General features: G+C 40.5%; 40 protein-coding genes and 4 long non-coding RNA genes across 90 annotated transcripts; 21 read left to right on the forward strand and 23 right to left on the reverse strand.

The window, feature by feature from the left end:
- Positions 1-98,366: 98,366 nt before the first annotated feature.
- Positions 98,367-100,627, reverse strand: LOC105279986 (serine/arginine-rich splicing factor 4). The gene is made up of 2 exons (XM_011340130.3): positions 100,236-100,627; positions 98,367-99,963 (listed from the first exon to the last, which is right to left on the reverse strand). Exons 1-2 carry the CDS (start codon positions 100,374-100,376, stop codon positions 99,424-99,426), a joined length of 681 nt encoding a protein of 226 aa, XP_011338432.1. The 5' UTR covers positions 100,377-100,627; the 3' UTR covers positions 98,367-99,423.
- An 11,652-nt stretch (positions 100,628-112,279) lies between these two features.
- On the reverse strand, positions 112,280-117,594 carry LOC113562384. Its single transcript, XR_003406888.1, has 2 exons — positions 115,687-117,594; positions 112,280-115,489 (listed from the first exon to the last, which is right to left on the reverse strand). It is a non-coding gene; the product is annotated as an uncharacterized LOC113562384 (long non-coding RNA).
- A 52,410-nt stretch (positions 117,595-170,004) lies between these two features.
- LOC105279954 (WD repeat-containing protein 47) lies at positions 170,005-229,443 on the reverse strand. 4 transcript variants are annotated; one of them, XM_026975362.1, is made up of 11 exons: positions 227,533-229,443; positions 210,762-211,461; positions 209,877-210,480; positions 209,370-209,718; positions 204,636-204,746; positions 204,195-204,270; positions 179,853-180,055; positions 175,666-175,835; positions 175,089-175,396; positions 174,303-174,543; positions 170,005-174,061 (listed from the first exon to the last, which is right to left on the reverse strand). In XM_026975362.1, the coding sequence occupies exons 2-11, from the start codon at positions 211,440-211,442 to the stop codon at positions 173,916-173,918; spliced, it is 2,889 nt and encodes a 962-aa protein (XP_026831163.1). In that variant the 5' UTR covers positions 211,443-211,461; positions 227,533-229,443; the 3' UTR covers positions 170,005-173,915. The 4 variants fall into 4 exon arrangements, with proteins under 4 accessions (XP_026831163.1, XP_026831157.1, XP_026831162.1 ...); XM_026975356.1 differs by lacking the exon at positions 227,533-229,443 and adding an exon at positions 219,115-219,293; XM_026975361.1 differs by lacking the exon at positions 227,533-229,443 and adding an exon at positions 219,115-219,292 and having other exon boundaries at positions 174,303-174,525.
- LOC105279953 lies at positions 187,750-204,131 on the reverse strand. Its single transcript, XM_011340078.3, has 2 exons — positions 197,643-204,131; positions 187,750-187,845 (listed from the first exon to the last, which is right to left on the reverse strand). Exons 1-2 carry the CDS (start codon positions 198,630-198,632, stop codon positions 187,765-187,767), a joined length of 1,071 nt encoding a protein of 356 aa, XP_011338380.1. The 5' UTR covers positions 198,633-204,131; the 3' UTR covers positions 187,750-187,764.
- LOC105279952 lies at positions 211,480-213,596 on the forward strand. The gene is made up of 2 exons (XM_026975374.1): positions 211,480-213,161; positions 213,413-213,596. Exons 1-2 carry the CDS (start codon positions 212,913-212,915, stop codon positions 213,476-213,478), a joined length of 315 nt encoding a protein of 104 aa, XP_026831175.1. The 5' UTR covers positions 211,480-212,912; the 3' UTR covers positions 213,479-213,596.
- Positions 229,444-229,513: 70 nt separating the features above from the next.
- Positions 229,514-391,137, reverse strand: LOC105286692 (E3 ubiquitin-protein ligase MYCBP2). Its single transcript, XM_011351820.3, has 40 exons — positions 390,668-391,137; positions 390,183-390,246; positions 389,858-390,097; positions 389,570-389,723; positions 389,292-389,494; positions 388,861-389,178; positions 388,619-388,786; positions 388,317-388,535; positions 388,033-388,234; positions 384,454-387,968; positions 384,103-384,370; positions 383,615-383,898; positions 383,199-383,524; positions 383,005-383,111; positions 382,708-382,917; positions 382,362-382,506; positions 240,614-240,836; positions 240,160-240,522; positions 239,743-239,949; positions 239,326-239,531; positions 239,098-239,248; positions 238,669-239,023; positions 238,426-238,600; positions 238,077-238,267; positions 237,623-237,688; positions 237,163-237,252; positions 236,561-236,790; positions 234,844-236,385; positions 234,596-234,767; positions 234,074-234,459; positions 233,839-233,968; positions 233,342-233,748; positions 233,144-233,258; positions 232,815-233,005; positions 232,285-232,710; positions 231,848-232,219; positions 231,486-231,710; positions 230,612-231,384; positions 230,156-230,523; positions 229,514-230,076 (listed from the first exon to the last, which is right to left on the reverse strand). Exons 1-40 carry the CDS (start codon positions 390,760-390,762, stop codon positions 229,961-229,963), a joined length of 13,998 nt encoding a protein of 4,665 aa, XP_011350122.1. The 5' UTR covers positions 390,763-391,137; the 3' UTR covers positions 229,514-229,960.
- LOC105286691 lies at positions 246,673-264,538 on the forward strand. Its single transcript, XM_011351819.3, has 4 exons — positions 246,673-248,303; positions 260,913-261,332; positions 261,519-261,811; positions 262,076-264,538. Exons 1-4 carry the CDS (start codon positions 248,094-248,096, stop codon positions 263,856-263,858), a joined length of 2,706 nt encoding a protein of 901 aa, XP_011350121.1. The 5' UTR covers positions 246,673-248,093; the 3' UTR covers positions 263,859-264,538.
- Positions 364,199-381,790, forward strand: LOC105286690. Of its 2 annotated transcripts, XM_011351818.2 has the most exons (4): positions 364,199-364,297; positions 370,251-371,017; positions 377,908-378,996; positions 379,056-379,212. In XM_011351818.2, the coding sequence occupies exons 2-4, from the start codon at positions 370,805-370,807 to the stop codon at positions 379,068-379,070; spliced, it is 1,317 nt and encodes a 438-aa protein (XP_011350120.1). In that variant the 5' UTR covers positions 364,199-364,297; positions 370,251-370,804; the 3' UTR covers positions 379,071-379,212. The 2 variants fall into 2 exon arrangements, with proteins under 2 accessions (XP_011350120.1, XP_011350119.1); XM_011351817.3 differs by having other exon boundaries at positions 377,908-381,790.
- A 1,398-nt stretch (positions 391,138-392,535) lies between the features above and the next one.
- Positions 392,536-397,042, forward strand: LOC105286693 (RING finger and SPRY domain-containing protein 1). Of its 2 annotated transcripts, none has more exons than XM_026973116.1 (12): positions 392,536-392,688; positions 393,075-393,285; positions 393,356-393,680; positions 393,761-393,926; positions 394,011-394,193; positions 394,270-394,336; positions 394,411-394,551; positions 394,641-394,756; positions 394,830-394,973; positions 395,095-395,312; positions 395,398-395,658; positions 395,741-397,042. In XM_026973116.1, the coding sequence occupies exons 3-12, from the start codon at positions 393,466-393,468 to the stop codon at positions 395,826-395,828; spliced, it is 1,599 nt and encodes a 532-aa protein (XP_026828917.1). In that variant the 5' UTR covers positions 392,536-392,688; positions 393,075-393,285; positions 393,356-393,465; the 3' UTR covers positions 395,829-397,042. The 2 variants fall into 2 exon arrangements, with proteins under 2 accessions (XP_026828917.1, XP_011350126.1); XM_011351824.3 differs by having other exon boundaries at positions 392,546-392,799.
- A 1,541-nt stretch (positions 397,043-398,583) lies between these two features.
- On the forward strand, positions 398,584-509,114 carry LOC105286696 (serine/threonine-protein phosphatase 4 regulatory subunit 1). Of its 4 annotated transcripts, XM_026973107.1 has the most exons (12): positions 398,584-398,621; positions 398,706-398,750; positions 420,260-420,425; positions 496,426-496,538; positions 502,091-502,233; positions 502,335-502,481; positions 505,137-505,307; positions 505,404-505,687; positions 505,772-505,976; positions 506,199-507,323; positions 507,614-507,890; positions 508,091-509,114. In XM_026973107.1, the coding sequence occupies exons 1-12, from the start codon at positions 398,615-398,617 to the stop codon at positions 508,267-508,269; spliced, it is 2,862 nt and encodes a 953-aa protein (XP_026828908.1). In that variant the 5' UTR covers positions 398,584-398,614; the 3' UTR covers positions 508,270-509,114. The 4 variants fall into 4 exon arrangements, with proteins under 4 accessions (XP_026828908.1, XP_026828899.1, XP_026828912.1 ...); XM_026973098.1 differs by lacking the exons at positions 398,584-398,621; positions 398,706-398,750 and adding an exon at positions 404,385-404,783; XM_026973111.1 differs by lacking the exons at positions 398,584-398,621; positions 398,706-398,750 and adding an exon at positions 413,039-413,411 and having other exon boundaries at positions 508,091-509,109.
- On the reverse strand, positions 410,309-411,844 carry LOC105286697. Its single transcript, XR_895296.3, has 2 exons — positions 411,633-411,844; positions 410,309-411,498 (listed from the first exon to the last, which is right to left on the reverse strand). It is a non-coding gene; the product is annotated as an uncharacterized LOC105286697 (long non-coding RNA).
- Positions 509,115-516,049: 6,935 nt separating the features above from the next.
- Positions 516,050-546,037, forward strand: LOC105286698 (GTP-binding protein RAD). The gene is made up of 7 exons (XM_011351830.3): positions 516,050-516,201; positions 519,919-520,535; positions 522,285-522,551; positions 534,849-535,061; positions 542,443-542,525; positions 542,767-542,956; positions 543,438-546,037. Exons 2-7 carry the CDS (start codon positions 520,277-520,279, stop codon positions 543,728-543,730), a joined length of 1,305 nt encoding a protein of 434 aa, XP_011350132.2. The 5' UTR covers positions 516,050-516,201; positions 519,919-520,276; the 3' UTR covers positions 543,731-546,037.
- Positions 546,038-546,481: 444 nt separating this feature from the next.
- Positions 546,482-548,824, forward strand: LOC105286699 (dynein light chain 1, axonemal). 2 transcript variants are annotated; one of them, XM_011351831.3, is made up of 4 exons: positions 546,482-547,214; positions 547,502-547,764; positions 547,877-548,154; positions 548,424-548,824. In XM_011351831.3, the coding sequence occupies exons 2-4, from the start codon at positions 547,566-547,568 to the stop codon at positions 548,577-548,579; spliced, it is 633 nt and encodes a 210-aa protein (XP_011350133.1). In that variant the 5' UTR covers positions 546,482-547,214; positions 547,502-547,565; the 3' UTR covers positions 548,580-548,824. The 2 variants fall into 2 exon arrangements, with proteins under 2 accessions (XP_011350133.1, XP_011350134.1); XM_011351832.3 differs by having other exon boundaries at positions 547,573-547,764.
- Positions 548,825-553,679: 4,855 nt separating this feature from the next.
- LOC105286702 (protein couch potato) lies at positions 553,680-620,743 on the reverse strand. 4 transcript variants are annotated; one of them, XM_011351835.3, is made up of 9 exons: positions 617,847-620,743; positions 594,480-594,557; positions 586,570-586,623; positions 580,407-580,469; positions 577,954-578,095; positions 576,962-577,095; positions 572,677-572,882; positions 568,011-568,188; positions 553,680-563,221 (listed from the first exon to the last, which is right to left on the reverse strand). In XM_011351835.3, exons 1-9 carry the CDS (start codon positions 617,907-617,909, stop codon positions 563,189-563,191), a joined length of 951 nt encoding a protein of 316 aa, XP_011350137.1. In that variant the 5' UTR covers positions 617,910-620,743; the 3' UTR covers positions 553,680-563,188. The 4 variants fall into 4 exon arrangements, with proteins under 4 accessions (XP_011350137.1, XP_011350135.1, XP_011350139.1 ...); XM_011351833.3 differs by having other exon boundaries at positions 567,984-568,188; XM_011351834.3 differs by having other exon boundaries at positions 563,084-563,221; positions 567,984-568,188; positions 577,954-578,092.
- Positions 620,744-621,574: 831 nt separating this feature from the next.
- Positions 621,575-627,388, forward strand: LOC105286703 (sulfhydryl oxidase 1). 2 transcript variants are annotated; one of them, XM_011351838.3, is made up of 4 exons: positions 621,575-621,863; positions 622,988-623,285; positions 623,431-623,683; positions 623,854-625,306. In XM_011351838.3, exons 2-4 carry the CDS (start codon positions 622,997-622,999, stop codon positions 625,304-625,306), a joined length of 1,995 nt encoding a protein of 664 aa, XP_011350140.1. In that variant the 5' UTR covers positions 621,575-621,863; positions 622,988-622,996. The 2 variants fall into 2 exon arrangements, with proteins under 2 accessions (XP_011350140.1, XP_026831248.1); XM_026975447.1 differs by lacking the exon at positions 621,575-621,863 and having other exon boundaries at positions 622,997-623,285; positions 623,854-627,388.
- Positions 627,389-627,706: 318 nt separating this feature from the next.
- Positions 627,707-629,605, reverse strand: LOC105286704 (probable palmitoyltransferase ZDHHC24). The gene has a single exon (XM_011351839.3). The coding sequence runs from the start codon at positions 628,996-628,998 to the stop codon at positions 628,159-628,161; it is 840 nt and encodes a 279-aa protein (XP_011350141.1). The 5' UTR covers positions 628,999-629,605; the 3' UTR covers positions 627,707-628,158.
- Positions 629,606-630,231: 626 nt separating this feature from the next.
- Positions 630,232-634,260, reverse strand: LOC105286705 (THAP domain-containing protein 1). 2 transcript variants are annotated; one of them, XM_011351840.3, is made up of 5 exons: positions 633,966-634,149; positions 633,354-633,540; positions 633,191-633,274; positions 632,769-632,961; positions 630,232-630,318 (listed from the first exon to the last, which is right to left on the reverse strand). In XM_011351840.3, the coding sequence occupies exons 1-5, from the start codon at positions 634,034-634,036 to the stop codon at positions 630,293-630,295; spliced, it is 561 nt and encodes a 186-aa protein (XP_011350142.3). In that variant the 5' UTR covers positions 634,037-634,149; the 3' UTR covers positions 630,232-630,292. The 2 variants fall into 2 exon arrangements, with proteins under 2 accessions (XP_011350142.3, XP_019889647.2); XM_020034088.2 differs by lacking the exon at positions 630,232-630,318 and adding an exon at positions 630,349-632,050 and having other exon boundaries at positions 633,966-634,260.
- An 8,389-nt stretch (positions 634,261-642,649) lies between these two features.
- Positions 642,650-645,065, forward strand: LOC105286710 (coenzyme Q-binding protein COQ10 homolog B, mitochondrial). Of its 7 annotated transcripts, none has more exons than XM_020034083.2 (4): positions 642,650-642,667; positions 643,813-643,988; positions 644,147-644,281; positions 644,554-645,065. In XM_020034083.2, exons 2-4 carry the CDS (start codon positions 643,981-643,983, stop codon positions 644,996-644,998), a joined length of 588 nt encoding a protein of 195 aa, XP_019889642.1. In that variant the 5' UTR covers positions 642,650-642,667; positions 643,813-643,980; the 3' UTR covers positions 644,999-645,065. The 7 variants fall into 7 exon arrangements, with proteins under 7 accessions (XP_019889642.1, XP_011350148.1, XP_011350149.1 ...); XM_011351846.3 differs by lacking the exon at positions 642,650-642,667 and adding an exon at positions 643,361-643,499; XM_011351847.2 differs by lacking the exon at positions 642,650-642,667 and adding an exon at positions 643,383-643,400.
- Positions 644,299-645,894, reverse strand: LOC105286709. Of its 3 annotated transcripts, XR_895302.3 has the most exons (4): positions 645,754-645,894; positions 645,359-645,409; positions 645,111-645,164; positions 644,299-644,809 (listed from the first exon to the last, which is right to left on the reverse strand). It is a non-coding gene; the product is annotated as an uncharacterized LOC105286709 (long non-coding RNA). The 3 variants fall into 3 exon arrangements; XR_895301.2 differs by lacking the exon at positions 645,754-645,894 and having other exon boundaries at positions 645,359-645,747; XR_003407560.1 differs by lacking the exons at positions 645,359-645,409; positions 645,754-645,894 and having other exon boundaries at positions 645,111-645,231.
- A 783-nt stretch (positions 645,895-646,677) lies between these two features.
- Positions 646,678-654,813, forward strand: LOC105286707 (carboxy-terminal domain RNA polymerase II polypeptide A small phosphatase 1). Its single transcript, XM_020034082.2, has 4 exons — positions 646,678-646,888; positions 647,775-648,208; positions 648,777-648,962; positions 649,211-654,813. Exons 1-4 carry the CDS (start codon positions 646,819-646,821, stop codon positions 649,406-649,408), a joined length of 888 nt encoding a protein of 295 aa, XP_019889641.1. The 5' UTR covers positions 646,678-646,818; the 3' UTR covers positions 649,409-654,813.
- Positions 654,814-657,565: 2,752 nt separating this feature from the next.
- On the reverse strand, positions 657,566-661,999 carry LOC105286711 (LIM and senescent cell antigen-like-containing domain protein 1). 4 transcript variants are annotated; one of them, XM_026969082.1, is made up of 8 exons: positions 661,823-661,999; positions 661,281-661,389; positions 660,862-660,975; positions 660,609-660,721; positions 660,111-660,303; positions 659,721-659,862; positions 659,084-659,342; positions 657,566-658,808 (listed from the first exon to the last, which is right to left on the reverse strand). In XM_026969082.1, the coding sequence occupies exons 2-8, from the start codon at positions 661,286-661,288 to the stop codon at positions 658,606-658,608; spliced, it is 1,032 nt and encodes a 343-aa protein (XP_026824883.1). In that variant the 5' UTR covers positions 661,289-661,389; positions 661,823-661,999; the 3' UTR covers positions 657,566-658,605. The 4 variants fall into 4 exon arrangements, with proteins under 4 accessions (XP_026824883.1, XP_026824885.1, XP_026824888.1 ...); XM_026969084.1 differs by having other exon boundaries at positions 661,493-661,999; XM_026969087.1 differs by lacking the exon at positions 661,281-661,389.
- Positions 662,000-663,130: 1,131 nt separating this feature from the next.
- On the reverse strand, positions 663,131-671,692 carry LOC105286713 (splicing factor 3B subunit 1). 2 transcript variants are annotated; one of them, XM_026975312.1, is made up of 19 exons: positions 671,557-671,692; positions 670,268-670,378; positions 669,368-669,546; positions 669,027-669,204; positions 668,660-668,739; positions 668,327-668,494; positions 667,909-668,125; positions 667,349-667,753; positions 666,785-667,248; positions 666,349-666,706; positions 665,966-666,258; positions 665,736-665,861; positions 665,431-665,652; positions 665,137-665,319; positions 664,845-665,033; positions 664,558-664,733; positions 664,211-664,483; positions 663,806-664,022; positions 663,546-663,704 (listed from the first exon to the last, which is right to left on the reverse strand). In XM_026975312.1, the coding sequence occupies exons 2-19, from the start codon at positions 670,293-670,295 to the stop codon at positions 663,546-663,548; spliced, it is 3,915 nt and encodes a 1,304-aa protein (XP_026831113.1). In that variant the 5' UTR covers positions 670,296-670,378; positions 671,557-671,692. The 2 variants fall into 2 exon arrangements, with proteins under 2 accessions (XP_019889639.2, XP_026831113.1); XM_020034080.2 differs by lacking the exon at positions 671,557-671,692 and having other exon boundaries at positions 663,131-663,704; positions 670,268-670,295.
- A 232-nt stretch (positions 671,693-671,924) lies between these two features.
- On the forward strand, positions 671,925-676,840 carry LOC105286712 (protein smoothened). 2 transcript variants are annotated; one of them, XM_011351851.3, is made up of 8 exons: positions 671,925-672,173; positions 672,478-672,801; positions 672,870-673,310; positions 673,388-673,557; positions 673,644-673,984; positions 674,271-674,472; positions 674,593-674,769; positions 674,863-676,840. In XM_011351851.3, exons 2-8 carry the CDS (start codon positions 672,478-672,480, stop codon positions 676,136-676,138), a joined length of 2,931 nt encoding a protein of 976 aa, XP_011350153.2. In that variant the 5' UTR covers positions 671,925-672,173; the 3' UTR covers positions 676,139-676,840. The 2 variants fall into 2 exon arrangements, with proteins under 2 accessions (XP_011350153.2, XP_011350154.2); XM_011351852.3 differs by having other exon boundaries at positions 671,926-672,173; positions 674,887-676,840.
- Positions 676,561-680,372, reverse strand: LOC105286715 (U3 small nucleolar RNA-associated protein 6 homolog). Its single transcript, XM_026975332.1, has 9 exons — positions 680,057-680,372; positions 679,852-679,978; positions 679,567-679,707; positions 679,293-679,483; positions 678,980-679,219; positions 678,543-678,885; positions 678,206-678,379; positions 677,949-678,120; positions 676,561-677,760 (listed from the first exon to the last, which is right to left on the reverse strand). Exons 1-9 carry the CDS (start codon positions 680,146-680,148, stop codon positions 677,423-677,425), a joined length of 1,818 nt encoding a protein of 605 aa, XP_026831133.1. The 5' UTR covers positions 680,149-680,372; the 3' UTR covers positions 676,561-677,422.
- A 402-nt stretch (positions 680,373-680,774) lies between these two features.
- On the forward strand, positions 680,775-682,749 carry LOC105286717 (zinc finger CCHC domain-containing protein 9-like). Its single transcript, XM_011351860.3, is given in 4 exon segments — positions 680,775-680,865; positions 681,170-681,622; positions 681,624-681,952; positions 682,155-682,749. Coding segments are annotated over 3 exon segments (1,278 nt in total). The 5' UTR covers positions 680,775-680,865; positions 681,170-681,173; the 3' UTR covers positions 682,655-682,749.
- On the reverse strand, positions 682,361-690,813 carry LOC105286716 (protein lin-54 homolog). Of its 11 annotated transcripts, XR_003406378.1 has the most exons (13): positions 688,995-690,813; positions 688,600-688,920; positions 688,172-688,414; positions 687,874-688,086; positions 687,448-687,564; positions 687,244-687,381; positions 686,737-686,985; positions 686,202-686,395; positions 685,481-685,724; positions 685,032-685,228; positions 684,689-684,875; positions 683,439-683,545; positions 682,953-683,106 (listed from the first exon to the last, which is right to left on the reverse strand). XR_003406378.1 is itself a non-coding variant. In XM_026968587.1 (12 exons), exons 1-11 carry the CDS (start codon positions 689,397-689,399, stop codon positions 684,692-684,694), a joined length of 2,505 nt encoding a protein of 834 aa, XP_026824388.1. In that variant the 5' UTR covers positions 689,400-690,813; the 3' UTR covers positions 682,361-682,493; positions 684,689-684,691. The 11 variants fall into 11 exon arrangements, 10 of the variants coding, with proteins under 10 accessions (XP_026824388.1, XP_026824394.1, XP_026824376.1 ...); XM_026968587.1 differs by lacking the exons at positions 682,953-683,106; positions 683,439-683,545 and adding an exon at positions 682,361-682,493; XM_026968593.1 differs by lacking the exons at positions 682,953-683,106; positions 683,439-683,545 and having other exon boundaries at positions 684,240-684,875; positions 688,995-689,386; positions 690,538-690,813.
- Positions 690,814-691,752: 939 nt separating this feature from the next.
- Positions 691,753-698,402, reverse strand: LOC105286718 (actin-binding protein IPP). The gene is made up of 7 exons (XM_011351861.3): positions 698,151-698,402; positions 696,965-697,487; positions 696,635-696,800; positions 695,617-695,963; positions 695,139-695,485; positions 694,812-695,032; positions 691,753-694,739 (listed from the first exon to the last, which is right to left on the reverse strand). The coding sequence occupies exons 1-7, from the start codon at positions 698,218-698,220 to the stop codon at positions 694,503-694,505; spliced, it is 1,911 nt and encodes a 636-aa protein (XP_011350163.1). The 5' UTR covers positions 698,221-698,402; the 3' UTR covers positions 691,753-694,502.
- Positions 698,403-698,975: 573 nt separating this feature from the next.
- On the reverse strand, positions 698,976-703,354 carry LOC105286719 (SAP30-binding protein). Of its 2 annotated transcripts, XR_895303.3 has the most exons (3): positions 703,167-703,353; positions 701,961-702,090; positions 701,748-701,887 (listed from the first exon to the last, which is right to left on the reverse strand). XR_895303.3 is itself a non-coding variant. In XM_011351862.3 (2 exons), exon 2 carries the CDS (start codon positions 701,899-701,901, stop codon positions 700,759-700,761), a length of 1,143 nt encoding a protein of 380 aa, XP_011350164.1. In that variant the 5' UTR covers positions 701,902-702,090; positions 703,167-703,354; the 3' UTR covers positions 698,976-700,758. The 2 variants fall into 2 exon arrangements, 1 of the variants encoding a protein (XP_011350164.1); XM_011351862.3 differs by having other exon boundaries at positions 698,976-702,090; positions 703,167-703,354.
- Positions 703,355-703,515: 161 nt separating this feature from the next.
- On the forward strand, positions 703,516-705,885 carry LOC105286720 (nucleolar protein 56). Its single transcript, XM_011351864.1, has 3 exons — positions 703,516-703,601; positions 704,187-704,764; positions 704,858-705,885. The coding sequence occupies exons 1-3, from the start codon at positions 703,599-703,601 to the stop codon at positions 705,735-705,737; spliced, it is 1,461 nt and encodes a 486-aa protein (XP_011350166.1). The 5' UTR covers positions 703,516-703,598; the 3' UTR covers positions 705,738-705,885.
- Positions 705,886-706,948: 1,063 nt separating this feature from the next.
- LOC105286721 (telomere length regulation protein TEL2 homolog) lies at positions 706,949-715,480 on the forward strand. The gene is made up of 8 exons (XM_011351865.3): positions 706,949-707,421; positions 709,543-709,622; positions 709,722-709,843; positions 710,123-710,502; positions 710,827-711,037; positions 711,130-711,670; positions 711,780-711,920; positions 712,606-715,480. Exons 1-8 carry the CDS (start codon positions 707,384-707,386, stop codon positions 715,416-715,418), a joined length of 4,326 nt encoding a protein of 1,441 aa, XP_011350167.1. The 5' UTR covers positions 706,949-707,383; the 3' UTR covers positions 715,419-715,480.
- A 5,629-nt stretch (positions 715,481-721,109) lies between these two features.
- On the reverse strand, positions 721,110-724,097 carry LOC105286722 (nucleolar protein 56). Of its 2 annotated transcripts, XM_011351867.3 has the most exons (4): positions 723,960-724,083; positions 723,273-723,311; positions 722,445-723,022; positions 721,110-722,351 (listed from the first exon to the last, which is right to left on the reverse strand). In XM_011351867.3, the coding sequence occupies exons 1-4, from the start codon at positions 723,960-723,962 to the stop codon at positions 721,457-721,459; spliced, it is 1,515 nt and encodes a 504-aa protein (XP_011350169.2). In that variant the 5' UTR covers positions 723,963-724,083; the 3' UTR covers positions 721,110-721,456. The 2 variants fall into 2 exon arrangements, with proteins under 2 accessions (XP_011350169.2, XP_011350170.2); XM_011351868.3 differs by lacking the exon at positions 723,273-723,311 and having other exon boundaries at positions 723,960-724,097.
- Positions 724,098-732,178: 8,081 nt separating this feature from the next.
- Positions 732,179-746,197, forward strand: LOC105286723 (zinc finger RNA-binding protein). Of its 4 annotated transcripts, none has more exons than XM_011351869.2 (11): positions 732,179-732,522; positions 735,475-735,638; positions 737,574-737,915; positions 738,371-738,940; positions 739,037-739,750; positions 739,837-740,128; positions 740,575-740,762; positions 741,855-742,003; positions 743,428-743,523; positions 743,633-743,753; positions 744,069-746,197. In XM_011351869.2, exons 1-11 carry the CDS (start codon positions 732,194-732,196, stop codon positions 744,350-744,352), a joined length of 3,249 nt encoding a protein of 1,082 aa, XP_011350171.2. In that variant the 5' UTR covers positions 732,179-732,193; the 3' UTR covers positions 744,353-746,197. The 4 variants fall into 4 exon arrangements, with proteins under 4 accessions (XP_011350171.2, XP_011350172.2, XP_011350174.2 ...); XM_011351870.2 differs by having other exon boundaries at positions 738,482-738,940; XM_011351871.3 differs by lacking the exon at positions 732,179-732,522 and adding an exon at positions 734,999-735,158.
- LOC109611472 lies at positions 736,217-737,567 on the reverse strand. Its single transcript, XR_002193877.1, has 2 exons — positions 736,473-737,567; positions 736,217-736,386 (listed from the first exon to the last, which is right to left on the reverse strand). It is a non-coding gene; the product is annotated as an uncharacterized LOC109611472 (long non-coding RNA).
- A 362-nt stretch (positions 746,198-746,559) lies between the features above and the next one.
- Positions 746,560-749,177, forward strand: LOC105286724 (polyubiquitin). 2 transcript variants are annotated; one of them, XM_011351873.3, is made up of 2 exons: positions 746,560-746,717; positions 747,628-749,177. In XM_011351873.3, the coding sequence occupies exon 2, from the start codon at positions 747,634-747,636 to the stop codon at positions 749,008-749,010; it is 1,377 nt and encodes a 458-aa protein (XP_011350175.1). In that variant the 5' UTR covers positions 746,560-746,717; positions 747,628-747,633; the 3' UTR covers positions 749,011-749,177. The 2 variants fall into 2 exon arrangements, with proteins under 2 accessions (XP_011350175.1, XP_011350177.1); XM_011351875.3 differs by lacking the exon at positions 746,560-746,717 and adding an exon at positions 747,290-747,514.
- Positions 749,178-750,879: 1,702 nt separating this feature from the next.
- LOC105286727 (fibrillin-1) lies at positions 750,880-790,274 on the forward strand. 2 transcript variants are annotated; one of them, XM_020034084.2, is made up of 23 exons: positions 750,880-751,500; positions 751,981-752,220; positions 762,315-762,569; positions 765,874-766,066; positions 766,330-766,481; positions 766,888-767,007; positions 767,991-768,113; positions 768,984-769,241; positions 769,547-769,792; positions 770,525-775,639; positions 776,191-776,313; positions 776,387-776,500; positions 777,222-777,327; positions 777,449-777,632; positions 778,068-778,254; positions 779,612-779,726; positions 780,289-780,425; positions 781,475-781,614; positions 782,444-782,546; positions 782,747-782,769; positions 783,127-783,201; positions 783,282-783,456; positions 789,684-790,274. In XM_020034084.2, the coding sequence occupies exons 2-23, from the start codon at positions 752,175-752,177 to the stop codon at positions 789,863-789,865; spliced, it is 8,172 nt and encodes a 2,723-aa protein (XP_019889643.2). In that variant the 5' UTR covers positions 750,880-751,500; positions 751,981-752,174; the 3' UTR covers positions 789,866-790,274. The 2 variants fall into 2 exon arrangements, with proteins under 2 accessions (XP_019889643.2, XP_011350180.2); XM_011351878.3 differs by lacking the exons at positions 776,191-776,313; positions 777,222-777,327; positions 777,449-777,632; ... (7 more) ...; positions 783,282-783,456; positions 789,684-790,274 and having other exon boundaries at positions 776,387-776,728.
- LOC105286726 lies at positions 780,289-815,623 on the reverse strand. Of its 3 annotated transcripts, none has more exons than XR_895305.3 (13): positions 815,454-815,623; positions 809,934-810,045; positions 808,709-808,905; positions 806,887-808,021; positions 806,113-806,366; positions 805,479-805,745; positions 804,916-805,095; positions 801,335-801,460; positions 798,744-798,971; positions 798,062-798,313; positions 795,676-795,806; positions 794,291-794,503; positions 780,289-780,399 (listed from the first exon to the last, which is right to left on the reverse strand). XR_895305.3 is itself a non-coding variant. In XM_011351876.3 (12 exons), the coding sequence occupies exons 1-12, from the start codon at positions 815,530-815,532 to the stop codon at positions 794,393-794,395; spliced, it is 3,072 nt and encodes a 1,023-aa protein (XP_011350178.1). In that variant the 5' UTR covers positions 815,533-815,623; the 3' UTR covers positions 791,844-794,392. The 3 variants fall into 3 exon arrangements, 1 of the variants encoding a protein (XP_011350178.1); XR_895304.3 differs by lacking the exon at positions 780,289-780,399 and adding an exon at positions 791,844-794,189; XM_011351876.3 differs by lacking the exon at positions 780,289-780,399 and having other exon boundaries at positions 791,844-794,503.
- Positions 815,624-816,476: 853 nt separating this feature from the next.
- Positions 816,477-819,092, forward strand: LOC105286728 (transmembrane protein 53). Its single transcript, XM_011351880.3, has 5 exons — positions 816,477-816,808; positions 817,271-817,478; positions 817,569-817,721; positions 817,966-818,088; positions 818,428-819,092. The coding sequence occupies exons 1-5, from the start codon at positions 816,594-816,596 to the stop codon at positions 818,704-818,706; spliced, it is 978 nt and encodes a 325-aa protein (XP_011350182.2). The 5' UTR covers positions 816,477-816,593; the 3' UTR covers positions 818,707-819,092.
- A 534-nt stretch (positions 819,093-819,626) lies between these two features.
- LOC105286731 lies at positions 819,627-823,549 on the forward strand. The gene is made up of 5 exons (XM_011351882.3): positions 819,627-821,120; positions 821,264-821,405; positions 821,567-821,759; positions 821,839-822,039; positions 822,180-823,549. The coding sequence occupies exons 1-5, from the start codon at positions 820,939-820,941 to the stop codon at positions 823,289-823,291; spliced, it is 1,830 nt and encodes a 609-aa protein (XP_011350184.1). The 5' UTR covers positions 819,627-820,938; the 3' UTR covers positions 823,292-823,549.
- Positions 823,550-824,009: 460 nt separating this feature from the next.
- LOC105286729 (sodium-dependent phosphate transport protein 1, chloroplastic) lies at positions 824,010-826,080 on the reverse strand. Its single transcript, XM_011351881.3, has 8 exons — positions 825,880-826,080; positions 825,639-825,798; positions 825,445-825,557; positions 825,227-825,358; positions 824,939-825,146; positions 824,489-824,633; positions 824,286-824,400; positions 824,010-824,165 (listed from the first exon to the last, which is right to left on the reverse strand). The coding sequence occupies exons 1-8, from the start codon at positions 826,069-826,071 to the stop codon at positions 824,010-824,012; spliced, it is 1,221 nt and encodes a 406-aa protein (XP_011350183.1). The 5' UTR covers positions 826,072-826,080.
- A 5,922-nt stretch (positions 826,081-832,002) lies between these two features.
- On the reverse strand, positions 832,003-834,693 carry LOC105286735 (flexible cuticle protein 12-like). Its single transcript, XM_011351891.3, has 2 exons — positions 833,394-834,693; positions 832,003-833,107 (listed from the first exon to the last, which is right to left on the reverse strand). The coding sequence occupies exons 1-2, from the start codon at positions 833,400-833,402 to the stop codon at positions 832,790-832,792; spliced, it is 327 nt and encodes a 108-aa protein (XP_011350193.1). The 5' UTR covers positions 833,403-834,693; the 3' UTR covers positions 832,003-832,789.
- A 1,067-nt stretch (positions 834,694-835,760) lies between these two features.
- Positions 835,761-838,715, reverse strand: LOC105286734 (flexible cuticle protein 12-like). The gene is made up of 2 exons (XM_011351890.3): positions 836,953-838,715; positions 835,761-836,256 (listed from the first exon to the last, which is right to left on the reverse strand). Exons 1-2 carry the CDS (start codon positions 837,103-837,105, stop codon positions 835,939-835,941), a joined length of 471 nt encoding a protein of 156 aa, XP_011350192.1. The 5' UTR covers positions 837,106-838,715; the 3' UTR covers positions 835,761-835,938.
- Positions 838,716-848,791: 10,076 nt separating this feature from the next.
- Positions 848,792-851,510, forward strand: LOC105286733 (endocuticle structural protein SgAbd-6). The gene is made up of 3 exons (XM_011351889.3): positions 848,792-848,910; positions 849,862-850,109; positions 850,646-851,510. The coding sequence occupies exons 1-3, from the start codon at positions 848,902-848,904 to the stop codon at positions 850,704-850,706; spliced, it is 318 nt and encodes a 105-aa protein (XP_011350191.1). The 5' UTR covers positions 848,792-848,901; the 3' UTR covers positions 850,707-851,510.
- Positions 851,511-852,035: 525 nt separating this feature from the next.
- LOC105286732 (anillin) lies at positions 852,036-868,888 on the reverse strand. The gene is made up of 25 exons (XM_026972313.1): positions 868,494-868,888; positions 868,277-868,407; positions 867,813-868,199; positions 867,366-867,691; positions 867,065-867,278; positions 866,841-866,968; positions 866,654-866,759; positions 863,279-863,284; positions 860,024-860,135; positions 859,411-859,598; positions 858,005-858,187; positions 857,255-857,801; positions 856,819-857,126; positions 856,640-856,727; positions 856,325-856,551; positions 856,110-856,232; positions 855,826-856,007; positions 855,536-855,656; positions 855,223-855,466; positions 854,923-855,087; positions 854,612-854,838; positions 854,369-854,527; positions 853,686-853,908; positions 853,415-853,559; positions 852,036-853,052 (listed from the first exon to the last, which is right to left on the reverse strand). The coding sequence occupies exons 1-25, from the start codon at positions 868,537-868,539 to the stop codon at positions 852,944-852,946; spliced, it is 4,695 nt and encodes a 1,564-aa protein (XP_026828114.1). The 5' UTR covers positions 868,540-868,888; the 3' UTR covers positions 852,036-852,943.
- A 43-nt stretch (positions 868,889-868,931) lies between these two features.
- On the forward strand, positions 868,932-871,621 carry LOC105286737 (ER degradation-enhancing alpha-mannosidase-like protein 2). The gene has a single exon (XM_011351895.3). The coding sequence runs from the start codon at positions 869,107-869,109 to the stop codon at positions 871,213-871,215; it is 2,109 nt and encodes a 702-aa protein (XP_011350197.1). The 5' UTR covers positions 868,932-869,106; the 3' UTR covers positions 871,216-871,621.
- Positions 871,622-880,469: the final 8,848 nt, after the last annotated feature.

Here is an 880,469-nt window from a genome sequence, read left to right on the forward strand (position 1 = left end):
CGTATCGTAACAGTAGCGGCATTACAAGAAAGTCGACGAGAAGTATGAGAAGTAAATTATAGTTTCGAAATCCGCAGGTGTATTCCTCGGACAATCCGCGACTCGACCTTTTCTCCGCGAGAATTTTGCTCGACTTTTCGTAATTGTTTCATCCGATTTTTTCCTATATGGCAGTGTCGATCACAATAATTGGCACATCTATGCAAGCGATCGAAGAATCACGAAAGAAATCAAAATAGCATAGAATTTCATATTTTACTTTTGTTTAATTTATCTTCTACGAGGTCATACGACACATTAAGAAGAAAAATGCGTCTCCATAGGTCCCATCTCGATTTGCACGGAGCGTGGGCGTAGGGATGCGTTTATCGATCGTTACTGTCGTACGACCGAGCATAGACCGGCTCGGCCGATCCTTTAAGGCTCGATTACGTCTTTAAGGTCATCTCGATTGCCGTCTATTGCGTTTCGCGGGACCACACAGGGTGGCCAGCCGAATCAGGTGGTCTTAATTAACCGGCGTTAATTCTTCCGACTTGTCGTCGAAAAGAGTTTCGCTGATTGCCGTTCGATCGAAGGGTCTCATCGAAGACGTCTCGGTCACGAAAGAAAAGATACGAAACGCGGTGAGAAGTGAAGGAAGAGAGAGACAGAGGAGAGGAGCACACAAGACGTGAAAAAGAGAAGAGAACCCGCAGGGTGAGAGACCGTCGGAGGGGGCGAAGAGGAGGGCAAGAGAGGACAGTAAATTTCCGTTATGGGACTCCTCGTAAAGCCGGCTCCGGTCGGCGCGATAAAAAGGCCAGTCCGCAGGTTGCTGCTCCCGAGGATGACTCCTCTCCTCTCTCTCTCTCCTCTCCGGTTTGCCACCCGCTCCTTTCCCCTTTACGCGTTCCTTTTGGGCGAGAATGACCGGGAAAACTGTGCGAGGAGAGGCGGCGGCTGTCGTCTCCCACAAAGGTGTCCCTTAAAATTCGTGGGACACACCACGATCGGCAACGTTGAAGAGAGAAGGAGGGTATCCGGCTCGGATGGGGCCCCGTACGCTCGTTAAGGCGGCGGCGACTTCGCTCATCGACTGCTCTTCGCATCGTAATTGCCGACGCTCGCCCACGCGAAATCTCGCCAGGCGTAAATACGGCTTAATGTCCTCCTTCTCTTTCGCCCGCTTTCTTTTTTTCTTTTCATGCACCCCGTTCGTGTTCTTTCGTCGCGTTGCTTGGATTCCGAAGACGATCGGATACCTTCGTACTTTTCATTCACGGCGCGACGTGCATTAAATCGAATCGAGGTTTTGACAAATTAGATAACAGTTTGTAATGAATGAATTATTACAATCGAGATATATATTTGAATTAATCGTGGTTGAATCGCGGTTGCAATATTCATTTTGATCGATAAGTAATTGTCAGTCTAATTTACGAGATTCAACGGATGAAAATGTATGCAACTCGTAACTATTCTTTATAAAAAATTACATTTCTTTTCTAGAAGAATACAATATTTATTCAAGCAGCAAATATGAAAATTGTAAATACTTGAAATGAAAGAGATAGGAAATTAATGTAAGAGCAATTTAAAAAAGTATGTTTTAAATTATTAATTTCCGCGAATCGTAAAGTCGCTTATAAATCTAGAGATACATGCTCAGTCCACACACCTATCATCAAAAGATCATAAATCGGGTCACCACTGTCACCAGTCGAGATGAAATATTTTACTTTATCCGGAAATATCTTCGTGTGAATTACATACAGTGTTATCGCGTAATTTAGGCTCCATGTCTATGCGCGCATAGTGTTGGCGTTGAATAATATTTCCGGCATATGGAATTTAGTTAAGATGTGATTGACGTCCGCGAAGGATGTATGCTGAACCTGAGCACGAGCTCGAGCAATTTCGGTTTGATAAATAATAGAATCATTGGGAGAAATGTCAGATGCGATATGCATTTACCCCCGTGTCGTTCCACTGTCAGGATTTATTTGGAAATTCGAGCTCATCACCCGGATGCGATGTGACAATTAAGGAATCTGGGTCAGCGTTAGAAGCTGCGCAAATCTTCCGCGATATTTTAAAAACAAGCCACTAAATAAAATCATATCGGGAAACCCGCTACATACATACGTGTATTGCGTGCACGAATAACGTATTAAGACTATAATTTGTCAACTGTCAGTTCGAACACTTTTATTAATTTAATCCTTAGACTGTTCTGTAAAATACAAATACATACAAATACCTGTGTGTAAATACATTTGTGACTCGTCAATCCGCGTACAGTTCTGTATCTTTTTAATGATGGGTTATTGATTTCCCTTATATTTATAGCAAGACGTAATTTTCCGACCAGCAGTGGAAAAATTCGTAAAAGTAATATACGCGATCGGATCCGGTTTCTCTCATTCCTGATCATCTGCACTATAACTTGCAAGCGTTATTGACATATATTTATATCATAAACGGCTCATTGACGTCAGTCAGTATATACGGAATAAAAAGATGCGTTCGTAAATAGTACACCGCGACCAATAAACTGCAATAATATCCTCCGCGGAAGAGTCTTGACATTATAGCACGACAAGCAATAAAACAATCGTTTCGCCTTTCGTTTTCCCGATTCGTAGTGGTGACTCGAGTCGGCTCGTCGGCAACGTATAAATAATGTAGAGCCATCGGTCGTTAGTTCTAAAAGTACTGTCTACTTCCCCGCGTTTCTTCCATCCGTCGTTGCTCTTCATCCGAAGACAGATTGTCGAGAATAGCGATAGCGAGGTGGTCAAGTGACGGTGGTTCTCCCTCGCTTCGAACAATCATAGTCATTTTCCATCGATTCGGAGAAAGTAGAATTTCTTTCAGGTAACTAAAATTTCGGTTAATTAAAACTTAGCAATATGAAATCAGATAAAACTTAATTTCGCAAAGATGGATATACATAAGAGATATTATTTCCAGAATTTATTTAGTACAAGAAATTTATACAAGCTTCCTTTGTAGATTTGTTCTCAATCTTTGCTAAATATCTTTCTGTTTATAAGAACTTTATAAGTAATTTTCTCTCAAGCATACTTTTACATTTTCCTGTCAGTTTTATCACACACTCCTCCGGGAATTTAACCTATGTCATCACTCGACGTAAGTTGTACGTAGGCTATAAATGTATAGCTTTGTACCGCTTGCTATTGCTCGCTCGGCTATCCCATTAAGAGTGTGTCAAACCCCACGACGTTTATTGAGCACCAGCAAAATGTCCTCGGTCAGAGTGTAGCTCCGCACGCACGGTGGTTACTGACGATGGTTGCTGATTTTGTCTAGATGTGGATTGTACGCTCGAAGAGCGAGAAGAAAACCTAAAATGGCCAATGGACTTGGCCAATCTGTAAAATATTGGCTGCTCTATCAATGGCCCTAAACGCTTTCACGTTCGATCGTGCCTGCTTCTTGCTTTCTCCTAAACTGTCATCAGGCGAAAAGGAAGGAAAAACCGCGACGGATTTACTACCATGTAGCGTGCGTGTATATGATAGTCTTTCAGGGGAAGTCTGATTCTCCTACTCGATTACAAGGCTCTGCATTTATAAATCTGTTTCTGTCAAGAAAACATGTAAAGATTCCAGGATGATTAAAACAAGAGATGATATTGTAGTATTTGCGCTGGTTAAAATGTTTTCTTCGATTATTTTAATAATATCAAGCATAATACCTTACTATATAAAGAAATCCAATAATGATTCTCTTGATAAATAATATCTTGAGAAGTTTTAATTCGTAGAATCGTAGATTTCTCCGGTATATTCAGACTGCTCTAGAAATTATCTGCATAAACGGCGAAGTCAACAGACTGTAGGAATATAAAATACGTTGCGATCAGAAGTAGAACATTTCTTTAACGAGTGTCATTTCCGGCGCAAGTAAAACCGTCGCGGTGACAATTGCAACAAAACGTCAATGTTCGAGGACGATGTTTTAGCATCGCGCGAATCTTCCCACGAACGAAGACAGCCCGCGCGTCTCGGTTGACCATTAACTTCGAAATCTTCGATTTACGGTCGGTTTCTTGCGCGTTTCAACTTTATGCGTGCGAACAATGGCCGCCCACGCCGGGGCATTATATTTATTCGCCGGTCCACCATGGTGTACCATGCGCGTACGCGCGTATAAGTACCCCTCCCGCGTTGCACGCGCGCATATATACGTATGCAAGTCGCGCGCGCGAGCGTCTCCACGCGTACACGGCGTGGCGTGCATATATCTCCTTCACTTCCTTTCCGCGGCCATAAACTTTCAGAGCACCTTCTTCTCCCTTGCGCGACGTACCGCGAAAGAACGAAGAGGAAGAACTGTGGCGCGTTTATGTCGTCAGCCGCGCCGCGACTTCGCACCTTGTGAACCCTTCCCGAAAGATGCGGATCCGTTAATCCGAAAAGTACCTTTAAGCTCATTTTAACGTATCCACTGTCAAGCGTAATTTGGCTAACTTTCCGTTCATGCCAACTGGATTATTAAGATCCATCGTAATCATTTTCATAATTTAAAAAATCGAAATATTAAACGGTTTACGAACGCATTTTATTCGTGTTATACTTTTCTGTCATTATTAAGAAGTCATTATCTTATAAATAAAAGTAATTGCATGTTGTCATATTATTCTTAATATATTTATTATCAGTTACTATCAGTTACTATCATGACAATAAATATGTTAGAGGTGTTCTTCATTATCTTCGTTTCTCGATTAAAGCGATATATTCTACATATTTACTTGAGCCGACACTTTATGATTATTTTGGTTCGTTAAGCAATGTAAAGATTACATCAATGAATTTTCTTATACGATAGCCCTTATACACAAGATTACAAATACTTAATTAATTTATAAAATGTGTTTGTTAGAGAACACATGAGAACTACCTAGAATCTTAGAAAAAAAAGAAAATTATTAATGCAAACAGGGCACTGTTTTGGGCTTCATCAATATGAGGTTTGTCCGATCCAATTAATAACAAGACCAAACGTTTTTCCGAAATACAGCTATAATATAAAATGGACGGAGCTTCTTGATAAGAAAAAACAGCGGAACAGTGAAAAATCGATTAGACGCCTATTTAGTGGGTTTCGAGATAACAATATACCTCAACGCGAGCGCCGAGCGATTAAAGGCAATTTCGTCGGATCAAAGAGATCGAGCTGCCGATAACGGATTTTTTGTCGGACCGAGTAAAACTCGTTCTCCACCTGCGTCGTCTCCTCTGCTCCTCGAGGAAGGCGGGCGACTTAGCATCACCTTCCTTTCCTCGCTCCGCCCGCAGAGCGGAATCCACGACCACGGGCTCGTTTCGGATTTTTTCTGTGGGTGCACCGAGCATGCGGGCACACCTACGTCAAATCGTAAATACATTTATTCATGTTAGGCAGCGGCCAAGTATTGTATTCCATCCGGGCGACCCGGTAGACAATGAAACGGGGGCGTTTTCGTCGGTCTCTTCGGACGCATCGAGAAAGAAGGTAGAGAAGTCGTGGATACCGGCGGCGAGATGGCGATGAGACCGTTCTGAAATTTATCTTGCCCGCAAAGATGTCAATTATACGTCGGTGAAATCCTACCCTCTCTGACAGTGTAAACATGCTCGGTATACAAAGTAATAAACGTCGTCCGAAATCTGTATCATTAATTATTCATGATAAAATCAAAAAGTTTCTGCAATAAATGTAGGTTACAATAGATGAAAACATATTTAAATATTTTGTAATTCTGATATGATTAATATCCATGCATATCTACTTATGTCACATATTTATTTCATACGTATGCATTAAAAATACAGCTTTTATTAATTTGATATTTAAAATATCACACGCATAAATATGAATTATACTCCAAAAATAAAAAATCTAAGCAATATGAGAAAACGCGGAATATCGCGTTTCGCGTTCGCGTTACGAAGGAAATATCCACTGACGGGGGGCATCAAAGACCTACAAAAAAGGACTGAAATCGGCGCGTCTCAGGATGGAAGGATATCCACTATTCTCTCGCAATTGGCAACGAGGACGATCGATGCGCAGGACGTTTAATTGGCAATTATTTGTTGAGGCAGCGAGACCGACACCATAAAGCATTGTAAATCGACGAAGGATAAATCCTCCCTTCGTCGAGAGGGCGATCACCGACGATTCCCCTCTCGCTCCTCCTGTTCACGACGAGAAATACGTCCGGCTCTGTGAACGCGACCGCGAGACACTTTTCTCTCGCCGCTATTCTCTCGTTGCCCTCAGTGATTCCCTCTTTTACGTGTCCGCACGCACATACGGACGAAGACGTACGCATAGAGATGCACAAAGGGTACCATTGTGTATCCGTTCGCGCGCCCTGGGAGCCTTACGATCGAGCGACAACGCGAAACATGTCGCGAGAAAGCTGAAAGCGTCGCAAAGTATAACTGATCGATCCTGAATGCCTGGAGGAACTTTGATACACAAATTACCAATATAGTCAAACAAAAGTTCACTTAAGTGTCTAACACTTGTTTCTTCAAAAATCCAAAAATAAAAATTAAAAATAAAAGCCTCTCATTGTGATCATTTCGATAAGTATTAGTACCAATATGCATGTCCTTTTTTCACTTCCGCCATTTATTCTATAATTACCACCATATTAATATACCGCCAACAAAGTTACGAAAACATCTTTACAAAAATTACACTTTCCATACACGCGCGAACGATTTGATTTGCGTTCCATCAGTTTGATACTGGTGAACACGCGATTGCGATGCACATGACGAAAAATCGTCGAGGAAATACTGCGCGTTCGTCGTTCGATCTGGAAAATGAGCGAAAAGATAAATGCAGGCACATCGATCGGTTCGTTAGTCTGCACCTTAGCGTGCACCTGCATAGAGGTGCGCGCATGTAGATTGCACGCAGTCGTGGCGTACGTGTGGGCTGATCCTGGCATCGACCTCGGGGGCTGTTCGTGGCACTGTGTGTGGAACCCCGGGACTGCAGGGAGCCGCTTATTACCGATGCGGAATCAATTTCAATTTCGCGCGGGTTCACCACCTGCGATGCCGGCCGGTCGCGAAGGCCGCGCACCTCGCCCTGAGATTACCTGGCGAACCGAACGAGCCTCGCAGCGTTCATCTCACACACGTGCTCCCTCAACGCGTTTCATTCAAGGCGAGCAACGCATACGCACGCACGCATAGGATTTAGTGTACACCAGCTGGAAGGCCGAGGAAGAAACAGAAGCGAACTTCAAGCGATGTGGATTACAATAATTATTTGCAGATCAGTAAGACTCCATCGCGTAATTTGTAATTTCGAGTAAGCTTGATTTGATTGAGATGGCTTTCTGTATCGCGCACTCATAATTTGTTTAGCATTTTCTTTTAAATAATGAATTGTATAGGGTGTTTAGAAAAATATCTTAGAATTAGTGTTATTAAAATTATTCATGTTGGAGAATTTGGAATTTAAGAAAAATTAAACTTATTCAATTTTCAGCAGATATATGAATATGCTTCTTGAATTTGAAAGAAAAATATGGAAACTATATTGATTGATAGATTGAGAAATTTGAAATTACAAAAGGCTCGAATTCCAAGATCTCCAACTTCGTTATTATATTGAAATATGTTGTTATGTTGAAACGACATTCAATTGATAATTGAACAATCTAATCTTGATAGCCATAAATCGAGCTAAGTAAGACGAGTTTTAAACGCAACTCGTATATGCCAGAGAAATATGATATTTGTTTGCAGTGCAAGGAGTCACTCGGAATTTATTACCGGTTACTTCTTTCGATTCCTCGCCAACTACACATTAGCTCTTATCGTATCTCCAATATACATTGTATATCCTTCTCGATGCTATTGCATTTAATTAATTACTCGCCTCGGTACGTTACGCCATTTATTATAATCTTTACACCGCTCGATATCGACGCGATACTCGCACGATGCGGCTCGCAACTTACTCTCACCGAGATTACTCGTGTAAATAAAGTCTTGCGGCTACCATGCAGCTGCAAGATGCTAAAATCGCGTGAGGAGCGCGCGAACCGGAAACGTCATTGCTACCGTACGACATTGTTATAAATAGGCATTGATCTATTTTATTATTATCGTACTAGGATGCGATTTCATTTATTCGTTCACAATCGGTGAATACATGCAGCGCGATAAAAGAGATACAGCTACGTTTGCACGCAACGGAAACTGTCGCAGCCGTGCACTCATTTCGCGTGGAGATTCCCGTCCTTTAGATCTCACGCGAGATTATGTTATTTAGCTTCCAACGTTTACAACAAGTGACATCATGTACATTAAAGTCGCAGTATACCACTTTAGTGCACCTTTTGTCCGGCGCGTTTCGTACAATGCCTCTCGTTACTCACCGATACTCTATCGACTCGCAACTTACCGATCCCCACGGTTTCCTCTCATCCCTTTATTCGTGTCACTAAAGTACGGTCGCGTTTGCACGTGTTTACCGATACGATTTTATATTAAGCTGTAAATATGCTCGACTGTGCGCGAAGGCGTAAGAGCGCACACGGGCGCACAAGTCGCGCAGGTGTAAAAGTCGCCGAGTTCGCGGTACGCAGTCGCTCGATTTAAAATATCGCCGATAAAATTCGCTAGTTTGCAGGGAAGCATCGCAATCGAAATCGCGAGGTTAGAGCTATATCGGTAGATATGATCTCACTAAAACGATCAACTCAGCCGTTTCGACGTCGTTTCGAGCGACGAGTTAAGGACTGCCGAAAGAGAGGTGGCCCTTAACTTCGGAAAGCGTCGATATCCATAGGGTTTAGTGGCTTTTATCGCGAGTATTGCGATGCAAATATCTCTTTAAGCGTATTCACACACCTGAGGATAAGAACACAATGCGATCCTTTAAATCTGTGCAAGCAGCTTATCGTTCTTCAAATATCGAATTCTAGATAGCCTGGAAATTTTTTTCCCCGGACTTCAAGATTAACCACTTAACGTTTTTCTAGATCTTATTTCTTTCACATTTTTTTACGAATAATTATAAAAGTATTCATTATAAATTTCTTTGCTACCTTTGCTACTTCAATTACATGGTATGAATTTGCTCTGAGATTGTTCTGAGATAAGTCGACCCTAACGGCAGCGTCAGTCGAGTAGATTATAGAATACGGCAATGTAGATCGTTACCGTTACGCATTTCAGCAATTATTGTAGAATCTTCACTTAGTCCACTGTTTTAATCCATTATATTAAAGATGACTTTCCAGGCAGAACAAAAAGAATTTACACACGAAACTATATTTATTTAAACTTATATTTAATCTAGAAGTAACTTAATATCAAAGGCTGCAGCTAAACTTCCACTTCAGGAGAATCACTGAAAACAGAAAACGATGAAATAAATTCGAGTTTCGCTTTTGCGGCGAGGAGAAAAGGAGCCGAAATGTGCTCGGTAGCGTTGAGGAACCATGGAGTACTTGCACGCACGGTTGCCGCTGACGGATTTGGCTCGCTTTCGTTCCGTTCGCCGAGGATGAGCGACGATGGCGGCCAGGGCGATTGTAGAACCGTAGCAATCGCCGTGGAGGAAGCGAGGGACCCCAAGCGAGAGAAGGCGCTCCACGGCAGATGAGGGCGAGGAGATGGCCGGCACTCCCGCTCTCGAGAGGTTGATTGAGGTTGGTGGGTGGCCCCGTGCTCTCTCTTGCTACCCGGTAATGCCCTCTAATCACGGCCAGCCATTGACCATTACGGTTAAATACGATTTTGAGCGATCCCAACTGCGGCAAAGTCGGCGGAGCCAGGCGCGCTGGTGCCGGTGCTCGCGCTACTTGCTCAATGTAGCGTGCGACACGGTGCGTCTAACGTTATTACGTCATATTTCACCGTTAATTAACGCGTAATGTTTCATAAAGACCCGGCCCGGTGATATAAATGATTCGCGCGCGCGGATTTCATTCCTGCGAGCAACGTTGCCCCGCGTAATGCTATTTCATTGTGAAACCGCACGCTACGTTTTCTTTTTTTTTGTATAAAACATGAGAGTGAGTTGATGTAAATCTCTGACAATATGGGTAAATCTTTCATAGCATGCTAGAGCAAAGAAATTGCTGAAATATTGCAGATAAGAAACAAAACACGGTGGACATAGAGTATTTATTTTCAATTGCAACGACCGTTAGAATTATACGTCTGTATTTTATAACGAGACATGTTTATCACTGTGAGCGAGCCAAAAGTCGGCTTCGTACGCTGTTTTTAATTAAAAGAATTAATTAATTAGTTTCCCTCGCATTTTATCATCAGTCCATCTAGCTTATTTCGCAAAACGCAGCTCACACACAGAAATTTCCAATTTAATTGCAATGGCGATCGCATTGTGCGCATTACTGACACCCCATACTTTTGATTACTTATCATCTTATCTTTTCCTCGAAATATTTCAATCGTTTTCGGTATGCACGGTCAACGTCGTAACTTCACAGGAACCTCGCTCGATTTCCACCTTTTCTTCCTTTCAGCTGCATCTACAATACCCACGACGAAGTACCGTTCCAGTGGGTGTTGGCGATGGAATGTAAATACCCGCGACCAATAGGTTTTACGATTATTGCCACCGCCGCTCAATAGGCGAGGGCACAATCTTCTCCGCTGCCCGTGTGCGTCTCCGTTTCTTCTACGTGCTGCTGTGCAGCAAACCGCACGTGAAACTTTTGCGACTTTCACCGCGCGCAGGAACAGCGGCTGTCTCGTACCGGACAGTGCCATCGATAGATAGGCGCCAGTGTTTCCCAACCGAGTCGATCAGGTGTACTTCCGGTGCAGAGATCACTGTTTGTTTAACGGATATATTTTTTTTATCACGCACGACATAACGGATGTATGGCGTACATGAGATATGTATGAGTTCTAACGTAACGTTGCAATTCCTTTTGCAGAAATAAGTATTTACATATCGAATTGTTGATGGATGTTGTATATAATCCTTTCTAGAATTATATTATACAAGGTATAATGATAGACATCTTCATTCACTCTCGCATATATTACCTTATTCTCTAGTTATAGCTAATTTATTGACACTAAAATTCTTGGATTTTATCGACCGATGTATAAATAAAGCATAAAAGCATAAGCGGACAGACAGTGACGTTTACTCGGTATTTTGCAAAATCATGTCCTGGATACCGCAGCGGATTAGTCAAAACTGACAAAATTCCGTCGCGAATCCGAGAGCCGGATCAGCCCATAAATCGTACACGTTAATTAAGCAACGGTAGACACTAATTCACACCATTCGCAGTGCGCTCGCGCGCTGATATACCGTTACGTTTTATCGTGTCCCACGATGATACCGATACAGACGCAGATGATACGAGCTTTATCGTCGAAAAAGCGACTGTCCGCGATATTTACGAGGTGTACCGCCGCGGAACAGCGCTCAGAGAATAACGCGCGACATAGCCTGGAGATTCCGAGCGCCGTCTCTCTAACTGGACTATAAATGTCGCTGGTGAATTTATCAGGTCCAGGCAGCGGGTACCACGCGAACGCACGACGCAACGCTCGGTCTGTTCCGCGATGCGGATTATCGCGGAAATTGCGAAACTGCCGCCACACGACGATCAGTGTCGCCGGTGAGGCGTACCGCACCACCAGCGTGGCGTCTCGGCGCAAAATCGCTCCGCCTCAGGCGAATTCTGTGGTCGCGGCGGCGGAAACGAGCCACGAAGATTACGGCAAAAACCGTTCTCGCAGGCTCCTTTACACGTGCTGCCGCGAGCGCGAGCGCGTATCAGCGACTCCGCTTCTCCTACAAGCGAGAAAAGAACGAGTCATCGTTCGGCTTTTCCGGAAAAGTGCCCGCGCGCGCTTCCTCTTCCTCCTGCTTCTCACTGGACACTCGTGCTCCTCTTGCGATTTTGTATTTATATATTTATTTATTTATTGCATATTTCTGCACTTTTGCATTTCTTTTTCGGTCAAATAATTGTTTATTTAATTTCGTTATGTAACTTTTCGATTATCCATGATGGCGATCAAATCAAATCTCTCGTACAGCAGGTGTAACTAAACAGGGTGACAGATATTTATAGATATTGATCAAAGAGATAGCCAATAGCTTGAAACAAAAGTTGGCTATCACAATAAACTGCTATTAAATTCAGATATGAAAAACCTCTTTGTTTCCAATTATCATATCAATTTTTATCTATGTTATTCACATATTATATCTTTACTGTCTTCTTCCTATATCTATTACTTTTCAGCAATATTCAATATTATAATCAGTCACGTTTATGTCTTATCCGACATAATATGACGGTATGATGATGGACAGATGCTTGCCTTTCTTACGACGAGAAGCATTTGCAAAATGATTAAACATTCAGTCCCTTCGGTAATTCGATTCCTCTGCGTTGGGGCGCGGAATCAATTTTGATTACATAAATCGCTCTTCCTCTTCCGCGTGCGCTCATTTCTAGACTGCGCTGTAATTTTTGCCCCGGTATGATTCTTCCGCCCTCCTTGTCGTTCTCCTTTACTTTATCCTTTTCCTTCTCACACTCTCATCGAAATAAAATTTTAAGTACGGGTCTTGTGTACTGCTGCGCGGTCGAAGTTACCGCTCTTACCTACCGCACGAAATTCGTCTGCTCGCTCGACGATTTTACGGTGTGCTCCAAAGTTTGGGGCGCATCTCGACCCAGAGAGCACGGTTTAAGTACCAATTAAAGTACATTTAAAGAGAAAAGACTTCATTACTCGAGCGGTGATTGCGCGCCGTGCCCTACTTATTCTCGACATTTCGTTTGATTTATTAATCAGGTGCCACTTATTTCGCTAAAACTTTCTTTAGCATCATCGTCATAACTTGCCACGATAAAGCGTGGATAACGAAGCGCATTATTACCGCTAAATATACGCTAAAAATATGCAGCTGTTAACCGCTATTCGAAGCTTGAGGCGTTTCGTTTCATTTACTTACTGTTTAACGCGGGATCGCTATATTTTAATCAGTTATGAGATATATTTTTGCATCAATATCATGTAAAGAGTGACAGAAAGAACAGGTCTCCATACCTCAGAAATCATCTCTAAGTTTTTATATGTTATTTGTTTTCTTTCATATGTAAAGCGGGAAAAATATGTTTTAATCATAAATCACGATTTGAGTGCCTACGTGACCTCGCGCCGTGCCACAAATAGGAACCGCGCTACACGTCAGTCAGCGCAGTCCTAGTTTATCCTTGATTGCACACAGACTGACGTATGTGGTATCTCATGTTCATTAGCGTATTATCAACCAATTATTATAATGTATCACGAGTACTTCAGGGTGTCAGTTATTCATCGAAGTACATATCTCGTGCGATTTATTCACTCAGAAATAGAAATCGAAACGATTAAAAACGTCAATTATGAATTACGATCTCTTTCCTGCTTTTGAAACATACTTTGAGACAGTGTACCGCACGTGTATCGCGAAGTTTGTCTAACTTGCAAATACCAAATAATCATAAATCAATAAATCATTAAAAGTGTATGTACATATTAAGACAATATATTTCTAATGGTACAAACTTTGTTCACACAATAATGAACAATCCTGAAAAACGGATAATATATGCAGCGCGCACATGCACGTATCTCGGCAGCATTATAAATTCAAGATCCACTAACGACGACAGAAATAATTACATTCGCCGCCCCGGCAGTGGCTACTATCGCCACCCGTTATTCGGGTGGCGCTCGAAGGGCAGCCTGGCCGACCCTACCGACGCCCTAAGCACGTGCCGCTACAGGTAGCTCCCGGTACTCGCTGCGCGGTACATGTAAAGCCGGGCTCGGCGTATATGCGCGTGCCAGCGCGGCATGCACGCATGTGCATACTTGCACATTCACGAGCGCGGCGCGATACTCTTGCAGCCGCCATGTCGCGCGGCACGTCCTTGTAAGGCCACTTGCCCAGCGGTGCACGCTCGCGCGCGTATCGCAGTACCGCGCCTCGCCTCGCCGCGAGGACATGGCGTACGCGTCGCGCGTATGCACGTGCCGGCGTGGTGGTGGCCGCCGCTACCGCCGTTGCCTGCACTGACGCAACGCGCGTTGTACGCACACTTGCTCGTAAATCGATTCCGTTCGAAGGAACAGACGGACGACGGGGAAGAGGTCGCTGCGGCGGCAGCAAGAAACCGCGCGCGAGAGAGTTCGCCTTAAGCAAAGGACCTCCTCTCGCGCCGAGCTCGATCGACTCGTAACGACCGGTATTGTCGTAATGGGTGGTGTTATCGTTGCTCGATCGTTACTACCCGCGGACGAGAAGTTTGTTAAAGATTAGCGCAAGCGGCAAGCGCACTCCAGTAAAAAGTCACGCAAGTTGCGCGGGGTGACGTCTGGGCGTCTCGCGACGCGTATTGCGAAGTCTTGCCGCGCGCATTATCGACCACGCGCGATACGTGTCATTAGAAATCGACGAAGCGAGATCAGACATTTATCATTACAAGTTATTAATATGCGGTATCTGAGCTATTATGGGAAGTTAATGATTACTTTTAAGAGGTGCTCTAGGTGCGCTCTGGGCTCATCCGACAGCTAGACGCAAAAGGAACAGGACGATCGAGGAAATTAATTCGTAACGCCGCGATACCGGAAGTTCCAAAGTGGCGCTTGTTTGTCAGGCGCGTCGCTCGCAATCCTCGAGAGTTGCTGCGAGCTTAATTGCATAATTTCGTATCGCGGCACCTCGTATATTGATTACCATGCCCGGCGCGTGGATGACCGGCGAAGACAAATCGTGCTTTAAGATTCTCATCGTGCCGCGCAATTTCCTATGCTAATTTTCTCGCGACTATTTCGGAGAGCGTCTGTCTGACAGTCCGCGACACCTCCAAGCGCCGTATTGCATCTGAGCAAGACAGAGAAAGAAAGAGAGACAGAGAAAGTTCAAAGATCGATCGAAGATAATGAGCTCGCCGATTATAATGAGATAATTTAACGAGCAGTTAGAATCAGCCTCTCAGAGTATATTCGTCACGCACCGAGCGGAAGCAACGAATTCGATTCGGCCCGAAATGAGTATTGTAGCATTGCGCGATTGTTCTTTGTGGTCGATCTTCAAAATGCAATCGACGCTATTACACATCAGAATCCATTTAAATGCGTAAATAATTTTTAAGCTCTCATGTATCAGATTTCGAATATCGATGAAAGAAAAGAAATCTAAACTAAAATTACGATCAACCGTATTTTACAATCAGTATCTTGATACCGAATCTAAACGTACGTATCTTAGAAATTTGAGTTTTCGCAAGAGCGCAATGATTTGCAAAAATGCGCGATTGCGAAGACGTGACAAAGATATGCGCGTGGGATGAGAGTCATGTCCGAGAGCCCTTCGCTCGTGTATCGAGAGTCGATCTCTCCCGTGTCCCGCAATATCTTCGGCCGCGGGCAAAGCCGAAGAGACTGTCGAAAGTGAAAGGAAGCGAAGAAATCAAGATGGATCGTGCGTTCGTTATAATGCGGGTTTTCTCGCTGCGTGCAGCACGCACCTTCCACCTTCTTCCATGTATCCAAGGACTCGTGGTGAGCGCGCGGCAATCGATAGTGCCGATCGATGACGTTCGTTTCGTTTGCTTCATAGATGACGAAAAAGCTAAACAAGTAAACAACCATTCTTACGAAATACATCGTCTCAAAGCGTGATAACAAAACCACGTGCAACGCATACTTTTATGTATCTGCGATAACTTAGTATCCAATTATAATATAACAGTAAAACTGGCTTCCCGTTAACATTATATTTCCGTTAAATTATCTTTCCGTAAATTAACATAAATGAATAACATATATTTTAACGTTTCTTTAGTTTGCTATTTCCTGTTTATTTTTATGTAATATGAGAAATTATATAATTGCACAAAATTAAAATTGTACGAAAGATATGTTCTCCGCAGAACGCAACAATGGGTTTTGTTAGCGTATTGTTCTCATAAACCGCGGCGGTAATTCGAGTCTCTGGAGACGTAAGAACCGATACTTACGCTCGTGCCTCGGTACTCAGTTGCCTTGGGATAAATTCCGTTATGTTTTCGTCCATAAAGCCTAACCGCTGTCCGTTACGTTCCAGCGAGGAGGTCTTAACGACGCTTGTTATAACAATTTCGGCGCATCACCGCACACCTTTTTGGACAATGAAGAAGACCCCTGAGGTGGAATAAAGCGCAAATTTTTTCACGTTACAAACGTATAAGTATTCGAAATAATTATTTAAATAATGAAATATGTATAAATAGCGAAATAATAGTTAACATATTACTCTCTTCGTATTTTATTATATAATAATATATCGAAATACGAATTAATTATTTTGAGATACTTAAGACTACTCACGATTCTGTTATCAATATTAAAATAATATTTGAATGTTCCTAATACTAATCCTAATATTAACAATCAGACAATATTTAAATATGCAAATGCAAAAATGCTGAAATGCGCGAATAATTGGCCGTCGATACCGAAAACAAGCACTCGAACGCCGCAAACGTTAAATTGCCAAAGCAATCAAATATTCATACACAAAAATATCTAGCGTTTACAAATCCGCAAAATCCGTCATCCGTCCAAACATAACCCGAATTTTTCAACATACTCGAATGTACCACTCGAATATCGCAGTAATGACTCGGTCGAGTGCAAAACGAGAAAACATTATCGCAACAGCAATTTCGTCGCGCATTCAGTTAAGATTCGTGCCTCACCATCGAGTTTCGGCAAGTTTCGTTCGACCCAGCGGGATTCTGCACAGATAGACTCTCTCTCCGGAGAGAGTGAGAGAGAGAGAGAGACAGAGGCGCTCCAGATTGCCGGCTGAAAGAGACATGCACACGCGAGTGCACATCACGTAATCATCGAGTCCTCCGGGGCGAGAAGAAGGAGAGAGTCTCTCTCTCTCTCTCTCTCTCTCTCTCTCTCTCTTTCTGTCGTGCTCTGGGTAATTTCGTGTGCGCACACGAGGGATAACAACACGAGGGATCGGTCGAAACCAAGAGAGAAGCTGGGGAAAGAGGAGGAGGAGGAGGAGGAGGAGGAGGAGGAGGAGGAGGAGGAGGAGGCGGCGGCCAAGCGGTACCACGAATTTAACGATTCCGTCGACTTTACGACGGCGATCGCGCCGCCCTTATTATAACGCGGCTCAGGCCGGTTTCGGATCGCCCTTAGGAGACACTCGCGCTCGCGAGTCTTCCATGAGAAGCACCCGCGCCATTACGTCATTAAGGCGTCCAATAAACTTCTTTTACTACTTCCTCGAGAGCATGCCGGCATTCCCCCGCGTCGCTGTTTCTCGTTCACGTTGCGTCTTCGCGATTCCCCCCGTGACATCGCCATCGGTCCTTCACCTCCCACGAGTCGTCGCCCTTTTCCGAAGGAAACACTGTACACGCTAGAAAGTTTTTGTCATCTTTTCCCAAAATTATGTCGCAAAAGAAAGTTAAGTAATTCAACTTATGAGAGTATACAAAGTTTAGCAATATTTTGAGCAAGACTTAATGGTTGAATTCCTACATTAAAATTTAAAAAGAATTAAATTATTTTCATAACTTGGAAATTATATTGGTCAGTACATTTTACATACGTATTTCGGATTTTAGTGCAACAAATATAACTTAATAGAGTATTTGAGGTACTGTATCTAAATACTCTTTACTCGATGATCAATCTGTAAGGAAATCTTTGATGGTATCTTTGCGTAGTCATTTTAATTGCGGTTTAAGTGCATTATGTATATAAATCTTCCATACATGTTACAGAGGTCGCGTGTACGAAGAATTTTGTAGAAATTGATGAATATTGACATATAAAGAATGCTAAACGTGTCGCGACACTTGTTGATTGTTATCCACAGTCACGATTACTTGGAAATTAGTACCATATCGTATCTCGAGATAAGAAATATCCTGTTTCCGATCACCTCGGGCTAATGAAGCCGCGCCTCGAGCGGCGGCATACGATGATATGCGACTTTGTAAAGACTTAGTTATCTTAGGAACTGCAGTTTAATTTAAATTCCGTTGCGAGGCGAGCGTCTGGAATTTAAAAATGGATGTAGAATTCGATATTTACGACGGTCTTCGGCGACGGCGGCCCCGCGCGGCCGTCTCCCGTGTGAGCGCGAGATTTAATTTTCTACAATGTCCAACCGACGTTACGTAATTCATGAATATCGTTACGCGCACCGGAGATCTCACTGTTTCCCACAGTTCCGTTGGGGCGGATTATCGCGGCGTGTCATCTCGCCGGACTTGCCGGCCCTTGTCTTTCCTTCTTGTTTGAAAATCACGGAAGAACGACGCGACACGAGACGCGCGCTTGCCGAAGCTGTCGCGCCGCTGTTCATTATGCGATAGTAAAAAATGAGGGAGCCATTTCCCGATTGGATTCTCCTCTTCTTTTCTTCTTTTTAATTATTTTTCTACGCGTTCTCGACAGCGCTGTGACGTCTCGAGCTCCGTCCAGGGAAAGTATTGTCGTCCGACATTTCTCAGGCGCGGCGAGCTTTCGGCGCAGCATCCCGGTCCAGACTTTCGCGGTGTGTGCTCTCTCGCGGCGTGTGCTATTGACCCTTTTTCACTACAGGTGAGCCTGGGAGGGGCCTCGGACAGGTAGATACACCTAACCCACGTACCGTAAGAAAGGCTGACGTCTAACGGGTGTTCGCGCATGAATAGCACTTTTTTGATCTCACGCCACGTGACGCTTTGATTCGCATTCCATTTCGATCGATTCGCAAATCGTGCGGTTCAATATTGCGAAAGGGTAAAGACAACGAAATGCACCGTGATGCTGAGCACACTTCTAGCAATACGATTATTCAATTCCACGCCACCCGAACAGAAAATAGAGAACCCAGATAGAGGAAAAACAACTTTCCATCCGGGAAATGATACTCCGGGGTTGTGAAAGCGTAAGCGGCGTAGATGACCGCTTACGTCAGCCACGAATAATTAGAGAGGCGATGGCTATCGGGCGGTGTTGTGTTCAAAAATATTCACCCAGTATGTGGCGCGGCGCGATGCTGCGTAGATATGCGGCGAGAGTGAGCATAAGGTGCACAAACCACCATACATGCCCTTGCATGGCATTCGTGTGTTACGACACGCGCACGCACACGAGCTGGACGTGTGACGTGTGCCTGCAGGCCTGGTTACATCGCTATCGTCGTGGCCATTAAGTACATTGTGTTCGAAGGTGTTCTCTATAATGGATTCCTGTTGTTTATTAAAGCGGAAGGCCCTTTACAAAGTGCTGCCGTTCTTCGCTTAACGACGCGCATCTACCTCGAATTATGCCGGTCTGGACTCCCTGTAATATCGCTTACCGATCGAATGCGTGCAATTAGAGGAGTGCAAAAGGCGTGTGTTGATTTATGCATGTCCCGTGGTACGTAAGACAAGGCATCGAGCAATTTATCATTTAAATTCGAGCAAGCCGTCATCGACAATGTATTACAGTCATATGTGATGCGGAACTCTAATCGATCCTTCTCTTCTTATCATGATACTTATCATGATCACATTGAACCTTTTTATTTTTAAAATGCACGTACGTACTGCTTGTCAGTCATATATAATTTATTTTTTAAACTTTATACGAAATATATATTTCTTTTATTATTATTTCCTTTGTCTTCAATACAATTTTTTATCTTTTATATATTCATATAAATTCGTATTATATATGAATTATATAATTATTTATAATAAAAATTATTTATAATAAAGTGTATTATATTTACTTATATTTTGTACTGAAAGGAATTGGAACATCTAGGTTTCTTATTTAATCTTTTATCAACGTAGTAAGTGACAAGAATGGTTCGGAGAAAAAATGAATTGGATCAATGTCGATTGCTACCTTGTTATGAAACGATACAAACAGGAAGCTCATTCAAGCGTACCAAGATATCCTCACCGCGCGACAAAACGTGTAGGGTCTCGCGTAGACGTGATGCAATCGTTCGATAAAAATGAAAGTATTAATACTGTCAAACCGCGATTCGCGAGGATAGAAAATTGCCGAGTTCAGTTTAGCCGCAAGATAATCATCGAAACTTCTTTTTCTGTTGCGCGCGCGCGCGATTTGTATCCCGCGCTGTCGATACTACGTCGTCGTCGTCATCATCGTCAAGTTACGGCATCGACGCACGTGCGTGCCACGACGCCGCGGGAAAGGCGCGTGCCTATTGCGAAATATCGAATTTAACGAAGCCGAGGAGAGATAGAAAGAACAGGTGTACGCACGCGTAATGTTGGAAACCCGGTGCACACGTTTTTAACGTTTTTTTCACGGCCTCTCCCCTGTGCCTTCTGGCAACATGATAATCAAAAGCAGCCACAAGAATGGAGAATAGCATGAATTATAGTTAATCTAGAGATCCTGTTGTCCTTACTTTTTTCAGAAAATTGCAAGTTGCACTTAGAATATAACAGAATGTCTTGAAATTAGTAAAAGTTGATATAGCTAGTAGTAACAATTTATTTAAAATATTATATTAAAGTCATAATGGTAATAAATATTATTGTATAACACTCTTTCTTGTTATTAAAGTAACAATATTTAATCTGTGATGCAGTCGCGGAAAATGAATACTAGAAATGAAGAAATACTAGAAATATAGAAATATTTTTAAAAAATATTATAGGTATTACTTATACATTTAAGTAATAATACACTATTAATTTATTAAAAGAAATCATTTTTTCTTAATTTATAATACATTTTTGAATATTCGATGATGTTAGTAGCGAATATTTTTAGACTACAGATGAGACAAGAAATTTTAAATATTATGACATTTACTATAAATAGGCCAGAATTGTTGCAAACTGCACCGTTGATTCTAAGACAATTTCATACTTCTGGCTGAGCTACTTACTAACTGGAACTTTAAAGACCCGTTAGGAAACGAGGGATTAGAGCGCCCGAGGAAATCGAGGCGCTTTGGCGATAATAATCGTAGCGCACAAATATTGTGATTATTGTGCGCTGCAAGTCCAGTTGCTTCGTTCAAACACGGCCGTTTCTCGTTGTATAATCTTGCGATATACAATCGGTCGTTTCTCGTTGTGTAATCTCGCGCTTTATATTTAGCATGTGTTCCACGAATTGTGATCCATAGGTGTGTAAAAATCAGATCAGTAATTTACAAGTAATCTGCATCCCTTATCAACCACAGCATACACTTGGCATTTTATCGAATCAAATATTCACAAGAAAGATGTTTAATACTGAAAAAGGGCTGAAAAGGAAAATCAATGCAGATAATAGAGAGGGAGGGATGGAAATAAAAAATAAAATAATATCAAAATTGTATTTAATTAATTAATTATATTTGTTTGTCTTAAAATTGCCTATTAAAAATGAAGAAAAAAATCTCTCGTTTCCCATTTCCTCTGCAGAAATCACTACATTGTAGTACAATGGCGAAGCCATTCGAAAGTGACAGCGTGATCGAGAAAGTGGTCGCTGCGAGGCAGGGCTCTCCGAGCCTGATTGATAATCGCGTTCTCTGTAAATATCGCGATTATCCGGTGTAATCTGAACGCGAGTCCGGTGCCTGATGGTATATGCGATCGTTGCTCTAGTCGGGAGCAAATAGAGCCTCGCAACCGCTCGCGATCCTCGCGGGCATGCGATAGCCAAGCGTTGCGCGGGATTCCGCTTGCTCGCCCGCGAAGCTGGTTCGCGCGCGCGAACGTAACGTGTATCGCGGCCGCTGAATCACACCGTAAGTCGCGATTGGACTTGGACTTCCGGCACGGTACGAATACGCCTAATCGAAGATTCAATAGCCACGCTAATTCGATCGGTCAATCCGGTATCACGCATGGGTGCGGATCGTCCCTTTTCCGCGAGCGTTCCTCCATCGCGCTGCACCTCGCTAATGGACATCGCGAGCCTCTGAATTCTGAGTGCACATCTTCGGCTTCAGCGATTTTTTGCGCCTGCTTGTTCTCGGGTACGTCGATCCAATCGGCTTAACCGAGAGTTAGCCTCACGTCCCACGTTATATCGAGTTCTCGATGGCGATGTTGCTCCTTTTCCTCTTCCTTTTTGCTCGTTCGCCTCATCATCGCTACCATTCATAGGCCTCGAGATCAATATTTGTTTAGTTCGCCTGCCTCCGTTTGACAATCGTTTGTATCAACAATTCTCAGCGCGATAAGATGACTAAATCAGAATGCGTGTTTGCGTATCAAGAATCGAAGGGATGAAAGAAAGAGGAAATCCCGAGAGAAGGAGAAAGAGAGAGAACGATCAATTTGCCGAGTCCAATTTGAAGCGAGGGAGACTGGGAAGTGAAAGCATAACCCCGGGATCTGCTATTTCAAGATTTTCACGACATACGTACAAATTTGAATATGCAAACGTTACATCGTTCGATTTCGCATCTGCGCATTGAGCATTTGCAATTTACATTAAATATCACGCAGTATATCCATTGTGTGTGTACCTGTATACCTGTATAACTGAGAATTTCCAAAGCATACATATATATATGCATCTCGATTACGTTCTGAAAAGTTAAATTGCCACTTTTATTATATTTTTACAATATAAATTATATAAATTCGAAAATAGATTCTGCAATTAATGTTATACAAATCATTCTTGTGGCAACGCGCTATCGCGCTTGCGAGTTACATAAACAATTAAAGGAACAAACAAAAAGATCGTTCCGCTCAAGAGTTACCGCGTCGTCGTTGCCTGTAATCACGCGGGTTCGTTTGTCGATGCTGACTGCCCCGTAAAGTCGAGCAGGATTTGCCGGGCTCGTTTCCGTCGTTCGCGAGGATCTTTCCGAGATTAATGGCCGTCGTAAATATGCGGCATTTCCCCGTATTGGTCGGTCGGGTCCTGAGCCGCAAACGGCACGGCGTGTTGCACCGAATGCACATGCAAACCGGCGTAAGCTGCACGCCGCGACGCGGTCACGTTTGCGATGCACCTGTGTAAACGTTAACCGGCCGCCAGAGTTATTACGGCAACGTTAACTCGTTCATTCGCGAGACGTTACCTGCGTTACGCGAAATTAATCCCGCGACGCGCAGCAGGTAGTTTGCGACGTACGCGGCGTACATCCCATAAAATGATAATATGTTGTAACGAGGCGTCACCCTCGTTATTACGCAAAATGGATATTCAGATCGCCAAGTTTAGTCGACAACTCCTCGTGAGTTACGACACCGGCTTGATTCGTGGCTTTCGCGAGTACGATATTGAATATTTACCTCTGAATTGGATAAAAAAATAAAATTACAGTCATGCAATAAACATGAAATATGTATGATATGTATAAAAAGTTTGGATAATTATATAATTATTTAAATTTCCAAAATGACTATGCCATATAATTATACATTGTTAGCCTCATTTTACAGAAATATTCTTGAAAGAAAAAAATCCTTACTCTTGCATTAGCTCATATAAAATTAGTTTGATTTACATTTAAAAATATCTATAATTTATTTCGTATCGCGTGCTGCTTTCTCTCAAATAAAAGAGAATCGAGAATATTCCACATTGCATATGCCAAGAAGAATAGAATTTTTGCAACAGCCTAATAAACTCGCGACTCCTCATCTTCTCGGCGTTAAAAAAAGTCCGATGTTTCGAAACGGGAAATTAAGAGTCGATGCAATTTATACGGCGCAAGAAAGAGTGAAAGGGACGGCGGGCGACGCATAAAAAGCGTGCGATAATTAGCGCGAGCTAGCGAATAATAGGCGTCAGCATAAGAAAGACGCGGGCGACCGGCGCGCGGTACTCGCGCATTAATTAATGCGGACAAAAAATAATTGCACTCGCGTGTGTATGCGTGTCATAATCCTCCACGTGCGACTACGCGCGCGTGACCGTTCATCTCGCGAGGAAACCACCGGTCTTCGTGCGATTGCAATTGATTTCATGCACTACGTTCATGTGCGCTCGCCGCTTCGCGTGAAAAATAATATAATAATGTGCGCGAGAGGAAGAATAATACGCCTCGAGATTTAGATCTTGCCGCTCGTGTCCCACGATATTTAATATCGCGGACGGTCGGTTGCTCTTGGAGGACCGCTACTCGAAATCGGTTCTAGCTTGTATTTCGACGATGGTAAGATGGTAGGGATCGATGGGACAGGTATCAAGAGCGAGCGCGAGCACACGTCCTGGTCGAAAGTATCGTGGACGCGCAGCGGCAAGAAGATAGCACCGCCGTTTGCAATTAAAAAGCGATTTAAATGCTAATGGTCGCGCGTAATTAATGCGCGTCACACGCGAGCTCTACACACTGTGCGCCCCGCACCGCCCCCTCTCTGCTCAGTGCCCGTTTCTCCTCCGCCTCCTCGGGGTGTCAATTATTATTTCACCGAACGACCCCGGGGTGGAAACCCACAGGGCGTACCCGAGGGAGGCAGATGTATCGATTTTACGAGACACACGTCCGGGCTGTCGATGGATTTATAATGGATTACTCGGCGGAGAAGTATTCCATCCATTTTGTGCACCGCGAGGATCGTTAATACTACTCGGCGCTGCCGACAGCTCGGAATATCATTTTCACTTTACCGGAGAGCCTCGTGAAAAAGGCATGCCGCAGTAGGAGGTACGCTAACATTGTATTAACGTTGCGTCAACGCTTTGAACTGGACTTTTGCAATCACGGCGTGTCAATCTTTTTCAACGGCAACATAGGAATATGAAACAACAATTCCTTTACATCGCCTCGTGTCGTGAATATTTATCAGCGATTATTATTCCATAAAGAAATAATGGCAATTTGTGCCGAACGAGACAAATAACGGATCGGTAATCAACGTGCGAAAAAAAACAAGTGGTAAAATTAGTGCTACATTTCTGCGACAATCTTGTCCATGTACCCGTTCTTGTTAACAGGGCGGGGAACTGCGGTCGGCATGACGGCATATGTTCCCCCCGTATTGGCCGCGACAAATTCTCGCTCGGTTATCATGCGGGATAATTTATCTATGGCCTGCCAAGTAATTGGATTCTCCAGAAATGTCGACTGTAATTGGGATATGCCATTACGCTCGAAGCCGATCCAGTACGATCGTAAATAGATTTTTAATCTGAACGATATATCTTCACGAAACGTCGCGGTGCACTCTCTCGGCTCGGCGCGCGATCCGATCCCGAGGGAAAGTATCGGAAAATCGACTATACGGGGAAGCCCATTAGCCCCCTTTGCCGGCTCGAACACGTCGGAGATTTCTCGGTTAAGTGGCCCGCGCGATCCATTTGAAGGAATACACGAGTTATCGCGCGATATCGTGCCCGCGACACGCCCTACGTGGCACCCGTACGCGTAAAAATCGTAATAACGGTTATCGCTGTCTGTCAATTGCCGGCGAAGTAGGAACTCATTAATTAAATAATACGACTCACTACGGAGCAATAAGCGTGTCCCGAAAAACGCCCGTTTTCGAATAACACGTACGACTTCAAGCCATTGAACGCGACTTCTGCTCCTTTCGTGCTTGATAAGGCGCATGGCACAAAGGAACCGAAATAAATGAAGCAGCTTTCAATATCCGAGAAGAGCAGGAGAGAATGATATTTTTCAGCAAGACAATTTACATTTTGTTATTTATCATTTTTAACAATTGGAGAGTTTATTTCCGTTGCGAGAGTTTATCACCGTCTTAAATTCTACATAAACGCTATTATCAGTTCTTAATTCAAGCAATTGACACGTGATTGACATCATGATGATTTATTTTATTTGATTGCAATCGTAATGTGAGACACACAATTATTCGTGAGGATAATCTCACGGAGATATTCCCAGACAAGCGAGGCCTCGCTTATCCGCGCGCGATTGGAACGGTTTAATTCACTTCACGTGCACATAGCCGGGAACATAGTCGTGAACGATCCGCGATTGGCAATCGATTAATCGGCATTACCCGACAATACTGACAATTCGCTGCGCCAATCTCCCAGTTCCCGTTTGCCACTCGCCGTGCAAAATTTCGCGTCAGTTTCTTCCGGCGAGGTCGAGTCGTTACATTGCGCTAGCAGCAATCATATCACGTATTCGCGCTTTTTGTCAACTGTCATAGTTAATTTACTCTCGCAACGATTGCTTGTGACAAATTACTGTTTCGCAGGCTCTGAAGTTTTCTGTACATTTTATCGTGATTATCAGAATCAATATTCTGTTGACTTTTCTCCGGAATAATTAATACCGTGTTTTCTTAAATGAAGAAGCACTTTGAAATCAGCACAGTAAACACATACATAAATTTGTGAAATGTACGTCTTCATCATTAACATACTAATTAATTATTTAAATCCAGTCATTCATCCAATAAAGTCTGTTTATCCTTCCACATATTCACGTATATACTAAATCATCATGCGGTCTTAATACGCCTCTGGCGCTGTAATTAATTTCAGGATATAATTAAAATTTATTTTTATTAACGTACGATGGAAATTGCAGAAAACATTTGTTGGGTGCGCCATCGGAAATGCCCGTATTGTTCTATTTGAGTCAGTCGAAAAACATCGAGTCAGTAATTGCCTGTACAGTACGCGGAAAATCACTGCATTTAACGCTATAACGAATATGGACAAGCAACGGGCAGCTGACAAACGGCCAAAGAAAATCAAGAAGAATCGCGCACGGGAAATTGATTTATCCCCGTCTCGGTTCTCTCTCGCTCTTTCTTTCTTTTTCTCGGGAGAGTAATTAATCGACACGACCGCGGTATCTCCGCGGTTGCCAATATCTTCCTCTTCCAAGTTAATAACCGACCTCGTCAATTAGAGAGCTCCTCTAATCGAGGCTACGGGTAGGTTTTACATTATTGCGCGTCAGCTGATCGCGCGTACAAGACGGGCTCGTGCCCTTTGGCCCTCCTTTGGCTCTTTCTCGAACGTTTTCTCCGGGCTCGCGCGCTTTTACGTTTCTCTTTCCCCCCTGCTGCCCCGCCCGCGTACCACATCTCGCATAAGGGATTCGGTTACGTTGATGGTCGACCCCCAACCGCGGCTGTCAAAGAAACGGAGTGCTCGTCGTCGATTAAGACGTGACCGATGAAGAGAGAGGCCTATCGAAACTCCTTCAAAGTAATTCCGTTTCCTCGCGGGGGTTGCGAGACGAACCGCGCGCGTAGGTCGATCCTTCCCTCTCCGAAGGGAATGATCTACGAGATGGAATCGTGCGTACTCCAGCAAGTCCCGTCCTCAAAAAGGGATTCATTAGAATCCGGCCGCGATGACGTATACCTTCCGGTAGCAATGACCGGTCCAAAGAACTTCCTCGCGGCGAGGCAATGCGATAGGATGGATTATATTATATAACGACGTTCGGCGGATGGTCAGGAAATTATTCGATTTACATGAAAGCGAGCGGCATTTAGTATCCTGTCGTCGCGGTTGTTTATGCGCTTATTCGAAGCACTCGCGGTGATGTTTTTCAGCCTCCTCCTCCTCCTCCTCCTCCTCCTCCTGCTCGACAAATCTGCCGAGTCATGCCCTATCTTTAGCCCGGCTGCGAAGGCCGAGCTGCCAAGAGGAGATCCTTGCTTTACGATATCGCGCACCTTCCGCGCGCGAGCGCGCGCGAAACGAATACATCGCCCGGGCGAATGCAGCGTGAGAATGACGCCTACGTGAGCCGGTATCCCGACCGGGCACTCGGAATATTTGAACGGCAGGGGCGAGCCCGCGGGATCTGAAACGACGATCTATAACGTGGATCGTGGATCCCGCGCCGGTCGTTGAACCCGCTCACGGCCGTTCGCGGCACGAGAGCCATAACGAGAGTTTTAACACCCTCGCTCGGCACGGTCGGTCCCTTTGCGCCACGCCGAAGGGTATCGCTTCCATAACGGCGTATTCCGACACGTAAGTCTCTCTTCTCTCTCTCTCTCTCTCTCTCTCTCTCTCTCCCTCAGGTCGTCATTACGCCGCGGCCTTAATTCCTCAGATAAGGGACATCGAGTAACTTGCGCCTGCCACGGGTTGCAGCTCCAATTCTTAAAAGTCAACCAGCAGAGATCATCACGGATAAGGCGATGTCGTTGCTCGAGGTACGAGGTAAGGTCGGGGATACCCGGTTGTAATGTGATTCATGGTCGTGGAATCGTATCGTGGATGCGCTATCTTGCGATGTTTAGACCGGTATGAGTTAACGTACAATTTTCCTTACAATTATTACGTAATGAGCTCGATCAGAGATTCGAATTGCAGCAATCGAGAGTTATCTATAATAACTTGTCAAACCTGTTAATTATTTGTACTTGTACGTATCAAAAAATTTTGTTCTGATAACTATAAATTCTAAAAGGAGCTTCAACAAGCTCTTCCCGCGAGTTCTTGTATAACGTGTTATACGTGTAAACAGCCTCGCTTGTAACCAGCCGCGTTTTTACCTGGAGACGAGCTTGGCTAACGAGACGCCTACATACGTTTTAAGGAACTGGCTCTCTTTCTCGTCCCTCATCCATAAACCCCCCCGGAATCATATCTCCTTCCTTTGATCTGACCCGAAGCAACGCCATGGAGAATTAAACGATTACGACATGCGCGGACGTAACGATCCCGCGTGGTAGTTTCTCCCTTCTTTACTTCTCAGTATCGCTCTACGTTAGCCGAGGTGTTAGGATGCCCCGGTTTCGTCGAAACTCTCCCTCGCCTTTTTATCCGGCACTCCACGCGCGTCGAGATAGTGTAGTTCTTACTATCACACTTGGAAATCTAGAATTATGGTGAAAAAACTCTGCAATCACGGAGCGAGTCGGCGCGCCGTTCTAACAGTAACAATTACTGGCGCGTATCAGCGAAATGACGTGTAACTCTAAAACGCAAGCATTTCGTTGTTATAGTTTTGGCTATTCCTATAATTACGTACGTACCAGTGATATCCAGATATACAGTGCAAATGTCAATTTATGAAATACATGTATCTATGCTTATATTTTTCGAATACTTCTATTCGTACAAAAAACGAAAAAAAATAGTACGAAAATTAGAACTGTCTTACATAATTATCTAATTAATCTTTCATTTACTGATTATTACATACATATAATCAATTTTTATAGATTTTCATATTTCTATAAGTTTTTATAATAAATTAATTATATGACATTCTGCGAAATTATTTTAGACTGACAAAATTATTAATTTAGACTGATTTAGTAGTATCAAATCATTTTTTTTACATGTTCATCGAGAGCATAGCAAGGTACGACGCAGTGTAGCATGTAGCAATATAGCTGCTTATATTTTCTAGCATACTTCAACGATAAGGATCGGTCGAGCCATATGCGGATCGCGCGATTCCTGTGTTTACTCGTTTGTTCAAGTTGCACGCCCGCTACTTTACGCACGCGATGCGTGACGCGCCGAAAACAAAGGGAAATAAAGCTACGCGCGTCCCTTCACGTGCAGATAGACGTTTCTATCATTTTTACGCGTATTTACGACTTGATTACAAGGCTCCCGGCCGCACCGCGAACACCGGATGCAGCTAACAGGCATTAATTACTGCACATGCAGCGAACCGAACTGACAACCTGTTGCGTTCTTCCTTGCCAGTGTCGCCGTCGCTGCCGTATAAAGGGTACGTTTGCACCACGGACTCCCTATTGGCGAGCGGAATCCAACAAATGCTGCGCCACAAATACGCCATAATTATCAAATAAATCCCTTAATTGAACAACTACAAATATAAATACAGATGTGATAGATACATTGATATTTCTTTCTCATTAAAGTTACGACCAGCTTTTTCAATTTGTACTTTGACATTATTAAAAGAAACTCCTTCTTCAGGTACCAGGTGATTTCAATGTATCCCGCCATATAATATTTTCAAGATAAAGATAAATAAATACTCCCCAATTCCTCACGACAGACTTAATATTGACAAGTTTGGCAAGGATAATTTGAGGGCTACGCTCATATGCTGCGAAATGTGTCGCAGGATATCGACGATATCATGAACGGTAAAATGGCCGGACGCGCTGTCAGCTGGCGAGGATATACGAGCGATCGCGCACTGATGAATCGCCCGAAAGCTCGGAGCGGCCTGGGATGGTGCGGTATCGGCGCTGCGAACGGTGCAAATGGAACCGTACATCGTTGGGACGATAAATGACAATTGCGGCTGACACGATCGGCTGCCGTACGCAACGGGCCGGTGCGGACGCGCGAGCACTCAAAAGGGCGGCAAAGGGAGGTGAGGTAGCTCGCACGCGTGGGCGGATGCAAGATAACGCGTTGCATTACGTGCGTGGGACGTTAATACATTATTATTGTGCCCCGTACGGACGCAGACTCCCCCATCGCGGGATGATATCTCCATTGTCCTTCGGCGAATTAATAATCTGTGAACAGTGCGTAACTCAACGTTCAACTCGCGAACAACCGTTTAACAGTTGCCCAAGTATCGTAGCGGTACCTCGGTAGCATTAACACGACGGTCACTTTTTCTCTCGAGTATTTACGATACCTGAAACTTGGATGCACTATTATGTGCAATAAAAGAATTGAATGTGATTAGATATCTGATTGTAAGATAACTGTTTGGAAGAATGAAAATAATCTCCATCAATTAATTGAATTAATGTAGTTGATTGAATTGAAATGCAAAACTGATTTGGAAAAAGAACGATTTGGAAGAAGAAAAATTCGCAGCAAGTTATAAATTGTATATTCTATATAAATCGCGTATAAATTATATATTTTTAAATAATTAAATAATTTAATAATATATTTTCAAATATTCTGATTTCATTAGACGATAATTTCTAAGGTCGATATATTTTAGAGCATGGGCAAGCTGAGTGTTCACCAAAATTGTCGCACGCGACAACGAGTCAAGCGTGAAAGTCTGGGAGACTTTTATCGAATATGACAGGTCTCGGTTGTACCTAATTTATCTCGTTTAATTTCTTATCTGGCGAGGGACACGCATTCGTATTATGGACAAAGATCTCTCGCGCGTTCTTTCCTGGCGATCCATCATCGTAACAATTAGCATTGGCCACGTTTCTTTATCGACTCGCACGTGGGAGGTGTAGGTGGAGGACGAGCCTTCGTGCCCGAGGATGATTCACCGTCCGATTGCATTAATGGTACCGTGGAATGTCTGTCTCGATTTGGTAGCGGAAGCTGTGCATCTGACTCATTGCACACCACTCTTTCACTTTCATTTATCCCTCATTTGCTCCGTTTAATAGCGTATCGAACAAATTTCCCGATCATCTTGTTTCATTTTCGTGCGACTATAACATTGCGGAAGAACATTAAGTTGTAGTAAAAATTGAGCATCTGTCTGATGGAGCTAATGAAGCAGAATATGAAAATGTATTCGAGGAGCTAACGGTTGTTGAGTATTGCGAGATGATTTAGGTACGGTCTGTCTTCAACGTATAATTGTACGGGATACAGTTATTAGCAGTGCTGGTGATAACATTAATAACTTTTTACTCGCATTACACCATCGTATATAATGTAAAGAGTGCCTCCGTATCGACATATCCGTTAGTTATGCACCAGCCAAAGAACGTACAGCCGGGCTACTTACCATTGGATCAATCATCTAAATATATTGGCGTCATTACAAATATGTGTAATGCCGATAAATCTATTCCCGTCGCTTTTACGTTCACCGTTCTTCTTTATACGCCTCCTCGTCGCCAAGAAGTATCTTTCGCGTGAGCACTGCGACGACTGACGTTGACATTTGCTTGGCAGTGTGACAATTTTATTAATGAGCATATTCTCTGCGTTGCTTGAGATAAGTTCGATAAGTAACGACTCGTTTAATGTTCTTCGGTTTATAAAATATTAAAGTCTCTCCATTGCATTAATGGTACTGTGAAATATCTTTGATTAGCGATAATAAAGAATGAAGTTTACATGACAAATGTCTGTGTATGCATCACTATTATTATGATAAATTTATTATACTTTATTAGAATAAAAATATCAAGAAGAAACAAGAAGAAAAATTTCTTTTAGATGTAAAAGAATTGATATTTTTTATTTGGAATGTGATAGCTACTAAAGCTGCTGTGAATGTTGCGGTAATGTAAATTTGAATATTCTATTCCAACGATCTTATTTAATAAAATAATGGTTTAATTTTTAAATTTAATAAAAATATGTTAGGAGACTGATTTCATCGATTTATATTTATTAATATTACATGCAATAATCTTATGCTTTCCTAAACATCATCGGAATTCAAATTATTTCATTCTTCCCGCTTATGTAAACGCCACCATGTTATAAAAATATGATGAGCTAGAAAATTTCATCATGCAGGAAAGAATTCTGTCATATTCGAAAGAATAACTGATCATTAAGCTAATGAGCCGTAACTACATCACAGAGAACTTGCTACACTCGCGATTAGAGGCATCTCGCCATCGATAAACTGAAATTATTAGCATTTCCTTGAATTAGCAATCGATTCCTGAAACCTGTCGAGACCGATAAGTTTGTTAATGGGCCGGCGTTACACCTGGATGGCTTAAATTTCCCAATGACGTGTAGTCCACGAAAGCAGGCGGCTGAAAAAGCCGGTCTTGACAACGTAGATTTATTGCCGTTAATATCGACGCAATATTAAAATGTGCGCGTTAATTAGGAGTTTGCGTCCCACGGTGCCTTGAGCGCACTTTTGCCGCACTCTCAGATACACGCGTAATATATCATACTTTATCCTGTACTGAAATAGCTCTCAAAATTGTCGCTTAACCAGGCCGCGTCTTGCAAATTCATGCCCTTTGCTTGTCAAATTTCGTTCCGCAGCTGTCGCGAGAAGCAGCGACGTTACCAGCGTAATTAATTCTCCAATAAACTGTGACGAAAATATCGCTCGATATAGGCGGTTCAAAGATCTTTATCCGTTAGAATTGTTCAGCTTTATTTTTCGAGCTATGTAGTCACAAATTCGTTGTTTGTTATTAGTGTCGAACCAATAATAATATTAATGTCGTTGTTTTTGGTACTATCATTGTAACAATTATTCAAGAAAAGTAGTCTAGTCGCAGTAACACGATAAATGTTTTGCTCGTGTCAAAAGCAAATCCTACAATTTTGAATTGTATTATAATTAACTATTATAATTTGTAGGGGCCATTCTAATTAATTGTGGCGACAGATTTTTGAGCCAAGAATGATCGCATTACGTAAAACTAATTGTTCTTAAAAGAAAAAAAAAACAAGTCGGAATTAGTTTCTTTGCAGCAGGAATTGTGACCAATATGCTTTTTATGACCTCAGATTTCAATGTATTCGAGGTACCGAGAATAAAAGCTAAGTAAATGACATTTTAAATGAAAGACGCTTCATGGCTCACCTCATCTCAACTCACCTGCGGTCAGCGAGGCTGGTAGCACCTGCCGAACGAATCGGTTAGCTCGTCACGCTCGGTGGTAGGTGTAACACCATCGAAATAGCATATATGCCACGTAAAAACATCAGTATATTGGATATTACATATCGCGAAGACGTATTACACGTACATGTGATAACAGTTGCATACAGGATGTCACATCTATCAAAAACTGATAGCTTATATGACAAACTTGATCCTAAACAAAAAGAATTTATTTTTCCGTTTATAAAACTGCTTTCACGAATGTCTTTCATTTAAACGATCTTTTCTCAAAACGGATTCCTGTCAAGATAAATGCATGTTTTTCATACGTTATTTTTATGGGAAATCTTACTTCCTGCTTCTCTCTCTCTCTCTCTTTCTCTTTATATAATCTGATAATCTTGATTCATATATAATTTAATTCTCATTACGCACAAGAAGCTTATTATTTTCATTGACGCTAGATAATCTGAAAAATTATTTTTCAACATGGTCCCAAGTGATCCCGTCTCATGATACTTGCCATATATTACATGGCATCTCACATACGAGTGTGGCGCGAGTCGCACACACTCACGATTATAAATAGAAGCCGGCGTGGCGGGTTATGCGGCACCCGCTAGATAGCCGCACGGTGGCTTCGCTATTATAAGGACAACCGCAAACCTGTCAGCGATCGGTGTCGCGGTGTCGTACAGACGGAAAAAGATCGGATGAGATTACCAGAGTTTGCAGTCGAAAATTTCTTCCTCGCTGGACACAAAAAATGCCACCTGTCTCTCGTTGATTTCGCTTCCACCATCTCTGCGCAATTGAGAGAATTAACCGGTTATTCCACCCCACACGAAGTAAAATATGATAACTGCTTAACACCGACGTGCCCCTCATCCATTTTAATCAAAACCGAGAGGAAGTGAGCCGATTTTCGGAGCACGTAGCAAGATTTACAGTTGCAAAATAATGAATGCATAATTGAACTCTTGAAGTAAAATTATTGATTTGTAATTCAATGTGATAAATTCCAATATGATAAACTATGAACTTTGCATTTAAAAAATCGAATAAGAGCCAATATTTCAGAGATCAACTTTCCTAAGAAATTTTCAGTTGAAATACAATGGTATCAGCGATCGATCTCGTATCGAGATTGTAGTAGAGTCAGCAATCATAAAATTACCAATTGGGGGAGTAATCTCTTCCTCGAAGTAATCAAATCGCTGGTAATAAAACTGAGATTAGTTTTCGCACTTCAGGTCCCTTTCAGAGATATTCACTACTTATCCGTGACATAAAGCTAGACGAACTTTTACAGAACCGGCCGGCTATTATCCTGGACATTATCGCGTTATGTGAACGATAAAATCGGCCGGCGGTTAATCGCGCAAGTAACGAGGCATTATACCGTCATTAGCTGCGATGCCGTTTAAACGTTTGCTCGAGACCGTCCGTCACACACGTGCCTAATTATACACCCCCGATCCCGTTGATATCCTCGAATTACGTGGGCGTACGTACGGAACGGAGAGGGGTCTCCAGTCCATTGAAATCTCGCGAGAGCAGCTGAATGGGTTTCGCGGAAGCGGATAATGGGGCCGGCGGGTGGTGTGTCGTTTCGGCTACTCGCTCGCTCCGCGAATCGCACCTCTGTCAGCATCGTAATCATCACGAGGAGACTGCGATCTCGCCGCGGCGCGATATGACGACAAACGGCCGGCACCGTCTCGGAACACCGGTCATCGTTGTTCGCCTAATGGGCTGCGCATTTCTCCGTCTGCTTTCACAGCCAGCTGATTATGACATGTTGGTCGCGTCTGCAAGCGAGCGAGCAACCGAGCGAGCATGGGATACATACCCCATACCACGTGTTCCAGGCACCGTAACGCCATTTGCCCGGCTAATGACTCCCTGGCACTTAGCGTTACCGAGGTCCTCCCCCGTATCCCCCTCGCGTGTCCACGCGCGACTTTAGACGGCTCTATTCGAGGGGAAAGTGTCGCCGAGCAGAACTTTGTAGCTCTTGTGTCTAATAGCCGTGAGTTGATCGCGACACTCGATAGCGAATTACCAAGCATTTGCGTATCTGAGCGTGAAAGCGAGGATGTTATTAATTCTCGGCCACGGTAACGCGAATTACGCTGACATGAATGAGATGCGTGGACTTTGGATTGTGAGCAATTCATTTTAGATACACACGGAGAAAAGATAGCAAGTAGATTTGCTAAATTAGACAAATTTCTAATTCGTTTGCTTAGCAATTGCTCGTGTTTTCCATTCACTAGTATATGTATATGTACACACACGTGAAATGAAAAATTAAAGATAATTATGTTAAGAAATCAATTATTACGATTAAATCACTTAAATTATGATTTTTAATAAGATAACGTATATTTACTTTGCATAATTAACATTTTTGAAACAAAGTCTGGAAGACACTCTGCAGACTGCTGATATTTTATCCTTATGAAAACCGTAATTATGCTATTAAAGCTAAAATGTGCACGTTGCATGATGTATAGATTGCGATATAAGGGCCGTATAATTTTATGAATAATTATATGGGTGTAATTTTGACAAATTAGCCATCATAGCTGATAGCAAATGAACGATTTCCGATCGTGCTTGCGTGCGGGCAGGTTAATGACGCGTTATTAGCGCTATCAGGACCGCACAAAAATCGGTGCGATATGAATCTTAGATCAGATATCGAAAGATACTTTCATGCAACGACGTACAGTAGCACCATGAAGAAAAGCCTTGGGCGTCTGCGTAATTTGTGAGAAATGTGACACTAGAGATATTCGCGGCCATCACGCGATATCGATATACCAAGCTACGACTTTCAAAAGGCTTTCAAAAATTGCCGCGAGCGATTTGTAACAATTTCCTTGCGAGAATCGCGATGAAACATCGCGGGATTAAGATCAGCGCAGACGTTGTTAGCGACCGCCGATCGTAATTTTCGTATAAGCGATGCCCTCATCGGTGTCATCGGCGTCATCGTCGTCATTGCCTTCGTCGTCGTCGTCGTTGCCATCCTTCCCGTGTAAAAAACGATTCCGTCCTCGACGTGGAAACCGCGTTTTACGCCTTGGCGGCGTGACGTCGCAATTATTCATCGCGTATGATTGCGAGTAACAAATCGCCAGTCAAGTGGCAACACCGTCGGCAGCTTGCGCAAGAGGGGCAAGATAGAGACAGCAGGAGAGAGACAAAGAAAGGAAGAGAGAAAGAAAAAGAGGGACAGAGAGAGAGAGAATGCACAGCGTATGCAAGATTGAGGGAGGATTGAAGAGAGGAGGAAGACAAAATGATAATAGCGGGCTGCGAGGGGGGAAACGTGCAGCGCGAGGGAGAAAGCCGGAGAGAGAAAGAAAGAGAGAGATGGAGAAAAGGAGACTGCAAGAGGCGGACTCCTCCCACGTACGTCTAGATTTGCGTCGCCAGAACGTAAATTTAGCACTAACGCATTATGCACGCTCGGGCTACATCGCATTGGGCGTGCGATACCGACAACAGTGCACGTCTACGCACGCTGTATCGCCCTGATGCGTGTCGGACGTGTCGCGGGCGACGGCATACGCACGTGAGCAAGAGCGTCGGCCAACCTTATTTCGCGCAAATGAGGTGGGAAAGTTGAAGCGGGACCGCGAGAAATCGTGAGTATCGAGGGAAACAGCAGAGACGCATCTCGCGTAGAAGTCTTGGACCTTCGCAATTTGCAATATTGCCATTAAAAGTCGGATATTCCACGAAAGATTCTTGTCTAGGCATTAAGCATGAATTTAAATCCTTTTTTTTTATATGCACATGAAAGTATTCTGGAGACTAAGGAAATTAGAATAAAAATTGAGATGTAAAAATTATTATCCTTATGAGAGATCAGAATTTAAAGACACACTGGAGTGCCAGGAATTTTAATAACGTTCATAAGCGCGGGAAATTTTTCAAGTACTAGATAATTTCAAAAGTTAATTGAAGATAAGATGTCCTTAGTTTTCAAATATTACATTTTGTGTTCATTAAAAATAATCGTAAATCAGCACTAAACAACGAGCACTTGGTTTGCACCATAACGGTCAGAAATCTCAATTAGCCCTTTGTGCTGGATATACGCCTGCGCCTGGATTTGATTAATGTACGTTTTACCGTGAGCTGCCTTTGTGCCTGAAGTCGGTGGCGGCTGAGAAACACAATTTACGTCGACTGCGATGGCAATATCTGTTTTACACTCGCACGACGAGCGAAGCTTTGTGAGTACGGCTTCGTGGCCCGTTATGATTTACTTGAACATTAGGGCATCAAAGATGAAGCTAGAATTATCTCTAGAACAGATCTTCATCGTTACGTCGATACAATTGTCGATTATCGGTTAGGAAGCATTTTAACTAAAATGCGAACGTGAGGCTTGAATGTCTCTTCAAAAATAAAAATATTTGTAAGAAGAATAATGTTGATTTAGAAAGAATCTCTTTGCGATACACTTTTAGAATATCAGGGAAACATTTACTAACGATATAAGTGCAATTTACCTATTTTCCACTCGAGTCCCATATATTCTCAGCTCTTATTCTCCATCTCTTCGTTCTGCGATAATTTGGTCTCACAATAGTACCGCGAAGACAAATGTAAGCGATAAAATCACGCCAGTTGATGCGTCAGACACTGCTTTCTCGCTTTAACAATCATTCTCGGTTATATGGCACATGAATTTCCACAATTCATAATGTTAATATTTCATATAACTCGATTAGCGAAAGGAGCTATGTAAATCATTTGTTTCTCTTAGTGTTCTTATAAATGGAATTATGCCATAATAACTTCCTTTCGCGAAGACATATTGAGAATACGCAGTAAGCAGTGAAATGGCTCAGAGATTTGTCTTGTACAAAAACCGCGGGAGGATTATAATTTGCGGTTAAATCAGAAGGAACGACTGGAAGAAGAAGAAGTGCCTCGCCGGAGTATAATCCGGGACATTAATTAACTGCGTAGTCACAATACTGTCCGATGGTAGAATCAGAAAGCCTCCGAGAGCCGTCTCTTCCACGCTTATTGTGCGAAGCCATCGTCGAATTAATAAACGAAGCAAGTGGAGACAAAATTGCCCACGTGCGCTCGATCTTGTCTCAGTGAATAATATGAGATGCGGATTCAAAAAGAAAAATGGTGGAGGAGTGCGCAACAATCATCGAAGAAGATAATCCGAAGACAAGAAGCTGCTGAATTTGTACTAATTGTGTTTCTAATTGCAATGATACGTTGCAAAGTGAATAAACTCAAATCCAAGTATGTTTCACTTGTCTTCGTCGCATCACGATGATAAAAAAAGATAATTCTCGAATTCAATGAAGAGGAAGATAATGACCGTCTGAAAATATTTACTACATGCATATCGATCGCTGAATAACACAATTTTCGATGTCAAATTATATCGCATTATTTACAAATTTTACACGTCAAATTATAACAGAATTTCCTTCATTGAAATAATTAGAGAAATCTGTGCACAGGAAATCGCAAAAATAAATCCTCGAAGAGATACTCGAGAAATTCATATCGACGTTCGTTAATTTTGGGATTTGAGCGCACTTGTGCGATGATTGGTAAACGGCGAGATCGATGATAATGCTGTAATATACAATCTCACTCTCAATCGAACGATCACCTTATTTACAAGACGGGATTTCAGTAATAGAACTAGCGGAGAACAGAAGCCGTATGCACGCCTCCGTGCGAATCGCGTTCACCGATCTCGCGCCCACTTGGGATAATTGCGTCGAAGACGAGGTGATTAACTGACCAGGATGACTGTGTGGTTTGTGGGTCGGCGATCTATTTCGATCTCGGTACCATTTTCCCCCGGAAAAGTGCCCCGGTGTCCAAACTATACCGGCTTCTCTGTTTTTCAGGAAAATCAGAAACTTTCGCACTCTCTTCTTGCACTTTAGCTGGCGAAAAATGTACGAAGATTTTCGTTAATTCAAATTTATCCGATTATTTTATTCCGATTATTTTATTCCAATTATTATCCGAGCCATCATTGATTCTTAATTTTTCCATCTTATCGTTAAGTACAAATTATTATTTATACATATACATACGTGTATATCGATATATAATTTACCCTAAGCAACATGCTTGTAATATGTAATAAATTTGATTTATTTCTATTATTATTCCGGTTATGTTGATGTCACGTATGGGACTTTAACGAGCTTTTGGATTATCATGGATTATCATTATTCTATAATTTTACGAGATTGTCGGTATAAGAATTAATTATCTCGTAACTCTGTCAGAAAGAGAGAATCATAAAAGGAGAGAGGCGAGGAGGAAAGGATTCTCACAATGCGCGTCGACTCGTCGCAAAAGGAGGACACACCAAGCTTTCGCGCGTTGGTACGTTGCCGCTTTCTGATCTCTTTTATCTCTCCTCCATCTCTTCTCTCTGTCTCCTTTGTTCCTTCTCTCGTCGCGCCTCATCCTTTTTCCTTTCCCATCGGCGGCGCGGCGCTTCGCTCTCTTCATTTACCGCAAGCACGCAAAGCCGCGAGCAGATCTGACCCTCTCTTGGAGAACAAAAGCCGGCCAGCTTGCTTGGCCTTCTTTTCGGATGTGACCGCGCGACGGAGTCTTTTAACTTCCTTCCTTTTTCATTCCCGAGACGGGGGATTCCATCTCTCTGTAGTACTCGCGTTGCTTTATGTGGCGAGAGTTTAATTAGAGCATTGCGTCGCATATGCATAGAGCATTCCGCACGCTACCGAAAACGTAAAACAGATTTACTTGAATTTATTTGACGATTTACACATTTGTCGCTGCATTCGGACTTTTTAGCGATTCAAGCTCGTGCATCAACTCTCACGCTCGTGTATTTTGCTCTGTCTATAAATATTCTCGGACACTCGCGAGAATAACTATATTTTGTATGAACGATGACGCGGCATCTTTCTCCCTCTCTCTCACTCTCAGAGAGCAATACTTTAGATTGAATTGATTCGATGACGCGCGAGCTTGTCCTCCCTCGCTCGGCGACGAGTCTCGCGGTCTCCCTTTTCAATGGGGTCCACAGCAGCGCGACTTCTCCGGACTTCCACTCAATAGCCGTCGTTCGTTGCCTCCGTGATGCACCACGACATACGTGATGCATACGTGGTGCAATAAGGGGAGTTAGCGCGCGGTCGACGACGTTCGCGCGCGCTTGCTCGCTCTCTCTACGCCGCCAACTCGAATAATTCACATTGTCCGTCGGGAATGGTAGGCACACAGTCCAGGCTTTTCTTTTGCCAATTATTTCGGGACACGCTGGTGCGAGGAAAGAAAGCCCCGCGGGGCAGAATAGATCGCGCGATTTTCTCCGGACTAATTTAGCCGCCGCTCTTGTTCAACATATCCTCCCTCTCTCTCTCCTTCCCCGTCCGCGTCCGCATCTCGTTCTCGCGCGCGTCCTCTTCTTCCTCCTCCTCATCTACGCCTCGCTGCATCCGCCGGTGTGTGTCTTCCTGCTTGGAACTCGACGCGATTATTCCCCTCATTAACACCATCCGCATAGGTGCGGCGAACTATATTTTACGTCGATCGACGTTGTCGACCGACCGCTCGGTATCTCGTTCCGGTCGTGAAACACACGCGGGAGAGCTTGATTCGCGCGTCGTCCGCTCGGGTTGATAACGACAATCAATACTCCGTTAGCGAATCGCCGATAGCTAGGACAATGTCCTAGCTATCGCAGACGCGTCTTCGCAATTTACATTTCCGAACTATTAACCCCGGCGCAGTTACGTTAATACGCTCGTCCGCGTCTAATTTTAACGGATCGACGGGCTCGGCCCGCCGCCGCCGCGCCGGAGACGGCGTACGCTCACGAGCCCGCGGAAATTTCTATCGATCTATCTACCGGATAACGGCAGATTAATGACGAGAGGATTGGTAGCTGTTGACGAATGGTGAAACTGATGGAGGCTGTGCCTTCCGAGCTTCCGGCGTTTCCGGCTTGTTACTCAGCTTTTGACTGAATACTGTTCGATCGCTCCAACTTTATCGGTGAAACGCACGAATATTCTCCTGCACGTTTGGATATCACCTTAATGAGATTCTACGGAGATCGTCAAGATGGAATCATTCATCAACCTAAAAATATATTCATCAATTTTCCTTTCTCAATTATTATTTATTCTGAGAGATATTCTATGAAATTTCCGCATCATTACTTTCAATCTTCGTTTAATTCAACATTGAATCAAAATTTAATCGCATCTGATATTTAATTTTAATCACGTCGATCCAAAACAAATTTGCCATTAGCTGTTCACGTTGCTGCGAGATCGAAATGGTCTGCGGCAGCGAATTTGCACGAATTCCAATCAAAGTTCCTCGCGGTCGTGCCCGTCGGGAGTTCCTCTTCTCCCTGCTGAGCGTTCCCGCCCTCATCGTCGCTGCGTGCAATTTTCGACGCGCCTTCCTTCGCCCAGCGAATTAATGCTCGCGGTGTTTCAGGGATCGCGCGCGCCATTCATAACGCGAATGTTATTAGTGCAGATCGCAGTCAGATATACCGGCCGGCCAGCGTCGTGTGGTTAAAATAAAGATGATGAATGCCCGGCCGTCCCTCGCCACGGCGCTGGATGTAGATTAATATCGCGGCCCTCGCTCGCTTGCTACTCCGCGCGCGCCTCCTACTAATATCTGCCGCCCGTGGTAGACAGTAGATACAAGCGGATTCTGTATCGTCCTCTCCTACACCCGATCGTTTGCACTAACGTAATATCTGTAATATCCCATCGTCGAAAAATCCGCGAAAAGTCTGCGTGCATCATTTGCATATCCTTCGAAATCCGTCGCGAAATGTCCACACGAGCGCTGAATTATTTTTATTTGTAGATTGTGAGTTCTTCACGTTTTTATTAATAAGAATGTTTATGTTAGAACATGAATTGTTATATATATATATATATATATATATATATATATAATAATTACCATCTTAGAGATTTACAAGTCCGCAATTGAAACATCGACGAATGTAAATTGTAGTTAATTTATGAAAATTACTTTCAAAGACGAGTGTTACATTGCTATTTTATTAGCAGTATTTATCTCTATCCTCTACATTAGTTGAGCAATCACATTTAATACAGAATTGACTTTAAAGCAGCACCTATCCACTGGTCGTGCATTCTTGCATGATCGCGCGAACGATTTTATACAGTTTCTAAATAACATTAATAAATGTATAGTAACGACATGCTATCTCGTAATTTTATTCCCCATTGCATACTTGATGCACAGACCTCGTATGCGAGTGACTTCTTCGATCCTCTCCCGATATCCGAGACGGAAAAGTCGTTCAGAAAGAGTGTGGCATTACTCTCGTGATAACATAGCTTATTGCGAGCGGCTACTTGGTACAATTTTTATGGGACTTCTCTCTGTAACTAGACAGCTGCTTCTGCACTACGAGCTCGAATGTCGTCTTTGAATTATTATAACAACGGCTTTCAGCGCGTCGGTCTACATCTCGCGTAAAGTCTGTATAAATATTTCGACGTTACTGTGTGTGTATAAAATCACATATGCCACGTATATCTCGATAAATTTGCATAGTATCGGCTGGAGATTTTAGTTTAAACCGAGGATCATGGAGGATCGACGATGTCACAAACGAGTTTGCGTCTCACGAGAATCTCACTTTCTTCACTGAAAAATAATCCATGCATTTGCGGACTGTCTGCGCTCTTGTAAAACTTACATGCTCCTCTACTATATTAATTATAAAATTTTGCATATTAGGTCCGAGCTATATTAATACGTTAGAAGCATATTCCATTTCTAATTTACGAGCCTCAAGGCTGAATTAAGATCAATTTCTTCTTATCGCGTGCTTTATGAATATGTAATGTATTAAAAATTGATAAATACAATACAATATTCAATCACATTGACTGTACAAAGATATAGTGATACAGACAGGAATCGTAGTCGCCAGACTTCCGTGAATTGGTATCAATTATTCCGTTATTGATGCGGGCATTTATAAATAGTCTTCGTTCTCGTACTAATTTTATTGACGATCATGTACGAGTTTATCCGACACGGTTGTGCTATAAACGTAATTCTCACAACACGCTGCTATCTCCGACCAGAAAAAATCGCGAACTAAATACACCTTTGGTCGCTTAAACGATCAAGCTTGCATTCGAACTAGCTTAATTGGATTACACAATTGTAAAGCGGAAGCGACTTAGTAATCTGGTGCCGGTTCATGGCCGACGTTACGATCTCGACGAAACTTATCGATACTATCGTCGTTCTCTCGAGAGACATCCCTAAGCCACCTCTGATACTAACGATCGCGTGAACATGCACGACACCGACGCATCCTCTGTATAATCCGTCGTTACGCGAGCGAGTTTTCCTCGGTGTATGAAAACGCCTTCTAACGAGGCAAGGGCGTATCGCAACCAAGTAAAATAAGAAGCGTCCTGATTTAAATCTATCGCTTCCATTATTAAAGCGAGCGATCATCCGATCGAGGCGAGTCGCGTAGGCTGCGGCAGGAACAGATTAAGAAAATCGTCTTCAGCGAAGATTCATCTTTTGTTAAAATATTTCGTGAGGAGAATGAACAAAATTGTTTCCTACGAGGAATATTCATAATTCTCAAGTTAAATAAGTGTCCATTCAAGTTATCACTTTTCGTCCTCTAACAGATCTGCAGAAAATAATATAATAATGTAAAATTCATTTTATATCAAGTAAGATACCGGTCCGTATAAATTTGACTACGTCGCAGTCTCGTAAAGATCTATTATATATTTCGCGATATCGAAGGAATTTATAATTTTCCAGACATATATCTTATGACACGTTACATAATATTTTCAGTTTCGATGTTTCTGATTCGACTGATCTCTCACAATCTCCGTTTTTCACGTTTCCGCTAAGTTTGCATCCCTGAGCCGTAGTCGCGAGCGTGCAACGAACGAACGATAATGTCTTGGCGACACACTCCGGACTCATCTCAGATCCTGTTCGCGCTATCCGGGCTCGCGCGAATGGATGTACCTTTCGGCTTGACAGAAAACGCCTTCCAGCCATGCACCGCACGCTGTTAGCCGCCAACTCGATCGACTCGTGCTAAGGATTATGAGTTATAATAACTGTCGGTGTTATTAGATTAGATTCCAGACTGGAATTAGCGTGATTATATAAATCAAGAACTACAAGTGCAGCGTGCGATTGTGAAAGCAACGAAAATACGTCTTAATTAAATATCTTCCGGTCACGCGATTGAACGTGAGTGATTGATGCAACGCGTTCGAAATCTCGATTTGCTATTAAAATAGTTTTTGATTATCATGAATTAAATGCATTTATCAATGTATAGTGTTGGTATACCTATGCTTTCATCTTGAGTAGTTATTAAAAGATTTTATCTTTACGCGTCATTTGTTTTCCTTCACTATCACTATTACGATTGATATCAATAGCACGATTAACGAAGTTTGTCTTTATTATCTGATCCGATAACTCATTATGTCGCGGCCGACCGGCTTTCTGCACTATTATAGTTCGTTATCATCCCACGCGAAAAACACCATGTCATGGCATTATCACGACGAAGCAACTTATTAGTGCGCGGGGATGCCAGCGTTTTTATTACTCCTGATCGAGGGATGGGCATCCTCGTAAACTACCGACCGCTCGATAGACGGGATTGTTATATGGCCGGACTATAAAAAGGGGACTATCGTTTGTTAAATTAGTCTTAACGAGCATCTAAATCATATGTATTTTTGACACAATCCCTGCTTATCGATTAATCTCTCGTACACGTCTGACCGTTCGGAATTCAATTTATAACGCTTGCAGCTAGTCATAAATATGCACATATAAATTCCGTAAAACTTTTATGCAATATAAATCCAAGGTGAATCAATTTTTTCTGTTTTAATTTTATAGTGTCTTTTCCTTTTTAAAGAAAAATTGATTTTAGAGTAATGCCTATTTATAGAACTGGTGATTTTATGCTATATGATCGGATATCGGATAAAAACTATTTTTACTTAAGAGAACTCGCTAAGAACTATTAATATTTTTTTAAAAAAGCGATTAATTTTATTTAGAGGATATAAAATTTTAAATTGTTACTTTCGCAAGCAGACATTCCCATGTTTGGATCTTTTCATTGATTAAAACTTGTGTCTGTACGAGTCCAGTGGCCTCTGCTAATATGCAAGACATTCTCAGACAGAGTCGCGAATTAATATAGCCTCGACGGCACGGTGCATCGGAGATTATAATTGCTCTCGGAATAATAAGAATATCCCCCAGGAATTATATGCAGAACAGCCGCAGTCTGCGCTAAAGATATTTCTAATAAATTCAATCTCGCGCGATGCGGTACATTGTATTCTCTCTCAAAAGAGTTAATTACTCCTGTCGACCTTTCAAGTTCTATCCGACAGTAATGCAAATATATGAAACAAACATTAGAAACATACGAATTAGAATTTCGAAATATCCGAAAATTCATAAAAATTCAGAATTTCTTTTACCAGAAAATATAACAAACTATCTTTAGAGCTAACTAACACTATCTTTATCTGCAAAAATACAAATGTGATAATGTCTTAACTCATTTCTATTTATCCAAAAATGCTTGAAAATAGATTTTTTAAATGTCTTACTTTATTACTATCTTTTTCTGTGCTGTTAATCATAACTTATACAGAAAACTCTTAATTAGCTTTTGACGCAGACATTTCTACAATTATGTTAATATATTTTTCAATAGAACTCATTAAAAGTGACGGTTTCACGATCTAAGCGATCATAAAAAATTTACATGGACGACGTCATGCAGTGATGGGTGTCTTTCCCTTATTCCCCGAACGTCCGAGTTTCCACGTACTTTATTATCTGTAGACAAGTTAACGACCGTATCCGCAATATATGTGTTGAACACGAATTTTATGACACCTGGGGCATTGACGATGCTTCAAGGAGGATTTACACTAAAATAAACAGACTGTAAAGTACTACTCTGAAATGTTTTGAAGAAGAAGAAAAAGCATTTTTCGATCATTATCGATATTTAAAATCTTCAATATATATCTCGGTTTGATTGTTATTGACATTTTGAAGATTGATAATGTTTACATGAGATTTCTTCCCATCAATTCTTTTTCAATATCTGAGTTCTTCTACATAAAAATCTTATCTCACGTATCTTTAGTCAAACACTACCGGTACTCACGGATATCGTTGATAATATTTATTCGATTATCGTACGAAACGTTCTGACTACTGCTGGTCGCACGTTCGACTTGACCTGGGCAGGACTCCACTTACGCAATCATCCACGCACAACGATCTGGCTTCTTTCATGACAACGAACACGTTCTAGCCATCAGGCCTTGTAACGGCGGACGTTGAGCGATGCTACCGAGACCAGCAATTGTGTCTGCGAATATTTTACTAAGTCGGGAATTGGTCTAAATTTAACCCGCGAATCACACATGAGAGATCAACCGAAACGGGTGCACAAGCCTCTGTGGCACCTTAATGCATTGCACATTTTAGGAGCACGCGATCAATATAGGAAATGTTTAAAGTGAATATGAATATTCTATTTTATAAGTGACAATTTAAGCAATGATTTGATTTGACAACTTTATCGCAACATTGTACATAAATACTAATACATACTAATAATAGATATTATTAATAAATATTCATTTTGTCTATATTTTTGACCAAATAAAATCTTAGTTTTTGAAACTAAACAAAAAAAATTACTAATGCGAAAATGTAGATAGTGCATATAAATGGTATGTCTACTTTCGTCATGAAGCAGGCAATACTATTCGATTTTTTTGGAAAACTAGCAACCTAGCCTAATTGTTTAGAGATGAATGAACTTAAATTCGCGCAGATGTCACGTTTTCTTCCACGCTTAATGCGCTTGCTTTGTCCAATATACCGTTGCCAGTATTTCTGGATTGAATTCTTAACAGGGTTAAAGTAGCTTAAGCGTTGATTGAGTGAGCAGCTTGGAAACCGGATTAGCCCTTTGAATCGAAATCTCGGTTGTGAAATTAAAACTCATACTGCCACTCTTGCCACTTGTCATTACTTATCATACATTCAGTGTAAATTTCTTTTTTTTCTGTTTCTTTACAGATTCGGAAAATTATTACGTTATATCGATATTCAACTAAATCTTACAAAATTGATTTTTCTCTGCAATTTGAATGACTATAGTGATTCTTTACTGATTTATAATTACTGCAATATTTTGGACTGCACATTATTTTACATTTTGCAGATGATCCTTTCTTAACAAAAATTGAAACTATAATGTTTGACTATACTTAAGTTATCTATCAAATTAAAATTTTGTAATTGTGAATTTGCATTTTTGTTTGGGATTTCAATTTATTATAATTGCTCTAGCAGTTACATAACTGTATGTATAGCTTATCACAATTCGCTAATGAGAACTATAACAATAATTATAGCTTGCCATAGATTAGCTATCATCTACTGTAACAGCATTAATAGCCGACTTCTATTATTTCCAGTAAAATAATAATTATGGTAGTGAAGAAACCGTTATCTCTTCCTTCATCAAAATAGAAAAGATTTACGATAACTTTGCGTTTAACATTACATAAGCGCAGGTAAGGAGACTAAAGACAGAGAGTTACAAGCGCGAACGTTTGACAAGTAGCGATTAAAGCAATCGTTCGAGGTGATTCCGCGCGTTATCTCCGCGATGCGGAATCGCACTGAAGCTTCGCGTAATGAAGCTAATGACGGTAGCGCGGTGGTCCACCGATAGCGTGCGGATTCGATTATATCGATCTCGATCGTCGCCAAGCAGCCGCTGCATTTGCAACAAAAGGGGAAGGGGAAACAGCGCTTTAAAGAGGCGGGGAACGCGACGTAACAGCGAGGCGGACCATTAACTATTAAGCACGCAGATATGCATATGAGATGACGGTGCGTGGGCTCGCTCCAATCGGCGACCACGACGCTGTATATTGCCAAGATAGTATCCCGATCTGATTGGACGGTTATAAACGGAGTATATCGCCGTCGCGCGGCTTTTTAATGTCGTAGCAGCGCACGCGATCGATAAGTTTTCGACATGTCAGATCAATGTGCAATACGATATTGGCTCTTGTAAAAATTCGCGCTGACGGCCACGTTGTCAGCTGTCGAGGCAACCGACAGGCACGACATGATCGTGCTCCAGTAATGGAGCATCAATTTGTCATTTCATTTGCATGACGAAGAATCGTCCCTGAGGAGGACATGGGGATGACACTCTCGAGAGGAAATCCGGTAGCGTCGCACGTGCTGGATGCAAATCGTAACAGCACCTTCGCGCGTCACCTGCGCATGCGGAAATGTATTCAATTTTCGTGAGGAATATATTTCGCGCGACGGCGTCTAGGCTGAATAAATATGCCAATAGGCTGATTCCGGAGTGCGTAGAATGAAGACGTTCCCTTTCATCCCATTTTCGGCGGCCTCGAGGGTACGGGGCGCATCTGCCGCGTACCTGCGCGATCGATTTTCAGGCCCGCGAGTGCGTTTACCCCGCGAAACGGATCGGCAAAGTACAAAGAGCGACCCGAGGGTGAAAAGGAAGAAGAGATCGTTTCGTTCCTCGAAACGGGAGCATCAACACAGGTTGAGCTGCCCGCGCGCGCATAATAATAAATCTTCTCTCTCTGTTCCTCTCTTTCTCCCTGGAACGGAAAACAGGCTTGCAGATCCGCCCGGGGAGCTCGACGCAATAATGGAAAGCGCGCCTATTACTATTTTATTATTGCTCACAGGCCCCAGGAATGCGCGCTTACCGTTGCATTATCGGGGGCATCTGAGATGCGAGTTATTGCGATTAGTAACGGCCGTGCTTCTCTACATTTCAGATACTTTATTGCAACCCGTACAATCGGACGAAATACAAAACCCCAGAGATAAACCCCTCGCGGTAAACTGACGCGCGCTAAATCCGCGACACTCAAGCTGCTTATACGGGCCCGTTATACGAAATTATTTTCGTATGTACGGTACGTGCTGGACGTTTCCTTATCGCCACGGCGTTTCCGCTTATCCGCGGGTTATCGAAGGTCCAACGATAATTACCGATGACTATCTGCATCTCTCGGACGCGCCCGCGAGAGATCGAGAGATCCAGTTTAAACGTGCGCGGTATCCGTCTCGTGCGCGCGTATGTATGGCGTGGATCGATACCTTACGCTTCGATGCTGCGTTTCAGGCAATTAATCAGTGCGCTCGTCGTGGATAGTCCGTGACGCGTAACTAGCCAAACGTATCCGGATCGCGGAACGAGACGAGGCGAAAGAGCGATAGCTAACATTAGCGACAATCATCGATAACCGTTCGCCGGTCGACCGGTAACTCGAACTGGTACCGTCGCGGATTTTTTCACGACGCGCGCGCTTCTATATCCTTCGCACGCTATTTTAACGATTACCATATTCACGAGACAATGACGTGAGAAACATACGCGCGACTGGACGATCGCACCTACCTGCCGTGAAAATTTAATCAGATTCATAAGCCTCCTTCGCTATCTTATTCAGTTACGTGCGCGTATTTCGAACACGCCTAGGCTTTATCTCGCTAGCGTTCGCTCTGCCATTCCGAGTCCTATGCCTCTTTCTCGTTAGTTGAACCATCGTGCACGGCTATAAATTTGATTGGCACGGCTTATACCGGGTAGATCGCTGCGACCAGGACGCGGCTACTTTAATTAATACTAGCGCTGAATATTTGGGACAGTTACATCCCTACTAATTGAAACTAAAATCGCGGCGAGCGCGAGGAATGTGGACCCGTTCCCACGCTCGCCAGCTACGTATTTTGGAAGATGATATTCCCGGCGGATGTCACCTGAATTATGAATGATCCGGAAAGAATAGCAGAAAAAGGAAGACTTATGCAAATTCTATCAACAGACGGGAATCCAGAATGTCACATACGGTGGAATTTATTTGAAACAGTACAAGAGTATAATCAATGCTAATACCGCTATTAATATTGAATATTCAGGAGTTGCGAAGCAAATGTGAAAAATGTCGAATCAATTATTTCCGGAGAGACTAATTTGAGAGAGAGTTTTTAAATTTGCCAGACTCCTCTACGGTTTCATGTTAATATCAACAAAGGCGTCTGATACAAAAAAAGTTTAAGCATCGATAATATTTAAAAATGATGACAAGCTGGCACGCGCAAACGAGAGTCAATCCTTATCTCTCTCGCCGATGCTGGGATTAACGATCCAAAACGGTACGTTACTCGAAAGTCACGGTGTATCAAGCGTGCGACACGTAGACTCTCCAATCATCCCACGGGAAGACACCCGTCTCGGGATGCCGGTAGGAGATAGGAGACCAACCGAAAAATTCCGGCTCCTGGACAGGCTTAGTAGGGAGCATAATAAGAAGCGTTATGAAAAGAGGGAAGGCACGGGACAAGATCCTCCAGCACGTTGAATTCGAATCTGAGCCGTTGGCGAACACCTTGAGCACACGCGACGCGATTCAATGCAACTCAGCTGTTTGCCCCTCCGCTAAGCTCACTGGCTCTCCTTTCTTTCTGGGGTCCCGTCTTACCTCGGGCGAATAAACTTTCAGTTTTGGCACGCGTCTCTTGACAATAAAAAACGTTGGAGCCGTTAGATTCAACCCCCGACGCAGGAGACGTTACATATCGCGCGGTGAAGCTATAATTTTATTACGGCACGATATATTGGCGGGAACGTCACATCTTTTTCTTCATCTGTAGCTAATTAAGGAAAATAAAGATATGAAATGTTGAGCAAATAAGTTTTCTCAAACATGATTATTAAAGTAAAAATAAAAGTCGTAATATTTCATTGAATTGAATTGAAACAAGGAAAAGGAGGGTATGAAGTACAGTGACAGCAACACGATGAGATCGCTGTACGCGATTTAAAGTCAGCGCGCCTTTCAGGACAAAACGTGGCTGATAAAAGCTCGATATAATAGAAACCAGTTGGAGAGACGGGAAAACATTTCAAATTGCACGTATTTTATCTTTGAACTAAATTGCTCCAAAAAAAAGGAAAGAAAGAAAAAATCATAAATGTCGCAAACTAGATTGCAATTTTTCCTTCGGGATATTTCGCGCAGCTTTATCGGTCGTGCATGTAACTGTACGCAACACGATTTAACGCTATCCATCACGTCTATCGTTTCAACGAGTATGAACGTGCAGCATGCAGGTTTCAATTCGTTCCCCGAATGCATCGCCCTCCCTGTTTTTCACGGCAGGTACATGTAGAATGTACGTTACGCAAGAGACCCAGTAACGTATCCGAGACTTCTACCTGGAAGCTCTCAGAAGGGAAAGGAAAAAAAGGGAGAGATAGGTGGCATGGGGATGGCACGCGCCAACGTAAGCGGCAAGGAGTGGCGGCCCCGATCAGCTGCAGCTGCGCTCTCAGTTCTCTGCGCTTGGCAGCCAAGCGGCCCTCCATTGCTTGGCTCCTGGCCGATCTTGACCCGATCGTATCGAACGTCGTGCGGCCGTGCCGCTGTCATCCGAAAACGAATAACAGCGGCCGCGTTAGTCTCTCCCTGAAGGCCCCTGCTATTCTCGAAAGGGCGACAAGTTGACTTTACATTCGTGATTTATATCTGGCCGTATCGCGCCTTGTCGTCTCTCTAAACGGCCGGTTAGACCGTCGATCTGGCTAGAGATGCACGGAGAGATATGCCCTCCTCTCGTAAAATATAATAAAATGTAATTATTATTGTAATCTTTTTCACGCGATGGCTGCGATGAGATCGCTGGAGGGATTGTCACGACTAACTCGAATAATTATATTTTCAATATTATTGTAATTTATGATATCCCGTACAAATCAACAAAACTCAATTTATTCGTACATTATTAACAGCAATGTATATGCAGTACTAAAGTAAAATAACTGTATAATAATAATTACGTGTAAGGTAATAATTAAATTATCTGTTAAAAGTATCCGCGCGTTCCAACCGTATTATTGCTAATTGCATTTGTAAAACGTAACATGAAAACATTAAGAGCATGCATACATGAGCAAATATAACTTCCAATGAAACGCGATGTTCGCAGTTGTACTTTCCAAGTTTGTCGTTTCGCTAAACAAAGCTCACTGTTTATCACGTGCATCTGGCTGAATGTTGTCGTTAGCACCTATCTCGTTGTGCGTATTTGAAAAGCTCCTGGGACCACCCTCGCGCTGTTTAGACACGGTCACTATTCGCTTGATAAACGACCGGGTAGGCGGCTGGTCAAGCGGTCAGTGTACAGCGTGTTGTTGGTGTTGTCGTCGGTATTGTCGTTGCATTGTGCTAACCGCGCGGACACGACGTGTACACGATTAGCCACCCTCGTAAAGCCACCCCCAGTTGGAGGGCTGCTGTCTCGACCACTATCGAGGGCGCGTATATCATGAGGGGAACGACAACGACGACGATGATGACGACTACCAGCTGGTGCTACAAGGAGGCGTCTTCCTTCTTGGGGACGCAGGATTTTCGTTCCTATTGTCCCTCGTAAACGCCTCGCGTGAACGTCCGATCGTCACATGTGCCTCGAACGGATGTAGACGCTTAACTTCGATTTTTTATCAATACCGCGTCACCCTCTGTCGCTTTTCTTTCTCGCCTTTAAGGCGGCAATCATGATTCTCCCCGCCCCGGTAGTTATAAAAGCAATACAACATATGACGTCGCTCAACATTGATGTTTGACGTTGCGAATCAGCCGCGCGAGACATTTTTAAATTTTGATGGAAGTTGAATGAGATAAAAATTGGAAATGACATAATTTAATTATAATATCAAGTATGTGTTAATAGGAACACTCGAATAAACGATATAATTCTTTAATAATATAAAATTTTTGCTTGTAATATAATTATATAAAAATATAGCGAGTATTTAAAAACTCTCAGAAAGTGAAAAAAAATATTGAATTTTTTTATTAGCTTGTCCTTTACTGATTAAATTTGTATGACGTGCAGTTTCGGCTGGCAGGCAAATTCCGAAGAAATTTCTGTATGGAAACGGGCTTCTACGTTTCAAAAAACGGATTACGCAAAATAATCCTGAACTCGTTTACTTCGTAGTTACGTTTCTGAATATACCGTTCACTTTTTCAATTATACCCGGCTCTATCATCGTGCTGTAGCCGTAATCATTGTCGGTATGCGTTTATCGGTTGCACAATTACATTATCATAGTCCTTTTAGAAAAAAAGAGAGGGCTTTTTCGCGTTGATCCAGGAAGGAATAAGCCTCGGGCCAATACCTGAGAAACCGGGCTTAAACCGCCGCATGCGACTTAATTTACAGGAATATCCACGGTTGCACGACTGGTTAATGCAGCAACAGAAATGCATTCGGCATTTCTAGATAGTGTGTTTCCTACATTCTGTGTAGCATAATGCATCTCGTTTGCTCCGACCGTTGCGTTTGAAGTCACCGACCAAGTAGAGATGTTTCGAGATGATTTTCCAAAGATGTGGAGCACTTTCTGAGCCACGCGTATCCACAGGGAAGTCTTCCTGAAGTGCAATGACGCGGGAAAGTGCGTGTACCTGGTACGCGGGCGATTCATATTTAGCCCGCGTATCGAGAACGCGGTAGGTCCTCCGAGGTCGCGCGATACTCGTTAATTAAAATAGCGAGCTGTTAGTCCCGTATTAACGCCGGGTTTATTGCCGCGCGGAATTCATTGAAACGCGCGTACGACCGTCACCCAATGTAATTACCCGTACCGTTCCCGGCCGACGGCGATCGCGAGCGATTCTCGTTAATGTCCAGTACCTGTAGCTCTCTCGTGGAGGCTAAGCGCGCGCGTGCTTTTCAGTCCCGCGCCGTGTGTGTACATAAAAGGATTTATATATTGCCAGCACAATCGCTTGATTCCGTTAAGCCCCTTTTATGACGGGTTTCATTTTCTACCGCCGGCGTATAAAGCGATGCAGCGCGCGGGCGTGCGCGCGCTTTGCGGATATTCTCGATATTATTTACCCTCGACGACGGTTCGATATTTTAACCCGACTTCGGACCGCCAATAACCCCGGACCAGAAGAAGCGGCCGACTATAAAACGTCCAACTATTTTTACCGTTCGTTCAACTACCTGCTGTAATTTTTGTTTACAGCTTTCGCAAAGTTAATGATAATTTTCTGCAAAGTCCCTAATATCCCAGGAAATTTATTAGTTAGTCAAGAAAAAATGTAATAAATACGTTGCTAAAATATCTCATTAAAATTTATAATTAATTTTATATTAATATTATATTATCATTATTTTATGAAATACTGCTGATGGACTTTCCACAAAAATGATCTATTAATAATGGAATCTAATTATGGAGACATAGCGTTGCGCATTGCCGCGTTTATTTCATCCTAAATAACATAATTATGTCATTTTACAAAGAGAAAAAAGAAACTTTGTTGCTTCATAGAGGTAAGTTTTATTAAAAATATCCGACTCGTTCGCGTGACACCGTCTTAATTCGCAATGGGACGGCTCAACGAGCAGCTGGTTTCATAACACGCTGATTTACAAGCATTAATTAAATAACCAGTTTGCATGATTCCGATTCGACGCGGCATAAACGTGCAGTTGATGTTTCTTGCGCGGTGGCACATGCCGGTCCATTGCCATGATATTCTCATCATATCAAATACGACGATCTCCCGCGAGTGTACAAGACGTAATTCAGGAATACCCGCTGCACACAAGAGCGTTGCACTCGCAAGCAAAACTATTTTTTTCCCACGTGGTCATATCACACGAAATATCGCCCTTAATTAATTGGCTGGCTTTTAAAATTGTTTCAAGTATACGGATGGTATTCAGGTTCGTCGTGTTGAACGGTGCAATGGCTGCAATAAATGCTCGCCTGCTGTATCTCGGCGTCTACAAATCAATTTTCGATTTTCTCGCGTATCGCGCTCGCCCGAGAACGGCAGGTGGCCCTTGGATCCCATTTTAAGGGCGTTCATGCGATGAATCTCTCAGATTTATACGGGCTTTTTAATTGCGTGCGCGCGGGCGATCCGCAGGCGGCACCGATCGCCGCGACAAGGACTTTATTCGAGGGGAAGATCCGAGGATCTGAATCTTTGACACAAATCAAAAGTAAAGAACGTATAAATATTCCCGTGCCCGTGCGTTTCTGCGTCTTCCCCCGTACGCAGCGAAAGAGAAACATTGAAAGGCGTCGAGAAGAAACGTCGCGTAATAAGCCGCAAATCTAAACACCCTTTGCACCAGCAATTTCAGAGGCATTACAATAAAATTTAGGAGATAAGGTCGAGATCACATTTGCGCCCAATAAAAAAGGGACACGGTGGTATATGAGGAGCATACTTGCGTGTCTCGCTGCAAGGGTCTCCCTGATCTCTCCTCCTTCCCCTTTCTCACTCTATATGTATCTTTCTCTTTCCTTCTCTCTCTTTCTCCGCGCGTCGACCCCGGAACGTGTTCGGGCCACAATTTGCCGGCAGGTGCTCCAAATTGAAAACCCTTCCTTGCACCTTCGCCTACTCCGCCCCTGAAGCGCGTCGCCTACGCGCCTCCTCCGGTACGAAAACCGCCGGTTATCGTGCGGCTTTCCATCGCGCGGCCGTTAAATTCTCGCCACGCGCTCGATCGCTCGATGGTATCGCGCCGAATAAAGTAACGGACGGGCCGATAATTGAGCAACCGCCCGCTGCCCGTCGCGGTTGTAATCTACGACCGGATTGTTTGATACGAGCGTCGCGCGAGCGAGCGCGCGGAATAATTAATCTCCGCCGGGAATTACCATTTACGCGCGACATAAATCTCGCGCGCGCGCCCCGTTTAGAAATCGCCCGGGCACGATCTATCTACGAGCGCACCGAAAAGCGATCGGCAAATTACGTGATTGGCTTGGAAACCGGCGGAGAGATCGATCGATGTCGCTTTCCATTCGCGCGTCGTACGCCGGGAAAATACGGAGCAAACGGTTGATCGCTCTTTGACGTTTAATAATCTCCACTAGAGGTTCCACACGCGGAATCAGGGGAAGGCTATCTAGAAGGAAACAATCTCGACTTTCGGATGCCTTTTTGGCAGAATCGATTTTCACGCTTTGCACGTGTACCCTTTCATCCTATGTGCGTCCATCATCCGTTCTACGATATTGAAACGTGTGCACAACCAGTCACGTAAAAAGAAAAAAAGGGAAAAAAAGAACTGGATTATACTATCCGAGGTACACGTGTCCCGTCCGCGAGATACAATTTATATGACGTTAGAGAAACATGATTCCAGGTTTGAAAAGATATCGCGGCACGTTAAAAATCATATACCGGTGGCGACGATCGCATAAAGACCCATAGCTCCTGCGTGTTGTTCGGTTAGCATTTTCAAACGATGTCTCGGCGCCGAGCCACGGAATACCAACCTCTATAAACGATGGGGACATCGTTCCTGCGCTCGGGTATACTATGTAAAGCGTAAGTCTCGCTTCGGGTGGTGCCTCGTTAAAAGAGAGCAGCGCTATGGCGCTCATATCTCCCTGCTGTAACGCGAAACCATACCACCGATACAAGAAACGGGCATTTCCGGAAACGTACGAGAGAAAGAGACTATCTCACGTGTTATCGCGCTGGTGAAACGTATGCCGCGATTCCTCGAGATACGAGCTTCGCTCCGGGTGCCAATGGCGCTCGCTTAACAACGAGCCGTCGCTACAGTTATTCTCAGTTTGTAACAGGAAATCTATCATTAATTTCAGAAGTTACGCGTAGAAGAACCGCATCGAATTCCGAGTTACCGGACAACGCGATCGAGCGTCGTCGCGCCTCCCGAGCAAGTCGTTTTGCATTAGCTGCAAACAGTATGAAATATTTTACACGGATAACAGGCCTTCTACGTGCCCCGACAATAACTTTGTATTTACTGTACGAGGCATGTCTTTGTGCCGTGGTGCGGCATACTTTTGCGGCCGCGAAGCTGCAGTGGAGCACTGGATTTTACTCATCCGTATCGCGCTTTATTAACATGAAAATAGATTACATTTCTAAAACGTTTTACGGTGTTAAGATATACGGTATATATGCGCGCGACATCTTAATCTTGTGCAACCATACGTTACATGAGATTGACCCATAAGTGCTTCAAAGAAAATCGCTTCTTTCCACGGCGATATCATGCCGCGGCGCAATCTCCTTTATAACTTTATTTACCGTTACTCCTTACATTTATACCAAAACCGCACAAATATTTGAGACTATAAATGCCAACCGCACCGATTACTTTTAATTGTTTAATTAAAATCCGTGGCAAATATTAATTTAAAACAGAATACTGTTTTTAATGAGACCGTTCACGTTCAAATTCACTCTCACGGCGGATTAACTTTATTAGTTACCGCTTTATCGATTTTACCGTCGACCAGTCGTTCATATCATTCGCAGAACGCGGACTGGTTTGCTGTTAGTTTAACGTTCACGTGTCAATGTGTCGCCAGTCGTATTTTCTTGGACGCGGGGAATTGCACGTCGAGCGCGACGAGAACACAAATTCGTCAGATAGCGGTATAAATGATCGAAAAAGTTATCTAGCATTAGTCGACATTTAGCGTGATAGTGCAGCAGGGCAGTGGCCAGCGAAGTGAAGTACGAGTCTCGCACCAGGTGGTGGTGGACGGCGGCTAAAGAGGAGAATGGTGTTGTGCCGAGTGCGGCGCTTATGTCTTCCTCTGGTAATCAGCTGGTACCTCCTGCCGGTCGAGGCCTCGTCAAGTTATGACGCGGTGCACCTGCCACACGAGGAGCCTCATCGCTCGCTCGACGTCAGCTTGATGGTGCCGCTTCTTCGATGCAATGACGCCATGTTACGATCGGTCATCGGCAATTTATTTATTAATGAGCCCTCGGCTCCGCGACGTGGGCAGTACACGACATTGAAAAGTTCATTCTCGCTCTTCCTCACTGTTTCACCGTCCTCCTCCCTGCCCCTCACTCCTTTAGCTCTCCCCTTCATTGTCCTCCTCGTCACCCAACTAATTAAACATCTAGCGGCCGGGAGAGCGAACCGAGCGAGTCACGATGCGATCTGCAGTCATGGCGCCGTGTTTGTTCTTGCGACAATACGATGCGGCGCGATAATGGCAGCGACTTTTTGCGGCCGACGGCCGCTTTGTCATGTCCGAGCGCTGCAGCGATCCGACAAACCGTACGCGTTATTCATGCACGCGAGAGAGCGAGCGCTTCTTTTGATTTCGCTCGTTAATGATTTCCCGATCCCCGATTGGTGGTAGATCACGGGGAAATCACTTGATCATTCAATTATCCGCCACGCTATTATCCTCTCCGGTCGTCGAGGAAGGAAGAAAAAAAATCAACTTATAACTGCAATTCATTCTTCTCTCAGGCCGCGCCGTATATATCGCTCGAACAAAAAGATCGCTAATGATCTGGTCGGCGCGCTATCGGTAGCCGCGCGCGCGTACCGATCGGCCCGCGTTTTCCCTCTCGCACTGCTTTCTGGAAACCAGGCGGGATCGATTATCCAATTATCCAAGCGAGGCTCCACTTATGTGTTCCTGGTTGGTGCACGGTTCGTATAGTTTTCGCCGTAGGCTGCTCGTGTACGGCACACCATGCTCCGCTCCGCGCCGTTCCGCGCCGCGCTGCCGCCGTTGCGTTGCATTGCGTTGCACGCGTGTAAGTCACCGTGTAATTTATCACCACGCCCAGCGAGATCTTAATACGAATCACTTATCGGTTGCCGTGGATACCGTGCGTACGCGCACGCAGTCGAATACGCTATATATACACGTCCGACGACTAATAACCGGGAGAAGCAATTAAGGCGAAGCCCATGGACGCGCCGGGGGTACTCGCGGTGGCCGCGTTTGCTGCTCCCTTTTTCACCCGCAGTCTGCCCGTACCCTCCCTCCCGCCCTCGCCGATCCGTGTCTACCATCTCGACCATCGACGCCCGTATCCCTGCGCCACTGTTTCCTGTGTACGTCGCGCATATCCCGTTCTCCGTATCCATCGCGACGCAGAAGGAAAATCAGCGCCCCGGTGGGATGGGACGTATAGTAATTTAGAAAACCATCGATAGAGAGAGAGAGAGAGAGAGAGAGAACCTGCAGCGCGGTTAATGCGATGCTACCGCGCGCCGTAACGAGGCACCTGCGTTAGCTCGTTATCACTGGATAATACCACGTTTTCTGAATCACAGGCCTGTGCGCGGAGAAAAGTCGCGGAGGCTTTCTCCCTTTTCTTTTTCATCGGCGGTACAAACTACCGGTCACTTTAATCGAACGTCCGTTGAACGTCACTCGCGTAAATCCGCGGCGCACACCTTTCCCGTACTTTCGACGGATTAATTATCGCCGGACGGTAGTTAGCGCATTATTGTCTCCTTTTTGCCGCGTTTACCGTCGCGGAAATTTTCTGCTCGACTTTATCAGTCGCATCTTTGTCGATCGAGAAGCACGAAACAGATTAGTTCAGATTAACTCGAGAAGCTACACTGCCAAGTTATCTTGGATTGCGTCATATCGCAACGATCGTTCTTCCGGAGGAGAAATGATCTGAATGCTGTGCTAAAAAAATGTACTGACATCATTTTATCATTGATTATTTGCACAATTCAATACAATTCTATGTTTTTTTTGTCATAATGGTCTCTGAAAATGTTACTCTTCAATTGGGATTTGTCCCTATTGCAAGTGCATTATGACGATAATATGAATGTGTGTCAGAGATATATGCGATTGGTGCATTTAACTCGTACTTAAATAACGAATCTGTTTACGAGAGTGAGAAAATAGAGTATCGCATTGTTATTTTTTCTCCTGGTCAATCTTATTATTCGTATCATCCTAGCGAGCGGCAATACACAGCCGTGTACACACAGTCGCAATAACTGTATCGAGACAATAAGCCGGCGGGGAGCCAGGATATGGTCTTATACGTCTTAATGCACCCTCATTGTTAGCCGTTACATATCGTCGTTACGTACGGCGGCCCGGAGATGCAGCGGCAACTGAAATCAGATCGACAGGAGTACGAGGGTTCTCCATGGTTGGTTCTCAGTACCCTGCGGAGGTTACGGATCAGTGATTTAACTGGGAAACAGATGGGATCTAAAGCACATTGTCTCTTCCTTCATAGATCGCGCGATACTATGCGCGGCCGCGCCGCGCCGCTCGCGCGCGCGCGTCACTTTTCTATTTTCTCTTCTCTCGAGCGCAGAAGCGTAGCACCAAGATCGCCCTTCGGCCGTCTTTGTATTATATGCGGGATGCAACTCTGTGATGCAACGTTCCTTCAACCGTGCGGTCTTAGAGGAAAACTGCGGGGGTGCAGTAACAGTAGAAATAATTAAACTTTTATAATACGGGAAATTTTATGAAAATAAGCAAGCGAGATGATATTCCAGTTTACTGGAAACCATACATCTCCATTTCATAAAAGAATTATCTAGATAAAGTTGCACATGATACATAAGACACCAGCTTTAATCTCACCGAGATAATTAAACCATCTTTCACAAAGTAAAAATTGCATAATAATAATATCAAGAAACAAGTAAAAAGATGAAAGTAAATATACCGTATAGGTAGGTGCCTACATGCGGAAGTTGAGCTCTGTCGCGTGAGTTCTCCACGTGCTCTAAGCTTCTTACAAAGGTGCTCGACAGTAAGCAGGATCTCGTTCGGCATTCCCTTTTTACGCAGATCCGTGCGTTTAAAGTCGAGCGCGGAGAACGCACATCGGCAGCGCGTACCGGTAATGCGTCGGTACCAAAAGAGAGAGAGATCGGTAGCGACGGCCGCATAATGCCGCGCGTTTTCACGTACATACGTGCGTATGGGAACGCGCGCCCATGTACGGGCAGACCACACACCGGTAGCGTTCAATTTATATTTTGGGCGGAGTTACGTTATTTATTGCTGCCGGCCTTCGTGCCTTCGGACTGCCATTCCGCGTGCCGCCTTCGATGTAAATGGGACGAACCGCCCTCTCCTCCTCCAAGCCGGCACGAATATGCACCTTAAAACGCATATCGATGCAGGTCCATCTGTCGGTCTCCCGCGCGCAATATTCCCCTACTTAGTCTTCCTCCTCTTCCTCCTCCTCTACCGCCTCCTTTACCTCCTCCTCTTCCTCTTCGTTCTCTCGTATTCTTCCATGCTGAGGCAATTTTCTTTTTTACGCGACCACGAGAGAGTCTGACCCCGCGAGATGCGCGTTTTAACGAGCCGCGGCGCATGATCGCGAGGACGTAAATTTTCAATTTTGCGAGCGGCCGCTTCCGCGAGAGCGCTCATGCTAATTGACTCACAGGGAACACCCACGTTCGGACCGATCCGTTAGACCGATCGTCGTCAGGCTTTTACCGCTTTCGTAAATAAGCCGTGAATGGGATATACGGCTTCGTAACTGTAGCGATCAGCTGACTCAATTAATGCGATGCGTTTTTGCGGCCGTTCTGGATGGACTGGCGGTTGCGCCAATTCCGCGGGGCCAACTGCTTACGACCGATACGCCTCTGAAATGCCAAATGACATCATTAAATAATGCATCAATGACCGCTCGCGCTTTCCGTAATCGACACTGAGTCTGCAGTAACGGCAAGTTAAATATCGTTCAAGAGAGTGTCTCCTACCTCGCCGCACGGAACGAAAAATTCTTTCGCAATAAACCGCGTGGGTGACTAGCATAATGCTCGTATCCCGGTGAAAGCGCGCTCTCCGTGGCGATATAATCGATCTATCCCGAGCGACGTGAGCACGAAAAGTGAAGGGTTCCGTTTCTAATGATAATTCGCTAAAACATGCGCTCGGTGAGATTAAGCATTCACGCTGAATGCGGTTCACCGCTTTCTTGGCGCGCGAAAGATTAACGACGCTTCAACTCTTTCATCCTGGACATTTGTATGAAACAAATATTATCTCCAGCAAGGTTGAATGGTAATGTTCTCAACTACTCGACAAGTGAATAACCTGAATAAATGCCGGAGGTGATATCAAATATCCTTCCTGTTACATAAAATGGCTATATTAGAATTTCATAATCTTAATTATTAGCTGGGAAGGCTCTCGAATAAGCTTTTCATTGTCTCTCAAACTGTCATTCAACGACATCCACATTGAAGACTTATCGCACGCGATCTATCTCTCTCTCCCTCTCAGCCAGCATCGATTATAAAAATCCGCGTACAGGTGTTCAAAGGACACGCGATGAGGATGAAGGCGGACGGAGTAACAAAGTGCTGGGCGACAGGCAGGCGGGACGACGGGCACGAGCGCGAAGCGGCAAATAATGGCGAGCAGTACCACACGAATACGCACCACTCGACCACTCATAAAACGCATGAGATATTAATAACCTGTTCGACCGGAGCGTGATCCGTTTTTGCGGTCCGGTTCCACGAGAGGAAATTCGGCTCGCGCGCGCGTCTAAGCGCGCGTTATGCGAATCCGCTCGAGGTTCGCAGATGCGCGTCCACGTGGATGACACACGGCGGCGTGGCAGAAACGTACAGGAAAAAAAAAGCGCAGGAAGACGCGAAAAGGAAAGGACGAGGGAGGCCGAGGGCGCGGGAGGAGGAAGAAGAAGGCGAGGAAGACGAGGAACAGAGCGGGCGCTGCCACTCAGCGGCCCATAAACTGTATGAAATATTAATAATGGCGCCGCTCGTCGACTGGACCGCTCGGCGTACTCCGGGACGACGTTGCGAAAGAGAGACAGGTCCCGAGGGACCGCCGTCTCGTCGGTTCGTTAACCCGGGCCCCCGCGCCTGTCGATCGGCGAGCCTCCCGAGCGAATTTCTCGCGATCCTCCGCTGACGGCTTTCCTAACGAACCCGCGGCGCATCGTCAAAGCCAACGTCGAACGTCAGAAAAAAAAGACACCTTCATGATCGTTTAATCAATTTATCTGGTGCCATGCGTCGGCGCACGCAACATATATTATACATTCAGGACGCGTGAGCACGCGTATAATTCTAATTATATTTCAGGATGCAGGGGAATAAATTTTAATAGTCGAGCGAACTGCTGAATAATTTTAAATACGGAAATTAAGAAATATTTTTGGTATTGGTTACCGCGGGAGATTTATGATCGGGGGACAGGCTTTTAAGTATCATTGTGGACAGCAGGTGCTCTCGAGCTCGCCGAGGCTCGACCACTGACTGCGTCACAATGAAAGACAATAGACCATGTTACATCGTGACAGCTCTCAACCGCCCTCGACGTTCATAGTTCGATCGCGGTGGGTTTGACGTCTGTAAGATCGCGGAACACCTGCCATACACGCCTTTACTAAGCGCGATCGTTCGTCGTTTCGGTTCGATAAAAGGAAATAGCAGCGGTGATCACCTTTAAATTATTACAGCGAAAGACAACGGATCGTGTTTCCATCAGGATGATGACCACAAAAGGATCCAACATCGCGCTTAAGAACTATCATTAGGCGAGATGTGCTCACGTGGACGTACGCGCAAAGTGTCAAAAGTGCGAAACACGTATGACGGGCTTGGCATAAATTTCGTGAAACACATTCGATCGACAGGCGGATACTCGGTTTTCGATATAGAATACCTTGTACAACGTATCGGACCGCCACCACGTTGTGGAACGATTCTTATCGCAACGGACCGGACGCCGAGCGATAGCCGAGCGAGTTCGATCGTTAAAGAAGCGCGTCCCGAGTGGCTGATTGCTCGTGACGAGAGGGCGAGAGAGGGTAGGCTCGATTAACCCTGATAATTAGTGTCACGAGCGCCTTTCCCAGCCCGGCAGACCGGCTTCTCCCCTTCACGAGTGTGGGTACCCTTAAACGGGTATTTACGCTCACATTGTCGTAATTATTTCGTAAGGACGACCGTAAAGCCGGCTACGTTATTACGCCGGCACTGCGCAACGTGTGCCCTCTTCTTCGTCCATCCGCCTCCGTTCTAAGTCTTTTTCTTCGCACGAGGAACTCGTCGCCCGCGTGTGCGCGCGCCCTATCGATTCTCCCGAGGGCAGGTGAATATTATGCATAATGAATCGCCCGGCGTGACTCTCTTCTTACCTGAAAACTTGAGGCGTGTCGTTGGTCTCGAGTCACCGAAGGAGAGGACGGTTGCTGACGGACGAGTCGAGATCGAAACGTCGATCTGAAACGCCGTCTCGGCCGTATTGACCGTCTCGATCCTTCGGAGATCGTTACGGCGATGATATTTAGAGGCGTATCGGTAATTGCTATCGGGGCGCTGTACAAACCGCGGTCCGAGTCCGCTAAGCTGTCGCTTGTCTCGCATTCGAGGAGGCAAAACGTCGAGAACCGATAGATTAACGAGCGCACGTCACCGGCAATTAATCGGCGACGGTGCAGGTGGCAAGGACACGCGGCCGTCACGTCGTCCCGCATCTCGATCGCGCGTTCATCTTACGTTTCATCATTCGTCGCGTTCGTCCGCGTCACCATGTGCAAGAGTTTTAAATGTCGACAGGCACAGACCTCGGTGTGATTTTACACTGTAATTTCGTGAAATTAACGGCGTCGTTTGGGCCGGGCTGAACAGCATCAGCACGCGCGTTTCAGTAAATCCTCGCCGGAGAAAAAATGACCGCGATACGCAGTCCATATTTAGTCCGACGTTCGATATCGTCCGGGACATCGCGCAGTAGGCGCGTCATCCAGGCGCGTGGAAGGCATCCGGTTATATCGGTTGCGGGATGCGTTATCCCGATCTGTTATCGCGCCGAACAAAAAAAAAGAAAAGGGAGAAAGAAAGAAAGCGCGATGCGCCACGCAGCAACCAACTGATAAAGGATACATTTTACGCGATCGAATCGACTGATAAACTCACGAGGGGCGCCGGTACGCGGAAATACGATCCCCGGTTGGTTTACGAAACGATCGATCGACGGTTGCCGACCGGAGTTGTACGTGCACGCTCCCGAGAACTTAACGAGGAAATTAACAGGAACGCGTCGGGCAGCGGTAAAAATCGGCCCACGACTTTTAATTACCTCCGTACGTGGTGTATATTGGCGGAAAAAAAGAAAAGAGAAGGCGAGAGAGAAAAAGAAAGAGAGAGAAGCGCTCGAAAGAGATCTACACGAACTGATTAGCAAATTAAACCGCGGCTGCGGAAGTACAGTGGTAATATATAATTAATCTGTTTTGCGGATGTCTGCTGCAATACGTAGAGTCTTTTTACACGTTTATTATTTATGCAACTTTTATCAGTCTATTATTGACTTTATGAAACTATGTCTCGCGCAATTCGATCGAATTGTTCGGAATATTTCGCGTAAAAATAAAAATAAAAATAATTGGAAAACACGATAGCAGTCGCGACACAATAATATTTAAATGATAAAATCAATAGAATCGCTAGATTTAATTATAGATAATATTGTGCATCGCCTCCCCCTTCTATTGAAGAATAAATATCAAAGAGTTAGGAGGTCGCCGTAAATGGCCCATAAATCACAAGTATCCAAGGACGATATGGAAATCGAGACTTTCGCTGAGACTTTTCAGCAATTCATGTAACTTTCTGCTCGAATATGAGGATGCAATCGCGCGTGCATGAGTATCTCGATGGGTTGTGGAATCGAAGATCATGCAAAAGAACGTTCTCTTCCTCTTTCTCCCTGGAGGTAGAGCGAATTTTTCATTAGCGGACGCCGTAAAAACAGCGATTCGTTCTTTTTTTGCACCGGGAGGTACTTCCTGAAGTTGTCGGCTTGTAAGAGGCAAGAGGCAAGTCGTCGGTGCGCGCCAGTTGGCGCAAAATTTCTGATGTTTTGCGGGTTTCTTCGCGCGACGATTTACGCTCTCCTGTCGAGCGTAAATAATAATCAACCCTCCTCGCTTCCCGAGGAAGGCACTAAACTCCATCACTGACATTTCCCTCCCACATTCCTCCGGACTGCGCCCGGCGTTATCCTCAATTACAAGTTCGCTGCTTCGTTTCGGTAACGAGCGCTCCATACCGGCCACCAATTCTTCTCCTCGCTCGTGCAATCTTTTTACTAGCCCGTTTCGCGTTTTTGTTTAATCCTCCCGTTAGCGCAATGGTAGTACCCGGCCGCTGCAGCAACGCTCGAACCGACAGTCACATAAATCTCGTGCACTTGGCTGAATTAAAGTCGAGGTATCAACAATGAGTAAATCAACTTCAGATAAATTGCAAAAAGTCGGATTATTTCAGGAAGATTCGCCGCGCGATTATGGCAATTGTACAGAATTTATCGTAACGATGAGACTTCCCACTTCAATCTTAATTATATTTACCGCGGGATCGGAATTGGGAGGAATCGTTACTACAAAATTGTAATGTGTGACTGACGATACTTAGCGTTATCAGTAATTCGCGGTATAATTATTGCAAAATATGGAACGAAACCGCTCTAAGGAGGATATCTTATTGTTGAGATTCAACAAAGTCAAACATTGTTGGCATTATTCGAGAAGCGCGAACACAATGGTGAAAATAATCGTGTCCAAGTAACGGTTTTATTATCACGAATACCAACATTTAATCAATCTACCAATGAACAGTATTAGTTGATTTCCATATAACACGATATTCTAATCATATATTCGAAAATTTATACTTTGATCATGTTTTTATTAAAGAATAGAAGGAATAAACAATATATATATAATTAAATCATAGATATGTACAACGTTGACAGAAGATTGATCTGTTGGTTATTTTCCTCATTACATCTACATTTAAAATTACTGGAATGCAAATATAATTATTGAACGATTATTTTACCGGGAATGATAGAACTGCTAGAGTCAACGCGATTGGATCGCGCATTGCTGCGTGAGGGTCAATCCATGATTGACCCTAGCCGTCCATCACTTGGTGCGACGTCGTGTGGGAGGTACCAAGCTTCCACACCACACGCTTCCTCATCAACGATTGCGATTCCTGCAAAATACATGTCGGTTATACGTTGCTACTACACGTGTGTTTGTTCAAGGCGATGATCAGCAACTTCTAAGGAATCGCGAATTTATTCTCGCAGTGCATATAAATCCTTATCCAGCCGGCGTGAAGGAACTCATCGGATATTAAGTTCTAATTAACATGTGAGGTACTTTATAGACGCGTCGTGGCGCGCGACTGTGATAAAATTATGGATATGTTACTAATTGTACGGATGGCTTGGCAAAACTTGTGTTTTTACGAATGGACATACGGCGAAATTAATGAAGTAGACAGTACGGCGGAAGAACTCGTTAATAAGGTTGATAGAAAACGCTATGTCTCCCAGTGAGTTACGATTCCACTTTACTTAATATATTTTATCGTCGCACTTTTAATTTATCATAATTGCCATCATATATGCATTTTGCGTCATGTCACGTTATATTACGTTAATTTGTCACGAGCAATTAACTTTGGCTTTTCTCGATATTGGACCGTTGCGCGTGAAATGTCGTATTCGCATCAATGAGTTTCAGGTAATTGCCACGACTGCGACTAAAAAGGTCTAGTAATATTCTTCACTTTTCACACATGGGAAGAGAGAAATAATCTCTCCTAAATATTATATAATATTTTCTTTTTTTATTCCTTTCTCTCTCTCTCTCTCTCTCTCTCTCTCTCTGTCTCTCTCTCTTGTTCGTTCGAATCGGAATGCCTCGGACCGGACTAGCCAGTCTCGCTCTGCGCAATTTGGCTTCTAAAATAAGCCTACCGTCGAATAACTCTCTTCCTTCTCGCTCGTTTTACGTACGCGCGCCCGCGCCACGGTATCAGATGCGTACGCAGTGCGTCATCTCGATAGGATCTCGTGCCGCGTATACGCTTCTCGATTCGATACGACGGCTGAATATTCCGCCCACTTGCTCTCGTGTTCGTCGAGCTCGTGGGGCGCTCGTCGAATTTTGTCCCGTGATCTGTTTTAGTCCCACTGCTCTCTCTCTCTCTCTCTCTCTCTTTTGCTCCTTAAGATCCGTTCTAGCGATTACCATAGAAACATTTCGACTATTGACTACTAAGCAGTAGCTGTCTGTAATAAGAATCATGCATGAAGATAGCGCTAAAGACCCGCGATATCTTTACATCCCTAGAATTCCGTAAGCGAATTTGATTGAGTCTACTTTGCTATTTGTACATCATTCGATTTGATCGAATCCGTTTCGATTACGTCATAGAGCGCATTTGACGAGAAACGTAATGCGGACGTTAATAGAGGAAAATATGTCAACGCGTTAATCCAGTCTGGTCCAGTCTGAGCCAGTATCAAGAAACAAAGATTGAACTGAAGATTGGATCGACCAGCCATCCATCATATGGACTGGTTGTCACAACTAGAGGTTTGAAGTTAAAAAGAATCTCTCTTTGGACGCCTCGCCGGCCCTTCAGGCATAGAAAACTTTGAGCGATAGTAATTAGGGTGCTTCTAGTAACGGGAAATGGAACAGTTAATTCACAATAGAAATAGTCTATGGAAATCGTTAATGACGTAATTAGGATACGAACATTATGAGCAGTCACAGTGATGCGCAAGTTCCTCCGATTCATAGGAGTTTTCATTAAAGATTTATGAAAATAATAATAATGCTTTATTGCGTTATATTAATAATAATATATCACTATATCTACTAAATTTATTAATTATGTTTATCAGTGTTTAATAAAACTAATACATGTTAACGCACACACTTCTAAAGCATAGTATACATATAATCATGACTACAATATATGACAAATGACATTTTGATTAAATAAATATTAACATGTGTAAATAGCGTTTTGTATATGGAGATTAATATATGCAAATATAAATAGAATAATAAATAACATAAAATGTTATAAAACCTAATAAAATTCTGCACATTAATAAGTACCACATACATATACACATTAAAAACGAATTTAGAATTTATCCACCGGCTGCAAAGAAAACTTTAGTCTTTAGACGCGTAATTCGCTATCTCGACGTACACGTTTCTATTTGCTTCATTATGTTAATCCGAAAAAGATCATGCTTATAAATCTGTAGATCATAAAAAAGAGGATCTCGACGTCTGGGCATTCGTTTGCACGAACATCGTAAGTCATTCTCACAACGATGTAGGAAAAATTACTACACCTCTTTTTATACAAAATTATTCACAATAAATCACGCTTGTGCGTAGCACAAGCGTACTTATTTGACGGTGATCTGTGCGCAATGTGCCGATGAAATATCGGCATGACTCTATTATTATTATAACTTTATCATGCAGTGCGCGGAGATGATGTCTCTATCAACCGCGAAATATTGTCGCGAGTGTAATCGATTATTCCACAGGGTCGGCCGGGAATCGGGTTTTCTTGACGCGAGAGATGAGAGATACGGAGTCGATCGAGTCGAACAACGTTTAATGTCCATTCGCGCGTAGTCGCCACGAAGTGAGGGATCAAAAAGCGTCCGTGGCAGGCCGCGCGCGAGACGGTTTTCGTCTTATCTTATATTCCATTACATGGACAAGCTCGGGGACGACGGGTGGAAAGCCGCTTTAATGGCGGTTATCAGATTCAAAACCAATATCCTACGCAAGGATAAGCCGGGCCGGGCCCCGGCTGAATGATGTGGGCAGATAATCGCACGAAGCGGAGGTATCCCGACGCCACACGTCTCTCAATCGCCACATACGTCTCCTTCGCGTAGTAGATATATATTTTCTACGTGTACATATATATCGATATATATTCTTCTACGTACATGTATAATGTATATGTATCGCGTACGCGAGGGACCGGAGACAGGCTTCTTCCCGCGATCTTCCCAGCTGCCGAGCCGATCAAAACTTTCGATATCGATTGGATATAATGACGCACTCGTAACTATTGGATACTGCGGCGAACCGCAGGATACGTATCGCTACACCGAACCTAAAAGGCAAGAAGAAACGCGCGCGCATGCACGCAGTTGCATGAAAGTCGCAACCGCGTTGAGTTTAGAGAAGAACGATCGGCCAACGTTCCATGAAACGATCAGTAGAACCACTCGAACAAACTTTTGATGATAGGTGACCGATCATTAAAAATTATATGCTGAATCCTCACTAAACGTTAAAGATAAAGTTTACATTTTTTAGAGAATTCAAATTTTATTTAAAAATCTCAAAAAATAGATTTATATTGTTCTTTATGATATTATACTGAAATTGATGACTAGTTCTTTAGATGATTACTGTTATAAAATATACTCAGGGAAAAATGGATGTCACACAACTTATCGAGAAAAAGAATGATCAAAAGAAAGAAACTTATATCGCTTGAAGCAGGACACGCGCGAGTCCAGCTTCAAAAGAAAAAGACCAGCATTTTCGCAACGCTCGCACTTTGTCTCTCACGCAACCCAGATGTCTGACAATGAAAAGTGAACCCTGAGTGGCGACGCGGGAGATCCGTGCTTTAATGTGTAGCCGCACACATCGCGACGCAGTCTCGTCTCGAAATCCGAGTTTCTCGGTAAAAGTTGGCCCCGTTGCGCGACGAGGTCCTCTCGTACATCATCGAGGATTACGAGCCGACTTGCCGTCGACTCGCACCGAGCGTTTCGACGGTAATTCACCGATGAACGAGGGGATCTTCCTCGTGAGTCTGTCACAGAGAAAAATGTCGCGTATTCTTCTCCGACTGTGATAAACGCACGCCGCCGCGTGGATGTACTCGACGCACACGCGGCGTACACGCGCGGACGTCTCCATTTCCTGGTTAACGAAGGAAACGCATCCCTCGTCCACTCGCGCCGTGACGCTGCAGCGCGCGCAACCACCGTTGGTCAGCCGGTCGACAAATTAATGTCAAAGGCCAGTAATTGGAGAGATGCGGCGCGAGCCGAAAGAATGCCGCATGTCGCCGAGGCGGAAGCTGGACCTGGGATTTTTAATAATGACACGCGACGCGAGATCTAATCTACGCTCCGAGCTCGCGCGCCTCGCTCGCCACCGGCGTGAAGAGGAGCGTAACGTAAACGCGCTACTATTTCCCGTCTACCTCACATCTTTCTGGACCTCTAGGAACGTTAACCGCGCTGGTGTCTTAATCAGACGGTTTATCCGTAGGATCTCTCTCCTCTCTGCCTACGGCTTATGTGACTTTCACGTATTAATTAGCGGCTTACTCGCGCGCCTGTCTGACGCGGTTAGCGGTGACGTTTATAGCGTGGGCAGCCAGTTCGTTTGTGCCGTCGTCTCGCGTTATTACCAGGATGATCTCGCATGCGGGCAATCCTCCCTAGCATTGTATTATACATATGTAAAAAATGTCTGTACTTTTATTTATGATATTTTTAACTGCGTTGATTTATCGTACACAAATAACGCACGATTTGAAGATTACCTGAAAGAAACTGAAGAATAAAACCTAATAAAGAATATAAGTTAATAAAGAATAGTAGACTATTTTAATGTAACACTGTAAAACGAAACACTGCAAAATTCCTCTCTTTTCCTCTGTTATATACCTACAAAGTCAGATAATTATATTGTAGACTGAAAAAACTTGTATGGAGATTCAGTGTAAGTTGCGTATAATTAAGTTGCGCATGGTGAATCGCGAGATGGTAATTGAATGTAAGCGAAAATATATAACATGTTAATGAGATATCCGAGGAGGCTGCGATAATCAAGGAGTCCAGAACAAGCGCTTGAATGGATCTGCCAATTATCAATCCCCCATAAATGATCCGTTTGACAAGTGGTATTTATTTTGCAGCATCATCGATAACCGAGCCGCAGCATTAAGTATTGTTATTGCTAGCCGCGGCAATTCATTTTCCTTCCGAGCGACGTAATTAATTATCGCGACTCCGATCGTCAACGCGATGCGATGCGATGCGGTGCCACGGCGCGCTTGTAAATATGGTTTCTCGCGTAGGTAAGATCCATCGATCCGCGGATCGATCGATCAAACGGAATGCACACGACGCTCGCTCGCGCCGTGTGCATGCGTGAGCGCACTTGCCCGCTTCTTTCTCGCCGCGCGCGAGGATGGCAGCTGCCTGGCCATTCGACGAGAGGGAACGGAAAAAAGCCATTTGTATTATCAGCGTAACGTAATTATCCCGGCGAGTTCCCGCAAATTGCGCGTATCGATATTCAGCATTTTTTCACTTTATCGCGTGTCCGCTTTCGAGACATAAGTGGCAATAGTTGTTGTGAGGAGCCAGTGTGTGTCCCGTGCGCGACCTTTCCTCGCGCGTACATATCAGATTACGTCTAATGAGAAAATCGAGTTAACGAGCGAGCACAAGGTAAACACGCGAGATGACGCGCGTCGAAGCTCAAAAGCATTGCATTGCAGAATAATGTTAATTCCACCGTGCAGCTGGTACCGTTGATCGACGGGGAGAAGGAGAGACGAAAGTGGCTTCCGACTTATCGATATGATCGCATCGCGATCATCGTGCCGCCGGATATTTGCGTAAATGACGTCGATAAACGCACACGGCTCAAAATTGAAAGCCAAAGAAACCCAATACGTTGACTTAACGCGAGATGATCTCGCGATGCGCGACTGCTCAAGAAATTTTGCGCCAATTTTGCCTATCATCGCGCTTAATCGCATCGCTAAGTATATCCCTGACAACCATATCTTTCATTAGCATCGTTTCCGCTGGCAATGTCTCTAAACGGAATCGCGTTACGACGTTCAAATTCACGCAATAATGTTAGCATAAATTTTAACAGGATGTAGCAACACACATATGCATATACACACACGCACATTTCGCGTAGAAACTCCATTTGCCGAGGAAGAAGCGGAATTTATCGACGAACCGACTGTCAAATAGCAGAAGGTATAATGAGCGGCCGAGCGGCAATTCTTCGGAAGAAAGCGGGGCATTCGAAGGGCTTTACCTTGAGGGCTCGGTTAAATCTGCGAGTCGGCGAACTGGAAGTCCAACCGAGCGAGCTGGCTGGCCGCATGCGTGACTCTCGCGCCTAAAGAAAAACGATGCGCCAACATGTGCGAGGACTGACACAAATGAGGCTGCGAACATATGGTTGATTCATATGCATATCATTATAGATCGTAGATCTCTGAGCTTCGCAGAAGCTCACGTGAAGCGGACGTGAATCCAAACTCGCCCGCGGTTTACTCGCGGAGTCTCGATGACGAGGGCGATCATTAGATCGCGTACGGAATCTCGAATCATCCGGCGCGCCATTATATAACTATATATGCATATAATACGAACGGCTGTTTCTGTCTGACGTGCGCCGCGTGTAGGTCTAGTACCACAAAATATTTCTCCAAGTATAGAATAATTCGTTTCTCAGAGAAGAGCTAAGAAGAGAATAATACGGAATAATAGCGATAATCGCGTTATTGATCCACACAAAACCTTCGATCTCCGTTAACTACGGACAAGAAAACTTGGCAGAAAATCGAAAATGGAGTTAAACTGCGCGGCTCGCGTGCATTTGATTACCCCCTCGAGCTTCGAGTCAGGTGGTTGTCTACTCGAGCCTTTAAAAACTCGGGATTCAAAAGCCGAAGGGAGCCAGGGTACGCAGTACAGTCGATTGCCTTCGGGGCCATCGTCTTCTGGCCCTGAAACAGAAGATTTGTCCCGAGAAGCTTCTCTTAAGATTTTCTGTAAATGTCTCTGTTCAAGGACGACAGTACCGCGATCGACCGGTCAAATGCTGCTATCTTTACGCATTGCTGAACTGCTATTTGAAGCAACTGATTTTTCCGCCTACAGACAAGACCGTCAAACTACTTACGATTCATCCGTTCGCCAAAGTATGACACGGGAAAAGTTATTCCGCGTAAAACTGTGGTCTGTCGAGGCGCAATGATTTATGAATAATTGGCTTTCAGAATAATTGTCATCATCAGCACGCGGCACAATTATCCGATAATAATAGATTGTCGACTGCAATTATTTCCCGGTATTATTATTGTCCTTGCACTCCTTCGCGGCATTCCATTTGACTATAAGCAGCAGCACTTGCGCTGCATTCAGTACAGCTAAATGCACGAACGGAAGCGATAAATGGAGACTGTTATTCACGCATCTCGCGGTCCTTCCTTAGTCGCTACGGCAATTCGGTTTGCCAGTTCTCTTACCGCCTCCGGAATATTATAGTAACTGATTTTATCATTCAGGTTTTGCCAGACATCATTTCTCAGGCTATCCGCGAGTACTACACAATGTACATACATATCGTAACAGAACGAACTGCATCGACAAAGTCCTCCGCGAGGAGGAGGTCCTCGTTCCGGTGGAGCGGCTCGGCGGACAATCCTCCGCTTTCTTTCTTTCTCTTTGTCTCTCTCTTTCTCTTTCGGTCGGAAGGTCCCGGCATACGATGATGGATGCGCGTTAGCGCGGGAGTGCGCGAAGACAAAGATCCTACGGACTCCCTCCCGGCGTGCGCAACGTGCATTAGTTCGCGTCGCTCCCGCTGTGCGCAAATTAGAGCCGAGAGTGCAGCAGCGCGCACTGCCGTGCGCTTCTCGCGGCGCGGAACGAAGGGATTCCGGTGGAGAATGGCTCCGCGAACGCGAGAGAACGGACAGGAAAGAGCGAAAAAGACAGAGAAAGAAAGAGAGAGAGAGGGAAAGCAAAACGAGCCCAGCGAGGGGGAAGAAGCGGTGGTGAGGACGGGAGTGAGTGAAGAAGGTGGTACGGAGGCGAACCCGCGATGAACGACCGCAATCAACGCAACACCGCCCCGCGAAAATTGCCTGGAATACACCCGGAATATATTATCCACACGGGTGTTCCGGCGCGGCGTCCTCCTCGTTGGGTCAAGGGTCGCGTACTCCGGAACGGACAGGGCCCTGAAGGGAGAGAAGCGTGCCCGTGAGGAGCCGCACGATCAGCCGCGCGGCGTCGCGGTGCATCACGCGCGAGGAGGACTCGCGAATCGCGGTTGCATCCAGCGAGACCACCCCGGATTGTTCCTGCAATCTTTCCACTCGTCGCCCGTCCAATTATGCGATTGGATCTGTTCATCTTCTTGCACGACATAATAAACACGTTGTCTGTAGCGGCATCGCAAATCACGCCGTTTAATATGAAGAGTCGTAACGTCATTGATCAGCTGCTAATTTGAATCGGAATTATTCGATTGAATTGAATTAAAGTATCGTGAATACAGCTTGCTATGTTTCAAAGATAGCAAGCAATTATCGACAATGACGATTGGAACATTTGTTTATGTGAATGCGACGGAATTTTAATCAAATACTGTTTGTTGTATTTTTATAATGAATGTGTTTTCTTAACAGGTTGTATTGCAGTTGTCTCCATTTTTATTCCGATAATATTAAAATATATTTACTATATCTATTATATTAAGATAATTAAACTCTCTTATGCTCAAATCGCGTAATAAAGCAAAAATTGGACAACCGCCTTTTACCAAACGCAGGATTTATCCCTTCAAGCACAGCAGGGATTTGAATAAAATTGCAATATATCGAACACCTCGAGACGAATTAGATTCGTCTCGTGCACGAGCAACGTCGTGCAATGCTACATTCGTGCAATATAAATTCTCAATGCGCGATGCGGCTTCCTACGGGTGATCCTCGGTTGCTCTTTTTAAAGTAATCCTCGATATTGGTTTTGACGGTGCCCACGAGATAGGGGCGCGTAAATCATTGCGCCACCGTAGCAGCAGGCCTCGTACCGGCCGGTGCCCCAAGGTGAATACGGGGAGCGTGCGGAAATCGGTATCACCGAGAAACGTCAGCTCATTATCGTGACGTATGGCTGCTGCAGCTCGATGCAGCCGTCGCCACGCAGCACGCTGCGGCCGACTACGTAAAATTTCAAGCAATCGTCCTCCGGAGGCGAGTTCGCGCAGTTCCAGCGGAATCGTTTCTAGGCTCGACAATAATATCGAGTACCTCGGATACGAGGAGTTCGATACGTTCCACGGTGATTCGCGGCAGCCGATAGCGTACCTCCCGCGAAACCCGTATGGAAATCCGCCAAGCTCGCTCCAAGACCGCGCCCTCCCGCCTCTGCATCTCCGGATAACTTTATTTAATGCGCATTCAATATCCCACACGCCGCCGCCGGCCCGCCAACGATGCTGCCTCATTGCGATTAAGTGGCTATTACGTGTAGTGCATGCCGCAACTTTTTTCCACGAGACAAATCGCGAAAAAATCGTATATCGCGCGCGACGGTATGCGCCGATAGCTCTAGAGTTCAATACGGGGTGGAAATGCAGGGTAGGAAGTCTCTCGGACGCGGCCGCTGATAAGTCGGGACTCAAGGGCCTCATACGCGTTACAATTTACGGCACGATAAGTTGTGCAACAGGTTGCATTGCAAAAATATTATATAATGGCTTGCGGAAACAATCGCGGCGATTTATCGTGCCGTCCATCAGCCGCTAACGCAACGATTCACCGCGTGTATTTTTCCCTCTGGTTGCAGGTACCACCATATTATTCATCGGAGCACAAACTTGCGTACAGCGATTCGTCTTTTCATTCACTTTGCGCGTATATTATGCTGAGCGTGCTACACATGTTACAAATTGTCTCTTCTATATCTGAGCACGAGATATATCATATACCCAAAATGAATAATTTCGTAATAGTTCAATCATCTGTTTTAAACTGTATCGAGGCCATTGAACCCTACAACTGTTATGTATAACAATATAGTTTCCGATAACGATATAATTTCACGTTGCATTACCGCGATATCTCGGGCTCAAGCTCTCGTAACCGCCTACGTCGTCAAATTAATGTACGCGTATGACAAGGGGCGAGCAAAAAACGATCTTTTCCTCTCTTCTACGCCAACGGATAATTACGGATAGCCGGGATAGTTAATCACGCCTGGACGGTTCTACGTCGACGGTTCCTGCGGCTGGTACCCAATTCCACCGTGAGAAACTGTCTTCGACAAAATGTTACATCGCCACAGGTACTTTAATCGACCTAGAACCTAGAGCCGGCGTAGGTGCGTAGGTGTTTAGGGTTGTTCCCGGGCCACTCTGGAAATATGCGTCCATTCGATGAGCACGACGTTCTCTCACAGGTGTGGGACGATCTCGAGTATCCGCTGGAGTTTATAGGGTACTTGAAAGGTGTCTGGAAAAGGGCGGAAGCCCGCCGCCACAAAAGGGTACTTTTTTAACGATTTCACCTGCGCCTCGTATCATCATCATGTAGCAGCTATCGTCGCTTTTCACGAGACTACGCTCATAAAAGCAAGTTTTCACTCTCCAGCGAGAGTACGTGAGACTAATTAATTAATTTTTAATAAGTCTTCGCTCGCTCGAAACGCGTGGAGCGTCGGCGTGTGCTCGCCGATGATGTATGAACCACAAAGGCAAAAACAATTCAAAGTCGATTTACATAGAATTGTCGAGGAAATTACTAATTTACCTCGTTGACGCCGTCGCTTTCTTAATCATCGACGCGCGGTGAGCAAAAGACCGGTGCACGTGCAGACGGAATTCATAAAGCTCCATCGAGGAATTTGATTAATTGATCCGCGGGTCATAGGGGTCGATACGCTCTTGAGAATCCCGCGTTCGGTTTTCGTCCCGCGTTTATGCATACGAGCCTGTCCGAGAGGCGCGCGTAACAAGACTGAAAAAAAGAAAACTTTATATGCTAATGCACGATCTCGCCGCTCGCGCGTCTACAAATGGTTGTATTAATAGCGTAAAACAGGCGGCTTAGAAACACCATCACTCTAAACGCCGAGCGTGCGCGCTAGCGCAACGGCGAGCAAAAGTCTTACGCAACGAACATACTTTTTAACTCAGGGCCGAAGCTAATCGATTTAGTTTTTGTACTTGTTGTTATTGCCTGCGTTATGACGTTGAGATATAGTCCGCGACAGAGAGAAAGAGAATTTATTATCGCCTGGAACCTGCTGCCGTCTTGAATATCATTATGCACGTGACATATCATTGTCATATGTGTGTCTATTACGTCACTTACGTGTCACGACCTTAGCGGCGTTGTAATTTAATTATTCGATAAAACAGGAAGAGAGAAAGATGATTATGCAAATCGGAAGAGTAAAAATTACGATACATATGTATCGAAATATGCAGCATGTATCTGAGGATCTCACTAATCCTTGAAATTTCTAATTTAATTTCCAAGTCCTTAAATTCTAATTAACAGCAATTAATCGTCACGTCAATACGATTTCGGGAAATCAAAGAATTATGTACCAATTGTACGATAAATGGGATAATTGCGGCGAAATATGTGCAACACAGAATGTACCCGCGTAACTTCATGGTGTATCCTGTGGCGTGAGGAGCAAGGGTGCCAGGGGAGATCCTCGTTACTAGTATCGAAAAAGAAGAAGAACGGGGGAGGAGGGGGAGGCGACGCGCGCTCGGGTAGTGCCTCCTTAACTTTATGTATACGACCTAATGGTCGATCGTTTATCACCCTAGCGCTGCACGCGAAATATAAATGCGTTTTCTATTAATTCCTCCCATCCGTTGTGCTCACCGACACACCGGCGCCTCACCATGCATTCGCATGCACGGCGCAACGATGCACCCGGGTCACGCGAGCCCGCGTGATGATAAACTGAACGGATGTTGTACCCGCGCCTATTTACTCGGGATCATTTCGCAATCGATCTTTTGTGAACGCCGTTTTGCTCTGGCTCTCTTCGTCTCGCGTCGCGACGATGGATGTGTCGGACCTTAACGCACGAGTGAACCTGCCCATTGCGCCATTAGATTTATATCTCTATCAGTAAGCGAAAAGGTCTCGCTTTCTTCATGTTTTGTTAACCTCTTGGAAGCAACTGACGTATCATGTATAGATTTAAAATCTACATTCGACACACACATATGTACATACACGCGCGCATAAGCATTCTATGAAAAGAAAGTAAAATGTAAAAATATTCACGCTACACAGATACATTTTCCACTAAAGCACCTCTGTAACAGAAAAGTTGAATTGCAACATCTTTTGTAATCAAGGCATTGTTATTCATGCGTTTCTATTTACAAATTTACTCACGCATGAGGCAGCGCCGTTACTTCGCGAGGTATGTCTCGTTTACTTCATTAAAACCAAACGCGATAATCGCGCGGCGTGCAACTTTATCCCGCGCTCCTTATCCCGACACTTTATCATCGCGTTGCGAAGAACGGCGAGCGCAGCAAAGCCCGATTAATTCACGGGCCGTGCGCGAACGGAGCGGTGGAGAAGGAGGCAAGTTCCTAAGTCATTAACGTCGGGACCATCGATGGGACTAATTAGCCCCGCGCCGCCGCACTTTGGAAGCGCGCACGGAATGGTAGCAGCTGTTTTCGTCGGGAGCAGGTGAATCTCGCTACCGTTCACCACGGCGCCGCAAGTCGACGGGTTCTCGGCGACGTCGACCTAATCACCATCGCGCCCCTAATGACGTCCAACCCCTTCACCGCGCGGTCGCGTTCCTTCGAAATTCGCTTAATTGGCTGCGCTGCCCGGTTATTTATTGCGCCCCGCTGTCTTTTAACGCCGTAATGGCTTGTTGACGGGACTGTTTAGACCTTTTAAGTCAGCGTACGAAGGATTTACCGAAACGAGACAACCGCTGAAAGTCGAAAGCGTTCGTTGTGAACGCCGAGGTGGCGCTATTATGAACGCGGCTTGTACATCATCTGCGTTTAAGATACGTTCAATTATATCTTTTTGATAAAAAAAAGAATATTCCTCGTTGAAGAGAGACGTAACAAGTAACAAATTCATATATTCTAATACATCTCAAAGATATTTTTTATTACAAAATTTTTATTATGCTCTTTTACTAGATTTATTCTATCTTTTAATCTGATTTATTTGCTGTCATTGCAATTAATTAACTGATCAGTTACTCGGTAAACATAAACGATATATAAAAACTCGATCTAAATAAGCCTTTAGATAAGTATATCTTATACTCATTCCGTTGTATCTCACTCTCTCTTTCTTTCTCTATGATGATGCGGAGACAAACGTACAAAGCGGATACACATGGCACTGTGTAAACTCACGTCGGCATCTCGTTATCAGCTTATTGACAATCGCGCGACGATACCAGAATCCGCCTTCTACAAGGTGGCGAGCGCACAGGGGACACGAATGGAAGAATCGAAGGGAGAGAGAGCGCTCGGCTTAAGGAGGGTAGATCAAAGGATGCCGGCAATAATTATAAAAATACACCCGTTGATGCCGCACCGTCTTGCCGGGTGATCCCCGAAAGGGCTCCTTAAGACTGTCGTCGCTGTATCGCCACCGGATGTTATCGCTTCCTGCTCCTCGCCCCCGTCACCCCCTGCTGTAGGTAGTACAATTATTTACTCGCCACGCGGTATCGTCTCGTAATCTATAAACACGCTGTACCTCCACCGCGAGCTACCTACGGCTACCTTCTCCATCTTCCATGTCGCCCAGTTCTCCATCTTGTGCTTTGATCAGTTCACCGCGTACATACCGCGTACATACATCGGGCAGCATAAGTAGGGAGGAGGGATGATTAGGAGAGGGCTTGAACATGGATTTTTAATTTTAATAACGCTTACAACACATTAATTTAATGGGCATAAAGTATTTCTTTACTTATAATAAATTTATATAGATACACTTGAGGGTGTGTCGTGTCTGTGTGTATTTATGTAGCAGAACGGATAGATGCGCGAGAGAGGCATAACGCGAATATAAAATTCGTTAATTTATTAAGATTTTGGACTTTTATTAATAATAAACTTGTACCACTTGCGCTTTGAGCGGGAGAACGTAAGAAAGGAAGCAGAAATGCATGCTCAACTGGTTACGTCATGGGATCGCAATTATTATTATTGATTATGGTAATTATCCTATTTTTCATTGTGGCAGAGCGGGCTAATAAAGAATAGTGAAAAGATTCTTGATCATAATCGTTCTACAAGAACGAATAAATAAATGTTTACATAAATCCTTCTGGATAATGGATTAATAGAATTCCTGGCCATTCAGAGATTCAGGCCATTGTGAACGGTCAGTCAAAAGGTTAGCATTGATTCAGAAACATTAAAGGAACGTCGCTGAACAGCTGGCTGATAGACGAACATACCGATAATGTCTTACGGAAACGCGCTATTATCTCGATCCCATTCCGGTACAGCATCCGCGTGAAACTCACTGTGCGACGATTCGACCGATTCGCCAGATCTTAAGATCTGGATTAAAATTCTTGAAATTATCGTCTTTACAAAGCGGCTTCGGGTACCGACATGCGCGCGTACCACGTCGCATTCTCGTTGCTCGCCGACTCCGCGACATAAATTAACATTATCAGCGGTGAGATAGTAGCGAGTCTCCGTTTCCATCGCGGCGATCGCGGGCGAGTTGCTGCCTGGCAGAATTGTTATAGATCTATTAGATCGCCCGACTGGGATAAGGAAATGCCGCTCTGCGAAAAATCCGCGCTTTGATCATACGCGCTCCTACTAAACGCTGTTCACGAATTACGAACGCTTCGTTAACTCGCGCGCACGCGGTCGCGCCGAGCATTTCCCTTGGGATATTCTTGCGAGAGGAGCGGTTTTATCGTAACCGTTTTTGCGAGCCGCGCAATAAACCCCGGGATCCATAATCGTAAAACTTTTCCCTCGTGCGAATTTGCCGTGATCAATGGTTCAGTTCTGAGTTACGCGTCGAACAACAGCACAATTATACGTTGAAACAAGTATGAAACGAAAATGTTGCGCGAGAATTTAAACGATAGAATTCTTCTAACTGCGAAATGACATCTGTCACGTGCGATCCTTTCCCAGATACTTTATTGCTAAATTTTTGGAAGAACAATTGATTCTTGCATTGCATAAAAAAGAGATTACTGCTCACTGCGAAATGCTAAAGTGCAATGATATCAATTTTCCAGAGATCAAAGAATTGCCGCGATAAATTCTAAGTAAGAATGGTTTCGACACCGTAGATGCGATCGTTCAGTTTACGAGGTAACATAGTTACAGTACCGGAAACCGCACCCGATGCTACGGGCTATCGTCAAAAAGCCAACCATGCGGCAAGTAGGTACCGAAAGCTCGAACCACTGCACGGACAATGTGGAACTTTTCCCCTGCAGGTCCCAGGATCGTGACGTTCATCTTATTGTGTTTGTTGGCGCGCCGGCTCGCGAAGAATTTCGCCCGGAAGCGACAGGTCTGCGCGAGACCCCGCACAACTGTTTCGGCTCTAACGGATATCGTGAGAGATCGTGGGCGGAGATTGTTGTGATCGCGGCGAGATCTCGCTCGGACAGTAACAACGTCGGAGAACCAGGAAGCGGATCCCTAAAGCGACAATGTAATGAGGAGCGATGCGAAAACAAGGGAGCGGGGAAAAGGATCCTAGCATGAAATATGCTCTGGATGTTGCCGGTGAAGATTGTGGCGGAACGGCTAGATTGGCGCGCGGCATCTACCGTATTCCATTTCGTATAAATACGCCTTCCCGCGCCCGCGCCCTATCGCGATCCTATTGCGGGAGATAAAATCTACGGGCGAGATACCGGAGATCGACATCGAGAAAGCGAATGGGTAATAAGCGGGTATTCGAATAGGTTGTCCGAAATACAAAGCGGCCGATGTCTAAGCGTAATTTCCGTAACGGCGCTCAAAACTCCTGACGGCCGAAGACTCCCGGAGGCGGAAGCGTAGAATCCGGTTCTCACACAGAAGCGGATCTGCGTGATGACCGAACGAAAGTTTAGAATTACTAACTGTTCAGAAAATTAATGATTTTCAGAAATAACAAATGCAAACAAATTTTTATTTAAGAGAAAACAGCTCCTCATACAATTTATGAAAAATCGCCATAATATGCGATATTTCAAAGATTCTCTTTGAAAAGATCCTTTTCTTCTTCATGATCCTTGATCACTTGGACCAAGGGTAACCGTGAACGACGACTGCTTGCAACCACTCGTTCGTTCTCGCGAGAAAACGCGGACACCGTCCGTATCTCTCCGCTTTATTACAGGATACATCTGTTTCTGCCCCGATGATGGTGGTAGCGTGTAATCACGCGCGTAATTCGAAAGCAGAGCGAGGGAAATTGCCGATTAGCCCGGCGCGTTTCTTAATCGCGCCGGGCATTATGCCTGAAATGCAATCGACAGTCGTCGCAGTCGTTCTTACCGTAGCCGCCCAGAGGTAAATGAGAAAAACCAGGCCAACTAATCTTCGTGCGTATAATGAAACGCGATAAAAATCGCTTTCGGCATGTGAAAGTAATCGGGAACTCATTTTTGACATGACGAGTAGGAACTTTTGAATAGTTTGTTAGATATCGATATTGTGACGTAGATATCGATATCGTGGCATAGTTGAACCAGAATAGCCTGTCATCTAGTTTGATTGCTGACCAATGGAAATAACTAAATTTGCATTTCTCTCTGTCTGTTACGCAAAATATAATTAAATATAATTAATAAATTAAATTATAATAAAAATATAATTAATTATTCAAATTTAATGTACATACCCATACTTAATTATATTTATGTCGTTGCTAATTTTATCAATCTTGTCACATTCGTTATTATTAATATATTTTCAAGGTAAAGCAAGCATATTTTCTGAATTACGAGCGCGCGTACGGAAATTAAATTAATATTTAATTAATTTATAAATACAAAGACTTCAATTTTGTGGAAGTTTTAATTAATTAATTAATTAATTTGATAACATTTTTGAGAGGTCACTTATTGATGCATCTGTTCTACTTGCGATAGTACGACTTGAGCAAGATATCATACGTTGCAAGAAGGCGTGCATAACGCGTCTCCAGCAATCTCGCATCCATTATTCCGCACAATGCGCTTTATGCGTCATAATCGTGGATTACCGCACGCACGCGCACGCATCGCAGCTTAAACCCGCGCTTGACGAACGCGGATCTTTGCGGAGGCGCGAACTCCCAAGTGCTCTCGTAGAGGCAACGGGGATTGCTCTGCAGAAAACGCAACATAACTTGTCGCCGCGGGACGAAAACACCGTGATTCTACTACTCGCAATGCGCCAAGATATATAACGGGTGGTGTCTTGAATAATGCTGCCTGCCGACTTGGTGAGCGATTGTCGTGCGTCTTCCCTCCGTGGTAGCATCCTTCGCGGGCACGACAGTCACGCGTGTTGCGTTGATACGTGTTAGGCTTAGGTTCCGTAAACTGCACTAAATCACCGTGAAGACAACTCTGTTTGTCACCGCTCAAAATTCTCGCGGATTTCAAGCATCAACATGATCACTTTTCGTGAATTTTTCACGGAATAACCGAAAACTAGTTACTTTATGCAAGTTTGTAATTGTTAAAGGAGTTGTTAAAGAATTGATAGGGTTACTTAAAATTTTAAAAAAGGAACAGCCATAAATTATATCAAACAATTTTTGGGTTTTGATTCCTTCATCATTTATTGTCATTACATATAATAAATAATATTGCGACACTGTTACAAAAAATATATTTCATGATTAACAGTTCTCCACTTAATATCACGAACGAGACTTGCCATTCTTTTTATAATGCTGAGGATTTATGACGCTCGGTTCGCATAAATCGAACATGGATTCGATTCTGGAAGTAAGAAGAGAGGATTTTCCAAACAGGATGCCAGGCGCTAATAACTCATATTCAGCGACACATTGCGAATTCTAAACCTATTATTATTCCCTGTTGCAATATCGTACAGGTGTGGAGAATGTTTCGACCGGAAAGAAAAGTCTTGCGTACACGTCACTATTTATAAAAACTAATGGCGGTTAAACACTATAACTCATGAACTCATTATATCTAATAGCCGCCAGCATATTTATGTCGAACAACTTGTACCGCTTCTCGAGTATACACCGTACGCGAATTATGTACAAACTGGAATTACTCTGCCGGGGTGCGAGTGTTAATCAAATTAGACAACAGAAACTCCAATTAACGACAAAACATGACCAAGAAAGAGATGATGATATTCCTTCTTCCCTTTTTAAATTGATCTCTAGTTTTTCTCATTGTCAGTCCTCTTTTTTTCTCGGTTTCTTTTCAATGCAAAGTTGCTCAACAGAAATGCGATAATGACGTTGCGACAACAGGCTCATTAGGCGTTCTACGAATTTTACGAATCGGAAACGCTCTGAATTTCGGTCAGCCGTTCCTGTGCGTTTTGCAGCTCGCCGGAAACGCGACGTTTAATCCGCTCGCGTAGCGTGAAGAGAGATTCCCGGAGCAGACAGAGCCATTCGAGCGTGAACGACGAGAACAGGCCATCCCCCTCGGCATGCATTAGAGGTGTCCATTGAGTCGTCTAATTTTATACGTTGTAAATCTCCTCCCACCCGACGACGCGTCGCGTGCACGAGAACCCGTGTTTATGTATATCAGGGATGCCTACACACGCGCGGAAATCGCATCATGCCGCACCGTGCCACGCCACGCCACGCCACGCCATGCCACACGGTGCACATACCGTTGTCTGCATTATTGCGCCAGCGAAGCGTACCATGGATGCCCGCGATAAATTATTTCGCTCTGTCTGGACAGTTTCCCTATCAGAGAGTTTGTCACACGACAGTCGAGAGAAAAGTCATCGGTCGGTGCACTGCGACGAGCGTACAAATCGCAGCCGTTCGAATGCTGAAGTGAAACACTTGTCATTTGTCGTCGTCTCACCGAAGTCGTCAAACTTGCGCGCGGGTTACGTAAAACCGTCTTAACATCCGGGTGTCTACACACGGGGATGATGTATAGTCGTTATGTCGATAGCGCGCGAAGAGTTGCACCAGTAATCGATCATTGTCGCGGGAATATGGAATAATTCGACGTTGTCCACTAATGCGATCGTTACGAATATTAGCGCTGCGCGAAGTAGCCAAGGTTCGCCAAGATAGCGACTTAAATAAGAAATCGTGAAAGGAGAGAGGAAAAGAGAGAGAGGGAAGAGCAGGAAAAACAGTAATCTGAAGTTTCTCGTTGATGAGAACGAAGCTTACGAGTCACACATTCTGCCGCGTGCTAATTAGATTTTCTCCGAGCAGAGCAGAGGTTTGATCCAACCACGGAAGTCGTGAGGGACGAATGAAATTATCATGGCCATCTCTCATTTCGTCCGATTGTTACGTCAGCCGTTATTCGTATCAACCGTTGAAACATCGTCCGAGTTCATAGGGCAACGGCGTTGCGACCCAGGAAAGAGAAGAAGGAAATTCTAATAACATTTGGAGAGGAAGATAAGAGTTTAATTATTCACGCAAAGCGGGGTTCCGCGGGCCGCGGCGGAGGGTCCGTTGGGCCCCGCGTGCACGTGCGCGTGCACACGCTCGGATTTACGCGATGTCCGTGTGTGGTACCGGTACGTAGGTTACGTATATACGTTATATCTACCTATCGTGAGCGCGATAAATCTCGCGGAGTCAGGTGGACGATGGTCATCAGCTAGTCGCCGCGTGTAAGAGGCCCGGCTCTCCTCACCGAGGAGGCCCGTTGCCTAGGTTTAAGCCCGTTCTCATAATGCCGGACGGCCTAGCGACGACCCACGACCCTGCTGGCCACAACTTACCGCGCGGTACACCCGCAATATGCTTTCTGCTACGATCCCCCACGATACTCCTGACCCGGCGGACCAGGCCGGAATACGCAATTTCACGCCGTGGAATGCGATGCGGAAGGACCTCGAATGCAGGAAGTGCCGCATCGATCGCGACATTGCTCGCGCTGATATGTCACGCGGTCCCTTGATCAAGAAGTTTGGACTTCTTGGAAACGTGGAGATTACGAAATGAAAGTGGTGCTGTGTGTAATTAAAAGTTATTCATCTTATCCATATCAGTACCATATACTATTCTGTTGAGAAAAATAGAATTTTGAAGATAATCGTAATAAGAAAATATCAGACATACTTTGCAAATTAGTCTCCTTAGTAGTTACCTACGAAGTGAGAATCGAGAATAATTAAACCTAAGTTTCTTTAAAAACGGTTTGTAATAAACTCTGAATATTTTCAAATTCTTAAGAGAGCTACGGAAAATAATTCCATCGAGGTCAACTGCTCCCAGAGTGCACAGAGGTTTAGCGAATTTAGCAGACCGGAATACAAAGTACATACCGAGGGCTCAGACATCAACGTGATTCAACTGCGTTCGCACGATGCAATCTCCCTACAGATCATGAAAGAAACGAGAAAGAAAAGAGAAGGGGAAAGGGGAAGATCACACCATAAGAGTCCACGGGACTCTCTTGCGGTTAGAACAGCGCGAGTTAAAAGGGCTTGGCTCTCATTAATCTCGGGATCTAGTCTCGTCAAAGGGGACACTGCGAGATACGCGCGGACAAAGAGCCTCCCTTGGCGCGGTATCACCGCGCAATCTCGTCACATCGTACGATCGCGAGGCGGTGATCGCGAAACATCGAGGAGCGGGCGGGAACCCGCAGCGCGAGATAGAATCTCGACGAACGACCACACAATGTCAAACATATTAATTAATGTGCATCGTCTCGGGAGCAGTGACGTGGACCATAGGTGGTACATTTTGAAGACTAAGTGTATGACCCTTACAATATAATGATTCAAATATAATGGCGTCATAATAATATCTAATGCCGCAATGAGCGTTATGCAAATTTATGCATTTTTATTGAAGAAAAAGAGAAAAAAAGATTACTGTATAATATATTTGCATAATTTGCATCCCTGTAAATTAGGTTTTTGAATTTTCAGTTCTCTCGAACTTTGCGCGGATCTCATAAATGTTACTCAAATTACGTTTACGAGACGCGTGTGTTCGCAATCTATTAAGCGCACACATTCGCCAAAATACAGACATCACCCTTACGGGATTTAAACAATTCACGTCCCCCGTACATGCGGGCACACACACACACACATGCAGCAAAGATTCGGAGATGAGCGCAGTCAAACGGATGCGCTCGCTCGCTCGCTCGCGCGGATGTAATTGCACGCACGAATATTATCTGCCCGTTTCGTTGGAAGTAAATCGCGACTCCGTCAAATGGACCAGGTAACTTCAGGGTGCGAACGCTTACGCGCATCCTCATTACGGTTTTTACTGCGGCAGTTTCTCCGAACCATTACGTTGTTACACGGCGGTGCGAGAGAGAAAGGTAGAGAATGGAAGAGCGAGAGCTCGCGGCGCGGCGCCCGCCTCGCAAAACGCTCCTCTCGGCGAGCGAACGCCGTAAACGCGGGACAAAAATATTGATAAACCGGACGCAAGCTCGTCCGCTACACTTTGCGCACATTCTGCACACGCCTTCGAAGCGGTTTACGAGTTCGGCTGATTCGTTTGAGGAAACGGCGCGAGGCGCATCTGAACGCGCGCGGACTCTTATTTGACGATAATTTGTCGCTTAATCAAAGAAACGGACCCGATCAAGAAAGGAAAAGAGAGGAGCGCGCGAGGTATTTATTATATTTAATTCGTTCTCCAGCAAAACGCGCGCGCAATTCATCGCTAAATAAAAACGGACGAAACGCTAGAGACATTTTATGAGCGCACTTAGGCTGCACACGGAGGCGATCTTGATCCCCCATTTGCCGCCCCTCGCGTTCCTTCCTCCCCTCGGGCATCCCCGTTCGCTGTACACCTCGCGGATTCATTCTCCTAGATCCTTTAACGAAGATGACGGTGTGCTTTTGCCACAAAACGAGGATTCCGTCCGCGGGCATTAAATTAAAGGGCCTTCTCTCACCTTTCTCGCTCTTTCTTTCTCTCTCTCTCTCTCGGTTTGCCGCACTGTGCGACGTAATGCGCCATGCGGGGATCGTTTTCTTGCGTATAATATCCTGTCATTAGTCGCCAACCGAGAAGAAACAAAGCGCGCGCACGGCTTAGCGCTCGGCTTTATCGCGGCGGCGTTATCATATCCGCCGCTTCTTTCTCCTTCTCGCTCGTTTTCTTCTTGCTTCCACGTTCTTCCATCGTCCCGTCTCTCGGTTTTTCTTCGTATTTCGTCGCGTGATAGCGCGACCAGACGCGTTTTACGGCGCTTTAACGCCCCGATGCTGCCGACGGCGGTGCGTGCGCGCGCCGCTGCGGAAATCTGGAAGTACGGATGCACGGTTCCATGCACCGTGACGACGCAGATGTCGACGATTTCGCGGACGAGATGATTCCGTGCACCGTCTTCCTAAATAACCCATAACGCACGGTGGTCGTAGCGACTATTAAGAAATTTACTATTATTCACACTTGGCCCTTTAGAGCTAATCTTCCCCTCAGGCCATGATGCATTGTGAAAAACAATCTTAAACATCTTGAATCATAAACTTGAATCTTAGACCACGCTAAAAATCTGGCATATATATTTTAAGAATTTGCAAATTATTCAGCCTCGTCGATCATCGTAACGTGATCAATCTGATCAATGAATTTCGCTAAATTCGCGTTACAGATTATAATCTCTCGCAAAAGATATGCTTTCGACCGTATCGACGATAGCCGTAAAATTTCACGACGTTCATGAAACTAGCGCTGTGTCGCGCCGGTGTAATTAATTTGGCCGATCCGCCAATTGTACTCGCGTCAATCGGCCCGAAACCGGTCGATTGACTTTTCGCGCACGTCTCATTGTCAGCTAAATAGAGAAACTAATTATCGCCCCGACGCTGTCAATAATACGCATTGTCGTCATTGTTCTCCGGATCTATTATGGCGACGCGGCAGAACGCATCGCGACGAGCGAGCCTCGCCTCTCGCTCATTCAAATCAGCGAGCGAGTGGAGCGCGTTGCGTTTTGCGGCGCGTTTTTATTTCGCACGTGCATGCGTGCGCGAGAGAGGCTCGCGTGGGCGTTGCGTGATTTAAACGTCTCGGCCGCGGGCGATTTTCTCGATTGCAACTCGTTTACAAATCGCCCCCGCCATTGCGCAACCGGAGCTTATATTATTTTAATGTGCACCGCAACGTGCATATTATCAGCTCATTAATTAGAACGTTTATGCCGAGTCACGAATGTTTATCGGTTTATATCGATCCTCGCAACTCGAAACGCGGCTCTCGAAAGCGTAAGCCTGAAATACGCGAGTCGCATTCTCACAGAGGAGCGAAAGGGAGTCTGCAGAATCTCGTCATCTCTCTTGTGAAGGTATCTTGCTGGGAAATCATTATGCCTCTCTAAAATGTCCTATGTGAAAACACGGGACAGCTGCAAATATTTTTGAGGCATGCTAATGTAACTATATATCATCGTCACATTACAATATATTCTGGGATCATTCTTGAGTTTTTATCATAATTCCTACATCTCTTCTTTTCACACTTTTTTCTAACTATGAGATACTTGTTCTAAAATATTCTATGCTAAAACAGTTAATAATGAATTAATATACGTATCATGATGCAATAGCACATTTTAAGAGAATCGATTTTAATTTATTTTATAGATATTTCGTAGATTTTTTATTGTCGTATAGAGATGGAAGTCTGCAAAAAGTTCCGGGTAATCTAATCATAATCGTGAAATTCTTGAAAATGCATTCGATATTTTTACAAGAATATCGCAACATATGTTGTACACGGGAAAAACGGCTCAGTTAATCGCAACATATCCTGATGCGGGAGGGCTACGCGCCGCGCAGCCCCCGCTAGTCGACGTGCAATGAAACGTTTTAGAATAAATACAACGTACGACCACGGCGGTAACTAACCGCGCGGCTAAGCGCGCGTGAAATTATAAGTTATTGCAAATGCGCCCGTAACTCCGTGAAACACATCGTTTATGTCGCTGCTAATTATCGACTTTATGGATTCCGGCTTGCGATTATTCGCCGATTCCGAGCGATTAATAGACGTAAAGCGGAATCGCGATAACGGGCTTACCGCTTCTTTTTCAGGCTTGTTCGTTTATCATTGCGATTAGATACTATCGTTCTTCAATGAGCGTAGGAAAACTTCGATTACAAGATCGCGGCGCGAGATCTGACACGTACAGTTGAAATGCCGGGCGACATTTTAATAAATTGTTATACGCGCACGAGCGTCAAGTGCGACTATCATTTAATCACGATTAAATCTCACCGATATAGAGTGTTTACGTGATCGCCGCGATGAAATATGGGACGAGTGCCGTTATCACGCGGGAAACTTTGACATTTCCCGCGTGCGATTCGGATCCTCACCCGCGGGCTCGTGGGCGAAGCACGCGGGACCCAATGAGGAAAGGCAAACATTAAATCGCGCCGCATTACGAACAATGCTGTGCCCACACGATCTGAAATCTTCCGTCGCCCGCCCCGGGAATTCCTGGCGCGGTGCACACCAACCAACCCACCGTGTCGTGTGGCCCGCATTCCCGACGCCACCCGCGGTCTCTATAAGCCTTCGTAAATACCAGCGTGTGCACGCACCATTGTTACAGCCTTAACACCGGTGATTTGCCGCAATTAAGGTGCGAGATCCGTTCCGCTAGGCCGACGGCATTCAGTCCCGATTAAATTCAGTCTTGTAAATGTGTCCACGCGCGACGACTTACGCGCGTACCCCTCCGTCAGTTTCCGGTCGACGGGCACGCCGATTGCTAATTTATGCCGTGGTACAACGCCGGGATCGGCTAATTGTTTTTTCTATAGCGCTCCGCGGACGATCGTACGTCTTGTTGCGTGTCGACACGGCCGACTCGCGATCACCGTAGATCACTCGGGCGGCTCACGCCCCGCGATCGGGCCCGATCTATCCGACGCGTAAAAACCATTCGGCCGGACAATTTGCGTGCCGCCGCACCCCGATGACGATGGATCTCGCAGGATCCTCGCACCTGGCATTCCGGTTTCCTGCCGCGCGAGCGAGCGGTGCCGATCGCGATCGAAGATGTCGCGCGCGCGTGCGTGGGCGGCGAGCTCTCGGTCGCTTCTCGCGGTGTCATTAAGATACGGTTAATTTACGGCATTCGTAATACGAATGTAGAACATTGCTCAGATTATCAGTGGCTAAATTGTCGACCCTTCGGACTTCGCACGTCTCATTACGCAGCGGATCGCAATAAATCGCAGGACTGGCCAATCGGCGACTACTACTCTCGTAGCCTCCCCCTACGCTTTCCCCTTCGTTATAATGTAGGCGAATGATACTCTTATCTCCGTGCAAAGCTTAGTGCATTCATTCGAGACCAACTCTTGAAAATAGAGGAATAAGAAGAAACGTAAAAGTAATTCTCTTCTAGTTTTCTCCAGCATTGCGTTCATTTGTGTGGGGGGCACTCGAAGGAGTCCTCTCAAATGTACGCTAGTTGTAACGCTAATCTGCGGTCCGCACGCGATACAGCAAGCTCGCGTCTGCAAATTCAACTAGAGGAACTGGCACCGTAAGCTTTACGGCCCATTACGGTAAGCCGGAAGAGAGAAGATTTCGAAAACGCGATCGCATGACGATCAATGATTACTCAAATCCTCCCCTCGCGCCACCTCTCGCGCTCGAAGCTCCCCGTTCTCCACCTTCCTCCCGATTCTCGGTTGGCATTCTGCGGAAGGCCCGCGGCGAATTTCATACGCGATAAAATATACCGGTCGAGCATCGGGTCCAATTAATCACCGTTAATTACGAGCGCGGGGGCAGGACCGGCGAACGAGGACGATTAATGAGTAATTGATTTCGATCACGCCACTCGCCGATCGCGAAAAAGAGTCACGCCGCGGTCACCGGCGATGGCCGATCGTAAATTTTCCTTTCCACGCTGGATTCGCACGCGTTCGTGAACAAGAACCGCGTTCGCGAGAGTATCACAAGATTATGAATTGAGATCAGATGTATGTGTGAGATAAATAAATTTTTCTGCACTCGCCCAGATTTTTTCATAAATTTCAAGCAGGCCGGAAATGAGATTTGAGTCCCAGACATCAGTTTTAATATAGCAACAAATTGCATTTATATCACACTCGTACGTGTTGCGATACATTGTGTAAAGGTCGTACAGGCGAACGATATAATACTCACTTTACGGAATTTCTGATTAGCGGCTCATGAAAGTAGAAACTTATTACGCTTAAGATTAAGTTACTCGTTCAACTCGGTCGCTGCTTAACTGTGCTCTGACAAGCGTGTAATTAGCGGAACCTAACTTCTTGATCAAATCGAGCTCCGCTGGTATATCTCGCGTCCCGCGCGGTATCGATGATGCCAGCCGCGATTAGGCGTATCCGGTGCGCCTCCTGTATATCGGGCCTTCCTGTCAGATGGACTAATCTGCGGTCAACCAACTCCGAAGCTCACGCGCTCCTCCTACTACCTGCTCGATTAACGACCACTGGGCTCACCTGACTCGCCAGTAATTCAAATTCGATGGAGGGCCGTGAGGGCCCCGCGTGTGTAAATGCGCGTTGCGTTGCGTTGCGTGCCGGGCCCTCCACAAGCTCGAAAGTATAAATTCTTCGTTTTCTACTCCTCCGTCCCGCCATTCGAGCGGGCCGTCCATCTGGGCACGCTCGCCGCAAGGCGGAACGGACCACACGAACGTGCAGCGTGGCCTGGCAAATCGCCCCTAATTTCACCCTAAACTCGTGTTCGCCGATTAATTTCTTGCATTCATTCACGCGGCGTCCGATTACGGTAGACTCTAAGGTATGTAATTATCGGTGTTTTTTAAAACGACGGCGTTTACAATAAATTTCGGAAGTGCTTTGGATAATTGTGAGATTGTCGTTTAGGAAATCTGCACTCGACTTACAGTATATTTTAGCTTCAATTAAGTGTTATACGACATGTGCCGAGCGAAATGTGTCTGGATTAGTAACGCATTTGTCAAAAATAATTAAAGCTGCACGTGCTTCATCGAAATAAATTATCAACGAACATACTCGCCTCTCTCATTGACAGTACGATAATCGTGATTCTCATGCTCGAGCCGTTCATACAGTCGCTGGGATCCGCAGCGAAACGGCGAACAGGTCTTTAATTAATTAACGCCGGGCTTCATTTTGAGACGTCGGGTTCAAAACGAGGATGCGCTGATCGACGGTCGATTTCGCCGATCGATAAGCGAGCGTCGCGAACGTCGTGGAAAACGCTGAGTTGTGATTACATTGTTTGGAGCTGAATAGAGCCGTCCAGGCGCATGGGCACGCAACACCATTGTGGGCACTCGGAGAGAAGCTGCTGGTTCCGTGCTCTCTTCCCTCTCTCTCTCTCTCTTTCTCTCTCTCGCTCTTTGCGTATATGTTGGTTTATACTTTATATAAATACAAGACCAGTAACTCGACGGTTACCGGTTCCACGTACCGGAACCGGTGCTCCCTTGGATGCAGCTCTTCCCTCAGCTGCGTTCGATTAAAAGTTATGTCATTGAGTTACGACAATCGTGCGGCAACTATATAAAACGGAAATTCTACGCGGCGACGTGTGATCATTTACAGTTAGCCGCGCTAAGAAACGATGCTGCCAGTGAAAGAGTGTGATAGTATTCGGTCCGAAATCGCAGCCTCGCGTCTCTGTCATAATTACGATTTATTTTAAAATCAATTAAACGGCAATGCGCACGGGCAAAAAAAATTACCGGTTGTCAACCAGCACGTTCACGTCACGTTAACTACCTCCTCGGTAACGTCGAGTAAGGCGCATCGCTCGCTCGTACATCTCATTACAAGCGAGAAAGAGCGATCAAGAGCCGATCAAGAAAGAGCGTAACGATCGATCGGACGTCTGTCGATTAAAATGACGCTCTTGACAACCCTCCGAAATTACATAGCACGTGTGCGCACCAGTACGAAGAGATCTTTGTTTCGCATCGCGAAACCGCTTTGCCGCATCGATATCTGATCGCTGACCACGCGAAGTATTTAACAAGCGCCACATTGCAACATTCGTGAATGAATAACTCGATAAAACGAATAATTAAATGTTACGCGTACCCGCAGAGTGCAATTGAGGTATTTGCAAAAGCTGAAGTAACTCTGTTTGGCACAAGAAGCAAGCTGTTTGTTTTTCGTCGTCTTCAAAGATACATTTCAAAGATAGCGTCGAAGATATTCCGAGCCAGCGACGTAACCTCATGTTTATTTATACAGAGTCTCAAGCTCCTGACAATGTATACAAAGAAAGATCAAAACGTTCTGCCATTATAATTCCGCAATGGCGGTTATCGCGACGGGATTAATCGTAGACGCTAATATGAGGGCGATCAATGGACAAGGAGAGTAATTAAAATTCGTGATGCAATTCCGGTGAACCGAGTGGTTAACCGCTATCGACAGCGACATCGACGCGGTATCCCCATCATTAATTAGCGATGCAAATGCGACTTGCAACATTGCAACAAGCGAGATGACCGGTGCGGATAGAGCCAGCTTGCTCCTGAGAGACCACAAAAACTAAATATCCGTATCGGTATGTCTATTAAACGCGTGCACCGCAGGTGTAACGTCAAAGCTCTTCCGCCAACCCACTCGTATTTATCGCTCGTCACGCCGTTGCAAGGTTTCTTCTATACGCGCTTCGACCTTATCTCGAAGTTCATTAAAGCGGAATTAATTAAAAGACCCCAGATAAATCATTATTGATACCATTTGAAGTCCTTCCTTGAAGCCCAGAGTCTCCTTTATTACGCGAGTTGTTCGATCGCAACGTAACGTTAGCTTTCTAGCCTTCAGCAATGATACCACCTTTAAATCCGCGTTCACCGGTCAAAGTATCAATCATTGGGGACCCTCACCTGTAACCGAAAATTGCGGTTTTACGGGTACGACTTTTTCTACTTTAAATTGCGACATGATGAACGAGGAACGAATTTCACAATGGATAATTACACGACGTAAGAGCGGGCAATCACGTCGCTAACGACGACCGGGCGACCGATGTATCAAAGTGGAACAAGAACCGCGTTCCGATAGTCTCTCTTGGTCGCAGTCCTCATCGTCATCGTTATTCTCTCGGTGCTCAAATCTTCATCCTAAAACGCTCTAAAAACGGGGCAATTTTCGCCGCACCCACGACTTCCGGTCAGATCTGCGGGTCACGAGCGATCGGTAAAAGACGCTCGTAAATTACATCGAGCTTACGCGACCCGGCATTTCCCCTCGCGCGGCCACACCGTGTACCATTATCGGTAAACACGCTATTAACGCCAGCATTGCTGGTGTCCGGGCCGGGGGTAAGAGAACCATGTACCAATCTAGACTCATAAAACTGGCCTAGTGTCCGGTAATAACGTGCGAACGCGCTATCCATCAGCCGGGACAAAACAGTTAAGCGGCAATACGGTGCTGCTCTAGAGTGGTCGCGGTAATGAACGCCGCTCGAGCGAAGCGAAATGTCGGCGAAAAGAAGTCCGCCAGAACACGCGCTAAATCTTCCGCTATGTCAGAAAGGAGCGTGATGGTAGCAGCGTAATTCGCAGTTGTGTACATCGTTGATCGACCAGTAGTCGCCCTGTTACGGTAATAGGTCTATTACTTTTGGCCCCTCTTCGTTATCGTTCGATACAAAATTACATCATCTTTGAGCCAAAATTATATCACGTGTAACCATCTTTGATTTATAAAGATGCTAAAAGCATCACGAAAATAATGTTCATGTTTATTCCTGGATGATGATGCAACAGTAATTATTTATACAGATTCAAACACGCAATTCTTGACAATCTTCCGAAATTTGAGCGATCGTTGCCATCAGAAAATTGTTTTTAAGAGGAACATTCCGAGAAAATTTTGAAAAGTATCCTTTCGGAAGAGGATGAAACAAGTGTCGAGGTTGAAATTGATTAGGCGCGTCTCAGTGTACATCACATAAAGGAAGTACCGTCACGCATAATGTAAGACAGATTAGAAGAGCGCTAGTGGATGATGAGGCATACTTGCCGGCTGGTTAAGTGCAGGAGCCGTATTGCGATCGGTTGTTAATAACACTGGCTTATAATCGAATGCTGAGATCGCCACCTGCTGTTTTTCGTATCGTCGGCACTGTCTAATTCGAGTGCCCACTAGTTTACGGTTGGTTATCATCGGCGCGGATCGCACGAATTAAAATCTCTCTCATTCGGTCCGGCTAATATTAGCCATGAAGGCGACGGCGCAATTAAATTTCTCGGGTGTGGATCGAGCTAAGTGCGTTCACACAAATTAGGACGATAATCTCGGACGTATTTTTCCCTTTTCTCTAGGCCTTTCAGCGACAACACTTTTCTTTTCTCTTGCCTTCGCGAGCAAGCATAGAATGCCGTAATCTTTTACGCAGATGACCGCGAAAAATCTTTTCTTTTTTTAAATCAAAATTATCTTATTTAAGAATGAAGATTGTTAACTTCTGCCCGCTCTTTAAAGTTAATTCAAAGATTTAGAGCAAGAAACTGTACAAAAAAGTTGACTTATTTCCGACTTCCAGGATGAGATGAGATCACTTGCTTTTGACTTTGTCCTCTTTTTGTTAATCGAGCGTTAGTAAGTGCTCATAAGGCGCGACGTTGCGTGTACACTCGCACACGTTTCTTGTGTACTGACGTTTGTTACGGTGTAAGTTAAGTTAGAGGTATCCGCGGGCGTAGCCTCTGGCCTACCTCCTAATCTAACTCCAGACAGTCCACACTCTGCCGCCAGTGCTAACATAAATCCACCTTAATGGTATCACGCGTAATGCCGAGGTGACGCTATCTCGGTCGGTTGGTGCACGTGAGAACCCACTGACACCTCGGCATCCGGTGGTTTCGCGCACGGGCAATCGTATGCGGAGAGATGGTATCGCCGAGATTTTCTCCTTGGACACTTCTTTTCTGTCCGTCCCTCGCGTCATTTAGGCGAATACATGCGCCGACAAGCGTTTCATGCCGCTTGACAACGGTTATGTCTGTCAGTGACCGCGAATACTTTTTATACCTGTACAATCTCGTTATCCGCTCGCGACATGAAAAGATTACTTGAAATACGTCAACATGAGCTACTTTTTTATATGACGTAATTAAAGAATTTCATCATTTATATAATTTTCTAATTTTCATAATATGTTATTGATTAATAAGAAAATATTTTATTTCGGAGTTAGTCTATTTGTTCAATATCATTATTCCGTTCAGATTTATTTAAATTTGCGTAAACTTCTTCACGTAAACTGAGGTACAGATCAAAGCAGCGACTTCAGATTTGATGATATGCTTTCTGAGATGTAAAATATAAAAATTGCGGATGGACCACCAAAGAGTATTTTGTTGAACAGCAGAACAGCAAACGGTTCTCCAGCTATAGAGAGAGTCTTAGGTTAGAAAGAGTCACCGTTAGAATCGCATTAATATTGCTTGATAGATCCCCGGTAGTGGTGTCGCGTCGACCTCCGGGGGAGTCCTGTCGGAGAATAGGGAGCAGTTAGATCGTGGCATTGTGACTGATCTGCGGGACGTCCAAACGGTACCGGGAATCGGCAGATATCTTTTTCTCCCGCGGTCTCTCACCGGAGTCCGGTAAATACCACTAATCACTTCTCGATCCTTTCTAACCCGCCTTAACCCCGTCGCCGCAAGAGTTATAGCAGTCGGTTTTATTTTCAAAAATAGTCAGTAGAGAGAGACGAAACGAATGGATCAAATAACGAACAAGAATGCTTGCAGTGATACAATAGCGTATAATTGATCGGTGTAAATGAAACATACAAAATTTGCAAAAAAGTCGAAGACTATAAAACGAGACTCATTATCGACGTACATTTCGGACCGCCACTGTAATTTATCGCCAATATAAGACAGAATGTAGATTCTTAAGAGTTATCCCCGCGTCACTGGTCGGTAACCACCGCATCGGATTGATCCACAAATTAATTCTTCGCAGTCACAGATATATAAAGAAATATAGAATTTACTTTTCCGATTCCGAACTAAATCTTGCAAGCTGAATTGCGAACGATAAATATCTTTCTCGAATTTCTATTAAATTTCTCGAAATAATTTCAAGATAAAATTTTAATCAGAACTCTGTGCGTAGATTATTACGCGACTGCAAAGAATTAAAGCCGTAATACTCATTCGTGGGTAGAGGTTCACGATTGATCACGATCTTGATCGTCGATCATTTCCTTGTCGCTGCTAGTCGATCGGCTGCGCGTCTGACTTCGCTCTCGACTGCGACTCTGGTGTCTGGATGGGGTCTGGTTGTTGATGCCCTTGTACAAGTAAGTCATGTCCTTCTCCACCGGAAGGTTCTCCATCGGAGCCTTTTTCAGGGTATCCTCCGTGCGGTTCTTGCACCTGCATCTGGCTGCGAGAGACCTGCTTGGAGGAGGAGACCTTTTAGGTGGAGACCTGCCTCTTCTTCGGCTCCTTCTCCTTCCCCTCCTCCTTCCTCTCCTCCCTGCTCTGCCCCTTGCCCTACGCCCTCTGCGAACTCTGCGACCTCGCCTTCGCGATACTCCACGGCTACGTCGTCGCCTTCTTCGCCTTCTTCTTCGCCTTCTACCTTGCTCCAAGGGAGCCACGATGTGCGCTTTGTACAGCATGTCGGGATCTATACTCAGGCTGTAATAACCACGGTCCTTCTTTAGGATACCATAGTCCAAGCCACGTTTCAAGGCAGTATATATCTGTAAAAAGGCATTATATATAATAGAATTAGAAAAATTACCGATAAACATATGTTATGGAATATTTAGCAGAGTAAAATACATTACACGCCGTATTTATATCGATTTTTCAATGATTTAGGCATTACTTGACGCAAACCACTCCATCATAATAATTTTATAACAAATGCAGTGTGAATAGAAAATTAATATTACAATAGCAAGAACAGGAAGAAATACAAAAAACGAAACTGTATCACTGTAGATTATGGTAGATGAATTAAAATGAGTACCTGTTTTTGTACGTTAGCATCCGACCCGCCAGCGTACTGCGACTTAATGTAACTCATGATTTCCTTCGACGTGGAGCCCCGGATCTCCCGCAGATTGCGAATCGCGGAGGTCACGAGAGCCGACATCTTTGGCTTCGTCATACTTCAAACTTCCTTGTCTCCTCTCTTCCTTAAAGATGTTCCGAGATAGCAATATCGCTGTGCGTCGTCTCATAAGCGGTCCTCGATTGCCAGGACTTTGGTGATGAAGTAAGAAATAAACTCGCTGCGAAGCGTGGAGATCGATAAAGTCAAACGGTCATGGAGAAGTTGCCGCCGAGCCGCTTATCATCTGGCGCGATGATCCGTGATAATTTGAACAATTCCGACTGCGGTGCGATGGTTGCCTCGCGATTTCCCGAAATGTGTGACGACGTTAAAATAACTTGGACTCGATGAATGTGCACACTTGAAAACGGTACATATGAGCCGGCGTGCTCAAATAATCACCAAGAAGATTTAACAACCGATAGAAATCGGTCGCATCGATATGCCGAATATAATTTTGAGGAGAAAGGACGGAACGTGTTGCTCGTCGATGGCGTGTTCGGAGATAACTGAGCTGTTGTTATTAATATGCTATTTTGTCAAATCACGTTACTATGAAGAAGCTACGCGCTCTCGATCCGGATCGCTCGAAATATGAAAATCTCCAAGTAATATCGGGTGACAATACCGAAATCATGTCATTGCATTTTAATTATATCTATCGATTCGTTACACGTAAAAGAAAATATTTGCGATTTTTTGGGTCGAATAAAATTGTCTTTTTATAGTAATGTGCAATTTCATCAAATTTTATGTTCTTTTGTTGACTTTACTTCAGTCTTCGATTAAATCTCTAACTGTTTCAGTAGTTTCTTTACTTTATTCATTTTAATAATGAAGATAAATCAAGATATATCAAGAAATAAAAAGATAATTACTCAAATTAATAAGTTAGTATCGCCAGGATGAATCAATGAAAGTATTCCTTTTTTCCTTTCGACCGAACTGGCAAAATTATTATATCACACAACGTTTCGACCAAGCTTCTGGTCCTTTTCAAGTGTACATGTCAATTTAACAAGTCATTTACTGTAAAAAGAGAATTATTGCTATAAATGGATTTTAACCTCAATAAAGTCACTCTATATCTCCCTCTCAAACAAAATATGATTATTCGAAAAGCTATCTTTACATTTAATCGATACGGGAGGAAAATTTACTGCACCAATTTCCATGCAATTCAGTCATATCAATATCGCAGAATTGATAATAATATTTGCACATCAGAAAAGGGTTTCGTGCAGATTGAAACCCATTTACACGATTCGACGATAATACAAGAACATAACGACGACAATAACAGGAGATAAAAAGGCACGCGTAATAAGTTACGCGACTGTCGACGTTGGTCATTGAATAGCCTCATTTCTTGCTCTTCATCGCTCATTTTATATTCCTGAGCGCGCGGTATCCTTTTTTATGTTTCCCCGCATAATGTGCTCCGTCGCCGCATGTGCAATGTGATATAGGTAATACATAAGGAGCACCGCCGGCCGAGTAAATATCGCGCCACGTAACCTAACGTGCCGCTCCCATTGAAATCGTCTTAATTAATACGCTCATTTTAATGCTCATAATAACCGGCATGCATAATCAAGACCGCAGAAGAAACACGCGACTCGCAACACCGATCGAAGATGTGTCGATCGATCGTCCGCACGCGACTTCGATTAATTTCCAGTTATAATCTCTACTGAATCTCCCTGCAGTAAATTTATCATCGCAACGAACGTAAATATCGGGTAATATTAATGACAACAAAACGTTCGTGTCGCTGGAGATGAGACGACGCGAACGGTGGTCTCGCGCGGCTTCTATTGCAAATGCAAGTACGCAAATCGGAGCGCAATGTGAATTTCACAGTCGCAACAGTGCGCAGCGATACTCTGCATGAACCTAACGGCGGGTCGGGGTTGCCTTTCGCTTCTCGGCGAAATCTCTCGTCCAAATCCGGGCTTTGCGCATAAAATCGCGCGTAACGCCGTTTGCGTTAACGCAAACGCCGCGCCCACGGGAGGGTTTCCTCTCTTTCTTCCTCGCTGGCAACTCGTGCGCGCGGTCGTCTCATTATCCGTCCTTAACGGTGCCGCGTCGCCGTTCCGCGCGCGGAAAGAGAAAAAGGTCCGCAATTCCGAGTCGCCGTCGCCGCTGCCGCGCGCGTGGAACGCGTGTATCCCCGAGACGCGAAACGACTTGCCACCTCGTCCAGTAATTGGACAGTCGCGAGGATGCCGCGGTTTACAAGAATAACGTGGCAATTTAGCCGGCCGCTTAAGTCGCTGCGCGAGCGCGCGCTTCGAGCCGACGATCCGTCCGTTAATCAGCACCAGGTGTCGTGAAGTGCCGCCTCACCTCGAATGCAAGCACCTGTTTGTAAATGCCCACGTCTATACTCCAATAATTATTTATCAACGTCGCATTGAGAGCGCGGGGACGCCGGGAGTCGGCGGGATGGCCCGCTCCGGCATTCGCCCGGGCGTTTTATTATTCACGATCGCGGAGCGACGCGCCTTCGGCTTTCCCTTCCTCGCTCCGTCCCTCTTCGTGTTCCCCTTGTGAAGATATTTCTTCTCCGTGAGAAGGAACGCGTTAAAACACGTTCTTCGCGCGCGAGCCGCTGCGTTTCCGTAATTATAATAAATTCGATCGAGAGATATCGACGCGAGATATCTCTCGGTCGCGATATATCAACGGCGACGGTAAAGTGACGGCTTTACTCCCGGCTGTTGACGGACAGAATCCGCATCGATGGCTGCCGAGAATACCGAGCTTTACCGTAATTACATTCGGTCTCAGTTCCTGCTTCGGAGTAACACAGCTCAATATATATACAATATATATATATATATATATATATTCCGCGCCGCATTCCACTCGACAAAACCACCGTGGCGCATTATCGCAGCCAATGTCGCGAGATATTGTTTTATCGACTCTGCGCGTCGAGAAGACGCCGGCAAAAAGCCGTTCCTCGAGAAACTAGGAACGTAACGCCGTAACGTTGCTCGGCGAAGCAATAGCTGGACGCGGAGCAGCTAGTCTCCGTCTCGAAAGCCCGGGTTTCCGTTCCAGGATTTTGTAGCCGCTCCGTCACGACCGGGATGCCTTCCCGCAACCCCGTGGCAGACCCTAACAAATGTCGCGCGTCAGGATAATTGCAACTGCGCGGAATTCGCCCACAAATGGTCCCACGACGCAGTCGTGCGTTGTTCCCGACGCCGCGGGAGGACAACGAGCCCGATGCAACCCGGGCACATTTTCTCGCGCCGCACGCTCCTGACACAGACAGAACCGCAGAGGAGATTCCTGCGCTCGTGTGTGGAGGTGCCATCAACCCCCTCGCCGCGGGATGTCCGGCCGGACAGAATGCGGTAAACCGAGCGTGACGATTGCCCGCCGAGGCATTTTTACACCTACGCCCTGCGCTCTTTCCAGGAATCCATCGATCCCGATCCTCCACACCTCGCGCCGTCTAATCACCGTGACTTCAGCGGCGCGCCTCCCCGCCCTCTAAAACAATGAAGCTGGACTTCCCGGAGCGCGTACGCACGTCCGCGATTTTACTCGACGTCGTCCGTTTCTTGTCGCTCGGGCTTGTTGCCCGGCGAGTCGTTAGGACATCGCCAGTGGAACGCGGGATCGCCCGCAAGAACTTCAATCCCGACGCTCGTCGGCGGATCGAGCGGCTTTTACGACTACGAAGTGCGTCCGGGGATCATATTTAAGGGATTCCTCGCCGAACAATAGGACGCACGTGATTTCCGCCAGTCGCTTTCCATCTATTGCAAATTGATTTAATGTTTCAATAATTTTCCTTCTCCATACGGCATAGGAGTAACTCCGCAAATAGCTCAGTGCATTTTAGTTGGAAGGAAGAATCGAGCCTGTTTCAGGCAACTATCTCGTTTAAGTCGAGATTAGAAGGGACTTATAATACTGCGTGTGCAAACTGTGCAATTTTTCAAAAGCAACTGTGGGTTGATCAATAAACGCTGCTGGTAAAAATGGAAAGACCTGGGACTGCGACAGCGAGCGGAAAGTGTCACGGTTCGAGGACGCGATTCAATTGCGCTCCGAAGTATCCCCGGAGGACTCTTATTAAACGGCGGTATATTGATATTTGCACGCGGAAAGACAGCCCTCGCGACACCGCGTCGGTTAATCGACCAATCGACGTATCGGCAGTGCATTGTGCGTGCATACCGCGATGACTGCGATTGGTCGATCCGGCACCTTTCTGCCTTCCGCAAGCGACAACGGTCAGTCGCGCGTAAGTCGAACGTGTTTTATTCGCTTTGCATACTTGACCGGCGGCGCCCGACGCGGTTCATTATCCATCGTAAACGCGTTTTTGCCGCGGATCGCCATTTTGGATTAATTATCGGCCGACTCTGGGCGCGCGCGCGTGTCACATTAGCGTTTTCCCCCATGGCGCAATGTACGCATTATTCGATCTCGCCGCTCGCTCTGCTCGCTCGTAGCGCGCTATTATGATCGCGCATGAATATGATCACGCGCGCAATAAATAATTGGTATTCTCGGGAACGCGGGATTCAGACGCGTTGACAATTTTATTATCATAATTTGTCTGGCTCGCGCATCTATCAGCGCGACAGTGTGGCAACCAGGTTTTAATTACTGCAAAGGTGTAATCTCTCCGTTCATGCCGTCACACGTGTGCTTTAGAAAACGGACATTGCTTACGGTTATTCATTAGCGGCGCAATTTTCGTACTTGTCGGATGTGGGCACCTCTGTAATAATATAATATCGCTTAATGCGAGCATCGCTTTCAGAGAAGTAGAGCTTAAGTATTAATTAGAGTAAGGGGTTGATTCCATTTTGTTATCACGCTATGTAATGTAGATAGCCTCTGCAGTATACTCGCCACTTGGTGTAGTCTTTCTTTAGTCTCCGTAATATATTCATCAGGTTCATACATCATCCACACCTCTCTCTCTCTTCGATAACAAAATTTTCTGCTAGTATCTTGGCTTCCTAAGTTCGAGAGTGCAGAAAAACGTGCACCTTTCCAGCCTCACGCGGGAACGATTTCGGTCCAGCGAACCAGTTTCGTTCTTCCTCGAATTAGCCTTTGGTCATCGGACCTTTGATGCTCCGGCGACGCTTTAGGTGCACGCGAGGAAACGACGAGGAACCGCTCTCTCTCTCTTTTCTCCTTCTTCCTCTTCTTCTCTCCCTCCCTCTGAGAAGGTGCACCTTCTCGCGTGCCGCAATTTTCGGTGCGCAAGAGATTCGGCGATGGAGGGTGAATTAATGTCAATGTGAACGGGCACAGTTAATAAACCGGACTTATTAAACGATTACATTAACGCAACCGTCGCCGGAGATTAATGCACTCGCGGCTCTCGGACATCTCACTCCTCCTCGCGAGCACGTACGAAGAAAGGCGCGGCAGCCGACAAGAAATATGATCTACACGGTGTGGGCACCACCGGCTCCGCGGTAGCTTCAGATAATTACGGCAGCGACCGATCATCATTTTTGCGTATCGAAAGGCTGAAGTTCGACCGACGCGAAGTCCGACCGACGCGCAAACTTCTTAATGTCGATTTAATTGTGGCGAAACGCACCGCGGAGACAGCGCTGAAAAATGTCCGCAGAAGAGTTCGAAGAAGGCTTACTACGCCGTTAAAAGTGGGCCAATTTGTACCGATACGAAATAATCTTATTCACCGTGGGCAGTAATGCGGATTAATGGTAAACCGGGCTTGCTCAGCTTTCAATTTGTAGCGCAAGTAACAATTACGGTGACTGATGACTGTTGCTTGGGGTATACAATTATAGCAGCTGACAGTTTTCAGAAGGAAGTTAAAAGCGATCGGAGAGGCTCCGCGAGGAATTCAACGCGAGTGCCGGGAGTGCATGAAACGGACAGTGCGATGTCTGAGAGGTGAATCGCAAGAAGGAAGCAAGCAAGAGAGGCGAAGGCGGCGGTAGCGAGAGAAACGCTTGACTACATGGGAGCAGGTGGACGAGAAGAGGCGAGAACACGCGCGAAAACTACTCGACTGCAGCGGAGAGACACGGAGTGAGAGAGAAATAGAGAGAATGCGAGAAAGAGGAACAGAGAGAGAAAGAGAGAGCAATGTAGGTTTTCTTGGCCCACCCGCGCTTACCTACTCGTCTCGGTGTCACGTGTTTATAAATAGTGCATCAACGTAATGCTAGGCGGCTGTGTAACCACGGCGAAAGATTTACGAACACCGTGGTACTGAGCGGGCAGCAGCGTGCAGGTCTCCCCGGGAGACGAGACACATACTCTTGAACGCGGAAAGGAATCCGGCGAGAGATGTAATAACGAGGTTGAGCGGCTCGCGCCTGGTTAGGCGTTACCGATGATTCCCAGAATGTTCCGTCTGGCTGGAGAGACGCGGCCGGGAATATTATCTAAGGCTGTCACGTTCGCACATTATTGCGCCTAGGAAACATAGTACCGGGGGATTTCATTGCACATTAACGCTGAATTCTGTCAAAATCAGACCACACGCCGTTTGTCTTATTCTTTTCCTTTCCCGGCCGTTGCGCGCACGGCGCTGCAGACGCTCCGCGAGATTACTTTGAGCGCAGCTGAGTTAACGAGATACGTAACGATCGGATCAACGAAGCGTTAACTTACAGACGGGGATAAAGATGACAGACCGCTTGAAGGATTCGAGGCGATTTTTCCAGGAATTTATCAAACAAATCGGATGTTTTCATCCGACTCGAAAATATCTTGTCTACCTGCCTGCACGCTTGCAAGATATGTGACTGAATTATCTGAGCATATACAAATCGAAAACTAAATGAGCATGTACAAAGATTATAGAAAGATTGCCCTTTTCTTACTCAGTAAAATATAATAATTTCCAGCGAGCATTTTATATACGTATCACACACATTTACAAAATTAAAAAAAGTTCCGCTTCTTTGTACGAGACTCGACAGATGGTCATTTGTTCCATGAGCGATTTCGTCCATCAGTTACATCGGGAACCATCTGTGTAAAATGGCAATTTAAAAATGTTATGCAACACCGCATAAGTTACACCTGCGTAGGTTCTAGCGGAGTTACCATAAAAGTGGCTTAAGTGGATATACACACTGGAATCCCAAGTGTCCCAAAAGTCGTAAAGGTATCTTCGACAACGTAACGACACATATTTCACGGACCGTGACTTTCTCGGATGCGTGCTAGCTATTTCGGCTATTTGCGACGCTCGCTCATGTCAGACACGCTCCTGCGTCGCGCTATTCCGTAATGCGAGCAAAGCACTCGTGATTTGAGCCGAAATCCGGAGTCCCAGTCATCATCGTCGGAATCCGCAAGCTCGACGGCGCCGATCGCCTCCAATTAGCCGCGCGCCCAGCAATGGTCGCGGCCCGAGAATAATTAATAATACGGAAAAAGACGGTTGTCGTTGCCGACAATATAGAACGGATCCCGTACCGACGTTTGTTGGATTAATGGGAGCCGTGCGACTGATGGTGTAACGCGACTGAGTAATGGAACCCGTAACTTGAAACGCGTCTCGACAAGACAGAATCCTGGGGTAACGAAAGACACACGTATGGTATCTTGATGATTGAATTTCTAATTACCATAAAAGCATTACGCGCGTTTACGTAGATTTATGTAACATTTGCATTTATCATAAATTTAATACAAATTCAACCGTCGACAATCTGCCAAATGGAACGGGAAGCGTGCTGCACTGCACTTGATTTCTTATACCAGTTGCAACATGTTGTTTATGTAACGAGCTTGTTTAAAGAAAGATGTCATGATTTCACGTGACTAATCGTTCCGTTTCTTTAGTATAGTCTCAGCTGATTTCTACGTTCAAAATGTGGTCATTGAATGCCGTTTCAAGATATGAAACTCCATTCTAAGTTTCTCTCATCTGATACGCTCTTAAGAGGAGTTTCAAGTAACGACCGTAAATGCGACGCTAAGAAATGACAACCGGCTCTCAGAGCCCGTAAATGCCGCCGATCGGTTAATGACGTTTATGACAGTCGGCTCTACTTGAGCGGTACCGTAGAACCATGTCCTCTCCGTCGCTTCGAGAGCGGCAAAGTGGCTCGTGGAAGACGTCTGCTCGAGCTCATAACAAATTAACGACACGTGAGAGAACCCGATCTCTTACGGTCGTTTCATGTTTGCATTTGTCGTTTTTATTAATCAGCTTTTATTAAATTTAATTGCGCGTACAGACGCAAGCTGCACCGGCAGAGCCGGTATCCTGAGTCTCTCGATCTTGCCGCGCGATCCTCATATGCAGAAAAGAGCTTCCGAGCGTGCGAGTGCTAGGATATGGAACTCTTCTCACTTCTGTGGTTAAAACGCTAAAATTACAAAATATATTTATCTCTTATTAAGTGTATTTATTATTAAAAACTTTCTTGGTTGAACATTCTTATGGATATTATTTATGAATATTTTTTAATTCTTAGCTTCTGGACGATTTAGTACAATTCACATCATATGCAAGGTTTTAATAGGCGAATGTACAAGGCAGCAACGATCCACTTTAGTTTGAATTATAGAGAACAAACTGCTGTCTTGGGTAATTTCAGCAACATCTTCGGAAGATTCGAGAGGTCTCGATCTTCTCGTCGCTGGTGTTTTTCAACTTCGCATTAACCAGTGACTTGACTCGAAGTATGCCGCCGTTCCAGCTCCAAATCTTTCCGGCTCATCGACTTCAATTGACTGGACAAGTACGAGGGGGTGGTCATTCCACGGCTGGACATTCACTTGGGATCAAGCAGCGAGGAGCGAGAAGCGGTTCGCGGCGCGCGTGAAAATAGACGCTCAATGCCTTAGAGCCGCAAGACGGCGGCTGCCAACGCTACTGCTGGCGATGCCTGCGCGATGCTTGACTGTTATGAGCAGCTATAATAACAGTGGCCAGTTGCCGCAAGGAGGAACTCTCGTTCTCATTAATGGTACACCCGCGGGTCTATGAATCGTGCTCATGGTGGACCCGCTACTCTCAACGAAGTCTGCTGACGGTCTATGAACGCGGATGAATGTACTCGCGCGCGCGTGAGGATTCGTCGTCGCCCTCGTATCGTGACGCCGATGACAATAATAGCCGGCGCGAATGGTCGACTCTTCGAGCAGCTTGCGAAATGATCTTACCAAATTGTCCTCAAAATTGCGATATGTAGTCTCTCCAATTAAACGAAAGTGATCACATCATTAATATCGATGTCACGCGTGATTGTGTAAATGTATGAAAGAGTGAGATTAGAAATCCAAACTTTTGTAAGAAATCGAAAAAATTTTGATTTCGAGACAATGAGTGCGTTGAGTTGTGTACCGAGATAAACCGAAATAAATACAAAAAAGTCGTATGATAAATAAAACGTTACAATGTCTAAAAAGTCCCATCAAGTGACATTTTCTGTTCTCTTGTAAAATAATCTATTTGCTTAAGCGGATCGTTGCACGGTACAGCTGATAAAAGCTATTTATCAACAACGACATTCATGATTGAATGCACTGGAGATGAACTAACCGAAGCAGTAAACAGGTTCAGAGATTCCGTTAGAGTTATGGACAACGTAGAAGATCACTAATGGCGCGAAATGGCACTCGCAACAGCTTCTTTATCGATGTAAACAACCGCTAAACTCACTGGGCGCAGTATACTGTGCCAAAGTGCCGTCGTATTTTTGGAACGCACTCAGCGTCATGGCGTCTCACGTCAGCACGCCCTCGCTCGAGTCACCAGCATGTCTAGGTGTTACCAAAAAGCGCCAACAGACAGTGTCAATCCCCATGTAAGCTCTCGTTGTCTTGATGAACACGGATATAAAAAGACGCGCATCATCTTGTTCAAATATGGCCAGCTATTCAAAATGAAAACTACCTGCTGTTCCTGCTTTATGCAGTCTGCACTTTAAAGATTTACAACGTCCCCAAGCAGTGAAAACAGCGCACCGTTAACAATTCATTCATTGAGTAAATAAATTTTTAGAGAATGGACCTTAATGCATTTTTTGCATGTCACAAATAAGCTTTAATCACAAATAAGCGCTTCCAATGCAATTTTATATGTTACGTACATAGTTATTTATATTATGCATGGAAAAGTTTAAGGGACCCTTCTTCAGTTCCAGGGCACGATCGTTGTCGTTCGCCATCGTTTGCACTTTTTGCACTCAATACGGCGTTAATTGGTTCGCGAAGTCGCAAGCGCGATACCACCGCGAGTAACGTTTACGAGTGCGTATAAGAGACGGTCATAAATCAAATGAGAAAACGAACGAAAGGATCGCGCCGGTTTGCAACGTGTGATACATCAAGGCGCAGCGTGCCACATAAATCGTGTTTATTGTGCCAAAAATCAATGTTTGAAAGGCAATTCTTTAAACGATGCTTTAACAGCGTGGCTACCATGTGGCTACGTAGGAAGACCAAAGTAACAAAAAGAGCATGCGGTGTTGAAATAAAATATAAGACGAAAAGCGATATTTGTCAACGTCACGTGACATGATCGAGCGAATACATTGCACGCGGTATTTGCAATCCGACTTGCCAATTTACTATTTAATAACGCACAAATATAATTTGCCATGATCAAGTAATTGCTCCATCACATTGCCTCAATAAAATAATAACGACATTAAATACTGCTCATTAATATCTAAATTCTTGTAATTAATCTTCAATTATCTGTAAGAAAGAAAAGAATGCTCTCATGAGAAAGAATTAAAAAATAGAGAAATATCTTGCTTTTTGCAATAACAATTGCGTTTACATTATTGCGTTCTTACATAGAGATTTTATAACAGGAAAATAATTTTCATTTGCACTACCCCGCAGTCACCTGATTTCTAGCAGGACATGTAACGTACGTTACATGTTCTCAAACGAAAAAATGTCCTTGATTTACTATCAGGACAGTGTTACATAAAAATGCATTTATTGTGCCGTAAAAATGTCTATACTGTTCTCCGATTAATAACATAATAAGTATGGAAAACTAATGTTCTTACCGTCAATTCCACGCCGTTAGTCGCGTGACAGTTCTTGCTAATTATTAGACCAATATAATAGCCAGTCTGTTCTACTTTTACGCGTTTTATATGATAATTTATCGTCCGATCACGTTAAAGCGAACGCCAACGTTCTTACGTCGACGCTGCGGAGAAAAAGCGGAGATTGAGACATTTAAGACGTCTCTCAGTGCGGCGAGATAGCGCGCTACGCGAGATAATAGCACGCTCGCTCGTTTATTCGCCGTTGGACACCGACCAACTTAATAACGTAAATGTATTTAACGTGCATTCGACGTGACAACTGTTTCTTCTCTGACAAACTGGCGTCTAGACGATGCCCGGTTTAATGTGTATCATTGAGCGCGGTGGAGCCCGTACTTAACCCATCGATGCTGGGGTCGAAAATCCACACCGCGGCGATTATAATGTCATTACGGACGGCCGTTCCGTAAGTTTCCTTATATCTCGTAATTACAACGTGCGCGAGATCGTGATTTTAACGCGCATTTGTCAACTTCTCTAGCGGCCGTCGATTTCCAGCGCGAGTCGCGTTCCCGGGGACATTTTTCTGATCCCGCTCTTGTGCAGCCCCGTTGGAAACAGGTTTCGCGGTTCGATTTTTATGTAACACAGTGCTACTCCCAGTACGATGCAGGTCCGCGAGCGTCTGGCTGTAACAATCGCCGATGATCCGTGACTCGTTATTTGCACGCGTATTTCTCATATTTCGCATGGCCCGTCGGTCGGTCCCGATCGACGATTAACTCGAATCGGCATCAGGAAAGGCATCGGCAGTGGTTTAGGGCCGCCGTAAACGATGCGCGAGGTTCCAGGTTAATGCCTGAGCTGATTTGTTGCTCGACAAATCGGATTTTAAATGCCGCCCGTAACCATGCCGATCTGACAAAATGACAGTGTTAAAAAAAGCAGAACGGTGAACGGTTCCATTTTCAAGCGTACCAGTTTTATTCATAATTTTACAGATTAGCCGAAATTTAATCATGATATAACGTTCCTCCATTTAAACGAAAGAATCTGCATAATTTCTTGTCTCATCTTGAACGCGGTGTCTTCTTTTACGACGAAACGTATTATATAACGGGTATTTTTGTATTCACCGCGTTAACATATTCACGCGGCAGTCTGCTAATACATGATTACGCTGATGAGCCAGTAATTACGCTAAACGTCTCGCCAATATTGCAACACTGATCTTCGCTATTAGCTTCAGTGTGTCGTTAAATCTTTCTTCCTTCAGCGGATAATCTGTTGATATCTATTAATAGCAGAAAAAAACAAGAGAGAAAGGAAGAAGTTTATGAAATCATTACATACAATATTCAATATTCAAAGTACAATAATTATAATTAACAATAATTTGTAATACGTTTAATATGCATCATATCATATTGCATATATATCTTTTTATATGTGAAATATATATTATTTATATATGCGATATGACATATATGAATATATTTATAGTACACTTATTAGAAGGTACATATTTGCTCAATATGCGTTGATTCCGCCGTCGAATGCAATCGGTATCGTCACTTTCAGGTGTTCAAGCAGCAATGTTAACGGAGTTAATTGACTTCACACTCTCATTGTCCAAGCGGCCACGATCCATTTAACGTAATCTATTTCGAGACGGCGCGCTCCGCGCGGCTGAGCGCGTCTGCCATGTGTGGGTGAATTCGTCGCTGTTTACTAATTTTGACGATTCCCCGCGTTGCACCGCCGTATGCCACGTTAATTGCATTGCATCTCGGACCATTGTGTTCACAAAGTGGCCGATGCGACGTGACGTGACGCGACGCGACCCGACACTCTTCGCAAGTAAGTGCGTGAAGTCGCGCCTCTTGTGCGTTTCACTCATAGCGCAATTACACATGCTCGTTTAATTGTCCACTTGCCAAAGCACCTGTGCCGAGGTTTCTCTATTCTCAGTCATGGATTCCTTTCAGTGCGAAGAGTCAATCAGTATATCGTATAATACGATTCTCAAAGGGACAAATTATTAAATTATTAAAAATTATTATTATTTTAATTATTAAAGATACTAATTGCTGCCGCTTACTAGATCTTTTCGGTCACTTTTTGGACATTTGCTTGAAATTCTCTGAAAAAGAGAAAATCGCAGAAACTAATTTGCAAGTAACTTCTTTCTTAATTACAAGGATTCATCGTCCTTTCCCTCCCTTCTCGCTCCTCGCGCAGACGCGAGCCGGAAACGCGGCGGAATCTCTGACGGTTGTATCATGCGACTCATCTGCCGTGTGGGTGTCGTCGGTAAATCTTGCGCACGTAATATGTCACACGCCTATGACACGCGTGCGTCTCGCTGACAATGGAAGTGACACGCGCACGCACAACTTCGAGCGCGCGTGCACGTTGCGAGAAAGCGCGTTCTATGCGACAGCCATGCATTGGCAACCTCATCGGGCACACCCTAAAATCGAGAAAGGAGAGCCAATCTAGCCGCACGCGACGACAGTATGCTTCTCTGAATTCGTCGGCGTGTTGCAGCACGCTCAGCTAAAGCGGTCTCTCCCGTTCGAAATATACGCGCGGAAGTTGTCACGGGAGACATTACGAGCTGCGCTTGCTATCTGCAATACGCAAACGCCTCGCGGACAATATTGAGTTATGTAATGCGCAAGGCTGCCGCGTTACGTAGCCTGTTAGCGGCTACATAAAGTTTTCCGTCGCGGGTTCTTAGGTCTAATATAACAGCTAAGTATCCAGTTAGGTTTACACTTGATACTCTGCGGATATACATTTAGTATTTTACTGTTGTTTGTATTGCTGCGTTAATATGTTTCTGCTTGATAAACTAGATCTTTCTTCCTCAAATGTCCCACAATTAATATTCTTTAGCAAAATCAAGTTGTCAAGTAAATCGCATTTTCGGAATTGCAATTTTATTGTTATCTTCATCAAAGAAACTGTATTTCCGTTTAGATGAGCAATGTACCTGTTCTTTTTTTCATTCTATGCTTTTCTCTTCTTTTTTGACTCCGCAAAGTCTCGCGAACCCGCTGCTCGGTCAGACTAAACATCTTACCCCGGTCGCCGTAGAAAAAGAACGGCGGACGCATCGTTTCGTGCGAACAATATTGGCTGGCTCGGGGCGGAAGAACGAAAAAGTACAGGAATGGCACGTCGAGGGAGGAGAACCACGTCTGGAGCGACCAAGACTTTTTGGGGGGGCAACAGATGCTCGCTCTTTTTCGTCGGTCTGAGCGGGAAAAAATTCTTCTTCTCCCCGGGCTTCTGTCAAAATCGCCGGCGAGAGAAGAGGTCTTATTTATTGATGTCTCGTGCAATTCTTCGTTGCGCCTGGCGACCATAATTCTACGCGCTGATGCACTTAAGTAGAAACTACATTTCTGATATGTACAAGTAACTTTTGAACGATTCAATAAGCCTAGACGAGATGATTAATATGTTCAAGATAGTTCAAAATATGAAGTATAACTTATTCTTTAAATTACATTCAGGATTCAGCGTGCACTTTGATCTCACGCCGTTGCTTAATCGATTTAAGCTCACAAAGAAAGACGCCGTAAATACGATAATTGGTCACGTATACGAACGTGCAACATATTATGTTCACAAATAAGTGCTGTTGAACTGTCAAACTCTTCCTTGTTCATCAAGTATCAAAACGCCGAGATAAAGCGAGAAAGAGAGGGCTTGGCTCGAGACGCGCGGTCTAAGTTTGCCACAAACGCCGGACAACTCTGATATATTAGTTTCATGCGCGGTTACATAACCGTGCATGAGAGTTCTTCGGCTCTTCGCATATTTGACGTCAGCCGCTGTCGCCGTGGACGAGGCGTCGACGTGGTCTTCGTCGTCGTCTACCGCCTCATCGTCGTCGTGATCGTCGTCGTCGTCTTCGTCGTCGTTGTCTTCGTTGTTGCCGTCGCCCATCGTCGTTGTCGTCGTCGTCGTCTAGGGTTCGCCGCCTCTGCATTCTGCTGGCGTCGTTGTGTCTCACAAGAATATGCATGTGGCACCATACGATGACCTTAGCGGTGCTCTTCATTGCGTTGGAACTTTGATTGATCCAATTTATTCTCCATGAATACCATTGTGCAACTAATATTAGGGATTCGTACTATAGCATCTTCGTAGAGAATCCTGGAAATTCATTTGATTAAAATGTTACTTTCCGCAAGTTTTTGTTCATTCCTCCATAGATGTATGTATATCTTCTATTGAATATTTTTTGTTGTGAAAAAGGAATTTAATTTTTAGAATAACTAAACTATAAAATTAATTTATCGAGTGTTAATGTGTGAAATATTCTGTTATTAAATTATTTTGTTTATTCTCACCACGAGCTCGATAAAATCATTCATGACGAGAATGGATATTGTATAGGTCTCTTTGTATACACTTCTGTCAATCTAACGAAAATGGATTATTAAAAATTATTGTATACACTAAAAGGAGCGGACACATAACTTGAGCTAAAGATTATGACGATATATTATATAATAAGACATTCATTTTCCTCCTGAATGAAGAAGATCCAATTTCAAGACAATTTCTGTCCGAAGAACAGTTGGAAGAACAAGCTAGACAGAAAGGAACATGCACATGAAGCTGACGGGCTCTGTTGTTTCCGCAAATGCAACATGACAATTTGATTTGTCTGATACTTGCAAATCATCGTTCGCGCGTGTGCTTGCACAGTTACATAGTGACGCAAGAAAAGATGAGCGAGGAAAGCGAACATGAACTTAGAGTACGATTTGCGGATAATTTATAATTTTCATATAGTTGTATAAATCTCGTGAGAAAAAAGTGTTAAAGAGAGAATGAAAGTTTCTCACGCGTGACTCGACAAACATTCACATCAGACATTCAATCCGCGAGGCACCTCATTTGATTAGACTAATCGCAAATAATGATCTTCAGCTTACAGCGAATAGGAGGTAGCGGGAGGCATCGAACCGTATTTCGTTGTTTCGTTTGAGGCAACACGACAGTTTGGCATGACGACTACACGTGTACTATTGTTCGTTCAATCCGAGGCCACCCACCTCAGACGTGTTGCACGCACGAGAGCGAGCGAAAAGACGGAACGGAGATCGAGGAGACGGTCGGAGAAAGAGAGAAAGAGAGGGAGACAGAGAGAGAAAGAGAAAACCTGAGAAGAGAGAAAGAGAGGAAAGTGTTCGCTGTAAAATGAAGAAGGACGAAGACACCCGCTCGTTGGTCGGCGATTCCGAACGTCCAGATCCTCAGAGCCGAGTCGTGTATTATCGGCGCTATTATTACTCCTTCGCCACCCCCGACATCCCTCTTGATGGACAGTGTGACAGCTCTCTCCCTCTCAGCCCCCTCCTCTCTTTCTCTCTCTTTGTCTTTCTCTCGCTCTTCCCTTGCTTTGCCTCTTCTCTGCTGGTCTTCTTGCCTCTTTAACAACCGGTGGAGTCACGACGTGCACGCTCGCGACATTCCGCAATTATTAATAAAATACATAGTTGATGGTTCTCAACTCACGTTCGATTATTTTAACCGGACCGTAGGGTGGCAATATCGCCGTCATTGGCATGGAGACTCGAATTTGCGGCTCAACCGCGTTTTAAAGATGACAGCGTCATTACGTCAGTGGAATTACGCAATTTCACTGCGAATCAATTAGGTAGTTAATATGGTTTATGGAATATGCGTCCGAAATGAAACATACCGGCGAGAAATAGCCAATAACAGCCGCATCGATCAATCGAAAAAATAAATCAATAAATAATAATCGCTAGGTAATCCAAGAGAGATATTTTTCAAATAACGCGATCTTTGTTTTAGAATTTAGAGTTTTAGATTTTAGAACAAGTTTAGATTTTGGATATTGATCTTAGAGAGAAACCACGCAAAATCAACAACGAGAATAGAATACTGAATCGTCGATAAATATGGCCGGCGAACTCCAGCAAATATAATAACTACGTACTGAATTACGTACGTGAAATGTCGCGTGTTTGCGCTGTTAACGTCAACTTGAACGGCGATATTGCGCCAATTTCACGCGAAAACATTACGTTTGTCGGGCACGAGGCTCTTCTGGATCCACACATATACGTATGCACACGCGCGTACTGACGCATACGCCGAGCGTTAAACAACATTTCGCGTGTTTTATCGCACCGTCGCGATGGACAATTATATCGCCCGATGCGTTGACGTCGTCGACGCGACGGTTTCACGGTCGCCGGCGTTCTCGTCTCGCAAAAGTCGTCGTCTGTTGAGAATTTCACGTAACACCCCAGGAATTTCTCGCGGATTTGAGGCGCGACGTGCCGCGCGCGAGCTGCATCTCGCGCAGCACGCTCGTACGCGCGTGTCATACGCGACGGAATTACGCGTATCCGACACTGTCGTCGTAGCGCGTGACTCACTCGTCATCCAACTTGTCACGCGCAGCGGCGATTTCGGTGCTCCCGTCGAGCACTTATTAGCCGCTCCCGCTAACGCGATCTGTCGCGGGACAATGTCCGACACGAAACTCGTTTCATTTGACTACTTTATTTACGTGAACAAGCACGAGAATGAAAGAGAAATGAGCAGAGGGAAGAGCAATGGGCTCGAGAGAAGGGAGACGTCATAACTCATAAATTATATTCCACGTGGACGGAACAATGCGAATGCTGCGAGGATTGCATTCGAGGCGCTCGGCTCGTGCAGCCGCGCTCTTATCTTGTGCAGCTTCTTCGCTAAATATAAGCAAATGCACCCTCTTCTCCCGGGCCGCTCGAAATATTTTTCTTTTCGGTTCTAGCTCGTTACGTTCTCGTTTCCAGGGCAGAATCCGAGGCATTCCGCGCCGATACACTCGCGCGTAATGCGCCTCGTCCATTGCATTCCTCCGGCAAGACACCTCGCGTAATTCCCCGATGGAAACCGCCGTCTTGGAAACGCGGCCGAGCCGCCACGCCGATATTGCTTCCCTGCGCCCGCTTCGCGCGATCGCTGACTGAAACGAGAGTCTGAAACTGTCATCTGAGAACAGGTGTCTCGGTTAACAGCGAAATTGTCGCGAACGCTGAATTCCGATTTCACGAGCGCGGAACATCGTTAAACGAGCCGCGCGTGCTTACATTCGATAAAAGATCATCGAGTCATCATAAAAAGTCATCGAGTGGACAATTAGATACGATTGTAGTTCATGGATTACGTCTCTCTTCGATACGTCGAGATTCACATAAACGAAATTGAATGATTTCACTAAAAAAAAGTCTGAAATCATTATTCAATTACAAAATTACATTGTCATAAATATGTAAAAACTCGATAATTGTTACTCGACAGTCGAGAGACTGATTGGGTCTCACTCTGCACCCAACGCATTGCAGGTAGACTTCAACGGGGTGGAACGGGTAGGGAGGCGCTTTTACGTCGGACGCGCATGCAAAAAGTTTCGATGCACTCCGTGCGACACGACCGCGGCTTACGTAAGCTCGCGCGTGAGAGAGGGACAATATTTCTGCTCGTGTCACGCGACGAGACAGTCGCACAGACAGACCAGACACGACGCGACGCGACGCGACGGACTTACCACCCACGCGAGTCGGCCAGCGGCGGTTCTCCATTTGTCTATCCACCCTGTCGTCCGTCTTGCCAATCGCGGAACGGCGTGACCGACGCGGGCCGCGGCTCGCAGCGTTCTCCCCGCACCCCCGCCACGCCGAGAAGAACGTATATGCGTTTCGCAGCAGCGACGCGGACGGTCCGCGTGAAACGTTACAATCATCGCTCATTCCGCGGAGAGCCGCCCCAAGACGGCGCCCCCAGTCATCTCCCCCCTCCCCTCTTCCCCTTTCACGTCGTGGCGGCTCGCGTTAGACGCGCGGCCACGTACGCAGGCCGACGATTCTTCGCTACTATTTCAAGAGCCGCGGAAGCGGGCCCCGCGGCGATTCTACGCGCGTCGCGTTGGACCTTGTCCAGGGCGATCGTCCAATCGCCCGCGGAGATTATTAGCGTGAGCGTGTGCCTACCCGATTGTCGCTGGACATCGATTCCGGCGACGCCCGGGTGATGTAACGGCAAGTACAAAGCGTTATGTAAATGAAACCGAGCGAGGCGGAGGGAAACGCAGCGAACGATCTATTATCAGGACCGTCGTCGGGCTGGAATATCTCAATTGTCACCGTTGAGTTGCTGGGCGTGTCGCTTGATATTGGTTTCGCGATACGATGTTGCGCGAACACCAAGTTCGATTTAAGTACGCGAGGTAAGCGAGGAATCGATCGCAACAATGCTTCAGATTTAACTCGACGTGACTTCCGAGAGGCAAACGTTAATTCCGTTAACTTGAATAACGAAAAAATTATTATTATATTATTCTTTCTAACTAGGGGAAAAATAGTAAAGTTTATTATCTACAACATATTGCTATATCCTTTTACATCCTAGTCGCCGTTTTACGTCTAAAGCGAATGGCATACAGCAAATTCAAAGGTAACGAGCAGCGTCTGTATCTATTGAAGTATCTTCCTCTCAATAAAATGGCGAGCCTTCATCCAACTTTATCGGTCGTAGAATGGATCTTCTATAAGGATGCCCGAAGGGTCAAGCGACTTCACTGAGTTTCGAGATTGTCGCGAAACGCGGTGTGGAGGAACATGCTGAATCCGTGAGCGCGCACGCCTCGGTGCATCGTCGCGCGCACAAAAGCACCGAGAGAGAGTCATACGAACGGAGGAGGCACGACGAGGCTTGGAAAGAGCCAGACGTCGCCGGCAATAACTTGTTGCACCCAACCACTTGTTGCACGCCTCTCAAAATTCTTCACGCCTCGCCGAGCAATTTTACCGTAAATTGCCTCTTCGGGAAAAAATCTCTCTCGTGGCGTATCTCATTGGGTTGCGAGGCCAAGCCGAGGCAGGAAGACTGGTCGGCTACGAGCGTTGCTCGTAGTATCGCGAACAGGCAGGGAGGGGAAGAACCGAGAGGAAGTTAATAGACGAACGTAAAATAATAAATTGAGAGATTATGCCGCGAGAAGAGGAGGAATCGCAGTTGTTATTCGAGATTCCTTCCCATTATCCACGTTCTCGGTCCACTTGCAATTATGTCATTAACACTTGACAAGTATTACGATCGAATCATGCAACGCGATCCGATTAAATTTGAGGCTCTGCCAATTGCATGATGTGCACGTTAATTTTCACGACGCTGAAGCGGGGATATCAGAAGACGATTTTTTGTCTTTTTGTTTTTTATTCGAGGATGGATGTCTTATTATTCACAGACATCCATCCTCGAATAAAATCATCGTTTGTCTTTACGATTACCAAATCACGCCCGCATACCAACGTTTTAAAGGCAATTAAGGCGGCGGCGATCAAATTATTCGAACACGCCGGTCCTTTGACGCTGTGCCGCCTCCGGAGTTACATGATTTCACTAGTCGCGATAGTATGCGTGATCTTGTTACATCAACGCCAACTGTGGAGCTAAATGCAAACGTGCCGGACATTTGGCACTTGAGAATTCAGCACAAGGGAGACTCGGCCGTCACAAGCCGCTCGTTAAGTATTTAAATTTGCATTTCCAGTATGCATAATAATATAATAATGTAACCGATAATTTGTAAAGGAGTAAACATACCACGACGGATGATTGGCGAGCCGATAGCGCGGCAAGGTACTCTTACGTGTGCTAATCTTGGTCACAACGACTAATCTACGTTGAGAAACAAGCTGTTGATTTAGCATTTTATCGTGAAATTTCCTCAGCGATGCATATCTTGAAAAATTTTGAAGTCTCGTGCGGACGGAGCTTCAGCAGGACCACACGCCGAACAAACGAGCCGGCTTGGTTTCCGACCAAATCGCGCTTTGAAAGGGGAGCGGCTACATGTGGATTTATTAAATGCTGAACGATGCGCACTACATCAAAGTAAGTATTATTAGACGGTGACACGTTGCAACGAAAATAGCGACACCCCCGCTCGCTCGTTGCGAGTGTGTTGAAACCTCAACCTTGCTTCGCATGGTACCATATATCATCATCCGTTGGCTATCTCTCGCAAGCTTCCACCTTTTGGCTGCTGGACAGTTTACGTTAACAAGCGAGCAAACATAACAAGCACTTTTATAGCTCTTTATGAACATGTCATAAATATTTCACCGTGATTTTCATGTACACATTGTATTATTAATATTTAGATACTCGTCACATTACTACAGACAAATTATTAATTTACTATCCGGAGAAAAAAGGCACAAAACATCGAATAATTAATCGACTCTATGTGCATGCCGCATCTGGCGGCCGTCGCAAGGGCGATTTTCAATTCTCGCCGACCATTAAACGCCTAAATGCTTGTAAGTCATTGCACGGACCGTGACATCTGACGTCTTTAACGAAGATTAATTAAATGCACCGCGATGACAGTGATAAATCGCGCATCAATATAATGTTGCGGTGATATTGCACGTTTTGAGATTCATGCGCGTCACCGATTAACTTTTACCAATTAAAATCCTTTCGCTAGCCTGGCCGGCCGCCTATCGGCCGGACGATCGCTCGATCACGATAGCGATCACGAAGAAGCGCCGAAATCTAAGCGATCGATAACACCAGCACGCGTACAAAGTATTGCTCGCCAGATCCTAACGCTTTCGTGTTCTTCACGCTCTGACGAGTCGCATGATCGTTAAACGATCGTCGCAGAGATGATCAGTCCGTCGATCGACTCTCGATTGACACGATCATCTTTACGGCGATGTGTCACGGTTCGCTATCGCGAGTCGTAGATCTCCCCGGCGTGTATCTCCGGTCTTGCGACCGATTAATACACTCGTGGCGCCCGCAATTAATATCGGTGCGACATAAGCATATTCGCGCGCGCGCGCGCGCCTGTGAGGCAAAAATCGTTTCCATGCATGCAAATGAGCGACTCGGCATTAATTAGCGTCAACGTCGTCGAAGCGGGCCAGCACCGCGTTACATGAGCGTGTAAAAGCCTGCACGATGCAAAAACGATGCTCACGTTGCATGTATGCGTATGTCTTCGCCGATACGTCCACGACCGATCGCGCGCGCATTTCTCGCCGCGCGGAAAAACAAGCCCAAAGTGTAGTCTGGAGCATATAACGACACTGATAGTCACCTATAAAATATTCGCAATATTTTTGAATTAATTGCACCTTCGCTAATGGAAGCGAGAAATTTTTTCACGAACGAACAGATCTTGAATTATCACTCTGGAGCGATGCGCCAAGCCTGTTATCATCAAACTATCTTATTTCTTAATCACAGGTAGTTGTAAGAGCTGGTTCGGAATTTATTTGTTAACATGTCCATATAAACGTCATGTGATATCTAGTGAAGTGACATTGATGACTAGCTACAAGTCGTTTTTCCAGTCAATTTGCACTGGATATCTTCTCATGAGAGGAAAACTTTCAGTAAAGATTAACAATTTGCACTCGTGGCACTCGCGTCGTTCCTTCGCTCGAAGAATACCAGCCGCGTCGGCGACGAATCGCTCGCGAGATGAACACGAAGATGCTCGGCCTCGGCGCGAGGAGAGAGATGAAAAAAATGAATCCTCGATTCACAGCTCGACTTATTAATGGCCGTTGCTCGAGCCGTCGTTCGAGCGCGCTAAAGGAGGCATACGTCTTGTTTGCCTTTCCACCTAATTCAACCGGCACACACGCGCCGGGCCTCGAATAATGCACACGTATGCGCACGTACACGCATACGCGCGCATCGCGCCTCTGTCACGGGAATCGCACCTGTCCAAGACTCGTTCGTGCCGCGAGCCTTAAGCCTGTCAGCGAGATTCATACGGACTCGGATTGATATATCTCTGGTGAGCGCGAATCCGCTCTTACCTCTCGCAGCTTCTTTCACCCTTTTTCGCGCCTGGCCGCGCGGTCCAACCGCGAGGAGGAGTCGCGCGGTCACTCGCGCGTTATACGTTTCACGTTCGGACGTGCGTAGAGACCGGGCGATAAAGACGCGGAAGAACCGAGTCCGTTTTACGCGTTACAGGCTGCAATTATTTTATGTGGCAGCTGTAATAGAGGATATGAGAGGCCTCACGGGAGATAGTGAATATCTCTTGCGTCTCATTGCGATGCATGAGGCGGATGAAGTTATCAAGTCGTGATTTCGAGGAAAAAATGCCAACATAGGAGGAGAGTATAATGGAAAGAATTAGGGTTTTGCAATGAACATTTTGAAATAATTGCGAGGATGTATCACGGTTCAATAATTACTTTCGACTCCAAATGTATTTGATAATTAAAGAACTACGTACGAGGGATGCAGCTCGAAGAGATCGACGTGAAGAGGGGGTGGGTGCACTCGCGTGCATCGTGATGACGTACGATAAAAAATCTCATTTTCGTTGCACCTTGCGCGCGGTGGTTGCCACGCCCGCTAAATTACGTTTTCCCCAAACTGCTTCGCGCCACGCCCGCTCGTACGTTTTGGACATTGAGAGGGGTTGACGGTCGTTAAGAAACGGTCGATTTTTCGTCTGCCGTTCTCGCATTTCTCAACTTTTAAACCCCCATCAACCAACGACAGAAGCTAAAAGAACAAGAATCAATTGCGAAGACATTAGGACTAATGGAGTACTTGCAGAATATGCTTTATCCAACTGAAAAGATGATATCTTAAAACGAAAAATGATTCGATATCTTTAAAGAAGTTTAAAAAGAATCCAAACAAGTCTTAAGAATATAAATTCGTTGCGAATTAAGCAAGGATAGGCAATAAAGGACAAATATTGTATTATTTATCATTAATTTGTTAACGCTTTTAAAACTCAATTTTACTGTTTTCTTCAAAAAAAGAGAAATTAATTTTCGAGTATTACGGTCCTAAAATTCGTCGCGCTGCTTCTGCTGGTATTTCAAGACTCGCGATCGAAGCTACGGTATATCCAGCTTCTCCAGATTCTCGGCGTACGAGCGGTGCAGGCCACTCCGCCGGATGAATGGAAATCGCGTGAATGACCGAGGATCGCCCTCGGGTGATCGAGAGAAGCAGAATGAGCGGCGGCGATCCGGTATGCGTGATCGAGAATGATCGAGCGAGTCCCTGAACCGAGTTGCTCGCACGATTCCTATAGGTCGTCTGCTTCAGGGGGATCAGCAACGAGGAATAATCCTCTCGTGCACACGTACATATATCCAGGAAAGGAGAGGAGAGGCAAGGGGACCGCAGCCACTGAGGGAGACAGAAAGGAGAAAGAAATAGCCAAGTGGAAAGTGGCAGGCCACCGTTAAGCGGCGGCCAAAAACGCGCCGCCTTGAGGCGCAATATGCAAACGACGCTTTAAAACGGGATATCTGCGCTTCGTGCCGTCGTCAATTCGCCGGTATTACCTCCGTTTTACTGTTTTCACACGAACTGCCACGAACAGCCACATGCTCGACCGAATGGACGGTATATTAGGCCCGCACATCTGGATCTCGCTGGAAGCCAATAAAACAATTTTCGGGAACACGCGGATACCGACAAGACACTAGAAGTGTCGATAGAAAATTGATGAGAACTAGCTCTTCGATTGGCGTAAAAAGAATATATCTGCAATAATAACAGTGCTGGACAAGATTTCTATCGAGTGGTAAAAGAAAATTACAATAGATTGTACAGATCAAGTTTGAAGAGGATATGATTGGAACAAAATGGACTAAGTAAGTGTCCATCGAAGAGATAATGCAAATAATGTTTAAAATAATATCTTTGACTTGCAACCGCGACAGTTTCGTAGCGATGCGTTTTGCTATCTATTCGGAAGGGGGTTCCGTTACGAGCGAGCCCACGTAAACGGCAACGAAGAAGAACCGGAGCCTCGGGGGAGGACCGGGTCAAAGAAAGAAGAACAACTCGTGAAGGACGAAGAGGGCACGGGGGAGGAGAGAGAGTTGCTCTACATATAAGAGAGCCGTAGCCCGAGGCGCGACTCGGCTACCGACGCTCCCTCCTCCGCGCTCCTCCTGCGCATAAGACTCGAAGGGGGGGCTTGAGGGGGAGAAGAGCGAGGACGCTGCACTCCAGATGCGAGCAAGCAAGAAAGAAAGAGAGGCAAAGAAGGGACGAAGGAAGAGCGAGAAGCAGGGGAGAGAGGGGAACGTCCACCTCATCCATCCTTCTACCGTCCCCTCGTTCTTGCTTCTCCTAATGATAGCGTGCACGTTGCCCCCTTCGATGCACCGCGCCGGCAACAACAACAACAACAGCAGCAGCAGCAGCCAACAGCAGCAGCGTCCAGCTTCGACGCCGGGATATATACAGCGAGGAAGGAACGGGACGCGGCGAAGGTTAGCCTAACTACCAGAGCACGCCTCCGCCTCCGTGCACTAAAACATTACCACGCCGTCGGCAGCGTCGGTCGCCACCGCCGTTGCTCTCCGCTACCTTGTAGGGTATCATCGGAGGCGCGTATAGAGAGCCCTAAGTGCTATTCCGGAGCCCCGAATCACCCAGTGCCACCCTTCGGTCGTTTCTCTACTTTCCCTCCCGCTCCGCCGTTATCGCGAGAAGGGAGACGGGTAATCGAGCGAGACCCGTGATTACCCGGTTGAGGGTGGAATTCATTATGGCGAAATGCACTTTGATACGTGTTCGCTCCTTTTTTTTCCTCCTCTTCCCCTTCTCCTTTTATTCGCCCCCGACCCCCTTGCGAGCGAGTGGGAGACTTTAATTACGAGATAATTGCGCGGACGTGGCGCGCGGTGCTTTTGAGGGATACGTTACTCCCCATATTCGGAGATACTGCACGGCTTTTATGGAGCGATCTCACAAGTTTTGGAATTTCTTCATATTCCATGCGGGACTCGACGAAAGCTTGGACCTTCCTGGCATCTCGTCTTCGAGTTGTACATACGACTGTTGCGAACAACGAGAATACGAGTGTTCACGTATTTCTGCTCTCTCCCTTTCTCTTTCTTCCTCTCGGTCTCTCTCTCTCTCCTGCGTATTGCTTTTAAATTCCATTTTCCCCAATATCAAATTATCCTGTCACATCTCGTTAGCCGTGGCCGAACGGCGATAGAAACTTCCAACAGCCGAGTCGAGGCCGTGCGCGCGGTGAGAGACGTGACCTCTCACTCGCGGCTGAAACCCCGCAATCTGTCTTCCCTTCTACAAAGTTGAATTTCAATTCCAACGCGCGCCGACTTATCAGGCGGTAATTGGCGCATTTACCGCCAGACGTTGTCTACGCGCGGGACAACATCGAGCAAACGGACCGTGTTTACGGGAACAAGAGAACGCTCGTAAGAAACGATATAATCGCATAATTTACGCTCCACGGCTCGCGAAATAATCACATTAACCGCACTCTAATATCTCTAATAATTTACGAGCTACCTGGATACAGTTTCGCGCGCGATTTATGATTTAATCCCGCATATCTTCGCGGGAGCGATCTCCGATAATGACTCAGGCCTCTTTCTTTTTTCTCTTATAATCGCCTCGGCGATTTCTGCACCACCGGAAGCGTCCTCGCGCGGAGTCCTCGCCAGTGCCACGAAATGTGCACCAACTTTGAAATTACGGCACAGCCGGCGCGCGGTGTCGACAATGTCGAGCGCGAAATTGAAATTCAATTGCACGCGCGGAGCGGCGAGCGGACCTTCGGTCATCCTCTCCGCTCGTTCTCCACCTCGGCAACCTGCCTTACCTCCTCCACCGGCGTCTCTCTCGTTTTTTTTCGCATCCCTTCTCTCCGGGCGGGGTTTTTGCGGCGCGCTCGAGAGAGCGAGCGCGCGGTTCGTTCCACGGGCACTCGCCGCGTAACACGACGGTCGTACGTGACAACGATAATCAGCGAGTTAAGTGGGGTTTAATTTCCTTTGGGTGCGGGCGGGTGGAGAGAGACGCGAACGAGAGTGGCGGCCAGGGGCAGGAGGGAGGAAAATGCGTGTATACACCTGCCAAGAAACACGCAGGCCTGTACACAACATAGGCGGACCGTGCGCAGACACTGGTGGACAGAAAGGAGAGCGAGAGGGGCGGCAGGAAGCGGAGCGAAAAGAGAGGAGAGGATGACTGGACGCGAGCCGTGCCTGGACGGGGACACAAGAACGTCCTGAGCACGCCCGCACCACCTGTAATTGGGCCCAATCATCGTGGTTCTCATGCGAGTCGTTTCTATGATCTCCGCGAATCGATCATGTGTCCACAAATGGCACATTAAAAATCCGGCTCCGATTTTTCTGCCCAATCATTCGCTGAAAAACATCGCTGTGAAAATCCTAAAAACTGACTGATGATCACTGATGAATCGAAGATTGTCGGTGATGATATCATGATACAATTTACATCGTTGCATCGAAAAGATTTCCGCGAGAGGATTTCTTTGACTTCTGTAATCACGAGTGATGCTTTCATTCGTTGTATTCTGTCGCCGTTGACTTTAATTGTCGGTGGCAGCCAGTAGTTTTCTGACTTCTTCTTGCTTCTCGAGACCTGAATGAGAGTTGCTGGTTGACTGCACCTACGGGAGCCGCGACGTATCTTCGAAGGCAACTGCCTCGCCTCTTCTACCTTGCCTATACGGGACGTACGTTAGTTACGAGTCGATGGAGCGACGGCTAAGAACATCGACTGAACTTGAGCAAAGATCAAGTAGCGCCTATCCTGCAATTGCATCTCTGCCTTCATCGAGATATTGCAATGCCCATGAGACTTTCTCGAGAAATCCCATCAGGATTTACGATTTTTAAGTCACTACTTGGGAATTCATTGTTCGAGAACTGGCTAGAGTTTATTTCTTCTTACGAGCGTGTGCAACGTTTATGACCTATTCCGAAAATTTGATGTCGCTTTTCGCCGTGTAATTCGTCACAGCAAGATGTCCACGTTCGCTTTAAACTACTGAAGATATTTATGATACTACTGTCTCCTCGCATGGTTGCACAATGTAGCGTAGATGAAGACTGAGTGGGTAGCAGAAAGGGTGGGTGTTGGTTATATACTTGAAGTTGTGAAGTCGTTAATGACGCCTACGATGTCTCCTCGACGAAAACAGCTTGAAGCCGTACGGCTACTTGTATCAATTCGCACGAGACAAAATCACTCCAATGTATCCTGAAAATATCAGTCGTTTATAATCTCGAAGCGGATCTCGAACGTATTGTCGCAGCACTTTTAAAAAATATATTATCTTCATGTAAAACCTGATTCATGATTCAGTAATTTATTTGATTTCTGGTTTTATTATCTGATGTTCGCGCGTGGACACGCCAACAAGTCCCACTAATTTCGAGCCCCTTGGGCGATGAAGTTACGCCACTGCTCGACGATAAAACGCGCGAATCGCCGTTCTCGAGGCGCAAAAAATCGCGTCGTAACGGTTAAGGGTCGTTAAGGTCCTGATCCTGGTTTGTTCAAGGTGGCGACTCCGCCGCGATTATTTTTCACTCGGCCCGCTCGCGCAGGACGATGAATACTTTCGGGCCCGAGAGTGTCCTAAGGCGCCGCGCTACCGGGCTCGGTATCAGGACGCATAATCGGCTGGCATTCTCCAGAGAAGGATGCTGGAACTTATGGCGGCGCCCTGTAATGACATCAGTAAGGCGGGACGAGTCCGTACCTCATTGGTACGTACCGGAGATTCCATAGATGAACCGTTGATACGCTCTTATTAATGCAACGTTGTTTACTCTTGCACAGCGTGGGGTTTATTTCTGTCGGCTGAATTTTTGAAGTTTTAGTCGAAATGTTATTTCTTATTCGATATACTCGAATTCAGAAACACAAGTTTATCTTTTTGCCGAGAATAATCCTTACTACTTGGCACGTTTCCCTATTTCACAGATTCGTTATTAAAAAAATATTCTATTTGTTTCGTACATGCGGCACATGCCAATTAAGTTCTTTCGTTTAGCAAAATGGACGTTTTCCGCTACACGGGGGATAATCTTCACTTTGACGTGTAAGCTGACACACCTATATGTACTCGAAAAAAGAAATTGAGTGCACGGGAAAGTTTTTATCTTGTTTAATATTTCGCATTAATTTGCTGCCTGCAAAAGAGAACAGTGTCAAGTGGTCAAGTTGTCCTCGCCTTGCAACGGCTTCGTTAGGAAATGAACATTGCGGAGCCGATAAAGTCTCACTTTCGCGTGTAATCGCCAGCAAGAATCGGCAGGACATCGGTACACCGCTGTCGGGTTAACTTCTTATTCCGCTGTCTGTGGCAGCATCCTTATCTCCAGATACGCTCTTTCGATCCTGCTTCGTTTGGCGCTCTCTTTTTTCTTTTCCCGGATTATCACACACCTCATGCTCCAAGCTATACGTTGTCAACGGTGGCAATAGGGAAGCTCTAAACGACCATCTTCAACCTGCTGCAATATCCTCATAAGCATAGATAATATCTACATACGAATTAGCATAAATAAACATCGTAAGGCAGCCAAGGCTGCGCATCGAAATTGCTCGAGTTTTACATCGATATCGATGCTACTGAATGATCATTTGATCACAAAATAACGAATATCATTGCAAAGTCGACCGGTTGTCAGCGAAACTTTGTGAACGTGCCATCGATTGCTCTCGGTCTCAGCAATTACGATTCACGCACGCACGTACTCAGTCCAGGTATTATGAGACAAAAATCAATGGTTTATCTCGTCCCATTGGTGGTGTGCGTGTCCCCCCGTGAATCAAGGCTTACCCACGTCCGTCTTCGAGGGGAAGAAAGAGGCTGGAGGCATGCGCGCGGGCCGTAAAGCGGACGCGGGTTCGCCACCCGCGTGTAAGAAATAATAATAATTAAACGCGCTTAATTACCGGCGAGTTGCCGCGAAGGATTCGGACGGGCGATAACTCAGCGCGGGCACCGTCGGCGGGAGAATGGCCGGCGAAGCATTTGGTGGAGTATTGCGCGTTGTGTTGCAAGCGTGTGCAGTTCATTAGGGTGTATCCTTTTCGGCTGGGTAGAACAACGCCGGGGAGCGACCGGTGGAGTGAAGGGCTCGAGGGTGGGGTGGGGAAGCGCCGCGCGAAAGGCAAAGATAGCTGCAGAAGCACGAAGCAGTTAATATTGTCTCCTGGGGGCATATTTTACGGCAGATACAATCTTCAGGATGCCTCGCTAAAAGCTACACGTGTTTATCAGCGTAAGCCTCTCCCTTCACCCTTCGCCCCCGCCCCCTCCGCGCCCCCTCGCTGCGTATCTCGCCGCTTATCCCTCTTCCGTCTCCGACACCCGTGGGTTCTTCCTCTTTAACAGCTCCCGAGCCCTTCGACGCTATAATTTCTTTCAGGGTAATCTCCGTTGCTGCCGTGCCCATCCGCCCTCTGCCTCTCTTATCGTTTTTTCGGATTTATTTCTCGAAAATCTCACGTGTCCCGTTCGCGTAATGCGTTCGCTCTGGGCGAGAGAACGGCGTCCATTGCGGCTGATCACTTGTATTACTTAACTAGAACCTTCAGAAGTCCACATTTGAGAACTCTTGAATTTTCTCCTGCCGATAAATCGGTTTTTATTAATATTATAAATAGTGCGCGATGGGAATACCGCACCCGCGGACGTATCGCAGAAGCACTAAACCGCAAAGCATACCACCGCGTTCGAAATTTCGCTGCGCAACGCGCTTATTTTCCTGGCTCGTGTGCGCGTGGGATGAGTACGCGAATGCACCTGGTGCATAACGAAGGTCGCTCATACACTAGCTTGTCTACCGTCTGATGATACCTCGTCAAATGATGTGCAACTACCTGCCTCTCGTATCGAACCACTCTCGACACCCCCGGGGCATCGTAGCCCGAGATCGTGCCCCGGTAGCTGCGCGCGTCTGATATGTTATTTTCTCTCGCTCTCTCGAAGATGCCCGCCTGCCCGCTGCCGGTGGTGCTTATCGAATTCTGCAATATTAATTATTCGCAATTTTCTCATTTAATTCCTGCGCGAGTCGTGCTCTCGATGTAGCCAGCCGCTGCGCTGGTGCATTAAACTCGGGCGCAATTTGCAAAATTTCACTGGTAACAACGCGGTTAAATTCGAGCTCGTTGCCCCCCTTTAAATGTAACCCGCGGGAGCGTAATTATTCGGGAGTTTCTCGTCCGGTCATTCTGCGGGAATGATACGTGCACATGATATCGGTGTATAGAAAAAAAGGTCGTATATCGATGTGTAGAAAACTTTACGAGATATCTGCGTCGCGCTTATTATACTGTATATAATAAGCATATCATTTTATCTTCTATTGTATAATTTTATGTCAGCCAGACAGTGTCGGTAATGCATCCATAACGTATCAGTAACAATATCCTCAGTTTTTGTGCCTTAACAAATTGTCCGCAATAGCGGATACCGCAGCAAAATGGTCGTTTGCTTGCACGAGAGACGCATGAAAAACATATCTTTTTCTCGAATGGAAGATGAAAGAGAGAGATAAAAGGCCGGTCTCGGCCGCTGTTTCAACATTTTTCGAGCGGATAATAGATTCATAACAACCCCTATTACACAGTCTACCTTACCTCGCGTTCGAGCTGTTCGATTTTATTTATGATCCCGTTTAATCGAGAAATATCTCTCTCTCTTTCTCTCTTGAATAGCGTAAATAGCGCATTTTCATAGCACATATAATTCATGAGAGAAACCGCCACCTGCTACGAGTGCTGCACCGCGCCGTTGCGTTTAATAACTTTTACGGAGCGTTCCCGATATCGCCGTGCGCGTATATAAAGCGATACGATAATAGTAATATTAATCGATTATTGAGCTAAATGATAGTTCGCGCGCGATGACGTTGAAAAAGAAGGATAATAATCACGTGCACACGCGCGTAAAGAAAAATGGCCATTGTACGGGCAGCAATCTTTTACGACATCATTCTGGCGCCGTGTTCGCAGCCTGCTTGCCCTGAGTGGCGTATCAATCATGTCGTTATTGTGTTATCGTTTCGCGCGGCGATCACGTATGATCTCGATAGTGGCGAAGCCAGTGAGGCCAGTGATTCTCGAAGCTCGAATCGCGATCAGAAAAGAACCAGTCGAAAACAAATAGGACAGACGAGACGTGACGGTTTAGACGGTTCGACTAATGGAACGGCTATTGAATCGTTACCCCTGTTAATTTGGCACGCTCGCATTTGTTATTAAAATACCTGCGCATCTCGATCTGCGAGGATGGCCAATAATGCGATGGCCATCCAAGCGAAACGTCACAATCGTGCCGAAATAAAATCGAGGACCGCGCGCGGCCAACGGCAGATAAACGAAGAAACGGCCCGTGGAGGAACGCTTATTTGCATATTCAACGCCCGGCCGTGGTACAACAATAAAATGCCGCTAAACACGTGTTCCGCGGTACGATACAGCCTGTCCTCTCGACACCCCATACCATCCGGCCGTTCTTCCAGTACGGGTCGTGCCTTTTCGCGAACAGGTAACATGCCACCGACTATAATCGCAAATTACCCCGGGATCCCGAGCGTGTATACATTCCTCACGACCACGTCCTTCGTTTGCATTTGTCCGACACGGAAGTATCGCAAATTAATTCCTTCCAAGGGTCTCGCGTGCTAGTTCTAGTTTGATAGCAAGTGACGGATGATATGCCAACATTTCTACTTTCATACACGCATGGTGAACGATGGTACCTCGTGCTTGCTTGATTCGCGTTTGCGAATTCGTCTATATCTTGCTATGAGAACGGCCCGACTAACGTTCTTTCATACATTCCATCGACGGTACAATTGATTCCCAGCGGTAACCATTTACGATCCATGATCTGATTAATATCTGAATTGTTGCGTGCTCAAAAGCATCGAAAGTGAAGATGATTTATGACGAATAGTTCATCACCGTCAGCCAATAATCCGCATAAGGGACGCGGGATCTCTCGGCGAGCGATTCGCAATCCGCGCCGACTGCATTCGAACTCGCCGACGAGTGCGTAGGTGCGAGCGATTGTCTGGCGTGCCCCTTTTTTGCGCCTAGATCGCTCGCAGCAAAAATGGAAATAGCTCGGCCCGTTCGCTAAAGTCTTACCTCGCTATGCGCGTACCTACGTGGGCCCGGCTCGCGCGCGCGAAAGGGCGGACAGCCGGCCGCAGAGGCGCGCGTGCACATGCGTGTGCGTCCAACACGTCGCTTAATTCTACCACTGATTTACGTGCCGATTTACGTACTACCATGCTGCCGGCGACCCGCTGTGTCACCGTTATAGGTGGCTTTATGCGTCGCCGGTTTTGTTCGCGCGCGCCAAATGTCAGGCGGACCGCGTAACGCGCTCGAGAGTGTCGTAATTTCAATTAAAAGCAGACTGAAGCGTAAAAAACTGCGCGCCACACGGCGCGACTCCGCGCGGGATTGATATTCAGCTTTATCGGCTGTCAATCTGAACAGGTGGTCACGGGATCACGTCAAAGATCGCTTTTTGCCAAGTGGCTACTCTTAACGATATTCCTCAATCTCGAAAGAAATCAGTATGATTTTACGCACAAAGTTCGTGAAACGGTAAAACTGCTTTCGCAGATTACTGCGATAACGACGCATCTGTTGCCCCGAGACATACTTTTACGGAAAAATCTATTTAACGGCGGATATTTCGGATTTTTCGGTCACGTGAGGTGGTTGCAACCCGGTAGCGAATGATAGATCTTGCCGCGCCCTGCTATGCATATCGAGATTACGTGTATTGTCAAGCCGATTGGCGTTGCGTAGTTATGCCGAGTTTATACGTCTCTCACGTAATAGGTACGACACGACCGACGTCAAACGGAGTCGATAGTCGCTAGCAGCAGAATACTGCCAGCACACGCGTGGCACGGATTTAATGGGGAACCGGGCCCCGGGCACCAGCGGTTTAAAACCGGTCCCCACGAGAAGTCCGGAATGACACCCACGCCTTTATGCGCGGCTGGCGAAATCGATCGAAGCACGACGAATCTCGCTGACGTGCCGATTTCCATGTCAAATCGGCACGCGTCGATTCCTGTCAGTAGCGCATTTCTCATGGGTGCAAGACAATTTAGATATATTGCGTTTGAAGAAATCGAGTGAAAGATTGAAGAGATTTATTTGCTCACATTGTAATCATGTGAAATTTTTGTAGCATCGTGTTTCGCAATAAATTGTCTTTTATTTTATTTCATTGTAATAAAACATATTACGGTTTTTTTAACATTACTCTGTTAGCATCAAAGGACATCTGTGACCGACAAGACGCCATGTTTTCTTCAATGTATATATTTCTCGGCCGAAAGCTTAATTACTTTGTCACATATCCGAGGCGTGTGCATCTTATCTCGCAATCGCGAGGCTGAGATTAAAGGAGATGAAGAGTGGAAGACTGCACTTCGTGAGAATCGATTCAACGCGATACGATCGCCATCGTCGTTAATTCCCATCGAGCTTCGCGAGGGTGATACTAATCCGGCAGTCGGCCCGATCGTCCTCGTGAGGAGCAGGACACGGCCCTCGCTGTCGTTCCCGTGCGCTTTTCTTATTTCGACTGAACATTTTAATCTGACACAAGTATGGACGCCGTGACGGCACCTTCTTTCGACTATGTTCACGAGAACGTAACCGATACTCATTCGCGTACGATCGGTAAATCCTCGATTTGATGTCGACTCCTCGTCACGTACAAATCCCGCGACTCGGTATTTCGGTGACTCTGTAACTGATCTCTTATTATCGTCCTTACCTCTCCAAAGAAAGTAACTTATCATCTCTTCCAAAAAGAGAGGACTTTTCTAATATAAACCATATTACTACTAGAAATTAACGCAAGTCATACGTAATCAAAATTGCCTCTTAAGCAATCCACATAATTTATAAATCGGGGCTTGCAACCTTGAGGAAGACTCTTTCCTGTTTGCTGCCAAGATGTAGTTTGAATCTTTAAAATCAATCGTCGGCCAAAGCGCATTCATCGCTGACAGCAGCGGCAGACTCGAGCAGCTTTCCTCGGTTAAACGCCGCGCCGGATAAGGTGGCTGTAGCTTTTCATCTCCGCCTTAAACGGGATAATTAACCGTCTCTGCCCACTTAACGGTAAAGTCCGATATTTCAGGCCGGAGCTGGTATGGCACCGCCGTACATTGTATTCGAAAGGGCAGCACAGCCTCTCTTCCGCCCCTATGCTACCCGCGCATTACGCACCTTGTAATTTCGTCCAATTAAAAGCGGTCGATAGCGCTGGGAGACGCGATGCTCGCCCTAGACCGCGAGCGCATTCCTATTAGCGCCGATAATTGCACCGCGTGCTCTCGTCGGCGGAAGAAAGATACGGCGCGCTACAACTTATTATCGTCTCTAGGCGAGAACAACAAGCGCACAAGTATCGACCCGAGTATCGACAATCGCGCCTGTAATCAGTATCTTTCTTCGTCAACCTCTTGCAACCGGTCAATCGTTTGCTTAATTGGAGGCATTCTCAAGACAAAATTGAGCTTGTTAGACGAAAAAGCGCAGAGTTCACCCCCGTAACGTGAAGATCCCGCGATTCAAGATCTACCAAAGAGCCGCAGATTTGGACTTGATTTTTCTGTGGACACACGAGATTATCGTACATTGTGCGTGCATAATTCGACGATAAAATGGTGAAATCAGGTGCAGCCGGAACGCTCTCGAGGGGGGGAAGATAACGCGCAGGTTTCGCTTTCCTTATCTGCATAAGCAGGAGCTGCGGCGCGTAACAGAGCGCGCCGCGCGATCGAGATAAAGTAATGATAGCCATTAAACGGGCATCAAGATCGCGACGGGCTGCGCGTGGAATTTGAACGATCTCGTAAATTATTATTAATACGGACGCGAGTGATTCCTAGTCCGACAACACAGAGTTGCAACGGAAATTATCCCCCAATGCGCGCACGTAAGGCAACGCACCTGCTCCCCTCGCACGCACCGCGCGTGTGCACCGTCACGCGCGATAAGGGAATCCAATTTCAACGACGACAGTCATGTAATTTTATATTGGGCGAACAAGCAATAAAATTCAGTTTTGCAGAAGCACAGCCGAGCATGGGCGCGCGCGCCCTATGATTAGCCCGATGAAATCATCAAATTCGAAGGCTGTATGATACTTTTAATCGCGCAGACACGTTTATTAACGTCTTCAGTAATAATAATAACGATAATGACGGTGATGTACGTAACACGATAATGATGTACAGCGAGTGCTGGTGCATCGAGCATAAAGCTCACGTGCCTTGTCGGAACTTTCACCGTCGATTGCATTGTATTATATCCATCGCCGAACGCGGATCTATCGCGTGGAACCCCCATGATTTGCTGCAATTAATTGCGACGTGTATGCATTGTTAGACATCCCGGAATAAATGCTTCCGTTACGTTGCATTTCGCATTCCGCGATCGGTGTGCGTGGAGCACAAAGCGAGCTCACTTAGTGCTCATTAATAAAGCGATTATTAGGCGCGGTGCCAGTGACTTTACGCTATTCGGATCTTAACCCAATTGGCATCGGACAATCGGCTACGGGTCGTTTCGCCTTCCGATGAATTTATCTTCTTTCCTGCAACGCGCACGGCGCAATGCCGCCCATAAATTCTCCCGCGCTCTGTTTTCGTTCGCGTAGCTCACGCTCGTCGAATAAATTTTTACTTGTCACCAGAGCAACCTCGGCATGCTGCGCCCACGCGTGCATCGAAATACGAACAAATGGCACACTCGCAGATAATGATCGTTAACTCGAGAACGTAAAAGTCTGCGTCTCTTTTGCGAAGTAATCCGAGATTATTATTAATTTAAATTTTTTATTGCCTCTATTTTTCCATTTTTATTTTATTGTCACACAGCTTTGATCAAGTTAACAACATTGCATGGAACAAGTACAGATGTTTCCATGATCGATCCTTCAAATAATGATGCAGTTTAAACATAATGTTAATAATTATTTTACTAATTAATAAAATTTTTTTCTTCGCGCCTTTTTCAAGATGAGAGACATAATCGCGTAGGCGAAAATGTCATTCTGGGGAAAGGCACTCGCCTGCTCGCGTACGGTATGCTCGCGTGGGTGGAAGGTCGGAACAGGATTCACGGATCAATGTTTTTGCCTTACAGGCGAAAGGCAGGACATTGCAAGAGCGGGTGACATAAATCGCTTTTGGAAACTTTCGTCGTGATTGGACAGCGGCCAATCGTGGTCGGCTCGTCATCGACGAGCGAAAGTATCTTCTCGTCAAAATTGAGCGGTCGCCAGAAATCGAGAGGCGGCACGGCGCGATTGCATCGATCGCAAACGTTACTGCTGAAGGCGTGTGTGTGTGCGTATGTATGTGTACGTTCACGGCGGAACATCTCAGGATGAGAAAAGATCCAGACGCGGCCGATTTACGGAGGAATGAGGAGAAAGGAGACCGGTACGGTCGCGGAAACGGGCGACGGCAGTTCGATCGATCGAGATCAATACAGATCCCCTCGCGAAGTAGATCCATGCATGCCGGCGCACTTCCGGCTGACGAAGACTCGAGCGCGTACAGCGAACGTCGACAGCAGCCTCTCGCTGTCTCCAACCGATATTGCACGGTTTTTTTCACGAGCGATTTCTAATAAGATTAAAGAGCCGGTTACGCCGGCGCGCGAGCCGGCACCGTAACAAACAGATCATAGCGTTTCCAATAATAACGACCGCAACTAGGCTGCGGCCTGTGCGTGTAACGCTAAGCGGTTTTGAAATATTGTGCAGCCGGATAATTGCAACGACAGGTGACGCTGGAGCGAGACTAAGACTTTTATTAACGAAATTCGCAAGCGGCCGTTTAATCGCATTGACGTATTATCGAAAGCGGAATGAGTAACGGTCGCCGGTTCTGCCGGTCTTTCCCGTTTGCGATGATAAGAGGCAAAAAAGCAAAGAACAATTTACATTGAGCGCTCGATGCAAGATGCAGGAGATATGTAAAACGAAATGAGGCGCGTCCCTCCCGAGTTGAGTCGCCCGGTAGTTACATAGATAGCTATCGGGATTATGGCACGGGCGAAATTAAGCGTTATACCTGCGCTATAATAGATCGATTGAGAGGTCTTCTTTTTTCAGGGTCAGGCCGAATCGGTCCCCGATACGTCCTGACGGCGGAGTTCATGTTCGGGAACCGTTACGCGAAAGAAGCAGCTATAAATCTGCTCTCCCGACACTGATTGCGTCCATAAATCGATCGACTTATTAAATCAATTAAATCGATTTATTAATTTTGACACAGAAATCGCGCTGCACTGATCGCCATCTCGCATCGGGGATGATTGATTTATCGGCCTTAATCAATTTCCACGCCGAAAGTTTCGCATGAATAAGTAATTCCTCTCCCTGCGTGGTCCTCGGCTATTAGCACTCGTCCGGATACGGATATTATCCGGGCGACTTTCGGCGCTGTGACGCAGCGTGCTCCATTTTTCAAGATGACAAGAATTCCTCGGCAGGAGAAAGGATCGTTGTATTAACTCTCGGGTGCACGGCCTCATAACGGAGAACCGCAAAAACTGATGCGAAAGATAAGCGATTTCGACAAAACTTCAGCCGTATGCCAAAAAGTCGTTTTAAGGCACAACATGAGCGGCGGACATCAAACGTTTCTCTTGTGTAAACGGTTTTTCGCAGTTTGGCGAATTCTGCGACACGAATGGCCCTTGATGCCATCGATTAGCCGTCGATTTCGCCAAGATTCGTGGTCGGGTTGTTTGCACAAGTTGCATCACGCCTAAGTATCGGTCTTAGTCACGATGATTCTTTTATTGCCACGAGATAACGACGATGTGCAGTGCGCGGTGAAGCCGATCGCTTCGTTCTCACCGTCGTTGCTGTAAGCCCGGCAATACGTGTCGATGACTATCTGAATGGCACTCGACTGTCTTCGAGTGCTCCAATTTGCTTACTGACGTGCGCGAGTATCATCTTGATACACCTCCCGTCGACCGTTTAAGTGGCATTCAGAACTCTCCGCATCGCACTCAAATTATGGTGGAATGAAGATTTATGCCCTTTCCGAGACACCTGAAGCGAGCCATTACGATACTTTGACGAGCATTTTTCACTTCTCAAGATTTCTCCCTTAAGGAAGATTGCGAACTAAGGGCGTTACGTCTCTGGAATTAACGGTCGTTGTGGACGCACCTTTAATCGTCGGACCCTGCCAACTCCGCGGGATGCCATGCCTCGAGTCAAGCATTCCTGACACCCTGAAATGACTGTCGGAACCAGAAATGGAAGGAGAAAGAAGAAGTAGAAGGAGACCGAGAGTCAAACCGAGAAACCGAGAAAATGTCTAAGGTTCCGCGATAATAAAAGGGGCACCCTTGTCACTCTTGTCGACTTATTTGCGTCCGACGAATATCCAAAATCAACATCACGTAACAACGCCTTCGCCAAATGCCACGTAAAGTTCAGGTTCGCCAATCGGCGTCCTCGCCTAATGCTAAATTAAGGCTCGGTAATAGGCCAATATTTTTGCTAGCGCTACGTGATTTCATAATTGTATTTATCACGTTTACCGTAATGCCGAAGTGGCAAATTGGCGTGGTCTCACGCCGCGTATTGAAAACATTTTGCGTGACGTCTTGCGCGGGAATGCAATGCGGAAATTTCAAGAGGGACCTCCGCCCTGGCCCCCTTCCTCACGCCGCTTTGACCATCGTACTCGTTGACTCTCTTAGTAACCCCATAATGTACCGACATATTGCGACGCCGAAACGGCATTAAGAAATAACGGCGCCTCACTGTCGTAAATACCGTTTAAGAGTGTGCTTAGTATCTTCCTGAAATACTTTATCTTCAAACAAACGGACAAACGAACCGTCCAATGTTTTATTAAAACACTCTTGTAATTGCCTCTAGAAAATTTTTTCAATTTTTGTCAACTACAAGAAATAATTTGTTTCTACAGAATTTCCTTTAAAATATATTAATTACAGTTAGATTTCAGATTTGATTTAACTGCAATTTCTAATCACATAGAAAAGGAACGTCCAAAAATACTTTTCTTGTGCAGAAAAGATACTGCATCCAAGAGTGACTGCATGGCGATTGTCATGGCATTTTGATACTGTCTTGTACGCTATTGTAAATACACGTGTAGCAGAGCGTGAAAGCTAATCCCTTGCCGTTTTCCAGTGTCGTCGTTTAGTCGTTAGTCACGGAAGAATTACGAAGAGAGACGAAGAAATTACGCGGACAGGACGACGTGCTGCGAGTACGTGCGAAAAGTCGTCTACAATGGCGTCTCGGTGCTGCCGGTCGGCGGTTGAGGAAATAAGAGTGCATCTGCCGCAATCTCGACGGAAATAGTAGCCAGACTACAGACGGAGTCTCGTTGCATGATATTTTAAGTGATATCAAGTTATTAATACTACGCGGTAGGTATCCCGCGCCTAAATATATATTTTTGGCGCGAACCCAAGTCATCCCTGGCTGGTTTTATCGCGGAGGGGATAATGTTTTACCCGATAATTGGAAACTGTACATTTCTCGCGCGGTCTCTTGGCGTTCGAAAATTCACGACTTTTAATCGACCCCCCGTTGATATATGCAACACATTGTACATCGGCCATAATAGAGCATGCTTTACATATTTTTCGAGGATCATCCAGGAGGCATCCAGATATCTTTTATAAATCCTTTCAAATTTAATTGTTTCTCTAGTATTGGCTCTTTCTATTTTCTTCTTTTATCGTCCACTTTTAGATAAGATAATCGTGATTTTATAGCAATTGGCATTGTGTTCATTTTTGATGTTATAACAAAATTTAATAAATCAAATATATGCAAAATTACCATACATTTTTCTTTTTATCATTTACATTATTATAATAAGTTTTATACTTCTCAATACTGTAGTTGAAATAAATCTAGGAAAGTTAGAATAGAAAAATATAATTCTCGAAAAAGAATTATGTAATCTTATTCTCTTCTTCCCTTTCTCTCTCTCTTTATCTTAAATTTTATCCTTTTATCATAAAGTATTGATAATGATATTAAGTAGAGAGAAAAATAATTGTGCAATTTAACATATAAACTTTTCTGTACATCCATGTGCACAATATTTCTACTAAAAGGAAGACTCCTCTCAGTTAAACGCAAAAGTTGAAACATCATTTCTGATACAATTACTTAAGCGGTCGATCAAATATTTATCGGAATGATGATGAAACCCTCGCGATTAAATGAGAGACGAAGGTTACATCTTCCGCGGGGAAGGGGGAGGTCAATGGTCCATCAAAAGACGGGTCGAAGAACCCTCTTGCGACAGCTTTAGTGGTGGGAGGGTTGGTAGTTAGTAGCCGAAGAAGCATCTGTTAGCGCCAGGCATTCACATGTAAATCAAGCACCACTAAGAGAAATAAACAATTGGAAACAAGCGTGCAAGACGAGCCTGACGTACGGGAAGATGCGCAAGCAAGTTTCTTCTTGGAAAAAAAAGACGAGACGAGGAAGATCCGACGTTGAGTATGAGTTCAGAAGGGTGCGCATGAATTAAAATCCTTGCTAGCAGCGCCATTGTCGCTCGGTCCGTCTGATCTCCTCGACTTGTTTTCACTGAGTCTCTGTAGCACTTTGTAATATTATTTAGAATCCTGCGTCCCGTATTGAGAAAAGCAGCTTATTCTGTCTAATATGCAAAAAGAATTTTAAGTAAATGTAGTATTATGCATGTACTAAAAACTTAAATCGAATAATTATTAAATCATACATTAGAAATGCACAGAATACACATATTTAGAATTGGATAGCTTTTAATTCAACTCGACTCTTTTAGCGCAATATTTTACTGCCATTTCAATTTTTAGAAAAATATTTAAATATATACCATAAATTTTTGATTAAAAAATTTATATCTATATTTGTGCATAATTTTAACTTAGAACAAGTCATCTTCATATTTTACCAAATTTTTTATTAAGCTTTTGTGAATCAAGATACTTGTATAGTTTCTTGTGTTAAAAACAATCTCAATGGCTTGACAACCAAAGCACGTAGGAAAGCGATCAAAGGAAAAGATTAAACGCTCGCCGAAATCGGACTCTAATTACCTGAACAGTAAGGTCACCATATTAAATCGCCTCTCTACGTAGCGCACATATCGAGGTTCGGTGAACCCACACGCTATCAATCTTGAGACGTAATCGTCGACGTTTCATTAGAGCGGCACAATGTAGCCGCGCGAACAATTTCCGTCACGTTCCTCTTGGACATACAAATATCGCTATAACGGAGCGGCACTTAATTCGCAACGTAATTCGCGTCCTCCTAATTTCGAGTTCTCGTCATTTATTTCTCCCTGTATTTCCAAATAAAGCGCAGCATGCCGTCCGTGCTTCTCGAATGGTTCGGCGGCAATTTCGTATTTTCTCTCATTAAATCGACATCATTATTGGTAGCTGGCGCGCGCGCAAAAGCACCTTGAAGGGCGAGAGAGCCGGTAATTGCAGGTGTAATACGTCCCTCGTTACGGACGATTTATTCGTCTCTGTTAGTTGCGCGCGGAAGCCCGATCGCGCGATCTGCGCGAATATTTCAGCTCTTGTCCCAGTCTTTCGCTACAGCTTGCATTTCCGCCTTTTTCTTATTTAACACGATATCAGGGTCAATTGCATCGCAGAGGTCGGCGTATGCAGTAGCGAAGCAGCAGCTGGTCTTAACACCTTCGTTCTTCTTACAACTGCATTCCGATAGCACTAAATCTTTGTCATTTACATAATATTGCGCTCATATCTTGTATCTTTGTACAGAATAAGAGCAATATTTTGTGCTGTGACATCTTTGTTCACCTATATCGGTTACAACGTAATAAGATGCCCAGACGTTGTAATTTACATCCGATTTTATGTATATAGCTTCTGCGAGTATTTAAAATAACAATTACGAAACATAAATAGTGCCTTGAGATTATTATTAATTGCAGTTTCACTTGAATTTACCGGTAAACATGCGGTGCTTGAAAAATTACGATACCGATACCGATAATAGCGTCTGCCGCGAGCGAAGGTACCAATTTTGTCGAGTCGCGACTTAATAAAATATTAAGGAAATCTTCTCTCGTTCCTTTTCATCTAAACGACCGGGTATGGAATTAAAGCAAGTTCATTGAGAATTCCTGAATCACGTTTGCCCCATTCCTCGAGGGGCACTCGTGCCCACTAATTACGAGAGAAGTTGCTTCCCTCTACGGTTCTTCTCGTACTCCTTCCTCGCCTCTTGCCTGCACCGCGAAGGTCACGATATGCGCTCGACCGCAGTTACGGCCTCGGGAAACAACGAGAATGAGAGGAGGTGACGGTGGGAGGCAATTGGGCACCTGAACTCTGACCCAAACTTCTTCATACGGCGAGAGTCGATCGTATATTATTTTCTTTTTTATTTACTCTGCGTTGAAGTCAACCATTATTGTGATCAAGGATGCATTGAAACGCGAGGCTTATTGAGGCTGCATAATACACGCGTGCGTGTGTTACGACGCGATCTCTATAAAGAACAATTGGGAAAATTTATTTCCTTGCAAGAAATAAAATGTCTGCGAATCAGCAAACCGATTAAACCAACCAAAGTTACAGAAATACATATCGTCTACGTAGTACCCATAACTTTTTTTTTACAAATGGTGATTGATCTAAAAGAATCGCTCCATTAGAAATCACGTTGTAAACGTTTATTTCCAAGAGGAAAATCGCGGATGTACCGTGGAAACGAGCAATGGGAGGGGCGGACCGGGGGAGGAAGATGAAGGTGGAGGCGAGTATGCGCGCCCTTGCCCGTTACGAGGGAACGTGCGCCGGCTTTCGTGCCTCGCCGAGATAAGTGGTGTATGATTTGGCGATGATTGATGGGGTCGTAGGTCAAAGTGATCAGCGGCGCTCCGGGCGCCTCGGCTCACCTGACTCGACGCGGGCCTGAAAGTCTGGAATACCGGGGGCCCTTCTGGCTCCGTGTGTAATACGCCTTCGCTCTGAGCCTCCCTGTCCCTCCCAGCTTTTTGCTCTCTCTCTCTCTTTTCCTTTCTCTCTTTCATTGGTGCCACATGCGAGTGTTCACCACGCTTGATATCGCGGTGCACCGTCGCTCTTCGCATCTTCGAACGGCCCTCGAGCGACGTGACGATTTAAGACTCCGGTGCGTGTTTGGATGATGTTTCATTTGCCGCGAAACGGTACTGCCGGCTCGGATCGAAAAGAAATTATCACCGTGATAATTCGAAAGTGCGTGTTTCATAAATGCCGTGTGAGGCAAAATCCATGCGAATGAGATTTCGATACACAGCTTTTCTTATCAATAACGTCATCTCACTATGTAATTAAACAAACATTACGTTTCTCAACATTAAAACTGAATTTCTTGGCAATATTTTAACTACGCTTTTTTTAAAGTACGTTTTAAGGAAAACGAATATTTAGTTATTAATTAATTAATTTAGTATAATCAGTTTTTTAAGTTGTGCTTTAATCAGTAATAAGAGCGCTATTGATCTTAATGTATTATTTACATGAATGTATCAATTCTTAATCATTCAAGAATCATTTTACATAATATTATATAACGTGTGATTTAAACATATTTTTAAAATATTCCTCCCACTAATAGGTCTTTAGATTCTATCGAAATACAATCTTAGATCTAACCTTAAGACGAGATAACCCTCAATGATGTTTAATTTTCAAGAATAGTCAATCATTAGGCACGACAGCTGATGATATACGTTGTAATAAATAAACACCAGTGAAAGCCGATGTTGAATACCGGCATAAATTTAGATTCATCGGCAAAAGTTTAGCGACGTCACTGACCCGTGCAACCCTCCGGCTAAGGAAAAGAATGCGCTCGACGTGTGGTTGTAAAATATATCGACATACGTGAGTAATAAAATAAAACAGCACAGGTACGTGTTCATCATAATGCGTTTAATTTTCGTTCGCATGCGCGTCGATTAATTATTCAATTGGATGGTCAATTATCGACACTTGTGATAACGAAATAAATGATTTCAATGAAATGAGAAAATGAGAAATGAGAAACGGCCATTGCACCTTTGACACCGTCGGCTGAATAGTTCCAGTACTTTTATTTAGAGTCACGTTTGGTAGCGCATTTCGTCTCTAATGGGAGTCGATTCCGCGTATCGACGAGAAAAATGGCCGTCCGACGAGGAAACAAGCGAAACAGAGGCCTATTCCTTACTAAACCACTACTACTTTTTTCGGCTCGTTGCATTACGAAGCCTGCTCAGGCGTAATGTCGGCCGCATTAATTCGGGCTAATCAATTTGGGCCTAATTGGGGATTACGACGAGCCGCTCGTGGGCCCCGAGTCCCGCCTCTCCGTTCCTTTTTCTCCTTCGGAACGCGGGCGACCGTGGCGCTAATAGATTAATTTATTACGCCAAAGCCCTCAAAGACACCGCCTGACTTCGTAGCTCGACGACATATTAGTATCGTGTCACGGCCATCGTTAACCGAACTCGATGGAGAACCGCGAACCTTCCACCGACGGAATGTTAATTCCATCGCGATGCACCCACCGGGTACGTTCAGGAATGCATGCGCGATGTGGGTGACATCAGGTATCTTTCTTTTTTCCTTCTTCTTTCTTTTTTTGTTATATCTTTCATAAATCCTCAGAAAATTTATAAGGTGTCTGTTATTTCTGTTTTAATATGTATCAAATATTTAATTATCCAAACATGTAACAAATTTAATAATTCTAATATATGCCAAGTAAATTATAAATATTATCTTCGAAAATATATATAATAAAAATATATATAATATGTATAATAAAAATTAAATTCTTTAATTATGACTCTTTCCATCCTGAACATTAATCTTTACGTATAACAAAACGCACTCTTACAGTAATATTATGGTTCTGCGTAATATTCTTAGGCTAGCCACAATCGTGTCATTACAGCTGTCTTCGATGTATTTGTAACGTCATTAGATCTTACCTCTTTCCATTACGCTCTTACGACTTTGTAGTCGAGCGCGGAATAAGCCCATTAGTGCTATCATAAAGTAACGCTGCAGATTAATAGTGATCAATATAAACGATTTATTTCCATCGCATAGTTTTCTCTTATCATCTTCCGGTGATCGTTCACGGTACACAGTTCGTTTGTTTGGCACCTTCGTAGTGTCTTCTTCGTGATTGCTTTTCCTGATTGCCAATTGAATACCTGGATCATGTACTTAATATATATCGAGTGTTACAAATGTTGGCGCACGATATCTGATGCCGATAAAATCGCTTATGCAAAATATACGATATATAGATTATGACTTGCTTTCAATCACAGTCGCAATATTCTTACTTTATTAATAATACACTTTTATACATATTAAACGGGCAATTTTTTTAATGAATGAAATTAGTTAAAGGCTTGAATATTAGGGATCTCTAAGGGCCACTTCGATCAAACTCCGATTAATTTAATCGTCGATTAACTTGCAAGATGACTAACATAAAAATCTCTAATAATATAATTCTCGTATATAAATAATATAAATTTTATGTTGGTTGCTGTTAAGTTAATCGACGATTAAATTAACTGGACTTTGGTCGAAGTGACCCTAACAGAACGAACATTATATATTTGATATTCTTATCTTTTGTTTTAAATGTTGAGAGTTCTTGAATTGATCATAATTACGATATTTTTTCGTGGGAGACGAGACGAGCGACTGTTTTGTCGGGGGTGTGTAGAAACTTCCGCGAAAGCTCGATTTATATGTGGTGCACTCCCTCCGGCACGTTCCCCAAGAGAAGCCCGCGTGAAATCGCGACGGACCCTTAACTCTCAACACCATAAATCCAGGCCGCGAAGCGTCATTAGCACCGAATAACGAGGCCGATGTTATGGTTGCTCCAGCTGGAGTCCCTATCGCGGTCTCATGTCCGAAATAACGACACCCGTCACTGATGCAACCACGGCATGAGGTGCGTCACATTCCCGGAGATCCCGAAATAAGCCCTTCCTAAATGCGGCTCATTTGCATGGAGATTCCGGGATTTGACATGCGAAAATCTGCTGTTGTTATCGCGAATTCCTCGTGTCTGCAACTACTCGTTACGATTTGTAAGATCTGTAGAAAGATTCATCTGGAAACAACTGCTTTGGAGGATTTATATTTGAAATACACACACATGCATCCATTAGGGAACAAGCCTGCTATTGTTTTACACTAAGTTATCATAATTATCTGTAATGTTATTATACAATTATCTATAATATTACAATATACCGTTGTAATATTATAATGTACAGTTTCGACTCTTTCTATGATGGTGGTACAGTGTCTCTAGACAATTTTTCAATTTAATTTTTTAGTCTAATGTAATATTTCTTTCTGAAAGATGTTTTTAAAAATGTGCATAAATATCGCGTGACAGAATATATACTAACAAAGAAGTATCTTTTATGATTTCGCGAAATCCATTTTTATCGTGTTTGGTTTTCGTCAGTATTTCAAGACCACCGCGTTTTATGCTGTGTGATTTAAGTCTAAATTACAGCACGTGCTCATGATTCTTTTTCTCTTTTTTCTCGCTCTCTTCTTGAAGCCTTCCAACTTTCTGCAAGCTAGAAAATTGATTTAGAAAATAATAAATTGAAAATTTATGGTTATATAATAAAATATAATGCTTTTATTATTACAAGTGAAATAATACACTGTAAATACAAGATTTAGATAGAATAAAAACGTTGCAAATGATATCCAAGATTGTTTTAATGTTAGTGAACGAATTCTTTCGCACACACACAATAAGAATTAAATATATTTCATTGTCCACGAAATCTATCTGGATAAATAAAAATAATTTAACATAAAAATGTGGTGCATGCTAAACCGGAGAACGATGACGCAGGAAGAATGAATCGATCCTGTCTCGTCATTCATTCATATCGACATATCGATTTACCATGATGAAAGTTCCATGGAAATTTATTTATCTTTCGATCGCTTGGCAAATGACAACACCCACACGTATTTACATCTTTCTGGCCGCCTATTTATAATAGTTGTATGTGCATATCGGATGCAGAACAAGCATTTTATAACACAAAAACGTCTGCTGACCAGACACCTTAGCAGCAACAATTTCGTGCTATTGTACCCAGTAAAAGGTATTAAAATTGTCATTACATATCCCGGCCTCTCTTGTGCTACTTCGTACTACTTTCTTCGAAATCTACGCATAATGGAGAAATGAGTCATTCGCCGACCGGTTGAGAAAGCGGTGGCGGCACGGCACGCCGCACGCCGCCTTCGTCATCGTCCAGCGATCCTCTTTACGACTAACGAAATTGCAATCGGGGGAACGGCCCGAGTAATTCGGCCTTAATATTCCCGCAATTTGAAAGAAATTTCCGGATCGGTTTAACGATAGCGTCAGCCGCGGTAATCAAGATGGCTCGCGCGCGCCCATTATATCGGTGCTCCATATCTTGCGCGCACCTCCGCCACCACCCCCTCGCAGCCGTGAGTGCACACATACCGAAACCGAAATCGTCATGCAATTACTCGCTCATAAACGAGCGACGCTAAAGGAAGTTATGCGCCCGGCCAATAAAAGCACCGTCAATGACACACGCACGGCCGCCAGCAAAAAGCGTTAATGGCAGCCGCGCACCGTGCAAGGCTCACGAGCTCACAATGTTGCGTTATACAGGGTGCTCCTCCGCTCGCTGCTGTTAGAAGCGGACTTGAGGAGGCAGAGCCCGGCGGTAAAGCCGATCGGTCAAGCTGCCGCGCCGAAAATTAACGCGGTCAATCACCGCTTAACGATTTTACCGCCGGATAAGAATGACATTCTAAATATCTTTATTGCATTTTTTATAGCGCGTATCGTCCATTTAGACTCGTCGAGGAAAGGTCGACACATTAATATCTCTCCACTTTGAGGCGTAGATCATTTACGGAGGGAAATAACGATGCTCTGCCATTAGAAGTGTGCTAATGAACGTGCCAGAATAGACGCTGCTTCAAACGATTAAGAAATACTGTTAAATAATTACATTTCTCTGTATGATCAATAAAAAGAAATTTGGATTTATTAAATGATATATAATAATATAGCCGTTCGACTATTGTCAAAAAATTAAAGTTTCTAAACTATCTTACTTAAAATTAATGATTCTGCAAATAATATTAAATTATTAAATTATAGTTTTAATAAATATTGTGAGAATTAATAATTGAATATAGCATTATTCTCTTATTTTTAAAGTTTTCATTTACTAAAAATAAAATAAGGAAGATAAAATAAGAATAAATTTACATAGAAGAGTTCAATATACATGTTACAATTTTGAACATACCAAAATTCAACGTATCTGTTCGCCTATATATAAAAATGAGTGCAAATATGAACACAACGATCATTCGCTGGCGCATCTGCCCTATATGTGCTTGCAGCGTCACGTTACGCAATCTTCGATATTGAACACTTTGCGGGCACATATCATCGCGATATCATCTTTAATTGAACTACTTCGAAAATGACACCCTGTGTGCATCCACGCACGCGATTAAATCAGTCGCAACGTCAAAGTCGCCGCGGTCGACACGGTGGCAACAATTGCGCACTCCTCTCCTGTTCGCAGCCCATAAATGCCTTCTTAGCCGCATGCACCACGCGAATAATACGCATGTTAATCATTTATAACGCGGTCGTTAACGGTCGCTTTTTTCCCCGCTTTTACGAAGGGGCGCCGCGGCGAGGCCTAGGTTTCACAGGACGAGCTTCTGCGCTATCGTTGTACAACCTTGCACAACGATACACGCTCGCGTTCGGACGACATCTGTTCCTTTGTCGGGCCCGGTAATCGTTTATGGGGCCCCCGACTCTCTCTCGTTTCCATCGTCATTAAAATCTCTCGCTCGCTCGCTCCTCCAATTAATTGCGCGAGCGCGCGAAATGCTTTGGCGATCGGCGTGAGCGATGGCATACCGCGGCTGAACAGTTGCGGGTTGTTTTCCATCGAAGGCTATTACGCACGTACGGTTTATACCGATCGCGCGGAAGATTAAGCCAGTGCTCTTGCCATCTTAAGCCGGCGTCCACGGTCGAGATCGATGATAACTGTATATGGACTGCAGATCAGGATTAATTAAACAGAAGTTGTTATGGAAACGTCGAAAAAGTACTGAAGGCAATTAATAAACTACTTTTTATTGGTACAAGTATTGAAATCGCTATAATTTGAGCAAAATTAATTTTTGCTACTGAGAATGGAGAGAAACGTATTTATATTACGTTATAAAATGAACACGGAAATCAAATGTTGAAATTTGACTATGTATAATAATAGAAATTTATTTCAGCTTCTCCGCCAAGAAAGGACTTGGTTTACAAGTTAGCTTACCCACACTCATACCTTCATTTATCCACTCCTTACCTATCTTAATACTATACACACTAAATTAACACTTACAACCAACATAAACATTTCAAATTTCAATAATTAATCCTATACTATCCGAAAAATCGACTATGTACAGAAAAATCTTAATGTAATAAATTTAAATTATTTAATGCAAATACATCCCCGATATTTATTCCGCATAAAACACATAACAAACCTAAATTAACAGCTTCGAGAAATTAGCTTCTTTCGCATCGAGATGCTATCGTGCGAACGCCGCTTAAGGAGGACAAGCAGTATACCCTGGCAGGTCAACAAAAGCATTTCGCATTCGCTGGGCATAAGCAGCATTAACTCCAAGAATAGTATTAGCGTGGGCAGCTCTCCCACATGCCTCCTTACACGTCATACACGCGTCATACGGGCTCGCACTCGAAGGAAACAGAGGTAAAAGCCACTCCGCCATAAAACAAAAACGAGTGAGCGACGACGATACGACAGGAGGACTCCGTGGATTATGTCGAATCGCGTCGTATTTTCAGATTAGAACAACCAATGAATGCTATCAGGTGATTTAGGAACATGTAATCTGACGCTTTACGACAAGCTTTCCGCAAGAATATCTAGCGAAGAGGTAATAAAGATAGAAAATTTCAAGGCTCGTCGAGTAATGCATTACAGTTATAATACTTATCATTATCAAGATTTCATTGCAATATCAACGACAAGAGTCGAAATATGAGTCGCCGGTAACGTTAATGTTTCGCAAGCATGCAACGGAAATGAATCGGCGTCCAATAAACGTCCACTTAGGACGCATCGATAAACAACTTTATTTTCGCATATCTTTCTCGCAATAAGGTGTCGCGCTATCTCGGAGGAGAAGACAGCTCCCGCGAGAGAGAGAGAGTTGTTCTTCGTCAGTCCGTCACGTCGTCGGAGCGGTCGTCCTCGATTAGGCCCACGGAATAAATTTCTGCGGAGTGTGGGAGCGAGGCGACCGAGGTCCTCGTCTCCAATTGACCCCACTTTGCTGCGAAACTCAAGTGACTACGCGGGCAGATTTCAGTACGTATACGCGGGCGCATGCCTAGATTTTCGCAGATTACGCGCGGCTCTCCGGCAGGTGAATCGCCGGTCATCGCGCAGGCCAACGGACTCGCAGCGCGTTAACACTGGATGTTACCGAAATTGAGAGAATTAGTCGGAATTGAGAGAAGAAAATTAGGAACTACGTTACTGATAATAGCGTTATGCTAACAATAAAATGATAATAATAACAAAATTATGATGTAAGATAAATATAGAAAAATATTGTAATTGTGTAATAATCATGTACGAAGAGCTACGAGCTCTTCGAAAGAGGATTTAGAAATATGTCATGGTGATGACATGACTTATTCTATGAAAGGATGAAGGAAAGTTGATGAAAGGACTTTGTCGATTGCAACATTTGCGCGTAATTTCTCGGCATTAAATCCTTCTCCATTGACGTCACGTAAAAATTAAGATCGTTATCACGGTTCCCCTTATAAGATAACAAGCCGGTCTCGTTACGCGCAAATGCAGTACATAAACGGCGTAGTGGGTGGTGGTTTCGTGTGGACAAGTCTTTAAGTGTTAATTGAGACAAGAGCCGCGTGTTGGTGGTCTAAATTCTTCGCTATTCCGGGAAGGCTATTTTAAGAGGCGTATCTACGACAATTCGCCAAGTCCAAGGAAACGAGGGATGGACGATGACGTGCATCGATATGTAGGTTTCCACTATTTGTGATATTTTGCAGCCGCGTCTTATTACGCGTGATCCGATCCAACGTTCACGTCCTCCACATTTGTTTGTGCTGTATAAAATCGGGTTGACGTTTAAGACCCAATTGTATAATTGAGCGGCTTAAAAACGCGTATAATCATTAATTACATCTTTCCAATACAATAATTTTATATCATATAATCTGTTTGAAGATTTAATTAATAAATGTATATATTAATACATATTTTAAATTAATTTCTTCTTTTTGTATATTCAGGTAGAATGTATGCATATTCACTTATTCGAACATGATAATTACTGAGAAATTTCATACATTTTAAATAGCAGCCAGATCAGTCAATATAGAGCTTTGAGTATTACAGTTAATGAATAAATTCCTTTACTAATAAAACCGATATAATAACAAATCTCCGTTAAAATTCCAGGTGTATCACAAATCTATTTGTTACTCACGACAGATTTGTGTCGATCGTGAATTTAATAAATCATAGTTGTGGTCTCTGCCGCTGTCCAGAGTTATTAGTGTCAGACGTGTCCAATATCGTTTAGATTAGCTCGAAATTGTCCGGCTCGGGCTCCACTGCCGATCGTGTCGGGGAACGACGCCCACACGCGCAACTCTGCGTCGCGTCTTAAGTGGTTCGAATGAAAAAAGCGCACGCTCGAGTGCCGGGGCCGGGGTTCCCGACAGTTGCATTATAATTACTACAAATTGAATCGTTTAGCCGCTTTTAAGGTCGTGAGATAGCGCCCGGCTGGAATGGAGAACGCATCGAATAAATCCGTCGTGGCATTCGTTCTTGGTGTTTGCGCGCGCTCCAGTTTATCAGTGTGAGGCCACCTTTAATGAGCGTCATTTGCGCAAGAAAGCGGCCGATCCGTGAGCAACGACGTTAGTCAAACCCCTTTACCACCGATCGTCCGCCCGTAATCTCCGTCGGTGTAAAAATATCCGCGATAAAGGCAATACTTTGTGCGCGTCTCTGATTCGAGGCTCGTTAATGGAATAATTAAATTAAATGATTATGCTCGCAAATGTGCTCTGCCCAAAACTAATGGAAACCGCTGATAGTCGCTTATAATGCGTATTTTGCTGTATGTAGAATACTCGGCCTTTTGGGAATCTGTGTTTCAGAAATAAACATTAGATTATCAGAACGACATGCTCTATGGTGCAACGAATTCATTAGAGAAATTTCGAAGAAGTAAGATTATTTCTTATGTTAAAAATACATTAACACTATTAATTCTGTCCATGATGAAATTACACTCTGGCGTTTCTCTAAATTTGGCAAAATGTTTACTTTGCTCTCTACCTTATCATAGAAAAGTAAAACGACATAATTCAAATATTCTCATGAAGCATTCGCAGATTATAAAATCCAATAAAAAGATTCCATCATTAATTTAATAATTTGAAATTAACTAATATCTACTAGACTACTTTTGACATAAAATAAACTTTCTTATCTCGTTTTTATATTCGCGATTCAAAATTATATTCGAATTATATTTCAGTGAATACTAGACAGCAATTCTAGCTTTACGCTCACTCGAGACTCGTTAAATATAATTTTAATCGACGCGTGTCCTATACCAGCTTCGGCATTCGCTTGCCACAGAATATTTTGCTCGATGAGAGCCGTAAATGTCCGTAAATGTCTTGCCCTCAGATCGGAAATTTATGGCCGCTGTCGTGGAAAACGAGAAGCCGGCGATTATCGCTCTAATTGTAATTAATGTCACACTGTGACAACACGAAACCGTAACTTTTTTTTCATATGCACCTTGATGGCTTTTCGCAAGTCGCCGCGCCGGCAAGTTTCGACGATAATGATGCATACCATGCGCGTGCGAGCTCGTATTTTTATACAGGATTACACGATCCCCGATAACATCGGAGCACATTACGGTAAGCGTCAACTTTCGTGGACATCTCCTCTTCTCCGTGACTACAAAGAGTGACGGAAGGATAATTAGCGACGTAAATTACACCACTTTGCGCTGCTTTAATTATCCCAGGCTATTAAACGCCGACAAATTCCGCAAGGTTATAAAATCAGAAGCAGCAATCTCTTCGACGTAATGGCATTGAGAAACAGCCGATGACATAATTGTATGCGATACTTGATTGAAGAGAAACGCGGACATGTATAATACGTACTGTAAAACGGATCTTTATTTCGGAACGATATAATAAACATGTGTATTGAGCAGAAAAATTGAGCTATTTAATACTATTTATTAACCGGATAAACACGTTTATTCCATCGCGAAAATCTGCATGATTGTCGCGAGAGGAATCTGAGCTGACGCTCGCGATCGATTTTATCTGGCGTAGCTCGAGGAGAATTCACAATGTAAATATCGCTTTCCGCCGGGCGTTTCTCGTCTTCTTTCTCTCTTTCTCTCGCCGTGCGAGTGCAACCATGAATATTCATGCCGGTAATGACGCGGATAATTGTGGTACGCGCGCGGATCCTAAAGAACTCTAAGGGACTACGCCTCTCTCTACGCTCGCGCCTTCCTCGAGCACCCTCGGGGCGGATACGCACGTAACTCGGTGGTTAATTCAACAACCATCGGCGGATTGGAAAACACGATTGCAATCACTACGTGGCACACGGAGGTGGAAGAAACGAATGGGACGGACGCGCGCGACTCGCCGAGGCGGATTACGCGCTGGGAATATTAAGCGCGAGCGAGCGAGCGCCGGTTTCAGCCAATAAAGATGCCAACGCCCGCGATTTGTTTTAATATTAAGAAACTTCGAAGCTTAATTGACTTCGTTCTGTGCGATCGTAAATTATAGAGAACAGTAGCACTGACGGTAGCGAGGGCAACTCCCCATGCGCTATCTCATCTAGTTGATAGGCCGTAGTAAACGCTCGTTACAACATTAATATTTAAATACGAAGAAGGCTGACGATAATAAACAACATTTTTATTAGATTCTTCGTTGGAATAAAATTTTTAGTAGAAATTCTGTAATAAAAAGTTAGTTTAAATTATTAGGTATTACTTACGATTGATTTAATATAGATATGTGTTTGTTTTAATTGTTAATTGAAGTTTAATTGCAAATATATGCGTGTAAATGTTCACAGATTTAATGTTAATAGAATATTAATTTGAGAATCAGGTTTGGATTACTTCTGTGGGAACGCAAAAATATACAAATTTAAATACATGCAGTTTTCTTGATACACATTTTAATGTATCAAGCAGAAGTAATGCAAGATAAACGAAACATGTATTCTAGATTAAAGCGTATAAAAACCAATAAAAAATATTTTTGCTCACTAAAGTTTTATCGAATCAGTTCATCCAAGTTAGAAGACAAGAGACATTTGTAAATGTGCTTGTAAGCGAGTTGAGAAAAGATCTATGAAAAATAGATCGAGGAAGAAAAAGCGAGGATATAGGAAGCAGCAAAGTGAAACGTTTCAGGCACCCACGCGACCACCAGTCCAGATGAACTGTTTGTGCGTTTCAGTGAATTACGAGCGAACCGCGGCCCCGTGCTACGAAGCCGCCGTATATTAGCGGCTGAAAGCCAGCAAATGAGATCCGGGAAACATTACAATTACCATCGCAAACAATATTCCGCGGCGCTAGGACCCGAGGAAACGGTTATTTACAGCCCATTATAGTCGAGGGACAACTGACGAGAGAAGAAGGCGCATAACGCGTGCGAGTCGCCTCTCAACGACACGTGTCGCAGACGAGACCCCGAGAGAAATTCCGAAAAGAATCTATAGTATGTGGAAAGCAAATTACATTGCTAAAATGGCAACATTTTAATGGTACTTTAATGATAATTTAATCAGATGCTTTAATAGCCACATTTCATTTATTCTCATGTAAGTCTATCACTTTTATTTCACGAGCACTTTTACTTCATGGCACCGCTAATGCCTTTCTGTTCGGTCCATTTAAAAGCCATCTATTCAACTCTCGTCAAATCAGTCAATGACTCTCACGGCGGTTCGTCTTGTAATAGTTTTTCGAGCACGCATTATAATATTTTTGAAACGCGCATAATTATAATAGCACAATAATAATACGTACGGAAGGGAGAGAAAAATAATGAAGGATTGCGCGAAGAATGATGAGTGGCCATTAGTTGACCAAAAAACGCGATGATTTACGCTAAGCTCCCCGTCATTTCGGTACCGCGCGCGCTACGGGATTATAAATTCCGCGCGCCGCTAGAAAGTTTTAAATCCGGCACCGGGGCGAAAGTAACGAATAAAATGATTGCGCGCAAAGTGTCATAAATAAATCGTCGACGACGTCGCGGGCCCCTCATTGTATACGAGCGACTACTTGCCGCGCGTTGCCACTTGGCAGTTTAGCATGTGGAACCAGCAGTTAAAGGGATTTTTCTCGTGTCGATCCACGACTCGCGCATTCCATCCACGAGCTCCCATCGTTTGAAAACAGCCACGCACGATCCATCAGCCTGTGGATCGTTTTGGCGCGCCGCAATACATCATATGCTTAGTCGCCGATTACAAAAAGTGCATCAATGCAACTGGCTATTACATCGACGGGCAATGCAATCCCCTGTAATATCTGAATTCGCGTACTGAGAAAGTGCCAACTATTACGCGCTGCAAGTAAACGTAAATGTAAATGCACGTAACACACACGGCCGTGCGTTTATTCCCGCGTTTGACTATAATCTATCATGTATGAATGTGTGACGCAAGGCGCAATGATGCAACGGAATGTGATTCTCTGGGCTAGAAGGGATGAAAATTTAATTAAAGAAAATACCGTTTTTGTGTTGATTTATCGAACAAGATTTGCACTCGTCGTCTCTCGTGTTGTCGAACGGATATCGCGTTATGTAAGAGATTAAACATAATTACGGGAAAAACTTTAATCCTTAAAAGATTAATCCTGTCCTTAAAAATGTTGAGCGTCAACTGTCATAATCCTAAGGAGAAAAGGGAATGTTAGATGCAATACATAAATCCGTGAAATGTTAAACACATTCACACGCGTATCGAATATAAAAAGTTGATCAATATGCGACCACAAGCGAGCAAAAGAATGATTGAATTCAAGAAAACAACATTCATGATTTTATTCATTCTCTGTGCGGGAAGAGGCACCGCCCAGACATTAGGCGCATTCAAAGCATTCCCTAATGTTTCACGGCAAAATTTATAACATATTTAGCGACCGGTGCCGCGATACATCGGCGAGATAACGTCGCGCGGTTCGCGGTCCGCGACACAAGCACGTATACGTGCACTCCTGGCAGCAACCCTCGCCGGAGATTTATGCACGGCGCAGGGAGCGCGTCGTTGTCGCCATTGTGCGAGCATTAGGTAACTCGGTTGGTGCTTCATCATCGCCGATATAAAGGAAATAAAAAACAAAAGACGATCGACTGGACTCGCGGTCTCAGCTTCGCCGTAACAAGAACAAGTGCACGCGGTGCGGCACGAAATGTAGCCCAAGAATTAGAATCAGATAGCTCCTGAATAGCAGTCGTTACGGAATTGTCCGGTATGAGCGGCGCTCCCTTACGCGCGACGGAACATTGATTGAAATAACGATTTCTGGAAAACCGTTAGGGACACACGATCGTTCGATCATCGACTTTTAATGCACATCAATCGATCGCACGGTAATAGATCGGTGTGTGAACGGTGATCTCTAGTACCGAACCAGCACGCGGATTGTCTTGCGGTTGAATTATCTGCGACGATCGCGTCTGGAAAACGCCGATCGTTAGGTCTACCGATCGGTGGGCGGCCATCGCGCGGTGCCGCAAAGCATAGCGCGAGCGGTAATCTCCGGCGAACCAGGTCACTTCCGATAATTCGAGCAGCCGGATCAGCTCGATCCAGTCGGCCGCCCGCGAGAATGCGGCCGGCATCTAAATAAGACACAATCGTGCCGAACAATCGCGCACGGTCGCCACTCGGTGTGCAGCGGTGGGACTTTCTAGCTTAGCGCGTCGTTCCAACCGGCCTTGCTAGGACTACCGGCATTCGAATCGACCAGCCAGCCAGTCAGCCCGACGGTCTCCCGGCTCCGTTCAACAACCTGTTGCTTTCCGGCGCCGCGCGTTCGCCGCTGCGCGATATATCGCGTCGCTGGAATGCCAGCCTCGGACCGCGCCGTTGCCACGAGGGTAGATTTCTCCTTAATGTAGGAACATTTTGTACTTGCAATTCGCGACACGAGAGCAGTTTCAATCGCATCCCCAAAACGAAATAATCATATCAATTTGTATGCTTATGACAACATCAATATTTTAGAGGATTATTTGTTTTAAGAATTGTTTATTTGGATAACATTCATGAATAAGTTTATATACTACATATGTAGCGATCCTTTGCAAAATTTTAAAGACAGCTTTAAGAGAGAAACAAATTTTCTCAAAGTTTACAATTTCAAAAATGTGAACACGATTTTCAATGATGATAAAGAAATTCAGAAAGGAATAAAATAAAATACAGAAAAGGAGAAAGAGACAGATTGAAAGCAAGAAAAGCCCCGTTCTGAAAAGATAACTAGTAATCGAAAGTGTTCGGTCAGCTTTCGATGGTTAATTAATATAAAACGGACGGCGTTTGCAAGTCGTCTTTTTATCTATCTTTTCTTTCTCTCTTTCTGCCGACAATCATGCAACTATGTATGTACATATGTAAATATGTAGGGTACCCTCTTTTCGCAGCTTGTGTCTTGTGACGCCGCGCTGGAATTTCTGCCGCGTGATACGCATTAAGATATATTTAATCTTTAATTAAGATATAGGTATTTAAGATATATTTATATTTAACTTTAATTAAAATTAATATAAAGATTAAGGATATTTATGACGCGCGTCGATTCCAGGTGATTTGCTCTCAATGACCATGTGCGCGCTTCCTCGGATCCTTGCAATCACGATATCGTATTGCGATATCATAATGGTATTACAGAGCTCTCCTCGGCGAACGGAATTAACAACATCGTTGGATATATTCATTCGCGTATGAAACGTATCGATTTCAAAACAATTTATTACACTTGCACGAGTCTCGCTCGCGTGCGTGATGCACCAATTTCCGCTACTGCAAGTCTATTCGGTCATCTTGTATAACATGTTGTATAAATAGAGCAAGTATGAAAAGTGATTCGCACAGCTGAAATTGATACTGTTCACTGCGGTTCACTATACAGGTGCAGATGCGTTCAATAGATATTTCCAGTAATGTTTCTGCTCTGAATACTTGCTTGAACAAATTTTAAGTGATTAAATTGGAATCGAAGCATGCAATAATGGGACAAGTTAATTAATTAAATTAAAGGAATCTAAAATAAAATATTACTCCGGACATGCAATAATGGGACAAGTTAATTAATTATATTAAAGGAATCTAAAATAAAATATTACTCCCGACTTCTAACTGCACATTAGTCCCAAATACGATTTTAACTTAAAACTTAGTTTTGAACATCTTTGGAAGTCACAACATGTGTTGTTAATTGATTGATTTCGCGACTCCAGAAGGAAGCCAAATTCAATCGTAATATTCAACAGCGCAGAAGTCTCAAGTTCTCTCTGCCAAAGTTAAAGAGAGGATACGTTTCTGAACCAGCTAGCCTGTGCAAAGGTCAGGCAATTTGTCGCTTTATCCACTCGTCACTCGTTGCTTATCGCAATTGCAGCTCGCAAGTGAGCACACGGTGGAGAGAAGCTACGATTTCGTGGCGCTCGCTTCCGCGGCGCCAACAAATAATCCCGTCTCATCGGCGCGGCTCCTGGTCGCTCACGCGGAGAGGACGACGATGACTTACGAGAGCGATCATTCCGCGTCGTAGCAGACTCGTGCAGACTCCTCGTCATCGTGGTCGAACTAGTCGCGCGAACGAAACGGGTCGCCTGCTTATCGTAGACACCTTATATCGAGCACCTGACACGAGACTATAAATACGCGAGCAGTTTGCATAGCGATCGACCGGCGAGATTATGATCCGCCGCGCATGCGAAGAAACCTGGACCGCGAGGACGACCTCGGGAAGGATCGACGATAACGATCATGCCTTGTCCGGGTGACTTCCACGCCACTTGAGCGCACTTGAAAGTTTTGTCTCGGAGAATTTAAGTGTCTTGCAGGTTGGCTCGCGAATTAAGAATTATTAATTATTAATTAATTGTCTGCCAGTAAATCTACGTTGCGGTTAAAAATGATTAAAATTTTCGTTCTTCGATGAATGATTAGCTACTACCCTGAAATGTCAATAGACTATTTCTGATCGACTTAGAATGTCTACCAACGAGGCTTTCTTTCCGAATTAACATGAAATAATTTCTGATTTTCTTTATTATGTTTCTTACTGTTGAAGCATTTATAGTCTTGATGCTTCAGAGTGCTTAGTTTCCTCAGATTTAAAGCACGTTCTAGTAGCTGCACCACGGCTGTGTATGCAGTCTGGTCTTGAAAATGCAAATAGGACCGGCGATATTCGTAATAGTCCGCGATCCGAAGACAGGAAGCTTTGTACGCGTTCGCGAGCCTCGCTTTCGTCGGCTTTTATTTTTTAGCCGCTCTCTCGCGCGCACACCGTCATCTCCTCCTCCTCCTCTGATGGGTCCTTAGCTGCGAAGTTTATGCGGCGGGTACAGGATGCGTGGCGGATCTGTCGGCAGGCTCGTTCACGAATCGCAGACGACAAATATGCTCCTAGTAAATAAATGGCTTTACGTGATCTTCGGCCGTTACGGGGGATTTCGTCGATTTTCGCTTTTTCTTCGCGAACTCTTTCCTCTTTCCCATTTCTCTCTGTTCCTCTTTCTCTCTCTTTCTCTTCCTCGATCTCTTGATTCTCCGATCTCTCGTTATCGGACCGCTCTGGCCTAATGCTAACCGCCTCGCCGGAAACTTAAAGACGATTTACAGTACGCGTTGACGACAACCTCGCGCTGCGAAACATTATCGGCACGTCCACGCATAACACAATGTAATAAGTAGAATCGTTTTGCACCACGGGGAATGGCTCGTAACAATTCGTACTTGTTTGTAGTCCTTGCAGCCTCTATGGCCTCGCAATTAGAGTAGCTCGGCGAGGATGCGCAAAAATGCGCGTGCCTGTTGAGTCAGCGTCAGGATAATACGAACGAATGGAATACCAGGAATGCGACGACGATGCGTGTAAGACTCGGTCTTTATTAATAGCGCTTAAATTTCTCCCGATCCAGAGATCCACGTGCGTTTCTATCCTTGCGAAGGATACTCGCTGTTCCGCGATGCGGTAATGCACCAATAAATTTCCGGCCGTTTCAGATAGAAAAGAGACTCCGCAAACAAAATGTTAAGAACAGTATCGCCAGCAAAGTCTGCCAGCTTTTTGCATGCTAAATTGTGTGTACACGCTCTATTGGTTGCGTCGACGATCATACGATATAGGTCGCAAAAAAGTGACAATAATGCGAAAGCGTGCATAGTAGCCCGTATTGGCGCTTATGCGATTTTACCTTGAGACGAAGCGGGTGCCTCCTGTGCTCCCCTCCGCGTCTCATTTATCGAATTTCACACGTCATGCGGATTAAATGGTATTTTTGCGACAAGGGAAAATATGCTTATACCTCGGATACTCGAACAAGAAAAAAGACAAATAAGTCACATTCTTTTTGTGTAAATATGACTTAATTCTAGAAATGCGATCGAATACTCGAAAGATATTTCTGCATGTTTCTTAATTTTATTTAGGAATGTTTAATGTTTGATCATTTTACATTGTCTTTTGATCAGATATCTCTTTTCTAATTTTCCGACGAAACTTTTTAGTTTTTTTATTAGAAAGAAGTACGGAGAAACTGAATCAGGCGAGAACAGAAGCTCGTAGAATCTAAATGTAATTCAGCATATAAGAATTATAACATAAGAACAACTGCATACAAGAAATGCATTTCTAGATCTAGATAGCAGAGTTGGAATTTGAACGATAGAGAATGAGCGACTTTGACATCGAAGTAGAAAAAGAAATAGAAGGAACGAGAGCGAGAGAGGAAAAAGATGAAAGTAATCACCCATTCACTTTTGAAGTACCACTCATCCTCCTGCTTTGGCCTCTTTCGATCAGATTCTCCGTCCTCATCTGGCACGAAGGCACCTGTTGTATCCAGTTCAAGTCACTGCCGCTACGTGGCGACTGTGATCAGTAATGAATTTCGTGGATATTCAATAAGTTGTTCTGATAAAGAAATTAAATTGCAAAAGATAAATTGTAAATTCTTAACTTATAATTATAAAGAAGTTAAATATAATTTATGTAATTTTAATTATTTATTGTACATTCAATTTTGAATATGTGTATGATCTTTTTAATAATAAATATTATTATTATTATAATTTTGTAATATTTTTAATTTTTACTATTATTATAATCGTTTTCATAAAACAATTGTCAAAATCAATATGATGCAATTCTCGAAAGTAATGATAAATTCCTATAAATTTGGTTTATAGTGACGTAATAAATGTAGCAGAAATAAATTAATTATTAGCAATTAATTATTGAAATAAATTACTTGTATAATTATTTAAATAAATTGGAGTAAACTCTAAAGAGTATAAATACATGCAAACTGTTATTCTGTTCACTGAACTGCACAAGAAGATTTTGTCGACTTCAACAGCGACTGCTGCTTCATTATTATCCGTGAACTTTCTCGCGTGGATATCATACGCCACGCTCTCATCTTGCCGAGCCGTAAAAATTCTTCGCAACGTCAAAAAAGTAACGTTATCTATCTCGGGACGAGCGCGTCAAGTCCGTTCACTCGAGTTATCCTACGGGCGTTCTCTCGCCGCTTAATTGACAGTAGTGCGCTCACGACAGGGTTAAGGGGAGTCACACATTACCGGGGCGCGTCCTTATTATCGTTAATTTTAATTAGGGGTTACCGCGGGTGTCCGTTACCCTGTACGGTGTTCTACGAGGAGGCGTGGGCACTCGCGGAAGCAGCGGGACGTCCGTCCGCCGGAAAGGGGGCTCCTGCCGCGGGAGGTGACGCGAAAAGAGCCAGGGGACGGCCTGTGATCCTGATTATAAACGACCGCGCGTATCCGGCGAATAAGGAGTCCCGCGGCGAGCTCGTCGTGGAACCACGTCGTTCTCCGGAGAGAACGCGGGACAAGATCCCGCAAGATGGTCTTCTCTCCTCGGGAGGAGACCGGGGGCCCACCCCCCGGGTGAATCTTTGACTCTCCACGACGATATCTGATCCTGCTGCCGCATAGACGGCTCCCGGATTCCGGAGAGCATCCCCGTTTAGAGTGTCCCGCGGTGAGCCTCTAATTCCTCTAATTTGGCCGGGGACGATAAAGCGCGCGTACGCGCGCGGTCGCCTTTCACGTACGGGAGTTAAGTCGATGAAATTATTGATGCTGTTAAAATCGTGATTTTCGGCCGACCGCGATAGGCATCCAGAATGGATGCTCATGGACGCTCCGAATGGAGGTGGCGGACGAGATAGTGGAATATCGGCCTTTCGATCGCGGGGGATATCCGATTTCGGTGCGACGCGACGGTACGCTTCTCTGTATCCTTGGCCAGAGGAGCTGAGACGATCATTATTTGTGGCATACTTATCGTTGAGCATCGTGTCGTCAGTTGACGTGGCATAACTTCGTGGCGATATATTTGGTATCTGCAGTTACGTAAACGTAATTAGGACATCGTTATGCCGTTTTCGTAATTAATCACGTCTGCTTCTTACGTGTCACACGTCTCGAGTAATTGCTCGCGTGAAATTTCTTCAGAGAATTTCTGCAAGTTTTCCTTTTCATGAATCCTTTGCGTGGTACTCACCTCTCAGCGACAAGTTATCATCATCAGTTATTCGTCGTTAAGCTTGATTTCTTGTCAAGTTACCATTTAAAATTCTTTATCGTACGGTGTAATTGCCTCCCTGGAAATGATTCCTTAATCTGTAGCTATCGCTTTGCATGTCGTTCAGCTACTCTTCGTCGTTGATCACTCACTGTCACAAGCTATTATTATAAAGTCTTTTTACAATCTTTCCCATCAAATTACCGCAAAAGTCATCATCAAGTCCTGAATAAAGTATTTCAAACTTTTTATACCCATTTAGTTTTTGCATTAAATCCGTAATGCAAAACGTAACGTATTTTGTCAAGTTATAATGACGGCGAAAAGAGGCCAAAGTGGCCTCTATCTGTGCCTTGCAAGGATCATCCGCCTTCATCACGGTCATCAGGGACGTTCCTCCTAGAGCGAGGTCCGACGCGTCAGACAATTAATTCTTTTTAATCGTTCGGCGTAATTGGCACGGATTAGAGATGCCGTCCATCCACCGACAGGCCACGGTCCTTGATTATCGTCAGGGCAAATAACAGTGAGATAAAGAGCGACCGAGACGGGCAAACGTGAAGGTGAAGGGGGGCGAGCAGTGTCGGACCCCCGCTTTCTTGCTCGTCGTGAAGCCGCCGGTGGTGGACTTCGGGGCCCGAAGTGCGTTTCAACAGAGGGGAGCACTTAGTGGAATACGTCCCAGTGATTATTGGCCGTGATAATGATCGAGTCGCTGCGAGTTGTCTATGGCGTGATTGCAGGTCGCGCCGTTGATCCTTAGGCCATGTGGTGCGAGGGTGGTTATTAAGAGCGACCGGTTCCATCTCGAACAGGGACCGGACTTAAAAGTACGCAAAACCCTTCAGAGAGATGCATCGCTGACGGCAGCGTGTCGAGTTTTCGATATCGCACGAAAAACAGATCCAGAAAGACTGAGGAATAAGCCTGACGAGTCCAAAAGCGTGTCACGTTTCAATGAAATATTATCGATAAGAACATTCTTGGTATTTCATAATACCAAGCATCAAGCATGAATTTATATCTATCTATCATAAAAATATCGTTCATGTTGAAAACTGTATTAGCTTTATCTTCTTCGTTTAAAACTTGCTTTATGCTGTCGAACAAATAAAGCATTCTGCATATTCCTGCTTTTCCCAAATTTCTTTTAACTTGAACTTGAAGGTATTTTTTCGCTAATGATTTTTCAGATTCCACGTATTCTTTATTTTGACGTGGATATTTAACGGGACGTATTTACCCTCGAGAGACAAAGTAATGGGCCTGCAATTAGGCGCGAACGATTAAAACGGGCCCTTAATTGGCCGTAGTAAAGCAACCTGAGAGAAATTTGCACTCTTTCATCCCTCTTCGCGCGTCCGTCTCTTTCTGCTTATATCTCTTTTCTCGCTTCTCCTCAGTAGCCTCGTACGCGGTTAAAGCCAAGCGATAAATCATGTTAACTCACCTAAGTAGTAACTAGTAACCGATTCACTAGTGTACAACTCTCGTGAGCTATTGGCCATTACGTGAAGTTATGTGAGGATGCGCGACCAATCTGCACCCGCTAGCTACGAAGTCGCGAATGAGTCTAGGCAGTCAGGTCTGTTCAAAGAGCAAATCTTGCAATATATTACAAGTTAAAATCGATAGAAAGACGATTTGTCACATTTAATGCAGAATTCTGTACTAAAATTGAGATCTGCAAAAAATAGGAATCTTATCATATTGAGGTAGGACACCATGTAGTAAATTGACGTTTAAGTTTCTTTGTTTGATATCCTAATCTTTCGTTTTCCTTTTTTGTAAGTGTGCCTATCTATTAATCGACGGCTAGAGTTGCCATTTAAATTCATGCAAATATTTTTGAGCAAATGTCCATAATAATTATCTACAGCTTCCCAGATAGACAAACTTTTTAACTCTGTATTTAGCAGCGTCTTTCCGCTATTAAAATTTTCCGGCATTTTCTGTCACGCAATGTTGCAGTCGCGCTGCAGGCTATAGATCCTTAAAGACTGCATTCATATTTAGACTATATTTAGAAAGAAATAATTTAGCATTTTCTAGGAAATATATCAACATGTGTCACCTGTAGCAGTCAACTCCAATTTGTTTAAATACACTGCCATCGTCGTCTTACCAAGCTTTCTTGCAATTACTCTTGCTGCAGTCGTAATTTTTAATCAATCCGCAAAATGTTGCTCTTTCTTTCTTTTAAATGCGGTACCAAACAGTTTGTCATCCAGACTATTCATGTCCTTCACAGTTTCTGTCATTCTGCCATTTACGAGTAGTATATATATGTATATATATATATATAACCGTTATTAATTCTCATTATGTTTTTCTGTAATATCATATAAGGCATGTAAGAATTATACAACTACAGTATACAACATATAATCATGGTAAATGTAAAATACACTGCCTTATACATATAATGATCTTTTTAGTTTTGTAATATTACATGTCTTATTAGGTATTATCTAATTTATGTTATTTCAATTACTTACAGCATTATTATTATCTTACTTTATTATTTATTTTATGTAGGTACTTTATTAATTACTTATTTATATACTTTTTTATTATGTTACGTATAGTATACATACTATACTTACATGTAAGCTTTGTAATAACATAAATGATATTCCGTACAGCAACACAGAGAACATATGTTACAATTAATTCTATATATTAAATAAGAGATATATCATTAATTAATATACTCTTATTTAATATATAAAAGAATGCTCCTGTATTTGTTCGTTTGTATTATTTATCAAAATTTTGTTCACAGAAATCTTATGCTGATCTAGTTACCAAATTAAACACTTATTAAATTATCATTAAATGTCTGATTTTATGAAACTGTAAAAAAATTTCTTTTCTCTTTCTCTTTTCTTTTCCACTTATGCTAAATGGTCGCGATTCAAATTATTATTATCATCTCGCGGCCGCGGCCCTTCCGAGAATGATTGCACACGGCGGTCAGAGACGCGGCGGCACAGAATCGTTTCTCTTTTGGAGGCCCTACGACGAACCCTTAGCCGCCCCTTCTTTCCTCATTTGAATGCGATTTGGACTGCCAGCGGTGCGCAGTCTCTCGAATCTCGATATCTAATCTGAATGCAATTTCTAGAGAACAAAATTTCCCAAATAAATAATTGGAAACTCTAAACACATGAATTATGTAATAGCAAGATTAGACAATAAGGGAACGAGTATCATTTTTAAACATTTAGTAACTGATGAAATAATAAATATTAAATGGTACTAATGGATATTTTATTGTACATTTTCTGTCATATAATTGTTCAATGATAGAGTGATCGATTTAATGTCAGCTTTCTGGAACACTACATATTACCGGTGTGAACCTGGCACCTGACTTTAACGAAATGAAAATTTTCGGGCATATTTCGTTTGTACCTGTTTGACCATCGTTCGTTTCGTTTGTACCTCAATAGTTTAAAAGTTATAAGGAGTCAAAAAATAGCCAGCACCCGACTAAAAGATATCCGAATTTTAATACTGCCATTCGAAAGAGCATCGTTCGTACCTTCAGGGACCATCGTTCAAATCGTTTGTACCTCAAAGGAACCGGAAGTACAGCATTTTCAAAGTAAAACAAATAGTTGTTCGTACCTCCGTTGTTTGTAGAGATATTCAAAAATGCCCACCGCCATTCGAAGGAGTATAGTTCCTACTCGTTTGTACCTCCGTTCAAATCGTTTGTACCTCAAAGGGACCGGAAGTACAGGCTCTTCAAAAAACGTCCAAGAGGTACTTTTGCCACTTTTCGAGATATTCGAAAACGGCCAACGGCGGTCGAAAGAGCTCGGGTAGCGCCTGTTTGTACCTCCGTTCAAGTCGTTTGTACTTCAAAGGAACCGGAAGTACAGCATTTTCAAAGTAAAACAAATAGTTGTTCGTACCTCCGTTGTTCGTAGAGATATCCGAAAATGCCCAACGCCATTCGAAGGAGCATAGTTTTTACCCGTTTGTACCTCAAAGGGACCGGAAGAAAGGCTCTTCAAAAAACGTCCAAGAGGTACTTTCGCCAATTTTCGAGATATTCGAAAACGGTCAACGGCGGTCGAAAGAGCTCGGGTAGCGCCTGTTTGTATCTGCGTTCAAATCGTTTGTACCTCAAAGGAACCGGAAGTACAGCATTTTCAAAGTAAAACAAATAGTTGTTCGTACCTCCGTTGTTTGCAGAGATATCCGAAAATGCCCAACGCCATTCGAAGGAGCATAGTTTCTACCCGTTTGTACCTCCTTTCAAATCCTTCGAATGGCGTTGGGCATTTTCGGATATCTCTACAAACAACGGAGGTACGAACAACTATTTGTTTTACTTTGAAAATGCTGTACTTCCAGTTCCTGTGAGGTATAAACGATTTGAACGGAGGTACAAACAAGCGCTATCAGAGCTCTTTCGACCGCCGTTGGCCGTTTTCGAATATCTCGAAAATTGGCGAAAGTACCTCTTGGATGTTTTTTGAAGAGCCTGTACTTTCGGTTCCTTTGAGGTACAAATGATTTGAACGGAGGTACTAACGGGTGCTAATCGAGCGCTTCTAATGCCGTTGGCCGTTTTGCTATATCTCAAAAATTGACGAAGATACCTCTTGGACGTTTTTTTCAAATTTTTAAAAGTTTGTACTTCCGGTTCCTTTGAGGTACAAACGATTTAAACGGTGGATTCTGAAGGTACAAATGATGCTCTTTCGAATGCCTTTAGCCGTTTTGCGATATCTCAAAAATTGACGAAGATACCTCTTGGACCTATTTTTTGAAAAGCCTGTACTTCCGGTTCCGTTGAGGTACAAACGATGCTCTTTCGAATGGCATTATTAAAATTCGGATATCTTTTAGTCGGGTGCTAGCTATTGTTTGACCCCTTATAACTTTTAAACTGTTGAGGTACAAACGAAACGAACGATGGTACAAACAGGTACAAACGAGGTACAAACGAAATATGCCCGAAAATTTTCATTTCGTTAAAGTCAGGTGCCAGGTTCACACCGGTCTACATATTGCATTTATAAAAATTTATTGTGCAGTGAGAGAAGGAATACATGCTCACATGAGAACCACTGTGGAAATGATAGAGTATACGAAGCAATTCGTGCGCCCGAGCTCTCGATTGGAGGTGATTCTCGTAATACGTTATTAATTTGAATGCCTCGTGCGTGATGAATTATTTAACGGCGCGATTAGCCTAATGCATCATCGCGCGTCCCTTCTTTCTAGGTTGCTCTTCCTAAGTTTCTTGCTCATATAAAGGCAACATCACTTGTTCGTGATCGTGGAGATTAATCTCTACTCGAAGTGGATCATTCTTTTAATTGTGTGATTTAGCGAAGAGAAATCACACAATCACCAAAATCACCAGGACTTTTCGCGGAATATCATTTGCTTAATTATTGTTATCACATTTCCGTTCGTAATCGTGTCGCTTTTTCTGTATAAATAATTCAAAAAATATCATAGTCTAGTATAAACCATGTAATTATATTTTCTTTGTGTCTTAACTAAAGTGCACTATATTTACTTGATTTTTTTATATTTAATATTTGATCTCTCATCTTTAATCTTTGATCTCTTATACTTCTTCTTTTATTCAACTATACACGATACAATATACATTTCCAAATTCCAATAACATGATATGACAAGAAACGAGAATGCAGCAGAGATATTTCACAAATTACATATTAGAGTTTACGTTTTCTTTTTTAACGAAATAAGTATTTACCCTGAGCAGTTGTCTGGAATTCTAAAAATCCGATTTAGGGCCTGTTCTGTGGCAAATATCGTCGGACAAACCGCAATGAAAATGTAGAATTAGCGAAGAAGAGTCGCGCCTTGGGGGGCATTCCTGACTGCGCAACGCGCAACTATGGGGGCCCGATTTTGTAGGTGGGTTCGATAGAACGCAAACCTATCTACATTTATCCTCGGGGATTCGGGTAACATGTCCGTGCTCGTCCCAGGGTCGATTATCGCGTATCCGTGATAATTAGGGCTCGTAATTTGGCCCGCGGTGAGGATTTCGAAAAACCCGAAGCGCGGACCAACCGAATTCGTCGAATCGACAGATGGCCCCCGACAGACGGGCTGAAATTCCGTGGGTGGATCCTCGCCCCGGGGACATTTCCCGGGGCACGGGTCTAAGATGACGGTGCCGGTCGTCGCGACGATTCAGCTCTTCTCCTTTTTTCGCCGACTTTGTCGAAGTTTGGCTGGCTAATAATTGAAAGAGTTAAGCAACAATAAAATATGTGTAATATAAAATACATATATCAATTCTTTAAATATACGCATACATTTTATATAAAACTGATTGTTCGCTTTTACATAGTAGCTTGACAGAAATCTATTTGTTCACGTCCCTATAAATGATTAAAATATATAAATGATTAAAATACCTTGTTTTAAAACACTTGCAGAGAGCTTGCAATTTTTATATGCAATTCTCCTTCGTGAGACAAGTTTGATCGATTCTTTTGTTTAAAATCTGTTCCACCGTAAGAAGTTTGATACAGTCATTGAACATGATACATTACAGCGGCAGTTTTTCCATAATCAATAAAAACAAGCTCTCTCTCTGAGCGCCGAAATTGCTGGGTTGCTCTACTATAAACGATTCTCATTAAATTTTTCTAGAAGACTAGAACGATTTTATGTTCGCGATTGCGGCATACCTCCATTTCATGGAATCGAGCGCCGAAATTTCACGGATTTGGCGCCATAGATAATACATGCGGGTGGAAGATTACATGATTACAGTTATTATGGGAAATTTATAAAAAATCGATCGAATCCGTGGCGCGTATATACGCTTTGATACGAACCCACACGCCGACGTAATTTCTCTCTTAATCGAACCGATTACCAGAACTTCCGAAAACGTTGCCCGAATGAGATTAGAGAAGGCAACCCTTCTGATGGAACTTTGATGGGTCCTTGGATGGGTTACCACGTGAACACCATCATTTTAATAACGTAAATTTTATTGTTTAAATTAGACGTGACATTATATCGTATCTACAAGAAAAGTACAAAGTTATAAGTTATACTATATGTATATATATATATATATATATATATATATATATATATAATATTGTGTGTGTTATGCGATAATACTTGAGTACGAGATAATGAAATTTTTACTTTTAGACATTTATATGAACTCGTTCGGATATATTGCGTGATGAGAATGGGAGAGTACCGTTATGCGGGGATGAGGAATGTGAGGGGAAGGGTGAGGAATAGGAGTCCACGAAAAATATAAAAATAAGTATGAATCGCCGAAAGCAGCCACGACAGAAGGCACGATAAATTGCTACATGGAAGCAGATGGTTGCATTGAATCGCTATTACAAATAATCGCTCTCGTTCCATCCTACTTCTTGCCCGCTATCGTTATCTCGATCTCTTCTGTCAATCATCGCAAAATGCATGAAGCAAAGTTACCGAAAATGTTGAGATATGAATCACGAAACACACAAAGAAAATATCGTTTCCACGAATTTATTAACTCTCATATAATTATTTGGTTGTTTTATTCATGAAAGTTTGAACCATTCTACAAACTTGAAATATGTACTAGAACAAATAATATGTAAGAAATACATACAGTAAAGCAAGAATTTTATAAAAATATTCTGCGTAGAGAGAAAAGAATTAAATATTTATATTAATAAATTACTTCATGCGATTTTGCAAATGGAGAGGATCACGAATTTACTTAGCAAGCGGCCAAGTAATTAACTTCTCTACTCCTCCTCCTAGCTTTTCTCCCATGGTATTCTGCTTTTAATATCTCTTATACACTTTCTTGCGTCCCTCAAATACGTCTGATCACAGATCACCGATCGAGCGATCTTAAGATATGATTTGTCCGTACGCGCGAAAACATATGCTAAGGATAAAGTGAAATTAGCTGTTAAAAACTTTCGTCGATGTCAAGATAGGGAAAACAGTACATGATGTTGCAAACAACGATATGATATTTTGTGAACATCGTTACCCGACAGATTAATGATTAAATCAAAGGGTTGGCGAGTGTAGTTGTCGATGAACGTATATTTACAAAAGCTACATCCCATATCCAATCGTCAAATGTTGTCACGTGACAAAAAAATTTGCTTTCAACAGCGCGATGTTAACGCGTAGTTTCCTCTATTTCTCTTTCGGTTTCGCTGCTACCGCGAGCTTTGGCGATTGCGACAAGCAACTTAGATCTAGTTGTTAGTCTTTACGACTCTACATTGTAAAGAATACTATCTTCCTTCGATTCGCGTCAAGCTTAGTCACGTGGCGAGCCGCACAATTGTTCGATAACGCTCGGATAAACTCTCTCGATTTATATTAAACACACACGGAGCGCAGAAGCTTCCAGCAACGTTACTGCAATGTTGCTGCAGGCCTCTGTGCTACACGGGCATCTTAGTCCGTAAAAAATAATGCGATAACACGAGCGGATAATTTCCTCGAGAAAGAGAGAGAGAGAAAGTGAGTGTAAGATGTATGCTACATATACTTATGTACTAGAACGCGCGTGTATATTTGGCTTGTAAGTCGATAACACGGAGATGGAAAGTAGGAGCGTCGTCTATTGTGAGTTAAGTGCGCGCGCGCGCGCATTAAACAATTGCGGCAACACATTTCGCGTGCGATCAACCGAGAATGAACTTAACCGAACAAGCAACGAAATTCTCGCAGGTGTGCGTTTACCTACACACAAAAAAGTTACGAAACGATGTAATGAAACGATGCGATGCTGAGCGAAAGTAAGAGAGCATTTGGAGTTAAAAAAGTTAGTAGTACGTCCTTCGTACAGGAACGCGGGTATTGTATTCTGGAAAATTTCTTAACTCACTAACTTAACGTATTTACACATTAGACATATTTTTGAGAATAACAAAATTATATGAAAAGGGGGGAAAGGGGGATTACGTCGCGCGATCATGAATCCAAGTATGCGTGCGTGATTTATGGAAAGAAACATGGAGGCTTACTCTCGTTTGTGCAGACACATTTAAAATGCATGTACGATGCAACTTCATGTGACTGTAAAGCGGCATTGAAGCGGAGGATAATTTATCCGCAGTCTTGTGACTCCCGGTATCAAATTCGTAGCTAAAAACGATTTTTTTTTATCGATGCCAGTTTGATTTCGTTCAGTTACTCTCCTTTTGCATTCTCCCTTAATCCGAGTCTTGAAAGCGTGTTAATTTTTTAACAATCGTTTGAACGTCTAAACATCTCACATGTATTGCATTACGCTGCGAGTATCACGTTAACGACACGGTCGTGTATAGATGAAGATTTTATTTCGAAATTAGATAGAGGGAGATTGGATTGTAGGAGGCAAGATTTAAGGGAGTTCGATCACGGTTAAGCTACATGCAAATACACAAAAGCGTTAGAATGCGTTAATATCGTCGAAAACTATCCTTTTTGCGGTTGTAATGCTATCAAATTATTTGGAAATCGGAATCGAGTAACATCCTTTACGCGATCCACCACTGCATGTGCGAATAAACATATACAGATAACGCTACGTGAAACGGAATATTATGTTAAAAAAAAAAAACAGAACAATAAATAACAGTGCGCGCGTTATCGTGCAGATAGCTAATTAAACAGGCGGTAAGGCCCAGAGAGTCGCCGTTTTGTCAGCGGAAGTACTGAGGAACGAGAACTCCGTTGGATGCCAGCGTCCGGAGATTACTTTGTCCTGATGCTGAGCGACTACGACGCTAGGTAGAGGCATTGTCAGATCCCCTGTAATATATTCAGTTATTTCCAATTATTTGTAAAATGTGAAGAAAAAGCGTATGAAATATAATACCTTTATTATCTTATCTAGCCTATTTTATTATATTGTGAATTAATCAAACAGCTGTGGCGGTTTTCCATTATAAAAATTCACCATTTGGTAGCACTTTGGTAATATCATTTATCGAAATAATTTCTCATCCATCCATTTTTGTTATTTTATCGACCTGATGAGAGAGAGTCTTACCTTGCAAATCTGTAAGCACCAATTTGTTGTCGTATCCTGCCGTCAGCAAGTAATACGCCGACGGTGAGAATCGTATGCTTCTGATGTCTGCCGCGTGAGGCTTGAAGCACTGAACCGTCCTGCCGCCACGAATATCGAACAGTACGCAACTGCTATCCTCGTGGCCAGACACCAAGAGCCGGCCAGACGGGTCCACGCATAACGCGGCCACGGGACTGCCGACCTGCAGTGGGATCAGATGCTGATCAAACAAACAATACTGCTTCCACTCTTCGGCAGTCGTGTGGAACGTCCGATAAAGATCCAGTCGTGACAGGAGGTGACGGACGTGCGCCGTGCGAACGGGGAAAATGATCGTGCAATTTAAAACTGTAGACCGAATATTTATCGGACGTGAAACTCAAGAGGAGATCAGAACGAAACAAAAAAATGTTGGCGATGCGTGCCGGATTTTAAGTGGTAACAGGAATCTCTCTTTTACCTCTGTTCATTTTGATTTGCATTTTGGATAATCACTACAATTTCTGACTTTCTATAATCGAGGCACATGGATAGAGAAACATTAATGTACATATTGCAGATGAATGAAAGATGAAATGAACATTTTTGTTAATGTCCTTAATGATCGATGAATTCATTGAACTATTAATTAATTAATATTCTTTTGCTTTTTCTTTGGGAAGAGAATGATGCTAATTCTGTATTTCGCCATCTGGGAGTTGTGACCATCAGTGAAAAAGACGCTAGAAAATTGGCAGAGATATATCAACGGAGAACTCAACTAACCCGGCTACCAGGTACCGTCGCAGGTGTAACCATGTTGACGCAGCCTCTCGTTCTTAGGTCCCAGAATCTGACTGTTTTATCCTGCGATCCGCTCACGAACATCGCACCGCCCCAATTGTAAAGCGTCAGCACGTGTCCGCTGTGGCCGCTCAGAGCCTGGAAAGGTGTACCGGTCGCACAATCGGTAACGTAGATCTTGCAGTCGCCGGCACCGCCGCTGATCAGAAGACTCGACTTGTTCGACGTGTCCTCCAGGAAGCACAAGTCACGCACTGTACCATCGTGCATGGTCAACTCTACCTCTTGTCCTGCAGATTGAAGCAAAAATATAAAATTGCTGCCCAGACGCCATAATAAAACCATAATAAGAAATGCTACTTCCTTGAATCAGTTACATTACCGGTAATAAGATAAGGGGAACTAATTACATATCACAAGAAATTCCGAAATCACTCGATTCATTTCGATTTGAGAAACAGGACTTTTAGAGATTACAAAGTAAGGTGGAGAATCAAAATTCTTAAAAAGAGCCTTAGGCTAAGTTGCAAGACCATAATATATGTTTAGAAAATAATACCTTCAAGATTAGAGGTGTCGGCATTAAAGCGCATTAGTTTCACGGTCTTGTCGTTGCTTCCCGTTGCCATCAGCCGACCATCCGGTGTCCACGCGAGGCAATATATGGAGCCCTTGTGGTGCTTCGTTCTCTTGAAGAGAACAGTTGGTTGATACGTCTGATGATCCTCCCTGAAAGATGCACAATGAGATTTCTTTTTCATATTGTCAACATTAATGCACCATGACGAGTACTGAACACGTCGACGATACGCAGCGAACAACACACAAATAAATCCATACATATTAATCTAAGAAAATTCTATTTCATGCACGACCCTTTCATCCAACAAACTATTCTTGAGGAAAAGAAAGAATGCTCGAGCTCGCGCCAGGCATCACTTTCATCGAGACGTTTCTTTTCCTTGTTCCCAGCCTTCATCAAGCTCGTCTGTTTAATTGCAGTCGATATAGCTGCATATTGTGCGCTGTCAGCTGCGTTTCGGCCGTGGAAACGACGAAGAGGCTTGATGATTTTAAAGAGACGGCGTACCATCGCTTTCACGCAACGCCGGCTTTTATGCAGATTCTAATTAAGCACAGATCTTTCTCACTGCACGCAGCGAGCGCATGTGAGATCGTTTGTGAGTAGCTTGCCTTCCTACTACCGGTCGATCAAGATGTTCATCCATAAAATAGCTCTCGTATTATTAATTATTATCTGCCCTCCCGATTCTACACTATTCGGCTTGAGCACGATGCGCGAAATTAACGTTCTGCTCGCTGCAATTTCCAGGCGCGCGCCGGAGGGGAACGACTTTCGAAAGTGACGATACGATTATTCGCAAAGGCGGTTTCTCCAGACAATAACGACATAATTGGAGAAGACGTTCGCACTAAATGATAAGGATAATGAAATAGATAAATTATAGCCAATTATTTTAGAGAAGGGTTAATAATACATAATACGGTATTATAAAGAAATTCTCTCCCTTATGCGTGAAATTCATGTATCAAGAAAACTTGTAAAAACTAGGTCAGAATAACGAACTACGAAAAAACAAAATTCCTCAAATTTTAAATTTAATTAATTAATTGCAGAGAGAGATACTAAAATCTTATTTTGTAAATTTTTACATAATTAAAATTCATACAAACTTTTATATATTAAATTTGATGCGATGTCATCAATATCGCTACACGTTATACACGCTTATTTATAACATACGAGGCAACTATGAAATTTTTCATCTTGAAAGTTGATGTGAAAGTTGCGGAAAAGAAGAAATATATTCATAAAAAACAGAATTTACGTTTTCAGCGAAAGATACGAAAATGCATTCTTGCCTATTAATCAAGCGATGTATCGGAGATAAGCGTACTGCTCTCTCTCTACACTCTCGATTCATAAATGGTACATATCATTATCAGACTTTACGTTAAGTTTTTTTAGCATTTCTTTCCTTGCATTAATACTTAGGAGTCTTTATGAGTCTTTATAAATGTAAAGTACTTTACAAGTAATCTACATATCCGTTCCGACTTTTTACCGATATTCAATTAAATATCTTTTTTACAATTTCAATAATGTTGCTCGCTATGATCCGCAATAAAAGTAATGAAATCGCAAGTTTACTGACGCCGCACAATGCACTGACGTAAATACCAGCGACGTTAGATACTTGCGTCAGGAGAAAGAGAGAGAGAGAGAGAAAGAGAAGTTTGCGATATCTCAATTTCAGTCAATTAGGCCAACAACAGGATAACTGATTACGTCGGATCTGATTAAGCGATATCACCGAGTCTCGCAACAGTCAGTTTACGCGATTTCCCATAAGCTTCCCACAAGCTCACGTTAGCGTTGACTTTTGCCCGTATGCAACGCGAGTGTCACGACACCGGAAAACGTGATTCCTCGGTGCCTCGTAACTTTACATAATTGCGCGTCCTATTAACGCTATAATTGCAACACCGTCAAATGGCATAGTCGTGCACCTTGCGACCGTTAAACGAATTTTACGACCTGTTTATTGTCGTGGTGCAAGGTAAACTCGTGCGCAAACACATTGGGAGACATTCTGGTGTCCGGCGATTATTCAAGCGGCAAGTCCGAAAGTACGTAGCAAGTTTTTACGCAAGACATGGGCGTACCTTAGACATTTTTCCAAAGATGAATTTTTTTAAGTGGCGGTAATGCACCTCGAACTTTTTCCGGTCCCGTGGCGAGAAGCATTTCGCACTTGGCGCAATAATTCCGATCGGGTGCGAGCTTGCTCGCAAACGGACAAACGGAAATTGCTATGCATTATTGACAAATTACAGATCGTTAAAATCGTTAAACTCAGTCAGAACACGCCGTAATGCGGCATTAAACGAACACTGTTGTGAATTCTGGACAGAATGCGCGAGTGAAAGGGACTGTTTGTTGCCTACCTTGTAATGCAAAGTAGACACTTCCGAACCCTATAATATAATGTTATCTTAAAAACCGAAAGCACGATCCCGTTTCAGGTTGAACCTGTGCACGAGTAACATTTTTATACTTTTATTATCTTCAATCGTTACTTTATTATGTATTCATACACTTTACATGGAACTACTTTACATTCTCCAGTTGTTATTGTGGACTGTAATTACCTTCTATGTTCCGCAAATCGATTCGATTAAGCAATAAACATTTTTGAATCTTGCGATTACTTAGGTAGCGCTGAATCATGCAGTATTGTTCGTTAAACTTTCTCCAAATTTTTTAATTCTCACTGTTTACAATGGAATTAATTCTACCATGCTTCATGATGGCCAAAACCATGTTAATGTTATGCGGAAGCGTTCCAAATTTACACGTGACCACTGCAAATATAGTAGCAATGAGGATGAAATATGGCGAAGCGCAAACGATGTAAGCGGAAATGATGTATTGTAGCGTGGGGAAGTAGCCGGTAATAAAAACTGTACCGACCATCCACATTCGCTGAACACGCAGGAATGCTCCGTTTAGCATGAAGGCCTCTGCCGCTCGTTAAGCCAGCATGTTTGCGTAAAATTAGTTTAGTAGACACAAATTTATACTTGACCCACCGCAAATTTACAAAGTGATGGAAACCTTAATCGATCATAATTGGACCGCGATCCTACAATTTTTAGCTTTAATTCACCCCAATTATGAAACCTAATGTCTGCCAAACTGTATAGTACGTGACTGATAATGATGTTGATGATAACAACGTTAACAAAGTCTCTCATGACAAGAAGTATCAATTGTAATATGCGAAGACCTATTAGAGTAATCGCGATTTTTGTTCTAATTATCGTGCGGAGCGAAGTTGCGTTGATATCATCACTCGTCGAGATGATAGATAAGCCTTGAGCCTATTGAATGGCATGACGCGTTCCGCTGTAAGAGTCGTGATTTCTCTTGTACAGTGATTCTTTGCAGAATGCTATCTCGAGATCCAAAACGTGTCCACCATGCATAAGAACGGCGCCAAGCTTGGCTAAGCAGGACTTATCGGGCGCTGCAACCGTTGCCGCGAAATTGTATGCGCTTATCACGAATGTGAAATGATTTCGTTGACGATTCTCCCTACGATTCTTAACGATCGAATCGGTCTTCAGTCTCGTCTCGGTTATTATAATTTACGGTTATTCGCGTCGGCACCGCTAAATGTATCACGACTCTCTCCGTGCTTCTCGCGGAAGCGTGAATATGAGTTTGTCCGATTTCTCCGCGCCCGACGACAGGAAACCGTATGCCCCATTGCTCTGTCCGAGTTTTTTGGTAATCACACAATACGACCTATTCGTTATTTTTGCGTAAGATGGTGGTAACGGTACAGTGATACTGGATAATGCAATTCATCGAGGAACCCTGTGTCGAGCACTATCATTAGCCATCGCGTACACGCTACCTCGACTCGCACGCGACATCGGAACGCTCCATCCTGTTAATTTCCGACAGAATGCAATAACGCGATCGTGTATATTTCCGCGATCCGATCAAGTTATAAACGACAATTGAACGATTTCTCGAGCGTCCGATGAGAAGCAGCGGCTTCCAGCTATCACATCGAACTTCCGCGATTGATGTATTTCGGAGAAAGTTCGATATCGTATAAGCTTGTATATTAAAGTTATTTATTAATTGCAATTATAAAAATGTGTATTGTTTTAATAGGCGCATGTAATGAGCTGTACACGATGTATTCTTACCTGACATCGTGCAGCTTCGGGTAGGCGCATATTCGAAGTGTCTTCGAGTTCGAACCTACGGCGTACAGTTTTCCATGGGGGTGGAATTCGGCGCAGCGTACCGCCTGCACGTCCTCCAGGGTGGTGACGGGAACGAATCGCGGTCGGCCAGCGCCACCGTTGCTGCTTCCGTTACTGATGTCGAGTTCCGGTCTCGGCTCCTGCTGTAAGACGAGATGCGCGATCGTTAGACCATTTGCCATGATACGCAATTATCATTCGAGGGAGCGCACGCAACTAATAATACGCTCGTCGTAGCGCGGCCGATTAGGAGCTGCGGTATCGCAAATTGAAATGCACGTGCACGCGGAAAAAGTACTCGCCATAGCGAGGCGAAGTACTGTTTTAACGAGATATTTAATGGACGCCTACCGATGTAAAGCATCGCGTTTATTTGCGGAAGGACAAGTTCCGCGTATTATGCTTTCTGCCGCGATTAATATGGATACGTTGCGCTGAGATGAACGTAACATCTAAACAATATCGTTACATTTAATATATACATGATTCTTGTTGTATTACTTCCATTATTTACTTCCATTTATTTCCATTCACGTTCATTACGGATTGCAAGTCCTGAATTACGTGCGCGGTACCGTTTGTAAAGTTCGTTGGTATAACAATCGAATTACGAAAATGATATCATACTTTTCCAGGGAATCGCGATGAAACCTTCAGTTCGTCTGTAATAGCGAGCGATTTAATCGCACTTAAATTGCGCTGATTTGCGCTTTCATTCAATTTTTTCCGCTACCAGATTTTTCAAGATCGATTAATGCGCCTTATATGGGAATATGCAGGTTTCGTGTATCGCGCAGTTTCACTTTCTCGCCTCACGAGATGACAAAAAGATGCACTTTTCTCGCGCGAGACAGTTTATTACTGCAAACTCGCTAAACCAGCTCCCGCTTTGTACGTAGCGTGGCAAACGAAAAATGGAAAAGAACTAGAAAGTTGTATCCTGATAAATGATAATTTCTATTTCGCCAACTGCTACATATCAGCAGTTTACTGATTTTAATATTCACATGGTCATTTTTGAAACCTTATGAATCGAAAAAGCGATAATTTTCCCCTTTAATATATTGTATGAAGCAGATGCATAAAATAAAACGGTACTATCGGTTTAAAGATTCTTCATTAAAAAAAAATAAAAAAACGAGAAATGGATAATGTGAAATTGTGATTCGAGAACGATAATTTCATGCGGCGATTTTCTATATATACTTTAAAAAATATAATACTTTAAAAAAAATTCCACTCACTGAGCAACTATTGAATAACTGTTAAGGAACTACTGAACGCGCGCATAGCGCATAGTGGTGACAAAAAAGCTCGTAATGCTTTTTGCTGCAAAATCTCTTTTTTTGTAAAACTGCAGGCCCGGAATCGTTTCGCGATTCACGTTTGCGCAACGGCGCGCTTTGCCACGCTTTTACTTTCAGGTCGAGATTGGCGGCGTTTATCTTGATGGATAAATTAGCAAAGCAAATGCGCACTGTCCGCTGTTGTTCTCTTCTTGGCAAACCGTGCAGCACGAGCGGAATTATGAGAGCTCGCGTGCGTTTTCACGCGCCGGCGTACACCTAACGGTGCCGCAGTTGTTGCTTGCCAATTGGCATGTCTTATATATGTAATTAAGTCTTGAATGTGTGCGTGATTCACGCATTAGATTCTCAAAAAAAGAGATAACTATATAAGAAAGTTATTAATGTTCATATTATATAAAATTACTTTAATCTTAAACGTTATTAATATAAATTAACAGAAATTTCTTCACAAGATTGATTCCAAACTTAACTGCTAATTAACTATGATTTTGCCAATAAGTAAAATAAACGTAATATATTTTTATAAATTTATAAATATATTTTCATATTTATAATGTTATCCAAAAATAGGAAAAGTAACGCTTGGAATTAATAACATATTGAGCGTATGCGCATGAGTGTTATTGTTTTTTTCCACCGTTCTAGAAAAATTATTTCACATTGAAATCTATTTCCGCAATTGAAAAATTTTTAGACTCAAATATTAAATTTCACAAAGAATACGTTACTTCCGCCAGACAGTTTTACTCAAAGGAAAAACTATTTATTATTCGACCATTCTGGCTAGTTTATTCGAAAAAAGAGCACGACGTTTCGACCCTGATAAGGGCTCGAATCAGGGTCGAAACGTCGTGCTCTTTTTCGAATAAACCAGCCAGAATAGTCGAATAATAAATAATTTTTCCTTCAAATATTAAATCCTTTAAAATGTCATATGAGATAATAACCGAATCTTTCTTTACATTACAAAAATAATAATTAAATAAAATAAGAATTTTCGAAAGTGGAGAAGAAAGTTCATGCATATGCATACATCTAACATATGTATATCGTGAAGTGGAAAATGAAAACTAATAGCGCGCATCTTTTATGATGAGACAGTACGAATAGTAGAAACGCTAGCCATGAATCGATCGTAAATTCGCGAGAAGCTGTCGATTCCGCGGGAATTCCGGCATTCTTCGTGCGACTTAACGAGCCGGAAACGACGGTGGATCTTCCACCGTAAGTCAGGTCGGGAAAAGCGGATGGAACGCCGGGAGAGACAGCTTAGAGAAACCTAGTTTTGTTGATCGGTCAATCAACCCGTCGACCATCGTTACAGGCATTCGGTCTTAATGGCTCTCAACAGCGTCTTACGAAAGCGTCTGCTACCGGCGAGGTACATGAACATAGACATCATAACACATGCATATTCTCATAACTCATGGAGGTCCCGTACGAAAGCAGGACGGAGATGATGCAAATATAGTTCCAATTGCTGTGTTATTTCACGTTCAATTAATCGATCACTCTTGTATACCGTTAATAAATTAAATGCTTGTCCACCACAACAGATCATAAAACCATTGATGCATCTAGGGCTAAAGATAAATAATAGCTAATATCCGCGGCCTTAATTCCTCTGTAAACGATCATCTCCTCTACGGAGGAAAGGGTGGGTCGCGAAGGATCCGCCGGATGCCCAGGAGGCCTTCGGACACGCATCTTCGATCGAAGATTGACGAGACGCGTCCAACGACGCGTGGCATGGTGAAAAACGACTAGCAAAAGGGCCTTGACCCGATATTGCCCGGCTATTTACTTTCCTTCATCGCTGCATCGTTAGAAAACGACATAACGCGCACGCGGATTCGTGCATCGAGCTCGTAAATTCGTAATGTGGAAGATTACAAATTAATTACGCATTTATTCATTCTAAGCACAGAGCATTGCATGAATCTCCGGAGAAAATCGCAACGGCTCATTTAACGCAGCGAGAATCAGCGATCCCTGTTCCGTGAATCTGAGGATCGCTATCAGAATATTTATTCTGCAGAGAAGCTACTCATCTAAAGGATTCAATTGATGATCATCAATTTTGAATATCTATACAACGACAGAATAAATCACGCTTTGATTATTAGAAAAATGATTAATCGATGTAATTGAAATGCTATTCAAGTACATTGTCAGAATATATTTGAGTGACAAAACCCGGTGAAACCAATCGTTTTCTGTATCTGGGTTACGGCATACTTTTTCATCACCGGTTGGCATCCAGACAGAAATCGAAGATGCATGCATACGTGAGTTTAAAGGGCACTCGAGAGATTCCCAACGCACGAATTTCACCTCATGAATTTGAGCATGAAATCTCGATATGAGATTGCAAACCGAAAAGAGAACAATCGTACCATGCGGCGCGCCTTTTATTTAAAAAAAGTATGTTATATGTATAATTAATGTTCAGCTTAATACTTGTAGATTTATTACTTTCGATTAACGCAATTAATTATTATAATAGTTCCTTAAAGAGTTTTTGTACAAGATAGCGAATATTAAGCTACATTAAGAATCCATTTCTCTTACATTAATAAAAATAAACTACCGAGAAATTTACTCAGATATGTTAAACAAATGCGGAAATGAATTAAATATCAATAATATTACGCGAAGCAACATATCTTGAACATATCATTGGATGAAGGAGATTTCTAGAAAATTGTAATAACGAATTCACGAAGTATACATTCTTCAGAAAACTAAGCAATTAATAAAAGAAGGCCGCGTTATCAACTGAATTTCACGCTTAAAGCACAGGATTCCAGAAACCTGGTGGCATTTCGTGAGAGGTCACTTGCAACTAACAAGTTTTTGCAGCTTTCCGTTCACAAACGAGATACTGCCATTCGAACGAACCTGATATATTCCACGTTATTTTTTCCGACTAGAGACATTTAACTCGACTGGCCACTTGACGTAATAGTTCAAATGATGACACAGAATCTTATAAGAGTGCTCGACGAAACGAATGCGCGCGTAATTTTTATTGACAGCGTAATTCTTGCTCTGTTCGGTATCGTAATTCTTGCTATTAATGTGATCATTATTCAACTGTTATTAAAGTTATTATTTTTGTTCTCGGTGAAATTGCAGTGCAACGTCTCATCGTGAATTACGACGTCATATTAATTCGCTTACGAAGCAGTAGCTTCGCGAGGAAACCTTCGTAGCTTTCTACCGCATCCTACGAAACGCACGCGACTAGAGATTATAATTAAGAGGTCGATTACGACGTGGCGCAAAATGTGTTTAATGCCGGGCCCCGTTCTCCGGAGAGGAACTTGAAAATTACGGAGAGGAACTTGAAAATTATGTTTATATTATACTTTGACATATGTGCAATCCATGCCCATTCACCGGGAACAAAACTGCCCCGCCACGGATTGTTCCCCTCCGTTGTCGCGAACTAATGCATTCCGTCACACCGATTAATTGCGCAACGCGAAGAATACTTCGCTTTCACTGAAGAAATAGCCGGGATCGCGGTGCGCCGCGATCGTTTACCGCGATAAGCCCGGTAATCATTTCGATTTCCTGAACGATTGTTCTTGCAATGTAGTGCGACCGTCGAAAGGAACAGGAAGCCGAAGCACGACGACAACGAGCAAGAAAAATTAATCGCTATCGCGTAATCAACTAATCGTCGATCGAGCAGAACTGCTCGTTTTTCCACATGCAATCGTAACTGAAATCTATTGATAGTGCCACAATCCTACCGCTGATGGTGGATGGTGGCTGATGGTGTATGGTGGATGGTCTTGCTTTCGATCTGTGTGGATCTATCTACGTGCTGCTCTATCTGTCTACCGATCTGCCGATCCGTCAACACGTTGTATCTAATTAGCGATGAGACGAGCTAACAACGTAACAATTTAATGATGGACAGCTGGTTAACGACACCTCTTTAGGCGGTATCATGACGCCGACGTACGTTAGATCGACGGATTATCGAGATGCGTCGATATCGTGATAAATAATAATAAATGTAATCGCGAGCATCAGCAAAGATCTCTCCATGGATCTACCGAGCGTGAAATAAAAAGTTGAGATCATTCGCGTTGATTAGCGATTATTCCGATGGGGCGAATCAGCTTTCTTAATAACGAAGTAACGGTTGATTAACTCGATACCTTTCAGGAACACTTTCTAACCCGGGTTTGGGTCGAAATTGTGGCTCATTAAAGATGCATAATTTAGGAAAACATATGGTCCGGATCAAGCTATTAATAAAGCAGTAAATCTGCATACGAGAAAGTTGTCTTGTAGGTATTTTGCAGAATTTGAATTAAGATATGTTTTTCTATTTTTATGTAAGAACCACATGTACATGCATATGCATATACGCGAGTTCGCACACACAACACACACATATACACATCTCAGAAAATAAATAGAAGAAGCGAGTGAAATTATGTTAATCGCAGAATCCATAATTTATAATAGTTGATATTTACACGAATTATGTAATAAAAATGGATGTTGCAATGCGGAAATTATTAAAATTCATAAACTATATGTACGATATCGACTAACGCATATGTTTCTCGTAATTTTCTCGTACATAAATTATCGAACAATTTTACTTTTTAAATATGTAAATATGTTGACAATCAAATCTGTTGTGTCTGAAAATTATAATTAACATCTAAAATTTTTACATTTTTATCTATTTAACTTTATTTCGATATTCTCCTTAGAGTTTTGCATCTCTTCTTATTCTTTGCATCTACTCATACGAAAAGATATTCGATCGTTTGCGTATGTATGGACGCATATGATATGTGGAAACGTTAGATAGTATAGATACGTAATCTAAAAATAGCTTATCGCCACAGAACAATCTCGATATAGCTGCTCAAGCAGAAGAACCAAGATCGAAGCGGTTTATTCATTTCCGATTCGCAGATGTGAGCAAAGCCGAATTCCACGGGACACTTTCTTTGACCGACATTTGCGAATCGCGACAGACGCGAGGAAGGATGATTATCCCCACGCCGCGAATCGAGGCGCCAAGTTCCGGCATTGTATAATTACGGCAAGGTAAGTGTGGTACGAAAAACACCGGAGTATTTTCTTTTTGAAACGAGCGTTTTGTCAGCGCACGGCCTTTATAATTTGGTCATTACACGTCGGATGATATAGCTACTTCAACGTATTTATACTGACAACACGAATGCAAGAAGAACATGTTTCCGGAATTAAGAGAGTAAGATGCAGATTGCGCAATGGCCAGCCCAGTCGCCAAACTAGATTAACGAAACCACTGATCTGTAAATCTCGCCTGAAAGTCGTTCTGGCACGTTTGCGTGTGTGCGAAAATGTACATTAGTCACATAATCCACTACGTCACGAGATACGACTACTCGACGAGATACGACCACGATAGTCTGCGCGAAAAATCGCGTCGAGAATGAATAGTCTGTCATTTACTTTATGACGTAAGTACATTTAAGAATTACGTAGGTACTCTATTGAACGGGATAACGCTATTAACTGCATGCAATAAATAAGATAGTCGTGTATGCATTTCGCTAGGAAGCGCATATAGATTAAGCAATAAAGTTAGTTGTACATTAATTAATCGACAGCTAATCGATTATTTATAAGAGAAATCCGAATGCCTTCAATCTTTTAAACATTTCAGTTTATAATGCAGCGCAGAATGTTTTATACATAATACGTACATGTAATAAAAATTATTATCTATATTTATAAGATTCTTATTCGATAAAAACATGAACGGGATCTCTCTGTGATGGAAAGCTGAAAAATCACGCGAACCAGAAAACTCTTCGTGTCCCGGAACACAATACGTCCTCCACATCTTATGGGAAGCTACTCATAAAAATCTCAACACACCATATAGCTACCACGTCGTTTTGCTGACTTGTCGTTCTTCCTCTCCTCGGACTTTCTGCAGAACTTGCCGACTCGCTCGAAGGTGTTGAGCGCGCGTTCTTCCGCGTCGACGTCCAGCAGGTTCTCCATGGACCTGCGTACTTGCCGGCACGCGTTCACGCCCTTAGGGCTGTTTCTCTGCAGATGATTGCCGTTCTCGTCGTGATAATCATCCCACTCGCTCACTTCGCTTCTGACGTCCTCCAACGATCTGGTTCTACCAACGGCGCACGTGCACGGCGGCACGCTTCTGGTGAGGCCACCCGAGCTCTTGGCTCGTCCCCTGGGTCGTTCCATCATCATCATGCCAGGTGGTGGCATCGCCACCGGCGATACCTGAAGCGGCGACATCGCCGGCGGCGGCGGCGGCATGGCGTTTCTGTACAACGGAGCCAGGTAATAGTAGTCCCGCGACTTGTTGGGGTTGGCGGGGATCCTGGGCGCCGGCACGTAGTTGTAGTCGGGGATGTGCGGGGTTATCCACTGGGCCAGGGTGTCCAGGGGCACCGGCCGATAGCAGTAGGACGGCGCGCGGCCGTTTGGGTGATTTCGATACATCGGTGGCCAGGGTCGATGCTGCTTCAGGTCGAAACGCGGGTCTATGCGTGGATCCAGCACTCGGATGTCACCCATTGTCCACGATCTATCGCCCCTTGTACGAGATCTTGCGCAACCGATCGCTTCAGAACAAGTTGAAGTATATCATATTCTCTCAGCTGATTTCTTATTCGCTCGCCGCTCACACGCAAATGCTTTTTTATTTAATATTTCGTAACTATCTTGGTGCGGATATGGCGTTAATCGCTGTAGAGCAACGTTTGGCTCCTACGATCGGGACAAATGATTTCTATGATCGTATCGGATGAAAATTTCTTTGAAAAGTTGGTGATTTTACGACGAAGTCGTCAAAGATTAACGAAAGCGCTTTGATGAGTACGCGTTTAGAGAGTTTAGCACGCTCGATCGGGCAATAGGGAGATTCTGGATTAGAAACGTCTCTCGTGGAACAACGAAACGAAGATCGAGAGAAAAGTGCGATCAGGCGCGACGAAAGGTTTCGGTTCGATTTTCACCACTTTCCAGTGCCCTCGGCGGATACTTGAATTTAACGGAAAGACTCACTTTCGGACGTCCTCCAATACGGATCTCAACACTTTCTCACTTCACTTTTAAATTTATCGGTGGACTTATCGATTTCGATATAATCGATGTCACTAACATTCGAAGAATCTATCGTTTTGACTCATTATCATGCGTTTCTTGATTTCGAATTTTGATTTTGATTTTTGAAGCACTATAATTTCGTTCACACTCGGGGAAACACTCGAGGCGATCGGAAACAATCTCGCGGATCGCGAGCTATCGCGGCCCGTGCTCAGCTGAGTACGACGAAGGAGTGCGTAGACTACGTTCTCGTCGGGCCACTATGGTCCGTTGAGAAACGACCCACTTCTCCTCTTCTGAAGGCGAAAGACTTCGTCTCCCTACCAATGCGATACTCATCCCCCTTTCTTCGCGCGTATCGTGCGAAGCGAGAGTAGTTCGCGGTTCCGCCGGGAAGATCTGCTCGGATCTTAAATACCTTCTTGTCAAAAAAACGTTGATTTATTGCTGAGTTTTCGCCAACAATCGTAACGTGAAATTGGATGCTCTTGACATACGCGAAATGCAAACGCTACCTTTTTATCATTTTTTATCCGTTTTCTGCTCTCAAGAAGATTCTCAAGAACCAGAAATGTAAAAGTAAATTTATGCGATAATACAAACAAATCTCTCGATCTTTCGATCGATATCTCAGATCTCATCAATGAGATCTTCGCACTACGGGAGCCGCGAAGCGAGAAGAGAGATAACTTCCAACTATCGGGAGAGTTTGATGATGTACGTGGCAGATAAAAGAAAAAAATAAGAGCAGCCGCAACATTCGTTTTCCATCCTCTCTCGCTTTCACTGCGCGATCATCTTTTCCAGCGACAACTACCGGGCCCATCCGCTCGGATTAATCTTATTGCGAGATAGAAATCGCGTCATTATTCGCAGGAAGTGAGAATGACGGTGGGCGTCGAGAACTGACGACGCGGTCCGATCATTTCTAGATCGCGAAATGCGCTACCATCGCGAATTGTATCGCAACGGCTCGCAACATGCGTCAATCGAAGGTTGTTGCACAGTACGTTTCAATTGAAATACGCGTGGTAAAATGTAGACAACACCTACGTGCGTACAATGATAGTTCACATAGTTCCTGCTGTTTTTTATCTCCACACCCGCTATTATGACTAACACAAGGTATTATTAGTCATAATTAATATTCAAAAAAATATTCGAAACAGTTTCAAATATATCAAAATCCTTTTTCTACCCATAGATCTTTACTACGTTATTGAAAATTTTTTATTATTGTATAAATGTACGTACAATTACTTGATATAATATATATGTTAAAAAATCAAGAGTGAAATTAATTTTGTATTTATCTATTTATGTTGACGGACTCAGATATGCACTACTTGGTTCCAAGGCGTTGTGATGAATCACATCTTTAATCATACACCGTATATGTCCCGTTGCACTTTCCCGCATTGCGATCGATGGCGTTAATACGCTAACCGCTGAAGAAATTTTATCAATGTTATCGTATGTCTTAAATTTCTTCGGTCGGCTAACTTTATGCATTCGTGCTATCGGATTTATTTCAACAACCAATCCGAGTAATATGTTTCTCACGCTGCGGTATAAATTACTATATATTACTAAGTAAATCCCGCATCTCGTTAACGAAGGAGTAAGCAAACGTAAGTAAAAGTTTACGTTTAAGAATTTATACCATTACAGGAGTGACGTGAATTTCAGGTGTAGATGGTGACTGTGAGACCCAAAGTTACTTTTACTTATTCGCATTTATATATGTGCACATATATGCATTTTTACACATGTAAATCTTGTTTTAAAATTTCTAACTTCTATTTACACATAATATTATCTTTCGTCTACAACATAATGTGAAGCAGAAAACTGTTTAAGTGAAATATGCGGAATATGATTTGAAAGAATAGAACACTTTGCTGAATAAAATTATCGTGTTCCTTCGTAGCAATCCAGGATCTTAATTTTATTTACGCGTGAATTCGCATCTGGCGAATTTTCTATAAAAGAGAAGATATCGTTTGTTTGTGTAGGGTGCCGCCCTGGCGTGCGATCGCGCCGATTCAATATTCCATCGTTGCTTTCTCCGATACGCTCCGTTAATAATTCGCCGCAATGTGCGGCAATCCTCCTTACCATTTTTTCTTTCCGGTCTCTCTTCCTTTTTTCGCGCCGCGGAATCATCAGTTGCCGTCGCGCGTACACGCGAAATTTCCTTTCGCCACGATAACGACATACGCGCTCGTAAATCGTCCGATCGAGCGATTCCAATTATTAGCATCGCGTCTTGCGTTAATTTCACTGCTCGACCTGCATTAATGCGTTCTCAGGAAAGCCGCGAGTGCATAATACCAGCCTCTGAGAATATGCGCGAGAATGAAAGTGGTTCAACCCTTTCGCCGTTCCAAAAGTCACTTGAACTGGATCGATTAAAGCACACTGATAATGCCAACGCCTGTTAAATCCGGATTGATCGTACTGCTCGTGTGATCGCGGCGCCAATAAACAATCTATTTTCGCTTAATGAGCAATAAGATATCGCTTAAGCGATAGAACGCACAGCTGGAACTTTGTATAATTGGATACTCATTCGACATTGACCATTCTCCTCTACGTGATATAATGCCCATTATATAATGCACTCCCCAAGCAGGCTATTTCAATCTGCTTCAATCCGATCTGGACAGTAACAGATTGGTGAACAACGGTAAAATACAGCTGTTATCGTGTTGACAGAAGCTGAATTTCTCCAGACGGGCACTCGAGTCAATCAACTGAAAACGATGGAAAATGGGTCGTCAAGTATATAATCGAGATGAAACGTCAATCCTGTTCTGATGCGTCACCTTCGCGTAGGACGGTGCGTTTTAGAGAAAGTATCGAATAAGAAGAGACTATCGTCAGCACGCGTGCATATTGCGATTTATCCCAAGATACGAGAAGCGGATGGACCTCTTAGGTGTCTTTTTGTCGTCGCGTGGATCTTTAGACAATTATCATAATCGGCCATGATTAGAAACGCTTGTTCCAGTACGTTTGAGTGACACGACAGTTGCGTGCAAGCGTCGATGGAACTATCGTGCGTCGCTATTAAAATGCGATGGCTTTCTATGTGGACGAATGTAGATCGCGAGAAAACGAAATCTGGAGCGAGCGTTTGTTTCGGAGACAATGATAGCGTCGGATTATCCTGCGACGAAACCGAGGCTGATCCACGCGTGCCGCGAAACAGTTCATTTGATTAAGCGGAAGATTATCATGTTAAGTAGAATGTCAACGTGTATACGACAGCAATAAAATTATAACGATATGAAGATGTCTCGCGTCACTTAACCGCCTCAACAAATGACCAACTATAAAATACTGGATAACATTAAATAACATTAAACGATATTAGAAAGATATACGATATTAAGAGAGATACGATCTTTTAACGAAAAAGTTTATGACAATTTAACAGATAGTTATGGGTGCGCCTGTGATAATAATGGCACCTTTACAAGAGTCGTTTGATAAACCCATAGAAAATATATGCGATGGAGGCACTAATATCAAACTGATAGTTGACATATATATTAATATATACATAAATTTTTTGCTAAACAAACTTATCAAACCTCGTACATACGTATTCATTGCGTTTTCTTGGGAAGAAAATGTTACGACTTGCAGGCACACATCAACTACAAGCATTACCGAGGTCAAAGTTGTCGCAGGTGTTTGTTGACCGAGTTTCCGGTACCGGAATTGTCACTAGTTTACCAAATTCCTACTTCAGTACGTGCAGTGATTCTGCATTACATAGCTTCTGCGCGAGTGACATGAGAAATTAATTTTATTCTTTCCCACGTTCCATATTCGTTTCTTTCCCTTACTCATCAAACTTAATGCATATCTTCGAAGCTTGACAAGCCTGGGAGAATAATTCTATTATGAGTTTCGATAACGACCGATCCTTTCGCGATCTTTCTGGGTAGCGATTGCTGCGAGCGTGAATGGAAATTGCTTAATTTTCCTACGCATGTCGGGTCGATATCGTAGTAACTTTTCCATTTTGAAAAGCCAATGACGGCTAACACTTTGGCTAAGAAATAGCTTATCGACTCTCTAATTGGATACACTTTGCAGAGATACGATTCGACGTGCTCATGCAAGCGCACCTTCTTATTTGCTAAGCCGCGTGAAAGAAGGAAAACGCAACCAGTTTTCTTAAAAAAAAAAAGGAACACCGCTTGTCCTGCTTGCGTAATATCTTATAACCAACCGAGACTTCTTTCGGAGTTCGTCGCGCGGAAACGAAAAATGTAACATCGAGTATGACCGGATTGTTGGCATCGTACCGTTAAAAATACTAATAACAGGTTGACTGGTACCTGTCACAAAAACCGGCGATAACTGGCGCAACGAAATGTAAACCGTACATTACCAGGCATCCACGCGCCACGCTGTAATTATCATACGTCCGGTCCTGATAGGTGAACCATGACTTAACCCGCCGCTGACAAACTATGTCAAAAAAAATACCATCGAAAGTGATAGTTAGCCGTGGAAGGCGGAAGGACGAAGGTTTCACACGCTCGTGAAGCTCCAAAGCAAAATATTGTCACATTATTGCCATGCTGCCGCTCTATGCATTTGTGCATATGAAAATCTATTTAATTTGTAATTTAATTATATATTATATTTAAAATATAGATAATGTTATAATTTAGTATCAAACAGTTGAGAGATAAATGTGATTATGAGGTACTTAATGATTGTAATTTAGCTAATGTGATTGCCTTTTATCATTCCTTGCTCGCGTTGCTTGAAAGGATAATAAACCTGTTAAAAGATTTAATATCAGTTATTGATCTGCCAGTCACGATTTGTAAATTGCTGATCCATGACGTACGTGAATGCTGGCAATGTGCCATGTTTGTAAAAATTGCGAGAATCAAGAATCGGTTCAAAAATGATTGCGCTGACTTATGGTGAATAAAAGAAATTTACATGAAAGTAAATGATCATAAGATGCGCCTGGTCGAGCTTGTATCCATCAATACGAAAATTTACATTTTCTTGGCAATAAACCATTGCGAATTTTATATAATATTTGGCTGTTTAAATCATATCTTCGATAAATATATTCGCTATTTCTTCCGCAAATAATAAGAAGAATTATTACTTGTTTGTCGTGCAAATGATTACTGACGAAAGAAATTGAGGAAAAAAAGAAAAAATTAAGAAAAGTTAAAATATCGATAACGTAGAAGTCTTCTGTAAGATACTAGAAGAGAAGTCCTGACCAAGGATCGACGAGGCAGAGAGTCTGGTGAAATCGTTTACCAGCAACGTTTGGTACATTCACTGAGTTAACGTAGATTTCTATTTTATCTACTTGAAAGTGAAGCATTTAGTAATTTCACTTGGTATATTATAATATATACATATAAAAATTAATAGATTTACAAAATGTCAAAAATGCGCAACTGTAGTGTGATTCTGGTACTTTAAATTATACTTTTCTAAAAGATATATCAATGAGACAAAACTATAAAGTTAATCTTGTTGAACATTTATATAACTGCACATATTGCCACGCATATTGCTTGGTATTATTTGAGCATCTGCGATATTGAGATATAATCGGAACATCATTATTCAAATGATTAATGCCTGCTTTGATGCCGCCTACAATGATCGGCAGGCTGAATAATCCTTTCGGCAGCAACAAGCGAATGATCAACCACGGCAGCAACATCGTTAGCAATGTAAATCATCTTGTTTTCTGCGCGTCTAGTATTACCAAAGAGAAGCAATCTTTAATTTACGTGATCAATGTGTGCTTTGAAACTTGCGTATCAACTAAAAGCAATCTGTATGATTGAGACTTTAATATTCAAATGTTATATTATTACCTCTATATTATTATATACAAATTTTAATGTTGTAATTTCATACAAATTAATTTTGTAAAATCGTTTCTTCTACAGGTTTTACAAAAATAAAAGATATACATTCTTAAAAATAGACAATGACTATCTAAAAAAGCTGAAACGTCACTACAATCGATGAGCGAAACAACGATGAAATATACCTACTTGGAGAGAAAAAAGAATTGGAAAAAGACAAATATCGCTCTCGAGGCGTTGGCGAGTAAGTGCAACAACGGCCCCCACGCGAATCAAACCATACTTGGAAATCCGACTGATCAACACATTATTATTGATGACGAAAGAGGATAATCTGCATTTGATTTTAGAAATACAGCAGAAAAAATTTCCCGATCGTTACAAAAACATGTTTGCTCTCGTATTAAAGTCTCGTATTAAGTAAATTGCTACATAATTGTTACTTGCTTCTATTTTCGATACGGAAACTTAATAACATTGAAATATCTTAACGCATCATTAACTGTTATAAATTTAAAAGAAAATGTAGCGGTACGATAATTTAATATAGTTAAATAAAGAAGGATATGTTGTTAAAAGCTGATTAAGAGAGTTTAAACACGTATCTCTATGTTTTGCGAAGAAGTGATGGATGTGTTCGTTCTGAATCATTGAACAACGTCTTATAGCTGTAAGTAACCGCCCAATCATTTTACTCCGCAAGGAAAACGCCTATGGATGGATCGTAGCCACGACAAGCCACAACTCGTGCCATCAATAAAAAGGTCAGGTGCCAAAATAGAGACGTAGAAAGAAAACGCTCGATTTCACTGAAATGCGAGATGCACGAGAGAAATGGTCGTTACATAAACTTTCACCAAATTAGCAAACGGTTTGCGTCGTGCAGGCCTTCTCCTATGCTCTTCTTCAAGAAGTTACTTGAGATATCTTCGCATGTTTTTGCTAGATTTCTTATCATCAACGTTGCACGCGATACGTCATTTGAACGATCAAGATTGAAATATAAGATTTGAGATGGAATGCAATTTTTGCGCACTCAACAAAATCCGTTATGAATATTGCGGTCCACCTAGATGTTCATTTCCGGCCAATGGTCGTTGCATGGGAAAAATTGCTGCAATATTCAGAATGACATGCGTGACACGCGAAGCGTCTCCTACGGTGGGTCAATTTTGGCGGGTTTGTGTGCCAATAAGCGTCAATTTTTGATAACGGGACCCATGGCGATCGGCCAATCATCTCGGATGTCGCCGTGAGACGGAACGGTTCCGGAGCCGTCTGACACACGGAAAATCGCACGTGCTCGCCGACCGTGAAGCTGCATGTAGGTAAAGCGCATCGCGCGCACGAAGCACGTGCGGTGCAGAGCGGATCGAGCCATTTCGGCATCTCGCGTACGATAATTTTGCATCCTCTGCAAGATCAAGAACGTTCTTCCAGGAAACTCTTTCGCTTGAGCAGCGAAAGAATGTGCCGGTCGAAAAAATGATACTGATTATACAATACAGCATGTAGACTGCTAGCGTTATGCATTTTAGCAATTAGAATCGCGTTCTTTATCTCGCTGTTTTAACTCATCATATTAAAAAACATAATTTTCCAGAAGCATAAAATAAGATTTATGTGAACTTATATTTAGTCATCAGACTGTTTCATGAATAATGACTATAGCCGGCGTGAATGTCTACAAATCATTTTACAGATGACTACATTTGACATTAGAATCGAATTGGTTAAGAAATAAAATTTTAAATGCAACGAATGAATGATTAATTACAGCCCCTGCTCTCTCGCGCGGACATCACAAATTTATGATAAATTAAGTGAGTGATACAACAAGCTGCTTTGGCATTTTTGCGTTCGGAAGCGACCATATTAAGTGCACCGATGTGAATCGCGTGTGCGCACGTAATTCTCACTTCGCGTAAGAAAAAACCGAGTGTTGACCAAAGGAGGAAGCGGGACAGAAGGATTCGCCCGCAAAAATGTGAATTATGAAGCTGGTTGGAGCAAACGCATAGGCAACCGTTCATGGTCGAATGCTGTGTATGGGTTACACCTGAGAACACGGAGAACTTGTTTCTCTCTCATGGAAAATGCACGAATCCCTTCGCCTACAGGACAAACAACCGATAGAAAGCACATTTACTGTAATAATGTAAAAGCCAATGTTTGCCGGATAGAAGCGAAATAACGGCGACGCGCTGATATTAGCTCTATCTTCAAAGAACGATTTATCATTTAGTATCACCCACACGCATTTAGTGATTTATCACACATCGTGATAATGATCAAATGATTAGGAATCGCAATTAATCGTGGCAGAGAATTGTCAGCAACAGATCGATCCTTAAACAGATGGATGGAGCACTGACGTATTTCCCATATCAGTTAGCGAAACGCTATCGTGTACATATATATATATACCGTATCGTTTCGATGACTAACACTGCGTGACACTCTCATACCATGCAAGGCACGCCGGTGACGTAAGCGCGTACCAGAAATTCGCCCCCCTCGGCATTACGCGGAATCGACTTAGCAATGAAACTCGAAATTATTCAAAAATTGGCAGGAAATGCCAAATAAAAATAAAATTACGCCTCCCTCGGGATGAATATGATTGTCTAACAAATAGTGGCATAATTTTACCAAGAGAAACGGGAATGAAAATTAATATAATTTTGATAAGTTCAAAATTGTAGATACACAATACAATAGATACACAAAAGTAATCCCATGATACTCATTATAAGGCTAATTGCGTGGAGCACATTCTTCTGTTCCATAATGAATACAAATTGAAATGGTGCATCAAACTGTACCGGTTCTAACTGCGCTGTATTCTGCCACGAGATTATTCTGCAGAATTCGACAGGTCTCCATTTCCCTAGTTTTCAGGCTCTATTCACCGTGATGTCGAAGAGCAGGTTGCACTGCGTAACTGTTTCAGTAGATACGTTCCACATTCAACGTAATATTTAGCGTATGCATTAACGGACCCCGAGGTTTCCCACGCGCGAAACACGGGTAGACAGAAACGCCTAACAAGGACCGATGAAATTTTATCAGCTTTCAATGCAGCCAGGTTTCTCCTGCTAACAAACCGACGTATTTTCCTGTCGCTCGTGGGAATCCGAGACAATGGACAAACGTCATCGTTCTCTATAACTTTCAGACTTAGCGGAATGATAAAACGAGTCGTTTTATCATTCGTTCAGCAGACCTAATTTTATTCCGCGAATGATAGTTTAATCATAGAACAATTTTCTGCCACGTAAATGACGTTTGCGGATTACAACTTTCGTAATCTATATTACCGCGCCATAAAAGCGATATTACCGCACAGCTTACTCAGCTCTTTTACTTATCGATGCCATCATCATCGGCCTTTCACATGATCTCTCTCAAGGCGGGTAAACAGAACTCGTTATTACCTGGTCGACACCACCGCCGAAGCTTCCTTCCTCCCAAATCGGATCATCCCATCCGCCCGAGGAGCCGGAGGAGCCCCTGCGACCTGGATCCCACGAGTTTCTCTTCAGGTTATCCAAAGAATCCGTGGAGAGCCTTCTTCGGTCGTACGAGCCCCTTCTGCCGCTAGAAAGCGGCATCGTTGACTTGTTGTCGGGCTTTTTCAAGCTGCTCGTAATCGCCGATGACGGGTCGCCGCTCAAGGTCACGTTCAGGTTGCTCCTCAGGTTCCCGCTGGAACCGGCGAGACAGCTCTTCAGGTTTCCGTTGGAGTAGCTGCGCGCCTTGCCGAGTTCCCCGTTCGACGAGCTCAAGCCGGTCTTCAGGACTGCACGTGTATCCGCGGAGGTTGCAAATAGGCTGGCCAAATTCGGAGCAGTGGAGTCACGTCGCCCGACAGACGCCGATGATCGCTGAAGATTCGTCATCGACTTCGCAACGTAGTCTCGCCTGAGTGGCGAGTTGTAGCTTGTAGACAAAGTGTCCTTCTTGAGGCAACCCATGGAGCGACCGATGGGATCTCTTCGCAGAGGCGACCCGCCGATGGTGTTGGAGAACAGATCCCTCTTAGTTTGATTGATGGCGCTCATAGACGATCCCAGGGGATTCTTCCGCAGAGTGCTGGGGAAGCTTGAAGGATGCAATTCCCGTTTAGGCGGTGACATCGGCATACCCAGAGAGCCTCTTCTGGTAGGGGACGTGGCGATATAGCCGTAAGCATCATAACGCCCGAAAGAGTCCTTCTTGTTTACGGCATGGTGCACATTGCTGAGGGATCCTCTACGATTCCAACAGTTTTCCTTCGCGTGCTTGCCGTGCACTTCGCAGCATTTGTCGATCTTGAGCTCATGCTTAATCAACTCGGGATTGTTGTGCAGCTGCTCCAACTTGACGTCCCTGAAAAGCTCCTCGAGGCGACGTATGGCCGCTTGTTGGTGCGCCGACGTCGACATCGCGCGATCACAAAGAGAAAATGTTCCCTCGATGTGGAATTAATTAGAGCCAGAGAAAGAGAGACTACAGTTCTCTGTATGAATCCTCCGGCTAATATCTACTGTTCAACCTTGCAAGTACACAGGTTCCACGCTTCGCTCATGCACCACATAATTACTGCAGACACTTGTGCAGGAATTCGTTCGGATTGTCTCGCCTGGTGACTTTTACGGTTACCAGGATGCTAATTAGCTCACAAAAACACCTCTCGACCCCAATAAGCCAAGATATTTCGTCTGGATCTGAATGCTTATCAACCATGTATTCCGTCGTAATATGATAATGCTTCCATTTATATCATCATAAAAATAGCGATAATCTTGAGTGCTTTAGAACATTATTTGATGACGGAAAGAACCGTAGTATTTAAATATTTCTCAAAATCACACTCGCCAAATTTTCTTGTATTTTAACAGGCTTTGGCAAATGCTTGCATATATGGTGGTCCGTTACCTTTGATAAATGTATCCAATTTGACATATAGAGTGGCTAAAACAAGTCCTTGGCTTACAATATCATACGCAGAGATTATCACAGGATAAATTGAATTCACGGTCTGCTCGATACGGTTCTGTACTCACGTACAATTCGAGAGCAACAATTCGCAAAGGGACTGACAATTTTCGGTCCTATCTTCGCGGTTCGTTAAGCGACCGGCATGCGCGCAGCGTGGTGGGAGCACGGTCGTGGCAATATGAAAACGCGTGTGCGTCGTAACACACGTCCGATGAGGTACTGGAGTACCGCGATACGTAAGAGACCCGGTGCCTCGAAGGAGTTCTCCGCCATGCGGAGATCCCCTCCAAGCCGGTGTGCCATTCGTTTAAAGGCGAAGTATCCATATTAGGTCAAACCTTATGGGTTTGTCGCGCAAAACTGCGAGAGCACCATCGATGTGACCCTGACTCGTCGTGAAATCAGGTCGCTCACGAAGGTACGCTTCACACTTATCGCGATTATGCAATTTGCATATACGTAGTACTTCATACGTACGTAATAATTCAACTAAACTAAATATTTTAACTAAAGGATTGCATTAATTAAAATTGCAAATGTATGTTTATCACTGATTAACCAAAAATTGATGAGTTTTTTAGAATTATCATAATTACAAAATTTATATATATTTGATGTTTAATATCTTAGATATAATATTTAATATCTATTTTATCATCTAGATATATATTATATAAATAAAATTTTTTATTATTATATTTATTTTATTATTAATATGATTTTCTCTCGTGTATTGCATATTTAACGTCATAAAAATGCCCGATGTGTATTTGCTCCCTCGGGATTTATATACTCCCTCGGGAGCAGAGAATCACGACTTGGCGCCGCAATCAAAATTTTATCGCACACGATGCAACTATTGCTTGGTTACAAGTCACGTAATGTCGGAAAGAAACGCGCATATATTTGCGAGTTATCGAGTTACACTCTCGGCGTCTCTTTGACACCTACACGAAGAAGTAGTGGCTTATTCCGGTTTGCCTTGACGGCTGAAGGTAAATAGCAATTGTACTCCGCAGGAAAGGGTATACCCCTTTAAAATAGTGGCACGGGCTTGCAAATGCGAGTGTCACGTTACACGTGATTGTTATTCACGTCAATTGTTGCGTCTATCAAAGCGCGTATAAATCCGTTTCGAGAGAACGCCCAAGACTCGTATGTAAAGTTAGCCACGCACTTTCTAAATTTTGTATTTTTTTCAATTGTGTTAAGTTGTGCTAATTCCTGCCGTAACGTAAACCGCAACTCACCTCACTAGCTTGAAGCATTTTGCAGAAAAAATGAAAAACCCAAATTTTTGCTAGCACTTTCAAAGTTTAAATTTTTAATAACTGCGCTGTATTGTACTCAGTTAACAAAAAAACAAAATAAAAGAAATGCGCGGCTAACTTTACAAACGTCAAGACTTGATTGGATTACTCGTCCAACTTGACTCGGCTCTATATAGCTCGGCCCCCCTGCAACCGGCTGCGAGACCATGAAATAGCATTTACGTAATTGTCGGATGACAATCAAGTATGATGCATCGAAAAATCTCGGGAAAGCACCCACGCGACAGCACCATTTTTGCGATGCATCTTCTAATTGTGCGCGACTGGACGATAATAGCATCGACGCACTCTTGCACGTAACGCATTTGCATTCCCTGCGTCGCAGTGCAACATGATTGGACATCAAACGTCGAGAATGGGCATTAGAATTTCGAGTGTAGGTGTTCAGAGATCTCATCGGATTACTACAGTGGCCGTCACAGTATATTCCTGAAACTTTACCCGCCGATTGCAGAATCTTAGTTTTCTAGTTCAATTACGCAAATTTAAATTCAATTTATAATACAACGCTTGTTAAAATTATACACAAATGTATCAAATGATAAAAAAAATTATAAAGGTTTGTAAGTTAACTCGGTACTTTATACTTACAAAATCCAAACAAAAATTGAAGTTTTTGAATTTCATAAGAAGGAAGCACCGAGTTGACTGACACACCATCATCATCTTTATCATTTGATATTTTTTTAATGATAATTTTAACAAACGATCAATAATATATTTAATAAGTATTTCATGATGTTGATTGAATAGAGATAGTTTTAGGATTGAATTTTCGCTAAAGAGAAACTAGTTGCAGATGACTTTATTACAATAATTCGAGAATCAAGCATACGTTGCTGTCATTACTTTTATAGCGCATAGCACATCTTTGATGCACATGAAACTCATGTGTCGCGAATGTAGAACGCGAATAGATATTTACGAGCTGTGTCAACATGAACTTTCATGGTCGATCCGCGATTCGTCGGATTGATCGTACAAAGACAAACGGGTGAAACTAAAGAGCCGGTAAGTTGCAGCGTCGACACACTTACGGAGGTGCAACGTTTCGATCTTTGTTAGACAGTCGCAGTTCCCGCAACTCTGACAGTTTAAAGTATCGTTGCTACCGATAATAATGCATCGTGTTCCGCGGGAATAAAGGAAAAAGTAGCGTAGGGGCGTGCCAGGTCCCATAAACAACAAATAAGTAGTCTGAGACCTGGTGAAACGGTAAAACTGGTAAATAATCGCGTTAAAAGCGCGCCGGGAATCGTAACAAGCTGTCTTTCGAGTTTAGGGAGTCAATGATGCATCGCGAATTATAATACACGTCGCCCCTAGCTACCGCGGATACCCACACCTACTTGACGTCACGGCACTTCCGCGAAATTATTACGTTACATAATGCAATCGCATCAATATCGAGGCCACTAGTTCCAGAGCAGAGATTTTTTTTTTCAGAAAAATAAAATTTTCGATTTTATCGTCTATCGTCGTTTCTCGCTGCAACATAGTCGTATCGATAGTTGGTACGAGATATGTGTCAATATGTTTCATGATACGGTAGAGCAAGATTGATTCTGTGTCATGTTTTCGCGTAACAAAATCGTAAATTTTGTGTATATCTATTTATTCAATTAAAACTATTAAATAAAAATAATTAACTCATACAAGTTCTCCTGTTATGCTCTATGTATTACATAATTATATCAAGCAATATGCGTTTTCATGATCAAGCAGGGCACGGCAAGGGATATGATAATATAAAATGACGTAAAAATGTAGAGGAAATATGATATAAAATGAAGGTCGACTGCAAAATTATCGTTATTTAACACCATTTCCTTCAAAAGGTACGTTCGCGCGAATATGTAACTTGAACGTTCGCAACCGAATATAACAAGCACGTTGGTATCACCTGCTCGTTTGTTACTTCTGTTCGTGGTAAATGAGCTGTTATCCAGTTCTCTTTTTTATCGCTATGGCATTTCCGCCATCGAGGACAGAAGAGGCAATTGACATGTAAATTTTCGGCTAACATGTAACACCAAACTCCATTGTTGCATTATCTGGCGTAAACGGAAACGTGTAATTTCATATTGCGTACGGACATTGGCCAAGTATTGCGTATTCAAACTTTTAAATCAAAATCCTGCACAGTAAGCAGCAATTAAGAGAAAAACGAATAATATATATTAAGTTAAAGCAACGTAAAAAACAAGATTGTAAAGATGAATTTGATTTTATATTCAAGCAAGTGAGAAAATTATTTAAATATACATTCCAGAAAAATAAAAATGTAATAAAAGCAGAATATTATAACGAAGGAGATACAGAAAGCAACATCAACTTTATCGAGTTTGATGAAAGGGCACACGGAAGATTACCCATCAGTTAATTGACAATTGAGACAATTACGACGTTCAATTGACAGTTTCTTGATAGCCACGACTAATCAATAACAAAGACAATTAAGCCAAAGATAAACCGAATGGACGAAAGAACCTACGTACTTTTTACGATCAAATTCGTGATGATTCATAAAGATACAATTATGTATAAATTATAAGAAAAATTTAAGAAAACACATAATCTGTATAAAGAATGCGATGGTAAAAATTAATCGTTTGAATTTCAGAGGTGATCGCAAGAATGTATGCGAAAAGTGCTAAGTGCAGTAGAAAATTTATTATCGATGCGTTTGGTTTTTACCGCAATGTTTTAAATGTCACGATCGAATAAGTCGTTATTAAATTGATATCTTTTTGTTATTTTTATAGACATAAAACAAAAGCGACCGCTGTTTGGAAGCAGTTAAAAAAATTTCTGTCTTTTGGTGTATATTTTAAATAATATAGAATATTGTATTATTTATAAAAAATAATTTTAATACTAAATTAATATGTTATTACGTTAAGAAAGACAGAAAGATTATGTTTAAAGCAGATTAGAAAGGACTCTATATATACAATGTTATTATTCTCTCTCCAGAGATATTTTGTATTGTTTATGAACCATAAATACAGAGATTATATACACGAAACATGATTCTCTACTTTTATACACGTCGAATCGACTTTATAACGCACATCCTGTTGAATTTATCGAGATACCCGTTCTTTTTATTGAACGTTAAACTTTGGCTCAATAATATAAGCTTAAAATTTCATATAAATTATGCCGGAAGTAATGCAAGAAGGCATAGATCGACTTTACGTGCCCCGTATCTCGATCGATTCGCAGAAAATGTAGGAAAGCCGGTTTCTCTGGCGAATTACGGACGACACTATAAACGGGTTATAGGTTTTATGTCGACAGTCAGATGGAAATAAGGAAAGGCGGATAGAAAGTACACGTTCGCGAGACATAAGCTTAAGGAAATTTTTTTAACGGCCAATTTTTATAACGTCAGGACATATATGTTAATCACGGATACAGTAATAAAACATGATCACTGTGACTTGAAGCGATGTACCAATGCACTTCATGGATCACGCTCATTGCGCGATAACGGGTTGCCAAGTGAAATTATCATAATTAAATGGTTTGATGTAATAAACGTTATCATCACATAAATGTATGTAACAGTTTGGGAAATGAGAAATGTCAGAAATTCGTCGGCATAAACTAGATAGCGTCGCAAATTACACTTAGTAACGCGATGCAATATATGTATAGCAATTGACTCACCTTCGGTTTGATAACATCATAATGCCCCTCCGACACTCTTGAATCATAAACGCCGCCTGGCATCGAATTTTGCCTCCTGCGAACAAAATGCACGATTGATTTACAAATTATTCACTTACTGTGGAAACAATGTTATAGATTTTTCAAAAGAAGTAGACAAGACAGGGTAAGATATAGGATAAGATAAAGAATTAAAAAATATATCACCATAAAAAATACAAAAGAACAATATTTATTGATTTATTGATATATTTATCAATTAAAGTACAATCTATGAAGAACTGAAAAGAGTTCGAAAGTGGTGAGGAGGCCGGAAAGAAAGCCATTCCGACATTATAGGATATTAAGTGACGCAATGCCTCTGACAGAGCCATAAATTTTCACTTATGCTTCACAGCGGGATTATCGGGAACTTTTCCATAAAGCAACATGAGAACTTACGCGACAGGATCCGATCCATTGATCGTAGGCTGGGGTGACTGGATACCAGACCGGACAGGTGCACTTGTGTGAACGGGTGAAGGTCCTTTACTGCCCAAAGGCTGCTTCATCCTGCAAACGTCAACGGATACGACCGATAATTCTCGACAGCAGTCAAGTTTCATCACAGTAGGTAGTCATAAATTCTCTCAAAAGACGCAAGGGATTTATGGTTGATGCCATTACGAGGTTATATATCACTGATTAATCCCCCGGTTCTGTTGTCGCTCACACTCCGTTCCAACTAGCGATCTCGCTGTTAAGACGACATAATATCGATTCTTATCAGTTACGAATTGACATAATCGCTAACGTCCTTCGAGAGTAGATCTCGCTCGTAACAAGGTTCGATCAATAAAATCAGTGAGTTGCTAATTGCTGACTTTTTTTAATGTAACGGCTTGACGAGCAGATGATTTACCGATTCTTCCCGATTCTCTAAATCGCCGAAACAATCTGCTGCCGATCATCACGACTCGGTTCTCCTGACCGTTATACGAAATCGCGCTGCATCATGGCGCGTGCTGCGTTCTCAATCTGAAGTAACGTTTCCCGATGCGATGCGACATGAGCTCCTGACGCACTCCAGCAGCAAGATGCGTCTTTACCAAGCGCGGTTTATGAGTTACACGATGCAACAGATGCGGATTGATCATATTCCCGGAAATAATAGCAGCAATCAATACTTGGAGATACTAATTATTTTCCGTTAATACCCCGGTATTCATAAAATGTATAGAAAAATATATACGCGGCTTATAACGCAGTAATAATGTTCATAGTAATAGCAAGTTAAGTAGAGAAATAATATTTATCATGATTCAATTTAAAAATTAACATCCAACAAATGTCATTAATATTCGATATAATCGAGTAATCAATTTAAAATTATTTTTGGAGGAATTGTGTAACTCTGAATTTATCTGAAAATAAATTACTTCAAACGTGATTTTCCAAAGTCCTTATTAATTAAATTTTCATCAGGTTTGATTTGAATAAAAACTTTGATATATTTTTCCAAGCTTGAGATTCAATCGGAATTGAGCTGTTAAGCTAATCAAGATTATCTATTCGGTATTTCGGATCGAGGAATGCGTAACTCTGCCAGAGGATAGTACTATACGGTGAGGCAAATGTCACCGAGTGACCGAACGAGTGGTATTTACCGGCTTATGCACGGCGGCGTGGAACCAACGCTCCTCAGGCTGCACGTGCTGCTGTGACTGTTCTGCTTGTTGTAAATCGGTCGATTGTTCGGTGGCTGCACGCAAATCCGCTCGGCGATGCGGAATCGCGGCGTCGTCGGTTTGTGATAAATCATGCTCGCTGCACGTTTTTCTCCGCCGTCGAATCGCGCCTGGTTTCCTCACGCCTTCATCGTTGCGTGTACACAAGAGGCTTCTTGCGAGGCGCGAAAAATCAAGAAACAAGTCTCTCGCGCACTCGAATCGAGCCACTCGACTCGATCAAGAGGACCGCGGAACGCAACAAGACAAGTCCGACGCCGACTTGACCGGCCAGGAAGCCGCAGAATTCACGCCACGTCTTTCGTTCTACGCGCGCAGTTACGGTATGTCGCCGCGTGCAACTTGCAGCCGCGGGCGGTCCCGAACCGATACTGCCAGCGAGGAGGTCCGACGCGGAATCGCGAGGGAGCAAGAACGAACGACCGACGGCGGCAACTACGTCGGCAACGACTACGAATCGCCTGGCAGCGGCATTCAGCTCCGACTCCGAGTTCGCCTGTCGGCTCCGACTCTGCCGCTCGTAATAACAAAGCGTATCGTGAACCTATCAGAGACGGCTTTGATTCGCGGCGGCTCCCTCCGATCTCCCTCTCCCCCTGCTCCCGCACGCGCACGCGGTGCATCCACGGCGATCAGCTGTCACTGAGCGTGCAGCCGCGCGGCGCATCGATATCTCGCGAGAAGCGTAGAAAGTCTCAGCGCAAGCAGAAGCAACTCGGGAAGCTCGAACACGAAGATGAGACCGATAAGAGAAAAATGCGGGAAAAACACGGTCTGCTTTTTTTAACGGGGCAAAGAGCGTGTCGGCCACTCGCTCTCTCTCGCGCATTCTAATAAATGGAAAGTTAGGGAGCAGTACGCGCTGCTGTGTAGGGTCTGCATAGAACAAACGGATTCGGCAGACGGCGCGGCGTGGCGGATTTGAATGAATTTCAGAGAAACACCGAATGAACGATCGCTCTCGGAGGGAACACGTGACGGACATCTGGCAGGTGTCCCGGATGAAGAGACAGAAGCTAGACAGGCGCCCCGTACGGTTACTTCGCGCGGTTGAAGTGATACACGCGAGAAATACGCGCGAGTTACACGCAATTTCACAACAGCTTGCACGTACCGCCACACTTTCTGCCTTGCGCCGACTACGAACGAGTTGCTATGAATTTTCAAATGGCATTCTCGGCTCGTTCTGCTTTCTTAAATCGCGCCCGCAAGTCGGACTCAACATCGCAGGGATTATTTGGAACGCCTGACATGGCGTCGACGCATTAAATAATTCCCGATCGCTTCCCGTTTTTATGGTCTTACGTCTGCCAGCAGCGATCGAACTTTCACGATTCACTCCATTTCGGAACGCATATGCGGATGCGGAATCCGCAATAATGGACACTTGCGTGCCACCACGCGAATGTTCGTGAACATGATGAATTTCCTATGCACCTGCCTCGAAAAGCAAATCAGCGAACGGCAACAATTGCTTCGCGTCGATGAGTTTGATTATTATTATGTATATTACAGATGGTTAAAAGAAGTCAGCGATACTATTACGCAATTGTAATTAATAACAATTATATAACTGTATAATTAGTTTTTTAACGATCTGAAAACTTGTACAGTAAGTATCACCGATATGAAATGACTTATAATTTTCATATGAATACGTAAGAATCTAAAAAAAAACGATTGACGCCGGAATTGAAAAATATGCACTGTCAATCACGTTTTTAGCCTATTACGTGTTTAGATTAATATTACTGATAAATAAAATAAAACCTTGATTACAGCGTAAAGTGATTGAAGTGAATTTTGTATCAATTTTTATGTTCGCACACCTGAAGCGTGTTTAATATTAGCGGCGCCTGAATACAAGAAAAACAGACTGTTGCGCGATTACTTCGTATTCCGATGATGTTCCAACAAAGCCTCGTTTGTTACCAATGACGACTGCTCGCGCGTTCTAATTACGCGCCGCATCTCGCCGTATACGCGTAAGTAGGTGGTTGCATTACCACGAATGAACCAGTGTCGAGTCCCCGATTCAAGGGAATCTAAAGTCCCATCTTTGGTATCAACGCGCGTTCATTTCATCCAGCCAAGGTAATTTGTCTGCCCATTACGGAAATTCGACGTTCGCGTTACGTCTTCGTGAACGATCGACAGTAAAAGTATTATATATCCCCCATTACAATAACTTTTTATTGCGGGTAGTATAGTTAACAAAACAAAAATTATTAGAAATACTAAGTAACGCTATTTTTATGTTAAGTTTCGATTTAAAATTTCCATCTTTTTATTTTAAAGCTATAAGTTTCAGTGAGCGAGTAATGCTATTTTCATGTGAAATTCCAGTTTAAAACCTTCACGGTACGTTTCCGAGACTTTTTATTACCTTGAAAAGTATTTTTTAAGGCTGATGTTATTCAGATTTTCTCCAATTTTATTTCGGTACGTGGAAGTTTCCTTTCAATTTCATATTGTTTGCATAAACTGCTCTGTTTAGTACGCTCATGAATGAGACAATGAATGCGCGTGACCATAAATATGTATGGTGGAGGTAAGCGCGTGAATCATTGATGGGGCAAGACCAGTGGCGGAACTGTATGGTCACGATTTTGCTGTATTTCATTACCTGCATGCATCCGGTATCCGGTTCAAACACAATGTCGGCAGCCGATGCCAATGAACCGTGATCGAATTCCAACTTCGACTGACGCCAATTTCTTGGTGAATAACGTTCGCTTTCTCGAAGGTTACTTCAATTACGAAACGTATCATTGAATGTGCATTAGAATAATTTTTCTCGAGGCTAAATTGCATATCTCTGAGGAAACATGAGATTGAATGCAGTATTTCTTGAAAATACTTTTTCCGATTATTTCAACTATTTGTTAATTAATTAATAATTAAATTGTGTTTAAGTTTACAAATATTTTATCAGATATAAAAATCGAAAATATTAAATCGGTATTAGTTTAATTTACATTTTAGTTCATGTGTGTGGATCGATCAATCGATTTTACAATAGTTTATAAGTTTTAGACGCGCGGTTCTTAAGCGAAAGAAAACGGAGCAAGTTAAACCGATCAGTCTAAACAATTTGAAGGCCAATGGCAAACAGTCAAAATAATCAATCTTTCGTCAACATACTTGCAGGATAGAGTGCTATTTTGGTCGACGCCACTTTAGTGAACCTGCCATAGCCGTTTGGTAAGCCACTACTATTTCGAGCACGTTTTATCACAATAAACGCGACAAAGGCATTCTACTATCGCCATCTGTTGGAGAATGCAGCTGGCTGCTTCTTTGCATCGAGTGCATTCGGTGCAGCAGAGCTGTTTTACCAATATAAACAGTACTGTCTCCAAGTATAAAGCACAAAAATATTCGATATATCGTATGCATCAAGAAATTATGGAATACACATGATGAAATTATAGAAGAAACAACTCACCCTTCTCCCTGGAGTCTGTTATCGGCTACTTGCACGGGTAACGGTGCCGCTAGCTGCCTGACTAATTCGTCTCTTTCCCTTTCCTTCTGCTGGATAGTCTCCTGCAACCGCTGCTTCTGCTTTTGGTATTCCTTGAACAGACCGCCGTTGTAACTCTGTTCGAGATGATCGCCAGCGGCCATCGCTCTAACCGGGGTCGCGCCTGATTCTGTAATTTTCGCCGCAACCCCCGTGGGCTTCTCTGTCAAGGAATCTCGCCTGGAACTTCTGGCGGTTGAGGGTGACGGCGATTCCCTCCCAGCCACTCTACGCTCCGGCGTGGATGTCACTGACGGGTCCACGTCCACGCCTAATTGCAAAATTACCGTTACGTATACGCAGCTAAATGATCTTAAAATTTAATAATGATTTAAAAATTTAATAATAAAATTTAATAGATAAGATTTTAGTATTGTCGTTTAAAATTTAAAATACTACACGATTGTGTGTTATATTTTACGATTTTACCTTCCGGACTCTTGGAGTGCGCTCTCGTTCTGGGTGGCGCTTTGGGTTGATTGTTCGTCGTGGTCTCCTGTATCGAGGGTAGTTGTTGGAACTCGGCGTAATTCGAACTAAGGAAGACGTCACCCTCGTTCTCAAACAGCCTGTCAACACTGGTGTTCATCAGCTTGTTGTTCTTGAAGCCGGTTAAGTGGAAGCTAGCAAACGATGACCTGGACATCGGATTAATGTCGCCGATCGAAAGCGCCATGAGCGCCGCCGATGGTATCGCTGTGTTCTTGGATCCAGGACTTCTCGGCCCGAGACCGGCCTCCAGAGCCGGCACTAAACTGCGGGACATCATATCCGCGGCGGATCTCGGCCTGGTAAACGGCATGGCGCTGTGCGGAAAGGTTTTCGGCTTGATCGGGGTTATCAGCATGTGCTCCGTCCACGAGGTCTCCAAGGACGGCCTCTCCAGGCGTTCCACGTCGACGTTCAGAGTTCTTTGCGCGAAAGGTACGGCAAACGTTTCGGGTGGTATACTTTGCAGCCACGAGAGCAAGCTCAAGTCCGAGTCACTGAAGCCTACGGACCCATCTAGCAGCCTCGAAAAACTCATCTCGACCTATAACAGAGGAATACGTGGAATGATGTATTAAAGTGGCAGTAGATGTGTAGAGAATATTCTGTTTCTTTCGTTTTAAATATTCAGCGTTATCAAGCAATATTATTGAGAATAATCTACATAGAGAATAATAATATTAAAACATATTAAACACACGACGATAAATGTAATTTCAACAATGTGTATTTGAATTATTATAATTAATAAGTGATATAAGTAATGTATTAATTAATTAATACAAATTTCTAGCAAATTATTTTATTACATGGTAAAACAATTACCTGTTCGCTCTCTTTCGAGCCGGTAGCTTTCGCTTGGCAGTAATTTACGCAGGACTCATACAAAATGCCTTTGATGACGAGCTGAATGAGCCGGTCATTTTTCGCCGAGGTGACCGGATGCGCGGAATCGACGCCCTTCCTGTCACCCGGCAGGAACTTTTCCACCAGAGGATGTACCTCGCGGAAACATTGCACCCTGGCATTGCTGGGGTTCCAGTCCTTATACTGCAGATGATCCGTCAGCCGCGGCAGGGTGAGCAACAGGCACAGGCTGCTGTATTCCTCCTTGGAGGGTGCGACTTTTTCAAGGTCACTCAGCACCTTGACCACTTCCTCGACCGCGTTGTCAACGCTGCCGTTCGTCCCGGCGGCGATGACGTTCGCCTCGGATTTGATGCACAGTAGCTCGACGTACTTGTGGCGCAAGATCGAGTACGTGAACTTCCTCATGTCGAAGTCCGGGAGCGCCTCCAGCGGCTGGATGAACTCGAGCACATCGTCCCATTGTCCGTCGAGGATCAGCTGGCGTAGGAAGAGCACGTCGTCGCTGTACTGGCCATTTATCACGCCGGTCTCGCGCTCAAGCGAGAGCTGCGAGATGTGGAGGTCGCGGCTGTGGAGGAACTCCAAAGTCAGTCGCACCACGTCCTCCTCGCGCAGCGTCAGATGCGCCGCCGGCATCACGTACCGAATACGCAACCTAAACAGTTTCCAGAACAGCCATTATGCTTCGCTGCACTTCTGCTGGAGTCGCGCGAGAGTAGCCGAGCTCGGTGACACTTTACGAGAAAGCTTCCACTGAGAGATAAGTCACTGAGAAGCTGACTAGCTGACACTGATGCCGGGGCTATTGTGATGTCGTTATTCGTTTCAATTCAAATGATCTGATATTATCTCGACGATATCAGTATCAGCTTCTCAATAATCTCTTTTTTATTTTTGCTAATTGAAAACTCTATTCTATTTAATCAAATTCCCTCAAACGGAGAAGATTAAATTATCAAACTTTTACTACTACTAATTTTTTATTATTTACGAATGTTTAATTTCTAAAATATTGTAATAATTAAAACCAATACTAAATTGGAACGAAGTAAAAGTATATACAGGAATAAGGAAACTATCGTGTTGCGGATTTTCGCAGTGATTAATCCCTTTCTGTATTCTGTATTGATAACGCAAGAACGATGACGAAAACGATGCGAATGGTCTCTCGACGATATTTGTATTCGGAAAATGACCCACAGCGAGAGAGAAGTCGAGATCAACGTCTCGACATCCAGCCACCCACTTACGTGATAATCAGGGCACGTCTGCGGGTGCGCTGGCCCCGAAGTGCAACGAACTCTCGCGAGGAAGCGCATTTTCGCGCATTCCATACGTGCATATCATTAGCGGCTTTTGCAATTTATGCATTTTACAATAAACGGAAGCCCGCACCATCGACAACACCATCAAAACTTGAGTAACACTGTTTTTCTTGGAAACCGTATTAACGATTTTATTTTCATCCTGAACTGGTTTACCGTATAATGTGCAAACCATTCAAATTATGAAGCGACGAAATTCATAACATCAGCGGTTTCATGATTCCCTCGTCTTGTCAGCTATTTATGCTTAACGATAGACCGAAGAATCGTATCAGTCTTGGACAAAGAGTAAGAGCAGTAAGAAGTCACGATGCTCGCGTATCAAGTATTGGTGAGTACAATTTTCTAATATATACTTTATAATTCTTATTCTATGCATCCTTGCATATTTTACAAGCCTTTAATTTCCGAAATGTTTCAATAATTAAACTACATACTTCATTGTTTTAATTAAAAGTAACAATTTCGTGAAAATCAGTTAGTGTACAATAGTAATACATCTATTCATTTCTTGTAACTTTTATTAATTCAATTTTGAATTTAAACAATTCATGTCATTTAATAATAAGTATTATGTAGAAATAATTTAAAGAATAACTTTCCGCTACCGGCTTTCGTTATGCGAATTTTGCTGATACTTTGCTTGATCATTCTATAGTTTCTCGCAGCGACAATCTCGTCGACAAGCATCGTACTTACCGACATCCTCGTTCAACCTGGTTACGAGCATCTGTATCGCAGTAATCAGTACAATCATCAACCTGTTCTGCAGTACAACCGGATGTCCTCTCCGACCGAGAGACATGCAGAACAATTAACAACGCAACAACTCATGCAGCATCATCCGGAAGTACACACGTATCCCTATTACAGAATGTATCATAATCCGGCGCCGTTAAATTTGGCGATATCTCATCAGTCTCACCATTTTACCTATTTACCAAAGCCTGCGGGTCATTTGCATTACATGAAGGTAAAAGGTTATGGACACACCCAGCACCCAATGTTCGTCGGCTTACCTTACCCTTTGGTAAGCAATATTTCAAACGAAGGAGAAACGATCTCAACCGCAAATCGCAAGAAAAAGTAATTAAAAATAATGAATTTTCCAATGATAAATATATTGGTATCTATTTCATTAACTTAATTGTGCAACATTTTGTAGATCATTACTTTCTTGTGATTTCGTATTCTTGCAATTTGTTAAAGATTTCTCAAGCAAAATATTTTCTCAGACAGTATGCCACCAATATAGAAGATCATGTAAATCCGATCCTACAGGAACCGAATCCAGCGAATCTACGACTACTAAACATGAAGATGAAGTGGCCACGAAGCCGTCCTTAATCGACGTTAAGCATTCTGCGGTCAACGACTCATTATTGCCAGAAAACGAGCCGACCGATACCGACAGTAAGTATTTGAGTAATAAATCATACATTAAGTATTTACTCGCGTGAAATATTTACTCTTTATAAAAATAATTCAATCCGCTACTTATTTCAAAAGTAGCATGAATTGTCATTTGAAGACAGATTTCACCAAAAGGCTAACATAAACTAATGTGATTGATTTCGATAAAATAACACCGTTTTATACAAAGTCAACTATTCAATTTTAGAGAAACGTGTGGAGAATCGACAGAGCAAGAATGATCACGCTATAACAAGACCATTTTTATTCGGCCTTAATCCGGAAAGGATGTACCCCAGATATCGTCAAATTGAAAGCCTGAATGCGACAAAACAATCGTTCTTTAAAGCACTTCCTACCACTTTAAACACGCCAAAACTTCTGGATAAGCAGTCTGCAGCAAACTCCGCTCAATCAATCGAACCGACGCAAATATTATCAACGACGGAAAGAGAACAAGATCAGAAAGAATCCTATATCAAACAGGAAGATCATTGCACGCGTAACATGTTTTCGAAAGATTTGGAGAATTCTTCGAGTCCGACACAAACGTCGTCGATTGAAGAGTCATCGGATGAAGAACCGCTATCGGCTGAACCCGAAACCGCTATAATTATAAGGATTCCTTGTGTCAGTGGTAATCAATCACATACGTCATTCGTCGTCGAATTCGAAGTTGCAGACTTCGAGGAGCTGAAATCAGGTATTTCTGTCACCGCTGCTAGACACGACGAGGCACTATCAGGAAGTGATAAGATAATTGATTCGCCAAATTTAAATACAGTCAACGTACCGTTCGCAACACAGACTTTCTACGTCCTCTCGAATAAACACATAGCTCCGTTCGCAACCTATTACAAGGGCTATGATTACTCGTACTCAACCAATCCTGACTACATAATTTATAAAACTGCTTATACCCGAGATAATCTGGCGTCAACGGATACCATGACGTTGTTGGACGTATCGCGAGTGCAGCAATTTTCAGATAGGTACAATTACCCGACAAAAATGAAATACGTACCGCTACCAGAAACTCGCAAATATTACTACGTCACCCCAGCCACGACTTCCAGTCATGTACCACTTTATCAGCTTATTATTAGTAAGGCACTGTTATAGGTGTCACGCCGCTATCGATTCACACCACGTCACTTCGAAGCAACGAGTCGATTGACCGTAATGATTTTTCATGATCCATTTATTATAATTACACTCATGTTGTGCACGCATAATTTTATACAAGAGTTTCTCATCAAACTCCATTTACTCATTTTGCCAGTTAATTAAATATTTTCGCCAATGATTTTTTTAATGAGCTGCAAAATACTTTAATCTCGATGCCACGAATCTACATGTGCGTATACGTATGAAATTAATGTGTGCTGTAGGACTATGCACAAAGTAGTTCTAGTTTTAGCTTAGAATAATTTGCATTTAGTATTCATTTTAGAAAGCTACTAGTTAGGCTTTTAATCAGACTACAAAATATGTAGGTTCAAAATAAAACAATAAGTTACATATAAATTGTATATGATGTAATAACATATATATATATATATATATATAATAAATATAATAAACCATATATATTAATGGAATTAATAATAATATTATCTATAAACGCTATGCAAACGAATAAATCTAAAGTAAAATATGTATCTAAGATAATCTGCGTATTTCTTTATGGCAAAGATATTATTTAACAGAAATACACTCTCGTTATTAAGCGATGACTGATAACATCTAGATTGTGTCTAAAATCGTGGACTTCCATCGCAGAGAATAAACTGAGAGCACTATCGCCAACAAACTTTGATTGTAGGTCCACGTGCACTGATGAAACGAAAATTCAATTTCAGACAATTTGCCGGGGAAGTTAATTGAGCCGAACGCGAGGATCGAGGTGTCGTCTGTCTGTAAAATGTGCGAATGCCTGCCGGAAAAGGAGGGCAAATACTGATCGAGCAATCTCTGATTCGCCTCTGGGACACATCTGCCTGCGGTGAAATGCAATTTCTTCGATTCCGTGAAAAACTGCCGATGGGATGTGCGAATATTTATTTTCCGTTATATCCATCGGCAGAATAAACATCATATGTGCCAAAACGCGAAAAAAAGTTGATCAAAAAATCCTATTACACTTTTATCATTTTTTCACTGAGCAGAATTAATTGACAAAGTCCACTAAACTATCCATGTGCATATGTATAGATAGAACATTGAACGACCGTTATTGATTTTCACTGAATTACAAAACATCTTCTCTAATTTAGCTATTAATAAATCTATTTATTAAAACTTTATTCAGAATTTATTTATTAAAATAGAACATAGAAGTAATTTTTATAATCACTACTAATTTTTAATGAAACTTTTACGAAATCAATTAATCGTTCGTGATGTTCACTGCTCGAGATGCATCATTGATTCCCTCAAATGGATGATTTCTTCAATGAATGTAATGGTTGGCGGCTGCCGGTTGCAGCAGATCGTAAACTCGTCGTATAATAACGCGTCGAGGTAACGGAGCACTGAGGCGTTTAACATGCGCTGAAAGTTCTAAAACGTACATATTTATATTCATAGGTAACTATCATTGCGTGAACAGTATCATAAAATAAATTTAAGATTTTTACATAACAGGTAGTCTACAAAGACCTTTCCCATAATTCGATTTCCATAATTCCATAATTCGGTTTAATTTTTCTTTTTTTAATCTTTTGCGATAAATTAAACAATAAAGATCTAGATAAAACATTTAAAACAGATTTAGAAAACAATAATAGCCACTTTAAGGCAGCGTAACGGCGTATATTGTGCGTGATATTGCCATTACGCGAATGATTGATCCGAAATTTAGGAGGAAGTACCTTTGCCAAGCGGAAGTTACGAACTGTTGGCGAGTCGTTCGTTCCACAAGGTTTGCCGTAATAACGGCTACAGGAATTGGCCGTTACGCTCGTAACAGGCGAGTTAACTCGAGCCACAATTAAACATTAATTATACGATCAACAAGAAATCCTAATTGTCTGCCGAAATATGCCAACAATTCATTATCATTTCATACTAGCATCTAACAATAAGACACAGATTTATAAATTGATTCTTAGAAATTGAATTTCTCAGACATTTTCAGATCGTTAGTCACATGAAATTCAAAAAATCTAAACTCATTTTATATTATTTAGTTTATATTTCATATTATATAGAATTACGAAAACAATTAATAGCTGCAAGAATCTTTGAAGATTTTTCAATAATCTTTCCATATTTTTCGTTGTTCGATAGTATCAAAGTATCAGAAACGATCATGACTTTTTGCTGAGTAATTCAAAGCAGGAACAATCTCAACCTCAATTCGGACAAGCGAAAAAACTTCAAATATAAAAACGCCATTGTCAAGGGAATCCCAAAGGGAATGTTCATAAGCTGTAGTGCTTGTCACTGAGTGCTTTTTGCCGCCCTCAACTTCAACTTTAACATCTCCTTGACTCTTTGCTCCTCTTGTCGCTCCACGTTTCCCACGTCGTTCGTAATTCCAGTTTTCGCACTCCGCGATGTTATATGCGTGCGACAAGGATCGGTCGTTAATTTATGCCACGACTGCTGAAGAGCGATCCAATATAACGGCGTATCCTTTCCCAGGATAGAATTAATCGAGTATGCAAACGATAGATGAAAGACAGCACGAGACGCTCTCACGTAATCACTTTATTTTTTCACATTTATCACATTTATCGATTTCGATGTTTTCAGTTAAATGATTAATAAAAGATCCATAAACAGTGGATATGGATATGAGGTATGTAACTACTCAGCCATTCTACTTTGTGTAATGTTAATTTGATAGACATCAGTTTCATTATACGTCTATGCAGAAATAGTATGTTATTGCTCAGAACTATGTGTGATCACTGATGTGTGATTGAAGGGTTACGGTTTATAATTTGCAGCTGTGAAAGTAACTTGAAAATATGAAATTTCCATGGTACTAATTTTAAAAATTATCTTCCAAATTTGCATGATAATGACATATTTTAATAAAAAAATTGAATAAAAATAAAATATGTATATGTATGGGCAGTGTCCTGAAGAAAGTATCTCGTTTTTTCACAAGTAAAAAGAATAAAATCTATAACACAACCAGTGGTACAAATTTTCACTGATTTCTTCAGAAGATCCCGGAATTTGCGGAAGCTAGATGAGAATTCTCCAAAGAATTCGTATATTGCCCTCAGGAAAAAGTCTATAAAAAAAGAATATTGTCGCGTGATACCTATCTCCGTGAATAAATCAAGCGTCGAATACCGGTACCGGTCTCGACTGGAGTCAAAGCCGACTCGCTGAATACCTCCATTACGGGATGGTTAATGGTTCCTTTACGCTGTATCCACCGCGAAGAAAGCCTCCTGTAGAAGTCTTGCCTCCAGTTAATCAAAAAGGGAAAAAAAAGCAGAAAGCTTGCATCCACGAAGTGCCTACTCTTGTCACTATGACAGATTCAAGATTCCTAGCTTCCCGAATAAAACTTTATATTTCTTCAAGAATTAGCTCGAACGCTAAATTGATTTTATCCAATGTAGCATTTTTTCGCTTCGAAGATAATAACTAAATGCTGCATTGGATAAAATCGACGCTAAACCTGTCATCAGATCTCATATGCTAACAAATTCTGCGCTACATCAAACTTCTCAGTGCTAAATCTGTCGCTAGATTAAATCTGTCAACATCAAATCACGCTGAATTCGACTTCCCTGGTAAATAATTCATTAAATTCGATAAATTTATATTCTTGGTCATAGCACGTGCACAATAAATTTAAAAATGTTGCTAAATTGTTTTCTTTCGCAGCATTTTCGCATCCTTGATTGCAATTAACGTCACTTAATCTTAAAGCAATTATCAGTAATCGGAGCAAAGCCATCATATCGTTTCTTTAGGCGAGAGGAACATCGCTATATCTCACAATGACTCATCAATGCATTTAGTCCTGCGTGTAGAAACGAAATTATCAATGATGCTACTTTGATTATAGGTAATCACCGATGACGTTCGCCTTATCATATACACGAAAGCTCTTTTAACTAAAACGGCGTCTGCACGACATAACGAAAAAGACAGAACGGAAAATTAGTGCCGAGACGATCAGACAACATTATTATCTGATCGTCCTCGAGCTGTTATTATGAAACAAAAAAACAATGAAACCGAAGCGAATGAAATTCTCGCTATCTCTACCTACATATGCAAAATAGTGAAAATCGCGTTGTTTGTTTAGCTCGCTCATGCAAATTATAAATAAGTGAAATCAAGATATGGAGGCTACGAGAGCTCACAAGAGGCTATTAGATTTATCGATGAAAGTGCTCGTAATTCAGATTAGATCACTGCGTGAATCACTCGATGCGTACATACACCTCGGGCTCTTATCTTCGAAGCGAAAAATATCGCAGGCGAGCGTAAAGAAGAGCAGAACGTTCACGCCTATATCATTTAACGGACACGAGTTGCGTACGCGCATGTAAGTATAACAATCATACAACATTACGAGTAATCAACGTATTTACTTTTTCTGAGTCGCGCGTTTACACCTTGCGGACATTCACGTGGAAGAATACCGCAGCAATGCACATCACACATATATGAACACGCACGGTGCACGATCTTTGGCGAGGGATGCAGAGAGGATCGAGATTAACGGAGCACGTGGCCGAGAGGCGCGTACGAGTGACGTCGCGCGACGCACTGACTCCCGACGCCGCCGGGCGTCGAGACGCCGCCTGCAACGGCGCCGGCGTATCGCCGGAAGGAACACCCTCGCGATTACTGTACGCGGAGAAGACCGACGCGCACCGGGAACGCGTCGCACGTGCAAAAGTCACCACGTAAAAGAATCGATCTCGAGGGAGCCTCGGGTGAGTAACCCCATATGGTTACGAGGTGCGAAGGGAGGCAACCGTGACGTCACTGGTGAACATTCGTTTCCATTTAACGAGATGAATGGGAAACATCGGTGCATAGGCCACGGCAAGAATCAGTAGTGATCGTCATTAGCAAATAGCGGAATGCTGTGCTCCGATACCGAAATTATAGCACAAGATCTTGATTAACGGGTTAGCTCTGGATGTATAATCCATAATAGCGATGGACGCTATCTCTGAGAATTTTTAATATTTATAATTTATAGTTCGGTTTTACCGGTTTTGCCTTCCTACATTAATTAAATTGACTTTAATAAGCATGGAGAACTGGAGAAAATGATGCTTGAGATTCCTTCGTAGTGTGATTATTTGTATTTAATTGAAGACTCGATCAGTTTGATTTGATCAGATCTCCAATTAAGCACAACTGACCCGTTCATAAGCCAAAGTGATTAACTCCACTTTTTGAATTAAAAAATTTTTTTAGTGACAAAACACTTGATTAATGCTTAACTTTTTATTTTAAAATAAATTACCTTAATAATTAGGCTTAACATTCTACAATGTTTATTTGAATTTAAATTTTAAAAGGAATTTTAAAAAAGAATGTATATTATTTTATCAATTTCTCTACTCTTTGTTTTGTGGAGTTAATCGATTTGGCAAATGAGCGGCTCAATTACACCTGAAGATAAGTCGGTCACGACAACAGGTTTACGAGCACCGGGTGTTACATGAACGGGAAGACATTTAAGCCTCTCGGCATAAATCTCGCGGTTTCTTTACGAAGCCGATCGCGAAGAGGTATCCAGTCCTCCGTAATCCTCTCGTGACCTTCACCTACGCGCGGCCACCTTTTGCGAGATACCTGTGGCTGGGTCGACTTCCGTGTCGAAGAAACGCATCTCCGTGGTCGCGAGTATTCGTCGGGTTCCCATCACCTGAAGGCCGGCGTTCAGCCATAAGCGGTTTTTGCGGAATTGCATCGAGAAACGGTGGACGGAGCGAATAACGGCGAATCCGCGAGACCTGACGAAATCCTACGAGTGTATCAGGTGACCCCACGAAAAACTTAAAACGCAAATGCACCGCAAGCAACCGTTCGCGTGACTGCAATTATCAGGAAAATTAATATTGCTAAAGCCTAAAGCGATGTGAAGTTAATTAAATACATCGCTCGCTATGTAAGATGCCGCAAAAAAGACGCACACGCGCAATTATTTATGTTGAAATTAATTCGCTGTACGGCCGTGTACCGTTTTGGAATGAAACTTGAATCCCGGAAGAAATAACTAAAAATTAAGACTTAGACGACAGTGTTCATCTTCATTAGTTTTAACACCTAGAAATATTGATGTACATGTACCAGCCTGATATCTTCTAATATCTCAATAACAATTTAAAATATATATTCTACATTCTACATATTCTTTAATATCTTACGATTAGTATATTATACGTAGTTCCCTCTATAATCTGTTTTTTATATTTATTAATTTATAGTCAACACGAATAAGGATCCTGAAAATATGTATGAACTTATAAGAAATAATTAGCGATTAATAATTAGTATTTAAAATAAATCTAGGATTGCAATGCCCTCGTGCTACATATCGTCTGTGTTCGCGCCTAGAAGACAGGTTGCCGAGATTAAGTTAAATGTTGGGTTAAATGTTCTTAAGTACAGCTTTGCCTGCCTGCCTGCCTGCCTGTGTGTCGAGTGTCGGGATATAAGAATGCACTTGATGAAGCCGGCGCAGCGCGACGTATTCTGGAGCAATGTCCGTTCCGGGCTGCGTACTCCCCTTAATTGAGCGTGCACTAATCCTCCTTTCCTTCGTCGTCGACCTGAGGCCTACCCGGCACGGTTGTTCCCTACGTGTGGTCGCGCCTTAATTGAGCGTGCGTCCACTTCGAGATGATTCTTTTCCCATCTTCTTGGCAGTCCCTTCTTGCCGTCCCGACATTAAACCGTGCTCACGTACACGCGTAATAAATTGGAGTCGTGCACTTTGGGAAACCGTATTACTGGTCTCGGCGCGGAAGAACGACCGCGAAGAATGCGATTAAGAGCTACAGTTATTCAGTTATTCAGTTTAACTTTCAGTTAAAGTGCCGATTTTGTGTTATTTCTCTTCACATATTACGCCTCATGAGAGTGCGATGAATAAAAGTTTCTTACTAAGTGCCTCCGCTATTTTTAATCACGACGTCAAAGGCGAGATAAATAATTTTTGCGTCCTATACCCATACTATATACATTTCTTTTCACCAATAACATCGATATTTTGTTGAACGTGATAATTTGCTGAAAATAATTTGATGAAATAACGTAGATGTCTATTAAAAAGACTTGGGAAAATTAATATCAGTATTAATTTAAAATTGCTTTCTACAAAGTGAGATTAATCGTTTTGACAAAAGAAACTGAAATCGTATATGCCTTAGTTTGATAAAAAAAAAAGGATTTAGTTTGATCAGAAGAAAACATTTGAATGACAGTCTTAAACTTTCTTACAACGATCGCATGGAAAGGTTATACAAAGCACTAAGTTCAAGGTATTCTATAAAACACGTGCTATTATTTTAGCATAAAGACAATCGATGCACGACGTTCACCTTTAAACTCTCATGCTCAACGCTATAATTGAAAAGCCCATTTATCAATTTGCCAACTCGTCAATCAGCATGATCTGAACTTAAAACCGAAGAAACAAGTTACGTTAAGAGTTATAGCTCCTTAAGATCCCCTTAATATCACGCCTGAAATCAAATGTGATTTCTCATCGAAGAATGCTTCAGCTAAGACTTATGGTGTAACATCGTTCATCGTTTATAACGACGATGACACGATGATACGACTCTACAAACACCTCATATCAGCACAAATATTTCCAGAACGACATCGTTCTGGATCATGCAACCTCGGAGTAGACTATTTATCATGATTCATCGCCGTAGGTCTTCGTCCTGAATCTCTTATAAGTCGTAAAGTCGGGAGTGAGGAGTGAATCGACTTGCTGAGTAATTCGCGATTTGCTCATTTTTCTAACATTAGCTGGTATCATGGGAAGAAATTGTCGACACGATTCGAAGTGCGCAAATGAGGTTCTCAATGTCGCCTGTGCAATTATCAACGCGCCTTTCATCCGTTCTAGAGAAAATCCGTTGAATCGAGGTCAAGTTCGTGACGGTATCCAACCACGTGATGCGTCATAACGATTGAAACTAAATGCACTTTCGATCCGCCGGCGTGTTTCGGCATGAACGACGGCACGTCGTCGTGGGGCGTTCATCTCCCATCGAGAAGAGAAACGATCTCGAAGGATTTCACCGACCCAAAAAACAGCGGCTTTTCTGATGTCGCGTGAATCTCTTTTCCTCTGTAACGACATTTTTTCCCGACTTTTTACAGCAAGAATCTTCAGAGCGCGCGATGAATCGGAACTGACCGCTTGCACATTTGATCGCCGCGACATCGTCCAACGCAAAAAATGAACGATCTGAAATCATCTCAGAAAAAATGGGATCGCGCATTATCACAAGAATCGTACGGAACTTGACATAGAGCCACTTGGAGTAATTTGCATCCGGTAAATGCATATCGCGGAACTTGAATGTGTAACGGCTCCAAATTTACTACCGTTGCCCGTTCTGACCGAATTCACACACTGTAATATTATCTTGATGAGAAGACCATGAATCGTTCCTCAATTATTGAAAGATTGCTCTTCTGAAGTGGCCTATCTTAGTACGAGAAAAAATAGTGTATATACAATAAAATGTAATAAATTTAAATCGTTATACATACATCAATAAATCACAACTTTTGATATATATAATTGTTACGAAGAATATGAAACTACGATGCTTTTTACTTTTCGTACCTTCCTAATGTATCCTTCGAAAAATCTTCAATGAATGCAATCGCCGATGAAGTCACGACGACCATGGTAAGACTCGTATCCCATATCTCGTGGAAAAAAGATCGTTACAAATTTTAATGCCTATTTAATAAAACCATCACACTGGCAGTCTAACTTTTTGCAAAAAATGTAAAACATTCACAAAGATTTGCCTTCGACAATACCAATTCCTCTTGAAGAACAGTTTTCTTCACCTTTATACTCTCGCTTCGAAATTATGGAAAATAAAATTCTGATTCAAAAAGCACTGAGAAGCTCGATCATCGATCAGAAAATTATCGATTCAATATACGATGCACGATAATATGTTAATATGTTAATGACGAGGTCCGTTGATCATGAATCACCTCGGGGTCTGATCTCTCCGGAACCGCTCAATATTCATCGAGTACACGACCCTAGGTCAGTTACGATCTAAAATCAACCGGTCGATTTCCCGGAAGATGAACAAACCGGCGAGAGACGCACACGCTGGCACGCGCCCGGAATGTCCGACAGACAAGAATCGACGATGCACTCGGCGATGCCGCATAATATGGTATGAGCCACACAGCACGTAATCACGTAGACTGTTACACACGCGATGGATTGTTTTCTGAATTCAGATCGCACGACATGCCATGTTTTGCGAGTTAACGATCTCACGAATTGACTCGCGATCTTATCAGTCCATCTGCTGTACCAATTAAATTAATCCTAATAGACTTCCTCGATAATTGCACGAAACTTTTCAGGGCGCGCTTCCAGATTCTCATGCGCGCGTTTTAATCTTCTTTTTGATCTGAGCTTTGTATTTTTTGAGACGTCGGTCACCAAATGTTGCGATGAGGTCTTTTTGGATTTTATGTTCCCGTTTTTTTTTCATGTATATCCCATGAAGAGAGCGTCGTCATCGATGACAATTTCGGCGAGCAGCGGACTGCAAGCGCACGCGAGATCGCGACGAGCCCAACCAATACACCGTCCGCAATGTTCTGCAGGTAGAGAGGAAGAAGGTCCGACTGAAGGTGCTCGCGCTATTCCGAGGCACATTCACCTTGCCGGGCTTTACGCACCTGTGTGCACGCGTAAACGAGTCTGTGTTGCATATACTAAATCTGTATATGCGAATACGTACCACCACACGCGATTTACCCTCACGTGAACGACCAACGAGTTTCTCCGTCGCGATCCAGAAGCGCCGGGGCTTCCACAACCTTGATCTTGATGATCTCCCTACGCTACATTAACGAGATAATAATAAAATTCCGAGATTTCTAATTCCACGAATTGACTGGTGATTATTCGAGAAATCATTGAGATTTCAAATCACAAAAGTTGAAAAATAGAATAATGTAATCAGAGAAAAAGTGGCACGCGTGAACGACAGTTCTAAAAATTGATCAATCAATATGATTGAAAAGTTGAAAAACTTTAATTCGCAAAAATCGAACGAATAACAAGAGGATAGAGTTAATACATTCAGCACCAAGTGTAATTTGGTTGAATTTTCATTCACGTCAATTGAATTATTAAAATTCACCGTAATATATCTGCATAATCATTTGCAAAACTGTAATAAATAACAATATCAAGTTATTTTAAAACTTTGTCCGTTATAATTTTATATTATAGTATTATTAACTTGCAAATGTAAATAGCTGCACGTTAATATTATTCACGTGTTTTAAGATATTTATTGCATATCGGTTCATTAGTGACCGTCATGTCATGAATGTGTTAAAGAAGAGATGACAAATTAAAATCCCTTGAATATTTCATTTCCAATTTTATACGTGACTTTAAATGGATGGAAAAACAAGTAATATCGACGGATTTTAGCGAACATTTTTCAATTTGATTAAAATACTCTATTTATCTTTTTAATTTTTTTATAATTATAAATAAATCTGTCAATTTGCTTATTCAGAAAGAAGATCCTGTGTAAAACAGATATAATATAGTACAAATATCGTTTTTTACATGTGCGAGTAAATCACATTTGTCGATATGTTTTTAAAATAATAATGGACACAAGGAAGACATTAATCACTTTCTAATAAATGTAATCTCGTTACGTATTTAAAGATTGAAATAAATAAAATACATTAAATAATAAATTATCGGATATATTACATATCAAATACATTTCATACGTTGCGTAAGCAATTCCTAGTAGAGCGATAATGTCACGTGAAATTCAGTCACACGGCAACATTTCTCAATCTAAATGCTTTTTGATAATACCATCGACCACACTATCGAACGGGCTACCACGAACATTGCTCACGACATATGTTCGGTTACAACGTACGTGTACGAGTAAAAATAACGGTATGAGGTGATCTCTCATCACCGAAACTGGTTCCGGGAATACTGCGACGAAGCCTCAGTTAACAAGCGATCCATATGGTGTTAAAACAATCATGACCACATGAGGTGTACCATTAAACGTCTGTGGAATGCTCTCGTCATTTTCATACAAATGGAACAATGCATCGCGCATAATTCCGATCATAAAAATTGCATCGCTCTTCTGCACGGAGTAACTTACTTCGGAAGCAAATAGCAAGTGCTCCTGTTCATGCAATCGAGAGATAAATGCATTGTATGCATCTACCACTTTGTTCGTGCACGATACACGCCGAGACGCGTGCCTACGCACGTGTCTGAAACCAGTTTCATGCGAAACTTAATATTCCCGAAAAGATCCTCGAGAGAGAGCCTACCATTATCATAAATCTCATACAAATCGATAAAATTACTTGTCCACAATATTTTTATTACATGTGTGGTGTACGAGAAAAATTTGCATGCTGCTGTAGTTGCTTGATAGTACTTTAATTTCATTCGCACAAGCAGACCTGCTCGTGCTTTAATGAGAATTTTATTCCTCGGTAATATCTCAGTGTCGGCTTAAAGCCGTAACAAACAAATCTCATTTCGTCCATATTAATCTTGATCGCGATACGCAGTCGGACCACAAGCAAAATCAATTTGAATCTCAAAACAACGAGGTTTACCGTTCGTCTGCAGCGAACCGAGCGTTGAAAAAAATAGAAGGAATAAACGTTGGTGATACAAATTTTACGGCACACAACGTTTCATCAAAATTCAATTAGTACTGCTAGATAATATTAACATGTAAGTAGATAAATAATTATTCATTGTTAAAAAGATAATGTGTAATGCGTGACAAGTAAATTATTAACTATAGAGTATCTTTATGCGCACAATACACTAACGTGATACAATATTTAAATATTACGACACGTTGAACTCACGACAGAATTTGAAACGACGAAGAGGAATTAGCACGTCATTATCGTCAGGAAAAATCGTGTAGCAACAACATCGCGAGCAATTAACAATAATTAACGACACGCTTCGAATGCTTTCTCGACTAAGACATTGCTGCTTGATAAATAAAATGAAATTTTCAACAACTTCGCGACTTATCTTCGTTAAAAACTTGATTTATCCAGAGCGAGATGGTAACTTTATAAAGACATCTTAGAACCGTCATATCAAGGCGCAATTAAGCGGATGCTATGAATGAACTAGTTAATATAATGCCACAGACAGACATCAAGGATGTGGAGGCGGCGCGCGCATCCTTTCAAGTGACAGAACGTTCTTGGAAGTGAGGTTAAGCGTCGTCGCGAGGAAAACACAGCGCGAAGGGCTCGCCGCGTGTGCGGCCGACCGGAAGTCCGGGAGCCGTCGCCGTTTCTACGAAATTGACAACTGCAAATCGCAAATCGCGAGGAGGGTGGGCCCGGTCTCTCACGGTTTTAACGACGAAACGCGCGAGTCCTGACTGGCGGGCGAGCCGCACGAGAGCGACGACGAGCGACACGCGTGATTTCGCTCAATTGAAGCGGCGCCGGGCCCGCTGCAATTGACTGCAATTCGCGGTAAAAATAAACACGGCGTGCCCCAGAGTTGACAGCGGTGCCACGACGGAGTGGCACTCCGAACGCGCGTAGGTGCTCACCGTCCACTTCTCGTTCTCGGGCAGAAACGTCGCTGGTTTCGTCATCGCGCGTAAAAAAAAGCCCGCGGTGCCGCCGGCGGGCGTGTGACGCGCGGCTACGCGCGTACACCGCGTCTCGGGTATTATGTAACTATTGTTGCACGGCAAATAAAGGCTACTTACCGCTGATCGAGGCGAAAAACGTCAAGATCGCGCGCGCGCACACACACACGCTACTCTCCGCGGAGACCGCTTGCGGTACACTGCCACGCGATGGCGCCCGGGCGCCGCCGTCATCTTGGATCAATCGTCGCCGAGCATCCAAGCGACGGACGCGCGAACTTTCGTCTCATCTCGTCTCTGCGAGTGCGGGGCGCGGATGAGAATATCCTGCAGGATACGATTCGACGGCGCAATTGTTTTGATCAATTCTGAAAAATTTTACTTTCTTATTAATATATTCAATAATGCATAAGCGGAGCCAAAAGTATAACTGTTAATCGTATTGCATACAAATTTTTATCACTCGATAAAGCGACACAATGCAATCTCGCTGAATGCATTAGCAAAGAGTGGAATTAAAAAAACACTATGCAATTAATTGCGTCCACTTTTTTATTTTTTTTTTCCTCAACAAAGCGCGAAATGGGAATTTCCATTTTAACTCTGTTTAGTTTGATTTCCGATACCGAATAGTGCTGTCGAGTAGAAATAACTTTTAATTACGTGAAATTTCAGCTATTTTACAAAGAGCTTTTCCATGCAAAAGGAGGGACGCCTAATTACGTCGCTTCGAAGTCAATTAACTGATGGAATGTTGTTTTCGAAAGATAAGATAAAATGGCCGAAAGTGGCACAAAACCAGTCTAGTTCGTTCTCTGTCAATTCCTGCCTCACATCCCGTTCAATCATTTTGCAATCGAGTGGCTTGTTAAATAAGTGAAAGCAGAGAGAAGTCCGAGAATAACCATTCGAACATTTACCTTGAAACGCTCACGGCCCATTGATGAACTGATCGCAGCGCTATAACTGCATCCATCTTACTGTCGGTAAAGTCGTCATTGATACTACGCCAGTGAAAAAATTCGACTTGATTTTCAATTTTTCAAATCGATTTACATCTAATACAGGTAACAATGCATGTACTGTCATATCTATGAGCCAGAAAATAAACATGGGTATTCAAAGTATTAAATCAATTAAGATGTAAAATAAATGTGGGTAAGATAAATTAATTTATATTATATTTATATTTATGCTAGACAGATGGCTCACGAAACAAAACGACAATGCACGTTTTATATCTTTATTTTTTTAGCTGCATTGTAAATATATATTATAGTTGTTTTCTCAAAGGAATTTTAATTGATTGATATTGGAAACTTCATGAGACGAAAGGACTTGCTTCTTTGATTCTTTGCCATTTAATTATTACATATTTAGTACATAAATAGTAACTAACGCATATAACATGTGTCTTGTCGAATTGTCTTTTTGACAGACTGTTGGCAGAACAAAGCGCCAAGTTTCTTTCCCAAGTATAGTGTATATACGTGTTTTGCGTAAAGTAATAAATAAATAGTATAAATTGGAACGTACATATCATCGAGACACTATTCGCGATCTTTGTTATTTAATTATATTTCTCACAAACTTAAAGCGTAGGTAATAATTGGCGCGTACGCAATATCATCCGCACGCAACATTCACATACACGTAGTAACGGTGCAGTCGTTTCAGCAAATAATATATTTCAACAATTATTCCGTATACAATAAGAAGGATAACGTTAACAGGATTACTTGAGATACTTACGTTCGGCTGATGGAAAAGTACAAAATAAATAAAAATCTAAACCGCGAAATGCAACACTGAGACAGAACTTACTGGTTATTTCCATTGAGATGTGAAACAGTACAACCTGGATTTCCATTTTATCTCGTCCCTGTCTGCTCCTCTACTATTATTATTATTATTATAACTGATATCTGCGACAATTTGGTGCACACGAGTCCATAAATATACTTTATGTCACATACAATATGACTTATTCATATATATTACTTATTGATATCAATAATCAATCTTTTTTTTTTTAAATAGTACAGAGAGAATTATATCATTTTACGTTAAAATTCTTATAAGATATATATATATTAAGAATCTATATTATATATAGATTAGGTATCTATATCTATGTATAGATACGTAGACAAATATACAGATCTATATATAAATATGTATGTATATATGTATATATAGATCTATATCGTACGAGCCTATTATGTCTATTAAATTATCACTCTACATTACATCCTGCGCATAACGCAAACCTTGCTTTTGACTCGCGTGCGTGTTGAAGTTTGATACGCAAGTTTGCGCGCCCTTTTGCGGTTGCCTATCGTCGACAGCTAATTCGCTGCTAATTAATTGTTTATCAATAAAAACGATTTGTCCAGTTACTTAACAAGTAGGTAATATGTTCTCGCGTCGCGATAAATCTCTCATCAGGGATTGAAGCTACCTGAATTGAAACATCATCGTATTTCTACTACTAAACTGCGTCAATTCCGATTTCATAAAGATCACAAGATAGCGCGCTGTGGAAGCTTTAGAAGGTGTGCGCGTTGCGGCAGATGCCGCAGCCCAGAGCGAACTCCTCTCCCGTCGGCGGATGCTTCACGTGCAACGGACACTCGTCTCCTTCCAGTTGCTTGGCTTTCGGACCTTGCAGAAAATTTAGCGAGGCATTAGTCATTGATGTTATTCGGCTTAGCTGTGTTGAGAATATCAAATATACACGTACCAGCAGGGCACATAGGCAGCTCGCTCTTGGGTATGGTAGTAACACGTTGGAAGTCGTCGTGGCAGGGTTTGCAGAAGTGCGTGGTTCCGAAGCAGAAGAAGACCGCCACCGAACAGCAATATCGGCATTTATATTCCAGGAAGTCTGCCCCGTGCTTCGGACACATCTGAGCCCTTGCCACGTCGCTACAACCACCGCACACTAGTTCCGCGGGATCGAACGACTCGCCACCTAGTTGTGCGTCGCAACGCGCCTCACCACCGTAGTAGGCCTTCTGGCACTTGTAGCACACGTAGTACGCGTAGCGTTCCATCGCGTAAGCGGCGGGGTCCTGGTATCGACCGCCGGGTGCGAAAGCTCCCTCGGCTCTACGGAAGACGGATAAACGGCAATGATTTACGTTCGTTAAATAATTTTTTTACATCCAATCCGTCCAAAGATATAAGAAAATATTACTTGTGCAAGCCCTCGTACTCCAGGCGCATCAGAGCTTTCCTTCGCACGTCCTCGTAGAGCTCCTTCACGCTGGCCAGTTGCTCGGACAACGTCGGATGATCCATCGGTACCTTGCAGATCGGGCAGAGGGAGAAGCCGAAGGTGATCCGCGGTCCCACCCAACGCTTCATCAGAACGTGCCGGCAGCAGTGCAAGTGGAACACGTGGCCGCACTGCAACTGAATCGCCGGCGCGCAAGACAGGGCCTCGGTGAAGCAGATCATGCACATGTCATCGGCGTCCTGCTTCAGATCGCTCCCCGGTAAGCAACGATGCAGGCAAGGCAGGCAAGCCCTCTCGTTCCTAACACCCCCGCAAATGTGACCGCAAGAGTGAACCTTGTTACAAGCGTTCTTCGCGTGTTCCTGGCAATCGTGATCGGCGCAAATGTTACCGATCGCTAGCAAGCCCGTGTTGCCGATTGTACCGCAAAATCGACAGATGCCGGTGGTGGCGCCGACCGGCTTCCTCGGCGAGCCATCGCGAAATTCTACCAGCGCCTTCAAAGTCCGGCTATCCGCCAGAGCGAGAATCCAGAAGAGCTTTGTTCTGCCACAGCCTTCGTGGAGATCTACTCGTATCGCTTCTTCCTCCTCCTTGCACACTTGTCTGAGATGCGTCCTGGTCCTTCGATGAAGGTGCAAAATTCTATCGCATTCTGCGCACAGATTGCCGCAAACGTTGCACTGAATAATGGCCGTGGTCTCGTCGTCATCGTGATTACTACATGTTGGCTAAAATAGAGGATAAAAATAATCGATTGATTTTTTCGGATTATTCTGCACGATAATTGCGAAATAAAATATTAACAATAGTTTAGTAATGTTGATCTTACTCTAGGCGGCAACGGTTGTCCCTCGGAACCGCTCCATTGGCCAGACGACAATCTCTCCACGTGATCCGAATCCAAAACGCACAACGAGGCGAGTGCCAACCACAGTGTCGGAGATCGAAGACATTCCGTAGGATCGCGGCTCTTCTCGTCCAGTCTAGTTAAATTTAGGATATTCTCGGCTATGGCTGCTTTCGTTACAGATGCCCATTCTTCTGACAACTTGCCCTAACGTGAACAAATTAATAGAAATTATTAGAATTGAATATATTGATAATAATTAAATAATTTAATTATTAATATCATTGTTAATACATAATCATAGATGTTATACGTAGGTTTATAGTCAGATGCCAATCGCTCACCGATGCCATGTCTTTTAGAAGCTGAATTATCACCTCTGCCAGCTTACGGGTCATGCAACCCCTCAACCACCATCTCGTGCCAACGAAACTCTTCGGGTGGATGCTGGTAGCTAAGGAAACACTTTGCAGTGCCTTGCCGTTGTTCTCTTTCCCTTTCACCTTAACTTGTACGGTCAACGCTTTCGCGATGCAGCTTAGAAATACATCAAGGATCCCGGCGGAATGTTCATTGAAGTCTGAGATGTGAGTTAGACCGCTGTTCGCCGCGGATACGATGCTAAAATCAGTAGGCGGTAATCGCTCGACGTTTACTACACCCGCCAGTGCTTCCGGCTTAATCTCGGGCAATATTCGCCTCAGAAGGGAGGTCACCTGAAAAAATTACCAGAATGATATATATTGCAGCGAAAATAATTTCAGAGCTTGCGCGAACATACCTGACGTTGCACCCTAGCTGATCCGGTGTGCAACAGACTGAGTAGATCCTTCAACAGCCCAGTTTGATGCGATAGGTAATATTGTCCTACGGAACTACCGCTCAGAGCGAGAACCATGGAGAGCATCTCAAAGCAGTAAGTATCAGCCGCTTTCGGCAGATCGCTGTTGTCGCTTAACACGCTGTTAACCGGCGTCGGCGAGCACAGAAGCGCCTCCCACTCTTCCCTCAAGCGGATCGTCTCCTTTCTGATCGCTTGCACGATATGGGTGCACACTTGTTTCTGCAAATGCGTCAAGTTGCTCCTGCTGAATAATATGCCGACCATGTGCTCCCGCAGATCGTTGCTGTCCTCGATGTCCTCGTTGACACCCTCCGTTGTCTCCATCTGCTGTTGCTTCTCTCCTTGTATGAGTTTCCCGAATACCTATAATTCAATATAATATTCGGTAGAAAATATATTCGTACATAATAAAATTATACGATGCGCGGAAGAGTAAATTACACCAAATGGTGAATGTTTGCGTCTACCTGAGAGGTGATCAGACGAAATACTTTTAGGGTCTCCGCCTCGCAGTTTCTCTGTTGAATAGTCTGCGCGCTTAACTGTTTTCCTACTTTGAGAGACTCTCCTTCAATCTCGCCTAGCACTCTGATTTGCCGGACTCTCAGAGAATTATCCGGACCCTTGAGTTCCATTCCCACGACCGTGTGGCGTTGATCTACGACGAAACACACGCGATCACGTAATTCTGAAGAAACTGCATTTCATTACGAAGAGTTTTTAAAATATATGCTTTGTTCAAAGATCTTTTAAACACCCTAATAATTGTCTAATACAAGAACATTAATTCTTTTACCAGTTATTGGGCAATTAATCCATCCAGCTGATCTGCTTTCAATCTCCGCAGATCTTAATTTTATCATTTCGTCGGCATTGATACCAGACAGGAAAGTCACACTTGATACTTTGTGCTAAACAAATTTTAAAAATTAAACAGTATTTTTTTCAACATAAGTAATTTCTTCTCAGAATTTTTTATAACGAAAAGTCTTACTGTTAAGTCGCGGCAATTGTCGATGTGTACGTATACCATTCTCGGTAAGGAATGGACACCGCAGATGATTGTGATCACTTTAGTTTTGTTACGATCTTCGTCTCCGGACTCCCAGAACGTTTCTGTCGAGTTGTCCGTTAGACTGCCGATCATGGCTTGCCTACTAGACGCTTTAATCTCAACGCTGGATGTTAAATCCTTCAGGGTCTCCACCCAACTGTTCATCTGCTGCGAAATTGTCGACTGGTGGCTCTCGTGCATGCTCATCGTCACGTCTTCCTCTTCCTCGGATCGCGAGAGGATCTTGCTAATATTACTAAATACGTGGCTTCTATGCAAGAACATGTGATCGGCTGGTGTGAATCGAATACCCCAGCATCGGATCGCAGCTTGTTGTAATGGCGAGCCTGCAAACATTAATCGTTGTTGATCGATGTTGGTCTTTCTCTCTTTGCGATTCACAATTAATTCTAAAATTCTCTTTGCGAATTGCTTACCAAGTGGTGGCAATAACATTAAATCTGCAATTGTTTGCAACAAGGTATGGAATACAGTGGGTAACGGATTAACGGATTCCCCGGCTATTACCAAATCGCTCAAAGGATGCTCGCTGACACCGACAATATCCTAAAAATTAGATGTAACTTAATCGGGTAAATTAAATAAACGAACTGAATTTAATAAATATCTTAGGTTGTAATACATGGGCAAATAAATTTTTATTTCACTTACATGATCCTCTTTCTTTTCAGTTTTATTATCGTCATCGTTCGTATCCGCGCTGTCCGACGAAACGACCGGTGTGAGAGACGAGACGAACCACCAAAGTAAATCATGCAAACAAATTGGCTGCGTTACGCTTCTTAAAAGCCAATTTAGCGCCTGCATGGCGTAGACTCGACACGCGGCGCGGCGCAACGCCTGCTTCATCGCGAGCTGCAGATGCTGCAAGTTGTGTTGCTGAAGAACGAACAGCATTACTGGTCTCATCAAAATTTCTATTCGGTCGTTATTCGCCACTTCGGCCTGGCTCGTAGATACTATCGCGGATTGATCCATCGACGGCACTAATTTTTGCAGTGCAGCAGATGGATAACATAAAAGCGAGGATCCTCCTTCTAAAATAACAGATAGAAAATAGAATTGTAATTATTATCGATATTTTTTGAAAAGGTCGACGCTTATTTGTTGACATCTAATATTCTGTAAGTGAGAAGTTTGTTTCTTAAAAATCAAATTTAAATTAAGTGATACCATTAGTCATTTCGCTGCTGCTGTTATTGCGTTTTCTCATCATAACAACTCTGCCGTCATTGCTATTTCTAGCCCATGGTGCGCCGGTGGACATAGAAACTGATCTGTGAAACATGCTGCGATTCTTGCCGCTCTCGTTATCGCTATCGCTCATCGGGTATTCCGATAACGGCTGCGCATAAAACAACAACAACAACAATAATTAAATCAATGCTCAATATGAGAAAGCAAAAAAAGGTTTTTCTTACCCTGCCATTTGTGTTGCTGAAGGTGCCGCTGCTTCCTTCGTAATTATTTTGCTGGCCATTTTCACGCCTCAGAGTTTCCTCGTAATACCTCTCGTCGTGACTCTGCGAATGATGAAGACCCAACGCCTGCAGACATTGGAATGGTCCAGTTGGGGGAAACGGTCCAGTGGCTTCGGGAGGACTGTAATTCTCAGCAACGGACGATAAAGTCTGCGACGGTCGTCTTTGCTGCTTAGGAATGTTGAAGCCAGAGGCGCTGGCCAGGTCCAACAGGAACATTGCATTGTTTTTCATGATGATGTGAGTCTCGTTGCCGCCAGGGCTGTTAATTGGAGACAGCATCTTGCTCGTGCCGTTTTTTCTCTTCGACACGCCGTTCACGAATTTCTTCGCGAGCTTATTCTTTTTAGCTTTCAGGTACTTATCACGGCACGCGTCGCAAATCAGATACCAAGAGCTACCACCGACACCACCATCCCCGCAGTCACCGGCCCATCCCACGCAGTAACTGCCGCCGCTGTTGTAGCCCTTCCCACCCGCGTGCCAACCGCAGCCTGGATGCATCATCTTCATGTGGTAAGTGACTGGATGCGGAAACATCAGACCGCAAAGCTCGCAAATGGTCTCGCGCTCGATTCCCCCTAGAACTTCGGTATTCGTTCTGCCGATGGGCTTCCATTCTTTCTTCTTCCGGCTGCCCCTCTTCTCACGTTCCTTCAATTTGTCCTCTCTCGGACGCTTCTCTGGTATCGGCCGCTTCGCCAGCTTCATCGTTTGTATCTGTGATATGGGGCTGGGTAGGATCGACTGTTGCTCGATGGCTTGCAGGCAATTGGTACTGAGCTCTTCCCACAGGAAAACCAGGCTCTTCAAAGCGGGCGGTAATACCGCGACCGTATGAAATTCAGGCAAGGAACTAAGCTTGCCTGAATTCGCCTGAATCTCTTCTTTGATCGTGTTTTCCTGCTTCTTCCGGCTTCTGTTCGCGTTAGCGTTGGCGGCTGAACGCGTAAGAGTCTCCAACGTGCTGGGCTGAATGTGCAAGTAATTACCAGCGTTCGTCACTTCGACCGAGTGCCTTTGCCGTGCCTTCTGCTCCTGTTGCTGCTTGTCGCTGGACTGCACAACGGTCTGTCTGGTCACGACCAGCGCACCCTGCTTCGGCAAGCTCGGATGGAACTTGAGGAAGCTCGCGCACGCCATGGCATCGTGCACGATTCCCTCGTGCCACAAGAACGCCGCGAAAACAGCCCTCAGGCATTCCGCCACGGAAGGACTGATCGCTTCCTTCACTTTGTCTTTACTTAGGTTTAGGGCACGATTAGGATTTGGGCTCTGCTGTGCGTTTGCCGGTGACATGGCGCGTTTCGCCCTCGTTTTCACAGCTTTCATGTGATCCCGCCTGCTCATTTTCGGGGAATGTCGTTCGTCCTTCGTGCCGGATGAGCCGATGCTAAAGTGACCCTTCATAGCCGTGGTAGCGCTCTCGGGACTCGTCTGAGTTTGCGCCTGAGACATTTTGCGCGGACTTTCTTGAGAATCCTTCAAGAACCAGTATAATTTTTCAGATTTTATTAAATTATCTATCGATTAAGTTATTGATCCTATCGATAAGGATTACGAATACCGTGCAATATAAATTCTTCTACGCGCGTTTATCGGGAAAGATCGATCAAAGATCAAAGCGGGGAAAAAGCTTCTAAGCTAAATAACTTACCGCGCCCTCCTTCTTCGGAGTATCAGGCGGGCTGGCTATGCTTCCCTCCGATCTCATGTGTAAAGAACTGCAACTCGGACTCGGTGATAGATCACGTGTATTGGCAGTAGTACTAATACCGCTCGGCGACTGAGATGGATCTCTAGTCAAGCTGCTAACCAAGGCACTTGTGTCGCTCTGTGTCGAGCCGCGACGTTGCGACGTTATGCTGTCGACCATTCCTCCTGACACTTGAAGAAAAATCAGAATAATTAACTGGCTGGGCAAAAAGTCAAGAAGACATACCCGGATAATTCAAGTGAATGGGAAGGGTTTCTCTCACCTTACTGGCAAAACGCATGGACAGTAATGGCGCAAGACATTTAGAACACCAGCTCACACATTCAAGAAGTTTAAATCGTGCAGATTATTTCGTGCGACCGTGTTGTAAAATTAGTATAGCGTAATAATTAGAGTCTCTCTCTAAGGGTATACAATACATGTCTTTATCTGTATCGAAGTGTAGAGCAGATAATAGCAGCACGAAGTTTTACTTTCTTAGTGCGAATCACGACGCAGTGGAAACTGAACTGGGGTGTATTAGCGTGTATTAGCAATCTTACCTAACGGGGAGAGGCCGACACTGCGGGGGGAGCCGCAGAGTACAGGGCTGCTACTCATACTCTCTCCCCCTCCTATCGCGCTTCTCCCACCTAATAATTTTGATTAATTTTGTATCACATTTATATGTTGTGTTAAGTATGTCTTAGCAGCGAAGCTGTTCTCGGTTTCTGGCTCGCATGGGTGAGTTTTTACTTTTGTGCGTATGATGTAAATTCGATTTCATGCGTAGCTGCTAGAAAAATGAAATGAAATGATCGCGTGCCATTCCGATTGCAACTACGGTATGTCGCATGCATGATAGATAGAGTGTCGTGATGTTCACTGAACACGAAGTAGTTCTACGTGCTATCAATCTTATATGTAAAGTAAATAATGATGATTGAAACGAATCCTCGAAGAAACAACTCTGTGCACTAGTCACTATTTTGTAAACTTCAGTAATTCAGTAGGAGCGAGTACCTGGTGCGTTAGCAGTAGGAGGGAAGAGGCAATTGCCAGAAACGGCTGGTTGTCGACTGGACCCAGCTAAGATCAACATGACTAATATGTTATAACTAATAGAAACAATATGCGTTTATAGTTAAATAGTTTAAACGTTTTAATTTATATAATTGTCTAAAAAATATAATTTCTATTTGTCTATTGTTATATAATATCGCCGTGTCGCTTTTGCGTTCTAATACGCGAGATAGAAACAAAGGGAATGTGTAAATATATAAAACATTGCACAGCCTTACAAGTATCAGCGTCCGTTTTCACAGCTTCTGAAATAATTTTATTTTCACGACTATTGTATGTACTGTTGGAAATTATGCACATGAATGTGTAACTTTAGGGGCGAGTTACAAAGTAAATCTGTCAAAAGAAATTGATGTTTCGATATGTATTTAACAAATACAATTGCAACACGTACCGGGTATTGGGACTGGACTAGAAGACGGGCTGTGAAATCGTGGTGACCCAGCTTGGGGATTCTTCGGCGAGGAGCTTCTTGATGTCCGTCGTGGGGTTTCCGGTGGTGTTGCGCCGTTGCCATTCACGCGGCTTTCCCCCATGGCTTTTACTAACTCCTTCACAGACACGCCCACGAATTCGGAGAAATCTCTGAAAATCATTAATGATGTATAAATTAATTTTTAATGATAGCATCCAATAAAATATTAAAAATTAAAAATTCAGAAAAACATTAATATACTTATATTTCTAATATTTAATATTAATAATATTAAATATTAGATAATATTAACTTGAATTTTTCATACCTGCCCGGAGAACTTCTTTTTTCACCGTGACATTTATCATCTCCCCTTAGCCATTTCTGCAAAACACTAAACTTTCCTCCGCCGCCTTCTCTCTCACGCTCTTTCGCTACTCTCTCCTTGGAATGAGGTTTCGAAAACTTTTGATCGGCCTTCTCTGACGTAAAGCGTTCGCTTCCTAAAAACGTGTTTAGGAAATATATCCGAAGTTGCAAATTGTCTGAATTTATTTTTGCCACTGCATACCTGGCGAATCGTGTTGATTGTACGAGCCGAAAACAAATGGATTCGTGTTGCAGCCTTCGACAGAGTCCGCCGTGTCCGGTGTGTAGTTCTGCGTGGTAAAATTGAAGCCCTCGTGACTAACGGATGGTACGGAAAAGTCGAAACCCTTGTTGCTCGGCGAAACGGCCGGGTCCGGCAGCATCGGTTTCTTCTCGACCGGATCGTTTTCCAAGTCGTGCTCGAGCTTCATATAAATTACGCCGGTTTGTTTGTTGATCGCGAGCGACCATGCCTCCATACTTCGACCCTTGTCGAAGCAATATTTCGTCGTCGATTCATCGTCGATGCGCACCCAAGTTCCTTCATGGTTCACGCACTGAAACAGATACATCATAAGATATAGCGTTGTGTTAGAAAAAATGCAAGTATTTGACAGCAAAGCCAACTTACATATTCCTGCACAGTTACTGTATTCCCAAGTGCAAGCATCCCAATTGGCACGCCTTTTAAACTCGGTTTACTTCGGATATTGTGCCCGGAAGCTCCACACTTCACGACTATCATGCTCCTTCCGGCATCAAAAGTCACAGTCTTTCTCTTACTGTAATAATTATTATTATTACGTTAAATTAGAAAATCGATAAAAGCGATAATAAAAGAAGTATTTTTTTTATATACTCGTCACTAGCGTCAGGGCGTTTCCGTAGAATAGTCTCCTTGATAACTTGATCGAGGATAGACTTCGGTTCTTCTATTGGTAAGAGCAAAGTTTTGCCTAAATGCTGATTGTATTGCAGGCACCAAGCTTCGAGATGGCTGCTATTACAGTATTCTTTGATTGTCTCCGCGTTTAAACGTAGCCAGACACCGTCATCGTTGTGAATCTGATGAAGCAGAATTCAAACTTTTATTCTCAACTAAATTTCTTCCGCCTTTGAAGTATATGGGAATAATTTAAAATAAAATTACGCAAATAAATATCTTTTTCTGAACTTGCTTTTCCGATAACACATGTATGTATGACTGTTATATCCGCCCGTAAATTCAAAGTGAATTTAATTGAAGCGTTAACGATTAGACCTCTTCAGACGTTACCTCATCAACGAAGGCTATAGTGCCATTAACCGAGACGAATCCGATTTGTTCGCTTTGCAGCGATGGATGAGCCCGTATTCTTAAGCCGGCGCTATTTTTCGCCACGAATTTCCTCAGTCTGCTCGGCTGAAGCTGCGGCTTTTTGACAATGTTCTGAGTTGGCGGTTGTATACCTTGCGGCGGTTCCTTCACCTCGACTTTGTAATTCTAAATAAAACGGAGAATTATATTGACCTACTTTAAACCCATTTCAAGCTTATCCTCTACCAGACAGAAATACGGAATTAAACTCAAGCTTATTCTATCTCAAGCTCATTCTGGACTGCAAGAACGGAAATATGCGGCACATTGAATCCGACTTATAGTAACAGATTTTTTTAGTCCCAAATATCTCTGAGAAATAAATAATCTACGCACATCTTCCATACTGTAACCATCAACTGTGATCATCAGCGAGTACCAGCCGACCGAGGACGGGGTCCACGTAGCGCTGTAACTACCGTCGCCGTTAGGCCTGACCAACATGCTCTCGCTCGATCTCTTCACGGCGGGTGACATGAACCTCAGTTCCTCGAACGAGTAATTCTGATAGGCCTTCATGATGGTGATGGCGTAGAAACACATCTTGTTGTTGATGGTCACCTCGTATGGCACGTCCAAGGAGGGTTGCGGGTGGCCCCCAAAGGTCATCGGGTCGGGTTGGGAGACGCGACGAATCTTTCTGCTCTGATCGGAGTCCGTGATGTCCGTCTTATCGATCGGTACCGCTTTCACCTCGATCTGCAAAAACGATTTGTGTCTCGATACCAAAGCCTGCGACTTGAAGGATATCGCTACATCCTCCTCTCAGAGAAGGTGGATAATGCCGTACCTTCAATCCGGGTACGTGCACAACCTCGCCGTATTGATCCCTCGTGAGCACGGTAACGATAGCCGGCCATCCGCATCTCATTTCTTCTCGCGAATAAAGCGCCTCGCATTGAGAAGGATCGACGAAGCTGTCCGGCTGTAGCCATCGCGCGAGTCTGCCGCCGCTGGTGCCAGCCGAGCAAGAGACGAAATCACGCAGAAATAGACGTTCGTTCGAGTGGCAACTGAAAATGACACATGTTCCGGATTTGGAGGAAATTCGAAAATCAGAAAATTACGATAGAGATAGATTCAGGCGCGATGAATGTCCATAAGTGGAATACATTAACGTATCAGCTTTCATTTGTTATTGCTGAATTCATCAAAACTATGTTATTTTGATTTACCTAATTATTTAACTTTTTTAACTATTTTATTCTATTTTAATTTATACTAGTACAACACGGGCGCGCGCTATGCGCGTACTATTTTATTTTTCAATATTAATAATGCCTAGAGTTCTCTATGATTTAAAATTCGTTAAATTAATAAATGAAAAAGTTCTAGCCCTTAGACATTTTTTCTTTTTCTGAGAAGTTCTGAGTTGTTGATATCATTATTTTTTATATTGCATAGAGTTCTCTGCTATTGAAAATACCGTAAACTCAGAAATGAAAAAGTTCTCGAGTTTAAAATTTTTTTTTCTCAGAGGAGTTCTGAGTTGATGATATCATTATTTTTTATATTGCCTAGAGTTCTCTGTAGGGTGGCTCTTATTTTTAAAGTTTGAATTTTCTTTGCGCTACCCCCCAGTTTGGTTCCATTTTATGAAAAAATAATCTGTGTAAAATTTCAGCTCAATCGGATAAAGGGAAAGGGTGCCCCTGGGACCTTGAAAATCGAAAAAATCATAAAATCACAGAAAAAATCAGTTTTACTTGTTTATCTTGCGAAATATTAATTTTTGTAAAGCAGCACGAGAGATGTCACGATCGATAGCTTGATATTCAAAAAGTTTTGAAAGAACCCTGTACCTCCAGATACGGTGCTTTGGCAGCAGAAAGCGCACAAAACCATGCTTCGACATACACACTGACAAGAAAAATACAAATATCATAGATCACATTTTCTTCTTGTAATGATAATACAAATTGACCACGAAACAGAAAAATTTTCAAGCAATAAATAGCTTTTGCCATCCATCTTGCATGATGGATGGCCCCGATTACATGTCACGTGAACTATAGACTTTTAGCGCTCAATGCGTGAAACGGAACGCAGCCTTAGCTTTAAAATCATTACAATACAATTTTCCTCGAATCCGCTCGTCCTTAGGCCATTCACGAATAATTAGTATTTACACGAAAATGTATTTATAATACGCAAACTGAATTTATTATACTATACTAACTGGAGTAGCTTGATTTGTGGCATTACTTTTTCTCGGAAATCGTTAGTCGTACAAGAAAAAGTGGTAGATAATAACATGTGCATTTTTAATAGATCTACAACTTTTGTATAATACTTTTTTGCATATAATTAATATTTCGCAAGATAAACAAATAAAATTGATTTTTTCGATTTTCAAGATTCCAGGGGCACCCTTTCCCTTTATCCGATTGAGTTGCAATTGTACACAGATTATTTTTATATAAAATGGAACCAAACTGGGGGGTAGCGCGAAAAACAATCCCCAAAAAATTTTTACCAAGAGTAAATAAGAGCCACCCTAGTTCTCTGCTATTGAAAATACCATAAATTCAGAAATGAAAAAGTTCTCGAGTTTAAAATTTTTTTCTTCTCAGAGGAGTTCTGAGTTGATGATATCATTATTTTTTATATTGCCTAGAGTTCTCTGCTATTGAAAATACCGTAAACTCAGAAATGAAAAGTTCTCGAGTTTAAAATTTTTTTCTTCTCAGAGGAGTTCTGAGTTGATGATATCATTATTTTTTATATTGCCTAGAGTTCTCTGCTATTGAAAATACCGTAAAATCAGAAATGAAAAAGTTCTCGAGTTAAAAATTTTTTTCTTTTCAGAGGAGTTCTGAGTTAATGATATCATTATTTTTTATATTGCCTAGAGTTCTCTGCTATTGAAAATACCGTAAATTCAAAAATGAAAAAGTTCTAGCCCGTAGAAATTTTTTCTTTTCCGAGAAGTTCTGAGTTGATGATATCATTAATTTTTATATTACCTAGAGTTCTCTGCTATTGAAAATCCTGTAAAACCAGAAATGAAAAAGTTCTAGCCTGTAGAAATTTATTTATTATTATGCGATCTACATTGTATAATTCCAAACAGAATTAAGAAATTTTTACATTGTCTTGAATCGGAACCTTATATAAAATAGAAATCAACTATGTAAATAAATTATATCACTTGGAAAAAATATTGCAACACGTAATTTTGATTTAAAACTGCATAAATAATATAAAAATCTTTTCTTTATCCGGTTAGTTCTGAGATATTTATATTTTTATTTTTTATATTTCCTAGATTTCTCTGCTATTGAAAATACCGTAAACTCAGAAATGAAAAAGTTCTTTAACTGGGAAAGATTTATTAACTGGGTCTATGAATAAACATTTGCATAGGACTGTTCTAACATGGATTTTGGAATGCGATATGGACTATCAATACATTTTTGCAAATGACCGTTGTAACTATTAATATAGATTTTTGATTTCGCTTATGGTTTACTGATATACATTGAAGATGGCCTAACGAATAGACCAAAACGTTTATTGATTAATTTGTACTCAAATTAAATTGTATTAAGTACATACATCTTGCTTCGCTGTGATTATATTATTTTACATTATTTGAAAAAGTTTAGCCTTTAGAAATTTTTTCTTACTCCGAGTAGTTCTGAGACTTTTATATTGTTAATTGGCATATTGCCAAGATTTCCCGACTATTGCAAATCCTTTAGATTTAGAAATGAAAAAGTTATCAAGCTTAAAAGATTTTTCTTTTCCGAGGAGTTCTGAGTTGATGATATCATTATTTTTTATATTGCCTAGAGTTCTCTGCTATTGAAAATACCGTAAATTCAGAAATGAAAAAGTTCTCGAGTTTAAAATGTTTTCTTCTCAGAGGAGTTCTGAGTTAATGATATCATTATTTTTTATATTGCCTAGAGTTCTCTGCTATTGAAAATATCGTAAACTCAGAAATGAAAAAGTTCTACCCTTAGAAATTTTTTCTTTTTCCGAGCAGTTCTGAGTTGTTGAAATCATTATTTTTTATATTGCCTAGAATTCTCTGCTATTGAAAATACCATAAACTCGGAAATGAAAAAGTTCTAGCCCGTAGAAATTTTTTCTTTTCCGAGAAATTCTGAGTTGTTGAAATCATTATTTTTTATATTGCCTAGAGTTCTCTGCTATTGAAAATACCGTAAACTCGGAAATGAAAAAGTTCTAGCCCGTAGCCCTATTCTAAAAAAGGCGTTAAAGGTGTTATTTATTTCATCATGTTTCATCAATACAAATTTGACAGAATTGACAGCTGCCGTTTTCACGTTCCTAAGAAATAATAAATTAATATAACCGCACTGACAGCCACTATGACATTCTGACATTCGCAACACAAAGTTCAAGTCACACGAAGTTCGAGCCAAGCGAGAGAACCAATCAGCGTCGCGGAAAAGAGACCTCAATATTCGATAAAAAAGAACTTCACGAAGTTAACACGCCTTTTTTAGAATAGGAGGAGGAGGAGGAGGAGGAGGAGGAGGAGGAGGAGGAGGAGGAAGGAGAGGAGGAGGAGGAGGAGGAGGAGGAGGAGGAGGAGGATTTCATATAAATTAAAACTATTTATAGAATATTACGTTTAGACAATAAATGAATCTTCTGTCTTCATTGCGGATCAAAATTTACTGTATGCAATGATTTTTAGTGCGCTTCGACTATTTCGCAAACTTCAGAGAAGGCCTCACAAAAACTGAAAAATCTTTTACTGTCAATATAAAAAGTGCAAAAGTTGCGCATCACATTATATTCCGGTTAATGTAGTGCGACGCAGAAATAAGAGTGGGGGAGTTCCTGTTAAAACTTTTAATCCTTCGTTAGTCACATTAAAGGGAGCCGCATACACGTAAGACCGAAAATATAAGATCGTTATGCAATAATAAAATATACCGGAATATAAACGTCACGAAGGTTCGCGGTTGCGGGAGCGTTCTTTTATTACGGAATCTCGGGCTAAGTCTATTACAAGTACAGGTAGCGAGCACGGTTCATTAAAACGAGTTTGAGAGTCGTGATGCCCCTAATTGGTCGGTGCCCTGTACCGCGGACTCTCATCTGAGCAGATCGCGAATGGAGGACGATGCTCCTTTGCCAGCCAGACAATCGTCGCTTCCTCTGTTCGGACTCATCCCTAATAAGGAGCAATCACATCGCGGTTCTCTTCCTCGGGGCTCGTCAACGTGCAATCCATGTTTTCCTCTGTGTGTGTGTGCGTGCGTGTGTGTGTGTGTGTGTGTGTGTGGTGTGTCAAGGAGTACCTATACTCGATTGTTATATATATGTACGAGCGTTTTTATCATTTGCGAGAACTGGTATCCTGAGAAAATCTCTCTCATGCGTGAGGTCTTGCAGGAGACCTTTTCGCACGTATCGATCATTATACGCCGCGCGTATGGAAAATAGGATCTAGTTAAAATCAATGACAATGGTAAAAAAAGCAAAATTACTTAGCATGTAATAAATTGCGAACCGCAATGGCGGCGTGTGCAGGCCACATATTTTCTTCGGTGTTTTCATCATCAACGAATTTGCGATGCATCAAATTCAGTGCGCGAAAGCTTAATTAAATTTCACTGTGACAAGTATTTACAATCTTCTCTGGCTGTACTTTTTATAGAAAAAAAATACGAGTATTTCGAGAATAACAATCTCACTGCTTGTGTAATTCTGAATATCTCTTGGAATATCAATAGTAGATGATTTCACGATCCAGAATATTATCAATGATAATACGAGATAATGAAAAGAGTATTCGTTTTCTTATGCTTTCTCGCTGAAATCATGTGTCATTGTATGTTTATTGCACCAGCCTGCAAAATTAATTTCGCAACTCCAGCGCAGCTCCAGGTCTGGAAGAGCTAAGCTTTGATGATGCCTCGAGTTACGGCGAGGTACCATGGGACTTCGATCGATGCTTGCGGTATCGTGCGCGTATCAAACCATGTAACGAATGTAATTTTCGCGAGTCAGATATAAGCGGCGAGGAGTAGTGCGCTCTCGCCATCGATCATAGTCACGGCGAAAAAGATGAACGAGCGGCACGCCAAAGATAATAGACGGTGGAATCGGGCCGGTGCATAATACGCGGGAGATCGCGCTGGAACCGGAAGAATCGAGAGCGGGCGGCTTTAAAGATCGGTATCCGGGTGACGTACAGCCGGTACGTGACCATTTCGGAAATGGGCACTTCGCGGAGACGACGTCCCGGTTTGAGAAACGCGTTATGAATGAATGGACGACGTTTCACGTTTGTGCGACAGGGATGCACGGGGCGGGGACGCGCGCACAATTTCTCATGGGAAATTAAATGGGCAGGTTTCTGCTCATAAAGCAAAGAGGTACGACGGTATAGTGCGCTTTAGGGAAACGCTATCTGCTACTATGAAAAGCAACGTGACGCTATGAAGCGACGGCGTTCTCCAGACCGTTTCGTTTTTACGGCACTATGCTTCCCGTGTCGCGTATTTCCGGTTCCGACACAATGCAGCGGAGATGGTAGTCGCGTTATTCTCTCTCTCTCTCTTTCTCTCGCTCTCTCACACTCTCTGTCACGTACAGCTTATTGTAAGAAAATACAGATGTAGAAGAAAATGGTCGAGTTAAAGCAGCACAAATTAGAGAATCTCTTATCGGATATTTATTTTATTTTTACGGATATTAAAAACGTTAAGAAAACTACACTGAGAAAAATTTTTCATCGGATAAACCGATTAAATAGTTTTCCGATTGTTAAATTTGTTTTCCGATTACCTTCATCGGATATGTCCGATCATTTTCCTTTGTCTTTTATGCACTTTAATCGGATATATCCGTTTGTTACTATGTAATCGGTTTATCCGATGAAAATTTTTCTCAATGTAACTTTGTGTCTCTTGCAGCCTTGCGTCGACGACTGTTAGTAGAATAATTATGTCACTAATTTAGAAGAATAAAAATAATCTAAGAAAGAGAGAGAATCACATTATTCATACACATACATAAATACATAGTTGACTTTAGATCAGATCACAACAAACAATATAATTCTCTCTGCCTTCATTTATAATATCGTCCTCATGGTCGGCAAGAACAATCATTTTTTAAAAATGTTTAAAAAAGAGCAATTCTGACATTAAGTCCAACAATATTTCCGAAATTCTTAGATACTAAATTCAATAAATTTCAGAAACTTTATCTTGATGCCACACATATGCGTGTAAAGGCGAGCAAATTATATGGATTGACGTTTAGAGCAGAAATCTGTTGATACTTTAATGATCACATAACACCTAAACATAACGACAGATCAACAAATGTATCAAGTCTGGCGAACATATTTTACACATGTTGGAACAGTTTCGCTTTTGATGTGGCGCTGGTGGCTGATTGATCAGGGTCACAAGCTCTGAACACGGCTTACGCAATTAGCATTCGTGATGAACGAACGCTGGTCACTGTTATAAACCAAGGGCTCTGTGGACCGTAAGTTGGTCAAGGCCGTACTGGCAAGTGCCAGGTGTCTGCCAGCCATAATGTTGGACGAAAATCGAGCGTGCTCCCGTAGAAGTCGAGAGTCCATTCCATCAGCCATCGAGCATCGCGGTGCGGCGATCACGCCTCGAGAGGGCCCCGATTCCTATCTCGTTCCTTCGGAACCACGATGAGAGTCATGGCTGGCGTTTATCTTTTAAAAGAACCGAAGAGGGAGAACGCGCAGCGAGAGATGGAGAGAGCGTGGCAAGGCGAGTCGAGCCACATGGATCTAGGTGGGGAGGAGACACCGATCGTGCATGCCACCGAGCACAGTTTAAAAGCAACCTTCGTCATGATCGCGTCAGCTGGCCTTTAGTTGCTCGACAGCTTCCTCTACGTCTTCGTCCTCTTCGGCACTCGGGAACCAACCGCGCGCGCGACCGAGAGAGACAACCGGTCGTTGACTCCTCTTTCCTCGGAATGTGGATCGTTAAAGATCAATAAGGTATGCTACAAGGGCCTGGTGGAGATGTACAATGGGAAAAGTTACGGCAAGATAATAGATACAGTGGATCGTACTCGCGAGTACAAGTGTCTCCCAATCGATCAACGCGATCGGTTGGCGAATCGGTAATGAGCGCGGATCTCGCATGAGTGCGTAGAATGCGAGCGATTGGATCGTTATGAAACAGGCGTCGATCGGCGATCTGATGATGATGATGATGATGACGATAACGACAACTACAATGATGATGATGATGATTTAGTGATCGCGTTGCTCGAAGATCGTCACGATGAGCGCCAAGCGACGAGTGTTCGGCGCCCTAGACGGGCTTATTAAGTGTGACCGTGTGATCGTATGCTCGATGTTCCTGTGGTATCTCGCGTTCCTACCGTGCATCGCCGAGGCCAACAAGCCGGGGATATGCGCCATGAACGGCTGCAACTGCACCGTCAAGGCACATCGTTGGATTAACGTCAAGTGCGTCTTCTCGAAGGAACAGGTGAATGCAAGAACACGCTCCGCTACAAATTGTTGTCGCGAGAATAATCTCGCGTTAACGTTAACGATACTGTTGTACAATCTAACATAATGAAACATTAATGATAATGTTTTTATCATTTTTATCAAAGTATAACAATTATTATTCCGTAAAAATTTTCTTAACCGACACAACGGGAAGGCAATGGATAAAACTCAAGATAATGCATTGCGTCTCTTTTTATTATATCTCTATTTATATATGATACTCCTGATAACGTGAAACCATTTATCTCGCTACTTCCGTTGTTTCGGAAAAAGCTCTCAATATGCAACAATGAAAGTTTATATCGGAGTCTCACGCGAGATTAGCATATAAATCATTGGCGATTCCCATCGGTAAAATACGGTGGGAACTGCACGTTCGTGCACGTTCGTGCACACTCAAGCACGTACACGTATATGTGCATGCGCTCGTAGGCGTAGCGCTGGAATGAACCGTCTAGGCTTCACGAGTCCTAACTTTTACAATAATTAAATCTGCGGGTTTGTGTGTCTTTTTCTCAAATTTTGCAGCAAAGATATCTTGTTAAAAAAACTCGACGAAGATCGAAAATAATAATTCGAGATCGGAATTATCTCGATAATTCGAGATCGGAATCAACTCATAAATAGCTTGATGTTAACAAAACAAAATAAGATTACAAGAGATAAACTTATTCCAGTTTGTATAACGAGAATCATTAAATTATGTTGCACGTAACGCGTGCAGAGAGATAGTTCATAATTCTTCTTTGAGTAAGGAGCTTGAATTTCTGCTACGCTTCTTGACCGCAAACTGGAGTAAGCCTATACCCTATCTGCGCTCCGATCAACCATTCACACAGAAACGCAGCGGAAACCAGTTTTAAGCGGCATTCACAGCACTGCGTTCGCTCTCATGGTAGCCCGGCACTATCTAAGAATTTCATTAAATAATTTTGTTTCGTAGCTTAGAGGCTTGGCCGTTTGATAAACGGCTGTTGCATTGAGCGTAGGCGTGACGCACAGAACAGACACAACGTGTACCAAGCATAAATGTAGTTAAGTATCCTTAACAATTGGCAGACAGCGGAGTGACTGCTGCCGATAAATAAGATCGATAACATCGCCGATCCTGTCTGTCAAAAAAGAATAACGAATACGGAAATGCATCAAATGTAAAAATAGGCACTTCTATAGATTCTCAGATAATGATCGAAAAGCAAGTATACTGTCAAGCCAATTGTGACAGAGTTTCGTGTACTTAACAGTGTTTACAATTGACAGCGTTGGGTTCGCTATTATACTGCCGGCCGGCAAATACTTGGTAATCAAATCAGATTCAGCGTCACTTATCATTCCAACGCCATTAATTCCATTTATCGCGTAGCCCAGCATCGCCGCTTGGTAACTGGTCGAACTCCTTGCTGGCTCGTGCAAGTTCACTCGTATCGAAACAAGGACATACTAATTTGATCGACGGAAACGACAAATCAAGCGATAATCAAATACTGAAATCACGACGAGTGCAGAAGAGTGATGGAGATGTGCGGATCTCTCTTGTAGGGAAATAATGTGAGATTTCCCCTCGCAATCAGCGATCGCGACAATAAAAAGTGATTGCGTTAAGTATGGATAACGTCATGAGTAGAGAATTTCATCGTTTCACTTCAAATGGATTTGATCGGATTACTAAAAATATTTTTCCGCTATCTCGAAACATAATTGCATCTGTTTGCTAAAAGAAATGCAAGGATATTTTTCATCCCTGTTTGCGCTACAAGCGTTTGCTGTCATTCATTTGTCTTTCTGTCTGATTATGTCGCGTACTGCTATTGGATCTGGAAATTCGATTAAAATATTGTTACAGCAATGGATGAATGTATTGGAGCGTTATGAAATCCGATTACAGCTTACACAGGCAATTCTTCACGATGAGCGCATGTGCCACATGCAGCTTCGCGCTGTGACTTAGATATATGGAAAGATCTCCAACAATAGCCAACCCGTTCGACACTTGGCGAGTAGATCGACTTGATAGTCCCTCAAATTCGTCCTCATGCATTCGGTCGAACCTAGGCGACTTCCGCCGCATGCAATTTCCGGTAGGAGGGTTCACTACGACCGAAGTAGAAGTACGGTGCATTGTCCGAGCTAGCTGCTTCACGAATATTTCCTAATCTATCTATTCATTCGACCACTTGAAATTTAAATTTAGATCTCGTCGCTCAAATTTAGCCGTAAAATAATTGTCTCGTTCAAGTTCATTTATTCTATTTCGAATGGAATATTTTAAACAGTTCTTTATCCCGTTTTACATTCTTTACGTAAAAATAACGTTAAAATTTTCAAGTGGAGCAATTAGCGAAGTCGATTGTTAATTCGATCCTCTCGTGGGATGAACGATTCGTTCCATCACGAACAGCAGGCGACTAATTTTCGGGTGCACCTTCAAGTGCATCCGCGTTACGCTGCCGTTGCCCGTCAAGATTTAATTCGAACGCTTTACGGCACCGTTATCCGTGGTCGTCGACCCGAAAGTACACGTGGAAACAACAATTAACGTTGGCGCGCCACGTGCTGGTCGAAACAATTTCGCGCGGCGGCAGTTTAGGTGTGCGATTTAACGCTCACGGACCCGTTAATAAGCGGCGGCTTTTCCCGACTAACTCGATTACAAGCCGATCGTGATTATGGGGGGTCAGAGAGGAGGGGGGATGAATCTGTTAATGCAAACCAGCGAAAACAATACGCCGCCGATTAAAGCGTGGTTGCGTGCAGCTACGCTGCTGGCCCTTTCCGCAACGGTCTCGCACGTTGCTTTCTTTCTCTCTCCTTCTGTCTCTCCCTGCCCTATCTTCCTCTGTTTCTCTCATTGTAATCATCTCGAGTGGAGCGAATAAACCTAACTATCGGAACTGGAAAATAACACGTCGCGCGAAATCGCACGAGAGCGATAGCGGCACTTAGGACGGAAACGATGTCAGCAGATATATGTACACGCGCGCGTATATCCGCGATACGTTCGATGACCTCGGCAAAGAAATATCACTGTGCGCAATTATCGTTGCACTCAGCACAGAGAAGGGAGAACAGAGATCGATCTCAAATATATAATATACGAAGAATCAGGCCACTGCATCGGGTTTCACGAAATTAAGGGGAGTGAGAGGAGAGGAAGCTGTGCACAGCACGCGAGTCGTCTTCGAGGTTGGTCGCACCTCCGCGGTCCTTTCATGCGCATTGCCCGCTTCGGTGAATTAATAAATTGGTCACAGCCCACGTGGTTCCTCCTAGGGGTCCGAGGGCATAAACCGGGGGCAGCGGAAAAGGGCGGGCGTCGCGGTGGGAATTTTGTGCGCACAAAACCGCGCCGCGATAAAACGCCGGGCTGATCCTCGCCTCGGTTCAATTTATTCACAATAGGCCCTTTCAACGAATTACACTTTGGTCCACGACGTATCTCGGGGCGTCAGCGCGAGAGAGCCTGCGCAATCATGCGGGCTGGTCTGCATCAAGGGAGGCGAGAAGTGTCCGGGGTAATCTTACACGAATCGAGTTTACAAGTTACTCTCCCTTTGAGATTCGTCTGCGCGAATAGAAAATGATATGTAAGGAGGCACAAGAGAGATTATATAAATATAATATAATATTTCTAAAATGTCATATGAAAAGGTAGCAGAGAAGTGTTGTTAAGTAAAAGATTGAGCACGTCGTCGAAGCGATAAATATTAATATTATAATAGATTGTAATTATATATATATAATATAATAATTTTATAATATATGTATAATATATACCTATTATAATATTATTATATTATTATAATATTTATGAATGTGTGTAAGCAGAAGAGATCCTCTTAATACGTTTCCATCTGAAACTCGACGATTTTTTCACTTTATGTAAAATAGCTGTGACAGCATTCGCAACAATGTAGATTAATTTACTCGCGGGGTCAACTGACATAACTCCAGGATTATACGAAATTATTCAATGTCAATCAAATATCTGGATATCGCGAAAGTTTTTATCTGCAATATTGTCTTCGCGTTTCTCGGCGCGATATTTCACAATTAAAAACGATTAACGCGATGTGCAGTCGGGAGCGTTGATTCGAAAATAATTCTCTTCGCAGCCCGCATCTACAGAGAGAAAGAGAGAAAAAAGAATTCTTCATTACACTCATGAATCTCAGAATCGTACGCTCGCTGACACACTACCAGCCTCGATAACTTCGATAACTCAATAAATGGCCCGGGGAGGAGGGCGAGCACGAGATCCGGCGCGATCGAGATCGCAGAACGCGCTATTATCACTCTCGAGTCTCATCATCCTCCCTCGCTCATCCCTACGGGATGATAAATTATTTTAGGATGGTCCGCCGCGCTACACAATACGTGTACACTGCACACGCATCCGAGAGCCGATTGCGGTTCGCCGGCTTTGTCTGGAGAATTTGCCTTGGGGGCGTAGATATAGCTCGACATCCTGCTTCGTTCATTCGCAATTCTCTCTCTCTCTTGGTATCTATCTTTCTCTTTAACAACCCCCCGCGAGCGTTGTCGGGCTATCGTGATTAGCCACACGTGCGAAGTGCCTCGCCTATCTACGCGAACACGTCCCGCGTATATTACGCATACATGTACACGACAAAGTCTGATCATCAAATATGCGTGCTCTCGTTCACGCTCGGATCATCCGCTGTATCTGTGTCTTCCTGGTTACAAATCGCTCCGCGATTTTGGGGATTTGCCCAATATTCCAAATGATTCAATCATTACCCCGGAATTTTCACTTCCCCCGTCTCGCTATTTTGAATACTGGGCTAACTTAGGAAATATGATCCTTTTCTTAGGAAATATAATATTTTTTAGTGAAATGAAGATTATATAAAACGGACGCTTTGTTTTTTCCGTTATCTGCATTAGAATCTTCTTGCGCTACTCCAGCAAAGAATACATCGTCTGTTGAAACAGTTATAGTCGCAACAGAATCGTTGCCGGGTAATCTGACTTCCCGATGACTAGGCGCACAAATGTGATCGCATTATCATTATATAAATGCTTCTTCCGCCTTCCCGCGCGTGTTAAAATGTAGGATTAATCGGTTTAATTGAGAATTCCATATCTCGAATAACTCGATCATAATCCCTTAGTACTCGCTGCGTGACATCAGAAATTGATGGAACTTTTGTTTCCACCATTCGTGTGCATCATCGTTCTCAACGCCTTACGATACGACCATTTGAAGTGATTCCACGTGCGATCGCGACGCGGAGCAGGCGGACGTTTAACAGCTGACACGCATAAAAGCACGATCGATGAAATCCTTTCTGCACTTGACGCGCGGCAAAAAACGCAGATGGGAGATATGAATTGCGGGAGATGAAAGCGATAGAAGTGAAACGAGAGCGATTGCTGCACAAGAGCGGTCGGCTCTTAGCAGATCGCAGGCCATCTAGTACTCCGATGCGCTGCGGCAATTAACCGAATTATCCCTTGACGCGACCCCCCCGGTCGAGGCCCCCGGTGGCATAATGGCGTTCGCTCGCATGTTGGCAAAGGCGAGCGTATCCTGGACCGTATAACCAGGGCCGCATATGCGAGGCGAGTAGTAATTTCATCTGGTACGACGAGGGCAGCCGGGCATCAGCGGGTGCATCGCCATTCCGCGAATTAACTTCCGGCATTCCCCGTGGCAATCGCCATAACGCCGCTTCGCGAATTTCGCGCGGCCACGGGATATCACGACTCCGGATGTAGAGATGCACGGTGATACTTCGTTCCGCACGAAGCGGCCATGTGAACATTCCTCCGGCAAGCTTTACGGCGCGGTCGAACATCACGAATATTAGTAGCGCAAGATAACACCACAGAAGGGCAGTAATTAACGGGCACATGGTGTACCGAGGATTTTATGCACATATTGTGCACGTTTTCCACGATTTCGTACCGATATAGCCTATTACCGTATAGATCCGTCAAATTGCAAATTTAGGTAACGTTGGAGAACAACAGAAAATTAATTTTACTTCTCCTTGAACTCTGTTGCGAGTTTTTTTTTCAAATGCAACGTAATTCCTCTGTCTGTTGGTGAAGTAATTTAAGTGTATTAAATTCGCTAGTTTTCATCACAAGGTAATAACGTAAATGCTACATACGCATAATATAACATAAATCCACTAAAAACCCACTTTCGCAAGCTTATCGTTGCGTGATATGTTTCCCATTACTAGATGAAATATTAAAATCTTGTAATAACATGCTAACGAGCTGGGTAATTAAATTGTTTAACAGTGGATATTAGAGGATGCGAGGATAATGTATTGTAATTTCATTATATCGATGTACAACATTAAACATTCAGTTCTACACACGCACACACGCACACTGAGCACAGCTATTCGCATTGTATCAACAGTTGTATAGTGCTATCGAATAATTTATTACCTCATTATAACTGTATCCTTTAATTTAATTTAATATTCTACGATTTATAGTTTATTTAGTATCTAAGAACGCACGTTATCAATCTCGAACAATCCGCCGAGAGACACAACGTGGCGAATGTTCACCGTTTCTTAAATTGAAGGCAAGGCTTGTCGCTGCCGGTTAATTTCGGAGAGGAGAGCAGAAGGCGCCTAAGGGAGCCTACCATACCGGAGTTTAGAATAACTCGATTGTCTGCCTCTCGTTCACCTCGAACTAGAACTAGACAGTGAATCGGGCTATTTTTGTACGTCGGAAAGTACACTTCCCCCCGAGGAGCAGGCTGCTTCCCATGACTTCGTCGTCAATTAGCCATGGCACAACTTCCTCAGTTCACGAAAACGGAAACTCGAAAGTTTCCACATAGGCTCGACACGTTCCTTGCACCACGACTTATCCCCGGTTCATTCATCTCGCGACGATCATTTCTCGCCCTGTTAAACGCATTTACACGTCCGGGTGACGCGAATTGTCGCGACGACGAACGGCAGAGGGTGGGATGTCATCTGCGTTTCGGCTAGCGCTTCTATTACAAGTTAATACGCCGACCGATGATATATGATCGTCCATTTCTCGCCAATTCTGATTCAGACGGCGAAACTTTGACGTACGTGACCGGGCTGCCTTAAACTCGAACGTGCGAACGCGTCGAGCGCGGTATCGGCATGCACAACACGTATCTCCAAGCTGCTTAATTATTTATCCATTCAACGGTGTGCTTCTCGTCGCATAATTTGGGGGTCGGCACTCGATAATAGAGGAGGTCCTCGAAGGCCACGCGAAGAAATTCAACGGAAAGCCGCTCATTTATCCCCGCACATAATTCATCTTACGTAATTTCTCATACCTCGCGTTTTATTTTCCTTCATCCGTCATCCGCGCGTCAACCATAATGCGCTGGGATAATTACCGCTGCCTTTTTCCACAATTTTTGAAGGGAGATTCGCCATGAAGCTTGCCGGCAGTTTCTGCACCGCCAGGCCAGGTCACATGGTGTAGAACTATAGGAAATTTCTGAATATTATAGAATCTCGCGGGTGACAGGGAACGATATTTACATTATGGATTGAAAATATTCAAGTTTTGACGAAAAATACCGTATTATTTGCAGAAATAAAGGCAGAGAATTAACATTTTGCGAAAACAGCGTTCGACATTATTCTCTCTTGTACCATCGTGATTAAACTAGCGTACGCGAGGATATTTTGACGCCGGCGTGAAGCATCACGAGAATATTGAACTATTATAATAAACGAGGTACTTTCTCGTGATCGTTACGTGTGTCGTGAATGTGGCAGCTGGCCAAAACTATGTTTTCTCAATGCCACAGGACGAATCCAAAGTCTGTTCAGCGAGGTCCAATAGTTACTCGCGCAATCCAGCTAAACTGGTCCTCTTCTCTTTATTTCCGCACCGATGCATTCCGACTGAGCGCTTGTCGCATCGTATAAGTGGAAATAATGTTTCCTCGCGTGCGCCACGTCGACGACGTGACCCTTGCGATTCATCGATATTCCAGACAGTCAGCTTTCTTGAGACTCCCTTCGCTAACGGTATATAGGTATGTACTGCAACCTCCGCGTTGCAATCCACGTTGCAGCAGCTTCTCGTCAGAGACAAGTGGATATTATAAAGGAGAAACTATTTATTATTCGACCATTCTGGCTGGTTTATTCGAAAAAAGTGCACGACGTTTCATCAACTGCACAATACAATAACAGTTATTTTTGGCTGAAAATAACTGTAAACTTTTCAAGGAGCACCTTAATGTGACAATAGTCCTACAGCGATCATTTATCAACTTGAATCGATAGATCGACTTGAGTCTATAGATGATCGCTGTAGGACTATTGTCACATTGAGGTGCTCCTTAAAAAGTTTACAGTTATTTTCAGCCAAAAATAACTGTTATTGTATTGTGCACTTGATAAGGGCCCGAATCAGGGTCGAAACGTCGTGCACTTTTTTCGAATAAATCAGCCAGAATGGTCGAATAATAGATAGTTTTTCCTTTGAGTAAAATTGTCTGGCGGAAGTAACGTATTCTTTGTAAAATGGATATTATAAACTCGCTTTCTTTATCGCGTATCACCACGTATGCTTAGTTCAGTGATAACTCGGCTTTGATGATAAACTAACGCCCTTTTTCGAATTACAAAGCAAGAAATGCCCAGTTTAAATTATAGTTAATATTTAAATTACACGTTTTAATTATGCTGTTTCGTAATTACATTTCATTTCAAATATCATATATTGTATGTCACTATTAAATGAAAATGTTTAAAAATTCATATTTCTATCGTACATTTAACTGGCTCTCACGTCCGCATGTAAGCCGACTTCCACATTAGATAAATAATAATAAAAGTCACAGTGCCACATTTAGCACTAAATGTGCCGTGAAAATACTGGAACTTGAAAAAGTTTTTCTCTCACGAAAATCTTTCTCCAGACATATGGAATCGATCTAAATCGAAACGATAACGGAAACACTTCGATACGCTCCGTTACCGAACGAAGGAAAACGAAACTGTCCCTCTTTTTTTCTTCAAGAGAAAAAGAAAAAGGCAGTTAAAAATCTGTCGTTTAAAGCCGGAACGAATCGAGATAACGGCCCTCAAATAACTTCGACAGAAAATTTCGGAAGTTGGAGCGTTTCCGTATCAGCAGATTTCCTCGCTAGCCGTCTCTCCGGAAATTGTTGGAACGCTCGGACGAGATATTTCCCGTGTTTAAAAGCGCGGCCCGTGTTAACTTATCGATCGTATCGTAACGTACATACACGAGCGGGCGAACGTGGAAATTGAATCATCGGTCGGAGGAGAACACACTCTCCTGCGCCACAGATCGTGGCGATCATAGAAAATTCTGCGATGGCTGCGGGCCAGCAGCACCATTCCCTCTCCCCGTCGCCGGTATCGCGAAATTAATTCGCACCGACGGTTTAAACCCGGCCGTTCATGACTCGCGAGGCCTCGAGAGATGCTCTTTGTGCCCGAGGTCCCGCAGCATGCAGAAATAACCGGCGTTATCCGCGCGTCCCGGCCCTTGAGTCACCCCGTGCGAAGCGACACAACTTTTGAGAGCGATCTTAGTTACTCAGCGAGGCAGGAGAGAAAGGCGAAAAGCATTTTTTTCAGCTTGCGTCCGGCAGTGCGGGATATGAGTTTCCCCTTGCCGTTCTTCCTCTTTATCCTGACCTCGTTCTTCCTCTTTATCCCGAAGAACCGCCGTGGGCTGCAGCAACAGCTGTTCTGCCACGCGACGCATCCGTGACGTCACCGATCCAACGAGCGATGAAAGCGGTACACCGTTGACACACACGTACCCTCTTCAACGACTCCGCTCGACATCGCAGTTTTTCCCGCGTCTCCATTTCGTTAATTAACTCTTCCCGCGCGGAACTCTCGCGCTGCATTACAAGGAAGTCGTGCGTATTTTTAATTAGGGACGAAACGCGAACTGCATTCCATGGCGCCGCTATACATGCACTTTGTCCGCGGTGTTACCAACTGGAGCAGCGCGGTACATTTCATCATGCGGGGCTAACGCGCAGGAAATCCGCAATGCGTTGGCTAAAAGAACAACTATCAGAGAATAACGCAATTCGCTAAGAGTTTCAAATGAAATGCGTACATACACAGCGCGTATTATACAACAGAAACAATAATCGCAGGAATGTCTTGCAGAAAGAGCCAATGGAACAGAATAAATTGGAAACGAGAAAATAACCATCTCGCGTAATAAATTAATTTTTTATTTGATTTCGTAATCTCTCCACGCTCGCGCTCCACGTCGGAGTATTTCGATATTGCGCCACGTTAAATATACATGCGACATGACCAAAGAAGCATAGAATACTACTCGCATGATGTAAAACGCCGCTTGAATCGCTCGTGCAAATCTACCCGCATTTTGCATGTGTAATAAATTTCTCGATTTCTCTCTGAGATGCGCGTTATACGATGCCGTTATGAAACTGGACCTCATATTGAGATCTCATCTGTGGGTCGTACTCATCCGGATGATCCGGGTCGTAATGAAGCCGCAGTCACTGTGGTTCAACAGGATCATCTGACACAGTTGTCTCCATGCGTTAATAATCGCATATCTCGATATATCTCGATCAATTACGCTATTGCGTGTAACGTTTACGTTTATCATACATCCGACATACGCCCCCGACGTGAGCGGCATGAAGCGATACGAGAATTATGTCTGTTCTTCTTTTATCAATGACGAACGTCCAAGCGTGACTCGTCAACAAGCGTGGCTGAAATCGAATCGCGAATTATGCATGTCGGGTTGACCGCGATGCAACGATGAACAACAAGAAAAGGCAAACCGGAGCTTCGTGTTACCGTGGTGTAACCGAGAGACGAGATGCGAAAGCCGAAACGCACGCATTACTCGACGCGACGAGCGCGAACAGTGAGCATGACTCACCGTCGTTCTAATGAACTCTTGAAACTATTTTCCGGTGCTTTGAAGAAACCAGCACGTCTTTCTTTGGCGCGCCGTATTATGCAGCTTACGCCCGTTCGCTTTCCTTCGCGTGGACAGGAGACAAGGGTAAAAGTAAACCAGACTACAGGAAAAAATAATTCCGAGCGAAAAGCACACGCTGTGTACCTCAACCTGCGAGAAATCCAAACAGGAAGAGAGTAATAATCTCACCCGCAGTTGAAATGTTCCATAATTTGTCGTCGGCGCTGATGCTGGAGGAAAGATAATTATAGAAGAATTAAATTCTACAAAATACGAATAATATTACGAGAAGCAAACGAAAGTCCGAGATCGGGTTGATTCAACTCGTGCATACGCAAGCATAAAGTAATTTAATCGTTGACTGTTTGCACAGTTTAACAACTGCCCGTCGTATTTTCAGTTCATCACTCAAAGCGTCATGATAAATCAAATATGAAGCGATCCGTTAGAATAGCTTGACGTATCGTATCTTCAGGACGTGTCCAAGGCAAACGTGTGTAATGGTGTTGTGATATTACTGACAAAAATATCTTGAGATAACGGATTTAGTCACCGGTTGGGTCAAAGGTGCCTGAAGGGACCGGATGCGCTCGTATGCCAGCACGAAAAATAAAGATACGCTTTGAGAACAGATAGAGAAGTGGATAAACAATTCCACGAAGAGACGGGAAAATTCGATAAGCCACTAATGTTTTTATTTATGTAGCGTTATAAATTGAAATTCATATTTTCACCACAATCGGATTTTTCGAAGTCAGATTTTGCGGGTGAGATTTAGCGGAGAGATTTCGAGGATTCGGATTATCGTTCGCAAGTTGGCTGCTGAATATTTCTCCATCTCGTATTTTTCAACGATTTTCTGCAGTGTACGGCTGTTTTGTAACGGCGCGAAAGTATTGAAGGTATACGGCATCTCTTTCTAGAAAGCTTACATCGCAGAGCGATAATCTCTCTTTCTGGTATAACATCGAGGGAAGCTGAAAGAGACGTTAAGAAATCCGAGTGACACATATGATCGGGCAAGTGCAGGGAATATACCGCCAAGCCGGCGCTGAAATAAACTTATAAATAGCAGCCAGGAAATCGACGTAGAAACATTTCAATGGAAATATTTCGAATTCACCGAAGCTCTATTAATTAATAAAACTAAATTATGACTGAGGTTTCGTCATCCGTTCTATCAATTATCAAATAAAATAAATAATGAATATATAATTGATATTGATTAGTAGATTAATCATCGATCCCAAACTGCTATTATCAGAATATCATCTTTATTACATGTTTTAAAGTAGCTTCATTAAAATTAAAATTAAAATTAGGAGAAAATGTATCAAGTGTAAATTTTAAACTTGTAATATTTAATAGTCCGACAATCCTCGTGAGATATCCTCAATATGCGTGACAGTCACGATTCCAGAAAACGTTGTCTTAGTCACGTTATTACGATGGTAACCACACATTACGCAACCAAGATGTAAACCGCGATAGAAAAGCGAACAGCCTTGGAACGAGATGTTGATCATGCAGAATTGCTATCTTCCTTGCGTTTGCGTCTAACCGCAAGGAACAAACGATAAGAAGCTTAACAGCATCACCCGCCTTATCTTCCATTTCGTTCTCTTTCCAGAATGTGGAATTGCTGGAAGGAACCATCCCGCCGGAAGCGACGGAACTCGAGGTCTCCCATTGCCGCGAGCTGAGGATACAGACGGGCGCATTCGGCGGAGGCGTGCCTCTGAAACGCGTGCACGTTTCGGGAATTTACAGCGTGGTCGCCAAAAGACAGGCCTTCCAAAATCTCAGCGCGCCCAACACGCATCTCGAAGTGTCGGAGTGTAACAGCGTATTCCTCGAGAGCCACGCCTTCCGGAACATGCGTGGCACGCTCAGCGTCTCGATATCGAGATGCAAACATGTGGAGATAAAGCCAAGCGCATTTTCGTGGCTCCTCTGGATCACGATAAAGGAAGTACCGTCCTTGGAACTCTCCAGCAATGCCTTCAAGTTTGAGGCGCCTCAACATGGACGGCACGGACCAGCGACCAAGGTTCGATATAGCGAATCATTTCATTGAACATAACGTAATGCTGCGAATATTATTTGACTATTATTAAGCGAGATTGAGATTAATTTACATTGATGCGTATTATTGCCCGGTTTTGTTACACATCATTTCAAACGAGTAAATATCGGAAATTTAATCACAATCTTGAACCGTTGCTCTCTGATGCAGATAATGTTCCAAAACGTGAGGATCGCGGAGTTACCCAAGGCGGTGTTTCCTTCGGCTGTCGCGGAGATTCGAATGGATGACATGTCGACAAAAGTAATACGCAGGGATGCCTTCTGCGCGATGACCATTTTCAACGTGGTCATCAGCAACGCGTCCATTCAAGAGATTCAATCCGGCGCTTTCAGCGACAGAGCCCTTATCCATAGCCTCGAGTTTGTTGACGTGCAACTTAAGAATATTAACACGGCGGCCTTCAGAGCTGGTCACGACAATCTGACAATACAGTATTCAAGGTTTGACATCTCAAAGCCATTTTATAAAGATCCTAAATGGTCAGGGTAATTAATGAGAAAATTTAATTTAATTTAATTTAATGAGTATCCTTTATAAATATAAATATCATAACACATTTTTTGTATTTTATTATTAATATCTCAATTTCTTATAATTAAATTTTTCAATAATCCACTTTGCTTCATTCTTCATCTTTTATTCTCTGATTTTACATTTTTGTCAATTGTTTAATATTCTTTATATAAATTCTTTTCGCCATTTAGATTATCCGAAGTGGACACGGGTGCCATCAACACGTCGGCCGCGACCGTCACCTTCAGCAACAACGAGTTCCAGTATCTACGCCAGGGTTCCATCGTGCTGCATCAATGGAACCATATAGCGATTGACCACAATCTCTTCATCGATCTGGAAAGTGATGCCATTAAAGCGGAGGTCAGCGCCACTTCCGCGCCCAATTTTGAATTCTCCTTCACGGGCAATCACATACACAAGGCTCGGCCAGGATCGCTCAAGTTTGCAGCGATCTCGCAGAGCGTCAACTCGGCACGCATCGGCAACAATTACTTCAAGGAAAAGTGCAACTGCAACCTTGAAGACTGGGTGCGCGAAGTGACGGAGCGCAACAGTTCCATCTCATGGATGATGGATTCCAGCTACTGCATTGTCGATCAGTTCCTAGACAGATGCTTGAACCTGCCCGAGGGCTACATGGCCATGCGAAATTTCACGAAGCTCATCTGCACGCAGCAAGATCACGTAAACTGCGAGAAGCCGTCGCCGAAACCGGAGCCGAGTGTCAGTCCACCCAGCGTGGGTCCTCACATTTACCCAAGGCAGAAGAGCTTCTTCGACCTGGAGATGAGCGAGTCAGAGCAACTGGAGCGCGAGAAGCGAATCATCGTCATTGTCTGCGTCGTAGCAGTCTTCATAGTCGTCGTGGCCATCTTAGCTTCAGGAATTCTCTACATGCGTCGTCGTGGTGTGTGCCCCAAACTGACGTCCGGACCACTGATGAATCTGGCAAGTTGGTTGTCGTCCAGCAACGGCATGACCGCCGCCACGTCCGCCAGATCGATTTCGAGATTGAGCGTTCACGAATATGCCGGCCTTCAACCGGAAACCAGAATCCTGCAGGTGGAACCTCAAGAAGTGGAAGCCATGGAGGATTATGACAATGATGGTGATATTTATCCGTACACTGAGAACAAAGCCACGCAAACATTACCAGAAGAGCTGACGGAAGAGTACCTGAGAGACCTTCGGGATCGGCTGAACGATCCCGACAATTACAGCCAGGCGAGGGACATGATCGAGCATCTGTACGATCTGATCAAGGTGGAGGAGAGCTGTAACAACAACAATGACCGACAACCAACGGGCGATCGAGAAGAGAACGCTTACGATGTGATCCTGCCAAGAATTAGGAGAACTCGCGGTGCGCCGAGACCGTCCATTAACGTCGGCACCAAAGCGCCATCCCTGGAGAAGCTGCTGCCAAGCGGAATACAGATCAGACCGCTTATTACCGAGTACGCACAGCCCCGCGACCAGCGAACCAGCGATCAGAATCACCTGTATGCCGAATTACCGGGCGATGAGACAGTACCCAGCACCAGCAGATTGTCACAGCCGATTCTGGAGAGCTTGATCGGAAGGGCGCCGCAGCCGTTGCCGCCGGATGTAGTGAACGATCATCTCGTCGGCAACGATCGTCCTCCGAGAAACTTTGGATACGGCGCAGATGATCATGGTCCACCGCAGAGTCCGAAGCTGGACCAATCTTGCAAGGCTCAATCTCACGCTAAGCCGATGAACTTCCTGAAGGCTCTAGGTGAGAGTATCCTGGGCGCGACCAATAAGAACAATAAGAGGCCAAACTCACTGTTGTGCGAGTACGCTGAACCATCCGATGCGACTGCTCATCTCTACTCAGAACTGCCGGAACCCCAACAGACATCTGCGTCCACGAGCAAGATGGCTAATAGGCCACTGCCCACGAAACCTGATCAGGATTCCGTCGCCGCGAGTGCGGCCAAGGCGTAGCGACGCCCATTATCTGTGATATAAGTGTTTTACGTGTCGTGAGCGAAGTGTCTTTTCATTTCACCGACTACATGAAGAAAGTGTTCGCGCACACGTGCACGTTGCTGTGTCGCTGAAGCGGTTGCGTAAGGCAGTTCGCGCCAGCCGAGAACGAGTCACGTGGAGTCTCCCGATTGAGAGATCGTGTCTGTGCCACAATAGCGGAGGAAATACGTCGGAAATTAGTGCAATTCACCCGTACACAAGGCTCGGAAGGCAAGGCATTTAGCCTGAAAAGCCAGGTGTACGCGTCGGAAACGAAGTGTCTTTACTTTTGAGCTGTGCGTGTATGAATAAGCTCGTGTTGGAACAATCACGCACTGCCAGTTATATTCGAATCAGTTCGTTCCCGTGAAAGGAGAGAACAAGTTGCATTTAAATCGACCAAAGCCACGCTTACGCGAAAGTACTGCGACAAGTGTGCCAAAATTAGTGCATTTCATGCGTATATTCGTGCCCATAACGCAATAAAGTTCGATAAACCTACGGTATCACGTAAGTCCGATTAGTGCGTCGTCGAGAAACATCGCGAGAAAAATCGAAGGATTTATTTATGACTGTCTGCGAAAAGATGGATGTAACATAAATTTATATATATTTGCTCTTCGTCAGGTATTATTAAATAAGTATTTTATATCTGACATGTGTGTATGAGAGAAATTAATTACCACCAAGTCCCGCTTTAGAATATCGCATTACGCTCAATAACTTTAAACTCAATCAGCCAATTATGATATATTTAAAATATCTTGATATTTCGAATTATTTAAATTTTTGTTTTATTAAATTACTTAAAAATTCTTTCACTTTGACATATTTTAATTTAATTTAATGACATATTTTAATTATTTTTTTTAAATAATTCAATAAGAAATTACGAATATACGTACATTAAAGTACATTTGCCAAACCGATCGACTTGTTTCAGGCAGCGTAAAGGATCGCACAGAAAGGCGGAATTTCTACATTTTCGCAATCAATCCGTTTGAACGGCTAATAAAATCCGCATAGGTCCAACAATCAGATCCCCTTCCGGCTGTTTTCGAACAAACATCTCTCACATTAGATAATGCACGCTGGTGTCCGAACGTATTCCAATTCACAAAGTACTTATTCGTAAGTTCACCAAGCGCATAGATTTCTCTTATCTAAATCTCTCGTGTTCGAAGTGTCTCGCGCCGTCGTTGTCTTATCTTGAAGAATTTTACGATTCGAGTAGTTCCCTCTAGACGCGGTCTCTCGATTGCCCCTCGAGAGCGCCCTCGGGTTCAGGGGTCGTCACGGATACTCGTCTTTTTTTCTCCAAACGACGCACAGTGGTGCTCCTGTCGAGGGGAGTCCACCCTGGGAGTAGTGCGGCCGCGAATCCAAACGGTTCGCCCCGCGACGTCTAACGAAAACCGAAAGATATTCTTAATCCCATTCGGGGCGCGCAGTCAGTCGGTGTATATCCACGGCGAGACCAAACTATTCCATGAAGAATGTAAAAGGAACAAATAGAGCCGGCTAGCAGCCGGGGCGGGCTGCGACGCAGCTGTTGACGTCTAAACGGCTGCTGCTCTTCGCTTCTAGGGACGGTAAAACCCAGAGAAAACTCCGCTCGGCGAGTAAGGGAGAAGCGGACAACAAAGACGCCCGACCGTAATGGAAAAAGTCCTCGCGAAGGGATGATCGTGGGCGGGATATGTCTCTGTGATGGCAATTAATTTTTCTGAATTCTTCGCGTTCTTCTCGGCAATTATTATTTCAAGTTTCAAGCGACATAGTGTACTTTTGTACATACTCAGTATAAACTTGGAAAGGAAATTTATGCTCTATAGTGATTCGCAATCAATCGTTTTCCTCAGTGCGAATTTCATCAAGACCTAATTATCGCGCTATTTAACGTCGAAAATTAAAGCGTCCCGGTAAATTAAACGTCAAGAGCGCAAATGAACGATGAGCCCAACTTTTCAATTAATTTAGAACTAAACGTCGTGATATATATTTAATTTACTAGAAATTCGCGGTATACTTTAATGTTAAAAATTATATAGAATACTGATGAATAGAATGCAAATGAAACTATATTTTTATCTGAAAGAAAATTCTGTCGTATATCCTTCATAAAGCATCAATTCATGTATGAAATTATGTTATGTATTCATAAGAAATGTATTCGTTCTTTTTTTTAAGTTCTTTGTTAATATTTCTTAAGTTTACACATGGCTCGTTGCGTATTCTATCTTTTTAAACAAAAAACTATCTTTTTAAAAAAATTTACATGTCTAAAAAATTTCATGTATTTCATACAATATCACATCGTGATTAAAAATAGAAAAAACTGCAACATTAATTGCATGAAAATAAAATAAAACGAGATATTGGGTTGGCCAAAAAGTAATTGCGTTTTTTTCCAATAGATGGACATACATGTCTTGAAATGTAACTAACTTCATTCTAAACCGCAAATTCATTATGTAGGTTAACAACTCACAGTTCAAGCTTGTTTTAGAAAAAGAAAGTACACGATTTCGTTAACAATTGTTTGTTTGCCGTCGATTTCAAAATGGAAAATCAAAAAGAACATTTTCGTCATATTTTGTTTTATTACTTCCGAAAAGGGAAAAACGCTGTGCAAGCTCATAAAAAGTTATGTCATGTATATGGCGAAGATGCTTTAAAACTGCGGCAGTGTCAAAATTCGTTTACTAAATTTCGATCTCGAGATTTTAATGTGAAAGATGCACCACGCTCAGGAAGGCCAATCGAAATTGATGATGACAAAATAAAGGCACTGATCGATTCCAATCGGCGTTTAACGACACGAGAGATTGCTGAGAATCTTAACATATCGAAATCGAGTGTTGAAAACCATTTAAAACGACTTGGATACATTAGTAAGCTCGATATTTGGGTAGCACATGAGCTCAAAGAAATTCATCTCACTAAGCGTATTGACATCTGCGATTCTCTTTTGAAACGTGAGGAAAATGATCCATTTTTGAAACGTATGATAACAGGCGACGAAAAATGGATCGTCTACAACAACGTCAAACGAAAAAGATCGTGGAGCAAGCGTGATGAACCTACTCAAAGCACTTCAAAAGCAGATATTCACCAAAGAAAGATTATGCTGTCAGTCTGGTGGGACTTTAAAGGTATTGTGTATTTTGAGCTGCTTGCAAGGAATCAAACCATTAATTCAGACGTATACTGTCGTCAACTGGATAAATTAAATGATGCCATCAAACAGAAACGTCCAGAAGTGGTGAATCGCAAAGGTGTTGTGTTTCACCATGATAACGCTAGACCACATACAAGTTTGGTCACTCGTCAAAAATTGTTGCAGCTTGGATGGGATGTGTTACTACATCCACCATATTCGCCAGACCTGGCACCATCAGATTACCATTTGTTTCGTTCTTTGCAAAACGCCTTGAATGGTAAAACCTTTACTGCTGATGAGGATATCAAATCGTTCTTGGAATTGTTTTTTGCTGAAAAAGATAAGAACTTTTTTGAGCGCGGAATCATGAAGTTGCCTGAAAAATGGTAAAAGATAATCAAACAAAATGGACAATATATTGTTTAATAAAGTTTTTGTTTCCTATGAAAAATTCGCCTTTTATTTATATAAAAAAAAACGCAATTACTTTTTGGCCAACCCAATATATGGTAACTAATAATTTATGGAAATGTTATACGCGATATATATAATTGAATAATATCTTACGTGCATAGGGGCTCGCACAACTTCCTACGTGGATGTAACTTTTTTGCAAAGTCGCATGATTTCTCGTGCGTTTTATCACACAGTACTTTGTCGACAGGTTAAAGAGCGATACCAAGGCGTGTGCTATACGAGGCAGCAGCCCGTCCGCTATCGTGCACCGATTCGTGGGATTGTTTATGGCCGGCCATTTTTCAGATAAGAGTGTCATTTTTCTCGAGACCGGCTGCTCGTCGTGGAAAGTCAAGAGAGATGGCCGAACGAGTTTTCAACTAGATGCAATTTGTTGCTTTCTCTCCTCCACCTTCGATCTCCGCTCCTGACACGATGTTCTGCCTCTAATTTATGGAGACTTATATATTATTTAATATATAGCGCTGTACATGTACACATAAATAACCGTATTCGTCCCGGAGACGACACGAATGTGCTCTGGATCTCCGAAAATACAAATAGAAGCTTTGCTTAGAAGCTTTTCTGCGAGAAGGAATATGTAACGTTATAAAATCCATTTTTAAGTACCTTTGCGTAAAATTATTACAAACCGGTTTACAATCAAAATTTCATCAAAGTGAAATATCATTTAAAGACGCTCCAACCGGCACAATTGGACAACTGCGCAAAGAATATAATGTAAGAGCATTATAGTATCATAAAACTGCTTATTTGATAATTAAAAGATAAAGAATATGTTATTCGTAATATTTTACAGTTTCAGACATGCGAACTAAACTCGCCAAGATTACAGCAATCCCCGATTTTCCGGAAAGGAGTTGAAGCCCCGCTAGACGTCCGTGAAGGGACGTTGTCCCGGAACGTTGAAAGGCGGAGCAGAGTAGGTGTTCGAGGCGGAAGTGGGTGAGATCAGGGCGCGCGGCTGTGATCCAGCGTTCTCGCACGGGAGAACATAATCCGCCAAGCTAGACCGGGCAAGCAGCAGGCAGCTCTATCAGATTTCATCAGTGAGCCAATCATCTCATCACTCGGATGGCCGTGCTAGCATTCGATTCTCCATGCTCTAACCCGTTTCTCTGGTCCCTGACCTAATCCCTTGTCGAGATACCGGGGAAAATCGATCGGGGATCGCCGGCGGCCGACACGACCGGGTTATCGAAGTACCAAAATCATGGGCCGATCTGGGGCTTACCCTAAGTCGCGGCTCTCAGATCGTAAATGGATTTTCCATCTCGCGACTCTCTCTGTGCGAGTAGAGTCGACGAGAACGGTTCGCGATATACGTGTCAAACTATTGTAATTATCGTGAAACTCTACCGCACACATTAGAAGGAATTAGAACGATATCGGCTAACACGTGAAACGGCCGAAAAGCAATCCGAACTCGTATTTGTCTCCAGCAGTGGGGTTCAACGTTAAATTTCATCCCTACGCGCGGTTGAAAAGTTACCGGCGCTATAATTAATGGATAATATTGCCGCGCGGTAACGTTATTCGTTAATTGTTCGATCCTGGGCGTTTACAAATAGGCGTCGAGGGAAAAATCATCCGTATCGATTAAAATGAATAAATACGGGCTGAACGGCGAATATATTAGCTGATGGTTTACACACGTCGCTTAAACGCACAACATACGTTTATTTAGATATTTGGCAATGTATTACGATATACATTACCAAACGCTCGTGCGAAATAATATTATTCCTATTTGATGGATCGAAACGAAACGTGTTTCGTCCATGTTTCTATTTCACCGTGAAGATATACCGGGTGGCGTGCCCTTAATATACGCCGTCTGCTTCTTACGATCCGGTGTGTCACCTGTCGCACCGATATTGCATCCGGAGATCTAATGGACCTTTAAACCGAACGTCTTTCTATATAAGCTGTGTCATCGACCTTCTCCGGGAACGAGGTATTTCTCCGAATAAGTTACTCATCGCAAAATGAAATATTTTTTCTCAGAAAGGAAAACTGAAGACACTCTGTCGCAAGTTTGCGAAAATTAATAATATCTCTGGAAGCAGAAAGAGAAAATTTCTGTTCACAGTCATTTGTCTCTCCCCCCTCCCGATATCATAGCGTACTTTCAACCTAGAAAATACAAAAGAGAATAACAGTCTCTGTTTAAAATTTACACAGCTTTATTAATTGTTTTTTTTATTAATAAATTGAAAAGTACTTTCAACTACCTTTAATAAGATGTGTCAAAAACAACATTTCTCTATGTAGAAAAATTTAAGTTCTTATTATAACTTCGATTATAAATGTTCAGAAAAATTGTGTAAAAAGAACATTATTTCATTTAATATTGTTTCTCTTTTATTTGATTTTTCGAAAAATTCGGAATATTAAATATTAAATGAGACGAGTGAGTATTTGTGCAAATCTTTATTGAATAATCGCGATGTAAGTGTATGACAGAGAGTTACCTTTTAGATATTCATGGGACGGCAAATAAATTCTTAAATATTTCAAAGTTCTGCGGAAAAACACATCGTGGACGCGTACTTATCATTCTAAGAAGCTTTTCCAGACGCTATTACGACCCGAAGCTTCGGCACGACAAGCAGGGTGCATCCGTGAAGCCGTGAGTCGTTTGCCAGTCACGTGTTGAAGCCTTGCGAGAAAAACGAAAACAGGAGAGACAAGAAACAGGATGTCGCGGTAGACGCCGCGAATGCATATATACCGCGCGGGGAAACCGCCGCCGTGATAATTATAAATATGTACCAGAAAGTGCATTCCGTTCGGAGCGCCTCGTGTTCCAGAAATAATGCGATCCACTAGCCGAGCGTAAATTCACGTCAAGATATTGCTTGAAAAACGAAAATGCTACGAGTGCAATAATAATATTGTGCTGCTTTGTGCTGCGAACTTGTGGCACACAAGCAAACGCGGGAATATACCGGTGTCTCTTTTCTGTGAAATTAATGGTATCTTGAAAATCCTTTCAAATCTGTATAAAGATATTATTCTGTATGCAGAATATAAGAAAAGAAAGATATAATTATGATTGCTCCTTTTTAGCTTTATGTACACAATGCTCAGTACATACACAATTTCCCAGATTTACACTTTGTCATCGTCATTACATGAAAAAACTTTCTTTACCTTTCTCATCTAATTAAGATACCAGAATCTCATGAAAACGCCAGATCGTACTGCCAGCCCATTAAAAGTGATGGACGGCCAAACTTTGCCGATACGAATTGCAGGTATTCCTCGATATCGATAACGCACAATGAGAGATTCCAGATAAAAGCAGTTCTTTATTGCAATTTGGTTCAAACGGCCGCGCTTTGCAGACGGCATATCGGACGAGCGGCTCGTGGCCTCGCGTTCTCTTCCCCATTGAAATCTAAATATACCCCATGATATTAATAGCGTATGGTGCGCCGGTGGCAGAGGAACCGTTTCATACGCCCATGATGCGGTTCTCCGTGCAGAAAAGAGTGCATTCTGTTGAGGCTACGTGCAAATTGACTACAACAATGCGATCTTTTGTACAGCCGCAATGTAAGCGTCAAGTGCAACGATTGTTCGAAACATAACCATAAACGAAGAGGATGCATTTCAACAAAATAAAAAAACAATTAATTTTACTTCAGCTTTCGCCAGAAAGGACTTGGTCTACATCATATTTTTTACCCATAAAAAAATAAAAATAAAAAAATATATCAAAAATATGGAGGTGTGTTTTATTTCATTTTCTGCACGTTCCCATTTGAGTGAACTTTTCTTAATTAAGATTACTTCGTTTACGCGTGACTCACAAATTAAATTTTCCTTTCATCAATGAGAGACCATGGTTCTCGTGATACACGCGTGCGATGCATTCATTTGATTTAATGCTAAATAGCGCTGCTGCCGTTGGCGTATATAGGAATCATGCCAGTTAATAACTTCGCCTGAGAAACGAGATGCGCCGCGTAGAGGTCAATAACACGTTTCTTCTCATGATATCGATAACGCGTGAGCTATGAGCGCCTATATGTTGCACTGATTGATTGTCCGGTGATCTGGAAGAATTATCGACCGCTCGGTTCAGTCTAGAAGAGTTATCGTGCCACTCGATTTCCACTGGAAACACTGTGACCATCGCAACCGCCGTCCCCCCGTGCCTCCCTCAATTATTCATCTCCTCTACTGATTTGATCATCGATTATGTCGCGAAAAATATGTCAGTGATTAGTGCAACACGGCTGCGGGCTTCGCAATGAGAAGAGGAATTCCAGGAAGAAAGGGTGAACGAGAAAGAGAGGGATGTAACTCCTTATAATAATAACGGGCGCGCCGATCAGACTGTAGGAGGAGCGCGATGAGATCATCGGGGCGGAAGTGATGTTTGAATGGAGTTGAGAACTTAATTCGTCTCGCTTTCGACATTCTTTATCTATCCCTCTCTTTTTCGCCTACCGACACCGCCGTCACCGCCGTCGCCACCACCACCATCGCCGCCGCCCTCGTCGATCATAATGCCCCGTCGCGACGTGAGAACTCATTACAGGCGGACAAAGTGGCAATTTCGTCGGATTAAACGCCACGAGAAGCGGCGCACCCGCTCGCGGAAGGACGCGATTAAAAGTGGGATGCATTACGATGAGCGACGATTATCAAATATTCCGCGGAGACGTCTCATCGCCGATGAGCGTTCTCGAACATAATCTCCTTTCCGCGAACGCGGAAACCCGGTTAAACCGTGAAAATCTCCGCGACAAAATGGGAGAACTTTATGCGACTCTCCTCATTCATTCAACGGGAGAAGAAAAATCCCGGCAAAATGAAATAAACATCTCGTTGTCGCATGCAGTTGCGCGCGGAACCGTTTCCGCGGATGAGATGCGAATAATTTAAATAATTCTGCGCGATTCTGCGGTGAAGATCATTTTCTCTTTTCTTTCGCGATGCCAAGATTATGCCACTCGGATTTATTTTAATAATTCGCACGTCATTCGCGTCCAAAAAGTATCAAAACTAAATTCCACAAGTCGTGCAAAGTCGGAACTTGAAGAGAAAATGTTCTCAAAAATTGTGCGGCGACCGCGCCTCGGCTGACGTTACTGAGGATGATTCAAAGATGTATCACCGATGGAGAGAGAGTCGGCGAGTATCAGGCGAGCTCTCTTCCGAGTCGAGGAAAGTTCATGTTGGAAGGTTGATGCTTCCCGTCCCAGATGGCTGCACGCTGCACCAACGGAGGTTTACACGAGGCTGGCGATGCATCATGTCGTATGTACGCCGAGCATTCGAGGCCAAAGGGTCACTAGGTCATCCGATAAACTCGCGCGGCAGGTCCTCATAAAGAATTTGCGCGCGACCGCTGAAGAATTCGAGTCAACTGCGGTAGTAACACCGGTAAATGCAACGTAAATGCACTTTGTACACGTGCGCTTTCACGTGTCACACGTGTCGACCCTTTCGGCGATGTTTCGCCTGTTTTACACCTGTTTTACACGGAAACGCGGAGCGAGGTCCGCTTCGCGATTAATTAGCGAATAAGTTCGTTAACTGATCGATTGTTGCGAGAGCTGCGAACCGATTAATCGGTAATTAACGAGCAATAGACTGGCGAAATTGGTTGCCCTAATTAAAACGTCCAATAGAATTAGATAAAAACGAAATCTATAATACATCCTATATGTTAGTCTACATCTTACATGTAAAGAAAATCTATATTATTCTATAAATCTATATTAATCTATAATTGGACGAATTTTTGTTTCACAAATATTGGACTCTCGACTTGTTCAATGAATCTTTCATCGTTTCTTACTCGAGTTTTATCACTCGAATTTTCGACAGAGAACGCGCGCGCGTGAACGAAATTGTTGTAATATTTAATTTGAACAATGCACTTGCCTCGTCGCGCAAATCGTCCGGATTGATGTTGAAATTGAAGTTTGGTTGTTGAAATGCCTCTCTCCCTCTCACTCTGTATTCTAACGCCCAAGGCGGATCGATTTTGATGTCATTCCCCTCTCTTGCGAGTTTAAAAAAGCGAATAATAAAATCGGAATGAAATTTTTGGTGCGCGGACACGCTGAAATAGATCGGACGCTCTGTGTCTGGTTACACGTACGGAAAATTGGATGAGACGCAATTTTCTGCCCATCGTACCAAATCTGTTTCCCAAGTTTCCAGTGTGCGCGCGATATAGAAATCCCAGTTTAATGAAACGTATAGGAGAAAGAGAGCGCAGTTTGTTCAGTATAATGCCAGGGTTCATCGTTTAGATTTTATGCATTTTAAGAGAGGTCCCATGTGGCCGTTTGCTTTTTTACGCCGAGAGAGAGAAAGGTGTTAAAGAACGAAAATTAGTTCATAGCTCGTTGTATCGACGCCGCTTGCACAAATCCATCTATAATAGAATAAAGCAAGAATGAACAAGCTAGACGGTACCTCTGCTAAATGTCTTTGCTAAAACTGTACGTGATATTCGGAGCAAAACGACCGGATGATTCGTGTGAGAATTGCCGTGTGAAGAATCGTCCCCTTGTCTACGATTTTGCGGCCGCGTATACGCCCAATGTACGCCGGAGAATCGCACGATTCATTATTCACAGCTTTAGCCTTCCGTTTCGTCGGTGTTCCTAATGAAAGGTAAACACAATCAATCCCAACGTGGACGAAAGAGAGAATATTATATCGGATGGTCGTGTAATTTCGTAGCCGCGAGCGGTGCTCGGGCCCGCGCGCACCCCAAAGCGCTACTGTTTTCGTTTCATTATACCATGCTTCACCGGGTTATCATCGTACTAATTATCCGTTCAAAGGGACGCACGGGACCCCCATCGAATCCCCATCGTATAATTGGCCGAGAATCTTTTATCAAGTTGTCTCGATTTTTCCAAAAGGATCAAAAGCTTTTGGCTCACCCATAAGCCCCTAGAAATTGCGCCGTTGTGGATCATTCTTCCGTGATATTTTGCGTCGAGAATTGCATTTTGTCACTTTCCTTTTTTTGTAACGTCAGTCTGTTAGATAAGTGTTCCTGCTTATCGATTTCCGCGCAATTTTAGACGCGAAACGTTGTTGTAACCGCGCGGTGGCCGTAACACGTGTACCCGACAGACGATGTTATCTCTAAACAAACGGACATATTTATAACGAGGATAACGCGGGCCGCATTTATCGTCACGGTGCGCAGACCATTTATTACAAATGAAATACAATAGAATTCTGCAGAAGTACGGCGGTAACGAGTATGATACAAATTTAATGCTGCGCGCTGCGTTCGCGCTACCTGACGGACATTGAATTCTGTAAATTCATTCTGCGCCGGATGTTTGGATATAATATTAATCTTCGAATGACGAGCGCGTAAAATGCATTCGTCGGTTCATCGTTCGATATCTGTTACGCAATCAAAAGAACAACATATCACGATATAATCGCGGCCAGCATTTCGAACGCGCGTTTCGGTCACACATGGTATTAGCTTGCATTACCGTAATATTCCCCATAAACCGGCGGGGCCGTCGACCAAAAAATCATTCATTATTAACGTCATAATAATTAAACCAGTAACATAATGTAACATCATAAATAATACAACGTTCCCGCGCGCCGCAAAGTAAAATTCTAAAATCGCAAACGTTTGCGCGTTTACGGAAAATATCGCCACATAATATGTGCAACAATCATAAAATTAATGTTATTCAACATCGACGTGACGCTAGTGCAATCGTTAACTTGCATATAGCCCGTACATCACGTCGTGGCAATAATAACGTTTGGCAATCGCGAACATTTTTCGAATAAAAATTCACCCACATTCTTTATTTTCGTCATTAATTGTCGATTTGTTCGTACATTCGTTCGTTCGTTCGTTCATTCGTTCATTCGTTCGTTCGTTCGTTCGTTCGACCGTTCGTTCGCTCGTTCGTTCGCGCACAGTTTTTTATTAACGTACAATCACATGTCTATGGCAGGTGGAAAAAAATGTGGACAGAAAAATATAGCAAAGAGGGAGGTCGCGCTGCAAACTATTAACCCCTATCGAGCTATCGAGCCGAATTCGATGGCTTCCCTCGCGTATCAGTTAAAGAGAATAATGTCAACAGCAACGAGAGCAACGATAACGTGACGATTGCTCCGTCGTTGAATGCGACTCGCTTAAGCGAATCGCGCAAACGCGTGTCTGAAAACACGGGTCACAGAAGCATGCACCGCTGGAAGAGAGAAAAAAGGGAGATGAATACCCGATAAAAATGCGATCTCGTTACCCTGGAGAATATGAAAGGCCGCGTGCATGCCGAATGCCGCCGCCTATATCGGCCCTTTTCAGCGTTGAATTTCGGTACTAGATTATTAACGACGATAACGGCCTATTTTTTCGTTGCGCTTGCAGCATTCAATAGCTGCCACTCCTCGCCGGAATTATTTATGCGACGTATCGATGCTCACGGTGTATTAAAAACATCGACAAGGCAATTACGGTGAATTCAACGTAACCCGTTTACGCCGAGCAGTCGTATATCACTGGCGGTTCCGTGTAACGAAGAAATTATTCGAAGAAAACTGTAATTTACACTTTGCTCTCCTTGTATCGTCTTCATAATTTGCCGGTATCTCGCCTTGCTCCGGCTGGTTTTTTTTCCATTTCGCCTTCGAAGTTCACCCTTCGCGAGGGAAGCTTCTCGCGCGAAGCGCGAAGAAAAACCATATTAATTACTGCTCTAATTACTCGCGTCGAGCCGCGGATGTTTTACGGGCTTTCGCGAGGCGAGCGTTTAAATCGAATAAACTGCAGCACGCTCGAGGCCGATAATTCTCTGCGTAAGTATATTAGCCGTAGGTAGCAAACGAGAATTCGGTTTCCTCCCTTGCACCCTTCCGCTCCCTATCCTATGTCGCCCCCCGCGTTGCTGGCGCCTGATAAATCGGTATACGTGAAAGTTACCGATTAATTTTCTAATTAGTCTCGCGGTGTGTGTACGATGCGCAGCGATCGATACGCGTACATCGCCCTTTGTCCGCGGCGCTTAATTACAAATAGTCGCTTAAAACACGCACACGGATTCGCCGTTACGCGGAATACCATTGGTACACTCGGCTTCTTAAGTTAAATTACCGGCGTTGTTTAACGAGCGCCATTCGTTCGGTCTGAAATCTTGTTAAAATTAACGAACGTTCTTTGGCGGAGTCGATGCTTTGAAAATGGACGACCGATGGCACGCTGAGGGTGTTTCCCCTTTTTTAACTTTCGATCCTTTCTCCCTTTCTCGCCTCTCTTTGTCACTCTTCCAATAGTCTTGTTAGTTACGAGTTTAAAGACGAAATAAAAATACGAAATAACCGCGGTGTGGAGGCGCGCGCGCGCGCGCGTTGGAAGGTTTATCGATGATAGAATTCCGTTGTTTTAACAAGCTAATTTCGTTTCGGCCTTAACAAAGTCAACTTAATGGGAAATTTCCTTTTTCACCCGCGAACGATTGCTCCATCTTTGCAATGTCTTGATGAACAAGTGCAACGGATTGCCGATTATAAAAAGAACATGTTATTTTCGTTATCGCCTCTTTTTTACGATGCTAATTAATTATTTTAATGTTATCGTATCGCAGTCGTTATCGTATGTTATTTTATTCTATCATGTTTTTAACACGACTGAAAGTATTTTGAAATTTTCATGTTCTTTGTTCTCAATTTATCTGCTCAGATTTATCTATCAAATGGACTGATTTATTTCGAATTAATATCCATGTTTTTGAATCTAAGTAACTTGACCCATCGACCAATTGTGATTTTATATATAGAAATAATCATATCTGAAATAATTAATTCTGTGTATATGTCAAGTGTGACTTTTTATAATACATTATAATACATATCTCTTATTTTTAACTGTCGAAACAATCGACATTACAATAAGTGCAGATAAAAAATAGTACGAAAATAATATCGAAATAGCTTTGAATTCCTCACATTACGTTATGGATAGGCATTAGTTTCATTAATCCTTCATTGCGCACTGATATGTCACATCTCGTACTTATTAACGCATTATCAGAATTATTATAATCAATTATTATTATAACACGTATATGGACCACTATTGGGATATCGATTATCTATTGAAATGCATTTCACATGATTTATTCGTTTGCAACATAGATCAAAATAATCAATGAGAGATAGGAATTATAAATCATGACTTATTATGCGAAAACGAATGATAATTAGCTTCTTTAACAAAAGCTTTTGGATACGAATACATTTTCTTATTGAAATTATCGTTTTTCTGTTATGAAATCTTCTCATATCTTTTGAAAAAAGGTTCAATATAAATAATAGCTCCAGCTATTTTAATATACTACTTCTTTTATACATAAATTACAAAATATAAAAAGAATAACTAACATTTCTTAACAATTAATTAAATATCGTATTTCCTAAAATACCCAAAATTTCAATAATTTACATCGCTATTTTATCCAGTAATTTAATTTTTGACGTACATAATTGTTCGAATGTCGTGCGAATACACGACAGATGTAATAAATTTCGCAAAGCAGTCGTGTCAGATTTAGAAAAATACTATCGCCAATAGTTGCGATCCATACTATTCTCAGCGCATCAACAATATTGAATTGAGATTGTTTATGTGGTAGTCTGATCTTTGCAGTCTCGATAACCAGGGTATTCGCAAGTTTCGAATTGCAATTTTAACGTGACATGCATTATAGATACAGATCCGTGCAAGCCATTGAGTTATCGAATTTTATGTTACGCTAGTCATTGTGTATATGACAAATGATTTCCCGTGATAAGGACTCTTTCGCGCACGCTGTATAATTTATTTCTCGTCGGTTGACCGAATAATTGCAGGTCGTCCGAACGCGTAGCGAAGTTTCTGTCGAGAGTAATCGGCGTGTTATTTGCGTTTTACTATTTGTCCAGTAATTGCAGTATCAGTTGTGATATACACGCACGAATAATAAATTATTAACCGAATGTACATGCGGCGCACGCGCTCGTTTCTCCACGACGGATCTATTAATCATCATTTTGTTATAATGCCGAGCCCCGGAATAAATAGTGCTGCGCGTACGTTAATTATTAAATGAAAAATTGCGCGATAAGCGGCAATCATGCAAATCAAGCAATACCGTTCGATCGTGCGCCACAAACTTGAACGTGCGATACATAATACGACGCAGATTATTCCTTACTCTTATGCGATTTTCGTGCGGCGCTGCTATTTTCCTAAGTACACGTTGATGGCAAGTGATCATCATAGAGACGAGAGACATTTGTGTGGCGACCATCGTGAGGCGGCTCGATCCTAAGTGCCATTCGACCGTATCCCGCCCCCCGACTCTTATCTCGTTCGCTAACTCGAAAAGTTAACAACCACCGGGACACGTAGAAACGTTTCGTCGCTTCCCGAAATATACTCCCTCGCCACCCTAATGCACTCCCGTGGACGATAATGACGGGGACAATCTACGGAGGACGGCTCTCTCCGCGAAGTTTGCAGATAACGCAGCAAACCGAGCGGGACCGAATGCAGCTCTCCTTTAAACGCGACTTTTTCTGCGAGCCAACTCGTCGCTCGTTCGCTATTATGCCTTTGCGTCTTTGAAGTCGGAAGCCGTTGACGATAATTTAAAGCGCAAAGCTTTGCCCATTACGAGCGATGAAACATGTACACATTTGCGTCTCATTGAAGCAACCCGAGGAAACTTCAAACGCTGCAAATGCGCACGGTTAACTGTGAGTCGCGCTGCAATTTCATATAAATCGATCGTTCTTTCTGACGATAATTCCGTCGGAAATACCGTTTGTTCGCGCCGAGGAATCCGGATGAACAAAGCTGAATGAACATCCTTGACGTGCAGCGTTAGTTCGTTTCTCCCGAGCTCGGCAATTGCGTGTCAAGTTCGAAGCGCTAAAGAGACATACGTAACGTGCAAGGCGCACTGCATGCTCGCTCATTAAAATTTACTTGCAAGAACGCCGACTTCAAAGCCGTAGCAGACGTTTGAAGACGAACATACCGCGACGAAAAAGTAAACGCTCGTTTCCTTTCCCTCGGCGAAAACATTTATTTCTCTTTTTATTTCGTTACTTTTTTCAACGGAATAATCTTTCAGTATAAGTAAAGAAGATGGTAAAGTGACTGGATGAATGAACCATTAATGCAACCGAGAGAGAAATTAATTGCTGGAAGTTAAATCATCACGCGAGCCTTCTCTCTATGTCTTCTCTCTCTCTTTCTCTCTTCTCCTCCCTCTTTCTCTGTCAATTTTTCCTCGTGTCCTGTTCCGGAGTATAAGATACTCTCGATAGAACCCGCGAATTTGGCGGAAGCCAAGGCGCGTTCTTAGACGTTCCCGGAGAAGTTTCGATCGAACTTCTCCGCGTCTCGTCTCGTTGAAGCGTCAAACTTGTCGCGCAGACACTCACCGAGTCTTTCCCAGCGAGAGCGACAGCAAGGCGAACTCATGCGTAGTCAAGTGCCAATCAGTATTACCCAAGGAATACACGACGTGCGTATTTCAGGCCGCCAACGACGTTTCTTCGATCAGAACTTTGGCATAGTCAAATATTTTCGAAGCTTAATAAGTGACTTTTCCGCCGCGAAATTCATTAATTATCATGGAACGGAACGCACGAGTTGTGTCATTTTTATCGAAAAATATCTCTAAGCCATTTTTACGTTTATCGACCCCTGTGTCAGTAGAGATTTGATTGTCCGTCGTTAAAAATACGCGGCGTGATTGCGGAGATATCTGATATTGAAATCCCGCTAACAAAAAAAACTCGACTAGACCAGTATATCGAGTGATGAGAATTACTACGTGACAATCTGCAAACTGGTGCAAGCCGATGCGCTGATTCGCAGACTGGTCCACGAGCGACGCGAACCGCAAATCAGATCGCACGAACATATCTCGCAGGAAGTATGTCCCGGAATAGCCAAAGTTCGGGCGACAGCAACGTCTGTCGACAACGTTACGGCGAGACAATTCGCGGCTTCCGCCAGATTCCGCATACCGCAAAATCCGAAAGTTATGTAGCGAGAGGCTGTAACGACGGAGGTCCCACTGCGCGGTGGAAAATCACCACCAGCGACACGATGGGTGGTTTTCCAGCGGAGATGGCGAGACGTGGCGAGAGAGCTTTTCCGACCAAAGGCTCCGAGACCATGTACATCGCGCATTATATTTTGCGTGGACGTGCTTGACCCAACGCGCGGTTAATCTCTTTAGCGTTCTGATTTACGTGAACGCGTGTTTACATGTCGCGCCATGGGCTGCGCGTAATTCTGATTGCGTATCGCGCGGCTAATTAAACGTGCGGTCTTTACCGTACGGAACTTACCTGGCGCACCCCGCCGCATAAAATATCTTTATCTTTATCATGACACATGAACACGAGCGAGAAATGCGTTGCAACGTGTAGGGCGACCGGGCCGCCGAGAGAATTCATTCAACGTATGCCAACGTATACCAACGTATGCTTCTGCCATTACAAGTTCTTACCCTTCTTCGCTTCTAACGCCGACTATAGTCATTCGTAAAATAATCGTATGAGTAATAACGTCGGCTATAGTCGTCATTTATGAAAGTTTTACAAAGAATCAGTAGAGAACTTAAATCTAGATCTATAAAGAGTGATAAAAGGATTTGATTAAACAAGCCTAATTCCGTGATGTTAGGTTTAGACAGTACCAGAAGCATTGATGTAGATCAAGCAAATCAGAAAAAGAAATGCTTGCTTTTCCAATCGCGTGTGATGGGATCGCGTCTCGGGTCCCTTCTAAAGACCCAATTCCACGATAAGGGAAGTCAGTCTTCTGTCGCGGCTCTTCGAGCGAACGAGCGCGCGCATCCACTGGGTCGAATATTCGCTCTAAATCCACGTCGCGGCATCGATTCCTGTTCCACGGTTAACGAATACGTTCCGGTGACGTTGACGGAGCGGAAAAGGACGAGAGATCGTCCTGGGAGGCGAAAGCAACGCTAGGCGAAGGAAGGAACGCCAGGTAAAACACCAGATTTTCGAGCGAACGTAAACACGCGTTCTGCATTCCTAGTTTGATACTCGTATTTACGCTCGACTTCGCAAACCGTTGGCAAACCTTTGGCAAACCGTAAGCCAAGTTGTCTTGTAAGAAATGAATTTGAAGCATTCCTCATCAAATATGCAGCGGAAAAAAATATCGAGGAGAATGTGCGTCTGCTATTTCTTGCATATAATTATTATCGGTGGTTTAACGAATTCACAGGATAAATTTATAAATGTGGAGCAGTACAAAGCGGCGCGGATAATTCGAGCATCGACCCGAGCATCCGCGCGTACGCATGATTAAATAAATTATTAACAGCATATTAATTTCATCGCCACGTCATCACAATCGATGCCGCGGAATCTCGCGGCAAATGCCTGACATTTTTTTATCCCGAAAACTCAGCCGGGTGGTGTGAAATAACGTTATTAAAATTTATTTTGGCAGAGATCCACAACAGTTGCAATCTCATGATGATTGCAACGCGCGCGGTAAACGCTCGGAAAAAACGATGAAGCGCGCAATTCCGAACTTTCAAAGCGACAGTTAGGATGCAGCGATCCAATAGCGTATCCGTGGCCAATTTCGTTTTTTTTTTATTATCGGTGATGTCGGCAATTTTATTGGGGGCGGTTATTAAAGGGGTTAAAACTGAACGCCGAGGCTTACAAACCCTTTTTATATGGGGGAGCCTTTATTCGCGCGTATTCTCGTCCGCGTTTTATCACTTTGCTCTTACGAGAGTGAAAACGATATAAACGAACACGCGATCGTCGACGCTTCTACCGCATGTCGAAACTTCACGGAACAGGGAAGCTATGCAAGGCCTGATAAATCGATCCGATACACAGCCATCGTTTCTACGCTACTGACCCGGGGCCAACTCCGGTTTCAGAGTTATCTGCAAAGTTATTTCAGTTAAGCATTCCAGTTAACTCGGGCAAACTTCTAAAAGCATCCTGCGTTACCGGCGAGGCAACGGCAAATAAAGTAAACGGAAGCACAAGACGTTAATCCATTACAAGCGAGCTTCTCTTGCAAACCGGTCGTCTGGTCGCACGAGAAGAGAAAATAAAAAAAGACGATAGCAACACTCGTCGGTTTTAAGTTCTCATCCGAGCAAACTCGCGCCGATAGAAAAATACAGCTTTTAACCTGGATACTAGTTTTAACCACATAAATCTTCTATCTATCTTTACCTATCTAAATTACTTACAAAGAACGCAGAAGTAAGTTTGGACTTTCATTAAAAACTCAATCAAAAATAAATGTGGCCTGATTTATCAAATAAAATGACTAAATTTACCGTCTTTCTTTATTCAACACTGAGACGAATAATGTATAATAAATGTGTTTACCAACTCATCATTTGTTACGTAAAGAGGGAAACGTACAAGGAAGTAACCTGCTATTAAAGAAGAAATATCTTCTGTGTAAAATGGTCGCGTGATATCGCAAGGCAAAGATCCTCATCGGAGATCCACAGTAGCCACGCCTTGATTCGTGTTCCGTTACGAGGCGAAGGTGGTTATCCTTTTCGCAGATTGATCACAGACAGTCGTCTCCAACGCAGAGGAAGATGAAGCGACGTAACAAAACGGGCAAGTTTCGTCATCATCTCATCTGCTCCGTTTTCTGTTCTCTGCCGAATAAACTTGTCTCTTCATGAATCAATCTTTATCTTTCCTATCACTTCCCACGTTCAATATCGGCTTAATATCGACATTAACGCGCTAACATTTAATTATCAATTAAATATAATTGATTAAATGTTAGGGCGATAATTAAATATAATTTAATCAAATTCCTCTATGATATCCAACAAGTTTATCTTTCCATTGCAGCGATTAATTATACAGTTCAACTGTTTCACGCTCGCGTGAAGAATGAAAAGAATGGATATATCGCGTGTGGCGAAACATCCTTGTAACACACAGATGACGTTAACACGCAATTACACAATATCATCCCATCAGATTGTGCATTCATGATTAAGACTGCGATTTAGAGATCAAAATTTGACAAAAAAATTCTTTTGCCTGCTACGCTTTGTTCGATGAAATCTCCAAATCGCAGTCTCGATATCCAATGATCTGATATGAGCTTTACATGCAGTTATAACGGTCGCCTTGCGATTCTCGTTCTTTATGCGGACTTGAAACTTCGTGACCGCTCGATCGCGGACGATGCTCTAATCGAGAATCCGCTTTTATCAGCAGATCCGATAACATCCTCCATCTGCAGTATGGCGAAGCGCAGTATTGCTCAAGACGAGCCTTCGATACAAAGAGCCTCGGTTTACTGCGCGCCGTAAGTTTTACCGTCATATCGCTCGGGCGCGCGTGCACGTAAATTCGCGATAACGCAGATCATAACTCTGTCGCATACTGTCACCCAACAAAAGGTGCATTTATAGCAACCCCGAGAAGAGAAGCTGCTGCGTGCACACGCGAGAGACGCGAGCGTAATCGCGGGTGCCCAGAGGTGTTTCAGCGCGGTATCAATCATATGTTCCCCCCACACTTCCTCCCTGCGTTAGAACATTCATTGATGTGATTTCCTGCAGTTGCCATATCGATAACCCGCTCGACCGACCCACCGATTGATTCTTGTTATTCCTTGATTGCATTACGGTGGTGAGAATCAATCTTATGTAGCAACAATTGGTCTCCTCTTCCGATATGGTGACTGATCGACCATGCAACTCATGCATCGCACGCCGACAATTTGATAATATTTGATAAAACGCATTACTTAAATCGCGAATTTGAGTTTCTTCTGTATAAATATATTTTTTTCATGAAGCGGACAGCTGCAAGGAATTTAATATCATGCTTCAACCGAGTCCAAGAATTCGTAGGTTTAGGTAGTGAAAAACAGAGATATATTTCAGAGGAAACACTGCCAGGTTGAGTATTAAGACGAGACTTATGTAAGGACATAAGTACGGCTGTGCTTGGCAGGAAGGATGATTCTCCTCGTAAGAACTAAACGGAGGATTATCTTTATCCTCCGGAATAAAATGCATCTGACGGAACTCGCTCGCTTGCTCCGAGATGTAAATAACGTCGCATCGATAAATCAATTACGTTTATTATCCATAATTAGTTTACGGACAGAAAGGAAAGAGGAAACGGCGCGTCACCACCACCTCCGCCGTGTCGCGGAGTCTGCTTTTATTAAATTAAATGTCTCCTAACGAAATCGGTACCAATCGCGCCTATTATACCGGAAACTCCTTGACGCAAAGTAACTTCCACGAGATTACTTCGCCTACTTTGTCGTCGTCTATCGGAAACTGCTGAGAGATTTTCTCCTACAACGGAGAACGTGACCCGGTCTCTTCTTTAAATTTTTTCTTTCTCCTCGCCGGATGAAAGAAAGAGTCTTTCCTTTCGCGAGAGAGAAGTCCCCTAGTTACGCGAGAATACTCCCGAGACTTTAATGAATTCCGATGGGAGGACCAAACGATGGGGGTGGGTCGGCGCTAAGAGTAGACAGAGACAGGGGGATGAGAGAAAGGATAAAAATGGTAATTACAATATAAAGGGGTCTTCGGGATAAGAATACTCGGTAAGAACGAATGGCATAAAAAGAAAGAGAAGCAGAGTGAGACAGTCGAGGCGAGAACCGACAGGTTGGATGACGACAGAGGGTGGAAGTAAGAGAGATGCGGATAGAACCGCAAAGTTATGAGCTACTCGCAGACATCTAGAAAGAGGTCGCGCGGAAGAAACGCCTGGGAAGAAGTTAAGAGCGTGAGGAAGAGCAACAAGGACGATTGTCGCATCGTCAAGTTTAAAACTCATCCCCGGTAACTTGATAGTTTATTAAAGATTAACCATTAACCGTAATACATTTTCATCTACCCTGTGCATTACCTCCGTCTTTCGAAATCGTCCCAGATCACGTTCGACTTCAGTTCCACAGGATCGTTGAATTTTCTGTTACCATCTCGGTCGCTACAACGCGCGCGGAAGAACTTCTCGCTGAATATTAAACCTGAGTTCAACCGACGCAAAAACAATGCCTGATGTATCGTACGCGACGTTAATGCCGATGAAATTTCTTCAGGGAAACTCGTGTCCCGAATTCAAAAAGTGCAACAAGAATTTAAAGATCTTTTTCATATATAGCTATTGCGAAACTTGCTTAAAGTACGAAAGTAAGAAAGTTTAAAACACAAAGTTTTAATTAAACTTTAATTAAATTTTTTAACACAAAGTTATAGTATCTTCTTAAGCAATGATAATCTGTCGTTGTTTGCAAAGTGAGAGAAATTAAATTTCTAATAGTGTCGTGCGTAAAAAAGGAAGACAATCCACGCTCACCTCGAGTGCCATTTCGAAACCTCTTCTCAGATATTAAATAACGCTAACTTCTCGAGATCGAATACCGTCATCTACTTTCCGTCCAAATCTGTGTCTAAAAGGAACAAGGACTTAACGGGGAGGCGATGGATCTACGTACCCTTTAAGGCTATTACCGGAGATCATCCCCAGTTTTCAGGAGTACGGGCGGAGAGTACCTGCCGAGTATCAGGATAAACAAGGTGGGTTGCGCTCGAAAGTTAATCTAATCCTACGTAATAAGGCTGTAAACGAAGAGACGGGGAGAGAACGGAGCGAGTAGCCGCCGAAAAGGGGTGAACGACGAAGAGGACGAGACAGGGAGAATAGTGGAGAGACGAGAGGAAGTGAACCGGGACGAAAAGGGAAAGCGAGCGGAAGACGTCGTAGGAAGCGGATACGCGTCGGGGCGAAGAATGATTAAGATGCATCGGTTTATAATGATACGGCGACGCCGCAAGAACGACGTCGTTCCCTCTCCGCGGGGCTTTCAAGCGCGCGACGCGGAACTTAATTACCGCTTAATGAAACTCCTGGGTGAAATGAAATCCTTATCGGTTCGTGCGCGCGCGACGTCCTCGCGACGCTGCAAGAACATCCGCGAAGGGCGAAGTAGACGACTGCGCGCTAGCTGGATCAAAATGGAAGAAGTATGAGGAATTGTATAAAATTATATATAATGACATTTATCAAATCAAATTTATGGTACAAATCAAACAATCGTAATACATAACTTTGCAACGATTCACTTTTATAGTGGTTAATATATTCACCATCACAATGATCGCTAGTCACCGATATGCAATAAATGTATCAAACATGTAAATGATATTATAACACGCAGTTCTTTATATTTACATAAATGATATTATAACACGCAGTTCTTTATATTTGCAAGAACGATAATGATTATTTAACAGACGATTCATAAATAATGTAATATATCTATTTATTAAAATTACGGAAATAATTATATATGAACATATTGCGATAAATTTTAATAATTCAGCTGGAGTGAACGGAGAAACAGTTAAATTATGATTGTGAATGTGTTAGAAGCTAGTGGAATATATATTTGATGTTAGATGCTTCGCGATAAATTATATTATTTAATTATAAATTATATCAAAATATATAAGAATTCTTAAATTTTATTTGAGTAACGTTGCACATTAATATGTAAACTGCGAGCAATAGCATTCGAGGATCATTGCAATTCATAGTGCCGCTACCATTGTACGAGACAACGTTTTAAACACAAAGCGACTGTCGCAAATTATTCCGAGTGCTGCAGCAAGTAATTGCCTATTTACGCCAGCAGACGGTATTAGCATCTCGGACGTGTTTATCGTGGGATTACCAATTTTATTGTTCGCGTCTTCGCCGACATAAATGTATCGCGAGTGGGTTCTTTTCGTTACGAAAGAAAATGCTCTTTCCCGGTTTTACGCGCCCGGCCGATCACTTTAGTCGCTGTTGGCGCAATCTTTTTCGCTCTTCCCTCTGCCAGAAAAGATCGCTCCTGCATTTTGACTATCCTTCCTTTATTCTCATTTCCAATAATAGAAGCGGGAAAACATCGGGAAAGAGGCGTTGCCACAGCTTTCCTGAGAGAGAAAATTCCGATCTCTACCCTCTCTGCGTATCTACACATTACATTGTGTTCCATCAAATATGTGACCGGTCGTACAGACTCACGTGGGAGTCTACGTAGGCGCTCGCACGAAGGGTGAATAAAAGATATGGTGAAAAGGTATCCGTAATATCGTACGTTATCCATCCGGCAGTATATCTTGTTAAGTTGTCAGGGGAAAATACATAGGCAAAACACCTATCCTTCAACCCGCATCACTCTGCGATGCTTACTGTCAAGACATCAAGAAAAAACATTCTGACAGTATTACTGATGAAGAATAATAAGTGACATTAGATAAACACTGCCATTGCGCACTATCGCGAATGTGTTGTTGTGGAATTTCTCTCTACGCATAGAACGCAAAGATCATCTAAGGATCATCTCGGATAGCTTTCAACGTTAGCGAGGCAACCACACCGAGGTGGTACGGGGCCGGATATTCAAGCAGAAGTAAACTATTGTTCGTGTTATTCAATTGTTGAATGGAAAGCGACAGAGCAAGCGAACGAGCAAAGAGCAGGCGAGACGACCAAGCTAGACGAGAAATGCAGCCCCTAACAGAGAGGAAACTCTAGATCTCTTGAGGGAATCCCCGAGTGCACTAATTGCATAATGCGGGACAGGGAAAGAGGGAGTCGATGCAGCATACTGATAAAGGTTTCTTCGTGGCCGTAGCGCGTAATATCGAACGACGAAAAGATCAAATTACATTCTGATCGATTTGTCTTTAACGAGTTTCCGTTAATTTATAACTTGAGAAAGTCAACCAATTTTTGCGATAACTGGCAATAATACTTTCGTGAAAAAATCACGTCGTTTTAATATGCTCTAAGAATATATATCTTATACTTGATCTCGTCAAGAGACGTTTATTTTGGAAGAATGTTCTATAAAGTTGGAAATTTTAATATCGAACGTTTTATATGCAACGATTCCGTTGGTTCCGAGCCAGTCTTATGCTAATCACATGGTAATTTCATGATATTCCAATAGTGTTGGTCTAGGTCGAATAAACGTGCATGGCTTAATGCAAAAATCTGATGACCTCGTTACGATTACGCTTGCGCATATGGATGGCCGCGTGCTATAGTCGTTAAACCAGATTGACTAGCAAATCGATGACAACGCCGGCGGGAATACATTGGCGTTAATTAAGTGGACACTTGTTGATTGGCGTGGCACGAAATCCAATAACCGGACGGCTTTCGAAAGACTGGTATTCGCAAGAGCATCGTCCGAAATTTACATTGCGTCGTATTAAATCGCTGGTAGAACTACGAAATCCCTGATAAAAATGAGAAGGCGAATGCATCTTCAGTTTTTCGGTACTCGGTATATAATCTAACAAGGAGACATACTAATCTGATATGCCCTCAAATGCCAAACGAGAGGAGAATGATGCAATTTGTGTATTGCATTGTTATCGTTGAGCAATCTCAACTATTCACTGCACAGAGATTGAATTTAATGAAGATGATCGGACGCAACCGATTTGCATTCGCGCGAATGTTCTGCAATCTCATAGAAGGCCAGCTCGCAACCGGCGAACGAATAATGCCAATGACGGCTCAACTCGTGGAATTTTAGGCATTCTAATCGGGAAATTCCCCATATACTTTGGCCATGCGCGAGCGGAATGCAGAGATATATCGACCGTGCCCACTACTAATCGGATATCGAAGCCGCTGTGCATGGATATGCGCGTGATTCCGACACGCCATATAAAGGAGAAGCGCACCTTTCGCGCGACGGTTGTGGCAGCCATAAACCGGCAGCTATGAAAGTGAAGGTAAATCTCGGTTTGCTTCAAATTGCCCGGCACGACGAATAAATACATTCATGGATAAATTTGTTCCTTCATTCCGTCCTTGGAAATATTGTCCAATATACCGAGATATCGTGCGCTATGCAATACCCGCACAGAATAAATCGATCTAAAATGCCATTTATTCGTGTACCTATCGCACATTGTATATTGAACATCAAATCTAATGTTAATCACATACACTTTATTCTTAATCTTATGCTCGATATATAATAGCATTTACATATCAATTGCTCGATGTAATAATTAAAAATTGCCTTATTTATTCCTTGATATATATTATATTTTATATTGTATTTTCATAATATAATAATTTATGCATACATCATACACGCACACACATTACATATTTTACGCAATAATAATAATATCAGTAATAACTTTACGCCAAACTACCAGGCATATTTTTCTGTAAAGCGTTCACGTATAAAATAGCTCTTAATCATATCTTGTATTGAATTACACCTCTTTAATAACGTTTTTATGAGGACACTACTGATAAACATCCGTGATAAAAGAATCATTCAAAAGAACAATGCCGACGCGTTTCAAAGCTGACTGAGTAAAACAAAGCATCTCATCTCGAGTAGCGGATTTCTGGGTTCGTTAGCACAAGTGCATCGAGGTGTCGCACAGACGTTTCCGCTCGGCGCCGTGAGCCAATCCGACATTTTCCAAGCAAATTAGCACCTACCGTGTGTAACAATAGCTAACGAGTAGACGGAATCTCCGTCAATCCCCCCTTCCGCGCTCGGCTCACCAGCCAAAGCCCAAGAGAGCTCTTTATCGCTATGCATTATGGAAAATGCAACGCATACACGCCTCCCCTAGCTGGCGCCGGGCGATGGTGGAATATTAATCGAGGTGATTAACCCACGAATTAAATATCGCTCACGTATGTTCGGTCTATTATACATAATCGCTCGTGTATGCGATTATATTTAAAACGGCGATTTACATGTGAAAAGATAAAAAAAAGTAATTAAAGAGAGTGACGCATGTATTAAATACCCGCTGTAACAAGTCGCAACAAATCCGTCGTAGTTTGTTTCGCCTCAGTATACGTTAATTATGACACGACATTAAATCATACCTTTTTCCGCGAATGCAATAATCACGTGCGCGAATAAACAGGTCGGCGGTTAATACTACCTTCAATCGGAACATCATCATTATCATCATCATCGGTGCATCAAAGCGGATTAATAATTAGAGATATTCAGAGCAAATTCCATCGTGCAAATACCGCGAATATTATTTTTCTCCAATCTCAAATAAAACCGCCTCGATTTCGCGCGTCATTTATGAACAAATCACGAAATTATATCGATTCGTAATGACGTGCGTATTCCACGGATGCATATTCTAGAACGCATCTATTCTCCTTCTCTTTTCTGCTTTTCTTTCGCTTTTTACTTATTCATTTTTACAACTACCCTGAATATTTTTCGTGTACACTCTACACAATCTCAGAGAGCCTTAGATCGTCGATGCTATTACTATTACTCAAATTGTATGAGCGACCCCGCCGGTCGTCACTAATCGTTAACGGCACTAGATCGTCGCTGAATCCCCATGCTAGTAAAGACAAGATAGGAATCGAGAAGAGCCGAGAATATAGACTCCTTCGCGGATGAGGCCGGAAATACCGCCGGAGAACGCAACTCCCTTTCTCTCCCCTTTCTCTATCTCCGTCTCTCTCCTTTCTGCATCGTATCGCGGCCCGTGGGCACTCGGGAGCGGTTCCGAGGCCCGTCATTTCCGGCGGGTTAACTAGGATAACGATGTGTAATCACGGCTGTCGAGAGCGGCTACGCCCGATTATAAACACAGCGATGCTCGCGGGACGTATAAATAACGCAAATAACACCCTGCGGCCGGCCACCCACCTTCTCTCTCTCTCTCTCTTTCTCACCCCCAGCAAACTCACTCCCTCCTGCAACACGGCCAAGATACGGTGGTCTGATAACCCGTCTCCTCGAGAGTACTTCGAGTACTCGGAATAGGATAAACGGAAACCTCGTCGACCGGAGCAACGGTAAATGAGCTAACGACGATTAGTTTACGTATTTCGATGAGCGCCTAAAGTGGCTGTGAACAATTAAATTAACGTGATCTACACGTTTGCAACAAATCCGTACGACACAGTCCCATTCCCGTCGAAAAATGGGCAATGCTGTTTACGCGATTGTATCCGTAATGGACCGAAATAGCGCGTGGAATAGCATGGCAATTTCAGCCGCGGTGGGACCATTCGATCGAAAGTCGTGAGCAGGAATCACTGCGGTCGAGCGTTTTATCATTATTACTGTGACCATTGTTAATGTTGATATTATTATTATCGAATGAGAAATAATGTTGACACAGAACGCGGTGCAATAATTTTCCCATGTAATAAAATTAATGGATATTATAAAATTGTTCATAAAATAATGATCTATTCACAACGGATATCAGGAAATTGATAAAAAAAACAATAACTAACAAATTCATCGTTAATATCCATTTTGGAATCATATTTACCTAACGCGATATCACTGAATATTGCAATAAAATTCAATATTTTCAATTAATTCTACGTATAATTTATAATTTTTATAAATTAAACATTTAATAATTGCTAATATAAAAATTGGGAATAAGTCGGAGCAATGATAATTTAATAAATAATTTAAAAGATAATTTAAATAGGTAAATAATTTAATAGATAATTTTTTAAAAGACGCTGCAATATCTAGTGAGAATATTTGCCTCTTTTATATATATTATATTATACGAGTGCGATTAGATGTTTTTATTCTCTACATTGTTTTTTATCAGGAAATTATTGGCAATCAACAGAAAAATCTGAAAGAACATGATTAATAACGGTTACATGAATGTAGTAAACTAATTTATAAGAGCAACGTGTGGCCGCGATAATAAATTGCACAACGGGCGCGAGCGCGTAAATATTAGTCAGACAATCCACATCGCGCTCGCATCCCGCTCGTAGTAATTTACATTTTCCAGTAATCACAATCCTGGTGTAGTGTGGATATGATTTTCAACGGTATTAGCATACATCTACTGCACCTGCACCCCGCCGATATTAATTGACACAGTGCATCTCACGCGCAAAGAACCGTATTGTGTTGCATTTATATTATCCGATAATACATTATTAATATTATAATAGAAGCGACAAAACAATTTCACGCGGTTTGTAATTATCGCTCGAAAGACAGCCAATAAGTAAATAGTGATTTTAACAGACAATTTAGGAAAGTTTTGATATCGTAAAAGCGGATAAAATTCGAAATCGAAAATGTCAATCTAAAATAAATAATTGATATGGAAAGGAAGATAAATTACAAAACCGATAGATAAACAAAAAAACTGATAGATGAGAGAGGAATACGAAGGCAGTTACGGGCTGAAGATAGTTATGGGAAGTATTTTCATGTTGCAACTCGGCGGGAAGATTCTGACCTAAATCTTGGCGTGGAAAGCACGCGAATGCTAATTTGTAGCTTCCAGCGTCGTTTTATTGAAACCTAATATTAATTCCACGGCATGCGCGCTTATGTCAAGCAGTTACGAAGACAACAAAATGTAATATGCAAATTAATGAATGCAGTCATGAAGACAAAAGTAGCACGAAGGATGAATTTATGTACTGTAGCTGGAAGGTAGAAAGGTTGTCACAAGGGACGGAAAAATACGGCCATTGCACCCACTGACGATAAACAACGAAAAGGCGTAACTTTCCCAGTCTGCGCCTCTAGATGTCTACCAAATACTCCTTTTCCGCTTTCTTAACTCGTAGGTTTTCGCTTTATGTCCCGAGGTTTCCCAAGAAAAATGCGCTACAAAAGATAATTAATTTTGTAGAAAGTAATTAACGATGTTTTATGCAGAGCGCAAGCCGCGCAAGTTTTTGCCACATAACGCTTGTTCATTTTTCTTCAACCGCCGCGCATTATACCTTTCTGGTTGTGGCACACACGCATCACACATACGGACTATATAGGTCGTTCTATAACGCAATATTCCCGCCGCAACATGAATTTTCCTGGACAGTGAAAGCCACGAAATTCATTCAAACTCGATTCGCTCACGAAATTCGAAATAATGACGTTTGCGTTGATGCACTCGGAATCAAACTACTTTTCGGTGATCGATAAACGAACGAGCGTAGTGCACCGATGCGATTCGCCGTTAAAATACATGTTAATACACAAACGTACGCGCATTCAGTCGTGCAAACCACCAGCACGATACACAGCCGCCGAGCTTGTACGCTCGTGAAAGGAAAGGGCAAGCTTTCCTCTTGCCCGGGACGAAAGGAGGAAAGTCTCTTAAAAGAGAGAAGCTTCACGCGCACACTTTGGGGAATATCGGTTTCACCGCGCAAGTTTCCGCACGAGTTTCCGGGACGAGTCACACCCCTGTCCGAAAAGATGTTCCCCCGCGCGACGAGTTTAATCGTGTCTCGTTAGATTGTTCTTTTTTCCGTGTGCGGGGGATTTGCCGCGCTTCCGGTCCCTCTGGCACGCCGACCGGAAAACTTCGCCGGTCTTAATCGCCGCCAAAACTCGTTGCGACAACTTCCGACACTTAAACCTGTTGTCCCGAATTGCATCGTGCAATTTCTTCTTTCTCGCTTCTTACGGCTCGATGGCCGCTGGAATGTCTCTAAATGCTGGGCGAGCTCCTCGCGAAATTACTCGCACGCGCGGCATACCAGACAGCTGCAAAAAGAATTCCGACCGGCCAAGTGGAAGAGCGGGGATATTCCAAACTATTTTAATTGCATTGAGCAGGGAATTCACTCGCGATTCGCACGCATTTGGAGTATAGATAGTCTCTCCACAGTGCGCTTCGACACACGTAAAGCCGTATGATCCAGTCTCTTGACTACTTTATTTAAATCAGGATACTTCCATTCGCGCTTAAATATTTGCATCGACGATAAGAGCTCGCAGCTTGATTGGAATATTCAACGCTGATATTGAATTCGATATTTCAAGAATATATATCTTGTTCTCTTTCTCTCTCTTCCTCTCTCTTTTAATCAGAACACAACTGTTCTGTCACGGTACAGTTTTCGTAAATCTCAATGCGTCGACACGGGAGATTAATGCGGGAGAATGATTTTTTGTTCGCTCCGGACATAGATACGTACAATACACTAAGCGACGATACACGCAACGTACTCTGTGCACAATGCGCATATTGCTTAAATGATGTACGACCAGCCGATGCACGGACCGCCGACGAGCATTGATCCTCAAAACGATTCGCTTTTCCGAACAATGATATTTATCGTACCGCCACCGAAAATTCTAGCGGGGCTATACAATACTAAAAAAAAAACAGGGACAACTTGCGACCATACTAACGATCTGTACGTGAAATTACAATCAGCATACAAAATTGAATCAACGCCTGAACAATCAAGCACGATGTTTTCAATTTGTAAACGAGAAAATGTGTTTCACTCATGGAACGCTTCGGTTTTGTCCCTTTTTTTATGCAATCGCCTCGTTAAATGCACTTGTTACTACCATCGCGCACCGTGACGCACAGAGTTTTTCCCAGATAAGTTACGCTGTTCACGCAACAACGGTAAATCAACAAATCTCCCGGATTTGACGACATGAAATTATTAATTACGCATCATGAATCGCCAATTCTAAAATTGATGCAAATCCCTCTCCAAAAGATTTTATTAAATTTACTACTCCACGTTACGTTGTATATACATATGTTCGTCTAATTAAAACTGATAATAATATTTCGCAAAATTGGACTTGCATCAATTTTGAAACAGGTGGCTTGTATAATATTCCACGATTGGCTCAACTTGTTTGTAATTCACATTAACTAAAGGTCCTTTAAAAGCCAAAACGATGAATCGGCCAACTCACCGGAACAAATCGTTTTCTGTGCAACGCGAGGATGATAAAAGAGCCACCGGTTTCGAGACGAGAAAAAATATACGCTGGTTTTAATGCCACAGTAAGAGAGAATTCAGAGATAGATAAATAGAGGGAGAGAGAGAGGGGAAGAGAAAAAAAGAAAAACAGAGAAAGAGCTGTAGAAAGTGGAAAAATCCTATCAGAAAGAGCTCTACTCTGTAGCCGTATTTGTCCTTTTTTCTTACTAATGAAACCATTAAACACGTCATCTTAACGTGCTTTAGCTCTCCCGCGATCTCATTTTCGTTTGGTCTGCTTGCAGAAGCTGTCGCGCGCGAACCGGCCTGCACCCTATTTCATTTCCTTTATCTCTCTCCTTACGTTTTTTCACATGTGCACCTTCGTGTAAAAAATAAATACGATGCTTTGTCCGTGCCGGACTGCCGGAAAACCTCTCCAACGAACCGAATCTTTGCGAAAAATTCAGAAAGAAATGCGAGGCTAAAATTAAAGAATTAATTAATTAAAAACTAGCTATGTAATTAATATTAGATATATTTCACTCGTTGTGTATAATCGGTTACTCCTGGCAATATTCGCACTAATGATTCGTTTGCCATTTTACCAGCGCTTGCCAATATTTATCTTATCAGGTATCCACGTTTCGCATAATTCGGATTACAGTTGTTATAAAGTATATTGACGCACGCGATGTAATTACTATCACATATTACATATAACTCGTATTTCTAACGTGCAAATGCTGATTTTATATCTCGAAAGCAGCGTTATGATACAAAATCGATTTTATGCTTGCACATTTGCATCGATATTTCTGTTATCCGCACGGAAAGCGCACGTGTAAAATATTCTTACTCGAAAATGCAAACGCGGCATGCACGCATATACCGGAAGACATCAGCCGTGGCAAAGTGTATGCGAACGCGAGGAAATAAAAAAATCGGCGTAAATGAATGGGCACTGCCGAGTAAAGTCTCTCGCGCTAAGAGTTCGCGCGAACAAGGCATAAGCCTCTTCTCGTGTCGCTGTGCGCAAAGTGAAAAAAGCATGTGAGTAAAGTGCCGGCTGCTACATATACCTACATACGTGTATATACTCATGTACTCATATACGGTGTGACTTAACACAGAATGTGTGTATGTAAGAGGAAAGGAGGCCAAAGAGAGAGAGAGAGAAGAAGATGGGCTATTGGTGTGGCGGTGAGGAAGGTGTTGAAAGGGGACATATTTTCCACGTCGATTTCCCGCTCTAGCTGGAGGTGGCGCAATATCATATGATAGCGGAGGTCAGCTCAACGGATGCACTCGGTGAGGATCGTTCTCATGGCGATCACGCGCACCTTTCTGTCTTTCGTAGAGTACGCGACCGGCATCACGTACGGGACGGGAAAAAAATTTTGTCCGCTCAGCGGAGATATTCCGGGGCAAATGCGCCGTATGAAAGTCTGTCGCATCCGGCGCGATAAATATTTTCAGGCATAAAACGCATCTCTCCCGAGCAGCTGTATTTTCCAGCGCGATCAAAATTTCCGAAATACATACGGGCTTACGGGCGATGGAGTGCGCGCCAAGAGATATAATTTAAAAAATGTATATACGTGAAAACATCAATATATGTATATACAACTATGTATACGGCTATTTTATAGCCGCACGAGTAACGTCATGCGAGCGAACAAATGAATCTGATCACAGGATCTGAACTCTCCAACACAATACATATGGAAGCAGTAGAAGCGAAATATTGCATTCAATCGCGGAGGTTGCCTGTGCGTATTGAAATGTTTCATTCGCATTAAGAGATAGAATTGCCTGATGCCTGTTTGATAAATGCTAGATGTTCAGCGTTTGTGATAACGGCCGCGGCGGCGCGCTCCGTTCTCTCATCTCCGATGAGACGGATACCATTTTAGTGATGCATAGGGCTTAACGCATGCATCCAGATAGATAGACAGTGGATCTACGGATCTGCTGGAGCTGCTAATCAGGGCTTTATTGGCTATAGCCAATTAACGGCTGCAATTGGCATGCGAACAAAGCCGAGCACGCGTTCCAATAGATCGACCAGGGCTTTCTACGCGGCCGTGGCTCAACCGGGACATTGCAAAGGGGAGTGAAGGGAACCTGAAGGTTGGGGGAATAGTTCAAGGGGAGGAAGAGAATGAGATGGCTGTCTCGAGTATCGGCCAAATGCCGGCACTAAACGATTCCATTACCTCGTTAGATCCGTGGCCGTGGATCAACGTGGATCGTTGCCGAGCATAGAAATCATAGACCGTGATTTCCGGCCGATGTTTCCGTTGAATCTGGGAAATTCCATGAGCATCCGTTGAGCATTGCGCCAGGAGATACCGCCATCGACAGATCATCCTGCGCGAGTCGACCAGTTGATAATCGTGCAACTGCCGAATTGTTCCGAATGATTCTTCGTCGAGGAGTGAATCGCTTCGCGAAAACAATTTTTACTCAAGAGTCGCATCATTTATAAATGTTTAACTTGTGCTTTTGCTCAGGTTTGCTAAGATATGATCAGTTATTACTCGCTATTTATTGCTACGTTATTTATTGTAAGGGATAAATGTAATTGACGTAAAATTTATCTTAGGAATCCACTTTCGTACAATGAGAGATAATTTGAAGAGTTGCAATACTAGTTATTAATGCCTTGTGTGTTATTATTCGAAGAAAGAGATATCAACGGCCACAAAAAGAGCATTGCGCGAGAATTCTGGGCAAGACAGAGCATATCCGCTCGACGAAGATCGAGTACGCTGCAACGACCGCTTTACTCCGGATGCACGACGTCAATTTTTCTCCGTTTTCGTGAAAACTTTCACCTCGAAACAAGGAGCGCGTAAGTTTCCCGAGAGATCCTGGGATATTTTTCTTCTGTCTCGCGCGAAGGGTAACGTAGTATGTACGAGGAGGAGATACTCCCACGATATAAAGTGGACGTATGAAATTCTCCCCAGAGTGGCGACGCCCCGGGCCATTGTCAGAGGAAAACGGGGCCATCGATGTTTTCTTTTTAAGCCTGACGAAATTACGAGGCCCTACAGAGCAGAGAAGGTTGAGAGATCATTAAATAAAGCTGCTTTGCCAGTTAAATATTTGCGAACCCAAGATTGACTTCAACCATAAAATATTCCCAGAGATATGATTCGAAACGATGTCATGCTGCATAACAAACTCGAATAATAAAAAATTAGTGTACTAACCTATCCAGTGGTTTTTGGTTTCTTACATTGCACAATACACACTTCGCATTTATAGATGTTATACAAAATTGTAATATACCTTGATGTCTAATAACATTAAAAAGAAAGATACAAGTGCAAATTGCACTAATAAAAAGAAAATCATATTTCGACAGTGCAAAACGTATTTCTTGATAGAAATCACAAGTTGTATCTTTGAGATTTTCCTGGACCAATCGCTAATCTTTTTAGAGCGCTAGGCGGACAAGGAGGATTACGCTGCCGGAGTACGCAGTTGCGCTCCATGTTGTACGAAGAGCGGCTAGAAAAGTACGCGAAATGAGGTCGAGTCCCGACATACAGTCGGAGAAAGGGTATTGGTCAAACTAACTCCTTCTTAGACGTACGAACCCCGGTCCGGTGGCGTCAAGCCCTGGTCAACGGTAAACAATGAAACCCGGAGTGTCCGGCTATCCTGGTGGAGTTCGCTGAGGAAGAGAAGGGGACGAGACTTCCGACGGGCTTGCCGGAAAATAAATTTACGGCTAAGCTCAACGCCCTAACCCACCGGACCTACGAACTCGCGGAAGAACGAACGTAGCGAGGAAACCATGAAAGGGAGAGAACGCAGCCACAATTGCCATTTGTCATCTCGAGAAGATATAAGGTGCGAGACTTTTCTGACATGGGGGATTATCGCCAGTAAAAGATAATCTCGCAACACTGAGAGAAGCATGCATTTCTTTAATATTAAGAGACCATGCAGAAACTTGTACAAATTTTATAAAATAAAAAGTATAAAGAGATTAATTAAGAATGAATAATAGAAATAAATTTGAAATAAGCAGACAAATTTATCAATTTATTTACAAAGATATTTAATTGTATCACAAGTAATTGTATTATAATTATAGCAATATAGCAATTGTCTTCTTCTCTTAACATTGAATTAATATTTAATGCATATTTAATAATGCAATGTTGATTTATTAAAAATGATTTATTCTATAAAAATATATTATAAAATTTAAACTTTCGAGAATTAATATTTATATGCAATAAATCAATAGAGAGTTATAAGAAAAATTAAAAGCAAAGATGAATATAACAAAAATCGCGGTTTCGTGACATTAAAACGTATTGACCGTATAACTTGGATTTCCTTTGCTCATTGAACTTTGAATATCGGTGCGCAAATATGTATCTCGTGTTCGATAAAATTCTCTCATCGACACTCGCAAAAGCGTCTTTTCCCCTTTGTGCCGCCTCTAATGACGACCCTTATCGCCTTCATAAACAGGGATTTACCTTCACATATTCCTACCATTCAGTTCCCTTGCTATTCGCGTTCGCTCGCTATATTCGGTTTTCAAGAGTGCCGAGGGTTCGACGTTATTCGATCGATAAACCTCGTTTTTGCCAGGTTCATTATAAAGAATATCATAGAAAACGAACTTATAATCCATTTATTAGCCTCCGATATAAATGTAATTATGATTCTTTTCTGCAGAACAATTCGATTAGAAGCTATGTTTATTTCCTTCATTTGTATATTACATTATTCGCATTCGAAAATTCGCAGCTGTCATTATAAATTTATAAATTAATTAATAAATAACGCATTAACTTTTATTATTTCTGCAAAATATAAATACCTAATACATTATATATATATATATATATATATATGTGTGTGTGTGTGTGTAACCGTTCCCGTTAAAATAATATTATATATCTTATATAATTATATCATATCTATATCATCGACAAAAGCTCGATTTCATCAACCTGGACATCGTCGCGCGTATAACTGTTTCAGTTACATACATATTTCATACAAGCCACGGCGGATGGTTACAACCGTCGTAGTCCATATTTAACGATGTTAAATGTCTCTCGGAGCTCGCTATAAGGACACCCTGCGGGTCTTTGGATTCTGCCCATTCGAATCTGCCTCTGTGAGCTCGTAAGATGTAACCCAGCTACGTCGCAGACCACATACCGTACATCGTGTATGGTAACACTGAACGCGATGTACGACATAATGTTGTAGTCCTAAATCAAGGGAGCTCCGTAGCATCCTAGGGCGGGAGACGGACAGCCGGAATTATTCGGCGAATTTGCATGTCGATTTTGAGGTCAGGTTTGCTTCTAAGACGGTTCGAGAACCTTGCCTTGTTCCTCGCGCGCCTTCTCCACGTGTAACCATCAGCCCTTTGAGCATGATGCACTCATGAGCTTCGGCATTATTAATAGCAGCCCAATATATGTAAATCTGGCTTGTCTCTAGCGCGCTTCGACAGAAATGCGTCAATTATGATCTATCCCGATGACAGATATCTATAATAATAGAGGCGCTTTCACATATATTATGGGTATATCGTTGAATCCTAATCGAATTTACAGAGCATGCATGAACGTTAACTTAACCCTCCGTCGTCCAACTGTACACTTGAGTGACACGCCTGAAACTACGATGGTAAATTTCACCGAAAAATTTCAATTTTTCATAAAAAACCTATTGATCATTCCGGTTTGGCGACTGTCAAAACATGTTCAGGAACGTTCAAAGAGTCACCCGGAATTTTGCCAAATTTTTTAAAGCAGTTATGTGTTAGCGATACATGTATAACACTCAAGTGTACAGTGGGACGACGATGGCGTTGTTAAAAAAATGATGGACGACGGAGGGTTAAAAATCATTTCTTTACACAAAAAAATTATAGAGCTTTGGTACATGTATTATACAAGTTGTCCAATAATATATATAGAATTTAAAAATATTATTAGTTTTACAATATGTTGTCATATTTTTCAAAATGCTGCGTGCTGCGAATTAATAATAATTCTATATAAGAATAAAATCTAAAACTAGTCTCTCCATACATCTTACATAGAAAACGTGCAATCACAGTTTCCTGACGTTAAAGTATCTCTGATTTAACTAGTCTGGACGAGACATAGTACCCATCTACTTTGCATAAGCTCGCAAACCACTCAGTGAACACTGTCAATGTTTATGCAAATCTCGAATATGTGCGGTACGAAATACCTTGCTCGCCCGTGCCAATTTTCTCAACGGCTGTCGCTACAGTGGCACATTGTGTCGCCACATGTGTGTCCATGTGTGCAACGATGCTCCAAATTTCCGCAGAATTTACGTAACGACAAGATGTCGTATCAGGTAATTGCAATTCTGGATCTCACAAAAGTACCGAAAGGAAAAGAAAAAATAAAATAAAACAATGTTCATTTTACATACTCATATTAAATAAGAAATTTTCACAAAGATCTCATTTCTTGATTTTAATAACTTGAAAAACTTCAGATTTATAATAAAGTCATTATTAATAAATTAATGTCGACGCCGACAAATTCTTCTTTTATTTCTAAATCTTTACTTTATATTAAATTCATTAAATGTCAGGAAACTCGCAAGTTGGAAATTTCATTTGTCTTCGGAAACTTTATTCAACTATACATCACGCGAAACGATAAAACCTCAACGATAAAAGTGTCAGAACAAGTTCTTGAAAGGAATAAAATTATTTTCAATTGCTCCAAGTGCCGCCAGATTTCATAAATGTTGGGATAGTTGAAAAGACATTTAGGCGGATACACGCGTAGTGCTCGTTGCTCATGCACATCGATCCCTTCCGATACTGATTCTAATGTCCCAAATTCCGCGGCCATCAATCGCCACATCTGTGCGGGCGTACATCTGCGCCGTGGTAGGGAAATTGGCACGCTCATGGCGAGCAAGCTCGCTCGACATTATGGATCTCCGTAGATTCGAGTGTATATGCTCCAGTTTTATCGGATATACACGCACCGACCGGCTAGCCAGAGAGCTCGACGGTGTAAAGCAATCACCAGAGGTACGTAGCGGATATATGCCGTAATTTCTGGTCGCGGCGTCATTTCGTCCCGGCAATTAGATCCGGCTATAACAAATGGGAACGATCGCTGTTACCCGATGCCCTCTTCCCTGCCCACCCGCCCCCGTTCGAATACCCATCGGGACCTCGAGGTGATAGGGGTAGAGGCAGGCGGTAATACACGCCGACCGCTTTGAAAATCCAATTCGAGCCGCGAGCGCGACCTGTCGACCTGCACCGGTCAGTCTTGATAATTGACCGGAAATCGAGGAGCAAAATGAATCGAAATGTCCCCTGCATTTTATGTTGGGTGGTATGGCGGACGGCTGCGGGGGCAGGGAAAGGGGTCTTGCTGAGGGGAATGCGTTTCAGGAAATCACCGCAAATATGGAATCCGTATTCGCTAAACGAGTACAAATGAGAAAACCTGTGTAACGTGTTCCGTAACACTTGTAATAACGTTCCATTCTTACGAGCGTATGCGACAGGTCGTTTATTTGAGATTCTGATAAATCGCTGTTCCACATAACGCGTTGTTGTTGTTGCATTGCGTGATTATTTCAACAACGACGCTAATTTTGAGTGCTCGACCGGTGGAGTGTCGTATTCAAACGCACGTCGCAGTGGCCATATACAATTACCAGAATAGCATTTGTAGCTGTAAACCGTCTGGAATTGATTGTATAACTAAATCATAGCCAGAATCTACAAGTGTGGATGTCTAATCCCGATGTAATTTCCAAACGTGTAAATTTACACAAATAATTTAGTTGGATATTCTCAGATATCCGTCAAACGCGTTTAGTCTAAATGTTTAGATGCACCAAAAAACGATCATCAATTCTATGCAGTATTAATACGGAATATTTAATGCGCACGTTAACGTCTCACGTATTTTAACATACATTAATGCATTAAATTATAATTCCATCGAAAGACCAAATATATATTTATCCGTTTTATTTATTTTTCTGTGCGAGCGTATAAAACAATCTAATAATATTTTCGCAATCACATATTCGTGTATATCCGCGCGTAAATATGTAAATTTTTAAGTTCTTGCGTGCAATTTGAAAATGCAGCAGTATTTTATAACATATCATGTTATTCTTTAATCCTAATGCATAAATTTGCCTCTTGCAAGACTCGTTCGGGGAAAATGCGTACAATATTATCCTCCAAGAATATATTTAGCACGAGGTGCTATCGCGTTCTTTTATATAACGCAGCGACTAGCTGCACTATGCGCAATCACGAGGGATAAGCGAGAGAAAAAGGAGCACGCGCGATAGTTGACGACTTTGTGTTACTTACGAAGTCTCGAGGTTACTATGGGCGACGGGTTCTTTTATTGGTCCCTACCAGAGCAGGATTATCTTGAGTAAAGTTCGTCTTCGTGGCTTCTTCCCTGCTTCGTTCGTAAAAGGACTTCTCAAGACATTAAAGGTACTCGAGTCCGCACGAGCAAGCGTGCGCGCTTGAGAACAACGATTTATCATCTTCACGAATGCCGCGGATAGAAAAACGTATTTTCTGTCTCCTCATTCCTGCTTTTTTCTCGCTCGATATGGTTTTCTTATCTGCTCGCATCCGCCATTTCCTGATTTCATGCATTTCTTTTGTCTTATCAATTCTTGCAATTACTCCAAAAGAGTGTTTTTTGAACAAATGTACTTGATGTCAGTTTGTCAAAAGTTTAAGCACTGATACTTAAAAGCTGAAGGTATATAACATAATAAAAGTTCTTCTATCAAGGAAAGAAGTTAAATTATCTGCTATTTCCTAAATGCATTTTTCGTCGATTGATTGTTAAGCACAGAAATGCTTATAACGAATGTCACGTTACAAACGTTCAAAATATTTGAACACATGGCTCTCACATGATCCGACAAGCAAACGTAATGCTTCATTGATGGGAAACGGCATACTGGGTTTGCTGGATAGCCGATTAAACGCAATACCGTAATTGCCACTTCGAATTGGATACGAGTGTGTTTAGCGCAATGAATATATAGACATCCGCGCAAAGCTGCAACGGCATTGTCCAAAAAAATTTTTTCCAATGTTCCGCGTAATGCCTGACAGATCCAATTATTGACTGTGACGCGAGGCGAAACAATACGTAATTATCATTTCGTTCGGACGCGGCTGAGCTGAAAATCGCATTATCATCGGTTGTTCGATCGAGGAACGTCGTCAGTTTATAAAAACGTTATGATATAATAACCGACGACAACATTCATCTCTCATCGTGACGGACATTAGCGAGGCATAGAGAAATATCGCGCGAATGCAATTACGGGAAATTAATTCACTTAGCTTGTGCGAGAAATTAACTTTTCACACTCGTTGCAACGTCAAACTCGCTGACGAATGAATTTTCGCGATAATTTATCGTGCTGGCAAAGTAAGACGAAATAATTAGGGCGAACTGACGAAGATTGTGCGCGCGCTTTTCAAGCATATCATATATATATAATAAAATAGCAGAGAAATTTTAAGAGGCCCCATTGTCGCCACGAGTTATTGTTCGCCTCATTGTTTCACGTCACGTGTCGACGCTTCTACGTTAAGATTAAACAAGAGAAAACTAGAGGCAGGCTCCGGCCGCGGCAAAAGTTCTCACAGGATATGGGAGGCGGCAGACAGGCTTTGGGGTTTTCGGTGATGGATGACTCGTGATCATAAATTAAGCTTCCATCTCTAAAAGCCACCAGCGTGCGCGGCTCAGGACACGTACATGTCGCACGACACCCGCGTTCTTGTTACCAAGTTTTGCCATAAGACGTAAGACGGAACGTATTAATGAAGAACTAACACTATTATATACATATCATTACATACATTATACGTTATATACATATCACTTTCGTGATCGCTTTGACCATAGCAGACTTTATGATGTATTTTTCTGTTATTTTGTTAAATTTATTGAAATTCGTGTAACTTAATTGCAACTCGATTGCATGTTCGAAAAGATCTTCAAGTGCTTACATCTCTGGTGATGATATCTATATTGAAATATTAAAAGACCCAGGTAATTAAATAATCGCAGTATACGCGTTATTTATATTACATGAAACACAATTACAATGCAGACGAGTCAAACCAATTTCAGACTCGATATCTTTCAGGTACGCTTTTCTTTCTGTTATATTTATTCATTCCTTTATATATTCAAGCAGTATCCTGAGAATTGGACCAGAAGGTCGCGGCGCTTCATTAATGGTAATTCCAAACAGTAATGTATCATAATTAAAGACGAGAGCCAAGTTAAGCAGCACAGGCCGAGATACAACTCTCGTCCGTAAAACGTTAGCCGAGTGTCGCAAAAGGTACGACTCGGTGGTCGGGATGAGCAAAGTGAGATAAGTAAGTGTGTTCCGTGGTACTTGCCAAACAGACCCAGCGTATTTCGCGCGTAAATATGCGCGCCCACGCGCGCATAACTGCGCGGGGGATGTTAATGAACGTATACGTGGACGCGGAAACGCGCGCCAGACGACATCAACTGCGACGCGCCTCTAATGTCGACCGGCGGGTTTCTTGTTTGCGCAAAGGTTTGCCAGTTGCCCCATTGTTTCGGGCTCGTCGGCATGACGTGCCATGTGTGACAGCTTGCACGCCTTCACCGCACGTTACATACGAAGCGAACGCAAATACCGCGGCGGGCGGGCATAAAGTTACGCCCGCGGCGGGATTCCAGGTCCGGAGAAAGCGTCACGTGTGAAATTAATTGCGGGATAAGATTAGATCATGCGCTACTATCAATACTTCGTAATAAATTATAATAGCCAGACGTTGATCAAAGATGCACCGACCAAGAAATATCGTCAGAAAAGCCAATATATTGTACATGTTTGAAACATAAATGCGATGACTTCATTGTGTTTACGTCTTTGGTACTACTATTGCAGTTATAAATTTTATCTCCTTTTATTTTGTTTCGTCACAGAGAGTGTTTTTTATTCGCTTTTTAATAAAACAAGGGATAATATAATGCTTTGTATTTTTATACGCTAAAGCTTCTTGCTTGCGGGTTCGCTCGTTACACGCAAATCAATTATTAAAGCCCCGCGGGACGTATGTGACAACTAGGAGCGCGTACACGTTGCATGGGAGGATAATGCAAACGTGAACATAAAGCAACGCTACTAGTAGGAACCGAGTTCGAATAACAAAGATTCGTGTTACGCGAAATTAGATGCGGATCAACGATCAAAGCGCTCGAGCTTTATTAGGCTGATTAATACGTTAACTACATTATTCTATTCTCCAACCGTACAAGAATTGAAAACTGTTGTCAATAAGTCTGTGCTACCAATTACTACACTTGACAAACTGTAGCCCCGTCTACAATTATACATAAAATTAACAATACATTGTTTTAAAGACAATAATATATATATATATAATAATATATATATGCAGAAAACAAAGTTAAGTATACGAGCAAGTAGAACTTAAAACGCAATTGTTGCGTACATTTTAATTATTCAATGTAAACTAGCAAATTTTTCGTTGAACGTTTCGACTTTATTCGGATCCTTTTCAACCGATAACACAGGTCTGCATGATTTTGCGTTTTGGATTACAAAGGTTATTTCTTACGTAATTTTGTCCGCTGAATACGAATCCGGTCTTAGAATTTCTCTATCACGTCAGGTTTTCGAGATAATTAGGTTTAAATAGCCAAAAAATGCCGATTTTGACTATATTCAACCGAATATTGCTAATAAAGTAATTTTATTTCAAGAAATTCGCAAAAAGTATCTTAATGTACAATTCTTCCCCTTTAAAAACATATAAGATTTTTTATTTTACGATTATTTTTGACGGAGATACTGAAGTTTATTGATATTGAAGTCTATGAGACTCATAGACATTATATGTGAGTCTATTTCTGTAGCATATATTATTATGAAAAATTAAAACCAATAAAATGAAAGAAAATATAGTACTTTATAGTACACAGTGAGAAAAAAATGAAAGCACAAAGATAGGATTCTTTAGAAGCTATTTTTATAATACTATATACATATACCAACTAAACATCATTGTTCACATGGTGAAAATTTTCTAGGAAATTTTACTGTAATTTTTTAAATCAAACTTCCAATGTTTTTACGTTGAATTTGCGGATAATAAGAATTTCAGTATGTCCCTCAGTTAAAAGAAAATGACAGTAAAATGTCCAAGAAAATTGTACTTAAAGTTATATTTTTTAAATTTGCATATCTCTGTTAAAAGTAATCGTAAAATAAAAAATCTTATATGATTTTGAAGGGGAAGAGTTGTACATTAAGATACCGTTTGCGAATTTCTTGAAATAAAATTACTTTGTTAGCAATAATCGGTTGAATATAGTCAAAATCGGCATTTTTTGGCTATTTAAACCTAATTATCTCGAAAACCTGACGTGATAGAGAAATTTTAAGGTCGGATTCGTATTCAGCGGACAAAATTACGTAAGAAATAGCCTTTCAATTCAAAACGCATAAAGTTTTTGAAATTTTGCAGACCTGTGTAATTAAAGACTAAAACAGATCGTAATAATAATCTTATATATCAAAATTCTCTCTACTCATCTATAATCATGTATAAACCAAAGTCATATGTGAAGCAACATATATAATTACGTTATTCGGCACTGCAATAAATCCGCAATTTTAAGTAATGCTACTTTTTCTTAATAAATGAACGAGAAGGCTATTCAATTAAAAGCATGTCTGACTGTACGGTTATAAAGCGAGTTGCTCGGATCTCTCCTGGACCATCGGATGGCTTCGCCGCAAGAGTAGCAGCCTGGTTAGGTCGTTAACACCAACCCTGTACCAACATCCTCCGACCACCCCTTTAGATCCTGACACAATGCAGGCTACCTTGGCAGCCGTGTGCCCGCGCGTCCGCGCACACGCAGGGGCGAGGGCGGGTGCAATCGTTTTATTAGAAACGCCGCGTCAGCTTCCGCGGTAACGGAGACACCTCGGCAATAACGCCGACAGCTCGTTACAACGTTGATAAAGCGCCATGCGCGGCTAAGCCTCAACGGCGACGACACGACGACAACGGCCCTGACGACGACGAGGCCAACGTAGACAAAAGTGATTGAGACACCGAATTGCGCGACACAACTTTTCCGATAGAGCCTATCGCGGGTGGAACGAACGTAAAAATAAGAGCGCATCCGCGGAAATAGATAGCGACACATTGTCGACAACTTGTCATCGAATACTGCGAACAGAACGTTAAATAGCATTGATATCTTGTCGATTGACGCGATTGACAAAATATATTTCTCTGTGTATTTTAATTTAATTTAGTTGCTTGATATCTTTTTTCCTTTATGAAGTTGAAATTCTAAATTTTAAAAAGGTTTGAGTTATTATATTATCCTACTAAATTCCCGAAACAAAAGGAATATGAGAAATTCGGTTGAAATATATAACTAGGTTAGTAAAACTAATGAAAGAACCCAGTCTTGCTGGTCCCTTTTGCCCCACTTTCCAGTCGCCCGTTTTAAAATGTAATTGTCAGAATTATTCAACGTCAAGACATAATTAAAGTAGTGAGATCTGAAAGCTTAATTTATGGATAGCCTCAAAATTAAACTATGAATAAAGAATAATCCATTTTCACATCGACGATGAGTACATAAACTTTCCGTTTGTCAATGGACTTTGTGATCGACTCTGAGTAATGAATTTTTACGAGATTGCATTTTTTTCGATATTTAACGACAAGCCTCATCGAAAACGTATGGCAATTCCGCTCTTTTGATGACAAAACGATCAAAGAACAAACGGAGACAATCAGGACAAACAGAGTCTACCAATTTTTTCAGAAACAACTAAATTGCGTTTTCTACGTAACTTGAAGATATATGAACATTAAAAGTGGTCCTGTGCACAAACCACGACTATTAATATTATTACTGTGCGAATTGTAATAATACAATGCAAAATAAACCATTTTAGCTTAATATAATTTGTAGTTTCATATAATTATTATTTCAGTTTAGTTTATTATTACAGCGTTTATAATCTAATTTATAATACAATATAATATAACATATATAATTTATAATATAATACAATAATTTAAACAGAAATCACTCTCTATTAGCTACAAAAATAATGTCAGCAAAACGAAAATAAGAAAATATTTAACATGTGCTTGTTATGAATTTGTAACATGTTTAAATTTCTCCTCGAAATAGCATATTTTTTGCAGGCAAGCTCGAAATCTCATCTCGCGTAGTTAACTGTCTTTCGAGTGAGATTTACGTTTTACTAGTCCAAAAATCATCGTCCGGCACGGCGCGAGCAACACCCGGAATTTCGGCGCGGGAGACGAAATGAAACGGTCGAAAGGTCCTCGGCGTTGGTCGCGGCCACAGGGGAATTTTTCGGGGCAAAAACAAAAATCGAGTTTGCACTGGCACGATGCGCTCTGCCGATCGTTGCCGTTACGGAAGGCACAAACTCGATTTACAGCGCGACACGCGACACGCACCGACGATAACCACCATGGTTAACGACGTTTCCCTATTGGCGCGTCGAGCATCGAGTAATTTGATTGCATTGGGACAGGATGTTGGCACGATGAGAGAGATAAAAGGGAAGCGGGAAGCGAGGGTAGCTGGAAGAGGAGCGCAAGTGACGGTTCGGGGGTGGTCAGCGGGAGACAAATAGTGCACGCGTGCACACGTGTGTTGCGAGAATGCGGCACTGGAGGAAGAGGGTATGTGTCCGAAAATGCCATTGCCCTCTGCGATAATGCGGGGTGCACGCGTGACAGAATTTTCTATACGACTCGCGAATGAAACAGCTACTGTCGCGCGAGAGACGGAACATTCGAAAAAAAACATGTCTCCTTGTATCTACTTTAAATTGTCCAATTCACAGATTAGGTTCTATATTGACTACTCTTAATTGCAACGATATCAATGATATCGCGGCACTTTATCTTCATCAAAGAGTGGACCATCTTGTCCAAGCGCATTGTTGCATCGGGTGAAGAGGAGAGAACAGTTAAAAGAGAAATGTACAGATAAGATAAATGATGATTGCTCTTTCGTTGAAATTTTGTGCCGCGTATGAGAAACTTAATTAATTACAACGGACGGCTGCACGTGCTTCTACTTGTTCTAGTTGTCGACATGTGTTGATTTGAGCGCGACCTCATTAACAAATCACGTTATAACGTTCGACAATGCATGCCCTTGACATAATGGCGAGCTAACAATCCGAAATACGGTAATCATCAGAACATCCGACAAACAGGGAGATCAATTACATCGGACGCTAATTAGAGGAAGCGCGATTTATGTCCCGCGCGAGACGCGATTCCGGTCGGCTCGACTTCGTTAAAGTCTAAAGTTACGCGCTGCGTTTCCTTCGAGCGCGCGGTTGGATTTCAACTTCTCGCCTACGAAACGCAGTAGCGCGTAACTGTGCTTAAAAACTTAAGAGAGAGGTAGGTTCAAGGAGTCGGCTTTCTCTGCGGTGTCGATTTCAATGATCCGCCTCCGTCCCTCTCTTTTTCTCTGTTCCGCCCGCATGTTTTAAACTTTATACCGTATCTCTTTCATTTTACGGGTCAACGTCCGGACCGGGTTGTCCGTCTCGAGCTGAGACTTGTTTCCTTTAATCTTTACAGATTCTCTGTATCGTGTAGAGCAAACAAAACTTCGTATTGGATAGATAAATAATGAAACAATCCAATGCAATAATAAATCATCAAACAATTCTGAATGTCGGGGCTCGGAAGTCATTAAATGATGGAACAATGTTTGCAGGTATAAAATCATAACGGTTGCAATTCTCGGTAAAAAGCGTGGTAAACATCGTTACGCGGCTGACCCGGTTTAACATTGTACGTTCAAATATTTAAATTTAAACTATTCTATGCAACAGCGTTGATCCACCGAGTGGTGCAGCCTAACAAAACTATAATTTTTACATAACAAAATCTGTGTATGAAATTATTATAACGTAATAAAAATTTTTTAATGAAAATATTATAATGACGTGCAATTAAAATTCTATATTTTAAATAGTTTTACAAAAATGAGTTTGGATACTTTTTTTCAAAATAGAAAAAATGTAAAATTAATGAATAAATGAGAGAATATTCGTTATAATGTTACAAATGTAATTATAATTATAAAATTGTTGAAAAATAAATAATAATGAATAAATAAAATCATGAATAATAAAATCATAAATATAAGTGCTTTTCTGGTAATTACAATTTGCCGACCATTATTTTTCCATCAAATGTTCTTATTAGCGAGATCCTTATTGGTAGCATAACGAGATGAAAGAATCAAAACATGATATTTGCAATTGACGCACGGAACTGCGTTATAATCCGAACAAAAGTCGATCAGTTCACTAGGAAATGAGTTCAGGAAGGAATCTTCCTGACTCCTTCATTAACGTTTTGAGATCGAAAGATCAAAAGAAGAAATCCACCGACAAACGTCTGAGGAAATTTCAGATCACGATGGGAACCGTGCGCGGGATATAGATTTAAATTCGAATCGACGGCCTGCCAACCACAATATCTGCTTCATCTCAGGCGGAATAAACGCCGTGGCGAGCTAACCACGATATTTCCCGTCGTAGGCTATCGGAGAGGCGACTTAATAGAAGGATAGTGGAGTACCCTCTTAATGGAATATTGCATAAAACCACTGTGGCATTAACTCTCGGCCATCGGCCAAAGCGATGCAAACGGCCAGCCATAGTTATCGGTAACTACGAAAGTCCCTGACGCTTCCAGTAATTAGGACGGTTATAGGGTCTTATCCTCCCCCTTGATGCACAAATCAAAGGACGCGAATTATGCTTGCACAATGCCTTCTTCATTTAAAATGATGGTTTGTAAAACGCTCGTTGTCGGCGAATGAGCAAATTGTTATTCCTTTCGTACACGAAATAATTGGATGTATTTACTGTGGCACTCTTTGGCGGTTCACTTCCGCGCAAGTTAATGATCCGTGGAAACGTTCCTCCTCCCTCAGCTCTAGCCCGTGTCTACTGGTGAAATATCGTCGATCCAATTTAACGATAATTAATTGCACTTCAGTCAAGGGGACGCGATCAAGAGCGATCGTTCGGCCGGCCGATGTACTCGGTTTAATTCGATTACGCGTCGTAAAGGGAAAATTCGTGTCTTGTCGCGGAAAATCCGGGGAAAAATTGCGAGCGAATCACTGCTGGTCTCCCCTGTTTTTCATAAATGCGTTTATACCCGTCGCACCTGTCACTCACTCGTCGTCGTCGAGTCGGGAATTTAATTAGTAATCGGCCGCACGACGCCCGGCTTAAAAGTGAGTTTAAAGTGGTCGCGCGCGCACACAGTCCCGAGTATAAACCTGCTTTCCCTGTACCGCTATCGTCGCCCAGCGTTCCAATTACACCGCGAAATTACGGCTTAATCTGAATACGACGCAGAGGGATCGTTCGTACTCCCGTAGTCCTCTGAACGAGATCACTCGACACCTTTGTTTCACGCTCCGACGAAGTTCGATCGGTCGCCTCGAACGTCGCACAGAGCCGGGAGGACGACACAGTTTGCTCATACCCGGGTAAAACTTTCGCGAAAACGATTTCCCGAGCTTGTGCGATGTGGAAAGATCCCCGGCCATTGCGTTAATTAATCCCCCCCGTAAGGATGTAAAACGTATCAGCGACGTTAATTAATACTCCCGTCCGACGAAACGAAGCCCTGCGAAAGTTTGATAAGCCGGACAGCGTTAGCTTGGACATTTAAAAACGTAATGGAGTTCGCAAAGTTAGAATTACGAGATATTCTACGTTTCGATCGTAACGCGTACATTTCTGCATCCCGTTGGAACTCGCATCGGATGTGCTAATTAATTAAATAATTTATACTGAAAAATCTCAGACGGATTTTAATCAACGAGCTATTCGGTATCACCATATCAAGCATTTCAACATATTTTGACGCAGCTACGCGGTAACGCGATCTTATATCCCAATTAAATCACCGATGAATTTTCGCGAAAATTCAATTTATCGCGTAAGGACTCCCACGACGTTTTAATTACACGATATAAATAATATTGTTGACTGAATTGCGCATTAATTGGATCGATCGTGCGTGAATGCGAGCACGTTCGAAGCCATGTATCATAGATACCGCACTTTGCGGAGGAAACCGAAGAGTAAATACGGGCGCGCAAGCGGCGCGCGTAACGCTGCATTTTCCGATTTCGCAACAAAAACATTTGCTGACTCGGGATGAACAGGGAACACCCCGTCGGGAACGCCGCGGTGCCGGAAAACAGAGTGCAATTCGAGGGTACGACTTTCCAATCCTACGCGGCGAATAATCGCGGAGGTAGAAATGGCGGCGAGACTCGAATAAAATGACGATCGGTCGGTCGGTCCGCAGAAACTCTCGTTAATCGTTCGCTTCCGTTCCGCGCTTCCCCTATCTCGTCACGATGGAAACTCTCTCGAGATAGCTTCCAGCCGACGATTTCGATAGCTCTCTCCGAGGCACTTCGGCCTTCCCTGTTTTTTACGCTGTATTATCTGTAAGCTAACTGATGTTCCTTTCGCGGCGAGCGAAATGATGCGTCAAAGGATACTCCTTTCTCGAATGTTTATTTACCGCTTATTTTTCAGCTCGTTTGTTTCGCGGTTTCATGATCGTGCAGCGTTCAACGCTCGCGGATACTTCCGCGGCACGATCTGCCGGAAGCAGAGTAAAAAAGTCTCTCGGATGCACACTATCACTGGAATTAAAACGCAGGTAATGCGCAGGAATTTTCAATAGATTGCACGTGTCAGACATTTAACAGTTACAAGTAGGTACATATAACATTAACAAATCAAGTTTTTTCAACGCATCTCAAGAGTGCAATTACTTGATTAAATTTTTTCCTAATCCGATATTAAATTTTGCAGGATTATCGAGTGCATCGCTTTATCTGATTGAAGTTGCAATATTCATCCGTTTATTTATCAGATAATATTTTTTATTCATTGTGTTTTCATCCCCATAAATTGTTCAGCTTTTTTCATTTTTTGTAATAAGGAAGAAAATATCCACTCCGTTTGGAGGCTTAAATAAAGCCTGGAGAGGTGAGGTAAAGGGCTGACCAGAAATCAATATGAAATTTTACAACCAGGATCACGATAAATCGTATGGTCGCATAATGCCTTGATGATCCGAACGTGCGAAGGGAACGAAGAAAGGTGAACCACCAACACATCGGCGGGTACACACGGTGGCCATAAAATCTGAACGCACGAACGACGGCAAGGGAAAACGAGAACGACGACGAATCGGCGGTGCAAGAGGCCGAGTGTCGACGTAACGTGTGGAGAGTAACGTTCACGTCGGAAGGACACAAACTCCTTCCGTTTCATGACCGATTTTTATCGCCGTCCTATGGCCACCTTCACTGCTGCCGTCGTAAAAGCGCGAATGGTTGTTCCGCTCCTGCCAAGGTAAGAATTTCAGATCCCAGGAAAAGCCAAGACGCTGCGATAAAGACTCGGAAGACGTAAGAATCGAAGAGACGACCGGTGGAATAGCAGAGAAACCCCGGGAATAAGCAGAGAAAACGCGGGGACTGTACTCTTGTCGTGATTCTATGGGAATAAAAACCACCCGCGATTCCTCATGAATCTTGATGCGGGTTCTGGATCGCTCGCGAGCCCGCAATTAATTCGATTAAATTTCTGCTCGGAGTCCGAGCGAGTCAAAATATCGCTCGAAATGTACCTGGCAAAAGAATAATCAAAAGCCTAGCGACTGTTTAAAAAAAAAGCTATTACGTTGTTCAAAGAACTGGAATATTATTGTACTATTTCGTGCTTGAAATATCCATTTCGTTGTATCATCCTATTCTACATGCGCTTTTTATACCATATAACGTATATAAAAAAAGCAAGTAATGAAAAATTCTACTGCATGCAACTATACATTTATAGAGGCAATAGACTGTTATTTAATTAGGGATTGAAGGATAATAAAGATGCTTGGACAGAGTCCGTGGCTTGCATCACGTACGAAAGACGAACATTTCAACGGCAAATAGTCTCTCGTGGAAAAAGGACAGGACAAAGACGGATAATTAAAGAGGCTAACCCAAGCAAAAGGAAACTGGACAGTGGCCATCTCCAGTCAGGAAGAGCCGGGAGCACTGAAATTCCTGCTGGATGGCGAAGTAAATTCGCTTGCGAGCGACTCGAATACTAAGGCTGCGTCAAGACGCGATGCACTGAATTGCGCGATCCAGGAAGGAGCCTGTGCTGCATGCCAACGAATTTTACATTTCCGCAAGTAACAAGGGAGAGAAACCGAGAAATGAAAGCATCACGACTTTTATTTACGCAACGAAAGAAAGGAACGAAAAATATACTTCGAGGTATGGAAGTAGGTTACAAGCGTGGAGACTGGAAAATCTCCCCTTGCAATCTTATATCAAGAGAATTATTACAATTGCGATATCGATACAAAGATTAATCTTTCACAGAAAGACAGCTAAAGGAAATACTTGTAACAGATATGTAAAAAGTTCTCATCAAACAGAATATTTTTTAAATTAAATTGCGGATAGCTTTCTAAAACAAAAAGAAGACAGAAAAGTTTAAATTAGCTCTCAATGCAGCGTGAACGAATTAAAACCCAATCCTATCCACGTAAACGCCGCGTGTTTCCACAGAGAGCATAAGACTCCATTAACGGCAGGAAATTTAACGTACGTCGAAAAACGTAATGTCCCATAATATATGCAGATATTAAAAAGACACGTGTCGTTCTATTCACTGAGATTTCCATTGTACAGAAAATGGTAATAAACGACGCGATACCAAATGACAAAAAGTGCGTACTACACTTTCCTCAGTCGCTCGTTTCGGTCTTCTGCAAGCTGGAAGCTTACGTGCCTGAAACTTTGTCCGGATAGAGGAGGACAGGCATGAGAGCCAGAAGAAAAAGAATGAGCGGGAAGAAGGAACAGCGCGGCGAAGAAAAGCGAACGCATAAAACATTCAGGGGCCGCGAGGTACCGGTGAATAATGCATAAACGAGGAAATGGACCGCTTAGACGATTTAAATCTCATAAATGCATCGCCCGTTTGTTCCCAAGAACACGTACCGTTTTGTCAGGACATTCGCCTCCGCGTCTCGCTCGTATCCGTGATTCCCTCTTCAATCCATACGTATCGCGCATGAAACGAGAGGAAAAGTCGCGACTTTCCCCCGCGCGTGCGAGGAGCCGCAAGAGGAAAAGAGGGAGAGCGTCGCGAAATAAAGTGCAGACTTAAAAGTACACGATGCGGACAATGCAATTTGTCCGACGTTCCTCTGCAACGCTGATGTTTCTTAATCTCCACCGTGCCTGAGTAGTATCTGCTACATAAGCAATATTACAAGGAAGTATCAAAGTTGAAACTTGTCGGAAGGAATGCACTCTGGAAAGAAGTCATGCGCGAACCTCTCCCTGGATGATACGATAAAGTATCTTCAAAGTGAAAGCAAAGAAAAAAGTGCACGCAGCCAGAGGGATTCCCCGCGGTACTCTCTGCACTCATACGAGAGGAATCTGTTTCACTCCGCGCTCTTTTCGACAATGATTATAAACGAATCTTTGTGGAACAATTCTCGTGTCGTCGCGACACCCAAGAGACAGTTGGTCCATTTTGCAGAGACGAAAGAAGAAATGGTGCAACGAAGAAGAATCACTGCAAAGAACGAGCTTTAATCTTCTTCTTCCTTGTGCAATTACGATTTTTCAAATAAAATCGCGGATGACTCGGAGGGTACTTCTTGAAAGAGAGTCGCGTCTTTTGTGCGACCATTTCCTCCCCTATTACTACCGCGCACGTCGATATAGTACCCGCAGCTGCGCGCGCTTAACATGCTTTATTAAGAGGAACGCAAACCACGTCGTTCGCGTAATTAATAATACGCGGAAGCGCGACTAATTACGGTAACGTGAGTGGACACGTTTTTCCTCTTTGCACAGGAGACTCGAGATTCGTTTACCTCCTTCCAGCGTTAGAACGTAAAGTTACCGGCGAAATAAAACTCGGTCTCGGTCTCGTCGGCGTCGTTTGAAGTTTAAGATGTTATCCCTCCCCCACGCCTCTGCTCCACGCGGTGGCGTAGATTTTGATCGAGTCCGGTCGCGACTCATTGAGACAAAGGGTGGCGACGGTTCGGAGATGAGGTCGAAGGGGAAGATACGCCAGGCAAAACTTTCATTCGTACAGACACCGAAAGGAAAAGTCGGATCTTCGTTCATTCGTTCGTTCTTCCAGAAAATCCGGCGCCTCATAATTCGCTTTTGATGGATGTTGCTGGGAAACTCATTTCTACGCTACGGTTCGAAAACCAGCAGAGCTCGTCACGCGAGAGAGAAAACTCGCAGGAACAAAGGAGGTCTTTTCATGCCTTAAAGAGCAGGGAACGAAATGCTTTCTTAGAGACGTTATAAAGGAAAAACGATAGAAAGATAATCAGCACAATTTGAACGATGAGAAGTGGAGAAGAAGAGATTCAGAATTATTATTATTATTTTTATTGCTGATAATTATTACCACGCTCATTATATATTATACATTATACACACATACATTGTCAGTTAAAATAATTAGATAATTAAATTATTTATTACAAAAAGAGAGAAAAAGTGAGAACACTTAAAACTAAATATATTTAATTTATTATTATCTGACGTATCCCAATTATCGGAAATTTCTATGCTTGGTTATAATGCACTGCATTAAAACATTAAAAAATAAGAGTAATCTTTTAACTAGCATAAACAAATAAACGAAAAGTATTAAATAAAGATAAAAGGCAAAAGTTGTAAAATGGAAGAAAATGATCGAGAGATCGAAATGTAGAAGAAGACTAAGGAGACAGCTACTTTTATTCGTTCGAAAGATTCGATAGTATGAGAAGAGCCGGATTGGTAACTCGGTTTTGGTAACTCACTCTCAACACGATTCGAGTCGGAAAAGCTAGCCTGAAACTCTCTGCCGGATGTAACGTGGCTCGCGCTCCACCGAACGTGCAACGAGGTCGACGTCGCTCGCGTGGAAACGAGTTTGCACCCGAGCGCTTGGGGTTCGTAGAGGAACGTTTGACCCGAAGGGGGAGTGCAATTCGGCGCGTTCTTTGCGCCATCGGAAGAGAGGGAGAGGGAGAGGGAGAGAGAAAACAGAAACGGTGTATCCATTTCGTATTCGTTTGGAAAAAATTCGCGCTGCCGGGAAAACGATCGTCAAAGTTTGCGAGTTTATCAATTTCGAGTTGACGCGATTCACTGACGAACCGTTGCTGTTCTCGCAATTTTCCGCATTATTGCGCGATCGCGAAACTTCTTTCAAAGGATGGCCGGCGAAATTATCGCGATTCAAAATACGTAAACTGAAACGCGAAACCTATTGGCTACATTTCACGACCATTTATTTATGAAGAGAAATTCAATATTATGTCTATAATATTATTCAAAAAGAAGATAAATATGACGCGCCACTCGTCACGCTCGAAAATAAATTGCATAAAATGTCCGAGGATATTTTGAAATACCATAAAGCACGTAATGATATACCAAGCATATCAACATGCTATAATATTCATATATGGCACATAAGGGGAGATACGCGTTGCTGCACGTCACGATCCTCAAGTGACTACAGTTTACAGCGGTGAGTTCGAATTAAACAAATGGCAAAAAATCGAAATAGTAGGGACGAGTGTGCTCGACACGGATTCGACACGGATTCAGCTCTTGAAAGCACGGCTCTCGAATTTCGTGTAGCGGTTTGCATGAATTACATAAATAGCTTCAGTCTCCTTATTCACTTGGCGAGTCACTTCGTGATTTGTACGCGGCATAACGATGAAGCAACAATGGTTCATGGAGGTACAATCAAGCGCTCGTAGCTGTTTACTACAAACAGCTTTTGTCAGACCGTACTACTCGAAACTTGCATGAGGACCGTTTGTTGACCATTTTTAGTTCACTAACAAGACGAAATGACATCAAATGCATTTAGCCAGAATGTACATTAAAAATGCGTGAGATAAAAATATCGAAAAATATTGAAAACAACAACTAAAAGCAGCGTTAAACTGAGATCGATGGTACGTAATAATGAAAAGCGAATAGTAAGAAAAGAGTAGACGTGAAGTAGAAAGTAGAATAGTAGAACAGAAGAGAGGGAGAACGGAAAAGAATATTTATTTCACCTATAATCTATCATTTTTTATTCCTGATTATAATTTATATAGCTTTACTATTGTACATGAAAAGCTTTGTATAAATAAAAATAATTTTTAAATATTTCACGCCTGAGATAAACAACTTTTCGGTTCACGGTCACAAAACACTAACCCGAATCAAAAATTGTCCGAACATTTCCAATATATTCCCTGTAATCAGATATATCATACAGTATGTAAAAACGAAAATACCAGTTGAACGAGACGTTCCCCTATGTCCGCGTTAATGAAGGCCCAAAGATCCAATCGAACGTCCGGCGTTTAAACGGTCGAATATTTGCGGTCTGATTGGCGTTTGCTCGCCGATTGAATTGCGGCCAGTTAATCGGAAGAGATTAAAAGTGGTCTGGATCGAACCGAACAGCATATCGAGAAGGATGGATCGATTATGTTAAAACGACTATGAAGCGTATCGCGTGGGATCAACGCGACGAGAGGAGGATTTCCCAGCTGGACGCGAATTGCGGATTATAATCCTACGTTAAAATTTCATAAATCACGGCTACGCGTTATCGGCGGTAAACCTCAAAAGGCTCCACGGCTCGGTGAATCCTTGTGGAGGAACATGTCAGTCTCGTTGCCACTATTTGCGCCGAACAAAATGAATTGAGAAGAATGAGAATTACTATCGAAGCTATATATCTCATGCGCGAAATACTGACAACTATGTTCCTCTTCCTGAATATCAATCAAATCTCACAGACACTCGTTCATTCGCAGTCAGAGATACGGGCAAATCCCGATACCATCGTAACCCGAACACTTCGCGAATAACGCGCGCTAGTAAATTTTGTTACGTTTCATTCGTAACACAATCGGCCGTAAATAGCGTCAGCCTGTATCATCGGAACGATAACGATGACGGCCAACTCCACAAACGAATTAACGTGAATCACGATATTTGATACGCGGGTAGTTTATTTAATCGAGCTTCATCGGAGCGTAATTATTTTTATGCACGCACTTCGCGCGCACGCGTAAATATTTTCCGGGACGGTAATTGCGATTTTATGCTCTACTTTGTTCTGGCATGATCACTCATGCCAGAAATTACGTATATCGGCGGCATGAAAATGATTTGCAAATTGCTCGCGTTAGAGACGACGCGACGCCGCGAAATAAATAAATCGTTCGTCATAGTTCACAATCTAGTATCTTTTGTTTCCAGCGAGCGGTGCAGATATTTCTCCGCAATTAGTTTAATTACATCTCGTTACGGTTCGATTATTTGCATAAACCGGACAAACATCCGCCCGTGCGGTCAACGAACGAACAAGCGAAGGCTCGTACGTATCTCACATCGAATCTCATTTTCGATATTGTCCCGACGAAGGAAATCGATCTCCATATTTTTCTGCGGCTTGACGCCCGTCGATAAACTCCGAACGGATCAATAAACGTTTTATCCGACTTTTACTACGATCATCATTTGGGCATGCTTTACGATCCTCGTGTAACCGTATGTGAAAGTGCTATGTTGAAAAGATGGAGTTACTGCAAAGCGATGGATGCTCTATGGAGGAATGCGCCTAAAATTTTATTGAACGTGTACTTGATGGTGTGTCTGAAAAACTTTTCTAGTAGATATATTTAAACGATAAATAAATTATACACTTAAATTTTAAAAAAATATGTATTATTAAAGTAATTACCGTTTTTTCATTAAAGCGTACTGTAAATTCAAATAAGAGATGATGAAAAATGTTTACTCTGTATCACGGATGTATTTATAACCGTATTTATATATGTAACCATCAATTTAGTCTATTGCGAAATGAATCAAATTACAAGTTACAAATCTAACGCCCGTTGCAAATCCGTGTCCGTGTAAATTTTGTCTATGTATGAGTTGTATGTGATGTCACGAATATACATAAATGCACATAAATTATAATAAATTACAACTATTTTCAAATTCAAATTTAAAAAATCTTCAAATAATAAGCTCTTTACTTTCACTGTTTCTGGATCTATTAAAGTTTCTCGTGAAAAAATTAGTCATATATCGATTTTTGCTTGTATCATTGTAACTTATGTATACAATGTTGATTAATTTTATGTCAAATTCATTGTGAAATGTATATTTATATGTACAAATTCCGAGTAACGATATTACGAAGCAATATAATTACTATTTTTCAAAAAATAAGAAATATTTTCACTCATACAGTTTTTTATTTATTAAACAACAAAGACTTAAAGCCGATGGACAGTAATTTTATCGTTCCATTGTAAACGTCACAATTTATCTTTTCCCGCGAGCAGCGGATGGATTTACGTCGTGTCAGATTTTTATGTCGCTGTCGGGAAAGCCTCGATATTGTCCCGCGTAATGCAAACCTTACTTTACGAAAAAGCAGAGACAACACGCGAACAAGTCAACCGGTGGAAAGCCGGGAGAGTGAGCGGCGCTTTGCATACTGGGAACAATCTCGCGGCTGTGCGCCTAAGAACACCCGCGAACATTGCCTTCCTCCGTAACGTCGTTCACACCGAATTTTACGGAAGCGTTCGCAGGAGGCTGCTACATCGGAGTTTTCTGTTTGCGCCGGGTAAATATTTAACCCCGTATTCCAGGCTATTCTGACAGCTCTCCCTCGTCTTTCTCTATATCTCCGACCAAACCACCACGTCGTTCCCTCTATATACCGCCTTCCTTATGCTCACGAGACGCGGATCTTCCGAAGTCTCTTTTTGGAGTCGAGCGATCGAATATTACACGGTTCCTCCGCTGCTTCCTCCGGTGATATTTCGATCAAATGTCGCTGTGTACGGCCGTATAACTCGTACTGAAATGACGCGGATCGAAGACGATCGCATCGAGAATCCGTGACACCGATTCGACGAAGCCACTATCAAAAGTCGCGCAAAGTGCAGTAACTGCGAGCTTCGCGACGTTAGCGGTGAAAAAACGAGAAAATTTTTCTTCCGTACCAGAAAAAGAGCCCTTCTCGAAATGACACAGAAATTTCTCGATCGAGCGATAATCCGCTTCAAAAGTAGCACACGCGCTTTATTTTCCTGGAAACCAAATATCGATCGACTGAATCGAACGCATTATTTATTACGCAAACATTTCGGGACTTTTGCGTTCAAAATAATTTTAGTCAAAAATTCACAGAGACACGGAGCGAAACCACCGTTTTACGGGAAAAACTATACGCGCGTGCAATTATAAGTAAATATGAAAAATAATACGTGCGCAGAGTGTATGAAACATTACCCACAACAACTCGTAACTACCGTGAAAGTTTAACGCTACTACGTATTTTACAGCGCCATCGGGTTTTTCAGACACGCCTCGCGGGGTGCCGACTACCATTACCTCTACATGGATAGTACAAATGCATCAACGTCCGTCCGAAATTGCTCGCCTCGGCTTCCGTCCTCGAAATTGCGTCGATGGAAGACCGTTGCAACGCGAACGTTACCTTCACGGCAATTTGCCGGCGGTGTTAAAAGAAACGTCCACGTGTAAACCGACAGACAGAACGTGAGAAGTGGAGCAGTCCGTTTCCGAACGGTCGATCTCGTTAATTAAATCGGAAGACGAGAAGCTGCTGAGCGCGAGACGTTACGCGAGGCAGAAAGTTTCGCGTTTTCGACCATGACGTCTGCTTCGGCATCGAGAATCTTTATTCCACCGTATAACATAATACACGTATCGTACATGGTGTGACTTGAACTTTGCGCGATACGAACGGTGAGCTCGTTTGTTCCATTTCATATGCGTCGTTTCGCTTCGAAAACTTTCCGCTCGCACGCGCTCGACAATACGTATTTTTCCCGTCACTGTGCCGCTAGCTGGGCCGCAAATCTGTCTCTGGCGAGAGCCCGGAAACGGCAGACAGAGAGAGGGTGCCAACCAGGTGGCAAATTCGCCGATAAAATGCAAGATACCAGAATGGAACACGAATCGAAACACACTCGTGAAAACAAGACAACGACAAATCGCCCGCGAATTATTAAACGCGTCGTTTTCGTTTAGGAATGCCACTCCTTGTCGGAAAACTTCATTTTTCTTGCTCACGCTTTTTTGCTCTCTTTTCCCGCCGATGAAAGTCCTAGAGAGATGACAAAACATAGCCTGCGGGAATGCTGGAACTCGGTCTTTGACTTGGCAATAAAAACAACGACAGCCTAAGGGGTGCGAGAAGCAGGGATGAACGCGTCTTCGCCAGCTGCGGCTCGCCTCTCTTGCTGCGGTGAAAGGGACGGGCATTGTGCAATTAAATTATCATCATCTCCTTCTACCATCCTTCGGTCATCTCAATCGCTCTTTCCTCGAGCTCGGATCGGCTTCGAGAAAACGCGATGAAATATATTTATTGAATATAATCAAATCGGCGTATCAATATCCCGAAGGGATGAATCGCTGCATTCTGACAAAAATCTCACAGAATAATATCAAGCGCGAAATAAAATATTTCAGAGATATCAGACATGTATAATCGATTATATATTATAATCGATTATACATTATGATATTAACTGTTATCTCGACCAGATGTGGATTTATGGCTGCACCTAGCACTTCGAATTGCAAGTATCAATTAAATTAAATCAGCAAAGATAATCTTTTCAAGAGATATCCCTGATCTGGTACAATTAGCCAACCTCGTCTCGAAGGCGCTACACAAAGAAACAGCCGAGATGCTGCACGTGTTTCACGTTGTACCAATCAAGGATAGCTGCTAAGGGTCGAACTCGATTCGACGAACACTTCCGTCTCTCTTAGCGCCGGCGGAGAAAACGATAGAACACGAAGTACATTTCCCCTTTTTTCTCCTCCCTGTTTTTCTGCCGCAGAGGACCGGCAGATGCCCGATGGCCATTATATTGCCTCGTCCACGACGGAACTCGACGGTTCTCTTACCGATATACGCTTTATCGATACCAATAAGGACCGCGACGGTGGTCGGCCGTAGTTCTAACCCGGCTATCGAGTGGTATCTAACTTAACTTCGCGATGGAGAAACTGCTGTCTGGCATGGGTGCGGGACGAGGAAGACAGAAACAAACTTGGAACTTCTCGACTCCCATCCGCTCTACTCCCGGAAACGTCGCCCGGGGACTTACACGGAGAGATCTCGGCAGGAAGTTGGCAGGTCGTAGGAAGTATCATCTACGTGACAAGCCAATACCGACGAGTACAATGTAGCACGGTGCAGAGGCGTTATATATAATTATCCTATTAACAATTAGAATCTTACATGCACACACAGCGACGCAGGGCGATTCAGGAGTCCCGTCCCAACTCGACGGCGTCGCCGATAGCGTCAGGTCGCGACACGTGCACTTTGCGTACACTATCGCACGATGCGCTGAGAAGAGCACTTTGTCGTGGCTAGAGTTTGGCGTGGCTATCGGAATTTAATCAAGAACAAATGTTTGTGTACTAAGCCGTGACAGCAACAAGTGGCTAGCGCCGTATGACTGACACGTTGAAATGCGTTTGCTAAACCAGACGTAAAGGCGAGCCTGTCACGCAGAAAAAATACCGGTTGGCAGAATATATACTATTGTGGAAACTCGCGGTCGAAACAAGATTGTAAAGCCAGTAACAGGGTATCTCTCGTGAGAGAAATATCCCGAAGGGATAAGACAGCAGAAGCGACGAAAGGGCAGAAAAGACTTTCTTAAAGAAACTGAACAGAGACAACACACGGTTCCTTCAGACATTGCTGGAAGAATGTATAAGAAAATTAGTCAGATCCGAAGACAGGCAGGTCTGACAAATATCATGACGTAGAGAAAACGAGGGAAAGAAGGTCGACGAAACGGGGTCAAGTACTTTCCGGTTCGTGTTCTCGGCTGTCGATCTCGAAGGGAGAGCCCACGAGATCGAAATCTTTGTCACGAGCCGGAGTTTAGAAGTTGCACGGCCAACGGAAGGATAATATCGTAACTGACGAGAGGCCAGCGAGGCCCCAAAAGCGGGTCAGGTATCCTAGCTTGACAAGTTGATGCATCCCGCCTGCCTTCCGTATCGGATTTCTTGAAAGCACCGACGGGCGGAGAAAGGTCTTATCGAGTTCGCCCACCCGGCGGGGGAAAGCAATGACGATAGCGGATCGACGTGCTCCGGCTTTTGAAATTTTGCTCTTCAGACGATTTTATAGTGTATACGCGTACGAAGAGAAACAAGGGATTTCGATTGATCCGAGAGTGTGCGCCGCGCCACTGCCGCTGTGCGTTGTGATTCCTCGAGATTCTCTTTCGCTCGCTCATGGAAAGACTCAAGACACGGGGAGCCGCTTATCGACAGACCAAGTCTTTACTACATCTTGAAAGACGATCAGAAGCTTACAGAGTACGTTACTCGTGCCGTTTAATTTCGCGTTCTCCTTCATAGCGCGCTGTTGCATACTTGTAAATGAAACAATGCAGTAATTTACATTTTACATGCTCTTTCTTCCTCTTTGTGAAATATTTTAATTAGAAATTACTATTCAGGAAAAACTCTAGAGAGAAACTATTAAAAGAAAAGTAAACTGCAAAATAGATTCTTAAATTATAAGGAGGTCTGGAAGAGTCACAAAATTATAAAAAACGAAATATTATTAAAGAATAGAGAAAATTACTTGACAAATGGAAATTGTCAGATATTATTTTAATTCAATTAGTTTATTGATATTCACATAGCAAACGATAGTTACTGACTGATAATTTTTGACAGATAACTTGACTGAGTACATGTAAAGAGACTTGTGATTATTCTATACACATCAATAATTTTGTAACGCATTATTATGCACTACGATAAATGCACTATTATAGATAGTAATGCACCATGCATTACTATCTAAAATCTGGGTATTAGAGAATATGAATATCAAATACATGAACGTTTGGAGTCAGCGCTTTACCGCCCGCTAGAAATACATGGCCATCGCACGCTCTCGAGCCCGCAATCCTTTCAAATGCACCGCGCAGCTTAATCCTTTCCTTGCAACATTAACCCAATGAAGTGTTCCTTCGGGATTTCAAGATGGATCTCTGAAACGACCGACTAGGTAGATAGATCAATCGAAGAGAAGTAGACCATACACACACACACGCACGCACGCACGCACACGCATACACACACACACACACACACATACACACATGGATGAAGAGCGCGAGCGCGGAATGAGGCCGCAGTGTCACCAAAGTTCGGAAGTCACTGTCAGACTCCCCCGCAGTTTTATCGAGTGAATTGTATCGGTGTCGGACGTGCCGACTCCCATCGGGTTGGATTCTTCGACCGCGCGGAAATTACATTCTCGGATGGAACGCGGGCAGCCAGGAGTGTAAGAACGTGTAAAAGGCGGGCGGAAGAGGTGGCGAAACGTAAGGCAAGAAAGGATCACCGACAACGAACGGAGGCGCCAACGTCTCTCGCGTTCGTCCTGCTGCGATGCCTGCTGCAGCCGGAATTAAATTCTTCGAAAGAATGCTCCGCGTCACGTCGCATCGCATCGTTGTCGTACTTCCGAGTGTCGGCCTCTACTCTTTCTCGAAAAACCGGCCTCGACCTCGATGTCGTAACCGGGAATTCCCGCTATTACACAGCACAGAAAATGGATGAAAATTTTCTCCATATATAGCCTGTCAAAATCTACCGAATGATATTCTGAAAAGACGGAAAACCGATATTAAAATATCAAAATTTTTGTTACGCAATTCCTAAAAATGATGAAGAAATTATAAAATGTTACGAGATTATAGAATATTAAAAGATGTGAAAAAGATGTTTGTTACTATTTGCTATTATTTAAAAATATTTGTTACATAGTTTGTTGGGTTATAGATAATATCGATCAATCGATATTGCAATTAAGACAATTGATCGTTAGGCACAAAATGTTTTATGTACTTATATTCGATAGAACGTGATATCAGCATGATATATTTACTTAAAACTTAGAGAATGTATCATCGTAATACACATATTTGCGCGCTAAAAAGCAACATCGTACAGAAAATTGACCTACCTGTCAGGAAGAAAAGAGACCAACATTTTAATATGAAAAAATTACTGCACCCGAAATACACAATGTTCGTTCCGTGCATTGCAATTTTGCATGGCGCTATGAAGCTAATATGTGTACGGTAAATGAATGTCACTTTTCAAGCTAAATATTCTCGCCGTGTGGCAAAATAATCACGCATGGTTGGTATGATGGAGAACGATCAATCGCTAATGAATATCCTGATGCTGCGCTTATTTCTGTGGTCATATATGATGCATTAATTATTGCACAGTTATATGAACCTAATGATCATTTATTGATCATAGCTGACCTTCCGTTCTTCAAATATCATTTCCATTTCTCCGTTTTTCAGAAGATATGCGCTTCAATTGTGATTGCAGACATTAATAATACATAAGCGAGCTTTGATACATTACATAAAAATATTTTACATATTACTCGCTTGCATCGCGATATCCGCGTGTTTAAACTTTCGTCAAAGTAATACCAACCGGTAAATGTAGCTGCTACGCAATGCCCGCTGAAAAATATGAAGTAGCGCAGAGGCGATATAGAGCTCTCTGTAGAGAAGGAAAAGTCTTTTAATGCACGCTCGGAATCGATCGAACGGAATCGCTTGCAAAAATATGTCAAAGTGTATGACGCGCGTGTACATACACGCGAATGGCAAACATTCTGCAGTGGTACGGTTCAAATCGAGCGAGCGCATGGTAAGGTCAGGGGTAAATTAAAATAGGATCCTAGGATTCACATCAAAGCGGAGCAACGAACTGGAGTGAAATAATGTGCAGACAGGAAACACTCCCGTGCAAATGCAGCACGAATGAAGTCTTTTTCATTTTATGTATCTTGCTTCTTCTGCAACAACCGAGTGGCCTATTCTCCGGGTTTTGTAGCCTCGCGTAGCAGGTATTTCACGAAATTACGTAATTTGCAAAAGAGCCACACACACACACGCACGCACGCGCGCACACAGTAATGAAGGTACTACCGTGATACAACATACCCCGAATTTCGCTAGGGTACTTTCGGAAAATCGTGAGGTGGCGATAAAACGCGATGCAATTTTTCGAAATATTCCCTTGGACAACACGCGAGATGCACAAATCTCCAATTTAACGTGATGGTACTTTCTTTTTTTAATGCTTTTATACCTGTACGTAAAGATTAAGTTTGAAAAGAACAATTTAATTCATCGCCAACTGCATCACCAGAGTTTCGCCCGAAACAATTGTTCGTTGAAACTTTGTATGGTGCGATCAGGATGTACAGTGTCATTAAATCAGCTACATATGAATGACTTTATTATCCCGTACCGAGGATCGCGAGAACGTAGGAGAATGAACGAATAACTCATCGCGGTGCCAACGGCACGCGCCTCTTCTACCAGCCGAAGAACTCTTCGAGGAATAATTCAATCTTCACGAATCGGAACGATCGAAAGTTTCGGGAAGCGCGTTCTTAGAGATTTCCAACGGCGGCTATTGGCGGAACGGGATCTACGACTTTGCCGACGAATTGTTCGTTGGTGTACCACTACCGATCCCACTTGCCTCTATATCATAGCAATTTTACGCTCGAACGAACGAACCGTTTCAAAGCTCACTGAACTCGCTCGAAAACTTGGAATGATTTGTACGGCGAGCTCGGTCTTCACGTTCTTCCGGTTTCGCAGCGACAGAAAGAAACTTCGCTTCTCATTCAAAGTCTACGATGGACAGTACGATAATGCCGCTAATTTTCGCAAATGCTTTGTGTGATATATATAACAAATTGAAACAATACATTAGCATTAATGTACGACACTATACGTTATATAAATGTAATTCTTAAAATACAAACTTATTGTATAATAATATAAGAGGGAAAGTAATAAGTAATAAAATATTGCATTGATTCATATCACGGATTCCTTTCGATATTTATCATTAATCATTAATCATTAGCATCATTAACACGATCCTATCTAGTATGCAATCATTATTTAAATCTTCTCAGGGATAACGATTTTCACAGAGCTAGTTTACATATTTGCACAAGATATTACGTGTCGCCTTTTGAGGATGTCGCCAGGTAGATAATTATGTTTGCGGCAGTAAAACAAGCTTCTTGGACAGCAAATTAAACTGGACTTAATACCCTCCACCAAAAGAAAAAAAAAACAAGAAAAAGAACGTGCGTTCGTTAAAGAGGCGTTCCGCAAAGTGCCATTGGTGCTAACCGACGTAAGAAGAAAAGCTGCCTAAGACCGAGCGTAATCGCTGTGCGAGAGAGCCAGAAACATTGTCGGGAGGATGACGGCGCGATGCAATATTCTTTCATTGGCCTCACCGCAGCGGTCCTTAATGCACCGGTGCTATGCGCGACGTATATATTAAATTGTACGAGACGCAGTGAAAGATGCACGGGTCTTACCAACCGCGGCCAAAGCACGGGATCACCTTACCAAGCCCAGCAAGAGACGACGAGCGCGCGTGCGCGCCTTTTACAACATTCTGTCTAATAAAATATGAATAAAAATCGTGGCGAATATAACTCGGCCAACTCACTAAAAGTTTGATACTATTTTGAATAATAAAATAATATTTTAAAAATACTCTGACCAGTAAAAGATGAAACTTGGAACGAACGATAAAATTAAAAAAAAAAGAGGAAAGTAACATTTAACGCTAAATAAATTAAACTCAAATAAAATGTCAAAATATGAATTATAAATGAAATTATTAGTACGCGTAGCTGAAATGAGAATAATGTTCATGTGAGTAATTAATTATTGCGCTGTTCTCTTGTTCGTTGAACTATATAGAAATCTGCAATTAGTTAATTTGCCATTCCGCCATTTTTTTGCCATTTCGGCAATGAAACATCATGTGCGATTAAAGCAAGTACAAACGCAGTAGATCTAGGAACCATTGTGTTTGGTTTCCGATACCCGAGCTCGTGCACACGTGTATCCGTGAATAAACCATACCATGTTTCGCCACTCTGGCGAAAATTGGACCTGCGAGTTTCAGTCGGCGGAAATTTTCACTCGTTTTTCCCCTCGCAACAGCGGATGAAGGCACGATTCATCCGCTCTCTGCGCTCTTTTTCCCGCCAAAATTTCAGCAAAACTGTTCTGATCCATTTTTGTAATCTCTTTTAGGATACTTTGGTGAAGTTGTACGTGCAGTAATTAATTAAATTTACAAAAACATATTTTTATACACAATCAAATAAATAAATAGATATTAAATCAACCAAAGAGGAAATCGATAGAGATTCGAATTGGCACAAAAACATAGATGCGACCATCTCGCAATCCTAATTAATTACATCCCTCTCTCGCGAGTCAGATCGAATCGTGCGCAGGTCATTTGTCGTTCGAGTGCACCGTTGGCCACATTCAATTCGTTTTTGTACTCGGATGCTATTCTATTGAAGAAGAAGAAGAAGAAAATGTCATTTTTTACTGCATGCATACAACACGCAATGCGTGAAAATACTTCGTAGACGGCATCGTCGTTGCCATCGTTGTGGCACGGTAGACACGGTCGAAACTTGGACTCCTCTCGTTCGTAAACTTCGTAAAGCGAGTTACTTTAACGGGCGGAAAGCCCCGCGGCCGGAAGTTCTCTTCCGTCGTCGTAATTTGCTTAGATACGCGCGTGTTGCTTCTTGCCGCGATATAGTCAGCCTCACGAAATTGCACTACCTTTTGCGGGCGTCTCTTGGTGTAGTGGCGAACTGTCTCTGGACGATTAGAACGAGCGCAGGCAACTTTCCGCAGTAGCCGCGAGAAGGAAACAACTCAGTTCTCATTGAGGCAATTGCCTCGTAACCATAGATTTGTATCAAGTCAAGAGTAAGATAGTAAAACGATCGTGACAAAACAGCCATTGAAACTTCAATTAGAAATTACACAACGTCAAAGAACACTAGCATCGAGTGGAATGTCCTTTCTGCGAGATGCGAATATGAGAAAGGATGAGTTGATCTGGTAGGATCCATATCATATCATATTGTAGAGCACTAAATCAAGTTTAGAAATAGTATTTATTTGCAGTGTCCAATCATTAAATATAACGCCATTTGTGATCAAAGCGATTAAATACAAGGAGAATACAGAAAGAAAGAGAAACAAAATGCAGCTACGATATTTATGAAGGAATGTTGATTTTGCAACTGCTTTGCGTCTTCCTTTGGTCGCGATTTCAGACAGAGATTATTGTTCGCATGGGTGCTAATGTCTGGTGATTTCTGCGTAACTTTATATTTATGAACACTGACAAAGCTTGTAGCCACGAAGTTGCAAACATGTTTCTCACCGAGTAATCGAGAGAAACTAGCAAATCAAGAAGTATTTGCTTACTACCAAGTGAGCGCGGGCGCGTACGGCAAGTAACGCCTGCTCGAGTAACCTCGGGGCTCTGGATAGTTTCAAAATTACTCTGACTGTGCTTTCGCATGGTGCGTCGAGCAACGCAGAATAATTACATCGCATTAAACCCGCACGTTTTCGTCCGGATGTTTCCTTGCATGTATATGAAAAATTTACTATCTCTGTCTGTATGAGAAACTAGTCGGTTAATAAATAATAAATAAAACTTTTGAAATTCGATTCAAAAGTTCGTGTGAGCGAATATATCTATTTGCTTAAAATATTACGGTATTCGTATGATTCTGTACGAGTTATCAAAAATACAATGTATGTATAAATGTGCTACTTTTGTGTATAAATATGTGACAGTATTACAATTAGTGATTACATTGGGTTACGTAATAAAATTTCAGATTTGTTAAATGAAACCTTGGTTTATATAAACCAAGATTTCATCTGATGATTTTCGACATTTTAGTGTCGAAAATCTTTATTTTCGTTATTTCTCGATTGTAAAATCTAAAATTATTTATTACTACTCAATATAATGTTTTTCTCACGGATGGTAATTCTTTTCAAATTAAAAAAGAAATTGGAAAAGCTTTATTGAATAAACATTAAGAAAATTATCTTTGTGATAATAAATGGAATATATTAGTTTAAAGGCAAAAAACTAATTTAAAAATACAGTCGATCAAAAGGTGGATTACATCGCGGTTTCAAAAAGGGACACTAATTTATTATTAATTTAAACATATAGAATAATCCTGTGGGTTGCACGGTCGAACCAATAAATTGGTTGGTGCTACACGCACGGTTATAAAATTATAACGAGGCTATGATATAATCATAAAATTTTTACCGTGAAACGCGAGCCATTAAATCTTTAATTCGCACGGACCGCAAAAGTCTCGTTGAATTACTAAATCTCGGAGAGGTAAGAGAGAGAGGGGTCTCCGCTTTCAAGTTACGCGGTTCGTGAAACTATTCTACGAGCGAACGCTTAGATATCTTTCCACTTCTCGACGGAGAGGGTTGGAGACCGGGGAATCTATTTAACTTTTATGACGCCGTAGGATGGTCTTTACTGCTTCTCGATAGACCAACGCGTTTTATCCGAAAGGAAAACCTTCTCTTTTTCTCTTTCTCTCTCTCTCTTCGTCGAAAACTCTGGCCTTGTTGTTCACCGAATAACCGATGATCACGACGATACACCGGAGGACTCTCAAATAACGGCGGTCGATCGCTTGATGAAAATTCGTCGAGACTCAAACTAACGTCATTCACTCTGGAAGCGCGGTAACGAGGTAGCGGTCGCGAATTCAATCTCGGTACCTGACCGACGATTTAACTCTTCCACTTGTCTCCCGACTACCAAGTTCTGCCGTTCCCGACGAAGTGGATCTTTCAAGCGCAGTGCACAAGTATCTCGCGACTCTGTTGAAATAGGAACGTTTGCGCGTTATTTTCCCATACTCAACCACGACGTGTTCTCTGGTTGCGATCGATGTTGTCGAATGGCAAAAAGGGGACGGCAAGAGGGCTCGTCGTTATCGCCGAGGCAGTAAGATTGATAGAGGAATCGGTCGATCGATCGATGAACCTTCCACCAGTCACGATAAGCGCCACCACCTCGGGGGATTAAATCCGCGACGTAATTGGGTAGAAAAATGACCAGCCGCTGCCGCTTCAACGAAGATAGCGTGCTCTGATATTTGTCACTGGGACAGAATTCTTCGAGGATAGTCTCTCATTACTGTTACAGATAATTATTAGAGATCTTATTGTGCTTTCAACGTGAAGGAGAATTACAATAATCAAGAATAGTTTCCTTTTAATCATATAATTATGAATGATGCAGATTTAATGAATTCTTCCCGTAATGGTACGCTCAAATATCATTTCTAGAATCTACAGCTTACAATTATTTAAAACATTTATGAAAAAGAGTTTTTACATTATATTACGTTTATAGTATTTTTATCAAAAAATTAACAATTTCCATCCTTTTGCATTAAACTACTATATCTTCTGTAATAAGAAACAGACACAAAACTTTTTTGATGAAATTACAATGCCTCGTTCAACTACTTTTAATGAACGCTTCGTGCATCTATTATATACCAAACACGTTCACCCCGGGAGCGACCTAAGGATGTAGGCAACATAGTACAGTACCAGGTGCATTTAAATGGGGCCAGAGAGGTCTAGAATCACTTCCAAGGGTCACGTTTCGGTATTTACGAGCTACCTCCTTCGCTGAGACGGACCACGGACACCTATCGACCCAATCGAAACAACCAGGCAACCTCGAATGGTTTCAAAACCACCAATGTTACGCTAACCTACGTCTCCGAAACCGCATTCTCGTTTCGTGGACTGTGCAGATAAATCGACTATACCGATCTACTACTAAAACTATTAATAGCCGTTACAATAAATCTTACAGAACCATTTATAATCAATAACAAAATCTTTTGCGTCACGCGCGTAATACTTGTTTTCAAAGAATGCTTCAGAGAATTGATAAATCCCGGAATGAATAATAACTGATTTAATATGTGATTTAATTCATAATCGTAAGCACAATCTATTTCGATATGTTCTAATTAAATAAAAACATTTTTATTTAACTCACACACATTTAAAATTTGCTGTCATTACACATTACATGAAAATGGAATTTATATTATTCATACACCACAGCACGATGAAAATGATATTCTACTAAACAAAACTTTGCTTTCTTATGGATGTATCCTAATAGGCTTTAAATATAAACAATATAAATGCAGATCTCTCTTCTGAGAGAGCACGCAATAATTCCGTGCGACGAAAGTGGATGTTGTGTACAGACTGCGGCAGACCCGTCTAGCAAATTGCTTTTAATTTCTCCTCTCAATGTCGAAGCTGAATCGCTAGGTCGTAAAGGAAGTGCCCGAGAAACGACGTAGAATGTCTGAATGGCGTAAACCTTATTCAGACAGGGCTCTGGAGTCGCAGCAAAGTACGGCTTCAAGGAAAACTATATTGCTCCACGTAACAAAGCCACTTTCCCTTTACTATACGCATTGGTATCACAGTTCAGACGTAATATCTTGGAAGAACCTTGGGCTGGTAGACACACTGAAGGGAAAGCATGACCGGAGGGAGTACACCCTCGTATGCGCAAATCCTTATTTATATACATGGCGTAATCGGATTTTAAGTAAGGATTTTCCGTCGTTTACAGTGCTCGGGAAAAGTAACGAATAAAGAATGCCCTTCGTAATTTGCGTGGCACAATTTATTCCCCTGTAAATGTTGAGCTGATATATCGTCTTGGACAAAGCGTACGCAAATTGCACTAATTACCCATGACTGTCTAGCCATTAGTATGAATAAGTAAGCATCCCAGCGCGACCGTGAGGAATTAAAGGCTCTTAATTAAAGAGACTTTTTAGGGTGAATTTAAATCGCCTGATTTCGCAAAGTCATCTCGTTAACTTTTCTCTTTTCTGATGTACTATGCTCCTCTGTCTGATTATTGCTACGCGAATGTTTGCATAAAGAAACCTGCCTTCGCTAAAGCGAATCATAATTATTTTACATAATTCTGGAATCTGCATAATATTCACAGTGCCGCGTGCGCGCGCGCTCCTTCTTTCTTCAGCTACTTTGTTAAAAGAATTCAACGCGATTACAATGGTCGGATTATAGTCTGCGGATTGGGTCTGCGCTTTTTTATTAAGGCGTTTTATCTCTTGGAGAATCTTTCAAGTGTACGACGGATTTTCAAATTATTTAACAAACTTGTTATTAAGAGATTAATCATTTGTTCGCAAGTTTCATAAGGAATTAATATCCGCCTTTTTCATTTCTTTTAAACTCGAAAAAGGTTTCAATGGTTTTCAAACCCGTACGAAATATACCTTCACCGAACGAATCAAACTAATTTTTTAATTAAGCCTTTTATTACTTCTATTTGTATTTGTATTTTTCGCCAACATTATTAATACTTCTCGATTAATATTCCGGTAAGAGCTTTGGCGGGACGACTTACAACGCCGCTCATATATGCATGGGAGGAAATCGAAAGTCGCGGATCTATTCAGAGCCCGATGCATCCGCCTGGGCGGACGGACGAGACCACTTATCGCGCTCGAGCTGTTTAGATATGCGATGCACCGCACCGTTCCTGTAAATTTGCGAGCGTCGGAGATGCGGGAAGTCGGTTGGTACCTACGAGAGCTCGCGTCAAGAGGGAATACCGAGACTTCGGCGGACTTTGGATGCCTTAATATTACATTCCTGGTTTCCTTCGTGCCGTCGAGCGTCTACGACCAGTCCATAAGCAAGCACCCTATCCTAAAGCCCGACGGTGCACGGCACGGAACGCTGCTGCGGAACGAGCCAGTTGGCCCCTGGAGAATCTCGGGAGATCCTCTCTTGTATATCTAGCGGAAGTAGCCGGACTCGTTTCGTATACTTCAGCTGTATCATCCGGAAAATGCGACGGGACGCGGAAAATAACGCAGGACGCAAGAAGAAACGTCATCTCCCGAGAACGTGCGGCAACTTAATTCCTACTCGCGCCCGCAAAAACTAGTTTGCATCGTATCTGCAAGAGACCCGCGAGCGCTACCATTCGTAACAAATGTAGAAAAGAACATGATGAAACATTATATTCTCAGCTTTCTACTAACATTTATTTTTAATGTCATCGCGAGCTTCATATCAACGCACATTAAAATTATTAACTTTATTTCGTAACTGTGTTCTATTTATATTACAATTGTAACGAGAATACGCATTCACATCTCGACATCGTAACACAAGTTGTGTACAATCACAAATCGCCAGTTGGTTAATTAACGCAATTTTTCTCAATGACTGACAATTAAGTCAATGTGTAATAACGTCGAAGCAAGACAACAACGAGCCAATAGATCATAAACGAGTGGCCAAACGTTCTTCTGTAAGCAAGGATTAGCATATATCACGGGTCTTTTAACAATTAATAACGCACATGAATTTCCTCGCGTTCATCGAGCTCGACGCGTGTTGCCGTAAAGGGAAAAAGGGTACTGGAAATAAAGTGGAATGCGGGAGTATATATGACATAATGGGGTAACAGGTAGTAACGGGCTGCGCGAAGCACAGCTCGGCTCGAGAGCTTCAGGCCCATGGCATATATCATGCGGTAATGGTCCCGTTGCGGCGGGGACGACAGCGACCGTGCTAAAGTATCTGCAGAGGGTCCCATTGGCCGTACTCACCGCGGCTTGACGTGGAAATAATAGCCTTTCTGAATTAGACTAGCAAGGCCCCCCGCGCCTATCGTGCAACGAACACTTCGAAATCCTCCGTTAGCCATCGACGCGGCCCGCCAAGATTCATGCGCCGGCACGCGAAATTTAGAAGGGACCGCTCGAAGCGCGCTCGTAAGTAACGAGAGGATACGGGGTGAAATTATTTAGCGGTAATGCGGCCAGGAGCTCGTTCCGTGCCGCGAAGGGTGCCGGATAAGGGGGACGAGCGATGAGCAAGAACCGCACTTATCGATTTCGCGACTCGTTATTTTCCCCGACGACCACGGCGAAAAGACTTTTATGGTTTTTCCTGGATAGACTTTATGATCCCGTCATCAATCGTTTACAAATTATAGCGGCAATTAAGGTAACTGTTGCTTTCAGATATAATAATAGCTACGATGCTGATAACGCTGTTTAATAATGCTGAAAATATTTTTATTACATTAATTACACGTTATTATCTTATATTATACCATATATAGTTCAGAGACACTTACTATAATATTTTTTCGTTATTTAAACATTACAATTTTGATCGCTCGCTAACAAAATAGAAACTTAAATCAATTAGTAACACGGATAGAACTACACAGAAATAGAGAGTTAAAGCGGCGAGTGTTAACGCTTCGTTGGTTCTATAAACGAGAGTTTTCCGAAACAATTGTGCAACGAAATTATCGTGCATAGTGTGCGTCTGTTACGTAACAAATGTTTCCCGTGTGAATCTAATGTTATACACAGAAAGGAGCGAAATGGCAAAGAGAGAAGCCGCAAGCGATTGAGCACGTTTTGCGCTGCGAAACGTAGAGCTAGGAATGATTTTACGCTGATGCGAATCGCGAAGCGATAAGTATAAAATCCAAAACCGATTTGCGCGAGAGCTGATTTTCAGGCTTTAAGATCGACCTGGCGCTGCGGGAAAATGCGTTACGCGAAACAGATCCACCGGAAGCGGGCGCACGTACGTGCACGCTGTTGTTGCTGCTTATCTTATCGATCATTCGTGGTAATAGTATGCTGCATATATGCTGCGGTCGAACATCCGGAAAACGCGACGCTGCATACCGATCTCAACGTGGATACCGCACCCTCGGTTCAAGAACAACAGTTACATTACAGGATCTCACGTAACGTTGGCGTGTAACGTTGGACTATGTGCTGACCAAACGAGGGATCCAGAAACTTTCAGGGATAAAGATATCTAGTAAAATATTATAAAATAAAATTTCAATGAAATCAGATCGAATTAAACCAAGCTAGAATAGTAACGTAAAGCGATCCTTTAATATCTTTTACGTGGTATTTGAATAGAACATAGACCGAAATACGAGATTTCTTACATCGTTTCGGCGGCAGTGGAGAATACGGTTCTGCTCAGCATGAGTAACAGCAAACTGCGCGGTCAAAGGATGTTTTTTTAACGGTGCTTTATGTCGGTCAAGAGTTCCAGCAAACACAGCTGAAAACGAATCATGGACCGTTGCAGCGATACAGTTGAGAAAGCACCTTTCCAGTATCACGATCGATACGTCCCGTTCTTCCCGCTCATTTGCATCGCGATGTTGAATGCTGAACATTTTTCCGGACGATATGCGAGTCGAAACGCGCGTTCGACGCTCAGCCGCGGAAATTCGAACGCGGAGCGCGGAATATCGCAGTCTATCGCGCTAACGAGGATCCATCCAAGTCGATCGCGTGCTCGGATGGCCTGCCTACCTGCCTGGCATAGTGTGCACGCGCGATAATTATATTCGCAGGGCCCCGATTCCCTTAGGTCAAAGTCATCATCGAGGAATCTCGTTGACCCGTGACGTCGCGTCGCGCCGCTCTTCTCCTCGTCTCTCCTATCGTCTTTGCCGCTCGTCTCCTCTCTCTCTCTCCTGCTATCCCGCCGATGGGAATAGGGGAGAAAACAGGCTCCGCACAACGTTCCGGCACTATACGCGATTTCGTATGCAAACGCAGAGATACAAGACCGACCCTCTCCGCACAATGGCTTATGTCATATTCGCTTTCTGGTTTCCCTCTTCTCGTTCTCTCTCTCTCCCTCTCTCTCTCTCTCTCTCTATCTCTCTCTCCATCGCTCTCGCTCTCCCTCGCTCTCTCTCTTTTTCTCTCGTTCTCTCTCATATTCCGGTTTCCAATCTCCTGTTCCCTTTTTCCACCCCCAGCAGCTCTGCACAGAATGCCCCAGGAGGTAGGGTCAATATTTCCGCAGGTGATCGGTCACTGCGAACGAAAAAGTTTCGCGAACATGTGTCGAAATCCAAGCTGCAAAGTGCATTAAGATTGAATATCCTGGCAGTTCTTCAAATCTCACATCTGGTGCTACGTTAAAGCTCATGGTGTAACTCTCAAAACCTTAAACGTAAGCTTTGTAAAGCGTGATGTTACTAAGATTAAAATATTAATCGGCAATTTATCTCTTCCTACAATGCCTGTGTGTATCTATATAGAATTAAACAGCTGTTTGATTGAAGCTTCATTCGCGACAAGCGACCCTCTCATCACTCAAACCAAGCTTAGAGCAGTGAGTTTTCTTCCTAAAACACCCTGAATGCCGTTCTCCTTGATCGATTCCTTGCTTCTGGATTACGCGAGTTACACCGCCGGCATATTACTCCGTTCTATTTTTAGAGAGCTACGTCATTCGTTCAGCTTTGAGCGAGTCACTTGAGTACTAGCACGTTTCCTCTGTGTGAATGCTGCTGATTGAATCGTGCGTGACACTCGAGCAAAGTGTTTGAACCGATAATGCCCACGAGCAAAGCATAATCGAAAATATTCATGCATTTACATCATCCATCCTTCGTCCGTCTTTCAATGTCGCGATCTAACTTCGATTACCGAGGCTGCTGCAATTATTCATGTAAATAATTCAATGTTGATTACTCGATAATCGCAAACAGTAATTGTGTGATAATTTCAAACGATAACGCTCGCCTGCGATAACATCTTTTCGAGATTCGTATCAGCACGAGATAAATCGACGAGAAGCAGTTCATATCTGCCAGTCGATGCGCTTTCGTTCAGATAGTTCTGCTGGTTCAGACTCCGTGAGTGATCAGAAGCGTCGATATCGCGTTTCGCGAGCGACAGCTCGTCTCAATCGACTTGCGTTTAATCATACAGGCGTTCTCGTTGCCGTAAATCTCTATTTGGAAGTTTCACTTTTCCCGACTGGTCGCATTATTCGCGGGAAATATGGTAGGTTTCGATAATACCTGACGACGTCGTAAAACTAATAAACGGCGCTCCTATCCCCCGCCGTGTTACTCGGTGACGTTTATCGGCTCGACGACCCATCGCCATCATTCGCGCGCGCGGAGTTTCAATCTTTCGGCCGATTTCCGATAAGCTCACGAAATCTATACACGGGGCACCTGACTCCATCGCGCACACATCGTAAAATCTACCGCGCGACCACGGTTAACGAGATACCAGCAGAAAAAGAGAGAGAGAGAGAGAAAGAGAGAGGAAGAGGGAAAACGAGGAAACTTGATCGAACTTCTCGCGTGTGTTCGCGGCTCGATTTAACGAGCGAAGCGACGATGCCTGCCGTCACTACTGGGGGACCATCGAGGATTTCATTTGGTCGCCGATGTTTTTCGGAACGATGCGTTTTCCGCCCACATCCTCCATCCACATGCTCCGTCCATGGTCCTTCTTCTCTCTTTCTCTCTCTTTTTCTTTCGCTCATTCTCCCTTTACTTCGACCGTAAATTATAATCGCGAAAATACGGCTTTTCGGAACATTAAACGGACTGGTTCACGCTTTAAATAAAGTGGGCGAACATTGGCGGATGGCGAGAGACCAAACTAGTCGGGGGAGGATGGGGACAGGGAGGATTGGTTGGTTAATGCGGCACAAAGGGGACTGCGAGCCGGACCGACTACGGGCCGAGCCTATAATTCCTGATCAGCATAAATCTCCACCCTCACGCGCGCGTAACACACCGCGCGTACAGCATTTCCTTCTGTACGGATCCACGGTCAAAGTTAACCCCCGTCAACCCTCCCTGTTGTGCTCTCGCACACGCACGATGAATACCTCTCCCCCGGGGGACGTCACCCTCCGACGCAAGGGTGCCGGATGCCACTTTGAAGCGGATATTCCGGCCAATGAGAGACGACAGGATCAAAAGTGCCTTCGAGATAGTACGAATTGCAAATTTCCTGCTTAACATTGCGCCGCGAGAGGGTGGATGAGCGGCAGCGCATAATAAGGGTTATAGACCGACCGGTGTTACGGTGTACGTACCATGACGGGGGATGATGCCTCGCGTCGGAAGGCATTACGTATCCACTCCCGTCATAACACCCTGAAAATCTCCGTTCACGCGGAACTCCGGCTTGTGAGACATAGCAACAAAGACGTATCGAAATTGCACGCATTGTTACGTTACGTACACGTTACGTTACGTAGTAATGGATCAACTCGAGCATCCCGTGCTTGCTCGTGTTAGATAGAATTTTTGAAGAGTTTCTTTTCCCATTTTTTAACAAGAGTTCAATATGAATTTTCATTTATCTGCTACGAAATCAAAATATTAGATATAGATTATTTCACAGAACAGTAAAATTAATAAAATTAATAAAAATAGAATATATGTCATATTTTTCTATGTCAAATAAGTCATATTTTTCATTATATTATGTAATACATTCTTGTAAATGTAATACTTGTTGATGAATAGCATTCTAATAAAATGTTATTAAATTTTGCAAACACAATTTTTCGTCGCACTTTTATTTACTGCTGAGAAAAAATGTAAAACATTTTTGCAGTTTCCTTGATTTGTTACATATTTCATAATGGTTCTCGTTTTCCCTGACATTGCGCAGTTTTTACGATATTTTTGAGCTACATATCATATCCTCCACTTCCTACATGAATAGCGAAAAACATAGATTTTCCGTGCTACTGGAAGCTTAGTTCACGGATGAAGGCGCCGTTATTTAGCTGACGATAATCAAAGGAATCTCGATGTCCTGGCTCTTGTGAAACGGACCACTTTGCGGTCGCTGTCGTGGTCTATCGATACTATCGATGCGTATTTGCGTCAAACAGGAACAGGCGCTTTAAATTAGACGATCGCACCGCAAGGAAACCTAGATAAGAGCCTACGTGCGTTGACAACAATTTTCGGGCTTTTCCGGTTGTTTTGCTTCTCCTTGATAATCGACACGGCGGCATTAGCTAGTAAATTACACATAGCTAATACTGTTAAATATGTATAATATACATTTCTATTAGATAAAAATTATCTTTTCCACTGGACGTTGCATAAAGGAAGAGACGCTGAAATAAAATCAAAATAAATTCGCGGCCTTTCAAGGCGAATATCGAATCATTTAATCGTAAAATCTCGCACGCTGCCAAAGCCTGGTACGCGGTCGAAACGCATTCAGTGTGCATACATGTTGGGCGTGAGCGTGTGCCGCATTTGTTTACGCCGCACAAACAGGTGCCGTAGTTACCTGGCGTACTCAGTCGAGCACGAAACAAGCGTCAATCACGAGATCTGCATAACGCGACGAGGGTCAGAGGAACGATCGATGAATCGGTGGAGGACAACGGGAGAGACCGAATGCGTTCTTTCGAGGACGGTAGAAGGTGGCGAATAAATGGCGTTAATAAAAGGACGCAGTCCGATCCCGCTTCACAGGAGAATCTCGCGCAGCGTGCACGCTAATTATCCGACGAACTACGTCATTAATCGAATAGTCCGGATTGCGCGACGCGAATAGGCGAGGAAGGAATTAGACAGACAGGAAGGAAATCGAGCTAAGGGTGTCGCGAGCTTCCCCGGATAGTTCGCAGACTCGTTACATACGTTTCACCCCCGTCGGATGTCAAATCGAATTTCTGCGGTGGCGCGCGAATTGAAATTACTTTTCGCGAACTTCCCCCATCGGAATCGTGCGGATCGACAATTTTTTCTGGCTGTCGCTCTAATCCGATGGGGCAGACAGAGAAAGAGAAAAATAGAAAGAGACACCCTGCCTACCCTCGACGAACGAGCACGCGATAGCGAATCCATGCTCGCTCTTCGTGAACGCGAAAACGGTACTCGAGCACCTCGTTACAAAACTCGCCGCTTCCTTGTCGGCCATTGCAAGAGCCGCACTTAGGCTGAAACATATGTATTAAGCGACGTGTTATCACAGGTTGCTCGCAGTTGCATTAATGAAATCCGATGAAAAGGCAAGATTAATGCGCATAAATATTTCGTGTTGACGGCGCAAACGCAAGCGGTCCTCGCTCGCTCTGTACGTTCCGAGAAGCGTACTTGCTGAGGTAATTACGTAAGAAATATGTACATAGATAGCGCGGTCATTAGATTTCCACTGGCAAGCGAGGAGTACACGTATCATTTTCCTCGCTTTTTCCCGGCAAGGGGTTGAAAAGAATTCCGCGTCATTAGGTAAACCGAGAAGCGGTTCTAGATGAGGCAGGTCGAATGCAAATTTGAATTCAAGATTAAAGAAAATGCGCTAATGGATAACGATTAAAGAATACTGTCAAGCGATAAATACCAAACGATGCAATTCAAAAATAGAAAACGCAATATACAGTATCAGAAATATAGAAATAAATGAGTAATCGTGATACCAGCTTATTAGACGATATTTCGCTTCGGTAATAGAGCTAACGCGTTTCTCGCGTGATCACACATTTCTCACATGTACATACGCCATCGGCAACTATAGTCATTAATTCAGAATTTGCCCTTATAAAACGAGCAGTAAATCACCGGGGAACAGTAAGGAAATACCTCTTAAAAACATCTCAGACAATTTTAATATCGTTGCCATTGTTATCATACAAGAGTATAATAAGAAACTTTCATATTTGCGGGAGTTACTGTTTGTAAAACTGATACAAATATCAAATAATAAATGCATGAAACCTGACGTGAATAACAAGTTCGTACTGTATTTTTTTACTAAACCGAAAATATTTGAATTCACAGCAATATTTTTATGTTTGCGGTATTCATATTACATATATATTGTCCAAGTCGCAATTTAGTTACGACTTGAACGGATCTTTCATTTTTGTACTATTCGAAAGTAAAATTTGTATTAACAGCATTACGATTGTATCAGTACCTTCAAAAAAGGATGCCATTACACTCCTGATAGATGTGTTCAGTGAGAGTAATAGCCGGCAAGTTGAGCGAGCAAATACCAAGCGTATTTATTTGCGGCGGACGCTTTGAAAATGAGCCTGCACTTCGAAAATCACTGGACGCCTAGCAATAATTGACTTACAATTTCTAGCGACTCTAGACGGGCAAGTCAAACATTGCGCAAATCACGCTACTTGATATTCGCATCGTTAAACAATTACGCAACGGCTCTGATGAGTCCGTCGACTTCGTGTCAACAGCCGCATCGGACTCTGACTTCATGGAGATTTTGGTAGTAAGAACGATGCATGTTTGTACTGTTTCACATAATATATTAAGAAGTAATAATATTTCAATACTAGTAAAAAATTAATTCCCAAAGATAATATCAATATAAAAACTCTTATTCTTATATTTCTTTCACGGCAATAATTTTAAATTAAAGTAAAACATTTAAAACTTTCTTTGTAAAACTTCAATTATTTCCTAGAAATATTAAAATACTGAAAATAATTATATATAGTTAAAAAGTCTCCTTTATACGCAAATGTTGAAATTTAAAAAACGAAAAGCGCACATAAGACATTATAAAACATTCTCAAATATTCTTATATACATTTGACTGTTGTGATTAAAATTATAACATTATTGTGATTAAAAATATAACAATGTGATTCGTTTGGAATCGCAAAAAGGTAGTCTCCTTGCTAATTAAATCACCTATAGGTAATATTTCGCACATGCATGATTAAAGCTCTGAAATTGCAGTTTATAAATATTAAATAAAAAAGAGATTCTTGATATTGAATCAGCACGCGATGAAATTTACTGCACGTTAATAACATTATAAGTTTCGTACTAGCACATGAATTACCGAACATCTATAACGCGCGCGCAGATTTTCCTTTAATTAAATCTAAATCAAGGCGGCTGGGGATTTCAATCTTCGTACGTTCGCTTCGCACGAGTGTTTAAGTTTTCCTTGACTCTACGAATATGCACGTCTTGATAAAGCAGTGATGCGTACGTGTGCGCTGTTTCGCGTGACAAGATAATTCGGAAAGTTCCCTCAGTAAACGAGGCAACGCGACTGGGACCGGGAGTTTAAACGAGGAGGGACAACGTAGAAGTGGATCATATCGAGGAAAGTTAAGAGAAAGAGAGAAAGAGAGAAGGGGAGAGAGAAAGAGCAAGGGAAAGAAGCGGACAAGGGAAAAGCGGGAGAAGAGCACGAAATTTGCATCTACACGACTCAGCCGGTATAATGGAATTAAAACGAGGTGGCACAGCAATTAACTTCCTTACTAATTCCGCGTGTATCTTCGCATATGCATGTGTACGTGCCCTCGGAAAAAATTGAGGACGCCATGTTAAGTTTTACTCACTGATGCATTCTCAAATTCTGGTCGCGTTTTAAGAGATAGTCTAAGTGAATTATGAATAATTAATCTAATGATTAAATGAGCCTTGATTACTGGAGATTCTCGACACTTGAAGAATAATTCATCATTAAGATCTCTCTTCATTAATTGCAAAATGAAACTCTGATATTTCACGTATAATTACCTAAAATTACGTAAAACTTAGAAGGCATCTGTCGTACGTTTATTCGAGTAATAAAATTAATTTAGAAAAGACGTCGATAATGTACGAGCGGAAAAGTATTATTCTTAAATCGATCGCTAAAATTATGCAACGTGAAAACACGCAGATGCGTGCGCCATAATTCCCGTGCACAATCTCTGCTTTCGACATAATATAAACGTGCGATGGTGGTTAAACGGGCTATGCCTGCCTTAACCAGGAAGGGACTGATCCCCCATCATTTTGTGGAGTTTATGCTCTGGATTGTCACGAACAAACAACCGGTACGTCGATGCCCATCGAGCAGGCAAAGCCGGTGTAGAGCTGGATGCGAACAAACGGACGAAGGAGAGGGTGATCAAGCGAGGGTGGTAGGCACAAGAGGTTTGTCTCTCCTCGTGCAATTACAATACATACTATCAAGGCCTTTGTACGAGCACCGGAAACCCGCGACAAGTCAACCGTCCATCGAGCATCATCACTATCGATCTGAACATGATTGCGGCCTCTCAGCGATTCCTTCCAGAGAGAGCTTAACCCTGTAACGACGGGTTAATCTCCTCGAGGTGGTTCACCGATATCCGGGAGGAGAGAAGGAAATCCTTGAAGGATTTCGCTAGAGCCCTAATTCCCTGCGCGAATGCGAAACGAAATCTCTAGAAACTCTAATAACGACTTCCATTGTATTTCGCGTGAGCCGTAAAGAAACATCGATATCCTGGTCAGAAGTTCCCAATGGCAAGTAATTACTTAAAGTTTTACCGAATTATATTAGTACGACGCGGCGAACGAACCTGCGGAGAGCCAATCCATTTCCAAATGAATTGTCGAGCCACTTTTCGGAAGTTTCGACATGAGAAGCATTAAGCCGAGCGTAATGCTGGAAGGATAATTTCTAGAAAATTAAACTTCCTGTCTATTCTCATTCCAAAACTCATGGACTTATATAAAATTTATTTTTATATAATAAAAATAAATAATAATTCACATTTCATCCCCTTAAAACGTCATTTTATATAAGAAACAAATATATTGAATTAATAGAAATTTCAATAGAGTAAGTAATAAAAATTGATATTAAAAATTGCAAAACCTTGCTGTTTTTTTAAGGTCTCCTATTTGCTTTCTAAAACTGAAATTTGCAATTTTAAAAATCAAAATGGCTACAAAATTTAATTATCAGTGTAATAACATTATTTTAGAATTCATCACTAAGCTGCGATCAACTAATATTAACCAAACTTGACCAGGTCTGCCTCTACTGATTTTAACAAGAAACAGAGAACCAATTGACTTCGGATTACAATGGATCGCTGTTAGTGAAATGGGCCATAAATGAAATATGTCTTGAATCTACGATCTACCGTGACAGGGTACACCTATTCGGCGAACGTTGCCAGCACGATAACGATAAAATCAGTTTCCTCCGATAGTAGTTCGAATCGAGTCGCTCGGGAAGCGTCAGGAGCCACAGCAGCCGCTCTTGCCAGCGTACAAGCGTCGGAGATATTACTTGGTGCGAGCGTGAACGGGGCAGGAGGTGATCTATTATGAGCCTCGCGTGTAATCAGGCGAGCTTCGGGCGCGAACATATACACGGGCGCGTACACGAGAGAGTACGGATAGGAGGATAGGAGGTGATCAGCGATTAATCTCGCCCGTAAGGAATATCCGGCCAGGCTACTCACGGGAGCGTTGAATAAAGAAGATGAGCCGGAAGAGGGGGAGGGTTTTCGTTACATCAAGCTCGGAAAACAAACTCGCCGATGACTTACGCTTGAGCTTTACGCCGGGGAAGCGCCGGAAATAAATCTCGCTCAGTAACCATCAGCTTTAAATCCACCCCTTTCCGGCCGCTACGTTTAACGGATGATACGTATAATCGTGAGAGCTGCAGTTGCCGCCGTTACTTCAAGCTCTTGCGAAACCTCGGCTCGCCGTTCTCGTTTTTTCTGCTGCTCGATATGTCGCGGGGAAAAATTCCGTTTTGTACACATGGTAAAAGCCCAATGCACACACCGTGCGCAAAGTCCTCGCGGCGTTTGATCTCGCGTTACTTTCCCGAACCTCGCGAGTACCGGAGTTTCTTTTATGCAAAAGGCTCAAAGCGAGCGGCGTGTGTTTCTACGCGTGCAGTATACCACTGCGACGAGTGACTGGAATAATGCACGATGAGAGCAGAAGAAAGAAAGAAAATGCGAGAGAGAGAGCGAGAAAGCTTTGAACGAGTGTAAGGTACGACGATAGAGCGAGGAACGATGAAACCCCCTGCAGATGAGAAAAAGACCGGCGAAGCGCGGAGCAATAAGGGGGAGAAAAAGAAACGAGACTTCCTCGTGGGATGTTAACTCGCGCGCGTTCGCTACCGACGCGATACTGGTACTTTGCACTCGCGCAAATGTCTTTGAGTACCTTGGTGCACACATGCATCAGGCATGCAATGGGACTGAGAGGAGGCTGAGAGGGCGAGGAGAAGGTGGGTGAGATGCAGGTGGAAGAGAAGCGCGCAATTCCGTCCATTCGGAGGCATTCGGGCGCGAGGTTTGTTCCGCATGCACTTCGCATTCGCACGCGGTGCATAATTCGTACTGTCCGAGCACACAGCATCCGCCTCCTTCTAGCTCGCCTTCGCTCCTCTAGATCGATGAATCTCATCGATCGCGTGCGGGGTCCCCTTTGAGCCATTGTGGCGCGTATGCGCGCCGCGCAAACACAAATTATGCACGCGGCCATGTGTTCATGGCAGACGCCAATGGATTTGTCTACCATTATTCGATTACGAAGCGTTAAACTCGTGACTGTGAAAGCTGTAATCTTCTATGAGTTTCGCTATCAATACCTCTGATTGAAAGCCATTGTTGCAATGCCAAAATTAAATATTTACGTCCCACTGTCTGAAAAGCTATCAAACTAATTGAACTGTTGTAATATTTATAAGCACTCGTTCTCTTCTTCTGTATATTGTATATTGCAATGAAAGAAAAATTTTAATGTTTTAATCTTAACGGCGATGAAAATAAAATACGCAAATAGTCATTTACATATTTTGAAATAAATATAGTTACCGCGCGGAAGAGCAAGGAACACGTATGACATAAGGCGTTACGCACGTTTTATATTTCAACGCGGAAGGAAATCCTACGCGATATATCATTCTGCTCACGGAGACAGCTGAAGGAATGACGAGTAAATATTGTCGTAGACATAAGCGGGCTCTTCTCATCGCCGGGAACGTCTTGTCGTAATAAAAGGCGGTAGAATCCTCAACCGGGACGATATCGCCGATAAATCCTTTCTTTCACATGCAAGTAATAGACGTTCGAGGGCACATTGTTGTCGGACGTAATATTTATCGCCGCGAACGGCGACCATAAGTCTCGCGGAAAACGGTTACAAGGATTTTTCGCGTGGCGGTACTTTTCGCAATACGGATTCCATCAAGAATGTAATAGAACTGGCTGTTATTCCGGAAAGTGGACGTAACGCACGATGTCCTTTATCGCGGGAAACCTATCGAATGTAATAAAATTGATTCATCGCACACACGTATAAAAAGTTTCGGGGCTATCGATAGCGACTCGCAGCTTGAATATTATTCTATCGAATGTAATCAATTCTATCATTCAAATCTATTGCGCAGCCGTCATGTAAAAAAATTTTTTGAATTTATCGAGAGACACGTTATTCACAATTTGCAGACATGTGAATAAAGTTTAGTTCGAGTATAGAATTCCATGTCAACATATAGTAACATGTTTCTTGTAAAACATAATTTCTGTAATTTAACATTCAGGTTAATGGCATGACATAAAAGCTTTCATTATTAAATCGATTTCTATATACTCATTCAATAACATCTTCAATAACATCTTTTCATATAGATCATGATCATCTTTGCAATATATTTGACATTATCTTTCTTCATAACTGGAGACCTTTTAAATTACACAATGTACTGACATCAGCATGTATGTACAAAAATGTAACAAACATAAAAAAGTAATTATAACAATTATATTTTTTCATCTGTCTACTGTCCGAGCAATGCTAGAAACGGCTCGTAAATCCAAACAACCCCGTTTTATGCCAACTCCGCGCGTTCAGAATCGTTATCTCAAACCTTCTATCATTCGCTATGGGTAGGAAACGAAGACCACTTTGCTTCTCCTCGCGATAGGCAAATGATAGTCCGTGCCGAAATTATTGCTATCCATCTTAACATATATTCAGCAGTCCGGATACTCGTGTACTTGCACTTCGATAAAGTACAGGGCGCGAAAGTGGCCGACCTTAATTGTAAAACGGAAGTTTCGTTATCGATCGGTACCAACGGCGTAACTAACGCTCGGCGAACCCTCAGGTATTCCCGATCGAATTTCCACATAATTTCTAATTCCGACGTTTCTCCCGTATTCGCACCCGATTTTGGATCAACTATGCGGTTTCTCGAGTTGTTGTTTGCAATAATCAAACTGATATAGATCGTAACAAGTTGAACCGAAAAGACGAACGAGTGTTTTGATGCCCGATAAAGTGCATATTGAATGCAATTAAAAAATGTACACTAAAATCGATAATTACTGTCATAGGAAGCTACTGTTTCTTATAATGTATATATTTATTATGCGTTAATATTTTTTATTCCATGCAATGTACAAATACACACAAGAATGCTATTTAATAATTAATTTGAAAAATCAATATTTCTTGAGATTTCACTTCTCGCATTTATAATGTATCGGGCATTACATTTTCAATTTAATTTACAAAAAATATTCTCTGGAATCTATCAATTTTGCGAATTTGTTAGACACCCTTTCGAAAGTACAGTACTGGTAGCAATATTGTAGCGTCTATGCTCGTAATTTTCACGGCTACGAAGAAATCGCCGACATGTGGAGGCGAACTGCCAAGCTCTCAGAAAGCCAAGCAAAAAGTTGCGTTATTAGTAACTCAATCATAACGTCGGGTGGCCACTGGATTGAAAAATCCATGCGAAGTTTTCTCGCGTATCGGACGAAGAATATCGATAATATAACAGGCGAGAGCAATCATAAATTCATCGCAGTCGCGTGACGAGATAAATAATGTGTCATGTTATTCCCGCTAAAAATATTTTCGTCTAATAAAAATTGGAGTAACGATCGCCCGCTGACATATGCACGAACAATTCATTCATAACGAGTGCCGAACGAGTTCGAGATTGCCATATAACTAATGCCATGAGGTATCGCCAGCCGTCGCAGCGTAACGCAGTTTATTACGGTTGACCGTGTATTAATAAATTCCGTTTACGAGCCGACGTCTATAATTCTTCGTTTACCGTGTCTTGCCGCGAAAATAAATAACATCTGACGTGTTCTTCGATGCGCAAACACTGAACAGAGAATTATAGAATGTTCATGTCATGACGAAGCGACGACGCGAGTCACGGGAGTTAAATAAAAAATATTTCACGAAATTCTGCACCATCGCTGGAATATTGTCTGAGTGTGCACAAAACGACCATTTCGTTTCTCAATTTAGTAGCATTTTGCGATCAAGATTCTTGTTGGCGGAACGTGATTAAATTATTATTGAAAGAACCACCGCAAAAAATGCCCGTTTTTCCGTCCTCGATTTTTCAAATGAATTTTATGACAAATGATAGCTCATAATGAGACATTAATCACAGAAAAATTTTACGATGAGCATATGATTGGTTTCAGAGATATTCAGAGGGTCAAAGTGGTTACCACCTACTGAGAAAGTATGACACTATCGACACTGTATAGCATGAATTTTGGTTGACTTTTTTCGAAACGTAGTACCTATGTGTTCTTTGAGTTGCTGATTACGAATCTGATGTCAGATTTCAAAAATTCAAGATGGCGGATATAAAACATAAAAAAATTAATTTCTCCAAAAATTGTTATCTAAGCGTGTTCAGGATCGCGCTCTCCTGTGCGACTCGCTTGTGATCCTGAACCCGCTTAGATAACAATTTTTGGAGAAATTAATTTTTTTATATTTTATATCCGCCATATTGGATCCGCCATCTTGAATTTTTGAAATCTGACATCAGATTCGTAATCAGCAACTCAAAGAACACATAGGTACTACGTTTCGAAAAAAGTCAACCAAAATTCATGCTATACAGTGTCGATAGTGTCATACTTTCTCAGTAGGTGGTAACCACTTTGACCCTCTGAATATCTCTGAAACCAATCATATGCTCATCGTAAAATTTTTCTGTGATTAATGTCTCATCATGAGCTATTATTTGTCATAAAATTCATTTGAAAAATCGAGGACGGAAAAACGGGCATTTTTTGCACTCTTTTTGCGGTGGTTCTTTAGTCCCGTGTCACTCTTAAATTTGAGCGAACGCGCGCCAAAATTCACGTCCTACGTTATTCGAGTTTATCTAGTATCTTGGACGGCAAAAGCGTGTAAAAAGACAGAAAATATATAAAGGAAAGAGAAAAAGTGAGAGAAAGAGAGAGATGTTTCAAGCAAACCCAATTTGCCGACAGCTCTAAAAGTAATTAAATCGCTACTTTCATAATATGCGTTCTTGGATATTTAATTACAAATACTCTCGGAGTGTACCTCCGCCGGCGATATTTCTCACGGATATTGCTATTGTACCACTCGATAAATTTCAACCAACAATTTCGCGGTTCAGAAGAATGTTCAATAATGTAGCCTTATCGAAGAAATTATAACTAAAGCTACAGAAGAGGTAAAATGGAATTTTACTAATCGATACACAATCTCTTGTACGACCAACATAAACCAAAATTATATCTACATTATATGTATAACAGTAATCATAATGCATCATCACATACATTAGAATTTTCTTTCAATATAAAAAAATTAAAATTCCAGAAATATTACATGTAATTTCGAAACGGAAAGTAGTAATCATAAAATGTGATAAAACTTCCATAACGATTTAATAAACGTGGAAAATTCTCACGATAACGAGTACTCGTGCAAACTTCGCGTAAGCTCTGCAACTAGTCTTGCGTGAAATCACGCAAAACGTAAATCGCGATAACGCATTACCCGCATTCGTACGTGCACAAGATCCGTATTCTTTTCCACCGTCGACGTCTCGATAGCGCTGCTACCATATCGACATCGTCTATTATAAACGTTCCTGCGGGCGAAATCGGGCGAGACTGTAAAGCCGAGGGATTGCAAAAACGAAATCCATAAAAAAGCAACGCGGTGTGAATTGACGGTTGATGTGCAGAATCGAACGAAAGAAGCCATTAACGCCAATCCGGAAGATGCGTAAAGCAATGTGATGTCGGAGGAAAGCGTCTCTTTTCCATCGAGATTTCCAACTCGCGTCATTGAAGATAACTACAATATTTATTGTGGAACTCGGGGAATATCTTGGTTACAAGCTAAGAGAGTCTCTTTCTGCAGTATGCACTTCGTATTACGCGAACTCATCTCGCGCGAATGCTCCTTCGAGCGAAATCACTGGGTCAGGACTTGATAAAATCGCAATGGGAACCATCTGAGCCACGCATACGAATGAAACGACGATCCATCTCTCGTTCTCGCATGATGCAGAAAAATGCAGCAGAAAAGTGCATTTAAAAATTATTGACCTGGTTGAAACGTCATAATACTTTATCGTTATACATAAAATACCTGTTTTTATCATTTTATCACCACGAAATAACGAATAAATAAAGGTAATTTCGGTCTCTTCAGTTATTTATTAGCACTATTTATTCATTTAATGTAATAATCACAAATAATAATAACAAGATTGAAATGATAGTAACAAAATATTATTATCGTAATAAAACACATTATAACATATTATAACAAAATATATTATCGTAATAAAACACATTAGTCAACAGAGGAAGGGGGGGGGGAGAGAGAGAAAAAAACAATACGTCAATAAATTAGGTCAGTCATAGCGATCAATAACGTCTCGCAAATGCAATTAACTACCACTATTTTCCTTATAAATGTATGTATAAATGCGTTTTCGCAAAAGACTAGTTATTTACTGAGTTTTTGGGCGTTTTGCAGTAGCGTGCTACAACCGTCGCAACAAGCTCAGCATTTCCATACACAAAACGAGAGACAAATTCATTTCCTATTGTTCTCTCAGCGAACACATCGGTCGTCGTAACCCGGAAACGTCGCTTTACTCGCACCTGCCCCGGTAATTCATTTCTTCGTATTCGCGCGCGGACGGTGGTTAAATTTCCAACTCTGCGAGCCAACACGGCGGCGCGGCAGTACTAAAAAAAGGGGAAAAAGAAAAAAAAATATATATATAAACTGGTACGCATGCGAATCACGCCGCGCGCGTGGCCGAGAGGAGACAGAAAAAACATCTACCGTGTGCCGGTGAAGCGCACCTTCTAGCTGCGCGCATCGATAATCCGCGCACCGAGAGATTTAGCTTTGACGGCAACGTAGATTTTTTTGCGGCACTCCTTTTTTTCGCCCCTTTCATTTATATATCGGCACGCGTACGATGCGCAGCCGACGACCCGTGCGACTCTGCGGCTCTTCGCCATTCGTTAGCCGATAGATAACAAACTTTAATTAGACGGGGCTCATCAGCCTGTGACGTAGTTGATGCAGTCGCCGAGTTTTCCGATCCGATTCTCTATCGGCGTGCTATTTTTCAGTCGCGCACTCTCGATACGCTGTCGGATGCGTTATTTGCATAAATAACGTTTTCCGAGCCTACGAAGAAAATATAATACATTCTGGACTCAGGATAATCATAGAGGCTGGGTGTATATTTCTTCACCGAATCACAATCGAGAATCTGCACTCTGCTGCTGCTTCTGTTTATTCACGATTTCTGTTTGTTTGCGACTCCATTCGTCTCAAATCCCCCGAAACCGTCACTTCAAAACCGTGGTAAAGTCGTACGAACCGTTGATGATTTCACGCTGCGAACCACATCTCGACATTCTCTGGTAGATAGATCGGACTTCCGCCGGATGGTAGAAGGACAGGTAAACGCATCTATGGGTATATCGAGCTTCAAAGGGACGCATCCCACACGTCAGGCTTTCAATGGCCAACACTCCAGCTATATCCGGTTTTTTAAAAGCTCACCGTAGCCCACCGCCACCCACACCGCAACGACACAAGTTGCCACCCAGCAACGGGCAGCTTCCATCCCTCAAAACGTTCCTGCGGTAAAGCACCTACCCATTCTCTACCCCCTCCCTTTTCATAGCTGCGGTTTATTTTTTTTTTTCATTTCGCGAAGCCGAAATGCATGCACGGTCCATCGCCAGCTTTCACAGGATCCGACAGCATCACGACATGGAACATCAAGCGCATCGCGAGGATTAAAAAGGAAGAAACAAGCGAGAGGAAGTAGCAGGACAGCCGCTATTAAGAAACCGAGATTATAATCATCGCTAAAAGCATGGAGAAAATCGACGGCGATGGGTGAGGAAAAGCTGCGCGTGCGATCAACAGTGGAAAATAGGAGACTTCAGCGGCATGATGGATATCAAAAACATACCGAAAAAATACCAATCGGCATATCAACCGTAATTTTCAATGGTACTTTATCGAGCACAGTAAGAAACGAAGGTGTTTGTAAATTCTGCGGAGTCCTGACAAAACTTCGAGACTTTCAAAGTTTTAATTACTCCGCGCGAGAGAGACATTCCTACTTTTCTCCTTCGTTCCTTGACTGTTCCTCGTTTTCGTTTGCGTTTCCACTATCGCGTTGAGTCGCTATTTCAATTTTACCAAAGATTTCCGGCTTTGATGCGAGAGAACGTTTTGCGACGTTCGTTCTATTCGTCGTATCCTAAATCTCAATTAAATCTGCGGAGAATCGTACAGAATTGATCGACTATTTTATAACAAACTAGTATTGTATAATAAAATAATACAAAATAAATTTCTTTCCAGGAGAAAAACAACTTTCACTTCCGACTCGTGTTTTTCGAGATAACCAACCTGTATTTTGCTTTTCAATGCAAAGAATAAATTTTTCACAGTCATGCACGACTTTGCTGCCCTCGGAACGCAACTTCTGTTTAAGAAAATCGTTAAAAGCAGTTACGAGCACGCGTAGTTATTTAAGTTATTTCGCGTTGCTCACAACCTGCTTACAATCTGTAATATAGCAATGTGCGAACGTGATGATAAGAATAAAAACTGAGAAATTAAACGGTTAACAAAGTCAAAAATACGAATGCATGCAAATGAACGTGATGTACGTATTTAGATTATACCGAACAGTAATTGGAATAGCCTGTTTTTCTTATTAATTCAAAACGCAACACGCAAAATGAGAGTTTTATAAATATTTAATGCGGAGGAATAATTAACAATCGAGGAAATAAATTTCGCGAAAATGTGCTGCTAGAGATGAAATCTCGCCGCGGCGCGAGAGATTCATAAATTTTACGGCGTGTAATTATTTCAGATTAAATTATCAGCAAACCAGATTATCAAAAAAGTTTTGCTCAGCCAGCACGTGCACTATTAGCGAATGCGGCTGCTCTTCTCTCGATGTAGTTTCTACGATCTGCAGTTTCTTATCGGAGCACGTAAGTCATGATACGAACGATCGGATGACAGTGATAGATGCGACCGCTGCGAGGTAAAAAAGCTGCAGATGCATTAATGCAAAAAATAAGGGGCATCGCTATGCAGCGCAAAATTTTCGAAACGAGTGAAATAAACAGTCTCGGGCGGAGAGCGCTGATTATTTTCCATAAATACGCCGCGAATTTATGAAGTACGAAGTTACGGCGGGGTTGCGGCGTGAATACAAATTTATGCTACAACACTGGCCGTATGGTACGACGAAAAAAATTTTCCTTCATTTCAAACCCGTTGTAAAGTTGATTCCAGACAAGGGGGAAAAAAAATATGCCACGCGCGCACGTGGCGGAGTTGCTTCAAGAGGGTTGCTTGCACACCACGGTTCCCGTGGATAAATATTTATACGTGCATTCACGCGTTGACGTCATACGCATCGCGTATATATGCGCGCGTGTCCTTTTCGTCGTCGTGGAAAAAGGGAATTCGCTTTCCGCGCGAGAAGCGCGCGGCAGGATTTTTCGCGTTTCCTTTGACGCGCTCGCGCAGAGTATCATCTCTCGAATGAAACCCCTTAAAAGAAATCTATTTAAGAGGAATTCCTCTCGCGCTGCGCCTTCCGTCCTTTCGCTTATAATCCGGATCACGCAGAGCGCTATCCAGAAAACGATCAAAAATATTAGTTTTCCCGCAAACATCTGATTCGAGATAATGGAAAGATGAGGGAACTAGCGGCGAATTTATCGTTAATATTTTTTACAACACGTGAATGTGCGAATATGCGCGCGTATGTGCATCGTTTCAATATTTTTTCTTTTTCGAAAGCAAATTGTGGTGATATCGTACGGAAAATCACTGAAAATATGGACGAACAGGAGGCTGAAATTTATACCGCACGTGATAACACGCGAATTCATAAAGTCTAGTTTCGCCTTCGAGGTTGACCTCCGCTGCGAATCATCAAGCATTATATACCTCGATACCTTATCAATCATTTCAGTTAGCGAATGTAATACGAACTCTTACAAAACCACTTTTACAAAATTTAGGAAAACATTCGTTCGTCAGGCATTGATCGTACAATTTACTATAAAAATGTATTTTCTAATTATAATTATTGTACTATGTATGTAGCGAATGCCAATCATTTTTTTCTCAATGTGAAATTTCATACTATCAAAAACATACATATTCGAACAGATCGAACAAATTTTAAGTATTTTAATTTAAGTATACCTCCGACATGCAACGCTTAGCAATGTTTCGACAATAAAATTGCACAAGATGCAGGCTGATGAAAAATATGACGACCATAATAAAATCTTGCGAGCAGCGAATATCCTCATCTTTTTCCCTTTCCTTTACATTCTTTCTCTTCCTCCTTATCATCGAAAACACTAGGAAGAGTGAAATCAGATACAACGTTGCTCTCTCCCCGGGGCATCGAGCACTGGAGAAACTCGGCAAACAATTATAACTTCCGGTGGGAAACAGCGATATATATCGTGCCGAGCTGCCGGCACACGTCGTACCGAAACGCTACATTTATGGTCCCGTTGGTGTTATCGAGCTCTGAATTTCTGGTTTCGGAATTTCCAGTTCTGCTGCGCCCAGTTGCGGTTGGCCGTCACCCTCGGCAACGATTACCTTTCTTAACACTACGCGCAATTTGATTCATCTTGCCGCGAGAATTCTCAAAGCGCGAGAGTTCTCGCTGCTGAGATAATTATGATGTTCGCGATATCTACCTGAGTGTACAATTGTATTGTAGATCTGTTCGCCATTTGCGCATAAACCGATACGAAATTTATGTAAAATAATATCTATGACATGAACGACAGATTATACAATAAATATATAATACATTAATTTCACAAAGGAATAATTGTGAATTATTTTTCTTATCAAAGATCAATCTAACGAAATACTGTGTCATATAATACTACGCAAAGTAGTGAGTTCGCTCTGAGCGTGGAAAGTTAAAATTCATTCGCGAAATTCCTGGAATCTGTCGTAGTTCATCGTAGTCTATTCTGATTCACTGAAATCGGCTGCTGTATCTGAAAATCCTAGTTTCCATTCAGCGTCCTTGTTCGATTGCACCTCACATACATTTGCACTCGTGACATTCGCTTTCCAGTCAGTATTTAACGAATGTTTATCGCACAACAATCAATTTCAGCACTGTAATTCACTTTACGTCAAAGTACTACACTGTACTTTACTCACGACGCGATATCCACTTTTCAACAGATTTATGTCAGAACGCAATTTATTTAGCTTAACGTTTAAGATATAAATGTTTGACAAACATTCATCATCAAACAGAAGGATAAATTTCTACATTGCGTTTCGCTCAGAAAACAGACTATTCTATATAACGAACTATTCGCATGTATAAAAATTAATTTTAACAAATGTAAAGCTAGCAAGATAAATTGCACCGACTTCAGATCCGTCACCTTAAATCTTTTCACTCACCAAACAATCGCATATCAGGATCGGTCACGTTCTGTTACAGATCTGAAACAAGAAAAGAAAATAGTCCTACCAATTAAAGTCAGAAAGTAATTCTCGAACGAGTGTGCAACCATGAATCTGTTAACTGTAAAGAATCTGTGTAGAATATTTTTATCGATTTGACACAAACTTTTGAGATTACAGAGTCAAATAAAGCTACGACGAATCTGCAAATCTATTCCTCCAACTGATTCCGCTTGATTCAAATCAGATCCTCCGAGCCCACATCTGCCACCCAGTTGTAAAATCTGTTGAATCTGTCAAAATTTGAAGAAAACAAATAATTCTTCTAATTAGCTTTAGATGCAACTATAAGTTTGATACAAATTTTATTGTATTGTTTACATTTCATTTCCAGTTATTTATTAACATTGTTAATAATATTTTATGATGCAATAAATCCTTGATAAAACATTCTTGACAAAGTACAAATCTTTTTCAACTGAATATAAAATAACTTTGTAAAAATAATTTCTATCGCGGACATTGCAGATAAAGTGAATATTTTAACAGCTGTTGCTGTCACAATTTTATTTATACAATGAACAACAATAAACAGATACGGAAATATAAATTATAAATTTTAATTAAAAGAACAAATTGTACGTGAAACTCTGTTACGAAATTATTGCTTCAGTGAAATATTTATACTGGATGAAGTGTGAGCGATTATAATACAATTACATCAACCTTGATCTTTTAATAAATAGTTGCATTTATATAAATCTAATCAGAAAAATTATTTATTTTTCAAATCCAACAGAACTTGCAACCAAGTAACGCTTGCAAGTGCGACACTGAAAGATCCAATTTCAAACGGAATCGAGGAATTAAATTTGCAAACAGATTATATTTTTGTCCCATTTGTTATTATCAAAAACTGGAACGTCAAATCAAGTTGATCTCAAATTTAGGACTGCAATTACAAAGAAATTACTGAACATGCATATGCACACTCTACTTTCTGAATTTAAATGGTAAGATCACTTTCAGATCGAAATGTAGCAGGTCGATCCTGAATTGAAGCTGCTTCAGTGAGTCACTGTTTCGTGTCAAAGCTATTTGCGAACAAACTACTGACGTGTAAGTAATTAATGCTTTCGCACTCCTCCTCAGTGACTGAACTAAAATAACAACGTCGAATGATTGACCGAATAGCTTTTAAGCTCCAGCAGAACAGAAGTTTACTTCCTCTTAACAGTGATCTACTTTCAATTGAAATACTGAGAAAACTTTGAATCTAATGTATGTATAATAACTCTGTATTTGCAAGCACTCAAACAGATTTGTATTCATTGGAAAAATTATGCATGGTTCATGAGCAAACGCTCGCATGCTTCTTTTATTCGTTATTTATTATTAAAATAAAATTTCGTCCATTTCTGATCGCAGGTGCGTTCCTGCCTCTGCATTCGCTGTAGACATGTAGAAATGTAGCATTCATGCGTAACCCCTTTCATCGTCGAACCACAAAGTCTTCCCATTTGACAAGGTACGCACACTTTTGTTTTTACTGTGTGGTAAAACAAATTTCCAGATGCATTCCGAAGGACTCGGCAAACGAGCAAGCGTTTTCACATGCAGCTCCATTCGACGAGATGCATTTCGCAGCCGCGCGTTTCGTTTCTTCCTTCTCGCGAGAATCTACTCGCAAAAAGCCATCTCTTTGTTGAATTTATGACAATGGTGTATGGTAGGCTTGACTATCTTTTCCTTTTATTACTTTTTTTCAAGGAAACCTAGTATGGAACGCATGAACATTTGTAAAGCACTTCGGAAGAAATCGTTAATATGAACATTGAAAGCGCAGAACTGTGTCGACCTGACGGAAGCATTTCTCCAGAAATATAAACACCGACTAGACGAATGCATTTTTAATGACACCGCGGCACGAAGGTCTATAAAAGACGAGATATTACCGTCACGATAATAAAAATAAGCGATTTCCAATTACCAATGCATACTTGAAAAAGTAAAATCATAGATCGTTGAAAATTAAAGAGAGATACTAAGAAGAACATTCAAGCATTGAAATATCAAGAAAATTTACCAAAAAGATCGATAATGTTGTAGAATTGCACTCTGTGTAACACATTTTCTACATTCATATAAAAATAATTACAATATTTTTGGATACATCAACCTATCGAATCCGTTCTAGGTAGGTCAAGCATACTGACAATTAATCACCAGTTTGGGTGAAACAAAGAATTAATAATGCGATCGCGTACTATCGGTCTGTACCGGTAATACGTCATGCGAAACGACAAGCTGACAATCAATTGAGATTATTATCGAGAGAATGTTAGCAATTTAGGATACTTAATACCCTTCGTTCTCTCGAGCGTGCATTTCCATAGCTGGCTGACGGGCGACACAGAGTCGCGCTACTTTTTCAACGTCATATCGAAATTGGAAAATCTATCGAGAGTAGCCACGGTTACGATTAATCTTCAACGGCAGTCAGATTGCGAGCTTCTCGATATTTTACTCGTGGGATATGACGTTTGGCTGCACCGCAAGAGCAACGTCGGTCAGACGGAAAACGGAGTCGGACGACATTGCGACAAATCGATCATCGAAATACGTTTCTTATCGGATATCCGCCGGGGTGCTCGTAAAGTTGAAGGTGAAAAGTTGACTCACGCGATCTCTCGCGTGAGATTTCGGGTCGGGGATTTCGACGCAGTGTAATGTCGAGACATGCCTCACGTATGGAGACGAAACCGAGTATCAAGTGTAAGGCCGCGTGTACATTAGCGAACGATAAGCGATGACTTGCGAGCTATGAATGACGAGGTAGCTGAACACACTTGCCACTAAATGAGATTCAAACACGCGTAATTCAATGAAGCTGTATACATTGCTGAATAGCGAACGGTGGCACGTTGCATGAAACCGATATAATATTCATAAGATCAATTTTCCATGCTACGCAGTCGTTAATCGTTGTGTCTCCATTGTCGCAAATAAACATAGAAACGATTATCATATGGCCGACCGGCACATCGAAATCTGCACTCACAGGAATTATACCCCTATCAAAGCCGTTTCATTCAATACATAATTATAAATTATATTCTATATATTCTATAATTATAAATTATATTCTAAATTATCCCAATTATGAGCGTTCGCTATTACACCTATCGTCGATGCGTAGCACACATTCGCTAAATTACTAGTTATTAGTTTTTATATATAAATTGCCTCATTTGCTTCGAAATTTAAGTCTCGTCACTCATCGTACATAATCAAAGTTTAATAATGTATGACAAAAGAACGAACCACAGAAACGAATAAAAAAGAAATAAAAGATTGAAGAAACTAAATGCATTTGTTATTATTAAAATTATACGTTATTCAATATAATTTCACTCGAAAACATGTTTCCGATACTATTAATAAATGCAATCAAGATGAATTATTGTTAACGAAATTAAAGTTATTGTAACGTAACTGTCATACAATTACTTAAACATATCAATGGCTCACTGCATTCACTGTATACTTATTTGTTCTTTTTTAAAGCTCTCATTTGATATTTTCGAAGCGAATCAATACAAGACGGAAATCCAATGTCCCGAAATCCACGGCTGTCAAAATATTGCGATATAACAGAAGCAGTTACGTTCGCTGAAGGCCGTCGTACGGATTTTAGAGCGTCGCAATGTCATTCCGTGACATCTTGTCAGAAAAGCAAATGGCGAAATCAATTTTTAGACACGAGCAACTAAAGAGGGTTCCACTACATCGTTGATACTTCTGGTAAAAATTCGATTTATATCGGAAAACACGTTGTTTTGCTTCCTTGATAAGTAATAACTGAAAATTGACTGCAATTTATAAACAAATTAACGCAGGACAGATGACATCTTGTCTTTTGTGTTTACAATGTTAAAGATTCATTCGCTAGTAATGGGATTCTTCGTAGATCATACGTACTCTCAAATATCATTAAAGATTTACGAAATCCCTTGCATGCAAAGAAAATGAACATCAAAACACGAAATGGCGGTACGCTTTTATCACAAGCAATTTATCATGAGCTGTCAACCTGAATAACTCAAAGCAGTTATTAGATCCTCAAGCGTCGTTTCCGACTTCATTTAAATATCTCGTCTCTGCGATCTGACAAATATAAAAGTGCGAACGGATAATACATAATTAAAGAACTCACACTCCAAATCACATTTACAAACAAAACACTGAATAAATGATCAAGGTGTGCAGAAAGAAATTTTTTATTAAGAGAAATATTTAATCTTTTTCTAAAGATAAAAATACATTTATCCGCAATGATGAACCTTAGCAAACGGTACATTAAAATATTGCCGCGTTCTCTCTGTGGAGGTTGATAATAAAAATAAATTCCTTGCCATTACGAAAGAAAGATGCGAGCGTGGCAGCCAAAGCACCGAGACTTAACGGCCTTATCAGCCGCGCTTTATCGGTCGTGACTGATAAAGAGTTTGCAACCGTAAGGCGGCGAAAGAGTCGAATAGGGTCGCACGGCAGATACCTAGCGAGATAAGCGTGAAAATGGATACAGAAGACAAATGTAGTTAAAGGATGCTTTTGGTGAAACCCGAACTCTATGTGCTCCGCCATCGTATCCCTCCACTTGCCCCGGTACTTCGGTCTATCGACCATGAATCTAATTGCGACAGCTAGGCCTAGAAAAAATACGCAGAAGCAACCTTTGGCGCTTCCATTAGCGTCATTTTCACAATTCTGCCGAATTACGGACGACCGTAATGATATTTCTGAAATAACAAAAATAAAAGTGTAATTAACGTACAACGCACATCTCGAGATGCGAGGACTGCGAATAACACTTGAAGGAAGCTGTGGCGTTTTCGTAAAAGGGAACCGAGAAGAAGAACGAGGAGATGCGCCGCAACGCAGTGGAGAACGCATTGAGTGCCGGTCGAGGGAGGGAAGTCCGTCGAGCTCGGTGGGGATGCGTTTTACTCTAGCGGGAGGAGGTGGCGTAGGAGAAGGGAAGAAGAGAGAGAGAGACACACACAGAGAACGGGAGCGAGGGCGGAAGAGAGAGAGAGAGAGAGAGAGAGAGAGAGTATTCGTGTCGCACGATACCGTCGCCGAGGTGCAAACCAGCCGCGAATTCGAAAGGCGGCCAGTCGCTGTTCGCGCGTCGACGATGACGCGTCGTGGGCTCGCTCGGGCGCGTGATTAAGGTAAATTCGAGAGTCAGTCGCTTCGACATGAGCATGTACATGCATTTATAAGTGTCCTCGGGAGAAAGAGAGAACGCCTTCGGCGTTCGACTTGACAGAAGAGTGTTTCGTGCCGACACTGACACCCCGCGAGTGAAGAAAATGATTCTGACCGGATGAAAGATAGCTCAGAAATATATAATCACCCGATACTGACAGCTACACGCCAATCTCTCGGTATCGATTAGTGCGATTCACGCGCTCGCGTGATATGCGAGGGAGATTTGTCCGTTAACGCGGAAACGTTAACGGACATTTAAACGCTTTGCACAACGATTCTCCTCTCGCTGGAAGGATTGTCAGCGCGAAACTACGTCCTCGGTCGACGCGTTCGTTGCATAACGCCGACGTCATGCGGCAGCTGCATCACGCGTCGGAGTCACACGCAGTTCGCTTTTTTTTTCCGGCACGAGTAACGCGTTTACGGTCGGATCGGCGAAAATAAAACGCCAGATCGTTCCGTGGATCGTGAGTTGGTCGCCTTCGCTCGGCGACCACCAACGTCGTCGCCGTCGTCCTCATCGCGCGTGATGAAGAGGAGTTCCGTCTAGCCATCGCGGCGGCGGCCGTCGTTCGAATTTGTTTCGTGCGATCGCGCACTCGAGAGAGGCTCGAGAGGGCCGAATGGATCATCGTGAGACCGTAATACTTGATTTCCCACGTGGCGCGCAGTGCGGGCGCGCTATCTTTTACAGCCGTGCCAGCTGTAGGGTCGATTAATTGCCCGTTTCTCACTGCTACAGCCTGTCCTACCCTGCTCCGAGAAAAGAATGCCGCTGGCCGCGCGAGGAATGCTTTAATTGTCGCGTCACGCGAGCGAGATCGCCGTCCGAAGCTTTGTCGCATCGCGCGAGTATGTCAAACGCGTTGATTGCCTGTCAAAAGCTCCGCGAGAACACGTACACGTGAATACACGTGTCCGCAAAATGACACGGGGAATTCAGGGAAAGCGTTTAACGGGAAGAGTACTTCCTTTAATTAAAGTGAAAAAAAAGAATGAATTTTTGGCGAATTTCCCAAACAACTTGCACAAGAATAATATGGTTGTCAATAATTTCGAAGGACACGCGAGAAATGTCAAATATACTCAAATTGCATACTCGCGTCCCGAGTTCTGGCATCTGAGGCGGGTCCTCGCAGACGGTACCGCAAAGTACTAGGGAAAAAAGGGAATTTACACTCATACGTCTAAGGGCTCGTGACGTAACAACGTTGGAGAACTCTTGGCCGGGCTTACCCTTCTCGCCTACTGTTATCTCGAAATTGAAAACAATGCCGCGAGACTAAACATTCCGCCCGGCATTGCTCTCTACCTTGCATGAATAACGTTACTTGAGTTACGGGGCCGCAGGGCCGCAGCGGTGCAACTTATGCGCCGCATATCGGATTAAACCGAGACGTCAAAGATATTGCCAGTTGGAAAAGATTGATCGTTAACGGTTGCTCTCTCATCCAGATAAAATACGATTAAAAGAGAGAAGAGACATTCGCGATTACTGAACTAATCAAAGCGAAATTTAATCGCACAATGCTCTCTGATTTGCAACGTTACCGTTAAATTTAAATTATTCTTCTAATCGATTATCGAGTTGAACAAGAAAGATCACTTGACGGATAAAAATCAATTTTTAAAGTTCCATTCGTCACGTTCGCTGTAGCTAAACCGTGAAATCAGTGATCACTGAAACCGGAATTTATCTTCCAGCTTGAGCATAGTCTTTAGATTGAACGATGGATTATCGGAGAGGAGAAAGAGGGAGGGAGGAGGGAGACACAAAGAAAAATGTGTTCAGGAAAGATGGTCGAGTTTGCTGAAACGTAGATTGCAGCGTGTCAACAGTTGGTGCCGTATTAAAACTGTGATATCGATAACGAACAAGACCAATATTTTGCGTGCACGTTCGAGAGCAACGTCATTCGTTACCGTAACAAACATGGAAATGAGCAAGTGCGCGAAACTCGGTAGAGACGCGCCGCTGTTGAAACCTGTGTTCTATTCAAACAGAATCATCGGACCGTTACGACGCACTGTATCGCTTGACATACGTGATTTTATTTTTCACAGTTACAAACACGATAGTTCGATCCTGGCTCGTTCGGTCGGTCATTGTAAACGTTGGACTGGGATGAGCCGCGAGATCTACAGCTGTATTCGAAAACAGCAACGCGTACAGACCCGTCCGTCAGTAACTAGTTAAGGAACATTGTCAGATAATTAATTCATCGCCCGGTTGCTAAATAGAGATAATTCTTCGTCGAGTGAAATCAATAAGATGAAATAGGGGTATTGAGGCTGCAGTGATTATCGAATTATTTTATTACGTTCGAATGATTGTACAGTATAGTGAATTACGCGATTGTTGCCTTCCAGGAACTTATTTTGCCATCGATTTTATCGGGGAAAAAAATCAGGATAAAAAACACGCTTCCATCGTTCGTAGGAATAAAAGTGCAATGAAGTCGGCAATTTCATGGTTTCGCTAAAACTTCAAAATGCAGCCATGCAAAATTAAACGCCAAACGATCGAATATACTCGCACGCTTCAGTTGAATTAGCTAAACGCGACATACATAGAGGGAGAGAGAGAGGGAGAACTTATCAATAATCAATGCTACATAGTTGAGTGTATATAGCGCAGTGTATTCCCTCTCTTATGATGCCGCATTAATTCGTCAATCGCGTCACGAGTGCTTCTAATGGCGGCCGACTTTATTCAAATCATATCATTTTAATACATGAGCGATCGAAGCGGGTCACAATCAGCGATGAAACTCAACCAACTGTTCCCTCATTATAATGAGATACATATTCCGCTATGGGTACATTGCATATAGCTTTCAAACTATTTAGCAAACGTGCAGCACGTGGTACCACAAGACTAGTTCAGATATAAACCGAAATTTCATTACGCCCATATAAACGTTAGCTCAAATGGCTGCATCGATAATTAGAATCTGTAACAGCTGGTTAAGATTAATGAAGGAATGTCTTCCTTGCACAAACAATAATTACTTATTTTTTGAAACCGAGATTCTGCATAATTTTGTATTCAGTTTAGTGAAGATTTTTCAAGTGTAGAAGCTGAGGAAACTATTTCACGACTTTTAATAATATTATTCGCAAAGATCGATGTGTGTGTATTCGCAACATTGCTTACGAAGTTTACTATTTTTAATATAAATATTCTGCATTTTACTATTTTTAATATAAATATAGTCTGAAAAAATTACAAACACGAAAAGCAATTTTTCATTAAAGGAAGCATTCTTTCTCAACATTTACCTACTACATATACACGGGCACAAATACCAGATTTGTTATACTGTAAATAGATACGAGAGGGTGGGACAAAACCTTCGTCAAATTATCGGCGGATTAACTCCTGTCTCGCGATCGAGCGAAACGCAAATCCTAAATCCGATCTTAAGCTCCAAGTACGAAAAAATTATTCCCCGCAGGACCTCCATGGGGGTGATACACGACGAAGGTAGATCGGTTCTCCTCCAGCGTTCCCCGTTTATCGCTATCGCCGTCTATGGAAACTGCGAACGTTTTCCTGGGAGGGTGCGGGCAATTTTTACAAGTCGCAAGGATAAAGTGGATGGGAAGATAAGACGTTGCCGAAGGAATAAAGGCGAATGTCTCGGAACGGGCATTGGGGTAGTGCTGGACTACTCGCGAAGGATCATCAACGTCCTTTCTCCTCCTTTCCTCAAATTGCATGCAACCACGAGGAATCGCATACGGTATTCCGGTGGAGTCGCCTAGCCGAGTAGAGCGCGAGAAGTCGAACGACTTGCCGCATGTATATGCGTCGTCGGGGGATGAATCGACGAAGCATTACGAACGACAGGAAGAGTCACGTAATCGGAAACGATTTACTCCTACACGTACCTCACCTCTCGTCTCGTATTTATCGTCTTGTCGCGTGTCGAAGATGAGGCGGGAGAGATCGATAAGATGATGCTATTCGCTCGACCGCATTTCTGGAACGATAAATACGCTTCGATTTCGAATTTCCCTTCTCCGTCCCTTGAACTCTTACATATGAATATCCATTAACGAGGTGTAAATCAGACGGGCCGAAGTGTTTAATCGTCCAATCGCTCGAATGCAAGCCCGCACAGAGCAGGAATAATTTGCTTCGACATCCGCTTCATCTCGTCCTCATCACCGAGAATCGATTCTATTATCGAACTACCGTTCCCGAGTGTCCCCTTCTTCCTTTTTTCCGGCATGTGCACTCTCTGACTCTATTTCTCTTCTCGAGCTTTGCTTATTCGTTATAGTCACCATGAGAACCGATCAGAGACCTGCACCAGTCAATTAATCGTGCACGAATGATCGTGCGCACCTGCTCTCTCGTCATCGATCGAGAGATGCGCCAAGGACAAAAATTTTTTAATTCAAAATGATCGATTAATTAATACAACAATGTATTTCTGCATGCAATAATATCTCTATTATTGCAAACAGAAATACCGATGAGGATAATGATATCTGATACGCTTCATAGATTATAGAATAACAACAGATATAAGCGTACATAATCAACAATAATCTGTAGAACTCGGAAGCTATGAAATTCAATCAGTAAAATCGATTAATAAAGAATAAATCAGCACTAAATTAACGGGGCAATTAACTTAATAAGAGTGTTATGTTAATAGCAAGATATCTGTTGGTCGAAAGTGGAACAACAAGCCTGAAAAACAGACCGAAAGAAATTCGAGCGGTTGCCGTTGGAAGGACTCCACCATAAAACGAAATTCTTCTCGAATCCTTTGAGTGGAAACTGCCTTTCATTCACGATACTCTTTTCACGTCTATCGATCTCGGTCGCCCCCAACGTGCTATTTCACTTTCTTGTTACTAGACGAATAGAGCAAACTTTACTTCATCGAAAAGGAAGACATCAAAGATACATTTCACTATCAGTAACGACAGTTTCCTAAGTTTTAAGTACTATTAACTGGTGGAATTTCCAAATGCGGATTATACGTGAATATAACTTTGAGATGAATAATATTCGTGTCCGTTATCATCGCAATGCTAGAGTTAAATCCATGATTAAGTAAAAGCTAATATTTAACATTCAATTCTGCGCATGAATTTCATAATAAATTATTTTAAAAATTGTGTAAATTATTATTTTTTATATTTTATCAATTTATTATAATAATCTCCCATTTTATTTCAGTGTACTCTTGAAAATTATGCCACTTTTAAATTCTTTATCAACTGTGTCGAGGTTTTATTTTTCTTGGCAAGATAAGATTAATTCTGCTTCTTTAACTAGAGTCAAGTTTAGGATTAAGCAGCCAGCCAAATAAAACGGTTTCCTCTTAGCGTTACGAAACGATCGTGAGTAGTGCGAGAAACGTGTTCGCGGAACGCTAACGCGAAAAGTTTACAGTGTAACGGCAGTTGACATATTTGTACGATAAACAGAACCACGTCATATTAAGCGAGAGCACTTTGATAACGCAGGAATGTAGGCACGATTAGTCACGCAACGGTATATAGCGAGAGGAGTAGCCGAGTGATCGCGGATTATCATCATCGGATATTACGACACTGTCGTTTGATGCAGCAGTATCGTGCGGCACTTTCAACAGTTCATTCGTTTCAATATAATGAACCGGATAACGTAGCGTGGCACTTATCATTGTGAAGGAGGAAAGGGAGGAACAAAAAGATTATCGATCGATGTCACGTCATATCTTTTTGTGAAAAATCGCGAGCTGTTCAGAGAGACATAATTTCCACGATAAATAGAACGCGCTCGAAATACGAGAGACAAGAGTGCTTCGCAATAAACGTGCTCAGTCGATACTTAAATATAAAAATATTTGATCGAACGAGAAATTCACGCGAGATCAGCGAAATTTTCTAATTTCTCTGTGCTTACAGACGGACGACCGCTTTCGCAAGATTGTGTCGAAGGGAAAAAGAATTCTGACGGCAGAATTCTACGAAGGGAGCGCGATGTTCGAGATGGTCGCACGCTGTCACCAACGAAATTGGATCGCGTCAGTGTCCCGGCAGGGAACTACCGGAAGTACGAACGCCGTAGCAAAAGACTCTCCGAATCGGCGATTCGCGTGAGAGGTGTACCGATGTCGAACGATCATCATCGAGAGGCAATGAATTCAGCAGGAGACCGAGCGCGGATTATGACCGAGCCAGAATCACGTAACGTCGCGTGGCGTGTGTTACGTACCACGACAAGATCGAGATAGCTTCTCGTGGTGCAAGTAGGATTAAGCGCGATTAGACGCCATTTAATCGCACGGCAAGCCGGAGCGAAAATTGAAAGCGTCGGATCCGGCGGTTTTCAAGCACAGACATGTCGGGGCGATCTCGTGGTCGGCTCGACGCGGGATTGTCTGGCGCCGGTCTGGCATAAAACAGTCGGTGGTAAAGAAGGAGCGGCGGAACACGAAGAGAGAACCCTTTGAGAGTGCATGACGGAGGGAGAGAGAGGAAAGGGAGAGAGAACGAGCGAGAGGCGCAAAATGGGAGCAACGAGATACGTGTTAAGCAGCGTGATCTTAGGACTCTTCTGGAGCAGCTTACTCAAGGGCGTCCTAACCAACTCGACCAGCAGGTGCGACTATCCGCCCTGCTCCTGCGACCACTACGGCAGATTGACCTGCGACTGCAAGGAGGAGGGCGAGGTAGGTTTGGCGCAAGTATCACCGATAAGTATTTGTTGCGACAATCGATTTTCGATTTAATCTCCTTGCTTGATAGACCACCTTCGTGCGAACTTGTACACCAAGAACTACATAAAATATATAGAAAAGATAGCGAATAAAAAAAATATCGTTGCTGTTATCAGCAAGGCAATTCTAGTCACGTATCTTTCAGCTCCGAGATAAGAAGGTATATTTCCTCTTTTCGCAGGTTTAACTAGTTCAACTCGTATTTAACTCAGAACCCGATTGTTCGATAGGAACGAAAACGTGTAACTCGATCTTCACATAAACTCAAATGCATACTTTGCATGCACCGTGTATATATAAAATTATAATCGCAATAGGATATGATGCAACACGCAACCAAACTTTTAAAGAGATAATTACTATTTTTTAAAAATTATTAGCGCCTTTCTAAAAAACGCCTCTTCTTGCGGTCTCAACATGAAAATGCAACTTTATAGGCCTATATTTTTTAGTAGGACCGTTCGGCCTCAGGGTCGGGTTCAAGGGTTAACTCGGCTCTTTTCATTCTGATGGTTTCGTTGCCTCGTCGAGTGAGAGTCGTCCGATCTTCGTTTCCGATTTTTCTCGTCGGCTTTCCACCTTAAACGATCAAAACGGTCCGGAGAACGACGACAGAAGAGATCTCGCGCGCGCGTCCCCAACGCGAATTCGTGCGGAAACCGCGACGAAGGCTATCGCTATCGCACGAAAAATCTCAGACAATGCGACACGGGGTTCTGTCTGCCCGTCCTTTGTTCCGCGAGGGACGTTATTCCATTTGCGAATTACCCAACGGGGAGATAAAGAGGCGGGATCGCGGGTAGCTTCGTGCGACGACGAAATCGTAAAACCCGATCTCTCCCGCGGTTGAAAGAGGGCTAGAAGATAGAAAAAAAATACGATGAAAGAGAAAACGTTTCCCCGGGATCTCAATGACGTCTTCGGCGCCGCGCATCGCCCGAGGTTGCGCCAACAAAGATCGAGATAAAGTAATAATCGCGCTCCCAGGCTCGCTTCGCCGCTCTTAAAGCGGGACAAGGACAACAGAGATATCGGAAAGAAAGAAAGAAAGAGATTGAGGGGAGAGAATGATCAACCAGAACGAACCTAATCTCACGGCTACACGGGGATTCTCGTAAATCGTGAGGGTGCCAACCGCGACGCAGGGGTTAGAATCCCCATAAATTAGAGTGTGTTTACGCAAATCGCGCGTAGGGTCGCGCAGGGCGAAGGGTAGGCAGGCAGGCAGGTAGATAGCTACGCGAGGGAGGATAGATCCGCCGATCTTTCTCCACCCCCTCGTAAATGTTTCGTTTTTATCCCCAGGCGGCTACGTACCCTGCTCGCTCGAGCGGGAAAAAATGGCGACTGATCCCTCGGCGATCTATGATCACGCGAGCCGTTCGTTCCATTTCCGTCGCTTCCGGCCATTCGGCAATATTAAACGAACACCGGTGCGGTGCAAGAAGGAACATCCATCCACGTATTCAGCTCGCGCTGGCGGCGCGAATGATTCATATAATAATCGCATCGCGATATCGCGATAACGAGCATTGAAACAAGAATCGCGGACCTCCTGCACCAACGAGGTCTTCCTACGTCACGCGCTAAAGCACCGGAAGTCGTCGGTTTTCGTTAAATCGAACCGGAGCGGCACGTACGGCGGTGTGGAGAGGAACGGAGTAATGCGGTAATGCGGAGTACCATCGCTTTTTCCATCGTCGAAATTTATTGAATAAATTTGGAAACTCTCCCGCGATGATGAGAGTTTGAAATTCGACTTGGCGAGAGTTTCCACCCCTGTTACACCCCAGGCCGCGAACATTGCTCCCGCCACCCTGACTTCCGTCTTTTCCCGCCGCGATAAAGAATGCGGCGCGCGCGGTAACGCGAGGTTGAAGTAACACGATAAGAAGCTAATGAATGCAATTCAAGAGGGAAAGAGGTGAATATATATCCGCGCTTAACGATTACGCGACAAGATAAAACAATCGTCCGGTTACAACAATTAAAGTCCGTCATGTTATTTGATTTAAAATTCCGAGATTTTATCAATTTCACACGCGGGAATAATTCCGCATCGTGTCCGCATACGTAAACGAGTCTCGTATTCATCGCACGGAGCTAGAAAGACCAAAAGAGAAAGGAAGAGAAAGAGAGAGCGTCGAGTACGCCACGGGAATTTAATCGGGACGCAGTGCGGGCAAATATTTCGCGATGCAACGACGTTATTTCAACTGCGCTCGAGTCGCCCGGATGAAGAAGATAATGTTACTGTGTCTCCTCGCGCGAGCGTTCCTCGCTGCCATTATTGACCGCAATAAAGCTTTCTTTGTGCACGAGAAGCGTGTGCATGCCGTACGCTGGCGATTCGACAATACCATAAACCCGATCTCTAAAATCCGCGCGCGCGTGACGAAACGACCGGCCGGAAGAAGATGAGCACGAGCGAGAGAGCGAACTTTAAGCTCGCGAGAAGCGATCTGTCGCTGGACATCTGCGTTCCTGCTGCACTACCAGTTTCGACGACCTTGTGCTCATGCATGGGTACGAGCAAAAAGTCAATCGAGTGCGGACTTTATCGTCGAGCGGCTGATATAATGAGAATTACGAGAAAAAAGTGGCGCACTAACGATAAAGAATGTAAATTGCTCGAGACGGGATTGAGTTTCTCAAGCGCTGCTAATTAGTCGAAAACGCGTTCCCCGTTCACCACCGATGACATATCACGCGCGTAAAGTAAATTTATAATCACGTGGAGAGGACACACAAAGAGATACAATCAACAGGAAATTCTAATGCAAACAGACATTTTAATTATCGCTCTTATTATAATCAGCGATAAAATCTCAATTTACCTCGCGTCGCACGCGTGTTTCTCCTACAAAAAGTTATAATTATCATAAATTTCGAAGGAGAAAGAGAATGGATTAGTAATATACAATGCGCGAATATACGCGCGCGAAACAAATTTGTAAATAGAAATCCACGAATAAAAAAGACATGAGAAACACAATTGCAGTTAATTTATATGTTTGTCTCGTTATTTTCGCAAAATCTATAAATCTATATAAATTTTAAGAAAAAAACACATTTTAAATGTAAAGCAGCTTGCTCTATAAAAACCAGAAATACACTGTACAGAATAAATTAGTAATCATCGGTCGTGATTACTTGCTGCTCTGTTTTTTTAAAGATTTGAATTCCAGTTAAAGCAGTTAATAAAATAAGACCGATTTAACAGTAATCGGAGATACTCTAAAACCCTTGTGAAACAACGAAGGGCCGCTAGTGAATCCTCCGGCAAACGGTACAAAGTCCTTGGTCGCACGTTGAATAATTGACTAAGAGAATAAATAATTGAGGAAGCCTTTTAGCGAACGCGACCTTAAACTTACTCGCTTAGCCGTAACAAGAGAGACGATGGAATAAGACATGAAATGACGAAAAAAACAAAATTGGTGAGGGGTGTAAAAGTAACGGCCGTAAGTACCTCCCGAAACGTAAGAGCGCCATTTACGAGGAAAAGACGCGTGGTTATGAAAATACTCGGAAAATGGGAAGGCAATGGCAGTGTCGGAGACCAACGTAGTGCCGTACCATTCGTCTAGAGAAAATTACCGTGGATAAAAATGTGTACGGTGAAACGAGCTCGAGAGCCACCATGCAGAACAACGCTGCGATTATCCCGTTAATAACCAGCAAATAACAAACAGTATTACGAGGGGAGATTTATTAAGTACTTTGTGTGAAAGCACTGGATGGGGGAAATATCTCCATAAATTAAAAGCAACCCCGATGCAAAGCGCATGATTAAAACGGAAATGCGATAACAACGCATCATCGACAGATTTGTCATAATTAGGCAACATCAACGTTGAATAATTAGTCGGAACTAATCGCATCGATCACTTCCCGCGCTTGAAATTACCAAGCGCGGATAGAGATTCTGCACGAGCAGAAAATTCGAACAGCGCGGACTCTCGCACATGAATTTGACGCGGTCGCGAGTACGCGTAAATTCTTTATGACTCGTAAAAGAGGCTTTCGGTTCCATTTCTGCCGCTCTCCGTTCCTCGTCGCGTTTCCGGTTTCAGCTCGTTGAAGATTTCGTCCGTCTCGCTTCTCTCCTCACGAAGGCAGAATGCGACAATCGCGCGTGCGCTTGTCCCCAATGAGACTTAATCCCACCCATTAAACCAATCTCGTTTCTATTTTCATTTGGAGAAATGTCTTCGTAGCGAGCTCTCAAACCATTTTCCCAATCGATTAGGAACGTGAAACTCCTTCGATTACCACCGTAATCGACATTAGATTGCCGTGATCCCTCTCGAATTATCGTTCAATGAAATGGCGCACCTTGTCGCGTAGATTTCCTCGCAAATTCGCAGATCCGGGAGAACGTCACGCGGCGAACATGCAAAAAGCCGGAAAACTAGTTCGAGGCGAACTAATGCGCTCGAGTTTAATTCCCGCTGGGGATCGCACCCGGTAGTAATCGACGAGCTTCTCGCACGGCACGAGGGAAAAAGAAGTACGGAGTTAGACGAGATGCGTGAAAATATCCGGAGAATACCGGCAGAGAGTCTACGTTCATAGAGAAGCGTAAAGCAGAAGCTACGAGCGGAATAAAAGTGCGTTGTTTGAAGGTCGGAGGAAAACGTCGTTGTGCTCCTTGCTCCCTGGATCGCGCCGTTTTCCTCGCGTTCTCCAATGCCGCGCGAAATTCCCGTGAAATAAAATTCAAATTCCCTCAGGGAACCGATGCTACTGAGTTACGACACGTCTCGGTTCACGGTGATCCTATCCACCTACTTACAAATTTTGGGATGCATGTACATTTCGGGATACATCGAATACACTGGATAAACGAGTCGATCGAACGATTGAAGAACCAATTATACTTCTCGATCTGTAATTGCTTCTTCTCAAGAAAGCGTTGTAAAAGTTGTCACGTTGAACTCTTCGTCTGACCTGAAGCTAATCATTTCTGATCCTCTATCGTAATGTAACGACTTAAAGTAGACGACGCGAAATATTTCTGAACAATGTTCTACGAGGCCCTTCGCCCTCCGTGTTGGGGAAGGCTGAAACTTTGGTTTCAGTATTTTTCGTATAAATCCCCAGTCTGTAAATTTCCCAGTCAAGATATGAGCGATAAAAGGTAGATTTTAGTTCAGACTAGACAGGTACAATACGTTGCTTGATAATCTCCGGTCGACATCGTGCGTCCAAAAGTAGCCGTGGACAATGGGACAAGAACAAAAGAGGAAGTTCGAACAGAGGCAGGAAGGAACGAGGGGAAGCAAGACGGTAATGTGTAAGAACGACAGTGACTGGGAAAGAATGGCATAAAGGTTCCTTCTCTTTCATCGGTCTGTTTCACGCCTTTTTATTTTTATTCTCTATTTTTTACCATTCAATGAACACTTCGTCTCGCGTATCTTACGGCATTGTCAGATCACAATTCTCCATATGATGTGATATATCACTCCCCTATACCAACTTTTATTTTTACCAACGTATTATAGGAAGAGAGATTAATTCAATGAAAATTTATTTCATAGCTGAAAATTTATTTTCAGCGATCTCGAAATCGCCGAAACGAAAAATTATGTTTAGTTTACAAAAATAACGAAAAACATGCCATCATTCTCTCTCTCTCTCTCGGAACTCGATCGATTAGACGCAAGAGTGTGATAATTAATGAGAGCAACGTGCATGGCCTGGAGCGCGGCGTATACACGAGATATCTCGGGCGGCCCCTTTGTAGCAATCAAAGCCACGGAGAACCGCGACAGGCGTTTCTCGCGATCGACCGTTCGATATAATAGACGTCGAGCGTTATCGGGCGACATTCCGACATCGCAACGAAAGTTGCAGCGGGTACGAATAAATGAGACGACGAATAGTGTATGTCGAGAGCAACATGTTCAAATGGCTCGATGCTGGCTCGATACACGAGTATCGCACACTTGGAGTTTCGCAAAATTATCGCTCCTCCTCCGGTTCCATCCGCCGCGCGAATATATACGCGGACAGTTTCCGTATCGACCGCGTCTCGATATCAAGGAGTATCGTTTACGTGCGAGACATGTGACGAGTTCATGCGGATCAGATAATCCCGCGTGCAGTCATCTAATTCATATGCAAGAGCAAACACGTATTAGCGCGCGTCACAGCGGAAAATCCGACGAAGGTCCATGTAAATCCGCGTAAACAGTCGATAGAATAAAAAGGCTGATTAGAGGCAGAGAACGTGACTTTCGTCTAAATTGGCGATCTCGGCGATGCATCTCTCGAGGAAGACGGAGCGATAGTTGCGCCGCGAAATTTAGCTGTCGGCCCTCCCCTCGTGATTATGATAACGACATTATTCGCGGTAATTAGCGAGACTGGGCGCGCACACGTCGCGAATAATTAGGATAGTTAGACCTGCAATTACGGCTATTCGACCCCTGTTACGACTTCCCCCAGATCCGCCGAATTGCGTTGTAGCAAATTGTATTCGAGTGCTATGATCATTTCTCCTTGAGTCGAAAATGTCTCAACGGGAATATCTTATCACCCTATTCGTCTTGATTATTTTTATGAAAACATTTTCTCATTTCCCGTGTTTGCATTTCGAGATTAAAGATAATTTAAAATTATTGTTAGTGCGGTACTGCTTTTAATCTGCATTTAGGAGACAAATTCACATAGTTACACGTGTCCCATTTTAAATCCAACAATCCATTTTTACATGGAAGTATAAACAAAATTAAATTACTACAACATGTGGAAAAACAAATACAAATAGATATACAGATTGAGTTAAGCGGTAATGAAATAAAGCTCTAATGAAAAATGGTTTCAATTCACAGGAATTGATTCTGACGACGGAGGGGGACAGACGACTGAGTCCGCACACCAGCAGGATAGTGGTGAGCAACTGTTCGTCCGTGATTCTCGCAAACTCCAGCCTGGCCTCGATGACTGGCCTACGATCCGTGGATCTGGTGAACGTGGCAAATCTGACTCTGGTCAGGCAGAGTTTTGAGCTGTCGTCGCACAGCGCGCGCACGCGGATCTCCGTGCGGAACAGCAGCATCGATGTGATGCCGAGCTTCGTGTTTCGCGGCGACGTCGAGGCGATCACGTTCGAGAACGTGCGAATCGGCCAGCTGAGTGCCTTCTCGTTCGCCAATCTGGTTCACACGGACACTCTGCGACTGGAGAACTGCCACATCGAGACAACGGAAGCGCAGGCCTTCAAAAAGTTCGACGTTGGCTACCTGCACGTAATCGGCGGCACCTTCGGCGATCAGATACCTAGCCGCACCATGAACGACATCGAGGTTTACCACAAGTTCATGTTGGACGGTGTGAAAATGGGCGTGGTGAGGAGCAACGCTTTCATCATGAAGAGTCCGAGAACAGTGGCCATACAGAACTGCGTGATCGAGAGTTTGGAGAGCGAGGCGTTCGACGTGACGGCACGTGGTGCCGTGATCATCAAGAACAATACATTCGGCAGTATCAGCGTGGGCGCTTATCTGGGTATCCGCGCGGATCGCGAAAACAGACCGCCGTCATCGTCGTCGCTGGTGCACGACTTCATCTTCAAGAACAACAGCGTGAGCAGCTTCGAGGAGGGCTCACTGATGTTCGACCGCACGAGCTTCCGAGTAGAGATCGATAATCTTCTGATCGCACAGCCCTGCGACTGCCAAATGTTACCCGTGTGGAGGAACAACGTGCTCAACTACACGAACGTGTACTCGCGGTTCTACGCGAGGCAAAACTCGCTCGTGCCACCCCAGTCGCAGTCGCAGGAAGCCATCAGCGAGACTCCGGAGACTTTCCTGTGCCTGGACGGTGGACTGGAGGACGGTGTGCCGACGAGCTTCGCCGATTATGAGACGCGTCATTGCTCACTCGGTGGTTCCATGCTCGTTGTCATTCTCATTAGCGTAAGTGCCATTCTCGCGTTGGTCGCGTGCGTGTGTCTGATCGTCTGGTGTTGTCGTAGACACAGACGAAATAACCGAAAGAAGTGGATCAGCGTGCCGACCAACGCACCTGACGTCGTCTCGAAGAAGAACGGGGTGATCGGCAGGGAAGCTGCGACGTCCGGCGCACCGGTCGACAGTAGGATAACTATGGTGGTACCGGATGGCAGGTTGTACCGGGAGACCGAGTTCCACGTGATCGTCGAGAAAGCCGAGCCGCTCACGACCGAGTTGTAACGAGACGCCCCGGGCGTCTCGACGAAGAGGCCTATGTTCGTCGCTCCCGCTGAGGAGGAACTCGAGTGGGCGGAAACGTCGAGTCGCTTTCGAGTGTACAAACTGTGAGAGTTGTGAGGGACGCTGTGCGATTGGCGCACGATCGGCGCCAGTAAAGAGGAGCAAAAACTTAGATCGTTCTTCGAAGAATGTGATGGGGAACCTTCCCGACGAAGGGAAACCTTCTCGGACGTTAATAGCGCGCGCATGTGAACTTGTGTAAATTGTGTTGCTGCTTGGGAAAATAGTAAAACGCAAAGCGTACACAGTCCCGAACGTGTCCCATTCTTTTTTAATTTAACTATCGACTATCTTTCCTAGTACAACGCAGTTCGTAAGCTTCCATTCACATATCACGAGCGACAGCTGATTATCCGTTGATTATTCCTCGTATGAAACGAGGCTGAAAGCCGGTAACGTTCCATAATGATCAAAGCGAAAGTTTTTTTTTCAGAACAAGTCGTGGATTCGGGTAATGGGTTGTCGCTGCTAGTTAAGTTCACCATTAAATATCTTTCGGCAGAAAGAGAAAGAAAATGAGAAAGAGTCAGTATGTCGTTGAATATGAAGCAACCTTGTCAAAATGATGCAGCTTAGAAAACAGGTAGAGAGAGAGAGAGAGAGAGAGAGAGAGAGAGAGAGAGAGAGAGAGAGAGAGAGAGAGGAGAGAGAGAGAGAGAGAGAGAGGGAGGGAGAGAGAGAGAGAGGGAGAGAGAGAGGGAGAGAGAGAGAGAGCGATAAGAGCATAACTTGTGTAGAGAAAATCCTAAACTCGCTGTCTTGCGTAAGATACGCGATTGGATCGACCTTTCGCACTCCCGTTGCTTTAAGTTCATCGATCGATAGCGATAGTACCGGTTATCGACGTGACATTACGTATTAGTGAGCGTTTTGAGCGAAAATCGCGGTATAAAAGGACCAAATAATGGAACGACCGCTCGCTCGGACAGCCGTGCCATTCCTGGAGTAGTGTCGTACACAATTCGTGACCACTCCATAAAAATTCTGATCTCTCGAACGAGGACAAAGTGAACAGACAGAGGCACAATACCTCGCTGTAAGCTTTCATATCAAAATCGTTCCAGAATTATCATTTTTATAAAGATTGACAGCTGATGTACCATTTCGCAAATAAACCGGTAAGATCAATTTAGTAAGACAAAAACCTGTCTTACATCTCACACGTGGCGAATCTATCGACATGATAATGACATGTATCAGTCAAATGAAATGTAACATGTAGACCCCGTTTATTTTTCTCAATTAAAAGCTATGTTACTTATTTTGTTGTACATGTGATATATATGTACATTATTTGAGATGAGAAACTTAGATTAATTATATTTTTTTTCTAAAACAGTTTTTTTCGACACGAGTGCTTTATGTTAACTTTTTAAACGGTAAATAAATAACGATTCGTTACACAGTCGTTCTGTCCAACTAAGTTTTCAATTTTTTGTTAAAAGAGAAACGTTAATTTGAAATTCCCAAAAATATAGATTCGCCACTTTTTATACACATTTTTGCGAAAGAAAAAATCTGTCCGATAGGAAACCGATATAAGTTTAATTCTTACGTGCGTCGCGTTGTAAAATCCATTTATCGTTTCGTTATTATATGTTGTTCTATTATCCTCGATGTATTTATTTATGCTTGCTATATCGAACTTGGCAATAAACTGTTGTTATTGTTACTATAATTTACACTTGATTTTAAATAAATGTCGGCAATCAAAAGTTATGATAGTTTTACAGGATATGCTGTATGTTAATAATACAACGTTTTAGCGAAACTAATGAACCAAACGACGACTACTTCAAATGTACATCTCGTCATAGCGATATTCTTCGATACGTTTAATCTGCGTGTAACAAAACCATTTTAAAGGACCTGATTATGGATGAGCATGCTCCCCTCAACCACAATTGATGAATGCAAATAAACGTTATCCCTTTCCCTCCAATTAAGAAGAGGCATATATTGCGACAATTAATTAATATTTTGATAACCATAAGAAGATACTTCGCTAATTACGTAAAACAGTGAAATAAAATCTTTTTTGTCAGAAATCTCGTCACGTATCGTATGAACGAATTAATTTATTGAGCACAAGGCCCGAGCACTCAAAGTACTTGAAACAGAGATAAGCAATGCCTCGAACATTCGAAAGAGAACAGACTTGAACCTCGAAATTTTTTGTACCTCTTATATATAATATCTTGAACTCTGACATAAGAGAAATACGTCCTATTAACATCAGCGTATCGAAAAATCAGAGTCTAATACATCGCGACGTGTGCAGGTATGTATTGGTATATACGTGTGTAATTATGCCATTGCGGCGAACAAAATCTCAGTTTGTAACGTCGTGTATAGTTATAATAATTATAATCGTGAGACTGTGATATAACTACAGTCGCCGACTGTATAATTTGTTTCGCATTGAACGATCGAAGAAATAAAGATGATACCAATAATATGCTAATCGCATTAAGACTGTTCAATCTACCCAAGGAGACACTAATGTGCTAATATCTCTTTAACACAATTACCCGGTATGTATATATTGTTTAATACATCCGTGAAAATTAATTTATCATTTGTTTTGAATATAGTAGCATAAATAAATAAGGCGTTAACCATATTTTATGTAGAAATTATGTAGAAATATTTTTATACGTTTAGTATGATCATATATAGGAATTATATATGATTAACGTTTATTATCGCTCAAATACGCGGTTGACGCAGCAACGCGATTAGACATCGTCGGAATTTTATATCGATTTGTCTAGTTATCTAGAGTTGTTATGGTCGTGTTAGTCATAATTTCGCGACGCATAAAATGTTTTTTCACAGCTCTGAAGATAAAAAGGAAACTGTATACGTATATTATATATATATTGATTGTGAATAAAGAATATCCAAATTTTGAAATAAAATGTATAACGAATATATAAAATAATAATAAATTTTTCGTTACAATACTTCTAGTAATACAGTTTCTTTTTTTTTATCATAAAATGCCAACGTTAATTTTAGGTACTTACCTATATGGAAGTACGCCGTCGAGCGCCTGCGAAACTGTAGGAGGCGATGCAAGTGCGAATCCCCGTCCAAGTAATGCCGAATGCACGGTGAATATTCTCTTCGCCGTTTCCTGCATTGATTCTAAATCCTCGTCGACTTCTTCCGCTACAAATTGTCGCACCACAGATAAGTTTAAGAGAAATTATATTGTCTCTTTTTATAATTAAAACAATTAAAAATAAATTTTCTAAGAATACATCAATTTGAAATAATATATGTTACGATACGTTAAGCGAATCTTTTTAACATTGACTACATTATATAGCTTGTTAATACAGACTAAAAGATCAATCACGTTATGCTTACAGGATACTGGAGGCAACGATAAATTCTTTTTCATGAGACTCGCAGCGCACGCTCCTCCAAGAAAAGCTAACTCAATCTCCAAATTCTTCAGACCATGGCCAGACGTTATCCAGTCGTAACCGATAACCAAACATTTGAACCCATATGTGATGGAGCTCTCGTTCTTCATGTAATCGGACGCGGTTTCCAAGGAAAATATTACTTCATTCCCTAGAGAATATCAAATAATTTATTGACCATGCCACATATAATTTCATATAACGATACCGTTCTAGTTAATACTAAGTATAGACATACCTGGTAGCACAATAGCATTTTGAGGCCACTGACTCTGAATATTGCTTAGTTTGTGTATCACAGGCCAATACAAGGTAACGTCTTCGCTGATAGTATTCAGAGTTGCTCTACAAGAAGAAGAATAGAAAATAAAAACGTTATAAAATATATATCTACAATATACTTGTACGGATAAGAGGATGCGTCATATTTACCCAACGGAAGAATTGGGAATTATATTTGGTATGTAAAGCTGTAGGTAATCCTCCGGTTGCGAGGTTCCACATTCCGGGGTAAATTCGACAGTTAACCACTTCACTGTTTCTGGAAAAGTGACTTTATAATACGATACTGTTGCCGGCTTATAAGGATGCTCGCTCTCCAGCCAGGTATAATGATGACTAGTAGTGACGGGAGGAGCAAAGTGTGATTGAGTTTCACTGTCTTGGGATATCTGAGAGGTTCCCATGGTGGACAGTAAGTTTAAAGCTGCGACATGAGGCAGCATCTCCTGTATTAGAGTAAGTATTTGTACGCTACTCTAAAAACCACAAAAAAAAGACTTTAGTAAATATGTTTCTTTCGTCGTTTAAAACGCGTTCATGTAAGAAAAGCACTTAGAATTGCTTACTCTAGGATCGGATGTGGCTAAAGGACTAATGTGCGCCATCACTAGCGGCAAGAGAGTCGTTACAAAAGTCGCGTTGCCAAGGACTTCATTAGCTATCACTTCTTCTGCTCTTTCCCGCGCGAGAGAAAATATTTCGTTCGATCGTTGAATGATCGTCGCGGTCATGGCGAGGGTACATTTTCTCGCTTGTACCTCCGCCATGGCTTTATTCGTGTGCTGCCCGGAATCTTGCGGATTTGAATAATATAAAATGTGCGGTATTTGACCTCTGGTTTGCGTTGTGCCTGCAATAACAACATATTAACACAATTAATATATTATATATTAATTAAATATATATATATTTATATATATATAAATATATATATATATTTAATTATATATATATTTTATATATATATATATTATAGCACAATACTATCTTGCATAATAATCTGTGTAATGTATCTTCTTCGAGTATAAATAATCTACCTATACTTTACACGCACCATTAAAACTTAGGGAGCAGGCTGTAAACGTAAACGTTGTGCCATCCGCCCCTTTGACAACGCTCAAACCGCCGTCGCCGTTACTAGTGCGACCTCCGCGATTTCGCAGTCTGATAGCGTACTTGATATTTTCCTTAATCAGCACTGGTTTGTCAAATTTCAGCTCCACGATGTCATTAATACAGTCGTCCGGTCCGAAGGATCCTTTCGTAAAGTCTAAACTACTCCAACGCTGAGTATGCGATGGATCGTTACCAGTATTATTTTGCTAATAAAAATTATTATAATTAGAACTGCATAATTTATAAATTGAGCTGTAATGACAAATTGTCTATCGCATCACCAACTTACATCATCCAACAGCTCCAATTCATAGTCATACACGCCTGCACCCCCATAAATACCGACGCCGGCTATAAGAATGCCGGGCTTGTCGACGGAGAAGCAAATGGCATCCGGAGAACCATTACCCGTGTTCCACGATCTTGACTGATTCGTTCTTGTAAATCTGGAGGGTGTCGTATACATAAGTCTGCCGCAGGCAGCTTGCAGCTCGTCCTCGTTTCCGCTCGATTGCGCAGCTAATTCGGCGATCACACGCGCTAACAAATAACAGCAATGAAGGACCAATTCCGGCAGAGATTGAGTCTTTTCTCTGCAGAGGCTTCTCTTGATCGGTATCAGTATTAGGTCCAACAGTCGGTCGAGTACTTCGCGGAATGACCAATTTAAGGTCTCCTTGCCGGAACTTTCCATTTGAGACTTATAATTAATTTGCCCGACTAAAATCGGGTACTGATGAGCTTCCGTCGAGTTCATCATGAGCAACCCGGCATTGTCAGATGGACTCAGCTGTCGCTTCACGCCGTCGCTGCTGTCCATGATGTTGCTCAAGATCGGAAACGTACACCTGAGCCGTATCGCCGAGTTGCACAACGAAGCCAACACAGCCGAGAGGAGACGATCTTTCGTAGTCGTGCCTTGTTCCTTGTCGATATCTGATAACAATTCGCACAAGGAAGTCCACTTGAGATACGCGGTAGGATAGAATGCGTGGTAACAAGCGACAAATGTTTTATGACATTCATCCAGTATACTATTTGTCATCTTATTTCCCAGAGTACTCCCAGAACTTTTGTTCGATCGTGTCTTGCCTTTGCTTTTCAGCGTGATTGGTAAGGAATCCGACAAGATTTGACGCAATAGTGCACGCACTTCGCCTATACACTCCGCCAGGCGCACCGATTCGGGTGGGATCTTCTTCACGACGTGATTCGGATAAATCTCATTGGTGTACGTTCTGAGCAGTCTTAAACTAGCTTTGCTTATGTATACTAAACGCTCCATTTCGAGCATCGACGATGCGACATGAACGGTCGCATCGGCCAACGTTGCTTTCAATGTGTTCCAACTCCACTGAAGAAGAGATATCAACGACTGGAAGCATTCCTTCGTGACGGTTCTGCTAAATTCCCTCTTCAGCACGTAAATCGGCTCGATCTGGTCTCTCTGCCTGTTCGACGTTTGATTTTCGGGCGTGATGACGCGATACAACAACTGCGGGATCTGACCGGCATTAACGTCGGTGCCGTTGTTAGATCTCTTGGAAGATTTAAAGTAAAACATGACCTGATCTTCCGCCGTAACCATTCCCTGTCCGCCTGAACCGCAATCGCTGGAAGGCCCGCCAACTTTGGCCCACGCTACGTACCACCGGTTTGCTTGCAGAGAAATAGGCTCGTCAAACAGGATCGAATATTTCTGCCTTGGACCGCACTCGTACGGAATCTCTTCGCTCTCCGCGAGGAGCTCGCCGTCGTTCTCTTGGTCACCACCTTCGATTCCGATGTCGAAGAGCTTTATTTTTGCGGTGTACTCACCGCGACCGCCAAATAATCCATATCCTCCCAACAGGATGTCCGTGTCGGGCATAAATCTGATCGCCTCAATCGAGTGAGCCGAGTAACCCCATCCTCCGCCGTGACTTTCGAATCTACTAACGGTGGCGAAGTCCTCGCGGCTGTAGACCTTACCGTGCGTGGATTGATTACACTCGTTTTCTTCGATTATCGACAAGTTCTCGTCTTGAGCCTGCGTCAACGTATCCAAGCAGGCCAGTAAGTGCATCGCAGCTTGAGAACGCGTCACGAAGCAAGTCGAAACAACTGGAAGAGCCAGGCCTGGACTGAGTATGGAAGCTTCTAAACCGGGTATCGCTCGAGTTTCCGTCGATATTATGTTGTACAAGCTTATCTCGTTATTCGCCGAATTGAAAGTCCAAATAACGTTGTAGAGGGGATCTAAACACGCCGCGCAGTTATTGAAATCGACCTGATCCGTGCCGTTGTAACTGTTGCAAGTCCCGTCGCGTTTATTTATCACCAGGCTCTTGAAGGAATTCGCATGCTCGTTTTGATGAGGTATTAAAATGAGGCAATTCTTATTCGCCATAACGGTGCTCCTCGTTAAACTGATCGAATTTATCTCATCTATTTTAATGTAAGTTTGATCTCCCGCGGCGCCGACCCACGTCGCGCGCCTGCCCCACCGCGGCCCGATATTCGGAACTACATTCGGGAAACTGTGCCATGGCTGCGAGCGATCAGTGCGGCGATTCGCTTGGGAGGTAGTGTTGGTAGATTCGTTTTGACCGCTCCACCAATTCATGCCGAGTTGACCCTTCTGGTATGCACCAAATGTATAAACTTCGCCCTTTGACGTGAGTATAACGGTGTGATTGCTCCCAGCGGCAACTTGCGTAGCGATAGTCGGTAATTTAACTTGTACCGGTCCCGCGTGTACCACCAAATCCCCAACGCCCAATTGACCGTATATATTACTACCGAACGTGTACACTTCTCCATTCTGCAAAAGCAATACTGTGTGATGCAAACCACATGACACATGAACCACCGGGCTTTCGCTCGGTATAGCAACTCTCGCCGGCGATATGCTCGCGATTCTCGCTGCGTCCCCTCTCTCGACGTCGCTACCGCCGACGGCTTCCTCGGCCGCGAGATTACCACCCAGTCCCAGCGCCACTCTCTCCGGAAATCCCTTCTGCGAGATACTCGGGCCAGCCGTACGCTGATTATTCGACCCTTTGATTTTCACTCTTTCCACCCCTTGCACCGAGTACTTGACGGTGCTCGGTCCTGCCTTGCTCCCTTGCCGTTGCTTTATCTCGTCCACCCGTCTCTCCAGGTACGCGCGGAAATTGAAGCCCACTATGTCAGTCCGGCAGCTCTTCCTCGCGCACGTGCGGCAGCATCCGCACTCCGCGCATCCGCTGTCCCCCTCGCCGCATCCGCACTCCTGACCAGGATTCCGATCGGGGCGCATGCTGCTCAGACACGACATACTGTAGCCGGTGCACTCTCTGCATATCGTGCAGACCATGCAGACGCGATGCCTCCACTGATGCTGCCCCGGCGGGCACATCCACTTCTCCCAATCTTCCGCGGGATCCACGCTCTCCTCTTCCGCTATTATAAGTTCATCCTCTCCCGTGCCCATCTCCATTGCGACCACCGACACCTCCTTGCTCACCGTGTGCACCGTTGCGGAATCACGACCGCATTGGCCCTTATTATTTATACCGAACGTGTACAGATGTCCCTTGTTGGTTAATGCGGCGGCATGAGCTTTTCCCAACGATACACGAACTATGCAGACGTCTCTCAAATCGGTAACTAAACCTGTAACCGGATTGCTGTGCAACGTGTCTTTGCCGAACATCAAGAGAGAGCCGTCTTTTGTGACCAAAGCGGTGGATCCGTTATTGCAGGCAGCATCCACGATAAACTGACCTTCCACCTTTGCCATTTTCTTTGGTTTCACTGGTTTTGGTTGTCTGCGAGCTTTATCTGGAACAAAGTAGATTTTAGCATTTTTATTATTATTACGTTATTGAGAAATTAGCAAACTTACTACTATCTCCATCCTCTCCACGTCGAGCGGTACCAGCAAATAATACAGAACCATCTTCCATGACCATAATGACGTGTTGGCCATCGTGACCTGCCGCGAAATGCGCGACTCTCGGGCCCTTACCAAAAGTAAGCTCCAACCACCTGTTAGGCCTTGTATTACTTTTCATACCAAGACAGGTACCTTTTCCGCTGTATAATAACTATAAAAATTAATCAAATAATTTTATATGAAGCAAATTATATTGAGTAGGAATGAAATAGTCATAAAAGGTGTTCGTTTACCTTCCCAGATACTGTCTTTAATAAACCAAATTCCTTCCCTGCCGTAACCATCGCTATCTCATCGTCACATCCTGGATTCAAGGTGTGCACTGCTTGTTCCTCGTCAAACGATGCATATCCAAGTATATCTACGCATTTCCTTGCCAATTTCAGTGGCAATTCAGACGCGACTGTTACAGGATTACTCAGTGTATTTATCGTACGCACTACAAAGCCTTCCTGTTACAAGTAAATGAGAAAGTTAATTACGCGAGTGCTCAAAATAAGAGTACGATGCTTAATTATGTCGGTATAACAATTACATCTTTGCCCGCCGTTATCATTCCCAAATTTTCGCCATCGGAGAACATCACAGACGATGACCAATCTTTCCCTTCCAACACGGCGATCCCCGTTACTACAAGCGTTTCTGCGTCGACGATTAACAATTCGCTTTGTTTTCTAGGTGCGCGCTTAAAATATAACAAACTCTGAAAAATTGAACTTCGTATAAGTAACGTATATTATTTATAAAATTATTCCACGCATTAATTAATTAACCAACATTAGCATAACCGAGCCATCCTATCTCGGTCGGGTAAAAATCTGCATTGTGTACGTATATGTGTCCCCATATTGTACCGCTGTGGCCACTCCCGATCTTCAAGAGCCCGCGAGACGTGTGCAGATACAAGTACTTGCCGTCGCTCACGAAACTACGTTCGTTCAGAACCATATTGTTCATCTCATTTGGTAACTTAAGCATAGAGGTATATATCTTGGAACACTTAGGAACTCCGTACGTGATCCAATCCGGTCTCACGAGTTTACCTAACAAAACGGCGTGAACACTCCTCTGCAGAGATGTTAACACACATGGCATCTGAAATGTGTTGAACTTTATTGTATATATACCGTAAATGGATTTTAACAATACGTACATAATGTTATAATACAATCGTGCAGCGAGATAAAGATTGAGCCATTGCAAGGTACCTGAATATTTTGTACCGCTAATGCTCTTGGGGACATAAGCAGAGCGGCAATTGCCGCGAGCAGGCGTCCGGTATCTCCCCTGACTACGACAAGGCTGAGTAAACACGCGCAAGCAACGGCTGTCAGGTGACTGCCGTCATTGGCAGCGGCCGACTCGGGGCCATGGGATGTCGCAAGATCCAATAGCAGGTCAAATAGTGGATCTAAAAAAGGTAAAATTATTTATTAAAAACTTTATTGTTTAGGTATAAAAGAAAAGAAGATTCGAAGATGCAAACCAATAACATCATCTGGTTCAGATTTGAGGCCTTCGGGTAGTTGCCCTTGTAAAACGTCCAATAGAGCTGACAGTGCTTTTGTACATAAAATTGGATCGATTGTCCTACTCTCTCGCATCAATGTAAAAACACTTCTTAAACCAATACCTACAATCTTTATTCAAAAAGATTTATTACAATTGCAATCCGTGTTAAAAAGGCTATTACTAAAACATTGGCGCAACTGAATATCACAGCGCAAGGAACAAGAAAACAGAATTAAACGGCACATTGAGAGCTCTCCCTTACCTTTGGTAAATTTTGTATAGTTGATATCCTATCGTCGTCATCGCTCTCTGTGTCTATCGTATCGCTAAATTCTGGTGGTGGAGAGTTACAGTTTGACGCTCTATAAACTTCGCTCGACACTTTTGCATGTTTTTCTAAAATAGCACTTCTCACGCTAGCAAACACAGCAAACGCTGAGGCATTGCAAGATGTTTCTATCTCCGGTGGACTATTGTAATTTAATTCTCCATTTAAATCGATCTGTACGCAGGTAAAAGAAAGAATGTCACACATTGTATTAGATTATACAAGGAGACAAGAAATATATTATTATAATTGCCAATACCTTTTTCTTGTTTCGTTTACGAGTACTTTTATTCTTTTTACACTTTTTCCATTCTCCCTTACTTCTAAAAAAAACATGTTATAACATTATAAGTCCCCATTTAAATCAATCTCTTAAAACACGTAAAACAAATGTGAAAACATGTTTTATTTAAATTATAATAATAATTACATAAATCTGTATGTACAATCGTAATAAAATTATTAACTTCGAGACATTTAAATTAAAGATAAAAAGCAATAAACAGGGATACGACTTTTAATAAACAAGACATTTGAGGTTACATCCTGACAGGAGAAAATCTAACCGTAATGCATACTTAATTAACACTATTGCGTCAATTAAGAATTTCATTTAATCGAGAATCGAATCATTTTCATCTCCGTGAGTTATCAACCGATACGTATGCTAAGTAAAATTAATCAACAGCGAAGTCAGCGACAAGTAAACAAAAATCATGGAAGAGGTTATACGCTTGATCGCACCTCTGCGCCTCGGCGACGTTCTTGAAGAGGTCATAAAAATACTTGGCATAGTTTTCAGGTTCGGGCAGGAGTCTCTCATTATTCCCGGACACCATGGTTCACGAGAAACTTTCGACATATGAGTCACCAAATCATTTTCGTGATACTATTGATCGTTGACATTCAAGCTGGCTGTCCCCCATGTGACAACATTATGCATCCTGGAATCCTGGAAGTAGGTATTCCAGTGATGCGCGGTGGCAAGCGCACCTCGGCAACGAGAACCTCCAATCTTTCGCACGACCGGCGATCTATCCCTCGTGTTATCCCTGCGAGATTCAAAAACGAAACGTCTTCGCTCCGTTTCGCGTTAGTTTTGTCTTGAACAGTGACAGACGGAGCGCGAGTATTCGACGCGACTTCGATAATCGAAGTGGCGTTATTGCGACCGTAATCGAGAAACCGCGCGAACTTTGTAAACAGGTTTCGCGTCGTTGGATTTTTTTTAAATATAAGTAACGTTAACAAGCGATATTTTTACAATTTAAGAACGGATAATCGAATGGTAAATATAAAATTGTGGGTGCTGTCCACTTAAAACACTTTCTATCTTTTTTGTTTAAATGAAGAAAAAAGATAGAAAGTGTTTCGAAGCATTTGTAGCTCTAAGTGGACTTTATATTGTAATAAATATAAGAAACAGGTATATATATATATGGAATTTTTAACGTAATTTTAATATACATATAATCAAAGAATTGTGTAAATATAAATTTATTTTTAATAACGAGTCTGTTTTTCTCAAATAGCTCAATAACGCTTTTCGTGTGTATAATAAATCTTCTTCTTTCTTTTTTGATACTATTTGCATGCATCATTTTTACATAATACTTTGTTTATAATATCGATAATATTCATTCACGCTACCATATATATTAAAATCACTGGCAGTCGCTGGGACACTTTCCATGCTCGATATAAGTATTCTATAGCTGGTGACAATTCAGTCACGTGACCTTTTTATCGGTCAAAACGAGCGATAAATAATGTCAGCAAGTTTGCATACCTATATACATCCGAGACTATATGAGATTGTATGCCGTATCGGTATATCGCTATGGAATTCTATATACGTGATTCGCGTCACAGGAATGTGTCATATATACATATGCGAATGCCTATGTTTTTACTTGTAGGATCGTTATTATTATATATATATGACTGCAATGATGCAAATGTTAAATAATTCATATAGCATGACGAAACGTATTTGACAGAATATGTCGAGAATAGATTTTATCGAGTGTCAATTAAGTGGAATTTATTATATACAATATAGCAGATTATTGACAGAAATAATAAAATTTATGTCTACATATATGCATATATATATTCATACAATGTACGATAATTAATTGATCGTAAAATGGATCGAAAAAATCAGGCGAATGCCGTTAATCTTTAGATTATGGCCGACAAGTTTTGCACAATTGTTATTATAATGCTCATATTATATTTGCAAATTTTTTAAATAAAAGTCAATGCGAAAGTTCATAACAATTTATTGCAATTCCTGTTCAAATCTGATGTCAATTTGCCGAAGATCAAATATTAATAATTGATCGAATATTGATAAACAGTTACTATGGATTATACTATTATTGAATTATCTAATTGTATAGCTTGCAGCTAATTTCGCAGCTCTTTATTTTACATGTAAAGAACAGTCTTTTCATCCATCCTATGGATAAAAGATTTTTAGAAAATGCACAAAGTCGCAATTTGTTAATTCGACAAGTAACAACTATTTAGAATAGAAAATGAAAACATTTCACCTTACGCGAAAAATCATGTTTCGTTGATCGTGTACATACGCGTGCGTCCTACACCGGACACAAAATGTGCGATACGGTATAATCTGCATGAGCGTTGAAGGAATAATTCGATAACGTGTCACATCGCGATTGAAAGAGCCGTTTGTGAAAGCTACGGAGGAGCATGAGCAGAAAGTATTTAACACCGTGGAGTGCGGAATTGACAGTGTAATATCAAGTGGATAGTAAAGAACGTACATTGCGCCGTTTACTACCTACAGAAGTGAAATAGTTGGATTTGTTTCGAAAGATTATCAGTAACATAACCTCAAAGGCGAGGTCTATTGACAATTATGATTTTCGATCGAGTACTGACGAAATATTTGCAATTACTAAATTGTATTATAACCGAATTCTGTAGCCAATTATAATTATAATTTTTAAAAAATCTAATTTCCTATTTAATTATTTTCTCAAGGAATTAGAACACGATGTCTTATTGCTTTTACGGTGACACGAGTGTAAAACATATTATAGGTGTTGAATCGTGCAAAATCGGTAAACAATACGGGATGTATTGCTTTTATCTAATCTCCTTAATTTTCTGTTAATAGACTGATGCAAAGAAAGTATGCTGATTAAATATACTTGCGAGCTAATGTTTTAATAAATCAGACTTGAACGGGAAACATTTTGCGTTTAATTTGCATTTACTCACGAAGCTGTAAAGCGACATGAAGGAGATAAGCAGATAAAAAAAAGGCTCACAACAATATCATTTACACATGGTAGAGGGATATGACTTATCATGATATCACCTTTTTGGTAAATAGTACGATCTTTACACTTGTATACGGTGTGAAACAGTAAGTCGCTATCAACCTTCTATTTCCAGCCTAGTCGAATGCGAGATTTGATGATACGCCTGTATCACTGTTCCGTAAATGTAACTTAAATGGTAGTTAAGCAGTAATTCGCTAGAGGGATTACAACAAACTCGTGGGAATGGGCAATTGTTTGTGTAAGGATACTCCAGAAGAGCTTGAGGCATATGGCAGTAATAATCATGCAGAAACGCAAAACACCATAATACCCGAACCCAACATAAGTATGGTCCCGTCTGGCGGCTCGGCGTCTCCCTCTTTTAAGTTCCCCACGTCGGCAAATATCGACAAACTCGTATTAGAGACACTTGGCAGTCTCGATACTCTAGTAGATAAGTAAGTAAAAAAATGTTACACCGCGCAAGCAACGGATCTGCTTGCTCCAGTCTAATACATGTTTATTTGCGCGTGTTCAGCGATCACGAACCACCGGCAGCAATGTTAAAACTGAATGCTATCGCGGACAAGGAAGACGGCTGGATACAAGTAGTCAGTTCCATGGTTAATGTTATTCCGATGCATAATCCATTAGGTCCTTCCGTTATAATACTGCTACTGGATGATTGCCCTTTACCCTCAAAGGTAGAAATTTGTTTGCCACGTTACGCGAAGGTTGTAGGAGATTTGATAAAAATATCATGCTGACAAACGTTTTTGCTATTGCAGGATTCCGTACTGCGAGTATCGCATATGTTTCAACTGTCTCAAAAACTTGGGCAAATACAAATTACATCTACGCAGCAGCGTAACATATGTGTAGTACTTGGCTGCATTGCAGAGAAGCTCGCTGGTCCTAGCAGCATAGCGATATTGTCCGACGTTACTTTAGACTACCTTGTATCGAATTTGGTGAGTGTGTTATCTAATTAGGCTTAAAGCACCCAGCAATATCAAGTATCTAACGATATGATTTTATTTTTTTCAGCGAGACGATGTCGACCCTTACGTAGTACTATATTCCTTGATAGCGTTGGAGAAATTTGCACAGACAAGTAAGCGAAATGTCAGTAAACGTCTATATTTTTCGACAGAAATGTGTACTAACATCAATCATTCGTCGAAACAGGTGAGAATAAGGTAACTATTAAGAAGCATCTTATGGCGGAAAAGCAAAATCCACTGCTCGAGTTGGAGAAGTGGGCGACGGAGACACATTACGTGCGCCGTCAAGTAGGTTTCTGTGCGCAGTGGTGCTTAGATAATTTATGTAAGTATAGAATACTCTTGCCAGGTGTGCAACAATTGATCTGTCCTATCGCAGCAAGATATTTAATAATCAGTCCTTGTTAATTTCAGTTTTAATGGAAGGTAGAAAGTATTCTCACGACTCGGTTGACGTGACCGGTATTAATGTAATGTTAAATACGAAGGATGTAAGCGAGTACCTGAAAATATCACCTAACGGTTTGGAAGTAGGTGTCCCAGAGATGTCCATCTATGCTTCACAAAATGTATTGTTTAACTTGAATTATAATACCGTTTCAGGCGCGATGCGACGCATATTCCTTTGAGAGCGTCCGCTGCACGTTTCAAGTAGATTCGGGGATATGGTATTACGAAACCCTGATAATAACTACGGGGGTGATGCAAATTGGTTGGGCCACAAAAGATAGTACATTTCTCAATCACGTAATGTCTGAAATATTCAAATTTCGAGAGATAATTAATTAATTAATTAATAAACGGTTGATTTACTAATTAATCTAATCGCAGACGCAAAATTTTTATTATTACGTTTTCTTGGCGCTAGGAGGGATACGGCATAGGAGACGATGAATTTTCCTTGGCCTACGATGGCTGTCGCAGACTGATTTGGTACAATGCACGAAGTGAAAAATTTCACGACAGACCATGCTGGAAATCGGGTGATATCTTGGGTTGCTTGTTAGATTTAAATAAATTAGAAATCATATTCTCTATCAATGGTGTACCACTTAAACCATGCATTCAAGTATTTAAGACAGTAAGGTGCGTACTCGATTCACATATATACATGATGAATATATTGTCCGTCGAATATTCACGATCTTAAGTATTTATTGAACGCTTTTAGGTCTGGATTCTTCGCAGCAGCTAGTTTTATGTCATTCCAACAATGTCTCTTCAATTTTGGAAACGCGCCCTTCAAGTATCCACCCACTGACCGGGAATTTCAGAAATTCAACGACTACGCTACGCTGAAACCAGAGGATAAGATTATACTTCCTAGACACATATACCTAGACCAATTGCGAAGACTAAGCGTTAGGGAAGACTCCTGTACATTATGTTTTGACCAGAAGGCATCAGTCAGGTTACTGCCATGTAACCACAGGTAATTATAATCACACTTTGATCAATGATACGCAGCGAGCTTTCGCAAGCACGTAGTGCGACGTAATCGGTTCGTCTTACAGAGGATTCTGCCAAAGGTGTTCGCAGCAGCTGGTCGAATGCCCAATGTGTAGAGCTACTATTGAAGAAGTAGCTTCGGATAACATATGACATCGATCATATCACACTGACGCTTATCAATTCCTCCATCTCTCATCTTACGCTACATTCTCTTACGTCGTACAATTCTTTCAGTTCTCATGGAAATGTCGTGAGATAATCATGGTTATGATAGACTGTTGTTTGCGCTGCATACTGTACACGATACCACGTCGCCACGCGTTAATAGATAGAAACTTACGTTACAAATTGACCTTAGACGGAAGGATTTCATGATGGCGAACTCAAACGAACGGATCTCTATTCTAAAAGTCGAAACACCTGAAACAGTAAAGCGCAAACGAACGTGTTTAACGGGAGCGAAAACATTCTCGAGAACTTTTTCCATACTCCTCCATACTTTTTCTACTATACTAGATTTATAGGGAACTACCGTTTGTGATTTAACGACGTGAACATTAACTCTGAAAAATTATAGTAATGTATAAACGAGTACATATTAAACAAATATTTAGTCAGTGGATTCAGGAGTCGTGACAACTGAATGTAAATACATCAGAAGGGGGGGCGTGAATCGGAGAAATTTAAAAAGCAGCTACGGCTTTCGTCTTCTGAACAATTTCGCTCGCAGACACTCTGGATGGGAGCAACTTGTGCATTTGCTGTCGCCAGAGACGTAATATGAAAATAATATAATCGAAGTCATTTTAAACGCCTGCATTTGAAATTATGATACATTAATCAATCACAAATGGCATTAGTAACAAAATTAGAAAAATATGACAATTTTTTATATTATTTTTTTGTTTCAAATGTACATATTCCTCTTGGCGAGTTACACTCTTTCTGATATCGAATACAATAGTTACTCCCTCATCCACTGTGCCTGATAATTCCTGCTTTAAAATCTCGTGTGACTAAATTTTGAAGATCGAAAGATTATTTACTCACTAACTCAAAAACTTTGTCTGTTAGGATTACGAGAATTTAGATATGCAAACTGTAACTTTAGACTTTTATTTAATAAGATGCGCAAAAATGAACGTAATTTGTGATGTAATGTAAATTTATCCTTAAGGAGTGTGTGTATGTGTGTGTATGTGTGAAAACTGATAATACGTTCTATAGTATATGTAAAACACACACACACATTCACATATATACACATATATATTATATTCTTGGAAAGATATAAAAAGAAATTTAATGTTTTATCATACATGTATTTTACAAACACTTTTTTATAAAGTCTTATTTTTGTTACCATAATTACCTTTCCCGTTATTTTAGCACAGCCGATACGATGTCAAGATTTATTCTCACTGAACAGTATATATTATATTTAAAGACAAATTTATTTGCAATCTCCATGTATTATTATTTAAGCGATATTACTGCTACAATTCGTTTTTATTAAAAAATTCTATTTCTGTTGCGTGAAAGTTTAAGGGGACTTTATGTTGTGCAGACAAATATTATACATAAGGAGAAACGAAACGAAATAAATATCGAAAAATATTTAACCCCTTAACGCAAGCTCGAGTTAATTAACTCTTTATATTCAGTGCTTTATATTATGTTACCATGATACACGGACTCGTGTTAACTCATGAAGAATAATTACATTAAAGTTATTTACGTATATAGATGCCAGGAAACGAACGGCTCAGGAATGTTTAATTCTATTTTCTTTGTTATCATTTGTCATTTTCTACAATACCAAAAATTAGTAGCTAAATCGTGCGTTAAGAGGTTAATTCCTAAGTTAATTACTTATCATAAAGGATTTACTAGAAAAATTGATTAATTTCGTACTCACTCTAATTATTTATTTATATTAATTTCTTAATTCTGAATGAACAGCAACATCTTGGTTTGCAAAGGATAATGGCTACGTACAATGCTATTGTTTGGTATGATTTCTCCATATAACATCATATTACATATATGATAAATATTTGAATAATCTATGAGCATTAAAACTGCGATCTAACTTGGTTTTTTTCACGTTTTTCATTTTATCTTGATACCTTAATTTACTTTTCTCTCTTTGAGAATGCAACAAAAATATAATAAAATATAATCCAACAAAAATATTTTTAAAATCGTAGCACTTTGCAATAACTAATGTCGAAGTAAGAAATAAATTTTGCAATTAGATTTTCATTTTTATCGGAAGACAATGGAAGAAGGAGAGTGCTGTGTCGCATTTCGTGTGAAAAAATCAGCATAAAAATAAGAAGCAGTGCCGTCATGGTTTCCTGGAAGTGCTCAGTTAAACGAGAATAACGACACTTGGGAACAGTCAGTGTTCTCGCGATCGCGGAGTGGAATGGACGTGTCATGAGTCGTGAGTCGTGAGTGTCCTATCCACCTTACAAATCATCTGCAATTTCGGAGATAATAATTAGCATTGGCTGTAGTTGCGAGTAACATTGATAATGTGATTGTGAAAACAACATCGAATCCTTCAAAAGAGGATTAATCCTTTATTCGAGGATAATAACCAAACAGGAATCGTGATAACGGCCGAAAAATCCATTTGCAAAAATCATGCAGATCTATTTCAGATAAGATAAGGTACTGTTCTTAATAGCATTATTAATAACGCAAATTTGAATTGAATAACAAAAAGACGCATCTCCGGGTTTGTTAAAGAAACATCTTTTTATCGGAAACTCGGAAGGAGAATCAACGAATATAAACATGGCATAAAAACAATCAAATATCACGCTATCGATGTTCGACGTCCGATGCGAGAATCGCAATCATGATATATATCGATTCGCGGTAAGTTGAGAGCGTAGCCGCGCGAGCGCGCCGCAGTTTGTTACAAGATGGCGGGTGAGTGAGTGACTGTGGATGGGACGAGACTTCTCTGAAAACACAGAGATTTTCCTGCTAATCGGCGACGTTTGTGGGTTTCAGATATATCCTACATCCAGACAGACGATATAGACGACCTGGACGAGGGTGAGTACCCCAAACGCAGACGCATTTATTTTACGATAGCGGTTAATGTCGTCGCACGCGCGCGATCACCATAGCTCCGTCCGTTCGGCTCGATTCGGCTTCGTGACTCGGCGATCGTGCTGTTGGAATACGTGCCTCCGTGATGTTGAAGGGTCTCGTACGTGCGGGCGTACGCGCGTACGTGCGCGGCGTGTGTGCCGACTGACACGTCGCACGCGGAAAGATCGCGGCGCGGCGACGTCGCAGCGCGAGCCCTCGTTGCGGGTTTCGAGGTTAGGTCGCTGCGTCGTTATCGCGCGGGACCGGACGCGTCGCAGTACGCATCGCGAGAATTCTGAGGCTCATGAGTTGGACGAGTGTCACGCAGAGGTGACTACTCTCGGACGAACGACCGGAATGTCTCACCGCACGCGAGGACCGCGCTCTGCGATCTCACGGGCGGTTCTGTCGATCCGTGAGGGGGCGCCACGCCGCGCACCGTGTTTATCTCGGCTGCGGCGCGAGAGGAAAAAAGGAAGAGGAGCGCCGACAAAAGAGAGAAAAGGAAAGAGAAAGGACATGCGTTCGCAACGCGTATGTGTCGTCGTATTGTTATGCCAGGCAGAACAAATACGAGGAAGCATCGTTCGAGAGAAAATCGCGATTCGCACGGGAATTTTCATCATTTTTCAAACAATAAAAATGTCACTTCTTAAGGTAGCCGTTCTACGCATCGTGAACGTAATCGTGACGCACTATTGCGCTTGATCGATAAGGGAGAATTCTGAGACATCTTAAATATAATTAATATATTTTTGAGATATATTGGTAGAATGTTCCAACTCGGCAGCATTATCGAACAGAATTTGTAGGTAGGAGCAGAGATAGAATTAAAAGTGACCACTCATAGTACATGTGGATACTATCGTAAGTGAATGCGCGTGATAATAGTCGGTTGCTGTCTGAAATACGACGTACTCGAGACGTAGAAGCGCGGATCGGAGTCACGAAGAGTGGCGGCATCTCGGAAGATTAAAGAAAACGGCGCAGTTAGCGCGCACGCGGTTCACGGTTCCTTCCCCTATCGGGGTTACTGATCTCGGGTTCCTCTTCTATCATCTATTTGCGAGTGCCATCTGTCGTAAGTAGGACCGTACCAGGTTGTCGGTTCTCCCTGTGATCGCCCAGGAAATCGCCCAATAATTACGGTTTTTTACACTTGTAAAAAAAAACACGTCGAAAATGCACGAGCCAATCTCGTGAAAGCGCTTTTACAAATAACGCGAACGTAGTATAATTAATCTCTCGCAATTACGTAATTAATATAATGAAAGACGGTTACTGCAATTTGTTACGCTCACGCGCACATGTTTATCTTTAATCTTCCTCCTCCGTTCCTCCGTCATTCCAGCGGATGTCTTCTCTGTCGCTGGCAACCAAGCTGGTCCTACGGCTGCCTTTATCTTACATTCCAGAGACCGTTTATCAGCCCCGCTCAGCTTATATTTCTAAGCGTGTTCTTCTAGATAGAAGAAAGTATTCGGAACAGCAACTTTCTGATGCTCGAGCGCGGAGAGAATCCAGTTCGACACCCCGATAGAAATTTATGGCGGTTTTTCGAGTCCGCGATGCCGAGACTGCTTGATGCCACGCGGCAATGACCATGGAAGCCATGGTAACTGCCGGTAATCGATCGCGATTATGCAAATTATCTGGTGACTGGCTGTGACAGCTAGTGCATTAGACACGTTTCTCGGGCATCGATGAGTTTTCTTTTTCATCTGTCCGACAACATCCTTGCTATCAATCGCGACCAATTCGTTCTTCCTTTACCACTCGCGTGTATCTTGTAACGAAGATTAAAATAAATTTGTTTATTTGGGAGGAATAGGCAGTTGCACGGACTATTGATTTATTGAATTTTAGGCCGTTTCGGCTGAAAAACAAAATATTTTCGAGAACGAAGAGACGAATTACAGATCGTACAGTACAGTAGATAAAAAATCGCGATTCAGTACAAATCAGTCGTTATTTTTGATGACGATGACGGACGCAGAATTGTTTAAATTGTCTCGTTTCTGCGAATAATCTTATTTGCCTGCCATTTCTCCACATAATTCATAAAGTTTTTATAAACCGCTCTTTCAGATGTCTCGAATAGGGTATCTTTCTTTCCGCCGCGTAAGGTCGACTTTATCCGACCGGACACGAGGATGGATAAGAGGGACGACAGACCTAGGGAGGGAGGAAGTACGGGATATAGAACGAGTATAGGCGGATGTATAAAGAAACTTTAATTTCTTGGCATTGCGTGAAGTTCCTTGCCCTTTCAGCCTTTTCGGTTCGGTGGTCTGTTTTTGATAGGAAGACCACGCCGTCGTCTAGACGCAGCCAGGGGGGGTTACCTCGGCTTTTATGATTGCAACACGAAACGCACCCCTTGACGTGCTCGAACGCAAAAATACCAGTTTTCTTCCCTCTTCCTTTCTCTCTCTCTCTCTCTTTTTTCCCTCTTCTTTTCCCGTACATTGTCAGTCTTTTCTATTCTTTCGTCGGCCGTCGCCCTTCCCATACCAACGTATGGGCGCGTTACATTAAAATGATTTATTCACCTTATTAAATTCGCATTCGAGACTAGCTAAGTATGCGAAGTAGATATCCCATCGAATCGCAAAACCGGACTCTGCCACCCTTTCGAGACGACGAACTTCGCGACGCGTTTGCGTACTTCGTTTTTCCCCTCGCCTTTTATTCATTTCTCCTGGCATCTCCCGGTAGCTCGTTGTAGACAGCACCTGTTCTAACCTTCCCAGAAACTATTTCTTCAACATAAATGAAGGAAAAAGAAGACGCAAATTAATTGTAGTTTCTTCGAAAACCAAACGTACATTAAAGTTGAAGCTAATTAAATTCCTCTTTCTTTTCAAAGGTAAAACTGATAAAAGCTATGATACTAGCCAGTTTCCATCAATATTAATAAATATTTACAGCAATAACTTTAAATGTATAATATGGCTTTATCAAAAGCTGAGTAACTTCAATAATTTCTAGAGATATTAGGAGATTTGCAAATTTCATTGCATTATGCAAGTTCTATCAATTAAATGGAATGTGTATACGCATAGGTGTGGTGTTGCTTCTGAACTCTCGGTAAATAGGAATGATTTTCAATGATTTTCTAGATAAAAATTAGAACATGTCAACATCTAGCCCGCTGTCGGTCGAACCGAGCCGAGTCAAGCTCAGCCGAGCTGAGAGATGGCGCCGCCTATCGTCAAAACGAGCGATCGAATGGCGGCCGATTATTACATGACATTCCTCGAATACTATTCCAATCTCTCCCTCGTCTCCTGCGATCGGAGCCTTCTACCCGCTTCTTCGTTTCTCTTCGCCAACGTATTCCTCTCTTTCTCTCAGGATCATCCTTTCTACGTCTTCTCGAGAATGTCTGTAGAGAACGCGCAAGTCTCAACAGACCTCGAAGAGAGCGGACGATGAACATTTTATATTTATTTTAGCAAATTCTGCATTAATCCTTACGTACCTGCGTCATGCCGATTCGTCCCTGAGCAATTTTTCTCTTGTTTGTTTTTCTTTGCGCTCTTGATTTCGATTCAAACATTGATTGCGAATCGAAAAATTCGATCTAAGAGATTTCTGTAGGAGAAGATACACAGCGATGTACTAATAATCATCTTGATTATCTCTTCCTCTTGTAAATTTAGTATTAACTGTTCGAATTGACTGATAAAACATTACAAAACTAAGCATGATACTATATTAATGCAGAAATCAGCAGATTTCGCCATAGAATTGTAGGAAATACGAAGGTAGGAAATATGCTGTATAAACTAAATCAAAGTTGATTTAGTATCGTGTCCGTTATTTAATTAACATATTATTTCACGGCATATTTCAATTTCATGCAACCCTTGTTTCTCCTCGCCCGGTTTGTCGTGAGATGCAATGATGTATCCTGAATTCGTTCTCTCGAGAGCAGCCGGGTCCGACGAGCCTGTGAGAAATATCGATTCGCGGCCGTCTTCCATTCTGACTGTAATAGTGCGACACGAGCCTCCGAAGGAGGACGCTGCCCGATACCCTGTTACGGAGGGTGGGAGGGAGAGAAAGGATAGAAGCCGTTGGTAGTGAAGATAGTACGATTTCTCGTAAAGCCACGAGAGCGAACCCATTCATAAAGACGAAGCCGTGACTAACGAGCAAGGAGACCACGCGTAAGCTTCGGCTCACGTCCATCCCCTTTCGATCTTCCAGTACTTCCTGCATCCTCTTTTTCCGCGTTCTCTCTTCTTTCCCGGTCCAGTTATTTTATCATTGTTTTACTATATGTTGGTCGTCAATGATTTCTCTTTGATCGCCAGCCTCAGCGTTTCCTTTTAGAGCCTTTCTCTAATTATATTAGCCATATATGTACATATATGGTCATCCCGTTTTAGAAATTATAAGATCAATTAATTTGAATGATTTGCGTGATGCAAATGAATCAGTTCTGTTGTTGGATGAAAGAAATTGTGAGATAATTTTGAGATATTTAGGTATTTTATCTGAGATGTTCGTTCTACATCGTGACAAATCAGGAGGATGTGTTTTTCATTTTCATCACTGACTTAATTAGAAATCCATCGAAATTTGATCGGTGGTTAGGTAGGTCTTGCTTCTTCTCGTGCAAGGCATCTTGTTCCTTGGAGTAAATTCCTTCATCGTAAGAAAAGCCACGGGACAAGAAATGATACAATCCGCGATCGGATGGACGAGAGCGATGACAATCGGTGAGCGAACAGCATCCTTTCTGGAAGAACGCTTCCGCGTTCTGTCGCGAACCGATCTCCAGGAAGAACGCGATATCACCGATGACAACGCGTCTTTCCTTCTGTTCGTTTCCAGCAGCACCCGTTTAGGAATTGTGCCGATGTCATTGTCTGGAGTCGTCCATAATACCGAGAAAATCGTACGGATTTCCCGTGAAGAATAGTTTTGAAAGAGTTAGCATAAGATTATCACAGCTTGCGTCGTCGAATCTTTTTATGTATAAAAAATTTTTTTCTTTATACATTGATAACATTATGACGACTAAATTCACAGTTGTTTCACGTAATTATTGAAAAATATATGTGTAGGACATTGTGATTTTGAATCTAACGTATACTGCGCTAGATGTATATATTTTTGATTAAATACACGTGATAGATACGTGACAAGGACATGTAAACGTGCGGCCTGATATTGTCTTTTCAAAACAGCTGTCGAAAATAACAAACGATCGAGAGACGAGTGCGAGTCAGCGGCGAGTAAGCATCACGGCGAGAAGACGCGTTTTGCCTGAATCCGTATCAGATTCCGTATCGGACACCATGTCTAAATCCGATAATTAATATATATTATACTTTAATAAAATTTATATTTTTGGATGCTCGTTTGGGATCAAATCGAATTGGATCGAACGAAATCGGATCAGAGTAAAGATTTTTCCGCGTTTTCAAAAGACGACGAAGCCGCGCGTGGCTGCCGTTCGGAGGTCTGTTGTTTACTTGTCCTTATCACGCATCTATCAGTGTATTTCAACAAAAATATATACATCTAGCGCAGTATACGTTAGATTTAAAATCACAATTTTCTGCACAAAAAATATATTTTAAAATAATTATTTTAGCATATAATAGCGACGAACAATTAAGAGCGCAAACGTTGTTGTGTGGTGCGTGAACGACGAGTTTTGCGACTTTTATACTTTTATATAGTGACGAACATTTCACGACGCGATGTCGGATTCCAATTCCTACGGTGTGACTTGGCTCCTAGATTATTTGAAGGGTCGTGGGCTGTCCACGGCGGAAGAAAAGGTTATGCATTTCATTCACTTAATGGAAAGTAACCCGTCACGTGAACAAGATGCAGAAGATGTTGGCGAAGGCCACTTTAGAGACGCTTCCCGCGAGGATAAACGAGAGAAGGAAGTCCTACAGTGCGAGAAGAACATCGACGAACGTGACAACCTTGAGCTTGAGCGTGTTCGCAATGAAATCAGTCTATTGCGTGAGTACCAAAATATGCATTCTGTGGATCATGAGCATCGGGAAGGGACATTGGCAACGGCGTAACTGCATTGCCGCGTGCACGATTAAATTTGGCGGCAATGCATGGCAATGATGATGGGAAAGACAAGTAAGAATTTTAAGAACGGCTACGCGAAGATTTTAATCAGTACTAGACTAAAAAGAAAAGCCCTCGAATGGTCTCATTCGAAGTCCAAATTTATCAGTATGATTTTCGACGCTCTTCTTATTGATGAAATAAGAACGATGGGCTTTCAAGTATTTGCTACCGGCAAAGTAAAGTGACGATTCGAAAGAAATTTCAAATGCGCGGTTGGAAAAGAGGCGAAACGTGTTTCGCGAATATGCTCACGAGAAAGGTAATTACGGGCAGTCGCGTGTTGATCGAGAACGAGATGATCGATTATGTTATAGATGGCATTTCCGCCATTGTGTTACGGAATCAAGCGCGTATATAGCGTTTTACCAGAGTTGAATCGTTAGAAAAAGGCGATAACATTGTGGGACGATATTATCTATCATAATATAGATGATATTACGAGCACTAATTGATAACAGTCATACATATAATTGTTTCATATGTTAGTGCATTATATTATAAGATTATAAAAAAGGAAGGAAAGTACTTTTGAAGTCAAATAAATAAATCTTTAAATAAATTAGTAGATTATTAGTGGAAAGCCGTCACAATTTTTAAACTCGCAATAATTACAAACGTTGAGCTTGCAAATACTCTAAGATAAATCTTAGTCTTCTTCTTATTTATCTTATAAATCTTATTTATGAAAATTGAAATTTAATTAGTATAAAAACATTGAAAAACTATTTTTTTTAACACGAGGAAAGTAAATGAAAAATGAATAAACTATAAGCTTGCGTTTTCTGTGCAAAGTGCGCCGGTTTTGCCTTACGAAATAAAATGGAAGCAAATTCGCCAGGAGTTCCAAGTTGTCAACCTCTGCATTTACTGGGTGACATTTCCATCGGTCATTACAAATTCATAGAATTTGAGATTTCGCGAAGATCTTTGCGAAGTATTCCGAAACCGCGTACTAGATACGCGACGTACTTCATCTGATCGGCGGGAATGGGATAGGTAAGCCTCGAAGGGGAAAGTTTTGATTGGGTTACGAGGACCGCTGACAGAGAGATCGATGGATATTCCGGAAACGGAAAAGCTTGATGTAAACGCACCCTCTGCACTCTCCAGCCCCCTACTATTCCGTTATTTCTCGCTCTCTTTCTCTCTCATACAGCCTTGGTGCCACGTTCGATGAAAATCCATCGTTACTGTAGCTATTTCCTCCTTTTTTCGGTGGCAGGGGAAAGAAGGAGAGAAAAAAAAACAATCTCACTAATTTTCCATCGCATACAAGGGCACTGGGACAACCGCCCTATGAAACCGAGGTGGTCCCCACCTTCGAACATTCGGTCGTTCGCTTGCGCTTCAAAGCGGACGCCGGATCAAAGGTGCGCCTCGACATTTATCGGACTAAAACCGTCGAGCCGCGTAAATCCCATGGGGTACTGGCAGCTTTCTCTCGTGAGTAATTTACGATATGCCACAATTTTTTCTACCTACCAATTCTAGCCCCGATTCCGCCAATTTAACCATCAATTCATAATATTTTTATAGATCTTGTTAATTTTTATTTTAACTTGATGCAAAATGCATTTTATTTTATTTTTTTTTATTTTTTTTACTCTAAAAGAACGACGTTGAGATTCGAGCTGATAGATAATAATATTAATTAGATTTCGGAGAACGGTCGATTTTATTAATCAAATCTCGAAGGAAAGAACAAACGGGCACACGGTTCATTCTAATTTGAATAAAACGTGAACACGTGAACACGGGCGCGTGTATGACTGGTGTGTTATCAGGTGCTCTCAGGGAGGAACAAGATAACGGTGAGATACGTCGCAGCGTATCTTTATTTCCCTCGTCTCTACTTCCCTCTTTCTTTTTGTTTCTCACGCATATGAATATACTAATATATAAAAGAAAGTGCAGTAAGATATCTATTATGCTTTTGACTAAGGTGCTCCAAAACTAAATAAGAATATTAAATAAAAATACATATATATATTCCTTATGAGTATAGAAAATTGTATATGCATTTCACAGTTTAGATGCAAGTTGTATAGACTGTTATATATTAAATATTTTTTATATATTTTCCAAATAATTTTGATAAACATATTATATATAGATTAAAGTTAAAATTACACATCCATGATCCTCTGTTGCCTGCTTTCCTACTTTCAGGTTAGTCAGTTGACTAGGCATTGCGCACAAACGCAACCGACTCTCCTGAATGGACGAGTCTGACATTCTGTCCGTCTTTTTCGAAACGTGCACATGAGTCCCTATGTCTGTACGCCGCGTACGTTCCACGTGCATGAATGCGTAGTGTAAATAAAATTCCTACACTCCCGCGTGCCGCCACGGAACAACGAATGCGCTCTCCAGGTGACGTGAACTTCCGTTATCGCGCTCCTCTTCGCTATCGTGTATTTTCCGAGCAATAACGCGTTAACATCGAGAAACCAGCACTTATCGACGAATATTTCTCTTTTTTTTTTAATCCCCATGTATTGTTTGATTGATATTTTATACATTTGCAACTTTCGAAAATTACACACATTCCACTACGACGGAATCAGATTGCAATTATGCACGTATTAATAATAAGACTGCACCTCTTCGAGGTATCAAGCAATATATTATACGTAATAATACAAATATAACCAAATTCTTCGTTAAGTAATGCTAATAAGAGCGTGACGGTAAATGGAAAATATTTAGCATCGACTCATTTCTCAAAACAACATGAAAGGTAATAGTTTTGTTGTTGAATATCGATATTCTTGAAGAATCGTAACAATGATGACAGATATTCGCGCCATGGGCAGGATTAAATATTGAACAAATCAATAAATAATCAAAACTTGTATATTATTAATAATAATATTTGATCGGTATGATACATAATGATCACTTGTTTTCGCTCGGCGTATGAACAATCAATGATGCCTGAGACGAGAACGAGGTCGAAGCTCAAAGCGGCATGAGGAACGGTCGCTCCGGAATCCGCCGGTTCCCGCGCAATTGTTGCGACAATTTAGCGCCGTTGTCTCCATCTCCTCCTTCGTTATCTCGCCAACAAGTTAATCTTTATAAATAGCCCGAGCCACGGTTATATTTAATCCTGACCCTCGCGGTCGCAGCTTCCACGTTGATACCTCTCGACGTCGTATCGTCAACGTCGATTCGGGGCTCGATACTCGAAGCGTATATAACTAGTGGCGGGCGCAATATTCGCTTGCCTTTTATCGTTCTGAAAAGGTGCTTCGGAAAAATTAGGACAAGAGGCTGCAAACTTTTTGTTTCCATTGCTCTTGAGAAAATTTGGACGTCGCTGATTCACGAGGGACAATTATTTTAATTATCATGTCTGAAAAGTCATGAACATCCTGATAATTTCGTTCAGAAAAAATTGATCTCAAGTTCTTGAAAGAATGCAATTTGTAGTATATTTGTCTTACAGAATAGATGCTTGTATTTAGGGCTACTATTTTTGAGTAAGCTTTCCTTTAATAATTGTTTGGAGTAAGCATTTACATCAATGATATTCAAGCCGATCTGCATCAAAGATGTCAATGAAAATATCAATGAGATTAGGGACGATTTCATTGAACACCAACGCGCAGTATCTCGATAATGTTTCTCTCGTTTGAAGTATTTGACCATGTGTGTCGAACTATTTCTATCGCGGTTCGCCTTTCACGCTTGCAGGGTCTCTGCTCCAATATTTCTAGTGGTTCTTCGGTCAACCTAATTTCAGACACGACTGGTAATCGATCGTTTCTTAGGCTCTACCCCCATTTTCCCGCGGGTATATACGTCCATCTTACGTCGCCGAATAACGGCGCCCGCCGTGGCCGCGATCGATCGTTCAGTTCTAATTTTTCACCTTTCACACGAAAGACAGGCTCGTGCATCGATTTTGCGTCGTTTCCCGACTCATCAATGAGAGTACATTGCTTCTGGCGAGTAGCATAAACGATTCTCCAAGACTCGAGCAAAATGGTCCGTACGAGTTAATCTTAGGGCTCGACCGGTAATAAAACGGACTGCCCTTACATTCCTGGATAATGCGTCGTCCGCTATTTTAAACCCGGGTTTAATAAACTTACGTCGCTTAATTAGAGCAACATTTCTCCTGACTCGTCTTCGCCTGCGTTTTCATCCGCCTTTTAACCGAACAACCAGCCGCTCGTTGGTTATCGGGTGCGAACTTTGTCAGCACGATTAAAAGTACTTAATGAAAATTTTCTGTACTGTAAAAGTACTGTAATGAAAATTTTCATCTTCTTTAAGCCATTTTGTTTCTTTTATCATGATTTGTATAGTTTACACATTGTACCTATGTATTATTTTATTCTGCATTATTATACTATATTGTAACGCACATGTATAATATATTACATAAATAACAATAAAATAAGCATTTTATTGTATTTATATTTTAAACTTGATATTAATAATTTATACAAACATATTTGTATATATAAAATTACTTCGGAAAACAATCAGTTTGAAATGGTAATTATTATTTTTTTAATCATTTCTGCGGTGTTTTATACATCGTACTGTAATAATAAATTCACAGAAACCCAGGCAAACTTGCGCTTGCCATCAACAAAGTTGTAATGCGCTAAACATAGTGTGGCAATTTAAAAATAGATACCGGAATGTATACGCTAGAGATATAATTCTCTAATTATAAGCCACTAGATGGAAATGAATTAACAGGAACTTTCACAGTAGAGATATTTTTGTTCCACGGATATAATTTCACGAGTTCACACATCGTGAATAATGTGAGTCGCATAAATCGCCATTTTTTTACTTTTTTCCGTTCGTTCTTTGTGCACGCGTGTTGATATGCGCATCGAAATTGCTCAACTTACATCCTCTGCTTTTGAATTAATATTTACCCAAGCATAAAGTCGTGCATGCTAAATACTATATTGCGCTAATGATAATAACAACGACAATATTGTTTATCGCATTTGACAGGTTTCGAAAGTTTCGGAGCACTATTTATCGTATATACGTCTTTTCAACCCGTGTTTCCCATATCTTTACTCCTTCCCTCTTGCATTAACTCCTCTTACTATATCAATAAAACACTTGGGACGTATCGTGGCACCCACTATATGGCACGGTATTCATTCTTGCCGTACATACAAAGTACTTTCTCTTTTGTCTTCGTTCGTGTACCTCCCTCCCGTTCGCACACGTTGTGTAGTCGTCACGTCTCTTTCTGCCCGTGACTACCACGCGAGCTTACGTGCGTACCGTGCCGCGAGCTGCGCAACGTGTACGCTCAGACTATACTGTGATACTATCAATGAATGACTGACTGTCTGGCGTGTGTGACGTGGCCACGCACATTGACCATAATGACTTATCTCCCAATTCTCTCTTTCTCTCTCTGGCTTTTTTGCCGTCTTTCTTCCTCTTATCTTAAACTTTGGATGTTGCGTCGTTACGCAACAACAAGCATATTTTTTTTATTTCTTTTTCGCACAGAATTATTTTCACATCGTATCACATACATTTAATTTTGTAAAATAGTTTTTATTTTTATATTTTTATGGAATACAGTATTTTTGTTGAGAATATTTATAATGTAAATATTTTGATATTTTACTCATGAAAATGGTTATAAAGTCGACTATTAGAGCAGCGTGAACACGATTGGTACAATATCGTCCCGTCATTACTAAATCTGATATAATCTTTCTGCTTAATTATCGTTATTGTTCATACTAGTGTATGTACAGCTAATCATCATGACGAAAGCACGTGAGAAATGTGAGCGAGCGCGATGAAAAAAAAAACGGGAGCGGGAAAGGGCGGGAAGAAGAACCGAACGAACGAGAAACGTACGTAATTGCGAGCGAATGTACTTTCCTCATACTTTTCGCCCTCCGCCGTCTCTCTCTCTCTCTCTCTCTCTCCCTTATCCGGCTCTTCCGTTTCTCTTTCGTCTCGCCCGTCTGAGTGGTCGGCTCTCTCTTTCTCTCGCTTGCTCCACGCCGTTTCTATCTCTTTCGCGCTCGCTCGCTCCGCTATCCGGCAAACATTAACGGCGTAGAGCGTACGACAGCACCGTGCGCTCTCCATGTACGATGCAATCAATGAATGACGGCATAGTGCGGCACGCGCAGTGACCGTGATGACTTTTCTTATCTACTGCTCTCTTTCTCTCTCTATCTCTCCCTCTTTCTTTCTTTATCCTCCTCGGCTACACTCGCACCGGCCTCTCGGTCTTGTAGTACGCTCTCTTTGGTTCCGTATGCACGCACGCACTCGCATTTTCGCGCTCCCTTAACTTCCTCCTTTCCTCCTCCTTCCGTCTCCTTCTACATGTTCTCCCCTACTTCCTTTATCCGGTTCGCGTTACTCGCGGAGCATATAACGCCGAATACAGAGTAGATATGAGAAGGAAGCCCTTCTCGGAGACTCACTGCACAGCGCTAAAACTCCGGTTTAATCCCCGAAGTCAGGCTTAGACGTTTCCGTGCGAGATCTTTCCGCGTGAAAATGAATGATGCTCCGATGTATTGGTAAATTTTCACTTCAGGCGGACTAATGGGTGTAGCACGATTGAGACAGATTGCTGAAAATCCGAAAGAGAAATATGCTCTTAATGCCCATTCATTTTAAATAATGTCACAGTATTACAGATATCTCGCTATCTCGTTTCCGCGATACACGTAAAAGTTGCAAGATTTCCCACGAAGAAAGACGTACGGAACCGAGTTCTCCGCGCTCGATTCCACGTGCGATTCTTTCTGGCGAAATTCTGGAGCACTGGCAAGGCTCGTCAGATTGCCCCCTAATCGTATCCGTATTCCGTTATCTCTTAATTCTCGAGATAACGCTTCGAGACCTGGTCCCTCGAGTTCGGGAATACGGGAAGTGCTGCTCGGGAGTTCTACGTCGTCGTGGTCGTCCTCCTCTTCGCCGTCGGTCGCGGCTATCGATCGGTCGCGGTCGCGGGCGTCGGCGTCGGCGTCGGTGCTGTTCAGTGGCGCCCCCGTGGGATCGAGACGACGGCGACGGCGCTCTGCGTCGCCGCTATCCGCCCCTGAAGGCGGCGGGGGGCTGAATACGGCGGGGCAGGAAGGGGGTGCGGTGGGGGGCATCGACACGCAGAGAGCGATCGTACCTTTGGTGGAGCCGGCAAGAACCCGGCGTGTACGTCGGATCGTCACGTTAAAAGCGGTTTTATTAGCCGGCAGGGTCGTGTTCTTCTGTACCGCAAAATGTCCGGACTGTCGTCATCTTCGCCGTCGTCGCCATCGTCGTCATCGTCCGGTCTCGCGATGACGAATCGCCCGCAGAGAAGGCAGGATCGAGTTGTGAAAATCGGCAAAGTGCGCGCGAGAAGTGCGACGATCATGGGATTCTTCCTTTTTTTTCTCCTCCTGCCGTGTGGTCGAGTGTCCTCATCCTCGTAAATTTGATCTCTGTGGCGGTACCGAAGCTCGAATCAAGTGTTGATGGCAATTCGACCGGCAAACGCACTCGTAATCGGGACGAGTGCGTTCGCAGATGAGTGGAAAAACGCTGCGCTGGATAGCACGCAGCAAGAATTCCGATGACGAATGATAGTGACGGCAATGACGCGTGATCTCGGGTTAAATCATGCGTATTGGAAAGGCCGGCTTCCACCGTCGCGTTGCGCGCTGGAAAAACCACGGTGCAAGGTTCACGAACATGCCAACAGTAGATTCCACCGTCTGTAACGATTCCAGACAAGCGGAGGCTCGAGGACGAGGACCATTCAGTCGGAACGTGTTTCGAGTTTACGGGCGGCATTCGTGAAGGAAAATTGCAGTTCAGTATGGCTGACACCGGCTGACGACGTAGAAAGATTCGTCGAAAATACCGGCGCGAACGGAATATTTCGGAGTGGCACTCTGGAAGAAACGAGAAATCTTCGGGCCTGGCTGTCCTTGCGAGTGCTGCGAGGCATGATGAAAAGCGACGAGATGTGTCTAGTCGGCCCACGCATGGCCGTTTCGGCCAAATGATGTCGGAAAATGCCGGCCTCGAATGCTCGTTCCAACATCCGGTTTCCCCGACACCTTCCACGAAACGCCGATTTCGTTGACGACTGGTGGGGAAAGTGGCAGAACGAGTTTCTTCATAAATTTACCGTCAACGATCAACAAGTTCTCCTCATTAGGGAACTGGGGCACCTCTGCAAGTAGATTTTAAATGTCATTGATCGTACGACCTTCGATGGAATTTTGCGTGTACAGTTATCACGTCACCGCTCTTCGTCGGCTAAAGTGATCGCTCCGGATTGTACTCCGGCTTGAATGTGTGATCCTCGTCGTGCGAGATGCGTGCGAATTGATTCGCCGAAAATGTGATGTGTGCGTGATATTTGAGTGCGCGCCCCTGCCGAAATACGGCGTATATTGTTTCATAGTGTGCTCCGAGCTCGCCGTTATGTGGATATATCTGAAGAAACTCTTTTGGCACTACCCTCGCCACGAAAGCGGAGATCGTTCATTTGTAGTAAGACCTTTCGCTTTTACTTGGATATAGTTACGATAATTGTAAACTGACAATTCTGCGAACGGATCGTAATCTCGTCTAAAAGTCACGATTGATTACCTGTTTCGCGGAACAGCGGTGTCGATACTCGTAATGACGGTCGAATAACTTTCATTCTTTTATGACGATATTAATGGATAATTTATATATCAAATCCTGCCATGGCTATCATATCTTTTAAGAATTGAAAGACCGAGATAAACTGATTTTCAGGAGAATTGACTCCGTAATATCTGTACCTCTTTTAATAATAAAGCAAGATTATTATTAAATAAAGTACAGAATCAATCACGATGTTGAGCCAATTTAATGCAAAATAAGCGAAAAAGCAGATTTATCATTGTTTGATACAAATTAGAAAATTATGAAAGCGACCATCAAACTATGAATCATTCTTTCATCGTAAATTTAATCACCTCTCCTTGTTTATTATTAATTACCTAATTAAATAGTTTCTGTTTTTACTCCGTCCTTTGAAGAATGAATCTTTAGAGAAAATAAGTTATGTAATTAGTGGGGTGAGACACCCTGGAGTAAAGTCGAACGTTACGAAAGAGAAACACGCGTCGAATCGTCGTTGACGTTCGCTTCGCAGTCCCGGAGGGTCCATAATGGTTTGTTATTGATCTATCTCCGCGCGCCTTCCTTACACTTTTCTTCTTCCTTTCGTCCTTCGCCCTGCTGCCTTCGTCCATGCCGACGACGTTGGGTGGTACACGAGGGATCGGGAGGACGCGGTGGGAGAGCACGGCAGTCCCACGCAGAAATTCCGCGCACCGCGCGGATCCCCGATGCTTCGCGGAAAAAAAACATCCTCTTACCCTTGTCTTTTTTTTATTGAGAATCTCGCGAAAAGTTTCTGCGAGAGAAAAAGAGAGAAGAGCCGCTGTGAAATATTTCGTGGTCACACAGCTCGACACAGAAGAGAGTGCCTCTTTTTATGATTGAACTTGAATTTCATCGTTTTTGTTGGAAAATATCATTATGATTTTTATGTATCTTAAAATTGACAAGAAAGATAATACACATAAGTTACTTGTCAATGTCCATAATGACTTGCATTTCACAAAACATATATCAAATAAAATAGAGAACGCACATGTGAAATCGTCAAAGCGGACAAAAAAAAACAGAATCTGTACATGGGGTTTCTAACACGCTAAATAATTTGTATAACTATAAATATGAATGTTAATTTATGATTTAGTGTGTCGTTGTTTTTGACGATATGCCGCAATTGAATTTAAGATTTTTTATTTTTTATTACATTATTACAATTAACATTATCTTACTTTTACTAAAGAAGTTAGGATTTATAATTAATGATTAAGATTTAAGAGTCAGTGTCGGATCTTTTTGCATTTACCCATGTTTTCTTTGATGATAGTCAAACATTTATACGAGATCATGTTTACTTACAGTCCCCTTTCTGTTATTTTGTCGAAAAATCAATGCATGTTATTTCAGGTTTTTCTCGCATTTTAACCCATTTTTCTCGCAGCGCAATATGTTTCCGATTTAAAAAAGATTGAACGTATCTGTATATAGGGATAGTATTATAATACAGACATCATCGTGAAATTCGATGAACCAGCTGGCGATGATTGACGTCACGGCTTTATCGTCAGAATGCCATTAATATTGCATAAATGAGACCACTCACGGACTTGTCTCAATTAGCATAATTCTTGTCGTACGCGGAATTCGCCTGTGACTCGTACATTACTCGCGCGAAAAGTTGTTCTTACACTCGAAGAAAACTACCCCTGAACGCGTGTCCCATACATCCCATACCTATACGTCATACCTATCTTTACGCACCTCGTAAAATATACGTTTGTCTCCTATGTACTGTTAATGTAAGGACATCAAACGCCTATCGTACAGCCAATACTGTATAACCAACGAGGCTTGCTGTGATGTGTGAATAAATCATTCAGCGCCACGGTCTAAAAACCTTCTTTTCTAAATTGATGCAAGCCGGCACGGGCTCATTGTCGATGACGACTTAGAGTCGATATCCGCGAGTGTAGCAGCAGCAGCGACTTTGTTTTATCATTTGTCGATACAGGGAAAGAGAAAGAGAGTACGCTACGTCGTCTGAATAATAAATGCCCTTTCGCCGACACGATACTTCGCCGCTATCGATACCTCGTATATGTACGAGCTCACGTCGCTCTTCGAATGCGAAGTTAACAGCGAGGAGCATTCTACTCTTCGCGAGAAGAGACTTTCGCCCGCCAACTGTTCGTTCTTCGTTTAACCTATGATTATTTCGGGCTTGGTACCCACCTGTCATTACGATACATTGTGGCGACACCCATCAGGTTTCGTGTGCTGCCGCAGAAGGGAAATATTTGCCGCGTACTTCCTGATTATATGCCTCCTCTCGGGTAATCATGAATCATGCGAGGAAGAAATGCCTACATTGTAACATAATGCTAAGCTACTTTCTTTGGATATTATAACAATTTCTCCGCGAATATGTTCGATTTACTTGTAAACGTCGCAATAATGCCGCAACATATGGCGCAGACAAATTTTGATGTAATTTAACAAAGGCAGATTTTTATTTTTGTTTGGAATTGGTCACTGTGCAAATGTTGTTTAAGCAAACATTGAGATTAAAAGTGTGTATCTATGTTAAATGGAATATAATTTATGACGAGCTTAGATACATTCTAATGTATTTTAACTACAAACCAATTTTTATCTGTGCTATTAATAATAAGATTATACCTGTAGCATGGCAAATTAAACACTTTGGAATTATGTTAATCTCGAATTCTATTTAATTAAATTACTGAAAACTTGTGATACATTTATGAAAGCTTACTCACAGAACGGGAAATACAAGTCCTATCATTGCTCGCGTCGCGTAACATGACAAGATTGTAATTAAAATGGTAATCACCGGTTCGATAAAATACCATCTCCATTACAAAGCAACCAACTACGAAGAAAATATTAATCTACATCCTTGAGCGTTTTTACGTTTTATAAAAATAATGAAAAGGTGGATGGCTTCCTTTCGGATGCCGTTTCATCGTAATAACTGTGGAATAAGAGGGCAGTAATTACTTTTCGTGGGACTGTCACGTTTGTCAGACTCATTCTGCGTGTACCCTGTGTTTCGGTTATTATTAACAACGAATAGCAGTAACCATATTAACTCTTCTTGTAATGATTCACAATACGCGGCGATGCTTTGTAAAAAATAATGTATGGCGGTATTTTCGCTGTAATAATAATAGTATTCACGGTAATGCATTGTCAAGTTTTCTTTGAATTGCACGTACATATTCCCATTAATTAAAGAATGCAATCTATTCCTGGAAAAATGTCTAGAAAATCCAGAATTTGACCGAAAATTAGTAGTATTGTAGATTTCGACATACTCATGGAAGAATATATAATTATTTATGTAGCAAACGATTATATGTAATTAGTAATGATAACAATATTTCTATATGATTACTACTTCAAGATTTAATAATCGTTTTATAGTACAAAATTAGAGTTGTTCTTAAAATTTATGAATCATTTTGTGACGAAAATTATTCCTAATCGTAACAATATTAACAAGATTTATTGCAACATGAGTATGAACGTCTACATTAACGCTCGTACCAGTAAAATGTTTTTCGATATTTCTTCTGCATCCAGTAGGTACACTGAAAAAAGTCTGGTTGCATTAGAAATCTGATAGGTTCCACCAGTCTGTTTGTTGGAAAATGGACGAATCAGAATTCCTTTAGGAATTATCAGATTATAGTACAGTCTATCAAACGTTATAAAATATCTAGTCCTATCGTGATAACTAGAAATTCTGCTTGGTTTAACCAAAATGCATTCTATCATATACATCTTGTTGATACAATCAAACCATTTTTCTCAGTGTAGAATAAGCTACTTTTTCTACTACGTAGTTTATGTAAAACCGCTTAATGAGTGACTAAAGAATGTACTGCGCATTGAACGAAGGTGTCGTAGATCTCGTGGTCGTGAAACTAGTAGGTAGTCGGCAGGGAGAGGGGAGGATATATCGAGGTGCGAGAGAAGGGTCTTCTTGAGGTTCTTCGACTTCGATCCAGACGGGGACGACCTCTCCCTCGCCGGAGGAAGGAAGGAAGAACGGACGGAAAGAACCGAGATAGAGGCGAATGAGAAAGCGAGAGAGATAGAGAGGGAGGGAGGGAGGGAAGGAGTGCACGCATGACCCTGAACCCAACCGCCGTAGCACCTAACCCCCGGTACAGGGGTGCGAAGCCTCGGGAGAAAGAGACGCAGGAGAGAGAATTCGAGATAGAACGGACGAAGCGAGAGCGGAAGAGAGGAGACCGCGGCGGGCGACCAAGGGGAGATATACCGTATATACGAAGAAGAGAGGAGCGGAGGAGAGAGAAAGAGAAAGATAGGGACTCCGCCGTGGAGAGAGAGTACAGTTCCCGAGATCAATACTCCCGCGTCTTGCGATCATTCATCTTGCCACGCCCCTCTGCTCTCTCCACACATTCGCCGTCTTTCTCGTTCCCTTTCGTTCATCCCCTTTTCCCTGATGCTCTTTCTTCCTCTCTTTCTCTCTCTCTCTTTTTCTTTCGTACACAAACTCTCTCTTGCTCTAGTCATTTCCCCTTTCCTTACCCTCCGCGATCTTCATCCCTCTGGTAGCAGCACCCTTCATAGTCGTGGTCGCCGTCATTTGGTGCCCAATCGTGGCGCCTAATACGAATGGAGCAAAGGGGAGAGAACTTTCTGAAGGTCGCAAGAGAGAGGGAAATCTAGAGAGAGAAAGGAAAAGGGGGGAGGGAGAGAGATAGCACAAGGTTTCGATTTTCTACGCTGACTGCGCGGTTTCATGGGAAAATGACAATTTTTTACAGTATTTCAGTACATGAAGTGTGTACTCGAAACTACGTTAATTATTCATGATAATGACGTGCGTTATTTTTATGGGTTATTATGGAGTAACGTGTTTTAACTTTGCGTGTTGAAACATTATTAAAAGCAAATGTTTGTTTAATAAAATCTGACAGTGTATCTAACGGATAAAAGATTAATACAATCATTTAGAAATTATTTGAAAATCACAAATGTGTTTGTATATACGACGCGTTAAACTTACATAAATTTTTGGATTCAATTTCTATCTTCTGGTCGATAACATTCGAGCATGGAGAGGATGAGTACGCTGGAGAACGCATGGGAGGACGAAGAAAGTAATTCCAAAGAGGGTGAATACTCGTCCTAAGGTAGAAAAGCCAGCAATCGATCTGATCGAGCCTCGCGATAAAAAAGAACCTGGAATCGGACGGATAAAAATTTCCGATGAGAAATCGATACATTTGCCATTTCCCTTTCGGTCTCTTTTATTGGATTTGCTTTCTTTTTCTTTGCATTTTCTTCTCTCTTTTATGTCAACGATTTACCGTGGTGATTTACGCTATTTTTGTTCCACCTTCTCGTTTTGTAATTTATACATAGAAGAAGGAAGAGATTTGTTCCTCTATTTATTACTCTATATTCTATGAGAATAATTTATATTTCGATGAGATGTATAGAATGTAAGATTTCTTTTACGGAGTAAATTTTAGAATTATTTGTCATTTAAGAAATGTTTGATTTGTGTCCCTTCACAATACAAATTACTAACAATACAAATAAAAAATCATTACAATACGATGCAGATGAAATGATTAGAAATTGAGATTTATATAATTTAAGAAATCTTATTTATGAATATTTTATTTTAATGTATTTATTGTTTTAATGAATTTCTTTATACTGTTGCGTTATTATCGGAAGTAATATACATAGAGAGAACTAACTTTTTTCTACTTTATATTATATTTATACCGTTGAGATATAAACTTGTCGAAATTATCTTCAATTTATAATTAATAAATATTTCAACGATAAAAATAGGAACAGCATAAAATGCATTTTTCTTTTCTTATTTTTATTATTATTTTCTATACAGCATACAATGATAATAAAGCTTCAAAATAATTAAAATTAAATTGTACTATGATATTGTGGGCGGATGTGTCCACTTATTAAAGCTATCTGTGAAAATCCAATAGCAAGGAAATCCGGAGATTTAAGTAGGGGCGAGTTTGTTCAAAGTCTTGGGGATGTCCGTGATATCTTCTCCTTTGAATCGTTTCTTCACTGCTATCGCACCACCTGTCGCTGCCATCGTACTCGTTACATTCGCTGACCCTCCCTGCTGCCAGTGACTTTGTGGCGGACAAAAAGAAATCGAATTACAGGCGGAAAGCTCACGATCTGTCTACGATCGATTCGGTCATTCTTCTGGGGTTAACGCAGTCGATTTGTAACAAACGAAATCGTCCTGCTGACGGATTATTCTACCTTTTTGGAAGAATTATCTTGAAATCTCTCCTTTCCAAAAATGGAAAGGATATCATTTTACCAAGGGTTTGACTTTGAATTTTACGAACGTAGGAAAAGTGTGTCATACGCTAATTAATGTGTTTACGCTGTGGCGACTAAGTGTTGAAGCTACTTTTGCGTCTTTACGGCACTCGCTGGGATTATACACCATTTTTATTCCTGAATATGTCAAGCAACCAATCAATGACGAATTTAATGCAGCTAATATGCGCGTATTATAAGATGTTTTTGATTGCTTACGCCAATAAGAAGACGCTTACAGTTGATCCGTATAAAAGTTTCGCAAGTCTCTTCAATTCGCTGAATGTGATAATAATTCCCCATCTCCATCTGCACTCGATAAGATACCTCGCGACGTGAGTTTAATAACTCTGGATTTATTGTATGTGCAGTAATGGAAGCCGAGGACGATGAAGAGGTCAATGACAGTAATGAGAAATCCAGGCCCGAAGTTTGGGATGGTGCGGGAGGCGGGGGTGACGAAGGCGGAGGAGACGAACAGCTCTTTCAAATCAGCAGGCTGCAGCAACACGCCACGTCCGAGACGAGCTTCAATCGGTGAGTAGCACTCAGCTGTTTGTTATCTGTCTCTCTGTCTCTCGAAAGGGCGTCATCTACGTCCTGTGATCCCGTTTTGTTCGCTTTGGCAAACCCTTTACGATATATACGGAAAAATGCAAGTGTTGGCCGTATAATAACCAAGCTGAAAACAGAGAAACATGCGGAGCTTCCTCTCAGCGATCGTGACGTTCGCATGGTAAGCTCGCGAGAGTACGATGATGTGTCTACATCGTGCTCGCTATCAATCAGTCCAAACGCGCATAGCACAGATTGCGTCGAAGTGTCGCTATGCAAACAAATGCATTTGTATCTTTTCGCTTTGCCCGTCGTTATTTTGCGCTTCATTCTGCGATCCTGGTTCAATCTCACGACTACAGATTGAATAATTCCCCCTCATCGCTCTAATCAAACATTTATAGCGATGCACTCGATAGCGCAATGGTTCAGTAGCTCTTTTGGAAGTTCTCAGCTCGGAGGCTGGAGACGTAAAAGAGAGCGTAACGCTATGTTTGCAGCGTACGTCGCAAATTCCCTCGCCGAAATTTTCCGAAATGTTTATTCTTAGTTTCGTACTCTCGTATTCTTCCGCCGGCTCATATCATGCGGACAGAACTCACTCGACGTATTACCCCGCTATGAGAAGAAGAGGCTGCTATGCGCGATTCGGACGTTGCGAGCGCAGGCTGGCCAAATATACGCGGTGCGTCAGCGTCGCGGCGCGCGGCGTCGCGTCCTCCCTTCCTGCACCGTTTCAACCGTCGGGCGCCTCGTTTGAGGTCAACGTCATCCGGCCTCTTTCGCTCTCTTTCCCGTACGCGCGTGCGACCGTCCCCTTGCCTCGTCTTTGCGGTATCCTTTATGCCGTCCCTTCCCCTATCTATCTCTCTCCCCCTTTCTCACTGCCTCGTTTTCTTCATTTGTCTTCGTTCTCTCGTTCGAGCCACTCGGATGCGTCTCGGATGAGCGAGCTTTCAAGCAAGTATATTGCCCCTAAACTCGCAAGCACGAGGTCATCGAGAACGTTAGCGTTAGAACCTCGAAGACATGACATGGGAAAACTGTAAATGTCGACAGCAAAAAGTCGGTTTTCCTAAACGATATTTTGTATGTCGTATTATTGCAATATATGTTGAATGAGCATGATGATGAGCTTTTGTATGTTATATTTGTAAATACATATGTCATAGTTTTGATAACATACTTTTCAGTGTAAACTGATTGAGTGAGAATGATTTGGTCTTGAGTCAATCAAATCGAGATATTTGTTGCGAATCGTAGTTGCATGTCATCAAATGCTGCAATACCTCATTGCGTGTAATTAAAGGCGTGTTTCGTAACTGCTCACGTGCTTGAACGGTTTCCGATTCCGACTCACGATTAGGGACGACATGCGCGAATTACGCGCTTCCACATCGTAGGATTCCACGTGTAACTATGTAATTACTGCGGAAGTTTCTTCCGGTACGAGCTGCTCCGTTTCCGATGAACGAGAAAAAACTGCACGTGGCCACGTGTATCGCAAAAAACTAACAATATTAAACACATTTTTCCACGTAAAAATGAATACACGGTAAAGCGAGCTAATATTAAGCCCCGCGGCGTATCTTCATCCTGGAAGCATTTCAGTGTTTGAACATATCTTTCTGACACTTTGATCTTTATTCGCGTCGCTTAACGTTAAACGCCACTGCTCGACTCTAATCCCCCTGTTTACCTCGAATATATACATCAGGTGACACGAATAAAATTCAGATTCGCGCGTAGCTAAATTTACCGCTAAAAGCGCGTCATGGAACATAGATTCTTTGTTCTTTGGCGTACGCCATTGAACACGTTACGCTATTCGTGCGATTTAACAATTTGCAATGCGGGACGATCTTGATCTCTGTTCCGAGAAGCGAGAGTCGTTGATCGCTGGGTAGAATCATCGTCGAAGACCGTTCTGGGCGGGCATTTTCGGCGTCGCGACGCAGTTCCGTGAAACGCGTGTGATGCGTGCATGGAAAATATCTTGGAATACCGAACGGGTTGGAGGAACGGTGGACCGACGAGCTTGTCCGGATGAATACATCGTGTGCGTACGACATCGACCGGCAGACGAAACAAAATACTGCTAAAATTAATCCAAGCCTTAGGTCATGTCTGCAAGGAGTCTAGACGATGGAGACGACGACGACGACGACGACGACGACGCGCCTCGCCACCGAAAGTGGATCGAAGTGTATGAGCGCGATACTTTAACTGGCATTCTGGCATTTCGGCACATATTTTTAACACATCCTATTGCATCCCCCGCACTCGTCGTCTTTAACTTCTTTTCAAGTTACGCAAGAGCCGCTTATGTAAATTTTATCGGCCGAGCGCTCTATTTGTTTAACTTTTTACTCGTGTCCATTAATCATGGTTTACGTTGAATATTACGTTCTTGTAAGGATCTTTTTTATAAAACTTTTGAATCGGTATATCGAGCGATATATCGCTGGACTTTATGTATCATTCCGTCATAAAACGTTGTCGGTGCGCCACGAAAGTCCTTTATCGCGGATTACAATCCTCTTACGTGTACGTCATGAATTCGATTCGCGCTGTTAGTGACGTGAGCCAGCCAGAAGCGATGAAATTTGGTTCGATGATGACTGGTCGATTCTAGTCATCGAATATTTGTCATGTCGTACCTCTGTTGCCACTGTGGAGAATAGATAATGCGGACATTGTTCGGTGTGAACACAGCTTTCGTCCAGATGGCACGATTTTCCGATTGTCACCCCTCTTTTCCGTTGTCCGTTGGCCATTTGTGCTCGCTTTTCATTTTGAAAATTGTTACCCGATAAGCAATTGAAAATTATTCCTTACGAAGTATTATAAAGCATATGGTTATACGTGATGTTCTGTTTATCTATTTGTTTCTTACATCGTTGTACGTTGATTCATCGGGGAAATAATACAATTGGTTTCATGAATAAAACGGAAATAAAAATAATACAATAAATGCATATTATATAAGTTCAGAGAAATTACTTTGATTTAAAACGTATCATTTTATAACGTCGACGTTCAACTACAATGAAACGTAAATAACGATTTGTCATAGCTACCATTTCACAAGATATGTCTATAATAATGTATAAATCTCAAGACTAATTAATATTTCAGTACCGTCTGCAAAAATATGAGATTTTTTTCTCAATAAAAATTTAATTTAGTTTTAAGGACAGAGATAAAGGTTACACGCGCGATTCGGTAACGTCACCTTTAACGGTATTACTATTGCATGATGTTGCGCGACGTAAAGCAACGAACCTAGCATATTGACAGATGCGAATTTTCTAGCGTAGTAAACATTGCATACTATGTCAATATGTTGCTTAAATAACACCATTTACCGTGAATCATGATGCGTGATGCGTATAAAATGACAGTTTGTCAATAACGAATTTAATCTACAATGGAAAGTAGCATAACTGTAAAGAATTATTTTTCTGGAAATCACGCATAAGGAAAGAAGAGGATTTATATCAAATTATACAATATATATTAGCAAGATTTGAAAATTTAAAACGTGTCGTGTAATTTGTTTTATATTTTGTATATTACGTATAAAGTAATAATACCACGAACGCATCAGCATTTAATTACAATATAAATCGGTACTCTATTGACGATTTATTAATTTATTAATATTGTCTTAAAATGCTATAAGAATAATTAGAAGGGGGTCAATGGAAAAAATAAATAATAGTTTATGCCGTAATTATCCATCGAAAGGGTCTCAAAGAAATCGTAAAGCCGGTCAAGGCACGCGCCCTTCCGTCCTATGGCCATCTGCCGGTGTCTAGTTCCTGCTTCCCGTCGTTTCGTCTTACCTTCTAACCACGTCCCTTTTCCGCGTCTCTGCCTTCATTCGGAGGTGTAACCATCATGCGTTAATAACTCCTCAAAACTGTCGCGGCGTCGTTCGATATGACAATATACCCTTACATCTGCCACGGAAAATGGTCATTAAGGGCCCCTCGTCTCATTAGCGATGTCGTGATAACGTAGAAAACGCAAGCTGGTAAACTTTTAATAACGCGCTCGTCCTTGTCGATTATTGCTCGCTTCCTCACTCATTGCTCAGAAATTTTAACACGTGCGCGAGCATTCTTAGCTTCTATTCAGATGATTAATTTTCCAAGACTAAATGTGTGATGCTGTTTTAAAAAAGAAAACTTATCTAACTACATAATTATATTTTCATTCGCATAGAGAACATTTGCTTTAGAAAAAATTTTATAAATTAAATTAAAAACTTTTAAAGTTTAATTTATACTTTGCAGATGTATTCTAGGTGAAATTTTAATGCAATAATTTCATAAAGATTAAAATACGCGGGCAACGATTCGGCTAAAGATCAGTCATAGCTTCGCTTTGTAAAATGCCTGATACAAAGTCTCGAAAAAAAAACCGTGCGTGACTATTTCTTCGATGCGATGCGCAGACCAAGGAGGGATTAAGGGATCGTTGGATCGACGAAGCTAACGAAGAGGAAGCTGTGGCGAGGGTAGCGCTAACGGAAACAGCTACGAAAACAGTCGCGTCACCGGCAGCAGCCGGCTTTTAGGTCTTTGCTCTCTCGTGCAACTTCTCGCTTTGTGTCTGTTCCATTCGTCTCCTCTGCCGGCAGGGCCGGGTGTTTTTTCAAATGTCGATTGAAGCATTCTAGTTTTGTAACGAGAAAATTATCCTCACAGATATCATCGACAGTGCACCGAGGCAAATAAATTTATCGAAACGCGAATAAAATGCGTCTTTGCACAGATGAAATAAAAATGTTCGTTTGTATAAATTGTAAAATTGGATGCGTCAAACGCTGACGAGTACTTTCTTTGATAGCTGACGTTTCTTTTATATTATGAACTGATTAACATCGATAATGAACTAACTTTTTATTTTTATTAAAACTGACAAGAAATTATTCTATTATAGTTTTTGTAGATAATGTTAACCTGATTCTACCATAAATAAAGTCACTCTATGTGACTGTTAAACTCGCCTGGCATATCAACGAGTATTGTTTGAATCCGTTCGAGAATATTTCTGATTAGGGGCAGTATTTTAAGATAAAAACGATATCCATATTTTCTTCAAGAACAACGATAATAATATTAACATAAATGTCTTTAAAAAACGTGTAATACTAAGCGATATGGATATTGTTAGGTAAAAGTTCAGTTGTCTCGATGACAATTGAAGCTGTTAGTGTCATCTCTGAATCCATTCCAGACGTCTAATGATTAATTCGATGATTGTTTTCCTTAGCCCCGAAACGAAGAGTCGGGGTGCTTAATGTTTCGGTTACGGCAGTGGCAGCCTGTCTCTCTCCACATCCTCCGCACCACCGGCATCGCCGGGAGTAATCCGTGTGCATTTACGACCCTCGCTGCGCGCACGGCCGTAACAACGTGCATGCGTGTCGGTGAGGGGCAGGTGTGTACACTCGGGTAGAAACGAGACTTATCCATGGGGAGAGGGAAGGACGACGACGAGAGAAAGAGAGAGATAGAGGGAGGGTGAGTGAGGGGGGAGGGGGTAGCGCGTGCCGCCGTCGACCATCCGGAGGCCAGGTGTAGCCTTTATCCATTTTACTCGCGTTTGTTACCCTCGGACCTCTGCGATTCCGATGCACCCTCTGGGTCTCGCCGCTTCTGGGGCGCCCTTCGGCGCGAGTGTGCGGGGAAAGTGGGAGAAGAGAGATAGGAAAAGGGAGAAAGAAGGACGGAGAAAAAAGTTGTAGCGATCACGAGCAGCGTTTCTTCGAAACACTAGCTTTGAGATACGAATTTACATGTGTGCTCGTCGCAAATACGCGTGCGATGGCTCCGTGTGTGTGCCGTCGTGCGGCCGTGTACTTGTTTTACTTAAATTGTGACGTTTATTTTGCAATCTCTATGGATTTGTGAAACATCGCACGCACGTATTTCTCCAGATGCGTGTATTGGCGAAGATTGTGATCGCATTTAGCTGTGGAGTAAATCTACTGTGAATGAAAGCAATGTTTGATTATTTATTTAAACAAATCTTATGACTATAATTGTGATTAACTATAACTATACTTGAAATGCAAATTTTTGCTGAAATACAAAATTTCACCGGCACGGCATAGGAAATGGACACCTGGAATTTAAGAAATCTACTCGAGTCCAGCTGTCGTGTCTGGCGCGATCGACGAGTCTAATCCTAGAGCAGCGCGAGGGGGATAATCGCGCTCCCCTTCTCGTCCTTTTCGTCGTTTCCCCCGTTCATCCCTTTGGAGCGGCACACGCCCACGCGGAAATGACGTCCGCCCCTAAGTAATCTACGTGGCCCCTCAATAACGATCTCCTGGAAGGGCGTTCTTACAGCGATGTCCCATCCAGGCGTGATACTTATCAGACGCGAGAGATTTCGATTTTCGAGATCTGAGAATGAGAATAAAAGTGGAGAGGCATGAAAAAGTAGTTCCAATCTTATCCGTTAATATGTGCATATATAATTAGACGGAGTCTCCTTCCGTCCCTGTTTGACGTTTCTGCACAATAAATCAAGGTATTGTCCAGTAGAAAATGTATTCACTATTGTCACACGAGCGGAAATGACTCACGAAATAGTGCAGCAGGGTGTGTGCGCCAGTTAATGACCGGCCGTTAGTGAATGGTGCCTGATTCTACACTTATTGCTCTGTAATGATACGAGGGGTGCTACGATATGTCATAGAAATCGGACGTTTCTAGCGGAAGGAAGCACAATGCTACTAGCTTTCTCGTAAATATTTCAGTATCGATTTTGGCAGAGCTTGCTTGGCATGTTGGTAAGTTTAACAAGAAAGACTTCGATTGGCAACAGTTGATTCGGTGACTCATTGAGCAATGAGATTCGACACCACGGTCGATTCTTCTTCGCAGAAGAACAGAGGCAATTGGTTATCGTGTTACGATGCCACGCTCGCGTTAAACCCGGTAACTGAATATATCTCTGCCCAATAGCCGTCAAACGCCCGACAACGATCGAATTTGTCCAGCCAGCCATACCGCTTCTGGCGTTCTCTTTCTCTTTCATTCTCTCATTCTCTCATTTCTTCTCTCTCTCTTTTTGTGTTTTAGTTCATCACTTCGCTGCCAAAATATATCAGTAGAACAGGTTCGCGCCAGGTTTTCTTAAATCGATTAAATTATATATATATATATATAATGTACTGCTTTAATCTTGCTGTGATTAATAATAATATGAGTAATGAAAAATTGGCCTCCGCGATTTCTCCTCTAAACACTTTCTTCATATTATGATTAATTTGCGTATAATTCATATGTGCATAAGTGCAAAATACGTTTCTTCTTCCGTGCGTAATCGTGTTTATGCATCTTTATGTATCTTAAACAAAGGATTCTCGTATTTAAAGAAATTATTCTGTATTACCACTTAATGATTTCTTATCTCCTTTTTTTAATCAAAATGTAGATATTTATCTTTGGCGAGAGGTATGCATATTTATACAGCTCATTTGAAAAAATTTCGACATTGGTCTGTACGATCGTTGATCGCATCACTGACAGGATTACAGTGATACAAGTCGGTTTGTCTGACCTGAAGGAAGACAATATCAAGCAGCAGGTTCTTAATTGCTGCGGCGCGACGAGACCGTACAGAAAGAAAGAGAGAGAAAGAGAGAGAGGGAAAAAAAGAAGAGACCGATCGCTGGCCGCTGTGCACGTTTCTGCACGCGCCACGAAGGAAGAGTCCAGGTGCGAAGTACGGCCCACCCTCTCCCCCTCGAAGCGTCTAACCACCTTTCGACCGGCACCTCGTACGGCGCGATCGGTAGCGGGGTTTCGGGGGAGAAAGAAAAAGAGAGACAGAGAGAAAGAGACTTTGGAAGAAGTTCGGACGCAGCGAAGAAAGGTGCTAGAGACGACAGCTCGTTTTAAAGACGCAGTGGGCCCTTCCAGTGCCGCCGCGTGCCCCGTAGGTCGAGAAACGCGATGTGGCGAGACGCATCGGAGGGCGAGAGAGTGAAGGGGTAGGAGGAGGGGCTCCCGGTAGGGCGGTTTATGCTGTGGCTGTGCCGCGCGCGGTGAAGCAGCTGCAACTGCTCGCGAGATACGGCTTAGATCGTCGTGGCACGAGCCTCCACGGCATGTGTTTCTTTTGCTTGCCTTCTCTCTCTTTTTCTCTCTCTTTCTGGCCCTCTCTCGTTTCCTCTTCTTGTATTTCGTCCCCTGCACATCTTCATTTTTTTCCCTTTTTCTCTCTCTCTCTCTCTCTCTCTCTCATCGTGTTGTTGATGTCGTTATCTTTCTGTACGCATTTACAATTTGTGAATTCGCTAAATGTACCGTTATGCGGTAACTTTGGGAGATAGCTGAATTAAGATAGAGATTAAAATGTATGAGATAATCGCAAATGGTATACCGAGTACGGCGATATAAATCGTAAATGAAATCGCGATTTGCGAGAAAGGTGCAGGCTTGATTGTGAAAATTACACGATTGAATGAGTAGATGCATTGAATGAATTTTATACTTCTTTACGTATCAATCAATTGCACGTCTGCATGCATTTTTTCTTTTAGTACATAGTCGTTATTCAATCAACAATATACGATCCGTATCAGATATCGAGGATTGCTGCACGTTACACGTTCCGTTATTGCCGAGATAGTTAAGTATAATAATTACGGACTATAGACTCTTTTTTCTTCTATACGACGGGTATATCGTTTTAATGTTTCTTTCAAGAATAGTTAGACCCGGTGCATCCAGTCTTGTATAGCTTTCTCGAGAACACCTTGTATGCTATCGCGGTTATTGGCGTTGGGCACGCGACTGCCCTCGTGCGTAGCTAATGATTCTTATTGGTAATGATGAGGGTACGCGCATCCAGGAGTCAGTTTTCTGCATGTTACCTGTTCTGCATGGCCATTGTAAAATTCTGCCATCGAATCGATCTATCGCATCACTTGATTTTATCAATTCGATAATTGTACGCCTGTGCATGTCATACGCATATAATCCATATTGTATGCGTATGTATATATTATATGCGAATAAGGAAATATTATTACATATTGGTAATCGATTTTACTTTTGATTCAAAGTTTAAATAGCAAATATTTGATATTTAATTTATTTAAACATTAAAAATTATATCAATGCTTGGTATATATATGATTTCGCGTACGATATTTACATTTTTTAAATATTTTAATCCAGCTCTATTATAAAAAAATGAGAGTTAATCTTTTCGTTCATGGACATTTGGTAAGGGCCATGGGTACGAGAAAATTAATGCACTTTTTTTCCAGAGTTTTCGGGCCTCGTATAATATATCGCGTCACGAGAAGGTGAAAAATAAAATCAGGCCGCGGTACCTTCCCTTACCCTTCCTCTCTAGGTACCTCACGGTAGCATCTGCCGTGCTCCTCGATGAAGTGATTTCTTAGTACACCGTGCACCTTTTCTCTACCTTGCCCTCTTTTCTTCCCCCCGTAGCAGCGCGTGCATGGCTTCGGGGTACTGGCCTGATACGTCCTATGGGTGGAACCGAGAAATTTAGATTAGGTGCAGGTAGCCAGGTTACCATCATCTTACCGTCCTACTTTCCGATTGCTCTACCCTCTTCTGCGACCCGTACCCTCAGTTTTCCACTATTCTTTCTTGCCAAGGAAATTGACGAGGAAGCCGCCCGAGCAGCCTCCTTTGCGGCATGTACGAGCAACATTGACAGCAACGGGTCCCATCGTTCGTATTGCAGCTGACATACGCGCACCACGTGGTCATACAGTAAACATCGTGTTTGTATATATATGACATATATGTATATATTTCAGCTTCTGTTCCTCTCTCTTTCTCTCTCCCCGCGCTTTCTTTTGAGCAAGGTACCACTTTCGAGCAGTTTGCAGTAATTTTCGTCTTGCCAAAAACTGTATCCGATACTGGGTTCTACCAAGTCCTTTGAACATTTGAATTAAATATTCTTGAAACCAAATTTCATTTTAAATTCGTAATATAAAATGTAACGCTTAAATTAATATTATTATTTATAAACTAGCTTTGATATTGCAAAGAATGATTTTAAATAACCTCATTTTTAATAATATTCTATATTGATCATACTGTCTCTGGAAATTCTCTGTATAATAAGCTTTAATTTGTAGATCATGTAAAAATAGCAACTTGTTCTGCGAGATCAATGAAAAAGGACAATTTATCTTTACATCTTTACACATAGTAAGTAGAGTGTTTACACTGCGGGGGAGAGGGAGAGGTTGTCGTAAATGATAAAATCTCCCATCGATCTTTGAGGGGATTGCCAGATAGCGCGTATCTGGTAAATATTTTCCGATGCCGCAAATGTATTTATGCGAGTGCCACGAATTCGAGAGTGCGAGAAGGAATTTCTCTTGGAGTGCTCGCTTCTCGAAGACGCCAGGCGCAAGGGTCGATGGTTATCTGACTTCCTGTCCGTTCGTATGCCCTACGTGCCCTACGCGTCGAACGAAAGAGAGCGTGAGGCGAGTAGGAGGAAGAGAAGACGGACGGAGAGTGAGAGCAATAAAAGCCCGGCCAAATAAATACAAAAGATAATCGACACCGCGCAGACAGTCGTGCGAGCAATGGAGGCTCATCCCCCAGCTACGCTGTTCTTTTTTTCACTTTTTCCGTCCGACTGGCATCTGTCGGTTCTGCTAAGTCTCCGGCGAAGCAAGAAACGCATATTGCCGCCAAAAGCCGCGGCGCAACGGGAAAACAAGCTTCTCGTTTTGCCACCAGCGCGTTAACTTGTATGTACGGTAAATCGTCGAGATTGCTGTCGGGGCAAGATGCGACAAAAACGTATCAATTGTAATTTATTATGAGAAATTATATCCTTTTTATGCTTCCTATATAAAAATAAAATACGGGTCATTAAATAAGCTAATACTTTTTTTGTGCCACGAAAGATTGCATATTATATTACTATGGTTATGATTATGATATTGTGAGCTACGTTGCTCAAGACGTTCGGTGAATTAATCGTGAATTTAAGCACGATCATTAAGGGTCGCGTGCCCGTTCGATACACAGCGTATTTACATATTTTACGTATTGCCACTTATTATGCCGAGGCCGAACAAAAGTGCCGAAGTATCTTAGCCCGGCAGCTTTGTAGAAAAGGAAGAAACCGAATGAGAAAGTATCGCGACGGGAGAGGAAGAGAGAAAGAGAGAGATGGGACGAGGGGTTGTGGGGTCTGGGCACGTGACCGGAAGGCGGGGGGCAAAATGGCGCACGCGCCGTCGTTCTCCACCTGGCGCATCACCTGCTGCCCCCTGCTTAAGCCTCCCTGTCTCCATCTCTTCCTCCTCTCCGTCTCCGCTCTCCAACTCCTCCACGTTTATCCTCGTCCTCTCTGACCTCTCACTCTATCACCTTCGATTCTACTCAACCCTTTAGCGTTATCCTTGAGCCTTCTTTGCGAGACATCTTCCATCCCCCTTGATGTCGAGCGATGTTAAGTAACTGATGCAATATGCATTTGAACATTATATTTAACAGTGACATACATCTTATTTATACTGACATTTAAAGAAACAAATTTTCGAGCAATGCAGATGCATTGATGTCTTGAATTTACAAGATTTTAATTGATAATATAAGAAACATTGAGTGCATATACAAGAATTCAAGTCTCAATATTGAACTACACTCTCTATTTCTTTCTCTCTCAGATATGATTCGATATGAAATTAACGAGACGCTAGTCTTTCTACCTATCACATAATTAGTCAGCGTGCTATGAAGATGACTGAGCTCCTCTTGTAGGATGATGTCGATGAGTCATAATGAAGATGACGGTGAGCGTTGCGCAATTATTAAGTAACTCAAGTTGAACGAAGCATGTAGCGCCAGGTGACAGATGCACGAGCCTTTGGATGCTTTCCTTGATATTTACAAGGTGTACTTAATGAGCGAATCCATCCGTAACACGCGGCTCTGAACGATATTGAGAAGAAATTTCGATTTACATTTAATCATACTTGTTATCGGTAATTTAAAGTTTTTAACTAATGAGTAAATAACTTGTTGAATAAATTATTCACACGCTTTACACTCGTACATGTAATTATTCATTAAATATATCGTGCCGAAAAACACTTCAGCAAAAAGTGAGGTAATAAAGTGTAATAGAAATTACATTTCGATTTTCATAAATTTTGATACAAATTACAGTCACATCTTAATTATTATCAAAATGATTTACAAGGATTATCTATTCCTTCGCTATTAATGTCATGATGCAAGACAAGATTATTATGAAGATTTTCGATCCATTTACAACATTTGTTTTGATAGGCAGGGAAGGATCAAATAAAGATTAATCTATACAATTATTATTAATTGTATAGCGTGATTTATATTATACATAATGTTTTTAGAGATTGCGAAATTATCGGAAAAGATTGGAGGACATTGTGCTATCGGGCAACGACACGAGATCATTGTCCTGATCGCGACAAGCTGGCACGCCGGCTGCGATGCCGATGCCAAAGATGCCTCCTGCCAAATCGGCCTTCCGCAAATACATTCCACAATGAAAAAGAAAACTCTTACAAACTAGCGAGTAGTATTAATGATAGATGGATAAACGTTAGATACATTTTCGTATAAGCTTTCACGAGCTTTATGTTTCTTTTTCTTGAGCGACAAATAGAAAGAAATATTGTAAACTTTATTTCATCGGCATTCATTCCTTCTTACTTAATTATTGATTTTATTTAATTATTTTATTAATAATTAAAATAATTATTTTTTTATTTTTTGTTACAGGTAAGTGGTAGAAAAAGATTCCGGATTTTTGCATTTGTCGGAAGCATAATTTCATTTTGGAAACGTGAGTAATAAATGAAGTGCGACAATGCGTTTCGCATTTTATTTAATCATACTTCGTATGCTACGTAATCCATATTTTAAAACAAACAACGTTTAATTGATAAAATCTATTAATATTTATAAAATTTGTATAATTTTACAGTTATTACACATGACGCAATGTTTTAGGATGATTTTCGTATAATTAATCGAATTACATAAGCCGTCTTTTGAGCTTTCCTTTGAGTCATTGAAACTCGAAGATCTTGAATACTTTAATCTCTTCTTTCACACAAGAGAGAAAGAAATATACTTCCTTATTTTATATATATATATATATATATATATAATTAAATTTTTCTTTTATACGTTATTTTATATTTTTATTTAGCTATACTCTTACATTTTTTAATTTTTTTATTATTACTTTTATAAATTAGAAAATGTATAATCGCCATTAAACTGGATATTTCTTTTCGGATATTTGGATATTCAACTTTAGAAACACTCTTTTCTATGCATAACATAAACGAGCTTTTTATCTTTTTTTCGCGTTATATAGATCTCTATTTATATTTCTCTGTTATTTATTTATAATTTTTTACGCCATTTACTCCCACGGGTTTTGTCAAGCCTACCTAATCTCATTCTGCAATCCATAGACGACAATCTTGACGCGGTTATTCGCTAACGTTGAAAGTGAATGCGTTGGTCGCGTTTTATACGTGGGAGTTTGCGTTATTTGGGTCGCATCGATCGTGCTCTCTCTCTCGCACACACACACATACATTCTCCGACTCTCACTTACTCTCACTTTTCCCTTTCTTTTTCTCTCTCTTTCATCCTCCTTTTCTTGTGGCTTTATCACCATACAGATACCGATACACAAATATTCCTCCCACTTTCGTGTCTTCTACTCTTCTTTTTCTCTTTCTATCATCTTTTCCTACCTCTCTCGTCATTGTATATTGTTTCGTGCATATTTTCTTTCTAATGCAAGCCAGCAAGCAAAAGGAAATTGCAGTGATCCAAAACGGAAGGTTATTAATGAAAAACGCCCACATTAATCGATATATCGCCTCCAGTATTACCGTTGATATGAACGTATCGAAAGAACAGTATCCATATTTTTCTACCAAGTATCGGTAGTTATTCCTGGTTTGTTCGGTAAGGTCGCGTGTGTGCTACTCGGTCGAGCTTGAATCGTCGTCGTCGTCACCGCGCGTTGTGAATGAATTCGTTATCTGAGAAAACGGTCGCGATCCGACTCGCGGTGCTGTGAACCATACTGCGTCGGGGTCAGCCGCGTCACGAGGCATGAAACGCAAGGGTGGAGAAACAGGCCGAACACTCAGAATTATGTTATGCATACGCAGATACGTCCATATCCTTTTGATAATTTCTCACACGATTCTGTAACTGGCACAACCCATCATCGTAGCGACTAATCGTGTATCCGTGATTCTAATCGCACGGCTACATTAAAGCCATGCAACATGATTGTGGCATGTGTAAACAAATGTAAGATTAAGCATCGCTTTGCAGGTTTAAAATTAAAATTAGTAAAGCTTCTTTATATTCTGCTACTTGCATCACTGTTTGCACTTGAAACTTGCGATTCATCATTTAAATTTATATTTTAGTATATATCTTTAGCATAACGAAAATTATTTTTTAGCAAAAGAGAGAATTATTGCATTCTCCAGTTATTATTACGTTGAATTAATCTCATTGATTCATTAAATTTGTCATTTGTTGGAACTGTTGGAAGACAAACGATAGAAAATGAAATAGCGATGCGAAAATATGGTTCGATATAGTTGACCTTTACGAATTCTTGAGTGATTTGATTCATTTTTAGGAATCTCATTCAGGGATTCTATCGAGAGTTCTCGTGAGATTACAGTCTCGTATTTGTAACGTATATGCACGAGATCGCAGCGTTAACTGTACACGCTCCCCAGTGAGAGCGCGATTCAATGTCGCTTGAAACAGTCAACAACAATGTGTAACCGCTAAAAATACTCTTCCTTTCCGCTCGGTCGTCGTCGTCCTCCTCCGTACGGTCCGTTCATGACTTTTCGTCTTTCTTCTTTTTCACTTCTCTCCGCTTTCGCGTCATCGACAAGCGAATCTGTTCTGAAACGTACAGCTGATTATGACAAAGAACAACGCGTTCAGAAGCTGCGGCTATATAAATGTCTCAATTACAAAAATAGCATTTTGCTTTTTTTTTCAAACATTTTGACATCATTTAAAGTTTAAAATTTTAAAGTTTATGTTTTCGTTTTTGTTAATATACTTGCTTCAATAAAAATAGTCTGGATTTCCAATTTTTTCCACAATAATATAATGTTATATTCTAAATTTCTTATATTAAGAATATGGCAAATTCAAAGGCAATTCATTGTCTTTTGAAAGAGTAACTGTCACTAATAGCAGTGCTCTTTTGTAAACTATATCGTCAAACATATGTTATCAGAAGATAATTGTAGTTCACGTCATTGGCATTATTGCTGTCATTAAATGACATCGAGCATAGGTGTTGACTTTATCGCGCGATTTGTTCACGTCATGAACGTATGTATCCTTGCAGATAAGGAGAATTATTCGTAATTCGTGTCGACCACGATATTATTTTACTGCACTTTAATATCTTCTAATATCTGCAAGTCGATTTGCAAAATACATGTCTATCTTTCGTAAGATATACCCAAAATCTAAAAAAAGGCAGGCCTAAATTCAATGTTTCTAAATATAAATTTAACAAAATGCAAATTGTTTATGTCCAACATTTGGATCTATAGTTGGATAATACGTTATTACATCTGTCATAATTACTACTTACACTATTTAGCGATGCAAAAGCTCGTAAAAAATTTAATTTGATGTTTTAATTGTTAGTAGTATATTACGTTTCGAACTTTATTACACAGGCAGGCGCATGGTTATTCATATTCGCATTCCATTCATCCATTCGAGAAAATAAAGTTGCTTAATGCATCAACTTTTCTAGTATTCATCTACTAGTCATCCAATAGCTATTCAGTGAAGAAGATCGTACGCGAGAGGTTTCTTGAATCACCGAAATACTTGGAAACGCCATTCATTTATTTATCGCTCACAGGACGCAATCTTGCGACATTATATGTATCGCGCGTACAGATCGAGTCATTCTCTCGTGATGTAATGTTACTATAGGTTTGAGATATAATTTCAAGTTCGTGAGAACTACGAATCATTCAAGACCGGGATTTTAGAAATACATGTGAATCATTTCTAGTAGCTAAAAAAAACATTTCCTTCTTCTAGTTTTTTATTTGCGATGATTTCAGCAGAAAAATATTTGCAAAATTCACTTTCACGTCTTTCTTTACTAAATCTCAAAAACATTTCTTGGAGAAGCCAATATAAATTATCATAAATTAACACAGTTGCATTGGATATACGTAAGCGTACACAGATACATTTCTTATATCGCAAATAATTTTAATAAGCTCTGCGATGTCCCTTAATCATTCTGGCATTTACATGTGTCTCTATTTCCCAGCATATTAACCAAATGAAAATCGGGGAAAATTTTGGACTACGTCAATTAGACTCATTAAAAAGTTAAATTATCGAGAATCACTCTAGTTGCTACGACGACGCGTGACGTCTGTCGACGCGACAGTCAGCCGCAACGGGTCTACGTCACGCGTCACGTTACCTACCTACGTAGAAGCCACGAGCATCGAGGTCGTTCATCGAGAACAATAATAACTAGCAGCATCGATGAGAAAACGAATCTCTGTGCGTTCGTCTGGACGTCAACGGCGAAAGCGTCTTGATGAACGTCATCGAGAAACATCGAGTCTTGACGAAATTGTATGGGAATGATCTAGAACGCCTACGCGTTTGCTAGATATATCATTCTAAACTTAAATCTAGCAGAAAAATCAATTTTTGTCAATATCATGACAAAACATGACAAGTTTTGAAAAAGTGAGCAAACATCATGAGACTCAAAATATTGGCAAAACCAAAGCATTTAGAAAGTGTTATGGGAGACATGTAGGAAATTTAATTAAATATTAGTAAACTATATCAAACGAATATAATTATATATAATCTAATTAATATTATTTAATGTAAGAGAGATACATAAATGCAATTTATGTAAAAAATCTTAAGAATTTTTCTCTTTCTCTTGAATCTTGATCTCTTGAATAATATTTTTGAATTATTTAAATATTACAAACACACGAAATTATGGATTCAGCCAGTCCAAATCAGAAGAGTAAATATAAAATACCTTAACGAATATACAAATTAAAAAGAACGTTAATAACGATAGGAAATATCGATAGCTATTCCTAAGTGAAAAGTTTCTCTCTAATCGAATCGATTCTTTCAAATGTTAACTGCTGCGTATTTACGACATTGCCACGTGATATAGACCATATAGACTGCACATAACCATCGAAACGTTCAAGGTCTCTCATCGGTAATAAACCACGATAATTCTGGGGCACAAAATGATCGGTACTTGCTTTGATAGTAAAATACGATAATTTTAAACTACTTGGTCTTTCAATTATATTGGCTAATAATAATCAATTGAGCATTCGTTGTTTATGAGTATATTTACCATCAAATAGTAATTCCAGATTTAGATTTAGATTGGATGGTGAAATTAGTATTATTGTACATTTCTCTTTCTTCCTCTCTCTCTTCTCGATAAACATCAATTACGACTTTTTATTAAAAAATAAGAATATTTGCGTCTGTTTTCTAAAAAAGAACATGATATTTTCAAATTTGTTTTATCAAAGTGAACGACAAAGAGCGACAGCTCGGAAGAGAAATACAAAAATTTATGACGGCATCGTGCTTCAAGCGTATAATACTTCTGCACTATTCGGGAAGGAACGCCGAGCTGTAGTCCTTTATTTGCTCCGTTCCACAAAAACGCAATAATGCTTGGCACATTTTTGGAGCGAAGCTCCACACGTGGGGGTAATGAGAATCCAATGTTTCCCGATCACGAATAGTAGTCTCTCATCTCTAATTCACGAAACAAAGTGTGCGTATAGATGCGATAGAAGAAGGGTTGGGCGAAGGGAAGCAATTGTTTCTCGATGTGGAAATTTCATTTCCGCGGGCATCAGTCTTAAGCATAACTCTCGCAAGGGATCATCATTATCATCATCATCATCATCATCACCACCACCACCACCACCACCACCACCACCACCACCATCATCGTCGTCGTCGTCGTCACGTTGTCGCGGTATTACGCCGTTCTTCACCCTACCCGTGCGGTCCGTAGACACGCACGAGCGTCAGTTACGTGTGCACCACAGCCGCTTTTATTGCGCGCGGCGCGTATATACGAACGCGCGCGCGTACGCACTCATACGTATAAAACCCCGCGTCTCGCCGCGTCGGCCCCGGTACAGCGCCACCCCGAATACCGGATGTGACGACACTCACGCACTTGGCCCGACGCACTCTCGAGATGTCTCCCTTACCCCTCCGCACCGCGTGCCCTCCTTTCGCGTTCCTCGCTCGGCGCGCTCGAGAACGCTCTTCCCCTCCCTCCCTCCCCTTCGCGCCGAACTCCCTCCCCTCTTCCCACTCGGCCGCGGCCCACCGTTGTCGGCCCGCTATTTACTCTCGTAGTTCCGGCGATGGTTGGTAGCGGCGTTAGCGGCGTGTGCTTGCGTCGCATCTCCTCGGACCGTTCCGCGCGGCATGGCGCGGCGCGACGTTCGTTCTCGCGTTGCAGTCCCACGCGGCTTCTCGCGCGTGTCTATTACTACTCGTTGCGTACTACTACGTACGTACGCGTGCACGTACGTCCGTTGTTCTCACGCACGATCCTCCTTTCTTTTTTTCCCTCGTTCCGATGTTACAGTCCCGCGCAGATCCGCCGGTCGTATTCCGTGGATACGTGCGACAACAATGCAGGAGGAGGACGACGGCGACGAGGAGGATGACGACGACGGGTGTCGAGTCGTTGCCCGAGCGTGCAAGAGGAAAAGAGAAAGAAGGGAGTGAGAACACGAGATATACACTCGCGGCCATTTTACCCGTGCGCTGCACTAAGCCGGGCCACCCAGTGTGTAATACGAGAGAGAGAGAGAGAAAGAAAGAGAGATATGTGTGCCCGTGCCACCGTCGTCATCGTCATCGTCATCGTCCACCGTCACCGTCGCCGCCGCTGCCACTACTCTTTAGTCGCCTCGAACTGCGTCTGTCGCTTGCGCGCCTCGCTTCTGCGCACGCGAACTGGTTGCATATCGCGCACTAGCCGCGGCGTCGTTTTGCGTCTTTCGCTCGCCAATCGCTCGTTCACTTTCTCGAAATTGCGAGGTGAAAAACATTCGATGACACGCGGACGGCGAGGACGTGGGAGCTCGCGAGACACGAGGTGGCCGGCGTACTCGGTCGTGGCTTGCCGGACGCGTTGCGGGTGTCAGTTTCGGATATTGCTACGGTCTCGCGATGTGATCCTATGAAAACACTCGAGGAGGAGACGCGCGCGTCGTTGGCCGCGACGCGGAACGACGCACGATGACAGGACTGACTCACGAAGCTGGGTGAAAGTGTCATCCATCGAGAGAGGCAACGCGGGAGAACGCCGAGTAAAGGTGAGAAGGAAAAATGCGTTAACGCGAATTTCCGAAATAAATTATAAAAAGGAAAGAATAGTTTTGATCAAGAGGGAGAATCGTAGTTTGTTTCGTGTCACGGACGAATCGCGTGAAAGATCCGCGAAACGTGAAAAACGTAGCAGTCCGCTACGTCGCAACGCTCGTGCAACGAGAGCGCGAATGCAAAGTTTTCATGCCGCGCAACGCACGGAGAACCGCGTGACACGGAATCTGCGCAGTAGATACGAGCCGCGGACTGGCGAGCGCCGCGAACCCCGCGGCATCCGAACGTCGTCAGCGTGCTCCGACAGAGAAGCGTCCTCGAGGAAGAGAGACGCACGGGAAAGAAGAGCGCCTATTATTATCAGTAATAGATATATCCCCAGCAATGGAGCGTGATACAGAGGAGACAGAGACAGATGTTGCGTACTGTATTTCAACGTTAATTGCAGCTCAGTTTCTTTTTACTTCTTTTTTTTTCCAAAAAAAGGAACTTACGAGGACGTTGCGAGAAAATTGCGCGCGGAGACAAATGATTGGCTCTTGATCTTGTTAAATCGCTGTTGAGATAATTAGGTTTGATCTTTTTACAAGTGTACGTGTAATTGAAACGTATCTTGCGCGCGACATGACATGGTATAAAGAGCGATTGCCATTGCCACTTCATTTTCGAATTTTAATCTCTATTTCGGTGAATACAGTACAGTGAAACAAATATACAAATCACGTGTAATTACTCGCAAAGTGCTGCTTTCTTCGTGCCTGCACTGCGCAATCGCAGAGTATAATAATCCATTTCCTTTTATTTTGAAAGACAAAATTTTGAATATTTTTCATTTCGATAATTCATCAAATTGAACATTTTCATTCAGGCGTATATCCTGAATGGTTAATCCTCGCATGCTTGGCTCCGCGTGTTTGGCGAAATCATCTTTGTCGGATTTCAATTGCACTTATAATTTCAATCCCGAAAGTGCGTGAATAGCGTCACGAGTAGGTGCACCTTCCGATTACTTCTGATCGTTTTCTCTTTTTGTACGTACTCGCGGAGGCCCTTACTACTGCAAATGACGTGGACAACGTGGTGGCGCTTACGTAATGCCGGACCGATAAGGCGGATAACGATAAGCGTTGCCGTCGCCGTCGTTGTCATCGTCCTCGTACTCGTCGTCTTCGTCATTGTTGTCGTATTCGGCTTGGAGCGCGCGATTCTCTAAGCGGGCCAGCGGCGCCTCTATTTTTGAACGTACGAGTCACACGCTCATTGTCCTCACCACTGCGACGCGACGCGTCCGAAAATGCTGCCGGACCGATAAAAATGTCACGAGGTAACGGTCGGGAGAACGCGCTTTTCGATCGCCGCCTATGAAATGCGCAGCCGCGACCGCCATTCACGCGTCGTTTACTTCATAGATCCGGTCTCCCTCAAGCAATGCACGAAAAATGTCGCAAAGGAATCGTCTCACGTCTATGAGATATTAAATGTTTCTTTAATTTTGATATAAAATTATTATTTTGATTTTGAAAATTTATATTATTTAAATTATATTAATTTATATTATTAAATTTATATTACTTAAATGAAATTATTCTTAGTAAGAATAATGCTATTCGCACATATTCTTTTCTTAAACATAAATAGATTCTTGCTTCGTCTTTGGCTCAATTTTTTACAGCTATAATTCACAATTAATATAGAAAACTGTTTTGAGAATGCTGATTAAGAAAGACGAAATAATTGAAATAATACTTGGGAAAAAGTATGTTTTTACAAATCCAACTTGCGAAAAATGAAAAGGCTTGAATGAGTAGTAAAAGCACAGCTAAATAGAACAGTTTTTTAGCTTGTTGCCGGCGTGGCCCGTCTGTATTCGAAAATCGTCTGGCTGCCGACATGCCGTCATCCTCGTCGTCGTCATCGTTAGCACCGGGAAATTCCGCACGCAACGAGATTCGACGGTCCGTGTCGATGTTGGTCAATGCTCGCCAAGGTGAAACGATGACGACGGGGTAACAACGAGAGTTCCTCTTCGAGCCGACGGCCTCCGATGCCCAAGGACACAGTTCAGACGTTCCAGGAAGGCAAGGTCGCGTTTGCGAAATAACGGAGTTCTCGGAGAACAGAGCGCAATCCGTCGATCGATCTCTATCCCTCTTCATCTGTTTCTCTATTCCCCATCCTTCCCATCGTTCATCCTCAAATCCATAAAATATTTCAAGGGTTGAGAAAAGGGTCAAGATATAAGATATCCATCGTGTTCTTAAACTTGGTCAAATTGAACGTTTAATCTAGATTTGTCTAGACGTCTGACTAAATCTACTGTGACGTACATAAATGCTCGACTGTCTGAATTCTCTCCACTGTCGCATGTCTGAATATGCTTGATTTTTAACAACGAATTTATGATACAATTTTATAAATGACACTCGAAAACTTCCATCTTGTTCTACAGCTTTTATACATTTTTGCTATTTTGTCGTTCGCAGTGCTTTGTAACGCTTCGCGTAGACGAATTAACGCCGCCATTTGCGTTGCGTTGAGTCCCGAAAATCAGCACGGACTTCGATAACGCGCCCAAAAGTGGACCCTGTGACTCATCGAGTTGCGACGCGACGCGAGAACGAATCACTCTCTCGGCGTGACGTCGAGATTCATTGCACCACGTAGCGAAACTTTGCGGCAGTTGTGTAGAACGACGACGATGTCACGTCGATGGCGCGAGCATCGCTCACTTCGCGATTGCGAAATTGATCGCGAATTTTTCATTCGCCCGCGTTATCTCCGCGAATCGCGAATCCGGAAGCTTCCCTCGTCGTCAGAAATGAATGTTCGCAGAGAGAGACGGATGTTGATGGTGGGGATTCAGACTTGGCATGGCGGGCGAACGAGTAAGATGGCGGCGCAGTGAAAGACACGTGAGTGATATTGAGGCGTCGGCAATCTCAAGAAGCGTCATTGCGATTACCCGTCTTTCCCGATTCGATTAATCCTCATTAAATCCCGCGGGCAATTTTTTTTCATCCAATCTTAATCGCGGTAAATCGAATTATTACAGAATATCAGATACCGTTATTTAGCAGTCCTGGCATTGTTCTAAACAAAATGGCGGACAGAGTCAAAATTTAATCACCTCCGATTGATTAATGATAACCATTTATGTGTGTCGTGTCACACACGTTCCATTTAATCTATAATGTAGATATCACTAAATGAAATCTTAATAACGGCGTATATTTCCGCGGGCATTGTTTAACTGGAACTGCTTGCCACATTCTTGGACAAGTCTGTGGTAAGGCATAGTCGGATGCACGAGGAAGGGTAACGATACTATGTGCTTAAGGGCGAATGCGAAAAGGGTGTGTCCGAGAACGATGGACGTCGGAAACTATAATGGAACTTGATGGATGCTTTCGCGGAAAAGTCGAAGCGGCTAAACGAAATTAGCACTCAGCGGAGAAACGAAAATTGTAATATGCAATCGAACTAGCGAATTGCTTTATCGCTTTATGTCTAACGACTCTATTACGATTTCTGCAGAAGAACTAACTGCACGAGATCTGTTACTGTATTCCTTGTCGCCAGATCTGATGCATTGATACGTCAATTGGACGAAAGGTGTACGAGATTTGCGCCTCAGAAATGTCGGAGCAAAATAAACTACTATCTACATCTGTTCATATCATAGAATATGAACAGACTTAAAAATACAAACTTAATGAGTCGAAAAATTATTTAGTTGCTATCAAAGAAAGCTTTGAATCATTTAATCGCACGAGCCAGCGAGTATCAAAGCGTAGCACGGTGGTCGCATTTAGCTCTCATTACAACAATAATTACACCGATACAACCGATTTGGAATGTGCATTCCGACCATTTTATTATTAGCCTGTTGTCTTCCACGTGTGGGCACATGAGCGCATCGTAAACAAAACGCAATACTCGAAAAGCGGATTCAAGATGCAAACGCGCTTTATTTTCATTTAAGAATTCCGCCTCGCTCGTCTTCATGCACTGAGAAAAAATGTAGTTGAAATTACTACAATTTTATTATAATTTATAGTATCCTGAAGCGCCAAGCATGTAGAATAGTGCTGATGGTATAATGGAATAATATAATGGTTTATGTTACTAGTATTATAATAGAATTTACTATAAAAATAAATATCCCGACTAGAATTTTTTACCATGCAATTTATAGTCAATTTCATCGACTTTATTATCAGTGTGGAAGGTCTTTGAATCGTACGTGATTAGTACGTCCAAAAAAATGGCAAACAGTTTATTTGTATTTCGGATATTTATTTTTATTTATTTATTTATTTTAACCAAGAATTTACGGGAAAACGTGTCCCTCTAGTACAAGATCAAATCATTACAAAGACACTAGATCAATAAAGTAACCAGTCTGGTAAACATACATACGAATTACATATCAATAATGATATGAAAAAACTAAAAATAAGAATTCAAAAAGAAAATTGTATTTCGTCTATCTCAATGTCTTCATTTGAAAAGGCGACAGTCCGATCAAAGGATCGACGATCGCGATGAGGATGGCCGGCGAAGAGGATTTGTTTTGGTGCGTGACTCCCGCACAAGGCCCGCGTGTGCGTGTCAGTGCAGTCGCACTTCGTGTCAGGCACGCAACCGTGCGTACAAGCTACATGCGTGTACGCAAAATGCACGCCGACGGCCCACCTGCGTCTATACTCTGCGCGAAAGATAGAGTACCGATAGCGCCGACCCACGTCCCAGTCGGTCGTGATTTAGGGGTCGCTATGGCGCCGCGATTCAGAAACAAGGGTTCGTCGACCCAGCCCGCTATTCCGTCCCCCCTTGCCCTTTCTTTTTCTCCCAATTGCATAGTAATCGTTTGACTTGATGAATATTTTTCTTGCTATCCGGAATATCCACGGAATTTCGTGGATATGCGTCTTACGCCTCTTTTGTGCATTGAGCAAAGCAACTGTTTAGGTGAACGGGATAGCCGTTTACGTCAAATTGTGATGCAGCATCGGGATTACCGTGCAAATTAAGTGCAAACACAACGGTAAATTCTACCGACGCAGTTTTGATAATAGCGTGATTATCGAGCAATCATCCGTTGCATTCAATGTATAATTTGTTCAAATGAATATGTAGATTGATTGAACGTATTTTGTTCGACAAACGTTAGTCCTGTTCATCAAAACCGTTGCAGTTTAATGCATATTTCGAGCATAACCGATCAATTATTCATTATTGGCTGGGAAATTAAAGAGAAAGAGAATTTTGGTATAACCAAAGCAAATTTAAGCTACTATGAATCGTTAATCAAACATTTTTCATCGTTTATTCGTTATTTACGAATGATACCGCTTTTTGCTGTCTCCGAAAAGTTTTTTGATTATTCATTATTTACGAGTAATGTATCGCTTTTTTACATTTATCAGTTTGCCTTCTTTCGCTTCTTAATATTCTTTCGCAACTTGTGTATGATATTCTACAATATTTCTTGCTTTAAAAATTGCGTCAAATCTTGCGCATTATATTGCATAGTCTAAAACGGGCTTAAAAAGGGGCTTGTAGAAGTTAATCAAGTTTGTGATTAAATGACATAAAGTGAATCGGCTGTTGGTTTGTTGGTTATTACAATCATTTCGCTTCGGCGCAACAGCCAACTTTGCTCGAGAGTCATTTCGATTTATCGTGAAAATTCATTCACGCTTGCATTTAATATCGATTATGTTATCGGTCAGTCAGTGTTATCGAGCAACGATAGAACGAGCAACGGTAGAACGAGCAACGGCGGTGCCATAAAGTCGACTGAGAAACTGTACAGTTCTACGAAGTCTGGCCAAAAATAGGCAACCGACATCACGAGGGCTCGCTTCCTGCTCGTTTTCTGCTTACCATCGTCGGCCGGCCGCCGCCGTTCACCGATTTCCCCTGTTTTTGCAACCAAAGATATCGCTGACAGGAATGCCGATATGATTATCGTATCAGCATAACAAAATTCCTCGAGAGAAATATCTCGAAGATCATACGTGACGATTTGTACTTCCGCAATAATATAATCGGTTTCAATTAAAGAAGGCGCGTAAATAAAGAAAATCGGAGAAAAATGTTTGAAGAAGGAGAAGAATGTTTAAAAATTCTGCAATTTTAGAACAGATATTAGAGATTTCAAAGTGATATAATTTAGTTTGAAAGCACTTAATCTTCAATAAAATACGGATTAAAACGATGGTAAATATCAATCTTAAGAAAAGATCAATCTTTGTTAACTTTGTTTTAACATCTTGTCTTGAGTAAACTCAATTTGCATACAATACGTGTGCGTATACGTTTTATAGCTGTACCGCGTTTTTATACAATAACTGTGACTGTAAAATTTAGATTGTTGAATACAATCGACGATTAAACGCCGCCAGTAATAATCACGAAGTTATAAACCATCTCTGCAAATGTATGCATACGAAATATTCGTCCTGTATGTGAATGTAAGCCCCTTTGAATCATCTCCTCGTGCTCTTATTTGTCTTGTCACTTTCGAATTTGGCGCGCCTTACACTATCGCAGCGTATTAATGGCGGCTGCGCAGCGTTCTGGTCTTCATTCCTTTCTTTTATAACATCGATAGCCGAGCACGGTAAATCGGAATATTATATGTACAAATTATAAAATACAATATTTCTAAATAACTGATATTTATAAAGACTAGACATATTAATTACAGAATATCATAATTTATTAAATAATAAATATAATTATTGCAGAAATGGGGTATATAAACATTGCAAACTAGATTGAAACACAGCTAATATGATTTCTAAGTTAAAGATTAACACAGTTTGTAATCATAATATTATTTATAGAGTTAGCAATAACGTTCTGCTGTTTTGTGAATTATAATAATAATTTACAATACCAAAATGTTTTTCACAATTTACCATTATTAAAAATCAAAAATTGCTCGACGCACATAATGTAGAAATACAAAATAATTAAATAATTTATATAAAATCCAGTTTTACAATTAACCTATGGATTTATAATGAGTTTATCGCACGCCTTATATTGGAAGAGGAAAAGAGAGAGAAAGCTCAATATAAAGCGATCAACAAGAAGGAGAAATTATCGGCGCGTCGCTCGCGCTTTGAAATGGAAACAAACTTCCATGGTGGAAGCAACAAGTAATTACTTTAAAGAAATTGGATTATCCAAACGCACAGCACAATGCCTGACCTCCCCCTTAAAGCGCACTCGCGCCTCCTCACGTAATCGAATTCGCAGCACAGTCTACGGCGCCTAATCGAGAAACGCGCGTTCGCTAAAACTCGCGAGCAGGAAAGCGCGAGGGTGGAAAACCTCTTTTCTATAAGGGGTTTCCCCTCTCGCCTACTATTCGGTTCTTGCTATGCGTACCTTGGCCAAATACCTTGCAATATCAAGCTGAATGTATGTAGCTAATCTAGAATATTGTCTTTTTACACCTTGCACGTGGGCGTATATTTTTATTTTATATAGGATACGAATTTCTCTCGTACAAAATTGGCCATTCAACAGGATAATTCTCGTTTGTTCAGTGTATTAATTTGTTGTCTCAGATGGTAGTATATTCTTTAAAACTGCGTATATATTGCATTTTGCATCTTGGAATATATTTTTTCTTTTACTTTATATTCTTTGAAATTTGCAAGAAAAAGTTTTAAAGTTTTCTACATTAACAAGAAAATTGTATTCACTTCTGATGACAGAAACCTTGAAAGGGGTCTCAGTTCTGGGTATGAAGCTGTCTTTCACTTCTCTTTTTGATGATTGAAAGATTCAATTTATAAATACGAATGCGTTTCCATTCTACATTGATGTTTTTGCACATTCAAGCTTTCTTAAAGGTATCAAAATATAAATGTTTCTGTCGCACGTAGACCCGAAACTTTAGATACACCATTGACGTTTATTCTGTCATCCTGAAGCGGCGATGGTTCTCCAGACGCAAAAAAGTCGGGTCCTTTATGTGCCCACTACTCGCCCGCTACCTTTGCCTCCCTTTACCCCATGCGTGAAGGGAACCTAACCCTCGCTATCCACCCTTTGAACTCTTAAGGGTGCACTCGGCGCTCGGAAAGACGCTCCCGAACGCTCAATGAGGCCAATACCACGAGAGTGCGGCTCTTAACGAGGTTACAGCATACGACTCTCTCTGACGTTCTCTTTCTATCTGTCTCTCTCTCTCTCTCTCTCTCTCTGTTCCCCTTTCTTTCCCTTTCTCCATCTCTCTCTCTTTCTGTCTCTATCTACTCTTGACCCCCTAGTTTTGGTACGGCATGGACCCGACGACCGCTTGCACGGGGGACGGCGATGGAGGAATTGGAGGGGTGGTTGATTTGGGCGCGAAATTGCCCGACAAAATCAAATTTCATTTCGCCGGAGGCGTGTCTGGACAATCGAGCAGCCAAGTGGCCAGCGGCCAATCTGACTATCTCGTCAACCAATTTTGCCGGTGATTACTTTACTCGCTGCTCTCTCGTCCGTCCCCGGGGGCGCACGCAACGCCGTCGTCGTCGTTGAGCAGTAGGTGTTTTCCTCGCGTTCTTAACTTACATCGCGGATCCGAGAGATCCGTTTTGAGAAAATCCGTCGAGCGCGTCCTCCTACGCGTTCGTTTAACCCCTCGGTGCCTACGATAGAATGTCCATTTATTATTAGAGATCTAATTCTTTCTTCCAATCTCTTTCATCCAACATCTCTCCTTTTAATAAAACGTTACTTCGTTTTTTTAATTGTAGATTTTTCCGAAAATACTTCTTGTATTGTATTCTTGGTATCAAAATTATAATAGGCATTTTAACTATCAGGTTTTTAAAAAGCTAGTATAAACTATTAGTGCATAATTGTTGCTATTTGTATGATCAGTTTACTATTGCAATCATACGTTTCGAGGTAAAAAGGTATTTTATCATGAATAGATAGTTTAAACTAGATTTGTCATAACTCTAGTCAACATGCAGAATATAAAAATCTGATATTTTTTAGACATTCTCTAATTCTGTCTGATTAATAAATTTTTTTTCCTAAAGTGGAACTAAAAACAATTAAGAATTTTTGGTTATAACCATAATCTAAAAAGATTGGATAAGAATTTAATGGACAGTGAGAAAGGAAATAGTCGCTTGTATATTTAGAAAAATAACTTCATTATTTATATCTAGTACATGTTAATTAAAAGGGCATTTTCCGACAATTGTAAAAAACGATAATGATTATTTGCATGATATATATTGCTCGGCGCCGCTTCCCACGTGATGGATCATGCAAGCTTGATTAATCGGCGGGAAAATCTCGGGATCTACGAAAAAGCGACGTATACACAGTGTAAAGAATACTTATACATACATACATACGTATGTACGTACGTACATATGCGTATTCTTATTCGCTCGCATGCGGCCATGTTGCGTGAGCGTTTGCTCTCGTGCTCGCACAAGGATCATTCTAGTGGATTGTGCGAGCGAATGTGTAGTAGGAACAGGGAGAAAAAGGCCCGAAGATCGGGTCCAAGTTTATAAGGGTTCCTGGAAGGGCGGCGACCTCCCTCGGTCCTCTTTTATCCGGACCGCGGCCTTCTCCATCTTTCTCCCTGACTTCGCGTTTATTCCCTTTCTTCTTCACTCCTTTTCGGATCTCGCGTCTCTACTTTTATCTTTCTCTCGCCTTCTCATTTCGCTTCTCTCTCCCTCTCTCTCTCTCTCTCTCTCCCCCTTATGAATGTCGCCATTACCCTCCGATTTATTTCCTTGAGAGAAAAAAAATCTTATGAGCTTAGAAAGAGAAAATTTTAAAAACGTTTAAACAAAGATTATATTTCGATTTATATAGATTTTATATTTTGCAAATGTTAATGCGTGAAAACGTTAATTGAAATTGTAATTACAAATGGTAAAATATATATGAGGGAGAAATAATATTTCTAAAAGAATATATTACAAATTATGTTTAATAGAAAGTATCTTTCGACTAATATAACATTTAAGTGTGAATTAAAGTTAGCTTCAAATAATTTTCATACTATGTTTATAACGTTATTTTTATTAATACTATCGCATTACAATAATGTATTATTTTTGTTCTAGGTAAGTCCCAACATGTATGATGTTATCTATAGCAGGACCGCGCTCTACAGACGTGGTGAGTTTTGCAATGGACGTTGTTTTCTATTTACACGCGAAATTGATCTATTCGTCAGATGGTACAAAGATTTGTATATTATTCCAATTTCTACACGTATTACGCATCCGAGATGCGGTGCAAAGTGGATTATTCGTCGGCAGGTTAAGTGATTCAAACTCGGTTTGAGTCTCGCGAATGCTATTTGTCCAGCGGCCGTCATCGTGAGTTATCGTACAACAAGAAGGACTCTAATATTCATTGACGTCTTCCGACGTGTCATGTCCGCGCGCAAAAAGATGCACAGGCGTGTTTCACGGGAGAGAAGGGCGACCAAAACGATTCTTCTCGACGCGGTGCGTGTCGAATAAGGCAGCGGCACCGTACGCAGATCTCGACGGAGAAGCCTACGACGCAGTTGCGCGTACCTACCGCGGGAGCAACTGCGTCGTTCGAATAAGTATAAGAGGAAGCGGGAGAGATGGCACGGGGGATGCGGGGGGAGTGGAGGAGGGTTCGAGAAGGGTAGAGGGGAGGGGGAGGAGGGAGAGGTGGGACAAGCGCGAAGGGAGAGAGACGAAACGAGTCCTGTGTGTCTGTGAAAGTTACGAGTTGGTCACGTGGTTCTTACGTTCGTTCGCGCTCGCGTATCTCTTGGTTTTACACACATACGCGCCGCGCTCCACATATGCACATTCCCGTGCGTACACACGTACTTTTGCCCCGTGTGCGTATGGTGGCGAAGAAGGCAAAGAAGGAAAGGAAGAGGGAGAGAGAGAGGAAGAGAGAAAGAAAGAACGATTCGTGTTGTTTGTGAAGGAGAGAGGGGTGGTATGCGGGGAAACGTTTTCCTCGGTTCCCACGGCGCGCGCGACGCCTCTTTCTCTCTTTCCTTACTCACTCTCTCTGTTCCTCGCATCGTCGCTTTGTACACTCGTGTACATACGGATGCATGCGCGCTTGTGCATATGCGTGTTTCTCTATACGCACGCTGCGTGTCCCTCCACCGAAAGCTCAAGTGTCACGGAGTGGGGAGGGGACAGGGGGGGGGGCACCGCCGCCGATGGACCGCCCGAGACGCTGCGCCGTGAGTCTCCCGAGGAGATAGAGACGGCGCGACCTCTGTCTTTTCGTATACGACCGACCGACCGACCGACGAGAGAAGAGATGCGAGAGCGAGCGAGGCTGCGTGACGAGGAGAGGATTCCTCTCCCTGGTTTCCTTCTTCCTCCTTCGGCAACGCGCATCCACCGACGACATATCGGAATCTCACGCCGCGGTCGGGAGTCTGGGTTGCGTTGCGCGAGGAATGTCTCGTCGAAATATTTTCCCTCCATTCTGTACGATTAGCGGATCATTTATTTTCACAATTATAATCCCTATTCGGAACGACTATTTAAGGGGTTAATTGGTAGTATTAGCCGCGGTGGCGGCTCAAAATGCGTCAAATGAATTTGGATTATCCCGTGGCAGGATTGAAAAACTGATGCTTTCTCCAAGTATTTCAATAAATTGTAAACTGTACGTTTACTTCAACCTGATGTCACTCACCGTGAATTGCATAGAAAATGCAAAGCGACACAACATACAAATGTTTTATCTCGATTTATATCGATGGATTAAATGCGTCAATGCGTTATCTCGATTCAATTAATAGGTATCCTACAATATATAGTTTGACATCAACGAACATAAATTTTGGCAAAGCGATGCTTGTTGGTGTCATCAGAATAGCACGTGTGAGGTGTGTGATTCGCGGGGGAGTAGGGGTCGCGCGAAAGCAGCTCTTTTCCGGATCGTGCATTAGGCGCACGGAACGAGTGCGTGCTCCAACATCGTCAAGGTACGTGGTTGCGATCCTGCCTCCTGTCAACACGATCACAGGATCGAGCGATCGAGACGGGTCGCGGTCACCGGACGGAGCCACGTGGTTCGAATACCGGCGCTGCAGTCTCCCCGAGACTGGTTCGCGGCGCGGTATTCGGGATTCGTACTCCTTCGACGCACGTACAGTATCCGTGATGGGGTCCCGCATCAGACATTTCCCTTCCCGCCCATCCCGTCCCCCGTTCCTTCCCCCTCCCTTCGCGCGCGGCTCATTCGCTCCCTTCCGAAATCACTGCCATCGCATTGACAGCATTCTCTCACGTACCGGTCGCTCATGTTGTCCTCGTCGTTCCGAGTAACGAGAGGAAGATTAGCGAAGGCGAGGAGAACGATACTAGAAGGCTCGGTTTTCGACTGAAGGAAAGCTCGCGGGGTAATTGGCCAAAGGGCGAACACAGTGATCGATCGTCCTGATTAGGATTGCCGACATGATTGCCAGTCTGATCAGAATAAATGATCGGTGCAATAAGCAATAAATTGTCAGTTGCGAGATAGGTGTAAATTTATTAATCTGTAAAACAGTTTGAAACGGTTCAATTTCCAGGTGCGAAATAATTAAGAAACTTTGTTCTAAGAGAGATTTTTTCGGTTTTTAAAAATTAAAGAAAATTCCGAGGTACGCATTAATATTGCTCAATGACGCGCAAATCTGTCAGATTTGTCAAATTACATACAAATCTCAGCCTGAATGCAGCTTTTGGGAGCGTTTATTATTGATGTATACATACCTATCGATTAATTTTTGTTCGAGTTTTAGTTACATTTCAAAGTTCAAGTTTAACAGCTAGATGACTTCACTTCAAAAGAAACTCAAGATATATTCCAAGAGATATCCTCTCGAGCAACTAAAGCTTTAATAAGCTTTTCGCCCACCTGATTCGCTCACGGTTCACGCTGAGAGAAAATATAACGAGCGAACAGTTGATCCCGGAGATACAGCCGGCGACTACTTACGCAGAAATTCCAACAGCGTAGCGCGTGTTTTGACCTCGTGGTGCCTCCGAGACTTCCAAAAGGAAGCAGCCTCAGGGACGCGGTACTCCGCGCTGGAATTTCGAGGAACAGAGCGAAGCGAGAACACGACAGAGAGGGAGAAAGGAGAGGAGAGGAGAGGCCGACGTGACCGGCGCGGTGTGAAAAAAAGAGAAGGAAGGACCAGAAGGAGAGAAGCGCGCGATAGGCGGCATGACGGTGTGGTGATGATGGTGAGGTGGCTGTCGTTTGTTTCCTGGTGTTCTTGCTGCATAGTCGGATGCTCTCTCGAGTGTACTCGCTCCCTCGTAACGAAAGGGCAGCACACCTTGGTTGGCCATTGGCTCTTCCCTCCGTCCTCGTCCTTCCCTTTCATAGGATAAGGCCCCTCTCTCGCTCTCCTTACTCTCGCATCTTCTTCTTCTGCCTCTTCTTGTTCTTGTTCTTCTTCTTCTTTTCTCTCTCTCTCATCGACGAGGTTCTCCGGTGTTCCACATAAATACACAAATACCCTGGCATAGGCCCGAGACCGGCGCGCGTATATACCGGGACCACGGCCGCATTCCACGACACCCGCCCCCTTTCTCCCGCCGTCTCCTCTGCACCTCCGCCTCTCTGCCGCATCTTCTTCGTTCGTCCACTCTACCCTCTTGTATCATCACCGACACTACTGCGCGCGCGGCGGGCAAGGCCCCATCTTCGGGGACTCTTTACCTCTCGCGGGCTTCGAAAGGCCGCCAGCCTCTCCCGCACCATCCCTCTGTCCCACGCGCTTTCGATCGGGCGGGCAACCTCCGTTTCCCTTTCCATCAAGGCTCTCGCCCTTCGTGCACGGCGCCACCGGATGCTTTCGTAAATCGCCCGTCCCTTTCTCACCCGGGACGTCGCTAAGGGTCCCTCTTTCGTTCTTCGTCGCGATCCATATTTCTTTTCCGTTCCATGTTCTGTACTTCTTCTCGACTTCGTTTCTTCTCGTACTTCTCTCTTCCTTCGTTTATGTATTCTTTCTTATCTTTTTGAAATATTTTTGTTTCTCTTCGTTCGATCATGTTCTTCCTTCTCGATGTCCTTATTTCTTCCTTCATTTTTCTTTCGTATCCGCCTGTTTTCGTCGTCTTTCTTCTTCTTCTTCTTCTTTCTTTTCTTTTGTCGGTATCCTGCATATTTATTGTATGTTTTTGCTTTTCTTTGTGTTTCACATCTTTTTTCGCCTTAGTTCACGTTTTTTTTTCGATTACTCGGTTTTCAGCGTGGTTCTTCTATTCCACCAGCATCGCTTTTTCGCTTTGATGTGCGCATATGGTTGTGCGGGCGTGCCTCTACACCCAAGAAGAGTGGGAATATTTTGTTTACCTCGCTCTCTCGGTTCTTTGAATTCTGTGGCCCGCCTTACTTCCTCCCTTCTTCTCTTCTTCGCTTTAAGAAGCGACGAACCTCCTGAGATCTCGAATGGGAGTCCGTTTTCGTTTATTTTTGGTATTCTCTTTTATTTTTCTTTTATTCTTTCATGAGATTAGCGTGCAGGTTAAATCTATTCTAAATTTGGGTATTGTATTTAGGCGGAAACTTTGAATATCGCTGTGTAATTTTGCAATGATAACAGTTTAGAAAATTTTGTTTTTGTTACAAATAAGTCATTTTCACACGCAAAATCTTTTAGAAGAAGTCTATGAAAAACCGCAGAAGGTTCTTTTATCGATACGTTGGAAACTACTGTCTTTCAGCACCGATATGCCACGATTCTCGAAAACGTAAATCAACTGGAATCATAGGTAAAAGTATCTCCGCTTTGCGTTCCTTTTCCACGTAATCTCTGCGTAATCGCGCGGCACAAAGTAGATTCTTTCCCTTTATCGGACTCGGCTGCCAACGCGTTTATCTTCGTTCTCACGCCCGGATTTTAAAAAGAGAGATATTACGTTTCGGCGAACGTTTACTTCTTTCGGGCGCCACGCCGTTATGCGTACGATTCGTGCAACTGCACTCACAACACGCATACACACGCACGTACATGTACATACACACTGTATTTCACGCGCGCGTCTGTAAACATGCAAGTCCACATTTTTGTAAGGGTATATGCAGTTATTCCCAACATCCCGGCATTCTCTTCGGCAACACATCGAAGCAAGAGAAGGATGAAAGAAGGGATCAAAAGGGAGACAAAGTGAGACCCCCCGAAGGAGATATATAGCGCCGGGGAACGAATGAGATCCTTCCGAGAATCGGGCCACCGACACAGTGCCCGAAACGCGTGCGAAGGGTGAGAACTACCCCGGTCGGTTTTCTGGTGCTCGATGACTACGAACGATCGACGCAATCGTTTTTATCTTCTTTTTTTCGCCAGTTATTTTTTTCGCCCTTATTCCCTTCTCTCTCCCCTCCCCCTCTTTTCATCTTCTTTCTCTGTCCTCTCTTTCTTTTTTCTCTTCTTCTTTTCTCTTTCTTTCTATATTGTGTGTATGTCTGTCTCTGCGCGCGAGTAAATTGCCCGTGAGATTCGTCGGGATCGCATTCCAGTGTTAATTCTTTTACACCTCTTCTTATTACCTTTTTATACTTGGAATTATATCGCATGTGCACAACGTGATTTATCCGTTGCAACAATTATCGATGTATTTATGATTCATATGGATAAACGCTATGTAATCTCAAAGATAGCATAATTATATAATTTATTATAGCTGATTTCTGGCGAGATGTAAAATAAATAAATATCAGCGAATAATGACAAAATTTCTTGCGGAGGCAGATAACGTAAGAAAAGTACCAAATTTTGCAGTAATAAAGCTTTATGTGTAATTTTAATTTTATCGCAAATTTTTGTGGCAAACATTTCAACGTCATTCAGTAGTCCAGTGATATCTAGAAAAAAAATGGCGTTTAGTGCCGAAACTGCCGAGTCTATCCCTCTGCATAGTGCAACGAAGAGCGACAAGAATATAAGGGGTGGAGGGCCGCCTGGCGCCACGGCACGCACACACACGCACGCGCATTTCCTATCCTCCTCCCTCTTACTTCTCGAACCCTTCCTTGTTGCACTTTGGTGCCTACGACTCACGTGACCGTCTGCATTCTGTGTTTTCTGTGAATGACTGGGCTCACGGACCAATCCCGTGGAAACAGAGAAAGAGAGAGGATGCGAACGCAACGTCGTTTCAAACATAGGGTACCGCCTCGTTCCTTGGCCCCTTTCGGGACCAAAACCGGGATTGGAATTCCTGATAGCCCTGCGCGGTCTCTCTCGACTCTTTGACAAATATCTTCCTACCATTTTTCTCTTCTTTTCTTTCTGCTTCTTTTCTTTTGCCAAGCTTCTTCCGATCGCTTGCTCCCTCTCGGTTTAGTCCGAATCTTTACCGATCGCTACCCACTGCGAAGATTTTCTGATCTCTTATCAACACATCGGACCCGAAGCATTCCACAACACGCCACCGCACTCCTTCAACACCATCATAAAAGAAATATCTTTTATGAGCAGTAATAGTTATTCCATTTCTGTCAGTAACATTCTTTTGTTAATTTTTTTGTCATATTGTCAGAAACTTTGTTCTTTTATTGTAGTAATATTTATTATTCCTTGCACTTTTTCGTTTCAAATATTTGTTTTATTCATCTTCTTTTATTTACAATATTTTTATTTATTGTATAAAATAGAAATGTTTCTTTATTTGTAAAAATATGTGGAATATAACTAGTAAATTGGGCATACATTACGAAAATCATACCTGATAATATACAATGTTTTATGTTTCTGTTTCCTATTCTAAGAAAGTGTGCGTTTCAGAAAACTTGTTGGTTAGATAATTTTTTTGGTTAGGTTTTTCGAGTTATTGATATCTAGAAAAATGATTAGCTTATTCCAAAGTTTTGATATACAGGCTCTATCTGTTGGAATGCAAAAGATAAAATACATACCGTCTATAATCTCTCATCACCTTCAAACGATAAGAAACGCTCAAGCATCGTTAAGGAACTGTTGATGTCTTCTCGATTCTGTCTTGCCATGATTTCTTCAGAGAATATTATTTATTTTCATTATTATTCATTATATCAGACAAACGATGGTTTTCAATATTCTTCTGCCAATATTAATACAATTGTGTAATAGTTTGTCAATCGTTTAACGATTTGTCGATAACGTTTGTCGATTGTTTAACGCCTGGGAAAATCTGTATAAAGACTTTTGTTAAATGAGGCAATGCAAGATCCAATCTCTGAGTCAATCTTTCGAATAATCTTAAATATTGTGACCATAGACGCGTCGCGCCTACACGAAACGAAGCAGGGTGCCCCGCGTGGGAAAGTGGCGCTTTACTTCTTTCTTACTCTCGATCGACCTAGATGATTCCGAGTTTCTCACGTATTTGTGAACCGTAACGAGCGACGCTGAAATGGTACCAATTCTTCCCTCACACAAAGACGATATCATTCTCTCTTTGCATCTTTTGTACCATTATATTTATTAAATTCTTTTCTCTTTTCCTCCCATTTTGTAATTATATTATATTATGTATAGTTAATTTTAGTGCGTTTTCACTTTCATTGTATATTATTACATTTAGCATTGTTACACACATAGACAATGATTTTACATTACATATTGATTTTTTATAAACTTTCTTTTATATGATTGCGGATTCTCACAAATATTTAAAAAAATTTTTTAAACAGTTACTTTACAATGTGCTAAAAGCTCATGAGAATCAGTTGCCCTCTGCAATGTAACTCCGACATTGGCTTCGACATAATTTTACTCGTAGGAGTATCTTGTATTATATCGTAGGAAGAATTTCATCAACGTTTATGTCGCGCCTCGTGAGAGTGGCGAGCAAAAGATCCGAAACTCGGCGGAGTTGGAGAAGCAAGAGGGGGAAGAAGAGAAGGAGGTACAAGCGAGACGGGCCTTCGAGAGGGGCCCATCAATTCCAGGAACCGTGGGGTAGGTCCTTTCAGGAAAAAAAAATGCGTCCATAAAGCGTGCACCGAAGCCTGGGAAAAGGGAAAAGACGTGGAACGTTTTCCATCTAGCGCGAGAAAAAGAGATGAAAAACGAGGAGTGAGAGAGCGGCAATGTTTGGAAAGGAAGAGAAGAGAAGAGAAGAGAGGAAGGAGAGAGAGAGGAAGGAGGAGAGGTCGGAGAAAGCCGCTGAAATGAAATGCCGCTTGACAATTTATGTTTAAGTTCGCGTTTCTCGGAAACTCATTGTCGATCTTCATATGTATGCGAACGATTCGTCCCGTTTCATCCGCCGCCAGTTCCTAACGAGTCCCGTGAATGGCGATTCGACCATGAAAATATATCGATGCGTGAGAACGATGGGACACGTTGCAGTGAAAAGAGGAAGACTTTGATCGCGAGTTCATTTCATTTTTAATCCGCGTGAGACTTCTCTGCTTAGGGCAGGATACACTCTTTCTGAGATTAGGATATGAAAGTCGGATTGAAGGAAAAAGGTGCAGATCTGCGCTCGAAATATCATCCCGTATGTGCTAAATAGAAATAAATCTACCTTTGCGAGATCTGAGAGAAATTTAATTTTTATGTTTTGTACATCTCGAAAAGCTTCGTGATGATGAGATATGCTTTCTAGATCATGTCGCTCAAGTTTCTGATACCTTTGTCAGGAAACGATTTCAAGCACTTTTTTTTGTTTGGTATACTTCGATCCGTTAAACATGCTGCGCATAAACGCTGGTCCCGAAAACAGTTGCGGTATCTTGTTAGCGCTATACGCGAGCGGTCGTCGTAAAAAAGTGAGAAACTCGAGAGTCTGGTCGTTTCCGATCGAAGGCTCCAACACTCGGCGATTCTCGGAAGGTCTGCTACGAAATCCGAAGGTGCCGCTGCGACCTCGGGTAAATGGAGATTTCGTATGTCTTGACCTTCGTCAAGGGAGGAGCCCGAGATTCGAGGCAAGGAATCGACCACGTAGTGGTTCCTGCTAGGCCGACGATCTTTGGCGGTTCAGTCCGCCAACAAACCACGATATATTTCGAACAAAACAGCTTGACTGACGTTAATTTTTAATTCCAGAAATGAACATCAAAACTTGATAGATTCCATTTCTTAATGCGGCGGGAATAATATATTTCACGTTGCATAAAGTTCCTCATAAAAATGTCGTCGATGAATTGTTTTCGATAAATTCATGGTGCAAGTGCTTTTATATAAAATTTTATTGTTTTCATTCTTATAAATTGGAGTAAGGGAGGTATTGAAGAAATTTGACTGCTCTTGTAGCATGTTAATTATCCACAGGATAAAAATAAGGGTAGAAAAGACGAGAGATCACATCAGGGGTGGAGAAGGGACCGAGAGGAAAAGAGAGCTCGATTCATAGGTGAAGATAAAGGGTATGAGGTGGCGGCATGACTAAAGAGTAGAAGCTATAAGAGGCACTCTTTTCCCTCAACAAGAGCAGAAGCAGAGAGGAAGAAAGAGAAACAGAGCCGGTATCATGCATGGAAAAGCAACAAAAGATTATAAGGAGGAGAAGAATATATACGGCAAGAAGAACGAAAAAAAAATGTAAAAACAGCGAGAGAGACAATAAGACTGTGAGAAGAGGGAGAAGGAGAAAGACGAACGGAACCCTTCAGTATCTCGGCCACGATCGCTGGGCTGCGAGACCTTATTGTGTTGTATCGGCCTAGCAGGCCCCGAAGATGAAGCACAGGACTCTGTCGAATCTACCTCTAGTTATACATCGTGTTATGATATACTCCTAACCACTGATGCCGATAATGATGACTCCGTATTCGCGCTCGCCATCACTTCTTCCCCGTTATTTTCGTGCTAAGCACTCACGGATCCGTTATGTGTCTTGTCGCGAAAGAAGCACGCCGGCTTCAATCTCATATCCAGCAAAATTTTTGACAAAAAAGAAATTCGTGCTTCATTCGTAAAAGTTACGTCATGGCGTATCAAGTACGCCGGATTGTAGCAAGAAAGTATGTACCTTTTGCAAGTTGGATTCATAAAATTGACAAATGAAAGAAGAGAGAAAAAATACAATTTTACTGTTTGCGATTATTCAGTGTTAAATCATTTATATTAGCAAAATGTTCACATTTTATTTTAGTTTATTATAATAGTTCTGCAAAGAAAATTAGATAAAACTGTTCCAAATTGTACATATAATATACGATTCCTGGCTTTTCTGTGATTTGATTTTGAGAAATGAGTCGCGTGGCCATCGTATACAAGCGGATAGCGTTATTCGCAAGAGAGCTATCTATTTACCGAAGCGACATTCTCATCGTTGTATGTGTATGTACATATATATGTATACATCTTTTTGCAATCACGTCCCTCCCGCAAGATGACGATGGTGTACGATCTACGATCTTATAGACCGGCAAGGTAAACGGGTTTCTTTGCTCTCTTAGTGCCGCTCGTCCGCGATAATTGGTGATCGTGCGTTTCTGTATAGACGCATGGTTGAAAGGAGAGAGAAAGAGAGAGCGGGACGCACGTGCGTCGCTGAGATAAAAAAGGAAGAAAAAACTAGAAAGAATGAAATAAGCGACAAGGAGAAGCACCCGAGGGCTTGGTAGGCGACGCCTAGTCTACCTCGAATATCATCAAGTCCGGACATTAGCATATCGAATGAACGACGAAGCTCTCAAAGAATCCCGCGCGAATGTCTCTTGCGGAAAATCCGCAAAGAAACGCTGTTTCGTTTGAGAATATTCACCTAGCGCGAATGGAGTTTTTATTCCACAGGGCGTTTCGCAGGTGCTCCGAGCTCAACATCCTGTATCCCTGTATTCATCTTCCAAGAAGGAAACTATTATTAGCACGAAATTATTTAATAATAGAAAAGCAAAATCTAGCAAAGGAATCAGCAATAAAAAAAAGAATGAAAATTGAAACTTTATATTCCTCTGTTTAACAAAAAACCTAAAAATCATTAAGAATCCTCGTTTAACTTTCACTCTTTAATTGAACATTTATCTCCAAAGAAAAATGATCTCCAAAGTTGTCAAAAAATGATAAATAATGAACGAATTACCCAGAGACACGGCATCTGTTATACCATTTGAACCGTTTGAACGCTTGAAGAGGCAACGAGGATAGAGTTTCCGTTGAAGAATCAGAAAAAGCGCTTTTGTGGAAATCTAGCCAGCGATGCTGACGAACGGGAACGGGGATAAACGATACCGTAGGTCCGGCACTGAGCGCGCGCGGGTCGACGGGTTGGCGCGGACATTCCTCGGCCCACAGGTAGCATTAAAGGAATGCAGATAGGATGAATGAGGTGGTCCATGCCACTGTCGATGGATGCGGAGTAGCGCGCGAAAGAGAGAAGGAACGAGCGTGCGGGCAGGAAAAAGAGAAAGAGAGGGAAAGAAAAAAAAGGTAGAGAAAAGAGTGGCGGACTCGCGTATTGGAGGGACGGAGAGAGAGGTCGGGAGAGCGTGAGAGAGACGGAGAAAGGGAAACCGAGGCGCATTCCACGTTACCACGATAATTAACGGCTATATTCCAGCCTCATCCCACGGGGCGATCCTCGATGGGTACGCGAGAGAAAGAGAGAAGGACGAGCAGCGGAGAGCATTTGAATAAAAGGCGCGAGTACACGAGTTTCCTTTAATCAACGCATTCTTCCGCGGTAGCGTAGAAGAAACTTCGGACGCGCGCGACAACGCGATAAGATTCCACCGCGACGTGTAATCGAGAGCAGACCAATTTATTTTCATTTATTATCGTACCCCTCAATTAACATTCGAGAGGAATCAATTTCGCGTGAACTCGGAGTGGAGTGGAATTGCGGATTTATAAAAATTGCTAATTTAGTAGAATCTCCGCCATTGCATTATGATATTTATATTTGCACACGGTATTATTATAGAGAACAGAAGTGTAAATTTTATTTTATTTTAAATATCATATATAAGTATACATATATATTTACAAGATAAATTTGTTGAATATGTTATGCAGTACTGTTAATGCGGTTAATGAGGCACAGCCTAGACGCGAGACGAAGAGTGAAAGTATTTCGATCTCTTTTCGAGACGAAAAGTCTCAAAAAGTATCTTACCATCGTCGAAAGAGAACGTTGAAGTTGCACGTGACCACAAAGAGCAACAGATACGAATGGCGAGGGCTATCGCTCTCTACGTACTGGGTCACCGACTGATAAGCGGCCGTGACACCACACAAAAACTACGATATTATTTACGTAGAAAAATAAAGTGCTGAGCTTTATGCTAACACAATGCTAGATCCCTGCAGGCGGAAGTGTCTTTTTTTTCTGTCACGATAGCGCAAAGAAGAGGAAACGCATTACTTTTGATAATAAATCTGTCACAAATGGCATGTGTCATACTTGAACATAATCTTCTTTGAATGACGAAATTTTCATACAATCTTGATTAATTTAGATTTTGATGCCGTAAATATGCAGAAACAATCTTTAATCTGTAAATAAAACCGCGATAATAAGGTACATTTTCTTGTATTCGTAGCATTAATGTTTAGTTTCATTTCTGAATTTTTAACGCATAAGTAAGATACCATAAATATTGCAGTTGACACCGTAATTTCCCCCTTGTCTTCCCTTTTTCTTCCGTAAGAAAAATACGCACGCGATACTTCATTGCCACGTTCAAAGCTCCTTCCATTGAGTGCGATACATGACGACAGCCAAGGTTTCGCGATAACTGGTACAATCGTGGTATCGCTGTATGCAAATGTATATTACCAGTCTTTGTAGAGTTCTTTTGTAAAATCTTGTTTATTATGTCGACGGATGGATTAATTTCTAGTCAATCTATTTTTCATTAATCTAAAACAAAGTTTCATGTGTTATAGCCCTGCTTAATTTTATTTTAGTATCTATTATTGATAAATAACTAGATTAATAACTAGAAAATTCTAATTTTCCTCATGCACATATTTCGTATCTATTTCAAATATAATATTCTATAGGAATATTTTAATTTTGTAATATAAGTATTTCAATAAAGCAAAACAACTAATTTTATTATGTTAATACTTTTTATTTAATAAGTATCTATAATAATTGTTCAAGTTTAAATTTTATATCCCTCACGTCTCATATCAAGTATTTTGGAGAGTAATTAATAAAAATATTGTCGGTTCTATTTCTCTCTTCATTCCGCTATTCCAATCTTTCAGCATTTTACTCGGTTTTCCCGTTCTCTCGTCTTTGTCTCTCCTTCTCGATAATCAAGAGAACAGGAGCGCCGTATCATTCGATTTCGAAACAATCTGTTTCCATTCATAATCGTAGGCACGACGGAAACGAGCGCATCAACCGTTTTTCGTAGTATGACGACTCGAGCGCTGCTCGATTCATGGGAACATAATCAATGGTCGTTATCATCTTAGATAATACTTCAGAACCGATAAGCAGCAGTATTTTCCACGGTCGAAGGAGAAATACGATATTATTGCCATCGTATCATTGCTGCTACAAGACCGTTTCATAATTCCTCATTGTACTTACAATGCATTTATTTTACAAAATAGTTACAAATTTTTCTTTTCTATTTTTTTACAAGAACTTGAGCAGATTTAAATCGCAGTTTAATTAAACAAGACAATAATAATATGTATGAATTAAAATCTTACTCTTCATCATCGAATCAACTAATTTATTATACGATTTATAGAAGAGTATTCGATGATTCCCGATGAACACTTGGTGTACACATCTGCCTCCTCTCCTCGCCAGTCTCGTGAATCGATCATCCGAAGATGATCAAATTCCGATGCTGCGCGCCGCCGCGATGACAACGATCTAAAAAAGAGAAAAAAGGCGACCACCACCGCGGAACCACCTCGTTGTCGCCGTGGAAATTTTTTCATTAAGCCTTTCCCTTCTACCTGGCGCCTGCGCCTAATCCAAATGGCCCCGCCGCTTGCTGCCGTCAATCCTCTGCTCCTCTTAGCTCCTACTCCCTACCTATTCTTCGACGCGTCTCCTTCACTCTTTGATAGCTGGCCTCTCGCTTGCTCTCCTCGTTTCTACGTCTATGAATGGAATTCTTTCGTGAACAGTGCTCACGCACACTGGTGCACGCTGCGCGCAGCTTCAGTACACATCGCTCACAGATAAGGAAAGAGGGAGGGAGAGGGAGAGGGAGAGGGAGAAGTAGAACAGTTATGTGGCTCTTGTATACCTCGTATACGTACATTTCACACCGGGCACACCACCTTCACGAGCGCGCATTCCAAGCTATTCCCATGAGGAAATTCAAGACGAGTCGCCGCTCTGATAGCTCCACTCGGTCGTGTCGTCGAAGAGTAAACTCCGGACGCGAGCGGGCGGACAACGGGCGCGGCGGGGAACTCGCTTTCGGAGTTCTCGAACCTCGACAAGTTGATTCAAGAAACTCTCTTCGTGAGTGGTCCCGTTTAAGATTGCTTGCCGCTAGCTGTGAAAAAAAGAATTTTTTTCTCCTTTCTTATACACGCATACACATACATATACGCAACTTTGGGAGAATTTTCGGAATTTTTGTAAAAGGTGAACATAAAAATCCCCACGTCTAGCTCGGGGCTGCACGTGACGGGTCTGTGAAGTTTCTTTTTTTTGTGTTTCCTTTCTTCTTGAAAATTCTTGATGAGGAAATCAAAACTCCTCTATTTGGAATATTGGAGTTACTTGAAAATGTAGGTCATATGATGCAATAATGATCTCCTTCTGGAGGATCATGATTATAATTTTGTGAAGAATGGATTTAAAGACTTGTATTTGTTTAAAAAATATTACGAAATAAATATATGTGTGAAAATACATTTTGATAAAACAATTTTTTGAAAAACGGAAAGTGGAAAATATTGCGTAAATGACATTTTATAAATCTTGTTTCAAATATTTTTTTAATAAAATGTCGCGATTATTGTCATGCTTCTTTTTATCTTGGTGTTACAAAGTATATCTGGCTACATATTTAATACGTTTTTTGTAACGAGGGAATTCGACAGAACGTACGTATCCGATTGTAATTAAATAAATACAGACGCTTTGAGTATATTAAAGAGGATTTAATTGAAATATATTTTTCATAACTATATTTCATACTTTTATGTCGCGTCATACTATTATATTTCTATGAAACTTTATCGAGGAAACGTGGTCGTCTTTTTATAAGGTCGCGCGTTTATCATCACTGGACCACTTCCATGTCCGGCACGTTTAATCGACCTCTTCCGCAAAATTCTGATTGTCAAGCTAACACGGAGACTATCAACATGCTTAAGCTGTATACGTCATAGTCATTCATGATTTTTCCTAACCATTCATATGCAATGTGTGCTATTTCCGACTTAGTCATCGACTTCCAACTATTCGCGGAAGTATTTCAAGATAAACTTTTTTATCGCGGGATTTCAATTATAAGTGAGAAAATTATAAATTATAATTATTATGGCAAAAGTAATAAAGGGTAGCAATTCTGAGAATGATACTTTCGCCAATGTGTCTTCTCGCAATTTCGCCATAAATTTTGCAAAATTGTATCTCATTTTCTCTCTCGTGCGCGATGTTAACCCCATCGGAGGAATAATTAACTGAATGCTTGCGTGTCTCGTTGTATCAAGCGGGTTACGTGCAATTATTATTAAAAGACACTGATTACAATAGCCTTTATTTGATAGTCAACATTTTTGCATCGGATCTTGTCGGACGCGCAAGCGTGATAATTAACACGGTGACGTGTAACCGGTAAAAATCAATTCTGAGAAAGAAACGGAAGTCCGAACGCGAGGAGGAACGTTAAAACGAGGGTTTGCATTTTATGAGCTACGTAAACGCCGCGAAATTGCGCAGTTCCACCCACGCGACACGGTCGTTCACCCGCAACGTATGATTTTCTTATAGCTTCCGCGCGCGTCGTTAGGGATAATTTCGACTTCCAGCAACTATGGCTTTCGGCAGCGTAACGTTTCTTTCAATGCGCTCGTTTCGTTACACGGTCGGCACGCTATTTGTCTTTTGCATGCGCGATACATGCACTACAAGATACATCGAGAAAGGGATATATGCCCGAGCATATTGATCTTCGTTCTTCGATTATCCTTTGGCAATAGCCCGAGTTGTTTCGTATAAATGCCATGATCGGTAGTTTCTGCAGGAAAAATGCGCGATTAAAGCGAACGAATATGCAAATCTTCCGAGACTGATGTGCATATAAAAGAAAATATGCTGCAATGAATTGCATTCGATAACAATTTAAGTATAATGTTAAAAGATCGATTGAAAAAAGAGTTTGTATGTCGTCCCGTAAATATGACACGCCAATAAATATTTAAAACGATGTTTTCCAATATTAAATTGACATCAATATTAGTTGGTAATGTTCGCGATTTATATAGTTTGTATTATATACTACATTGATTTTTACATCTAACTATGAAACAAAGTAGTAAGGCAAGAAAAGACTTAATAAAAAATATCTGCATGCACGCACGTACATAAGTACATACGCGCATAAACGGTGCTTAAGAATTGCTAATGCTTTTCCGCTTTCCGCAACTCAGCGCGAAGAGGAACATTGTGGAGCGAGATCGTATAGAGTAAGAAATGTTTTTGCGATAATATTCTGTATAGAACGCGGTGGGTTCGGTGTGAAGGGTGAGTGGGGTTCTATAGGAACTATGATAGGAAGGGAAGCAATTATTGGGATGATGGATGGCCCCAGGGCGCTGCTGTAATGCTTCTCTAGCCAAAGATCTGCCCCTCTCACCACCACCTCTTTCTCGTTCTTCTCTCGCAACAGTCCTCGCCCTCCGCGTCTCTGCACTTGATTCACCACCCCGCTTTCTCTTTCACGAGAGAGAGCCTGTAACAAGAGATTTCGAGAAATTGACAGGGCTGTGCGAAAATGCTATTAGGAAGAGATAACTCATCGCGTGTAAATATATAGTACGTTTGATAAATTTATTTAAGCGAGCTATGAATTCTTGATGTATTTTCGATTATTGCATTAGGTGGACTAAAAGTTGATGTAATTTTGATAGATTCAGTATTTTCAATAATTATTTTTCTCCGTGCTGTCAAGATGTTAGAGAAGTGTTCTTTGTATAATTTTTAAGATGTTTCCTTAAATTACAATGTTTTATTTCGAATTTATTAGTTTAAATTTAATTGGATAAATTAAATTAATAACATTCGCGGATAATAAGGATAATAAGTAGCTTTGCATGAAACTGTGAAGGGACAACGAGCGCATTCGATTCGGTCTACAGTCTTTACATGTTTCTGCGGCGCATTTACGTCAACGTGCGGCTCGTCATTGGATACACTTGTAATATACCGTAAAAGCCGGTTTCGTTCCTACCAACTATGCCTAGATTTGCCCGTTAATTTGATTTACCTTGCGATGAAGGGTCATAGGATAAAATCGTGTGGTAAGAGACCCCCGTCTTGACTAGAGTGCCGAGAGTTCGCGAATGTATACTTCCCTATGCAGTGTACATCGCGTATTTATGCGTACAAACGGATGTATTATTTGAAAAGCCGAATGATTTCTATGGCATAGTGATCCAATATATAAGAAATGAGATGAGATATTTATATAGTTATCTTAAATATTTATTATATTAAAGGTATAATAATACGAGCATAAAACAAAATAGCAATAATTACAACTCACATGATACAGAAACATGATATAAAGCAGGTTTCTAAAACTTCTGATTTTAAATACATACTTTTTTAATAAAGAATTTGAAAAAGTAAGGTTTTTTTAAATAAATAATTACCTGATTTTTCTTTTTGCTAAAGAATATTAGATTTTGGTGATATTTAAAAAAATGAGAAGGTAAATTGAATAATCAGAAATTCAAAAAGTTCCATTTAATTGTATTGTATCCGTAGCGTTCTGCGAAAATAATTTCACTGAATTCAACCTGGGGAGAGATATCGATCGATCGCTAAGATGGAGTTGATCTCTAAGAGACACGAGATTCTTAAGTACACAAAGGACTTAAGCGATCGTCTCGAGTTTTATTCCCCTCACGATCCACTCGCTGATCTTTTTTCGTCAGAGTACGTAGAACGGGTAACTAAAGAAACCGTATATGGATTCTCGAAGCTATATTCTTCTTCTTAACCCTTTCCATTTTTATCAGTCTTCCGCCTTCGCTCGTTCTACAACGTTCGAACAACGCTGCAACCTTCAGTTGCAACTCGCGGATACTTGGCTTGCAATTTTCGATCACTGTTATTTTTACAATTCCGTTTACTTCTTGACAGTTGCCGACTTGTGACGTTCATCTTGGAACTGAAGCAAGTTTCCCCACGACCTCTTTTTATTAGTACTTGGAATTGGACTTGCTAAAAATTGCTCATGAAATTCTGTTCGAATGAATGCAACGATTTCGCGAATCGATGTTATCCGTTTATTTACTCGTGACCGTTAGTGGCCTTTGCAATGTTTAATTTATGACGTAAAAACATTGCATGCGCCGTATCAGCACAAAGGCGACCTCCTTGCAAATAAAGTCCCGCTCTCGTCCATCTCAATTCTGTTTAATCACGTATTGCGCAGCTGAATTACTCGATATCGAAGCACAGCGCAAAAGCGCAGTGGCGTTACCACGTGACATTGATCGACGCGATTTCTACTGTTATTTATCTTTGTTCTTAAAAGTCAAGAATTTGTTCAGATACCTTGTAAATCAATACAGAACTCCCGCCAGCAATCCTGCTTCACTAATCACATGGCGATTTTTCAAGATTAACAACTTAACGTTAACTTTACTATATTGTTATATTCTCTTCCTATTATTCTTGAACTGTTGATTAATCACGTGATTAATGAATGAATTTAATTCTTTGAATTTTATCCTCTACATCCCAAATACGAAGAAATTTATCATTTAAAAAAAGCTTTGATATAATGAAATTTATCTAAAGATCATTTGTCGTTTATGCATCCAAATTTTAATCCACCGATCCTATATTGATTTTAATTATTAGCAAAGATTACTCTTCTTTTCATTTAAACAATGACACCGCGGGATACAAATGAGCCTTGCATCGATCTTTGCTTTTAACGACGGTAAAAGGACAGAATTGGCAGAGAAAAATATGACAGAAAAGATGTAGGTAAAGGGACGACTGTCGACTCTGAAGCGATATGAGAAAGTGACGGCGCTAAATTCTCGAGCAAACACACCGATACCGATTGCATCGTATACATCGGTGCATGACGGTGTTGGCGCCACTCGTAGTTGCCCTTCTCACTGCAATCGATGCGCTGCTCAGTAGATCAATAACGCGAATAAACAAAATGTCTCATCGATTACAGAATTTAATCAACTCGTACTTTCTGAATAGCATGATAACTATATATATTATTTACTTTAAATTGAACAAATTATGTTAATAGATAGATAGATAATAAATAGGTAATAATTAGACAAAACATTCCGCAAATAAAGTTTTTATTATCAACGATATGGAGATGCATTTTTACTTTAAAGAACGCCACATCGTTCCCGAATTGTAAAGAAGCATTACGGTATAAAACGCTAAATCATTTGGTGAGCAGTTATCTCGAAATGATTTAATGCGGATTTACGTAGAAAGGAGTTCACGATACTCGTTGTTACGCGTGATACGCTAATCGCAATCGTTTTCTTGTATCCGCTTCGGTGATGAACGGGCGTCGATGGCAGATCGAGCGTACTACGCCGTTTGATGCAAACGTGTATAAAACGAGGCAGAACTAGGTATTCGACCTAGTAATGAACACACCGCGGCACGAAGACGATTGAAAATGTATAGTGCGCGCAGGAACGTAATGGGTAGAAATAGAAATGCCAATGCGATTATTGCCATCCTCACAGCGATGGCGGGTGAAACGGCAGCGATTGCTCAACGCAACATTGAGCAATTGTAGGAGGCAAGAGAGTGCCGTCAGTTAAGTTTGCACAACAACCTGTGAAGTTGTATGCACGTCGGTTTCTAGGCGAATACGCAAGGACGTATATGGCAGTTATCAATTCTTCCTTAATAGGAGTATCTCGCACCATTCACAAACGTAATCGCGTTGATCTTTCAAATATCGATAATGTGAATTGCTGTTTACGAACGGAGATATTCTTTGATCATAATAGTCGTTTTATAGAAAATTTTTACTTGAGAAAAATATATGTAATGATATTTGTGTCGTGATAAAAATAAACATGCATTATTTACCGCTCATTTTAACAAATCAATGTCGAAAGATCGAAAATCGCTTCGATAAATTTATTATACGATAAATTTATTGCGAGATCCCAACAAGTATCGGTATAAACGTCACGTCTGAGGAAATGGACCAACATTAGTCAATGAAAAAGGAACAGATTAAAAAAGGCAGAATTTCGATTTTGTATTTAGTCTATCTCATACAGTGATCACAGTGACCACAGTGGATGATACTTTAAGGTGCTACGTTTGTTTCATGCTCAATTATCATATTGAGTCCGAAGATCAGTTTGTCCTATCTCTATGTAACCTCTCGTCTGTGACATCTGCTTCGTTCTTCTTTCCGGGCAAGAAACTATCCCTTTTTCTCTCTCTGCTCTTCTGCCCTTTCTTCTTCGTTCATTTTCGTTCGGTATTTTGTTTTTCAGGTTCTTCATCATCCCTTCTTTTCCCATTTCATAGTCGACTTTTCGTTCCTTTTCTTTATTTCCTTTTGCCTCTTCCTCTTTTCTCTCCTCTCTCTCTCTCTCTATCTCTCTCATTCTCCTTCTCTCTCATCTTTTTGGTCTCGCTCATCTCTTCTGCCTATTGTCGACCGCCTGTCAGCATAATGCATCTTAAACGGCGGCGCCTCAAAGATCGACGCCTTGGTCTCTCTGGTCTCTTCTGGAATTCTTCAATATAAATTAGATTCTTGAATGGGGAGATTGTAGATGGGTGGTATGACCGCAACTGGGCGGTGAGAAACGCGTTAAAGCATACCTTCGACCGCGCGGCTGAGGAGAATTCACGTATGTATTTATTTATTTATGCAATCGAATATTGGAATATATCTTTTCCGGCATCTTTCAACTTCGGCGCCCTTCTGTCGACGAGCTTTCTTATCATTTCCCACTTGCGATCGTGTCTAACGCGAGATCTTTGATATCCATCAGAATACTTTGCTCTGCGTAAATTAGAAAATATTATTTTAATATTATTTAATATTATACTAAATAAATTATGTGGTATAAGAGGAGAAATATTTCTCAACAATTAAGATTAATGCGTGTAATTATTCTTTTACTGTTTATATTATCGGGAATTATTTGTATTATAATTTACGTGTCGATTTACATAATATTACAAGCTTCGTTGTAACTACTTGATAATTTAACTGTGCTATATCTTCATTTATGATTAATAGCTTACCTGTATATTTATAACCATACATACCTCCGTATTATATTCAATGTTAGAACGTCAGAGAATACAAAACAACAAACGATAATATATCATCATCATATTACTATTACTGTTCACATTTTCCATTAATTTTTTATCTATAACCGGTAACAATTAACGCATATTGAGATACTTAATTAGACAACACTTTTGCGTTTGATATCATAATGATTCCTTGTAATGGGAACAATTTATGGTGTCTTGATGGAAGTAGAAGCGGTAAACCTAAGTAAAACGACAGAACAATAAAAACCAACAGTGATGTTCAAGTAACGGTGAAAAAGACGGAACGTTAAATTAAAAGTCGAGGTAGACTCACGCGAAAGAAAGAGAAATGGCGTCGTACGCGTCACGCTTAGGCACAGAATGAGAGAGACCGAGCGAGCGAGCGGAGGAAAGAACGAGCGAGCTGAAAGAGGTACCGGGGGAAAGAAGGGAGAAAAGAGAGTACTTGCGGCGAGTAGAGAAGCCCACACGAGTCTGGCCGGATACTCGCACTTCCGGTCCTACACACATGGGCCTCTGGCCGGGGCGTTCTCCTTTGCTTCGCGCGAGAGCGAGATTAGCAGCGTGTGCGTGCCTGTATACGCGGTGTGCGCGTGTTGGACTCTTGTGCCACTTGTACGCGCATGGACACACACCGCGAGGGACAATACCCTGCTCGTCACACTGCGACTTGTATTCTTCTTCAGGCGGTGGCGACGACGACGAAGACGTCGGTATTGGTACAATGACGTCACACTGTCGGCACCCTACGCATACCCACACGAGCCGCGCACACCGTCACGCGAGTCGTTTGTTCTCCGCTCTTGTACTCTCGTGAGAGAGACCCAGGGTTATATTTTCAATAACATTTCAGGCGAAATTGTTTCATTACGTGAGGTACATCTATTATTGAAGCCGCATTGATCCTCCAATGGCCATACGTAACGCAATATTGTGTTCCTTGGCATTTTTTCAAATCTTGTATACGAGATATTTTTATAAGACACTGTATTCTAGCAGTTTTTTAATTATCTAAATTATTTAAGTTTTTAATTATTTAAATTATCTACTTATAGATAAAAACAATTTTTTACAATTTTGCATTCTGCTTTCGTTGCTGTTTTAAGTACCTAGTATATTTTAAATGCAAAGTTAACTGCTCTTTGTTATCTTAATGAATGATTCAATCATTTATGAATATTGATTAACTATTTATTTGTTGTCTAATAGCATACTTTAAGATTTCTCCAAAATGTGTCTTGCAAAAATACATCACTGATGTTACCTCGCACTTTCTTCTTCGTTTTTAAACTTTTATTTCCTATTCTGCTTTTATTGTAACGTAGAGAAGATAGAATGTCAAAGATCTATTTTAGACAAAGGGACAAATTAACGACGTGAATTTCCGCTTGGGATTGGGAGTCGTGCTGGTCTTCCGATGAGACAGATTTAGACCTACGGCGGAAAAAAAAGTGAATGCGCAGAGGTTTACGCGATCTGTTTACGGGGAACACGGCTCTGAATAGTAAAAGTTCACGCCGTACGCGCGCGGATGTCTCGAATAGGAGGAAGGAGCGGCGGGGCGCACCAGCAATTCGAGAATCGGCGACGACTTCCGGTGGTTCCGTTGACCTCGCGGCAAAAGTTCGTCGGTACCGACTTGTACGATGTAAAAAGAGGGAACGTGTGTATCCGCGGAGGGACGATTCACCATCCCTCTCCGCGAGGAAGCGTCTTGTGATCTTATGAACCGAAAGCGGAAAACTAAATACGCTTTGCGATGAAACATTATCTTAATTCAACTATACGTGAATTGAATTTATAACGATAAAATTTTAGATCATTATTTGTTTTATCTTTTTTAAATTATTTTTAACTAGGACACTATTGTTTGTAATCCTAATAAGTATGGTATGCAAGCAATAGTGATTGAAAATAAAGGTAGGATGTTTACGCATGCATACACTTAATTTCCATGAAAACGTACATTCCGAATACGAATCTTACGTAGGAACGCAATCGAGCGACTGATCTCACACTAATATACATCTCATTGTAATGAGAAGCAAAGTGCATTAATATGCGGTGGAATCTTGCAAGAATATAAACAGATTTGTTATATCTACTACAATTTTTTCTTTCTCACTGGCGTGAATAACATTTATTTTATTATAGTATCTTATTATTCTAAAAAGAAACAACTTTAAGAAAAACTAAGGAAGGGAAAAAAGGGCATAAAATCCTCGCGTATGGAACAATGAGGGGTGAGTGAGTGCTACGAACCAGGAAGGGTGGCAACGTCAAGGAAAAGTGACGACGGAAGCGGCGCACGCGCACGCTATATGTCCGGCACTTTATGAATGCACGTGGTGGCCGCGTGTGCGTGCGTGCGTATGTGTGCATGTCGTACTACGTACGTACGGTGGCCGCCGGGGCGGTACATTCATGCGGAGCCGACGAGCGCGCGTATTTGTCGCGTAGTGCGCGTAGTAAAGTACCCATAAGCCAGCGAGGCGTGCGTGCGCGATAAATGGAGGGCGCGATGAATGTACTTAGAATATCGTTGCTCCACAGAAATCGTTAAAACGAGCCGTCTTGCGCCTGCGGGCACGGTCTCCGCATTTGCTACGCGATATTCACGGCGCGGAAAGGCACGCGAGATCGATACATCAAGATTTCATTTCTATCGCCACTCTGCAGTCCAACGTAACTTGCGCTTAATTGAGCATTGTGTCACACAAACGATTTGTCATACTTTATTGATTTTCTTGATTACCTCCAGAAAAGACACGGAATTGAATCTATTTTCTAAATTCTTGAATATTATATATTACGAAATTATATATGATTCTTTTGATGTTTTTAATATGTCTACAATTTTTAGAAATTTTTTAAATTATAAATGGATTTTTTATGACACTTATTATATTATTTTTATATAATACTTGCAATGTTTGGAATATAATATCCGTTTGCTACAGTGTATCGTATAACGCGCAGATTATGTTGGCATACATTTGTACATGTGTGAGTTTCACGGATCAGTATATTACATATTTTACTATTGAAAATGATAATTTTATTAACATTTATAATATTTCTTCTATATTTATCAAATTTTCTTCGTAACACATATTGTGTCTCATGTTCCGAACGATATTAGTCGCCGTGATATCTACTGACATAAAGCGGTCGAACGCCTTCTGCGCATGCACCTCGTGCAATAATAATTACGCTCATTGACATTTTTTCCGGTTCATTCATCAGGCTTGACCCAACGAACCAGAAGGCGGGTGTGTCGCTTGCCACACCTCGTGGTATCTCTCACGTGCTGTGCGCGACGTTTAGACACGGAAGTATGGATTCTTTTTACGATAGAACCTATACACATATTCTTGATATTTGATAGCACACGAAAATAGCACCGCATTTAGAAACTTTAATTAAGGAGTTTTATTTGGACGTTCTTAAAAAACGGAAATTGATTTAAAAATCAGAGAAACGGAAAAGTTAATAAAGGAAACAAAATGAAAACGAGATTTGTTATACATGTACTGTGTGAGTATAAAAATCTAATGTAAATGATTATATTTTATTTACAAATTTATAATAATAGATATATTAATTAAATCAATTTTTATTATTTTATTTGATTATAATTTCTTGAGAATCAGTGATTCTTTTATGGGACATTTGCTGTTGGTATTTGTCACATTCAGCGTGCAGCAGCATTGTTCGAGGAGTACAAGTTCACGTCGGGATACTTGATCAAATATTCATACATTGGTTGTACGGTTGCTTCCTCTTCATTTCTTGCGTCTGATTATACATCGTGTTTGTAACTGACCCTCCATCGCGCTGAAGTCACTTCACTTCACTTCAACTCACAAATTCAGTACGACACGCACGCGTGTCCGAGAATTTGCGTAACCATGCAAGGAAACACCCTTTCGTTCATAACGCTTGCTAGTCAGAAGATGCAACGGATATAGACTATCGTTCTTTTATCAAGGAATATTATTCAAGTTAATGTAATGTAGTTTTATACAGCTTTTGAGCTTTTATTGATTTATTTCTAATTGTGGAAGATAAAGTAATTTGAGTGCAAAGTGCTTTTCTGAAAAAACTAAAATATTTTGAACACAGCTAAATCCATTAAAGTAGATTCGCGTAATCACTTTCGGAATCACATTTGAACAATAAATTGACCTATTTGTTTTCTTTTTTACATCTTTGCAATTTTGTATTTAATAATACCTTCTCCACTACACACATCAATTTAATGTTCAAGTTAAACAAATTGCATTGCCAATCGTAGGAATTGCATAACGTTTTATCGTGAACATAAATCTTTATTCGCTATTCTGTTCTAACAGCGTAAATGTACCTATAGGAACGCATCTCTTTCGCGTACCGTGCGTAGAATAATTACGCTCACGCAACGCGGCTCATTGACTCCTTTTTTTTCACCCTACTTCTCGCCTACTACTCGTCGCGGTCCATTCACCGGTCCTACCGACCGAATAACGCGCCATCTCGAGTATCTATTTGCGCATTCCGTACGTTTTGTGCTGACAGTGTATGCGCGGCAGGAGACACGATTCTGTCGAGAGAAACAACACTGTAGAACGGAGCGCGGCGATCCAAAGGAGAGGAAGAAGGACCGTTTCTTTCTGTGTGTGTCTCTCTCTCTCTCTCTCTTTCTCTCTCTCTCTCTTTCTCTCTCTCTTGTTAGTACGTACATACGTGTACGTACGAAGAACGTCGCGCGGAGAGGGACGAGATGTGAGGAGAGAATTTCCTGTTGTGAACGCGTCTTCAGGATGCATCTGTCCCAGCTTCTCTTAAGTCTAAGTCATGCATGCGAGCGTGCTAGTGCCCATTAAGACGCCACGGATAAAAGTTACAGCTCTCTTTGCGTAATTGAGAAGGCGCTCCAAAAAGAGCATGTCATTAGCAACGGCGTTTCAAGAAAAATGAAGCTTGAACATTTAATGTTTTAGAAAGACTACATAATGTGGTTAATCAATTAAGAATCAATTAAGAAAGGTTATATAATATCTGTGGAAGAGGGTGTATGTGCGCACAGGAAGACATTAAATTTAAACTTCTATGAGAACAAAAAATTTAAAAAAATGGAATGATATAGAGGCTTTTTTGTCATAATTTTGTTTCATTTTATTATAAAAAGATGATATAAATAATGTATATTATACATTTAACAACTTGCAGAGTAACAAATTTGAAGAATAGTATAAGTTTATTGATTACCTTGTTGAACTTGATTGTATCTGATCTTATCAATGACATATTAACATAAAACAATACAAAGACTTGTCTCAATAGTTACGGCTTCCACCGTATTGAAGAAAATGTGCGAGAAATGCATTTGAATGCATCCTCGGTGTACCGTTTAAGGGTTAATAATCCGGCTCGACTTTCGCGTGCGCGTGTATGTGTATCCCGCCGATGATACAGACAAGAATTAGATAGCTTATCGTCTGACGTCCAAGTGCGCATATCAAGTACAAGGTACGACTGTCTTCATCGCGTTCCCGTTGTCTCATTCCCTACCACGGCACGATCCTCCTTGCTCTCGCGGTGGGCTCTCTTGTGCGTGTACGTGTGTGTGTGTGTGTGTGTGTGTGTGTGTGCGCGCGTGCGTGCGCGCGCGCGCGCGCGCTTTACGGTCGTTCGCACGGGCACGAGCGATGGAATGCACCAGCGTTGCAGCACATGCGTATTCGCATACACACACACACACACGTACTTGCTCTTATCCTAGACTGCTATCGTGGAACCGTTAATGAATCTTGCAGTTTTTCTTTAAACCACCTGTCGGTGTCGATCATTTTTGATAATGACGAAAGAAGGGGAAAGGTGATGACGGAATGATGGAATGACGGAAGACGGACTGAGCGAAATGAAAAAAGGAAGAGATTATATCCGCTTCCTCGGATTGTCCTCGGTGGAGAAGACGGCTCGTGGCTGGCATGACGTATGTCGGGAATACAAATCACGTGTCATTTTTTTTGGTATTTTGTTCTCTTCTTTCGTTTATCATTCGCAGAATTTTCGAACTTGCTACAGCGATAGTTTTCTTTAAAGATCAAACGTACTTTGAGAAAACTATTAATTATAAAGTTTTATGTCCTATACTGGAATCTTTTTATTTTCTATATTGGAAACTTTTTATTTTCTATACTGGAATCTACTCAAGTGGAATAAAAAATGTTATTCTTGTTCATACTCTTTATTACTGGTTAAAGATTTTAATTTTCGTTCTTTAAAATTAATTTATCCATTTCGTACAATTTCGCTCGTTTCCTTTCTAGATAATAGTTTCTTGTTTGTTTACATTTCACCGCGACACCTGTTACTCTCATATACTCTATAGAATTTATCGGCATACCTGTAGATATCCGTTAAATCCATCGGAATCTTGCTTGTTCTGTTCGTTTTTCGCATAAGCTTCACATATTTTCTTTCGATTCTCTCGTTGCGTTACCAGCGGAAGAGGGAAAGAGAAAGAAGTATCGATGCCAGCAGGCCCAAAGCGCACCGATACCGGCGGTCTTGAGAAAGAAAGAAAGGACGAACGAACGAGAGAAAGAGAAGGATCAAGAGAAGGAAAGAGAGAACCAGCCACCATCAGGCCGGTACGCGGTTGCAGCTCTGTTTGGCGGCAGTTCGCTTCTGAGAACTAACGGGTCTGCCTCTTTCCCCTGCGGTCCCTTCTCCCCACCACTCGCGGCAACGCATACTCTCCCTCTTTTACGTCCGCCCTCTCCCATTCCTCCATACGTGCATCGGGCCTGCGTTGGCGCTGCCTGCCTGCTAGCTTGCTCGCCTGCTTGCTTGCCTGTCTGCCTGCTTGTTGGCCTGCTTGCACGCGAGCAAACGAGCGAGCGGCGCGCTGCTTCGGCGCGGCGCGTCGCGCTCGCGCGCAGTAGCGAGCGCGTATCTCGCGTTTGCGCATTGGCGCGAGTGTGACGCGCCAGCGATTATTCTCAGTGTGGCACGGGCCGCCGTGCGAATTAGTTGTGTTGTCGTTGTCGTTGTCGCTCGGCGTTGAAAATGTTAATAAAACGCGCGTCGTTTCTCGTTACACGTTTGTGATAGTTTCCTTCGACTTTTGTTGCACGGAGACTCGTTGTTTACTGCACAGTGCGATGAGCAACAACGTGACGCCGAACTGTTGTTTATTCGCTAGTAGCACAGTGGAATTGCAAACGCTACCACCGGCATGCGATAAAGGAACACCGGAGATGATCGCTCGGCGAGGAAGAGTTGTACGCCGTTGGTGCAACGCAGAAATGTGGAAAGCACGTGTAAATTCCGCGAAATACCGCGGCGAGATCATGCCACGTGAGGCGGCGCATTTCGAGAGAACGTCGCGGCTGAGGAAACGCGCGACGCGTGAAACGGGAGCGCGACGGTACGGTGGAAAGACGCAACGTGGAAAGCTCTCACGGAAGTCCGTTTCTCAGGCCCACTCTCCCACGTAGATTATCAGCCGAGTGCTAACGATCGGATATCGTGACGCGCGGGCGCCATGCGGGTGACGAAACGACGCGCGAACGTCCGTCCGTCCGTTTGTTCATTCGTTCGCGCATATGCTCCGATTGGCGCCCACGAAACACCCCGAGAGCGGTGCGCGTTCGCATAACGGACCGCACCGTCTGTGTGGCCCATCGTCCGTTTCTAATCTCGAAAAACGGAAGAAATCCAGAATGGAAATTCGGGGTGGATTCTCGAGCAGAAAAAAGCATGCGTGAAGAAGAGTGGTTTTCGGCCGATAACCGTGATCCGTTTCTTCTGCCATTGAAGATACTAATGACCCTCGTAGTGCGGTCACGCTACACTACGATGCGCCATAGTGCGCCGTTGAGACTTCCGGCCCGCCACAGGAAGCGAGACACACGTGTTCGGGCGTGTGTGTTCCCATAATACGATCTCTGTCCTCTTCCCCCCGCCGTTCCCCTTTCCTCCCTTCACGCCCGTTTCTGTTGTACAGTGCGCTTCATGTTCGACGAATCTCTCGGAGGAAAAAGAACTCGGGCGCTCTCGGAATATTTGTGATATGCGCGCGTATTTCTCGTTCGTTCATTTGTTGTTCCTTCCATTTCCTTCGCTCGTTCGTCGAAACTAGCATGAAGAAAAGTGAAACGGATCCACGGAACGAGGAAAAAATCACTAATGCTAGTGCGATAACATCGGGACGAGTATGTATATAACGATTCTCATTATCCTCGCACACAACGTTAACGGTTTTCCTAAACACATTTATGTATCTATCGTTAGTAATCTCTCTCTAGATTCTTTGCATTCGTATCATACAATCAACACAAGATTGCTGTTCTTTTTAGTAAACGTATGAAGAAAGGAAGAGAGAGGGAATACGATTGATCCAAAAGTTTTGCCCAAAACTTAATAAATGATAGAAGAGTTCATTACAGAAATTGTCTCAGAGTACGAAAATGTAAATTTCCAAGTAAAATTTAAAGAATTGAGATCCACGAGAATTATTGCATACATTTTTTATTCCAAACTTTAAATTTTCAACATTAAATTTTCAATTAAGAATCTCCTTGTACCATCTTTAATATATTTCATGTATCAAAGAAAAATTCATATTATATTCCAAGTCCTTTAGATATTATAATAAATCATGTTTTTGTTTTCGGTACAAGTTATCTCATGAATAGATATTTTTCTACGAGAAGAATTTAATTTTTATTGTCGATTTAATTGTTGAAAACTGTTTCTGCATGATTGTATTATAAACTTGAATCTCCGGCTATTACACTTTTATTTCTCGCAACTAGAAATATTTTCGTCTTTACTGTCGGTTTGCATTCCGTTTAATTGATCGAAATAAACTTTTTCTGTGTGGCCCCATCTATGTTATGAATGAGTTTTCGACGTTACATTCATATTTCCCGATGCGACCGTACGCCCGCCATGCAGGGGTGCTCAACTATGTTGTTGTCCTTATCCGAGCTTTACTTCGTCGATCGTAAACAATTACCAAGAGCCCATTTTATTGAAATGTGCAAATGTAATATTATATTAACGCTGATATTTAATAAAATTTGCTCAATATTATAAAAATATTTGACAGTTTGGTTTCTCCCGATAAAGAGCTCACGAAATGAAGCTTTATCTATTGTTATATTTATGTTGTACGTCAACGTCAACAAATATCAGCGTAAAAAAGAAAAAGACTAAAGTTAAAATGAAGATAGATAAATGTCAAATAACGCACACCAGTATACAAAATGTTTATAACGAATACGTTCCAAAGTTGATAGTAACAGGCATTTACAAGTGTAGTAAATGTCGAGAGGATAATCGTTTAAATTTTAGTAGAGATACACAGGGATATTACAGTGACATAAACATTTTAGAATGTCAGGGAGATGCTTAGACACATAAATATATTATATTATCTTTAGCATATTATTAGCATATATATATATATATATATATATATCAGATTTATAAATGAGAATCTGCGAGTCTCATGATGCACGCTCATGAGTATATACGCGGCGACTCAGCAGTGTTTCTCTTATCACGCTCATCGCATTCCTGAATATCATTACCGTGCACTTTTTCGTGTTCACTCCGCGTAAATACTCTGCTTTATCTACCTTTGCGCGAAACGTATATTTCTATATCGAAATCACATACTTTCGATGAATCCATATCGATCGCGCGATGCCGCACGGATACAGAAAAATTATTTATTTCAGGGAAATGACCGCAAAAGATTTTTCCAGCGATAGCATTAGAAATCGATATATTACGCCGATAACTTCGATCTTGGTATCTTAATTAACTATCGTATCCATTTTCATTTTTCTTGATTGAAATCGAATCGTGGCTCTTCTGCACGAGTCGGAGCAAGCGTGTGATTCGCAATAACTCTCTTTGTCTCTTTCGCGTGAAATCTCTCCACGATTCCTCTTATTACTTGGAACGTTCGTTCTCGCCTTTTCCATTTACAAGACGGCGGCTTTACGCGTTGAGATCCTCCAGATTTTTATGCGTATGTTGTATTATAGTTAGGTGGGCCGATCTCTCTCGCTCGCTGCCGAGCCGTGAATGCGAACTGTAGGAGGCTGAGTTAAGGACAGGTACCAGTGGAATGCCGTCTTCGGACCGACCGCCTGAGAGTCTCGACCTCCGTGTTCCGTGTGCCTCCTCTCGATGCAATCCAAACATTCGCGTAGCGTGCTACGAGCGAACCGCTCGGTCCTTTATGAATAACAGCAAAACGGGAGAAGTGTGCAATGCCCGCGAAAATGATCACATCGAATGCGATCCGAAAGTTAGCAGTACTAACGTTCTGGTAAGATCAGTTTGATAACTCTAAAGTCTTGCATTTGTTGTAGAAAAACAACAGCGTGACAATTCCCAAAGAAAAGATCTCGAGGTAAAATAAAAGAGATAAAAGACGAAATAATAAAATAAAATAAAAGACGAAATAATAATTGGTGTGCTGAAAGCTTATTCGTCGTACGTAAATGACACGGTATCGCACTTGTGCGAATAAATATCATTAGATTACAATTATATACTTCTGGTAATTTCATACATTTCCAAATACACACACAAACACCGTGTGCACACACGAGACGATCAGTTCGAGGCTCGTTCATTTATCGGCTAAATTACCGAACGCGAAGAATAAAGGAGACCGCGTTATTATATAGGTGTGCACGTATCGTTTCGGGGCCACGGTCCATGCCTTGTTTACGTCGCCATACAGAAGGGCCCCCCGGGGCCCGAGGCGCAAGGGGTCCAGGCAGCGTGAGAGCGGGCGCCTTCGCCGCGGAGCATTTAGCGCGGTGGGCGCTCCTCGTCGGCTCCCTCCTTTCTCCCCCGTCGCCCCCGTCTCGCTCTCTCCGCCCTTCCCCGGCTCTCTTTCCCTTTCTCTCTCGCGGGCGATCACTGTCGCTCTCTCGCTCCCGTGTAATTTATCGCGCGGTGGATTCTATATCCCCCTCCCCCTTGCCCCCTTTGCCATATTTCTATTGTATTCTCTAATAATATATCGCTGAATATCAGTAAAAACAAAGTATCGGGGCTTATTCATCCATTTATACATCGATGCCAATCTCCGGTGCTAGATAAATAATATCGCCGAGTAGCCGCAGGAATAATTTCAAAATCAAAATCTCACAAGGACGATTATTTGTGAAACTGTTGGGGGAGCAATCGTTAACGATCACGCGCGCGTAAAATCGATGCACACTGGATCAGCAATCTGGACAAAGGATCCGCGCGGGTAAAGCACCGCTAGCCACTTTGGCGATTAAGAACACGGAGGAAATAAAAGGAAAGCATCGACACTGCGATTGCATTATAGATTCGCACACGCGCGCGCGAAATCTGCCCGCTGTGGGAGATTTGTGCGGAGGAGCGCGAAACTTTGGGTGTTCATAGTTCATTCTTCTAATAGTCGATAGTCGTAGGTATATCCTCGCGAGATACGAATGCGGCTATCTGATTGGCCGACAGATTGCAAGATCACATTCGAGGCGACCTTAATACAAGAACGGGCTGTGAATACCTTAGGTCCTTAGAGGACCTCGGATGTATTCCGAATACTCAATAAACACCGCGTGCACACGAAGGAGCGTCGTTCTTCTGCGTTTTCTTTCTCGGTCGCTCTCTTCTCCTCTTTCAGCGAGGGCAAACGAGGCTGGGTCCCGCTCGGCGCGGCGGTGCCTGCATGCGCACACGACGAGGACGGACGATGAGCGTCTGAGCGGTCCGGCCGCCATGACAGAGCGGAATGCATGAGAACGCGGAGCTACTGACCCTCTCCCCGTCCTCCCCTTCTCCGCGCTGTGTGCCTGTCTATGTCTCTCTCTCTCTCTTTCTCTCTCGCTCGCTCGCACGTTCTCCGTAACCCCTCGAAGATCCCTTCCTTCAGACTCCCTTCGCCTCTCTCGTCCCGCTCGTAGCCGGTCGAGAGTTCGCTTCTCTTTAATCTCCATATCAATCTCGCTCGCCGAAACCGCGCGCCCAAGCTTTTAATCGCGCCGATTCGGAATTATCCCGACAGCACTCGTTTCACTCACAGGCTGTGTCTGTGTGCGTGTTGTCCTCGCACCGCGCCGTAAGACGCGCGTCGTCGTCGTCTTACTCTCCTCGTATCGTTAATTCGAGCGCGCGCATAATTGATTCGTATGGCCCGTAACGCGGCGCACATGCATCATCGAGATGAGAGGAGACGGATGGATCGAGCAGCGCGCTTTACATTATTCAAGAGAGACTTTAATTTCACGAATGCAATATTCATATAAATGGGAGTGATCTCCCGCGACTCGATCTCGCGAGCGAAGTCTTTCTCTCTCTCAAGTGAAAATGCATTTTACGGGCGTCCAAGTTCGCGCGAGCGCGAGGTCAGTCGTAGGTTGGTGAGAAACGAGGTCGAATCGATGCGAATCCGTCACGGCAGATCGCACGAAATCGGAGGATCAATGAACGGCACAGTTATTATGATTAATACGACGACGACTTGCGACTTGCGACGACTACGACGCAGCTCCACAGGTGCATACATTCGTCGTTTCTGTCGTGTGCCAATCGGTCACATAACGGTCGCACGGTCGTAACACGACCGCCGCGCGCCGCTGTCGCCGCCGACATGACGTCAGGAGATCGACGACCGTGTATCCACGTCGCCGCGACGGTCATTCATACGACTCGATGGAAGCCCCGCGCGTTGGAATCCGAGGCGAGGAATGTGACAGGAAATAGTCGCATGCCCGTGCCGCGCGCCGTGTGTCGGTCCGTGAAAAAAATCCGTATTGGCTTACGTACGTTGGGCGATCTAGTTGTGTGACCGCGCTGCATCTTTTCGCCGCAGTTGCAGAATCACGAGACGGGTGAAGATTCCCGTCCATCTAGCGCGGAATCTCGGTGAACGCGAATCTCGAATGAAATTATAATGACGCGGTGCTTTTAACGTGTTTCTTAGAACAATCATCATCATCATCGAGTACGAAGTCTTGTCCCACTATGCAATATTATCCTCGTGGATAATTTCGACAGGCGCGCTGAAAATTAAGAGTTAAAATTTCCTCCATTTCACTGATCGACTAGCGTGGACGGTAATGCACGAAAATCGACGTTCGCGCAAACATTCGCGACTTATTGGCCCGCGCGCAATGCCCGTAATCGAATCAGAAGACTCTCGTTAATCGCGCATAATTGCCATCGGCTACAACGGTTACAGCGGGAGAGGGAACTTGGCGCGCGAGAGCGTGCAATAAAGCCCCGAGCGCGACTTAATACCGCGCGACGGCTCTCCTTCTCGTTGGGTCGTTGACTCTGTGTTTCTTCTTTCTTCGAATCCTGGGGGCCCCCAGTCTCTCGTACCAGATCCTCTGTGCCTGCTCCTCGCGCGCTCTCCCCGTCTCTGCTAAATCCGTCCCTGCAGCGGGCCCTTCTCTCTCTCTCTCTCTCTGTCCTTCCTGCGCCGTACCCTTCCACGGCCCCGCTCTCTTCCCTCCGTCGTTTTTCTGTCGGCGTGTACGCGGATACTTGTTCGTTCCTGCTAGACAGTAAACAACGCCACGCCATTCCTACTTCTCCCATTCATATCTCTCCCGCGAGCGCGTCTCCCGAATTATTAAGATGCCGGCGCGTTCTGTTCAGGAGCGTACACATCAGACGACGGGTAATTGTCGGCACGAGCTTATCTTGATCTTTTTTCAATTGTTGTAATCACTAGAATTATCACCCGTAGCATCCTCGATCATTGTGTCAGCACATATATTTTAATTTCATCAATAGCAGAAATTGACGTACCGTTCCTCGAGGCGTCATTTTGAGAAATTGTAACTGTGAGAAAGAGGAGAAAATTAGCAGATATATTTGATAAATATTGATGATATTGATAATGCTATTTTTCCTTATTAATTTCTGGAATTATTTATTTATTATTTTGGGAACGTATAAAGATAGTATTATATTGATAATACTCTTTTGTTCTTAAACTGAAAATTCGTAGTAGCTTCATTATAATTCGTGTTTTTTTTATTTCTGACATTTCGGGGATGAGAGGGTCGTTTGTCAAAGTTGCGTGCAGAATGCATCTCGCTCGCTCCTCCGAAAATCCCAATTACTTTCATTTCGACGTCGTGAATCAATACTTCGGTGCAATAGCTGCTCCACGCGCGCGAGAGACCGTTCAACAGGTGCTCGCTTCTCGGCCGGACGTCGCGCCACACCGCACCGCACCGGTCGAAAAGAATACCATCGAGGGAGGAAGAGGTGCGAGGAGACAGAGAGAAAAAGTCGATGGAGAAAAAGAAGATGCTAATTGGAACGGCTTGTAGCGTCCAGCAGCGCGTGTTAACACCACTTCCAGGTATTCGGCGGGCCCTCTCTTTCTCTCTCGGCTTCTCCTCCTTGGTCCTCCCGGACAAATACCTTTTAGTAGGTGCTTCCGGCTAGATGCCGGCTTCCTTCAAAGAGGAGCCTTTTCAAACTAGAACGCGCGCCAATTGAAAAAGCAGGAGGGAGGGAGGGATGGAAAGAATGTCGAGATGAGGCAGGTATATGAACGATTTGCGCGGGAAAAATACAATTCTGACGGAGAGAAAGACTCGTGAGGAAACCATGAATGATTCTCCCATATCTTTGTCCCGCCTTTTTTTCTTCCGCCCCTTTTTCTCTCTTTGTCAGGCTTTTTCCTTTCTTTTCCCTCGGTCCTTTGACTTTTCCTTTTTGGTCTCCTTTCCATGTACGTATCCGTTAGAGTTGAATGTTCGGCAAATATTTGCAGAAATTTAGGACGACCACTCGCAAGTTAAAGAAGAAGTCAGGAGAGGGCACAACGTTGATATTCTTTAGGGCCATGCTCTGGTTGGGCCCCTGACCCTCTTGTTTCCCTTGCATTTTTCCCGATGTCGTACGTTTCTGTTCTCTTATTGTTTCTCTCAGTCCCAAAGTCTTTGATCTCAAGAGAAAATTAAAAGTGCTCTTTCTCTCTCTCTCTCTCTCTCGTTTTTCTTCTCTTTCTCTTTTCCCCTGAGTCACATCAATCGCGTCGGGCACGTCACTTTTGCTCGTAACGCGTGACTCGTCGCCCGTTCTCCGAAATTCGCTCGGCTCCCTGAATCATCGCGTTGAATCATGATCGAGTTATTAGATTCCGTCGAAAATACACACTGATTGATGGCTCTGATGATAACTTGGAGCGGGCTTAATGGGACAAGATTAAAAGTTAACGGACGATGAGCAATAAGTACAAAGTTCTCAATTATTCCGCGACCATCTCCACGTGCGTCACCGAAATTGCATGAAATCAGTGACTAGATAGAAATAAACAGTCAAGCAATTGCTTACTCATTTTGTTATATCAATTATGAAATTTATGAGTCAACTTTAATGACGAATCATTGCATGTTCATTGTTTTAATTACTTTCTCATTAACATTTATCTTTAATATCACATTATCTTTCACATCAAAGAACCGATTAAAGGATTTGCGAGGAAGGTCGATCGAACACGAAGGGAAACTCCTCGAATTTGAATTTTGTTAGTCATCTCGTCAGCACGCGTTTTCGTCGCGCACGATCTTAAAAGATACGAGACGAGAAAGGGCGGGAAGACGCAAAACGACCGAAGAAGCGGCTTCTACGATGTTGCTCGCGCAATGTCGTCGGTTTGTAGTCGTGTACAGACAGAGAGGGAAGCTCCAAACCGCGCGCGCATGGTTGGAAGGGCGGGAGAGCAACGGAGGGCTACGAACGCGTCGTGGAACGGGGGATGACGGAGGGGGGATAGGAGGGAGGAGAGGCATCGCGGGTGGGGATAGTGGCGATGTCCTAGCGAAGGTCACGGCCGGGAATGCGGTTTACGTCCGTCGGTCCAAAGTGGCGTGCCGCGTTGCAGAGTTCTTCTCTTTCTCGCTGTGTCTGTCTCTCTTTTTCTCCCCCTATCTTCCCTCTCTCTCTCGCTCTTTCTCTCGCTCTTTCTCTCGCTCGCTTGCACTCTCAGTCTTCCTGCCCTCTCGGAGATGCCGCCGTCCTCTTCCCCCGTCCGCCTGTCCGTCGCTATCTCTCTTCTTCTTTCTTTCTCTCTCGGGATCCCGCGGCGCGGCGCAGACTGCAGGAATGCACCAAATGTACCGCACTGACCGATGCCCGTCCCCGTTCCACCGCTTCCACTTGTTTACTTCGGCCGTTTGCCTCTCTTCCTTCCTCCCACCTCCTCGCCTCCCTCTCTCTCTTTCCTTCTCTTTCTCTCTATCTTTCGCACGCATTCTCTCACTCTCTTTATCCTTCCTTTGCGGTCATTCGTTTCTTTTTTCCTCAGTCGGCTACTCCGCCTCCGCGGACCACTCTCGCATCCTTTACATCGTTCTGCCGCCGCTGCCACTCCCGGGAATGGTCCGCTTCTCTACCACCGTGTGATGGTGCACTTTTTCTCCTCCACGCCCTCGCGGTACGATCGTACGCGTACGGCGCAGCACGCACATACGCACACACGCGCGCATACGCGTGCGGACTAGTGGAACGCCAGGAGGAGCACGTTGTCGTCGTCGTCGTTGCCGGGAATACGTACCACCGAGTCGTACATCGCAACGCGTTCTCGCTACGTACGTTCTCGCGCCCTCCTGCCGCGCTTTCTCTTTCTCTCTTCCGTCCGAGGCGAGTCCTCCCTGCTTGGCCTTCTTCGCTGCCTGTGTGTCCTTCGATCGCACTTCCTTTTACGCCCCGGTCCTGGATAACTCTTGCCTGGATGGGAACGCAGCTTGAGCAGTATCGATTATCGATCGGCGTTCAACATGGGATTTACGGCCGCTCGTATTATCGATGATAACATGTTTTGTAGATGGTCGTATCACCTTTGAGGGAAGTCCTTGTGTTTCTTGCCAGTTGAAGATTCGTAGGTGAATGAAATTAGCGTGTCCTTTTTATGTATTTATCAAATTAAGCAAGAAATAGAATTTAGACAGTTTTCGAGTTTCTCGATTTTTAGAATCATTGTTAAATGCAGCTTAAATAATTATATTTAACATATTCCATTTTATTTTTGCTATTTTTACGACATATATAAATATAGACATCTGTCTTACAGTAAAAAGAAAATAGAGATTAAAATTTGCAGCTTGATTGTTTCTTAATTTCTTCCGCATTCATATCATTTTCAAACTTGATTTATTATGGAAATAAATTAGATTATTGTTACCGCAGTCACAGAAATTGATAATTACATCTTGCACAAATGCAGACTGCAATAAAAATCCGGCGGACCCAGCTGACGCGAAATCGCAGGGTGCAGAGACCTCGGTAGAGATTTGACAAACTCTTCCCCCCTTCTTGCACATCTCCGCTCTATTCTCGTCTGTCTCTCTGGCCCTGACCCACCCAAAGGATGCAGTCACCCCGTGTATGGCCGACGGGATGCGTACGGAAGGGAGAGAGGCATCTCCGCGTAACCGAGAGCAAAAGAGAAGAGCGTACGTACGCATGACACGAAGGGGGAACGGGGTGTAACGACACAGCACCGCGCGCCTGTGTGTATGTGTGTACATACACAATATAATGCGTGCGCGTGAAACGCGCGTCGTACGTGGAAAGAAAAGAAGAGGAAAAGAGAGAGAGAATGATGCGGCGCGGCAAGACGAGAGTGTCAGAGGGGGTGCGTTCCACAAATCAATACCCTATGCTAAATCCCGCGTGTGTACCAGCCGTGTACGACGCACGAAACGTGTCACCCACCGACCCAAACTCCATGGACGATATAGCAGCTGCACACGCAACCCCGGCATATGTCGCGTGCGCCTAGCGGCCGCGCCAAATCTTGGGGCCCTTCACAGCTGTACCCAATCCTCGGTATAATGAAGTTTTTCAGAAATTCTACGTAGACTCTGCTACGCCGAGTTAAATTAACGTTAACGGTCAGTTTGCTGTCTAACAAATTAATATTAAACAAACTAATATAGTATCGAATTGTTTTTACATAAATGTGGAATGTGGTGAATTTAATTTGGTACACACTTGGGATTTAATATTAAATACATTCTATCGGTTTTATTAAAGCAAGAGATAGGAAACCGCATTTTTAATGATTATATTTATGTTGGATGGTTTCACACTGAGCAAATTTCTAATTTGCTTTCATAATATGTATCGAGGTCGATAATGATGGTATAATGAAATTTTTCAGAAATTCTACGTAGACTCTGCTACGCCGAGTTAAATTAACATTACCGGTCAGTTTGCTGTCTAACAAATTAATATTAAACAAACTAATATAGTATCGAATTGTTTTTATAGAAATGTGAAATGTGTTGAATTCAATTAGATACACACTTTGATTAAATATTAAATTGTATCGTTTTTATTAAAGCAAGAGATAGGAAACTTCATTTTTAATAATTATATTTATCGAACGATTTCACACCGAGCAAATTTCTAATTTGCTTTCATAATATGGATCGAGGTCGATAATGACGATGATCGTAATGAGAACGACGATCTCAAGCATCCGGTCTCGTGCCGTATCGCTAGCGGATTTATCTTTGTAAAGCAAATGCGCGATAGTAATATGCGGCAAAAGTTTCACTCCAGTCTCTCAAGTCATATTTGCATTAGGTACAAGGCCAATATACATGAAAAAAATCAGAAAAGAGCTAATAAAAAATAAACAAAAATTGAATTATACATATTAAAATCGAAATAAAATAAGAACAATGTACGATCTAGTTTACAAATCGGGTATAACTTTACTTTATTACCAGCTTAAAAAATTTTCGCGTTATGGCGATGCGTTTTACTTTCAGTTATTTTTATAAACATTTCTTTAGCTGTTGTTACAATTTCTTTCCGCATTTCATGTTTTCAATGACAGAATTATATACAGAATTATATCTTAAATAATCCGAGAAAGTGCTGAAAAATGTTTGTTCGCTCATAATGCCACAATTAATCAGCTTCTGCGCCGCATCGTGTAACCGCGCCCTCGGCGCGACGGGACGCGACGCGACGCACTCGCCGCTTATCCGATACGCACAGTTACGTGTGTGCGTTGCGGCGGCGACGTCTCTGGAGGCGGAGGTGGTGGAAGGCTTCATTCAGTGCGCCTCGCGCTCGCCGCTATGCACATGCGCCTGAGGGTCGCGCGTACACACGCTACTCACGCTGCCTCCCCTCCCACGATGACGACGACGGCGACGACGGCGACGACGACGTCAAAACGACAACGATGTCCCTCACACGTACGCATGCGGAACCTTGTACCTTTACGTTACGTATCAACATACACGCGAACATGAGGAATACGCGCGTAGTGGCATCCGCTCATTTAGTATCTTTCTGCAAGCGAAGGAAGAAAGTGCAAAAGACGAACCAATGCGCGCACGCGAGTGTAAATTGCCGCCAAAATATCTAGTAATGATTGTTTATGGTGATTATTGATGGAAAATCAGAATGTCACTCGAGAGTCAGTAACATGAGTGTCAATGATAGAGTCCTGAAAATGAAAATGAAAAGAAAACCGCGTGATTTGAGTGCAGTAAATTCAAGAAATGAGTTTGGGATGAACAGACCACGCACGATGAAAAGAGGTACTCTCGTCTGCGATTGTAACGTGAAATGTAGGAATTCAGTGACTCGTGGCTAATTAATCAAGTGTAACATCATCTATTCTGCATACATGTATAATTTCAATACAAAATACATTAATCAGAAATCAATGAAATCATGATCCAAATAGCCAAAACGTAGTTTCTCAAAAATCAATTGATGACGAAACACGTCGCTCTAGATACCAGAAAGAAGCTACGTGTCATTTCAAATCGTCCAACTTGCAGTGATTACTGTAGCGCTTTCTTGATAAACAAATTTTCGATCGCAATGCCAATCGATCGACGCGCAACAATGGAGATTCGGTCGATCGAAACAACAACGACGACGACGTGCGCGCATAGTAGCCTCGATGAGAGGGCAAGAACGAGAGGAAGAGAGAAATCTGCGGTCGTAAAGTGCGGTAAAATGTACTCTCTGACGTAGGGCTCAGTATTGCTTGGCGCGGCGCGCAGCGCGCGCGTTGCATTCCCCGGCGGTGCATTGACTTCATCTCCCCTCCAGTGCTTCAGCCGCCACCCTCTTCGCTTCCCCCTCTTTTAAGCTCCTGCTCCACTAGCCCTTCTTCCTTTCCCCTGGTCGTTCCGTCTCTTTTCCTCTCTCAATCGGACCTTCTCCCTTTCGCTCCCTCTCTCTCTCCCTCTCCCTCTCTCCCTCCCTCTCCCTCTCTCCTTCTCTCTCCTCGCGTAGGGTTCTTCCACGCCGCCGGTCATACCACCGCACCCCACCTCCTTCCGTCGGTGCAAACGTTCTTCCCGGCACAACAACAACATTCCTTCTCTCTATAGCTCGTTCGTGGCACGGAGACTTCGCTACCAGATTCTTTTCTTCTCTCTTTCTTTTCCTCCTTGTCTCTTCTTCCTCGGCCTCATCTTCTGTTTGAGCGTGCCCGCGCGGGTGAAAGGGAGAGACGGAAAGACGCGTTGTTGAACGGCTCCGCAAAACTGGTCGCGCGCGAATCGCACGTCCGTTCGATCGACCTGATGCCCGTCCGACAAGTATCCTGCCGCATAGTTTTATCACATATATTGTATCTCGCTCGATGCTCATGACATACCGTTCGATCTTTTCCGATCGGTCGCGATATCCAACTTTAAAAAGATTTAAGCGAAAGTCTATTTCTAAATCAAAGAAAAGCTAAGTTAAGGATTTCGCTATTATAAAACTTTTATATCGTCAAATAAAATGATGGAAATGTATGATGCGTGATGCAAATTAATTTTTTTCCTACTTTTTATTTAAAAAAAAAAAAAGTTCGAACTAGAGCAGTACAGTTAGGTAAACTGAAGATATCTTTCTGGAGTAGGTATACTATAAATGGAACATAGTGAAATTTTAAAGATGCTTTCAAGTAAGAATGTTATGTAATAAAACTGCCTTTTTTTTACTCATTTCAATACCACCTGTTTGCTGAAAAAATTTTACGGAAATATTAAATTCTTTATGTGATTTCATAACATTATTAAAGATTACTAGCGCACGTCTGCTGCGTAACACCTTCGATTAATTATTACTGCGACGTATGAAAACTGCTCTAATAGAGGAGCGCTTGCATTCTAATTAGAATCACAATCTGCTCACCATTAATTAATAAAGATTATTATCGAGGGGGCTGCGCGTTAGCTACGTGTCGACAGTAAGAAAAATTCTTCCACGCGTTGCAAGCCGCACCTGCTTAACTTTCTACTAGTCAGGAATTCAAAGAGAGGGACAGCGCGATCTTATCTCGGACTGTATACAAGACTTAAACCTGCAGAATGTTTTCAAGAGGGTACGTGCTAGGACAGGTGTCGGCAGAGACTAAGGAAAACTCAGGAAGAAATCCAGAAGACAATTGGTCACCGAAAAATATTCCTCCGTAATAAAGAAAAAAATAGACTCCACATTCTTTCCCCCTTTTACTGTTACTGTCATCACTTTACTTTCTTTTTTGCAACGTTTTCCAAATTTAACCCTTAACGCATTTTAATATTTTCTCATTGATCTTTGAATCTAGCAAATCTCAGTGGTTACACTCCAATGCTTTTTTGTTATTTATGCATAAATCTCAATTCTATCAGCTATAATATCCTCGTAAAAAAATACGGTTTTAATTTAAATTTGAGCAAAACTGTGTTATAATGTTATAATAGCATTTCAACTTGAAAAATTGTCTGCAATCTGGAATAATTTTTTTAAAATAATAACCGTCAAATAAAATTAAGTATTACATTTCCTAGCATGATTAAAAAGCACTGTTTGAGGTAAAAATATGTTCATGCATTTTATCGTTTTGTCATCCTTTGTTAATGCTAGATAGAAAGATCGCGCGCATATCGATAAATAAAAGAGATGAAAGAATATGATAAAAGTAATTTATAAAACAATTTATAATCAAATAATAAATAGTGAAAATATAAGAATAATAAAGAAAAATCTATATTTTTTGCTAATTTAAAATAAACGGAGAACGGCTTTTTCTTGAAACATTTTTTCAAAATATTTTCTTGATTTATGAAATATTATTTTATGAAATAAGTTTTTAAAAATTAAGATAATAAGATAATTTTCATCATATAGCTTAATAAATAAATTATAATCTTTTATTTTTTTTTATTATAAAGGATTTCCTGAAGACTTATTAATTTTGCACTGAAATTATAAAATATATTTTTTGAATTTATATTATTCCAGGGAAAAGATATTTGAAAAAAGGTTAAAAAATGAAAATGGATGCATTCACATATCATTATATAATACAGGGCGTTTCACATAAGGGTAAAAACCTTTCGCCCACAGGTAGATCACGTCAAATTGAATTAAAAAGTCCTGAATGGTCTCGCGAATCGTTGCACGCTTTCTGGTCTCACTGATGTGAGTGGAGTGAGTGAGGCCAGAAAGCGTGCGACGATTCGCGAGACCATTCCCACTCCATCCCCCACCGCATGCTACAAAGCACGCTTTCTAGCATCGCTGCCTCACTGCGCCGTAACCAACCACGAGCGCGCGGCTCACCGACGGCTTCGCTGCATGACCGCGCTCTCATACGTTGATATCAATACGTTAATAACTCGGTTATTATTGCGCAAATCGCAAAATGGTACAGCACTTTTTAATTCAATTTGATCTGCCCGTGAACGAAAAGTTTTTACCCTTATGTGAAATATTCTGTTGTAGATATCACTTTTCATAAAATAATTTTTGTTCTTTCACACATACATGCTAATATATTACATGATGTTACAAAATTATTCTTTTAACATTGCAATATGAAGTAAATATATTTTTATTATCCATTGTTAATAAAATAAGATTAGATAGAATAGACATAATTTGGTCGATGATTTGATACTTTTTACGATCAAGAGTCAAAAATATTCAGTGCATAAACTGAAAGATATCAAATTTTTTATGTGCGCAAGTTTTCGCATTTTTTAGCATTTTATAGCGTATCGATATTAGCTTATCGATATTATCGATAAATTTAGCTATATACTTCTCTATAAAAATCACACTTATACATCAATCTGTATATATGAATATGTATATACAAATGTATTTAATATACATTTACGTCATACTCGAGAGGGGAAGGAAGAAAACGCCGTGTTCTTTATCGATCTTCACGAACTACGGCGATCATGCGCGTAGTACACCGTAGGGAAGTGTCGGCGTCTGTTCTTCAATTTTGGGCCAGGGGGTGCCTGGGTCCGGGCGAACGAACTTGCAAGTCGTCGCCCCGCGAATACAGGTGGGTAGAAGGGAGCGCGCGCTTTGGGAGCAGGCGTGCGCGCGCGCGCACGCGCCGGCCCTACGCTCTCTTCGTGCACATTGTCATTTCCCGAATTGGAGACTTTTCGCTTGCGCGGGGACTTTTGCGGGGCACATTTGCTCCCAAAAAATTCCGGGGGAGAGATTTTTGTCTTTGTTTTCCTCATCTTTGCCGTTGTTGCCGCCGCCACGGCCGTACTCGCGCGGCGGCGGCCATGTTTGCGCCACCGCGGTAGGCGTTCACGGGCGGTACCGTCTTGCCGTGCGTTCTCCAACTACTTTGGAGAACGCTTCCACCCCACTCCCCGGCACGTCGTGAGACTCGTGGTGGGGCACAGCCGGCGGTGTTCCGTTGGTGTCCTCTCCACCACCGCCAACGCTTCGCCGCCATTCCCCACTTCCTCCTCGATGTCGCCGCTCGCCCCACTCCCGCGTCTCCATCGCGAGAAGGGATGGTCGCCCCGGTTTCGCCGTGGGGAGAAGTGCGCTGGGTGGTGGGAAAGCGGCGTGCAACGGAAAGGGGGAAGCAACGTGATCGAACTACAGCGGTGGCGAATACTTCGTCTTCCACTTCCTGCTCTTCGTCTTCTATTCCACTCGTCGGGCAGGGCAGCCGCCGCCTTCATGGCCTCCGATGATGGTGCACTGCCCGCAAACGTCGTCTCATCTCGTCTTGCTTGTCGTACTCGTCCTCTGCTGCTTGTTTGCCTCTGTACTCCGTTTTCGTCTTCCCTTTTTTATCTCTCGAAGCTGCAAAGGACGACCGTGTTGAAACCTAACGCGGTTTATGTATCTAATTATCGAACTTATTCGAGTTCGGTGAGGGTTTTCAGTGCTGAATGCATCGAGATGTCCGCACACGAGTATAAATAATCGATCAAGTTAATTTATTACTTGGAATGCGCTTATTATTCTTGCTTTTGTTTTCTTGCTTGGCACATGTTGCCTTTTAATATCTTTGCCGATCCATTAATCTTCCATTGAGATTCGATGTTTGAAGAGGTGACAATTAAACCAACTTATGTATCTTAATACAGAACTGAGTTCTATAGAAATGTTAAAGGTGATAAGAGAATAATGAAGGAAAAATACAAATGTTAAAAATAAAAAAATTCTACAAGATGTGTAAAGTTCATTCTCGTGCATCTCTTTTCAGCAATTTAACGTTGAGCAGATCCTTAATTTGATGGTTAAAATGGAAATAAAGTTTTGGGTCATCTTTATTTTCAATATTTTATTCTTAATCTCTTAATCAACTTATAATTTATTTGTTATTACATAAAACATGTTTTAAAATATGAATATACGGATCTTAGAAACCCGATTTATATTTGAAAATCTCATTGATTTTGATTATTATTTAATAAAAACCACACAAAATTATTTATTATAATACGCAACAAAATAAGTGACTTAGTTACAGAAGAATTTGTAATCGTGATTTCATATAGCATATTATTATATGAAAAAATAAATATTGCTTCAACATCTATTATTCGTGCAATATGAGCAAAGTACTAATTAATTAAGATTTTATATGTATTATACATATTATCAATTACATTAATTTTGTTTACGAATATCCTTAATCTTATTATGTTTTTAAACTTAATACAGTTAACTGGAAAAATTTTATATTAATGTAAGATCCTCTCTTTCTCTCTCTCAAAATAATCGGTAATACGCACAGAATTACATGATCTCATGTATCCTTTTTATTTTCTGTTACAGGCAAATGGTCGGCCGTATATTGGTGGAAATGTTTCGTGCTGCAGTAAATAATAAGATAACACTAGTTGTTGAAGAAGTTATACAGAATGTACGATACATTGTCTATGATCATGGTAAGTTGCTTGTAGTCGCCCTTATTAACGCTTATAAACTTTAAAATGCATATCTTTTATTGTTTTTACATTGTGTAAAATTGCTTGAATGTTGCTTTAATGTGATAACTTGTGGAATATATTTTTGCGCGATTTTGCTACTATTAAAAATCTTTCAATCATCGTATGCAAACATAGTTACAATTTTATTTCTGTTTTGGCGTTTTTGATGCTATTAAAAGCACAGATTTAATATTTCTTTCTTTTGTAACTTTTATTAATTGCAATCAACCGATGAAAAACTAATATCGCAACACACAAAATTTATTGTTACTTCTTTTTGTATTTTTGTAGACATGATGCGAAAAGATTGAAAATGTTCTTATCTGAGCCAAATCATTCGCATCATTATGCATGTTGCAAGCACAAGTATTACTACTAAAATATTTAATTAGTAAATTCTCTACTTATTCCGCACATTTATCATATGCATTTTTTTGTAACAAGAAAAATATAAAGTCTAGCTTGCATTTTTCTAGTTTAATTATGATATCTATACTTATACATCAAACACAAGTTTACTTATATCTGATGTTATTATGTATATATATTTATTAGAAATCTTTGTAATCGTTTTTACAGAACGTTATCGATTTTATTAGAAATTTAGTTTCATTAAAGTTCGTATAAGTAACATTAATGTACATGATATTGGTAAGTTTTTAACCGAAAGAGTTAAAGATGGTTGATTAAATGTGTTATATTAAAGCGTGTTGCATTTTTAAATTTTTCTTCTCTAAAAAATACAATATATATTTCACAAGATATATTTCACAAGAAATCGATCTTGTCTCTAGAGGAGAGATTCAAGAAACATAAGTTTTGTCATCATGAACCAATTCCTATACGTATATAGTGCGCAATATTTCTAGAAAGAGAAAATAAAAAACTTTGACTATATATATTATATAATAATATAGGGGCATAATTAATTTGACATCTTAAATCTTTGCTGCGCATACTTTTCCCATTTTATCGGAATAATATTTGTTTTACTACAAAGCTAGTTAGATCTTGTTTGGGACACGTTCAAGTAACGTGCTGCTACGGGAATCGTATAAATATCAGCAACCAGCTGCATCGAGGATGTTTTTCGAGGAAAGGCAGGATGCGAGTCATTTTCATGGGGGGTCGATGGTGGTGCAGTCGAAAGTAAGCGCCCATCATTAGTGGCTATGAGATGAGAGAGGCGATCTTGCTTCCGGTATGGCACGCGCTGCGATCCCGGAAATCGCTCGTGAACTCGAGAATACGGCATTAAGCCATCACGATATTTATACGAGAAGAACAGCTTCCAGTCTTGGATGTAAACTCACTGCGTTCTTAATTTAAACGTCGCCATGTATGGTTATAAAAAAGATCTTGCATAAAAGCCAGCGCATGCTGGTACCAGGATTTACAAATCCATCTTCCTGATATCTTTTCTGGCAATCGAAATATAAACGATGATCCGATATATATGTTATCATATAACAAATTTGACTGTTTATTGAGAAGAGTATTGTTAATCATTGATTACGGATGGAATTTAGTGCAAGGGAAATAAACATCTAATACCAGCTATTAGTTATATATAAAGAATTAAATATAAAAGAAAGATCACTTTATAAACATAATTAATCGATTAAATTTAAAGAAACTTTAATAAATTTAATAAGTTAATATAATAGAAAGTAAATAAATATTAATAATATTTATTAAATGAGCTCCAGAGAGAAGGAAGCTAAGAAAGAAAGAGAAAAAGAGAGTTGTTTTGACATAATGTAATTTCATTAATTAGGAATTAATTATATTCAAAAAGGTTGTTCCATGAAAGATATTAGTTTACATTTTTGTGATTTGTTTTACATATTTTAGCAAAGAATAGATATAAACAAGTCAATACTGAATAAAACCAAATTTAAATTAGAATTAAGGAAGAAAATCTCATTTACACAAAGAATTTTCACCATTATAGAAAACGCATTGGGACGGTTAGGGTTTCATCTCGAAAAATATCATTGATGGATATCTTGCAAGAGAAACATCGACCTTGTGGTCTCTGGCGAACCTTTTCATAAAAACATTTCCCTTTAGGAAGGAGTAACATCCCTTTTTTACCTGAAGGGCTTTGAAAAATTCAGAATATGTAACGCATTGGTGTATTTGTGTTTAGTCATCTTCAAAGTCTCTTTTTCGAATTTTTGCACGTATGTGCGACATACGATACACGCTCTTTTTTTTAAAAGCCATGTTACAATTCTTTTATTTAGAATTATAAAATGGTGCTAATAAAAAAGACAAAGAGTGGAATTAAAGGAAAAATCCGCGATAGAGTCAATTGTACGAGAAAGTCAATCGTTTTATGGTCATCAACATGTAGGCTTGTTGTAGCCTCAGAATTAACTTTTACATGCTTCATGTGTCCAAATTGAGAGAGAAATGCTTTTTCAAATTCAAACTTGAGAACTCCTTCTTTAGAATTCATTTAAAAATTCAAATTTAGTAAAATCTATATGGACACAAGGTAATTCAATGGGGTTTAGAAGATACGTAACATGAATTTGCGGCGCACACCCGGAAATCGTGAAACATATGATGACATGAGGGACACCCATGCTTTTAGCTGTACATCCTGATGCAGCACCCCAACGCGGTAGTCTAACCGGCTATTTTTAAGGGCGAGCAACGGAACATCTTGTCCATAACACGTGCCACCATCGGTATTTTTCCGTAAGGGGCTATGCGGAAGGAACCGCGATGCAGCATCGGTTCACGATTTGGGGCATAGGGCGAGGAGCGTGCACTCTTGGCGTTTACGTATTTTTGGATACACGAGATACGCCACCGAAAAAGGGGAGTCAGACCCCTATGATTTCGAGCGGGAGCGTTAACCTCGTAATTTGAAGGGAAATTCGTAACTAGTACGATCTTCTCTCAATGTTCAAGTTGCATCGTCATTTACTCATTACGTGAAAAAGTAGTTTTACTTTCTATTTTTATTTATTCCTCTGACAATAAAGATGGTACATATTGAAATTCAACAGTATTGTTGCAATCGCAAACTTCAACCGTTTGCGTTTTTCGGAAAAACAGGTTGTACATGTGTTATCTCAGAAATTTTATACTTTTCCAGAAATTCATTTTGATTATTATTTGTTATTAAGATTGTTACAGGCTATTAGTATTTTTATAAATGCAAAAGTACAGAATTATAGGATGAATAAATGTGCAATATTTAATATTTAATATTTTTTATTGCATTGTGATAATGAATTTTGTATTTAAAATACCGATACTCTGCGATTGAGCCTATGTTTATTAATTTCATACTTTTATTCTACTATTCTGTTAAACATGACTTGGAACTTTGACGAATAGTGATAAAACGTTTGCAGGATATATTCAATCTTGATTAAAATATTTTTCGCAAATATAATCTCACATACATAATGTGCAAATGTAGAAAAACTTCATAACTTTTATTCTTTCATAGTAACATTATGAAAAGTATCGTTTTATGTAGATAAACACAACATATCAATGATGAACGCAGCGTATATTATGCAAAGAAAGTGCACTATGATACCATCAAGAATTTCGGAAAAAGTCGAATTCAATAAAAACACCTTCCTACGTCTCTCGTAAGAGAACACGATAAGATGCCGATGTCGAATCTCTGACTTTAGCGATAGGTATTTTTGGCAATTTAGTCGAGTTGTACGTGGGACAGAATAGGCGGGAAAGGAAAATAGGGCCTTCTTGGTGATTAATGGACGGAGCTTGTGTTCATGAGAAAGATCTGCGAGCGGTCTTTGAGGTCGGTCACATCAGGAAAAGGGAGAGAGAGAGAGAAGGAGATAGCAAGGAAGAAAAAGGATCGGCGTACGGACAAGAGAACGTAGGTATTCGTAGAAAAGCGGGAAAACGAAGCTTCATAGTGAGGAAAAAGAGAAGCGAGGGCGTTGGGAAGATGACGGGCCCTACGAAAAAGGGCGCGCTCGCTTCTCTTCTCGCTCTCCCTCTTTCTCTCTCTCTCTCTCTCTTGCTTGTCATCCCCTCCGTTCGTCTTCGCGCGCACGTTACCCCCAATCGCATCCCAGTTGAATCTGCCGGTCCTATCGTAAGGCCCCACGAAGCAGCGTGGCTCCCCCGCTTCTACCATCCCCGCCATCGTAGATTGTTCCACTCGGGAGAGATATTTCGTGGCAAACTACCCTTAGTCACACCTACGCATGCGTGGATAGCTACACGTTTCGTTTTTCGCCGTGACACACTCAAGGCGAGCGCGAAGATTAGGCGGCAATTCCATGTGAATGATGTACATACCACGTTGTAACGATATGGCTACTAGGTAATATTATGTTAAATAATAATGATAAATAGATTTAGATAAGACAGATCGTTAGATGTATCTTATAAAGTTCAAGTTAACATTGCTATGTGAAATATTCTCCATCGGAGTCCATGTGATCATATGGTGAGCACGGTGAGTTTCAACCATGCTCACAATCGTAAAGTCAGGCTAATAATGTAAAAATATAATGTTATTTGTCGTTGTGTTAACTTTATAAGAATCGAAATGTACTTAGAATTTCGTTTCTTAATCGAAATCATTAAATTTGTTTATAATATTTATTAATTATTTAGTAAATTTTATAAATTAAATTTTATTAAATTATTTTATTATGTATTTAAAATATTCATTAATAATTAAATTTATTTATAATAAAATTATTTACAAGTATTTCTATTTTCATAGAGATATATATTATGTATGGATATCATAGTATTCATGATGTAACTTTTCTAAATAAAAATAACTGCTCTTCGAGGAGCGAAATAGATTATTAAATAAATAACCCTTAGCTGGCACACTGCAGCCAAATCACATAGATGGCACACTGGGGTCCTGTAGGACCCCAGCAGTACATTCATTTGTAACTACTGTAAATAAATATATAATTACTTTCAAAAATTAGGAGATACTCCTAAAGTATTCTTATAGAAGATCCTATAGTAAATTTAAAAAAAATTGAAGGTTAAGTATACAAAAAAATGGATTTTGTCGAAAAAAACGTGAAAAATGTCAGTTTTCATTCAAAAATTTGTTATTTTTTCAATTTTTCATATTAAGAGATAAAATTTTAATGACATACTCTGGAGTCATAACACTATTATAAAAAAAATAGTTTGATTTTTTCGGTTTAAAAAAGGTATTTATTCTGAAGGTTGCATTGGTGATATTTGAATAAAAGTGGTTATGTTTTTTTTTTTCAATTTAAGCTGTTTATTTAAGAAGTATTTCAAGTTTACGTACGTTCAAATATTGAAATTTACAGTCGAACTAGGCTGGGGTCTCTCAGGACCCTATGTGCCAGCTAAGGGTTAATATTATTATTACGGTAAAACTTATATATAAATAATAAAAACTTATAAATAAATTGAGGCTGAAAACAAAATGATGAAATATATAATATATATGACTTCCTACATGCCGGAACATTGTATTAACGTGTAATTTCTGTTCACAGATGCTTTGGTTCGGTCGGACTTGATGGAACAGATTCCGAATGTGGCGATTATCTGCCACGAAGCGCCACATCTCTTCGGGAATGTTCTACGCGATTATTTGCTCAGTATTATAATAACGTACCTAAACGATTCAGACAATCAGGCAAGTATAATCGTATAATATCTGTCCGAATACATCTGAATCGGAAAAACTGGCATTCCTTGGCGATGTAAATATTATTAAAAGACATGTTTGTTTCTTAGGTACGACAAATGGCTCAAAGCGCACTGATGACCGTGCTGAAACGGGGCCTTGTTGACAGCAACACAATCGAGCATGAAATTTGTCCTACGATAGAACATTTCTCATACATATCGACTGACGAACATCTCCGGAATGCGCACATTTCCGTAAGTTTGTTGCGATTTATTATTTTGTTTCTCTTATTATATAGGCAATCGACAACTTGATATGAAAAAGATTATAAGTCGTATATCTTTAAATTTACATAGAAAAGAGAATGTGCGAGAATACAATAGCATTATAAAAGGCAGTTAATTATTATTTGAAAAATACTTGTAACGTTTGAAACGGACGACAAAACTATTTCTTATAATTCGTTTTTCGTTTCTAAGTAAACTAGTAAGTAATGAAGTAAATATTAAAAGACTAGTTTTTCACGAAACTCTCTCTTCTTTATATTTATGTATTATTTTATATCGTTTATAAAAAAGTAAGAATAATTTTTTTATTTTTATCTGTTGTTTTATGTCAATATCGAGTTCCCATCATTGGCTCGTAAATTTCGAAATCTCGCTCTCGCGATTATATATATATATATATATATATATATATATATATATATATATGCGCGTCGGTCGTATTTCTTTATAATGTGAAAATATTGAGAAACGAATTCTCCGTATCTATGGATTCCTCCTGAAAGACATGGGTAGTGAGATGTTCTCACGCAATCGCGTCTCACTATCTTGTCTTTCATGCGGCGTCCGTTCGCCCCGACGAAGTTGTATAAAGAGTCTGAAAATCAGGCAGTGAAACTTACGCGATCTATCGCGCCAGCGGTCAAACGAACCATCGTCGAACATCGAATCGAAGCAAGAAACGAGTAGTGATAAGAAAAGGGACAGAAAAAGGGAGAGAGAGAAAGAGAGAGGGAGGAAAAAGTTTAAAGAAGATGAGGAGGTACGCGCGCTTCAGAAGAGAGATTAAAGACACGGAGGGCTATTTAGCCCTCGTCTCGCACTTGAAGATTGTTAGATAAACGAAAAAAGAGGGATGAAGGAACACAAACGAACACACAAACACACTGGCATCCTGTGTGGAAAGATGGGACATACTTTTACCATCAAAGTTGGTTTGTCATAGAGTTCGACTATCACAGCCAGCTTTGATGATCAAAATTGTGTCCATTTTCAACGCGTTTTGACGGTTAAGAGAATGGAATCGTGAGAGTCAAGTGACAAAATAAGAAACATGATGCACGAGAGACAGGGAGGACAGACGTCGGAGCCATCGTAGAAATGAAAGTATACCTTTTGCGGTCCGATACATCAAATTGGTTGTGGAATGTTTCGAGTCATATCACAGCCATTTTGATGAGCTGGCCCGCAGAATCAATCGTCGAGGAGATCCTACTTTCTATTATTGGTACTCATTGAACCGATGAGAATTATGCTATGCAATCTATCGCACGCAGTGTGATCACAGGAAGAATAAAGAAGTCGAGGGAAGAGGATGCCAAGAGACGCTCTCGTTACATGCGCTTCTCCGGATGGTTTGTCAACGCACAGTCTGATCCGATCGTTCAACGGCTCGTTACATACTTTATGAGAATTCCTACGTGGAGCTTCAGTTCTGATTCAGCAACGTTAACACAGGAAGAACGCGATCTAATCGTCAAATTGGTTGTGGCGTGTTGCTCCTGTGAATTTCATATCACAGCCATTTTTGACGATTTGGATCGCCGTTTTGTGCATCGTCTACTTCTTCCCTCAATTCGTGGAAGCGCGGGGAAAAAGAATGTAACGCGTGAGAAATCATCGCGCGAAACGCTGTGGAAATAGCATCTTCGGAGCTGCGGAGAAGCGCGCGCTCGCATTGCTCACAAAGTGGTTGTAATATGCTGATCTAATTGCGCTCATATCACAGCCAGCTTTGATGAGCGTTGCGGCACACGCAATTCAACGAATTTCAAGCGTACGGACCAATTTTGCAAATTTCCATTCAGCGGTTGGATAATGTAACAATCGTATCGTTAACGAAATTATGTCATAGATAGAAAGTACAAACGAGTAATATTATTTTTATGTATTATTTATAAACATATACGATTGAACGATCATTTTTGAGATCGCATAAAATTAAAGACACTGTTGAAACCTCGATACAATTATAAAAATGTATTACGTGTAAAACAGTCTTTGATTTTTTATATCATGTCTCATCGTAAAACGTTCTTTCCTTTTTAATTATTAAATGCGATTGTAGTAGTTTACTTGATGTAATTTGAACGTTCCATTTGTCTTTGACGATATTAACATATGTTGTTTTGTATCCACGGAACATGAATATAAATGTATCTGTCGTACAACAAGCGCTATTTTATTAATTAATACACATCTCTTACAGAATGGAAGACTGATTGCATAAAATCGACTGTTCCTCCCATCAGAGTGGTTGTGATGTGCTGCTATTGATTCATATCACAGCCAGCTTTGATGAGCGGAACGGAACGATGCGTCTCGCCCGGTGTTGTTACTTGGTACTTCAAAAATATCTTCCGATTATTTATTATGTATGTAATCGTACACGCTTGGTAATCTAAATTTAATATCGATTATAATCGTTTTTTTCCTAATTGAATAATACGTATTAGGCAGTGTCGTTTAAAACTATATAACTGCAGATGCTATAATCGACAAATAAAAATGTATACTCAAGAGAACGCGCGCGCGCGCATACCTTGTTACGTTAGAGTTTTCAACATACGTAATATTCAGAATAATCCGTTTTCAACATTTTGTATATTTTATATTGATTCGCAGCTCATGTGTAGACTGGCACCGCTGATCGGTAGCAAACTTGTAGAGAAGCTCTTTCTGAAGAGATATTTAGAGCTGTGCGAGGATAACGATATGATGGTGAGGAGAACGTGCGCTACTCATTTTGGAGAAATGTGTATCGCCGTGGAGAAGGAAACGTTGTTTTGCAAACTAGTGAGTAGTCTCTCGTAAGGATAGACAGAAAATGAGAACAGATTTGGCAACGGAGCAACGATAATATCTAATATCACTCGAATTGTCGCTCCTTAGATTCCCACGTACGTTGATTTGTGCGGCGACAGAGTGTGGGGCGTGCGAAAAGCGTGCGTCGAAGTCATGATGCCGGTCTCTTGCTGTTTGATGCCTGAACAGCGCCGATTATTATTGGCGGACATACTGGCTAAGCATTTAAACGACGACTCCAAGTGGGTGCGAATATCGGCCTTTCAGATACTCGGACCGTTTATCTCGACTTTCGCTACGCAGTTTGCCGAAGTTACCTACAATAAACACGGCGAATTGGTGTACACTGGTAAACAGGATGGCCATCTTAGGTATGACGTCGTATTTTTGTTATCGGTCTGTTGTAACGCGTTATACTCCCGTATTAATCTAGATTAAATATGTATTTTTTATAGCATACGTTATTTGTACGAAACGATCTTTCCCACAAAGGGCGTGAAGAGTCAAATAGCCGATATGGACGATAATACCAAAAGCTCTTTTTATCTACCTGTGATGAATGTAAGGCATGATAACGTTCAAGTATCGGAATCGTCGGAAAGGACCGAGTGCCAAAATGAGAACGATGTGTGGCATCAACTGCGGCAACGTTATGTCAAGGTAGATAGAACTGGCACTGATGTATTGCTGAAATTTACTTTAGGAAGTGTAACAAAAATTTTTAGTTTTTTTATTTCAGATTTTCAGTGTGTGCAAACTTTTATTAATGCTTAAATTTCCGTTTTAAAGAAAGATTGATTTGTTTCTTCGAAATATAATTGTTTTACATGTATGTTTTACATGTATGTGCGTGTTAACAATTTTCTATGACTTAATTTTCAGATAACAGGAAAGCGTAAACCCTCTTGCCTCGTCAAGAAGGATGCGGATGATACAGAGAAATACAATCCATTTTTATATTACTACATCTCTCCAGAGATACCGCTGGACGATGAACTTACTCATGCCGCGCGGCAGTCGGCGATGAATCGTAACAACGCCTTGAAGGCGGCGGAAACGGAAGATAATTCGCCTGTCGAGGATTCCGGAGATCCCTCACTAGCGAATTCGAGTGATGAGAAAGATCCAAATACGGATAAGGAATCGGACATGGAGGACCCAAATAATCAAAAGGAAGAAAAAGAGGAAGAGGAAGAACAGGAAGAAGAAGGAGAGGAAGACGATAACGACAATAATGACGACGACGGCTTTGACAACAGATGCTTCACGCTGTCGGACGATATTACAGATTTGTCAGATGATATTAAAGTGTACAGTCAATATACCATAAAGAAACGCGAGATGTACGACACTATGTCTCGCATCGACGATCTCGCGGACAAGAGTGACGTGAACTCTTGTAACTCTAGTAAAAGTGATATCAAGACTAACGGGCAAGACATTGTACCTCAGGAATTAATTAATTATTACGTGTCAATGGCCGACCCGGAGCAATGCGTGGACATGGGTGCCGAGATCCCGCATCAATGTGCCTTCAGTTTTCCTGCGGTAACGCTCACGCTCGGCAGAGAAAACTGGCCCTGCCTGAAGAAAGCTTATCAGTCGTTATCGAGCGCGAAGCATTGGAAGGTCCGACGTACACTGGCGTCCAGCATTCACGAGATCGCCATGATTCTAGGCGAAGAACTCACTGCCACTGACCTCATGCCGATCTACGATGGCTTCATCAAGGACTTGGACGAGGTCAGAATAGGTGTGCTCAAGCACCTCGCAACCTTCTTGAAATTACTCAAGCCCACCGATCGTTGTCAGTACCTGCCGAGGCTAGGCGATTTCCTCGCCACGGACAACGAGTGGAACTGGAGGTTCCGGGAGGAGCTGGCTGTGCAATTGCTCGAGACGGTGACTCTGTTCAGTCCGAGCGACGTGGCGCAAAGTATCGCACCACTGTCCCTCCAGTTGCTCATAGACAAGATTGCCGCCGTTAGAAATATCGCGCTCAAACTGGTAAAATCTTTTGCATGTACTGTATGTGAGGAATACGCAACTTTTTTCGCGGGCCGCAGTAGCTAAAATTTTTCTCTTTAATATTTTACGTCGTATCAATAAATAAAATATTTATTATATATTTTTTAAGAGAAAATTAATTTTAATTGTTATTCGGTGATAATTGTTTAATTATTTTTTATTTTTTCTACGGGTCAAGCTTGGACGCGGCGGGCCGCCAGTTGCGTATCCCTGCTCTATGTACTTCGTGATAAACTCCGCTTGCAAAATCAACTTCGTGTCTCTTTCAGATCACGCAAATCATGTGCCACTTGTCACCCGAAGACGCTCTGGTAATGTCCCTCATTCACGAGCTCCGAGAAACGTTAGTTCTAAATAGCAAGAAGTGGATACACCGGCAGACTTACGCGCTCGTGTGCGCGCATTTGATTCGCAACAACGCTATCGCGGGCAAGAAATTCTCGAAAGAAATGTTACCAAGTTTAATAAGTTTATCCTGTGACAGAGTACCGAACGTGAGACTAGCCGTAGCGAGAACCTTGGCCACGGACGTGAGCGCAATGGGTCGTGAGTATCACACCAATTTCTCGTCAGGGTTGGATAACTTCGATATAACTTTTTTTTAGAAAAAAATTAACTAAATTAAGTTAATAACTTTTTAACCTTTACCTACTACTTACCTAGTTACTACCCAACCCTGTTTCTCGTAATACACACTGCCTTCAATCGATTGCATTAAGTAACCGTTCTGCGTCTCTATTTTTCAGTGGATGATTTGGGCATGGAAGCGATGGAGGAAGTGGAGAGAATACTCAAGAGAATGCGCGTCGATGCCGATCGGGATGTGCGAGTGTTGGCCGGGGGTGAGGAGCAGATAGACATACTGGCGTACTGTTCCTCCGACGAAAATAACCACGCCGAGCAAGCAAGAAATATATTATTTTAATAATTATACATTTTTGATCTCGACAAGGATCAGCTGACAAAGTTACTGCAGTTTTATGAAGGGGGAAAAAATTGAACTTTACATTTCTACACACACACACACACACACACATTACAAGATGCGTCTCGGTTCTTCCACACGCGTGACTAGTAAATGATGAAACCAGGAGTGTGTAACTAGCTACGAACATGACGCTTCGACCGCAAATACCGACGTACAGTCTATCAAGTCTATCATGTAGTTACGATTTCAAACTGGCCGACTATGTTAAAACAAGGCTCAAAGCTCAAATGTCACTCGTAGCTCACGATATAAGTAGTTGAGTAGTAGGTACGATACGATTTACAATAATGACGACTGATGCGTATTTTGCGTCCTTTAATCTGGGACAGACTGTATCAATGGTCGCATACCGTGCGATTACGTGAGACTGTGTGTGTGTGTGTGTGTGTGTGCGCGCGCGCGGGATATTTGTGGTGCGACAGAGCGAGTGCATGCGTGCGTGCGTGAGGTGTGTGCGTTTACCATTGTGATCAATTTGTATATGTAACGTCGGTCTCCCCGGAGACGGTAAAACCGAATGTTATAAATAATTGAAAATATTATATCGATTATATACGATTTCTCAATTCACTCGACTTGTTTCACGGATGTTCGATTGTATAACTATTCGACGCTATCGTGTGCCGTTATTTTGTAGCATTTTTATCGTGCACTTAATAATCGAAACCGAATCGACATGTGACATCAAAATGTAAATTAGATAGATCGAGGAGACGCGTTTTGTTTGATTTCTTAATAGCGTTTAATAATCATGGAAATAAGAAATAACTGGAGGGAGTGTCTGTGCTGTCTTGTCTCTTTCCTTCCTAGGCAGGTAGGTGAAGTAAAATAGAACGGTGGGTGAGATAGCGAATCTAATTGTCACAATATTTTTCCTTTTAGTGTTCCGAGAGTAAAGTGCAATATTCTTCAGATATAAAGAAAACAATATCGGAATATATTTTTTATTACGAAATGCTTACGAAATTTACATGCTTTTTTTATTACAAAATATTTATTCGTATTAACAATATTACGAGAGGAATACAGTACCAATGAAGTAAAAAACAAAAAACGATATTTTATATTTAAATGTAATATGTACAATATCAATTTTTTGCACGTTGATATTCGTGAAATATGAAACTGAACTAAACTCAACAGAAATATCGACATTCTTTAAATATATCGATCGATTTAAATGAAATTTCTAATTATTAATAACTATTATATATATATATATATATATATATATTTCGAAAAATGCGCAATAGATATATCTGATCTCAAAATGCTAAAGATAATTAATGAACTTTTGAATAGATTTTATTATATTTATATTCTGTTATTGTATGCGTACAATAACAGAATATAAATATAATAAAATCTATTCAAAAGTTCATTAATTATCTTTAGCATTTTGAGATCAGATATATCTATTGCGCATTTTTCGAAATATATATATATATATATATATATATATAATAGTTATTAATAATTAGAAATTTCATTTAAATCGATCGATATATTTAAAGAATGTCGATATTTCTGTTGAGTTTAGTTCAGTTTCATATTTCACGAATATCAACGTGCAAAAAATTGATATTGTACATATTACATTTAAATAAAGACGCACTTTGTATAACTTTCGTTTCCTCTGGTTATTTCTTACCACCGTACGTTAGGAATGTGCCATGCCTGAAAATATTTTATGACTCGTTTGTCAGCATGTTGGAAAATCAGCGCACTATTAGAAAGTAAAGAATAAAATTGTAATAAAAAAAAGAAGAAAAGAAAAAGAGGCCATTTTAATTAAAACAATTCGGTTATACTCATTAAACGATATATCGTACTCGAATGCATATGACACATCGATCAAGATAATTGAACGAGGCTTTTCTTACTTCCAACTCTAGTAAAAATATCGTCGAATTATGTCCTTCATGTGACAAAGACTTTAAAATTAATTTTAACAGTTAAATTTTGCCCGCGGACATCTACTGCGCGATGTATCGATTTTAAACGCACAAACTTTCGATCATGTTGAACAAATCTGACGCAGAATACCGCCGAGACGGTCATCGATGACCGACAAGCAATAAATGTTTCAAGATACGTGAATTATATTGTTATATACGCAATTACTTACATTTGTATGATAACGATTGTTTAATAATAATATAAAATTACAATGAGCAAAGTGGATTTGTAAATAATTTAATATTATTTAATTTAATATTATTAAAATTATTAAAGCAATTGTATGAACATTCAATCTTAAAAATTCAGCAGATGGGAAGTCAATTGAATCATGCTTGATGGTGAATGGCGTTTGACATAATCGTTTATAAAAATTTACAATTTTTGACATATGATTCTTATTCCAAAATGATTTCAGAAATTATATTAATAAGTAACGCGCACAATCTGTATCTATATACATATGTCTTCATAAAATAGAATATAATATAGATGAGAAATTGTACATTTTAGCAGAACACAGTGCTGTGTGTAACAAAATTTTATATGCATTATATAAATATATATCATGCGTGTATAATTGGTAGGATATGTGTCATGTACAATATTTTGGTTTTATTATCGGTAGGCCTGCATTTTTATCAAACGCTCAAACAATCTTTTATTACATCTCTTTATCTCAAATATGTGGGAATTTAATTATTACGAGGTATCAATTCTCACATATGTGCGTACTTCAGAATATTTCAGTTACGGTAATTAACGCACAAAGAAAAGTCCAGTCTCATTATCGTCTTATTATTTTGTATAATGAAAAAATATAGCCATGCGTATTCTTGTATGATATATAATATATCAGGTTTGCAAGTAATCTACTATTTTTTCGTATAATAATGATAATACAATAATGTAAAATATTTTCCCGCCGATAGTATAGTAGCGCTAACGTAGCTTTAAAAATGATTTGTATACGTCGGGACGATGAACATAACCTCAAAAATAGTATTGATAAAAATGTCTACAAGTAAGGAGCACATGTATCACTGCAAGGAAAAATTACTGTAAAAACGTATGATTTGATTTGTTCTTTTGTCGACGATATATTACATGACATATATAACCTTTTACTCTTAAGCGATTTAACAAGAATGCTTTTAAATGAAAACATTCAAGCTTACTTCGAAAGTGTAAATTCAAGCTTTGAATTCCAGAGTTCTAGAAAAATTATGAAAGCATAAAAGTATAAGTTAGCATAAAAGCGTAAAACCAAACCGTATTTACATCGCAGTTTAAAACGCTATAATAACAAGCTTGAAATCTGTAACACGGAATATTACAAACAAAATATAAAAAAGGAAATTCGATTTTATACTTGAGAAAAATAAAGGTGAGGGGCTTGAAGTATTTCTTTTATTGTTCGTCAAGCAAGAAAAGAAATATTTTAGAAAAATTACTAGCAAAAAGAGAAAGAAAAGTGGATGTGTATTATAATTATGTATATTATAATGATTTAAAAATTAGATAAAATATTAATGTTGAAAAAGAAGTATATAGTAAAAGATAATGGGAATTACTTTAATGATTGTATTGCTTTACTGGACTTGATACTCAATAAGGAATTCCATAAAAAAATAGTAGATTACTTATCCATAGACTAAAAAGTATATGTTTAGCTCAATAATTATATTTGTATGTAGTCTCATAATCTTTTCTTTTTTTCGAAATATATTATCACATGCCATTTTATTTTAAAGATGGCCTTGATAGATGCATTTTTTTGATAAATATTTATGGAAAAGTAACAATATTACGTCGATAAAGAAAGCTTGTAATCTGACAGTTTCTATGTTTCATCATAGTAAATATATAAGACTATATAATGATGTATCTGCATTTACCAGGTATATTGGGCAAATAATTTCACTGCCTGCAGAAAGTATTGTCATCTCTCGTCACGTCATTTGATTCTTAATGAAAGTCATATAATACACTTGGATTCTTATGTCTAAATTGATATAATAAAAATATTCATTATATGCAACGTTGGTTGACATTTTGTAAAATGATTATTGGAACAGAAGCGAACAATCGTGTTTAATTGATTTTGCGAACAATGAAGAATACGATGGACTTACATGGCGAACGCTGACGTTATTTGTGAATACGGAATGAAGAACCAAGTATCGTTTAAGATATGATATCCTGTATAATATATCGTGTATTTACTACTAAGAATGAAGAATATACATTAAACAACTTGTTACGCGCTTATGTGACAGCCGTGTTACGTGTGAACTGGTGAGCAAGAAAGATCTTCAAAACTGTAAAAATTCATTTGCAAGTTATATAATAAAAACGTTTCATACGACGATGATATTTAATGTGTTACGAAAATATATTGTCATATCTTACATAAAAGATCTCTTCGTAATTATATATCACCCTGTGGCTTTGCCAATTTTATAAACTTCGAATACGCGCAGCTCTTGATTTTTTAAACAGTTTTAATTCCTGGAATTAGGTTTCTCTGGAAACTGTGGCATTCCTTGCCTAATTACGTATTCTTTTGAAAGCAAACGACTCTGCTCCGGGGATAATCTAAACGAGCATGCACCGCTTATTTGTGTTGATCCTCGTTTATTTATGCATAAACTCCTATCTTTGCGTATTGGCCTTTGCGTATGCACTTAGCAGAGTTTATGCTGCCCACGTCTACTTGACATACCATTTACGTGCCTGATACGTGCAATAGTGCTTTCCTGTGTGTCAGTGGCATCTCTCGCGTAGCTCTCTCGCGGAATTACATTTAATGCGATATCAGGTGCATCTGTTTACCTTGCAATCGAACGCCCAATCCTCCATTAAGTGCTCGCTCAGTTATAACACTGTGCAATGTCTCCTACAATCGCGGTTGTTATGACATACTAAGCTTATCAGAAAAGTTTAGAGCTTTATTACAAGAGGTGGATAATCCATTATCAAATATTGCGTATACTGTGCAGTATTGGAGCATATGATGCAATTTTCTTATTTTTGACAACTGTATAGAATTAACATTTACAAGAATTAATGTTTATAGATAATGTGTTTGTTTATTAATTTAATCGTTTTAATATTCCAGCATCCTGAAATAATTTTGATATCTGCTCGTGACATATATTGAGTTTTGTAAAGATTATAATAATAGTAACAAGATAATAAGTTCTTTTTTCAAAAAAGATACAATAACGTTTTCCACAGACATGCACTTGGACTCGTAACAATACTATGTTTCTTGATTGACAGGCTTTCATTTGCCAGAATAACACGATGTGAAATTCTGATTACAATCACGGCAAACGAAGTTTCTAGCACTTTTACGCCGTTAAAAATGTGTGACCGTACCGCCTTTTTAGCGAAAGCATAAATTTATCGCAGACAATAATTATTTTGCAAGTAATAATAATTAGTAAATGAAAAAAAACAGTTGATTAATTTGACTAGGTTGATTAAAATTGATATTTGCATCCACGAGTGGAGTAAAAATAGTGACAATTTGTAAATTTATAAAGGATTCGAGACGTGGCGAAGCGTGAAAATCTACTTTACAATTCGTCTGTTCATTGGCTACTTTTAATTGGACTCGATTGAGAGCGCGGCGAATCTTTAAAGCGCGACCCGTTGAAACAGATATGTTCACCGCGGATTTGCAGATCTGGTAAATTAATGGCGAAGTAAGCAATTCGACGCGACCAACAGCAACGGATGGCATTTGCAATTAGGACTACCTAATTTCGAATGTGGCGCACCACGATTGGATTGCGCGTGTCGAATCCTCATATAGATTATCCTGCTAACCTATAGGGCATTATTATTCATCTTGAACAATCTCTTTATGCATATGCATTAATAATATTCGTTCTTAATAATTAAATGTAGATCTGAAAAAATGTAAAAGCGTCAGAAAGATTAATCTTTGGAGTTTTTAATTAAAATGTAAAAAAAATGAAATACGCAATATCGTACATCAAAGTGTTAAAAAATTGTACATTAAAGTGAAAAAATTGTATATATTACAATTAAAAAATTCTTTAATAAAATTAAAATATTATTAAATAATTAAAATTAAGTCCGTATTTTGAGAGAGCTTATTTCTTAAATTTTCTTATTCAATCAATAGTGTTGAGAATAAGAGTAATAAAATTTTTATAAATAATGAAATAAACGTAGAAAGGAAAACAATTTTATATATTACAATAAAAACAATTCTTTGATAAAATTAAATAGTCTGTAGTCTGTTTTAAGAGAATTTACTTATTATAATATTAATTTTCTTATTCAATAATTAAAAATGTGCAAAGAATTACAATAAAAACTTAAGACTATTAAATACATTTCGCTGACGTTTTGCAATTGCAAACCAAAACTTGATTGAGATTTATAATTCTATTAACTACAATACACGATTCAATCATATTGAACAATGGACAACCAGCTCTCTTTGACCACTTTTCTTTCTATCAAATTTGCATTTATTTCGTATTTATTCGACTGTTTATGAATCATCATTATTAATTGATCCACAAATGCGATGTTTTCTTCACTTATACTTCAAGATCCAATTCTAATAGATGAGAATTAGTCGCGCAAACACCTATACCAAGAAAGCTGTCAGCACCACGTTATTATCATGGGATAGACAACTCGAGAGCTCGTTCGAGAGAAAAAGAGGAGAATCCGGGAGTCACACAAAGAGATCGGAGAGAAAGTGGAAGCGAGGAATCATCATGGTGCAGAAGAAGCTTGACTTGGTTTCGTCTTGAAATAGCTTTACACCGCCACAAGTCAAAAATATACTACTGTGCGCCGTTTAGTCTAACGCCGGACGTGTAGAATGAAACGGAACGGGATGAAGAGAGCGGACGATGCGGATAAATAATCTGTTAAAACAAGCCTCGTGCAGGTAATTTTGCAGAAACTGCGAAACAACATTCACTTGATTAAAATAGTGATTTTCTTGGAATGAACCAAATAAAAAGAGAAAAAGAAAGGAATAAAAAGGGAAGAAAGAAAGAGAGAGAGAAAGAGTAGTTCTTGTAAGCTAATGCTACGTAAAGCAAAGTGTAAGTAGCTTTTGCAATTTAATACTGTGTAAAGCAAAGTGTAAGTCCGTAACGAGCTTGTTTATCTGAAGCAGAGGTCGATAGATTTCCTCGAGTGAGGTACAATGGCAAGGTACGAAGAGGATAGTGCAAAGACTTTTCAGAAACGATTTCAAGTGATAATATTTCGTAGTAGGTTTCTCGCTTCTCGAAAGGATGAACCAACTTTTCGCTGATCTCATCGCTTGTTGTGATGAGAATTCAAGCAAACCGATGCTTAAAACTGACATCACTTGGATCGGTTTACAGACAATGACGTGGCGGATCTGGCGATTCGGTAATTTGTATCATTTGCCGGTTCATCGAATTTTTTCAATTTCTACGTACACAAAGTTATCTTACACGTCTATAAAACGTTGAGCAATCAGTCTGTCTCTGCCGGAATAACGTTAACAAGTCCCGACAATATTTCCGGTCAGATTTCCCGCGAAGCGTCTCGTGCGTTCGGTGAATTAGATTTGAAGAGCGGGGTTGGACGCGCGCCAGCTTCGTCGTCGTCGTCGTCATCGTGATCGGTGACGAGGGCGTGCGAGAGAGCTGACGCCGACGCCGACACCTGGCGTCGCCGCGTCGCTCTCGCCCTAGCGGCCGCCGCGACGCCGGCTCGCTTTCAGTATGCCGCGCATCGTCGGAGGTGCGCTGGTACTGTTGAGTCGCGTTCTTGCATGCGCACAATCGAGACATGTGATTCGGATTCGTCGATCGCCGAGAGATAGACGGAGCAGAAAATGACGAGGGGAAATCCTGCGGTCGTTGACGGCCTAAAGTGGTAAGGATCGATCATCGATCAATCGATCCGGAGAAATTGTCAGTTCGGAGCAGAGATCGCTTATCTTGAAATGATAGCTCGAGATGGGGAAGCGCGCGCGATTCACCATAGTTATGACTAGCTCATGGTTAAAGGGCAGAGGTTGCCGAGTATCGAAAAAGGGTGATAATTACGGCCGCGGCAAAGCTCTTGGGGGAGTGAGACGTGGAGGAGAATATATACGGGGGGATAGGATAGGTTGGCGGGGATAGATGTTTATGCTTCTCCTCTAGAAGATTTATATATGCGAAACGCGCTATAATTAGTCATCGGGAAAAATAAGTGGACGAAGAGAGCCGAGTGATTATCGCATGGAAAAAAGACCGATGCTGCGACTTTGAAATTCTCGAAGGGCGCGTGGTATACCGTCGTTTTGCCCTTAACCCTTCCACGGTGAGTTAAATAGCACCGAATGATCAAACGAGAAAATATTATTTGTACTACAACGGGAAAAATTTTAATTGCCATTCTTGTTATAATAATAAAATGTATCTTAGGCTTAAATCGTGCGCGTGCGAGTTTAGAAAAATTATAAAATTCTGTACATTATCTTTTTATTAGTGAAGCAAAAGACAAGTTAGAGATATTTACTCGAAATCAGGATTTTATTAAATACTGACTCAATTATGTTAGTAAAGATAAACGTGATATTGATAATAAGATACTTATTATATTGATAAAAGGAGAAAAACGCTCTTTGCAATATTCATTTATTTCATAGAATTAAAATTATTAAATCTTATTGTCTTGATAATCAAGAAATTTACTTACTTTGAACATATCAGAATACTTTGAAAAAATATATAAAATAATGTTTAAATGAACTTTTACCGCATATTTGCATTACCAAACTTATTCTATCTAAACTGGATTTGATCCAACTTTAAAATGGGCAACCAATCTATTACTCAGAAGCGAAATTTAATATTTGGGAGAAGTAGCTATACGAAAGTGTTAACAGAAAACAGCTCTCGCTCTAACTACGGGCCAATATATTTCGTTACTTTGGCGCTTCATTTGCAAATGAAATTTTCTCTGACTCATAGTTAAATAAAATCTCAATGCGCGATGATGAAAAAAGATTACAGAACTAAATAGAGTTCAATTCAAAACTGTTATAGGTAAAAACTGATTCACGTTTCACGTCATACAATCGTATATATAAATAATTGTGACTAAATAATGGACAAAGTAACTATAGCTATATGTGAGTAACTTACAACCCGATTTAACGCACAATATAATCCGCAAGAAGCTAGAAGCTTGGGGAGATATATAAAGCTTGAGTTTCTCTACTTAATCTTACAGTCTGCTACACACATACACACCAGTAAGTGTATTCTCTCGCGTACATGCATTACTTCAAGAAGAAGAGACACCTTACGAGGTAAATGCTTTAAATAAAGTTCTTTGCAACATCACGTTTATTGAAGAGATTCTTTTGTTATTTTTATCTTAACTTTACTTTACTTTAAGAGATTTTGCGTGATACTTATATAATTATGATATTATAACATACTATGACACTATAAAAGTAAATCTCGCATCTATTATATTTTCTTCAAAATTTGTTGAGAATACTAGGTGATAAAGTCCCTTTTTTATTTCCATGGATCAAAATCTAATATTGATACTTCCTGTGCCAATATTGGGGGATACTACGATTTCCGGAGCGCCAAGTTTTGACCATGGATTCTTCATCTACAGGTCATTACAAACAAAACTTAAAGAGTGGTGAAAGTGGCTATCTGGTTTAATTTAGGAGATATGGAGGTTTTTAGTTGGAATTTGAGAAATCGACAAAAACGCTTTTTTGCCAGTTGCAGACTATTTTCGCGTTATTCAGAACAATATAGGGTAAATATTGACAATAACGGAGCCCGTCCCGATGACCTTGACTTTGACATATATTATAGAGGTCCTCCTGAGTGATCTTCAAAAAGTTTTAACCGTCACTCGTTGTTTATTAAAAAGTTATTTAAAAAAAGGAATTTAATGATTTTGCACGACTTTTCAACTGTCCACGCGAAGCAAGGACTTGAGTTTAACATATATTACAAGGTCACCTTCCTGAATAACCTGCACTAGGTTTCACCTGTCGCTCGTTGTTTGTTACAAAATTATTAACAAAAAAGTTTAATGACTAGAGCATAATTTTACGATACCATATACGTTTACGAAAGAGTATATTTGATGGAATTTTAGCATTAAATCAGAAATAAGTTTGAGTTAGGTTATATTTTCCGAAACTGGAACCCCGGACACGTACGATCGTTTTCAGCCCGCTTCGCGGAAGGGCGGGAGGAAGGGGCTTTACTCCTCTTCCCCGCCGGAGCCGGTGGAACAGATTTCACCGTACAGATTTTGATCACCTGATTCATGGCATGGATCCTGGCGGGGGGGAGGGGCATCGCCCCTCCCTCCCCCCGCACTCCCGCGAAGCGGGCTGAAAATGAGCGTTTAAGTCCGGGGCTCCACTTTCGGAAAATATAACCTAACCAGATTAGGTAAGGTAAGGTTAGGTTAGGTTAAATGACTTTCCTTCCTTCGTTCATATTCGTCGTTTATATATCTTTCAATATTCAAAATAACTACTATATTTTCGAAACTTCTTTTGTTAATAACTTTTTAATAAACAATGAGCGACGGCTAAAACCTTTTATAGTCTGGAACTAGCAAAAAAGCGTTTTTGTCGATTTCTCAAATTCCGACTAAAAACCTCCATATCTCCTAAACTAAACCAGATAGCCACTTTTATCACTCTTTAAGTTTTGTTTATAATGACCTGTAGATGAAGAATCCACGGTCAAAACTTGGCGCTCCGGAAATCGTAGTCTTGCCCAATATTGATATAATTAAATGTATTTTAATTCTAACAAAAAATATGCCTGTTCATGTCTAACAAAAATTTAAAGTTTTTATTCAACATTTTAAAAATATTTGTCAAAGGCATATATCGGTTTAACTAATGAAATTCTATATAATTTGCGATACAAATATAAATAATAATTTTATAAATAATCATGAAATAATCATAAATATTATAAATATTATAAGAAATAATAAATAAATGATTCAAATAATAACTTGATATAAAATAGTATATCCATAGTACATAAAATTATTGAGATGTAATGACAAGTATTTTTGGCAAGAAATTGTTTAATTTCCTTGACATTCTATTCTACTCTCAAAATAATCACCATTGATAGATACAAACAACGCTAAAGAAAGTACGTTAATAAGATGTTGCAAAGTTCTATTTAGTAGTTCAAGCTGGGCTTGCCTTAGTCGATACTCAGTTATAGCTGCCGGAACATCTTCGTACACCGGTATCTTCTCCATGTATCGCGTGTACTGTTCAATGCACCAACTTCGACAGTTCCGACAGTCCACGGAGTTGGCTTCCGACTAGATCAAGTTCCGTTCTGAAACTTCGCTCACTGCCAACATTTGACACTGTCAATATTAATCGACGAGTTAGATTTAATTAATACGTGTGCGATAAATAGAACAACGACGGGAGAGAGGGCTGGAGGGGAAATGAGCATGACAGGAGATGCAAACGTTAACTATCCCATCAATTTTACAAAAAGCAATTTCTCGCGGCCGTAATTATCCGAAGCTTCTCATTCATGTGCTTGGAAAAGGGTCATACCTCCTGTACTTTATTTGTAGAATTAAGAAGATTTTCCTCGGTAATGGTGGATCCATCTTCACGTGTCCGAGAATACTTTGTAGAATTTTTCCCGGATTAACGGATTAAACGGCTTTGCCAGTAATCGCGTCCTACGAAGGAAAAATTCGGAACACTGGGTGAAACATTCCGGAAATTACGCGCAACGTGACGTTTCTCGTGACGTTTTTTTGTGAAAGAGACGAGAGAGAAGCCTGCGAGTGTGCGTGAAAGCTACGATAAAACACAGCGCCCGGTAGTCAAAAATTGAACAACACGAGGCACAATACTTGGTGGTGAATAAGTGAAGAACTGAATATAAAGAAGTGGTATAGCGACTGTGGGGGATAATTCAAGGAAATGGCGGAAGACTCGCCTCGCCGGAAGACTAGATCGGCTTCGATTTGTGCCCCGGGATTTTCCAGCATGGAGCAGATGCTAGAAGCTATGCCACCCTCGGGAGCACGAGATAGGGAGAGAGGAGAACGGGAAAGGGACAGTGGCAGTGGAACACCGGATAGCAATACACCCACGAGAAGACGAAGGCCAGCTACAAGATCCCAGAGCGCCCGTGTTTCCGGCGGAAATAAAAGCATCCGTCGCCGTGCCGCGGCTCAAGGTAACGATAGTATAGCGGGGATGGAAATAAAGTAATATGGTGGGAGATTAGAATCCGTAATTGCCAAAAAAGTACGTACACTGAAAAATTCAAAGGTTTGGAAAGGAAGTTACAAATTTCGTTTCTCCATCAGTTTGTTTGCTTAATTGCCAAATTTGACATAATTTTTTTCTATAATTTTTAAAAGACCGTATAAGAGATTAATATATTTGTTAATAATTTCTTTTTGCTTAAAATACTCCAAATCAAAAATTTGTGCAGCCATATTTGAGAATTTTAGTTACCAAACGACCATTTCACGTGTTTAATTTTTTTCCTACGATCGAGAGACAAACACATTGTGGGACGAGATTAAATCTCGAGGGACGTAAAGGTCTACTTTACGTGACAAGATTGCGTGGCGCGCTGACCGGATGTGACTTCGGCGATGGCCGATAAACTCATGAAAACGTCATCGGTGACGTATGTGCGATCTTTCCTGGTGAAAGAGCAAAGTGTACTCTGGAGCTTACGGTATTGCACCGGTAACGTGTGCTGCTCCACTCTCGCGAAAGTTCTTGAAATCATTGTGGCTGCTATTCTCGTACGTGGATTTAGCTAGTAGGTCACTGACAGCCCAAACACGTCCCACCGTGTCTTCGAAAGTTTGGGAACCAGTTTAGTCGCCAGTATAGTGTTATCAGTAGAGCTTCTGCCTACATGTACGCATTGAAACACAGAGAGTGTACAGAGATACAACAAGAAACAAAAATCAGACATCCACACATGTTCCACGCAGTAATAAAGCGAATTAGTTTGTACATGAATGCGTACGAATAAATGTATTCGATTTTAATTGAAACATTTTTATCTCTCTTTTCGATATTTTAAGAAAAGGTTATTTATTAATTGATATATCGATATATCTTGCAAAAAACATTGCGTAAAATTATCATATTATTATCATTAATACTATTTGAACCATCAACACCAGTTTGAATTAAGCATCTAATTATACCTATGAAATTAAGCATTATTATTGTCAACGCAAATTATTATTGATGTAAATTGTTATATAATTTAGAGAGATCGTAGATGTCCAATTAGAGAAATGATTGTATTTATACAATTAAATCTTCCCGTATCGTATTCCATATTTTATTCCATAAATTAATTACAAAATATTACGTACATATACGTAACACACAATTTTTATATCTATTAATTAATCTTGACACATGTTTGGAGATTTGTTTTTGATATTTACAGTTATTCTACTACAAACTACAGAATTAGTTACGGTTTATAAATTTATTTAATCGTAATAACTTTCAAACGCGAGAGATTTTTGATTATTTGTGATCAAATAAAAGAATTTATCTCTTCGATTAACTTTATGATTAATTGAAGCAAATATTCGAAAGCGTATTACGCGATCTAGATTCATTTTTCTCTTTTTTTCTCGCGTCGTTTTATTTAATCCCTCAATAAAACTTTCCGAGATCATATTGAATCAGTCGACTTTCCACGCTGCAGTTTCGCGATGTTATTCCTTTCAAGAATGTTTCATTTCCTTTACTTCACTTTCAAGTGCTTTGCGGAAGAGAACTCGATCGGTCCGTGATCAGAAAAGTATACACATTTATTTCACCTCACTGATCTCCAAGGATCTTTCGCTTTCTGAATATAATTTATCTCTTGAGCAAGCCTCTGCATGATATCCGGTATCGAGCATGCATAAATGACGTATCCTGCTCGTGTCGATTTCAGCCGCCGCCCATCATCATCATCATCATCACCATCACGAGGGAGGCATGAAGTCGGCCCACTGCAGCAGTGAGCCCAAACTGACTGAGAATGACGTCAGTCCGGCAATCAGAAGACGAGGGAGCCGAAGAGGCCAGAGCATGTACCACGCGCAGAGGAAAAGCAACGCCTTCCTGGACGTACCAGACGTCTCGTCTCAGATGCCACCGCGGGAGGATGGCGAAGACGAAGATAGTTACAGACTCCGTAGCTTCAGTCTCACTAGCAAAGGTCAGAAATAACTCCTTTGCATGCAATAAATGAGAGAAACAATGCCGCGGAACGCGATACCGCTTCTTGCATTATTGCAGAAAACTTTGTCGGGAAAAACTTCGATTTGGTCGCGTAGTTTACGTATGCAACAATATAGTATGGGATAGGAAGATCAGAATGGCAACATGATTGAATGGCGTCGGTAAACAATTGATTGAGGGGAGGGATTATAAGTTAAAATTATATTTGAGATTGAATGAAGGAGAAGTGAAAGATCATCGGAGTAATGGTAAAAATAATCACCGTGTTTTCTTGAACGTAAAATAAGATAAAATAAATCTCTTGCAAATAAAATAAAATAAAAAGAACGATTATGCAATATGTAATTGTATGATATATATATATATATATATATAATATTATATAATATAATAAATATTAATTTCATTTCGGGATACTGTTTTACGCATACAAAATGGTAACGGTTCCATTTTGATAGGATATGAAATCTCAAAGCTTCTAGTTTCACATTTGTAAGATAAACGTTAAGTTGAGACACACAATCGTGTTTTTTTATAGATTTATAGAGTCCTGAAAATGCTTCGGATGTTGTATTTTAGAGTCTTTAATTTTTAAATGAGTTTTATGATTCTTCAAATCAGTGGAATGTCGGCTTCTTTGATTTATGTGCCTTTGGGGTAACTTTGGGGAAATATGTTGTACTGTGAAACTTTTCAGCAAATTTGCACTTTGTTGCGGCGCGAATTATTGACAGTTTCAGAGTTGCACGAACAATTTCAATTTACCACGAAAGTATCGGTAACTGTGTGAATAAAGCCAACTATTGAATTTTTCGATAGTTTTGTAACAGTTTCGCACAATCGATTACCCATCAAGTTGTTTTATTTTGAGAGTTTAATGAAATTCGGTTTACTCTTTAATTTAGCGATTAAATATTTAAAACGTATTCGTTACAATAATCTGATATTTGGATTTTATTTATTTATGCATTTTTGAAATTTGTATTACATTACATTTATTTATATTGCATTATAGTGGATATATTCGTGTAACTTCCTATTAATAACGGAAAGAAAACCGCCAAAATAGCTATCTTCGAAGTACTTGAAATATCGTGTTCTTCGTGGTTCCACCATGCGTATACTTAGCGAGAAGTTGAGCCAGAAATATACAAACGAGAGCAAAAGAGAAGGATTCAGCAAGAGAAGAGATCGGCGGAGTCAAGATAAGCGAAAATAGAGTAGCTATAGCTAGTGACGTCGGCAAGCTCTACCACGCGAATCTAACTCGAGTACGACGAGCCAATGAACGCGTGTGAAAGTCATTTACATACGTCCGTTTAGGATGTAACTCGTGATAATAACGCGTTCTGACGTGAATGGAGACAGATCTACACCACTATCGGCAAGATCTCAACCTGGTTACGCATCCGGGAAAAATCGATCGACCGGTCGACGCTAACGAATTTCACCTTACGATAAGATCTCATTACCTCGACATCATCGATCATCAGTCTGCGAGGTGATGGCGTTTAAGCGTCAATGGGGAATTACAATTACATCGTTAGGGTGTTGTTGTTACACTCACGGGGATTGGATGCAGCCGAAGTAACGTCGTGGCTCACGAGCGTGCAGCGTGCAAAAAGTTTGAACTGAAATTTGCGCTGAAATTTAAGATGAGACACGGAGTTCGTCGTCTTGTTAGATCAAATTGCTTGCCTACTTATTCATTGGAGGACGTTACCGGAAAATTACCTTTTAAGAGAGGAACGTGCCTTCCGGGCGGAGATGCTCGGTAGTTTAACTTTGAATATATCAGCAGCGAGATTCTCTTGAACCACGATAAGCGAAATCACAAAGTTCCTATGCTTCTTTAGTGTATACGCTTATGATCACTCCGCCCGATATAAACAGTAAAATAACAATGCAAACTATGCAATCTGATGCAATCCGCTTGCGGTAATGACTTTTCTGACTGTTTCGTAATTGAAAGCAGTAGTTTAGTTTAAGTATGCATCAAATCACGAAGTTTGAATCGCGCACAATCTGGATTTCTCTCTTTCTCTCTTTCTCTCTCGCGCGCGCACGATTAGAGATTAACATTAAAATTAAAAAAATATATTAATATACAGGGTGTCCCAGAATTGTGTATGAATATTTTAATCATAAATTACACATCATGCTTCGTTATCATAATTAGATTATTGAATTGATAGGAATTTATAGAAATGAATTAACTAATCTAGGAAAGGCCGTGTTTTTCCTAACAAAATGTACCTTTGTTCAACATACGGAGAGTATTTTGATAATGCATAGAAATGCATTTGCTTCTCCAGATTGGCAAACATTAATTAAGTTTGTAGCGTAACAAAGCTTTGGTTTATCTAAAATGAACCATCTTTGTACGAGCGAATATAAGTGGAACGACCGAATAAGTGGAACGGAAACGCTATTTCTGTTCAAGCAACTTTTCAAGTGATCGGATTCATCTTCCATTTCCCACATCTTTCATAGACTCGTTTATCTTTGTCTCAATCAAAACGGCTGCGTTTTACTCAAACCAGTTTTTCACAGATCGAGATTCGACCACCTGTTACATTTGTGTTGATTTAAAACGTTTCTTTGCCACTTTTAATCGCAAATTCAAGGCGCAGAATAAGTTTGAATTGGAAAGATATTCTAGAATTATTATTTATTTTGCATGCTTTCTTCGTCAGGATTTTATGAAACATTTAACTTCATCTGCTTTAAAAGTGAAATAAGTAATTTAAATATTTAAATGTTTCGTATATTTTTTCTTTCCACGACAAATCTCACCAACTTATTTTTAAAGAAAATTATGTCAACTGTATGTCATATTTTGGAGAACTGAGTGTTTAATACAAAGCAAGCAATTGCACTAGAAGAGAAAAACAAAAGTGGACGCGCTTGTAAGAATTATAAGAATTCAAACGATTATAAGAATTAGAAAATGTTGCGAAGGCGTTACGTGGTCGTCGGCCCCGAAACAGCACACTAGAGTAAAAAATACAAAGGAAGGAAAAGAACCTTTAGAAAAAATAAGCAAAATGTTTCTTGATGCTCGATCGGTGAGTAGAAGAGTGAGAAGTAATGTAATCTGGCAGGCACTTCTTCGATCGGCTACATTTTCGTGATAGAATGTCGTTTTCATCCTCACGGGAGCTTTCCAGTGCGAACAAATTCCCGGAAAGTTATTTGAGATCCTATTGTTGCCTTGGAAGAGCCGCTCACTTGCTGACAGCTGATGATACAAGGTGATTTTGCGAGTGAAACATTTTTTTCTAAGAGAATTTCTAAGAGAAGAGACACATGAGGATTTTCTTAGAAGAGACTCGGAAGAGTCTTTTGTATGCAAGATGTGCGTGTTACACACGTTTCTCCTGAAACTTCTTGGATGAAAAGCTTGTTCGTTAAATGAATATCATCTTTCGTGACAAAGGAATAGATCCTGGTGACACTCTTTGAAAAGTGTTGGATTTATAATAACTGCCAGCTCGAATGTTCATATGATCCAGTGAAAATTACTTTCAAAGTTCAACGAGTATTTTGTGCGATAACATTTACCGTGTGGGTGTTTTTCACATACGTGCGTTCCACTGCATCTCCATCTGTCATTGTTGCTCTGATGTCTTCATCAAATTAAATGACCGGCTTTAAAAATACGCGTTGGTGTAATACATATTCGTGCCGTTTATTCCTTGCATACCGTCCGTAATAAATGTCATTCCGTAATTAAAACCCTTGAAGTCAATGGTTTAACATAGAAGTCAAAATCTCATGAAAGAATCTCTGATGAAAATGTAATTTATATCTGCGGCAAAGACCAGCAGTTTAATTTAAATCAGAAAATGTAATTAATTAATTTAGATCAATGATAGCAAATTCACTATTTTCTGCATGCCAAAATAAAAGAAGTGAAAACAGCATATCAAATTGGTGTAGCATTAAGATACGTCGCAGGAAAGACACCTTAAGATCAGATAACTTTAAGATAACTTTAAAGAAATAACTAAATAACTAAAGGCAACATAAAATACATATAAGAATTAAAATTCAAATTAGAATGTGTACAAAATTAATTCACTAAGGATTGATTGGTCATTACTGATTCAGCCAATCGTTTTCTAAAAAATGGACTTACGTCAAGTCACATCGTAAGAAAGACGTAACGTAGATGAAACGATTTACGGCAACCTTGAGCAAGTCCGATCCGCGAAATCGAGGAACGTGTTCTCTCTGATCGTTTGTCGGGCCAGTTTGGAAAATCGATTTTGCTTTTCCCGGACACTCGTAAAACGGCGCTCGCCCGTGAGAATTCGCTTGCGACAACGGCAGCGACGATGGCTCGTAACGTTTTATGATTTCTCGCCTCATCTCGCTTTGTTATGCACACGCGAGGCACCTTTTACGTAAATACATATCCATCTTTCGACGAGCTTTGAGCGGACACCGATGAGCGAGCCGACCCACGTTGGATTTTACAGTCGACTTGATCCTTCGTCTTCGATGTAATCCGCTTTTCGAAGCGGATATTCTCGCCGTAGCACCGATGATTACTTGCTGGCTTCGCCTGGCTTTTGCGAGCCAATATAATTCGCGTAATTACTGTCGACTGTAACTATTAATTGATATAATTATTCTAACACATTTATAATAGTTTTTATTTGTAATTAACGCAACGTACATTTTTTTCACATTTGAACAATATATAATTAAATCTAATCAAAAGAATAAGTACACACGTAATAATGTATTCATTATACGTTTATCCATACTCCATATACACGCAGATGTATTCCAAACTGGACACAATTGCATTTACTTCATAAAATAACATTTAATTGCCAAATATTATATTAACAGTTATAATTAAAAATTACAAATTTAAAGATTACAAATTTAATTAAAAATATTGAATAATCGTAGAATTTTCTGTTAAAAAGATTTCTATAAAAACTGTTACTGCATTTATATACTAAAATTATAGAATAGGATGTTAACACCAGACATTAGCAACCTTGCAAATGAACGCAGCAAGCGATTTGCGCATAATCATAGCAAATTTCGCAAGAACCGCGTTAAGAAAACAGCGGCAGCCATTAACATCCTCCCGGATCCGCTGGATCCTTCATTTCCCGAGCAGCCATTTCTCATTGGCGTTTCTTACTGGCATGAAACAACGAGCGATTGATTGGCAGCAGGCAGCAGTTGGTCGGATCCGCAATCGGAGTGATAAATTAATCGTTGTCCGTCGGTTTGCAGCGTGACTCTATTTTTAACGAGATTCTGTTTTACGGCGCGTGATATACGCGCGACTTTGATGAGGCGTATAACGCGCGCGCGTAGGTCCTGAAATATTAAACGGGTCTACGGCATTAGCGGACGTCACCGTTTACGTTCACCGGGAAATGCCGCGTTGTCTGAGAATCATTTGATTGCGCGTATTGATCGATATGCAGACGTTCATCCAGACTAACCGGAAACGTGGCTGCCGCGAATCTAACTCCTGCACCTTTATTTCTCCCCCTCCTCCCTCTCTCTCTTTTTTAGCTTTTAGTTTTTAGTTTAGCTTTATATTTTGTAATTTTTCTGTTTGTGAAGAGCAATGTATTGTATTTTAATCTTATTTTGTTTTTATTAATCTTTGCACTTAAGGGATTCTTTATCCCAGTGCAATAAAGACTCTACACTGATAAAAAAATATAGTTGAATTTAGAATAGTGCTAATAGTATAATGGAATGGTTTATATTACTAATATTATAATAGAATTTACTATAAAAATGAATATTCCGACTAATTTTTTTACCATGCAATTATAGTCAATTTCATCATCGATTTTATTATCAGTGTAGTCCACTCTCTCTCTCTCTCTCTCTCTCTTGCCATATGATTCCGCATAGTCGGCGTGCCGCGGGCAAATCTACACCGGGCCACGTATGCATGCATCGCAAGTGTGCACGTTCACGTTACCACGTATATGCGCGTCCGAATATATCTGCACGCAGCCACGCCTTCTCCGAGCGCAACTGCGCGCAGCTGGTGCACGTATAATAGATATATAGGTCCCTGTGAAGCGACACCGCGGCTGTAACAGTGGGGCTCTTAAATACGCGGCTGCTTAATGGAGTCTAACCGCGACGACGACGTTGTCAGAAATCGTGCCGATGTGGTGGCGACCGCAAATGGCGGTATAACGGAGCAACAGCCTTGCGCTAGCAAGATTTCAGCTCAGCGTTGATCAATATTTCAGTTTAACGTTGCTTCATAGAAATCAGAGCCCTTCGTGCGACACATCCGCGAGTTTCACGTCACGTTGACCGCAAAGTTCGTTTTTCCACTGAATGGAATGCCAGATGCAATACAGTTGAGAGTTTCCCTGCAAGAATGTTATAAAAATGCTAAATGCTAAAATATCACAAGGTTTAACCAAGTTTCCGTGGTTCTTTTTACAACAAAATCAATGTGAGGAAGCATAAGAGCACCTCGCCCAAAGAGCTCCGGATATCCGAATAAATCGAGAATAAAGGAAAGCTTTTAAGCTTATGGCAATATAGAAAGTAAATCTGCCGAAACAGGATCTTGAGAGTATCCAAATGCAAACCTAGCATGGATCAGTATATGCGTGATGGAACTTCGTAATGAAGAAACAAATAGCGAATGAAATATCGTACAAATAAATTTACTCAAATATAACACATATTTTTTGTTTAAAATATATAAATTTATAGAATATCGAAGGGAATGTAAGGAAAGCATTTTTACAAGGAATAATTTGATTATTATTGCAAAAAACGTTTTTGGTCATCAAATTTGTTGGAGGAATATTTTAAACTCTATAAAAATATGATGTATCTCTCGTACATCTATTTGGAAATGAAATACGCGTGTGACATTTGAGTATGTGCCTCTGTTAGTGATAAATTGTCACCAGACCATCCACTTAGAGTCACAATGTTTAATATTTTGTTAATTATTTCTACAAAAGTAAATAAGAAAATTTATTTATTTTTATATGAGAATTAATTTTTTATATATACGTCCAATAAAGTGGTGGTAATTCTTTTATAAATCTCATATTTGATATAATCATTATCTCCCTTTTTAATGATATTGCATATTAAAGAGTATCAATATTTTACCTTGCCATATTGCCCTAGATTTTTATATTCTACGGTGATTTATTGCATCAGGATGCCGTACATGCAGCTATGCGAAAATACCGTACACAAAATAAATACATACGAATATGCGTTATTAATTTTGGGGGAAAAATCTGTCAAGAAGATATTCTGACAATATTGCGGAATATTGCTATTTCGTCCTAAGTAAATAATATTCAGTGTCCACGAGAAGTAACATGTATCATAGTTATTGCTCTGCTGATATATTTATTCTTACTATTATCCAATTTCTCCAGTGACGTATCGAAGAGAAATGTGTGTCTAAAAAAAACAAGTAGTTTTCTGCTGATTGAGATTAGAAAAGAAGAAATTCGCTTGCTTTCTTCAGTTCCTTGATTTCCTTCTCGCTCCTATATTTTCATCGAGCTCTGTGAATGTCACATTTTCCCCGTCGCTAGGTTTTACGGCTAGCTATGCTGGAGATAGTAAAAACTTCTTCATCTTCTATATTATCTCTGCAAAATTTGTGTTTGCAAAATGTCACTGTATTGTATTAAAATAGTTTTGAAAACAATTCTGCAAGACTCATAAATCATAATTATAGACTTGGATATCTTAAAAATATGTTTGTATAATATAACTTTAAACCTTATTTACGTTCACAAGTTGATAGTTTGCAGAAGGAGAGAAAGAGAAAAAAGAAGGGAGAGAGAGAGAGAGAGAGAGAGAGAGAGAGAGTAATCCACAAACATTGTCATTGAACAATTCTTGTAAAACAAGACCATTATTTTTGTTCCTTTATTCTAGCTGTAATAGCATTTAAATTAAAAATAGCAATATATATATGAGGAACGATAAGCGGTATCTTTATTTATTTTTTTTTATTGACTCTCATGTATCGATCGGAGTGTAATTCTATTTTGTGTTCATGGGAGTGTATAAGGGTACGAGGGAGCGCTTTTCCCTAACACGCTCCACCTGCCGTAAAACTGACTTTCAGGCTCTTCAGGCCGATAACCCAGCAGATAGTCGACAGTAGAGGTGAAACGTGTAAGTGATGACAGAGATAACCAAAGATAATTAAAACGGAAAGTCCAGAATTTCTTCTTTACACCTAATATTCTAAAGCTTTCTCTAAGATCTCTTTTAAGTCATTATTGATCTTAATGAATCCAATAATGTTCAGATTGTTAAACAAATATTTTATTGGATATCAAAGTAGTTTTTTATTTTATCCTGAAATGATTTCAAACAATATTGAAGTTTGAGACATGCAAAGTGCCTTTACTCATCTTCGATAAATATAATTAATATAATTAATATAATAAAAATAACTGTTAAAAGATAACAAAGATGCAAACAAATATTAACAAACTTGTCTGTCAAAATAGCATGAAACAATGACATCAAAACAATGATAAAGTCAATCACATCGTGAGGCATTTCCTTCTCAAGAACCATTTTCAATGTGAGGACGTCGTGTCTAAGTATGCGTAAAACGATTTGGCAGCCGTGGTTGATCGCACGTCAAACGTTGAAACTTTTATTAATAGAATCTACCTCACCTATTCGATGGTCAAATTGGTGCACCTGTACCGCGATTGTCGTGCCAGCTATTCGCTCGTCGAAATCCGCCGATTATCGTGCCGAACAAACGTACAGGGAACGTTTTCTCATTTTCCACTGTGAAAAAACTCACTTTTGCGGAAACTCTAACGAATGCAACGCAGCTATTCATTCGATCGCTACGTAATATTTTTATCAAAAGCATGAGGAAAATGGAGGCCCTGTGGCAATCCGCAGTTTGCTTCTGCCAGACGGGATTGCCTAATCAATGGTACATCGCACAATCGGCACATATTTCCATAATCGGATTACATGTTGCATAAATAATAATGTGCATTTACCAACGCTATGTACGTAATAAAATTATATATTTCAATAATTAAACCATATACACAGAACGTGTTAGACAAATAAATAAATGACATTTAAACTGCAACTGACATGAAAATGTTTTATGTCATGGGCAAATTATTCAATAATATTAAATCATAATTTCATTATTGTTGCAAATGGAAACTACATAATAACTAAGGATTATTATTTAACATTTAACATTATTTAACAAAACATTTTAAAAACGATAGGGCATGTGCAGGATATTTCGAAACCACCATCAGTAAGAGTTTTAAGGGCAAATTCAATGGAATTATATTTGTACCAAGACAAAAATTCTAATATGTGAAAATGTCAAAGTTATAATAGATTTTAAATGGTAAGCGTTTAAATTTTATTAACGTTTGTTAACGCTGAAATTTTGCGCTCTCGAGTATGTACATCGAAATGTTATAGAATGTTCCATAAAATCTCTCCTAAAAACTATTACCGGCAATTGTGAGACATTCTATATATAATCGTGTGATGTTTGGAATATCATCGCGAATCATATCATTGGTATTGATAAAAATAGTCGGTGACGTCTAGGAAAAGACATCATCCGGATTGTCATCATCCTCTCTAACGTCTATCATGAAACATCTGTCTATATTCGTCTAATGATACGAATGTTTCTAGATTTAACAAAGTCGGAACAAAAATCTGATCTTTGCAAATCGTCTTGCACCACTCATTTCTCTTTTCCTCTCTCTCTCTCTCTCTCTCTCTCTCTCTCTCGATAAACGATCCTCCCGTTTTCATTCATTCGTATGTACGAGTACTCGCGGACAAGTAGCGAGTACATCGAAATAAACTTCGTACTAACAAAGGTGTAGAGACAAAAGGAAGGAACGGCCAGGCGAACGGATGGACGAACAGACGGGATATCGGCGTTCTGAGTCGCTGAACAGGATGTACGTTGTTCTCCCAACAGTTGACAGCACGTTGACATCGGTATACGTGTACGCGTGCGTGTGCAGCCCTGTATTATCGCGTGCGAGTTTCACGTGCACGTAACTACGTGCCTGTAACTGGTAAATCCGTAAACTTTTCGGTAAAAGAAATTTTTTCCTACGTCAAAAATATAAAAATAAATGTGCTCGATCGATGCAAAAACGAATCGAATATGAATATTATGAATAAATAATTTTTTCCTACGAGGAATTTATAATATAAGAATTCCAGAAATTGTTTTCCAGTTAGTAATGATATGATTTGTTAGTTTGGCACACAGTTCAAGTTATATACCAGTCAAGACAAATTTAATCCGATTAAATATAGAACGAGTAAAATTTAATTTCATTTAATTTAATGTAGAATTTAATTTCGTTCAAAACGAGTTTAATATAATTTAATATAGAATTTAATAATTAGAATTTTTGACAGAATATTTCACTTTAACGTTATTTCGCGTGACGCCCGAATCATATTTATGCGCGAGTCATTTCATGCATGAATCATTTCACAGATGATCCAAAATGGATTCATGAATCATGTTTAAGGTCCATGAACTTTTGAATGTTTCGAACTCACAAGCATCAAAATGATTTATAAATTTCTCTGTGCTTATCTCGAATTTATGTTGAAAATTAATAGGTACAAAATTTTTAATACACATAAAAATAAACGTGATAAAGATAAAATTAATAACAGCATTTTTATATACTGTTCTTTATATATGTATAAGTATACGGGCACCAGATCAATTTATATGCTGACCATATTTGTTAATTTTAATTGTTAGTTAATTTATTGTTAATTTCTTTCAATCATTTCAATCTATTTCTTGAAGCACTGTTAACATATTTCACATAATATAAACAATTTACTGAGCATACACGTTTGATAAATATAAAATAGCTACGTCATAGACACACAACACCTAACTTTCATACTATTAGCCTATAGCTAATTCGATCTACCATGCAATTACAAATCTCAAATGCATTAGTATCACAAAAGCGGCATGTGTGATGAGCGAAGTTTACTTTCGCGGTGTTTAAAGATTATTTATAGGTTTGATCACCAATTGGATTTCTGGATTGACTACATCTAACAGGTAGTGACAGAGAGCAATGACAAGAATCCATTATTCTAACGGCATCCCCATCTGTTCCTACGTAAATGTTTAGACCTGTTTAGGAATACAATGTTGGATTATTGTGCTAATCCGAAATGCTTTGGTTACATTCGTATATAGTAAATGCTTACCATATGTTTAACTACGAAAATTTAATTAATCAATTAATTCAGTTTTTAATAGAATCTATTCTAGAAAGAATATAAATAATCTCAGCAGATATATTTCGATAAAATAACGAAGAATATTTTTCTTAATAAACACTTGCAGTTACTTTTTATTTATTTATTGTATCGCGTTCATAAGGTGCATTCAAACATTTACGACAGAGATTAATAGACGCATAAGTTTAATAATAGAAAGTATATTTTTGCAACGGAAAAATTGCTCTACAAATAGTTAATTAAACTAAATTCTTATTTGTACTATCATGTTTGCAACGGAATGTATTCTGGTATTTCAAGTAAAATTATGTAGAACGTACATACATATGTATATCTATGGTAGTTATCCTTCCTCGAAAACCACGAAATCTATTTTATATTTTGCTTGGATCGCTTCATTAGCCGAGATATGAAATTCCGCTGAGAATTCCGGCCGTTCCATCCTTGCTCGTCCCTTCCACCAATCTCACGTAAAGTATGGTATTAGCGATGTTATCCGAGGTCAGTGTACTGGAAAGGGGAATGAGAGAGGAGAAGAGGCGGCAACTTGGCCGTAATATCCTTTAATTATTGTCAAAAATAAATATGTAAAAATAGATGTGCTCCATCGATGCATAAACGAATCGAATATAAATATTATGAATATAATAATCTGTGAATATTAAAGTGGTATAACAAAGTTTTGTAATTCGGAAGCGAATTACAAAATACGAAAGAAAACAGAATTTATCTGAATTCGGATTTTTAAAATGATGATCTGTGTAGTGAGAACGATGCTTCTTATTTTACTGCAAAAGTCTTTCTTTCTTTTATAAAAATGATCTTTCATATTATAATTCATGATATTAATTTATCATTAGATAATACTTTACGAAATTATGTTTCAAGTTTGGTTTGATATTTATTAGGTAACTTAAAACTTAATTACATTCACTTGTTAACCATATCTCATCGACTTAATTCTCGACAGGTGTTGTCAATAGAGGAGACTCCTTCCGGAGAAGAAGATCGAGATCGAATTCTCTGGCACCTGCCGAGCAAGAGAACGAGGAGCGGCGAGCACCGCCCAAGGAAGTTATCTCATACACCGTCGCCATGCTGGGTGCAAGAGGAGTTGGGAAAACCGCTCTTATCAGTCAGTTCATGACGAGCGAATGCATAAATGCCTACGACAGACAGAGAGGTAAGTCCGCCAAGCATGATTCTGCGAAATTCTATTTGCAGCTCGCGTCAAGATCGCCAGGATGGACCCGCCTTTGATGCTGCGAAGAATACGCTGCTTCAGCAAGATTAAATCGCTCCGCAGAATGCTTTATTGCAATCGCTCGTGTAAACGCGGCCACCGCATGGGAATAGTCGCAGGGAGGAAATCCGTGGACACTTCTCGATCATCGATTCTGTGGATAACAGATAATCTCCGCAGCGGCTTTCAACGGTTTACACTTGACGCGCAGCAAGCCTCGTTACATCGCGCGAGTTTACACGACGGTCTCCCGTGTGTATTTCGATTGCGAGACGGTGAAAGACGGGGCCAAGCTTCGAGAAAAGCGTAGTAGCTTCCGGCTTTCCAAACGCTTCGCGCCATTACCGTTGAATGAGACGAGTCAGCCGCTAATCGTGCACTTCGCTTTTTATAAAAACGTTCGCCGCTGATTATTAAAGTACCGTGGCGGCGTCTCGCGTAATATAGAATTTGCGTGGGTATCTGGGTCGAGGACCGTCGCTCCGTCCACCAGCCGTCCATCTTTACGGCGTCCACCTGTTAAAACAGACGCGAGATAACTTTTTCGCTACTCGATAGCATCTTAATTGTTTTATTTTTAATTTTATATTGTTATATTATTTAATTGTTATATTATTAATTTTCCTGAACGTTGGTACATGATACCAACACAGATGCTCTCATCAGTTACGAGCAACCCTTAAATAAAAAAATCAATTTCATCAGTTAAATTGATAATGCTCTCTTTTACGTAATTATCCTTACCGCAGTTTCTTTTCTTTTTTTTCTACTTACACTTAATTTCTCTTGTTCGCTAAAAACCCTCTTTGTAGCTCTTATTGGCGCTGAAGTATGATAAGCGAAGCGGGCGAGGCTTTGTTCCAGTTGGACACATTCAATCTGCGTTTGGCGACGTCACCCAGCGCTATTACGATCGATATTCGCGCGAGTTATCAAACAATGGGGCACGCTCGCGCGGTGGAGAAAAAATCCGCGCCCTCTATTTCCCTTCGCAGTGTTCGCATTTTTTTATATATATTCCAATATAACAAGATTTTCTATTTATGTCAGTAGTGCGCGCCAGGGCGAACAACGCTTGCATTCAAACAGAAATAATGCTTTCGAAACGATATCGAGGGCCTCAACGGCGTAACTCTTGCAATCACACTTTGTACGCAAAGCTACTCGCACGCTGCTGGCGCAAAACCCAGATGTTACGTGGTCCCGCAATTCTATCACGACGATAACAAAGCTTCCATTTAGCAAGACTTACTGTTAGAAAGAAAATGGAGTTGTTAGTACTTATCGAGTTGCGCGGTCTTCGCGAGCGAATGGAACGTAAAAGTAGATACAATGGGATTTTTCTGATTGTGAGTAGATTGGGAACACGAAATACAGCGACCGATATCAAATGCCATCTCGAAGAATATAGGTGGATTCTTACGTGCCCCGATTTTCGAAACTGTTAACTTTGATTGTTTCCTTGCATGATCCTAGGGCTTTTGCGATGTATGTGCGTGCATACGTGATTCACGTTATCCCCTTTCTGCACATCCATTTGTTTTCCATTCTTCTGCGTTTCCATTTTCTGATCTCTTTATAAACGTCATTGCGAACTTTGCTTTTATTTCCTTGTGATCGATGTCAATCGAAACCCTCAAACACAATGTAAAATTCTGGAAACAAAAGACGTATGTATAGATTGAAAAGTTTGCTCCATAAACAAATGCCTGAACCTACATTAATCGTTCTTTGTAAAAGTCATAAAAAGAATAGATTAACTTATCTTCATTATTTTTTATATTCTTTTTCTTATTACACGTTTTTCAATCGAGAATAAATTTCCGATTATAATTATTTCTTCAGAAATGTTGGCATCAAAAGTCAAATAATAAATAAAAGCAAGTGTTCGTTCTTTACATAATGTTAATTATGCAAAATGAAAAGAGAGATAAAATAATAGATTATATTAAAACATTTATTAATGTTAAATATTTGAAGAATTAAATACTGTATCCATAGCGGAACAAAAAAAGCAATTCGCTTTTTATTAAAACGAACTGTGTGTTGAGTGACGAAACAACAATCGATCGACACATCATTATTTATAATCGTATGTACTCGAATCTGTTCCATTAGCATTCCTCAACTGATTACCCTTATTACTGGCGCCTCTGTAATTTAATTAATAATTTAATCATGGCGCTCAATTATCTCTATCTCGATGCCATGCGTTTATTCTATCATTGCTCGTATATATTTTCGAAACATATTTTCATTTATCAATTTGAATCACTTTTTTTTTATATAATGCTGTTCGATGTTATAATATAAATTATCTGATGAAAATAGGATTTGCAACAAGAGAACGTGTTGTTTGCAGAATGCGTATTCGGTATTCATTTCGTATCTCCAAGTTAGTTTGCAAATTCATTCTATTCACCGGAATTATAATTATGTTCGGAGCGACAAATCATGCGCGTGTACGGATTACGTTCATATTACAGTGCAGCTGCATTAAGGCTTTGTAATAGCTCGATGAGCCCATCAAGTACATGTGCAATCGTATAACGACATTCTGAGTAGCTAATATCACAAATCTTGTCACGAACTAGAGTCACATTATCATTCACCACGTTGTGTCAGTGTTGTGATTAGATATCTAATGAATTTATGCAAGCGCACTTCAAAATAAGTTATTTATGAACAGACAACGTTATTATAACGTTATTATAATTTCTTATCATGATTATGATTATATCTGACCTTTTTATTTTATTTACAGAGATTGCTTGCGTGTCGCATTAGTATTCAATTATTTTTTAAGTCTTCCTCTTTTGATTATGATAAATTATTGTTATTATTATGTTATGCCTTAGTTCATAAATCACGAACACAGTAATTATTACTGTTATGTAAATTTAAAAAAAAGATAATTTAAAGATTGATAATTTACATAAAGCTATTTGTTGAATTTTATCACGTCCATAAATTTTGCGATATCGCGTATCTAGTTTTGTAAAAACTGACTATCAGAACTCTTTACTCTTTTAAAAAGAAACCGTTCGTATAATTGAAATGAGGGAAAGTTAAATGGAAATTAATTACGCGGTTACTTACACTTCAAGGCAAATTCATCAAATTCAGCAAAACGATGCAAAATTTATTAATGGTAAAAGGTCAATTATACCATTACGTAGGATGATTGATGGTTGCTACACAATCACATTCAGGATATTTGATAGTACAGTTTAAAATAATATTCTGTCTTTGATAAAATCAGGTTTGCGTACAAACTATTTAGGACAAGAGATTGTAATTGAAAACTGACGTCTCGAAATGTCGCTGGAACGATTTCTGCGAAGAGAATAATTTATAAATTTTTGAAATAGAAAGTAACCACTGAAAAAGGCAGAAAAATTGGGTTACGTAAACATTGAGGACTAAAGAATAAACTTTGCATCTAAATACTTTTATTTAATAGAAACCATGTTTTTAACTAAATTTGTCTTCAGATTTACCCTACCTAACAAATGTACATGTTTTTCCACATGGAAATTTTTATCTATTCACATCGAATGAATATGAAAATTAATATAGAAAGTTTAAGACATAAATTGTGAAAAAAATTTTAGTTCCTTTGACAAATATATTTTAAGTATACAGGGTGTCTGACATAAGGCGAAAAACCTCTCGCCCACAAGTAGATCTCGTCAAACAGAATTAAACAGTCCTATATCATTTTGCAAACAACCACGTAAAATTTCGAGTAATTAAGTAAAGAAAGTTCGCTAATTCAGCGAACGCGATTGGCAGCGAGTATCGGATTACAGTGGCAGGCGAGACGACGCGTGGACAATAATTTCTCAGCGTCTCATTCATATGCTCGTGGTGCCGAGAAAGTGTTGTCCACGCGTCGTCTCGCCTACTGCTGTAATCCGATACTCGCTGCTAATCGCGTTCGCTGAATTAGCAAACTTTCTTTACTTAATTACTCGAAATTTTACGTGATTGTTTGCAAAATAGTACAGGACTTTTTAATTCAGTTTGACGAGATCTACCTCTGGGCGAAAGGTTTTTTCGCCTTATGTCAAACACCCTGTATAGATATTTAAATATCAATTTATACAAAATTGATGCTTCTTATACTTTGCATAAGAAATTATATGAAATTGCTTCTGATAGATAAATTAACTTGATACAATAAAATATATCATTTTATTACTTAAATATCTTTTTTAATATATAAATTGAGTAAATTTGTCAATAATGTCCTAGTAACTTGATCACAATGTGAAATAACTTTTTTATACCTAATATTGAAATGTCTAAATGCTTAAAAACTTAATTAACAAAGTAATTAATAAATGTTATATGTTATGTTAAATAATAAAGCTAATTAATAAAGTTAAGTAATATATGTTATATGTTATGTTAAAGCTTAATTAATAAATGTTTAAAAAACTTCATTATGTGTAATAATAAAGTAATGCTCACAAGAAATTTGTTGATATCCTTTATGTGTCAGATGTAATATACAGCATAGTTATTTTTAATACAACGCAAAATTAATGACGTAATATAATCTTGTAATATGGTACTTAACAGTATACGTGTATAATTTTAATGTTTTAATTTTAAATTTGCAAATTTATGCATGGTATATTTTTTTCTGGTAACCCATTTTTTAAAAATGGAATAGGTAGGAGAGAGTGGTAAGATTAAAACGATAAACAACAAGATGAATATAGGGATAAAAATAGTTTGGCTGGCTACAGTCAGGCTCAAAAACTTGGTACCCGTTCCGCCATAAAAATAGTTCCATATTTCAATCATGTTCTATGTCGCCACATTATGCGCGAATTAAGATTAGCGATAAAATTTACTAGAATTTATCAAAAACAACACAAAACATTTAGGCTGCAAAATGTTGCACGATACTTTTACTGCAAATCGGGATCGAGGCCAAGAGATTATTTGTCACGAGAAGGTGCAAGAGAATGTGGGTGGTAAGAGAGTGAGAAAGAGAAAGAGGAGACGAAGGAGACAGAGAAAAAAGGCGCGCGCTATATAATCTAAAGTGAAAATTGGATTGACCTAAAGTAAAGTAATCTTTTTCTAAAATTTCTCCTATATTTTTTCTAATTCCTCCTATATTTACATTAGATACAGTTTTATACGATTCGATCTGGATTTACAATTAAAACTGCGGGAAGGATGTTGTCCATCAGATTCGCTTCGGCAATTACACCATTCAATGATTTTACGCGGCAAAGAGGGCAAATACTCATTCCGCTCTCAAGTGGATAGAGTATATTCGCCTTGAAAAACAAGCGAAACGATTTCCACGAACGTATAAAAAAGAAAAGTGCAGAAGCAAGTCGCTCGGAAATAGCAGCGGTTAATTTTGCACCCGCTTGCTATAAACGTACATCATAGAGAGTTCGTGTCTGTTCATCATCCTCTCTCGCTCTCTTTCTCTTTCTCCTCTCTCTTTTTCTTTTTCAATTCCTAATTTTATCGAAAAATTTTACTTTCCGGCAAAAGAATATGGCAATAAAATATACATATCGTACTATTGATAAATATAATGAATTTTTATGAAGATTAGTGTGTAATAAGTTCCTAAACTTTCTAATTTTTTATAAACGAATTGACATAACATTTATACGATATAGATCGCTCTTATAACTATAATTTATTATAATAAACTAATATTATAATAGCATCAAAAATTATTAAACTTGAAAATTTCATAAAAATGAAATTTCTCGTTAATCAATCGCTCGCTATCATAATAATTGAAAAAAGAGGTTATTAAATTCTTTTGAGCGTTTGAAAAATCAATAATTTGTATGACTACAAGGTAAAAATTGTAGTGTGCGCTTGCGCTGGCGAATCACCGATTTCCGCGATATTTAGTCTGCTCGATGCTCCAGCATGATCTCTCTTGCAACCCCAAAATGTCAATTCTCTCTTGTCAATTCTCTGCTGTCATGATATTCCCGTCACGGCCGTCAATTGAACTTGTTCCTGACTGTTAATCCCGTTATGTCTCGCATGCGAACGATTTTATTAGATTAATGATCTCGCAAAAAATAAATCTCTCTTCATCTGAAAGCGATGCAACTGTTTACAATTGTGAGTCTCATATATTTCGGAAAAATGTGACCTTCATTAAAAAATAGATATCTCTATATATAATATGTGACTGACATTTTCAGTATTTGATAATATAATATATGACTGACATTTTCAGTATTTGTGATAAATTCGCATAACTCTTTGTGATTACGCATTATTATTTATCTCGAATTTTTATATTGCACACTGCTGAAATGACGAGTGAGTTCGTGAGCGTTCTGCGAATGTTCCACTTTATGATTTTTTAATTTTACTAATTCTGCAACAAAGCTTTCCTTGCAATAGAAAGCTTTTCAGCGCTTTCCATGGAGAATGCTGCATGCAGATATATTCTCATTCATCCCTCGCGATGCTTCATGTTCGAGCTTTAAAAGATATGTCACTTTAGCTTCTCGTTTTGTCCTCTCTTTTTTTCTCGTATTTACGTGATATCTGCTGTACATATATCTCTATCTAACTGTTTCTGACTGTTAACCTCCATTTTTTGGCAACCACCGAGCACATCACATTGCGAATTCGTATCAACATTTCAAAGAATATCTCAAGAAAAGTGTAGTCTTAAATAAAAGTTTAGTATAAGATTTGTAAAATGTAATTATACAGGGTGTCCGGTAACTCACGACTCAACGCTCGTGAGTGGATAAAGCGGACTGAACTGAGTGGAAAAGTCCTGTACCATTTTGCAATTTTCACAATAGTTAACAAGTTATTAATTATTAAAAATCGTGCTATTAGTCCGGCCTACCGCCGAAAGCAAGCGCGCGGCGAGATGCGACCGCCTAGCGGTCGAGTACCTAGTGATCGCAATGGCAATGGCTAGGCATGCCATTTGTAATAAACAACTTCTCGCGCCTAGCAACTTTGATCGCTAGGCGGTCGCATCTCGCCGCGCACTTGCATTCGGCGGTAGGCCGGACTAATACAGCGATTTTTAATAATTTATAACTCGTTAACTATTGTGAAAATTGCAAAATGGTGTAGGATTTTTCCACTCAGTTCAGTCCTCTTTATCCACTCACGAGCGTTGAGTCGTGAGTTACCGGACACCCTGTATATATTTGTGAAAGAAAGAGAGAATGCGAAAGAGTAATAGAAGATAATAGAAAATAAATACTTTTTTGGCAGTTTTACATGATAAAAAGTTTATCAAAACAATTATATTAACTTGATTGAATTTAAATTTTTATTCTTCTTGCAGATGTGCCGAGTGAACAATCAGTTTTCGTGATGCTGAACGGGGAAGAAAGCGAGCTTAGGTTTTTAAACATTGCTAATCCAAAGGTAAGAAATTATTAAATAAATCTCAACATTGTATAATAATGAGAAAAACGGAATAATATAAAACACGAATAAGAGAATTTAATGGAACTGAACTTAAAGGAAAAGATTTCTTACCGCAAACCTGCAAATCAAATTTTAATTTCTAAAGAAAATGTTTCCTTTTACTTATTCAATTCTCTGAAAGGGAAACATAAACAAAGTTTCGAATCTTCTACTAATTTAAGAAAACTGATTTGTGCAGACCGAACTGGAAAAAATGCCGTTGCCGGACGCCTTCATTGTAATGTACTCGGTAATCGACAAGGCGTCCTTTCAAAGGGCCGAGGAATATCTCGCTCGACTTCACGATCAAGATCTTCTTCGTGCTAGACCGGCTATTCTAGTCGGGAACAAAGTCGACTTGGTCCGTTCCAGAGTGGTTTCGCCCCAGGGTAAGAGGCAGAATATCTTCCTTTTTTGCACATATATCTTTTCATGGTTAAACGACTTTGTGGTACTTTATAAAATCGAACGTTCGTTTAACGCGGTACGGTATATCGGACAAATTCATGAACAAAAATAAAAATACTGTAGTTGTAACATTATATTATATTATATTTATCTTATATTTATTTTAAATACTTGATCTTTTTATCAATATACATAGAATTCAAACTTGCTGTTACAAAAAGAAATATTTTCTGTTAACATTAACAAATAACAAATTCTAGATTCTAAAAAATTACCGACGATTGCATCTTAGATTTTTTGTCTGTTTCACATTTTATTTAAAAACGAAGTATCGTTGGTTAAATCATAGAAACAAATGTATAATATTTGACAAATGCTTCCTATGTCAGAGACATGATAAATTTGCGATAAATAGTTCAAATTTAGCAAATTTTGGCAATCTCGGAATTGTACATTTTTTAGACGGGAGATGCCTGGCCTGTACGTACCGCGCAAAGTTCATCGAAGTGTCAGTCGGCATCAGTCACAATGTCGATGAGCTGCTAGTGGGCATACTCAATCAGATCCGCTTGAAAGTGGTCCAGGGTAACCAGGAGAACCGAAGTCACAGCAGTGGCGGTAGCGAAGGTAGCGGTCACTGGTACAAATCCAGAGGTGTCGTGCGCGCCAGTATGAAAGCCAGACAGATGCTGACTTGGCTGTTCGGCAAGGAGGACAGCAAGTTCAAAAACTGCGAGAACCTCCATGTACTTTAAGTCAGGACGAGAAGAATTTAAAGCCGGACTGTTCTTGTATCTTATTAGTATATATAAATACCACGTGGCTTGTGATGAAGGGCTTCTTTCTCGAAGGGAGTTCTGTAATAACGTCTTCGGCGACTGAAGAGGTTTCTGTGCGATCGGGGAAGATAGAAGAGTAAGAATCGTGAGAATGTGATCCAAATGCAATGGAATGGATGCGTTTCTAAGTTAACAATACGTAGTTTAAAGTTTAGAGTTAGACACCGAGTCTTCGCAATTCGTGAAACTCGCGAGAATATTTTGTTACCCTGTAGAGAGGACGAGCGGTCCGTGGACCAAACTGGATACAATTAGCTGAACGGCTGAACGAAGTGCCAAACTAGTGAAAATTAATGCCCGAATGGCGTTTAAAGAGAGATCGCTGAACGGAGAGAACGCTGCTCGATTCCGCGCTCGTTCAATCATGACGGAACTATCCAATGAAATGGAATTAACTCTTGAGATGAAGAAATACAAATTAACTCTCACATTTCCCAGACTACTCTATTTCTCCCAGTAACGGTCAATCAATTCGTGTGCAATTTCTTTCGCGCAAGTAGTAATTTGGGATCGAATAAAGTTCCGATAAATCCGCTCGCACATTTTCCCCCGATATTCCATTTATCACAGGGAAAAAAGTAATGTGCGATCGGATCTTAGACATTTTTTACTGGTATTCTACCTGTAGAGGGCGATCTTCAGCGAAGAGAGCGTATTTTCTATGTCGTGTATGTAGTTTCATGAGATTACGGGCGACGTGAACACTGAAGCTGGCGTTAATGCAATCAAAAGTTCAAATCAATCGAGACGATAAGAAGAAGAATCAAACCAGGACCATGGCGTGAATGAACGTGATCGCCATTAAGTTTACTTGTATGATTACTTTACGATTGTATAAGTAAGACCAATTACTTAATCTTTCTTATATTAAATTTTAGTATGTATGTACATGTATATACAAAATTTGCGTGTAGACGTATACCCGTGCGAGCATGTTTTCCGCAGTATGTACACGTGTATCCCTAATCTCTGACGTGTATTCCCGTTGGCGAGTGTCGATTCTACCACGTGGCATTATGTTGCAAATAAAATACCACTGCTATTCTTATTCTTGCGTCGTTAAATTGGCTTGTATCGCGAGTGCCATTAATTTCTCGCGTTCCAACGAACGAACTTCCTATGGTCCGTTACGGCCAACTTTGTGCAATATGCCATTGTTAATTGACTTGTGTTAAGTTTTCTACGTAGAAGTCGTAAGATTACTTTGTCATTTAACATGTGTTTACTTATAGTTATAGTTTACTTGTAAGAAACATACAGTATAAAATTGCGTACTTATTGTTGAATATTTCTTGTATTACTGAATCTACAAATTGTATAAAATCTTTTGCAAAGTATTATATATTGCGAAGTAAAACATTACGCGTGTTTATTTTATATATATTAAAACTACAGTTAGCTGTGTATGTAACAAATAAGTTTTATTTGTCAATTTAAAAGCTCTCTCTCTCTCTCTTTCTCTCTCTGTTGCATTATTTATACATGTTATTTTACATCGATATTGAGGTAGAATAAATAATGTACATAATTCATTAATAAAGCATTTTATGTACAATATTCTGCCGCGGGTAAAATTCATCGTGTTGCGTTTCCCTCGTTCACGCGTGCACGTGTGCGGGCACGGATACATACGATATGCGAGGTATATGTCTAAAAAAAAAATTAAAATCTATAGTCTTCTGAAGAGAGATATCCTTTTTGAATCTTTAAAGAGAGTGTCTGTAAAAGCTATCTATTTTCTGCGATCTCTATGCCTATATGTATCCGAATTATATGAAGATAGCGTAAAATCAGAATATACTTACACTTACAACGGGAACAAAAAAAAAGATGCGCCGATGACGTGTAACTTTGTCCTCCTGATGTAAACGTTTCATCGTTCGTCGACTATCTGTAAGAGAAATTAATGGTTTAGATCATTACAATAAACCACAGGCTTTCTTTTTCTCGTTACACAGACATTTCGGAAAGTGTCCAATGGATATCTGTTGGTTTCTTCCAATGTTTCTTTCGATATGTAATTTATTAGTGAAATGCGCGTTGCGACGAACACGCTGTGAAAATTTTGAGTTTAAGAGTTTCTCCCGAAATGTCTTTCAACGAGAAATCAAAGATTCTCTTATCAAGTGCCTTTGTGTATTTTTGTAATTTAAGCTAACTCGGTGTAAGCCCCATGAGTATCACACTGTGTAACGTACTATTATATACATTATATTATTGATACATCTGTTGTTAATTTGTTACATTACCTGTGAGACATCGTCGCGTTATATGCTTGGTAGCGTAACTTTCCTTCTAAAATATATATGAGTTAGCTTTCATCCCTTCTCTACTTAATAAGTGTGTGTGATAGACGATAGAAGAAATGATGTTTACTTCCGTCTAATTTGGATAAAGACTTTGTGATTATTAAGTTACGCTACCGAATTCCCTTATTCATTAGCGCCATTAGCATATCCCGAAAGCTGTGGATGTAATATAGCATTAAAGTGTCTGCTGTTATTGTGTCTACTCGCTGTAATACGTGACATGACAATACTGCCAGTCCTTTGATTAATAAAATGTTGAGAAAAATTCCTGCTGCAGCAATCCGATATCATATATTAATAAGAGGCTTATTGGTTTCAGAATATTATTCAGTCAATATTGAGATATATAGTAAAAACGTTTTGCACGTGATGCATGAATCATTCACAGATTTAACAATGCATGCATCCGCCGATATGTGTTTGCACATAGTTTACTCATTTATAAAACTACGAATTAATTTCCAAGTAAAACACACCTTCAAAAGTTAAATTAATTTCAAGGACAAAAATAATTTCGTTAATTGGTTAATGCAATTAAACAACAGGACTTTGTTTCATTTGTTTGTCAAATTTGGAACTTTTATATCCTACCATGACGTTTAAAAAATATATATATATATCAAATATATATTAAATTTTTAATAAAATAATACTTACTGCTTATTTCGATCGCCTGCATTTTTCCTGAAACTTGCTTATTTTTTCTCTCTAACCAATACGTATTGTAAATTGCGCTATTATACCTCGTCACGCTTCGTTGATAAATACTCGCGCCAGACGCATGCGTTTTGTGAATCGATTATTTTGTTTGGTACCAGATGTTACCAGTCTCTGACGATGGCAGATTGCCACGTGACTAAGGAGTACCATTTCTCGTAATCACGAGAAGGCACGTGTACGCGACAGTACCAGGATAAAAGCGTTACCTGCATTCTGTGGTGCTTAAAGGATTGGTGGCGAGGGATGTACCTGGAAAGTGCATTAAAATAGTCATAGATTTATATTAAGAATACCTGTTGTTCCAAAATCCATTTATATCAATGTGAAAGAAACTGAAAATTCCTAACACCGTTTATAGCAATATATACAAGGTACCAGTCTATGTACAAAGTATATTTATATGTACAAAATATTTGTCTACTAATGCATTATAGATTATACACGTATGAAATAGTTACACGCGTCGATGCAGGCACTTTTTGACGATTGCACTTTTCAAACAGCTTCCGCACGTTCGTAATTTAATTTGCCAACGTATACAAGTGCGTTATTTAATGCATTGATTAATGATATATGTCAGTTTATCGATTACCACGACGGAATGTTTTCTTTATACAGTATTTTACGTAACGTAATTGTGTCACATACAATTATTTAGGATACTTTTCGGAAATTTTAATCAATGTCAAGACAAGACATAGTATTATCACGATCCATCGTCCATGGCAGCTGGAAAGCCAACCACGAGCAAGGAAGCTATACGACGATGGGAGGAGGAAAATGGGCAAAGTGCAGTTACGGCGACAGAAATAATATTAAGCTTCCAATGGCCACCAATAGAAAAAATGGATAATGCATTAGCGACTTTGGTCAATTGTGAAAAGCTCTCTCTGTCGACGAACATGATTGAAAAAATTGCAGGTAATAATTTTGATTTATAGCAAAAGAAATGCGTGCAGGATGGATTTACGATTTTCTTGCATACAAATTGCAATTAATTGTTATTCTAAATGCATTTCTTTCTTGTTCACAGGCATTGGAACTCTAAAAAATTTAAAGGTTCTCTCATTAGGTCGTAATGTAATCAAAGGCTTTGCCGGTCTTGAACCTTTAGGCGACACTCTGGAGGAGCTTTGGATCTCCTATAATTGTATTGAAAAATTGAAAGGCATTCAAGCGATGAAAAATCTGCGTGTACTCTACATGTCCAATAATTTAATACGAGAATGGAATGAATTTGCAAGATTACAGGAACTCCCAAATCTTTGGGATTTGGTTTTCGTTGGCAATCCACTATATGAAAATTTAGAGGTATTGATCATTAATTAATATTTTTGCATAATAAATAAATAAATGAATGGACATATAAAATATATATGTATATGTATATATAAATGTATATTAATACACTTACATCAGTTTGTTTTATATATCCTTGCATTAAAAAGTATTCAAAAATAATAATATAAAAACTGCTAGAGCAGAAATTTTTAAGATTTTTTTAATGCATAATATTTGAACTTTTATAATATGAAGTTTTATATCAATATTGAAGAAAAATTAATATAGAACATTTTTAGGTAGAGCAATGGAGAATCGAAGTGGCACGACGTTTACCAAATTTGGAGAAACTCGATGGCGAACCTATAATACGGACGGAAGAAAATCCAGTTATGATTCAATCAACCAAATATGATAACCTGCCGCTTGATGAATTAGAGCAAGAACATACTTAATTCTTTGACAGTATTGACCCTGTATTTACATTATATTTGATTTAAAACTTGATATATATATACTTTCATAATGAGAACAATATGTAAAACATTGTCATAATTATTTGTTAGATCTGTATTTAAATTATTAAATTATTTTTGTAAATTAAAAATAGCCTTTTTCCTAACATAAAAGTTTTCTAATCATGTAATCTAATAGATATTTCCAAATCAAGTAAAAAATAAATCAAATATAATAACCAAAATTAATTTAAATCTTATACTTCTCTGATTTCCTCAAAATCTAAAAGTTTAAAATTATAAGGCCGAACAATATTCATATCCATCCATCTCATCTTATTAAAATTTTAATATTTATTTTTATAATCATTATTTATGAGTTCTTTTAGAAGCTGTTAAATAGTAATGCATCTTAAACACACGAAAAATTCATGCATCATTAAATTAGGGGAATATGAAAGGAGATAATTGGATAAAGGATGGTACAAACTAACAAAGGTAATACAATATCAAGCTCATGTATTTTGCTCATTTTATTATTTCAAAATCTTGCTTAGAACCTGAAGAAATTCTTTCACAATCTAATAATTAATTAATGGTAATTAAGTTTAACATTAACGCCTGACAACGACGAAGTAAAGATTTTATATATATATATATATATACACATATACATATACATATACGTATGCATTTACATATATATACATATACATATACATGTACATATGCATATACATATGAATATGCATATGTGTATACATATACATGTACATGTAAAAATACATATACATATACACACACACATACATACATACATACATATACATACATATATATATATATAAAAGCTAAATCTTGCCCAGACACACGAATTGATATGCAATGTTTACTGTATTACTTGTTTTCTTTCTTGTTTCAATCGTCCATCTCCACTTTATTACGGGCATATAAATAAATTCTTATTGCTTAATATTTTTCTTATATATATAATATATATGTATATACATATACATACACATATGTATACATATATATCTATGTATATGCATGTATGTATATATATATATGTATATATATATACATATATAATATATTATTACATACAATGATATGTTTTTGTAGTCCCAATGATTAATATATGCACACGTTTGTGCAAATGTCTCCGGCACGAGACATGTTATGGACGGATTGATCCAGATCGTGACGTAGACGTTCCGAATCGTCGAACAATCATTTCATCGTGACATACATTTATCCTCTGATAACAGTTAGTCGATTTTTCCCATCCTTTAATTCGCGTTCACTCATTTCCTTTTCACTCGCATTTATTTATTATATCTCCTGTTCGACTTTTCGAAATGTCCGCCACGCATCCAGCAGTATTTGACGAGGCCTCAGATTGTCGTTCTATACCTCGTCCGTGATGATAACGAAACAAGAAAAACGTTTATACATTCTCAAGGAGAAAATTAAGAAAAAATAGTGGAAAAAGAAGAAACGAGAGAGAGAGATTTGCGACCGATCACGATTTTATGTACCGCGATGTGGATCGATCTTCGGAGAGGCGTGTCCACTCAAGCCCCGTCGCCATACTGATTAATTTTATTAGTATTATAACTATTATAATATTATTACACTAAATATATATATATATATTATATAATTATTATAATATTATTATTATTTGCTCACTAAATATCAGTTTCTTATCTCTGAACATAATTCAATATATATATATATATATATATATATATATATATATGTCGCTACGGTAAAGTTATTATTTTTAAATATCACAATAACCTTACACAGAAAGCTGCAGCCCTAATTTCATTATTATTATTATTATTATTTTTACTATTCATCATTATCCATTATTATTACTATCGGTATTGTTGTTATTACCTACGGATTTACTCGCGAACTTTATCTCGTGAATATATCGAGTGTATTGTATTCCCTTCTTCGCAACGAATACCAAAAGTATCATTGTTATTTTTTATTACTACATTTATTAGTGTTCCTGTTGTCATTATGCACGTACGATCTTTAGGGTAATCGTTGTCGTGCCGAGTGACACACGCGTGCGGGAACTTCGATTTTGTCATCCATATGCTGGGCCATTTCGGTGGTTAGTGTGATTGTTCTCGTGTGTACAGTTTCGACGAACGAAAATCGCATAATATAGCGCACGCAATTTCCCCGCACTGTTCGATTATTATTGAACAATGTTGACACAAAATTATCAATTATACACGACCACCAGCTTATACTCTGGTACATGGTATTAGTAATTTGTGAGTAGCACATGTGATATGTCAAGTTCGTTGAGTATCATGAGAAAAAAATTATCGTAAACGATCATCAAATTGGAGTACTGTTTCAGAATCGTTATTTCAAGAGTGATTTAAACATTCATGTATTTGTATATCTGTGTAAACATTCGGGTTTTAGATATATAGCGCAATCTCTATAATCTGCTTGTCCGAGAAATATATCATAAATATTCTTTTCTTAACGTTTACTAGCAATTGTCGTCCAGTTATTGGTTCTTGTTGTAAAAGCAAAATATAGAGCTATAGAGCTAATAATTAGTTATATCTTATTAATTAAAATTCTGATATAACTAATTATTATCATAATGAATTAATTACAAATGTATTTATTTATTTCAAATCTGATAATCCGAATACCTGGCAACAATATAATTTGTGTTTCAATAATTGATTTAAATTTTAGAGAGTGCACTATAAAAACTGAATAAGGATCGACTGAATAAATCGATTTTATCGCATTTGCAGAAAATATCGCTAATCTTTTTTTACGATCGGAAAATTCAAGATGTGAAAGACGATGATTCACAAAATCATGGATTTACTATCGTATAGTTATAAATTTAATAATAGCACGACTATTATTAAAAATTCAACACTTTGTGGACTGACTGTGTTATGCTGTATCGTGCGTAGGGGACGGACTAGTTTCTGCAACTGTATGTGTGTACGTGATATATATGTATATGATATCAAAGATCAATACAAAATTATAATCCTGAAAGTGACTATTCCGAGCGAACAAGTGGTCGTATTCAGTCACAAAAATAACATTTACATTAGTCGCGGCATGTTCTTCCAAAGCGGATCGCTTATAGGACGTCGATTCGCACCCTTGTATCCGCAAAGTGTTGAATTCGCCCGTACAGTAAATCTCTCGGCTGAACACTCGAGTGAGTCGCAAAAATTCATGTACATTTTACAACATTTCGCGAACTTTCCAGTTATGACAGTAACTGCCGTGGTCAATCTCCACAATGTGGACAATAATTTCCACACTGTAAATAATTTCTATGTGAACATTCCTCACTATACGGAGGAAACTGGTACGACAACATCATACACGTTTGAGAGAAAAATCACACCGTTCTGCGTTCCAATGGGCGATCGAAATGTTTGAGAAACGTTCGTTAGGTGCATACCGATTACGGGAGCAGGAGCGATTTTTAATTGTAATCGTTAAGCGATCAGTTTCGCGAAGTTTCCGCGAGGCGTGCAGGCGTTTTCGACCATCATCCATCCATGCGGCTAACGAGTGTACGATAACCAAGTGTGAAGAGCAAGTGAGAACAAGTACGGCCGATCCAGAGCCCAAAACGCGTCGGGCCCCAATGCCAAAAAAGATCGTCGAAAGACGCCGGCAGTCTCTGCGGAATCGATCAAGATTTCTCTCGAAATGCAGAGATCGACTCGCGGAGTTTTCTTACGCGTTTATTACAATTCGCAATTCTTATCGGAATTGAATCATGATTTTTCGGTTTCGCGATTTGTCTCAACATGTCATTTGTATCTGCATCGTGAGACCCATAAAGACCAACCAACGAATCTACCTACTTAAAGAATCTAAAACAAATTTCCTAAAGGCTCGAAAGTAAACTTCGTTCACTCCTTTCTCCTCTTACTCTAACGTTCCAAATTCAAAAATTTTTCTACAATAATTCCATCACATGGGGGTCCTAAAGACATATATCTTTAAAGATTTCGTATCTTTGAAGATCGAAGATATCTTTAAAGATTTACGTAGCTTAATGTACATAGTTGGAAAAGCTAAGAAAAACTCAAAACTCCTTTACGCTTAGGTACGTTAAGGCAAAGAGTCCCCACGATGCATTTGAGCCAATCTCCAATCTCTACGACGCCGATATCAGTCAATAGACTATTACATATTTACATATACATATCATACGTATATATACATATACACGCATACGTCGAGATTCGCGTGATAGAGAACATTCGCTCCGTTTTCCGTGAACGCGTACCACCGTCAACGTCCGTATGTGTCTTTTTCCTCCCCCCTTCGATTATCGTTTCAATTTTTATTATTTCCACCCCCAGACACCGCGGAATCCGCAAATTGAAGCCGCGTGCACACGCGCGCAATATGTGAATCTAGAAACAACACGCAAATAAATACACGGATAATATAGCTACACAAAGAGACACGTTCCTTACACATACATACAGACGGATATAAATGTAAGACACGGGTGCATCTATCGATTAATGAACGCCACAGAACGCCCGCGGTTGTCTACGAACGACGAATGTGGTCCACTGCGTGCCCTTAATTAATTGTAGCGATTAGCTCAGCGAAATGCTCCACCATTTACTACGCTTCATACGCCTACAATTCGCATGAAAGAAAGCTAATAATTCTCTGCGAGTCATCTGATGTTACCTAAAACTGAACTATTAAGAATCGAATCGTTTATCATGTCCGATACAACCAAATAAATCTCTCTGGTTTACTAAATAATTTCGATCAATTTTTATTATGTTTAAATTGTAACTTTTAAACTTTAAGGGGATATTATTAAAGATCTAATAAACATAATACGAAAAAAACATTAAATGCAGTGTAGACACTTTTACGAATCACAGGTTGCAGAATTGAAAAGAAGTTGCTGCTTTTATCAATAAATATTAATACCAAAACAATTTATCCGCAATAAACTTTGGCGAAGGTTGCATTTTAAGACAAACGTATTACGTTTGCGATACTTGATACTAGATCGATCTATTCATTTCTTCATCTTCTTTCTTTTCTACTTATAAACAGAATTCTGTGAAACAGAATAAAACTAATAATTATTGAGATAAATTATTAACATAAATAATAATTAAAAACAGAGTACTCTGGCATACATTTGATAACGAATGCATCGTGAATGATCGATTGATTTCGCCGCTTTTGATATGTTAGGAATATAAGGGCGCGCATTTTTTATTACTTTTGAAATATTGTACACATCGCTGCACAGTGTATAAGTATCAAAAGCAGTTATGTATTTCCTCTTCGGTATTTTTTTCACTGCAAATTGAGCGATTCAAATTGAACGATCCTAGTATCTTCAGTTACTGTTCGATCCTGTGATTCGTGTGATTGTCATATTCTCTTTCTTCCTCCCTTTCTCTCTATCATTTCTCTCTTTTTTTTCTCTCCCGTTTCTCTCCCTCCCAACTCAGATTGCGCATATCGCAGCATTTATTGCGCAGGTTTGTCTTTGGCATATTCACGAAACAGCGATTACAAAACGTGCGTGTTAAAGTTCGATTAAAATTCTCAAGGTGTATTCACAACGCGCATTTAGCATTAACAGCGATCAACTAATTTCAATCTTTCGACTGCGTGGAATGTGTGCGAAACTTAAAATCATCATCAATCATATCGCTCAAACGCGAATTTGTGTTGGAATAAATTCATATTCCGAGCATTGACCCTGTCAGAAGATTAGTAAAGACGATTTAATAATGTTTTACGCGTTCATATTTTTTAATTTGTTTGAAGCATCTGCGAAAATGCAGACTCCAATCACGCAGGACCGGGGCATACATCGGGTGTAACACAATATGCGTGCATAAAATCCACCTGAGCGTAAATTCTATCTCTACAGACTTAGAAATACCCAGATTTACGGATTCGTTCGAAGTGAAAACATTATAAATTCATGTCTTCACACGGATACCAGATATACGGATATTCGTAATTTTGGTATTAATCCGCAAACACGTGTATAAATCGGCAATTCGCATATCCAGAAAGCGGAATCGGCGAGGTCTGTAACAACATGAGACTCCACGGATCACACTATGAACACGCTTATAAAGAGAATAAGCTTATAATTCTAGAATTCCCGTCTCGTCTCCGTATAAACCGTTCGTCTAATTCATCACGATTTACAAGATCAGGAATATCGGTATAACTTTCGTTGACAGATGAATAAATTACTCCTGCGGTTGTTCGCAACAAGAGTTCCCCATGTTTATCTTGACTTTGGAACGCCTCATGAATATTACATTATTTTTCCAAAGCAAGATCAAGATCAGGATGAGCGACTCTTCTCGCGTTCTACATCTCGCGTTCACATAATTTCCTCAAAAAGATCCGGCTCCGCGACCGGAAGCTGCTTGGTACGAAGTACCACAGTTCGTCGTGTAGACATCCGGCTGTATCACCGTCTACAAACGCCTTCATGAACACGGATTCGCACGCATATACACACGTACAATACGGATGCACGTACACTCATGCAGAGGCATACAACAATACACACACGACACATACACGCAGACGCGTAAATAATCAACTAAGCGATTATAAGTTCCAACTCTTTTCATCTCGAAAGATCCTCTAAATAAGTACTGTACTGTTCGATATCCGATTACTGTGAAAACCCCCTTTTCTAGGCGCCCTTTTCTTCTCGCTCGTACGCACAACCTCCCTTCGAATTTGTGATCTCGATCTTGACGTAATCGTCGTTGTGATTCGATCTTGCGATCGCGACTTGGACGGGTGTAAGGGCCGTCGTCGATCATTGGATGGAATTATGCCATGGTGAACGGAATTCACGAAAATTTCATTGCACAATCCAGATACAGACTTGAGACACAGTTTACGTTGTGTTGCAACACGGAATTAAAAGATGCTTGCATAATTCAATGCTCCTCCTCTATAAAAATTGAAAAAATAAATACATTACATATGTGATACATTGTAACTATACAGTTAAATTAGTAGCAATGAACAGGTGATGGAAACGAATAATCGTGTTGTAATTCACGGTGACATAAATCATCCAATCATTGCCCTCCGAATTTTTAAGTCAAATTACCAGCGCTTGTAAAAAAACGCCAGTTAGATTGATGATCTTTGCGATTTTTCTACGGCATTTATCGAAATATATTCTGCAACGAAACAATCAATTAGAATTTCAAAGAATTAATTTTTAAGATTTGCACAATGGAAATACTTTCTGTTCATGTTATGTGATTTATGATATATTTGAAGCCAAATTTGATTCATCCCGATGAATGCATCATAATGTATCGTAATGACTATGTGATTATCAATACAATTCGTGCGACAAGGTAAAAAAACGGCAATTGACAATAATTGACAAGGACCAACTAGTACTCGTCGATTCTCGGCTCTTGAACGATGATTATAATAATCACGAGAATATTTTCGCATAAAGACGCAAAGTAACATCTTTCACTCTTTGGGATTGTTTGCACGTGTCGCGCAAATAATAAATAATCAAATAGAATTTCAGGTACTCATACCTCAAAGAATATTCGTCTCGAAGGAATGCATCGAAATACTGAGCGAATTTCTCAAGTTAGAGGATCAACGCGAGGATGCCGAACGATCGCGCGAAATGACTTCTTTCTCGCTCGAAGAAAATTCGAAATTCCTTAGAGAAGAAATTACTCAGATTTACAGAAAAATTCAGGCAAAAAGTTGCAAAGCGACGTAATAATAATATCAATTTCCCTCTAACACAGTTTTATAAATAAATATAATACAATCACATGATATATATAAAAAGCTAATGAATGCCCTATTAAAAAATTAATTAATAGATTATGTAATTAATAATTACTGGTTTAACGTCTATGTTGAATTTTTGTTATTTAGCCTCTCCACAATCCAGTACAACCTGGATTGAATTTTCTTCCTATATGATTTTACAAAGTACATTTATTTAACACACTCTCTTAACTCCGCGCGATCTTAATTTCATCTCGTTTTTAGAATTCCAATTCTTATATATCCCAATAATAATTTTTAATCATTCCAGTGCACTGCTCGGTATTTGGTATTTCGCACAACAGCGATTATGTATCTGATTAAACAGCTTCGCTACGCTGAGCGATCACGCACAATTACTCGAGCATAATCTTTAATAGAGATTCGCAAGCCGCTTGTATACTGCTGCTAAATAACAAATCAAATTCATGATTAAGCTGTAACAATAGTAGTGTAAAAATTAACTCTATCCTCGATCCCGCACATACGTGCGTCTCCGAGCCGCTTGATTACTCGAATTATTTCCAGATAAAGAATTACTCTGATTTCGGTCGCTGGCGCCGAACAGACATCCTATTGATTACTAGAAATCTACTCAAATACTCTCACACGTCTGATTCCATTACTGAAAAAAATATTATATAATAATATATAATTTTCATGTAAACTAAATACGCTGCTCTTCAAGGAGCGTTACTGCAATGTACATTTTCGAACGTTCTCTAATGAAAATTCTACTGGAAAAAAATATAGATGTCTGTTCGCAGCTGCTTGTCGAGATGTCGAAGTCTATTCACGATACATGTATATTCGCCGAACTTCGTCTTTACTTACGTCGCTTCGTCAGACGAATGTAACATCAATGACAGATCAACTAAATACCACAGAAAGCGCACGTGATTAATCACGATTAACAGCTATGTAGAACAGTCTATGATTACTTAACTACCTCTACTTTGCGAGCTTATAAAACCCCATAAAACATCGCGACGTACGATATAATTCGATATTAGAACGACGTTACACGTTCGTGCGACTGCTCGAGTCCGTTATTAAAATCGTATTCAGATAATAGGAAAGCATTTCGTTCCTTCAAGTTATCATACGTCTCTTTGTGGGTCATTTGTCATTCTGGAATGTATAAATCCCCCTTTTCGCACCGGTCAAGATGCGAAATATATATTTTATATGCGAGACTTTGTTCGTTACTCGATACATCTGCCGCCGCGGCAAATCCGCAGTATCTCGCAACTCGCGCGTTAAAAAATTGATCTAGGTATAACGCATACATACGTTTTTAGCCTTGCTTTACATACGCTTTTTCACTTTCACTTTCACTTTCCGTTTCAGTATCCCGACGAAATTATCCGACGGTGAACCGTACTTTCAGAGTGTGGTCAGGATAAAAGGAGTGTCATTAATTTTGGTTGCCATATGAGCGTGCAAATACCTATCCCTTAGCCCTTTCGATATCGACAAATTTCTATCTTGCAATTTATTTATTTATTTATCGTAATAAATGAAACGTAACGTTCAATAATTTCGTTTGTTCAATCACGTTGTTTCCGCGCCTAATCATTTCCCAAGCATTTCTCACATCGGCAGGATGATTTAACCATTTAACGTCATCGATCCTAAAATGTGTTTTGTGAAAAGATTAAAGATTGGATTGCAAATGATTTCTGACAATTGTAATTCCATCGATGTCTCTCTATCGCTTGATGCATCTAATAGAACAAGAACGACTATCCAATTTTAGTCTTGATTTGACATTAATCAATCAATGAAATCTCACAAGCTGAATAATTATGCTTAGCGGTAAACACGATGCTAAAAAAACAAAGTGGCAACTACTGTCGAGCAGTTTTGCAATAACGCAAAGACTTTGGAATCTCGAAGATCAATCCTGCCGCAGGACTTTCCTACGAGGACGGAATCGAGATCTGCGAAGAAGAAGCCGAAAGCGAAGGCAGATTATGTTTCCGCGCGATTCGCACGTCCGTCTCCGATCTTTTTTATTGGGCGCTGTTGTTATGGTAGATCGATTTAGAACTTAGCGAATTCGAGTGGTACATTTTAGTGTTCTTTCACAGCGTGACATTATCTTTGTGAGGTTTATCGGTAATCTTTGGATTGAGATACATTGCCATACATCTTTGGTGATCTCGTGTTCTCTGATTTCGCTTTTTCTCTCTTTTCAGTTTTCAGCTTTACACGGGCGCCAAGTTCTCATTATATGTAGATAAAATTTTGAGATGCTTCCAGCATGCATACGCCACTGAAGTTGTAATTTTTTTCCGAAACATACAGTGGATCAATCATGTGGACCGAGGATTCGATGTCATTACCACGGGAGCGTGTTTCCTCGAAGAGAAAATCGTACGATCGATTATAACTCAAGCTGTTGCAAGTTGCAATACTTCGTCTTGTGAATTATGTGCGTTAAAAATATAAATTCTGAGAACGCGTTTTAAAGCATTTGCATTATGTACTTGTTCATTCTTTTGGTCCATGAATTCTTGCGTTTATGAGAAAAGTGCAGATATGTATAGATATTTATCTTCATATATATTTACCTTTAAGATATGAACTATATATAATTCGTAAATTAATATATCTTTATATCTTCGATATTTTCTATATTTTCTAATCTGCAATAAAAAAATTAATTTTCTCATTTACATTCATCGAATGTTGACTGTACGATTTTCTTCGAGTTTCCCGCTCAGTAAATGATCCTTTGGGATGCCGAACACATTCGCGTTCGGTACACATTACACATGATTCGCTTCCACTATATTGTATTCATATGCCTATACGCATATATTATATATATTTATCAAAAACAAATGAATCAGATTCGCTAGAATAATTTCCTAGAGACGGTACAAAATATCTGATTGACATGTACTTTTCACCCCTGTACTTTAACGTGTCGCGCGATATTTTATAATTATATATATATATATTTTTCTTTATATATATATATCTATCTGTAGATATATGTATATATATATTTTTTTATATTTTATATTAATCTCTAATATCCTTATGTGAATACCACTCTATGTTAATGTAATAATAGCGTACTATCTACTGATATGTGTTATTTCACTTGTAAAGCACTTTAAAATTCAATCTAACGATTCATCGAATCCGATTGTGGATAACGACGAATTCGCCTCTTAACGTTAATTACAAAATAACGAACTATTATTAAATACATCGAGTAATGCGTTTGCCGCGCCGCACCTTCGTATTTTTCCATGATCGACGATCATCCTTCGCGATCGTACTCGAGCGATCACGGCCACATTATCTAAAGTTATTTTCTACAGTCCTTGTTATCCTCCTCGCTACATTTCCCCTCCTATCTCTTCTCTTTCGCTAGATATTTGTCTTCTTTCTGGACCATCGCCGACGGATTCGAAGCTCTTAACGAGAGTTTTCCGAGTCTTCATCTTTGATACTTAATGCATCCGATTAACCCTTTGCGCTCTTATTAATATTAATATATATATTATATTTTTTTTATATCGCAAATTAAAATATTATGATACTTCTTAAAGAAGAGAGCCAATCGTGCATATTTCGGATTTTCAGTACATTATCTTTTCCGAAAAACTCTTTCGCTTGCAATAATATACCAATGAAATTTAGCTTCTTTGTGAGATTTAACTGCATGTACGTTTCAGCGTTTTTTTTTTAATACACAAACATCATCGATGCTCTCATGCGAGGGACGATTCAAATTTCAGTCCATTTTATTATTTCGCAAAATGTAAGGCCTCAGTAGGATTATAACTTAGTACGATTATACTTTCTAAAGTTTGGTAAATCACATTTTATCGCAGTAGCTTGTTAATTAGCTATAGCATCAAGTCCAAATGCATAAAATTACAAAATATTAATCATTAACCCTTTTCATCCTATAATCTACGCATTGATATGTGAAGTAGGACTCAAACAAGAGTGCAAAGGGTTAAGACGGAAACTTGAACGTTTGCCAGACAACAGTATTCTTTTAGTTTGTTCCGTTATCCTTTTACTTTCTAGCAACCTCAATTCGATATATCGCGTGCTCCTCAAGTCTCAGTATCGCAGAATAATATTTCTAACGCAGTACTCTCCACTCGCTTCCCGTAGAGAAATAAAGAACATGCTGGCGCATGACTTTTGACGATCGATGACGACGATGGAAGGCGATCGGTGACAATGAATGATCGATCAGTTCGCCCGAGCGCGGCGGTGGATGATCGCCAGTATCGATATACTTCACTGTTAATCGGCAGCTATTTTCATTCTTTTAATTAACCGCCATTTGCGTTAATTGCGTGTAATAAATGCCCAGTGATATAACGAAGGATAGGAAAGTTGGTCGTGATCGAATGGTCGTGAAATTGGATAACTCGTCGGCGGATGCTGCATGAGAAACTATCGAAAGCTGTTCCCGCAATGTTTTACTACGTTTGCATTCTTCCAATCCGCTTTTCTTCCAATTATTTTCTTCAACTATCGATGTGCCCTGTGCTTTTGTTATCAATATAATAGTCGTATCTTCTTTTTCTTATTTGGGTATTTATTTTCTTAATATCAATTCTTGAAATAAAATTCTGAAGTTTTTTTAAAAAAACAACCCGAGTACAGTGAAGCCGAAAAGAAACCAAGCATGTGTCAAAGAAAAATTACTATCAGCTACGTCAGCCATTAGAGATATTCGCAAAGCTCGTTTGACCATCGGGCGCGTTTCGCTCGCAGACTAAAACTTCACCAAAGACTCGCCTTTGATCCCCGAATCATTGCGAGATCTTCAGTGTGTGCCGTTGCAGCTTTCCGCCATCGAGAAGGTGAGAGAGAAGGAGGGTAGGAAAGAGGAGGGCGACAGGGCAACAGAGAGGCGAATTGGAGTTGTATTTCGGATACAATTGCACGTATAGAGAAGCGCCGCTGGTAGTACTCTCTCTCTCTTTTGGAGTTCGAAAAATCGGGACGAGACCTATGTATGTTGTAACGCGCTACCGATTACAGTTTGTGACTCGACCAACAGGAAGGCACTTGGGCAAATTACGTGCCGAGTTGGCCGTCGTTTCTGACGCGCGGGGCACACCACCATCCTCCTTTCTTCCACTTGCGTTTCTCTCTCTCTCTTTTCTTTCTTTCTCTTTCTCTCCTTCATTTCACACGCACTACACAACTTTGTCATACGGTGAAGCAATCGCTCGTGTTCTTTCCTTATCGTTCTTTAATTTTTCATCTACAAGCTTAACTCTATGATATGTTCGCGTTCGTTATGTATATTTATATATATATATATATATATATAAGATTATTTATTACTTTAACTAATATCTCATTCTTTCTCTCTCTCGTTCTTCCTCAGTTACTCTTTCTCTCTTTCTAGTTTTTTCACAGACATTCTCCCTCTCTCTCTCTCTCTCATTTGCACATCCAATTCTCTTTTTACTTTCACCTGGATTCTCTTGTTTCTTTGCTCTTCTTCATTTTCTCCTCTCATTCTCACCCTCTCCTAGGATACTAAACTTCCCTTAACAAGTTATAATAGTTAAATGTACGTGCGCTCGTGCCTCGCGCGATGCGCCAATGATAAAACATAAATACATGCTTCTTAGGGCACCTTTGGTATTAAGCTTGATGTCTTTGCCTCGCTTGGTTCCGTTTCAGTATGTGGAATTAATTCTCGTGTTGGAGCTGCCACCAAGGTTCGCATCACGCAACAGCTTACAATCACGCATCGATCAGTGAGCCTCATTTTAGCGCGAGATATTATACTCCTCTTAAAAAAGCCTTTTCCTGCCTTTTTAAACAACGTATCATTGATAATAATTTAGAAAGCTCGAGCTCGATGTATTTTCTCAATAAGTTTTCCAGAGATTCTGTGTGTGTGTGTGTGTGTGTGTATTTGTATGTGTCTGTGTGTACGTATGCGTGCTTGTGGAACAAGTATCACGATGTAAGGTGTAAGGACTGTCGCGATGGGTGCCTTCCTTTTTTACATTACACAAATGTATGTGAAAAATAAAATACGCTTTCTCGCTACGCTCACTCCGCTCTTTCGCTTTCCCCTCTGTGATTTTCTGTTATCCACTTGTTCCTTCTTCTCGCTTCGTCGTCGTCGATCGCGATCAAAGACACAGTGAAAATAAATAGTAGATAAAGGTAGGTACGCGAATCGATAAGTTAAGTTCATTAAAAAATATACATGCCTAGGAATATTACGTGATTACATTGGGCCCCCCGTCAGAGTCGTGCGAATTAGCACGCCTCCGCTCTGCGTGAAAAATTTACAGAATTCGCCTACCGTCCGCTGTGTCCGCTATATATATATATTTATACATATATAAAGACATACACACATATATATATATGCCTTTATATATATATATATATATGTCTTTCGGATGGAAGGACAATCGAAATCCTTGTCCATCCAGCCACGTTCACAATTTCTGTGCTTCTCCCTTTTTCCTTTATCCTGCGTGTGTACGTTTGTATGTATGTATGTATGTGTGTGTCTACGTGCTTCAGCGTTTGCTTCCTCCAATCTCCTTCCGACGAATCCTCGACTGCTCGACGATGTACGGCCTCCTGTGTGGATGTGTCTCTTCCTTGCATGTGTCCCGCTTTCCGGTAGATATTCTATCCTATCGATGAGAGCGCATCCTGTCGTTTCCTGCGGATCGGCCGGTCCACCACCTCCTTACATGCCGTTGATGTCGATCTTAAGGTTGGCCGTTTTCTTGTCTCTTTGATCCCTGAAAAAGGTCGAGGCGAGCGATTAGAATAAGTCGTACGGCACAATCGAGATGTACGAGCAGTTGTCTAATCACAACGAAACAATTTCCACTCACGTTCAATCGCAGGTAATTGTTACGAATACGCGAGATCGCCTTAGAGATAAATTACCGTTTCTAGAAAGATAACAATTCTGTTTAACGCTCTCATTACTACGGAAGAATAAATATTTGTAATAATACGCGCGCGATAATATGTAATTTTGCATCATCTTTGCGCTGTAACCATTAATTGAAAAGTATTACTCAAATGTATTGAGAAACAAAAACGATTTAAAGCTTTAATAATAACTAATGAGATCTGTAAGAATTAAATATTTATAAGAATTAAATATCATTAAGAATAAAATATTTAAAAACTCAAGTCTCTTTGAGTATTTCTGAGTTCAAGGATGAGCATCAAACAACATAATGATCCTGTGAATGAGGCGAAAAATCCAACGGCTGGTCAAGGCGTATTAACAATGTATAATCATCATCTCAGTGCCCGATAAATCACACGTGATGACAGTTTGAAGAAAGACAGTTGAATGTCCGAGTGTGGATAAAAGGACAACCTACATTTGTCTCGTTACTGAATAAGAAGCGTCCACGTGAAGATGCGACGTCTTGCCATTGAGTAATTTGCGTACCTCATTAGGACGTGACTGTGCTGAAAAGCGCTCTTTCACGACCTGCTCCAAGCTCTTGAGCGAAGAACGGGCACGCATGCGGCCAAGAAAAGGAGGGCACATAGCATAGGGGAAGCGAAATACGAGGATATAGGTGAATAGATTGAATTTTCTTCTGTCTTGGGAACGAATCCTCGCGGGAACGAACCGAGATTTTATGAACATGATATATTTACATATCGCAGTAGACCGAAAGTAGTGCAATATCAATAAGAAAATAAACCAAGTAAATCTCGTACAAATAATTTTTCATAATGTTATTTTATAATGTGCAATATATATGTATATGCAATATGTCAGTAATACAAACATGTTGAAAGGAAAATAACAGCTTTTGTATATAGATTTATGTTATTTATATTAATATATAACAATATGAACTTTTATATTACAACAAAGAATACAATAAATTTACAATAGAGAATCCAAAGATTCAAATATGCCATTATGTACGGTAAAATCAAATAAAATAAAATAAATTAAAAAAGCGAAAGACTTACAAATTTCAAAAGTTGTGTAAGCGCAAATAAATTCCAGAAATGCGAAATCTGAAAGTCTAAAACGTGAAAATTAAAAAGTTCAATCGGTCAACAATTCCTCCGGGTTTTCTCTTCCGTTTTCCAATGATCCCGTAAAACGTTTCTAGTTCGTCTAATAAAAACATAAATACGAAAGGTTTTTCCATGTGGAAATACGCGTGCGTTGGGAACGAAAAAAAGGGAAAATATTCATGGGATAGATGTGTTAGCTTAGAGAAAAGAGCAAGAGTTTTTAATTTATCGGATATTCCACCAGGTGGACGGCGGTGCCAGACGTCTCCATAAAACAAGTGAATTAACGATGACGTGTCGGCTGTGCCCAGCCCCAAGCGAAGTATCGATCGCTTAATTCGAAAATGGGAAGGTCGATATATGGTCGCAGCTTCATTTATAGCGTGACCAATCGCAACTTTTCGGCGTCACGTATGAATAAACAAGTTACGGCACAATCGCAACCGCAAACAAGCGATATCGATCCAATGATTTCAAAGAGGAAGGTCGAGCGATCTGCAGCGTTCTTTTGTAGCGTATTCGATCAATTTTTGATGGCATACTTTTGCCCAAACATAAACCCTTTTTCAGATATAACATTTCGGGGAGATAACGGTATCTGCTTATCGCATTTATTCGCGTTTATTTGTCCTTAAGTCTTTAAAATCATATTGCGTAAAAAAACCTATTTTGAATAAAAATAAAAGAACTAATAATATATAATATCAAACATTCACGGGAATTAAAAAAGATTTAGATCCTTTTGCATTAAATTCCCAAGTTTTTCATAATTTTCATGTAAATAATTATTCGTGCTTAATCGAAAGATGATGCAAAATATTTCTTAGCATGTACGCAAATACTATCAAGACTGTCGCCACTTTTAAAGATTATTACCATCGCTCTTTTATTTAGCGTTGCTTCCATATTTTAGCTAAACAAACGACTCTGCCAACTTCATTTAACACAACTTAATTACTTAGCTAATTAATTAGTTCAGTCCTTTTAGCGGTTGAATAACCCCTGCGAACTTAGTTCAGCCTTAAATTACGTAAGTGGAATCGATCCTTAATGTCCGACGGGTCTCTTCCTTCATCGGCGGAAATACGATCCTGAGTAAAAGCGGAACCTCAGAATCATCGTTTTGTTTAATTTTTCTCTTTTTTATCTTATACGTCACTTTTACTGTAATGTACTTCGTAAAGTTCGCCTCGTTCAGATTGATCAAAATTAAATCGAAAAATAAATTAAACGTAGCGATATCAAGCGCTTTTTGTGCTGTTTACTCTACTAATGTCTGCTATTTATAAAACTTAAAAAATGCATCTTCTCTGCAATATAACAATAGGAATAAATTATGAATGTCAATAAAATTTTAAAATGCACACCCACAATCATTAAATAACAAAAGGATTAAAAATTTTTGTTATCATAATAAATGTTACATCACAGAGATCGATAAAAACTTATTTAAAATTAAGATTTTAAATGTTATTAATTTTCTTAAATAATTTTTAAGCGACTATAATACATTGCAATACCCCCCTCAATTTCTTCCCAAGCGTTATTACAACCGATTAGTCATTGCTACAGGACAGTGTATAGTGCTCGATGTATCGATATGATACAGTCGTAAAACAAAACTAAATCTGATACAGAGGAAATCAACGTACGAATGGTAAGGAAAGGTTCTCTTATAAAGGAAATTACATGGCACGAATAGGTAAATGAACGAGCATCAATAAAGAAGGAATATAAAAAGAAAGTGTTGCAGCAGAAACAGAAAAAAACTTGTACAGTCCAGGATTTCGAAGTATTACGACTCGGATAAATTCGATTTGCAACGCTATATAAATGCAAATACTGATATAGATAAAGTAAAATGTGCTGTTTATTACGAAATATCGCGCTTCCACCGTCGCTAATAAACTTAAACATCATTCTCGCATGTCTGAATATTAAAATCTGATTTCTTTGAAATTAGAACGGTTTCAGGCTTCCATTTGAAATCTCGTATTGATTTTGATATTATTAAAATGCAGATATTAAAAAAGAAAATGAAAAGAATATAACACAATGGCTTAAAATCGGCTATTTCCGCTATTTCAATTGCAAATATATATGTCAATCAAATAATGAGAGAGAGAGAGAGAGAGAAAGATGAACACAAGAAAAAAGAAGATAGGCGGATTAATATCGGCAGCTTTCGCGCGATTGCTAGGCGATTAACAACGGTGATGGACGATTGGCAATTGGTATCAGCATGCGTATGTGCCAACCATCCGCCGTTTGAACGTAAGTTTTTGACAGAACAGTTATTGTCGGTCCTTTGACCGAATTTAATTGGCCTTCGAAGTGACAACGCCACTGTCATCTCAAAACGCGGATTTTACGCCTACGAGGTCGAAACCACGCGAATTAGATCGAATAATGACCGAAAAATTGGATCCAGAATCCACCTCAATGCGTTTCGGTGCCGACGACAAAAGCAAGGATCGAAACTGATATTGTATTGGCAATATCTGATGTACTCGTAAAATCGATACTTAATACTACGAAAGAATTTATAGTCGTTGAAGTACTCTCGAATACGATTTTATAAATGCGTAATAGAGACATTTCCTTCTGTCTATAACATGAAAATCCGATCTCATTAAAATTATACCAGTTTCGTTCCTGGACGAAGACGCACAGCTGTGCTCGAGATATTGATAAAATGCCATTCCAAAGCATGTAATAGATCTTGTAAAGCTTATTACAAGCAAACAGATAATTATAAAAATATATAATTCTTCATAAAATAAAAGCAGTTTTATTTCAATACTATTATTTCTCTTTGTATCTTTTATCCTACATTTTATGTATATCTTTAACAATTATATTTTTCTATTGATTTCCTGCTCACTTTCCAAACTTATTTAATTTGTTGCTTTAGCGGGAGATTCCGGGTTCAATCTATTGTCTCAGAAATGTTACGTCAAGTTCTATATTATAAAATATAATAAAACTTCTCTTATTCAAATGTGATGCCTTAACTATTAGCGCCTTCAATGAAAAGTGATCAAATATAATGTAATAAAATATCAACGAAAGCACAGCCCTACGTATTCATCGTTGATCACAGAGGCGGCTCTACTGTAGAAAGGACCACCCAGAGTCTCGCGTACGTGCAAGGGCATCGTGCTAGACCATAGTAAACACTCGTGCTAAGAGCTTAGGCGCGCAAGTGAGGGCTCTGGGTGTTCGAAGAGTTCAAGTATGCAAGCTCTCCTCGCTTGACCTTGCTTGACGAACATTCTCCTCCAAGGCTCTCGGCATGTGCGAAGTATGCGAGAAACGGTTTTGCAAAAATCCTTCGCACATGTTAAGATGTTTCCCGAGCTATCATCCTCGCCCAAGTGATGGAATCGAGAGAACGAACACCTCTTCAAGTATAAAAAATAGAAAAACGCTCGCCTATCGCGAATAGAGCCGTCCCCGCGTCTTTTGCAGCGGTCTATCGTAGCATAAAGTGAAACCTACTTCGATCCAGAGATTTGTAAAGCCCACCTCGGCCATTTTTGACTTTGCATATTCGATTCGTATTGCTCCCCGGTCGGAGGAGAGGAGAAAGGATCCTTGGAGAGTGGCCATCGCCTGGGCCGCGTAGCGAACGTCTTGGTATTCGACAAAGGCCACTGGCGACCCTCCCTTCGTGTGCATACGAAGCCGGGAGAAACCAGGAAAACTGTGCACAAATAAGAGAAGCGTACAATACGTGCTCTAGTTAGTTGTAAAGACAGTACTTTGGTAAAGGGTGTTTTAGAGGGGGTTGGCGGAGGTCTTGGTTACTGCTTGATTGCCATTGACAGTGTCGGTGATGTCAGGCTATGGTGCCGACATAAGGTAATTACACAGAGAGGATGCGACACACAAGTTCGGGATCAAATTTCGATCGTTGAAAACTGTAAATTGTTTTTTGTTTTCTGGTTCACGCGTATGCGTGAACTTGCTAGTCTCGAAAATTTCACGCGTATGCGTGCTTGCTATTCCCGAAAATTTCACGCGTATGCGCGCTTACTATTCTCGAAATTTCATTTAATTTTGTACAGTGTGTACGAGTATAATATTAAAGCAAATTACGAATTAATTAATAAATTAATTAATTAATAAAAATTAATAAAAAGAAGCTTTATTTTATATAACGATGATTATGAAATATAGCTATTATTATTATCGTAAAAACTCTGAAAATAGCTAAAATATTGTACAAATAGTTGCAATTACCTCTCGAAATTAATTAAACGATTAATTCGTGAGGCAATTTAACTCTTTTTACTCAAATAAAGAGAAATTTGCACATAATGAAACCTTGTTAAATTGATCGCTATTGTGCTATTTATTTTATATCAAGCAAACTTGTTAATACAGTTTTCGTGTGTTTTTCCCTTTGGATTCAAATGATGTCGAATGAAATTTACAGAGTATTTACACGAATCCACTATTATGTAGATCGATTATTCGAAGCACCCACGCTCCATGCAATCCCTTCGTCGCACCGACAGTTAATAAACGGCACTAGTCGCATGGTATTGGTATTGGTACGGGTACTAGTACAGGTGCGTCCTATATGCCTACGCTCTACGACGGTGGCAGATGATTAGCGGATGTCGGTGATGTTTGGAGGCGGTGCTGTTAATACAAAGCTTTCGGCGTTCATGACGAACTTGCAATCTCGACATCACACTCCGAGCGGAGTGATTTAGGTATACAGATACTTGACAGATACTTTGTTCACTCCTGTCATCTTTCGGCGTCGATTACTATGGTCATTATTTAAACGTGCTTATTTAATTGCTCGCGAATCTGTAAGATCGGACACATCAATCAGGATGTCAATTTAGATATTACGATCACGATGCACACGGATCTATCAATATCTATCACATATAGCGTGTATAAATGTGTAAATCTATAAGTTTGTATCAGTTGCAATAAATCCAAAGAATTTCAGTGAATCTATTATAAAAGTTTATAGAATTTTATACACATATGAAACTTGGTTTTCCTCAAATTAACTTTACGACATATCTTCTACGTAATCTGTCTTTTCAAGAAAATTTTCCATAGAGAAATCACTTGTTTGTGTTGTAACTTCTTTCAGAATAAAAGAATAAATTATACACCAATTAAGTAAAATACAAATTCTAAAACATGCTAGATCACATGCAAAAATACAAGAGATCGAAGTACTTCCATCACGATATATTATACTTGAACTTAAAAACAATTTTACAAATTCTTTTTCTATATTAATAGACATACTCTCTCGTTCAGGCTTACGCAAAATAATTACCCAGAGTGCAAGAACAATAGTCGAATTACACGAGACAAGCGCAATGCACTTGTCGCCAACGACGAAACTCCGTCGAATATTCTCGCGAGCTACCGAAAATTGCAGAATGCGTAGCACACCTCTCGCATGTGCAAACGCGTGTAATTAACTCAGGCACTCACTTACGAATTCATACTGCAGAACTGCGGGGTTTGCGGGATAATGAGATTTCGCGGGCTAATTATACGGGAAAAAGAAGGGCTCCTCTATTGGCGGAGTAACTTGCGAGACAGTTGCACGACGCGCAGATCTCCGTTAACAAAACTCGAAAGAGCAAGACGCCTCTTCTGATCATTATTCCTATACTGCGTCAAGGAAATTGATGGATGATAATGATTCTTTATATCACGTAACATGAATAAGAATTCTGCGTTTCGAGTATTAATAAAATACAAGCGAATTCTCCACATTCCATTGCTCAAATTAACAATTATCTATAGGACATCTATTTAAATGATTGAATTGCTTATTTGAAATATAATTCAAGTTTTTTGTTCTGCGTATGCTGCGATCTCTTTTAATTTAAAATTATTTCATGACTATAAAATCATATATAAATCTCTTTATTATAATAATTTAATTAAAAATATTATTTTTAATATAATTTTTAAAATAAATCCCCGTCATCACGTTTTAACGTTATTACTATCGTTTTAACGTTATTACTATCGTTACATTTAATTTAAACATTGTAATATATCGATTATCAAATGTTTAAATCGCTTAAAATCTTTTTAAACATTGTAGTCTGAATCTTTGAAGTTCCGACTTTTGAATTTTTTATAATCGGTGGATTAAACACACATAAAACATACGGTATATAATTCTCTATTAATTTAGAGCTAACTCGTTAATAAAATCCAACTATTCAAATCTGGTGACTACAGATGACCATAGTAATCTACAATCAAAGTTATCAAACTAACTACTCTCAATATTTTATCAAAAGCACCTAAATACTCTGACAATTCCATGTATAACTTTATAATATAATCTACGAAATGAGTTCGTATAACTTTCTCGTGCTTCATGGGCAATTGTTTATGATTCCGTAATTGTGTGCAAATACTACGTGTGATTCGGGATTCGCGCCGTTAATTAGAAGTTAATGAACGACTCTGGACTCGGTAGCTTAGCTTAGCTTAGCTTGTTTTTTATGCTCATATAAAAACGTACGCGTATATTAGACCGCGGGATATTAGCTAATGTACAATCGATTAAGGACGGACGTTTGATATCGAAAGAATTCGTAATTTCCAATGATTCACGACGGCATATCAAAGGCGTACTCAGGATCGTGGGAAGTTCCGCATGGCAGGATACGTGAAAATAATTTATTATGCAAGCGCAACTGTAATGCCCAGTCGGAAAACATATTTCAATTCCGCTGATACGTTAGATAGCTTGCACTTAAGCAGGCAGGTCTAATTGTGGGTATATCACCGAGCGCAATTAGCAATTCAACCGCCATTTGTTACGATTCTGCGTTTTATGTCTCTAATGACTCGAAGGTTCTCGCCCACGATTTGTTCTTATCGGATTCGCGCGGGCTACGACGCTACACCTATATAACGAACAATATGCTAATATCTCATCGAATATCGGGAAAAGTTCTATACGTTTAATGCATTATCAATATATGCTCGCAATTGCTGCTTCTTAGCGATGTTTTTTATTCAAAAATCCTTGGACTCATATACGCTCGCTAAAGTTATATAACCATGTAATTGCCAAGTCATCAGCAGCGTAACAAGTCGCTCCTAAACGCAGAACTCTGATCTTTGATTTATGTGGAATTATTCGCAAGAGTTTAATTTGCTAGAGTCTAGCATGATCAAAGAAATGTCTTCTCTGCTGAAGCGAATTTTGGAAGAGCGCGGTAATTAGAAATATATAACGATATAGAATTCTCGTTAAAAGGTCCAAAGAGATAGAAGAATCGTACAAGTTTCTGACGTAATTTGAACATTGAAGAATTAGATATTGCAGGATCCGATCCACCAGTATTGGAAATGAAAAAGCTCAATAATTTCAAGGTTTCCATTATGTATTATTATATATCATTAGTCTTCGCAGTAAAAACCGCCCTGCCTATTCCGCAGAGATATTTCGAATACTTCGAACAACTGCGGCAAATTGCGAATATTTTAAACGCGCTGCGATATTCTAGTATCGCCACTATGTGGCATGTAATGAGATAAGACCCACGTGTATCGGTACCCGTATCGTGTTTGAGGCGCATATACCATCAACAGGTGTATGCGGGCTAAATAAATATAATTTATTGCTTTTTTGTTGTAATTATTATTATTCTCAAAATTAATCTTCACGATTAATTAGCAACATTCCGTATTAAAATGAAAGCAATCTTTTACAGAATCGTCATAGCAATTACCATCTTTAAAAAATATTTCACGTGCTAAGATTGTACGTAAACTTAGATTCGTCTAAAAATATCGGATAACAATATAAATAATTTTCCCAGAAATAGTTTATCGCTCATTTTATCGAATTCGGATCTCTGATTAGATTCAAGAGAGCAGAAACATTAACATCAAAATTAAAAATATATATTTTCATTTGGCTGATCGTCATTATGTGTCATTTTTGCGACCTTTCTGCCATATGGCGATAATGTGCTTTGATCCTGAAGACCGTTGTGCATTCTAAAAACAGTTTTCAAATAATTCGCGATAGCTCTTAGAATGTTATCGGTAATCACGCACATGTGGGCCAAGTAATATATAAATACACTAAATCAATAAGTGAACACGACTGTACGTTCGATTTGACCGCGCTACCGCCACTAAATTAGAAGGATGAAACTTGAGGATGTCTGACCTGCTGAAGATGTCCTTTAGCTCATGCTCGGACACGAACTGGCCTAGGTTCGCAACGAAGAGGGTGGAGCACTGCGCGTTGCTGACTATGTTCGGCTGCGATGAGGGCGAACCAACCGGTGACGCTAATGCTGGCGACGGTAGAAAATGAGGCAGCGACGCGTGTATCGACGTCAGCGTTGTAGGATGCGGCAGAGACATAGGCGCCTAGAAAATATAAATACTTCCGTTACTCAGGTTGTTCCGCTTGACACCGCTAGTCTACTCGCGGATTGATGCATTTGCGTCAATCCGCCTTAGTTTCCTCAGCCCTACATCCCTTCGAAAAAGAAATCGTAAATAAACCTTTCAGACAACACGAATTAAAGTCTAAAGGTCATCCTGATGCAAATGCGCTTCTTCAACCGAATAAAATATGTATATTGCTTGCAGAAATGTCAACATACCATGGACGTTCGGAGAATATCCAAGAAAAGTTTCGAAGCTGTTTCTCTCTTTTTGATTCGTCAAACATTGTCTTGAGTCCTTGAGACTTCATTTTACTAAGATGTTAAAATATAATACGCATCAAGTATTAAGTAACTTGTTTCTTTTTAAGTGATGGTTCCGAATTAAAATGCGTATTTGTAAATCAAAATATAATTCAAGCTTTTGTTCCGTACGCTACAATTTCTTTTACTTTAAAATTATTCCATGACATAAAATAATATATGAAGTCTCCTTTTATTAACTGAATTAAAAATATTACTTAATATAAGTATGCTTTATAATAATAAATAATAATAAATTATATAATAAAAACAGAACAGAAAATATAAATTTCTCGTGTAAATGCATGTAAAATATATCCGTAAATCAATATATATCCACTCTTAAAAAAGCCGTGTTAAATCAAATCGAAATCATTGTTGCCTCTTTTCCGCGACGCTGATTAGTTATCTCGATTCGCGTTGTGCGTTATGTTCAGTTTAGATTACCATCGCGCGGCTGTCTTCGCGTGGAGGTTAACAATTTGGTAGAGTGTGATAATTGTGCATATAATAAATAATAGATATAAGATATTATTATTCGAAAACATTATTAATATTGCAAAATAAAATAGCGCGCGCCTGTGTTGTACTAGTATATGAAAAACATGAAACAAAATTGTAAATGTTTATTCATATTTATTTTTGTATCAAATATCGATTAAATTAAAATATAGTATAACATAAAATAATATAAAATATTATATATATATCAATTAAGTTAAAGTATTAAAATGATAATAAGCCTCAGTAATGATATTCTTGCCAAATCGTTCGAACATAAGAACATAAGTAATCGACTCAGTTCGTAGAATAAGCGGCTTAATAAGTTCCGACATTATTGCCACCACGTTCCTGGCTTGTTATTCCTCGAGTAGATACCTGAAGATTCTCTTTTTACTTTCGTTAAAGGAATGGTGAAGCGCGTATACTGAAAAAAAGAGATAATAGCGCGGCAGTCCAAGCTCGAGAGCTTTCGATTTATCAAACGTTCAATACAACGGATTTCTCCTCTCGTGTGCGGCGGATAAATTCAAGAAATATCGGGAATTCCTCTCGATTTCAGTAATAGGAATGATTTGTGTTCGAGATTTCACGCGAATTGCAAAATTGGCTTACTACGAAAGCCCCAATCGTTTCCGAACATAACATGTCATGCAATTTTTTCCAATCTCTGAGAATCGATATCTTTTAACAAAGTAACGACGTCGTATACATATGTGATTTTTATATGTGAATTCTAAACTTACTTTTAAAATTATTTAATATCATAGTTTCAAGTTATATATTTTTAAATGGAGATTATTTTTTCATTAAAAAAACTAGGACATAATATAAAATCTTTTCTTTCAAAGATATCAAATAAGATAAAAAAACTTCAGTGCAATCTTTTATACTTATGCAATCTTTAATATCTCAGAAACTGTAATTATTATCGTAGTATAAAATCAAGAATTGAATTTTTAAATCTGCATATTTAAATCACAAAAAGGATGTATGTATAATATAGCACAAATGTATGTATAATATAGTACTCTTATTATCAAGGAATGAAAATCACAACTAGTATCAATAAAAAACTAGAAATCTTACTATTCAAAATTTCAGAAAATATCAAATACTCATGTATTTATTTTATAAATGTCGTATCAAATATCGTTATTGTTAGTTCTTGCATTTTTTATTTACTTCGCGATCTGTCGTGACATGTTATGGAACACGATATTGATCCACTATTATAATATATAATATATAAAGCAGCAGATAGCATCATATACATATTGCGATCAATAAAATATAAATTGTATCGTTGTAAGTATTCGTAATTATATGCTTGTGCTATTTATCCTCGGGGAAATTGGCAAATGTACGCGATTAAGTTAGAATTTACCACAATAGATACCTCGCATGAACCTGGTACAAGCTTACGCGATAAGAAATCAATAGAACCCCACGGTTTGACGATTCGGTACCACTATTCGTACCATTAATATCTTAAAAGTTAAACATGTACTCGCGACTAGGATCTTCTCTGATTTCTCTAGCTCTGAACTTCTTTAAAACCAATATTTACTTTACATTCATTAATAAAGAGAATAAACGATCGCGATTTATGTAATTATTATTTTATTATATATCGATTATAATTATCGATCGCGATAAATGTATCAAATAGAAAAATAAGTTATAGATTGATTTAATGTCAGTCTGCAGCAATTATGATTGATTTTAGTCATATAAGCTTTGAAAGAATCGTGATAATTTTAAAACTCTACCATTCGAAGTTTGAATAATACAGATTCAATACAGTTATATATTTTTACATGATGTATACGAACAAAGTGCACTAACTAATTACACAATCGATTTAACGTATAATGATATCAAACTATACTATAAAATATTGAATATTGACCGATATTTCACGTATATATATAGAAATAATGTTACTTGCATTAATCTGTATGTGCTACTTTATTCTCGTTACACAACTATCTTAGAATCTTTCCGATGTAGTTTTACATAATGTAATATGTTTTTTGCACAAAATGACTTACTCTATCAAATAAAATATTAACAACGGAAGTACCAATTAAATTAAGGCCAATTTCTTCTCAGTGTAGATCAAATAATAAATTATTGATCGTACTTTTCCACAAATAAAAATTCAAAAATAAAAATGTAAAATCTGTATTATTATTTAATTTTATTTTATTTTTACTTTTTGGCAAAATATCGAATCTGATTATTCAAACTTGATTAATATTAGGTATGCAAAAGTTTTAGTTATTTTTTGCATATTTTGCTTTAGGTGCATAACATATGCAATACAATTCAGGCATAAAAATATTTGCCTTCATTTTTCACGATTTTTTACCATTTCTCGGATAAATTTGATATTCCTTTGCAAAACAGTTTTTTCGTATTTCAATCATATCTCGAAAGTAATATCCAGTTAAAAAGTACTGCATCGATTGAAATAAGTGGTAATCCGAAGGTGCCAAGTTGGATGAATACGCCGTGTGAGAAAAAACTTTTCAGACCAAGTCCAAAATGTTTTGCTAAATATGAAAAGTATATATAGCTTTTTATTGCTCATCGCATTCACTATTTTTCAAAGTTATATTTATCGTTAAATCATGTCATATGACATGATATATTTTACAAACTTCAATACCAACTCTTCAAAAATGTAAAGAAGCGAGAATTTAAAATAAATAATAATACCACCATAGTGCTGAAAGAAGACTAAAGCTTTTGCATACATCTAATAATTCATATACCTGCACATATAATGCTATTCAAAACTAACATATAAAATATATTTACCTATCAAAACTATAATTTAATCTTTTGCACAAATTTTTAAATTATCTAACTAGTAATCTAAACAATTTATCTTCGAGAAATTCAGAAATCCAAAATCTTATTAATCTAAATTAATCTGCGCGAGAAATCAAGTATCAAGAAATCTAATAATTTATTATTATGTAAATATATCCGAAGATTCAGAACGCTCAAGAGAAAGTCTAGAGATTCAAAGAACTAGAGAACAAAAAATTCGAAAATTCAAAACTCTAAAAATTCCGGGAGTCGAGGAGTCAAGGTAACCCTTCTCGGTCCTTGAGTCCTCGCGAATCTCCCTGGTTATCGGGTAAGAATAATCGAGTATAACGATCATATATCACTAACGTGCATCGGGGCGCTCGTCGGCGGCTCCAGAGCTTTGTCTGCAGATAGTCAAAGATAGGAACGTACGGGGACCTGAGGATGTAACGCTGGATGCACCAGCGTTGCATGTTGCAGCGTGCCCGGTAATTCGCCGGCCGTAGAATACGCCAGTGGATGATGCCACAACTCAGGACCACCGGGGAAGAACGGGCTCCCTAGGTCTGCAATAGAGCACAGGATTAAAGTCGCTCCCCTGAGTAATTAAACGCGCGGTCGCGGACTGCACTCTTGTTCTCTCTCATCAGGATGTCTACTGATATATAGAAATATTGCGAGCGCATAATTAAATTCGACTCAAACAGAACGGGACACCTTCACCTCGTCGATTAAACGTGAATATTTTGCAATGCACGTAATAACCATCTTTTAACCGGGACGTATCAGATACGCAACGAATAACGAATGTTAAATTAACAAATCGAGAGAGACAGCCAAACGAGTCAATTTGTATTACAAATTAATATGCGTCATCGCAGGTAGAAAGAACTCTTGTAATATCAAACAATCAAATAACTTGTAATATCGTCCGATGGAACAGCAGAACGCCGACGTTAGGCGGACTTCGCATTTTACGTTGACCACGGGGAAATCGAAGATTATCTATACTTAACAGCTGTTATTATCGCCGATTCCGTCATAATGAGTCTGACAATTTGCGCGCGAGCGCCATTGTCTAATGCCGCGTGCCGCGTGTACACCGCTTGTATGTACATATATATACCCGGTGTATGCCTGCTCGTAAAACGGTGTCAACTACGGAGGTTTGTCGCGAGAAACCCCTTCGCACGTCGATCGATTGCCCTACGATCCCTCGACGACGAGGATCTCGGACCTCGCCGCAGGGGAGCGAGGGGAGAGAAGAGGAGGTAATGTATGTAAAAAAATACTTCTTTGAAAAAAAAAGAAAAAAATAGAGCCGAGTGACAATAGGAAGTGGGACACTTTGTAGTCAGTGCAGTGGGTGAGAAATAGTAAGTGAGACGAATTCAGCGAGTGAACGAGTGGCGGTGCATACTTACGTCCCGTTAAAGGGTGCATCAGAGCGGGGTGCGAGGTGGCTGCTGCAGCGGCTGGTTGCTTGGGTTTGCTAACCTTTGTGTTACTTTTTGCAAATTCCAAACGTATGGTTTGTGGCATATCAGGATCGAATCTAACCCCCTGCTGCAAATAGATTCCCTAAATTAGTAAATTGAGAGCGCACACGTGGATGGACAGTGGTAGTGTAGTAGGCAAACACGAAAGAAAGAAAGAATGAGAAAAGAGAGCGACAATAAAAGCCCTTCTCTTTCGTCACTAGCGCGTCGGGTTAATCTTTCATTCAACGATAAATAATAACGCAGTTCTTTTGCGACACGTGAAAAGCGATCTTTTGCTCAACGGCCGAACATGGATACTTATAGGATATTCTTCGGATGATATTATTCAATACGAAAATAATCCGTTTCCGTTTATTTCTACAAAAGTAACAACGGTAGTAAGGTACTCTGCAGGGAAGTTTACATATCGCATATTTTTCAAATATAATTGTTGCAAAACAATGTGAAATTACACTATCTGTTTACTTTTTATTATTACCAAAAATACCTGTAAATAGATATACGAAAATAGCAGCAGCAATAACATAAATCGTTAAGGTTTTGCAAATGTGCAAAGAAATTTTTATACAACGTAGATAGTGTTACAATTTATAAAAGTTATTAACTCGCGCACGTTTCCACAAGGAGCATCTATCTCAATTTCTCCGTTCTGTCAACGGTACCTTTTATTAGATGTAAAAGGTTTCCATTTCAAAAATATCTCTATCTTTAGAAAAATTTAAAACTTGACACATTAATTTATATCCATAATCTTTTTAATTATTTTTAATGTATCTCAGAATATACCAACAGGCCAAAATCGTACACAAAATTAAGTTGACGTCAATAAATAACGAAATCTAAATATTGCTGCAATGAATATCTTTTAACTTTCTCATAAATACGCTAATACGATACTCAAGTCCGCGATATCACAGTTTAGCACAGTGCGTTTTGCATATGCAATAAATATTGTCCGAGTCCATTAAATTGCCGTTAGCTAGCGACGAAAGTGATTTAAGTATAATAATAATATGGGTTTACGTTGGATAAAAGGGAAATTAGCACAAGGGCGTGTATATGTGTATGTGTGTGTGTGTGTTTCTCTTCTTATACGTGTATTCGTAAGGTGAGTCGCTCGTTAGTCCGTTTTGGGGTATTTTTAGCAAATGCGTCCATCCGACAAAAGGATGTTTCTCTACGCGGTATGTACTTTCGTACATAGTAATTTACCGTTTGCCATACTTGGGTTATGTAACATTGCTAATTGCGTGAAGTCAGTTGTAACGGTATGGTAGAGCTACACAGGGTGATCAATTTAGTACTATATGTTACATATGACATATGTCATATGTAATATTAATATCACAAAATTTGATTCGATTATCATCGTACGATGAAAGCTCGTCCGCGTCCGAATTTTATATTTGTCCCGAAATCTAGCGCACATGAGTTGTAAGACTATTTTAAAACAGAAGATATTGATCACCCTGTGGATATATATGTATTTACAGATACATATATACGCGTTACATATAAATGTATACTTTAGATATGTGTACCAGCACATGTATGCAATTATCATACAAAACATTAAAGTTATTCTTAATTAAATCAAGAACAAGTTTCTATAAAATTTTAGCAAGATCTCGGCAAGTAATCAAAACTTTTGCAATTATAATATTCTAAATTTGAAAAAATGCGAAACGCAAAGATTCAAAATTTCAATCGGAGAATTTATAACTTGAAAACTCATGTTTCATAACTGCTTCTTAAGAAGCGTGATACATCAGAAATGTCTCGTTTAATACAATTTTTCGTTATCATATTTCACTATTATTTAGTCAGATTTTGGTCAGATGATGAAGTTTACAGCACACATATGTGTAGATTTATATGTAACGGAATGATATACTTGTCGGAAGGCAATCTCACACACACGCACACAATGCTTCATACATATATGTATATATGCATTGTGTGTATATATACGCGTACGTATATATAAATAATGCCACACGGTGCAGCGTTATTACAATACGCTTCAGAGCACGTATACAAAGTAGACAAAGAATAATACTACATTTGATCCCAACGAAAGAAAGAAAGGAGGGTAGAGAAGCTATGGTATACAGATGAATAGTTAGACAAAAAGATTGTGGGTGTAAATAACTAATAGAGGTAAGAGCCAGAGGTAGAGCATTAACCCGTGCCAGAGCTGGAGAGTCTAAGGCAAGGTGGAATCGTAACAAAACTGCCGGGCATATTTGTACGAGCGAGCGTCACTGTATGTGTACTGTATCAATCGCACGTCAACCTTGAGACTCCCTACGAGGGTCCACCGCCTTTTTCCCACCTGCCTTACCTCGCGTTACCTGCGAGGAAAGGGCTATTACCTGTAGGTCCTGTTTCGCCGCCTCCGCTCCCGCCCTCGTGTGAAAAGTCACGAATCCCACTGGCTGAAATGAGAAAAAAGAAAACCACAAGAAGCATTCTATTCATTGAATTTGTCACACGATTAGTGCCTTCCTTCCGGTGAGCTTTTGCTACTCCGAATGCGTAGAAACGCGAGCGATGCAACATAATTAGGTAAAAAATATAAGTCGAATATAAACCATTATTTAAACATAAAATAATATATAGAGTAAAATTCCGAGATAGATGGCCACATGAAAGAGATGACTAATCGCTTTAATTTCGCTACTGGCCGCACAGCTGTATTATTACTCAGTCTGCGGTGAGCTTTAGTTGCATCAGGAGATTTAACGTTTTGCAGAAAAACATAATTGTAAAAATATCTCCATTTTAAACTGTACTGCTTGCTAAAAATTTTTTTGGATGTTACTATTTTCGCATAAGTAGGTATCAGAAATATCTGGCTTGAACTGAGAGAGATCGAGATTTTAGGTTTATTTAGAGCTTTTCGCGTGTAACTGAGTGAGTTTCCACTCGTACCCGCCATGTTTTATGAAATGCTATGTCATCTCTCTCGGATAATTGGGAGAGATGGCCACAGCAGCTCCAGAATTCCAGTCATCCGTGGAATTATTATTACTAGATTTTCCAATAAAGTTTCTCTTTTCTTTTCAGATAGTTGAATAACTCCCTAAAGCGGATAATAGCTGTGGCAGTGGAAAGAAAGGGATTTTAAAAGACGCTATTTAGCAACTTTTGTCAAAATCTTTTTTCTAAAAATATAAAAAGTGTACTCTCTTAGGCCTAATTTTAATCCGGAATCATTTCTTCCCTCTCTTTTATCTACTTTTACGTTAATTTTAAGGCTGTCCAACTAACTTTGTACTTTATGGTCATCTCTTCCGCGTATATGTTCTATGAAAGAAAATATTTCAATAATACTAGCCTATTTTTTAAGAAATTTTTTATTGAAAAACAGTATGTTTCCGGTACTTAAAAAAAAGAAAATTATGGCCATCTATCCTGGAGTTATCCTAATCATTTAAATGAATTATAATACTTGAATCGACGTAATTTATTTGTTTATGATAATCTGTGATTTTATTGCAACTTTATGTAATATTTTTAATAGATATGCTTATAAATACTGAATTATCCTGCCGTGGAGATATGACAGATTTCCTGTCGTTGCAAAAAATATCGTCAATATAGCTAATATGGTTAACCACGTTTATCGAATCGTTGTGGTTTTTCTCAATCGCGTCTTTCTCTCTCTTGCACATCACCGCTGCATTTCTCCGATAACGCCGTTTTACCTGCGCGCGCGCGCGCATCTACTAATTTATTCGGCAGACAGCATCGATTCCATCGGTTTATACGAAATTAACCGAGCACCCGAGGACGCTGGGCGTCGTGCGCGGCGCGAAAACGCGCGGATCAATCCGCGTTAACGATCGCCAACACCGTCAAGGCAAACCTACTGTGCTTCATAATGCATCGCGCGATTGCACCAGCTGCAATCGCAAGCACTGCTGATACTACGGTGCGAGAGATAGAAATGCTCGATCGTTAACGCGGGATTCGTTATTCGCTGTCGTTTATTTCCACGCTACGTTCCTCGAATATTCACGCATCCGAAAGAATAAAATTGGATCCTCCTTGATCGAATGAGAATTTCTCTCTTGACGCAGTGGAATTCGAGAGATGCCATGCTGATGCGAGAGATCTTACGGTACAGATGGCATTTAATTATTAAATTGCCATTTCATTAAAATTTCTCATATCGATTGCTCCTTATCCTCTAGAATCGATGTAATATCAACATTATTTGTAATTATAAATCACAATTGTAAAGCGTAAATTTATTTTCATAATAATTCCCGTCAAAATATGATATGATAAAGTTTAAAAAAAAGGTATTTTGATAATGAAAACGAAACAAATGTAATTCTATTTATTATTCTATTATATTAATATTATATTATTATTCTATTAATATTCTATTATTAATTTCTACAAATATTTAGGGCGGAAGGGCATAAGATTCTCATAAGCAAGATTGAATTTCCGAATCAATTTCCAGAACAACAGTATGAGAGGACCAAGAAATATCAGATTAACAATATCTCGCACGTACACACGTGCAAGCGCAGGTCTCTCACGCTACGTAGATCTTATAATACGAGCTACAATAATCGCGATCGCGGTTAAAAGTAGAAACGAAAAATAGACACGCCGGCACTTTCACCATTTGATGCATGTAACAGTGCGCGCTCGGCTGCCTGCTGCGATTGCGACATGCAAGTCGGCCCATTTTTATTCCGCGGCAGAAATGCAATCTATTTCCATCGATTCGACGAGCATATATCAGATATACACGTACACACGTACCCGCGGGTTCACGCGGGTCCGCGTGCCTCCCGTGGCGTGCATTATGCGATTTCCCGGAATTATTCTTATCGGGAACACGGAATACCCAAACGTAATACTGGCGAGGCGGCTTTTTTATCGATACGTGCATCGTGACGCGATGTAGGTTAATGGTCATGCGTGCAACGCCGAGCTGCACGGGAACGATCGATTCCTACTTCCCGTGCATTTTTTACCCTCCCCCTTTTTCTTACTTTTCTTTTTTTTTAATTAATCGTTGTTGTAACACCCGTGCTCCGCGAACCCGTGCGAACTTCCGCGGCGATGTGACGCACAGACTATCGGTTTTTCTTGGTCTGGACGCCGCGGCGGCGGCGGCGGCGTCGGCACAAAGCCGCGGCGACTACATCGCGGCGTATGCATCACGGCCGTGTGAATGTGCATGCAATTATGCACGTAAGCTCGGATAGAAGGCGTAGGGTGAAGGGGCGTCACTCCGCCCGCGATATAAGGTACTGTGTGCTCGTACTATAATCGAAAATCCCGGAAATTATGATAACGCTTATCCCGCGGTTTTTAACACTAAACCACGCTGACCAGTTTTGAAATTTTGATTAAAAATGCTGCATTTCGGCAGAAATTTACAAACAGAAATTTCAGTGCTGGTCGTTTTCTTCACTCTCGTCTTCAGAATCTGACAGCAATCTCATTCTTCTTTGTTCCCTACATATATTGATAATATTCGGTAGGACTAAGTATATATAAATTGTCGGTACACTGAAAAAAAATCTGATTCCATTAATTCGAAATCTAGTAAGTTCAACCAGTCTGTCTGTTGGAAAATGGACGAATCAGAGTTCCTTTAGGAATTACCAAATTATAGTACAGTCTATCGAACGTTTCAGTTATAAAATATCCAGTCCTATCGTGATAACCAGAAATTCTGCTTGGTTTCTGCTTTGGTGGCAACCAAAATACATTCTATCATACACGTCTTGGTACAATCAAATTATTTTTCTCGGTGTAGGTTTAGTGTTAAAGTACCTTCGCTCAAGAAAATTCAATGTCTTCGGAATTGCAGTGACACGCGAATTTAGCACGTTTTGATTTATTGTTAGCTTTGTTCTCATGGAAACTGCTCCCTGTTTCTTGGCGTGAGGAGAAATTCTTTTTTTATACATGGGACTTAGATATGATAAAATAGTTGAATAAAATATGATAATTGAGAATGTTAAAATAGCACAGTGTAATTAAGATCAGCAAAACAATGCAGTAAAATAAATGTTTATACATATAAACTTTTCATAACTATTGTTATTATTGAATGCACATGTGAAAGAAGCATTTTATTAAATAAATTGTACATTAATCAATATTACTATATCGTTTTATTATATTATTCAATATGTATTATATTATTCAATATATTATTGATTGTATTGTAGTATTTCACATTTACATTTTATTTTCGGTAATTTAATCATTTCAAATATATAGAATAAAAGAGGAAAATATAAGAAATTATTTTAAAGATAGATAAACTTTATATTTCACTTAATTATTCTAAACATTCAGGTTTTATTTTATTTTAAAAATGTTTTATAATAATTTTTATCATCTCACTCCTCAGTTATAAATCCGAGTCTACGCTCCGAGTGTAATTAATTACGCTCCACGATCAACTTTTTTTAAGTTACTCAACAGCGTAAAACCGTGCGAGGAAAAACTTGATTTGGAATTTGTATCTTTCCATGAGGCACAATCGATTTAATTTAAGCAAACTGAAAGTCCGAGTTTAATCCATCCCGTGAAGAATGCAATCTCAATTGGATCAAGAGGAGATAAATCCACGCTCGCGGAGGATTTCTAACGGCAACTTCGCGGAAATAAATCATCATCACCGCGTTACAAAGAGACTTTGTGCACAGAACTGGGCAATGCCATGTAGCGCCAGATAATGGAAGAATACGAGGCAACAAGAATTGCTTCCAACACGCGCGTCGCCATTTTTGAGGGGTTGCTCCTCGAGGGGTCGCTTTTCGTTCTTAATGCAACGGTGACCGAAGGAAACAAATGGCAGAAAGCTTGGTCCGACCTGGTATCGATTCGCACAGTCAGTCGTACCGAACCGTGCCAGTGGCCAAGGAGGTTTAAGCACCGTTCACACGGAAACCGTGCCTCGGCTGTGCCTCTAGCACCCGTTTTATTCGCATTCTGCTCGTATTATATCCAATTACATCACCGCGGCCATTACGAACAGCCGTTCGCGTTCCGCGCTGGTTACAACGAGGTCAAGCCGCGCGTAGGAACGAAAACATGTTATTTACGTTGTTGTTGTCTATGAAATATTTACGGATTATTCGATAATTGATATCTCAAATATAGAGATTTGCGGATTCGCGAGGAATGATGAAAGAGCGAGCGGTCCGGATTAAGGTCGGACCAGCCTCTATTCGAGAAAATTTAAAATACTCGTAACTTGGACATTCTTCAAGTGAAATGCGATTCTTTTGCGGTCGATACCATCGCCATGGTTTTATTTTAGAAAGCAGTGCACGTCCTCGCGCTCGCACGCGTCCACGCCCGCGCGCGCGCGCTACTGGTAAAGGCCGTGGAATAAAAAATGGACACAGAGTAAAAAAATGTTAATGCTTTATGGATTAGGGATTTTACGGCGCCAGTATGTTCTCGCGTGTGCCGTTCCAACGTCGCCGCATAAATTAATGTTATCTCGAGGGATTATACTGGGCTGAGTAACGCGCGATGGCATTGCTGCATGATGAAATTTGATGTATTTCTCTCTGTCGGCTGGTTAGGTAGTTCTAAGGCTTCGTGACTCACGTAATCAACGAGTGCGCGTTCAACAATAAATAAAAAAAATGCTTTTAGCGTAACCGCATTTAGCAATCATTGTGATGCATTTTAAATCTGTAATATTAACTTTTGCGAATTTCTGGTACTTGGATATATCGTGTGTATGTGTGTGTACACACATGCGCGCATATATTCTCCTCATTTCTTTAAATATTATAGAAAGCCAATAATTTTTGTAATCACTTTTACTATTTCCTCATTCATAATGTTCTGGAAATTGTTCAAATAAAAAACACTTATTCTTGGTTTAAAAAAATAAATCTTGTCTTATGATTTTCAGAGTCTAAAATAATTATCTTATTCTTAATCTAATATAAAAATGTATGTTTATGCAATATAAAAAGTTACCGATATGGGATACAACACATTGTTTGCTTTAAGAAAAATTCTTTCTATTGTTAATAAAAAGGAAGCAATGAATGAAGTATTAACAAGCGCAAATAATCATAAAATATTTAAAATCACCTAAAATCCCTACGCTCCAAAAATTCAATCAAATTCGATCAAAACTTGTGGACCAACTCTCCACATTTGTTCACATTTCCCATGAGAATTCCTCGTAGAAAACGGATGGAATGGAGGAAAAAGACAAAAGAAGTGAGTAAACGAAAGAATCCATTATTTCCATCATTCCACACGTAACTGATTTGAAAATTTCTTTCCTAAATATATAATTCTTGAAAAGTTGCTCGAAAAAGATCGGGACCCAATTTTACCTTTTCCGCACTAAGAAAAGAGTACATGAAAGATATCGACAGCAATATATTTCACCCATAAAATCTAGGGCAAATCTATCTGAATTAAAAATTGTCGGTGCGCTTTTCGGCAAACAGTAAAAAGAGCACATTAAAAATGTAGCATCAGCGAATTTTATCGTCAATTAAGCGAATAGCAACTTACCGACGCTGTTTTCCCATTTTTACTCGTGACTTTCAGCAGTGACCCCTCGTACCCCTGAAATAAGAAAGAAACATCAAGTTATTAAAACTGCTATCTCATTAACATACATTATTTATAATAGATATGAGTAAAACGAAATATTGGCTTTCCATGAATTTCATATTTAAATTTTGCTGTGAAAAAGTAAAAACAAATTTCTCTACGGTTTCATAGTTGCTCATATACATGTGCTATGCATATATTATGAAACAAGAACTGACAAATTGATATATACACTTTGCTTTTAATTTCCAAGTAATGAAAATTATAACGTAAAAGCTTCTATTTTCTGAAAAACTTAATATTTTTCAGAATAAAGGGCTTTAGTGCGTTTTTACAGAATTTATTTTTTATCTTTTAAGAATTTAATAGGAAAATGGGAAACATTGAGTAATTTTAAAATTATTACGTTATTTTGTCGTATACAGATGTGACATCATTTTTTTAAGAACATTTATTAGAACACAATCAGACAGAAGTGTATCAAGTATATCACAAGGTATACATTTTAGTAATAATTATCACGCCATTAATCACGTATCCATATTCCGCACTTTGCATTGTCATGTCCATTTTCTTCACTCTTATCTCGCACAATAGAAATCGCGAATTTTTAATATTCAAGCATTCAAATCGTTTTTGTTCACATACATACATGGTCACATGTAACATCCATATTTCATGAATTGATGATCAGCGGGGTGATTATCATCATGGCCTTGGATCATTATGTCATGTATGTGAACAGGTGCGAAGCGAATGTCGCTTGCCGCTAGACGCATGTATGTAAAGGCCAATCTACAATGTGCTCTTTGCGTCCTGCTTTCTGCTCTTTACCTCTTGCTTCTTTGTCTTTCACGCACTAAAATAGTGTGTGAAAGACAAAGAAGCAAGAGGCAAAGAGCAGAAAACAAGAAGCAAAGAGCACATTGTTGATTGGCCTTAAAACTACTAGAGCAAATGAAATTTTATATATATGTATGTATGTATGTATGTATGTATGTGTGTATGCGTGTGTGTGTGTGTGTGTGTGTGTGCGCGCGTGCGTGCGTGCGTGCGTGCGTGCGTGCGTGCGTGCGTGCGTGTGTGTGTGTGTGTGTACAATCTTGAGACACGGCTCATTACCAAAGATCCGTTCGAAGTTTTTTCGTTTCTTGATTACTCTTGTGTAAAATGCAGTGACTCGCCGAATGTTGCATTGACATGATTTACAACTGCAGCGGATAAGAAAAGAAAATTCCCGCAATTAAATGTTTAATGAAATCGAATAAAATTTTAAATAATAAATTATCCAAGGCTTTAAAAATGTTATCCCGAGAGGAACTCTGAAAAAAGTATGATACACGAACCATAGTGACTTGGCCAAATTACGTTTGCCGAGAATCCGTTAGCGACAGAATTTACGGAGACCATTAAAAATAGCGAAGCACCGTGTGCGAAGTGGAGCAAGACATTCATATATTTTATTAAGTACCTGACACAAATTCTAAGGTACTCGCGAGTTCTTTCGGCGACCGTCGCTTAAATTATCAAGCGACCTACTACGAACGGAATGCTTTTTACTCCGTTTCACACCGATGCGGGAAAAGCCGATTGTTGGCTGTGTATGAGCGTTTTTAATTTGCTGCGAGCTTGATACGTAGCATCCTGTTATCATCCTTGTTCTGTCGAAAGAATCGCGATTTGTGTTACCGTGAAAGATAAAGGAATCCTCAAACGTGGAAATGTTCTCTTATCTCTTTTTGCAATGTATAGAATGCGTAAAATAGGCACTCAGTTCCATGCGCGAGCTTCGTAACTCGGAGCTCATTACGAGAGTACCAAACTGTTAATAATCGCGCAATCACGATGGAAGTGCTAATTAGCGAAACCGCAATTAGAGAGCGCCATATAAGTCTCGAAACGTTTATATATATATAATTCTCTCTCTTTCTCGCTCTCTTGCGTGCTGCAAAATAGTTTTTAAACGAGCTCAAACTTGTATGTACAACGATGTATTCTACAACTATATTAAATATTCAGCCAATATAAATAATGCATTGATGATTTGGTAAGTGTAGTCGTCAGTATGATGTAAATATTTAAATGTACATACATGTATATATTTTGGAAATAATGGACATAATTTGGTCAGATATAAGTATTGATATAATTTTATATGATTATACAGGGTGGCCCATTTTAATTTATACAGTCGATTTTTTAAAACACTAAAAGAGATACGAAAAAATGTTTCAAACAGACATGTCACGATTTCGAGGGGGACATAAGATGATACCATTGGTTTGACCTTGAATAGTCGTTTGAAGGTCACGCGAAGATCACCTTCAATTTCTTAAATTGAAACCCCAACTTTTTATTGCAGATTCTTATTCTCCATCGAAAAGTAAGTAACTTTTGTCTGAAACATTTTTCCGAAAAATGTCATCCTATGTCCTTAAAATGTCCTCAAAACTCATCTTGAAGATCATTTTAAGGACATAAGATGACATTTTTCGGAAAAATGTTTCAGACAAAAGTTGCATGTTTTCTCGCGTAGAATCCGAATCCGTAATAAAAAAATACCATGTCTCATTAAAAAAAAATTTCAGACCTGAAGTTAGAATTTCGATAAACAATAACCCGTCTAGTTGTATCCACATTCTCTGTCGTGTATGGAGATCAACGTTCGAACAGTGTATTGTCGAATATCGACAATGTCAAACGTGATTACGTAAATCGGTATTCGACAATACACTGTTCGAACGTTGATCTCCATACACGACAGAGAATGTGGATACAACTAGACGGGTTATTGTTTATCGAAATTCTAACTTCCGGTCTGAAATTTTTTTTTAATGAGACATGGTATTTTTTTATTACGGATTCGGATTCTACGCGAGAAAACATGCAACTTTTGTCTGAAACATTTTTCCGAAAAATGTCATCTTATGTCCTTAAAATGATCTTCAAGATGAGTTTTGAGGACATTTTAAGGACATAAGATGACATTTTTCGGAAAAATGTTTCAGACAAAAGTTACTTACTTTTCGATGGAGAATAAGAATCTGCAATAAAAAGTTGGGGTTTCAATTTAAGAAATTGAAGGTGATCTTCGCGTGACCTTCAAACGACTATTCAAGATCAAACCAATGGTATCATCTTATGTCCCTCTCGAAATCGTGACATGTTTGTCTGAAACATTTTTTCGTATCTCTTTTAGTGTTTTAAAAAATCGACTGTATAAATTAAAATGGGCCACCCTGTATATAATAATATTCGCTGTTTGGCGCGATAGGATCTTATTTTTATATAATCATATTTGACCAGATCTGTTGTTATAATCAAATCTATCCGAATATGATTATATAAAGATACGATCATATATATGTTTTATTTTATATAATCATATTCGAGTAGATCTGATTATAACAATAGATCTGGTCAAATATGATTATATAAAAATAAGATCATATCGCGCCAAATCGGCGAATATTATTATATATAATCATATAAAATAATCATATTATATATGCCATCTCAGATCTTTTCGGATCTAATTATGTATACTTACATCTGACCAAATTATGTCCATTTTCTCGGGATGTATTAAAAATATTAATCATTTTTTATTAATTATCATCTTGATAATAACAATACAATAATAGCAAATTTTTATGAATAAAACGAAATATATTATACGTTTAAATACAGATTTTTCCATATTTATAATTTTAAGAATTCTGTTTTTATTCCATTTATGTATTAAAAATAAATATATAATTTATAGATATTATACATAATTTATAATATTACATCACAATGCTTTCCGTGATGATAAATATCAAACAGTCGCTCTTAACAGTAAATAAAATAAAAATAATGTAATGCTAAAATCTATAATTTATAATTTCGTACATACATAAATGACGGTGATAAATATTAAGTGTTTAACCAGAGAATGTCTGTAATTGAATTGTCTTCTCTGGAATATAGGTAATTGTAATTTCTCTATTTATATCGGAACTTCTCATTAATGTGATTTGGACAATCAATGTTAACGACATTAGATAAATAAATTATGAAGTTGATGAAGAATGATAAAGTTTAATTCTACCTCAACACATCTCGCTTTGAATACTTGGATCAATGTGCAGAATTTCTCAAATATCTGTTACAACATTCTTGGCACTCGTTCGTTCTTTAATCTCGCGTCATTAATCAACTCTACTAGCTACGAAATATCGATATTTAATTCTTAACAGTAACTTAAGTAACTTCTAATTAAAAGATCTCTGATTCCAAATTTTAATTTGTCATAAATATTGCACATAAAATTTGAATTACACGAGAACAACATCAATATTTGTATCTAGCCTCAATTACTCGATCGATTGTTCACAAAATCGTTCTCGTATAATTTGTCTTCTTAGGATACAGTCAATTAATTCACAGATGATATTTTGTCACATTTTCACTGCATGTATATATGAATCTTAAATATTGATGCGCAAAATTTCCCAAGCATTTATTCGTAGCAAAATTCTTGGCGCTCACCCCGGTATTTCCGCACATTATTAATTAACTTCCCTTAACTATGAAATATCGCAGCCATTAAAAAGCTCGTCTCTCCGAGGGAACATAATTGAGTTCTCGCTGTCTCGCGTATGTGTAATGTGCAACATGATACGCACGAATTTCACGCTTTTCCGAGACTTGCGCGGAGGCATGAGGACGCTGATGACGAGCAATTCACGGCACTGGCTTTTCTTCCAGCACGCAGCGAAGGCGCGTCGTAAATTCGCGCGACGCATTATGCGCAATAGTTTAGTGTTATAATATTTCAAAGATGATTAACAAACGGACGGCGCGCGGAGAATCGGACCACGAGATTTTCAAGCGAAAATAACGTGTATTTGTGCTGCTCAAGGTTTATTGTCCCCCAGTATGCCGCCAGCTAAGCTGTCGCATCAATGCCAAGAAATTGCGTTCTCCCGTGATACAAGAAACCGCAGCATTTTGCGTAGATCGCAACGCTCGCTGTCAATATATTACATCACGACCGATGTCGCATATTGTATGGAAAAAAAATTCACCAGCCGTTTCCGTTTCCGAGTTTGTTGAGTGCAACTCAGCAGACAGTACCCGTGATCCGATTTTGGACTGTTGGAGTCCATAATGCTATGTAAATCGCCTGTTAACTCGCCAAATGAAAAATTCACGTGTGAACACATTTTGAATTTTGTACTTTTTTCATTTATGCTGATTTGCGCCGCAAAAAAAATCGATAACTCAAACAATAATCGAAAATATGACAAAAAACAAATTTTCACTAGTCACTTTTTCGTGATCGACTACATATTGTCCTAAATTGACGCTAGCTTGTGCCGCGTTGTATCGTAAAAGAATTTCGATATCTCATTTCGTTTCGATGAAAAAATTCATATAGATAGATAAAAAAAAACATAAATCACGCTGCAATACAAATGTCAAATTTTTGCAAGTTGTGCTCTCTTCCTACGTTAAAAGCAAGTGATAACATAGAAATCGGATAATCATAAAGGTCGACAAAAATTCATAGGAAAAGGGTAGAAGGTGAATAAAAAATTTGACATCCTCGAATTTTTTTGGTCATATCCGATTGTGCTAGAATAGCACAATAACTTTTTCACATGACACATTTTCCTCAGATCGCTAGATTTCGCAGTACAGACAATGTTAAAAATTACATGTTAAACATTTTTAGAAATGAAAAATTTCAAACTTGTATAACTTGCGAACACGTAATCAAATTCGCGAGTTGTGCTATGTTATGCTATTGTAGCACAAGCCAGCACATCTAAAGAAAATTCGCAAATGTCAAATTTTTTATTCAGCATCACACGTGAAGGATTCTGTTTGTGTTACCTTAGTTAAGGTTAAACCGATAGAACGTCTTTCCAAAGCGCATAAAGCTTTCTAGCTCGTCGGGCTTTTTCAACGAATACATTTTCCCTTAGTTCTAAGTTAATTATAAACTTGTCGTATCGCGTTTCGCTGCGTAAAATTGTTATTTAATATGGCTAAAACTGTCACATAAAGAAGAAACGTCTTTTGGCGTCCCTGTATGCACCAGACTCGCAATGTTCGCACAGCACCGACGGAAATGTAATTCTCGACATACCCGTGCAACTAATCCTAATCCCTTTGAGCGAGCCGCTTACGATTTCATGAATATACAAAACAAGGACGGAGCAACGAGCAAAAAAGATGCACCGTGCTGCGCTACTACCGTCGAATGACGACACGCTCCAGAGGACGGGATTGTATGATTGAACTTTCGAAGGAGATTTCCAAATGGAGCGAGAACAATTTCGCCGTTTTTCCACTCGTCTTTCCTTTCGCTACGACAAATGACCGCGGTTTCCTTTCTCTCCGGCTACTGCCGGTTCAAACTAGCAATCGAATTTCATCCCGGATGCACATGAATCGTGATAATAATTGTTCTAAGCGTGGTTCTTCCTCACTTTCGCCAGATTCGTCATTATTCGAGTTACTCCAATCGACAGTATACAAATAAAAATCTCAACAATGCGAAAGTGCTAAAAATATAATTTTATTAATTTATTTAAAATTTAACAGCAGAATAAATATCCTATTTCCTATTCAGTGGAAAAACTTTAGCTTCTTCAGTTTATAATATCTTTCTTTCTGTATGAAGAAGTTCATTTATTGATGTTTTTCAGACAAATGCAAAGATTATTGCGAAAATAAATTTTGTATACACATGTCCGATTATAGAAACACGAAGACTCTGCAAGGAACTTTCGAATCTTATTGCTATCGATTTTTCATTTCAGCCGGTGTTGGAGCTTGAAATACATACTCGTAATTGGTACTGACATAATTAACCTGCCTAGACAAACTAATTTAGGATCGCAAACTGGGTAAATATGACGTTATAGAGGAATACCGTATCTCCTGCAGCAGACGGTCGCCGTAGACGAGTATGATTCATAAAGTACACTCTCCCCTTGTAAATATACAGTTCGAACGTTTCATAACGCTGCGTTTACGTGGTGTTACGTCGCAAGAACCACGGTATATAGATGTATAGAATGTAGACGGGAGGAGAGAGCTTTGACTGTATTGGAATCGACGGAAGATTTCTTCTTGATATTAGTTTGACCGACAGCACGAATGTACATGTCCATCGACGTAAACATTCACTGATTTTCGTACATCATCGATAATTTTAGAAAATATGATTTACATATATACACCTTCATCTTCAATTCTGAAAGATCTTGAATTTTTTAATTCCGCTCCCACAACGAGAAACAAAATTTGCTGACATAGAGTATTTTGTACTATCGTAGCAAATTTTGTCAGTTACTGCGCAGGCAGCAAAAAGTTATTTGTTAAGAATAGTTTGTTGAAAAATACTTTGCTAAATCGATGAATTGTATCGTTATAATAATAAAAAAGTTTCCATATGTAATTTGTATCAACAGTGATCTAGTTGCAATAATAAAATATACTTGCTCGAAATATTTAGATTATTTTACTTCAACAGCAAATTAATCTGTTTCTATGAGATATTATAATATATTATATTATAACAATATATATTATAACAAAATCTTCTTTTTTCGTATAAGTAATCGCTCCGTTGTTCAATTCTGTTAAAACGACTGAACGTTAATGTTACTGAGAACCGTAAATCCTTCAAGATCACATTATTTACATTTGCGAACGCGGATTCTCGTTGCTGACTTATTCAGAATATTCGTTAGTCCTTGAGATACATGATACCTTAAATTTGGAATTCTCTCGGATCCTTTGATCTAACATCGCGCAAGTTTATATATAAAATAGACAGAGAGAGAAAGAGTAAACTATGAGATACTTACCTCGTACGCTCTGAAGAGCAAATAGAGTTCCCTTGGCTTGGTATCCATCGGCAAGCCGCTCACGAACAAGGTGCGCACCTGAAACAGGAAAGAAAGAGAACGATAATTGAGTTAATTAACCTAATTGACAAGCCTGAAGGGAAAGAAGAACAACCATTGACGAAGGACGAGCGGGGAGGCTGAGACACAAGCGAGCAGACGTATATCTAGACGACTCGCAGACTAAGAATCGTGATTCTCTCGATTTGACTCCCGGCAGCTAATTGCGGAATCAATAAGAGATGCCCCGCCAGGAGCCAATCCCCCGTTCGTTTTCCTTTTTTAATCTCGCAATTAATTCGTCAATTTATGGGGGCGATCCCGATTAACTGCGGCGCGACTCCCAAAGTCTCCGAAAGTAATCCGCGAAGATAAGCTTTCCCCTTAGCTACGGTATCGATCATTCTTTCCGGCTACTTGCCGTTAATACTGAATGGTGGGGCTGAATTAATGCGATATTGTTTTGCTTTCAGCGGAAAATGCAAATCGACTCTCTGTATTGAGTGCCGTCATCGGGAACGATGCAGAAAGGAGACCGACGTTGATTCGTCACAGCTTTCGCTAACGAACGCGTTTATTAAACGCATTGATGCGCTAATAATTACTAATCAAGTGTCCTCGGTTCAACTAACAAGAATGTCAGTAATTCATTCGTTTGTCACATTTAGAGCGCGCAGTTTCTTTGCAATATCACGCAAATAAAATGTAGCAGTTATTTATACGATTTTTGTTACAGGTTTGCAATTAATTTTAGTTTTGTAACAATTCAGACCGTAACAAGAAATCTATATATATCACTGTCTACATTAAAATAGACCGGAGACTAATTAATTTACAAAGATTTACGAACGCACAAAATGTTTCATAAAAAATATTATTGCACATCGAGAAATCTTGAGAATATACTTTTCAAAGACACAATGGAAACAAATGTGTATATTGTTTCCGCTTGATTCAATAGTTTTGAAGAATACCTTCTTTAAGCGATACGAGAAATTATTAGTCTGCATATATGCAACCTTGTATCTCGACACTTTCAAACTCTTCGTGCAACATTGCAAAAACTTGGCCACGTGTAAACGCCGAAGTGCTAAAGTGAGACACGTAGTCGCAACCACGTCGTACATGGGCTGTCTACTAATGGATGAAACTAAGAGAGTAACTGGTAAAGTTTCGCCGTCCAAGTTACATGGGTGTCTTACACCGAGCATGTCTTAAGTAATTGCTGCGACTACGTGCAATACATGTACATACAGTGTCTATATGTAGAAGTATCGCAGGCATAGGTGCGCAAGTAAGCATGCAGTACCTGCATTCTCAGTTGTCTCTTTTTCTCCCTTGTTGTATCTCTCTGCCTCTATCTTTTGCCGTCTAAGTTATAATGATTTCGAGAGCGGAGCATCAAATTGCCGCAATGAGATTGTAGCAATTAATAAAGTTAAGAAACACCGTTGTGTGTGCGTTGTACGTGTGTGTTGGTAAAAGTATAGCGCGTGCGCGAACTTAATTACGGAGTGTTGGCCCGCTGCTCACGTAATTAATTTTTAAAGGCCCCTTTAATTTCGGACGCTACATTGGCTGTCATCACACGTCTTATGATTGTAAAAATAGTTCGAATTAGATAGGTCAAAACTAGATTGGACCAATGCGATTACCTCAAAATGAGAAATTTAAAGAGCTTGTTCTCTTGAAAATTTTCGGTTAATTCTTATTATTATCCCGATTTTGCAACCAAGTTATTATAGTTGATTAAATCTTAACATGAGGAGAAGTAAAGAGGAAGAAGATTATTACAGATACTATTACAAGTTAGGTGCATGTAAAAGTTTTAGTCTTTTTCAGCACTATGATATTATAATTTAAACTTTAAATAAATTCTTACATTTCTAAGAGTTGGCATCGAAGTTGTAAAATGTCATCATTTAACGATAAACTTATTTAATGATATAACTTCCAAACACAAAATAATGAACGCGATGAGCAATGAAAAACTGTATATGTTTTTCGTATTTAGCAATTTTGCGCTTTGGCTGAAAAGCTTTTCCGCACACGTATTCACCCAACTTGGCGCCTTCGGATTACCACTTATTCCAATCGAAAAGCAGTACTTTTTAACTGGATAATATTTTCGAGATGTGGTTGAGATGCGAAAAACCTTTTTCTTCAAAGGAATTCTTTACCCGAGGGAAGAAAATTGTAAAAAGAGGGAGCAAATATTTTGATGACTTGAATTGTATTGCATGTATTATGCACCTAAAGCAAAAGCGTATAAAAATGACTAAACCTTTTGCACATTTTAATATATCTGCCCATTTTATTGGTGCCATATTTTCAGCAAAACGTTAAAGCTATCATTATTACATGCTTCTTTCTCTTTATCAATCTTTTCATTATTATTAATTATTAATCGTTCACAAATATTTTTCATTCATCATGCTAATTAAACTAATTAATTCCGCAGCGCGGAAATTAATTGGATGGGTACTCAATCTTTTACTGACTTCCGACTCCGCTCGTCTGCTTGTTTACTGCATCACAAATTGTAAGTGCATTCGCAGCCTTAGACGAGTTTCGCGAGGCGTAGCTTTTGAATGATAATAATTGATTGCGGAGGAGCGGTGTCCACTCCCAGCTCACTTGCAGCTGACCGTGTCGCTAGTTCTCATTGTTTCATCTTCAAAACTATGCCGTGCCGCCACTTGCACATCCGCTGACGACACTCCTCGTCCCATATTTGCGTTCCTCTTTTAGCGGCCGCTGTTATTTAGAAGCAATTTTGTGTACCAGCGTGCACGAGCGTGAGTACGATAAAGTTATACATAAATATACAAAACATTCCAATGTTTCGCTTAATTTATAAATTTTGTGATTATGAATTATTAAAGTAAAGAATTTAAAATATATTTTTCATATTTTTATATTTCTCCTCGTTTATTATTATCAGACTTCTTTGCTTTTTATTATGCTTTTCATTACAATATTAATTCTTAAAATTAATAATATCTTTGAGGTAATAATCTGATGCTAAAAGTCTGAGGAAGCGAATATTTCTGCTTAAAACGAAAGGCAAGATATCATTTTATCTGTTGCGCATCTGCAGATTAATTTATGAGACTTTCCAGTTTCTAAATAATTCATAGCTCGAAAACTATTTAAATGTAAATTAATTTCCGGTGTGATATAAAAATAGTTTCAATAGGAAAAGATTAATCGTATACTCGACGCATTTCAAAATCGCACGTGACAGAAGGAAGACAGCGACTCGTTACCGTCCCCTCGTTAATTTCCGGTAGGAAGCATCGAGGACAGAAAAGCAGCATAAACAGCCAAGGAAAAATATCTATTATCCCGAATCGATTTATTGAAGGCCGTCACAACTATTACGTAGTTAGTTACGTAAATAATTAATCAAATAATTTTGTATCGATAACAAAAAATAGTTATAGCTTAATAATAATCGTTACAGAAGAATTTGTGAACCGTTATTGTTGAAAATCTCATACGTTCCAATTGTACGTGCGGACGATTAAAGTTCACGTTTCATGTCTCAATTATCTCATTTGTTTCTTACGTAGTACTGGATATTACAATAATATCCATTATTGTCATCATAAATCCAGATTCACAAAAGATTCTCTACAAAGTACATCTCGTTCTAACATCAGTTAAAAGAACGTGACAAAAATAATCCGGATCCGTCTAGACGTCGACTCAAATATTGTAAATATGTTTTGTAGAACTTTGTTTTTGTTTTTCAATGCTTGTTTTTTCTGTATAAAATTACTATATGATAAGCTATGCTATGCTCTCATAAATATGTGTCTAGTTCGATTCATCGCTATCTGGACACAACCCAGACTACTTAGTTAATAACCTAATAATTAATTGAATATTAAGTCTAGAAATTTAATATTCACGAAACTAGTGACTGACTTTATCATCGATATTCAAAAAAACCACTAGCTGTACTGTTAGATACTATACACAATACCAGTTTTTTTCTTTTCCATTCTCCTTTTTTTCGTTCTCAATCAGCTAAACTATTATATATCTGCATTCTACATCGAAGGTTGCCATTTTAATCCTGCTGGGAATGCACACGCTTGGAAATCGATTCGATAACGTAAAGCCGAGAACATTGGACTGAACTGAACGTGCATGGCTATGTGGTGCAACACGCAGGCGGACTATCGTTTAGCTTGGAACTCATAGCCACTCGGTAACACGTCGGTAGCATCGGTCAAACGCGGTGGCTACCGCGGATTCGATTAATCTCGAATCAGAATTTGCAGGTAATTCGAGAGTGCGCCGAGAGGAACAATTTGTAAAATGCACGCCTCGCCGGATGCCGAATAGAGATACGTGGTTACAAACATATCTATTTACAGACAGACGGAGTGAAAGCCGCCCGAGATTTGTTCGATGAAGGCAATGAGGGCTCCGCGGGAACGTGCGCGCGTTAACACAATCGGTATACGAGCCTGTGTGTGTGCTGCATTAGCCTGTACTTACATGTAAATGTAAATGCTCGTGAATGCAGTAACATAAGGAAGCAGTAAAAAATATCGACAGACTCGATTCGCGCAATTTTTCCACACAAGAACGAATTTATCCGCTCAATAATAAATAATATCCTTCATGTCGGAATTTTTGGCCATTTTTGTAGTCAAATAAATATCGAAATATATCGAAATATATACGATAGCTGAGAACGTTTAATTTGAATTAGTCCACATGATCTTGGCAACAATCGGTTTTCAAAAGGATGAATAAGGAATCGGCGAAAGAAGGACGAAAGCCATTGCAGCGCTCGGCAATTAAATCATCCTCCTGATCATGATTACGACGTTCGTAAATATTTAGGCGGCGCGTCAGCTGGCGATCCGCATTTTTCGATTTAATCTTCTGTTAATTACTGCGAGTGGAATTTTCAAGCGCCAATCCGACTGAGGAGCGCCGAGAAGCAAGGAGCGTGCTTCCGTTAGCGCGGGACGAAATAAAATGCCGGAGCTAGGGTTCGATGGGCACGAGCTCGTTTTCAGCGTTCCCTGCTGCAGATGCACGACACACAGACTCGCCGATTGCTCACGACAAGCATAATCGCGCATTATCGCTTTACGAACGACATAGCAGGCTTTACAGTGATCCCATTGCGTAAACGCTTCAATTTCCCGACGTTTTTGTTCACGTCTAATTGCGAAACAAGATCTGGGTATTACGTTTTTTTTAGTACAAAGAGCTTTAAATACTTCAAATGCAGGGGAAAAGGATATTCTACATTTCAATACTACTAGAACTGTAAATATACTTGCATTTGCGAATCGTTACTTTTTTTAATTGAATTTCGTTTTAATAGAATATTGTAACCTGTTTCGTAATTAATATTTGACAATATTAAGCACATTGTTACATTTTGAAAGTAGGATTATTCTTCACATGCTTATCATTAATTATGTGCGATTATATATCATCGTATACGAGAGATTTTTGTATAGGTAAAACTACGAGAGAGATTCTGAAGATATAGGTAGGCAAATATAGATTGACAGTACAAATGTATTTTAGTAATTAATTAACTTGTTTATATAATGCTTATATATTTTTTCGAGGAAAGAGTCTAATAATATAGAATATAAATATATATAAATTTATTTATAATAAAGAGACGTATATTGGATCGAGGCAGGCTAGAAATGTCACACTCTCATTTTTCTTTGCTGTCTCCGTTCGTGCCAGAATATTTTGGTGTATCTCGCGATATGAGATATAATTAATAATAGATCGAGAGAGAAGATTAACTATGTTTCCGAGCTCGCCTTTATATAGTTTCTCATAAAAGTGCATCTCTCGCTAACGCTGCCGCAGCGATACAATTCCGTGAAATAATCTATCGTATTAATGGTGTTCCAAGAAATATCTCAGTAAATACCCCTGTAATCGTGAATTTTATAGAGAATCTAACTGCAAAATTATTCAACTTCATAGAAAATTTTATTTTCACTCAATTCCGAACGGCTCTTCCTTTTTCCCGAAATTTAATTTCGGACTGCTACCGATAATGTGAAAAATTAAAAAATTTTGGTGAATAATGGCCGTCCATTAATAGCATATAAAAGATCCAAGATCGAAAAATGTGCCCTAAAGAGCGAAATCTTATTATATCCCGCGCAATAGATTTTTCATAATAGAACTTTAATATAAACGTTTAATATAAAAAAAGGGAATGCAATTAAATTTAAATAAAGAGATTTCTAAATTACCAGATCCACCGATAAAATTTCAACTGCGCAAAAGTTATTATACACAATGAAAAATGGATTCCTTTTATGTGCTTGACACATTAAACGTGGGGTTTACCGGCGATCCGAAAATATCGGAGGGAATCGATAATCACGCGCAGGACAAATGTAAAAGGCGCCGCCATTATGCTAATCGTGCAATGTAACCGATTGTTAAATTGCACGCGATGGTACGCCATTGGTAACGATAACAAAGCATATTGTTAATTATTATCCTTTACGCTTGGCCGCAGCTATTATCCTTCCCGAGCAGAAACCCCGAGCAACGTAAGAGTGGTAAGCGCGATATAATTAATAATAGGATCACTAGGCAGCGTGCTATTTTTGCGTTCGCTCGATTTTAAGGTCGCTAGGTTTTCGTCGTTGATATCGCGAGCGAAAGAAGAGCGCGCGTTCGCTCCTTCGGAGCCAAGAAAGTGTCTCGCTCTCCTTAAGTCTCTCACATTCGAGCGACACGTGTGTCCTCCGTAACAAAAGAGCGGAATTAATCGTGAATCTCGGACACGCACGTGTTGAATCTTTCGTCGCGGCGCGTTACGGTGCCAACTCGCGGTTGCGCTAAATCGCAATTTCGGTTAGCCGCACGATCGCGTATGCGTGTTGCGGACAAAACGATCGTCTTGTAAAACGATCGTCTCGCCTTGTCTCACGTCTGTCGGAAGTCATCCCTTAGCGAAAATTGTTTAACGATGTAAACATCTTCGTGAAATTCTTCTGGGGGCGCGTCCCCCCCCCCCCCGGATGCCGAGGCTTATTTTATCCGCGCATTGGACAATATCACAACAGGAAGTTTGATGTAATATAACAAAATTTATTTCAGCGATTAAACTTGTACGCATGTTTATGTACGCGATGGGTGCGCGCCAGTGCGTGTGCCTCGAGCAATCACGCAATGTGTTTAAACCAGTTTCCCCTAACGATTATCGTATCCTCGTTTGAATATTCTTGATTTTGTAGACAAAAACGCTACTTTATGCATTTTATACATCGCGTCGCCGGTGATAAACTCAATTTCTGCGATTGTTTTGTTCTTCTAGCTACTCTCACTTTTCTCACGAGCTCTTTTCTCCACACGAGACGTTCACATGAGATTTACTTTCTCTATTCATACGCAGATATAATTTATAACCGTTAAATTTACAAATAATCCATATGATTAATTCTTACGTTCTTATTTATCCCATTGCATTCGTCTCCTTTATGTGCGTGCAAGTTTATTCTCGTTCCGTGAGAAAACATATATCCTTGAATTTATATGCATTAATGTAGAATAATAAATAACTGCACGTTTTGCACATACTAATATAGGAAAGATAGAAGTTTTTAACAAAAATTCCTGCAGTATTTCGTATTTTGTCACACGAAGTGATAATACGATTTCATAGTAGCATAGTAGCAAGGAGTATCATAAATGAGAGTTTTAGGATGTCTCTAGAAATTTTTGAACGTCTTTGACGATCCACAAGACATCGATATGATGCGGAAGAAAATCATTTCCAGCAATTTCTTTAATGAAATGTTCTTTTACCAAAGTTTGTTGTAAATAAAAAGTATTTAACTTGGAAAGGGACCATTTATTTTCGGACCCGTGTTTATATGACTATTTTTCATCCTTACAGCGAGTAGAATATACTGTTAAAGTTTGTTCACCTATTTCTGAAACACCCTGTGTTAAGATATATATTTTTCACTTGTTTCCTTGATTTCTTGCATGGTCCTCTTATAATGAATGCCTTATCTATTTATCTACCCATCTGTCTATAGTATATTTCAATCGAAAGAAGGTGTATGATACTTTGCATATCTAATCCACTCGGTGTATTTCCCGGTGATGCGAATACCGGAAGCAACGGGGTTGCATTAATACGTCTTACGGTAGCAGTTCACGGTAGTAGAAAGTAAGAGTAGCGATCAGAGAGTATGGACGTTGCGACGTGGCAAAATGAATGTGAGGATCGCGCACATGGCGCACAATACAATTGCTTTGACCTCGCACGTTTTCATTATTGATGCCGCATCGCGATTCCTCGCCGCGCTGTGACAAGAGACGCTATGTCGCACGGGAACCACCGCGGGAAACAGCGCCATTTCCTTTTGTGAAATGTCTCCCCCGCGATTTCTGCGAAGTGCAGAAAAATTGTGGTAAAGCGGTCGGCGACGGTCACACGAATGCTTCTCGGTCTACAAAATGTAAATCGCTCGCTCGGTTTTACGCGGCTGCATAAAGCAAGACCGAGAGACCGTTGCGAGAGTTCACCATTTATTGTCGGGTATCAAGCAAAGAAGACTGTGACTGATTTAATTCGTTAGAATTAGCGGATGGATGATACGGTCAGTAATAGCGTCGGTAAATCACGACCACACACGGTTATACTTCAAAACCTAATGGGAGTACACGCCTACCCTTAATTCATTGTCCGCAGGGCGGTGCGGCCGAAGGGAATGTCATCCCTTGACATATCGCAGCCCGGAACAAAGTAGCCTCCCATGAAAAACGGAGCACGCGAGGCGATTGTGCCGTATCTCGGAAAGCTGAACAATTTCTCGACGAATCCGCCGGATTCGATTTGATACAACAGCGCAACAGCACTCCGACCTACTTTTTTTCGATTGAATATAATACCGTGATATCCGCGCGAACAACTCGCCGCACAAATACAACAGTCAAGTTAACGCGATTTTAATGATCCAGCTATTCGCGATCGGATGAAAGATTAAACACGATGACATCGCGATCACAATAATGATATTTCTATTGTCGGATAGTGTGCAGGTGCACACGCTACCTTTCACTGGCTTCTTTAACGAATATCGATTATCACTAATATTATTTTCGTAGGAAAAACGAATATAATTGTTTCCGTTTAGTGTCTCCGATTAATGAGTACACACGGATCGGAGCAAACAGTTTTTTTTTACAATTAAGTGATAAGTTTTGGTTGATTAATCAGTATATATATTATTAATTAGGGGAAGTTTGCGCTTTATTTAACTGGTCGCAGAACTTTCCGAATACAAGAAATTCGCGAAGTGAATTTAATAAATGTAAACTCTCTCTCTCTTTCTCTCTCTGATTTCAAGTTTGAAAGGAAACATTTTATTGAATTTACACGCGCATTCAGAGGGCAAGGCGCGTGTGTCCGTAGTAATAGCGCTGTGCATTATTAACGACGCAACCGACCGACTGAAAGAAAGTTCTCCCACTGTCGAGTTGAGCGAGAAAAGTTCTCGCGGTGAACGTTTCGCCGATGTAAGGAATTCTAAGAGGGAAGGTGCGGGCGCGAAAGGCTGTAGAGCTCAGCCCTGGCCCGAAGTCACTGCGAATATATATTTGAGGGCAAAGAGAGGGCGAGAGATAAAGAGGGGCAAATAGAGAGAGGGGAGAGTGTGCTAAAGCGAGAAGGAGAATACCTGCGATAGAAAAAACGGGTAAATACTGGAATAAAAAAAGATGGAGAAAAAAGAGTAGTCGCATGATAGGAAAGGATATGATTAGGTAGAAGTCAAGAGAGGAAGAACAATTCATAAAGAATGAAAGAGAGAGAAAGAGTGCGTGGTAGAAGAACGAATTTATAAAAATGAGAGAAAAGGACAGAAGCTACTAGAAAAAGGCAACAAGATAAGAGAGAAAATTAGCACATGAAAAAGATATAAAAGAGAAGGAAAAGAAAACTAGACAAATTATACAGCTAAGAATGAGAAAAAAAGAGAATAGCGGTAAGACAAAAACGGGAAGAATACTGAAAGAAGAGGAGGAGTGAAAATAAAAAAAAGAGGGTAAGAGAGAGAGAGAGAGAGAAACAGAGAAAAAATTACGAATGAGGAAGAATAAGAAAGGATGAAAAAGAGCAATAGAAGATGAGTAGGAAAAATAAAGAATTATAAAAATAATGATACCGCAAAGCGGAGTAATGAAGTAAAAGAAAAAGAGAAGACTGGCAAAGACAAAAGTTGCAGTCAAGCAGCAGAGAAGAACAGAATTGAGATAAATAGAAAATTAGACTTGGAAGAGATAAAAATGAATGAGAAAGAGGAGGTCACACATGCATATAATAAATTTTATCTATAAAATTATTGATAAATCTTAAGTGAATTTTTTGCGAGATAAAGAGAGAGAGAGAGAGAGAGAAATTGATATAATATAATGTATACTAATAAAATTAATGTAATAATAAAATTAAGCTTTTTCATAGAACAAAGTTCATTTAAGACTAGATAAAGAACGTAATCTAGAAGCTTAATCCGCATAACAGTTCACATTTTTTAATTATATTTAATCGGAATACTGATAAATCTATTATTTTAATGCAAATCGGTTTCTTCCTTCTGCTGCTTTTCTTGCAGTTTTCTCAAAGAGAAACCATAGGCGTACCTCGCAAGAAATTAACTCGGACACCCCGTATATATACGTGTGAGCAGAGAAGGGGCGAATCGGGAGTTAGTTCAAGGGTGGAAAAGGTAGAGAGGTCGAAGGACAGAAGTGAGAGAGGTCGGGCTGGCGACGCTGTGTCTGTCTCGGCGCTCAGAAACGAGGAGAGCCGGCGCAACGGGCCAATCACTTATTCATGCGCTCCAAAATGATTCCAGCCTTGTAACGGCCGATGCGGTGTAGCGCGAGACGCAGTTACACGCGGCTTGGAATTAAAACGTCAGCCTGCCATCTTTGCGGCGTACCGCATCGCCTTTCACCGACCGAGATTCGCACGACCGATATTACACGAAGCGAAACTTACGAGCAAAGTGCGCGTATCTTCCGACACAGCCACTTCCGGACTTGTGTTTGCATACACGCGCGTGTGTGTGTGTGTGTGTGGAGGGACGAGAATATTGATCATTTATATACATATAAATATATATATGTATATGTATATGTGTATCGTAAAATGTAAGATATGATAGACCTCCATATAACGCGGTCCCGTATAACGCGGATTCGCATAACGTGACGCAAAAATTGCGGCAATGCTCGTGCAACGCGATAAAATACAGACATATAACGAAACACGACTAATCCTTATGACATGCAACTATTAAATATTAAGATAAGATATTTATATATCTAAAGTATATCTGTTGTAATGTATTTAAAAAAGTTTTATCCGCCAATATTTTTTATAAAATATTTCATTGAAACTATTCCGCAGCTGATCCGTTTCTAAATGCAAGAATCAACCTAGGTCGATTTGACAAGTATGATCGTTACGTCGAACTCTCTACCTTTATCGGTGACGCATGACCTGCAAATGTCACCAGAATTGGAATGGCGGGAGACGAGACAAGTACCGAGGAAAAAGATTCTCACGTTATATTTGTGTTACATTTGGGCCACCGGAGATTTCGTTGGAATCTAGTGGAGCTAACTCCCGTGTCCTTAATAAATGTTTGAACGCGCGTTAACGAAATTGTAGACACACCAACAACCGCTCGATTGTGCGGCTGGTTTATAATTGAAAAATTCCGACTTTTGTTCCGTCAATTTGTAATGATTTAATTTTTGCATTAACCCAGTAGAATTTATAAAGTCCACTTTTAAAGATAATTACTTTTTAATAAAAAAAGGGGGACACGTCATAATAATTCAAAACGTACATAAAATGCGGCGATTCATCAAAGGTATAAATACTCCTATTTATCATAATATAACTGTTGCAAATCTGAAAATAATTGTATTCCGACTATATTGAGTTTAAAGGAAAAACGTCCGAGAAAAAACAATGTATACTTCGCAATCAGAAAATCGTAGAAACTTAATTTCTCTTTTCCATGAATATAAAGTATCATACACTCCCCAGCTGCACTGTGGATATAATAACGGATACCGGATTAACATCGGTCTATGAGAAAGGAAAGGAATAAAATGCACTGTCAAGAATATTCCAAGTAGAATCTGTTTAAATGAATACTGGAAATTTGCGAACACTCGCCGTGCGTTTCACCGCAAAAGTGCAGAAAATGGAAAGGTAATTACAAAAGCTAGCTATACATACATGCCGCTTGAAAGCCAGGAATCGTTTCTGGTAGCTTGCTGCTAATATATTTGTCGTATACACTTCTTTTTCTCTTCCTATTTTCCATTTTGAGGTATTAAACATTAATGATGCGTACGAGCCTTGTTTAACCGTTACGAAGCCGATGTGCAACGACGTTATCGTCTCGTAAGTAAAACTAGAACGCGCAATCAGTAGTTGGAAGTACTAGCCGGAGAAACGCTGCTTGTACATATCCATGCAAATAATTAGGAACTTACTATAATGCGTGCGTAATTATAAAATTTTAGAAACTCTCTCGACTTATTGTTCTAATAATATCGATTTATCGAGTTGTTATGAATTTTCGTACAACGAAAATGTAAAACTGGCATTCTAGATCTTCGATCGAATCCTTTCACGTTTAATTACTAGATGGTGCCTTAAAACGTATCAGACAATTTTAAATTCTTTGATGAGAAATAGATTCAAATGTATATTTCGAAGTTCAAAATACACGATGTGTAAATTCCACAGAAATCGAATTTTTCCATCGCGTAAATGTCGTATGAAAAAAAAGATAATTAACGGAAATACTGTTCGCAGAGTGTGATTAATGTCGCATCTCGTATAAACGCATATATACGCATATATATGTGTATACTTGATAAAATCAACATGCATCAAATTGCACTTTACCATAGGTTGGATTTAATTGTCTCTTTAATCAGGCCTTCCGATGAGAATGTAGGCTCTTTAATTACGAAAGATAATTCAGTTGCGCGTTTAACGCGGTTCGCAAGCATTGTGAATACTAGCAGCCATAAACGCGTATTTACGAACGAAAGAATAAGCCAGACAGAATGCATATATAATAAACATAACATTATAAATATTTATATCAGAAAATATATATATTGTCAGTAGGATTCAATACAGATGAAATGGTATCGATAAATACATTGCGATGAAATCTTTCTTGATTTTAACCGTATTAACAATTAGATAGATATAATTTTAAACTGCATAAAATAATTGCAAAATGCCACATCATTATGAATATCTATAAATTCAATCATTAATATAAAAATTTCTACAAGAATAAGAAATCTCAGATAAAAATAGTGTTATTAGTAATACATAAACAATATTTGCTTATCACACGTTTCATACTAATTGTAAGTACATCGCAATGATTTACCACCTACATAAAAAACAAAAAGACACTTTGGTGACGTGTGCTGACAGCAACTTTCGGGTCACTAAACTTAGTATACGCTTGCAAATATCGTTTGTAAAATATCGTTTTGTTAGTAATTCTCAATTCATTAAATCATAATAATAGAAGATATTTTGAGAGATTACTGCTAAGATAAAAATTGCATAAACGTAAAAGATTTATCAATGTGAAGTCTGTTTCTAATGAAATAAAAGAAATTAAATAAAATTCAAAATTTTGAAAATTCAAAAGTCGAAAAGTGCAACAGGCACCTACAATTCAGTAGAGATTTTTAATGCTTCAAAGTTTTATTCTTTGGAAACTAAAATATATTATAAAAATAAGAATATTAAAAGCTCAGATTTTTGTTTTAAAAAGATTTCAAATATACAAGCATCTAAAAAATAATAGAGATAAAGCGGAATTAAATAAAATAAAAATCCTTATAGATCTGCATGATTTTTGTACAATTTCAATGTTACAAGATCGTGCTTGAAAATGTATCTCGTAAATGCCTTTAAAACGTCTGCCGCAGTAATAAATTCGTCGATAGAAATTGAAAATACTGCTGTCGCACGTGAATGTCGGTGCGGTTTACCCTGTTACGATGTAAAGAAGGTCGTTCTAAGATAACATGAATCGCGAAATGAGCGTATGTGGACATATATTCTTCTATTAAACATGTATTTCCAGTCCACCTGGAGATATCTAACATTTAATTCTTTTAATGGTACTTTTGCATTATAAGGAACAAAAACACTTGATACCAACCAAAAGAATAATCGAAATGAAAAATGAGTGAAGCTTTATCTCGAAAACTCGGAAACGAATTCGCCACTTCACGATTCATGTCTTTGATCGATCTCTCTTTGATTATACTGGAGCGTTCAGTAATCTTACAGGACTACAACTTTTGTGTAAGGAATCTTATTAAAGTTAAGCGAGATAAGCTCGACTCGAATGTATAATTACAGTAAATCAAGTTAATACTAGGAAAAAGACAAGGGATAAAAAAAAGAAAAACTAAGAAAGATATAATTCGCAAGAGACGTTTGTAGCACATACGAGAGATTGTGTGTACTCTGGCGCTTTCGTGTGCGAGTCATTGTGGCTAGCAATTGCTCGCCGAAAAGCAGCAGAACGTATCTAAACGCGTTAGACAGGTGCGAGATGATTCGCGCACTCAACACCATTCTGTGCACGGCGATAATTGTCGTTGATATCCGTCGATTTATCAGCGGATGCGTACCGGAGAGAGAGAGGAGAATTGCGGCCACAATAATCGGCACAAAATAAATTCCACCGGCAAGTTTCGCGCCGTTTCTGTACTCTATTCATCCACGAGAGAATCCACGCGGCGAGATAGAGAAAGAGATATGTCAGTTGCGGCAATTATTCATCGTACCCTGCATCCGTGCGTGCCGCGGAATTATTGCAGTCCGACCGCATATCCGCGGCGGATATGCGTTCGACGATGAGGTATGCACCAAGAGAGAGATATGACATTATTCTAAATTACGAGACATTATTTTAAATCGAGTCATACCTCGCGTCCGTCGCGCTCGGTCAGGCAGCGTTTTACTGCAGGCTCGCTCTTTTGAGAGAAAACAAGCAAATTATTAATGTTTAAATTGAATTCATTGTTTGTCAGCTTCTTCGTAATAATAATAATAATAATAATAATAATCGATAATCGTAGTATCAGCATTTTGCAATGCTACATATTCACAAGACAATGAGTAACAATAGAAAATTTCAGCATTACGAGATATTCTATTGAGTAAATTTATGATAGCGGTAATTTATATAACGGATTTTGTTCTCATAAAAAAATTTTTTTCTTTGCACCACGCGCATGAATGCTTCGCCGAGAAGGAATAGAGGTACTACTCGTGTCACTACTTTGTATTGAATATCGAACGGTACATATTTATATTTGAAAACGCAAGCCTGTGTAAGCGCCTTTTTAAATCGTGTCGCAATCATCGCGCGCGCAATACTGCTATTCATTAAGAGAATGCACTTCCGCTCATTTCCGAGCGAGAGGACGCACATATTTACTCGCGTAATATCGAATTACACGCGCATTTACAAGGGCGCTTGAAATGACAACGGAATAATTGACGATGGACAAATGAATATTTTAGCTCGGCATAATTTCAACCATTTAATAAACGTTTTCCGAAATGGTGATGTAAATCGAAATACCCAGAAAATCTTAACACACATGTCACTTTTCTTAAGTAATTATCTCTCAGCACTCTATAAAGATGTTAAGCTTTCTGTTCACTGCATCGTAAAAAAGTGCAGCAATAACGTAGCTAAATATTTACGAAAACTATGAAGTACACTTGGTCGTAAAATACTGTCAAGTTTTACAAATTAGTTTTATATTCAATATTTTGCTCTCCTTCGCGTAATATTTTGTTTGATGTCCATTACTCTGAGAATCGCTAGAATGACACGGCTGTACAGTCACTGTGACTTCGATTTATGTCTTTCTACCTAGGACAGCGCTTGCTTGTATTGATTTTCTATTTCTGAATGACGGAGCACGTTTCTCACTTCTATAAGGATATGAAAGATACACCACACACACACACACACACACAAAAGATATTTGTGGAAATTTTCAAAATTAACCGATAAATTAACCGATTCTTTAATATCCATTTTAAAAATGGAAAATTCGATTGCAATAAATTGCAAAGTTTATTATTTGTCCTACCGAAACATATATTGGGTTGTTCGGAAAGTTCGACTTTTTAAGAGATGGCGTTTATCTATGTGTGAGTGACTTTAATCTATAACATATATGCATATTCTGAAAGAGGATATTTCAACGCGTCATTTACGAATAAGACATAAGACCATTTGGATCGATCGAGTTTTGTTACTTTTACATCAATTTAAAAATGGAAGAAAATAAGATGCATTTTCGACACATTTTATTTCACAAAAGGCAAGAATTCAGACAACAAAAAAGATCTGTGCCATTTACGGAAGTGATGCAGTAGCTGAAAGAAAGCTGTTCAGAAGTGGTTTGCTTTAAACTCGCTTTAAACGTGGTTTTAACGTCGAAGACCAAGAACGCTACCAGGTAGGCCTTCAGCAGTAGATGATGGCTTTTGGAAATCCGGAATCATAAAACTTCCTCAAAGCTGGCAAATAGTAATGGAACAAAACGGCACACATGTGATTAAATACATATATGAATATGTAAAAAATGTCTTCGAATTTTACTTAAAAAACCGCACGACCTTTCCGACAACAACCCAATAATTTTCAAATAGATTTAAGATGACAAGCAATCGTGTATCATTCTAACAAAACATCTCGCTAGTTATTTCGCAGCAACGGATAACGTGAATAATATCGCGAGTAACATCGGACCAATAACTGTATGTTTCACTTTTTTCATTTGAGAGAAAACATTTGAAGGAAACACGAATGTCACTCCGTTCTATACCGTCATGCACGCATCTGGCAGGTGCGAAACGCGGGTTATTCTTTCCACAGGTTTGGTATTATTTCGAATAACGTCGTTGCCACACGAGAACAAGAACGAAAACGACTGAGTGAAAGAAAGAGAGAGAGAGCGAGAGAGAGGTTGAACGCTCGTGGCGTTTACGGTTTGCTGCTCCCGTCTCGTTCCTCTTCGCTGGCTAACCGTTATACAACATCCGCTCTACCATAATGCCCTCCCGCTAGAGTCTCAGGTCCCATTGTTCATCGTTATACAATCATTCCCGCGAGCGCTACGAAATTCAATGCGTCGGCTTCGTACGCGACACGTTACAATATCGCGAACGTAGAACCGACTTACCGAACGGCCGACAATGAGAAGAGAGAGAGAGAGAGAGAGAGAGAGAAGGGGGGGGATAGAGGGAGAAGATCGCTCCGCGATCAGGACAACTCAATTTATCTATATAATGCACAGAGAAATTGTACGTATGTACGTACAGAGTCGCGCATTAACACCGCTTGCTATCGTTTCTGTCGTCGCTGACGAGAAGCTACCAAACGCTCGCCTGGGAATGGGAAATATCGACGTATACACGCGTGTAGGAGTAAAGTATTGATATAAATTCGGTTTGGCGACAACTACTTAATGAAATACGCTATTTTAAGCAGACTAGTACTAGTACTTATTTAGATAACATAATTCTCATGAATTCTCGTGGTCATTGTATGACAATGGATCCTTCAAATTCATTAATTTTCAAAAATGTTAGTTGAAACATTGTACGCGCGAATGTATAATATAAAGATAAACATGTTCCCCGAATGTTATTAACAATTTAATGGATGTTTAACAGAATTATCATTTAACAGAATCATCAATTATCACATTTCGGTATTAAAGTATCACGTCCTTGAATAACATAACATAATAAATTAAAAATTAAAATTAAAATTAAAATAACTTGATCAGCTCTATCATCATTCCTTTTCATAAAATCAAGGGATCACGCAATAGATCGTCAGCCAGTTACAAAGTCATTTTCACTATGACTGTCCGCATGCGCTCAAGATGACTCTCCGTTTCGTTTTACGTAATGTGATCCAATAATTGTAAAGTCATCCGATAACGAAAAACGCATTTGCATGGACGCATAAACGATAATGCACCGCGTGCATTAATGCTATTAACGAACGTCACTATACTGTCACATTGTTGTTTGTTTGCGTATCATGAATCCCGTGTGTTGGCGACTGCTCGCCGATAAATTAAATCCAGCCGACCACTTGCGGAGGACTCGAACAATCACGAACTCGAAATTTTGGCGGACTCTCGCCCCTCCCCCGACAGCTCCCCCCGCCGTGTTCGGTCAATTCCGTCATAATGAAGCGGTTGCACGTCTGTCTGACTAATAAGTCGTTAATCAATGTTACCCCATTTTGTATACGATTGGGATTTACGGGCAGCTTGGCTATGCAGGCAATTAAGTGATTGAATAGGGTAGGAGGGCGAGGAGGGGTGGTGCATTCTGACTCGCGGCGCTTTCAAGCAGTATTGGCATGTCGAAACGTAATTTTACGACGATAATAGCGAGTTCATCGATATCCAACAAAAGCCTATCAGTATTCAAGGCAAACTCCATCATCATTTACAGGAATAACATGCAAAAGTTATTCTTCTTGTATACCGTCAAATAATTATTTATCTTTAGAAACGCGAGATTGTACGTTGATTATAATTTTCAAATATATTATTTACGCGACGAGGGAAGATGGCTCGATAATTTTGCTTTATTAATATACGCGTAATTTATATGGCATGTATTATTAATAAACGTACGATACATACACACGCGCGCGCGCGCGCATGCACACACCGCATTACAATTTTTATAAATTTGCCTTTTATCAAGTGAGTAAATTGCTTCTGCATAAAGAAGGTTAAACTATGCGAGAATAGATAACAGAAAAGATCCACGGCTTGTAAAAAGTCGCGTGCTTGTAAAAGTGCACCTGGCAACGCACTTCGACGACGATCTCGTCGTCGGGTGGGTATCGATCGCGCATCGTCTCCTCGGGCAACCGCGGTGGCAAAATTCGTCATCGGTCGAGAAAGTCCCTGATGCTAGTGGGCAAGAAGGTCAGAACTGTTCGTCATTCGAGACAGCGAGGATCTTCCGACATTAGAGAACGAGAGGACCTCATCGCGCTAAAAACCTCAGTCTTCGAACTCGTTTGTGAACTGTCGAGTACGGATTTAAACGAATTGTCGCGCAAGAGCGTTTTAATTCGCCGACGAGGATTAATGAAAGTAAGGGCGTCAGCTACAGCTCTGGGACCTGTCTATTGAATTTTACGAAGATCATGATTGTCATTAAGCAACGCCATGATTAGCGGCAATCAATATATTAATTAACATCCTGCTTAATCAAGTCATTCAATTAGCAGAGTGCACACACGTATAGAGACATGGCGGACCGAATGTCTCCAAGCTAATCACAAACTCAAATAGAGATCAAGAAAAATCAAACCGACAGGTTTTGACTGGCAATGAGAAGAGAAGCTAGTTTTAAGGTGAGCTCTCACGGCAAATTTTCTGCGGAAACGGCGATATGTTGCGGCGTAGGAACGTTGTTGCGAGTACAACTGTACATGTAAGAATTGCAACCGCTTTACAAAGTAAAGGTATAATAAAGCTGGCTTATGTAATCACGACGGTTGCACTGGGAGTCACGAGTTTTCTTACGAAACGAATGATGTCCTCTCTAACGAAGAAAAAAATTTAATGAGTCTATTGCGCTTTCTCTCTCCATCTCTCTCTTTCTCTCTCATCAAATCCAGCTTCAAGATATTTCTAATACTAATAGGATTAATAATAATTGTTTATCGTTCTCCTGTCCATCTCGTTGTTTTGTCGCGAGTCCAAAGATCAGTGGAGTAATTTTTAATTTTAACCATTTTAACAATGTTCGAAAAACAACTAAACAATAATATTCTAAACTTTAGAATTTAAGGAAATCTGTACATATAAATTAATATATAAATATATACGTATTAATTTACCATATATAATAATAAAAAAACATAAAGTTAATATTTTTTAAGAATATGTATTCTTGCGTGAGTGGGCAATTGTGCAACGAGAAGTAAAGGGGACATCATGAAAGTAATTATCCGTAATTGAAGAGCTAAATGAAAGGACTTGATGAATGGAATGGCACAGTAGAATAACAAATGTAGAAACCTATACCCTAGTGGCCAGTTATATTTCTACCTTCTACACAGATTATTATTATTCATAAGTTTCGGAGACACACGTTTGCCAAAGCAATCCCCAATTTTCTCTGCCTGGAGAGAATTTCATTCCCTTGAAAACTGCGAGCGAGTCTAAACGTGACCCTCGTCTCCCACGAGTATCTACTCCATCGTAAACACATGAATCGATTGGCTCTACGCAGCAAGAACGGAAGACGGGTTGCCGCTGGTTGCGCTCCGTTGGGGTCGCCAGCCGACATGCCTCGCGATCTAAGTAAAATCATTTGCGCTTATATGCGCTACCCAAGTGCGACATATGTGCGTGCGTGCACACATACCCATACGCGAACAGCGTACCACCCAACTGGCCACCGTACGCAGACACACGCGCACGCATACTCGTATGCATACACCCGCACACGTCTTTGATGCTCACATTGCCGTCACGAGGCAACTCGTAATCCACCTTTCACACGATGCGACGTAGCGCGGAGCGCGCTGGCGGGCTCTTCTCGACGACCCTCTCGCATAGTCGCGGAAAAATCAATAGCGAGCATGGTATGGCGTGGCGGCGTCACTCTTTCAGGTGACCGCCCGTTCGTACCTGTGCCTGTGCGAGGAAGGAAGCTAGGCAGGCAGGCAGGCAGGCAGGCGAGCGGGCGAGCGCAGGCAAACATGGTAGGCAAGCGTCCGATCGAATGCACACCGGTGAAAACGAGTCACCTGCACGGGGCACGCACGCTCCGTTGCGGCAGGCTCGAAAGGCGATCGAATTCCCGCCTTCCGCCACGAGACATATGTACGTACGTACGTACGTATGGATGAATGTATGCAATGTATGTATGTATGTACGTATGTAAAAATGTATGTATGTACGTACTGCTGCTGCGCAACGATAGCGTTGCGCGGCGCTATTATTTATTAAGGTGGCGCCAGGACTAAACTCCGTCACGAGGCATTATTAATTTATAAACTCTTTTAAATCCTTTCTTTTGATGAAATTATGCTCTCTCGTTGAACTTGTTGAAATTGTTAATTTTGTTTGAACCTGACTCTGATGTCTGATGCTTTATGGTTGATAGATTTGCGATTTGATTTATATTGTGTACGTGTGATAATGAAATGATTTTTGTAAAATACAATTACTATGAACAGCAACTGATAAAGAATAATTTTGATACCTCGATGAATTGAGTCTAACAAATGATCGAAATTTTTAGATTTTTTATACGGATTTGATAAACTTGTATCTTTGAAACTTAATAACACAAATAACTTGTGTACAAATTTGTACATTTCACGCAAAATCTGCATTATATATATTGCTTCAATTTTAATTAACCTGTTTCTTTAGTTTTTATAACAATATGTGATTGTGTTAACAAAGATGATCAACATTATTATAAAATCTTTCACCGTAACTCCACTAATACGAGTCAATGATCTTTCATCTTAATTTTGTACAAGGAATTTTATTCTGGGGACAAAAATTTAATTAACTTTATCTGGTCACACACACTTTGAAATATTACAGACTCGACATATCCAACAAATAAAACCCATAAAAATTCAATGCAGTTATAATGATTTTGAGAAAAGTTTTCCGTTGTTTTCATATTTTTTTCCCGAGAAGTTTCATAGCATTCTTGATACGCTGTTGTTATCAAATGCGCAATACAACGACACAGAGATAGAAACTTCGTTGTGCAGTCCTTTTGAAAATTAATGCAAAACAAAGTTCCCGACTTACACTATAAGCAGTATAATACTTCTCTAACGTAATTCTCGGTCTGGAAGACGTTCAACATCATAAATTAAAAATACGATTTGTTTCCGCTCTATGAATATCGCTGCATCGTGCAACTGTTTCAACTTCGCGCAGTTGCGTCACGCCAGCTGTCCGTTCTACAAAGAATACGTCACGAGCAATTGCAAAAAATTGCACAAGATTATATAGCTACAATTGATCGCCGGAGACAAAGGACTTCTGACGAGCGCGTATGCCTCGCGAGCATAATAAATAGTGCAATTACACATAATTACAAACCTCGCGCTCCTCCGTTTCGCAATCGATTTTGAAAACTGCTCGACGCAGCATTAATTCTATTTAATTCCTAAATACGCGCATCAATCAATTATCCGCCGGATATTTGATATCTCCCGATAATAACGTAATGAGTCGTCATTGATGATCGTTGCGATGCGCGTATCGAATTATATTTCTCGTAATAACTTTCTACAAAATAGCATTGCTGCAATTTCTCTAATGTTACGCTGTTACGACAGAATTATGTAAGCGGGGGAATTTAATTAAAGCCACTGCGTTAACGAAAACACCGTTCTAATTTTTAATTTTGATTTGTTTCTGGCAAACGTCTATCTCAAAAGCGTCCATTGTTTGCAATTGTTCTAACAACTTATTGCTTATTGCAAGATCGTTCCGAGTATGCACGTTGCACCAGCCTTGCACCAGGTACATCATTAATGAGCTACATTTTACACGAGGAGGAGATACGCGCGTGTCAGCAGCCTGCGCGAATACGAAGTACGCGCTTGCGCGCGCTATGACGTGCGAGCGTCGGAACGAGTAAAGGACATAGACGTGTATATGTGGTGCGAGTGAGGGGGATGAAGAGACGACAATATGGCGGTAATACCGAAGTACGAAGGAAAAGAAGAGGAAGAAGACGGAGGGGCATAAGAGGAGGGTACGAGGGGGAAAGGGTGGGAGAGGGATATAGTATAATTTCTAACTGGAAGCAGGAAGAGAGGAAGGATCAAAAAGAAAGGGAGAAAATGACGTCTCTAATGTATTCAAGCATTTTCCTTGATAATGCAAAGAAAGAAAAGGAGAAAATAAGTCAAAAGAAATATCGTCGCTTTTGTGGAAAGGACGCGAAATAACTCGCGATTGTAACAACGGAAGTCGGTAAAGAGAGAGAGAGAGAGAGAGAGAGAGAGAGAGAGAGAGAGAGAGAGAGAAGGAAAGGACAAAGGAAGTACGTTCGAAGGGGGAGAATTCTACCCCTTCGAGCGTCGCGTGCGACACGACCGCGACGGTGACATTGCGCTACGCTCGACGTTGGCGTCACGGCGCTGCGGATGACGATTCTTATAGGACACTTACCTCATCTTCACCGGTGGCCACCGTGTTGACGGAGTCCATGCTCTGCGATAGCGGCGCGTCCATGATGCAGGTGAGTTTGTTGGACGGTCCGGGATTGCCGGTGGCTGCGGTACGAGCGGGTGGCGGCGATGAATCCACCGTGTCCCGTCTCGGTCGTTTTAAAGCGGGCGGCGTTATGGTTGTACTGGCGAAGACGACGGGCGCCTCCAGGACGTATCACTGGAAAATAACCTTCTCTTTGCGAGAAATACAGGCGCCGCGGCTGCCTCCTCCTCTTCCTCTTCCTCCTCCTCCTCCTCTTCCTCCTCCTCTTCCTCCTCCTCTTCCTCCTTCTTCCCCACGCCTCCTCTCCTTTCCTGACGCAACCTTTTTTCTCTCTCTCCCCTAGCCGGCTTTTTTCTGCTTTATCCTTCTTCTTCTTTTTCTTCTTCCTCTTCCGTCTATCTCTTCGTCGCTTCTTCTTCTTCTTCTTTTTCCTCTTCTTTCTTTTCTTCTTCGCGTTCTTCTGCAATTCCGACCTGATTCACTTCTTCTTCCGCTTCCTGCCGCGGCTTTCTACCAGCGCCACCTCCGGTCACCCTACGTCGTTGTTGCACCTGTCACACGTTGCTGCTGCAAGGGAATCGTGATAGCGACGAGAAAGAGAGAGAAAGAGAGAGAGAGAGACAAAGAAGAGAGAGAGAGAGCGAGAGAGAGAGAGAGAGAGGGAGGGAGAGAGGAAAAGAGCGAAAGAGAGAGAGAGAGAGAGAGCGTATATATGCGTGTGTACGAGCGTGGAGCACAAACGTGTGTTGTCTGTTGCGCGTTATGCGCCTGCGAGCGGCATGTGTGTACGTGTACGCCTGGCCTGCAGGTGTTGTTCCCACGCGTCTATTTTAGAGCAATCGATACACCAGCAGCAGCGTGCCCGCCGCAGAGGAGGAACAGGGTAACACCCGGTGGATGCCGGAGCGGAGCGGACGAGGACGTCCACGGCGTTTCTCTCTCATAAATAAGAACGGTTCATCTATCGGTGAGCAGCGGCTCGTGCGGTCACGGGTACGAGTCTGCCGATGACGATGACGAGCCCCAACTCGGTTGCGCGAACGGGTCCGTGCGGTCGCACAGCGTTACGACAACGAGGAGGACGATGACGGCGACGATGATGACGACGATAACGAGGTTGCGCGAAGCGTGCGACTTGGCACGCACCGGGTGGTTCGGTCGCGGCAACGCTCCGGAGCACCAGCGACGCTCGTAGGTACCGGCTTTCGGGTAAGGTCCGCAGATGGCTTTGTACTTGACGTATTCGTATTCCTCTCTCCCTCTCTCCCTCGGTAGAGCCTTCTGTCTCTCTGCCACTTTAGCGGTACGCCCAGTGTGTTGCACGCGTAAGGTCCGCGCGGCGAGTGGCGAGTTTCATGCGCGAGCGCGAGCGCGAGTGCGAGATGACGGCGACGGCGGCAACGGCAACGGCAACGGCAACGGCAACGGCGACTTCTTCTTCGGCGGGTAAGCGGAAACTGGACGCAAAGTCGCAAGGAGGCGGTGTCGAGAACCAAGGACGCTCAACGAAATCGAAACGAGAATCGACGCACCACCGATCAAGTGTCAAGGCAATTAAAGGGCAATGGGTAATAATAATAATTTTTTTATATGAGCGCTGCGACACGACTAGTACACAGGTTGCCGACAGACTGACGGAGTGAACGCTTTGAACGAGCGCGACGGTGACGAGACGGGCGCGCGGGGTCGCCGCGCCGCGAGGGTGGGGTGATCCGCGGGCCACTGGGTCGGGGTAGGTGAGTGGGTGTACGGCAGAGGGGGAATTTTGATCGAGCGCCTGCGATGGGAGGAGTGAGGGGGAGGATAGGCTGCTTGCGATTCAGATGAGGGGGGTTGAGGGGAAGAGCCGACCCCCACCAGGAGGGGGATCATCGAAGGCCCCCCTTTTCCGCGTCGCGACTTGATGCCGGGAAAACGACAGGAAAACGGAGTTACACACACGGGGAGGGATGACCGCCGTTGCGAGGGAAAACGCGCGACGTTAAGGGTGCGTCAGGGTCACTGCACGCGTTCTTGGACCTTCCTCCTTACGAAAAGGGTGGCCGTTTCGAGGAATTTCGAGTGCGTTTCGAAGAAAGGTATATTCTTCGTCTGCTTGGAGCAAGTTTATGGAGAATAATAAAAATAAAGAAAAGATTATTAAAAGAATGGATTATTAAATAATGCATGTGGAGATGCAACGTTCTGTATGACTGTTTCATATTGCTATGAGCAAAGTAAAACGAAGTAAAATGAAGAAAAAAACGAAATTAGGAAATTGAATTGTGACGCTGGCGCGTGCGTAATTGCTTCAATTTTTATTTAATTTCCTCAGAAATATGGTTGTGCCTCGCACAACGAGCGAGACAAAAATAGTGAGATCGAACAATTGTTTTACAACATTAAGCTATTATTTGATCGCGAAATAAATAATGTTCGTACCGCATAACGACTGACTGGCTAAATTTTTACTTTCCTCCTTTTATTTTATTTTCGATTTCTAATCGAGTGAAACTTAGGACATTGTAATATTATAATTTCAATAATAAAATAAGAGGAAATATAAAAATCATTTATAAAAGATAGTTTTGTAACAACATATTTTTTTATTGTTAATAAGATTAAAAAAAGAATTATTCTGAAATATAAAAGATAGGAAATAGCGAATTCATCTTTGCTTTCTTAAGTTTACACACCACATACGCGCGCGAGCGCGTACACACACACACACAGAGTACAAAATACACATATTTATGCACGTGCAAACTTTTCTATAAAAGTGTCAGAAAATTGCACCAATTATGAATAAAGTGCAGTAATAATATTTTATTTTAGTATTTGTACATGTGTAATTCAATTAAAAAATTTAAACAAAAAGAATAAATTTATAAAATTAATAAAAATGAATATTTATATCGCATTTATTTCAACAAATAATTAAAAGTAATGTATCTGTAAAAGTAGATAATAATAAGAAATAAAATTGTGATTAATATTTGTATGTGTGTGTGTGTGTGTGTGTGTGAAAAAATAATGTTCAAATGCCATCAATGCCGTCAATTATATTATTATCGATCATTCACTTACCGACTGCGCTACTTTGTAAGAATACAGTTTCCAGCCGTTGTTAACTATGAACGCCACCAACGCAACTTTGTAGATAAAGTAGGAAACGCGTACCTAATCGGTAAATAAATGTACCGATAAGTACTTACATACACATTTTACATGATAAATACATATATGATAAATGTAACTATGTAACAGCAAATTTGTCATTTTTTTAGTAAAGAATTTCTCTTGATGTTCTCTTGATATTTATTTTCTGTGGCGTAACAGACGTCGTTCTTTCTATCCGTTTTCTGCTCCAAATTTCCAATATTAAATATTTTAATCAAATTACACTTTAAAAAAAATATATCAAGTCAAGATTCAATGAAGAACTTATTTTCAACCAACAATAATTTTACTGTAGCTATTATAATATTAAATACGATGTAAATGAATGACAGAAAATAATATGAGACGTAATACGTTACATCAATCGTGTAAGTCGTGCAAGTAATGCAAGTAACCTTTGCACGGATTTGATCTTACACGAGCGATACTGAAACCTAAAAGACACGTCGCGTAAAATGTCTACATAAAATGAGAAAACAAAAGTGATATCTCTCCCGATAGAGCGGCAATCGCGCAGGCACGTGTAAACGATATCTACACGTCACCAAAGCCACTGACAGCCAGTGCAAACGTGGTGTCGTGGTGCATACCGGGCATTACAGCGCGTAACATGGAGTGGATCGTAGTGTAGGTTATGTCTGATTATGTCATGATCGTGATCATGCACATCAATGTAAATTAGTAAATTAGGGGATTACTCGTTGGCTCTAATGTTAACGTGGAAGCGAGACGCAGTACCATTCCGTCCGACGTGTCAAATGACTGGGAACTGTGGGAAGATATAAAGTAACACGATAAAGAGAGGAAGGAGAGGTATCGTACCTGCAATATTTTTAATTGACGTAATCATGATGTTTCTGTTTACCTAAGCGGATACTTCCGCGTAGCACTTAAATTAATTGTGAGAAAGGAAATTTTTTATTTATTTAAAAAATATAAAATTACAAGAGACAGTAAAATCACATTATTCTCAAAAGTATAAAAATATAATTCTTATAGACGGCAGCAAAATATATTTGAATCATCACATTATGCGATTTTTTTGCATTTTGTCAGATTATTTTTTTTTAATATGTATGTTATAATTTGTTTATCTAAGTTAATCTTTCCTTGAAAGCTTGGTTAAAGAGAATTTTGATTACATTTGATATATTTCTATATATGTCTATATCTGAGATATATATATATATATATATATATACACACAATATGTTATTATTATTTAACTGTAAAAGCGTCACCTACTATCCATACAAAACCGTTACCTTACCTTTTCACAAAAAGGTATGAAAAAGACGCCAAGTGCACGCAATGATTGATTTTAAGGAAAAATAATATAATTTAAAATCGTTTTAACACAAAACCTTGTGATATCAACATATCAGTTTTCGATGAGGTATAATATAACGCTGCCAAATGTGAATACAAATTTTCATACAAAATATCTGACATGAAATCAATTATCTTGAATAACAAATTCATAATTGCAACATATTTATGACAGATTATAAATTTTTCAAATGTAATGAGTACAAAATTTTTTAATGCAAAAAACTTGGCCCTGCTAGATTAATTGTGACATAAATTCATACAATTTTTCTGTTCAACCGATCTTATGTTACACTTTTTCCTTAACATCAATCATCGCGTGCACTTGGCCTCTTTTTTGTACCTTTTTCGAAAAGGTAAGTTTTGTAAGGATATAATAGTTCACCTGTCGGCCGATAGAGTGCTTCTTACACTACCTCACAGTCCCTATCCCTAATAAAGGAAATAATATCTCGTCAGTGACTGTATATACTGTGATATAGCCACGGGCGTCTCGCCGCAGTGCACGCTTCGCGCGTTGCACTTTGTGCAAGACACTGCCGTGTCTCTTGACTATATATAATTACAGAAATATAAGAGTGATTTAATTTTCTAATGTTATTTACTAGACACAAAAGATGGAACAGTTAGACGTAATAGGGATTGTGTTGAGGCTATGCTTAATGAACGCCTTAATGACACACTGGAGCCATGCAGCTTCAATTCCCAAGATCCAGTATCAAAATATGATGGGTGGTCAAGGCTTATATAATGCCAGTGATGACGTAGTGATCCTTAATGCCACAAATTTCAAAGCGAATGTTTACGGAAGCAGCAAAAGCTGGCTGGTGGAATTTTACAACAGCTGGTGTGGCTTTTGTTATAGATTTGCGCCAACTTGGAAGAGTCTGGCGAGCGATATTCTCTGTAAGTTTCCGAACAAGTGATTGTAGGAAGAACTATTAATTACTTGTTTAAGTTTGTTAAAAATTACTATAGTATTAAAAATAATATTATGTATTATATATTTTGTTACTTGTTAAATATTGATATTAATTCAACAACGTTTTAGCATGGAACGATATTGTCGTAGTCGCGGCAATAGATTGCGCCGATGACGACAATAATCCAATTTGCCGTGAATATGAAATTATGCACTATCCAATGCTGAAGTATTTCTCTGTAAATGAACACCCACCGTCCTTGGGTGTAATGATAGAAAAAGGGGACACCGCTGAATCAGTGAGGCATAATTTAATTAATAGGCTGGAAATGGAGCAGCAAGAGGGACGAGGATCTACATGGCCCAACATTACGCCATACAGGTATACCACACCACATAACATGACATAAAGATCCTAGACAATATATCTTATTACGACAAAACCCTATTTTTAGTCTCCAAAAGGTGCATCTGGAATTTTTCTGAACTCATTTACGTCACATTCTTGCCTCGCGAGGGGAACGCAGTTACAGTATGTCCGACTGATTGCAGGAACGTCGAGGTAACGGACGCGTGGAAGACGATATCCAGCAACGTGAAGTACTTCTTCCTGATCTTCGAGACAGCCGACTCGAATTTGGGCGCGGAGGTGATCCTCGATCTTCACAGAATCAGCAGCCTGCAGATACGCCGGGTGACCACCGACAACGAGTTGCTGTGCGTAATGAGCAAGGTCACCAAGTTCCCGACCGTGATAGCTTTCGGGCGCAACGAGTCGCAGAAGGTAGTCAGCGTGAGAGTACCGACGAGGGAGGGAATACGGCGAGCTATCAAGGACTACGCAGTCGCGAGGGGAGTGAACATCGACGAGGCGGATGCGACGGTGTCCCACGATGTCGTAGAAGACACGGAAGACGCACAGCAAACGCCACCGGCCGTGGAGACTCGCAAGAAGGAGGAAGAAGAGCAGAAGAAAGACCAATCATCGAAGGACGATCAATCGTCGAGGAAGACCGACGATTATCTGTATCAACTGGACCTGGAGAGTGCGTTGCGCTACTCGATCAACCACGAGATACCCTTGACGAAGGTGATAGACGGCGAGAAGATGGAGGCGTTGCGGAGGTACCTCACGCTGCTGGCGGAGTATTACCCCCTGCGACGCGGTAACGCGTACCTGGACGTGATACGTGACATCGTCGAGAAGAGGAGTCGCATAACTGGCAAAGAGTTCAGCCAACTGGTGAAGACAACGGAGGAGGAGATGTCGCCGGTGTATTCGGGACCGCCTCGTCGATGGGTAGGCTGCAAGGGCAGCACGAGCTCGTATCGCGGCTACCCCTGCGGCCTGTGGACGATGTTCCACACGCTGTCCGTGAACTTCGCGCTGAAACAGAGCAAGCACACCTCTCAGGATCCCTCGGCGGTGCTGCGGGCGATGCACGGTTACATCGGGAACTTCTTCGGGTGCGCGGACTGCGCCGCGCACTTCGTGAAGACCGCCAGCGAGAATAGGTACTTGGACGTGCGCAGAGAGGACGAAGCCGTGCTCTGGCTGTGGCGAGTGCACAACCAGGTGAACGCGCGATTGTCAGGCGACGACACCGAGGACCCCGAGCATAAGAAGCTGCAATATCCCGCGGCGGAAAACTGCCCGGCGTGCAGATTTGCCAACGGCAGCTGGAACGAGGATGAGGTGCTACGATACCTGAAAACTAAGTATAGCGTTGATGCCATCAAGTATGACGGGATCGATGGCTATGGTGATGATGATAATGATGACGGTGCGCTTAACGGCAATGATTCGAAAGTGAGGCCGGAGAGACGCGCGAAGGAGCTAAAGCGTATCACCGGTTTCGGCTGGGACTTGAACGTATTCGACCTAAGTATCTGCGTGGTGTGGTACATAACTTCATTGGCGATAATCGTGTTGGTGTGCGTGAAATTCGCCGTAAAGAGGACGTACAAAAAGAAGAGCCACATGAACCCGTTGTCGAAGGTGTAATCGTTACTTGTTGCTCTCTATGCATAATTATTACCGACATTCCAGGACCAACAAGTATTACTCAGGCATCTCAGTGTTAACGGAGAAACCAGTAAGTAGTAAATTTTCAGGTTGTGATATCCTCGGGTTATAATTGTTTCGATGATACCAATGGAAATGATTGCAACTGCGTTGTTGAGCATTTTCATTTAGCCACAGTTTTCAATTTTCAATTGGTTACAATAATGTTTTAATACTATTTTTCCAATATGTCTTAAGAAACTGTCTATTTTTGTATTTATCTAATATCTTGCTCCTAATGTAATTAAACAAGAAATTGTTGTAACAAAAATTATTGTAGGAATAATTTTCCGAAAAATTGCAGATTTGCGGTTACAATAAGATTTTCATTGGCATCGTCGATGTGGGTTAATGTAACTCGAGAAGGAAGAATCCTTCACCTTTATTGCGTCATACTGAACTAATAAAAAAACTGCCAGTAATAAAATAATAATATCCAAGGGATACAAATAATTTGTATTTTGTGCTAACTTCAGAAGCAGATTTGGAATGTTTTTTTATTTATGTTACTGTCAAATATATGCAAGAAAAATACTTTTTTGTTGCATCCAAAACTGATATATTTTTTAATATAAAAAGGAAAAAGACTGTAATAAAAATGGATTGAATGAATGAAAATATATTTTAATCCACTCCATTTAACATAAGATTTTATATAGTTTACTTCCTATTTGAAATAAAAAGTATATATAAATGTATCATACATTATGCAATTCTATTTTCTATCGACAAAAATTTGTGTAAATTCTTTTTTGTATGCTATGCTTTGAACAGTCATTTTAGATTTTTAGATGTAGAAAATTATTATTATCATTATAGTCATTGATTTTGTTTCTTTTAAAAATATCTAATTTGTGTATATATGAATTATGCTCAAAGCTCCATAAAATCCATAACCAGTAATGTAATACGAATCAAGATGCTTTATGTAAGCATATTTTTTGTCCTAGAAAATATAAATTGCATTGCACTTTAACAACAAAGACTATCTGATTTCAGTAGAAACATATTTATTAGAATCATGTAAGAGTTTTTATCAGATAAGATCTTTTCAGACATTGTACATTACAGGAATTAACATTTTTTTACTTTGATAAAAATGGCATATGTTATATATAGATTGTGTAAAAAATCGGAATTGACGATATATTCTTTGGCGAATTATGGATAACGATCGAATTATTAAATAATTAAAATGTTTTTTAAGTTCTAAGCTTAATGACTCACTTAATGAGTCTCTGTTCGCTCAAAGAATATATTAGCAAAAGTGAATTATGATGAATTAGTACTATCCACTTTTATGTTTTTGTGTAAACAATGTAGAAGTATTAATATATTCTATATCTGATACATAGCATATATAGTTAATTTAATAACAGTAAATATTCGTGAAATACCTGCGATTATTTAATATTGCTCTACAATAAATAGATAAACACTCTTGCCACATAACTATATATATATGACATTATATATAGATATTATATGTTAATAATTATACATTATAGGATTACACATAACATGAAAAATTATAAAATTTGCAGGCGTTAATTTTGTGCGGTTCTTTACCTAACAGCATAAATGTAACACCGCGGCTAAAATAATTTTCTGTCGAAAACGTCATTATAGTTATATTGAAATCCTAAACGCAATATAGCAATACAATTAATTAATTATCGCAAGATGTTAACTGATAAAATGTAGCATAATTCTATTATTATTTTATCCTATATTTTCATATTTCCGGAAGGCATATTTGCCTATGCGTTTTCCTTTTATACTTTTTATACAGGTGTTTTTATATTTTTACATAAACAAATCTTAGAATAAATCTCCACCGATGTTCAAATAAAAATACAAATACGATAATTTTTATTTTTCAATTAAATATTAAGTAAGCTAAAACATTGCAAATCACGTGTAAATCAGTTTTTGGTCGGTCTATTGTAACTATGCTCGTACGATAAAAATGTAAAAATATAATGTGATATACCTGTAATATAAAATGAATCTTTGTACGTATAAAATTTTGCTTGTAAATATATAATACTTGACAAAAAAGAATTATTTCTTTACTCATTATATGTAAACTATCACCTTTCTTATGTATAGTTTTTTAAGAAAATATACAGTTACATATTTCTTTGCAATTAAAAAGAATTTGATAACAATTAACTAATCTACACTATAAAGTATTCGAAGAGATTAAAAATCAAAAAGTTGTCTCCAAGAATAAGAAACCAGAATAAAAGAATAAGATCTCCCTAAAAAGATGAAACAAATTAAAAATGAATAAAAAAGCTGAAGAAATGAGAAAAAATTTGAAAGATTTTTAATATACTTTTTAAAAAATTTTATTTTTGTTTGTGTAAAGGGTATCATTAATTACTGTACACATAATTTTCATAATGTAATGTCAAAGAATTGCACAATGATCTATGTATGTAATCAAACAGAATATACAATGTCGTTTATTAGTTATGCATATGGATATTTACAATAATTACAAATAATACTTTTATATTCCACAGCATTATTTGCTCGTGAACATCACACTGTACATATCGAAGAGTTTCTCTTAAAACATATCACAGCTGAGGAGTTAATTTCTTATACTTCAAGCTATGCTTCTTTCAGCTGTTAAATTAGTCTTCATTATTTGAGTCGCTTTGCATAACTTCAACACTTAAATGAAATAATAAAATACAGCAAAAGTAGATAACAGATGCTTATATAATCATAATACTTTGTTCAAACGCTGTTTTATAAAAAGTCACATGACAATCAATTCATTACTCCTTTTTCGAACACAAGTTACGCCACGAGACACCGTCATGTGGCAATTGCGATTTTATATAGGGAACCAGCCATGTCAGATACCAGCGTTCTCCAAGCACCTCCCTAATATTGTTCTTCCACCCTACAGCGTAGGTAAAATCCTTCTTGTTACTCTCATTAGCCACGACGCCCTTGAACACCAGATTGAAGTGATAAAAACACAGTACTCCCGTGTACAAAGTACCCACTACCGATACGACGTACAGCAGTAGGTAGAACTGATCGGTGGAGTTGTCGAAGCCAAGGAAGAAGATTGCCACGGGAAAGACCATTTTAACAATGGACATCGGGAACTCGAAAGGTATCCTGCTCCAGATGAAGAAGTTGCTGTAGCAGAACGCGTAGGCCGCGCCAACGAACAAGTACCACAGGAACATGATGAAGTAGCGATGATTGTGGTAGCCAATGCAGCAGCCGGTGAACACGCAGTGGTGATCTCGCTTCAGGATGCAGACGCCGCAGGTGTTGCAGTGCCACGATCGCGGTGGCGACAGGCACTCGCAGATCGCGCACAGCCGCCATCCGTCCGTAACTTTCGCCGTGCTCACCGGTACTACACTCCTGCCGATGCTGGTGTCGCACAGCACCGTGTAAGTGAAATTGCCGACGATGTTTAACATGATGAAGTTGCCGAGGACAAAGTGCACTGCGTACGGCAGAGTCTGATCCTGGTACAATTCCGGTAGCACTATCCACAAGCCGAACCAGTATATCAGCGGCACTATCGTCAGCACGAAGATCATCGACAGCCAGTCGCCGATAGTTCGTGGCCATATCCTTTTTCGAATAATCATTGTTACGCTCACGTTCTTGTCGAGTTGTATTAATTTCTTTTTCTACTCGCCGGTTGTGTTTTCGTCTGCACTTTCATTACGCTCCGTTACATTCGTCCGTGTTCGTCCATTGTCACCCTAGGACTTCTAGGGAAAAACGACTGGAGAGAAAGTAATCAATGCCACATGAAGTAGATAAATTTGAGAGAGGAAAAATGTGGAGTATGCTATACTACTAGCGCACTCATCTGCCAATAGAAAAATGCAAATTGAGATGACTATAAGGGCGGATTCACACCTTGGCAGAATAGCAGAAAGCAGAAAAACAGAAGCCAATCAGAACTCTCGCGGATAGTCGACAGTTGGCGGAAAGATAGAAGCAGAAAAGCAGAATGTACACTAAGGTGCACATTGAACTATAACCTAACTGGAATGAGCGCTAAGCCGCCATTGCCGTTTAGACAAAGACGACACGAGAATGGGTATTACTGTCCTTCTTCCTCACTTTATACATGGTGGGAATAAAACGCCTATACCTAATGAATTGCAATGAATTAAAAATGACATAAAATTATCAATACTGACAAAAGTATCAATAATGAATAAGATATGATGTAATAGAAATAAGAGTAGTATAAAAAAATAATAGTAATATAAAAGAAATATTCTGAAATATAAGTATTACATATTTATTATATTTACGTATAATGCATAATACGCAAAATATTATCAGGAAAAAGTTTACGAACATAAAATTGATGCTACTTTAAAAGAATTTTAAGAATAGTATTACTATAAAAGATTTTTTAAAAATACAATAAGATACAATAAGATGAAATTGCGTAATAATATAGTATTTCCTAATAACTATAGTAATTATATTACTAACAAGAAGTACTAACAAGAAATAAATTGAAAATTGCTTAGAGGAAGAGAAAGAGAGAATCTTTGTTTCAAAGTAAATTTATCGTCAAAGATATATACGTCACATCTATAGTATTACACATGTCTATCAACAAATTGAAACTTGATATGTTACAAATATAGTTGTTTAAATTGGGATACATCATTGTTTTACGAAATGAAATGTTGCAAAATATTGTAATAAAAAGTTATGTATGGTAGAAAGATAATCAAGAAAGATAACGATAGTAATCAGTATATAAGAAAAACGTTGTTAAAAATAGTATTCATATACATACGACATTTATTAATACATTTGGAAAACAGGTATAGGTAAATATAAAACATTGCATTAATTAATAAGTATTTATTTAATAATTACTGTTTTTGCGCCATGTTCTTCGTAACATACTTACTTATTATACTTGTGTGTAATTGCTGCAATATGAAAGAATATGTTTTGTATTCTTTGGTTAACATTCTTATCGTCTAATCATGCATTTATTGCAATTATTATAAATAATAAATAGTGCAGTATTATACGATAACGTATAATGTAATAAAATTAAATAACATAATATAGGTGATGCAAAAACTATACAGAAAAGCAACTTAAAAACTTAAAACCTAAACGCAACATTATTAGTATTAATAGTAATCACATATATATCACATATAGATTACATACATCACATATGAATCACATATACATATAATATCACATAGTATTGCACGCAAAAGACAAATATTAAGTGAGAAATAAAATTAAACATGATAAAAAAGAATCATGTTATGTAATTTTTGTCTGATAGTGGACCGATCTGCTAACATTCGCAAAGTTGTTTTCTTAGCATGCGTTGCAGTACGAATATTAGTATAAATAGTGCTTAAACTTTTTATCATTTGTATTTCGTGCAAGCTTCGCAAACATCCATGTCTATTATCGGATGTGATGGCTGGAATAATTGTTCTAATGATGATACAAATGTTTGAAGAACAATGCGCACAATTTTATCTTTAAAATTCTTTTTTCCCATAAAACCACATTGAATTTCTACTTTGAAAACTCTTTCAGTGTATTTTAATATTTTATGAACACCATATGAAGGAAACAGTAACCCACCTCTGTTAATAAATGATGTAAAAGCAGCATACTGGTTAATATCAACAAGCCTTTCTTTACTATTTGAATCTTGACTTGTTAATAAAATATTGTGACAATGCTCGCAAGTTAATTTCTTCAACAGTTTACGAATTATAAATCCACCTATGTAATATATAATATTATCCTGAAGTGATGAAAGGGCAATGTCATCTACTAAACTCATTATTTTTTGGATATCACTATTGTCGTCATCTGTACTATCATTAGTGTTATGTAACATAGAACGTCTGCTTGTGCGATATTCAAATACAGATAGTATTTCAGATGTATCACCTATACAATTAGCATTTATAGACGGTTGTACATTATTGCGAAATAATAGTTTTCTTAAAGCCCATTTAAATTGAAGCGCATTAGGGTTATTATTCCAACCTCCACGAGATCTAATACATGAGAAGAACAGTTCGATATGGTCTTGTGAACATTTGTACGTCAAAAAATATGATAGGAGAAGTGTACTGTTAGTAAGTAAATCAGAGGCTAAATTTGTCAAGCTTTTCATGTTAATCAAGAAACCTAACGCAAATGTTTTTCTACGATGATTTAAAATATTCGAATTATCAGTACCAGCCCTTAATTGTTGAATGTACCGTTCGCTTTCCAGGAACACGGTTTGATAATACTGCATGTTATGTAAACGCATTGGACTTTTGAAACCAGTAGCAAATGGATTACGCGAATTCATAATGTCAAACAATCTGTCAAATATTCTTATAAACTCTGTAGTTGCTTCGCTATTGGAAAATTTGGTATAACCATTTAATCTTAAAAAATCTATCGCATCTGCTACTGATGAACTAAGTGTTTGAACAGCCAAAGCAACATTCATCTTTTTTTGGGAAAAATTCACATGCATATTCGATAATGATGTTGCCATTTTCAAATCTTCCTTTTCTTGCAGTTCATGCAATTCTTTAATAAAGTCAAATAAAATTTGACCTTTTGGAGAAATTAAAGGTATTTCTGCAAAAGCGTTGCGGCATAATTTTTGAAGATGATCTGCATCTATAATACAATGAACTCTTATATCACATAAAGGGTGTGTAAAATATGTCAACATATTTTCTGTGGAGAAATTGCAACCAAAGTTTTCAAACGTTTTTATATTTGTAATAGTTCCATCACATGTCAACGACCGTACAGTTACTCCTACTTCAAATAATTTTTCTAAGGCACATATTATGAGTTCACTTTGAAACACAGCCGTAATACTATTTACAAAAAGATAAGCAATAGGGCATTTAAATTTAGTTGTATACTATTAGAAATACTAAAGCTTCTGTAGCAATTTTATTTGTACCGTCAATTGCAGTTTCTTCTAAATCGACATAACCCCAATGTTTATCAGACGATTTATCATATATAGCTTGTGACCTAATAGCCATACAATCAAACATTAAAGCTACGTCTTGTAAATACTGTTTTTCTTTATTGTTTCTGAGAAATTCAAAAATTTCAGATATAAATCCTACATTACAGTTATATGTTGACAAAGATTTTCTTAAGGTTGCTGGACGTGGTAAATGCAATTTAGTGCGCAAAAAGTTATATGCTTTAGGTGAATAGAAGTAAACAGTAAAAGCAAAGTTTCTTATTACAGAAGAATAACTTGCACGATTAACATGCTTTGTAGCATTCTCAAACTCATTACGAAATAATTCTGAAGAAAATTCATTGACATGCTCCTTTAATACATTATATAAATTCTCATAATTATCCTCACAATTATCCTTCTGTTGCGAAATTAACTGTTGCGTGTTGACAATTCGTGTATCTCTTCGTTTCAATTTTTGTTGTAGTAATTGCACTTCTCGACGTAACCTCAATACCTCTTCGCAGTCTTGCAAATATTTTACTGGTGTCTGAACAGAAACTGTCCTTTTTTCAGTAACTGTACTTGTTTCTACATTCATATCCTAAAACAGACAGACTGATAATTAGTTGACATATAAGAATTTCTTTATTTATGTATATATTTTCTCTCACAATTTCTCTCTTTCAAAACAATTCAAATTGTATATTTCATATAACAGTTCTTGTTTTTATATGGATTAATAAGGAAACTTATGTATACATATTATAACTTTATGCAACAAAATTTTCAGCAAATAAAACAAAAACGTTTTTTTAGTATTATGCATAAACCTGATTAAGAACATCCATTGATATTTCAGGCACATTATGAAAATCGTGTAATGTATCTTCTCTTCTTGGAACATTATCTATTGCCTAAAAAGATATCAACTTGATAAATAACTCATAATATAACATGATATGCTGAGATTTACAATAATATAGCCAATCTTACTTGAAAAGTATCTTTAAAAATAGAAGGAACTGCATCCTTTTTTAATCTTTTTATTGCACAGTGCTCTTCAAAAGATTGCGTCGTAAAATGTGCACTACAAATATATTTTGTGCATGTTATTTTTATATTCTTCAACTGTGTAACAGATATCCATTGTGCGAGTCTCTTTTCGTCTTGTAAAGGAAATCTGTTAATAATGTATGAAATTGTAAGGTAATCATATAGTATTAAATAGCATGTAATTATATATATATATATATATATATATATGTATATATTTAAAATGTACACAATGAAAATTAATAGGTCGAAAATGTTGTTTTGGATTTAAAGAATATTTTAGAGTATTATATATTTTCTATATTTTATCATTTAATATGTGAAGCGCAACATTCTTTATATGCATCTTATCTTTTATTGTGTACATTATATTCTGAAACATTCTCTTACAGGCAATTTTACTTTAAAATATAGTGCACATTATGTTTTATAGATTGTTAATAAACGTTTTTTCCAAAAGACACGTTTCAGAACATAACCTAATACACATACATTTTAACGTACGTAAACATTTATTTCATATATAGATATCTATTTATTGTTTTTACTTACGCATGGTACGTGATATTACTATTTGGCTGCCACGTATTTTTACAGCCTGTAACACTACAATTCTTTACCATTGTAACTAAACCTAGTATCTATAACCTATGATTTAACCTATGCTACATGCTACCTATCCAATTGCATTCCGAGATTCACTGGATTCACTGCGCAGCCATGGTTAACCTATCTTACATGGTTGGAAAAGGACAGCTATACCCTGCTTTCACCCTCTCTTTCTAAACGGGTCACGTGACCCGAGAACAATAGCAGTGCTCATTCCAGTTAGTATATAGTTCAATGGAGGTGCATAAATGACTTCCTTTTTCGATGTAAATGGTGTAGATAAGCGCGCCATCTGCGTGGTCGAATGTATGCTTCGCTTATCTACACCTATCTACACCAAAAAAGGAAGTCATTTATGCACCTCAGTGTACTGTCGACTACCAGCGCGAGTTCTGATTGGCTTCTGCTTCTCTGCTTTCTGCTATTCTGCCAAGGTGTGAATTCACCCTAACGTGGAACATTTTATTTTCATTTTATTAACTTCACTGATATATATTACAACTGGATAGCGGATGCCCTATCCCACAGCGTGAATTTTCTGTGCCGATATGAACAGCGCCATGTTGGAAAAAGCATGGCATTTTCGGGCGTCTTCGGTAGCCGTTGCGAGTCGTCGTGTGCGCAGTCGTACATACGCGCAGCTTTGCGAGATATATAAGGCTGGATTCGGGGAGACGCTATTTAGCACTATTTAACGCTGAAAATTTATAGTTATGTCACGTATACTATAGATTGTCAGCGTTACATAGCGCTAATAGCGTCTCCCCGAATCTATCCGTAAATGCATAGTAGGTTAGGAATTTTTCAATAGCTGAAATATGTGCAAAATATATTGTTGAAAATATTGGAAGTTTGAAAAGAAATAATAAACATTGATTGGACAAATATAATGTAATGTGTATATGAAATAACAAAAATGTAAATAAATTAATTGTGTATATAATTACACTGGAGAACACGAATTTTTTGTCGGGCCAATGGCAACTCATTCTGATAGGTTTTTTCCCGTAGAATCCAAATGTGGAAATGAAAATAATGAATTGGCTCTAGTGTTTAAACAAAACGGGGTCAAATGTGCAAAAACCGTAGGTTTTTGGTCATTTTTGAACACCTGTAGAAAACAACGAGAGCTCCTAGAACTTTCTAATTGAGATTAAATGAAAGCTTAAACTTTGTCCTTTTAGGCTATAGATCGAAAAATGAGGTGCCTTTAATTTGGAGTAACAATTTTTTTACGAGCGCGTACCGATTCCGCCACATGCTTTTCTGGCCGCGTGCACTGTTCTCTCCGCTCTCCAATTATTTTATCACTAGCATCCCCTGTCTTCGGCTTCGTCTGTGTTTTTCTACAGTATATTCACCACAAATGTAGCAGAATACATCTGGATGATTAAGACAAAGTTTTCGTAATGAACTCATATTTATACAAACCTTAAATCATAATTCCAATGTTTATACGATGTAAATAAATAAGAATGGTACCTCGCACTTGCAAACACACTTTATGACTCGTAACAAACTCACGAGATGCATCTGCTCATTCATCTGCTCATATATGTGGCGGATCGCATGTGGCGGAATCAGTGCGCGTTCATAAAACAATTGTTACTCCAAGTTAGACACCTCATTTTTCAATCTATAGCCTAAAAGGGCAAGGTTTAGGCTTTCATTTCATCCTAATTACAAAGTTCTAGGAGCTCCCGTAGTTTTTCTACAGGTGTTCAAAAATGACCAAAAACACGGTTTTTTGCACTTTTGATCCCGTTTATTTAAAAAACCAGAGCCAATTTAGTATTTTAAAGGCCAGATTCATGTTTAGCGCACCCAAATTAGTAAAGAATACCCATTCTCTTAAAAACAATCTAAAAACGATAAAATTTTGTTGACCAGTGTTATGTAAATTGAATTATATAAACAATTGTGCACAACAGATGTTGTGTTTAGAGCAGAAAAAATATATTTGAAAAAATATATATACAATTTTTCACTGATTATGAGACAGTGTATTCTCAATTTATATATAATTGTTACAGCATAATTATGAATGATATTAAAATACAACACTTGCTCATGAAAGACAGTCAGTGTTTGTAGACAACGACATCGTATGGCATGGCTTCTGATATCTGAGTATCTCCTTTTCTATTATTTGCAAAAGAACACATGGATTTATAACAATATAATTACATTACTAAATTATTATACATATATAATCACATTTTATGCTATTACAGTCCAGGTAACAGTCTGTGCATTAATACTACTTCTTCTGCTAGTGTCACTACTCCTACTAATAATGAGAATACTAATTATCAAAAGAAATGTAAATATCTTTAATGATAAACATAAGAACAGAATAGAACACTGTTTATAAAAATATAAAAGGACAAAACATATATAAAATTATATAATTATGAACGCAAAACATACATAACATTAGAATAATTATTAAGAAGCAACAGTGTTAAATTTTTAAAGGTATCGCAAAACATAACACTTAATGATTTCGTATTGAGTATCGCAAAACATAACACTTAATGATTTCGTATTGGGTATCGCAAAACATAACACTTAATGATTTCGTATTGTTTTAAAAAATTATTGACTTCCAAATTATTTGTCGAGTTAAATGATGTCGTACTTTCATGTCGATAGCAGCATCTGATGCGGTCTTCGTAATAACAAACATTCGCAGCTTAATGTAGCATTTACAAACTTCTTTCGCTAGCGTGAAAACGTGATTCGAAAGATGTTCGATTGCATCGTCAAAGATATGCTCATTCAACGACGGAAATAAATTACAAGGAGGCTGAAAAACGTCTTGTAATATTTTTGCGCAAAGAACTACTTCAGCATTCCGTTCTCGAAAAGGACTATCCTTATTTCTATTCAAACAATGTCTTAAAACGTTTTCAGCGTATAGACAGATTGTAACGACGCATATGCTCGGAAATATTAGTCCACCTCGCGTCTTTGCCTGAATAAGACTATTCTCCGAAAATTCTGCTACGCTCTGACTGTCTTGAAATAACGCATTTCGGCATATTTCGCACCTCACTAGCGATTCTTTTTCGTCCACTATTTTCTTAACCACCCAACCAGCTATATTCGCGACACAATTTTTAGAAAACGCGGAGAGAGTCCGGTAGTCTGGTAGTTGCCAGTTAAATGCGAGAATTCATTCATGAATTCGTCATTTTCGCTGCAGTGTCCGATTTCCTCATATCTAATCCGTATTTTTTACAGAATCGAACATTATCCATAATGCTGTAAACAGCAGGATCGTACCGATCAATCGATTTTTTCCTTCCACCACCAGAAGGAACCGTTAGTATTTTCGTAGAGTCCATGGCTTCAGCATTACCGTTCGTGGCAATTATTTCGTGCCGAACCAATAACCTTCTGTACGCCGAAACAAATTGCGCACAAGTGGGATTCGGACACCAACCACCGCATCTTCTGATTGCACAAAAAAAAGAGCTCCAAGTGGTCCTGACTACATTTGTACGTTAGTAAGTATTTTAGTTGAGAACCTTCCAATTTAACGTATGTATCGTAAATGCTAATGACGGACATGGCGGCTGTAATCATTCCGACGAATGGAACATACCGTTTGGTATTCTACATTAGTTTGCCCTCGACATTCCTGATACCTTTCAGGTACTCTAACTCGGCCAAAATTTGTGGTCGCCAGATAAATTCATTGGTGGGTCGCAATGGAGCCTTGAAACCTTTTCCGAATGGATTACGCGAATTTAGGAAATCGAAAAGTCTATCGATACAACGTATAAAACGTACCATTGCCTCGCTTCCTTGAAATTCAGATAAACCTAAGTCTCGCGCACAAAACTCGATAGCATCTGCAACACTGCTGCTTAGAGTCTGAGCAGCTAGAGCCACTTTTATCTTCATTTTCCAGTATTGGATGTGTGCGATCTTAAGCCGATTTCCTGCCCGTAGCCCTTTTTGTTCTTGCAAATACGCTAAAGTAGTTATGAATCTCCATTCGATTTTTTTGCCTTCGCTGTCATGCAGTTCTTTTATATCGCCTAAACAGTTTCTAAACAGTTTTAACATATGACAAGCATCGAATATTACATTAACTTTCTTCTTGTTCGAAGGATGCAGAAAAAACGGCTTCGGATCGATGAAATCGAAAGTAGCTCCGAGTTCGCGTACTGTCGCGAAGTGTTGCGATGGACCGTCTAAAGTCAAAGACACTACCTCGACGCCAATCTCGTCCAGACGCTGTAGACAATTCCGTATGAGGCCAGCATTCACCGAAGTATCTATCCCATTCACCAAAAAATATCCTAAAGGAATCTTCCAACTATCATCTATTACAACCGCTATGAAAACTAATGCGTCTTTCGCCAAAGGTATATCATCGCATGTTTCGATTCCTGATCCTACATCTACATAGCCTCGAAGTTTCCCGTCTCGAAGATATTGAATACCTTTCTTAATGCTTATTTCGTCAAGCATCAAGGCAACGATAACTTGCTTCCCGACTTTTTTTTTCTTCTGAGACTCTTTTCTTCAACGCGTCAAAACTTTCGGAGGTGAAACTGGGTTCACAATTGATTGTGCTATACCACGACCGAAGTGCGCTTGAATCAGGCAGAGCGCTGCAAAATTTTTGCCTTACGTACTTATAAACTTTTGGTGAATAGAAATGAAGAGTCATAGCGAATGACCGAATGGCAGGTGGGTATTTTTCGCGAGAAATACCTGTTACTAATTTACCTCGTTGACGCTTAAATGTCGCTTAAACGAAGACCTTTTGTTTGTTTTAGTCTATTCGCATTTACTGCGTACCTTCGCAAAAACTCCGAAACGTCACTGTTAGCGATCGATTCTAGACATGCAAGTCCTGATTCACTTACAGATATTTGTTTCCGCAATGTACGTACTACATCCTTCAAGGAGGTTATTTTCGTTACCATTCGCTTTATCCGTTGCTGGTTTGACTTGTAGTTTTCCTGATGTTTCCTAATCGTTTTGTGGGCCAAGGCAAGTTGTGTCTTCAAGGTTTTAGGAGAGTTCTCATAACGGTGATCGTGCCGCAGCAAATCCCTCGAAACAGTATTTGACTTTCTTTTCTGACGACTGCCTGTTGAGGTGCTTGAGATGAGTTGAGCAGGTACCATGTTTCTCGTACAATCAATATCAATAGTTTCCATCTCCGCATTAGTTCCAACATTCGCCGCTCTTTCTGAATCTGCAGTAGTTTCCATATCAGCAGCAGTCTCGATCTCAACAGTGAATTTCATTTCCGGATCACTTGTAACAATTTCAATTGTTTCTACATCTGCAATGGCTTCCATCTCATTGTCAGTAGCGCTTCCTGAGTTTTCAAAACTTGCAGCTGCAGTTGCTTCTGTTTTTGAAAATAAAACATTCATTTTTTAAATGTATGAAATAGATAACAATTGAAAGTATACATGGAAAACTCTTTAATAACATCATTAAATATAGTGATACGTGTAAAAAGACAACAAGCAAAATTATAATCTCACATTTAAAGAAGTATTATTTGCAATACAGCGATAGAAGAAAATCATTTTTCATTTATGTTTTTTGGAAAAAGGAGATGAACGCAGTATATACATTGTACTTATTACTCTTACCTGTAAGTAGTGCAGGTTTAAATATTGTGGGAACCACAAGCGCTTTCAAGCGCAATACGTTCTTGTCCCATCAGAAACAATTTGGTTCAAAGTGGTCTGAACATAAAATGTCATCTTTCGTCGGAAAGAAATTCTGCAACGGTATTCCAACTAACTATTTTTGAAGCTGTGCTGAGTTTTTAAGAGGAAATCTGTAAATACACAATAGTCAACATAATGACTGCAATTAAAGTAGAATTGATTTCGATTATCGCATCGGATGTCATAAATAATGGTAAAAATAGTTTTCCAACAATTAAAAAGAATCCAATTACAAAAAAAATGTAATACAACAAAATATAAAAGTCAAAAATGTGTAAATCATTGTGCCGTTATATTTTAACATGCTAACAATTGCATGGCTCGAAAGTATCAAATAAGCCATGCATCATTTTTTATTAGTAACAATGCTACATTTACTTACTTGTGAAATGTACGATTGCCTTTATCTTTTTTGTACGGGACATTACAATAGATGCATTTTCTCTGCTGCTGACAATTAACGTCAAACAATGTTGGAATGCTTCCCTGCCGTAGTGTCGCAGTTTCATTTTCTCTTACAACACATTCCATGGAGAAATGTTCGGAACATAATCGCAAATGTTCGAGTGGCTGCTTATTGTCCTGCAGATTCAGATTTTTCAACCAGGACTGCAATTCTTTTGGCCTTTTCGTTGGAAATCTGAATAAAAAGACAAATTTTGTATATATGTATAATCTATAGTAATATATAGTTTATAGTTCAGTCAATTTGTAATTTTCGCGACACATTATCTCATGTACGGATTAACTATATATAGATAAAAAATACAAATACAAATATATATATTAAATTGTAGGTTATGTTGAATAATTTATTATTTTGGTTGTTTTACTTTCACGTAAACATGGTCATGAAAGTAAAACAATAAAAAGTAATACAAAAGTAAAGTAATAAATTATTCAACATAACCTACAATTTAATCGAGTTACTGATTACCACTGATTTATAAATTATAAAATAGATGTTACTTACCGGTGAAGAGATTTGCGTACACCTCTGCTTTTGTCAACGCCTTTTTTACAATAAACGCACTTCATTTTGTCAACAAACAAACAGATGTACGCGCAGGTTTTACGCGGCGATTCACGAACGCTCACGATGGCTTCCGAAGACGTCCGAAAATGCCATGCTTTATCCAACATGGCGCCGTTCATATCGGCACAGGGGGAAATTTTCTGGGGGTCTATTACGTATCTCTTCACGGAGTGAAAATGTGAAAAATGAGCAAATTTACTAGAATATTTATAATTTGATTGGTCAACCCCTAGTGAATTTGCTCACTTTTCGCATTTTCACTTCGTGATGAGATACGTAATCATAGATCTTATATACCTGGATAGGCCTTGTTGATGAAAATCGGGGACCGAGATATCAGAGCGAGAGAGCAATATGTTTTCTGTCCTTCTATTGGAAAAGAAAGACTGCGCAAGCGCGGAGGCGCAGGGACGTAATATCTGATGAAGCATGAGAAATATAATGAAATGATATATTAAAGAATATAAATAAACAAGTATAATAAAAAATCAAGCGGCAAGGGCTTTTACGGCTATTAAACAGATAATTATAAATGATGAAACTGCAGAATTAAGGAAATTGAAAGTGGAATACCTGGAGATATTTTATAGGGATGTAAGAAGGAAGGAATTAGTTTTCCGGGAAAAGGAAACAAGAGAAGATATAAAAATTAATGTATAATTGAGAAAATAAATAGCAAATATAATTAGCATGTTATTTAGTAGTATAATATAAACAATATTAATATAATATAAATACTATTTCTAACTTATAGTATCTATAAACTTAAAGTAGTTTTACATCAAACTTTGTGGGATGATTTTACAAGGAATCAGTCATGCGAAAATAAAATTAATTTAGTTAATTTTTTACGTATTTTATTTGGCTGTTCGTTATTTTCACGTGCTATGTAATTAGAAACAATAAGATTTATGAGCTGATTTCTGTGATTACAATAAAAATCTTGGCCCTGAGAGTGACCTGTAATAATGTCAGTGAAAACAACTGTATTAACTGAATTTTTTACTTTACTTATGAGAAATTGTTTACAATTTCTCATAAATATTGTAGCGGAATAAGCTCGTATAAATCTTTCTGTTATTTTACATATTAAACTGACATCCGACGAAGGCTTAATAATTAAGATTTCCTCTATTCTTTAAGTGCAAAAAAAGATTTGGGGATGTTGCACTTTCTAAATATGGGATACATTCAATTGACATATTATCTTTTTTTTTACTTTTTTAACAACAAAACCCGCAATATATTCGTTTACATCTTCAACGTATTGTGATTTGGAATATCAATGATCGGCACTGTTTCGTTATTGTTATTATTATCTGCACAATCATAAGTGCAGTCATCAACAATGTTATCGGTCGTATTTGATACAGGTAAGATAGACATTGCACCAAGAATAGCACAATTGCCATATTGTGATGCTGAAATATGATGCCTCACAAGTAATCTTTTATAAATTGCAGTAAACATTCGGCATGAAGGATTACTGTATTAAAACCTCCTTTGCTTTGAACGGCACTAAAAACAGTTTCAAGATGATCTTGCGATAACTTAAAAATTAATAAATATGTAATGTATTTTTTCTCTATAAGTGTTTGCGACATACGTAAACAATTTTGCAAACCAATAATAAAACCAACAAAGCCCATTTTTCGACGAGATTGAACAACAGGTATACGTGTGGAAGACTGCCAACATAGTTTACATCTTATCGTCGTTTTATCATTCACTTAATAATATCACTTTTATAGGTTACATTCATGACATACGTGAAACCAAACTGTTGGCCATGTTTAATTCATCATTTCGCGCATGCGTGTTGTATATTGTAAAGTGAAGGATGGACGATGAATGGATATGTTCTCACTCTTTCTCTCTACAGGGAAAGGCCTATCCAGGTACATAAGATCTATGTACGTAATAGACCCCCAGACAATTTCGGGGTAATTGTGAAGGAGAGCTCCCTCCTCTCCGATTTCGCTGCAACTCATCAATATTGTGTATTTTTGTGCGTAGAACACGAATCTGAAAGTTAAAATCGTCGCTCTCAAATAGGAAAAAAGGTACGAACTGTTAAAATGTGACAGTTTTGGGGTTAGGAAGTCTGTCATACCGGCGGTCTACGGGCGTAGCGCACGCTGACGGAGCATGTGCGGTGACGTGAAAGTGCGCGAAATTAGAAAGAATAGTTAGAAAAATGTCACATGAGCTATGCATATAAACCTAAACTAACCTAACCCAACCTATACTGATTGTAATTTACTTACCGTTAGTTTATTTACAGTTAAATAAATTACAATCAGTATAGGTTGGGTTAGGTTAGTTTAGGTTTATATACATAAAAAGTTTATTATATATTTGTTATGTATATAAACCTAAACTAACCTAACCCAACCTATACTGATTATAATTTATTTAACTGTAAATAAACTAATGGTAAGTAAATTACAATCAGTATAGGTTAGGTTAGGTTAGTTTAGGTTTATATACATAGCTCATGTGATATTTTTCTAACTATTCTTTCTAATTTCGCGCACTTCACGTCACCGCGCATGCTCCGTCAGTGTGCGCTACGCCCGTAGACCGCCGGTATGACAGACTTCCTAACCCCGAAACTGTCACATTTTAACAGTTCGTACCTTTTTTTCCTATTTGAGAGCGACGATTTTCCTTCTCGCAATCGCGTTTTAGGATCAAAATATACATTTGTGCAAAGTTAGAAAGAAATCGGTGAGGAAGAGACTCTCCTTCATAATTACCATATTTTATTTTTTATTCCTTTTCCGCTAATTTTAAAAATTTGGATCAATGGCATTTAGGAATTGTACATACAACGAAATTATGTATTTGATTGGCTAAATCTGACCAAGTTTAAATCTGTGCAAGTCATACTCGAATGTCAGTCTAATGATTGTCTAATGACCCAAGTAATTTGACGCACGTGTGTCATGAAGTGCGTTGGATATATTGTTATTTATTCACTCACGCACTCCTTGCCTCGACGATTCTTGTAGAACCTTGGCCTCCTCATTGTTATTTATAGATTACAGAAACATGACTACGTCTGTCATTAAATATCATAACTGGAAACAACCCTGAGATGATGTTGAAACAATACATATTTAAGGTTATGTAATTTTGGCATATCGGATATCAGCGTTGAATGTAAATCGCTAAACGTTACGAGAGAATTTAACGTTTCATATTCGACATGCACAGGTAATTTTTCACGCAATCTCTGGTAATATACAAAATTGCAGGTACTTAAGATTATGGAGGTAAGAAATTGAATTAAGTTCGACAAAAATATATCCGTAAATTATTTGTAAAAATAATCCAAAAAAATTGATATTTTTTACTAACCTGCGAAAGGACAGTTTTAGGTATATGCTTCTTCTGGAACAGTTGGCACTGCCATGGAAGTATGAAACTTTCAAGCGGAGCTTGTGGCGAACATATAAAACAGGAGCAAGCAGTAAAACAAAAGAGTACGAAGGACGTAAATTAGTAGGGTAATAAGAACATAGACTTTTGATTTTTCGTATTTTTAATCTGTTGTTGTTGTCATTATCAATATCAGTATCTTAATGTATCTAAATGAGTATTTCTGCATTTATATTTTAAAGGTACTTTCATTTTTTTGCAATAGTGTTTTAAGTTTGTTATATCATTTGGTTCATACATTTTGAGATATTATTTACATGTTAAATGCCATTAGAAATAGCGCGTACTCTTAATGCAGATTATGCCGTTTAAAATTAACATATGTTTCTTGTTCATTTAGATTTTCAATGGAGAAAATGTACTATGTGGTTACCGACGTTGAGTGTTACAAGGATTTTTTACCCTTCTGTAAAAAATCTGAAATTTTTTTCAAATCCGACAACTTCCTGAGAGCCAATTTAGTGATAGGATTTCCACCCATAAACGAAAGTTATACCTCAAAAGTGACCATGGTGTACCCAAGAGTAGTCAAGGCAGAGTGCAGGGATGGCCGATTATTTGACCATTTAGATACACTGTGGCTTTTCAGTTCCGGACTGAAAAACAATTCGGAAACATGTGTGATTGACTTCTCTTTGTCTTTCGAATTCAAATCTGCTATTTATTCTCATCTATCGAATTTATTTTTTAATGAAATTGTAAGGCAGATGGAAAATGCCTTCCTGGAGGAGGCTAAAAGAAGATATGGTCAACCATGTATAAAGACGGTGCGATTACAAAGATAGCCAAAGACTTAGATCATCAAATATAGATATTTTTTTATAAATCAATAAATATTTATATTTATTCTATTAAACTCTGTAAGATAAACGAACTTTATAACTAGCTGTTGCCAACCTTCGGGACTGGCGACGGCATTTGCGATGCATTGTAGACCGCCCCTTAGTAGACCTGTCAACAATCAATCATGTAACAATTTGTCAATTTAAAAAAATGGCAATAACTATTTGCGTCTTCCTATTACTCATAAATGAAAAGAAGAATTTCATTCCGATTCACTCCATTTATCCTCTCCCGATTTCCGATTATCAATAGTTTGTCGATCGCAATGCCATCAGTGTACATATTTTACACTACCTAGTTACCTAGTTTTGTTTCACTTTCCAAATACGAAGATGAACAGCCTAGTCTCTAGTCTTCATGAGTGCAGCGAAAAAGAACAAACCTCTTATGTCGATACTAGAAATCGATCCGAGATCTCGGTCCGAGAAATGTGTAGCCAATCAACTTGCATCGTTTACGGAAAAACTGCAAGGTGATTGGTTACACATTTCTCGGACCGAGATCTCAAATCGATTTCTAGCATCTTGGAAATAATTGCCGAAATCCAACGAAATTAAAAGTACATATCACGGTTTATTTACGTTTTGAATCTATGTGTATGTAAACCATTTATCTGGAAATTCTATCTATTCGTATCATATGAGAAAATGTAACATTTTCATATCTTTTTCAAATTTACGTGCATGAAATTACATACGTTAAAATTCTTGTTTCGTACATCAGCATCATGCGTGCAAAGTGCATAAAAATTCGCTGTACGGTTACGCGAATAAGGTACATCGGTTCCAGTTCAAAGAGTAGTGCTTTCATTCGTGTTCAAGGCCAAGTGTCAACCCGTTCGTTCAAGTTCCACACGTCGCAGTTGCAGTTGCGCGTATATCGAGAGCATACGATGGCCGGAGTTACGTGTCTACGAAAACGCACGCATCAAACCCTGTCGCCCTGTCGCGTGTTCCACGAAGCAGCCTAAAGCGGACCGCGCGCGCCGAAGCGATGCACCATCGGAATAGCAATGGACTGCGCAATGGGCGATAGGTGTGGCGCTTGAAAAAGGAAAGGCGCGCATCGTGCCTGCCGAGTGCCGTGAGTGGTAAGAGTGGCGTAGTGCGCACGTGTGCGTCTCGGGAGAATGAAGATACTCGGTACTAGCGACACTCGCATCATCGTTCCGATTCATCGATGTGAATCGTCGTCGCCCTGAAAAGAAAAACAAAAAAAAACCAGGCGGTTGAGCCGTGCAGCGCGGGTCTCGGCGTAGGGACGTCCTTCACGTGTGTCCAGTGGCGTGCTCGCCTTGAGAACGTATCGTTCTGCGCCTATGCGTCTCTATTCGTCGCGCTGTGATCTACGTAGTGACGGCGGTGGTGGTGGTTGGAGAGGACGCGAGGTGCTGAGGGGGTTTCGTGCGCCGCGAGCGAGAGAGTGAGGTTAGCTTATATGCCTGTGCACTACGCGCGCTCGCTTTCTCTCTCCCTCTCTCTCGCACGTGCGTGTCAATTGTGCTTCCGCTCGCTCGCTCGCATCTTCGTCTCTCTCTTTCTCTCTCTCGCGCGCGCGCGCGCGCGTCGGGCCGTCGCACTTTCTGTCTCTCGCGCGTGTGGCTCGCTTGCTCGCTCGCTCGCTCATTCGCTCACTCGTCCGCCCGCCCGCCTGTCCGTCCGTCCGTCCGTCCGTCCGTCCGTCCATCCGTCGGCTGGCGCGCGCGCGCGCGCGTTAACGGAATTCGCGATCGAGCACGCAGAGACCATTGACTAATGTTTAAATGGACGCATCGTCCATCATCGCCCAAGTGTCGCGGGATGACGAGCTAGGCGCGTTCAACAACGAGAAAGGTGTGTATCGCGTACTCTGCCCGTGCACGTATTATTACCCCCCTCCCCCGCGTAACACGAGTTCCGCCAGATGCTGCCGGGATTTCGTTCCCCTGCACCTGTTACAGCACCCGCACCCGTATTTCTCTCCTCTCCCTGCCTTGCCTAACTTCACCTTTCGTTACTCCTCTCTTTCCCCTCTGCGAGCAACTTCTCGCGTGTCTCCTTGCGTGTCTCCCTTTGCTCCCCTTCCGTTCCCCATCTATATTGTCATTCTGTAATGTTTTCCAGGCAGTGTCGCAAATTCCCTCACTTTCCTACGTGCCCTTTGATCTTTCATGTTTTGAGACACGTTCCAGCAATTTGTAGAGAAAGTATCAAAGGACACGACGCATGTCGTGTCACAAATTTAATCAGTAACACTACTATGATAAGATGCAAATACTTTATTTTGACGTACTCCAAGTTTCTTAGTTCGGCAATATTGCTTTAATAATTTAGCCTTAAAGTAACCTAGAATGTAAGAGAAAGATTCATATGAGTGTGATATTGGATTTAATCTCTGTAAGCTTCTGTTGATAAAGTTTGATCATGCAGATATATCTCCAGAGTGTGTATGTGTGTTGTGTATACGCACACATATATATATAATTTTTCTGACAAATTAACTTATAAACCTTTAGCTTCCTACAATCCCGAACTGTTAACAAGTTTTCAAACAAGTTGTTACTTTATACAGCAAGAATTGTTGTAGTATTTATTACAATTTCTTTAGAATACATAGTTACAAGATCCAATTTGCATTGGTTATTATAAAATGCATGCCCAAATATACATAGATAATTGTTGTATATACCTGATATTCCTGCAATAGTTATAAATTGTTGTTTTTTTTTGCATAACGTAGCCCAACTACCTGGGGAGAATGAAGCAGCCAGCAATAGTCCATCTAGTGGCAAGAAGCCGAGAGGGCGTGGGCTCTTACGCTCTCTGCTCTGCTGCCTCGGAAGAGGTCGTGGTAGCAGTTCAAAGAGCTCCAAGGCGAGCTCTCTGCAGGGAGATGGCCGTGGCTCGCCGCCACCGGGTACCGGATCACCAAGGTTCCTCCTGCCACCGGTCAGGCACCAAGACATGCACAAAAAGTGCATGGTAATCGACTTGGACGAGACTTTGGTGCATAGTTCTTTCAAACCAATCAACAATGCGGACTTTGTCGTTCCTGTAGAGATTGATGGAACGGTACATCAAGTGTACGTCTTAAAGAGGCCTTATGTGGACGAGTTTTTGCAGAGAATGGGTGAAATGTTCGAGTGTGTATTGTTCACTGCAAGCTTGGCTAAGGTATGTTCTTGATATTCAAAGGAAGATTATCTTATGTACTTAATGAATCTAAATTAAACTAATGTTTGTGTACGTGTGCGTGTATGTGCGCACGTGTTTGTAGTTGTTATGTCAGCATATTTGAAGATGTCTTCTTAAACTGACATATATAATAAAGCTATACTTTTCACCATGATAATTATGCAATTGTTTAATCATAATCAATACTTTAGTGGCTACTTAAAGATCAGCTATAATTATTTTAGAAACAGTTTATAAGAATTTTTCAAATTTAGTCAATGAAAGATTGATGCAATAAGTTTGAGGCTATTAATATATCTAACTTAAGTATTTACATTATTATCTCTTTTTTCTTTATCAATTTATTATTACATGCATTATATAAATATCATTTTATTGAAAAGGATTAATTTATAAAAATAATTATAAAGTTACATTCTCTGCCATAAAAATGTCAATCACTATCTCCTCACAATAAAATTATAATAAAAAGAAATTTAAAAAAGATTAAAGAGAGATAAATACTGAGATTGATTAATTTATTGTTTTACGACATGCTATTCTGCAGTATGCCGACCCAGTGGCGGATTTATTAGATCGATGGGGCGTATTCAGAGCAAGATTATTTAGAGAATCCTGTGTGTTCCACAGAGGAAATTATGTTAAGGATTTGAACAAACTAGGTCGGGAATTGCATCAGATCGTTATTGTAGATAATAGTCCTGCCAGCTACATTTTCCATCCAGATAATGCGGTAAGATGTGCTTCCTACGTTATTAATTCTTGTACTAGAAAGTCTATAATCTTCCGAAGTAAATAATCAATTAAGGCTTTCTTATTAGATTACACATGTATTTACTTATAAAGACGATAAGAGTAGAGTTTTTTAGCCAAACAAAATGTTTTCGTTTCCACAATCTATACTATTATTAAATGCGAATTATGGCAAGCGGAGAAATTAATTTTAGTAATTAATAAGAAGGGCAATATCTCTTTTTCTAGGTTCCAGTAGCATCTTGGTTTGATGACATGACGGATTCCGAGCTGCTGGATCTGATCCCCTTCTTCGAGAGGGTCAGCAATGTAGAGAACGTTTACACGGTACTATGCAATAGCAATCATCCGTACAACCACGTGCCCGGACACACGGTGCAGAACAATCAGAATCCACCGGGATCAGGTGCATTGGCTGCTTCCTAGCCCCGTCTAAATCCTGGCAATGCAGCCAGTCTTGTCGCTCAATGCACTTTCCGGAGGATCCTGAGGGGACTGCTCCACGTGACCCACTCGAAGCACCATCCCTCGTTGACCTTTGGAAGAACCGCTGCAATCAGTGCGGTTGAATGTCATACCTTAAAGGCACGTCATCCAAATCGACACAGTCACAATTACTGGTATCCTTCTTCCTGGCGAGCAACACGACGAAGACTGAGTCAGCTTCGAAGCGCGAGTGTTCTTCCATTTTGCACTAAGCATCAGGGACGACGAATTGTGTGTATCGGATGTCCGCGCGGACAGGCTGAAATCTGCGTCTGCTCGGGGAAAATAATTTAGAAGAATGGAATCAAGAATCTCCATCGAGCAGAAACTGCGCGTACGGGAAAGTTGATCCATCGTGAGAGAAAAAAAAAGCACTGTAGTGATGAATGATGACGGCTTTTGAAAAAAAATATATAGGGATGTATGAGAAAAAGGGAGAGAAAGTGCGAAAAGAAGAGAGGAAGAGAGATCGCTCAGAGTCGTTTGATGGGCCATGCTGTTGCCGTTCAGTTTTCCTATTCGAACCGAAACCTTGCAAGCTCCGTTCGACATTCGATTTGACAATGAAGATATCGACGTTTCGGCTACACTTTCGAATCCTTTTGGTACAACACTTACAGAAAGCGTCGAAAAAAGAGAGTAACAGTAGCAGGTAGAATTTGGAATACACACACACACACACACACACATATTTACTCGCTCATGAAAAATTCGAAATAAAAAACATTCTATTATTTTTTTATATATTTAAATGTTAAGATATTTTAAAGCTTAATATCGAAAAGATAAATTTTAAGATGCATGAATACAAAAATGAAAAGTATTTTAAAGATTGTGGATCTTGTAATGTTGTTAAAATCCTAAATGGCTCGACAATTCACGGAATTAAGTATTCAAGGAATGGAATTTTTTAATTTTGAATATTAAGAATATAAACATTTAGAGGAATCTATTTTTACAAAATAAAGATCCGAATATATTTTTAGACTTACACTATGGTTTTATTTCGTTCCAAAAATCTTGAAAAGCTAAACATACATGATCTAAAACAGATATACAAAAAAAGTTCTTTAAAAGTATCATTTTAATAATATAACCCATAAGATTTCGAAGAATTCAAAACTTTTTAAAGTAATGTTAACAGTGGTAAAAGATATCCTGCTATACACTGCCGAAAAGTAGGAACGGAAGTTTCCTGCGTATTTTATCAACTTTTACCCAGCATTTTATAAATTATTTAAGAATTACGTAAACGTGTAAGAAAAATTATATCTAAGCACGATGTTACGTTGCAATTATCATTGAGAATATGCAGACACACGTATGAAGTTATAAATCTTTTTAAATTGCTATACATTATTGACGTTTATTATATTATTTAAATTTCTTTATACGCCATGTAAAAAACATAGCTTTCAAGATAATTAAGTGCGAGGTTTCATGATTGATACTGCATTTCAATAGTACATCAAATATTTCCTGCTACTGATATGCACCTTTTTTTGGGACGCTCTATATGGAGCATTTAAAACACGATGACATTGAAATTTTGCGGGATATGTATTATTTTTGTTATCAACTCTCCAATACTGTAATAATTTCCATTTTTATTTCACTTATCAATCTCATTGTTAGATGAACAACTGTACCTCTTTTTTAAATATTTATTGAAATAAAATATTTTAATCAGATTCAGATCTGAATATATCAATTTTTTGTTTTTATCCAGCAGCAAAATATGTTTTTGGTGTTTGCCAAAAAATTTCAGTAAATGTAAAATAATCGTAAAAATATGGAAGTTGAAAAACCGTTAATTAAATTTATTGAAGAATATTAGTTAATTAATGTGCAGAAAACTTAATGATGATATTTAAATGATGTATCAAGTGTTTTGCTCGAGAGGAAAAAAGGAAACAAATCATAATTAATTATCGAAAGTGATCATATTGTTGCTAAACTGAAAGCTGGGCCAATGCATATCATTCTTTCCCTCCAAGCTAATGAGGTTACGTCATATTTGACCATTCATTCTTTTGGAGCAAAAAAATGGTAATTCAATAATTCCAAATTAAATAACATTTTTTAAAAACCGGTTTCCGCATTTTCTAATTTTCAAAACTGATGGAATTTTTAAATAAATCTAATACTTTAATAACAAATTAATTCACCTTTTTATAATTAATATAATATATTTTTCATAATATATAATTGATATTTTTGATATCTTACTAGGCCACTGTCATCAATTTAGGTTGATGAAATTGGATGGATACATAATTTATTTATTTCTTGGTAATATTTGTGTCATTGGTCAATTTATCATTATTGATAACATTCTTGTATATTAAGAAAAAGTAAAAGGATTTAGAAATTAAAAAATTTATGCTACAAAATAAGGTGCCTAATTTCTATAATTAGGTATTTTTTTGTTTCTAAATTCTAATTCCTTTTAATTGGCTTATTTTAAAAAGTGAAATATATCATGTATGAGAGAAAAGAAATTTGGATAGACTATTTGACAATGATGCGTATTTAATAAACAACATTTTCTTGCTCCAGTGAAATGAATTGCACGATGATGTCATTAACAAATTAGAATAATTTAGATATAGCTCTTGAGGAGCAATAGATAAGCGATGGTATATCCCTACATATGTGCATATATTTACTAATGCGTAATTTGTAAACGATAACAGTTGCTTGACCGAGCATAACGAATGTACAAAGTGCATTGTGCATACCATAATCAGTTCAAATTGTTATTATTCGTGCTTTTACTTCTGTTATAATATGATGATTATTATTATTATAACTATTATTATATAATTAAATATCGATTTTAATGTCATCACTTTAATGCAAAAAAAGTAGGCTTTTTATTCTGAGGGCATTGTTGCTACGAATTTACATTTGGATTATTTGATAGAAATTGGTCTTGTAGATAGAAGTCATGTTTTTTTATTTGCATCAAAGTGATTACGTTATCATCGATACATGATCACTGAGTTATAGATATTGATTATCAATATCAGCTTGAAACAAGCTCGGCTGCGTCTGCTGTTTTATTTCTTCTGCCTACTCTAATTACAGGATGGGTCGAAAATTGTGATACAACCGTTAGAGCAATTCTTCATCGACGTACGTCATTTGTAAATGAAAAGATCAAATTTATTGTAAATTTGTAAAATATAAATCCATCTAAACAATTAGTTTTCATGCAATTCAAGATCCTGAGTTGCAAGAACCTGATATTGGACTTATTAGGACAAAGAATTAATGAAACGTAAATCTGGAAGTGTAATATTTTAAGTATCAATATTTTTACATGTCGCACAGAATAGTTTTAATGCAATCGAGAATAATTATACATCATTGTCTGCCGCTATATTGAAACGAGAATTTTTGGACTATCCTGTATTTTGTAATGTTTTATTAGCTTTTATCGATATAACGATAGCTTGCGGAGAGATCCGATCGTTCGGATTATCAGTTTTACTTAAAATAGGAAGAGATTTAATGAAGAGATTTTTGATGTGGCTTCCAATTCTTCCATCCTTCTGTACTTAGCGAGTGTATCAATATTTCTTATACTGATGTTTCTTATTGTGCGCGAAGCATTATTGTATGTCACAACATTCTCCTTATGTAATGCCCATCGAAACGACTCCGTATAACTATTGTGCATCTACTCTGGAACAAATCTGTTCACAATCCAAGGATCCGAAAATCCATAGTTCTAACAAGTATATTCGAAAACGGAATTCGAAAAGTTATGATGTTCATACAGGATTCATTCATTTTGAAGAGGACATTTGTTATGTTAGGATCGCAATTAAACTAATAAAACTAAAAATTCGAGATTACATTCGAGATTCTTTTGAATACAAAAATCCACGAACCCGTTCGTATCTGTGCAATCATCTAGCAACGTGTGATAATTAAGAAATTTATTATAAGTATAGTGATCTATGATTTAGGGTTCATGGATATATAAATAACAAGAAATTCGAGGAAAAAAAGGAGAAAAAAGGCAGAAAAAATTAATTATAGGAAATGAAATATAATCAGAGATATGAAAATCTAAAACAATCAAATACGATCAAAATTTTCTGATGAAATACACAAAGAAGAATCTAGGGATTTAAGGATCCAAGGATGCATTTTAGCTATATTATAGCATTATTATTACGTTATTGCGTACGAAACAAAATTCATTTTTATTTATACTGATATAATCTCAAAAAGTTTAAACGAAATTAATATGTAAGTAGAAAGAGAACTATGTGAAATGGCTTGGATGGGACTCTCAAAACATACAATTTAACTGCTCGTTTTATTTATTTACTAACAAACAGTATATGCTAAAAGCTTTTGGTACTTGTAAATTTCATAATTTAGTTACATTATATCAATAAATTGAATTTAAATTATCAATTCGACTTCGTAAACTCACAAGTATCTGAAATAATTTATGCTTGTAAATTATTTCCCTAAGTTGCTTTCTAGACTACTTTAAACAATCCTTTTCTTTAAGTTTTTTAAAAGTTTTGGAATTTAATGCGAACATTGAAGATGTTCTGAGAATACAAAAATAAGTCATAAACAAAAATACATGTTAAGTTTATAAAAGCCAGAATATTTAAAGACCTAGGATTTTAACAATATTAGAAATTGGAAATTAATATTTGGGTATAAAATGTGCTTCTAATATTTTATGTGCAGAAAACTGCAAGTTTAATACAAGTCCTTTAAATAAATCCAAAAGTCATGGAACATAAAAAATTTGACAAATCTCTGAAAAAGAGAGAAGAAGAGAGCGTCTAATCTCTCTGGTGATCAAATACTGTAGATTAAAAAAATGTAACATTTCATACGCAAACACGTAATATGCCAACATAGTTGATGAAGAAACGGGAGTGAGAAAGCGTTGCCAATAATATTCTCCCTTTCGAAATCGCAATCAAGATTTCGAGCCGCCTTGCTGCGCATAATAAAGCGACAAACGTGTAAAAATATATATATACATATATACATACATACATATTATATATATATATATGTATGTATGTATGTATGTATGTATATAAATATAAATATAAATATAAATATAAAAACATACATTCAAGAAACGACAGAAGGCAGAGAATTCGCGCGTGCATGGTGTGTGTATCTAGTGCGTATGTGTATATGTGCGTGTGTGTGTATGTACAGAGAAAAGAAAAAATAGTGTTCGAGGCTTTCGCCGAGCGACGGCCGCTACGTACGCTATTCCAGATGAGACTTTTTTATATGTAGAGCTGAAAAATTTCTTAACAAAAGAAAAATGAAATAAAAAAGCGATAAAAGCAAGTGCGCGGCTTTTGCGCGATAGAAAATTAAGAATAATTGTATTATTCTTATCATCGCGCGAATTATATAAAGATTTTCTTTGTGATTTATTATTAATCCGTTGAAGACCCGCATTACCTTTTATCTCACTAAAGTAGCATGGTATGGTCTTATTCACACCACGTTTAGTACTAAAATGTGACTGTTCGATTATATTTGGGCGAATAGAATCTTATATGATTACATCAAAGTGGAATAAATCTAAAAATCCAAACAGTTACAATGTAGACATCGAATTACATAATAATTTATATTAAACAATTGATATAGATAATTATAATTTGTAAATCATGATATAATCAGAAAATTTCTAAACTAGGATACATTCAATTAGCCACTTTCAGTACTAAGCAAGATGTGAATCAGCACTATTCGCAATGAATATGAAGATGAATATGCACTGATGAATTTGCTTGCAAAGTTGCTATTTGCACCATATATGTTTAGCGCTAAATGTAATTGATCGTCGATTGCATCAAACACGAGATGATTAAGGCGATACGAAAATGTAGGTTTACTTATTAAAAATGTATACAATTACGAAAGAATATTCAAAATAACAACAAAATTTTGTGAATTGACCTCATGGGTCTTTATCACTATTGGTTAATCTTTACAGTAAAAAAATATAAAAAATTAATTGCAAAAAATTTGTATATATTAATTAATCTTACATTGATTAACATAATGAATGACAAATATAGGGTGATACATTTAATATTATTGAAATATTTTTCTTATACATTTTCAGAGAAAGAAAAAGAAAAAAAGAGAAAAAATTAATGTTACTGCAAAAATAATTTTAAAGAAAATTTGTATAATCTCATCATCGACGAATGTCTGAAAATAATGCAATTCGTTCCTGAAAAACTTTCTAAAAAGTATTACAGGGGTATTAATAAAATGTTAGGCTTTTATATATATATATATATATATATATATATATATATAATTTAATGTTAAGTTTTCTCTCTCTCTCTCTCTCACTCTCTTCTGCTTATTTTTTTCTTTTATTTAAGTTTTAATTTTATTTTGAACTACATTTTATGATTACGTGCTCTTATAAGAGCATAGGTCATCACGGAAATTCTGTAGATTCGCTTGCTTTTGACGTCACCGAACTATATATATAGTGCAATCGATTATCACTGTTTTAAAGTTCAGGATCAATCGACCGCATTTAGCGCTAAACGCGTTAAAATACTAATCGTGCTTTTAAGATATTAACACTAGTCACGCATATGTTAAATTTACATACAATGAAAATTCCTCGAAAAAAATGCCAAGACAAAAGATAAACTCTTATTGGAGATAAACCATGCTATTTTAATGGGCGAGGATTGCAAAAGAGATAAATAATACTAAATTTAAATGCTATTTTTTTTATTGCGTATTATTGATATTCTAGGAATTAACAGAGATACATTAAATATACGATTATCGGATATATCTGCATTCTTCAATAGATAATTGGCGTAAAATAAATTGCTAATTATAAATAAATAATACACTTGGCATAAAAAATTAAAGATAGTGAAGAAAGAACAAAACACGTGCGGAAAAAAATAGTTATTTTATATTTTTCAAGATCTTAGAAGGGTTAAAGATTCTAAGACGAGTGAAAGAGTAGAAAAGGAGAAGCACGCATCTGAAAATAAAGTTAAAGTAATACCTTTGTAAATAAAACTTCATTACTTCCATTAATGCCGACTTATCCTTTTTGTACATTATTTTCTGTTGTTTTGCAAATTTTACCATTTATCTTGTTATCAATCTTTTTAAAAAATTTTCAATAATTTTAATTCAGTTAAAAGAAAAATATATATTAAAATATTAAGAGCAAACTAGGAATATATATGTAAGATTTATTTTTCCTTAGCTCGAGTTCTTGTGATTCTTTTCTTTTGCTTTTTTTCTACCTTCAAAGCACAAATTTTTATGATTATTTTATGTATATGGAATACAAAATATGCAGATGAGAGAGAAGAATGTGCTTCATTGCATAAGAAGACACTTTTATAAAAATATTTATGAAATAGTCATGTAGAACTATTGAGAAAAATCAAACATTTATAGATCCTTTACTATTAATTAAAAGTTCTGTTATATTTTTCAAAGAAAACGGGCAAATTAGAATCTTGACGTTTCCCATATTGGACACATTATCCAAGATATAAGCGTTCTACATTCTAAGCATTCTAATAAGGATCTAAAAAAATACAATCTATAGCTGTATCCGTTGAATTCACTCAACGATTATAGAAAAAGGTCAATGCACATATTGGAGCATAGATATAAATGGGTCAAGATTAATACAACCTTTTGACCCTAATGACTATCACCAAAATCACTATAATCAGTCACTGAAGAAGATCCGAAATAAAATCGAAACATCTGTATGATTTACAAATATTATATGCATTCATACTTAATAATTATGCACGATTAATTGCGTCAAGGTTCCAACTTGCCCATTTAACTTGGAAAATTTATAGATCCTATGTATAATGGTACAGTTTTTAAATTATTGAACAAGATATGTTTATATATTAATTTTATTGCGCTAGTAAAAAACTGGAAATGTATGTAAAATTGAGTTAGATTTTATTTTTTATTGTACATAAAATTCTTTAACAATAATATTTCAATTAGTACAGAAATAATGATTTAATGGTACTAATATAATTAATATTTTCTCTACCTTCTTAATTCGGAAGTATAAAACAGTTCTTTCCTTTATAGATAACATTGATATTAGCGTCTTCTTAATTTTTATTATATTTAGATGTATTTGTATGAGACAAATAGATTTGAAATAAATAACAAACCTATTTTCATAATAATTTTCTATAAAATCTGATTAAATTTAAATATGTAATTGTTATGTAATTTATACAATAAAAAGCGTTAACAATTTGATATTAGAACCTGTGGATATTTAGCTGAACAACGGTAATAATCTAGAGTACATTTGCATATGTAGCATATCTGTAAAAAATAATAAATTGACACTATATCGATATTAAGCAGCGATCGTACGTGTAAAAATCATTAGTTTATTCAAAGGTGTTCGATATTAACACAATGTTGGGCAAAGTTAATCGACACAAGCAAATTTTGAAGATTTTTTTAGAATTACGTTAAAACTTTTGTCACGGCTAGTTAAATGACTAGAATATTATGCGAATCTGTTTCGTCAGAACTTTGAATTTTGAAAATATAAAATAGTCTCAAAAAATCAAATAAAATACATTCTATGGATGATTTAATTGTCTTTTTACACGTACGATCAGTTTTTTAATTGATATAGTATCAATCTTGTTATCTTTTACAAATACTGTGTATAACATAGTGTAATCAAAATTAATTGCTCTTATTTGTCAAAAGACACGCGTTAAAATATAAATTAGCATTGCGGCTCATGTGTAAACGGTCTTTTAGCAGTACCACAAGTTTTTGGATACTATATTTCTGGATATTACGTCCATACAAAGAAAAGCATTTTAAACTACAGAGCTTCAACGATTTCTCAGTTATATGTTATATCAAAAATAGTCACAATTGCGTCAAACGCTTGAAAGCTAGAAGAAATGGAGTAGCTTTGGTACATTCTACATAGATTATAATATAATAAACAAATATCTTTCTACATCGATGTTAAGACAGATAAGGCATCATAATAAGGCTGATGATTATTTGAACGATCATATTTAAGATTCGATAGAAGATTCATACGAAAGATTCTGCATTTATGCTGGTGGAATCCTCTTGGGATTTAAATCGTACATACGTCGCATTCGTTTTTTCAACTCTTGTGGAAATTTATCGTAGCACTTCTTGCACGCAGGTTTTAGATCGAACTCGAAGAACTTTGTCTTCTGATTCATCTTCTGGTCGCAGAACGCACACGCAAAATGATGTACACACCATGCCTTGTTCAATGCCGTAAATACTAGACAGAAAGAAATATCAGATTATATTAAAAATTTTAAATAAACGACAAAATAATTCTTGCAATTTTTCGCTCTTAACTTTCGATAATCTCAAGTTTATAACCAAAAATGATTAGAAATCTTTAATTTAAAGCGCAAAAAAAAACAAATTAAAACTCTAGGAAGACGAAATATTAAATGTGCGAGTTTTGTAAAACAAACTGAGTTTTAGCAAATCAAATTTTTAATTCATATTACACAAGATTAAGTAATTTCGGTATTATCTTGCACATACCATCCCCAGAAATAACTTGATTGCAGACGAAACAGAGATTTCCAAACAACTGGTGATAATGAATTTCGCAATAAGCGAGACCTTTTTTCTCATAATGGCGATGACCTAGGAAAGGTTTCTCGCATTTTGCACACACGAAATGTTCCACGTGCCAGTGCTTGCCGAGCGCTGTTACTACGCGCTCTTCAATGGGACGTCGACAAGCACCGCAAATTGGGATTCCCATTTTATCGTGACACCGCAAGCAGTACAATTCATTCTATATACATGGAACATAAAGTTAATCGTTGATATCCACTTTTGTAGACATTCATTGTTGTAAAAATATTTTTATACTGTGTATGCTCATCGATTTAAGAATAGAAGATGAATAACTGTAAGATATAAATTTCGTGAATCCGTTTAAAATTTAATTTTGTATCAAAATTTCAGGTTTCTCTTAAAAACAATTATTATAAACGATTAAAAATCGGTATCAGTATCGGATTATTTCTCTTCTTGATAAAGTGGAGCGAAACGTCGGAATCCAAAGTGACAAAAACCGTGGCTCCAACCAGGAAGTCAAATGAAGTAGTAGTATCAACAGCGCAAAAGTCCTAAGTTTTATACTATATATAAATAATTTATATAGTCTTACCATTTCATTAGCAGCGTAACCAGGTCGAGAACGAACTTCCCTGGCTTCAGAATTAAGTTCGACTCCGCAAGCCGTACAATTAAAGTGATACGGATGATAAAGCTCACCGCGGAATCGTAAAGGTTTGTCATCAATCACTCCACTGAAAGTTATAGAAGTCATTTATAAAAGTGCAATATTTTTCTATTTTTTCACAATTCCTAATTTGAAATTCTTATTCTCCATAAACGCTAGAAAAGTTTTCAAATATTTTTTCTGTTTATTAGAAAGCTAAATAATAAGAGAAATAAATTTTTTGTAAACAATTTTAAAGAATTATATAATATTATAAATATTAAATTATTATTAAGCACTATATATAGGATAATATATTTTTAATTTTTAACGTACTGGCATTGATGACATATGTACTTTCCGAGCACGCCAGCCTTTACTCTAGCATTGCATGCGTGACACAGTGCCCTGCCTTGGCATTTGATGAAGCCTGCATCCGCCAATTCACCGCTACATTCCTCACAACGGAAGCATTGTGGATGCCAGTTGGAGTTCATTGCTTTAATTACACGCCCAATAACAAATTCACCTAGTACAGAAACGAAAACTTGAGTTTAAAAAAAAACAGATAAAATTAAACCAAAACCTTGTTCAAATTTTAAGCACAAATGCAAATTGAATTTTGAATATACATATGTATGTATGTATTACACTTTTAATTATGTATCTAATAATGTTTTAAAAATATTATTTGTAATATTACATAAATTATTTTTCAATAATATGACATTTTGATAATGTATCCTGTATTTTCTAAAATACAATAAAAATTTTTATATTTCTACGATTAATATCTAAATTAGGTTTACTTAAATAGATCTGAGAATAATTTACCACACTTGCCGCAACATGGTGCGAACAAAACATGAAAGTCATGTTCGCAATACTTGTATCCCTCAAACTCATAGAAGATTCCATCTGGAAACGGTCGGAAGCATTGTGCACATCTGTCAAAATAAAATTGGTGCAAAACTATAATTATATCACTATAATTATGGTGGTAGTACTTCATAAGATAAGTAACGTAATCAAAGAGGCGCATCCCTATTTTATGAGAAACAGCAAAAACAAGTTTATATATACTTACACAAAACATTGTGGATGCCATAGTTCCCCATTGGAGTTAACAATTTTTTCATGAGCAGCAAAACCTTCTCTGCAGCGAGAGCAGAACATATGATCCAACGACATTCCTGTAACCCTATACAAATATAAAATCAATATATAAACCTCAAATGTCAATTAAATTCTGTTAAGCAGTTAAGCAGCAATTAAACAAGCAGACTGAATTCGGATGTACCATAGTATTAAGTCCATGGATTCAATTATTTAGTTAGTAGAAATAAGTATATTATCACATATACAGTCACATGTTATCTCTTTGTGTTACCAGAAAAATAAAAATCAGGAAGGGACAAGATACTCTATTATGTTTATATATACAGTTGTTACATATTATATGCACTTATGTGAGAAATTAATTTCCTGTGAGAAGATAGTGCTTACCCTGGCATATTTTAACGGAAGAGGACGATTACGTTTTTTGAGGCTGACAAATACTCCTAGCTATTTTTTCTTTTTACTTGTCTGCGTTCGATCTGCTTTACGATGATTTCTATTATTGAAACATTATTAAAGCTGTTACAGGGGGACGCGTCGAGATAACAATAACAATTACAGATAATAGAGAATAAAATAAATTAATTAATATAGCATACCTGTAATAGTAAATTAGCAAGTAAGATTAATTAATATAATGATAACACTACAATTTTCTTATTATAGAATTGTATTAATCATTTAATAATCTAATTCTAATTTCTGATTCTTCCGAAGATATTGTTTCTATCTTTTTAATACATACACTTGTTTATGAATTATATACTATTTTTCACAAATGCATTTTGTGGATAACATGTCTTATTTAACGTACTAAATATTTATTCCATTTAATATCGGACTGAAGTTGATCTCAACGTCACTCACGAACAACACTCATTTAATAAAGATATTTAATTAAGTAAATTGTAATATATTTGAGGGAGTACCTCTGCGACTGTGTCACCCAGCTGACACATTTATATTCTCATCAGATCGTAAACCGAGACAACCAATCCGATCTCAGCGAACGTAACATAGCCTTTTATGAAAATGAATGTGGGGCTCCATAAACCTTGCGGTTCGCCCTACGCCACACCCTTATGGGAGCAAACGCGAATAATGACGTGATGTCAGCTTGCAAATTTGGAATCATTAAGGCAATTTCTCAACAATGCCTGAGGTAAAGGCTGCGGTCCAGTTGCCGTTTCAAATACTTCAGAACAGTTCCTATCCTTTTTTTCTTTCAAATAAAAAGAAGGAACACAAGTGTTTTAAATCATTTGGAGCATCAATTGAATGGATTGCAATCCACAGCTCTATAAAACGTTTAAAGATTCATCTATTTATGTCTATTTATTCAAGCACAATCATCCAATTCAATCACTGATAGAATGTCGATACCTTTGAGCTTTGTGAACAGAATTCAGGCTTTTATTTGTTATTTAAATCAATGGCTGATTCTCAGTTGATTTGTACTACTACTTTAATTTCTAGAGACTAGAGATTCCTAATAAAGTTTGATGGAATTTTTAGAAGAAATACAGTATTATTTATATAATTATTTATTTCACAACTATTCATTTTCATTTTATAATATCTATATCGTTCTCTTTTGCGCAGCTTGTTCATCGAACAGATGATAGTTCCTTCGGATTAATATCGCTCTAATACCACCTGGCTCATACACACTTTAAAAGTGTGAAGAGTTCAAAATGTATCGATAGTTTCATCGACTTAAACTCGCCTTTTTTTCAAGAGAGGATCCGTCAGCTGCCCGATAGATAGAGAAAAGATTATTAGAAAATGATGGCGAATATTTCGAAGGATTTTACATGTTTATTCTTTTTAAATAAAAGCTCAATTCCTTCAGAAAAAGCATCGAATTAATTTTCGCACTTAATAGAAATATATATATATATATATATATATATATATATATATATTATCGCGTGCGTGTGTCATAAGTATACATTTTTATTTCTAACATACGTGAAGTGAACATACGAGATCAAAAAATTGCTTCGACAGATATTTAAAAATATTAAAACGTGATATTATCTTCGAAGTTCTTAATACCATAAGGAAAAATAAAATATAAAAAAATAACTTCCATTTTGAAATTTATATATATATGTTTACGAAAAAAATTGGCATATATTTTTCATATAAATAATCGAGAAGCTTGTGATAATCTAAGACTTAGAATTCTAAGAACTAGAGGTTAACAAAATATCGAAATTAAAAAAGAATTTCTCTCCGTTTTAATCTTGGTATGTCCTTATATTATTGCGCGAAATTTCTATTCAGAAATAAATATAAAAATGATGAATTTTATATCCTTATACATATAACATTTATCTGTATATCTTAAGGTATACATATTTATTAATCTATGTTGAATATATAATGCCTTAGCAGCACATTTACATTATAGATACGCTTAATTTATACACCAAATTCAATTAAATTATATTCTATAAAACGTTACGATCCAAGAGCTTTCCGAGTGGACAAAACTAAGGTTCCAAGTTTTCGATAAACAAATTTCCAAATTATGTTTAAATCAATCCTCCCGCTATAGTATTACTTTATATTCCTCGTGAATACTTGATATAAATCATTAGAATTACGTGGTTATTGTGCTTCTCTCTAAACTAAACGCGTTGCCTATTATAACACATAATCCAATTCGTATCTTATGTATTGATTTTTCGGATCGTTCATGATCCGCGGATAACCGGCGACGAGAGCATCCTGTCCGCCTATGTAAAGAGAGTTGTAGATCTTCCAATAGACGTCGCGGACCTTTCTGGCTGGATGAAATAGACCCTGTAAAAAAAAAGTAAATAAATAACATACACCTTGTTTTAATATTCATCAAAAACGAGAAATTTCTCGCATACGCTCAGGCAACTGAAGTGATTACGTACTTGAAGCGTGTACTGCAATATCTTGATTGGACCAAGCGCAACGCGTAATCCATCCACGGCGTCCATGAACGCTTGAACCAGGTGCGGTGAGGTTTCGAAAACATTTGGCCACACGTGATTCAATAAGTGTATTAACGCGTCTTCGCATCCAAATCCGTAAACGCCCAATGCCATATGCTTGATGGCGGCACAGGCAGTCTGCCTATGTACTAAATCCCTGTATAAACCATAAGAAAAATCGATAAAAATGATATATAATTATGTTTTGCAATTTAAATAATTATAAGTTTATAAATTAAATTAAATTATAAATTAAATAAATACTCTAAACTCGTCGCTTTATGATACAAAAATACAGCGTAACGAAAATAAAAATTAATATTCGTAATTTGGATTTTCTCTTACCTGTCCATGAGTGCGTCTTCTAGCAACGGACTGACGGCATAGATATAATCCTTGCCCATTTCGCCTATATACTCGAACAGAAACGACAAGGATTTCAATACTCCGTTCTGAACGTTCAGTTCAGGTACCCTATACTCGTTCATCAACGCGGGTAACACCGTAAAGGGGCTGCAAGTTTCAGCGACGATGGCGATAGCAACTGTGGTACACACGCGATTCTGACGTTCCTGAACCTTCAGATTATTCAGAAGTGTCGCCAGTACGTCGTGCGGCCTGCGAAAAACGAAATGTAAGTGTACGTCCTTGTGTATATAAAGTACAATAGTCGAGCTGTTAATCCAACTTACCCGATAGCTTTCGCGATATAACCGAAAGTGTTTACTGTCGCTCTTCTAATAGCCTTTTTATGCGCCTTCAGCAACTCCAACAATTCGAAACATATTCTCATCCATTCGCGAGCGGATACGTACTCGGGACCTCGGTCTGCGATTCTGCCCACCAGGTCGATGCAATTTTCTTGTACCTGTGAAATTAATCGTAATTAAACGTTAAATAAAATTAAGAAACTCAATCGTTTATAAAGTTACTCAAAAGATAGTGCGCCAAAAATATAGAATACACGCAGAAGTTTTACCTTTTCGTGTCTGTTCTTCAAAATAGGTGTGAGCCTTGGTAGCAAATCCTTGATGGGTGGCGTCATCTTCGTCATTCCTATAACGTTAACGATGGCCTTCAATGCTCCGAGAATACTGCCTAGCACCTCCGGATATTCCTCGCCTAGATATTCGTACAGAACGACTCCCAAGTGTCCCATCAATTTTTCCTGAAAATATTAATTATATTATGTTATTGTAAACTTCACGAAGAGATGTACGATTGTAAAATTGAGAAGAATATCGCCGCGCAACTGCATAAAACTCTCTTACCTCCTGACAAGTCTTCATGACGACTGCTATGCGCGAGATGAGATCCGCAGCCTGCTGTCTGACCTTTGCGGACTTGTTATTCAATCTCCACAATATCGTACCACATATTTGAGGAAGGTATGCCTTCACCCTTTTCCCCAACGTGTTCACGATCGTGCCAAAACCGTTCAACATCACGACGTCCTACGAATAAATCAAATTTTAATTTTTTTTTTCCTCGTGATAACGATCAATGATCTCTCTGCTTTTGTACGAGTTAAAAATTAATGACTCGTTAATTTTTATTCAACAAACCTCGGTCGTCTGCTCCTGAAAAGCGTATAAAATTCCGTCAATGAGCTGCTCCTCCAGACGTGAGTCGACATCCGCCGCTCCTAGATTGCCCATTATCTTCTCGATAGTTTCCATAACCATTTTCCTGTACTGCTCATTCTCGTCCTTCAGATCGTCCACTACTCTATTGATAATCTCCGACGCGCCCACTTTGTTAGCTATCTCTACCGTCGTGTCCACCAGCTGCAATTTAATAGTCATCATGAATGTGTAAGCAAATATTTCTTATTTATTATCAATGCGTGTTTTTAGTCTCTGTCCATTACCTGTCTGTAATTTCTGCGATCCAATGCCATGCGGTGGTTCCAGAAGTGTTTGAAGAAATGCGGCAGGATCTCGTCCTTTATGTATTGAGCCTCCACACCATCGGTCGCGCAGCATTGCTTCACTACCTATTTTTTGTAAATAATAGAAAAATAATAATTATTAATGTATGAAATATTCAATCAAATATACGCCATAGATATAATTATGTAAAAGTCGTATACAACCTTACCTTCAACACAATTTTTTTCATTTCCTCATCGGGAGATTGGAATTCACGAATGAGAATCAGCATCACTTCCCTGGTGTAATAATTCGCGTACTCCGCGTCCATCAGAGGAATGAGGTAGCCAATGGCTTTTAGGAAAGCCGCCAAACCTTTTCCTCTATGCGTGCGGATACCCTTCCAAAGTGGCTTTAGCACCGAGTCGAAGCTCTCGATGCCGTATGGTGTTGCTGCCTCGGCCAGCGCCGCGATCGCTAACGCAGTAATCGTTCGTACTTTCTGCTGCTCGTCCACCAAGCCTGTAATATTTCGTGAAAAATAAAATTGAGAGAAACTTATGACAAGTTTAGATAGAAAGTTGTCAAGCTGACGCTGGCTAATAAACTTACCATGTTCTATAATTTCTACTAAGCTCTTCAAGTGCGGCAAGATAGCGCAGCCCATCAGGATTGCTATTTGCTGGACAATCTTGATACCGGTGTGCCGTGCTTGCCAGGATTTCTTACTGCGACAAACGGCTTTCAAGAACGGAAGCAGCGACGGTATTCCAAGAGCGGACGCAACAACGGCGAACGCCCTCGCGGTCGTGTTGCGCACGTATTCATCGATGTTATCAATATCCGGTCTCATTGTGGAGATCATTGTCGCTAATCCTGCGGCTTTTGCCAGATTCGATATTATTTCTCTACCTTCGACGCGAGCATAGTAGTCCTCGTCGATCAGTAAAGGCTCGATTACGACCAAAATCTGTAATTAATAATGAAGCATTAGCAATTAAATAAAAAATAGAGATAAAATAAAATAATAATACACAGAAATAATTACCTTGTGCACGTACGGTCGTACCAAGTCGTCTAATTTATACAGAATGCGATCGATGACTTTGACCAGCAAATGGCGTTCCTGGTCCTCGAGAGTAGGCGACATGAGAAGCGGGAGGATTTGATTAAAAAGCGGCCCGGCGCCGAATTCCCTTGCCTTGTCGGTGATTTGCCTCAAGGCGGCTTTGCGCATAGGCGGAGTCCCGTTTTTAATTTTCAGCAGGAGCTTCATGATCTTCCTCTCCTTTTGCTCCTCGGGGCTCAGCGTTTCCTCGTCCACATCGACCAACAGCTTGTCGAAGTACTGTGCGTCCTCCGGCTTCATGAACGGCAGATTGCCCTTCGGTTGATTGTCCACGTACTTGGCGCTCTTGTCCTCCGTTTGGATGAAGAACCCTTGAGGCGTGCCGGCAATGGGTGTGGGCGTCGCGGTGAGCTTCCTAGCAGGAGTGCGGATTGGTATGTATCCTGAGAACACATAATCGACACACACACACACACACATATATATATATATATATTACATGTAAAACATGTTGATATAATTAAATATTATTGCATCTCTCACCTGCTGGTGGCTGCAAGATCTTGTAGCCGGGTGGAAACAATGCGTCCAGCTCATCATCAGACAAGGGTCTATTTCGCTCATCTATCTCGCGCTCCCAACGATAAGCCTGCAACTGTTCAGGTGTCATGGACATCAAGTGGCCCGGAGTCGGAGTGGCCAAACCCATTGCTTTGGGTCCTGTTGGTGTGACAGCACTCGGAGTCAGTATCGTCGTTTGATGGGGCGTCGCGAGAGGTGTCGCCGGTGTCTGCGGCGTCATCGAGCCTGGCGTCTGATTCGACGGTGTCTCGTCCCATCGACTTCGCCGCTTGCTCGCCGAAGGTGTCGGTGTTTCCTGTATCAGATCACCAGCCACCCGGTCAGTCCTTGGAGTCTCCGCCCAGCCACTGTTATGACCGGGAGTTTCTGAAATGTTAATAATGTATTTATACCTTTACGATACTTGAAGTAATAAGGAAATGTACAATAATTAATATTACATATTCACATTAAATTTTACAGTCAACCAACACCTTATTTGCAAAGTAATAAATAAATAAATAAATAAATAAAAAGGCAACCTCGTTCAGTTTTTGGAGTTTCATCCCAACGATTCCTTCGACTCGACACAATTTTTTCGTGCGAAGGAGTCTCCCTGCCCGGAGTGACAGCCCCTGGTGTTGCGTGAGCTGGCGTGGCGTCCCACATTCTCGTGCTCACACCTGGAGTGGCTCCAGGGGTTTCTGCTCCTTTGCCATGGCCTGGAGTTTCGTCCCATCTAATGGCAGCTGGTGTCACCTGAAATAATTATAGAAAGAGATTAAATCTATGAATTCTCTGTGTGAACAATTTACATCATAGTGTTATATATCATGTCCAAAATTTCTAAAATACTTATGTGGATAGAGAATTTTGAATTTGCATCGAGAACATCGAGAGAGAATTATGTTGATATAAATAAAAAGATTAAATTAGATCTGATTATTATAATAAACATACATCTGCATTATCCCATGATGTTGGAGTTGCTGCAGTACCAGATACTTTTTTTGCTATTGGAGCATCATCCGTCTGATCCCAGCGTCCCCTCTTCTTCGGGGCTAGTTTAGGCTCGCCATTAGCTTTCAAGCTACCATCCTTAGCTTTCTCAGCTAATCGTTTCCTCAACTATATAAAAGAAGAAAAGTATAGCTTGATTAATCTTTTGATTAAAAAGCTATAAATATTTGCAAAACTGGAATATATATTATAATATTCAACATAAATTTTTTCCTATGCTTTTATACGTTTACTTCGTTATTATCATTATAAAATATTACAAAGTTAATATACCTCTATTTCCTCGCCTTTGAGCATCTGTTCTCGCATAATTTCAGTATACGTTCTGGAACCGACATCGGGAGTCTTGCCACCTGTAATAAGTTAAAATCCACACATCTGTTATATCTAATTACTTCATTACCTAACGATTATTTATAGATTTATAGGTGTTTGATTATTGAATTTCAAAAACTAAAATTTTAATGAATTTTACCAAACTCGATTTATATGTTTGTTCGATATTGGCATAAAAAAATCAGATTTTATTAAATTTAAATTAAATAAATCACGCATGAAATAATTGGAAAATAATGAAAATATTGAAGACAATTAAAACAAAACATTAGAAAAATAACGTTAGTTTTGAGACTATATATACCTTCCGCAAAAGGATCGACGCGTTCAGGAGAAATAATCATTCTTTGTCTTCTCTGTCTGTATTCATCTTCTCTATCGGCTATAGTTGGCCGTCGTCTGTCTGCAAATGGATCATAATCCTTCTCTTCCTGCCTATCAGCTAAGGTGGGTATTCGTCTATCCGCAAATGGATCGTAATCCTGGCAAAATAAAAGAACAAATTAAATAACAGGAAATAATTATTCTGCTAAAATTAATTTTCTTTTGTCATAATAAAAATAATAGATTGTAATAATCTTGTAACAGAATAATAAAAATATATAATGCTTTCGTTAACATTAGTCATAAAAATTCAAATCATACCTCAATTTCGTCATTTGCGGCAATTGAAGTAACATAGCCGTCGTATTTGTTGTTACTGCCATCATAAATATCTTGATCGTAGAAACCAGTTTTTCCTAAACCAACTTGTTCCTTTTCCGACGCAGTCGATAAAATTTCCTTTTTCTTTGATTGAATCTCTCTTATCTGTGCTTCGATATCTGCAACAAGCATTTATATCACATGTATAACTTAGAAACACGTAATAAAACATAAGTAAAGCTTTTCCTACAAATTTTTTAAGCAAACATACTACAATACTTTCATAATTGCAATGTAATTTTATACACATCTTTTTTCAAAAAATAAATGTTTTAGTATGCACGCATATACGAATATTTAAATATACAGACAACAGAATACAGACATACGTATCATATTCTATTATAATCAGTTTAAATCATTTGTTTACATGTCTATTATAAAAATATTAATTTTTTTAGATATTAACAATATCTTTATGTGTATCACAAACAGATATAATCATTGATTAAGAAAGTCTTATACGAAAATGTCAAAATATCTCAGGTAAAAACAACTTATCAAGGAGGAAAGCAATGTAACTAATAATCTAAGTATTCAAGTTTGCAACAATCGGGAACATTCTATGCAATTACACTGTTCAACATATGTAGCGTTCATATAATGAAAAAATTTGTAAGTTTTCACTTGAAAATGTTGCTTGTATCATGTCTAATCGTCGAAGATTTTCGCGAATACAACGAAAAGGTTAGGTTCCCTTATCAAAATTGAAAACGTATGTATTTCCACTAACAATTGTTCTTTATATAAATAAATACGTTTCTAATGTTGCAATGAAAAGAGAAGAAGAAAATGTAAAGAGAAATTACTTAAATAATACTGATTAATGTTAAGAAATACCTTCATGAGTTCTCGGAATGGAATCCATCGTGAGAATTTACGATGATTACTAGCGCGATCACGCAATGTTGCCATTGGCGGCAACCAGGTTGGAAACATATCTGCAAAGATCTAAATTATGCATGAGAAATAGCATGACAGCCAATTATCTTGGATACATGTATAATATAATATATTTAATTTAAAGGGAAAACGGAAAATTATTTGATTACAATGTGTAAATAACGTCCTATTCCCTAGCATTACTTCTAGTGAATTTGTTGGTTATGCCATGCTGTTCATTCCATTTTGATGCTTCAAATAAGGCATAATATATTTGGTATGCAAATTAATTCGGTGCCTTTTTTTTGAAGAAATTGAGCCTTTATTATAAAATTATTATTATTATAAAATAGTACATATAAACATGTCAATCTCTGAAATATTCGCTATTATTTTCTAGTACTTTTCTCTATCCATCGGACAGCTGACACATTGACATAGGAATATATGGACGAAACCTATGCTACGAACTTAGGCAAGGAGGGTTATAGATTTCCGGTAAGGAGGAAACGTTTTACCGGCATTGTGTATAACCTACAATTGTATGTTTTACTTACAGATGAAAAGAAATTTTCGGATAATTATTTTCTTTCATACGTTATTGCCAATTTTTTCTTTTTGCATTAATGCGATTGCTACATTTCGACACAACACAATAACTCATCGTACATATATATATATATATATATATATATATATCACTAGCGGAACCGAACATACCCGAACAGCCGAAGTTACACGAAGTGCCAGTGCTCTCCCCTTACCGCTAATCTCAGCTTCCCCTCGTAAAAGGCTCCATCCATATATTCCTATGTCAATGAGCTGACACATCTCCTCTCGAAAAAAAGAAAGTAAATAAAGGTTCAATTTTTTCAAAAAAACTAAAAAACATCGAATTAATTTGTACACCTAATATTATATGTTGCTCTTGAATGTAGAAACGCTAATAATCTTGATAGAAAAATTCTAGTACAAAAACTCTGTAGAAGTATCTTTTTCTGGAAGTATATTTGCCCCGAATTGGTCATTCAACGGAAAATCTAACAGTCCAACTGTTGAGTCTGCTGAATAATAATTCTAGTACTTTTATAATCAAATCTTGAGTATACTTTTAAAAAATCATATAATTGCTATAATTGCTATTTAATTGGTTAACAAATATCTTAAGATCAAAATCAAAATGGAGACTATGGACACCGGTTTTAATTTTGAAAAGATGAAAATAACGGGATACAAAAGAAGCTTACCTGAGCTTACCGTAGTGGTCAGAATTTCAGAAATGTCAGATTCGTGGGCCCCGATGTGAGTATGTAGTAGGGATGATTTGTGACACACACAAGCACCCATTGGGTGCTTTCCAATTGCTTACGCATCTTAACACAAAAGCATTTTATTGGCTATATATTATCTTGTAAGATGTTTTAGACAATATATAGCCAATAAAATGCTTTTGTGTAAGATGTGTAAGCAATTGGAAAGCACCCATTGTGTCCATTATGCACACATGGATACGATGTGTAACTTGTATGCGTCACGAGTCATCCCTACCACATACCGAGTACGGTCCAAGTGACGCTTCGAAGCGCTTCTAGACACTTTCCATCCTTTTCCTTCTGTCAAATGAGAAGAAGATAGAAAGTGTCTAGAAGCGTTTCGAAGCATGACTTGGACCGTACCCACTATCGCAGGTTACAGGGGTGGAGTGGCACCTATGATCAAGGTTGAGCAAGAATGTGATCCATGCGTGGTCTCGTTTCGTTCTTTCTGAATTTTCTCGACGACTGTGGAAGATGCAAGACGTATCATCCAACCGAAACAGAAACTGTGCCTCGTGGCTAGCGATAATCGCAAGAGAAGATTGACGGTAAGGCGTGATCGCACACACTACAGTACGCGTCTCTTCATATTTTTATGCATCCTTGTTGTTTAATCCCGCTCCACGTGACTCTTTGTTTTGAAATATTAATTGGATGGAACCACGTGGGAAGCCTCGCATTTATGAGAAATAAATCTTTGTCACTTTGAGAGTATCGAGAATATCGAGGGCTTAAATTTTACTTTTTACTTGAATTAAATTTATTTATTTGAATATTACATTTTTACATAATATTCTTAATTTTATATTTTTATTGAATGTGGATAAAAAAACTCATGTTTTCCACGCACAGATGAGACTTCTGCTGTGGACAGTTTGCCTCATTGGCTTGCTGCTTCATGGGTGCTATACTTCATCCTTGGAACTGGAAGATAGATTTACAACTAATAGTAATTGTGAAACTACCACATGGAAAAGCATAGAGTTAACGCACAAGGAATCCAAGTATCTGTTGAATTATCCTATAGGAGAATTGTCGCCGGATGCTTCGCTGTGTCGCAGACCTGCAAAGTGCATTCCACTAGATAAAGATAGCTATTGCATGAGTGCGAAATTACCTTACTCAAGTACCACGTTAGATCTTATACCAGGAGGTGTAACTCAAGACGTTATCAAGGTAAAGGAGATTTTTATGCAAGTTAAAAACCTAGCATTATTTTTCTATTTATATATCTCGACTTTCAGGACAAATTGCACCAATTACAAACCTTGAAACATGTACCAAAGTGCTGGGCTGTCGTTCAACCATTTTTATGCTCGATATTTATGCCAAAATGCGTCAACGATACAGTCGCGCTGCCATCTCGAGAGATGTGCAAGATGATATCTGGGCCCTGCAGGCTGCTGCTCAATCATACCATCTGGCCAAGTTTCATAAGATGCGACAATGCGGAATTATTTCCGCAATCGTGCAAGAGCAACGTCAGAGAGTTGAAATTTAATACTTCTGGCGAATGTTTGAAGCCTCTTGTGCCTACTGACAATGCTCTTTCGATCTTTGACGGGGTGGAGGGCTGTGGAACGCAATGTTACGATCCGCTATACACGTTTGACGAGCATACTCAACTACATTCGTTCATCGTGTGGTGTGCGGGCATCTGCTGTGCCTTCAATTTTCTTGCCGTGGTAAGAAGTAGACAATAAAGATATGATTTCTCATTCAATCTTATTGTACGTCGACTACACGATCGATTGCATTTCAGGTAACGTTTCTGATAGATTGGAGGAACGCTTGTAAGTATCCAGCGCTCGTGATATTTTATATAAATGGTTGTTTCATGGTGTCTTGCATTGGCTGGCTAGCTCAGTTCGTTGCCAGCCGGGACGCAATTATATGTCGCAAAGATGGAACGTTAAGGACGAAGGAACCGGGGTACGTACAAATATGCTTCGTGTAGTAGCCTTGACTTTGTCTCGACCTGATTCAGGGTTTCTAAAATAAAATATCTATTTTCACAGCGGGCAAAATCTGTCTTGCGTTATCACCTTCGCTCTCGTGTATTACTTTTTGATGGCAGCGATGATATGGTTCGTCATATTGACGTACGCCTGGCACAGAAGCTGCCGAGCGCTTGGTAAGATAAAAGATCGGATAGACAAAAAGAGCGCCTCCTTCCATCTGATCGCTTGGTGCTTACCGCTCATCTTAACGGTCATGATCATGGGACTGGGCGAAATTGACGGTAACAGCGTGATGGGAATATGCTTCGTGGGTTACACTAATCACGTAGTGAGAGCTGCATTTGTGTTGGGACCAATTGTTTTGGGCGCACTCATTGGAGGATGCTTCTTGTGTAGAGGTACATATTATTTCTCATCGTACATTTTATTATTTTATTTTACCATTCATGAGATTAATATATAATAATAGTGACATTGGTATTAAATTCTGTATTTTATTATATTTTATTTTCTTTTATTTTACCATTCATGAGATTAATATATAATAATAGTAACATTTTGGTATTAAATTCGGTATTTTAAATGCATTCTGTAATAAGAGGAACTGTAAGTATTAATTTGTAATAACTATGATAACAAATATCAAGGAATTATTTTCGATCTATAATGGCGCACACATTTTAGGACTCTACATGCTTATTTGCTTCAAAATTAGCTGTCGAGAAATCATATCGAACAAATTGAGTTCAAAAATAAAACACATCTTGATCAGGATGGGGGTGTTCTCTTCACTGATTATTGCTGCAGTTGTTGTGACAGTTTATTGTCACGTTTGTGAGATGATATACTCTTGGCAATGGAAGCAGAGCTTTAGAGATTACATGATGTAAGTATCCCAATGATTTGCAACACAAGATATAAAACTCGTAAAATTAAATTTTGTACGAGCTTTAATTATCATTACAAAAATGTTCTTCAATATTTATAACTAATTTGTTATTTTAAGATGCAAGATAACGACGAAATATTCAGATATGTCGGAAAGTGAATGTAAAATGAGCGTAAGACCAAGCACGGGTAAATTGCAGTTACATTTGTTCGCGCTATTTTCCACTGGCATAATTATGTCCTCGTGGGTTTGGACTAGTTCGACGGTGGATGCATGGCTCAGATTTCTAAAAAGGTAAATTTCGACACTTGTATAGATACGTGTATAGATGCTACCTATTTCAAATTGCCGTTTTCATTATTAATTTTCATGATTCATGCTGAATAGCATGCTCTCCTTCCTTGTTTGCAGAGCCTTTACTCACGAGGTCGAGGATCCCGTAAGACTGAGCAAGCACAAGCTCATCGCACGTTTATTTGCGAATCGCAAAACGTTCAACAGGGCCGGGCGATTGTCTTTAAGTTTTCGTAACAGCCACGAGGATCCGGTTGGACTGGACTTCGATCTCAACTCCGAGGCTACGCGAGATATCAGTTCCACTTGGGCAGCCGCCCTGCCCAACTTGGTGACGCGAAGGTGCGCACTGGTCGGCGGTGTTACCGCATCCGTGTCCAGTAATAGAAGAAACTCGCTCGACTCCGAAATCAATAGCTACAAATGCGTATCCAGGGAATCCAGGCGAAACTCATTGGATTCGCAGATATCGGTGCAAATTTCACAGATGATGAAGACGGTGACGGTGGTCCCCTGTTGGCCCCGCATCCGCTACGGAAAGAACAGGCCAGAGTTTCTAAGATCAAACAAATGCGATTCACCGCCCAGGCGAGACAGCATTACCTCCCAAGACAGTCAATTAGTGACGCAACCGTCTGCGATCGAAGTGCATAATATGGGTAGGAGACCCGGAAACGCTGGGCTTGAAGAGCGAGATTTAGACTCGAGGAATAATAACGAGACTCAGAGTATGCTGATGCGCTTCCTACTGTCGCAGGGAGAACATAGCGGTAGCGTCGAAAATGCCGAGGCTATCGTCGAGGAGAATCAATATGTACCTGATAAGAACGTCGACGAGATGGACAAAATGGAGAAGGGGGACGAATCGGATGCTGACAGTGAGAACAGTCGTTTGGAAGAAAAAGTGAAGACACCGGATTTCGAGGAGGTGAATGAGTGTAGCAGGAATAAAAGCAATAAAGATAATAAGAATTATAGGGCTTATGTTCACGAGAATAACAGAAGAAATCGTAAGAGCAACCGTAGAAGCAAGTACACCCTGCAGCAGGATGCTGCGTCGCAGCATCTGCTTCAAGAAAATGACAATCTCAAAGCAAAGAGCGAAAAGGAGAAGGGAGCGTATAGGAGAACTCCTATAGCGATGCGTGATTCGAGCTCAAGTGTCTCCTCGTCTAGTCTAGAATTAAGTAGATTATTGCGGAATGACGAACAGCCTAAGGCCAGAGAGATAGCGACGCAAACCTCGCCGCTACCGCTCGACATGCTGGAAATGGAAGAGCTGAAACAGAGCATTGACGACATAATCAATAGTAGGAATTCCAAGGGAACACAAATATCGCCGCGGTTTAAAAGCAAACACATAACGTAAGACTGAGAATTCTTTCTAATGAAGTATTTGACTGTAGCGTGTGTGTGTGTATATATAGACGTTCAACGAAAATGATCATCGTATAAAATGAGCTCTTTTTCTCTCGAGGGGTGCACAGATGAAATATTCACATGTGCATCGATAGATATCAGGAAATGTTTATGTAGTGTGAAAATATATTACCTCTCTAAGTATTTATTGAAATTATTGTAAGGACAGGCATGACTTTTGCGACAGACTTTCTTTTTACCTAAAACTTATATTTCTTGAACAAGAATGAGAGATCTCATGATGCTTTTTATTGATGTTTTGTTGACTGTTAAATTATATAGGTAGAAGACAATAATGAAAGTTTATTCAATAATATCGAGAACATACTCAATAGATGGACGTAAGATGGATAATAACATCGAGATATTTTTCGAGATATTATTTTATTATTGCTGAAATAACAGTCAGTAGGATACTTTGACAACTCGCATCGAGTGTTAAATAATGTAATTTGTCTACGACACTATAGACTACGAAATCCTAAATATGCGCTTTGTAAGCGCTATTGTTTTACAACAATGGAAACCATTGTACTCCTAATGTTGTAAATATATTTTCGAACCTTTATAAGGTATATTATCGGATATATCGAATATTTAGTTTATACGATATATTTTTTTAATAAGTAATCGAATAAAATGTGTTTTATAATTCTAAGCGTTATATTATTCGCCCATGTTTTAAATTATTATATAACTAATCTGCGGACAAGCATATTTCATTAATAATAATAATAACTTAAATCACATTCATGAGATGTCGAATGACGTTCTGCATTTCATTGACAAATGGATATTACTCGTCGTTTACTTCTACAATAATCATATTTGATATAATTAGAAATAAATTTCTGTCTATCTCACGTATAGACATATATGTATATGCGAGACACATATAATAGATCCATTATAAATATATCTCACATGTGAGTCGTATCTTATTAAAAGTTTTATAAAAACAATTTGCTATTCGCAAATCTGACAAATTTATATAAAATATTTAATGCTTCTCTATCTCTAAGAAAGTATCGTACAACTGAAGGGACACTCCGAAGCAACACGCAATTATGATAATTTCTTTTATCATGTATCGCAGAATTATTCAGCGCATCATGTTTATGCATTTTATTACAAATTACGATATTAATTTATTAATTACAAAAAACACGAAGAAGTACTTTCGTGGTGATATACTACCAACATGTGGCACGCTCTATATATAATATGTATAAGTTTATAGCTGGCATTTCACGGAGTCAGGCTTAGCTGCGAGCAAACTATAATCCGCTATAAAAGAATATGTTAGATTAGGATCTAATCCTTTGACTGCTTTCGCGTGTATTTCACAAACATTCTTCGGGTCTCCGTGCTTCATCTCGAACTTGATACTGTCGAGCCAGACGGCCTTTTCACTCTTGCCGAAACACTCTTTCGCCATTTCGTAAGGTCGCCGCGCGTGCTTCACTGAGATCTCTGGTTGTACAGATTCGAGCATCGCCATTTTTTTATGGAACTCCAACGTAGTGTTGTGCAGGCAATTACCGTCGTATGCTTTGCGAGCTGCACGGATACCTGGAATAAAAATATAACAAAAATATAAATATTTAAAAAAATCGTAGTATTTAAATATTAAAATAAAAATATTTTTACTGAATGAATAATAAATAATTTAATAATAATAAAATAAAAATAACATTTTTTTATTTTAATAATATGACAAAATAAAGAAATTTAGAAAACTGATACTGATTTGTATTTACCCTTTGTTAAAACGAGCCATTCGAGCCACGTGGGCTTAATAGCTTTGACGATTTGATGCTTCTTCAAAGCGGAATCGAAAACCTTTTCGGCCTCGTCCGAGCTCTTTATCTGAGCGTGCAAGATGCGCATTCTCCACAAAGGCAATGATTTCTCACCCAATGTATTTGTTACCTAATTATTGTAAGAATTGATAAAATGTTACTATATTAGCACGATTAATGATAATGATAAGTATTAATAATTCAAGATTGGTCACCTTCGACAGTACGGAGTCCGCTGCTTCCTCTTTACCGGACTCCAACAAGTGATTGATGCGAGCGTGCCAAAGTTTAACGCTATCTGGTATAGTGTCGGTTGCTCCACACAGCACCTCATCCAATTTCTTTTGTGCGCTCTCGTCGCGGTCCTTGTCAGCGATTAGCTTACCAATCTGTAAGATACAAAAAGATAAAAAACTCACACGCACGAGGAAGGAAATGACGTATTCTGAAGGCCACCAGTATCCCTAGTCCGAAAAGTGTGTAAATAAAATATTAGTTAATTATCAGATATGTAAAAATGGTAGCCATAGCGAAGTATCTCGAAACACAAACCCAATGTAGATAATGCTTCTCCCCGAGCTTCTTTGCCTGATGGGCTTGCGCCAGAGCAGTCTTCAAGAGCTTCCTCTTGAAATTTGGCAGCGATCCCATGTCGCAATTGATTTCCAACAAGCAGTCTATATAAAGCGCCCACATCTCTTCGGTCTTGACTTTTTTCACGGCCGTTTGGTACACCTTGTTGCAGGATGTGATACGATCTCTCAACGAAGTCTGCCCAGAATTCTCCATCTCCATCGACGTGTCGGTGAGGCCTGGTTGGACCAAGCCTTGCAACTCGCGACGGGCCATCGTGTCCCACATTAAAGCTTCATGGGCGTACTCTCGAATCATATCGCTATACGCAATTGCGGATTGATTACACTTGGTATTGACCATCACGAGATAGCGCTTGTTTATAAAAAAAAATTATGACATTAATATGTACGTACCAGATAATTTTCTTTTGCAATTTTTCTGTGTCATCGTACTCTTTCGTGACGTTAAGTAACTCCATTATAAATTTAATGTCTTTAACGCATTCAAAAGCCTGTTGATATATGACGTATGCTCTTTTTAGTGACAATGGTAGCTCGTTATCGTCCACCGCCATCGATGCCGAATTATCCTCTCGGTTCTCGGCATTTTCAGTATTATTAGAGTTTACGGGTAGACGATCGTCTAGCTCCAGCCTGGAAAATATGAATACTTCAAGTAACAAGTAATATGATAACAGTTATGAAAATATATAAGCTTTCTGCCTACCTAAATGCATCGATATATAACAACTGAGAATCAGGATGAATGTGTAAGCCCCTGATGAGAAATTGCCGTGCATTTTGCTTGTTGTTGTTCTCCTCCAATTCCCAACACGCCGCTATGTGCCAGCATTTTGGTTTATTCCTGTGCACTTGCAACATTCTACTTAACATATGGCTGACATTGCTGTTGGAATGCTAAAAGACATTTAAGTTTTACGTAAGATCGGTACAACAGCTGGAAATTAGCAGTAGTGGTAGAATCTTGCAGTTTCGCTTACCACATGCTTGCAAAATTTCATGTAAGCGATCCAAAACCTAATGTCGTCTTGAAATTTGAATATTGCGTCCTTATATAAATTATTCATTTTATTAGCTATGGCGTAATCGATGTCCGACGTTTTTTGAGTGATGCCATATTTCTGAAAAAGAAATAGAAATTCATTTTCATAAAATTATTATTTATATAAAGCATGTAATTTCTCCTGTAATATATTAATAATTTTATAGATTAATAATTCATATAACATACAATAGCCTAAGCATAATGAAACATAGCTACTTACATCTCTCCGTTGTTTAATCAATTTTAGAAGATCCATTTCATATTGTATGTACCGAAGATAATCCTCTTTACGTTTTGTATGCCGCTGAATCTTATATTCATATTCCTTAAGCTTTTTAGCGATGCTCCTAAAGTGATTACCAATGTTTAATGATACAATCTATATGAAAGTATATATCAATACAGCTTAATTTATTGCAGCTTACCGAATTTCATTTTTATCAAAAAGTTTAATTCTTTCCATTTGTTCGAAGTCAGGAATCATATCCTCACATCGCTTCTCCACAAATTCTGCCATTGTTTATTCCTCTTTGAAAACTTTGTAAATATTTAAAAATATCGCGCGCGCGCGATAAAAATTGTAAATTTATAAATTTATACAAAACCACGTTGTAACACTGTACAAGCGATACGCAAGAGCACGCAAGAGCATGTGTTCTCTGCACATTAATAACTTTCAAAAAACATAACCTAACACTACGCACCACAAGCTTCCGTATAATCATACAATACACTAGACTGCGTACTTCTCGCACATTAAAGAATCCCTCCATTTTAAAATAAGTGAGATCTATGAATTCGATTGGTTAAGCCCGGATCTACAATAGGGTAGTAAGCCTCGAGCCGTAAGAAATTGACCAATCACAGTCGATCTTTCTCCTCATATTCCACTGTGTATGTGTGTGTGTTTTGCTGATTGGTCGTTCGATAAGCAGCAGTATGTACGCGGCATAGACATAATAAGAATAGACCGAGCGTGAAGCGCAAAACGTGAAGCACAGCTAGAAAAGGACGGAAAGTAGGTGGAGGATCTCTTTCTCTCTCTGTTCGCGTCTTCCCCACTCTCCGCTCTTACCCCCACTCTTCTTTCCTTAGAGAGAGAGAGAGAGAGAGCAATCCTTCGCCTGCTTTCTCTCTTTTTCTACCTGTGATTCACTGCCAAGTTGAGAACACGCTTGGTCTATTCTTACTATGTCTATGGTACGCGGTCTAGTGTATATAGGAGTTTGTGGGTGTGAGTTAGACACTTAACCTCTAATTTGTAAATTCAACTTTGAAAGTACACGTGAGCACGTATAATAGTTGGTAAACATAAGTGTTATTAAATGTTATCGTGAAAAACTTTATTCTGAAAATGTGCAATTTATTTTTAACGTGATCGTAATATGCATGTTATTTATAAATAATTATGAATATTAATCTATTGCTGAAGAACAAATTCATCTTTAGCTAGAGAGATACATATACGTTTTATTTTTCTGTTTAATTTTGGAGCAAATTTTTGGTATTTTACTTTATTATAGTGTTTTTTTGTTTAGAAAAATGACTAGATTTGCAAGAGCAAAAGGATCAAAGGCAGCAAATGAGAAATTGCCAAATGAATCTACACCATGGCATGTAATGAAACAGCAAATGGAAGAAAGCAAGAGCAAAACATCCTTGGAGAAGAAAACATCCGCAAAAGAGTTATTGAAAGACACACGTGATAGTAACGTTAATGAAAATAATAGTTGGGCGGCATTCGATGACAATAAACCTAACTTATCTAATAATACACAGAAACATAAAGACAAAAATTCGATATCAAATAAAATTCATAAAAATTCTGTGCAAAATTCTCAGAGTGACAAGTCTGATAATATAGTATCAAAAGATAATAAAATGAAAAATTTTGAGGAAATGGAAGGTACGGAAATTAAGGCAACAGATAGTAAGAAAAATAAATTTTCTAAGAAGAAGAAACAAAGTGCCAACAATTCGTCACCTAACGAGAAAAGAGTCACAAGCTCCACAGGATAATAATGAACATTCCAATTCTGGTGTGTTGAGCAAACGACAGAAGCGAAATCAGAAGAGAAAGTTGGAAACGATGAATAATGATGTTAAGAGATTAAAAACAGATACAAGTTCCCAGAGCAAAAAAACAAAAGAACAGAGGATAAAAGAAAAAGGAGAATACAAGCGGAGAAAACCAGACAACGGTGCCACAAAAGTCATAATAAATGGTATAGAAATCGAAGTTGTCAAGTATGATGGATTTCCTATCAAGAAGGAGGACGCAGATAGATTGGCAGAACTTAAACAGAAATTGGTGATGAAAGGTGAGTTCATATGATTATATATAAAATATTTTCTATGCGATAACAAAATTTCAATCTTCAATTTGTGTAGTATACTACACAAACTAATTTATTGTATTATATTTATTTATTTATTTATTATATTAAATTTATTTATCGTACACTACACGAACTAATTTACTTTAATTTTAGTTATTACTCATGCATGCATATTCTATTACAGGTATACCGAAATCTGAAATTGACACAGCAATAAAATTGGAGAGACGCAAAGCTGAGAAAGCATTGGCTCGCGTTAAGAAACTCGTCTGCTTCCACTGTCGCAAATCTGGGCACTACTTGTCCGATTGTCCCGAAGTCGGCAATGAAGAAATTGGTACAGGCATTTGCTTCAAATGTGGTTCAACGGAACACACCCATTTTGAGTGTAAAGTTAACAAGAATGACACCTATAGATATGCCAAGTGCTTCATTTGTCGCGAGCAGGGTCACATTGCCCTGCAATGCCCTGATAATCCGAAAGGAGTGTATCCTCATGGCGGTTGTTGCAAAGTTTGCGGAGCTGTAACACATTTAAAAAAAGACTGCCCTGACTTGATGAACAATAAAGAAGAAAACGTCATTAGAGTTGAAAAAATGGATAATACTGTAGAATCTTTACAAGAAGATAGAAAGGAGAAAAGTGAAACCAGTACGGCACCTAAGAAGATTATTAAGTTTTAGATGCATTGTAGTTTATAATGTACAAGCATTCGTAATTTTACTTGTATTTAATTTGTTTTTTTTATCAATAGGAAATAAATATACTTGACAAAAAATATTGCTTAAATTATTAACATGTTTCTCGAGAGTAATTTTACTACGTGAAGTAATCTGCAATTACTTTGTATAATAAAATCTGAAATATTTAAAATGATATATGGCGTAAACGATTCGTTCATATAAAACTTAATTCTTAATGAATTTACTCTTATACAATATAATAAACTCTTATGAATTTATAAAAAGTAAAAAACAAAAATATATATTAATCTTATTTATTTCTTAATATGCAATTACATTTACAGTTGCTCGAGTAATGCCGTAGTCTCATTCAAAATCATTAAAAATCCATCGGTATATTACGTTACTTATTTTATAACCCTTGAAATATTAAGACTTTAACATTTTGTAATCTGCAAGCGGATTTATTGTTATAGTAATATTTTTCAATCAAGCAAGTAAATCATGATATATTAATATTTGTTTTGTGAACATGCAATATTACGAAATACAAAATTTAGGAAAGCAAAGAATAGAATGAGGGAACTAAATAAAATAAACAATCATTTTCTTTGAATTGTTCGTAAAGCAGAGTTGAAGAAAGGATATTTACCACTAATGCAAAAACAAACTTATACATGATGTAACCAAAGATATAGTCTAATAAAAAATGCAATACACATGAATATCTGTATAAATTCCAGTTGCATTTTCATCGTAACACTTTAATCGCAGAAATACATACACATATAATACAGAGTACTCCAGGTATCGTACATTTTCTTTTTATCCAAATTAAGTGCCATTTATCTCAATTGATATTAAATAATCAATAATCTGAATTACAAGCCACTGAAAACGGAGAAATTTTAAGAGTATTTAATAATAAAATTATATATTCTTTATATGTAATATCAACACTACTAAAGAGAATTTGACTTACTAAAGCATTCAATATATATTTATAATTAAATAAGTTGTTTATTGTAGATAATATAAAGACTCTGCATAATGTACAATCACAGAAAAAAAGAGGTTAAATTATAATTGTTGTTGCATATATCTCAATTAATATATTTATAAATTTTTGAAACATTTACATAATTTGTACTATAATTAATTACGATGTATGCAACCCAGACTTGATACTAGATTCTTAAGTTCTAGTTCCTTCTTTTTTCTGTGATTAAAGTAATTATAAAAGAAAAACAGACGAATAAAAGTTTTGTTTCATATATTGTTATTTCAATTTTACTATCTAATATATATATATATATATATATATATATATATATATTTATTATTTTCTGTGGATAGTGAGTTATTCCTAAAAATACGAAATTCAACTGAAAGCAGTAAGATAAATTTACAAAATATTTTATCCTTCTTTGTTATGTTTCTATTGACATTAAAGTCGAAATATGATAAGTGCTAATAATGATTAAGCAATTGAACTACAAAGTGGGTATTATGCTATGCTCCTTTCCTAATATTTGACTTATTATGTTTGTAAAACATGTTTCCTAAGAGAACTAACAATTACCGGTTGAGTGCTCTATTCTTTTTTTTTTTATTTTTTTTCATTCAAAATTATGGAGAAACACTTAAAGTACACCCATTCTTAGAAACCAAAATCACTCATCACGTTACAATACACATGTTGTTATTACAATATTATTTCCTTCCCAATCTTGACGTCACAATGAAAGAGGCTGGTTCACCCATCTAAAATTTACGTTGTTCCTATAACATCTTATCATTAGAAGATTAATCCATCCAGAATTTTGATGAATTTCCCCTTAAAAGGCGCTTAAAGAATAATTTGACGAGTTTGAAGAATTCCAAAGTTTCACTTGGCGAAAATCGTTTGCGTCCTGCGTGATAACGTCTTTGGTAGCAACACTCATATTATTAATCTATCTTTCTTTTCTTTTACCATATTCCCGTAAACAATAATGACAAGCGAAGATTGCAATGAAAAACGGACGAATGTACCTGCTAGGTAGCCTCAGCTTTGTGAGCTGATTCAATGATTTCCTTTAAACAACGACCGAACTCCTCAATGATGAGACGCTGGGATGTTTCATCGTCGACCATGTTGCGTTCTGCTTCATCAGCTTGTGCCATTAAGCATTGGCATGTTATTTCTACTACTTTGTCCGTAAGGAAATTAAATGGTTGTCTATATAAAGTAAATAATATAGATATATAACGTGTGTATATATATATGGTATCATTATATTAATATAAACAATCGCATTTCCTTTTCCCCTAAAATTCCCCCTAAAAAATTTCCTTTAAAAGTTGAAGAAGGAAAGCTCTTCTCACATATACGAACCTAGTTCCAGTATTGGACGTGGCTGGAGGCCTAAAGGCCATTTCTGATAGTTGCAGCTGTGCTTTGTTTAAGCTCAGTTGAGGTGTTCTCATTTCGGCTGCTTCCGCTAGATCTTTCAAAGACTTCTTTTCCAATATCGGATCTTCGATATTGCGGCAGCCTATACATTTACAATTTTCAGAGCATGGAATTTTTGCCTACAAACAAGAAAAATTAAAATTTTTATGTCAGAAGCAGATTCATTGATTTATTGAGTGAGTAAAAAATAATATCTTATAAAAGTAATAAAAAACTAAAAAAAATTAACTACCTATGGTTTTAATATAGTTTTAATATGACAAACAATAAAATCATGCTTCATATTATCAGTTTTAGAAGAAATATGTTTATAAATTTAATTAAATTAGAGAATTAGTACGCGGCAATTCATATATAGTTTGTAAGATTACCTCGTAGCACTCGCAATAATTCTTCAGACAACCACTACGTTTGCAATTGCAACCCTTGTTGTGTCTCCTTATATCGTCACCGGTCTCACGGCCTTTCCCGATTTTAGGACGAAAAGCATTAGGATTACGTTCCAAACAAGATTTAATCGCGCGTTGCCTCTCTTCCTCATTCCCAAGATTATTTGAGCAATTGTTGCAATTACACATGTGACAGAATTCACCGTTGGCGAAACAGTCGCAGTAACTGTAAGAGAGAAATTGCTCAGATTTTATTGACGTATAAAGCAGGTTTTAACTAAAAAATATAAGTAAACAAGAATAAAAGCTACAATTTTAGATGTACTTGAGTACTCATTTTTAATATTTTTTATTTTTTTAATAACTAATTTTATAATATCTACTTTAATTAAGATTGCTCAACTTTTATCAATCTTTTTACGAAGAATGCTAAATGTATTCTTATATTTTATCAAACTTTTTTAGAAGAATGCTCTTTAAGCTTTAAACTGTCAATCACACTACGATGTGATAACAAAAGAAAGCGATAAAATCCAACGCCTACTATATAGAAGATGCCAAAGAACCAATTATACCAATTATAAAAAAATAACCAAGTGCTCAGTAAAAAGGTTTTTTAAAATTATTGGAACGGCAGAAGAAAATTTCCGTTTAGAGAACATTTTTTTTGCGTAAACTGTTTGATCTTTGACAAACTACTTACAGCTTAAGACACTGTGATTTGGTGCAATTGCATGGTTTTCTCGGCCTGATGCCATTTGCCTCGACATTGCTGTAAGTTCCTCTTTGAGAACCTTTTCCATCGATCACGCATAAAGTTGCCGTAGAACTTTGTGAACTCCCTAAAAGACCTGGTGTCCCTTGCTGCGACTTCAATTTTATGTCATCTGTTGACTGCTAACGATCGATAACAATATTCATATATAAAGAGCAATAAAACAAATATAAATTCTATTTCAATATTCTAGATTATTTACATTTAAAGTCGATAATCTAATAAAAATATAGAGAAATAAATAATTTCTTGAAATCTTATAACGCTTAAATTTTGTATTTTTTAATTTATTTAGTTCTATTAATTTATATAAATTTGTTAACACTATAGTTTTATAGACACAGAATTATTTTGGATAAATATTGTAACAATAAAAAATTATAAATCCTATAAGACTAATTCTTATATACAAATGTTACATAAAAATATGCAAGCTCAATAATAAAAACAGAATGAATTCAACCTGTTGCTGAATGTATTGTGCAGGCAGAACGACAATATTCCCAACATTCGAATTAGTCGACAGAACTGCCTGTCCAGATGCTAATTGGCTCAACGCTGATGCGGGAATTGCTACCGTGCTCTTCGATTGATTGCCAACAGCCGTTGCAGCAGTAGCCGCTGGTATGAGCAATCTTTGGCTACCGCTTGTCAACGTTGCTTTCGGCGCAACGGTCCTTAGAGACTGACTACTAGTATTTAGTGGTACAACCTACGAATAAAAATCAGAAAAAAAATACTATCACTTGCAATGTAAAATATTACCATTTATTATGCAAAATAAAGAGATCAACGAGAAAAATTGAGATATCCTTTTTTCTCAAATTTGAAGGCTATAAAAAAAAGAGGACCCGAAATTTCGAAATCCGTGTTTTTGAATAAATATATAATTTCTTGTTCAAAATTATTAAAAGATTAAATTAAATTAATAGATTAAATTTAGCTATTAAATTAAATTCAATCCCAATACCTTTACAATCTGTTGCTGATTTCCTACTTTTTGACTAATTCCTACGGTCTGAAGTGTCGTGGCAGATTTTGATTTGCTGACAGTAACGACATTAGTAGTCCCTGTCGAAGGAGTACTAATTAAACGTACATATTGCACCTGAAAAATATGACGCCAATATTATGTGTGTATTACGTGTGTGTGCATGTACATGTATATATGTACTTGTCTTCCAGGCATTTGAATTTGATGAACTTGATTAGATCCGGTCACGATACTCTGATTAGCAGGTATTCTAATGACTTGTCCACTTCCAAGCACAGTGCCAGGTTTCAAAGAACTCTAAAAACAGAATTTCTAATATAATTTAATGTTCATTCACTTGCTGCCAATTTTATGAAAAAAATACAACAAATTTTTCGCTGATAAATAAATTGATAAAATTGATTATTGTTAAAATAAAAAAGTAAAGGTTAATAATAATAATAATAATTTATGTAGTAAATATTTCTGCCATCTACAAAAATATTTAATGTGCTATGTTCGATATATAATTATCACAAAAAATATATTATATTAATTAAAATATTATTATAAAAATTAAAATTAATTATTGAATCTCTTATGATTACAAGTTACAATGCTTCCAACCTGTCTAATGATCACTTTTTGGGGACTTTGCTGCATGGACGACTTGGACGAAACGAACGTAGATTGCTGATTCGTTGTCGAGGATTTTCCTTGAATAGTCATAGTCGGTGCAGGAAGAATTTTTGTTGGTGATTTTGCTGCGCTGGTAGGTACTATAGCCACCTTCGACTGTTGAGATGTTGAAGATTGTAATAACTTATTTAATATCATGCCCTTCAAAAAGACGTAAAAATATGCATGTAATATTTATTATTACGCGAGATTTTTCATATTATGTCAACAAGAATATATATCGCACCTGCTTCTGCGGGGACGACGGCAAGATGTGTTGCACCTTATTAGTAGAGAGTATGCCTATTTGTTGGGCCTGTGCCAACGTTATAGTTTTCGTTGGGTTTGTAACACCGTAAGTCGAAGAACTATTATTGAGAAATTTGATTCCTTGGGTCGACTGATTTTCACTCTGCGAACTTGTAATGAGAACTTGCGGCGCACCGGACTGTGCCTGACTTCCCGCCAATATCATCTTTGTATACTGTACCTGTAAAATTTATTAAAATTTTTGAACAGTTTCAAAACTTTCTATGGAATATTCTTGGTTTCCGACTATTTAAAATTCGATATTTATTGGTATTATTATTATTATTATTCAGGAGGAATTTTGATAAAAGCCAAGAACATTTTCGTAATATTTCGTAATATAAAATAGAATTCGTAATATTTTACATTACGCCCTTGTTGGACATTCTGTGTCGCTCGTTTTATCGATGGCTGCGCTATCTTGACATTTTGCACGTTACTGATTGTAATATTTCCAGAGGCACTAGTTGTCGCAACAGACTTGGCAGGCTGACTCGACCGTAATTGAACAACGCTTCCATCCGTAGATTTTCCAGTTATAAGGGTCTGAGCCAAAGACTGCAATTGTTCGGCTGACGCCGTCGACGGATGCGAAATCTTAAGGATCTGACTGGTGCCTTGTCCACTCGCAGGCGATACTATCATGATAGACTGGCTCTGCGTGGTTTGACAGACACTTGGCTTCACCTGAGAGGAAACTGGCATGAAAAGAACTGCAAGTTTGTTAACTTCATTAATTCAAATGCAGTAGGAAACATTACTTGGACAGCCGATACAGGCACTCTCTGTAAAGTGGGTTTCGTTTGAAACACGATATTTTGGTTGTTTTGATTAGCCATTGTGTACACATTTTCAATCTGTGCTTGTTCAGAGACCTCAGTCATCTCCACATCAGGTACTATTGTTTCAGTCTCAATATTTTGCTTGACAAGTATCCGGTCATCCTCCGCTGCCATAACTTCCTCCGCGTTCATACAGTCAAGCTCTGCTTGAATATTCGCGAAAGCTTCAAAATCATTCGAAGTATATTGCTCGCTGGTGTGGGACAAGCTCAATGCACTAAGATCGCTGTCTTCCAATGTACGCGAATCCAAAGCTAAAGGTTCTACTAAAGCTCGTGCGTTTTGTCCCTTATTAGTAGACATGGTGACACCTGACCGAAACATTAGCACAGTTAAAAACCCAGATTTAAAAACTATTAGTGCAATATGTTTACATAACGCTTTTTTACATAATTCTATATCCTTATTTAAATATAAGAATTCTAGTGGAATATATATTTTTATCAACACATATTTTCAAATAATAATATATAAAATATAATTTTTTCAACGTTAATCACATACTTTCTTTCCTTTAATAAAATTTAAAAACAAATACTCTCGTTATTTTTTAATTAGAAAAATAAGAAGTGTATGTGTGCTCTCAATATATCTGTCCTATATAATAAATAAAATAAGTTACATAAAAACGATAGACTTAAAACAATAAAAATGAAAAAATATTATATAACAATAATACAAATATGTTAACAGTATAATTGTAAGAGTAATCATATATGTTAAACATGTAGACTAATTTAATAAAAAATTCGGACATTAATCTGTTTAAATATTTAGTTTTAAAAATTTCTGTTTATTTATCTACTGAAATATGCAGAATGTGTATAACATTAATAGCGATCTAAGTATCATAAAACTTACAATCTACTAATAATTTAGATTAATTGTATCTTAATTACCATAATCCCATTAATCAGCATAGAAATAAATAATAGTTATTAAAATCAAAATAAAGGTGTCCATTCAGCTACTTGCATTTCGAAAAGTCGCGAGCCAATTGTCAACTAACTTATTAAGTCAAATGAAGTCTGGAGAGAGTGGATTCGAATATGCAGAACAAATTCGAATACGTAAGAAAAAAAAACCAAGTTCGAAGCGCGAAGCTATGGGACAACAGCGCCATTTATTAGCGAAACGCGCCATTTTTGCGAAACTGATTTTCAAGCGTACTTGCGAAAATTTGATTTTAAACAATGAATTATGCGACTCTTAATAATCAAAGTTGCGACTCGACACCTGTCGATACGCGAACCATTACGGAAATCACTGAGCAGGATGGCGCGAAGCTGGAATAATACGATACATAACCTCAAAACGTTCGAATCGGAGAAAGATACGTAGGTCGAACGGCAAAATTGCAGTTTGCGATCGAGAGGGCCCGATTTTAGTCAACGTTCAGAAGCTTAATGAAACTCAGGGAGGTTGAAAATAGTATCACATAGTTGTCGTTAAGAGCACATACTTGCGCGTTCCTTCGATAACTCGAATTGTTCAAAATCACGCGCCCACCATTGCTGGCCCACAGTGCACTGTCGTTGCGTGTGAAAATTATGTTGTTGGAAAACGACCTTCCACGCAATAAGACAGGCGTGATAAATCAATCAGATGGTAGAACACGTATATTATCCACAGTAAATGCCAACGAGACGCGAATACGATTTAACGCACTTTGCGAGTCGACGCGACATTTCTCGCGCTTACGCGGGCGAAGATTGAACGACTCCGAGATTGAACCCTGAGAATGAGATAGGAAACTCCCTTCTTGGTATCGATAGCCAGTACAGTGGCGCCGTACAGTGGGATAACGGAAAATCGGAAATCATAATGGTGGCGCGTAATATCCTCGTAAAATTTTCGACTTTAGTTAACCGTTAATAGTTAAAGTGTCAAATATATTAATATAAAAACAGGTGACATAATGATATAAATAAATATATCATTAAAAATCTGTCGATTTTTAATATCGATTAATACCGATAACGATAACGGATAACGATATCGATAACGGATCGCGCAGTTCATATATAGGTTTGTTCTATTTTTCGCTTCAAAAAATCCAAGTGCACTTCTGAACTAGTGCAATAAGTTAGAGTGAAAACAAGTATATTTCTTTCATTCTAACTTATTGTACGAATTTAGAAGTGCAGCGAAAAAGAATAAATTTTATATATGTCGTTGAGAGTTAGGAAAAATCGATCGATTGCAATCGAGTGGGCACTCCGTGACTCTCCATTTTTGTCCATAAGATTTAAAGCGTAACGTCAAAAAATACCGTAAAAAAAAAAATCTTACGATATACATCTTCTGGACGGGCAATCACAAATCATCACAGGGCACTTTAGTTTAAAATTTGACGCCAAGCTGAGATTATTAATGTCGCAGTTATATCGCAATTTATTAATTTTTCCGTTTCATTATTGCATTTAAAACGATGATATATATTTAAGAAATTAATTACTAAAACGATAGTATGACCATTAAAGATTTAATATAAAATATTATAGAGATAAAATATTAAGATCTACATAAATAAAAGGATGTCAATATATAGAACGTTCAAAATCACCGATAAAGGTAACCCGATTTAAAGGTAAGTCCATAGGAGATTCCATAAGACCTTAGAATTACCAACTAAAATCCAAAATTTGTGAGATTAAAGAAACTAAAGAACAAATTAATATATTTAGTAGTTTTTATTGATTGATCACAAATATACATAAACTGTGTTGTATATTTATCATCTTTTTATCTTCTAATTTTATTGTAATGGCTTACTTAGGAAGGATAAACATGTTAGAGATGTCCATTGTTTCAATTGTTTGAACATTTCTCAAGATTAATCTCGAAATATATAAAACATTAGTTAAAAAATTAATTTCATACATTTCGTTTTAAACATATGTTACGCATTATGTATTATCGTATTTATAAATCTATTTATTTCTGCCTGTCAAATGTATGCTGTTGATTAATCCATAGATTGCTACATTTACTGGATTTATCAAGTATTATTATAAATTTTTCCTGTCATATGTATGTAAATAAAATTGGAAATTAAATTCTAAACCGAATTCATATTGTTTTTCCATTTTAGAGTCTATCTTACCGAAATAACATAAAATGCTTTGTTGTATTTTATTATTTGCACACTACAGCTATTCGATAAAAAACATTTCGTTAGATTTCAAGCTTACAGAATTTTGTAGTATATTTCTGTAATTGTTTCTTCTGTTTTCTCTTATAGTGCTTACGTGATAGTGTATACTTATATAGCTCATATATTTTCAAGATTTATAAATTTATATATTATAAATGAGAACGTTTTATTTATTTGTGTAATACATATCAGCCAGTAGATTTAGCAATTTATAGATTCACCGCAACTCAAATCTTATGTTACAGCACAGCCGCTATATGGAAGATTTATTCAATTATCTTTTAACAATTAAGATTACACAAAGAGGCATGCAGAACAATTGTGTGGAATTATCTTTCTTTTTCTTGTTCGCTGTACATTATAATATATAACTCACAAGTCAGTGTCGTAGCTTTATAATAAAGAAAGAAAATTGAGAGATGTGATAGTAAATTATTTAACGCTTAGGCAATTAGTAGAGGATCAATTGTCCAATAAGTCATCTCATCCATATTTACCCTATGCCGAAAAATTTAAGAATTAAATATCGTCCGCGTAGCACGAAACACCACATTTCATGGCAATGGCGAATTAGATTGTTGTTTCAACGGCAAATTACAGAGACCGTCGGCGACTTTTCGATTCTTAGAACGATTTTATAAAACGTGATCTTAAACTTTACAAAACACTGCGCGCGCCTCTGCGCGCGATTAATTAAGAAATATCGTTACTTTATTACAATAAGGTACTTTAAAATCCTTAGATCGTTGGATATAAAGTTCCGAAATGTTAAGGGTTAAAAGTTCAAGGACTTTCGAATGAGAGCACGTCAAGAATTTGAAGGAATATTCTTGCAGCCTTTTAACGTTTCAATTTAAGTTAATATTTGCAATTTTCAGATGCCAATTAATTGTATTCGGTTTTTGAAATTCCAAAATAAACAAATTTATAATCTTTACGTTACAGTTATTAAATTTCTTTTATTTGTTAGTGATTTTTGAGACTCCTAAATATTTATGTCTTCGAACTTTGTGATCGCAGAGTTCAATTCTGTAATTTTTAAACTTCTTTTAAACATCCTTATGTTTTTAAACCCTTTACAATCTCCAAGAATATAATCTTTGGATTCGTTTTATGTCTCCTTGTATGTGTTATGTTTAACGAATGTTTAATTTGTAGCGATACGATTAAAAATTACAATAACTTTGGTATGTGATTACATCATAATATATAAAGAGGTTCAGTTCTTCTTCTTCTAGCGCACATGTGGTTAATACTTTTCATTAATTATGAAAGTATTTCCGTATGCTGTGTGTACGTGTGTATGTGATGTTACATCATTAAGAACATATCTGTTGTTTTCAAATCCATTTGCATGTTAATTTGATGATAGGAGATAATAAAAGAAAAACATTACCTATAATCTACAATTTCCAATTATTTTGCGGATTTTGCCTATTCATTTATGCATATGTGTATGTAATAAAATAATAATAATAAATGATTAATGTGTATTTTCTTAAATATTTTCTATAACACTTTGATATTTTTATGGAATTGTAAATTTCGCGAGTGAATTATATCTTGAAAAATTCGATTCCTTTATTTCTCGGTGATTATAAATTCCTTAAATCTCACATTTAAATCTAAAAGTTTTTTTAGAACTGAAATATATTTTAGCCTCTCAGACACTAAATGTCCCAAGTATTTACCATTTTTCCAACATACATTTTCGTTTTCCTGAATCTTGCTGCCACAGATTTGCATTCTGAATATTTATAAATAAAATATTTATAAATAAATAAAGGTTACATTCAACTTTTTAAATACCTTCACGTCATAATTTTTTAAATTATAAAAATGGATTTTTTCCCATCTCTCTTAGAATTTTAATTTTACAAATGTTAGATAAATTAAAACTTTGTTAAATTTACTTGAACTTCAAATTGCTTAATGCTAATTAATAATAACGTATTTATAAGAAATTTATACGAACAATAAATTTCTTTTAGAATACAAATTTTACAATATAATCTTAAGAGAGATCCGTAGTATCTCTGTATAAATATTAAAAAACTTGCGATTAAAGGAAATTTTAATTATTCAAAAATTGATAAAATTATCGTTGCCTTTAGCAATAAAACCGACTATTTATCTGACAGATACAACACTTTTATGGTGAAAACGAGTAATGCGGAGCAAATATCGAAAGCAGGAAATTTCAGCAAGTCGGAAAAATAAGAAGAAACGAGCCGGTGTACCAGATAAAACAGATTTCTGCAAAATATTAATCAGAAAGGTGCGACGATCGCCGTAGCTTCTCCTCTGCTCGATGGCAAAGAGGCGCATTCGTGCCACTTGTTCGTGTGAGGATCGTAACATTCAACGGTAGAGATCGTGATTTGCGTGCGATAGAAGTTGATCTCCTGCGACTGATCACCACCGATGACGTAGAGCCGGCTGTCGGCCGCCGCGACCGCCGGATAAGATCTACCCATGCTCATCGGTGCGACGGCGCTCCATTTGTTCTGAGACATTGTAACAGAAATAAAATCCTACGTTGAAGATCAGCAAAAGTAAAATAAGCGAGGGTAGATTACCTTCTCGAAGGAATATCTTTCGACAGACGTTAAGACTTCCTGATTTTTACTGGTGCCTCCAACAACGTACATGTACCCGTCAAGAATTGTAATTCCCATTTGCGAGCGGGGTGTGAGCATTGGAGCCAAGCAATTCCATTCTCTGGTCACGGGATTATAGCTCATCACGTCCTGACGATGGCGACTGTTATGAGTGCAACCGCCCACGATGTAAATCAAGCCTGGCGAATTCGTAAGTGAAAACACGATGTTACATTAAAAAAAGGATTATTTTATAGGCGATTTAATTTATAAATTTATAAGTACATAAAACTTGTTAACACTTGCCTTCATACGCGACAACGCCCATGCTAAATCGAGGCTCAGGCAGATAACCGTCGAGAGTCCACGTATTAGTGATCGGATCGTATATCTCGATGGATCCACCGATATCCTCGCCTACCCACCCACCGAACGCGTACAAGCAGTTGTCCAAGGCACAAAGACCAAAATCACATCTGGGTTCTTCCATGCAAGCGATCGGAGTCCATACGTTGTCACGGGGATCGTAACATTCGCAATTGGCAATTATACAAGATTCCAGTTCACCGCCGACAACGTACACCTTGCCGTCTAGCAAGGCGACTCCAGGCAGAATACGTCCTATGCTGATCGGTGCTACCTCGCTCCATTCTCTGGAAGAAAAACATTTATGCAAGAATATCAAATAAAATATAATATATATAATCATATATATAAATATAAAATAATAAAAAAATAAAATAAAATATATAATTATAGAGATATAAGAAATGCGACATCATACCCGGTAAATATGTCGTATTTCTCAATGGTTTCGTAAGTACTCTCGGCGGTTCTGCCCCAGCTGTCCGCCGAATGTTCTCGCTTCGAACCGCCGATCACGAGGATGTTCTTCCTAGCGCAGACCCGCGGCTGGGCGTGAAGAGGCACCAGGCAACCCTTATTCGAGACTAGGTCCTTCTGTATGGACCGTAGCGCGACGATAAGACTCGCGTCCTTGCACTCCAAGATAATACGTTCTAGCCTCGCTAATGAACACAATCGCAAGCGTATGTGGCCAAGGATCTCGAATACGTAGCATCTCCGCGCAGGGATGTCGTGGACGATCCAGTTGTACGCGGCCTGGAAGACCTGACGGAAACGAGCGACGATCGATTTAAGCGTAATTCCCGTGCGCAACATATTTACGTAAGGAGTTTCCTACGTGTCTTTCCTTTCTTTCCTTTTTCGAAATTAATTTGAAAAATGTAATCGAAATTTTTTACATTCCTTAAGAAGCCATTGTATTGTAACGTAACACGTACCTGAAACAGCTGTTGAGCTGTAGAACACGGCAGTACGGTCGAGTGATCAGGCAAGAGAAGCTGATTTATATAGGCAAATTGTCTAAGCATGCATCTAGTCTCAGTTTGTGGGAGACTGTTTTGTTAATTGTGTGAAGGATTATTCTATGTGCACTATAATTGGTACTTAAGCAGTATGTATGCGCTATACATCAATAAATTATAATTATATAATTATACGATTTCATAAAATTGTAGTGTTCGAGGCACAAAATAAAAGGACTGGAAAGATACATTTGGATCCCAAAGACACAAGAGATGCTTACTTTCACCAAATACAATGTGAAGAAACTCAAAATAATTCCAACTCAAAGTACTTCAAAATGTATATACATATAATAGGGGTGCAAAAGAATGTATTTAAAAATTTTACACATGATCTTTTAGATCTTGAGATACTAAAAAAAATTGTAGTAGCGTAGGATGTATCGAAATTACTCGACTCCCAGAGAAACAAACCTGGCATTCAGTATCGATGTGAATGTAATCACTACTGAGAAATTGAACAAGGTGCTCCTTGGGCAGATCCAAAAATTCCTCCTCCTGACACACTTGAGGAAAATTGACTTCTATAAAGCGTAGGGCAGTCTCCAGAAGATCCAGTCTATTATGCGCTTCTGCAAATCTGTAATTAGCAATGACAATTAACATTATCATATTTTATTTTATCTTGGAAGCCCGAAAGAGAGATTTTTTTCCCTCGTACAGTAATCATGTTTTCTTGTATTATAATTCATCTTGTCACAATTAATAATTGATTTTTATTAATGTCATTTATATGTGCCTCACCTGTAAATTCCAAGGGCGTTAGAATAATGTAGCTGTTGCCTGAGATAATCGATGCAACCGGCTACTACGTCGTCTAATTCTAGCATATCGGCGGCAGCAAATAGTTCCTGTACGTTGTCTTGATTGATGTCCACATTGCCGCTATAGATAAAATCCACCAGCTGGGAAAGAATGTGAGGAGAGATCGAATGGATCTCCACCAGCTCTTGCTGCTCCTCAACCAAACCAACGGTGAACATGGCGTTGAAATAAGCACTACCAGCAGCCAAGACCGCTCTGTGTGCCCGGATGACTCTGCCATCGGCTACCAATCCTACATCGCTGAACTTTTTCTTCAGCCTCTGCGCATTGAGGTTACGTAGAAGCTTCGGTGGGTAATGACTCACTGCATAAACTACACTGGACACCTCTGACGATTGTTTTACTGGTGGGCTAGTAAAACTATCAGAATTATGGCCATTCTTCAAGGTCGGTGCCACGCCATCCGCCATGAAACCATCAAGTTGTCGTTTATCCACGGATCCTGCAAGAGAGTCAAACATAAAAGCTAAGTTTTGAAAATATGGCAATAATGCATTTCTATAATATTCTTTAGAAAATATAGATCTAAATCAAAATCTAATACTTTATTATAAATTTAATACAAAAAAATACAGTTATTATTATTAGCGTTCAACTTTTATAATCCTAAATTAAATTTAAAAATTTTAATAAATCAAACAATTAATTAAAATAAAATAGTTTTTGTCATTTTTTGTTTGAAGATAAAAGTATTTTCTAAATAAACATCCTTATGTTCTGTGGCTACATTAGAGAAAATATAAAATGTTTCTCAATATGTCCAACATTAGTTGAGCAAGGAAAATGAGTACTCCAATTCATTGGAAAGCATTAGACATTTTTTGAGTAAAGATTTCATAATTTTTGATGGGCTTTATAGTCCACACACACACACACATAGAATAAATGAAAAAATCAGATTACAGAGATACATAAACTGAATACATATATGCAAAGTAAAAACTGAGAATTTAAGTATATGTGCTGTTAACAGCTCCAAAAATACATCGTATGAAAGAAAGCAGCTGGCAATAATTCGACATTCATGTAAATAGTGTTTTCTAAATCAATAATTTTGGCTCATGTCAAGGATTTAATTACTGAGGAATCGTTACAGGATACTTACGACATAAACGAGACAGCACCCTATAGACGCTATTAAACGACTTTGTGTTATTTTTCCCTTTTAGGCGCATCACTACCACCACATTTTCCGCCACTTTGTTGCTCAACCTTTAATTCACTCGTAAATAAATTATTCGCCAAGATGTCGAAACGGTTCTCGCTCGCTCGACTTAAGTAACAAGATTTCTGATAAGAAACTTGACACACGTCAAATAACCTATTTAAGTACGCGAACCTAGCTGCAAGTGGGCAGGGAATAGTAACAGGGCAGCCACAAGAAACAGTCCCTGCTTAGCATAGTTACTTTTCCTCGTAGCTTACAAATCAAATTCAACAATAAACGTGACGACTAAATTAACAAAACGTGTGTATATATATATATATATATATATCTCCCTACGGAAAATATAGTTTTGATAATATATGTAAATATATTATATTTTCAATAAGAGAATATGAGGATCGGGACTAACTGTAAGTTAATCGTTTCGCCCAATCAGAACGGAGCAATACTTTTACTTTTATCTCAATTTTGGATTTTCAAAATTGTTACGTGCCTTTATTTTTCCTGATTTATAGTAAGAAATGTTAATGCTCAGCTGTTTTTATTTAAAAACATATTTAAATCGATAAAGATAAGGAACTTGTTAAATGTCGAATAAGCAATAACGAATAACTATTTCAAAACACATTCCATCATTGCAATTACAAAAATTATGCAAGCTATATTATACATAAACAATTACCTTGCTCTCACGATGATGTATTGTAAAATTAGTAATCATAACTAATACTGAAAGTTGTAGGGAACATTATATATATAATCCATATTAATTAATGTATTCAATATTAATCTAATGCTATTAATCAATAACAAAAAGTACACAATTTAAATTACACATTGTATATTCCATGCTCCATTGACACATGAGAGTGTATATACAAAGTCCTTTGAAAGAATTTCATTTCCTTTCACGTAAAAAACGAATACCTCACTAGCGGCATGTTGCCTTACAAGCACATGTTTGTATTTTACATTGATCTGCACTTTGTTAACATACAGAAATTTCTTATTTATCTTCTGTGCCAAAAAATATTAACTGATTAGCATTACATGTTTACATGGATATGATCCTGCCCGATGAATTAATTACATGCAACGCTGCACGCACAATTGCCGTTTCATATTCATGTAATTTCGCAAACCTGATATAATAATGCAAATATACATATTAGCTTAAGAAATCACAAAATTTCGTTTTTCTTCAGTTTCTGTTTTATCGTCAGTTAAGTAATATTGGAAGAGGCAAATTCTTTTATTATCTTGACGTTTCATAATTAAACAACAGAATTTTTGCTATGTCTCTTGCAATACATAATACGATAAAACTTTCAATTATTTATAGAAAAGAGAAAGGAAAACACAGTTGGTTGATGCAATTCTATTCAAAGTTAAGCAATTTGTTCTTCAGGAAAAATGCAATTTTTTCCTCACATTCTTTTCTCTTAACTAATATGTATATTTTCATTGAAAAAAGTTTAGTTTACGCATTATAAATAACACATACACGGTAAAAGAAGTATCAGTCGTATTGTAGATGCGGAAAATGTTCAAATGCAATGGGATAAGAGAAAGATTCCAATCGAAAACAAATTTAAAACTTAATAATACTGTTATTTCTGAAATCATTGTTTCTTTGGAACTTATCATTTTATTGCGCTGCTGTGGCAATGCATAAGTTTACAGTATCATCAGATCTTGTAATTAAAAACAAAAAGTCACAAAAATAAGATAACAATAGATTCATTTCTATTATTCGAGTGAAATTTTTTTTTCATTAAACAAACACATTTTATGTAAATTATCTATCCTGTGCATTAACTTTTTACAAGTTACTAACTTTAGTAATTTATTTAGTTATTTTATCAATTTCTATATTTCTAGATCTCTCATGTTCATTTTCTCTAAATTCCGAAATTTTTAAATTAAAAAAAAAAAACAGAAATATCTGTATCCTTGAATCTGTAATTCAATAAATTTTTAGATTCCTGAATCCTTAAAATGTCCTTGGAACCTGAATTATAAAAATTATGGTTATTTATATTTTTGAATATCTAAGTCTTTACATTTTATTTTATTCGACTATCATTCAAAAATTCTGAGATCACTAATCTTTTTGCTGCAAAAATTTAATCATTCGGTACACATTACAATACCGATATCTATTTACAATTGTCGCAATATTTAAATTTCTGGATTTTACAAATTTATATTTAGTTACATACAGTCACACGTTTTAGATTTTCATAAATCTAAATTCCTTGAATTTTTAGATTATTACATTCATGAGCTTATGAAATTCACAATCTCACAGTGACATAAACACCATGATAAATCTGTTCACATATTTTTGAACTGGTATATTGTTAAATTTTCGATACTTAACTGTAATAAAAATTTCTCGAAAAGAATTTCAACAATCATCCAAGAACCTAAGTCTCGAGAAGGCTACAAGACCGCTTCCGCCTTTCTGCAGTCTCGTAGTCTAACGAAAAGAATGACGATTCTTAATTATAACTATTTACATAGCGCACATATACATGATATGTTACAATCTTTTCTTCGGCAGCGAGCCGAAGGCCGATATAACAGTAGGTTTGGCGCCGGCGGACGACGTAAGGGTCGTCAAGGTGGGTTGTGCGAGAAGGACCGTGGGTTTGGCCGTCGCGGCAGCAGCGGCGGCGGCCGCGACGGCGGCAGCGGCGGCAGCACCGCCAGTCGCAACTTGGTCCCACTTACTTTTCCGTTTCTTGTTGTCCATCTCGTCGGCACCGGCGCTACTGTTGGGCCGCTTCGCGGTGCCGGAGACGATCTCGATCTTGGTCTTCTCCTTACGCGCCTTCTCGAGCTTGTCCATCTCCGCTTTCTGCACCTTGGCGAGCTCCTCGTAATACGAATCCTTGCCCCATTTGAACGGATCGAACCTGTCCGGCGGATAGTTGGTGCCCAGCTCGTTAATGCTACAAAACTGAATGAGTTTTTCGTAAATGGAGGGATTCCGGAATTCCTTGCGTTGCTGAATTAGCACATTCATGTCCAGGCCATCGTTCTCCATCTTGCGATATAGCCTCGTAATCTTGTCTTGTAGGTCAGCGGGACATTGGCCCTGCGGTTCCGGTGGTATCGTCACACCGTAAGGGTCCACCGCCTCCCCGCTATTATCTGAAAGCAATTCTCCAGGACGCGAGGAAGGCGACCGGCGCTCAGCGCCGCCAACGACAACAGCGGCAGTGGCAACGGTGGTAGCGGCGCCAGTGGCAACCGCTACCGAAAAACCGTTCTCCTCGGGGCGTTCCGCAATCGTCGCGGCGGTCACCGCACTCGTCGTCGTCAGCGACGACGATGACGGCGCCAGTGGCGGCGCAGCAACGGCCGCCCCCTCGTCATCGGAGACTATCGTGTCGTCAAAATAAGAGACCAATCGTTGCACCTTCGTAGCCGCGCCCGGCAAGTCGCTAATACCGGCGGACTTGCCGACGACGGGACTGTGCGAGGCTGAACGGCCTCCAGATATGGGACTGGTGCCAGATCGGACCTGGGGCTGACGACCGACTTGGGCATTATGCGGGGCGGCCCCCTGGGGAGTGTTCGAATTCTCCTCCTGCAGGCGCTCGTCTTCCACCCCGTCCTCGCCCTCCGAGTCGGTATAGGTGGCCGTGAGAGATGCCAGAGCAACACTTTGTACAGACATGGTTAGTTGGCTTTGAGTGCCCGCCGTGCTACCAAGCGATATTTTGTGTGGGAACTCACCGGTCTGGCGTAGCGCAGCCCAGCCCAGTGCCCAGCTCTTGAGCCACTTGAGGGCTTTAGGCGCAGGGACAGGGAGGCTTTAATTGGGCCTTTGATGGGCGCGTTGAGCTTTGATCGCTTTTAGTACGAACTGTAACATATCAATAAATAATCAAATATTTAACCAATTCAATTAGAGTGAGAAAATATCAAGGCAATATAAAATTCCACTTTTCTAATATGAATCTCTCCTTTTGTTTGTTGATGCATTTTACTTTGATGTTCATTAAGTGCCATGCCAGTTTCATGTAACTTTCCATTCAGGCCACGTGAGCCACTGATGCTCCACATTATTGCATTCATTATTATGTTTATAAAATGTGAACCTATTGAAAATGTATCACTATGGCCTGTCTCTACCAATGTCGCTTAACTTTAACTGTAGTTTAACTCACTCTTTGTCTCTGTCTAACTACCTACCTACTTACCAGAAAGAGATGACGAATGAGTTAAACTATAGTTAAGCGACATTGATAGAAACGGACCTATACTGTATAAGCCAATAATGGCTCATGGTATGATAATTGTACTATCATAATTGTGTCATGGTTATATAATAATTATGTATGTTAATATTATTAATGATATTATTGAACATTTCATAATAATGAAATTTCTTTTTATACAAAGTTATCAATACAGTCTGAACAGAAAGTCCAGTGTGGTTTACCAATGGCCCATATAGCCATCACTCAATGCATTAAAAGATTTTTCAATGCAATTTGGAATTTGAAATCATTTTGTATATTATGCATGAAACATTATATGAAAACTTTATTAAGATAAATATTTTATAGATAATACTGTTACATAAAATCTGTGCTTAAATTTAAGATATTTTTCTACTGCTTTTAATAAACAAATTTATATCTATCTATCGCATTTTTGCAAATTTTTTAACAAACGATTAAATTAAACACATTAAAAGCTACAACAGAATTTACTTAAAAATTGTGTTACTTATATTGGTGGTATAATCAATAGCTATTGAAATCAACAAATAAATGACAATGATATATTAATACAAAAGTAATATAGTCTTGAAAACACGTATTAGGACCTATCTGGTTTATCCATTTGAGGAGTCAAGCTCAGGAATGAAATGTAGGTTAGAGTCCTACGGGATAACGATACTGTGATTATTAGCAACGAAAAATATTGACTAACCTCAAATTTTCAACGTCCACGATTATCGCCTTCAATCTAAATTTGATCGTTTGCACATTGCAATAAACTTTTAACGTTTATTGTTAATAAATACTCAATGAAATAAAATATTCTGCCATCAACGCGTTCCTTCCCAAGATACTTTGCGATCGTTGCGCTCCTACTGCTTCGGCGTTCCTCAGTCATTTCCGGTCATGCTCTGTAAAATAGCCCTGTTCAGCACTCGACAGTTCGAAAACATTACTAGATTTTCTAGATTACTAGATTACTAGATTTTCCGCCAATCGGGAGCAATAAGGGCTCATGCCCACAGGACGCGATATATAATTCACTGTTCTTCTACACTTTTCGTTGTTACAGCCGTTGCATGTTACACGTGTTTTCGGCACGTTGATTCTCAAGTCGACAGAGAAATATAAAATTTCGTTAAAAATGGTAAGTGTGAGTTATTATTTTCTTATATAATACTTAGATAACATATTTTAAGTTGTGATCTATGATTTTCTTTATTATTTATTATTGTTCAGTGTTAGAAAATACCGATAAATTGTACAAAAGTAATTTATATTTATGATCAAATAGTGTATCCGTTTTATATATCAAATAATATATATCGTTTTAAGCTGAAATAAATATTCTATATATTTTCATGTTTACAATTAAGTGACAAAATGAATTATAAAATTTTAACAGTTACTTCTACTTGAGATAAATACTACACAGTAGTACTAATAACAGGAAAATGGTGATTCTACATGAAACAATAAGTTGAAGAGATAGAACAAAATTTTTTTATACCAGATTTCATTTTCCAGGAAACATTTCTTTGTGCATTTGCTATACACTTAAATATATTTGATCTCAGCACAGCTTACTATATGTTATCATTGCATGTACCTTATCCCAGCATAAGTTTAATTCTACCTGCAAAAACTGAATCTAAATTCTACCTGTAAGTGTAAAGTGATTTAATTATTTCACCTATAATATACTACAAATATTGTTTGCTTTTCTTTACAGCCGTTACAGAAACTTTTTGTTCTGTATGAACATGCTGCTGGTTATTCTTTGTTCCGTGTCAAGGAATTTGAAGAAATTGGTATGTTGTTACCCCAAGTAAAGGAGACGGTAAAGGATTTATTACGTTTCCGTAGTGTTGTAACCCTTGTTGGGTTTGCACCCTTTAAGACAGCAGTGGCTGCTCTGGAAAATATCAACAGCATTTCAGAGGGAATCATTACAGAAGATTTAAAAATCTTCTTGGACTCTTGTTTACCCGAATCCACTAAGCAAGAGATTGTTATTCTCGGGGTTGCTGATCCCAAATTGGGTGTTAACATTAACGAAGCACTCGGTATAAAATGTGATCATCTCAACGCTGTTCCTGAGATCATCAGAGGAATAAGATTTCATTTTCACAACTTGGTGAAAGGCTTTACCCCTCAGACCTCTACTGTTTCGCAATTGGGTCTCGGGCACAGTTACTCCAGAGCTAAAGTTAAATTTAACGTGAATCGAGTGGATAACATGATTATCCAGAGCATATCTTTACTGGACCAATTGGATAAAGATATCAACACATTTAGCATGCGCTTACGGTATGTACAGTACATTTTCCTGCATGCATAGTGGAAATAAAAAAACTGAAAAGATTCATTGTATAATAATTATAATCTTTCTTTTGTTTTCAGAGAATGGTACGGATATCACTTCCCAGAACTTGTGAAAATAGTTCCAGAAAATTATATGTATGCAAAAGTGGCATTGGTAATAAAAAATAAGAAAGAATTCACGGAAGAAAATATGGGAGCATTAGAAAATGCCGTCATGGATCTTGCGAAAGCACAGGCTATCGTCAATGCAATAAAATCGTCTATGGGTATGGACATCAGTCCAGTAGATTTGATGAATGCCGAGATCTTTGCTGAGCGCATAATTGCCCTAACTGACTATAGAAGGAAAATGTCATCCTATCTCGAATCCAAAATGTCGAGTGTGGCACCGAATTTAGCTACTTTAATTGGGGATCAAGTCGGTGCTAGATTGATAGCACATGCCGGCTCGCTCACAAAGTTGGCAAAAGCTCCATCGTCCACACTTCAAATATTGGGCGCAGAGAAAGCCTTGTTTAGGGCATTAAAAAGCCGCGGGAAGTCGAATACTCCAAAATATGGTCTCCTGTTTCACTCCACATTCATTGGTCGCGCCATTGCGAAGGATAAAGGCAGAATGGCGAGATTCTTGGCAAACAAATGTTCTATCGCTTCTAGATTTGATTGTTTTGCTGATAGTCGAACAAATGCCATTGGTAAGAAGCTACGGGAGCAAACGGAGGACAGATTGGCGTTTTTCTCATCTGGTAAAGAACCAAAAAAGAATATAGATGCGATGAGGGAGGCATTGGAGGAAACGCGGCAGATATTGGCTGAACAAACAGCCATTAAGAAAAAGAGCGGTAAGAGGAAACGAAGCAAAGTGCTTGAAAATGGCGAGGAGAATGGACATGGCGCAAACGGCGAAGCTGACACGTCGTTACAGAAGAAGAAGAAAAAGAAGAACAAGGAGACATAGTTATTAACGAATTAACATTTATTCTTTATTTCAATGTATTTGTTTATCAAGAGGTACAGGATATTGTGCCAAGATCAAGCGCAAGGGAGAAACTCAGGGAAATAGACTGTGTACGTTATGTGATTATATGTACGAGAGGAGTCAGTAGTCAAACGAAAGTACAATTATTGTATCTCCATAATTTATAGTAGTTTTGAAAATATTTAATGCAAAATACTTGGCGCTCTTGATCGCAAGGGTATTCTACAAGTAAAGGAAATTATTAATTAGGTTAATTTTATGCATTAACTATTATTTGTCCTTTAAATTTTGCATTAAATATTTTTAAAAAACTATAAACTTTTTATATAATCTGTTTTGCATGAAAATATTCGAATATTTTATAGTGCATGTACTTTGCATTTTTAATAAACATCTTAAATCGATCAAACTCCGGTTAATTTAATCGTTGATTAATTTACAGGGCGATCATAAACATAAAACTTATATTATTTATATATGAGAATTATATTGTTAGAGATTTTTATATGTAGTTTGCAAGTTACTCGACTGATTCTGCGGTTTCCTTATGCCATGTCCGTTGCACTCTACATGTGAGAGTTTGTAATAAGAATCCTTTTGTATATAGTTGTGTCAGCAACCAGTAAAAATTGAAAGAAAAATAGTATGTAGTGCAGAAATCATAAAACAACTTGATTAGTTGGTAAGTAGAATATAAATAAAAAATGATGACAAAATTAAATTAAAATGAATAAAATTAAACTGATTGAGACATATTTCAAAACAGTTTGAAATGATGTTAACAAAATAATGCATTTTTTATAATAAAATGTTTATATACTTCATTGCTGTTAAATATAGAAATACCGACCTGCGATTGGTCCTTCACGCGCATGCGTTGCGCAATTAAATCGGTTGTTTTGAAAACAGCCCTTAACATTCGGCACATACGTACGTACATTATCTAAAGACCATTCTACAATGGCAGGAAGCAATAAGAAGTAGGAAGAAAATAGTAGAAATCGACAGTGATTGGTCAATTTCTACTATTTTCCTTCCTACTACTTCCTGCACTGTAGAATAGTCTTAATGTATATAGTTCTATATTTCTCGGGACAACGAGAGACACCTGTCGATGAATTGGCTTGAGCCCAACCAGGAGCATGAGCTCCGCCATGAGCAAGCTATTTTATCAATGATGTCGATTTAAATTTTATAATATCGGGCCATCCCGGACAGTACTCGTACGACGATGTTAGGTTAACCCGTGGCGGGATCGAAGCAACCTGCACGCTCTCAACAAATTTCAAAAAATAGTACATTAAAATCGGAAGAACGATTTCGCGCCGATTTCATGATTGAGCAAAAACGGGAAAAAAAACGACCAGGAAACGACGACTCTTGATACTGCATGAAACGGTATCAAACGAGAGACACCTGTGACGGCCGTGAGATGCGTGTAAACGTGGAAGGGATAACATGGCTACCGCATGGTGACGTCCCGCTGATCGGTCGCCGTATCAGATGCTCGGGAAAACATCTGGCGACTGTTTAACGACGTGCTGTGTTTCGATAGTGTTCCGCCGACAGGACACCGTGCCAGAGGGAGGACCATTCGCGAAGGCGTGCGTACCGAAGACGCGATCATGAACATGTGGAAAGTGCGGGAGCTGATGGACAAGGCGTAAGTCGAGCCTCGCTAAGAGGATGCAAGCGCGATTATAACCTTCCTTTGACTTTTTTGGAACGAGTGCTGCGCCCTGTCAGTTTCCGTCTCTTCGCGATTACGTTTAAACGCCGAGACTCGCGATACACGCTTGTCGGGCGTATCGTGCGAGTGTCGCAAGGATGCGATATTTATTGATTCTTAACTGCGGCACAATAACATGGGAGTTTGAAAAAAAATCCGACCGATTGCGATCGCTCCCACCTGCGCAAGAGTGTGTAATAATCGCTTTCAATACGTTTCGTTCGCGAGGAAGAGAGAAGGAGAGAGAGAACTTGTAAAACTGGAACGGCGTGAATAATTTTATGGCGCGACCTTGAGATTCGGTAGTGTATGATGCGAGGTGATAAAACGAACGTGAAAACAATCGCGGATCACTGACAAACAGCGTAGGATTTTCCTTTCAATGAGTTTTTCAGTCACTGCGCTTGGAGCGCTTATTTCGTCAGTGTTGTCGACGAATTTCGAAATACGTTCGACTTAGGACTGTCTCTTTCATCACGTTTTATTAATTTTTTTATTTTATTTATTTTTTATTTGCGGGCTAGTTTTAATGCTTATTTAATATCACTGTTATAACTAGAACGTTTTCTTATTATTATTTAGAAAAACGTAGAATAATTAAATAATAAATGTAGGAAGGTATGTTATATTTTCTAAGGATGCTCGGAATTTTAACTCGCCTCGCATACACTTCTAAAATTACGTTTTTCTAATTCCTAATGATGTTTAGTAATCAAGAATTCTTCGAACTTTTGGTAATCAAGAAGTCGCACATCTTGGAATTTTAATTTGCCTCAGTTGTTTATTTCACTAAATTGTATTCTTCTAATAATCTCGAAGATTTTTCAGGAGTTTCGAAAGAAAAACATTACACAATTTCTTGTATAGTTCTTCTATCTTTTGTAGGCATAATTTGTGAGAGGAGAAGAGGTATGATGTTGAAATTCCCTATATTCCGTAGATCCGTATCGCTCACGCGTGAATGCCCATTTAAAATAACGAAAGTATATTCTTTCTTTCTATCGGGTTTATTGACTTCTGTGTCGTGTTTAAAAAAAAGATAATGATTTACTCAAATCTGTCCACAAATAAAATTTCGAAATTAAATTACTGGAATAATTTATGCGAATACAATACTATCGTAAATAATGACATTTTTTTGATTTGGCGTAAACTGCCAAATGCTTCAGATTTATCGAAGTACATTTAATATTTGAACTTTACGAACTTTATTGTCACGAGATTTTAAAAAACATCACAGCAGCATTATAGTTGCATTCCAAATTTCGAAATTTTACTAATGGATCAAAACAAAACATACGCACACGTACACATATATTTTATATATCTTTTTTCTCTTTTTCTTTCCTAATAAAACTAAGCCAGAATTTGTCATCACTTTGAGACGATATTAATTAAACATACAACTGTACGAGGTGTACGGATTACTCCATTGGCGAATTAATATTCTTAATGAATTAACTTTCTTTATTACGTTTCGAAGGTAGTCGTTCAACGTAATGAGTCGCGTGAGGCACCTCGCAAAGCCACATAATAGCCTTAAACCGTAATCATTTACGTAATTCACGGCCATGTGCACTTTTGTCACCGCACGAATGTGTGCCTTGTACGTATGCTAAGTAGTGTGTTTACAGATAATACTAACAGAGAAAGAGAGAGAGAGAGAGATAGAAAGAGAACGTTACTCTGCATCATATCTGTGCTTAATTATTCTCTATGTATAGAATGACGTTAATAACAAGGAAACTATCGTTACAAGTACCTCTTGCGTCGCGTGATTCAGCTTAGAGAGTCATTTTCATGTACTATAAAAATATACATGGAAAGGATCGTATGTCTATATATGTATTCTACGCGACATAGACATGCGACGAGTATCACATGGATCGAAAAAGTTTTATCGAATCTTGTTCACGGAGATAATCGCCACTCCCCGATTAGTGGAATGGATTATGACATTTATGACGATTAACAACAGCGATATTCCATAATCCATGATTTGTAATTTTATTTTCACAATAATAAATATTTTAACAAAACTACATTTTCTTGTAGGACCAATGTAGTAATGAACTATACGGAAACGGAGGCCAAGGTTCGGGAAGCAACGAATGACGACGCATGGGGACCCACAGGTAACGGATATCGCGCGACCATTCATGATTTTGTTCATTACTTCGCGACTTAGGATACGTGCAAATTAATTATACCGAATGCTGTTGTTACTTATTAAGGGGCGATGATGCAAGAACTGGCTCAGGCCACATTCACGTACGAGCAATTTCCGGAGGTAATGTCCATGCTTTGGAAGAGGATGTTGCAAGAGAATAAACGAAATTGGCGACGAACGTACAAGGTATAATCATTATATTGTTTTCTGACGATTATTATCCTATATAATATTTAGAATTCTTGCGAAAACGCATTTATTTATTAATGTATTTTTTTTGTTTTATTATTTTTTGGTGTAAGAGATAAAAGACGATTTATATACGTGATAGATAAGAGAAAAGTTATGTAAATCGATAAATAGTAAATAAACAAGTAAAGAAAAATAAAAATTTGATAACTAGGAGTCTAAATAAAATATTAGAAAAATATGAATTATTATTTTATTACTTTTTATCTTTTGCAGTCATTACTTCTTCTTAACTACTTAGTTCGTAATGGCTCGGAACGGGTCGTCACGTCGTCACGTGAACACATTTACGACCTCAAGTCCTTAGAAAATTATACCTGTATTGATGAATTTGGAAAAGACCAAGGAATAAATATTAGACATAAAGTTAGGGAATTGATCGACTTCATTCAGGATGATGACAAGCTCAGAGAGGAAAGGAAAAAGGCGAAGAAAAATAAGGATAAATACGTGGGCTTATCGAGCGAAGCGATGGGAATGAGATTTGGGGGTGGTGACAGATGGATGGACAATCCTAAATGGAACAAATCTACTGTAGAGGCATACAATGACTGGGATAATAATCGTGGAAAAGGTTTCGAAGACGCAAATAACAGGTATCTAATGCTTGCATTTTATAATTACTACATGCCAGGAAAATTCGACTTCTTTTGGCATAACTTGTATGCATACTTTTAGTCTAATCTGTTTTTGTAAAACGATATAATTAAGAATACGATTTTGTAATATACTAATTTTTTAATGAAATAAAATTAAATGTCTTAATATTAATTTTAAATAGAATACAGCATTTGGTAATTTCCAAATTTACAATTTTATCACGAATAAATTTTTATTTAACTATCCAGTCATTCTTAGAGAGAAATATGCAATGTAAATAAAGCAAATCCTTTCTTGATTATTTTAATATTTTATTATAGTGATGACGGCGAGAGAGAAGATTCAGACAATGATACTAGCCCGAAGAAGGGCGGGAGAGAGTATAGAGATACGCTGGACAATATGAATCAAATTGGTAAATCTGCTCAAATATCCGTACCTTCTACAAATGCATCTCCAGCGCGGACAACGAGAACGATCAAAAAAGTAGATCTGGGGGCAGCTGCTAATTATGGAAAGGAGCAGTCTAACGTAAGTCTGAGATTGTTTTTCTATCATTGTACTGTTCTTTTTATTTTCTCTCTAATTTAAATCTTATTATGACAATGAAATTTTATTTGCAGAATAGTACACCGGCGCAGCAAAGTAATAACTTATCGTCGTCGTCGGCGAGTCAGCAGAAGACTAAAAATGATATATTAAACGACATCTTCGAGTCGTCGCAGAACGATAATAGACTGGACGACGATGATTTCAATCCAAGGGCGAGCACCCAGTCCTGCGTTCCGCAACCGCAAAATGCGAACGTGGATTTCGGTGATTTCGCCAGCGCATTCAACAATCCTGCAGCGGCCAAGATGAAGGATAACAATGACGAGTTCGCAGATTTTACGTCTGCGTTTAACAATGTCGCCATATCCAATCCCCCGAGCCAGCCGCAGTCGCAGATCAACTTAATGGGCGTAACGATGCCGGCTGCAAATCCAGGAACGAACAATGCGAACAGCGGTAACTCGATATACGCCAGTACGATGCAGACCGCGGGCACAACGATGTTCGGCGGACCCGTGGGTGCGCAAAACGCATCCCAAAAGACATCCAACGATCTGTTTGATTCCTTGTCATCGCAAGGTCTCAATAATCAAGTAACAAATAACAATACAGGTATAATTATCATTAGTCGGTCATCTCGTACATCCACTTGTTATTCTGTAAAGGCGTCAGATTGTTTTTGTACAAAACGATTTTAACGATTTTATATTGTTCCTTTTAGCGACCTCAAGTGCGGACCTCTTGTCAGATTTGGATAGCTTGAATACCACAACTATGAGGCTACCAGATAGTCGAATCTCGAACAATTCAAACGTTTTTATGGGAATGAATGACGCACCCGTCAACACCGTCGATTACACAGGTGGGTAATTACAACAGCTGAGAAACCTTTCTCCGAGCGCGCAAATTAGTAATATTTCGTTTCGTGTTCATAAATTGCATGTACCACGTGTACAGTATGATTGCTTAATGTTATAAAATTCCGGAAATTTTGCATCAAAACAATATTAAATATTGAGTATGAACACATTGTCAGCTCTGTTTGGCACATATAGGATGTCTCACAACTATCGTAACATATTTCAATAGTATATTCTAAAAATTAAGAAATAGTATATTTCAATAATATATTCTAACACACACATGCACACACACATTCTCTCTTCCTCTCTCTCTCTTTAATAAAAAATTTTAATACCAAAGTATGATATTAAAAGAATTAATATTTGCTTATATTCATTAGCTTGTTAATTATTAGCTTATGAATATTAGCTCGTATATCGTTAATCAATATTAATGATTTTAGTCGTTTATATCTTGGACAACGCTTTTTAAATTATATTTTGATATTATTACGATTGATTTTTCGCATACATTATTTCAATATATTGCGATAGTTACATGAGAAATTCTGTATTAATTAATAAACATAAGCTCTGTATTGACGTTGCATGGTACGTTCTGATAAAAGAGGACTTTGTATAAATTATATATATCCTCTAAATTTGAAGCTAACGTAATTCCGCCAAGACAGCCTTTCCTTACAGCGAATAAAAACAAAGGGAACGCTACATCCGCCGAGAATCTCTCGAATAAAGCCGCCAGTGAATTTTTGGAAGTGTTGTGCAACATGCACGACATCAAAAGTCGCATTAACTTGGAGGAAGTACGAAAATCCGCTTCAAACTACGTCAGATTTTTGCCGGGGCCCGTTACCCCTCAAAAGTATAGCGGTATCGATTCCAACGTGACGATCGACGCAACGTTCTACGGACGTATCTTGGAAGAGATAATCGACAAGTTCGATCGTGATTGGCCGCTAAATGAGGACGGCTTGGATCCCCCGATCGAAGAATTAATAGTCATCAACGGCGCGACGATCTTTATGCTGGCGGAATCTTTGAGGGCTTTCACCGCTTCCTTAAACAAATCTGAAGACAAGAGGAAGATTCACGTTATCTCGACGATTTTGCAGGCTCTGCTGAAGAGCGATGCGATATTCTCGTCGATCGTAGACACGTGCAGACACGGATCGCAGACTTACATGCAGGAGGAGGAGCTGGACGAGGCGTGGCGTAGCGCGGTGCAGATTTTGATCTCCTTGCCGAATCGCGTGTCCAATAAACTGCAGTTCGACACGCCGAAATTTTACACGCCGCAGGTGTACGCGAAGGTGCTCTGCTTTCACGTGTTCCGCGCGATAGCGTTCGTTAACGACGGCTTACGCGAATCCGATGTCGAACCGAGAGTGACCGCGCTCTCGTCCTTGATCAGTAAGATCGTAATTAGCTTGAAGCCGACCGACTTCTCGTGTTTCACTGACATTATCGAGGAGTGTTGCTTCGAGAATAAAAAGAAGGAGCGGCGCTTGGTCGAGAGTATATTTCGCGGCTTAGACTCAGCCGCCATCGAGTACGTAGCTACGCTATTTCTGAAGCGTTGCGACCCTAAGATCGGCGTGCGTCCGATTTTTGGGAACTTGCTGACGGAACCGAACTGGAAATATATTTTAACGACCAAGATCCCTCTGATGCGCTACCACGATGACGCGAGGCTGCCTGTTAATTTGATCTCCTACTTGTCGTCATTCTCGGACGAACGTGATGCCTCATCGGAGCTGCTGATCAAGCTGTTGGAAGTGTGGAGCGACGGGAGCATCTTGAATCGCGCACCCGTGGAGCAGCGCGAATACATCGCACAGCTGATTATTCTGTCGATAAAAACGTGCAAGGATCGTCTGAAGCAGCGCGAAAGCGATCGGTGCCAGAAGCTATTGCTCTCCGGCGTGTCCGTTCACCTCGAGTGCACGAATATATACTTGAGAGCGATGGGCATGATGACTGCCGAGATTTGCATAAACGCTCTGTCCACCGCGGACGCGCCCAAGTTAAAATTCGAGTACGACAATATGCCCGCGAGAGCGTTGACGTTGCTCGAGTCTTTGAAGGCTCTTAGCGCGCTTACGTTGACGGTAGATGCGAACGAACGGTACGAACGCGACGGTGAGTTAACCGTCGGCAGTCTGATCTTCGATTCTTCGCGCAGCAAGAAAATCTACCAACTGGGTATCGATTGCGACATAATGCCCAATTTCGAGAACGTATTGAAAGTCGAAGGTGACGTCTGCTCGCCAAAGGCTGACGAGACGGATGGTAATCCGGCAAGAAAGAATGAAACGCAACAGGTGGCAGGAAACGGCGATAACAATTCGGATCTGGACAGCGACGATGACTTGGTACCTTACGATATGACCGACGATCTGATGAAGCCTAGCAAGAATCGTCCGCTTTACTTGCGGGACGTGCGCGATAATCTGACGGACGAGCAGACGATCAACGATCCCGATGTGTTCGCCGAGTCGTTGCTAGCCTGTGATAAGCTGATACAGACGCAGCTATCAAATGACGACGCATCCTTCGCCATGGAGCTTCTGCAACTGTTGATCACGTTGAGGCAACAGTCTTACGTTGAGAACTTCGAGAGTACGGTGTTTAATTGTTGCGTTAGAATCGTGACCGTGTGCCCGAAAGAGGGCGCCGAGTATCTGTGCAAGGAGTTCTATGAAGACGCTGGCAAGTACTCGCTGAGCCAACGCCTCCTGTTTCTCGACGTGTTGGCCGAATCCGCCAGACGATTGTCGAAAGTCGACGTTGACGAGACGAGTATCAATGACACGGTGGAAAAAGCGATCGAGAGGAAACAAATTGCGACTCGCGTGTCGCTTTTCATCGATATGAAGGAGTGCAAGAAGCAAGAGTGGTACGCCGACGATATTGACGTTGATCTGGAGGCGTCGCAGAGTCGATCTGAGAACTGGCGAGACGTCGTCGATAAAAGGATCGCGTCACGTACGAGACGATTCGCGGAAAGCTCCAAGTCGCCCAAGATGCATGCGAATCAATTCGCGAATGTAGCATCGTCATTTTTCTATCCACTCTTATACGGTTTCGGCCGCAGGGACGCTTATAAATTTAAGAGCGTAAAGATATACTCAGATCAGACGAACATCTTGCTGTTACGCTACTTGAAGACATTGTCCACTGTAATGTTAGCGGCACAAAATTCTGCGCTGGCGCCAAAAATGGGCAAGGAGATATTGGAGCTCACGTGGACATTGAGGTATCACCCTGAAGCGCCAGTAAGATTAGCTGTCGCAGAAAATATCGGATCTGTGCTTACTACAGTGCCGCAAGATGCTATCGTCAATGAATTGCTTCAACCCGTGATGGAAGTGAGAGAGTGGCTCGTGTCGTCGCAGAATATCATTCATGGCGAGCACGATGCAAATTGTAGAGCATTAAACGAGAAAGTGCTGCTTTTAATTGACTACATTATTGGATGCTTTTTTAAATCTGCTTAGATTATAGTCGATAATAGTACTGAATTAATTCAGTATTAGAAACATGAGTATTAGAAAAAAAATTTTTCATCATTTATAGCATAACCATTGTATATATTTCCATTACGTGCACTTTCACATAGAACGTATTTTTCTCTTAAATCTTTTGATCGTTTCGCATACAAAACTTATAAATTAGAAAAAAAATTATTTTTCAGATCTCAATATGTTTGTAATTGGAAAAATTATATATTATACATATTATATATATCTGAAAAATTTTGTAATTTATATTATTGTACATACAAACGATTAAAAAAAAATAATTTCATTAATTGAGAATAAATATCGATTTAAGTCATGTAGCATGTGTGTATCATTTATTACATCGAAATCATTTATTGTGAGGCATACGAGTTTAATATATATTTTATATAATTTATGTATAAAGTGTAATGTAGTCGACAATTCATATCTATTCAGAAAAACATAGACATTTCTCGAAAAGCGGCATAAACATTTTTTGAAGAGAGATTCTTGAAAATTATCCTTTTTTACGTAAGCTTTAAACATGAGTTTTTAAAAATGTAACATATTTCAGAAACGAATCCCGCAATGTGTGTTGGCAATACAATACAAACTAAAATTAGTATCGATCATTTAGGAACGATCGGACTATCACCCGTTACGAATCTTCTCCCGCCTACATCCATCAATACTAAAAGCCAAACGTCTAATAATACGACATCTTCTACGCAAGTCGGTTCGACTTGGGCTGGTTCGGGATTAAATATCGACCTCGATAACATAATGGGTAGTAAATCGAAACCAGGTGGTCCAGCTCCGACAATGAATCAATTGGCTAGCAATAGTCCACAACATCAGACGAAGATCGTGACGCGTAAGTGATTTTATTTTAGGCTTGCTTCTATTTACCTGCGCGCCAAAACTAGGTATTACTAGAGTGAATTTTTATTTAGTCTATCATGTCAATTTTTTATTTTATTTTATTAATTATACTTAATTTTTCATTGTATGCGAAAATAAATAAATGAGAATGAAATTATATATGTCCGTAGCACCAGGACTGGGTTACATGTCACCGATGGTGCAACCTTTACCACAAAATCAACAGCAGCAATCCAATGTAACATTTTTCCCTGTATTTCCATAAAGAATTATCGGATAATTCAGTCTAAGGTAAGGTCACGATCCGCAAAAGTTTAAGTATATTTTGTATTAGGTGCAACAAATTAATTCGGTGCTCTTTTTGAAGAAATTGAGCGTTTATTGCAAGAGAATAATAAACATGTTAATCTTTGAAATATTCCATCATTTTCTAATACTTTTCTCCATCTATCAGCTGATGAATTCTCTCGAAAAAAGGAAAATAAAGGCTCAATTTCTTAAAAAGAAAAAGCACCGAATTTGCACACTTAATATGTGTGTATTTTTTTAAATTAATTTAAAGATGATGTTACATTTTCTGCCTGGGTTAATTCCTCTCTTCATTTGCAGGTTTTGGCGATTGTATAATGTGTCGAAATAATTTTTTCTACAATGCTTAGATTGCCACAGGCGCGCAGCGCGACTTAAGAAACATGTACCGCGAAGACGTATGTTCAAGGCTAATTCGATGCAATGAACATTGATCGAGCATTTGCTGATATTTTACAATCCTTATTTATACGAGAAATATAATTCAATGCTACTTACTAGAGGTTCTTAAATAATCGAAACTTGTATAGAGAAGAGCACGATGTATGTATGATAGAGAGAAGAAATGCGGATAAATGCGATAAGAAGGTATACGTTAATAACGAGCACAACGTATGAAAAAGATTGATAACTTTTTCTAGTTATTGCAAGGCAGCATAAGCTAACGGTTGTACATTAAAATTCATGGAGGCGCGACGGGCAGGGAAACAGGATTCTTCGAAACTCATAAGTGTAATGTAATTTCGGTGATACTTGTACCACTTGTTTAATTAAAAACACGCGGGAACAAACATAGCAGGAATGATCGCTGGTGTATTTTATATATAATGTACATTAGTCTTGGAAGAATCAGCGGGATTATGCCTTATTATAGACAATGTGTATCATAAAAGTAACGTACATATACCGTGAGAGGAGAGAGCATAATCTAATTTCGTTGCATTCATTCATCATACGTGTACATTGCCTGGACGCGGGTGACGACGGCTGAGAAAGTCGATGCTTTTATAACTGGACCGCGCGAGAATAAAATTACTCGTGGTCTTTCGAGGATGCGTATGATGTAAAACGGACGCGTGGCAGCGGCATAGAGGATTATACGGGGGGGAGAGAATAGATCGTTAGCGGATATTATTAAATAAGTGCTTCCCTTTTGCGATTACAAGATGGCAAGAGCAATTACAATTATTAATCCAGATTCTCTTTCATAAAAAGGGACGTAGATAGGATGGTATTTTTAGCATTTATTTCGTCGATGAATGAAAAAATTGTACAGAATCCGTGCACAAAGTCTGCGAGCGCGTGACGGAACTTTCGTGCTCGATTCGACACGTCGATTGCATCACGCGATTGTCTCACGTGTAAATTGTTTAAGGGTTCATTAATTGCGTAACATAGATTTAAAAAAAAGAAAGAAGGATTAAACTTTACCGTCACATGATATTATGTAATTATCGTGAACCGAGCGGCGTAAGATTCCGTTAGCGTTTGATTATACCTTACTAACAGTGAAATAATGCATATCCTCGAACATAAATGTTTACCGAATTATTATCTCATCATGATTAATTAGTTTTAAGTGGTAATTAATATCACGTTGTTGTGTTATACATATAATCACATTCACGAGCATCACATAGTTGTTATTTTTAATGATTTAGTTTATCCTTGCTGCGCGATGGCATTTTACATCGCTTGTCGCGGGAAATTGATAATTTTTCTTGCAATAAGAAATTTACACTTCGTGGACAAAACAAAAGTGAACGGCAGACAGATACGGAAGTTGAAATGATTTTTAAATTCAGCAGCAAAGTTAGATGTTATATATACACGTTATAAGAATGGTTTTTATTATCTATTTCTACAGAATTATATATATATATATATATGCAATATATAGTGTTAGTATTACGAGATTACGGATTCCAGAAGCAATCGAACATAATAGAAGCCATTCTGTAATTACAAAAACAAAAGCCAAGGTATCGTGTTGAATAATTGCGTTTAGTCTTGCTCTATAAAAGTTGGCTCAACGAGATCGTACGTTGGGAGAGGGGGCTTTCACGCGAGTACCAGAGACTGAATTCTTGTAAAGGTGAGACAGTCCTTTACATTTTCCATTATTTGAGCATTTTATATGAGTCAAAGTGTTTAACATATATAGGCAGGAGTATATATATATTTTTCAAACGTGAAAATATATTGTACAGATGTGAAAAGCGAAAAATCATTTTAGTCAATTCAATATACATATATATATATATATATATATATATATATATAGAGAGAGAGAGAGAGAGAGAGAGAGAGAGAGCATCATCTGCCGATTATTAATGTGACAAAGTGTTACCGACGTCTATGTACAGTTTAGTGTTATCGAAACCCCTTTGTAAACTTGACACACACGAATCGTGGGATCGCACCTGTTGAAATCATGATTTCTTATAACTGGCAAGTTTGTACAATACTACTCCGTACAATTTATTATTTCTTGACAACCGAATTGAGATCCAGATTGTATTCTTGTGTTATTTACGCGCGATAATATTGCTCACAGTATGTGCTTCAAAAGTAAAGAATTCGTAAAATTGGACCAACTAAACGAATACGGCTAGAAATTTCAGGAAATTTTTATTTTGCCACGATCTTGCATATTGGATTAATTTGAAATGCTACAGCACTAGTACATATCAATATTAATCGCGCGTATAATATATATATATATATATATATATAATATACATTTGTATGTGTAATACGATGTTGATCTAATCAATTTCATACGGAATTTATATTCAATGAAAAATTATTAGTCCTCCAACATCATTGCTGATAGTATTTATACATGCGATCGGATGTTCAACTAGCTTAGTTATCAATTTTTGAGACTTTACGATTCTGGGACTTTACGATAGATTCGATCATTTTATTGTATAATTATTATTATTGTTTATTTATATCTACTTTACAGACTTATTATTATTAAATGCTAATTGGTGCTGGTGTTAACACTGAATTATTACGATATTCGGTATTTTTATTTATCTTTTTATTGTTACAATTACCCCTTTCTCTCCTCTTCTTACATCCATTGATTTAAAAAAAAGATGACAAATTGGGATCAATTATTACACATCTACATATTCCTATATTTATTACATTTGACAATGTGAATTAGACGATTAATTATTTATCATGAATATTAGTATCGTAATAAGAAATCGCTTGTTAACAAATTATATGAAAATATACATCCTTTTTACTTTCGCCGTGAAAATACACTGTAAAATGTTTACACGTATTATATATATATACATACATACATATATATATATATATATATACACAGAATTGTTGGGAATATATAAAATCTATTAATGTCGAATAATATAAAAATATGATTTTGTTAACATAAAGAAACAAAATCTAGATCCCCACTAAACTGTGAAGAAAATAAAAATTTATAAGAATATTTTTAAACAAGCTTGTAAGGAAGAAACTCTAATTTGCTCTGATCTCTTTGTTTTACAATATATTGGATTGATCGAAAATTCTGCGATTTTCTTAACAAAATTCATTAACATTAATATTAATTCTTAATGAAAGTTTTGCGTTATTGGAAAATCCGCACCTTTACACGGATTTTCCGATTAATCCAATACATATACACAAGCTATTTGACACGTAACGTGTCAATCTTAGTCTTATATCTTTAGTACAGTGTCAATCTTAATGCAGGTGGATAAAATTAAATTGAACAAGGAAGTCCTATCATTTTGCAATCACGTAAAATTATGAGATGTTAATTAAAGATTAGTAATAAATAAGCATACACCTCGCATGTTAAAGGCGATAGGCGTAGCGCTTCAGACATGACTGCGGGCTATTCAAAAATAAACGCAAAAATAATGTCGATTGCGCGCTATCTTTCCCTTTGCAACATGCTTACGCTCATTGCTAGGTAATATAGTCATTTCCGTATCTAAAGAATTTCGTCTATTGTCTCAGCGAACTCTATTCAAATTGATCAAATTACTTAATCAAATTATCAAGTTCAGATTCTGGCATCATTCCATTAGAATCAACGATCCATTTTATATAAATTGATATTTTTATTTTGTATAATTTATATTTTGCAAATCGCAATCATTGAAGCTTCGGAAATACTATTTTCCAATTCAGTTTTGTAAATTTCCCAGAAGCGACAGCACGTAAACTTGTACAATTTAATCGGCATATATTTTACATTCGGTTGTAAATTTAAATATTCTGCTATCTTGAAGGCCGCTTCGATGGTAAATGATAGAAGAGCTATAAATGGCATAGCCTTTTTTATTAATTAATTAACAACAACTTAATATTAATAGTTGACCTATTAATTGTCTAGCTATTAATAGCCATGCCATTTATCGCTCTTCCATCATTTGCCATCGAAGTGACCTTCAAGATAGCGGAATATTTAAATTTACAATCAAATGTAAAATATATGGCGATTAAATTGTACAAGTTTATGTGCTGCCGCTTCTGAGAAATTTACAAACCTGAATTGGAAAATAGTATTTTCGAAGCTTCAATGATAGCGATTAGCAAAAACATCTTTGAAAAGACAAAACTATATCTTATATGTCATAACATTTCACGTGCCCGTTTGCGAAAGTATAGAAAACTTTCTTGTTCAGTTTAATCAAATCTATTTGCATACTTAAGGTTGACACGTCTTGTGCCAAATATCCTGTATATATATATATATATATATACACAAAAACGGATGATTGTTTATATTAAATTATTTTATCATATTACTATAGAATAATATACATAATAAAATCTACGATAAATTCTTATTTGTCAGTAGTCCCTTTCGATTTCTTCTTTTTTTTCTTCGGTAACGACGTGTCAGCCTCGCCGTTCACGGCATGCCCATTCTCCTTTTTCAAGCCGTTTTCAAGCACATCGCTTCGTTTCCTCTTATCGCTCTTTTTTTTTACGGCTGCTTGTTCAGCCAACATCTGCCGCGTTTCCTCCAATGCCTCCCTCATCGCATCTATGTTCTTTTTAGGTTCTTTGCCTGATGTGAAAAACTCCAATCTTTCCTCTACTTGTTGCCGTAACTTCTCACCGAATATGCTCGTTTGTATTTCACCGAAACAATCAATTCTAGAAGCGAGTGAACATTTGTTTGCCAAGAATCGCGCTATTCTGCCTTTATCCTTCGCAATGGCGCGACCAATGAATGTGGAGTGAAACAGGAGACCATATTTTGGAGTATTCGATTTCCCGCGGCTTTTTAATGCCCTAAACAAGGCTTTCTCTGCGCCCAATATTTGAAGTGTGGACGATGGAGCTTTTGCCAAATTTGTGAGCGAGCCAGCATGTGCTATCAATCTAGCACCGACTTGATCCCCAATTAAAGTAGCTAAATTCGGTGCCACGCTCGACATTTTGGATCCGAGATAGGATGACATTTTCCTTCTATAGTCAGTTAGGGAAATTATGCGCTCAGCAAAGATCTCGGCATTCATCAAATCTACTGGACTGATGTCCATACCCATAGACGATTTTATTGCATTGACAATAGCCTGTGCTTTCGCAAGATCCATGACGGCATTTTCTAATGCTCCCATATTTTCTTCCGTGAATTCTTTCTTATTTTTTATTACCAATGCCACTTTTGCATACATATAATTTTCTGGAACTATTTTCACAAGTTCTGGGAAGTGATATCCGTACCATTCTCTGAAAACAAAAGAAAGATTATAATTATTATACAATGAATCTTTTCAGTGTTTTTATTTCCACTATGCATGCAGGAAAATGTACTGTACATACCGTAAGCGCATGCTAAATGTGTTGATATCTTTATCCAATTGGTCCAGTAAAGATATGCTCTGGATAATCATGTTATCCACTCGATTCACGTTAAATTTAACTTTAGCTCTGGAGTAACTGTGCCCGAGACCCAATTGCGAAACAGTAGAGGTCTGAGGGGTAAAGCCTTTCACCAAGTTGTGAAAATGAAATCTTATTCCTCTGATGATCTCAGGAACAGCGTTGAGATGATCACATTTTATACCGAGTGCTTCGTTAATGTTAACACCCAATTTGGGATCAGCAACCCCGAGAATAACAATCTCTTGCTTAGTGGATTCGGGTAAACAAGAGTCCAAGAAGATTTTTAAATCTTCTGTAATGATTCCCTCTGAAATGCTGTTGATATTTTCCAGAGCAGCCACTGCTGTCTTAAAGGGTGCAAACCCAACAAGGGTTACAACACTACGGAAACGCAATAAATCCTTTACCGTCTCCTTTACTTGGGGTAACAACATACCAATTTCTTCAAATTCCTTGACGCGGAACAAAGAATAACCAGCAGCATGTTCATACAGAACAAAGAGTTTCTGTAGTGGCTGTAAAAACAAACAGATAATATTGATAGAAGTCTGTAAGTACAAAATTAATTTATTTTTCTTTCTGCATGCAAATTTAGTTGTATTTTGGAATCTAAATTGTTGATATCTTATTTACTATTAATTGATTTGATAGTGACATTTTAGCACAACATAGGAAATGAGAATTGCCATTTGTTATTATATATTAAGATATATTGGGTTATTATGTATTAAGGGCCGATTTTTCCAACTTCTTGGTAAGTTTTACCTGACAGGTAGCGTATCCTTGTCTCTTTTCAGATAAGTCCTAAAAAAGAGATAAAGATATAGTACCTGTCAGGTAAAACTTACCAAGAAGTGGGAACAATCAGCCTTAAAATATATTGGGTATTACTTCTCTTAATACAAAATTTTGCATTTGGGTTTTACTAAAAGGATCCGCACAGACTTTCCAGACATCTCAATTTATTATGTCTTTGAAAAGAGAAATAATTAAAAAGGAAATAATTTTTAACTATGCAAAATTGTTTATTTTTTCATTACATGTATACAATGTGTTAATTATTAATTACTACATATTATATGTTATATATAATTAATAATTATTATAATCTTATAATTTCTGTGTGCCGCAATCAATATATTTTGCATAATGTTATTTTAACGTTGTTTGTGGTTTTTTCGATTTTTATTATTGGTTCTATACTTGTATTGTAATTCTATATAGTTTTTGTAAATATTATCCGTAAAAAAACATAGTCGATAAAAACTATATAACTTGATTCTAATTGAAAAAATATTATTTATACATTATCAGATTAAACTGCTATGCTCTGATTGAAGTTAGGTTAAATGTTCAAATTCCATATTTGTCATCAGTAAGTAAAGAAACACACAAGGATTATAACATTCGAAATAAATCATTTAATTGTGATACAAAAATATCACTACATACCATTTTTCTTTAAATTTGCTGGCAACTACATACAAAAGGATTTTCGTTACAAAAATTCTCACATGTAGCGTGCAACGGATATGGCATACGGAAACCGCGGCATCAAGGCCGATAGAGGTCGATAAGCTCATGTGTTTTCCACCAGGGGATACAAAAAGGCCCTCTTTTCATTGGTTTAGATCCGCGTTCTCTCACAATGGCGAAACGAATCAAATTGTAGTGGGAACCAACATACGTTTAAAAAGAGTTAAGGAGGAATATCGGAAGGCAAGATTATTTTAGAGTTTCATTTATTATAAATATTATTAATAAATAAAATTCCTATTTAAATAAAATGAAAAACATAACCTGTACATGTATCAGCATGTATAAAAGATTGTCATAACTTAGCTGTTAAAATAATGAAGCGTTTTATTATACATATATATGTATATAGAATGCGCATATCTTGCAAACGAAGAAGATTGGAAAATCAACAACATAAAGGTAGGAGCACAGACTTTTGCATAAGCGCATAAAAAGATGCATAAGGAATTTGATTGGTCTATAAGCATGTGCATAAGGAAATGGACCAATCAAATTCCTTTTATGCATCTGTTTATGCGCTTATGCAAAAGTCTGTGCTCCTGCCTTAACAGTAAAATAAACAATGGCAATGCATTACGTAGTATTAAGTAGTATTTTTATTTATAATTTTATTTATTATATAATAATTATAATAATTATAATATAATGTATAATATCATTATATAATCATATCATATATAATTATAATAATGCAATATTTTTATGAAATGGAATTAAGGGAGATTTCTACTTTGTTGGGCCAAAAAATAGGCAAGTTTTAAGAATTTTTTCTAAAGAAACTATTAATGATAGACTAGTAAAACTTGGTATACATGTAATTACATCTTTAATAAATATAAAAAATATTAAATATTAATTATTTTGAATAGGGGGTGGAGGAAAGGAGAGCGTAACGCCAATATGCCACGCCGAGATTAGTAGGCGACGGAAGTTCCTGGTCCTTTTTTTTTTGTTTCGCAGGGGAGTCAAAAAATGCATTTACGCACACCAAGGGGGCCGAACCCTTTGGTAGTGTGGGACTCGCCCATAGGACCGGGGGTCCAATCGGGCCATACCCACTAAAAACACACTCCCCCCCCCCCAACCCCACCACCGGACAACACACCCGATGGCACAGGACGGCACACTAGAGAGACCCCTCCCGTAACGTCGTGAAACATAACTTGGGAGGAAGTTCCTGGTCCTTGGCAAATCGTCTGAAACACAAAAATCGACCAGATTCTTCATCTGTAGATGTTTGCGCATAGCTGGAACTAGAATAAAAGTATATATGAATTTTTGTAAGACTGGGGCCTTGTCAAAGTTAAACATTATTTTTTCGCCAAAAATTTGCTTAGTTTTTTAGTTGTAAAAAAAGTATTTAAATATTTTTTTATTATTCTAGTTCCAGCCATAGAGACGACCTTTCTGCACATTTAAAAAAAATCATTACAATTGCTCAATTAGGACGTTGTACAGCACTTCCATCAACTTGAAAAACATGCTTTCGAGAAAAACGCGTTTAAAGTTTAGTAAGAGTTTTTCATAGTAAAAGTTAATACTTACATTTAGTCAGCTATTCCAGGACCATATAGTATTCCTTCCTCTTCCTCATATAATTCATTTTTTGTACATTGTTCTAGCCGATGAGCCAAACGAGCCTCTTTCGATGCCGCAGTAGCTCGTTTCTCAGCGATTCTGAACCTCCTCTCATCTCGACGATCTGCCATGATCTTCGCATTTATTCCAAGTTTTATGCCCATGCCTTCCATTATTTGAAGCAGAGGAACGAAGCCTTCATTAAAAATACATGTTGCCAGGAATGATGAGATTTCTATGATTTTTGCTGAGCTAAAAATGTGTTTTGGAGCAAACTTCCACAGCACTGCATTGAAGCTCTCATTATTGTTTTGTATGTGGCCGCCCAAACATCGTTCCAATAAATCAGCAGATGATAGATCTTCCCCAGATAGCCAAACCTGCACGAACAAATTCTGAGCAGTGTCTGCAGTAAATGTTTGATGTCAGAAAGGCAACAGAGTTTATACAGAAGTTGCTCTTTCAGATGATGTTATCAAACTGTTATCAAAAATGCAACAGTGTCTGCTGACAGGCAATGTGAGCAGATTGGCAGCAGAAACCGAGCAGAATCTGCAGCTTTTGACACAATTCAAATTTAAACAAATAGGAATATGCGATTTCGCTCCGCACCGCTATGCGGTGCATACGTCGAGTTCTTACTCGACGTTAAGATTTAGCCTGACAGTTATATAAGTTAATATACGCGCCTTGGCATGACAATATTAATTTTTCTGAAAATTTTTGTACTTGCGGCACAGAGGCTCCCATGGACAACGTCCACGCACACCGCAAGCAATCGGAAGTTCGAAAGCAAAATTCGGACTTCAGATTAGAATAAATTAACAATAAGAGAGAGATTATGCAACGAACTGTCAGAAAAACACATCAAGCCAAATGTACTTTAATTTAACCATATTGTTCACATTGTTTTTACTGGATATATATTTCATTCTTATTATTGTGTATTTCTTTTCAATTTTGCATTTCTTTCCCATTGAAAATAAAGAAAAATAGCAATTTAAATAGCAGTATGGATTAGGGATCATTTTAACAGCTGATTATGTACAGAATCTGCTCAATTTCTGCTGCCAAACTGCTCTCAAGTTATGTGCGCAGGCTCTGCTCTCAATCTGCTGACAATCTGCTACCAGGTTATGTGTACAGACTCTGCGCGATTTCTGCTGCCAATCTGCTCACATTACCTGTCCAGCAGGCTCTGTCGGCAGAACCCGAGCTTAATGCGGACACAGATGGCTACGGTTTTGGTTTAGGATTCTGATCGAATTTGTTACCAATCTGCGGGCATGTTGGTATCATTTTGCTATCTGGGTTCATAAATAGGCCGAAGAATTTCTTGTGCTTCTGATGTGAGTGGAGCTGGGTGTTTATATTCAGAGAGCGTGTTGTTTATTTCCGCTTGTCTCCATTTACACCATAAGTCAGCGCCGGGCGGACACTTTTCATGCTGCGGATTTTCGTCAGTTGAATACTTGTGATAAAAAGTTGCCCATATTGCATCTTTCATGGCATTAACGGAATTACTATTTCGGATTATTGACAAGCCGTAATAAATTGTCAAATCTTTAATTAAGCTATCAATTAATTTTCCAGGGCCTTTTCCACCGATTCCCTTTTTTTTTTCGTTGCGACTCTCAATCGAGAACCCATGCGTTTTTTGACGTGTCCAACGCATTCTTTTTTTTCACAGTAGCTGATCTCCATACGGTTGACTTTCTAATAGCGCTTTAAAAGTTTTTGTATCGCCATCTCCGATGTAATTAACGTATTTAACGTTATGCAGCTCGTCCGATCGGGTAAACATTTCGATGATGCCGTCTACTTCCAGTTTACCAGCGCTCCCAGAGTGATTACACGCACAGTTTTCTTCGTGAGCTTCATACCACTGTTGCAATTCGTCATCGGTGATATCGTCTTTGTTTCTCCAGTAGTTACAGGCCTGGCAAAAACTGAACTTGACAATCAAGTCTAGCAGCTTATTGGAATACTTTCCAATTAGAGTGACTACTCCAAATGACGAAAAGCCTCTCTTGCTCCAAGTTCCATCACCCGAAACGCTCAGATGTGAAGGTTCATTTCCCGCTTCAGCATTTTTCTCTTTTTCTTCTGATGCAGCCTTTCGTATAACTATTTCAAACACAGCTTTAGCGGCAATCCATACATTTGCCAAGCATGAATAATATATATTAGTAGACAGCCCTTGACCTAAGTCCATCAGTCCACAGAAAATATTTATTCCTTGTAATCCAACTCCAAGTACACGCATAGCAAAAACTATTCTCCGATTGATTTCAAATGCTTTATTGTTTATTTTTGGGCAGGAATCGATTTCATTTGAGCCACAATCACATTCGACAAGAAGTTTGAATCCCAAGCCCTGCTCTCCTTTTACTTTAAATTCTACGTCATTTTCACATTCTTTACACTTCAGTAACGTACTGAGTATGTTAAACAAAGATAAAAAGTGTATAATGCGGTATCCGTGCATTACGTCAATTGTAACTTCAAGATCGTCTTTACTTTTCAGTTTTTCCGCTGATGTACTCGCGAACGACACGTCTATTTCATTAGTGTGTCGGTTACCGTGAAATTTTCTCTTTTTAGACTTATGGCCTGGGCGTTTATTACTCAATCTACACTTCTTGTTCTTATACATAATGCAATTACAAATAATACTTTGAGAACTCACAAGTACGTCGATCCTTTATCGTAAACGGTTTGGAACATACTAAACTCGAGTTCTCGAGGCTACGAAATAAACAAAAACATAAGCAGGAAACGAAACGTGAACCAATCATAATCCAGCATTTCAAACTGACAAAACATGAAAAGAAAAGAAGGTTGCAGAACAGATAGGGAAAGGTCAATAGGGTACAGCTGCTGAGTGAATGAGGCCCTTAGCAGAATGGCTGATTTGATGTCTCAGGACAATGTTTTATGCCCTAAGTCTTTGTCTTTGTCTAATGCACAATATGGGTGTTTTCCAGCAACGGCACAGTGCGACACAGTGTATCATTCTATCTTTGTCGTTCGCTGGTATTGAAAGAAGATAGAATGATACACTGTGTCGCACTTTGTCGTTGCTGGAAAACACCCACTGTCTTGTGTCCTGAGACCTCAAGTCAGCCATTCTGCTAAGGGCCTTAGCCCAGATCTACAATAGGGCCGGTATTCATAATCGGATCTTATATTTAAGACCGTCTTAAGTGTATCTTCAGATACTGCGTAGCCAATGAAATGACCGCCATATAGTTAGCAGACAAATATGATAAATCTTACTTTTTTATTGCAATCGTTTGGAAAAGTTTAGGAAACCACTTTTAGAGTTTGGGAAATAATAGTTTTTTAATAATTAATGAAAATTAGTTGAGCGTATAGTTAGCAGACATCATTCCAAATAATTTTCTTTTTCGCTTATTTCAACGCCAAATCATTTGGGAAATACGCCTATAATGTTTTCAGAGTTTGGGAAATAATGATTTCCCCTCAAAATCGAGTTGAAAGTCATCACCCAGACGTGCAGTATAATCTAGGGAATAATCTAGGAACTTTTTGATTATAGGCTATATAATGGAAAAACGTTTATAATCTTTGATATTTCTCATTGTTTTCCATTTCAATAATTTGGGAATCGTTTGGGAAAGTTTAGGAAACCACTTTTAGAGTTTGGGAAGTAATGGTTGTTTAATAATTAATGAAAATTAGTTGAGCGTATAGTTATCATTCCAAATAATGTTCTTTTTCTCTTCTTTCAACGCCAAATCATTTGGGAAATACGCCTGTAATGTTTTTAGAGTTTAGGAAATAATAATTGCATCTCCAAATAAAGTTTCATGTCATCAACCAGACTTCAAGCCAAAATGCTAGGGATTTTTTGACCATAGCCTATATAATGGAAAATATTTATAATCTTCGATATATCTCATAGTTTTCTAATGTTTTCTATTGCAATCATTTGGGAATCGTTTGGGCAAGTTTAGAAAGGCACTTTCACAGTTTGGGAAGCAATAATTTTTATAATTAAGGGGATCTTGGAGTGACTAGTGAAACAGTGTTGCCATTTGCACTCATCACATACAAAAATTACAGTTGAAATGCTTTTTATAAAAATTTCGCAATTTGTACACACAAAAATTGCGGCGGCCACCACTCGAGATAAAATAAAGGAATATAATGAAGCTTTTCGAAGTGACTTTGGAAGCATAATAAAAAAGAAAGGTGTATTCTCCTTTACGGAATACAGAATACATATAAACTTTCTTACTTTAATATTATTAATTTTTTATACTGGGAAAGTATATGCTTGGGTGGAAGAGCACGAGGGGACGGGCTTCGCCCGTCACCTAGTACTCTTCCACATAAAAAAAAAAAACTTTTAGGTGACCAAAAGTATTGCGTGGAAGTTACAATATAGAACCTTGCTTTGCGTGGAACCTTGCTTCACATGAATTGAAAACCTGTATTTGGAATCGTACTAATTTGCATTGCAAGTACAATTAGTACGATTCCAAATACAGGTTTTCAATTCATGTGAAGCAAGGTTCCACGCAAAGCAAGGTTCTATATTGTAACTTCCACGCAATACTTTTGGTCACCTAAAAGTTTTTTTTTTTTATGTGGAAGAGTACTAGGTGACGGGCGAAGCCCGTCCCCTCGTGCTCTTCCACCCAAGCATATACTTTCCCAGTATAAAAAATTAATAATATTAAAGTAAGAAAGTTTATATGTATTCTGTATTCCGTAAAGGAGAATACACCTTTCTTTTTTATTATGCTTCCAAAGTCACTTCGAAAAGCTTCATTATATTCCTTTATTTTATCTCGAGTGGTGGCCGCCGCAATTTTTGTGTGTACAAATTGCGAAATTTTTATAAAAAGCATTTCAACTGTAATTTTTGTATGTGATGAGTGCAAATGGCAACACTGTTTCACTAGTCACTCCAAGATCCCCTTAATTATAAAAATTATTGCTTCCCAAACTGTGAAAGTGCCTTTCTAAACTTGCCCAAACGATTCCCAAATGATTGCAATAGAAAACATTAGAAAACTATGAGATATATCGAAGATTATAAATATTTTCCATTATATAGGCTATGGTCAAAAAATCCCTAGCATTTTGGCTTGAAGTCTGGTTGATGACATGAAACTTTATTTGGAGATGCAATTATTATTTCCTAAACTCTAAAAACATTACAGGCGTATTTCCCAAATGATTTGGCGTTGAAAGAAGAGAAAAAGAACATTATTTGGAATGATAACTATACGCTCAACTAATTTTCATTAATTATTAAACAACCATTACTTCCCAAACTCTAAAAGTGGTTTCCTAAACTTTCCCAAACGATTCCCAAATTATTGAAATGGAAAACAATGAGAAATATCAAAGATTATAAACGTTTTTCCATTATATAGCCTATAATCAAAAAGTTCCTAGATTATTCCCTAGATTATACTGCACGTCTGGGTGATGACTTTCAACTCGATTTTGAGGGGAAATCATTATTTCCCAAACTCTGAAAACATTATAGGCGTATTTCCCAAATGATTTGGCGTTGAAATAAGCGAAAAAGAAAATTATTTGGAATGATGTCTGCTAACTATACGCTCAACTAATTTTCATTAATTATTAAAAAACTATTATTTCCCAAACTCTAAAAGTGGTTTCCTAAACTTTTCCAAACGATTGCAATAAAAAAGTAAGATTTATCATATTTGTCTGCTAACTATACGGCGATAATAAAATGATCTATACAGCATCTGCAGATAAGCTTAAGACGGTTTTAAATATAAGGTCCGACTATGAATACCGGCCTAGGTGTAGTAAGCCTCAAGCCGTAAGAAATTGACCAATCACAGTCGATCTTTCTCCTCATATTCCACTGAGATTGGTCATTTCCTTACGGCTTAAAGCTTACTACACCTATTGTGGATCCGGCCTTACTCTCTTTCCCGCGCGCTCCGAATTCTACCTGACTTTCGATTGTTTGACGGCTTGTAAGGGCCTTCACAGACAAATTTCCTTAAGACGTAACGTAAAGGTAGAAACACAGACTTTTGCATAAGGCATAACGCATGATGCATAAGGAATGTGTTTGGTCCATTTCCTTATGTACATGCTTATAGACTAATCGAATTCCTTATGCATCTGTTTATGCATTTATGCCAAAGTGTGTGCTTCCCACTTAAGGATTCGACCAATCGCGTTGCTCGATTCGGCCGTCCATAACCATAACGTAAGGATTCGACCAATCGCGTTGCTGGAATCCTTACGTTACGGTTACGGACGGCCGAATCGAGCAACGGGATTGGTCGAATCCTTACGTTACGTCTTACGGAATTTTGTCTGTGGAGGCCTTAACTCCGTCAATTTTGCGAGTTTCGACTTTTAACCACATATTTTCAGGACTTCAATCTTTCAGAAAATGCAAAAAAATCGATTTTTTTGGCCCAACAAAGTGTATGCATCATTTTATTGGCTACTGAGTATCTGAAGATACACTTGAATACCGGCCATAGTTTCATCGTTCGATATCGTAGAGCGCGCATGCTAATTGCGATGGATACTACTAGATGGCATTACTGCAATGTTCTTTAATGAGATTCCGAGGAATCGGTATTCGACATGGCCGACAGAGGGCGCTGGGGGAGGATCGGAGCTCTCGCGTTCGTCTCACGCCTGAACACGCACACGGCACGGCGAACGAACGAACACGGGCTCGAACGTGTCGCATACCATCGCACGTACGCACGTCCCTCCGTCGACGAACTAGCCTCTCCCTGCTCACGCCAGACATATATGCGTCGCGTCACGACACGCAACCAGCCGCGAAATATCGGCGGGCGGTCTACCCACACTCCACTACCCCCGGCGAACCGGAGATAGCCGAGAGACCCACGCAGTAAGTTTTGTAAGGCTCGAACGCAAAGGACGTCTGCAATACCCACTCGATCGTCTCTATCGCGAATGCGTACGTCTTTCTCTTCCCTGTTTGTTTTCTGTCTGTGTTGTTTTTTTCGTTTGTTCGTCGCGCGGTTCATAGTTCCTTCGGTACGCACGGTAACAGCCGTGAGTAGCGGCGCCGGATAGAGCGCCGGCGCGTCGTGTTTGCGCAGAGGTTGGTCGCCTCAGAGCAGCGCGCGTGTGCTGGGCGGCGAGGTGCGCCTGCGCGCCCGGTCACAGAGGGCGCGCGCGACTCTGCGCGATTAGAGAGGGTCAAGGGAGAGTGTGCCCGATGTAGGGACTCATCGCTGATTGGCTCCGCCATATTGAGAACACTTCCGCTATTTTCATATATATAGATATACATTTGTATGTGCGCAATGGTTCTCTATGCTATTTGACAGGTAAATATTCGGTTCAATCTATTTAATATTAATGAAATGTTAGAAAATTATTTACTAAAAGACAAACAAATAAAAGGTTAACTGTAAAAGTAAACATAACTTTTATGAAATGGTATTTTATATTATTTTGACAGTTAATATTAATAATAATTATTCTAGTAAGACGATGGCAATGCATATCCGTACAAAATAAGAGTTACATATGTTTTGAGAATTATAATCTGTTCGTTCCTTTATGTTACTTAAGTAAAGTACAATTGTATTTGATTTTATATTTGATTTTGTTTTTTATAAGAGTTGTTATAAGAGTTTTTTTATAAGAGTGCATACCCAGATAACCAAACCTGCACGAACAAAGTCTGAGCAGTGTCTGCAATAAATTTTTGATGTCAGAAAGGCAACAGAGTTTATACAGAAGTTGCTCTTTCAGATGATGTTATCAAACTGTTATCAAAAATGCAACAGTGTCTGCTGACAGGCAATGTGAGCAGATTGGCAGCAGAAACCGAGCAGAATCTGCAGCTTTTGACACAATTCAAATTTAAACAAATAGGAATATGCGATTTCGCTCCGCACCGCTATGCGGTGCATACGTCGAGTTCTTACTCGACGTTAAGATTTAGCCTGACAGTTATATAAGTTAATATACGCGCCTTGGCATGACAATATTAATTTTTCTGAAAATTTTTGTACTTGCGGCACAGAGGCTCCCATGGACAACGTCCACGCACACCGCAAGCAATCGGAAGTTCGAAAGCAAAATTCGGACTTCAGATTAGAATAAATTAACAATAAGAGAGAGATTATGCAACGAACTGTCAGAAAAACACATCAAGCCAAATGTACTTTAATTTAACCATATTGTTCACATTGTTTTTACTGGATATATATTTCATTCTTATTATTGTGTATTTCTTTTCAATTTTGCATTTCTTTCCCATTGAAAATAAAGAAAAATAGCAATTTAAATAGCAGTATGGATTAGGGATCATTTTAACAGCTGATTATGTACAGAATCTGCTCAATTTCTGCTGCCAAACTGCTCTCAAGTTATGTGCGCAGGCTCTGCTCTCAATCTGCTGACAATCTGCTACCAGGTTATGTGTACAGACTCTGCGCGATTTCTGCTGCCAATCTGCTCACATTACCTGTCCAGCAGGCTCTGTCGGCAGAACCCGAGCTTAATGCGGACACAGATGGCTACGGTTTTGGTTTGGGATTCTGATCGAATTTGCTACCAATCTGCGGGCATGTTGGTATCATTTTGCTATCTGGGTATATTTTATAAAGTATAATCTGTTACCGTGTTATTTGCATTTGTTGGAAAATATATGTAGCATATTTTAAATTAAATTTCTAAAATCTATATCTATATATATATAAGCCAAATACCACTCACTCACTCACTCACTCATCAACGTGCAGCCCGAACCACTGCACCTATTAACTTGAAATTTTAAGGGTATATTCCTACTATCACGTAAGTGCTCACTAAGGGAGGGTTTTTCGAAATTCCACCCCTAATGGGTGAGAATGTGTAAAATGTATTTTTATTTAATTCTACACATAAATATCGCGGGTGAAGCCGAGACGGGGGATGCTAGTAAATAATAAATTGCAAAATATAATCTTTTCATCACTACATATTCTTTCCAAATAGTAAAAGCATCATTAGAGAATCTGTAGTATTGACACATTGTCTATATTTAAAGAGATACGTGACGATTTAGTTCATTATGGACACGTTTCGATGGATAAAGATCATGCATATTCTATTTAACGATTTTCTCTAATATTTGGAGGCTAAGTATTAACATGTATAATATTTACTCTTTAGTAGAATGTTACTGACACGATTATATTACTTCTTTACGTATAACATTTTGCATTCTTTCGCATTTACAATACATATACGCTTTCGAAAGTCGCGCTTAATTCAATCTCATTGTTCTCAACATGGCGGCTTCCGGCTAATTGGCCACACTTTCCCTTGACCCTCTCTATACGCGATCATCGCGCCGTCGTCCAACGGGACAGCCAATCGACGCACACGGCAACGCCGCCGCTTTATCGAGTTGTTCGTGGCACGCCCTAGAACTTCCTCCATTGTCCTTCTTTCCGGGATTCTCTGCCGAGGAAGGATGGCGCAGAACAATTATTTCGGCTTTACTCATGGTGGAACGCAATATGGGTACGAAATCGCTTATATATTATTATTGCTAAGCAGTTAGTGTTAAACTAAGCAAAGATTCCTGCCTGCGAACCTGCTCGCGATAGTGATAAAAACGTTGCGTTAACTCTCGCTCGCGTCCATGAACCCAGCCGGCACGGCGGCCATTTCTTGCCGTGCGATACGATAGCGTTCGTTGAGTTTTTCGATTCCGGGCACGGTGCCCGTTGATTTTCATCCTTCGTTTCTCGTCCGCGTTGTCTCGTTTCTCGCCGCACGTGGACCCTCGACTCCCCGTGCCTAGAAACCGTAATATAACAGTGACCATTCGATATAGGGCGACCAGCGCTGCGGCTTATCAGACCGGGCAAGCGGGATATGCGGTAACCCCAGCAGCGACAGCCGCAACATACACTCAACGGCCTGCTGCCGCTGCTGCTACCGGTTACGAAACGTATCAGGCAGCCGCTGCTGCAGCCGCGACTGGGACGACATACGCAGGTAAGCTTCATTGTTCATCTATCGGATTAATTTTGTAAATCGCATTTAACAAACTTAGGAACGGTTACTTAAAAAAAAATTGTGTTAGTAAATTTTTAATTGTTTAATTGGTAAGTATTTTTAAACGTAATTTCTTAAACATTATGTTTAAATTGTATTTGTGTATTGATCACTTTTTCAATTTAACTGCCACTTGAATTATTACAAAAACTCCGAAAAGGTCACGTGCGCGACTAGATAAAGCGGGCTTGAATTAAATAAGAATGAAATAAGACTCGATGCATGTGTAAGAGATATCAGGTTCTTTATGGACCCGTTATCGGATATCAGCTCATTACAGAATTATGTAAACATAATCACGTGCGTACCGACATAATCAGGGGCAGTCAGTCGGAAATCAGTAGTCGAGAAGGAAGCATGAATGAAAATATTTCTGTAAAATTTTAGAAAAATCGCAAGCTGAGAGTTATCTTTTATCTTCAAACGATAAACTGGAAAATACAAGTTATGTCTCCAAATTTTTCCAATTTATTTGGATTTATATTATCAAGTCGTAATACTTTTTTTATTTTCTGTAATCTTTTATTTGCCACTTAACACATTCAGGTTAACCATGTTAACATTGACAAAGTTAATTTAACCATAATGTCTTTAGACCATATACTACTGGACAATGCATTTATGGTGGAAGGTGTTGCCAACTTAAAGTCTCCGCTACAATGATGTCGCAGTCTCGTATCGATAATCGCTTGAGACGATTATTTCCGGTCACAAAGTAGTCGTAGTCACTCGTTCACTTCCTATTCCCGCGACTACGACTACGACTACGACTACTTTGTGACTGGAAATAACCGTCTTAAGCGATCATTGGTACAACTGTATGACTATTGTAGCTACAGTGAATGAAAGTCATTGTAGTGGAGGCTTAAGGGAAAATGATAGCACATGAGTGATGTATTGAATTATATTGGGTTACGCTCTAGAATGCAAATGGATAGGTTAGGTTTCAGATTATTGTTGTGTCAGATTTCAACAGGAATGACGTATTCCATGACCGTACGTAACACGCAGCAGTCGAAATTATTTCGAACAAAATACAGCAATCCTGAATGGCAACGTTTACTTCAACGATGGTATAGACTTTTCTGTCGCACGCATGGCGAGAGACTGTCCATCCTTTTCCTGTAATTCGGCAACAGCTAGAACAATAGGATAAGGTGGAGGAGGATAAGATGTGCATGGTCCAGTAATATATGGTTTAAAATAATATCTCTATCATGGTTAAGTTTAGTAATCCAAATGGCATAAATGAAAATAGAATTTATTCGTATTATTATATAAAATCCTTTAATTTATTTTATTTATATAAGTTAGCTGTTATCTTTATAAAATTTTATTTGCCACTTAACACATTCAGTGTTACTTGTAATTTAGCTGACTTTTTATTTATGCCAGGTGAATTACTAAAATTAACCATGATACTGATATATGCCACTACTAAGGTTAATCATAATATGTCTACGTTACAAGTAGCAGTGAATGTGTTAAGTGGCAAATAAAGAAAATAGCTAACTTGTATAAATAAAAATTAAAATTAAAAGGTTTTACATAATAACATTAATTCTATTTCATATAAGCATATAGGTATATGTTTCATTATATTCGAATAATCAGAAATATATTCTGACTAAACATTGCTATAAATAAATTAGAAGTATAAAATATTAAAATAGTGGATTAAAATAAATTTAAGTAATTATATAAATTAATTCAAACTAAAAAAGTTTTTTATTGTTATTGTGTACTTGTCCAAATATTTTTATACTTTTATAACATAAACCACAAGAATGAAAAATGCAGACTAAACAATAATTTCCAAATAACTTGCCAAATACACAGCAATGACAATGGCGACATTGTAACATCTCTTTTCAGCTGCCAACCCTGGTACCGTGGCTCAAACTTACGACTACGGTTACGGACGAGCTGCCCCAGCAGCTACATACGACGCTACAAAGACCTACTATCAACAGCCAGCGGCTGCTGCTGCAACATACACCACCACCGAGACACACTATCAAGCTGCAAAACCTGCTTATAGTACGACCAGTGCCTACACTGGCACCGCCAGACAGGCCACTACCACTGGACAGGCCAAAACGTATCAAGCATCTAGCACGGCTTACCAGCAATCAAATCCTACGCAGAGCGCGACTTACTCGTCGGGATACACTGCTCCCGCTACTCCTGCCGCTGCACCTTCAACCGCAACAAATAGTAAGTTGTTTGTTAGTCTGTTTTTCCTGTCTCTTTCTGTTTCTTTCGTGTTCTGTTTTATCTCCAAAAAATGTCTGGTCTCATCGTGACCACTAACTGTGACGTAGGAACTAATAACATGAAATTGATCCTCTCATGATACGTGAAAAGATGGCAAAAAAATCAAAGCAAGAATGAAAAATAAATCTGGCAAAGCTCTGCTAACGTGTTCTTGAGCAAGTGAAAGCGGCTCGAGGATTGTTTAGCAGAAGTCTGACATTTTCTGATACATTACTCTCGTGAATATGATGTACACTCTCAATCGCGTCTCCGGTCCGTGGAAAAATTTGAAAATTATTTCGCGTCTCGGCGCATTTCAGAACGCGCGATAGTCAAGAATTTGGCGTCGCGCGAGTAAATACGAAAAATTTTTTTGACCCCTCCAAAGTTTGAGGTTTCAATTTCATTTCCCTTAGAAACGGCGAGTACAACGTATTCCGGCTACGACGCAGCGCTATATAGCGCTGCGACTATGTATGTAGCCCAACAGAGTGCAAACAGCAATTCAACTAACCAGAAGACTGGAGGTTGGCAGGGCTGCTACGGACGGAAAGGATTCGGAGCTGGAGGGGGAGGGATGAAGACAATGCGGCCGAAGCAGCCCCCCAAGCCTCAACAGCTACACTATTGCGATGTCTGTAAGATCAGCTGTGCCGGACCGCAAACGTATCGCGAACACCTGGAGGGGCAGAAGCACAAGAAGAAGGAAGCTTCTTTGAAGGTGCCTCAGCAGCCACCGGCGCGCGGGGCGGGAAATAGCCTTCGTTGCGAGCTCTGCGACGTAACTTGCACCGGGAACGACGCTTACGCCGCTCATATCAGAGGCGCCAAGCATCAGAAAGTAGTTAAATTGCACACGAAGCTGGGGAAACCCATTCCGAGCGCAGATCCCACCGTTTTGAACCCGAAACCCGCGGCAGCCGCGAAGGCTGCAGCTACGAAGAAGCCAACGGTGACGGCAACGCCTAAAATTAACTTCGTCGCCTGTAAGTAAATTTTTTCACTCCGAAGGAGGATTGTCAAACGTTTCTGCCACTGTTCACGGGGTATTCATGTACGGTTTTGTGACATTGGCATTGCAGCCGGAAACTTGGGCACGGTAAATCAGAACCAGTCGGTTGAGGTTAAGCAGGAGGAACCGGCCGCGGAGGAGACCGTGGAAGAGGCTACGGTCGACGAGAAGGATATCCAACCGGTTGGCCAGGAGTACATCGAGGAGAACAAGTCCGAGGATGGGAAGATCATCAGTTTCAACTGCAAGCTGTGCGAGTGCCGCTTCAACGACCCCAACGCCAAAGACATGCACATGAAGGGTCGTCGTCACAGATTCGCCTACAAGAAGAAGGTCAACCCCGATTTGGTGGTCGATATGAAGCCTAGTCTGAAGCAGCGCAAGATGCTAGAGGAGAAGCTCCGTAGGCAACAGATGCGCGATGAGTACCTACGTCGACGAGAGGAGATCAATCAGCTGGGACCTATAGGACCCATGCTGGACGAGGAGATGTTGTACTGGGAGGAGAGGCGCCGGTACGAGGAGGAGTGCGAGTACTACGAGTGGTTCCGGCGGTACGGACGCGGTCCGGGAGCGCCGCCGATTCCACGACCATTCGCGGGACCACCGCCGATGATGATGTACGCGGGTCCTCAGCGGCGACCCGACTCATCGGACGACAAGCACGTACTGGCACATCACACGACTATTTATCCCAAGGAGCAAGAGCTGCTGGCCGTTCAGAAAATAGTTTCTCATACCGAGAAAGCGTTGAAATTCGTGTCGGACGCTCTGGCCGAAGCAAGTGAGTATTTTTGCGAATTTTTTCTCGCGAAATCAATAGCGTGATAACTTAAATTTTATCTCGTGATTGCGCGCTTCTGTTTACAGGTAAGAAGAATACTCCCGTGAATGCTAATGCCACCGCAGCAGCGCCGGCAGCAGCTGGCGCGGCACAGGCGAATGCGGACACGCTGAAGAAGGAAGAGCCCGACAAAAAGAAGGCAGCTACGCCACAGAAGGAGGACGGCAGCGACGGAAATCTCTTCTCGTTTCAGAAGGAAAAGGAGGATTCCAGAATACTCCGTGGCGTCATGCGTGTCGGGAACTTGGCTAAGGGACTCTTACTGTCTGGCGATAATCATGTTTGCCTTGTTGTTTTATGCGCTGAAAAACCGACAAGGTATTGTAAACTTGAATTTCTCTCTATACTATAGTAATTAAGGGGTTGTCCACTTGCAAGAAAAAAGCATGTATGTTTGAGAACTTTTTTTCGGAAAGATTCTTGTATCTTTTTTAGCAAAAGTAATTGCATTTAAAAAAATACATTTTAAAATAATTATTTTAATTTTTTTAAATAAAAATATAATTATTTATGTAGATACAGCAGAGCATCCGAAGGCCCGTTTTTTGAGGGTCTTGAGCGCTGCTAAGCCAGTGCTCGTTTATTGGAAATCAAATTTTAAAGTTAATTTCAATCAAATCAATTTTAAGGCAAATCAAATCTAAAGCAAATTTAGAAATCAAATTTAGTTAATATATTATACAATCGTAATAATTATATAATATAATAATCGTAACTTACGATTACTATAACAATTTACGAAAGACGTTCATTTCTTTTTACAGAACGTTGCTCAATAAAGTCGCTGAGATTCTACCGGGTGAATTGAAAAATGTTGCACCTGAGGAAACGTACAACGTTGGAAAGCATCCAGAATCCGCGGCTCTAACGGTGTCGGGTGGTACGGTGACCGTCAGCGTAACTCTCACCAGTCCATTGATGCGTGAAACGCCCAAGTCTACCGCAGCAGCAGGTGAATTCATTGTTTCGTACTTTTACGGTGGCCAAGAAAAGGATAACTACGATGCGGCGATTTGCGGGGTTTTTTGGCGGGATTATTATGCACCTCTTTTTTATTTTCATGCCGTTTTCTTCCGAATTCTACTCTGCGATTTACATATTTAGTTTGTTCTTTTCATGGCCCGGAAGATTTTCTGTAAGCTTTTTTTAAGCACCAGGACGATGCGGGGCAGCCAAGGACGATTCGACGGTTGCCAGTGTACATATATACGCTCTAACATAAAGTTAATTTCTTTTTCGATATAGCTGCGTACTTTCAGTGTGTCCACGACCAAAGTCCTTTGCGAAATGCATTTCTGATCTATATAAAGAGCGTATCATGAAAGGATACTTTGTATACGCGCGGTAACGCGAAATAAATTTGAGACGGAGAGAAGAGAGCGTAAACTCCTCGATGTAGTCCGGACACTAGTCGCCTTTATCGCGCGTTATTTCATTTGTAGTAGCGGCTTCTTGCATAATTTATTAGCAAAAGTATGAACGAATACGAATCAGAGTGATCTGATCGACGATCTTAACGAGAGATTTCGTTGAAACGTGGACACGCTTCCGATAGGAGGAAACAACGCTGAGGCAATCTTAAAACTATGGACTTTTTGATCATGCATAACTAAAGACAGAAAAATCCCTCTAACTGTTATCGAATGCTGTACAAGAGATTCTGCGAGATTCGCACTAGCATTACCTCTGACTTTGAAACCGATCGTTCTATCGGCATCGGTGCTACCTACCTTTTAAGCGGATAGAGGTGACACTACCGATGCTGATTGAGAACCATCGGGGCGTTCTTAAGCGGCAGAGAGAGACCGTCTGAAAGAAAAAAGAACGTTTTGAACGGAGGTGAACTCGGTGCACTTGCAAAACGTACTACATTCGATCAGGCTTATATTTCTTTTTTCACGTTGGCATTTATCACGACACAGCCCACTATTTAAAGGTGCTTAAGTTTGAAACGAATATATAGAGGGAATACCTAATCTCTGGGCATGATCAAACACTCTAAGTGTTGTCTAAGCGTGTTGTGCTTTCTTTGTTGGAATCTCAGATAATGCTGGACAGCAGCAGCAGGAAGCTGCTCAACTGCAAACAACGCCCGCGGCCCCCACCGTGACGAAACCAGATCCACCAGATGTACTTCCCAAGGCTAAGTGTTTGGAGGCTTTAGCTGCACTCAGGCATGCCAAGTGGTTTCAGGTTTGAATCCATTAACTCTCAGTTCAAGATCTTGAAAAGTGTCTCGGTGCCATTCTTGTTGTTCGGCGCCTCGTAATGTGTAACGAGCATTTTCTTTTATTTTCTCCTGACGCGAGACGCGTACAAATTGTTGTTCTCTCTCTCTCTCTTTCTGTCCGCAATTCAAGGAAAGAAAAACGAAAAAGAACAATATTAGAAACTTCCAGCCTTGTGACGGTTTTATTTTTATCATTATCTCGACCTATCGACACGATTCTGTCTGAATAATAGCCAATTTGATCACGTTCGATGTTCGCCATTCCATATCCGCTGAATCCGTTGAGAAAGATACGTGCCAACATCGGCTTTGCCCACTGTCCGCTTCCGCGTTTGCCGACATTATTATCATGGTAATAACGCTAACGTTTTATACATGCGGATTATATATGCGCGATTACGCTTGTTGCCACATGTCTTGGAACACAGTAGTAGTCGAAGTAGTCAGAGATACTGGGTAACAGTGGCATCGTCCGTACATTGGCCATCTAAGACAAACGCAAGAAACGAAGATGACCGTACATCGAACACGCGATCAGATATTATCAGGCAAGGAATCCTGCGAGTAAGCAACATGTAAATGTATATCTCAACAGTCAACTTGCGAGCGCTGCTAGATGCATTTACATCTGCTTCGCTTTCTTCATCTTCAACATCCAGAATAATAGGACAACTTGTTGTTCGTTGCGAGAATAAAAACCGCCGTCATCGAATTCGTGATATTATTTTCATTTCTCCTAGAATGGATACGATTTTCTTTATTTTCTTTATCACGCGAATCGCTCGATCGCTCTTACGTCAAGCACATTCATTATTCTGGATTGTCCTTAATGCGTTGTAGCCTAGGCTGCGTCTGTTCTAGGTCTGTCTTCACTTGAAAGTAAATCAACATTTAGTATATATATATATATATATATTTATAGCTTTTGTAATATTACATTATGTATATTTCGTTCCACTTTGTATTGTAACGTTGGTAAATGTGCGTTATTTGTGCACAGGCTTTCAACATTTAAGAGACAGACAAGCACAAACACACAGTAGCGCGTCATAAGTGTACCGGGTGTTTCAGTGAATTAGAGTCGAGTTTATAGAGATACATACTCTCTGAGATGCACACAAGATTCTTGAGACATGAGCTCTAGTTTTTTTTGATTTGCGATAGGCGTACTAACGTTTAGGAAAAAAAATCTGATCGATAAACACCCGGTAATATTGATATGGGCTAATACTATTAGGGGCATTAGGCACGAGGCTGGGAGGATAGCTAAAGCCCACACAAAGCAATCAAAAGGGTAGTTTAGGCCGTCGTATCTCCAGAAGAGCCAGTGCTTCTGTTGCGTATAATTAAATCCATAGTTTTTGAAATGTTCATCCTGTTTCAACAGGCTAGAGCTACTTCCCTGCAGAGCTGCGTTATGGTTATCCGTATAATGCGCGACCTTTGCAATCGTGTGCCAACGTGGGGTCCGCTGAATCCTTGGGTCAGTACGCAGCTCATTATTTCTTTTTATCTTTATTTTTTTAAATTATTTTTTTGCTTCCATATTGTAATCATTTCTCGATCGTTGATGATGATTTTTGACACAACAGGCATTGGAATTGCTGACTGAAAAAGTGATCAGTACCGCGGGTGCTCCACTTAGTCCCGGTGAAGCTTTGAGGAGACTCTTGGAGTGCGTAGCTGGAGGTATATTGCTTCCAGGCAGTCCAGGTAATTTTTTCTTTTTTCAATTTAATAGTTATTAGATACGTGCTCTGTATTTCTAGTATTTTTAATTGCTGTTTGGAGATGATGAGAAAAGATGACGAGACTGAGCTTATCGCGGAGGTGATTGCTGGTCTGGGGAACGAGTATTTTGTTTCTCTGTATCACGATCGCATATACCGCGATATTGCGTGGATTATATGGCAGTCTGATCCAAACTGCAACGATACTCTATTCGTTTATACCTATATTATAATATTTATGCTATTCGATTATAACGTACTACCAATAATAATCTCGGGATACCTTTTTTCATTTCAGGACTGTCCGACCCATGCGAGAAGGAGCCGGTTGATGCAATAGGAAACATGACATCCCAGCAGAGGGAAGACATCACTGCGTCCGCGCAGCACGCGCTGCGACTGGTGGCGTTCCGCCAGATCCACAAAGTCCTCGGCATGGAGCAACTGCCGCCGCCCAAATTCAAGGGCCGATACGCGAGGAAACGAAGACGCGACAACAGCAACGGGGAGGGCACGGACAGCGAGGCCTCGAAGAAGGACAAGAAAGCGGAGGAGATCAAAATGGAGACAGACTCAAAATAGATCTATCTACCAAAAGATTCGTTCTACGAATTATCTATTAACTTATCTAATATGTAAGAAAACGTTTTTTCGCCGTGTTACTTGCTTGTTTAGAAGAACGAGGGACGAGGGATATACCACCGGATCGGACACGAGGACGATTATAACTGATGCTTCTTGCAATTCAAGACGATACGATGCAATGACGTATTCTCTCTTAAAAAGAATTACATCGCGAACGCTCGCATTGCGGTCACTCGAGCTAACCGATTAACGATTATTTACTTCACGACAATGGTATTACTCACTTCCTTCCTACGATGATATATTCGACGCTCGCATAATAAATAACGCGTAACGTGAAGATAAAGATAGAGGATATAGAGGACGAGATACTTGGATCGATTAGAAAAAACAATTCTTTTCTCGAACGAGCAATCGGTGCAATTAGTTTTAACATCGAGTACACATACATATGTAATTGACGGTGACTTCGGTGGTGTGTATTATTATCTACGTGACTCTGAGATTTTTTTCGAATATATGTATCTCGATCGAAAAATCTTATACGGAGCGGGAAGGATCTGAACAACCGGGTTACAAACGACCGATGAAGAACATTTATATAAGTTTGAGGTTTAAGAATAGATAATAGATTGTATTGAGAATTTGTGTGTATGTGTGTGTGTAGTCCATATAGATATGTAGAAAAATATTATCCCTGCCTGCCTTATTCCGTCTTACACTCTTGCACAAAATGATTACGATTTTATTTAGTCGCGGTAGTGTGCGCCTCGTCACGCGCTGCGTGATGCACCTAGGACATCGCGGAATGATTTGCGAGCTGTCGGTAAAATCGACGGGATGTGTCTGGTACGGAATAAATGTACGTATTTAATGACCCCCCCCTCTTTTTTTTTATAGACTGCTACGGAGTTTAGAATTTCAGTTTCCTTATAAAATTGCCGAACGATTGAAAATTGATTTGCGAATTGCCATATTAAGTAACTTCTACTGTTCTATGGGTAGATTTTATGTTCTGTATTTTCAAGTCGTCCTTGAATAAAATGACGTACGATATGCATCTAAAGATGAATTAATTAATTTAATTAATATTTGCGATTGAGAGTACAATTTCTCTGCGCACATTTATGACGTTACTCTCTCCAATTCTTGCAGGCTGGATCGTTTTATCCAACTTGAACATCGACTTCTCTAGTGCTTTGATCTTTATAAAGTATGACAAAAGCTGGTGAACTATAAATAATCAAGTACTGCAAAGACCAACGTGGAATCATCCGCTACAATTTATTTCGAACTTTATTTTTAGATTTTTAATCTACTTTTATGTCGTCATCACTGCAGAATTTTTATTTTGCAGTTTATATCTAATTCCAGTTCTCTTGCTTGGTTCGGACAAATTCTGTTATAGTCTCTTTGCCAGGGAGTCGGGTTATTACTGTATGTACGACTCGATTGTAGGTTAGACGTAACTTCATCCTCGGCGTTTTAATTTTGAAATTTGTTTTATCGTCAGTTTTACCATAATTTTATTCAATGACAGAACTTTTGAGTTTTTAACAATCGTAGGGAGGCAACTCAAATTTTACGAGTAGTACGTATCATGTACATGCAATATACGTCGTCTTTGAATCATAATTTTATTTACACGCAAATTCTGCGAATCCAATAACGTGTATCACGCGCGCATCACGAGCGATCAATTTTAGAATCAAGATAAATAATACCCGAACAAAGCAGAAAACACTCGAAAACAACATGCATTGTTCCAGAAATATCCTCGCTTTGTTGAACCCCTGAATATTTGTTATTGTATATTACCGAGAATAATACTCTATATAAATGTTTATGCTTTCTCGTTTTACGTAAAACCTTTTTGTCCAGACTGCTAAGAAAATCGAATTATCTAATATTAGAAATGCGATCTATTATATCTCCGAGCGTGCGTGTAATGCTATATAGGTTATGTGTGTGACGTACATAATTATAAATTTCTTTCCACGCTCCACATAGCGCACACACGTATACGTATATCACGCTCTCTAGAATGTCACACACACACACACGCCACACACCTTCAGAACTCTCCAGAATGCGCTTTGGTAAACACGTCATGTTTCTCTGTGACGACGGCTGCAGGAACCAATCGCTGACGCTATCGTTGACGCTCCTCTGCCAATCAGACGCGGCAATGCGTCAGCAGTATGTTAGTATAAAGGGAGGCCAGTGCCTGCGCAGCTCAATAGCTGGTGTTTGTTCGTGCAGTGAGTGCGTTATTTAACCTTTGACGAATCTTTCTTCGAAGTTGCGAAAGTCGTAAGCGACCTACGAGTATCTACAGCATCCGGAAGCTTCCACGTAAAAGGTACGCAACATTAGATTTCTTTACGTAAATTCCGAATTATCAATTCTTCAATCTTCGCCTGAAATATTCGCGAGGATAGAGTTTACGTGAATTTTTTATCGTTCGATTTATCCCCTCAAAATTCTGTTTCCAATATTTTCCGATATTCTTGCTGAAATCTTTGCGAAGAAATGTCATTACGTTTAACGGGTTTTCTTTGTTTGCTTTGCTCGAAATACGGAGCAGTTATTGATCGTGACGTCAAATCTGTTGCTACGCGCAACGGCCTTTCGTCATCCGCATTATTTAGTTCGTACTCCGAAATGTAATCAAAATTGAGTTGCTGTATTTGATATAAGAAATATGTAGAGAACAAGGAAGACATTTTTAGTCGATATGATGTTCCTTATCATACGAACAGTGAATTTCGTTGAATCATAAAATCTGCGTGACTCATCGGATTATTGCGCAGCAAGCGTGCAGCCAAGATGGCAGCTATTTCTTTTACGTCATGCTATCGTATTTCGAGCAGCTGGTCCTTCTTTTTCTTTTTTTCTTTGGTTCCGGTTCAGTTCCTGCTCCAGATGCTTCGAGACACTTTCTATTCTACTTTTTATTTGAAAGGAAAAGGATAGAAAGTGTTCTGAAGTATTTGAAAGGTTAACTGTACTTCAGCCTAGAGATCCGATAATTTAATGTCTATGATACGTAAAAAAATGTCTACAATATTTATTTTACATTTTTATTTATTGCATTTGACACATATTGAATTTATTTTGTACTTCAATTCAATTCAGGAAGCAATCATAAGACACTAAGTACGTTTAGATATAGATGTGTTTCTTTATGCTTTCAAAAATACTTTTAATATAATTTATCTAAAATTTTATTTATTTTATTATTATTAATTTTATCTTAAATTTTATTCCAGAGCATCATGCAGATTTTCGTGAAGACGTTGACGGGGAAAACCATAACCCTTGAAGTTGAGGCTTCGGACACGATTGAAAACGTGAAGGCAAAAATCCAAGACAAGGAAGGAATCCCCCCAGATCAGCAGCGATTGATCTTCGCTGGAAAACAGCTCGAGGACGGCCGCACGCTTTCCGATTACAACATCCAGAAGGAGTCGACTTTGCATTTGGTTCTTCGGCTTCGTGGCGGTATGCAGATCTTCGTCAAGACTCTCACTGGCAAGACCATCACTCTGGAGGTGGAAGCTTCGGACACAATTGAAAACGTCAAAGCTAAAATCCAGGACAAGGAAGGAATCCCTCCAGATCAGCAGCGATTGATCTTTGCCGGAAAACAGCTCGAGGACGGCCGCACACTTTCCGACTACAACATTCAAAAAGAATCCACTCTGCATCTGGTTTTGAGACTTCGTGGTGGCATGCAGATCTTCGTCAAGACTCTGACTGGCAAAACCATTACATTGGAAGTCGAAGCGTCAGATACGATCGAAAATGTCAAGGCAAAAATCCAGGACAAGGAAGGAATCCCTCCAGATCAGCAGCGATTGATCTTTGCCGGAAAACAGCTCGAGGACGGCCGCACGCTTTCCGATTACAACATTCAGAAGGAATCGACTTTGCATTTGGTTCTTAGGTTGCGTGGTGGCATGCAAATTTTCGTGAAGACTCTTACTGGCAAAACCATTACATTGGAAGTCGAAGCGTCAGATACGATCGAAAATGTCAAGGCAAAAATCCAGGACAAGGAAGGAATCCCTCCAGATCAGCAGCGATTGATCTTTGCCGGAAAACAGCTCGAGGACGGCCGCACGCTTTCCGATTACAACATTCAGAAGGAATCGACTTTGCATTTGGTTCTTAGATTGCGTGGTGGCATGCAAATTTTCGTGAAGACTCTTACTGGCAAAACAATCACTTTGGAGGTCGAAGCATCAGACACAATTGAAAATGTCAAAGCAAAAATCCAAGATAAGGAAGGAATCCCACCGGACCAACAAAGGTTGATCTTCGCTGGAAAACAACTTGAAGACGGCCGCACGCTCTCTGACTACAACATTCAAAAGGAATCAACCTTGCATTTGGTTCTTAGGTTGCGTGGTGGCATGCAAATCTTCGTGAAAACTCTTACTGGCAAAACAATCACATTGGAAGTCGAAGCATCAGACACCATTGAAAATGTCAAAGCAAAAATTCAGGATAAAGAAGGGATCCCTCCTGATCAGCAAAGACTGATTTTCGCGGGCAAGCAGCTTGAAGACGGACGTACCTTGTCAGACTACAATATTCAAAAGGAATCTACACTTCATCTTGTACTTCGCCTTAGAGGTGGAAATGTTTAATTTCCTATCTGTGATCTTTCTTTCTGCTAATCGTCATGACATGTCATAACATGGATTTTATTTATACTTTGTTATATAAATGTTATTACAATACAAAGCAAATGTCGTGATTATTAAATGATATAGAAAAATTTATTTGACGAATAAAGATTGATTGTGCAAACTAATCATATTTCTTGTACATCTTGATCCTTTTATATCCAGTCTATAGTTTTAGCTATATTTAATTCTTTAAAAAGAATATATTTATTTTTAAATCATATGTATAGAATATATACACATTGTTGTACGTAACTTCTATTTATTTCTTAGCATTGCGAATAAACGAAAAGTGAGTAAGGAAAACCGAGTTTCTTCACGATATGCTGTAACAAATGTATTTATTTTTATATACATATGATTATCTTAAATGAGTGTTATCATTTTATTTTGACTACTAAGTAGGTAATAATTTTCAATTATTTTTCGCATTTAGAATAAAATGCATATTCGTAGTTTTGAAGATAAAAAAGAAGAAACTAAATAAAGAAAGTTTTTTTGAAGCGTGTCGGATTATATTAGTACTAATCTGTAAGGATGCTTATCGGTATACATAATTGTGATTTACAAGTAAAAACTTTCGTATGAAACTAGTAGATGGTGCCACCATCAAATTATGTGCAATGTGTGTAAAATGAAGATTACAACTATACCATCTTAAAATTTATACAACTATAAATTATATAATAGTTTTAAATTGGCTCCTAATTTTTTCTGTAATGAGAAAATTATTAACAAATTTGCAAGATAAATTTTCATTAATTCACTCTCTCTCTCTCTCATTTCATACATTTAATTCTCTTATAGCGCGTACACACGACGACACTTTTTGTCTCTAGATCGAGTGTATACATTAAGTGTCGACGTGTATACAGCGCTTGAGACCGTGTTGCTAAAGAAAATTGTACCTGTAATGACACTAATCTAGATATAAGTGTCCGCTCTAGGTGTCTCATCGTGTATACGCGCTATTATACACATAGAAGAAAAATTTTACATTTAACTTTTAGGTGCATAATACGATTGTTTTTTAATAAAAAAAAGATTATAGTACTCTTTCTTATTTTAATTTTTTATCATATAAAGACATTGGAAATTTGTAGTTCTAATACTCATATAAAAAGAGCAAATCGAAATGAATTTTGTACGAAAGAGCAAGTAAATGAATTTTATACAATTACTAGATGTATCATTCCGGCACGTTTGACAATTATTTGCACTTTGTAATGATTCTGGTGCGCTTGCACGGATGTGCACGGAGGGCGAGTGTGTTAAAATTTTCACGCGTTTGTGAGGTATGTACATATTTTATTTCCTGGTCGCGCATCTCGCGAAATTCAATAATCAACTTATATGCATTTATGACATGTTTTTCGCTCACCCATTAACATATAAACATGCAAGTGCTACAACTTGTAAAAAATAAATGCCGCTTACAATGCGCACGAAAGATTTATAACTAACGCAAGCAAGTTATTTTTAAGTTAATCATTGATGTTTGTTTGATCATATCACATTACAATTTATGTTATTATTTATACGTTAGTTGCGCTCTTTCATATAATAATACAGTATAAATATGTAACTCTTGCACTCCTTTTCATACAATACTATAGTATAAATATCCAACGATTTTATACAGAAAATAATTGATATAATAATACAATATTTTCATATATTATTTATTAATATAAAAGTCTATTAACATTCCCGGTAGAGAAAAAATTTCAAACGTACACGATACACTTTTAAAAATGTATAAATGAAATTTATATCAAAAAATGAATTTAAATCAAAATTTAAATTTTACATACGTGTACAATATTCTTTTCAAAATAACTTTAGTTAAAAAGTTAAAAAATGTAAATTTAAATAATAAAATTTTAGATATTTACCCAATATCCTTTTCAATGTAACTTTAATTAAAAAGTTCAGTGAGAAAGTTTAATTTTAATTTTCGCGGCTTTTGAAGCCGGCGAGGACTACACTTCGTTGAGTAATCACACTTCAAATTTTCCGCATGACTTCCGGGTAAAACTTCGAAGCGGATTCGATGATCTTAATTTGCGGGGCTTTTTTCGGCGAATACGAACGAAATATACACCAGAATCATGTTCGCATCACATGCTAATCATAAACGATAAAAGAAAAATAGTTCAAGAAATGTTATGCGGGGAAGTGGGAGAGGGAGGGCGATCCTGTACCGTACACGTGTAGTACGAGTATGCACGGTACTTTAGGTAGGGCTAAGAGAAGTCTCACAGGGAGGCCTATTGAAGGAACATGGACTTGTGTTCAGTCTAACTCGGTCTTCGAACTGGTCCTGGTGGCACGCAGCGTACCAAGACGTTCCAAGACGCCGGCGTCAGCCGCATCATTCGCGTGGTACATCATCTCGTACGTTGCGACGACACCGCGAGAGATGAGTCGTTGGATGCGACAGTAGCACAAGTAGACTTTCTCTTATTTCATATTCTTATTCTGCTAAACATGATTCATTTGTCATAATTTCTTTGTATATGATCCTGTGAAGAGAGCGATTTCAATTAAATTTTTTCTCGTATCGAAATAATTCTGTGGAAAAACGAATTTTTCTGAATATAATATCATAGAGGACGAAGTCCAAGGTCTTTACGTGGAAAAGATGATTATGATAACAAAACTAGGAGACAAATCAAAACTTTGATTTTTCATCGTGTCTTTCGAAGCACAAGAGATCGCGAAATTTAGTTTGCTTTATCATGATAATTATTTTGAAGGATTTAGGAAGGATTTTAAAATTTAAGGATTAAACAAAAGAGCTTCACTTGTGTCTGAACGTGCATTAAAGTACTTGTGCAAAAATATGTGTATAATATTAATATTACACGTGTATTAAAGTATTACACGTATTTATTCAACGGCTTGTAACGCTACTGTTTCATTTAATAGCTCGTACAAAACAAACAGGAAAGCGCGCAAACAGCGGTTTAAAGAACAAGGAAGGGTAAGGAGACTCCAGCTCCGGCTTTCTTGGTGTGCTTAGTTAGACCGATAAAGCATGAAGCAGCGAGAAGGCTGAAGGATCGTCGATGCGAGATTAACGTGAGGAGGTGGTGCACGAGACAACAGATCCATCAGAGAAGATGAGCAGCTTGGCGGTCTGTTTGATGCTCCTCTCGACGGTGCCGGGTGAGACTCCGAGATTGGTCACAGATATACTTATTAATTAGGAGTAGAAAATAAGCCTCAACACCTCACGATCAGCAGCTGCGCGCTGCTTGTTCGCGAGATTATCATAGATCACGCGATGCTGTGAAGATCATAATGAACTCCGACCTAAATAGCGTGAAACGGGCTAAATTAGAGCACGCTAAAGCGTATATTTAGATTTCATTTATACTGATACACGTTACTTTGAATCCTCCCAATTCGACTTGTTTTCAAACAGGCTTTTGTAGGTGACTGTTTGACATGAACTGTTGTGATTTCTTCTGTGTTTACCTGTTCTAACGGACATATACACGCGCATGAAATGAGCTGTAGCTATAGAATGTTATTGGATGAAATTATTGGCATAGCGGCAAAATATTTTTCTTCATATTTATTGATTTATTCAGATCTTTCAGTGGAATAAAACGGATACTAACTTATTCAGAGAGATAAGAGGACACTTGTTTTTAATTTTTAGATGGAATGATATATAAATTGCTCATTTTTTTAAAGAATTTATATTTAAAAACAAACATTTATCTTAGATATTTCTTTCTTACGCATAATTTAAGAAATACGATAATAAGTAAGTTTTACTTAGATGAGATTCAATAAACTTTAAAAGACATTAATAAGAATTGACACAAAATTAAATTTTATTTTTAATATTCAAAATGCTAATCATTTAGTTTTAAGCACTTACTTATCTTTTTACTGGAATTGAAAAATATTAATAATAATAAATGAAAATAAATAATAGAATATGATTATAATGCATCAATCTAATCTAATTAGATGATCTGATTTATCCGCTTGGACAGGTGTTGTCATCACTTAAGCCTTAGCCATCACTTTTTACACAATGTTAAATAATTATCTATAAAAGTATGTTCGGAAATAAGCTTAGACTGCCATTCAGAATAATATATTGCAATACGGATTATAAACTCAAAGTTTATACATCCTATATATAAATTTTTAATTTTATGGTTAAAATGAAATGTTATATATATATAATTTAAAAAAAACTGATTCAAAAAGGGATGAATGTTTTAAAAGAATACTCCAACTAGCTTTTTGAAGGGAATAATACATTTTTTATAAAAACTGTATAGTATATCACAGGGAAACTCTGTATAAATTTTAAAAATATTTAAAAGAGCACGTATCTTGATGTAATGCAATCTAAAGCTTTGCGAGCGAATATACATTCTATTTTGAAATCCTTTGCCGCGAAGATCTCACAGCAGAAATTAAACATCAGAAATAGAAATAAAAATATTCCATGGAAATTCGTTAAATATGTTATATACACACTATATTTAATTTACGTATATTTACGTACCAGTTTGCATTTTTTAAAAAATATTATTTGATTCTAACGTATATTGTGGACCTTATTATGATTGATTTTTATCTATATAACGTGCAGCAAATAAATATAACATGAGATTAAATTATCTCTTCTATCAGAAAATCATTGATGAATTTGAAGTGTATTGTAATATTATAGAAATATTACGAAAGTTCTCTAGATTTTTCAGATTCCAATTTTAGGTCTTTATAGTTTATTCAAAATACACTCGCAAATCGAAATCGGATAAATTAAAGTAGACTGGACATTGAATACAAATTGAGATTTTAGTACTGACATGCATGTTCGAGATACATTTATAAAAGTTGCTGGATGTTCTCAATTTTTTTCCAAGTCTTGTGGTTGACAGCTCTATTATAAAGAATTGAACTTTAAACTAATCAACGAAATCAAAAAGACCTTTATGCATTATATTAATGTTGACAGGAGAAAACGGGCGGTTCTTTGGGAATAATTTTTTCATGATCGTCATTTCTACTAGGTGCGCAGCTGCGAGCCAGAAGCCCGCGGAATCTGCGCCTCCGAATGACATAATCTGATTTCTTTAACGTCAAGATATCGCAGGCTCTCTTGTCCTACTCCTCTAGATGCAACTTGTCGCGTCGCGTTCTTGATTGCTTTCTTTTGTGTTTTCTCGCCATTCTAGTGGTTCGACCCAGACTAAATATAGAGCCGTTGCAAGGGTCTGTCTTGCTGACGGGTTAGAAGTAACTTGTCGCTATTAGCGGACAAGGGTCGAGTGCGCGTTGGCGGATAGTCGCAACGAGAGGAACTTAACGCGAACTCAACTTTTGATTCGGTGGAATTGGGACGTGAAGAATTTATGAAATGTTCCCGCGCCGCTTTTCCAGGACGCTTCAAGACAGAGAAATCGGATCCGTTATTTCAAAGAGGACCGAGGACAAGTCGCGAACTTTTCGGGAGACAAGAGAACCTGCGACGTGATTCTCCTTTTGTTTTATTGCAAAGAGAACCAGCGCCGGCACTTTGGCGTCACGGTGACTGGGGAAATTAGTTCTAAATTCATCAAAGAACTGGTACTGCTACGCGATATGCTGAATATCATCCTCCCATTCCTCGTTGTTACTTCTCTCAATTACCATCCTTCTTCTTCAATTAAGACGCGAGCCTTTATATTCATCTTCGGAGAACATTATCTACATGAATATTTCTTCATTCCTCTCCCGATTCGAGACTAACAAAAATCTCTTTTGTCTTGGGCGATTCAAATCTCGAAAAGGAAAAAATATGTATTACATAGGTTCGCGCGAAAATCCATTCCAAGATGTCTTTTCTGATCTGTCATCGTTTCGCTTTGGAATATTTTTTTATTGCTCTCTCGATTCGAGGCTAACAAAAATCTCTTTTGTCTTGGGTGATTCAGATGAAGAGGAAAAAAACGTGTTACATATTCGCGCGAAAATCCATTCCAAGGTGTCTCGTCTGGTTTGCCATTTCGCTTTGGAATCAGCATCGGCGTTTCTGTCGTTTCAAGCGGGTTCGCTTTCTCACGGTACATTGGTTCCCGCTATGGCCCGCTCCGAGCTCCGGGACTCCATTCCCCAAATTCCGCTTCACCGTTCTCTACTGTCATAGCAGTTTCTCTTCTGTCCGGTTCCGCCTGCACAGGCGACCGGACTTGCGGACTCAAAGCGCCGAACCGTCCCATCGAGTTCTGCTCCTTACGCTGTCGAAATAACGTGGCACCCGGAAAAAGGCTCACGTGCTTTCTTTGCGATTCCGTTCGTCTTCAATCGCCTTGCTTAAGTACTCCTTTATTTGCGGTCATCGGGCCGAGGAGCTCGGGGAAGGAGCTGGGAGATTGAACGCGCTAGGAAAACCCTCTTGCGACGCACGAAACTGTGGAATAAAACTGTGTCGTCGTCGGGCTAGACCGTAGTAGGATTTGTGCCCTCGTTGTTGCTATTTTATGATAAAAGTAATTTGGGAAATATCTCTTTTTTTAGAAGACCTCCTTTTTATTCGAGAACGCCGATAACGTGTCGGATTACACGACAGACCAGAAAAATCAGCAGAAGTAGTAAAAGGAATGAACCGAGAGGACCGGATCGTTATTAATATCGTTTTCAAATTCACACTCGTGGAAATAATCATGAACATGAAAATATTCGGTTGATGATGGCGCACAAATTATGAAAGACTTATCGGTGACGTGAGCTCGTACGTCAAACCAGATAACTGTTTCCATTTTCGCTTTTTCGTGCTGACAAGTGCGCGTATGTCGAAGGGGTGCGCGCGATGGAGACTCGTGTAATTATCGGTGATTATTCACGATTTACCCCGTGTTGCGCGGTCGCTTAACCCTCTATTTTTCGTTGAGATCGTGTTACGAATCGATGGAACATGCTGGCAATCCGAGATACGTGTTTGTGGTGCTATCGGCTGGATAAAACGTGCCCAGCGCAGTAACCGGCTGATGCGGGAGCAATTTGCGCATTCCCGGAACAGCTCCTGCCCCCGTAAATTGATCCGGCCGGGATTTTTTCGGATTCGATTCTCTGACCCATTTTTTCCACAATCCCGCATCCATTACGTATGCTAATAAGTTTTGTAACTCCACGCATACCGCCCCCAGTGTTTCCCCAACACGCCTTGTTTGCTTTAGCGCATGGGCGATAAATTGCGCTCAGACTGACGCGCAATTGCGCGCGTGTCCGCCGTTAAGTATCCCGCTCGAAAATTCGTTCTCGCTGCGATCTCGCGTTCGGCCTCACGGCGATGAAAACGATGGACGGAGCTCGGTTCTCCTTCTAAGAGGCAGGTACCGGGAGAATACCACTTAAGCCAATTAGAAGTAATATCAGATTTCTGACTGACAGTCCGCCCCTTTCCCCTCGCATATTTTGTCCAGGAGGAGCTCTAGGATCAAGTGAAATGGCGGTGATTGCCCACGCAACTCCCGATTGTCGACGATCTTTTTCGGTTCCGGGCAATTTCATCTCATTTGACCGTTGCCTTCCCTAATTGAATTAGCATATTTGATCGGCGCGCGCTTTTAATGGCAATTGGCCACAAACGCGCAGTAATATGCAGGTACGTACATGTATAAAACAGGAAGGGAGGAGGGGAGAGGAGAATATATCGTAAAGTACATTTCCATATGCATGCACTAACGTCCCGGATGGATGCGCGCACTTTCGGCATCCCTCTGTGCGGGCGTACCTCATTCTCGCGAAAATGCTTTTACATTGTTACTAGAACACGGGAACGCTTTAGGTCTCATTGTTCCCGAAGTTACCAATTTATATCAGAGATTCGAACGAATCCTCTCCCCCACACGAGAGAGATAATGATGGAAAGACCTTATGTTATGTACCACGCGTATTATAACGCGCGCGTGGAAAGCGCCGTGAATTAATTTCTATAACGACGGCACTCGTTAAATTTATCATACACCGCTTGGATTCGCGTTTCATCATTACGCACAATTGCGAAATCCCATATTCCACGAGAAGCAAACAAAAGTTGCAGCGTTTCCTGGGTTAAGTGTGCCGCATTTAATTTTTCGCAGCCGTGATTCTCCGCTCGGCTCGGCTAAACAGTTCGAGGATGAACTCGCGCATCCAAAAAATATTCAAAAATCCTTCTCAAAGTCCTTTTTTTCAAAATGGCAAAACTCGCAATTCCAACTTGAAGATCAAGTCAAACGATACTAACCAAGCGTGAAAACTTTAAGCTTTTGTTATTACTACCGTAAATATAAATATAGATATCGATAAAGACGATACAATATATCGAAGATCACTCGTGGTTTGCGTGCAAATCGGGAAGATTGTGTCGAGGATCGGGGGCTGACGCGGAACTACGTGAACGCGAGGAGGCAATTACGGGTGGACTTTAATGCGAAAATCACCGGTGACTCGCTAGCGATCATTGATCAAACGCCATATGAGTTCCGATCGGTGACTTTCACGTCGTGGACTCGAGTAGCGATTATTCTCGCACTGCATCTCGTGGCGCTCCCGTTGAGTCTGCGAGACCGACCTCCTCCTGTCGTGATTGACTATCATCTCGCACTCTACGTTAAGCTACCACAACTTAACGGCGACTTGTGGTTTCACCTGGAAAATTATCGGGCACGTAGCTGCTGCTACGGTCCCTTCTCGATCAGCGTCTGATCTGCAATCAGCGCGATGATCGGTTTGTTTCCCCTCGCTTATCGCTTATCATCGCTTTTCACACGAAACGATAGACATTTTTCCGAAGGATAATCGCGTCTCCACGCAGCTTTGCGTATCCGAAGGCAGCGTGCGTTCCGCGAGCGATCGGGATTGATTATCGAGGTGTCCGGATTGCCGGATCGCAAGTGGACGGTCAGAATGCATGAGTGATCGCCGAGACGGAAACGCGACGTGAACGTGACAAGAATGTCACGGAGACGTCACTTCTGTGGTTATTAATATCCGTTATGATAAGCGACGCGCGAATGCGATATGCGGTTTCCTAAGCCGGTCGTACCGCTTGCTCCTCCGCAATAAACGGCGCGGGTCGAACGGCCCTTTGCGGCTTCGACCGTAATTTGATAGAACTGTGTCAGCGCCCATCTCGCAGGAAGGGAAACTTCGTGCCGCCTTAAAAGCAGTCCCCGTCATAAGAGGTAGACGTCGCAGTTCCCGGAGGGAAGTCGCTCTGTAATACATATATGTACATGTGGAAGTGGAACTGTATCGTTCTGCCTCGAGCAAGATCCATCTCGCCGCTGACGAGGCTCACAGAGATCGGACGCACCGATAGAAATATTTCGTTAGACGTGGCTTGCCGGAGAATTGCCAATCTCTCCTTAAAAATCTGAGTACGTGTACCTGGAGATTGCATTTATCATCGATCGGGAAGAGAATTGAACGAGACGATGGGAGGGGCGTTTAGCGAAAATTGCGTGCGCTTAGGGTACCGTGCAATTCTCAGGTTTCCGCAAACTCGATAAAATTAGACACGTGAGCAGCCAATTGTATCAGAACTGGAGAAATAATTTATCACACGATAATATGCGCAGCCAAAGAGAGAGAGAGAAAGATTTTTTATACCATCGACTGCACTTCCCTGCATAATTCTAAGAGTTGAAAGAGATGGGGTGTGTATAGGATATCTTTATATGACAGTAGGGATGATGGGGTGGAGACGGGATGGGCATTAAAGCGCGAACTTAAGTTCGCGGTCCTCGGCGGCGCGGGGCGGACAGTCGGGCGCTTTCGTGGGCGTCATCACTTATTCCTGGACGGCGTGGAATCTGGTAACGACAGATTTATCGGGTGAAAAATTCACGGTGAGGGAGGACGTCGTCGCGCTGTCTTCGCTGTCTCGGATCGCCAAATGGGAAAACGTTGTTCCTGTTGCGGCGAAATTGCGCGACCGACGTCAGTTTGGCGGAAGCGAGACGCGATACACACGGCGGCGAATAAATCGACGTGACCGATATCCTTCCATCGAAGCCCATGTCTCTCTCTCTCTCTGATCCTCTCGAAGATCATTACGGAAGCCAGATATAATTCCGCTCCCTCTGCGCGATGTTTCTCGCGACTAAGTGTGAAGGAGCGATTTAACTTGCCGCTGCAGAGGATTTGATATTTTCAATGGACCGGAGAAATTAATTACTTTCCTCCTATATATTACGTCAAGCTTACGGAAGGTCACACGAATAAGAGGGAAGGTAAATGCCTGCACTTCCGTTTATCGAGGCGAGTACCCCCGAGAAATGCGAATAAGGATATAAGAGCGCTCGCGCTTGAAGATAACACGTTTGCTCTTATAACACGGTTATACGCGGAGTTTTGCGAGAAGGTACGGTCAATAAAAACACGAATATTTGTGAATGATAATTCTGTGCACGCGCGCGGCTGGGTTATTGATATTTGCAACGATAACGTTCACCGGGCGATATCAGGTGTAAGGCAGATGCTCCGCAACAAAAACGGCCGGCTGCTCGTATGAAACGTACGAAGCGCTCTTCCGTATTTATTTCCAAGCGAGCGTTTTTTAATTTTACGCGGGGAGCTTTTAATTGTACTTTTATATACGTGCGGATCCGCCGAGGTTGCACCGTTCGATTGCGCGTTCTGCGATTATGAATATTCACGGTGCGCGACAAAACTTTTCCAAGGCATGTATCGACGTGTCGTATAGACATCATCGATTCCTGTTTAAACATTTCCGGCGCGTTTCCACGCTGAGACGTCTCGATGGGGCCTTCTTTTTCGTTCCCGACATCCGCAACGATTGTGTTCGCGGAGCATGACGGCTCCGAGTGGGTGAAGCGGGTGGGATCGCCACGCGGATATCGCTTAAGAAGGAGACAGGTCGGAATCTGCGATTTCGATCGCGAAGGGACTCTTTAATGGACGCGCGTGACTAACCGTCCTTTATTTCGTGCGCTGCGCTGTCAAAGTCATTGACACCGGAGCAACTGAGATCATTGATCGCGCTTCGTTTGCACATACGCGTACTGAGAGAGCTACTCGAAGGAAGTCGCTGTACAGGCCGTTTCACAGAAGCGGGGATCAATACTCCGCCGGGCCAATCCAATAGGTCATCGCGAACAAAAAGTGCATACAAGCGTAAATGAAATGTAAATCGTGATACATTGGCTTCTTTTTTTTCATGCTGCACGTTTCATTTTTATTGCATTCTGCGAGTGCCAATGCGCCTGTCGAGCACGCACGTTAATTTGGGCGAAACAGGAAGAATGAATTATTTTATTGAAACCTGTCGTATTGTGCCCGATAAATTCGATACGCTTCCAGCGTTCAGATTTCTTTCGTATAATGATTCCGGCTTCGTGCCGAAAGATTCCGATCAAGCCTGACATTCCGATGAGCCCGGGCTTCATTCAGCGATGGATCACTCGCCAATCTAACTCTGTTGGCTCCTGCGATTCTGATTTACTGATTTATGTAAATCAGAAGTAATCCAATAATGCCGAGTGACTCGGATAATTTTCATTCCCATGCGGCTAAGAGGGAAACTGACTCACTCGTCACTAGTCAATTACATGAATTGAGGCCCCGCAAGTTACTTTAATTAACCGTTTAATTCTTCGTTGATCCCACGGAGAGCTGCGTCACGTCTTAAAACAAGGAGTCCCTGCGAAGTGTCGGCGGCGTTTCGACGGCGATGAATTTCACACAATTTAACGTGTCACAGTCCAACAAAGACTGTGCGAGACAAAAGCTCTAAGGTATTAATGTATTCGTCGAAGATACCTGCGAATCCCATTTAATTGAACGTCGCGTTAGTCAAGAGATTTAATTTATAATAGAATTATATTTATATTTTCATTTATAATAGAATTATATTTAAGTTTCCGAAAAGGCGAAGAGTTGATCTGTTTCGTTTAACCGAATTAGGTACGAATTATTAAATTTTATTATCAAAATTTCTATCGTTTGAATTTTATGTGAAGTTTATTTTGCACATTAAAGTCACTATGGTGTTTGGGAGCGATAAATAAGAATAGCTTAAATATGTAGGAAATTAAAATCCTGGCGCGGCATGCGCCATGGTGTTAGCAGTATGTTTATGACGATTTACGATGCACTTTATAATAACGACGGACAGGCAAGACCACAATGCTTGAAGTTTTACTGCCGGCCGTTTTATCGTCGGTCAATAGACTGCACACGCGATCTGGCACGAGATTTTGCAGAGCAACGGAAATTCCATTTACAAGATAACATCTTGCAGATTAACGGATTTTTTTCTTCAGCGGGAGTTTCCAATTTTCTCCGTGAATTCCGTTTTCGGATAGATTTCAAAGAAAAATTTTAGTAAAACGCGACAATGCAACAGTTTCATCATCCATTTGCGAAACCAACGTCGAGAAATTTCTTGTACGTTTAAAATGTCTTCGTGACTAAAAACGCGAGAAATTATGGGATTGAAGTAATTATGGGAGTCCTTTGCAAGGAGAAGATTACGTTGAAGGAATCGGGGTATTTTTCGACAATCTTGACACGCTACGAGCGCAACAGAAATCACTCATTCTTGCAGCCCCCGGGAGACGGGGATGATTCATTTTACACCAGCCATATTCTCCTCGTTGACGACCATCGCGCATCACCCGGTGCGGTCCTGCGATAAAATTTTTGCGGTGCGGAAACGCACCGCACGCTGCGGACTTTCGCAACGCGATCGTATATTACGTTACCGTGGAATTATTCAATTTTAATCCCGCGTCACATCGCTTGCGCGACCGTAAGATCTCCCTTGCCACCTGCTTGACATACGTCTCTCCTCCTTTTTTTCATGGACCTACAGGGATTCACCCGTCCCGACCGTCGCAGAACAGATACACGCTGTGACACGATCATGCGGCATCGATCTACGAATGTGCGAAGAAACATGCACACGGGAAAATTGACAGTCAGTGGGGATTGCGACTTAAAAAGTTTTGGAAGAGATTAATGAATAAAGCTGCGTCACATGTTGCAACCTTGCAAAGAATCTAGCGGCGTTTCGACGACGCTGGATCTCGCGCGGTGTAATGATTTTGGGACCCAACTAGAGTTCCGAGACGAATTTGAAGGTTCGAAATATTTTAACGTGTCCCTCGAAAAGCCGATTTCCTTACTGGACTTTTGGAGCGGCGCCAGATCCACGTCGAGTCGCCAATTTGGCGCGCCATTAAAGACGTTACATGTCATCCGCGATACGCGGGTTGTAAAGCTGATTTTTTCGCTTTCAGGAATCCTCGGCAACTGTCCCCTGGTGCAGGCACCTCCATGGGGAGCAGTGATAGAGAGGGTGCTTAAAAATGGCGCTTTGCAGCTGATATATTCCTGCGAACCGGGACGTACACTCATAGGTCACAAGGTGGCGACCTGCACCGCCGACGGTTGGAGCCATGACGTCCCGGAATGCGTGTTGAAACCCAGTGAGGAATCGCCCTCCATTTCAGGCAAATCGACGCGTGAAGCTCCATCGTGGCGTAAACTGATCGGTACGTAAGATCGTTTAAATCTCGCGTTCTTCCATCGAATTCTCGTCAAGCGAATTCACATCAATCTCCCCGACCGCGCATCGCCGCCGCTCAATTGACGTTCCTTCGTTCGCAAGGCGTATTTGTCATCTTCTTTAGCACTGGCGTATCGCAATTAATCATAATCTCGACGATCATTTCCGCGATCATTCGACCTAAATATCCATGTATTGCATTCTCGATAGTAGTCACGCTATAGTATTCCGCTTGCAATGGCAGGAGATTTAATGATTTGGGAATTAATTTCTTTGACAACACGTGATGCCAATTGACATCGTTTTTATTTAGATCGCGCATGTGACCTGGGCACACGCGTAAATCAATTTCTTTGGATTATTTCCGAAGAAACTTGAAAGCTCGAGTGAGCGCATCAACGATTTGTGCTTATCACGTGCCGCACATGTGTCCCCGCATTATGCCAATTTGATCGACGTAAGTCAATTATGCACGTGAAAGGGAGTCTAACTCCTCGTGCACGGCGGCTGGAATCCCGACGCACGTGTTCAACGTGGACTGATGGACAAATCCGTTTACCGCGAGACATCGAGCCATCGAAATGGGACTCAGGCCGCCTAATACTGTAACGCGAGTCGTGATTTGCTTGCTCGATCACCGATCAAGCTCCTGATCAATAGACGGAGATAACCAGGAGATGATTGAACCCGTTTCTGTTGCGCAATCCTATCGCGCAATCTCCAGCAAGAGATCTACAGAATCGCAATTTACAGAAGTAAATTCAAGCTTAACGTGTCATATTAAGGCATGTACATACGTTATTTCCTGATTCTTTTAATAATTGTTCCATCTAAATATTTTATTACCTAAAATTCAAAATTACGAAATCACACGTCGTGAAATGAAATAACATCGGTACCGTACGTTGTGTTTGGTATCGCGTTAATCTTTCGCCGAGTTGGAACTAGAATTATATGTAAAATCGTAGTTTTATGAACGATACGTCAGAGGATCTCGAAAGTTTCGGGGAACAATTTACCCAAGACGCCCGTTCCAATGATTTGTGGAAACACGACTTCACCGTGGGATTCAATTTTCACCGATGCTCAAGTTATCGGCATATCTTAAGCCGGGGGTTTGGCACCGCTCCCGACTTTGGATATATAGGATGTCTTCCGGTCCCCGTGCTTCCTCCGCCGAAGCCGAGGAAGTCGTAGTCGACAGACGGAGAACTTTGCTTTAATTAAAAACAAAAACGACCGCCGGAGAGTTGGATCCATTTCCGCGTGCAATCGTTATCGATATTGCCTATCAATCATCGATTGTTTTCAAGCCCGTTTTAGATTATGCAATGTATTGCGTTAGTGAGTGAACGCAATTTTGTTAGCAATTTTTTGCTGCAAGAATTGCTTGCCGTTAAATTGTATTTTGTACTGTACATTTCATTTGACACAAGATTTGCGCAATATGCACTTGTATACGCAATATACAAACTGAAAACATGGAGGAACGTATCAGTTATATAGGAATAGCGAGCTTATTACTATAGGAACATATGTAACAAAACCGAATAATACAGAGGCGAGTAACGAGGGGATTATCGTAAACTTGCACTAATCATAAACAAACAAGTAACAAAAGTTTGTTCTTTTTCGAGGGTCTTTCGAGGGCAGGCAGGTAAAACGAGCAGATGTATATACTTCTTATATTAGTGCAGACAATTCAACTAAAAAGAACAGATCTCTGCAGAAACGTACAAACCATGGCGCATGCCAGCAGACAAAAAATTGCTCAGGAATAAAGCACGTTTTCAATATCTTGCAATTTACGAAACACATGCAATTTGTTTGCAATTTGTGTATGATATTCTGCAATATTTCTTGCTTCAAAAATGGCGTCAAATCTTGCGAAATATATTGCATTGTCTAAAACGGGCTTTATATGTTCATATTTATTTATTCGAACGGTTAAACCAACACGTCACAAAATCACAGTTGATACAAAATATAGTGCAAATGTTTATACCACGTGGTAACGCGATCCTGATCGCGGGTGGACGCGCTCGGCTATCTCGGCATCCCGGACGCTGACCAGGAACCGGTGGGATTCCGGAACGAGGAAAATTCGCGGAGTGGCGTTTCGGTGCTTCAGGAACGCGCCTCGTTCCATCGCGCGTGCTATCGGCGGCATGAAATTCGCCGACATGGCATAGCTCGCATTCGCCCTGATGGAGATAAGCCGCCAAGTCATACACCGCATGTTGTACGCATACGAGTACACGAGGGCCGGAGAGCTGGCTGCTCTCCGGCCCTCGGATTTAGCTTTGGTCAGGACGCATGGTCCTGACTGCGGCACGCTTGTCGTGGAGGAGCTTGCATGTGCAAACGCGCGTTTGTTCTATTATTCGGCACTGTAGCACTATAAATAAATGACGAGACTGCTCGCAAGAATGACCGAAACGGCGACGGAATCAGGGAGCTTATCTCAAAGCTGCTGCAAAAATATATTTCTTATGAAAGACGAAATTGCGCCACGGGGCTGCGAAAGTAGGGCGGAAGATTTGCAACGTATACAACATAATCTCCATTTTTTTCTTTAATGTAGATTTAAAATGACGTCTGTGGAAATGAGCGTTTCTTTGAAATTGTTTAGAATATTCGTACGTCAGGAAGTTGTCGGGTGGTTCCTGACCGCGTACAAACTGTAGCTCTGCTTAATATGATGCGAAGGTAATTTGTGCATGTATCTCTCATCTCTGAAATATAGAAGCGGTGTAAATTTTTCCGGAGATTAATTCGGACGGGCAAACGCGAGAGTCACGCGTATTTTCACCGCTTTATACATCATTCAGTTGATACGGGAACGCGTGTAAAAGATTCATTATGTGGTCGCAATCTCGTCTGCACAGTGAAAGATGTATCTGCCGCGTGCTGGACCACCATACACACGCGCGCGCGCGCGCGCCGATGAGATTAATCCTCGCTCGCGTCTCCGTGATAACGCTACGCTGGAATATCTCTAGAACGGACATTTTTGCCGGACAGAGCGAATACACCCCTTTCAAAAGTCCATTCGGCAAGCGCGTATGCACGAGTGTCGACAGTTTAATTAAAATTCCTTTAATTATCATCGCGAAATGCACATTTCTGTGTGCTACAACGAGCGTGATAACGCGCCGCGCCGATCTCGCGCTGAGCGAACACATTCATCGATGATCATCGATGATTCACGGTGAAACACCGACGCGTTATGACGCGTTATGTTCACCATCCGTACCACTTTCTGCTTGCAAATCAACCGATTGTTTCAGACAAGATCGATCGGCAAAATGCGAAAAAACATTTTAACAAGGAAGACAAGAAAAATCAGAGGAATCTTTTCGTCCAAGCAAAGCTAAACAAGATGGTGTCCCAACTGGATACCACCTGTTTCATAAGAGGATCCAGAAAGGAATTTATTAAGGCTCCTTCGATCGAACACGCGCACGAGGCGAAATACGCTAAGTTCGCAATGCATTAATACATTTACGTACTATAAATTAATAAAAAAATCGATTTTAATACAGCGCACAATCTTACAGTTCAATTGTTTGCATTACTATTTTAATGGGAAGATAATTGCAGATTAATGTCGATTAATGTCGTGGCTATACATCACACTTTGATATGTAAATCTTGCATAATTGTTTTTGCGGTCACGTTTTATACTTTTCGGAATGATATGACAGTTAGAAGAATGTACATAGAATAACAAAATTGATTTACAGACGGAAAAATGTACGCAAGCCTCATAATCGGTTTCATGTTGCAATGTACTCGTGCATGAAAGGTTTCACTTTCATGAATCCAAAGAATGATAGGCTGTTCTGTAACAAAGGTACCTGGATTGGACGTCGTCCGACATGCGTGAGAAAAACTGGTAAGTATAATCAGTCCCTTTAATTTCATTAATTTTCATTTGATTAATTTCGACTAGCTTTTATTATATTGTTGATAATCATATAACAAGTAAAGACAACTCGCGTTTACGCATCAGCAATTCGGGTCGTTAATATTATGAAGTTAATATTACGAAGAAGGTGAAAAAGTTGTGGCTTCCATTAAAAATCAAATAGTTTATTTTTTTGAAATGATATATTTATTTAACTAAACAATTACTTGTGTTTCTTTCAGTTCCTACTTTATATAATACATTGTGAAATTGCATTGACATACGATAACACTTACAATATCGTTTATTGAACTACTTGCACAATTTTTTCACTCGTACAGTCTATTGTAAATCGTTTATTAAAAATATACTTTTTATTTCTTTCTGTCGATAGAAAAAGTGAAACATTGCGATAAACATGGAAAAGAATGCCAGCAAGTGTGTGAGGATATACCAACTGGTATAAAGTGTTCTTGCTTCGATGGATTCCGAGCTGAAGGATCCTCTTGTATAGGTAATCCGAATGCCACAGCCACAACGCTCGCACGTGCAAACTTGCCGTTTCACATCTCGCATTTTTATATTTTTCCGAGAGGAAAAACTCACTTTTTTCGAAATCTGATATTTCCATCGAAATTCTCTCACCGTACTCGCGCATCTTCTTTGTATGGAATATCTATTCGGATCTGTGTGCGTACGTTGTGCATGTATGTTATATCTGTTTGCGATGTTCCCGCTGTTTTCAATATTTCTGCGATCTGCCAATTTTACGTTTCCCGCACTTAAATCTATTTGCCCTATATACGTAAATAAATAATGCTTACGAAATTAATTTTAGGCAAATATATGCATAGCGAATGACAGTTTTAATGCCCTCAAAACCGAATATATCAGCGTAAACACCTTAATAATGGGATTATTGGTTTTGGCACGTATCGGATTATTTAAGAGTCGGATTGCGCATATTGTTGTGGGATATTGGCCAGCGGGCTAGCATCGAGTTTAAAAGCTGTTATCGACTCGAGTATTTCTCTGCTTTTACCGGTTTTCTACTCTCGTCGCGGCTATAATACGCGGTATGTTTGCCGATCGCATCGCGTTTGTAGTTCAGTGCTCGAACAACATGTAATACCCATTACATCACGAGATTTCTCATGCGTATCAATAATATACAATTATTGTCGTTAAAACTCCATCGCGGCTCGCGATAAAATGATAGACGTTGATGGCCGTTCAATATACTTAATTCGCATACACAAAAGAAAAAATAGCTCATTAACTCTTTGATTTGTTTTATCGTGCAAGAATTGATAATCAAGTCTGGATTTAAACTTTGATATTACTCAATATGAAAATTTCATCGATTTTCGCTCATAATGGAAGAAGATATCGTAAAAATATTTCAAAGCTACCTGATTCATCATTGTGTAACTGTGAAGTAGATTTTTAAAGGTTGTCGATGATTAACTTCTCTTCTCTTTCTTGAAATTTTGTCAGACATTGATGAATGCGCCGAGGGCACAGCGAGGTGCACTGATATCTGCCGCAATGTACCTGGTACTTACCATTGCGAGTGTCATCCTGGTTTTGTACTAGGAAATGATAGCCACTCTTGCCAAGGTTAGTTGGAAAAAAGAAAGATTATATTAAGAAATTACTTGTACAGATACGAGATCTCTCTGTGTCAGAAATAATGAGAATAATTAAATTTATGTTTTATATATATATATATATATATATATATATATATATATACGAGTATATAAAATTGCGTATGATGTTCTGGAAGTTTTCAACCTAGTAATTCGTCTTTTTTCGGAAATAAAAATCCAATTTAAGGGTTGACGTCATGTAAACACTAGACAGCATCCCGAGAGCCGCGAGATTGTTCTGCGTCAGAAATAACGAGAATAATTTTTTAAATTAATGTTGGGTACATATAGAATTGTGTATGATGTTCTGGAAGTTTTCATCTCAGTAATTCAAGTCTTTTTTGAAGATCCAATTTAAGGGTCGACGTCATGTGGACATTAAACAGCAAGCTGCGTTGCAAGGATGGTCATTTGAAGGATTGAAGACTTCCAGGGTTATAATATAATTACGAATAGGGGAACTACTGGGAATAGCATTTATATTTTGAAGCAGATTATATGCATATAATTTTCTATAAATATAAAATCAAGAAAAAATCGATTTCATTATTTTTGAAACGGATCTGGTTTAAGAAATTCGAATAAAATAATTGTAATATAAATACAAAAAAAATCGTATGGGATAAATTAAAAGTCAATAGCTCGTTCTGATTTTACATTGACATCTACGCATAATTATTTAATAATTTAAAAATAATTTAAATCTATTGTGTGGGTTTAATATTTATAATGATTAATGAAAAATATTACACAATGGAAATGCAATTTTTTATATGATAAAAGCCGGGGTTTGGTAAATGTACTTGTTGAAAACTCTGTGTTACGGTATTCTGCTCAGATGTGAACGAGTGCCTCTCGAACAACGGACACGGGCCTTGCCAAGATACTTGTCGTAATCTTGAAGGCAGCTTCGAGTGCAGTTGCGCCGATGTTCCCGGGTACAAATTAGCTACCGACAATCACACTTGCGAAGACATCGACGAGTGTATGCTGGACAATGCCAATTGTTCTCATCAGTGTTACAACGTTCCTGGAAGCGCTTTTTGTTTTTGCCCGTCCGGCTTCTACCTGACGGATGACTGGAAAACCTGTTTAGGTACAAGCTTTTAATTTTTACAGCTTCTTTATACAGATTATAAAAGGCCTTCTTAGAGTCTTAATTATTTGCTTCACAACAAATTTTCTTTCTGTTACGGCAGTTAGATATAAAAAGTTTCGAAATCACTTACATCGATTGATCTTTCCTTCATTTGATTAAAATTTTATTCTATAATAATAAAAGTGGATATTATATACGTTGATGTGTAAGTGAGTGAGTGAGTGAGTGTGTATGTGTCTAAGGTCGTATTGCAATTATTAAAATTATGATATTACAATTAGCTAACGATTTTCTTATCTTAGATATTAACGAATGTGAAACATCAAACAACTGCCCTAACAATACTGTATGCCAGAACACAGAAGGATCATACAAATGTGTATCCAAAGTGGGGAAGGTACTTCATGACGATACCTATGATGACGACGAAGATCGAGATAACGAGGCTGGCGATTATGAAGAAGACGTTACCGAAGAATCATGTGGTCCATCATGTAGCGAACCATGCAAGAACGGTTTTAAATTGGATGAATATGGGATGTGTATTGGTAAGTACTCGACAACTGTATAATCTATTTTTCTTTTCTCTTGATGTATCTAAGAAAATATCAAAAAGTTGCGGAAAAAGAATGTTTCGATAGGTGACATTATAAATACTACCACAAATGAGAGGAAAGTGTTTCAAATTATTTTGTATTATATAAGAAGAAATCGTTGAAAACAAGTAAAATTATTTAATTGATTCGTCATTGAAGTAAATCGTTTTAAATATATTGGTTAATTTTTATACTAAAAGAATATTGCAAATTTTCGAGTCGTCTAATCTCATCGGTAACTATTACAATGATAATTATAAATTTTTTGAGACAAGTAAGGAGTTGAACTTTTTAAGAGAAAAATTGCTACATGTTTATGATGATTTTTATTTCTTTTCTACTCCTAGTTAAAGTCGACAATTTTACATCGAGTTTGCGAAATTCAAAAGAATAAACTTTAATTGTTCATTGATTCGTAATAAGTTGACACTAGCCAGAAGACTTCAACTGTTTCAAGATCCAATAATATTAACCAGAGTTATATTTTCATTACATTGAAATTTCTTGCTTTGAAGTTTTCCGAGTTCTTGGCAAGCAAAGCACGAACGAAATATTCATTCCAGTAAAATCCACTCGACATTGATCGAACGACAAAGTTTTCATCGACCATCGATCTCTGGAAACGAATTCTGGAAACGCATTTTACTCTTCATTCAGATTTATAACTCCGACATCCTTTTCCAGATATAAACGAGTGCAAGCAGGGGATGCACCGCTGCCAGCATGAGTGCCTGAACAAACCGGGTACCTACCACTGCACTTGTTACAGTGGTTACGAGCTCGAAGAGGACGGTGTTACCTGCAGAGATGTAGACGAATGCGCGCGAGGCACACATAGATGTTTCTACAGTTGCACGAACTTGGAGGGATCCTACGAATGCGGATGTCCTCCTGGTACACCTTCGAATGAAGATTGTATACCCTCTAATGCGTGCGACATCGCGGACTGTAGTCATACGTGCGAACCAGTAGGTCGTGCTTCGTACCGGTGCGACTGTCCAAGCGGATACGTAATGCAGGACGATGGGAAGACTTGCGAGGACATTGACGAGTGTCTCGAGAAACATGACTGCTATAAATGTATTAATACTCCCGGCAGCTATAGATGCATCTGTCCACCGGGTATGAGGCTCGCCGAGGATGGCTTCAATTGCGTATACAAGCTTTGGGATGTCGCTAAAAATAACTGTAGTCTGGGATTCAAGTATATAAGCAATGGTCACTGCGAGGACGTTGATGAGTGTCTTGAGAGCGAACACGGGTGCTCGCAGTTGTGTGTCAATGAGTACGGGTCCTACCATTGCGAGTGTGAAATCGGATGGCTCCGGAAGAGCGATGGTTTCACCTGCTTAAAATTCGACCACTGTTTCAATGCCATGTGCTCGCATTCGTGCGTCTCGACAAGTTTAGGTCACAAATGCGAGTGTCCTCCAGGTTACATTTTGGATGAGGATGGTGACACCTGCAAAGACGTGGACGAGTGCGAAGACAACGCGACGAATGATTGTAGCAACGACTGTATAAACCTCAAAGGATCTTATTCATGTTCCTGTCCGCTAGGATTCAAGTTGCAAGAAGATAATCGCACGTGTATCTTCATCTCATTCACGTGTCCCGATTCTGAGGACGACGATTGCACTTGTCCCGAGGGATATACTTATTTGCAAGAGGAACACGTTTGCCAGGACATCGACGAGTGCCAGGACGAAAGCAGGAACAATTGTTCCCACATTTGCATTAATACCAGCGGCTCGTACTATTGCGAGTGTCCTTCCGACTTGCGCTTGCTACCGGATTCCAAGACCTGTCGGCACTGGGAGGAGTTTTGCGTTCACGATTTGGGCTGTTCACACACGTGCAAACAGGACAACGACCAGGTTCGTTGCGTTTGTCCGATGGGGTATGAGTTGCAGAACGATGAAAAGACTTGCAAGGATATAGACGAATGTGCGAGGCATCTGCACAACTGTTCACACTCGTGTACAAATCGCGATGGAGGTTTTACTTGCAGTTGTCCGAATTATTTTATCCTTGATAAGGATAACAGAACCTGCCTCTATATGAAGCACTGCATCCTGTCAGACCTTGATTGCGTTCGCGACTGCATAAATTTCTTCGACGGGTATACATACTATTGCCAATGTCCCTATAGTTATGAACCATCAGCATTTGACAACACCACTTGTTACAAGATTAATAAGTGCGGTCTGGATCATGGCTGCGCGGACATATGCGTCAGCAAATTGGATGGTTTCCGCTGCCAATGTTCCCCGGGATATGAGCTGTCGATAATGAACAACAAGAACTGTATAGACATAGATGAGTGCTGGGATGACGAAGACAATCCCTGCTCTCCCCACTATTGTATAAACTTCAACGGTTATTATGAATGCGAATGTTTGGACGGATACCGGCTCTTAGAAGACGATAAAACTTGCGAGGACATTAACGAGTGTATGCAAGATAACGGTGGATGTTCCCATCTGTGCGCGAACACGGACGGCGGCTTTGAGTGCGCGTGTTCTGAGAATTACAAAATGCAGGACGATGGCAAGACATGCGTCGCGATAATTTCATGTTCCATCGGCAATGGCGGATGCTCGCATTTTTGTCGCCAAAATCTCGATGGATCTCTTTCGTGTTCCTGTCCACCAGGATTCGCGTTAGAAGAAAATAATCGCACGTGTATCGTTATCCCATACAGATGTGCCGATTCTGAGGACGATGATTGCACTTGTCCCGAGGGATATAATTATTTGCAAGAGGAACACATTTGCGAGGACATCGACGAGTGTCAGGACGAGAGCAGCAACAATTGTACCCACGGTTGCATTAATACCAGCGGCTCGTACTATTGCGAGTGTTCTTCCGACTTGACCATACTGGCAGATTTCAGGACCTGTCGGCACTGGAACGATTTTTGCATTAAGGACTTGGGCTGTGCATACACATGCCAACAGGACGACTTCCAGATCAGTTGCGTTTGTCCGACGGGATATGAGTTGCAGAACGATAAAAAGACTTGCAAGGATATAGATGAATGTGCGGAGGGTGTACACTACTGTTCACACGACTGTACAAATTATGATGGAGGTTTTACTTGCCACTGTCCGGAGTATTTTATCCTTGATAAGGATAACAAAACTTGCATCGATATGAGGCACTGCGTCATGACAGAATTTGAGTGCATTCGTAAATGCATAACTAGTATGAATGGATACGATGGTTGCGAATGTTCCCATGGCTATAAACCATCATCATTTGACAACACCACCTGCTATAAGATTAATCAGTGCGATCTGGATCATGGATGCTCGGACACATGCGTCAGTGAATTGGATGGTTTTCGCTGCAAATGTTTCTCGGGATATGAGTTGTCGATGGACAACAAGACCTGTGTAGACATAGATGAGTGCCGGCTGAGCAATCCCTGCTCTCCCCACAAGTGTATAAACTACGACGGTTATTACAGCTGCGAATGTTCTGCAGGATACCGGCTCAATGAGGACGATAACGCTTGCGAGGACATTAACGAGTGTATGCAAGATAACGGTGGATGTTCGCATCTGTGTGCGAACACGGACGGCGGCTTTGAGTGCGCATGTCCCGAAAATTATAAACTATTGCAAAACGATGGCAAAACATGCGTCGAGATAAATCCATGTACCATCGACAACGGCGGATGCTCGCATTTTTGTCATCTCCAGGATAGACAGGCGTCTTGCTACTGTCCGCCCGAAATGATCCTGTTGAAGGATAGAGTCACTTGTATGCACGAAAATAAGTGCTTGCGAAACAATAGTTGTTCCCTTTCCCAGTGTTATCGCGACGAGGACGGAATCATGCTCTGCACCTGCCCAGTTGGCATGATCTTGACTGAGGATGGCAGGCTTTGCGTGCATAAGAAGAAGTGTTCGGTCAATAATGGCGATTGTTCGCACCTGTGCGACGATCGAAGTGGCAGCGTGAAATGCTCATGCCCTGCAGGAATGTCCTTAGCGCAGGAAAGCGACACCCTTTGCGTTCGGGAAAACGGGTGTCTTGTTCGCAATGGCGGATGCTCAGATATCTGTATGTTCGTGAACGACACGATCACTTGCGACTGTTCCGTCGGTTATCGCCTATCGCCGCAAGACAACACCACCTGTCAGGACATCAACGAGTGTTCGGAATCGCTAGCTAACTGTACTCAAATGTGCTTCAACACTCGCGGCAGTTTCAGATGCAGCTGCAGAGATGGCTTTGTGCAGAGCTCAGAGGATCCGGCGGTCTGTTACGACGAGAACGAGTGCGAGATCGAGAATGGGGGCTGCTCACACATTTGTATCAACCTGATGGGTAGCTATCGGTGCGAATGTTCGGCGGAATACATCCTACTGAAGGACAGCAAGAGATGCATTTTGGATGTTTGCAAGCGCGATAACGGTAACTGCTCTCATTATTGTTACACGGAACAAGACTCCGAGAAGAGCCTAGGAGCCATCCACTGCTATTGTCCAGCCGGCTATGAATTGGAGGACGATGACCGGACCTGCAAGGACATTGACGAATGCGAGGAGCTCGAGCTTGACTCTGGCTGCTCGCACATATGCGTGAACACACCGGGTAGTTACCATTGCGACTGTCCCGTCGGTTATCGCCTATCGCCGCAAAGCAATACCTGTCTGGAGATCAATGAGTGTTCGGAATTGCTAAATAACTGTGCTCAGAAGTGCGTCAACACTATCGGTAGTTTCAAATGCATCTGCAATGAGGGCTTTCTGCAGAACCCAGAGGACCCGGCGCTCTGCGACGACCTGAACGAGTGCGAGATCGAGAATGGGGGCTGCTCACACACTTGTATGAACCTGATAGGTAGCTATCAGTGCCAGTGTCCAACGTGGTACGACCTAGCACAGGACAACAAGACATGCGTTTTGAATGGTTGCAAACGCAATAACGGTAACTGCTCCGATTATTGTCACCCGGAACTGGACCCCGCGAGCAGTCCAGGTACCATCCACTGCTCCTGCACACCCGGCTACCAATTGGGGCTCGATGGCCGGACCTGCGAGGACATTGACGAATGCGAGGGGTCGAATGAATTTGATTCTGGCTGCTCGCACATATGCGTAAACACACTGGGTGCTTACCATTGCGAGTGCCCGACCGGTTACATTTTGTCGATAGACGATCGGAACTGCAGAGACGTGGACGAGTGCCTGACCGGCCAGCACAACTGCACTCATCACTGCGTAAATCTGCGAGGTAGCTATGAATGCGCATGCTACAAAGGTCACTATTTGCACTCTGACAAGTCCACGTGCCTGGACATTGATGAGTGCAGCGAGAAAAACGGCGAGTGCTCGCACGTATGCACTAACACGATTGGCGGACACTTCTGTTCTTGTCCGACTGGCTACGAGTTGTCCCAGGATGAGAGAACCTGCGTCGACATAGATGAATGTGTAACTGGCGCGGCCGATTGCGCGTACCCTCTCGAATGCGTCAATACTGACGGCGCCTATCATTGTAAGTGCCGGTCAGGTCACGAGCCGTGGAATCGATCCTGTCGATCGTACAATCCCTGTCTAGTACGGAACGGCGGCTGCGAGCAAATTTGCGTTACGACAAACGGCACCGCGGTGTGCTCGTGCAACGAAGGCTTCCGCCAAGATGACATCAACGGATCCAGGTGCCACGACATCGACGAATGCGCGGAGCAACACGTCTGCGACCACACTTGCATCAACAATCCCGGCTCGTACGAATGCAGATGCAGAGAGGGTTTCCGACTGGTGAATGGTTCCACCTGTGTTGGTAAGTGATCGCTATTTAAATTTAGGAAGCGAATACATTTTTACACTTTAATTGCTATTATTAAACATTGAATCACGTGAGTTCTTCGACCTATTCTCATTCGTCTCATTTATTTTCTGAATTTCAATCAAGTGAATATCGCGCGAGCAAGATGTTCTTTTTTGAGAGAGTAGTAAGGAATTGCGATAAGGAAAAGGATAAAAGAGCTCGTTCGTGAAGTGACTCGTGCATAAAATACGCGAAAATATAACCGATAAAGAACGCGATTTCTTTAGTCGGTCTTTGTGTAATTATATATCTCTAAATAACATTTGTATTTCTAAATTATTATCCGCATATCTGCTTTACGGCCGTAGGGTTAATCCTGCGCGAATTGCGTCATCATTTCTGGAAAATCCGAGGGATAACGCGTGGTTCTCTGCCGCCGCGGTGCTTTCGCCACACTCACGCTCATGCTCCAGTTTCGAAGCTTGCTACAAAGTTAGACTCGCTTAGCTTAGCGGAAGTTTTCGCGCGTGCAACGTGTGCATGCGTGTGTATGTGCTTTTTAGACATCGACGAATGCGCGACCGGTATCTGCAAGGGCAACAAATGCACCAACGTGCCGGGCGTTCGTGCATTTGTTCGTCGTGAGTACGAGGCGGAATATCGATTCCACGGTGATACCTGTGTAGGTTCGCGCGAAACGTACCCGAGAAAAAACGATGTCGCTTAATCGTAAACTGAACTGAGTTTACTTTTGCACAGACATCGACGAATGCGCCGAGAAGACGCCCTGCAGCAAGATATGCATCAATATACCCGGCTCGTATTATTGCACGTGCCCAGACGGATTTAAGCTGCGAGGGGACGAATGCGTAGGCAAGTAAACGCACTCATCGCACACTACCCAAAAATACCTCAGTGATATATATTTTGTTACATATTGTATATTGAGACAATTGATTTGTATATACAAGTTTAAACATGCTTGTTATTCAACATTGTTATGTTTTGTCACATGACAAGAAGTTTTTACGTATGTAATAATGAAAAAATATATATTTTTTTATATTTTATATTAAACGAATAAATGCATATTTCATTTTATTTTTTTTTATTTTTTAAAAACACACACAAACTTATAAACTAACAATTTTGATAACTGTCACCGTTTTCACAGTGTTCTATTTATTGTGAATTTTCTTTTTGTAATATAAAGCAGGCCCTAGACGGTCAATATTATTACACAATAATATTGCACAATAATATTGAAGCAGGCCCTAGAGAGTCAATATTATTGCTAATATTAATGACATTTGCTCTCTAAACAGTGCAATAGTAACTCGTAAAGCAATAATTTAATTTCTAAGAAAATGTTAAGTGATACCGAAGCAGCTTGTGTAGCCATTGCTTTAGCTTGTTATAACAAAGAAAGGAAGAGAAGAAAGTGGATGAAGAAACTTTTGATTAACACAATATATTGCGCAAACCTTCAATGTAATCTACAAACGGTCAATAATATTGTGCAATATCAAATATTATGCAATAATATTGACCGTCTGGAGCCTGCTTTAATCTCAAAAATGTATGACACGATTAGACATCGATGAATGCGAGTGGCATCGCCACATCTGCGATCATGAATGCATCAATAACGTGGGTTCTTTCACCTGCTCTTGCCGTGCCGGGTACACGTTGATTTCGAGGTAAGGGCACACGAATATTGGGACATATAAGTGGGGATTAGCAGTAAACAAGAGAGGGAGAGAAACCACGATTCCCTGCACTGATGCATTTGTCACTGCTTGCATGGGGTCGCATAAACAGGAGGATGTGTCAAGACGTGAACGAATGTCTGAAGCAAAATGGTGGGTGCACTGGCGAGTGTATCAACACCGCCGGAAGTTACTATTGCACCTGTAGCAAGGATTTAGTGTTGGCATCCGACGAGAGAACTTGCGTCCCACCGATGTCAACGTGTCGTGCTATGGAATCGCCTTTACACGGAGAGGTGCGAACTATTATAAACTTTATTTAACATAAAGATCTAAACAATTTCAAATATATTTCATAGTACATCTACACATGTCTAGGATCTAAATATATTCTATATATCTCTGCAATATATAAATATAAAAGCAAAAATAAATAGCAAAATTAATCTCAAATTAAACAAAGCATTGCTCTTTATAACAGTGAGAAGTTTTGACATTTTTCGTGAATATGAAAAGATATATTTATCTCGTTAAAAGAGATATTTGTCCTTCTTATGCTTTATATTATTTTGGACAAGAAGAACTAAGAATTTTGGGACACAATAGAAATAGCCAAAGTTTAAAGAGGAAAAAAAAGACATTGAAACAAATACGGTAATAATAAGGCTAAAATGAGGAACGAAGCTCGCATTGTATTATTCATCTCGCGTTTCTCACGGCTAATCGAGCAGATCAGATGTCCGGGCCACCCTTCCGACGCATCTGTCTACCCGCAGGGTGCCAAGTGTCATGTCCGATGTCGCAGAGGATTCTGGCTGAAAGGAGCGTACACGAGACATTGCGTAACTGACGGCCGATGGAACGGGGAAGAGCCTATCTGTCTACGTGAAGCTATGACAGATTCTCTGTCCAATCCAAGTAACTGAACTCGTCCCGCAGTTTCTCTGACTAAAAGGAAAAACGCCGCGGGCGCGCGTCCACGTCGAAACTTCTTTCAGGGGAAAGTTATTTAATCGGGACGTTTATCCGATAAAATTTTTAACAAGCATTTGGACGACACTTTAATACGAACCGTCACTCTCACCTCATCGTTACACGTAATTATTTCGACGGACGGGAAAAGCTGGGGCTTGCTTAGGATACTCCCAAGTTTCAGTTTGCAAAATTTCGCGTTTCACTTAAGACAGCAATTTCACTGAAGCGCACCTGCGACATTTTTCACCGGGGCTTTTGCATTGTGTCTTTTAGCAAAAATGTAAGCGAGAATGTAACGCGAGAGCAGGTTGCTTTGTGCTGAATTTTTCTTTCAAGTCCCGGAACGTTCTTACCGAATGTAATGCTTCGCGCGTGCAATTGAACGTGAAATATTGCCGCGGATCGGGCGAATAAGTTAACGGCAAATTTTTGGACGCGTTAAAATTAGTCAAGAAGTTTGGGAGCGGCGTTTAATATTACAAAGTTCCTGTGTAGAGGCTGCCTGCTAACGAGATCATACGTTAACGCCGCCCCTTAACGAGCTTCCTCGGGCCGGCGGCTTTTTGTTTTCCGCTCTTATCCTCCGACCTTAGCAGTTTTTTTTTTTATATCCGCGTGCACATTTTCGCATTTCTTTTCTGCGACGCTAATTGTTTCGTTTAATGGAAAGGAGATTTTGATTTCACCGTTTGCCATTTCACTTTTTACGAACGCGCACGTTCGCTAATGCTCGGGGATCAACCTTTCAAGCGAGTATTTAAATCGGCTCTTTCTAAAAGCAACGCTTTTCAAAGCGGCGTTCCTTGAACAACCCCTATCGCGTATCAAATGAGATGTGCGTTTACGGTTACTTACAGGCATGCAAGAGTATAGAATTTGTTGTATGCACAGGATGCTTCCGGAACATTATACATGACGGAACACGATCGGATTGTTTCGATCGGATATTTGATTAAAACTTGAAGAAAGATTAATCTTAAACTAAAAATTAAAGTAATATTGAGTGAAAAAATTAAAAAAGAATAAAGTAATCACAGGAAAGTAGAAAGAAATTTGCGCACTTTTTAACTTTCGAGAATATATATACTTGGCAGTTATTATTACGTAGTACATAAAACTAAGGAAAGTATAATGAAATCTCTACTTGCAGTCTGATATTTGCCGGTAAAAAGTAACGCTTCTTAGTAAATACAGCATAGTGGAACGGAAATTGAGTGTCGTATAATTTCCCATCGCGTTACAACGGTGTACAATTGGGTTATCGCTATCGAAAATTTAACACTCGACGTTGTCACCGTAGACATACCACGGCCGTTCGTCAGCTGTCCCGAGGATATGGACGTTGAACTGCCGGCCAGGCAAAATGTGATACGTGTAACATTCCCGCAACCAAAATCCAACATGAACTGGTGGAGGTAAGACATACCCACATAGTGAAACAGGGACTTTTAAATTGCGACACAATTTATCTTAATCCTTTATATTTATAATAATAAATATATTTATATTATAATTATATCATTATATAATTATAACTAATTATAACTGATCGGGGGTAAAATAAATGTAATACGTCAAATAAAACGCGTTTAGGTCATTAAGGTATTTTATATGCATTCCGATAATGTATTATAGATACATAATCAATTTATTATAAATATGAAGTTTATTTATAATAATAAATTAATCGTATCTACATTATCGGAATAAACTTTACATTTATAATAATAAATTGATCATATCTACATTATCGGAATATAAAATATAAAAAATACCTTAATGACCTAAACGCGTTTTATTTGACGTATTATATTTATTTCACGCCCGAGTTAAGCATGAAAACCTGATGAACATTCGATATTTTTATCTGCTCTTCCATTAACGGAGACGAAGTGCATTCGAGGATTGAATAGTGCAAGGGTGTACACTTACCTAATTACGCTACCTTTTCCCTTCTCGTTTCTCTTTTTTTTTTAGGTACGTAAATGCTTCACCCCCTTGGGCGAAGCAATTGGAAGCGAATCTGCCAGTGGGTACAACGGTCGTTACCTTCACAGCGTGGTCGCCGATCTCTAATTACACCAGCACCTGTAGGATCGTGATAAGAGTTCGTGGTAGGTCTAATCTATAAAAAAAATTCAGAATAAAATCTAAACTAAAATAAAAAAAGGAGAAATAGAGAGGATCTTTTTGTAAGCTTCTTTTTCTGCACTAAGCATCTTCGTAACGACGAAGGTTGGCTCCGAGCAAGTATTGATGAAGTAATAAAATATAAATTATCGAAATAGAATCAATATATTAACACAATATCATGAATATTGGAGAAAAAAAATTGGATCGATGGATATTTCCGTGGAAATAAACAGTTTATTTCTGTTTTGACCGGGATTAAATTATTTCTCTCTCTCTCTCTTTCTCTCTCTGATTCTTTATATTGACATATCACTGATAATGTGAAATGTCAAATTACTGTCAGATGGAAGGAACTCGCTGTTCGATAGATTTTAATATGAGGGCACAAGATTTATTACATTATCTCTCTTGAGAGTTAAAGCGAGCGGAATAAGAATAAAGAGGGTTAAAAGATTCAATGGTTCTAAAGTCAGTTCGCGATTTTGTGGATTATGAATTTAAAACGCCGCGAGAAGTACGCTCCTATCGATATCCTTTCTTTAATTCATCTATTTTTCCAAGGGGACCATTTCGCAGGGGGTATAATCGATCGGGACGGGAATCGGCCAACGCGCCCGAATCGGCCCGATGCGGTAAACTCCAGTTTCCACGGCAAAGTGCACTTCGTCCCGTCTCCGTCCCGCTTAATTACTCATTCGGAAAGTTCGCGAAACTCGCTTTAAGCAAGTTCCTTCCGCAACGCAGCGGCTGGAAGAAGGGGCAACGGGTGCATGCTCTCGATGTGGTCGATACGCGATTACGCAAAATAAACCTGCACCGATCAGACAGATTTTTGGGAAAATTCCGCCTCGCGATTCTTAGTGGCTCAATAATCATTCCATTTTGCTATAACTGTTACCTCCTTTTGAGTTCGATCAATAACGTCGATCTTTCCTATTCTACCTCAGTTAATTTAATTACATTGCTCTGTATGTTTCTGAGATTCGAACTAATGAATCGTAAGAAATAATTAATAAGCTCTTATTTTCAGATACCGAGAATCCGAAAGTTACAATGTGTCCCACTTCTTTTGAAGTCAATCTAAGCCAAGGAGAGCGAAATCGTTTAATATTCTGGCAAGAGCCGTCGTTTATAGATAACGTTGGCGTGGAACATATTTACAAAACGAGGGTAAGCCAAAAAGGAGGACTTACAGTTTGTATTGCTGCATCGGTATTAAATAACAAGTATCCGAGTTCATTGTACGTTTGATCATCAATGTTTCTCGGTTCTTATTTTCAACTTCTTCAAACATTCGCGAATTCGTATTTGAAACTTCGTAGCCATCTGAAAAGTTCTCATCCATCTCTCAACGGTCTCCAAGTTAATTAAACGGTTGCCGTTGACAATCAGGCATATTAATCGGGCAGAGACACCGTCCATTAATTATCCGCTCGTGCCCCAGGAAAATGAGTCTCACGCAAGAAACTGCAATGCAGACCGAGAGATATCCGCGCTTTTCTTCGCGAGCTTTCATGTCTCTAGGAAAAACTAGCTCGGGCGATTAATCATTGTCGGCCGGAGCACCACCGTCCTCTTTTTACTTTTCCGACGTTTCGCTGTGGGAAGGGTTGTACGTGTACTTTATTAACGTAATAACAGAGATTACCCTGTCCGCGCGATAACTGACGCGCGGATAATTGGTGGCTTGCGCTCTCGATGGCACGCGGCATTATAAATGATCCCGTGCATTATGCGACCTGATGGCTAATCTGATTAGACGAATCGAAACTAGCGAGAATTCTAATGATAGTAAATGATAGTCGCTGATGGAGCAATCGTTTAAGAGATGGACCATGTCGCAATCATGTTTGAATTTTTCGAAGGGACGCGACGAATCGCGGACGGGAGAAAGAAATCGATCGACGTTTGCACATACGCGCATATAGTAGTTATTTATTTCAAAGAAGATTATTCAATCGTGCGCAAAAAAAAGTTAATTATCGTATATCTCGTACAGGGACCCGGACACATAATGCATCCTGGCGTTCACGACGTGCGCTACGTCGCCTCGGATGCAGCCGGAAATCAAGCCGAATGCCATTTCTCGATATATGTGAAAGGTAAATTTATGCCGTTTTGTGTCGCGCGAGAGACCGAGAGAGCTTCACGAGAGAGCGAACGGTCGTTGCACCGCAACATTGTAATATTTTCTTCATTGCGAAATGCCATCTTCTACGTAAAAATATAATATAACGTACAATAACGATTTTGCTAGAAAACGATGACATATAAACTGACTGTTTGTCTCGTGTGCTTGCAGAATCCGAGGATAGACATTTGGAGGTAAGTTACAAAGACTCCGTCAAGTATCGGCTGTCGTATATCGATAAAATTCTGTCTACTCTCTTTATCCGAGTTTTCTTTCATTCGCGGGCACATAAATTTATACGTGAGTGTCCGCCGACGTGAGACCTCTCAATATCGATTCTGGCTCGTAAACCGAAATGGTTTTTCTCCCCGACAAAACTGTCGGGACCCCGATATCCTTTATGGCCACGAGCGTCTATGGGGAAGAAGCGTCGCGTGCGAGTCTCATGGAGAGCCTGAGAGGTCCTTTCCAAGGATATAGCCGTAGATTAAAGCACTAAAGGAATTCATGCGAGAACCAGGCTCTCTCAATGCACTTATCTGCCCGTTTAGCCGAGATTCTACAGGCAAAAGATGCTGATGTGCCCCGGCAGACCGTCCCAGCCGGCGCCGAACTTCCCTTACGGGGTAAGTACAAGGACGTTCCGCGACCCGCGCGAGGTGGATGAGATCGACCGTGGAAAGTACCCCCCTAACTCGATTTGCAGTGGCAAATACCGAGCGGTTGTTACCTGAGGTATACCAGGATCTTCTCGGGGGCTTATCAGCGGCAGCCGGAACACTGGCAGGACGGCTATCGGCACACTGGCGCTTCTTATCATGGACTTCCGCAGACGACTCAGAATCATCCCGACATTAGCAGATTGTACAACGTGAACGAGTGTAAGTGCGCTTTTGTGTAAATGTAACTGCAGTTGGCTAAGACGTATAGTAGGTGCATGATATAATGCATGAATGTAATACGCATGAAAATATAGAAGGGAGATGGAGCGTCGCAAATCTAGAAAATGTTGCATAATTAAATTTATAAGTCTTTATAAGTCTAGTAGTTTCACATCATCCACAAGAACCTTTTTTGGCGATAATATCCATGATTAGTATGATATAATTATTTGATCCAAAATAATCAACAAAAGTTATTTATAAACGAAGAAATCTTTATTTTCTATTAAGTAAATATACATAAACGTACACATAACTGATGAATATCCTGTCAGTGTCGAAAGGCGAGCTTAACTTTTCTTTAGTGATCGATTGTATCGCAGCAACTGGAAAGTTGTGTGTAAGGATGTGTGCGGAATGATGCACGTAAACAATAAAATTGTTAATGCGGTAGAGTGCGATCGATAATTCAACCGATGTATGGTGTGGACCGCAATGACCTGAATGGAGTCGCGGGAGAAGAAAATCGGGGGAAGAAAAACGAGAAGCGGGGCCGGAATATTGCAGCGATTGTTCCATTATGGAAGACACCGCCGAGGGCAACAACGCGGCTCGGAAGTGGCGCCGATCGCCCGGATTTGCGATCTGTGATCGGTGTTCCGCCGTGAAATGTAGATCAAATGTTTGTACAAAGTGCGATACGACTCACGGTTTGATACGGTAACGGCAAACGGGTGATGTCGAGAATTCTCGTCGAGATGTTCGACGTGCTGTCGGGAGAGTTCATCCTAACTCTGCAGTCATCGCCACCCTTCGTGGTAGAGAGCGCCTTCGCTTTAGCCTTGGCGGTCTTGTTAGCGGCGCCGTTGATTGCGAGCGTTTACTTCCTCCTCGTACGTATCCGACAAGTTTTCGATGTTTTGACTGCCGCAGGCGGCGTAAAAGCGATACCGAATACCGTTCGCGACGAATTTATGCTTACGGTATTTTTATTCGTGCCTCTCCTTCGATAAATCGCAAGCCCCGCTCCGCTTTTATTCGATGCGCGATATCGCGGCTTCGTTTATGCCGTTATCTCAAAAAATGCTCGGTGTAACGCGTCGCAAAACGGACGTATCGATAACTCCGCACGCGGTGTTCGAGCGGAAGCACTGCTGGACTGTAAATTTTCCAATTTCTTTCTGCAAAAGCGCGATACCGCGCCCGCGTTTGTAATACAATGGCGGCACCGCAGGACCACGATTCCATTGAAGGATTCGATATGCGGTGCATAACGCTATATGCACCGTACACCGCGAAGTCGGAAGTGAGAAAATATTCTGACGACTTGAGCTTCTATAGAAGCTTCCGCAAAAGCAATATAAGCGCGGAGACATTTCCAAATAAGATTAAAATAGTTCGTCGGAAAAATGTTCCTTCTTCCTGTCTCTTTCATAAATATATTTCTATGTAAATGTCGCGCCACATATTTCTCGAACACTTAACATTGTCAGGACGAGCCACTGAAAGCCTTCACGAAGATAGCCGTTCCGTCTTCTCGTCGCCACGTCGGTCCTCTCGGCCACTCGCTGGGAAGGCTTTATCCGACACCGGTCACGATCGATTCCACATCAAGTTCCAGTCTGCATCTGGAGTCGATTCGCAGGCAAATCGATCGCCACACGCCAGTCTTGCGAAACAATAACTGTGTCCCGAGGAGTCCAAATCAACGCGGGGAGCAAATCGAGGAAGAAATTGGCGGTCATGAACAGCGAGGACGGGAGCGCCTTCCATTAGATTATCCATTGTCCCTCGCCAACACGAATTGTTCGTTAATTGATATCTCAAACCTCGATTACAGAGCTTACCGTCATAAGATCATCGAGGCCACATTGAAGAAGCGGTACGACGACTTGCAACCACCGGGTGACGTCGTCCTGAATTCGCTCCACTTGAACTCGGCCGATTCGGTGATCGGCGTGCGACTGAACGATCGTTACGATCACAGCCTCTTCAATTTCGTCGAGGAGTACCACAACGAGAGCAAAGTGACTAACCAGGGGCATATTAAGTGTCTACATCCACTGGACCACTTCTTGACGAAAAGCACGAAAAGACCGAGGACCACCGAAAAGGAAACGGAAACGCTCGATGAGAATGTCGATTGCGAGGATACTGGAAATGATTTGTCGTCAAGAATAAACGATGATCTTGCAAAATTATCACCCGACGTGGATAGCAACGGAAATCCTCCCTCCCGCTCGTCGCCGCGAGGTGCCTCGATCGAAGACAACATCAAAGCGACGCCGGACGATCCAAATTCAAATTCGGGAATGCCAAAGGGAGGGCTGATTCAGACGCAATCTCGTAAACCTGCTGACAAACTGAATCCCGAGCGCTGCGCGGAGAATGACTGTCCGCGATCTGGCGACTTCAGTGCGAGGGAGTCTTCATGGACGACGGGAAATCGACCGACGAGCGCCGGCAGTGCATCGACGAGCTTGCCGAAGGGCCTCGCATTATCTCGAGCTGCCACATTACCGGAGAGGAGCGGGAGGCGGGTAACGAGATCGCCGGGACCGAGAGCGAGTACGGGCGGATCCAAGAAAAAATTGGGAGATTACTCGAACTGGGAGTTCCCGTCGTCGGGCGAACATCGTCGTGCGGAGAAGAGAGGACCTCCTGGTTTCATTTCAGCGAGCTCCAGCGAGATTGCTAGCGTTCGCAGCGAGCGTTCCAGTAAACGCCAGGACGTAAACGGGGTGCCGTGCTGCTCGCGCGAGTCATCGATCAGTCCCGCGAGTCGCGCGTCGCGCCCACCCTGGCTGTCGGCTAACCATGGGACTTCCTTCAATCGGAAGTACGGGGAGACCGCAAGGAATCCCGCATGGAATCCCGCAAGCATGGTGAGACCGATGTCGGCGCGCGATGATCGGTTAAGGAGATTGGTCACTCCAGACAGGGGACGCTCCAAAGAACCCTCCTCAGCATTCGTGAACCGCAGCGATCCGGCAGCGCCCTTCAAGCGGAGGGCGATGAGTTTTGTCTCATCGCCCTCGAAGGGAGAGCGCGTCGCGATATCGACTGGACGACGCGAAGCGAATCTCTCGACGTCCCCGCGAAATAAAACAAAGAACGTTGAGAGGGTCGCGGCGAAAAATGGCACAAGGACTGCGACAACCCCTGATCCGCTCAAAGAGGGAGCAGGCAAGACGGCAATTTCGAAATCTTCGAAGGAGATGAAATCGACGTGTGGTTCCAGCGCGAGGGAGAGATCCGTCTCGGAGGACACGACTGTAAATCGCACGGTATCGCAGGCTGCCGTGCGAGCAGATGGTCGGTGGAACACGGTAAGATTAAATCGCGGCAACGGTGGAAAACGGTTAAGAAGTACGGGCAATCCCGCGTTCGCCAAAGGCGCGTCGCTCAGCCCGAAAATCGAATTATCTGCTGAAGCGTTAAGCCGCGCCGATGGATCCACGATCCCCTGCGACGAGAAGCTCACGGTACACGCATCCGGGATCGATTCACGGGTACAGAAGCGCGCAGAAGTGGCTGAGAACGATGAAACCCGAGCGATCTTGAACGCGCGGGACCAGCTGGTGGAGATGAACGAGGCGGTGGAGGCGAGGGAGGACGGAAAATCTAATAACATTAACGGCTCGCTCGCTCGGTTGAAAGTTCCGCAGAAAATCACGCGAAACCCGCGAGCGAGGCCCGCCAGCGCGAGCAACCTTGCCGGAAGTCCGCACGAGCACAAAACGGTGCCGAGTCCGCACTCGGCTCGGCGGAATGCAAATGCCGAGACGAAAAGCGGATTAAGCGCCGCGAAATTGAATGCTCGATCGAACGACACGGTCGACAGAATGAGAAGCGACAAAGAGTCCTCGTCGGTCCTACGCGAGCAGAGCGCATTCGAAAAGACAAAGACGCGCGAGCGGGACGTCGGTCCCGGGAACGGCGCCGAAACCGAAGGGCTGAAACTTCCGCGACGTGATTCGAAAATAGGGCTCGCGATGGATTCCGCCCTGAGGCGGTACATTAAGATGCTGAAACATGGTCTACTGAATCGCGGCGATAAAGACGGCGTCGCTCTCGCGTCGTTGAGTCTCACCGACGCTATATCCTTTCTGTCGGAGCAGAAAATACCTTTGTCACCGGAAGAGATTCAAGAGCTGCAAAGCATATTGAGTAAAGTTGAGAGAAATCCTGAGCTATTGTGCGAAGAATCATTCTCGAATATGGAAAATGTCGTGTAGAAATACATTCCGTCCCGGATCCGTATCGGATCCGGCATTTACATTGCCTTTTCAATTTAATTGTGGGAATCATTATCGTAAAACGGTTCGCAGAGTTATAGTTCATTACGAACTGTACGCAGCGAAATCTCGTAAGTTTGTTCAAATCCACAGCGGTAGCAATTAGAGTAAAATATAGCGTAAAATAATTGACGTACAGTAGACGCAATTTCGTCGACGTTGATTAAGACATTATTTAATTACTTTAATGAAGGTGTCAACGTTACGTTAATTACTTTAATTACGCATTAATAACCGATCAAATAAGAAGAAATTAATGTACTTATGAAGAGAGATTATTGCCCGATAATTTAATTCTTTTATTAAATCTTCTTTTCGTTATTGGAGAAGTAAGAATAGTCGACTTGATTCAAAGTAGCGTAACGATTAAGAATTACTCTCGCAATTTCATACTTTTCTCACAGAAATGCATCACGTTCTGCAATATTATAATGCTAATATTAATTTTTACCTACCTAACTAATTTTGTCTAGGCACAAATTAAGTAGTTATTTGCCGGTGCAACCTACTTACCTACAACGAAGGCCGGCATCTGCGACGTAACAACAGCCGACTGCTAAATGCTGTTGCGCACCGCAAAGTAGTTAACGAACGCCTCGAACAGCTGTTTCTCTCTTCCTCTGTCTCTTCTTCTCTCTGATGTCGCGCTCTCTTCTTCTCCCTGATGTCGCGTGATTTACATACGGGAGCAGTCTACGAAGCAATCTCTTAAGCGCGTTAGCGCCACCGCTTATCAATAACACATACAGGGAAAAGAGGACAACGACAATATGCGAGCTGACAGTATTTTCCGGGATGACGACAGCCACTAATCGAGGATCGGACCCCAGGCTGCTCCCCATTTGCTCGTAACTGCATGATCGATATCGCACTCAATCAATAAGCGCATTCATCATTTCGCTCTTCGACGTTGCTGGATACTGCTATTTATAAGCGATCGTTTTCTTCTAATTCAATAGTACGAATTTAGCAGTTGCATTAGCATGCAACTGATTCTACGAGAATTTCCACCGCAGTTATAATGGAATTAGAGTTTCTGTTAATTGAATTGTGCGTTAATCGAATTCGTTTGTTGAATTTCAGTTTCAATACGGAGAATTTGTTGCATGTATGCTCAAAGTTCTCCGTACGTGCTCTATTCATGAGGAATATGATATTAGAGATCGCTATAACGCTGTCGGAAGCACACGAGTAGCATGGATCATCGCCGTAATACACTTTGATCTCCCCTCCCATGCCCTTCGATCTACCTAATCAATCTTGCTAATCTGACATAGATTGACTTCGCATGATTAACGACGGAGCTGTTACTCGAGAAGTTTTTGTTCGACACTTTTACCCTTTCATTCTCGTTTGTTCGTAACGTGTGAAAGCATGCAGAAGAACATTCTTTGAAGACAGCTTGACTTATGACGACAGTCGTGGCAATCTGCCCATTTACTTGAAATGCTGCGTCAATTAAGGCGCAATTTAAACGGCCAACTGCAAGCGGCAATCAAAGTTGCAGTTCTCCTAATCACAAAAATGAGGGTATCGCGTAACAGAATCAACTTGCGTCTTTTTAACTTCATTATATTTTTTTATAGTATTCCGGAATATAGAAGTAATATTTCCCGCTTTTTAAACTTTCTCGCAGGAAAAGAGAAAAAAAATACGCAGCAATCGCAGTCAAATAAATCGTGCAATATTTTTTCACGCGATTTGTAGGTAGCGAAGTTGAATGCGCATCGCACTTCACGTGGAAATGAATGTACAAAAAAACTTGCGATTGGTTTCACTTCACACCTCTGTTGGAAATGATCTTCAAAGAACCATTTGTGATCGTGATATGTGAAAGCGCTTCTCCCCTGGTAGACTTAAAATAATTCTCTCAACTATGTCTCCCTCTCAAACAATAGTACTCGCTAACGAGGGTACATGTGTTCCCAGATCGACGCTCCGAGCGACAACAATATGAGCCCTGGCGAATGCAGGAGCGGCAGCAGCTGTTGCAGCGGCAATATCGGCAGCACGCTACAAGGACCGATCACGTAGTCCCACCGGCGACTCATTATGGCATGGGCCGCGTTCAGACTAGAATATTGCCACGATGGCGTGAATGCTGCACGTAAGAAAGACCTGCCACTCGCCCGGCCCGTGAACGACGTGTAATAAGCGAGCATAAGTCAACCGGGAAACCGTCGCATAAATCGCACCACGCGCATCGCCATGTATAGCCAGGAAACTATCTCCAGCCTGGAGATACGCTCATATCGAGCACTCATCCATATGCTCCATGGGAATTGATTACCATAATTGACTCCGCGGCGCGTGGCCCAACAGGGAAAAAATGGTGTAATGTCGCTTTTTACTTTGTGAGCAGCTTGTGGAGTTCTGGTTGCATATGTATACATACGTAACTTGTGAGTGGCCATAAGACGATGTGTTCTCGAGGTGACACTCGCTTTCCGACGCATTTCTGCCGCGAATAAAAAGTGTTACAGCGTTATGATTATTAAGAATAGTATAATTATTGTATACAGGGTGGGGCAATAACTATTACCACCTTAAATATCTTCTAATTTATAAGGTCCAGAGGAAAATTTATGTAATCAAAATGATACGGTACGAAGGGGGCTAACATATGGCGATAATAATTTTTGTCCTGGTGGAGGCGCTTCGAAGATATCAAGGTCACCTTCATTTTTTTAATAGGTTCGGTATGTTTTTTTCCATAATTTTATAGAGGAGCTTAAAACAAGTACGGAACTCATGACACAAAATTATTGAACAAGATTAAATGTAAATGAAAACGATAAAAAATACATTTTTATATTAAATGAAATTTACGTTTAAAAGATGTACGAAATGACGCTTTATCAATAATATGTTTTGTCGGAATGTTTTGATTTTGACATTCCTCATAAATGAGGATCAACTTGTTCTTCAAACGGATACATCGATGAAAATAAATAGTGACGTAAACTTATTTCAATGAAAACAAAGACCCTTTGAAGGCCATCTTAATAAGTTCACAGGATAAGATAAACATAAAAAGTAGTATCGATAGATAAGTCAATCATGCAAGATGTATTCATTTGAAGAACAAGTCGACATAATGGAGAATGATCTCATTTATGGAGAATGTCAAAAAAATTCAGTGAGAGCGCAAAATTTATATGCTGAACGATATCCTAATCGCACTCAGCCTTCGCGTCGAACATTTAAAATCCTATTTATTTTCATCGATGTATGAAATCCGTTTGAAGAACAAGTTGATCCTCATTTATGAGGAATGTCAAAATCAAAACATTCCGACAAAACATACTAATAAAGCGTCATTTCGTACATCTTTTAAACGTAAATTTCATTTAATATAAAAATGTATTTTTTATCGTTTTCATTTACATTTAATCTTGTTCAATAATTTTGTGTCATGAGTTCCGTACTTGTTTTAAGCTCCTCTATAAAATTATGGAAAAAAACATACCGAACCTATTAAAAAAAATGAAGGTGACCTTGATATCTTTGAAGCGCCTCCACCAGGACAAAAATTATTATCTCCATATGTTAGCCCCCTTCGTACCGTATCATTTTGATTACATAAATTTTCCTCTGGACCTTATAAATTAGAAGATATTTAAGGTGGTAATAGTTATTGCCCCACCCTGTACATGGTATATGCTCGCTGCGTCTTCCGAAATTTTTATATATTTCCAAGATTTTTCAAGGTTTTTTTAATTTTTCGTGCCTTAATATCGCGATAGGATAGTTATTTTCGGAATAAATAAGTCGGTAAGTTAACGGAAATGAAACAAACTACTCTCGTAGATGTAACAATACTTTGAAGAAGGGCGAAATCAAACAACAGTCCGAGCAAACCGACATGGTAGCGATTAATTATTTTATTACGTTATTTTAATTATAGGTCGATATCAGTAATTTTTTGCAAGTGTGACATCATTTATCATAAACGTAAACTCATTTTCCTTACACGATCATTAAGAATAACAACGAGAATAGTCTCATACTCGCGGCTACCATCTCGGCTCGCGCGGAGTTTCCGACGGATTTTGTAATATACATACGCTGTGTATGTATACACGTATATTTAATACATAAATTTTATACATCCATAATAATATCATATAATGACAATCTCGATCGTTATCGTTAACGATGATATGCGAGAGTGACGTATAGAGGAATTTCAATAAATAGCAAACGGGGAACCCATCTGTCTCTCATCTACTAGGATCAAGCGGCCCTTCGAGGGGAATAACTTTGCGCGCGAAACTAGAGCGGGATTTTTGAGAAACGCTAGCTCCAGGAGGATTAAATCGCCGCGCAGAGACCACATAGTTATTTCCTCGACCGTTCAATTGCCGGAATCTTTATTCGCGACGCGCAAAGTTACGCTCGGTGCGTGCTCGAGCTCGTTTCACGGCGGTTCGCTTTTCTCCGTTACACCGCGCAACATATTTCCGATTATGCCGTTTATCGAGACGCGAAACCGCATCGAAGGCCGCGGTTATTAAATGCACCCGGATCGGCTATCGGTTTGCGACGAGCGTTATTAATTAATCAGCGCGCGAACGTTGTTGATTCGTGCGGCCGCGTACTAATGAGAATGCGCGCGCGTTGCGGGGACGAATACCCCTCCGTTTTCCGAAAACCCTGCTGTAGTTTTGCGCCCCCGAGCACACAATAACTAGAGATCCTTTGTAACGAGGATGCCGACGGCATCTTGGAATCGATGCGCTTCAAACGCGACGAAGAAAAGCCCCGCGTTAGCCGCGCGTATCTGGTTTTCTCGTGATGGAATGGCACTCCAATTAGACCGCGGTTGATTATCCGTTGCGCCAATCGCGTACTGCGATCTATTGCTTCGCTACTTTTACTATTTTATGCAAATTGCTTTTCGCCTCTTGCGAATCTCGCAAGGATTGCGCCTCGAGGAGTTGTCAGTTGTCATCTGACGTAAAGCAAAGTAATCGGAACCGTTTTGTACATTTTAAGTCGAAAGCGTCACTGATTCCATTATTTTTATTAATTCTCCGGTGCAAATTGTTTTTTTCTCTATCGTTACACTTCATACACCGGCCTCGAAAGTCCATATATATACCGTTATATGTTTTACATTTTTACATTCTAGAGGAACGATAAGGAGAAAATATTTTAGTATAAGATAAAGTAGCATATATTGCGAGCAAACAAGCACGAAGGACTAGTCTACTTTTCCTAGATCTCGAATAATGCAAAGAAAGCTGAAGGTATGGGCAAGCCTAAGCTTCCCAAGCTCTTGAAATGCACCGAAAGATTAAAAGAAGAATTATTAATTAATACAAAATAATAAAAAAAAGATGGTGAATATTTTTGTAAGAAATTATGAAAGGATGTCAGTTATTATCTTACTTTGTAAGATGCAATTTCTAAACTGCTGGTAAAGCGGTAATAACATTTGCAGTTCTCTCTCTCTCTCTCTCTCTCTCTCTAGTTCTCTACATTAATGTTATCGCCGTAAACCGCGATGGCTTATGCGGTGTGACATCGCGTCAGATTCCATGTCAGTTTGCTTAGAGAATATCGACGCTCGTGTGTGAGATTCAGACACGCGATGTGCTTTCCATTGTCTGGCAGGCTCGTCAGCGAATAGACTCGGCCGAGAATCTTATCCGGGAAAGGATCCCGGTGTCGGCGTGTCTTCGAAGCAATTCCACATCGTCACCTGCACGAGCATCTCGAGATACTCGAGCGTCACGTCGTCGGTGATGGGGGGTGCGCATCGAGGATACGCATGGTATTGGCGAGCGACACGACGAGCGCCCGTTAATTCGATTGTTTAACTGTTGGGCGAACGGGAATCGATAATGCGATTCTCCGTCCGCAATCCCGTATTGCGGTTGCATTATGCACCGTGCTACATCGTCATGATTGTGATAAAAATTGTATCGACGTTAATCACGAGGGAAAATGGGAGCGTAATATCCGCGTGGCGATCCGCAAATTGGTAATTCGACTTCGCGCGCGTTGCCGATTTCACGAGGACTTTACATTACGCGCGCCTCCTCTACGGAAAACGGTTACGAAAACGTAAATTATACAAATTGCTGAAACCCCCGTTTCTCTCCGAGAATGAAAAATCCGTGCGCTACCCTCTCTCTCGCATAAAATATTTGACATGTAAAATTCACGGTAACGCTTTTCATCACGGCGTTATAACGCCACTAAGCTATCGTCAAGTTACGCCGATCGAAGAAGATTGCGAGCGACGAGTTGATCGTCGTTGTGTCGCGTGTAATTTTATCGCGAGTAGTTAGAATTATGCGCCCTAAAAGTTAATTAGGCGTGTCGCCACGCGGGAGACGAGGGTTGCTGGCAGTTGGAAGCACGCGTGCATGCGTGAACGGATATCATGAACGGATTATTCTTTTTCTCGTGTTTTCCACGTGCAACCTGCCGGACAAAACGGAATCCATTACCGGGCCTACGTAAGAGGGTGCAGGCTGCACCCCCGTGCCAGCTCGATCCCCGAGGAACATTTACATTTATATTACCTTGTCGTTATTCTTCCGTGCCGCTCTTCCTCGCTGTCTCTTCTGTGGAAACATAGCACAGTCTGTTTCCTTGCGGATCCCTCCTCGAGCGATCCCGGAAGCTCACTGCCGACGAAGGACCATGGTGAAAATACACTTGCTCGACCAGCCGGCGTCGTCGCTCGCCTCGTACTCGATCCTGTGGCCGCCGATGTCGAAACGATGTCCCGGGCTCTGCGCCAGAGAAATCGAGAGGATATCGCGGATTTCGCGATCGCGCGACGATAAGGGGATAAATCGCCACGCAAAATTCCTGGCTGGCAGACTCGAAAATCACCTCCGGCTAAGTTAAACTAGCCGCGAATAGCGATGCTCTTCTATTTTCCACAGAAAATACGCATTCTCGCGGTGAAAGACCGGACAGTCGACTAATTTTACGGTGAGCTCGTGAACGGACTCGCGCATACGAATCCCCAGAATGCCGGCCAGAAAAATCAGTTTAAACTCACCCCGTTCCCTGCTCTACAATCCGTGTTACAGCCCGAAAAATTAGCATGATTTATCAAAGCGCGGTAGTTCCGGAATAAATTACGGGATATCGGAGTACGCGCGGATTTGCGCGACGACTTGATTCGCGCGTTGACAAATAAGTTAATTAATGCCGCTAATAATATGTGTGCTGAATTTCGGTCGCGCGTTAATTTCAGATATCGGATCAATTAATTAATAATCGGCGCGCCGCGATTTCACCGCAGGGAGGGAGGCTTAAGAGCGCGCGCGTCGTATCGCATCTATCGTTAATCGTAACGCGTTATTTGCGGTGATTTATTCATCGAGAGTCGATTTTATCGCGCTTACGTTTTACCAGAGAGGGCTTTCACATATTTGTGAAACGGCCGGCCGCCGAATCTCGATGCTGCTCGATGTCGGACGTTATCGCTGATGTAACGTGTATTTCCGCGCTTGTGAAATATTGATGATTACTGAAAATCGCGTTCCATCTAATCGTGCGCAGTACATGCAATTATTAGGCGCACGGGTAATGCGATACGTATTACTGGAATGCATATCGAACTCGACACTGTACGTGCCCAGCGCACTTTTGTGATGCGTTATGCATAAACTAGCTAACGGATTTGATTATCAATCAATTTTTCGCCCGTAACGTTAGCCGTTCAATGTTTAGGGATATAAAATCGCGCGTATCGAGTAACGTCGATGATCGGCTAATTGCGTAATCGTCAATTTAATAATTCGTATACCATAGTACCAATTACGGCCGTTTGATCCCGCGTTGCGACGTCGTTAAAATTCCGCTCGTCGCTTTGCTTTGACGCGCGGAAAATTATGCATTCCGATCGGCGCGCGCGTACGCGATCAGCAGAAATTTCAGAAATAAATCTTACCTCGTTATTACTGATTCGCGTCACCTTCACGTTGTCCGTGAAAGTCGGCTCCGTCCAGGTGATCGCCGTGCCGTTCCTGCCGACTATCTCGATGTCGTTCGGGCAATCTTTGACTTTCGGCGCCTCGCCGCCTGGACGAAAGTTCGAGATTAGCAAATTGTAGTAATAGCAATGCCGTCGTGCTCGTTTTGTCGCGCTCGCGTCATTGAGCGAGGAAATTGCAGGCCGTGAGAAAAACTCGTCGGGGGTCGAATCGACGACGGCAGAAAGTTCGATTTCCGCGCCGTCGTCGTCGAATGATGAATCGGCAACTTGGCATTCGCGAACGTGAACGCGAAATTGCGAAACAGACTCGAGCGAACGTTGAAACTCGCTTAACGCGGCTCGCGACATCGTCGTGCCGTGTTCGAGGAACTTTCCAGGGGGGAACTAATTAATTTCAGTTTTCCCCAGGATAAGATGTATCCTTTATCCGGATGAATGGACGATGGGGAAGATTACGTCTTTATGATATTCTGCAGAAAAAGGGTATACGTATAATATGATCGTCTCGCTGTAAGCGTTGGCCAGGGAGAGCTTATTCACGCGCCAAGTTGGCCGCTCTCGTTGTACGCGAGAAAGAAATACAGCAACTCGAGAGAGTCGCACACTGACTTGCCCGCAAAATCAGGCCAACGTCCTCGGAGAAAACTCGTTGGCTCAAGTGTCAGTGATGAAGCTGGAGTTTGCATTAAATTAGTTTCGTCAACTTGCTTTTAGACACAAATGAGGGCTGTACTCTTACGAGAATTTTCGCGGGGCACCAAGCAATCTTCAAATGCTATCCGGTCAAACGAGCTCGCGCCGAATATATCTAGAAGCGCGTTAAATCACTTCAAAAGACTTATTTAGACCCATTTATATTTAATCGCATTTCCGCCGCGGAAACTCGCCAGAAATTGATCTCTTGAAATATATTCCGCAGATAAAGCGTGAGTGTTAATTTAATGTTCGTAATATTCGTCAATATTCGCAGTAGTTCAACTGTCGAAATTCAATTAAATTTACTTCTCTTAATCAATTTTATTCTTTCTTCGAAATTTTTTCAAATTTTTTCATTTCATGAGCATAGCTCCTATTTCACTTAATAATCTTATATTATTAAAATTTTATGTACATATTTTTCACAATAATCGTATCATTTATATTAAAACAAATTATAATACATTCTTTTCGTAACGTCTTGATTTCAAATGTTGATGCGCAGTTGAATCAGAAATCCGCCCCGGAAAGCAAGGCAAGCGGCGTGTCTTCCGTGAATGTCAAGGTAATAACTCACTAGCTCTGCCAGGAAATAAGTCGCAACTGTACTCGAAATCATATAAGGATTTAACTCGCGGTGGAGTGCACCGCTGCACGGTATTTCGCTCACGTTCCGGCAAGAGACGCATCGGGGGTGAACGGGGGATGACGAGGAGAGAGAGACGTAATATTCTTTAAGACGCATTTTTAAAGAATCGACACCGTCTCCTTCCTTAACAGAAGGGAAACTTTTGATACGACTTTCATTCATGTGGCGACAATTTGCTACTCGTTGCTATTTTGCTCTCCAGTCGAATATACGTCACATCCGTCACAAGTATCTTTCTCACCCCTGAACCCAGCATCCATTACAAAATGTAGACGATCGAACATTTCAATCTCGTTAATCATCGAGCTACACAGCTCACGGTAGCTGAATGATGCACGGCTCTTCCGTTCTGTCCGTGCAGCTTATTTAACGTATGTTCTTCCGATGGAATTAGCGAGCACCTACGTGCTATCCTCCGTCTCTCTATCCGTTATTAATCAAGATTTACAGGATTTGAGAGACGTTTATCTAGTACTTCCCGCGCAGACTGCAATCTCTCCATAGTCCGGATTAATTAATGCGCGGGCGTGTGTGGATTACCGAGGAATGACTGAACGCAAACACGTTTTTAGAAAGCTAATATTTCGTATGTAACGTAAACTAATATATGTATTACCGCTCGCGAGTTTCCTTGTAACATCTGTTTACGGCCGGAAATTGGAATTTTGAATACATTAAATATGTGACGCTATTGTACTAATTATATCCATGTGTAACGCGCCGGTGTGTAATGGTCCGCGTTATTATTGAGATCAGAGATTTGACCGATCCTTTTTGCATTAGCAACAATACGATATCGGACAAAAGGCAATAAATTAATTCCGGAAACGTGTGTGCGGTAGAGTCACGGCCCTAATATTGCATAATTACCAATTAATAATTGCTATTTCCGCATGTTAGAGGGAACTGTCATTATCACGAGCGCTCGCACGAGAATCATCGTTAGCGGGTTTATTCGCGATACATCGCTACAACGCATCCGCGCAGATTAATTACCTTTGACGGTAATGCGCAGTACGCAGCTGGCTTGCTTCTTCGATACCGGGTGTCTCGCGGAAAACGTGATCTCGTGCACGCCGGGCTTCAGGTTGGCCTCGAGCCGCGTGCCCCAGGAGGGCTTCGACCGCACGTATCGGAACCAATCGAGATCTGTCACCGGCTGATCGAAGGTCACGAACGCCTCGTCCCTGCCGGGCGGTAACTCGGCTACGACATCCTTTGGACACTCCAATCGGGGCTTGTTGTATCCTGTGTCGTAAAGAGCACGCGATTTTCTCGCAATGTTTCGCACGAAGCCACGAGAAGGTGCAAAACTATTTCGCTGCCTCTCTTCGGCAACACGTAATAATTGATCCTTCAATTTATTCAAAAAGCTCGTGCCACGCATACGTGTATTGAGTTGGACATATTTAATTAATTAATATGTCCAACTCATGTATGTGCTAATTAAGATTAATATTAAAATTAAAATTAAAGTTTAATTTGATTACATTTTATGTCATTTTGATGTATTAATAATTATTATAAAATTAAGATTGATATTCTGTTCCAGGGACTGAATTATTCCAAGTGGCTAATGCGACTGAATGGTGGAGAAAAGGAACAAACTAATAGAACGGAAGCGTTTTTTTTTTCATCGGAATCGACGGTATGTCCTGCAGAAAGACTCTGTACTCACTAACGCATTTTCCGTGCTGTGATCCATCCCAGGTGCCATCAGATCGACAGGTCAATTCGTACTCGCCACGAAGCTGGAAGCCAGGAGGACACTTCAGAGAGCATCTTGTGCCGGGTCGATTGGTCATTTTTCGCCGGCTGTGCCATGGTCTAGGCGCGGTTAATCGAGAACAGATAAAATAACCACGACCTACCGGATTTAGCGGTGCACACGCGATACTATTTATATCTGAAACAAACGACACGAAATCCAAAATTATAATGCGTCACAAAGTAGCGCGAAAGCTGTCTTCGCCGATTAAAAGTATCTTTTTATCTTACAAGCAACACTACCCAAGTGCCACACGCCGATTTTGATAAGCTTTGAATATGTTGTTGTCTAGGTCAAAATATGAGACACGTATTTTTTTATACGGGCCCGTATCGCTATTAAAGGGGTGAAACACTCTCTTGAAAAAAATCGGTTTTTATATTTCTTAGCGAATACCGTGGAAACAATAAAAAATATAAAAAAAAGTTTCAAGTAAAAGTTTTATGGCTTCTAATATACTTCATAACAGTGCAATTAGATTTTTCGAAATCCCTCCCCCCCCCAAAATTTTTCAAAAATTTTTAAATTTATCTTTCAATAAAACTTAAAGCATATTTAATGTTAAATTCAACCATATATGATAAAGTCATATTCTGAAAACGCATTTTTCAAAAAAAAGCTAAAAGTACCTCTATATCGCTATATACGCGCCCCACCTGTATTTGCGTTTTTAATACGCTAGTTACTTTTGGCGACAGTTTTTTCGCAATTTTACAGAGATAACAATGAAGTCGGGAGATTACTTTTAATAAACAAAATAAGTTAGGTTCTCACTCTCTGCCGGACCCAGAAATGGTCAACGTGAAACTGCACTTTTTTAAAAACTTTTTCAATATTAAAAAATTTTTTTTAATTTTTATTATAAACATATTATTATAAATTATTATAAATTTATTATAAATTTTTAAATTAAAAAAAAAAATTTTTTAATATTGACAAAGTTTTTAAAAAAGTGAAAATTTCTTGCCAGTTTCACGTTGACCATTTCTGGGTCCGGCAGAGAGTGAGAACCTAACTTATTTTGTTTATTAAAAGTAATCTCCCGACTTCATTGTTATCTCTGTAAGATTGCGAAAAAACTGTCGCCAAAAGTAACTAGCGTATTAAAAACGCAAATACAGGTGGGGCGCGTATATAGCGATATAGAGGTACTTTTAGCTTTTTTTGAAAAATGCGTTTTCTGAATATGACTTTATCATACATGGTTGAATTTGACATTAAATATGCTTTAAGTTTTATTGAAAGATAAATTTAAAAATTTTTGAAAAATTTTGGGGGGGGAGGGATTTCGAAAAATCTAATTGCACTGTTATGAAGTATATTAGAAGCCATAAAACTTTTACTTGAAACTTTTTTTTATATTTTTTATTGTTTCCACGGTATTCGCTAAGAAATATAAAAACCGATTTTTTTCAAGAGGGTGTTTCACTTCCTTAATAGCGATACGAGCCCGTATAAAAAAATATGTGTCGCATATTTTGACCTAGACAACAACATATTCAAAGCTTATTAAAATCGGCGTGTGGCACTTGGGTAGTGTTGCTTGTTAGAAGAGAATATGCTTCAGAGGTCTACTTGCTGAATTAAAATTGAATTATCCCGATATGTCTGATAAATTTAAAAATAAAAGAACTTTTTCTTCGCAGCACAATACTATTTATATTCGAAATAAAGAACACAAAATCCAAAATTACAATGTGTCACAAAGTAGCGCGAAGAATGCTACTTATAATCACCAGTTAAAGGTATCTTTTAGGAGAGAATATGCTGCAGAGGTCTACTTGCTGAATTAAAATTGAATTATCCCGATATGTCTGATAAATTTAAAAATAAAAGAACTTTTTCTTCGCAGCGGTCGATCATTATATTTCACATGAGAACACAGAAATGATGATGGATTTAGTAGCTGTTCGGTGGAGGGCAGCTATTCACCGTGCTCGTGCGTTACACGTGCACACCTGACTTGTACCAACAGTGTGCACGAATGCGAATCCAGCATTCATGTATGGCTCATAAACCCTCGCGGACTCCGGTTCCGTAATCTATGTGCGCGCGTGCTTAGAGCAGGATCCTCCACATTGACGCGGCATTATGTCGGCCACGTCAGCCGTGACGATTTCTGCACGTCAAGCACAATGTATGTACATAAAGTATGTCAATGGCGACACGAGGAAAGACCTGTCTGGACTGACACAGTCGAAATGGAAGTCTTTTCCACGTGACGGCTCCGCGTGTAATGTCATTTTTGCGAATAACGTCGCGAATGATTGACAAGGTTGCACGAAATGAAACATTAAGGCGGATAAGGTGATAGGCACATAAAACACTCGTTTAAGGAAGTCGGATTCAGATTGTCAGATTGTCTCTGGGAGAGAAGTACGAAAAATCTCGGACACCTTGTGTACCCTGTTTACCGTTCGATCATCATACCGCGCATGACAACATCCCCGGCGCGAAATGAACGTGGCGTGGAAAGTGATTTGTCAAGGAGCAGCACGTACCTACGCAGGATTTCCCGTCGGATGACAGGACTTTCTCATCCCCGTCGCAGGCGCAGAAGAAACTTCCGTCTGTGTTCTCGCACACTTCCGCACACCAGCCGTTGTCAACCGCACACTCATTGATATCTGAACACATGCACAAGCAGACACATTTATAGATTTATAGATTTAAATTCCACATAAAAATGTCAAAAATATAGGGGAGAAGAAGGAAAAGAAGAGAGGAGGGAAGAGATTGGACATGGAAATGTAGATTTAAATACACGATTTGATAAATTTTTCTGTGCAGAGAGGAATCTCATTATGGTATTACGCGATTATTTGAAAAATAAATAGAGAGTCTGAACGGTCTCAACGGATCTCATTAAAATAATTTCAACTTGAAATATAAATTATATGCATTATCACATCAATTAACCGAGAGAGAGACCGTCGAAATAGAAATCTTCGTAATTATTAGTGCCGAGCTTAATCGTTCCTCATTTGAAAGTGGTTGGGCAGACAGTCGCCACAGGGCAATCGATTAGGAGACTATAAATAATTTGATAGACATGTTATCTCTGATTCAAGACCAACTTCAACGTGCATTCATGTCGAGAGCTTCGGATTATCTGCCTTTTAACGACCAGACTGATCGCTATATCACGCTGGCCGTTATACAAGGCTTCTTTCATTCGCGCGCGTAATAGCTTCTTCACCGGCGATCCCGCGTTCTTTGGCCTCCGATTTGTCTTTCAATCGTCGGCGAGATTACGTTAAATTGACCGAAGTGGCCAAGTCGCTATTTTGCCCCCGAGCACTCTCAATGATAGCCGAGAGCACTCGACTTTCGCTGCTTTCGCGGCGTATAAATCTGCACAGAAGTACACCGGGTGTCTTGCAATCCCACGAGCACAATCAGTTTCCTCAGGGAATTCTTCAACGAATTTTAAATTAGTCTGCATCTTATATATATATAATATATATTTTATATCTTCCCTTTCCGTTGATAATTAATTAGAGACTGAGATTTTTAAGATACTTCGTAGAAACGGACGTAACTTCTTGCCGACGAGGCTGACATTAAATTTTACTGCCGCACAAAAAGCCTTAGCAGTCTTTTTATTTCTCGAAGCTTCCTCGTTTCATTCATATTTTCGCCCGTGTATTTTACGCTGCGTAATGAATGTTTTAATAAAAATTCTCCCGTGAGAAATGCAAGCATAAAGACGGAGATTATTTATTCGCTCGAGAAGAATGCGACGCATTACTTCACCGCGGGAATTTCCTGCCGCGTCGCCGCGCCGCGCCGGGAGAAAATCGGCTGTTTCGAGGAGCCGGCTCGCGCCGAGAACGCTGAGTGAAAATTTCTTTCTTTCATCGGCGCCCCGGGTCTACCCAGAAATCCACCCGTACAGAAAGGCCGCATCCTCTCAACCGACATCTCGGCCGTTCTTTTCAAGCCCGGACTGCACCGGAGATTGTAAGATCAACGCGATAGTCCACTCTCGACTGGGACAAAACGCGCCCGCGCGCGCACGGGTCTTTGCAATGCAAAATTAGAATTTCGCTTTGATGTAGAAGTACCAGGATCCTCGCGAATGTTAACGCTTCGCGGATTCGTTCGGCTGCACGCTGTGTTCCCTTCATCCTCTCCCGTTCTTCTTCCTTATCTATTGAAGCCTCGGGGCACGGATCTCGCGACCAATTTTAAAGAGAGCTTAAGATCCTTTGTTTAAAACGATATTCTGCATCGCTCGCGAATAGTCGAAGGCTTTTGTATCCTGGGCGCGCGCGCACACATGCACTTCCGGCTCGCTGCAACCATTTGGCAATGCCAAATTCACGGCGGAATGCGGTCCACGTAAAATTTCCGCGCTATTTAACGACCGTAAAGCTTGCGAGGAAAAAGGAGACGGAAATGGATTGAATTTCCGTGGAATAAGATCCGCAAGCGCGAACTACAGCTACGCCTGTAGCGTTGCATCAACCGGGCTGTAATGTTCTTGTCGGTATTCTCACTACCGCATCAATTGTAATTGAAGGATTTACGCCCCGCGAGATTGGAATGCCGGTTACGAGCTCCAGGATGTCGACAATGCGAGCCGTATCGGAGAAGAGGAGCTCCGGCGAAGATCCCTTGTTTAAATTTTCAACGGTCACCGACACTCGGGAGAAAATGTGCTTGACAGTGTCTCATAAAAGCGTAAGAGCCTCTTAATTTCATACTTGAAAATGAACTATGAGTACCTTAGGTATGCAAAACCAGACATTATGGGACGATATTATTATTACCGAAATTGTTATTATTCAAAGCATCCTTGGCGGGTCCTACGTCAGATTCTGAACATCTACATACGTGCATGAAGGATTTGCGTATTATTGTGGCAAATGAAATGTGCAAATGAAAGACACGAGAGCACGTACAAAATGCGGATAAAAAGCGGTGCGTCTGTACGCATCAGCGAAACGGATTGCAGCAGACCGCATTTGTGCAAACGGCACACGGAGTCTTCGAGATATTCGACGGGGGTATTGACGGGCGGGGGTGGAGAAACTCGCGGGAGACTTCTAAGAGGGTTACTCTCCCGAGGAATGCGCGATTGGCGCGAAAGAAAAGGCTCTCTCTATCTGGAAGCAGCCGGTGGTGGTGATATAGGTATCGTCTTTGCTCACCGCCGCCGGAAAAAGGAGCGAGAGGCAACTCGGATTTCCTCGAAGGAAATGCTAAAGCTGCCGCGCACTTTCGTGGGAATCGCACGAGAGAATTGTCCAAGACGTTCACGGTCGAGGGATTTTAAACGGCGCGCGCGTTAACGCGAATTTCGCGCGAAGGAAGACGGAGGATATTACGGTGATCGGTATCGATCACTGATTAAATCGACTTCACGATGATGAAGCCGTGGAAGATACGAAATTTTAAAAATTCTCAAAAATAGAAGATGGAGAAAGATGAAAGTCGTAAACAAAATGTACAGTATGAGAGAAATAAGCAGCCAAAGTTCCTAACATTGATATAAATCATTTATCTGTCCGACTTACTTTAAGAAAATAAAGATAAAGCAGAGTCTCACGTGAAGGCGTTCCTGGCAAAGTTTCCGGGTACATGTCGCAGAAGATCGCATCTCCAGTCCTAACAGTAACGCGATAGATACTCCAGGCTTATTAACAGGAACTTATTAACTTAACTTGACTTAAGCAGCCGTACTAACACGTGCAAATTTGCAAACTGGATTCACCCACGCGCTGTAATTTGAGCGCACACTTGCGTTGCCTGACAATGAGTTCGAAGATACATTCTGATGTGAGACAGGTGCTGGAATCTCGTTCGCAACCCGGCGTTTCTCTAACAACAGTCTTTAAAGCCGGGAACAAGATACAAGGAATTCAAAATTATTGCAAAGTTAGCATCGCCGTTGTCGATCGCTTTTACAATGCAGTAAGCATCTCTTCTCCCTATTTCTACTGGATTGTCGAATTGTTGTAGGACGTAATTGCGTAATTAATTATCGCACAAATTAACACGTTAGCGAACCTGGAGCCAGGATGATCGTCATTTTGCTCTCGAAAGTGAGAAGTGAATTTTGTATTATCCGACTTACCGATGCACGTCCCGTGGGGTGTCTGTTCGTAACCCGGCAAGCAAGTGATAGACAGGCTGTCCAGAACCGGTTGATCCTTCAGCTCCATGGGTTCGGCGCATCGATAAGAGCCTGGAGTATTAATGCACCCGAAGCGACACAACTCCGTCTGAAGATCCGGCACCGAGCACTCGTTCACATCTACCGGCAAGATGACTGTCATTTGTCAAACGTCTCACCGTTTCCCGGTGTAAAAATCCGGACGTATATTTTATAAGAATTTTAATCAGAATTTGAAAAATACGTAAGCTGAATGCGTCAACGTATACTGTATGCACAGATTTATTATAAAAATTCGTATCAGTCACATAAATGTAAAATACCGTCGATATTATGTAAGAAAGTTAAATTATATTTTCACGGAATCGTCGAGAATTCAGAAAAGAAAACCTGAAAATTATATTACACACGAGGATAGTTTTCAAAATTTATAGCACGCTTCGTGTCAAGTTCTGATTAAAATTTCAACTATTCTCGTTAACAAACAAGCAAAATTTTTTAAATGATCGGATCAAGTAACTCGCCTTGGCAAGTCTTCCAGTCATCCTCCAGCATGAAGCCGTCAGGACACAGGCAAAACACACGGCCCATCGTGGACAGACACGTATGAGAGCAGCCGGCGTTGTTAACGCTGCACGGGCCAATATGCTTGTCGTGTTCGCACGTGTGATTGTCAGCGGCCAGTGATGTACCTACCAGACTGTCACAAGAACACTCGTAGCCTCCTACGCGATTTCGACAGGTGTCCTGGCAAGGACCGTGCCCGTTGTTCAACAGACACTCGTTGATGTCTGCACGATAAATGACGCGTAATTGTTTAATGTGCTATTACTGCTGCTGCTGCTGCTAACGACGATTCTACCACGCAGAACTGCGATTAACCACGCGAATATATTGTCAATATTTGCAAAGCGTAATTACCGTACCGGGGCCAGTTAAATCCTAATAAATTCCAGCGAGTCATAAAGAAAACAGAATTAAAACAAAAGCAAAATAAAAAGACCGATTCGAAATATGGAAATTAAATTGCAATTAAATATGCGTGCGGATTCGTCCAAGAATCGAGCCGAGAAAAATAAAAATTCATGTTCTGCGTGGAGATTCGCTGCTTGCGAGCGGAAAACCCGGAAATTAGCCGCACGGCAAAATCGTGCTCACCAACGCATTTGCGGCCATCCAATCTGTATCCCTTGTAGCAGGAGCAGACGGGACGCCCGTTAATTTCGTTGCAAACGTGCTCGCAGGATGCCTCGGCGCATACCCCGTTCGGGTTTTGCTTGATCTCGCACTTTGGCACCTGTCCCACCCACTGACGACTCCTGCAGACTAATCGGCTCGTGGGGGACGTCATGCGGAAACCTGGCACACACTCGTAATCGGCTTCCAAATACTCGTGGCCCGGGGTCGAGGACCTTTGTAATCGTGACGTGAACGCGCGGTGAGTTATTTTTACGATGGAATAACTCTATTTTCGCAGATCTGGCCAGAGTACGCCAGAACAAGGGGTGGGGGAGGGGGGGGGAGAGAGAGAGAAAAACGCGTTTTAATCTGGAAGAGCGCCGCGAGGGAAAAGTTTACCGCTATCTACGGATTTCGCGGCAGCTTCGGCACACACGCGCGGCCACGAAACCCACCCTCTTTTTTGCTACAATAAAACATTGAATCCCCTAACGAACCAGCCGCCGTGCGTTACTATCATCTGACCATTAATCGGACAAATAAATACATTCCATTTGCTTGCGTTGACTGACATTTTAATTAAGGGAAAGTCGGGCTTCGAAAATGCCCGAGGATCATAATCGCGGGAATTAAAATCGCGGTCCGCCACGCACACGCGTACAGCTCGTGACCGTGTAAATCTGATGATTTCGAGATTATCGAAATTGAACCGAGCATTGAATTATGGATGTCAAAAGATAGGAGGACGCTTACTTTACATATTTGATCAGCGCGTGGCGAGATAGAGGTGCTGGCAGGAACGTCCCGTTTATGCATGATAAGTCTCCTCTAGTGCCGTCATCCTGCGCCTCACTCGTCGCGCTCGTGACTTCCGCGCTTCCGTCGTCGTTGCCGTCATCGTCGTCGGACACCCCCTCGCTCTCTTCCGAATTAATTATCGGCTTTCTCGGCGAATGAACGCCCGTGGTGCGACGAATCGACGCCGGCGCCGGTAACTCCTCGTGGCTCGGTGACATCAGCTTCAGCCGCGACGTCATGTACGCGTTGTAGTCCTTCAGGGTCCTCTCCAGCACCTGGTTCTCCAGTTCCAGAATCGGCAAGTCCTCCTCGGTCCTCGAGTAGCCCAGCATCTTCTCGGCGTCATAACGCGACTCGCTAAGATCGACCTGACCGGAAGCGATCGCATTCTCCGCGTTTTTGACCGCGCTTGAAGCGCTCCGTTCTCCAGCCGATTTCTTCGGAGGGCTGTCGAAGATACCATCCTCCAGGATCGACGGGTCCTTCGCGGCCGACCTGGAAATTTCCATCTCGAGCTGCTTAGAGAGTTCTCTCTCCACGGTGTCGGCTGTGTAAATGCCACGTCGTGGCATCGTCAGACTTCCCATCATCGGGGAACGATCCTGGGGACTCGGAGATGCCGTCGTGCCGACAGTAATCGTTAGCGAATCGCGATCGATGGGGGTGACGGTGAACGGTTTGTCGGTTGCGAGCTCGGATGTAGAGGCTTCGGTGAAATCGGGTTTATCGGCTGTACCATCGCGCGTCTTCCGCTTGTACTTCGATGATCGACGCGCAACGTCCTGCCTTTTGTCGTTCCGCCGGGAATTCCTCCTATCACTTCCGTTCCGCTCCCTCCTGTTCTTCTTTTTCCGTCTACGCCGCTCCGCGCGGGACTTCCGTGCCTCCCGGTTCTTCGACCTCGACTTCGACAGGACATTGTTCCTCCTCTGCGACGATTGTGCCCGCTCGTTCTCGCTCACCTCGTTCTCGCGACTGTCCTCGGCAATCGCGTGATCCTCGGAACCGGGACTCTTCGACTCCTTCGCCCTACGGCGCTTCTTGCGCGTCCGACTTCCGAAATTGCCTTCCTGCTGTCTGCTCAATATCGCTGAAGATCACGAAGAAACTAAATAAATGTTTGCTGTGAGATGTTACGACAAACTGAAGCGCGTACAGCCGGATGCATTAATATATAACAAGGAAGTAATTGATAACATTACAGAAATGATTATTTAATGATATATAAAATTTATAAACATACAGATATAAAATTTTCAATGACTGTTGCGATAATAATGTAAACTAAACTATTATAAATAATAAAATATTAACTCCGGATAATGCACGTTTTAATCAGTTATGACAGCAAACATTGTGATATAAAATAACATAAAGATATAATAATTAATTAATTTTTTAAAACATTTAGTCGATAATGTTCAAATAGCAAATCTTGTTTATGTCGTCATTAGTTAATTAATTAATATAATTATGCTTATTCAGTTATGCTTCGTACTTGTAAATACGATGTCTTTAGGACACGTTGAACAGCAATTAATTGGTTCGTGTGCGCAAGTAATTAACTGAATCTGAAAGTGTCAAATTTGTTTTCGCGACACTGATCTATAGCGCGAGAAACATCAGGAAAACTAGCGAAATTGCTTAAAAGGGTGAGAAATTTTTGAAATAACGTAACTCGATATTCCAGGCGCGCCGTTCTCGCTTCGTTCACGACTTACTTACCCGGAATATCCAGGATACGTTTCCCATATCGGCAAAAGGCGATTTTACTCACTGACGTTTACGTTCCGCCCGAGAGGAATTTTCGCACCATTTTCCGACAAAAGGAGGTGTTTGTCCCCGCGCTCATCGCCGCGGGCCCCCGCTTTCGCTTCCGTTTCCGTCTCCTCCGGCTCCTTGACAACGCCTCGCGATGTGAGCGTCCTTCTGTTTTCCTCGAGTGCCTCCGTTCTCCCAGAAGCTGCGTCCCGACTGATAGATAACAATAGCGCAAACCATCTTTACTTTCCCAAAGACAAGACATTTAAGAGGTACTTGTCAACACGATAAATAAATCATGAAGTGGAGACATGTCACGTGATTTCAATGCTCCAAACGCAATAACTTTGGGATGAAAAATGACCCAGTTAAAATGTAGAAACAAAATGAAATGATATTATTGACTAACATACTTATTAAAATTTTATTTTTTATTTTTATTTTCCACCGCGTATATCATATTTGATACCGAAACTCAATTTTAGGCCAAGTGATATTTTTGTATTATTGGCAGATAAAATGCAATAAAACAATTGTTGATGTCACTGTTACTGCTCTGTGATGATGTTTATTAAGTTGCATCAAGTTTCACTATTTATATTCTACTAAAAAATAAATTTCCAGAAAGCGAAAATATAAAGAATTTTTACATATTTATCAAACTCTATAGTGTGTTTTTGGTACACGTGGCCTAGAAATGACAACTACTCAAAAACTTGGCAAAAAACGACAGGCAACGTTAAATAATGTAACGATGCTTTTTAAAATCTAGCTGCAGTCAACATTTATTATTTCTGAAGAGAAAACGCGATATTAACGTACACGTAATTACATATTACAGGACATTTAAGAAACAGATTTATCGTAAAAAGATTTTCTTTTCCCTACAAACGCCACGTGATTACCTACAAGCCAATGCGTAACGATATCATGTTTCTTTGACGTTACCACTTTGACCGCAAGCTGTAATTACAGCTTAATTCTATTAAAGATCCGTGATATCCGATCGGAGAGATCCGCTCGCGAATTTGCTCGACAAAGCATACTCATCGAGCCGGAAGCGCCGTTAGGCTTTCCTAAAGAATTTCATTTCTCATGTTACCGATGCAAACTCCATCCCTCTATCACTAGATCCTCTTCATCGCGTCGCATCCGAAAGAAAAACGAGGAAACAACAACACAGTTTATGATCGCGAGGAAAAGAGAGAAGAAAAGAGCTCGCTACGCCCGGGATACTTTACCTATACTGCTGATGGGTTTCCAGATTGGTGTACGAGTTGTCGCCGGAAGGGTCGGGTGGTCTCCCAACCCCGTCCCTGAACGTGCCGTGCACCCCGGCATTCTGGCAGAGTCCTGTAAACGAGCGGATTCGACGTTAAGCCGATCATCGTTCTCGACGGAAAAGTACGACCAGACCAGAGGGGGAGGGAGAAGGGTCGACGGGCACTTCCCGTGACTGCATCTCCGCGAGCGATGCAGTCGCAGCAAGGCGAAAATGCGGAAGTCCTATTGTGAAGTTTGCCGGGGCTGCGCCACTTGAAACTTCGACCGTTACCACGGTGGAAACTCCACCGGAACCTTCCGGAAATCATCGGTCCAGCCGTCATTTTGTTGTGCGGATTGGCCGGGGAGTTCTCCGCCTCGCGATGCGTGATCGCCGGCATGAAAATTCCGTGAAATGTGCCAAGACGGCGATGAGATCGAGTTGGCGAAGGGGAACGGAAACGAGATAGGTAGATAGATAGATGAGAGAGAAAGAAGGAGAGGGAAAAAGGAAAGGGTACGAACCAACGTACCCACGGGGGAGGGGTAAACGATTTCTGCAAGATGAACGAGACTTAATCTCTCGGATGTTTCTTAGACGTCTTTGAAAGATATCCTTTAAAACTTTTATGATGTTTGAGAAGGCGCGCTTCTCAAAGAACGGATTAAAGGAAGGATATCCTTTGCATATGGCGGCATGTGTTACGCTACGAAGTAATCTCAAGAGCGAACATTTCGAAGATGCCTCCCTTTTGGCAACGGGAGATGCTTCCTTAATAAACTCATTTGCCCAGTGATATGAATGCCACGGTGCGCTAACGAGGCGATACCCTATCGGGCCTCCCTCGGAAAAGTTTCGTGAAGGGGGAGGTGGATTATGCTGGAAAGTTTCGCGAGGCTCTCGAGGGAGACTCGAGAAGCGAAACCGAGCGCGTTCTTCTCCGGCGTTGTTCAAGAAAGCTCGACGTGGAAAACGCCTTCGACTAATCTAGATAATCTAGGCGATATCAAGTGGCAATTGGCATAATCCAGCGATAATCGACTTTTTGCATTGGCATCCAAAACAAACGCGGAATAGTGCTCAAGTATAATGTTTGCGAGGTAGTTCCCATGAAATAAACCTTCGGGAAACGATTCGTTTGGGTATTTTAACACATAACACGAATATATACAGTTTATATCTGAATAAATTAATTCATCTTTTAGAAAATAATCGATCAAGATCAAAAGATAATGAGCAGCGCCATTCAATACACTGAGAAAAATATCTAATCGAATAATCGATTACGTAGTAACAAACGGATATATCCGATTAAATTGTATTAAGACGAAGAAGATGATCGGACATATCCGATGAAGATAATCGGATATATCCATCATTTAATCGGTTTAATCATTTAAATAAAATTAACGATCAGAAATATTAATATAACTATTTAATTGGCTTATCCGATGGAAATTTTTCCCAGTGTATGATTCAGTGCGACGAAATGATGCAAGTTTAAGAAATGTATCTTGTTGTTAATTCATTAACAAAACAATCTTTCGACAGAAAGCAATTAAAACAGCACGGACACATTATTATCTTTCTATCATCTAGTAATTGTGGTGCGCGTGTTTATATTGTATAATACCTCGGTATTCTCCTCGGTATCAGCTATATTTGTTCTTATCTTGAGGAGCCTCGTTCATAAATTGTTTTCTTTTTCCGCGTACCAGTTTAGCAGAAATATATATATAAAAAACCGAATACGTCAAAGCAAAGAGAGAGAGAGAGAGAGAGAGAGAGAGAGAGAGAGAGAAAAGAACCGTTCCAGCAGAAACAATTAAAGCGACCAACTAAGCTTTGCCGTGAGCACCACCGAGTAAATTCGTTCGTTTCTCTATCGTAATAGCGGTCTCTCGCCACGAAGGGGTGGAAATTCTGTCGCGAAAGTTTAATTAAATTCAATCAGCGGTAAACGCGACGTCTACATAATATTCTATCGAGGGTAAACTGCCCCCTACTGTGATTTTTCGTTTCTCTTAACTATTTCAGCTAGAATGTATAATGGATTACAGACCTAATCACGCAATTCTCGTGCAATTTACATCGTTACATCATTGATGAATTGAAGTAATCCCTGGATGTTGCGTGTTTAATGGCAAACGTCGCTTAAATCGGCAATCGGAGTGCTTGAATATTTCATCTTTATTTCCGTGTCGCCGCGTCGAAAATAACGTGATACAGGGCACATTATACCAGCGCTCGCGTGAATAAATAAGTGAATTTCAGAGAGCGCGGCGTCACCATACGCGCCCTCGACGCTCGCAATTTTTCATTCGTGCGCGCGTGTTCCGCGACATTTCGCGTCTGCACTATTCGCGGGTCATCACCCTTAAATATCAGACACGCACGCGACAAATTGCGCCTTCCTTTTCAACAAAGGACACCGACGAATAAAAAGTTCAAGACTGCCCAGGAATTTACATCTCGAATTCTCGCCGAAGCACCGAACGATCGCGCATAAATTTATCGTGAACATTCCGACGATTACGAGTCCGAGTGACCGTAAAGGGAATCCAATTCGCCCCCGCGTGCGCGTTCCGACATATCCCACCGAGAATTCGGTGCGCCGAATTCAGGTGTAACGGACGATAATCTTAGACCGGAACAGATAATCGATGCGTATCGAATAATTCGAATCGAGTGTTCGAGCGGAACCTCTTGCGGCTTTCCTGGCGTACCGCTTATCGTTTACTCGCGAGCGCGATGTAAGCCCAAGAGAATTTCTTCGTCAACGTGTACCTCCACCTTGTGAGCGCGATGGATGCATCGTCGTCGTCGTCGTCGTCGTCGTCGTCGTTGATCCTCACCCCTGGCCCGTCCTCTTCCGTATCCCCTTCCCCGTCAATTTTCGCTGCGACATACGACGCTTGGGAGACGAGATTACCCCCGGTAATGTTGCATCGCCAATCGAACGAGAATGAATTTCCGGAGCCGGGGCTTGGCCGAAAGAGCCGCCCCGTAGCCACGTAGGGGATAAATATCCGTTCCCCGAAGAATACCCGCGACAGCGAGAGGGCGATCGATAAAAAATGACGCGCTTCTTCCAATAATTATTCCGCGATATGCGCTAAGCTCCTCTCGTCTTTTGCGGCGAGATAAACGTTCGTTAAATGTTTAACAGGATTGTCCGGAAGAACTGATTACAAGGAGATTACGTTAGATCGCTCGTAAGCCGTAAATTACGGATCCTGCACGCGACATCGATAAGGGAGCACGAGTTAATAAGATCGTAAATTACTGGAAATTTATAACACTCTTTCTGAAGAACAAAGCAGGTCAATAGCGCACTCGTAATTAACGCAGCACTAATTAAACAACATCCTCCGTTTTCAATCATCAAATATTGTTATTAAATGTACAAGAATTTATTTCGTGAATCAAAAAACCGTGGACAAATTGCTCGACAAATAAAACCAAGTGTCAGTCCAATTTATTTTATTCGAAACGATTTATTTGTTTGTCCAAATGATCTTGTTTCCTGTTTTTCAACAATTTTTCAGTTTTGTATCACTTTGCGTAATTTAAGTGGCGTTCGCAGACAGCACGTTACTTTATTCGAGCCATATAATAAATGCGGAATACATTAAAATAATTAAGAAACAGCGCATCAGAAACGGTACACACGTCTCGTCTCTCGTAAATCTTGCGCATTTTGTCCATTTTGTTAATCCTGTTCCACAGCGCGGGAGAATATGCAACAACGTAATTGCGTGCGAATGCTATGCGCCAACCGCGCGGACAACCACATAAATCGCATAAACGAGTTAAGTGCTAAAGTTAGATTGTCTAACGCTCGTTGTTTCTTTTTTCAAAAATAGTAAAACGGATCAAAGCGAGAGGGATGCCGAGAGCAAGAGAGGCAGAGAGAGGGTCTGCTTAATGTTAGCCCGTAAAGCTGTTAATACGCCGTCCGGCAGCGAAACTAATTGCGTTACACCATAGAAAGACCTCGAGACGGACGGACGAGGGGCGGGCCTGGTATTCATTGTGATTGCGCGGTCCGTACAATACCCCGTGAAAATTAACAGACCGCGCTTCAAGTCGCTCGCGGGGACGTCGGGTGGGAAGGACGGGAAACGCCGAGGTTGAAATGGAGTTTTCCGTCGCGACGAGGGGGATCCGCGAAGATGTAGTGGACTATTTTTCACCTTTAAGATATGAGACATCGAGCGGAGGAAACGGCGCGGCAGTAGTGTAAATATTTTTTTTTCGCGACGGAACCCGACGCGAGATGGCCGGTTTGCCTTATATCCTCTGCCGCTATCATCGCTAAGAAGAAATAATGAGAATGCATACGCATCTAAGAGAATACCCGCGTGTATTTATGAGAAGGCGAAGCTTGCGAAAAGAAAGAGAGAAGTCTTGCTTTACGCGCCGCGATGGTCGCGCATTGGCGGCCTCTGAAACGGACGACTCATTATTGAGTTCTACCACTGCGCTTGGTCATCGGGCCGGCCGCGCAGCGGGTGAACTTGAGCGGAGCTTTCGCACGCAACGTACGGCGGGATGAAACGATCGGAGCGGGATCTCGGCCGGCTAATCTCGCGCGGGAAACTCGTGGCGCGTTTAAAAATCTCGGCTATCAAATTTGCATATTATTACGGTCTCGGAATGTTCTTTATTCATGGTCCCGCTCCTTTCTGCACACAAGCGGAACAGCATCTCCGTTCGGCCTTTTGAGCCTCGGACGCGAGGCGAGAGGACGTCTCTCCCTCTCGTTCTTTGTTGCTCAGGCGTACTGTACAAATTAAAGCGCCGACACAGGCCGACGTTGCCCAAGATTGAATCATTTCGTAAGCCCCCGAAGATTGATCGCTCAATCGACTATCTAAGAGACCAGACAAGTCACACAGTCATCAATCATCTCGTGAATAATTGCGTTTCCGCGCCGGTTTTCCAATCTGCGCTTTTATTTCTAGGGTATGAACGCGATAATTGATCTATGCGATATCATAAACAATTTGTATAATGAACCATCGTCACTGAGTTAATAATTTAACGCGGCAATAATAATTGAAAATATCAATTGTAATTGCAAATTGTTTATTAACCAAATTATTTGATCTATGATAATAATTATTTGCATATGTTAGTTTGCGCAACGTATCAACACCGATACAAAGCGCCGAAGGAATAGCCCATTAAACATTTACATCAATTATACATGCAACGCGCAATAGTGTTACAATGAATACTGCTGTGCAAGTAAATTATTTCGATCGGCAAAAGATTGAAAGTAAAACATTAATTCCACGGAACGGAATGGAATAACGAATCACCAATACTTTTGACATGGGATCGATTTATTGATACGGAACGCGGAAATTTGCAATAACGCATATCCAGAATTTTTCCGCGGGAATTCAACAGATTTCGCTGATTAGTAGAAAAAAATAGAGATAAAAGAAATAGAATAAAGATAAAAAAAAGAAGGAAAAATTACACTCACCGAATGGGGAAAGAATTGCCGTGAGGAAAAGGGCAACACAGGCGAGCCTCGCGTGGCTCGGATATTTGTCGATGCACATTACGCGACGAGTGATCACACCGACATTGAAAACACTCGAAACCGTATCGCGCGGCCGCTCGCGTGGCTCTGAGCGTTCCTTGTTGGATTTCGAGTTTGAAACGCTCTCGCCTCTCTCTCTTTCTCTCTCCCCCTCTCTATCATTGTTCCTCTTCTCTCTCTCTCTTTCATCTTGTGCTCTTGCGCGTCGCGGGACCGACGGCCGGCGTCGCGCAGCTCCCGGATGCTGCGAGCGGTCCAGCATTGGCGCTTGGCGATCCGTTATACGAGCCATCCGCAGTTGGCGCCACCCGCTGGAGGTCGAAGAGGACCACGCGAGGGAGAGATGCGCAAAAATGAACGTGCACCCGTGCTTTTACCATGGGAACTTTATCTTGCAGATCCCTTCCTCCGTTTATCGCGCCACGAACGAGATTGCTCGGATAGTTATAACAATTTTAGGATTTTTATAATTCAAAATTTTTAAATCCTCTGTAATCTTTCATCTCGATTGCAACTGTGTAAATACTTAATTTTACAATTATTGATCCCGATAGATCGTTAATTTTCCACCTAGAAAATTATGGGAGATCGAGTTTTCAAAGGATCTTCCCAGAGCGCCCCAAGCGTAAACTTTATCGCTCTCGCTGTTGCCTTACTCATTTTTCTGAACGGTACACCGGCATTTTTCAATACCCTTCGCCCGTAATATTTTGCGCTACGTTGCCCGCGTAATACGTCAGTTTTAATAAGATTTAATGTGTCGTGTACATGCGCACACCCACGCACCTGGACGCACGTCCACGGGCGCCATCGTCCTCGTCGGCATGACCTAGCTCCTGTGTAACTTCCTCGGATATCGATCCTCCGACGCGTCCGCGCGGCTTGGCACAACGACGCAAGCTCGAGTTGAAGCCGCGGAGAGAGCCACCCTCCCGGCGAAGCTACGTTTACGTCCGACTCCTCGTCCCCTCTCTCTCCCTCTCTCTCCCTTTCTATCTCCTTCTCTCTCACTGCTCACCCCCGTACCTCTCTCCTTCCCTCTCGTGATCCTCGTGAGCAGGAGCACGGCAATCGGACAAGATGAGCGACCAGGAGGAACTGGATTATTACATCATGTTTCCATCGTTCCCGCCATCCCCGAAGGACCCGACGTTGACCACCAGCGGGCCGGATCAGCGGGAGGAATTCGTGTTCGTGTACGAAGAGGACAAGCGGCCGGTTGTTATCCTACTGGGATGGGCCGGTTGTCAGGACCGATACCTGGCCAAGTACAGCGCGATCTACGAGGAGAAGAGGTATCGCGATCCCGTGTCGACCCCGTGTGAAATTGGACTCGCGCGTAGAGCGATACCGAAGCCGAAGTGTGCGACCGATCATCAGGAAAATTGCGGATACTCCTGCCGGAAGCCTGAATGTCTGAGATTCTAAATACTCTGCGCATTCGTGATCGCTACCACCGGGCGAGTCATCAATTCACGCAATTTGCGGGAACGATTTGGAGAGAAATCGCATGGAGACCAATCTCACTAGACGAGATCATCTCGATGTTGTCGGGACATTGACTGCGAATCGGAGATCGCGCGTTCGATTCGTCGCGGTGAATGGATGATCGGTGTCGCATCTTCAAGGCCTTCAAGGGCTTCGCATTGTGACTTCCCCTTCGGTCGCGAGTTGTAGCGCACGCTCTCTCTCTAACGCTGTATACAATCCAATCTTTGATAAACCACTGATCCAAAACGCGATTCTCTGTCCGGCAGTTGCATCACGCTACGCTACACGGCGCCGGTAGAATGCCTGTTCTGGCGCAGGAACAAGATGCCGTACCTCGGCAAGCGGCTGCTGCAGGTGATCACCGACAAGCGGCTGAACGAGCACCCGATATTCTTCCACGTCTTCAGCAACGGCGGCGCGTTCCTCTACCAGCACATCAGCCTCGCGATGCAGCGGGCTAACACGCCGTTCAAGGTGAGGATGAAGCGAGGTCCGCGGGAGATCCGCGATGCAGATAGTGCGCGGATCATCGGTAATTGTGATCACTGCGGGATCGTTCCGCAGGTCCACGGAGTGATATTTGACAGTGCACCTGGCGAAAGACGGCTGACGACGCTCTTCAAGGCCATCAGGGCGATGATCGGCGGTCATCCTCTTACAAATCTGCCGATGTCCCTCATGATCACGCTCTTCCTCTCTGTGATTTGGTTCTTCGAGGTAGGCAACTCAACGAGAGCATCATTGCCATTCATAATTATCACGTCCACTCGGCGAGCATTATGATTTTACTACTAGCAGACATGAAATGATCGGCATCTTTATTACACTTGTTCCGAAATTAAGCTCGATATATTTTATTTCCTAATTTCAATTCGCGACGAGCTACATCACGTCCATCAATCGAATCATTTCAGGGCTGTATCGACGCTGTACAATCTATATAACGATTTATGATCGTCAGGTAATTGCACAGGCATTCAACAGAACGTCCGTTCAAACGAACTCCATCGCCCTCGCCGAGGAGGCTTACTCCTGGCCCCAGCTGTTCCTGTACTCCAACAGCGACAATCTAATTCCAGCATCTGTGAGTTTCGTCGATCGTCATTAAGAATCCTTGCAACAAGTTTTACTTTCGCAAACATTAGTTCTCGTATAATAAATTCCTTTAATACAAAGGCGAAAAAGAATGAGAGAAAACGGCGCAGAAAAATCTATCTTGAATTTATTTATAATATTATTGTCTATATAGATTTTTTGCAATTTCCTCAACTTAATTTTTTATGTTAAATTATATGTAATAGAATAATTCCATGAATGAGTTCTAATTGACTACATGAAATAGGAAAATATCAAAAGAGAACGAAAAGAATGGATAAAAAATCGAACGTAATCTTATGTTTAATCAATTCTTTCGGAATCACAGGACGTCGAGAAATTCGCCAGCCGGCGAGCTGAGCGGGGCGTGCGAGTGCAATTGGTATTGTTCACCAATTCGCCGCACGTCAAGCATTACACGACCTACCGCGACGTCTACGTCAACACTGTGTGCGGCTTCATCCACGATTGTCTGACTTCGCCAAGCCCGTCGAGGGACCTGATGTCGTTCGACTGCGACGAGAGAGGCTCGCAGAGCTACGATGCGTACTCCGGTCTCACCAAACGCGTCGTGCTACCCCATGAGGCCACCCAGCTGCAAAACTAGAATAGCTGCGATATTATGATAGGTAGAATAGTCACTCGCTGGAGAATCGAGTACAGTCTCGCCGGTGCGGTTGTAAAGGGAGAGAGGATTCTTGAAGGATTTCTCAACACCTAATTTTTAAATATAAAAAAACTCGCGGAAAAAGTAATGAGCGAATTAAAGAATAAATCTGGAAAGATATATATGCTTGGAATTTGTTTTGCATAACTGATAATTGAGATTTCTTGATTTTCGTTAATTAATCAAACATTTTATTCCAATTATGTTTGCTCTTATTTTCTTGCAGTTTCATCTATCTGCTTGAATTCTGCAAGAAAACAGTGTAATTAGAAAAATCTTTATTAAAGCTGTGAAATAAATTATTATATTAAAGCGACTGAGAAAAATAGATATCAAAGAGGAAATCCAAAAATCGTGCAAGTAAAGCTTGATCTTGAAAATTAGAGATCTAAAATTTGACAGAATAGCTCCTTTGCGATTCTTTTTAATTCGCTCATTTGTTGTCTGATGAACAGGCAATGTCCGAGATGCTGAAAACGGTGCTACGTTGGTCAGTGTATAAGGCTGTTTTATATGACGTCATCATGTCTATCATTTTCGAATAAGTTATTCGAATAAGGAACGCAGATTCTATGTACCAAGTAAGGTATACACACGGTGGCGTAAGGTCTTCCAAATTCTGTTACTTATCCGTGTCTTAGCGTGTTGTAATTTGACGTAAATGCGACTGTAAAGATAAAGAGTCTAAAGATTTTTATCAAAATTTCTTTAAAAAAAGAAAAACGTATTCCTTAATTAAACGTCAGTTCACATTTATTTCAGCGTGACTGATTTCCGCGCATAATTTTCTTCTTTGCTTTGTAAAATCGGCGGCAAATATCGATAACGCGACGTAATTCTCGGAGGATCGAGATTGAGATTTCCGGATGAGTTACATGTGCACTGTTTGCGGCATCGTGCGCTTCCTAATTTTCGCGAAGAGTGAACCGATTCCACGTCCTCTCTCCTTTGCTTCCAAATTCTTCTTTTACGTTCTCTCTCTCTCTCTCTGTCATCTCAGCTTGATTCTTCTTTCGTATCTTTCATTAGCTCTTCCGCCACCGCGTGTCCGAGGAATCGCTGTTTTAGAAGCTTGCAAACAATGTAGACACAAATGAATCCGCATATTGTTTCGCGCATCTTGTAATTAATAGTCTGAACAAGAGAAATGTCGCGCCGGTGCATTCATCGGAGAGACGAGCGTGAGTCTTTTCTCCGAGATAAAGGCGCGAGAATTAATGAAGCTAGATATTAATAGTTTTCTTAGGGAATGAAGTAAACGCGTCCGTAGAAGACCTCGTACATAATATTATGCAGTATTATACTCGCTTTTCACTCGGTGCTCTTTCCTACGCAAGAGAAGAAGAACCCGCACAAAAGAATCAAGCTGGACTTGATTTAGCTTTCGCAATTAATCCGATTGCATGATATTTAATATTGACTCAAAGAAAACGAAGGATCCTCCTTGTGTCTCAAATTATATCAGTGATATAAGATATATAAGCTCTCAGCTACCCCGACACTTGGGAGCATAGATGTATCAGATATCGTTACATCTATATATATATATATATATATATATATATATATAAAAATTATATAAATATATTTTGATCTGTCGATTAGTTATACGAATAAAGACTGATAAATACCTATGAAATCTCGACCTCAATTAGTTTATGCAAATATGCACTCATTTCTGCAATAACGCATTGGTGAACAAACACGTCCGACATCGTCGCTCCTCAATTATATCGATATTTCTCCGCGTCTTCTTTTTTTTATTTAAATCAAATATCGATTGTGATATCTCACAGTTAGATATCAATTTGAAAAGGTTATTACCAATGTACACGCACAATATATAATCTTTATACATTTATATATTTTTTTAAACACCGCTTGTGTGTCTCTTTTGAAAAGAAAATCTATATTATTAGATGTAAGATCAGTATTTTCGGGATCAGCAAGAGTTGCCGTATTGCTTTCTGTCTCATTACGTGTGTCGATTCCTTCGTCGCAACGAATCAATATTCCGCCCGCTCGAAGGGACAAAATTGCGAAGAGTATAACAGACTTAATGCCCTGAGTGTGTTCATCGAGAAAGCAGAGCAACAAGTGGAGGAAAAGGCGTCGTTAGAACACGTGCTTAAATCGAAAAACAGACTACCCCCTCTTTCTGAGACAAAGTAGATGCACAAAGAGACACTGCATGCTTACATAATTATATACACGGTATTAATTTTCAGTATTTTTGCAAGATCGCGCCGACGTAGTCGAAGAAATGCTAAGAGAACGGCTGAAATCGATGAATCTCCGTCTCACAAGAATGAGGAAAAACGGCGTTCTGAAGAATATAGTAATACCTGCACAAAGTAAGATCGATGTCTTCATACTCGCAAGTCAGCTTTTAGAGTTTTACATCACGATTCCTAATATTAAAAAATTTTTTAAACTCATAACGCGTCGCTCTTGCTAAAGTCGATAGGAAACAGTTTATATTTTTGCGAGGTTTTAGAGCGCACGGTGATCAGACCAAGAACAATCTGGATCCTCGGGATGATAAATTGAATGGCCGTCCCAATCGAAAATTACAAAAGAAGATCGAGGAAAACCAATCCAGAAAGGAGACCGAAGGAGCTAAGGCGAAACGCGATATTGTACGTTCTTCCGCTATTTGGAAGTCTTTATCTAAATTGCACAATTAATACTTTCCAGTTAATTCGAGCTGCAACGAAATAAATCCAGTTCCTCCTTCTTGGTTTATTTCGTGAAAGTTTTTTATTATAAAGCGCTAATCAAAGAAAACTTTTTGAGATAGATAGCGGAGAATATAACAAAGCAAGGTAAAAGATTACATCTGAGTCCTGTGAAAAGGATTCCGGCGACCAGCAATTTCATCTACGAATTCAATCCATTCACCAGCGCCGAGCAATCGAATCCACCGACATCACAGATCATCCGCCTGCGCTCGACGAATAACTCTGACCAAAAGCTGCCTTGTGCGGCAAAAGGTGTGTCGAATTAATTAAATCCCTTTCGACATTATATATTCCTCCATATACGTGCATTAATGTTCATTAATATACGTAGACACCATATCATTCGCGTTGAATGATAATGCGGACTTTACGATGCGGAAGTCGCCCGCCGTCTTGCCGGAATTGAACTCGCGTACTGGTTTCGTAATGGTTGATCCAAATTCGAGTATAACAAATTCTCAGAGTACTTGTTTGCCAATACTCAGCAAGGAGGATTCGGCAAGAGTGCTGAGCAAACAATTCACCGATGAAGGTAAGTCTCTCTCTCTAACATCTTGTTTTATTTCGAGTGACTTTATTCATCCTACTTTAAAAAACATAGGTCTCTTCCATCTATCATATTGAAGATAAAAATCTTTAGATTAATCTATCTATTATTTATGTTTCTTACAGGAGAGCACGGCAAGATAGATCGTGAAGTGAAGAAAGCCAAGTCGATTTGGCAGGCATTACAAAGCGAAAAGGATTGGACGAAGAGCACGAAGCAGATGGGCAATGCACGAACGAGAAAATTGTACGAGATGCTGGAGAAGGTGACGTGTGAGATAGACAAAGTTCAAAGAAGATACGCGGAGTCTAGATCGAATCATTTACCCAGAAGCGCGACGATTCTGAAAACGGGCAGCAAGTCGAATTTAGAAAAAGAAGCCGGAGTGCGTGATACAATTTTCCCTAAGAGAACGGGAACCAATTCAGAAATTCGGTTTAGAGACTTGAAAAATGTAGATAGCGAAATAATCAGCAAAGATACGGCAAAGGTACGATTCAACGAGGCCATGGAAAATACTTTGGCGGGTAAACGACCAATTCAAACTTTGTTTTCATCGAATGACAACGCCAGCATGCTATCCGATCGTGTTGAAGTAAATACTGAGTGGGACACTGATGATTATGTTATATCAGACGACACAAATATTCGCAATAAAGATCGAAATAAAATTATGAATACATCAAAGTCAACATTTAGAGATAATGGCAAGCCGAGCAGTAAATCGTACGTTGAAAAATACTTGCAAAATTATAACGAGGACAATCGTGATTTGCATGATGAGAAGGAAACGCAAGAGCGTTGTCAAGATATGAAATCATCAGCAAACGATATCGAGGATATTTTCGCGAGCCTCAATATCGGATCATTCGGGTTGTTCGAAAATTTTGAGGAACTTAGTGACGATATGGAGAATTGTGCAAGCACAGGGAATGAGAACCGTCCTTGCCCACCTTTTACGACTGATAACACGCAAGTAATAACATGTATTGAAGCCGTTCAAGAGGAAGGAAAAATACGCGACAGCACGTTGCTCGGAAAATTGCACGCAAGCGATAAGAAACCGATGAAGGCGTTTGAGGCAAAATCTACTGGAACTGCGAAACAATCGAACGCTGCAGGTCAAGATAACACGTTTATTAAAATGGGACTGAACGTTTTGAACAGAAGTTTATCGACAGGCAGACAATCGCAGATACTGCAATCGGAATATTTAAAGAAGGATTTATGCTCATAACGTAATTTCCGTCGTACAAGAAATATTTTCGATGCCGTTTGACTTTTAAATTAATCGTGAATTTTTTTGCCGTTTTTCGTCAACTTTGTTTTGTATTATCTGCCTTTAATAACTCATAAGTGAACAAGAGTTGCATGCCTTTTACCTGTGCTAAAGCAACCTTTAAAAAATATATAAGTGTAAAAGTTAAAATTTTTCTTATCTATGTACAGCCTTATGTTTTTTTATAGAATATATACACCTCGTGTCTTAAACTGCAAAATTACAATATCCATGCTTTCCCCGGAACATATCACAAAACGCTTCTCTCGCTAATTTTCATTTTACAATGTACACATATAAATTAAAGTGCACGGTGAGTTTCATAGACACGTACAAACCTCCTCCTCCTCCTCGTATTATTTCTTCATCGATTCCTGAAATCGATCTCGTTAATATGTACACCACGCTATGGCACTCCTCGTCAGAATCACATTTCGCCGCTCTTCGAACATGAGATTTAATTTAAGGTATAACTAAAGCATTTTGATATGTTTTCAACCGCTCGACGCACGTCACGGCAAAAAAGTTTCGAGAACTTCTCGCAGAGCTACCGCGTCAAAGATTAATTTCACAGCTGTCCCAATGCACACAGTGTCATTGTTTTCCACATCGCCTTCGACAAGAATTTTATCGCTCCTTTTTTCTTGCCTAACCGTTGGCCGAAAAGTAGAGCATATCACAACACTGGAAGCGCCGAGCTATGAGTCTGGTATATTATGGCCCCCGTAAAATTAATCGCCGCCGCCAGCACGAAGACTGGCATCCACCAGCCGTGCGAGGCGGTTACCAATTCGGCTGTCAGCGGACCGCACAGAATTCCAGGTACCGTTGCCTGAAAATCGAGAGTTCAATGTGATATTAAACAGTAATTAAAGAAAAAAATTTTAAACAAAAAATAATTAAATAGTAATTAAATAAAGAATTACATAATTCGAAAATTAAAAGTACTTACAATTGTGTTTGAAACTGCGAATGTAATACCCGCATGATTCGGCGCTATATCCGCGTGATTGCTAAGATGTCCAGCAGAATTGCACGCGCAGAGGCCCATGGATATCGAAACAAAGCTGTAAAGAAAATATGGTAAATCTCAGTATAAACTTCCGAGATCTAGAACTAAGAATAATATAGAATATACAATATAATGACACGTACATGACTGCTGCAAGCAAATTATCTACAGCACAGAAAGCTAAGAGGAACGCGCCCGGTCCTACTAGGCCTATATTCGTCATTAATCTCCTGACGGATAAAACAGACCATCTCTTTTGTATTAGACTGTCAGCGCTGTGACCAGCAACTATGAAAAAAATAAGTGAGTTATCACAAACATTGAGTTGTCATCATTGAATCATTGACGTGTTACGTAAACGTAAAATATATGTTCTGTTTAATGTCTAATTTTTATCGAGAAATTTATATCTTTTTATTTAATATAAATTATAAAATAACATATATAATTTATATTTATTAAACTAAACTCTCAAGAAAATAAACCTCGAGTATTTATCAACGATTAAAAAATATATTTTTTGGGATATCATTTTTAAAGGCAAATTATACAAAAAAATAGAATCGAGATAAAAGAATCCATTGTATACCCACCAATACCAACGAGGGAATTAACGATATAAGGAAACGCCGTCAAGCTGATGCTCTCCTTGTTCGCAGACAAGTTTCTCGCCAGGTAAGTTGGCAGCCACTGCATTATTATATAATTACTCCAGTTCATTGCAAAGTGCGCTATGTACAGAGCCCACAAAGGCCAGTGGGTGACAAACTCGATGCAACGTAAGCTTCTGTTTTGAGCTACCTGTTAATTAAATTTATTATTATTTATTATTATTTTATTATTCATTATTACAAATAGCTGAATGCAGCAGGAATGTTGACCTTAGGAACAAATAATGGTATCTCGTCTTGAGAATTCGTCTCCTGATACAATAGCAGCCACAACACCGACCACAGAATACCTATCGATCCAAATAAATAAAATGAGGTCTGCCATGCCAAGTGCGGACATACCTGGAGAAAGAGGAAAACACATACGCCTCATGAAATGTAATCCTTCGTTGCATACAATATATATTAAGTGAGATAAAAGAACTTACAACAGAGGCAGTCACCTGGCCGACGGAACCGACCGCTACGAGATAGCCAAAGGCGCGTGATCTTTCCTCCACTGGAACGTTATGCGCGAATAAGTGAAATATTACTGGTAGGCCTGTAAGAACAGTACAACATCAAGTTTCAATCTTAGAGCGTGTTGAATCACTCCATCGTTCTACTTCTACTTGAATCTCACCCAGCCCTTCTCCGAGCCCTAAAACGACTCTGCAGACTATGAGCAATGGCACTGATTGCGCCAGCAATGGTGTGACAACTGTGCTGATGGACCACAACAGAACCGCCAACATGAGCACTGTTTTGCAGCCGAAACGGCTCGCTGTACTTGCACCAATAATCTGGAAGAGAACGAGCGAAGCGTTGGCAAATGAGGCTGTCGGATCTATGGGAATAGCAAAGGGACAGAGGTCGTCTTTTACCTGACTGGTGAAGTACCCGAAAGCGAAGGCGGAGAGTATCCACCCCTGCCAGTAGAGGTTCCATTTGAACTCGTCGGTCATCGGGACGATGGCGATGGGCATGATAACTCTGTCCGCAGCGTTGATGAAGTTCGCGGCGGAGCAGAGCGCCACGATGCGCGACGTGCGCGGCAGCATCCGGAATTTTGCCATCTCTACGTTCTCTCACCTCCTGCTGTCTGTCTGTCTCCTCCCCCCTTGCGTTGCACGGCTCACTTCACGTTGGGAACTTCAGGTCGCCGACCGCCACATCGCAACAGACCACAGACCGGCTCCGGGTTTTCCGTTCGCTGCGCTCCTCCGCGTTTCCCTCATTCGATAAACTCCTCACGATAACTGCAGCGCGAACTTTGCGCCCCGTGAACGAGAACCGGACGAGACAGCGAGATAAGCCCGACCGAAAAGAGCGCGACCGCTCGTTCGCAAGCACCGAGGATTATAACCTCTCGCGCTGTCCGCGGCACGGAGAGAGGTTCTACGACGCGACGATCGCGTACGGCGATAATACGACTCGAATCAGCGGGATCATATCGACCCGTACGTCTCGTGCCGATGCTCGCAGCGCGTTAATGTTAGGAATCGCGAGTAAACGTCATATTGACGTGACGGCACGAGTATCGCGAACTTGACACGATTTGACGTGTTTTCTTATTCTTCTTACGTGTCAGCGCGATCAAACTGCGATAAATTAGTAAAAATAATTCACAGATGGCGCCTGCGTTCGGGCGACGAGGCGAGTGGTCCACTTATCGCTACGAATATCTCAAAACACTTTCCTTATTTTTCTTTCGAATAAATTAAAATTTTTTTTATGCACCGTTCAGACATGTGTACTAAGGGCAGTATTCATAACTATTCTTTTGAAATAGTTTTAGATACTAAAGTCCATTGCACGTCAAAAAGTTTAGTCATAATCGTAAAGACGTAAACAAATCGACCAATCACAATCAATCATTCATGGGCTTAATACAGCTATCTGATTGGCTAACAAATATTTTACGATCATATTTAAAACGACCTCAATATTTCCAGTTGATATTCCAAATGCTTTAAAATATACTTTCTTTTCTTCTTTTTATTTGAAAGAGGGAAAAGGATGGAAAGTGTTCTGTAAACTTTAAAATGTCAAAACTACAGGTTACGATCCAGTTGACGCTTTAAATGCTTCAAAACACTTTCTATCCTCTTTCTTCTTTCAAATAAAAAGAAAGAAAGAAGCATCAACTAGATCGCAGCAGTTAGTTCGAAAAACGAAACATCGATGTGGCAGCAAATTGAAATCGACGACCTCAGGAAACGATTGAATACCGTTCGTAAATCTGTTTATTGTCGGTAAAACAATTTAACTTGATAGGTAAAAACACTCGGTCAAACCTACAGTTACCTTTGATGCAACTGAAACTGATCGATAATGTCAAAACTCTTCAATTATTCAGAGTCCTAAAAAGTGGTCTGGTCATTTTAGCCATGGCTGTCCGTCTTTACATCGTTGATGATACAGGTAAAATATATAGTCAAATTGTTCAAATAGTTCAAAGTAAAAAACTTCATTTGAACTTTCAATAATTGGACAGTATACCTATAATCTCTGTCTCTTTCTTTCGCTGTCTCTCACTCTCTTTCTTTCGCTTTCTTTCTCTCGCTCGCTCGCTCGTTAAGAAATTAAAACGTGTATGTGTGAACGCACCTTGAGGGACAAACTCGCTTTACATGTGTTTGTACGAGCATACGTACGTGAGTGGTCTGAATTCCATGAAAACCGGAACGTCGCAATTTTAACATAACAATTGCAATATCTCAGGATTAACTGCACCAATTTTATTCGAACTGATCGCGTTCGAAAGTACTGCAGTGCTATCAAGCCGCTATTTCTCATGCAGCTATTTATTTTTTTATGTACTTGGCGTCGCGACGCTACTGCGTAGCTTGATAATCTCTTTATGATGATTTAGCATTTGTCTACGTTGCGTTTATGTTGGCGACACATTAATCGCGATCCTTTGTCGAGATTCGCATGGAATATTATTCTATCTTCGCAGGTAACACTGTATTTATATTAATTGTCCTTGTTATCTTAAACACATGGTAAGTTCGTGTCGTGTAGTATGTTTTGTCAGTTCTCCAACGCAAGGTCGGTAGATGGAGGAACTGGCGAAGTAAGGTCCTCGCATGACCGCCATTTTCGGGACAGCGCGTATGTGTGTATGTATGTCACGTAGTATCATGATATATACATGTGTATTGATGTGTATGTCAGTCAGCAGGCAAAGTCGACAACAAAGTGAACAGAGTGTTGTGAAACAAAAATGCCAGGTTGTTTTGCCAAAACCTACATTTATGCAAAAATACTTCACCGTTCTTACTCATGTATCCCGCATAAAACGAGAATAACCTACATTTCGCCGCCATTTTCGGGTCAAATCGTGTGAAGTGGATGCGAGGACCTTACTTCGCCAGTTCCTCCATCTACCGACCTTGCTCCAACGTATCTCATTGTCTACATGCAATGAGGTACCTGCAGGTACCTTTCCGTATGCAGACATTATCATCTCGAGGTAAATATTATTAAACATCACTTATTTTAGAGATACACAAGTATACAGGTAGCTTTTCTCTTATATGTCTCATGCTTTGATATGATTTCTTTCACATGCATTTATCTATGATAAGCTTGACGGATATTAATTTGTTACGTTCTCATTGAATAGTTATTCAAGTCTATTTTTAGAGATCCAAGCAAACGAATATTAAGTTTAAAAAGTTTTATATCACACTATTACAGTTTTACTATTACACTTTTCATTGTTCCAACTACGATTGGAAAAAAATCCATAACATTTGATATGAACAACTGATATTCCACGTTTTGCCTGTGAATAAAACAAAGACTTATAATTTGACAATGTAACTTGTAGACGATTGGAAGATGACGAAAGGTTTCTTGTCTAATCAGCTACACAATTATGCAGTCACTACATACCTACTGACAAAATCTAACAATTTGACTTCAAGAGTCGTATTATCTTACATGTTCCGCAAAAGATTTTAAATAACTATTATCGTCTTTTGTTACAACAATTTTATTTTCCTTTCATCATGGAGCGATAAGGGAGACCGGGGCTCATTGGCACAAGAGGCAAGTTGGCATTGCGTTCAATTAATGTATTTGTGGCAAAAAAAAAACTATAAAAAAAGTTACTTCAAAATAACTCTTTCATAACGTAGATACTTTTCTCAAAGTTTCATTTAAATAAAAAAAGTATTATAATAAAAACAAGGAACATTCTGATTCAAGAGCAGTCAAGTAAATTTTTGGGCATTTCAAACTTTCGTATTAATATTCTTTAGCTTGAGAGAATAAATCTAAGTATCGCATTATTAGTTAAAAGAAATGTTTCTGTTACTGTTAGCACATGTTATTTTGAATAATGACAATAATTATTTATAATAAAATGATTTAAATCAAATGTATGTAGAGCTGGGGTACGTTGGCTCAAATTTTATGGGGTATGTTGGCTCATAGCATTAGCATAGCATTAGGTTAGGTACGTTTATGTATTGTTGCTGTGTGAGAAGTAAGAACATACCTACGATCCTACGATTGCTATAGTATTTAGAAGTGATACATAAAAGTGATACATAGAAGATTAATTGTAAGTAACTTTATATATGTATAATATGAGACTGCTAGAACAATTCTATGCGTGTATATAATTAATATAATAATGTAACCTCAAATCTAATTGTAATTGTGTAATTATCGACGCATAGCCAACTTATACCGTGAAGTATGTCAATTTACCCCACTATCGGGGCAAGCTGGCTACAATGCAATACGTTCGTATCTCACTCATTACAAAAAAACTATGCAGTATACAGGATCGTTTCTGGCATGGAAATGTAGAGAAAGGTTTGCTCTATCATATTAGTACAGTTTCATTATTATAATTAGTTGTTTAAAGAGTCGAATGACGAAATTATAAAAATGGTGCCAACAAGCCTCGGTCTCCCCTACATATGCAATTGCAATAGTCGTCTAGTTGTAAAAAATATACTGATTAAGGAAGTGTTTGAGACATGGCAAGCGCTCGTATGTGATCATTTAAGAGTGGAACATATCACGCCATGTTCCCGTAATCTATCTCTCTAAAATTTTGGGAGTGAAAATCCGGCCGATTTTCACTCTAATCATGAAGTTACTGACCAGTTCACTCCTATGGAGTAAATATTCATTCCAATAAAGTGACTTCATTCACTTTAAGATAAAAAGTGAAGAGTTTCACTCTTATTTTTAAAGTGAAGACATAAGCGCTCCAAACTTCGCTTTGTTTAGAGTGAAATTGTCTTCCCATTTCCTGGTTCTGTGTGTTCAGAAGGTTTTAGGTTAGAATACCACATAGGCTGCGTTCAGAAGACCAAGCTGATCAGTGAGCGCTCAGTGAGTTTTCATTACGATGTATTGGTTTCTGCACTTGGATCCGACGAAGATCTAAAGGCAAGAACTAATTAGATTAAAAAATCACTGAGTGTTCACTGATTAGCTTTATTTTATGAAATATGACACTCTTTTCAGAGTTGAAGAATCACTCCAAGTAAATGTGAATAACTTTACTCTTTTAAAAAGGTGAAATTTCACTCCTTTCGACTGGCAGTATTTTCATTAATGCTTGTAATGACATCTCACTCCAAGAAATTTAGAGAGTAGTATTTCAGGCACTTGTCTCTCACAGGCAGGGCGAATACAACATTAAGCATAAGAAATATATCATCAAACTACCGAAAATCGGACAGGAGTCGGAAGGATCATTGAAGAACGAAATGCTGTTCTACAAGTCCATGTCGCAAAAATTCAAAATTGATATATTTTCGACGCATTACCTAGCCGACATTTCGCATATAACTCAGCAACTAGTTGTTACACTGGAGGATTTAACAACACTAGGATACAGACAATTTTACAATAACTTAGACGAGGCGAAACTGAAAGAGTAGAAAAGAATACTAGATCGATTTTCCGGATGGTTATATTTATAAGGTGATAACACAAATGTCTCTTGCGAGAACGTCACGCCTGGCCTGGCCATCTATCGGTCGCTTGGTGAATCAGAGGCGGGAATCACACACACTTGTGTTGATTTTTGTCTCTTGTTCCATAATCGAGTACATTGAAACGTATGATGTAAAAATAATTAATACTCGCAAATTAAGTAGAAATTACTATTTTTTCTATATTAATTATATAATTTCGAATCAATTTAATAAAACAGATTTTTCGTTTCTGTAAAAACGTGCAAAATACGTTTTTAAAATTTAGGTCTAAAAACGGTTTCTATTTAAACCGTTTCTTAAATGGTACTTTATGTTTCTTAGACATTAGATACGTCTAAGAAACATATATTAGGCTAACATATGCTGCCTGGGTAATAACCAATAATTTGACAGTAAAATTAATAGCCAAATTATTTCATCGATTGACTCATTTTTCTTTTATATTTATATTATTTTATTATACTTCTTTATTAATTTAGTTAAATTTAGCAATTATTTAAAATATTTAGATTTAAATTATTTGTATTATAGATTTGAATTTAAATTACAGATTTAGAAAATTTACACAATCTAATATATGAGACTGAAATTTCAACTGTTCAAATTGTTCAATATTAAAAAATCCTGTATTAATTTAGATCAAAAATTAAAACAAAAGTTTAGATTATAAAAAACAGAATTAATATGACGATTTTCAATTGAGTTGTTTCCTCCTCATCAGATTATAATGATTTAATTTTGCTTCGCGATTTTACCTAATCAGAATAAATATGTTTAAATATATCTTTAAGCTCTAACATATCTCTAATCTATCTTTAAACTCGTAAATCCCGAATATAAATTTAAGATGCTCGTGATACTTGAATTGTATGTATATATCTTTTTTAATTGACAATTAAAATGATTTAATTATTAGAAAAAATTCCTAATTTTTAATATCATAGTTGAAGAAAAATTACTTATTATTTATAAATTAAAGAACTTAACATCTTATATTTAGGAAAATAATAAAGTATAATAAAACACACAAATTTATGTGACGGAATATACATCCGCAGATCTTGAACTTTTAATATTTTTTTTAGTTTTTATACAAATGTATTAATTAAAACATTTCTTTTACATCTTTTTATCATCTTATGCAAATAATTCCTCAATAATGCAGATGCTCTAGCAAAATCAAATTTCTGATGTAAAAATATTCATATTCCATACCGTATAATATCAAGAATTCCAGATATTATATGACATTTCGCTACTGCGGGGATATTCAAGAATATTTATATTACACAGTAATGTTTCAACGGGGATATCCAAGAATATTTATATTACACAGTAATCGTTCAGCTATGTGAATGATTTAGCAAAATCGAAACATTCCTTTTAGTTTCACTTTCTTACGCTTTCGTTACTTAGTCCAAGATATACCCGAGTCTTCGAAAGTGAAAAGGAATGCAGAAGACGCCACTATATTTTTTGTCTGATGTCAAAATGTTCAACGTCGTGTTACAATGCACAGCTGTAATTATAGTTCTCTCAACGATGAAACTATAATTACATATCGAGAGGTAGAGAATGCAACATTCTCAACACGGTTCTTAATAAAAATTCTTCTCCGTATTTTTTAAATAAAATCCTTATTTATTTGACATGATCAGAACTATTGTACATGGACGGAGTCATAGTAACGCTTATATGATGTAAATCGGGAGAGCGCTACGTCGGCAGGATCATCCCAGGCGATAGGAGCGATCTCACGGTCACATTCGGACACGAGGCGCTATTTACAATCGGTTAATATTTGCAATCGATTATGAACAATTTAGACGGAAGGCAGGTGCTCGCCTTCGGGGTGGAATCCGTTCTCGTCGGCGACGTAGTTGACGGTGTACCTGACGTTGGTGGCCGGGTCGACCCAGCTGAAGCTACCGCGGACGGCGAGGCTGGCGTTCTCCTGACCGGCGTTCACCAGCTGGGCGGCCTCCTGGCGCGTCTCGCCGTTCGACAGCTCATAGCCGAATTGGTATTCGCCCAGGCCGATGTTGTCCGATGGCGTCTCTTTCACGAGAATGACCTGGTTATCAGCGGGGATGGCGGGAGCCGCCAAAGCAACGGCCACGAGGGCGTAGAGGGCAATGATCTGGACACAGAAAGTCTCAGTTAGCGCTTAATTACCTAAATGCGCCAATGCGTTAATTAGCTTCACGTTTGAGCTAATAAAATATTTGTTATTCGCAATATTTTGCTGTTACTATCAGTGCCCATCGCGGCAATAAAAATGGTACAATATATAAATTGGTGTATCTGGTTCTTGATGCGAGTACAACTGTTAATTTATAATGATCTATATTGAATCTTTCTTGCAGAAAATCTTGTTACATTTATAAAAGTAGAACTTAAATTCGTTGAAATTATGGAATACCTACTGTTTTCATGTTGGCGATAGGATCGTGTGTAGCTGCTCTCGTTCGAAAGAGGAGACTGATGGATAGCCGAAATCAGCAGTGATTTTATAGTGCTCCTCCTACTGCCAAAATTTCATTGGGACTACACCGATTCACCTCTCACCTTTCTTTGCCTATTGCTAGTTAACACGTGCTCCGATCGTGGACAGAATATCGACCTTCGTGAGAATTTTTGGCGAATTACGATGGTTTGATACTATTTATTTGGAATAAAACTGTACACGCCCATTGATATCACACTGCATTACGTTATCAAATGGACTGTGTTTTAATATACTCATTTTGTGTCTTGCTAAATCAATATTTCATCATCGAGAGAATATCATTCTTATTATTCCTCGAAGGCTCAAACGCTTTTTCTTATATTTCGGTGATTATTTCATACAAATGATCAATTTTGTGAACTAAGAAACAACTAAGCAATCATAAATATTCAGAACTGACACATAGATTACTATTAATATAAAATTAATGTGGTATTTTATATATTTATTTTAATTTTATATTAATAATAATAGAATAATATTGATTGTATAAATATTGTATAAATAGAACATAAATATCAATTATAAGAGATTTCTGGTAACTTCAGTAGAGTAAGCGGAAAGGAATTTTATCTATCTTCAGAAAGCTACGTCACCAATTATGGATGCAATCTTTATGACAAAAAATAACATATGCACAACTTTAAGCAAGGGATTTTTATTCTCATAAATTAAGGCGGCCTTGGTTCTATAAGGTAGCGACAAGTTTATATAATTATAGACGTCCATCCATCGTGCAACATGCTACGTTTGTCCCTCCTCGACGAAATTTCAGCCGCCCTCGAAGAACGTTATTCTCTGAAACCTTGGATCCAAAAGCGACGCTGAAATAATGTATTTTTAACTTCCGATACGATCAAGGGAAACTACTTGGCTTAATCTATTCAGATTCTTTCGTTGTAAATTTTATTACGAAACGTGGATTCCGCATCATCGTTAATGTGATGCCATGTCTCATTGTTTTAAAGATTCTTTCTTAAAGTTAACCAAATCATTAAAAGACAGTTTGAAAATACATTATACATTTATCTCTCTCCTTCTATTATAACACATAGAAATTTCTGTGCTATGGTATATTAATAAAAACAGTTAGATAAAGTAAGTAAAATATTACAATAGAAAGAGCAGAAAAGAGCAAATTTCACACTGTTATTTTACATGAAAAATGCAAAAACATAAATACAAAAAATAAAAAGGTTTGCATTACTTAAGCAAAATAAATTCTAAGTAAAATAAAAATAAAATACAAATTCGATTTTGCGATAAATATTATTGTAATTAAAAAATAAAAAGAATTGTTGATTAATTTCTTTCTTTAGTCGATAATAATGTAAATTAAACAAACTAAAATAAAACATGCTAGATTATTACATTATTATTATAAAAATCTACCAAATGAATTCTGATGAAGATTAGACTTCAATGAACTAATAGTTTTATTTGTTATAAGCTAATTGCTCTTTCTCTTTTTCTCTTTCTTTTTTAGGGTACAATTAAAAGAAATAAAATTGAGAATGATAAAGTAACTTGTACACATGATTAGAATAACTTAAATAGCTATATAATATTTATTTTTATGTTGTTACACAACCACTTAAATTATTTTATTATCAGAATTTATAATTTCTTGCATAATATTAAATTTAATATGTAGATTCCTAAAAATTTACGTAATACATTAATAAACTCATGTATATTCCATTTAAATATTTGATTGTATAGTAGAAAAAAATTTGTCATGTTCCTTATAATATCATTTTATTAAAATGCCACCACTCTTTATATACATATTTACATATTTGTTTCATTTTTTTACATATATACTGCGTTGCACTAATAAAACGCCTAATAAAACGCCAGTAAAACTTATTGTGGTAAATGAATCGGAGTGATTACAGATTGTCCGTTTAGATCGAGCATTATAATTCGCTTTAGGTGAATGCACCGTTTGTGGCCATTGCGCCTATTTTGGCCATCTTCGTCATTTATTAAGATTTTCTAAGTTAGGGTCGGCTGTAGTGCGCAGCAATTTATATAAAATTGTGTAAGATATATTTATATATTCATTTCGCGATTGCTGCGCACTACAGCCAACCCTATAACTTAGAAAATCTTAATAAATGACGAAGATGGCCAAAATAGGCTCAATGGCCACAAACGATGCATTTACCCTACTTCATTATTAAATTAAAATTCTGTATCTCTTGTAACTGTTACTCAACTCCGTTAAGGAATCGAGATGACATAATGAAGGGACTTTGCGTAAGAATTTAAACGCGATGGCAATTATGTAAAAATCAATTTATTTATTAGCACTAACAATAAGTTTGTCACAGGATTGCTACAAAATCGGGAGGAGAAGTTCGGGAAGTTCTCCAACAATACTCCGAGCGTAGCTGCAATTATTCAATGACTGGGAAATATTTGGGCCGTGGTATTTACAATTAATTTTGCGCTAGAATCTAGACGGATGGCAAGTGAGCGCCTTCGGGGTGGAATCCGTTCTCATCGGCGACGTAGTTGACGGTGTATCTGACGTTGGTGGCCGGGTCGACCCAGCTGTAGCTACCGCGGACGGCGATGCTCTCGTTTTCTTGGCCGGCGTTCACCAACTGGGCGGATTCCTGACGGGATTCACCGTTCGACAGCTCATAGCCGAATTGGTATCCATCCAGGCCGATGTTGTCCGATGGCGTCTCTTTCACGAGAACTACTTGGTCCTGCAGGCGGCCCTGAGGAGCAGCGAGGGCGACAGCGACGACGGCGGCGAAGGCAACGATCTGAAATATGAATAAATCGTTAGTAAATTATGATAATTTATTAAACTTGATCGTTGATTATTTTTAGTCAGGTATTTGGTGCACGATATTTTAATAATATAATTTATTTTAATTTAATTTATTTATTAATCTGTTTCTCTTTGTTTCTATATTTTAATTATAATTTTAATGATTTCTTTATTTTAATTCGCTTTTAAGTTTTGTATATTCTAAGAGATTATGTGAAAAAAAAGATGTTAAATAATATAGAAAAATGTAATAGAGAGAGAGACCTGATTAAAAAAAAGGCTATCTGTTATTTTTGCGAAATAAAAATAATATCTCTCATAGAGACGGTAAGAAACTGCAATCCTCCAATTATAAAACTTGTGAAACATGTTTCGTCCTCTCTTTCTCTCTCTCTTTAAAAGACGATAGCAATATTAATTAATTCGACCAACGCGTCGCGCTGCATGATAACGTGATGATAATATTCCGACGACCGCTTCGTAATCCTTGAAGCCCGGCCTAACAAAAGTCTCCGGGGGTCACCACACCGACAGATGCACAAATGTTACGTCCAGAATGATTCGAGATTCCCGTGGTCGCGGTCCACTGAGCGATTTTAATCGCCTTTTAAGGAATTAATTAATGTTGCAAACACTCTCGTCTGTATCGTCGTAGGACGATTATTACTGATCTTCATGGTACACGCACCAGCTTCATGATTAGCAGTTTTCTCGGTTTTTTTCTTCTCGAAGACAGGTGAGGATCTGAGTTGAGATGGCTCACTGGACTGATTCGACGTACGAACGATGGTGAATATATACACAGCTGAATCGCGATCGCCGAATTATTACGCCCTACCATCGTTCACGCTGCCAAAATGTTCATGTCCATGTGTCGAAATCCTTAATCGACCGGCGGAGGGACCGAACGACCCCCCGCCTACCCCGCCGCCCGCGTAAGATGATGGCACAACGACCGCGTCGTAACGGGGCCGGGAATCTCACGCAAGAATGCAGAGAACGGATGCTGGGAGGGTACACCGTGCAGGTTTCACCTGTACGGTTCGCGACAGGTTCGATACCTAAATCTCTGCTCGACTTGCGACTTCTTCCGCGAAGAACAACTTCTTTCGCCACATAACAGACGTTCTGAAAGAGACCTGATCTTTGTTCTTCGCCAGAGAATTCAGACCTCGAGAATTGTGCGATTGTCACTTGTTAAGTCACAGATTGAATCGCAAACCCTTGTATTTAATTTAATTCGGTCCAATGGTGCTTCAAGCGTTTAGTCTTCTCGATTGCAACTGCACTTCGAGAGATGAATCCCACTAAAGGTTACGCGCGAATCCCTTTTCTTGCGTATCCTCCTCGTTGAGGATCTTAATCCGGTGGTCTTCTATGAAAGGTCTATCCGGTGATTGTCACGTTGCGCAATACAGATTCATCTTAATGCGGACGCGTTAATGCAAACGCGTGGCTCTAATGTGCGCTGGGCTAACTAACTAAATTCTACGGATCAAAGTGGGTAATCTATCATGCATCGCTCTCTTGTTGCATCACGCCGCGATTCGTCGAAATCTGTTTATGGTGAAACATTCCATCTGGCGAGAATTGAAATTAACTGACGAGAGGATCGCAGACGAGTGGACTCATAAATTATCATCGGGAGAAACTTTTTACGAATTGATAAGATCACGACGATGCAGATGTTGAATAGATGGTTCTACTTCTGCGCTTGGCCAATCGATTAATTAATGTTTTCAAATAGCGTTTGATACAATAAATATATGCAGGTTTTAAATATATCTTAAAATTAAGATATATTTAAATCTGGCTATTTGTATTGCTTTAGGAAAAATCACATTATTTGTATTTATAAATTCGTCTAACTGTTTCCATATCAAACTGTAGAGCAATCCAATAATACAGTGCCGCGTTTCGATGATCATGAAATTCAGATTTTATAAGACGCAATTAATTTCCTTCTTCTGCTTTCCGATTCGAGAAAACGGGTTTTTATAAATATGAAAGATGTCCCGGAACTGGCGAAGAGTATCGCTCCCCCAGGACCTTGTCACGCCTAAAAGTCGCTCTTTCCAATTGTCAGTGTCGTAAAATCTCGCAAAACATTCGATGGATCAAAGAACATTGCCGATTCCATTTGACAGATATAGGTATAATTTATTTTTCATCTCAATGCCACTGCAAACATAAGGAAGCGATCATACTTCTAATAATCAAAGTTCTCGCCGCTTGAAAATTCCGAAAGGTTCAAGTCACTTTTATCGAATATTGATCTCTCGTTTAGACAGTGGCACCGAGTACAATCTCATTTAATCGAATCACTGAAATGGATTACATCGCCGAGTAATGAGCGAAGAATAATGGCACACTGGAGCCGAGCTTTGAAAAGAAAGTGCGCCGTTACATAAGCGAATAGCTTATGCTAATGATCGAGACTTGAAGAGAAAGAAAAAGAAATGAAGAGAGAAAGAGAGAGAGACAGACAGACAGAAAGAAGGAGAGGGAAGGAGACGGTATAGAGAAGAAGATGCTCTTTGTGAGAGGATAGAAGGCAACGATGCCACGCGCCTTCGATTCTCTCTCTGTTCGCGTAATCGACGTGCAATGAAGCTGTATCATGTTCATGACTTTACGAGGCAGAATCATTATCTCCCTCTTATAGTACGTGTAATAGCCAAGAATCATGAACTTATTTTGCGTGTTACCAAAAATCAAATTATCGCAGGACACGTTGTTGAAATTAATCATTCTCTTCGTACGGCAACGGCGGACTTCTCGTTTTGTACGAGCAAGAATTTTAAATAATTATACACGCGTCCTTATTATATATTGCATAATATGCCATTAGATTATCACGTCGCACAGAGAGTCTATCGAACTTTCTAATACATCTATGACCTAAGAACCTGTGTCGCGTTGTACGTTTACGTGCGAGCCGTAACCGTTGAGCACACAACTATGTTACAGCGGAGTGCATTTCCTTATAATTATATGTATTTAATAACTAATAATGTATACAAGCACTAAATTAACGATTATTGCGGACAGTAGATCAATTAACGTCCCGTAGGTGTTGCTATAAAATTACGATCGACTTATTAATCTACGTCATTAATGAGAGACCGCGTCGCTATTCTGGACACTCTTGCCTTCCCATCTTATGCTTTCTATTAATATGCTCCTTGTATCTTATCCCGACAATATTTTCCATATAGAATTATCTTCTGAGAGACGAATAAATTTTGCGGAAAGTGAATAAAAAGTTGAGATAAATAAAGATTAAATTTCGTCACGCGTCCTCGCGTCTCTCAACGTTTTTCAATTTCTTCAGATTGACATTAACGTCGCTATATTATAATTAACGCGCATCGGTGACTCTGAGAGGCGATATGGAATATTGGATAATCGATGCTGAGCGTGCCGCTTCACAGAAAACGGTGGCGTCAAATCGTGACTTTTCCCTTTTTGCGCAGGGGGGCAATCCTTTCCACGCGGCGCGTTTATATTATTGTATAATCGATTGTGCGCGCGAGGAAGGTGGGCGCAGCGGGATGCAAACGAGAGACCATGTCGCTATTCTTGACAATCAACGCAAAGGAGACGCGTGACCAGTCCGACTGACAGATGCGAGCCGCTCATCTTGCGTCCAGCGTTACGCAAGGAGCTCCAACATGCGCGCGCGAGTTACGCGTTGCGTGACAGACGCTGTTGTTGAGGGGGACCCGGGTGTGACACCTGAACCCTATCATCCAAAGCTACCCATCAGTGGCTTGATTGGCAACTTCATTAAGACACAGATTCAACAAAATTATTCCTGCGGCGTACTGAGGCTTTATTGCTCGATAAAGCTAACAAAGGTGCAGAACATAGCGAACGGAAGAGACGTAGAAATCCGAAATATCAAGGCGCTCCTCGCCATTATTCATGAAAAATAGATAATCATGCACAACAGTATGTCAATGCGTAAAACTCGCGTTTGCATCATCGGGATAATCGCCCGTCCGTACTTGTAATTATACGTAATAAAATTTATATCGCGCCGACGACTTTTACGACCATGAAATCTCGCGTACGGGGTACCCGCAGCGCGAGCGATTGTCGATCCTGCTGGGAAAAACAATGCAGAGAGAACGCAAACGGCGATGACGACGAGGATGAGGATGAGGATGAGGATGCGCGGGAGGACGCCGCTGCTTTTCAACGAGGAACTCGTACGTAAGCCAGGAATTTCGCAAGAATCCTGCTGGACCGCGCGCACGAGGTCGTCGCCGTTGTCGGCTAAAGGCAACGCTTGCGTAACACCATCGGCGAACACGATGGCACGGATCCTAAATGCCACTACGACTGTCGGCGGACGGACAGATCCGTACAACCACTTGCTTGCATTAGACGCCACATGGCAATTCTGATCTATTGCGAATCTGTTAGAGAGGGAGTAAGGGTACTTCGCCGGAGGAATTGATCTATGGCGCTTGGTACTGGCATTCGCCATAAATTTACGATAAAGCACGATGAGGGAGGTGCGAAGCTACATGGAATACGTTAATTGGCACTTTCGTAGGATTTCCTCCGACTAGCCATTAATATCGGGTATTTCGGCTATTAAAATTCATAGATAAATTTCTCTATTTCCATCTGGAAGCCATAAATGTTACCAGAAATTGATCTAGCCGCGATGGTATCCGTATCGTAAATTTGTAGCAAATTTACGGTAAACTATAAGAGTACGATGAAGCGATAAGTATGCAAATTCACGGCGAACTTACAGCGATAGAACGAATCGAAGGAAAATGTTGGATTATAATTTTTTTTCATTTCCTTCTTTTTCCCTATTTTTAGCTGTTAAACATCATGGCCGAGCTTTGCTCAAAATTTTATAAAATTCGTAATTCTACAAAAACTTAAAGTCAAACCCAAGTTTCGAGCACAGATTTATCTTTCGATCGAATTCATCCCCGACTCATATTTCTCGTGGAAAAACTGCGTTCAGATTTACCGTGCAAGCCCTCATTAAAATCTATTGACATCCGGGATCCCGTGGCCGCTTGCATTTATTATAATTACCATCGGACACGGATTGAAGCGGCATTAATGTTGCAAATGTTGCGTCGCGAAGCGTCTTCGTTATTACGCACGTGGTCTGACCAGTTTTATCGCAAACTACTGAGCGCGAGCCGCGCTTAGTTGCGCGTTACGTTATCCTTCGGGCATATATCCTTTCGCGCACGTACGGTATACACGAGCGATTGATTTACCTGAGCTCACGTAAGCGAATAAACCACCGTCACCGTGCTAAAGACGCGGGGTCGAACCACCTGGTGCATCCCGCGTGTGTACGTGCACACGGACGCGCGCGGCTACGTCTACGGCATCCTCGTAATTCACGCGGAGTTTCCTCGCGCCACGCGCATGACGTGTTGCCAGATAAGATGATTGTACCAGCAGGATGTGACCTCCCGCGCGAGGCTCGGACTCGGAGGGTGCTTGCAAAGGTGGCGGATGAATAGTAGCCGGAGCCGCAAAGGTGAGCCGCTCGATGAAAGATCGTCTCGCCTTATCTAAATTATGTTGTTACGGGCTCACGTGTTCGAGATTCCGTGTAATTATTATCATTCTCCTATCAGACCGCGGGAAAGGGGAAACTGCGTTTCGTACATTTCTATTTCAGATACTTATTCGACAGGACTGATTCAATCGACGGAAGAACGGAGCAGCGTAATCAACAAATTGAAGGAAGAAAAAAAAAGAAGAAATGCCGAGACAAGATAATTGCGCTCGCATAATTCTTCCGCCGTTCCGGCGATCCGGAAAACTCACGCTGTGCCACTTAACGCGGCGATTTGCATGCAAATCGCGAGGCAAACAATTATTATCTCGCTTATCCTCGGGAAAACATCGATGCCGAATGTACGAGCGTTGAGATTAAGCGCGGATACGCTCCTCCCTTTTGCCTTGCCTCTTGTCCGAATATGTTGCTTCCATCGTATAGATCTTAGGCATACACAAGTAGCTGAGATGAAGAAGACGCAGGTGCCAGAGCACCTGAATTCAATCGCGAGCTAAATTTACTGTCAACGATAAATAAATTAAGGTCAAGGATGCAGCGAAGCTGCCAGGAATACTTTCTCGTTCTTGATTAACCGTGATTTACTGACCATGCTCCGGTGCTCGTGAAGTCATCCCAAGCCGGTTTGGTCAGACTGCACGAAGATTTCTCGAAGGACGACTCTTTCCGCTCGGGAGATCGCTCGGGCTGCCGATCGAGATCCTGCGTAAAGAGAGGATCGATCCTTCCAATCCGAACCAGTTGTCGGCAATTAGTTTGCGTGTCGCAACTATTTGCCGAGAGGCAACTCTTCGCGAGAGAAGATAAGGCGACAACGACACGACACGCTCGATCATTCATGAGTAATATCCGCGAAGCGCGCGCGAACCTTACATTTGCGCAGAAGGTCACGCGAGGAGGAGAGACATTAAAGGAGGCGTCGGAAAATTATCAATGCCCATTTGCTGCCTTTTCAATTCCTCCGAAGAAACGCGCGACTCTCGTTTATTATCGCCGACAATAAACGCCGAGACTCGTGAACTTTTCCTCAAAGAGACTGGCGAGCAGATGAATCATTTCCCACGTGAGGTCGCGGCAAAGGATTTGCCGACTTTTGATCAATATTGATAACGCGGCCGATTTCCCTCGAGAACGAGAGCGATATTGCGCGCAGCGCAAATTACCTCGTAACTTCGCCCGACATTTCGTTGCGAGACGATATTGACCGATAGCTCGCAAGACTCTTGCCGTTTCTCACGTGGGTCGCAGAACCGGCGCCGACCTTTGCAGCCGGTTGCGCGATCGAGAGAGGATCGGGCTCCCGTCGTGCGTCCGACAAAAAGCGACCTCACGACGTTACGGCTCGAGCATTCACAATTAAATCGTTCGCTCCTCCTCGAATTTCCAAGCCCAAAATTTGAGGCGAGACTTGAACATCGACGCAAACTCCCGTCGACTGCAGAAAAGCATCAAACTCGGGAAAATGACAAAATTGGAATAATGCAGGGGAGTGGAAAATACAGAATCCACGCGCTTCCGGCGTTGAATGGCTCTCCCCGGATTTTCGCGATTGGGCAGAATAGTGAAAGCGCGATGAACCATGAGTAATATCGTGGGCGCGCGAGGACCACATCGCGACATCACGTACTCGCGCACCTGCCGAGCAACATATTGCCAGCGGATGATCGCAGCGAGCGGAGCTCGCGGGTCGAGCGGAGGAGGGAAGAAAGAGGCGGCCACAACTCGTTGACATTTACTCGCTTTCGCGACATTTTTGCGGCGGCGATCTATGCAAACGCCGCGCCGCGCCGGGCCGCATGTTGCAAACTGCAACTTGCGTCCTTGGAAGAGCTTGCACAAGTTTTCGTCCTCCGGCGGTCTCTTCCTGGCCTACAAACCGCCTCGCTGGACCTGAAAACTCACATTTCTGAAACTGAAGGGGCTGAAGATTAATTAGGTAGCACCAATTCCAGGGACTTTTGCCGTGCAAGAGACGACACGCGTGTCCGAATATCGTAAATCACCCGATTCTGCCCTCGGCGACGTTATTGAACGTATCGACCTTGCATCGGCACGCGATCACGCGCTGAAAGCGCACCGTCCACGCGACTACGGAATCGAAAAAGCCGACGATCCATTAGAGTTAAATGGCTCTTCGCGTATTTATGAGCTTTATCGAATCGCCGTGGGCGATGGGTCCAGTCGGCTGTTAAACGCGAATCTCTTTAACTCCCGCTTCACTCCCGAATCGGGCATCTATAAAAGACCGCCCAAGAGCGCGGTCGTTCAATCAAAATTTGTCTCATAATTATGATTGGTTTGGAAAAAAAATTACATTTTCTAAAACTAGAAGCTGAAGACTGAAACTGATTAATTAGCAGCCAAGCACCAATTGCGCTCTACCGAAAATTCTCAGGTGCATTTGTGACCTTACGAACTTTTGCACATCCGACGTTCTTGATCACGGTAAATCTTTTTCAGGCTTTTCCATATACTCATGCACGAAAGACAAGTACTGGTGAAAGTTTTAGTCTGGGTAACGAGCTTCCTCGCTGAAAGTCTCTATGAGCTTCCAAACTGAAGTCAGCGTCCGCCCGTTGCATAAGTAGTCTTCGAAGTCATCGCGGTGTCGTAGACATTTCAACGGACAGGTTTGCCTGGAATTTAACGTCGCGCGTCCTTACGTGGAATTTAAGGTTGTAACCTCAGGCACGTAATGCTTTGCAGAAAGGTTCTTCTCGTTGCGTGCGACGTGATTTGCAGGTGTACACGCCATCATTAATCACCGCCCATCCGTAAATCATTTTACTAACTGCCACGGGGGAGGGAGGGTAGGTAAAGCGCAGAATTTTCGTTGCAGAAAAGCGACGCGGTTGACATTTCGATGATCATTCGCGTTTTCGTTCTCTCTTCAAGTGCCTCTTAATTGAGCTTCATTAACGAAGTTAACAAAAATCGCCGCAGCTTTAATCTCCGCAAACGACGCACGGTGCGCACTCGCTAATGATGATTTCCTGCAAACAGCGATTGAGTAATTTCTGAATGCGAATTCTGGAGTTGATTTCCAGCCCTAGAGGTCCGTAGATATTGTAATAAAAGAAAGGATTCTCCTTAACGACGTTTGCCGTAGATCTTGAAGAAAGATCCAAGGATTGGATCATGTCGTCTGATTAATCAGCCTCTCACGACGCTAATGAACCTTGACTTCTTTCAGATGATTAACTAATACTGAAATCTAAAGTCTCGCAGCAATTATTGTTACGATCCACCATGACGTAAGCAGATTCGCGTAAAATTCGCTATTAAAGTAAAATAAAGCGACTCGTTCTGCTCACGCTCATCAGCTATTCTACGTAATTGAAAGACATTATTGCTCGTTAAATTGGCAGTTTTTATTTACACTGAAAATCACTTGAGTATTAACATATTTATGATACGCTGACGCGTAAATGCGACATGCATCGACGACGAGATTTTCAATGGCATAACGCGCTCCGCGAAGGATACACTCAAATCCGAAACTTCAATGAATTGATGAAGGAAAAAACGAAATTAAGTGTCTCTGAAGTTGAATCTTTCGTTGTGTGTGCGTCGATTCGAGCACGATTTGTGCAATTTGACGGCTCCTAGAAAAAGAAAGAAAAAGGGGGAGAGAGAAAGAGAGATGGAGAATCGTCGTGATCTTTTGCATAATCGATGTATAATCATCGAAGTCTGCGTTTACGATCGCGAATCGTGACGAGCACTGACTTTCTCACGTACAAAAAGCATCAAGACGAAAAGATGGGCGCCGTTTCAACATTAGAACGGCGGCCTGTCCGGCACGGACGTTTTACCTCAAAGCTACATGTAATCTGCGTAACTTCGAAACACAGCATTGCTCGCCCAAAGAGAGAGAGACGTTAAGCAGACGTAATTACCGACGTATATACATGATTCATTGATGTCTTCGTTATTTTCTTGAGCTCTTGACTGTCCCGCTTTAATGAAATTATTATCTTTTAATGCGCTGCTACCTCCATGTTAGGAAATGCGTCCGCAACCGCACCGCACATTTTGTACATTGATAAATATTCTTCAGCGATGATGACATCAATATTCCGAAACACATGCAAGGGAGAACATGCAAGAGATATTCGGTGGGTGCAAAGATGAAATTCAGAGAAATAAAAAAATGCAGGCAGACGGAAGAAGAGAGGAAGAGAACGGAATGCCGTGAACGAAGAGGAAATAAAATAGGTACACGCGGTAGCCGGAGGCGACCCCAACAACTGCCTCGTCGTCGCATCTTCTGAAATGGCAAGGTCACCGGTAGTTACGTCACTTACTTTCCTCCGGCGCACATATAACTTCGAGAAAATCAAATGTCACAATGACCAAGGCCGTTTCAACCGCGCTTAATGTACTGTCGTCTCTGGCCACGATGAGCCTGTGACGTGGGAATCCGCCGACAGGACAGTTTCGGCTTTCATTTTCGGCCAGGTCGGCGAGAACGCACGGAGAACGATGCATTCTGACATGTCGTCTGCACAACTGCGGCCTCGTTCCGTATTGCCTGAAAAAGAAGAGAACGAGAGTTAAGTCTGGAAGATAAAGTCATTAGAATTAGTCTCAAACAGAACTCGGACAAAAGATTCAAAGAAACTCAGAATAGAATTGTTCGAACAGTTCATAAAATGTATATAATTGAGTTTCAAGTTTCACACGATTCGACAGAACTAAAAGTATTCAAGTTGGTCAATCAGTTCGTTTACTCGTTGATTGCGAAACGGAAATTTGCAAGAGATTTTATTTTCGTGAGAAACATTGCTTGTATGTAATAAAAAATGTGTATCTTAAAGGAGATATTTCATATTTTAATTCAATATCATTAAACGATATTAATTACAAAAATGCATAATTCTTTTCAAGCAGCTAAATTGGCTTGACTTTAACTATATCCTATAAATAAGTAATTGCATTGCATTAACTTTGCCTTATCATTAACTTCAAATTGAATTATTGAAGTACATGCAGGCTTGAGCAACTTAAAAGATTTGTATAATCTAAAAACTCGAGTTTGAAACTCAAAATAATAGACAAACAAAAGTCTAACAGATTAAGAGCCTGAAAATTATCGACTTTCTATTATTGAAATTAATAGCTTCGAGAATCTATTATTAAAGCTAATAGCATCAGGATGAGGGGGCTTATTATTGAAATCGAAGCTTCAATCAGAGTACCTGTTATTAAAAGAACAAGTCAAATATCTGCTATTAAAAAATATCAAGCAGCTACCGTTGCTTTTAAAGCTGTTTTATCAGCTTTTTAGACTCAACAAGATTTAAGTGGAACAAGGAGGCTCGTGTAAAATCAATAGACTTTGGTGCGCAATGGAGTAAGATGGATGAAGAGATTAGATGTGTACACTGCACGGTGATTGAAGTCGCCGCATTGTAATATGAGAACGCGAACAATTGCCTTTGTGAGGATGAGTCGCCCTTGACAATGATTCATGGACTCGTTCCCCGCAGAAAATGTTTCAGAGCGTTGCATCTCGCGGTGCACCTGAATGAATTGCAGTGGGCGAGTTAACGCACACGAACGCGAGTGAATCGCATTCGTTTCGAAATGTTCCGATGCGTTGCGTAATATAATGCTTAAGCACACTAATACGAAGTATTCGAGCGGCGTGCGTGTGTTTATCACGTCGATAGTTAATTTAAAGGATAATTATGCGCGGCACCGCTGCAGATAAGACGCACGCATTAAGCCACGTGCAACAATAAAGAGACAAATCGCGTGAAGCGCGAATCGATGATGATTCTTACTTCAGCGTGCGTGGTGATTCCTCGCGTCGCATAAATATCGCGAATGTTAGGAAACGAGCTGAACGCTGTTAAATTCCGTCACGCCTTCGCCTTCGCATTCGCATTCACCGGATAAGCGCATTCGGCGGACATGACATTTTTACCCGCGCGCGAAAAAACCGCTGTTGGCTTACGCAATAATCTCATTATATCGAATTGCATTTATTTAATCGACTTATTTATCTGTGACGAAAGTTGTTATGTGCTATCAGGATTCTCGGTAATGATTACGCGTGAATGATGTTTGTTGTGAAGGAAACCTGTCTGCCATCCCTTCCTTATCGTTATCATCATTAGATTCTCCACGCTCGAAACTTTAGATAGTCATTGATTTTATTGCTGTCAAATTTACATTCCTGCTTTAGCATTATACTTTTTTTATGCATTATACTTTGGCATTATAATTTCCGCACTTGTTAATATAAGTATATGGTACAGCAATATCGAAAGATTGCAAAATGGAAATTTGCAAAAGATTTTGTTTTTGTGAAAAACATTGCTTGTACGTAATAAAACAATGTGCATCTTAGATATTTCATATTTTCATTCAATATTATTAAACAATATTATTCTTTTAAGCAGCTAAATTTGCTTTAATTATATAGTATATACAGATAACATGTTCTGTTCCGGGATTAATTAATTGCTTTTTTGGGCGCGATTGGAATGAAAAATTTAAATCAGAACTTTAACTGTATCTTAAGCCCGTTTTAGACCGTGCAATGTCTTGCGCAATTTACGAAACACATGCAATTTGCTTGCAATTTACGTATGATATTCTGCAATATTTCTTGCTTTAAAAATTGCGTCAAATCTTGCGCAATATATTGCACAGTCTAAAAGTCGGGCTTTATAAATAAGTCAATTATTGATTTCTCATCTTAAAACTAAATTTTTCTTAAGACGTGTGCTTCAATTAGCAAGTAGTTGCGATTCACACCAGCGGCGATGCAGAAGGCAGCCGATGAGCAGAGTACCTAATGGTGGTAGCTGCATCATTGGTCGCGCCGCGGATGCATCCTGGCCGGGATGCGACCGCGGGAGACTCATCCGCGAATCTATCGGGGGCTGCTGTACGCTACAGGTGGGGGGATGTGCATCGGCGTTGCGATTTTCCGCCTATATAAAGGCAGATGCACCGAAGATCCTTGGTATATCACGTATCGGTCGTCGTTTAAGGACAAAGGGCCGGCCTCTGGGATCGATCCTCGCAGTTTCGATCACGAAAGAACCTGGCGCGATGAAGACGGTGGGTCTCTTCCCGAAAGAAAACAAAAAGAGAGAGATAAAGAAAGAGATTGAGACTAGTCGAGACACGCGAGTCTCGCGTGGACCGCTCCTTTATTCGCGGGACCAAAACGAGGGTTTACGCCGCGGCGGTTTCGGGCCGGGTCCAGAGAGACCGCAGCCTCCGAATTTTTGCGCAACAGTGAAAGTGAAGAGGATTTGTGACATTTGTGCGCGCGCGAGCGCGTGAGATTACGCATACTATTCGCGCGTGGTACACGAGGGAATGTCTACAAGGTGTCAATTATAATTTTGAACAGTAAAATCTGCGACTGAAACTCGAATATTTATAATAAATTCGTATCGCTTCAATTTTCCAGTTTTCCACGTTTTTCCGGAGGAGCGATTTTACACGCATATAATATTTTTAATAAAATGTTTTAAAACAATCTGGACTATTTAATGAAAATTCCAAAAAATAAATTTCAATTAAAATATTATTGCATTGCGGAAACTCAGTTTGTGAAATTCTTTTTCATTCTGTTTCTTCATCAATAATTCGATAATTCAGAGTGTTTTAACATGTTAATTGATAAACGATAATCTTCAAATCAAGCAAAGTTGAATTCAAGATCCAGGACACCTTGTATACCGTCCTAAAGAATCCGCCCATTGCTTCGTTCGCCGTGGGATCGATTACGATATCTCGGCTCAGTTTCGTGATGCAACAATCTAACGCTGGCCACCGAAAGGTCAGATTCCGAGAAATGACCGAATTTTTTCGACAAGACTACTCTGCGTATCGATATTATATAATTGTGATCCAATATTTACAGCGCATCGAATTATTCAAATACGAAGCATTGACGTGCATGAAGAAAGATAATCTTGTTCTTCCCTTAAAGAAAAATAATTTTCTTAATTAAAATAAATCTTAATTAAAAATAATTCTTAATTTTGTTCTTTCTTGTAGATCCTTGTCATCTTGGCGCTTGTAGCCGGCGTTCTCACGGCGCCGCAGGGCAATCTAAACGATATCACGATTGTGAAACAGGAAGAGGTAAACAACATAGGGGTGGGTGGATATCATTTCAGCTATGAGCAGAGTGACGGTCAAAAGAGGGAGGAAACGGCTGAGCTGAAAAATGAGGGCACCGATGACGAAGCACTTAGCGTTGTTGGTAGTTTCAGCTTCATCGCGCCGGACGGACACACGTATAGGTGTGCAATTTTTTTATTTTATCGTATAACGCAATCTGAAAATATAGACATATGTTTTATCATTCGAAAAGACATACCTTCTTCTTTCTTTAGATGAATCATTCGGTATATAGGGACCAAGTTTCTGTTTATGTCATCCAGTCATTGGCTTGTATCATCTTGGTCTCTTAGAAGTCAGTAGAAAAATTAAAAACATTTATAATTTCTTTTTAAATTAAGCTCAAAATAATTAGTTGTATTCCGCCAGAGTACTTAAATAATGAAAATTCCTTTAACCGATCAATCTGACAAATTTTATTAATTACTAAATATAAATTTTATTAATTACTAAATACAATATGTATTTAGTAATTAATTTTTAAATTAACTATTATATTAAATCGCATCGCGTTAAAGCATAAAAATTTATAAAAATGTAGATTTATGTGTGTGTGTGTGTATATATATATGTATATTCTTTAAATATCTGTGTCGCTCGAGGATGTTACAGGACGTTCTTTCACGAAGTGGAAGTAATTCATCCCCTCTAATTACAGGGTTGATTATACCGCGGACGAGACCGGATTCCATCCTACTATCAACCTCGTCGCGAAGTAAATGGGCACGGGGGCTGATTACCTAGGACTCTCCGATCATCAATATACATTCGTGTAATTACAAGCGCAATTAGGACACTTCACACACGCTGCAAGGCACGTGATTTACCTCGCAAGGGATCGTTTCACCGAACGTAGGCTCAAGAACGACCGATCTTTCGCGCGATCGATCCTTTTTGGCTGACTCACTCCGGCGAATTCGGTGGAAATGATCACGACCGTTTCATCAAGAGAATCGCATCGCGGAGAATGCATGCGTCGATGATTGCAGAGTTGGTATCGATCGTGCGATTAAGTTGAATAATGTTAATGCATCAGCACGCCGCGCTCCTCGCAATCGCCTTCTCCGTCATCGAGCGCGATTTATGGCACGCATCAATGAACAAATACGCTATCGAGAAGCGATATTACTTCGCGCCTGTATTCCTTCTTATTCGCGTAAACAGCATTCGCATACATTGCGTAATACGTGTAATAACGCGCCGTCGTATGTGTACATCTCTCCGCGTGCATTCGCACGGCATCGCGAGAGTGAAACGCGTGCCTGCGCGCAACACGCCGGCAATACGCCTATTATTCAGTTTCACGAAGCTGCCAGCCAAGCACTTTGAACACGAGAGAGAGGTTCTCTTCTTTCCTTTTTTTTTCTTTCATTTGCGATTCTACCCCAGCGAGGCGACGGTGCAGTACTCATTGAAGCGCCGCGGCACCTGCGTCTGGCAGGCGCAATCTTTTTTTTTATACACGCATCCATATGTATATCTAACAGAATGCAACTTGTGCAAATAAACTTGTATACATCTTATGTATTTCTTTGTTTATCAGTTAGCTACACGATTCAGTAATATTAATCCCAGCTTCCCACACAGGGGTGCCCGAAACCCCAAGTAAAATAAAATAATTCACGATTTTTTTGAATGTAAAGTTTTTCACAAGTGAATATTTTACAAACTACTTTCTTTTTCAAATTTTCCTAGGCATATTTCTTGATGCGTGTGGCGCATCGATGGAAAATAAGCGACTTAAAATTAAAGTTGAATTTTTCTTATATTTTTAATTAAATGTTTGACGTGGGGTAGCCTGTACCCCAGTGTGGGAAGCTAGGGTCAAGCACCTTATTCTAAATATTTGACTGCAGCGAGCAAAATTGTTGATTCTTCCGTATCGCTACAATTGCTCACCTACATTCACTGTATAACAATCAATGAATTCTTTTAGCTTCAAAAATATACGTTACAAAGCTTCTGAAATATAATTATGTCCATGGCAATTACAAGAATGGAATTTTTGGAAAGTGCTCTGGGAAACGTTTAGGGATAGAAGACGCTTTTCGTGTTGTAAAAGCAGCCATTTAATTCGGTACAAAAGGTTCTGTCACATAAGAACCTACGCTGCAAAACTATGGATTAGCGCGAGTACAATAACGCGATTATCAAGATCAGGTTAATATATAATTAGTTATACATTAATGTGTACGTAACTTTACACATATAAATATCTCAATATACTCATGTTAAAAATTGATTTCTTATAATTTTTCTATTTACAATCTCTTTAATATCTTTATTTATGTATCTAAATAATGTCTAATATTATAAAATATACGTATAATTACTCGGTGTGTGAATCTGCGTAAACAAACGCTCGGAAAGCTTTCAGCGCGATCAAACGCGCCTCGAAGAAAACGTAATACCATTAAACCGATCATTTGCAATTGCAAATAATCGTATCAACTACCGTTTAATCATCCTCACTATTACATTGTAATAATACAATTATAGTACTAACAAAATTATACCAAGTCTTCCTTCAGTATAATAAACGCTATTAATCACTTTTATTCCAGATTAAACAATCCATAAACAATTAATCAAATCATATCAAATGAAACACATGAATTGTTAAGATAAATTCATCATTACGTGCAACTCATGTGAAATTGAAATCGCGAATTGAAAATTCGAGTTTTGTTTGAACACGCGAAATTCCACACTTTCCATACTTTCTCACACGTGGGTAAACAGGTGAGATTATTTTTCTACTGACACTTAGACGAGAGTAGTGTGCCGACATGATCTTTTAGCGAGTTAGACTTCTATTTTCAATGTTACGTGTTAAATGAAACATTTTAGCCTGCGTTACGTCAGACGACATACGGACGACGCGATGCGTGTTTCCTGCGTTGTGTCAACCAGAACGTAGCTTAATACGTTACCCGAGATTAACGAGCTCAACTTTCTAAGCCGGATCCCTGAACGGTCCCCACGCTCTAATCAAGCTCAAAGTTTTATTGAATTTCGACATCCACTGCAGTCCTTCCTCCCTCGTGTCGGCTAACAAGAAGTGCCTGCAGGGATACAGCATTTTTTCAGATACTTTAGGTATTTATTATGTATTAGGTATTCAGATATTTTACGTAGATATTTTATGCTCTACATCAGGGACACTCAACTAGATTTTTGGCGGGCCAAATGTAAAATTTGTGATTACCGCGGGCCGCAGTAGCTAGATTTTTTTCTCTTTAATATTTTACATTGTATTAATAAATAAATAAAATATTTATTCTAAGTTTAATTTATAAAATTTAATTTATATATATTGTTTTTGTTTTTATTTATTTTTTCTGCGGGTCAAGCTTGGACGTCGCGGGCCGCCAGTTGCGTATCCCTGCTCTACATAATGCAGCAACAGAGAAGCGACGATACGTACTCTATTGTCGTTTGAATTCCATTCGTCTTCACGATGAGCCCATCAGCGTCCCCTGGCTGTGCAGCTCTCGTTGTCTCGAGCAGAAATGTGAATGGTCGAGCACATTTCTCCCGATTTACGAATTGTACGTTCTTCGTAAATACACCTGCGCACATAAATACACAGCGTATTTTATTACTTGCAAAAGTAGCTACGTTCGAGACTGTCGAGACTGAAAGTGATCGAACGCGCGACAATTATTGGCAAGGAAAGACGATTCGGACGATATTACCTTCCAAGTCGAGATGTCCCACTGGGTTCTTCTCGTGTTCGTCCTCAGGGTGCACCCAGTAATACAGTTTGGCGTCTCTGAGCACGCACCATCTGCGATGCCAGAAGCCCAACTTCGAGATGTCCTCGAAGATGGTCAGAAATCCACGATGCTCCACCGATACCGCGAGCTTCTGAGACATGCGCATTCGCAGGTGTCCTTCCAACGGCGTATACGGTGAGATCTAAGTGAAAAGTGTACGTGCAGTAGATAACCATACGTACGATCTGACGTACTCAAGCTAGCCCGTCTATCTGTATTTGCCAAAGATCTACGTTTTACGATCAGTTGTTTTCTTGCGAAGCAGATGAACCAATCAATCATGCAAACGAAAGATACGCTTCTTAAATATTATAAAGAAATTTAATTGTTGAATATAGAATAGTTAAGATTGATAGAATAAGATAACGTTGATGCTCAACATTAGATTTACGGAATTGCCGTCGATATAACGAATTGAGAATTTTTGCTTCGGAAATCAAAAGTATTTTATATTATCTTTTTACGAGAAATCGAAAACCGAATTTTAAAGTATCCGTTAATATAAAATAGAAATACAAGCAATGTCCGTAAATCTAGCGTTAATCTAGTGTCAAGTTGAGAATTGAAAATTGCTGCCATACTGAAAACTTCCATGTGCGTACCCCACGTAGCGTGAATTGCTCGCGATTAATGTCGTTGAGAGTAATCGCAGTGGAGCCGCACAGTTGAAAGGCAGGCGACCTGATGACGTTCGGTCCGGCTGGGCTCTGTATCTCGGGCATCACGAACTGGTTCTTCTTTTTCGGCGTCTTATTCACCGCCTGTAAATGAAAATTAAACATCCAATCCTCCTTATATTTCTCCCGTATGTCGTATCAAGTTAAAGGGACAAGGAAATATCTTACTTTTGCACCGTTGTGATTGATGTGATATTTCTTTTCGTGAGGCAGATACTTCGGTTGTGTTTCGAGACAGTATACTTCAACGTCGATCTTGAAATCGCTGTGTAGATCGTCGAGTTTCAGCGTCGAGGTAAAGCGGATGCACGAGTCGCCGGGTTCGGCGGTGGCCGCTTGCGTGGCAACTACCTCGCCCAAGTAGTACATCAAGCAGACAGAGTGAAGATAGGTGTCTGCAACAATTATTTATATTACATATATTTATTATTTCATACTATATAAAGATAACATAATTTATCTTATCACTTTACACTTACTGATGCCCATGTTCCGGAAATATTCTTGCTTGAGTGGCAACGTGATAGCCGAAATGGTTAAAGACCCGCTTCCCTGCACCTCCGATGAGCCCGCCTTCACGGGTCGCAACGTGCCTTCCCGCTTCAGCCTCTGCACTTCATTCAACGCAGCTTGGCGTTTATGAGCTACAAGCAAAAAAAACAACAAAATGGTGTCTCCACGTTTTGCAATATTTAACAGTTCTGCATATTAAAGCAGAGCCTACTAAAGTTGATTAACATTCGATGTAACAAAACTCGGATATAAAAATGGAAACTTACTGGCGACAAGCAGAGCCCACTCTCCACCGACGTGTTCGCTAGAGCCGTTGAACTCGACGGTGGAATGACACAAATTCAGTGCTTTGCTGGCTCCCTCAATCTTCTTTTGTTGCGTACAAACTTCGTCCAGCAATAGTCTTACCTTCGATTCAACAAGTATCGTCTCGTTTTCGCGAGTTGGCTTCTGTTCGCTGAAAGAAGGATCCGCTCCCGTCGCGGGTCGTGCGGTTGAACGCGCCTTCAACTGGACATTACGTAACAACGTTGTACATTTTTTTTCATCATGAATGTCAAATTTTATCGAGCAACTTACCTCAGATTGCTGACGCCTGTACGAGCTAACTGTTCGCAGCAGAGGAACGTGGCGGCCGCTGCTCTCCACGTAAGGGATCCTCTCGGTTTTCTTCGAAGGAGAGGTCATTTTTAAAGGCGACCTTGAAACGAGAGTAAAAATTATGCCATTGGAGAAGGAACAAATTTTCTGAACAGGATTTTTAAAATTAATTTTAATTAATAAGTAAAAATTAGGCCGTTGGGAAAAGAACAAATTTTTGTGAAATAGATTTTTTTTAATTTAACAATAAATATGTAAATTAATTGTACTTGAAGTTGTACGCCGCCATTGGACTTTTGCCGCTCTTGTTCACTTTCGGTGGAGTCGGGCCTTCCTCCCTCACGTCAGTCTCTTCCTGCATCTCGAGACAGTCGTCCAAGAACTGATCCATCTCGTCAAGTACCGAGATGTCCGTCGTCGTGGAGCTGTCTGGATCTGGCTCTATGGACCTCTGTGTAATCACGTAACAACGAAGGATATGAATTTAATCTATTTATTACAATATCAATTTTTTAATAATAAAAGTTTTTAATATTTAAAAAATTTTTAATACCTTCTTGTTGAACAGCGAGCGTTCATTTAACTCGTGCATGATAACGCGTCCCAGACTTGTGCGTCCAATACATACATTCTGAATATTCTCCCATTCACTTTCAGTTTCGTCATCGGTTTCGTCCTAAAGCGGATTAAGAATATAATATGAAAAAAAGATATAAATTATTCTTTACACGCACGTACACGCTTGGCCATTTAAGGGATTTATTTTACCTGAACGTAGTATTCGGCCTCGGTGCCCGTTTCAGTATCACTTCTCTCGTCTAGAGTCGCCGTCACAGCTTCGGTACTGCCCACGGTGTATTCGGTATCACTTTCGCTCTCTGTGACTTCGATCTCGGATAGATTGGGATAGAGAGATCCTGGTTTCGGAGCACACACGCGAATACGCTTGATGTCGGACGTCTTCGAGCGCGGAAGCTTGGGTGGACTTCCAACAACTGCATATAACGTATATATTTTTTATTATTTATTACTGATTATTTATTACAATAGGAGAAACGTGCAGAAAATTACTTTTTTCCGTACCTTGTCTCTTCGTTGAAGTTTTCGCGTGATAAGATATGATTTCAGGTTGTGGTAGCGGCGGAGGTGGCGGCGGTGGAGCAACATTATCCTATAAATCCATTTAATAAATACAATATCTAGTAATCATCATGCGCAATGACAATGCGCTTGCCGCACGTTATACAATTATTTATTCTTACCGGAGCGGGTGTCGGCTTCACCGGACAGACGAGCGAGCTTTTCGGTGAGGCCGATTTGCCACCCCCTTCGCTACTCTCGCTCGTTCGGACGCAGGATCCAGCGGCAGCGCGGGCGATATCCTTATTGACGTTGAAGCGTGCGCGCAACATGTCCAATTCGCGCTGTCTCTCGGCACCAGTGGCTTGCAAAATGTGATTCTCCATTTCCTCGACTTTGTTTCGGTTGTTGCCTTGCTCGAATATTGCACGTTGCTCGACAACCGTCTTGCTCGCAGCTTCGACGTTTCGATTGTTCAGCGGAGATGAGTCTGAAAATTGTAGAAATTATCGTCGAATGTTCGATTCGTCAACGAACAGGCGGAATAAAATATTTAAGAACATGAAATTATATAAATAAATTATTAAAAATATTCCTGCAATTAAACGCCACGCGTACCTGGGTGCGCGTTGTCCTTCTCCTGCAACTTTTTCGGTGGTATCGACATCGTGAGCGGGGCCTTCGGTATCAAGGGTGCTTGCCCCTTGTTTCGTTCGAAGAACGCCATTCTCTCGGCGAGCGACGTCTGAGCGGGATCCTTCACCTTCGTGTCCGCGTTCTTCGCCTCGAACATCGACGCCTTGCTCAACACTGAACCTGAAGGTTGGACCAAAGTCTTTGGCGAACCGTTAAACCCAGTTCTCGATGGTAATCGAGAGCTGCTAGTGGTATTCGCGCTTTTGGTAACTCTCTCAGGAGTGCTGGAACATTTACTGTCACTACTTTTCGAGGAGCTGGTCGGACTCCCGGACGCGTTATCTCCGATTTTTTTGCCTTTCGGTGACTCGACGGATTTGCTAGGCGACACTTGCCTCTTTCCTTCCGCCTGCCTTGTGAACTTGTTAGGCGACAAACGACTTGCAGCCGCGTTTGATTCCTGAGAACAATGCTTATAGTCATACACAAGGCGAGAATTGCTTTTCGTGCGGCTGAAGCCTTGGGCCTCCTGTAAATATCGTTTTTAGCTATCCAGACGTGCTTTCTCAATCGCCACTTTTTTCAAGAAGAGAGAGAAAGCGATACAGAAGTACAGAATTATATGAATTTACATATAGGTATATGCACAATATGTTTAAATATTTAAATAATGAAAATATATGAATTAATGAAAAAGATGTTTTTTAATCTTTAAGAATGAAAATGTCTTACCAGGCTGTCCAACACGTTCTTATCCCACTTTAAATGTCTAGCTGGACTTGGATCTTTCTGCTTTTTCTGATTATCAATCCATCTGCTATCCCGACTCGTGCTCGGCTGTGGCTCCGACGCAGCTTTAACTTGTTCATTAAATTTTGCTTGTATCCTTTCTGCTTTGCTCTCTGGCGATTTGGCCTACAGAATAATTGTTACAATCAGATATCGTTTGATTATCCTACATATTTGTATACAGGGTGGGGCAATAACTATTACCACCTTAAATATCTTCTAATTTATAAGGTCTAGAGGAAAATTTATGTAATCAAAATTATACGGTACGAAGGGGGCTAACATATGGCGATAATAATTTTTGTCCTGGTGGAGGCGCTTCAAAGATATCAAGGTCAACTTCATTTTTTTTAATAGGTTCGGTATGTTTTTTTCCATAATTTTATAGAGGAGCTTAAAACAAGTACAGAACTCATGACACAAAATTATTGAACAAGATTAAATGTAAATGAAAACGATAAAAAATACATTTTTATATTAAATGAAATTTACGTTTAAAAGATGTACGAAATGACGCTTTATCAATAATATGTTTTGTCGGAATGTTTTGATTTTGACATTCCTCATAAATGAGGATCAACTTGTTCTTCAAACGGATACATCGATGAAAATAAATAGGATTTTAAATGTTCAACGCGAAGGCTGAGTGCGATTAGGATATCGTTCAGCGTATAAATTTTGCACTCTCACTGAATTTTTTGACATTCTCCATAAATGAGATCATTCTCCATCATGTCGACTTGTTCTTCAAATGAATACATCTTGCACGATTGACTTATCTATCGATACTACTTTTTATGTTTATCTTATCCTGTGAACTTATTAAGATGGCCTTCAAAGGGTCTTTGTTTTCATTGAAATAAGTTTACGTTACTATTTATTTTCATCGATGTATCCGTTTGAAGAACAAGTTGATCCTCATTTATGAGGAATGTCAAAATCAAAACATTCCGACAAAACATATTACTGATAAAGCGTCATTTCGTACATCTTTTAAACGTAAATTTCATTTAATATAAAAATGTATTTTTTATCGTTTTCGTTTACATTTAATCTTGTTCAATAATTTTGTGTCATGAGTTCCGTACTTGTTTTAAGCTCCTCTATAAAATTATGGAAAAAAAACATACCGAACCTATTAAAAAAAATGAAGTTGACCTTGATATCTTCGAAGCGCCTCCACCAGGACAAAAATTATTATCGCCATATGTTAGCCCCCTTCGTACCGTACAATGTTGATTACATAAATTTTCCTCTGGACCTTATAAATTAGAAGATATTTAAGGTGGTAATAGTTATTGCCCCACCTTGTATAATACCTACAAAATAAATATTATAAATAAATATACCTTTGCATTATTTAACGATGGATGAGACAGATCATCTTCCCAATTATTGATTGTCGAAGCTAAAGCGGCTAATCGGTCGAGTCGAGCGCCTCTTCTTACCGGCTTGGCGTGGCCCACATTATCTTCCTCTGCACTGAATTTTTCCTCAGTTCTGTGTATAGGAGAACTTAATCCGTAATTACTGTCGTCTGTAAGAGAAAAAGTATATCAATTATCGCTCGAATATAAAATATATTCCTAATAATAATAAATCATTTATTAAAATCAAAATTCTTTCAAAAACATTTTTGTTTCATAAGATTTTATTCTTCAAATAAATCTTTGAAAAAAATTATACTTCTCAATGAAGCTGTAAAGAGAGAAAGAGAAAGCATCATGCATACACGTATGCACACGAGACAAACGCGTGATGTACTAGTGTTAGAAACAAGTTTCAAATAACTCGCGTGTTATATAGATAGAGTGTGTGGGAGGAGGTAACTGGATGGTAGGGTTCAAGAGTTCAAGAAAGAGATTCAAGCATCTAATCTATTGCTCATCTGAGAGAAACGAAAGCTGTTAATCCGATGATACATGTGTGCAATTCGTGTGTACATATTATTCAACGTCTTACCGGAATATAGTTTTCCAAGTCTCTGCAGCTTGGAGCGCGCGTTACAGGCCGCAAATTCTTCGCTGTTCTCCTTGTTGAGCTCATTAGTCACATTAGTCTCAGACGCCAGGCTCTTAAACACAGGCGATTTGCGGGGAGATTTAACGGGAGGTGTATTGCCTCTGGTTACTTTAACTGGTGATTTAGGTGGACTTGCCACTGCTGCTGCTAGATAATATGTGAATACAATATGCATAATAAAAGATCTCTTTTTAATACAAGAATCATATTAAACTGACAATTCTGTAACTTATTTTGCGATTTATATTATTATATCTATACACTAATAAATTATATATTATATTATAAAATTTATATTATTTTTATAAATTATATTGTATTATAAAATATAAATGATATAATATATATAATTATATATAAGATATATAATTGAGTATTAAATTTCAAAAAAATATATATATAGAAAAATTACCTGTGGCTTGTTGCAGCAGAGCATTTGCATCCCTCAAAGGGCTACGTCGTCGGTTTACATCATGTCCTGCATTTGTTAATTGTACATCTAGTTTTTCTCTCCTTACTTTAGCGCGTTCCAACATGCGCTGTTTCTCGACACAACATAATACGATATTATATAATAGTATGTAAATATATAAATGCACATAATACAATATAATATAGAAATAGTAATACATAAGATATATTTAAAGATAACTTTGTAACATTCTTTTATAATAATCTTTTACATATATCGAGAGACACGGTAGTGTCTCGCGCCAAGTTCACGCGCAGCGCAAAATGCGCACGTAGCGGCAGCGAGAGACGGACCGTGGATATTTTACGCGAGACGACTAGTTGAGATAGCCGAGATTTTCGGATTCTTAGTAACGCGTGGATCGATCGAGTTAAGAACAGGCTCAATCGCTTCTGCGTACTTGAATTATATAATGAAAGTGTTTTTATTCTTCTCTACATACCCGGGGAAGGCAGATATTATGATGCAAAGTCCACATCGTGAAAATTTGTATTAAGAAACTCTCTTAATCGTCGTCGTCGTCTTGATCACGGAAAACGTACAATTCACCTTTTAGTACTAGATGGCGTTTACGGTTAAGACTTTCTCGTAAGCGATTAAGCTTGGACATGGAAAACGTATGTATATGGTATCGCTCTCTCTGTCTTACTAACATGCGTGCGTGCGCGTGTGTAGTTCAATGATTTTGTGTATAAAGTGTGATTAAAAAGGTTTGTGAGTGATCCACGTGTGTTCGGAGGTTAGATATAACGTATGACTATATTTCACACATTATTTCTCTTACTACTATAGATATGTTCACGATCTTTTCCGAAAATTAGAAGCTGCTGCTAAATTTGATACAAAACACTTTCGACGTGATGTAGAAAGATTTCGGATAATTAATCACATTCGTTTTTGGAAGTTACTTTGTAATGTATATGTTTAAAAAAGGTGTATGTATACTACAAAAGTTGTGATATCCATACAAACTTACCTTTTTTAAAAAAAAGATATAAAAAGGGCGCCAAGTACACGCGATTCTTGGTTATGGATATTTACAAAAAATGATATCAGAAAGTTGCGCCAATACAAGAAAAGAATATTTTACTATAGTATATTATTGTATAATATATTCTACAAAAGTTGTGATATCAGAAAGTTGCGCCAATACAATATAAGAATATTTTACTATAGTATATTATTGTATAGTATAATATATAAATTTATATTATATACTATGTATAGTAAATAAAAATTAAATAAAAAACAGTTTCGATAAAAGATATATTTTAAAAATATAAGTATAAAAGTTTTTAAAGAACAAAAAACTTGGTGCTGCTGGATTTCAAAATGAAATAACAATGTCAATTCCTTACATCCGATAAAACGTAAATATTAATAATATAACTAACACAATTCTATAATTTTATTGCAAGATCATATTATATTATATGAGATACATAATAATATATATATATATACTATACCTTCGGTTTTTATAAATTTATATTATTAGTTAATCTAGCAGCGCCAAGTTTTTTGTTCTTTAAAAAATTTTATACTTATATTTTTAATATTCTTATATTGTATTGGCGCTACTTTCTGATATCACAACTTTTGTAGAATATACTATATAGATTTTATATGTAATCCATATTAGTTGATTTAAATTATAAAAATATAATTCTGTTAATTTTACCACAATGATATTTTGTTTTATTCAGTCTTTTGTTTAAACGCATTTAAAAAAGAAGAGCATACGCCGATAATAATTACAATCACTAGCAATATGATCTCCTCCAAAGCATCGTTAAAGCATCATATTTCTCTCTTTATCTCTGCCTCTCATAACATGCACACATATTCACATACACACCTACACATGCATACCTACATTTCCTCTTTTCTCTACATAATGATAAAAAAATCTCACGTGGGAAAAATAAGAATAAAAATAATAACAAACATAATAACAAACTCCAAATCGATAGCGAGACACGTTCCAATCTGCGAGTCGCAATTACGTCGCAGAATACGCGAGCGCTTCGCCTGAACAGAAAAAGAGAGAAAAAAAAGTACTACCTGGACGAAGGGCTCCATTGTTCGACGTTTCGCTTGAACTTGTCAACTTTCGAGCTTCTGCTAGGATTCCTTGACGGACTCGCACTGCCGATCGCGCACAACGAACACCCACCTCGACACCTTTGAAACAACGAGAAATGAATGAAACGCGAGCCTCACGCCCTGTCGAGAGCGAAGCGTCCTCCGTTTCGACCGTTGAATTTGAACACGAGCGCCATACTGATCGACGGGAGGGGAGGCGGAGCAGGAAGAGGGAGAAGGAGAGCGAGGAGGAAGGGATAAGAGCGGGTGGAAAGTGACAATTCGCGACTCAACGACTCTTCGCGGCGATGTCTCAAACGAACGCATGCGTGCAAATAACGCATGCGTTTTGATCGAATACAAATAATTTAAACGCTTGAATCGAGAAATTTAAATTCGTTCAAATGATTCTTTTTTAAAAATATAAGTTTGTTTATGCAATCGACGCACTTGCACGAGGCTTGTTCTCTACGATTGAACTAACTGCACTGGTGCGAGAAGTGTATGTACACTAAAGCGTTCGTCGTAGTAGATCGAGTGTAAATGCCGCTGTTTTCCTTACGGCAGTGCAGTGAAACTGAGTGCAACAGTTCATTGTACTGGCTGCACTAGAACCGGTATTCATAATCTGTTCTTACATCAGGCTCGTTAAATATTATTTAAGATTTCGTTAGCCAATCAGATTGGCTGTATTAGCATCTAAAAGGTATACTTCTCGTTATAAGAATCGACTATGAACGCCATCCTAGGTCCGCGGTGCAAGGACACTAAGCATTAAAATGCACGCTTGAACGATAGTCCGAAAACAAGAAAAAAGTAAACGAGATAAATATCGAGATTCCACGTCTATCCTTCCTCGTAGCATTGAAGAAAATTGTGCAACGTTATATATTTCACTTACACGCTTACACGTCGTGGCACACTTGTCATTTAAAACTCGACTATTTACCATCGAAAGAATGATAACCTTCAAGTATAAAATTGAAAAAAAAGCTTATAAATGACGCGTTGTTTCTGCACCTCAGCGTCCTTTGTAGCACGCAATTGCACTCTTACACTCGTCAATTATTGCTTAAATTAAATTAATCCCAGTGCAGAGAACAGACTCGAAGTGAACGTACTCTCATGCATGGCAGAACAAAACCGAAAAAAACGGAACGAAACGTACGGTCAACGATATTATTTTCGAGAGGGATGCACGCGTGTACGAAATGTATTTGTCAGGAAAATAGTATCAAACCTGAGAGTCCCGAGTCACCGAGGAAATTACGAGGGAGCTCCCACCTTGTCGACTCTCGTACCAAGAATGAGGAATGAGACGCAACGCACAACGAGACAATTGTCAACGACGCAGGACGCTGAGCGTGGCTGCAGGCGCAGTGGCGCAGCCACCGCTTCTTCCCCCGAGCCGAGGCGAAACGAAGACACGATTCGTCTCGAGTTTTTCAAAAGAGAAAGATAATAACTGACGTAACTAAAAGGGAATTTGCACCGACGACGAACGGACAGTTTCAAAGAAGAGAGAAAACACGTTCGATTTTTTATTTTCTATCGCTGCGAGATGAGGTTACGCCACTGTTGCGACCCCCCCAGTTCCATCTTGCAGTTTGAAATCGCGACGTGCGATTGGTCCGCGAGAGATTCCCTGCTTCCTATCAGATGGTTCGTGCCAGATGGAGCGCTTTCTTCGCGCATGCGCGGCGATACAAGCGCTGATGCAGTGCCGTAGCATATCGGATGGTTGGCTCCTCATGCTATAGAAAATTGAGTGTTCTATGTTGCCAAAAGACTATTGGATGTTGCAAAATTATCATACTTCTTATGTATTTATTTGTTCTTATAAATATATATTTTACATTCTTCAAATTAATTAAATTCCATAAATTTAAAAACAATTTATATTTTATTTATTCACGAAGCCCTTTTTATGCTTCTAAGGCCCGCTTCTACCAATGCCATTTAACTTTAACCGTAGTTTAACTCACTCTTCGTCCTTTTCTAACTATCTGCCTTAGAAAGAGACGAAGAGTGAGTTAATCGACGATTAAATTAACTGGACTTTGGTCGAAGTGGTCCTAATGGATACTTCATTGATGTCGTATTTACTGCGCATGTGTGAAAAAGCCCATCTGGTAAGCCTGCTTCCTATTGTACGGAACGACTTTAAAAATTCAAATTGTTTATTAATGGCTCCGTTCAGCAGAGAAAGCTGCTTTGTAATTGTTGCAAAATAGCTTTTTCTGCTGAACGAGAATTTTTCTGAAAAAAACGTAACTCTGATTTGAAACTTTGTATATATATTTGTCAATCTTTTCTCTCAAAAATTATTTATTAAGTCTCTATAACGCTTTGTTGTCAGCTCCAAAACTTTTGCGTTGAAAGGTGGAAGATGTAATCAGCAAATTTTCTCTCTACCTTGGTGCGACACCATTTCCATTTGTTTTCTCGGTATTTATGATCGCACCCATAAATATAGCTTTCTCGGCCATTTTTCAGTTTATTGCACCAGTTGTGTCTACTTTGGCCTTTCTAATTCATTTTTGCAGTGCATATGTCGCTCTTACTTTTCTGTCCTTCGAGCTCAAGGACGAATTTTGTTCGTCTAAATTTAACTTCAGCTTTCACATTCCTCTTTCACGGATTACTTATATATATGACAGCTTTTAAAAGGTTCCCAATCAATAACAAGCTTCAAAATAAAGTTCAGTTATAAATCTAACAGTATATACATCTAACAGTATAACAAACGGATTCGAACAATGAACAACCGGCTGGCCGACTGCCATTGTCGAGCGTTATTGCTACCTGTGTGTCGCTCAGGTCAAATTCGTATAATTCAATCAATTTTTTCGGAATATTTCAATGCGACAACGTTCAAAACAGTTTTACGATTTTATTTTTTAAGACAATGCAAATAAAAAAAAATCGTTTTTATGAAGCTTACAAGATAAAATGCCCTCTTAATAAACATTATAGAGCATGTACTAGTGATATCAACAATTATTTTCTTGCATTTTATCTACTAATGATAAAAATATCACTTAACTTGAAAATGAGTTCCAGTGTGTATAAAAAATTATGCACGCGGCGAAACGCAGGAAACGTGTTAAGAATTCACATAGAATAAAAACTTATTTCTTTTTATCTTTCTTTTTCTTGTTGCAATCTTTTTAATTAAACTTGCTCTTAATATAAGAAGAGCAGGAGGAATATAAATATATAGCATGACACAAAAAAAAGTACAAGGAAGTATTTATATAAAACAGAAAATAATTACTGAAAATATGTATTTGTTTAAAATTAATAAATATTGATTTACTTTATTAATTAAACGAATTAAAGGATAAAAATAATTCCAATGTGAAATGATTGTCTAATTGTCTAATATAACTAATAATAATATATCAGATATTACAATATCAAAACTATGATTTATTAATATCATATACAAAATTTATGGTTATCGGTTGCGCGATGATTTATCAATTATAATCATCAAATCTAAATAAATTATGTATAAAAATTATATCGATTACAAAACGAAACACGACAATCACACTCACGGCGTCACAATAAATGCATGGAACGTTAATATTTCAAATGAAAGTTTTCATATAAATCTAAGTATATTTTGCAGTCTCTCTTTCGTCAAATCGGACTTCTCAAAATATACTCTTTCAAGAGAGAGGCTGAGAACACTATTATTATATCTATTCAACCTATTATACCTTCAACGAAACAATTATACCTTTACAGTCCATTATATCTTACCCATTAAGGGGGTGCTGGAGTGACTAGTGAAACAGTGTTGCCATTTGCACAAAAATTAGTTTAAATGCTTTTTACAAAAATTTGGCAATTTATACGCAGAAAATTTCGACCATCCGTTCACTAGTTCACTCCAGGATCACCTTAACACACTGAGTATGATACAATTCTCCGATTCATTGGCCAACGGATGGTCATCCTTTCCCGGGAATATTTATCTCATATTTTGTGGTAATGCGTCATACATGAGATGATTCATCGCCAGTATCAGCTGCCATGGCTTCCCGATTTTCGTACGCCCAAAAGCCGTGGAACTCGATTAAAATACTGACCATTGTGTCACCTTGTCCACTGTCAAAATATTAATTTAATTTAGCTAATGATAAATTTACTTTTCTATCATCACTATGCATAGTTGTTAAACCTTCCTACCAGGATAGTAAATCCTGCAGCGTAATTTTACACGGATCCGCCGGCTTCACCATATCAAATATTTCGTCTTTAACGTCCTCGAAACTAACCGGTTCCTGGCCGTGCATCGTCATCTGCTCCTGTATAGCCTGCGAAACAACATTTTTTGATTGGCAACTATCAGAAAATTTTGAAATCTTAAAAAACAAAATTTTTTAAATCTTAAGAAGGGAAATATCAAGTACCCTGAAGAAATAATTGAGACAAAAAGTATCCAAGTAACCGCGATTATTGATGTCGAGAATGCGGAAGAGATAATGAAGGCTCTGAGGCTCGTGTCGATTTTCCAACGCCAAAACGAAATCTAAATACGTCTTGTAGTCCATTTCCCCCTCGTACGTCAAGCATTCTTGAAACACCCGTTCAAGAAAGACGCCAGTCAGGGTACCAGTGCCGTATCTTTATCAGTAAAATAACGATATGATTAGTTTAATTGTAATATTGTTAATAAAATTATACACGATAATAAAATACTCTTTATATTACCCAGCGAGCTCCTCTTTGTTTAGCATTCCGTTGTGATCTCTGTCGAGATTAAGGTACTGCCCATACACCTTAAGCGCCGAAGGTGCGGAGAACCAGTTCGCTTCTTGCAAGTCCTTTGGCAAGTCTTCGTCTCTCAGCTCCAAGAGATCATCGAGAAAGCTACACGCGAGGATATCCTGGATACGCACCCGTCCCGTCCGAAGGGGATCCAGGAAAAACAAAAACTTTCTGACCGCCGTGCACACGTAAAACGAATGGAACGATTTCTCGAGACCTTCCAGCTGCGGCAACGTCGGTATTAATTCCAAGATGTAGTTTTCTAGATCCTGCAAATATATTTATAGAAAAACAGTGAAATAAAAAAATAATGATAAATAAATAATAAATAATAAAATAATAAAAGCAGAATATCTGCCTTTAGATATATCTGTAGACACCGATGCATACCGATTCCCTCAAATATCCCTGTCCCGTAACGTCATACAACGAAAGACCAATCCTCGTCTGGTGCAGCCAAACTTTCCTCATAACGTAATTGAACAACGCCATGATACTGATTCTGCCATGCGGATCACCTTGCTGCAGTTTGGCGAAGACAACTGCGGTGAAATACGGGCTGCATTTTGTCCCTGCTAGCTTGCCCACTTTCTTAAAGTCCTCATAATTGATCAACTGTTCGTCCCCCGACAAGGGTGGACTGTGATGTTTGTCTAACAGCACCCACAGTGCTTTCAGTTCGTTGTTATCCAGCAGTTGTCGAGAACGTCTTTGCAGGAACAAGGCACGAGTCTCCTCGCGTAATTTTTGTGGCAAGATCTCATCCTCCTTTGGCAGCTGAAACGTAACGTTACAGTTTATGAGTAAATCCACTAGTTTCTTAACATTCTATGAAAGTGCACAAAATATAATACCTTGAAGTAGAATTTTGGTATGACTTTATAAGTGGAGTCGTCGTTTTTAGCTTTTATGCCCTTCCATTGTTGATATATCTTTTGAAAGTATTCATCTTCACTCTTCTCACTCTCCTCAGGATTGTTCTCCACTACAATAATACATTAAGTACATATTTATTCCATTTAGACTAGAAATAAACATAAAAATAATACTTTTATTGAAGAGCTTGTATACATTTCTTTGTTGAAATGCTGTTCTGCAGTAACACTTTCAAGTCCATGTTGCGTACAAAATATTTGCTACGTATTCGAGTAAATATTATATTTATAGAGGGATAGAAATAATTTAATATCCCATAAAATTCGAGTAAAATATTCAAACATGTACAATCACACTCTTATGATGACAATCCTACTATTACTATTATATTAAATTCCAGTGTTCATTTAATATTGGTTATGTTCAACTGCGATTAATTACAAATAACAAAATTCATTTTAAACGTTACGCGTAGCACCCGATAATCACATAATTGTCTTTCTTCCGTTGCTGCGGTCGAAACAAGCCGGGTATGATCCGAAAATTAGATTTACATCACGCGCGCGCGCGCGCGCGTGTATCTCGACACCGGGTACGTACGTAGCGAAGCACGATTGACGATAGAGGTTAGGTGACTCGCGTCTCGCGCGTGTCGCTCACGGTGGACATCCAGATTGTTTTGAATACGTGGCCGTTCCAGAATTGGTAATGAGCCACGCGTCGTTAAGACCGCTGCAGGTTCGCGTAACGTTGACGAGAAGATGATAATAACGGACGGAGAACTGCACGGAGTAACGGTGAAACGAAAATGATTTTGCTCAGATCGAGCTCGATCCTGGGCTTTCTGATCCTCGCGAGCGGGCTTCGGGAGTACGGCAAGAAGGAGCTGATCGTCCTGCGAGAGGAGGTACGGTCCATGTTCGACTACGCGTATTCCGGCTACCTGACCCACGCGTATCCGTACGACGAGCTGCGCTCGCTGAGCTGCGACGGGTTCGACACGTGGGGCAGCTTCTCCCTGACGCTGATCGACGCCCTGGACACGCTCGCGGTGATGGGCAACTTCACCGAGTTCCGTCGCGTCGCCGAGATCATCGGCGCGCGGGTCAGCTTCGAGGCGAACATCAACGTGTCCGTCTTCGAGACGAACATCCGGGTGGTAGGCGGCCTGTTGAGTGCACATCTGCTGTCACGCAGGGCCGGCGTCAAGCTGGAACCTGGCTGGCCCTGCAACGGCCCGTTGCTGCGTCTTGCCGAGGATATGGCCAAGCGACTGATCGCGGCGTTCGACACACCAACGGGAATGCCGTATGGCACGGTGAATCTGAAGTACGGTGTGCCGGAGGGCGAAACTAGCATCACCTGTACTGCCGGTATCGGCACTTTCCTACTGGAATTTGGCACTCTGTCCAGACTGACTGGTGATCCACTGTACGAAGAGGTGGCCATGAACGCGGTAAAGGCACTGCACTACTACAGATCCAACATTGGCCTGGTTGGCAATCACATAGATGTTCTCACTGGCCACTGGACGGCGCAGGACTCCGGCATAGGCGCCGGAGTGGACTCGTACTTCGAGTACCTGGCGAAGGGCACGCTGCTGTTCCAGGATCCGTTGTTGGCCTCGATATTCCAGGAGCACAGACGCGCTATAGAGAAATACATTCGCCGGGAGGACTGGCACCTGTGGGTCTCCATGACCAAGGGTCAGGTGACCCTGCCAGTCTTTCAGTCCCTGGACGCGTACTGGCCCGGCGTGTTGAGCCTCTTTGGCGAGATCGAGGACGCGATGAAGTCGCTGCACAATTACCACCGCGTCTGGAAGCAGTTTGGGTTCACTCCCGAGTTCTACAATATACCGCAAGCTGAAGCGGGCACCAACAGGGAGAGCTACCCGCTGCGACCCGAGCTCATCGAATCTGTCATGTATCTTTACAGGGCGACTCGGGATCCTTACTTAATCCAGGTGGGCGTGGACATTCTGAGGAGCCTGCAGCACAGCGCCAAGACGGCGTGTGGCTACGCAACCATCAACGACGTGCGGGATCACCGAAAGGCGGACCGGATGGAGTCTTTCTTCCTCGCGGAGACCACCAAGTACCTGTACCTGCTATTCGACACCGACAACTTCATCCACAACACCGGCGGCGAAGGCGAGATAATCGACACTCAGTGGGGCCAGTGCGTGGTGGACGCCGGTGGTTACGTCTTCAACACCGAAGCCCACCCAATCGACCCCGGTGCCTTGTACTGCTGCCGACCGGCGCGTGACATCTTCCCGGACAAGCGGCCGGCGCTCAAGAGGTTTCTACCGACACAAAATACACCGGAGGACGCTGCCTCATCGTCGGATGACTCCCCTTACGAGAAGAGAAATGCAGGCGATGAGGGGCATCCGGACGCGATGCTGCCGATCGCGATAGCAAAGCTGTCCGAGATCAGGCGTCGCATTGCGAGCAAGAGGAAAGACGTTCTTCACCAAAAGAGCACCACGTCGCAGAGCGAGGCTGTCTCAACGGATCCTCTTGAGGAAAAGGATACCTCTGAGACCCAGGAAACGGAGAAATCCAATCATAGTGCGGCCGAGAGCGCACGACTGCCCTCCGCGCAAGTCCTCGCGCCCTCGTCGACGATCTACAAGGCCGACGACAGCGAAACCGCTGACGGCTTCGAGACCCCGATCTTGTCCTCGGGCAGGCAATATTCGGTTCCTGATGTCGCGGAGCAAAGGGGTATGCGCAACACGACTCCCAGCTCCGCGAGGAGCACGAGATTCGAGCCACAGACGCTGCTGGAGAACATCAGACGCGGCAATCTGTATCCGACTAACGTCACAGCGAGGCGGAATTATCACATGTTATCCTGTCAGGCTCAACCGTTCCTGCAACGAATATCGATTGTAGGAGAATTTTTCTAAACAACCCGCAAGCAGCCCAATCATGTACGCGGATTGAGGAAGGAAGGGGAAGGAAAGAACGCAGCTCTGCTACAGCGATTCTCCCAAAGTGTTTTTGATTCGCGAGCGAATCCCCTTGTTACGTGAACGAGATCTCACGTCTCGCTTACGTTGTACTTTAAGATGTATTCCTGTGATATAATTGTTGTTACATAGTTTATAATATTATAAATATAAGAATATGAGATGCAAATGCGTGTGTGTGTGTGTGTGTGTGTGTGTGAAGCTGTTTGTTACTTCAATTTATCCTATTTTGTCGTTGAATTATTGAAAAATCGTATCTCAAAGCAGCTGGTTTCTTTGTGGAGAAATGTTTCAATCGGATAATATGAAATTAAGCAATTAAAAAAATACATGTCTATATTCTGAATTGTTTTAATATATTTAAAATTTATTAAAATCGAGTCAGATACTTTGTTTACAAGAAGACGGTCACGTGACAACGTCATCGATTTGGCTGAAACTGTACGTACGTGTAGTGCTTGATAAGAAACTTTTATGGAACAAGCCATTCGATGCGCCTCTCGAGCGTTTTCAAGAAAAAGCGATTTGAAGTTTAGTATCTTCTAGTACCTGTGCAGCGCATCAATTTTTCAGTTGAATGCGTGGCGTGGTAGACAGCGCGCCAGCTTTGTAATCGCGAGATTGCTGGTTCGAGTCTTGCTGTCGGGCTCTTTTTTAAAATGTTTTTCTTATCGTTAATGTTTTTTTTGCTATTATTAATGTTTCTTTGTATATACAATATTTATGCTGATCAAATTGCAATATTTAGTACGTGATTTTCTGCAGCTCGGGAGAATAGTATTTTTATATCGGATAGTAAATTGACAGGATAATAATAATTCAACATAAGTTTGTCTCGTCAAACTTGATTCTAGAAAGTTCGAGCTGTTGTGTGATCGAGAAGTATCGCTGACAAATATTTTCAATTTACGCTGTTTGTCACGCAAAGAGGAGACAAACATCAACCGCAGCTTGTTAGGTACGCGTTCGTTTTCTTCTCTTCTTTCAAAGGGAGTGAGAGAAAGAGAGATTTATTGTAACGGTCGGCACGTATATCCTTTGTTAACCCTTAAGCGGGGTCTACAATAAGAATTTAAGGGGATCCTGGAGTTGCTAGTAATACCGAAATCTAGTGACTTCTTTTGTAAACGCTTTACTCTTTATTGGTTTTACAGAATGGAAAATCCTTCTCCACGATAAAAATACATACTGAAATACATTCAAAAGTGCTTGATTTTATATAAAAAATAAAGAAAAATTTTTAACTTACAGTTTTCTTACAGGCTTTGACCTAACCTCGTAAAATGATTTCCTTAATATAAAAGTTTGACAGCTTGTACGCACAAAAGTGAGGCACTTTTGAATGAAGACAGAATGAACGAATATGAGGCGGCTTTTAGAAATGAATTTAGAAGCGTAAGAGAAAAGAAAAGCGTTTTTGAAAATTTGGTACATACATCTGGGTTAGAAATCATGGCCAAGAGTCATGCAGACTACAAGATTAGTTGCTCGATATTGCGAGAGATGGCGCTACTCGATATGTCCCCTCGACGGGCACGTATTCGGGCGCTGGGACCGGCGTTGCCACATATCCAGAAGGAAAAAAGCAAATTGTGGCAACAACGCGACGGACGATACGGCTACGGCAATGATAAATGTGGAATACGGGACCGTGCCGGCATTAGTGCCGCGATACGCGTCTCTGGCCCCCGCACCAGCATATGCTTTATATTTTCTACAATACAATACTTTATGCACTTTGTACGTACAAAATATGAATGACCCCGACTCGGGATAGAATTAAGGATTATTAAGGACGCTTTTAAAAGAAAGTTTTCGCGCGTAGTAAAAAAAGATACGTTTCTGCAAAACTTTTGATGCATACGATTTGCGTGAAATCAGGGCCAAGAGTAAAACCAGAGAGAAGCCTGAGAGCAGTCACGCTCGCGTTTTAACTGTAACGCCTCAAACGTGGACATTGAAGTGATTAAAGTGATTCTGTCTTTATTGCTCACTGAATATTGAATAAAGATAGAATGACGCCGCGAGCGTTGGGAGCGTCAAGTGGAACGCATATATCCACGTTTGAGCGTTACAGTTAAAACGCGAGCGTGACCGCTCTCAGGCTTCTCTCTGGTAAAACGTATGTTTGTACGTATGCTGTACGTACAGACATACATTTTATTCAAAATAAAAAAATTATTTAATTCCGTGTGCCTCAGCTCGCGACCTCCCCTTGAAAGTGAGAAAGTGTTGCTTTGTATATTCAATGAAAGTATGTAGTATGTAATACACGAAACTATTATATATGTTTTTTTGTATAAATGTATTTTTTAATATGTATCTGATCTATATCCTTTTTTTATTACATACTGTATTGTGCTAATATGCTAGGAATATTTATTATATTATATGAATTTTATTAATCATGTATTACATACCATAACTTTTTCTTTACATATGAAGCAATAATACTTTCTCACATAAATGTAACGAGATACATATACGAGATGCATAAAGAGGAAATCAAAATTAAAAATAGATCATGTATGCATTCGTCAGTCCCCGGTAAAAATTTTTCATATATCATCCTATAAAACTGTACGTAATTATATAGAAACATATAAAATTATGTATCAAATATGTCTATATATGTCCATACATATTTCCTTTCTCTTGTATAATTTTTGATCACATATATGTAGAACAAATAATAAGAAAAATAATTGAAAAATAAGTAGAAAGTAATTTGCGCATTGTCTTTTTGTAAAATTGTGATTTTGTATAATTGTGAGATAATATATTTTATACATCATCATATATAACGTATATAACATTTCTATATATAGAAACATGTTATATATGATTATATATGATGATGTATAAAATATTATCTATATATAGAAATATGTTATATACGATTATATATGATGATGTATAAAATATATTATCTCACAATTATACAAAATCACAATTTTACAAAAAGACAATGCGCAAATTACTTTTCTACTTATTTTTCAATTATTTTTCTTATTATTTGTTCTACATATATGTGATCAAAAATTATAGAAGAGAAAGGAAGTATGTATGGACATATATGGACATATTTGATACATAATTTTATATGTTTCTATATAATTACGTACAGTTTTATAGGATATGATATATGAAAAATTTCTACCGGGTCATTCTTTACACTTGCAATCATGTATATATGATTTAAAAAATTCATATAATATGACAAATATCTCTTGTATATTAGCATAATACGTACATTGTTTAATAAAAAAAACACATACCAGGAATCGAACCCGTGACAAATTGAAACCCATGATTGCGCGAGACGCTACACCTAATATGCCACGCTACGCGTCACAACTACGAGTATCACCTTTATTTTAACTTATATCGTTCACTATTACTCAATACAATTCTCAAGAAGATGCAAGAATTATTAAAAACACTCTCGACGAGACAAATGTTCCTCTCTCTTTGCTGGAGCAGAATATTTTACCTCTGCACAGCAAAGTGACTGATGAATCTTTTTAGATGCATTTTTACGCATCGTCAGAGAGACGTCTCCTTTCGAGACACAAAGCGTGCAGTACCTGGAATCTCCTCAACTCATTGACGCTAGTAATAGCGACATGAGCATTCAAATAATTAGAGGGAATATTGTACCGATCATTGGCGGTGCATTTTCTTTGACGGTTCCAAACTGCATGTGTATGACAGCATACCCGGCTGTACATATAACAAATTAGCAGCAAAGGAAAAAGATTATATTCGCAAACGTTTCCCACTAATAAACGTGAGCGATATAATTTTTGAAAAGGTGCAAACACAACCATAGTACGAGATGTGGTATTTATGCTGCCGCCTTCGCTACAGCTGTAGCGTTGGGAAAAGATCCATGCGAGGAAAAATATTCCAATGACACGAAACGCATGAGACGTTATTTTCTTACTATTTTACAAAGTAAGGAACTGACGCTTTTTCCAACATAAAAACTGTACAACAAAGCCAAATGCGATCAATTTGTGATCTGGCATGTACAACAAAGCCAGATGTATAAATTCCTGGGCTGCTATAAAAAGTAAAGTCATATGCCATTTCGAATGACGTGAAAATGTCGGCATGAAACATCATTTTGTAACTATTTTACGAAGTAACAAACTGACGCTTTCTCCGACTTGAAGAATGTGTGATGTTGACACATTACGTCATTTTCAAAGGCATCACATACATGGCGTTGACTTTATATCATATATGTAGTAATACATTACTCGAGGCGTTTGCGTTAATCACACGAACGCTTCTTGCAAATAAATGCGTTACTGCTCATATGCCTCGTATGAGCAATCGAAGAGACGAGACAATATATTAGTTGCGTCTCACGGGAATAGGCGTCGGAGGGGCCTATTCTATTTTATATGTCACGAAAGGATATATACATTGATCCATATTCAGAACGTGCTTCTAAAGATGTTAGCGCGCTTTTTTGTCGTTCTATCCTTGTTTTATGTCTACTGAATGATAAAGATAGAACGACAAAAAAGCGCGCTACATCTTTAGAAGCACGTCCTGAATATGGACCATTATTATTTTATATAACATATATAATAAACGTTTATACATACATACCTACCTACCTATACATACATACACTGACCGGCAGCGAATCGTTTCGCAAATGGCGGAGCATGTCCTACGTTGCCCGGCACTCTAGCGTATAACGCAGCGGTGGTAGATGGCGGCCATCCGCCGAATTTATCGACGATGGTAATTGATCGACTCGTATGGTTATGAGCAGCGAAAGAAATATCATTCCGTCGATAACGACATGTGTGTATCAGAAGGTGGGAAAGAATATGAATTGAATCATTTACAATGATACATGGGTTTTAAATTCTTTTATTAAAGTTATGCGAATGAAAGTGTTCTTTCGTCAAATATATTGATGGTCCTGAAAAGGACCGTTTGTAATTAGCTGTGGTGCAGCAAAAAAAGAGATCGCACGTCGTATTCCTTGTTCCGTGCAAACGGTGCGCAAATGGATTAAACGTTGGCAAGAAGAAGGGAAGGAGCGTGTTATGGATAAACGGAAAAATAATAGAAGAGGACGAGTGTCAAATGCTGAACAAGATCTTTTATTGCTCAACCAGGTAGATAACAACCTTTTTCTTTCGGTATCACAAAACTGTATTTCGGTTAACTTTACCATCTTCGGAGCGGACTGCGCCGATTAAAAGAAGCAAATGTGAATTGCTATAGGCCTGTGCGAAGTTTTGTTTAACTGATGTGCACCGCGACGATCGTATTGCGTTTACATTGCAGCAAATAAATACAGCTTTACCGGAGGATTGGGAGCGTACTATTTGGACAGACGAAAAAGTATTTTGTTCGACAGTTGATCGACGTTAACATGTATGGAAATCCGTTGACTCTAATCGTTCGTCTAGATCCAAAATATGTTGTTCCTCGCGATCGGAGTGGGCGTATCACTTGTGGTATGTGGGGCTGGATCAGTGCACACGGTCCAGGTAAACTAGTCGAAGTGTCGCCGCATATGGATGCTCTGGAATATGTAGATATTCTGGAAAACGTGTTGCTCCCGAGCGTTCGCACTATTTACCCAGAAGAGGATATGCCGACATTCGACTTGTTCAGGATAACAGTCCATACTTCTAGGATAGTGCAGGAGTAGATCGCACAACATCCGCAGATTGAAGTTCTCGAGTGGCCACCGAAATTCCCGGATCTTAATTAATAATAAAATTAAATTAAAATTAAATTAATAAAAAATTAATAATAAAAAATTAATTCTATTAAATTTAATAGAAAATGTATGGGCAGAAATTGTAAATTCGTGGAATCCTGCTCATGAGAGAACTAAAGCAGCTCTGATTGCACACGCGAAGGACGCATGGGAGAATCTTCGACGTAAACCGCAATTTTTCCAAAATCTCCACGCTTCTATTAATACCCGTTTGCAACAAGTTATTGCACGAAATGGATACTGGACGGACTATTGATGGGTCTGAAAAGGACCGTTTGTAATCAACTAGATTACCTCAATAGTCCGTCCAGTATCCATTTCGTGCAATAACTTGTTGCAAACGGGTATTAATAGAAGCGTGGAGATTTTGGAAAAATTGCGGTTTACGTCGAAGATTCTCCCATGCGTCCTTCGCGTGTGCAATCAGAGCTGCTTTAGTTCTCTCATGAGCAGGATTCCACGAATTTACAATTTCTGCCCATACATTTTCTATTAAATTTAATAGAATTAATTTTTTATTATTAATTTTTTATTAATTTAATTTTAATTTAATTTTATTATTAATTAAGATCCGGGAATTTCGGTGGCCACTCGAGAACTTCAATCTGCGGATGTTGTGCGATCTACTCCTGCACTATCCTAGAAGTATGGACTGTTATCCTGAACAAGTCGAATGTCGGCATATCCTCTTCTGGGTAAATAGTGCGAACGCTCGGGAGCAACACGTTTTCCAGAATATCTACATATTCCAGAGCATCCATATGCGGCGACACTTCGACTAGTTTACCTGGACCGTGTGCACTGATCCAGCCCCACATACCACAAGTGATACGCCCACTCCGATCGCGAGGAACAACATATTTTGGATCTAGACGAACGATTAGAGTCAACGGATTTCCATACATGTTAACGTCGATCAACTGTCGAACAAAATACTTTTTCGTCTGTCCAAATAGTACGCTCCCAATCCTCCGGTAAAGCTGTATTTATTTGCTGCAATGTAAACGCAATACGATCGTCGCGGTGCACATCAGTTAAACAAAACTTCGCACAGGCCTATAGCAATTCACATTTGCTTCTTTTAATCGGCGCAGTCCGCTCCGAAGATGGTAAAGTTAACCGAAATACAGTTTTGTGATACCGAAAGAAAAAGGTTGTTATCTACCTGGTTGAGCAATAAAAGATCTTGTTCAGCATTTGACACTCGTCCTCTTCTATTATTTTTCCGTTTATCCATAACACGCTCCTTCCCTTCTTCTTGCCAACGTTTAATCCATTTGCGCACCGTTTGCACGGAACAAGGAATACGACGTGCGATCTCTTTTTTTGCTGCACCACAGCTAATTACAAACGGTCCTTTTCAGGACCATCAATATATTTGACGAAAGAACACTTTCATTCGCATAACTTTAATAAAAGAATTTAAAACCCATGTATCATTGTAAATGATTCAATTCATATTCTTTCCCACCTTCTGATACACACATGTCGTTATCGACGGAATGATATTTCTTTCGCTGCTCATAACCATACGAGTCGATCAATTACCATCGTCGATAAATTCGGCGGATGGCCGCCATCTACCACCGCTGCGTTATACGCTAGAGTGCCGGGCAACGTAGGACATGCTCCGCCATTTGCGAAACGATTCGCTGCCGGTCAGTGTACATATACATATACATATACGCGCGCGCGCGTGTGTGTATATGTATTTTATGTAAAGTACTTTACATATATAAAATACTATATAAACTATATAAAATAAATACTAATATATATAAAGTGTTTTAACATGCATCCTACAAAATAAAATTTTCTCGTTACTATATAAAATAAAAATAAATAAATATATATACACTAATAATAAACATTAATATATCGTTAACAAATTTTCTATTATATAATATGAAATAAATAATCGCAATTTATAAATAGCATTTTTTTCCTGTATAATTTTTCCAAACTTGTAAAAGTTTCCTAAAAATATTTGTAGCGCATTTGTAGCGAAAATATTTAAGATTGCTAAACCCGCTGCAGTTTGTATGTACTTTATTAAATACTAGCTGGCGCTTGTTCCTCGCGCGCTCGGTATATTTGGAAAATATAAAGCATAAAGAACGTATTTTTTTTACGACGCACACATGTTTAGAAGTTGCAAGACGAGTGCACATAGCCTATGTTACTCAGGAAGATCTAAGCTATCCACCAGTGAAAGAGTTTTTCAAATCGGTTTAGTAGTTTCTGAGTTTACCCCGAACAATGGAACAAACTTTACCTCTTTATATATTAGTATCATAGACATAGTAAGAATAGACCGAGCGTGTTCTCAACTTGGCAGTGAATCACAGGTAGAAAAAGAGAGAAAGCAGGCGAAGGATTGCTCTCTCTCTCTCTAAGGAAAGAAGAGTGAGGATAAGAGCGGAGAGTGGGGAAGACGCGAACAGAGAGAGAAAGAGATCCTCCACCTACTTTCCGTCCTTTTCTAGCTGTACTTCACGTTTTGCGCTTCACGCTTGATCTATTCTTACTATGTCTATGATTAGTATAGAGTATAGACTAGTATAGATTACATTGAGAAAGGAAGATTTTTTATGCATGGCAATTTGGGACACCATATGGAATCATAACCACTTTTAAAAATTATCAATATGTAATGAAAAAAATATAGTACGGGTTTAGCAATCAAATAGTTTCGTGTGCTACAAATATTTTTAGTAAACTTTTAAAATTTTTGAAAAATTATACAGGAAAAAAATGCTATTTATAAATTGCGATTATTTATTTTATATTATATAATAAAAAATTTGTTAATGATATAATGTTTATTAGTAGTCTATATATTTATTTATTTTTCTTTGATAATGACGAGAAAATGTTATTTCGCAGAATGCATGAAAACACTTCATTTATATGTGTATATACATATATATATATAAGCAATCTCCCAACATTATTTCGATAATATGCGGTATGTTGTATGCGGTAATGCATACAGTATTATTTCCTTTTTGTTACAACAAAAAGTTGCAACGGGAAGTACAAAACATTTAAAACAAATGTTTTATATATATATATATATTTATATATAAACACTTCATTTATATATATATATATATATATATATATATATTAATGAAGTGTGCATTACCGCATACAATATTACCGCATATTATCGAAATAATGTTGGGAAATTGCTTACAGTTCACTTGACGATCTAAATGCTTCAGAGTTTTGAAACGCACACGTCTTCCCGACATGTCGGTAATTCTCAAGTCTGTCGGTGATGTCGCTAGCGGACGGTCGCTGTAACGAGAGCTAGTGAAAAAATAGTTCACTAGCAACTCCAGGATCACCTTAAGGGGAAGCTGGAGTTGCTAGTGAACTATCTTTTCACTATAGCGATGGTAATTGCAGTTTCGAAAATTCTCTTTAT

Source organism: Ooceraea biroi, chromosome 1 (assembly GCF_003672135.1).
Source record: "Ooceraea biroi isolate clonal line C1 chromosome 1, Obir_v5.4, whole genome shotgun sequence".
NCBI classification, from domain to species: domain Eukaryota; kingdom Metazoa; phylum Arthropoda; class Insecta; order Hymenoptera; family Formicidae; genus Ooceraea; species Ooceraea biroi.

Bases quoted from the DNA above. Each gene is read 5' to 3' on its own strand.
- LOC105286727 (XM_020034084.2), top strand. From the start codon at position 752,175: ATGAGCAGCTTGGCGGTCTGTTTGATGCTCCTCTCGACGGTGCCGG. The intron at 769,242-769,546 runs GTACAAGCTTTT...TTCTTATCTTAG, and splicing joins TGACTGGAAAACCTGTTTAG to ATATTAACGAATGTGAAACA. The intron at 782,770-783,126 runs GTAAGTTACAAA...CTGCCCGTTTAG, and splicing joins CCGAGGATAGACATTTGGAG to CCGAGATTCTACAGGCAAAA.
- LOC105286723 (XM_011351869.2), top strand. From the start codon at position 732,194: ATGGCATTACTGCAATGTTCTTTAATGAGATTCCGAGGAATCGGTATT. The intron at 738,941-739,036 runs GTAAGTAAATTT...TTGGCATTGCAG, and splicing joins TAAAATTAACTTCGTCGCCT to CCGGAAACTTGGGCACGGTA. The intron at 740,129-740,574 runs GTATTGTAAACT...TTCTTTTTACAG, and splicing joins TGCGCTGAAAAACCGACAAG to AACGTTGCTCAATAAAGTCG.
- LOC105286691 (XM_011351819.3), top strand. From the start codon at position 248,094: ATGAGCGCCAAGCGACGAGTGTTCGGCGCCCTAGACGGGCTTATTAAG. The intron at 248,304-260,912 runs GTGAATGCAAGA...TTCTCTTTCCAG, and splicing joins GCGTCTTCTCGAAGGAACAG to AATGTGGAATTGCTGGAAGG. The intron at 261,333-261,518 runs GTTCGATATAGC...TCTCTGATGCAG, and splicing joins GGCACGGACCAGCGACCAAG to ATAATGTTCCAAAACGTGAG.
- LOC105286704 (XM_011351839.3), bottom strand. From the start codon at position 628,998: ATGATTATTCGAAAAAGGATATGGCCACGAACTATCGGCGACTGGCTG.
- LOC105286729 (XM_011351881.3), bottom strand. From the start codon at position 826,071: ATGGCAAAATTCCGGATGCTGCCGCGCACGTCGCGCATCGTGGCGCTC. The intron at 824,634-824,938 runs GTGGGTATACAA...TTTTTTTCATAG, and splicing joins TAATTCCCTCGTTGGTATTG to TTGCTGGTCACAGCGCTGAC. The intron at 824,401-824,488 runs GTACGTGTCATT...TTTTCTTTACAG, and splicing joins AATTTGCTTGCAGCAGTCAT to CTTTGTTTCGATATCCATGG.
- LOC105286707 (XM_020034082.2), top strand. From the start codon at position 646,819: ATGGACGCATCGTCCATCATCGCCCAAGTGTCGCGGGATGACGAGCTA. The intron at 646,889-647,774 runs GTGTGTATCGCG...TGCATAACGTAG, and splicing joins CGCGTTCAACAACGAGAAAG to CCCAACTACCTGGGGAGAAT. The intron at 648,963-649,210 runs GTAAGATGTGCT...CTCTTTTTCTAG, and splicing joins TTTTCCATCCAGATAATGCG to GTTCCAGTAGCATCTTGGTT.
- LOC105279952 (XM_026975374.1), top strand. From the start codon at position 212,913: ATGTCCTCTCCGACCGAGAGACATGCAGAACAATTAACAACGCAACAA. The intron at 213,162-213,412 runs GTAAGCAATATT...CCGATCCTACAG, and splicing joins TCGGCTTACCTTACCCTTTG to GAACCGAATCCAGCGAATCT.
- LOC105286710 (XM_020034083.2), top strand. The intron at 644,282-644,553 runs GTAATAAGAACA...TTGTTCATTTAG, and splicing joins GAAGGACGTAAATTAGTAGG to ATTTTCAATGGAGAAAATGT.
- LOC105286734 (XM_011351890.3), bottom strand. From the start codon at position 837,105: ATGGTAGGGCGTAATAATTCGGCGATCGCGATTCAGCTGTGTATATAT. The intron at 836,257-836,952 runs GTGCGTGTACCA...TTCATATTTCAG, and splicing joins AACTGCTAATCATGAAGCTG to ATCGTTGCCTTCGCCGCCGT.
- LOC105286719 (XM_011351862.3), bottom strand. From the start codon at position 701,901: ATGTCTGTACAAAGTGTTGCTCTGGCATCTCTCACGGCCACCTATACC.
- LOC105286690 (XM_011351817.3), top strand. From the start codon at position 370,805: ATGACGGAGGGAGAGAGAGGAAAGGGAGAGAGAACGAGCGAGAGGCGC. The intron at 371,018-377,907 runs GTAGGTTTGGCG...TTCAATTCACAG, and splicing joins ACTGCAAGGAGGAGGGCGAG to GAATTGATTCTGACGACGGA.
- LOC105286713 (XM_020034080.2), bottom strand. From the start codon at position 670,295: ATGGATTCCATTCCGAGAACTCATGAAG. The intron at 667,754-667,908 runs GTTGCCTTTTTA...TTAACATTTCAG, and splicing joins AACTCCAAAAACTGAACGAG to AAACTCCCGGTCATAACAGT. The intron at 664,734-664,844 runs GTAAAACTTCTG...TTAATTTCACAG, and splicing joins TGAAGAACAGACACGAAAAG to GTACAAGAAAATTGCATCGA.
- LOC105286702 (XM_011351833.3), bottom strand. From the start codon at position 617,909: ATGGACGCGCCGCTATCGCAGAGCATGGACTCCGTCAACACGGTGGCC. The intron at 586,624-594,479 runs GTAAGTATCTCA...TTCTTATTTCAG, and splicing joins TGCTCTTCAGAGCGTACGAG to GGGTACGAGGGGTCACTGCT. The intron at 578,096-580,406 runs GTAATAGCCCTT...ATCTATTTGCAG, and splicing joins CGGCGAAACAGGACCTACAG to CAGGGGGTTAGATTCGATCC.
- LOC105286716 (XM_026968587.1), bottom strand. From the start codon at position 689,399: ATGTTTCGGTCAGGTGTCACCATGTCTACTAATAAGGGACAAAACGCA. The intron at 688,921-688,994 runs GTAATGTTTCCT...GTTTCCTCTCAG, and splicing joins TGCCTGTATCGGCTGTCCAA to GTGAAGCCAAGTGTCTGTCA. The intron at 687,382-687,447 runs GTACATATATAC...CATATTTTTCAG, and splicing joins TTCAAATGCCTGGAAGACAA to GTGCAATATGTACGTTTAAT.
- LOC105286711 (XM_026969082.1), bottom strand. The intron at 659,863-660,110 runs GTACGTTAAAAA...TATAACTTTCAG, and splicing joins TACATATGTCATCAATGCCA to TGGAGTGATTGATGACAAAC. The intron at 659,343-659,720 runs GTAAGACTATAT...CCATGTATATAG, and splicing joins GTTACGCTGCTAATGAAATG to AATGAATTGTACTGCTTGCG.
- LOC105286693 (XM_026973116.1), top strand. From the start codon at position 393,466: ATGGGCAATTGTTTGTGTAAGGATACTCCAGAAGAGCTTGAGGCATAT. The intron at 393,681-393,760 runs GTAAGTAAAAAA...GCGCGTGTTCAG, and splicing joins CTCGATACTCTAGTAGATAA to CGATCACGAACCACCGGCAG. The intron at 394,552-394,640 runs GTAAGTATAGAA...TGTTAATTTCAG, and splicing joins GTGGTGCTTAGATAATTTAT to TTTTAATGGAAGGTAGAAAG.
- LOC105279954 (XM_026975356.1), bottom strand. From the start codon at position 219,149: ATGTCCGCAAGGTGTAAACGCGCGACTCAGAAAAA. The intron at 209,719-209,876 runs GTAAAATCGTAA...TTTTGCAATTAG, and splicing joins GCACTCCAAGAGTCCGGAAG to GCGTGGACGTGGACCCGTCA. The intron at 175,397-175,665 runs GTATTATTTTCT...TTCAATCTGCAG, and splicing joins CGACACCTCTAATCTTGAAG to GACAAGAGGTAGAGTTGACC.
- LOC105286718 (XM_011351861.3), bottom strand. From the start codon at position 698,220: ATGCGCCTAAAAGGGAAAAATAACACAAAGTCGTTTAATAGCGTCTAT. The intron at 695,964-696,634 runs GTTTGTTTCTCT...CGTTTCCGTCAG, and splicing joins ACATCGATACTGAATGCCAG to GTCTTCCAGGCCGCGTACAA. The intron at 694,740-694,811 runs GTAATCTACCCT...ACAATGTCTCAG, and splicing joins AAAGATATTCCTTCGAGAAG to AACAAATGGAGCGCCGTCGC.
- LOC105286705 (XM_020034088.2), bottom strand. From the start codon at position 634,036: ATGGTAAAGAATTGTAGTGTTACAGGCTGTAAAAATACGTGGCAGCCA. The intron at 633,541-633,965 runs GTAAGTAAAAAC...CATTATTAACAG, and splicing joins AGTAATATCACGTACCATGC to ATTTCCTTTACAAGACGAAA. The intron at 632,962-633,190 runs GTTTATGCATAA...TGTCTGTTTTAG, and splicing joins CAATGGATGTTCTTAATCAG to GATATGAATGTAGAAACAAG.
- LOC105286698 (XM_011351830.3), top strand. From the start codon at position 520,277: ATGGCGGAAGACTCGCCTCGCCGGAAGACTAGATCGGCTTCGATTTGT. The intron at 535,062-542,442 runs GTAAGTCCGCCA...TTCTTCTTGCAG, and splicing joins TGCCTACGACAGACAGAGAG to ATGTGCCGAGTGAACAATCA. The intron at 542,957-543,437 runs GTAAGAGGCAGA...TACATTTTTTAG, and splicing joins CAGAGTGGTTTCGCCCCAGG to ACGGGAGATGCCTGGCCTGT.
- LOC105286731 (XM_011351882.3), top strand. From the start codon at position 820,939: ATGCACAAAGAGACACTGCATGCTTACATAATTATATACACGGTATTA. The intron at 821,760-821,838 runs GTGTGTCGAATT...TAATATACGTAG, and splicing joins GCTGCCTTGTGCGGCAAAAG to ACACCATATCATTCGCGTTG. The intron at 822,040-822,179 runs GTAAGTCTCTCT...TGTTTCTTACAG, and splicing joins CAAACAATTCACCGATGAAG to GAGAGCACGGCAAGATAGAT.
- LOC105286722 (XM_011351867.3), bottom strand. The intron at 723,023-723,272 runs GTAAAACTTACC...TTGTTTTTACAG, and splicing joins AAGGATACGCTACCTGTCAG to CCACTACAGAAACTCTTTGT. The intron at 722,352-722,444 runs GTATGTACAGTA...TTTTGTTTTCAG, and splicing joins ACATTTAGCATGCGCTTACG to AGAATGGTACGGATATCACT.
- LOC105286696 (XM_026973098.1), top strand. From the start codon at position 404,510: ATGTCGGATTCCAATTCCTACGGTGTGACTTGGCTCCTAGATTATTTG. The intron at 420,426-496,425 runs GTGAGTAGCACT...TTTCTGTTACAG, and splicing joins TCCGAGACGAGCTTCAATCG to GCAAATGGTCGGCCGTATAT. The intron at 505,688-505,771 runs GTATGACGTCGT...TATTTTTTATAG, and splicing joins AAACAGGATGGCCATCTTAG to CATACGTTATTTGTACGAAA.
- LOC105286715 (XM_026975332.1), bottom strand. From the start codon at position 680,148: ATGGCAGAATTTGTGGAGAAGCGATGTGAGGATATGATTCCTGACTTC. The intron at 678,380-678,542 runs GTTTGTGTTTCG...TGTATCTTACAG, and splicing joins AGAAGCATTATCTACATTGG to ATTGGTAAGCTAATCGCTGA. The intron at 677,761-677,948 runs GTAAATACAAAT...TTTTTATTCCAG, and splicing joins ATGGCTCGTTTTAACAAAGG to GTATCCGTGCAGCTCGCAAA.
- LOC105286732 (XM_026972313.1), bottom strand. From the start codon at position 868,539: ATGGACTTGAAAGTGTTACTGCAGAACAGCATTTCAACAAAGAAAT. The intron at 859,599-860,023 runs GTAAGACGTTGA...TTTCTCTTACAG, and splicing joins ACTTGGAAAACTATATTCCG to ACGACAGTAATTACGGATTA. The intron at 856,008-856,109 runs GTATTAAAAATT...GTGATTACACAG, and splicing joins GCTCGCTGTTCAACAAGAAG to AGGTCCATAGAGCCAGATCC.
- LOC105286712 (XM_011351851.3), top strand. From the start codon at position 672,478: ATGAGACTTCTGCTGTGGACAGTTTGCCTCATTGGCTTGCTGCTTCAT. The intron at 672,802-672,869 runs GTAAAGGAGATT...CTCGACTTTCAG, and splicing joins TAACTCAAGACGTTATCAAG to GACAAATTGCACCAATTACA. The intron at 673,311-673,387 runs GTAAGAAGTAGA...ATTGCATTTCAG, and splicing joins CCTTCAATTTTCTTGCCGTG to GTAACGTTTCTGATAGATTG.
- LOC105286726 (XM_011351876.3), bottom strand. From the start codon at position 815,532: ATGTGCATCGACAAATATCCGAGCCACGCGAGGCTCGCCTGTGTTGCC. The intron at 806,367-806,886 runs GTAAGCGTCCTC...ACGATTACAAAG, and splicing joins GCGCTGATCAAATATGTAAA to GTCCTCGACCCCGGGCCACG. The intron at 801,461-804,915 runs GTAAGTCGGATA...GCATGTGTTCAG, and splicing joins ACCCCACGGGACGTGCATCG to ATATCAATGAGTGTGCGGTT.
- LOC105286721 (XM_011351865.3), top strand. From the start codon at position 707,384: ATGAACATGTGGAAAGTGCGGGAGCTGATGGACAAGGC. The intron at 710,503-710,826 runs GTATCTAATGCT...ATTTTATTATAG, and splicing joins TTCGAAGACGCAAATAACAG to TGATGACGGCGAGAGAGAAG. The intron at 711,038-711,129 runs GTAAGTCTGAGA...TTTTATTTGCAG, and splicing joins ATGGAAAGGAGCAGTCTAAC to AATAGTACACCGGCGCAGCA.
- LOC105286703 (XM_011351838.3), top strand. From the start codon at position 622,997: ATGGAACAGTTAGACGTAATAGGGATTGTGTTGAGGCTATGCTTAATG. The intron at 623,286-623,430 runs GTAAGTTTCCGA...ACAACGTTTTAG, and splicing joins TCTGGCGAGCGATATTCTCT to CATGGAACGATATTGTCGTA. The intron at 623,684-623,853 runs GTATACCACACC...GACTGATTGCAG, and splicing joins CCCAACATTACGCCATACAG to GAACGTCGAGGTAACGGACG.
- LOC105286720 (XM_011351864.1), top strand. The intron at 704,765-704,857 runs GTATGTACAGTA...TTTTGTTTTCAG, and splicing joins ACATTTAGCATGCGCTTACG to AGAATGGTACGGATATCACT.
- LOC105286733 (XM_011351889.3), top strand. The intron at 850,110-850,645 runs GTGTGCAATTTT...CTCTAATTACAG, and splicing joins CCGGACGGACACACGTATAG to GGTTGATTATACCGCGGACG.
- LOC105286699 (XM_011351831.3), top strand. From the start codon at position 547,566: ATGGCAGCTGGAAAGCCAACCACGAGCAAGGAAGCTATACGACGATGG. The intron at 547,765-547,876 runs GTAATAATTTTG...TCTTGTTCACAG, and splicing joins CATGATTGAAAAAATTGCAG to GCATTGGAACTCTAAAAAAT. The intron at 548,155-548,423 runs GTATTGATCATT...GAACATTTTTAG, and splicing joins CACTATATGAAAATTTAGAG to GTAGAGCAATGGAGAATCGA.
- LOC105286728 (XM_011351880.3), top strand. From the start codon at position 816,594: ATGAGCGACCAGGAGGAACTGGATTATTACATCATGTTTCCATCGTTC. The intron at 816,809-817,270 runs GTATCGCGATCC...TCTGTCCGGCAG, and splicing joins GCGATCTACGAGGAGAAGAG to TTGCATCACGCTACGCTACA. The intron at 817,722-817,965 runs GTAGGCAACTCA...TATGATCGTCAG, and splicing joins CTGTGATTTGGTTCTTCGAG to GTAATTGCACAGGCATTCAA.
- LOC105286724 (XM_011351873.3), top strand. From the start codon at position 747,634: ATGCAGATTTTCGTGAAGACGTTGACGGGGAAAACCATAACCCTTGAA.
- LOC105286692 (XM_011351820.3), bottom strand. From the start codon at position 390,762: ATGGTGTCCGGGAATAATGAGAGACTCCTGCCCGAACCTGAAAACTAT. The intron at 389,724-389,857 runs GTAAGGGAGAGC...TTTTGAATAAAG, and splicing joins CTATACAAAATTTACCAAAG to ATTGTAGGTATTGGTTTAAG. The intron at 231,385-231,485 runs GTAAGATCAACA...CCTCTATTTTAG, and splicing joins GACAACCGTTGCCGCCTAGA to CCAACATGTAGTAATCACGA.
- LOC105279986 (XM_011340130.3), bottom strand. From the start codon at position 100,376: ATGACGAAGCCAAAGATGTCGGCTCTCGTGACCTCCGCGATTCGCAAT. The intron at 99,964-100,235 runs GTACTCATTTTA...GCCTTTTTACAG, and splicing joins ATGCTAACGTACAAAAACAG to ATATATACTGCCTTGAAACG.
- LOC105279953 (XM_011340078.3), bottom strand. From the start codon at position 198,632: ATGTCGACGTCGGCGCACCAACAAGCGGCCATACGTCGCCTCGAGGAG. The intron at 187,846-197,642 runs GTAATAACGAGT...CTTGTTCTGAAG, and splicing joins TCGGCGGTGGTGTCGACCAG to CGATCGGTTGCGCAAGATCT.
- LOC105286737 (XM_011351895.3), top strand. From the start codon at position 869,107: ATGATTTTGCTCAGATCGAGCTCGATCCTGGGCTTTCTGATCCTCGCG.